Source organism: Lepisosteus platostomus, chromosome 1 (assembly GCF_059453375.1).
Source record: "Lepisosteus platostomus isolate fLepPlt1 chromosome 1, fLepPlt1.hap1, whole genome shotgun sequence".
NCBI classification, from domain to species: Eukaryota; Metazoa; Chordata; class Actinopteri; order Semionotiformes; family Lepisosteidae; genus Lepisosteus; species Lepisosteus platostomus.
Genome location: NC_142611.1, coordinates 43,688,490 through 44,841,922, shown reverse-complemented (window position 1 = coordinate 44,841,922; position 1,153,433 = coordinate 43,688,490). Strand labels below are relative to the sequence as shown.

Here is a 1,153,433-nt window from a genome sequence, read left to right as displayed (position 1 = left end):
CAGTATTTTTCTTCCTCTCAGTTTGACTGGCGGCCCAATCAATGAACTGGGATCTTCTTAGGTCTAACCCCTTTCTCAGTACTAGTTCAGAACACAGTAACATATTTACAGTACATTCATCCACCTCTCCCAGGTAGTTTTGAGGATATCTTCTTGCTCCCATTCTCTTCTTTAAGGAACAGACTCCTTTTCTTCCTCACACTCCACAGATGAGGGGAAATTCTTCCCGTTTGTGAACTGGGTCATATGATCTTGTATTCTTTCTTGTCCTCGGCTGCATCTTTTCCATTCCACTCATAAGGACAGGGGTGTGGAATGTAGCCTTACTCCATACATAATGAAAAGTGCCCCATTAAGTACAGTATGCACATGTATGTATCTGTTTCTTCTCCCAGTACTTTGTACAGTATGCACATCTATTATGAAATTGAAGACTCTTAGTAAAGTGGGAAACCTCCTCATTAAGGCCTTTCTCTCTCTCTTTCCTAGCGTTAATCCCGCATCAGCAGGGTCCGCTTGCCGGCACACCAGTCTCCATTTGGTAGTTTGAACGTTGCCATTAACTGCGACCAAGAAATACTCCACCTGACATCGGAGTGGGAGGGAGGGGGGAGGAGGAGAACAAAGTAATGTAGCCAATTCATAGAGGGGGATTATTAGGAGGCATGGGAAATTTGGCCAGGACTCCGGGGTTACAACCCTACTCTTTTCAAGAAACACCCTGGGATTTTTAATGACCACAGAGAGTCAGGACCTCGGTTTTACATCTCATCCGAAGGACGGGGGTTATTTACAGTATAGTGTCCCCGTCAGGTGACAGGTCTTGGTGAAACAGACACACAAACCCAGCCCTAAGCTCCTCATTGAGATCTATCTAGATTTTTCTTGTGTCTTTCTCTATAAACACCTGGGAAGCTAAGCTGATTTTCAGGTACGAAATCGTTTTTTTAGAATTAAAAAAAAATGATTACCTTTTTTTTGCCCCAGCATGGTATTGAAGATATAAATCAAGTGTTAATATTAATTATTGTTTTATTTATATATAGCCTCTTCAAGTTCAGCATTTCTCAATTTGTATATATAGTTTGTGTTTATATGTAAACCTGCATGCAAAAATCCTGTACTTGCCTTCATTAAATTTCATGTCATTTTCCTAGTTTAAATTTTATTTGCTGCTTACATAGTATTTGCTAATTTTCTTAATTTGTTAATGTCTGAAAACTTGTTTTTAAATAATTATACCAAAATTGCCATCAGCTACAGTATATCACCATGCAACAGCCAGAAGCTATATCACCCTGCAACTCACAACTTACATCCCACTGAAGCTATACAGTAGGTATAAGCTTAGCCAGTACCTGGATGGGAGAACTTCTGGGAAAGTTAAAGATGCTCCTGGAAGAAGTGTCAGTGGGACCAGTAGGACACTCACCCTGTGGTCTGTGTGGGTCCTAATGCCTGAGACCCTAAACTGTAAACAATTAGCCGTCCATCAGATGAGATGTACTGTATAGCTGAAGTTCTGACTCATTAAAAATTCCAGGAATTTTCCTAAAATAGTAGGGATGTTAACCCGGTGTCCTTGCTAAATTTCACATTGGCCTTTACCAATCATGGGCTCTTAATAATCCCCATCTATGAACTGGCTTCATCACTCTGCTCTCCTCCCCACTGATAGCTGATGTGTGGTGAGCATACTGATGCACTTTGGCTGTCATTGCATCGTCTAGGTGGGTGTAACACATTGGTGGTGGGGGAGGGGAGTCCCCATTACCTGTAAAGCACTTTGAAAAGTGCTATATAAATGTAAGGGATTATAATTAAAATTAAGATTATTGATATTAATTAGGAAGAGCAGTGGTCCTAGTACACATCCCTGCGGTACTCCGCTAATTTAATTGCATTAGTAATATCCAATTTGTACAGTCTCCCCTTATCTGTCCACTTTGTTTTTTATCTATTACCCAATTCTCAGTCCAAACACATTTCCCCAAATGCATACCACCAATCATTTAAAAATAAATCCCTTTTTTATTAAAAGCCTTCCAAAAATCTAAATACACCAGGTTTTATGCCCCATGTATTACTTTTATAAGAAATCTAACAAGTTTGTTTAGGATATTTGTAAGTGCAATTTTTGTCAGAATGGTTGACACTGGGAGACACTTACTGTACTTTGCACTTGATTGAATTAATCTCTGGAACTTTTCCAAGAGAAGGTTGTATGGCTAATTATTTTTTGCACTAATCTACTTAGCAGAAATATTCTGATTTCATGGTTGGATGCCTTTTCTCAATTTCAGTCCCCTAATATAACTTTACTTTTTGTCCCAGTGATTTATATGATTCTTTTGATATTGGTATTTGTTGCATTCTGCTCGATTATTAATTAATACAATTCCTAGCTCAATTTAGCACCATTTCTAAATAACTTTTAAAAACAAACCGAATACTTTTCTATCAAAAATGAAAATAGCAATCCTGTTTAAGCAGTTATAGGCAATTTAAGAAGGGTGAGCTTCATTCATACAATATATGTTCCACTTCTAGCTTTGCTGCAACTACAAGACCAATATAGTGTGTTTCCTGGCTTGTCGACATGAATCTAGCTGTGTTGCTGAAACAATGTCAACTCCTTGTAAGCAGTTATTTTTCTCCCTGCATGTCCAACACACATACAGAAACCCCCAAAAATCACTTGTACCGATTTCCGCGTAATACTTATAACTCACAGCCATAGATTATGACAGTCCAATCTCCTGTTCTGTAGGGTGAAAAATAACAACATGTTATCAGAGTCACATAAAAAGGTGAGGAGAAAGAAAAGGTTAGGAAATGAAATAGCTGAAAAACATTGAAATTCAAGTACTGTTTAAGGCATGGGGTGAGGCACTTAAGGTTGGAAAGCCTATCCAAGGTACTATGGCTCTATGCAGAGCTGTATTGTTTTGACGGATTTTATTATTTGTATATCTGTTTCTTATTTTGAGGTTGTTGTGATAATACCCAAGCATTGGGATGTGTTCATAAACCCCCTTTCTGTGATTTAGCAACCAAAAGTTACAGATTGGCATATAAGTGCATTTTGAGCGTCCTCATGTCTCTGTCAGTTTGTTGAACGTGAACAGACATCATCATACCTTATCACAGTACACTGGCAATGGTAAGAGCAAAATCTTAGAAAGATGAGAATTTTAGAATGTTTCTGTTAACAAGAGCAGTAAAAATGATTTGATAATCCATAACACTGCAGAGGCACGCACAGAACAGAATGATACAGTACATATTACAGTCCGTAGGCACAAATAATCAGAAAAAGCTCTAAAGCAGGAGATGCTCAAGGACTCATTTAAGTAGGCAGACCTGATTATGCAACAGAAGGATTTATTAAAGCAAACAGACTTTTATTGGAAGTAGAGGGATGGGGGTGGCAAAGTGAAATCCCATAGAGTTTACCATGTAGAAAAGTGGAGGAGTAGATTTAGCAGGTTTTTCCATTTATGCTTTTTGAAAGTAAAAGAAGCAAGAAAAAAATGAGTTCACACTATAGATACTGTATATAAACACGCGTATCTGTTTAAAGCTTCAGTAGGCCTCTCAAATGACATCAGATTATTTGGAATTGCCGTAAGCACTTTACTACCAAGATAACCCAGAAAAGACTAGAATATTAGAGTCTTCGTTATACTGTGCTTATACACTTTCAACTGAACAATATACTACAATATACATGTCCATAGTTTGTTACGGGCAGGCAATTTTAATTACTTTTTCATTTTGTTAGCCGTGTCATCAATCTGTTCAGTTCCAGCTTTTGTCCTTGACTCCCTCTTTACAGCAGGAGGAATAGTGATGCAGGTGTGTTATCTGGTTAGGCTGCACCCCGATGGCCACAGCACAGGTGGCCAGCCATTTACCCAGGAGGTGAGATTACAGACCATATGGTCAGTTGGACTTAATCGCAAGGAACTATTAGAGTCTCACTGCCAGAAAAAGATTAAACTAAACTGTCTCCCCATCACTCTGCATCATCATCAATATCAGTTTTGCAGACAGGGGGTCACCACAGACAATCCTGTGAGCTCATCATCCCGTCTCCACACTTCCTAGTCTCCTGCCCCCTTGCTGCTCTTCTCCATCAATCTTAGCGACATTCGCCCACTGGTGAGGGATGTCAAGTGCTTTCGGTTTTGTCTTCCTATGTTGCTGCTTGTCTCCCTTTGTTACATGATTCTTGGCAGTAGGCTCACTCAGTCAGCGTGTCCAAACTATCTCATTTTCCCCTGTCCCCTCGCCGCCATTATGTTGTCAATTACCCATGCTTCCCAAATCTTTTCGCCGCCCCTCATTATTCTGCTGCATTGAAAGCAACCCTCCAGCCTTTGCACAGTGTGGCAGTTCAAGTTCACACTTGGCAACAGTCTTAATTCTTGCAGAGAGGCACTGTACTGGAACTTTTTTATCTGCCTCTGTTCAACCAGAACTTTCATGCCAACTAAAGGGGCAGCAGCTATGCTAACCTGTGGCCCTCCTCTCATTTTGCATTTCTTTTGCTCACAACAGGTTTTGCAGAGCGCAGAAGATCAGGTTTTAGCATTTTGGTTCGTCGGAAAAAACATTACTGTCACAGAAAGCTCTGCTATTTAATGAGAATTTAATATATGAAATGAAGCCTTATCTTAAACCTTAGAGAGAAAAGAAGTACAGGGATATGACAGAAGAACAGATACAGTATACTCTGTAGTTATTGTTTTTAGAAAAATCTAGCATTGACTGTTAGATATAAATTACTTTCCACTTTCACATCTATTCAGGTTACGTACCAAAGGTGATAGCCTATTCAAAGTACTCCTCTCATATTTAATACTTGTGCTTTACTCTGAATGGCTGCAAAAGTAGTGCTTTTATTCTGTACTTCTGTTGACAATATAAAATAATCCTTTTAAAAATATAATTAAGTCAAACATTTTTTCTCATTTCACACCTCAACGTGAATATTCCAAAAGTGTTTTCAATGCATTTCTCCAGGATATTGAAATGGCTAGTGAAAGAAATTTAATCTTCCACAGAGTCTTTCATTTGTTGGTTTTGCATTTTGCATTTTTCAGGTTTTTTTTTACCCAGCTAAATTTCACAGTCATAATCCTTATACAGTACTTCAGCATAGCTGCCATCCATTTCAGGATGGCTAATATGAAGACAAGGAAAACCCTGGGCTCAAAGCCAGGAAATCAAGAGGCCCTCAGGGCTAGATGACTGTATACTGTATTAGTCTATTAGTCATCCTGCCTACCACTCTATACAGACTGCCCATCTTGTCTACACGTCCTCCCCTCTTTTGTCATCCTGTGCTTATGAGTAAGATTTTAGAACTTATCCTCAAGTCATTCAATAATATTTTGGAAAGTTTTGTCATTTATATCAAAATTGCTCATTTATTGTTTATACTGCAACACCTTCACGTGAATACACCCAGTTGCTTGAGACTCTTAAAACTAGTGCCCTAATGCACCCTTTTCTCCTATGCATCTCATTCCAGACTCATAATGTCACTACCTCAAGAGTTATTGAAATCACGCCATAAACAGGATGGGCCCAACTTGAATAATTATATGGCTAGAGACTTTAATTGTATAAATAATACATTAAATAACTCTTAAATATGTTTCCTCTAAATGACAGTCTCAATGTTTCATACAGTATGTGAAATAGAGGTTTGTGCTGTAAGCAGCTAAAGACAATATTAGCATTTGTATACTGTATATTGCTGGTACTGTACTACGGCGTGTGTTCTCAGGGCAAAATGTGTATATACTGTACAAGAAGTAATTAATTAGTTTAAGCAAGAAAATAATCAGAATGATAACAATGAGAGATGACTGACAATCATTCTCCAGGTGACTCCATTAGGTAGCCCAACAGCCTTGTCCAAAAATAGTATTTCAATGGATTGTAAGTGGAATATTAGTAACATTTCTTTACATCTCTGACTGTGAACTGGTTTCTGTTTTGTAAGGCTGAAAAGTGTTTTAGTGCCTTTTCGATGTGGTTAAGATTAAGCGGTTCTTTGAAATAACTTCAGATGCGATCCCCATAGCTAGCAGTCAGTGAAGCAAAGTACTGCCCTACTGCTATTGTACTTTCTCTAACCCAGTGCTGGATCATGAAATCACTTGAAGATGTCCCTGTTCTCATTATTAAAGTTTCTTTCTTTGAGTGATCAAGGAATGGCATAGTCAATTCTTACAGTTTTCCAAAGGCCTATATTACTAGTTTAGAGTTTGCTCTATATTTTAAACTAAATAACCATTCAATAAATTACCGAAGTATGTAGACTCAAAATATAATAAATACAATTTTAGCTGTTATCAGAGGGCACAGTTCTTTGCTTTTAGAATTAAAGTTGATACAATAAAAATTCATCAGATCTGTAAAAAAGTAAGAAAAAACAGAACAAATTAAAAATGGTCAAATATTTAATTTAAATTTACTTATTAATTGATATGCAGTACCTCAACAAATTTATCTGAAAGGAATGTCTTTTTTTATAAACTTTTTAACATTGACCAACCCTAATAAACTCAAACATTTTTTGCCTTGATAATTCATTTAAACTATAAGTGTTTACCATGTGTCACTAACACATTTCTCACTTCATTTTTTTTGCACATTTTCAGGACTGACCTCTTTTCAGCAGTTTAACTGATAGTATTTCTTTGCATGTTGATGTGGTCAGCTAGTGTGACTGAATTTATAATCAACTGGCTATACAAAATAGCAACAAATTGTTTTATTTCTTCTGACATATTTCATATAATAAAAATTGTGATGTTGGATTTGCAGCACAAGACAATTAAATAAAAGGGGGCCATTAAAAGAAATTCAGAATAAAACGCAAATCACAAGTGACAGCAAAACATGAAACATAGAAAGATTTAATAAGCCTCTGGTTCTTGCATGTTTCTGTAATTGTGTTTCCACAACTGTTCTGAGTAATATGTAAACTACGGAATCACAATTAAAACAAACAGGTTTCGTATTAAATACACTTAAAATAATCCATCAGTTTGCCAGCAATCTTCTGGAACATCTATCAACAGTACAGATGCCATTTTTTTGTTGTCAGCTAGAATTGACACTAGAATGTCTCATGCAGGTCTGACCTGACAACCTGGCAATTGTGGGGAAAGAGAAAAGTTTCCTGCTCGTTCCTGCTTATTCAAGAGAACAATGTTAGAACTTGGCTATGCCACCTTTTGATTTATAATAAAGTTTCAAAATAGTAAAATGTTAAATAAAAAAAACTGATGAAACATCTGATCACCAGATTAATAGGGAGGTGAGAACAGGCATCACACCCACACTAATTATCAAAAGACTGATGAAAAGAAAAGAGTAAATGAGTAGGCCAGTTCAGAGAGAAGCAATTTGAAGAAGGTATGATTCTCAGGGGTAATTTACAAGTAAAAAGCATTTATCTCAAAAATGAAAAAATGCTGTTAATAAGTACATATAATTGGTGCCAGGTTTTTATGCACAGAGGCAAAAATTTAAATATTCCTGCATCTATAAGAAAGCATCATGTTACATACACCAGTCCAACTATTTAACTCTGAAGCTCTGAGTCTATTCTAATTCTATTGAACTCCTGTGTTTTGCTTCTATATCTGGTGTGGCACTATATATTTTATAAATAGAAATGAATTAATGGACATTAGAAGGAAGACTGGGACAGCCCGGTAGGGGTTTTCTTTTTTTTAGCCAGCTTAGTAATAAATGAAAAGAGTTCAACTGAATCTTTTTTTGATTTTTATTAACATGGCCTTGATAGAATCATCACTGTTCTTTGTAAAGCCAAAATACTGCAGCTACTACAAAGTACTGCAAACCCAGGGGTATCTTGGTATGTCTATTGATAAAATAATAATTGACGCGCTAAATGATGTTTTCTCTAGTATTAGAACTTTTACATAACCATGTGGTGTTGTGTTTCCCATTAGCAACAGCCATCATAATGAATATTTTAGCATAACAGAATATTTATGGGAAATATGTAGCTGGCAATTGACGGGCTAAACTAGGGACTTGATGAGAAACAAAAATTTAGCTTTTCTTTTTTCTATTCAGAAAAGGGTGGCTGCTCACTGCTGTGAGAACTGGGTGCTGTCTCAAGAGGTCTCTGAAATATACGTATTCTAATTACTGGTACAGTTCAGCTATTCATTGGGGTAAGAAGAATTTTTAGTCTAACAATAGACAAACCTGTTAATGGTAATAAATATTTGACTTGAATCATTAAATAGTTTCTTTTTTCAAGTTTTGCCAGAAATGTTCTATTGGATTCAAGTCAGAACATTATCTAGGTCTCTTAAGAACATTCACTTTCCTCTTATTAGACCACTCCAGTATAGCTCTGCCCTATGCTGTGGGTTATTATCCTGCTGAAAGGTGAATTTTCTTCCTAGGGTTGGGTCTTTTAGGAGACTGAAGCACATTTTCCTCTAAAACTTCTTTGCTCCATCTATTTTCCTCTCAATCTTACAAGCTTCCCAGTCTCCGCTGATGAGAAGCAACCCCATATTATGTTGTTGCCACCACCATCCTTGATACTAGGGGTGGGGTTGACTGGGTGATATTCTGTGTCGCTTTGCATTCACACCAAAATGTTTTTTAGTCTAATCTGACCACAAAACCTTTAACTATATATTTGAGGTATTTCATAAATGCATTGCTGCAAACACTGTGATGGATTTAAGATGAGTTTTTTTTTAGTTTGCTTCCATTTTGCCACTATCACAATATTATATTGTATGATATTATTTCTAAAAATTCCATCTTAGCCATTGAACTCTGTGGCTCCCTTCCTTCTTTGGCTGCTCAGTTGAGAAACAGCCTGATATACACAGTTTCTGGGTGAAATGGTAAACATGCCAATTGCTTGTCCAATTCACTATCTGACTCAGGAGCTTTATATACTGTAGATAGGTGTAGTTATTTTTAAATCACATTAACCCCTATTATTATACTCACGTAGAGCCCTTTGTAGGACTTGTCACAGTAATTCTGCACACCTGAACTAATTTAGGTTTGCCACAGCAAATGAGGTGAATATTTATGTAATCATATGTTATGTAATCAGTACTTTGCAGTTTTTCCTGCATTTACTGACTTTGCTCATAAAAGTATTCATTTTGAGAATTCAAACCAGTGAAAAATAATCACTTAAAATTTGTAATTTTAACAAATTAGATTGAATTGGAAGTGGGTGACAACGTTTCCAAGGCACTGTATTTAATAACTTTGTCCTTCATCTTGCAAAAGACTGCAGACATTTTTCAGAATTGTTTTCTATACATTACAACAGGCATAAAAATCCAGTCATCTGGGCTTTATAAAAGGTTGTGCTCTGATTTTACTGTCTTTCCGCTCTTCTGAAGGGACATTACTGATTTAATTATAAGTTGATTACAATGACTAAATCAACTCAAAAATCAATGCCTCCAGAAATGCATTATTGCTCTTGAACTGTGGAATGTGTTTGCTTGTTTCTGCTTTCTCCTGTAACATTATGAAATGTGTCCAGGAAAAGTATGGTATTTCTTTTCAGTCCACATTTCACTCCAAGTGTAGCAGACTAACTCTGTTCTCTAGCTTGCCTAGAACAAGTGAAATACAGTAGCTCTCCAGAATCATGCCTCTCTGGTGAAGAGTAAAGATTATGGTAAGCCCACTCAACTGGATTCTGTGGCATGATAGAGAGGGTCTTAAATTTTCTTCTGGGCAATCCTTTTTCCTTGCGTGAATCGTAAATTCACCAATTAAATCACATTTAAAGGGGGGAGAAAAGTTATTGGTGTGGTGAAATATAAGAACTGTTGTTTTGACAGTGCCATTCCATTAACAGGCATCTACAGCACACACCTCATCTGTCAAAAGTTCAGCACAAGGCTAAAGGTGTCATTTGTTTAAGGATTTGCCAGGGTGCTGGAGAATCTTGCAGGGACATTATTGCACAGAACACAATAAATAGGGGAAGCAAAAAAAGCAAGAGCAGTGATTAACTCTAAGAAGGTTTTCCATGTTGTTTATCAGTAGAAGGGAACTTGTCTATGAATGCAGGCAACTCTAACTCTCTTTTATATTATACATGACCAGGAATTCTGATCCATAACATTGTGGGGAACAATGCAGCAAGAATTACATTTTGTTTTGTGGTTGCACTGCAAGAAGCCATTCAAAATGTCAGCATTTGAAATCACTTGGCAAAATACACTGGAGCTTTTTTTTTTACTTCGCCATGGGTTTGTCTTTAATATCGTCAGGGCTTCCAGAAATTCTTTATTGCAAGGTAAGAGGGAAAAGCATTGAATTCCCATCCAAGAGTTTTTGGTAAACATTGCTATCAGTGAAAAAATCTAATATAACTTTACAATGAACAGTATATTAAAAATACTGTTTAAATAAAATAGTCTTAGACTATAAGGCACTGTGGCTCATTAAGAATAAGGGACAAAATAACAAGTCCATATCACGATCACTTGATAAATTCTATTTTAACATTGGCCAATTAACATGAACAGCTAAAGCAAAAAAATAAAATTAGTTACTTATAAAGCAATAAAGAGTTGTAAAGCCTATGAAAATACTTTTTTTGCCTTCTTTCTAATTCTGTTTACTTTTATGTGTACATGGGAACATACGAAAATTGTGTAAATGGCATTCTTAGCTATAAAAACCGTGTATGTTCAGAGGAGCAAAAGGGGACATGCGACAAAAATATAAAACAACATGAAAATAATTTTATTTCTGTTTTTATTTGACTCTAAAGAAAAGGGCAAAGATAATTTATTCATGGATACTAAGGATAAATAAGAAGCAGAAGAAACTGGAAAGGGAAAAAAATGTTTGGACATATAATTAAAAGTGTACAATTTAAATCAAGGGATGTTGTGTTTTAATAGTTTAATACACTATTAAGGCCTCATTTAGAATACTGTGTACAATACCGTGTTACCATGTTATAGAAAAGACATGGTGGTAGCATGGAACTAGCTTCCCTGTTTTGTAAGCTGGAACTCTGCAGCTTTCAAGACATGGCTTGATGAGATCCTTGGATCAATAAGCTACTGCCAGATGCTCTAAATGGGCCAAACTCCTCTCATTTGTAACCGTTCTTATGTTCTCATGATTTTCCTAGATAAATAATTCACACAAAGGCATAGCAGTAGAATTTATTCAAATAAAGGAATAGATTAAAACACTATTTAAAAACACGAGTAGCAATTAATCCAATTCAGGGTCATTTTGGAGCTGGAGCCTATCCCAGCAAGCAACAGGCACAAGGTAGGGCTTACCGTGGACAGGATGCCAATCCATTGCGAGGAAGGCACACAGACACAGACACACACATTGACATCTTGGGCTAATTGTCCCAGAAGTCACTTTACCATTATGTTTTTGGACCATGGGAGGAAACCGGAGCACCCAAAGGAAACCCACATGAACAAGGGTAGAACATACATACACCCCTTTATTGAGAATGACTGCAAGGCAGCAATGCAAACCACTACACCACCATGCCGCCTTTCCAGCAGAAATTCTTATTGATATTCCTTATTGTCCTCTAAAAGTTCAAAACCCTAAAATAGTCAGAGATACTGTATTATGGATGGAGCTCATTTTGGGCTAATGTCTGCAGTGTCCTTTTTTATTGATTTATTTTATTTATTTAACTGATGCCTTTATCCAATCTCATATTTCATGAGATTTCATGTCTATATCTGCAGTACATCCTGTGAAACCCATGAATAACATCACTTGTAAAAGCGTATACCAAGTCCTAAGAAAAAATGAATAAAAATAAAACCACAACGTAGTGGCATTTAGAAAAAAACAGTATATGAAGGTCCTTTTTCCACAGATATATTTCTCGAGTGCATGATACTCTTTACTGGGAGTCCTGGAACCAAAAGACACATACATAGTGAAGTGGCTTCTCTGAAATAAAAGTGAAAAGATATCAAAAGCCCAGGAAGATGACTGCAAACATAGATAATAAACAAGCTGTTGTAGCTGTGATAAAAAAGAGAAACACAAACAGATCAGCACCAGGCAGGCTGCAGTTCTTTTCAAGTTAAACCTGTGTCTCACAAAAACATTCATCAGAAAAAGAACACAAACAGCTCTCTATCTCTTTGATTTATTACAGATTAAGTAAACTGTTTAGCCTTCCAGAATCACTCAAAGACACTAACATACTGTATTGTGTAAACATATTTTTGATGCTGTTTTCTCTGGGAAGTTTCAGTGGCTTATCGTGTTTAAAAGTAGCTGTTTTTCTGCCCATTTAGGAATTACATCACCATTGAATGGAAATGCTTTAGTAGTCATTGATGCTACATGCACAGTTCAATGAATTTCAATACAATTTTAAAACACTCGATCACTATGAGAAATAGTTTTCTAAAAAACACATGCCTTCAAAGTAAAATATGGCTTTGTGTTTTTTTAATTAGAAGTTCACGTTACAATAAAAATCTATTTCCATTTGACACATTTTTAAAATGAAATCTGCCACTCAAAATAAAGTCATGACACTCTCAATTTATTATTTCCCCTAGACAAGCTGAAAAATAGCACTGTCTTAATTATCTAAGTAGGGTCAGAGATCCCTGAATAAGTTAATCAATACAGAAGTATAAATCCCCAGAAGACGACTAAGCTTCGTGTATTGTTTGCATTCGTTTAAAAAAGGATAATATTCTTGCAGAATCTAAATGAAAACAGCTGACATTTTGATAGACAGAAGAAGGAGAAAGACCAATTTGGCACCTTGTGTAAAATATTAAGAAGTGAGAAAAGCAGGGTCCCCACTGTCTAAGGTTCTGGAAATGTGGAGTGCTGTGAGTGTGTTCTGGTAATGCTGATCTGATGATTTTGGTTAGGCTATGTGTGTGAAACAAAATAGTGGCTGGAGCTTTTTGGAATAGGATTAGGTAAGAAAACCGCAGTCTTGCCTCTGATCTAAAACCATTTATGCTGAGAAGGTGAGCTTTGAGGCTTGGCCAGATACCGAGATACTGTCACCAGTGATTCATAGAGCAGAAACTAGGTGCTTGTTGTGTTGAACAGGGTAAAAGTTTATCAAAAAGCAGAAGTAGTGGCAGTAGCAGAATCCAGATACTGTATGTATTTACATTTATAAAGACACATACTCGAGCTGGTTATAATGTACTGCAATCTCCTGCAAGTAAAACACATCTGACACCATTTACTGTACTTGCTTATATGTTCACATTCTCTTGTTCATGTTATTTTACTCAAAAATTGCATATGGTAAGTGGGCATGAGCATAAAACCTACAAAATTCAAATTCAAAACAACACAGTACAATAAGTACAATAACTATTCAACAACCACTCGGTCTTGACTGAGAATTGTCTGTCATGGACACTTCAGAGCGTGGCCAGAGATGGGATATATTTACAATACACCTGATTCTTTAAAATTCACTGCAGTCAGAAATCTGCAGAGTTTAGCTCGGGTGATCTTGCAAGGCACTGAGTGGGAGAGCCAAGGCTCTTGGTCTTTGCTCTTTTTTTAACAGAGACTGAATAGTAAAGAGACTGCAGGGTCTCTGGTGTCAGTTTCACTGCATTTGTAGTACTTAGGCTGCATTGTTCCCTGACTAGTAGAATGATTTTATGTAAAGTACTTTATCCTGTAGAATCCCTACTGTATGCCATGCCAATCAATATGCAAATGACCACCTCATGTACTTCGCACCAATGGGTAAAGTGTCACCTGATGGCAAATGCTTTTCCACTGCCATTCACACAGTCTCACTATCCAGGACCTTTCATTTACAAGCAAATTGGATGCACAGCTACAGAAATGTTAATCATGGAAGTGATTGGATAACTTATATAAGTATAAATCACCCTATCAAGAGCCAGCTTTTGCATCTGGGTGTTTCTCTTAGAATTAAAAAAAGCACATAAGTAAAAATGCCTGATTAGTCACAAGAGAAATACAGTATAGAAGCTGATAATAATCAAGTAGCAATGAAAGAACTACACTTCATCCTGTAGGTTAAGCGTCAAATTGTCTTTGTGAAACCATCTTCACCTTGTTGAGCTTTTCTTGCATTGTTATTTGTTCAGGGGAGGAAGAGGTTTGGATGTTATTCAATTTCCCTTGTCACACTTGATCCTTGATATTTCTGACAAGTTTCAGATCTTTGCAATAAGAAAGAAATGGCATGCAAAGTTTAGAAAAAAACACTTAAATGACTAAATAAACAGAAATTTATATTCCCAGTTGCTTGAAATGTAGTTGACAAATCATGAACACATGAATGAATGAGCAAAACCATATATGTGTATGTTAAATGAGTAGTTAAAATGACCTTGCTGCTGTAATATGTACAGTATTTCCATAGGCATATATACAGTATAACAAAACTGTATAAGCCTTATATTTACACCCTTCAAATGGAATTGATTAAATAAAATATAACAAATGCTACCTATGATGGTACATTTTTTTCACCTCTAAGTAGTCTGCATAGTGTATTGGAAACTAAACAGTATTTCCTTTACCTTAATGAATAAACTATGACCATAGGCAATAAAAATACAAAACCTGTTGGACTGCCTAATAATGAGATACAGGATAATGTGGCTTGGGCATCCTGTGTTGACATACAGTAGATAAATAACTGTCCTTGCATAGGTACGCGTCTTCCTGCTTGTAAACCTTTAAAAACGTCAGAATTGTTCTGGATTTCCAGAATAACAAAAACATTAGAAGATCTGTTCCAAGATTAAATAAAACATTCAATAATATTTGTAGTTTAAAAAATGCTAACACGAACAAAAAACAACTAAATCACATACAGTACAGTACTAATCAGGAACTTCAGAGTTCTGACAACATTCTGGACTTTTACTCCCTGAACTGCATTCCATTGCCAAGCAACCCACTGTTTTGTGTATGATATGCAGCTCAAGGGATATCATCAGAAGAGCCGACATCCATTGAAATAGAGTTCCTCTCTAATTCAGCTGAACAGAAAAAGAGTAAAAGCAATCAACCTGATTTGAAACCTGCTGGGCACCTGGAGACATCCTTGCTGTGCAGACACCCATAGCTTTGACAGGGTGCATTTCACTTATTGATGAGCTGCAGCATGAGACAAGAATTTCTCAGCTGGAAACTAAAGCTTGGACAGAGAGGGAGAAAAACAATTAAATCAATGCTTCATAAAATAGCAGGTGTTCTGTAGGCGACTTGTGAGTGAGATATTAAATAACAGGTGAAGGATAGGCTTGACGCTATCAAAAAAAGACAAATGCCATTTTCCTGACCCTATTGTTCATACATTAGCATCACCAGAAGTATCAAAAAACAGTAGTTGGAGCAATTTAGTATTTAACTGAGTTTTATTGTCTTAAAGGAAATGCAAAGGAAAACCAATTTCCCTATTATGTGCAGTACATACTGTACTGAACAGTTTTTCCAGTATACTCATCATGTATAGTATTTATGCTTTCCTAGGCAACTAAAGGTCTATTATCTATTATCTCAATTGCAGGAAAAAATGTTTAAAATAGTGATTAGGGGAGCTGAAAAGTGGACATATTTTTGGGGGGCGTTGGTTTGGAATAACAGATAACAGCTGTCCAAAAAATCATTTATTTTTCTGATACAGGTGAGTTGCATTTTGCCTTATGTGGATTTTTATGTGGAGATGGATGCAGAGCCGGGGTATAGAAGAGAAGAAACTGCCCACAAGCTGAGGAGAACATTTCATTAAATGTGTGGTATCTGCTTGTAATGGCAGTAGTCCTTAGGGTGAAGATCAGTTATTCTTTTGGAATGAAAAAGCAGAATAACAAGGTACAGTATGCACATGTTCACACATGATCAATTAAAGAGAAAATAAACATTTTTGGACAGTTTTCATACTGTTTCCTTAGTTTTTTAGTCTGTCCTTGAAACTGCAACTTACAGTACATGCTATCTGTAAAAATAATTCAAAAATAAATTTCTTGCATATTCTTAACAGAGAAAGTAACACAAATACATTCTAACTGCATTGATTGTTTCTAAGGTAAACATTTCAGATTTTTTTTTACATTAACTATGAAATGGGAATGTAATGTAGTATTTTACTGTTTTCTGACCTTTCACAAAGATATTTGACTGCAGGAAAACTATTGCTAATAAAAGAGTGTGGTTTCTGTGTATCATTGATGTTGAATCACAACATGTATTAAGTTTGGCAAAGTGTTTTTCTACAAAACTTAAAAGTTTTGATAAAATAAAACCAAAAGTAATGGTAGCACTTAAAAACAGTTGATTTTAGCATACAGCACACTTGGCCCAGACAAACAATAGCATTATAATTAAAAAATAATGTTCTAATGGTGTTTCAGAGCTCAGGTGAAAGTGAATAATTTAGCTTATTAAAAACCCATTAAATGTACAATGTAAATCACAGTATAGACACAAACAAAGAGGAAATGTTTCTTTTCACATGCCCTACAGGTAGATGAACTTTTAACTTTCTCTCCTTTTTAATATCCATACTTACTGGTTTTTTTTTCAAAAAGTTTTGCTTCTCATCCATCCATTTTCTTTATACAACCTGTCCATTATCCATCCTCTTTATCCAGGTCAGGGATGTGGGGGAGCCAGAGTCTATCCCAGGAAACAACCATTTCAAGGTGGGATATACCCTGGATGGGACTACAGTCCATCTCATGGCACACACGAACACACCCACACTAGAGCCAATTTCCCAGAAGCCAATTAACAAACCTATATGTCTTTGGACTGTCAAAGAAACCCCATGTAAACATGGAGAGAACATACAAACTCCATGCAGATAGAATCTCAGATTCAGAACTGAACCCAGGGCCCCAGCACTGCAAGGCAGGAATGCTAACCACTGTGCCGCCTGCAATTTCAAAACACCTTAAATCTACAAATGATTTTGAGAAAAAAAAACTACCTAAAAAATTATCTTGGTTTACAAATTATTTATTAGTTTAATTACAAAAACATGGGTACTTTGTTTAGATGAATGAATGAAGATTTGCGGATCAGTTTAATTACAGTATGTTGAAACATATACTGTAGATAACAAATGGAATTGACTTAGACGTAAGAAAGCAGTACACTTAGTGTTTGTGCTAGCACATAATTTGCACATCATTGGCAATAGTGTTACTACCTTGAAGCCAGACCTCAAAAACCAAGCAAAACTATATACATTATGGTCTGTTTTGTGATGGGCACCCTGAAAAGGAAACTAATCACTAGTCATTTTCCTGACATTTTCTTCTTCTTCTTCTTCTTCTTCTTCTTCTTCTTCTTCTTCTTCTTCTTCTTCTTCTTACCAAATTCCAAGAAAATGACCGAAAACCTGAGTGATGGCAGGGAGAGAGACAGGATGATTGAAAAGTACCAATATTTTCACTTGGGGAGAGAACTAATTTCACAGCAATAAAGATGTCTTTAAACAAAAAAATATTGCACTGCATTCATAAACATATTCAGGCCAAAGGGTAATGAGATTGGAGCTTTAGTGAAGGCGTATCTGAAAACATCACAGGGCCATAAACATTGAATAAAACTCAAGGACAAGGTATAGAATATGAGATCTTCAGTCCAATTAATGTTCTTTCTTTGAGGGTACAGGTATTTATGCTATTTCAGTAAATATAATAGACATAGAAAATATGTATTTCCAACTACTTATAAATCAACAAAGATGGTTCTAAATACACCACTCTTTACACCTAGGCATCTCAGAGCATTTTTGTGGAAACAAAACAATACACTTGTGAAAACAAATCCACTTACAATTAATTATAAAAGAATGTCTAAAAAAAAAGCTTTCTGGTTTTCTTTTAACGAGTCTATTGCTTCAGAGGTTTGGTTCAGGGTCTGGCTACTCATTACATCCGTGCTATCAGATCTGAATGAACAACCTTGTAAAATTGCAGTAGCTCTTGAATGTAGACTTTTCTGATCCATGAAGAAAATAATGTTCTGGTTGCCACCTTGAAGTCGCTGCAAGAACTCACAGGCAACCAATGCAAACACCTAAATACTGAAGTGATGCAATCAGATGGGTGCAGATTGGCCCACTGTGTTTGTTGTCTGGCAGACCAGTAAATAACAAGAAACTGCACACATGTTTAACAAGATCTCATGATGTATGGTATCAAATGCAGCAGAGAAATCATACATAACAAAAAATAATTTATCTTACAGCTAGTGGTCTTTTCTTGCAATTAAAAGAATGGACAACAATTTTAAAGTTTGCTGATAGGAAGAGACCATTCTTATCAGCCAAGCAGCCTCAGTGTCATGATCAGAATGAAGCCCAGAATGAAATGTCTTTAGCACATACTTCTAAAGAAATAGTGACAAATAGTGTAAACATTTTTAACATATTTTGTTATTATTTATTTATTATATATTAATTCTTTTATCATGAAAAGGAATGCTGCAAATGGATAGATAATTCCCTAAAGGAAAGGACAGAGATTGTGTTTCTTCAGAAGGGGTCTAAAGGATTCTTGTCTGATGCTAAGTAGGTATTTACTATGGAATTCAGAATATAGCCATGGTTAATGAATCCTGGAATGTATGGAATACATTGTTTATGAGGCCAAATCGCAAAGTGTCCAAACTGCATGTGCTGTAGTAAGGTGGAATTTATAGACTACTTTCTCAATAACTCAACTTCTCTAGAAGGAGGTAGTTGATGAATAGGACTAGAGGAACAGCTACTGACAGTGGGCAGTCCTGAGAAAGATGAACAACAGGTAACAACTGTTCACAAATTGCTTTGATTTTATCAGAAAAGAAGTACAGTATAAGAACTCATGGCACTGAAGTGTGGGATTTCTGCTTTGAAAAATCATTGGATTGGGATTTAGAAGCTTGTTGATGTTATTAAATAAAGTGGCAGGTCTTTTTTTTTTCCTTTGGCAATCATAGTGAAAATAATGAATAATAATAAACTTCATTTTTTATAGCGCCTTTAAAGGTGGCTTCTTAAAGCACTTTACAGAATGACAACAACAAAAATTACACAAGATATCCACAATGAAAATACACAATGAGAGGAGACAGTAGATGGTACTGAATACTGTAGGAGCAAAGGACTGTATAACAGAAACAGTTAATTAAATGCCCTTATAAAGAAGAAGGTTTTGAGTCTGGATTTGAAAAAGTTTAGGGAAAATGACTCTCTCATATCATTAGGGATAGAGTTCCAGAGCTTTGGGGCCTGTCACCCACAGAGTTTAGACAGGCTTGGGGGACAGATAGGAGGTCAGAATTAGAAGGCGGAAGGTCATGAGGTGGTGAGAAGGATGATAGTAGCTCAGACAGGTACTGAGGTGCCAAGCCATGCAGAACCTTTAGGGGAGCATTAGAATCTTTAGGTCGACAAGAAACCTAACAAAAAGCCAGTGCAAGGACTCCAGGATAGGAGTAATGTGATCACTTGCACTAGACCTGGACCGGATTCTGCTTGCTGAATTTTGAACATACTGGAGTTTGTTCCATGTGGATTAAGAAACCTCAGCGAGTAGAGCATTACAGTAGTCAATTCAGGAGAAGACAAATGTGGTTATCAGCTTTTCAGCGGCAGTTAGCGATAACATAGGAATTTCTGAGGTGAAATAATGATGTTTTGACAATATTTTGCACATGTGGGTTGAATGTTAAGCCTGAATCAAATATCACCCCCTAGTTTTTCAATTTAGACTGAAGCTCAGGTACAGTACCGTCTTCAGATAGGGTTACAGCATTGGCTTTACAAAATTAATAGGGGGTGCCAATAAACATGACTTTAGCCTTGTCACAGTTTAGATCAGGGGTGGGGAACCTTTTTTCTGCCAAGGGCCATTTGGATATTTATAACATCATTCGCGGGCCATACAAAATTATCAATTTAAAAATTAGCCTGCTATATTTGGTCAAACATTTAATTAACTCACCCCTAATGTGATGGCTGGAACTGCTTCTCTTTGGTGAGGCGTGTGATGTTAGCTGGTATTGATGATGTTGCAATGAAGAGTATTGATTTTACCCAGACACATTTGGCCTCCCAATTCATTGAGTTTAGCATGTTTTGGGCTGTAATGATGCTCCAGATTGGCTTTTTTCATTACTGCTAGCGCATCGCCACAAGCTTGGCACACAGGTTTGCTTTTGACTTCGACAAAAAAATAATAATTTGTCCATTTCTCTTGGAAAGATCGACACTGCATCAACTTTTCTTTTCTTTGTAGTCGCCATTTGTAGGATGTCACACCACTTAAGTTTTAATAACTATTCAGTGTGTGTGTTGCCAGCGACGTGATTATTTTGCTTTGATCGCTGTTCTAATCCTGCACCTTGGATTTGGAACATATCCAACGTTCGTATCATCGACTCTTGAGGTCTTTTCTGTGTACTGTAATTTCCTTAATCTTAATCTGAGATTCAGTTTTTGCGAGGATTGTTGATCGTGGACGTGTGGATAAAGGATGGATTGGAGTTATCATGTCTGTCCCGTCATGTACTCGTATGTGTCCTGTCTATCCCGTAATAGACGTTCCTTGCTTGTCCCTCAAAATTTACGTTATTATTATGATTCACTTAATATAAATTTATGTTGCTATGAAAAAAGACCCTAGATTTATTGAATTTCGAGTCTCGCCTGCATAGGGCTGGGCGATATGGCCAAAAACACTATCATGATAAAACTTTTTATATCAGTCGATATCGATAATTATCATGATAAATGTCAAATCATTATTTCTTTCAAGTTTAAAGGCAGATTTTTTCTCCTGAGTGAAAGTTGAAGAAACCAGACAGTTAATTGGTAAATTAAATGACTCTTTATTTTAAGAACACAACAAACACTTGGCAAACAGCAGAAACATTAAACAAATCTGTTAGCTGACCAGTCTGCAACACGCACGTGCACTTGCGCAGTATTTTGTGCGCATGCGCATATCATATATATATATTGAACATTTACCGAACTTTTGTTAAAATTATATCAAGGAAAATTATATAGTGATAATTATCGATATTGAATTATTGCCCAGCTCTACCCCTGTGGTTGCCTTGGCAGGGCCAGACCAAATGATTTCTCGGGCCTTATACAGCCCGCGGGCCGGACGTTCCCCACCCATGGTTTAGATGAAGGAAACTTTGAGTCATTTGTGTTTTTATGTCAGAGATGCAATTAGAGAGAAAGGTATGAAACTTACTTCAACTTTCTCCCACTCCCCTCTGCTTCATCTGAAATGTTCAAATGTTCTTAATGCACAGCTCAATGTTTCTCCATTACTGCTCATTACAGTCTGATTAAGACGTAAGTAATAATTTTCAGGTCATATGTAAACCATGGAGAAATGTGTGTGCAGTGTCTATTAAGAAGTGAATGGGTATACTGTAGATAATGGCTTATGTGTATATAGTATCATTGAGAGTGCTGATCTATCATCTGGCAGTATCAACAAATCCTATGTAACCTGCATCCAAAAGCAAAGTATTGTTAGTGCTCATTAATTTGGCAGTGTAAATAAGATTATGTGGATGAAAATGTTGATGTTAAAGTGCAGCACTGAGCTTTGGCACATCTAGTCTACATAAGACAAAAATCGTAACTAGAAGCCTTAAAGTACTGTAATTAATAAGCCATACATGAATGTGATATTTCTCATGCATAATAAAAACTGTATTTGGTGAATCCTACAAAATGGTGAATGGTGAACTCATTGGCAGTACAACTATCTATATGAATGTTAATGTACCCCAACAACAACAGCAAGATGGTGTGTTTGGATAGTATTGGCCAGAGACTCAGACACCTGGAAAAACATTCTAGGTGTGTATATTAGAATGTCAATGGGTAATGGTTCGCAAAAGCAAACACAAAATACTCTATGCTAAAATAGACATTATTCAGCCCTGATTTTCAGCTCACAACAAGCACACCTCATCCGAAAAGCCATAATCTCACCACCACCTCTGACAAAAGGAGAATTTAGGGGTCTATGCAGGTCTCTTTTTATAAAGGCTGCAATGTTTTCCCAGGTGTGTGCTTTACATATAATTTATAATAATAATTATTAATAATTGCTTACACTTATATAGTGCTTTTCTGGACACTCCACTCAAAGCGCTACAGGTAACTGGGAGTCCACTCCACCACCACCAATGTGCACCATAGTGCACCGTCAGCTATCAGTGGGGAGGAGAGCAGAGTGATGTAGCCATTTCATAGATTCATAGGGGATTATTAGGAGGCCATGAGTGGTAAGGGCCAATGGGAAATTCTTTTCGAGAAACACCCTGGGATTTTTAATGACCACAGAGAGTCAGGACCTCAGTTTTACGTCTCATCCGAAGGAAGGCGCCTGTTTACAGTATAGTGTCCCCGTCACTATACTGGGGCATTAGGACCCACATGGACCGCAGGGTGAGCGCCCCCTGCTGGCCCCACTAACACCTCTTCCAGCAGCAACCTTAATTTTTCCCAGGAGGTCTCCCATCCAGGTACTGACCAGGCTCACACCTGCTTAGTTTCAGTGGGTTGACAGGTGATATGGCTGCTGGCAATATACAATATAGATTGTAAATCGAAAACATGTACACTAGGTTGTCCTTTGTGTCATATCCTGTGACGTCTGGTAATATGAAAAACACAGATGTGAATAAAATAAGTAACACCCAGATCTGCAATATTATCAACAAAATCTTTTTTGTTTTCACAGGATCCCTTAGCTAGTCTAGGAGTGAGAACAGGGAGTTTTGGACAAACCTAGAGACAAACAGCAGCACTGAAATAATATTATAATGGAGAAAATGTATCCATTTTAAGAGGAAAAGAAAAGGACTAATATGAAAAGTTTAGGCTAAACAGTACAAATAAAATTAAAAAACTGATATTGGGCACATTCTTTCCAAATCAGAAAGATATAAAAAAGCCCTTTTATTTAATTTTCTTTTTCTTTTTCTTTTCAGCAGACCATCCTATTAAGAGGGGCACCCACTAGTGGAGTCTATAGCTCCAACACAGATCAGCCACAGCACAGAAACACAACATAATACAAATCAAAAGGTTTATAGGCATGACATGTTACATGTTACATATATATTGAAAAAGCATTGGTGCAAAACACAACTATCATAAAATTCATAATAAGCGGAAGTACAATACTTACTAGATTTGTACAAAATATACAATATACACTACACAAGTGTAAAAGAACAGAAAGTCAGAGTATGTCAGAGCAGGGAGTTACAGGATAGTGGCTCCCTCCTCCATGTGGAAATAAAGCACCCCTTCCAATGAATTACACAGTGCATAGATCACATAATATAAACAGCCCCACACTCACAGAAAGACATGCTGAGGTGAAACTGCAGCAGGTCACGATGCAGCACAGACATCCCTGAGTACAATATTAAAACAATGACAATGACCCTCACATGTCAACCACAGGGCAGTGTAAGCAAATACCCCACATTCACAAGAAAACAGTCAACCTCCTGAAAAGAAGCGGTGGACAATCCAGAATGGCTCGTCTTTGTGAATTATAGAAACAACCTTGGTGCTTGATGGTCTAGAGATCCTTCTTCTGACAATTTCTCATTTTATATCACACCAACTAATCTGCATCATGGCAGATTTCGATTTACGCCACAGCTTGGAAATGCTAACATTGCGATACACAAATCCTTCAGCCCAATGTAAGCTAGCAAGCAGAAATAATCCTTGAGCTCCATTCAAGATCAGAGAGACCTGTAAATCTGATAAACCTAAGTGTAAAATGTGTACTCCTTTATTAATGAACTAAAGTTAATAATGGAAAGCACAAACTAAAATAAGAATCCATGGAGATGCAGTTTGTCTTCTGGACATACCCACAAATTCACCATGTTAGAGTATATCCTATTGCAATGATCTACAGCTTTTGAGATCGTAATGATTGTGTAATCACCATAAGCATGGATTCTTCTTGGGAGTGTTTTCTTTTCTGTTTACGAGGAGCCTTCAACAACATGGGCAAGCCAAAGGATTGGTGTTACAACCTGGTGTGTCATCTCAAGAAGCATAACCTCTCCAATTTCTTAGTCAGAAAAACATTTGCCAAGCCAATAAATAGTACAGAAATCCCACCTGAGCTTCACCACATTGGTTTCCTGAAGATAAGGTTTAAGGTCTAATCTTTAACTTTTAAAGCCCTGCATGACTTTGCTGTTTGGTCCCACTAATCCCTCACTTACCAATAGGATCGTAAAGGTCATCTGTAACAGTTTGTTATAGATCCCATAAGTAAAATTGCATTTGTCCAGCACAGGGCAAGTTTTCCAGAAGATAACTCTGAAAGTATTTTGCTTTATTGCTTACAAGCAGGTTTTTAATAATATGACAAGGGACACTAGTCCAATGTGTACTCTTTCCCAATCACAGATAGTGCTTAGAAATCTTTTTCCTCTTTCATCTTTTATATATCAAGAATAAAATCAAAACACTTTTTAAAAAGATGATAAAGAGCTTTTGAATATTCAAATGATTTTGCAAGTCTGTGAAATATTTTAGCAATACATGTTTTTAATTAAATAGCATTTGGTTGACATCTGCTGTAAACCTAGTCAAAATAAGCAATACAGTATGACATGAAGGGTGTATACTGGACTTCTCTGGATTAGCTCAGAAGTACACACTTAAATTAAACAAAATATAAAAAACAGGATTTTGAATCATTCTTTAACCTAATGTAGCTGTTACATTGGAAAAAAATACCCAATTTCAATACAGGGTTTCCATCTGGTAAGAAAAACTGTAACAAAATACAACTGCAGAGATTCTATCCTCTTATTTCTTCATAACCTGGAACAATGTTTTTTTTGTTTAAATCATTAAATCATTTATCTGAACGTCTATGTCTCTATCCTGAGCGTCAGAAAAATGATCACTTTGATAAATGTTTTATCAACAAAATCTTTTTCGTAACATTTTCTTGGACAGAAATGACATAGATTAATGATTAAAATTTGTCTTAACAAAGCTGAATAACAAGGGACCTGCTGTGAAAGTCACAGGCTAGTAGCTTCTTTTGCAGCCACAATTGGAAACGGTACTAGCTTTCTATCAGTGGCACATGGTTTGTACTAGGTTGCAGGTGCTGTTTTATAGAATTCTGTGTCATTCCTCTCTGGAATGGAAGGTCTGGAAAATCATATCATGCCAGTCTATACCACAAATGCTCAATGGGGTTCAAGTTCAGCAAGAATGGTATCCATGACACAACTTTCACATTCTCATCTGACAAGTAGGTCATGATTACATGATCATTTTGAGGACCAGAGTTGTCCTACATCAATGTTGTTATTGTCAGGATGAACCCACAGAAAGGAGAGTCAGTGATGGCCCAGAGCCTGATCAATGTAGTGTCAAGCATTCAGGTTGTCATCAATAATTGCAAGAGGAGTTCCGGAGTGATTAGACACTCCTGTCCAGCCATTACACTTGAACATCTACATTGATTAGTCTGTTTTACACATCAATTACTGTGTCATTCTGCACTTCCATCAGGATGGCTATTCAAAACAATGATTCAATGCTAAAGATAACTTGGTTCTACAACTGGCAAATACTTTTGAGGTGACTTAAGCCTCCAACATACAGTACTGATGGCACAAAGGTATTGTTCTCTTTATAATCGGAGGATATTAATTTATTTGCATTGTTTTCCTTCTTGATATTTAGGCTAAGCCATAAACAGATGAAACCTCATCATCACTTTTCACTTCATCATTTGTGGCCAATCACTTGAGCATAGCATAATCAAAATGATGAATGACATTCAGTGTATCTATCTGTGTTCCATACAGAAATCTTAAAAAAAACTCTGATCTTCTAGAGAGGACATACACACTGATTTTCAGCTATGGTCAAACTGCACACTCCTTGTAAATGAAGAATATATGCTTCTTGCCCTGTACGTTAGACCAAGCCTTTTGATACTTAAGATTCAATACACAAAATACTAGTAGCAATATCTGCTTTGCGATGTGATGACCAAATATGAACACAATATTTTAAATGAAGTCTCACTTGAGTATTGTACAATTTTAACATAATCTTTGTGATGCATTTGCAGTTCAATCGCAGCAAGTTGTGATTAAAACAGCCACATTAAAAAAATATACATACTGTATATAATTTATAATTCAATAAATTAGGATGTCATTGGAAGGGTTGGAATACTTTTTCAAAACACTGTTCATTCTAATGATTAATCAATTATTAGTTCTGTAGTTCAATCCAAACCTAATTAAGGTGGAGAACATGGGCATTTTGAATAGTGAGGTTTATTGGGGTACCCATCTGACTGAGGAGAATGGCAACCCCACCTTTAATGAGGGATGAGTCAGGCTCAGTAGCCAAGCTACTTAAAATCCTGGGATATTAATATGTTTCACATTGTTCAATTAATATGCAATCAATATAAATTTATTGAAACAGTCCATGAAAAGAGAATGCTCCTGATCTGCAGCAAAACACATGCTACATTCAAAATGTGTCCTCAGTACATATAGTATGCATTATTTTAATACAAATTCAAAAAACCTTGAATGTTAAAAATCTAATAGAAAAGGCTCTTGTTTTCTTAGTGTCTTTGTTTTCTTAGTGACTTAGTCACCTGGGGAGAAAGACAATATTTCTGTTTTGTCTGTTTTCTTGCAGGATCAAGTGCTCCATAAGCTGTTTTTCATAGAGCCGCAGTGTTTTGTATCATTTTTCTTTTTCCCCCCCCTTCTGGTGTCTAGTTCTTGTGACTGCTGGCTGAATTTTTGCCATCGTCAGGTAAAAGGTGGAAAAACAGTCATTCTCTTCCTTTCACAATCTGGAAGGTTGTCAGGGCCCTTTCTGGTGACACAAGCACTTTCCTTCCTGCCTTAATAGCATGCTCCTACACATTCAGCAAACATGTACATTTCATATTCAGATTCATTCCTTCCCAGGAAAGGGGGCACGTCTTGTGCCATGTGTTGCCAGCACTCCTCGAGTCGAGGGAGCCCTCAGAAGACTTAGGACCTTTAAGTTTGTTTGTTTGATTTATGTGTGGAATTGCCTGCAAATCTAGAGAGCAGGTGAAGCAAACAGCATTTTTATTAGTTTCCCTCCTCTGTAAAGAATGAACCGTGGATGTACCATAGACAAATCACCTACCCCAGGAGAAGTAGAGCTTATTTAGTGACTGTCAGACTCTATACACTTAATTATGTTTCCACACGCATTCTATTACACTATGTGTAATTTCGTGCTGTTATAAAATGCTCTACATTCATACTGTACTTTTTTGCCATGGCCTGACACACTCCTGCAACACATGCCAGAGTGGGCACAGGAAGACATTATGTCATGCCTGACCTTTTCATGTTCTAACATAACCTATAACACCTATAATCACATGTTTTAGTGTGCAAAACCCGTAGTCAGTCTCATTTCACACTAATATAACCTCATTCTTAGGTGTGAGCATTCCCCACTCATGAAAGTAAGATCTGACTGGGAACGGGAATTGCGTCTTAATTTCATTGACCCGTGGTAGGAAAAGGCTCTACAACAGGATACCCTTACATCCTCATGTGCCTGCCTTTGATTAATGCAATTCAAGGTTTTGCACAGAATCCATTTCCATCCACACCCGGTGCTTGCAATCTAACTCATATGTTTTGGACCTGTCCAAGTTTCTGGTCCAACTATTTCAAAAGCCTATTGTGGGCCTTCAATATCGATGTAAGACCTTGTCCCATTGATAGCTATTTTTGATGCGCCAGCTGTTGAATACTTAAAATTCACCGGTAATATGGACGGATGGATATTTGCCCGTTGTGCCTTCCGGCATGTAGGGGCAGCAACATCCTGTTGCTGTTTCCCATTAGTTTTTCACAGGACAAGGTTGTTAGCTTTGTGCCCAACCTCCAACATGGAGGACCCGGCACCAACAGAGCTAGTCGGGGCCATTCGTTGATAATATATTGGGAATTAATTCACTTGCCTCATAGTTCGTCAATGGATTTTGCTGTCATGTAGGTCTGCCAATCTACCAAGTAAGACCTCATGGCTACAGGTGTCACGATTGTAGTCCCTCCTCCTTAAGGGCACTCTGGCTCTTTCACTTTGGACCTAATTTTGTGCACCTGCCCCTTGTTCCAGCTTCCTTCCCGTCCCCCTTAAAAGCCTGACAGTCAGTTCGGGGCTCTGCATCTGATTCCCATATCATGCGAGCCCGGGACCTGTAATCGCCTGGCTCCATTATGTTTTTAAGTTTCCATTCCTGTTCCCCTTGCCGGTTCCGACCCGGTTCCTGTTTTTAACCTGTCTGTTCTCGGATGGGCTGCCAGGCTTTGGACTTTGCCCGTTCTTTGGATTCCCCATCTGGATTATTACTGAATTGTTTGCCTTGGCCACACCTCCCCCGAACACCAGCGCACTTTGGACACGCCCCCCCGTATTCATTCCCGATTCCTGCATGACTTTTTCCTAGTGTTTCCTCACTCCACTCCGGATTGTGTCGTCCGCATAAGGTCTGGAAAGAAGTGTTCCGTTACAACAGGACCTTATGTCTTTCCTGATTTAGAAAAGATTAAATTTGATACAACATGGCAACCTCGTATTACGTATTGTAAATAACTACCAGCACAGTAGATTCATGGAGCCTTTTGACCACTGCTCTGATTGATTTCTGTGTGTGGACCAACCTGGGGAATTCAGTGGGGTGGTAGAGTGGTGGAGGATTACAGATTGTTATTTGGTTTGTTTTGTTTCTGTCACTGTGCGGTTTTTAAAAGAAAAAAAAAGTGGAGCTGTACAGTCTCATTGTGAATTGTTATTTGTCTTGTTATGTTTTTCTTATCTTTATCTTTTGTTTTGCTCCAAGAAGAAAAAGAAAAAAAACAATATTTGTGTATGTTCCAGTTAGAAATCAAATCCAAAATTCATTATTTAAAATGTGCGTCTCATACATTACAAAAATGGCTGAAAATCGAATGCTTACATTTCATGGTACTGGAACAATTACTTCAGGAGATGTTATGAACTTTATTCATGCTATGCATAATTCATTATAAATGCTAAAAAACATAAGTTAAAAATATTCAAAAGATTCACTCAATACATATACAGTATATATATTTGGTAGCTACAGTATTTATTTAGGCTCTGTACAAAGTTTGTATTTCAGGATTAAGAGATGTAAAGTAATCATCTATATAAGAATTAGTTGCTTGTGATCATTTTTTCATGTAGGTTTATGGCTGTGAAGATGGAATCTGTGTTGAATTTAAATTTGTGACGCATGGATCCCAAATATTTTAGGTACTGTTGAGACTTTATTGTCACAGACAGCTACAAGTATATGAACTCCACCACTTAGAGGGAGGGTCTAGTACCCTGATAGGAGAACATACTTTAAAAAGCAATATTGTTTTGAGGCAGAGTTGTCAGCATTTTATCTGTGTACAAGTAACAATTCTACCAACAGTTAATGTTTTTGAAGGTAGTTAAAGAGAATAAAAGGCCTATTTAGCCTGTGATGTACTGTAAGATTCTAAAAGTAGAAAAAAAATCAATTTTGTGTTTCTGTAATGACTGCCCTTGTTTGATTCTTCTTGACTGAAACATTGTCCTGGAGGTGGCCAGATAGATTGAACATGTCGTTCATTTTGTTTTGCATTGTTTTGTATGTCTGATCCAAGGAAACACTGACAAGCAAATAAAAGGCAAAATTATTCGTTGTTCCTTTTTACTCTTGAAAAACGTTTCGTTCAAGGTTGAAGCAAAGTAGCACTGAGCAAAGGACCAGCATACCAATTGGGAAAACAAGTTCCAGGTTAAACAGAAAAATGGCTGTACTTGGATCAACGAAGGTAACATTTGATTGTTCTGGGATTTTTTTGCATCAAGGGGCTCCCTGCAATTGAGACTGTACATATCAGTGACCTAACTGGCAAACGATAATAAATAAACACTAATTTGCCACAGTGTGGATATTCGAACTGAGAATACCCACTATCCTAGGTGCCAATAATGTCCTTATCCCTTAGAGCACAGATGTCCTTTTGCTCAGTAGCAAACCCATACATTATTATCAGTCTGTATCATTTGGCAAAGTTTTCCCAGCTAAGCTGATTTGACACTGCTATCTTGTGATGGGATGTTTTTTCAGTGCTGAGCAAATAGAAAGCCCCTAAGTGACATCAGCACAAGGTCAGCTGTTTGTTGAGTGGAACTGCCTCATCTGCGCAAGTGTTGAACAAACACTGCAGTAGTCAGGAGAAAGGGGAATTGGTGATGAAGATGTATTGCTGGTAAAACTTGTTTAGTTCTCAGGGATTCACATTTTATTCCTTATGTTTTTTTGGTTTTTCCTCCTTATGGTAAGGCAGCTGGCTCGACCCCCATACAAACAATTTGTCGCTAATTGTATATCATGCCTGAATTGAACACTTACGAAGTACTGCATAAATGCATCTGATCAAGACTTGGACTATTTACAGTACTTGAAAGGAAAAATAAATACCAGCTGCTGAAAGCCGAGACTGCTCAAATTAGGTTGAATAACTAAAACATTGACTGTGCTAGAATTTTACATTTAGAATTGCTACCTGATATTTATTGCTTACATGATGTATTCAAGCCAGGTACCCTTAGCACTGCGTAGACTGGCTCACATACTGTACATAGACATCAGAGACGTTCTGTAATTTAACCTGTAAAGACCTTCCATATCAGGCAATGACTGATACTAATGTGTCCTAGCTTGTCTTGCATTGACCTGTTACTGTATGAGATAAGGTCACTTTATTAGCCATATACAATTTCTTGCATGAGAAATTAATCTGTTCACATACCCCAGTTTGCTCTCCATGAAACACAGACATGGAGAGAAGCCTGGGGTCAGAGAACAGGGCCATCCATTGTACAGCGCCCCTGGAGCAGTTGGGGTTAAGGGCCTTGTTCAGGAGCCCAATGGAGTAGGATTCCTCTGCCAGCCACAGGATTTGAACTGACAACCTTCCAATCACTAGTGCTGGTCCTAAGGCACAGTGCCACCACTCTGCCCAGGCAACTCAATGTATTGTTGGATCTGTGGGAGATGAGCATTATCAAAAAAAAAGGAGACTACACTGAAACTGGTGCTGTTCTATAACCAGGTGGACCAGTGGACTCAATATATGGCCAACCTAATATCTTAACAAAGGGTGGAGATAGTATGGATGATGCTATGCAGCCAGGCTATTGAAGGTGAAGCTGATACCTATTTTAAGAAAAAAATATATCTTTAGATAAATTAGCTATTGCACAACAGACTAGATGGACAAAAAGGCTTTGTCTTGGTTGTAACTGTTTTTAACTGTTCTCTTGTTCTTATGTAGTGGCATTATCATTGATAACAAGTCCATTTCTAGAGCTATCATATACAGTAGCACACTATAACATAGCAGTACTGCCATCGCATTGCAATATGATATCCTTACACAGACCTGCGATTCCACCTGTATGCATGTGTTCTGCATTTGCCCAAAAAGACTCAGACTGGACTTAGAAAACAAAATTTTTTTACAAGCTTTGAAGGATGCACAAATGGTATTTGCTTTACACAAGGTTGATGATAACGTTTACCATTTTTTTTTATCTTCAGTGATGACCAGCTGTGTTTGTGGCCACAGCTGTTGCTGTACTGAAGAGATCCCTCAGGTTTTCTCTCAAAATCTGACATTTTTGGTCATTGGTTTGTAACATACTATTAACTGTGTCTATGTTGACCATCACTGCTTCCTGGAGGTTAGTAGCACTGCTTGTACCTGGAGATGGTGGTGTCCCAGAATGCCCTAGCAATTATGAGCTGCAATGTTTCTGCTACCAACATTCCAAGCAAATGCTCCTTCTCATTTTGCAGTGCTATTTAAAACCACTGAAGCTGTGTGTATCACATTTGCACATTCAGTACACACATGTTTTCTCAACATGCAGGGTCTCACAGTGTTTGGACTGTAGAGAGGCCATATAAATTGCAATAAGTTCATTTATCTTGATCCTGCAAATGTGCTTATTTATTTTTGTCATCTTCTAGGAGGTCATAGTTGTGTTTAGTTTTTGAGATCCAATTCAGTATTTCTTTAGTCCTGTGATCTTTTACTCTTGCTAGATTTCTCTCCTTTGCCATTCAGCCTCTTGACTCTGACCTTTCTTTGCAACGTGCAGGGTTTGCATTCATATGTTAACATAGACTGTACACGTTGGCCAAAAGGTTTCCCTTTAAACTACAATTATAAAGTCTTAAACCACATTTTCCTAATGTTGATATGTTTAGTATAATCACATATTTTTGTTTTTTATATTCATTTGGAATTATTAACTTTATATAAGATATTAATAACTTTGAACTTTTAAAAGTTGCACTTTTACTAAAAATGTCATTTGTACAGAGGTTACAGGAATTGGATTCATAGTTCAAGAGCTATAGCAACAAACTTGCAGCATAGTTTCAATACAATTCAACAGGCTTTATGTGACTTGTGTCTTCTGCCATGCTATGATAAAATTGAATTTATTTGCATGTTAAGAATTAAATAGGATTTTAGAAAAAACAAATTTGGAGTAAGTCAAAATATTCAGGAATACAGTATGTTAGTATCTGCTTTCAAAACTTTGTGAATTACACCCTAAAGTCAAACATGGTTTTGTTTTCTTAATTGCTTTAATGAATTGTTTTTCCAGTCATTGGACTAGTTCAAAAGTCCAATCGTTGACTATGGTTTACAGAATAACCTTTGAAGTTTTTCATGGAAAATAGATTTTTCTTCTATTTTTCTCTCACTGCATTGCATTAGTCATTGTGATCTCTATTCTTTCATTGATTGGCACTCTCTGCAGCTGTGACAAATGTTTCACTGGTTTAAATGAATGTACTAATCATTAGCAAAACACCTTTGGTAAAACGCCTTTCACTTGTGATAATTTATTTACTAAGCAATAATTTATCATACCAACTGTGACAGAATGCTGGGTGGGCTTGTAGAGGAAATATATTTTGGGCCAAAAGTTTAGAGAAGCCTCTACCCACTACAACTTTATTTGCTAATCTTTGCAATTATCTTTGCTCTGCTTCCAGGTTGGAAAAGAAAGTTTCTTGTAGGCAAAGGGATAGGTGATTAGCTGATTTCCTGTGTGATGAGACTCAGCTGTTAATGATCAGCTTGGCTCTTAGGGTATAAAATGGCTTGGCAAGGAGGGCTCTTTGTGTTTTTGTGAACTTTTGAGCTACTGAATTTTTTTTATATATGTTTTTGTTCTATAAGAAAAATAAAAAAGAATGATTGAGAGGAATGTCTCCTTGGGAAAACTGTGGTGCACTTTACTCATTGGTAAAGTGGTAAAGGTTTATTTTAAAACCTTTTAAATTGCTTGAGTGATTGTATGTGCAGCTAGTATAATGAGTAAAAGCCCTTTGCTGTGACTGTATACAGATTATGTGATGACTCACTGTTCTAGTATTTGCGTGATAAGTGTAACAAACAGTTCTTTCAGGACCCTATGCAGACGACACAATACGGGGATGAAAACAGGGGGGGCATGTCCATGCAGTGCTGGTGATCCGGGGTGGTGTGGCCGAGGCAAACAATCTAACGAATAAGTGCATGGGGAGAATCCAAAAAACAAGCAAGAGTCCATGGCCGGGTAATCCATCAAAAACAAGGGACTAAAAACAGGTGCCAGGTCAGGACTGGCGGGGTGAACAGGAACAGGAACAGGAACAGGAAGCTAAAACCATAATGGAGCCAGGCACAACCAGGTCCCAGGCTCGCACAATGTGGAAATCAGATGCAGAGCCCGGAACTGCCTGAGTGTCTGGCTTTTAAGGGGAATGGGAAGGAGGCTGGAACAAGGGGCAGGTGCACAGAATAAGTCCAAAGTGAAAAGAGCCAGAGCGCCCTTAAGGAGGAGGGACTACAATCATGACAATAAGGGAAAAGTATTTGGTTGTGCTGGTTTTCTCTCTCTCTCCCTCTCTCTCTCTCTCTCATTTCTCCCTGTCCCTCGTTTCCAGGTCTGGTCCACACCTGATACATTCACCCTGACTGTGCGGAAATGGACAAGCACAAATAACCTGTAACAATGGCTATCACTGGGCTAATTAAGTTGGGAGCTCCTAAATAAAACAAGTAGCCATAAAGACTAAATGCAGAACAGAAAGGATTTTCTTGTAGAACCTTTGCAGACTTAAAAATGGGAACTTTTTCTTTTTGGTTATTTTGATCTAGTATTATTGTTTGTATTTATCAACCCCTCAGCATGTGGTTGTATTGTGTTCACAATTTACATGAGTTAATCCTAATGAACATGTAATGTATGTTTTATTTGATGAGAGATGCTAGTGTGGCTGTTGAGAATAAACGTGGTGGGTTTGAATGCTGAGTCCTTTCTGTCATTGACACCACAGCTGCTCACCCAATCAAAAGAACCCTGTATTTTGGGAAACCCCAGACACAAAAATGAGAGACACTATAATGCAATTATACCCAGGTGGTACACCAGATGACCCTGTAAATGTGTGCACTGAAAAATTGGGAAATAAAAATGGAATAATTAATCGTTCTGTAAATTTTTCATCTGTAATTTACTTAATGTGTTTCAGAAAGCTTGAGATGGGTTTTTATATTTTCTATTTTAATCAAATTAGTTTATGTATCACATAGTTTATGTGTCAAATACGCACCCTACGTACTTAGCTCCAGTACGTTGATACAGCAAGCGCTAATACTTTAATGTTCATACCCCTCTCGAGCTTTCAGAGATACAGCTTAGCGCCACATTCGCCAACAGAACAAGTGATAGAAATGGCTGAAAGAAATAGACTCCAAGTACTGACACCAGTGCCAATAGATCACCCACACCTGTTGAGAACGAGGAGGATTATACATTGGCCACCGACACTAGCTCTGCTGCTGAACCTGACACGGACAGCACTGCTAGTGTTAGCAAGCATCGGAAAATGGCTACAAGGCAGTACGATCCAAAGTATGCAAGTGCACAGTGCTATTTTTATTATATGTGTATGTGAGTGTGTGTGCGTGCGCGCTCATGTTTGTCATTGAGATTTTCTGTGGTTCTTATGAGAAGATGACTTGGAGGTGGGACGTGGATGCTTTTGGTTAGATCAGGGGTGGTACTTGTCCCAAAAGTTTGAGAACCACTGCTATAATGTAATACCAGCAGCTAGTGCTCCAACAGTGGCAGTAAGTTTTGTTTTTTGTGTGGGCCTGCAAGCAAGCTGAAACTTGGCACATTGTTGGAAGTGCGTATAGGAATAAAACATTTGGAGTAAATTGTTCTAGAGACTAGTTTCCCATCTGGCTCTAGAGGGCGAAACTAAAAGAGCCTGGCCAGTGGTGACTTGGAAATGCAAATTGTCTTGCCACCCTCTACTGTATGTATTTTAAATATTATAAAACCTAAAATATAAGTTATAAAAAAATGTTATAAAACTGAACCTTCCTGAGGCAACTACAGACATGGGGCACATGACAATCTGCAAGATATGCCAAAACGATCTGCCTTTATATCTGTTTCACGAGTTGTCATTTTAAATGAGAATTTGTAACTTGAGTACCGATCACATGCATCTTAATCACAGTAAAATCCTGTTCTTTAAGAAACGGGCTAAGAGCTATTCTTTCTATAAAAAGGATTTTCCTCAAAACCTCTGTAGTGTACTTCCCCCTAACAATATAATAAAATACACAGCCTTAAAAAAATTGTAAAATAAAACAGGTAAGCTAATGTTCCCTTTTCAATAACAAATACACAACATACTGTATATGATAGAATTAGCAAAACAGCAGATATTATGCAGTATTGTGGGAGGTGAGAGAATCGGATAGCATCAAACGTCAAAAAGATGGATTTATTACACAGTGCAGGGTCTTTGACAAAAACAGAGGAATCAGCCAAATATTAAAATAATTTCAGTGAGGCATCATTCTGCACATCGCACAAAGTGATGAGTCTGATGCCCTGTTCTGTTACTTGGTTTGAATAAGGATTCACCTGAATCTAAATTCCATTTTCTTGCAGATTATAAATTAAGCTTGTTTCTTTGCAGTCAGCAATTGCCGTAAATGTAAAATTCAGAGACTGGTGATAGGAAATATGTTGATTATGAACGGGTGCGGCACAGTGATTAGTAGTGCTGTCTCACAATGCTGGGGTCCTGGGTTTAACTCTGGACCTGGGGTGCTATCTGCGTGGAGTTTGTATGTCCCCCCCACCCCATTCTGGAGAATTTCCTCCTGGTACTCCAGCCTTTTCCCACGATCCAAAGACATACTGTCTTAGGTTAACTGGTAAACTGGCATCTGGAAGAATAGGCCCTGGTGGGAGTATGTTTGTGTCTGTGTCTGCATGTGCCCTACTATAGACTGACGGCCCATCCAGGGTTATTCTTACTTGCTCCCATCGCTTGCTGGGACAGGATTTGGCTCCCCTTCAACCCTGTTTTGGATAAAGCGGTTAGAAAATGAATGGATGGAGTATTAAAAAAAGGAAAGTGTATGTTATTATGATTATTCTAATACTGTACTTTAACAATCATGGAACTCAAATTAAAATGACGCAATAGGGTAGGCTTTGCTAATATTATATTAATAAATTGGAGCGGTGGAGCGTTGGTACTGTGGCTAGGGATCTGTGCCTGTGGCTGGAAGGTTGCCAGTTCAAATCCCGTGGCTGGCAGAGGAATCCTACTCCATTGGGCCCCTGAGCAAGGCCCTTAACCCCAGCTGCTCCAGGGGTTCTGTGTAAATGGCTGACCTGTGCTCTGACTCCAAGCTTCTCTCTCCCTGTCTGTGTATCTCATGGAGAGCAAGCTGGGGTATGTGAAAAGACAAATTCCTAAGGCACGAAAGTGTATATGGCTAATAAAGTGATCTTATTAGAGACTCAATATTAGTTCAAAAGTAGCCAGAGTTCCAGAAACCAAAATAGTGTAACCTCCATACAGTACTTAATTGTGCAAGTCCATTTCCCTTTCCCTAGCTTTCAGATCCCTTCGGTTCTCAATAACAAAGAGGTTTTAGTTCATTAATGAGGAATCTTAGTGGTGAAGATGGCCATTAGTGCTGGAAACCCTCTGACTTCTGTCTTTGTGCTTCTCTTCTGCCTCTCTACTATATTATTCCTTCTTTACAGTCTATCAGTTAAGTACAATGTTGGTGACATAAGCTTGACTGGTCAAATCTAGGGAATTCCAGCCTCATAAGCTCTCAAACGTACAGTATGGTGTCTCCACGCATTTGGGTCCTGTGTATCTGATCAGATAATCCCAGCTGTGAAGACACTGTCAGTCGATCTTATCTATGAATCTTAACTGAACTGGTGCCAGAGCAGCTCTTCAAGACTAAGGAGAGAAAACAAATTTACTCAGTAAAGACATTTACATGCAAAATATACAATTCTCAATTAAAATATGAATATGTATTACCTTTTAGTAGTCACACAACACAAAGGAGTAATGTGAATCATTTTTTTTTTTCATTTCTTACCACCAGGGCCGAATTGTATTCTTGACACATTTTTGCAAAGTCTTTAATTCTCTGGATTTTGTTTTGCTGTTTTTAATTCATGAGTTAAAGATCTGTTTGTTTGGTTGTTTTGGAAGCTGTAATCACTTAATTTCTTTCACTTCCAATAAATCACATGTCTGCAGAACACACAACCAACAAGAGTCTTGGGGAAAAAAAGCAAAGCCGTTCTGGAAAGAAAGACAAATCTCAAAGCCTTTGACACCGCTTCCTTAAGATGCTCTTGGGGGATTGCATGCAGAAGCAGGCTGTGAGGAGCGGCCAGTGTAAACAGTCTGAAAGCAGCTCTCTTTGCCAGGGCACTGCAGCTCCAGCGCACAGCATTGTCATTAAAATTTATTTCCTCCAAGGTGTGCAGATAATGCTTATGAGCATTTCTTTCTTCGGTTCAGGTTCTTGGTTTTTACATAACCCTGGCCTGAGGGGCAGCAAAAGCCTTGATATAGTACATCAGTGCCAGCCTTAAGTGTCTCCACTCTGATGTTGGCAGCGGTATAAATTGTGCTCTCAGATACCTTGGATCTGCTATGTCCACAGTGATTGCATGTTGTTTTTGAACAGCTGCAAGCTACTGGAATTACTTCTTAGTCTTCTCTATGGGGTATTCAGTTTTTAATGGTTTTCAACCTTGTTTTTTTTTCTTTTAAGAACATCTGTTGTTTATCAGTTCTTTTATCCTGCTCACTGTCCCTTAGCAATAGAGAGAAGCTTTGGTTATGGAGGGATAAGAAGACACTAGCTTGTCACTCTTACTGTTTACCTATTTAGGAAGTTACAATTTCACTCACATCACATCTCAAGTTCTATGTCGGTTTCCACTTACACCTCTAGTGAGTCCTTCACATTTGGATGAAATGGATGGTGTTACAAGAGTAGCACCATGTCTGCTAGTGGGAGATTATAAGTTTGATCATATTGTGCCTCCTGATCAGAGGTTCTTTATTTCAGCTAAGTATCTAAAGCTTGGAAAAGAAGCTAAACACTTCTCCTGGGAGGGAGGGAGCTAGATAAACTCATTAAAAACCTAGCTTAATCTTCTAAATATTTCCTCTTTCAGAAAGAATATAGGAAGAGAGGCTTTTGGATTTGCTCTGTCTTGATAGATCTTATGTTTAAGCTCTACTTTTATTTTCCACTGGTCCTCAATATCACTACATTCACTTCCTTTTCACAATTCCTTAATCTACTTCATTTTACAAACAGCATGTGAGGAAGGAACACCTTGTACTCACAGACACTCTGTTGGAAGAAGCAGCCTAGTTATTAATCACACGCGACTATAAAATATCTGAATTATGATTATTAATCTTTTTTAAAAGTGAAAAATAATTGACGGCATTCTGCTATCAAACTCTTCATTATGTTTTACATTATGATTAAAATATGGGTCATGACCACACATCTACTAAACAAAACTAGTACATTAAGGGCTATAGAATGTTAATAATTGGGGTTACTAGGTAAGAGCTAAGGTCCATTCATGTTTTAAAAGTAAAATTTTATTCTGCAAAAAAGTTGATATTTCTAGCAATCAACGTTTTAATTATCTATGCATTTCACTTTGATGGCATAAGTAAATAAGTTTGTTGTAATTACCTCTTAAGTGGAACAGTACAAAGGTACAGAGTGTTTATGAGGAGGCTTTTTAGGTACAGTAACTTCCATTTCTGTATTGATGCCATTTGAAAGAGGTTGATTTTTCCTGCTCTGGTTCTTGTTTCAGTACCTGCCCAAGGATCAGAGTCATGTAGCCATACTGTTTGGTCTGTCTGCTTTACCCTACCCTGAAGTAAGCAGCAATACAATTGGCTTAAACCTGGCATTTTTAAAGTCTTTACTAGGGATTTTTTTCTTATCTGGGTCTGCTTGATAAGATCAACAGTGGGAGCTGAACTAGCATACACAAAAGTACGTTCTCTAAGATTCTCTCTATTCATATCCGACTGCCTTCCTGAGGCAAATTCTATGCTAACATTTAACCCTTCCCCCCTTTCCAATAAAATCATATACATGTACTGTACTTTCCACTTTAAAAGCTCCATTTTAAGCCTTCATTTACATTTTTTATTCTGTTCTGCTTTATCATTTTGAGAATACTGGGCTATATGTAAAGAGAAATAATAAAAAAGGGTCCATTATAAATTAACTTAGGTCACATTATCTACTGTATGGAATACTCCTATGTGGCCCAGTTTACTTATGTATGATCTCTTACTGCCAAAATAATACCTAGATACCTAATTTGGAGACTAAAGTACATGACATCTATGGACTGGCACAGAAAATTAAATCTTTTAATCTATGAAGGAGACATAAAAGACTACCAGGGAGGATTGATTGAATTTCTTAAAAAATCTGAATGAGGTCAATAAAATCTATCCCATCCATTTCATCTAGCTAGGCACGGTGCTGGATGTATATTAATGTGACTAAAGACAACTACAAGAAGCCTGGGGAATGCAATCAAAAAGAGAGGCAGATAAACACATCAAACACCACAAAACAAAAATGAGCACTTTTAATACCAATGGGTGTTTCAAGTTCATTTTGACTAAAGAAGAGTACATTTGTCTGCTTTACTAATTGGTTAAGATAAAAATCCTAGGCTCATTTTTTACCCTTGTAAACAAGTAGAATTTGCTGTGGAGCTGCAATTAGCACTGTTTTGCTAAAGGCATGATGGAAAAAAAAACAAAAGCTAATTAAGTGTAATTTGCATTGTTATGCAAATATTGCCATTATTTTCTTTTTCCTTCCCACATTGTGCTTGGCTTATCATACCTTTTTAGTTCATCTCCATGGAAGTGATGTAATTGTGTACAATTACTTAACATATTGTTTGCTAACGCCGTAGTGTTTATGCAGTGTTTAGCATTGGAATAAGTACAGGACGTTGCTGCCTCTAGTCCACGACAGAGAGATCTTAAATTCACAGACCTGGGAAATGCATTGCCTTGTTTCTCTATCCAGAAATGTAAAACATGGCCCTTACAGATTAAGTTAGGTTTCTTTTACCAGAAAATCCCATTGCACTAATGAATGTTTTTTAACTTGCTTCATTTGTTCATTTGATAATTTGTTCATTTGAACTGTATAACTCTCATGCTTGCTAATAACAAACTGTATGGCTTTAACTGGACAATAATGTAAATAGAATTGATTGCTGTCTGTAAATATATATATAAATATATATATATGTATACATATAGTAAAATAGTTCAGGTGGGTAGCTGCGTCAGCATGCGTAGGCAGCAAAAGAACAAGTAATAGGTTAATTCCATGCTATTCCAACACCCGCCGAAGGCTCCACAGCCGAAATGTTGTGTTTCCTTTCTTCTCTTTTCGGCATGGAATAAACCTATTACTTGTTCCTATATAATAAAATAATTTACTTGCCCATTTTGCAAACTACACTAAACGCATATTAACACACATTTTTACTTTCTAAATTCAGAGGTGTCAAGACAAAATAACATTTTGTCAGACTAATTTTTGGTATCTTATGCTTGAATAAACATAAAGTCTTTTCTAGAAAAGAATAGATTCAGTGAAGACATTACACCTGGTGCATTCTTTATGACAGTAAAATAAGTGAAATAAGTGAAATAAGAGCTTTAAACTGGTTCTCATGTTTGTATGTAGGGGAAAAGCAGTTAAATTTAATTTGTTTCAAGTTCAATGGCAATTTCCTGCATACGGTATGTGCTGATGCTGTGTTTTTTATTGTGTGTTTCATAGTATCACTTATAGTATACATAGTATCAAAAAATACTGATCATATTACAGCACAGTAATTCAAAGGTTCTCTGAGAAAAATATAACAGCATTCTTTCAGCTAGGACTGATCAGTGCACTGTTTTTGGCATAGCTCTTTCACAATGCCTCCCTCATATCCCCTGCTTTCTTTCTTCAACAGTTTTGTTCTTCTGCATAACCCACTTGTGCCCCACATCACCAATTTCACTGCCTATCAAGGACTTTGTGGTATGTGACAAGGGGACATTATTTATTCCAAGACTCAATTAAAATTATAATAGCAATTCAAATTGTAATGGATTGTAAGTCAGAAGAAAGACATGTTTGGCACTGTTAAGTATTGTGTCTGCTGTACAGCAATGTACTCAACAACGTATCATATTAAATAACAAACTGAAAAAGGGGTGGTTGACCATTGCCACAATCAATCTAAATTAAGGCCTGGGATAAGAACCCTGAAAAGCAATTAAAATGTCACAGAATTACCTGTACTCTGAACTTTGCAGACAACAAAAAAGAACTGGAGAACTGGAGTTTTATCACTCCCCTAACACTACAACTCCTCTTTGCAGGGAGCAGATCACACATATGTTAATGCTGTAGGCTTAAAATGTAGACAGATCTTATTCAGTCTATTTCTTTTGCACAGCATTTCACTACCATGAGGTGTAATTACAAAATGTGATTGAGGAATTGTTAGCAGGGTCGTAAAACTGTGAAGATTCTGTGGATCAACTAGAAGAGAGAATTTTTGGACGACGTGAAAAGAAATTTCCATTGTTTCTTCTCAGTTTATCTCTTATCATACAAATGGAGTGAAATAGAATAAACTCTTAGGAGGTTTTCCTATGAATTTCCATCATGAAAGGCTGAAGGTTAAAATTGCATACCTGTATGTATGTTCTATTCTATTGAACCTGCACACAGTGACTTAGAGTATGATTCATCCCTTGAATACTTTCAGCCTGAGAAAGCAATCAATAAATACTCAAGTACTGACATTTGTTCGACATTTTTTCAGGTACTTAATTGTGTTAATATCAGCCAGGTGACTATATTTGTGGAATGGTGATCTTTCTACTGTGATAGATAAAGTACATCTAAAGACTACCTGGATTCTAGAATTTAAATTTATTCCGGAACCAGCATCTTTGTTTGAATCAGCTTTTCACAGTACACCTCTGCAGAAAAGAAACTACAAATTATAAGGTGAGAGATAAAGAATCTAATTTATTTCTCCTGCAATAGTGTCAGATGCCTAGCAGGTTGCTCGTGCCAGATTAGATTTAATGCTTAAACAATATATTTAACATATATGATAACCAATTTCAAATTCATGCTGAATTCAAAAGACTATAAAAGCTGAACTAGTCCTTTTTTCAAAGGATAGACCTTAAATCTCAAATGATATGAGAGGGTCTTCATTACAAAGAAGCTAGGATTTCATTTCAAAAAGAGCTTTGGGTTATTTTAGCAAAGCATTATGGTACCTGCTTCTCTTTGAGGATGTTCATTTATGTAACTTGGGCTCCATCTTGTGACTTATAATGAAATCAGAATTAAATCAGTCAAGCCTTTCGGCCAAGGTTCTAACTTCTCTTGAAAGGAAGATGGCCCATTAAAATGAATAATTTATTTAGCTTTAATTATTTATTGACTCATTTCTCTTTATTTAATCTAAGGTTATTTTAAAAAATGTTGCCAAGTTGTTAAATAGGATAATTGTCCAAATTTTCTCAACCTTTTAATGCCTCTGAGTTAATTTTGTATTAGGTCTGGGCCAGGATGCAATTATGAAAATAATTACTTGATCAATTTCCCAAATAAACATTTTTAATGAAAAAAGTAACCACCTAATTATATGATTTAGAATGAGCTGTAAAAGGAATTATCTTTCGTGCTTCACACACATATAGTACTCCACCAAGGAACATGTAAGAAAACACAGACTTTTATACAGTAATTAAAATGGATTGTAGATGCTGTTGTTAGCCCTACAGAACACTGCAGGTTCATTTTTTGGTCAAAGTTCTTCCTAAGTACTATAGTGACATTTTGACCAGAACAATGGGGATGTTGCAGGTAAAAGCAAACTGAATAATCTTTGTTGGTAGAATTTGTCCACCCTCTAGGGAATAAGAGGTGAAGAGATTTTAACTGTTTATGAAATCTGTAATTTCATATTGGTCAGCCTTCAACATTATCAAATTATCTGTAAAGCTGGGTGGCAGTACCTTTCAGTACTGGTTTCTGTTTGCACTTCCTGCTAAACCCTCTATGCAAACCATGGGTTGCAGCTAGACGAAACACAATAACAAAAACACAGTCTCTTCAGAGAGGGGAAAGTAAAGCTCTGGGTTGTATCTGGATTCTGAGCTGTGGTTGAATAAGGATAACTGCAGAGGCTGTTGTATCTGTTAATCCTATTTGGATGAGAATGCATTCAGAATAACAGTCAATACTTTCTACTGATAAGAGGGAAAAAAGGTTTAACAAGAGCAAAACCTAACCAGGCTTTCTTAGAGCAGAATGTTTATTGGAATATCCTTTTTTTCTAGGACAATGGTAAAGATTGAGCCAAAAACAGAAAAAATAGAATACGCTAAATATTCCATTTTGTATCTTATCTCCACTTCTTAAATAATGTAGTGGTAAACAGCAATAAGAAAGTTATGGAACTAAAAACATACTGTACATTAATGTGTTACAACAGAATAATTTTCTCAATTATAGAACCATAAGTTAAACAAAATGTTTACTTTAAAATATACTGAATACTGAAGAATTAAAAGTGATATAAGATCTTGGTTTGACTTTTGACTCAGAATATTGTGAATTTAATTTAAATTTAATTCTTCAATATCAGAAATATTGACAGACTATGTCCTAAGACTATTTTGTCTTTGATTGTAACAGAAAAGCTGGTTAACCCCTTTCTCCATTTCTAGAATTGATAACTGCAATGCCCTACTCACTTAGGTATCAATTCCCACCCTGAACAAACTCCAATATGTTCCAAATTCAGCCAGAATCCTGACCAGGTCGTAAGGCTTCTTAGCAAGTTTCGAGTCGACTTCAAAATCTTCATCCTCACCTATAATGTTCTACATCGCTTGGCATATCAGTACCTGTCTGACTTACTATCGTCCTACTCCCCACCTCACAGGCTTCATTCGTCTGATCCTGGTTTTCCATATGTCCCCCCAGCTCATTTACATTCTATGGGTGACACCCATGGGATAGGTGAAACAGTCACCTACTGAACCCTGAGAGCATTTAAATCTGGATTCAAAACCTTTTCTTTTATTTCATGTTGGTGTTTGCTCCACTTTTAACCATTAATACTATTATTATTATACTGGTTCTCAAACACATTTGAAAGATTTGTGTATTACTTGGACATAAAAGCATTTCTTGAGCAAAAATGTTTTATTAATAGTTCTCTATCCACAAAAAATTTAGTACTTGACCAAAGTCAGCTCCATTCACTGTCTAAATCTGTACTCTCCAGGTCATTTTAGTAACTGAGAATTTATTTTCAATTGAGTTTTTTGTTTAAATAAAGATTTTTTGTAATGTTTTTGCGTTACACACAAAAAAAGTAAAGTGGAGATAAAGATGTCTATAATGTCCTAAGGACAGTTTCTAATTAGAGAAAGCCACTTGGCCCATCTAACCCACTTGATAGTTAGTAACTAATCGATTCACAGATCTCATCCAGTCATTTCTTGAAAGAAGCCTTTGAATCGGCTTCAGTAACATGTGTGGGTAGCTTGTTCAATAGATAATGCCATTACTGATTGAGGTTCTTGTCCAAGATTCCAGGGGGTTGTCTTGCCATTGTATTTGACCTTAGCTCTGGAAACATGTCTGAAACTAAAACAATGCTAATGGATGTCACGAGTAAATTATGAAATGGTGTTTTCTGTGCTACCAGAAAAAAAGCTTGATTTCCTTCATTGGGACTACATACTTTTCCTGGCAGAACAGCATTCTCCTGAGCTTTTTGGGAGAAACTGGATACTCAGCAAGAAATGACCCATTGTCAACCCCAGGCCTCCCTGAAAAATACACAGCTCAGCACATTGTACAGTGTCCATCTCTAATCCATTAAATGTTCAGGGCATGTATTTGGAAATGTATCTGACTGTTCTATCTAAGAAAGACACTCACCTTGTCCATCCAGTCTCTTTTTGCAAACTGAAAATGAGAACCAAAACCATAATTTCTCTTCGTCCAATTACAAAAGGATAAAAGAGAAGGGAAACAGAAGTAAAGACAGAGATAGAAAGAAAATTCGGTGAAAATATAAGGGCCATAGGGCTCTCAGAAACAGACAGGATGATAAGCTGCATGAGAAAAAGAACAAAGACAAGAAGAAAATATTGATAACGTCGCTCCAGCAATTGCAATTAAGGGAGAAAAAAGATAAGTTCTTATTAAGCTAAATTTCTCAGTTTCAAATGACATTCCATTGTAGCCTGGAGATGAAGTGAGCTACACTACAAAGGCATACATATTATAGTATGAAATGAAAACTTAGGTAGAACAACACTCCCATCTATTGGAGAAAATCTTTAACCAACTGTTTAACCATTTGCCACATACAGGCATAGAATGAGTTTTTGAACAGGAAAAGACCTGTAGGAAAGACATTTTAGATGTCCATCTGAAATCAATTACATTTTACAGCTGTATTCTCCTTTTCTAGAGTTTCCATTTCTAAAACAAATAAACATAGCAAAGCAGATATAATTAATCCAGATCCTTTTGGCAGTTACATTTCCAAACAAATACCCATTATAAAGTAAAGAGGGATGCATCTATACAGTACATAAACATTTGCTTTTGCATCTTTCAATTCACTCCAAGTTACTTAATTTTAATTTTCCAAAATGCATGTTTGTCATTTCCTTCTCTCTGAAAATGAATGATTCTCACACCTTTACTGTTTTAATTTTGTTTTTCTTTGTACTATACAGTAGATGTTGTGGGGAGGAATCATTATGTCTCTATGTAGTATTCTTTTAAAATGAGTGTATCATATGTAATATGCTCAACAAACTAATTACATTTTTAATGAATAATAATGGTTATTATATGGAAATTAATTATATAATTTATAAATAATTATCTAATGTATAGAAAAGCTTCATTAGCATACAACATTAACAGTTCTATTCTATGCAATGTGGAAATTTTATATGATTTATGTCTGCTTTGCTAAACAATGCACTGCATTTGTTGTTTGTAGAAAACTTTGTAAACTTTAATGACTCCTCAGGCTCTGGTGACTAAGTACACCTGGTTTTTGTTTTCCTTTATCAGTAACTTATAATTCATTTATATTAAATATAAATAAAAGAATGGGCAGTGTTGCTCAAAAACTGCTTACAATTACAATAAGCAGGTTTTGAAATTGTTTAAAAATGAAATAATTTAATTTGTTGTTTTGGCTCAAATACTTTGAAATGTTAGCTTATAGACATTCTATATAAAGGAAAAAATCCCATTCTAACATCACAAGAAGGTTCAACGCCGTGCTATGACTATATCCTACTGAAACATAAGGGATCTACCTTAGCAACTGGCATAGCAACACATTGCAGCATTGCAGCATCAGCGTGAAAGCTGTAAGAAAGCTTCTCCATTTTACAAAATGTCCCTTCAACTGAGGAATAAATGACCTTTCCACTCTCCTGTATGAGAAATAGTGTCAGGCTATGTCTTATGATGTCTGTAGTTGAAAAACTGATTTGCGCATTTGTTTTCGTCAAGGTCTTGCAGGACTCTCTAAAACTATATTTAAGTTCCAATATGTTCTGAATTTGGCAGCTAGAATCCTAACTAGGTTAAGCACAAGTGATCACATCACTCCTGTTCTGGAGTCCCTGCACTGGATTCCTCACAAGTTTTGAGTTGATGTTAATATCATTTTTCGAACATTAAAAGCTCTACATGAAATGACCCCCTTGTATATATTATGAGTTTGCTGCCCTCCTTGTGATCTTTGCTCAGTAGATTCTTGTTTTGTAAAGCTCAGGAATATCGTCCCAAAATAAATCAGGCCCTCTGACACATTGGCTTCTCTTAGGTCTAATATAATATTTATGTACTGTAAAGCAATCGGAGATCATTGCTTTAAGAGGTGCTGTTATATTAAAGTTTCAAAACCTCATTCTGCATAATTGACATAGAAGTCTTGCCAATAGATCCCTTGACCATCGACAGTCACCATTTCAGGCACTTTTGGATGCAACAGGAGCCATTGTATCATCTGCAAATATACAGGATATGCAACAGCACACATACACCTGTATACAGTTCATGGTCCCTCATGCCATTTCAAGGGGCCCATAGGACATCATGCTTGTCCAGCAATCTTATTTATTAAATTTCCTGCAGCACCTACCCTTGCCATTTTCATCAATGGAAGAGAAATATGGTTGGTTTAGGGAGCTTTAAAAGATCTCTCGAGGCAATATTCCCTTTTTTACCACTCCTGCCCATGATTATCCTGTTATACTTGCTAGAAAACAGCAAGAGGCCAAAATTATCCTTAGACTTGGTTCATCTATCCCCACAAGCTTTCAATGATGAACTAATCTCTTTTTAATCTATTCATTAATTTGCAGAATGTTACCTTCCACTCTTTTTTGTGTTTTCCCCCATCCCGAATCCTTCCCTCATATCTCTGTTCTGTCCCTCTCTGCTCCACACGCCACAGGAAAACTCCACAGCTGAAACGTGTGCTGTCATCTTCTCGCTTTTCAGTAGGAAATTAACTGATAACCTGATACGTGATCAGCAGTAGAACATCTTTAGGTGCAAGACAGAAAATGATCTTTATTTCTTTGAAAATAAAGGGCCACATTAACAACACTATTCAATTTGAGGTTCCTGACAGAGCAGCCGTCCTTCAAGTTCACTTAACAGACAATTGACAGCTCAACATTCTGCATGTAGCTGAAACGCACACTGCGACACAATGAAAGCCCAACAGCCAAAGTTATACTATATATAACTAGATAGATAGCCAATGGGTTTGTTGATTGTGTGATTAGTTTTGCTCGGTGGGATAACAAAATACAGATTTTATAAAATCTCCAGTGTTCAATCTTTGAGTTAAAACTACTAGGAGGGTTGATTAGGAATGAAAATAAATAAACAGAAATAACCATTCAAATACATTCTCTAAAATAACACTGAAATAGTGAAAAACACAACCACACCCTGTTAGAATGATGTTCAGCTGGTTGTGTCTTTAGCCTTTTCTGTGTTATATAACAGGGTGTTTTTGACTAAAGGCAGCCTGCCTTCACAGAGATGGAGTTGAATGGTAAGATAGGGTTGCACAGAGAATTGCTTCAATAGTCAGTATAGTCCAGTGATACAAATAAATCAAGGCTGTGAGGGATCAGGGCACATCCTGGAAAGCAGATTTTCACCACCCAGGCCCATCACATTCAGTTAATCCATCCATGTAACCATTTTCAGACTACAGTGGCTACAGTATGAGAAATGCCCTCTGCACCTACAGAACAACTGCAGCACACTATCTGCATGAAAAGAACCTGCATGTTCAGAGGGGTTTCATTAACTTGTTGGCAGATGACAGATTAAGTCGCATTCTTTTTTGAGACAGAAAACATCTAATGTGACCTCAGTGAGAATCATGGAGAGCGTTTTTCACTGATGAATGCTTTTTTTTCCCTTGACTGACCTGACAGAAAATGTTCGTAGAGACATTGTGGCAACTGAAATCTTGCATTGCTCAAGTCAAACAGTTGGACAATATTAGTAAGGTGATGAGGAATACATTTCCTTTAAAACAAGGACACTTTTCATACAGATTTAGGGCAACTTTACTGCTTACTGATACGTTGATAAAATCCTTGAGCCAACAGTTCTTTTGTTCCTTGCCAGCCAATCCAGAATGGTGATTTTCCTACAGCATGGCAAAAGACCCCACACAATGGATTACAATGGAGCACAGTAAAAAAAAAAAACAGTTGTGAGTTCTTGCTCTGGCCTGTTCTAATCGAACGACAGTCAGACAAATTCGCCAGGGCCATCAACCAGATTCAAACACAACCAGCTGAACTTCTCCTGCTGACTGCAGCCACACAGGAGCAACTGGTGACTGTCAAACAGTAGTCAGTACAGGACATGATCTGCTCTGTGTGTCAAAGCTGCCTGGGCTGTGTCGACCATGTCAATTTTCAATTAGATCATACCTTATATTAACTTCATAATGTTTTCCTTTACTTTAACATTTTCATCTGTCTTTAAAATATTTAATTAGACCTCAGTGTTGTTTGTCTTTTGTGCATCTTTATATTCTAGAAGCTAAATAGAGTACTTATTACTTTTTCTGGAAAAGAGAAAACTGTCAGCTTTGTTTCCGTGTCAAGACCCAAGTTAAACCATGAGCATGATCATTCCAAAGTCAGTTGACCTTTAAGCTAGATTGTCCCCGGAATAATATTGCTGTCTGTGAAAGGTCCAGAAATGCACTGGCAGCTGAAGACTTGTTCTCTAAAGAGATGTTATGTTTTGTGCCACCTTTGTGTGTGGTAAATCTAACCAAACAGTTTTATAAATTTGACAAACTACACACCTTTTAATATATTGATATTACTCATGCAAAAAAGGCTTTAAAAGTGCCTCAGAGTGCTTTTCTTTTTTTACCCTTATGAGCTGCAAGTCTAGAAAGAGACCTTATGTGTGAATACTGAAAATTTGGATGATTTTTTGTTTTCCTTTTTTTTAAAGAATCTTTCTAAATTGTTTTCTAAATTGTGTCAGATTAGATGGACTGAAATGCATACTTATCCAGAGACCAGAAATCATTCCAGATGGGCAGTACCATACCCATCCATTTGAAAACATATTCAGTCAGAGAAAAAATAATTACAGGGATATAATGCAACACTTTTTTTTTTGGAGTGTACATTGTTCATATAAAGCCAGTTTGGAAACACATCAGTGACCTCTTTTGTTTTTAGAAGAGCTGATTCTAAGGAGATTTCAAAAAGCCTCGTAAAACACTAACATATTCACTACGCCAACAGCACAGGAAATCATTTTTTTAATAAATAAGCTTCTAGCTTATATGAGTTTTAGATTTTAACATATCCGTGTGTCTTCTGAATTTAATGTTGGAATTATTCTTTTTCCTCTGGAAATGCTTGCAGTAATCTTTTGATTCAACCTTCACTTTCTCCTTCCAGAGTAATAGTCCCTGTAGGGAATAATGACTATGGGACAATGTGCACAGACACCCAAGTGAGGTTTAATCTGTAGAACAAGAAAAAGGTAAAAGAAAATGCCGAGAGCTTTTTATCAAGCACTTAAGATAAAAGGCAGAAACAAACAGGGACTCCTTCTACTTATTCATAAAATATGGGGATGTAATGTAACACAATAACCCATCTTTATTACCTCTTCTGTCTCTCACTAACAATGGCTCCCATCCAATGTTTTGATTGGTTTTAGAGTGTTATACCCCAGGGCATTCTAAAAAGAGACTGCCTCTTTAGGTATGTATGAGAATTGCCTGTTAGAGACTTATTGAACTTCAAATCCATCACCTTGTATTATGCAGTTTTTTTCTTTACTCTTATGTGCGGTATGATTATTTTACCACAAAAATAAATCATTACAAAGGCCAAACATAGATCTGTCGTTAAACATTAATGTGTGGATCCTTATGGTTGGCAAAAAATAAATTGTATAGGCTACAAGAAAGTGGAAGTAGAAAGCTTTGTGTTTGAATAATTACATTTCTGACTTTGCATTTATTGCTTTAATATATTTTGCACCATAAGCTGTGAACATTTCACATTAAAAGTTGGATTATTGATGTCCAAATCCACCAAAGAAACGTCACAACTACAAATACCAAACAAGTCCTTGCTTGAAAGAAAAGGCAATGATTGAATTTCTGATACTGAATATTGTTTTATAGCACTTTTAAATTACTAGTGCCAAAAACATAGATTAAATCAACAGTCACTTCTTAAAAGGTAAAAGAACATTCTACAAAGGGTGACCCGGTAGAGAGAAATAAGTTTTATTGGTTTTTCAAGCATGTCAAAAGTAATGGTCCCAAAACCACTAGATATTTATCAGAATTCAATTTTATTTCTCATCAAATACAGTAACAATAAATTTGGTATAAGTGAAGTCACTCATCCTGTGTATATTCCCTACAGTACACCAATTTTTATTAATATACGACATATGTATGCAGTTGAAAAACCTGAAGACTCATTTGCAGTCCCTTGTTCCCTCATTATATTCCTCCTACTTTGATTTGTTTCTTTTAACTCTTCTCCCACTTTGGTCTCCCATCACCTCGTTATTAATCACAGGATGTTAAATTTGACATAGCTGACATCACATTGTTCAGGTTTCAGATGACTCTCTCGCTCATATTTTTTCTTGATAGTTTATTTTTCACACGTAATATGAAATACATAGAAGATAACACGTTAGGCTTAGGGATATCTAATCCCTTTCTTTGCTGGAGAGATAGCAACTTTCTGGGAGTGCAATTCCATTTCAAAATGTCTACTTTAGTTTGAATGCAAGGAACAATAACTGAAGCCTATTTACTGCTTCACTGGGTAAGAATACTGCTTCTTCTCGGCACGGGAACCCAATGCAAATATTAAATTCCTCTTTAGAACATGTATGAAACCACCATCTCTGAATCAAATGAAATAGTGAGAGTTATAGAAACCTCTTAAAGAAGGCTCTTTACAAGATCCAGCCGTATATCCACAATAACAGTCACAGAAATGTATCGTGGCATTACAGCAGGTGGGGTGCAAAATATTAGAAGCGCCCTCATTGTATTTCCCAAAAGCCTGTGTGAGGAATGACCTACTGCATGCTCTCGCCTGACCAGTCCAGTGGAGATTGGGCATATGATTCTCTATAAACAGGAAGCACATCTACAGGAGACATCTGGGAGAAGAGAACAAATCAGCCCCAAAGGAGAAAGAGAGAATGAGGAGAACCTGTGAGCTGGGGAAAATAAACATTAGGTTATTTAGACTGGCGCATTTAGTTTATTTGCTTTGTTATACCAGTAGGTAACTTACGTTGTACGGTAGGTAAGCAGGGAAGAGATCATTTCAACCTTAAAGCTAGGCTTTTCTACAAAAAAACAATAAAAGAAGATTTCCAAAACAGTCGCCAACAATCTATTTTGCTGCTTTCGTGTGTCTGTTTCCCAATATCGCACCTGTTTAAAAGAACCCAAGAAGTAGTGCCACCTCACAAAGTGTCTATTACAGTGGAGATTGTGGGCAGTAGGTTGCGTGCTCTAGGGGTGTAGAAACACACAACAGAAATTGAACCCTTTCAGCCTTTCCCAGGGGACTGGCTCTCAGGCGCCAGGGGATGGGGAAGGAGGAAATAATCTTACATACTGCAATACCACTGAGTGTACATAGTCACTTTGTGACTTTGAAGAGTTTACAGGGTCTTCAAAATGTCCTATAGACTTTAATAGCAAATACTGTACCTGCAACATGAACAAAACTGCTTTTTGCACATAGAATCAATATGTTCACAATTCACATTTCAATAATTTATGTCTTGTTCTGATGTTCTGCATTATTGGAATCCACAGTTCTAATATTGTTGCAACTCTTTTGTTTTCATGTATTCAGTTGTCAGTTGGTTATTCCTGCGCATTGTACAAAGCATGTTCAGCATTTGCTGTTCAAGCAGTACAAAAGTCTATTACAGCAGCTCTGTGAATATAATGGAAGTAATAAAATAATAAGTCCATTCTTGAAGGACATGTAATATATATATAGTGTGTATATGAGATTTTTCTTTAATGGATGCCATAAATTTGGTGAATATAAGACCTCACCAAATTAAATTGGTAAGACACGTTATTCACATTAAAACACAGTCAAATGTGGATCAGTTCTTTCTTTCATGACACCAGCAATTCTAATCATATCTTCAGTTTCTCTGAGGTGAAATGTACAACAAGTTACCTGTAGTGGCATAAGAGTTTGAACATAGATGTTATTTTATTTTCTCAGTCCATTTGACCGAGATTTTCTGTTGGGCTCCCTCATATCAATCAGCAGAGAAGTGGCTGCACTTCCAGCAGACTAGATTGACGTGAGACAGTAAAATGGACTAAGTCACCCTAAAGTCATGTTCGCTGTGATTTTATTAATAAAATAAATGTTGCCGTCTCCCACAGAACTCCTTTGGGCTTTCAGGTTATTACAAGTTGATGAGTATCTTAAAACCCAGAATGAAGATACATGGATATGCATATACCTTCTTGGTGATTGGAAGATACATAATAAGGTAGAACAGCTCTAATGGAAGCAATAGAGTGGAGAAATGAGTCTGACACATTTTTAAGCCTTAATTTTTGGGCCTACCAAATTCTGATGTTTAAATTTCCTCGAGTTTTTTTTCTGATCCTCCAATGTCGATCTAGTTTCTCAGATTTTTTAAGGTTTTTCTTTTGCTAAAAAGGCTCTTCTGTGAGAACCCTATCTCGGTTATTCACTGAAGCTATATTCACATCTCAGCTCTGAGGTATTATGTTTTTCCTGTTGAATCACTGATGAAGGTGAAATGTGCAGCTGAATTTCACACTGCACGCTTCAACCAGGCTCTGTAAAGGAGCTGCAAATGATTATCTAAAATGAAAGTGCCAGTCCGCCACATCTTGGATCCTTAAAATCAATCTCTTTTTGTACGAGGATGGTAATAATCGCCCTTTAGAAAAAAGTATGTTACAATTTCTATGACTTTTTTTTTTTCATGCATGTGTCCTTCTGCTCAGACTGCGGGAAAAATTTCAGTTCATTGTCTCATATCTTATATGTTTACCGATATTTAATTATAATGTATGTGTCATCGCTTCTAATTGTAGCACACGGTATTGTCTGTTATCAGACTTCAAGATGCAGTGCACATTATTGGTGACCAATAATGGATCTTTAATGTGATACATAACCCATCTAACAAGCTTTGTTATATCCCAGTGCAACATATTTACCAAAGTTAAAAATAATTTGAATCATTTTGACTTGAAGCATGTGCGTAACCTTTTAAGCAATTAGGCTGTTTAAATTCACCCACACACTAAAGGCATTTTGTTCATCAGCTTTTTCCTGTGTTTTAGATATTACATGATGTCTGTACTATTAAAAGGCTTTATGATGCCTTCTTAAGAAATTTCACTTTTTAGATTATGATTTCCCATGAAAATTGAATATTCCTTTAAAAGCATATTGTAAGGTAGGATGCATTAAGGAAATCTTTTTTAAATTGTTGCATCTGTCAACCCAAACCAAAAGATCAGCTGAAAGTAGGTTTGTGTGAGTCACGCCTCAATGTTAAAGGAAAACTGTAGCCGATATTTTGAACAGAATTGTCAGTATAGTCTCATCACTTCCCAGGATGCCTCACACATTTCAGGTTTATTATGTTTCCTTTTAAAATGGGAAAAATAGTACACAAAATGAGTGTGAGCATCTCATTAAGACAAATGTATCTACATTATTACTAATACCATTCATAATATTGTATATATGGTGTTATGCTGCTAAGTTCTGTCACGAGAACATTTGATGGGCAGGTGTCATTCTAATTCTGGAAGAAAACATAATAACCAAATCTCTGTTTTCCACTTTTATATAATGCCTTAGAAAACATATCTATCCTAATGAATGTTGTAATGTTTTTATTGTTCTACTTAACAGTCATCTTACACTTTTCTAAGCACACAGATTGGGGGCTGCAATATTAATCTTTGCAAGTGTTCAAATTCAGAAGAGCTGAGTCAGTAAGATGGAAATGCCTTGGATACAGGAATTAGGAATTAATTTAAATATTTACTTTAACTTTAAAACATTTTGTAATTCTGATCCAAAATAAACATCTTGTAGTTATGGAACCACGTACACAGTCCTAATCTTGAGTTGTCAAAAAAGAGAAACAAAAAATTCTGAATTCTGAATTATGTTTTTCATGAATGAATAAATATCCAGTGTCCTCCAAACATATTGTGACAGCAGAGTCAATCTGTTATTTTGGCATTTCAACACTTTGATATTGAGTCTTTAATATGTGTGTTTTTGGATGATAGACACAATATAATATTTGTGTTAGGTTTGGATACCTCCGTGCATACATCTGATCTGATCATACATTTTTATGTTATACAGTATTGACTTTACTGTCCCAATATGCTTGGAGGATATTGTATGTCTGAAAAAAATAATTTGCTTTAATTTCAAGATGCTTCCCCTTGTACCAAATGAAAGTTAGTGAAAAATATAAAAAAGATAGCAAACAAAATCAGTCAGTCTGAAAATGGATCACAAAAACTCATTGCGGAAAACATTATTTGGAACATATTAAAATATTGTTATTCTATAACAAAAGCTGAGAGATCAAAGAAAGTGCTCATGTTTAAAAAAAAACTGGCAGCTTGTGACAGAGAGTAAGAGAACAACAGGAAAGTGAACAGAAGGACTATGAGGGGACCGAATTCAAAATCTCCAAAAGCATTGACAAAGTCAACCCAACACATGTCTTCAGAACAAAGAGTGAAACATGAACCACAGGACATTAGTGGAGTCTATGGTGAAAAGCATTTGCAAATGTACTGAGACGAGGAGGCATAGTGTATTTACACAGAGAGGGGTGGGAGTCTGTGGGATGAGGAGAAAGAGGATGGATTGAAGAGTAGTAGGGGGATGAAGCTACCAAAGCCCCACCAGCAACTTCACCTGAAGCAACAAAGTTCAAATCCAGTCGTAATATCCTGCTTTTCAGTTGTACTACTGATTTGAGAGAGAAATCAGAGAGATACATTTCCTAGATTTTAATTTTCATACACATATGTTATTTAATAGAACTTGGAACATCCTGTGGTCTTGGCAGCAATTGCATTACTTCCTAGTGTGCTGTTTATACTCCTGGAAAATCATCCATCCATATTCTAACTGGTTCATCCAATAAGGGATGCAGGAGTTTATCCTGGCAAGCCACGGGCACTAGGCAGGGTACACCCTGGCCTGGATGCCCTATCCATGGCAAGGCACACACAGACACACACGCACTCACACCAGAAGTCAATTAACCTTTCAGTATTTCTTTGGACTGCGGGAGGAAACTGCAGCACCTGAAGGAAAACTCATATGAACATGGGGAGAACATACAAACTCCACGCAGATAGCAGCCTAGGTCCAGAATTTATCCCATGACTCCAACACTATGAGGTAACAAGGATAACCACAGCCCCTCCAAGCTGCCCATCTGAAAATTCATATCTGTCATAATTAAATTTGTGTTGATATTTCCTGCACGTACCCTTGGTCACAAATCTGCTGGTAAATGGAGACAAATTCAAGCCTTAAGGAATTCCCACTTCAGCTGACTAACCAGCATAAAGGAATCAAGGGTTACACTGTTTTCTTTTATTATTTTATCATGCTATGACGTGCAGCAGTAGCAGGAAGCAGAAAATCAATTTTCAAAATACTTTCCATTCGGGAGAATACCCGATAAGGCTTTAAATTAAGCGGGATAATTTAAGGTTTATTAGATGTTCTATCAATAATGCGTATGGTATAAATTGAGAATAATAATGCCATCTATATATAGATCTGTATATAGATACACAGCAGTGACATACTAACTCTAACTTAATCTTAAACTCCATCACTAATGAAATACTATTAGTGCCTTCTTACATTAATGACCTCAGTAAATTGATGAATAATAAAATATCTGTCAACCCTCACTTACACAACTTCATCGAAAGTGTGACCCAGTTCTCTTCAGTTGAACCACATCATTTTTAACAGAATCCATGACATGGAGAACATAATATGCTCAAAAATTATTTAAGCATCTGTCATTTTAATGTGGTTGGACAGATGCATGGGGTACTAGCTGTAATGTCAAGTTGAGCAACACTGCTGAGAAATATCTTGTGCCAGGCAACTACACAGAGAGCGCTAATCAGCAAACTAGAATTAATCCTGTAATGTGCTGGCAGATTGCTTGCTTAAAACATAGTCAGTCACCTGCAAAGTTTAAATCAAGGTCTGTTGAATATCTTCTTTTAATTAACTGGGAGAGGAATGGCACTAGTCATCTCATTAGCTGATCTACTGAAGAAAACATATTAGGGATATCCATGTTTTCAGGTGGTGGTGAAAAATGAAGACAGAAAATGAGCTGTGAAATTCAGAAGTCTTTTTTTGCAGTTAAATCACAGTATACAGTAAGTTTTAGTAAATCAAAGCACCTTTATGATATTTTGTTATGAACCCTTTTGATGGATGCCCCCAGCTCAGTGCTCTGATAATGTGCTCTAGTACTGTAGCTACTAGTAACTACTAGTAACTTTGTTATAGTAACTACTATAACAAAAAGAAAAAATTGCCCTTTTTCTAATTATCTTAAGAACAATGATAAAGATGTCATCCACGCAGCCTGTGATGTTAAACTGAAAAAGACTGACGCCAAGATCAATTTCACTGCTCCGAATAGCTATCACAGTTTGTGATATTAGCAGGGGCTTTGAGTTTCTCACACAAAAACTTTGGCAGAAGGGGTCTGGTTGGCTTCCAGATCTAAGTCAGGCACTGTGACACACAGCAAATAAAGAAATGGCCTGAACCAAACATTGGATTTGGCCCACGGTGCCATTAAAAATAGAACCACATATAAAAATGAATGTCATGCTTCAGAGAAGATGTCAGGATATTGTACATCAGAATCTGTCATCCCTCAACCTGTATATCAACACAGTGTCTAGTGTTATTGTCACAAACCTAATGCTGCACAGCCCATTTACCAAGTGGTGTGTCCTGTCAGCTCAGAAACTGAAAGGCTTTCCTGTGCAAATGCACCAGAAGAGAAGTTGCACAGGAACAAGCCTGAACAAAGAACCTGTGTATGCCAGATTTAAAGAAAAGACTAATGGTTTAAATCTGGCACTCAGACCAATCTTGTGATGATAATCTACATGTTCTGAGAGAATGAGCCCACTAGCATAAATATTCAGTGATGCCCTCCTTACCCCAAGGTATTATATAAATGTTGATGAAGATGATTGTTTTGGACGATCTGAGAAATTTGGAGTACTAGTGATGTTGTTAACAAAGAGAATGTTAGTGGTGTGCAGAGTATAGATTTTCATTTCAGATATCCACAGGCAAATTTACAGTCATTATTTTCAGATATAGATGGAAAATACTATGTGGTGCTATTAAGTATGCTTAGTGGCACATGCAGAAGATGATCAAAACTTAAATGATAAAACTATAAGATTGTGGTGGTTACTCTGTGGCATCTGTTGAGTTATGTAACATAATACAGTATATAGAGAGATTACTTTATTAGCCATATACAATTTCTTGCATTAGGAATCTGTCTTTTCACATACCCCAGCTTGCTCTCCATGAGACACACAGGCACAAAGACAGGGAGAGAGAAGCTTTGGGTCAGAGCACAGGGGCAGCCATTTATACAGTGCCCCTGGGGTTAAGGGCCTTGATCAGGGGCCCAACAGAGTAGGATTCCTGTACCAGCCATGGAATTCAAACCATCAACCTTCCAGCCACAGGCACAGATCCTTAGCCACAGTGCCACTGCTCCACCTCTTACACAGCTCCTCACTTTATATGACTTCTTCACACCTGAAGAAGGCTCCACTGCCAAAAAATTGTTTTCAGCATGGAATAAACCTGTTACCTGTTCCTTTGCAGCCTACACATGCTGACGCAGCTACCTACTTGAACTATAATATACTTACTGTATATATACTGTAGTTAGTGCATGTGACATTACATGAGATATTACATGCCTGAAAGGTTTCATCCAGTATGAGATTTATGCAAGTCACTTTTTTTCAATTCTAGTGAATCACAGCCAGCACATCATCAGACATTTCAACACTGATGGAAAGGAACTGTGGATCATATGAATCTTGTAAAATCAAACACCAGACTTTCTGGGGGGAATTTCATATTCTCTGGCAACTATGCAGTGCATTCAAAGCCTCTTTTGACAGCCTAGTTGAAGTTCGGAGTTTTGCTTGAAGAAGACTTTGTTCAGTATTCTGTACCGGGTTTCAGTTTTAGGTTTAAATCGCAAGTCTAAGAGTCATGATTATATTCTTAAAATCAATGAGTTACATTGACCAAGTTTTGGAGAAATACAGCTCAATTTCTTCCCAATTTAACAGAACAAAGCTGAGCACTATTGGGGCTCAGTGAACTTGAGGTGGCCTTGGGTTAGGCAAAGTTATTATTTTTATAACAGTGTTTGCCCCCACCATGATTCATATTATCGAGATGTCAGAAGAGATTTAACTGGGATACTTTGATGTAAAACTGAGAAAAGGAAAACATCGCCTACGTTTTGTTAGCTCCTCGTCTTAAAGGTCCCATTATAATGTTCAGAATTCTGAGGTATGTTGGTTAGATTTTCTTTGTTCACTGAAAAAAAATGAAGCTGAATGATTTTCTCTTTCAAAATATGACATGAAATCAATTTTCATTTCACTGCACTATTATTATTATCATCATCAGCCATCGTTATTGTCGTCACTACTACTTTTTTGCTGTAACTACCATTGGGTTTCTTTAAAATGTTTCAAATACAGAGACTCGAGTGGGAGTTCCAATTTATTGTGTTAATCCCACATTATACCCTGCTAACCAGACAACATAATCATCATGTTACTACCATCAAATTAGAAAATAAGAAAAAAGTACATAACAGAAATATCCCATGAGTAGTGTAGATAAGAGATTTGTGGTAAAAGTATGGTATATATTATATTCCTTGAAGTTATTGCTGATTTTTATTTTTACGTTCATTTTATGGTTGTGTTTTAACTTTGTATTTCAGAAACTACATTGGCTTCTTCTAGAAGCAATCCATTAAACTGTCTTTTTTAGAATTTGTGTTAAACACAGAAAGAACGAATGAAAGGTACAAAACCTAGTAGTTCTTTAATTTAACCTTCATCCTGCATTTCAGGATGAGATGATTGTGATATACCCAATGCATGGTTCACAGAAAGAAAAGTATGTTGAAAATCTTGGCCAAATAAGACTTCATAATCTTGCATTTCCATAGTCACATACAGTGTATTGAATTTCATCATTGTGCTGGAAGAGATTAAATCAAGAAAATCTGAATTTTGTCAGTCTTTTTACCAGCCTGACTCAAAAAAACACAACCCTCTGAGAAATAAGATTAAAATGTAATCAGTTTTACCACCTGCATCTCGTACCTAGGAGCTAGAGATAACAGTGAAGAGATATTTTTAATCCAGATACACACCTGTCAATATCCCAGTGTGCTTGGCTGGTGTGGCATAAAAGACAGAATTAAAGTCACTTCATCCTTGGTTACAAAAGCTTCTACAATATACAATAAAAGACACATACATATAAAGGAAACTTGTCCAGATGACAAATTCTGTAATACACCCTAGAAGATCAAAGAGGATATCTTAATTGCTTACATTTATAACTTTCTTTTTAATCTCTGAGGTATACAGTAACCACTAAGCAATTTGTCTTTATTTTTTTACAAAACATGATAAAGATGTCTAAAGAGTGTCACCCAGTGGTGAGACCTGGAGATGTTTTAGCCAGAACCATTACAGTTTAGGTTTTGCCCAGTAAGCTACTTAGATGCTGAGGCATTCTACCCTTTTTTCATTCTTATTTTCATACGTTACTCAAAAAAAGATATACCATTTCTAATTGTTTTTTTTAAGCAAAAATATTACTGTATTTTAATACCTGCTTCCTTTATGATAGTCAGATTAGACTAACTAATTCACAACAACTCTCTTGGTTTTTGGATATTGTACTGGAAGCCTTCCAAAGTATTCAGAAAGTACCTTCAAGCTCACTTAGGGCTATCTTCAGTCCATGTGGTTCCAATAATAAACAGCCAGTCTGTTTTAGAAGGATTTATGAACCAGCACATCATATGCTATTGTAGATCTACAACAACAAAGTGCTGCTGACAGCACTCAGAAACAGATCACAGATCTCTGCAGCACATTCCACATAATATAATAATGTAGGATAACTAATTTCCAAATATTTTTTTTTTGTTTACATTTTAGTTTATATACAGTAGGTCTTATATGAAGGTCATTGTTCTTCTTGTAGTAATCAATTGCTGTGAACTGTACTATATTTCTGAAATCAAAATCCAACCCAGTAGCTGCCCTCAACTGAATATGTATGTCCTGTTTGTCTCCTAAGGTGCTGTATTCTTAAAAGCTTTTTTTAACTCTCAAAGATATAATTATAAGCAATATAATAAGCAATGTGCAATGCTTTTCTCTAACTAAGAGAATATGACCTCTTTAAACACACATAAACATAACACAGATTGCTTAAACTTATATACTGTAGTGCTTTTCTGGACACTCCACTCAAAGCGCGTTACAGGTAATAGAGACCCCTCTTCACCACCACCAATGTGCAGCCCCACCTGGATGATGCAACAGCAGCCAGAGTACAGCAGTATGATCACCACACATCAGCTATCAGTGGGGAGGAGAGCAGAGTAATGAAGCCAGTTCATAGATGGGGATTATTAGGAGGCCATGATTGGTAAAGGCCGTTGGACGCTGGGGTAACACCCTTACTCCTTTGAGAAACGCCCTGGGATTCTTAATGACCACAGAGTGTCAGGACCTCAGTTTTACATCTCATTCAAATATAGTGTCCCTGTCACTATATTGGGACATATTGTAGGTTGAGCGCCCCCTATTGGCTTCTCTAATACCTCTTCCAGCAGCAACCTTTTCCCAGGAGGTCTCCCACCTGCTTAGCTTCAGTGGGTTACCATTTGTGAGTTGCAGGGTGATATGGCTGCTGGCATAAGACATAATGAGATAAGACATTTAGCAAATAAGGGGAGGTCATCCTGCTGATCTGGTTGTTGGATGTTAACTGACCTGAGGATCTCACCCAGTCATTTCTTAAAAGATGCAATGCTATCAGAATATCACTGCTTTAATAAATCATGTGAAACAATGTTGCACTCTACAAGAAATACTGAAAGTTAAGAAAATACTGTGTGTTTATTTCAACCTTATAGAAACCACTTTCATTTTAAGAAAAAATAAGTTAAAATGACCATTTAGCTTGATTGTTTTTTCAGGACAAAATTGATCCAGTATAACATGAATGGGTTAAGTGAGTTAAGAAAGACCTTACCTTACCTTTTGCAAATTAATGTTGACTAATCTTCTCACCATAGTGATGATTATCTTGTTTACTTCTAATTATCATTTCCATAACCTCGCACAGTATTTTTGTGTAGCTAAAAATATATTTGCAGGAAGTCATCATTTTTAAATGGTTCATTCACTTGCTTTCACTCAAAAGGACACTCAGCTTAACCTTTTCGTATGTGTATCTTAAATATATTCTGTGCATTTATGAGTGAAAATGCCTCCACACAGAGCCTGCTGATTGAGTTTGCAGCCTTGTTCAATTGCTTTTTTCATATTCCATTTGCTCAAAATTATGCTCATTCGCTGGTTATAAGGCAAAATGGTGAGGCCTTAACCTGACAGGTATATCTATTGCAAGTACAGAAGTGGGAATTATTATGATTCCTAATGAAAATGCCTGCAACCTGCCATACAGTTATAATAAAAGAAGCTCTGTCAGTATAGTGAATGGCTTTAGTTTACTTCTTGAGTTTGACTATTCTACAAAAAATAACTTAATGGAAACATGAAGTTATTAATCAGGCTGTGGTATAGAGTCAAGGAAAAAATGTTGGAGAGAATCAACACTTTCACTCCTTCACTGATGTAATTTCATTTTTTTAAGATAAGAGAGAGAAGATTTTACATGCCAGATTATCTAAAAAATGAATAAGCAATGGGTTTCTGCTTGTTTTTCTTATTTTAGATTTTGTTTTGCGTCTATGAACCATGCAAAATGTTTCCACTGCTTTTAGAAGGAGAATCTTGATAAAAAACCCCTGTTTTGGCGGAATTTGCTAAGGGGAGAGTTGCAGTGTGCTATCAATAATTTGCTTTCATTAACTGAATGTTTTCCTACAATTGCTTAAACATTGTCCTAATTGAATTTCAGAGATGGGCTTTCAATGTGATAGTTATAGTGGTAGTTATTGTGACTGTCCAGAAGAACATTGTTTTTAATCAGTATAATAAGTTTGCCAACAGTAAAATGTTGCCTTTTCATTAGGTAGTAGATTCCTAGCAACATCCAGAGACCCAGTTCAGGTCAGGTTTTCAGATTCATGCTGCACTATAGAAAAAATATTGCAGAAACCTGCTATTTGGTCAGGTTTCCTGGATTTGTTTACAGACATTCTTTCTCTGAGAGATGACAGTCTGACTGTGAGGACCTGGCTGACAAAACCCCTGGGTGACACCAGCCAGTACACAGCTGCAATGACAGTGATGAGAGAGAAGAACATGCTCAAATCACAAGGAAGAAGTTTTCCTCTATGTACCAGTATACCTGAACAGTGATTTAGTTATGTTAAGAGTTTTGTTTTAGTTTCTCCCAGACTTCAGTTTTCTAAACTTCACCTAAAGACCTTTACAGTGTTGCCTATGAACCTGAGCCCTAATTGTCACCACACTGAGTCCATTGTTTCCTGTTGTGTTTTCAGCTTGATCAGTTATGGTTTGTAGCCATAACTGATCAAGCCAGGTGTGAAGCCAGGTGTAGAGAGGGCTGTTATTGCAGCTGACCTGCCAGTAGAAGCTGTTACACAGCTTCTATATTGTAAATAGCCAGGGTGGGGTTCAATTTTTATTATTAGGTAAGTGGTAACAGGTGTAGGAATGCACATTTTCACATGGGTGCAACTGAGCTTCTGTGTGGGATAGAAAGGGTATTCATTGTTATAGTAGTGTTGTTGGGATTTTTTTGGAATCTGATTTTGTGTCTGATGATTGTGTAAAAATGAACTTAGTGTTGTTGTTCTGAGTTTTGGGACCATTCTGGTTGGGTAAGAGTCTAATACAATATGATATTCTCTGTAGGCACCACACTGTGGGAGGTAACCTTTTTCTAAGCAAGAGACCGGTAGACAAATGTATCAGAAAATCTGCCATTGGGATAAAACACCCTGCCCTTTTCGAGTTACAATGTCCCATGACTGTAAGATCCCCTAGTTCCATTCTCTTGATTCTTCACAAAAACCTAAATTTTTTTTAAAAAATCTGCTGATTTATGAGAGAGAGCAGATGAGAGAGCAGATGGGAATTAGAAGCGCATTAGATTGCCCACCTTATGGCTTCCCCCCCATCTTTAATCATTTTCTCTTATTATTGCTTTAATTGCATAGTGCAAATAATAAATCCAGACAGGTTCAGCAAAAAAGGTTTCCACATAAAACATGTTATCAACAAGCAGAATAAAAACAAGATCAAGTAGTCCTGGCAAACACAGGGATGCATCTTTCTGATTTGAATGGAAATCGACGGGGGAGTCCAGAGGAGTCTCCAGAAGTTTAGACCATTGTCACGGATATCCGAAAGGACGAACCGTGGAATGGCAGGTGAGCGAAAATAGACCCTATACGTAGCAGCAAGATGGGGATTAGCCCGGGCTCAGCTGTTCAGGAAATGACATATAGAAACCTATGCCCTCAGGCCATGAACAGGAGTGACCTAGTGCTAGGCGGGTCTCGGGACATCCGAACCTCAATGCTGAGCAAGGAGCAGAGCAGAAGCAGGAAGTAAATAGGCTACACAACAAGACATACCAGAAAGACATGAATAATCACAGGGAACAAGGAACAGGAGAGAAGGAGAGTGCCCTCTAGGTGTACTGGGCATGACAACCATGCTACTGTGCGTAGGTATTTGTTCCCACTGGCCAGGTGTAAGGGAATTGAGAAGGTATAAGAGGTAGCAGAGGGACAAGAAAGAAACAAGCTAATAGATGATGAGGGGGCATAAACAGAGAAGACAAAATGGGCAGAAGGGGAAATCAGCAGCTGAGGATATTTATCACAAACTAGATGTGAACTGAGATACCATAGGTGTTATGGCTGCAGCTGCTCCTAATTAACCCCTCATCATCCAATTTCCCTCACACACCCATTCCTTCACTATTTAAACCCTCAGTCAGCCAGTAACATCAGTGGGTATTAGGAATCTATCTGCCATCTGAGTTTGCAAGGTCCTCAAACTGCTGGCTACTGATATACAGACCTTTCTAGTGTTGGACCTTTTGACTACTCTTTCGTCTCTCCATGAGCGAACGAGTTGTTATGAACCCTATGCAGGTTGCTGAGAGAGTCTGATGGCTACGAGTCTTAGAGGAACGAGGCAGCAGAGTGGTTGGTAGTTCCAGGCTAGCAGTCAGAGTCCAGTTAGAGAAGGCAGCGCGGCAAACAATTCCAAAAAGGGGTGAGACAAAAGATTATTCAAGAAGCCCAATGCTATAAAGGTCTGTATGTCGATAGCCAGAGATTGAAGGACATTGTAAGCTCAGATGGCAAATAGATTCCTCATCTCTCTCTCATTCTAGCGTTAATCTCGCATCAGCAGGGTCCGCTTGTCAGCACGCCCGTCTCCATTTGATGGTTTGAACCAAATCTTTGAGCCGACATTGCCATTAAATGTGACCGAGAATACTCCAACCGGCGCATCGCTCCGCCTGCCATCGGAGGCAAATAGATTCCTCATACCAAGCAATATTACCAGGTGTACTGAGGGTTTAAATAGTGAAGGGGTGTGTGAGGGAAATTGGATGATGAGAGGTTAATTAGGACCAGCTGCAGCTGTAACAGTAGGTAGCTTGTGAAGAGTGTAAATATGACGAATTGCTTGGTAGAAGAGATACAGAACATACTAAGCAACCTACAGAGTTTTGGATGCATTTGAGCGGGCAGGCTGAAAAGTTCAGATGTACCCAGAAGGTTTTTAGCTTGTGTCATTGTAGTTTGGAGAGAAAGCAAATGATCTACATGAATAGCAAATGCATTTGGCAGTTTCATCTGCCAGTAACTTCCTGTGCCTTTCAAATATTCTTCATCTACCCTTCACAAAAGTTCTTAAAACAGGTAAATAAAACAATAAAGGTTTCGTTAGGAGATTCCAGTGGATCTTTTTCAATATTCTGTACACTGTCAAGTATAACTTTTCTGCTTGAGGTGTCAGGGAATTCAGTTTGATTTACAATGAAAAAAGAAATCAACAGTCAAAAGAAAACTCAGGCCACTAAACCTAATAGATGCCCTATCCTCCTCATTATGGCAGTAGCTGTTGATTATTTTTGCTCAAACTCTCCAGGGTTGTGAAAATACATAAGCAATAAAGGAAGCAGTAGGCAGCATTGACTTAAATTAAATATTGGACTGGAGCAATCAGTCTCCCCTTCATGTAAGTAAAAAATATAATTTCATAATAGTCAATGTAACGCCTACACCCAAAATGTTAAATTAAACTGAACAAAAATGTATTTGGGTAGAATAGATCAGTAAGGATTTTTGTACCTTAAATAATGGAATATAACAAATCATATTCTATACTATATAAATTCTTTGTCAATAAAAAATTGTATTTAACCAAATACTTCAAGACTATAAAGTACGGTTGGAAAGTGAGCTGAGTCTGATAGTAAAATGTTGTTGTTTTTTTCATTGCTGAAACCAATCTAGATTTGAGCAATCCCACACCTCTAGCTTTGAGCTGAGGGGTGAGATCTTCTCTCTTCATTTCCTTATTTCAATAATTTGAACAGATAAAGTCCAGTAAAAATACTGCAGACATTTATGCCCCAGTTCATGCTTTCTTTTTTTTTAAATGTAATTTATTTACCTTTTCTGGAGAATTCAGAGGTCAATTTTCTCCCAGTTATTTCCAATTTTCAACAAGCTGCTATATAGTGCATGAAAGGAAATATTGTGGATGGAATAGCTAAATGGAATGGATATATGGAGATCAAAACTGCACAAATGTCTTCAGTGTATGCTTTCTGTGGAAAATGCAGTAAAGGAATTCAATTAATTTTTCACAACCTATGTCATTTGTTTATCAAGTGCTCCTTAAACATTTGCAGCATGTAAGCTGCTGAACATGGGATTTTTCTGTTTCTTAATTACCGTTAAGGTATTTTTTAGTTAATTAAAATGACTTTCAATTTCTTTTTACAGGACCATTGTTTATGTTGTAGATCCTGTTCCCTTCTCTTGCTTTCACTTTAGCTTTTTATTAAAAATGTCATAAGTTATTAGTGGTAGTAATTAGGCGTAATTTAGTAATAAATATATTACAGCATGCTACTCTGAATTGGAGTTCAGCATTTGTCCATTTTCCACTCAATTTATGGTATTGTTGTATTTTAGCATTCACTAAATTATTTCTTGGCTTTATAAACCTATTTTGCAGTAACACTGTTTATGTGCTCTTTATTCACACTTCAGCCATATTATAAGTGCACTTCAGAGACAAGAAATGGAGGCTGTGCGTGTTAACATCAGTATCACATACTGTATACAGTCATTCAGAAGCAATGCACAACAACAATGGAGTATTCAATGGTATTGATGTTTTTATTCATGCCACTCAGAACATTACAAAAACATATTTTCTGTAAATATAATTCAAAATATAGATCACTATAATCAACAGAAATGTATCAAACCAAATCAACAAAATGTATTAACCAAAATCTAATCAGCAGTTGGAAGCCTGTCTTTAATGTACCACTGAAATTCACATATGCTTAATTGAAAATTCAACTGTCCCAAGACAGATCTTGCACAACAAGCTAATGCTTTTTAAGTTAGAAGCTTTGTTTTGATTTGAGTTTTCAGTTACTGAAATAGAAGTTAGCCAATTGTTACCACAGGCCAAGTCAGCTGGGGCACATTGCTGTAGCTCAGAAAAACAGAAAGCCAGAGAGAATGGAACAGGAACAGGCTGCAGTAGAGCTGATTGTTCATGCTTGGACGTGAAAACTATGTGAAAAGAAAGGCAGAAACCACAGCAGAATATGAATTATGTATGAAATTCTTCTGGAGTTTTGATTCTCTTTGCATGAAATGGCAAGCAGCATTTTGGTAAGGTGACCTTTGCCCTTTCCTTGATGATCGCAGGCGCTTCTCTAACAACTGAAATAACTGTTCTTCCTTTTTGCCTTTTGTCTATTGTGAGAATAGTGTGGTCTACACTATGCCTAAATTGTTTTCTTCCTGCCCTATTTCACATGCAGAGTTTCCCCCACAGCTGAACGACATAAAAATAAACGACAAGGAAACTTCACTTCGGGACCCTAACATGTACCTTAAATTCCAGGATGATATATCCCTTAGGCAGTTTCTTTCCCTCAGTGTTCAGTGTGGTTTTCTTCCAGTCATGCCTCTCCGAAGATCAACAGTATTGCTCTTTTTCAAGGCCACTGAGCACCTCCTAGTGTTAACAGGAGTGCTGGACATTTTAAAACCTGGTTTGTGTAGCTTTAAAGCTCATTAACAAAAATTCAGTGTTGCCTTTTAGTAATCATTTTGGAAGCACGAGAACAGCCAAATGATAATAAATTACAAGAAAATTTATCCAATAAAGGTTGTCCTAAAACTGTGCAAGGGACTGTCATGTTATCTGTTTGGATAGGAACTGTCTGGCATCTAGAATGACAAATGGCAAGTGAGATGTGAAGGGCAACAGAGCAAGTAAAGGTATGACACTGCAGCTAAAATTACCTGTAAACAACATCTGCCTACCCAGTAGCTGAAGGCAGAGGAAGAAAAATCAATAAAGACTGCAGCCAACAACAAATTCAGAAATATTTGACTTTATTCGAACTTCACTAAACAACAAAGGGGAAAGCCAGAGTTTAACAGTCTATGACTTTGTTAGAAGATTAGAGGACTTCTTAATATTTCTGAAAGTGTGTTGTGTCTACATGAATGTACAGTATCGTGTAAATATAAGGATACATAAAATAATATGTACTTGTTCTTATCCTTGTGTGTCTTACTCACGGACCCTTCAAATAATGTTATAGCTCTATCTGGTTTGTATTTTGTGCATTATCCCCACATTTGTTCTTACATATGCTTCAGAAACATACAGGTATCTGTGTGTACTATTTATTTATACAGCAAGACTTTACAATAGCAAAATACATGTACATTTTATACCCTGCATCATTTCAGATGTTTTGCATTGATCTACAGAGTTTTAAATCAATTCCTTAAGGTTCATGGTGAAAGTTTAGTTTCATTGTACAACCTAGAAATAAGAGAAATCATTTGAAAATTATACAAATGATAAAATTAAAGGTCCTCTTTAGAATGACTTTTTCAAATTAATCGTATACAAGGAATTCCAGAGTATGTTTATTTGTGTTAAGATATCAGTAAATCATCGTAACATGAAAGAGAGGGGCAAAAATGTATTGACAGTCTTAGCAATTACTTTCATGGAAGCTGAGAAATCAATAAGAGTTCATGAAAGGCAAATAACTTGGAAAAAATTATTAAGTTGTTACACGAGAGAAGGAATGTGTTTTTTTATTGTACAAAAATAATATAAAAATTCCCTGCAGCTATGTTATTTATTGATTTCTTTTTTATTTATTAAAAAGGATTGTTTTTAGACAATCGACCCTGCATGCTGGTGTGAAACAAGCTGAAATCCCAACAGGGCTCTTTTGAGATGTGATGAAAATTCTGCTGGATTCTGATTTTCAATCATTCAGACTTCCAAGGAACTTATCTGGGTGGCCAGAGGTTTTTTTTTAAGTCTGTAGGGAGAAAAATCAACTTGATATGTCCTGCACCATTTGTCCTGTATGAAAATTAATTTCACGGTTCCTGAAAGTTCCCATTAGCAGTTTCCTAGATTCCTATCAACAGAAAACTATAAAATACTACACGGAGTACTGCACAGTACATACTGCAGATAATTATAGTATGTCTGCAGAAAATAAAAGTTAACTTTCCAAAGAGTAAACAGACTATGACAATTCTCATCCCATAGCACTGTCTTGAAGAACCAAATGTTTTAGCAATTACTCAGCCTCTAGATAATATATATTTATATCCAGCCTTATGTACATTGCACGTCAAATGACTTAATTTTTGAGTACATTGTCCATTCTGCATTTCACAATAAAGATAATGACCATTCTGTTTTTAAAAAATTAATTTATTTTTTAAAGAAATGTTTCTTCTACGGCCTCTGCGTTACTAGGATACAAGAACAGTCCATCCTTACATATGCACTCAACTCCAAAATTATTGGCACTTTACACAAAAATGCTGTATGATACAAACAACACAGATAATGAGCTGTATTGTGATTTTCCAAGATGTGGAATATATTTTATGTCTATTTTAATAATAGCTCAAAAACATAAGTGGCACAATTATTGGCACTCCTCTTTTTAGTACTTTGTGCACACTACTTTTGCATAGATAACAGAACTGAGTCTTTTTTATGATGTTTTATGAGATTGATGAGCACATTAGGAAGGACCCTATATCACTCCACTGTACAGAATCTTTCCAGATCCTTTATTCCCTTGTCTGCACTTATGGACAGTCCTCTTCAATTCAAACCACAGGTTTTCAATGGTCCTCAAGTCCTGAGACTGAGATGGCCATTGTAAAATGTTAATTTTGTGGTCAATCAATCATTTCTTTCTGGATTGTGATGTACTGTATGCTTGGAGTCATTATCTTGCTGGAAGATCCATTTGCATTCAGATTTAAGCCTCTTGGCAAAGACAACCAGGTGTTTGCCTAAAATAACCTGGCACTTGGTACAGTTAATGATTTTCATGTCCATAACAAGGTGATAGCACAACAGCCCAATAATATTGGGCCTCCATATGAGCCTCCATATAACCTCCATATTTTACAGTAGGTATGATGTGCTTTTCTGCATGCCTTTTCTTCATTCAACGCCAAACACACCGCTGCTGAGTGTTGCCAAAGAGCTGTATTTCGTCTCCCCTGCTTTCAGTCCAACTGCCAGTGCTGTTTTGCAAGCTCCAGGTGCTAATGTTTGTTAGTTGCTCTCAATAAAGTTTTTGTTTTATAGGCAGGCCTTCCAAATAGTCTATTAGCATGGAGGTGGTGTTGAATTGAAGATGTGTAGACTTGGTGACCTGAAGATACAACAAAGTTTTATAATTTTGCAACTGTGTCTCTCTGACTTTTCTTTGCCTCCCGAGTCATCATCCTGTTTGTGAATGGAAGACACACCAGCATCCTCTGCTAAGCAGGTTTACCACTGTTCCAAAGGTTTTAAACTTTTTAAATTATTGCTGTAACAGGGGCAAATGGTATATTTAGTTAGTTGTTTTATGTCCATTGTCTGATTTATGAGAGACATCAGCCATTTGTCTCTTTTCATTGGTGAGTTTTTTGCCTTTTCCCATGTTGATGGATGACAAAGGGAATTTACATGTGTGTTACATCATTTTTATATCCCAGTGAAACAGGAAAATGTGGAAGGCCACAATATAGTTCCTTAAGGCTGAGATGAACACAAAAAGTAGAATATTAATGCAGATTTATTTTTTTTAATTTTATTTATAAGAATGTTTAGTGAATTTTGACACTTATCTTTTTGAGAAATGAAATGTTTACCCGTTAACAAAAGCCTTTTTCTCCTAGCAATTGCATTAGAATACAAGAATATAGCCTTTCCATATTTTTTGCATAAAATATAACTCATTCCTGGTGTCGTTTTTTTTGTACAGCCTTTTATCAGGCATGGAGGTCAATGTATACTGTACCACATTCTTTGTTTTAGATGACTCCCTGATAAAGGCTCTTGATCCAGCAGCCATATTATACTCAGGTATCTTTTTTCACATCTGTGAAGGGGATTAGGATTGTTAGTATCTCGCATAAAATAAAGGGAAGGTACATGAAATATTGAACACCCCATGCTTTTGCCGTGCTGCGTACACTTGTATAATGAACTTGAGCTCTTGAACCAAGTCTCTGTTTACTTATTAAAAAGCAGGTTTACACCCTTGGAGAGGCTCAGAGTAATCTCTGTTAGACTTTACTTCAGTATCAGGCAAGGTGAACATGCATGGTGATGAACTGTGTTTATTTATTCTGAGGAAATGATGGTCTAAATGAACAGATGTGGTAATAATGAGGCTGCCAAAGCTTCCAAATGAAATGCTGCACCTTAGCAGAAAACTGATATCACTGCCACTAAAGGCACAATGAAAATTAAGCACTGGAGTCCTGGCTTTTGAAAACATTTTCTACAGGGAATACAAATGCAATTTCTTAAGAAGTCAAATTAAATGTGCAGAGTGCATTAAAAAGTGTTGGTAAACTAAAACATCCCCGTGGAGAATTAGTTATCTCATAGCCTGTCACCAGAAAAGCTAAATTAATGCCTCAGAATAACAAAAGTCCCCTGTGGAGAAAAAAAAATGCTACATTTTGATCAATTTCCTTTCTCTCAGTCTTTGGGGTATTACAAGGTCAGTATCCGGTAGTTTAGCAAATTGAGCACAGCTTGCCCTAGACGAAAATGATAGTGAGAAGACAGTAGCAATCAGGAAGGGAGAATCAAACATATATTCTTTTCAGCAATGTTGCTGTAGCAACACAATACTTGCTTTTATCACAAGCCAAAAAAACCCACAAGTTCTCAGACTTGAACAAGATTGTTTAGTATGGTGAACAGGCATACCCATCCACCTAAGATAACCCTCTGAATGCATGAGACAAGAAAAGTAACAATCTGCATACCAATGCTCACAAAAAAATGTAATACTAGGGTCTAATTAATCTAATTAATGAAGGCGGTCTAATTAATTAAGGGTTTTATTCAATTATTTTAAACAAAGATACCACACAAAATCAGAAAATGTGAAGAAAAATATAGCCATCTTTCTTTAGATAATATTAGGTTAACTAATTCAATAGCTGCCATATACAGTAGCTAAGGACATCTGCACTATGACCAACAAGCACCACACAACGGTTCTGTGGGGAGATCTTACAGGCTATTGGATTTTTTGACATAACAATGGACCACTTATCCAGTGCTTCTGTAATAATTTGATAAGCTCTAAAATATAATGTCTGTGTAGACCAGACGTTGGGTATCAAAAGTGAATTATGTAAAAAATACATTTGTCATTAAAATAACTTGATGATGATGTTTTTGTGACTTACTGTATGTTTACATCTGTATGTGTATAGACTTTCATAGACTTGTAGGTGGCAAAGCTGCTTACAGTATGTCACTTGGAATTAAGTGTTATTGAAGATTTGTTATAATGTTTGCCTAAATGTTTGTGTTAATAAGCCTGGACATCTCTGTAAATGCAGAGGAAAATGGCTAGGAGACACTTCTGATAAGAGATATTGTAAAGCTGATATGTTGTACAATATACGAGATAAGAGATCACTTTATTAGCCATATACAATTTCTTGCATTAAGAATTCATCTTTTCACATACCCCAGCTTGCTCTCCATGAGACACAGACAGGGAGAGAAGCTTGGGGTTAGAGCACGGGGTCAACCATTGTACAGCACCCCTGGAGCAGTTGGGGTTAAGGGCCTTGCTCAGGGGCCCATCAGAGTAGGATTCCTCTGCCAGCCGTGGGATACGAACTGGCAACCTTCCAGCCCCAGGTGCAGATCCTTAGCCACAGTGCCACCGCTCCACCCTATTTTTCATTTTATATAAAAGGAGTCTATATTTGTATCTGTAGTCTGTTTCTCCCCAAGACCACAGGTCCTTGGTCACCGTCCATTACTCAAAGGAAGATCCACCAATGAGGGACCCACAGGATGGGTGCCAGGACTCAACCAATCACCAGCTGTGATGTCACACCTTAAAAGCTAGCATCCAAGTCATTTTTCTTTAGTTAACTCACAGGTTCTTCATCTCTTTCTAATTAACCAGATAAATCAGACTGTTTCAACCACATAAGTGGAAGCATTCTGAGTTAGGACTCAAACTTACTTTAACTGAAGTTATTAACTCTTCTTCTTGTGATTCCTGAATGATTTTCCTTGAAATTCTTGTATCACTTCAGATTGTTTCACAGGTATATTCTATTATGTTTGTTGTTTGTTATGCATGTTTTGGTGTTATATCAATAATTTGTATATTGTACATTTAGAATCAATGTGTAAGACTGTAAATGATTATGTCTGATTGATTCGTAAAAGTCATGACAGTACTCTCACAATTTACTCATTCCCATTGCTTACAGTAAATTAAAATTCCACATCACGGCAGACTTAAGCTTTTAATTCTAAGATTCTACATTAAATGAATACTCATATACATCATGCATTATGTAAGAAAGCATGCAATAAAAATGATTCATTGTTTATATGTAAATTGGCAAAATAAATTATTTTTCACTGATTACAATTTTAATTAGCACAGAATCCTAATGCAATGGATTCCTACCTGAAAGAAAACAATGGAAAGTAAAAAGACAAAAAATAAATAGAATATCTGACCTAAAAAACCCTTACAGAGAGCCGACAACGTTTTTAAGCTCTGTGGCTATCCTGCTGGGTTTTAGATAGGCTTTGGAGATTCACCTCGCTTACAGACTAACCCAGTCATTTTAATGTTATTCTCTCCACAAGGTGCTTGTGTATTCTTTTATGTAGTTGAGAAAAAAAACAACTTTTTCTTTTGAAAGATGAGCACAGTAGGTTGCAGCTTTTCTTTTATCCCCAAAATGAAATATTATCCAACATTTCTTTCTGAAAAGCACAGAGGAAATTAGAAACTTTAAATAGCCTAAAAAAATCATTATTTTGTCACAACACACTGACAAAGTGTTCTAAGACTCTGTGTGCTAATTGTAGATATTTAAGGAGGTGAAGGGTCGAGTCTCACACCAGCAAATGAAATGAGCTGAATGGCTTCCTCTCTTTTGTAACCTTTTTTATGTTCATAAAGGAAGTTATCAAGTTTCAGTGCATGAACTGCAATATCTTGAAGTGGGTGGAGTACAATCTTGGAAGTACTCATCAGAAAGAGCACTTGTATAATCAGTGACCCTTGTTCACGCACAGTATACAAAATACACTCCACACACTGAAGTTACTGAGACTTTTTTCCCACACAAATAGAACATTGCTATTTGTAGATATACCGTGGGCTTTCCCGATACACATAACGGAACATTTTTATGAGTAAATATATTTAGTCATAAGCAAGTAAATATATTGCTCCACATAAATTGTCATCTTCCTACTACAGTACGTACAATAAACGTCTGTATGTGGTAGGAAACTAGTATAGATAATTTGTGATTCAACCTATACTCCAACTTCAGTTGAACAGATTTATATTTTATAGGTAGATTTCAGTAGTTAGTATTCTTCCCAGAAAAGAGGGAAAATAAAGTCACTAATGAACTTACTGAACTATAATTTAATCAAATTTTTAATCAAAATTCAGATTTCAGAGTTCAGAGATGCTCAACCATTACAGGTAGAGCACAGTGCAGTACAGACCAGTACAGGTTATCAAGTCTGGGGTACAAATGGAATCCTACTGTACAAACCAAATATTGGCCTACATGCCCTACTTCCCACACTTCAGTTTAATGGGGTGAATCAGCATTTCCTGATCTCAGAGGTCATCTCTTACAGATGGCAGGCCTTGATGAACAGATCCAACTTCTGTGTGAGTGCAGCCTTTGAACAGCTACAGAAAGGCTTTTGAAGCATCATGACATGGTCTGTCGAGTGTGTGTGATCCCAAATCTGCTTTGTGGAACTGAGAAGAGTACAATAACAGAAGACACCTCACAGCACTGAGGATATAACCTAAACATGGCCTTTCAGAACATCTTTCAAACACACCTAGAAGACAGACTAACCAATGCTATCACCCATCCACTCAGCAAATACTGTACTAGATAGCGGAAGAATCAACTACAATGATGTCAGCATTTCAGAACCATATTACAACAAAGACAATAAAGAGAGTGTCGTGGACCAGATAAGCAATCCAAGAACACCCATTCCACTCAGCACTATATACCCAAACCGCAACAAAGTCGGTCTATCCCAGACTGACCACATCAGCCACCCTTAAATACAGACAATCATAGAAGGGGGCAAACAGATTCAAATAGAGACAGACATCATTAATCAAATGCTTATGACCAGGATTCTCAAAGCAGCACAGGGATGTGGTGGGCTGGATATCATTGGCCAAGATATCATTGGCTTTCTAGTCAAAAGTGATGCCTGCAACATGCAGAGTTGCTGTTGTGGCAGTGGAGCTGGCAGTGTTGTCAATGAGAACTTCATTATTAAAATAAAATTCATACCTGATTATTAATTATATTAAAAAATCAAGTACTCAATATGAAATCATAAAAATGAATAAATCTATGAAACAGAAAAACTGAATTATAATTTGAGTGTTCAATTAACACTACAAATATTCATATTCCAATGGTCCCTCACTCATTCGTCTCATGTGTCATGAACAAATTCACAGAGATGCAAAACTATGACTTATAAAATAAACACATTTACAGATACTTAGGACTACTATTGTCTGAGTTGTCAAGTGTGTCCCTTCAAAATTGACACATCCACTCCAAAATGCAAGATATTAATTGGGGGGAAACTGGGAAAATAAACCTCTTGCCCATCATTTTAAAAACAGAAGATCCAAAACTGTTTTTTATGGTGTGGGTCCCTTTTAAATGTGCTTCTAAAATATTGTCCTTCTCCATTCCCATATTTTGCAAAACATTCAAATGGGTCTGTGAGTCTAAATGGCAAAACACTTATTTAGTGGCACTGAGACACGCAAGCATGCAAGCGCTCCCGCATTCTCAGGAGCTCTAGGCTAGCTAAACGCCAACGCACCAATTGACACCACACTCTATTTAAACCCTCACACTCCTCTTCTACGTTGCTCATTATTGAGGTCTCCTCCCTGCGCTCAGGAACTTGTTACTAGTCTCCGCTTTCGGCTACCGACTCAATGCTATCCTCTTGACCACGACTTCGCCTCTCGTTTTGGCGCTTAATCTATTCGGAACCCTTCTGGCTTTTGACTCCTCGCTCTCGTTTGGTACCGTACTGCTTTGGAACTCTTATCTACCTCCCGATCAGACTCCACCTGAGTAGCCACGCACAGGGTCCTACTTCTTGCTGCGTGATAGAGGCGAATTATTTAAAATATTCTGGAAATATAAGGCTAAGATGAATTACTATCAAAATAATCATTAGCATATTAAATAGCTGTAGATTACGTTTGCTGTAAAAGAAAAGGTTATTAATTTAATCACAACTTTAGCCCTAGTTTGAACAAACATGTGATGCATCTTTTGATGGACATGTTTCTGGGGCAAGAATATGCAATATTAAGTTTATGAAATTTTGCCTGAGTTAAAATTTTATTTTTTGAGTTACATAGTCAGGTGTAGAAATTGTGATTCTGTTGTCATGGAGTGACCATCAAAAATAAAGGAGTTATGGAAAAATGAGGAGGTATTAAGAACAATTTATGTAAGATTGTATTAACCTAGTCTTACAAAGAGACTGTTCTTTCAGGTATTCTGAAATTATTGTCCTTCCTAAGGCTGCAACAGCAACTCAATTAATGAGAAAAGATCTTTTTAAAGAAAGTGTTGAGTCTGCACATGTTGCTGTAATTAGACTAATAGAACTGTGCAGTTGAGTGACCTTTCTTAATAGTGCCAATTAAACATTGTAATAGTATCTAGTTTAGTGTAATAGAACCAATTAATGAATTTAACAGGAAAATTGTTAGAGATAAAATTGATAAAGTAGTGCCTGTTACCACAGTAAACAAATGGTAGCTTGATTTTCATGTCTGGAAAACAAGAAAATATTTAGATAAGACTTTATTAATCCTGTAGGGAAATTGATTGTGTTACAGCAGTCCAGCCCAAGACAAGCAAAAACAGACATCAGAATAGTTATAAAAACAAAAGATGACAAAATAAATTAATAAATACATAGGTGTGTGCAAAATGTGATGAATAGTCACTGTAGAAACAGTAAAAATGTGCAAAATGTGCATAGGTTTATACAGACTGATTGTCCAAAAAGTACAATGGAGCAAACATGCTGTCCATAGATGAGCAAATAACAGTCCTAACCTAGGGGAGCATTATACACCCTGACAGCCGCTGGGAGGAAGGACCTGTGGAAACATTCCCATTAATTTATGCTGTCTCAGGGTTCTAACAGTGAAGAAGGGGGAAGACTTATTGGCTGTGATTGATTGTAGTTGCCAGTGATTGTGTCAGTATCAGTGTGATTTTTCTTTTCTTGTTTGTGTGCCCCAAGTCCTACTCAATTTCTACAAATTAACGTGGAAGTCGTGGAAGGCTGGTGCTGAACCAATTTGGTCCAGATGTTGGACAGGGGGGCAGGAAAGGATGTAATAAGTGACAAGGCTCTATGATACCTGACAGTTCTAAAAAAAAAACACCTGCCAAAGACTGAGACAATGGCAGACCATAACTCCCCCCCTGTCTGTTGCTAAAATGTGGGTATGCAGGAAGATAAAAATAGGGGCAGGGGGAAAAGGGTCCTAGTACCTCATAAGTGCATAGTTGGCACAAAGCAAAAGTAGTTCACCATTCTATGGCATAAGTAACAGAGGTTTGCTTCACTTGGAGAAATTGCCTCCCTGTTGGTGTTCCAGCTCGATAAATACATATAAATGCACCCTGTCCCTCCACAAGTCAAGAAAAACAGAAGTGTTCTCACCAAGGGTTGGTAAGAAGAAAGAAGTTTTCTCACTTCATTTGAGAAGTCGTGTAAATGGTTAAAAGGCATTTGTCTCTAAAATTCATCAGGTACAACAATTACCATATTGTTGGTGGGTTAGATTTGTGAAGGTAAAATACATTTGCACTATAGAGAATCTTCTATAAAAACTGTTTGCAGCTTGCATATTATGGTATATAAATACCATATTATATTTTAATGTGCAGTAAATTATTTAAGTATGTATAGTGTCCATGCATAATTGTGTACACATTATCAAAAAAGGGAATTCAGTATATTAATATTACTGTGTTGACCTTAGCCAAGAAGACTTCATGCCAAGGTATATATAGTTCGTCTTCTGCTAAGCATCAGGTTACAGTAATGTTTCATTCATACATTGTTTCACGCAAGAACTATACCCTATACCGCCTATGACCCCCTAAAGCAACTTAAAAAAATAAGGAGGAGGCGGAGGGAAAAACAATACAATTATTAGTCGTCTCTTCAATGCGGTTTAAAGGTCATAATCGTGATAGAGGTAACAAGCGCTGCAGTTTCTGTTTAATTTTGTCAAGTAGTGTATTTGGATCCTCCACGTCTTGGTACTGCACAATGTGATCCTTAGTCGAGGTTTCGATATGCGTTATTTGCTTTACTCTCTGCGCTCTTTAACAATTACGTACATGTGAAGTACGTACTGAAAGTGATCAAATGATTTGTTTTTGTAAGTGAACAGATTATAGTGGAAGAAGGCGGGGGCTTTGACGTCATCCTTTTTGCTGGTATGTAGTGGGTACATCCTAAAAACTTTCATCACGCAGGACATTTTCCACTGAGACGGGGGAAACTTATTACAAAAGTGAGTCGTGCTGCCTGTGTGCCTTCAAGAAAACTTTTCAGAAGTACCATTTTAATAAGTACAAGTAATGTTTAACTTTAAAATTACAAGGAAGCAATAATATCGAGTCAAAAAAGGAAAATATTTCCAGTAACTTACACTAAAACCCCTCTACATATGTAAACGGTACAGTCCCTTTGCATCAGCTCCATGTGACAGCACATGAATAGGAGGAACAGAGGAAAAGAGAGTTGACTCACTGAGAGAAGAACCGGCTTTCAAAAAAAAATACAGGTTAAGGCGCAGGATAGCCGTTTTATTTTCGTAATTTATTTTTTCGTTAATACATATTTATTTTTTTGTATTTTTAAGCTTAATTTTAGCTGTTTTAGGGCAAAATCCAGCATATAGCGGCAACTGTACAGAGTTTGAAGCTGTATCGAGGCACGTTATGTATCAAAGTTCGGTCAGGCTGTGCTCCACCCTGCTACAAAGAGACATCCCGGTGCTTCGTGTCTCTGCCCTCGGGTCGCCGGTCAAGAAGGCGGCGACACTGAAGAGATCTTCTTCCCCGGCGCCGCGGTACTGCCACTCGGTCTGTGCCGACAACTTGAGCAGCAGGACCAGCGTGCCGGCAGCGCCCACCGGGCTGGTGTCTCCCAGGGCAGGTGAGTCCGGAAGGAGGCCCTGCTAGTACTAGTACTACCTCTGGCAGTGGCTTTTGAACTAGTTGTCACGATTTAACCAAAATGAGTGTTTCCATAAACACTAAAAAGACGAAAACAAGTCTTCTAGTCTATATCGATTTTACATCTGATACGTATCTTGCACACTCTAAACAATTAAGCGAGGCTGCGAATGGAAAATTGAAATATGGTTAGTCTACTGACGTGTTCGTTTTTAGTACAATTCAGGTAATTACTATGCGTGCTAGGTAGTGTGAATTGTATAGCTTGGCAAGATTGTGCTTTATGCCGCTTTGTTCTTAAAACGTGTAGAATGTGTACATCTGAAAATGATTTAGATGGGATGTGACTTTTGACGCTTGCGGCCCCTTTTCAGAAGATATTGGCATCCTGTCTGAACTTTTATCAGACCTACTCCCCACCTCGCAACCTTCGCTCTTCTAATTCTGCCCTCCTTACTGTCCCCCAAGCCCGTCTACATTGTATGGGCGACAGGGCCTTCTCCTGTTATGCCCCCAAGCTCTGGAACTCTGTGCCCAAGGATATCAGAGAGTCACCTTCTCTAAACTCCTTCAAATCCAGACTCAAAACCTTCTTCTTCAGAAAAGCCTTTACTTAACTGGTTCCATTCTTCACCCCTCTGCTCTTCTTAGTACCACCTTCCACGGTCTCCTTTGTATATTTTAATTGTGTTTTATCTTATGTATTCTTTTTATTTATTGTTGTATTCTTATTATTTATTGTTATTGTCGTCCTGTAAAGCGCTTTGAGAAGCCACCTTTAAAGGTGCTATATAAAATAAAGTTTATTATTATTATTATTATTATTATTATCATCTTCAGATTGTGTCTCATCTCGTTTGCTGACCGCTTACTCCTGGTGGGGTCGCGGTGGTAACTTACACTGCTGAGCAGGGCTGACAAGACTCCCCTTTCCCACCCACAGTCTCCAGCTCCTCCTGGGGGATTCCCAAGGCCAGCTGAGAGAGATAATCCCTCCAGCGTGTACTGGGTCTGTCCTGGGGCCTCTTCCCAGGGTGTTGTGCCCAGTACACCTCCGGTAGAGCAGTTTAGATACACTATCAAGCGTAACTTACTCCCACGAGTTTAACAACTGTGCTTTATAGTGGATTTTCTATTCTGAACAATCAGAATTCTCTACATGTCCCATGATATCAGGATGATGTCAGAAATCTAACACCAGAGCAAGGATGTCTGCTTAATGTTCACATAGGCTGTAATTTTAGGAGTTAGTCATTGATGATCTGCATTTACATTACAAGGCCAAGTGAAGGCCATAAGGGGTGGTACAAATCAAGTTACCTGGATGAATGGAGCACGTGTGCCTGTATAGTTTTGTAATCACGTGTGTTGTAAGGATGAAGATATCCGCAAGGCTGTGAAGATGCCCATCCAGCTACTTTTATTTCACAACACACCAGTTCAGCCAAGTAATCTACCAGTACTTAAATAGGAATATAAACTGCATGAAGATTAGCAATCGGTTTCTAAAAGTGTTCCCAAATTAGCGAAAATACAGTGGTGTTAAAGTGAAAAATCAAGTATCCTCACATGTACAGTAGCACTGTAGGGCTGGTGAAAAGGAATTGGAAACGCAATTGACATACTCCCTGTGCAATGTACTATAGTTCCGTTTCTGTGTTAATGGATTAAAGATGAGGGTACTGTGTCCTCCACCTGTGCTCTAGGAAACCTATTAAAATGTGTTGAATCTCGCAGAAAGGGAGCGTTCGGCCTGTGTGTCCAAGTAATTTAGTTTAATCTCTGTATTGGTAGGAGTCTTCTCTTTCACGGCTTAAAATTCATGTGGTTTAATATTTCTGTCTTTAATATGTATTCATTTCTGTCTTCTGCTAACAGAATATCCACCCATTTTCCAAGCGCTTCTTCCAATTCAGGAATAATTCCCAGGGGTGCTGAAGCCTATCCTGGGAAACGGTGGGTGCAAGGCGGGGTACGCCCAGGGGTGCCACTCGATTGTGTGGCAGACACAGACCTAGACCCACACACTCTCACAACAGGGCCAGTCTTCCCAGTTGCCAGTCAACTTACCAGTATGTTTTTGGATTTGTGCGAAACCAGGGAGAACAGACAAATGCTGCACAGATAGCACTCCAGGTCTGGAATTCAACCCGGCACCCCAGCACTGCAAGGCCGCAAATGCTAACCACTGCTCCACCATGCTGCCTGCTAACAGAATTTTTTTATTCCTGTCACTTAATACACTAGAGGCCCCATTTCTCAGGTTTTCTTCAGAGTGGTGTGCTTTAAGTACAGTTACAGTAGATTAAGCCACTGTTACCTGTGAATCTCCCTTGGAATTGAAATGATTTGCCAGTGAAAGTGAGGGCCATTGAATTTGCTGGGAGTCACCTGAGGCATGAACAGTGACCTACTGGACTAGTAGAAGGAGTCGATACTACACCTTCTGGGCAACCCCTGCTTTAATGAGATTACTCATTACATAATGGAATTAGAGAGGTTGCATTTAATAAGCTCCTGGTAATGGTATGTGCTGTAAATAGCAGGGTCCAGATTGTTATCAAACACACACTGCGCTAGGCTTTTTTTTTTAGCAGATAGATTTTTGTATACTGGCTTTATTTAGGTCACTTGATAAGGTATGCTTTAAGTTTTGTGTTTATTATTAGAATTCCGATGAGGACCACCAGCACTAGGGTGAAAAGATGGTTTTCAGCACGGCAGTTCACTTGTTGATATCCAGTTTATACAACAGGGATCTCCTCTGAGTTTTGTATGGCTCAGTTCCTCATATGCCCACAGTAATGCAGTGATATGCTGAGCTGCAGTGGAGGGAAAAATCTAAAGGGGGAGCATGTTAAGAATTTCATCCCAAGCTGTTGCTTGTACTTTTTTATCGAAGGCAATCGCATCAATAAATTATTTGCATTTGAACAGTTTGTTTTATAATGTCTATGTGTAAGTTTCACTTTCAGTCAAGCTATATGGCACACATTAGTACTTCTGTGCATAAAATATTTTATATATATATACAATATATTAAAAATGTAAAAGTTTTATCAAAAGTTAGTTTTCAATGTCATATAAATAATTGTTTCATCAAATCATTTTCTGTGCTACTGATTTAAAAAGTAAGATGTATTATTTCCTGAATAAGCGTTAGAGCAATAACAGTGCCTGAATAATAGCTAATATGACCCATTGTTTTTTTTAAATGGCCAGTTGTGTCAATGAACAGGGCATTGACCTACTGATAAATATTCTGGCAACGGCTCTAGCTCGCTCATACCCACGACATAGGAAAATTCCAAAAATCTAGCTCTACGCCCTGTTGAAAGTGCGCACAAGTCTCTGAAAGTCTGGGTGCGTGCCTTTCTAATTCCTAAACATTACTACTTGATCACCTGTAATGTGAGGAAACCAGTTTGTGGAAGAGTGAGAATTAAAGGTAGGACTGAGAAGACTTAAAACTGTCTCTTTTGGTTTATTTTTTGGGGGGCCTTCAGATAACATCAAGTCATCTCTTTATCCTTAACAATGCCTATTTTGCACTGTATCTCACTAGGGGTATATAAGACTGGGAAAATAATATAAATAACATCTTCCCATTTATCACTTTACTGGTCCCATAATAAATTAATCTATCCTCAGAAGGACAAGGCCATCTTTGTTTCTCTTACGAAAGATATTTGAGAACTGTGCTTGTATCTTTGTAAGGCTAGAAACCATTTCGTCCGCATACTGTAATTGTAATCCTAATTCTTCAGTGAAAAGCTCTGCATGTGGGATTTCAGAAGTCTGTAGAAAAAGGGCCACCTGAAGACTAGTTAATCTTTTCATTATTTAATTCTCTTTATTTCAGCATACAAACCTATCAGTTTCGTCTACAGTTTTGCATATCCTGTGAGATTTGTTTTTCTTTTAAATGCTTATAATACATTTTTAAGAATTAAAAGCTGAATATGATTTAGTTTTCTAAAAACTATAGTTTTCCTTCAGTGTTTATCTTCCTGTATTTTTACCAGGCTTAATATTAAACATTTTACATTTAAAAAACAAGTTTAAATTCCCTTCTCAACTAGTCCATGCTTATCCAGTAGTCAAAGTCACTTGTGTTTATAGTGAATGGACAAATTAATCAAAATGACACCAAAATCATTTAATCAATATCCAAAAACTGAGAAGAACCAGAATCCAGAGAACACCCATGCATAAATAAAATAGATTTTTTTTTTTATTTTCAGTATTGATCTCTAGAAAGTTTGCTAAGTTCCTTCATTTAAGGGCCAACTTTAAAATGAACCATTACTCAAAGCCATAGGAATCCATAAAGTCTTGATAATGTTTGCACATTGATCAAGAACTGATCAATGTGCATACATTAAACAACACATCATTTTAAGGGCCAAATATGTAACTTGGCAGATGCAAGCAGTGGTTTACCACAGGTAAAGAATATACAGCAATTTAGATTCTTAAATAATTGATAACGTAGTTACATTTGTAGAAGTTAGGAAATGGGGGAGTTGCAAATTGGGCTGGCCGGACACTTGACTGATCAAGTTTTAATGCTGATAAGTGTTTTTTATCAAATTAAGAATAGTAGAAATGACACTATATTCATCCCCTGAATGATTTGGAAATGCAGGAAAATCCACATGAAAGGGATATGGGTGTTTAAGCTATGTACTAATGTACTAAGTCTATGTACTAATTCAAAAGAAAGTGGGGAAGTAATGGAAAAAGTCAACAGAATGCTCAAGTATCTAGCAAATAGTGGAAATGAAACCTTAGAGAGTTATGGCGATGAACTAATGAGACTTAATTTACAATAGGTTTCAGGTTTGATTGCCTTATCACAAAAATTATATTGTGGCTTTCCTGGACTCAGAGGATTGCCATATAGTTTTGTACGTGGCTGGGTGGCTTGTTTTATACTCCCAAAATACTATGGGAAAACAAGTGCCTCATGTTCTTGGATTTACGTGCATTTTCACATAACCTTCACTTGTGTCTGGTTCCTTTTTCACTGTTGATTCTGAACCTGTCCACTTGTTCCACTTTGTCAGGGCCTATGTATGAGGATTTTGAATACTGTGTTTGGGTCAGATCCCTTTCTGCTCCTTCTGTGTTCCTAACTAAAAGGGTAAGTTCTTTAAGCCTGTCAGTGTAGAACAGTCCGGGAATGTATCTGGCTGCCAGACTGATTCCAGAACAACTACAGTATGTAGCACATTCCACAGTACATTACCTAGATCATAGTGACTGCTGATTTTTCAAATAGTGTTCATATTCTTGTTTTTTTTTTTTTTTTTAAATGTTACACCAGTGACTTTAGGAAAAAATGGGATGGATTACATTGTGAAAGTAACTTTCCACAACACTGTTCAATATGATTTGGGAATGTCCTGTGATACAGTAGACTACTTCCAGATGTGTGCAGCTGGTTTACTAACTGGAGCTCCCAGCTGCTCCTGCTCAGAGCACTAAAACTATTCATGGAAATTGATTTAAGCAAATTAAGCTTTTTTATTTGCGAAGGGCTGTATTTGGCCTTCTTTAGACTAGTTAACGCAATTCATGGATCTTGTGCAGGAGTTCAATTCCACAATTAACCAGTAGATGGCACACTAGGTCTGGTATTACTGCCGTGTGGATGACCTTGTAATGTACTTGATTGAGCTCAGTGTTGCAAGGTTTTGTCGTCGGGGCTATGCACAACTACATTTCTAGACTGCCTTGGAAGGTAAGAAAACTTGAGGAATACTTAAATAATTGGCATAAATCAGGTGAGAACTAAATGCTTGTTAATAAATGCCGTGTCCTTAAACAGTTTACTGTTAATGTTTTAGTTGTGTAATTGCTAGTACGTTTTCAAGGTTTCTGTTTTGAAAACTTAGGATTCTTAGAATTAAGTAAATGAAATGGATTAATACATTTTGCTGTGATGGTACGTCTGAGTTCTTGATCAGTATTTGTGAAGTTTTGACTTTTGTATCTGAAGTTCACTTTAAATGGTTCACCAAGAAGGAACACTTAAGACGTGTAGCCTAGTGCTTTTTTACACTGGCTTACCAAAAAGGAGAATTACTGTATCCTGGTATGGTATTTGGTAGGATACTGGTAATTAGTTCAAGTGGGATCTGTGTCAGCTTCAAAGGAACAAGTAAAGATTAATATACAGCAGAAAAGTAGGAAAAAATGAAACAAAATGTTGACTGAGTCTTCTTCAGAACTCCGTTAGGATACATTGTTGCACCTACACACCCATACTGTCATAGGACTACATAATAATCTACATAATAAGCACATGGATTTAAGGGACTCATGATTCTGGCAATCATAAGGGTCTGTAGTCTCAAGCTCATAACCATACCTATCGTACAGGGAACATTTTATAGTTCCTATTCCAAACAACTCCCTGACGGACTGTGTACTATAGGGGCCCTTACTGCCCCATAATGACCTGAGTCACCTGTAACCCTCCATCCCAGATTTGGAGTATGCTGGAGGAACAAAACCAATTATAAGTCAAGGAAGGTGACAGCTCACTACTATATACTGTATACAGGCTATTTTCTTGGTAAACAGTCATTTTGGGAATCCTGTCAGAGCTCGTTTTCCAAGCTAACAGTGACTTGACAGGAAGAATTCAAGCTTCAAGAAAGGAAAGTGCTTTATTGTTGAGCTTGTCATTTTAGAGTGTATCCTTTACAAGAGGTTAAAATAGCTTTTTGTGTTAAAGTTAAATACTAGTAATGCTAGTCTGTGCCTGTTACAGTATCAATTTAATAGCTAACTAAATGTTACCCATGTCCTCTTCCAGAGGGAACAGATTAAAAGACAGAAGAACTAGAAGCAGAAATCTGTTTATTGTAATGTTATGGCTTCTGTTTAACTTTTTCTGGCATTTTGTCAAAATATTGACATACATATATACATATTTTAATTATAGATGTGACTGATCTCTGGTATGTTATGTTGAAATTTCTTTTTGGCCTTAAACTGCTGATATTGCAATAGTTTTAAAAAAAAGATTGCATTTGTTGAGAGCATTGTTGCATCCAGCAACTACATGCCACTGTCCTGACCTCTTTTATGGTAAAGTGACATTTCATGTAAGACCAAAAGAAAAAAGTGTATAATGGAAGAGAGCCAGAGATGCACACAGCAGCATTCTGAGCCACAGAACCTTCAGCCATTCAGAACCACAGAACAGAACATGTCTCCCACCAGTCACTAAAAATAGGCAATTCTACATTCTCATGGACAGAGCAGTACAAGACAAGTCTACAACAGACTGTCTCTCAAATTAATCTCATTCATTCATCTGAGACCTCCATGAAATGATATATTAATTGTTCTTTATCTTTCATTACATTTCTAAAGTGATACATTTCTAACGTAATTGCTTTTTTTTCATAACCAAAAGTGTACTATAGCACAATTCTAACTTTGCCTTCTGTACTATTTGTTTTAAGTTCCCATCCTTGCCGTCTTGATATTTAAAACATTTCTATAACGATTAGAATCTGTATAGATTACCCTAGGAATTGTATAGTAAGTAAAACAACGAAATGACTAATTAATTCTGCTAGTTCAAGTGAATGTCAAAACTACAGCATTTTGTTAATACTGGAAAGTGGTAATACAAATTATATTTCGTTTTTAACTTGTACCTTTCCAAATTTTGCTTTCCTGAAAAATAAAAAGGGTGAAATGCATGAATGACCTTTCTAGATTAGCAATGCTGATATTAATTAAAAGGTATGGAAAGTGTATGGAAATCATTAGATTTGTGCCAGGAGATTATCTCTAATACATGTTGTGAGGGACTGGATGTATTGCAGGACAGGATCAAAGGCTGAGTGTAAGGAGGGACTAGCTTGAAGGAGCAGGCAAGGTTGGCAGTAAGAGAAGATTGGGTCATTGAGGATACCACGTGTCAGTCTCCTGCTTCATCCTCCTGGAGTTAAAAATAGTCGTATTGGTGGGAACAGTCGGTCACCGCAAGAACTGATGTCGAAATATGGAGTGTCAACACCAGGGTGACAGTGAGCATGACTGTCTTCACCACCACGTCAGTGTCTAAATTCAGTTGGATTGAGTTTTCAACAGACGTGTTAAAAAATGTCAGTGTGACATAATCATTCATATGAATACTTTTTAAAGTGAAGGCAGCAGTGTGGAGCAGTCGACACCTGGTAGGAGAGTCGTGAGTTCACATCCTGGATGGATCACTTCTGTTGTACATTTGAGCCAGGTATTCTTAAGGCCAGTCAGTTCCATGCTGTATGCTGTAAATGGGTCACTGGGTTATTTATTGTAAGTCGAGCATTAAAAGCCCTACCATCTTTTTTCAAAGCTGCTTTTAATTAGATTCGGAAGATCAATTCATTGTATAGCTGTTTTCCTTGTCGATCTGCACCATTCACACCTTTGCTAAACAGACAAATGTCGAAGAAATGTCTTTGAATGCCATCCTTTTATAAAATCAGTTATTATTATACATGTCAAAAGATGGCATGTTCATCTCTTGAAAGCCTAGGTGCTGTGAAGCAAAGTTTGGCAAAACATTGACTGTGATGAAACAAAGTATGTTAACTAAAATCCTCTCACAGTCCAAAAACATACTGGTAGGCTTAATTGGCTTCTGGGAAAATGGGCCCTGGTGTGCGTGTACTGTGATGGACTGGCTTCCCGTCCAGGGTCTGTCCCGCCTTGCACCCATTGCTTGCTGGGATAGGCTCTGGCCCAGGCTCCTCCACGACCTTGAATTGAATGAAGTGGCGAGAAGATGGGTGGGTGTTTTTTTTGGCTGTTTACGTGCTATGCTGGCTATCACTCTATTTCCTATTTGCTAAAAATACACCAAAAGCCAACCTGTGGCTGTATTACTCAGAGGGAAAAGATGTATCTGTTGTAGTCATGTGACAGGCACGTACAGTATAATACAACCTCACATGAACTACTCTGCAGGACTGTGATGTCCTGGAAACTATAACTGATTTGGTTTGGATTTTAAAAATAATTTTCAAAAAATGACTTCATATATGCTTTTTGAAAAATACCCCGAATCACAACATGTCAACCTAAAGGCCTCCTTAAGAGATTCAATACTACCTTTTCATCTAACTTTAAATTGTAAACGTTTGTGCAGGAACTAGACCAGGCATGCAGTGTTCTCAAAAGAGGCAGATCTCTGTCTTGGTGGGGCACTTTGATCTGTTTGCTATGTTTTTTTGTTGCAATGATAATCTGTGACACATTCAGTTTATGGGAATGAATACGATAATTTTTATATTTTTGTGCACTTAATCCATCATTGGCATGGAAATTGTAACCTGAAAGATAATTTTCATTAAAAAAATAAACATAAATAAGGAGTTGATCAATTATATTAATTTAAAAGGAGTAGGCTAATTCATCTGAATGCTGTCACATTTAAACCAATCTTAAAATCACAAGAGCCCATACTTCAGTTTAATATCAGAAGTTGATCCAGATTATTAAACTGCTTGTACTGCAGCTCAGTCATTTCTACTACGATGTGGCATAAATAAGGAGGTAATTGATTTCAAGCTTGGCTTATTTTTCTCATTTGGCTTTTCCCTTTTGTGTTACACTAGTTTACTCATCTACACATTTGTTAATGACTCCAGGAGGTGAAATAAAATCATTTTTATTGTGGGCGGCACAGTAGCACTGTGGTATGTTCTCCCCATGTTTGCGTGAGTTTCTTGCAGGTGTCCCTTTCCTCCTACAGTCTAAAGACATACTAGTAGGGTAATAGGCTTCTGGGAAAACTGGCCCTGGTGTAAGTATGTGTTTTGTCTATCTGACCTGCAATGGACTGGCATCCCATCCTGCTTTGCGATGTTGCTTACCGGGATAGCTCTGGGGCCCCCACGACCTTAAATTTACAGAAGTGATTAGAAAATGAAAGGATGGATGAATTAATTTTTAATGCACAGTATTTAGTATGCACAGCCTAGATTAAAGAGACGGTAGACTTGTGCAGAAGGTCAACACTTGGAGTTTATTTTATAGTACCCCGGTTCATAAATGCGTATTGAATGATCGTATACTTAATGAGACCTCTTAAAAGATCGTATCAGAACTGCCTAAACCATATTCTCTTAATATTGATTGGCCTTTGATGAATCTGTTGTACAACCTTGATTCTTTAGAGAAATCTCTGACAGTGTTGCACTAAAAGTCCTTTTTACAGAATCACTGTTGTTCTCTGCCTTCCCGTCATGGTGACAGTGTTCCGGTGCACTTCCTCTGTGTGCTGTGGGTACGCAGGTTTGTCATTTCAACATGATTTCTGGTGTAGAGATCCATATGTTTTACTGACCTCTTTATCATGTAATCCCAGATTTGCACACTGACGTTCTAGTGGGTTTCAGACAGGCTTAGGAACTGTGGTCATGTGCTAGCTCACTACAATAGCAGGGCAGTATTAATATTCATTAACAGCAGAAGGCATTGTCAGTTCAAAACAGTTTACATTCCACACACTACAGTTTTGCACAGAGATCATTCTGGAAAATGGATGTTGTAGGTAAGATTAACCTTTTTTTCTGAACATTCCATACAACTCAAAACTAAGTTTTATTTTTTATTGACAACACATTCTCAAATTATTTTACTCCTTCACTGTTACTGATATTTTGCTGTTATTTTACCTCATGAAGAACTTGGATTATTTTAAGGTTTTCACCTTAGGTGAGGATCACTTTTTGTGGCACTACAGCTTTAGCAACTTGTTTTCCATTGGACTATTAGATAATGAAAATGTTTTATTTTGATCTTTTTACCATGGAGACAAAAGTTTAATAGTGTGTAACTTTCGAATTTGCAAATAAAACATGCTATAGGATATTTCAACTTGTCACAGAATGCAACATAGTGATATGCAGACACTTTGAAATCGTTGTTTTGTTTGTAATCAAAAAATTAATTTATTGGATGATATTTTGTTGTTTGAAGTTTTACCTTTATTTTCATGAATACTGTATCTATACATGGTGTCTTTCAAGTAATGTAGTGATTTGGAACGAATGGTTGGTTTTTTTTCATATACATATTTGCTTGTTTTAGATTATTGCTAAATATATTAATATACAAGGGAGTGTGAATGGTATCATTATGAATGAAAACAGTTGCTGTAACATGTAGCCTGGTTATCTTTACTTGTGTAAAGGTTATTTTGCAAATAAATAGGTTTTAGAAAAGACTAGGCCAGTCTAATTGGACAAAAAAATACAGATCCTAAACCAGTTGCTGTTTGTATAACAGGATTTTTTTTTACAAAACGCTTTGCAAAAAAAACTTTCAAATCAGTTGACACTCTGTGACAACATTGTCTCCACTAACCAATTTGGTAGATCAAGGGTAGAAGGCTTGCTTAGCAAGTGTCAACCTCACCCTGATTTTGTCAGATGTGTGATTTAACAGGTTGAGCCAACACTCTCTCTTTAAGGTTCTCTTCTTCCAAGCAATCAAGAGAACCTTAATGCTGACGTCATACAGTTTGATAGATGTTTAAGTAGCCACACTGAGCAGGTGTGTATGAATTTCTGAGATTGCATTGAAATTTATTTTCTGAGCTCTGTCTTGCTTAGCTTTATGGACAACAGTGAGTATATCAAAGGCAAATCAAGTTTTTCAGAAGACAACAGTATTAGTCCTTTAAACCAGACAATTAGACAGAAAACAAGTGTTTTATTAGTACAGTTGTGTGTATCATGGAGGATGCCATGGTTGAATCCTCTGACAGAGAGATTTTGTTTTTTTTGATAGAATAGTAAAGCAGTCCATTCAGGTCTTAGGTGATTATGGAGGCATAGGTTCAAATCTCACTAATGACATTGACTATTCAAGATCTCTTCCCGTACCTTAAGCTTATGGGAGTGTGGAACACCAGCCAATACCCTAGCCTCTAACTACTGAACAGCCTAGACAGACCTCATGGCTTCCTCTTGTTTGAAATCTTTCTTATATTCCTCTGTACGACTCTAATCCCATGACTGATGCCTGTGCTTTCTTGTCAGTTTGTTCCATGGGCAACAGCACGAGCAGGCTGTACAGTGCCCTGGCCCAGACGCTGAGCAGCACCCCCCTGTCTCAGCAAGAACAGTACAGGGAGCAGCCTCTGGAGGTGGAACCCATTGACCCAGAAGAGCTGCTGAAGAAGTGTGAGGAAGTGCTGCAAAACAGGCCGCCCAGACTGAACAGGAGCTTTGTATTTCCCAAGAAGAGCAGGCCTAGCCCCCACCGGCCAATCAGAGTCATGCAGTGGAACATTCTTGCACAAGGTACTGGAGGCGTCAAACCTTTCGCAAATCTTTACTGCCCTACAAGCCTGACATCTTAATTTTTATGGTGCTGCACTGTGCACCACTTGCATGTTTACATTGTATTAACTTTACAGTAGGTAATGTCCTTCCAATTCTCGATTTTGTTTTTCATTGCAGCTCTTGGGGAAGGCAAGGACAGCTTTGTGCAGTGCCCATTGGATGCTCTGAATTGGGCCGAGCGAAAGTACCTCATTCTTGAGGAGATTCTAACCTACCGGCCGGACATCTTTTGCCTGCAGGAAGTAGACCACTACTTCGACACCTTCCAGCCAATCTTCACCAGCCTGGGCTACCACAGTAGCTTCTATCCAAAGCCCTGGTCTCCTTGCTTGGACGTGGAGCACAACAACGGGCCAGATGGCTGTGCTTTGTTCTTTAACAAGGAGAGGTTTGAACTGGTGGACAGCACCAATATGCGCCTGGTTGCAATGATGCTGAAGACCAACCAAGTGGCTATAGCTCAGACTCTGCGATGCAAGGAAACCGGGATGCTGTTTTGCGTGGCCGTCACCCATCTCAAGGCCCGCAGTGGCTGGGAGAGGTTCCGCTGCTCTCAGGGCTCGGACCTCCTGCAGAACCTGCAGTCCATCACCAAGGGGACGGGCATCCCACTGCTCATCTGTGGGGACTTCAACGCCGAGCCCACGGAGGATGTGTATCGGCACTTTGCCAACTCCAGCCTCAACCTCAATAGCGCCTGCAAGCTGCTGAGCCACGATGGCCAGTCTGAGCCTCCCTACACTACCTGGAAGATTCGTCCTTCTGGGGAGAGCTGCCACACACTAGACTACATTTGGTACTCCCAGCATGCCTTCAATGTGGACTCTGTGCTAGATTTCCCAACAGAAGAGCAGATAGGACCCAATAGACTGCCTTCTTACAATTACCCTTCAGATCACCTGTCCTTAGTGTGTGATTTCAGCTTCACTGGTGAACCAGACAGACTTTTATAGGTCACATTCATAGGACTTGTAATGGTTACAAATTACTTTATTGTAACCATATACCATGTATCAGGGACATGCAACTTGCAGTACTTTCAGTGTGCTCCATTCTAGAATTTGGATACAACCTGTTCCTTAATTTTTTTCCTGATGCTTAGCTGGATCAATTTAGCAATTATGGAGCTGATTGTAGCAACATTTTGGAATGGAGCAAAATAGAAAGGTACCAAGTTGATATATACATCTCAATATAATTTGTTTTCTACTATAGCTGCTAGTTTCAACTGTTCTTGTAACTTAATACTGCATTAGCTTTAAGATACAACTTTAAGAATTGAAAGAGCCATGGACCACTTAAGTCTTACTTCGTTCAGAAACAACAATAACAGAATAGCAGATTTGTGCAAATAGCGCCAGGACAAAAAGAATTGAGGAATGTTCCTCTAGTTATAGACATTTGTGTTTTAGGTTTTTCTTTAGATACTAATGTTATATAAGTATATTACACAAACTTAATGGGTAGTCCTTTCAAAATTTCCATTCAGTTTGTACGTCAACTTCTTCTGGAAAATAAAATATCTAAGTGGCCACTAAAGATCCATCTAATCTTTTAAAGGAGTAGAACTCGTATGTATCTGTTGGCAAACAAACTCAAGCCATACAGTGATAGTGTCAGATAGTGTCCACAAAGGATCAGGCATCACGGAAAGGTCTTATAAAAAGGTTTTTAAAGTAGTACAATGCAAGAGATTGGCAAGCCAATGTCATATAGAGCAGGTTTTAAAAGCTAGACTTCCCAACTCATTCCATTTCTCATCTGGAGTAATTAGACTGATGTTACACAGTACTATTGCACATTTAAGGAGCTGGTTGTTACAAAGTCCAGGAATGGAGCAGGTTGGAAGGTCAAGCTGATTTCTTAGGCAAACTAACTAACTTAACAGCAAACAAAATACATCAGCCCATTTGTCTCTGTATTTAAAGATTTAAAAACTATAAAAAGAGGTTGTGCTAAACCTATTTGTAGAATAACACAGACAGATCCCCCACTGTTAAAAACCAGTAAGAAAAAGTTACTGTTAATATAAGAACAGGACTGTAAAATCTCTGCACTTTCAATCAATATCAATAAATACAAATGTTTAATTTGCTTTTTTTAAAGCAGAACATACTATAGAAGGGTTTGGATGATTTCCATTTAAAAAAAATGGGGAGAAAATCCAATATTTGGTCGTGTAGCTCTATCTGTATACTGAATGAATTCAGTAGCGACAACTGGAAATTGATAACCAAGCAATAGGTATATTTAAAACTGCAATAATCAGAATGTTCTAGTGTTAGGAGTTAACCACTTAAATGTTGCTAATGAGAAAACATTTTCAACAATGCAGTTTTATAATATATTAGAAAATCTGGGTCCTGCTGTGGATGGATTGGGAGATCTTTTATTGATCAGAGAACTAAGTCTTCCTGAGATTTCCATATGTCTGAATTAAAATGACATTTATGAACTTTGAAAATTAGAACCGTTTTATACACACCATCTTTAATGTAAGCACCTTAATAATGGCAAAAAAATGTGCAAATAAAATGAAACTTGTGAATTAAAACTGTAAAATCAAAGTGGAATGTGCGACTGACTGAAGATGTCTGTTCAACAGGAAAATCTGTGTGATCCAATTCATGTGTCGTTTAACTTAGCTTTATTCATTTTTATTTATAGACTTTTTTTTGTCATTCCAACTGGTTGTGGAGTGTTTACAGTTATAGGAGTGTAATAATAGAAATTGTCAATATTTTTTACAGTGATTGGGACTTTAGTGTGTATTAAATATTATTTTTCTGAAATTATTTAAATGTGGAAGTTGTCCTCATGCCTGCATATTTACTAAATGCCAAGAATAAAAAAATAATCATTCTTGATTTCTGCTTTTGTGTTTTCATAAATACAGTAATTGATGGAGACCAATATTCTATTCAGTAATGTAAAGGAGGGAAAGATCCACTCTTAGTTCAGAAAGCTGTCTCCCCTGCCTTCTTGCCAGAATCACTTTCACACGTTTCACTAGATATGCACTGATACCAGCTGCACTAGGTGGCACTAGTGCAATTTATTGCTTCTAGTAATGCAGGTCATTTAAAAAGATTCTGGAAAAAAGACCAAATGTAAGAATTGTACTTTGAATTCTTTATCTCATTTTAAATTATTTTTAAACCAGGTTATCTGAACATACCTACCAGTTGTTGTTGTTTTTTTAATCTGTTTTCTAACCACTTCACCCATTTCAGGTTGCAATGCAGAAAACAAAACAATTACAACTGAGGACCCAACAACACTTCAATTTATTGTACTGTACATCTGCCTCAAAGGTTAACTTACTCCCCCTGGATTTTGACTTATTTTTGCTAAGCAACTTAAGAAGGATATTACCTTGTCTGGGTGTTACACTGTTCTGTTTGAGCTATTACTACCCAGTTCCATTGAGGGCACGGTCTCACAGTTCATGAACTAGCAATTTGTGTCTGCTTCAAATCTCTTACATTCAGACTCAATTGAAGGGCTGGATGATAATTACAATGCTACTCTCAAAAGTGTACTGGACTAAAATACTACCCATGGTTTAATGAAATCACATGGTTTAGTTAAACATATCAAATGCAAATGGTACAATCAAACTACAAGACCATTGTTTTGCTTTGTAAGACATTCACAAATATAGGGTCTTCAGTGAGATCAGAATACTATTCAGACCTTAAAGTATCTGAAAAACCTTTTGTTGCATTGATTACATGAAATGTAATAACAAAATATAGAAATTCATATCTTCAGTTCTAAAGATAATAAACCATTGAATATGTCAATCTAGAGAACAGTAGTCAATATTGTGAAATTTAAAGATTTTTTTTAAATGTCAGCTGAATCTAATTAAATCATAAAAATGAAATGCTGTTTTCTTGCCATATTCCAATTATTATTAGACTCAAATACAAATTTTGACATAATTAACCATTCTAATTTAATTCTCTCAAAAAACAAGGGTAGCTGTTTGGATATGTATTGTTCTATTTTGAATCCCATTTTCATTTTTTTCCCCATGATTCATTTTCTAATGAGGAAGATACCTTTATTATTTTTTTTTATCAGATGTCACTCTAGGTGTTCCACAAAGATTCATTATCCAAAAACATCAGGTAAACTGTGTTGTGCTGGTGTTATCAGCTACATTTATTGTTTAATCCAATCAATAGCTCTGTTTTCATCATACAATCTGTGTATGATTGGCTGACAAATGGATTACCATACAAATATTAAACCTACCCTTTCCTTATTAAAGACTGATGCTATTGAGACCTCAACTTAAAAATATAAACTTATTTACATAATATTTGAATGGTTTCTCCATTAATTAATCAAGGTAAAAAGCTGAGATGAAGAAAAACCTAGGCATTCAAATCAAAATTTGTCCTTTGAGAAACGTCATTTCAGATTTTTATTTTTAAAAACCTAAAGTTCCACTTTTGAAACATCAAGGTAATACCTTTCCACACGTTTCTTAGGTACCTCGTCATATTTCATCTCCACAACTTGTACACAATGCTGTCGCCATTTCCACAATAACCAGGGAGTTCAGCACGATCTCGGCATTATTAAAAAAAACATCCACTTCCTGAAGGATCAAGGATTAAGTTATAAATCTGTCTACGCATAAAGCTCTTTGCGAGTGTGGAGCCATATACTACATCAAAGGCCTGTTGATCCTCTTTGTCCTAGAACATAGTTTTGCTCAGTGTTCCAAAGGTACAGAAAAAAATATATATGCATGGGCTCAAAATATTTGCCTTAACGCCCTTGACTGCGTCATGATATGCTACCGTTCTAAGGAATGCTTCCTCTTTTGCTGTTTGTGAACAATAAAAGCATTTTTACAAACTGGGCAGCATGGTGGTACAAGTTAGCATTGCTGCCTCTCAGCACTGGGTAAAATTCTGGGCCTGTGGTGCTATCTGTGTGGAGTTTATATGGTCTCCCCATGTTCATGTGGGTTTCTCCACAGTCCAAAGACATACTGGTTGGCTAATTGACTTCTAGGGAAATAGGTCCTGGTGTGAATGCATGTTTCCGTCTCTGTGTTCTCTGCAAAGGAGTGGTGTCCAGTCTAAGGTGTATCCTGCCTAGTGCCTGTTTCTTGCTGGGATAGGCTCCGGCTCCCCAGCGACCCTGAATTGGATGAAACGGTCAAGAAATGGATGGCTGGTTTTATAACTCCATAAATGATACTCTTTAATGGTTATTATTTGGTCCATTTTGCTTTAATCTAGACACAGTTTATCTCCACACTCCTTTCAAAATCTTTTTTTTTTTACTTTTTGTATCCTTTCATACTTTTCATTTGTTTAGCACAGGAGTGCTCATTTCTCTGAAAAGCGCTTTATAAAAATAAATTCTTCTTGTACATCATAGAAAAATCTAAAACAGTTTGTTGTTAAAGATTAAGAGTAGTCATACTCACATTGTTGCCATCTCAACCTTTCTATAAATTTGTATATATTGTTTAAATATTTAAATGAGAAAACTGGATTTGGTTCCTTTAAACCAAGGGTCTCCCATCCCTTAACCTGGATAAATCCAATGCAGTTTGTCTTGTAAATCACCTGAATTACCTGTTTTGTTTAGAGGAACACTTGCATGTTAATTGATTAACCAAATAGTCAATTCAATTAGGAGAACTCTGGTCCTTGAAGGCTGAAGAATTTTCCGATTTTACTGATCACAGTTGAAAAGTTCAAGGTCACAAGAAATGGATTCATTTATTTTCTAATTCATTTTGATTTTCTCGTCAATGATTCAGAACTCTTCCAGGCAGCACTGGGCAAAATGATCTGACATATTAAAATAAACACCTCACCGTTTATCAAATAGCTCTTGATGTTCTTTGGCTCACACAGAGATAAGTGCTGCAAAGATTAGGCTTTGTCTGTAATCCCACAAATCTAACTGTATTCAGACTGTCAGGGCAGACAAGTCATTTGAAGCTACTGGAGCAGACATAAAACACGTTGTCCGTTTTGAGGGCAGGGACACAGTTTAATACAATTGAAGAAGTGTTAAGGAAGTAATCAATATACACTGCAGTGTGCAGTACTAATCAGTAAAGATGTTGTTACTCACCCAAATCATTGTTCATCAGCTTTTTTTTTTAACAAAAGTACACATACTACAGCTCCTGAATGTCTACTAAAGGTGTAAAAACTGGTACTGGCAATATCTATAAGTTAAGGGCCTTCTTGGACTTAAGATAAATTGTTAAAGCTCTGGCATATTAAAGCTGATGATTTTTTTTTCTTCTTAAGAATCTTAAAAGAAAAGCTATGGGGGGGAGCACAGACATGCTGTTCTGTCATATATAAAGGTCATCGAAACATTCGAAAAGTTTTTTTGTATTTTTTATATTTCAGTAAAATCTACTTGAATACACTTTGAAACAAGAGTACAACAAAATAGAATATACTTCAAATGTTGAATATACAAACTAGTTCAGTCTGAACACGAACTTTTTTCTCTCCCTCTTCAATTACTAAAAAAAAAACAAAAAAGGAAAAAGTTTAGAACGAGCTGCAAGGATGCATGCTGAGCGTGACCTTTTAAGTAGCAGAAATGCTCCGAAACTGAAATGTCCATACAAACGCCAAGGCAATGGGACACAGGCAAATTACAGCAAAAAACACTGCTGAAACTGAAATCCTGGAAAGAATTTTAAACTATAATACAAAATGTTGCCTTATTTCTATAATACTGTGCTTGGTACAAGGTTTTAAAAAAAACTTTACACATAAAGCTAGTTAGCTTATTTTTTTAGAAATGGAAAAAAACAGAAGAAAATGATTAATCTAAGGCTGCTTCTTTGAATTTCTTTTAGACTGTATAGCAGACATATACAAAGTCCCTTTTTACTTCCCTCATTCACAAGCTGTCCAGAAACAGCTTTGCCACATGACTCCACTTTCCAGGCAAATACCTGTTAAGCTTTCACTTAGCACCAAAAAAAGGGGGTACTATGTGCACACAGTGATAGTCAAACAATTTGCTGGTTTGCATTTTAAATGCAGAAACTGTATTAGACAAAAGTGTTACAAAGTTTAAATTGTCCCACCCATTCCAAAAGATCACTGTTGGTTAATTTACTTTTAGTGTTCTGGACATTTAGTGTCTGGGTAAAACTGTAGTGTCTGTTTGGTCCCTTCTCTCATCCACACTGCAAAATGCTTCCTATGCTTCTGTTATTCACTGCTGATTCGCATCAGTCTCTCACGTGAAATTGATGTGGTTCAAAATCCCATCAAAAACCATGGGACGGACATAAAAAAAGTCTCAGATCAAGTCCTTTTGCAGTTTTTAAAGTCAGTTTGACTGTTGAATAATCTAAAATAAAATGAGCACTGGATGGTTTTGCTTTGTTTTTTGTTGGTACAACCAGATTATTTATTCTCTCACTGGATGAGCCTCTCAGTCACTGAGTTTGAACGGCAAATCTAAAAAAATGTCAGTTTAATGTGCCGTCTCCCAATCTTTCCATCTCAGCATTCGGCCTCCTCTGATTTCACTGTGACACTGTCCACAGCTGTCGTCTCCCCTATGGGGTGTGGATGCACTTCACTCTTCACTGTGGCTTGCAATGCACACTCCTGCTTGACCTCCGGCCGCCTGATGATGGCGCTGACAACCCGAGCTGGGGTGTGGCTGGCAGCCTGGCTGGTTTGCTGGTGGTGCTGCGCTGGCATGGCCAGTCTCACGACAGGGGTCCCTGGCGCTACCGACACAGGGGTGAGCGCTCGGACAGCCAGCGGGGTTCCTACGAGGTTGATATTAGAGGTCCCAGGCAGCCCGGACTTGGTGTTTAGCTGGCACTGAGCGAGTTGCGTGGCAGGGATGGTAATGATTTTGGCAAGCTGTACGGTAATCTTGTCTCCGTTCTCGGCAGTGGCGGGCATCATGGTGGGGATGGTCTGGATGACCACCTTGGGTGCCGAGGCCGTCGAGGGGCTGGTGTTGGTAAGGACTGAGGAGCCGGCAGATTGGACAGCCATGGTAGAGATCTTCTGACCCAGCGACGTCGTCATCACGACTGGCACCTGCATGGCCACACGAACTGTCCTGCTGAGTTAAAGAAAGTTTTTAAAACCTCAAAACGGCAAGGGGAACTCCATGGACCCACACCAAATTCAGAATATAATTTTCAGAGATATCAGCGGCAGATAGGGTATAGCTTTTTGTAGTCACTAAGCTTTGTGCACTATTTGTAAAAATATTTGTATTCCATAAACCTTTGGCCCTTTGAGGGGTTTTAAAGATTGAAGACTGAACAGAACCAATTCAGCCTACAGAAGTTCTGTTCTCAAGAACATCTGTTCTCAAAGGACAGGGAGGAGACTTGTTGGATGATTTTAACATTTCACTGCTAATAAAAACTGTCTAGGATTTAGACTTACATCCTTCCAAATCAAATGCAAATCTCAGACTTTGACAGCTCTCATTTTTTTGAACTCGCTTTGAAACTTCACTGGAAGAAATATTTCCTTAAAGACACACGTGAGGCCACTTGGAGTGAAAAAAGGGTAGAACAGTGCTGGGTACAAACACTTACATATTGTAACATCAGAGCATTTAAAACAAATAAGCAGAAATAATGGTTTTCTAATTACATGGAGACAGAAGAACCTCATGCTCTTTTTCAGAACACATTACTTTATGTTTTCCAGAAAAAAACTCTTAGAGCCCAGAGCATGAGACTGTTGGGTTTTAACGTCTTCCACTCCGCTTCAGCTCCACGGCGGGAAGAAGGACCTCCTCACCTGGCTCCAGATGCCGCGGGAATGACGGTGGCGTGCGACTGCGGCGGGGAGGCGTCCTGGTGCTGCGCCGCGTACGTGACGCTCACTATCCGAGGCACGGGGGACGCGGACGCTGCGGTCTTGCCTCCCTTCGCGGGACTGTGGTGGACCAGCGTCCTCCCCCCGCCCCGCAGGATCCCGGGGGTCTTGGACAGCTCGGCGGAGGTGAGTAGGCTCTCCGAGGAGGGGGGCACGCGCTCGTACGACTTGTCGGCAGTGGGGCTCAGCAGCTCCTCGCCGCCTGGGTCGGATTTGTCGTCGTCGATCACCACAATGTTTTTTGGCATCTCTTTGAATTGGTAGACGAGCCGCTGTCCCTCCACCTTCGCCAGGATACCTCTTTGGTAGTAATACCTGGGCGAAGGAAAGGGTTCTTCGAGTCAATGTCAGACTAATTTCCAAGTCGTATCAAATAATTAAAGCAAAATTAACTGGCTTGTGAATTTTGGGATTGCAGGACGCAAAAATCTCATGCAAAACCTTCTATTCCACTTCTGAAAACAGTCTGAATTACAAAGTAAAACTAAGCCATTAACTTGTCATTTTTAAGCTTTCTACCAATTTACATAAACCTCACCACACCTGCAACAGTTCTACTGCAAAGCGAGCTTAACTCTGTAAATTTGACTGCTGTATCTATTCATACTGTGCTGTTGCTAATACCATAAGATTAAGATTAAAGATCTAGAGGCTGACATTATAAAGAGGTTTATTCAAAACAAAAAAAAGTTTGCAATAGATCCATATCCTTTTTTTTTCACCTATATGTAAACAGCAGCAGCTGCTAAGCAACTACCAGCTGCTATATCACCCTGTAACTCACACCTGGCAACGCATTGAAGCTCAGCAGGTGTGAGCCTGGTCAGTACCTGGATGGGAGATCTAATGTGATAGCTAAGGTTACTGCTGGAAGAGGTGTTAGTGGGACCAATAGGGGGCGCTCACCCTGCGATCTGTGTGGGTCCTAAGGCCCCAGTATAGTGACACTATACTGTAAAAAGGCACCGTCCTTCGGATGAGACGTAAAACCAATGTCTTGGCTCTCTGTGGTCATTAAAAATCCCAGGGCATTTCTCAAAAAGAGCAGAGTATCCTGGCCAAATTTCCCCCTGGTCTTTTCCAGTCATGGCCTCCTAATAATCCCTATCTATGAATTGGCTTCATCACTCTGTTCTCCTCCCCACTGATAGCTGATGTGTGGTAAGTGTACTGGTGCACTTTGGCTGATGTCATCTCATCCAGATTGGTGCTACACTTTGAGTGGAGTGGCCAGAAAAATGCTATTTAAGTGTAAGGATTAATATTTAACAGTAATTTTCTAGAATTTCCTCAGTATGTAATAATATACCATTTAAAAAGCAGTTTTCAATGTTAAAAACATTCTAAACAGCTGCACACAAAATCTCAACCTAAGATTTGCAAACTGGCTAAATTACAACATAAAATGAAAGTACAACTACAACAATAGTCAGCGAATAAAAAACTGAAGGTGTGGGAATAGACTGGGACTCTGGTCACCCTGATCTCTATGGCAAATGTGCTTTGAGTAGCGAATTCAGCAACTGAGAGCATCAATCCAGTAGCCAAGCAGTGATTTAACATCAGAAAACCACTAATCCAGAAGAAACAAGACAAAAGTGGAATGGAAACATTATACTGCAAAAGCATTCTGTAGTTAATGTCTTTAGGCTATTTTGTTATTGACTGTTGCTTGTGAAATATGCATTATTTCTGTATTTAAAAATGTTGGCAGTCTGAGAATGACATTTTAAAAAGGGGACTGGAGCAATGTACTTCTATTTCATTTAGTCTTTTCAAGCTACTAGCTTCAATTTCAGCTTTCAAAACTTTTGGAACTCATGAAGAAAATGAGTCTTGTGAGACTTTGTAAAAGCATGAGATGAGTGATTCTTATGCTTGGGCTGTTCTGTGCTTTTGGACACACATCTGCACAGAGGAACTGTCCCTCAGTAACCACTGACAACTGCTTTTCTGGTCCTTACCTAAGTGCTCTGCCCATTGTCTCATAGTTCATGTCGGGTTTGTTTTTGTGTTTGCCCCACAGTTTGGACACAGCCTTGGAGTCCACCAGTTTGAAGATGCCCTTCTCTCTCTGGGTCCATTTGATGTACCTGGGGCAGGTATTCTTATCCTGGAGAAGATCCAGCAAGAACTCCCACAAATAGGTGGTATTACCTGTATCCAGTGCCAGAAAAAAAACTTACAGACACATTGTCAAGACTAGTAGGGAGGCAACATCAATCAAAATCATGACAGATTACAATAAACTTCCACACAGTATTAAATTACAAGAAATTATTTAAACAAAACAAATAGCATTTCCCTAATATTTGCTAATTTTGTTCTGTGCTCTCCTTCATTCTGTGTGCTGTAAATTACCTTTGCCTTCTCTGGGTTTTTTCTTTATACCCAAATCAGGAGACCCATTGGAAACAGCTGCCTGATGAGTCTTTGGCTTTCTCCCTGCTAAAGAGAAGAGAAAAGCAGAAAAAAATTCAGTTTTACCAAAGATCATGCACTTTATTGATTACATAGAAATTAAAATCTGGAATGAAACCACAAAACTTTATAGAGACTATCAGATCTCAGAAATTCATTAAGATGTGGTTTTTCTAGCAACCGGATAGAAACAAAGGGTTTAAGGAGATTATTTTGGAAGGGGATGTCTTTCTTCCAGTTCAAAACAATAGGTTAGAATTGTACAGAAAAGTCACTAATAACGTCTCGAAAGTATTAGAACCTGCATCACATTACAAGGAAAGGGTTGTTAAATCCAGTGTCAAAGTTCTACACATATAAGTAACAAGGAGGGCTGAAAGACAGCCAAAAATATCCCATTCAGACAATTTCATAGAATATAGTCAACTTCAAATCTCTTATTTCTTTTGAGCTTAAGTAAAACAAGACAGTCTTGCCTTAAGGTGTTTCATACTCAGTGCCAAAATTTCTAAACTTCAGCCTTAGAGCAAAGAGCTGTTAAAATCTGTAATAAGTTGTGCTTATTCAGGCTACCACTTCTGGTAGTGGTCTTACATTACTCACCAGCTCTTAAAGAATTACAAGAGCAATTTACTTACACAAGGGTAATGGCAAGTAAGTTATATACTAGGTCAAATTCATTCGTTCATACCTTTCCTTTTCTTTGTAGGCTCACTTTCTGGAGTTTCCATGACAGCACAGACCTCCATTGGCTCGGGATCTTCAGTGGACACCTCCACCACAGTCTCCGTGATGACATCCGGCCTCATGGCAGCGTGGATGAACTCGGGTGTCGTCACGCAAGGAGGCACAAACACCTCCACTGAAGAGACACATGCATCCTATTCAGTACAAACCTTCCAGAGTATTCCTCCCTTATTCCTCCCCTGAGCACGCGGCACGACACAAGTCACAAGATACGCACTTTATTCAGAAATGACCAAGAAATAATACGTCTACAGCCCACGTAATATCCCTGAGAGCTAAAGACTTGGTACAGAGCAGTTTCACATTAATATAGTAGGTGCACCTCACCTACCAATCACTCTGATGCCACGTAAGTTTCGCAGCACTTTGGAACTTTATTGGAGGAACTCGTATGCTCAGTACCCACAACTCACACCCTTGCCTTTTGTAGCTGATTTCGTTACAATTTGATTAAAAATACTTCTTCATAAATCATTACAGAAACAATATATTCTGTATCACACCTATCTGTATATCACAAGTTCTATATGTACCACCAATTCAGGTTACCCTGAATTACCCACAGATGGCATATATTTACCTAAACGAGATAACAGTTGGTTTCAGATGTGCCTCAACTTTGACAATCGTCTTACATCACCTGCATGCTAAATGGAGTGATCTAAGTTTGCTTAGGTCAATTTATAATATTTACTGTGGACCGTGTCAAGCCTGCTGAAGCTTAGAAAACACTTAATGATCTCCCAGCTACGAAAAGCATTTTAAATTGTATACTGTGAACATTCTCGGCTCTCAAATTGGCATTTAAGATGCGCTCAGGGTGACCTTACAAGAGTTAACCCCCATTTCGGCACATAGATGGTCTCCTTGAACAATCCCCAACCTCCACGCTAGCATCAGCCTGAAAGATGGTTATTTCATGACCTCTGCCTCAGAGGCTTACTTTAAAATAACTCTACCCGGTGTCTCAATAGGAATGTCTCAGTATCATACAGCATTAACCATACAAAAGACGTTGCAAATACCTAAACCAGTTTTAAAAAAACTATTCTTAAAATGTAACATAATAGAAATCTGTTTATAAACTAACCTACGTGAGTAGTGAACACAGCATTCTCTTGACATAATATCAGACTGAGGAGCAAGGTGGGTAAACAATATGAACCAAAAAAGCATTCTGGTTTGTTTCTATATTTCCTTGTCATTGTTTACTTGTTTGAATACGTTATGCGAGTTTATCTTTACTCTGTTACTTTAGGTAATGAGCTCTACTGATTTCTGGTCATTATTTTAACAGGGAAAAATAAAGGTTATCGGCTTTCATTGATGAATAGTTAATAAAACTGTTATTCTGCTTAACTGCATTTATTTTACACAGACAAGAAAACTGCTCCAGGAAGTTAAATTTAAGGCACAGGTTTTTACACAGGCACCACCAATTAGCTATATGGAAAGTGCCCTCCAGATCTGTTCATACCCCTGATGAAACAGGAACAAAAACATCATGAAAAAAATTAATTACAGATTGGATAATGCATAAACAATTGCTTAAACCAATTCCAAAACTCCTATATTGTAAGCATAATAACACTGCACAGAGAAAAGTTATATTTGTCATAATTGAATTATAAAGAATATGAGGGTCATATTTATGCACACCACTGAATACTCCTTTAAATAAATATTCCTTTAAATAAATTCTCAAATAACACTATGCTCTTTGAAAGTTAATAGAATCATCTGAAACTACACAGAGGTCTCAAAACGTTTCCCCATTTACTTGGAGCATATAATGAGGTAATGCACAGAAGGCAATCTGTAGTAGCACTGAGCATTATGGATAAGGTCAAACAACTCTCAGAAGAATGCAGACAATTGGTCACTGACGTCCACAAGAAGGGGGCTGGCTAACCGTAAAAGGCTGAATCTCTAGTGCAGTGTCCCTTATTGGTCCCAATCTAGCCAGGAAAAGAATGCAATTGTTTCTTGTCACCACAGGCTGTGGGACAAGTGTTTCTTAAAGCAGCAGTTGGAAGTCTCCAATACACACTGGCATCTTTAGAGTCCAAAACTAAAAACATAACTTTGCTCTGCGCAATACTATTACAGTATGACATTATCCAACCTCTACATCTTTGTTATATAATATATAAAATATAGTATTTAGTTCCAATTTCACTGGGGGTATAAATAAATCAGTAAACTCTGAGCACTCATTTCTAAATTTATTTTCCTTATAGAACGCCTTATAGAGGACATATAAAATTTGTCAATTTATATGAATTATGCGAAATCATGTTCGACAAAATAAGCAGAATAAAAGCCTATGACAGCACATTAAGTGATACTGAGGATCTGAAACTTTGTTCAAGACTGCGTTCCAAGCCTTTCCACGTCCTAAAATGCTGTTACAGACCGACAAAATCCATGCATTTTCTCAATATTTTATAAAACAAGCTGAAAGGACCACAAAATACTAAGACCTGCTCAGTGCCTAACCATTCTGCCTGCGGCATGTTTAGAAGAAGGGTCTCCGGTGGAGGCTCACCTGGGCTGCGGTCCCCCCGCAGGCTGGTGGGAGAGTCCATGTGGAGCAGGGCTTCGGCCGCCTCGATGGTCTTGTCGGAGCAGTGGACATTGCTGCCATGCACCGACGCTTCCACTGCGAAAGAAATAAGGTGGACTTCAAGAAAAGCACCAGCTGGACAATCCTTGATGTAAAGAGAGAGACAGGAACCACCGATGCCTTTTAGCGTCACAGGTTGTCTTCTGGTTCGATTTTCATGAAGGGTTATTTGCAACGCTTCCGTTACACATCGCCGATCAAAAGTTTCCATTAACGTATGTAAAGACAAAACAATTCGAGCAGCTTTTACAGGATTAAATTGAAAACGCCGCTTTTCATCTGCGGCTTTCCAACTCCAATCTAGGGAATAGCAGCAAGCAGGCCAAAAACCACAAGAGGGCAGAGCAGCTATTTAAATACTATGTGATGCCTTCTCTGTGCACTTTAAAAGTAATTGGTGAAAGCAATCTAATTTTGTTTAGGAAAGATGTGAATCAAGGAATAAGAATTTACTGAACAAAGTATATAGAAATATATATAGAAAACAAATGCCAATCTATACCCATTTATCACTGTCTCTTCAAACTCAAAATAAAACTCTTTCAAACACAGTTATTTTTCACGTTGACGTAGATTTGGATCTGTAGCAATGGACCATGCCGTTGCTACTAAAATCACCTAACGTCTACTACTCATTTGGGTCAAAATGTGGTCAAAACCAACAGACTACATACTGGAAAATCATCAGATTGAACAAGGCAAGATACACTGTGTAATGGAAAACCCAAGCTGATAGCTTGCACACCAAATGCATGAGAGACCCAGTTTGCAGATACTTTCCATTAATGTTCACATTCAACACGCAGGATGAAAATAACCAAAGCGAGGAATAATTGCTCAAGTTAATTCGATAAGAGAAGGAATTTTAGCACTTGAATGATTACTTGTAATCATGATTACTTTATGTTGAAAAACCTTATTGCACCACGAGCTCCCATGGGTAAAGCTGTTGGCCGAGCAAATCATTTATCCCCCTTTGCACTGCCTCCCCATTTAGAAGTGAAAAGAACTGACACACTACCATGTTACGAGAGCGTTATGCATACTGCTAGGAAAACTCAACTATTAATTATGTATTTAATAGGCATTTTTTTCCCAAATGAAGCCACCACCTAACCTACAGAAAGAGCTCTATATACAACACACTGACGTGCTCCCAGGTTTCCTCCAGCATTTCTAACCTCACTGACACCACACCACCTGTTGTCTTCCATCGCCACGTCCACAGCCCTGCTCTGGCCATGTTTGGCCATGAGCAGTGAATGCCTGAGAGGGGCTATCTTTAGGTGATCCTACGTGTTCAGTCCCCAGTGCCAATGTGCTGAAGAGGACCTGACCTACACACTTGCTACACATTTTAACAGGGAGAACCACGAAGCTGGGCGGCAGTAAAACCGCTCGTACACAGTGAAGAGCTTCAGGAAAGCAACACAATGACAAAGGGAATATTTCTTAGAAAGCTGGCAACAGGCATTACTAATGTCTTGTTGAGAAAGGAGTGACTTCATAACGACTATCAAGATACAAAATAGTGCTGAATATATGATTAAGTTTAAAAGAACAGACAACAGAAATGGGTTTATTAAATATCAACTGCATTTTATTCTACATAAAAGGATAAAAGTCACAAAAGGTAGAATAGTTAACTGTTGTACAGTTATGAATTTTTAGCCTTGTACATCCATTTTAGTATGATCTTATAATATGAATAAGTAACGAAATACACAAAACCAGTAACCAAAGGAAAGTCTATATAAAGTTTGAAACAGGTAAACGTATATAGATCCATTACACTTTTGATTTTAAAGTCACAAGTATTTTTTAGTAAGGTATACTACTTCAGTGATGACATATTGATGAAAGGTTTAAAATTTCAGTTTTATTAAGGAAATCAAGCAGAAGCAGCAGGAAAAGAAGACAGGACTGCGCTGATGTTCTTCATCTGAAGCACTTAATTCACAAAAACGGCCACAGAAGTGATTGGGTCGTCTGCGGAAACCGTTGACTTTGACTTCGGGCACAAAAAATAAAATCCAAAATGCAGTTTTAAAAAACGAGTCATTAGACACCACCTCACTCTACCCCAATCACACCTACGTTGTCGTTTCAACTCATGAATGGCAGAAGTAACTGAAGAACGTGCCACGATTAAAGGAGCAGGAAACTAAGGCTACTCTAAGCGTGTTAAAAAACTGCAAGAGCCACTGGAGACTCTTTAACTGCTGGAAGTGGAAAAAGATAGAAAAAAGATAACGCTCTAAAAATAGGTACCGTGTAAACATTGATCTAGTGCGGCTTTAACAATTCAAAGGACAGCTTCTCTGTAACAGGTTATTGGACATTGTAAGTCAATAATATTTACACAGCGTATAACGATGTTTTTGTCAACTATCCTAAAAATGTGCATGTAAAAAAACAGCTGTACTAAAACTCTTCATTAGAATAACATCAATGTAAAGCCAAAAGAAAACATACGATGGAGAACAGTTGCATAAATAGCCTTTAATCTCTAAAAATTGGGTAATTAAAACGGTACTATTTAATTGCATCCTGTATAGCGGTTCTGCAAAAAGTAGTGCTGTCCCTTCTGACTTCCGTGTTTACACTCTTTCCCTCCAGTTCCCTCCGCAGACGCTCTCGCAGCGACCTGTCTATCATCCCCCGCCCAGACTCCCATTGGCCAGCCGGCGCTTCCCCGCCTCTCACACCACGCACAGCTATTGGGTCTGTGGCGGATTTCGAACATCTCTCACAGCCGATTTGTCGGACGGTCCTGTCAGTCACAAAATACAGTGTCCGCACGGATCTCAGTGCTTCCGCCATCAAATAATCAGAAAAAAAGAAAATCCTAAAATAAGTCATTCGACTTATAAAAAAACTGCGCGCATACTAATAAAATGAAAACTCCTAATATCCAATCCCCGTTTTCTAATAAAACAACAAAACCTCCTACTTTGCAGTGCGCACAGGTCACGCATTTTCTTATGAAATTAAATTTAGAATTGTACATCTAAATTACATAAAATATACCAAAATAGTTTTAGACGTGAACTATCTGTCGAGCTCTATCATTTTTGTAAAAAAAATTAGACCTATCAAATGAGAACCTGAGCATGCAGTTAGGTCTTATTATTCCACCGTTACAGAATTTGTATTCTAAGAAAAAAACACAACCCGGTAATTTAATCCCTCAGAATGTTCAAAACTATAAGAAAAGGGCAATGGCACTCTTATTACACATTTTACGGTGACATATAGCAAAAAAAACAACAGTAAAAAAGAAAAAAGATTAGAAGTGCACGTCCTTCCGAGTCAGACAGCGTGGCAAAGACGTAGGAAAGACAACAATCTTGCACACTTCCTGGTTTCCCAGCAACTCACAACAACCATCATTAAAATCCACAGAAAGCAGACGAAATACACCTCAAATTAAACTGTATGCAATGCAACAGAAAATCCTGTCACATCTGCATTTAGCTGAGCTGCTGTGCATTTTAGAATAAAGTACTTTTTTCAGCCCCCGAAACAGGAAAAGCAGAGAACGCCATGCAGGTTGCTAACCAAGGTGATCACTTCCTGATCTGCCCTCCATTACTTTACAAAACAACTTAACAAATCTGGATTTACGGACCAGGTTGGAAAGCGCGGAAAACGAAATCAAGCAGCGACGCGACGGAAGGAAAAGTTTGCAAGGCTTTACCGGCTCTGATAAGCAGATCAAGCTGGTTAGCGGGTCCCTCATGCAGTGAAGTCGCCATGTTCTCCGGAGCTGCAGATTCACATTGACTTACATTGAAGAGAGGCGCAGCTAAGATCACTCCGCCAGCACAGGAAATCGCCTCAAATTCAGCCAAACACACAACCTACTGGAGCAACCGCGATTCTTCCGCGCCGAACACAGGAAATCCTCTACGTGCTGCTGTCAGCTTCAAGAGCACAAGGACAGTCTGCAGTCACTTGCTCAGAAGATTTTGGATGTTTACAACCCTATGATGTCCCATGTTTATTTTCCCCATAATCATAAATCCTTTAATCTATGACGCTTGCCTAACCGTAAACATTAACTGAACTTTACATAAAATATGTCATCAGATTTGTATTCTTGAATTATTTACACACCAGAAATGCTTTTGTTCTTTCGTTTGCTCGATGCGTTACTTCAGCTGCCGAGATCACTGCAGAGCAAGTTGATTACTTTGAGTTAAAAGATCCTGAACGTTTCTCACGAGCGACACATCATCCGTAGACAAAAGCAGCAGCGAAGTCGCGACATAGATTTCCTGATTTATTTCACGTGTGTGAGAGGCCGGCAGGAGTTTCCTTTTAATTCCCACACAGCTATACTGTTTACAATTTAGTAACATTCTTCTGTCCCGACAGCCGCAAGGAACACGCGAGCTGCTCAATGTGTCTCTGCGCTAAACAGGTCAAATTCTGTAGCCTGAAGGCTTAAGGAAATTGTAAGTTTACAGTACTCGGGAATAAGAGCGAGTTTGCTGTAGCAACACGATCGTTGCTATCGCTTAAAACAAAACGAAAACAAAGAAATTACACGCTTTACACTGGTTCGCTTTTATTGTTAGTTTCAATACACAATCGCTTGACACTACTATATTCACTCTCGAATATACATTTTTGAACGCCAGTTTTCTGTAACAAATTATATATATCCCACACTTTCTGTACTATAGATTGAGGCAAAAACAGGTGACAGAAAATCACTATTAGTACAACAGTTACTATTACAAAGGAGCCAGTTCTGCTATTATAACATCTGTAAGATTATGTTTGAAAGCTTTTCAATCAGAATCCTCTCTAAAAGGTTACCAATTGCAAACACTAACAGTTAAGTGTATGAAAACGTAATATCACTGTACTTACCTTTTATATTTTTCAAGAACGTTTGAAAAGTTTTAAAATTCTGCTGTTAAATTAAAATTATATTTTTATTTTTACAACTAGGAATACAACAGTGCCATATCTCGCAAATTATGAACACTGCAGATTATTTTCAAATCCAAGACAAAACGCGTTTCTTTCCCCACATTGCTGTGTCACCAAGCAACTAACAGCAAAGGTAACATTCCATTTTAAAGAGGTGTAAACACCACTGGCTCTCAGATAATTACATTGTGACAGCTTCATATATACTTAAAAGTATTTACATAAATTACTGTATGTAAAAGTATGACAGTTCTTCACTGAAGCTTCCCACCAAATACATTTTAAAGATTTTTTATGACTGCTAAAATCAGATGGGTTTTTCTGTTAAATTACGTTTTCATGTAAATTTCACTTCAATAAATTCATTAACACCAGACGTGTATTTGATAGGCCGATATTTTACAATATTGCTAACTCCGATTCATAGAGAATGTTGTGTAGACCATGTCCCACAGTCTCTTCAGTTTCACACCCCATTACTGAATCAGAAGTACCAGTTAAGCTTCAGAGATCTGGCACTAATAAATCAGCTGGTCAGGACAGTATTGTATTATATCTTTTGGAACTATGGGTATCAAGGGTTTTGAATGTTATAACATCTCAAAAAGCCTCTATGAAAGCAATATTAAATTAATCTGCAGGTATATAAAGCCTAATTCAAAGAAATCATTACCATTGCATTTAGTCAGATGTGCAGTATGGCATTCGCTCTGAGCATGGATGTGTTACATTAGCTTCTAATGGTACGAATGATACGATACTGGATCTCAACAAAAATTACACTTGCAAAGCTATCTTCATAGACTGCTGATCACTCAAGTCTTATGAAAAAGCTGCAAAATTGGCTTTGATATAAACATTTGCATTTGCAGTTTAATGTTGTCAAAATTGGCAGTGTGGGACTGCTGGCACTTACTGGTTGTCTTACGATTTAACTAGCAGTACCTTTTATCAAATTTAACCTTCCAAAAGCAAGATGGAATTTGAAAATGACAGTGCATTTAATGTCGAGAACAGCAGACACTTCTTTACCCAAATGGTTGTGGAAGTGTGGAACAACCTAAGCAGCCATGTTTTTGAAGCCTTTTAAGAAATGTGTAAATGAGTTTAGCAGATCATTTAATTACTACTAAATCTGCCCGATTGGCACATTTGTAACCTTTGTTATGTTCTTAACTTACATTTTGGGATACCAGTCATTTCATTTTGCTGCTACTAAAAACTGGAATAAGTTACAAAGTAAGCTGAAACTATCTAGCCTTGCATCTCAGGGTATTTTCATTTTTATCTTCTTTCATTACTTTGTTTTCTGTATTGCCGTAAATGAGACATCAACTGATTTATTTAGTTAAAAAAGGATTAAACAAAAAGAGCTCAAGCACGAAAACAAAGCCAAAAATGTAAGTTTAAACATGAACATTTGCTGAGATACACAGTACACCCTTTTGTAAGGGCAGTGTGTGGTGCTTGTACATAAAATGCATCTCATTTTGGAGTGCTTTTAAGATCTAAAACTGCTATCTAGAATTTCAGTAGTCCCACAAACCTTAGGTACCCCATCTTCAGTATTTTTGTGTTGCTGGGTGCATCAGTGTGGAAAATTGTCCAGTTGTCGAATTCCTGGGCGGGCGGCTTAGCTTCTTATAACGCAGGTTAAAAGTAATTTCCAAATTGTTAATTTCTGATCATGATTTAACTAACTTTCTGTATGTAGATCTGCTATTGTCTACCTACTGTAATATACAATTTAATGACCCTTCATCAAATGTTAATAGTAAATCATAAAAGAAACAATTAAAGTAAAATATATATATATATATTATTGGTGGTGCAGGTCACATGAAAAATCCAAGTATGTTTTCTTTCATATTTTAACATTTTATTAAAATTATCAAAAAATACTTTACTGTCCCTATCTCAATCCTGTATATGGTCTATTTTTTAAAAAGGGGGATTTTCAGGAAAGCATTGTAAGTGACTGTGAATAAGCATTAAAAGCAGAAAAATGAAAGAAGTATACAATTTTACACACTGTTGACAGTGTCAGGTCTGGCAGGCGGTAATGTAGCATCAAAACACAGATCGCCAAGCAGTTTCTTGAATAGCTAATACCTAGCAGTAGACTGACTACTAGCCACTACCACGACCTGTTGAATGTAGCAGTTGTGCACTGTATACTGTACATTCTTTTTGTTTACTATTGTATAGTGTAAAATATATATTGTATGTTGTATTGTGTATTGGAAGGTACTGTATTTGTACTTCATGCCTATTGCTTTTATTTATTGATGTCTTTATTTGTTTGTACACTGACAGAACAAGCACGAAAAAAAATTGAAACGCACTTATTACAAATGGCAATAAACCTTGAACTTGAACTACTAGAACTCCTTTGTAGCTTTTCTGTCTCCACTGGTAGTTCTCCTGAAATACCACTAGATGTCCCTCTAGAGGTAGGGTGCCAATCATGAGCTGTTTTCCTTGCACAAATCTGAACAAAACCTTTGAAATCTGATGCAAGTCAATCAAAAGCTCTTGACAGCTTTTCATTGCTTTCCTTGAATTGAAAAATACAATTTACAAGAATCCAGCAAAGACATATAATAATGAACATAAAATTTAAAAAATGAAAGCACTTGTTTTAAAGAACTGTAACAAAGGTGAATTCAGATTGTGCTTTAAAATTAAAGCCAGAAAACATCTTGTATTTTTACATTTATTGTTTGTTACTCATAAATATAATCTGAATTTATAAATAAAAATATTTTTGCTTCCTCTGATTAGCATTATAGTCAGTAACCAGCTAATATACACACACTAGAAGGGTTAAATTTCAACTATGTAAACTCACCCTTTCCATCCCTTTAACACATTGAACTAGCCTGACCATGTAATCACAACAGTTTCTAGAAAAAAACCTCTTCACTGTTTAGAAATTTAGAAACAGGTGAATACTGTATCTCTTCATACCTTATTAGACAATGTTTTATCCTCAATTGATTTAAATAACCGAGCTAAATAAGGGGTAAATGCTCAAACTGGGGTGATGTAATTAGTGGCGTACAACAGGGGTCCATATGAGGACCACCAATCTTTCTAATTTATATCCATGATCTAGATTTGGGTCTAGTTAGTAAATTATTCATGTTAGCAGACCTTAGAAAATAGAAGAATCCACAAGCACAATAAAAGCAGCAAATGAAATTAGAAAAGATTTTGATCAAATTCAAGATTTTTACACAAGTGCAGAATATTACACGCAAGCAGCAAACAATATATAAAATAGCAAATTCTAAGTTTGAAGATTCTACTTAAGAAAAAGGTGTTTAAGCTGACACATGGACAATGTGCGGAGCAATAAGACAGGTATCCAATGTTAGGATATAAAGTTAAAAATACAGAATTAAAATTAAAGGTTATGAAGTAAGGCTTCATTTAGAACAATATGTACAATTCTGGTCACTATGTTACAAAAAACACTGATGTTCTGGAATTCATCCAGAGGAGAGCAACTAGATACAGTATATTCCAGGGTTGAAATAAAAGTGTTACACTTACAGGTTAAAGGAGTTGCCCTTTTTTAGTTTAAAACAAAGAAGACTACAAGTGGGCCTCATCCAAGAATTCAGATTTCCTAAAGGTATTGTCTTTAATTTTTTTTTTTAAGTTAAATAACTTTTTGTTCCTGAATAATCATTGATAAATCAACTAATATAGTTCAAACATTAGGTGTGATGCTAGAGATAGCCACAGGATGGAGACAGCAGTTGGCATTCTGCTTGGAAATTGGGAAGTAAAACAAAAAAGTTGTTATCTGAACAGATGTACAGTATAACCGTACAACTAAAATATAGTCTTGCAATTTAGTAACTTTGGTCAAATCTGCTTCTTGATTAAAAAATATATATTTTAATGGATAATTTAACAGAAAGGTAGAGGACATTAAGAATTAAAGTATTAAAAAGTGCACAAACCATATTTTTCAAAGCTTTTGAACACACATAGTGTATCTACCAACACACAATAATAGCAGGCCATTAATATAACCAAAGCTATTAGTCCTTCATTCCGTTCTAGTTTTACAATAGCACAAGATACACCCACTTTCTGTTCCTTTCATAAGAAACTAATATTTCATTTTAATACATATCTTTACACAGTTCTTATGGAAGATGGAGATTACCAAGGCCGGTAATTAATCTAAAGCAAACAACTGTATCACCTGGTAGTTAAAATGCATAAAAATAAACGTTACTTTTATTACAGCTGTCAGTGCCCTACAGGTAAGGTTTTATAGATCTAGCTGGTAAAAAATAGAGTTTTAAATATATATAAATGAGAAGTAAAAGATTCCACACACACAAAGCCCTTAGTCATGTACTGTATATACAGCAGTTACATCCAGGAAAATATTAATATCTTTACCGTTATGTACAAAACTTTTTTAACTTAACAGCTTTGTAAAAAATGATGTTATATTTTTTGTGCAAGCACAATATGACTATATCACATCAAATGTTTTAAAATCCAGACCTTGTACTAGGAAAATCAACTCATTCCTAAATTTAAAATAATTTTATTAGAAATATCTTACTGCCCATGCTTGAACTCTAACATGAAGGCACTGAAACTATACAGCACAACTGTTTACCTCACATGACAAAGGTATTTCTCTGACTATACCCTCAATTCCATGGACAGTCAGCTCAGATGTGTCCTCCTGTGCTCTCTGACTGATTCCTGATGAAGTCCTGATGAAAAACTGAAGGTTTGCATGATTTCCAGAATTGCCCAAGTTATCTTCGGAGTAACACTAACTTCATGGATAGGTATTTACAATCACATGTACTCTACCCTTAATGTGTAACAAAATGCAACATCTAGAAAGTTTAGCACTAATACAGAATGCAGTTCTGAATGCTGTTCCATTTTGTTTGTACTGTAACCACTCAAAGATGAGGGAAACATCAGAATTTGAACTCAGTGTTATATTTTACGGTTGTCATGAACGGTCTACTTCAGTCTATCACTCTTCTCAAAATTCTATCTATACCAAGTAAACCGAACATCAAAAGAAACATCTCACTTATAATACATTTTGTAAACAAATTCAGTGCAACTACAATAAATTCACAAAATTCTCAGAAAGATCATCATTTTTAGCAGGTATACCAATATTTTATCACAGCTCTTCCCACAGCTGTTCAATGGGGGTCAGGTCTAGTGAATATGGCATTCATCAAACAAATGCTACATTCTCTCCTCACCAGAAAGACATTGTCACATAAGCAGCCCGAGGACATGTGCTGTCCCATCACAAAGAGCCCACAGGAAGAGCAACAGGTGAGGTCCCAGGACTTGATTATTGTAGTGCTGTGCTGTCTGGTACAGTCCATCACCCCTGGGCCTGTCCAGTGATCTTGACAAGACATTACATTGTATGACACTGTAGTGTCCCAGATTTGACTATAGCATTTTCTTCTAACAAGGTTAGAAACTGCTGGCTGTGAACACCCTCAGCTGCAAGCCGCCATGTGCAGAATTAGTCTGGCCTCCAACATCCCAATGGCATAAAGAATGTTTCTCTTGATATTAGTTTCTTTCTGTATTATTTTAGGATTTTTCACTAGCTTGACGTACTGTACAGCGGCCGAAATCACTTTTGCCCAATGAACTCTCTTACTAATGTGGCCTTTAACTGGTTCTACAACAGCCACTTAGGTGCCTAAATCAGAGTTTATAATTAAATAGTAGATATCCAATGGTTCTTATTTGATTTTTTTCTTATTTCAAACCATAACAAAAACCTACAAAATGAACTAATAAATCAGTACTTAAATGTTCACACTATGTTAGTATTGTCAGTCGCAGTGCTCCCCTTGGTAATATTTATGAAAAAATATCATGCAGTGTCTTTGTATGTGTAAACAACTTAATATTAATATTCCTTAATAAAGTCATGGTAGTAACACAAAACAAAAGTCAGTGTACTAAATTATCTATTATCTAATACTTTGACCCCCAATACATGCAATAGGTTATTACATCTCCACTTTAGATTATACTGTTTGATCAGGGCTGCTTTACAGTGTATGACAGGCAGTGAGCAACAGCTACCAGATAGCAGAAAAGCTCTGCTGAGGAAATTAAAAACCCTAAAGTCATTATTGGCTAAAGTGTAACTGTACGTACAGTAAGACCAACTTTAGCAGCAGTGTACTAGACAAAACATGGCATTGCTTTTAGCTTGTCTTTCGCAGCTTCTGTGAAAAGAGAAGTGAGAAAACAACGTTTTGGAAGGCTTCACAGCCGAAACGTTGTGTTTTCTCTCTTCTCTTTTCAGCATGGAATAAACCTAGTACTTGTTTCTTTATAGTCTGTACTACACAGATCAATCAATCAATCAAAGGTTATTTGTCAAATGCACAACAATACAGCATGCAGCAGTAGTTGCTGGCAATGAATTGTCTTTTCTATAAGCTCACCGGGGGGGGGCACAAAATCACAAAATTAAAGTTACGTAACTTAAGTAATGTAACCAATGTACATTGTACAATTACATTGATTGTAACCAATTAATTTAAGCAATAACTTTTTGAATTGTTTCCCTCTACACACAATCCCATTTATGGATGGATGATACCAACATAAACCCTCACCAAAGTGATGGGAAGATTAAAGTGTAGAAAAAGGAAATGCAGATACTCCAAAGAATAGTGTCATCTGTGAAGCATATTCCGGCTTGTTCATGCATGGCTGACTCACTTACAGTAGTCTTTATGGATTTTGTGTAACTAATGGTGGCAGCAGCAGAATGAATTCTGAAGTCTATAGAAACATTTCATCGGCTTATGTAGAATAAAATGCTGCTGTACTTATTGAGGAGCTTGACCATGAAGCATGACAATGACCCAAAACATATGGTCAAGGCCAGTTTATCATGAAAAACTGACTGGCCAAGTAAATTTCCAGAATTCAATCCAATTGAGACAAACGTTTTACATGCTGAAGAAAAATACTGAAGTCAGAACACCCTAAAAATAAGCAATAACTGATGATCTGCGGTAACGCATCTCAAATGATTGCAAAAAATTTGGTGAAATTATTTACAGACTTCATATTGTTATTGCTTCAAAGGAGTATGAAGCGAAATACCAAATTTTACTCTGAAATCTACTTAATGTGAATGTGTCCCAAAACATATAGTCACTGGATTGAACACATAGTATTTGTTCAAATACAGTCAAATGCATGTATACAATTACTCAAAAATAAAGCATACATTCTTCTAATCACTCATAAAAATTGATTTTAAAGTAAAAGGAACAGTTGTCACTCCAATGTCCCGATTATTTTTTGGAAGGGTACTATATACAGTAAGTAGCCCATGGATGAAGAACACTAATTGTGAATTCAGAAATTGTTTTTTTAAGGCTCTTTGGTTTTGAATGCTTAAGAACCAGTTGATAAAACATAACATCACATAAAGCCTATATAAGTCAATACTAGGAAGAGAGTTGTGGCGTGCTCAGAAAGTGGGGTCTTCAGAATGAATAGAATGGCTCTGAAAAAAGTCTTAAAATGCATGATCTCTCAGAGGCATCCTCTAGCAGCATTTTGTAAAGAAAAAAAGGGTGGGACATGGAATGAGCCAAAACACATGAAAAAGCTTTTTCGGATTAGTCGGAATAACAGGCAAATGAGAAACAATTCAAACTGCCGCTGGTTTCCGCCGTAGTGACTCAATAGATTTAGCTACAAGTGATTGTGTAAGATGAGGAATGTGGTCAGTAGGAAACCAAGTGTACATATGTTACAGTCAAATAACATCTATTCACTGGTTGTCCCAAAAATACTAGTAACAAAATGAGCCAATAAAGACACCTCACGCACATTTATTACATATTTTCTTGTAAAGTAATTAAATGTTACAGAAGGCTCAATTAGGGATTAGACAAGAAATATTAATTGTCAATCTACATGCTAATTACACTGTATTACTGGAGTTTAATTCTGTGCACAGAACAGCATTGACTCAAATGGCACTTCCTGGATGAGAGAGCTGCCTTGCAGCACACGTAATCTGTAGTAAAAGTCAACTTCATATTAATGCGTGAGAGGTGGAGGCCGAAATTCACCAAAACAAGGCATTACGATGTAAACGTGACGTTTGCCATTAACATCTACAGTTTTTACAATAAAAAAATAAACAGTTTTGACAGAGCAGCTATTTTAAGTAATGTCAGTCGTGAAAGACTCTGGGGAAAATTTATGAGGCTTGATTTTTATGAGGAAAACATGATGACCATTTCTAAACGCAGTTTGGTTCCCATTACTAAAAAAAAGTTCTCTACTGGAGTGAGTGGTTTTTACTCCGAAAATAATATAAATTAAGCGATGCTGGTTTCACTTCCTCTCACATCATTCCCTCACAATAAAGTTAAGACTTGAAAGCTTGAACAGAAGGAATACAGTATTTATATTTTCTACATTTTTTAAATTAGAGAACCACCTTTGTATCTGTTTATGGTTAGCGCCCCTCTCTGTGTTTATGCAAAGAAAGTCAAACAGGTCCTACCGGACTCCACGATTTCAGTTTCTATCTCCTGCTCCTCTGCGACGTCTTGCATCAGGTAGGTTTCGTCATCGTACACCAGGACCTGTGCTGCGTAACACTGCTCCAGACGAGCGCTGGGGACCTGCTCCACAATCACTGCGGGATACTCCTCCCCCTGAACCTCCTCCTGCCAGAACAGCACACCCACCATCACACCTCAGCTTTCAGTTCTAATCCACAGACACTGGACACCAGCCAAACACAGCACTACAGTACTGCCTGCTTGGAGAAAAATAAAAACGCTCATTTTTTGGGAAGGAAAGAATGAAAGAATCTAAATTTTAGCAGAAAAGTCCCTTTCAACACAAGACTGAGGTCATGCTGTTGGGTTCCCCCATCTGTAAAACCAATGATGTAAGCAAGGCACTATGCTTGCATTTCAATCCAAAATGAAGAATTTGGAGGTGGTTTTCATTCCTGGATTGACTTTTTGAACCTTAAGCACAGAATTTCTAAGCACCTTTGTTTTTCCATCTGAGAAATACTGCCAACCTGCCTTACACTCTCCATGACTGTAGTGGAAAAACTTTCAAGGACTGATTATGGTAACACCCTAGTTGCAGAAGTCACTAAAACTACACTTAGTACATGGCATGAGTGTCTAGTATCTACTGGATGTGCGTTTACTGTCCTCCATGTGACCTTCACTCAGAAGATTCCAGTTTATTATGCATTCCTACTGTTCATCGCCAGTCTGTGGGTGACTATGCCTATGGGCCTTTCGTTGATTCAGTAACACTTGATGTTTGTAAATCTAGCCTAAATCTATACTTTTCAGAATGACTTTTTCATGATTGTTCTGTTTTCTAAAACCTATTTGTTTTATTTTCTTTAATCTTATTGTTGTGATTTTGTGTATTTTGAAGTGATTTGAGATGACTGCTTCTAAAGGCACTAGTATATTATTACAAAATACAGGCAATGGTGTTCCTGTTGAAATAGTGGTCTTAAGATTCAAGTATAGTCACCTATTAAGCAGAACAGGTCGGGCGCTTTGCAACTATACAATATAAAAATGTTGAAATTGTGAAAGAGAAATGCAGTTACATGAAAGTTTGATTCAATAGGATCTTCTGGTTATTTACATAAAAATCTAAGCAATACTGGAGGACACTTCAAACTCGTAGGCACTTTGTGTCCTCTAGTATTCCTGTGCACAAACATTATGAAGAAAACAGGCCAAAGTTTGAGCAGGTAAACCAGATAAAATAATGATAACACTAAGACATTATTATTTGTATCATGTTGAAAAAGAATGTTTTTCCTCAAAATAAATTCCGGCTGATGACAGTACTGTCCAGTGATGCCTTATAGATTCAAAAGGAATTATTGAGATGGTGGAAAATTATGTCTGACATATATCTCACATAAACTTTAAACTAGATGAATTCGTTTCCCAGTGTATTTTAGAAAGCTAATGGAAATTAATTGCTTGGAAAGGAAGAATGTTAAAATTACCCTGCTTACAGTCAGTTCTATGCACAAGGTTCCTGAGTTTTTGAATCCTGACTAAAATAACTTAAGTACATACCCCTCGTTCTGCAGAGTACCGTTTATAACATGCTGGGTTTCTCAACCGGTGGTTACAGAAAATGAGGGAGAAGCCACTAAAACTCCATTCCGTGTTGACCTCAGTAAGATTATTTGGTTCATCAAGGTGTAACACAGACTAAAACATATCTAAGCTCACTGCTCCTTTAGACTTAGCCAATGATAAATTTCTTTGGTTGGGGTGACATATGACTCCATATTCTCCAAGGGACTAAGACAAGAAGGGTTTCAAAACTGCTTCCAAAGATGGCAATTTCTAAATTCATCATTATGCCTTTGACAAGATAAAAATTGGCGCTTAATGCCTGTGCACAATAAAACATGATATTTAAAGGTTTATCAAACACCATCTTTCTAACAGATTAAAAACCACAGTGGTTTAAAAAAAAAACACTGACAAATTGCAAAATCGCTCAAATGAGGATCTACAAAAAACAGTAAGACTGTCTAGCCTGACAACCCCACACATGCAATATAAACACGAGCCTTCTACAAACCCCTCAGCATCCAGCCCACAAGTACAAGCGAGCACATACACATGTCTAAACACCTGCTTTGTCTTTTGTTGCCATCTCCATATCTCTGTATCAAGGCTGCTCGCTGTAGGGCTCTGGACTTGATTTTCAGTGTAGACTATTGTAAATTAAACTAATCTTAGGAACCACCAAGGGCTAGTAATTAGAACTGAAATCAACTGCAAGACAGAATGTGTGAAAATATCTTAGTAATTGACCACACATGTAAATGTCATTTCCTACAGCTCATATAGGCTATCACAGTGCCAGCGTATGTCAGCTTTCACAGTTCCCATGGTCAGAATGTGCTTGTCCTACAGTGTGCCAGTAGATCACATGCCAAAAACTAGCCAGTTTAGCATTTCGTATGCCAAGACTCTTAGCATGCTGAGTCTCCCTTTTCCATCCAGTATCATTTGTCAACATTTAACAAGAGAGGGGTGTTTGAGGTCAGCAAACACAATTATGTTAAAAGGACAGCCTGGCTGTTGTGGTATACAAAAAGAATGAATTGGTTGACTCCAATACAATTTTAATTCTGTAAGAAAGTGTATAATTCCAGTATTGAGACAATCAGTAGTATAGAGTTTCTAATCCTTAAAAAAAGATCCTGTAGTTGTACACATACAAGAATTGCAATTCATTAACTTCCAGCGGTTTTGTGACATGCTGCTGAAATTGAGAGTTTAAATTCACACATTGTGTTTCAATTTCAAAACATGGAAACAGGATTACTATAACAAAAAGAAAGTTGTATCAGTTTGTTGTGGCAAAACTGGTCAAAGCAAAATAGACTGACCTGAGACTACGCAAACAGAAACAGCAGGCCTCAAGTCCCACTAGTATTACTGAAAAAAAAAACTAAAAACCTTTTAATTTCACCAGGCATTGTCAGACCAACCTGTGAATTCAGCAACAATACGATGGAAATGATTTAATTTACGTATTCTGACATTTAGATCAGAAAGGCAAATTGCAAATAAAAGAATGATGGAATTAAAGGAGAGTGTGAAAAGATCTCTTTTTAAATACGTTCTAATAGTGATTAAGACACTATTCACATTTTTTCCCCTATGGCTAACTGTTAATTCAAGGGCTACATTTAAAATGTTTTCTTTCCATAACTGTATTATTAATTGTGACAGATAAAAATCAGCCAAGAATAATGATTGCCCCACTTCAGCTAGGTCAACAGCAGGGTCCAGCCACTGGATACTCAGGGCTCTGTTTGCCTCTGAGAATTAAAGTGTGTGTACACTTTGGCTCCAGCTCAGAAGAGCTCTTTTCTCCAGTTTACTCCCACTTTCCAACACTGCCTCTGCCCTGCCAAACGTACATCACAGTCCTGCGATCAAAGAAGAGGACATTGATTTCCTGTTTTACAAATACCGCAAAAAGGCTGGAAAGAACTTGGGCCTTTTTGTTTCATTTTGATCCCTTTTCTTCAGCTTCAGGTTGTGATAAATTGAATACTTCCAAACGCATTGCCCAGACTACATAATTAGGAATAAGCCAAAAAGCACATACGCAAACAAGACTATTCAAGCATTTAATTTGAAGAGTTTAAATGGTTTTGTATTTTATTGGTGAACAAATTGGTACACAAAAAGTCATCAATACTTCTATTTACACCAAGGATTTGTACTGTGTCTAAGTACTTCACTGGGCTTTGTTTTTAGAAAGGCTACTACAGAATTGATTTTTTCATCATCTTTCGATTCTGCTGCTTTGGTCTTGTGGTAGTTGCTTTTGTTGTTGTTTTAGTGTGTCAAAGTATTATTATAATCCAAGTGCTTGATCATATTTTAACACATTACCCCTCAATGTTGTAGTAGAAAGGATTGTCCTGGTGAAAGATCATCACTACCTGATAGGCATTATCAAAAATACTTGCAGCAGTTCTTTAACTTCTCTGCTTCAAATATCATGCATTCTGTGCAAGCCCACAATAATTGGAAAACTGCCTTTTCTGACTGGTATTTCCAGAAGTAAATAAAAGACAGACTTCGTTTAGTCAATTCCCTCTTAAATAAATAGCAAGGGGTCCTCCATTAAAGGAGCAAAAATCCAAATGTATTTCAAAGAGGAAAAATCTGAACACGGAAAAATTGCTTTATGAACTGTTACTCCTAATGCAGACAATAATAAAAACAGTTTAATTACATGTGAAAAACAATGTTTTTAAGAAACAATCCTGGAAAACTCACTGTTAATATGTAATAAGCCATGACCACTTCCTATGCAGGGGTACAGAGCTACCATTGTACTCGGCAAACACAAGGATATCGTGCCTTTTGAACAAACAAGCTACTACAGTACTTCTGTTCTGTAGAAGGAAGTAACTTTATAAATATTATTTCATTTTTAAACAGCATCAAGATGAGCACTTCTGAAAAAAATACATATATACATATTTATTGTACAGCTGGACAACACTATTGCCCAATCCTTTTGTTTTGAGGTTTTGTTTTCCTTTAAACAACTGCAGAACTATAGTACTCTAGCTAAGTGGTGAAGCTTCTTTTTCTTCAGGAATGCAATTATGAACTCCGTTTGCCAAATAAAACAGCAGTGTTTATATGGGAAAAAAACACATTGTGGCACTTCGATGTGACCTAAATATGATATTGAACTTTCAGGTTTCCTTTCTGGTGCCAAATTTGAAATCTCTTAAAACATTACATATAACCTTCCATAAACTAAGCATCTATATAACAAAGTTAGTTCCTTGCCTATTCCACAACTCTCGGTTACATGCTGTATGTTCATGCTTGCTCGCGTAATGATGGCTGTGTCTGGACCAGGACTTTTTTCAATCGATCCACTGACCTCTACATACTTCTGATGTTCAGTTACCTGCTGTGGGTTCTCCATCGCACTGACATACTCCACCACCGGACCTCCGCCATCAACGACCACCACAGAGGTCATAACGCATTCCCTTGGGAGTTGGCCGTTCCCTCAGCGCCGACTTCTCCCGCCCGTCTTTCCTCCTGCCGCCCCTGCTCTCCTCCGGCCCGGCGTCCCTGCCTGCAGCGCTGTAGCCGCGGCCCGCACAAACTGGAGAGCAGACAGAGAGAGAGAGTGGTGTGGATGAGTCAGGGGTGCTGATGTGCTGCCGGCTGCCTCTTCTAGGTTACAGGAACTGAGATGGAGAAAGATGTAAAGCCCAGCGTACCGGGGCAAACATTTTTCCTGATACACTCCTTCGTCGTGTAAGATGGCTGGTTCTGCATTTCCAGAAGCTAGCAGTCATATTTCCTGGCTTCTAGTCTGAGAAACGTTTTCAGCAAACATGCTTGCTTGTTTCTGGAAGCGCAGCAGCTGGCATTGATACATGAAGAAAGAGTGTAACAAGTTTCCTCATGTATGCTGGGCTCAGAGTGTGACTTTGCCAGATGGTAAAACTGATTTCTGCGGAAGACACTCTGCTACAGTTGACGCCGCTGACAGACCAATGAAAAACCACATTTGTAAGTGATCACTTAAACTTTGCCCATTTAAAATATTATGATCTCCTCTTCTCTCTCCACAATTTAGGGGCCGCTGTCTTATCCATTAACTGTTTCTGTGCCTCATCCTTTTTGGAATATTTACTTAAATTATAATAAGAATTTCAATCATTCAGAAGTGGACAGGACAGGAGAAATCACAGCATGATGCTTGAAAACGTTCCTTGAATACCTTTGAAGAAATATGTTTCGGAAAGGATTTATTTTCATACACTTGGCTAAGTAATGAAACACTAAACTCAAAGGCATTTCCAGTACATTGCCAAATTCTCTCTCAATGCATAAATTTACCTTTAAAACAAAAACCAGTACTTTTTCTTCATTCAGAAAAGTGTTCTCAAGGAAAACAATCTGGCCTACCAAATATAAATATCACCTAACTTTGACAAAGAACTGTTTGTTAGAATCTTATTAGAAGGTAAAATATAATCCAAACTGCTAAACCTTAATAGTTTTTCATTTAAGTTCTAAATTTACCTAAATTAAACATAAATATACAGAAATCTGGAACAATTTAGAAAAACAAATGAACACCGCTGAAACTGGTTTATTTAAAAGCTGCTCCATTTAAAAAAAAACATACTTTAATTGACATACCCATACACAAATATACCTAAATTGACCCAGCCTGCAGTCCCTGACATTGCTGCAGTGAGATGTGCTATTACCTTCTTCTTTACTTTAACTTAGCATACAATTACTACCCTGTTTACAGTTGTATAATTGTGTTTCTGATTGTTTTTAATATGTTTCCATTTTTAACATCTATTTGTGTTTCACAAGCCAATAAATCTACCCATCTAAACTATGTTCGCATGATCTTCCAACACATAACTACTGTACCCAATACTGATTTTTCTTGAATTACAGACTACACATTTATATGTGGCATTAAAAAAATTGTTACATTTCTTCAATATTTTCAAAATGGTTTTTCAGATTTGTGTTGGAAATTGCTAAAATACTGAGGATTTTTTTTTTACTGGCTGCGAATCTGCCTCTTGGCCTGTTTGGATTGCAGTGTAATGGTGCTTATACTTAAGAAGTGACACCATTTCCTCCTGTTTCTTATTCTTATTTGTTAAAAATACAAGAATACTCAACTGTTGTTAACAAATAGTACAAATTAAATCAATTTCCATTTTTATTTACCTAACAGAAGTCCTGATAAATGGTACTCTAACAGTGTAGCTGAGCTTCCTGTTTATTATGTCTGCTATTTCACATTATAGATTTTTAAAAACACTCCAGAAAGCCGGCTAGTCCCCAGGGGATTCCTCTGTTAAACCATTAAGAATATATTCGAGCATTTTAGAACAAAGCAAGGAATTTATTCGACATGAGTGAAGAAATTAGGCATCCACTTCCCATGTCATTCTATTTCGTGCCCGTGGTTAAAAAGCCTCAGGACCACTGAAAGTAAGGTACTGGATAAAAAAGGGGGAAAAGTAAATGAGGCCTCATATTAGATACTCTGTCAATATTAACAGCAGAACATGTGCTGTTTATCAGCAATCCTCAAAATCTTTCCGTCTCTCTCAGGTCACTCATTGTTATGAGAACTTCTATGTCTTTTGTTAGAAACCCATTGTGCTCTACTAGCCTTCCACATATTGACATACCCTTTCCTGCGAAAAAGAAAAAGACAGTTCAATTCATCACAGTATGTTTGTTCTACAAGAGCAAGTCGCATGATTATCCAACATGAGATTTGCCATTTTAACAGAGATTGAGATACATAACGGTTTAATCTTCAGATATTTCATTTAGACGTTTCGCACGTTGACCTTTGGACAATTATTCTCAAATGCTCAAAGAATGATATCTTTGTTTAAGGAGGAAAGTATTATTTCTTACAGGGCTCACTAATCTGGAAGAAGAACTGTAGAACAGTTAACATGTATCTGAGATGCCAAAACAGAAATGGCTGAAATTCTGGGCAAGAGGCATTACTGAAGTCCTGACAGTGTTGTTACTCTTCCCATTTGTGATGCTGACTCACCCAGGTTCCTGGGTTATAGAGAACCCTAAGTACTAAGGGGAAAAACTTATGAATTTCCTCCCGTCTCCCACCAAAGCCAATAGTGATGGGTTATGCTAAATTTTCCATACCCTTAAGAGCAAGAATGTTGCCCTTTTGTCATTAATCTGTCCTGTCCTCTTTTACAGTGCCGACCCAGGGACCGTACAATGCTGACAGCTGGAATAAAGCTCAGGTGAATAAGAGGTGCCGCAGAATTCCCACCTTGACCTTAAGAGCACCTTTTCCTGAGTTGAGTGGTCTTAGCAGGTCATTGTCCAGGCCAGTGTGTCGCAGCTGCTTCAGAGGAGGGAACAAGCTGTATGGGGTACCGAAGCTCCTACAAACTCTGTCCTGTGCTCTGGAACTGCTCGCCACCATTTCCACGCAAAGTGGGTCACAGAAACAAAACAGAAGGAGTTTCAGTCACGCTCCTGTCTGTAACAACAGATGCCATTGGCAATGGTCAGCCCCAGTAACTGCCACCTTGTTTACCCTCTGTGCTCCAAAACACGACCGGCTCAAAAGAGTGTCTGTGTGAACAAGCCACCTCTCCACCACCCCTGTAACCGTATGGCTCTTTAGTTGTTTGGAAAAGTAATAAAGCACCTATTGTGATACAGTTCACAGCATCAAAACACAGCTGTGTGGTGCCTGCTGGTGTCAGGCTAGAGACATTCTCTTCTCTGATGGATGCATTAGGAGAACTTGTATATTTTTTTTTCTTTGTAGTCTCTTATTTGTGGGCTACAGCTTGGTACGAAAAAAGTGGACATTAAAAGCGCTGATTCCGGATTGGGTGGGTGGTGGGATCTTACATTTAAAGGAATGCTCATCTTCGAAAAAAACAGTATGGAGGAGTGCCGATAAAAAAGAAAAGTTGACATGCCTGCTCAACCAGAAAAGAAGCTCTGAGGAAGTGCAAGTGCAAGTGAAGTTGCCACTAGCTGACTCTGAGCATGAGTCCCCCAATCCGTGATCAACTGGCTGACCAAGACTGGGTCATTTCGAGCTGCTCAGGATCCTCAAATAACCATGCAAAAAAATCACGAACACGCTTTTCACAGCCTCCTGGGAACAAAAAGACTTATTTCATCCTCTGTTCGACCCCAGCTCTGCTTTAAACATACATTGAAAACCAGTGTGCAATTCAACAGTGCACTTTCATAATTTATGTAGTTGATCTTCATCACTCCCTCCTGCAAGGGTTTTTGTAACCTGGATCTGAGTTGACTGACAGATGGCAATTATCTACTGGTGAAGTGTAAATAAATGGCTAATGAATGATTCAATTAAAAAAAACAAATCACGGTTAGGATGTTGAATTGTTTGTTAATCCAATTTTCAACCTGAAAATGGTTACAAGCAAATAAAGGACAGATTAACGTGAAATACAATTTACCACTATGGAATCTCTTTCCAAGTACCTCTACTTATGGTTTATATTGTAAAATATTACAAGTAACCTCCATCAGTTAGATAGATGGGCTCTCTGGGTAGGTCTTGAAAGTAGTTTGCAGCAAAAAACAATTAACTAAATTGTTCCGTTGTTGTCATTGTGCTTGCATGAGATAAAATACTCTTCTTTGGCTGTAAATCGTGAATTCCCTTAGACTTCCAAAAACAATGACAACATATTTATATCTTCCTATAGAATGACCTTCCCCAAAAGAGACAAATTTATGTTTCCTGATCATCTTGACCTCTCAACGCAGCTGAACTGAATTCACAATGAGTTTAGTTCAGCTGTTCTGAGGAGTCAAACCGAAGTGGCAACACTTGGTTGTCACACACTGGCAACCCTGAACCGGGCTGCCACATCCCCAAGACCAACATACCGATTCGCAAGATCAGTAGAAAAGGATCTGTATGCAACGTAAATCAAAAGAGAAATTAAATAAGGTTTAAAAATAGATTTTGTAAAATCTATAGCAAAACACGGTTTAGAAATTCAATTTGACGCAGGAGACTTAGGCATTTACAGGCACTTTATATCCAAAATAAACTGTATTGTTCTAATTAATGACTGCCTTAAACGGACAATGCCAAACATTACACTGGCAAAGCAAAGTTGCCTGCAAGCAAAAACAAACTTAACACCTGTCATTAAACTGCATTGTCCTCATGATATTACGAATCATATCACTGTAACAGTAACAATGAGCCTGCAAGGCAAAGGATTAAGCACTAATGATTGCATAACCTATTCCTTTTACAAGCTGGAAAGTACTGTAACTTTTCAACAAAAGTTCCCTTTCGGAAAACTGTCTGGCATCTCCTCAATAAAATAAAACTTGCTGCCCAGAAAAGAAGTGCAAGTAATACTACAGCAGTCACATGTTTTATAATACAGGTTTTGTGCAGGAGTCCAGCCCAGTCCTGGTGGGTGCAGTTTGCAGTAATGACTCAGGCTGGCTCTACCTACTGTACCTCCTGGACTCTCAGTGCTGAGGCCTTGACACTGATATTCCAGGGACTGGGAATCTTACCTCTGCCTATTCATGTCCCCTGTCAATGGCTTTATGTGCGGGGCTCCATACATTTGCAAACAGCCACTGCAAACAAACTAAACTGAGATCAGGAACTCTGGGAAAGACTTAACTCCCAACTAGTCTTTAGCAATTTTTGTACATCCGCAATGGAAAGATTATTTTTATAATTCAAATCATGCTAATATTTTTGGCCAGATGTTTTTTCCTCAAACGTGAAATCCAAACACTGTTCTAACGTAATCAAATAAATTCCTTCTTACCGGATGATTTAAACAAGGTTTTGGATTTACCTTCTCTTTACCAAGAATAACATTCTTGATTTACTTGTATTGTACTCCAGTTACATCACACTCTTGACATTAATACAACTGGATTTAGAAAAACCCTTTCAACTCATAAAATCCCAAAGCATTATACATTTAGAAGTAGGCTCCCTTCATTACCTATTGTATTTCTGTGCCAACGTGGGTGGCAGTGGTGCCCATTACAAACCAGAAGCCTCACAAAACAGTAGATCGGGTGAAGATGCACAATAAGTTCATCACCAAATGAATTCACATGGAACACAAGTCAGACTATGGAAACCCAGAGCAAGATTTAGCCAGTTCAACAAGGTTTCTACCCCTACCCTTATGAAAAGTGCCATGTGATCCTAAATATTTATGTCTCACATCTCATCTGAATGATGGCACCACCAACAGCACAGTGTCCTTAGTGTGGCACTGATTCAGAAATTCCAGACCAGAAGGATGAGTGACACAGCGACACTTACTAACATCTGTTAATGTAGTTCATTCTATATCTTTGATGTCTGTACCAACTACACTTTCCTTGGATAAAAGAATTATAAAATTATTTATCTGACTTGTTGTTGACTCATTGAATAGTCATTTCACTTTTGAAGTCTTCCAAGAATTAAACAATTACAAAGAACTGAAAAGGCTCTTATTGAAGTTCCTAAACATCTTATGATATCTGATTTGTGTACATTAGGCTATGCAATCTGCACATCATGTTACTGTATGTACATTAATGCAGAGTTTGTTTTGCATCTCTGGTTCTTCCTTGTGAAGGTTAACATTTTATCTTGCTGAAATCCGACACTGTACCTTGTATGTTTTATTCTGAGTTCTTTTGTCTGGTTGACATTCAGAGCTAGATTGTTATCAAGGCACCATCTTGTAAGATGCTCTACCTCACTCCTGTATGCAGACTCATCGTTGCTGTTGATCAGCCCAACAATAGTGGTGCCATCTGCAAACTTGATGATGTGGTTGCTGCTGTAAGTGGCTGTACAGTCGTAGGTGAACGACAATTATAGCTTAGGACTGAGCCAGCAGCCTTGTGGAGCTCCAGTGTTTAGGATCGCTGTTGAGGAGATATTGTCGCCAATTTTCACCACCAGAGGTCTGCCCGTCCAGTATCCAGTTGCAGATTGAGTTGCATAAGCTCAGATTCCTGAGTTTTGGGACAAGTTTGGTGGGAACGATTGTGTTGAAGAACAAACTGTAATCAATAAACAGCATCCTAACATAGGTACCCCATCCATCTAAATGTCCTAGGGCAGTATGAAGTGCTAGAGATATGGTATCATCAACTGACCTATTCGGGCGGTAAGCAAACTGAAGTGGTTCAAGGGAGTCTGGGATAGAGCAATTTATATAGGACAATATTAGTCTTTCCAGGTACATCATGACCAATGAAGTGGGTGCCACTGGGCGGTACTCGTTCAAGCAAGTTACCTTGGTCTTCTTGGGAAGTGGTACAATTGTGGTTTTCTTAAAGCACTCTGGTACAACTGACAAAGACAGAGAGAGGTTAAAAATGTCTGTGTACACGGGAGATAGCTTGTCTTCACAAGTTTTAAGAACACGAGGAGAGACATCATCTGGGCCGGCTGCTTTGCGGGTTTTCACTTTCCTAAAGGCTCTACGCACTTCATGCTTCAGTGGAGGAAATACCGCTGTTGTTGCCTCTGTAGTTCGTGATAGCTTGCAAGCCTTGCCACATGCGCCTTGAGTCACCCCCAAGCTGTTTTTCTAATTTGTCCTTGTATTCCTGCTTTGCCAGTTGAATAGCTTTCTCCAGGTCGTACCTTGATTTTTATACAGTTCCCTGTCACATGATTGGAAGGCAGCAGACCACTGGAGCGAACGTCTTTGTTGATCCAGGGCTTCTGATTGGGATATATCCGGATCTTCTCGGTAGGAACGCATCTGTCCACACAGTAGTTGACGTAGGATGTGACCACCCCTGTATACTCATGTTTTGTCTGACCAGCGCTGCATGGTCTTTACTGCAGGTGGCCTGCTCTTTAGCTCCTGCTTGTAAACAGGAAGAAGGAGCACAGAGGCGTGGTCAGACTACCCGAAATGCGGTTGTTAGACAAAGTGGTATGCTCCTTTAATGGTGGTTTACCAGTGATTCAGTGTGTTATTTCCTCTAGTAGAAACAGAGACATGTTGAAAGTACTTTGGTAGTACTTTTTTAAGGCTTCAGTGGTTAAAGTCCCCCGCCACGATAGAAACAGCTTCCGGATGCGTGTTTTCAGATTCGCTGATAACGCTCTACAGCTCGTTGAGTGACGATGCTGTAGCAAGCGGGTGAATGGACACCGCGGTCATAACAACACAGCCTTGCCGGTAGAACCAGCTGTGCGGTCCGTTCTATAAAGCGTGAATCCAGCGGGTTGTACAGTGGCATCGGGAGCGTTGGGCTTCAGCCAGGTTTCAGAGAAGGCTCTGCGTGAGATGGCTCCTCAGTATCTATGCTATCTTTTTGCCCCCTTCCAGCTAATGTTAGTTTGTTACACATTCCCAAAATTAGTCTACACCATGGGTGAGAAAAAGTTGCTGTGGTAGGTTAGATTTGAAAAGTTCTAAACGATATTGTATTATTTACAGTGTTTTGTTTTCGTGTTTCTTTTCCAGTAACCTTCTTCTCTTTAAAATGCAATTAGCAGTCAAGGCTTCTTCACTTAATATTTGTGTAGCAAAATATATTCATTAACCTCTGAGCTTTGAATGTTTTAACATCAACTGAAATAATCAAACAACAACAAATACTTGTGATTACTGTACAGTATGTATATCTCCGTTCTATTCAAGAACTGGCCAAAGTTAATGCAGAACTGTGTACACTTGCTATACAAATACTCAATTTGTACTAATGCTAGCTATGACAAGTCATACATTTTATTACCTGTTTTTTGCAAAGCCATTCACAGTACAAGAAACACATTTTGCTTCATAGCTGCTTCCCTAGTGATTTTGTTTACTTAGTGATTTTTATTGTTGAATATTCTTTTAATACTTAACATTATATAGGCATAATATGTTACCAGTGTTTTTGGTGTCACAAAAGCAAATAAGGAAAGCATAAGGAAAGTGATAGAAAGGACAGAAAAAGTCAAAGGACATTTTTATTACCTTGAACTAAACTGAACTGTGTGTATGTTCAAAGCTTATAATTTTCATATATATTCCATTTTTCCTGTTAACCAAATAAAATGGGCTAATTAGGTATCAAAACATGCAACTGACTTGACAATTCTGAACTTTTAAGTTAACACTGAGTAGTACTGGGTGATTTTCTAGGCCTTGGGGATGAGTCACAAGATTACAAACATAAAGAACGGGAATTTAATTTTCCTTATGCAAAATTTCACATTCTCAACAGGTTTTTTAGAATGAATGCCACTGCAGTGAGACCAATGGTTGTTCTTTTTCTAAGGTTGTTCCATAATTTGGAGGAGTTTCGGATATGTGTGTGAAACCTTTAAATTTAAACTTTTGTATTGTTGCTATTGTTGAACCAGTGAGGGAAATGTTTACATTAAAACTAGTTTTTTTTTTTCCAGCAGCACACAAACAGTTCTACAAAAAATCTCAAATTTAACAGCGTTGAACAGGTTAGAGAACAGATCAAACACGGATCTCGGCTACTCTTTCAGGTATACATCTTAGAAAGCCTTAAAAAAAATAGGGTCCCAAGCTCCCCTGTCTGCACCTAGACTGATTGTCGAAGGACATAATCTGAACATGGCTATTAGGTCATCCACAGCCTGAACAGACTGTGAAATACTATGAGGTTGTAAACTAATAATAACAAAAAGGTCAACATAAAAAATGTCATGAATTTCACAAGCACATTTCATTATCTCAGGTCCAGACAAGGGGTGGCAGTATTCCTTATCTTGTGAAAATTACACATAGAACAGTCCATTGTAAGCCTTGCTACATGACTACTAACTACTACACTCAGGCTTTCAGACTTGCACTGAAATGAAAGACTAACATTGTAAGTGGCAGCTTTAAAGAGCAAGTAAACAGAAGCTGTTGCAGCCTACTATCCAAGGCAGAGGATGAATAAGGTGTAAGGTTATAAAAACCATTTAAATGCACAAATGGCATTATCTCAAGATACAGTCCGGAATTTAATTACAGCTCTACACACTCCTTTAACTGATAAATAAATAGCCTACAGTACCGACATTGAGAAAACTTTGAATTGCATAAATCAAATTTAGGTCTGAAATGCATAGTCTTCACTACAACAACGACGCAAGAGAATGTGAAAAATACCTGTACTACTGTTGTGCTGCTCTTGGTTTAGCATGACATATTATGCAAACATTTTTTCCCCTGTCATGTACATCCCACAAGAATTTCCAGTCAACAGCAGCAACATTCACTAATTATGTTTCTGTTTCAGGGTGTGCTTTCCTAATCAGAAAAAGAAATCCATTTTCTCTTATGCTGAATGTGATCTTTAGAACAGCTTTTATCCCAGATCAATGAGTCAGTCACACATGTGGAAATCTGTCATTGTTGAGGTGTAGGATATGGCACAATTGAGCAAGAACAGTAATAAAGTAAGAACAGAAGGGCAAGGAAAACTGCAAACAGACCACCACTGCAGCTTTTGACTATACTTTAGAATTTAAACAATATTACACGCATAGCACCCAACAGCTATAAAAGGCTCTTCAAATTTTCAGGACAACATCGTTGATGTTAAGCAATGGCTAAATCCCAGCTTGGCCCTAAAGACAGGGTGACCTGCCCCCGCACCCCTTCCCCCCACCTCTGTACAGGCTGGCCAGGGGGAAAGCTACACAAAGAGAGACAGAGAAATTAAAGAAGTCCAAAGGAAAGAAAACATCCAGAGAAGACATTCCAATTTGCTGAATGACACATGGTGAGGATCTTTCTCTCTCAGTCTTTACTAGACTTCATAGATCCACAGATATTATTATGGATCATTAAATATAAATGCCTGACTTCTAGTTTTAACTCTGAGTGCTAAAAGAGGAACATGGGATAGTAAAAAGCAAAAGGAAAATCCTAAAGCTTTACGTTTAACATTTGATTTTCACGACTCCTTTACAGGATCCAAACCTCTTAAAATGATTCATTCTGTTTTTCACTTGGTCCACATATTTTACTCCTAAAGCTGAATGTGAGAACAGATCCAGGTAAGGAAGTACAGGCTTGAACAAACAAAAAACACCACTCCCTGTCTAATTTTGATAACTGTCACAAATAATTCAACAGCACAGAGAAAAAAGTGAGCTAAAATTTCAAATATTAATATGCTAAGCACTAGTAGTAGCCTATTTTAACATTTTATGGTAAATGAATAATCTCAGCACTCACTACCACATACATGAAATGTTTAACATTTAAAGAATAAAGTTTACTTCACAGAACAACAAACAGGCAAACTGCACAGGGTGAGTGGATAGCTCTCATGTCAAAATGGATTCTGATTTACAGCACACAGAACATACAGTAAACTACTTTCATTTTCTCCTGAAAGCTTTTCTTGTTTCCCCCCAGAGACCACACTGGAAACAAATAAAGCTCTTGGTCTGAAGTAAAACATTGAACTCTTTATAGTCCACCTACCCCAAAGTTGCAGAAGCATGTTCAGTTTGACACCCCTCGGCAGAAACTGGCAGTCACTGGCAAGGATCATGTGCTGTTCTTACCCTGAGTTTCATTCAGCGCTTACAGCACTCCAGGCTCTCTGCGCATTGCTCAGCTGGCTAAAGACTAAAAGCCAATCTTCTCCCTGCTGCATTGCAGTGCGGGTCAAGAGCTGCTGATAGCCTCAATAACAGGCTCTGTTCCCCTTTCACTTGGCGACTACAGCGTCTCCCTTCTCCTCCCATTCCGAGAGGAGGACACAACGTAAAGCTGGGCAGGGCTGTGCCGTCTCCACTGCCAAATGAAACCAGCCGAGAAGGAAGAGACGTTTCTGTCAGCGATTCAGGGCTTTCAGAACTGGGAATGATCACATGTCTCTGGAGAAACGGTTCAGGAAATGTCACATGCCATGGCACAACAGCTCTTTTGTTGAACACTGGCCACTAAAGATAAAACACACATATATTCGGATAGCATATTCGTCAGCATTATCACAGCATTTGATAATGCATCTGCACAAAAAAGACACAGGTTTGAGGATCTGTTCGATTCTAGAAGACGTACACACGGTTACAAACTAACACATATATAAACACGTTACCACAACTTGAGTTAAAGAATCTGTTATACAAACGTGAAGTCAAAAAGAGTTGGTCTAAATCTATCACCTGGATACCGTTGATGCTGGAGGAAATTTAAAGTCAGCTGACAAGGCTTTTTTTGTTAAGGAAAAAAAAACAGACTAAACATGTCAGTTGTTTTCCAAACAGCTGCTGTTCCCTCATTGCTACATATTGGTTTTTGACATTTAGATGTTGTTTGGCTTTAATTTGATATATCACCATCTAAAAGAGATGTTACAAACATTAATATGCCACTATCTATCTCAGGGGAATAACATCTGAAGCAATGGAAATTAGAATGATTATTTTAGCCAATTACCTTGTCAAGCAAACACTTTCCTGCGGCATACACTGTTCCATGGAACTTTCACTGAAAAATACTTTTTTCTGTCTTTGCGTTCCTGCTTTCCATCTCATTCCTTGAAGTGACACTTTTCCTTTATGCTGACACGTTTTATTTTCTTTTTCCCTAAACGTTTATGGCTGTTCTAACTTTTCTTGTTGTTTTTTTTGGGGGGGAGGGGGGGGTTGGAAATACAGCGTAGTATTCAGTTTGGACTCCACAAAAAAAAAGCTTGGAAATGAAAAAAAAAATCAGCCAGTTTTACCTACCACTGGCTACAAAACAGCTGTTCCTTGAATGCAGTTACAGCTTCACCAAAAATGTCAAACAATATTAAAATCAAAGCTGTAAGCCTGCTACAAATATAGTTTAGGTCTTTTAAGCAGAACATCTTCCTGTTCACTGCTTTACAGATAAAATGTAGAACACAGCAAAAACAAAAGACTGCATATCATTATTACAATCTAAGATGCATAATACTATTCCCTCCTGGGAGGGGTCAAACAAAACAATTATTCTCCACAGCATGTGGGTTTTTAAACAGAAGCTGCCTCACTTCAGTGGTGATACGCTCGCAGGCCAGACGCCAGTCGTATAAGATATCTCCCCGGGCTCAGCAGACCCATGTAGAGACCCATAGACAAAGCCATCTCTGGGTGGGTAGTGATCCCACTCACAAGGACAGAGAGACAAATGCCTTCATTTACTGTAACTCCAAGATAAAGCTGAATTGCCAAGTTGGTGGACAGATTCCAGTCACATGCTTGAAACCTGTCAACTACCAGGTGTTCACAAAAACCACCCATTGTACTAAATATTCTTCAACAACACACAAACACTATTCTTCTGGATTTATGTCATTTTGTTTATGGATTTCTGCCACCAACATACTCACGAGAAGAAACTCTAAATGGATTCATAAATACCTATTAATATAGTGAATAACATTTTTTCCCCCAAGATCTGCAATTGATTTTGGAGGAGAAACAGACTTGCTTCCTGGAAGACCAAACCTAACCTTATAATGGGACTATGTTATTGTACTTCTGGTGCAGATGCAACCTAATTACTTAGCCTAACTGCTCAGCCTATAAGAAAAATAAGTATTTTGAATTACAAACACCTCATGACAACCATTGATATTTGTACACACCAATCTGTACATATAAGTTGATAAGACTGTAAGAGGTTTTCTCTATCTTTCTATAATGTGTGCTCGCCTGCTGAATTGGCAGAACTTCTGTGGATCAACAGCGAGTATTCACCTATGAAATGACCGATGCTTGCTTAAACCTAGAAAAAACTCAAAAGAGACCCCTAGAACACGAATATTTGTAAAACAATTAGATCACATTTAATCATTTGGTGATCTGATCCATCCATATTTGGGAAAATTAAAGCTTTTTTTAATGTATACAGGAATTAAGCCTTTAATATACCCCATTCACGCAACACAGGCTGCAACAACTGATGTGTGGTAACCTCCTCCATACTGTATGAAAATTCATATTCATCCATCTACGCAAGTGTGATTCACTTACATTTTACTTTAGGTTGGGCAAATACTTATGCCTCATGTGGAACAATGTAGAATAAGTGAACTACTGTATGTGGAATAAGGGAAAGGACAATCACATTATTCTCTGGAGGACCTCTGAGAAGAGCAGCACTGGAATTCTTTGGCTCCAAACACTACAAATACTGTAAAACACAAGTATGAACTCTTGGAAAAGGTTCATGTCTAGAAATGCCCTGGGAGAAATTAGTCAGGCCCACTCGCTTTGGGGAAGAGGAGACAGATACCCAAAGGCACAACATATATTTTTTTATAAATAGACTCATCCTTAAAATAGAGCACCTTAATAATCCTACATTGTCTAAAAATTGCAATAAAACAAACAGCTCACATAGTGGTAACAGCACATAAGTGAGTAAGTAACTAATCTGTTTTACTCTGCTGGTTCACTGAGAAGGAACATTTTAAATTATATTTTACCATAAAACACACAACACAAAGTTTCACCCAGTAATGCTCATCAAATATTCTGTGTATTTTAATAAGCACTAAGAGTTTAGAGCAGATCCTCAATGGGACAAGAAATACAGGTCACAAAAGATTTATGTAGTCTATCCCCCCATTAGGTGATTTGATAACTACGAAGAGCTACTTAAGATCTGTTAACATTGTAAAAGTGAACATAGGAACAATCATAAAAATGAGAAAGAGTTGTATTACTCATCTTATGTCGCAATAAAGCTTTCATTACAACAAGCAATGTACTGTATGTTAGAAATATAATGATCAATGGTGACTGGGCAAGGTTCTAAAATTAATACAGGGTAAAACTGAATCTCACATTCCACATTTGTAAGGAAAGTGCCACCAGCACCAGATATATTAATTTGAATATTTTTGAACTACTGTAGTTTCACGGCATTGACTACAAACAGTCTGTATTAATAAAGTTCAGGTCCTCTAACTCAAAACTTTATTTCCAAGGTGTCACTGCTCAATTTCTTATTCTTATGAATAACAAAGTTGTAGAAGTAGGTAATATTGTTTAATGCAAAGAAAAGCTAGTTATACTGATAAACTCTCTAATAAGGACAGCTTAATGTTCAATAAGTATGTAAGCATAGGCTGTAAGAAAACAAATTAAAACCTAGGATCACCTAAGCCAACACCTTAGCTTTAGCTTTCAGACTTTTGCTAAGGCTTTCACTTTTAACAAGTTCATGTCGACAAAGGCGTGGCATGGAAGGCCAGTATTGCAAGAGTACAAGAAAACAAGCAGGCCTGTGTTCACTAGGCCACAGAAAAATCTGAACTTCCGTGTGTGCTGTATCTGCCTACCTCTCATCTCCAAGGCAACCCTCACAGCTCAGGCGATCCTTTCCTGCATTACTGACTCCCACATATTTCCTTTACGGGCGGGTCCTCTCAGTCACACAGCAAGCCTGATCTCAAGGGAGAGGTGATGGCACATGAAAAATTTACAGCCATGGAGTCTAATGGTTTAGTGCATATTCAGCAGGGTCAACTACTACAAACAATGGCATTTGAGGTCTTTTTTCAGACACATTAGGAATGCCCATTTTGCCTAAGCAAACAATTGCTCTAGAAACAGTATCATCAAACAATGGAATAATTCCTTTGTGAGAAAAGTCCAAGGAGAAAGTCCTTCTGTTCTTCCTTCACAATAAAATAAAGAAGGCAATTGTTATATATTGCAAAATATAAGATAGATGTTTATTTAACATCAATTTAAGTTTATTCTAGCCATAAGTGTCTATGTAGTGCATAGTAGATGTAGTGACTTTCTCAAGTTCTTTTCTCTTCATATGCAGATCATGGAACAAAAGCAATGTGTTTACAAATACGGTCACATAAGAATAAACTTGTTGAATAATTGCTCGTGAACCAGTTTAAATTTTTGAGCCCTTCATACAGTACATCAGATATGTTATGTAATCACCTAAATTATGTAAATATGATATGCGATATCTAATTATCATACTTTATAAATCCTAATCTCTCAATCGTGTTGCTGTTTGGCACAAAAGGGCTTCAATAGTTTTGCAAATCTCTTACTCGTGCTAAACAGATGGGTGTGGGCAGTGGGCAGTATGGCAGTTCCTATACAGCATAGTGTCAGTGAAGTCTTTCCCTTTCAGCTCTGAGAAATGTTCCTCACCCTTTCCTTGGCTCATAGATGTGGAGATTGTTTTTCACAATTTTTAACAGGGACATTCTCTGCCAGCCATGACTGACATCATGCACCTGTTTTTTGACAGCATTATGTTATGAACAATCATTCTTCAAAATCTGTTGCCAAAATTTCCTGTGGTCAAACCTGGAAGCCAGTTGATGAATAATCTACAGTAAACCAAGACAATCTCAGCCAAGGATATTCAATAAAATAATGACACTTCAATATATTAAAGCTCTCCACTTTTGATTCACATTTCTTAAAAAATTTGGAGCACACTATATGTATATATATTTTTGAATTCTCAAAACCTGGAAATCATTTTAGATCCTCTTTTTATGTTCTTGCATCAACAGCAAAAGTATTATCTAGTGTGCTGATGAAAGTGTATTCTAAAGGTCTGCCTGCACCTTTTAGGGTAAAATTGTATATTACTATAAATCATAGTTACACAACTTAAGATTTTTTTATTTAAAATTACCAACTATTCATTGTTATATACCCTGAGTTTGAAATAGTCAATTGTGTGTTTTCCATGTTTTTGCTCGTGGCTAATAAACCTTGTGACTGCACACGGGGGGAGAATGAGGAAGTGCAGGAGACTCTTGGGACCCTCCCACTTTTGAGAAGCAAGTTACTCAGCCCAGTACCAGAGGATTCACTGCCAACCAAAGGACTGCAAACCTAAAGTGCCCATTAGCCAAGATGAGAGAGACATTTTAACCAGGTTTTGATCTTCTAATAGTATAAACGAGCTGTAGAGATTTTAGAACATGCTGCAAAAAAGTAAGCATTTTGTTTTCAAGTGAACATATGATTGTAAAAGAGCTTTTGCCAAAACAAGTAAGATAAGGCCATTAAAAAGGGTTACAAAAGTGATTATGGTACTTCAACAGAAAATTAAGTTTTACAAAAAAGTTACTTGCAGAAAAATTCTATGTAAATATATTTATTGATTTACTACAATAAGCTTGTCATGAAATGGGGGATTTCTGTATGAATATATAACACAAATCTCAAAAACAGCAGGTCCTGTGGGAATATTTACTTGTCATTATCTTCACTGTGATGACACTTGAATTCTTCATTTAATTTAATCAAATTACAGCAAAACGAACACCCACATCTTTCTACTCAAGGATCTCTTCAATATTCTGCAGATGCACAGTAAATTGTTTCTTCCAACTACCGACTTACTCTGTTTTGGTTTAAGTCCTGTATTGCTATCATTTGGTGAAAAGCATACTTACTTTAATATTGAATATCTTCATACTGTCACTGCTTCCCAAAGTCATGAGCTCTGGATTTGTGTGTTATCAATTATGAGCCGTATTCTAGGCTAGCTGCTGATTACACAGGGAAGTAAAGACTTGCAAAAGCAAGTCTTTGCAATTTGCAAGTGTCAGCAGTGCGATTTGCTAATCGCTTCACCCCTTCAACACACTTAAATTAGCATGCTTTGATAGAAAATGAAAAATATCACTCAGCTCCATTTTGGATTCTTTTACTTTTTATCTTAAGATATTTATCTTTATAGCTGTAAACACTGAAGTTTGGAACCTTGTACAGAATGCTTATGCCTTTATTTTATCAAATCAACCTGCCTCAAATTTCCAAATCCAATTTAGAAGGCTATAGAATCAACATTGATTATAGTGATATAATGAAATCTAACATGAAAAGAAAACAAAAAACACTGGGTCAACAAACAGTCCTTTCTAATGACACACTAATTTGATAAAGGCCAGATGGCTTGTATTCAAAAAGGTCAGATTTTTGGAAACTATAACATCTGGCATATGATCCAGACTGCTATCGGTAATTAGCACCGAAAATATTAAAAGCTTAATAACCCAAATCAGAGAGTACTGTATGTAGATAGTAGAATGTGATGCACTACAGAAGGATGACCGTGAAAATGGAGCTGCATTTTCACAAGAACATTAGTTCATTGTCACATATAAAGGAAATCAGAATGCATTCCCTGTGTTGGGAGTCCTTCCTATCCCCTCCATTGCTGTTGTATTATACAAGCAGCATACTTAACATGGTGATCGTGCTTACTTATCAGTGCTGTAATTATCAATTGTCAATTATCAATTACAAAATACCATTGCACCACAACAGCGTAAAGGAGAAGACTGCAGTGACAAAATCAATGTTTTCTCTGTGATCATATCGCAGAAATGAAGGTTCCTTGGTTAAAACACAAGAGATCACAAAAACGGTTACAGCCGAGAGGATTCAGCCCATCTAGCCTGTGTGGCAGTTCATGCTCCATCATACAGTATTAGCTTCAACCACATGGCTGGGTAGCTTGTTCCAGACTCCCACAACCCTGTGCCCAAGCAGGTGCCTCCCACTTTGCTCTCTGCTTCATGTTGCACAGTTCATTTTTCTGGTATTGCCATTGAGAACTGTGAATATTTGTGTCAAGTGCCCTAATAATTTCCTCTGTTCAAGAATAGAAAGTTTTGTTTTTTTCAGCCTATCAGTGTAAGACACTCCCATGTTTCCTAGAGATACTAATACGTTCCATCAGAACCTGTGTACGCACGAAACTCTGTAATGTTCGCAGATTTGTTTTTCCCCCAGATTGTAGGGATAGCTACCCACGAAGTGAAACAAGGTCCTGGTATCCAGGCAAGTCATATTTCACTCAATATATTGTGTTAGAATCACTTTAAAGTTGCTTTCACAATATTACAATATTTTTAGCCATTCATATGGTGGCAGAATCTGACATTGATCAAATCTAAATTGCCTCTAATCAATCAAATACTTATTTTTATGCCTTTCCTTGTTTGAAAGTGCAATTATTTGGCTTGTAAAGACTGCTGCTTTCACAGCTGCAAGCTACAGGAGGTTATCTTGTTTGTACAGCCACATGAAATACAATATTCACTGAAGTTAAAACTGACTGATTGGGACCTCGCATATTAACTGTGTATCAGCTGCCTTGTCAGGTTATTCTAGTTCTACTGTGTAACCAAGTGAGAATTGTCATTTAAAACCATTTTACTATGTTTACAACCAAAACCAATAATGAAAACCTTATAAATAACACAAATAAAACGTATGATGTGAAGAATTTTTCTCTCTTAACGGGCACACCCATTCCCAGAAACTACGCCAGAATCTTGTCCTTCGATTTTTATTTCAAGAATCTCAGGACGGCACGGTGGCGCAGTGGTTAGCATGGCTGAGCAGCCCGCAACAGACCAGGGGTGCTATCAGCGTGCTCTCGTGGGTTTCCTCTGGGTGCTCTGGTTTCCTTCCACAGTGCAGAGACAAACTAGTAGGTTAATTGGCTTCTGAAAACAACTGGACCTGCTGCAAGTGTGTGAATGTTTGCGTCTGTTCACCCTGGGATGCCCTGGCATCCGGGAATCACTTGTTTCTCGTCAGGTTAGGCTCCAACTCCCCCCACACCCCAGTACTGGATAAAGCGATTAGAAAATGCAGGATGAAAACCTCGTGTAACGCTGATGTCAATTCCCCTCTCAGCAAACACTAAATAACCGACATTCACATAGTTTTACTTGTAGCTTCTTTTACACGCACTGTATCATGAGCATTAAAAAGGTTGAAAGTTATTCCCTTTCATTAAATTTATACAGGAGTATAGTATTCTTTCTTCACTACCCTAATAAATGGGCTGTTTTTAAATCTTGTTTTCCATGTTTAAGTTCTCCAATTTACTGCACATTCACGCAAACCCAGTGCGTTTTCCTGTAATTCGCAAAGGTTTTATTTTTGTTACGCTCTGACATGAGATCATGGTTTGTGCCTACATGACATTGTTTACTACCGCTTATCTCCAAATAAAGAGGAAATTTAAATAGGAAAAAAAAAGTCGGGGGCACAAGTGGAAGCTGTCAGGAAATTCACAGAGATCAGGAGAGAGAACTGTTCACGCAACAAGGCCGAGCCTAGCCAGCCATGCTGTTGAAGCCTGCTACCACCTTCTAGCTCAGACAGAAGATGAGACCCCTGATTCAATAAGCTACTCCCAAATGAAATTCAATAAGTAGAAGGGCCTTCTCTTGCTTAACCTTACGTTCTTATGATTTCTCTTCATAACTGGACCTGTTATCAATGTCACTGCCTTGTAACATTCCAACATACCAAGGCAAGAGACCATGGCCTTCTTTATAACACTGCCCAGTGACCCACTCTATTCTGCATTTGAACTTCTCCAATCTACTTCTGGCATGTCGCTATGCAATGTAAGGTTGTATTATCACAACTGCACCTGGCAGCAGAGGCCTTGACATACTGCTGATGGCTTTGAGAATCTCCTGCCAGAGTTAAATAAGAAATGACAACCTTGGCAATTTGTACCACTTCCTGGAGAGCAGGCTAAATTTGCAGATACTGAATCATTCATCATCTGCATATTCTACCAACCCCTTCTAATAAGCAAAGTTAGCAAAGTCAATTATTGTCCAGAATTTAAATGACTCTCTTCCTTCCAGTCCTGGATATTAAATCATTCTGAAATGGTTATTTTTTTATATTAAATGATCTTTGGAGAATACAATTTTTAATTTCATTTAAAAAGTTATGTGGGCTATATTGGCTAATTAAAACACAGACTCATTTAAACTGTTGCCACAAGAAGGCAAATCCTTATATCTGTGATTTGTGTTTTCCTACCAAATATCATCAAAACAGATGGTGTCCTGACACCGGCTTACAAAAACACAGAGGAACTGCTGCCAAAATACAGAACAGATAATATTGCTCTTCCCAAGGTATCATCCATGTGATACTTTGCATGTGAAATGTGAAAAACAAAGGTTTTATCAGCTGTGATGATGATGCTGAGGCAAAATCAAAGAAATAAAAAATAATATTGGGCAATTCTACGATAAAACAAGCAAAAAAGGCTGAGGGAGTATCAAAGCCTGACATAGGAGATCAAACTGAACAACAAATAGTTCTGAGTTTACTTCAGGATGTGCAGCTCAAAACTGATAGAAAACACCTTTGGCAATTACAGCTGGGAGTCTTTTTAGAGAAGGCTCTACCATAGTTGCACACCTGGTTGGTGTAATTTTCATTCTTTCCTCCATCAAGCTTGATGGGGATTGTTGATGGACAGCACTTTTCAAGTCTTTCCAAAGTTTTTCCCATCAGATTTAACTCAAGGATATTCACTATCTTCACTCTAATGTACTGTAGCTTTGGCCTTGTGTATTGAGTCATTGTCCTGCAGAAAGGTGAATTTCCATCCTAGTTTCAGGTCATTAGAAGACTTTGTTGGGTTTTTCCTCTAAGAGTTGCCTATACTTTGCTCCATTCATTTTCCTCTCAATCATGACAGGCTTCCCAGTCCACACCGATGAGAAGTAGCCACATACCTCAATGCTGCCATCACCATGCTTGACAGTAGTGAAGGTGTTGATTGGGCAAAGATCTGTGTTGCACCAGATGTAACGCTTTTCATTAAACAAAAAGCTTGAATTTTGTCTTGCTTGAAGGGGTGGGTGGTATAACTGGTATAGACAGTATACCGATAGAAATATGTGCCAATATATGGATTTGGCTAAACCGTTCATACCAGTAGAGATTGGATTTTGATGTTTACATAGATTGTGCCGCCAATATCATCACAAAATGGGGTTTGAAAATTTTTACTATTGACCCATCATAATTTAAAATTCTACCGGTCATTGCGGTCATCTGAGGTCATTGCGGCCAATAAGAACACGCAGGCGTCCTCTTCCCTTTTCCGTGAAAACAAAACGCACGTGTTTGGTGTGCCTGTCTGCAAACACAAATACGCAGAGAAGCGTTAACGAAACTGTTGAAAAGAAGGGTGCTTCATCGATTGGTTGGAAATGGTTCGGATTTAAAAAGTCCGACCACAAGCTGAAAACGGTTATCTGCTAACTATGTCGGACGACGATTTTAGCCAGAGGCGGTAATACAAGCAACCTCTTCTATCACCTATATTGTATTACATATTTACTTATTAAATCAATGTTCATTAGTTTATTGTATTGTTTCAGTTCTGCAAAATAAAAATGTTTGACTTCTACTTCAGTTCAATGTGAAATTTCAAAAAATACTAAAGGAACAACACAGTAGCTAACCAACAGTTAATAATAACCTAATAGTTAACTCCAGGTGATAAAAACTTACTAAACAAGTCTTGTACTACTTTTAAAGCATGTTCTATTGGAATTATGAGAACAAATTCCATATCGTGATATATATTGTTACCGTCTAAAATTAAAATTATACCGCCATATATAATTTTAGGCCATATCACCCAGCCCTACTTGCTTGAACACAAAACCTTTTGCAAGAAATTTCAGTATCATTTAAATGTTTTGTTGCAAACTCCATGTGGGATTTGAAATGGGTTTACAAGCAGGCTAGCTTTTGGAGTGACCATGATTGTTGAGTGAAAGAGTCTTTCAAATTATTTCAAATTCACTCTTTCAAATTTCCCATTGATCTCAAAGAAATCAATGTCATTGCCCATCTTCTTTGTATGGAGGGACAGCATGATCTAGGCATTGTCTGGGTAGTTCACCTTCCACTTCTTAATCATCAGCTTCATGATGCTCAAAGGTATCACTTTCCTTTTTCCCCAATCTGTGCCTTTCTACAGTTTTATCCCTACATTGTGTTGAAAGCTCCTTGGTCTTCAATGTTGAATTTTTGCTTGGAATTCAATACCAGACAGAGGGCCCTTACAGAGATGCAGTAGTATTCATTCTGAAATAATTTAAAACATCATTGCAAGGCAGGTAGACAGAATCACAACTATGTGTCAAGGTGACTTGACAAAGTATTTCTGTGCACCTGGAAAGTTTGGCTTGCTATAGAAAAGGGGGAGAATACATACTGTATGCACTCCACACATCTTAGTTTTGGATTTTTATTTGGAGGTTTTTACTGACATTGAACACTTCTGTGGGTGAAAAGTTAAATTTGAACATTAACGTTTTGCTTACAAATATTCATTTTAAAGGATGTGTATACATCATTTGTGATTCACCAGAATGGGACATCATTGGAAGGGGATGCACAGGCCAAGTGCTGATGGTGTTTTTCAGGCTGAGAAAACAAAGGTTCACAGCTAAAACATCAACTGCATTGTTTAAGATGCAACAAGCAGCATTAATTCAGACACCTGCTCAGGGCGTTACTGTAACACTGCACATTCTACCACCTCTGAATTTTTAAGCACTATTTTTTGGGATGTTTTTATGTGATTTTAAAGCCTTGTGAAATATATCACAGGTCTTATAGGTCTTATCTTGTCCTCAATACCCAGCTTTGCACATGTAAGCATCATTAATTTAAAGCAGACATTATTAGGAACAGTATTTCATCCCTATCGATTCCCCCCCAAGGAAATCCTCAATCAGGGCCCTGGAGATAGTTAACGCTGCAGAATAATGGCAGAAGCCCACCTTTTTTACAGCTGTAAATACTACTTACTACAACGCTTAACAAAACAAGCCATGTTGGCACCTAGTTCAATTCCAACTGAGTCAAACAGTGGTTCTCTTATATCATTTTGTTTTAACTTTACATTTGGATTGTGTCACACCAGGACAATTCAAACACACTCCAGTTTCTCAAAAAACTAGTTCATGTTTATCTGCTGACTTCGCTTGCACCTTTTCGCAGAGCAGAATTCTACTGGCTTCATACAGTATCATACTTCTCCAAAAGCAATCAGCTCTCACTCTCTTTACAGGGGTGAAAGGTCTGTTTCTCTACCGCAGAGAATACATACAGTGCAAAGGAACAAGTAAAAGGTTTATTCCATGCTCCATTTCAGCAAGGAATAAACCTTTTACATGTTCCTATACAGCCTACACATGCTGACGCAGCTACCAACTTGAATACGCACAGTGCTCTGGTGCATCGTTGGTCTATCTGATGCTTCCAACAAACAGCTGCACAAGAAGGGGAGTATACCAAGAGGACTTTTCATATTTTTCAAAACGACTGTGCTTCTGGAGAAAATTAATGAACATCTGCAGAAGAGAAGGAGGCTTTGAGACAAGACAAATACAAATATTACAGAGGCGGTGATTCCTGCTAACCCTGATATCTAACTACAAGAATCCTTACAATAAGTCCTTAATGGGGGATCATGATGGTTATTAATCCAGGAAATTATTTAAGATGTTTAAATTATTAATAAACTGTTTTGAATGTCTACTTGTTCTGTTGTTCTGCTTAAAAATGGGAACTCCACAGAACTAGAATGCATTTTGGTTACACATCGCCCAAAACTGAAAACCACCAAAGTGGTGAAAACACCCAGCACCCTTTCAAACAAACCACAAAAACATTTTCAGCTGCTTTGGCTTGACATGAATCCCGTTGTGGAGACATCTCTGTCCGAATTTTCACACTTAACTCCCAATGTCACTACACGTCAAACACCCAAACCAAACTGCGCGTGAAAATATCCTAACAGGTGAGGCAACAACATGTTAGATCTTCACAACATGAGAACGATACCAGTGATTCCCTGTACCTACAGATACAACCCTTTTGGAAAACACAACCAACAAAGGGAATTAATGATGAAGCTCACTTCCTGACAAGACAGGGCTACTTCACATTGCTTTCCTCATAAATTCACTATTATCCTGATGTATCCTGTCATTTATGCCAATTATGAAGACACAGCAATATTTTCATAAATTAGACCCATAAAAGGATTAGACGGACATTTCATAGCTGTCAGAGAGGCGGTGTTGACATTTGCCTTTTTTTAAATACATTTCTGTCCCATCATTGTACCCAGTTTAAAAATGAAGGCTACATAAATTTCCGCAAAGCCAATTTATTTCCTGGGGCATTATTTGAATATTAGTTTGCGAGATCAACACATTTGCTTGAGCTCCATAAGCATTAGAAATTGTATTGTACTGTTGGAACAATTTTGAATGTTTAATAAAAAATGTCTACGTGAATGTTCCTGATTTTTTAGTTTGAAGGTTCTACAAAAACACCGGAATCTGCATTAGCCTTTGTCCCTATATATTTATAATTCTGCAGTAAACTCCAGGTACTATCCTTGTTGTGTACTATCAACAGCAAAGATTAATTCACAGAATTATTAATACAGAACAAACATTGGTTGTCAGGGCTAAACACAACATAATCAAAAATCCCATTTTTTAAAATGATACAAGATAACAGTATTTGTAAAGGTACAAGGTTTGTGTAAGTGTTTGAAACTGCATTATGCCCCATATCTTTTTTCAGCTATTTCTTTACTCAAGATTGCACGTCTGTTTCACTCTATACACCAACAAAGTACTTTTCTTATTTTCTATCATAGAAAAGGCACTAAGCAAGTAAATTTGGTTATAGTAAGCATTATAAGGATGTGGAGAATACAGTAGATACAACACTGTCTAAAGAAATAAAGTGTGCATAAAAAAATGTCTGTACTCTTCTAATTTAAGTCCAGAAATTCATTGTAAAGACAAAGTACTGCACCTCTGTAGTAGGTAGGTGCTGCATTTCAGTAGTGGGTGAAGTAGATCCCACTTATACATGTGAAACATTTTGAAAATCTTTTAAGATTAAAAACAATGCACAAATGGAAGTATTTCATTAATGTAGTGCTTTTATTGATACAGCCTAGTTATTTGAAGGATTATTTTGTGATTGCACTGATCCTGATGTTTTAAAACTCGTGTACCTTAAGGTATAACACGATTCTGCATCGTGGCATTCATGCAATATCTAATTTTATTACAGTATATGGACACATTTCTTGACCCATTCAACGGGTGCACTGCATCATGAATTAGCCATCCAAACTCCAAACACTTTGAACTCCCTGTTAACCAGCTACCATACATTGTGCTCTGATGACAGCCTTACAAACTATAGCTTTCAGAGCACAAACTACAAAACTACGTCATTCTTACACGCAAACATTTTTAAAGTACCTCATTTAAGCGCAAGAATATAAGTACATGTTTAAGTACAATCACATTATTGTCACAAATGTGTCATTTAAAATAAAACACGTGAGGCGCTCGTTTATGATAGCTGTTTGATCGTTTATCTAAGATATTGCAGGCACTCTTATTTCATTTCTTAGCATGCAGGAAGAATCGTACACATGGTAAATGCTGAACACCCAGCATAATATGGAAATTATAACTGTCATGGACCCATTAAACCTGTAATTCAAAAATTACTTTTAAATTAATGTTATTGTTCACTGCGTCATCAGCACCACATTATTTTGTGTAATACTATATCCATTGACAAACTGTAAGCTTCTGTGTACGTACTTCTGACGGATAGCCCTGCTTACAGCATAAAAGCATCAAAAAGCTACTGATATTCTGCTAAAAAAATGATACACTAATCATTTTACAAATACACAAAGGCATCGGAAATGTGCCACAACTGTGAAATGTGCCTCGCTGTTCTTACACTCCGTTCCGATACCAGACAGTCTGCATTTCATTCAGATTCTCGTTATTTTATTGCAGTGCTCAGCTGATGATTCTTCTATTGTTTTTCTATGTAGGTAAATCGAATCACTTATCATCATAAGAAATGAGGAGGAATTGGGAGGAATTTACTTCAGTACACCCGAACAGATCTCGACTTTACAGAAATTGTTACGGAATCATTGCTTTGTGTGATACGGCTACCTTAATGTGTAACTTAACAGAAGCATGAAATGCAAAACACTTCCAGTGTCTCAATCACACGTGAACAATCGGCGTAAGAAATACAATGATCTCAGGCAGTTAAATTATACAGCACAAATACTACTATAACATTACTCGCTGTTCATCGCTATTCTCAGTCGCTTGAGCTCAACTGAAATGAAAATGAAAACTGCAATATCACGGGTTCAACACTTGAAAGCACTACTCTTCGATGTTTAGTTTTGCATTTCCTATTTGAAACTGTACTAACAACATGTTATTGTAGTAGCGCCTAATGGAGTTAACATGCACTGAACTGACTCGAAAAAAACATCTATACAAGCTAAATTCAAGCGTTAGATTCAACCCCGTACCAGTTTAATTAATAATCTATTCCAGACATGTTTTCCAAATCGAGTTCATCACATCGGCTCACCAGGCCTGAACTTTACACTCAATCGTGTCGGACCAGAATCTAAAAATCTAGCAAAATACAAAACAGTAGCTGCGAATGTTAGGTTAGACGGTATCACTGATGAACTCGGGCAAGACGATAATAACGAGTTGCAATTTGGGGGTTACAGATTCACCTCCACAACCACCACGCAGGTTTCCTGCACAGTATCGTGTCAATGTTTACATGATGGCGCTAATTACAAAACATTGAATTGCAGTTCAGCGAAGACTATTTAGACCCGTTTTAGAAAACATGCCCGCAGAAGGAAACAAATTATTGAAGCCACGGTGGAAAATAAGTAAGATTAATAAGAGCAGTAAAAAGAAGCGGCGGCTGATTCTGCTGAACTTGAGCAATCGGCACCGCGCGCACTGGGTGAACTGAAGCGCAGTTCCCGTGATTAAACGAGAAAAGGGAATCCCTTACCTTCCACTCTTGCTTTTGCTCCAAAAGGGATAATGCCAGGCCTAGTCAATAACCCCTAACATACAATGGTGCGGCTGCTATGCAGTTATTTTCCTGTGCTGGTTGTACAGTAACCTCTCCGGGATGTAAAGAAGTAGCTGTTCTCTACAATGCAGCTCCGTATCCCGCTTTGCGTCTTCCTCTTTCAACTGGCAATCTTCTACAGAAGACGGGGGGACGTTTTCGGGATTTGGTTTTCTGTTTTTCGGCTTTAATTTGATTGTGTTTTGATATGTACTGGGTCTCGTAGCTGTGGATCCAGGTCAGTCTCTCGCAGCCTGCCAGAGAGTGACACACAGGCCGTGACGTCACTTCACCCAGCAACTGCCCCCTTTCCCAGAAATTACAACAGGATCGAATTCTTTGTTTCTCCTGCCCGCCGCTCTCAGCTCAACGCCAGATTGGTTCTATGTTTGCTGTACAAAACACTATGCAAATTGTTAAAATTTGGAAAACATAAAATTAACGGTAACAGCAACAACGAAATGTATGAAGAATATTTTTGCATGGAAAAGGTTTTGAAAGTTGTTAACGCAAGTAAAAAAATACACTGTTGGACTTTGTGTCTTAATCACTAAGGTATTATACATCTTCCTAGGAATGTACAAAAATAAAAATAAATATGTTTTAAAAATAAAAACACACCAAACGGAATCTGAGCCCGAGTTACTGATTTGCGAGTTATTATAAACCCTTAAAAACAGTTTGTGGTTGCGAGTTACAAAGTTGTAAAATAGTATTTTACTGTTTACTTATATCCAAATACAGAATCATTGTCTCTTTCTATTACTTCTTCTTTTTCTATCACTTTATTGCTTTGGATTCCAGTTTGATTTCTGTACGACACACACAGGGATTCTGCCATTTTAATGAACTTGGGGAAACCTTAAGATAAGTCACGAAACCAACAACTAACAATTGGTAAATATGTTAGCGAACATGTTTAGTCGAGTCTATTACCTTTTAATAATACCTTCTTTTTTTTACTGAACTACTCAGAAAATACTGAAATGATTTTTGCTAGACCTAGATGCAGATTGATAGATACTTTATTGATCAGGTGAGGGAAACTGTAGTGCAACAGCAGCTTAGCACAGTCAACACAGCACAGTGTAACGAAATGATACAATAATACAATACATACAATACAGTCAGTACAGTCAATGAAAAGTGCAGTAAAAGTAAAGAATGGATTATGCAGATTTGCTCTACAGTACAACATATACAGAAAACAGACCCAAAAGTACAGTACACAAAAAGTTGTATTGCACATTATAAATATATTGCACAAATCCCTAGCATATATTGTACAAAAACAGTTGTAAATAGGAAAAAAACAGATGCAAGCAGAGAGTTTTATGTTTAGTCCAAAAACAGGTCAATGTTGCCCCTGCCCAGACTCGTAATGGATGAGTTGTACAGTCTTATGGCAGAAGGCAACAATGACTCCCTGTTGCACCGTGGTTGGATCAGACTATTGCTGAACGTGCTCTTCATTCTCACAAGAATGTCATAGAGGGAATGGGAGACATTGTCCATAATGGCCATTAATTTGGACACGATTCTCCTCTCAGCTACTACCTCCAAGGGGTCCAGTTCAGACCCAATAACAGAACTTGCTCTTTTGATGAGCTTGTTCAGCCTGTTAGCATCCCCTGCTCTAATCCCAGAGCCCCAGCATACCACCGTGTAGAAAATGACGCTCGCCACAACCGACTGATAGAACATTAATACCATCTTACTACACACATTGAAGGACCTGAGCCTCCTCAAGAAGTAAAGTCAGCTCTGGCCCTTCGTGTAGATGGCCTCAGTGTTCTTAGACCATTTTATCGTCGATGTGCACTCCCAGGTACTTGTATGAGTCCACTATCTCCATGCCACTCCCATGGATGTAGACAGGAGTAGGTTGGACTCTTTTCCTTCTGAAATCTATCACAAGCTCCTTCATCTTTGCCACGTTCACTTGCAGGTGGTTCTCCCCACACCACTCCACAAAGCTGTTGACCAGTCCTCTGTACTCTTCCTCCTGCCCACCCTTGATACATCCCACAATTGCAGAGTTGTCTGAGAACTTCTGCAGGTGGCACGACTTTGAGTTGTATTTTAAGTCCAAAATATAGAGGGTGAAGAGGAATGGAGAAAGAGCTGTCCTCTGACTACTTGTTCGGACACACGGTTCTGCAGTCTCACTAACTGTGGTCTGCCTGTCAGATAGTCGATGATCCATGAGATCATGGAGGCGCCCACTTGCATCTCCTCCAGCTTCCTTCCTAGCATTAAGGGCTGGATAGTGTTGAAGGCACTGGAGAACTCAAAAAACATAATCCTCACAGTGTTGCCATTGTAGCGAAAGAATAAAACCTGCACAACAAAGGTTCACAATTTCATAATCTGGAACTACTAATCATTATTTTCAATATATATGGTTGATAATAGGCCTATAGTATATAAAATTGTAATGACACAAAATGTTGTTGGAACTGTCATTTATATAAACGCACAAAAATGGATAAAAGATAGTGTCTCACAGTTTAACGGTATTGAGATGTAAAAAAGTAGAAGACTGCAAGTCTGTAAAGTGGTCAGACAATTGAGATAAATATTTTGATGAGGAATATTTTACAGATAGACACTGGGTGCTTCTATTATAACTGCTTATTGACAAGAATCTGCTGTAAGAGAGAATAAACAGACAAGGCTGGGAGAGAGCATGACAGATTTGCCTGATATTCAATATTCAAAATTTCATCTAAGAGGGTACCATACAGCAAAATTGTTTTTAAATTTCTGATCCAGATGGAACTGTGCTCATTACAAGTCTGCCAGTATCACTTCCAGCTTCCTATAAAAGCCAGCCACCCAGACAGACCCACCCTTGCTTAGTTTCTGAAATAAAATGAGAGCAGGCATCTGGCTAGTTTGTATCTGGTACCAAATAGAATAAATATTAAAAAAAAATCAAAATAGTTTTGGTTCTAACAAATCATTTCCCATCAATACTTTCTGGAAAAGTAAATTGTTTTGTCTTCCAGTGTTGGATAAGAATTGTTTTTACCTCTGCAATTATTTTTTGCAAGTTAATCTGAAAATGTATGGACTTCACCTAAAATATTTCATATGAACAGAAGAAAAGTTACAGCGGAGATAAGGCTGTTTGCCAAATGTGCAGAAATGATCCAATGATCTCTATAGCCATTAATGAGAGATCCAAAGGAATGAGATCCAACACCATAATTGGAAAGATTGTTCCAGACACCCACCACCATTTGTGTAAGGAAGTGATTCTTTTACTCAGTTTTAATTGGACTACCCCTAATCTCTTGTGCCTCTGGGCCCATGCTTTGGTGTATATGTGTTAATTAGTGTCCCAGTTAAATTCTCCTCAAGGCTTTTACTATTTGGCCTCCCAAAAATGTTGTACTCAAGTCAAATGCTGTTGAAATCTTCTCTACCTGAACGTTTGTGTATTGGGGCTGTTGGTGCATAATCACTCTGAAACTCAGGAGGATGCTGCACTTTAGAAGAACTGTGAGACTAACCATTTTTATTTCTGAAAGCTTCATCACGGAAACCACATTATTGATTCAGTGCGTTAACCCTGAGTTTGCCTTTCTTCAATTTGCCCAACCTTAAGATTACAGCGATTACCTCTCTGTCCGTGTTTCTCTATGACTCCGCAAAAAATGGTTTAATGCAGCTGAGAGGCAGCCCTAGTCTTTTGTGTGTAAAAGAAGAACAACATAAACGAGTTGCCCCTGCAGAACTGTTTTTTTATGATTAAGTTGTTAAGAGGGAGGATGATGTTTGAACGCATTTGTTGGTTGTTTCGACAGCAAATGTGTCCATTCAGAGGGTTTCTTCAGAATGAACTGTGAAACATGAACTGGAGGACACACGTGGAAACACCAAAGTGCATTTATAACTGAGAGGAGCAGGCACCCCTTTACCCAAAGGGTTGTAGAAGTATGGAACAAACTATAATGTTTATAATAATATAGTTAACCCCTGGGTAAAGGTAAGTGTGAAAATCGTCTTTGTTAAAATCTTGATTTGAGATTGTATGTATGCTGTAAAATAGCGCGACAACATATTCTTTCTCTGACCAAGATATTCCCTTTTTATCAATAAAATTCCAAAAACCCACATGCAAGGAAACAATACACTGTCACGGTTCAGTATGTTTTTGGTATTGTCAATACATAAATGTGCCTGAAAGGGTTATTCTTCTGTGCTTTAATGTTTTTTTTTTCTAATAATTAACAGTTGATTTCATATTAGCTAGGGGAGCCTCTTTTCACATGGTTAGTTGCAGAATCTACTACTTTGGCAATCACCGGAGGGACTACATTCTGACTGTCTTTGAAGAATCAAAGTGGCACAATTGTTGTTTGAAGTAATCCCAAAAATACCATAGCAAGTTACAGGCTTGACTCTCTAAAATTCATTTCAAGACCTTTATCTGTATCTCCTATTGAGAGTCAATATACTTATTCAGATGTCTATTCTAGGTTTTAAACAGGTTTCATAAATAATAATGTCTGTAATCAGAGATGTTCCTATGGTTTCAGTTACAGTCTCCACACAATGAATATTTCTATATCATCTTTATTTCATTATATAATAATATGGCAAGCAGTAAAGTTTATGAGTACAATAATAAAGTCTCAACAATTTTCATAAACTTTCTACATCAATTTCACTTAATTACAATTAACTTACTAATTTCTAAAATGTGTGTGACACAGTGACATTCTAAAGCAAGTACAGAGACTTTTATGAAAACTACACCAATCTATTTGTTAGTACTTTAAACTTAGTATGATCTATAAATATATATGTAATATTCATGGAGTGTTCCTTCAAAGGAATAATACTACAAAGGTCATAAATTATTTACACTGTGTGCTGGTAGCAACTGGTAATGACGTAAACATTTAACCCTTTATCTAACGTATACTGAACTGTAACAACACTTTATAAACAACACTATGGTACATATTATAACTTTAATATAATATAATAAATTGACTTTAGTACACAAGACTTGTGTATTGAAATAGCTTAACTGTTTTCCTTTCTAAAGTACTGTCATGAAATTAGTTTTAAGATTGTAGAACAAGCAAACAGATATTAGCTCCCAGATAAACTCCAGCTCTCTCAGGACAATGGCAGACAACATTTGCAAGGTATGTTCTCAGCATGTTTGCATGGGTTTCCACCAGGTGCTCCAGTTTCCCCCCACAGTCCAAAGACATACCCATAGGTTAATTGGTTTCTGGGTAAATTTGCCCTGGTGGGTATGTGTGAGTGTTGGTGTCTATGTGTGCCCTGTGATGGATGAATAAAATGCTACATTAGCAAGTGAAAATCTGGCAACCTAATTAAACAAATGAATACCTGCCTCATCCAATTGTGAGGTATACAACCACTTTAATCTACAATTTCTTTAATAAGCCTCACTGCCCAAGAGGCTTAAGAGGCTAAAACCTGAAAGAATGTTTTTGTTACATTAATAATAGATATTTCTAAATTTAACAAGTAGGGTGCCATGGGGGAAAAGTATATTTAAGCTCTGATCACCTAAACTCATAAACTGAACAATCTTTGGTTCACCTGCCATTTGCATGGAACACTTTAAAAGAAGAGTCACAGAAGCGGAAAATAATACTACTGGTCCACTAAGATGCACTCTTCCTTTTGTGCCAAGCAAATAAAATCAGTGCCTCACCACAGAAACAGGGGGCACTGTTCTGTAGGCAACACTGTAAGGATCATATTTCAGTGTTTTTAAGGAAATATGGTGTTAGTGTGGGCCAATACAGTCATAGTACAACATATGTAAGATTGTTCTTGCTATAAGTTCTCACACGTCAACATTGTCCCTATTAACTTCAATATATTTGGCCAGCGCTTCTTTGCACTTGTATATGACTGCAAATTAGAAGTTTTCAGGTTCTCAGTCTAGACGGGTCTCAGTGAAGGCATTTACATTGTCAACATCTGCAAACTCTGAAGTATGAAGATTACCCTTCAGATTTCAAAAGAGTAACCTAAGGCCAGGTCTGGACAGCAGAGTGTGAGTTTCAGCAGATCCAAGTCACATTCTTCAATAGCATGTTTTTTTGTTATTGTTGTAAAGCACCAGTATAGCTTTGCCCAGCACCCTCCTCTTCATCTGACTGATGGCTTGACTTTAACATACCGTATACTGTAGCCAGACATCACAATTACCTTTGAGACCCAGAAAATGATTGCCATCATCTCTATGATCAATAATCTCCATGAACTAGCCTGCTAATGGTTGAGGACACAGTGCTGAAACTGTCTGATTTTTTGTTGGGCCATTGTGGTGGGGACACGTTTCATCACTTGGGCCGTAACCAAGTGGGCATAAAATGTAGCTGAATCCTTACATAAAAGGTCTCACAGCCTAAAATGAGACTATTATGTTAACATTGCTCAGCCACAGATCCTGATGGAAATGGGGCCTTTTGTTGTTTGGGGCTTGGGGTTGCCTGGGCCTGGAGACCATGTATGTGCTTCAATGCTTGTGGATGACTCTGCAGTATATCCATGCCAGAACCTGCCTCAGCTGTCAGCTGCCTGCAATTTCTACTAGCTGTATGAAATGATCTTCCATTATAGGAGTCTCCACAATGACCCAAGTACACAGCCATGTTTGAATGAAGCTGACCACTGGCATTTTATGGAGGTTTGGAATGTAATGAGTGCTCTATACTGACTTTTAATGAGATCCATGTTTTCGGGGTGTTTGCTCAATCCACCAGCTGTCCTCCAGTCGAAAATAAGGACACATAAAGTGTTTTTCAACATTAAATTGTGAAGGAAATAGCTTTCAAATGAGTCATGAGGCAAACTTGTTCTAATGAATTTAAGTACCGTGTCAGAAATATGAAGTATTGACCAACCCTAATGCCCCTATTGTTATGGGCAAATCTGGTAAAAGTCAGAGTACTGCAAAATCTGGCTTACCTACATCTCTGTCTCGTGATTAATTCTTGCTTCATATTCCAGAGATTTCAGCACAGCTTTACGTTTTTCAAAATAAACTGTGTGTTCTCCAAACCCCCCTTTTTAGAGAAAACGTTTACAACTTTTTTTTGCTTTGTTTTTGTGCAAAATATCTTAAATGTTTGTTTAAACGTGACCCCCAAAAATGGATTGTATTAAAATGGATTAAACGGCAGTTCTGTGGTTTGTACCTCACAAGTTGTTTACATGGAATGAAAAGCAAGGGCAAGCACTGGAAAATGATTAGTAAAGCAGACACTGTCCTCTGCTTAAATCAGGACACTGTGTGAGAAGGGAGAATAGGCAAGGCACTTCCTTTTCCTTGTAGTTCTCCATGGAATTCCTCACCATCTCTCCTCTTCTCTGCTATGGAAAAGAAAAATAAGACATCAAATAAACCCCATCATAATCTATCAGATACTACTTAAAGATGATTAGCCACTAGAACTGCAGCAATCGTTGGTACATACAGTACTAATTGGCACTCAAAGAACAGTTTTTAACTGGAGAGAATTGGCAGGGTGTGGTGAGTATGTTTCTAGACTCACAAACTGATTATCACTTAATAATAAAAAAAAGGATGTTGAGATGGATTCTGCAGATTTCAATGAAGGATAAGATCAGAAATGAAGAAATCCGTAGACGATGTAGGGTGGTGGATGTGGTTGAGAAGATGCGAGAGGCGAGGTTACGGTGGTATGGACATATCATGAGGAGGGACATTGAGGAAGTAACAAAGAGGGTAATGGAATTTGAGGTGGAAGGTAACAGAGGAAGAGGCAGGCCTAGAAAGAGATGGATAGATTGTGTGAGAAAAGATATGGAGGTATGTGAAGGAGTGAGGAAGATGTGCTCAACAGAGACAAGTGGAGAAGAGCAACCAAAGCAGCTGACCCCAGGACAGTCTGGGACTAAGACTGTGAAGAAGAAGAAGAAGAAGAAGAAGAAGAAGAAGAAGAAGAAGAAGAAGAAGAAGAAGAAGAAGAAGAAGAAGAAGAAGAAGAAGAAGAAGAAGAAGAAGAAGAAGAAGAAGAAGAAGAAGAAGAAGAAGAAGAAGAAGAAGAAGAAGAAGAAGAAGAAGAAGAAAACAGAAAAAACTATTTAATAGAGATTCTTTTCCCCAAGAGTGTCTTTTAATCTGACATCCTCAACAATGAAACCTCTGATGTTCATTCCTGTTCATGGAGGGCTTATGTGCCTTTTGGTTTCTATCCCACTCTGAACACTTAATGAATTTATCAGAATAATCTGTTCACTTAATTAGTCTATGTTACCATTATTTTCAGTTCTTTACTCATTCCCGATTAGAAATTGAGCTGCAGCCCTACATCACCAGGAGTGAATATCAGTGAACTAGAGTAGAAGCAGAGCTGAGAATAGAATCCTGGACCTGTTGGAACTACAGTAAACAATAATGTGTGAATGTGAATATCGGTGAAATAGAGAACTACGCAAAATACTGCCACCTAGCGGAAACTACTAAAAACACGGTATAGTTAAATCCAAATAATACAGTACATTCTAATGAAATATCACATCAGTATTCATCGTTTCCACATCTAAGAGTTTTAAGTGAACGCTTATTCGTGGTGTAGATTTCAATATAGGTTATTATCTTACCTTTCAACGGGTGGTTAAATGCCTGTGCTCTTATCTGCCCCACTTGACTCTGTAAAAATGAAAACAAAACATTAGGGAAAGGGAAACACCTGAAAAAAATTGCCTATAATACATGAGGTATACACTGTCATTTTCAATAACTAGGCAGGACAACACCCTGGACAGGACACAAAGACACATCCAAGCCACTCAGTGACACCAATTAACCAGGACAGCATGTCTTTAAACTATGGTCTGAAACTGCTGCACCTGGAGAAATCCTAAGCAGACATGAGGAGAACATGTAAACCCCACATAGAAGGTGCCTAGGGCCAGAATCAAACCCAGGGGCCAAGAGCTACAAGGCAGCAGTTCTGTTATACCTCCATATACAATTGTCTAATTAAAGTATATTTTCTGGTAAAATATTTTGAAATATATAGTCAATTTAGATTTCTATATTTAATTGCAACACCGGGCATAAAGCACCAAGTTATTCTTTGATTGTGTATTATTTCCAGGATAAAATATGAAAAAGCACTATACAAGGGTTCAATTAAAACAAAATTATTTTATACTTACTGAACTTATATAACCCTGTATTAGTTTGATGAGTGTGCACATTTTTCTTTTTCAACTCATTTAATATAATACTTTTATGTTTTAAGTAGCAAACCATTTCTTTACATTCTGGGTGTAACAACAAGTGGCTTGTGAGATTTAATAAACCCCTTCCAATCTACTGCTGTCTACCTTTGTCTTCTTGAAAGGTTTCTTCTGCCTCAAGATGATTTAGGATAATCTCCCCAGCAAGTGGACTCTTCTCCTCAAGAGTAGGAGAATTATCCACAGCCTTTGCCTCAGAAGTCACTTCTGTTTCCACCCCAACCCCCACTGGAGACACTGTCTTCTCCACAACCTCAGTCTCGACTGGAATGGATGTCATTTCGTCAGCCTTGTGTTCTGACTCCACTGCTTCCTGTTCTGAGACTCCACCTGCTTCAATATCCAGGGTCACAATTTCCCCCACTCTCTCCATCACCTGAGCCACTGCTGCTTCCTGTGCTGAGGGGACAGCACACCCTGCTGCTGGGATCGCTTCTGTCTCGATCACTCCCCCTGCCACTGGTATCACTTCAGCCTCCAGAATAACAGGGAGTGCTGTGCGCTTTGCTGACTCAGCTTCTGCCTCCTCTATTGCGTCCTCTCCTTGCTCCACAAAACCCACTGGCGCGTCCTTTGCTAGTTTCCCTCCGCTTTCCTCCCATGTCTCCACTGCTAGAGGCCTGGCTGTTACTCCCACAGGATCAACTTCAGCTGGAGTCACTGCCTCCTCCTCAGCTGGAGCAACTAGAGCAAACACAGAGACTTCTCTTGGTGTATGTGACATTTTTTCTTCTGCACTGGCTTCCTCCTTCTCTTCTTGAGCCTCTTCAGATGCCCCCAGCAAATTTACTACAACCTCTTCCTGTGCTGCACCTGTTAATACCTCTCCTGGGGTGACAGCTGTTACTTCACCAGTAACGTCTGCATTGATTACTGTACTGTCTTGTGTAATGCCTGCTTGCTCTTTGACTGTAGCGGTTGTTGTCTCTTCTACTGTAGTGACCACTGAATCTTCTTCTGGACAAATGTGTGTGCTCTCAATTAGAACTTCTGTTACATCCTCTTCTGAAGTAGCTGCTGTAAATTCTAAAGTGAGAACCGTGTCCCTCTCTATTGAAACGTCTGAAGTGTCCTCCACAGGAGAAACTGTTGTTTCCTCTGAAGGGATGCCTGCTTTAATAGCGTCTTGAATCACAGATGACTTGTTTTCTGTTTGAGCTTCTGGAGTTATGGCTGTTTCCACTGTTCCCATGTCTGCTGTAGTGTTGTCCAGCTCCTCCACAGCTACTGCCGAGGGACTTTGAGATGAGGCTTCCTTATCACTCACTGAAACCAGTGTTATTACATTGGGCTTCTCCAGAGAAACCACTTTTGTTACTGGAGAAGTGTCCACATTCTGATCAGGAGACTGTGTTGACATTTGTATTAGTGTCACTACTTGCTGAGTTGCATCTTGCACTAGGGCAGGTGCTGCACTGCTTATGTCTCCTACAGAAGCTGCTGCTATGTCTACTGCCTCTGCCATAGGGACAGCTGATACAGTTTTCATAGCATTAGACAGCTCAGGCACTGGCACTGAAACAGAGAATGAAAAAGGTGGTGAATTGTTATTTTTACACTATTTTCAAGAACCTTCAATTTTCCTCCTTTTAATTGAACAGGAAAAACCTCTGCAAATTCTGATCAATGGTTGTCTTTGCTGCTTGAAAGATGTTTTAAAAAATAAATATCCTGCTATATCATTCCAAAGAATGGGTAACATGAAGAGAAGTGATAGTTTCTCTTGTAAAGAGTGACTGTCTACTCTCAGGTTCAATTTGACTGTTCATCTTTTAATGTGAGCACTGTGGTTTGATGTCTACAGCTGAGCATAATATGATGATGATCATAATATGAGCATAATAATAGAAATTAAAAAAACATGCAGAACTTTATTGACGATTCTTTTATGTCTATACATTTATAAACAGATGATTTGCTCAATAGTCGACATTAAAATTAGATTAAACACATAAAATTAATTTGGAGATCCATGATATGGACATTTTGCCCAATTAAAATACTGTACAACAATCTGTTAGAAATCTACATGATGATTGCACTCCACCTTAAACCTAATCTTTAAGATCATATATACCTTATGTCAGGAAAAATAATATTCTGCAAGGAAATAACCAAAACTGCTTTTTCTCTGAGAGCTGCAACTTTTCACATACCCATTGTCCAAGAAGGCTGAGAGTGAAGATATACTAGAGGCAAGGTAACCCCACAACACTCACTACAATACCCCAGAGCAACTCAAGATGTCTGTCCTGTCCTGCTCTTTATGCACAAGTACACACACCCTCTTGAGCTGGGTTCATAGAGGATTCACTGTAAAATTCCAGATTGCAGTGGAGCTAATGAGACACCTCATGATTCTAGACCCTTCTTTGTGGGTCTTGTAATTGTTTGATATGAGAAAGAAAGAAAAGGCAGAGTATTTGGAAGTTATGTGTTGATGAGAAGGGAGGATACTATGAAAGACACAGGGTACGGGATTAGGATTCTGCTGACTGGAGAAGAGGAAACATTGCCAGTCTAATTTTGAGGTGTCAGAAAGAAAGAGAGAGAATGTTTCTTTCAATAAACGTAGACAATCTTCTTCAAGTGGGAGTAAAGGTAGATAAGGAACAAGCAGAAATTAGTCTAAGGCTGAAAAAATAAAAAAAACAATATTTCAGCTGTGGAGCCTTCTTCAGGTAGTTCCCATTTTCCAGCCTACTCTCTTCAGACTACTTCAGAAAGGAATAAAAGACCAGTTCAGCAATGAATTTACAAATCTAATATACCTAAAGACAGTGCTAACCTGCTACAGGTAAAGAATTTGTTTGACTATTCTTTAAGTTTCACATCTGGGTACTGCTACTACTTGTATGGAGACATTCGAGGGAGTTGTTTTTTATCTCTTTTTGAACCTCCTAAGGAAATTAAATGGCTGGAGGAAAGGAAATGTAATATTTGCTTGATTTCCAAACATCCTCGCAGAATAAAAAAAAAAATATGAGAAGGAGCACCAATGTTAGAAGCCGATTCTTTTACATAATAAAACATTTATCCACATCAAATCGACCTGGAGAATGAAGTAAGATAAGCTTTTACCTCCAAAAGTTAATCTGCAGATTGATTTTAAAAGGTGATGTCTCTAGCGTGGTTCAGAAGCAAAGACGGTATGTAGAAATGAGTGAATCCTATGTATGCATTTTGGGCTTGTAAATGACATAAGTGAGGTTTAACATTTTTAAAATCATAATGGACAGCACAACTGGAAAAAAGGCTGAGCTTTGTGAAAGCTGCAACTGTCTTTTACTTGGTACATTAAATTTGATTCATTATATGGGGAGATTATTAAGAAGAGCAAAATGAATGCCATCTTATAAATCAGACAAGTACTATTAATAAAATTCCAAACCATCTCTCACGATTTGTAGCTTTAAAAAAAGTACCCTGTTGTAATTAACAATACCAAAGAGACATTCAATGCCTCATACTCCAATGAACACTGAGTGAGCTTTTCAAGTCAAATATATCTTCCAAAATTTGAATACTGAATAATTTGACATGTTTAAAACTATAAAACAAAAAATATACATTCTATGAGACTTAGAACTAATAAGAATGGGCCTATGTTTAAATACCTGAACTGGCCATTCAGACCTAAAAATAAAAGGTAAACGTAAATTCATGTTTTGAAGAACCTTAATACTCTTAAAGAATCTTAGAACTGATGAATTTACAAGCTAACAACTAAATTCTTTCAGTTGATATTTTTGCAGACTGTACATCAATGTGAATCAGCTCACGTAATGTTCATCAGGCCACTATACATTTCTAGAACACTAGAAGTTCTTTAAAAAAAATCAATAGTTGATGATTAGGTCAGTTATTTCTGACAATCTTATTCACTTTTATAGCCAGTTCAAAAATACCATGTGTAAGTTTCTTAGAACAGAAAATAAAAATTTAAGAACATTTTTCTCATGTCATCATAAAGCAAGATTGTTGTACCTAAAATGAAGGCCCAAGGTCCCCGAAAATTATGTAAATATACAGAACTGTAATGTAAGAAGCAATAAAATTAAAAGAATGGTGTATGTTCCCTTGTACAACCCATATGTGGATGTTTCTCATAAATAGAAAGCATTTTAGAAAGAAATCAAAATGAAACATTTCTAAGTTTCCCAGTATAGAAGAGAACCTGAAAAGAAGTAATGCTGAAGGGGCTTATACTACATGGGGTTATAGTGAGAGAATTATGCCAATATGTGAGTGGCAAGGAAAAGTTAGTCAATTTTAAACCTTAAAGTAAAAAGAAAACAAAAACCCAGAGTGTTTGGACTACTTTTAGAAAGCTTCACATACCAAATATGTTTTTTTACACTTCAGAGTGGGGGTCAGCTCTACTTGTTGCATATCTCACATGTTGCTTGTCCTCAAAGAGCAGAGCCTCCCATTCCAAATATTAGGACATTTTTCGATCATATCCAAAAATGAGCCTGTATGTTTTCCTTACATTAATTCTGTATTTTTGAGTTAAAATATTACTGAAAACATGTGGCTTCACTTTTACTCCTATTTCCTGCAATTTAAAATGATCAATTTTTAAATAAAACAAATAAAGTATTATATGTAATAACAGACAAACCTTATATTATATATAATATATATACATACCGTGTCATACTGTATATATATATAATATAAGGTCACTTGGCTTTTTGAGTACTGAACATTGATGTGCAATACCTACAATAAAAAAGATCCATAGTGACTCCTTCTATAATAAGCCCAAAGACCATCTGAACCCCTGCTCTCCTTCTTGTTCTATGCTCAACACGTAGAGAAAGCACAGTGTAAAGTGAGGAAGGAAATATGCCAGGACCTCTACACCACATGCAATAAACACACCAATGGCATAACCACAGACAGTTCACAAAAAGGAGGGTTACGGAGGGAGAGAAGGGTTGCAAGTTGTTCTGGGGGTTAAAGCTTTGCTAATAAGTAAAGTAGGAGGAAATTCGACATTTACATAACTTCCAGAACCCAAGCCTGTTGTTATTAATCCATAACACAGAAATATCAAGGGCTTCAGACGTATGTCAAGAAGAATGATTCTCTTTCAGATTAAGCAATACAAATGGAGCCATGCACTGGAAGGGAATGGTTTAATGTGGTGAATGGTAACAGTCAATTAGTTAACAGTAATAGCTGGTTTGTGACACAAAGTCTGGAAAATGAGACACACTGAACATATTTGTCATATTTCCACTGATCAACATACATTAACAGAAGAGGAGATCAGGAAACATTGTTTGGAAAATGGTAACAAGGCAAATGTTATAGTTTCTAGTTTTAAATTTGATAATTAACAGTTAATAGATCAAATAGACTTTAGGCCACAGCTCCATCTTCAATCCCATACAAAATGCACAGAGAATCATGCTTGCATGAGCCTTTGCTGTGTGGTTTCAAGTGTTACCATGGTTTGCTCAGTGCCTGAGCACATTGAAACAAACAAGAGAAAGGAAGGATCAGAATGCATGTTTGCACTTTCATCATAGAACAACACAAAAAGTCTTGAAACCGTGAGTCAAAACTGTCATCTTTTGCAGTTTTCTGATGATAACGAAGATCACAGGAACTTTTTGGGGGATTTTCCCCTACTTCATCCTAAAGCAATTTAAATGGATTATTATTAGCGAGAACTGAGACATGTATGAATGGCATTACTCAAATATTACATTGTGTTCCTTATAAACACCTTCCACTGTGAGGAACATTTGGCAATTTTCTAAAAGCAAATTTCTATAGCATCCAGAAAGGTGCTAAAGATTTTAAAGGAAACCGAATTCCTTATTTTGAGGAGGCTTTTTTCATTCCCCTCAGTACTCACAATACACATCATGAGACCCATTTTTTTTTCTTCAATTGTTATGAAAAAAAGGTTTTTGTTCTAGCATCTTGTTTTTTTGTAGGAATGCACACAGTGACTTTTTTGGACCAGATTTACAGAACAAAAACACTGGAAGCAGACAGACTAAGCTTTCACCTTCTAACTCTGAAACAACATTTGTTACTGATTGGAAGTATTAGAAGGAGGTAGAGAATGCTAATGTGCTTACAGTGTTATATTCCAAACGTCAGGCTCTTCAAAAGACTCAACAAGCTAACCAGAAACATTGAAGGATGAATTTTACAAAGCCTTTTTTGTCAGTGCCAGAGAATCAAAACATCAAAAAGAAAGTGAAAGATGACACTATAACTAATAAATGTTATAGTACACATACATACTTCACAAAGAATTAGGCTACAGGCTGAGCTGAAATAAGCATAGTAGAGCACCAGAGAATGGGTACCTTCATGTTCACATCATAAAGGAACAAAGTAGGTCTAAAGGGGATGTGAAGACCCCCACAAAAATACTCTTTATTACATTAATGAGAAGCAAAAGTAAAGATCCCATCAGTACTTTTTAGAGTCATGTAGATATTAGGAGCATGTTTTCCTCTTAAAAGCAATTTGATACTGTTATTTAAAGGACTACCAAACATATAATCATTAATTCTATTATACTATCAAAATATATGTATCTCAATAATGATGTCCTTATCACCATTCTGTCAAACTGTCCAACTTTGACTCACTTTGACATATTGTCCTATTCCTGAACCCTGTAGCATTTTCAAAATCACTATTAGCTTTACTGCAGCGTCCCCAACCAGTTTCCTTCTTTGCTGGGCTCCTCAGTTTGGAGAGACAGCCTGATCCAAGCAGTGTACAAGTAGTATGACACACCTTCCACATCTTAATGACTTCACGTTGCACAGAGGGTTTATTCAGTGTCTTTGAAACAACTTTATCCATAAATTAATTTGAAAGGTTTCTTGGTCAAATCTTTGTTTGAAATTCATAACATGACTGAGGGATCTTATCCTGAAATCATGTAAACAACTATCACTGCTCACAGACAGAGGCCACTCAACTAATCATGCGATGTTTAGAAGTAATTTTGTGCATAGAACTGAAAACTTACAGTATACCCGTAGCAGTGTTCAATTTGAGCATTCAAGTTTTTATTATAAATATTCACTTTAAGAAATGTGTATATATCATTTGTAATTAAGTAAAACAGGACATCATTGGATGAGAAGTGAATACTTTAGGACTGTACAGTATATAAGGGTGACACCTATGCACGGACTCATCATTGTGGAGGGGAATTTACCAGAGTGCCTATTGCACTGTTGGGCACTTACAGGAACTTCTAATACAGAATACTTTGTTTGGTTTAATTTTAAGACTCTTTCACATGGCTTTAACCTCATTCTTAATGTACCGGACTTTCACATTGATATCTAGCTGATAAGAACAACTTCTTAAGGCCGAGCAAATTTTACACTGCTGATGTGTTTGGCAACATTGATTAGCTCATTGATAAGTGGTGATGGCTACAAAAAAATAGCAATGGCTGTTTTTAATCAATGTAATGCAAAATACGGCAAAGAACTGACTTTTGTGTAAGGCAGGTAAACTAACATTTCATTGTATACTCTATTCTGAATTACAGTAGCAGAGAACTGGATTAAAAATCTGATGTGTAGGGTGTCTTGCAAATGTAGGAAATTCTCATGCAGGTATTATTTACCTTTCCCAACAAGAGCTGTATGAAATCGATTGTATTTACCAGGCTGTAGACCCAGCAGTCCACAAAATTCATAGAAATATTTCAATTCTTTTTATTAAAATGCTGCTTTGCACAGTGAGTTCAAATGTTTTTTATCCACCTGACTAACTGGGATAATCATTTGGAGCATTCTTTCAAAACACTTTATTTTAAAAATCACATCTCATTTTAGAATCTGTGTCTTAATATTCTTGATGGTAGGCAATGGTTAAATGACATTTTCATAGCTTATTTTAACTACTTTTTCTGAATAGCATCTGACTGGTGTTTTTAGTTAAATCACTCAACATGGGCTTAATTTGCCTATAACCTGGTTACACTAAAAAGGATTTCTAATCACCATAGGACCACCTACTTAAAGATTAAATAAATATTTATACAGAGACCTATTTGTAAGTGTTTTTGTTAGATTGCTCACAGCCAAACCAAGTTAAATACCTTTATACCATCATTCCAACAATTGTTTTCAAATTTCTGCAACTTCTGTAACCCGGGCTGGGCTATGTTCTCTGTCAGGAAGTATGAAAATGGACATTTCTCTTTAACCTTGGGCCTCAGACGCCTGTGTGGCTGGAGGTTCTGGAGACGTCTCCTCCACAGGAGGGGAAGCATGAGAGACATCCTCCTCAGCCGGGGCGGTACCGTTTGCCTCATCCTCAGAGGACACGGCCTCACTTGGGGGCTCCTCCAAGGCCTCAGCCACAGCCTCCTCCACAGCCTCGGCTGTGGTGCCCTCTGCAGCCTCCGGCGCTGGCTCGGTGGCTGTCTTCTCCACTGCTGCCTCCACAGCCTCGGCTCTGGTGCTCTCAGAGGCCTCCAACACTGCCTCCTTGGCAGTCTCCTCCACGGCTTCCTCTACAGCCTCGGCTCCGGTGGCCTCCGAGGCAGTCTCCACCGCAGGCTCTCCTGCAGGTTCTGCTTCCTCTGCCTCCTCAGGCTCTGCTTTTGTTTTTAACAAAACAACAATCAAATTAACCAGCCATGTTTCACATGCATCACAGCTCTCCTACCTGCCTCTGCTGGACATGGCTGAAGCTTTAGAAGTTTAGGTTAACTGAGCCTGTAGGCAGAACTGAGCAGGCCTACCCAGGCTGTTTAAATGGAACCGAAAGAAATTAGCCTGTTGGAGTAGCTTGTTAACAAATTACAAGGCTATTATAAACGGCCTATACACACATTTTAGAGGACAAGTGATGATTTGAATAAAGTCCTATACAGTTGCATCTATCATATATTGCCACCATCCAACTGTATTATTCACAAAGTTATCAGGTACATTATATAGCTTGTTAAATAAGAATTGGGCCTTATTTATTAAATGATGCCATCTTGCTGAATTAACAGACAGTTATGTCTCATATGATAACAACAAAGAAAAATTTGAAAGCACAGGAATACTAACAACAAGAGGAGGTCACTCAGTCCATCTAAATCCTTATGGATGTTAGCAGCTACAGTAACTGATAAGTAATTGAAACAGCTCATCCAGCTGTTTCCTGAGAAAGAGGAGTATAAGCTTCAGCAAAATTGCTGTCTACCTACTGTAGGATACAGATATAGAAGTCTTGCTAAAAATTATAAGTATCTTTTACCTATTCTTGTATCAGTAGTCTGTATTTTCTATTGAAAAGATGGATGAATATGGCCCAATATCTCTCCTAGGTTTAATCAACATTCATCTTCCCTTGCAAAACATAGTAAAGACCAGAATTAACTAATGTAAATCAAGGGATTGTCAATTATTAATATCACTCTATATGAATCTGAAGCTGTATAAATATTTACATCCTTGTGCGATTTAACCAAAATATTTATAAAATGTAATAAGTTAAAATAAAGCATTACTGGGAGATGAATGGTGTCAATACAGGTACAAGATTTAAACAAAAATGTTTGTTTTTTTAATTCTTGTAATACTGTATATACGTAGACTACTTCATCTCCGTTATTTGAAGATTTCCTCAAAAGAGAAAAATTAAATTTTCTCTTCGCACACATTTTAATACTATGCAAAAATCCTACAATGCTGGACTTCTGTTTGTCCAAGGAAAGGTTGAAGAAAACACTACTCACTTAATTGCGAAGAGTTATTTCATAGACTACATTGAAAATTTAACAACACAATTATGAATAAAAGTCTGTACATCAAATGAGAAAATAACTTGGAGCCTGTGATTAAGATTAATATTCCTTTCGACAGAAACTAAAAGCGTGATAGGATTCAAAGCATTACTAGAGAGATTATTATTATATAAATCTGTCACTATTTCAGACTTAAAGCGTTATGCATTAACTGAAGAAAGTGAATTTATCCTACCTGTAAATAGGTCCCAGTAATTTTGTCTCTGTTCTGCATTTTTTACAACCATGAATACATGTACTGTAATTGTACTGATGTATTGGAATATAAAGTTAGTATGAAATTTACAAACCCATGCAATGTAAGCCCAAAAAGCAGAACTAAAAGAAATACACAGCAAAATTAGAGTAAGCCACTTCCACACCTTTCTGATTGCACAGTGATCTGATAAGCACAGTGACCCCAACAAAATTCTACATCAGCATGCAGTTCGAAAGCAAAAGGCATTTGGAAACCCAGAGCAGGAAATAAAAGGAAAAACAGGATAGACAGGGAACAGAACAGGAAACAGAAACACTTGTTTACTATCAATACCTTGACATTTTCACAACATACTGCAGGAGGGTTCGAAGTTTTGCTTTATTATAAATAAAAAGTAACGTTCAACAGTTCTTTTACAGCAATAAATACAATGCGCACACAGTTATGTACATTTTTAATTGGTAAATAATACCTTGAACTGAAAAGTATGATGGCTAAGGAAACTCGAGATTAACTTTACAGAGTGATGAATACATTCAAGAAGAGGAGTCCCTTCATCCAAAGGTTTATTTTTAATCTCCCTCAAGTCTAGGAAAGCTTGCAGTCTCTGGATTTTACTCTGGAAAGTGTAAATAGAGCAAGAATTAGGAAATGAGAGGAATGATAAAGGAATATATGAAAAATACAAATTTATTTTACTAAAAGTATTCAAATACTACAGATGTATTTCACTTGGCATGCTTATTATTAGGAGTGGTTAGCTGTACCATACTGTTTATGCATTTGCAGTTATAGTTTTATAAGAATTTAGTCACTAATAAAATAAAAAAAATAATTTAAAAACCTATTAGTAAAAATGACTGAGAGTGCGGTTTCTATTAATACACAAGTTATATAGGGGGTGGGCCTACATGTACAACAGTTGACTGACACAGGTAAGAAGAAAGGGAAACACAGAATGAAAGTAGGGTACGACAAGCAGTGCTGTCATTATTATGAGCTTTTGCCAAGGCAGCAGCTTTAGGGTCAAACCCCTTTCTGATTAATGAACAGTCTGGATAAAGTACATGGGCATGAGGGCCGTGATAGCTTTCAGAAGCACTTACAAACTAAGTCCAACTCAGTTCCCTCAGCTCCTGCGTTTCTGAAACAGTGTTTGTCTGAAGTTCATGATAACAGCCTTAGAGATTAAGAAGGCTTTTGGTCATAGTTCAACAATCTCCGAATTCTATTTCAAGACTAGGTTGCTGTCTTGCCATAGAAGACTAAATGAAAAAAAAAAATACCACAAAAATCACTTGAGCTGTGTGTCACTACCACTATCCCTATGTTACATTTGGTGAACTGTGATATTGTGACTATGAGCCCAGAACACAGCACTGAAATAAAATTAGTATCTAAGTGCTCTTTATAGCCTTTGCCTCACAAACAGCTATCCCTTTCTGTAACATTTTTTTAAAAAAAATTTGGATTCCTCTTGCTGCTTTATTTCGGTCTATAAACTTTAAGAGAGTCACAACATTCATAGTTAAGTAAGATCAGATAAATGAGAATGTTTTGTGTCTACTGAGAGAATGGGTTTACAGTACATCACAGATACCTGGCACTTGATTTGTATTAGCTCTAAATGGCTTAGCACACTGATCTGAGCTTCATGAGATCATTCACTTATTTTCAGTGTGAAAAACACGGGTATATAAGCTTTTATACAGTTGACAAAAACTTAAATAAAACAGTAAATAGTTAAAATGAAAAGTTATTCATTAATCAGAATAGGGCTGCCCTGAGTTATGCAGGTCAAAGATGTATTATATAACCCAGCATATCTACAGAATTCATCTAAAAATCCCCACTGCAATCAAGGGTGTTTACTAAACACTAAAATTAGTAGTGACTAGAGTTAAAACATGCAGAATTATGTTAATGTTGGTGAGCAAAATAGTAAACTGGTACTCACCATCATCTTCTGAAAGACATAAAAAGAAGACAAGTTATTTTAATGCCATGCTTTCATATTACTGCAAATCCATTGCAATTGAACTAACATGCAAATATTTCTATAATTTTATATGCTGGTTGAATTTTTTTTAAATCACCAATGAGCTTGTATTTCAGTATAAATGAACCAGAGTGCAATAGTCTCATGAGCAGAGTTATTCATAAGGAAGCAACCAAACACTGGGTCAAGACATCTGTTAAGTCTGAGGAGCTAGGCTATGTTAAACTAACCATGCTGTAACAGGCTTCTAGCCCACTGTGGCTCTATTTATATCAGTTAGCCTGTAAGAGAGTAGAAGAGCTGATCTGCAGTATCAGTATCAAGCTGAGCTTCGACAAAGCTGAATGCTGTCAGGTGAACAAAATCCTATTAGCTACAGGGCAGAGAATGCAAATGCCATCTTCATACTGTTCTTCTCTTATGTACACGTACTGTAGTTATCTGTAACAATTACTAATTCACAGTGACTGTTTTTGACATACAACTCTTGACAACATCGGATTAACCAAGACAGATCCTACCCACATTCTTCTCAGCTTACTTTAATCCTTGGAAACTAGACTTTTAAAGAGCTAAATCATGGAGGTCTTCGGCATCTTAGATCTATGAACATTACACTCGTGACAAGGAGAATTGTGAAGTGGGCATTGCAAAAAAAAAAACAAAGAATGCTTGAAATTTCTGGCTTCTCTATTGGCCTTTAAAATGGAAATCCTGTGTAAAGCAAAAAACAAACAAACAGCGGTTCAGAATTGTATAATCCAATGTGATGCTGTGTCTGTCTGTTCACACTCAAGGGTTCAGGTTAAAAAACAGCTTTGGGGCTTTAAAAGCATTCTCGAAGTTACTTTGTGTCACTAATTACTAGTGTTAAAAGATGTCTGTTTATCATAAATGTAATCTCATGTCCACTGTCGTTGTTAAACACAGTATAACTACCTTTACCCCAGCAGCTAGGACTAAATAAATGTATTATAATGTCAAAAAAAGACAAATGAAAAAACAAAACACTGGTAGTTAATTTAGACAATGTATTGTACATGATTGTAGCTAAGGGCTCAGAAACACACTGTACACCAAAATGTTGTTTCTTTACACATCAGAATGCAAACAATGCAAATAATTTTGTAAATGTTTCTGTATGATTTTGGTGCACGACACGATGTATTGATTATATTATAAGAACTTTGGTAGTTTCTCATTTTACAGTTGCTAATTTCCTGACAAACTCTTCAACTACTACCCCATTACTTCACCCTTTCAATAGGACGTGTCAGATAATATTGCCACGCAAAACCTGGGAAAAGCAACCCAAGATATTCCTTGCTCTGTTGTTTCAGCCAGTGGTTTCAAAATCACAAGGGTGTTTTTCATAGTTGTTCTAGAACTACTGGTACTTTAGACACTGATGATCACTAGGAATTTGGCCCCAAGCAAGCATCTGCTTCATCCTTTTGAGTTCATTATTTAGGCAAGGCACAGAGCAGAAAATCATTGCTGACAGCCTGATTTGTATTGCTTAATCTCATTTATCCGAATTAATACATTTAGCTCTCCACCCTCACTGTGACACACTGCTTCATTAACTAAAGCCGAATGTCAACAGCCCTTGTACCTGGGAATTGGTCCTTGTAAACTAATTTCTTGTAGGAACAGCTGTATGAACACCAATTTTAACAAAACTTCAAATAGATTTGGATATTTTTTTACATTAAATTAAATATAAACAATAAATGTATAAATTGTGTATATGTGTTTCTCATAATTCATCTCTACTGAAAACTTTTTTTTTTAAAAGACATTTATGGCAGCCGGATAACCAGATATGACAACTGCACCTCAATGGCTGTGTAGAGATGCAAACAGGGATTGTTAACTGTATCCGATGCTGTGTTCAAATCCAAAAGAATAAGAATATCAAGTGTGCTGCAGCAGTCAAGCAATCACCAGGGAGCTGAAAATGACAAGACTCAGTATCGATCATACTGTAGATCTAAAGCTAGGATGAAAGGGTGTGTAGAGCCTGTAAGATTAGAAAGGTTTAATTGTATTAGTTACCACATGTTCCAGAATCTTCCACAGAAACGGAAGATTAGAAATTGGGTCCTAATTGTTTAGCAGATTAGCATCAAGCTTAACAGTAAAGGAACACCACCAGATTGAAGAGATTCACAGATACTGTCTCTGACATCCAGTGAAAGGAGCTCAGACACAGTGAGGGGACTGAATAGGTGTGATCTAGAGGCGGGCTTTGTTTTTGCAGGCGATTCACAGACATAGTAAGTTTTCACCACTCATCAACCAACTGCACTGTCTTTCCATAGTACACCTATTTGCTCATCCAAGAGCCACATAATCACCAGTTCTTTGATGACAATGTCACTAAGAAAATTTAATTACCTTCACCGTACCATACTGATAAGTGCAAAACATTCAAAGAGCTGGTCCATTATTCTTCTCTCTCTAAACCCTTCCTAAACATTCTTAGCCAATCGATACATCGCCTCCAAATCAGAAGACGATTTTACATGCACTGCTTAGGGGGTCTTCTTCTACAGATCCCCTCAAGGCTGGTGTCCACCCCTGGGTCCTCGAGCTTTCACCACGAGGGGAAACAAATGCTTCTAAGCCATAGAACTACGTAGCTGCCTCAATGACTGAGATGAACACGACACATCAACTTAGACTCAATCTCCTCAATTTCAAATTTCAAAGACCACGAAGACCTGGGATTAAAAAAAAATGGAAATGGGATGTAAAAGCTTTCCACACAGGGAAAGAGCTATCATCTACCAAACATTCCCAGGCACCCCACATTAATCTCCTGTTTCTACCTGACCCATGCTCTAGATCCAACGCACCATGAACTGGTGATCAGTTCACAGCTCTGCCTCTCTATTCCCCCAGGTATCCAAAATACCACACCTTTAGGTCCAGTGAGATAACTATAAAGTCTAACAACCACTATTAGCCCAAAAGAGCTCTTGTACTAGGTCAAATGAATGACAGTCTTGTGTTTGAAGACGATATTTGTCATGGCAAATCGTAAAACTTGTATTATCAACATCCATCCACCCAATTTCTAACTGATTTATCCAATACACATGATCCAATGTCATGGAGAAGCTGGAGCATATTCTGGCAAGCAACAGGTACAAGACGGGATGCACCCTAGTGGGGAGGCCAGTCCATCACAGGGCATTGTCAACACGATGAACAAAATTAAAACAATATGCTAAATCTTAATTTCCTTTGCATAATATAACATACTTTATATATGCCCTTGTATGAAATAAATGTTGTGAACTTAACTCTCTACATTAAGCTAAGGCAGACAAACGGCACACATAAGTGGGATGGATAAACAGTTGGGCTTACTTTTGGGTGGCCATGGCTTTGGTGTCCATTCGTCCTTCGGTCTGGTGGAGATCTCATTAACTCTATCGTGGAACCGGGCCTTGTCGGACGTAAGGGTCTTGTAACTCTTCAGAAAAAACAAGAAATAATATTGCTGTTATTATTTGCTTATAATTTAAGAGACACATTACCATACATATTCAAAAATACTTTTACATTTCATTTGTCTTAATGTCAGTGCTAGAATACACTATTTTTTAATTGATACTGTATGTCTGGCAAAAAAGTTATTTCCTCTAAGGAAAGCAGTTACTGTTTGGATGAGTAAGCAGAGGGTTTGTTGAGCTACAAACATGGTAATTTAAGGATGAGCAGAGTCCTAGCACTGTGAAGACTGTTTACAATACATTTTGCACTTTTTTGTGGTTAATTTGTATATTAGGAAAATCTCATTACAGAGACATTTAAATGAGAGACCTGATATAAACTGATTTAAAGCTGATACAGAGAACCCAGATTTAAATTAATTTAGCTGATATAAACTTGTTTCAACAAGAATGCACTGAGGTATATGCTTCATTAGTGACTCCAAATTAGAGCTGGGAGATAATTCGATAACGATAATTATCGCAATATAATTTTCCTCTGTATAATTTTAACAAAAGATTGATAAATGTTCGATATATATGTTTATGCTTTGCGCATCATATGCGCATGCGCACGTGTTGCAGACCAGGCAGCTAACAGATTTGTTTAATGTTTCTGCTGTTTGGCAAGTGTTTGTTGTGTTCTTAAAATAAAAAGTTGTTTAATTTACCAATTAACTGCCTGGTTTCTTCAACTTTCACCCAGGAGAAAAAATCTGCCTTTAAACTTGAAAGAAATAATGATTTGACATTTATCGTGATAATTATCGATATCGACTGATATGAACATTTTTATCATGATAATGTTTTTGGCCATATCGCCCAGCCCTACTCCAAATTGGGAAAGTATAAAATAGAGAATATAACCAGTGAATTCAGATTTAATTACACAGAAAAAGACATGGAGATATAGACTTATACTTTAAACCTTAAAGTTTGTTTTTTCAACAAGATTTTTTTTTTCAAAGACATAATTAATAGGTTAAATAGAAAGTTCTTTACTAAACATATTCTGAAAGTGACAAACAGTGGTTCACTTGGCCTAAGAGCAATTTGCCCTGCTTCTCAGAGCCCAATAATAAATACAACAGGGAAATAAAGAGTACCAGTATTAAATGTTCTTGGCATTTTTTAAATCACAAGCTCTTATTTTTAGCCAAAACGTTAGGAAAAACCCCTTTTAATGTAGAATATTTAGTCCCACAAAGCACTAAAACCACAAACCACTAAAAGATAACTGCACTAAGGTTATGAACTCAGACAGTGTAGCTCTCATTCTCACAATATAGGTTTACGGAAATTAATTTGTGATTAAAAGTGAGTCTAGCTCACTTTTTAAGGTTAAACTGTCAGGGCTATATATAATCATTTCTTGCTCTATTGGAGTGTGTACATTACCATACAAATCAGTTAATTAAAAAAAATCAGTAAATTATTTTTCTAAGTAATTCCACTGACTGTTTTCCAAACCACATTCACGTGGTTGAACACAAAGTGGATATGTTTCACTTCTGCACTATATTTTTAAAGACTTCAATATACTGTACAGTATGTCTCCATTCCATGCTTTTAAATACAGGAATCATACATAATAAATTGCACCAGTGAAGGAGCCCCCGCAGAGGAGAATATAGATCAGGTTTGTTCCCGAGGAGCCAGGAACACCACCAGATGACATCTGTCGAGCAGGGACTGCAACAGGAAAGGCAGAAAACAACACAAAGTGATATGAAAAAGGCACATGACGGCTGTATCTTCTACAAGGAAAGACTCATATGTCAATACCAACCATATTCTTCAGAAAATCTTACAAGCAAGATTTAACAAAGTGTATTTTCTCAGGAGGAAATGTGAATGTCTGTAGCCATTTAGTCGTTTAACACACTCTTGCATGGCAGTTGCTCTCGAGGACCAGTAGTGTTATCCCTCTTAATATGCCTCCTGTCATCAGATATGGTCACTTTAGAAAACCCTTAAGAACTAGGATGATGAAAAGGACTATGGTATTTCACTTAGGCCAATACTGCAGCCCACTAATAAGGCCACAAGGATAAAGTAACTTACAAGGTTCTTCATTACACTCTCTGTGTAAGAGCAGGTTTTTTTATCAACCAAGTGCAGAAGAAGTCACTGTTTTAAGAATGACCAAACAAACTTAATCTAATCTTATACAATATAAAACAGCTGACAATTAAAGTATAGTGGTGGTTTATCTTCTTTGTCATGCCAAGACTCCTCATGTTTATTGGATTGTGTTGGGGCATCCAAAAATACAGCTGACAAAGGTGATTTACTTCTGCCTAAATTCTCCCTAATCATCTGCTAAAATAGTCCTGGGTAAAGGTGTTGGACCTTCCGATTTTCCATGGAAGTAAATACAAATAGCTGTTAATGATTAATAATAAGGATGGTCAAGCATGAATTATGTATAAAAAGAAATAAGGCACAGGCTTCCTTAGGGAAAATACCTCACTATGGAAACTTTCCAATAAAAATGTTTTTTTTACTTATAATGAAAGCAAATTGGCACAATTCTAAATGATGACTGGCCCCCTCCACTGAAAATGCCCCAACTCAGACTCAAATGGTAAATTGTTCTTCAACACTTAAAAAACAACTTGCTGAGTTTCCAAATTATGCTCATTATTTAGATTATACTCCACTTTCCACTGTCACTTTTTTAGCATGAAAGATATTTACAAAGATGCAATTTTCCACAATATTCATCTCAGTTTACAAATTATGTTTCAGTGACAATAAAAGATAAAAGCTCACATCAAGCAATACTGATAAAATATTTAACTAAAAGAGGAACAACAAACATTTGTCTGTAGCCTGTGCTGACTTTACGACAAAAGGAAAAATGGTAAAGGCTTCAGGGCAGAGATCATACTGGTTTCTGCAGTGTGCAGTGAACTGGAGAGTATGACTTCTTCACTGGAAGGGACACCTCTTTACAAGTAATGTTATACAAAAACATTTTATTCCATTTAATTTCTAGAAATAATTCAATTTTTGTCATAATTCTCCAATTTATCTTGTAGAAAGTGATCTGCACCAACCTTCCAAGATGTGTCATGTATAACAATTTGTGATTTTGCTTTTGCTCACTGATTAAATACATTTCATTGGTTTGTATATTGACAGCTGCAGGATTTGTTTTTAAAAGGGGTTTAAATTAAATGTTTAAGGCATGTTTTGGTAAAATGTGCACAATTTTGAATCTCAATCTCATTTTATGAATATTTTTTGTTTACAACAAGGAGGAAATGCACCTGAATTGCATTAGCTTTAGGCTGTCAAAATATTTGCATTCTAATAAAAAATAAAACAAGTGCATATTGCATACATTTTCAAAGCAAACATTTTACCTGGATAAGTCTATTCTTAGATTTCAAAGTTGATGTTATATTTAAAAAGAAAATGAAAGCTTCAAGTTACATGTACCACATACTGAAAGACCAAACTATTCAAACTTTGAAAGTTAGAGATAAAGATAAAGGTACCCCATTTTTTGTCAGACAATGCCAGCTCCTTTGTGTGCACAACAGCAAGCCTATACACTGTAATACGGGATCTAATCTATACCTATATGAATATATTTTTATCGGTGAACTGACTTGCCTAGGGATCGTTGATACAGAAGCTGCATTGATTTTCAAATGAAATTTTAAGGTTCCTTGGATTTTACAATTTCTGAAAACAAATGTACTGTAAGTAAGGAACTTCAACCATATTGTTCCTGTAATAAACCCAGCTTTAGGAATGGAGGCAAATTTAAGATACTCTGCATAAAAGGATCAGCCAAATTAATTAGTCATTTGGGGTTTAAAGTAAGTGAAACCTCATATAGACTAACCAGAACAAATATCCATTCTATTGCTTCAATCTCAAAATGTTTAACACAATATTTTAACACTTAACATTTTGAGGTCATAAAAGCATTTTTTTTAAAGACCTACGAAATTTTAATTGCTAAAATTACTAAATAATAGTTTTTTTTTTCTCATTAGTGTGACTGACATTACACCACAGGGTATAAAACGCCTTGTTTGTACCTTTCCTTGTAAATCATTTTCACCCTTTCAGACACGCAAGGAATTTATAAAAGAGGGGGCGGATCTTTCAAGCTACATAATCGTCTCCAGGGGTCACTGTTAAAAAACCATAACCTCGTGCTCGCATGTTCAGGAACGTGCCACTGCTTCGTTGTGGTTTTTAATTTCACATGAATTTATTTAGCATAAGAAAACCAATGTACCCCCAATATTTCATACATCAAAGAAATTTAGCACAACGAGAATAAAGGAACAAACGACCATAACTGGTAAAACTCCATGTGACATTTATGAAGTTAGGAGCTGGTCATCTTCCAAAAAACAGACAAAAAAGAAACAGATATAATCAAATAACAGTTTAGTCCACTGTGCCCCCCCATCTCAGCAATCCTTTACATTCAAGGCCTACAACCCAAAACATTTCATGTTCAAGTCCAAGCAATGTTGGTATTTACACCTTAAATAATTTTTGAAGTAACAGAAAAAATAAAACAATTTGTTATTTTTTGTGCATATAATGTTACAGTATTGTAACCCATTTGACCCATCAACATACAGTATATGTATACACAGTATCTGAGCTACTGTTGTATAAACTAATTGTTTGACACACGCTTCCTCCTGTGTGAGGAATGCGAAACCAATATGAGAAACAGAAGGTACAGCGCAGAAAGCATTTGGTAGCAAGCGTACAGAACCTATGAATAACACAGTTATGCATGGACGATTTTTCAGCGCAACTTGCTGAGTTAGCATTATATCGCACTGTTTTCGTTACATGACGAGCTTATTAGAGGATTTCGCCTTCAGTTTTAAAACACTTGACCAACCTTTACTGTACTCGAGTAAACCCAGGTTAAAACATGAATTTGTAAACCCCTCAAACCTTGTTTTAATGGTAATTTCGAGCACTTCTACGAGATTTTCTAATTATGCTACCAAGCTGCCAATTCATTCTCGATGCAATTTTTCATTCCTCTCGTGACCTTCAGATCTCCTTTACTGTGACTAGCACAGAGTACTTGTCATACATTGAAATCCGTCTGTTTGCATTGCAATTAATAGGCTACAAATTATTTCTGCCAGGAGATTTCCGAAATTTGTAATATTATTTTGCATTTTAACACCTGAGGAGAAAAAAACACTCGCAAGGAACATACACATTTATTTAACTCTTCATACACGTATGACGGTTATTTATTTTTTAAGACTTCTTACAAGGGCAAGGGGGACAAGACCTACCGTTTCTGGAGAATGCCGAGACTGACATCCGTGCCAGCGGAGCCAGTTTTCGCCAGGCCGCCCTGCAGAGAAACATATCTGCTCAGTTGACGATCAATACCGCTGCGACGCCGAAGTGCAGAAAGCAGCAAGAGCCTTTATAGTGAATGACTGCTCACTACTGGTGAAAGCTGCCTGGCTGGTTTTGCCTGGCTAGGTCTACACCCCCTGGAAACGTCACTTACTACAGCTTGGAAAATGTCAGCCAAACACGTGGTTGAGCATTTAAAAACCAAGGCTGGCTTTAAACTGTTCTGAAACGTAAAGCTTATACATTTCTTAATTGTGCAATTCTTGAAAATGGTAGATTTATCCACAATGAATAACTTAGGTGTCTCACGCAGTAAAACGGTAAGATAACACAGGTGTCCCCAGGGCCTTAAAAGAGTATGTCATGTTGTAATATTGTTACCCCCTATATTTATAAGAGGTTAATAATTTATTTTAATTGAAACACCCTTTCCACGGCAGATTTACAGTGAAATCATGTCATCTATTGTTATAAAGATCTCCTATGATCTTGTACCTCTGGTATGAACCACACCCTCCAGAATCTGTCTAAACCAGAAGGAACATTTTTTTAAAGTTGTTGACTTTAAAATGAATTATTTGTATTAGTTCTCGAATGAAGCAATCATTAACTATAGATCAATTGATAAAATTGGTTCAAACAATACTGGCTTTGATTATTGTCTCTCAATTTGAGAAGTTCATAAAAAGCTTAAATAATTTTCCTTACTTATAGTATTAAGGAGTATGCATTCTGCATTAAATTTAATTTTCTGTTGGATGGTAACACTGCACATTAAGATGTTTGAATATAAAAATGTACATTTGAAATGTACATGAACTTAAAAACACAATTAACACACCACTGTTTACTACTAAATATCAAGCAAGAACATTTTGAAATAAAATTCCCTGTATATCTCAAAAAGCAGCACTACAGTATGTAGCCCCGTGGTGGGTGAATTTCGACCATCATTTAGAATGGTGTCTGTCCTGCTTGTGTTTCAGGCTTACAATTGAAAGAGGTGGTTTACAATTGGCGATCACCTGTACTAGTCTCCAGGGGGTTCCCCGTGCACAAGGGTTACAGAGATGAGCTGGACTGGGTAACAATTGTCTACCTACAAGGTGGAGTATTTTACTTCGTTTTATTCCTCGGGTTATTTTCTGTTTGTAAAAATATATAATTAAACCAAGACTGCCCTTGAGATTTCAACATGCCTCTGCTTCTCACTCCCATTTTGACATCTATTACTACCCTGGTTGTTTCCTAACAGAACCCTTTCTGACAAAGGGACATTTGCAAGATGCAAGAAATGTTCTAAGCACAGTTTTTTGAACACGTAAAAATGAAAGCAGAGTAAATTCAGTCTAAAACGAAAAGACATATTCAATTCCTTTGAATGGGATGTTTGAATACTTGCTTCTAACGATCCCATGGCTCTGTTCAAAAGTGTAGAGGTGTTCCCCATGAGCCTCTGGCTACATTCCACTTTGGGACTGCAGAATCTGGTCTTCCTAAAGTTCTTATAAACTAAAAGTCAACTGCGAAGCTGAGCAGTAACCCTGCTGGGATGTCATGACTGTCACCTCTATGTCAGCCAGGTGGGTGCTGCACTTTAGAGTCAGTTGAAGTGGGTCCCCATCCTCTATGTAAAGCACTTAACAGGATCCTTCGGCATGAAAACCTCTAATGAAGTGTGGTTCTAATAAATTATAATTCTCAAAAATAAAGATGAATACTGAAATCACTTGAACCACACACAAAGCAATGCACAAAGAAAATATGTTGTGAACCAGCCACAAAACCTTCATTATCAGATTTTGATGACAGCATACCTTCTTGAAATCAATGTGGGCTAGGAGTATTTTGCTTTGGACTTTTGTTTCTGTGCAGAACTTTCAAAACAGTCACAGATGTCTTAGCTTTATAGTAGTCTTTAAACAAAAAGAAAAGAGATTGAGTGCATGTTTATCATAAATAAATTTATTAACTTTATCACGCTAGACAAGCTTTCCATGACCAGATAACAGTAAATATGCTGAGGGAACAACGTGGAAATATTCAGTGCAAACAGCACGGCCCCTTCCAACCTTTTCCTCTTGAATGATCAAATAAAACTTATCCTGCAAAAGAGAAAAAAAAAGATTTAAACACATTTAGCTTTTTAACTAAATACTTACTACTCCTGAACTATCATAAAGATCACTAAGGAATGCTTTCCTAAAAAATATTTTTCCTGCTTCCATTAAAAATAATACATCTTTTTATTTACAGAGGTGCATTCCATCACTACATATGTTGTGCAGTGAAGATGCAAGACATTTAATATCCTGTGACTGATGTCCTAAGGCAATTACATACACAGTCGGCAGTATTTCACAAGCAGATCTCCTCAAGAAAACTGTTGGGAGGAATCAAACTTCAAACTTACAACAGCTTGAGTCCATCACTCCAGCCCATTCCTCTTCTTATACTCCTGCACATCGGCACTGTGCTGCCTGAACAACTAAGAAAAGAAGGTTTAGTTTAGTTAATTATTTCTAACATGTTTATCAATACAACAAGCTTACATTTTGAGTTGTTGAAATATGGCGATATTGTGAAACTAATCACAATAACTTCCTCAGGTCCTAAATGAGGAGTATCCAACTCCAAATAATCAGTTTAAATGTAATCAAATTAATGAGACCAAAGTGGAGATGTCTGGCTGGGATGCAAAACAACTTTCTGGCAAAAACCTAACCCCACTTCCCTTCGGCACAAGAACCTCAAACCAGCCGTCAAGCCTGGTGATGGAGAGGTGAGGATTTGGGCCTGCTTTGCAGTTGTAGTACCTGGGCGCCTCACAGTCATTTGGTCCACCATGAATTCCTCTCTAGATCAGCACATTCTAGAGGAAAATTAGATCACCTTTCCAATGGCTAAAATCTAGCTGAAAGTGGATAATGCAACAGGACGACGATCCAAAACACACCGGTAAATCTACGACTGAATGGCTGAAAAAGAAAAGAATCAGGAATGGCCAAGTCAAAGGCTAGACTTCTACCACATTGAGATGCTATGGCAGGAACTAAAGAGAGCTGTGCATTACCAAATGCTCTCAAAGATCACTGAGCTGAAGCAGTTTTGTAACTGGGCCAGAATTGCTCCCTGGCGATGTGAGAAACTGATAAACTCCTGCAGGAAATGTTTATTTCAAGTTATTGCTGCTTAAGGGGGTTCTACATTCTACTTAATCATAGGGTGCACTTTCTTTTTCACACAAGACAGCTGAATGGTGGCTGATTATTTTTAATAAATAATGCCAAAGCTAAATTTGAGTGTGTCATCTGTCACATGAGGTTAGATTTATCCACTGTTAGGACTTGGTGAGGACTAGATGAAGGTTAGATATGTCTAAATATGTAAAACCATATAATTGTAAGGGAGTGTCCTTTCTTTTTCACATCACTGTATCTTTCAGCCCTTAAGGACCAGAGTTCCTATAACTGAACAAATCTCTTTCTTAATTGATCAAAAAATGTCAGTGATCCTAATCTTTCAGAAACAGGGGATTTATGGTGACCTCTACGATAAACTGGATTGAGGCTATCCAGTACCAAATGCTTATGGATTCCAAGGAGATCTTCCAGCCCAATTTTTAACTGTAAATATTCTCACAACTAATATTATTTAGGGTTTAATCTTCAAAATACAGAATTTGGATTAAGCAAGAAGGCTGAATTAAAAGAGAATTAAGGAAACAGCTGTGAGTAAAGATGATCAAATGTGATCTTACCAGGGTCCAAAGAACTGCTGTACTGCCAAACGCCATTCCAACACGTAACCAGTTAGGGTTGGTGAAGTCAGGCTTCCTTGCAGTGAAGGCAGAACGGGTTACATCTGAAAAGAACAGATTTTTCCACATGCTATTATTTCTCCAGGCAATCCCAATTATCCAAGTGGCCCAAATATAAAAGAAAAGGTTAGAATGGGGAGCTATGTCAGTGTGTGACTCACAAAAGAATAGACAGGTGTTAACTCCACAGTGAAAAGTATAAAGGAAACACACAATGTTTTGTGATCACACATTAAAACAAGGAATTATAATTTTTGTTTTTTCTTCTTTTCGGTGTGGCATGAAACTTTACTTGTTCCTCGTCAAAGAGGAGTATGTATTTATGCATGTGCACATACACATACACATATATAAACGAAATGTTTGAATAACTGCTAAAAAGTTGATAAACTTTTTTTTAGTTTTGAGTAACTAAAGCTTCCATATTTAAACTGACTAATGCTCCATTTTGGATGGATTTTGTAGAAAACCTCTAGAAAAAACACCTGGTTAACCTAGAAAACATTGGAAAATACTAAGTGTCCCTAAGGACTGCATTTTACAATGACAGCCTTGGTTTATGCAAGAACCTGGAGCGTTCACTTCTATAAACCACCCTTTTCTTTACTGTTCCATTTTCACATTATCGTCAAAAATCTTATTAAAACTACCCAGCACAATCCAGCCTTTTCTTACAGCTGTCTTTTCATGTTTTTGGAATCTAAAAAACGATATTAATGAAACATGGAAGAAGAAAGGACACTTAGAAGCGAACACATTGCCAAATGATGTCCGAATTGCAAACTTGTTTCAATGCTCTTCAACCAGTCCCACACAAGCCGAGCGAAAACCAATTTTCAACGTCTAAAACTCAAAATAAAATCTAGACAACAAAAAAGACGTTTTCAGGTGAACTTAGTTTATACCCTGCATGTGTTAACGTAATTAAATTGCAATATCTTTACTATTCGCTAGATACGACAAAATAATGGTTTAATTAATTATGGGGAAATAACGTAAACACAAACTGCACATTTAATGATTCATTGTTACTTACGGTCTTAGCTAAATTACTGATGTAACGTATTCCTCTTTAATCGAACAGAGTTCAAACACAGTATGATATTGAGAAAAGGTCAGGTAGGGGCCTGCTTCTGCAAAAAAAGCATTTGTAGATCGAAAGACCTAGTATAGTTTCATAACCTTTATTCGGAAAATAAAAGATAAGTAATAAGTAATAAACTTACTCTTGCTAACAGTCGCTGTCTGCAGCAATAGCCGGTTTAAAGACATGGTCAATCTCAGTGTAATATTTTCAATAACCGTACTCGCACGGCGAAAAAGCTCGCTCCTTGATTAGTAGGACTGGACAAGGAAGGTTCAGGCGTGATAGTTGATCTCAGATTTCTTGATTGTGAGAACTGTACAACTTAATAATATCCGATTTCATTTACATGCAATCTTCAATTCGGCGTTTTTCAACTCAAACAATTGACGATTAAATAAACACGGGAAATTATAATGTGATATTTTGTAAATTTAGAGATGTAGAAATTACCCATTGCTAACCCTGTGTGAACTAATAAATGCTTGAATTATAAGTTCTTCTATGTACAGTAATGGTTACCAGTAGCACAGAAATGGTAATATTACAATTTACAATATTAATAGGAGTTAGAATCTAAATTTTAGATTTTCCATTTCCCAATATCTATGCCATAAAAACAACTAATATTTTTTTCTGCTACTGTAATGTTTATTAACCACATAGGGCAAATACCATTATCCATCCATTAATGAAATTTCCCTGGAAGTATAAGGCACAAAGAGATATACCTTTAACGGATGCCAGTCTTTCAAAGGGCACACATAAGTTAGAGACACTAGCTAACCTTGCTAGCATGCCTGGGGTTACCTTCTGTAACAGAATCAGTGCAAATAAGCCATTTGAATAAGCATGTTGAGTGGAGTGTCCAGAAAAGCACTATATAAGTGTAAGGAATTATCATTATTACTTCAACCCACAGTCCTCTATCAATTGAAAAAATCTGCTATTTATCTCACAGGATCAATAAAGTATCTATCTATCAATAGATAGACAAGATTTTTTTAGATGATTAATGAGATGTAGGACATCACTGAAGTGATGCAACATCTATGTCTTACATAAACACTTTTTACTCCATTAGAGATGTTCTTGCCTTTATTTCTCACTTTAAAAAGCCAGACAACATGAGGCAGATTCAAGGAGGCAAATCAAAATGATGGCACTACTGGTGGGTTTGTAGATGATCTAACACTTTCAAGGAAAGTCCTTCAATGTATATGGATGAAAGCATGTCTAATGCATAAAAGTTTTATCAGTCTGTCTTTGGCAGGTTCATAGATTACTTACAAATATCAACATCGCTTCAGCAGAGAAGAATATAGCATTTTTTCAGCAGTGCCAAACATACTGAAGCATTTAAAGCTTAAGCTGTTCTCTGGCTTCAGGGCTTGCAGGGGTTTGGACTAACACGCAACAGAGTGATCCAGAAGTAAACATTTCGGCTAAAATGTTGAGGTGGTAAGAGATTATAAACAGGAAAAACGAATCCCGAGTCCAGGAGAATTAATGACTCAGTGGGTTGTACGTGTGGCCTAGGGGACTTCATCTGAATGTCTTTGTCCCTACCTCCAGAAACTCACACATTACAGACCTTTCATGATATTCAAATAGCTATGTCTTAGAAATGGAATGTAGAATTCAAGGACACATTTTATAAGATGACAAATTATATGGGAATATATAATGAAGTTGTTTTTGAATAGCGGAATGTGTTTCACTATTCTATACACATTTTCTGTTCAAGTCAAGGACTTTTTTGAGGATTTTTTTTTAAACCGACAAGCACTGGAAATGATCTTGAGGACCATGAGACTAAAGCAAAACCTCCTTAGTAACAGACTTAATCTGTCCCTTGGACATAGGAAAATCAGTTTTTGGAAAGCTAAAAAAAAGAGTGCTTTTGTATTTATTTGAAGCATTTTTAAGATGACATTTCCTTGAAGGTACTGATCGAGTGCAGTTATTCTGAATTTTTTTTTTAAAGTAAACATTTTTGGAAGTAATTTACAAAGCAAGGTCTTTCTTTGATAAGGTACGATTCTGTATAAAGTCAATGTCTGTCTTCGATTAGCTCAATTCAAGATGGTACTACAATAAATGTAAACCCAAAGTCTATTTTATCTCTATGTAATAAAGAAACTGTTATCCAACAGAAGAAACAAATGTGATTTATATGTCCAATAATATACAGAAATGAAAAAAAATATTTGATATGATATTTTAGGAACAAGTAATGGTTGCTTTGACGCTGAAAGTTGAAAGAAAAAAAGGGTCTCAGTTGTTGAGGTTTTCTCGGATGTATGCTTAAGAAATTAGGTTGATCTAATACAAATGACATATTAGAAACTGGAATTATATCGTTATTTGCACTTGAAAGTTATTATCTTTTTAATCTACTGTCTTTTTCCCATATGTATTCTGAAGATTCTGCGCTTTTCTGGTTTCCCAAGACCACATTTCAAAATGAGTCTTGGAATGTTGCCTTCTGACATGTTCTTGGGGAAAACCGATTTATCGTCTTCTTTTGACTTCTGCTCTTGTTTTAGAAATATACTTTAAAATGCATCATTTTCATGAAAATAACACGATACCACATTAAGACAATGCAACACATTGATTTTCTAAGTACTATTCAATTAACACAATTGATAATATTGAAAATATTTTTTTAAAGATTGTGGCTAAAACCTCGCTCATTATTGCAAACTAACACAAGCGAGCAAATGGGTGTCAAAATATTTTCAAGTTAACCATTTTGCTGTGCGCCCCCTAACGACGCGGAGGACTCAGGGGGCCTAGAGCGCCTCCACCACCTGCTTCCTGCGCCCAGGGTGCTGCGAGCGCTTCAGCGGCGGGGTCGGTACGCAAACGCAGACGGGAGCTTGACCCGGAGGAGAAGTACGTCGGCCATTTTGGGCTGAAAGGGGCTTTCAGTCACCACGTGAGAGAGGAGAGAGCCCGAAAAGAGAGAGAGCAAGAGAGAGCGAGAAGCCTCAGAGAACAAGGGGAGAACGGGAGCGAGAGAGAAGGAAAAAGATTTATTTATACAGGCCTTCTTCACATGTGCTGAGCACCGGGAAACAAGGAACGATGCCGACAGTCACACTGCCGCCGAAGGAGAACGCTCTCTTTAAGAGGATTCTGGTGAGTGGATACCAGCACACTAGCGGGCTTGATCAGAGCGCTTCGCCGGCACACATTGCCAGATCGCTGCCTTTCCTGCACTGCGAGGAGTAGTGCTGTCAATCCTGCACCAAACGGCCTAGCATGGCACAACCGATCATTGGACACCACCAATTTGGGATTTTAAATGCAACCCCAGCTGCACCGTTTTTTTCTGTAACAGCGGAGCTTGATGTAACTCGTTTCCTTGCCGGTTGCTCCTGTTCGTGTCCTTTACCCTCTTGCGATCAGAGACCATGTTAACTCCACGGTCTGCCGGGAGATTACTCCCACCGAGGCCAGATGCGATGTTGCCTTATTAAACGCCGCATTCCGATGTGATTAATCTAAGGTTTATTTTTGCTTTATTTGCAATCACCAATTCCCCCCCAGTGAATTAAAATTGCGTACATAGCATATTTGCTTTGTTGCTGTGTCAGGTGTCGTGGTGGTGCTGGTAGGGCTGGGTGTTCCGGGATCATTTATAGCTGTCAGTGTTTCTGGACTCAGTACTGCTCCTTCTATAGTCGGGCTTTCTACTCCATATCTACGATATGGTATAGACGCACATGCCACAGTTTTCTTCGTGGGTTTAAGGAATTTTCCGCTCAGGGTTGCTTTCAGCTCATAAACGTCTTGAGCAGTAAACTTTGAAAGCGATAGTGCACGTATTTTCTCGCGTGTCATACATTAAGGACTGGAACTGAAAGCGACGGAAGTCCGTGTTTGAGGCCTGCTTCACATGCTAAATCATCCCTCGGGTTTGCTCAGGTGTCCCCTGCTTCTGTCCCTGTTGTGAAGCAATCGTAACACGTTGTTATTGAACTGTCGTTTTCTGTTGTAAGTTAAACCGCTTTAACGGTTTCATTTTTAAACAGTACGAACCCTACAGCCTACTTTTAGAACGGACAGGCCTTGTACAGTGTGTGCAGATTCTCCCTGTGATCTAAATGAAAGATTGTGTCAGGACATTATGATGATGAGCCTTTTCATATCAATGAGTTTTTTTTTTTGGTTCCTCACACAGGGTAAAGCAACAAACTGACAAAGCGAACGCCAGATTGCTTCCACACTTGGACGGTTGCAAAAAAGTAAAAACCAAAAAAGTGTTTGAAATAGAGAAGTTCGAATTGAACCCAACACTTGAACCATATTTTCGTTAAACGCCCACTTTGGGTGAAGCAGTATATATGTTGATTAAATTATTTTTCAAAAGTGTCTTTTGAAGGAATACAGTGTTCACAGATTAAAGTTCTGATACATAAATACGTAAAATAAGACTCTTTGTAGTATGCGAGTTCCTTTGTTGCCTTGCCAGGTAACTTATTTGTTAGTACAGGAGCAGAACTTAGTATCAGCATGCTTCTGTGTGATGTTTTGTAATCCGTTTGAGTTGATATTGTTTGTTTTAACCCTGTTCCACGTGCTGCAGATAATTAGGAAGTATTTTTGCCATGGTTCTTCATCAAATGTATTTCCAGGTGCAATTTATGACAGTCTCAAGTTTCATAACTCCAGAGCTTTTCTGCTTTTGTAAATCTTGTAGCAGATAGTTATATTTTCCTGTAATTTACTTGAAAGTTGACTGTAGGAAACGTCTAAAGGTTTTTTACCGTGTAGTCCTGGGCGTTTACATAGGACCTACCCATGCACTTAGTGGAGTTGTATGCAGAATGTATCAGTAGTCATATTTCCTTACTGAAATAATTCACAAATTTCGAGATGCAATAAACCAAATAGTTTATTTTGGTCTAGTGTTTTGTAGTTTGCACCCTTGGATGCCAGAATTATACCACATTGCTAACACTGGCAATTTTTTCTGATAATTTCAGTCAATAACATTTAAATAAGTACTGACATGTTTTTTTTTTAATTTATTGCTTTATTTGGTCTATCTGGTCATAATTGCAGCTCTTCATTTTGCTAACCCGGTGTAATGTGCTATGTAATCATAAAACTTGCAACAAAGAACTCCTAATTTCAAGCTAATCCTTTGAACTGTACTTCAGTTTACCTGTATGTGAGTTAATTAAGCTATATAAGGGGATAATATTATGTGTCCTATGTGCTCTGGGTTCTTGAATATTGTAGTTTTGGAACATTTGCAGAAGTGTTCCCGAAAAAAAGCAGTTCAGGAAACTGTTTAAAGGGAGTGTAGTGTATGTAGGAGGAACTATAATGCAGGTAATAAGTCTTAATAATCAGCAAAAGGGCATTTGGCAAGTTTGAAGTTGGGACATTCTGTCACATTTTACATGTGCAATGGAACATATATATTCCTGCAAAAAAAGCCCATAGTGCCTTCACCTAACCAAATATGTTAGATGTGTTGTGTTTAGTGGATAAGCATGATTTCCTGTTATTTCAGAGTACACATTACCATAGGCTCCTAGCATCATTCCAGTCTTCAATCCATATCTGAGTTGTCGTGATTGCTTATTTAGATTTTTTTTTAATTTGTATTTTCTGTCAATTCTCAGTTTCAAAATACCCAGCTTCATTGGTCTTTCAAACAACCTAAGCATACAGAAATCTGGCTTGCCAATATCTGACTAAAAAAAAACAGTTGAATCAATCAATGATGAACAGACACAGGTGGGACTGAAACTGTATCAGACTCTCCCACTATTAGCGTTTTTTCCTTTCTGCAGAGGTCAGTTTGGTTACCATTCAGGCAGGTGTCCTCATACAGGTGTTCTGAAACTCTTCTGTAAATTACATTAAAGTACAGGGTTGATACCAGTTACAAATCCCATGTGACCTTTTAGGAGCTGAGAGTTGGTTTAACAAATATGCCCCAAACAGAAACCTTAAATAAACTAGCCAGTGATTAACAACTCAACCAAAGTAAAAACCGGAAGAGGCAAAACAGACCAGGTGATGAACTGTGATGCACCTCTTTGCATTCCTAGTGTTGCAGTCAGACTACAGTTGTCTGGTGTGTGTGAAACCCCTTTTGATACATTGTATAATATGCAAGTATGTGTCCACACTGGTTATTTACTCATCATGGTGTTGGCAATGCCGTTAGATCAACATCCTTGTATCACAAGCAAAGACTGAGAGACAGGAAGCTGGGTTGTTGGGCTTTCCTCATCTCTGCAGATTTGGACATCAAAGGTGTGTGTCAAATCTGATGGCCTTTTCCCTAGGTCATTTTCCTCTCATTGCAAAAATTACGCTCCGTATAAGCAGAAGCCTCATTCACTTTGACTGTGGGCCTAAACAACACTGCTTCCTGCATCTTGTCCTTTGATCTACTCTGTGCAACTGAATCATTCTGATAATTGCAGGGGCAAGAGATGGCTCTCAGAGATTAAAAATAGGCAAGTGCAAAATCCTTCAATTGGTTATTATCTGTAATTAAAGTAGTTTTCCCTTGCATTATTAGATAATGTAGAATAGGTGGTGATTTACACAAATTTATTTTAAAGTTTTTTCCCCCCGTTGTGCTGGTGAATAGAAACTAGTTTATTTTCATGTGCTTAGAAATGCTTAATTAATAGAAAAGGGTAAATCGGTCCAGTTAAATGATGTAATTAGTGGTGTACCACTTGGGTCGGTATTGGGACCATTGCTCTTCCTTATATATAACTGTGATCCAGAGTCTAGTATTGTTAAATTTGCAGACCATACCAAAATAGGATTAGTAATCACTATAGAAGCAGCTAGGGAAAATGAAAAAGAATTGGGCAGAATTCAAAACTTGGATAAATTATCTGTGTGTGCCCTGTGATGGACTGGTGTCCCATCCAGGGTGTGTCATGCCTTGCTCCTGTTGCCTGTTGGGATAAGCTCTGCCTCCCCCTAGAACGTGAATTGAATGAAGCTTTAAGAAAATGGATGGATGGGATAGTTAGTGCAAGAAGATACTTGCAGGCTTAAAGGAATGTCCTGCTTTGAAAGATAAAAAGAATTTAACCTTTTTAGTTGGGAACAGAGAAGACTAAAGTAAGATCTGATTCAGGTATACAAAATCCTCAAAGTCAACCCTCTCTCAAAGATGAAAACATAAGTCATTAAGAGTTGTGGGAGTAAGCTACCCTGCCATGTTGTTAAAGCTGATAACCTGACTTCTTTCCAGAAATGGCTGGATGAGGTCTTTGGATCATTTAGCACTACCACCCAACTGGGCTATATGGGCCGAAGTGCATCCTCCTGTTTGTAGCCTTTCTGATGTTCTTCAGCACTTTTTCTTTCTGCATTTCCCAGCAAGCTCTCAGGGCAGGTCGCTGCATGTTTATGTTCTGAAGATGCAAATTTAGCAGGGTTTCGATATTCACGGATTTAATATTGTCAGATTTGATTATTTGTGAGTCACTAGGATCGATTTGGGCTGCAAATGTGAAAAATGCGTTGTGGGCTTATTCTAGCCTACCTGTATATCCCTTCTCACTTCAGCTCCTTGGGACACGCCTTTGTGGCTGGATGAACAGCCAATGCCTTCTCTCCTGTCAACATGAAATGTTCTCTCCTGAAATTACATTTATTTATGACAAATGCGAAATTACATTTATTAGGAAGCGTTACATACATTTAATGACATTTTCATAGCTTAGGAAAAACTCCTTTAGTTATTATAGGCAGCAGGGTTATTTTCAGCCTTTGCAAAGGTTTTAAACACCTGACGATTACAAATGTTGAGACTCTACTGTAGTGGAAGAAATCGCTTTTGGAATGTTGGAATGCCGGAAAGACAAAATTGGAGACAGGGCTGCAGTTGTCTCACACGCGCATCCATTTCGGTTTGAAATAGGAAAGCACCTGTAGCCCTTGTCAGAATGCATTGTGTTTAGGCCTCAGCAGCGAAGGTGATGGATTCAAATAATATTTAAAAAGTCAATGTGAAAGATTGTAGTTTGAGACCGAGGTAGTGAATTTTAGTCTTTGATCTCCAGAGTCCTGCAGGCTTTAGAGAGACTTTTAATTTGCAGCTGACTAACACACAAAAAAACAGGCGATTTGACTTAATAATGCAAATAATTCGTTCTGTTAAGCTAGTAAGTTTAGCACTAATGATAACCGGTTTTACCCGAGATCTTCTTATTTAAACGTATCGAATCAGACTTTAAAGTTGGTTTCATTAAGAAAGTAGACTAGAAAGTAAACGTTTCGGCAATTGACATAATAGATGTTGTGAAATTGGGAAGTGCCCCTGTTTTGTTTTTGTTTTTTACCAATCATGGTATAATTAAAATATAACATTTTGTCAATATTTCTGTAATTGTCATTAACATGGAGTCACTGGTTTTGTGTCAGGTCCTCAAGATTGTAATCTTACGTAGCACAACTTTTTTTGTTCTTCATTCAGCAGGTTTCCAAAATCTAAGGTGTTAATAACCATTTCGTCACAGTTTTACTGAGAATGTTGTCTAAAGAGACAATCTTGCCGGTGCCTTTTATGTATGTTTATAGTTGAAGACGCAGCGGGTCTGTCATTGTAACATCAGTAGCAGTGGACAAAAAGGATGCCTTTGGCCTTCCTTCACTTTCAGTTGTACCAAAACATGACAGAGCTGTGGTGTAGTTGATTTCCATCACCTTTTTAACACTTACTTCTTCAGTATACTGTTTTACAGATCAGACCATTAAATCTTAAAAGCAGACCTCTTGGGAAGAGAGTACTTAGGTACAGTGTCTGAGAGCTATTTTTCAGTTCTGTGCTCCTTACAGTATATTACAGTGCAGCAGGCTTACTTATGATCTATTACTTTGTTAAAGGAGGGTATGAATTAATATTGTAAATCATTTGTATTGATAATGCAATGTGTCCTATATAGTTACTATTAAGGATTAAGGTGGGTATCAGGAGCATGTACTTGCTGGAAAGAAAAGGGTAGAAAGTAGAACTGTGCTATGTCAAGAAACAATCCGGCTACACTAACTGCATATAGAGACAAAAAATCCGGCAATGATGCATTTTAGTATTCTTCTTAATAAGAACTCGGAGAAAACTTTTTGCATATGGTGACTTATGAAATTGGGTTTGTGTGTTTTCAATTACTAGAATAAAAATTTGGCTATCCTTCTTTGGAAGAAGAATTTGTATCAGATTAAAAACCAAGATAAGTTATGTGTGCACAGCTTTGTGAAGTCTGTGGTGCCACACTTAATTTTAGAGGTGATTTTCTGATAACCCATTTGGCAGTGCTGTCAAATTCAGTCTCTGAACATTTTTCTTTGAAACACTATAAAGTCTTGAACAGTAAGCTATTGTGTCTGGGTGCGATTGAGTTCAAATCTCATAAAGCAATTGCCAAAATTAAGGGGAGATTTCAATAGTTAAAGAACACAATGTTTTTTTGTACAGAATTGTAACAAAAACACATGGAACTTTTCAAGTTCAGTATATTCAAAATATAAGTGCAGTTTATCAAACTTCTGCGTCGCTTAAACAAAAGCTGTTTATGTTGCATTTCTTAGATGTTACATAATTTATATATGGACACAAAACACTCGTAATATCTTCTGTAACCTGAAATGGCAGGCTTTTACTTAGACAATGTGCAGTGGTGAGCAATGTGGAGATGCCAGTTAACATGAACAGCCTGCCTTGGATTAAATAATTAATTTAAAATCAATTCATAACTCTTGATAGGCTTTCATTGATACAGATTTAGAAAATGATTAAATTAGTGTTGGTTGTGACGCTGATCCTTTGTTTGAGGACAGAGGTAATGTATCGATTAATCTCTTCTTACAGAAAGAATTACATTTCTTTACTCAGGCCAGTACATTCCCAATGCTTAGAGGTCAGTGCTTGAGTATTTTAAATGAATTGTCCAACGGTAGGCAATCTTTGATCTTCAAAATGTATAGAATACAGTGTACAGTATGTTGATGCTGTGATCTAAAAGCCGCAAATGCTCTTAATATCATTTGTGCTGATTTAGTGATCAGTTTCATGATTCTTATGTCATTTGTGTTATTCACATAAATACCTGTTGGAGTGTGTATGTGATACTGTGATTTTTTTACAGTTTTTTTATACAAGAGAGCAGCTTTATTTTATGTCACGTTATTTCCGGATGTCTTTAAACACCAGGGAATTTTGAGAGGTTACTTTGGGTTAATACTGTTCTTATTTTGACCATACGGCTACCTCGATATTCATACGGTGAGCAAGCACCTGGATTTTACCTTGTGCCAAAAACTATTATACATGAGATATTACAAGGCTTTTTACATAGTAATATTTTAATGACATATTAATACTGTTAAAATGGACAAACCTATAGTGTTTTACAGGGTTATGTTTACTAAATGTGTAATATGTTTTACCTTTTTACATGATAAGTCAAACAACATAATTTCCTTTGATGCTGTGCCTCAGTCTGGGACTGTCAGTTACTGCTCACACTGAGTTGTTAGCGGCATATTCTGGGAAGAGTTGAAGACCCAGTGTCCTGTGCTGCCAAGCGGACTGTTTTGCTTGGGTCTAACACTTCCGATGAAAGCCGTGAGGAGCAGAGCTTCAGTGCCAGCCTGAGGACAGCCCCACGTATCGTATCCGAGACAGTCAGTGCCGCCGGTGCGGGGTCAGCAGTGGCACAGGAAGCTGTCATTTCAACCAGCTGCATTGCATAGGCGGTGTGCTGACACTGGAAGATCCCTGGCTTCTGTCTGTGGGTGTGGCACAGCTAGAATTACGAACTGTGTGGAGGCACAGCTATATAAAAAGGCATACTCCTGGTTGTCATTGTGAATGTGAATATGTCGTTCATTACCTTTCCCGGTTGATTGTTTATTAATATTTGTAATTAGTGATGTCTGGTATTGGGCTGAGATCCTGTCCAAGGTGTATTCTGCCTTGCACCGGTTGCTTGCTGGCTCCCCCATGACCCTGTATTGGATAAAGAAGTGAGAAAATGGATGAATAGATATCTGATAATATGGAATGGGTTGTTTTTAGCAGAAACCAAGTTCCCTTAACTGTAGGCCGGTTTGTTGGAGTTTACAACCAGTTATTTACTGCTTCATCAATTAAAAAAGCCCTTTTTTTCCAGTAGGAACTTTATAGGCTTGCTTTCTTCTGTAATTCAGCAAAACTGTTTATTGCCTGAGCTCAGACTAGGCTTGATTATTGAACTTTGTAACACAAGCCATCTTGTTCAGATCCTGTGATCATCGTTTTACTCGTTTCCTTCTAAAGTTAACTTTTTTTCATGACATAATTTTCACAATTTCTGTTCTGCGCCCACAGTTTCGGGTCTCTGCACTTCTGACTAGAACGTTGTGTTTAAAAAATCCTGGGAGGATTCAAACCTCCAGGTCAACATTCTTGATGTGAATTTGCCATCAGTTGCCTTTACTACTTGGAATCGCATTCAAATATTGAAATAAAAATGAAAACAGAGGTGATAAAGAGTATCAGTATGTTGGAGTCGTTGCTATGGCTATGTGTCTGTTTGAGAAATTATCCACCCTGTTCAAAGACACACTGTGGTATCATATTACATGAGACAAAGCTGCTTTAGAACAAGATGCTTTTTAGAAGTGAAATCATCTCATTATAACAGCAGCAAATTAATTATGCTTGAAAATGGACATACTAATATTTAGATCTGTCTACCCTTGGAAGTTATACAGAATATTTTTTGTGGTACTTAGGATTCATTATCAATAAGATAAATTGAACAGCAAATTGACCACCTTGTAAGCTGATCTCTTAAGATTTCAGGAGAAAAGTCAAGGTTGAGCTAAATCTCAATGATGGATCTGGATGGATCTGCAAGTAAAATCAGGTTGCTGCTATAAGTAGTGTTAGTGGACCAATAGGTGGCGCTCTTCCATCTGGTCTGAAATTCCCAAGCCACTGCTCCAGTATGGTGACTGGGTCACAGTGCTATAGGAAAAGCTGTTAATTTAAGTTTCTGCTGTCTAGTGGGGCTACAGGTCACCCAGGTGGCAGCCGTACATCAGCTGTGATTGAAATGGGTCCTTTATGGAATGTAAAAAAGGATCCAAAAGGATTTCAAAGCACTATAAAATAGGAGTCACAGTAAGTATTATTAAACATGGGGAAATGCTGAATGCTTATTATTGCAAGATAAACACACTTGGATACTTGTGGTAGTTCTTAATGTTCTTCAAACTCTTTCTTGCCTTTTTACTGCTGTCTTGCTGCAATTAATGTTTTTGTTCTTCCTGTTTTTTGCAGAGATGTTATGAACACAAGCAGTACAGAAATGGCCTGAAGTTCTGTAAACAGATCCTTTCTAACCCCAAGTTTGCTGAGCATGGAGGTAGGTAAACATAGTTTTGAACAAAACAGGAGATTAATAGTTGCTGCTAGCTGATGATTGATCTGGTAAAGAGAAATGCCTTTTCAGGATCTACAGGTTTCTTTAATTAGTGGTTATCCACACATATGTTTGAGGCAAAAGTGTGGTTCTTAAAATTAGCTCTGTAGGTATATGATGACTTGACAGTCAAATGGAAAAAAGCTTCCGGTATTTTGCTTCTAAGGAAAGAAACAGATCCTTCTGCAGCTTAAATTTGTTACTCAGCACTGTCAAAATGCCTTTGTGTCTTGATGGAAAATTAGCAATGTCAGCCTTTCGCAGACTCTACTGGCATGTTACCTATGATGTTAAACAGCAAGGCTGAAGAATTTATGTAAACCACTCCTGCAGAGAATTGAAAAATTGATATACTGAATCTTTTCTTCTTATTGATACAATGGGTTTGCAATGTTATTTTTAAGAGTCGCAGTCAAATAGTTAGGGTCATACATTTTCTGATAATTATAATTTAAAATCTGTTTTTGCCATTTTATTACAAAACTAACATTTTGAAAAGAATTACTTTTCATTTTTCAAGGACTGCATTTGATTAATCAGTATTGCCCTGTATTCCATGACACTGTTGACTTACAGTTTTCAAGTTTAATTTCAACATCAGTTTTCTAATGCTGATAATTTTCATGTGATTTTTATGTTGCGTCATGAAAATTGCAAGGTCAGCTCCATGGTAACGGCATATTTAGTTAGTGATCAAAGGAGGGCAGATGCTTCCCTTCAACTTCATACGAAAGATACTAAAATTAAAGATATCTTACAGTGATTTTAAATGTCATCACCTTGACTTGTTGAATTTAACAAGAATGTCACCTTCAACTTTCATGAAAATCGACAAATCCATTGTGCATTTTTTTTGCTGAACTGTATCTTCAGAGTGCTTATCAGGATCAAAATAGAACATGGAAGAAAGTTGTTATGGCATGAGCTGGTCAATCCAGAGGAAATATCTAAATGACTCCAATATCTAAAATTTAGATTAAGTGAAATTGTGTGGCCACTTTTGGTTCTTGATATACATTATATTTTGTGTTTTTTTTGTTGCTTTTTATGGATGGTTTTACTGTGATTGTTGTCTGTACTTTTTAAATCTGTACTGAAGGCTGTTTCCCTTTCAGTTTTGCTTTAATCGGATATTTAATAGGAATTGCTTTATTGCCCTTATAACTTAACTGAATTTCAGACTGCTGTGGATGTTTTCTCTGATTAATAAATTGCAATGTTTTCCTTTTTCAGAGACTCTAGCAATGAAGGGTTTAACCTTGAACTGCCTGGGCAAGAAGGAGGAAGCATATGAGTTGGTAAGACGAGGCCTGCGCAATGATCTCAAGAGTCACGTCTGTATCCTTTTCAAGAGCTCGAGAGCTGAGCATCTTTGCTGTCTGCGACACCATCCAGCTCCCACTTTCTCTGGAATCTCCTGCTTCCAGCATCGAGTGGTTTAAGATGGCCCTCTCGTCTTTTATTTGGGTGTTTTCATTACAAATCTAGGAAGGTACCAGAGTTTAGTAGCCTTCCTCTGTTTCCCTTTATACGAGCTCAGTTTGTAGCAAGCCATTGTGGTGTTGTCTTTCTGGTCTGGACTAATATTCAAGCTTCATTGTGCACTTGTGACTAAAAGTGCTCAAAAGCACAGTTACTTTTCCTACTCTGAATTGTTCGATTTACCCAGACACTGGCTGGTGACAAGGTATTTAACTGTGGTGGGCTTATAAACCAATGGAGCTCTGTCCCCAGTAGCATTCTCTTGCTTGTATTTTCTAATTTGAAGTGTAATACATCCATGACCAAAGGGTGTCATGCTGCCTCACACTTGGGTGATTTTAGTCAACAGAAATGAATCCTGTAAACATTTCTGGTTTTTGGCTTTTATTTTTAGTAAAAACATTGAAGCTGTTTTAAATAGAGGGATGCATTACTGTTTTTAAGTGTTATTTTGTTAAATAGTAGGTTGTACAGAGAACCTCTATGGCAGCATCCTAGTTAGACAAGGAATAATAATTTAAAAAAACTCCTTATAGGACTTTATTTTCCTATGTGCTATGGTCTTTTGAAACTCTTTTAATATTCGGCAGGCTTCATCAAGGACATATGTGCCTGCCCCTGAAAGTAGCATAAACCTTTGGTGTTGTGGCAAGAGGATACTTCCCAAAATTATTCCACATACAAACACAATTTCTTGTGTTTGTTCCAACAGCCATATCACCCTGCAACTCACAACTGGTAAATCACTGAAGCTAAGCAGGTGTGAGCCTGGTCAGTACCTGGATGGGAGACCTGGGAAAAACTAAGGTTGCTGCTGGAAGAGGTGTTAGTGGGGCCAGCAGGGGGCGCTCACTCTGTGGTCTGTGTGGGTCCTAATGCCCCAGTATAGTGACGGGGACACTATACTGTAAACAGGAGCCGTCCTTCGGATAAGACGTAAAACCGAGGTCCTGACTATCTGTGGTCATTAAAAATCCCGGGGTGTTTCTCGAAAAGAGTAGGGGTGTAACCCCGGCATCCTGGCCAAACTTCCCATTGGCCCTTACCAATCACGGCCTCCTAATAATCCCCATCATGAATTGGCTTCATTACTCTGGTCTCCTCCCCATTGATAGCTGATGTGTGGTGAGCGTTCTGGCGCACTATGGCTGCCGTCACATCATCCAGGTGGATGCTGCACATTGGTGGTGGTGGAGGGGAGTCCCCACTACCTGTAAAGCGCTTTGAGTGGAGTGTCCAGAAAAGTGCTATATAAGTGTAAGCAATTATTAATTATTATTATTATTCTGTTGTTCCTAACAATTGTAATATTGACATTTTCAATTAAATACGTCACGCGCTTAGTTTGATGTAGTGTAACCCATATGCACTTCATCATCTTGGTGAATTCCAAATGGAAAAAAAGTGGTGTATCTCTTAAAGAGAAATATATTTGCCATATTCAGTTGGTTGCCCTGGTTTTCCACTGCGGTACATTTTGCAATTGCTGTAAGGAACATCACTGAAATACATTACTAGGGGAGCACAGGTGTTAGAATATGATATGCCAAATTCTTGGCAGGTGGGTGCAAAGTTCTGCACTCAAGTTGCTTTTTCAAATAGCAACACCCCCAGCTTTCATTATACTTATTGTTGCAGGCAAAAACAAATTTGGCATCACAGTTGGTATTATGGGCTTTCATACAGATACTTTAACTTGAAAACCCATCTATCACTCCCCTTAGTACATATTCCATAAAGTTTTAGTTTGTCATAGCTGTCCATATACCACAGGTAACTGGTTCAGAGTTGTAATATGCTCTCCGTTGAATTGTACATCGCTGGCGTTGACCCCATCACGGTCAATAACAAGCAGAATTCATCTAGCAGTTTCTTGAGTCACTCCCAATCCATTTTAATACACTTGAGATGCATCAGTTTGTATCCATATTATTTGCAGGTATTTTGCTTTTCCTGTAGCAAGAATAACACCACATCCACAATGTCTGGATAGTGTTCATAGGGAAACAAAATGTAAATGCTTCGCGGTTTGTTTTAACATTCTCATTCTGATCACTGTTCTGTTAATTGCAGCCAAACCATTGAGAATGTCGTGGTAAGGTAAGTTCTAATATTGAGAAATGTAGTGGATGGTGTAAGAAATTCATTCTAAGAATATTAAAATAAATACAGGAAAAAAGCAGGGATTGGTATGAAAATTGAGTTTTCTGTATGCTGTAACAGCAAACAAGGATTATGTTGGTTGTGTAGCTCTGCCTCACCTACCTTCACCTTTCCCTCATCCCTCCGTATAAAGCTGGCAGAGCAGGTTTTTCATAAAGAGGATTAAGACCACCTCAGCATATTTTATCCCAGATTAGATTCTGCGTCGTCTGCTGGAAAACAGTATTAATGTGATATTGGAACATTTTACCTGCATCCCATTTACCCTTGTTTAGTAGGGTTTCAAAAGCACTGAATATTCACTCTTTTATACCATATTAAGGAAAATAATGGAATGTTTTTATTAAAGGTTGCCCCCCACCCTTCCAGTTCAGTCTTCCCTCATACTGTGTGCTGTTTTGGGGAGTGTATTTTCCTTTACCAGGTTTCTCAGGTTGGCATGTCTACGGCCTACTGCAAAGGTCGGACAAGAAGTATGATGAAGCCATCAAATGTTACAGAAATGCACTGAAATGGGACAAAGACAATCTCCAGATTCTGAGGGACCTCTCCCTGCTGCAGATTCAGATGAGGGACCTTGAGGGTTACAGGGTGAGTGCTGACAGAAGAGCAGTAGCCTCTGCAACGTTGTGTTACATGAATCTGATATACTCTCCAACGTACAAAAGCCCTTATCAGCAAAAGAACATGGGAGGCCGTTGGAACACACAGTCCCTTGGACGCCTTCCTAACATCTTTTAAAATGAGATGTGCACTCCTGAGCCACCATATCTCGCTCTCCCCTGAAGCCAACCTTACAGGCGTTTTCAGAGTCTCATCTTTCTACTGCTAGTATACCTCTGTAAAGACATTTCTGTATGTAAACTTTTTGTATGTACTTATATTTTGTATGTACTCTATTCTGTATGTACTTCTAAGAATTAGGCCTTCAAAAGTCTGAAATTAATCATTTGCAATGTGAGAATTTCTTCATTAAAAGCATTCCCATAACTTTTACAAACAACTGAACTGAAGTGCTAAAGGAGTGTGTAGTCACGTCCTTGGGGGTAAATAGTGACCCCTGGTCTGTCCAGGACATGGTAGTAGAAGCAGAATGAGAGTCAAGTAAATGAGAAAAATAACTAATTTGAGAAACTGTCAGAGCAGTGCAGTTTTAGCGGGAAATGACAAATTCACCCTAAAGCCCAGAAACCTCTTTATTTTCAGACTGTCTGAATAATAGACCATTTCAAAATCCAGAAAATGCATAGAAATTGTTAGATATTTGACCCCCAAATATCACAGCAATATATTTTTAGCATTACTCAATAAATCATTTAACTCTCTTTGCAATAAAAATATGCCTTGTGATATTCTTTATTCCATTTGCCTACATTTCGTTTTTTTTTCTGGGAATACAGTTTTTGAATTAAACGATGCAATTAAATGTAGATTTGTTTTCCATTTTGACGGTTTTTCAGTAATATTTTGTCCCTTTTACTTAGGTCTTGGACTGGCAATGTAAAGATAGGGTCAGAATTTAGGGCTGTAATGATTATTCGATATTGTCGACAATGCCGACAAAAAATTGTCGAAAAATGTTTCTGTTGTCGATTTTTCGTTTACATTTTCAAAAGGGCCTCCAATCTCCAGCGAGTTAATGTCTTAACCTGAAGAGGGCAGCAATGTGGCAACACCGTCGTAACTATAGAACATGTTAAAAAACAAAACAACAATAATGGCGGAAAGTTAAAAAAGAAGCAAAGTTTGGGAACATTTTCTTAAAATATAAAACCGTAACATGCAGAATATGCAAGGTTGATTTAGGATTCCATGGCAGTACAACATGCATGCAAATGCATTGTGTTCGGTGTCGAGGGCAGTGTTCTGACAAACTGAGCTACCTGCTCAGGATGAGTTACCCGTTGTTCAAACGGTCAGAGTAGTTAACAGAATGAGCTACCCTTACCAAAATCACTGAAGCTCACCATATCCTATCAAATTATACAGGTAATTAGAATGGGCTTCTGAATAATAATAATAAGTATTTAGCAATGGCGAAATACAGTACCACAAGCTTCCACTCATTTGTCTATTAGCCTAAAGTTAGCAGAGTTGCAGCTCAACTTAATGTGCTGTTGCAGCATATTTTCGGTTTGCTTAACCATCACCATATGGAAAGTATTCTTTTCAAAGAACTGTACAAGAAAAGAGATAAAGCTTGTCATCCTATCAGAAATAAATATGGGCTACTTCGAAATATTGTTTAACAATCAGCAACTCACCCTGTCATAGCGTTCCATCGATTGGGTTCTGTACTGTAAAATGATTTAGGCTAAAAACAAATAGCTTATACTGTAAATCCATTCATTCGTCACGTGAACTTCCGTCATATATAGCTCATCTTGTAAAATAAAAATACGATCAGAATAGACTACGGTGTTAACCCGATTAAATGATACTGCAGCTGAGAGATAATCTACATGTTTATTATTGATCAATGTTCATCACCACAGCTCATATTAGCAAATCCTACAGTCAATCAAAATATTACTTGCTGTGCTGAGTACACAGTTGGATTACAAGTGACTTATTTGAAGTTTATTTTGAACTTTGAACTTTTTAGTCCGCTTTTATTTTATACTCTGAACATTATTTTGAATTTTGTTTTTGTACAAAAAAGAAGAAAAGTATTTTCCTGAAATTTAAGAGTGAAAGAATGCTGTAAGAAGTAAGAAGATGTTAATGAACTTAAGTTGAAACTTTTTCAGAGTTTGGGGTTTTTCATTCTTTTATTGAATAAAGGTATATGGCAACTGAACAATGCCAAACATTATTTGTCACAGCCTTTCTCATTTACACAGCTATAATTTTCTGCTAAGCCGATTAATCAATTAAGCGTTGTAAAATTCGCCTGAATAATCGGTTATCAAAATATTCGTTTGTTGCTGCTCTATTAGAATTCCCATTGACCTTCCCCCTCTATCCTCTATATGGCATTATCTTGTGCTCACAGGCTTCTTAAATATTTTGTTAAATTTTTATTATCAGAATTTTGCTTTCCATTAAAACAAGTTAAGAGGTATTAAATTAGTCAGTACAACACCTGGTTAGTGAAAAACATGCCTCGTGTAATAACAGCTGATGCAAGCAGCTAATATGTGAGTATAAACACTCGACTAATTTTCTTTCTACATTTGAAGTCTTGGTTGATTGAATTTACAGTCCATTCCTCATATGTTCCAGTTCTTCTGCTCTGTTTCCACTTAAGTGCTGTGCTCGGGTATCCTGGTATCTGGTGATCAGCCAGAAATAATCAGCATTAACTATGCTCAGTGCTGTAGAATTTTAAACATCTCCACACAATCACACATAAATGTGTTTTCTGTAAGTTTTACTTTTTCCTTCTCTTTGCAGCTCCTTTTCTTTGGGAAAAGAGGGTAAATAGGTTCCCCATCTTTGAACATTTTCTAAGGCAAAATCTTAATTTTGTTTTCTTAGGCATAAATGTTCTTTTTCAGATGATCTGACCCAAACCATAAACAATAGCCAACAATTCATTGCATATCAGGTAATTGTAGTGTATATTTGTCCAAAACTGTAATTTATTTACCAAAGTCCCATTACCTGTAGGGTGGCAATCATGGGACCCTGGGAGCCCCAACAATATTGCCAACGTCTGTAAAATTCTGTAAAGCACTGTGTGGCCAACTGTTTGCGAAAGGTGGTAGAGTAAATAAAATGATTGATTTTATAATGCTGAGGTTTGATGTCATTGTTTTATTTAATTTTGGAATTTGGCAGGAAACCAGGTACCAGCTGCTTCAGCTGCGGCCGGCACAGAGAGCCTCGTGGATTGGCTATGCAATAGCATATCACCTTTTGGAAGACTATGAAATGGCTGCAAAGATCTTAGAAGAATTCAGAAAAACGCAACAGGTAACAAGGGGCTCTGAATTTTCATTACTGAAAAACACTTTGTGTTCGTTAAACATTTCTTAGAGCTGGGGCATGTGGATTTTGGGGTTATGCGTTTTGGTTGCTGTGTATGCATTTAGACCAGTAATTCAGAGTTGAGTTGGAACCTCTAGCGCCTCCTGTCAGGCATCTTGCAGAATGTCAAAGCACGGGCGGGCCTGTCAGAGGAGGGTGTCCACAGGTCTTTCTTTCTCCCACGCCTTTCAGGGGTTGTTGCCATAAAGCCAAGTGACACTTCCAGTTTTAAAGAAATAGGTGTCCTTGAAAATGATACTACTGATCATTGGGGCGAGTCAGGTTGACCTAGATACCCTCTACATAAAAGGTTTCCAAAGTATTATAGAGTGTGCGGCTCACCCCCCTTCTCTGTGAATTTACACCCCTCCCATCTGGGAGACACCCCTGTGCCCCAAGGAGTAATGGAATTAGGCTTAGGAAATCAGGCATCCTCTTTGCAATTACTTTATATAAAATGAAGCTTTTATCTCCTGAAATATTGTTCTCCTCTTTGTTTTTGTTGTGTTGATATCTGCCACAAAAAAGTTCCCCCTAGGAGATAATAAAGCTTGAATTGTACTGAAGGTTGATTTATAAATGGTTTAGATTTAGCAGAAAAGGATGGTCTATGAGAAACATTGATTTACAGTGTTATTTTTGTGTTACCTTCTTTGTTACGAAGTGTACCTGACCTGCTTTGCCAAAAGCAGTAGTCATATGAAATAGAAAATGAGTTTTTGCTCAGAAATTTGGTTGCTGTTTGCTAATTGAGAATCTTGTTCAGCTGTTTCATAGAGGAAAACGGGTTTTCAACTTCAACCACAGGACTTGCTATGTTGTTCCATACGCTTGGAAGCCTGACATTACTAGATTATGTTTTATGAGCACAGAAACTGGGACAGCAGGGCCAGATACTTTGTGATCTCCAGCATCTTTACTTCTCTGATTAGCCAAGTTTCTCGGCCCCCCTTTTCTGTATACAGTCTACTTTTGTTTACCTGTTTTTTTCCTTTTGTTTCCACAAAAACAATATTGTTCAGAATATTTTTGTATTTCTATTCCAAAAGCTAAGTAAATCCATTATGAATTAGTCTCCCTGATATTTTGAGCAGCACAGGTTAATTACAGCAGAAGTTACCTACTGGTTACACAGAAGTTGCATACGTCACGGATGTCTGTGATGAGCATTGTGCCCTCTGAGTTCCATAGGGTGAACTAGAGACCAGAGAATTAGTCGGCAAAGAAACAAAGCAGCTGTTGACGCAGATTGAGGTCATATAAAAGTGCAGGGTGCAGGAGTGGGGATATTACTGACTCACAATTGCCAAGGGGCCCTGATTTAATTGCCCCTTTCTTTTCTGCCCTTTAGCAAAACTGTAGACTTCAGTGCTGACGTACTGATGTATTTTTAACCGATTTCCGTTTTCTATTTGTAGGGTTTTTGCACCAACTTGAAAACAAGTGATAGTATTGTGCTTAGACGACGGCATTCTGCCTTCCTTAACTTGTTCAGCAAAAGGGCATTCTGATTTAAAGTATTTAAATATTAGCTGTGTAGTCACAAACTGCAAGGGCACATACCTTCAAAGAGGTCCACCCCCCCAGTATTTCAATAAGCACTTAAAACAGCACAATGGCACAGCATATCTGTAGCTCTCCTGATAAGATGCTGTTTCCTTGAATTGTTGTTTTCATTCTCTTCAACATCAGGTCTTAGGTCAGTGAAGATAAGTTAACAGAACTCACTAGTCCATTTGCTGTATTTTTGTATTAGCCCTAGTTTAAAAACGCAGTAAAGGGCCTGTTGACTTAAAAAATAGAAGTGCCCAAGTTCTTTTGAGACCTTTTCATATTTGTGGGAATCTTCCAGGCTTCGTGTGGATCACTCTCCGTTGGCAGTGATCTCCTCAAATATTTTTTTTCTTTCTGCTGTAATCCTCAAGTTCATTCCTTATTTCCAGTGACTGTTGCAGTTTCTCTATCTCTCTTAATCAGTTAATGTATTTTTTTTCCCCAGACGTCTCCTGATAAAGTGGATTATGAGTACAGTGAGCTGCTGCTATATCAAAACCAAGTTCTTCGAGAAGCCGGCCTTTACAAAGAAGCTCTCGAGCACCTCACCACTTATGAGAAACAGATCTGTGACAAGCTGGCGGTGGAGGAGACAAAAGGTATTCTATAAGACACAATTTGGAGAGGTTTGTCTGGGTTGTGTAATGATATAACATCACTGAGGTTCATCTTGTCTTATAATATCCCCAGACTGTTTTTGGAGTGAATGCTAAACTCCAACTTGCATTTTACAATATTTAGCCCCTTAAGGTACTGAGAGCAATGCAAATGCAGTGCAATCTGATGGTTGTGTCTAACAAAGCCCTGCTTATGTGGTCCTGCCTTGTAGGGATCCTACTGTTGAAACTGGACAGATTGGAGGAGGCAGCAGACGTATACCGCAGGCTACAGGAGCGCAACCCAGAGAACTGGTCCTACTACCATGGCCTAGAGAAGGCCCTCAAACCTGGTAAGAGCTCCTTCACCAGGTGCATTCAGCTGTGTCTTGTTTTGAAGTGATGCAGAAGGAAAAGCTTAATCACGTTGTGCAGCAAAGGTCTGCCCAGTGTGAAGGTCAAACCTGGTATGAAAGAGCACACGTAGTTTGGGGGAAAGAAGAAGAATATTTTGGTGAAAGAATTAATGTTATTGCTGATGAAGCAGAAGGGTTTAGAAAGAGCTCAGGTTGACTTTTTCCAAAGCAGAGATATACAAAACCCTGACATGCCACATAAGCCGTATCTGTCCTGTCTTTTTAGAACATTTATTTGACAGTTCTAAAGAATCCATCTGAAGATAAATGGTAACCATTTTTTTTCTTTTTACACACCCATTGCTAATAAACTGACCTTTACTTTCCACGGTGCTCTTACCAGTTCTAAAGAGATTTTGACCATCTAGTCTTAAAAACTTTCCATATTGCCTATCCCTTCAAACACACTGTTCGAATCACAGCGGTCGTTAATGCAAGACAGGTTCATGGTTAACTTGGCTGGCTTGAACCCACCCAGTCTTGGAGGTATTCAGCCAATAGGGAAGTAGTGCTTGAAGAGTATGGGTCACAGCTGCTGAATGACAAGCCCAAGCTTGAACCGGTAAAGTCCAACTGATCAGGCCAACCTAAGTGCTGAATGAGCATCGTTGAGAGCGTCTCTTTTTATACAGTGTGTACCTCTGTACAGTCTGTATCAGTTGAGGGCTGTTTGCCATAATATTTCATATTTCAATTCAGTTGCAATTTTTAAAAGAAATTGGTTTTGCACTGTTAAAATAATATCCCATAATAAACATTTGCCACCACTGCACTAATCTGCCTTTGACATAAAAAAAATGTTTAATTAGTAAAGTGCTCCCTCCAGGTCTAACAGATGAGTATAATAGTCTGTGTGTGTTAGGATTTCAAAGCTTTGTGTGAAACCAAATTGATGTGAAACCACCTGATTATCAATGTGCAGTTTAATATACATTTAACTTTGAAATACAGAAAGGTTGGGTGCCTGGTTATAGAGTTTAGAAGGTTAGCCCTCTTTGAACTGTCACTCAGGACAAATATTTGAGATGTTTGTAACCATCAGTATTTCACACAGCCCCCTTTTTGCATGTTTTGTGAACTCTTTAATATTGAGACGTCATGTGTGTATGTAGTATTAAGATTGTATGTTTCAAATGTTAGACATTGCTCCTGCATGAAAGTTCTGATTGGCATTGCCGGCTCTCAAGTACAGTGATGATCCACAGCCTTAAATTGTAATTTTAGTTTTTCACTGTACACAATCCCACAACTGGCTGAGACCTAAGAAAGCAAGCTACTTGACTGTAGGATTAATTGATTGCTGTGTGCTTGTTTTGAATTTGAAGAATCGGCTACTAGACTCCTTTTCACCAACAGCTGCCTTAAGAACACAGACTGTTCTGTTTCTAGAGAGAATGTTATGGTTATCTTTTAGTGTTTTGTTGCATTTCACCCACTGGGTAAATAAAATGTAAATTCACGAACCATTAGATTCATTAGTTTGTTTCCTAAAATGTATGTTTTTTCTTTCAGCAAGTGTAGAAGAAAAGCAGAAAATCTATGAAGAGGCCTGGATTAAATATCCTAAAGGCTTGGTGCCTAGGAGACTGCCTTTAAACTTTTTATCGGGTACGTCATTTGGGTGTTGATTGTTTGTCCAATCTTTGTCTTTATTCATTCTAGTATTGAAACAGCTAAGTGTTTAATGATAGAGTTGACTTGTAATGTAAGGTAGCTTTTTGCAATTTTGAATTTCAAGCTAATTTTTACATTCAGTATTGCAACATATGGCCTGTAACCGTGCATTTCTAGACATCAGAGACCAACACAAAATTGGCACATGTGGTAGGTGTAGCAGTCAGCTTAATGGTCAAGGAAATGTATACAATATTGACTAATATAGTTATGCATACATACTGTACAAGTGCACAAATGGACTGAATATACTAAATACATTCTGCATTATGCAAATGATGTGCAACGATAAATGTATGTTATGTTCTTCTCAAAAACGATTGCTTATGCACGCCGTATCTTCTAGATGTCCGAATACATTCTCAATCTCTGCCTCATCCTTTAGTCAGTGTAGTGGGTCAAAGTTTACCACACTTTTGCGTGTAGATTCCCAGTCCATTCACATGCATTATTCTAATAATAACTCTGTTCAGATGAACTGTACTTAAGTTACATGAGAGTCTTAATTAGATACAGGTAACTGTTTTAATGATGTGCTAATTATTTTAAGCGTCTACGTAAGAGGTACTCACCTTTGGGACAACACGCATCTTATCATTTATGACTGTTGCTGTGTAGATGTTTACTGAATCTTTGTGACCGAGGACCTCATTTAAAAAAATGTTTTAAGAATTAGTAAGACTTTATAATTTTGGTAGTGTTAATAGAATTGCTAATTCTGCTCTGTTGTTTTTCTCTTTGATTAGGTGAAAAATTTAGGGAATGCTTGGATAAATATTTAAGAATGAATTTCAGCAAAGGCTGTCCTCCAGTTTTTACGACGTTGAAGTCTCTATACCACGACAAAGAAAAGGTAAGGGCCTTGAAGGCGATATTTGAAATCGAAACTCAAGGGATTTCAGTCAAGTCTGAAAGCTGCTGTTTGTTTCATCCTTCATGAAAATTATTGTACACTGTGTAACATATTTGTGTTATCTAAAACATTAATTGAAAATATGTAAACAGGCTGATCTGGGATAAAGGAGACACCTGCACAAATGCGGAATCAGCCTTTGCTTTGTTTCTCTATTTTATGTGGTGGTTTTTAAAAACTTTGTGACTACAGTGAGTTGTTAACTGTTTAGTATTTGTGTCTAAGTAGTAATGGTTACATTTTACCTTATCAATTTAGAAAATGTATACTGATTAAATTTGCTAAAGTTCATTTTTTAATTAATTTCTTAAATCTATTTAAACTATTAAGCTTGCTAACTTGCTTTTACATGAAATCTGAAATTCACAATTTGTTTTTTCCGTTGATTATGTGAAAATTTTGTTTGGTCCTTTTAGATTTTGTAAATGTCTAAAAAGTGTTTTTTTGGTTTTTGCAGGTATCAATAATAGAAGAACTGGTAGTTGGTTATGAAACAACTTTAAATAGCTGCCGAATGTTCAATCAAAATGGTAAGTCAAGAGAAGGGTTTTTAAATATGAATATGTTGCTGATTAATTTTTTATGTTTATGGATGTGAATAAGAACAAATTCTAACTCAAGTTTTGCAAAAACTGCCAGGTTATTGGAGATGGTGATTGTTTGGGGTCCTTCAAATAAGGTTTGTTAAATTAACCTTAAATGAAAAGGCTAATTAAAATCAGTCACCAAAACTGGCAGGATCATTTTTGTCACCTTTTTAGTTATGATTAATGTGTGAAATATTTGACCTAAGCAGTTGTAGTAACAAAAGTAACCAGGCCAGCCAGTGAAACATGTTTAAATCTTACAAAATATATTTTTGACTCTAATTCCAACATGTGCAGAGCCCTCTAGATCCATGCATACTTCTGAGGAAATAGGAACAAAACCATTGTTGAGTAGGTCAAGTTAGCAATTGTATAAGTTGTTCCTAAAAAATCTCTGTAAACGCGTTGCACAGAGCAGTCATATTTGTTATAATCAAATTCCAGAATGTACAGGGGTCACATTTATTCACATCCCAGTACAGTACTGGTAGAAATAAAATCCAGCAAAAATCTGCAGATATTTTTCTGCTCTTTGGCAAGTTCAGTTGAACCATATAGAGGCCACTGAAGGTTTCCTGTTTCCCTGAGGCATAAACGGAGGTAACACGTGGGAGACATTCATTACAAGTGTGCATCATCCTTGTTAGTGAGCTCACCAAAGGCTGCAGGCAAATGGGTTTTGACCTCCACCTGTTCTGTTATAACAGAAGCCACAAAAAGCTAAATCTACCGCCTTCCACGGTAGCGTCCATTATTAAGGATACATGTGTATCATGTGTATCAATCTCACCACCATGACCCACGAGACAAGTGGTTCAGGAAGCAGCTATAAATCAAAAGCCCGCATTCTCCAATACAGATTGTATCTAGTAGATACAAAGTGTCAGAACTGTTATTTGATGTCATTGGCTTGAAAGCGACATTCATGAGTAGGTTGTAAGGACGAACCCGGTTATGAAGATGACTCAGATTTGCCAAGCTCTGTCTTAACGATAATTGGAACTGTCGTATGGTCCCATGAAAGAAAAATTGAGACACATTCATCCGCCTTTGGTGCAAGACAAATAATGCTCTTGTTGAGAAAATGCTTATGGCCACTGTGAAATATGGACTGGTGGGGTCTGGTGAGTGTTCGCATAGTTTTACATCTGTGAGTCCTGGAGCTTTTTTGAAGATATGGGGTCATCTTGAATTCCAACACTTACCTGAACATTTTTGCCAAACACTGAGGTTCTTTTGCCAGGCAGGTTCAAAGTTTGCAAACAATGGACATTCTAGCATGCCTATGTTCCAAAGCAAATTTAATTCCAAGAATTGTTAATTAAGTGGCATCGTGAGAAATAAATTGATTACTCAATCTCCCAGCTTCAATCCCTTTTCTGTATTTCACAAACTGAAACCAAACAGTTTTAAAGGCATAGATCAATTCAGCGTGGAGAAATTAATTTGTATGTCTTTGTTGTAGCATATTTTTGTTTCTCATTGGGTGGCCATTTGGTGCGTATCTTTCTTATTCGGTGGTAAGAAGATAAATGATCAGAGGATTACATCCAGTTGTTTCATGAAAGAAGCCCAGATGTCAATTTCAACAACATGGCTGGGTAGCTTAGAATATGTAATGATATGAGGACTGATAGGAGGACATTGTAGGCTGAATGCTGATTCACTGTAGTAATAAAGGTTCATACAGGATATGGCAACTCTTCCATCTGCAACTTCACCTTTGAAATAGATGATTTATAGGTATAGCTGGAAGGTGCCCATATATTTGTCTGGGACTGCAATAAACATCAGCAAGGGTCTCTGTAACTTGGATGTTTCATTATACAGTGGGGGCTCTGTTTCTAGAGAAGTTACATTTTTGCAGAAACACTGTACAGATAGATATTGGACAAAAAAATAAGAAATTAAGATTTAGGTTCCAGTTTTACAAGCGTATGAGATAATTAGGCTAATACATTTAGAATCACCTGTTATTTTTTAATAAAGAGAAGCCAGTTTTGTGTTTTTGACATCTCATCTTAAAGTTATTAACCTTGTAACCTTTATAAATGTTGTGGATTCATTTGGTATGATCTTAGTTCTGCCTCTTCAAATGTGATTTTATTTTTCAAGCCACTTTATCCCAATCTCCTTTTTGAATTCATGGTATACACTAAGGATGAAATAGCAGAAAACATCAGGAAAAAGCGTTGATAGTCACAGTTTCAAAGATGTTGTATCATTGTTATGGTTATCATAAACTAAATCACATTTTTGTTTTGCAGATGATGGTAAAGAAGAGCCCCCTACTACTTTGCTGTGGGTGCAGTACTTCCTAGCCCAGCATTATGATCAGATTGGCGAGCAGGCCCTGGCATTAGAGTATATTAATGCTGCTATTGAAAGTACACCAACTCTCATAGAGCTCTTCCTTATCAAAGCCAAAATATACAAGGTAATAAAATGACAGAGGAATTTCTTTTTGTTCCGTTTTGTTTTTAATATTTTATACCTTGTTGATATAAATAAAGGAGGTTCTAAAAAATAGGAATGAGGACCTAACACCAGCTTGTCTTGCGAGCATTTAAGTTAACAATTTCACACCCTGCACTTAGAGGCAATAGTGAGTGGAATGCTTAAAAGCACATTACAGAAATGAACAGAAATCAGTCTTGCAACTTTGGCACAATAACTGTGTAGTAAATAAACAGCTTTGTGCAGGGCTTAATCACTCACTAATAATAATGCTAAACAAATGGTTACCCTTTGACTTGTTTAAAATACTGCAGATCTAAATAAGCTTTCTTTAGCTTGTCCACAATAAATTTTTCCACAAATACAAGCCAACAGTCTCTTTTATAAAATCTAGGTCGGTCTCTTCGGTGTTCGCATTACTGGAAGTGATGTTACTCTCTGGTCTACCCAAAAGAAGAGTCTTTTCATGGCTCAGATTCTTCTCTTGTCTTTCTCTGTTCTCTGACCTGTTCACTGTATTGTCTTGAGACCTAATTTTCCTATGTCCTATACCCAATAAGGGTCGCTTAATGATTTATTTACCATGACTGAGTCTTAGTTTGAAATTGATACAGTTGCCCTGCCTTTATTGGTATAGTTGCCTACCTCAAAGCCAAAAAAAGGAGGCATGGTTGAGCAGATGCTAAAAAGAATGCTTATTGTCTTATCCAAAAGAATGGGGTTGTATGAGATATTAAACATTTATATACCCCCTCTGATATGTAACATTAAGTTCTCATACATTTCTTTCTTATATGTATAATACAGATTCGTATTGATGAGTCATGTGTAATAACTATCCTGACAGGTGCCTTATGTAGCCTACTGATAAAACTACCCGACAATAATTCCTAGATAGATAGATGATAGATAGATACTTTATTGATCCCGTGAGGGAAATTGCAGTGCAACAGCAGCTTAACACACACAACACAGCCACAGTGTAACGAATTATATAATAATAGTACAATACATACAATACAATACAAGAGTTACTCACAGTCCGGACACACAAGAACAAACTAGAACAGAACAGTACACAGAAAATCGTATCACACGTATGAATATAAATATAGATGTAACCATGGAAACAAAAAGACAACAAAAGACACAGAGCTGCTGTAGCAGGCTGCCACTAACATGGCGCCATCTTGGAATCTCATTCCTAATGCCGTGTTTCTAAGTTGTACATTGTCCCTGAATGTATTAATTGAAATTTAATTTATAAAGCAAACTGAAGCGATCCATTTCTTGGCCAAAACACAGGGTGTAGTTGTGGAGGTAGTGTTGTTTCTTAATATGTCTTTATGTCTCTGACAGCACGCTGGCAATATCAAGGAAGCAGCGCGGTGGATGGATGAGGCCCAGGCATTGGACACCGCGGACAGGTTTATCAACTCCAAGTGCGCCAAGTACATGCTGAAGGCCAACATGGTGAAGGAAGCTGAGGAGATGTGCTGCAAGTTTACAAGGGTAGGGGGCCATTCTCTTCGCATTTTATACAACGCTTGTGTGTGCATGCTTGTGCAGATAGGTGACTACAGTTTTTATTTTTTTTATAGTGCCATAGTTTTTTTGCAGAAATTGGAAGGATCTTATTTTTGATTGGGTTTTAAAGTTGGTGTATTTTTTTTAAGTGTGAAGAAGGGTTTTAGAACAAATAAAGACCTGCAGTCCCAATGGTGAGATCGGTCAGGAATGGGGCTGGTTCTCAATGAGTCCTCCTTTCCCTCTCCTCCTCAGGAAGGCGCCTCAGCAGTGGAGAATCTCAACGAGATGCAGTGCATGTGGTTCCAGACAGAATGTGCGCTGGCCTACAAGTCCATGAACAAATACGGGGAAGCTCTGAAGAAGTGCCATGAGATTGAAAGGGTAGGTTCATCTGCACAGCTAGGGTGCCAATTAATTTCTTCATCTTTGAAGAGTGAATTGTTGTGATCTTTTGCCTTCATTTCCAGTAAAAGAAAGTGCCAGTTTAAAGTATTTGAAATAGCAATAGATTTGGACCTTCTACTACTGAATGGACTTTCTACTACTGTTTGGTGTAAATCAGTGGTTCTCAAACCTTTTGGACCAAGTACCACCCCTGGTCAAACCAAAACATCCAAGTGGCACCTACAAGTCATCTTCTCATAGGAACCACAGAAAATCTCAATGACCAACATGAGCGTGCGCGCACATACACTCACACACACACGTATAATAAAAATAGCACTGAGCACTTACCATTTCAGTGAGAGGGGTGAGCCTGTTTAGTCGAGCAAAGCAGATGTGAATTCATTGGTCGAGCCTTGATACAATTCACAACTTTGACAGCACAGTCTAAGATTTTAAATCCTCAGGCATTTTCTTGACTGCCAAGGCCTCGCGGTGGCTGCTGCAGTGCGTCCATTTCATATCTGGAGCAACCCCTCTCTAATTCGTGCAACTACACCACTGTGTCTGCCTGTCATCACTCTATACAAACTCCGATGTGTTTTTTCCAGTCAATGCCATTCTCTTCCATAAATTAATTCAGAAGCTGAAATATGTGCTCTCCTGTAGTTCCTGTTGGTAGGGACTTACAGAACAGAAAGTCCTCATGGGACGTGCCCTCAAACTCGTATCTAATGTAAACGAGCAAATTGGCCAAATCAACGACATCTACAGACTCATCTAATTGCAGTGAAAAGCATCTGCTCATCTTAACGTGCTCTGTTAACGTACTTTTGACATCATCTGCCATATCCATAATTCTACTAGTGACCCCGAATTCACACCAGAAGCGACACGTCAGCGCAGCGAAAGCATAGTGTAAGCGATAATGGGTCCAATCCACACCAACTCTGACAGTTGCGTTCCGTATTGAAACATGGGATAGTCAACGGAAGATTCAAGAAAGGGAGAAAAACAGTTGGACTACCTGTAGACTACATAGTGTAGTTGATTAAAACCCAACACGAGCAGGTGGACAGACAATAGATCAATGTTTATTGTGACGAAACAACAATAATACTTTACCCGTGTCGTGTCGTCAGCTAGGTATTGTGCTCGTGACAACTAAGTGAAAAGTTGCGCTATATCAATGGACCACTCTGGTGTATTTTTTTCAAATTAACCTGGAAAAGTCCTTAAATATTTTTCTGTTGTCCATCATGCTTTCCTGTGCTTAGAAAACTGGCAGTGTTCCAAAATCACGCACATTTTCCTATCTCCCTATTTGCTAAAGACAACTGTTTTCAATACAAAGTCACATAGGTTCGTAGCATGCATTCCTTTACAATGGTATAGAATTACATAGTAGACCTTGTGTCCATTCAAGTATTCAAGTGCGCGCTGTGTCGTTGTAACTAAGTACGTACGCTGTGTATTTGACACATAAACTAATTTTATTAGAAAAAAAGAAATCCCGTCCCAATTTTTCAGTGCACACAACAAATTTACAGGGTCATCTGGCCTACCACCTGGGGGCGTCGTGGTACGCATATCACAGTTTGAGAACCACGGGCGTAAATGATAAGTATACAAAATTTACAGATTAAATTACCAGCCATTGGATCCTAGTCTCTTAACTAAGTGCTACAAGCAAATGTCCTGATGTATTTAATGAATTCAGTTCTTTTTTTTTTCAATCTTCACAAATAGTTAACAATATGAGGAACTTTAAAGCACAACCCTAAATAAATAAATGAAATGAGTAATTCATTTCCTCTTGTTGTATCTTTGTGCCGTCCAGCATTTTGTGGAGATCACAGATGACCAGTTTGACTTCCACACGTACTGCATGAGGAAGATGACGCTGCGGTCGTATGTCGATCTGCTCAAGCTGGAGGATGTGCTGCGTATGCACCCGTTCTACTTCAAAGCGGCCAAAACGGCCATTGAAATTTACCTCACCCTCCATGACAACCCCCTGACTGATGAGAACAAGGAGCTGGAGGCCGATACGGGTAAGGACAAAATCTTTAATGGTAACTAGGGGAGGGGTGAGATTACCGCTAGCCTGCAGGTGTTTTGGAAGTCATAGGGTGCACACTGCTTTACTGGGAGTCAAGAGTCTTGGATTACCCACTAGCCTATGAGGAAAAGAAAAAAAACAGAACTGTGCCAGGTGTGAGCCCTAATTGGGGACGTCTGGTTACCACTGGCTAGTGACATGACCCAGGCCAGAAGCTGTGATTTCTAGCTTTGGAACAGAGTCCAATGTGTGCTAGAAGCAAGCAATTTTACCCTTTTGGTCACTTAGGAGCCCCAGTTGTACTTTTAAATGAAAAATAAGGCTGTTATTCATTCTTAATTTAAAGCAACCACCTGACTTGATTACTCGCAAAAAAGGCATGACGAACACTAAAACACTGATCTTAATTGTAGCTAGAAACAACTTGACTAGAAGATCATTAAATAATTAATGAGTGTGCAGTGGCAGTAACAAGTCATCCAGTGGCTTAGTTTTACTTTATTCACAGGATTTTCAGTGTTGGATTTAACATCATTCTATCATTGCTTTATATATATAGCTTGAAACATTTTAAGTTAACTCATGATAAGGCTGCTTTTTGTTTCTCAGAGAATGAATTCTCTGAGCTTGAGCAGAAAAGAAAATTGCAACTGAAAGTAAAAATCCATTCAAAAACGTGTTTTAAAACTGGGTGATTCAAACAGTTATGCGCCACAAAACGTAAAATTCCAAGACAAGACACGGACTGTGGCATCATTCTCCTTATTATTCTTGTTTGGCAGCCAACCTGTCGGATAAAGAGCTGAAGAAACTGAGGAACAAGCAGCGGCGAGCGCAGAAGAAGGCTCAGCTGGAGGAGGAGAAGAAGAACGCAGAGAAGGAGAAGCAGCTGAAGAACCAGAAGAAGAAGAAGGAAGATGATGACGAGGAGATCGGGGGACCCAAGGAAGAGCTCATACCCGAGAAACTGGCCAAGGTGCGATCTGGGCAGGAGGAGGAGGCTTGAGAAGTGTGCTTGAGAGTGGCCGCTGATCGTCAGAAACCCGTATATCCATAAGAACCCAGGTCGCCTCTTAGTTGTATCACATGAAGAGCTTTCTGACTACAGGTCTCTTGTCTTGCCATAAAACTTTTTTTTGCAATGAATGCATTTTTTAAGATTTTATAGAAAGTGGATTGTTCCAGTTAGCTGTTTATTATTTTGAGCATTGCAATGTAGAGAATGCCATATTTAAGAAATAGGACATGGTATTTATACAAATAATAAGTACTTTACACAGTGGTGTGAAGTAAGTACGCCCCATGAAGAGGTTCGTTTACATTTTTGGACAAAAGGATATTTGTTCATCATTTCAACAATACTGATAGATAAAAGCGGTCTAATTTTTAAAAATAACACTGAAAAATCACATTATGCACTCATTTGTACTATTTAAATCGGCAGAAATGCAATTTCCTATTTAAGCTAGGGGGTTTACTTATTTTGTCCACAGCATTTCTGACTTGTGTTTGTTGAGTAAGTGATTGCAAAGAATATTTTTCATTGTTATTTGTTAAATTAGATCACCTTTATCTATTAATATTGTTGACATGAAGATCAAATATCCATACATGCAAATATGTTGAAAACACACACCTTTTTCACAGCACTGTATTTATTGGGTAGTACGGTCCACCTTCTTTAAAGAATTGTAAAAGGATGAATAATATTGGTGCAGGTGCTTGTCTGAGAATAGCCAAAGTGTTCAAACATTTAACAAGGTAGTACACCTGCTACCTGAAGAATAAACACTTTCAGCTTAATAAGGTAAAAATGTTCTTCATTCCCAGCATGGAGACTTATTCTTCTTATTATGGCTGTCATTGTATTAGGAAAGAGAGGGTAGCTAAAGAAGAAAGGCACCATTAACTAGTTTTAAGACCATTATACTAGTGCCACTATTAGAAATAGAGAATGGTTTAAAATATTTTTATGCATAGAAATAGACGTATTGGTCTCTGTTTTTTCTCCTTAACAATTTACAGTCACTTTCTGACTTGACAGGTAGAAAATCCACTGGAAGAAGCGGTTAAATTCTTGACTCCTTTGAAAAACTTAGTGAAGAATAAAATAGAAACTCACCTTCTGGCATTTGAGATATACTTCAGAAAAGGTAAGAATGGGCTTAAATTGTTCCATGCCTCTCTGGCTGTAAATTGGAGTGATAGTAGTGTGTCTTGCCAGTTGAAGTGTATTTTGTTGTTGAGTTCTGTCTGTGTGAGCAGAAGGCATAATACAAGCAGTACCAGAGTTGAGGCTGAGAAAAAGCACAGCTTTACATATTTTATAAGGGCTTTTAATAATTTTACCTACTTAAATTTATAGCCTGTTTTTATGTAACTGCATACACTTAAAAGTGGCTACAACATTACGAACTTCTAGCCAGACCATGTCAGATCTCAGAAGCTAAGCAAGATCTCTGATTTCCAAGGAAACCAGGTTACTGATTTACATAGTGCTGGTCCTCTAGCTGCTTCACAAGAATTATCAAACCAGTATAATGGCTGGGGTCACTGTGCTGTAGGAGGTACCATCCTTCTGATGAAACTTGAAACAAATGTCCTGAATACTTGGTCATTAAAGATTCCACAGCACTGTTTGTAAGAGTGAGAATGTAACACCAATGTCCTGGCTAATGCTACTATGGGTTTGGTCAGACTGTTCTGTCTCACGTTATCCCTTATACTCAACTGGTAAAGAACTCTCACATCTCCAGCTGGTCTACTTTATTGTAGGGCTGCTGGTACGTGAAGGTTTCTGTGCATCACCCAGTTGGTTCTGGGATCCTTTGGGCTGAAACACATTTTATGAATGCATACTATTATATTTATTGTCAAAGAAAGAGTATTCAGTAATTTCTAAGTCGGGCAGTAGAGTCTTCAAAGGCTATGTGAAGCTGTTTGAGCCCACATACGAATTTGGAATCACATGCTGGGTCTTTTTTTTTGCTAGAACATATACTACTTATTCTAATTTATCTAGATACAGCACATGAAAATCCAGGTTACAGAAAAGTGAAATACTGTATATTTTCACCATACCCTGAACAAATGTCATGCTGTTTTACACATCTTAGTCTGCGATGACCAAACCCTCGCTTTCTCGGCTCAAAGAAATCATAGGCCAGCTTTATGGGTGCCTTTTTCCTGCTGTCTTCATCATAACCAAAATGAAGATTCTTTTCTATGGTAGCTTGCTCCCACACAAGAACACATACACTTACCCAGGGTCTGACATTTCTGATAGCTGCAGTGACGGTAATGGATTGATGAATCTGGAGTGCAGGCTTGATTGACATATATGAGAGTGTAGATGCTATCTTTATTGGGAAGAAAAGTTTTAAAGAAACGTTCAATTTTTTTATTTGAATGCACTATTTGACAATAACAGATGACTAGTTGTGGAATACAGCACATTAAGACTTAAATATGAATTTTCAGTATAACATTTGCTTAAAAGGTAGCATTGTGCACCTAAATGTTTTTTTTTATTTTATGTTGGGAACATTATTGTATTTGCATAACTTTGCTTTCCTTTTTGTTTTTTTTATGTAGAGAAGTTCTTGCTTATGCTGCAGTCAGTAAAGAGGGCATTTGCTATTGATCCTGATCATCCCTGGCTCCACCAGTGTTTAGTTCGCTTTTTTAAAGCAGGTAAGTTGTGGTTCACTATGTGTTTAAGGGGAATATCACAGGTTTTCCACAGAGAATATTATTAAAGCCCTCTTCTTCTCACAGTGTTGGAGAGCAAAGACTTGGCGGAGGCAGTGCGCACAGTCCTGAAGCAGGAGATCAAGAGGCTATTCGGAGACACCAATGCGAAGAGTTTTAACGAAGCTCTCCTCAGCAAGCACTCCAACTCAATCCCACACAGAGTAGCAGGTAAGATTGGGATTTGTTTAAAATAATCCTTGTGTCCCAGAATGCCTCAAAATACCTGGATAGTTTCAAATCACACTGTGTTCACTTAAGAAAGCTTGGGTTATTTGAAGAATTGCAAAACATGGATCATTTGGCACAACAGTAGAGTTTCAGCCACTGAATTGTTATGTGAACAGTGGAATAGAGGTGGAAGTCTTTTTGTCCACTTCTAACAGTTTTGGAGTTAACATTAAGACCCTACATGTATATACCTGTATATGTGTTGGTGTATCTTTCTGTATTCACAATGTAGGCAGCGTAGTCTTGAACTGTCCCAGACGTAAACAGTTTCAAGCTAATATAAACATTATTATTGGAAGCTCACAGGGATTTCCTTTAATTTGCCAGTGTATTTTTTATAATGTAAATACCCCATGTCCTTTTATAGGTTTTTTTCTTTGAACTTGGACTTATTTTTGAATCCCTCTCTGTTTTGTATTTTCCTGTAGTAGTAGCTTATAGACCGGATTGTAACTCCGCTAATAAACACTACTGATGTCTTCTCTTCCAGCTGCCAAGATGATGTACTATCTGGACTCTTCCACTGGGAAGAAGGCTGTAGAACTTGCCACTGCTCTGGATGAGTCCCTGAACAATAGGACCATTCAGGTAAGAACAGTGAACACAGAGGAGTGACAAAGCAAGTGTGTCCAACTTAATAAAATAGTTGCATTTTCATCTTCGGCTTTGTCATGTGCCAAAAAAGCACTTTCTACATGAGTATATAGTGTAATGCATATTAACCTGTTTTTCCAAGTCCAAGCAAAAGTGGGCAACCTTCACAGGGTTAGGCATACTTCTTGGGAGGATGATTGAAGTTAGGCAAGATCTGTCTAAGTCTGTTTTTATTTTAATGACTGAGTCTCCATTTTATAGTTGAAGGACAGGTGTCCTGTATTCCAAAAAGAAAACAAAAAGAAAATTCTGAAACTCATTATTGCTTTGTTCAGAAGAGTCATTTCTGGCCTCCCATAACAAATATTCTGTCATGAGAATGAAGTGACTAGTGAAGAGAATAATTGGGGGGCCAAGTAAGTGACAGTAAGAATACAGTGCTCTAAAACAGGATTGGATACAGCCAGAGGTGTATCTAGCTGCACCATACTTCAGACTTGTGACACTGTGTCAGCATGAACAAATGAGTCAAGAGATGCATTTAAAGCAGTTTGCATCTCTGATCCCATAGAGCTTTCCTTCCTGCTGAGCTTCTGGTAACTGAATTAATTAAGTTAAGTGATCTAAATTACCACTTTTTCCTAGATCTCTAGCCCTTGAGGATCTGAAGTTTCCCAGGGCAGTGGCTGTCTAAGACAAGCAGTGAAGCTAGCTCACTTTTTTTGAAAAAATAAGAGCTTTTCATCCGATTTCATTCAGACATTATGCATTTTGACAGGATCCGTTCACGGCAAAACACTTCAAAGACATTTCCTGTAAAACTGAACAGAATATTCGCTCAGGTTTGTTTGCGGGTGTTTTAAAATTTCCGGGTTGCTCTCGGAAGCTGGGAACGTGGCTGCATGTGCTTCACCTGCCTGGTGTTGGTGTCCCGCGTGAAAAACAGGCGTTTCTCTGTCTCGCCTCTAGATCTGCACAGAGGTGTTGGAAAGCCTGCGCAACGGCAGCCTGGGAGACGGCAAGGAAATAGCCGAGACCTACAGAGCAGACTGTCACAAGATCTTTCCCTACACGCTGGCATTCATGCCCCCGGGCTACGAGGAGAACATGAAGGTCACGGTGAACGGAGACGTCTCGGCCGAGCCCGAGGAACTGGCCAATGACATGTGAGACAGAGAGAGGGACTCGAGGGAGCCCAGCCACCATTTCTGAGCACCACAGCCAAGGTTTTTGTCATGCACCTGCAGTACTGCGTCAAAGTTTCTATTCAGATAAGGACTAAAACGGCAATTGTATCGGGGAGAGGGGAGGGGGGGGGAGAAGAGAAAAAAAATGGCAATTTTACATTTTTTTAATCTTGCTGATGACTACTTCTAAGCGAAAATAAAATGAATCTCTGGAGACGAAAAGGAATGGGTGATTCTATGAGGTGTTAGCAGTCCTGTTGTCTGCCGCATCCTAACGTCTGCTTCCCGTGTTTTTAAAAATAATTTATAAAAAAAACTAGAAAAAATTATAGAGGCTGTTACAAATAACAGGGTAGGTGCGTGCCAAAAACACTCAAAGCTAAATTGAAAAGGCGATCACTGTTTTATCTTGGAAAGCAGTTAATGCTGTTTAGCACTGGATTCTGAGCACAACCAGTAAAGGAACGACAGGGCTTTGGTTAGGTGAATTGACAAGCTGTGCTGCTGGAGCTACACAGATGGCTGAGAAGGAAGCTAAGAAGACTTTACCACATTTCCGGAGGAAGAAGGTTACTTGGAGTACAGTATGAGTGGCAAATGCATCGGTTCACCTTCTGTAGGGCTACAAAGCAAAGTTGGTGGTGTATGATAAAGCTGCATCTTTTGAACAATTTCAGTATCGCAGTATATTACGGTTTCCTTTTCTCTGTTTGTCGGACTCAAAAGAGACGGAATTTTATTGAATATAATAGTCATCAGCAGATATCTTAGTTTAAAAAAAGCAGGCATTTGTCAACCATACTGAATTCTTTGCAAACCCCTGCCCCGCACACAGAATGTCACAGTGAATAAGTGGCGTGAAATAAAAGAACTGCTCAGGAGGAGAACTGTTCCTTTTTCTTGATCATTTTTCTTGTCAAAAAAAGAATCGGCAGTCAGGTTCCTCTGCAGGCTGTCCTAACCGTATGTATGCAGATGCCTAATCTGCATATTAATATTATGATACCTCTGGATCTTTTCCACAGTAAGGTTTTTTGTAATACTTGAAGCCCTGTCTTTCTAAAAGAGAATATTTCTCGCTCACCAATTTCAGACAAGCCCCAGACTTTGTACCTTTTCAGAATGGGGGCCAATTATTTTTTTTTCCAGAACCAGATCTGCTTCTTCTTTATTTCAGTTGTAAAGTTAATACCCTTGTTGTCAAACACATAAGAGGTACCAAATATACAATGCAATAAACTGTTTTGAAAAAGTACTGTGTATTCTGCTTGTGCTTGTGCTGTGCAGGTTGAAGGTCCGCAGCAAGTGTCGCACTGTCATCACCTGGTCACGAATTCGTACATTCTGTGATTGCTGATATTTTTTCTAAAGATAATCTAGTATTAACACTTAAGGAAGAAGAGTGGCCTACAAGACTGCTGAGTGCTGGGCTGGAGGTTACTCACCCATGTGAGTTGCAGCACTGCATCAGTAAGCTCTATCCCAGAACAGAGATTCTCCAAGTGATGCTTAACTACGGTGTCATGGAAGGGTTTGTGGTGAGACAAAGCAACTTCATGAGGTGAAACACCAAAGGACACATGCCGACAGAGCATTATCTGGTGGACAGCTCAGAGGTTAGGTATGCTGCTTCATAGCTCCTGGGCCCTGGGTTTAATTCTGGACTGCGGTGCCTTCTGCCTGGAGCTTTATGACGTTCTTCCCATGTTAGTGTGGGTTTCGTCTGGGTGTTCGTGCTCACTTCCTCCCCACCTTCAAAAGTCTGGCCTATGTTAATTGCCAATTTTTAAATTGTCCCTGCGGGCCTGTGTGTGAGTGATAATGGACTGGTACCCTGATGAGGTTGTAGTCCCGCTTTGCGCCCTGTGCTTCCAGCATAGGCTTTGGGTTGATGAACATGATGCTCCCTTGGTGAGTTGTGCTAATTTGAGAAATGGGTTGGGGTGGCATAGTAGCGCAATAGTTAGCACTGCTGCCTTGCAATGCTGGGGCTTTGGGTTCAATTCTGGACCCAGGGTGCTGTCTGTGTGGAGTTTGTATGCTCTCCCTATGTTCATGTGGGTTTCCTCAGGGTGTTCTGGTTTTCTCCCACTGTTAAAAAAATATTGATTTTTTAAAATTAGTTTCTGGGACAATTGGCCCTGGTGTGTGCGTGTCCTGTGATGGACCAGCGTCCTATCCAAGGTTTATCCCACCTTGCTCCCATTTCTGGCGGGATAGGCTCCGGAGAGGCCCCCCATGACCCTGAATTAGACAAAGTGTTTCGAAAATGGATGGATGGAGAAATGGGTTGACGGAATAGGAAAGCTTGTGCTGTTTGTAGATCAGCCACTTGGTGGCACAGTTGCAGCTGTACATAACCTACATAACCTAAGTAACGTGAAGTGGAACTGCTATGCATTTTTTTCTCTATTTCAGAATTCAAGTGTTTCAGCCCTAGGTAACTCTTTTTTAAAGTTGGAGTGGAAAGATTGTTTCGTGGTGATCTGCACATTTCCAAAGCCGTTATGTTTAAACAGCCTGGGTGAGATTTGAGGGAGGTTTAAGGTGTTTAAAGTGAAGTAACATAGTTGGTACATAATGTTACCTTTCTGAGCATTTTAGCCTAAAAACTTGAAAGTTTTTTTTTTAACATTTTGTATACACAAGTGATATTTATGATGGCTGGAAAAATAAAGAGTAATGTACAACTGATAGATGAAAGGTGGGAAAAATGTAAACTCCCCATTATCATTCTTTTTAGGAACAACTATGACAACTCTTCAGGAACAGCAGTGTGTTCAATAAAGAGCCTTAAAGGACATACCTCTGAGGAGTGGAATGGGCTGAAGTATTGCACCATTTGCTATCCCACATATAAATAAAGGAGGAATATAACATTTTAATGCGGTTTACCACATAGTTCAGTCCGGGTCCTGGACTGCCCCTGGGTCTGCTAGGTTTTGCTCCTGTTGAGCTCTTAAAACAAAGGCTAATTAATTTTCTATTTTAGACATTTTTTAACAATCGTGCTTCCAGCTCTTAAAAATGGGAATGAGATTTGTAATTAGTATGAACCCTGTGCTATTCTGCAAGTTTCAGGACTGCCCTTGTGTGCTAGTTGAAATATAACCAGTTGGATTTGAGCAGAAAACAAAAACTGACTTTTTGCAGGAGCTGTATGAAAGTTCCATTCTCCCCTGTGTTCATCAGCTGATCACTTGTTCAGAGCTATTTAGTCAGAAATAGGTAAGCATATAATAAATACATTGAGGAGAGATTGCATAACATGCTGCATGTTGAAGCTGTGCAGAAATTCACTTTAACTAGGGTATTTGAGGTCTAGACCAGAAAGCAGATCGTTATCAGGCACAAATGAGCAACAGTGATTAAGGGTCCAGAGGGGACAAAAACCAGCAGACACAGGAGTCCTGCAGGACCAGGACGGAAAACCACTGAGAGAATTTCATGCTATATCTAAAACTAATTTTCTATGACTAGTGCTTTCTCCACATTTACACTCTGGAAACTTTGGAACGTATATGATGTTTTATGGATAAAACAAGGCATTGTCCTACTTTTGCCTTGCCTTAGTTTAAAATGTATTTTACAAAAGACATAGTTACAGTATTCAGCCTTGCATTTACCTGTAGTCAATTCTGATCCAAAGGAAGTATTGCTGTCAAAGAAACGGTAAGCTGATTGCCTTAACTGAGGTTACATGATGTAAATATTATCCTCCACTCTTGTTGATTTGGTTGTTGTGATACACATCAAACACAAAGACAAGTGTTCTCCAGCTTTTGGAATTCTTGTATCATGTCAATGGAGTTGTTATGCTTATAATGTTTCAGTTTCTTTCTCAATCCGGACAGAATATCTGTCTCAAACCACCATTTGAATGATAAAGTACAATAATTTGTTTTTTCAGAGCTGCTGTCTTCTCATAACAAGAGAGATCAAAATCGGTGATGTTATTTTTTGACAATTTTATTTTCTCATATTTCGTAAGACGGAGGTAAAAAAACAAGTTGTCTTGAAATCTGCCTCTTTTCAGTTTACAGCTTGCTTTTTAGCAACCCTGGTGTATCTTGCCTGTTGTAATGAGCAGTTGAGCTAAGAAATGTATGATCCAGGTTTAAATAGGTGGTGATGAACTCTGGAAACTCATACTTCTGTACAACTTCCAGGAACATTGTGGAGGCAGTGTCAATCCTGTGCTCCATTCTAAGGGGGAAAAGAAAAAAACAAGGTCACGAATATTTATAGCTTGTAGTCCAGGAAAGAGAAGATTTTGGCGAGTAGATTCCCACTTTAACTTGGACTTGTACTGATTTGAAAAATGTATGGCTTTCACTGCACTCAACTGCATATATTTTTATTAATAATGAGAATGAAATAATGAAGAGTTATTATTACATGGGGAAAAAGTTTGAGAGAGTAAACTGTAGAGATGGTAGGCAATTCATTTTTTGACATGAAGATTCAGATTCAGTATTGCCATGCAAAATTCTTTATAAACTACTTTTCCATTGGGGTATTGAGATCCCATCACTGTGTAGAATTAGTGTTGGAACACCAAACAATAATCTGTTTTTGTATGGATATTTTTTGTATTTTAGCCAGCTGAGATAATGAGAGCATTACTTAGATCTGTTGTTTACTGACATCACTCTAATGGTGACACGCCTTTAAGACAAGGCACTAGCATGGACTGCAAGCCACAGTAGTAACTGGCAGATGTTTTAAGATCAATGTTCATTAGATAATATTCTCCAAGATGTAGGGAACCTTATGATATTTATTGAAACTGAGCTGTTTAATCAGTAAACTGAATTTTTAACCTCATTTTTGTCTCTGCCTCATGCCTTTGTCTCTGTTTTCTCAATTTTATTGTAAAACAGGTATTTAGTTTGGCCTTTAAACATGCTGGACTGTGGCTCTTGATAAATAAATTTGAAAAACAGGCCGGCACAAACACACATGCTTACGTGTGTAGGGTTTTGTTTTGTCATAGATTAAACTGTGTTTTGTTTTTCGAGAACTATGCTTTCATTTTAAATATTAATATTCCTGAAGGGACATTACAGTTCTGAATCTGGATATATACAGTAGCACTGTCCTTACTTCCCAGTGGCAAACTTTACAGCTGTTGTTTTCAGCTCTCTTTTGACATCCTGCACTAGACTTTGTACCAGATGTCTGGTTACTGTTCTGTTGTCATCTTCTAATTTTACTTGATGACGAATCCACTGCCAGACCTAAAGTAAAAGGAAAGAACATAAGGCTATGGGTTTTGGAGCATGGAAAAAAAAAACAGTAGTCAGCAGAAAATTCCCAACCAACCAGAAAAAGATCTGTCCAGCTGAAGGCTGATGCCTGATACTGGAATGATATTGACAGCATTTGTTTTATCTATATATAATGAAGTTACATTTCCTTGGTTAATTTTCACTTCTCTTTCACAGCTGCTTCTGCTAGAGAAAGCATCACTGAAAATAATACTTTCTTCATTATTTGTAGCTGATTATGTTTAGCTCTGCATTTAAAATACTGCATAACAGACACAAAGTAAATAATATGATTAAAAAGGACTCAAGAAAAATCTCCAGGGCCAAATGGTATCGTACCAATTGTACTCAAAGAAACGAGACGTTATTCAGAAGTCATTGACAAACGTTTCCAACATTCTCTAAAGACAGGAATTGTACTTTACAGGAGAATTGCTATTGTAGTACTTTGACAGGCCGACAGTTGAAGTTTGTTTCAGAGACCACAGCTGCTGATTGTTATACCATGATACACGTCAGCTCTGGTCTTCTCAATACAAACCGGTGCTCTCTTCAGTAGGTGTGTGATGTTGAGGTGTTATCAAGCCACACACCAGGGATCTGAGCAATCCTTGATTTATCAGCAGGCAAGCTGACAGCGACACACCTTAAAGAAGAGTTTTTTCCTCCTAATTTTTTTATTTGTAAAATAAAGTGCTGCTTGTCCATTTTTTTAAACTTCAGACTTGTGCTGTCCATTTGTAGACCAGCCTGTTATAAGTACCCATCCATAAAAAGTTCTAAGCAATTCTCCTGACTTCAATTACATGAAAGATAATATAAACAGTTATTTGAACTAAACTAGAGGCTATCCTATATGGAAATAATATTGCAGGAAACAGTCGATTTGAATTTGTGGATTCAGAAAAGGTAGGTATCGCCTAAACCAACTCAAACCCAAAATCAACATAATGGACTTCTTCAGACTGAGCAGAGAAATACGAACCAGAGGTCACAAGTGTAAACTATGTGGGAATGTAAAACAAGAGAATGGCAAGCAATTCTTTACCCAATGGCTTATGGGAATCTGGAACAAGCAATCCACATTTTTAACCATGGGCAAGATGGACATCTCGTAACCTCTTACTTTCTTATAAAAATGAACCTTCGCAATCACATCTGGGTATGAAAACATTTTGTTTTTAAATTAAAAACAAAAATATGAATAAAGGTAAACAGTTACTATTGATTGCTATTTCATATTTAGATTGTTGTTTGAGAATAATTATGGGTGATTCAGTGATTTTAACAATGTTGTTTCATCACACTTTGACTTACTTACGGACCTGTGATCTGGAAATTTCTGCAGTAGCTGAGTCTTCCACCTGACCTTTGTAGAAAAAGTGTCCCTCTCCTAGAAACAGTGAGATTTTAAAAATCAAAGCAACTCAATTATTAAATATACTGTAAAATTGCTTTTGGCCCTTATCAATGTGATTATTTATAGGGTCTGTTCACATTTTCCCATAATTGTAGCATATTTAATCACAGGACTAACAGTGCTATCACCAGAACATTGTTTTTTAAAGACATCTCATGTAAGAAAAAAGAAATATGCCTGGTGAATAGGAGATCCTATCCACTTTATAATATTCTAGACACTTACAAAATGACGATCCAAACAGTCATTTGGCTATTGGCTGTTGTTGTACTGCTCTAAAAAATTAAGCAACCAAAGTAGCCTACCTACTGAACTTGACATAGCCCAAGTAACGCATACACCACAAACCATAAAGAAAGCAGCCTTACCTCTAAGCCAAGCCTCTATGAAAAGAATTCCTACTGCAATGTTATATTTTAATCCATGGAGGGTAACTCCACCCTAGATGAAGCAAAAAGAGGATACAATTAATCCCAAATAGTTTAACTGCCATTTAGTAACATGTCTTAATAGAAGAATTGTAAAGAGATTTTCTTGATGTTCTGATCAGAATTAGAATGCATGTAGTTGCATTTCTGTTTTTAAATTGTATTACTAAAGACAATGAAAAGTAAAGTTTAATTACAAATTACATTCTGTATATTACATATAGTAGGAGGAATCTGCTACAGTCCTTGGTTTCCTACAGTGAAACATGTCACAGCTATACAAAGGTAAATGGAGCAACATTCTCATGTAAAAATCCCAAACAAAAAGTCCAAAAGAATGTTAGAAATGCAAGCAACATTGTAAACTGTAATGATAAAAAAATACTGGGGAGTTTTCTTAAACACAACTGAGTTTTTTACTTTTGTATTTAATCATTTACCTTCCAAAGCCATCAAAATATTAAAGAATAATGTTATAAAGTGTTAGTTATACATGTATAGGACTATAATGAGCCCAGCCTTCTTTCTTCTTTTTATTCCAGTGGAAATTCCTTTATTTGATGACAGCACGAACACATAAAAGTGTGTTGAAAATACATTACTGGCCATATTAAAAATAAAATACCAACCATATTTGAAATGATTATCTGAGAAATATATTTGTTCCTTTTGAAAAAAACTTTGGGATTTATCTGTTTCAAAATGAGCATAGAAATGCACAAAAAAACATTTTTTCTTTAAATTCAGCTGAAATATTTGAGCTAATGTTCACTTGCTAAAATTCCTGAATTGCATGCTTACTTTAGTCTACTGGGATGTGTTAACAGAAATGTCTCTCTGTGGATCTATCAATATGTTATTTCAAAATTCAAGATCTAGCTCCCAGACATAAATGCATCCTCATCATATCTTTGATCATTTATCCTAAAGGACTGAATTCCCTAAAACACAACAGAATTTGGAATAATCTTAGTCATTTATTGATATCAGATTAGAAAATGGAGAGTCTCTTTCAATGATACATTATGACATATGCCTAACTTGTCTCTGTGAAACACTGACAATACAACATAAGTTTGTATAACAATTTTCTGTTTCATATGAACTTCTGATACCAAATGAAAATAGTAAACAATACTTAAAAAGCACTGACCGCAGGCATGGTGAGTAAGTCTGTGGGTGTAACAGACACATCTTCCCGCAGAACGTGCAATTGATTTGGTCCCTGAGTGTGTTCCTGGAAAAGCTAAGAAGAAGGAAGCCCAATATTTTTGTTTTGTTTTTACAGTTACATGACAAATTAAAGATTCCAAACATTTCCTATTATTCTAGAATGCATTTGTACAATGAATACAATTACTATAGAAATATACCATAGATGTCTTAGAAATCATTTTATTTATTGAAAGTTTATGAAAATTCATTTAAAGATCTTTTTCAAGCAGAGAATTAGGAACCAGGAAAAAAAATTCATGGTTCTTTAGCTTCTTGCTATGTGATTAAATAAAATGTTTTTGAATAGTAAGGCAGCATACAGCCCAACTATCGTGGATCACTGCTACATTTTGAAAATGTAGATCAGAATTTTTTTTCTTGGTACACATTGTGGACAGTGAAAAGACATGAACGATGACAAATTTGCAATGGAGGTTTAAATGTAATATACGTCACCTTTTGCATGGGTTCAATAAAATCAAGATCATAGACCATGAAGCCATCAACTCCAGCCTTGATTTCAAGTAACTTTAACCTTTGAGAGAAACACACAATAAATATCAACAGTGATATTGTAAAAAATGAAAAATGCAGTCAATCATCTTCTCTATTTTGTTCATTTCAAAGTAGAAGTTGAGTCTAAAATTCTATCCAGACTGTTAGAAGAGCTTCAGGCACCTGCTTTTCTTGGAAGCCTGTTCCAGACAGTCACAACTCTCTGTGTAAAGTAACCTTTCCTATTCTCCTTCCTAAATTAACACTCTTTTAGTTTCTGTAGGTCCTCTTTTCACTAGTAAGGGTGAAAGAGTCTCCTGGGTTGATCCTCTCCTTATTTCCCTTTGGTTTTTCTACACTTAGATATAATTTCCTCTTTAGCTCCTTTAACCTGTCCTTATATGACAATCCTCAGGACTGCCACAATATCATTTTAGTTGTATTGTGACAGAAAATGAACACTATCCTTGATATTAGATTCTTTTGTGCAATACTTTAGTTAGAAGATTACAAATATCATAATTTACTGCGCTGTTATAGGAAAAACGTGTTACTTTCCAACTTTGATCCTTAGAAGATTACTGCTACTTGTACCATCAACGTAATGTGCAGTTTCAATGAGAATTTCACGGAAGGAGACTGCTTGCCTGGTGACAGTGGCCATGACCCGCTGGCAGTAAGAGCTGCTTCTGTCTCTGGGCAGAAGTAGTGCTGCCATGCCCCCAGTGGCAAGTGCTCCTCTCCTGTGACAGGTCTTCACCAGTAACTCCATGTAGCTCTTCAGAAACAGCTTCTCCATGTTCACATACTTGCTACGGTCAGGCAGGAGAAAAGCAGGGCGATGACCTGGAATGACAAGATCAATGCTTTCAATGACTTTTGGCGTAGTCCAGTTCAGTTGAAAAAATGTCATGAGACAACTAGAATAAAAAAATCTAAAAGTATTCGACAGGTGCGATCTCTTAATCTGCCATGTTGTCATGACATCTGCCATGTTGTCATATCCTCAAAGGACATACTGTAAACAAAGGATGGGCCTTGAAGGAAACATGTCAGGTCCCGATGTCGCATGAATTAATTGGACTTTCAAGCAGCTTGTGATTTTAGTGATTGCAAAAGATTTGTGTTTTAGTACTTCTTTCTAAATTTCAAAGTGCTTCTTGTGAATCAGCATAAGGTAAGACAGATTTCACCCTAGAAGTCCCACAATTCAGATGTGAAAGACAAATTGTGCTCTTGCTCTGGTCAAGATACTAGCTTGTTCTGTGTTTTTTTTTTAACTTTGAAAAACGTTTTTGTTGGATATCATTTTTTTGGTTATCAACAACCAAACCACAATTTCTCAGCATACTTAAGAGCCTAACTCTAAACTAATTAATTGCGCATCCTTCTGTGGTCAAAACAAAGTGTTCCAAGTGCTTAGAAATTGTGTTTTGAAAGGGACCTAAAATATCTGCTGTATTTTGCCTCTTCAGGACTTGGGCTGGTCACTTCTGACATAGAGTCAAGACTCTAAACATTAACGTTTGAATTTTAAAAAACAGTTTCAGCATAAAATGTGACCATCCATGTTGCTTTGATGTACTGGATTTTTAACTGCTTCAATTGAAAAAAACTGATCCAGCTTTAAACTGGCAACATCACTGGAACAAAATAATTGACATTTGGAAAATCAGTGTTCCTGCATAAAATACAAAAGGCCCTCTAACCTACTTTTCTCAGTAAATATCATGTGGAATACGAATGAGACAGAATTAGGATTGCTTTTATACTTCTCAATAAGTGCAGGATCCCGTGGGGATAGAGATACATTATAAAATTGCTTTTGTTTTAGATATGTTGATTTGAAGAGGTCTGACTTGCATCTACTGGTTATAGAGCAAATACACAAAATTTAGACAAAGGGAATTTAGAAAGGTAAAAAGAATATGAAAAACAATACACAGGTAAAATCATATAGTTGCTCACCAAACTTATTGACAAAGGATGCTGAATAATCCCAGATGCCACAGTTGAGCCCAGCAGAGTGTTCCCGCAGCTCAAACAGGATCTCTTCCATTTCAAATGTCGCCAAAATGTTCTCTATCAACACAGTGGCCTTAATGCTGCCTACAGGCAAACCAAGCTGCACAGAAAGTCATGATTTACACACAGACAATACAGATTAAGCAAAAACAAGTTAAATCTGTCTCTCTATTCTGTTCAGTACAGTGATATATATCCGCTTCATTAACAATGCTAGTAATGCTGGCATTGTTGTTTCATCCATCTACCCATTTTCTAACCACTTTATATAGGGTCTTGGGGGTGCCGGAGCCTATCCTGGCAAGCAACAGGCGCAAGGGAGGATACACCCTGGACATTACGCCAGTCCAGACACAAAGCAAAACACAAATGCACTGCAGAACCAACTTCCCCAGAAATCAAATAACCTCCCAGTATGTCTTTGAACTGTGGGAGTAAACCAGAGCCCGGGGAGAACGTACAAAAGGAATTGAACCCAGGGCCCCAGGACTGTGAGACTGCAGTGCTAACCACTGCGCCATCGTGCTACACCACGATATTTTTTAAACAACATTAAAACAAGTGTTGGGTACATTTCTAATATAGTGAGCATCAAGAGAAATCTATCACTCACACTTGAAACAAATTCAGAGTTATTAACATGAAAATGACAAAATCTTATTTGTAGAACGTCTCTGACTTTCTATTAAACAGACATAGCAGAAGTGTATTTGTAATCAAAAGAGTTGTTCAACAGTGGATTTAAGTTTACAGTCACAGGCTACCAGCACCTGTGGCCATCACTGGAAACGATACAAGTTGCACATCTGTGATGCATGCTTTGCACTGGGTTGCAAATTCGGTCTTGTGAGATTCTGTTCCATTTCTCTCATAGTGCCTGGGCAAGCATGTGCCTGTTTACCAGTCTCTGAACTCTATATACCCAATGTCATCTCAGCTCGTCCCACAACTGTTCAATGGTGCTCAGGTCTGGTGAACAGAGCATCCATGGCATAACTGACACATTCTCGTCTCCCAAGAAAAATCAGTGTTACATGAGCAGCATGTACATCAGTAAGAACAGCAAGTGAAGTCCCATGACTTGATCGATGTGTCACTGGGAGGTCAAGTGCAGTCATGTATTACTTCTCGTGGAGTTCTGTGGAGACTAGCTTTTCTGCCCACACCGTTGCAAGTGGGCCACCCCATTGATTGGTCGGTGGATCACAACAATGAGATTGTTATTTTGCCATGTCTGAGCCACACCCACTGACGTCCATCAGGGTAGTCTACACAAAACCTTGGCAGATGATTCCACTACTGGCAGGTCCATCTGAGGTTTTTTTACCTTGATTTTCACCAGGCTTCACCTCATCACCCATGCACAACCAACTGGCTAATTAATGATTTAGTGCTTGTACAACAGAGTCACTTGATCGTACTGTAGTCAGTCAAAAATGATCAATTAATCAACAATGCAAAAAACGTGTAATCAATATCCAAAATCCAAATTCTTTTTTTATCCTTTTACTGTAGTATAGATTTATATTTGTAACTGATTTTTTGCCACATAGAAATCTTGGACAGATGTACATAAAAGCAGAACAGATGGTACTACCTTCATTCTTCCTCTATTGGGTGAGAAGAAGCCTATTCCATTACACAAGCTTCCTACAGCAAGCTCTTTGATTGTTTAATTATTAATTACCAAAAACCCGCACACAATAAAACTAGCTACTGTATGTAAATTTTTAATTGATAATTAGCAAAATCAATATAGAAATGAATGAGCTGGTTATGTCCAAGTACTGGAGTGAAGAAGACTTTAACGGCAACATGTTTAGTATCGGTGGGTGACAACACTTTGCTTGGTTGAGAACATACATTTCAAACAAATCTGATTAAGTGTGTCTCAAGCAAAAGTCGGGAGAAGATTCAATTACATTTCTTCTGACATTTAGGGTTTTTCCCACCTTTTCCTCGGACCAAAGGAATATTTTGTTCCACAGCCTTGCTTCAAGATGGCTTTCAATCTAGAACACAAAAGCACAAAGGCAGTATTAAACTTCCCTGGCTAAGTGATAGTAAGATTTAATTATGGTACTTTAGTATCGTTTCATGCAAAATTGTGATTAAAGAAGGTAGACACTGGTCAAAACAGAAATTATGTTATGTAAAGGTAAATAATCTAATCTGAAAATACTATACACTTATCAGTTAAAATTTGCATCACAATGATCTCCCAAACCTCGTCTAATAGTATCGGAGGAAAAATCAATATAAGGATTAAATTAGCAATATTTAAAAGAGAAACTAATAGAAAAAGCTATATATTAAAGAGGGACAAGAAACAGGAAATGTAATTAGAAGGCAACTCAATTAAAGATTTACAATGGTCATTATTTGTACTGTATATGACTGAAACAAAAAACAAGGTGTTAATAGTTTGTAATGGAGAGTCCTTTCATATTTTAAAAAGCTCCATTTAAAAATACAGTACAACAGAGTCTCCTCACCTTGGACAGATAGAAAAATGGTCCGCTTTTGTTTTCATACAACAGCTGTCCATTGTGGAACATTAGCAACCCAAAATCAAACAAGGGTCCAGGCACTTCTTTGCCATTGACCTGACGAAATGCAAAGACAGGCGTCAGAAAAACATAATCTGGACTTCACAGAAAATCCTGTTAAAAAGGATAGAAGTAATACAACAGTCTGTACCATCATATTGTGCTCAACCATGTTCCAAGCTCGGGGCCTAAGCATAAATACAGGGGCCTTGGAAATGGGTGGAACACCTAGAGAGACAAAAAACACACAAAGATAAAGCTCACAAGGAGTGCCCATAAAACAAATTCTTCATTTTTGGTTTTTTTTGTCAACTCATTCAGCAAGCAACTTTTTTTTTCCTTGTCATGTGCTGGTATGACAATCTGCAAGTCATGATGGACTCTCCAAATGTTCCATTACCAGAAGGCCACTTAGTCAAGGTATGAGGTGTGGCAAACAGGAACCCAGCCCAGAAGTGTAAGTTCCAGAGCAGTAAGCACAGGGTAATTTTAACATAACAGGTACTAGGGCTCTGTAGGGGGTCAGGACAGTTAAAAACAAACAATCACTAGAGCCTGGTGGCATCTTCCCAGTCACATTTAAGAAAAAGAGGCAAGTTCCTCATAGACACCTAGCTAGAATATTTCAACTCTCCTTAGAATGGGAGCAGTACCTAAAGACTGGAAAATTAGAAATGTGACACTGATCCACAAAACAGGGGCTCATAATTGAACCAGAAAACAACAAACCAATCAATCTTACTTCTGTGGGGGTAAAGTTATAGAAATGATTAGAAGCATGAGAAGAATATTTAGAAATCAAGGGCATTTTAAAAGACAGCCAACATTTCTAAACGGGTTTAGAAAGGGAAGGTCTTGTCTAACAGGCCAGAATTATTTAACAAGCAACAGGGACATGAAATTACATACTAGTATACTGTGTTCAGTTTTGTTTTTCAGATCACAGAAAATATATTATAACCTTGGAAGGAGTTCAAAGAACATGAACAGATTTGATTCCTGGTCTCAGGGGACCGTCGCACTGTATAATGACAGATTGAGGGGGATACAATACATCTCTGCAGTCTACATTTATCCAGGTATGTAAAATCCTAACGGGTATTGACAGGCTCAACACAGGGGACTGTTGTACTGTATAATGACAGATAGAGGGGGATACAATAAATCTATTGACAGGCTCAACACAGAGGACTGTTTCACACTCAGTAGGGAAACAAAGATATGTAGTCACAGTAGAAAACTTAAAGATAATTCATAATGGACAGGGAATAAGAAACAAATATTCATTCCAAAAGTGGGTATCTGGAAAAGGCTTCCTGGCCAGCTGGTTCAGGCCCAAACTCTGGGCACCTTTAGAAACAGCTGAATAGAATTTTAGGTTCACTTCAGAGTCATTACCAAGAGAACAACATGAGCCAAAGGCCACCTCCTTTTTTACAAAGCTTTCTTATTTTCTTACGAGCTTATAACCTGGACAGGACAAAGGAGCAGTTTAGACACATCAAAATAAACTAGCAGGTAAGTAAGGTGAGAGAAAAGTGCGTCAATTAGTAAAAACGCATGAGGACAAGGGGAGAACACCCCATCATAAGACCTCAATCTGGAATTGAACTCAGGATTTAAGCAGTGCCAACAACCATACCTCCATCCCACTTTCTATCCAGTCTGGGGGAAACAAGTGAAAAGTAACTTACCCAGGAACTGATTACGAACTGCCTTGTGAACATTATAAATGCCTTTTATCTGATTGCAGAACGTTGGACAGTTTCCATCATCAAAATCAACCTGCAAACATAATTGTTCAACAGAAAATAGAACTATATCAAAAACAACTCAAAATGAGAAAAAATGCTCATAAAGCTGTTGTAGTCAATTTCCCAGAATTTCACAAATTATTCCAATTTCCACCGCCTCACCACAGCCTTGTACACTGCCTAATTCATATAACCACAGATACCAGCGACTGGGAGGGAAGTAGAAATGACCTGAACTCCCACGTTATTCACCTGGATCCCCTGAGCTGTGGAGCTCAAGGCCTTTATGAAGCGCTCTGTATGGCAGGGAGCCAGGTCTCCGATGTCCACATGCCTGTTCTGCAGCCTCTCAGGAACAGTAAGGACTGTCCATGTTGGATCGTTCCGGATATGAGCCGTAAGGCTGGAAAACCCTGGGAGGTCTCCTGTGAGGTCCAGCTGCACCTTCCTTGCAATCCTCAGCTTCAAAATCTGAGGAGTGGAATAAGAAATATTTAGTGTGCTTGATACAGTAGATGTAAGGGTCACCAAGATAGCGCAGTGGTTAGAGCAGGGGTCCTGGGTTCAATTCCAGACCTGGGGTGCTATCTGCATGGAGTTTGTATGTTCTCCCCATGTTTGTGTGGCTTTCCTCTGGGCTTTCCAGTTTCCTCCCACAGACTAAAGACATACAGGTAAGTTAACTGGGTTCTGGGAAAACTGGCCCTGGTGTGAGTGTGTGCACATCTGTGTTAATGTCTATGTGACCTGGGCTGCTGTATCCTGCCTTGCACCTGTAACTTGTCCAATTCCGGCTCCCGAGACCCTGAATTGGAAGAAGCAGTGAAAAAATGGGTGGATGGTATAAGTGAATAAAGCACCTGCTTGATTTCAGTGGCACTAATAAGATCAGATCATACCTGTGTCATAATAGAGATTTGTGTAAAATTAACTAGTAACTAGTTGCTTCTCAGACGGAACACCTAATGCAGATTTTGAAGAAATTTGAGATGGTAGAAAGGAGTTAAATGATTTAAGATATGGATGTACTGTAAACTGCTGGGGGTTGGCCTTATTACAAAAAGAAAAGCAGATTTGTAAGATGGGTATAATCTCCTAAAATAAAATGCAGGTGCTTTTGCTTAGTTTGTGGAACTACTGGCCAAAGTGAAATTTACTGTAAAACCAGTAAGTACCTGCAGGGCTATATCAGTGAATCAGCTTCAAACAGAATTGAATGTAGTAACACTCTGACAAAAACACAAAGTAGGCACACACCTACAGAAGATTCACTGGGTGCTCCCCTCCCTCAACCAGAGTGCTAGTACCCATCCATCTATCCATCCACTTTCTAACTGCTTTATCCAGTACAGTGCAGCAGGGGAGCACTGGGCGCAAGATCTGATACACCCTTTGTGGGACACCAGTCCATCGCAGAGCACATAGACAAAACCAAAAACACAACAGGGCCGATTTGACCATTTTCCCAAAAGCCAATTAACCCACCAGTATGTCTTTGAAATCTGGAGCACCCGGCAGAGACCCCTGTGAACACGGAAAGAACATACAAACTCCATACAGACTGTACCCCAGGAATTGAACCTGGGGCCACAGCACGTCAAGGCACCAATGCTAACCACTGTGCCACCCTGCTGTCCTGGTGCTACTACCCATAATTCCAAATGTATAACTAGGTGCACTTGACACACCTGTCCTTGTCAGACAGAATACCACAGACAGTGCTACAGCGCTAATGAAAAGTTAAGTGTGGAATGTTCTTTCTAGAAAAGTTACCCTGTCAACTTCTTCTTCAAAGGTGGAGACAAGCTCTGCAAGAAACTGTATGGACTCAGTATTGAAGAGAGTTACATATTCATGCTGTAAACCGGGTGGGGCAGGGTCCAGCTCCACGTCGCTGACTGCCTGAAGACATGTGAATACATATGAAACTTATTCAGAATAGCACAGGAACTGATATCCTGTAAGAACATAAGTACAAGAAACAAGCTATTCAGGGCTGCAGGTTACATGTTACATATAAGATACTGTACATCAATCGCCACACTTTCTGCAGCGAATAATAAAAAGACGCGCGATACTGATTAACACCCATCAGGATAACACACTAAACTGAAAAGAAGTCAGCTTGTTAAACAACATTATATTTCTGGTTTTAACAGTAAGTACATTCATGTATGTACTTTAATTGATCTACTTAAAATTGTTACTGTCGCTTGAAAATCTGGAACTTTACACTTAACATAGAGTTTTCTAGCTGAAATCCTTCTTATGATATCCTAAAACAATATTTATACCTGGATATGTACTGGATCTTTCTGATAATACACCCATCCTAAAAGGATATTTACATTCAAATACACTGCTAAATTATTAATGGCTAAAAATTATAAGATCACTAATGATCTATTTTATTGTAAAGAGTGGAACCAAACTGTATCTTTGGGGTTTAAAGCTTTTAAATTACTTACAACCATTTTTATTGGTCTTCTGAGAGTCTGTTGCAGGACTTTGGTACTGTTTGAACAGTGTGTTTGCTATTAGATCAAGGACATAGGTTACAGCCTATAAGATACATCAAAATTTAATTTAAAAACAAAAAACAAATCCAGTGCAATGCAGTCTTTAGGAAGTCTTCAATAATTAAATTCCCTCACTGATTATTCAGGAATTACTGGAAAGAAAGGGATTTTACCAGCAACCTATTAACCTTCAGTTCTGCTTTTCGCATTTTATTGTTTAAATAAGCATTATTTAAAAACGCTACAAACTTCAGTTTGATGTATTTCCAAAAGGGGGTCCTGACTGAGAAGTGTCTTAAAAAGGGGTCCTCAAACAAGAGAAGAGTGACCAGTGGAATAAAGCGGTGTGTTCACATCATCCAATTTTGAACGGATATAAACTGTAATCGATACTTTGTGTTTGACTCCAACTAGGAGACAAGTTTGGGAGAATAAAACAAACATCACATATTTTATGGCTTGCTCTCAAGTATTTTTTGCAACTTTATGTAAAAATATATCTTCTAATGTATGCATAAGTTACTTTTTATATAAACTTACAAACACTATATGAACTGCAATCACATATTAACTAAAATTACTTCCAATGAAGTTTATATGAAATCCACATAAAATCACAATTTGTCGGCTATTCGTATGACTTCCCTTGCTCCACCTCATTTTATCAGAATAGCAACTTATTGTGAAGTATTACCACATGCAAAACATACAAAATAACATGTAAATGTATCTGCAGGTAGACGTAGAGTTATTTTTATACCTAATATGCCAGCTCAAGCATGCAGTTAGTACCTTTACGTGTTGGTTACAAATCTACCTAAAGAGGTAGATTTACCAATGTTAGTGCCTACAGTACTTCGTAAATAGAATAAAATATCCAAAGCACGACCTGGAAAATTCCGTATGTTTAAGTATTAATTCAAGAAATACAGTCCAATTAAGACATTTAACGCTCAAATGGAAAAACAGAACCAAAGATACCGTGAGCTTAGGACAAAGTTTATTCCCTCTTCCTTCTTTCCCCTGTCATCTACTAATGAGTGACTGACTACAGAAGCCTCGACACACCTCTCTAGGCAGCAGCTGATTGCACCCCCTCTAGTGTCCGTCCGCGGTATCGCTGTCTCTTTTTTCACACTTGCACATAGTCTCGCGAGCGCTCGGGCATGTTGACCGTACGTGGCGAGTGATCCAAACAGTGCGTGTAGTTGGTGTAGTGTTTGTGGTCGGAAGGCAGACAGGAGGCAATGATGGTGCATATTTAATTTAAGATAAATCTTTTAAAAAAATAATTGTGGGCGGAAGAAAAAAGGCCCCCCTTTACTGCTCTGCGTTGTATTTTATTTTGCACGTTTTATTTTAAACTAGTACTTTATAAAAGTCGGCATCATTGCCAGACAGGAATATGTCAGAGATGGAGTCATCCCTTGAGCTCACCACTTCTCTCCCGGGTTCGTCTCTTCCCCCTCTTCGTTCTCGGATCTTCAAAATTATCGTGATCGGAGATTCCGGGGTGGGAAAAACGTGTCTCACCTACAGGTTCTGTGCTGGCAAGTTCCCGGAAAAGACGGAGGCCACCATCGGGGTCGACTTCAGAGAGAAGGTGGTGGAGATTGATGGCGAGAAAATCAAGGTACAGTGAAGTCATGCCTAGTAATGTTATGTGATCTGTAGCTCTGTCGTTTGACAGGAGTGAGGCGACAGATTGAAGGAATGAATCCAGGGTTCCCGTCAGTTACCTGACCTGCGTACCGTTCATACATGGCTCGCCTGACGTTCAGACCAGTAGCTAATCTTAGTTCCCTCTTCCCTCGGTGTGATGGGCAGGTCCTGCTTTGAAGTGTGTGTTTTGTGCTGCAATACTGTACTTCACAGTTGCCAAAAACAAACTTTTCAATGCCAGACCCAAAACCACGTCATTTCGGATTAACCGTTTAGAACTGGGTTCCAGCAATGAGTTTTAGTTCTTCTCAAGCAGAGCAGCACACGGATAATATAAAATCAAGAACAAACAATTGTAAGTACAGCACATCTCTTCCTCCTACAGTACGTCTCTACCTGTCACCGCACGGGATGTCGACTTTCTTTTATTTTGAAATCAAAACGACACCACTTTTCGAATATAGACACGAAAGAGTCGTACAGTGATCAATCTAAGTCCTACAGTAACCTGCCCGTAAACGAGTTGCACAGTGTGGGCGCAGTAGCGTGATGATCCACCGTCATTTTCCAAGTCGGGAAGCTGAGGAGTAAAGGTCACGAATCATGATTTACTGTACAGTGCAGTTCACCAGTGCCTTCCGTTTACTTGCCACAGAGTGTAATAATGAAGCCCAGGAGAAAATGATTTTTTTTTCTACTTTGCAACGTGGAATTAACCACTGCCTTAATTGAGTCTCATTTTCCCCAAATAACATTTTAAAATATTGAATGAAGTGGAGTCCCTGTCCCATTGTGTAACACTGACCTTACTGTGGGCAGCACTAGTCCCATGCTTGTGAGGAAGGGACTCATGTGCTTTTCTTTTTATCTGCTCTGACCCAGACTTGCATGTTCTGTTTTTAGTAGAAAGGGGTTGGATTTTTTTCAAATCCATAGTGAAGAAATTTTTAAGATTAGTTGGATTTAATTCCTTTTAGAGCAGACGTTGTATACTCAATTCCTGCAAGGCCTAATGTATTCTGAATTTTGTTCCATCCGAGTTCCCAGTTACATAACTGGTCTAATTATTCAATTAGCTGCAGAACTGAAATCCTTCTAATGAGGCTCTGAGGTGTTTCATAAATAAAGAAACAGGTGCAAAACAGGATACATCCTGGAAAGGACACCTCCCTTACTTTAAAGTGTTTCAAGCAGGAGTACTTCCACTATAATGACCACCTCACCTTGTATATTTAAGTTTCTTTGCTTGAACTGTGTCTGTGGAGCAACTAACGGGCAGTGGAATTCTGATAAAAACACTCGCACAATATTATTCCCTCACAACAGTAATAAGGAAAACAAAACACTCAGTGCCTATATTTCTGTGTAAAGAAGTCAATGTTCTGAGTAATCAGCTGTGAGAGACCTTAAGAAAACTAATTGTTTGCCTAAGAAATTAAAGCGGTAAATTGCTGTCTGTGTGGAGTTTGTATGTTCTCAGAGTTTTCTCTGGGCGCTCTGGTTTCCTTCCATAGTCCAAAAAACATAATACTTGGCTAACTGGCTTTTGGGAAAATTAGTCCTGGTGTAAACTGTCTGTCTGTCTGTCTGTCTGTCTGTCTGTCTGTCTGTCTGTCTGTCTGTCTGTCTGTCTGTCTGTCTGTCTGTCTGTCTGTCTGTCTGTCTGTCTGTCTGTCTGTCTGTCTGTCTGTCTGTCTGTCTGTCTGTCATGGACTGGTGTCCTGTCCAAGATATATCCTGCTTTGCACCTGTTACTTGCTAGGATAGGCTCCAGCTTACCGGCAACCCTGTATTAGATGAAGTCATTACAAATTGGATGGATGGAAGAATTGTTTGAATGATTACTGTGGTTTGTACAAATCCTAAGAGACACTAGGAGCTCCAGGAACAGAGATTCAGAGCCCTAATTTTGAGTATGCTTTGTAAAACATTGTCTCTTCCTATTCTTTATAGTGAATTACAATCTGATGCTGTAATATAAAACTGGATGCTTTATTATTTAATTATACAGTTAACAAGCTGGTTGTAAAATGGAATAGGCTGGGTGCTTGTTTAAGAGGTTCAGCTGATTCACTAAAAGGATCTTCTTCCAAGATCTGTGAAGTTAGATTGTAGACAGAAGTGACTTGTTTTTATTAGATTAGACTGTTTGGAATACAAGTATACATAGGCCGAAACACATAACATATAAGTATTATATGTAAAAATACAAATACCCAGTTGAAACGGAACATTCAAAACCAAACACAGCTGAACATTCGCTGATATGCCTCGAATGTATTTTGCTGCCATTCAAGCAGAGCTGTGGAATAAAATAATTTCTGTCAGGGAAAGAGTCAAAATAATGTTAGAATCTGAACACTGTAAATAAAGCAATACTAGTACTGTATGCTACCATTGATTGTTTTTTTTCTTTGAATCAGTCTTTAATGAATTTTAATTTTATTTCTTGTAAATTTAAAAACACAGAGGCTGGGAGCCATGGATTTCATTGCAGCCAAAGGTTTGTAATTCCAAAGGGTGTTATGAAAGGTGTACTTTGATTACAACTTAGATGTTTTGCTCAGACGTATACCTGCAGGAAGAACCTGTGTTAAATTTGAAGCAATTGGGAAGGAAAAGTTGAGGTGTGGCTTCTGCTGTTGATCTGTTGCTTTATGAACGTGACAGTTTGTGAATAACGCTAATCCTTGTTTTATAGGGGTTGATCAGGTTACATTTCTCGCAGGCCAGATGAAAGTCTAGTTCAGTTTTAAACAGGTGTAGGCAAAATTACACTCTAACCCTCACTCTAGGTCAGATTCTTTCTGTATGATCTAATGCAGACCTGCTTTTATTTTTTCATAGAACCATAGTTTTAGCATTATTTAATTATGCATGTAATCCAGTTTAGGCAAGATGTTAAGTAAACTGGATTGTTAATTTGCCTATGATTTATGCATTAGTGGTTCAACAGATCTCACTCTGTTTCGTACGATATTTTAATAACATTGAACACATTTGGTTAGCATGGCAAATCAGGCTGTTTAGTCTTATAATAGCTTTGAAAGACTAGTAATGTTTCATTAATCTACTGTAACATATTTTCTTCTGTTTTCTTTTTTTTATGGCAATGGCTGTGTCTTCAATAACTGTCCTGTGTTTTAACATTGGATTCTGTTATATAACAAGCTAGTTATGTAACCCTGTGACTATCCAGTGCAGGCAAGACTTTTTTCAAACAGTGGTGTTTTCCTGGGTTTGTGTACAAAACACTAATGCATATCAGAGGTCTGATTAATGTGCTTGCTTCCTTTTAGTGTTTTCTACTTCACTGTCTCAGAGTGTCTCAAGTGTGACTCAGAGATGAACAAACCAAAAAGAATACATTTTTTTCTGGGTCATTGATTGTTAGCGGATGTACAGAGGGTCATTAAAACTCAACAAGTGCTGTTTCCTTTGCCCTTTGTTGCATTTTGTATGTTAAATTTTTACATGATTATTGTAAAGTCATACATTAAAAAGTACTTTTTTGTGGCAGAATAAAGATGTGCTGTTTTTGTTGACAGTTATTGTTTGTGAAAAGTATATACATTTAATGAAATAAGCATATAAAAGTCCAACAGCAGTCTGCTTCAGAATTTCAGTTGGTGATTATATTCAGTATAGTTATTTTATGCATTTGTCCCAAAGCATCACAAGGGAAGAAAAGCTAATTTTGACCCTAGGCGTTTATTAATAGCTTAAAGTTAATTTGTTATGTAATGAAATCATTATGGTCTTATGTCTATGTGTAATAAAAGCTGGAGAATTATTGGCTCTAAATAATTGAGTCCACCTGAGTTGGGTGCTATTTCATCATCTTCAACATTCAGATCTTTAAACATTCTCTCCTCAACTTGCTTGCCATGATTTCTGACTACCTAGCTTTTGCTAGTTAATCATTTGAAAATAAACAGACACAGGTGGGAACGATACTGTATCAGCCACTCCTACAGTGAGTGTTTTTTCTTTTGCAGGGTTCGGATAGGCTAGATTTCAGGCAACACCTGAATGAGAGCACTACGGACACTTGGAAATTGCTAAAGGGTTAATACCAATTACAAATCCTATTTGAGCTTTCAAGACCTTTAGACCTTGTAATCTGAAAGCAAATTTACAAATATACTCTTTATATAAAACCAAAATCGGTTAGCCTGTGATTCAGAACTCATCTGGAGAAAAAAAGCAAGAGAGTGCTCCTTCAGGACCAGGGTTGGGAATCGCTTCATTATAGCATTTCTACAGCAGGAGTGTATAGCACATCACTTGTGTGGTGTGAGTGAAACATTGAAACTATATATATATATTACTGGTCAGTGAATTCTTTTAATATAGAGCTGGTTGAACTGACTGCTTTTCTAAAAAAAAACAACAGTAAACTGCAAACTAGTGTGTTTCTGAAAGTGTAGTACAGTCTCTTGCAATTCTGAATATTTTTTGCAGACATTGCTGGTTAACTTGCCTAATATACCTAATTGCTGGTTTTAGGTATATTAATTAGTTGTGTTAGCCCTAAATTGGACCCTGTCTGCAGGCCTCATTTAAATAGCTGACATTCGACTTGTAAAAAAAATATGGCTTGTAGTGTGAAGAATTTGTGGATACCTCTTAGGGCTGGTTAAGAGTTACAGCGTTTCGTAATGTGTATTGTTTTAGTATTGTACCAACAGTTGCACAAGTCCAAGGTGAAATCAGTTTCCCCAACGTGATGACGGGGGGAACTTCTTACAGACGCCGTCTTAAAGGAAGGGACTGTCTGTGCTGTGGATCTCGTAGATCTTTGAAGATAAAAGTACTGTAGTAATGAGAAAGAAAATGTTGTTTTTTAATCCCTGTCTGTTTCTCACCCTCTTTCGGTTTGTTGCCATGGCCTGGCTGTCCTTTGCTGTTGCGGCCTCACCATGAGTGGGTGTAGTTGCTCAGGAGCCTGGCTGGGCAGTGGTGTTCTTCCAGGCACAGATGCACAGCATGGTCTTCGCTTTGTTCTTTTCTATCTAAAAGGATATCCTAATTTAAGGAAGAGAAATCTAACTAGCCCCCTCAGCCAGCTGGTCCCGAAGCTCACTGGAACCAGCCAGCCTCAGGACAGCAGAACTACAACAACACAAATCAAAGTCAACCAAATCACAGCACAAGCCGGACAACACTATTGTACCCACTGGGCCCCACACGCACAAACACAACGCTAACTTGAATGCTACAGGACTCTAAAATGAAAAGGTACATTAGCCGAGTAGGTGACGAGGGCAAGAAAGATCAAGGAGGAACAGATCCTGATGACCTGGCTGTCCATAGAGGAAAGGCTGTGCTCCTATTGCCAGCAAGGAGAAGCAGAGAAATACTCTGGGATTAGACAGACAATTCTCCCTAAAATAACAGATCCCCAAATTCACACACTTGCCAAAATCAGAACAGCTTCCAATCCTACCGGGGGAAGAAACTCAGTAGAGATGGCAGCCAAGTATGTGTTCTGCTGTCACAGCCTGAGGAACAGAGAGTGAGCCCGTCTCATAACAGTGTTTTATGCAATGTCTGTAAATGTCCAATAATATGTTGTCTCTGTAAATGTCTTATTAATTGTTTCTGATTTTGCAACACTTTAATTCATCCATCATGTCAATAAAGCTCTCGGAATTTGAATTTGAGTCTGACTTGAGCCCAAGTAGATGTCGCCTGGAGTTGCTAACGTAGCCTACATAAGATAGTGGAAAAGTAAAATAATTCCATTGCGAATCTTAAATACTAATGTGGTTATTGAGATTTTTGTGCTGCTACTGTAGGTCTTGGCATCTATTGTGTATTATAAACAGATAGGCTTACTATGCGATAGTCATGGTAACAAACTACTGATTGTCTGAACTGCGTGAATGCCATTCTTGTTCCACCTTTCAAATGTCTCGTTCCCAGTAGAGGAATAAATCACTGCACGATGAACGGGAACTGCATGGCTTCTTGAAAAGTAAAAGGTAACGGCAGTTAAATGTCAAAATAGTGCTATCCCAAGATCAGGATATAATTTCCTCCAGTTTGGGATGGGATGCTCTCTACTCCTTCTCAGATTGTACATGGGTGTTTTTCATCTCTTCTCTGGAAGGCGATACCAATAAACGTGTAAACCCACTTCAGAATACACATTGCACCGTGGGACAAACTGTAATTAGTCAGCAATTTCTAGAAGGAGACGGAAAGCAAAATAAAGTTACATTTGAGTTCCAATAGTGTATCAAAAGAAAAAAACAACATGTTTTCCTCTGCATGCCTGATTATTCAAAATAATCCACAGGATGTTTCTGTAAAATAGGGAACAATGGAGAAGTGTAGCTTAGGCTTCTTTCTGTTATGTTGTAGCAAGTATTCTGGAAAACAAACATGGAACAGACAGATAATGGTGATGGACTGGTGTCCTGTCCAGAGTGTATCCTGCCTTGTGCCTGTTACTTGCTGGGATAGGCTCCAGCTCCCCCACAACCCTGTAGTGGATAAAAATGTTAGAAAATGTATGGCTAGATCAAGCAGATAAATGGTATAAGTGATAAAAGATCTGTATATTAATGCAAAGAGGGCAATAATTAACTAAGAGGAAATTCCTGTGTAAGTGAATGTATGTCAGTGGTCTTCTAAGTGTCCTGAATGTTTGGAATTGTTTAGAATTTGAATGTGACTGAAGGAAATCAATTTGAATACAGCTGTCGGGTAAAGATTAAGATTTAAGACTTAAAGCTTGTTTGACAAGACAGTTGTGTTAATGCTTAGTGCTGGCCACCTGTGGTCAAATAGTTTCACAGTAAAACAGCTATGAAAGCCTGAATGAGGGTAATGTAATACTGATGGAAAAAATCCATCAGTATTACATTACCCTTTCTAAAGTTACTTAAGATGTAGAAATAAGTTTACAAAACTTTACTTTCTTTTCTGTTGGTGGCATAGCAATACCACTCTATTTCTGAAGTTTACCTTTCTTCCTAGTAAATTCACAGCTCTTTGAGTGTGTAGAGATGAGTTCTGCCCTCCGTAGAGATGTAAAAATATCCTCTCACATCACGGCATGGTTTATCAGCACTTTCTAATATGGATTGGTGATGTTGCTTTCTACTTTTAGCACGGCTACTAAAAAGGCTGGCTGTTGAGATAACTAATGATGGAAGTGGCATAAACACCCAGTTGCCTACTGTTGTGTTTCTTGATAACAGAGATCAAGATGCTTCTTCCTGTAGTTGAATTGGTTTTCTTGTTGTTATCACAGGTATGCTGACACACGGTTTACAGAATGAGTCAGTATTCAGATGGCTAGCAAAGAAATACAACTTCCCAGGAAGCTGATGTCCAACACTCTGCGTACTCATGTGCCAAGGTTTATTATTACAGTTTAACAAGATTTAAGAGTTCTTTCTCTTTTATTTGTGGTAGCTTCACAATTTATTTTACAGTAGTTACACAATTCAGTTTAATTTAACATCTGAATCCCCTGTACAGTCACTTAGTTTTAATTCCAGGTTTAAAACAGGAGCTACTTTTTATGTAAACTTGAATTCATGAGTATTTGTTGTCTGAAATAAGATGCAGTTTTTTGTAGGCTAACTAGAATGCACTTGAGTTCTTACAGAGGAACACTGTACTCCATATAAAATAAAATGGTGCAGCAGTATTTAACAATGAGAAATCTGGCATCATGACAACACTATCTGCACAGGAGGCTTTATTGCATCTTTTATTTTTTGTAATGCCAGTTTTAGTAAGTGCTTAATGAAGCTGCCCACTAACCAAAACACTAATACTTATCCATGTCAATGTTACAGGATTAATTGTTTTTTAGTGCTGTATAGTTTGAACCCTTGCAGGCCTTTTTCCTGCTTTGATCTCAAATGGATTTTCTAAGAGTCACTGTAGAATTTCTTATTTTGCAGCATCCATTTCACCCTGCATCTCACAACAGGCAACCCAGGGTGCTCTTGCCCCAGTATAGTGACAGGGACACTATACTGTAAAAAGGCATCGTCCTTCGGATGAGATTTAAATCCGAGGTCCTGACCTCTGTGGTCATTAAAAATCCCAGAGTGTTTCTCGAAAGGTGTAGGAGTGTTACCCCAGCATCCTGGCCAAATTTTCCATTGGCTTTTACCAATCATGGCCTCCTAATAATCCCCATTTATGAAGTGGCTTCATTACTCTGCTCTCCTCCCTACTGATAGCTAATGATAGCTGGTGTGTGGTGAGCGTTCTGGCGCACTATGGGTGCCGTCGCATCATCCGGGTAGGGGCTACACATTGGTGGTGGTGGAGAGGTCCCCATTACCTGTAAAGCGCTTTGAGTGGAGTGTCCAGAAAGGCACTATATAAGTGTAAGCGAATATTATTAGAATTATTTTGGCTCCGGAATGTTGGCTCATCCCAATGTTGTCTTCGTCTCCTCTTCCAGATCCAGCTCTGGGACACCGCGGGCCAGGAGCGCTTTCGCAAGAGTATGGTGCAGCACTACTACCGCAACGTGCACGCCGTGGTCTTCGTCTACGACGTCACCAACGCCTCGAGCTTCCAGAGCCTGCCAGCTTGGATCGAGGAGTGCAAGCAGCACTCCCTGGGCGTGGAGGTGCCGCGCATCCTGGTGGGCAACAAGTGCGACCTGCGGGACGCCGTCCGGGTGGGCACCGACCTGGCGCAGAAGTTCGCCGACTCCCACAGCATGCCCCTCTTCGAGACCTCGGCCAAGAACCCCAATGACAACGACCATGTGGAGGCCATCTTCATGACGGTGGCCCACAAACTCAAGAGCCAGAAGCCCTTGGTGCTGAGTCAGCCTCTGGGCACAGAAAGCACCGTCCAGCTGCAGCAAGAGCAGAAGAGCGCCTGGGTGTGTGGGTGCTGAGAGTCGGGCGCTAGGAGGAGGAACACTGTCCGGTCGCTTGTGTTTTTGTGTGTTTCTTTTAGGGAAAGCGAATAGGGGGAAAATCTCCTTGAGTGGCCTTGTAACCCTCTGAAAAAGATGAGGTTACTACTTACGAGCTAACATAATGCCTTTACTGTGGGGTTAGAAAAGCTGGAACATCTAAGATCAGAGAACTAAAGAGTTAATGTACACATTAGGCAAGTTTGCATTAACAGTACAGATGGCCTTGGCCACTTTTGTCAGTAAAGAATAGTGGTGCGTTGAAAACCATTGCCAAACCCCGTATAAACACCTTGGTCAGTCACCATTATCCAATTGCAGATGGAAATACTTAAAGAAAATGTGCATTGCGTGTTTATATACATTCACAAATATGCTTAATTTGTCTTAAATATTAGTCTTGTGCTATCTTACAAAAGAGAAATTAAGAACTTAAATATTGCATTACAATTGGTAATGTGCATTCAATTAAGATGATTGCATACACTATAATGACTATAGTTCCAGTGTGTGAATGAACAGTATTACTGTTCCAGCTGGTGTCTTGCTTCCTGAAGTACAAACGCATACAGATTGTGAGAGTTGTTGGAGGAGGCTTATTGACAGTGGGCCACTGATATCGTATATGTAACCATGTGTGTTGCTTGATTATTTTCAGGCAACCTTGGTTATGAAAGTAACACATCATTAGTAAGTCCATTAGCCCAACTCTTTTGGCTTTGTTAGATTCAGTCCCTGTGATTTCTGGGGGTAGATCTTCATCTAGCAGGTGTCTCCTCCATTGTCAGCCTGTGTGATTTTGATAAACGTTCTGAGGAATCATCTTCCAGGGGGTTGAAGAGCTTGTAGATGTTTAGGAGAGTCCGTGTTTGAGCTAACCTGGGCCACAAACATTGTTTTTAACTGAAGGGAAAGGGAAAAAGATCGGGGAAGATGGATTTAGAAAGTCTTCTAGTGCTTAAAAGCTCACAACTACTTCAGGAAAAAAAAAGGGATTTTTTTTTAAGTACAGGGAAGGAAGGAATGATGAATAATTAATGGAAAAGGTTAAGAAAAATAATTTTAAAACCTCAGTTTATTCCAGTCACTTCATCTTTCCACGTCGTGGCGCTGGGGAGTTACATGGTGTGGGTTAGATGAGAGGATTTTGTTTTGGTCTGGCAGAGCAACTTAGAAATTGCTCCTGCGTAAGGACATAACACAGTAATTATAAAGTAGGTTGTGTGTAAAGTTTTCCTGTCTGATTTGCTGGTTTTAGTAACCTGCAGTGGAACTGAGCAGTCTTCTGTTTTCATTCCAGGCGACCTAGTGAGTATGGGCTATTTGTAATCTTTGTTCTGACCTTTACCATTGTGTTGGGGAAGGGGGTGATGTTTTCTATGGTTTTCATAGCTGTGTATTTTTCCTACGCCGAATCAGGTTTAGTCTGAATACTGTTTTTCAGCAACCTGATATCACTGGTTCCAAAAAGTTAGATTCTTGATTTCGAATTCATCAGTCCCTAGCTGTAGGACTTTCTTCATGCATCTATGCACAAGTATTTCAGGAACACTGTAGAGCACATACTGTACCCTCTTAGTAATAAAACTAAGCATTGCTCACCTAGTACCATGAAATTCCCTGTGTGAAACAAATACATATATACCTAATAGTTGCAACTGAACTGAAGTATTCTCACAGCTGGTTCTGTGTATTATTTTTTTAAATGCCAGTTTACTTTTTAACCTGAGAAGATGGAAGGATTTGTGAGTGAGCTTCCATTGTCAAAAACCTGTCTCTGTTTTGTCTGGTGAAACACTCTAACACTTGTGTTTAATGGGTCTAAAAATCTAATTTTATTCCCTGCTCACGCAGAAACACATTAGAACATAATTTTGTGACACCTCATGTGTCTATGCATGATCTAACTGTATGATTCACTGCAAAATCAATAGCTATCAGAACCCAACCAAAATCATTGCATTAAATAAATATAGACTGAGCATCAAAAGAATGTCATTACTCATAAATGCAACAGATTCACAGAAGTGCCAGGAAAATGCCTCTTTTTGTAGCAGGTGCACTGAAATTCTGTGGTATGGACAAGACAGACGTAAATGCACTGGTGATGATTAACATTTGTCATTGACAGGATTGATTAGGTCAGATCTGCTGTGGAAGACACAGGCTAGTAATTTCTGTGGCCACAGGGAGAAGCCCTTTGCACTGATGTTTTTGTGGATTTCTGTCCCATCCTTCTGTTCCCATTCCCAATAACCTTTTGCCAGTTTTGAATTCCTGGAGCCAGGATTTAATCCCAAAGACCTCAGTTTTATCCCGGATGTTTAAAGTTGGCAAACTTCAAAGTTCTGTATTCCCATATAACTGTATCCTTGTAACATTTTAAAAGAAAACTGTTGCAAGGTGGCATAAATTGAAACATTTCAGTGAACTTCTAGGTACTTGAACAGCATTTGTTCAGAGCTTGGAAGGCAAAAGCACAGCAGTCAAGCATATACACCAATGGCCTACAGCAAGTTAGTGACATGAAGTCGCAGACTAGTGGTTTCTGTGCCACAGGGGAAGCACTACAAGATGTACATGTGAGACTCAGTCTTTGCACTGGGATGCAGATGCTTTTTGTGGCTTTCTGTCCCATCCTTCTGTCCCTATTCCCAATAAGCCTGTGCCAATTTATAGGGCTCTGAGCCCTAGACACTACACATTGCCCAATCTCATGTTGCAAGAAAGACATTGTCACACGAGCAACTTCAGGATGTGACCAGTTGGGATGTTAAGAGGACAGCCTGAGACTGAAAGAAGGGTGGCAAGTAAGGCCCTAGGGCTTGAGCAGTGTAGTAGTGTGCAGTCAGGTTGCCATCAATCAGTTGATGGTGAAGCATTGTGATTCTTGGTTGTCCAAATCCGGGCATATCATGGATATTTATCTATGTCATCTTGCTAAGTTAAAAACCTCTTGCTGTGAATACCCCAAATAGTGAGCAATAGGATTTGAAATTAGTCCAGCCTTCAACACACCAATAAGGCAAAGGTGTTGTCGTCTTGTTAAGTGGGGTATATCGCTTACTTTCTGTTTGTCTTAATTGATTTTCACCAAGCTTGAAATGCAGCAGATTGAATCATTTCATCACCTGTGTCGAGTCAACACTCTGATCAAGGTGACTTAGTGCTTATGCAACAGTCAAAATCACTGGAGTGCATCACTGTTAGTTATGAAGGGCCTGTCAAAAACAGACAATATCCAAAACCCATAAACTTCGTCTAAAGGCATACGTGTAAAGTAGTAATAACTTTCTTTTGATGCTCATTATACTCTTTGTTCCAGTGTATCCTATTTTAATTCATCATGGAGAACAAAACCTTTTAAGCTTTACTACTACAATAAAAGGAACATGTAAACATGTTCATTAGGAGGAGTGATACACTATTATAGATTTACTCATTTTTATTTTCAATAATTAGTTTTCATTTAGGGCTTTGAAAGGTTTGCATTTACAGGTGGTGTAAACATTTGCAAAACATGGATTTTTTTTTTATTGAACTCTGTTATTCAGGTCTCTCTGCTGGCATTGCTAGAGGGCTTGACATTTTGTTTATGTGTTATCTAATTTACACGGAGAAGATTGCATCCTGGGAGCCAGGATTTAATCCCAAATACCTCAGTTTTATCCCAGATGTTTAAGGTTCACAAACCTCAAAGCTCTGTATTCTCATATAACTGTATCCTTGTAACCTCTTTAACGAAAATTGTAGCAAGTTGACCATTGCAGTGAACTTGTGAGTACTTGAACAGCATTTGTCCAGAATTAATAAGCCAAAAACACAGCAATCAAGCATATATACACACCAATGACCTAGGTTAGTGACATCAAGTCTGAATTGTGAGCCTAGACCAAAAAACACGCCGAAAATGGTGGAACTAAAAAAAAGTAACATTAAAATGTAAGATTGTCAAACTACGGTACATATACAGTATATTTAGATATTTTTAATTTCTCACTCTTATCTAATCAAATAATAATTTCATATTTTTAAGGAAACTTGAGCCATAAGGGGGGCTTTGAAGGCAGTGGTCCTGAAAGCATGTTATTGGTTTTAAAATGTTGGTGGGTGGTGGTAGCGTTTTCTTCTTGATAGAATGTTGTAGGAGGTACTGGGCCACAGATACCCCATTTTTTATGTTATCGGAGTCACAGGTACTGTGGATTTTACACCTGTTTTATATTTAAAAATCAAAAGTACATTTTTGGGTTGGCTCTGAGAAATTCCACTATGCAGCCCACTTTGACAGAGATTAAACTTGTAAATGCTGTAGGGCAGGGATCTCCATCTTTTTTCCTGGAGAGCTTAGTGTCTTCTGCTTTTTTGTTCTATCAAAGTCTTCAGTCACATAGCTGGTCTAATTACTTAGCTGCCTAATTGCAATGCATCTGACCAGGCTCTCAGTGGTGTTTTACAGGTAACTGCACAACAAAGTAAATACTTTGAGTAATGAACATTAAAAGACCCAATATAGTGTACATCAAAGAAAATAGGGGAACAAAAAGCAGAAAACACAGTCCTCCAGGAACTGATTTTGAGACCCCTGCTGTAGAAGAATATGCCATAACCTAGCCACACTTTCCTGGAAGCACTCCACAGCTCGACATAGCCCAGAAAGAAATGTGGCATTTTTACCCAAGAACTACCGCAACAAAAAAAATCTAAAGTTTTCTTCCAAATTTGTGGGCTATAAAAATGGGTTTTATTGAACAAATGATAAATCCCATTCCTCTTTTGTCTTTCTTGTCACTAAAAATGACTAAAATATTCCATTTGCTCAGTAAATAAATAAATTGTTGTACTGGACAATTCCACACCGTTTGCCAGAATCCCATCCTTTTTTGGAGGATTTCCCTTTGATCAAATGTTTGCCGATAAGATGATAGTGTTATTTCAGGAATTTCAGTCAGATGACAAAAATAAGCGGCATGTGCTGTTTATCATGATCGTGGTTCCTTAACAGTTTTAAAATAGAATCAATATGCAAAATAAAAACGACCCTGCAACACCGCTCGCTTGCTTAAAATGCTCTTCTCAAAACCTCCAGGGATTGTGCACAAGCAAAACTATTAAAGTATTGCCTTAAGTGAAATATGTAGCTGCACTTTAAAACAAACCTGCCAGGTAAATGTTTGCATACATTCTAAGTAGAACTGTGTGGTTTGTTTTCATTTTAAAGTTATCTGAAGAACAAAGGCCACCAGTTTAGTATTGTTGGTTACATATTTAGGGAGTTTATTTCTATGTTTGGCACAACAACTACACAAGATATAAGGCCCCAGACATGACCATTCCAGGCTTCGGTTTGATGACTAGAAAGTGGTCATCACTATGCCTTTGCCATCGGAACTGGGCTTGACTTGTATAAATATATCATGGAATCGTAGATGGTTCTTGTTGGTGTACAAGCCTCTGGTAGCCTAAAGGGTTTCCTTCACCGAGATGTAGAATAAGCTGGTCAATACACCACAGTACGCAAACACTTCTCGTCTTGCCCTAAAAGCGAGAGATCAGTTTGCAGTTTGTTTGTATTACAGAAATTGCCCACCGATAACTGTTTTCTGTATGTCACACAGACAGGTTTGGCTGCAGATACAGAAGTCGTTTGCCACACGTTCATTGCCATCTTGTTTTTTTTTGTCAAATTTAGCAGTTTGCCACAAATGCTATGCTGGCATCTTTCTAAAACCTGTTCCACCATCATAAAATATACAGGTAAAATTCCCGACATTCCTTGTAAGAATTCAGGATGTCTTTTTTCACTTTTGTCCCAATGTCATTTAAAGATCCTGAAAAACTATTTCAGGGGAGGCTGGCCCAAACATGAGCAACTGTTGTTTTTTTTCCCCCACAGATCAAGACTTCATTTTGAGAAGCATTAATAGTGAATGGGAAATAAAAAAATGGCACGAAATTCACAATTTTACATCCTTGCTCATGGAGCAAAATTAAGGGAAATGTTTTAACTGGCAGCAATGTACATGTAGCCATTTTTTTATATTTTAATACAAGTAACATGTTTACAAATGTTTGTCCTTGCTGTTATGTTAATGTGCAATAAAGTTGCTGGAGCATTTTAGTAGTTTGTTTCTGGTGCTGTATTTTCTACTGGATGCAAAGAAGTAAATGGGAATGAACACCTTTTCCTACTCTAGGCTGTAGATCCATTTTCGTCTTTGTCAGTGTGCATTAAAAATGTCCATTTATTTCTAGCAGTGAATCAAGAAATTAGGGAAAAAACCAAAGAAGCTCGGCTAAGGAAAACAACATAAACTGAATAATTGCTTTTGGGATAATATTCCGTTTGGTCCCAGTCTTAAGCAGCCAAAAGTATAAAAATCTTATATTAAACTTCATTTTGCAAAGGGATTTGCAGTTGCTTAGAATCAGACAAGATAATACATTGAGTTACTGTAATTTTATAAAAACCCAGATGCACAGAATTAGATAGATACCATTTGTCATTCAGTAGCAGTACATTAAACAGTCATCCCATTTAAAAAGAAAAGCCTACAGTGCTACGACACAGTAATGGTCTAAAAAGTAGTTTAGGACTCAAGGAAATTACATTGGATTTTCTTTGAAACTTCATGTAGTTCACTTTGAAAGAAATGTACTGTAGTTCACTAGTATCGCACACCAACCTGGAGACAAAATGGTTGATAAGCAAGGTGCAGACCAGTGCATGTTCTATTATTAATGAAAATTACTTAAATGTGTATAACAATCACACTAAGCATGTCTTTATATAAACCATGAAAACAGTTTCATATTAAAACACTTTTATTAGGCATAAATTACAGAATTAAAAAAATGATTGCACACATTTAAATCTGGATGCCAGATCATGTCCAAATCTGGTGTAAATGATGCATTCAGGTACACCTTGTATTCCACACATGGCAACTGCTCAGAGAATTAAAAGGTATGCTAGACTGCATCTGGTTTCCTAAGGGTAAAAGGAAATGGCACATTTCAGTACAGTACTGTGTGTTCAAAAGCCCTCCCAACTTCAGAAAACATGAGAAAAAATTGATGTATAGTTTGCAAAATGTTTAACTATGTAGGTGTCATGAAGCTAGCTGAAGCTTATTCCCTTCCTGGGTTGTGGAAGAACACTAGAGACCGAGACTTCCACCAGTCTGTTTTTTCAGCTACAGGGTCTTTTTGATTGGTGTATATAGTAAATTCCACTCAATGTCTCTTGAACAAAGCTTTCAAAAATTGAGGTCAGATTGAGGATCATTTCAAACAAGAGGGGGCACATGTTTACAAAAAAGAACAAGCATAACTGTCACAACAATAGCATGGCTTCATCCAAATGATCAAAACAATAGAAATCACTACAATTTTACGACAAACATACAGCAGTGAAGCTTCTCCCTAGAAAAGGAGAATGCTTTTCCCCATTCGTACCATAACTGAATTTAAGATTACACCAGTGTCAAAGCAAAGGGCAAACAGCTCAAACACATGAAGATTAATCTCAGACCTGTCCTCAGCAGAGTACCAGTCTTCCTCAGTGAAAGTATAATTACCAAGCTTGTCTTAATACTGATTTTCTTCCAAGATCACAATTTTTGAGTCTCTGATTTGGAATTAACATTTAAGCAATTGTTTAGACTGTACAGCACTGTCCTTGTTTGACCTGTGGCTTAAATTTGGTAAGCAGAAGACTAGGAGAGGTTTAGAATATAAAAATAAGTCTGAGGAGAAAAAGGCCAGTGTTTGGACAGTAGCCCAAAAAAAAATGACCACCTAAAACAACTCAATCTTGACCTGTCTAAATCTCTCTCAGCACATCTTCCATAATGTAACTATTTTCAATATCCTTCAGACAGAGGGCAATGTAGTACTTAATTAAGATTTATAAAAAATAGCTGTCTTCTTTGTTACAAACACACACTTATAAATAGCCAGAACACACAAAACAGGATGTCAGTCTTCCTCTAAGCGGCCTGTCTCAAGCCAGCCGGATGTAAGGTGGAGGTTTGGAAGACATCTCCTCCTCCTCCTGCTCCACAGTCCGGTCACTGAACTGCACAGGGGCATTGAACAGCCTGTCGTCGCCACGTGCTGGAAAGAAAGGGTCCCCGTGTCTTTTAGTGTGAAAACTGGCAGTACAATAGCCTGGTCTTGTTCAAATGTAATCAAACTCCAAGGCAGAAAATGACTGGCTCTCCCTCAGTGATACTCCCAGGTATTGGACAACACCTGGATTCGGCGCAAGCAGAGAAGCAGAATTTAAAATGACTATACAGTACATCATTTTTCATTAGGAACACTAAATGTTTCCTTAAATTTGTACCCGTCACATGCAATGTCTTTAACAGCAAATGCAGTGCCAGTTCTTCCCTGAGGACTCAGCAGGACCTTCAGACCCACTGGAAATCATAGCCTGGAAGCTCTACTTGATGCACTGATGTACATGCCCTCACTTCAATCACACTAGCTCAGATACCCTCTCTCTTTATATACATATAGCTGCCTTTAGACAGGTGTGAGGTGCTGCAGTGATACTGACGTGATTTTCCTCTACCTTGCCAGGTGCAGATCAGCTCTGTCTGTGGATTCTGGTCATCCTGTGAAACCAGTGTTTCCTGTCAGACAAACACAAAATATTAAACTTCTACGTTTCACCATCTGATTTCAAAGATTGTTTTTTTAAACGGAACAGGCACCTAGAAAACAGATGGATCCACATGTTGCTGTAGCCTAGTGGTGTCCTTGTGACACTTGTAAAAAATAAAGTTTGATATCGAAATATTTCACCCATTATCTGTCAGTTTTATCACATATCACCACTTTAGATCTTATTTATCCTTAAACCTCCATTGTGTCTGAAAACAACACATGGTACAACATAAGGCTGCAAGAGCATTTCATTACAATGCACTCTGAAAAAACGATTTAATAGTCAGTGCACTATGCCACCTATTCAGGGATGAGCTAATTTGTATCAGTGTGTAGAGTTATAACTCTGCACAGCTGAGCCAGGAGTGGTAGCAGTCTGCCATTTTGTAGCTGCAGGTGCCCATCAGGACCTAATGAAAGGGGAAAGTATCTCTCTCACCACCAGTTCTTCATGCAAGAGGCAAGTGAGTTCTAAGTTGGAATACCGGTGATGTAATGCCTTGTTCAAATAAGTACACCATTTTGGGTTTTGCTTTTAAAACTGAAGAGTAAATTCTTTATTACCGTTAATATGCTGTAATTGTATTTTATAAGTTGTCCCCCAAATCAACACAAAATATAATCACACATTCTCCTTTCGGCAAACACTTTGTATAATCTAGTATTGTGGTATACAGATATTATGCAGGCCAATGTCCTGCTATACAGCAGCTGTGACAAAATTATGTTTTTTTTAACAAAGCAATTAGACTCAAGTATTTTTTAAACCAATTTATATCCGATCAGTTCCTTGACAACTGGCGCTGCTTCATGAATCCTGGTCACAGTCAGCCAGTGATTTGGCCCCAGGCTAAAACACATGATCATCAAGATTAACCTGGTTTTAGGAGAATCTTTTTACTGGCCTTGGAAAACAAAATTGTAAGTTTTTTACAATTTTACGTCCTACTGAAGCTAACAAAGAAGAAGTGGAGTAAACGGTTTTAGAATCCTTTGTGTGTGTTTTTTTAATAAAAAAAACAACGTCCATCACCTGGAGAGTTGGCATTCAAGTTGCTCATGGTCTCCTCAAGTGAGGATATCCCAAGGATTTTACATTCCTGCCCCTGCAAAAACCAATTCCTTAAAGACCCCCACCCCGCTACCAGATTAGCTTGTTTTTTTTTGCTTTTTGGAGGAAGCAGATCGCACACTTCTTCATATACTTGAGCGTTGGATCACGTGTCACGCAGGGGTGCGGGCACGCAGGACGGCAGCCTGCAGCCCGACCTCCAGTGCTCACCAGTCCCGTGACGCTGTCGTAGCAGGCGCAGTAGGGGAGGCTCCGGCAGCCCAGGAAGGCAGTGAAGAGTGCCAGCACAATGCTGAAGGAGCAGGCCAGCAGCATCGTGATGTTCGCGCCTTGAACAATCTTACTCAGGATAAACTTCTGCAGACAAAGGGAAAAAAAACACAGGTATAACTTTCCCTACAAGTAACAACAGGAACAGAGATGGATTTTAAACTACGCTGAAAAGGAGGTGTAAAAAGACCTCGACAACTCAAACAAATCAACTTTATGGAGTTAAAAGCAAATGGTTGCTAGGCAATGGTCTCACAGCTATAAAGACATTTCATTAAAGAGTCTCAATGGTGTTTCTCAAATGGGAAACAATTCCCACCCTGGAATACTAGAGAAGTTTCAGGAACAAACATTACAAGTACATAATTGTATATGCACTCCCCTGTGGCTTTCAACATGAATGTGCCTTGAGGTTAGCAGCACACAGACTTGTGTAGTGTGCACTGCTGTTGAAGCAATAGTGGAAGTGCTCAGATTCCAGGGCCTGGATGTTTCTGGAAGCTTTTACTTAATTCCCAGACTGCAGCCAACAGTTCTGACAACACTGGTGTATAGAAATATGCGTCATAAAAATAACGGAGGAACAGGGAAAAGGGAAGGGAACAAATTGTTTGGACTTAGAGAAGGTTAATGTGAAAAAGAAAACAGCAATAAGAAATGGAAATAGCTAAACGGGTAAAGTGTCTTCTGTGAAATAGCACTACAACATAGTGGACAGGTGATCTCATTTGCTTTATTTGAGTTGAGTTGTGGGGCAAAAATTAAAAAAAATGTTGAGAAAAGGATATGGCCATAGAATATACATTTTGAGGAGTAAACCACAAAAGAAAATGGTTACTGTTTGCGGAGTGTGAATGTGATCAGGATGAAAGAGCTCATCGTCGTCTTCGCCGTAGCTTAACGTCAAGGAGGAGTAGACCACTATGATGATTGTGGTAAAACAAGAGAACACTGAAACTGCGATCATTGCATTCACCTGCAGAGGAAAACAACACACTTACTAAGCAAATTCACAACTTCCAACTCCCAGAAACACCCTGCAGTGACTTCACAACTTAACCCTTCCAAATTTTCTTTATGCAACCAGAGCAGTTTCACAGAACAGATGGCTGTGTTCTCCAAAAAAAGAAACCAACTTTCTTTGAAACCAGTATTTGAATGTTTAAGTGTTAGTGAACAAATTTGCCACATTATATAGTAGCAAAAAGTATTTGAGATTTAACAAGTTTTAATACAAGTACATTTCCCCTTGTTTCTTTCTAAAGGCAAGATGACAAGGTAGGTTCTCATACTCTACTCATAATGGCTTTTACCACTAGACAATGCATACAGTTTGTTCACTAAAGTTAAATATTCAAAAACTTCTCTCAATCTTCAGATACAAAAGGCATCAACGATTTCTTTGATCAAATAAGGCTGGGTAACGTGTCAAACTGAAGAAATTGCGGTACAGTATATTACACGATATGTTCTTTTAATTACCGATAAACCTTTAGACCCACAGACAAGTATGGCACAATTACAGTATTTCTAAATACATGACCTATATTAAAATGGAGTATTATAAAACCACAAATGGAAGACTGCAGACTTACCAAAACCCAAAAATTGTATAAAAAAACTTCAATAAAGCCAGTACAGTAACATGCAGCTTACCAAGACTGGATTCTTTCTCTGGGAGGAAAACAAAGCTAACACTCCTGGGATAGCCATAACCTAAAACAGACAAAAAACACATTCTTAAAAAAAAAAACTCCACTTAGGAGTGATAGGGGTCATGATGCCGAAAAGGCTTGCAATTTGAATTCATTAAGCAGACCGATGTAAAATAAGAAAAAAAAGTGTAAAATGGTTGTGTCACGCACTATAAAAAATAGTCTAAAAGGGTTCAGTTTTAGTCTCTCACATTTCTCTTTCCAACAATCTTAAGAACTACACCTCAAGATCCAGAATACCGTACAGGATATCAATAAACAAAACTCAATGTAAATAGAGCTGCTATGTGTCCAGGGTGTATACAATATATTATGTCCAAGAAGTGCAGTATGCCGAATACAATGCAAACTGTATGTCCATGTAGCCATTATGGGTGATTTGCTTAAGGAGCTGTAGGTTGGCTATTTAGCAGTTATATTATATATATATATACTAAGCATTAAATATAGTCTCCTGTAACATGCAAATTCACAACATTATCAGCAAATTCTTTTTGTTGCAGGTGCACTGTTTTTCTTTGACCAGATGATAGCATTAATCAAAAGGCGATCTACTGTGAAAGTCAGAGGCTAATAGCAGGCATGATTGCTTTTGGAAGCTACATTCCCTAAATAATAATATATTATATACTGTACAATAATAATAATAATAAAAAATAATAATATTCCCTAAATATTGCAACAGGTTTAATTTGCCATCCTGTGGGATTTCGCCCAATTTCTCTCATGGAATCTGGTCAAACTTGTGCCAGTTTATCAATAAACTCAAACAAACCCATGGGAGAGCCATCATATTTTCATCTCACAGAAACTGCTGTTGTCATTTGAGTGGCACAGCATTAGGATGCACATAGCCCTGCGAGAATGCTGTTAAGTCAGGATGCAGGAACGACAGTACGCGTCGTCCCAGGACTAGATCAATTTTTTTACTGTGCAGCGTGGTTACACTCAACCACTACAGGGTGATTTCTGTAGCTATTTAACACCCCTACTTAGACCCTCACACTTGGACACCCCCATCAGGTGGTCTTTTGTACTCAACATTAACGTATCACTGTCCACATCTGAACCACCCTTGCTCATTCTCATTATGGTGGTCTATACATGACACGAAAGGGACTCATTGCCTCCATTGCTGACAAGCCCACCTGAGGTTCAGTATTATTCACACCTCATTGGATTGCGTTGGTGAATACTGCTTGTGTGGTCAGCTGGCTTACGCACGGTGACTGGTTCGCTGCCTCCTCACAGTCGAACTGCTGATGCGTGGGCTTTTGTGACCTGGCGCTTCTGCTGCAGTTGAACTGGCAACGTGAAATGGATCATGAAGATGGAGCATAACAATCTGTCACCCTTGCCAATGTCTCCCAGATAGCGGCCAATCACTGAGAGACCGTGTCTGGCTGTAAGGTTGTGCCAGGTCTGAAACTGCTGGCTATGTACATGCCAGACTGCAAGCGACAGTGCTCTGAAATAATTATTTTCTTGATAAAGGAGGGCATAGGGATTGCTTCTGTATTTTTCAATCTGGATTTTCACCAAGCCTGATATGAAAATTGAAAACATCCATATCGCACCAATGAGGTGACTTAATGCTTATGAAACAGCCCAACACTTGAGTACGATCCCAGCCAGTAATAATCCATTAATCAAAATGCCAAAAATCTATAGATGTTCTAAATGTAGTCACACGTAATCAAGTGGCAAGTTCATTTTGATGCTCAGTATTAGTGGATCATAAAGATGACTATATACAACATCTCCTTCATTAGAAATGAAGAGTTCAAGTCATGGGCCTCCTGCAGTGATTCATTTCTTCAGCAGGTACTTACTGACAAAAATGCATTAACCAGACAAAAGCTCACCACAGAAACAGACAGGCTTGCCAAAGAGAATGCCTGTTAGTGATCTCATAAAAGCGAGTGTGCCAGTGGAAGCAGCTGCAGTTAGTTTTTTATGATGCGGTGGTCTGGAAGGAGACTGCTACCAGTTTTCTAAAGGCATAATATAGTTTCCCTTCAACGGCACCAAGTTCATCCATGAAATAAACACTCGGGTGAAGCATGAAAAAGCAAAAGCACATTTTTTCATAAAAGAGGAAGGCGGTCCTAAACCAAAACCACATTTCAACCAATGAAAAACACTCAAAGCATGAAAAGTGAGCCTAACAGGCCTGTTGGGAAAATGTCAAAATGTCTGTCCGCAGTGTGGAATAAATGAACGTGGGACTTTGGCAGGGTTACTACACAGGAACCACTTCTAAGACGGGAATATATCAAATGCTGGTTACATTGGTACCAGAAGCAGTAGGACTGATGTCAAACATAACCTTATGAAGCAATTACAGGCAATTTACATCTACCGAATTTAAATCTACAAAAAGGAAAAACAGAATGTCCTTCCAGGGACACACACAAGGAATCCTCAAAAGTCCCAGACAATGAGACTTGAGTTTGAAAGGATTTCTCCCCAGACAAGAGGTTTCTAGGTTTTATTTAGAAATTCGAAACCAACAAATATTTTTGATACCTCCTATACACACATTATGTTTATATTCCTGATAGTTAAAGAGAAATCAGCCTGAACTCTGAGACAAATAAAGGGTTTTCACTAAACCAGGATCTAGTGAAAGACTTAGTGACTGCTAATTGTTGTTCAAAGAGAGTGAAACAGTTGGAGAAAATGTAAATAATATATAGTTATCACAATAAAATATATAGTTATCACAATAACCAAGTTTAAAATATGATATTTGTAAGGGAAACTGTAGATAATTGGGGCCTACCAAGATGAATCCAGGATGTTTAATTACAATAATGAATAAGTGTGAAATAAGAGGCAATGGGAAAGGCTGAAAACCATTGCTATCAAGAAAAAAAACAAACTCATGTACTCTGGAATTCAGTACCAATGACAAGATATACACTACTCTTTGACTCAATAATTTTAACCAATTGTATAAGGAAGTCTTCCAGAATTCCATCTAGAAAACGTTCTAACACTTTTAATATGCTCATCAATTAAATTGATGCGCAAAACAACTGATGAAATCCTTTGCAACCATTCTATCGATGGATCTATTTGATTTGGAAGGAAGCGACTGTACAAATCATCTAGCAGCTCTGATCAAATCTGCATGGCAGTCTTACAAGTAAATGGCCCTGGTGGGACCTTCTCACTCTAATAATCCCTCAGATAACACATGTTGAAATGTGAATGAAGCAATAATGTTTCAGAAAGGGACATGGGGATGGAGAGGAGTTCTGGTCTGAACACACTCGGAGCACAATTTGGCACCCCGTCACCGGCTTCCTCACCACACTCCAGCTCCCCAGCCCAAAGTAGGATTGACGTGCTTACCACTCCGGCCCACAGAGGTGCCCTGGTGTGGCTCAGCGTGGTGTCCTTCCTAAAAGCGGCATCCATGAAGCCGCAGACCACACACAGCCCCGCGCAGGCGATCTGCAGGATGCCCAGCACGACCATGCTCCTCTGGTTGAAGATGAAATACCTGTAGCGGTCCATTCTGGGTCACCAAACACACCAGCTCCCGCACTCTGTGTGGAAAGCCCAGCCCTTCAAGAAGCCAGGGAGTGAACTCTTTTATACACTTCCTCACAGTATTTAAAATGCCACGCGCATCCCTCAAGCATCTGCCTAGGAAAGTGTTACGGATTAGCACTTACATTATCACTGGCTATCAAATGGTTCACATACCTTGCCATTTATAGGGGGCAATTCTGTGCTTCTGAAAAGGCTGCCACAGGTTTACTATAACATCAACGCACAATTGCTACACTTGGATTTTGGACACAGGCCAGCACAAGAGCAAAGCAATAAATGAAACACCTAAATTTAAATAGAACACCTTTAAGAAAATAGATAAAATGGTAATTTGAGTCATTTATCCATCCACCCATTTTCTAAACACTAGATGCAATACGGGCTCTGGGAGGGCCGGAGCCTATCCTGGCAAGCAATGGACACAAGGTAGGATAAATCCCATACAGGACACCAGTCCATTGCAGAGCCAGTTTTCCCAGATGCCAATTACCTATCAATACTGCTTGTCTTTGGACTGTGGGAGGAAACTGGAACACCCCGAGAAGTCCCACATGAACACAGGGAGAGCCTATAAACTCCAAGCAGGTCCGGAATTGAACCCAGGGTCAAAGCGTAGTGTATTAAAAAAAAATTAATGAGAAGGCAAAATATCCGCGGGATTACAGGGATTAGTAGACCAAGAGGTGGCACTGTTCTCTCCCCACATGCAGTAAAACAGGGCACAATGCCAGCTGCTACCTGATCTGAAAAAGTTTTTTATTTGCTGTGGGCCATTATCTCCCTGCAAACAACTTACAACTAATGCATTTTCATGTGGTGTACTTCATGAGTTCACCGTTTTCTATTCTGCTAGCCACTGGGATAGCATTACAGTCAGCCAGTTATAGACATTATTCTCTCAGTGGAGACTGCGAATGAGGACGTTTGGGTTTCCATTAAATGTGCGTGTTCATCAATCGACTCTAGCACGAACAGATGAGGGGACGAATATTTGCTCCCATTTGCACCTGTGAGCCTATTATATTAAAATTCGATTGCACCACACTGAGTAATGTTTTTCAAACTAGCAAGTGCATAGACAACTTATCCGAAAGGCTCATTACACAATATTTTTAACGTGGACGAAAATCGGAGAAGGCGCGGAGTTCTGGAAGGTTAGATGTGTTAATATCATATCGTAAATCGCACAAAGAGGGAGAACTAGTAGTTCAAAGTAAAGCCATTGCTGCTCTATGTGGCATTAAAAAATAAAAAGTCTTCTAGCAATCCTGAACATTTTGAGACAGAAATACAAGTTAATTGATAACTGCAACATGACTTGTTACTTGTAATTTACAAAATTACAGTTCTACTTGATTAAATTACTAGGAGCCTGCTTTAGCGATGGGGTAAAAGTGTAAGTTAGAATAGCTTAAGTCTTTAAAATTAGTTGCCTACATTTGCATTTTGAGCTCTGCACACAGTTATAATTGTCTCTATACAAAACGAAAATGAGCGCAGGTTTAGTTTTGCTGTATTTGCGTGCTGTGTACACTAGGGAAACTGAGCAAGTCTTTTTGTTCGTTGTTCCATTATGGTTCAGGCAAATCTAGATCCTGAAATAATTTTGTTAGAAAGTGGATAACACATTAAGAACAGGAGCTGCATGAAATCAAGAAATGCTAATTCGGAGATCCATTAATTCAGGAACTGCTAAAAAATACTTTCAAACCCATCTTTTATACTGTGTTTTCACGTTATTGTAATCAGCAATATCATATAATTATCCAAATTTAAGCACATACTATAGTGCAGATAGTTCGGTGCAGTTAAAACGTTTGATTTTGATCGTCCAAACATTACATAATGAAATAATTACCAATATTGCAAACAAAATAGAGGGGGCTTAACGAAGCAAAAATCTTTGTAAGACGACGTTCTGTATATTTATCAAGGTTGTTTAAAACATGAGTTATTAAAACGTTCTTTTGATTTTCTATATAAACAACGATTAACGGGTGAGACGATACCAGAGTAAACGGGACAATGTTTGGCAGATGCAAAATGCTTTGTTTGGTAGCAGGAAGAGCGGATAAATAAACCACATCAATAAACTTTCTTTTGCACTGAGCCAGCACGCCATGCAATATTTTTCAACTTTAAAAATTACAAAAATGAAAGTTTTTCAAGATCTTACCTTTGATACAGAGTACGACACTTCTTAAGGGTTCAGTTCCTGCTTGGCTTTTTAGTTAACGCTAACAGGTAAATGCTACCATTCTCTGTTATCCATTAATCAGACTGTGCAGGTGAAACGCTTGGGTAGGGTTTTTTAACTCCTTACTTGCCGATGGCTTTCGGTCTGGTTCAGTTTTCAGACATCCTTAATGTATTTAACACACCATGTACAGTAATACGTTTTATGTCATCGTTGGGTAAATATTTACATTATTCAATGCTATTTTGAGACATTACCACTTAATACTTTAAAATGGTGGGACATTTTGTATTCAGGAGAACATTTTTTTCTGGCAAGCAATTAGAAGTATATTTCAATATATTTCAAATATTACTAACTAAATAAACCTGCTAAATTTGACAATTTCACAGTGAAATAACACACAATTACTATGTTAATGTAATAACTCTACAATTTTATATATTCTATTAATGCTGTATATTATACTTTATTGTACTTGTTTATACCTTGTTCAGTCAGTGAAATAAAACTAAGAAAAAGCCACCAATAATGCTTGTATATATACTTTTATTATTTCTTGGTTTACAGTACAAGAGAGGCCTCTCAGACGTCAGTATAATTACAAAGGCTCGCCGTTGCCATTTTCACATTTTTCCTCATTTTTTCTTATATGCATTCCTACACACAGCTAAAAAAATCTACATTCAACACACTTTTACGCACAAACACTCTGCAAACAGGTTCTTGTAAACATTCGCCACAGTGGCTCACCTGCTCATTTGATCATATGCAGAAAATAATCCACAGATCTAAGGCTATGAATGCCTGAAAAATATGGTAATAAACCATTCCCTGGAGATACCTGGGATTCCTACTAAAGACAGCAGGGATGGGACTGGAGCTAAAGGGATCCCTCAGTTCCACTGAAGTCTAACACCATCAGAGGCAGCTGAATCACAACTCACCAGGTGAATAGCAGGTGTCTTATCTGCACTGTCAGAATCAATGCCTGACAGAATAATTCCTTGCATTTTTCATAGCGCTACTTATCCCAAAGGATCTTGAGCGCTTTCTTACGAAAGGCAGTTACCTAATGACTCTATTCTAATGTTTCACTGTGTTTTACTCCCAGTATGAAATGTTATGGCTTTTACAAAATAAAACTGTTGACTTAAACAGGCTAGCTTTCTTCTCCCTTGTGTGAAAGACAATACACTTGTTTCACTGCTTTAGCACGACAACGAGAAGTTTCTATGTTCTTATAAGGTTGGTTACTATTATGCAACTTCATACATTTCCACATACTCTTAATTTGGCATCTTTAGGTTCAATCCAAGAAAAGCTGGTATGAAATATTAAGTTTCTTCTAACTCCTAAAGGGTTTACTGGTTTTCCAGGAGTCCGCAAATACTGTCAAAGCTGTAAAAGATGAAAGTTTACTGTATTGCATTTCAGATTTCCCACCTGTGCCATTTGTAAATCACAGTCATCTGATACACATTGTCACTTTCTTGTACAGTACTTTTGTGTTAGTATCACATGCCTACAAACGTATTATGTGTGTAAGGAATGGAAAAAAAAATCTTTCACTCTTCATTTTGCTTTCACAAAGGTAAATAAATGCAAAAGTATTTCTAGCTTGCTTTGTTAATACTAAGACTTTATAATAAAATGAAAAGTGGTCTCAGGGTCAACTGATGTTTTAGTTATTCACACTGCTTAATTATTTCCTGTTCATTTGACAGATTACAATTAACCTGCAAAATGAACAGTTGAAACACATTGCTTACTGTATAATTAATTATATTCCTTATATGTATAATAAGGTTATGCGTTGTAGTCACTTTGTTTAATAATTAAGAGACATACAGTACAAACAATAACTGAAAATTTATAATGTAGTAAATGGTGACTGAAATTATCTCTTGAAAATAAACATTCTAATTTATATATTGGTTTAAAACCAATTTAGCAATTAATCAGGCCCTGGACATTACTGCAAGAATATTCTAGATTACGGCAGATGTAAAGAGAAACATATGTCACTTAAATGTTTTTCTTTGTAGATAATGTTTCTAAAAGCAAGCAGCTACCTTAGTGATGAAGATATTGCTATAATAAAGTGTTACACAGTTTATATTTTTAAAAGTATCTATTCTAATGAAATCCATTATTGTGAAGTCAGTTTCCAAAAAACATACAATGATTAGCATGAATAAGTGGGTCTTGAAAAGAAAGGAAAACAAATTTTCAGATGGATGACTTACTCAAATTGTAAATAAACTCAAAGTACAAGGGCAAATTACTAGAAGTACTTTTGCTTACAATACAAAAACAAAATCCAAGCCCATTAAGTCCCATGCATTTAAGCATGAAGATTTTAAACATGAAACACACAGCTCTGCATAAATAACTGACATGGCAAAGTGCCATCAGCAACACATTTGAATGAAATTACACTTTGATGACCATTCATAAAACCTAATTCTGTTTTAAATTCATTGCAACCCTGATTGCAGGGGACCCATTGTAGCTAGACTTTCCTTTTAGAAGTGGCTTAGGTGCGGGTAATAATTACAAATGTTAGGGCCAAGTATTTACTGATATCTATTTACAGAATAGAAAGAAGATAACTTGTGCTGAAGAGAAGGGTATGGTATGTTCACATCCCAAGAGAGGAGAAGTACATTAGAAAACACACTGACCACTCCACCTACTGTATGCTGGAGGATTTGAAACCTGTGCAGCTAGAGGAACGAGGCATCTTTCCTGATTTTATCCTGGTTAATTAAGCTTCCAGACTCAAAGGTTATATGTCTGTAAGGACAAAGTGGAATTCAGCATTTGAAACATGCTCAAAAGTTACTTCAAATATCTAAGATATACTGTAAAGGTGAACTATCTAAGTTATGGCCAAGATTATACAATGCCTCAAAAACTTCTTCAAATTGTGAGCCCATACGTATTTTTTGTTGTGTTTTTTATTCAAGTTTGCATGAGACATCAAACATTAATTAACAACAAGCAAATCTGTGGACCCAATGTCACTAAGACTCTAGTTAGTGGTGGTAACCTGGGTTATTTTTCTTAGGTTTCTTAGGTTATTTTTCTTAGATATCTGAGGGTTTGCATTTGGCTGTAACAAAAACATTATCAATTTAGATCAGGAAAGATAATCCAAATGTTACCTTTTACCAGATATTAAATATTCACCCAGGAACAACACACTTTACATTCAATTGGGGAATCAAAATAAAAGATTGAAGTATTAAGTTAAAATTAAGAATTTAGGCTGTCAGAAAATTGGTACAATTACTGATTAATCCTCCAGCATACTGAGTGCAGTTTTACATTTTCTGCGGTGCACAAGCAAATTAAATAGTCATTGCACAAATATGATCATAAACATCATAATTGATCTTAGTGCTCAAGTACAGTATTTGTTCAAACACCATATTTGTCCAAATATCAATATAGGTGCTTATGTACAGTTAAGTGCATCTGAAATGATATATGATTTGGTACATTTTACTTGTTTGCTATTGTGATTGTAGTGCATTGTGAGCCTCACTCAAACACACCACAGTAACAGTATGATTTCAGAATTTAATGTGCTTTTAAAAAGTAAGGAAATGTTAAAAACAATTTATTTTCACGCATATTGGGAATATTCTTAACTTTCTTTATGCTTTTAAGTAAAAATGATATTGAATTAACTGCTCATTATAATGGATACAGCATGTGAAAACACTCTTATCAGATTATTCAGAATGTTTCGCTTACCCAAAGACAAGAATATCCAATAACCCCTAACAGTGAATGCCTAAACATAATTAGTATATGAATTCATTCGAAATTAAGACAAACAAAAAAAGTAACAAAAACTTATTACTTTGTTTAATTTCCAAGATAATGAACTAGAAACTGATTGAAATCTCACATAAAAGTTTTAAATGATTTGCTCAAACAAAACTTGAGTTACTGTAGATCAATAATGATAAAAATGAATGGGAAACAAACCTACTGTATATTTTCACCTAGGATGTATTGTTTATGTCATTTTTAGCAGGGTTGTTTTATTTAGATTTTAAGGACCAATGCGTCACTTTAGCTGACCATCACAGTTCCATGTCCACATACTATACACACCAACTGCAGAGAATAATCAATGCCCTTTTCAAAACCATGTGGGCTCACGTGGAATTCCTGAAAATACTTTTTACAAGCACAGTTTACATCTGAATCAGACAAGGAGTGGCAAAGTAAAGTCACTGTGTAACTTCACGTGGGGAGTGACAGGAATACCCATCAGTCATTGTTAAAGGAATAATAATTATGCATCATTACTACATCATTTCTAAAGGATCAGAAACAGGAAAAAAAAACATTTCTTCTAAGACTTGGATTAAGGAATCATCAAATTTCAGCAATTGCAAACATTTCAATAACACTACAGTCAACGAAAGTCACTGTACAGTATTATTGTGAATGTACTATGCATGCATGTATAGAGGAAAAGGAGAAGCATAGCTAATGCTTTTACGCTCAGTGATTAAATGTGAGAAATTAATTCTGGCCTCTACACTAAATGTTAGCTAAACGGATACGGAGTTCTAGCCAGTTCGAATCCCTGGTTCTTCAGTTTTCTACAGAACTGTAGTGCATAGCTCCTTGTTGTTATTTGTTCTATGTTCTCTGCGGTTAGTCCCTGATGCAGTGCTGCTGAGCGGCCCTCACTGAGGCGTCGCCTGGAAAGCCTGCAGCTCCTGCTTGTACCAGTCCGGAGCCTCAGGCCCACTCTTTCCTGAGGGTGTGTGGTCGTATCCGTAGGCAACCGTCAGCTCCTCGTCCCCCTCCACGGCCCGGAGAGTGCGGATACATTTGATGGGGCCGAAGCGGGGGTGAACGAACCTGAAGGCAGAATCCGCTGTGAGAACCTGAACCTTTGACATCTTTGATCACAGACCAGTGAAACACTTTTATACCTTGATTCACTGAGATTAATCAAGGCTGATTATTACTGTCTGTAATGATCATTTCTGAGGTTTACTGAACCTTACCGATCCATCCTTGGAGCACAGCAATAAAGATTCCAGGTGAATTAACCTAGTTTACATGAGGTTGCTTAGGTCTACATCCATAGGTATTTATAGAGCCTTAGAAATTGTTTATTTCTGCAACTCATCAGAGGTTCAATACAGTATGTTCATATGCTGTGTCTTAATCACTCATCACTAGAAATTTTAATGACCTTTTTCTGGGATGCAATTTATTTAAATAACTTATTCATCATTTTATTAAGTTAAATATTATGTCTGCATCTATGTGTACAAAAGGTTTTTTAATATATTTTTTAACCCTAAAAAAGTATCAGGATTTCATACACACATAATGAAAATCATTTTTAGAACTCATCACACGGCAAAACTGCAGACTAGAAAATAAATCATCATTTAAAATTCTCAGGTGAAAATGATCATTTTCTTATCAGTAACAAAGAGCAAATCTGCTTCTGTTGTATTGGAAAACAACATAAGCCATTCTAAGAAATCTGCGCTATGTACAGTAATACATATCCTCCAAAATATATTCCTTGGAAACGTTGCAAACATTTTCAAATGAATGGAAACATCTGTAGAGGGATAAAAACTGGGATGTGAAAATATCAGACAACTACTCCAGCTACATAGAGGTTATAGAGCACCCTGTGTAAACTGAATGAAACCAAACAGAAACTGGCTTCACAAATGTAGAGTCGACACCAGACAGCTGGATGCTTATGTGCCTGAGAACTTAAGCACCAGAGGAGAGTCACTGCCAGTGGTGTGCTATTCTCTCACGATGCCATGGCTCACTCAGGTGATTTACAATATATATATATGTGTGTAGGCACTCATTCATTCATTCATTTTTCATGCCCCAGGAGTATATTTGTAACAGTAAGGTCTGAGATCCAAAAAGTGGTTGAAGCTCCTTTGCAGGATTGATTCTAAATAAGTCTCAAGTTTCTGAAAGGGTTTCTGAGAACATTGACCTTAGAGTCCTAAATTAGACTTACAGTAGTTAAAGGGTTTGGATATGCATTATAAAAGCATTTTTTTCCCACTTTTAAGCAAACTGCTGTAAGCCTAATGAAATCTAATCTTTTCTACAGAACAATGTTTCTGATTATGGAGGTATTAAAATTTATTGGTGGATGGATCTATATGATATTTACATCAAGCAGACAGCAGACAACAGCACTGTCAAGGTTATAAGTTCTGAAATCCATCTGGACTGAAAGCCTGTGGCTAACTTTACCCCCCTTGGTACTTACGGGTCATATTTGCAGTTGGGAGTGAAGGAGTGGTTGGCTTTGTGCCCCAGTGATGCACAGTACTTTTTTATATTGTTGTATGGCTCAGGGACATCTATCACTGTGTCTTCATCAAGAGATATTGTGTTCCCATTGAGGGACCAGTCTCTGCTGTCCACCTATACCAGGAATTTAAAAGAATTATTATAAATAGTGTTAAGAGAGACACTGAAAAGCAGTATAAAAGCAAATAATATCAAGTGAAATTTCAATACAATTCAAGTTAATTTGCAGTACTGCTGTATATTTTCTTCTGTTCTATAGTTTCTGTTTTACTTGTTAGGTACTTGTTCAAGGTACAGTAAGTGGTACAGTATGTGTATGTCAAAAAGGTTGCTAGATTCCAACAACTAAAGTTTTTTCTTTATTTATTTTGGAGAGACTGGCTTGTGAATTTCTGAGGTTTTCTAAGTGGGTGTTACAGTATATGACTCTTTTAACCCTGTGTGTTACTGTTGCATTGTATTCTGAACTTATGAGACAGGATCTGGGTTTTCACAGCCTGTACCTCAAATAAACAGCTTTCTGACAATTGGCAGGATTTTCATTTATTTTCATTACAATTGAAACATGGTATTGTGTCTTCTGCCACCATTAGTTTTTTTTTTTATAAAGATGCACACACAAAAAAAAATATTTAAAATATGAACCAGTTATTGGTCTTCTCAAAAGGAAGAAAACATTTTCTATTTCTACCACTTTTTTTCTCAAATTCAGGGGTTGCCAACATGCAACGTTGGGATCTGGAGCTTAAAAGGTTAAGATGTCTCTTTAAATTGTTAACAGCTGAAGACTGGAGGTGGAATAAAAAGGTCTATCTCAGCAAGGCCTAAGTATAAATAAATAAGAAAACAGTTGTCGAACTGAAATTAAAAAACCTGTACACTGCTAGCAGTGAAGATTTTATCACAACTTTATTTTGTTGGAAAACAGGATGGTGTTGTAAAACACAAATTATTTGCAATTTTTCTATGAGGTTATTTGCTTTCAACAACAATGATTTACCAGCCATATTCAGATAGATTTCCCACTGTACTGTAGTAAGATTTCCAAGACAATCCCGGGTGACCTCACTTGATAAAGGGGCCCAGTGTCTTTCAAGGAAATGATTAAGTTCTCAAAGACACACCAGCACCATCTACAGCCAGAATCAGGCCAGCTGCAAAAAGCATCACAACCTTTTCCATAATACTGGGTCAAGGATAGAACCAGTAACAGTTAAGTGACAAGGGTTTTTAACTGAATAGTATTCCTAAAATAGTATAGTCCTATAAAACAAGGTGTAAACATGTAGATAAAAATCAACACGTTCAGCAAAACAAGTGATGCACTTCCTGCCGTTATGATTTACGTTCAGCCAGACTGAGGTGTTGCTCACCTCTTGGTGTGTAATGCGAACTCCATTGTAAAAAGCCATGACTGTGTTGGGCTCGGCTTCTGTTTTAGCAAACAATCCTTCCCCAGCCCCTGAGATTAAAGAATCCGCAACATACACCCTAGAGGATGAAAGAAATGTCACTTTGCACTTCCTGTCTTTCATCATTTTCCATTTGTCAGGGTTCAATAAAATGTGAATGTCAGTAATAGGTCATGCAGAAGGAAGGACAGGATAACTTTACTAGACGCAGTTATATTAACAAAGGCGGTTACAAATCTCAGCTCCATTTATCTCTTATTGAGCAAACCAGCCCAGCGCCAGCCAAAGGTTGACATTTCCATAATTTCTGTGTTTAAATATCTCATACTTTGTCTTTGTTTTTAAGGATTTCTGAAAGCTAGAAAAAAAATAGTGCATGATATTCTAATGTGATTGTAGAAAGAACTGAAGTTATTACCTCTCCCTTTCATAGGGGTCAGGCAGCAGGCCATTAACAGCAATGCAGGAGGAGGTGGCTTTGTCATAAGTGTAAACTGGGCCTGGAAATCAGACACTTCATGGTCAGTAGGTGCCATAGCATTGCATTTGATGAATACCCCTTCTTATTTTTACAGATAAATGCCATGTAGAGTGACGGCATTCCCCCATAAACATACCTAAAACTAAAATGTCCTTACCTGTTTCACAGTTACCTTGTTTTCAGAAATAACCTCCCGAACGTCTCTCAGCAGTGCAATGATTTGTTCCACTGTGTTGTTACAAAAACATTCAATTGTTTATTTGTAAATAAAAAATTCCCCCATAATACAAGGAAATTAATTGATTTCCTAAAAGGAAGTAAATCTGCAACGACATCTTCTCAAAGGAAAATAACTATAAATCATCAGGTTGCTAGCTGTCGATCTGTATCTAAAATTATACTTAGGGAATGTCAGGGCATGTGGAAAAAGATTCTGTCAGATTCATTTCTGGACAGGTGAGCAACTTAGCAACAGTGTAGGAATTTTGTGGAATGTCATTAGTGCAAGGATGTCAAGATTCTTGTGAAACCCCAGCTCTATAAAACTAACATATTAATGAGTATCAATAAGAAAGAGTCATGACTTCTGATTGGAGGGAGGATCTAAGCATTCAGCCTGGTGAATTGGAATTGGTGGCATGTCATCATAATATAAGACAGGGAACAATTTATCTTCTGTTAGACTGTATCAGGACTGCTGGTGATGTACTGTAAGACTTTTACTGTGACAAGGTCTACAGTACTCCAAACCACAAACTCTTCTTTCACCAACTGGCCTCTTTCAAGTCCTTCTGACAGAATTTGCTATCGTTCTGACATGTTATTCTCATTGTGGTGTCCCACGTGTCTCTATACCATAATGGGACTTAAACAATTAGGAAGAGCTATAGAAAACACTGTCACTGGACTTGAAGCAGACCAGTTAGTGACAGAACAGGCCGTGGCATCCCATACTTAGGCCTTGTCACAGCCAAGTCCTTACTCATCAACATCGACTTGCATGGCAACGTCAAGCATCAGATAGAGGTAACCTTGGTTACAGAAGATGGGAAGAAGTTATTTTCTCAGATGAATCAAGGCTTAATCTGTGCTTTGCTGATGGTCACCTGGGTCTGCTGACATCAGGGAGAGTATTTTGCTCTCGCTCTCATTCTCGATTTGAATGAGGTTCGGGAGATGGTATGAGATGTAATTAAAGATGCTCAATTCCAATCAGAATTTCCATTGTAGAGGATAATTACTTCCCAGCACTAAGTGGACAGCATCTGGATGGAAACAGTCCTCCTCCCACTGTTAATGTAACCTGATGGACACAGACAGACCATTTGCCAACACATAATGCTTGCCTCCACACAGCCAGGGTTACAAGAACATTTCCTTACGCAATATTCCAAGTGTTGGACTGATCTTCATGATCATGTCCAACATGAAAGTTACTGAACTTTTCCTTAAGTAACTGAAGAGTTGAGATGAGAGAGCAACATCCTCAAACAAAGTTGTTACAGGCCTTAAGCTTTATTGAATCACTCTCCAACAGGCACTTGTCTGTGGATGCCTCATTGAGTTACGGCATGTGTCAGGGCACAAGCTGGTCACACCTGTTAGTAGGCTTTCTGTGACTCCAAACTGCATGTCTTCATGACATCTGTTACATCACAGTCGATCCAAACCATTTCAGACTGTGGCTGTTTCCTTCTTATTGCATTGACATACCGAACCAAGTGAAGAATTTGCTATACGAACCTCCTTTGAGGAGGGTAGTAAATAATAGGACCTTCAAATTAAGCTAGTCATACTCACTGGCACAGTTACTTCTGCAACAATTCCAAACTCAGCACATTGGGACTAGAATGCAACTTTTTTTCCTAGATAAAAAGGAATTATTAGGATATATACACTTTCAACATTTGTCAAACCAATTACTTAACTATAGTTCCACAGCAGAAAAAGAAGTAAAATGGTAAATTGCTGGCTAGTAATATTGTTCAAAAGATGAAAGATGACAGGTACTGTATTGTTAAAAAAATAGTTTCTAGAACTACTAAACTTAAGGAAATAAGCTTTGCTTTCTCTACCAATTAACACTAATAACCCATGTTAAATTGTTGGATACAGCATACTGTAGTTCAAAATCATCCTGAAATAGGTAATCTGTTTGAAAATATTGTCAGTTAATTGAAAAATGATCTGAAGGCATTTTTGTTTTCAAAATGTAACTCACTATCATGTAATTTATGGTTGATTGTGTTAATGATTGCCAAAAGCTGACTCTGACAGCATGGCTCACTGGAGAGGTCATAGTCCTATAAAAAGTGAGATCATGCAATGTCTTATTTTCGTGGTAGTTGACTAGGTAAAGTCCATACCAGAGCCACAGTGGCTTGCTGGGCCAGATCCGATGCCAGTTTCTGCACCGTAAAATGGATGACATCTTGACTTCTCCCCTCGGGTAAAGACGCCCCAAGACAAATTACTCCCTATCATTGCTGGTCCTCATTTCTATAGCTGGGAAGATGGTGCAACAGGGGTAAAGTACTGTACTTCGCTCAAGGGTATAACGCCATGTCTGTAGCTGGTCTCATAAATGACAGGTTGTGAATTCAAGTCCAAGAGCTTACCCACTATGCTACACAGCCCCCGGTACATGACTGGATTTTAGTGTACGTCACATATTGTATAAGTAGGTTTAAAAATATTCAAACAGAAATAAATACTGAAGTACTTTCGGAATATCTGTAATAGGTCCTAAAGCCATTATTGATTTGGTTTTTACAAGACCGAGTTTGTACACACTTTCCATTCTGGGGCACTTACTGTCAGGCTGTATCTCTAAGTGGGGCCGTCCATTCTCCTCGGCAGAGAGAGCGGCCAGTCGAGCCTCTATGAGCTCTCCTTCGATGAACTTGCCGTACAGCGCAGTCCTGCCGTCGGGGTAAACATACGCCACCTTGTTGCCTGTCATCTCCCCTTCCTCGTTCACCTCGCCCACCAAACTGCCTCCGTCCTGCAGGTACACAGTGGCATCTTGTCAGAAAAGGACCAGGGTTCAGCAGTTGATCATCTAAAAAAATCCCCGATGCTAGGATTGATTACAACAGTTCTCAAATTGTTATATTCACTGTCAGTTACATGCCTTGTATCCACTTCAACCACAGTCAATGAAACTAGTGAAAACTATTTCATTATAGAAACTGAAAAAATACAGAAACTAACAATTACCTAATAAACTCAATTTCTATCCATAAAAACTCTAGTCAGTCAGCCAGTTTCCTATCTGCAAAACACGACAATTTAAAGCTCATGTTGCAAAAGTTTAAACCAATTCAAATTTTAAAAAATAATGAAACCTTTATAAATACTTTGGAATTCAGTGGTGTTTTAGTCCTAAAAACTGACATGATGGTATTCTGACAATCAGATATGACAGTGAGAATCTGGCACTACTTGGTGCCACTGTTTAGATTCTCTCCTGTCCAGTGCAACTGTATCTGTATTGTATCTGTAACAGTCTGTATCTTTATTTCTGTTACACAAAGAAAATTAAAACCCTGACTTTTAAAAAATGACAGTTCTTACTACAAATTTTTAACTCATGATGTGATCCAACAGGAGATTTCGTTGTCATTTTGTTGTATTTGCACGCATTTTTGCTTTTCATAATACCGAAGTCCCCAATTTACAAACTGCTTGTGTGCCAAATGTTCATTTATATGTTAGTTGGTTGTAACTCAGAACCTTGTTTACCATTGAGAAAATGTTATAAATAGTAGGTCCCCAGACTTGCCAACCAAAGCCTATTTAACCCATAGTACAGCAGTCTGATTGTCAAGCATGTACCCATTCTGTGACAGTATTGCCTTTCTCTGAACAGTATTATGTCTAATTTCACTTCAAAAAGTATGACTTCCCTTTTCCTTGATACAGAAGTATCACTAGCAGTACTCTCTTATATCATGCTTATCATCCATGATTAGGGGTTTTTGTTGGTCACAAATGGAAGGATCACAAACGGCTTTCACTAGGAAGGCAATGAACAAAAAACTAAGTACTATGTATAAACGATTCAATGCTTCACAAAGTCCCAAGAACGACAACTGGTACACACATGCTTGATGGCACTCATATATCCTAATTATTTAATTAATGACACCGTATGGATCTCTGTTCATATGTATGGATGGATAAATTGTGTTTTGGTATCTTGGGGAGTGTCTGTACATACAAGAAGAATCTGAATTGTTTCAGTAGTTATGTTTTATCACTGTACAGATAGGATTCATAAATCAATCCACACAAGACCTGGATTAAAGACCTGATAATTCTTTGCATTGCCGTCTGCCACAAGTGTCCTTTTTAGCCAAAGGGAAAAGCAACTTTACAGCTAGCTTACAGGATAGTAGATCCAGCACATTCCACACCGGTTGTTATCCTTGTACTGGCCCTTGAAGATTAGGCGGCCATCAGAGTCATATTCATGAGCTGGTCCATTCAGCTCTCCATCCACGTACGTGCCATGAAGAACGCCTCCGTCCTCATAGGTATACACACCCTGTCCCTGGAGCGCATCATCCACATAGAAGCCCTCTAAGGTGCTGAAAAGAGGGATCAGACTGAAGGTTAGTAAGACATAATTCCTAAATAATAATAATAATAATAATAATAATAATAATAATAATCATCATCATCATAATGAATAATTGCTTTGTCTTATATAGTGCTTTACTGGACACTCCACTCAAAGTGCTTCACAGGTAATGGGGACTCCCCTCCACCACCACCAATGTGCAGCCCCACCTGGATAATGAGACCAAAGTGATGACACTCGATGACTAGGAATTAGAGATTCTGGGGGATTAAGTGGGATATGGCAGTGTGTAAAGAACACGCCATACAGTACATTATTTTTGTTTTTAAGCATCTGCTGTAACAAACAAATAAGTCCCGGACCCAGAGATGAAGCCAAACAGGTGAGCTTTATTGCATGCATGCAAGGAACAATACAATCAGAATTTTTCAAAGATTATAATTGCAGAGCACCAGTTAACATAACAAACTTCAGCCATTTCTGATTCTACTATTACCATGGTAAGGGGTGGGGGGGGGGGGGAGACCACCTGTGTTCGGACATTCTCAAGGCCTTGAACACTTTGAATGACTGGTCTCATCTTCCCTTAGTTAGGGAATCTCTAGCCCGCACTTGGAATCTCTTATCAGTTAACTTCCAAGCGCTGAAGCAGGGAATATTTTGTACAAAAAGAAGTCTTTGTGCAGAAAGAAGTTAGTTAACCCTCTTTTCACATCCACAACCATCACACACTAATGACACAAGCTCACCATTTATGTATAAATGAATACTGTCCTTCTTACATGAAAATGAAACCTGAAAATTCCTCTCAGATTTCATAGGTTTCTGCTTGCTTGGAAGACTTCGAATTGATGGACGTTTGCCAGCTATGTTCAATTAAATGCTAATAACATAATGTAGCTCCAGATAATGGGAACCCATTCTCAACATAAAAATCTAGTTTCTCTCCTTTCAGTTTTGGACAATGAACCCTCTCCTTCCCCTTCAGCAGGTAATACAGGGAGTTCTCTTTCAGACAGTTAGCTCACTTTTGAATCCAAATTCTTCTGTGGTGATTTCTTACTTTTACAACCTCTAAAGTTTGCTAGAGCCTATTCCTATCTTTCCTTCTCCAATGCTCAGATGTTTTGCCATGCTTTTGTCACCTCATATCTGGATTACTGCAATTTACTTTTGATTGGCCATCCCACAGGTAGATTACACCTGATAAGGAGTCCATCTTCAATAGTTGGACAGAAGCAATTTAACTGTGATAACATTCCTGCTTCTGAGCCACTGCTTCACTGGTTAGCTGTCTAAAATATAGTTAGTTATATATAAAACATAATGAACTATGGCCATAAGTACCTGTCCATCTTGCCATCACTTTTTTTCATTAGACGACAGTTCCAGCTCTTTCTTTTCTATTATTCTGAAGTCAAAATACATACAGTAGCTCTCGGTGGTAATTTTATATCTATGCTGCTTCTGCTCTCTGGTTTCCCTTCCAACTGGTTTTAGAATTCTCTTACTCTGGTTTGTTTTGTACAAGTCTAGATTACAAACCCATGTTTTCCATTGAATTTCCTTTAAAAATACATTTTAACATTCAGGGTTGGTGATTGACTAATGGTGTACAACGGGGCAGGGTTCCAAACTCATACCATTGTTGTTAACTTTGCATATCCTTATATGTGGACATTTCCATGCACTGGGGGATGAAAAGTTAATTGGTTTTAAAACTGTTATCTCCTGCTGTGATTTTTTATTGAAAATGCTACCCAGTTTTATGTTTTTTATATCATTTTGGTATCATTTTTAAATGATAATAACAATTATATTTGACTTGTTTTTAATGTACAGCTCTTGTGAAGGGTGTTTTCTTCGAAAGGCACTATATATCTTAAGGCTGAAATGGCACTTTCTACCAAGACCAAGACATTCAAGTTGTACTTTGCATGTCTTTGTTCTTTATGAAAAAGCTGTTAATATAAATGACCTCAAACAGACAGAATCTCATTTCGAACATGATTAGATGCACTAAAAATGCTCTACTTGACACTGATTGTGAAATGGTGAAAAAACACCAGTTTTAAATGATCTAAAGCTGGAATATCAGCATGGAGGAGACAAATGGAGAGTAAAATATATATAGGCATCTCAATTAGTCTGTAATATTTCCCCTTACCTGAAGCAGGGCTTACTGTGACTCTAAGTGTTAGAATATCCTGACAAACCATTGAATTAGCAATTTTATGGTAATAATCAAGTGCAAATTGTTTGAATTAATTACAGCTTCCAGAATCCTATTTCATTAAGGAAGATTAGGGGCAGCACTCCTCCTAAACTCCATACTCATTTGTATGAAACCTAACTATAGCGGCATGTTTACTCTTAAATAATCCTTTAAACAACATACAACATGAATTTATTTTCTGTCTGGGTTTTCCAATCTTAATGTCTAATTCTTGGTGTCTTACGGCACACTCAATACATGACAGTCCTAGAGGAAGAACTGAACTTTATTGTTATATACTGTAGGTTAAATTTTACCTTCAGTTAAAACTACAGATCTGTTTGATCAACATGTTGCATTTATAATAAATTAGATAGAAGTCCATCACATCTACAGTGTCCCTCAGGAAGAAAAAAAGAAAACTGGTAGATGTAAATCCAGGAGACCAAAATATATTGAACTTTTTCCTTTAAATTGAACGTATTTATTGTTCTTTAAATACTGAAAGCAAACGTATCTCTTCTTCAAATGCCCACATATATTCTAACGGTAGCTATTTTATTCAAATCATTGATCATTTGTACACATCAAGTCCCAAGCTATTATTTTAATAAAACAGGTAATGCAAAGCATGTGCAGCTAATAATATTACGCTGTCACTGTCAAACTAACTGTGAATTCTTTACTAGAAGCTGCTGCAGGAAACTGGCTGCAGCTCTGAAACCCTAAGATGATGCAGAGATCAAGCATAACATTCACTTAATAAATATTATCTTTGTTTTATATCAATGTGGCCCCAAACACTACAGACACTTCATTGTCTCCCATATAAAACATTCAGTACTTAACAGTACTGTCAAGTGCTTCTTTGCTGCACAATGAGATTTTGGAGAGAAAAAACGTGTTTTTTAGGAGTGGCATGTAAAGTCACAGCCAGTAGCAAGCAGCAAGTACAGCAAAGCTTTGGGTTAAGACAGTGGTGTTAGGTAATGACAGGAGACAAAATCTGGCACTGTATCTGTTGTTTCTCCTTAGTAATATTTAAACATAAGAAATATCTCAAAACCCACCATGCCAAAGATAACTCCAGTACTGAATTGCATCATTTAGTGAAGACTTTAGTATTTCTTTGTCCCCAAAAAATAATTTATAGGATTGTAACAAATGAGAAGAGAACATGCAGCACCTGTGCTGAAATATTCAGTGCATTTGCTGGGCTTCTTCAGATCACCACTGAAATTCAAATGGATGCAATGAAAGTGCCATATTCAACTTCTTATATGTTTATTGGCTTGTCTTGAAATATCTACACCTCTAGTATTGTAACAGCTAACAGAGACATACGTTTATGATATTTGCCATTCACATTTGGAAATTTCACATATAAAAAAACAAACAAATAGGGCTGTTATTTTAAGTGTGTGCCTAGCTGTAGGTGGATTGAGGGACAGGTAAACACAGACTTTTCTGGTTTAATCTAGTTAATTAATGTCTTGATAAATCATTAGAAGTTTCAACGCAGACACAGTACAAAAAGACGGGAGAAAGAAAGGAGAAGGAATAGAAAAAAGACTGAAAAAGAAATACCATCATCCTTTTCCTCCTTGTGCCATGCAAGAGGACCTTTTTCTCATTATTTTTTTAGACCAGATTCCAGATATGTATCAGATTTTGCCTCTAAATTTCTTATTTTTCCTCCAGTGCTGTCCCAGAGAATTAAAAGCAATTGTGAGCCACAAATTGTTACCTACCACACAGGTACAGTGTTAACATTTCCATTTTTCATTTTCACCTCTTATTTTGTATGATGTGGACTGATATGCATGCTCACCAGTTAACAGATCCTAAAAGCAAACAATGAAAAAGCTGTCCCTGAAACTAAAAGGTATAGGGGAAAAGCAAATACATCCAAATATATCCTTTTCCTTCAAGATACCCAACTAATTAACACTGTTGGCTGTTGAGAGCAACGAGCCTTAAGTTGGTGTGCCAACAACCAACTTGATTGAAGATTCACAACAATTTCAGCTGTAGTGGGTTTACAATACTGTACCCATCAACTCACTAAATTCAGATGATTTATGATGATTGGTAAATTAAATAAAAACATACGTAAGAAGAATTACATGAAATTCAAAGAAAAAAATTAAGCGTAATGACATCTTAAAACCCTTTAGTCTAGTTCAGTGGTTCTCAGTCCTGGTCCCGGAGGACCAGAATCTGCTGGCTGTAGTTCCAAAAACAGTGTCAGCTGGTGCCTGTAAGTGATCTGCTGCCTAACGTTTTTCTGTACCCATTCCTCAGTTTCAAAACTACCCTAAAGCACATTATTTCCAACAAATTAATTGATGTACAGACACCGGTGGTGTCACATAGCGTCAATGTTGTTTCCTTCTGCTTACTGTAAGTCAAACTGGCTGTATTACAACTACCACCCCTAAATGACGTCAATCCTAAAACTCACTAATTGGCACAGGGTTCATACCATTTACAAAACCCACTCAACTTTTTAAGACCCAAAAGCAACTTTTGTATAAAAAAAAATCTCTCTTGAGAAAAGTGAAATAAATTAGCCTGTAATTAAGAACTCAGCTCTAGGAAAACAAAACAGAAGACAAAGTTGTTATCCAGGAGCAGGAAAGGGAGCTACTGGTCTACATGGTATAATGCATAATGAGTTTAATTTAGACAAATCTAATTTGTCTTAAAGAAAAACTATCCATGCTTTCAGACCCTATAACACGGTTTTGTGTTTCTCTAAGCTGAATTAGCTGAAGTTTATAGAATTAAAATGTCACTGAATATCACAAATAAATTTAGGGTTAAACATAATAATAATCAAAGATAAAATGAATAATAGAACCACATATGCTATGTAAATTCATTTACTGTTGGTATAATGTAAATACATAACTTTAATCATTTTAATTTTACTCCATTGTTATTGTATCATAGATAGCTAAATGAAATGATAATTTTCTCATATTTGGTGGTTATCATGCAATTTTTAGATAATTTAAAAATCCTAGACCTTCACCTGGTTTCACTGGGAAGCTGCTGTGAAAAAGATAATATCATAAGAGCAACTAGTCTTGGTTAAAATAACATTTAAAATTAAGTGATATTCTCACACATTAAGAAGTGTAAAGGGATGCAAATAGTCACAGTGCAGGCCAGAACAGTTTTGAAGTGATTTTATTTGGACATCCATCCATAGAGCAGAAAAAAAAATATGTTTATTCTACTATAAAATAGTCACTTTCAATGGCTTTTTTAGAATCCAAGCACAGCCTTGGCCAGCCTCTTGTGTTGCCAGAAAACTCAAGACAAGAACAAGTACAGAACATATATATATCGCCACGAATGTAGTATGAAAAGGCATACAAGGTATAGGAATGTTTTAAACACCAATCACATAATGTATGTTCTGATGGTCAGCTATCTGAGAATGCCAGCTTTTGTTGTTTTTTTTTTGTTTCAGTCAGGTAAACTGGTCACTCCCAGAGTCAAACATTAGGTGTGCCTGGATTCTTAACATCCATCCCTCCATTTTCTAACCACTGTGTCTGTGCTGACAGGGACAGTACACTCTGTACAGGATGCCAATCCATAGCAGAGTAGACAGAGACAAACACAGACACGCACACTCTCACACCAGGGCCAATTTTCCCAGAACTCAGTTCAGCAATAAACCTATGTTTTTAAACTCTGTGAGGAAACCAGAGAATCAGGACAAAAATCCATGTGAACACATTGAGAATATACAAACTCCGCACAGATATCACACCTAGTCCGGAATTGAACCCGGGACCCCAGTACTGCGGGGCAGAAATACTGGCCACTGTGCCGAAGTCCTGCCCATATTCTTAACATACAGAACTAAATTCTACAACTGCCATTAAATAAAGGTAAAGACTCTCAAAAATACACCTAAAAGAAAGAAACTGTAGACAGACCATTAGGAAACGTCTTTGGGCTAGATCAGATCATCCAAGGAAACAAGGTCCCTAATTACTTACCTTCCATCAAAAAAATAGAACTTGCCTCTGCCATTCTTCTCCCCATGAACAAAGTGTCCTTCAAAACGGTCACTCGAGGAGTACGTGATGGTACAAAACCCATGAGGCTGGTCGTCTTCATCAAGAGGCCCTACAGTGAGAACAAATAAAGAGAATTTAAGTTAATCTTTTTTATAATGGATCAAAATGTGACAAAAAAGTCTGTATGTCTTTAATGGGCATTTTCTTCAAAACATGGCAAAAGAAGTCACACTAAAGATTTTAGTTAAGACTTTTTAAATATATAAACACCAATATCCAATCATAATTTCATCAATCCATTTTCTAACTGCTTCATCCAATTCAGGGTCATGGGGGAGCCAAGCAGCAAGCACAAGGCATGATACGCCCTGGACAGGATATCAGCCCATCACAGCCCACACATAGACACAGACACAGGAGGAGATTTAAGTTCCCAACAACTTCAGCAGTAAAAGATCACAAACAGGCAGAAGCCAGAAGCAACAAATACATCTAAAATCTTGCACTTTGGGTTGAAAGCAATTTATCAACTTGCAAATCGCCATTGAGAACTAAACACTAAGTATGCCTTAACTACTTTAAGATACTCCCAGTAACATTTTCTCCTGGCTACATTAGGAAATATTGTGGTTTAATATATATTGACAACAAAAACACTACTACTAATTCCTTATATAGCACTTTTCTGGACACTCCACTCAAAGCACTTTACAGACAGTGGGGGCTCCCCACCAACACCAATGTGTGGGTGATGAGATGGTAGCCTAAATGCATCAGTACACTCACCACACATCAGCTGCCAGTGGGGAGGAGAACAGAGTGATGAAGCCAAGACAAAGATGGGGATTATTAGTAGGCCATGATTGGTAAAGACCACATTTTCAGAAATGCTTCAGACATTCCTGTTCATCTCATTTAAACAAAACAAGTTAGTCTTACCTTCCTCCTTCTAACAACAAAAAATATTTGTAAATGTAAACATTACAGAGTTTGTTGCAGCAGTATGTGAAAACGTAACTGTATATGTACTTTTTAGATAAGGTAGAGAATAACAATCAGAACCACAAGTCTTCAATTTGTCCTGGTCTGTAGTGATTTTTTTTTCAAGAACTGGTCAGGCTCTCACAGACTGCACTTTAAGTGTTGATTAAAAATATAAACAGGCTAAATGCAGTTTAGTTGTTTTTTGTATTATGTCTGTATTCACTCAAATTTGAAAGCGCTCAAGTATTTTTTCATGAGATGACAAGTTAGCCTTAGTCTTTGGTAACACTGAACAATATGGTTAAAAGATTTCATTTAATAAATTAGTAAGGGAATTAAAAATAAATGAAGGATAAATCAATTAATGACCCATCAATGTGATGGGCAGGAGTTTTTATTAGAGGAAATGCAGCCAGGACATCCTTTAAAATGTTTTCTAATGCAGAAGGAGTGACTGTTGATCATGTCTGATCATGATGTCCATTAAAAGTTAATGAACTAGTAGTTTTTTATGTTATGAATGTCAATATTTCAAGGCCTGGTTTAAGAAGATTAGTGTTTATATACTGTCTTGTGACTGTACTGTATATACATCAGGTGTATAAATATGTATTAGAGCACCTGTCTTTAGTAACTGACCTCACATGAAAATGAAAACTTAACTTGGCTTTTCTTTTGTCCTGAGTGTATGCGCTAGTGCACCTGTCTATTTTGGATCATGGATTAGCCTGGAAAGTATGGGCAGCCTTTCAGATGCCACCCAGTTCTGCAACTTTTACAAGGCAACAGTGCACACGCTCGTGTGACTGGAGTGCGCTCACAATTCCTGCTGTGCTGACACTCCCAGAGCTGCTGTGCCATGCCCTGTCACCCGTCCCGTTACTGACTGAGCACCAGTGTCAACTGGGTGTCAACGGCGATGCCATCTGCCCACAGCCTGATTCCCTTCCTGCCCAGCAGTGAAACAGGATATCCCAGTTATTTGTGCAGATAATCCTTTGATCACCGAGACACAACTCCACAACCTGCTTTGTCACCCACAGCAGATTGCAGGATAAAAACCTGACAAATGGACTTGTAACATTGTTGTAAATGAAAAAAAAAGAGTTATTACAATTTGAAATATTAGTGAATATAGTGTATTTCACTGCTAATTAACATTGTTTTTTTTCCTAAAGTGTATTAATAAAAAAGGAATGGAAATCATGCATGATTAGTAGGTCTCATACTATCAGAAATGTAAAAGTCTAAATTGAAATCCACAGTGATAAACAGCGACGACATTGTAACAGAGATAATATATTTATACAGTATATAAGGCTGAATCTACTTGGGACACAGTAAAACTAGAATATAATGTAGTTTAGGATGGTAGAATATAATGTATCCTATCTTGCTGTTCAGACAATGCTGGTTTATTGTTTCAAAGCATTTGTATAAAAGCACACTGCTAATGTGCCAAATTAACATAATCAGTGCAACCTCCTCAGCCTTTCAACATGTGTGTCTGTGTAGCTCGCAATATACTGCTGCCAACTGAGGCACGTGGACTGTTGCCCAATCAGATGTCGGGAGTAAACACACTATAAACTCCCTGTGGAAACACCTGTGACAAAATGGTCTTTCAGCGCTGTGTTAGCTATTGTAAAGGGGGGAAAAAAAAGATGGATTCAAATTATTTGATAGTGGATTTCGCTTCTCTATGAAATGGTCCTGTGTGGTTTGGAAAGAAGAGGTTTTAAAACCCAACAGAGGTGGCTGTGCACACCACATACTGTACATATGGTATACAAACTTATATTCATATTATTTCAAAACGTATTGGTGATATAATCAGTCATTTACTAAATTAATCCCCGTAATCCAACCACAAGTGTCCACATCCCCCAGTAAAAAAGAAGATTATAAACTAATGATGGCATTTTGATTCCAGGTGTGTGGGTTGCATAACTAATTTACTGTATATATCAAAGCAGTGTAATTTCTTATGCCCAAGGAATATTGTAGCCCTCTAGTGACCTATAATAGACCTGTATCCTGATGTACTTCAGCCTGTGACCCAGATCGCTCTCTTGCTCCCTTAACCTGATAATCTCGGTAAAACACGGTGTTGGTGGATGTTGTTAAATTGTTATAACCATTAACTATACAAACAATACCACTCAGACAGGAAATACTGCAGTATAACTTAAACAGATAATACATTTTTTAGATTAAGTATTAATTTGCCTTAAATCAGCTTGCCAACATTGTAGAGCAACAAATGTTAATTACAATTACAGCACATGTGACATTATAATCTAATAAACTGTTTCCATCACTAAACTATTATGAAAATACAACTTGTCCACTCTATGCTACATCTTTTATTTCAGATTTTCTTTGTGAAAATCTTTTGGGCATATATTTTTAAAAAATGCTGGAGATTGGTTTTCAAAATAATCATTTACTACACCTACTTCTCTCACATCATTGAAAATCACCAAAACAATCCCAGACATCTTTTCTCCACCATCAACAGACTGCTCAAGCCAAACTGCCCCACCACATTACCTGCCTCATCACAACTTTGCAACACATTCTTAGATTTCTTTAGTTCTAAGATTGACAACATCCGGCATCACATTCTCTCCACTACGGATATAATTTCCACACCTCCTCCCTCCTCATCCAACTTCTCTGGTTCCCGTCTCTCCAGCTTCTCTCTTCTTGACTCAGCATCCCTAAACAAACTAGTTACGCGCATGAAACCCACCACATCTATTTTAGATCCCATTCCCACCACTTTATTCCAGTCCTGTTTCTCTTCTCTCTGTCCCATTGTCCTCAATATAATACATGAATCCTTGAGCACCGGCATTGTACCAACGGTCCTCAAAACTGCTGCTATTACCCCAGTGCCAAAGAAGCCTAACATGGCTCTCGACAATCTTAACAACTTTCGCCCCATCTCCAACTTACCCTTTCTCTCTAAAATTCTAGAACGTGCTGTCACACTTCAGTTACATAACCACCTCATGACAAACAACCTTTTCGAACCCCTCCAATCTGGCTTCCGTCAACTTCACAGCACAGAAACCGCCCTAGTCAAAGTCACCAACGATCTCCTAATAGCTTCTGATTCTGGTTCTCTTTCCATACTCATCCTTCTTGATCTCAGTGCTGCCTTTGACACTGTTGACCATAACATCTTGCTTTCTCGTCTCGAGACTGTGTTTGGAGTCTCTGACACTGCCCTCAAATGGTTTAAGTCTTACCTCACTGATCGCTGTCACTTTGTCTCTCTCAATGGGTACAGGTCTGAAATTGGTCTTGTCAAGTCTGGTGTCCCCCAGGGCTCAATACTGGGCCCCTTGCTCTTCAGCATTTACATGTTCCCACTTGGTCAGCTTTTAAGATCACATGGCCTCAGCTTTCATTTTTACGCTGACGATACTCAAATATACATCCATACCAAACCCGACACTGATGTGGCTGTCTCTATTCTATCTAATTGCATCTCTGACATAAAAATTTGGATGACTCAAAACTTCCTTCATCTTAACTGTGACAAGACTGAAGTCATGCTTATTGGTACCCCCCATCAACTTCGTAAAGCCAGTCCTGTAACCCTGTCTGTAGATGGCTCTCTACTTGAGCTCCAATCAAAATTGAAAAACCTTGGGGTTATATTCGATTCTGGCTTAACATTCGACCCACATGTACAGCATACTGTCAAAACATCTTTTTTTCACCTTAGAAATATCGCAAGACTACGCCCTATGCTATCATTAACTGTGGCTGAAAAGCTGATCAACATATTTGTATTCTCTCGAATTGACTACTGCAATGCTCTGCTCCCTGGGGTATCTAAATCTACTCTGAACAAGCTGCAGTATGTCCAAAAGTCAGCAGCCAGAATCCTGACCAGGTCTAGTGCAAGTGTTCACATTACTCCTATCCTGGAGTCCTTGCACTGGCTTCTGGTCAAATTCCGCGTAGACTTTAAAATCCTCATGCTCACCTACAAGGCTTTACATGGCTTGGCACCTCAATACCTGTCTGAGCTTTTATCGCCCTACTCCCCACCTCGCAACCTCCGCTCTTCAAATTCTGCCCTCCTTACTGTCTCCCAAGCCTGTCTACATTGTATGGGCGACAGGGCCTTCTCCTGCTATGCCCCCAAGCTCTGGAACTCTTTGCCCAAGGATATTAGAGAGTCACCTTCTCTAAACTCCTTCAAATCCAGACTCAAAACCTTCTTCTTCAGAAAAGCCTTTACTTAACTGGTTCCATTCTTCACCCCTCTGCTCTTCTTAATACCATCTTCCACGGTCTCCTCTATTGTTATTGTTGTATTGTTGTAATTATAATTGTGTCCTGTCTTGTGAAATTTTCTTATTTATTGTTGTAGTCTTCTTATTTATTGTTATTGTCATCCTGTAAAGCGCTTTGAGAAGCCACCTTTAAAGGCGCTATATAAAATAAAGTTTATTATTATTATTATTATTATATTTCTGTCCTTGCAATGATCTAAAAAGACAGTGAATAATCTACCCAGGAAAAGAAAGCTAGCTGATGATGTTATTTCTGATCTGGTAAGAAACCTTTGCTATGATGTAAGAAAAAGTTATAAAAATCTCAAAGTTTAGTGTTAAAATGGATGAGTTTTGCATGGCCACTACACCACACTGTTGCCTGTTCAGTTAGATATAGAAGCTTTAAAACTGGGTACACAGCTCCTGTGGTCAAGCATGGGATTTATCTCCACACAGTAGTAAGAGGTGCAAATCCTGTAATCTGATCTATACCTGACAGAATGTGTACTATATGATGACACATTTTATAATCAGATGTAGGTAATATTATCTTAGTAATGTAACAGAAAAACTGTTAAAACTGAATGTAGTGCTTTGCTGATTTACTGTCAACAGATTCTTCTACTAAAACAAATCACTGTAAATAGAACAATATATCATATGCCTTAAAAACTTCAAACTTAGGATGCTCAGCTGAGGATTGCCGCTGATCAAACTGTATTACTGAGTAATTTCCTACTTCTGTACTTAATTTTGAGTGGTTTCCAAACAAATCTAGTATTAATTTAGTCCACTGTAGTACTTGCATAAAGCCAGTACTTTGATTGCTATAGTGATCATTTTAATTCTCAATTAAGGAATATTGTTCTACAAAGACCTGCATTTTGAAGGCCAAATGTTAAGTGGCACTGCCTCGGATTGTTTCATCACATAAACCACTTTATTAAGCAAGACTGTTTTCCTCTGAAAGTAATTTCACTGCAATCCTCTTCAAAAGTAAATTTATTCCAATCACATAAAAGCAATGAATTGCAGGTTTCTTTTGAATCTTTAATTGAAAAATAATGAAATAATGAACAATTTGGTTTGAAATAATAAAAATGGCTGCCTATTATTTTGAGCTATAAAGGGGGTTGGATTTTTACAGCTCTCTTAGATTTCAGCATTCTAGAAATTGAACTAATACACATAATTGAGGAGAATGCTTAAAATACTCCAGGAGTAGATTTAGAACTTTGTCAAAACACAGATTAAGATTAAAAAATTAAGATTTTTCAGAGAACAGATTAAATTCATTTTTTCCTCATTTAAGAACAAAAACATTAACTAGCTGCAAGGGGTGTAAAAGCATTTTTGATATCAATTGGTATTGATATTAACTGGTAGGAAACTACAAAGAAATGTGAAGCCATGTCCTCCCTAATCAAGACACAACCTTTAATGGCTTCTGTGCTGTTGTAATATTGTCCTTTTGGGTTACGGCCTGATTTATTAAACCTCCATTCAAATACTAACAGGGACTAGACAAAAGTTAACTGCAAACAAAAACACTAAAATATTAACTGTGTTTACCATGTACATCGTTAAATCGTTTCAGATTTGTTTAATTTAGTATGTCTGTTTTGAAAAAAACAACTGTATGTTGGAGTGGCATTGAGTGACGCAGTGGCACAGCGATTAGCTGCATAGCAGTGCTGGGAGCCCTGGGTTTAATTCCAGACCTGGAGTGCTGTCTGCATGGAGTTTGTACTATATGTTCTACCAGTGCTCACATGGGTTTCTTCTGGGTGCTGTGGTATCCTCCCACAGTCCAAAGACATACTGGTAGTTTAAGAGGCCCTGGTGTGCCTTTGTGTTTCCTGTGATACACTGGTGTCCCATAAAGAGTATATCCCTGAGACAGCTTCCAGCAACCCTGCAACCTTGGACCTGGGAGAAGCACTTAGAAAATGGATGGATGAATGATTGACTAGATTGTGCGAAGAACTCCCTTCCTTCTGTCTAAACATTCCTAGAATCCTTAACCTCCATTATATGTCTCTATTATAAGCCTGTAATATGTTACATGTTACATGATGAAACAATATATGTTCATATGTCTATCCATTTTTAGAAAGCTGGTATTTCCTAGTAAGGGCTGCTGCAGCCTGAAGTCTATTCCAGTAAAATACAGTAGGGATGAAAAAGCATTACAGGACACACACACAGGCAAGTACTCACTGACAATAAGTGTAACAAGCAGGTTTTTGGAAGGTGAGAGGAAGCCAGAGCTACCAGAGAAAACCCACTCAGACGTACAGTAGAGAACGTGGAAACATCACGCAAAAGACACCCCAGTCTGGAACTGAACTCCCGACACTACAGCTGTCAGGCAGCTGCAATAACTACCAGGTCACCTCACCAATGTCTTGCTCATACAAGGCATGATCATTTAGACAGGCTTATTCGTTTCCTTCAGAAGCAATATATTGGAAAAAAAACCTGGACACAGACTCGGAAAAGATGTCTCCTAAAAGCTATTTCCATAAAGAAATCAATGATAATGGCGGTGTTTAATTCAGAGATTAGGATCTCCACATTTACTGTGGGGACATACATACAGTACTGCAGTGTGACATTTCGTTTCACAATGTATAATGTGGAGCTGCACTCAGTTAGGAGGCTTTGTGGACAAAGGAAAGAAGGAAGGCTTTCACAAGAGCAGTTAAAAATGTCTGAAAGAACTCCAGGTCCTTAACCGTGAAGAAATTAGTAAAAATCGAATCGTTTATTTATCAGAATGCTAGAGGGAAATGTTACTGAAATCGATAAACTACAGTGTTTTTAAAAAATAATATTTGATAATAAATGAATAAAAGATACTTCATGTGCTTACTTTTCATATTTAACACCATTTAAGAGAAAACATAAAGAACATACTGTACGAGTTTGGGATAATCACTTACTTTTGTATTGTGAATCAAGTCCGATCACATTTGAAATCATGTGAAGCTTACTGTACTTGGGAGTACATGTAGTCAATGGGAAAATATATTGACCTATAAATTGAATATTTAAGAAGACACATATTGTTCTCTACTAAAAAAAAGGCTAGTGTGCAACACTAGCACAGCTTAAATAAAAATATCAGAGCAAGCATAGTTTTCATATAAAAAAGAAACTATAAATAGAATTACTCAGTCTCTCTCTTACTTACATATCATAAATTGGAATATTTTCCAGTCTAAGTGATTGATCAAAACTCCCCTTAACTGAAAACATCTGGAGTGACTGAAAACCTAATAAAGACATTTGATGAGCTGGAAATGTATTTCTTATTGAAACCAATCAAATCTCTCCCTGGACCTCAATTTATAATATACTATGTCTACTATGAGTCATTAAACCATCCCTACCCATTGATACTCAGGTATCCTTTTTTAATTGATAAAGTGAAACAAAGAAAAGAACACACAACATACGAAAAGCCCGGAAAAAAATAATTTGGACATGTTGGCATTTCAGTGTTTTGGAGAATAAATAAAATATGCATTTAATCTTTCACATAATTTCATTCTCATTCACACTTCAGCCTCATCCTCAAAAGAAAACAATAAAGGCCATTCAACCCATCTTGCTTGTTTGGTAGTTTAGTAACTAAGTAACACCAAAATTTAATTCCAGCCATTTCTTAAAAGCACCCAGCCAGCTGGCTGGAATCCTCCAAATATCTGATATCCAAAACTCTTTGTGTAAAGACGTCTTTCCTAAGAAGACTTTTGCAGATTAGAAAATATATTTATTTTCGTTTTAAGTCATTAGCTCTACTTTAGCTTATACAGTAGCTAGGAAATAAAGCATTTGTTTTACTAAATTTTACACCTTTGCAAAATATTACATTGGTTATTCAAACATTATACTGTACCAAAACATGGCAAAGATTTACCACTACGTACTGAATCTGATCAATCTGCTAACATGTATATTTGACTATAATTTTCCATGATCCTTTTGCATGTAACTAAATTAAATAATTTAACCAATGAAAAGGTTCACGATGGAGGAAAAGAAAACACAAGCACTCAGTGAGCCAGAATGATTAGTAATTACATCTGTTAAAAAAGACATATAGAGTAAAACCATCTGTGCTTGTTGTACAACAACTGTAGCGTTTTAATTGAAATTTACACTAAGCCTTTCATTAGGAAGCCAGGTGAACAATATTAAGTCTTACACCTGTTGTTATTGAAAGTAAATCAGTGTTAAAGCAAGAAATTGTAATTATGGTTAAAAAGAACTACAGTATGTTAAGAGCTGCAATCAAAGCAAACACATATTACATATTATTAGTGATATACTGTCATGATAACTCTTTTTGCAAAAGGTTAATTTTATTTTCAGTAATGTCCCTATGATACCCTTAAATTAATACTTTAATACAATCTATTTTGATTAGAAAACTGTTCTGGGTTATTCTCCTGATAATGCTTTATCTGTGATATTTTATATTTTTATATATATACACAGTATACTTACATATTATTAAAATGAAAGTGTTTGTATCGTGCCAGATTGTAAATGTGCCAGATTAGGGTTTCCTGTATCTGTCCAGTCTTTCTTGGTGTGAACACTTCTCTGTATTGTGCTCTAACACTCAGTCACTTTTAATTGAGCTTTAAGTATTAAGAGGGATTCTGAATAACCCTGGCACTTCACAGATCCAAATGGTTAAACTGCTTTATTAGATGTGAGACAGAGACAATGCACTGTTTTAGTGGTGTCAGGATATTTTACTGTTTTTAAACACAAACCAAAAAAGATAAATGATTTTAGAAAGAAATGTTTTATTCCTATGATCCCTGTAATTGTTAAAGGGAGTGATATGGAAACAGTAAATGGATATAAATACTTTGGTACTATGACTGGCTGTACTGTAAATTGACTTGAACCACTAATGTGAAGGCACAACAAAGGTTGTATTTTGTAAGTTAAGGAGTTTTAATGTAAAAAGCATTGTGTGGATGCCTTTTTATGAGTTTTATTCAGAGCATTCTAACCTTTTGTATTCAGAACTTTGGAGGTTCCTTGTCCTTGCAGAACAAAAAGAAGTTGAACAAAGTTATCAGGACTGGTGGCAAGATTACAGGCACATCCTTGGACTCATTAACATGTCTAACGGAGAGGCATTTTATTAATTTTAACTATTTTAGAAGACCCCTGTCATCCACTACCCTCTGGGAGGAAGTACCAGATTACCTGTATAAAGAGAGCATTTACTCAGTGATACCTAAAATGCTTCAACAGTTGAACAATGAAAAAAAACTGTTTGCAGGTAGGGATATTATTATTATTGTTGCATTATACTCTTTACAAGCTGATTGTCTGTTTTGCAATCTTATGGTACTGGAAGAGTTCTGATTGAGTGATGTTGTTAAATGTTGTTTTGTATTATGGTATTGTACTGTTTTTGTATTCAAAGGTAAGCATCTTTTGTATTGTAAACTTCATTTAGTAAAGACTTTCATGTTTTATGTTGCAAGAAAACCTAGAAAAAAAAACCTAGATTAAAATGAAAAGACACCAGCTACAAACCTGCTTCTCAGTTTTACAAAAATCCTGCCAATGTTATTGTTGATATAACATAAAGAACAACACTTACTATTGAGCAAGATACTATTTATTTGCCTCATTCATATTCATAACTTCAAAGGTCCAAATCCCCCCCCAAAATCTGGATTTTAAATTTTAAACTCATTTTAAACTTTTTTAGTAGAATGGGACACAGCTGATGTACAAAGAGTGTAATTTTCCAGGACAATTCACTAATAATTCAATTCAATAACCAATTCCAGGCATAAAACTACTTTTTTTGTGTGCACAAGACGAGTCTCCATATCAGTTTCAAAATGTAACAGTAATGGCATATGGAGAAAACCCACATGGTTCATCTGCAATATTCCATATCCCATGCAAACATTATTAACGTTTGTCACCACCCCCTCTCCTACCCACACGAGCACTCAAAACTTGATGATATCTGCATAAACTTTGGTGATTACGTTTTTTTTTTAAATTCTGAAAACATGCCGCAATAAGAACGTTTAATAACAGGGATAGAAGTTGCAGCGCTTTCCAATTAACCTGTTAAAACGTAGCAAATGTTACGGTGTCAGCTTACTGGCAAAATGCAAGTGTTACATTTTTTTAAAACGTGAACATTCCACACTGTGCTGTGCCGCTGTCCGTGACACGTGTTCTGCAAACGATGTAATTTTCCGTAACAAAACGACACGTTCCTGAACACTGGATAAGAAAAGAGTTTTCACGAAAGAAACGTATTGCTTAGACGGTGATAATTATTTTGTGTCTCCTCAACAAATAAATCGTATTTAGTCGGATAAATCTTTGAGATACATCGACGAAGCTGAAGTAAACGCATAGATGTGAACTTAGAGAACAGTTTAACGTTGACTAATTGTGCGAGTGGCATCAACATTATAGCTTTTTCGTCAAATTTTTAAAATATACAGCTTTATGGCTGTCTGTTACATAAGTATACGCTGCAAGTCCTCTACTTCTCTAGCTGATTCAAGCTTCACTCCTCGGTCTCTTTCATAAATAAACTCTCAGGCGGTTACAGTTTTACCAAATGTTAGGGCCCAGCAAGACTATGCGGTACCGAAACAACACGACATTTCGATCATTATTTTTTGCAAAGTTAATAAGAAAATTAAAAAGACGAAAAAATACAAGTTTGCTTATTGTCCTCACCTTCCACAATTTCTTCCACGTTTTCCTCATCGCTGTCCATGGCGGAAGAAAGCTTTAGCTCACAATTGTGACAGCAGAGTGTTGAAGAAAAGGAAGCTGTCTTTTATTGAATATATCTCCTCCCGTGTATTACTCAAACACTTCGCTGTAATGCCTCTTTTTTTTTGGTGCTGAGACGCTGACATCACCCTACCAGCTACGTGATTGACAGTTACACAATGCAACAACTGTACAGCCCACTAACTACACTTTTAAAGGAAAACGCTCTTTTATGAGTGCTTGATAAGATTCGACATAACTCTTAAAAAAACACCTAAAAATATTTTAAAATTTAAATTCAAAGGCAAACTGTCACGGTCGGCTCGGTGGCGCAGTGGTTAGCATTTCTGCGTCGGCGAGCCGGAACCTGGGGTTCAATTCCTGCAATACTATCTGTGTGGAGTTTGCAAGCTCTCTTTATGTTCCCGTGGGTTTCCTCCGGGGGCTCCGGTTTCCTTCCACAGTCCAAAGAATTGTCTGTAAAAGCTGACCCTGGGCTGTGTGTCTGCTTCCTTACAACCCTGTTTTGGTTAAAGAGGGCGGATGGAAAAATCTAAGATCTAAGTTGTTGTTGTTTTTTTTTTTACTTTCTTGTAATGGAGCTACAGTACATTTAAATTAGCCCATACTATATGTTCAACAGTTCAGCAGATGCTTTTTGTATAATAATTAAAATTTTTAATAATAAAAATAACGACAGATCAAGATGAGGGAAATATCTATTTAGGTAGCACTTGTCAACTTAATGTACTCTAATCCATTGGTGTGAAAAAATATAAGTTGTATTAACATTTCTGTAGTGACTGAATTAGCAGGAATCATTTGTAATCAAAATGTACACAATCCTGTACTTATTGATCCTCCCCTACAAATGATTTGGTTAATAAGCAATAACTGGAGCATCCTTCCAAGAATTAAAAAGTAATGTTTTATTTGAGTGAAGCTAAAGAAACAGTTAAGCACTAATGTGGGTAAAAATAAAACAGACTTAACTGAAGAAAAGTGACTCGACATACAGAAAAGAAAAGGGAGCTGTTGATCTTCTCAACAGATCCAGGCCCCCAAAGACAAAGTGAGATGTGAGCCACTCAGAGCTGTTACAACAGGACAATAAGAATTATAACAGTCATGTTAGGTCAGTTCCAGATATCACCAACTAAAAACTGTATCAGTTCAATACAAGCATAGGCCTTATGGGCAATCAGCAGTACACTGCTGAGGTTAGCCAAGCTGTCTGAATAACTAACCTCTCCACCTGCGGGCTAGCAGAGCCTAGGCTGTTACTCAAAAAGTGCTTCACTGCACAACCACCATTCTATTCTCTTCTGGATTTAATGAAGGCCAGATGCATCAGAACAGTCATTGTAGTGAAAGTTATCTTCTACAGTATGTTGAGTACGCCGCTGAGTGGCCAGGTATGGTTCTTTATTACAGACCCTTTCCACACAACAAGGGTAGGGGGCTGATTGGTCCCTTTCTTGTGCCAGGTGGTAAGGGCAGTCAGAATGCTCATTCACTGGATGTAAGCCATTCCTATTCTAATATACTCTACCCCTCTATTTCTCAGGCACAAGTCCTGGTCCTGGCCTTACCCCAACACAGGTCTCAAGCAGTCCTGGTGACTTGGGACTGATCTCGGGAATCTTCCCTGCCCGAGGGCTCAGACTGGATCTGTCATACTGTTCCAGGTGGCAGCCAGATTGAAGTAAGAGTGTCAGGTCCCTGTGGATCGTCTAGGGGAGCCGGTATGTTTCTGTGGGGCTGAGCATGTGGCAGACAAACCTGCTGGGAAGCTGAGAAGTGGCTGCTCTCAATATGGAAGCTGATCCTGTCTTTACTTCTGGGCTGGGGAGTGCATGTAGGTGGAGTTGAGAGTAATTGGCTAGGGCTCCCTTGGCTGTCTGTGAAACATGAGCTCCAGTGATTTCTTGGGCACTGGCAGGCTTGTAGTGACAGCAGGGATAGATCTGTCACCCCTCTAATAGCAGCCATATCACCCTGCAGCTCACAACTGCCAACCCACTGAAGCTCAGCAGGTGTGAGCCTGGTCGGTACCTGGATGGGAGACCTCCTGGGGACACTATACTGTAAACAGGTGCCATCCTTTGGATGAGATGTAAAACTGAGGTCCTGACTCTCTGTGGTCATTAAAAATCCCAGGGCATTTCTCAAAAAGAGTAGGGGTGTTACCCCGGCATCCTGGCCAAATTTCCCATTGGCCCTTACCAATCATGGCCTTCTAATAATCCCCATCTATGACTTGGCTTCATTACTCTGTTCTCCTCCTCACTGATTGCTGGTGTGTGGCGAGTGTTCTGGCACACTGTGCCTGCTGTCGCATCATCCAGGTGGGGCTACACATTGGTGGTGGTGGAGGGGAGTCCCCATTATCTGTAAAGCACTTTGAGTGGAGTGTCCAGAAAAGCGCTATATAAGTGTAAGCAATTATTCTTATTAATTATTAATGCAAGCTCTCCAATAAGGCGTTGCAGCATGTCAGAAGGCGACTGACTCTGGTGAGTGAGTGGCCCGGAGAAGCATGTCTGCAGGCCTTATGTCTGGCCCATGCAGATCAGGAGTGGCTGCTGTGAACCTCGACATAAGCATTTCATTGGCAAGTCCAAACTGGGTGGATATAAAATGAAAAAAAGACTATACCCATCAACCCATTTTCTAACTGTTGAATCCAATTCAGGGACCCAGGGGATCCAGAGCCTATGCCTGCAAGCAACAGGCAAAAGGCAGGATACACTCTAAACCATATACAGTACTGTACAGGGCAGACACACAGACAGAGACACACACGCTCACACCAGGGCCAGTTTGCCCAGAAGCCAATTAACCTACCTGTATGGCTTTGGACTGTGAGAGGAAAACAGCACATTCTAAGGTAACAAATTCCATGTAGATACTGTAACATATCAGGAATTGAACCCAGGGCCCTAGCATTGCAAGGCAGCCATACTAACCATTTTGCCACCATGCTGCCCTTAAAAATAGAATGTATTTTAAAAATAAATAAGCAAATAATTTTAAAAAAGCCTGAACAAAGTTAATCACATTACATTTTTCCATCATTAGTGAATCGATGAGTCACTTAGCATAGTGTATGACTGTGTAGCTGTTTTTTCAATATCCAAGTACAGGCGCTGTACAAATTTGGAAACACCCTATAGCTTGTGCTCACTGGGTAAACCTTTTTCTTTGCTGGGTCTAGGAGCCGTTCTGCGATTGTAAGTTACATTACACCAAGGGCTGTCAAATCGATCGATAAATCTGTAGCAAAATAAGATACAAGACACCAGGAAGATCCATCTTCGATAAGTCCTGATATTTTTTTTAGCAGCAGATCCCACTTATCCATCAGCAGGCAGATGTACAAGTCATCCTGGCGTTTCTGTGAATTGCTTCTGTAGTGTAAACTTCGCATTGCATAAATGAACAGATATCAGCTACAGGAAATAGGATGAAGTCATCTCCTAACTGTGAGAAGGTTCCCGTAATAGAACTTATTGTATGACACTTCTTTTCAAACTGGTTTCCTGGAAGATCCCTACCTTTCACACTGCACAAGACAAATTAACACACTTATCCTCTGGGTACAGATGAACATATTTGCTACCGCCTTTGTCAGAGGAAAATCAAAAAGTAAAAAATCCTGGGGTTCTAGCAGCAAATTAAAAGGGATACTAAAATACAGCCGATATATCAAATGTAGCTTTTGGTGTTCTGATGTTCTTGATTATCTCCACAGGTCAATACCTAATACACAAATATGGTTTAATATTGTATGTATTTGAAAGACTCCCATATTTTGTTGAATGGTGGCTGCACCATTAATAAATAACATATTAATAAACTGCCAAATATTAACAGTGTTTTCTTTAGATTACTGTACATTACAAACACTGTTACTTGTAATTATAATGAGCTGCTATGAATCTTTTCTCATTACTAATTCCTATAAATACCTCACTGTCACGTTTTCGCTTTGTATGCTATAGTACTCTCAATTATCCAAATAGTTCAAACCTGAAGGCATTTTTTAAACAAATAGCTTAAGCAGTTGGTCTCCATTCTGTATTAAAGTTAAATTAGCCAATTTCTTACTATTTACAGTCATACTGTCACTGACATGGCAGTTTACTCGGAACCAAGAATTAAAATCTACACTCAAACATTTTTGCTAACATCTTCCCCTGGACGCACAACTGTATCACCAGTATCACATACTGTATATGGTGTGTCCTGAACAGCTCAGATTTTGAAATTTGCCGCCACATTCAAAGTTCAGATAACCGCTAAAGCCCTTTGAAATTTTTACTAGATACACAATTTCTCCTACGATACCTGTCCTTTCACTCACCTGCATTACCTGTTTCTTATGTGATTCACTGTTACAGACAGACGCTTCATTTTCCAATACTGCATTTTAAACTCTCTTGACTATTTAAAACTCGTCTGGTCTGTTTGTACCACCAAGTCCAGGTCCTTATGCTCCATTTGTTTTTCACTCTCAGTGGTGTGCAGTGGGGTTTTCCTGTATCCTCTCTCGTTTTTTTTAAATGTTTTGTTGATTTGTACTACGCATTTCTCTTTCCAAACCTTATTTTATTTATTCTTGTATTTTCTTTTTCAGACCATTGCAGCAAAGCAGACTACTGTACTGTCTTTAATTAGTTAGAATGGCTATAGTGCTGCCTCTTTTAGACTGACAGACTGACTGGCATTGGAGAAAAGCAATACATTCTTCATGTTCATTGTGCTGCTCATCAGCCTGTCAACTCTTTATAGTAGGTTGCAGAAAGGCAGAAGAAGTCAACATATTTTTGGACTGTTTTGGATTGCACATGCTATAGGTGGGTGAAATCACAGGAACGTTTTTACTTTATATGCAGTGAGTATTTTCAGACGTATTCTTGTTCTTCTTAGGTAATGTGTTTTTTATTCAGTACATTTAGTGTGTTTTATGTTTTTGTTGAATCCTTTTAGTCTTAAGGTTAAGGTTTTTAAGGTGTTCAAGGGGACATGATCAAAGCATTCAAAATCCTCAAAGGCACTGACAACTAGTTAACCCAGTGAACTTCTTCAGGATCAGCAGTGAAACACAGATTAGAGGTCACAAGTGGAAACTACACAGAAATGCGTTTAAATCTGGAGAACAGGAGGCACTTTAAACAAAGAGTTGTGAGAGCGTGGGACAGAGTTCCCAGCCTTGTTATGCAGCTCAAATGCTGCCAACAGCTGGTTGAGATCCTCAAATTAATTGGCTACTAACTATCAAAATCTTCTTCATTTCAAATAGATACAGAGAATATTCAGAATCCAGCACACCAATATATTTTTGCTTAGTGATGACCAAAATTGTTTACAAGATTTCAAATTAGGATTTACTATTACATTATAGAATTTTAAAAAATCCATCAATTTTCTAATAGCTTTATGAAGTACAGGGTTGTGGGGGAGAAGGATCCCATCTCAGACAGACACAAACACACTCACATAAGGGACAATTGTCCCAGAAGCCAATTAAACTACCGGTTTATCTTTGAGCTTTGGGAGGAAACTGGAGTGCCTGGAGAAAACCCATGTGAACATGGAAGAACATGCAAACTCCACACAAATAGCACCCCAGGAATGAAATACAGGACCCCAGTGTGGTGAGGCAGCAATACTAATAACCGTGCCACAGTGATATCCACAGATAACATCCCTACACTATCAATTCTATATCTCAACATTCTGTCAGCCTTTTAATTACTTCTCATAATGTGTAGAACATCTTCAACATGGCCAATAATGCAGAAAGGTTTATTGCAGAGATCCTGCAACTAATCAGAATCAGAATCATGTTTATTCGCCAAGTACATTTCATGCACAAGGAACTTAGTCTCTGTGTACGTGATGAAGAAAACATTCTTTATGTACTGTACCATACACAACAATACGCTAGACATTATTAGGACAGTGCACATACATACTGTATAATTAGGAATTCTGCATAAGTGAAAAGAGAGCCCTAGGAAAGAAGCTGTTCAGATACTGGGTGGTTTGAGATTTAATAGACCTGAAGTTTATAAAACTCGATGGTAACCTGGGCAGGAGAGGTCGTCAGCACTCTTTTCTGCCTGCTTCTTGGCTCTGAAATTGTTCAGATCATCAATGGAGGTGAGATGACAGTCAATGACCCTCTCCACAGAGCGAACAACACACTGCAGTTTGCTTTTGAGATTCGCCAAACCAAATAGTTATAGTTGGAGTCTGAACGCTCTCCCTAATGGTTCTGTAAAATGGTAGTAGGATAGGTTAGGAGACACCAAAAGTTTTCAGTTGGTGCAAAAAGTACATTGTCCACTGTGCTTTCTTTGTGATACTAGTGATATTCATGTCCTTTGTAAGGGGATTAGAAATAATGATTCCCAATAACTTAAAGCACTCCCCCACACTCACAGCCACATCATTGATTACTGGGAAGAGAGGTTTTGGACAGTTTCTGGAAATCAACCACCATCTCCAATGTTTCAATGGTATTAAGTTCCAGGTGGTTGTTCGCACACCATGATACTAACCAGCTCCCCACCTTCCTGTACATGGTCTAATCATCATTAATAATGTGAAGTACTGAAGAGGGTGATGTCATCTGCAAACTGAATTACTTTGGCGGAAGAGTTGCTGAAGGTGCAGAAATTGGTGTACAAGGAATAGAGTAATGGAGAAAGCACACGTCCTTGAGATACACCGGAATTCACAAACAGACAGTCTGATAAATACTGTAATGGCTGAGCCACAGCTGTGGCCTTCTAAAATGGAAAAGGTGAAAGAAAAAAGTTGAAAGTTGAAAATCTACTGGCAGTCAGAAAGTGGAACATTATAGATTTATTCAAGGTCAGCTCTACAACCTTAATGTCTGTAGCTTACGTTCTGTATATGGTCTATTTCCATTAAAAATTACTCAAGTGTGTAAAGGTTCAGCATCAATTACAATTAGACCTAGAACCTTGTTAAACAACCTCCAAATCAGTACAATGTTCTTGAAATACTTTAATAAGATAATGGTTCCCAGCCCTGGTCCTAAAGACATTCCCATTAGTCCCTGTGCTAATCTATTACCTTAAATGAATGGCTTAAATAATTAGACTTTTAGACTTTAGACTTTAGACTTTTAGATATTTAGACTTATTTAGACTTTTGTTTTCCTGTTTCTATATTCAGTTCTTTGTTTCATAAAATCTCAACTTCAGGTACAGTATATTGCTGCAACCACTTCAGCATTCAAAACCTCGTGCAGTCTCTCCTCAGCTTGTTTATTAAGAGTTTGCTTCCTCACTTTTGTTTAAACAGATCTTAAACAGATAAATGTATGATGAACAAACATGAGTGGGAATGACAAAGCATCCAACCTTTTCACAATGTGCTTTTTTCCCCTGCTGTAGAAGTTACATTTTAGCTAACACATGTGAAAAAGGAACATTTTGAAACTCAGAAAAAACTATTGAGTCAATACCTATTACAAATCTCATTCAAAGCTGAAAGCCAATTAACAAATTTCCTGAACAGATATCTGAAATAAATTAGATTATGATTAAGAATTCAGCTGTAGTGGAGCACAAAACAGAAGACACAGGAGTCCCCTAGGAAGAACATTTATTACAAAGAATACATAGACAGCACGGTGAAGTGAAACAGATTTTTTTCCAGCTTAAATTTGAGAAGAGATGAACAGTAGGTCATTCAGCCATCTTGGCAGAAATGCAGTTTCTCAAAAGTTGAATTGCATTACCAAAGGCAGAATGTCAACCAATCTAGAGCCAATCGGCTTAGCTGGTTTTAAACAGCTGAATTGAAGTTAAGAAAAGCCGGTCAGGCAGCAATCAGAGTTTATGTGGGGATGCTGTTTTTCACAATATGAATCTATTACAATAGAGTTGTTATTTGGCAGCCATAGAATTTACTTTCTTAACCATTTTTCAAGGAAATATGTTTGAAATTAGAGAAGACATTCAGGCAACAATCCTGGTTTATGTAGAAACACAATTTATAGAAATATTCATCTTATCTGAGTGGCTCGATGACACAGTGTTTAGCATTGATGTCTTGGAATTCTAGGGCCCTGGGCTCAATTTCTCGGAAGCTATCTGTGTGATGTCACCCCATATTCTTATGCGTTTGTTCCAGGTGTTCTGGTTTTCTCCTCCCAGAGCACAAAGACATACTGGTAGGTTAATTGGCTTGTGCGAAATGTTACCCTGGTGCGAGTGTGTGTTTGTGTCTGTAGGTGCCTTCTGATGGATTGGCATCTCATCCAGGGTGTACAGTGACTTGTGCCCATTGCTTGCCAGGACAGGCTCTGCCTCTCCTGCGACCCTGCCTTACATAAAAGCAATTACAAAAGGGACGGTGGAAAAACATATTTTTCCATAGACGATGTTTACTGAGCTTGGAGACGATGAAACAATCATTTCAAAACATGTGAGAAGAAAAAGTACTTTATGGGGTCAGCTTTATTAATGCGGGGGTTGAATTTTTATTTTCTTGCTGTAAGACAAGGAGGCTCGAACCCCATTCAGATGGCTTGAACCAAGGAGGAGCTGCAAGATGGTGTTAAGGCAGAGGATAGATGCCTGAGACAAATGCGAAGGGGGGCCTTTTAGTTCAGTTTATGTGGCAAGTTTGGTGAGGATGGTGATTAGGTGCAGCTGTGTGAGATTGACATGTCGTTATTATCTTTTTATAACTTCCCATTATGTGTCTGGATACCCTATTTAGCAGCTACTGATTGCCTGAAAATGTGCAGCTTAATTATCACACAATTTGTCATATTAATATAACTCCAGCCCCCTTGCTTGTGTAATTCCAATTTGACTAGACTAATTTGTCTTTGAGAGCTGGTTTCAATAAATAAAGTAACAAGACCTCTTGTAGCTGCACATAAGTTATACTAGCAAGAGTGTAAAGAGGCTGAACACTGTAAGGCCATCATCTGCTTCCTCACGATCGCACAGCAACACCTGACAAGTCTTGATTTAAAGAGAGCTGGACTCGTATAAAGTGACCATGCAGCCTAATTTGATATTTGTGTGCAAAAGGCACAACACAGGCAAAAACACACTGCCAGCTCATGAAGATCCCCAAGCCAAGTCAAGGAAACAGGTGGGGTGTGGCACAGTTCAAATATGACACCAACAAGATTGATGTTCAAGATGAACAGTAACCATGGCCTCTATTTACCTCACACCAACAAAGTTTTCCACACTGGAGACATGATTAGGGAGAAGAGATGAGTGGAACGTGCTGCCACTGAAAACAAACTTTCCCTGGGCGCTGCACAGAACCTCATCCCTGGGCAGATGGAGTACTGCCAAGTGTATCCCCGCTGGTAAAGATTGCACCAAGGTGGGGCTCTCTCTGCTGTTTTTGACATGTTATTTTCAAAAGGCTGTGCGCTGCCAACTGCACCTGGGAGGATTTCTGGAGATGCAAAGATGAAGTGCTGGGTCACCCACTTCACAGCTCTGGCTGGGCGCCCAAGACAAACTTTTAAGTCCCACATTTCAGTTCCTTAAAAAAGCATTTTGCATTACAGGTAACGTACAACTGGTGGTAAAGTGCAGTAGGTGGTTAAGTCATGGCTTCTGGGGCTTGGAGTAGATTTCTATTGCACCTCATTCTATGTGCTTGTGTCATTGTGGGACATATTTCTAACTGGTTTTGGAGACTTTGTGGAAAGGTTATGTGTACTATGCTCTTGTGAGCGGTTGAACTTGGAGTTACATTCAAATACAGAAGATATTGCCTTATTTATTTAAACACATGTACTGTAATTGTTACTCTATTGTTATTCATTGTGGAGTCATTCTGTGACTAAATGAGAAATGTTTAATTTTAACCATCTTGAGATGTAGTGGCATCTTCAGGAAATCACCAACTTGCTTTTTTTCCCTTCCATATGTGTGCCTTGTCATTTGCAATATGTGTTTGGAGAAGAACTGTTCTGGGTCTATTCATCGATTTGAGTGGATGTTATGGAGGTGTCTTGATACTCTACATTCACTCTTTTCTTTAAGAAATGTTCGTGATTATCTTTCTAAGTAAACTTGTTTGTCTTTGAACTGCGTTTTTAACAGTAATTTGTTATTAAGAACGTGTCTAAATATTGTATTCTAAAACTCAATTTCATCGCAATTTTTTAATTATTTCTGCTGCACTTTGTTTAGTTGTAACATGAGTTAATAAGTTACTTATTTTCTAAGTTACTCCCTGTAAAAAAAGCCACACTAATACACAATTATTTTACACGTTCATTTTAGAAGTTATCTCTGAGTCAAACATAACCATCAACCTAATGCCTACTTAGAAGTTGGAGATATGACCTACTACTTTTTTAAACTACTGTATGGCAGTAAAAATGATTAGAAGATTTTGCACTGAGAGTTCACAATATTCGCATTATATAATATTTACAAGTACAACTTTACTGGATGTTTTGCATAGTTTCGTTCTTTCCCTCTTGAGTCTTCTTAAGTTGTAAGCATGCCACAAAATAAGTGGATTTACAGACTTGTTTAGAACTGACCATTTGTTATTTTATAATATAGTATAGGGAAGGAAAACATTCACCAAAGTGGCCGTTTGTATATATTAAAAAAATAAATTGCACCAGATTTCTTTATTTGTATATCTTAATATATTGTTGCAAAAAGTCCCGTTAGACACATTTCCGATCTAGTGTGTCATGAAGTATCTAGCTCTGATTTACACCAGTCTTGCGAGGACATGATTTCTGTCATGAATTGTACTGTTTTAAAATGTCCGCAAGAGGGCGACAGATTTATATCACCAAAGCGGTTCCAAAATGTCCCCGAAAAGAAAAAGGTTTTTCTTAAAAAGGAAGAGGAAAGGTTTATACAGTAGGTGACTAGATAAGTCATCGTAAGGTTTTGAGGGGTTCTTTTTGTTGCCATAATACCTCTACCACTATTTTGGGGGGTTTCTCAATAATCATTTCAGGAAATGTAAAGCGTACATGAACCTGTTCTACAACTCGACCCGTGACAACCGAGCGTTACGAAACCTTACTTTATAAGACCTTCCGCCACAGTAGTTCATGTGGTTTTACAGGTTAAAGTCATGGCTGCAGACCACGCACTCCTTGCTGCTGTTACTTTGCTTTCTGCTTTGCATCAGGGTAAGCGCTAGAATTTCTGCCCTCTACCAGGATCCGCATTAAATAAGACGATTAATTACATGTTACGAGCTAGTATTGGAACTAAACTAATACTAGTAACGTCTACCAGACACATTTACGCAAAACAGGTTGTTTACGGTATATAGTTTAAACTATAGTATAAGGTTGAAATAATAATAATAATAATAATAATGATAGTAATAATAAGTCTAATAGAAATCTCTAGTATTTTTGAAGATATCGACGTAATTTATTTGCTCGCGAGGTTGCAACATAATGTTCTTTTGTCCACAAAGGTGTAAGGTACTAAAATATCAGTGGAGTCGTGACTGACGAACAGTTTGCTTCCATTAAAATGGATGACGTTAATGACTGGAAGAAAAAGAAGATTATTTGTAGCAGGCTACAGACATACTGTACTACTGTATAGCAGGCTCCGGCTGTCTATTCTGTTGGTGGACCAGTGGGTGTCACTCTCAACTGGACTAGAATTTCCAGACCAGTGTCTCAGTGTGTTGGCTGGGGACAGTTTCTCTCTTCTCCACCTGATCTGCTGGGCAGTGGGGCTGCCGTCACAGAACAGCTGATTCGCGTCTCTCAGGTGGAACATGAACTAAAGTTGTAGATAAATGGTCTCCTCTTTCTGTGTGAGAAGTACTTTAGGATGAAAAACGTCCGTTTAAATGCAAATACATATTATTATATGTTTCTTTCTCATGTAATTCCAATGAAAAGGGCAGACCCTGCAAACACATTTATAGGGGTAATGTTTGCTCCCTAGGTTTAAGATGTTATTAATTAAGTTACCATCATGATGTGAGTCACTTATAAAGGCTCATTTACATTAGACTCTTTTTTCTGCATAATTTTTGTTTACAAAAGAAAGACATTATAATGAGCTTCTGTTAGTTCTGCACTTGCTGTTAAGAGGAGAGTTTGGGAGGACCTAATAAAACTGCTTTGTTCAGCCTTTATCTGTCTTTCACTTATTTTTTTGCCAAACTGAATAAACATTGTATGGTTTGAAACAGTTGGAAAGTGTTTCACTCTCCGTCGAGTGTTTTTGACGCCTTTTTAATTGAGTGAATTAATCCTAATTAAAGGAAGCTAATTGGAAATTTCTTGTCTCGGAGAGCTTAGTAAGTACAACCGTTGTGCCTGATGTTGGGGTGATTCATCATCACAGATTAATTAAAATTGTAACATGAATGTGGTTCAAAATTTAGAAGTAGTAGTAGTTATTTTAAAAAAATAATGTAATTAAAAAAAATTAAAGTCAAAACAACTCCTGAAAATGTGTGTTTTCAGTTTTTATAATCGGAAGTGCTTTTAATTTCTGCTGTGCTGGGAATCAGGATACAGCCTAATTTCAAGTCACTTTCAGTTTGAGAACTTCAGCTAACATTCCTTTAAGAACTACAGCAGTTTTCATTTAAGGGTATTGCTCCTTGATCTGAAAAGGAGAGACATAAGCATGTTTTTGTTTTCTTAAAATGAGGAGTGCCATTGCTCTCTACTTAGTATTAATGGCAGACCTCAGCTTATTCCATGCAGATACCTGTAGGCTTTATCCTTTTGGGAGCTCAGAAGCTGAAGTTGCAGTAGTAGAAGATCATTAATGACTGTCAAGTCACCAACAAGAGGTGGTGCTTATATTGATCTAGTGTTTCCATACAATAAAGACAGAATGCAGGAACTGAGACCTTTCAGGATTTACTATTGCAACATGGTATGTTTGTAGGTATTTTTAAAATCTCTGCAGATAACCATCTATAGTTAAAGTACACATTTTTATGTACTATGGAGAAAACTTAGTGAATCTAGATATGCTGGGTATATAATCCATAGAAGAAGGATAAAAATGTAATTCTAGAGGGACAAAACATTTTTCCTCAGATAAATTTAAGTCTTGGAAAATATGGCCCTGGTGGTTTAATTGGTCAGTCTAGAGAAGTATGAAAAATTACACAGCTTAGATCATGTATTGTCTCATTACAGAGAACGTGAAAGATAAATTATTCATAGAAATTTAAGGGATATAAAGAGCTGCAAACATTGTCAAAAGTAACATCAGGAAAGCTGATGGAAGAAGAGAATGAGGAAAATAATATTGAAAAAGGAACGAGAGAAAAGGATATTGAATTGCAGGTACAGTAAATATTCACTGAGCTTTTTTCCAAGTACTGTAATACTTTACTGATGTGTGTTAGGTCAGGTGTTTAGAGGATGAAAAGGGAATTTGTAAAATATTTTGAATGTTTTGTACAGGCATTCTCCGAAGAGGGCTATACCACATGCTACTTGCTGAGGAAGGACCCTGCTTGTTTTTTTAATGATCGTGACATTGCAGAGACATGGACTGGGAATTCTTAGTACTAACCACTAGATTTCCGATAGTACTTTAATAAATGAAGGAGCTGTGCTGTTACCTCAGATGATCTGGCAAATTGGACAGACACTGCCCATTAGTAGGAAATGGAAAGTAAAGTAGGAAATATTGTACCAATCTATGAAAGGAAAGCTGAAATCTAATAATGGTACTTTCGACCAGTCAGTCTTAAATCTTATTGACATCAAGTTACAGTTACAGTTACAGTTAAACCAGGTAAATTACAGTAGATGGTACTGAAAGGCATCAAAAACGCAAGACGTCCTGTTGGATACTAAATTATGTTCTTTGTGACTCGGTATATTATTGTATAAGAGACAATTCAAATCCAGCTTAGAGAGGGTAGGTTTCTTTTAATGAAACTGCAAAAAAAAACAACCAAACAGTAGCATACAGTATGTAGAAAAAGATCACAATGTAATACAATACGAGTTCCAGAAAGCATTTCATAAGGTAGAAAAATATTATGTTAAGTTTGAATCTGAACGCCACCTGAGACTAAGGAGAGTTAGAGAAAGGAGAGCACTATATGGGTTGGGTTAAATCGTGGAGTGCTACACGGACTTGTTTTAGGCCATTGTATGCCATTTTGTGTGTCTCACATTAAAAAAAAAAATTTTTTTCTTCAAAATCTTGGCATGTCCTGTAAAAACCATTTTTCACATCACTAGATTTTAATGTGTTTTTTCATTCACTACTCATTAAAGCTTTTACTGATTATTTTGTGCATCATATGAGCGAACATCATGGCAAGTGAGACTCTTCTACCAGATAGATCATCCTGTAAACTGTCTGAGTCCAGCAGAGAGCTCATGGAGCTTGTTAGCAATGATACAGTGCGTTTCTTTTGGTTATTAATGATTTGACATATGACACCTTAGGTTCAGGTGGACTCTAACAGCAAGACTTATTTCAGTGGAAACACCTACCTGTAAGGTTTGAAGGTGTGTACCACAGTCTCGGCGATCTCCATTTGGAATTTGAAATGCGCTGCTGCTAATTGTATACATATCAAATAAAACTACAGTCAGAGCTCTGTATTATGCTGATGTGTGCTGGCCTGGTTGCTTAAAGCCATGTTCAACAAATGGTGGTCTATTGCAGCATGACAACATGCCATTTCAGAAACTGTCAATTGCCAGTGTGAATTTAAGTACATGAATCATTATCCACTCAACATCCCAGACTTAGACCCAAATGACAGTTATTTGCAGTATCATCAGAAGTCAGCACTGCATGGCTCCATGACGATGATTCCTTGAAGTTGTCCACCTGGGGGGGGGGGTTCTACTATCAGGGAATTGCTACCTTGAAGGACTAATGTTATGTTGAGATAAACAGTGCTTAATGCTGAGAAACAAAGATGTGAAATGAATGTTTCTATAAACAGGAGTTGCAAAACATTTTGAATTCCCCTCGTGCTTTTACCTCAGGATGCAAATCCCCACTGGGATCACTAGGTGTTATTTTGTAATTAATAGATCTATACAGTCTCTCTTCTAATTAACCAAGTATCTACCCAATTCCAAGGAATATATACATTTAAAGCAATATTTTAGAGAAACAAGATGATGTTTAGCTTCTAAGAAAAGAGCATCAGCTGGATTTCTGATTGTCAGTTTGGACATTATTTCAATGTTTGCTGATCATTGTCTTCAAATGTCTGTGTTTTTCCATCATAAGTTACTGTAAACCACAAATGCGAAAACAAAGATAATGTTCATGATCACCACATCATCTATCATTTCATCCAACGGGCAGCTAACCTCCGACCTCAGGAGTGATCGGTTTCTGGCTTTTTAACTCATCAATGAGATCAGTTTAAATGATTAAATTAGATGGAGTTCATTTCATTTAACTATCAAAACAGCACACTTTGCCGAATCTGAAATATGATGTGGGGTGCCTGGCACTCAGATGTGGTCACAACGAAGTTTCCTTGCCTGCATGTTAGTGGGAAGACAGAGCAGCACAGAAAGAAAACCTGCATGACAACAGGAAAAACAAGGAAACTTCTCACAGAAAAGGTTCCCAGCTTTTCCCAGCTGGATTCAAACCCGTGACTTTCTAAGATGTAGCCATCACACCCTTTTGCCACCCCAGTGACACAAAACTTGACTGGAATTTCCACATTGAAAGGCTGAAACTGACAACCAGTTACACTTAACTATTTTACACAATGCTGCCCAGGTTTTGACATTTATTAACTCATTGACTCATCCAGGTTACCTGGCCAGGAGAGTGGGAAAGTCTAGAATGAAGCACAATATCATGCCACCAGCCATCACTGGACACCCCGAGTTTGAGAGAGTCTTTCGGGCACAGTAAGTCTGAACATTGCACCACGCTGCAAAAATCAAATAGATTTTTTTTCTCTAGCTGCAGCACAATGAGTTTTCCACAGTATCGGAAAAAACGGTGTGCACTCTTCATAAGTTGTTTTTCTAGAAATAATAGTAAAAAAATAGTTTTATATTGCGCCTTTAAAAGTGGCTTAAAAAGAGAAAAACATGAAAAATACACAATATCCAAATGAGAGGAGGTAGAAGAAGGGGGTATGGGATACAGTTGGAGCAAAGGGGCACAGAGACCCAGTTAAGAAAAAGCTCTTCTAAAGAAGGTTTTGAGTCTGGATTTGGAGGAGTTTAGGGATAGTGACTCTGTGATCTCCTTGGGGATAGAGTTCCAGAGCTCTGGGGAAGAGCAGGAGAAGGTCCTGTCACCCACAGAGTGTAGACGGGCTAGGGGGACAGATAGGAGACCAGAATTTGATGAACGAAGGCTGCGAGGTGGACACTCAGACATGCACTGAGGTTGCTAAGCCATGCAGAGCCTTATACTGTAGGTGAGCATGAGAATTTTAAAGTCGACATGAAACCTGATAGGAAAGCAGTTTAAGGACTCCAGGATAGGAGTAATGTGATCACTTGCACTAGACCTGGTCAGGAAAATAAGAAACAAGAAATAAGAAAAACAACATCACTAAATTTAATCAGAAAATCAATTGTATTGCATCTTTTACAACTGTAGAACTAGCTTCATAGTAGAAGTTCACTATTGCACTTTTTTGCATAGGTGCAATAATTTAGGTTTAGTTTCTAAACATAAGAAATGTCTGAATATTATATGTAAATCACAGGGTTGAACACTTGGATTTTTCCAAAAACTTGATACAAGAATATGAATGTACTGTAAGTATTAACGGTACCTGCATACAATGAAAAATAAAATTTTGAATCAAACCAGCGTCTGTTAAATAACACAATACATGATCTAAGCTGTGCCATTGGACAATGATATGTAAGTTGTCAGACCTTCATTAGGGATGAAAAAAACAAAAAACAGCTGTAGAGAACACCAGAAACTATACCAAGAAATAAAACTTATAAGATTAAGAAATTAATCCTCTTGCGTCATTAAAAAAATGAAAACTAAATACTCGTCGAAACCTGTGTTGAGGAGGTATGCATTATTATCCACTGATCAATAAGATTTGGCATTTGTCGAATAGCGTGAGTGAAATACAGGGCTCACTCTTCAAACCAATGATCTCCTGCTGGCGTGATTATTTATATCGTCCATCATGGTTCGTATCAGAGCGAAGATGAGGAATGTTGTTGTGTTCAGCATAGAGTAGCATGACCACAGTGAAAATCCCAGTTCCTTAACCTGTGTAGAGTCCTCCCATCAAACAGATCTAAACAGCCTTCTCTGCATGGAAAAAGCCCTTACTGCATATGCATCATACATATACAACCATTGTTACTTATTGTCTTTAAAATAACAAATGTATTCATAATATTAAAAGGGTGGATGTTACTAAAAAACACACATTTTAAAAGCATATTTAGGGCTGTAAAGAATTTTGTTTTTCATTGTCCAGCAGTGATCACGAGGGTCCCTACAATAGTAACCTACAATAGTAAGCACGTTTAGCGATAATGGGTTTCTCTTAAGTACAACTACCTAAGTACTGAGTACCTGCCAGTCTGGCAGGAGTGCAGTAAATTCCTTATCCGGTGTGCTAAGGCTGAACCAGTGTGTGCTTGTCACAGTTATTCATTATAGACTGAGCAAAGCCACGCAAGACCACATTTTCACTACTGCTTTATCAGTGTTCCTCTACTCCTCCTACACTAGTCTGTGTCTTTGCTGGATTTATCAACACAGCCTTATTCTTGAATGCAAATTTTAGCTTCACACCTCATTGATATGTTTATAAGTGATAGATGGAAAGAATTGTAATGTCATATTTACTTTGCAAAAGAAGGAAAAATATTTGCACACGGGAATCGATTGACATATGGTACGATGCTAAAACGGAAATGCAGCTTAGCAAGTAGGTGAATGGGAATTAATTGAATATTGCATCGCATTCACATAAGTGGTTTTACGTTGAACACAGAAAGTCAACAAGGGTCTTCTAACCAATTTGAAAGTACAACGGAACTGTTTCTAGGCTTTCTTTTTCTATTTGTATTTTCACAGCCTAATGTAGTGTTAGAAATGTAATACAATGCTCCTTGTTTAATTCCGACTCTAGTGAAATTTCCTCTGAATCCCCAGCCTGATTAGAATAGGAACAGTGCTAATTATCTTGGATTAAGGGATCTCAATACCTGTTTATTGATATCATGGTCATGCATTCACCATATAATTTCAGTATTAATGGAGGAGTCCTATTCAGTATATTCATTATTCCTTACATTGGTTTTCTGGGTGAAAATCAATGCTGTTTTTTTGTTTTTTTGAGTAAAGAAATCCTCATAACTGGTGTGGCTGAAAAAAGACAAATATTAAATATAGAATTTGCAATTGTGCAGTAAGATAGATGTTTGTATAGAGTCACTTAACAGGACACTGGGCCACCGCATGTAGCCAGTACAGGCTGTATACCTCTACCAGTGTCTGGAATGATGCCGTACCATAGTTTTACAATAAAGTCAAGTATCTCACACAGGGGTGATGGAGATGGACGACTCAGTCTCAGACATCATTTCAGAATATTGGGTTCAGATCTGTTTACTGAGAAGGCCAAGTCATATGGATATCATCCTGAACAGCATCAAGGTCACCAGGCCACTGGGCGACTGTGTGTTCCCTGTAGATGGGGGTATTATCACCCTGGAAGACATTCCCCCCCAGCAAGAAGGAAGTGCACCAACGTGGATTGAAGATGATCACTCAGTAACATTAATTAATGATTAGCATTGACCTTATGGATAACAAATATATATATTTGAAAGTGAATAATATTCTAAACAGAAGGATGGTCGGAATCGAAGTATTAAACTGGGAGTTAGGCTAGGATTAATGGTATAAGTCTTGATTATGATATAATTTAAAGTGTCCCGTCTATTTTCTTCATAAAGTCTATCTGGATGTTTGTAGAATTTGGATTGACCTAATCCAGAAAAATATGAACAAGTTATTAGTGTCTCAGGGCCTTTAGAGACATTACTATGACAGCCAAGACCTCTGTTTTCTCTACAGGGGAGGTATTCAAATACAACATCCAGAAGACTACTCAAGTATTTTCAAAGTCACGAAGATTATTTCTCAAAAAGGACCACAATACAATTCAGAATCTGAACAAATAACATGTATTTATTGTTACAGTGAAAAGGCCAAGAGTTTGAAATGAAAGAAATCAGTGATGGATCAGAAAATGGAAAAATCTTTGAATGTTTCTAAAAACATGATTGTATTTTCATTGGCACCAGTAGTAGAAAACAACTCGCAAACAAATATAGATGAGCAGAAAAAGATATGAAAACGGAAAACTTACTGTAGCACCCAAGAGTTGAGATTGAAAATAAACGCCTCATTTTTAGGAGTGCGAGTGTGAAACATTATAGTGGAGAATAAACAAAGCAGGCTGAAAATAGAAATGAAATGAGACCACCATTAACCCCAAGTGGCCCCAATAAAGTGTTAACCACCAGAGGATAGGCAACTGATCTGCATAATAAGAGAAAAAAGCAGACAATAGAGGCAGAGCACAGCTAATCGAAAGATGGAGCGCCGTCTAGTTCAGACTCGGGATATAGGAAGAGATTGGCTGCAAATTAGTCTAGCAAGGCCCATCTACTGTATATGTAGATGACAGATCATTTATTACAGTGATTAAAATGTGGAACGAGGTATTTAAAACACTCCAGTCAGGCTTTGTGAGGATTCAAAGTGGTTGATTAAGTCTGTGTACATTAAATCTTTTTTTTTCCACTGAGATAGACCTCAAGGAGATAACATCATTAGTGGCCCAGGGAATGAGAGAAGCTACCCCATAAAGCCAGAATAAAGCTCCTCCTCACACTAAACTATATACTTATGGCATGTCATCCTTGAGAATGAATGATTGGGCTTCATTTATCACAGTCAGGAGCATATGCGTGGTAGATGAAGATGGCAGCACATATACATGAATTAAGGTGGTATGATTCATTACACAAAGAAATAAAACAATGCTCTTTCACACTTGTGCCCTTAATTACGGAAATTAGTAGTCAGCACAGATGTTAAAGTGCAGCCCCCATTTGCTTAATTTTTAATTGTTGGATTAGAGATAAACATCTCTTTGTTATGCAAGCTGGGTCCAATTCTACGATGCAAATGTGGTTATTTGATCCTTAAAGTGAATATGAAAATGCCAGATAAAGGGACTCCATTAAGCTAAAAACCAAACCATAAAGTATGATTCTACATCTTTTTACCTTTTCAGATTCAAGTTTCAGCTTTTTTAATACATTTTCACTAACCTATTTTATTTTCTGTATTTTGTGAAGAAGTAATCCGTTCTTGTTTGTAAAAACGTTTGAGAACAGAGGCAAATTGGAATCGAGCATTTACAGTAGTTACAGAAAGAGCATAGATGCATGCTCCAACTCATTAATCAGTCAGATGTTTTTTTTCTTAAATTGAATTTTAAGAGGAGCTGGGACACATTCCCACTTTTTTCTTATAAATGTAGAATTCACATTTACTGTTGTTATAGTTTTCTTTACATGTCTTGACTTGCCGTCACTACCCATGGGAGAGACCGAGAAAGTGTGGCCCAACTCTTCCATTCTGCTCACCTTTCAACCACGTGTCATTTGACACATCAGCCCCATACCTAAGGATTAGCTCTGTTTAGGGGAGAAGTGCATCCCTCCATTGTTGTCCACTCAATGAAAAAGGAGCAGTAGAGTCATCATGTGGCCGCTGGTCATTTGTGACAGTCATTGTACTGTACAAGAATTTGTACATAGGCTGTACCATATTGCAGCTATTTAACAAAGTGCTTGAAGAGTAGGAGACAAAAAAACATTCTTAGACAACTCTCAATACTTAATTAACAAATACCATAGTAGAAACACTTTTTTTGTGATTCTAAAGATGCCCACATACCTGTACTTAGACGCACTAGTGTATCAGTACTTCTAAGAAAATAAACATAAAAATGTCAATAATGATACAGTGAAAAGAGTTAAGTAGTACTATTGAAATATATATTTTACATAACAACATGAATATAAGGCAAAAGTATTGAATGAACTTAATCAAACTGATCTTCTTTCCTGTTAAATTAAATTAGAGGAAATAAGACAAGATAATCTAGAATAAATAATTTAATTAAACATATGTCTATATGTCTGTGTTAGTCATAAAAAATGTTTTAAGATGTGTGTTAAGGGAATACTGGTCCTGAACCTATAGAAAGAGACATATGACTCTTAAATATAACGGAATGGCAATTGCCAGAAGTTTCCTGCAATCTATAAATTGTCAATGTATATGTCTAACGTACTGTTTCATGTATTCCTCAGTCAGAACTGTGTGGAGTTTTATCCAGTATTTTTAGTGATGCTCTGGATGTCCAGCCACTTTTTTAATGAAGGTATGGAAAAACTAATTTGATATTTTTTTTGTAGAACAGTAACAAGCAAGTTAATTTTATAATTTTGCATATATGATCAAGATGTATATTTCCTCATCAATTGAATATGTGATTTTCATTGAAAAGAAAGTATTTTTTAAATTTAAGTTTAATTTGAAATTTTAAGCCTACATATCCATGACTCAGGTCTCCAAATATTTGTATCTTTTCCATGTGATAGCAGGAATCACAATGTGTAACTCATAGTTACTCACAGTAACTCATTCTTTACATGAAAACAATGGGCAGTCTTTGGACCACTTGTTCATCTATCTCTGATCTTGTTACTTTGAGACAGTCACAATGGGCACAAATACCAAAAAATGGCCAAACATTTTACTAATAATGAATTGGATCATTCTTGGGGTGGGGTGATTTGGCAGGTCAGACAAACAGAACAGGTCTATGTACTCTGACCACTGAAGTGGACACTTTTGGGTTCTAAGTAGGCAACTGTTGCTTTATAATTTTTGAATAATTATTTTCTGTACAGTATGTGGTGTCATCCAGGCTGAAAAAAAAACAACCTCTTGCTTGTTTAATGATGCGCTATTTGGAACAGAGAAAAATATTACTTTGTTACCTCACTATACGTACAGTATTTGCTTCAAATGAAAGCTGATGTACAGTATGGATCTGATTTATAACTTTAACCTCCATTATTTTAGTCAGTTGTTGACAGTTGTAGCAATTTATTAGATATAAATTGAGTAGTGCAGTACAATATACTTTTATGATATATATTAGTGTAAGAATATTTATTGAAGAAGGACTGAGTAAAAAAATAAGAACGTTCCAGCATTGTGTATAATTCCATAATTAAACACATCATAATTCCATGTTAACTGAGTGATATCTAAATATAATTGTCAAGAAGACTTCCTTTATTTTTCAGTCTTTACTAGTATTTGGGGATGGAATCTATAAAGAAATTTAACTTTACCTATTCTTTGTCTGGATTAAACTCTAAAAAACAATCACACTGCACTGACAAAATCAGAAGTTTTATAAATAGAACTTTCTTGACAGATAAGGCTTGAAATACTTGTATGATGGTAACATTCATTCTGTGAAGATTTACTATATTTTAGGATAATCAAGTGATTCAGAATCTTCACAGGAATTGTGCTGGCAACATGGCAACACTATAATTATTCAAAATTTTTAACACAAATCTTTTGTAGATAACTCTACCTTGGATATTTTTAAACAAACCAAGTTAAAAGTTAAAAGTAAAGACTATTTTATCCCCTTTCTTATGAGAAGGTTTAAATATGTATACAATTCAAATTAAACTAACACCTTCAACAAAAGAAGGACAAAATTGTGACAGGTGGACACACTTGAGCTAAAAAAATCAACTTAATTCATCCACATTTAGAGACAATCCTTAATTTAACTATTGTTAACATGTCTTCGGTTGTTGGGGGAGTTTATTTAATTGTTGTACCTGATAGTGGGTTACTGGGACTTAATATTACCAGCCAATGTTAGAAAGTAGCTCTTGTCAGATGCCTGCCAGACAGAAGAAACGTTCAAGTTCTCACCAAAGCAGATCAGCTCTTAGCTGATTTCTCACAGACTCATGAAATAGACCAAGAAACACTCTACATGTGTGTGCTGGAGATCATTACAGTATCACTGTACAGTACATTTTAGTCTGCAGTTTTCTTCAAATGATTTGTAAAGATCACTTCTGTTTGACAAGAGCATGTGTTTATTCTGTGAATGCATCACTCAGTATACTTCAGCATAAAGGCAAATGCTGTTGCCAGCGTGGGATTGAAAAGGATTAAAATAAACAAGACCTACTATTTAAGTACCAAGGCTTGGATGCGGATCATTAACACACTAACACTAATGTTTTGAAACCCCAGTCACCTTTCAACCAACTGTGAAGCTTTAAGTCTGATCTGAAACTAACGTTAAATAGGATGGTATTGAGCCAGAGACCCACCCACCCAGGAAACACCAGCACTATCCTTGTCATATTATGGAGCTACATCTTGGGATTGTACAGTGTTTGCTGTACAATGCTGTACAGGGTTATGAGACCAGATAGTTAGAGATACTGTGCTTAATGGCTTTCAAAATCAGAAGTTAGCTTGTAAAGTCATGACCTACAAATACACAGAAACAGGCAAAAGTGGGGTTGTGCAATTTTCAATGCTGCTAAAGTATTAACAAGAGTAGTGTTACAGGGTTTGGTTGTTGGGGAGTGTTTATTTAATGGTACTGGACTTCCTAATAACCAGTCAATAGCAGGCATTATCTCTGGCCAAATACCTATCGGAAAGAATGTTCTCACAAAGGAACAGGGGTTGATCACATGCACTCTTCTGAAACAGAGAAAGCAGTGTCCTTTTGTACAGCAGCTAAAGCATCACTATTGCAATATTGTTGATCTGCTCTTTTCTGAAAGTAATTTTAATGCTTATTAAGGTTCACAAAGAGCACTTTTGTGAATGCATTATCCACACCTCACTCATTAAAAGTAACAGTCAAAGCAAGCTCATGTCAATATTTATACTTTGATAAGAAAGTGAACATATTCTAAGAAAATAACATCAGGAAAATGGTTGAGTAGTCAGCCAACAGTTTAATTAGTAGCTGTAGGTATTTTTTTTAATGTGTTTAAAGAAACAAGGTTAACAGTGGATGCATTGCATTCTGTCTAACCATACTGTATCTAAATCTTGTTCCTTTTCAGTGCTAGCTGCAGTCCTTGGCCTATTTTACCTCTTTGCTCGACAAATGTATTTTAATGGATATTCTACCTCTGTTAAAAACAGGTAAGAGTGAATGTAAATGTGATATTTCCTAAGAAAATTAAGTTTCTCCTGTGTCTGGCTTTATGTGAATTAGTGTAGTCTCTAGAATTTGTATTGTCCACTTCAGAAGTGAAAACCTAAAAGAAATGGCTATTTTCACCCATTTTCACATAGAAATACAACAGATAGGAAAAGCCAGTTGACACTGAAAGTGTTCCTTCCTTCTCCACTATGATGCACTGATGACTGGAACAGAAAATACCTTCTAGTATTTTCTGACCCCACAAATGAAACCAACTACCACTTCTTGCACTAAAATCTACTTAAAACTTAAAGTTCGAAACTTGAACAGGATCTTTATTAAGCACCAGTTCTGAACTAGGTGATTGGGTAAAAACTATTTTAAAAAGTACTAATATCTTTGTTTTCAAGAAATATAAATACCTTGTTAGTTCTAGATGGCTCGTTTGTGCACTTTCTGCACATTCTAGTTGTAGAGCATATACAATTGAACATGACAGCAATTCAAATTTTTACTAAATATTTAATTATAGCTCAGAATCTGTTAAAAGGAAGATGATAGAATCTCTAACTTCATAGTGCGGTATTAAGAAATAGTTGGAGTACAGGTGTCACTAGACCACTGATCTCTTGGTTCATTAAAACTGATGTGACTGTGATGAGTGATGCAATTCCATCACTACGATTTTAATTTTGATCTTGGTTTGAGACTGTAAGCACTGATGTGAAATATTCAGTGGCACATGCCGTATAGTCATAGAAGTAAGTGAAAATCTAATTTTATCTGCTGTTAAGAGTGGTGGTGGACCAGTAGGTGGCACACTTGCTTCTAGACTAGAAAATAAAAATAATACCCCAGTATAATATTCTGATTACCTGGTTGGGTAACAAGAACACATGGCACTCTTCAAAGGAGTCAAAGAAAATTATCCAGAATTTACATAGCAATTCTTAAATCACGTAGCACAATGCAGTGGATGTAACCAGCTTGGTGTCAGTTAATATGATGTATTATTTTCTTTTTTTCAGGTTGCCTGGGTTTTACTTGAGTCTGGCCCTGATCTTTGCACTCGCTGTAACAGGTGGAGCAGGCATTCTGAGCGGGATCCTTGATGAGTACTTTGACATCAATTTAAGAAAGAAAATGTTCAAATCGTAGAAAAGTAGCTAGTCCTGATTTCGTAAAGCATGTACTTTCCCCCTGATATCTTGTATACTGACAGTATATTCCTTTAAAGGAAACTTGGTTCTGCAACATTACTGACTATAAATTCTACTGTGCAGATTACAGACCAGCCTATAATAAGACAATGTTTTCTGAACATTTGATGGACATTTCGTAATCAATATACTGTATTCTATATACACTTTAACTTTTATTTTTTCCTATTTTGTTTTCTTTTTATGTTTTAAATTCTCTGGAGATGATGCAATTCATTTACCGTTCAATATCATTTTATTAGCTTACTGCAATAAAGAATTTGTCCAATTCATTACTTCTGACTAATACAATAGAACTTTATGCCTTATGCATTTTGCCTTGTCTTTGCCTCCATTCTGTTCTCATGGCTCATGACTTCTTCTTTTCCTAATGAAGCCACTCGGCCTGCCAGGCAACCTGAGGAGCTTAGTGGCTACTCTTTTCTTTCAGAGAACCAATGTTACAGGAGTGACCTAGTGAACCATTTCATTTAGAAGAGATGGGTTTACCAGAGGTAAGAAGTCCGTACAGGGAATGAAAACTCTTCAGAGTGATCCATCAGTGGAGGACCCTTTTTCCTAGTGTATGAAAACTATGTACTGTACCTGAAATGAGAAGGTATCTGCACAACTGCACAAGGGAGTTCAGGTGGAGACGCACAGAAGGTGCCGGAGCCACAGAAGCAAGGTGGAGCCAGGCATTTCTAGACTGCTCGGGTGTACAGTAGGGGCCTGTGCAGAGGCATAAAGCTTCCTGAGCTGTTGAGAAATCTCCTTTGTCATTTGGAAATGGTGAAGAATGTCCTCTGTAGTCAGGCTGAAAGTGAAACCTAAAGGAATCAGGATATGAAGATACATCACCTTCTTAGTTTTTGTTATATGTGCGCTAATGTGAGCCAAAGCTGGGAGCAGGACGCTGTACAAGGCTCATACCAGTTGCAAGTGCAAGGGCCTTTGTTAGTTTAAAATAGTGTCCAAACTTGGTGCAGTAGTCATCCACTTCCTGAATCAGTGTCCCCCAGGCCTACATGAAATAGGGTTATGGTATTTAATGCTTTTGCACACTGTCCTCCAGCAATGAAGGTCTTCTTTAGGAATAATTGTTAGAACAAGCAGGGTCCTCAGACAGGCTGACCAGAGAGGGAGGGTCAAGAAAGCTATGACTGCAGGGTGCATGAGATGAAATCCAGGACATTTCAGAGCATCAGCCCCTTGGACAGCAATGAAGACCTCAGACCCCTTCATCGAGCATAGAGCGTCATGGGGATGGCCCATGAAGAGTGCAGTCCCACCAGAAACCTGTGGCACTTAGGCACAGGCCCATCCAAGGAAGCACTGTCCAGCACAAATCGATGGAGCAACTCTATGGGTCAAAAGGTCAGTCTGTCCTTAATTTGAAGGTGACCCTATCCATCGAAGCCCAGATTCTGGAGGATGCTGAGAGGTTCTCAAACTATCCTGGTCACCATGTCCAGACAGGCGTGTATCAGAGACGGGCTGGCTCAGTGCAGTTGACCTCCTCAGGTACTTATCCCTTGAGTGAGTCAAACTTCTCTTCTCCTGCAGAGAGAGGACATCCAAGGAGGCAATACAAAACAGGTAATGTCATAGAGGGAAACTGTGTCCTCGGTCTATTGCCACAACAGTGGTAGGAAAGACTGCTGCTGCCTAACAATATGCTACTGTTTCCAGTGGGTCAGGTGTGAACTCTCTACAGTGTTTTCACTAGCCGTGTGGAGTGAGACAAGGAGTAAGACACCATGATAGAGGAACCGGAGAGTGGCGGGATTTGGAAGCAGACAGCCAGTTTGGCCTAGGTCTCACCAACAAAGAAGGTCCTTGTCAACACTTGACCAGATACTTTAATTCAATGTTGCTAAGAATAATTCTGGAACTGGCGTGCTCTACCGAGGTAGAACAAGTGACAAAAACCATTAAAGCTTCACAGTGAGAAATCTAATCAGATAATCTGTAACCACTGCTTTTGAACTTTGAATTAAATAAGAGTGTCGTGTATTAAATTACATACGACTTAAAATTGCAAAGGAATATAGAGTTATATCTAGCTGAGTGATATTTGTAGAATTCGCTAATGGGAATTTGCTCTATTCGTGTATAAATCAAATAGTGGAAATAATTAAAGTCTAATCACTACCACGAAACAATTGTTCAAAGCCACGGTCTTTTGCTGTACTGACATCTCTCGTTATTATCCAAAATTTTACAATCCATCCCACTGTCTCTTTCAAAGTCAGTGCTATCAGTGCCAATAATGAATGAAGTACTCACCCATATTTTACTTGGAAACTGGCATATTGTTGTTCACCAAGTACCTGAACATAAATTACATTTATATTATTTTTTGTTTTGTTTAATTTGTACTATACACTTGGAATTATATGGGTGGCATGGTGGCACAGAGGTTAACATTGCTGCCTCATAGTGCTGGAGCCGTGGGTTCAGTTCCTGGGGTTCTATCTGCATGGAGTTTATATATTCTCCCTGTGTTAATCTGGGTTTCTTTCCACAGTCCAAACACATACTGGTAGGTTAACTGGCTTTTGGGAAAACTGGCCCTGGTGAGAGTGTGTCTGTGTGTGCTCTGTGATAGACTGGTGTCCCATACAGGGTGTATCCTGCTGTGTGCCTGTTGCTTACTAGTATAGGCTCTGTCTCCCTTGCAACCCAGTATTGGATAAAGGGGTTAGAAATTGGATGGATGAACTTATAATTATCCAACAAGCTAGAAAGAAGTAAACAAAAACACAAGTACACTCCACTTTTAAACCCTGTAATGTGAGAACCAATGCATTATGGGGGTGTGTTAGAGCTGCAGCCTCACAGCCCCGGGTCCTGACTTTAAGTCTAGACTCGTGTATCTGTCTGTATGGAGCTTGCATGTTATGGACGATGATATTTGTGGGATGTTCCAGTTTTTTTTCCCACCTTCCAAAGAAACATGATTGCTAGGTGCGACTGATAACTCTTAAATGTTCCATGTTGCTGTGATAGACGAGAGTGCTGTCCAGGAAGAGCATGGGAATGGGCTCTCAGGCCTCTGCTTCTGAGATAGGGCCTCACCAGGGTAAACTACTTAGAGACAGGTGGCTATGAGATCCTGAAACTGCTTTTTAAATTAAAAAAAAAAATCATTTCTGTATAACATCACTTGCCACTGAATTTTTGTAGCACTTATAATAATTTAACCTTTTTTATTTTAGAATCTGAGTAATAACAGAGTTCCTGTATCAGTATTACATATTTGGTTTTGCTTAGAGGTTATTGTAGCTCATTTTGGAACACAAACATATTGTCACAGATGGAACACCAGAGATTTGTGGTTTGACAGTCTGTAAGTGAATTCACAATATAGTCAAAAATATCTGGGGAAAATTGGCCCAGGTTTTCCTGAAGGCAAATTCCCCATTTGTTGTTTTGACTATGTAATAATAATAATAATTGCTTACACTTATATAGCGCTTTTCTGGACACTCCACTCAAAGCGCTTTACAGGTAATGGAGACTCCCCTCCACCACCACCAATGTGCAGCATCCACCTGGATGATGCGACGGCAGCCATAGTGCGCCAGAACGCTCACCACACATCAGCTATCAGTGGGGAGGAGAGCAGAGTAATGTAGCCAATTCATAGAGGGGGATTATTAGGAGGCCATGATTAGTAAGGGCCAATTGGAAATTTGGCCAGGACACCGGACACAATATGCTGCTGCATATTGAAGTTTCCCAGGAAATCGTCAACATTGTGGCTGGATTAATTGTAGCTGGCAGGTTCCTCAAATGAAAAAACAGCACCAGTTAATGCCCGTATATTAGCGCTATCAAAATTTAAATACTCCACACCCATGTTAATAAAATCTTTGTCAGTTAAGGAAGAAAAGCTAAAGCTTGCATTTCCTTCAATGTGTATTTAACAGTTTCAGTTTTATTGTATTAGCTGGAACTTTCTAAGTTCCTTTTGTGAAGCCTGGTATCCCACACAGGGTGAACCCCGCCTTGCACCCATTGAATTGGAAGAAGTTGTTAGAAAATGGATGGATGGATTTTCTGCAGCAGTTTTGGAAGTTGTTTTGTAATCTTTCCTGGTTTATATTGTTTTGCTGGGTCCTTGCTGTTGTACAATGAAATCCAAGCATCAGAGGACTTGTAAATGACCTCCGATTGAAATCTGAAATCTGTGCTTATATTTGTGGTGACATGCATTGCTCTGTGCTCAGTTTGTGACTTGTTAGGTTGGTGTTTTTTAATAAAAGTAGCTTTAATGCTAGCTTTAAATAACAGGATATGGCCTTTTGTTCAGAGATTGCTTGTTGTTTGAATAGGAGTTTGGAACAATTAATCCAGCCACAATGTTGACGATTTCCTGGGAAACTTCAATATGCAGCAGCCCATAGTCTTTGGATTAACATGCTGGGCTAAATGGATCCCACTATTCCCATACAGATCCCATGGATCCCATTATGACTATACAGTACCAGGGCAGCAGCTTAGCCACACTGGAGCTAGAACACATCAAATCTCAGAATTTGTGTGAGGCAATGGTCAATAGTCAGTGATGGATAGCATTTCTCCAAAGAAAACTAGGTTGTTGGTGAAGTAGTAGTGGCAATCTCCCACTTGCGGGAATTTCAGAAAAAAATTCCTAAGTAAAGCGCCCAAGAAGACTGTTCTTTCCTACTGATCCAGAAAAGAAAGGCCTAACTATATCATCCGGGTGGATGCTGCACATTGGTGGTGGTGGAGGGGAGTCCCCATTACCTGTAAAGCGCTTTGAGTGGAGTGTCCTGAAAAGCGCTATATAAGTGTAAGCAATTATTATTATTATTATTATTATTATTATTATTATTATTATTATTATTATTATTATTATTTTATGGTCCCTAAATGTAATAAATATAAGTGTTGACAGTGTCCTGGTTACACTTTCTCTGGGCTTGTAAAATCTGGCTGTCCTGACTTTCCCTTTGAATTTCCCCCTAAAGAGCTGTGCAGTGGGGCAGCTGGTGCATGATGGTTGCTATAAGTCACCCTTGTGGGTGCCACACTAGTGGTGAATAAAATGGACCCCCTCCTAAACAGTTATTTGGAGATTCTTTGGAATGAAGAGGACTATATACTCTAATTATACTGCTCTGTATGCAGGGAATTCTTATATCAGAAAAGTAATATTATGAGGAGTTCCTGGGAAGTGGCATTAAGCTACCTTAACATTATGAGAGTTGGATGTTTTTTCCAGTTACTAAGGCTTGCAGGGAAAGGGTTACCTCTGCATAGGACTGGTGTCTGTGAACTTAAAGTACAATAAATAATGGTGGTGGCAGGTCTCCATGGGATCCCTTACTTCTGTTGTTTATTCTGCAGATTCACCTTCTTGAAAAAAACTGAAATTTCCAATTACTGAAGGCATGAGCAGAGCAGTGGCCAGCAGCCATATCACCCTGCAACTGGCTACCCACTGAAGCTAGGCAGGGTTGAGCCTGGTCAGTACCTGGATGGGAGACTATGGTTGCTGCTGGAAGTGGTGTTAGTGGGAGCAGTAGGGGGCACCCACCTTTATGGGTCCTAATACTCCAGTATAGTGACGGGGACACTATACTGTAAAAAGGCAACGTCTTTTGGATGAGATGTTAAACCGAGGTCCTGACTCTCAGTGGTCATTAAAGATCAACAGGTATTTCTCGATAAGAATAGGGAGTTATCCTGGTGTCCAGGCCAAATTTCCCCCCTCAGCCTTTACCTCCAAATTGTCCCCCTGTGTGATTGGCTTGCACTTGCCCTGTGATGGACTGGCCGTCCAGGGTGTACCCTGCCTTGTGCTCGTTACTTGCCAGGTAGGCTCCGGCTCCCCGTGACACCGTATGCTATAATGAGCAGAGCATAGTAAAAGGTAAGCAAGTAAGAAAATAAGTAAGTCTTCGAATAAGAGGAGGCAGGTTGGCCCTTCTACAGTAGCTCTTTGGGTTTTTAGTAGCTAACGGATCCACGGAGCGCCCCCTTGTTTTGAAAGATGCAATTGTATCAGCTTTGACCAGGGTCTGGTAACTTGTTCTAAAACTCTTTGTTTTCTTTCATGGTTCATGTTTCACAGTTATTTTTGAAGACATTACAGACAGCTGTGTTACCATCACACGTTTGTTATTAAAATTATTGAATCTTGCATCTTATATTCATTGTTTTGGCTTTGAACCTCTACAGTACATCCTTAGGTAGTGTGATTTAGTTCTCCTATACAAAATCTTACAATGTGCTCCTTGCAATGTTAAACATACAGTGCTGATATACAATTCAAGATGAGGGTGATGTCATTGTCTTTGTCTCAAGGGCGGCACATGACTGAAGAGCATTGCCCTCATTTTTTATGTTGATTGAACTTCATTTATATTTCCCTGCATTGCTTGATTGGAATGGACTTTATTTCATCACGCAGTAGCAACTTTACAGCTTTAGAACATTCATAAATATCTGACTGTGTGTTATGATAAGTAGGCTTTAAGTACCTACATTTTATTTTCAAAGCCGACTAGTGCCGCGTGATTCTCTTCACTTCCTTGTCGTCTTCCATTCATTCCTCTCGGAGAAGTTGATTCTCAGTCTGCGCTCTGGAATGGACGGAGCACAACATCTGAGCAGAGAGGAAGAAAATCACATAGAGAATATGTGCCAAATAAAAAAAACGGCAAATCATTGTAATTATTTTTTCAATGACTAACATTTATGTTAACTGTTCTTGTAGCTGACAGATATTCTGTAGTCCACAGAAATATTTACATGGCGGTACAGAACATCCAGTAACACAAATAACCCTAATACTTAGTTCTAAAAAAAGCTTTTAAGGGCAATTGTCATGTGAAAAATGAATCAGATCAATCAAATCATATACCATCACTGTGCTTCAGTGTCTTCCAGACACACCTGAAACAAATATGGTTTTGGGAACCATCCATACACCCTCCCTACAGGAACATGGAAGTTCAGAGCCTAACTAAGCAGGCACAGGGTGCAAGGCAGGAATACACCCCAGATAATATCTCAGTTCTTTGTAGGGCAGGGGGACAATACAAATCAACTAATTATAATTTTCACAGATTTGAAAAGTATGTCTTTGGACTACGGAAAAACATTAGAGCACCTGCAAAAAAATTCATGTGGACCCAGGAAGAACATGCATACTCCAGCTAGAAGGCTCTACAGGTCCAATAAGGACCCAGTATTTATCAGCTGTGAGTAAATATGCCACCTTGCTCTCCTGATCTTGCCATCTACAACTAAATTAGTCTTAGTTTCTTAATAAGTATATATTTGACCAAATTTAAAGGAATTTTTTCTGTATTATATTGGCCTCCATAATGGAGCCATGATAACATTTAGCAGGGGGCTATAAAGATACCCTCCATAGAATTGTATGTACAGTACCTGTCCACACAGAGACAAGAAACGCAAGCATAAAATTCTGGAGTAAATTCTTCTAACATTGTTAGCAAGCAAGCATTTCCAACACCACTTTTCAAACAGAAAAAAAGTTATATTTACTGTGCTGCCTAGATGGTGAATAAAGGATGTGGACTTGGTGAATAAAGTTCAAAGAAGGAAGCAGCCTTCTCAGTGCCTGTTGTCACTTACAGTACATTACTCTGCCACACCAATACAATAAGTTATCAGATAATATCTAAAGTTTCTACACAATGGCAGCTCTAATCACATGCTTGTATTAACCCCAATAAGCCATAATGTTTAAGTAACTGGAATGTAGCGAGAATGCAAACATTCCACAATCAAAAGTGTTGCCTTCTAACAGTAAGAGGTCTTCAGACTAACACTGAATTTCATCTCTGTGCATTAAACACAGTTACTGAATACTCAAAATTGTTGTACATTAAGTTTTAAAATAAACACCTGATTTGGCACCTGATTTGGAATAGCTAATTGTTTGAGGTGTCCAGCCATGAACTGGGGGGGGGGGAGGATGAACACATACAGGCATGAGTTCTATTCTTACTGTATATTAAGCCCTTTTTTAAAAAAACAAAAAGATTTGTGTTATACTCACCTGATCTGGAATTGTGGTTGAACTGTTCAACCACACATTGAGAAGAATTGTGGACTCTGACCTGCTCAACTTCAAGCCACTTGTCTTCTAAAACATCCCATGCGATACAGTTTTGTACTGGAGAGGCGTGTCCCTCACCAACAGCTCCACAAACCTGTAAACCTGTGAGGCCACAGGGGCTGGGGTGTCCTGGCTGACTAACCCCACTCTTGTTGATGCTCAGCGCTGTTGCATAAGGAATCCTTGTCACAGTCAGTTTAGAGAAATGATCCAGACCCGAACCCGTGTTCGTATAGCACAACCTGCACTCAGGCAAGCACCACTTGAGCCAGACAGGAAGCCCCTTAAGCACCTTTTTTAAGGCACACAACCTCCCCTGACCTAATCCAATCCCTTAGTAAAGTCCACTTACCTTACTTAAGGGCAGTAGTCAGATAACAGCCACCTACTGTGATTGCATTTTTAACCTCATATTAAAATAAGATGCAATATGAAATAAGCCTCAATTGTATGAAATCTCACTGAACATTTTGTGACCATCCAGGTAGATAATAGGCTATGATATGCAGTAAAAATTACTTCAGTAAGTAAGCCAAGCAAAAAAACAAACAAAAGAAAGTTGTGGAAAACACACGGCATCACAAAATTCAGTATTTCTGCTTTTATGAAAATTTCATATATACTTTTTTTTACAAAACAGCAGGTAACAGATGAAGTACAGAATGGATGTGGTATAGATGACATACAAGAATAGCTATGACAGATAAATGAAACTTTTTGGAAAAAAGACTGCAAGATTGTGTTAAGAGTTCATTTAATATGATCACTGAGATAACATTCTCTCCTTTTTATTATTTTCTGGAAAAAAAAGACGTTTCTGTAATCCTCTTGCATTAACATTTCCGAATTCTGTACGAGATAAAAAGAAATAAGCACTGCTTAAGGTACAGAGTAAAATCTCAAACTAGAAAAACAACTCCAAAATAAAAATTAGAAGAGGTTTACAGTACAAATTAGTAGTAAGACATTGTCTGAAGTGCAATGGCATAGCTCTGATGAATTTAAAAGTGGAAAAATGAAATAAAAATACTTCTCTATTTTAAACAAACAGTAATTTCTTTACAGATAGTAGAACCAGTATTATCTGATGTATTCCAACTTGTAAAAACATATTTACAAAGAACCATTATCTTTTTAATTTTTTTTTCATCAACATCACATGTACGTCAGCACCAGAGTACAAAAAAGGAAAACAAAACAAGAACAACAAAAAAAAACATGAAAAACAATTTCTACTTTACTTGGTCCCGGATACACAATATTTGGAGGAAGCTTTCAAGGACAACACAACCTGTTCTTCAAGGACTGAGCTGTACGCCAGTTGCCTGCAACGCCATCAGATACTGAAGTTTTATTTTTTTTGGTAGGCTTGCATTTCATCTGCAGTTTTTAAATATGCAGTTTTGCCACCCTACACACTTACAGCAACAGAAACATCCCTCGGCCAATAACAATGATGACAGAGATGCTTCACAATCGAAACTGGCAGTCTGCTGTGGGAGACAGAAGCAGACCAGATACAATAAAAAAACAGGAAACACGGCTGTAAATTTTACATGAAAACAAGACTGAAGATACAGTAGGCCCAATTCACCCTGAATCGCCCCCTTGTTACCCCAGCATCCCTACCCAGTGAAGAATATCTGTGTTAGGAAAGCCATTTTCTCTTCAGTGTTTTTTAACTGAAAAAAACAAACACTGCTAGTATTGGTTCAGTCAAGACAAGAACTTGATTTAAGTACTTTCCCACTGCCATCTTTTCTCATTTTAAAACTATGTTCCCATAAAAAATAGTGAAAGATAACCTACTATTTTACACTCTCATAAATGAGAACAGTGGTACTATGGGACCATAACTTGAAATGTGAATTTTTTTATAATCTTCATGAGGGAAAAAAGAGTCTTGATCTGGGCTTTGGAACACATGACGACAACCAGACCTACTGTGTTTCTCTTTGGTATGATGGTGGCATTTGTTTTATTTAACTTTTCTTTTCACTTCCAATCTCTCATTAAATAGCCTTAGTCTTCTTGATAAATGACCTCCCTATCAAAGAAAAGCTAAAGTAATTAATTCACCAAAGCTTTCAGAACTGTTTCTTTTGACTGTACTTTTAAGTTGGTCACCGAGAAATGGACTGGTATACTATAACACTGATCAGAAGTAATAGGTGCCCTCTCTCCTTATACTAATGTGCTTTAGCACATATCATCCATGTAAGGAAAAGCTATATTTTTAATGCTGATAATTTTAGTTAAAATGATACCGCTTATGAAGAAAACAAGAAGGAGTTCAGAGATAAACCTTCATGAGTTATATTCAGTTGTATTCTCGGATATGAATCCATAGCAGATGGAATACTCCTGGTTTTAAATTCCAGGCTGTCCTGATAAGCAAATCCTATATTCCTAAAGGGTTACATTCAAAAGCTCAAGGCAATCTAATTCAGTTGTATCCAGTCCTGGTGTCTGGACGGCCAGTGTGTCTTATTGATCTGGTTTTCATTTAATTCTAGTTTACAACCTCAACCAGTGTATGACTGGCTTAATTGAACAACTTCAGGTGCTGGTGCGTTAAAGAAACGTATTAAAACCTGCAGACACATAGGCACTCCGGGGCTGGGATTGGACACACCAGATCTAGTCAACTTCAGGAAGCACCAGGAACTGCACAATCAGACCAAACAGTTAGAGGAAGACTAAAGAAAGCAGGGTGGCCATCAGTATTATGAAAGACGAAAATGGCTTTAGTACATCCAAGGTCAGCTTATACAAAACTGAACAGCTAAGCTTCATGAAATGGTGCTTTGGTCACAGAAAAATAATATTACCAGCCCGGGTTTACATAATGATATAATTAGAATTATTTATATAATTATAAACCCAGCCTGAACTTGAGAAATACCTACCAAATAATCCCTTAATACTAAAAAAAGGCTGTAATATGATGCCTTTATTTAACACCAGTTTGCGCAATAACCAATGTGATGCTGAAGTGACAGGAAACAAACCTTCGAAGGCAGATTTAGAAATATAACAGCCATGTGCCCTCTTATGGACAGCATGTCTTGAAGGCTTGTAGCAGTAATTAGAGTAGACAGAAGTTCTACAAAATAGTCAATCTTTATTTATAATTGATTTCTATGCATATTGCAAAATGTGTTCAAGACTACAGGACTTCATTGAACCATAAAATATTTAATTTTGAAACCAACCTCATTTAACGAAGAAATGAAAATAATATTAAAATAGTAAATTATGTACTGTCTCCCCATGATTTCTCAGTAGTACAGATTGCTGACTCACACAAAGAGAGTAACCTCCATTTTTACTCCATGTTTTCCTATATATTGGCTTTTTTGGTGTTGCTTTCCACCCTATGACTAACACTAAAGAATTGCACCCTTTACCATATCAGATTGATCACAGTGTAGATGTTTTTCTAATACAATATGAAGTGTTATAAAAATTAACCTCAACATTATTTTAACACTATGTTGTGCTGTCTGTAATCAGTAATACACATTTATCTATGGCACTATGAAATGTATTCCTTTAAATGTAGTTTTTGTGACTATTTTACTCTATTCAAGTTTGCCTCCAAGACTTGTAGGCAGACACCACTGCTATTTTAAAATGACCAGTCTTGCACTTTTATTTTAATATTGCTAAAGTAATAAAAATGTATCTCCTGTGCTTCTGTACAGAAAAGGACAGCAAAGGCTTTGTTGTATCTAACAGTGTTCCAGCAGACCCTGGAAATAATGCTCTGCATTGTAACATGGATCTGAAAAACTGTGTTTCAGTTCTTGACTTCTCTGTGAAAAAGAGTAGCACAATTATACCATTCACATTGTAGAAGTACTGACTGGGTCCCCCATTACAGCACGACCACCTCCAATTATTAAAGTTAAAATGTACTTATGTAATTCCACATTAATCAAATAAAATGTATAATAATTGTAAAAGTAATTCACCTAGTCATTACCTTATGGCATGGATCTACTATGAATTGTAGAATAACTAAGAACATTGTCAAATTGAACTCAATTATAGTTTGAGAGTTTTACAAAAGTGAAAACTGAATTTGGAGCAAAAACAGCAGTTTAAATTAATAGTTGAAGTGTTTCTAGTTCAATGTTACATTGCAAAGTCATTGAGTTTTAGAACTTTTTTTTGCATCCAATCTAAATAAGACACTGATGTGACTTAATAAGTATCTTTAAAAAGTTATTTTTATACAATCGGCATTGGGTATTTCAGGGTTCAGGATAATTTATTTAGTATCAATCATGAGAAAATTCACTTAAGGTGGACAGTACATTCATTTTACTCTGTTTTGTTCTTCATTTCTAGCAGATAAAGCTTTGTAATGTAATCACCTTAGCTGACATTTAACATTTCTTTCCATCCAAACAGAACTATTGGTAGCTGCCAGTTCTCTCACAGTATGATGTAGAAACTCAGCCCAGTAGATGCCTCTCACACTGGTTGCCCAGCAACAGCCCACACCTACTGCGTTGGCTCGGACACTAGACAAAGAAATATGATTGCTTTGTTGTTGTTTTTCACAGTATAAAAACAGACAAATACAGAGGAAATGCAAGCCTTTCAAAGATAAAATTTTGGTTAGAATACATAATAAATAGGTCATAGGGATGTTTTCCACAACTCATACCATTTACAATGAATATTATTGGCTATGAACTACTGCACAGCACAGCAAATCTGGTTAATATCTTATCTTTTGGTCAAAATCTTATTTGAAAGATTTTACATTTTGACACCACTCCAAACCAAAATCTTGTTAGGATTCCTGCAAGGAATTGTTAAGTGGCACAAAAAAATTGTAACAGAAGAGACTGCAAATTGGTAAGAAATTATAAACCCCTAAATCTAAAAATAATTTTAGCATTTTTTTCTTTTTTTTCTTTTTTTAACCCCTTCATGTTCCTTACACCCACTCTCGTGTGTAATGTGGAGATTTTGCAATATTATTGTGGAATTTATTTTCTAAACATACAAAAGTCTTAAATCCATTGACAGAAATAACCAAATCTGCACACACTTAAGATACTGAGCTAAGAAGTCAGAAGGGTAAATTATCCTTTTCTTAAAAAAAGGGGGAAAGTGTAATTTCTAAAAATTAAAAAAATAAAACACACTCCCATAGAACTGCACAGTTTTGGAGTGAGTACCAAACCGACCCAGTTCACAAAAGCCGTGATACTTTTTTAAAAATAATCTGTCAGCCCAAACAGGTGATGCAAAAAATGAGGCCTTTATCAGCTCATTAATGCTTTCCAAAAAAGCAAGGTTTAATTGTCCTCTTTCTTTTTCCTCAACTAATGTTCACTTACAGTCCATGTAAAGTTGGGGCCTTTTTTTTTTTGCTATTGACTAGGAAAGAACTCGTCCATCCAGCCATCTGTAGAGTCCAGGTCTGCTCCGTCTGGTAAATTAAAAGATCCTCCTCCTGCTGACTGGCTGGTATAACTGTAAGACAAGTCCTGACTCGATGTCCGCTGGTAGCCTGGTGGCTGACTGCCCTGTACGTAAGAGCCACCACCAGCTGCCATCTGCTGCCCAGGGCCTTGGCTAAAAGGAGTCATATTGGGAACACCCTGGGTCATTCCAGCCATGACCATGGGCCGTGGCTGGTTGGTCCTTGGTTGCCCAGACATATGAGGGATCATCTGCCCACTCATTGCAGGGTTCATGGCTCTGGGATCCACAATAGGCTGGTTCATTCCTTGAGGAAAGTGTTGTTTGGTCATCCGCGGTTGGCCAGGCTGCATGGCATAAGCGGAGTTATTGTTGAAGGCCACCATTTCCCCACTAGTCCGTGCAGCTATGGCCTGTAGGCCTGGCTGTTGTTGCTGCCAGCCCTGGGCCCCCTGGGCAGCACTTCCCATCATCCCCTGGAGTCTCTGTGCTTGGGCCTTGGGCATGGCTTGCCCAACAGGTGGTCCTTTCATTTGCTGATGGGACATGGCGGAGTTTATCAGCATGGTTTGTCCATAACCCCCGACCATGCCAACCCCTTGTCCAGCACTGGGTTGTCTCTGGCCCTGTGAAGGGTTGTGGGACATATTCATGCTGCTTTGGTTTGTGTGCTGCAACATTTGGTTCATTGCAGGATTCATACTGTACATGCCCTGCTGGCTGCTCGGTGCGTTGCTATATGCCATGTTCATCTCAGACTGCGCCACCGTTGCCGGCATTGAACCAGAGTTTTGGACAGATGCCATCTGGAGCATGCCCTGACTTTGTTGCTGCTGAAGCAATCGGGCATTCCGGATATTCTGAAGAGCCTGGTTTCTCGCTGCCATTTCCTGTGTCGGTCCTGCAACACAAGCACATACAAAAAACAACATATATTTTACTCTTTGTCCATACTCATGTCCAGTTAATTGGGCTATTTCTGTAAATGTATTTTAATCATTCAAGTCTTTTTCAGGTAGAATCACAATCACAGGATGTGCCTGACTGATCTAATACAGAGATACAAAGTGGGCACTCCTGCTTTGTTTCATATAATTAAAAAGTTCACTTCTTCTGATTGTTTTTGCATAAAGGTTCTTCCATAAAGTGACAATAACTTAAAAAGAAATGTTCAGTAGTATTTTAAAATGTGTAAGAAAGAGGCACCCCTGAGAGCAAGTTAAGCTTCTTCGATCCATCTATGATCCCTCGGTCGTGTTGACAAGGGACTCTGACCAGGATTCCCCACGATAAAGTTCACAATCAGCAGCCATGAAAAGAAGCATGTGGGATTAGCTGGCCAGGAGTCGCCGAGCTGCTCGGGAACCTCCAGAATTGCTTGTGTTGCCTTTCATGTGTAAAAAGATGGGTGGCTCCAAGGTGGGCCAATCATGGGAGTCTGACTACACTTCCTCATTTTCTCCCGTGTGCGATGGCAGGGTTCAAAGTTATGAACCGAGACGTGGAAACCGCACAACTGGTGAATTCAAAATGGGGTTGATTTCCAACAAAAATAAAGACTGTGTATTTGAAAAAATCAAATTCCTGCTTTACACAAAACAAGCAATTCTGTAACCTTATCTGCCTTATTCTTATAGAAAATTCCTAAGTAGTACGTAACATTACAGTACCTCTAAAATAAGCAAAGGTGCCAATGATTTGTAGAAAGATGTGATCTTTTTAACCGTGTAGCCTAAGATAACCACTCCCACTCGGACTTTTAAGTGCCGGTGAGTTCTGTTTTGTAGTAGGCCTCTTAAAGCTTTTCATTTTCTCAGCAGGATATTAATTCTTAGACATACTACTGGATGTTAGCTGCCAGCTTTCTACAGCCAACAGAACTCCCCTGACACTGTGATTGACGCTGCCTTTGATCCATGCCTTCATGTCAGCGTTCATGATATAAGACAGAGACCAACGAGGGAGCATACCAACAGAAAGACGTGCAGCAATACACAGTGAGCACATGATAAGGACTCACTGCTGGATGTGCATGGTCTAATGCTGCCCAGACTGTATTGTGCAACTACTGTATACCGGGTAAGCTGGTTAAACATCTATAGTAACTCCTTTGTATTGGACTACTGAGAAAAAAATAATGTTCCAGTTGTGTCTCAGTTAAATAACCAAATTATATACACCAGTACTCTTACAGCAATACTATAAAAACATAGAAAAGTGTTGCATAAAAAGTGTTAAAATTTAATGGGAAGAAAATCTTGTGTCAACTGTGAGTCCCTGAAGAAGTTTTTTAATTAATCTAAATAGGAAGAAAAACATACTGTGTAGCTCCCTAGAGGCGTGCTTCTCTTTTAACACCAAAGAAAGAGATTTAATATATTGTGGGCCGTCTCTCTCTATTACACTGCATGGGTTCAATTATAAGCTAAGGACGGCCTGTCTCATACCATGTGAGGAAAGTGCTAATGCCTACAAAAGAGAATGAATTACTGTAGATATGTTCGCCTGTGTATGAAAATACCTAAAGAAACACAAAACAGCTCCACTAATAACATTTTCAAAATAAAATTAAAAATCAACGGTAATCTTATTTATTAAAATTGCTTCTTTAGGATAATTATGAACATGACCTACTTTCTTATTTATACAATATGGCACTATTGTCGGATTTTTCAGACACTTACAAAAACATACTAACAGTATATATGAACATTACACTAAAAATAAATATAACATTACATAAAAGACATCAACCCATAGTGAATACACACCACTCCCACAGGAATCCACATACATTATCAGAATCTGTAAATTTACATCCCCTCAATCTCCCTGAGCCCCTATAATTAACAATTCCCCTTCATTTTTGTACACAACCGCTAATTACACTTGCCCATAAACCGATATTCCATTAATTTGATTCAATGTGGGGTAAAGGAATTTCTTGTTTTGTGAAGGCTGCATTTGAAAGCATAAAATTGATATTCTTGTATTGTGATACTAAAAACTTACACTGAATATCTGCAACATGCTAAGCGCAGTACATCTATGTGTCTTTTTCTAAGAAGACAAATCAATGACAACAGTGCAATTGCTTTTTCGTTAGCTGATGAGAGCTCCATTTTTCAATATTCTGAATCAGCTCAATGGAAAACTTAAAATCTGGGACAGGTTTCCATGGCAACAAGTGAAGTCTAAAAGTGATAGATTTCAGATGGACATGTCAGTTCTTGTAAGGAGTGCAGTCATACTATCGGTAGGTTACAAATTACCTTTCGTAATCAGTACGGGCAGCGCCAATATGATTTAAGTGTTGATGGTGTGAACAAAAGCTGGTTCCCCAGGGGTTAATGTTAAGATGGTTTCCATGGAAACTTGACAAGATAATCAATAGACCGAAGTGAGAGTTACCCTCCAAAGGGGAGGAGAAAACACTGGCACGTTCCCCAGCTGAACTACCAATAATTTGGAATGTCAAAGATTCCAGTGATTTGCTGTGAATTAAATAAGAGGGTATTGCACAGGCTGTTAGGACTGTAGAACAGTTGCAGTTCTGAAGTCATTAGGGTTAACATGTAGCAGTGCATTAAACTAGCGTAACCATGACAGGCTGAAGTTAATGCAGCCCACTCAAGCTTGAAAAAACAAAATGTTAATATTACTTTTCATAAATTCCCTGTATTCTCATCGTTAGCCAGAGGTAATACAAATATTACAATACAAAGTAGTACAATGTCTGTAATATACCATTGTTTCTCAGTATGTGGAAAATGCACTGACTCATATGGGTTTTCTCCCTGAAACCCCAGTAGTCCTAGAATTTATTTTCATATAATTAATGTTATTTGACTGTTTTGGTGTTCATAATTCCAAATTCCATTACAAATGGCAGAGTACTGCATAACTGAAAGTGCCGAGTACTCCAAGATACACATGTTCTTGATGGCAGCGAAACCATAAGACTGAAATGAGTTGCAAAATATTTGTGCAGCTGATTCTATATCTAAGAAGCTATTCAATGACAAAGTACATGTCGTCAGAAGGTACTTGATCAAGATCCCATGCACACTACAGCAGTTACATTGAAGCCAGTAGGAAAAATGCATCTTATATGTTTGAAGATAAAAGGGCAGAGACTATCACAATACATTTAAGCACCTTTTCAACTATAGGTAATAAACAAGAAGACTGGGGTCTCAATTTAATCAAGATTAAATTACGATTAACATTTTTTTAATTCAAGACATGTGACAGTATTCCATAGTGGCCCTAACTTGCATTTCCTTTAAACACAATTAAACAGATATGGAGAGCTACTGAGTAGGCAGAAGGAAATGTCCCTGCTAACAGATGTTGCTGATTATGATAACTTATAACGTCAATGTAATTACCGTGATTATAAGCCCTCTTCACAAAGCTCCTTACTTAACTCAAAGTATGTACTGCTAAAATTAATTTTGATACCCCTGAAAATCCTGGTAAAACTCAAGCATGGCAAAAAAAAAAAGTTCAGTCAAATGAAATTGAGTAGCACTGAATAAGAGTCTATCTGTGAAAACCCATACTGTAAATCAGTGTAAAAATCCTCTCTATTACGTGTTATAGCATTTCTGGAGGAATCAACTTATAGTAATATTTAACTTATTTTATCTTGTCATTTTCTTTCATAGCTTTTCACTCTGCAACTCAGTAAATCAATGAGAAGATGACCATGAGGACAGACAAGAATCTGGACGGGAGATTTCAGCTGTACTTTTAAAGCCGGGGCCTCATCTGGGGGGGATGTTAAGGAGCTGTTGGTCTCCCCTTAAAAAAATACAACCGGGAGCCCCAAGTAATAGGTTTTGTCAGAAATTAAGAGACAGTTTTTCAGGGATGTCGAAAGTGCAATCTGTTCTTATCATCCAAAGATCTAAAGCGAGACTTTTTTTTTCCCTTGCCCCAGACAGCAGAGCTGCCACGTTTTTCACAACATTCCTGTGTAAAAAAGGGTGTAAGAAAAGATGCCCTGACACGAGGCACACACATTCCTAAGTCTGCTCACACCAGTGCAAGTGTGCTGTCTGCGGGGCTCTATATGCACATATGCCAGCAGAACACACACAGCTGTGAGCTTTGACAGGTGCACAGCCAGACAGTTGCTCAGGTGGTACTGTGCTGGAGCGATCATGACTACAAATCAATAAAGGAGTGTTGTTTGACAAAGAGGTGTGTCGGCCATCCCATATGATCCTTACTCTATGTGCTACTGCTCCTAGGTGGGGGTGTGAATAGCCTTCGCTGTCATTACAAATGACAAAGAATTACAAATTAAACACAGCAAATACAGACTGTGAAAAAGATCAACAATAAAACACAGGCATGAATTTAGACAGACTTACTTTATTGGACATGCACATATAATATAGCTTGTATGGAGCTGTCCTACAGTATGTAAGGGGGTCTTTGAGCATTTTGTTGGAAATGGCACAGAAGAATCCATGAAGTTGTTATCCTGATTTGAGCTGTAATTAGATTTCTTAAAGGAAGAAAATCTAGATAGTTCCATAGATACTGCACTATAAATAACAATGCAAACTGAACATCCACTTTGTTCTTATTATTACCCCTATCAGTGATATATGCAGAAAACAATGCAATGTTCTCTGCTATTATTTTTCTTTCTTCTCTCGTGTGATAGAAACTTTCTTCAAAGATGATTTTATGACTTGCACTTTATATAGGCATCTCCGACAACTGGGCTGACAGCTCAAAACATATGGCTGGATTATTTCTCTACAGCAATAACAGTTCCTAACGAGGTTGTAAATTCTGAAACTTGTGGAACATGAACAGAACTTTGATCACATGCATTTCGTCTGCAATTAAAATTTGTTTAAACTCTCTGCCTGCTCTGCGGTTCCTCTAACAAAGCCGTCCAGGCTCTGCAAAGCATGTAACATCGGACGCAGGCTCCGCTCTTCAATGAAGCTGGTGCTGAATTGCAAACTTAGCAAATCTGTTGCTTGATCTAGCGAGCTGAACGCAGAATTGCCAGCAATTTTATGACACAAATGACTAGAGATAAATTTAGCAATATGCATAATAGTCATACAAAATTCAGCCATCTTTATGTAAAGTGCCTAGAGAATGCTTGAATGGATTGAAAGCCTGAATGTAAGAATGGAATGGATTGTTTTCAGAATTGACTAATTGAGGAATCAAAGATTTTTAGATGTGTTTACATTTCCAAAATGGGAAGCGAAAAGCAGCCCCCACAAAGTGAAATCTTGTGAGAAGGGCGCATACTCAGATCATTCTGAGTTTCAACGATGACAGTGAGTGAATCAATGCTTACTCAACACACTCTGCCACACTAGGAACTGTTGAACTGCTCAATGAAAAAAATGGCAGTATCCACTAGCATTATTGCACTCATGTACAAAAATTATAAATGGCTGTTTGAAATGGAAAGCGAGGCCACAAGTTACGATGTGGTAAATGCTAAAACACAAGCAAAATGACATCCACAAAAGTATAAACTAGCAAATTATAACACAATCAATAACTGCAAGTCTCCTAAATATACTGTAATACTATATTAAATACTTTAACACTATAAAGATTGTTATTTTTTTATATACCGTATATGAACATTTTTGTTTCGATGCTCAACAGTACTGTGGCATTCAGTTATGAAACAGAGCCTCTGCAAAGTAAAAAAGGGACATTTTGAAGAAGATTTGATGACTTTCAGACCTGAAAACCTAATGAACGCTCACCCTAAGAAAACCTAACATCACCATCCTGAGTTGCAAGAAGTTGTTCAAATTCAAGATTAATACAGTACTGGTAATAGCTGCTGTTGTCCACACTGCACAAAAAGCACTATAGTACAATTGAAAGGTACAGTTTACTATGAAATTTTTTTCAAGTTTGTTAATGATGTTTTTTTTTCAAACCTGTCAATAAAAGTGCTTAACTAAAATAACCTGTAATGTTACAGCTTCCTAGCGATTTCAAGTAGCAAAACAGCCAGTGTCATATCTGACATTAAAGTACATTATTAAGATACGAAACTGAAGATGGTAAAGGGAAAAGCTTGACCTGACATTAGGATTTATGCTCTCTAGATCTCAATCTTTGCACAAGCTTTGCATTTATACTGTCCCTATATAAGCAAGAAAACGTGTAGCATCAATTTGTTCATTATATCCTAACAACTACTTCAGGTACTCGGTTGCTCCTAGGTTTGTTGTTGACTAAAATAAAGCTCAATAAGCCACATATCTACTACAGGCACTCCCTGTTCACCCATAATTTTGGCTTCTGAATAATTTTAATAGCCACTCGATCTTTCTTCTGTAGTGGTGTATATAAGTTAGAAATGCTTACTGATTCACAGCTTTATTTCTGTCATTTATAATGCCATTTGCCATCTATCTTTATTTTTACGTATCAGTTCTAGATAAAAGTAAAGTGCAACAAGGACATACCTTGAAACTGGTTAAACTGCTGGACAGGGTAGGGGCCTCTCTGCTGCTGTGGAAGCTGTCGGGGTAGGTGCTGCTGTTGTAACTGAAAGAGAAATATATACCACCCGCAACAAAAGGTTAGAATGCCTGAATCATCAAATATGTGTGTGATTTTTACAGCTTCGTTGGCACTAGTAGTCACCGGAAAAGAAAACACAGATGAGATTCCAGGAAAAAAAACAGCTGAAATCTTAATACACTTAAAAATACCTATGAAATTGCATTTCCATGGTTTACCAGCTTCCCCTCAGACACAGCATCTGAAGAAAACATTTAAAACTCACTGTCTTGAAGTGGAAAAGCTCTTTCATTTAAGGTATGAGGTTCTCTTGTGGCTCTAGAGGCATTTCTGTGATTTTTAACTAAACTTTGCTGCATATTGCCAGCAGTTGCTCTTTCAGACAGTTCAGAGCAATGACAGGAATTCAAGCTCAGGAGCATCCTCCCTCCCCCAAAAAACAACAATATCTATAGTTACTGCTTGTCCTTGCGACTAAAAATGCACATCATGACATTCTAAGAAAGAGCCTTCTCCTTCATGCTGGTTATCTAATTAAAATGTTAACCAAATGTATTGTTTCCCTGTGTAAGAAAACATATTGACTAATTGGTTTAATTAAATAATTATGTTGTGAGGGCAATGGATTTCACTGGCGGTGGGGTGCCCTCATGGGATATGGACGAGCAATGCAATGTTATGTTGTTCATGGCAGATGCATCTGCTGGTGTTTAATGTAGTTCAGCTTGTTATATCGACTCTTATTAAGAAAGGGCAAAATCCATGTAAACAACAGAGGGTGCAGCAGATATCTGCTTGTGAGATTTGTGGAATGAGCAAAGAAGAGTAATTTATAACAGGAAAGTGAGCCAGAGGGAGTAACGGGATGAGGGCAGGGGGAGGATGGATTGTTAACAGAAAAATAACTCTGGACAGTTATTAGGAGCAGTAAAGTAGACTTTAAATGTGTTGATTCAACAAATCCTTTCAGGTTCCTAAAGTACCAACTCTTGGCATGCTTCTGAGAAGTACACTTTACCTGTTCTGCTAGCATCTGCTGCTGCTGCTGTTGCCTTTGTTCCCTCAGAATCTGCTGCTTTTGCTGCTCTATCATCATTTGCTTCATCATGGCTGCCTGCTGCTGGTTGCCTAGGTAACCAGGTGCCCCTGGATTGGTGCTCGGCACAGGCGCCACACTGCCTGGGCCTGGTAGTGTCGGCTGTACAGCACCTGCCTGCCGGGAGATGCCAACCACATTCTGCTCCTGCAAAAGTCAAGATGAGAAGAATTAGGATATCATTAATACCGCTACTCACAAGTGTGCACAAGAACTGAACAACTCAATGTTCAAGACAGTAAAACACAGAATGATCCCTTTCATGTCCCTTAACCAGGATGGAAAGTTAACCTCTGGTTAAGCCAAGCTCATCCAGGCAACAAAACACAATCTCAGTCAGGTTTGCGAAGGCAGTTTATTAATACTCAGGTTTTTCAGTAAACCTACTTTTCAATAAATTGAATACCTTGTATTTAGAAACCACACAGACGCAATAATTAAAAACTCTGAAACTGCCCGCTTCACGTTTTATTAAATTGCAGGTCCACCCAAACTGGAACTGTCAATTGTTTAAGACCACAGTACTGCACAGGAAGAACGTGAATCACCAGATACTGTATGCATCTTTCACTTCCAGCAGGGCAGTCATGGGAGAGCTTGTTTTATCCAGACATCAAGAATAGCAGATCATGGCTGACTAATGCCCACCCGTCACTGGCAGTGCTTTGACAAACAGTGCTGGTCACAGTCAGCTGGTGACAACACCCACGCTTGAACTGGCGATGTCTGGGCCCACCTGTGCTCTGAGCGAGTCCTTTCACTGCCAGAGCCACTTATTCATTTTTACTTCCCCTTGCCTTGCTCTTCATCCACTGAATTACTTGTTTGTCAGTTATACTGTACAATGATTTCTCATTTATGATGTGCCCCGCAATTTCAAATAAAACCTTAGACCAAATTAGCTCATCATGAAAAAGATACTTTATTGTACAAACTATAAGTGCTTTTTAAGTAAATTGCCCTGGATTAGGTTGCCAGTTAAATAAAAACAAAAATCGTAATCTTAACGGTCTTTGTGGGCATTGTGAGCAGACTCCCAGCAAGAGCTGAATGCAGAAAAAGGGCATGCTCTTCCACCTGATTAAAGTCCCAGCTGGCTCACTCTGTTCACCATTAGCTCTTGAGTGGCATATCTTACTCTTGGCTGTAGAAACCCTGACTCCTTAAGGTACACAAACACTTCTTCTGCTTTGGAATCTGATGGCCTCTGTCCAATTCCCACTCAATGTCTTCAATGGTTTGTAGGATCCCTGAGTAGAATTTCCTTAATTCCTTGTAGCAACACAATGAGAGTAATCCTGACCCCTGCAGGTTAAGAGCTGTAAATAATTTGTCTTTGTGTGAGTTTCAATGCTGTGGAAATGTAATATGCTTCCTATCAGCCGGGAGACATTACACAGTGTCTGCTGTTTTATATGACTGGTCCTTGCTCCATGCAGAAAGCCAGTGCATATTCGAATCCCAATATACCACCACTCCATAAATGGATTACTTTTTTGTAGTCAAACAAAAGGCTCTCTTCTACCTGACATGAAAGATAACCTGATATTGACAGTCTGACACCCTGGTAAGCAGAGTCTTTAAAATCTCTGCTTACAAGACTTACATCTCACAGTTCACACCCCTGAGAATCATGAGAGTGGAAGTTATTTTAAAGTTAATTTCTTATATTTCACAAGTGGATATGATTGGCTTTCCAAATACTACAATTTAAATCACACTTAACTAAAATTAACAAAAGGACTATGTCTACAAATCATGCAAACTGCTTTTATACATGATCCCACATACATCCAGCCTGAACTGAAAATAAATTCTGTCTTAATGTATTTAAAGGCTTAATGGCTACTGAGCTACAAATCCTACCATGTTTACATGATAAAAACTGAGAGCTTTTCTATCAGCTTCAGGTAAATAAGGGTTGGGATTTTTTAAGATAACTTGCTGCTAAAGTAGAACAAAGACACCTGTTAAAAACACATTGCAAAACAAACAGATGATACAATGACACTGAACATGTCAACTCAGAAGTTCCAGAAGATCTCAGAAAACTAGATTCAGCATTTGAACCAGTAACAATATAACAACAACTTAAAGCGAATACTCACTTCACTTTGCGAATCTTCTATGAGTCAGCACATACTGCAAGAGCTGTTTGTGTCTAAGCTGCCTTAATTATCAGCACACACACATTCCAGAACTCAACCACCGTGGCTTGTGCAGCAGGGTTTGTACTCATCCTGTCACATTATTCCACATGTTGTCAACCTACTCCGCAAAACAACTTTAAACAACTGTTCGTGCCCTGTTTGTTGTTCTGTGAATACTGGATCTTGTCAAAGAAGGAAATTGTCATATCAAAACTTCACCTATGTCATCCTACTGAGCTGTATGAGACATTTAGACAATTTCCAACCTGGAAAGAAAAGCTGTAAATGGCTCCATCCTGATCTATCCACTCTAAACAAATGTGTTGTCACTGGACTACACGGGTCTCCTATGCTCATAACTCAGCACAGGTGGACAGTTTACTTTAAATTTCAATTGGAGCATAAAACAGAACACCCCACATACAATTGTATCTCAGTAGGAAAGAGCGGCGGTCCATCGGCATACCTACTGAAGGTTCCCACTGTTCACTGTAATGCTTTGCACACAGAGAAGGAAAAATATAGTGAAACTGATTTACAGTATACCATTGTTTAACAAAGCTAAGGGCATGGAATTTAATGTACTCTCTGAATGGTACACCACTGTCACCGTGACAACAAACCACCAGTATTAGCACCCTTGGCCTAACAAAGTGATTTTACAGGTTTCAGAAAGACCAACAGAGTGCCAGAAACTTACTCCAGCATAAAATGTTTATGTGGTATGCTGTGTGGCAGACAAAATCTCTAAGGTGTTATTACACTTAATGCTTTAAGCCATAGGAGAAAGCAGTGTTATTTTCATCCTAGTGTGCTGTTTTGTTTTCATAAAAAATTTATTTACTTACTCACCCCAACATCCCTTAACTTATTTATCCTAATGTCTGCAATCTGAATAATAAAGGCAGCTCATCTCATTCAGAGCCAAAGTCTGCAGGCAGTACTAGCTTAAAATATTTCCCCTATTACTGACATCTTCTGATAACATAAGGCACGAAGTTCTAATGATAATCTCTGAATTGGACAGCAAGGGTATGAAGGGTCAGAAAAAAACTCCAACTAAATAATGTAACTGTTACCAGCTGTCACTGAACACAAAACCATATTTCCACAAGGCTAGCTCCCCGGGGTACTGTGCACTGAGGAATGTGAAGTTTTGTTCACACAAACACATATACAACATCGTTTTTCATACAGTACTCTATTTAAATTACAAGATCGACAACAAGACCTTAGGAACAGGTAGCCCCCCCAGAAAATTGTAAATATTTTTCAAAATTACAATAAGATCTTTGAAAGTCAATTTTTATTTCAGCTTCGGTCACACAAAGCTGTTGCTTTAGTCAAAGATAAGTTAGGTGGTGTGTGGTTACAAAAATGTACAGATTAAAAAAGTAATATACAAAATATAAAAACTATATATATATATTACTATACCATACAATAGTACTTCACTGCTACAGTTTTATTAAACCATTACAAAAAGATTAAAACATCCGAAGCTGAAATTGACAAAAATACAGAAAATCCTTCTCTCAGTATGTCAAAAACAGATTGTGTTAAATTTAAAATTTACAGCGACCTTATTCAGCTTCTGTCCCTTGTAACCTCCTTTGGCTGTCAGCTCCCTAGGATCCACTCCTTCCTACGTTATGATCAAATCTTCAGTTTTTTCCTCTCTGCAGAGCCCCTCTGCTAGTTCATCCCAGGAAAAAGAATTATCCTGATAAACCCTCTGCTTTTCTTCCTCTTTTCCCTACCACTTGAGACTTGCCAGTGAGGAATGTGGGAGAATACTCCTTAGCTGTTGCAAACTTCATCTTCTTCACTTGGAGGGCATTGCACAGCACTCTTTTCCAAAAAATATCATCTGTCCAGCTGAAAACCAGCAATGAGTCCTACAGATACAAACTTCTAACTGCTTCAAAATTTTCCTCTAACACTAATATTATATTTTCTAGGATCAGAAGTGCATTAGGATTTCGTGGTACTAGTACTGGGAAAAACTATAGAAATCAAGCACCTTCACAAGGAAAAAAGCTAATTTGGGATCTCTTTTGTGCTGCTAACAGAGGCAAAGGTTGTGAATCTAATATACAGCCAGTATAAATTAGTTCAGCAGATCCCTGTGATGGTATGAGTATCCCAGAAGGTGGCGATGTTGCTCTGTTCTGTCGCAGTTCATGCTGGCCTTTTCCCAGAAGATGGCTTAATCATGACCAATGTAATATATTTTTCTCTCTTCCTCTTGGATAATGTGTCTAAGGCTGAGCCTAGGCAGTGAAGTGTGACGGCGTAGAGCAGGTAGCCTGGCAACTGAGAGCGTAATACTGAACAGATGGTGTTCATACAGCATGATGGACATCACACACAGCAGCCTGAGACAACCAAGGGAGTCCCGGGGGAACGGAGGCCCACTTTACTCAAAATGAGTTCTCGTCGCTGCCATATATCTTCTGCTTGTGGATCATGCCCCCACTCCCCCCCCCGCAGTACCACCTCCAATCCCTGATCTGCCTGCCCGCATCTGAGGAATCATGACAACCAGCAAAACCACAATAGGGAGAGGCATTTCACAGCATAACATTTTGCCATTTTGCCCATGATGCATTTAACAAACACCAGGCTTAGCATTAATAGATAATGTGATACTACAGTGGGCTTCTGCTGCCTCTGATACGCCTTTAAATACAGTCCTGTAAATGGAATCCTCCTCTCATCTTTTCTGCCTGTTTTATAGCGGTGCCTTCCTTTAATCTGTTGCCAAAGAACAAGGCTGCACGCTGTAAATCACACAAACATTAACTGGAAGTTATTCTACAGTACCTGCATTTCTCTCTGCGCACTCTTTCACTGAAAGCTGCATTCAGCATGACACTTCTTGTCCTAGTTGTTGGCAGAAAAATGAAAACTCACAGATAAAACCTCTACACCGACCACTTCAGCGTTTACAATTTTGAAGGAAAGACACATGTTTGCTTTAATTAAGGTGCATCAAAAGAGTCTATACTGAACCAACTGCATGTAAACTGAAACAGGAAGAGGCTTCAGGCAATTGAACAGAACAAACATTAGAGCTCAGGTGTTAAATACCTATAGTGAAAACCCTCGAGCCAGGACAAAGGCCTGTTTCAAACAACGTGCTGATTATTTTTAAGAAAAGTGCTAAACAAAACACAAAGCAGGTTTGCAAATCTTTCAATGACAAAAAGACAAGCCACACTTTTGACGCATGTGACCATTACAAGAGAAATAAATGATGGTAGTGTACCAAAAGTACACGTACAGTTTAAAGTGTATGTTCTGGAACACTGAAGTGAAATGTGTCATGTTTTCTGTGTGCTAATGAAATGTATATTTCAGATCAGAAAGTGAATATGAGGCAAAAGTGTAGAACTTTAGCTTTTGTGTCTAGGTGTTATTGTGCATTTTTGATAAACTGCATTAAAATAAAATGTTTTTTGTGACCTATCCCTCAAACTAGTGTAAAGTTGGTAGAACGTTTAATGACAGCTTCAAGTCTGCGACTCATCAATATCACCAGACCATTGTTCCATTGAGATACTTCTGTCTATTTCATATCCCGAGTTCCTCCAAGAAAATTTGTTATTACAGTACATTTGAAAGTTTAGAGTATGTGCTGGGAGTTTACTTTATGAGGTTAGTACAAAACAAACAAAAATCAACTTCTTGCACATCTGCCACTGCAAACAAAATAAAAACTCTTGAGAAGCTCCACTTTTTCTCCCCTCACAAACCTAACGTACTGCAGAATGTTCTGCAAACTTTTCTCCAATGTCTCAGTTTGGTTCAACCGTACAAAGAGCCTATTATGACACAAACATTTCCATACCAGGATGACACTGGTTTATTACAATAAGCAATATGATAATGATCATTTTGAGTGCACATAAATAAACAATAATCACAAATTGTTAGATGGCAACTGTGCAGTAATTAAAAATAGATACAACACAGCACCTTGAATTATACATTCCGTATGCTGCAAACTGTCCTACAATTAGATCAAATGAAACTCAAATCTAAACGCAGTTTTTCATTTTGCTTCAAAACCGGAAAACGAAATGACAGGCGAGATGTAGGTGTTTAAACTCTGAAGTGTGTGAAGAGCCTTGATGTGTGGCAGCCCCCTTCTCGCCGACAGTGGTGCGTACAACACTCTGCAAGGGCTATCTATCTCTTGGGCTGCTTCACAGGCTTCCTTCTGTGCCCTTGCACTTAACATGCCAACGGAAACATGCACCAAAAGAGTGACAAGCCCTGCCCCCTTATTTCTCATGATCTGTGCTGAATAAAGAGCTGCAGCTAGACTACGAAAAAGAAATGGAAGATTGGCTTACCCAAAGAACGCATTCCGCACGACCGTAATACCAAAAAAACACGGCTCTATATTCTTAACACTGTTTTTCCCTGCTACTCTAAATTCCTGCCCTGCTTATAAACAACACTGTGTGCCTTTCCAATACCGTATAGCATTGCAGTTTTCAGTATTAATCTCTGGGTATAACATGACACTCACTGGAAGTCACGGTCACCTCTGCTAGTACCATCTTCTTAACCTATACAGGACAAAACATCTTACGTCCCTGACTGAAACACAAAATGAGCATAAATAAAGCCCTGGGTTGTATCTTGTGATGTAATAAAAATGTGTATCAGATTGTACAATACCTAACTAATAACTAATAACACTAATTTATCAAATAAAATAGTGTAGGTAGGATGTGCAGAGCTGAGGAGCAGATTTCAATATCATAATAATGAGAAGAAGGACAAAAAAATCATTTTAATACTGTATTTAGTATTTGGAAGGGTGGGTTATTTTGAGAGTGAAGTGTCTTAAACAAAAAAATGTTTTTTAAAAAAAGCAACACATATTTACTTGCTCAAACACCAGTGTGCATTGGGGAAGATGGAATGTTGGTAAAACCAAACATTCTCACTTCATTCATGATCATCCCCATACCGAAATCCAATATAACCAACACAAAACAATCAATTACGTTTCTGTGTGGTAGGTCTCGAGAATTTACAGTATGTGACCGATTTAAGTTTTGCTGGAAACACAGCACAGCCCTTTACACAGTTTTAAGAATCAATATTACCATTTTCTTAAAAAGAGCTTCAAGTACACACGAAATGTCAACATAAAGCACCAAAAGAATTTACAAGGAATTGGTACGTTATTGCTAGCTCCAGTGTATTGGTCAGGGAGAGTTACATAAACTCCCAATTAGGTTAAAAGGATGTAGACTCTGCCTGGGGCCTCTCCTCAGCTCAGACAGAGCTCCACAAACTCTTGATGACACTCATTGAAGCCAGGAATTCCTTGACCACTTCAAAAGAGAGAGAAAAGCTTCATCAGAAGCTGAAAGGAGAGTAGAATGAATGGGAGGAGGGTGGAATGAAATCAGCAGCACAGGCAATAATTAGACCGACACTGTAATGTAAATGGATTGGCTTATCAATATAATTGATTAACAATATCCAAATTCCTGGCACAAATTGCTTTGCTAATCCAAGTGCCTTGCTCCCAGCATCTTTTCTAATAAGGTTGACTGAATGAACACTGGTTCTGCCCCTGACTTGGATAAAAAGAGGCAATCCAAAGCTAGGGACATGAAAAACCAAGCAAGCACGTCTGTAAGGTAGTGGCTGAGGCTTTGCAACAGTCTCTAAATCCATAATCAGAGTCCTTCTGCATTTTTCAATTGAGAATGGTCAAATTCTCATCATTACGGTAGCACTGTTTGGCTTCAAGCAAACAATGATGAGGAAAAGCATGCCCACATTCTTTTGGTGGAGAACAAATAAAGACGCATCATCATGAAAAAATCACCTAGTGCTTGAGGTTGTACATATGAAAGTTTGACCAGATGGTAATACTGGCTTTTACAGAAGGAACAACAACGTCTCTTTTGTAGACGTGAAGAACACAATCAACACCTCTGACGAGTTTATAATAATCTATGGGATTATGAAACACAACACTATTACTTAGAAATGAACCTTCATCAAACAGAATAAACAAAGTTCTGTGAACTGTTATCATCCTAAATTGAATGCAAACAAACTTGGCAAGTACTAACAGTGTATATTCAAAAACCAATACCAGAACATTCACAATGCTCAACAGCTTGGTTTTGAATTAAATTCAAATAGAGAAAATTTCATGACTTGCTCTTTCTAAAACAGCTGGTGAACAACCCTTCATCTGATGCTCATTCACTCTCAAAGAGAAGGAAAGTTTCAAATCCTTCACCCCAAGGATTCTCTGGCAGGGCCTTTGACATAAATAGGTATCACTGGCCAACAAAATTAATACATTACTTATGCAAGTTTTTGCTGTTTTTAGTTTCTGGCTGCTGTAATAAAATAAAAATGGAAATGAGTATTAGAAAAATATTAGAATCAACATCTGCTTAAATTTGCACCTATTACAACATTTAAAGCCTTAATATCTTAGGCTCATGTCAGAACTATGATCTAGGTATATTTCCTGTAATTTAGTTTATTTCAGCTCTTGTATTCTTATGTACTGTGTGATTTCTATTACAGCTTTCATTCTGATGACCCTGAAATGTGGGGTATTTTTTAAAAATTGAAGTCCTTTTCCAGAACAGATGGAAATTTCTTTAAATGCTTATTACTTGACATACTTGAAGTCAAACAATTTACAAGAAAGTGGGAAGAATATTACACAATGAATGGTGTATATTAAAAATCTTGTGTACAACCAGTAAATGTAAATGACCAACATGCACATTACCCTGGTGTCCCGACTAAGTTCCAGTCTGGGCTTGCACAGTCTGGCCTATTTAAACATTCCCCCTAATTAAATGTGTGACGCACTTTCTCACTTCTCTGCCTGTTTTGCTGTGTGGTGGGGTTGCTGGTGCATAATGGCTGCCACACTTCATCCAAGTGGGTCGAAGTGGGTCACCTCCTATATGTAAAAAGCTCTTTGGGATCCTTTGGAATGCAAAGTACAGTAAAAGGAATTATTATTGACTTTTTCTTATGTAAATCTGGCCACAGCAATCTAAATATTGTTTTTTTTACAAAACAGAATTTTTAAATAAAATTCTTCAAATTATTTTTTTTTATCTCTGCCAAGGCAAATAGGACAATTAACATAGGAACAGGTCCAAATTGTGGAAAAATCACCACAATTTTGTTGATGTCAGGTGATATTTTACAGAATGTAACTGTGCATTGGGCAGTTCGGTGAATACTACAAGAAAGCTTCCAAGATTAGTGACAGCTTTCCAAAAATACTTTAAAAAGAGCTAGTCCTCAGCAGTAGGACAAAATGTAGCTTTACCATTAGGGTACTTTGACAAATCCAACCACAAGTTCACAGATGTAACCTAAATACAGTAGCTTTGATCGGGTGCTGAATACGTGGAGCTGTGTCAGCATGTGGGATGCGAAGAAAGTCGCTGAAGTTAATTCTGTGCAGAAAAGTAAAAAAAGTGTAATTAACCTCTGTTTGTTCCTATACTACAAATTAACCTACTTTATTCATATACTTCAATAGCCTGTTAATGTCATTGCAGACGGGATCTGACCTCATCCAATTTTAGTCTGAAAACTGTTACATAACAATTAATTTAACGCACATTGCTGCTGTACACCTTGTACACTTGAGGGTTGGATTTTAAATGCAGTGCTTGGACAGAAACCCAGTTATTTGCTTAGAAAATTGCTTAGCAAACTCATAGAAAAGCAACGGGGTTTTCAGCTTGCTTTTTAACTGTTGCTACAGTACTGTATATGTCCATAATTTTCAGATGACAAACTATTACATTTGGAAGTGAAATTAGTTCCAATTCCTCTGATGTGGTAGCTATAAAACAATTGCACTGACAAATGTTAATCACTTGGGAAGAACAGGTGGAGTCTTGAAATCCCATGTTGTTTACTGCACAAACTTTAGTTTGGAATGGCTCACATTGTCTGCAGCTGAATTTAAGAAAATACGTGACAAAATCAAACACACATTACAACGACACTGAAGAGAACAACAAAAAATGCCAACACCTGCCCTCAGTAGAGGAGGACACGATTTTTATGAGAAAATATTCATCTTTTGTTACTGTAAAATACAATACAATTAAAAAATACTGATAAAATATTCTAGTCTTACAAAATAACATGGCGAAATGCTAAAATATTATGTTCTAAAAACTGGCAAATCTATAGAATAACAGTAATCTGATTTGCCACAGACAGAAAAAGACCATAACAATGTCCGTCATCTTCATATTTTATTACAATTATGCTGTTACATTTCCCAATCCTACTTGGAAGAAAAAACATGTTTAAAGTTTAAAAATTAAGCAACTGTACTCTTGAACAAAAAATCATATAGATGGCAATGGCAGGTATGTGCACATATGGCACAGCGATATGTAATAACTGTACAAACTGTTTTACCTGACTTTCCTAACTGCTTTTTCCAATACAGGGTTGCAAGGGAACTGGAGCCAGGCAAGCAATGGGCACCAGGCAGGATACACCTGGACGGGATGCCAGTCCATCCCAGGGCTCACACTCCAGGGCCAATTTCCCAGAATCCCGTTAATCTTTTTAACCACAGTTCTTGGAATGTGGGAGGAAACCCACATGAACATGGGGAGTATATGGAAACACCACAAAGACAGCACCCTATGCTAGGGGAATCGAATCCAGGGCCACAAATTGATTTACCTGCATACATATCCTAAAAAAACACAATGAATCTTTCAGTCTGAACATATAAAGTCTGAACAATTCAGTCAGCAATAATACTCTTTTTTAAGTTAAACTCACTACAATTTAGTTTTATACTTTGGGCATTATGAGATAAATAATCTTTCTGCTGGAAGTACTCAAGAATTCACCCATTCTGAATATTCAGATATGATTTTAACACATCTAATGAGCAATGAACTTAACACACAGCTTTTAGGATGATTGATGACAGACAGAATTCACTGTGCAGTGGCTTTTAGTCTGCATATAATCACATTTGCATTACTTATACCTGTTAATCTGTTTAATGTTTTATACCTGAATACTGTAAATACTGTAAGTACTTAAATGTGTGAGTCTTTTGCTATCCGATATTACATCAGTTTAAGATGCCTTATAAAGGACGTTTTGTAAATTTAGTTATATGAAGATACTGAGTTTTTTTTTTGTTCCTGAAATCTACTTTAGTAATACTCAGATAATCCTTACTCCTTAAATGGATTATTTGGTCAATTATTTTTTTTCACTGGCAAGAGCTCAAACAGGTAAACCACATTAACACGCTATGCTAAAACATGCAAAACTGAAGTGGTGGCTAAGTTCCAGTTGGCATATTCTTGATCCATTATTTTTTTCCTGAAGATCCTGATGCTTCTTCGCATTAAAATGGACCCAGACAGGAAGAATGGGAGTAAGACCAGAATAACCAAAAATCTATAAAGACAAACACGGACTGGATTTCAAATAATTACCTTCTGGTGATAGAATCTGGTACCTTATTTTTAAAACACAGAAGAAATACACAATTATCTATGCTGCTATATTGTGCTTTAACTGCACTTATATTAATGTCATGCTATGTTTTCTAAAAATACTGACTGAAAACAAAGACAAACATAAAATACCCACATCTACGATGTTTCAGGACAAAAAACAAAAACAAAACAGAACTGCATGCTTCCTCGTACTTATTTCTCGGCTACATTTTTTTGTAAACCCGGCCTAAACCAAAGCAGAACAGGTGATTTTACAGAGGCTTTTTAGGGAATAAAAAATGAGCAATTATGTCAGGGATTCAGAAAAATAACTATTGCATTGGGAGGCTCACCACATGGATTCCAGCCCAAAAAACACAGAGAAGATATAAAAACACAGTAACATCTTTTCTAAAGGCCAGAGCTGTTACAAAACCTGGGAGGGAGGCCACTTTCCCTTTGTCAGAGGCCGCCTCTTGCACTGACAGAGGGGTTAAACCTCTGGCTTGCCTCTCTCCCACCCTGCGTGTGTCTCAGCAGGGCCCCTGGTTGCCATGGACTTCACGCCAGAGTCTCAAACAGGGATTCCTCTGCACGTCTCCCCCTCACTCCCATCTAGCTATGATCCTATTGGGCTACATTTTCTTTCCTGTTTTTTTTTTTGTCGGCTCCGAATTGAGAATGCAGCCAAGCTCATCTCAGTGTGGAGGCACATAGTTCTTTTGTGGAATTTAAATGGAGAAGAGGAGGGTGGAAGCATGGGTGATGAGATCATTCACCACATAAGAAAACAATATGTCAATGAGTTTGCCACCTTGAAGGACAGAGGCATATCACTTGCTCTGAATAAGAGTGAACACTGTAGCCCTTGAGGCGACTGGGCTCAAAACTACTAAATCAGCATCATAATACACAGATAAGGCACATAACCCTCTGTCTGGGAAGGCCACAGCAACAAACCAAAGGTCTTAATTTGGAAGCTAGGAGAAGTAAACTCATTCAGAAAAATCATACATGTCCATCTTGGTGAAACCTTTTAATGTGTGCAGACTCAAAGGAAGGCTTTCTGGTACCTCTGTACAAATGAAGAAGCAAAATCCACATTTTCATATTTTTTGACAGCAGCATTGCGACCTTCTAGACAGATCGCAGCAGCTAGGATAGGATAGACCAGGTCAATACTGGAATGGAAGACCTCAAAAGAAAATACATGTTGCTGCTGCTGTTGGTGTTGTGCTGGTGGACCAGTAGGTGGCGCACTTTCCTCTAGACCAGAATTTCCAGATCAATGTCCCGGTATGGTGGGCTAGGACACTGTGCTGTAGTAAGTGCCACCCGTTGGGTGACATGCTAAACCAAAATCCTGGCTACTTGGTCATTATAGATCCTATAGCACTGTTAACCCCGGTTTCCTGGCTAAGTTCCACTCTGGTGCTCACAATGTGGCTCATCTTAATTCAACTAGTGAAGCAAGTTCTCAGTTTCCCACCTGGTGCTACTATTGCAGAATTGCTCCTGCGTGACGCTCAGCTGCACTCCAGTGGTGGATGAAAAGCATGCCCTTTTTCATGCAAAGCTATTTTAAAAGCGGTGTATGAATACATTTAATTATTCCTATTTGTGATTCATTTATCTTAACATTACTGAGTGCATGTTCTACAGCACAAGCTGAGAAATACAAAAGCATACTGTCAATATTTTCAAAAACATAAGGCAAAAAGAATAAATAAACAGTATATAGGATTAAACATATTTGTCAGATGAAATTCTCATACCAATCCACATACCTGTGTAAAGATACTGCCATAAATACCAAATGCAAAGTACTGGGTAATTAACCATCTGCTTCTGTACAAAGTCACTCTTCCAACATGGTGTTTATATTTATAGGTTATTCCAGTCACTTCATTTATTTATTCATTTAAACAAGAACATGCAAAACGTAAAGCTTTCAATAAGCATGTGTAGGCTACCCTAGTACAACGGAATAACAGATAAGACCCTGTGTGTAGAAAGTGTGAAATTTATGAGATGAAACAACGGGCATCTCTCATCAGGAAGCGTCATGAACAATATCTAACTGAATGTTGGGAGACACACAAGACTGATGCAGAATATATCGTTCAAAATAGGAGACTTCCAAGTCTTCTAAAAAATAAAACTTTTGATACCAGCCAAACTGTCACTTTCCACACATCAAAATCTCATCCGCTTAAAATCTTTTGATTGCTTTTTGACAACAAACGGCCCAAGCCATGTTCATAAAGCCAGAGACCTGCGCTGAGGAGCTCCAGGGGTGGCTCTGGGCTTTTAAAATATCGGCAGTAACCAACCTCACAGCTGTGGGTTTTTTTCCCCCACCAGGGAAAGTTGCTCTGGCTTGATTGTCTGGCCCTGCAGTGCAAAGAAGAGCAGCCATACAATCAGGCAGTGGGAAATTTATGACGAGCCGTAAAACAACACTGCAGAGAGAGCAAGAGAAGGAGAGAGGCAGGAGAAAAGCAGAAAAGCGATGGGGGTTGCAGATAGCTCCTCTGGAGAGTGTTGCTCCTGCAGCTCATTTAACAGAAGCAGCCCAGCATTTACACAATTAAAATAAGATCTGTATATTAGTGCATGTGAAGAGGAATGTAGTCCAACTAAATTCCATGAAAAAATAAACTTTAAAATTGGGAAATTTACATCATTAAAGCATTTAGAAAGATATCATAATGAAGACTTTTTTATTGTATTTTATAAATGTAAAGGTTACAAGGAATGTTGTAGTTTTGTAGCAATATCACCTCAAAAATACTTCTTAATACTTACTACATACACCTCATTCTTTCTTTAAATTATTCATTCTATGCTACTATAACAATGCTATAATGCTAAAGCTAAAACAGTGTTTTTGAAAATTATGTAATAATAAAATATCAATTTCTATATGATAAAAAGAAACAAGAGAATGATGAGGTCTGTATTTGATGCATGTACTTAACTTGCCTTCCCAAAGTATTCAGACCCATCATACGGTGTCCCATTCTGTGAAATTACAAAACGATGCACACATTTTTTAACCTCAAATATTTCCTTCAAGATGTGGATGTTCAAACTAGAGACTTCTACGGTTAACATAAGTTACAGTAAATGCAAAAACTAAAAAGTAGAACCTTTAAGATGTTTTACACAAGTCTGCAGACCCATGAATAATTGGCAGCAATTATAATTTGGCTGAAAGTATTTCTAGGTAAGGCTCCACCAAAGTTGCACACTTGGTGTTTTTTCAAGTATTCCTAAAGATTATCAACAGGACTCTATTCACACAAAAACACTTACTTTCTAATTCTTAAGCAAGTGCAATTCTTAAGCAGCTTTGCCCTCTCACTTTGAATCATTGTCTTCTTGAAAGGTGAATTTCTGTCCTAGTTTTAGGTCAGAAGCAGATCTTCCTGTACAATTTCACAGTACTTTGCTCCATTTACATTACCATCAATCTTGACAGACTTCCCAGTCCCTGCTGTTGAAAAGCAGAACTATAACATAATACTGCCATCACCATGCTTGATAGTAGGGATGGTGTTGATTGAGTGATGAACTATGCTGGGTTTGAGTCAGACATAAAGCCTTGAATGTAGACCAAAAGGTTCCATTTTTGTCTTTTCTGACCACAAAGCCTTTTGCTATGTGTTTACGGTAACAAGTGCTTTATTTCAAAGCACATGTGAGATTTTAAATTGCTGACCTATAGATATTTTCACCCATCTCAGCCACTGAACTCTGTAACTCTTTCGAAGTTGCTGTTGGCCTCACTCTGGCATCCCTAACCAGTTTCCTTGCCCACTTGCTTAGTTTGGAGGGACAGCCTGATCTAGACAGTGTCTGGGTGCCTCCTGCTTCTTAATGATCAACTTCACGATTCTCAAAGAGATATTAAGGGTCTTTTTGATGTTTTTTTTACCTGCCTCCTAATCTGTTCCTTTACACACATTTATTCCTTGAAATTCACTACCTGACCAAGGAACCATACAGAGACAGGTGTATAATTCTTAAATAATGTGAACCACTATCATTGCACCCAATTCATTGTTTGGCTCATTAAATGTATCAAATGTATCTTGTAATGACTTTTCCATTTTTCTTTCATGACTGCAAGCTTTCAAGCAACAAAATGTCAAAACTGTGCAAGAGTCTGAATATAAACAAAGCACTGTATGCATTTCTACTGGAATTGCTGTTATGTACAGTAGTTGTATCTGACTGATAAAAACAGAGCAATTTAAGCACAGCACCTTGATGGTATCTTTCAAAAAATGTGTATAACCAAGAAGCATATAGGCTTATAAGGAGTTATTTCAGTGCCATTATATACTGTATACTGACAGTATATGGGGCACTTCACGGGGTAAAAAAAATCAAAATAACAATGAACACAAATAAAGAAATAAAATTAGAGGTACAAATGTGTGAAAAGGAGGAAATTTCAACACTAATTAAAATCCTGACTAAACAGATAAGTCTTCCGTCTGGATTTAAAAACTGTATAAGAGTTTACACTTCTCAGATTAGCAGGGAGTGAGTTCCAAAGTGGGGGAGCAAGGTGGCTGAAAGTGTGCGCCCTCAGACACTTGTATCTATAAGACAGTACTAATAAAAGGTGCGCCTCAGGAGAATGTAAAACCCTGCTTGGTACTGTACATAGGTTGTAATCAGAGATGCTTAGTAGCGCAGGAATTTGGTGCATAGGGCTTTAAATTTAAGCGCAAACTTTTGGACAGAATTCGCTGGTGTATGGGTTTCTCTTTCACCAAATAAGGGCTAAATGAAAAGACTGCCCTTCATAAAGTTTATAAAAACGCAGTGCACATCACCCACAAGTGCCTTACCCAAGAGCTCCATGTGGCAGCTCTGCAAACTCTCTTCTGAACTCAAGTCATTCATTATCAGATTAATCGTTGTGTAACACTTGAGGTTTTGCAGCACATGATTAAATCGTTAAAGGGGACACAGAGGAGAGCTTACGTTTTTTTTTATTCTTGTGTGAATGTTAGTATAGGAAAAAATGTAATGTATATGTAAAGTGCATACACTCCATATAGTCGTGTTATAGTTTCCATATGGAGTCTTTTTGCCTACATAGCAATTTCTCACAAAACCATTCAAAGCTCCATTATCAGAAAGCTGCTGATCAGGTTTTGGGAAACTAGCACCCATCTTGCAAGTTTGGTGTGCAATGCAGGACCGAGAGCACATGGGGGTCTCCTTCTGAAAGGAACACGAGTCTCTTGTGGAGCCTTTGAGAAAGCAGCAATATGGAGGAGCCAATCAAATCTAACCTGCATGTTTTTTGGGAGGTGATACATAACCTGGAAAAAAAACAACAAACAAATATATGAGAGACACGCAAACTCCACCAGAAAGATTTTCAAGGCCAGAATTTAAACCAGGATGCTGGAGCTGTGATGCAGCAGTGCAATACACCATGCCACCATCTCTCAATGGTTTTCAGGTTCATTTCCCTGGTCTTAATTATAAATATAGCATAGCTATAGGGATAGCATATTCAGCATATGTGGAGATGGCTATAACCCAATCATTTTCTAAAGAAATGCCAAGGCAACTGGCTTTAAAGAAGAGGTTTGGTAGAGTAAAATCCAAACATTATGATCATTAGGCCATAGATAATTATGGGTTACACGCTTCTGGTTTCGTCATGACCACTGACATTTTCAGAGAAAGCTAGAGGCTCGATTAGAAAAAAAATGAAACTTGACTTTTCACTCGTTTTCTTAAAACTAGCTGTTTTTTTTCTTTCTTCAGGCTTAACACCAAACTGACACCAAATTAGTGTTTTTAACCTAGATGGGAAAATGCAGGTTACTGAATATGAGTGTCTTTTTATCAGAGATAATCTTTGTGTATTAAGGATAGATAAAGAAAGAAAGAACATAGATTAGGTAAAAGGGTAAGGTATCCTCCTTGACTGTTTATTCTTGAACAACAGTTCTGCCAGGCAAGCAGATTGGATCCATTTGGGTCATCAGCAGGTAGATCATTACTATGACATGCAGGCTAATAGAAAGGAAAAGCGATGCTTTGCCATGCCTGCGTTCTGAGCTAAAGAGCCATTCTGTCTCCGCATAACTCTATACATTTCAATTAGGCGGCAGGAGAGACAGGCTCAGCAGTGGTGATCTGAACAAAGCAGCTCCTCCACTGCAGAGCTGCCTCCTCCAGTGCCCGCCATACACACAGACACAGCTGAGAGCACAAAAGCGCAGCTCCTCTTAGTCCCTCTTAGTCAAGTGTTTCAGCTTAAAGTAACACGATGAGTATTTAATGGAAAGCAGTGTTCTAAACATGTCTAAAAGGCATCACTCTTGGTAAGGGTTTTCACATTCTTTGCATAGTAAATACAAGTCCATATACGAAGTAACAAGACTGGTACTAGAAACATCCGCACTGCCACGTCTTCCTGAGAATCGACCCACGTCGTTCAATGCTTTCTGTGGCCAGGCTCCACAATCAAGGTTTTACAAACGCATGAAAACCCCAAAACATCCAGGCTAGAAGTACTTACTTCAAAACTTCATATATCAAAGGCGCTGAAATGCGCTGGATGCGATCCTTTGATCGACTGCGTACTGCTGGAGCTGAGAGCCTATCAACACACGGACAATTCTCAAAAATTCAAAAGCAGATGTGGCTGCTTATGTACAGCTATTCTTTTTACGAAATGTTAACCATTCTAAGAGCTACTAACTATCAAATGGGATAGATGGCTAGATGACCCACAGGGCCTTGTCTCATTTGCACCTGTTCTTAGGTTATTGGTGCAGGAGAAGTCGCTGGTACATCCTGTGAATTTGTTATTATTTCATTCTTTTAGCTATGTAATATTTTTTTCTTTTCTGGGACTCAGTTTTCTCACTGCTCCATCTGGTATAAAAAACAGTGTATTAAACCCTTTCTGGTGTACTTCACACTCTATTGATCTCAATTGTAATTTTCCACAAGGAAGCCCCTGTGTTATCAAACCAAAAAACCAAAAGTAGCACCTATTTCAATAATAAAAATAATAATAAAAAATTTATACACACTACAAAAACTTATCATATTATATGCAGCAGAAAAAAGTACAAAGAAGGAGAAAAAAGAGCATGGCATATGAACTTAGTGAAACCAAGAGAAAAACAATATACACTTTAGAGAGAAGATGGGTCTTTAAGCATGTTTTAAAAGTGTCAGCAGTCGCACAGTCTCTAATGGATCTGGGCTGTAAGTTCCTCACACGCTGCTACACAGGGGAACCCGATCACTCCCTGTGAGGAGCCTAGCTATAACTTAGTAAAGGAAGAAAACCTGAAGCAGATCTCAGATTCAAATACTAATTAAAACAACTTGGACCTCGATCATTTCATGCCTTAAATGGTAGCAGAAAAACCTTAAAATACACTCTAAGCTTTAGAGGGAGTTACTTTATACAGGACAAGCATTATATGCTGATGCAGTGTAGTTCTAATTAGCACACAAGCTGCCAAATGCTGGAGATTCTGCATCCTAGTTAGTACGTTAGTAGTAGTAGTATGTTAGCCCAGTAAGCATGTTGTTACAGTGGCCCAGTCTTGATGAAATACAGGCATGAACAAGCAACAGACAAACACAGCAAAAAAGGTAACTGAGCAACGGAAAAAAACACCCTTGTGATATTCTTACTATAAGCTTCAAATGAGGTATCTGGGACAAAACTAACACTACAATTTCTAATATACAGCAAGGGTTTAAATTCTGCACTGTCACAACACCATCAAGTGTCTGGTGACAACAATGTCACCAACGTGTGGGGGCCTGTGAGTCTATCCTCAGTCTTGCCACAGCTTATCTGAAGACAGCTTTGTTGCAGCCACATCTTGCAGAAACTGCAGCACTAGGCTCTGATTTGGTCTGCATGTAGAACAGGAGAGTACTTATCATAGCAGTCCATGACGGAGAGCAATCTGACAATGTGTGGTGAGCGTTCTGGCGCACTATGGCTGCCGTCGCATCATCCGGGAGGATGCTGCACATTGGTGGTAGTGGAGGGGAGTCCCCATTACCTGTAAAGCGCTTTGAGTGGAGTGTACAGAAAAGCACTATATAAGTGTAAGCAATTATTATTATTATTAGTATTATTATTATAAAGCAGCAAAATGAAAAACGGGTCCGAGCACTGAAAACTGTGCAACGCCCTGAATAAGCGGAACATCGTCAGATTCAAAACAGATAGGATTTACTAACAGGCTCCTGTTAGCCAAATACAAGCCAATCCAATGCACGGGTGTACCAATGATCACAAGATAATATTCTACTCATAGAAAAACGTGTTCCTGTAGGATGCTGTAAATTGACAGCATCACGACCTACACTTCAGTCCAGAATATAAAGTGACCCACAGTCAGAAGCCATCAGCAAATCATTAAGTGCCTTAACTAGGGCAGCTTCAGTCCTGTGTCTCTGTCTAAAGCCTGACTACAAAGTTTCAAAGAGCTCCTTAGGCACAAGACAAGATTGTAATTGAAATGCCACCTTTCTTTCCAGAATTTCCCAAAAAGAAAAATTAGAAATAGGAAACTAGTTGTTAAATAATAATAGTTAATAATAATAATAATAATAATAATAATAATAATAATAATAATAATAATAATAGTTTTTTTTAATTACAGGTGTGATGGGGCAGCTGACTTTAAGCCTAAAGATACAAATTTTAGGGAAATAACTGATGAGGAGGGTAAACAAATGGACAAAGAGCAAAGAAGCTAGATATGAGGAGGGGTTAAGGAACAGGGTTCAAGATGCAGGCAGTAGGTTTTATTTTAGGTGAAAACTTAGTACAATTGGCAGCAGTCAAATTATAGATATCAAACAAAATTTCTTAAAACTAAATGTGGAAAGTACAATTGCACTTGGCCTATATAAACATGAACTGTCTAACATGTTCGTATTTGATCTTTTCCCACTAATATGTTGTATGAAAAATACATATACTGTACTGTAATCGTTTGAAAGAGTTTACACTGCAAGCTTTTAGAGAACTGTTCTGGTACACTAGCAGTGAAACAGACAAGCACTGAGGTTCAAAAGCTTTATTCTCACAGTAGAATATCACTTAAAAATAATTACAGTAGTGTAATTAGTGCAGAGTAATGATTACAGGTTTTACAGGCAGTGTAGCTTTTACTTCATATGGAGAATTTAGGGACATTTTGTTTGAAACCACGTGAGTCAGACACCCTAGCTCTCCCACTGATGGACAATTATACATGAATAAGGATGGTCCTGGTGCTATTTATATAGAAATATTTATGTATTTATGTCTTTACAAATTGAATGATTTATAATATTTGCATTCCTAAGGGGAACTAATCTGTAGCTATGTTTTCATTTCCTAAGTGTTTCAAAAAGCCCCTATTCATCCTTCCAGCTAATGTTAAAAATAATAAACAATCTCTTTCTGCCCAGATTTAATAAGCTCAGTTTAGCATTCACTTCACATTTTTAAAAGAAAGCACTGAGCACGGGTAAGACCACCTTCCAGTTGCATTAATGAAAATAAAAGTCGCAGGCTGCCACGAAGTACAGATTTCAGGCCCTCCAATCTTTGAACCTGGACTCATCAGCCACCTCTTAAAGATGGCAATCCAGAGCACATATGAATGCTGAAGGCACAGCAGGGTCCCCTGTGAGTCACAGGAAAAATCAGTAGCTCATGTGTGACAAACAACAGCCCAGTCATATGACTCCAATGAGTGCTGCTGTACGGAAGTGAGTCACTGAGGAGCCCTGAAATTTTTGATTTACAGCACCAGCACCCCTTTACGGATGGGTCTTTCAAGCCAACATTTCCGTTAAGCAAAGGACAGAGGTCAGAGTCTCCTAACAACCAGAAATATCCAGCACAGAAAGAAGTCAGAATCAGATAAAACCTCCAGCTGAAACCCCACTTAATTTATTCAAGAGTGGGATTACAAAAGACACTACCAATGAGGCAAAAATATTTGTCTTTAATTTAAAACTCATTTGTAGTTGTAATTGGAATTAGACAACAGGAGCAACAATTGTGATCATTCCCAGCATGTCTTTGCCACTATCAGCGGAGTGAGAAAAGATGATAACAGGTGGCAACATCACAGTACATCAGCTAGTGCTGTTGACACTTAAAGAATACTTCACCAGGAAAGTGCTTCAGATATCAATCCTGGTATTTCAGTATTTCAATGAACACTGGAGGGAAATGGCAGTTAAATTTTTTTATATATTGTCAAAGAGGAAATAGGTCTGTTACAAAGCAAAACAGGGCTTTAAAGTGTTAATCCATTTGATTAAAACTGGATAAGAAATAAAAAAAGGAAAAAGACAAAACGGGCCGATAATGCATCCTTTCCCGAAATGTATAATTATGTTACATAAATGGCTTCTTTGTATGAAATCATGGATATACGGTATCAGCATCACACCACAGCTAATAGCAGCTTTAAAAATAGAAAATAGAAAACCCATTTAACAAAATGTTCACATTACAGTCCTAATGTTTGAACTCTACACATTTTTTTTTAAAAAGCACCAGAAAACATTAAACTCATGCATTCGGTGTTTTCGCCTTCTCCCTCATTGGTTCTCTATAACAAATGCACACTTTCAGCCACTCTCACACCATGACAACCATATAAACCAATTCCCAGAAACCCAGTACAGTAGGGAATTTTTTACTTTATAAGAACGTTATTTAGTAAATAAGTTATTTCTTACTGACACTTTCTGTAATCTTTTCCATAGGTTACGTGAGGCCCTTATACAGTATATGAGACTCCAATAGGTCTACGTAACTGATCTTCTACAGCTCTGGGGAATCAGCTGTTTGTCACAAAGTGTGGGGGCTCCGTTATCAACTATTGTTCAAGAATGCACTAACAGTTTAACTTTAGGAATTTTTCAGTACATGCTTAATTTTATTTTTTTCCATAAAACTCCCTGAAATATTTTCTAATGCCTTAAATGTGTTTCTTCTAGAATGGTTGTTGAGACAATATCAATATCAGACAGCATGTTTCCTTTATGCTGAACATACCAGTCAAATGAGACCTTGTGCTGAAACTGAAAACTGAGATCATCAGTTCAACTTACATACCATTCACTGGTCTTCAAGTATAGGGAATGGACTTAGAGGGGTTTAAATAAACTAGCAAAGCACAGGGTTTAAAGTAAACCAAATGAAAATTGTTGTTTTAACAGATAACACTGAATAGTTCTTTTCTGCACAGTGGGAACAATACATACAACAGTCCATTTGCTGGAGAACAGAATTTTGTTTTTGAAATGATGCATTTCTCATTTCTGATTCTGCAGGACACATACAATGTAAACCCTGGTTCTGCTTGTCTGTTTTCTGATGTTGCCTTTTTGCCTCAACTTTAATTGCCACAGGTCTGTGCTGATCCTTCTTGCACTCACTGTTTTGATGCAAAACTTCGGTTACCAAGACGACAGAGCTTCGCTTAATGTGGAATGCACGGCAGGAAGGCACTTTTGTGCACAAGCATGCCTGGCCCCCTGTCTCACCACAGAACTGACTGTTTACTTTGGCTTATGAGACACGGAGGCGCAGTTGATCTCTTATCTGTTCGAGTTCCAAGGAGTTCCCCATCAGGAGTAACTAAATGCTGAAGGAAATGGAAGATGAAAAGGAAGATGTGTGCAGTAGCATTCATGAAGCTGTTGGAATCATGTGGCATACAGGCAATCCCAATCATATCATTTGGTCTAGGGATTTTAAAAACCTTTCTGGTGAGAGCAACCACATCCTCTCAGTACAGAATAACATGCCCATCATTTACTTGCGAGTTCCACTAGTGTTTTTAAGTGCTGCAGAATTCCAGCGAGGAACGGTCTGAGATGGCTGAAGCAACCATTCTGTCACAGTAGGAAATAGCATTATATAAAATCCCAAGAGAGATGCAATGCAGTGAAATCACGCAAGGGCATTTCTGGTTACTACAGCTGTAGCACCAAGGTGTACCTTTTGCTTACAAAACTAAGAGTACGAAAATATTTTTGAAGGCTTTTGAGGAAACGGTTTTGAACAAAAAAGTAACATATTTAAGAAATCAAAGTTTCAATAACACATCTAAAAATGGACAGACGATTCAGTGAAAATGGTCTATCAGGATGTTTCTTTGCTAACAGTTTCTCTGTTTTCCTGCTAATCTTCAACACAAAAATGTGAAGAGAAAAAAAAATAGATAAAGCTACCTACTCTTTGTAACTGTGAAACAGACGGAAAAAATCCATTGTGTTATCAGAATTTTCTTGACCACCTTTAAATCAAAGGCAAACCTAAGTCAATGGCCTTCCGTTGAAAGAAAAAAAAAATACAAAAGTAATCATGAATATATAGGACATTCTATACAACACACCACCAATATCCAGTTCCCAAAGCATTTAATCTGCATCCAAAGCTGCATTCCAGAAAGTCCTCAAGAGTCACAAGATGAACAAGCCTTCCACTCCTTTGTCACAATAGAGCCCTTGTGTACCATCTAGGATTTATCATTCCAGCACTTACTAACAGGACCTGAGAGTGTGCTTGGGACTCGACAAGCATTCAGTGTAAAGAACGGGACTTTGTTGTTTGGCTTATTTGCTGCCCAAGCAAAAATGCAAGCCCAGTAGTTACAAGCTTCTGTAAGAAAATGTTTTTTTTTTCCATCTACAATTCTACCTCGATATGGATGACTCTCACAGATCATTAACAAAACAAATTATCTGTTGCCCATCCTCAGTTGACAATTCAGCAGAACAGATTGCAAACTGTAGCTTGACTGTTGAGAATTGTGACCCATTTTACTGGGATAACAAATTGTGTAGGAATAGCCAGCAGCTCCCAATCTCTGCTGTGTAATTCATTATACATGGAAAATGTTTCAATGTGCAAGTTTGAGTTTGTAAAATTCATTAGTGAGGATAATAAAAGCTAATGCTGAAAATGAATGTCACAATAAAGCCCAAATCTGGTACTAGGAAACCAAGCATTTAACATTTAAATGCATTTGATAAAAATCATTAAAAATGGACAATCTAAATTATTGTAACAAAAACAAAACATACTATTAGAGATTTTCTTCATTTCCATAATCTTGCTCTTCAAATATTTCTTGTTATAGAACAAATTTAAATACACCTTAAATTAACTATAATTAAACGGGAAAATGGGAACACCACAATAAAATGAAATGCTTTATCTGAATCATTCAATTGAAATGTTCGGATTTTCACTTGGAGATGTACTTTAGCAACCCTGAGAAGAATGGATGCTGAAAACTTGCAGTTTAGATCAAAATAAATACTCTGATCATTCAGAAAAAAATGCACAGTTAATTTACAAAAGCAAAGGTGAAAGTCCATGTATGAAATTAATTTTATTTGTAAATTCAAAAAGAACAGTAACCAAGTCTAGAGTGTTGACCCGGACTCTGTTCCAGAAGAAACAGAAGAAACCAGAAATGTGCACATCCTAGTGTGTATAAAATAATCAGATTGAAGCACAATTTCCAGCAGGACAGAGGTGTAATCTGCAGAACACTAGGAAGATGTGTAAATAGCAGACTGTTTTGCAGAAGGTGAAGGCGTCGCCCAAGATGCAAGAAGTTGATGCTTCAGTATACAAACAAGTATCTAGAAACAAACACAGCTCCTTTTAATCCTACTGAAAATGTCCTCCAACTGAAATAGGTCACCAATTGCCTATTATTATATACCCATGCAAACTGCCAATTGTTGTTTTTAAGACTGGGCTCCCAGGCAAAGGCTCTAGTTCTACCTCAGAAAAGAAAGAAAGATATAGACAAACTCCTCTGACATGCCCACCTGCAGCCTCCCTCATCATCTGATACGCTATCAGCTCCACAGTGCATGAGAGGAGAGCTAATGCAGACTGCAAGAACGGAATGTCTCGCGCTGATGTTGCTGTCAGCTCACAGGTGCCTGTCAATTCACGGTTATCTCTGTTTTCCTGAAGGCAGGGAGATCTCTGACCCCTCAGCCCTACCCCAGCCGAATGCTGCCCAGGATATCCTGGTCACAGTTGCCTAGCGACATGACCCAGACTCAAGCTTGTGATGTTTGGACCACAGAGTTCAACACGCTCTCCCGGTGAACACCTTTACAGGTCGAAGGCTCAGAAGTCTTTTTGAGAAGCGCTGCCATCTAAAGAAATTTAAAATCTTCCAGAAAGCTACATGAAACACTTTACGTTTGTGTGGCAAAAAAAAGATTCCAACAACAGCTTAGATCTCTCCTGAAATGTGGAGGTCAATCAATATTGATTTGCGGCTATAATGTGAGAAAGACCAAATACACAACATGAAAGAGATAATTACACAAACTATATAATTGATTACAGCGTTTTCAGACAATGTGAAGATATACAGTAATTTCATTAAAATTAGATCTAGACCTTGGACCTTTGCAAACTTAGGAGAACAGTGACTTTACCAAGGGTGACCTGTCCTGGTCCTAGAAACCCCTACAGTATTCGATTGTATAGATTTCCCTTAATTGTCAATTTGTAAGAAGATTATCACTTAAGCAGATCATTTGTTTAATTTAGTAATTTATGGATCCTTGGAACAGAAACATAACCCGAAAGCCTTCCAATACCAGAACTAACCACTCCTGACTTCAATGAGCTAATCAACATGCTAAATTGATCAGAAACGTACCTCCAGTTTTTATAAACTGACAACTGAGGTGACTTATTAAACCTTCTCTGCACCCCGATATAAAAATCACTGAATTGTTTCTGCTGTTCGAGCTGTTCTCTTGTCAATCATAACATTGCAAATAGCGACTATTTTGCTCTTTCAGAATCTGACTAAAAATAATAACAGCAACACAGCATCACAAATAAGGCAAGGCCTATATCAAGTCTTTGGTCAAGCTATTGTTTTAAAGTACTAAAGAAGAGTACGTATGGTGTATTGTTATTCGCAAAACAATATTCTGTGTTTCATTTGTCCAGGTTAGTCTGGCATTACATAATTATATGGTTACAACCTTTAGACAGAATACTGTATGTGCATTCTAATGTGTCTTACTATGCCCTTTTTCAAACCCGGCAAAAAACTGTGTACATACTTCACAGGGAAATCTATTTGTGTCTGGACGATTGTTTATCTGAGCTTACGTAACAAGGCATACGTAACAGAATGTAATGTCATTTCCTCCACTGAAGATGAGCAAACAAGTTTCACTAGTCCTCTTAAAAGCCTCGTGGTCCTGAAAGCTGACACCATGATGAGAGAGCCTCTGCTGTGTTGTCAGAAAACATTTCAATTATGTAGAATGTGTAAAACAGAGGCTTTGCAGGAGGCCAGGTGCATGTAGGTTGCATATTTATCTTGTGATAGTTCCTACTTGTGCTAATGTTCTTCAATCAAAGTAACACACCTCCATTTGTTCAGTTTGTGTTTCTTTCTGCTGACTTTGTGTTCACTTTAACTAGTAGGCCTACTGGTCTCTCGGCTTGGTCCTCCTCTGATAGTGAGATTTTTTGCCACAAATGGGATTGATGTATACAAGTCTTCACCAATAAACAAGAACTCAAGGACTTCCGAGTTCACTGCATTTGTCTTGTCTCCTCCCAGGACGAGGAAGGGGGGAGCCAGGTGCTATGAGGGACGTAGTGATGATGTTTTCCACTGAGAAGAGAAACATGCCCTCTAGGAAGAGGCACAGAGGACAACACTTAAACTTGGCCTGCATGTAAAGCAAATTAACCTGTGACAGATATGAAAACTGTTGCACCTCCAACAAATATCTGCATATTAATAAACTGCTATGTTATTATGACCAAAGGAAGCTTTGACTATCACTGACATGCAGTACTTTTTTTAAATGTCCTTTATTGTTTTGGCTTAATGAAAGCATCTTTGATACTCCAACCCATTAGGGGGCGGAGGGGTGGATCTGTGGCTAAGGATCTGCGCCTGTGGCTGGAAGGTTGCCGGTTCAAATCCCGTGGGCAGCAGAGGAATCCTACTCTGTTGGGCTCCTGAGCAAGGCCCTTAACCCCAGCTGCTCCACGGGCGCTGTACAATGGCTGACCCCGTGCTGATTTGTCTTTCTCGCATACCCCAGGCTTCTCTCTCCCTGTCTGTGTGTCTCATGGAGAGCAAGCTGGGGTATGCGAAAAAGACAAATTCCTAATGCAAAAAATTGTATAGGGCTAATAAAGTGATCTTATCTTATCTTATCCATCTATTACCTAACTGCTTCATACCATTCCGGAAAGTGAGGGAGCCGGACCCTTTCTCTGCAAGCCACAGACACAAGGCGAGATACACCCTGAACAGGACGCCACTTCAGTGCAGGGCACACACAGACACAAACTCACACACTCACATCAGGACCACTTTTCCCAGACGCCAATTAGCCTCCCAGTATGCCTTTGGACCATGGGAGGAAACCGGAGCATTCAGAGGAAACCCACGCAATATTTGATAATCGTTTAGCAAACTTCACACCTATGCTGAAAACGAATGTGCAGGCCACAGTCTAAAATAATGTAAACGGAAACATAAGGGATTAAAACAATCCAAAGAGTAGCAATTAATTCATGTAACAAAGACTGAACAAAACCAACCTACTGTAAAGATAATTAGCTCAAGACTTAATTGTGGACCATGACACGAGGACCACGAAGTAATCAGAACTAATCAAGTCACATCGTTTTTGTTATTGATCAAGGATGTGGTTAAATAAGCAGCACTGACAACAACAAGGCAAAGTACCCAAATCCCTTGGCCTTCTTTCTGCCAAGCATCACCAATTATTTTTGGTAATTAAAAGATAACTTGGTCAGCTGTGTCAGTTCTTCTTTGGTCTTCTGGAAGAATAAAGAAAATAACAGCAACATATTTGCAACTGAAGCAACTTTTTCTGTCTGCTGGGAGCTTTTTCTCAGAGACTTTGTAACTGCCAATAAGGGAAAGAACGGGACCTTAGGCCAATTGCAAAGTCATCAGCTAAACTGGCACCATTAAAGCAGTGCAGAAAATGTAGGCTCACTTAAATGAAGTGTTTTTTTTTTCCAAATAAAATATGGAAAACAATTTCCAAAACTTGTGCAAGTCAAGCTGGAAAAAATGCAAGGAAGGCCCATATAAAAAAAAATGGTTTAAAGTGACAACATGACAATAAAAGCCTGGTTGCACCAGCCTCATTGGTATTAGAGTCCCAGCGAAATGGTCTCATTAGCAGCACGATGGCAGAATGTGAGTAAGATCACAGGGCAACAAAAGGGATGACTGCTGCTAATTGGAATACTGTGCCCTACCCACTAAACAGACGTCACCACAGTGGTTTTCCCTCAAGAGGAAAGCCCTTTGTTTTATTTTCAGTAACAAACTGAGCTGAGCATCACTCAGGCATTTCTTGAAAGGGTATCGGCTTTGACAGCATGGCTGGCCAACTTGTTCTAGACTCTCACAACCACTTTGTGTAAAGAAATACCTCCCTGTCTCGGTTTCATAGGGGTTCCATGTAGATTCCATCAGAGTCCTGCAGTTTCTGTTTCACTCCTGATTCCGTGGGGGCTATCATATTTGTCCAACCTGTTAAGGATTCACTAACAGTACAACACAAAAAGACACCCATGACCATGTTTGGTCTTCTGTATAAAAAATCCATGGATGACTGAGGCAAACTACTCAGTTGAGTGTCTGAATCTGCCTTACAAAAATGAGAAATCCTTATACCAACTGTTAGTAATCAAATAAGGAGTGTGGTTTACATGCTCCCTAGTAGTCTTCTCTATTCTAGAATTAGAGAGATAAGTCTTGAATGAGTTCTTTCGACATTCTTCTGTGCGCAACACAACATTCCTTAATGTAAATTAATTTTTACTTTAATTAAAACCCATACTCTTCACTACATGCACTCCCAACATCTTGCCTTATGTTAAAGAATTTAAGGTTGTTTTTTCTGCCTGGTTGTGGGTCTACAGTACTTGTGTAGTTTTTCTGTGTGTATACTGATAGCTATTTTACACAAATACTGTAAGTAGCACTTTTTTTTTTTCTGCGAGCAATTACTATGCTTGATGTATGCGGCCAGTCAAGGGGACCTTACAGGGACCTTACTCTTTCTCCCCTGAACTCTGCTGGAATTTTATCAGCCCACTCAAGATTAAACAACCCCAGCTAGCCCCTGAGACAAGCATTTAATCAGATAACGCAGGCCTCCTCATTTATTCTGAATGGCTATTTTACATTTAAAAACAGATCTTTGTGCTCCAGCCAGAGAGGTTTTTTCGCCCAAAGTATGGGCTTTTTTGCTGAAGAAAAAAACACTTACAAATACATCAGCAGTATCTCAATTAATGAATTACAAAACAGTTACGTACAGTAAATCATCTTAACAAGAAGGTTGTGTTACAATCTTCAAAAATAGTTTATACACTCTCCCACATCCTTCTCAGGAGAAGAAAAATTGATAAAATGAAAACGGTGTGAATGTCTTTCAGACACCACAGATTTCCATTAACAAATTATACCATTTAAATTAGCCCTGATGAGATGCATTATTTTTATTCATTTGACTGACATACAGCGTGTCCTCTAGAATAACTTGGTGCATTTTCATATTTCTAGGGAACAAGTAGGCAGGACTAGTCTGGAAACAGCTTTATTCATGTTCAGCAAGCTGATAGGAAATCATTAAGAAATGGTAAAAACTGAGAGAAATGCTATCTTCCTTTGAAAACTGGTTATGTAAAAAATCTTAAAGGTGCATAATAGATCAGATTTATGAAGAACAAATTGACACAGAGGAGGAACTGTAGGATCTGCTAGCTGCTCTTATCCTGCGAAACAGATATTCCACACTAAGGGCATCACTCGCTGAAAGACAGTCAATTTCTATTATGATCACCTTATAGTGGAAAGGGACACTGTGGGTAAAAATCATGATAAGTATAATTCTTCTTCTTCACCTGAAACATATCCCAACACTGTTGAGATCAGCATTGTAGCAGAGGTACTCCGGAGAGGGAAGATTAATGAGGGAGTAGCATAATCCATCCGTCCATTTTCTTATCACTTCTTCCAATTCAGGGTCGGGGGGGAGGAGGAGCCTATCCCAGCAAGCAATGGGTGCAAGACAGGATACACCCAGGATGGGACGTCAGTCCATTGCAGGGCACACAGACACGCACATATTCATGCCAAAGACAATTGTCCCAGACCAAATTAACCTACGAGTATGTCTTTGGACTGTGGGAAGAAATCGTAGCACCCGAAGGACATCCATGTGAACGCGGGAAGAACATGCAAACTCCACACAGATAGTACCCCAGGAATTTAACCCAGGACCGCAGCCCTGTGAGGCAACAATGCTAACCGCTGCGCCACCGTGCCAGTATGGATAATTAACATGCGGCAAATGTGTACTTGACAGATCGTTTACCAGCATGTAGCCAGATCTCACTGGATATCAGACACAAAGTAAGGCTGGCCATGGTCAAGACTGTAATGGGAGAACCCTACAGGTACTTGCTGGAAGTTGTTTCAGTGGACCAGTAGGTGGTACTCTTTCCTCTGGACCAGCCTCTGCATCTCAATGCTTCTCGATGGTAACCCTGGACATTAGGCTGCAGATGATGTCATCTTTCAATAAAATGTTAAATGGACGGCTTGATCATTAAAGATCCCATGTGGTCATGCCATACATGTTACTGTTCTTTTATGAATGAGGCCTTAACATCAAAAAGGCAGGAATTTAGCTTTTTCAGGTGGATGCTGCACATTGGTGGTGGTGGAGGGGAGTCCCCATTACCTGTAAAGCGCTTTGAGTGGAGTGTCCAGAAGCTCTTGATCAGTGTAACTGTCTACAACACAGCACTTCATGAAACTGGGTGTATCTCCATGATGAAAACAAATACTTCCAAGTCACAGTAATCAAGCCCTTATAATGAAGGTGATTGTGTGAGTCAAGTGAAGGTAAGGCAAAGAAGAAACCATCTCACTGTAAGGAAGAAACATCTTGCGAAATTGCAATGCGGGTTTCAAACTGAAAAACATAATTTAAACAACTATTTGTGAGAGTAATGAACAGTGATTGTTGATGGCTATTAGTGGCAGTGATACTACAGGGAATTAAAAGGCAAGCAGGAAACTAATTATGTTATGATTTTCTAATTACTTTTGCTTTTTTTGACAGTGTGTATACAAAATGAACAATTTATGAACTGGAATGTATTGAGTTATTGAAAGGCTGCCTGCACATACAGTCGTGACAGAAAAAATTCAGAGCCTGGAAATTCGCTTATAAACCCTCTGACAGAGAGAAGAGAGAATCACCCCACCAGTGGCAGAGAAACACCCCTTTTTAAAAGGTTCAGTCAGCATGTCAGTCCAATCATGTTTTTTATGTGAAAAGTACTGTTTTTATTATTTATTTTATTCTTCTATTGAAGACTTAACAGATAAAATGTTCATTTCTAGACACGTTTTTACTGTACTTATTTCTGCTAATATTACTACTCTTTGTTTCAAGGGTTTTGTTTAATGAGGCCCACACTACCATAAATGGGGCATAATAAAGAGGAACAGAGGGCTTATCTGTCTGTGGGCTAACTACTGTGCTTAAAGGTCACTCAGAGGTCAGATAAGCCCATGTAATAATTGATTTCACAACTAGCAGCTGAGCAGAAAGAATGCTGACACACTCCATTAACAAATAAATAATAAAAGCTCATTTTCTGACACCCTCACCACAATCACTCAGTAAAACCATGCACTTGAATTCGACATTGGCAAATATTAAATGAACTGAAAAGATTATACAGCCTTAGCAGTGTCTCACTGCAAAACCAACAACAGATCCAAGCATGAGTACGAGAGGCAGAAGCGAAAGAGACAGGTTAAGTCCCTTAATATCTTTGGGATTCAAGCGTTTAAACGGCGAGGGCGAATATACAACACGGTTTAGTGCGTGCTCATCAGGGCAACCTTGGGGCTGCATTAATGAACCTCCGCTGGAAAAGCATTTATCACAAGACTGCAAGAGACCACGCAATGGGGGTACAAAGCACTCTGTTAATTAAAGAGCCAAATCTGTCAAAAAGCAGTGCATTTCTGCGAGTTCAATGCACAGATTTAAGCAGGAGAAGAAAACCATATTTATACATGTGGCGTGATACAACTTCACAATGTCTGTACATATCTTGAATGGTTATATACCCGTGGACTGTGGGATCAAGAGGAGTGTGGAATGTATACATTGAGAAATTGACATTCTCAAATTATTAAAACACAAATAATTTTTATGTGTGCACATTAAGCTCTACTCCCTGGAGGCATGACATAAATAATTGTTTGAGATACAATACTGCTTGGTTCATCATTAATGCACCCTCCTTGATCAGGGGATTGTTGTCCTCCATAGTTTTCATTCCTATATTGTTGAAAACAATAAAGTTCCCCTTTGTTACTTTTAGGAATGTGCTATCCTTGCACTGGCAGGACCAGCTGGACTTTTTGTTGAGGGAAACCTTTACACACAAGGATAATTCTCCTTTCTTCTGACCCATTTCTTAATATTTTTTATTTATATTTCATTCAGATAAGGATCAGCACAGAATACATGCAATAAAGCTGAGGAATGGCTTTTATTGGATGATTAAATTAAATTAACAATTCAACTCAGGCTTTGGCACACGTAGTCCAGACAAGCCTACAGCGGATCCTCAGTTCCAGGCTGCACAGAACATTATAGATGTTGGGGTCTATTTTTGAAAAGGATAAATTCTCAAAGAAATGAAAACCATAGTCAGGGAAGTGTATTATCAAATGCATTTCATTCAGTTCTACAAGTTTCATTCCACGACTGATGAAGGGTTGTTCGGCCATTTCAGGCAAAAGGTAGTTTCCACAGGTACTGTACCATCGGCCTTCATGACTGAAACGACTGATTCAGAATTGGACGATACATTATGCACACTGGCAGTGAAGTAACTTCATTCCTCACATTTTGAAGTTACAAGGGAAATATGGGGTAATGTGTTATTGTGATCTGCCAAAACACTGTAAAGCCATTTCTTAATGAGGGTCTTGGTATTAATGTTGAATTGAAGCCGTCTGCAGTTCACCAGGCCTGCAGTTGTAATTGATTTACCGTGATCATTTTTCACCCATGAGGAAAAGCACAAGCTGTTTAAATAATAAGGGCCTCGCTACTAAAGCCGAGGCATGGTGTGGGGGTAAAGGTAAGGAATTCTGACCTGTCGAGAGTGAGCATTAACATGAAAAGGCTTCAGGTCCCTTCAAAGGCTTTTTCTTTTCTTTACTAAAAGGTTTTTTTACAGTATCATGACTTTGGTTTGGTGGTGGTGGTGGTGGGAGAGGGATGATTTCAGGCATGGATCCAGATAGATTAGTTTGCACTTAAACGATCCATCTGCCTGCTAAAATCAGAAGGAAAGATAACTTAATCCATAAGGATCAGCACCATCCAGGAAAATTATACATGCCCTTAGTCTGAAATGTATAATATAGCATAACTAGATAGTTACATTAAAAGAGTAGATACACACACAAAAAATACCTTAAATGTTTTTTTTCTCATCATGGGGGGAGGGGGGGCTGGCGCAGAGGTAACAACATCTGTATGACATCTGTCAGTGTCATAACACTATGTTCGATCTTTTTTTACCAAACCAGCTTATCTTTGTACATTGTTCAGCAGAGTTTTGTAAAAGGAGACAAATGAGAAAATATTGTAATTTTTGGGAAACTTTATGCAGTCACATAAAAATTATTCATTTCGATTAAGGAGTACAATGAATGCGTCCCTTATGATGGTTGAGTGCAGTTAAAGTACCTAAGCTGTACAAAGCTTTGACACATATGTATGCCACTGTGCTGCTTGGCCTGTTCATTCCTGAGTCTCCAAACATTTGACATAAGCATATCAGTTATTGAAGGAATAAAAGTCATACGAAATGTCCCTTACAAGAATTTGCATGTATTGTTTCTCTATCATTCATGCTGTTTCTGATGCTTTTCTTGGCTTTAAACGTGAATACAGCATGCAGCTCAGAAGGACCATGAAGCAGCAAAGAAAAATATACAGTTCTTATCAAAAATCTGTACGAGCTAAAAAAATATGAGTAGCAATTTTTTTTCCTTCCCTTTTCCTGGGTGAACCCATGTCAAAATGTCTTTCTTTTACTCAGTGAATTCCAGCACGACTATTTTGCTCTTAATTTCATTTACAAAAAGAAACCCAAAGCTTTACTCACAGCACTACATACTGATAACACAGGACACAGAGCGTCAGCACAGCAAATGAAAATAATAATCTTCTCAGTTAACTTCCCGTACAACACTAACACACACGACCTTCTGTGGAAGTGAATTGTCCTGGGACATGGAGAAGTTACAAGTCCATTAACAGTCAAAGGAAAGGAAAAATGGTGTTTGTATTTAACCAGTGTTTGATCTTATAAAATTAAGAACAATGTATAAACACAGGAGGGAATAAGGAGCTGTAGGCTCTGATCATCTCAAATTCAACAGAAGGAGCCAAACAGGAACAGATAATATCCACACCTGACAGATAATAAATTTGCAGATTAAGAAAGAAAAACAAAGGAGCCATGAAGAATTGCATTAAGACTCAATCTGGTTAAATTGAGCTCTAGTCCTTTGTTATGGTTATTTTTATCATCATCTTCCTCATTTCTGCTCTGGCAGAGGCAAGTGGGGGTTGCAATGAATGATACTGCAGTTTAGTTACAGCCAGATGACATTGGGCTGTTCAACCACATCATGTGTCCCAAACCATAAAGAAATCTATGACTGACAATACTTACAGTGTAATTAAGACATTAATAACCATTTCTAGCCAGTAACCGGTCTCGGCACACGTAGTCTAAGATATTATTTCATTACACCAGTCAATTTGCTGCTCAGAAAATAATTGTAATAAATTAAATTACCTCTCCCTAATACCCTCCAGAAGGCATTTCACAAAAATCTATCTCTTAAAGTAATGTCTATATATCGAATCCCTATCTCCGGCCTGTGCAGTTGCCATCAAGCCTGATTAGATGCTGCATTGCAGATTTAAATGAATTTATCATCGCCACAGATGAGACCACCCAGCTGAGGGCTTTTTAGAGACTCAGTGACAGTGCTGCCTGACTGCGTATTACCACTTCCCAGACATTTTATACAGCAAAGTCCCGGCAGGGCACAAAGGCAGTGGCTGAAACTGGTCTTTATTTGCTGAAGCAGGAGGGGAGTCTGGCTGCCTTGCAAAGGCACAATGTAAACAGACTGTGCACAGCACAGGCCTCCCTGAGGTGAAGGGCTTCACAACCACTACAGGAAGTGAGTGCCATGGGGAGGTAGAAGCATACCGGATACAAAAATTCACCACTGACACCACGAGCAAAAGAGCAACTTCCTTCCCACTGGGCTCAGTGGAGTGCCAGTACAGGCTGCTGTTTGTGTACAGCTTCAGTAACCACTACAGCACATTGTGGAGGGCTGTCACCTTTAACCTCTTCTTGTTCTGCCTTATTCTTCTAAAAGGCAGGAAAGGTAGAAAACGGTTCTGTGCTTCTACTACACTCGATTCTACTACACTCGATTCATCTGTAGGCCTGCTATATGTTTTTTTATTTGAGACGCTGAATTAAAAAGAACAGGTAGAGGCATTTCTTTACACAACGGTGCTGAATGGTTCCTCAATTAGGCTTATTTTATATATAATTTACTAAAGAACGGAGTTCTGTGCTTTCATTAGCTACCGTCATCACATATGGTCATTCAAAATTATGCATGCACTACGAGAAACGCAAAGCAGCAAATGAATAATTCATCTGAGAAATATTCAATACACTCATTGAATCAGAAGGCATTTGTAAGACATTGAATAAAAGAAGCATTGTGTATCAAAAACAAAGTTAACCTTTGACTAAACAAATGAAAAACTTCCAAGTTAGTACAAAAGGAAGGCTTGCAAACATTTAATTCAGTTTTTCAATGAGGTTGAGTGTTTTTGTGTTTTGATTTAGCATTACTTCATGATGAAACTCAGTGGCAGTTAGCTATTAAGACTTTTTATTCCTTATCAAAAGAAGCAATTTGATTAGGAGGATATTTTACACTACACATATCTTTTTACAACTGAAACTGTTGTTACTGGAAAAAATCCTCCTCTCAAATATACTTTCAGGTCTCAAGATGAAAAACTTTGCTTTATTTCAAAAACTTAAACAGTGTCTGTCAGTGGACTGGAAGCACAGAAAAAAAATGATTATGAATACAGATAATCATCACAGCTCAACTTGCTTTAGTAAAACTCCCAGCTGTATGAACCGGTATAAAAGCTACATGCATCAGAAGCACCAGACAAACCGTTGTTATATATTTTAATTCTGTAATTTTGCTTCGATATGTATACATCAGGGTGTAATCTGGAAACAGACTGCCCCCCCAGTGAATGTCATAGCTGGGTCCCTCTTGACCACCAGCTAAAATTAAAAGTCTTTCTTAATGTTTTAATAATTAAGTTTATTCAGAGTTGGTTCAGAATTCAGGGCAATGGCACTTTAGTCTATTTAAACAACTAACTAGAACTAAGTACACTATTCATCTATTATATATATGATTCCATGTTCATATCAATCTGATTTAATGACAGACTCTGGGATCATGGCCCTTTCGAAATGGTTAAAATAAGAAAATGCTCAAAAGGATATCATTAGACTGATGATGTAGGTTGAAGCTACACTAAAAAAATCTTCAGAAACTTACCTGAAATTACTATCATTAAGTAACAGCTAATTATTTGATTGCTGAAAAAAAATTGCAGGAACTGTTGCATATCCCAATTTTTATTCATTAAAACAATTTCCCAAACAAGCGTTCTATTTTTTTTTTTCCTAGTGTGATCACTCTGACTAACTGATAGCTCAGTACGTACAGCCGACAAACACCAACCACTCTTGGAAAACATTAAACATTTGGTTTTGAATTCCCAGGTGTGTCTGAAGAAACGGTCCCAGCTATTTCTGTCTTGTTTTTTTTTTTTTAAACGGAACGGAAATAAGGCTCTATATTTAGAGCAATGCGACATTCCCAAAGCCAATATTCTTCCTTCCTGCAGCTAAATGAAATCTGCCTTCTTGGAATGTACTTCCAAGGGGTCACATCACTAGCCAGACCACCGGCTTCTACAATGTTACGACAGATTCATCAAGCAAACCACTTTCTATCCTGCAGTAACTACCCATCAAGCCTTAACCCTTCATGGCTGCTCCTCTGCTCCTTCCCAGACAGCTTTTACATTTCACGACAAGAACAAACTATTATTTATATATATATAAGAAATAAACACATCAGTTTTGGAATTGTAGACATGGTCTTCGACAATCACTACTGTATACTATCTACTGCATCTTGTGATGAAAACCTTTTATTAAACTGGAAAGAACCTAATTTGTTTCTTATCTCACCACGGTGCATACTTTTAAGTTCGGCAGGCTAAAGCCTTTGCATCGCACTGGCCATTCTGCTCTTTCCTTTTTGATGCCTCTATTGTAAACTGTGATGCAGATTTAAGATGTGTTTTTCTGTGACAGATAGATTCTTTGCACTCCAAGCAGAGAGCTCATTATTTTCAAGACTATTTCTTTCAGTCCTCGGTTAGAGTCTACGGTCAAGGATCTGCTGTGTTAAGAACACAATGGACTTGGAAAGCTATAAATGAAGCTTAACAGAAAGATTTGTATTACGACAAAATAGAACATCATCATATTCTGAATTTTAAAAAGCAAAAAGGAAAGCAAAAAAAAATCAGGAACGATCCATACATGAAGACAGGCAGTGATAGAGTTTATTTATAGATTGGTAAATGCTAACTCAAAAATGTTCCATACCTCTTAACTAAATACCTCTCTCCCTTTCATGTTTTTAGTTGGGAAATTATTGCGGATTAAACATGCACAATAAAAGTTCTCTACTTCAGAAATGCAGCCTGTTCATAAAAAAGGTGGCCTCTACCTTACATGAAGCCATTTTTATAACTTACAGTAACACCAAAGCATTTTGTGTGGAACAATGCAAAAAAATGGAGCAGCCTTAAAATATTATAGCTGCTTATTTCAAAGAAATTCACAAGGATCCTCAAAATCTAAAAACAAGGCAATAGAAATTTAAAATGAAGACTACTGTTCTGTATTCCAAATTTGAAACTCAAGCTTTGCCAGGGCATTTAAAAATTGAAATTATCAATAGGCAACTGTGATGAGTGTTAAAATGTAAGAAGCATCAGCCCCAACACGCCACACATACACACGCAATAATTATGTGCTTAAAACTAAACCAACTCTTTCATAAACCATTCAAAGCTAGAAAACCACTTATTGTGAGCCATTGAGTTAAACTTCCCACCTATCAATATCTGCTGTCTGGTTCAAAAGCTGCACATGGGCTCGGACTGTAATGGTGGCCATCATTTTCCAGTTTCAATCGGAGCTCAGGATTTGTATAATGTTGCACCAATGAAAGATATGAAAGCAGAGGGCAGGCGATCGTTATCATGACTATTTAATCTGTTTTCTGCAGACTGCAGACACATTGCCAAACTGAATCTATTCATGTTCCATTTGTCCAGGAGGAATTATCAAACCACTGTAGGAATTGAAACCTGGACTTCCTTCTTATGGCATCTAAAACACACAACTTCTTTCCTAAAATGAAACTAACATTAAGATAAAGAATAATTGGGTTTATACATATTACCATCAGGTAAACGACTTAATCCTAGAAAGTAAATATTTTATTTCTTTCATTTCATAAAGAGCAAATGGTTCCCTAGATAAGAGTTTTTTGCTGAGCCCAAGTCAAATTCAGAAACCAATGCATGTACTAGCCCATGGTTAGAGAACATTGCTTCCTAAGGATCTCTCACTACAGGCATAATTAAATGATTAAATGCCATGGAACATGGTCAGAAGATTAATTAGCTCCTCTTAATAATTGAGGATGAGGTTGGAATTAAGATCAGGACAGGCTGGGCAGGCCTTCCTACCTGTGCTCTGTACAACTGATAAGACAACAATAACATAATGCTCCAACTTATTAAAAGGTTAACACCTACATAATGAGCCCTAAAGACGTCTTAAGTATCCTGAAGATACTGGAAAGCACGATGAAACTCAAGCTTGCTCACCCACTTCTCTGGTGAAAAGACTCTTTAAGAAGTGACAATGGCCTGGCACAAAAAACAGCCTGTTCGGCTGCAGCTCTTTCACTAGAATGTCAAAGGCAGCTGAGTTTAACCAGCTCTTTTAATGTATCTCCCTACACAGATTATATCAAGCAGCACTGGATGCTCATTTAGTGAAAGGAGAAGAATAGCTTGCTCCCTCTGAGCATTTTCCGATCTCGTACAGTATTTAGGCTGCTGGTGTCCAGACGTTTTCTTTTCAAAATAAAAGCCCCCCCTCACATTTGACAAAGTGCAGCACCGGTCCTCAGCGCTGCAGAATCTTTTTTCCATCAGAGCATGTTAGCATATTATGAGCCCAGAGGCAACACTAATTCACGGGATTAAAAAAAGAGAACGCAAGCATGAAAAAAATAAAATCACAAAGTAACTGCTGCAGTCCTTCCTGCCAGATTATCACAGCCTGACGGAGCATTATCGCCCTGCTGATACCAGTTGGGTTTGCAAAGAGCAGCTTTATAAAAGAGGGAGGATGGGCTCTGCTGCCTGAACTACATAAGAAAACCCTTTAGTAGAGAGAGAGAGTACCGCAGTGAACAAGAGAGGGTAAGAGAGAGGCAGAAAAGGCAGTAAGTAGCCTGGAGCAGGCAGCAGGTCACACACAGTGTGTGCAGTGGCAAACTCAGTTTACAAAGAGACATCTGTTCCATTACTTCAATGCATTGTGGCTAATTACATCCTGGCCCGTCTGTGAAATGACAATCATTTATTCTCCAGTGAACCTTGAAATCCCACAATGTTCAATCGAAAAGCAGGGAGGACTGCACGTGACAATTAAACGTTTCCACTGCATCTGCGTTGAGCACCAAACAATGATATCCACCAGGTCCCAATTCAAATTAAGAAGGTCGAGGAAAAGAGTAGACTTGGGCTGCTGAAGAGCAAAATGCAGTAAAATGATCAGGCAGAAGACAGGTGGACAAAAATCATCGTGAGCCATCAATTCCTTCTTCAGTAATTATTCTTTAATGCAAGGGAAGCTGATTATCTTTCTCCTTTCCGTTTTTCTTCAGTCACTGAAAAATAATTAAATCAAAGCAATCTGGATTCAGTGACATGATAAACTTCTTAAGACTAATACTCTCATTTTCTGTCAGAAATTGTTTCCTTGCAGCAGTTTCTATGAACTTCTATGTTTGTCTCTGTTTGTTTTGCTGAATGAACTACAATTGACATTACTGTGACAACGAGCCTTGAATATTCTTTCAAGATTCTGAAGATCTCAATTAATCATCCTTGAGCCATTTCCTACTAAGGCTAAAAATATTTAGCTCATTTAATCTTTCATTCATGCCTTTCAACCAACTGCTCTTGTTGATACATTCACTAAAACATCTGCTAAGAACTGAATGCAGTACTCAAGAAGTGCAACCTTTATCAATGCCTACACCCTGTTCTAAAATGTAGACCAACACCTTAGACTGCTTCTCCAAAAATCTTAGTAATAAACACAATGAAGCCATTATGACACCTAAATTGGTTATTTGCCAGATAATGCGGTATATACTTCCGTTCATCAACGAAATTATAATTATATATGCGTCTATGATAAAACTTCATGTGAAAATATTAAGTTGACATTTTATTTATAATATTAGTGCTTATTCTTAATATATGGGCAGCTAGAATATCTACAATCTAATCATGTTTTCTCATGAGAACACACTGCCTAGAGAAGAATCCATACGTGTCTGAGAGTGTTGGAATCACGTGAAAAACAAACATCCAGCCATTTGAGGTACGATATCCAGCAACTCTTAATCCCATATTTCCCTGTCGGAATTATGGCTGCTCCTGTTTCTGTTTGGATCATTAGCATCTCCCATCATTAAAGGACTGCATTATGCACAGGTTTTTTAGAAGTTATTGTAGTTGTCCCAGCATTTGGGTCTATAGCACTTTACCTGTTTTAAACATTTAGATTTCTACCAGGTTAACTGATACATCTTTGGCTTGGAAAGTCACTTATTTTAAGTCACCACTTTTGTATTTGTCTTTCCTGAATAGCTGACACCACTCTATGTTGTGCTCATTGCCAGTTGATCAATGTGGCCAGGTTTCTGTGTAGTCAATACAATCATACAGTGGTACTTCTAGCACTCAGAAGTTTCTCATGATGATATTTTATGCTTTTGTCTGAAAGAACCATTCGAACCTGCTCTTTCTAAAGCTTTGCTTTTCATTTAAAAATCTGGATTTCTCTCAGGTTTTTCTTTGCATTGAACAAATTGTTTTGCCTTTGGAGTCCCATGCTCAATGAATACTAGATGTTGGGTGGAAAGCCATCAAAAGTCTCTCAGCTCATGGTTCAATGTTTAGTCCATAAAAAGAATGGCAGGGACCAGCCTGCTTCATTTATGGGGATAAATCCCGGCATAAGATTTATCAGAGCCAATCTAACATCTTTTGCACATCTTTTAGGAGCTGGAAGGAAACCATCGCAAACATAGTGAGTACATGTGAATTCTGCATAAAAAGTACCCAAGCTAAGACAGCTATGTGGCTGTAGCACTGAGCTCCAAGTCACTGACGCCCAAATAGCTTCTTAGCAGGTTTAATATAAAGATGACTGCTTTATGTCAATACATTTGATTCTTCTAGAAAAACCTCTCCACGCCATGTAAAGGTAATGCATTTCTCTACAACTGGGCATGTGTTTTTCCCAATGGAAAAGACATCTGACATCTGGGTCAGAGGTTGATTATCTGGTTTGCACTGATCCCGCCTTTTGGATAAAAATAAACTCCAGTGTCACAGAAACCTACACCTATCTTTCCTAAACCGGTATTTTTGCCTTGTTGGATTTTCTGACCTCTCCTATTTGTGCTTGGAGTACTGGTAGCATTTCAGAGAAGACTACCAATTACATCCACGATCTTTACATCTTTGCTGCTGAGTTATAAAACCTTGAAAATACCATTGTTTATAACACAGATGGTGACAAAGAGATTACACCTGCTCACCGCTTGGTCATGAGCTTAGTATAAAACAAAAACGACCACTTTTTGTGCATTGTTGATGTTCACTTCCAATCATGAACCTTCCTTCAGGAAGGCTGGTTCTCCTTGAGAATCTAAAAGCCCCACCCCATGTTGCTGATCTTGGCACACAGTCTTCCCTTGTGAAGAGCTTCGTCGTCTTATTTCAAAACAGATTGCAACGTTTCTTTGGGTTTGTGTACTTGTGCTCTGCATGCTGGCGAGAATTACAAACCAAACCAATCTGGATGGCAAAACCCAGAATACCTTTTATTTGAAAAAAACTCAATTCTGTTGTTATAATTACTATAATCTTTGAAAAAATACTTATTTCAGCTTCTCCTTTTTGCATTGCCCAGCTGTAATGAAAAATACATTAACTTCCTACAAATTTATACAAAACCCTCAAACATTTAACAAAAAAAATCAATGCAAAAACAATTATTTCTACTAAATCTAATCTTGCTCTTACAAAAACAAAATACTGTAAAATTGACTGTATACATACAATATAAAAATATAAGCTGTGAGAAAAAGGCTAATTTAGGTATAAAAACTCAGCTGTGGCAAAAATACATCATTAAATAGACAATGTAAGGTTTTTACAGCTAAATAAAACCAAAAATGCACACCATCACACATAGACAGATTTTTCACAGGTGCATATGACAAAAGTCATTCAGGCAAATGGAAAATTCTGCTGACCAAAAAGTTTTTTTTTTTCCAAAAACAAGTGTTCAGTGTTTATGTTTCTGCAGCTGAATGAAAATGAAACATTTTCATTGCATTTCAAACAAAAACATAAAATGTGAACAGACTACTGTCAGATTAAGCTGGTGGCCTGTTTCACGACATACAGTACAATGGGTTAGGTAGCGAGGAGCAGAAGACATATGCTGCACCTTAAAACAAGTTTGGAAGCTTGGAAGGACAACACATTAAAAAGCCACATCTCAAATATTATTACATTTGGGCATGATATAAACTGAGTTAGAACATATTTACTTTCAAGGGTTTGGAAAGAGCTATTATATTTTTCAGTGTCTTTAAAATGATTAATAATTAAAAGTAAAGCCCCAGAATGGCATAAATGGAAAACAGACACAATCTCCAGTACTGTGAAAGCCCTGTAATTTGTTACTGAAATTAAATAAAACAAAATGGCTGTACAGTAAAGTAACCATGTTATTTTCGCCCAAGTATGATATTAAGAAACATACAATTAGTTAGTGACTGAACACTAGTAATAGATGCCTGTTTGTCTGCCTTCCCTGATCTGGGTTCTGTAAACGTTTTCTTCATCTTTAAATTCAGGCTGGCCACAAACAACAAGTTCAAACAAACAGTGATGGTTTATTAGCAATTTCTTCTCCTCAGTAGCAAGAAGATGCCAAAGGTCTTTTCCTAAGAGAGGTATTGTGACAAAGCCATTATTTCAGCCATTGGTGGACACTGTAGTATCTAGGGTAGGGAAAGTCACATGAGGAATATTCATCTGGCAGTATGGTGGTGCAGTTATTAGTATGGCTGCCTTGCAGCATTAGGGTCATGGGTTCAATTCCTGTGGTGCCACTATATCTGCATGGACAATCCAAAGGCATGCTGGTAGCATAAAACTGGCCCTTCTGTGAGTGTGTCTGTGGCCTGTGATGGACAGGCATTCTGTGCATCCTGCCTTGTGCATGTTGCTTGCTGAGATAGGCTCCAACTCCCCATGACCCTGTGCTGGATAAAGCAGTTAGAAAATGGATTGATGTGCCTTGGTTTTCCTTCCTATTTGAATGGTGGCCATTATTTCTCTTTTCTGTTCACACACACTTGTCCTTCTATTTACAAGAGTCGAATTGCCTCCTATTATTTTTAACTTCTCATAGATATACAAGAATAAGCATGAAAAAATGCGGTTGCAAAATAATCAATCGTGGCTTCCTGATAACTTTGCTAAAATACACTGCAGCAGGTAGCATGACAATAATCTCACTGACATAACAGTACTATGAGAAGAAAGTTGACAGAATTCATGAAAAGATTTGACCTTCCTCAACAAGTTGGCCGTTTCATATAATGTACTGACACGTTACAGGGCCATTTCTATTCCTCTGTAGTCTCCTTGTACCTTCTGATAAAGGAGTTATAATTTTATTTTTCTACTTAAACATTTAAAGCACCACTTCGTATCTACCGAGGCAGTGGTCATCAGGAAGAACTCTGGAACGTATTACAGCAAAAATAGCAGTCAGGGTGGTTTTGAGAGCTGTTCTTTCTCCCTCTATCACATTACAACAATTCTGTGTGTTCTATAAAAATATTAACGAGCTCAAAGCCTTTACAGAGTTGAATCCATGTCCACGGGTTCATAGTGGTTTGCTGGTAAGGTAATTAATGAATGTGTACTGTACATAGAGTCCTGATATAATAGGTCAGTGTGAGCTTTCTTGTTTCTAGGTATGCGTCTTCACGGACACTTTACATTTCAAGCTTAAATAAAAGGAAATTTGAAGGTACCGGTGAAAATGCTGAGGGTCTCAATAAAGTATAAGATCTATGTCCCTCAGAGCTCTGAAGTGTGAACAATTTTACAAGGTAGGTATGCGGACACCCGAGGCTAACTTGTAACCTGATCCACTCGCTGTGATTAACTGGCAGCTCTGTGGAGAGCAGAATCCGCAAAGGGACTGCTGGACTTTTTCCTGGTTTTAGGCTTGAAACTATGTGTCACAAAAGATAATTCTTTATACATATATTATAGAACGTGTATATCCTGATGCACAAAAGAAACTGAAAAAATTAAGGCCTAATGGTTTCAAGCAAAAAAAAAGAAAAAAAGATGAAAAGATCAAAGAAAATGCGAACTAAAACAGTTAAAAGAAAAATGATATCTTTTCAGTATGAAACGTGACTCATTGTTAGAATGAAAACATTACCAAGTCTGTTTCAGTTATGACCTCTCTAAGCTGCAGCACAATCCAGACGGTGTGAAGCACAGACTAAACCAGCCTCTGGAAGACTCCTGTGATATGTTCTGTCACTCCTCTTGCACAGCGGCAGCCAGCTGGCCAAGGTTTCCCAGTCGTAGATGTTTCTTGTTTGTAGGACTACAGATGGTCAATGAATTCAAATCAGGAGAACAAACCTGCCACAGCCATACATTAACATTACTTTCCTGAAGTTCTGCCATCATAATCCTGTCATTATGTGGCCTTGAAATACCCTGCTAACAAATTAACACATCTGTATTAGCTTGCAGGAATGGGAAAACTCATTCCAAGGTCTGGGACAATGTATAACTGAGAAGTGAATTCCCCCTCAAACTGCACCAAAAGCTTTCATGTGTTAAATTAAATTCCTCCCAACATCATCGACATTTGAACTGCCCCACAGGTTGCCTTGAGCGATGCAACAGTTAGCATAATACTCCTCATGACATCTCCACGCATGTTGTGTTTTTGTGAAGTCTGTCAAGGGTAAAATGGTATTAATCTGTGAATAAAACCTCCACCATGCTCTCTGCCATCTCTTCAGATGTTCTTTGGCACCCAGAAGAGTCAGATGAAGTAAAGGATATTGCTTCTGGGAACTTCTTGTGCTGTACCATGGCCATTTGTCATGGTTGCTACTTTCGAACACTCTGGTTCTGGGCAGGTATGATGATACTGTATCATCTAAGATGCTGCTAGTTCCTCACAGTGCCTCTCATTCTCTGGGCAACACCTCTCAAAGACAGACTTGCTTCTGTAATGCTGAAAGCATTTTTCAGCCATGCTGTACTCATATCCTTTGTTCTTATTTTAATTAAAAGAACATATTTCTAAATGGCTGTTTGTATTCTGACAAGGTATGGAAGCATGTCTCTTTAAATAAGTAGGTCTCAAGCAACAAACACAGATACACAGCCATAAGGTAAAAAATGGCGCTTTATTCACAGTGAAGGAAAAAACAATAATATGCAAACAAAACTCAAGCTCTCTCGAGCTTTAACTAAACTTCTTCTTGTAATCTCCTCTGTATAAATACAGCCAGGCTGCCAAGCTGCTTGCTGGCATCAAAACAAGACTCTATCACTCCAAATTCCAAAAAGTCCAAACCTTCCATTTGCTTCTATCTTCCCTCTGGTAAAGTAGGTAACAGAGGTCCTGGCATCTTGGTATATCTTCACTTAGACATCAGATACTGACCAACTACTGAAAGCCTCTGCTTTCATGGTTTTTAACTGTCAAGCAAACAACCATCTTCCATTACTTGGTCATGAAACAGAGGATGGCAAGTCATTCTCCACTGTTTTCTATGGATTGTGGTTTTGTCTGGACCTTCTGTCCTCTTACAATACATTTTCTTAATTTACTCATTTGGGCATTCTTAATCGAACTCGAATAACCAACACAGAGTGAGTGTTGTTGTTATGAAACTGTATAACTACATTTTGTTATACCAAAGGCAATATTGCTCATACTTTGAACAAATGTATCTGCTCATTACTGGAAATGCCAGAAACACTATAGCAATGAACTATTCATGCCAAATCCAAGACATGTGCTTTGACTGGGAATCCGTATATGTAACTGGCAGGTTTAAACTCTCTTTCAAACTGTTATTCCAGTTTAGAAATATGAGCATTCCTCAGTATCAGAAAATACCACTTTCCTTGCTGTTGAAACCCAAAGGCTGTTTTAGCTGGAAGGACAGAAATGTCCTTGCCTTGACAGCTGATTTCAGAAAACCCGAAGCAGATGCCCTCCTGTATGCACTTGCAGAAACAAGACTGTTAGAATTTCAACAATCCTTTGCAGCTTGGGCAGCTAAACAATTTGAATATTGTACTCGATAACAAAAATTATATTTCAGTCCTTCAACAGTGTGTATTGGCATATTAAAATTTCATGCTGTTTTAAAGAAAAAACAACACTTCAGTGCATTCAGATTATTGTTGCTTTTTCAGTTACTTAATATTATGCTGCAGTAAATGAAGTTCAGAGTAAACACCTTATTAATACTTTTAAGCACGAATTAATTGCAACAGCTGAGCGCAATGAAAAAAATCTGGTAGTTCTGGATGCTAGCTTGGTGTATCTTATCTTCTCATTGCATTTTAAGAGGGTCAGAATATCTTCCATGTATGAATTCACTATGTGGAAAAGGCAATGGTCAGAGCATATGATTTTAATAACATTAAATTATGTCAAACCAAAGACAAACAGAACTGGTTTCAGAAAGTGTGCAATCCTGCGTAACACTTATTAGCAAACAATGGACATATAAAAAGTAATTTTAGCCCTTATTTTAAATTCGTCCCTATATGAAAATGCTTGAAGGGATTTTTTTTATTAAATCACTTCTGTATTGTTCTGGTTTAGACCATAAATTGTGATAGTTTTCACAAAGCCAACTACATAACATTGAGGGAGGATGTGAAGTCTTGATTGTTCATGGGGATATTTTGTATTGTTCTGTTCACTGTTAAATATTTCACATTCTATGCAGTTTATTGTTCTTAAATTACCAACAAAAACGGAACTTAGGTAAGGCTAATGAAAGTGGAGAAAAAAGTAAACATGATAGAGGTATGTGAGGTCTCACACAAGAGATGTTTTCACAGACACTGCTGGTCCCTACTGAACTGAAAATAATTTACGTCCTTTCAAAACATTAAAACTACAAATCAGGCTCTAGTCAACGCCATACTGGTCAAGGGCAGAAGACAGATCACAGAAATTGTTTTAAGACATAAAGTACATTTACTGTGTCTTCCACAGAAAGAACAAATGAAAAATAAAAAATAAAATGAGAGAGAAAATGAAAACTGTAACTCCTCGGCCTGAGTAGAGGCAGTGGAGAGCTGTGCAAGGATTACCAAGCTAGGCAGCAGTGGGTGAAGGGAGGGTCAGCTGTTCACCAAACCTCATTCCTGAATTATCCCTCAATTACAGCTGAGCTATGCATCGGTGCCTGCTACTGTCTGAAAGTTAAAGAAAATGAAACTCTAGAAAAGGCACTGAGCGAGTTATATAAGTTGACACAAATTTATACACTAAATGTTACTATACAAATCTAAAGATTTAAGCTGCCTTTTCATGCGCCCATTTTGCACAACCACAATGATTCTCGACCTTGTCTCAGTCTCTGAAAAAAAATTGTTCAGCCATTCAAATGAGAGCATAAACATAGTCAGGCACAAAGAATACCGTGAGCAGGACTGTGAACCTTTAATTCCTCACACCAAAAACACCACTAAAAACAGACTTTTGTTTCCCTTTCGCGAAAATGTTTTGGTTTTGATTTGTATTGTCCAAAATGTGAATAAAATTAAATGTGCGATGAGAAGCCAGTGAAGACATCACTGTTACACTGCTTTAGATAATCTGTTTGCCAGAGGTACTGTACTATGATGTGAATTAAAGGGTTACAACATGCTCTGTTGTTTAGACAGCAAACACATCCTTTCAATTGCTATCTAACCTGATGTCCAACAGTCATCGTAATTATAATATTTTAGATTATATGCTATAACAAAACATGGATTTTGCATCATAATTCCATAAGTACCATGAAAAGATAGTGTCTACCCTGAGGTGTAACCCTTATTCTGCTGTGTATGCCCTGGGTGTATTATTAAGGCTCCTCACTGGTAATGGGCATTAATGGTGACTCCGTCATCTAAGGTGTGTAAATTAAGACACCAGAAAGATAGTAATTAGGGTGGCCATTATTTCAAGAATACAAACAACAAGGCCATTTTCAGTAATGGCAAATAGCTTGCTGTTCCAAAAATCCGCAGAGTTCTGTAATCCCTGAGGCGCCTTTATTCTGTCTCTTGTTTATGTTTTTTGAATATATGAGAGGGCTCTACTGAAGAAACAAGCATCTCCTCTGGCCTGGCTGGCCATGTCTTCGTAAATACTCTTCCCCGGGCTGTCCAAAGTTGAAACCACAGAGATAGCAGTATATACTCTATGTAAAGCACAAATACAATCAACAGAATGCGCTGAACAGTATTTCAAGCATGTAAAACCTAGACTTTAAATTGAATATTACAACCGAATAAGCATCCATTAGTGAAAACAAATTCAACCCTGGGGGTATGTTTTTAAGTTTCTCCAATAAATACTTTTCTTCTGACCTAGAAGACTGCTCTGGGTTAGTTTTATAAACACCATTTTCTTTTCAGATTCCTAAAGATCAATTCCTGTTAAAGCCAGTCTGTATAACTACAGTAAAATACAGAAGGCAAAGCTTAATATTTCCCTAAGGCTAGGTGAAGCAGTGTATGTTTTAGTATTTCCAGACAAGTTCAGCAATGTGAGATACAGCGGTGGGTGTCCCCTAACCTCAGATGTCCATTGTAGATATGGGAGATCTCTGTGCACAATGATCAATTAAAGTTCTTTCCCTGCCTTACTGTGGATGTATTTTTACCAAGCTATCTGGCTTTTTACAAAAACAAAAGGAAAGCCAAGAAAAATATGATACGTTTCAGAGAAATTTGCTGTTTTCAAAGACATATTGATTAAAGACTAAGTAAAGGTTAATTCCACACTGGAAAGCAGAAAAAAGAAACACAATGTTTTGGCCAACAATGTTTCGCACCCGAAGATGCCTCAACAGCTGGAATGTGTTTCTCCTTTTCAGTGTGGGATTAACCTTAACTTGTACATTTACAGCCAACCCACACTGATGCAGCTCTCCACTCAAACCTCTTGATTGAAGAAAGCTGTTTTTCTATTATGAACTGATCACCCTTCACCACTAGGTTGGTAGAGAAATCCTACTGAGTTTATGAACCACAGCATACTATAAGTCTTTTAAAAACCAATGTGGAGCTGTTGCTGCATTTTAGACGACTATAATAGGTTATAATGTCAGACGGAACAAGGAAAGTCTCTGCTATGGATGGGCCTGTAAACCTCAGAGCTGATCCACTATTACAGTCAAGGGGCTTTTTCTGAATTAAGATGTATAATTGGCTTAATTGTGTTGAAAACAGTGTAGTACCACAGATTTTAGCTCACTGGGAACTGTCCTGAAAAAAACATTTTTCCTCTTCTGACCCAAGTGGAACCTCACCAATCTGTTGAATGTGAAAGGCTGAACAATTATAAAGAACCATCTGTGAGGTCTTTCCTCTTCAAAACGTATACTACAATATAAAACTCATATATTACATCTATAAAATTACAATACTGTAACCTTTGCGTAACACAGTGTTAAATTATTTGTTTAGTGACACATTGAATCTAAATTTATGTTTAAGGAAACAAAGGTCATTCTGAACAAAATGCAATGGCGCCTTCTTGCAAGATTCTTCTCTAAAGCCCAGAGAAAACAGATTTCCTATCTGTGTTGATGTGGAACAGCAAAGCAACATGGGCTCCCACTGGGGATGTTATCAGTGTTGTACCACTATAACTGTATCAAACCCACAGAACCCAGGCACAGGGGAACTCACACTGGGATGGTAGCAATGCGGCTTCTGAATACGTCATGTACAGCCAGCTCTATGTTTCATGATATTGAAGCAGTGGTCAGGCTTCTGGACTTGTGGTTGGAAGGTGGTGGGTTCAAATCCTAGATAAGACAATGCTGTTGCATCTCTGAGCATGTTTCATGAAACATACAGCTGAATAAATGGCTAAGGTAAGATGCTTTGGATAAAAACTTTAAATAAGTTAGTAGTAACAACAGAGCTGATGAGGGAAAAGAACACACATGCTTTGGAATGAGTTCTGGATTTAAAATTCAATTCTAAATAACTGTGTTGCAAATTGAGACAGAAATGATGTTCTCCGTGTTCTATAGCTTTGAAGTTTGACATCCTCTAAAGCAAAACAATTTCCTAGTGTGATTAGACACTGCACTTATTGGGGAAAAGTGGTATCATGGGATTGGCTGAATGTCTGCACTCATTATTGATGTCTATTCAAAACAACATTTTATTTTGGTATTAACTGTATATTAAAGATGACATTTTTATTTGCTTAGCAGATACCCGTATTTAGGCTAAAGCTTCTCTAAAGCTTGAACAGTGGGTAAGATATGTACACTGCATAAAATGCTCCCAAAAACACCCGTTCATGACTTCAATGAATGCTTTTAATTTATTGGTAAATCCCTCGTTATTGCTTAACTGAGTTTACAAATAAAAGCAGACTAAAGCAAGTTGAATACAACATAATATAAAATCCTATAAGGTAATGGTAAATGCCAATGGTGGCTCCAGACTCCAACCCAAAGACCTCTTTCAAATTCTGGGTGCTCCTCTTCAGAACACTAGTACTCAACGTTGCCTGAAGTCTGTGTGTCTGTGTGCCATAGTACACTGGTTCCCAATTTCTGCTCTTCCACTCCCTAAGCCTATTCATACTATTGCCTCACTTCTCAGTGGTGGACTGAGCTACCCACAGAAATCTTGACTGTTCAGTCCCCGACTCCTTCAGGCACCTACTCAGGACTATCTGTTTAGCTCAGCTATCAACAATGACTCTGACATGGGACTGCATTTGATTGTCAAACTGGTCATACAACTTGCAAGCTGCACTTATTTGCCATAACATGGAATACATCCCAGCAGGGCATTTTACTTCTCTTTACACTGTTTTAAATGTTATTATTTCATTTTATTTGAGTAGCATTTGCATTTTTAGTTTGTACAAGGCCTACTGTCTTTTATTTCTGCCTCACTGTACTTCAGCATAATTGTCCTTATACCCACACTTAGTTTAACTTTTCAATATTTCAAGGTGCCCTTAATTTCAGAATCTGCTAAGGTAATAATAACAATAACAAGAAGAAAACAATCATCAACTACTCAGGAGTTGAGCTGCACAGTGTAAACAAAAAGTTATTTTCTATTTTAAATCCTGGTTTAAATTACACAATTGTAAAGAACAAGGGTAACCAATGCCAAATTAATTAAAGAAACAATAATTTCAAAATATTTTTGCATTTAATGAAATGCACAGAGAAGATAATACTTCTCTGTGGTCTGACCTATGATAATTAAACTATAATTTTGAGTGAAAATGAAAAATGTAATTATTAATAATTTGTTCAGTACTATTACTCTATATAACAGTAATAATTCATTGTTTAACTGGAAATCTCAAATTGAATGGGGAAATAATTCAGTAATATAATTACATCTAGAATTTTAATATTGTGAAATAATTATCATTATTACTATCATTACCATTAGTATCAATACTATTTTTTATTTTTTATTATTCCCTGTCTGAGAGTTTGGCAGGTCTGTTATGCAAATTACTCAATTTGAACTTGGCAGTAGACAGCTTTGCGTTAACCTTAAAAATGGTTACAAATAAATACAGTATTTTAAATATGACAGCTTATGCAGTGTCCTACTCTACATTTCAGATATCTTTTGCAACGGTTTTATCATAAGGGAGAGCAAAGCATATCACAAGCTCTGCTCTTGTTGATTCTTTACAATAAATAATAAAAACTAAATTGCTAAAAGGCTTAACTGTACAAATTAAAAAAAGCTGTAAAAACTTAAGTCAAAGCACATAACATTTTTCCACACATTATTGTTAAAGGTAGTATCAACCATTGATTAGAAACAAAATACTAAAACCAGAATGTTTTCCAGCATTGCTCTAGTACAGTTAAGTTCATTTATATACTGTAAATATAAAATATACATATAATACAGAAATATACATCCATTTTCTAACCACTCCGTCCAATTCAGGGTCCCAGGGGAGTCGAAGCATATTAAACATATATATACTGTATATCATTTAGAATATTTTGCTTCAAAAAATGATTTTAAGGTTCCTGCCTTCAATAACACTAGATCGGGGTACACAAATTGTGGACACATTCCTATCATCTTCTTTGCCTGAGCCATCACTGTCTAATTAATAATTAGGGAGGTCAATTTAACAGTTATACTGGTTGTATAAAAGCACTGCAGTGACGAGTCCTGACAAGGTCACAAGCTGAGTATCCCTAACATATGAGTAACCTTGTCACACTCCTTGTATAGGCAGCCATTTGTAGAAAGAAGAGACAGTGGTAGCCTTTTGTAACAGTATAGCAGTTAGTGCAAACCTTGATCAGTTCAGGTCAGAACCATTCTGAACAGGTGTTCTGTATTTCATTACAGCCCATGGAGATGTTCCAGATACAGGAAATGAGGAGCTTTCATTTGGTGTTGATCTCCTGTTAAGCATCAAGACACTTCCTTCTCATTTATCTTTTTGTGTAACCATAAATTGCCAGACCTGCAGTAACCTTTTCACAATGATCAGTTAAACAATTTCAGTGATTACTTTAGTAATGCTTAGACTGTTAAAAAACTTGTACCTTCTCTTGACCAAACACCCCCCAGATGTGGTACCTCAAAATTGATTATCTCAAAATGATTTACAGGCAACCAAATACCCTAATAGCAATAAGTAAGTTTGTTTACAACAATAATTGGAATAATATATTTTAAATGTAAAAATAACAAATAAAACTGCTAATTTAAAAAAGCCTCAATCTCAATGAAACGAGAGGATTCCTTGTATACAATTCCTGTGTGATAGCATGTCTTTTCACACTCCATTAAGGAAAGTGAACATTACTGGTTTTAACAGTTTAAGACTCTTAAACGTAAGTGTGAATGCAAGGTTCCCTGTACAACTGTTTTCTTGCCACAATCCAGGACACTGTCTATATCAGGCAGCTATAGGGTCCTTCCCTGAATCTTAAACTTCCTAAACTAGAACAGAACAGCGCCTCACTAATCCACAAGCCCCAGAAGGTCAGTTCCAGCTTTCTTTCCCATCTTATTTAGCACAATAACTGCTCCAATGGCAACTTGTGAAATGTGAAACTGGAAACTGCAGCACGGCTCCTCGTGTGCTAAACACAACCCTGCCCCTGGCGTCCCACAGGTTCTCTTTCACAGGCACCACACTGAGTCTGAGGAATGTCAGCTCCACGCTTGTGAAGGCCGGCTTTGAAGCCAGCATTGTCAGAGAAGAACCCTTTACCTTGGGATCCATTAATTAACTGCTCTCCAGTGCAATTTCAAATGGACAGAGATCTGTGCACGGTTGGCAACCTTTTCCTCCAACTGTCTTTTAAATCTGCACTTGAATATGCAGTGAGTAAATGATCTCTCTTGAAGGAAGGAGGGAGGAGAATTTGTTAGACCTAATTAATGGGTTCTTGCACATGGCGGCAGATGTGCTCCTTTAGCAATATTTGCCATTTGCCGTGAATTAACTGCCTTCCATTTCCAGATCCTGTACGATGCCGAGCCTGGCTAATGCATATTTACAGGGCACATCTACCAGACAGCGTGTCATTTTCTGAAGCAGCCTTGCAGAGAAGGGAAGCGAAGTTAAAGCGTGGCACAGCTTGTCAGAAGGACGAGAAAAAAAGAAGGTGGAAACTCTGACATAACATTCAAATTGTTGGATAGTGTGGTTAGCAAAAAAAGAAGAGTCAAAAGAAAACAGTACGACATTCTAAGCTTTTTTGCTTCGGTGCAAAATCTTTTTCTTTTCAACAAGACTAAACGCTGGTTCCTTTTCCCTTTACAATGTTCGTGTAAAAATAGATTAAGAATTTGTTCTTGTTTTATACACAACTTTTTGGATGAATGTTTGTCAACAGTTCATTAAATATAAACTTGAATTGCCTTTTTTTTATGCAGAGTAGCCCATTCTGGTTGAGGACGGTTTAAGGTAGTTCATTGTTAATAATGTGCATCATCACAGTGGTCTCTGCTGCCATAAAATGAACAGAGGGGGATTCTTGTTTATGCTTCTTTTCAACAGCAATGGAGAACTCGTTGCATATCCTCTGAATGGCTTTTCCTTTCATTTCCTATTTTGTGCTTTTTTTATTTTTACTTGTTTATAAATAGAGGTTGATATCACCGGGAAAAACCAACCAGAACCAGTTCCACTGTCCACTGAAAAAGATTTTCGCATTTCCAGACATGATTCTCTACCAAGAAAAAAAACTCCTCTCATTCCTGAATGAATACTCCTAACGTGAAAACTTCAGTTTCCAACTTTCAAACACAAGCAGCATTTTTTATTGTAGGAGAAAGCTATGCCTTGACAAACATATATTAAAATTAATAAAAGGGGCTGTATTAACAACAAAGACAATGACAGAAATGTCAGCTAACAGGAAAGCTTGTACAGCCATCATTGCTTCTATTTGTATAGTGTTCTTCATCATAAAGGATCCCAAAACACATCACACACAGTATACAGGTGGGAGCCACTTCATCTGCCACTGAAGTGCAGCACCTTGGTGACACACAGCAGCCATTATGCTCCAGCTGCAGCACAGCACAGCAGATCAAGTGGAAAAGTGTTTTTTTTTTTACAAATTGAATTAAGGGGGAGACTGTTCAAGCCCGGAGTGGAATTTAGCCAGGACACCCCTACTTAACACCACTACTCTTACAGTGCCAAGGGATCTTTAATCTTTAATGACCAACTAGTCAAGACCTCAGTTTAAACTCTAATCTGATGGATGGCACCACCTATCGCTGTTACATCCTAGTGTGTGGTCTGTGTGTTTTTGTTATGTTCCACACTGCTGACCCTTGATTGTTCTCCCTCCCCCATTGGCCCACCATTACACCACTGTTTCAGTATGACGTCATCATCAATCAGCTTCTCAGCCAATCAGAGTCCATCTTATTCAGGATATAACATGGAGGTTTTCTGAAGGAGAAGGCCTTTCGTTTGACTTCGGTCCCGCTTGGTTTTGGTTATTGCTTCGCTTTTGGTTATTGCTTCGGCTTTGTTGTTTTGTTGGTTTTCTGTTAGTTTCTTTGTACTTTTGTTTGTTTGTGTGTTTATCCTTGTTTTGTTATTACCTTGTCCTAACTTGTTATATGTTCAACTTTTTTGTTCTTTTGTACCCTGTTCCTGTTGATTACTCTTGTTTTCCCTTATTTGTATTCCTAGTTCACTTGTGATTTTGTGTGAACTTTTGTGTAGAAGGTTAGTTTAGGTTGTTGGGTACATTCTACACACTCAGTTGATTTTGTATCTGTACACTAGTTTTGTACGGGTGAGTGCCGTTTGTCTTGTATGGTTTTGGGTAGTCAGTGGAGGTAAGCTAGGGTGTTGAAGACGCCGAAGACCGTGTGTTTCGGGTTTTCTTTTGTAGTCAGATTAGCTTTCCCTCACTTTCCTAGCCAGCTCCATTTTGTTTGTTATTTTCTTTTCTTTAGCACCACTCTAGTTCCTTACCCTTGTTATCACGCTTCCTAGTCCCTCACCAAAACCCACCTGCCTCCAAAAGAATTATCCTAAATGATACACCCCTTTACCCCTAGACATTTAGGGTTGTAACAATCGCACAGCACGCTGGAGTGCTGGTTTGGATGTTGTGGTTTAAAAGGGAGAGCACCACCTACTGGTCTTCCTCAAAACCACTTACAGTGGCAGCTTGGGTTTCCTAAGGGCTCTGCCATCCCAGTACTGACCAGGCCCAAAGTGAGAACCAAAAAAAGCGATAATATTAGACAGACAAGTAACCTCCTAATGTGATATCTCTATTAAAAAATAACCTTTTGAGGTAATTCTTTCAAAAATAAGTGAAGTAAGAAGTAAAAAATCATCATAATAAATCATCCATCCACGCTTTAGCAACACCCAAATGAAACCCGTTATGCCGAGTACACATAGTGGAGAGATAATGAAAGGTAAATAAACTCTGTGCGTATCAAATGAGATTGCAATGAGATTAAACCAAAAGCTTGAGCTGCTAAAAGTTTGTGGAGTGTATATTTAGCAGGGTGAGTCTATAATATACTGCTTCTGGAGTGACAGAACAATGGTTTCTGTAGTGGTTGGAAAAAATGTACAGAGTCAGCTAATTGATCATATAAAAAGAACAACTCCAGAGCATTGGTGACAGTAAATCTGTAGTAAAATCACTTCTGGAACTAGTGTGGTGTGGCACAGATGTTGCAATGAAAGCAATCTTTACATGCGCAGCAAATTCCCTGACATGGACACAAAGAAGCAGAGGAAAAAGAGGCTGTTCCTCTCGCCCTCGTGCTCCCTACGGGCTGGCCGAGGTGTATCATGTTTGAAACACTCCAGCTTTACAAGCCTGCTGAGGTGACCTGCTATTTGCTGTGGAGCCTCAGCCTTGCACTCACAGAACCCAGCGCAGCGAGACACTTGTACTTCATTCTTTAACTCGACAATCTTCACCCTTTAGAAAGGATCTCTTTGAGCGGCTTATCAGCTGGTTCCAGCTTTTCATTTCTGAAGCACAATATCCTCGTGCAGCACAATGCCCACAGATGATCTCTAAAGGTTGTCAAGTGACTTAAAAGGAGGCAGCCTTGCCGGGCGGGCAGAGCAGAAGTCTGGGGACATCTGTGGTTTCTCAGTGCCAGCAGTGCCTCAGGATGCCAGCTTCTCCCTCCTCTGCTTGTCAGCAACCACACGCCCAACCACAGGAAGAGTCTGAACACTCCCTACAGAGGAATTAAACTCTTACACTGAACTGCTGAAGGGTTCCAAAACATCACATTGGTTATATAAAAACATTAACAACACTGTCTACATTTCAACAGGCCACCATGTTAGAAAAGACACAAGAATATTAGAACCAGGAGTTTCTTTCTAATAAAAAAAACCCTAAGAATTCAGACCCTTCCTGTGGTGGCCCTGTTTTCTGAAGTTACAAAATTATGCCTGCACTTCTTTTTCAACATAATAATTTATTCACAACCTGAATGTTCAAACAGAAGACTGCTAGGGGTCAGCGAAAACTAAAGTGGAAAAACTAAAATAAGTTGACAGCTTAAGTAGTCAGTGTAGTCAGTGAACTCAATAGTTAGTGGAAGCACGTTTTGAAGGAATTATAGCCGCAAGTCTCTCAGGGTAAGTTGCTACCAACATTGCATACCGACTTGGTGCAATTTCTGCCAAGTCTTCTTGGTAGATATGCATGCAGATTGCTTATGGACAGCAGTCTTCAGGTCTTCCCACATATTCTCAACAGAATTCGAGTCAGTCCTTTGACTGGGTCACTCAGATACAGTACATCCATTTCCTAATTCTTAACTCACCCCAGTGTAGCTCTGGGTCACTGTCCTGCTGAAAGGTGAATTTCTGTCCCGGTTTTAGAACTGAAGTCTCCAAGATCATTTTTGCTTTGAAAGTATGGCATAGGTTGTGTGTATTTCAAATATTACTTGCAACTTACTTGCAACTTGCAAGCAACAAATAAGAAAATAGTACAAGGATTGGAATACTTTTGCACTGTATATAACTAGCCTTTCTTGTGGAAAGTTGAAAAAAGGACTACTATAGTATGTGTAGTTAGGTACAGTACTGTAGGTAGGTCCCTTTTCAGGCCATAAAGGCCCATGGAGAATGGAGAATAGGGGGCAAGGGTCACCATTTTTCTCAACCATCCAACACTGGAAGTGGAGGTGATGTGTTCAGCATCATGCTCCGGACGGCCTATTACCCCCAGAAGGATTAACCCCTGGTACTCACTTGGAAAGCAGGCTGAGGGGACCTGGGAGCCGTCTGGAAGGAATTAGAGCAAGCTACATCGCCTGCCCCTACCTGGGATTGAACCCGGGACCTTGCTGTCTGAGCTACCACGGCTCCACTATAGTACAGTATGCGTAACAGCTGAAAATAGTTTTTCTCATATTAGAATGAGGGGGACAGCAGCAAGTACTGGAAGTCACTTTGAAAAAAAACCAAATACACTTTATATACATTACTACCCGAATTTTACAAGAGATCGAGAAAACTTTCAATAAGCACATTCATAGTGTTTTAAAAATTTCTGCAGTCCAAACTGTTGCAGTGACACTGAAAGACTCAAGGCAGCATTCTGTCATCCTAACAGAAACTGTATCCTCTGCACTGTGAGGAAGCTGATTAAAAAACATTATTGTTATTTACCACCAACCCAGATATGCGTGAACTCTGAGGCGCCGAGATTTCTGGACCACCTTAAATGCAGAATGTAGATTAGCAAAAGGCGTTTCAGCACAAGGCCAGCCAGAATGAGAGAGAGAAAAAAGGAAAGACTGCAAACAGGGCCAGCTGCTGCAGACACTTCCTCTCTCCCATGGGTGGCTCCCTGGTCCTACCAGACGTGCGATGTTTGGGCAGGGTGCTGGGATCAAACACTGCTGGAGCTGAAGATGAAAAGCCACTTGGGCTTTAGAGCCTCTCTCCATGGGAGGAAGCCTAAGAAAGGCTGGGTGTGACGCAAGAGAGTGTTCTTTGTACAGCCTTGTCGCTGGCTATTAATGGAACGGATTAAGTGTGAAGAAACACAGGCTCTCTCAATGGCCTGGGCATTGCCTGGTTTTCAGCTGTAGCCGACACAACCATCTCATTAACTAAAGACACCTAGCTTCTCCCTGTTAAGCAAGGGCTACTTTTATATAAGCAGACTTTCTTACGCCACCCTTTTTAGTTACCTAATATCCTCACTGTGCATTGTATCATTAACCATTTGTCAGGAGTCGCAGCCGGAGCAGGTAGGACCCTGTGCATAGCTGTCTCCGGTGGCGTCTGGTCAGGATGTTATTAAGGTTCCGTATCAAACAATTCCTAAACGAGAGGCAAAGTCGTAGTCGGGTACAGTTGCCAGTAGTCAAAGCCAGTGAGGACAGAAGTGTGAAATCCAAGTCTTCTGGAATAGAAAGAAATATAGTAGCTCAGCAAAGAAACCTCAATAGTGAGCAAGGGCCAAGAGGAGAGCGAGGGTGAAAACAGGAAAGCGTGCAGCGTTAATTGGTGGACATTTAAAGTGAATTGTGCTCGTGAGAATGTGGGAGCGTTTGTGTGTTTGCGTGCGGTTCGTGAGACCATTTCTATATGGGTTTTTCTATACCCAAATAGGGGGCGCTCTCTCTAAAAAAAAAGGCAGAAAAGGTGGCAAAACTACAAACATCTAATGCCAAGGAGAGTGAACAAAACATTTCTCATCCATTTACATGGGGCAGCACTACGGATGCACTCTGGCGAGTTGTTCCTTTTCACCACACAACTCTCCTGCTCATGAAAATTCCACGTGCAACGTTTGACTCGTTAAGAAAAAAAAGCCTTTCAAGCCAAAGAAGTTCTAATTCGTCAGAATTGCTTGGCTAGACATTGATGACTGCATTAGACATGAGTGCCACATGATCCAGGCAGGCGTGTAGATACCAGACGTGATTTAATTTCACTGTGCACACATCAGTGTGAAGAGCGACATTCGCAACTGCAGCTCAGAGGCGCATTCGATACCATATTCAAAGCTAGTGTGAAAAGTAAATTATACTTGGCTGGCTCACTTGAGTAATTTCTTAAGTGTGAAAAAGAAAAAAAATCAGTAAGCGTAGGTAATAATGATATAAAATTTACTAACAGCAGAGAAAGCTATATCTTGGCACAAGTACACGGTGGAGCAGGTGTGATTAGGAGTCCATACCTTCATTTCTAAAACCATAAAATGAAAACTCGGTCCAATCTCCTAAATATGACTTTCCAAAGCTGATATTGAACTCCTCAATGGCTTACAGCTATTTGCTTACTGGCAAATGGCCATTTCTTCCTTAAAGATTTTTTTTCCCCCAACATGGAGCAGAAACGCATTTTATTTTATTCAACAATCCCAAAGTGCCGTTCTAGGGCTAAAAAAAGTATCACTTTTCAGACATTTCCTTGAAATAAAGGAGGAGATATGGCACAAGAGGATAAAAAACTTTGTAAAAGGTAAAAATGTGCCTCTACTCAATTATGTTTTTCCTTTATTTTACCAGGTGAATCAATCATTCTCACAATGATGACCTAGAGACCCATTTTAACAGCTGGGCATGCATTTGCAGGTAGGTAAAGGATATAACAGCAGCACTGCATTTGAGATCTGAGCCCAACATACTCTGGTCCAGAGTCCTCCTTCTCCACACTGCTGCCTTATGAAAACTGAAGAGAGAGGCCGGCCCAGCATCATTGATTTTATCTTTAACAATTTACAGATTGAGGAAACGTACTGAAATCACTGGACATACAGATTGCTAGTAAAAGCCGCAGTGATAAAACACAACCTTTTAAACAAGGCAAGCTAACAATGACAAATATTGTCTATCATATCTTTTTTTCTTCACTTAGCAGGAGAGCTGTTTCTTGCTTTCCCTTTAAAAGCCAAGGTGGTTTTTCTGACATTGGCTCTGGCTAAATCCACCAGTTTATGAAAACAGGTTAGCAGCCAAAAAAGGTTGCCATGGTATATGCAAACACAGTGCTCTATGCAGATAAAAATGAGCATCCAAATTGTTGAACAACACATTCTTATCAACTGCACACTAAGACAATGGGCTAACTGATAGGTACTGCCTGCTGCCAGCGATAGGAAGCTGGGTTTCAGACGAGCTGTCCATTACAGTGATAAATATGCTAAGAATAGTGGCACACATATTATCAATTTCACTGGTAGCCCACTTATGGCCTTTTTAAAGCGTTTTCAAACAAACTCACTGTGCAGACTGTACGGCCAGATAAGTGTATTTATCGTCACAAACTTAGACAATGGTATTGAAAAAGAAAGAAAAAAATGGAGCAATAATGTGAACAACATGACATCTGTTGTAACGTCATATATCATCTCTAAAATAGTTTTTTTAACTACACTGATACTCTGAAACCACATTCATTTCCCAGCTAAACAATGGCCCAAATAAGACATAACACAGAAAAGCTTGTTACTGTGCAAAGTTTCTTCACATACAGTACACATATTTCCTTCATTCTGAGGCTTGTGACTGGGTCAGTTAGTAAATGTGCTCTTCAGGACGGTAGACTGATGTGTCTCCATGGCTTAAATGCACCTCAAACCCAGTAAGCCTGCAGGACTGTCAGTAAGTGACAGTAAGTCACCACTCCTCTGCTTGATGTTAACTCTCCTGTAGGTACTGTGGAGCTCACAATGAAATAAAGAACTACATGACTTGCGTCAGTGGAAAAGGATGGAATTGATGTGCTTGGGCCCTATCCCTCCTCTGTTGGTTATAGGGTGGCATGACAAAAACTACACTTCTATTACCGACTTAGGATTTAACGGACAAAATCTGCTAAAGGGAAATGTGTGTAAAATCAGAAATATTGGACTTTCCCAGCAATAACAGGGAATGGGGAAGTACATATATAACAAAACAAGGTAAAAATAAATACTACAGTACATACATTTCAAATTCAGGAATATCAGTGGTGCGCTGTGGTGGTAGATCCGTTGTTTATGATGGATATTTTGTATGATATAGTGAATTTGAAACAGTATATTTAAAACATATGAAAGCACTGGAACAATTTTATTGGCTGTGGTCACTGTAATTGCTAAAACATAAGTCAGAAGATCATGAAAACATACATATAATACGTATACATATATACTTCTCATATAATAGGCTGTTTTGGAGTTGAAAAGATGTCATCTGTGATTTAACGAACATCTGGCAATAATGGACACCCTGTCCCCCCTGTTAGTCTGTTGAAACGAGGGTCTGCTGTATAAAGAAATCTACATAGAAAAATGTTGTTTGATGAAAAGTTTTGGAGAAAATAGCCCATCGTGACATTCAAAATGAGCTCAAAACTTTCACTACAACCGCCACACAATACAAACAGCACTAAAAGCATGGCTGCTTTTCCAAAGGCTTAGGCTTATTAAAATGTTTCAATATTTGTTTTTCCCTACTACTTTTAATGACAAAACACACCTGTTAATTTGACAAATTGGAAATTAAGAAGCCTAGTACTAGCAGCTTTAATTAAATTATCTAACTGCTGGGAATTAAGTACTTATAAATGACTCCCTGAATTAAACTGCTTAACTGCTAATTTGAGGGGTTTTTGAATTCTACTTGAAACTGAAAACAGTGATATGCAGCTTTTGAATGACTTGTTCTAACATCACTAGGCAACAAACGTCTTTGCCAGGTCCACCCGAACGGTACAATGGGAGAAACAGAAACGCGTATCTGAGGTATCAATTAGGTCTTTGGTTTTAACTTTATTTGCCTTCATTTTTCTTTTAAATCTACAAAGGAAAATGCAGGAAGCCTGAGGGAAGGCTCAACACATTCAAGGGAAACTGTCTTAGCGCAGCGCAACTCAGCACTGCAATTCCAGCAGGGGGTTTAAATCGGTGAGAAGAAGGAGCAGTGATTCTACCTCTTAAATCATCCTGCCTCCATTATCTATCTTTCATCTGTCTATGTATTGCAGCGAATTCTTACACTTGCACTGCTGCTATCCTGCCATTAACTGTTGTACAATAACAGGGGTGTCCTAGAGCAGTCTTTGAGTTCTACAATACATAATTTGTGACGTCTTAAGATCTGAGGACAAGGGATAAAATGGTCCAGTTAAGAGTTTGTGGTTAATGACTGAAATCAATCACTGAATTTAATTACTTAATTAAATAAGATTTAAAGATGTGTAGCGAGCCTGCTGGATTACAGCCCTCAAAGACTATTCTTGGCATTCCCATTCAATATGATGCTCACAACGTAGAGAGTTCACAACCAATGTGTGGAAAGCTTGACCATTTCCACAGCACCTGCTGAAGGAGGTTACACAGCTGTAGGTGCCCAGCTGCACCTTCGGTTATGTCTTCACCTTTCCTTGAAATGGTATGCGAGCTATTAGCCTGAGCTTCAAAGCCTGTTCTAAACACCACCTACAGTAGACACAACAGAAAATATTGATGAAGAGTTGAAAACCCTGCCTAAGAATGACTTTTCAACTGTAAGATGGCCTTCTTTACCCTGCTGAGGCACCAGCACCATTCCCAGTGCATCTGCAACAAAGAGGGACAAACTGGGGGATTAGAGAATCTAACAGCCCCAACCGGTTATCCAATACATCACACATCGTGCTACTGAGCTAAAATGACTTTTTCATTAAGTAACTTCACCTAAGCTTTCCTCATTTAATGTACTCTATACTTGAACTGTTAAAACATTTAAGATTCCATTTTCTGCTATGTTTGTAGGAATGTGCAATACCACAGCACACATTTTTTGAAAATAATAATGAACAGCCTGGAATGAGAGGTAACTCCGCCCAGAATCACTAAAGGGAGCAGAAAATAAATGCATGCATATGACAGCTCGTATGTTTGCTTCATTAAAACTGGGGTGATTTTGTAGTGAAAACGGTTCAGTCTGACAAGGCTAGGTTCTGTGTTTAGGGTCAGTATATCAGAATGTTAATAGCTGATTGGCACAAAGTCCCAGGAGGAATGTGATCCTTTTAACCCCTTTTCCTTATATACTTAGCCCTACAGTGCATCCCCCTGCATCATGAATCTCATTTCAGGTGCTTCGCACTTCCCTCTAAAATCCCCTAAATTCTTTCTAATCCTGAACAAACACGGTTTGGTAGACTTGAAATCTGCACTGATAGATGAAATCTGTTTGCTTTAAACTGGACTGTGAACTTCAACGTAAGTGTCCAGATTAAAAGCTTAAGGCTGCGTAGGATCAGCTGCACATTTCTGCGCAGGACGCACAGCTGTTAATTAGCCCATTCGTGCAGCGATCAAGGCCCGGTCTGCCTCTAAAAATTATGAGGTTCCGATTCAATGGGTACTGGGCCCAGCCCAGCTCCTCCTCCCATCTCCTTCCGAGCCCCAGGAAAAATGATTTCTGGGGACTTCTGGTCTTAGATTACCTCAGAAGCACTTGAGGAAATCAACTGCTGCCTTTAACTTTGGGGGGCTGCATGTGTGGTGACAACAGCGTTTCAGTACAGCAAGATTGCTGTGAGACCAGCCTGCTCATACAGACAGAGAGGCTTATTGGGAAAGACCTTTCTAATTATCGATTTGTCAGAAGGTATTAATAAAGAGAAGCCTTTGGAAAAGGGATATGCTTGCTTGATTAGTTGGAGAGTTTTTGTGCTAGTTTGTTGCTATGTAGAGATCAATGGCTCCTTGTCCCTCTTTACATTTGCACCTGTCAAACAGCTCTCAGATTAGTGCTCTCTTTAGGAATCCAGATTTAATGGGAAATACTGGAACTCTTTAACACATCCCACAAGGAGTTTAACTTTAAATTAAGCCATACAAATGCTGGTCCAACTAATGCTTTGTTTTAATATTTTCATTTAAACACCACCCAGAATTGCAAATCCTTTGGCAAGGGTAGTGGAGAAGACTTTTCAGTGCTATCTTGGACTAGCTACAAATCATAATAAACACTTCATTTCAGTGCTTTTTCTGTACTGCATTAGATTGGGAATTCACTTTCAGCAGTAGCAATGTGCTTATAAAACACAAAAGAGTTATTGGCAGACAAAAGCAACATTTTGAAGAATGTTCAAATCCGAGCTGCTTTCCAAAAGCAAGACAGAATAAAAATCAGTATAATTATGATGCCACAATGAGAAATCTTCTTCAGAACAGGTGCAGACTTGGCAGGTTGGGGAATGTAAACAAAGTTGGCTCTAAGAACACAAAGATGTTGAATTGTGGACACTTTACAATTATCATGTGAGGGATGTAAATTAAAGTAACACAAGTGACAATTGTGTACATTTAAGACTCATTTACTTACTTGAAATAACAATCTGAACTTAATACATGTTTCCGAAGCAGCATAGCTCTTAAAGCTACCTTCGATGTGAAAATATTGATACCTCTGTTACAACATTTTTAAAACCCATCCCTTCTGCTTTGGGTTGTCACCTGTCTTGTGATGGCCCTTTTTAAACACACTTCAGACCTATTGCTCACTGTCAATGGCTCATTCCAGTGCTTCAAATCAAATGATTTAAAAACCCTTTGTGGTTGTAGCAATTTATTAACACATCCAATTAAATCATCAGTTACATTTTGCCTATTGCGTTTTATTCAATGCAAAAATCATTTGATTTTGAAAGTCACCGTACTGTATTACACAAAGCTTTTACAGACTGAAAGACAGCTTGTGCTATGATCAAGAATCGTGTTCTGCTTTTCATAGGTAACTAACTTACTGTTGCTTGCCTCAGACAGGGCAACACCACTGATAAACCATTATAAGGAACACATTTAAGTATTTCTGTAATGAAAAAGTTTAACTGTAGTACTCTACTGTATATCAGATATGCTTACATTTTACCATAGAAATAACTGCAATTTTATGTGGTTGCACAAAAACCTTCTAGTCACCTACTTCACACAAAACAAGGGTAATCTCTCAAGGTCAACTACATTCAACTTAAAGAAAAGATAAAGCCAGAAAGACGCAGTCCTTCCTTCTGTCAGAACAAAGACACTGGCAGTTGGCTGTTCAGATGGACATTCACCATTTGCCTTGAAAATGCAGTGAGAAAATTTGCATGGGATATGTGAAGAGTAAATTATTGTGTGACTAACACTGAGAACTAAATAACTAGGTGTCACATAGGTCCCTGGCAGCCCTATGAATAACATTCCAATTTTTATGGTTTTGATTTCACGATTACTTAAGGAAACTAGGAAAGCAGTGCTTCATGATGCCAGTGCTGCTCACTTGAGGCTTGTAAAATTGTCCTCAAACCCATTTTTATGGTGACTGTGGTCATGATTATAACAAATTCCCATTGTTTCTAGAGTTCAGTCATGAAATAGTCCAATTACCACAGTGGTCTTCCTTCTCAACCCTGTTCTTGTTGACAGCCTTTGTTATGCCTGTTGGGCGACATCTTCCACAAAGCTTCCACAAGCTTCTCTGAGGCCAAGACTCCTTCATCAGCCACAACAGTGTCCATGGGGCATTCATCAACACTCTTTTAAAATCACCAAACACCAGGACCGCGACCCTAGACAACCCTACCCCAACTACACTACAGGGACATGGAGTGCTGCTTTCAAACGTGGCTCACCGGCACAGGGCATTATGTCCTTAAAGGGCTACCGAACACAGTATTATAACTTTTTAAATAAACCCCCTTTCCTCACTGGATAACACCCTGAGAAGTTTGTTTGCTGCGCAACATCCTGGAACTCAATTTTTCATGATTCCAAAATATTAAAAATATCCAAAGCTTTGATTTGGAATTCAATTTGCTTATACTAAGGTGTACTGCCTTGCCAAGTGGGATCCTGAACAGTATAGCGAGAGGGAGAATCTGTTGTTTTTTGCATTTTAGCATTTTGCATTTTTGTTTTTTGCATTTTTGCATTTAAGCAATGCAAAAGTGGTGTCATTTGGGAAACACATACAGTACCTCAGCACAGGCAACTTGAAAACACTTTACCTGCGATTTGAACATTTTTCTTCATCATCACAAACTGCACTCCAAAATGCGGTACAACACACAAATGGCACGGGACATCAGAACTAGTATGAAACTGAAGTGGTTAGTGTTCATATTAAAAGTTTTATGATTCATGCTTATTACCCTGTCATTCGAAACCTGTTTCATGATAAAACAGCGTGTCCGTTTGTGGCTTGTTTTGAAATTCCAGTGGAAGGCATTGCCATCTATTCAAACAAGTCAATGTTGATCACAAACAGACTGTGCAAGACGAGCAACATAACAACAGACTGCACTACAAACACACAGGGGAATAAACAATTTCAAAGTAATCACGGATTTTCAGAAATAATTTCTGAAAGAATTAATCGATTGTACATCTCCAAGGTATCAATGGACACTCACCAGTTCCTGTATAAATTACATTCCACAGTGGCTTTTTCCAATATCAGGTACCAGTATGAGGATTAGGCACTTTTAAGCAGGGATTAAACATGTTTCAGTGTTCAAGGCAAATTGCTCCAAAGTAGGAGATTCTAGGTACAAAAAGTGAAATTCTGCTCTTAATCCTCAAAGCCTCTTAGCTTTCCCTCTCTGCTCTTCCCAGACTGCAGTGATCATGTCATGAAATATTTGGAAACTAGTCTTATTTTAAACAATTCTGTTGGTTTCCTGAACATCAGAGAGACAGTAACAGGCGGCTTTTTTACCAGACATCAGAGGATATCCAATTTAACAGAATAAAACATTAATCAGAAATAATGATCCAAAAGCAGTCCAAAACAATATATATAACAAAGGCATCAGAGTCCTGTGTTTTACCTACGGTCCTTCATTCTCAATGTTTATTTTCTGCTGGTTCTACCAGCTTTAAAAGCTGCAAATAACCACCATTATACCACCTTTAAAACAGCAAAGTCTATTATTAGCAAGGAACTTTTGTGTTTTGCAGTGCAGTTAAAACAAAATTGTGTAACCCAAGAGTGATAAAAACATGGTTACACAACAGGTCTCATAAGATACCCCTGTGTTTTAAACCAATTCAAAAAATAATCAAATTGAGGACCTTGGTGAAAGCTAAGCAATCGTTTTGATTAAAACTGTCACAATCACTGTCTGAACACGTGAAACTGATGTCTACTTTTTTCCCTAGGCTGAATCATCACAAAAAAGGCTCACTCAAACCAAAATGGGGAAAAATCCAAATAGTCTTAACAGATTTCTTTCTGACATTTTAATTAAGACTCCACATTAGCTCCATAAGCTCCAAATCTTTGAAAAGGATGGTAGAAAGGAAAATAATGAAGGACCCGAGTAATATTACAGAAGGAGGCATGAGGACCTCTAAAGTCCCTTTCTGCTCTTTTGCATGAACTACAAAAGCTGGAAAAACTACAAATGTCTTTCAGTAAGATTTAGAAGTAAATTTTCTTATGTTAAACATAGTAACAGTAGCAACAGGAGCAGTAGGAATATTGTTTAGGATCTCTAATTCTTTATGACTAATCAAGTTAACAGAGCCCCCTGTTTATCAATCCTAAAGAACGATGTAATCCATTTTGTGTTTACACCTGTTAGGAAAACTGGAAAAGCACAGGTTCTTGAGAAAAGGCGTTTGGTGTTGGTTCAGCTGAGTTGAAGATGTGTTGACTTGTGCTCTATGTCAAAATAAAAAAAGACCAGATATATGAAAATCAGACACACTCTGTTAAAGGTACAATATAAAGTAAGTATAATATGATAGGACCACAAAGAGAGGTCGGAAAACCTGAAGGAAATCAACATAATGGATAGCCTGGCACAGTCCTTATTTACATCTAAGTTAATTTTTGGGTGGTATGTTAATAATATAAAAACCTGTCTGACTTTCAAAAAGGCTAGCCATAAGTATCCGTTTTCAAATATACTCCATACATTCCAATGTAAAAATACATTCTCAAGACAGAATAGTTCGATACTCTTGATCGCAGATATGGTGTAGCACTGGCTGAACTGTTTTAATAGCCCACATGTTACAAACCCCACCTATGTGACCACAAACAAACCAGCCAGCAAACCACATCACAGAATTCATTTACAGATGCTGTGATTATGCTAAACAACGATGTAAATGAACTGGTGCACAGCTGATTAGCAAAGCTGCAGGTCTGGGAAGCAAATTTCTATGCTAATCTGGGAAAGGCTCCCTTGTGTGTTGGCTGTCACAAGCCGAAATTGCTCCGAGTGTCTTGAACAAATGTTGCTGTTCCTTTAGAACACCAGCCTTACTCTGGAATGAACTTGCTTTCTGAACCTCTGAAAGCACTTCCAAAATCTCAAGTGAGTTCCTTCTTACATAGAGCAACACACAGCAAGCTGCTTGTTTCCATACTGTGCCGAACGCTGGATGGTAACAGAATGTTCTCCTATTCCTACATCTTTCAGCCTCGTACTATAATGATGTACCAAAATACACTTGTTCTATTTCTAACCTAGTTGGCTCATCCTTCTAGGCATTTCTTAATCTGGGTTTCAAATTTATTTTCCTTCAAAAGGTTTTTTGGTGTCTTTTGGTGAAACAAACCCTGTTTCTTAACTGTTAAAACCAGTTCAGCCTCCTTGAAATCTGCTTCAAGGAATCACATTTTATTGTTGCTTAGTGAGTAGTTAGATAAATCCAGGGTGATCAAGAAAGACTGGGGCCAAGAGGTTAAAAGTGACTTAATTCCACAAATGCCACAGCAGTGTGACTTACAGCATTCCCCCTATGTGTCTGGGTTAGAGACCACAAGGTGACAAATGAATGGAAAATCCCTCTTAATAACGGTCACAATTATTTCTGTGAGAGTAACCCTCTGTTTTGCGATTTTATACTGAGGTGTGGGACAGCATCAGATTGCACAGATAGAAAATACACACACAGATTGGGAGGGTTCTTCTGTCGGGAGCCATATAGATCAAAATACACTTCCAGAATAAGCTGGGAGGATAACTGGAATATCCTTAATTGAACCACAATGCAGCAATGAAAAGACTCCAGCCTTAATAAATATATTCAACTATTACAGACATAAACAAATGGAACTTACAATATTAGACTGCGTCTGCACTTACTTTGCTAACAATTTTTTTCCAAATCTATATTTGTAGTTCCTGTCCTCAGTGATAATGGTATTGTCTTTTTCCTAGTAAAACGATTACAGACTTTGTCAAGGGTGAAGGTGAGGAAATATGACAGACAAGTGCAGCATGCCCTTGCTTCAGAGTTCCAGGAGAAAGGCAGCAACAACACCGAACTGTTCAGCACGTGTGAGACAACAGGAGACAAGACATTAATAACTGGGAGACGCAGAAGTAAATCTAACTTCCAAGAGGAAAACAGTACATTCTACACATTTTATCTATGCATCCATGTTAAAGAAATCGCAGAGAAACTCAAGGCACTATCACCATCAACTGAAACCCTGTTATTGGGTGCAACTTCCATTGTGGCAATATCATCTTTACTGATTTATGTTTTTCCATTATGATTTTACTACTTTTCCAGTAATGTTTACTACTGAAACACAAGTTTGAAACATAACAGTATGTTCAGTTCCTAAAAGAATATGTATTTATTCTTAAGACAAATCCAATTAAAATTCCATTAGTACTTACAATATCAGCTCATACCCTTCATATGTTCATAAGCAAACAGTGTTTTTCAGAGGAAAATTTAAATTACCTAAATCAAACTATTGACCCATTCTTAAATAATTTCCATTGTTTAATTGAAACAATATAATTGTTTACAAGCAGTCACCTCAGACAAAGCTGCCACCCTTAATACTTCACAATATTTTGAGACAACAGCATTGAAAAGCAGCAGCAGCCAGAGACTGTTGAAAACATTCTACTGTGCAGCTGAAAGAAGAATTTACCTTCGAAAATCCAACATGAAACTGCAATGCACTCTCAACATCTTCCTAAGTACACCTCCCCAAGTCAGACAACCTCCCCCCTCCCATTCCTCGTCTTGGAGCTGTCATCGATTCAGGCAGCAAGGTACCGTGGGCCATGGTATCCATGGCAACCGAGAGCAGCTGAGGCGGCCAAAGTTTTGATACCGTGAGGTATGTGCGCCAGCAGAGCACCAAGTAAATGTGGGACTAATCATTCTTATTCTGTTGTGCAGCCCTACTGGCGGATCCCTGCATACTAAACAGAGCATGTCGCACAGGTTTAGCCAAAGTCTATACTGTACAATCTTTACGTATGACTCCCTGCTCAGCGTGTGCGCTTTGTATGCACATCAGCATCAGCCTTTTTGACACAATGTGAGTAAAGATGCAGCTCCGGGATTTCATTACTCAAAGACAAACTGCCAGCTTCTGTTTTATTAGATGCAGCCTCCTCTCCTTTTGTTCTATGATTCAAGCTGCTTTATTTTGTCATAAGGTGGAGATTGTGCTTTCTTTACAGTTAACATTCATGTACTTACACTAATCCATTTTTTTTCTTGATCTGGTAATATAGAGTTAGGTAACTTCCAGTTCTGAAAGAACACCTGTTTATCAAGAAGCATACACAGTACATGAACTGTACCTGCAATGGCAAATTAATGGTGGTACTATTGTTTGATTTGCAATGCTGTAGTATGCTTGACCTTTCGTAGGCATGTTCAGTGAAACCTGCAATTCTGAAAGAACACCTGTTTATCAAGATGCACACACAGTACATATACCTGCAATGGCAAAATAATGGTGGTACTGTTGTTTAATTTGCAAGGCTGCAGTCTGCCTGACATTGTGTAGTCATGTTTAGTGATCCCAGACAGGACAAAAGCTTATTTCTTGTACATTCCTGGGAGATTTCAAGAAACATGTTTATTAGGATTCCAAAGCAGGGTTGAAACTGAGTTACCTAACAACGCCAAGCAGAGGTAACTGAGTGTGGTATCCTGACACTCTTTTTATATATTTGTGATGTTCTAGCTGTCTGAGTTGGGACACTATTATCTGCAAGAAAAATTGATGCCACACTCAGAGAATCCTGAACAAATTGACAAACTAGAGAAAACTGCACCTAAAAGACAGAAAGCTTTCATCACACTTGACCCCAGCAGCCAATAAAAACTGTAGCTGTGTGAGGATTGGTTTTCTGCGATCATATTACCAGTGTAAAAGTACGTTAACTCAGGGTTAGAGCTTCTGCTGCCCACTGGTCGTTATTGTTGTCCCCTTGTCTTTCCTTGGTGTCTTTGTGGTAGGGTGCCATGCAAAAAGATGGGGGAAAAAGGAATCTCCTCCAATTAAGATGATAGAGAAAGAGCCTGTCGCTACAGCAATAGTTAGAATGGCCAACCTTCAGATGCAGTTATTGGAGAAGCAGGCACTGGTTTTTAAAACTGAGCTGGAGGATGTGAGCTCACGGATTAATATAATAACATGTGTAAAATTACTCAGATGTCAACTATCAAGTAATTGGTCTTAAACCAGGACTTAAACGCAGGTGACCAAAAGGAACAGAAAAGATTATTCTAAAGGTCATACTCTGAAGTTAGTGAATAAAGAATGCAGAGTGACTGAGTTGGAGAACTGTGACAACAACATTCGCACAGTGAATTTATAGAAAACAGTCTTTCCAAAGCCATGACAAATGTAGTGGGTTTTTGTTCAGGTTTCTTCTGTACAGAGACAAATGTTTTCTGGCCTCATTCATTTTGCGTTGTTTTTTAACTTGGATGGTTAGCCCAGGAACTACCCAAAAATGACATGCATTTTCAAAAGAGAGGAAATTACTGAGAGAAAACATACTTTTCAGTTTACACTGTAGTGTTTATTAGTCTTGGTCTAAGCATTATAACATTGTAAGTCAAATTTTACTTCTTTGTAAATTTACTGAATTGGAACCCAAGTTAGTTTCTTTAGAGAACATTCTAGAGAGACATTGTGCTGTTGGTGTGAATCCAAGCAGTATTGTTATTTAAAGGTAGTCATACCAGCCATTGACTAGTTTTATGACTGCAGCAATGAATGCTCTGCAGATATTCCTCCCATTACTTCATCCCAGCAGGCATTACTGCTAGACCCATTGCGGATCAGCTCCACATTCAGCTTTTTAATTTTAAAGTATACATTTTGGGAATTTAATATGTTTGGGGTTTGAGGTTTCTGCTATCTCTTCATTTATCTAAACTAGTAGCAGTATTGCAGGTGCCTACATCCCTGTTTGAGCTGAAGGAGGTGCTTCAGGACGTGACTAAGGGTAAGCTGCCTGGTACTGACTGGTACATTCCTCCTGAATTTTATTTTGGCATTTTGGTCCTATCTACCTTAGGTCCTCTTCTGCTTGAAAAGATACATGCAGTCATTGAAAAAGATTGATAACAAAGGTATATTAATAATTATGGTAAATCCTCATTCTTGAAAAAAGACAAAGATTAGGCAAACTGTGTGTCTATTGTCCTGTCTCCCTGATGTACTCTGATGCCAAGTTGTGGCTAAAGTCCACTCTCGGCTGGCACATCCTCCACGGTGCTAAACACTATATAAATAAAATGAATTAGTATCACACCGGCCGGAGGTCTATAGGACCAAATTAGAACAGCATATTTAGACAGGTTTTCTTAAAGGGAAACATCCATCTTATAATGTTGCTGCCTACTCCACGTTATTCCGGCTATGGACATTGTTATTTTGGTCGGATAATAGTGTCAAATTAATTAATTATCATTAATTACATTCAATCAGCAATTATATAACCAGACTCATGAAAAAGAAAACGTATATTTAAAATTCTGTACTGCAGGGAAACTTCTTGGGGAAAAAAATGCCCAATTTTTGTATTTCTTAAGGTTACTAATACATGTAGCAATTAAAAATCATGGTACGTAAACCTATCTGTAAGACATGACATTGAAAGTTGAAACTATCCGAATGATTATGTATTTTTTTATTCGTCAATCAGAGATTTCATGGTAGTGAACTGATTTGATACTTACCCTTGCAGTTCTGTGTTTAAAAACAGGTTTTAATGCCAAGATCAAACACACTAAAAGCAAGATTAAGCATGGAAAAATACTACAGTAAAGAGGTGCATCTTCTCTGGAAGAGCAAGCAGTAATATTAAAATTGCAGTGATTTAACATAATGTGTTATGTTTATGAGATTCATCTAGTACAGTATTTTAACTTGTTGTGGATTCTCTAAGCTTTTTGCTCCTTGTTTTAAACACTCTCCAGGTCACGGTGATAGTGCTAGTCTAGGGCTTAGAAGCTCATGAAGCAACCAAAATAATCAGTCCCGAGACAAAGGGACAATGGAAAAAGCACGCCCCTACCCTTTCTCCACATCACTGTGATGAACAGCGAGACCCCTGCTCTCCCTAATGATCACTCACTTAGCAGCCTTCAGCCCCTCGCAAACAGAGAGCCGCCTGCCCTCTTTGTTTACTTGTCACCGCCAGGAGGATGAGCAGCTAAGAACCCGCTGCTGGTCGAGTGTCAGCCTCTACAGGAAGGAATACAGTCCCTGTGCTTTAACTAGCAATACCCCCCCCCTCCCCCCACCCCTCTCCTCTTCCCTTAACTTCACCCTCCGCTCAGCCGCCGCCTCCTCTGAGACTCTCCGCAGAATCTGAGAGTGTGCCGCCAAGCTCATCTCAAGACTCGACACGTGCGGGTGAGCCCTGGCACAGCTTCCTGCTCAGCCAGTGAGAGCAATATCGGGGGCTTAGGGAGGGAGGAAAGCGAGGAGGGGGGGAGGGGGGCTCAACGTCTGTCTTCTGTTCGAACGCCGACTGTGGTTATCTGCCTCTGTGACTGACACTGCTTTAAAAAGACCACGCAGGGGAGGTCAGGCGGTTTTGACTGGTCAGAGGTGGCGTTGCTCACTCTCTCATAGATGTGAACAGGATGTGAACAAAACTAGTGGGGTCGGCATTTGCAACAACCGAGCAATGATCAGAGGTGCTGAAACCTACAAAATCCTGATCAGTGGAGAAAGCAGGAATTATCCCCCCTCAAGAAACAAAAGTGCAAGTCAAAAACTGAGAGAAATTCACCTTGTGCCACTCGACGACTGCACCTGAGAGACCCACATGCAGAAAAACCAGGACTGACTACAACCCAATCAGCCTTGAGGGCTCTGAATCCTGGGAAGGGCCAGGTGGTACCACAGACAGCTGAGTTCGCTCGGAGCTTTTGAGATGTTTCGACAAATCGATCGGCCTTGATATGACTTATGTTTCTGAAGAGGCTTATGTGTTTGCACAGTAGGAACCGCCAATGGACAGCAACAAAGGGTTTCAAAAAAGAAAAGAGGAATTAAAGATTCCAAGTAATAAAAACTAAACTTTACATCCAGGCCTACACATTGGATTAATGTATTTGCTTTCTGCTTTGTAACATAATATGATACAGACAATATTATTCACTTACTGTACCTACTACTCAAAGGAGACCACAGTAATGAATTTATTTTATTCGTATCCAATTCTTATCTCTTTTCGAGTCAGCTTTTCCCCTTCTGATTTGTACCAGCATATAATCTGTTAGTTTAAACATAGGTAAATTATGATATTGCCCGCCAGAATAAATCACTGGACGACTTGATGTATATTACCAGAATAAAATAACAATTCCATCCTGACAAACAAGTTAAAAAAATAAATTGTTTCTTAATGAAAAAGCAAACACTCAAACTTAATGACTGGATTGGAGGGCGGGGGGGGGGGGGGGGAGCAATTCAGGTTCACGTCTGTTAAAAAACACAAAGCACATAAATAATGCTAATGATCCCTCCCCCACACCAAAGCCTTTTCAATAATCAATACGCCTCAGTGTGTCTGTAGTCTGGGTCACTTCACATTTCCTAATCATACATCATACAAAGAACGCACTGGGTCTCTGTATTAATTGGATGATACAATGAACCAGGAATATGACACAACTAAACATTTTGCCATTTGGCATGAACAGCAAACCATATGCATTCTTCTTCCTGTGATTTTTATAATTTTAGAACTGCAGACACCAAAATAATGTGTGGTACCTAAATACAGGGAAGATCGGGTTGAGCTCCTGCTGAACAATATGTTGCAAACGGCACACAAAGCCTTAGCATTGGGATCGTGGCAGAACGGATCCATTGCATTTTAATTACAGAAGGCACAGAGAAGTGCGGCCTTTGGAAGCCTGGGCTTCCCTATTCGAATTTTCCTCTAATGGCAGCAGAAAAGAGGGAATGAATCAAAGCTCCCACCGACCCATTCTTGACACATGGCAGTGTGGATTCCTCTCCGCTATAGCAAGCATCCATTTTAATGAACTCCTGCTTTGCCGTCTTTGTTTTTCATGTTCGGCTCTGCGCTGCTGAAGAAATCGTATGGAGGCAGTAAGAGAAGGAAAGGAGTGCCTGCCCTGGGCAAGGGGTTACAGGCCCAATGGAAGAGGTCAAGGCTGCTTTTTTTCCCCACCACAGACTATTCTTTGCACTCATGTAACTCGATTCTGTATCAGCACTAAGAGGAAAAAGAACACTAATTCAGCTCTATTCAATTTGGCTACTTAAAGACGGTTTGTTTCATCTTTTACACAGGAGAACTGAAGCAGTTCATTTTATTGGCCTAACCATGCCATTCTCCAACACGTTTACACTAATTAACTACTTCAAAGGTCCATGTACTATTTTAATTTTATTTTTTTTACTGGTTATAGTGGCCTTTTCAGGCACTTAGCTTTTTTTCTGCCTCGTGAATTCTGCTCCTATTACTAATCTGCAAAAACGCAATTGTGTTATTGCTATATACATCTGAAATTTACTATTTCAGCAAAAACAGACCATGATGAAGTTTAGCAACCCTTCATGAGAGGCAAGGGCACAGGGAAGAAGAATATTATTGGTGTTTCCAGTCTACTTCTCTACAGTTTTACCAGCAGATCGCAATTAGTACTTCAAGAAAAAACAGAGAATTGAGCACTGCCAGTGCAAGAAATAGCCGTCAAAGAAATGGCTGATGAAATTTCATGATACAAAATACTGAAGTTTTCAGACTGCTTCTTCTAAATAATCATTCTTATTTTCGGGCAGAAAACCTTCTTTTGAAACAGCTCTAGACGGACAATATTTAATAAAACAGTGGTGTTTATATCAAAATGAATTACAGCTCAATGAGGTATAGTCCATATTTTCCCCATTTGTATTAGTCATTGTCGAGCTTCAACAAGCAAAATTATACTACAAATATAACACACAAAGCCATGTATAGACCATGTCAAAACAACGTAAGCCTAGACAGTATTGAAACAAACAATTCACCATTGAACTCTTCCATTTACATTTAAGGACAAAATGCACATTTTATTTACAATGCTACATTATGTTCATATAAGATAAATAAACACCCCTCGTGCTTTTTTAACTGATATGTCAGTAATTTAATATTTTAAAGAAAATACCAGAAAACCTCGTTGTTACATGTTGTTTCAATTAAAGATTCTGATTATACAATATTTATGAAATGTCTCTCAACACATGACTTTAGCAACAGAATCCACTGAAATCGAGCTTTAAAATGTCACAGTGAGACCATACTGGAGTGAAAGCTGTTCAAATAAAATATAATCCTTATTAGGTGCTGTAATTATATTCTCCGTGTTCTCTGTGGTGAATTCACTGAACAATTGGAAGGATCCTGTTCGGATTCAGACATCTGACTGTTTTGGTGTCTAAACTACTATATTGATTGGCAAGATGTGGCATGATACATTTCCAAATCGTAGCCGGTGTGAGAACAGGATGGAACAGGCAGGATAACTTAACAATGGCACCGATTTACATAACGAGGTGCTTAGCCTTGCAGAAACCTCAACAGAGGTACCTTAGAATGAAGTGGCCATGCCTGACACGCGTGGGTGAATTAGAACACACTGTGAGCCCAGAACTCCCCAGTGTAGGAGCCAGGCCTCAGCCTCACATGCTCTTAGCGGTACCCTAGGCAGTCATGTATAAGCAGACATGGTACTTCTCAGCCTTTATATATCTGCTGTGCAACAAAACACCATTAACGAAAATTCACCTCTTAAAATGGATTGCTTTGTTTAAGCCAATTCCGACACCTGCTCATTGCTTTCTCGTTCTGACCAGCGGTGGGGGATCTTCTCTTTTTTTAAGTGATAACTGTTGATTAACTGGCTGTTTATTGCATGTATGCATGTGCAGATTAATTGTGAAACATTAAGCTGCCTCAAATCACATAATTTAGTCACAGTAGGAGAAATGCGTCTTTTTAGACTGTAATCCTATGCCTGTATTTTCTGAAAACCGTTCAATTTGTAAGTTTTCTTCCAACATGGCTGTGTTATTACTTTTAAGAGATGATGAAACCATTTAGATTTGTTAGTATTCCCATTTTGAAAATTTAAACAGTTTAGAATAAGCAAAGCAAAGAAACCCCTCTAAAAGGTTAATGTTTTATTATGCGATATTGTTTGTAGCATAAATTCAAAATCTAAAAAAAAACCAAAAGTACCAGATCTACAAATAAACCTATGTTTATCAGGCACAGAAAGGAAGACAAGTGAGATGACCTCTCATAATTCAGCAGCACCACAGAACTACAAGATAAGACTACAAACTTGGGACCAAAGAAGAGAACACACATCTCTGCCATATAGTAAATGTTCACATGTAATCTCATAGCCCTCTAGACATCTTCAGCCTTGTTCCTGAATGTTTTGCGATCCCACGTTAAAAACAAACAAGCTGCCTGAAAATAACAAAAGAAGAATTCAGCAGTTCATATCACAGGAACCACCAGCCTAAAAATAAATAGGGGTCTGTTTTTTGTCGCATAGAAGAAAATAATATGTTTGCGTCTTTTATAAACTGAATTTGTTTACATGGGGTTTTCAAATTAGAAGGGCAAAACATTTCATACTTGACCGCAGACTTCCAAGAACCCAAGAAAGCATTTCTGTTAAACAAAGAATTGCACCACCACTTACCTGACTGTGAGGTTGCAATGCACTGTAAGGCATACTCTGATTCAGTTTCTGTTTTAAGAGAAGCATGCGTTTCTGTTCTTCGCTCAGGTGAGAGGCCTGAGCAGATATCTGCGCCTGGGCTTGTGGCGTCACCTGCTGCTGCTGCGGTGGCTGCTGTGCTGGCTGATGCTGCATGTATGGCATCATGGGATTCTTATTAGGGTTGGCCATAGGGGGGGTCATCCTCTGACTCATGTGCTCCACAGCACTGAAATGAGTCAGGGGCTTAGTGTTACTGTATGAGAGCATGCTGGCTTGCTGCTTGCCCATAGTGTTTTGGCCCATGCTGTTTGGCTGTTGGCTGATCATGTTCATATGGTTTTGAGGGAGGTAGTTATTCATCGTGGCCTTCTGAGGGTTGCTTGCCATTGGAGGCACCATAGGATTTTGGGCGTTAAAGGCTTGTGAATACATCATGGGGCTATTTGGTTTGTCAGGGTTGAATGGCCCTCCATATGGGCTTGTGGGAGCACCAGCAGGTGACCAGTTGGGTGCTTGTGTTTGTTGCTGCTGCTGCTGATGTTTTTGTAGTTTTGCCCTTTGCTGCTGCTGGACAGCCATTTGCTTCAACTGTTCTGCTGGAGACAAGTCAGGAGTAGACGAAGGGACTGGGACTGTGATACTTCCCCCTTGGCCTGCAGTTGCTGATGGCCCAGGAGCAAGCCCTTGCCCTACTCCAGGACCTGGGGTCATCAGAAATCCATTCCCCGGCCTGGGTTGCTGAGTCTGAGCCTGGTTGGGAGTCTGTGGTGACTGGGCAACACAATTTGCTGGTGAGCCAGCCGCCATGCCGACAGAAGGAGGCTGCTGAAGGGGTTGCTGGGGAGGGGTGCTGTTGGATGCAGTGTTGAACTGAGGGCCTGAAGAGGAAGGCCGTACCTGTGGGGAACCCATAGGCATCTGGCTGTTTTGGGGAGGGGGGTCCTGGGGGAGGGGCGTTTGGGTAGTTGGCCTAGTGAACTCAGCCTCTTTTTTGTCTTCAAAATCTTCATTGAACAAGTCGTGCATGTCGTCTTCAGGCACAGTGTTGGCCAGCTCGTCAATGAGCTCCTGCCACTCCTGGTCATTGAGGTTAATGTCCGAGAAGAGCTTGTTCTGGTTCGAGAGTGAGGTGTCCGAGGACTCAATCCCGGTGGTATCATCCAAGGGCTCCTGTTTCATATCCTTATTCGGAAGGAAACCGAAGCTATCATCCAGGTCCAAGCTGCCATTTACTGGCAGCTTGATCTCTGGCAAACCACCATTTTTGCCCATGTCATCCGGCCGGCCGGGTACGTGGTTGTTGCCACTGCTGGTGTTGTTTGCCAGGGGCAACGTTGGTTTGATATCAATTTGGTGGAGTGGGGATACAGAGGGCACAGGGGGGATGTTATTGGGCAAACCAGCCAATGAGTCCAGGCCTCCCACAGGCCCTTCCTTTCTTAGCCTTTTTGCATTTGGCGAAAAATTCCCATCGCAAATACCGTTCTGTTCACCGTTCAGAGGAGACCGTGCGCTGTCCAGTTTCCTTTTCACAGTTTCTTGCAGCTGAAAGAGGGAAGGAAAAAAAATTGAATTAAACATACAATAGATGCACAGAACTATATTTAATTATTCAGGAAGAACGTAGGAGGACTGGAATCTAACAATGAGCGTGCACTCGCTTCTTCGCTGCAGGAATCTCAAAATACTTTCTGAAAAATGAGAGAAATTTCAGAGGGATCAGAAGCGTGAGCATCAATACCAATTAGTGATCTCTCATTTTGATACACAAGTAAACATTTTGAAGGTTTAAGCACTTTATTCAACAAATGTTATTCCCAAGACATTTGCTTAAATGTTCAAACACAGTGGTGGCATGGTGGATGTACAAAATGCTGTCTAAACACTAACTTTTACAATTCACTATTGTACACTATTTTATTTCTAGGGCTTAATATCCACTCACTTCAGTGCAATTACACAATAATTCAAAGAAGCATATAACATCACTAAGGTCTCCCCATACCAGACAATATTGTATGAAATCTCTCCTTTTTCCCTCAGAAAGATTGATACACATTAACTGTCTTTTGTCTTAGTTTCAGGAGAAAAAAACACAGGTAAAAACAGCGCGATAACTACTGCCTGTTAGCACTTAATAATTACTTCCAGAAAAAGAGAAAAACAGCGGAAGGAATCTGTGCTGAAAAAATGACAGTTGACGAACTTTCATTGTTCACACTTCAGCAAGCACTTATTACACTACTGTCTCTTGCTTAATTCATTTCAGTAATTAAATACAGGCTACATTCACTGTCACAAATCAGGAAGGCACCATACAGAATTGTTGACTGTGGAGTTGCAATAGGGTATTAAAGATGAGATGAGCCACACCTGGCTGGCGATGGAATGAAGAATTTAACGGCAATCTCTGGAACAGAACTAGACGTACATTGCTCTGGGAGCACTCTCTTCACGCATCAAATTAGCTGAAGCAAACCTGGGAGTTCTTGTCCTTTTTGTCTTAAGACGGTGGCAAAAAACTCAACCTTTCAACACTAACTCAACACTTTTATTCACAAATGGGTGGTGCGGTGGCTCTGTGGCTAAGGATCTGCGCCTGTGGCTGGAAGATTGTCGGTTCATGTCCCGCGGCCGGCAGAGGAATCCTACTCTGTTGGGCCCCTGAACAAGGCCCTTAACCCCAACAGCTCCAGGGGCGCTGTATAAATGGCTGATCCTTTGCTCTGACTAAGCTCCCTCCCTGTCTGAGTGTCTCATGGACAGCAAGTTGGGGTATGCAAAAAAAGACAAATTCCTAATGCAAGAAATTGTATATGGCCAATACAGTGATCTTATCTTATCTTTTATCTTAAATAAGGCAAAGAGCTCTACCAATGCTATGTAGGCTGATGGAACCAAGATTTGTGTTTCATCAATACAAACCACTTTGGTACAGACAACTAAAAATGAAAAAAGGCCAATCAAAATAAACAGAAGGGTGTTCTGTACACATTAACATGTATTTCTGAAACTGGGAAACATACTGTAGAAAACAAGCTGACAACCTCTATGTTAGTGAGTAATTCAACTTTGTTAGTTTTTCAAAATAGGAGCTTATACTCATTTAAGACAAACATTAATAATAATAATAATACAGCTCATTTTGCTGATATTGTAGTCATGACTTACAGTAAAAAGATAACCAATGAGAAATAGTGGCGCTTAGTCTCGCTCAGTCTGACTTCATAGTATCATGTACTGTATGGTTTAGATTAGGGCCAGGAACTGAGACAAACGAAGAGATCTGAAAGAACATCTGGATTGGGGAGCTCCGAGTCCTGCTCTTTATGCGATACAGGGGCGTCCTAGTCCCTCACTGAGTACCCTATTACATTCTTCATTGTTAAATTCATGTAAGGGGGACTTCCCTTGCTCACCCCTCAAGAGGCTGCAGATAATTCAAGAGGTGAATGAGCTCATGTCTTTAAACAGGGTGTCACTTCCTTCGCCACGGATCCACTGCTCCTCTTTTCACAACTCTTAGACAGGTTTTTGTGTTAGTGCTCAGATCAGGAAGGGGGCTACTGCACTGCCAGCTGTGCTGGCCTGCGTGATGCTCGCTCACCAGGAGGACATTATCCTGTAACACTGGCTCAGCACTAGTTCTCCGAGAAGAAGATGAAAATATCCAGCGCCTTCACAATAGCTCCTCTATTTGGCATCGCAAACAGGAACTTTGGGCTCTGAAGGAAACCATTTTATAGAGATTTGACAAGCGACTTGCCGGTCAGCTAAAACAAAAGCTTCTGTTTTAAATAAGCTACCGCTTCCTACTTAGTGCTTTAATATGTGTTTCCCTGTGATAATTACACTCCAGGTGTTCACATTAAGAGGGTAACTGTTAATTACAGGAATACCCATTAAAAAATCTGCACTGCATCTTTTTTTATTACCTTTTGACTATAACACCTGATTGTCTCACAGGGCAAAAAATGTGTTTTTAGGGATCTCTGCCAAGGGAAAATCCCAAATAAACATATGCTTGATACTTGCATTTGCCTTTCTGTGCCTTCACCCCTCTTTCCACGAGTAAGCAACTGATTCATGTATAAAACAAAATGTTTACTGTGCAGAACAGTGCGAAACTGTCAGAACAATAACAATATCAGAACAATAACATGCAACTTCTTCTTTTTAAACCATTCCACTGTTCTTTATATAGCTGGCAATGGCTTCACGTTAACGATATTAAAGGCAGTAGTTGTCAATGTTAACAGTATTTATCCTATAAAAGGAATTATTCGTGTTGTCATTCTCTAGGAGAAACCAAAAAGGGACAAAACCAGACTCCAGATTCCAGTCAGGGTTTTGACCGGTTTAGCTTAAAAGGGCAATTTAAAATTATATGAATAAAACCTGCTTCTGTCTCCTCTCACTTTTCAAGTGAAATCTGGTATTATGCTCTCTAAGGTGTCCTTGTGTAAGTGCGTTCTGTAATGGACTACCATCTCATCCATGAGACCTGCTTTGTGTCCAGTGGTTCCAAGATTCTGTGTGTCCACACAACTTCTGACAATGTATGGATGTAATATGGCATAATCTTATATCCTAAATATAAAATATGCTTTTTTAGAAAGGTATTGTGAATAACTCAGAACAACTGAAACACGGCAAATAAGTAACCATGAAAGCCACAATTCATCTAGTGATAATACCAAGTACAGAAATCACCAATAGCAGTTCACAGTAAGAGAAGGACCAGTTTTACTGGATTTTAATGGAGGACATCAAAAACAAGTTTACAAAAGATGCATTAGTGCAACCTCTCATTGTAGGTGTTTAATTTTGTAATGGGTTCAATCTCATTAATTGCTACAATCCCAAGATACCAGTATGGGTCAATAAAAACACCCGAAATTAAAATAAATAACATGTCCTTCGACAATGTTTCAGTCCCACATTAACCACCCAACACTGAACTTTGAGACAAGTAAACGCCAAACTCGTGTCCATTTAGAACACCAAGCCACTTAGTTGTTTCTGCTGGAGCCAGACATTACCGGCACACAGTATTAAAAGGTTCAAAGCTTGGCCCAGTGCTGCAACATTTAAATAAGTTTATTTTTCTTCAAAGGCGCATTTATTTGGCAAGACAGAATGAAACGAGCAGACACATTTTGGAGAACCCCCCACAATCTCTGTATCTAAAAGGGTTTTGACTCTGCACTGTCAAGCATTAAAAATCAGTACTGTTTGCTTTTCCCCCCATCGGTTAACCAGTCTGCGGCTCACAGGCGTAGACTGTCTAATTTGCCGTCTCTATCAACAGCAGAGAAAGAGAAGAGCCCTTCAGATAGTCGGCAAAGCTTTCATCTGGCTAAAGTAGATGCTTTTGCTCCACATCCCACCAACAGCAGCAATTCATTTGTCAGGGGAAAGAGAACCACCAAGGTGCTGTTGTTATAGCAACCTCCTGATCCACTGTTCCACACAGCCCATCCCCCACCTTCCACACTGATTGCTGTGGACAGCTATGCCTGTATTGCACAGGAAATGACCAGTAATGTTGAAATTATTATGAGGCTTTTTTTTCTTTTCCTTTAAATGACGGGCGCTCAAAAGAAATTCGGTTGAAAAAAATCTCTGCAATCTCCAAAGCTGTTTTGCAGAAATGGTTACATTTGCTCTTCTAAACCTATGAATATTTATATGCTTTATTCCACGGCAAATTAACAGCGCTAAGATATTGAATTTTCCAGAGAGTACTAAAATAAACAGATCTAAAAAGATTCTCAATAACAGGGAAACAAAGAAGTTGAGGAAAACCTATTGTGCATTAAGAATTTTCTTGGGATTACAATGAATCTGTTTCATGATTTTGCATAGTGGGATTTTTTAAAATAAAGTGAAATACTGCATGCGTCACACATAATTTGCTTGAACGTTTTTAAAATGTAGATGCTACTGTCCACAATGACACTATTTTGGCCATTCCAGTTAGCTGTAACTTAAGGATCTGATCCCTACTGTTTCCGACAATAACAGTTTGATTTCTGTTTTCTGTTTTTGACATTGCTCCCTGGATTCAATTTCTTTATAAAGGTTATCTAACTTTTTGCACAAAGAAATTAAATGACAGTACATAAACATATCGTTGTGGCAGACAATGTACTATTTCAAAATATTTCTTTGGTTAAAAAAATCAGTCTGGCCCACTGGAACTTTGTGGAGCCACGTGCGACTAGTGCCCTCTGTGCTCCCACATGTCACTCGACTCAGCAGCCTGCCGGGAAAAAGAGTATGTTCTCAGCCAGGGATTCATGAAAATCATCTTAACCTTCACCTCTTTTCAATGATGGAGGGTAGCAGCACCATGAAGGGTCATTCAGAGGCAGCTGAAACATAACATGTTACCTGGAACTCTCAGGAGTCCTAAGTCAGTCCAGAACCAGTTTCTTGTCATCTGTAACCGCTTCAATCACTACACTTATACATAAGAAAACACTTGCTGTGCTTTGGATAAAAAATGTCTTCTGTTTACTAAATTCCCATTATTAATGAAAGATTAAATGACTTTATATCACTTGAAACAAACAATTCGAGGGAACAAAGGACAAAGAGTCATATCTAATCTTGACGGTTTATCCTGTGAACCAATGAAAACCAACTCAAGGATTCCCGAAGCACTCTGCAGTTTGGGCCTAATCTGGTTTAGACTAATTGAAACCACTCACTTTGGTGTGCATGCAATGTAGAAGAAGGAATGTAAGAGAAATTGCCAGACTACCTCAACAGTTTTGACAGTCATTTGATATTACAATGACTTTAACAGCCATTGAATTGAGAACTGCACACTTTTCTAATTCTAATACTCTTAAATGGAAACTTTATCCAACAGTCTCAGCCATGAAGGCCTCTTTTCTCAAAAGTTATTCTAGCTAATACTTTTACATGCATCTATTTGGTATCTCGTAACTTTCTACATTACAGACACACCACTGGTATTTCAGGGTTTAATTTGGACATTACGCAAAGCTTGATCAAATTATGTTTAATAAGAGCACAATTTTGTTTATGAGTGCTTTTTAAGAAATGATGTAAAACAGCACTCTAGGCTTAGACACAGTTGAAGTAACAGGACTGGTAGCAAAACGAAGAACAAAACTAAGTTACACATTACAATCTACAGTGAAAAAAGACATGACAAAGTGGGTTTGAGAAAAGTCGACAGTCAGAGACTCTAATGGGCATGGTGTTGCATATATGAAGGATCTGTTGCCTGTTTCGTGGAGCCTGATATTCAGAAAAAGGATGCCTGAATCAGCAGATCCTAGATTAAGAGCAAGACTGTGCAGTTCCTCATATGTAGCCAGGATAACCTAAACGTCCACTCTGAATTTTACAGGGAGCCAGTGTGTTTACAAAAGATGAAAGTTGCTGCTTTCTCTGAAAATACTGAAGCCTATTTACCTTGGAAAAAACCCTAGTAAGTAGTCCAATCCAGATTTAAATCGAGGCATCAGACAAGCGCAACGATCTTAATCCAGTTACACAAGTTTAGGAAAGATACCATTTTGATGTTAGTAACATGCAGTTCAACACAGGACGTAAAGTAACACCAAGTAAACTTGCATCACTGGTTTGATTTAAGCATCATTTTAGCATCATCAACAACACAACACAAAGGTCACAGACATTGCAGAGCTGATACTAAAAGCCTATTAGCATATCCTCAGTATTGCCATAGTTTATCTAAATATCAGACAGACACCTGTAAAGTGCAGAAACTGAAGTTGTGATGTCTGATTTCAAGTGAATTTGAGTTTTGTCATCATAAGAGTGAAACAATAATCTGTCCAAGAGGCAAAATATAAGTATTGCATAACACATTCCCCAGCACTGACCCTGTGGAACGCCCTGTGCAATTGGTACAACATCAGGTTTAAAACAAATCCAACTTTACAACTTTAAAGGGGTGTAACCCCGCCGTCCTAACCAAATTTCCCATTGGCCTTTACAAATCATGGCCTCCTAATAATCCCCATCTATGAACTAGCTTCATCACTCTGTTCTTCTCCCCACAGACAGCAGATGTGTGGTGAGTGTATGGGCACACTATGGCTGCCGTCACATCATCCAGGTGGATGCTGCACATTGGTGGTGGTGGAGGGGAGTCCCCATTACCTGTAAAGCGCATTGAGTGGAATGTCTAGTAAAGCGTTATGTATATTTATGTATGTATTTAAGGAATTATTCATTTGTATTATTAACTTTACTCCAGGTTGCCATATAGGAGTCAAACAAATAAAGGAAACCAGTGATCCCAAGATAACATTCCATGTCATCTAGTGTGATACCAGGATTGACAGTATGAAAAATTCAGAGAGTAAATAATTCCCCTGACATAGAAACCATCAACAAATCATAAAATAATTTAAGAATCACCATTTCAGTATTTGTATAAACCCTAACGGAAAAGGTTCAAAGAGCTCCTTAGACACAAGGTGAGATTTCAATTGAGCAGCTAAAGTCTGCTCATGGATTTCTGTGTGAGAAAAGAAAAATTGGAAATAGGACACTAGCTGCCGAGTATCTGGGGTTCCAGGCCAAGATTTTTTAACACGGGTATGACAGCAACAGGGTTTAATCCTACAAGAACAAGAAACAGGAACTTCAGATAGCCACTGAAGAGGTAACAAATGCAAAAAAGAGAAAACCCAGCTATGAACAGGTTAGTATATGGATAGGATTCAGGTACACAGATAATAGGTCTCACTTTATTTAACATCTCAAATAAGCAACAGCAGAGATCTGAGAGAAACTCAAAGCTATGTAAGCAAGTGAGGCACAGATATCAGTGACTGGTTATTAATATTATGTCTTTTACTGAAAAAAAAAAAGTTTTATAAAAAATATTTTTCAGTAAAGGGATTAAGGGCGCACTTATTAACTGGTGCATTTTAATGATTCAGGTAGAAGCACTGTAGGATTGTTGTGACCCTCCTCTCCATAAGACTGGAATAGGAGAAGGATCTCGCTGCCTTCAGGGCCTCCCAACAGGCCTGCTGAGATTGTTCATAAACCTGTAGATGAACACTCAGTCCTGTCTTGTTCCACAAAAGCTCAAGACTTCGCCCCACTGTCCTCATAAAGCACAGCTCATTTGTTCAGGTGAAGAGTAAAAATGTGAATCAGCCTGTATTTCTCTCAGAACAACCTGATGCTGAGAGGAACAAGAGCACATAATTCCACAAGGTTCAGTAACTACAGCCCCTGATTTTCTGATGAGAGGAAGTACAGATGGGTTGAGCGTATGTGGCTGAACAAAAGCCCTCGACCTCTCAGAGCCAATTTCCACCAGAAAAGGCCTTTTTCCACCAGCCTTCATTGGAGCCTGTGGGCAGCTGCTGCTACGCCCATGATTAGAGGCAGCTGAGGTACAGTAGAGGGTGAGACTCCCAGAGATAGCAATTGACTGGTTGACAGTCCTGAAAACTCAGACACATTACTGTGCTCTCCATTCATGGCTAATCAGATAACCAACCATCTAGAGACCCACCAGCTCTAAAACCCACTCATTTTCTGCCACTATGTATACTTAGAATGACTTTGTGGTTAACTTAGAGAAAAATATTGTCTGGTGACTACATTTTTCATTATGCTTGAAATTCCTTTCATTATTTTTTTTGTTTTGTAACAAATGCTTTCAAGGAAGACTTGTTTATAACTTTGAGGGGCCCTGTTTCTGCTGCCATGGGCTTGAGCCTTTTATGGAGCCAAATACAGTCACAATATTACAGTAGAAACTACATAACTGAAGATATTATTCTCACAAGGTACACGTCAAACAATGAGGGTAAATATCAGCCTCAGCCCACAACAGGAATCAGTTTTCTGGCTATGCCATTGATGTGCTATACATTCATTGAGAAGACTCGTCAGCTGAAAACCTTGTGTTTCATCCTTCTTCCTACTTTTCAGCGTTGCATTAACCTCTCCTTTTTCCTGTACAGTCCGCACAATGATACATTTCTCTGCTTGAGCCTCTACATACATTGTTGGCATTCTATATTTCTCTTTATTATACTGTTCTGCCATCAAAATACAAATTAACCATTTGGTCAGCGTCACAGTTATAATAATAATTTGTGTCAAAAATATTTTTAAAAAGATCCCTGGTACACCACACAGGAGACTGGAGATCACAAGAGCTTGGGCCCCTCTCACAGCACATCATGTGTACTAAGCATGTGTCAGAAGCGAATCCAAATTAAATTGAACTCCTGTGCAGAACTGGAGACAGCTCTTGGCTTTTTAACACAGCAGAATAAACAGCACAGACAAAGAGAACTCCCCAGAGGCCACACCATTTAGGGCAACTGAGGCAAAAAAAGTGGCTGTGATCGAAAAGGAAGCTCAGACAGTATCAGACCTGTCCCCCACAACTGAAAAATAAATAAGCAACAGCATCTGAAAAATTTCCCTCTCCTTCGTGTCTTCTGTTCATTATCCAAATCCTGAGTTTGCCATCCATAAACAGGTAATCATCTCTAGGGTTTGCACTTTTAAAATTAACCACCTGAGCATTAAATGACAGTTAAAGAGAGATTTTCTGTGTTGTAACCTGTTATCTTGACAAACTGCACTCATTTGGAAAGTTAAGGCTTGCAGCTAAAGGGAAAATGCATGAGACAGAACCATGGGACAAGCATATTGAACATTTTCACTTTGCTTTCTCATTTTTGTGTAGAAGAATTTTGCCTGCTCTGTCTTGAGCCTTTACGGCCTGCAGAAACGACTGCCCCTCCGCATAACAAATTGTTCTCTGTGGCTGGGAGGCCGGTCTTCTCACATCTTCCTGTCCGTGTTTTCTGCCTATGAACACAAGGAGCTCAGGATTCAGCCATAGTTTCCCTCAAGCTAATGTTGTATGTCAACATTCTGGCCTGGCTGAATTCCACCAGCAGCTAATTCTCTAAAGGACTCCACAATTCCTCCATCCCTACATTCTTCCCGGCCTTGGAGCCATACACTACAGCATTATAACCCTTTCAAGGTCAGGAAGTCTTTTCTAGTATTTCTGAGGAACAGCCATTCATAAAAACTACAGAATCAAACGACTTGCTTTCAACTTGCTGTGCTCAAATACGCATTCCTAGTTGCAAAATGCACACACACACACACACACACTGTAGGCTCTGATATTCATGTATTAATATAATACCTGAATTAAATTTGCATTAAAGACATAAAGAGCTTACACACGTCTAGCTTTTGAAACTGTGCTGGTCTTTATTGGCACAGACTCCCCTCAATTTTGCAACAAAAAAAAGAAACTTTGCATTTTCACACCTCAGTCAGATACATTGAGTGTTAAGCAGATGCTTCAATATGCTGCCTGTTGGATTTATTATATGTAATATTTAGGCAATGCAGACAAATGTGCATATAAGAATAAGGTGTCTCTATATAAAGCTCAAATGGATTTAGATCTGATATGTAAGGAGTGCTGCTAATTATTGAGTTTCCCTGTACTTTATTGGACAATTCCAGCCTATTTGGGAACTGTTAAATTAACTATTTTGTCAAACTTCGAATTAATTAAAGTGGATAAAAGAATACCAAACGCCAATAGATATGGTGTTGTAGATAGAAGGTTAAAGGCATTGTTCATTTGATAACATATTTCTTCTGTGCGGAGTTACTGCAAAGGAAAGCTTACATTACATCCATTGTGTTCATAGAAACTGGAAAGTGTAAATAACTAATGACTTCATATTAAGTTTCCTAATTCCCAATCACGCAGTGCATCAACTCCTTGTTTAAAATGAACATCGTATGGTGTCAACCCCACCCACCAAACTTTCTACCTCGTTCAGTGAGATTGAGACATGAATAAAAGCCCAAAAGAGCAATAAAGAATCAGATAGGAAGAACATGAAACAAGTAAAAGCAGAAAAATAAGAACCTGGAGAGGCACAGTGCCATATCTGTGGAGTTTACATGGATTTTCTCTCGTTTCCTCCCATCTTTGAAAGGCAAGCTGACTGGGTTAAGTGGTGTCTATATTATCTGTGTGTGTAGCCCCCATTTTTGCCTTTCTCCTAACGGAAGGAAATTAAGAACATAAGAAGGGAGTTCCTCAGTCTATTTTGTTACTTGAGAATTGAAGAATTGAAAGACACCAGCAAGCTTTAATTGGAGTGATCCACAAGAAATCACTTCCCCAAACGAGGTTAGGGAGCTTGATGGTCATAATGTTTACAGCATGTTTCGGCTAGATCTTAGATGTACATTACAATGTAGTTCCACACATATATGTGTGTGCACTAATTTGTTTAATTTGTCTGATACATTTATTTTAGGCAACCTGCAAGATAGTCAGCTGGGATAATTCCTATGAGGATATCCCATACCTGCATTGAATGCAGATGATATGGACCCTAGAAAACTATAGAACATGGATAAAAACACTTCTATCCAAAATCTTAATTTCTTGCAGAATCTTACAACAGAGGATGACAACTGGTTCTTAGGAAAGCAAAATGTGCAGATCAAATTTGAAGCAGTGTATGAAAGATTCTGATTTCTGGAGATTAGAAAGAGTAAGTCAAATTAGTCTGTCATATGGAATAAATCCAGTTTCAGTCAATTAGGGGAATTTATTTATTCTATTGTGTTCCATAAAAGCCGACTCCTGAGACTGAGTTTGCTTTGCACAAGGGAATGTGGAGTACTGTAATGCTCCCACAGGTAGTTAAAGACATCCCAAAACAGGTTTCAGCTGTAATACATTTAGGTCTGAGAGCAGCAGGAAGAAATTGCATTTCCTTCCACAGATATAGCTCTAGAATGAAGAGTTTTGCTTGTTGCTGCAATTACATCTCCTATGACATTTAATGATGCCCTGAAAGTACCAGATGGCTCATCCAAAATCTCAAAAATGACAGAGCTAGAATTTTTCTCCAAGACAGATACTCTAAATTATCTACAATGACAACCAATGAACATTCATTTAGGAGCTAAAACGTTCACTGAGCCAAGAAGATTTTTATCAGAAAGACAGCCAACAAAACATATATATAAATCAAAGATAATTTTACTTAAAGACCATCAGAAGGTATCTTGGTTAACACCATATTAAACAATCCCCCAAACAATTGTTTCATTTTATACAGTTTCTAGAAAAAACTAAATTGATTTTATACTTATAAACACATACTGTACATTGAATATACTGAATTATTGGTGCACAATAACTACAGCTTATAGACGTCTATGTCAAACAAACATTGCAGAAGGCCGATATAATCTTTGACTGTCATGACCACCCCGTGCACAGTAAATATGATGATCTAGACTGTCTAGATTCACGGGCAATAGAACTAAGTCATCTTTCATTCCCATAGCTATTATAACCTGCTCAATTTGGACAACGGACTGTATATTTTACTTTATTTATATTTATTTTCTTTCCCATCACACATGTCTCTGATTTGTTAATGGTTTATGTTGTGTTAAATGTATTGTGTAATGTCTTATGTCATTACCTGCCTGCAAAGCACATTCCCCATTTGGGACAGTAAAGTAAAGTAAGAATACTCCATGAATTAAGCGCAAAACTCTGAAAAGTGAAACGAAATCATACCTAAACAGGTACTGGATTGTATTGTATAATATTTGCCAATGAAGGGATTGAACATGGAATACTATCAGCGTGAAGGACCCGTATTATGTCAGCACTAACCGCTAATCCAGCTCACAGGCACATTTCAAGCGCATACGTTCACAAGTATTAGCACCCCTCCCAATGACGAGCTGTCTAATGGCCGCCTCGGAGAACACAAAGCAGGCCACTTGAAACGCCACCCTCGCCGAGACCAGCCAGCCGCTGTAAACACGTGCCCAGAAGCCCCTCCTGGTGGCGCCTCACCGCGCTCTTTTAAAAGAGACACCTTCTTTCTGGGCGCCAGGCTCTACTGCGCCAGCAGTGCCACGCCTCAGCCCGCTGCCCTCTGAAGCTCTCGCCCCTCGCTTTCCTGGGCCGCCTCAGACCGGAAAGAGGAAAAATAACACCCCCCATCGCTCCACAACTTCCCCACCATGTGTTAAGCGCAGGAAGTGTTAATGTCAGCCTGGTGGGAATACATGGCTGCAGTATTAGTGAGACCACTTGTAGTACTAATGTAATGAGATATTAATGAGCTTCGCACGTGTCTGGGCTGCGCAGCATTTCCCTGCTGCTGGAGGGGAGGGGAGGGGGAAGGAAGGGGGGGGGGGGGAAAGTGGTCTCTGGTGATCTCTTGACTGCGGAGAAACCTGGGGAAGTGGGGAGAGGAGAGGATGTGGAGGGGAACCGGGAGAGGTGGGCGGCTGTGAAGCACGAGCTTCCGCTTATTGAATGATGCCACCTCTTCCTCAACCCTGCTAAACAACCGGCCTCCCTCCCCCCCCACCACCCCCCCACCTCTGCGTCCTCCCTTTCTGAGAGGCTTGGCTTTCCCCAGCTGCTGCCTTAATGGGCGGTTGTTTAAACACAAGCTCTGTTTGCACTGCAGTGGCTGACTGCATGTTAAACACAGTCCCAGAAACCCTATGCCAATCCAATAAAGGTATCAGCAGTTCAGAGCGGGAAGGCAATTACTACACAGTCCCATGTGTGCTGCCTAAGCCCTCGGAAAGGAGAGAGGGGAGAAAAAAAAGTAAAGACGAAAAAAAAATATCTGACGGAAAGACTACAAGGGAAATCTGACTTGGCTCAGGCTCACGTGGAGGGGACAAGGCGCAGATACGGCTGAGGGCGCTGGGGGCCGGCTGGGATTGATTTGCATTGTTGTTTGGGCTGCAGTGACAGACAGTCCACAAAGCCCACCTCCCCCATGGGTCTAGCTGATACCCCACTCCCCTGGCTCCTGGGGGCTCAAGTGATAAACCCTGAGAAGAGACAAAACAGAAGTCCCAACCTCCGAGGCACGGTGGTACAATATGTTGCCTCCAAATTCAGCAAAAAGGAGTCGCAGGACAGCATTTGTAATAGCTTTTTAATCTCCGGGTTTTTATCTACATATAAAACGGTAGCAACAGACCAGACAAATGCAAGGCCCATCGTTTCATAAGCTGAATTCACACAAGTAGAAAGTCTGGCTGTGTCACTTTAATGACAGACTTGCCTTTTTTAAACAACAGCTCCCTCTCAGACTTCTTATCTGCCTCTGTGTCATATCACACAAAGATGCGCTTCTACAAACCTGTGCACCCAAAAGTAATTCGGCTGCGTTGAAAAACTGTTTGTTTAAAGTAGGAAAAATGACACATTTACAGCCTTTTCACAGTTAGGCTATAAGGAACACTGGTGGAGCTCGCACACAAATGATCAAGCAAGTTAGCTTACAGTAGTTATGCTTTCATCTTTCAGCAACTCCACTCTTCAGTGAAAGGAGAAAAAAAAAGAGCACATTCTCCAGCAGAGATTTAAAATTTGCATATACCCCTGTCACATTAAAACAAGCATCCCCGAAAACAGCGGAATTGTTCAAGTTATCTTGCAGTATTTCTGCACCTGTGGTACAATAATTTAGTGCATTTCCACGGCACCTTTCATCCCAAGGGATTCCAAAGTACTTTACTACATAAATGTACTCAGTTCATCGACCATTAAAGTACAGCACCCACCTGGGTGACGCTCAGTGCCAATCTGCACCAGCCGCCACACTACACAGCAGATCAGATGGAGAAGGACAAATCACTTCAGCAATCATGGGAAATTTCCACTGCCCAGACTGAGCAAGCCCAAAACAGAATTTAGCCAGAATACCAGGGTTAATACTCCTTCTGTTATGAATAGCGACACTGGACCTTTAATAACCAGGTGATCGGGACTTCAGCTTAGCATGTCATCCACAAGACAGTACCCAATACTCACAGTATCCCTTGTCACCACACTGGGGCAAAAAGTCTGATGTAGAAGGAATTGTGTCAGCTAGTGGCCCACCAGCACCCCTTAAAGCAACAACCTGATATTCTTAAAAGAATTCCCCAATACTACTAGCTTCCCGTCCAGTGTCCCCCACCTTGTGCACATTGCTCGACTCCCCAGCGACCCTGAACTGGATGAAGCGGTTAGAAAATGGATGGATAGGTATTCTCAATACTGACCAGGCCCAGCATCACTCAGATACATCAGACTTCCTGCAAGGCTGTCTTCATCAGCCCTGCATAAAAGCAACATTTTACAAACAGATGTTTGCTCTACAGTATATTTTGGACTTGGCATTTAAAGTAGTTGCATTAACAGTACGGTATAGCTACAATGCTTTAAAAATAACTGCTCTTTAAATTCCTGTACTTTCAAATTTTGCACATCTTCCTAACCATGATAAGATGTTTATGATACCATTTTCCTTTATTGTCAACAAACAGACGGAGTTCAGTGCGTCTCTCCTTGCCTTGCACAAAAATTATGCAAACAGACGCTGAGAGGTTGGTTACAAGACCACATTAATATTAATTTACTTTTATCTTTCTGTATTCCTACACAACAATCTAATTTGGGTTTTCCAGCTCTGGGTTGTAATATGAGTTTCTGGCTGATTGCAAGGCTGGACAAAATTTCCTTCGTCTAAAAACTCGGATGGAAAGAAGCAAGCTCTCACACAGAGAGCTGATCATTCACCGCATACACCTCCCCTGACACAGAGCCGCCTGACACCGAAGAGCTTCTATTAACTGAATAAAGAGGAGGAGGAATAAATAGTGCTTACTGCAGAGAGCACTGCACTACTCACCAAAGATCTTTTATTTAATTTACTTTTTATTAACAAGAGAATTAAAAGGAGCCTGAATGCTAGCTGATTTGCTAAAAGCAGTGTAGCTAACATATTTCAACCACGGACTACAGTATTTATTAAGTACACATAGGCTACATCTTATTAAAAGTCACAACGTAATTGCGACAGCATGTGGCCATTGTTCTCTACATGTGTTAATTCGACATTTATTACCCCTATTCTGTTCTTTAAGTCCCTTTAAAAGTCTCAAGTAAACGACTGTACACTGTGTTTGCAACTGCTATTGGAGCCTCCACTGTCTAAGAACCTTCTACATGTATGTGAACTGCCTTGTATTCTGAAGGGCTACTGGCTAATCACTAAGCCTAACAATACATTCACATCACATTCAGTCATATTCTAGGGCCAAGCACTGTTCCAAAGCATAACGTGAATCTACCTCTAATCTAGGCTGAGATCTGAACTACTGCAACCCAATGGGTGCTCTGTTTAAACACCTTAATAAATGTTCGACAGCAGAACTGTGATTCGCAGTGGTCAAGAGGGAGTTCAGAAAACTCATAAATGAGGTACTGAGGTCCAGCAGTAAAAGTGAATCTTCCAAGGAATGGAAGAACATAACTGTGAGATTGTCAAAAAACAAATTTGTGCACAATGCTAATTGAGCGAGAATATAATATACAGACAGAGATTTGCGATTATTTCCCATCACTCCCCATAGCGTTGCTGCTGTCTGCTGCAGTCATAGGAGCCTGTGCTGTTCCTCTCGCTATCTGCCTATTCCTGGTGATCTGCCAGGTGGAGGGCTGGGATGAAAAATGAGCAGTGATCCTCTCTCATTACCTCTGTGGGTAACGGCTGACCCTGCTGCCAAGGCCCAGGTCCCTCTCTCTGCGGTGGTTTAATCTCCCCCATGTTGTCACAGTGCAGGAGAGCGAGAGCACAGCACAGACAGCTTCACATGTTTCTTCTCCTCTCCTCCACACAGCCTCAACAACGAGGCCGTCTCTCTCTCCTCCACACAGCCTCAGCTGTGAGGCCGTCTCTCTCTCCTCCACACAGTCTCCACAATGAGGCCGTCTCTGTCTCCTCCACACACACAGCCTCAGAATTGAGGCCGTCTCTGTGTCCTCCACACAGCCTCAGCAACGAGGCCAGCTCTCCCTCTACAAACTCCAACAGAAGCCAAAATTCTGCTTTTTTGTCTAAATAACAGGTGCTGCACTGACCTTTCATTGCAAGGGGAGCTTTAATTACTCTTGTTGAAGCAGGCAGGTCAACTCTTAGGGGAAAGAAAAGGTGGCACAGACCCCAGGCTATCTGCTTCACCATCTTCTCTGAGACTAGGAGCCCCGGGTGGAACCAGAGGTGAAACAAACAAACTCTAACGCCAGAAAATCTCAAATTGTACATTTTCAGCCCTAACTTTAAACATGGTTCAGGCAGAACTGTGGCATTTTTTTCTATTTATGGTTAAGAAGGCTTTATTTCATGTATTAAAAAATTACCTCATACACCAGCTTCCACTTAATAATGTAAACAGCTCATCCGAGTGTATAAATGTGGCCATTCGTGAGTTTTGCACAGCTCCACTGTTTTTAATACGATGCCCCTTGGCCTAACTCCTTCGATGTTATGTGAAAAAAAAGTTCCACTTCCTCTTCTCTTTTACACGGTCTGTCCTATGAATTGGAGCTCAAATCAGAGACCATGTCGCAGTCAAATTATTGCAAAGTGATATGCTCATGCCTGTGCTTCAATAGCTAGGCTTAACTCTGCCTTACACATACAGACAGACTGAGTCAAGGCTCTTCCGGATCGTGCAGAATTGCTATATTAGGGTGCAGAGCACACCCAGGCATTGCACACAGCTTCTGCAGACAGTCCAGCAATGTGGCACTGGTAACCCAATGCTCAACCCCTATATTTGTGTCGGATATGGGAAGTGCTGGTCTTGCTTTCTCCTGACCACAGGAAGTTCTGGGCTAGAAGAAGCAGCTGTATGTGGTACAGAATGAAGGAGGAGTGGAAGAGTAAGTAAAAACACGCACTGTAGACCACCATTATGAAAAGCAGAATCTTGCCCTCAAATGCTTGTGACATACAATGATTTTGTTTTCCCCTCCAGTCGAAGGGTACTGCAAGCAAAAGTGTTTTTGTAAGTCCTGTTAACGACATTTTATCACTTCAAGAACTTGCAACAGGGCCGTGTACCAAGCTTATCAGCGAGGAACCTCTGACACATAATGAGAGAATGCTAAGGAGGAAGAAAACCAGAAACTGACAAATACAAGGTGCTTTTCTGATCACAGATCCATCACCCAGCAGAAAAAAGAAACGAAAAAGACTGGGACGAACAAAGAAACACCTTCAGTTTAAGTTGCAAGGAAGAGTGATAGTTTCAGCTCAATGTTGGAGATACTTTTCTAATTAGAACTCATCTCGAGTTACCAGTGCTCTCCCCACGCATTTTAGAAAAGCAGGGTGTTTTTACAGTGTATCAAAGCTAGTCAAGATCGCCACAAAAAATAACTTATTAAAGCACTTCTCTCCCTCTTGAGTTGACAGTTTGCAGTCATCATTGGAGTATACATATTAGCTTCATTATTATTACATCAACTACACAGTAACTTTTGCAACACTCTAAAAGAAAGGCATTAAATTCACTTATCGATTCTTGCATTCAGTCCCCCTCATCCATTTACAGGTTAAAGGCCCACCATGATGCATGGGTGTTTTTAATCCAACGTGACTGAAAACCATTAAACTGTAAAATAATCGTTCGAATCGAGAACTCAAGGCAGAATTAAGAACAAAATTCAACGTCGCAGATACTTATAAAAAAATCATTCTCAACCACGAGTCGACAAACCGAAAAGATTTAGGCAAAATTAATACAAGATGGGGAAAACACCTGGCCGATTACCTTTAATGTAGACAAATGCAGTGTGTTACCTGCAGGTAGCAAAACCATAAACTATAGATATAAGATGGGAAGCACTACGCTTGAAAGAACTATCTATGAGAAAGTCTTGAGTGTTTATGCTGACATCGTTTAGATCTTCCACGTATTGTGGTGAATGTTAGGATATATAGTCAAATGGACAGAATTTAACTGAAGAAATGTTACGTTACACAATGCATTACTAAGAGCTCATTCAGGTTGCTCCGGCATTGTTTCAATTACGTTTATCTGGCGAGGCCAGTTTACCAGAGGAAGATCTCAATCACATTCAGCAGGATAAGAAAGGGGTCTAAGTCAATGATCCTGACTGACAAACTGGCCTCAAAAGCACAAAGCCAGGTTCCTTATAGAGGAATTCAGTTAAAAAGGGTAACTTTCCTCCACTTCTTTCTCATGGAATGCTGCTCTGCTAAGATTGTGTTTGAAGGACCAGGAAGTACCTGAAGCTGATAAGACTCTAAAGGCATGAAGAGAGACTGAGTTCACAGAAGCACAAGTGGTAAATGTATAAGAATGGGAATTAGTCCAGACAGAAAGACTGCTCCAGAGCTTGTCCTCTTTTAGAAAGCCCTTGCTCTCTGGCACTGCAAAGATCCTATTTCCCAAAAATGACTTATAAAAGTGCAATTAATATGCACAATTAACAAAACCCTGCTTGACAGCCAGTTTATACTGTCTTATTTTGATGTGCCGAAAATAAACAAACCAAAGTCTTTCCATCAAGAACTAATTTATGCACATCAGCACACACAAGTGCAACCATGCTTCCCTTCACCAGAGGATTTAATGGGAGATCTAGACAATATACCTGGCTAGCTAATTTTTCATATTTTATTCACATAATCTGCCTGTTTCCTTCAAGTTACATCTGACATGTTATTTCAAGAGGTGTTTTATGCTTTACAATGCCAAACCATTTAAGGACATCTCACATGCTTACATCTTGTTCATCATCAACGTGATGTGGGAATTCGAAAAAGAAACTCTTCACTCTATTTGACATGTAGGATTTTAGAAAAGTGTAAGGAGGTTGGATATTGATTAAATGTTTTTGACATCATTTTAATTAACTGATCGTCCGTGACTGACCACGATACCCTTGAGTGACTCTGCCTATTGCATAAGCGTTACAACACTTCGTTAGTGAGAAAGTTAATTGGGCATGGGTGATGAAGCAAATTTAACCTGTTGAATATTCTGGGGAAAATCCCAAAAGAAAAACATAGAAAGGAGCAACAGTGCCCTGCTTATCACTGAGAAAAGCACTTTCATGACACCAAGCATGCTGGGGACAGAACTGAAGATCAGCAGAGTACTGCTCACCATCTGAGGTCAGCGATTTCGAATCCAGCCATGTGTTACAGTCAAATACAACCCTTCAATCCCTTCAATGTTAAGGCAGACCAGGAAGGCATACCAACACCTGATGGGGAAATCTAGATCCAAGTATAGTGGAAGGTCTCCACCTGCAGAGCAATATGACTGCACAGTACTATACTATATCATATACAAGCCCAGCCCTCCAGCAGGCTCATCCTGAAGTGAGAACATTCCAGCAGAGCAACACTCGCTCCTTGTGTAAGAACGTCCTCCGTCTGGGATGAGAAAGTGACAGTGTCCAGACCTGAGCCCAAGTGAACAAGACTGGAATGAGCAGGAAAGAAAATGTGGCGGCTAGGCCTCAGAGGAGAGCAATTGCTTGCCCAGGCCCTAATGAGTCAAGAGGGCATCTGCAACCTGGTTTGTAGCAGGGCTACACCCTTGACATACCTGTGCCTTTCACAGTAGACCCCCTGCTCAACAACCCAGTTGATGACAAATGTTAATCAGCGTAACCAAATTACTTATATAATTTCTGCTCAAAAAATGTCAGTGCACCTGCTAAAAAATGCTATTATGCTATTACTTTATTGTACTTTTTTGTAAATAAAGTATATAAAATTAATTTTATGTTGATTACATAATTCTACACCACTGCACCCAGATACACTGATAACCTGTAACTTGTTTCAAATCAAAAGGACAGAGTTCAAAAACACTACTGTTTAGAAGATTAAATGTTTGTGTGGGAGGTTTCAAATGAAATAACAGTGTTACTTAGTAAATCGCTATTTCTCAACCATTTTGGAATTTTGAATCCTTATACGGGTTTTATCATTAAGAACCCCTGCTAATCTTATTTACATTGATGAATGTTTGATTGTTCAGTTATATGTGTTATATGTCTTACTATTTGACATTTTTCTGTGTAGGAATTCACAGGGATGTAAGTATTAAGTATGACCATTTTTCAGTCTATGTGCTGCTGGAAAGGGTCGGTTTGAAAAGACAAATGGATACAGAAACAGTCTTGAAAACTAAACTCTAAACATTGGTTTAAAAGAAAGATTATACAATGGTGTGTAAGGCCAGCCACATCTGTAGCCACAAAGGTGATGTTTGAGCATGAGGAGCCACCCAGTCCTGGAGATGACAGCACAGAAAGGTGTAGACAACTAGGTGTTGTTTTTCAGGTTTACTATGTTTACAAACTGAAATGCTGACTGCACCTGGATAAGGCACCTATTGTCTCGGTGAAGCACTTTAGGAACAACATGTAACTCCTGCAAAAAATAAGGGGTCAGAGTGCACAGAAAGCTGCTGGCAGCATGGCGATTTCTGTATCAATCCCAAGGGTCACAGGCAACCTGACTGGATTCAATCGGACACTATCCAGCTGGCTACAGCTGCCTTAATAAAACGATTAACCTTCCTTCGTATCAACCTTCCCCTTCATAAGGAGTAGCAACAACATTTCAAGTGCCAATTTTATGATATATCGCATTTTGCGCACATGTTGCGTTCAAAATGCCGCCGAGGTTGTGCAAATGCAAATCTTGATGATAACATTTTCTAAACAAGCTGATGATTTGAAAATGCATCCCGCGATATGCACTACCTGGAACATAGTGGTGTTGTGGTCGGCCTTGCGCGGATAAAACATTGTTTTCGACACAATTTGCTCCGTAACAACTTGTTTTCAAAGACTTAAGAAAATCTGCTGATCAAGGAATTCTGCTTGTAAATCCTTGGCTGCTAAAGACGTAATTGCTATAGTCACTACAATAAACCGACTTTTTCAAAAAAATTTCAAAAAAGTCTCTAAATGAATTGGAATGGAATCACGCATTTAGACGTTTCCTCCACTGGGATATAAGAGCATAAAAAAGCAAGTGCTACCTTTAACCCGACAACAGCACACTCTTCTTCAGTGCTGAACTGCACGTGAATTACAAAATCCTTGTCCAAGGCCGAGGTTCCCTTTTACAATTTTGCTAGAAATGCTCAGTGAGAATTTGCATGGCACTCACTTCTTTCCTTGCAGCAATATTTCTGAATACATAATAATGTTGATAAATAAATAATGCAGGGCTGATGGAAGGCTCTTGACTGGAAAGGAGAAATTAATTGCTAGCTGCAGAGCAAACACAGTGGGCCATTTGCTTAGTGTTACAGCTGTGTTGTACTGGCGACGCTGGGATCTTCCACGGGTGTCGCAAGCCAGGGTCTCCACAGAAGACGACACGTTCCAGGCTGCCTCCACCCTACAGGAGTTCAGATGTCACAAAACGCAACCTGGCGTGCGGCAGCTCTGGCTGTTTACCCAGCGCGCTGGGCTCCGTTTTACTTGGTGGTTTGTTTTCATATTTGTGTGTGCATTCTATGTTTACCATCAGCAATTTCAGAGCTGCTGACAGGGCAAAAAGAGGCTGGAGAGGCTTTCCACGAACAAACAAACACTGCCGTGGCAGGCTCGCAAGCCAGCCAGGCCTTTCCAGAGAAGAAAACACAAGAGAGCGAGAGCTAGCCTCGTCCTCGTTGAGCTTCTGGCTGAGCCGAAGCTCCTGTCTGCCTTGAGCTCACGACAACACCACCTCCAAGGGGCTTCCATAGGAGCCACACTGCAGACTCGTAGACAGAAGCAGCTTTGCGTGTGAAGCTAAACACATCCCAACCCTAAATTCTCATTTGTTAAACACAGCAGGGGGCTGCCACTTTTATTTTTGCTTCGTTTTTGAAAACGCCAAAATTGTATTTTAATGTCTACAGATGTAAAATAAAGGATCTGTATGCATCACAGAAATACTTCACAAACAAAACCCACCACCCCTGGTCTATTTACCCCTCAGACTATAACAGCAAACACAAGCAGCCTTACATTTCTTCCCCTATGTGAAGGGCTTGAGAGAAAAAAAAAAAGATTTTGCATGAAATGTAAATAATTTGACCGATTAAAATCTAACAACCTCCGTCAGCTTCTCTGTGCAAAGGACAATGTTATGGAAGGAAGAGGGGTTAGAATAAGCTACTGTAGCTTTTTCCTGTCTGCCCAACGGTTTTGCGGGGAGATTCGACTAGCAAAGTCTCGCGCTTGGATTTTCCTGGTTCATTTTTTTAACAAGATCTATTTTTTTTTTGTTCTTGGCTCTGCACCCCAAATTGAAGAATGAGAGAGAGAGAGAAAAAAAAGGCACGAGATGGAAAGAGAGAGAGAGAGACTGCAGATTGCGCAGTGCCGTCTTTTCGTAAATCAACTCAGTCGTCTCTCCCAAGCCTCACAAGGCTTGCTGCAGCCAGTCAATAGCAGTAAAACAGTGGGAGACAGCTCTCTGGCACAACAATTAATTCTCCTTCAGTGTCTGGACATCTCCCAAAGCAGCCTCCTACTGGAAAACTGATCATAGGTTAGCACAGGTGTCGGTGCACAAAGAGAGGGGATCTGTATAGCCTGGTGTGAGAGGTTTGAAGGATCTTCTGGCCTAACACCATCTAAAATATAGAGTCAATGTGCAACATCACTCCTGGAATCAGTAGGTAATATACAGTAAACCGCAGGTACCATGCTCAACTAAAACAGACTTGCGCCACTTGCAAAAGCAAACAGAACTGAAGCACTATATCTAGATTATGCCCCAGATATCAACATAACCCTTGGAAAGTGCAAACAGCAAACAAATATCTTTCAATCTAACCTGAAAATCACAAAGTCACACAGCCCCTATAGCTATTGTTTGTAGTCAAGGGTCACATAGTGTCTGCATAACATTCTCAAGCCCAACTTGCAGAATGGATGATTTATATTACAGTATTCAGAATCAATATGGGGTATCGTATTATTATTTGCCATTAGATTAATAATAGTAACATAGTTCTATAGTGGCAAATATATGAAAAAATATTCCAAAACACAGAGTTAACTGTAATAAGATTTGCGGTGAAGCTGAACTTTAAAGTTGTCAAATGTACTGTATAACATTTTCATTCTCCAGACTAGGTGCAGGTGACATCCTCACTGGGCGAATACTGTAAAAACTGTGTCCTTTACCAAAACATTAAAACCCACAGAAAAGCTGTCAAATCAAACACAGCTCTTCTGAATAAACCAGAATAATGCAACAAGGCCTATTATTAAGTTACAAAAGATCCAAAAGGAAACACATCTTTTGTCCAAAAATGGCAACAATCAAAAGCTGGGGCTTTAAATCAGCAAAACAAAAACAAGACTTTTGTTTTGTTGCAGGGTGAAAAGCAACAGATGGTAAATGGTGCCAGTCTACTGCCAATCCAACTGAAGGATTTGGTTAACAGTGCAGGTGAGTATTTCAGGACTGTGCAGAGCTGAAGAAAATACTCAAGACTCAGCTACTGCAACTAGTTAGATCTACAGCCCATAAAACTACTCAAAATCGGTTTTGAGAAGAATTACTTTCCACTATGAGCCAGGCGAAAGGCATTTTCATTGCTTCTCACATAGTCCTGGTCAAATCAACACAAAATTTAAATGATTTGAGTCAGGGACATTCTAATCCTTTCCTGGAAAAGGTTAGGAAAATAATCGAGACATTGTTTCAGGCAGCTCTACTTTTTGACTCTATTCTTCCTAAACATGGAGCATGACTCAGGCAAAAGGGAAATGAAATGGCTTCTGTGGCAACCTTAAGTGCACTTTGGTCCAAAACATGCAGAAATTCACAGAAGTGCAGGGGTTAAAAATTGCCAACATCTTACAATGCAGAGGTGACTATCTTTATTGACCTGTGGCTTTAGTTACATTTTGTTGTTGTGTTTTCAATAAAATAATGTGGGGCCGACAATAAATATTGTATTGGGCAAATACCAAAATAAACCAAACAGGCATTACAAGCTGTACAAAAATGCTTAGGTCAGTGACGTGATTTTGTTCTGACCGATACTTAACAATGAAGACAATGTTAGCTTGAAAAGGATTAGGGAACAGCAGGAGCCATTCAGGATCAACAAAATCACTTTCTAAACTTGACAGGTTTCGTTCCAAAAAGGCGTGGACATGAAAGGGCAGACTAACCTTTTCCAGGAAATCAACTCAGAAATGGTTTAAATGTTGCTCTGAAACAGAGGGTCGAGTTAGAGGCTTTTTAAGAGGGACCATTGCCATAGTTAGCCAAATTTCATTTCTCTGGAACACGTTGTCTTGTCATGTGGGAAAACAGCTACCTTGGTTTGACAGCAATCCATGCTTTTTAGGGGTATGCACTAACCGCCCCAGCTTGGCATTTCTAAAATTTAAGATTTGAGGAGATCAGTCTCCAAGGTGACACTAGGGCTGAAAGAAGAGATGTCAAACTTGCACTTCCACCTCCAGGTAAAGGAACAAAATCCATAAAATCATCTTAGCAAGCCATTCAAAATAAATCCATAAACCACTCAGTTCCATTCTTTATTGCATTCAGTGCAAGAATTCCCTGTACAGCTAATGCTGTACAGTGCCTACTCACTCCAGATGAAAGCAGCAGGGTACGTTTTCTTCAGAAATTTACAATGAAGGCAGCCAGAATGGTAAAAGCTGTTCTACTCGGTGCATTAAACCCAAGGGCCAAAATGCAATCAAGCATCTAAATATGTATACATCGTACGCACAGAACTTACTGGGGACAAACAAGTAAAAGAGAAAAAACAAAGTTTGAGAAAAAAAAATCATTTTTCATACCATTTAGTTTGTCAACTCACAAGTGCACAACATTGTTTGGTGTTGTTTAGAAACACCTCAGGCTTGTGGATGTCCAAGCTTATGCAATTAATAAGAATTAGTCATGCCTGACGACTGGTTTGCTTCTGCACATGTCACTGCTGAATAACGGTTGAATGGAAGCCTCTATCACCGCCAAACAATGGAGGCATGGCTCACTATAAGGCACAAGTAAAGCCTTCAGCAATTCACAAGAGCAAAATATCATCCTGTGTAGAAAACACAATTATAGAGAGCGTGTTTTAAATACACAAAAAAAATCTTTAATAACGGCCATACCTTTTTTATTACACCAATTATTGAGGAAAAATATATTTGAGATTTGAGAATTCCTCAAATCAATACCAGGTGATTTTTAGCTCTGTTTGACTAGAATGCAGAAAACATACTCAGGCCTCTCATGAATTTCCATTATCTATCAGCTTTAGCCAGAAGGTACAAGTGGAACAGGTGGCGTTTGGATTTTCCCCTCTGAGCAAGGGGACGTGCGATAGGTTATCACTACAAAGAGAGGCAATTTAAGCATCTTGGTTAACACAATGGCTTCTTCAGTTTTGGCACTGGCTGCTTCTTCTGCTCACTGGGGGAATCCCAGCTTTTCAGCCAGATGGCTGGAGTTTAGCTGGTTCAGGAGTCTTCAAAGGTAAGGTCCATATTACTCCAACAGACACCGTACGAAAGCAATGCGGGATGACATCTCTGTTTCTCTCACTCTTTCTCCCTGGAATAGAACTTAGAAGAACGGAAACTTTCTTTGGCAGGTGTTTATCCATTTCCAAGTACTGTTCCAAAATGCTCCCAACAATGTTTCAGGAAAAACAAAAGGGAACGTGATGTCTTGGCAAGTCATTGCTGAAGCACATAGTTTTGATGGGGAAACTCTTGATTTTTTTAAAATCTTCTATAAGATACAGTGAAAATGTTAAGTGACTTTCATATGCAAGAATTCCCTGCAATCTGTGGTGGCTTCTTCATACCCAAAGGGCAAATTGATACAAAAAAAACAATCCTGGAAAAACGGAATGTCTCCTTTCCCCTTCAATCTAGACAATCTTAACTCAGGTCAAAATGCAGAATGAGAAAACAACATCTCTTTGTGAAAGTCATATTGATGAGGAAAAGGGGGGGGGGCTATGTAAGTTCTTTATGTCATTAGCACTGGATACTGTACAGTCTGATTCTATCTGAACTGCTGGGAAACTGCCCTGTGACTATTTCAGACAGCCAGTCTGCGTGCCTGCGTGTGCGTGCGTGTGGCTTCTCCGGAGTCTCGTGCTCCTAGCAAGATGAGCTGGAACACGAGGAGGAGCAGTGAGGCTCACTGGGAATGTGATGTCAGTCTGCCTTCACAACAGCCTCAACAGGAAGCGGCTGCTGGCAGGGATCTGCTGAGCCAATCAAATTGATCGCGTGGCAGAGCCAGGACCTGACGGCAGAGCACATCAAGTGCACCCAGAGAGAGACAAATCTAGTGATGCTTCTGTGGCATCAAAAAACACTGACATTTTTTTTTAGTAGGAAACAGGCTACCATGGCAACAAAGCATATTCCAGACCAGAACACCCCTAATGGCACCTGAGTACAGCATTAGCAATGTCCCACTGGCCTCTGCTTCAGCGCAATAGAATTCTAATAGCATGTTCCTCTGCTCCCGCCAGAACACAGGCTGGAACAGCTCTCAGTATAGACAACAAAGGGGCTGCGCAAATCTTGGATCAGATCAGTGCCCCTGTAACACAGGGGCGGTCACGTGAGAAGAGACCACAGAAGCCATGCTTTACCTTTGTCTGGCTGACCACATTGCAAAAGTAAAAAAAGTATTGCCAACTGGTTGTATCTATTGCTTCACTGGCCATTATCAGGTCGCTTGCATATGAAGGCAACAAAAAAATAACACACACCTCTCCCTGTGCTGGTATTATGGTGCACTACAGATGTCCTCAAAAGCATGGATCAATAGCCTGCCACACAAGAGCACATTCAGCTACTCTCTCAGTGTCATCACAGAGTAAGAGGCCCCTGCTGCCTAACTTACAGCCCCTCATTATTAGAAAGCATGCAAACACAACAAGAGTCTCCTCGTTTTTTTTTCCTGCCTCACCGAAGCCCATCCCCGCTGACATGAAGGCCATTCATGTCCCAACGGGCAGCACTTTAGACGAGCCACTTTGCACGCCCTTCTCTCGGCAACACACTAGCTGCTAACTCTCCAAGTAAGCAATAAACGTAATTAAACTAATGAGAGAGAGATTTTCTTTGTTATCAGCTGCCGGAAAACATCCTGGGAATTTCCACGGGACTTCAGCCATACAGCAAAGCTAATTGGTCTCAACACAACCCCTTGGGCTACAGATCATTTGAATATTATTGACCGCGTAAGTATGCACTAATGAGAGAATATTAAAAAAAGAGAGGGCAAACAAGCTGAGACACACAAGTGTTTTCTCCTGCTTTAGTTGTCAGAAAAGCAATCGAAGAATTCATAGCTTAGCACGGCTGACAGGAAGGTATTCTGAATATTTTCTTTGTGAAGACAAGCAACACATGCGTAGCTGAGGTCTGTTTCCTACAGCTATGTGGTAGATTTAACAGCTTGTCGCTGTCTGATGGAGCAACTCGGGATTCTTTCTATGTGAGGTGCTCTGCGTTGAGTTCAGCACCACGCATTTAAACGGCAAGGAAAGCAAGAAGCTATCTCTGACTGAGGACTGCAGTGTGTACTGCTTCAACCAGAGCAACCTGAGAGTTATCACTTGTGTCTGTATTCAAAATCAGGTAAACGTTTTCACCATGATGCTTCAAGTACAGAGTTCTGATATTTATTAATAAAGGATTAATAGTTTTAAACCTGGTGTGAAGTTGGCTTTGCACACTGCTATTATTACATGTTTATAATACAGATAAACAACGGTTCGCTTCCTAATTTCTTAAAGTAGGAAATCACATTTGTCAGCCACATTATGAGTCGGACTACATATATTTTGCATATATGAATAACCAACCATGTATATTGTGGTATCATATGCTCACTGTTTGGCTGATTTCTAAGCTTTTTCTGTTCTTTAGTCCAATGAGTTCCTGAGTACATATATTTATATGTGAATTCCTTTACACAGACTGAGTTGGCATTGTAGAATTTGTTTCACATCTAAGAAATAGGCATGCTACAGGTATGTTTTCAAAAAACAGCAGTGTAACACAGGGATCTCCAACCATGCTCCTTAAGATCCCTACCTAGCAAATTTGTAGGCTGCCATGAAATCATCATTTTCTATATATATGGAACAATTCAATTTTAAACAGTTAAACAGGTTATTTGTTAAATTAAGTAAATCACAGATCATTTGGGACTAAAATTTAAGTGCTCCTCAGCCCTCCAGCCCCTGCGGCTTCTTAATTGAACAGTTTACTTGCTCGATTCATCAGTAGCTTACAGGTGTTGCTTATCTTTAAAACAGGTAAACCTGTAAGACTCACTGGGTAGTGGCTGTCCAGCACCAGGGTTGGAGAAACCTGTTTTAACATGAATGATTGAGTTGGCATAAAAATGGTAGTGACAGCAGAAAAGATCTGGTTTGTGAACCACTGCTCTCCCACACTATCTCTGCATGTTCATTTGTCTTGGTGATTGTGTTAAACCAGAGCAATGCAAGGCTGCCTTTTGCAGTAGGTTAAACGGCAGTAGTCTGGCTAGCACCTTAGACTGGCTCATAAATATATATATTTGACTCTCCTATCTGAATTAAAACAACTCCAGTGATTCAGCAGGCTTCCCTGGGGGATCTTCTGTTTCTCCTGCCTTCATTTGCCACGGCAGATTTACAGCCCTGGCTCTGGGCATGTGCAGGGTGACAGTGGATCTCTGCTCGATGACACATTTTCTCCAGTGATACACTGTCCTCACAGGAACAGGACAAACATGACAGTAAATACCCAGCCATAGCGGCACAGGCTTTTCCTGCTCTGGCACTGAAACTCTGAATTGCAGCATTCAATCTCTCAGCAAGGAGAAGAAAAAAAACATACTGCTGGTAGCCACACTTTTTGCTAGATCCTCCAAGTCTTTCTTCAGATGCCAAACTAACCAAAGCATGTGATCTGCACTGGTCAAGAGAACTCACTCAGCAGAGGCGACACTTCCTTTACAAAAAAACACCTTCTTATAACAAACCTACATGAACAACAAACCTACATTTTTGTGCTTTCAGATATGAAATGCATTAACCTCCAGCTCTGCTTCTGCCATCACTTCACATCACAAATTCAGCGAGGTTATGTGATTAAGATACTGCAATAAAGACACCAGAATAATGGAGCATTTTAGAACGAAATTATTCACCATGGCTTTAAACCACACATACAGGCTGTTAGTGGGCTTTATTAGTTAAAAACAGTTTCAGCATTGCAAATAATTAAAGGCCTAGATATGGAACAAGCTTGTTATTCACAGAATTATATCACCAGCAGTGGGTATGATTAATAAGACTGCTTTCCAGGGGGAAATAATTTAATTGTGCAAGCTCTCACAGTGGCAACTTAAATATCAAGTAAATGACAGGATAAACAAGTATTTGCAGGGACTGGTGTGACTGGACCTTAGGTGGTCCTGAAGAGGCTGGTACTTCAAACCTAAGGCTTCGCTTACCAAGTGTGGGCACTGAGTGTTAATCCGAAGACCATTGTTTCTTCTGTGTCACATTGGCAAGCCTTGGCCAAGAGGGAGACAAGGAGAAATTAATAACCCTGAGTGGATCAAGGCTATTTTAGTGTCATGAGAGGATAAATTAAATCATAATTACTTTGTGTCGGGGGGGGGGGGGGGGGGGTATTTAAAGTCATTTGAATCCCCTCATCTCTGGATAATCGGTCTCAAGACATTTAACAGGTTATGCACAGGGGAAGGCTTCAACCATTGCTATAGCACAGACTGGAAATGTTATGCCTTCGATAAAACGTCAGAGACTGATGTTCTCTCTCTTGAAAGATTTCTTAAAGTTGATCAAGATTTAATAGCTTTATTTCTTAACAAAAAGGACAGAATAGTATAACTCGTTTAGGAACAAGTAATAGGTTTATTCCATGCTGAAAAAAGAAAACACAACGTTTCGGCCATGGAGCCTTCTTCAGGTGTGAGACTAAACCCTCATTTAGGGTCTATATGTTTGCTGTACACACAAATTTACAGCATTTTGTTATAAACAATTTCTATCAATTTCCAAATATGTAAAACAGATACATCTAATTAAACTTGGGTTTAGATGCTTCGCTTCTGCTCTTCAGTGACTTACCTCATTGACTGGGTGGAGTGTGAGAGAGGAAGTGACACCTCTGAACCTAAGTGCTGTTCATTAGCAAAAGATGTTGGAGAGACATCTGGAGAAATGTTTGTAAGTGAGATAAGATAAGATCACTTTATTGGCCATTTACTATTTCTTGTATTAGGAATTTGTCTTTTCGCATACCCCAACGTGCTCTCCATGAGACACACAGACAGGGAGAGAAGCTTAGGGTCAGCCATTTTATACAGCATCCCTGGAGCAGTTGGGGTTAAGGGCCTTGCTCAGGGGCCCAACGGAGTAGGATTCCTCTGCCGGCCGCGGGATAAAAACTGGCAACATTCCAGCCACAGGCACAGATCCTTAGCCACAGAGCCACTGCACCGTCCCGGAGAATGAAATGAAGGAAAGATACCTAAGATAGCTGATGAAATATGGCAAAATGAATAAAGTTTCTTATTTAGTTGTGACTCTCTCTCAACATAAAAAATGGGAAAATAACCAAAATGTGCTTATTGCTTTTATTTGGACAAATGAGTGATGGGTACTGACTGATGAGCCGATGTTTAAACATTTTCCAGTTTTAATAGTTCAATAATCTTTGTAAACACACGTAAAACCTTTTTTTGTAATAGAACTGCTTTCAAAGAGGTTTCAGACACATCTGGACTTAAATAACACTTCCACAGTTTTGGTTTCATTCTCTTCATGGGTTTTGCTTGAAAGAAGGTTTTTTTAGTTTTCTTTCAGTGAACAACACAGTAATTATTGAAAACACAGCACAGCCCCCCATTGACAGAAACCAAGATCCTCCCCTTTGTGATGTAAATGTCACATTTGTAAAACAAATACCTTGAAGCTCCATACATGTATAACAAGTAACAACTCTGGAATGTCAAAACATCTGCTTGTCAATGAACTTTTTCTTTTCCACTTCTCAAGGCTAAAGGACCATAAAAACCTTATTATAACATTGATTCCCCTTCTAAGAGGGCTGAGAGATGTAGCCTAGTGAGAACTGAATTAAAATAATGCAAAGTACATCACTCTTGCTCCAAATACTCTTTGCAAATGGCAGATTCCTTTATTGTTGTTTTTACACACATACGGTACGTATACCACTTACAGCATGCAATACGAGAATCTAAAGCAAGCAAAAAAAACAATCTACTATTAACCTCCTGCGTGGATTTAAATATACTATCAAGCCAACAAGGATAATAAATAGCGGAACTGGTGTGTTATCCATTTTCTGTAAAATGAGTCTGTCAGCCATGCTGTTGAAAAGGAGGGGGGAAAAGGAGATGAATTTATGGACACTGTACATTCAAAAAAATAACCTACATAAAAGTCCTCTATACATACAATTAAGAAAGGCTGTGAAATTAAAAAAAAACACTGGAATTCCAAAGTATCTGGCCCTGATACATCATTCAATTTCTTTATCAATAGCACCCTAGTGTGATGGATTCCAAACAAACCCTACATTCATAAATAAAATAATTCAGATGCGCATGGCCAATATCTGTGCCTTAAAATCCTCCTTCCTTTAAAACAAATCATGTTTCAGCACAATTTACAATATTTTTTTCCCCACCTTTAAAATCTGCCCAAACCACCTGATTTCAAACTTTAGACTGAGGTGTTTTTGAAGTTTCCAGGTATTTTTTTTCCTTTTGTAGGGGGATATAGTGCTGCTTTTGTTCCCAGATGAATGTTGTTTTGCTAAACTCAGCAATAAATGTGGATCTGAAGAAGGCTTCTCCTCTGGGTAGGCCTGAGAAGACACCATCATTTTTCAGCTAATGGACTTGATGTCACTCTGGTGTCAGTGGTGAGATTGTAATCCAAGAATTTCATGGTGATTATGTCTTGTCCCCTTATGTAGGTTCTCAGGTTTACACCGTTAAAAAAGACAGACTTTTCCAGGACACATACACTGTGTTTAATTGCTATCAACTGTAAAGGTAAGTTATTAATTAGAAGTGCAATTACACTATTAACAGAATAAAATTTAAGTGGAACTAAATCTAAAGAATTTGAGTACTTATCATTTACAACCTATTAAGCAGAAGGGCTTCTAGTGATCATGCATTACAATTAATAGCTCTCATGAGGTAACAGAACAAGAAGAAAAACACAGCAATTGTGTAATACCCTAGGCAAGTGGACCTCTTGTACTAAAACACTGTACAGAATAGTTTTTTCACAAGAGACAATGGAAAACACATTTCTTCAGGGAAACAGGTTCTGATTATGTAAGATAACTGACTGTTTTTCATTTAAGATGCATTCATTTAAGATTAAGAAGATTTGGTCCAACTTAGTTAACTGAATACAAAAAGTCACCATTTTGCTGTGAAACCTTTTTATATATAGTTTGCATCTCATTCACAAATGAAGAGCATGAGAAGTGTACAAAAGAGAAGAGGCCATTCAGCTCATTCAACCCATCTGGTTACTAGATGGTAATAAATCTGAGGATTCTCACCCAGCTGCTTCCTGAAAGAAGCTGAAGTATTGGCGACAAAATGTGGCTGGGTACCTTGTTCATGACTCCCACAACTCTAACTAAATAAGTAAATCATGTTCTCAGTTTTATATGCAATTCCATGTAGTTTTTACTTGTACTTGGTCTGGTTTGTGTTCCACCACTGATTCTGCTGATTATGAAGAAGTTAACGTTCTCACTGGCTTTTTTGCACTATCTTTTCGAGACAAAAAAGTTTAACTTTTACTTTGTCAGTGAGGGCATTCTTTTAAACCCTATCATAATATATCAGTTGCCCTTCTTTGGACTGATTCCAGACTTTTTTTTCTAATGCAGCAATCATAATTCAAAATAACTGAAACCTGGTTTTAGAAAAAAAAAGTCAGGCGTACACATAGCATTTGTTGCATAATGAAATTATGGAAAAGGTAGAGCCATTAGCTTCAGAAATAAGATAAAAATGTCCAAAACAAATGCTTATATGTCCATTCAAAATTAAACAGCTTGTGCTTGTGAATTGACATCTTTGGTTCATATCACAAATGATTTATTCGATTTGAGTCTGGAGACAGAAATTCTCAATCATGAATATTGATTTTAAGCTCGCTTAACTATTTGGCAATAGGTTTCAAGATATGCTATCAAGGTGGTCGTTATCATTCAGGAAAACACATTTGTGACCAAGCTTAAGATTCTTAGCAGAGGGACCATATCTTTGGATAAAGTACCCTGACATACTTTGGAATCCATCCATCCCCCAATCCTAACAAGAGCGCCAGGACAGAGGAAGTAAAACAGCCCTGAAGCAAAAAAGACCCACCTCAAACCTTTAGAGAAGAGATGACGTTCTTTTTCTCTGCATTCCTTACTCTACTGTGTAAGTCAGCTTAATTTGTGTTTCATTCAACTAAGTCATTTGGTTCCATTTTACTTGGCAGTCATTTAGTTGCTATTTGTGGAATTAATGCATTTTTTTTTTATTTGCTGTGCAGACATCCTTACTCAGGATGAGTTACTACAGAATATATATGACACTTACATTAGGCAAGCACAAGGAACAATCATGTAAGTACAAGAAGAATAAATGAATAAAATGACATCAAGGCTAGCACAAGCCAGATTTTCAATGCATGTACTGAGCAAGAGAAAATGAAATATCAAGAACTAGAGCAGTATACAGAGTAGTCTGGATACACAGCAGTAAAAAGAAAAGTCTGATGGTATGTATTCCACGCTTACAGTGAATAAGTGCAGTAAGCCGATCATAGTGTCAGTTTGAGATTTAAGAACATTAGTAAAGAGGGACAGAACTATGGAGCTGAGGGCTGAGAGGTGATAAAAGTTACTGAGGGACTGACCAGTTCAGGTTATTGTGGTTAGTTGACTCGACCAAGTCTGCTACAGACACTACATTCATGTGGTCAACCTCAAATGGTATGGTAAAAATGTCTGCCATTAGGTGTGAGCTACAACTCACAAATGCAGTAGAACTGCAGAACTGGGTAAAACATTTCCTTTTCATGATGGTGTAGCAGCCATCCCATTACCGCTGAACGTTACGGCGATGGACACCACAAACCTGGAATGCCCTTTGGAGTTTTTAAACCCTTTGCCTTAAAAATTTAGACAGTTCCCTTACCTTAGCCAGGCTGATATGGTTCTGAGTGTTTTGCCACTGTGTTCATCCTTAATTTTCCACTAAAAAACAAGATGACGCCCAGAACTTTCTCTAACTTTTTTTAAAGCTTTGTGATCCTACAACTACTTTTTAATTAAAAATACTTTCGAGGATTATATTCGCACCACTTCGTATTGACAAATATAGAGGGCGTGAACAAACATGAACATTGTGGATTTAGAAAAATGTGATTATTTCTGTACAATACAATACTAAAGTAATTCCCTTCTCCACGTTGCCCCCCATATGAGTGGACATGCTCTGTGATGAACTAACAGTGTAGTAGTGTAGTCCAGCCTTTTGCCCTGTGTCTGCCGGTTGAGGCTCTGGTGTACTTACTCAACAAGCATAGACACATGGAATACAATCTTCCATTCTTTCAGGCATTCATTTGTATGCAACACATACTGAATGGACATTTGCCTTTTGTTTTTGCTAAAACCAACTTCCAGTCACATTGTACACAGGGGTATGAATATATTTGGAGCCAAAGTAGCTCATCTTCATGACTATGTGGGTTTCCTCTGCAGTGCTCCGTGTGTCACTCTGTATTTTCCTCTCGAGACACCCTCTATACTGCAGGAAAGAGGTGGGGGAGGCAAACAATCCTGCCCACAAATCACATTCTTGTCTTCATACATCTCGGTCAGCAAGGTCTGCTACATCATCCCCTCACGGTAAAAAATCTAATGATTTTTTTTTGCAGGGAAATAACTCTCTCGGAAAAGGAGAAGGAGCTTGATTAGGTTTTGGGGGCAGGGAATTGCAGAGATTTCCCTAGCTTTTCCTGGAAGAACACGGAAGGTGGCTGCAGACGAATAATGTTTCTCCTGAGTGGAGGTTGATCCCCCTGGCTTGTCTGACCCCCCCTGGTCAGGACATCACGAGTCTTGACTGTGTCATTTGACAACTGCAACAAACAGACGTCTCTCTAAGAGGGGGTGTATAACTAGCCTAGCGTGTCCAGAGTGGGCACCAGCTGGCCAGGGTATTCACGAGCTGTCATGTAACAGTGAGCCCTGCAGCCTTGCCTTTTTGTCAGCAACATTTTTGTCATCACTCCTCAAAATGATGCTAAGCACCCTCAGTATAGATAGGATGGGATAACCGACATTTGGCTGTGGCTGTGTTCATAGTATGTTTCATAGAAAAGTTTGTACAGTACTCATTAGTTCCCATGCTTGTAAGAAAGTCGCATTCACTGTTTAACATTTTATGGTTCCAATCAGGGGAGAAAAGTAAAACAAAATCGCATCCTTTCTTGACATCTTCACAGTGTTGTCACATAAATGTTAGACAAAATATTACAAATGGAGCAGCACAGCAGTGCAGTGGTCAGCATTGCTGCCTCATGGCACCGGTTGCCCTGGGATCAACTCTGGACCTAGGGTGCTGTCTGTGCTGTGTGGAGTTCGTATGTTCCCCCCATGTTCGTGTGAGTTTCCTCTGGGTGCTCTAGTTTCCTCCCACAATCCAAAGACACACTGCTAGGTGAACTGGCTTGTGGGAAAACTGGCCCTGGTGTGAGTGTGCTTGTGTCTGTATGTGCCCTGCGACAGACAGGCGTCCTGTCCAGGGTGTATCCTGCCTTGCGTCTGCTGCTTGCTAGGATAGGTTCTCCTGTGACCCTGTATTGGATAAAGTGGATGGGTGGATCTATTCATATTACAACATGCAATAAAGGCGACAGACGTGAACAAGTACATTTTTAAATGTTCATGTTTTCTGGCACTAAGTATGTTTGATTCTTCTCGAAAAAAATTAAGAAGATCTAACTTCATATCATGAGAATTACTTGGAAGACTTACAAGTCTTACTATTGAATGAGAATATACTTTACACTTATGCAATATGCAGAGGGATTAATTTAATAAAATGTTTAATGTTGGAGCTTTTCTGTCTGGAAGTGTGATCTTTAAGTAGATTCAAAGCAGGAGTAACGCTTATATCACTTGGAGCAACAGCTGCATGCTGACTTTCAGTTTAATCTGAAACATTTGTATAAAACAGACTCCCAGGTTGTTCCGAAAAATGTTCCTCTTCAGATTTATGCATACTTAAAGGGCAGAAAAGTAAAATTAGGATGTAAAAGGTTGCTTCAAACTAGTTTAGCTCCTGTTCAGGCTTAGATGCTGGAGAGTCTAACCACATGACAAACTGTACAACCGCAACCCCCTGAAAAAGGCCCCTCTTCATGAACAGGACTTTTTAAGGATGATATTTATCGGCAAAAATGTTGGCCTTGGTTGTGAAGATATAATACACCTGCTAGAGTACTCTAGCAAATCAGACAGAAAGTGATGCTGTGGTGCCAGATTTCAGACTTGTATTGTGCGCTCCTACAACAAGGTGCCAAATAGGAACTATACCACTGCTATCAGTAACTGCAAAATCAGTGCGGTTCATAACATGATTCTGACTGTGAGGAAAAGTACAGGACCACTAATGATATTTTTTAATCTCATTGTGCAATGTATAACATTTGCACAGGTAAATGGGAGTATAAGCGGTTAGGAGAGGTAAACTTTAGTTTTTGCTACTCTTGAGAATCTTTCACAAGGCAGATGTCGGATTATGAATTTAAAAGATCATTCAACAGGGTAAAATACTGAGAGTCACTGATATTAGAGTCAGAGGTGATGTGGACTTTGACCTCTGTAAAAAGTTTTTTGTTAAAAAGATAGGAAAGGGAGAAACTATATCTGACAGACAGACTGTGTCTTTCACGTTTGGTACTATGGTCAAGATATCCTGCTTTGATTTCATGTAACCAAAGTGTAATGTAAGGGGCAATCAACCATTATATTACATAGTTAAGGTGGGTAGCTGCGTCAGCATACTAGGCTGCAAAGAAACAAGTAATAGGTTTATTCCATGCTGAATAAAAGAAGAAAGAAAACGTAATGTTTCGGCCGTGGACCCTTCTTCAGGTGTCATGTAATTATATTACATAGGAAACAATATCAAGTATAACATTGGACAGCGTTCTGTATCTACTGTATTACAAATGGCGAGACTCTGTGGACACCAAACATTTGGCTTCAAGCCCCTGGATTATGTATTTTGGACAGTATCTGTAAATACTGAACTGTTATTCTTTCATTTTCTGTACAATGTCACTTTTATTGCTTCTACATTGTAGTTAATTGAAAAAAGCTGGAAGTAATACCTTAATTTATGAGAGAATCATTCAAATGAAAGTTAATAAAATACATATGTGTTAGGCCTCTATGAATTTATGGTTGTCATTGTACCACCATAACAGACAAAAAGAGTGTTATCAAAGGTTTTAAAAATGAAATCAGTCTTTAAAAAAATAAAGTTAAGAAAACACAAAATTAACTTTCCTGAAACCACATGGTTTCGATGGAAAAACTTGCCATTAGCACTCCAGATCTGTAACATAAGGGGGAAAAATGTTTTCGTGCGCTGAAGCAAGCCTGATCTGCATTTTTCCCTTCAGCATGTTGATTTAATTAATTTTCTCCGCATTTCCTTCTCACACACATTCACATTTCACACAGCCCTGATTCAAAACATTTACCCAGGAACCAGAATTCTCTCTTTCAGTCCTAAAGAAGGCTTAAAGGAACCTCCAGCTGAAATGTGTTACCATTTGGCTCATTCCTAAAAATTAAAGAACGTGGGGTTCTGTGAATAGCACGTGTACCATCCAACTCTCCTCAGAAAGCTGCTTATCCTGGTGAGGACTACAGCAAGTCAGAAACTATCCCAGCAGTACAGGGCAGAAGGGTTACTCAAAGGATCATGGGAGTACAGAACAAACTACGCCGCCATGTTGATGAAGACAAACCCTGGTGTCTTTCACCGTTCAGCTGGATGAGATCCTTGGATCAATTGAGACTACCGCATGGGATAGATGGGCCACATTCCTCATTTGTAACCATTCTACTGTTCTCATGAGAGAGCGGGATGGCTCTCCTTCTGAATGGAACCCAGCCCATTGTGGGGCAACAGAGGATGAAACAATTTAGAACGACCAGTTCATTCTAGCCACTATGCCTCTGATAGGTCTGATTGCCCATCAAATAACAAAGAAATACAAGTGGAACATGCAAACTCCATGCAGTAGTGGTAGCCAGCACGTCATCATGCTGCCCCCACAGAACAGCAGATTACTTACAAACTAATCTATATCATTAAGTGATCAAATCAACTTCCTTCTTGTGGTATACTTGTATCAATTATATAGATGATGTAAGATAATCTCCGGCAATTAACAGTTTAAGATTTAGAAAACACTGCATGACACAGCGACAGAAAAAAAATCAACCTCTGCCTTACTTCAAAATAGCACACAGGCATTTACAAATTAGAAATGAAAGCTTTGCCAGAAGACTTTAAACCACCAAGTGTCTGATTTGAACAGGTTATATTTCAGAAAAGTCTCTCCTTTTCCCGGTTGAGCGACGTATATTGATCCATCACCTTTGTTGTTTTCATATTCAATTTGCCAGAGATACACATTTCGTTTCTGAAGATACCGAGCATTTGAAATGAAGAACGTGACTTAAAAACCTGAACATTCGGGGATGACCAACTGTGATGGCTGAGCAATTGTATCAGTCAGACGCAAAATGTGAAAACTGGTCTGCAGAGAAAAAACAAAATCCTTCAGAAACTAAAGTCTCGGTTCGGTAGGGAAGTGAGAAGCTGTGGCCATTTTTTCCTTACTCTCTGGAGCAGGACATTCATGACCTATTATAAATATCTCTCGCAGCTTGTTTTCAGAAGAGTAGGAAATGGTTTGATATCAGAGGCCTATGAGTGGGGTTTTCTGAGCAGCTCAGCCAGTAAAGGCACAGACATGGACTGTTCGAACCTGGGCTAACCTGGGCTCCCTGTCAACAGTTGAATGTGACCAGAATGCCCTAAGCAGTTATGTATAAAGAGACAGAGTACATACAGGGTATAGAAGACATTAATAAGCCAGCGTCTTCTCAGCTTTACGTTTAGCAGGAACTTCTGCAATGTGGTAAGCATCTGCAGTTTTGTAGTGATGTCAAAGAGAGACACACCACTCCTTCAATCAGTGTTAACTGTCCTGTAAGGTGCTGTGAGACTTCAGTCTGTCAGACAATTAGTGACCCTGATACGCAAGTGTGACAAGAGAAGCACATGTTCAAGTATTCATCCCCCCATATAACACAACTGAAGCCATAAGCAGGGTTTAAAAACAACTAGCAATCATAAACTGGGTGTATATATAATAAAACATTGTAAAATGCAAAAATCGTGTGCAGTGAAAGACTCATCACAAGGCTTAATTAAATCACACATGTCTTGAGTTAAAGTGAAATGCATTCTCGCCAAAGTGACAGGCAGACAAACAGCAACCGAACCAAATGTAGTGTACTTATATCAGTCTACAATGCTTGCTGACAAGCACGCCAACGACACAGTCACCCTGAACGTGCTAAAAAAGGAGCCTGTGACATCCGAGACTGTAAAACCATCAACGACATATCAAAAATCTCAGCTGCCTCGCCGAGCACCCAGCTGCGATGCTGTTGAAATTGCTCCAATGTAAACTGTGTGTGTGTGTAAAAGTCTACAAACCAACTGAGATGGCTTAAGACTCCAGTGACAGGAGTGTTGTGTGTGCTCTGCTATCGCCACTGCTACAGAGCTAGTGGTAGAAGCCGAGTCAGCCTTAAACAGCTGTCTCAAACTCTTTAGCTGAGTAAATGAGAGACTGCAGTGCATCTCTGCAGGCACCTTAGTGATTGATTCCAGTAATGACAGGCCTTTGTGACTTCTCACTAGTGAGTAATAGCTGGCTGAATGGGCAGAGGAAGAAGCTGGCTGTGCAGCTCAATGACTAACGATTTGCTGCCCTAAAGAGGACAGCGTTACTGAGGTCTTCCTCCTTTCAGTGTCTGTGTAACCTGCTAACCTCCCTTTTCAAAGCCTACCACACCCTCGCTGCCCACAACCTAACAGGAGCAGCAGGAGGGTTGGAGGCATAGAAAAGGAGAAGCTGACAAACCTGAAGCAACATTTCTGGTTTGGTTTGAGTTGCATTCTGAAATAATCCAGTTCAGGTACAGTACATTCACCCCAAAGGACTACTGGTCACGCTCCCAAATGCACTCCAAATGAGAATTCGCTTTGATCTAACTTCTTCCCTTCTGCCACAAGAAAACCGTCATTTTCAGGAACATTTACCGACCTGGACCCAGACACTTCTTTTTTTAAGCATTATTTGAAATTGTACACCTGAATTCCATGAGTTGTGGCACAAAGTTCCAGTTAAAAAATTCTGCAAATAGTACATTTACAACCATGAGGGTTTTGAAGTAAAATGTCTCCGTAACTCTAACAATGAAACCAAAAATGGGAACATTTGCTACAGTCCCCTTAAATAATATTGTCTTTTTAAGACCCATATGGAGTTCTACTTCCACTGGATTTTCGCCATCCTTTAAGTCAGGAAACAGCACAAGCAGAAAAGGCAACTTGATAGCTTTTGACTTTTGCTTGCATTCATCCTAGACTACATTTTCTGGTTTGATACCCACAGAAATGAGTAAGTTTCATTAGGCTGCTCGCTCAGTCAATAACCCCATCAAAGCAAGCTGGAAAACGAGCAAGAGCGTACAGGACCTTCCAGGCTTGTGTGTGCACTCAGCCTCAGGGATTACGTTCATCTGCCAATGGGACACCTGAGAATTCAACAAATTTGAAATAAAAAGGTCCCCATTCGGTTTCACTCTCCCCCTGCTCTCTCACCACATTTCATTTTCTGTTTCAAACTGCACTGCCCCTTCCAAGAGAGCAGAAATTGAAGGTCTGGTGGAAGGTAACTGTTCTGTCAAAAAAAAACAGCTGCCAAAATGCTACCTACAGCTCCACTGTAAGATAATTTTTAAAAGGCCCATCCTCCACCCCTCCTGGAAAGTGGGACCTCTTAAAATTGAAAATGGTATTAATTACGGGGAGTTCACAGAATAAATGCTGTTCATTTGGAGATATGTAGTGCACACGGTCTTCTACAGTATCTCCAGACTACCTGATTAAGGAATGACAGGAATCTCCAGCCTCCTTATCCACCCCCCCACCCCCCACACACACACTTCGTTTCAAGTTATTTAACTCCTCCTCATCCTGAAACACTGGGGGAAAAAGCTTTGGATTTAACCAGGTCGCGGGCTCTACGCGTGCCCTTGTTTCCTCTAATTGACAGGGTTTTTTTTTTTTTAGATCTCCGCCAGAGACAAACCCACAGTGACGCTCACGTGTCTCCCCTTCAGAGCACAGGGGCCTGCCTGCTGCTCGCTCTCAACCAGGTGGGCGTCACGGTAACAGCCACTGCTAAAGAGGTGGGAACCACTAATAATGAATTGCCAATCATTTAGCCTCTATTGTCTGCTTGCTGCAGCCGCCGCCACCGGAGTGAATCAGAATTCACCACCTTTATATCTGGGCTGTAGCTGTAGTGCTCAGTGAGGCAGTGTGTGGCTGAGCTTCTGCGAGTCTAAAAGACAAGCACATAGTACTGTACACGAGCACAGGCTGCAGTAAAGCAAAGCCGGCCCTGCAACAGCTTCAGTTGTTTAAACACTCTCCCCCACCTTCAGGCCTCGTACTGCTAGAAGCTTTAACTAGCTTGTAGAACAGCAATCTCTTTCTGTCACTCTCTCTTCCTCTTGCTGTCTCTGTCCCTCTCTGTTTATGTCATTTACAAAGTGGCCGCCTCCTTTTTGTAACCTTCGTTTTACAGGTAATCCTTCGGGGTTTTTGGCTGAACAAATGTATCTTTTCTCATCAATTTCTTATGCTTCCACTACCTTGTTATACTGCAGTTTTGTTATTCTCTTTAAAAGAAAAACTGTTTTATTGTTTCTTAGTTTAGAAGCAGTTTGTTTTTTTTTCGAGTTGCCAAACATTTTTTAACAGGTACCCATAATTTTTCAAAAATACTGTGCCCAATAATCAAAGGAAATTAGATGTGTTGATGATTCTCTTACAGGACACAAGGACTTTATAATCAAAAGCCACAAATTAAAAAGATACCGGAAAAAAATACGTGACTGTTTTTAAAAATATATATATTTTATATTTTATACAATATTGGTGAATATCACCACTTAAAATGGGAAGAGTGTGTAAATCACTCTTTCTAATAAAATAAAGAGCAAACTGTATACTGTGGAAGTTTCTATAAAAACAAAAGCGTTAAGAAAAGCAGTCTTATTTTGGATGGGAACAACTGAAGAAGAGACAGCACTGGGACAAGGAACCTAATCTCCCAAGAGGCCAGAGGCACATTTCCTGTCAGATGATCGACTCTCTAAAAAAAGCAAGGCGATAAAAACTAAAAAAAAGAGTAACTAACATAAACTGTCTCCCCAAGAAAAAGAAGAATGCCAGCTTTGTTTACCCGTCAAATATGCAAACCCATTTTTCAGATTCTTTATGGAATTCACAAACACACTTAAAGTGTTTAAATATCTTTAACCTTTAAACCTTTAAAATCATACCAACACTGCTGCAAAGCAATCAATAATAGAACTGACAAATATGCTTAAAGGAACTTTGTTCTTCTAGAGAAGGTTAGCCTGCACAAAGACGTTGTAAAAGCCAAAAAAGTTCTTAAGTCTGTTAAAACCATAGGCTGATGTCCTTAACAGCATCATCATTTTACTCCCCACCCGGTAAGAGTTTTTTGTAAAACTTTTGAAGAACATAATTTTAAAGAATAATTAGGACATTATTATATTGCATTTAGATAGTTCTTTTCTCCAATAAAGGAACAACCAGGACACCGGGCTAAATACCCTTACTCCTCCGATCAACACTCTGGGATCTTTAACCCAGCCCAGGTCAGGAAGTACCCTGCTAACAAATTCAGGAAGCTGAGAAACCTACAAGTCACTGGTTGTCATGGGGCTCACGCCTGTGCAAGCACTGGCATGGCTACACCACTACTCTTCAAAACAGTGCCATGGGATTTTTAATGACCAAGTAGTTTGATGTCTCATCTGAAGGAAGAATGCCCTACAGCACCGTATCCTCAGTCACCCTGATGAGAAAAACTATTCTTATGGAAATTCTGCCCCAGTGTGAAGAGCACCACCTACTGGTCCACCACCAACCCCACTTGCAGCAGAAACCTGGTTTTCCTTGGAGGTCTACCATCCCAGCCTTGCTTAGCTTCCTAAGACTTGAAGAGATAAGTTTACAATTTGACAACACTGCTGTCATACCAGCTCTTTACCCTATGAATTGGCTTCCATGACTACATTTTATATGCTGCTCAATGTTTAGTTCAATAAGGCAGACAAAGTTTTATAAAGCTGCCAGGACAGAAAACAGCCCTGAGGATTAAAGAAATGCATTACCTTATAACTTAGGTTGGTCCCCTCAAGAGTGGATTAGGATCGACTCAACAAAAATCATAACTATTCCCCCTTCAATAATTGCATTTTTAAGCCCCCAGAAATTTGCTCCAGATTCTCAGTTTTAGCCAGCAGCCATATCACCCTGAAGCTCTAAACTGGCAGCCCACTGAAGCTAAGCAGGGTTGAGCCTGGTCAGTACCTGGATGGGAAACCTCCTGGGAAGCTATGGGTGCTGCTGGAAGTGGTCTTAGTGGGACCAGTGGGGGGCGCCCACCCTGCGGTCTGTGTGGGTCCTAATGCCCCGGTATAGTGGCAGAGACACTATACTGTAGTGGGTTCTGTCTTTCGGATGAGATGTTAAACCGAGGTCCTGATTCTTAGTGGTCATTAAAGGTCCCCGGGCATTTCTCGATAAGAGTATCCTGGTGTCCGGGCCAAAATTCTCCCCTCGGCCTTTACCGTGGCCTCCAAATTGTCCCCCTGTGTGATTGGCTTGCACTTGCCCTATAATGGACTGGCCGTCCAGGGTGTACCCTGCCTTGTGCTCGTTGCTTGCCGGGTAGGATCCGGCTTCCCGCGACACCGTATGGTCTAAAGCGGTTGGGTAAATGACATTCTCAGTTTTAATAGTTTTTACACACTCCCCCATGTGGCACGCCTGGACCAGGATGATGCTACAAGAAGAGCGACGAGCCACTTCTCTCTATTAACATAGTAAAAATATACCGTATTTACATTTGAGAGCATATCTCAGCAACTGGAAGAAGTAGGCACAACCTCAGGATGAAACCCTAGTCCAGAAAGACTGTGATTATAAAACTGTTTAATTCCTAGGGAATGTTACAGGTCGCATCTTGTTGAAAACCTAAACAGATGAGTTGAGTAGTGTTTATAGCTTTGTGCGTTGTAAACACGCCACTACTGCAGACAAGCAATTCGCCCACATGTTCATTTTTGTACTTAAAAGGGGTTTTGACACAGCAGCAGAACAAGGTCCTCAGAGCTGTATAGCTCTTACTGTCTGTTTTCTGTATCTCTCTGCTCTGGGCGTACCTGAATCACACAGACCAACAGAACTCATTTCACAAAACTGCCTCCCTCAGTAGCCACTGGACTGAAACACTGTTTGCTTACTGCACTGCCCCAAGCTGCAATCTGGAGAGAAGGGCTTCGAATCTAAAGGCTAATCCATCAAGACCTCCAGTCCCTTACCTTTTATGACCTGATGCGCACAACAGTGCTTCTCACTTAATGTGAAATCAGCCAACCATTCAGTAACGAGCAGAATGTGCAGAGCTGTGCCACAGTAATTGGACGGCTTTTTTTTATTTCATTTTATGGCTTACTGTAAGATTATCCTATTTAGACTGTCGCCGTTTCTGAAAAAAAGGAGCAATATGTGCACAGTTATAAAATAATTTGCAAAAAGTGCTTTAATTGGAACAGGCGCTTGGTTTCATGGACAGAATGCACCCAATGTTCTGTTCCTGAGGTGCCAGTTGCTGCACCCCAGCAGCTTGTTAATTTCTAAGGCTAAATCATCATCTCTTCAGCAAACCTCTCCACAGCCATTAGGCTGACCTTTGAAAGCTGCTATACCTTTTACAGTAATCAAACTAGGACATGTAATGGGCACCGACACAAACTGTGTTGCTGTTTGTTCAAGGTTAAGCATTAACGAGATCTGTGAAACATCAGCTTTCTGCTGCTGTTATTATTCCCGTATTTTAAGTCAGTAACCAGCTACAGCAACAGATTCTGACGTGATTTGGGCTTTATTTGGACTTTATTCTCCAAATAAAAAAGACAAGCCCCCTGCCTAAGAATTACTGAAAATTGTAAAGGTTGCAATCCACGCTTTGTAAAACCATTTTGCTTTCCTTCAAGACAAAACCTGCAACAGAGCACAGTGACTGCAGTTGGCGAGAAGAACCTCACAAGAGATACTCGATTTCTACCTCCTTGCCTTGGTGCTTTTATTTACTCAAGCTTCTAGTCGTCAAACAAACTCGATGATAACATCCATCATAGCAACACAAAAACCATAACCAGCAACAAATTGATCCCCCTCAAATGTACTATTTTGGAAAGAAAAACATCAAAATTCATTTTTTTTGTATTATCCAAATAGTTCCAAGATAAGATGAAGAATATTGTACATTTAACTTAAAGGACCAACCTAAAAAAAAAAAACTAGAAAACTTGCTGAACAGAGAAAAAGTAAACTTTTGACCAATGAAATGAATACCAGAGTGCTTTTTAGTATTTCGTGCAGTGGGTTAATATGATTTTTTTTGTAAAAACTGCTACCTGGAAAATGATTTGGCAACGTGACAGTTCTTAGAAACTGTAATCCCCATGGTACAGTATTTTGAATTTTGAATCAACAAACCCTACAAAAGTAAAACTAATTAAACCTCATCAATTAACTCAACTTTAACCCCCCTTTGCTACACTGGGTCTTTAATAACTAAAACTTTTGCTGTTAAATCTGATGCACTGCAGTATGAGAACGCAGTAAGTGCTCCTTGCTTCAAAGCTTCAGCTCAAGTAAATGCAGAATATACAGAGAAAAGAAACGGGGAAAAAATCAATGAAGAATTAGAACAATATACAGTACCAACATACACTATAATTACCCAGATGTGCTAATATTGATCAATTGCTCTGCTGAATGAATGAGTTATTTTTTCAGGGAGCAGTGCTCTATAATCTACCTAAATCATAGTCATCACTGTGGTAATAAAGTTGGTTTGTTTATTCTACCGTCAAGCTGCAGAGTGCTGTCTTAAGAGAGCAGCACAGAGTGGAAAAATGTCATTTGCAGCCAATTAGCTTGCAAATAGTGGATGTGCTCTCTGCACACATAGAGGCAGAGGGCACCAGCATGTGAGATCACTGTGTGACAGCAAGTCTGGACTGACACAGGAAGAGGACTTCAAATGCACTGCCAGCGTACAGGCTTCAAGTGTGAGAGGTTGAAGGTTAGCTGTTAATTTTTTAATGAATCAGTGTGGGCAATGGCTTCACTCGATAAATATATATTCAGAATAGAACAGAATAATGCAGTTATTCAAGAATCTAGAATCCTGTAATGCTTTCAATACAGTCTAGCTTTTGTTAATAGGACCTTTTAATAATATGATAACATGAAGAATATTGTACATTTAACTTAAAGGACCAACTAAACACAACAAACTGTTGCTAAACACAGAAAACATAAACTTTTGACCAATGAAATGAATACCAGAGTGCTTCTTAGCATTTTGTGCAGTGGGTTAATATGATTTTTTTTGTAAAGACTGCTACCTGGAAAATGATTTGGCAATGTGACAGTTCTTAGAAACTCTCTTTCCCTCCCTGTCTGTGTGTCTGATGGAGAGCAAGCTGGGGTATGCGAAAAGACAAATTCCTAACGCAAGAAATTGTATATGGTCAATAATGTGATCTTATCTTATCTTTTAATGTGTTTTACGTACATCCTGATGACGTAATCCTGAAACTAACCTTTTGTGTTGGTGGATCGTTTTTCAAATTGTTGTGATACTTGCACTTTGAAAATAAACACGGTCACCAAATCTTCACAAGGTTAGGCCAAGAAATTGACTGGCTGCCAAAATGATTGGATTTCCTGACTTTATGCCATTTCATTTTAATATTGTTTTTTAAAAATTCATACAGGTTTTGGCTGACAAATACACAGGACCTAAAACTATTCCGTATGCGTCAGTTCTCAAGGACCCTGGTATTACTCTCTTCCTGTAAGCTGAATGGCTCTCTGCATGGGAGGGCAGGGAATGTGTCAGTACTTCCTCATTCACCCCGTGTGAGGACATAGACTCCTGCCGCACGCCAAGACATAAAGACAAAATCCAGATTTTCATGTGATAAAAGCTATTTGTATTTTTTTTTTAATGGGACAACTCTTATAGGACAGAGGAAGGTTCCTTTAAATAACAGTGAGGAAATGTTTATTAAGTATTTGCTTGTTTAACAGCTGTGGCACTTCATGTGCAGCACATCTACAAACCACAACAAAAAATAAATAATCTGAAAACTACCAGAGTGATGCAATTTCCAAATCATATTTTAAGATGCTGAAATATCCATGTAATATTATCCTTGATTAGCAACTCACGTCTACATCCACAATTTTCAAATTCAGATGCACTTGACAATAATATTCTGGGAGACTTTTTCAATGACCAGTTGTAATGCCTTCTGGCAAACGTTTCTGGTTTGAACTTATTTTGAGGTCTGTGGCACACTGCTGCCTCGCAGAGTTGAGAGTTCAATTCCTGGGTTTCCTCCCATAGTCCAAAGACATACTGGTAGGTTAACTGGTATTTGGGAAAATCGGTTCTGGTGTGAGAGTGTGTGTGTCTGCCCTTTCATCCTGTCCAGGGTGTACCCTGCCTTGTGCCCATTGCTTGCTGGGATAAACTCCGGCTCGCACCGACCATGGTACTACTTGAAAATCGGATGGAAAATTACCTTCTAGGCAGAACTCCTATTGCTACAATCCCTGTCGCCCTGTCTTCGACTAACAGTGCTGAATGAGCAATCAACGAGGCTTCTCCAGTAAAGGTTGTTGACTGGGATTACCCAGCACACTACTGTCAGAGCGCCTCCAGGTTGGGTTTGACTCCACTTTCCTCCAAATGGCACAAGGCTGGCATGGAAAACTAGTCATAGAAACCCAGATAAAAGTTTCTCCCTGCGCTATACCGAGGTTTCAGCAACCAATCAATATGAAAAACACCCACTGATTTCGGCTGGGGGTGGCATTTCAGTATGGTGGGGTGTATAAAACAGAGAGCAAATGGAACTGCAACATTAAAAAAAATGATTGACAACTTTCTGCTTTTCCGTCATGAAAAAAAAAATAGTTTGACTTATTCTGAGTACCCTCACTTGACTTTTATGTATTGTGTACCCCACTCCATAGTCAGAAGTTACCATTATCAGCATCAAGTAGTCTTCTGTTTGAAACATCTCAATTTGCATGTTTTTCTTCCCTGCCACACTCTGTGCAATGTTCACTGTAATCTACTCCAGTAACACTCACTTCAAGTTAAATTTTATTTTTATTCGGAAGTGCTAGAGATGTCGAATGGAATGATTTTAATTTCTAAGATATGCTCTGTAAACACCTTCACAAAGATGATGTTTCAATAAACACTTCAAATTAGGTTCACTTGTTTTTACGGATTCCTTCAAAACGCAAAAGCGATTGTTTTTGACGGCATGCGATCAGAAAGGAGCAACCTCTTTACTTAAAGTGTTATCACAATGTTGTGACATCGGACGATATATTTTTAATTTAAATATATCTGGTATCACTAGCCTAGGAACATTTTAAACATGCCCTCACAATACACATAGATACAGAGGAGAAAAACACATTTAAGAAGAACAACTATGACATCTGCTGAGGCTTTGTTTCTCAGAGTATATATATAAAAACTGACAAGTGAAGATACAGTGAAGGCAACATATTAGTGAACAATATGCACAGTACTGCCTTGGTGTCTGTCTGCAATGGAAATTAGACTGTTGGGTTTCCTTAAGTATAAGGTAAATTCTCATACAGAAACCTGCAATTATTTGAGATGACTCTACAGAAACACATAAAAAAAAACAGGAAGACGGTGCTGCTGCTGCTGTCAGTCAGTTGTGAAAGACTGCCATTTCCACTGCAGTGACAGTTGTTATGGGGGAGTGAGTGACTGATCACTGACCGGCTGAGTCCGACAGACAACAAGACCATTTCCTTATAATTACCCTTCTGCACCTGTCCTTCAGTATCTACCTGCCTCCAGCAGGATGGGAGAGGAGCTCTGATGACTGCTGGACAGATTGCTTTGGAGGGGGTGGATGATGCCATACAAGCAGAGTATGAAACAGTGTGTGTAAACAAACAAGTAAACAGAGAAAAGGTAGGAGTATGTCATGAATCACACATTCCTGAAATCCCTGTGGTGGACAGCAACAAGATGGGGATGGGGTTTTTGTCATGAAACCAGAGGTCTCCATTACCTCATCCTGCATGTAACCCTATTTTGTCTTCTGTGGCTTCCTTTATGAACAAGTCTTAGCATGAAAGCTTTATTTCGCCTCTTTTCTGGGTTCATCATGACTCCACGTTTCTGAACGAGAGATTTCTACTTTAAAGCTTTATAACTGCCTGCAGTTTTCTCACTGTCGTCGGCACTCACAAGTTGCCTTGAGATACAGTTTTCATAACAAGGACAAAGACCGGTGTGCACCTGCGTGACCATAAAATTATTTTCTCTACATTCAAATCACTCACAATGACTGTGCAACTAGTTGCAAGTGGTTGAACAAAACAGTGAATCACTAAAGTGACAGACTGCATGTCAGGCTTTCTGCTGACTGATTTCAGTGACATATGTTAATATATACACTGCTCTAAGGTATGATTAGCACAATGCGTCTGTGGGCCCTGTTCTCTTTCTTGTTTATGTCTGCTGCATTGTACCCTAGCACACTGACAGCAGCCTTATGGCAAAAAAGCTGGAAAAAGAATTCTAAAGTGTTTTAACAACGTATTTTTAGATAATTTTTGAACAACTTTGGACCTTGATGTTACGAAAAGTGTGGCAATGTTTAACAACTGCCAAAAGGTTCTCAGGGTAAGTAAAAAATAAGACACTTCCGAATTAAAAAGATATCTGAAGTTTAGCATTTAAGGGATGTTTTTTGTATTCCATTTTTTTAATCTAACCATACTCCAAAATATATTGTTAATGCCACCGCACCAAGCAAGATCATTCAAATTCAGCCAGTGGATAAAGAATTCAGCAGCAGTATAGACATCTAACAAGAAAAAAAAATAAATTTGAGCAGAATTTAGAATTTACAGCATTAAGTGTCCCTAGCAACTAGAGGGAAGATTTTTGGAGGGAATCAGCACCTCGAACAATGATTCAGGTGTGGACCCACAAAAGACTGAATGGCCTATTTTAAGCGGGACAGTACTGGTTTTCCAATAAAAAACAGAATTGTATACTTGACTGGATCTGAGCTTCCTAACTGTTTGAGAAATACAAATAATCATGCTAGGAAACTGTCTCATCACTGTTGTACCACAAGCTAAATCATTTTACGCTTTTCTTAAATTGACAGTGTAGATGCAATGATGAAAACCTCCTTCAGCAGCACGTCTTCGGCTGCACCTCATGATCTTCATGAGAAATCACGTAGGGTCCAGCAATCCTCACATCGAGACTGGTCACCAAGCCCAGGAGGATGCAACAATTTCAGTCCCCAGACACCTTAAACAGACGACAGCTGGGACACAATGAGAATGCCCAAGTTCACAACAGACCACTTTTGTTTTCAAAAGTATTTTTTGTGACTGATACTCAAGTGGGTCCATTTGAATATATTTCCCCTTTACTTATGGTTCGGTTCTATGCATTTTTGGGGTTACCTGCTTAGTGTTAAATAATTTATTGAAATTGATTACTTGACATTTAGAAATTTAGATCCAGTTGTCGAACTACTGCTCCAAGAGAGATCACGTTTTAATTTGTGTAGGTCAACAATTGTGTGCCACAAGTGTAGTAGTATACAGTATAACCCACAGTAGAATAAGAGACAACACTTCCGGCAGCTGCAACAGTATAAAAACGTTGCAACACTGGCATGACCCCTCACAAGTTACTTCCCTTTCCTCAGATAAGAGTAAATAATACAGAAGAAATGTAATGGCACTTTTCTGCCCTCATAAGAGTTTTATTCAAGAAAACACAAACATTCTCAAGAGCACTTGGACAGGAATGTTGCTCATGTTCACAGGAAATGACCTTCGCCGCACAAAAGTGTTCAGGTTTTTCCAAACTTGACGTACTATATGGCCTCATAAGTATAAGATCCATGGACCCAGTGTTGTACATAAAACAAAAACAAATATATACTCAGTTTCATAATGCAAAGTCGGGATATAAAATCGCCCTCCCTACCTCCACCTACTCAAAACCAATATGATCGCATTGAGGTGGACCAAGATCCATTTTTCATCATTTCCACTCCCAAGACAAATTCAGGCCTTCTCAAACTCAGCAAATACATTATGCTGGCAAATGACAACATTAACATATAAATAGTTTCATACTAACACATCTGTTAATGGAAGGTTGGGGAGATTGCTCAGTTCTGCTCTTTGCTGTATTGCAAACCATAACTAAAATGTTCTCTTCTGATTGAGGTTTTAAGCCAGCAATACGATGACTGATTAATGTAGGGGTGCATATCAGTCTCCTCTGATGTGTGCTTCCCTGAATGGGAAAAAAACAAGCTTCTTTTAAGAGAGAATTTCAGCAGATCTGTGTTCAGCAAAAGTGATTATCTTATGGAATATCAAGGCAGCTGTTTTCACAATATACGGCAGAGTATTCTCATTAATTATCAGGAAATTTCCACAAAAGCAAACACAGAGGCAGAGAGCAAGAAAAACATCTAATAACAGTGAAGTACAAATAAAAAACAGTGGGGAGAGAGGGAATGAGAGGTAACCAGAAAAAAAAATGGCAGAATATCCACCACAGACCACAAATTGTAGAAAGAAAGAATTGCATGTGCATATCAAGGGCCGTTGGGGGTAAACTGAGACTGAATATTAAAGGATTAGATTTCAGTTCATACATCTTAATAAATATCCTGCTCACAGTTTCAGAAGGCCAGCGATTGAAAAGCTATTGTGAAGAGAGGGGATGCCACATCTTTAACTGCAAGTGCTAAGTGCACTCTGCTATTTTGCCCGCGACAACACTGCTTTTAATATCCGCTACCTTAAAAGGCTCTGGCAACAAAGAGTGACCCTGAAGCAGCCTGGAGCCTGTCCACATTATCTTAGTAACTCGACACGGCGGACCACTGAGCTTGTAGGAGAGCACCAGCAATACTCCTACCTCAGGCCTCATGTGTCACAAAATGGAACCAGAAGCAGCCTTTGTCTAGAAGAAACCAAAGATTTAAAGGCAATGCGCACCCAGACGTATTCCCACAATTCCCCTGTTTTCTGGCAACTCTCTTCTGAGTGTAAGGGACAGGAGGGAGGGTATGGGGGACTAGAAAACTCTCCTGCTGAGTAAGAAAACGACTCCAAGTGTCCTGCCACTCTTTATCAAGAAATTCTTCTTCTCGTACATGGAAAATCTTGTGTTTTGTTACTCAGGCCCAGTCATATTTTCTACTGTTTCCATAAAACAAGGTATTTATAACACTCTTAATTACAACATATAAGGCAGAATTGAAGACGTCATGTTATTTAAAAAAAGAGCTGCAGTGGTTACCTGCTACTGTAACAAGCATTCGATTAATTCATATGCATTTAACTGTAGCGTATACCGAGGTTTTCGCTGACTGATTACACTTAATTCGTGCTTGAAAGCACAGCAGACAGTTAGAGTGGGTTGAAGTCTGAGCAGATGTACTAAACGGGTGAATCATGCTTTGAGGTGAGTCCTGTCCCTATTATCCATTCACTGTCATTTTACATGCTCCATTCATCAAGGTGTTTGTGTAAAAAAAACCAGTGAAGATGTTCCTTGTAATTAAGTGCTAGCGGCAAACTGTAAAGGAGAGAAAAAAAAAAGAAAAGAAAAATGTATTTGGAGAAAAACTAGCATGGTTGCCATAAATATTTAAAAGCCAACAAAACTGGTAGTTTGACCAAACATGAACTGAACAAGGGTCAGGGATAGGGTGTTAAGTTACAGTCGAAGCTGTGGCTGCAGGCTGGTGAAGGATAGGGTCGATGTAGAGAAAATCATTCTGATAACAGTTTGAAGGTATTGACCATGTTGAAAAATAGCTGTATATATTAAACATCAAATCGTACACAAAGGTAGCAAGAAGTAGAACTTATCAGCAGACATTTATTAGATCCTCTGGTGCTAAAATAAGCAGGAATACAGCTTTACTGTATTTTTGTTGATTCAAAAATCAAACATAAATTGCTGATAGCCTGTCCTCCTATCAAGGTTCACTAAGAACTTGCTTTTTAACAGAGCAAATCATACTATATATTTGTAAATGGCTAAAACCCACTGAAATCTGAAATGAGCCGCCCCACGTAATGTTTGTGCAGCACATGGCAATTTGTGATAACAGTTTATGTTATAACACTAATGTAAGAAGAGTAACACGATATGCCAGTTGTATTGTAAATCAACAGAATTTAACAAAGTACATCTCCCAAGTCAACCATTTAATATTCAGGAGGCGTTGTATTAAGTGGGTTTATTGCTTTTCTCTCCAACACTCCTGCATAGAGTTAAGTTCACAAGATTATTACAGGACTTCCACAGCCAAACGGCGAATGGTTTGAGAACGTCTTTATTTATTAAGTGCGGGGATACTGAGCAGGCCCTTTGAGACGTATCATCTCATGCACAGCGGCTGCCTGTCAGCGCAGGCGGCTGCTACAAGGCTCAAGATTATAATTACGAACACAGTTAAAACATAATTCCGATGCATAATACATAAACGGCACATCACATTCTCTTAAGGACTGCAACAATCACAGCCGCAGCACAAGCAGCACCGTTGCCTTAAATTAAGCCAGCAGAGAGATCAGCCAGTCCAGCTACTCCACAGCTCTGATCTTATTTGTCACAACGAGGCTGGCAGCCCCCCGAACAGAACACATCCAACAGTCCGTTTCCTCAGCCAATGAGAAGATGGCCAGCCGCTGAAGAATCTTGACCCACAGGGGACCTCTTAAAGACACAGTGCACACTTGTCGTCTTCCACAGACGAATGTACCTAGGCAGGAGAGCAGAGTAGTGCACTGTTCCGGCAGCAAAACCAGAATGCTACGGGTTCAAATGGGGGTTTGATTACCACGTTTATACCATTAGGTAACATACTTAAAACTATTCCACTAAAATGGATAATAAATGATTACAGAAGTCTCTCAATAACATCAGCAAAATCTACCACGATCCTGTGCTGGTTTTGCACATGAAAACAGTCAGCAGAATCATGCTCTGACAATAACAGGGCACACAAGATTACAAACCAGGATTATTAAGAATTGTGGCACATGGGATGGTAAGAAGAAAGCAGAAACTTACTCTCCCATAATATAGGACAAGAGGGAAGGTAAATATTGATCAAAACCAACAATTCAATGACAGTCTTAGTTATTCTGTTTTTTTGCCCGATAGTGTTTTCTCACTTTGCTGGCTTTTTTTGTTTGCAACTTACACTTTGACAGCATTTGTGAAGAAAAAAAAAGAAGAAGGAAAACAACCTAAAGGTTTAGGCTCCTCTGACACAAAGGATTGATTTAGCCCAGTCCATTCACTGTGGTACGCCAGCTCTCTGTTACAATGAAAAAGGACAGTGCTCCCACCAGGCCTATTCACCTAGTTAAGCCAACCAACAGCTGTACGTGAAAATCTCTATCTGACTCGAAAATGTCGGGAAGCTAAATTCTAGTGCAGCTTCACATAAAGTTGTAGTTCTCAGCCATGGTGCTGGAGGACTCCTGTGTCTGCTGGTTTTAAATCCAACCGAGCTCTCAATCACTGGTATTAATTGATGCCATGAATTGATCCACTTGCTTGTTTAGACTTTGTCTACCTGTTTCTGTACTCAGTTTCTGGTTTCAAAATGAGCTCAAGTCAAGCATTTTGTTCATTGCATACAGAGCTTCAGGTAGTCCTCCTTAGCCTTGCCAATTAAGTTATTTTCTGACTTAAAAGCTCATCGTAGGCAACCAATTTATAGTGTACAGACACAGGTGGGAATGTATCAAAAATTCCCAGGGTGAGCCTTTTGGTTTTCATTGCGCTGAAGTCCAATGGGTTACATGACAGCCAGCACACCTGAAGAACAGGAGTTTTGCAACTCTAAAACTGGCACAGGTTTGAGTCCACTTGATAGTCCCAGCCAGTGTTTCAAGAGGTGAAGGCAGATTTTAAAAACATATATACTTCAAATAAAAAAAATGACATGACTTAGCCTATGATTAAGACGTCAGCTGAAAGAAAAAAACAAATAGCAGAAGAGAGGAATCTCTTGGGAGGAGAGTTTGGAACCACTGATGTAATGGACTGAACACAATTCAGGGCAGAGAAATCTCTTCCACATGGAACAAACAAAGTATGCCACTGCACTGTGACAGTTGTGCTGCTGTGGTACATCAGCTATATGCCAGGTCTCAGAAGCCAAACAAGCCTAATTCTGCCTGGGAAGAGCAGGCTTCTGAGAAAGAAATAGTGTTAGTGTACCTGTAGGTGTCACTCTACCCACTGTACCATTCATCCATCTTCAAACTGCTTTATCCAATACGGGGTCATGGGGGAGCCAGAGCCTATCCCAGCAAGCAATGGGTGCAAGGAAGGATACACCCTGGATGGGATACCAGGCCATACCAGGGCACACACAGACACAGACACAAACACACACACACAATCACACTAGGAACAATTTTCACAGAAACCTATTAACCTACCAGCATGTCTTTGTCTTTGGAGGAAAGCAGAGCACCCAGAAAAAACCCACATGAACGCAGGCAGAACACACAAACTCCACGCAGACAGCACCCCAGGAATTGAATCCGGGGCCCCGGTACTGCAAGGCAGCAATACTAACTAATTTGTGCCTGTCCAGACCAGAATTTCCAAAAATCAATAACCCAGTCAGATCACTTTATTAGCCATATACAAATTCTTGCATTAGGAATTTGTCGTTTCACATACCCCAACTTACTCTCCATGAGACACACAGGCACACAAACAGGGAGAGAGAAGCTTGGGGTCAGAGCGCAGGGTCAGCCATTTATACGGCGCCCCTGGAGCAGCTGGGGTTAAGGGCCTTGCTCAGGGGCCAAACAGAGTAGGATTCCTCTGCCGGCCACGGGATTTGAACTGGCAACCTTCCAGCAACAGGCACAGATCCTTAGCCACAGTGCCACTCCTTCACTCTATGTTGACAGGGGACAATGTGCAGTAGGAGGCGTCATGTTTTGGATGGCGCTGACATGGTCATTCATTCTTACTGTTCATAAGAGTGGGGATTTTAATCCTTTGTGTGTCCTGGTAAATTCTCCTCTGGGTTTGCACATTTTGGACCCCCTAAACCCTCCCCCCTTCATTTCATTGGGTTTCTCACTTCTTCACCTGAGCTGCTGTGCAGTGGGGCTGCCGGAGCACAATGGCTGCTGTGCGTCTCCCAGGTGGCTGTTGTAGCCAGTGGTTGATGAAGTGGGTTCCTCCCTATATCCAAAGCACTATATAAATATAATTAATTCTTACAATTAATTACATTCACTCAGGGTTAACCTCCATAACCAACAGGAGTGGAGCCAAGATAGGGGGTCAAACTGTAAGGCAGTAATTAATTAAGGTTTTTAAAGATGCCGCACGGTACATTCGTTTTGTCTGTAAATGAAGAAACTTGACATGAAACAATGGAGTTTACACCTAAAATGTCAACTATTTGACAGAGAGCCAGCAGTAAAACATTGTTAAAAGTTACCTTAACAACTAGAATGTCACTATCATTACAAATGGCCTACATACTCAAGTATGTACATATCAAGTAGAAATTCAAAAGCACACAATTTTAAGTTTGAAAAGAATTTTATATCTTACATAAAGATTTAATTATCCCTTCAACCATCAGAGATTGAAGTCTGAAAGCTGAATAACGCCATGCATCTAATTTCTAAAACATTTCAATCTGAGATTTTTCATTGTAATTGATTTTTTTTTCCTAGGAAAGTCAATAAAGTTATCACAGGTTATGCACTACAATCGGGGTTCAGGAAACACGAATGTAGCTTAAAACAGTTCCCCATGACAAAACACTCACGCAGCTACAAAAAGAAATGAATCCCGGATTGAATGCAAGAGAAAAGGAGATTTCTGATGAAAAACAAAAAATCAAGAGTATGTGGAAAAATATTTCTGTTTTCTCCTTCAGCAATCTGCTCTACTGGGAAACTAACTTTTCCCAGCTTCAAATTGAACCACTTACACTTTTATTTAAGGCTGCAAAGGAAAAAAAACGGCATCTACCAGGAGGAAACTCAGGGGGGAATTCCGTTGCTTGAAAGAGGAGATTGAAATATACATCAATTCATGCAATTAGCTTGAAAGAGGAGATTGAAATATTACTTCATGCAATTAGAAGAATGTCTGATCTGCAATAAAGCTAGTCAAGGCAGACGTTTGCAGCATGGAACACCAGTTTCAAGTACATGCTTAAACATACTTCAATAACAATGATACCAATTTTCAGAACTTATTTTGTTCAGTCACATAGTTATTTAGTTCAGTCATACTTTGTTCATAGAACAGGCAAGATGCTCCAGGGACAGTGACATTAATCATTTGCTGCTCATGTTGAAAACAGGATAAACAGTTTGGTAACATGGTCATCGGGGTTAGACAGCTTAAAGAATACTGTACTGGGGTTCAAGTTATGAAGGGATTTGCCATACCAAACCAGGCAAAACAGTTGTTTTGAGCCAACAGAAAGATGCTAAAGTGAGCTTAGCCTTCAAGGACTAAAGCTAAATTCAGTAAGGTTAAGCAAGAATCTGGAAAAAGTAAAGTCACTGTTCAAGAACCTCCTACTAACTCCATTATCAACAACAGCATGAACTTTTGAAGTGTAATTGCATAACTGGAGTGCATTCTCAATCATCCGCACACAGAAAAAGAACACATCAGCATCACTGTGGTGTTTTGTGATTTTTTTTAGATTAAAGCTCTCTTGTATTGGTGATGTAAGACTGTTTGTCATACTATATTACAAGTGTCGAAGTAATGAAGATAATATGTTGTATTACGAGACAAGTGAACATTTCAGCGGCAGTAAAAATCCCGTGACGCTGCCTTCTTTTGTAGCCTGGGAAAGAATATTTTCTCTCCCGAAAGCGAGAAACAGCAGGCTTGGCATTTAGCATCGGCCTCGAGTACCACATCACCCACGTCACCGAACAGGGGACTGCTGCTGCCATCTTAGCTGGAGCATTAGCCTATTAAAAACCCGGCAGTTCTGATGGGCAGCTCACAAGTATCACCGCCTGCTCCTTTGAGGGGGGTCAGTTGAATGGCCTGTCAACTGGCGTCAGCAGTTACAAGGAACATACGTCAAAAGCCATAGGTACAGCCAGAGGGAAAAAGGTTAAATCTCTGGGGGGCCAGCTTACTTTTCAGAGTGGCCCTGCTGCTCGAGTCGAGCTAAATCACATCCCCCTGACAGCACGGGAACAAAGAGGCGCAAATTTACCACCTCTACGACCAACACAAAAGAAAAAGAAAAGGCCAGATTGCATACTGTATGTATTTAAATTGCTCCCCTTCCCAACCCCCCATCCTGCCTTTCCACAGCTTTATATTATTCAAATGAATCCTTTGTCACGCCATGGCAAGAGGTGCCTGCTTTTGCTGCTGCTGCTGCTCACAGCACAGAATCCCGCTTCAATGTGAGCAGCAGCAGCACAACACAAATGGTCGGCGTCACAGCAAGCCACAGCACTGCCCTGAACTTGTTCCATCCAGTTTGCTTAGCCAGGCGTTCCTGGAGATGCATTCCTGTGGTTGGATGAGACGCTGTGAGGAGGAGGCAGGGAGAGAGAGAGAGAAAAGAGACTGCTGGCCTTTTCTTGCTTTACAGCTGTCGGACAAAGGTCACGCTAACCAGTGCCAAAGTTACCCTCTCATGGGTGAATATCTGTGTGGATGGGGGGATCCCCCCCCTTCTCATTCATAGACAGCAGCAGAAGTGCGGGCCTCCCCTCTGAAACCCCAAACCTACTGTAGAAGTCTCGGCGACATGCTTTACCAATTCAATTGAACACGAAACTGTCTCTGTCTTGTCTCCTCCCACCCAGAAATTTGACTCCTCAAGGCTCCCTGACACCCTGCGCTAAAAACAGCCCTCTAAATAAAATAGAGCACAAACATGAGAACTAGACCAGGAAAGTCCAGCAGGAGGTAAATGAAGTTCAGAAGGAGAAGGGGGTGTGAATCTGGGCAGGGGGGTATGTGTGTCAGTGGATAACAAGCACTTTGATTGCAAACAATATAGTAAGAAGTGATTAGTTTGTACAGCTTTTAAATTTAACTTTATAATCTATCTTTTCAGAACACTTCTGGAACGCTAAAAATCGGTTTCTTCTTTTCTGCTGCATTTACATGCACCTATAATTCAGTTCACCTCTGATGCTCTGTGTTCAGCCATTTTTATCATGATTAAGGAGAAGACAGTGGCCTTAAAAAGTATTGGGATGGCAAAGTCAAAACTGTTATTTTTGATTCATAATAGGCAATCTGTATTTATTTATTTTTGGGTAATTCCATGCATACATTTGGTAGCATTAGAACAAAAACACACATTATATTCAATCCAGTGATTTCAAGTGGCCATAGGCTAACCAGTGACCTGTGAGATCAAAATATAAAAAATATCACGTTTTTGTGCGCAAACTTACAAATATAAATCACCTCCTAGATAGTTTGTCATATTTTGTCATTTCGTACTCAGGAAGTAGCAAAACGTCTGAAAGGTTATTTTGGTATTTTCCACAAGCATTTCATAGCCTCTTGTAATATTATACTTCAGCCAATCAGAATAATTATTAATTAGAAGTGAAAATACACGTTGTGTTTCTAAAGTGTTGCAGTACGGCTCGTCACATTTTTCAAATGTTCCATGTGAACAGTGCACACATATGTGAATACCTTCATAATTATTCCTGTTTGTAAGGAATTCGGTCTGAAGCTTTTAAAATGGAGTACAGAACTGTATATGTTGCTTTCGGAAGAAAATTGTCACATTTAAGTCTTGTAGAAAGCACTTACAGACTTAAAGCTGTGAACCAACTGAAAGCTACATCTAACTTTCTTAGATATTCAAGAACATATTATTCCAATTTTTATTCTCAGAGCTTAAGTTAATACTCTTGTGTCCCATTCCGGTTAGCCATGGCTTCTCGGCAACTTCCTGGAGGGCTCTCTAAAACCTATTTAGTTTGCCACGTTGTGAGGATAGGTGCCTCGGGAGTGTGGTGGCTAGCACAGCTGCCTCACAGCTCGGGCTGTGTGCTCATTGCTGGACCTGGGGTGCTGTCTGCATGGAGTTTGTATGTTCTCTCTGTGTTCATGTGGGTTTCCTCCGGGTGCTCTAGTTTCCTCCCACAGACCAAAGACATACTGGTTAGATTAATCGGTTTCTGGGAAAAATGGCCCTGGTGTGTTTGTGTCTGCGTGTGCCCTGGATGGACTGGCATCGCAAATAGGGTGAATCCTGTCTTGAGTCTATTCCTTGCCAGGATAGGGCAACCCCTATCAACCCCCCCATCAACTCTGAACTGAATAAATGGAATGGAAGTTATGAGGATTAATATGGAGTGTAACACACAGTATTAAACTGCTATGGTGACATATTAAATACCAAAAAAGTACCATTGTGTTTGTAATCATGAGTAGGGGTGTAAACACCAGCTAACACCAGCTAAATTCCACTCTGGGTTTGAATGATCTGGCCTACCTAAAAATGCACCCTTAATTACATTTGAAAAGCGGTTTCTCACTGCTCCACCTGAACTGCTGTGTAGTGGGGCTGCCGGAGCAGAAAGGCTGCCACACGTCACCCAGCTGGACGCTGTGCTTCAATGCTTGATGTGGGTCCCCTCTTGTTTGTGAAGCACTTTGGGAGAGACTGGCAAGCTGGGATAGATCAAAGGGTGTGAGCTAGATAGAAATCACTGTATAAATTACCCTTTCTTCCAGTAGTAGTTTACTAAAGCTTTCATTGCCATCACTATATAACCTAATGAAGATATTGCCAAGGTTCATAAAGTTTTCCACCACCTTCTTATTTTGTACTTTTTTGTGTGGAAGCACATTTCTGAAAAAGTGATGCTAGTCTAGGCACTCCATACCAAACACCGCCATCACCTGGGCCCTGTCTCTCAGCTATCAGATGCTATTTAACCCTGTTTCCTTTAATGGGGACAGTTGTCACCCAGCAGCAAGTGAAAACAGCACTCTGACAACCCCTGAAATTGTTCGACAGTTTTGTTTCCAAATAGAGTCACCGAGCCAGCTTCACGTACAGCTTTTGACAGATCTGTACTATTAAGCAGCTGCAAATGAGCTGCTGGTCTCTGAGGGTAAAGCTCTCTCTTGTTACAGCAGCCTATGAAAAGGACAGGGTAAGGGGCAGCCATTTGCTTATTATCAGGATCATACTTGATACTTCCAACGAACAGATGTAGATTGAATCCACTGGCACATATTTGGACCTATCATCCCCTGCTCTTTGAATTCTGTACTAAAGATACTAGTACACTGCAATGTTTCACTCAAAGTCATTAATTTATACGTTTAGAAAATATTCTGAAAATGCCTATATGCAAGCTATACAATATTGTGTTTTTTTCCAAAAACAAAACAATTCTGGTGTGTGACTGATGTGAATGTGGTTGGAAATGCATGCATTTGAGAAATGTTTAGCTGTTTGCTGCATTCTCCACTTCAGAGTACTGGTGTGTATACTCTGATGGTATACAGTGCCCTCCAAAGCTATTGTGTTTGTTTTGCAGTCAAGCAATTTGTATTAATATGAATGACAAAACGTGGTGTACATTTTACTTTGGGGTTTTTTCCATGCATACATTTCATCATATTACTCCGAGAAGATACTTCATGTTTAACGCAGTGATATCAAGTAGCCGTAACTCTGGAACAAATTCACTTTAAGTACACTTCAGAGTGTCAAAGTCATATTGCTTTGCCAAACCTTTGGCTTTTCAGGAAAAAAAACAAGTGGAATTCTAGAGTGGCCAAGTCAATATTTAGATTTTTTCATGCTGAAAAAAAAAACACTTCAGAAACAAGCCAAAACAGCCCAAGACCAGACAAGAATTCAAAGAGGCTGAAACACAGCATCATAAAAGATCACACAAAGAGCTTGGTGAGCTCAGCAGGTCATAGACTTCATGGAGGTGTTGCCTCAAAGGGATAAGCAACCAATTTCTGACTTTTACACTCTTAAAATAGTACTGACAGTTTATGTAAAGTGAATGTGTCCCAAACTACGGCTGTTAAGACAAACTAGGCTTGGAAGAACCATAAACCCCATTTCCATCATCAAGCATCCTCTCAATAACATGACTCAGCTTTAGTAGGCAGCACACATTTCAGCTATCAACACTCAGAGCACTAGATATAAAGGCAGTGTTTTCTGCTGTCGATGGTTCCATCTCCAGTTTTTCAGTTCATATGTTTTTTTCCAAATTCTGCCTTTTTCCTTTTACAAGATTTTTAAGGCTTGTTACAATATCACCAAAAAACAGGCTGGACATTTCTCAGGACTTCCAGTGGTAACCTTCTTTCAACCCTTTAGGCTGTCACTGTAGTACTTCTTCAACAATGAGTCCTTCTGTCTCAAACCACTTACACTGACAGACTGTCAAAAGATACACCTTCACATGTACAAAATTGCCTTTTTATTACACGTTTCTCCTCATAACATTGGTTATTCTGAAGTGTAGAACTGCAAGCACTTAAGTAAGTGGTATGTACTTACTGTAAGTAAGTCGGTGTTCACAAATTTTACAAAGATTCAAAATAATAAATAAACTATGGCAAGCTGCATACCAGTTTTTACCTAAAATGCCTTCATTTCAAATTTAGTACTGTTCGACTTCATCAACGCATGGAATAAATAAAAACCCAGCAACACACACAGCTCTGGGTGTCTATGCTACAGCTAGACCCCAGAAAGAGGCGGCTGGGACTCTTTATCTAATGACACCAATTCGCTGCAAACAATCATCTTCAGATGAAGCTTTTTCTCCCAAGGGGTCAGGCAGCCACAGCCAGCGCAGACCTCACCAAGACTCCCAAGTCAAGACTCGTCAACGCGAACAACTTCACTTGCATATCATCGCCTCGAATTTCAAAAGCCGCTGGTCTCCAGGTAATGGTTCAGGTTAAGTAACCGAGCTCACAGATGCACAAGGGAATAAAAGCCTTTTCTTGCTATAACATAAGGCAGGCAAATACAAAAAATCAAACTGAGTTTTAAGCATCTTCTCCTTTGTTGACTCTGCCAGAAAAATAAATTACTGCATTTCTCATCTTTATCTCCATTCACAGCACTTCCTAAAGGTGATCACGAAGGCAACTACAAAAAGATCATTCACTCAAGGTTGTTACGAAATTAAGGCAACGATTTCACATATTTCCTGTGAATGTCACAGAAGTAAAAATACTTGAAAATTGTAAAAGTATTATACTGCCGTCTACTTCAAAGGTTGTGATCTAGAAAAAAGGCTTGGGTCTCTAGCTTCTATATAGAAAGATCAGGTGCAGTAAAGGAAATGTAATTCCCAGAGATTTCATTAATGCAAAAGGTGTTTATGCCTGAAAATAAGAGTAAAGAATAGTCAGCAATACTGACGGCTGTAGCTATTAGTCACCCTTCATGTAGGCTGACTTTTTTTCTTTTAATTATTTAATCAAAAGGTATCCAGATCCCAGGAAGGCCTTAACTAGGGACAATGGGATAATGTAATTCTATCAGGCCATCTGCTAAGCAAATAATAATTATAAGTGAATGTTACAATACTGACAAAGTACAAATGGTATCTGTGACAACAGAATGCTGTAAGTCACACACATGCTTCTCACAGAACTTGATCAGCTCAACTTAAGCTTTTGGACACAAGGAAAAGTCATATTTCAGGGTGTGGCTAATTACATTCATTATGAGATTGAAATCCACGCATTCCTAACCAAAAAATAACTCCTGATATGCAAGACATGTGACAGTGCCAGGAAACTGCTCTTGCCTTCACTTCGCTGGGAAATGAAGGCAAAGTCTGTCCCACTCCTCCTCCCCCTAATTATGGGGGAGATCCACAAAGATTTCCTCTCAGAGCCCAATGCTCTACTGACCTCGAGAAAGAAACGCAGCCAGTCAGCCAAATGAGGAAAATAGAAGCCTTTCACTCTTCACTGTGAAATGTACTAGCAGTAACACAGTAGCACTGGTAACAATTCTATGGTTTTTGCAAACAATGTGGAAACTTCCAGCTGACTTTCTGATTTATCAAACACTGTCAATGTAATTAAAAGCGAACAACGTTGTTACAACTAGCTGTGTAAAACAAGCCTATATTAACAATAGAGAATAAAACTTCCTATGCAAGTAATTTATATTGTTAAAACCTTTACTGTTTTGTAAAAATATTACAAGCCCTGCCCTTTACAAATATTAGGAGTATGGAATGAAGAATTTTCCATTATGCTACAGGATAGTGTGTCCTATTCTGTCACCACTGCTGTAATGCTATGTCAGACTATACTTATGTGCTCATTGTGTGCATGTGACCTGGTGATGTTGCAGTCTAAGTAAATTGCAAAGTTCTTGTCTGAAAACTACAGTGGCTTGCTAAAGTATTCAGACCTTTCCTTTGGTGTTTTTTTTGTTTGTTTTGGTGACTGTTTATTTAAAACCTGAATTCATAAACCGAAGACTTGTAAGGGTAGGTTACAGTGAATGTCAGCAAAATCCTTAGACAAAAAACTGAAATATGTTGATTGCATAAATATTCAGGCCCATGAGTTTAATACTTGGTGGAAACAATTATAGCAGAAAGTCTTTTTGGTTACAATTTCTACCAGCTTTGCGTACTGGATTGGTGCACTTTATGCCCATTCTTCTCAGGAGATTGGGTCAAGTTTTCTGAAATTGCTTGGGGGTCGTTTATGGACAGCATATTTCAAGTCCACATACTTTCAAAAAGATTCAAGTCTGGACTATGACTAGGCCACACAAGTACATTACTTAAGAACAGTAAATATTCTTAAGTAATCCAGTGTACTGTAGCTCTGGCCTTGTGCTATGGATCACTATCTAACTGAAAGGAGATTTTTTTTATCTGAGTTTTAAGACTTTTGCTATTTGAAACAGGTTTTCCTCTAGTATTTGTCTGGTCTTTGCTCTATCCATTTTGCCTTCTATCAGTCTTTCCAGTCCCTGTTCATGGGAATCATCCACATAACATGATGCTGCTACCACTATGCTTGATTGTAGCGATGGTACCGACTGAGTGATGCACTGGGTTGTATCATTAGAGGCAATGCTTTTCAATTACACCAAAAAGTTCCAATTGTGTTTCATCTGACCACAGTGCCTTTCGCTACATGTTTGCCACTAAATTCTAAAAAGAAAATTATTTAAGGCTTTGTTCCTATCATCTTTAAACTTTGCAGTAACTACAGAAAAAAATCTTGTATCTGTACCTCTTTTAAGGAGTGAAAGGCTGCTCTTAGTGTTTCGACAAGTGGAAAAATACAATATAAGTAACACCCGGGGCATGATTTTAATTCCTGTCTATTCGAGGACCCCTAGAGTTTTCCGCATTTTTTTAAAAATTCTACACCTCCATTCCTCGTTTTGGGAGTTATGGCTTCTGATACGAACATTTAAATGTCTGCTCCCAGGCCTACCCTGGAGGTCCCACCTATCAGCAGGATAAACTTCAAATCCATGAGGCATTTGCCTACAAATCTGTGGGGGTATCTGCTCCCTGCTGTGATTTGTCCCAGCTATGCTTCGTCTCTCTCACTCCATCAAAGCATGGTTTTAATCAGGTATCTTTCAAACCCTTTGAGTAAATGACAGATTTCCAATGAGAAAGGAGAAAAAACTAGAATAACACCACAATACACCATAAACTGCGCCTTTCGATGTCAGTAACATACTTTGTCTTAACCCTGCCATTACTCTGTATCGATAATTGCAGGCTTAAAAAGGCCTAAGTGCAAAAATGCCATTTGAGTTCACACTGCTTGTTGGAGTCCAAATTAACTATGAAATAGACTTGCTCACATTTAGCAGCATTGTAATAGGCAGTTAGCACTACTGCCTCACAGCTGTTGGTTTCTGAGTTCAAGTACAGTCTAGGTGGACACCATCCAAGTGGAGTTTGCATGATCCCTGAGTGTTCATGTGTGTTTTCTGTCTGCATGCTCCTGTTTTCTCCCTTCTTCTAAAGTCATGCTGATTAGGTGAAAAGGTGTCTCCAAATAGTGCCCATGTGAATGTGGATCTTGAAGCCTGTCTAGAAGGTAGTCCCATCTTGCACGATTGTGCCTGCTGGAGTAGGCCCCAGCCTACCACAACCCTCTACACTAGTGTTTGTCAACTATTTCTATCCCCTGATACACCTACATACATAAACAAATACACACATAAAAAATCTGCCCACATATACACATCACTAGAGCAAGCACAACATTATTAAACATGATGGCTGTTTAATTTGAGATTGCTTTGAAGTGCACAGTCCCCTTGTCTTGGCAGTAACTGATGGCACAGGGAAACACGGATCTGTTGCTTAACTGCTCTCAGACATTCTTTTTTTTTGTCGTTGAAAATGTAACTCACACCACACCCAATTCCCATGTGAGCAGGCTTAGAGTGTGACTGCTGTCTCGTGTGTCTACACCAAACGTGCAACACGTGCAATTAGCATGGTCACACCACAACACTAACATACAGAAAATATGTCATTTCTTTATTCATTTTTTAAATTTTTCCAAATTGAATAATAAAAAAATGATTTATTACTTTTCATTTAAACAATATAGTAGACCAGTAACATCACTCTTAACCATTTGAACAACTTTCACTGATTCCCTCTGAGTGTCAATAGTGTAATGGCCATTCTTCCAGTTATGATGTGAGAACGACTCAGTTTCCCCCTTCACTCTCTTATCACCACGTAAACAAAACTACTACCTCTGCCCTCCTTAAATTACAAAACACCTGGTAACTGTGAGATTCCTTTACATTTCTGCTTATTCAGTGTCTACTGCAGATCCTGTATTTCGTCTGTCACAAAGCAACACTGTTGTTTCAGTTTTCTCACCAGCAAGCCACCCTGGATAACAAAGACGTCATGCTAATAACAATCTCCTCTGCAGCTAGACAGACACAATGGCTATGGTACTTCCAAAAACAGGAGAAATAATTAGAAACTCCAAGTAGATAGAATTCCTCAGACTTTATTTTTGATAGGTCTTAAAAATAAATTTTCCTTAATTTTTTTTCTTACGGTGTGACCTAACAATGCATATTTACAGGGCGATACATAATCTTTCCAAAACATTCCAGTTTGATGCTACTGATGGAGCATCTAGGTTAAATTATGCTCCATCTTTAGATTCCCCAAAACTGGTGCACACACTCATCTAGCAAGATGGCCCCTAACAATCCCACAATAATGAGCTAAGGGTCAGCTGGTAATCCAGCAATTTCCCCATAAAGCATGGTTTGCACAGCCTTGAGTATTTCTCTCGAAACCTGGAGTCAACGTCAAGACTCTTTCTCGCACTAAGAAATTCTGACACCCAACTTTCAACACACGGTGGGGCTGATGTCTCCGTAACACTTTCATTGTTTGTTTATTTCCTTCAGTTTAGTGTCCACTAGATTCAAAAGCTTAGGTGACAGCATGACACTTCCAAAAGAAACAAACTTTTTGATAAAGTTACTTGAATATTCTCACCATGGTCTGAAAGTAGCTGCAGCAGCCTCGGTCTCTCAGAGCACTGCTTTCACTGTTTCTGGGGGTTAAAACTTTCATGTCCACCCTCAATTCAGACAAAAAACAATTTAGGATGGTTTTGTAATTCACGGGCAATGACTGGTGATAATAACAATGCATTTCCCCCAGCAGTTATATACAACCTTAACTCATCCTAAGCAAACAATTTTCTATTCCTTCAAAAAGTTTCCCAGAAAGTTTACAGTATTGTTCTTTCACTTCCCACGATGAAAATACCTTCACATGTATTTTACCTCTATACTGACTGTATCTATATAGAAAGAAATTGATAGTGACTGGTATAACCTTCACTTCCTTCAAAAACAGAAAGAATACTTTACTCTTCCACCTCAAATATGATTCTATAACCAATACAGTTTATTCTTCTCTGAAATATAATTAAACAAAAACATTCAACATTTCCCTTCTACACAAATCATTTACCTGAACATATTTGTATCTTCACAGTCTACACTGAAGGTTATCTGATAGCGAGGAAAAGCCGCTAAACAATCATGTCTAGAAAAGAGTTCTGCTAAAAATGGCAAAACTGATTTTTTTAGCAGCTATGTTTCTGTTTTTTCCTTTAGAAAAACATGAACAAAGTTCCTTTTTGGAACAAGTAATAGGTTTATTCCATGCTGAAAAGAGAAGAAACAAAACACAACGTTTTGGCCATGGAACCTTCTTCAGGTTCACTTCTTCTTCTTCCCACCTGAAGAAGGCTCCACGGCCAAAATGTTGTGTTTTCTTTCTTCTCTTTTCAGCATGGAATAAACCTATTACTTGTTCCTTTGCAGCCTCTGCATGCTGACACAGCTACCAACCTGAACTACTTCATTTTTGTATTTCATCAAGGTAAGACATTTAAAAGGGAAATGTTTATCACCACCTAGTCATTTTCAGCCCTTGTCATTAGACATGATTAATTCCTGAGACAAGCTCGTTAACTAAAATGCAAATAAAACACACTGCATGCAAACTCAGCTGTAACACTGTCCACAAAACAAAGTCTGCCCTTCCTCCACAATTTTTTGAAGCAGTCAGTTTAACACTGTTGTCCTAAACCTTATCTCAATACACCCTCCCAAACACACCCATCCTCTTGCTTCTAGCTGTCTTGACAGCATATCCACGCTCTGTACTTTTCTTCTGCCTGGAATCACTCTACATTTGCATGCAAATGGATTCTTACAGGATCAATGACTGAGTCAAAGCTGACTATGTTTAACCAAGGGCCTGGGTAAATAGCAAGTACTTTCTGGCTTACAGGATTGTTTGGTCAAGTAAACAGCTTCTGCGCAGTATTTTGTTTCTGAACAATGTAACATAATACTGTCTGAACGCTTTTAAGGCACAGATCTGAAGGATCTGTGGCAATAAACATGGCATGTTTCAACTGATTAATCTGTTATTTTTTCTCTTAAACTGGAACACAAGTCTGAATATTTATTTGGTGAATAATTGTGGCCCACAAACCAAAGGTGCAAACCCATATAGCACCCACATATTCAGATTTGTTGCTGGTGTATTCCAAACAGAACAGAGCAACTAGCACACTAACAGAGTGTGGGGGTGGGCACACTTCCTTCTCTTATTGCAAAACAATGCAGAGGTGGAAAGTACAGAGGAGCAGTCTATCAAAGCTGGGCTTTTGAACTGACCCAGAGAATGTGCTAACAACACTGTTTAATTATGTTTTCCCTTTTGATGAGAAGCAGTGCGTTGCCACTTTAGGTAAGCAGGAACGCCGCCCAAAGCCCAGCAATTTTCCGTCACGAAGAGCTCAGCAAGGATGAGCAAGCAGATGCAAAGAAGAAAAGAAAAGGCATCTTGAGGCAAAGCCATCCAGTCAACGGTGTCAACATTTCCTGCAGTGGTCCTGGAAGAAGCCATATGCAGGAGAGTGTTTGAAGAGAGGGGAAAAAAAAGGCACTTGAGCAATCTGCTGGGCACATTTGTTCATTCGTCTGCTCCCAAAGTTTTCACTGCAACTGGCTATTTGACAACATCAAAGGGGAAGGATGAAAGAGGCTGGACTTGTTTGTGGACGCCACCTAAACACAGTGCTGAGTGCTCTGTCACCCCTCTGCCCTCCCACACACACACAGCTTCCACCACCACCCACCACCCCCCACCCCCCGCCCCTGCCCCCGCCCCCAGACACTCTTCCTGGAGAAGAGCAGTCGGCAGCTCTGATTGGCCCGATGACAGCAGCACATCTTACAACCGCACACAGGCTCCTGAGCAGCAGATCGCCTGAAAGTGTGAGCGCGGTGTCGTTAACTTCAAGCACACGCAGAGCCGCTGGGCCGTCACGCACACACTGAGGCCAGAGCCGAAGGAGGCTGTCAGCATGTAGTACTGAGAGCCTCAGTTTGCCATGACGGGGCTATTCCTGCTGGCTTTTACACGACGCCCCGTCAAGCGCATGCAAACAAGCTAAGTCGGCTCAGATAAACCTGTGTAACTCCCCAGCGCTCCGCGAATGTAAAATCCCTCTATTCTTTTTGCCTACGAAGCAGCAAGTGGACAGGATGTTTCCTTGCCTGCTCGCCGCCACGGAGGTTAGGAGGACGTTAGGAAATGAGCTAAGTAAAACAACTTTCACTGTCAGCACAGCCAGTTGAAAAGGTCACAGAAAACCTGACTGTGACTGCCTCGGGTGAACAAATTTCTACAGCTGCCAAAAAGACTATATAGGGAAGATAATGGACTCCTCCAAATTCTAAGTGTCAAAAAACAAAATACAAAAAATATCTGAGGCTCTAAGGTGTCCATTGAAAGATCATGAAAGACTTTTACACTGCCTTTGTAAGAATGCTCTCCATAAGAAGAAAGGAGTTTGCGTATATTGCACACAGTAATACGTGTGTGATACTCTTTTGCGTCTTTCATGATCTCCACATAGGGAGGAGGAGGCCACTGTCAGACGGGTGGGCAATCTCTGGAAGCAGCAAGAAATGAGAAGAGAAGATGGCTCGATAAAAACTACAATATCCTTCAAACTTCAAAAGATTGCGTCAGGAGAGTGTCTACCACAAGGAATCCCAAACAATGGCTTTATCATCTGGTTCTGAGGCTCATTCTCAATGGGACATGGCTTTATTGTTTTTTGTTGGTCTTACATAATGAATGGAATTGCTCAAAGCCTATCTAGCAGAGATCTTCTAGTCGGTAGATGAAACAAAAGTCAAATATATTAGGAAAGTATGATCAAGTGAAATGAATGATTTCACTTCTACTACTTAGGAAGTACTGTAACGTATGTAATGATGTTTTAAAGATAATACACAAAATAATAATCAATGCATGACTTGACTTTTACATGGTAATAACATTCTAAAATGATTCCCCTTTCATTTTCAGCTGAGATTTTACTGAACATCCCTGACTCTCCTGTTTTTGCACACTTCTGAAAATTAAAGCCCTCTCACACTCAGAAAGTGGCCTTTTTAATGAACTAAACTCATGTAATATTCTGAAGGGAGAGAATAGCTGGATAAGGCTCATCTTGCCACACGTGTTTCTTTTCGGTTTTGTCTTCTCATTCCTCGGCCAGCAGTTTCTAAATAGAATGGAGCTGAAGGAAGCCTGTGCTTCGCATTCTCTCCGTGTGGAAACAAACCCTGGATGAGGTCAATGCAGCTGTCACTGTTATTTCCTGTTCCTCCAGGCTGTTTAAAGATCTATAAAATGGTTCAATAGCTGAACCATAACCTTCACCCTGTCTGCCACTAACTGTCCCTACCCAGGCAGTACTCAAGGTGTGCTGCAGGCTTGCTCCCTCAGGGTTGTCACGAATTAAATAAGACACAGAATGGGAGGTCCAGTCGCTATGGCAACGAGCATCCCCAAACCTCATTGGAGCCGGAGACCATTTCAAGTCCAATAACTCAATTACCCCGCTATAAAAATAATACAAACTCCCAAATAAACTCTCAAGTCATAGCTTTAGCACAATCCATCCTAACACCCTCTATTACAACACGCACAGATTAAGCCGGGCCCAAAATATCCACAAGCGTAAATCAACTCTTTCCAAAAAAGCAACAGCAAAAAAAACGAACGGCTCTATGTGATATTTTTTATCTTTTAAGTATGGTTTTGCTCATCCTTGTAAAATGACAGTACAAGCTCCACCTTTGAGCATTATCCTTTGAGCAAAGCCAGCACTTTAACCTACTTAGAACAAAATCAAAATGATGACCTCAGTCTCTCACACATACATCCAGTCTTATCTTAAGACATACAACGAGGCAAACAGACAGTTTGTAAAGTCATTCTTTATATTATTCAATACCTATGAAATAATCCCTGTGTTCAGTCTGATCCTGTCTTGGAGATTTTAGATAAGCAAGCCAAATGCTAGCACTGCACTGACAAAAGTAAGCAGTTGGCATGTTAATACTGTATTCAGCTAAAATACAGCTTTTGATAGGGACATGTTTTAAGGCATGGCATAGAAACACTAACAGAAGAGCTTTGAAATACTTCCTCTAAGGCATAAGATTCATTACACATTAAAAACAATGCCTATCCACTTCGCATGATGGGTAGCGGAGTTCTTTTCTATTATACAGCTGCAGACCAAACTCCATGTTTCAATTAGTATATCAAAAATGATTAGAAATACCACAATTGCGCTAAACTGCAGCTGCTTAAACATTTTAAAACAACAAAGAGTAATTCACTGAGCGGAACCCTGTTCTTTTTAAATATTTTAATTAGGACTTATAAGTTCTAATAATAAGGATGATGAAAAACCCCTTTTGAGCCTTCACAACATCAGGCAAATGCCTTAAAAAAGTTGTTAAATATCTCAGAACACATACTGACATCTTACACAAAAGCTTATTAAACCTCACGAACTGTGAATGACTTTTTCCATGAAAAGATGACCAGTTTTATCAGCTGCAAACGATCTAAAAATACCATCCAGTGTTAGAGAGCACAGGTCCCAGCAATAAAGAGAGAGGAAAAATGACAGAAGACTCTTCAGTCAGGCTGTTACGTAAGCATGATAAGTTGCTGTCAGATGTCTCTGTAGTAAGCACTCTGTATGGGACCTCGGTCTTTATAAGATGAACAATGAATCCTCTTACCGTATGTTGTGGTTAAGCTCTGTGAACATATTATATAAAGAGGCTCTAATCTACTGCATCAGGAGTCCCCACTCCTAGACCATGACCCCTCCAGCATTCTCCCTTCCATTTACTAACAATCAAAGAAATTCACTTCTCTTTTCTCTGCAGCTGAGCCACATGCAGTATTGCCGCTGCTGCTAAAACCAAAACGCAAGCCGTATGATGTCCAAAAGATGTGCGACGTCTCATATGCACGCACAGCTTTGTTGTGTGCAGTTGTGGGTGGTGTAGCAGGGAGACAAAACGAGAAGAAAAGGAAAAGTGGGTTGAAAGAGATGAGAAACTAAGAGCACCTGCAAGTGGGGCAGATGTAAAGACACCAAATCCGGACTTGCGCTGGTGTAATCCTACAGGATGAGTTTCAGTCCATTCGTACCCAACAGAAACTGTGACATGCTGCTAGAGGAGGCCATTGGATTTAACCCCCTGAAGCTTAACCAAGCTGAACCAACATCATTACAGCTTAAAAAGCGGCTTTTTTATAGGGTAACCAAATCGGGTCATTTGAAGGCTTTTAATTAATCCATTATTTAACCAGACTGTTTAAATAAGACAATGACTACCTGAAGAGAGCTCATTTTGACAGCCAGGGCAGTTACAGGAGCATTTGAACTGAAGTGGTGTAACAGGGACGGACAGCCCATCTGGGATCTGGGCCCCACAGTCCTACGGTTGGGAGTCCAGAGCCCTGATCACTGCTCCACACTGCTCCCACAGTAGTGGCCAATTTGTGGTCCTAGCTGCAGCAAGGCTGCATTCATTTCCTCAGAATGCTTTGACGTTTACATACAAACTGGAGGCGAGTTTTATCCCCTTCAAAAAACCCACATTTCTTTAGGAATCTTAAGAGCTCAATGGATCTTATCACCGATCCACATTTGCATCCTTTCTGCCACAGGAATTCAGAGTTGAAAACTCCAGGAGCCATAATAGGTCCAGGGATAAATGCCCTTACATGTAAATCACTGAGCATATTTTTACAGGAGACTCCAAGCGTCACTGCTCTTGAGAACCCTAAAGCATCGCGGCCTCCTTACAAGAGAGAAGGCCTGATATCCCTCTTGATGCTGAACAATGCGATGCTATAATTGTCACTTAGCCACTTAACTCCCCACTGCTCTGCCTGCACTCCGATCGCAAGTTATCTCTCACCCAATTACAGCTGTCATTTGCATCTCAATATGTAGCCAATAGAAGACAAAGACACCACGCGAACAGAAAGAGAAGGAAAAAAAACGCACATCATTTTGGGGACTTCCTTCCTGGACTTCTTTTTTCATATCGCAATTGTCTGGTCTGATTGCTCCCTATCGCAGACTGTTTTCAGGATTTAAAAAAAAAATGACCTTCACGAAATTACTGGCTATGCACTGTGCAGAAAGTAGAGGAAAACAAAGATTTAAAAACCATTTAAAGTGAATTAAAACTAATTCTAAAAGACACATACCTCTGTCTGGAATATATCAAAACAACCTTTTGTTTAATATCTCCGCTACTCTGGCTTTTAAAAAAAAGTATTTAAATTAGAAATCATTAAACAATAAAAGATCACAATATTCTACCAGTCTCCAGTCTTCATTAGAATTTCTGAATAATTAATATGCTTAGTTCAGGCTTGCTGGAACTATTTTGTGTTCTCTACCTTGGCTGTTATTTCTTTCATCATTGTTTTGTTATCTTCCAGTTCAACAGTGGGTGATACTAATTAGTGCAAATTTAATCAAGCCAACGTAACGCAATGACAGACTTTTCAGGTACCTTTTCCTTCCTTGCTCGGATTATCTGGTCTTTGTATTCGCAAAGGTTTTAACTTTTTTTACAGTATTTTAACCATGTTTCATCTTAAGGTTCAAGAGTGTTTTTTTTTCTTCCCTGTCAAGGATTTGTCAGAACAAAAGCAAGATTTTGGGTCAGTCGGTAGACTGCTGGCATACTTAAATGACTGAATGAAGGGGATTTTTTTTTTCTCCTCCTGTCAGAATATATTTCATCATCATCATCTTGCATTTCTGTCTACAAATTAGTCTGCACCTGATTGAAATCAAGATTTTTCCCAAGTGTAAAAATCTATGGGGGCAACACAATGGATTAGTGCCACTCAGCTGGAGTCCTGGGTTTGACTTCAGCCTAATGCACCTTCTGTGTGGAGTCTGCTTGGGTTTCCTGCCACCTCCTAAGGCCATCCTGGCTAGGTTCATGTCTATGTGTACCCTGTGATGGACCGGACATGTTTTCATGCTTGAGTACTTACTACAAAGAAAGAAAAAGTGAGAAAAAAGACTGAAAATGTGAAAGAAAGAAATGAACAGGTGTATTAAAAGTGTTAAATCCAAAACAAAGACTAAGGAATTGGCATGTACTTTCCAGCTTGCATGCTTTTGTCTTATTTAGCCTAGTCAATTGATGTTGGATAATGATTTTTTTTGGTGAGTTATCAGTGCTCTGTAGGTAGTGTTAGAACTATTTTTACAACTTTATTTTTAGAGCTGTCAGTTATCTGCCTTGAAACCTGGCTGCTTGGAATAGCCCGTCGTGTGTGTGTGTGTGTGTGTGTGTGTGTGTTACGTCTTGGCACCCTGTAACCCTGTAACTGCACACAGGGGAGAATGAGAAGATGTAAACAGGCTCCGCCAGCCTGCCCATCTTTGAGGCAGTAATCTTTCAGCACATCACAGGCTACACAGACTATCGCGGGAGCTACCGCACCGATCAGCTCACTGAGAGCTGAGAGAGTCGTGATGGCTAATCCAAAACCTCTTCAGCCAATTGTGTTGTGACATGACTCAAGCCCAGACCCCCAATGTCAGGATCAAAGAGCTCAGCCTGCGCTCAGACAAGCGTCTTTACTGGTTGAGCCTCCCTGAGCCCCTCTTCCAAGTTTTTTTTAGAACTGGTTTAGTTCCACAAACCCATGAGCTTGGTAAACATGTGAATGTAAAGAACAGTTTTATGTTGAGATTTATCAATGAGCTGTCAGAATTTTTGACAGTGACTATATGATGATATACATGATGAGTTATGCAGGAAAAGACGTGGAGACTAGTCTGAAGGACATAGATTTACCCTTTTCAACGTGAGCCATGAATGGCCCACTCAGTTATTTCAGTTAAACATAAAAACACCAGCACCTAGTGAAAAATTTAGAAGTCTTTCTCATACTAGACTTGTACTTGTGAAAACACAAACTGTTCAGCCAGCACCAGTGTTGGAAGACTAATCTTCCCACCTCTTCCCCTCCAAGTGAGCACCTGTTGCCTAACAACTTGTGGTCATAACCAGATATAAAACAGGAACTGCTGGCAAAAAAGAGAGTACAAAACGGTTTGTGCAACTTTTACAGCCTCCAAATCACAGCCAGGGGTTTTGTACTGTTGGACTTTGCTTTTCGTTTTATCAGTGAAGTTTGATTGGTTTAAGCCTTACAAACCTTACACCTTGCCCATCTGCAGATTGGCTGTGTGATATATGGCCTCTGTCAATGTATCTTTTATTCTGCATCATGGATACATGCAGAATGAAGCAAGACAAACGCAAAACTTAGCACATGTACTGGGCAACTCTTTCAAGAAACCATGTTTTGCGCTCACTATGAGGTGTGTAATTTCTGCTGTGTTGTCTTGGTAGAACTCAGTTTAATGTGGATTGCCTGAACCCAATATATTTGTGTTGTATGTTTTGAAGCATTTAGTTTCAAACAACTGCATCTAGTAAGACATTTTACTCGTTGTTTTAACAGTGTACCATTCACATAAAACAAAACTGCCGTGGCATCAAAAAATGTAGCAAAACCATTTTAATTCTGGTACGTTATTACTGCATGAACAACATGCTATCCATCTAACTTCTTACCATATTATCCAATAGAGCGTTGCAGGTGAGTTGGAGTCTAAGGTGACAAACAACAAGAGCAAGGCAGAATACACCCTGGATGGGATGCCAATCTTTCACAAAGATAACACAGACACAAACACGCAAAAGCCAATTAAGTTACCAGCCTAATCAAGCAAGTGTCTTTGGACTATGGGAGGAAACTGGAATATCACAGAGAAAACTCACGAGACAAACTCCATGCAGACAGTATGAACAAGAATTGAACCCAGGGCCTCAGCGCTAACAGGCCAGAATGCTAACCACTGTGCCCAAGTTGATTTAATGTTATTTCATATTCAATACGAATAACAAATATTGGGAGTATTTGTATATTCATACCCAACCAACATTGGTAGATAAAGAGATGAGATGAGCCACCATTAATAATGTCTTTCATCTACTGTTTTCTGTGACAAATACTGTATAATTCTGTGCTAAACATATTTTTGTCACTTTCAAGCGTACAACCCTACTCTGTCCATTATTTCAGCAGTTACATTGTTACAACAGATATTTAGAAGGAATGTCATGGATGCCCTTTCCAATGCTGTTAAAGGCCTGACCTAATCTCCCAAAATCAGAAAACAGGAACAACAGTTTGAGTTTATTATGTCCCCACCTGTGTGCTCTGCAGTTAAGAGCTGTCAAGGGAAGAAAAAAGCAAAATATATATATTAAAGTTTGCCAACTGCAAAACTGAAATTGTACTCTTCCCAGTTTCCAGTGTTATGCTACTCTTCGGTCATTCTTTGGGGAGGACGAATCATAAACACATGCGCACACTTCCTCCTTTAATATTTGTTCTTATAAAAGCTTCCCCTGGGCAATGCAGCTGGGATGCTACATTGCCTTTTCCCACACAATTCTGCTCCACACAGGGCTATGTGGATTGTCACAGGTGAAAGAGTCCCAACGTTACTGCTCGGCTGTTTATTCTGGTTTCCAACACTATCCTAGCAGTTAAATTAAAGATCTTTAACCCGAGTAACACTGCAGTGTCAACACCCTACCAAGCAAAACTCATTTAACTCACAACTGACAACCCACTGAAGCTCAGCAGGTGTGAGCCTGGTCAGTACCTGGATGGGAGACCTCCTGGGAAAAACTAAGGTTTCTGCTGGAAGAGGTGTTAGTGGGAACAGTAGGAGGTGGTCATCCTGCACTCTGTGTGGGTCCTAATACCTCAGCATAGTAATGGGGACACTATACTGTAAAAATGACACTATCCTTCGGATGAGGTGTAAAACCAATGTCCTGACTCTCTGTGGTCATTAAAAATCCAAGCGCATTTCTTGAAACAAGTAGGGGTGTTACCCTGGTGTCCTGGCCAAATTTCCCATTGGCCTCTACCAATCATGGCCTACTAATAATCCCCATCCCTGAACTGCCTTCAACACTAGCTGATGTGTGGTGAGCGTTCTGGCGCACTATGGCTGCCGTCGCATCATCCAGGTGGATGCTACACATTGGTGGTGGTGGAGGGGAGTCCCCATTACCTCTAAAGCGCTTTGAGTGGAGTGTCCAGAAAAGCTCTATATAAGTGAAAGCAATTATTATTATTATTATTATTATTATTATTATCACTCTGTTCTTATCCCCACTGATAGCCGATGTGTGGCAAGCATACTAGCACACTTTGCTGCTGTCGCATCCAATTCGGTGCTACACATTGGTGATGGTGGGGAGTCCACATTACATGTAAAGCACTTTGAGTTGAGTGTTCAGAAAAGAGCTATATAAGTGTAAGGAATTATTATTATTATTGTTAAATTCATTGCACTGAATAGCATAGTAAAACTAAGACAGTTTGCATTCATATGTGTGCACTGGACAAGTCACCTGATGTAATGGTGCTACAGAAATGAAAAAAATGTCATAAGCTATAAAACTCAGCATTTGTGTTTACAGGCCTCTATGCCCATTTAGAGCAGAGATTCCAGTTCTACTGCTTCAGAGGGAAAATGCAGACCCTTCTAAGAACTGCTGAGTTGAAAGAAAGGAATTTTCTCCTGCCATTCTGACATGTTATTTTCATCTACAGCAGAGATGCGTGAAACAACAATCATATTGCAGTTTCTGGGGGGGCAGCAGAAAATCTTTGGCCTTGCTTATTAACATTTAAAACTGAAGAGCAGCTGCAAGAATGTGCCCTGACTCATCAGTGCTTTGAGAGGGAAAAAATGAAACTGAGTCACCTAACAGGAAAGAATGGGAATTTGTCAGCTACAGTCCAGTTTTAAGAATCTATTTATTAATTTTAATAAAACGCAGACTCATTTTTGCCTTGAATTTGGAAAGGACGGTGGGGTGTCTGTTAATATTGGTGCCTCACAGCTTTGGGATCCTGGGGTGCTATTCCATATAGGGACAATTTCTTTGTGGAGTTTGCATGTTCATGTAAGCTTTTGCCAAGAGATCCTTTTTCCGCCAAAATTCCAAAGCCATGCTGTGCAGGGAAACTGTGTGTGTCTAGACTGTCCCCTTGTTTGTGTGTGTGAATGGGCACTCTGGACATGCAGCCCAACCAGTTTGTATCCTGCCTTGTGTCTGCCAGCTAGGCTGCACTTTATCATAACCCTGTGCTGGACTAAGCACTTAGATGGATGGATAATTTTAATTTGACTGCATAAGCTAAATAAAATAAGTTAATAAACGTCACTGCATTAACCCAATCTCTTCCAAATCAGTTATTTTCACCCCTTAAACAAAATAATTGTTTAATTCAGTTTTAATCTGTAGTATTTTGCACATCCACAAATATAAGAAGAAAGAGTTAACAAATATAAAGAAAACTACATATTAAGTTACTAAGCTAGTAACTATTTGACTTCTCTGAATAGTCTACCAAGACTTTAGTTGTAGGGTTTTGACAGCATAAACTGTCAAAACAAAACTAAAGCAGGAAATAATTATTTTTCTAAACCAAAAAGGGCAGCGTGAGTGCACATTATTTCAATAACTGTGCTCTGGAATTTCTGGCAGGAATGTTTATTGTTTGCATGTAATAATGTAAGTTACTAGAAGAATCCTAGACAAGGAAGACATTGCACTTTACTTGACATGTCAGTGAGTTTTCTTGTAGTAATTCAGCGTCAGTGTTAAAGCTAACAAAAACAGCAAAGCCATCTATTTACTGTACACGCTAAAGACATAAGACTCTACTAACAATGTGATCTGGCTATGACACTTCTTAAATTCAGCAGCAAACAGTTTCTTTACAGATCCCAATATATATTACCAGATGTGGAAAAACAGGTTTTGACACATGATTTGAGATATGACTGCTCAGCATATAGCTTCTAAAGCACATGGTTACTAACAACTATACGTTTTTGTTTAAATAGACAATAATCAATAATAAAAATAATCAGAGAAACCTCCTAGCTATTCCTTGTCAGCCCTTAGGTCATCTGGAATTGGCTTAAGCCCTAATCAGTCACTCAGCGTCTCATGCAAACAGAACAGTCCTGAATGTGAAAGTGTTTTACTGACACCTCTCAGTAAGAGTGTTGTTTCATACTATTTAGAACTCATGCAACATTGTACAGCTGACCACACATCAAAAAAGGAATATCATACACAAAAAAGTGTTGAAAACAAAAAGTAACCACAAGACTTTTTTAAGTCGATAACCAACAGAAAGAGCACCGTAACCAAAATTGACGGTTTCCTTTTCACAATAAAGAAAGTCTCACAAGCTAAGTAAGGTGAACTAGCCAGCTCTACATCCCTTAAGGCAGATGTTTTCCTCTAGAAATGTGACTTTGATACACCAAAAGGATTCCAGCACTTGGGACGGACACGTCACAAATTTAGAATACTCCCCTTCGATCCATATCCACACATGCACTTTGGGAATACAGGCTTAAGAGCGCCACTCTTGTGCGCTACGTTGTCACATACTGTACATAACACTACTGTAAAAAATCATGGTCGCCTTCTTGTTCACACTTTGTAAGCTGCGAATCTGGGGGCATGAAGTGGGAAGATGTTTATGCACTGGATGAAAATGCTGAAAGTGAGAAAATGATTTTGCAGAAATTAGAAGTTACGTAGACAAATTACTTTGGAAAAGAAGGAAAAAACGTGGAAACAAGACAGGCACAACAAAACTGCATGTCACCACCATACCATACCTTTACCCCAAAGAGATTCACCACATCGCCATAACTGACTCTGTTCTCACTGATCCAGCTCCATACAAATTCTTCTGCCAGACACTGAGTCAGCCACACATCTCTCTCAGTTACATAAGTCTTGCAAAGCTGCTCATTTCAGAGGCTGAGGCTTCGATACACTCCCAGGAGAGTAAGGGTTAAATGAGTCAGCAGCAGTCATCGCTGCTGTTGCTGTTTACAGTGAGGCCCGAAAAGCCTTTTTCTGTCACTCTGCCTTTAACAATAGCAGAGCTCAAGGTTCATCCATTTTCCCTTCAGGTTCTTTTTGACTATTCAAGGTTCATCTTTGTTTCCATGGCAAATGATGTACCAGTCACTCATTTTGACACAGAGAAAATGTAAAGATGTGACTGTTAAAAAAAACGTGCTGTACTAGATTAGATGGCTGTGCTAGGATACACAGTCCACCTTTCATAGGGCAGTCGAAGACAGGCCTCTTCCACAAAAATTATAATCTCATATTGCAAGACAAAAGGTAGATTGAGAATCACTTGATAGTGATTCTAAATGAGCAGTTGCTCTGAAGGATCAGAGTCCTCCAATGTATAATGAGAAGATGCTGTGTCACTGTCCAGAGCTCTCACATCAAAACACGCCACCTTTGAAATGGAGGTCAAATAATAGTGACAAAACACCAAGCACAAAATGCAACACAAACTTGAGCTCATTACCTGAAATACTACAGGAAATCCTATTATTTCCACTGTGTTTTTTTTTTTGTTTGTTTTGAAATAGCACAGGCTTTGCACAACACGGGCTTCTCCTAAAATCTACCTGGAAAGCAGTATAAGCATACAAGTTAATGAATTAGCCTGAACTATGAGATCTCCAGCCCTTAAAATAGATATACAATGAATTCTTGCAGCCATTTATACTACATTTGTGACAACCATAGCACATAGGAAAAATACTGAAACAATGCATGACAGATTAACATTCTTTACGTATTCAAATTAATTTATGACAAAAACAAAATGTAGATCATATCAGAAATAAGGAGTAAGGTCATAGCTCCAAGTCTACAGTAAGTCACTTTCATTTATATATTCCATCTGATTCATAGAGGATACCATTCAGGATGTAACTGCAGCCTCACCATATTCATCTCTATTCCATAAGTACTAAAGCTATTTTTACAGGTCAGCACGTATATAAGACACAGTCAGACAACTAGATATTCGCAATTAAATGATGAAAAAAATACCTAGGTGTTTAGTACAAGGTCTTTCCAGTGCCAGACATTTCCTGCTATGTGGTTGCCTCGGGCAAATCATATGATTAAAATAATCATGAATCAGAATTGTTTAAAAAAAAGATTTATTTATAGATCAACTGTAAAGTTACGCATTAGTCAGGCACAAGGATGGCATCAGGCAAAAAAAAAGAAAAGAAATAGAAATCCACTCACACAGAAAGACGCGAGGAAAACGTAATTGATTTGAAAAATCTACCGAGGGCTTCGAGTCAAGTCCTTCTAAACAGACAGGGCCAGTCTGCCAAACAATGAAAGCTTCAGCAGCCGCTAACAGAGCAGCAGAGAGGCGCAGGACACACTGCAACACATCAGCGGATCGGGGAAGGTATCAAGGAGGTTCGCTGGTGTTTGTTTTTAAAGGAAGAGTAATAGCCGCTGCGATGGGGAAAGATGTTTTGCCCACATTAATAAGCCTGCGCTCGAGAACTCCTTCTAGATCACGGCAGCCCTCAGCTGGTCTCCTAAGGGCTTCCGGATCACACAAATCAAATCCGTATTGGAGAAGAAAACAGCATGGAAAAAATCAGGGTTACGTGCAAAAAGCATTGCTGTTTATTCCAGTTAGTCCCACCGTCAAGTGTGTGACAGATTAGTGAAGATTTCACTTAACTAACGCACAAAACACATGCAAATAACATTAACATTATGCAACTGTACAGTGGTGGACTATATAGTAATATACGCATGTGTTAAAAGCTTGCTTCTAAAGAACAATAGTGTAAATAATACAACTAGGTCAGTTCTAAATGTGGATGAAGTGATTCATTTCCTGGTAATGAAACTTTTCTATATGTTGTAAGTCACCTCATATATGGGGATTTGCTAAGCAAAATAAAAAGTGCACACTGAAATATTTCTACTCATGCTTCTGGACTTTCAAGAGAAGTTATATAAATGCAGACCTGTCACATTACCGTTGCTGAAAATAAAGAAACTGTATAGATCCATTCAGCTTATCTTTGGACACAGGACAGAAATTTATTTGAAAAAAAAAACAGACTTTTGTTGGGTTTTGTGGTAGTTCTGTAAGATGTATCTACTGTATATCAATTAGTCTCTATTTTTTCTAATTAATACTGCTGGTAGAAGCCAGTGGAGGTCCTGACTTTCTGAGGTCATTAAAAAAAAAGTTTCACGAAAAGAGTAGGGGTGTTACCAAGTGTCCTGGCCAAATTTCCCATTGTATTTTACCAATCATGGATTCCTAATAATCCCCATCTATGAATTGGCTTCATTACTCTGCTCTCCTCCCCACTGATGTGTGGTGAGCGTTCTGGCGCACTATGGCTGCTGTCACATCATCCAGGTGGGGCTGCACATTGGTGGTGGTGGAGGGGAGTTCCCCATTGCAATTATTATTATCATTATTTTTGGAATACCATTTCCAGCTCTGTATAAACTTTTTGTTAATCATTCTTAAAATCCATCCTTCAGCCTATGAAATTGGCAAATCTTGATGAGGACATCTCGACTTTTCTATCCTCAAAATAGCTTCCATGTCATGCTGTTTAAAGTTTCAAGGCCAGAAGAAGCTTGTCACCCATCTTGCCACCCATCTATACATCCAGCTATAGCTGTGTTATGAAGAAGAAAATAAATATTTTAAGTATTTCAGAATTTTCGTTTTATACCCCCACATCCTTTCACCATATGCATCTTTCAATTGTTAAACAAGTAGAGGTTTTTTTTTATTTAATTCTTTGCTTAACCAGATTAAAGCAGAAGTCGATTAGAACTAAATTCTGATTTAGCATGACAGCCCGGAGAGCAACCATTTATACGGCAATTTCAGTAAAGTATATGGCTCGAGGGTCAACAGCAAAATGCCAACGTCTTCGCCCAAGATTTGAACAAATGGCCCTCTTGTTGGGAGTCCAGAGCCCTAAGCTCATGCTTCTGTGTGACTTCCACGATCACAGGAGAGATAAGGACTTTATGCTGACGTTTTCCTAGCTCCGCCAATCTGACCGTTCTCCCAAGCTGTGAGCTCAACAGCAGCCAGAGCCACCTTACCATCAAACGATGGAGTGAAGAAGTTGTCACTGATAAAAAGCCAAACTCACTGAACAGCAGACAGCTACAGGGGTCAGTGCTGCATGTTAAGCCAAGAGCACTCTGGCCGATTCAAACACAGCTGCTGGAGTGATGGCACTTGTGCATTATTGCTCAGGGGGCTCGGTTCGGGTTAACTTATGACAGACTCACACAAGCAAATTGCGAACTACAGAGCTCAAGTGATTTCACTGGTTCCCTTCAGTATGTAGTATATTGAAGAATTCCACTGCATGATACTCAAAAATCATTATGCAATATTAGTCCCACAGATTGGCACAGTGGCACAGTGGTTAGCCTTGCTGCCCGCAGCTCTGGGGCCCTGGGTTCAATACTGGACCAGGGGTGCTGTCTGTATGGAGTTTGTATATTCTACCCATATTTGTTATGGGTTTTCATCAGGTGCTCCTGTTTCCTCACACAGTCCAAAACTCTACTGATAGCCTTATTGGCTTCTGGGGAAATTGGGCCTGGTATGAATGTGTATATCTGGATTTGTTTTCCCTGTGATGCACTGGTCCTGCCTTGTGCTCATTGGTGGCTGGGATAGGCTCTGGGTCCCCTGCAACCTTGTATTGGATTTAGTGATTAGAAAATGGATGGATGGATAGTCACAGAATGGAAGAAAATACCCACCAAAATATTTGACATAAAAAATACCATATAAAATACCAGACGAGATTAATATTGAACCTTAAAAAGATTTAGAACTACGAGAAACTGACCAGTTGTTAAGTCACATCCCCTGCAGGCTTACTAAGTGTGCAGTGTACTTCCTAACAGGAAAAAAATTCAGCCTTTTCTGTTACTTGTCAGTCGTCCATACTGAAAGTACTGCAGTAAAGTGTTTGAGGACGTCTGCAACACCATTGGAAATAGCAGGGGGCTGTATCAATGTATTTACAAAGCACTTAAATTCTGCCTCTTTCATACACATACAACTCCACTTACAAACGCAACACAGGACATCTAACAATAAGATTCTGTCCTCTGGGAAAAATAAAATCCTTTGCCACTGTTAGATGTAGGCTTGTAGATCTTTTTTCCATAGGATAATATTGCACAAGCACGGGTGCTGAAGACAAAGTCGGTCTTCTCTTCAGCTTTGTTCTGCCCATGAACAACTTGTGAGGAAGTACAGAAGTTAACCTAGAATCCCTCTTGAGTCACACAAAACCTTTATCATTTACAGTGAGCCATTTGCTCAGGATAGATGGAAGCCAAATTCAAAGGTGGAACAATGGAACAACAAAAGCTACACTTAAAACTGTTGATTCTCATAATACATATGCATATACAAACAGAAAGATGTATCATAAGAAGAAGGGCAGTCTTAAGCAGTAAGGCTGGTGTTATTAACAGCATGGAATGGTAATTTACACAGGCTTTCACTGTCACAGTGATGAAATTATGTTTTTTTTAAATCTCTGTACTTTTATAGCACTATTAATGATCAGACTAGTAAGGTAAGATAACAAGCTCTTAATGGACTACACAGCCACAATTTATAAAGCACAATTTGTTGTTCCTAAAATAAGGGGGGGAACAAGATTTTTAATGAGACTCAGGTCATCTCATAATGAAAATTATGTGCCAGTCTAACAAACACATCAGGTTCACCATTCCTAAAGGTAACAGGCAATCCAACTTCATTTTCAGCTTAAACCTGCAGAAAATGTGTTGCAAACAAAATAACATGAACAGACGGACTCTGAGGTGAACTGCAGGGAAGATTTTCAACTTTCGCTCTTATTATTTCCAGCATGATCTCTACTCTGGTTTTACTCAAGATAAAAAAAACTCCTTCTTGTGAAATGAGCTAATATATTATTAAGCTATACATACAAAGGCTGAGTACTATTAATTACCTGTCTCTGTGACCTCTTGCTTATTGATGTTGTAGCACAAAATGAACAAGGCGAAAAGAAACAAATTTGCACAACCCATTGTAAATTAAAACATACAAAACTGTGTAAAATTGTATAAAAATACAATTTCACATATTTAAGAAATAAATTGAGAATGTGCACAATATCCTAAACAACACAGTCACTGCATAAAACACACCTAGCTTATATGGGTTAAATGTTTTGTTTTTTACACTTTGCAGCTTTTTCCATTAAATGCCTTTTACTTCAGTAGTCCAAACATGCCTGTAAATACAGTCCTTTAAAAAACTCTCCAGTGTGCCTGTAGTCTTAATTACAAGCAAATTGCACGCTATCAAATTCCAGATTCTGTCATGTTCAGCCAGGGCATCAAAGTGACCATTGCTCCTGGAAAGGTGGAGAAGCTGTTCAGTCTGTCCCACGTGATGAATCCATACTTCCCTGGGACACTTTGCACAGATCATGTTCTTATGAATCTACACGACTAAATCAAAGAGCTCGTCTATTTATAGATCCTTTTCAGATTATCACCCTATTTTTAGATTCCCTTACAAAATCACAGGACTTCCTTAAAGACCACAAATCTTGTTTTTTTCCACTGCTCTCTTATCAAATGATGTACTGTGGCCCATCACCAATGCTGTGAGTCTCCAAAGAGCTCCACGCACCCCTCCTCACCTCTCCCAAGAGAACAGGCTACAGTTTGAAAGCACTCTCAGATTTCAGAATTTACCCTGAAACCACATCGGTGCAGATTCAATCTTGTCATGAAAATTGCAGGACCGGTAAAATTATTTTTACAAAGCTGCAAGTACTATGAGTTCTCAAATTAGAAATCCATACATCAGGTTTGGAGCCAGTACTGTACTTTCACGCCTTTGAGGACTCATCTGAAAACATTTCAGAACCAATGGAGACTGTTGGCCTGAAATTAGCTCTTTACTTTAGACCAGCTGTTTAACATGAACCGCATATATGTACAAAAGCAACTATTGCCCCTTTGGTATGCACTTTATGTGCATATTACTTCTCAAGCTTTTACCTAGCACTACATACTTTCCATTCCTACAGTCTGAGTTACTGTCACTTTGTTAATTAATTGAAAATCCATTCTTATATCGGTAACAATCCGTGAAATACTGAAAAAAAAACACAATGACAGCACAACACTAACTTATAATGTGGAACATACTGTAGAACACAAAAGATTTTTCCATGCAGAAAAATAATAGCTGGTAATTCTTTGAACTACAGTCAGCACTAAGGTGTAGCTCATCAAAGCCAAAATGTTGTCTTTTTCTTTTGCTTATCACAACCACCATTTAGCCTAATACAGAGCTTTCCCCATTTTAAAAGAACTGCATTACATAATATGCCCGACATCTTCGCTATGAAATGGACCCAATCTACCGTTTTCACACTGTCCCTTTTAAATCTTTTCACTTAGCATCAGCTTGATGTATAGGATCTGACAAGCAGGCTGTTACAGGCTGTCTGCATCACTGTCACCATGACAACAGTGCAAGACAATCCATGATCCCAGGTCCTGGTCACACGTTACAGTGCAGCTTATCCGTCCAAGACCACCAGGCTGAGTGGAAAAGAGTAATTACATTCTTTAGCTCGTTGTAAAACCCTTCTTTACATCGCATTCAGTAGAGAAACACTGTAACAGAGAACAGGAATGACACAAAGGCAGTTAAGGAACTCTAGCTTTGTTGTTACAAGGCTGAACAAAAACAAGATGAAAGTTTTTCCCACAAAAAGCAAAGGTAATGCTGACAGCTTGCTAGCAAACCTGCATTTTTCCACATGACTCTGCAGAGTATTTCAATCAATAGCACACAAACACTGCTATGAAAACTAAAGTAAAGCCAAGTGTTTTATTTTTTTAATAGAACAAAGTTAGTCATCTTAACAGGAACACAAGATTTGTGTACTCCTCTTTTACCACAGATATGCAGAGCTTGCTTCCCTAAAATTACACACCAGAACTGGACAACGTATTCTAAAAACATAAGGCACATATTTGGCAGTGCTTCTCCTAAACCTACATACTGAAGAAAAATAATGTGGCGCAATACACGCTCACAGTGAATGTATTAGAAGTGTGAAGAAGTTAAATGAAAGTTAAAGTGATTAGGATATGTCCAGAACAAGTCCCACCAGCTCGAACAATCTTCAGAGCATCTAAATATAGATGTGAGTTTAGTTACATCTCAGTGTTGCCCTAAAGAAAGAACACATTGTTCTCCAGCCATGAAAGAACCAAACCATAGTTCTCACTGGACAACACAAATTGCTTTGTGACCGGTTTCCTGGAATATACAGTAGGGCAGCATTATTTTCATTTTTCTCACACACATATGCAAAATGTATAATGCTTTTCAGCTTGACGTCACCTCCATAAGAAGCATCTGAGAAAATCGAAGAATATAAAACCCCTTTAATATTGTAAGGGTTCATTTTTTAAATAAGATCATTTTATTTGCAAAAGAAGATGCATGCATTAGCATTCTCCCTGCATGGCTATGATCAGGGGATGGTACACTGCTAGGAGAGTTTCTTATTTTTCCCAGAAGTACTGTATTTACTATTTGCTTGCTCTTAGGTGCAGTGTTTTGTCAATTTCATAATTGCCAATCAGGGCTGTTTTGTCCGTTTACATTCAGTTTCCAGTATTTGTACTGATTGGCTTAAGCATGTTTGTTTTACAGTAGCCTAAAGAAAATTTCCAATAGTGCAGGTAGTATAAATAATGGTCTGCCTCAACAAAGAATAGGATCAGCTACTACTGCTCACAATATGTAGGACCATCGCCAAAACCTTTTCCTAACCTCTTTTCCTTCGGGACCTAAAACAAAATAGTATACACACAGTAATACATGATCTATCTACTGCTATGGCAAACAGCAGCCCAAAGCTACTAGCAGTCCCTCAACAAGAAGTGAATTCATGAAAATAGAGAGCTCTGGTGATGGTACAGGGGGTTAATCTACTGCCAACACATGCCAGTCTGTCTGTTTCTTGGGAATGTTATTTCAGAGGACAGGGCTCAAGGTAGCACAACTAACCTGCTCTCCTCATAAGAGACTCTGGTGCTAAAATATTAATGACGGTAACAGGCCCGCACTCTTATGGACCCTGTATCTGGTTTCAGTTTTCACTTTTAACTTCTCAAAAGAGACAACAGTATTGCTCTCTTCACAGTGTCTCGCACCCTAAATGGAAAGTTTAAACAATATCTGCTGTAGGCTATGCTATCCTTGATATATGCTGTGCTGCAGACCCAATCCTTACTGAAATGAATTAAACTAAAGGAAAGAAATGACTTAATGTAATTTATGAAGTACTTAATGGAAGGTACAGTGAATAAACTAACAACATGTTAGCTGCATTAGCATGTTATTAGGGTAACCCTGTACTTTATATCCCTGGTTTACTAGCTTACAAGTTATATTAATGACAAGTTACGTTCACTATGGAAATGTTGAGTAGTCGTTTTCATTTTCCTTTTCAGTGCTGGTATAAACCAAATTGCTACACTGAGGGAGGTAAAAGGTTGCCGGTGCCTGCATAGTATGGGGAGTGGAGGTTATCTATCCCAGTAATCAGCCCCTAGTTTGAGAATAGAATATTCTGGATGTGACCAGCCAAGTTAATGCTAACAACCCTGTTCTTATAAAAGGTTAGCCACAAAGTAAAATGAAAAACATAAAAGAAGATGTGTGGTCTGATATTGGCGTGAGAGGGTCCAGGAATTATAATCTTCCCCTCTGGGTCTCCTCACTGATAAAACAGGATTTGAATGGACACAGTTTAAATTTAGGTAGATGAGCTGAATTCTTTATATTTGTAGAAAAAGGTAATGTTCGTTTTAAATCCAGCTGGTCTCATTCTTGTTCATACTGGGATGAATTTGTATAGGGACCAAAGGCTATCTCGTATTTAGCAACTGTTGAGATTGGGTACCCACCTGTGGAGGATAATTAATTTTATAAAAATGATCTTGCTTTCCCAGCTAAAGACTCTTGCTGCGTTTGGGGTTCTGGAATTCTTTCCAGCTATACTGTCTGTAGATGGTAGTTTGTATATCGTGTTTAGAGCAAAATTAATGTTTCATTACTTCCCAAACATCAAATTGTTCAAAGAAATTTCAAGACGTCATGTGACCATGTTCAGTATTCTCCTACCAGTGGGAGAATTCTATTATTTAATGTTTATAAATTGTTTGTAATCAAGCTGGTGTGAGCACTAAATAATATTTGGCTGGAATTATTTAACCACAAAAACTAACACCCCCTGCCTAAGTGTGAAAATATTTTGGATATTATACAACCCTAGAGATTTCTACTGTACCTGGTGCGTGCTTTGAAGATATTCAAAGGTTTTGACCTCTCTCTCAATTTTTTTTTGTTTTTTTTTGATGGAGGATAAACAAAGAACAAAAAGACAGATTTTTTTTAATACGGTTGCTGTTTAATTTTACCAATTTTTCCTCATCCTCCTTCAAAGGCTTCTTATCTGTTAATAATTTCAGAAAGCTCAATATGGATGAAGTGTGGTCTACATTTCCTCTCAAAGCATAGTTCTCTCAATGGTTTCCTTCATTAAAAGCAATGTGATTTGAAAAGAATAAGCCTGGCATTCTGGAAGACACTTTTAGACTTTTTTACAGCTTGACTATTTTTGATGTCTCATTTCTTCTTTACACTTTTTTACTGTAAAGCACCATTGAGATGCCTTACATGAGAGATGCTACAGTATATAAAATACACAATCGTTATTATTTCTATACCTCTACAGACTCCCTTGGAATTATAGGCATGAGTATTCACACAGTCTCTTGTATTTTTCATTTCACCCTATCACAGCTGAATGAGTTCCCAATAAGCATAAGAAAAAATATTGTTTTAAAGGAAGCATAACTTAATATTTATTTACATGTGAGCCCTGAAAACCTTTACTGGAGATTAGATGGCTAAAAGATAACTCAGCATAAAGAAAGGGTGAAAAACAAGGGTATTTCGAATCTTAGAGAAAGAAATAATACAGTTAGTTTATGGGCTTGGACACTAATTTTTGTAAACATCCTGGCCTCCACACAGAAATGCAAACAGAATGTCCATCATAAGTTCCTTGGGCTCCAGGTAATAGCATTTGTGCTTTTTTAGTGGAAAAGAAAAGCAAGGTTTTAGTTTATTCTTCTGTCAAACAGTAAATGTGAATTTTTACACTGTTTAGCAGGCTGTCTTCAAGTAATGTCAGTCACTTCCTTGTTCATAATACTTGTCAGTCTACTTCTGGAATAGCCTTTTCCAACAAGAAAGTCAGAAACCTAACCTCAAGGGCCTAAGCATTCTGAAATACATGAAAATATGTTGTCTGTAGTACACATTTTAGATATAGCCTATGCACGAGGGTCTGAAAGTTACAGATCTGTTTTCTCTTACAAAAGGTTGAAACGTTTTCACTCTAAAAACATATAATACCCATCCATCCATTTTCTAGCCACTTTATCCAACACATTGAGGCTGAGCCTAGCCCAGCAATCAAGGGGTGGAGGGTGAGGTACACCCAGGATGGGGCACAAGTCTATTACAGGGCAGACACAAACATTCACTCACACCAGGGCCAATTTTCCCAGAAGACAATCAACCTAACAGTATGTCTTTGGACTGTGAGAAGAAACTGGAGCACCCAGAGGAAACCCACACAAACACAGCAAGAACATATTAACTGCACACAGAACAGATCATATGCCATTACATATACAGCACATACAAGTTTACTTCTGAAAAAAAAAAAGAACTCCTGAACCTCACACGGTATAGCAACAATAGTTGCTTTTTGAATGTTTTATACATAAACAAATGTATGCTTCAAATCTCCTCAACAACAGTCTAGAGATTTGTATTTTAGTTCACACAGAGGCAATGTAGTGCTGCTTTAATCTCTGTTTCTTAATAATCGGTTTTAAACAGACTCAACTACTTTATTTTTTCATTTCCCAAGAAGAACTTGTAATAACTATACTTACATAGCCAAACTTTCATAAAACTGTGTCTTACTTAAACCACATTTTTCTCAAGCAGGCATTCTCTTCTAAATCAGTAGATAAATCAATTAACAGGAAACAGAAATAGCTTTATTCACCCACAAAGGAACAAAAATATTGCTGATCACAACATCCCACCCCTCGTTTTTTGGAGCTATTAATAACTGGTAAAACATCTCAGTTTCTCCTTTGTAATCATCTACCATCCACACTTAATTCCTTAAAGAAATGTCTGTTGTCAACAGTAGCTTTTTGGAGTGTCTACTCTGATACCAAACTGGCACCCATAACCTCCTAACCTGAAACGTCTGTAATTAATCTTAAGCACTCTACATCTAGTCTACATCACAGGACTCAATCCAGTCCTAGCCTCACCCGACCTCTGTACATCCTTTGCTTTCGTTATTGAAAATGAACTCCAACGTTAGACTGGGGTCTGGAGTGAACATATATGTAAGCATGTGTGTGTTGAGGGGTTATAGCAGGTGAGACAGTAAGGACTGTCTAATACCAGATAATCCCACTTCTTTACCAAACACTAAGGTCAAGGAATTATGCGAACAGTATTGTGGGGCATCCTCAGCTCAGGTGAACTGTGTTTAAAAGCCCGGAGCACAGAGCTTGCGGAGAAAAGAGATTCTAGCTTCTCAGCTGAGTGACTGACCTGTTGTCGGGACCTTTGGTCAAATCAACCCAACCTGTGCCCAAAGCCAACCTGCTCCAATCTGGATTCGAGCACTATCTCACTTGCCGAAAGATATGGCACTGCAGTTGTGCTTCAGATACAAGTCGCTCATTTTTAAAATGCAGCCATTACAGTTCCTACATTCTGCCTTCTACACTTGACTGAACCTTTTTGCCTTGATGTGCTGGGTAGCTTTCTGACAGATCTGTAATCTTCAGTTTTTTCTCTGGGCACTTGTAAGAACATGCAAGGAAATCTGCAAATGAGTTTTCTTCCTAAATACAGGCAGGAAGCATTTCATGTTTCATATTAAAGCACTTCCCTATTCTGCATGCATTAATTCTGCATACCACATACAGACATGTCCTGCACAGCCACATAAAAAAAGCATAGCCAATGGATACACTCTGAAATACCAATCATCATTAATAAAAGATTTACGGAAGACATAGGCAAATGTGCATTCTACTATGACTAAGATGGGATAAATCTACTATTACTTAGATGGGAAAAATAAAGCTCATAGCTGGCAACAGCTTGAAAGTTCAAAATCAGCCAAAATGACTGCATTTCACATAGTAATGTTTTTTATATAAAGTTATGACTAAAAAACAATCTACTTTATATTAATGTGGTACAGGAAAAAATAATATTTGCCTTTCAAAACATCCCTTCTAGATTTTTTGTATTAAATTGCTGGCTTTTGGCCATATGCAACAGTACATTTTGGCTGTAATTTCCAGTCAAAAATAATAATATTAACAGATGAAGTGGATGCTGCTTCTTAAGGTTTTGGTATCCTGCTCCATAAAAGGAACAACAAACTGCCAAAACTATAATCTACCAAAATGAAACTGAATGTATAATTTTAAATATAAACAGATACATAAGGTTGTAGTACTTCCTCGTTGTTAAGTTCATTTTATGATGACAATTTCATTTTTTGTCCACAGACCCTTTTTAAATCTCAGCTTGCTTGACGTACACATTTTACATTTAAGATACACATCCTTTTGTATGTAAATAGGCAAGACTCTGAAAATATAGTAATGGCTACAAATTTCAATAACAAGGAGCATTTAGTGGCATCTTTTGAGAATGATGTCATGAGGCAAAAAAACTCACAAAGTGCTACAATATTTTAACAGCACCCATGCCCCCTTTCCTTTTCAGTTTCATTTGTTCCCCCCCCCCAAATACAGCTAAAGCACAAGCCCCTTTAATTCAGAGAGAACCAGCACAGCTACTTATTTCAAATTTGAAAGGCATCCACGCAAGAAGGCTCTTCCAAGGTCACGAATACAGTGTTTGTCAGCACTTTTCCTTGCAGAACAAATGTGGGGGACAAGTCCACTTGCCTGCCTTGTTCCCAGAGTGAAAAATAATTCTCTTTTCCAAACTCTGCTGTGAATCCAATTGTGGGAGCTTGAACCAACTCGAACCCTGCAGCAACATCAATATGCTCTGCAAGGTCCTGTATCATTCATAATGATGTCAGAGGCATCAATCACTTTCAATCAGCCAGTTTGCTCTACTACTTAAAAAGCCATTCTTACCAGCTCAGGCTGCGCCACAGAAGAGGGGCTTTTTGGAGGTATTTCCGTTTTAAAAAGATCTGTAACAAATGCTTCTGTGCTGGAAATGTGACATTGCTTAAATGCCACAAAACTGAACATTGCTGCTTGAGGATGTAAGCGTGTATTTAAACTAAATGACAGGTCTCATAGAATTCATGACAATATAAATATTGCACCGAGATTGAGACATTCCCCATCCAAAATCAAACACAGTTTTAAATCCGTCTGAGTGGAAGAGAATAAGATCTGTTTTAAAACTATTCCCATTTTGTGTGATTCAGAGTACCGGAATAGTCACCAATGTTAACCTTTTTTGTTGTCATTCATATCACGGTTAACATTTGCTGCCTCACAATACTGGAGCCCTGGGTTCAATTCCGGATCTGGGGTGCTGTCTGTGTGGAGTTTACATGTTCTTCTCGCGTTCATGTGGGTGTCCTCCAGGTGCTCCAGTTTCTTCCAACAGACCAGACATACTGGGAGGTTAACTGGCTTCTAGGAAAATGATCCCTGGTGTGAATGTGTGCGTCTGCCCTGTGATGGACTGGCGTACCAACCAGGCGTACACCGCCTTGCTCCCTTGACTTACTGGAACAGGCTCCAACTCCCCCGCAGCACTGATTTGGATGAAGCCGTCAGAAAATGGATGGATAGATACCACCCAGACGAGTAGAGATCTTCTGATCTTCCCTGTACCGTCTATAATAACCCCCCCCCCCCCGCGCGCGCCTCCGTGACTGTTGCCAGTTTTCATCAAAATAATTCAATCAATCCTGTCTCTCTTCTCTTTCTGAAAGTAGATGTGATGGAAAAAAAATCTAGTTTTACTGCAACCTCACAACATACTCTTGACAAAGGTTCCAGTATATTTGGACAAAAAACGGACAAAACCGTCCTTGAATGTCAGAAAACGTCTTTTCTTGATATAGTTACTGTAGAAATATCTGTCTTTCTGACCTCTTCTTAGTGTGATACACATCACAGACCAGCTTTCACTTCCCTTCCCAGAAGAACCACAATTCTCAAGCCTCATTCAGTAACTTCAAACTGTGCTTTACTTACAACGGGACTGTAAGTGCCTGTAATAACACATTTAGATGCCCATCCCCCAACTCCACCCTGTTATTTTCTTATTATGTGCAATACTATCAAATAATGAGGTTTTCGTTGGCCCATTCTGCTGCTCACTTACTGAAACACATTTATTTTGCTCGAGTAGCTAATAGCTATTGATGCGGCTGAGCAATACAATGCAGGGAACATTCATAAAAATTTCATGGCATATGCTCAATGCTAGGTGTGGACTGAAGCCACGGCAACCAGGAATAGCTGAGCAGCCACATCATTGCACAGGAAAGCTAATAAGGCGCTTATGCTCAATTCCACGACCAGAGAATGGCCAGAAACGTAACGATGCGGAGCAACTGTCCCCACGTGAACAAGCCAAAGACAAGGACTCCATCCGTCCAGTTTCTGTCGGTTTAATGGAACAAGAAAAAGCCCTGAAGGTCATTTGATTGACAGATCACAATGGATAAAGTGTCCAGCATCTACTGTGTATCAGACAAAGAGAAAATGTACATGTTACTGAAACGAACAAGAAAAGGAAGTAACAAGGGGAAATTCTTGCCTTTTGACAGTCTTTTCAGAAACATTTCCAAATGAAGTTTAAGATTACACAGTCTGCATTTGCTTAGTCAAGATCCAAATGTCTCCTTTTGCAATACCTTGATCCTTCGGCTGTCGTTTGCAGTTTTGACTTTTTCATATGCGCTACTGACAAGACGTACTCTGGATACATTCAGAAATCTAACTCTGCTCCATACATACTGTGAAATAGTATTTCCTAGATTTGTTTTTTCTGGCGTTCCCCTGTATCCTTCGGTTTTGGTTCCAGCTCTTAATTAACAGTTCTTAATTAGTAAACTCTTAATTTAAGGTACTGTTTGAATTGAACTAGTTTATCTGCACTTAGGTCTTAGTTTCAGAAACAGTTTTTTTTTTGTGTATTATATGCAAGGAAAGGAACAAGCAAATTTCTGTTTCATCTTGTTTTAAAATGTTTGTCTCCCCATAGATTTCTAAACAAATCCTAATTGCTTATCAATAAAAGATTTACAGAAACAGGTGAAAATTACACTGCATCAAAAACTGCTGTAACACAATAATCATTCTCTCTGACGTACAAACTCATTCAACCCAACCAGGCCATTAAAACAATGACCCTAAATGAAGGGAATTCTGAAACCTAACACCTGGAGGACAGAGAAAAAACCACAGATACTTGAATTAAAGGTTCAATAATCTTAATTCAGAAAGAACTCAGATGGAATGAAAACAAGACGACACAGGGGTATTTCAGTACCAGGACAGGGGAAAAATTGTTTTTTTATGGGTTGCATTCTACAGCAGAGACCATATTAGCCCAACTCTAATTCATTCTGAAGGATTCTAAGATAAATACTTAACTGTTTGCTCTCTCATGTTCAATATAATGTACTCAGGTGAACATGATAAGCAATTTGCCTAATGATGAAGACAGATTAAGAACAATGTGACAGGTTCGAGTTTCACTGTCAATCCTGAGTCACGCATCCTCTTGCGTGCCTGAGACTGTTACAAAGCACTGAAGTGTGCTGGGTTTTTGTTATAGTCACTCAGGGGACTGAGTTATCCCTACTTGAGCTGGATTTGACTTGCTCTCCAGTGGCAAAAGGTTTTGAAAATGAGGCTCTTAAGATCACCTAAATGAACACCCGAAATACTGCAGCCAAAAGGCTGGGTTTAGGACCATACACTTACTGACATGTCACTGTGCCCATGTCAGTAAATCTAGACTGAAAGGTGTGTCAAAAACCGTATGGACGGGTAAAACAAAGTCCTAGACAAGTCAATTAAGATTGTGAAAACAATCCAGCTGCCATTGAAAAACCTGCAGTGCACTAAAGATAACCACTTGTCTGACGGGAAATCTGTAAGCAGAAATGCTGGAGCAGGGAATGGGATCAGTGGAATACAAAAAGCTAGGCTGCAAGTGGGATTTCCACTACAGACAGCAAGAGGAAATTCAGAGGCCCTTTAAATTTCCTGTCAGTGGATATACTGTACATAGTGGACAAACAAGTCTCTCTGGTATTGAACATTACCTTTTAAGAAATGTTTAAGTGTTATATTTTTGTTTGAATTTACCCTGCATCTTCTTAAATTAGAATAAAGTATCAAACATCCAATGGCTTGACTCTGCACTTCAATTGCATGAAAAAATAATGCAGCAAATTAACCACAATGAGCAAATGAGTATGTAAGAAAAATGTAAAGAATAATTATGCACTTAATGACAAATGTATACCATTAACATTGATAGCCTTTGTCAGCTTTATCTAAATTGAAGGTTGATGGTACAAATGTGATCTGTACCGTGCCAATTCAATCACTGTATTTTACTCAAAACTAGCATACAACTCTTGTTTTAAAAATATGAGCTCTCAATAAACCACTTGTATAGTTCACACACACTCACATCCTCTCTGATCAACTAGTAAATGGATCAAAAAAAAAATAATTCTCCATTGGCCTAAAAAATATTACACCAACGACAGATCAACTCACAGTCAATGACATGTACCTGAAACTGATTAGTATGTCTTTATCGTCGTTGTGAAGAAATGTGCTGGTCTAGTTTACCGAGCACCAAATCCAAGGTTACGATCTACAGGTTAGAAGGGCCCTTCGCAGGCTGTGCTCCTGAGGTGAAGACGGCTCTTCCTGTCCTCATTCAGAGCTCTGCTCGGCCGGTGACTCATGACCGTGGGGATGATGGGATTTGTCGGGGCCTCTGCCTGTCTGCAGGGCAAACACCACGCCAGTTCACACGGCTGCGGCCTGGACTTGCTCCCCCCTTGTGTGGTGGTGGGAAAAAGTGTGTGCCCTTTCATGACTGGCTCATCTATTTTTAAACATTTGCTCGTTTCGCTCCATTCCGAGGACTGAAGGAACAACAGATGCCGCCACCCCTGCCATAAAATTTTCAGAAGTTGTCTTCCAAGCGTTCAGGCTCTCAAGCGTGTGTGCTTGCCAGAGACCCAGGCACAGCTGGGGAACTCTGCCACGCAGCTGTCTGCAGAAGCAAGAGAATCTGGTCTTCAGGTACAGCTGCACTTTTCTCAGCATGACGTTTTTGTTTGGATTACGACAAAGCACTCCGCAGCACCAGGGACAATTAAAATCTGTTCTTCACTGGTTGCTAACAGTATCTAGGACAAAACCTGCGAGCAAACTAAACTTTTTTTTAAGACATGAGACGTCAATAGCTGTTAGGCTACCTACATGAAACTGCAGAAGAACAGGCCAAAATGATTTTCACATTAAGTCAAAACAGAAGCTCAGGATAAGGCCAGGCAGTCTTTCTTTTCTCCCAGAAAAAGAATCAGAACCATTAAGTGCCATTAAGTTAATATCTGAGGAACATATTCACACAGCACATTCAATGCGAAATGTAGTTTGGTCAGAAGGATATTATCTAATGCTACCTTCACCATTTCAGAGTTTTTCAAACAAAGGCCATGCAGAATTCACAGTGTGAATTTGCATGGCCTGAAAAACATGGTTTGCCTGAAAACCCAGTTTGTCAATCAAGCTATTCCAGTGAGTACCCTAACCATCTAACCTAATGCTAACATTATTGAGGGTTATTATCGAAAAATTATAAAATATTGCTAAACAATAAAATCCAGTTTTTCCCATCTTCAATCGATGCATGTAGCTTAACTTCACTCATCGACTGTGTCTCAAATGTGGACAATAATAAACTGCAGCCCAAACATTGTGTTTCTTTCCCTCTCTTTTCAGAATGGATAAAATGTTGCAGCCTGCGCATGCTGACGCAGCTATCTACTTGAAGATATTGTTTGTTGGGCTTATCTCCTTTAAATCGAAATGCAAACCAAAGCTATATGAACTTAGAAAGCTCACAATAAATGGAGGGAAAATTTGGGAATACAATTTGAGCCAAACAGTGTAAAAGATTCAAATGAATTTACCTTTAATTCTAACAATGTTTGTGTTTAACATGAGGGTGAGATTCTTCTATGTATATTCCATCAATCCATTTTTCTAACCACTTTATCCAATACAGGGTTGCGGGGGAACCAGAACAACAGGCACAAGGCAGGATACACCTTGGATGGGACGCCAGTGCGTCACTGCGCCCATAGACCCAAACAACGACATGCACTCATTCACCAGAGCTGGAGCCTGTCTCGGCAAGCAATGGGCACCCAAAGGTGGGATGGGACACCAGTCCATCTGAGGGCAGACACACAGACACATACATTCACACCAGGGATAATTTTCCTAGAAGCCAGTTATCCTACCATGTATGTCTTTGCACTGCAGTAGGAAACTGGAGCACCAGGATGAAAAACATTCGGAGTTGCTAACAAAAAAGGGGCAACCGATTTTTGTAGTATTTTCAATTCTGTCGGAGAAACAACAACTGAGATTTTTGCTTTCTATAACTCACAAAATTCCTCTCTAAAAACTGGACATAAAATATTCCCAAAAGCAAAATACTTCCCCACAAAGCAAATCTGAGAAAAGCCTTGGGGACAAACTGTGCGAGACTGCACACCCTCCAGTCTAAAGATGCTCCAAGTTTTGCTTGTTCTTTCCTAGCACTAATTCTAAATAATATTTTTATAATGTATGTCTACACATGGGGTACAATAAACGCTTTTATACATCGACAACATTTTTAGGCTGCACCCTTAAAAAAAGCACATAAACAAACGTTGTTATTTCACCTTCTCCCTCTACACACCAAGAAGGACCTTGGCCAAACTGCTATGTCCCACATGTGGCTTCCCAGTCTGTTTAGATTTTTCTATTTGAAGAGCCCTGCTGAGTCCTCTGCACTGGCCATCAGCATCTTTTAACAAGACCCAACCGCCTCTTGCAGACAAAGACGGAATTCGCCATACAGTATTATCCATTTCTCTCTTCCTTGACTCTTTTCGAGAGGCGCTATTGAGGAAACATCCTCAAACATTTAGTGTCAGTGAAAAACAAAACCTTAGACTACAGAAAGGGAGAGGAAAGGACACAGTTTTACAGTGAAAATCAGAAACAGCATATGTCTCCCGAGTACACTGACCATACAGCACTGATGTGGCATTTTCAGCGTGGTCTTGGCCAAGGTATGTCTGTGAACACGCTCTTAATGCATTCCCTGTGTGGCTGGCTACCAGGGGAGACATACTGATTGTGTGTACAAACCAGATCTGAGGTTACTGGGATTCCATAACATGAATAATCAGACCAGTGGCCTGGGCTATCTTCCTAGTGCCCTCCTACAGCTTTCACTGCTTCTTCAGCTTATGCTGAGGTGTCGTTTGCCTTTTACTGATGCCAAACATACACAATACCAGGAATCCAGCAAATGAGTCCTTTTAAAAGTCTAGGGAATATTTTTTTTAAAAAAACTTGTTTGTTGGGGGGTGGACAGGGCAACCTCACATCACAAAGCCTACCAACTTCAAGAGACACAGACTTTCTGTGACAGCAATATTTTAATTATTTTACCATGTACATTTCTGTACATTATTTCCCCAAAGAAACCTATAAACATCAATTTAAAGGTAAAATAAAATAATAACAGTAAGCTTTACAAGAGAGAATACATGGCATACATCAGTTAGTGCCTGATAAAAGAAAAAAAGATGGACCTCACATACCTTTGTACCGTACATAAAAACATGTGACCATTTGGTCCATCTAACCTATTTGGAAGTTAGTAGCTAGGCAAATTAATTCAATCACTTCAGGATCTCATTCAGCTATTTCCTAAAAGAAGCTAAGGTATTGGTTTCAACTACATGCCTGGGTAGTTTGTTCCATACTCCCACAACCCTTTGTATACAGATGTGGCTGCTGTTCTCGGTTTTAAATGCTCTTCCACATAATGTGCACTCTGGGTTCATGGCTCACTAGATATCTATTACACTTGGCCTTACTTCTTACAACGTGCATTAATTCAGTGCAGCTAATTCTTGAAAGTACTTTTTTGTGCAGTACTTTCACTTTTGAAAGTTGTACTGTTTGGGAAGCTGCTTTCATATTGAAATAAGGAAGAATACACAGGTGTATATACTGTATGGACATGACAGGACAAAACAGCAGTGATTCTCAAGAAGGCCTTTTATAATACGGATGAAAAGAGAAGACATTTTAGATTCATTAAATTTCTATTTAAAGGCTCAAACTTTATTCTTTTATAAGCACGCAGACATGACAAATTTAAATAATAGTGCTTTACTGAACAGGCTGAACCATCACATTACAGTCAGGGGGAAACTTATACAACACCAAGGGAAGTACTATTCTGTCCAACATGGAGGAAAGATCCTGTTCCTCAGATTTTGGAATATCAGAACCAAATGACGTGACGTTAGCTGCCATGTCGCAGGATGAAAAGCACTGTTCTAACTTCCCTGCTCTTCCTGTGATAAGATTCATAACTGCATCTACAGTACCAATGTTGATGAAAACTGTGTGGTAAATGACGGACACCTTCAAGGTGCTGTGGTAAACCAGCCACTACGGTTAGGTAAATAAAAAATGTTCTTTTGAGATGGAATGAATAGGCCTATGGTCCCATTGCTGCTAAATGAGCCAGACTTGGTGAAAGAGGAACAACGGCAGTAGCATAGGAGCCTTTGGGTTTAACATGCATCTTCCAAACTCTTTTCCAGCCTTGTCATTGGCCTAGACGCTACAAGCTGACCCACGTGATGCTGATGATCTAGCCTTCAGGTGTAGCCCTGCGAGAGATCAGTGACATGGATAAACCAACAAACCTCAAGGAAGCGCGGAGAACACATGATTACATATCAAGCTGCATAAACAGGTTGTGTCATTCTTTCAGAACGAATTCATGGTGCATTAGTCAATGCTGCTGTTTGTTTTTCAAGGCCTAAATGCAATGTCTTTTTCCCTATTAAATGTAATTGTTCAGTGATGAATGCTGTTTTCACTCGCAACTCATCAGCTCTCCAACAGAAAACCTTTCAATATCCCTTTAAACAAGGTTGCCACTGCCCCTTAATTTTATTACACAACAATGCAAAATGTTTTAGTTTAATTCCTTCAGCACATGTGGCATAGCGTGGCATTTTATTAAGGACGTGCTGTTGAAACAACAGGTGGTGATCACGCAGCGTATGCAGAGAAATCCAAAAATCCAATTCTGCAAAACCATCATGCATGCAAAAATAAACATCTTCCATTTTAGCTACTTTAACCCTACGAAATTATTTAACAGAGCTCTGTAGGACCCCCATAAAATATTTATTTGCAAATCTGCTTTCTTATAATTCCCCTAAACTTCATTCCTCTCCAGCCAATTAAATGGGAAACCACTGCTGAAACCATCACGCCTGCTGTTGTGAAATGCAGAGTTATCTTTTAAGCATCTTGGCAACCCACAGTGCTCTCCTTTTTCAAAAGCTGCGCAAGTGGAAAGAGTTTAGGCATTCAATAAGTGGTACCTAGTAAATCAAGTTACATTGCAACTCGAGGTCTGAAGATATTAGTAATTCAGATGACGGAATGAAGATGAATTAGCAACACTGCTCCCCCATCCCTCTGCACTTCCAGTCTTCTTGCTTGTACTTAGACTCCACTCCCTCATCTGTTTTGAAAACCCTCAGACATTTGTTTAGATTTTACATGCTGAAGCTTAATATTAAGTGATTGAGAAATATGCAAATATCTCCGTCTGAAACAGCATTCTAGAAGCTAGATACACTAGTGTTTGCACTGTCACTTAGGGACATATTTTGCATTGCATGCATTAGCTGAATTGATTTCATGCGCCAGGTCAACAGCTTCGAGAAAATGCGGAAAGACATGGCCACAGGCCGAAAGATGTTTAGAATCCAAAAAAAGTGTTAAAACTGCATGCCAAACTCCAGAAAATTCAACAGGCCCAAAAAACCTATACGGGCAACATTAAATATTTCACAATATTTGAATTACTGGAGGGAAATACCCATAAAATGTAAGAAACCCATAAGGAGAGTTTTAAGTGAACAGCTGTAAGACACTTTTTTTGGTTTAATTTGTTCAGGGGAGTGAAAGATGTGTGTAATTCCAGTAATTCCTGAGGCTGAGCCTCTTAGAAAGATGTAGGCCCAGAGCTAGCATGGAAAACCCAGAGAGGAATTGCATTGTATCACATGTGGATGTTTACCTCAGTAATGACTGCTCAATAGACCTCAATAGAGCCATTTGACATTTGCAGAAGGTAAGGAATCATATTTTTGAAATGGATGACAGCAAAAGTATACATAATAAGCACACGTCTATAAAACACAATACACATCTATAAATTAAGAATTCCACTGGAATCTGGAAGGAATCAGACATGTGCCTTCCAATGTAATAAACCTGTGCAGAAATCCAATGAGAGTTTTAAGGATAAGTGGTTTCACAGAGGGCTACCAGTTCAAACTATACTGTCGGCACTTAGGCTGAAAAAGATCTGGATGATCTTCTTCATTTTACGAGGAATGCCACATAATGGCAGGCTCTGAACTTTTTTTATTGTGTTTTTTACATTAAGCACTATTAGCCAGGTGCCATTGACTGTGTCACTAGAGGTAGTTTAGAATTTCTTGTGAGGGAATAAAGGCACTGACCAGATGAAGAGTGACCAGACCTATTAATATCAAGACAGTAGTTAGAGGATCAAGCTATGATGATAATAATAATAATGATATCAATGTGGCTCTCATTTTCTTCAACAGTAGTCTTGTCCATGTTTGGTTGTTCAAGAAATTCAGCAATTAAGTGTAGAGTCTGTTTACCAGCAGACACTCGATATTTTTTTGGCAACTTCGATTTGGTGGCCGGACAAACTCATGTTCCCTCTCATCCACAGTTTCATGAACACATTGGTTCACAAGCTGTGTACTCTGTTTCCATATCAGCTGTATGTACTACCGATATACAAAAATGTTGAGGAAATGTTCTATAGTTTTTAATGAAAGGCAACTGTCTGGTGAATCATAGATTGGCCTCCTTTCTTTGTGTGCATGTTTGTTGTGAAACACACAAGGCACGGTGGCTTTGAATTAAAGTCACCTTTCGAGTATAACAGTAGCCGCAAGGTGGTGAAGGTGACTGTTTCATTAATATCTACAAGTTGCCTTTTTCACGTTAACAATCACCGTTTTTAACAGGGCCAGCCTGGCGCGTCGAGTGATAATAGTGGGTCTGATGTTGCTTCACCTTGTTAGCTACCGGCCCCCATTGCAGTTGAGTATCACTGGCAGCCCGTAATTTTGTGTTAGCAGATTACTTATTAGAAATGACAGTCTAATCCACATTGTTGACGTCTCACTTGAGGAACGGCTTCAAGTGAAGAGAAAATACTAAGTCCTGCCCCTGACCCTTTTGTGAGCAGCAATAAAAAGTATTAATTAGCTGCTGTGCAGGAAATGAATAGGATTCATTAGCAGCTAAGGAGGACAAAAAAAAAACATTTTCAACTTCTTTTCTTTCTGCCAGCTACCAGATTTATGAAGTAGCACAATCAAAAAATGTTTTAAGTCTTTTTTTCCCCCGAGTCTTTCTCACAACTGTAAGAATTTGTTAACACTCAAACTCTTTATGAATTTGGTGTAAATGTTATTCTTTTGGGTATTCAATCATAATTGGCAATCAGACAAAAATATAAATAAAAAGGACAGCCTTTAGAAGACCTGCAGCTATGACCAAATGTTCCTTTTGTTAGTTTTTATATGAAAAGGTTACATCTGAATCAAGGGAGTTTCCTGGTAAAACATACTTCATGCTACCTGAATACCTCCTAAGGAACCGTTGCAAGCGTTGCATGCTGCAGGTTCAGAAGTGTATTGCTGGCTGACTTGTATTTAGTATGTAACATAAATCAAAACTTGTAGCGGATGAGTTCTCTGTGTTTGAAGAGGAGATAGTTACGGTTTCCTGATAAGGAGGATTTTAGTAACGGAAGTATGGGAGCAAAAAAAAAAAGAACAAAAGATTACTCAATCCACATTTCTCAATTTATTATTTGCTGTTTCCAGCATTTAACCTACAGTCTAAAAAGAGCTATTCAAATTTTTATGGGCACTTATTAGACTTCAGTAATAAAAACCTTCAAATGTTCTGGGGCAGGGAGTTTGGAGACCCCTTGGGAGATTTTCAGTCTAGGTCAAGGGATATAAACTCACCAGTCTTAACCAGGGGGTATATAATGACTGGAATCCACACCCCACTTTGAATGTATGTTTGAAGTGAAATCAATAGTGATTTCTTTAAAAGGATTTCCTGCAGTCTGATAAGGTTGAGAACCTCCATTCTAAGACAAAAGTATATGGTGATCTGTTCCCCTGTGTGGATGCCATTCTTTCATTTTTAAACCTGAATAAATAAGGCTCACTTAAAACAATTTGGGAGCACGTTGGGACTGTTAGGAAGTGCAACAGGGAGCATCCCAGGTCTGGTCAGATTTCTCTACTGCGTTAGCGCTTAAAAGATGTATGTCTTTTGCAGCTGGAAAATAAGTAAAACCAAAAGGGCACTTTTTACCAGCATTTATTCACCACAAGCCGCTGCTGAAGGCAGTAACAGTCAAGCTGATTCCAGACACTATAAACCTCAATTACAGTCCAGGGCCTTTAACACCACACCAAATGGGCTTTCCTGCTGCTCTAAAGGCTAGCCTGCACAGCTCTGTATTCATCTAGGTTTCACTTTTATTTGCGAGGCCACACACTCCACCTTAAAAGCTCAGTTTAAGAAGAAGCAGTGGCAGCATGGGGGAGGTCACAATACAAACGATTCCAAAGCAGAAAGTTCTGGAATGTCAACCCCTTTCTCTAGATTCTGAAGTTCCTTTCTTTAAGAGAAATGTAACTGAATATGTGAATTCTACTGCACCACATTGAGGTGCTAAGACAAGCTGTTTCTTTCATTTTCTATCACTGCTAAGGAAGCAGTCTCACTCTTATAGATCCAATCATATTCCACATATGCTTGAAGGAGGTATGAAGTATTTATTAACAGAATTTGAAGCTTAGCTTATATGACAACATTTTATTGAGTTCTTCATTTAACCTAGCTGCCAGCTGAGAACAAATTCTCATTGACAATAATCTTAGGACCCATTTATATAGCAGAACTTTACTAGAGTAATCTGGGGGATGGACCTTATCCAAGCGGACACCATCATCCCACACAGAGAGCCCCATTCGGGAGTCCAGAGTCCTAACAACTACACCACCTCCGCTGACACCCTTAAATAATACATTTGGATTGTGGGCTTTGAAGAAAATCAATTATTTCTGAGTAGATCCTAAACTGTACACTTATCCCAGACAGGAATGCCAAAGTTCAAATATGTCAACCTTGTTTTTCAATCAAATTCCTTGAGAACCTTTTTGCTGCATCCTATCTAAAGGCAAAATGAAGAAAACACATACGTAATTGATAAATAGCAGGTAACGGCATGAGAACGCATTGACAGTATTCAATTAACCAGCACTGAATACAGATTCAAAAAGTGCTAGTTACCACAGTACATAACAATTTTACAAAATCGCAGGTAACACTTACAGTAGGCTATTGCATGATACAAATCTCCTTAAAAGTTTCAAAGAGCAAGTTTTTAGAACAGAACAATCTCCAGATTGTACAGATGAGCACTTGGGCATTCTTAAAACTTAACACGTCAACCTTACATTTTTTAAAGAAAAAGACAACAGTCTTGGATAAATTCCATACACAATTCAAACAGAAAAACAGCTGCACGCACGAGCCATACTGTTCACTTGCATGACGTCACTTGCCAGTATGTGAATGCCAGCAAGCAAGTTAATTTTAGTAACTGGGCACGCATCCCAGACAACGGTAACAATGTGACACCAAGTGTTCTGTCTTTGCACGATTCACTGCATTAATTCTAAACAAAGTTATAAAACCACGAGTGCTTAGCTTTCAGTCGCAGTCCATCCAACAATTTTCAACTGCTGTCAGACCTACCAGAGGCTTCCTGGAGCCATAGTAATAGCAGTGTGGCAGTCAGAGCTTCTCTCGTGGGTCAGACATGTTGAAAGACACAAGCTGGAGGCTTAAGAGTCGGTCAGAGTTGAATGTCAACTTTCTAGCTGTTGTATCCAATGAGGACAGTGCGGAATGAGGTTTCTGGGCAAAACGCATAGGTAGTCGTGAAATGTCTGGATTCCAGGTTCTTGCGTTTACTTCACAAATACCTGCTGTTTTTACTGTTTTTATCATTATTTCAATTTCAGTGCAAATCAACTGAGACGTGAATGTGTTCATCTCCAGTATTGCCTGTTAGGATACAGTCCGAGTTATACAGTAAAAATAAAGACAATAAAAGCAAACCTCTTAGCATTTACCTACATTCATGTCTCCCAGTTAGAATGAAAGGAACTGCCCTACAAAGAGTAACTTTCTCTTGACACCTTGGCCCAGAATTCCTGTCTGCAGCTCTTCTAATCTAGAGGCACCAGGTCCAAATACATCTTCAATTGTGTTGGTCATAGTGTTATGCACTTCTAAGTTTGAAACTTTTTAGAAAGAAATGAAATCGCTCGTCAGGCCATTTTTTTAACCATTTTCCTCCCTATATGTCTAAAATGAGAAAGACATTTTCCTTTAATCAAAAGAAAGCATCATAATCACAGCATTACAATAAGTGCAGATGGTTCGTACATAATATACACAGCAGTGTAAGTGTTTTCTGTGGTGCAGCTTATACCACCTACTCAAAAAAATCAGTGTATAACAATACACCATGCTAAGAAAATGACTCCAGGTAATAGGATGCTCTCTTGCTTGCTGAGAGTGTGAGACTATTAAGCAAGACAAGCAGGATAGCCCAACAGCAGCTCCAGAAAAGAGCATGCAGCTCAAGACTGGACCAATATGCAGCGTTCAGAAAGTGCAGACTGACCTCTGTCCTTGGACAGGCTCAGAGAAAGAGCCAGACACACTTCAGATGCGAACCTATTTGCAAATTGAGTAAATCACCAAAACAAAATCAATGTTTAGTTTTTGAAAGCATTATTATAATCTGGTAAATTTCACTAAAAAATGTTTTGTTTTTACCTGAACCAGTCATTAACTTCTGTCTGCTGACTGACTAAACGCACGAGGTGCTCTGTGGTCTCTTACTAGTGATTAAACCATTTGGTTCCAAATCACTTGTGTAGTGCTCTGTAGAACGGAAGACTGCATTCAGATTTAGCTTTTAATCTACTACAGCACTAGAGTTAATCATCGCGTCCATAATGGTATCAGTTTTTAATATATTTTGTGATAAATTGTTGAAAGTATCACATTTAAAATATCTCTGTATATTAAAACCATCAGAACACATATATAAGATCTGGGCCTTTAATTTAGTGAATCCCTGATTTCGTAGCAATCCTTCACACATAGATTAAAAAAAGGATTGCAAATGTACAAGTTTTACAGTCACGCCGCTGCTCTGCATGCAAAACAATCTCTTACAAACACAGAAGATAAAGCACAACCCTCGAGTACCTCTTTCGAAATCAAGAATAAAAATCGAATTGAAATCCAAAGATAAAAAATATAATACCGGCAATACCACGATATTTAAAATTAAAATGATCGTTACGTTTCGAGCGAAGTACTGCAAAACAGTCAATATATGTTGCTACATAAGATATCAGTGTAACGAATTTTTAATGCAATATTCCGTTCCCCAATCATTTCAACTGCAAAAAGACGCGAATAGTTTTGGACTGGTGGGGCACATTAACCTATAAAAACGCGAAAAGGTCGGGGTAATTATGTTAAATCAATGCGAACAGATCCTGTTGCCACAGGATTTATTACCGGGTCCCTACATTTTATTATGTGGTGCGGTGAAAACCCAGAACCGTTACTCCACTTCCAAATACCTGCTTAAATGAGCACTGTGGTTTCATAATCTACAAAAAAAAAATCCAACCGTTTTATCATGGATTTATCAGACATTGCACATCACTGACCCTCTGGAAGATTTTGACAGAAAAGGGGTACGTAACACATCGACCCCAGAGCACAATCCGGTCTCGCCCGGCTGTGTTTAACTGTAAACGCTGCGTTCATGTCTGCCGTCTACAGTCAAAAAGGCCGCTGTGTCTTTAAGTAGTAATCCCTCCAAATCTAAGTGTTTGTTGCCAACCAGCTAATGGGCGGTTCAGTGTAATGTCCACACTACCCAGTGGGAGGTCTCTTTCTATTACAATCACTACTGTCTCTCAAGTTTAAATAGCTCTTAAAGCAACACTGCCCCGAGTATTAGCTAAACACCATTTACCGATCATTATTTTAATTTGGAATCTTCCAAAACGTACTTATTAAAGTATTTTAAGAAACAAAAGTCAGCAGCTCCAGCAGAATGGATATCTTTGACACTAAAGTGTTCAGGAACTACAGTAAGGCTTCAACTTCTCCTTGTCAGCTACAATAAAAAAAAGTCTATTCTTTTACGTTACCTTTACACCAACACGTTGTTACATACAAGTTCTCTTAACAAATGACCGTTCCCAGGATTTTAGCCTAGCTCACGCCAGTCGGATGAAAGCAATTTAAACAGCCTAATCCAACAGGCGGAATTGCCTCTCGGTGCTACACAGCATTCGTTGCAAATGAATGGGGGCTGCAATCTTTCCTTCCAGTGTTAGGTTTCCTATTTGTGAGTGACTTTTTAATGCAAAGAATTCGCATTGTGTGTGTGTGTGTTAAAAACCACAATAGCGTAGCCGCCGTGTATTCGGGCGACCCAGTATAACGATACTGCATTGTGTTCACGATTCTCTCACATGAATTATACCTTTGACTCAATTTATCTGGCTTCCTTAGTCGGACTATCGCCATTAATAACAGGTTATATTTGCCAAAGCAGTAGGTTCCTGATACAGAAGATTAATGAAAACAATCCGTGGAGCTGCAATTTGAGGGTCAAACATCAGCTGCCTTAACAATTTTAAAGCGAGGGAGGGTAACGAACGACCGTGCAATAATAGCGAGTGTTCTTTACTTCGTCAAACCTATGGATCAAATAATCTTTATTTCACATGCTAAAGCATGAGATCAGAAGTCGGGTCCAAACATTCCAAATCCACCAATAAAGAAAGACCGGCTACCCAGAAAGAGTTATCACCGCATTTCTAAATTGTTTTGTGCTTTAAGGCTCCGCTGGCGATGAGCGTGGCTTCCGGTTTCGACAGAAAAGAGCATGATTTTTCGAACCTTTTAAAAAAGGGGGAAACATACAGCATTACTTAAGCTACAGAAACAACTCCAAAAGCAGTTCTGAGTGAACAACACTGCAGACAGCATCTAAATATATATAGGCTAATTGTTTTCAAACGGGATGTACAGTCTTCAAACATTTTTACTGACGAAACCACCTACAGAACGTAGGTGACAAATGAAAAAAGTAAAACCGAAGACCAGCTGCTTTGCAAAGACAGTAGTGACTTCTGCCTGTGAATCGTGCTGCACCGGGGGTTATACACTAAACACAGGCAATGAAGAAGTAATTTTAGGAGGCACAAACAAATATCATTTTGACTGCTAAATGCATTAAAAACAACAGAGTACAGTGTTTAGAAACGTCTCTAGACTAAGTATAGTTCCAGAATAAAAACGGAAGATAAAACAAGTTTAGATAACACAATTAAAGGAAACACTATACGTTATAAATTCATAACTGGCCTCACTGTAAAGACATGCACACATCGTTCCCTTCGGAACACAGAAAAGCAACCGGTTGGTCGTTGAATTTTTTATAATTACACACCATATCGTACTGTCAACAGCAACTCTGCCCACATCTTGAGCTTTCCTCAATCACTTTTAAAAGCAAAGCAACATTGCCCTCAAAAGGACTGCGCCAAAGTTTCTTTTTGATTTACGATTCCTTAATTACCAGCGATACGAGGTTCAGGACCAAAGTTTTGAGCATGTGTCCATTTAACAAATACTAGCACAGAAACTCCAAAGAGACTGCTTCGCTGAGCAGTTGCCTTCTTCTATAAACGGGACGATAAGATTTCTTTTTATCTAGAACTGTTTAACAAAAAGTATTTTCAAACAAATACGGAAAGTGGTACTTGGGGAGAAGGGGGCTCTCATGTTTCTTACCGCTATCAGTGTGTTATTTCTGTGTTCTGGGGTGGTTGCCGACTCTGGGTCTTGCTGTTTGTTTTGCTGTTTATTATTAGCGGATTTCTTAGCCCTCTGCTCCAGGCTTCTCTGATATAGGCTGACCGTCTCCCTGCGTTCAATCTCCAGCTGTTCCGCATGGGCTTGCTGATACCTGTTTTCACAGTTTACATGGTGCCTCCGACAGCCTTCGATCCTCTGCCTCAATCTCTCCACCACTGTGCTGTGCTTAGGAATGCCCACATTGTTACTGTTATTACTAGTGTTGATGCCGCTGTTTATGTTATTGTTGTTGATGCAAATGCTACTGCCGTTAGCAGCAGTGGGGGTTGCAAAATCCCCCATCCTATAGTCTGTGCACAGTATTTTGGAATAACTTTCTCTTGCCTCTTGTGTTTAAAATGTTTCCAGGGAGGATATGAGTAGGGAGGGAAAAATCAAAAGACTAGAAAACAAGCGGTGGTTTTCTTCCCCCTTCGGGAAAATCTGTAATTCAGTCATGCAACACTATCTAAAACAATACTGTACTCGGAACTGCAAACAGACAATAACATCAGAGCGAGTTTGACCGCGCTCAGCAGTCTGTCCCTTACTCAATCCCACTGCCAGTTTAAGCAGACTGTGTTTAATTCAACTCCATAGAAGATCCGGATGTTACGAGAGATCATCACACACAACAGCCAATGTTGCCAGCTCGCTTCTTTATTGTGTTTTCCTTTAAGAAAAAGTTTTGCTGCTTGCAGCGCTGAGGCTCCAGAGTAGTTTTGCGAACTTGCATCTCATTAGATTATCTGTAAAATCCCCAGGTACAAAGCGATTTTTAAAAAATCCTGCCCTTTAGCGGAAAAAACGAACGAAATCCTAGAAACGCCGATCTGCTGGTTGCTCGCAGCTGCTGCCACCATCACAATAATCAAGTGCTATCCTCCTCCTCCATGCCAGCGGAGTGATATCAGGACAAGAGCTGAGTAAAAAGCAGCTAGAGGCTGTGAGCAGCCCAAAGTAGCACGCAAAACACGGACCAGATTTCAATTGTGGGATCTGGACTTCTTAAAACCGCACATACAGAGACGATACTCGTACTATGATACCTTTAAGAAAATATATCAGTATAAGTTAATACACTCACGGTCTTATAAACAGATAGAGGCAATACCGTTTTTTTAGATCTGTTTTTTTATCTACCAGATGGTTAAGTGCACGGTTTAATCAGCGGCGATACTTCATTGATTTCTACGGAATTGCTGAAAACATTGCGTTTGATCAAATGAACACGGTACCCTTAGAGTGCGTCTTGTGGGTCTGTGTAAGTGCGTTTTCTTTCTTCTCTGTACTGTAAAGACTGCACATTCTCTTCCTTTCCCACAGATTCCGATTTAGTTACGACAACCGAGAGACTTTATGTCGCGTTAAGGACATTCTAACAGTAGTTACTCTCTGGAGTACAGAACTTCTGTGAAGTTACCAGAATTCCAAATATTAGGCTGTTTATTTTTTTGTTGGAAACACTTTATTTTGTTTCAACTGTCACCTAGTCTTTGTATTACGTTTTGTTTGTACTATATGTGATAAATATTTTGCACACAATATTGATCATTTTCTTATTGATATGGAAGTTCAGGAAACACTGAAGGAAAAGAAAAAAGCATACAAGGCACTGAAAGATGGCACTGGAGAATTACAAGAATATAAGAGACTAAAGAAGGTAGCAAAAAGAAGTGTAGCAAGAGCAAAGGAAAGAGCCTGGAAAGAATGGTATGAGAAACTTGAAACAAAGGAAGGAGAGGACCAAATCTACAAGATTGCTAAACATAGAGCGAGACAGAAAAAAGATATTATCCGGGTGGCGGTACTCAAGGATGGAGAAGGCAGAGTCTTGATTAAACAAGAACAGATCAAGCAAAGATGGCTGGAGTACTTCAAAAATCTGTTAAATGTAGAAAATGAGAGGGAGAACCTAGTGGAGGCAGACGTAGTGTGTGGACCAATCCAAGAAATTTCAGTAAAGGAAGTGACAGAAGCTATCAAAGAGATGAAAGTGGGCAAAGCAACTGGACCATCAGGAATAGCAGCAGAACACTTTAAGAACCTCGATGAAGAGGGGATTCAGTGGCTGACGAGATTGCTAAACAATATTGCAAAGGAAGAGAGAATTCCAGAAGAATGGACAAAAAGCAGTATGGTTACCATCTACAAGGAGAAAGGAGACCCAATGGAGTGTAAAAACTATAGAGGAATAAAACTTCTGGAACATGGATTGAAAATCCTGGAAAAAATTCTGGACAAGAGACTCAGGAAGATAATCAGGATCCACAACTCACAATTTGGATTCTCAGCGGGGAAAAGCACAACAGATGCCATTTTTGTGATGAGACAGTTACAGGAGAAGACACTAGAGAAAGGGAAAAAGCTGTATGTGGCCTTTCTGGACTTGGAGAAGGCATATGACCGTGTGCCCAGAGAGGTGGTGTATTGGTGCTTGAGGAAGAAAGGAGTACCAGAAAGCATGGTGAAGTTAGTTCAAGCAACCTATAGAGATACAACTACAAAGATGATAACACAACAGGGAGAGACAAAAGAGTTTGAAATCACAGTTGGAGTACACCAAGGATCAGCACTAAGTCCTTTCCTTTTCATAAACATTATTGACACACTGACAGAGGAGGTAAGAACAGAAGTGCCTTGGGAACTCATCTTTGCTGATGATGTGGCACTGATGGCAGACTCAGAAGTAGAACTACAGGAGAAAGTGTTCAAATGGCAGAGGAGTCTGGAAAAGGGTGGACTGAAAATGAATGCAGAAAAATCTGAAATAATGGTAATGGAGAGAAGAGGAGATACTATGACCAATGTTGAGGAGACAAATGGAGGAAAACTGAAACAAGTTGATGACTTTAAATACCTTGGATCAAAACTGGTAAAGGGAGGAGAAACACTGGAGGCAGTAAAACAAAGAGTGAAAGCTGGATGGAACAAGTGGAGAGAAATAACTGGAATAATCTGTGACAGGAAAATTCCCAGAAAGTTAAAGTGCAAAATGTACAAGACTGTGATTAGACCTGTATTACTATATGGAGCTGAATGCTTGGCAGTTGGAAAGAGGGAAGAGAACTTGATGAGAAGAACTGAAATGAGGATGTTGAGATGGATTCTGCAGATTTCAATGAAGGATAAGATCAGAAATGAAGAAATCCGTAGACGATGTAGGGTGGTGGATGTGGTTGAGAAGATGCGAGAAGCGAGGTTACGGTGGTATGGACATATCATGAGGAGGGACGTTGAGGAAGTAACAAAGAGGGTAATGGAATTTGAGGTGGAAGGTAACAGAGAAAGAGGCAGGCCTAGAAAGAGATGGATAGATTGTGTGAGAAAAGATATGGAGGTATGTGAAGTGAGTGAGGAAGATGTGCTCGACAGAGACAAATGGAGAAGAGCAACCAAAGCAGCTGACCCCAGGACAGTCTGGGACTAAGGCTGTGAAAAAGAAGAAGAAGAAGAAGAAGAAGAAGATTGATCATTTTCTTTTATTTGTGTACAAACACAAATGCTACTGCAAATGCTGATAGTCTTCGAGTTAAAATATTATATCATGAAGTTTTCCCTAAGCCACTTCATACTGTAAGTATACCATCAAAACAATGGTGCACTTGAAATAATAACAAGGGTTTAATTTGTCTGTTTAATTCAAACAAACAGGCATTCATAATAACAGTTATATACGGCAGTACAAATCAATGCATTTCTAGACTACTTTGTTTCCTACATTAAAATCAAATTCTCAATAATAGAACCTTTTATTATGAGAGAGCACTGCAAATATAAATTTCACAATACTCCATATAGTAGGTAGTAAAGGCTCTCTCTCGTATTTTCTCATTGATTAGAGTATGCTGCTCGTCACACAACATTATTTCACAATTCGCCAGTTAGATGGTAAAATCCATTGGCAAACATCAGTTAATTTTGTCAAAGAATCAGAGAAGATCCACGTTTACTGACATTGTATACTGAAAAGTCGTTCTGCCATGAAGTGTTCACAATGTTCACTCATGAATCACTTATTTAGGTGGATTATATTGTGTTGTGCATATTATGTACCAAAATGTTAAAAGACATTAAACACAGTATTTTTACATTTTAACACCATTCATTCTGTCTTTAATACTTGTCCTTACAATTATTACAAACAATAAGCATTGGTAACTAAGGACCCTCTACATAGAAGGAAACATACATGACAAAAAAAAAACAACTCATGTGAGCGGGTGACTTAAATTGTCTATGAGCCGTCTGTTCAGCGTATGAGAAGGAGCAGCTATTTCAATTACTCCATACCGAGTCAGGCTTCCTTTCAGCCTGTGCAGGAAGCTACACTGCAGTGACCTGGGTTTCCCTTGCTCTCCTCTGCCAGCCACATTGCTTAAACATGCCATGAGTTACAGCTACAGTGGTGCTAGAAAGTTTGTGAACCCTTTAGAATTTTCTGAATTTCTGCATAAATTTGACATAAAATGTGAGCAGGTCTTCATCTAAGTCATAAAAATAGATAAAGAGAATTGAATAAAACAAATAACACACAAAAGGATATACTTTAACATTCATTTATTGATCAAAATAATCCAACATTAAATGTCTGTGATGGAAAAAGTATGTGAACCTCTAGGATTATCAGTTCAGTTAAGGGGATAGTCAGGAGTGCCTATCAATGGGATGACAATCAGGTGTGAGTTTGGGTGGTCCTGCCCTATTTAAAAAACATAAACCTGAGTCTTCACTACCAAAGTCTGGTCTTCAACACACAGGTTTGTGAACGCATGCCACGCCTCAATCAAAGGAGATTTCTGAGGACCTCAGAAAAAGAGTTGTCATCAGGCTGGAAAAGGTTACAAAATGATTTAATGTATCGGTGAAGACTTTGGGCTTCACCAATACATTATCAGGCAGATAGTGACAAATAGAGAAATTTCAACACCATTGTTACTCTACCCAGGAATTACTCCAAGAGCAAGGCGTATAATATTCCGGGAGATCACAAAGAACCCCAGGGTAACATCTAAAGATCTGCAGGCTTCTCTTGCACTGGCTAATGTCAGTGTTCATGAGTCCATCATCAGGCAAACACCGAACAAGAATAGTGTGCATGGGAGGATAGCAAGGAGGAAGCCACTACTCTCCAAGAAGAACATTGCTGCCAATTTAAAGTTTGCTAAAGACCACCTGGATGAGCCAGAAGACTACTGGAAGAATGTTCTGTGGATGGATGAGTCGAAAATAGAACTTTTTGGCTTCAATGAGAAATCTTTGGTGAAAACCAAACAGTGCATTCCAACATAAGAACCTCATCCCAGCCGTGAAAGACAGTGGTGGCAGTATCATGGTTTGGGCCTGTTTTGCTGCCACTGGACCAGGAAGGCATGCCATCATTGACTGAACTAAGAATTCTGGATTGTACCAGCAAATTCTACAGGAGAATGTCAGGGTATCCGTCCGTGAACTGAAGCTCAACAGAAGGTGGGTCTTGCAGCAAGACAATGACACTAAACACACAAGTCAGTCTCCCAAAGAATGGCTGAAACAGAAGAAATGTTGCATTTTGGTATAGCCAAGTCAAAGTCCAGACCTTAATCCAATAGAAATGTTGTGGCAGGACCTGAAGTGGGGAGTTCATGGAAGAAAACCCACCAACATCACTGAGTTGAAGCAGTTCTGTAAGAAGGAATGGACCAAAATTCCTCCAAGCCAATGTGCGGGACTGATCAACAGTTACTGTAAATGTTTGGTTGAACTCATTGCTGCTCAAGGGGGTCACACCAGTTACTGAAAGCATAGGTTCACATACTTTTTCTGACAAAGACATTTAATGTTGGATCATTTTGATCAATAAATGAATGAAAAAGTATATCCTTTTGTGTGTTATTTGTTTTATTTGGTTTTCTTAATCTATTTTTAAGACTTAGATGAAGATTTGATCACATTTTAGGTCACATTTATGCAGAAATTCAGAAAATTCTAAAGGGTTCACAAACTTTCTAGCACCACCGTAGGTAAGGAAACTAAACTTTAAATTGGACACTAGTTTGCATCACGCTTTCTTCAGAGTAGACAAGCTGTAAATAAAAATGTTCTAAAGCTTGGAACTGCACAACCCAAGCAGGTACTGCTTTTCCTGTCACGTACAAATACATAGATGAAAGCAACAGAAAAAATAATCACATTTGAAGGTTTCTGTCACTGTTTATAATGCAACATGACCACAGAGACAACTCTGAAATCAGGTGCAGTTGTGAAAGAATTTGCAGTTGTGGATATACTTCTGGATAGATTCTACCTTTGTGCTCCCAGCAACATTCTACATGATCACAGCACTGCAAGTGACAGTGATGAAAGAGGTAATGGTGATTTCAGCGGGTCATTGCAAGATGTTAAAAACAAGCAGTGCGGCACCACATAAACTGTGAAGGGACCCTTGCTTTTACAGTGAGTTTATTTTGGTTGCCTAACATGTTCAGATTCAAATTTTAAAGCTTATAACTATAAAGTCATAAAGAAACCTTCCCTGGATCGGGTTGCTATTGTTCTTAATACCAAATGAAATAATGAAATTGTGTTATACAAAATGAGATGTATTTTTTAGAAAGGAGATCTCAACAAATCAGCAAGTAAATTCTTTATTTTATATTTTTAAACAGTTAAATAAACTTTTTGGTTTAAAGCTACAAAGTTACCTCGATTCATCATCTTGCACTGCTACATTGCAATATTTTTAGTGTAAAGTACATAATATTGCTTAATACATGTAATTAGACTTAGATTAGAGTCACTTTAGTGGATCTTACTCAGTTTGTCCTTAGATTCTGACATTGCTTTGCAATTTGTTTGTCCAGAAAGAATACAAAACTGCACATCTTGTGCGTTTCAATACATGGCCAGAATAGCAGAAGTAGAACTATGTGATTTCTTTTTACTGAAGAAGACATGTAGCATGTTTATTTCTAGTTATATATAAAGACAGATGGACAGAGAGACAGCTAAACTAAAGACTTACAGGATAAAATTAACCAAATATTATTGTTTTTAAGTAACAATACAACTTACTGGCATAAATCACAAAGGTAATTTTAACAATGAGAGTTAACTGTAGAACTGATACAGTAAATAATGTCTTACATTACATGCATTACATGTATTACAATACAGTATATAACGTATTACAGAGCCAAGTACTTTTTCAGATACAGCCTGCATATTACATCTACACTGACATCATAGTCTAAAATATTCCTGCTTTAGAAAGTATGCAACAATGCAATAGAAATCCTCTCCATTGTAATTCTGTTCATCTCATAAAGTTTCATTGAACCCGTTCATCATCATGACCTTTTCCAAAGATTTTCTTGTCCTGCTAGAACAGATGGGATTGCTCAGATGACCATGTGGGTTGGACAGCAAGTAAAGTCACATTTTTTTGCTTTTGGGTATACTGCAATCACAATGGTTCGCTTGCAGTCAATTTTCTAATCCCTCTCAAAGCAATGTTATAACCCTTGGTCCACAACCTCAGCACTTGAGCACACCAGAAAAGGGATGTCACCAGTGGAGTAGGTATTACTGATAGAAAAGGGTAGAGTTTTTTACTGAAAGAGTCAAGATGTGGTTAAAGTTTTCCTCTGGCAAAACAGAAAACAAAGGCATGACATCACATCATATAAAAATAACTGAAATACAGAAGGCAAATGGTATCAACACAGTTGGAAGTACTCAGTGAGATTGTTTTCCTATGACTATTAAAGCTGTACTTATTTCTCCTAATGACCCAGGGTACCGTGAAAAGCCAAAGAATTCCAAACACTGCTGCCAGTATAGTCAAACAATAGTATTGATATGATATGTGTCTCTGTATTACATTTTCCTATGGTAGCATTTGTACAGAATTCATTTCAGTGATTATGTTTTCATTAATAATTATTCCTTATTTAAGACATGTAGGAAAATCTAAACTGCTGTTTCCTTCAGAAGGTGAATATTGTTGTTCATAGCCATTATACTCTTTAATCATTTTACTGTCATCGCAAAGCTGTAACCCGAACAAATTGGACTAAAAGAAGGAGCTGTAAAAAAAGCAGATTTATGAAGTCAGGTCTAACTTGGATCCCAGATCAGTTGTAGATGATATTTTTACAACGCATGGCAAGTTCTGCACACAAGTTATTGATTTTGTCAAAGGAAATTATGGCAAACCTAGAGACCAAGCACTGCCAACATCTATTTCACCCTGTAACTCACAACTGGCAACCTACTGAAACTCAGCAGCTGTGAGCCTGGTCAGTACCTTGATGGAGACCTCCTGGGAAAAACGAAGGGGGGCCAGTAGGGGGCACTCACCTTACAGTCTGTGTGGGTCATAATGCCCCAGTGAAGTGACAGGGACACTGAACTGTACAAAATAATAATAATAATAATAATTGCTTATACTTATATAGCGCTTTTCTGGACACTCCACTCAAAGCGCTTTACAGGTAATGGGGACTCCCCTCCACCACCACCAACGTGCAGCATCCACCTGGATGATGCGACGGCAGCCATAGTGCACCAGAACGCTCACCACACATCAGTTATCAGTGGGGAAGAGAGCAGAGTAATGTAGCCAATTCATAGAGGGTGATTATTAGGAGGCCATGATTGGTAAGGGCCAATGGGAAATTTGGCCAGGACGCGGGGTTACACCCCTACTCTTTTCGAGAAACGCCCTGGGATTTTTAATGACCACAGAGAGTCAGGACCTCGGTTTTACGTCTCATCCGAAGGACGGCGCCTGTTTACAGTATAGTGTCCCCATCACTATACTGGGGCATTAGGACCCACATGGACCGCAGGGTGAGCACCCCCTGCTGGCCTCACTAACACCTCTTCCAGCAGCAACCATAGTTGAGTACAAAGTTGAGTACATAGTACAAAAGGCACTATCCTTCAGATGAGATGTTAAGTCAAGGTCCTGACTCTCAGTGGACATAAAAAAACCCAGAATGTTTCTCAAAGAGTAGGGGTGTTACCCTGGCCAAATTTCCACCTGGCCTTTTTTCCACCTGATTCATGACTCTGTCCTCCTCCCCACTTATAGGTGATGTATGGTGAGCGTTCTGGTGCCAGGTGGGTGCTGCACATTGGTGGTGTTGGAGGGGAGTCCCCATTACCTGTAAAGCGCTTTGATTGAAGTTTCCAGAAATGCACTATAGTGTATATAAGTGTAAGGAATTATTAGGAATTCTAAAGCACTGTACATAAAGAAGAAGAAAGAGTACCAACACTTACACAGAGTGATTGTCAATTCTCCAGAGAGCAGCACTAAATTAATGGCCTTCAATTGTGGTTCCATCAGGTGGGAGGATATTTCTCACCAGTGCTTTTTTGACGTGGACAAGTTGCGCTGTGGCAAATTTTAATTTTCATTTTGCATAGTGCAAAAATACCTCACAGAATAAAATACAGATTTTAGATGTGCCTAATATGTCAGTGTGGGGAGCATAGTTTTTTGAATGGATGGATATGTTTTTAGCAGTGTCGGCTGCTGACTCACTTGGCCTCTGGGTCCTAATGTGGAAGGAAGAGTTAAGCTGTCTTAGATAAGTGGGGTAAGAAATGAATGGAAAAGGTCTGGCTGTGACCAACGAAATAAATTCCCTCTGAATGCTTAGTGAGAAATAACACTTACACACTAAAGCAGTTAGAAGATGGATGGACACTAACATTAAAATGGTGCTTGAATTGCATTTATTTTATAGAAAATCTGTATGTGACCAAATAGCAGGTATACAGAGTTAGAGCTGAAATTCCTTTTTTTGTATTTAGATGGTACATGGGGTGTTAAATGCTTTGGTTATCTTTGATATATGGTTCATGTCAGTGGAACAAACTGCCAATTTGGGTTTTCCGCGAGGAGTCACAAAGAAATTCAAGACCACTCAAGAAAGGCCTCGATGTAATATACTATAAGCAGCAACAGTAAATGAGTAAAACTGGCAATTTGTTATCTTTTATTCTTATGTTGAGTTTTAGACTTAAGTTACAGATCTTTTCTAGGTAACTTACCATGATTACGTGATGCAGAAATATGATTAGATATGATTTTGCTCTGGTTTGAATATGGTTCAGTTACAATTCTTGTGGTGAATAGAATACACACCCATACACTGCCAAAGGCTTCTGAAAACTGGAACAGCATTCCTGAAGGAATGTGAGGTAGACTCTAGGTTAACTATTAAATAAACCTACTAATAGTCCTTATAAAGTTAGGGTGTCTTAAAGCCTGCTCTTAAAACCTTTCTTTATGTTTTATGAATTCCAATGTGACATTATAAGGATCTGACCAGCAACTTGGGAAATAATGACCCAGTAAGGCTGAGGTCACTGTTCATTAAGATGATCTTTTCTGCTGCCAAAACTCCAGCAAACTCAAAAAAAGGGAACCAAAATGTGAAGATATAAAAACAGCATTTTGAGATGCAGTTTTTACTGACTTTCTTAAGGAAGAAATACAGCTGGTGTCACACAGAAAAGGGCCGAGCCCTTAACCGAGTAAGATAAAGGTAGGGGTAATATTAAAAATGTTATTGTGAAAATGACTGAGGTCTGACCCTATTCTCTGGATGGCCCGTGGAGTGAAATGTGGAAACCACTTTAATTGGTGTTGCTGCCCAGTCCAGCCATCTTAAGGCTAAAGGAATGACAGGAATGTTAGCAACACAACCCCCACACCCTTTACAGCAGTGAGGGACAGCCATTCCAGCCTTGCCTAGTCCTTTCTGCCTGGTTTGTTTCCTTTTGTCTTTTATTACCTTTGACAAAAAAAAAGACTAGGAGTTTGGCGGTTTGCAAAAGCTGTAACTTGACTGACCTAGATGCCTTCATACCAAATGAATTTGAATGTATCCTGTATTAAACCACAAATTACCAGCAACTGTATAGAGTCCCTATTCTGTTCTGTTGTGTATTGTATAAACTAGTGTAAAGCTTAGAAAAAGTATGTTTAGGAATAAGTACTTCAGTGAGTAAACATGATAAAACATTCTCTCACATTGAATGAGTCACCACAACAGTACTATTTAGTGCATTATCTCCTTGTTACGTTGCAAAGTGGGATGAAACGGGGAAGGTAAATTGAGTAGACACAAATCTATATTTAAAAAAATCAATTAAAACTACATTTATTGATTGAACTATTACCAAGTCATCGCTTATTTTACGGCCAGTTATTTATAAGTAAATTACAAAATTTTATATGGTAGGTTAACATAAGGCCCGAAAATGTTAGTTGTCAAAAATTCTTTGGGTGTTGAGTAATGGTGAGTAAGTGACTGGTTTGAATGCAGACATTTGTTGAACACTGATAGCATACAGCATTTGAGGTGTCTTTGCCCTACTCGCATATCAGAGAATTGTTTGAGGGGTGTCTCTCCTCCAGCTCCTATGATCTTTTCTGTATCCTTTCTAAATTCTGTCCATCCATTTTCTACCTGTTTCATCCAACTCGGGGTCGTGGGGGAGCTTCAGTCTCTCCTGGCAAGGCACAGTTGCAAGGCGGGGAACATCTGATGCCACGCCAGTCCATTGCAGGACACAGACAGACGTGCACACCTAGCGCTACTTAACTTACCAGTATGTCATGAGAACATACAAACTCCACTCAGATAGCACCTCATGTCTAAGATTGTACCCAGGTTTCCAGTGCTCAAAGGCAGTAATGCTGATCGCTGTGCCATCATGCTGCCACCTTTTCAAATTCCCAGGATAAAGTAAAATGTTATCCGCTTGATACAGACAAATTGAAATCCACAGCAAAGTGGAAGCAAACAGTTATAATCTGTGTACTTGTGAAAAAAGGTATGGTCACTGTTGTATTTTCAAGTTCATTGGAAGGCAGATAGATCTGAACTTTTGTTTTTTCAGTGAACCCTTTTATTGAGAAGTAGTCAGTTTTGGGGGAAGTTACTTTTGAAAGTATTCTATTACAGTTACTGGTGTAAGAAGTTACCTTTTTTAAATTAATATGAAGGTGGGGAAAATTGCTTTTAGAAGTCATGTATTAATTAATTTATTCATATTTTGATTTCCATAATAACCATACACATACTACATAGACCACTATGACAGAATCGTTTTTAAAGGGATTTATTTCCCCCAGCTTCTGGACAGCTTCAAAAAGTAATACATTACAGAGGTGACTTGTTACTGTAATGGATTACTATTACAAATACCTTTCCCCAAACACTAGAAACAGTAATATAAAAAGATCATATGTATCCCTTACTATTAATGAAATAAAACACCTTGAGAGAGAGGCAATTGAGAAGCAATGAAGAGAAGGATGAGATACGATTATGGGTGACATTTAGAAAAAAGGACAGATACAACATAGTTTTAGTATTTGAACATGATTTATTGCTTCTTATAGGAACTCTATTTAAAAACATTCTGGTGTGTAATTGTTTTTAAAGTTTAGAAACATTTTAAAAGTTTGGCCAGATTACCCCAATTTTCCTTTGTTACGATCGTAAGCACCTCCTCTTAAGGATGCTCCACCCCTTTCTTGTTTACCTTTGATTTCCTGCACCTGTCTCCAGGTTCCAGCCCCTTTCCTATAAAAGCCAGATGCTCCTACCAATCTGGGCTCAGCTTTAGAAGATGGATGCCCGGAAGCCCGCGGTCCAGCGAGTCCAGGAGAGGCTCGACGGCATAGGTTTGGCAACAGCATCCTGACCATCTGGGTCCAGGGCTGGGAGCGCCTGGCCCCCTTACCCCTTTTTATCCCCCTGACCCTTCGCCGGATCCCGCTCCGGCTTTTAACTTTGTCTTGTCTTCATCAAGGATGGACCACCCGGATCGGGACATTTACATTCCAAACGGACCGCCTTTGGACTTGTTTGCCTTGGAACACAAACCACCCCCCCACACACACCGAGCACCAGCGCACCTTGGACACGCCTCCCTGTTCTTCTTCCAGCCCCTATCCTAGTCTTTTTCCCAGTGTTTGTCTCACTCCCCTCTGGATTTTGCTGTCTGCATAGAGTCCTGAAAAACGCTTTGTGACACCCCCAACTTAATTCCTTAATATACTGTTTATCACGTCATTGTGTTTGTTGCCATAGTTTAGATTGAACTGTTAGATGTTTTAAAAAGGTGACCCTAATGATACACCAGACTACCTGTTTTTACTTACCTGTAATCACCACAGGTAGTTCAGTGCTGAGCAAGGACGAGCTCATTAAAGATACCTTTGTAAGATGAAAAACATTTATTCAAACTTATAGATTACCTCTTCATATCTCAATGCTAGATCAATCTAATTGATCATACAATTTAGTTCCTATTAATGAAAAACTCTTTTCAACAAATGCATTTGATCCTGGCGCACTCTGTAAAACTGAGACTAATAGAAAAAAATTAGAGAGTTGCTCTTTGTTCAGCTTCTAAAATATGTACCCACTTTTCATTTCAAGACTAAGAAACTGTGCTTGTCAAAGTCCTTTTGGTTTCATTTTTATCATTTTTTATTCAGAGGAAAGTTGGAACAATTTTAAAGGTACAAACGTTTTGATTCATAAAACTCTTTTACCTCACATATCTTTTGACAAAGGTTTTCACATTTTTTTTCTTCATTTTCTTGTGAGCCAAAAAACAATCAATCCTCCTTCATTTTTGGAATCTTCTCCTTGAACGTAAGCTCCTCAACATACACATCAGTAATAAAAATCTTCAGTTCCGCCTTTTTGTGCACAAGCTCATCTTCCAGTTCTGAAACACTTTCCAAAGATAAAAAAGGATATTTAAAATTATTTTGTAATGATCATTTCTAAGTCAGCTGACAACTCACCCTTGGAAATCTTGCAGGTATCGTGGAACTGATTGAGCAAAGTGAATCACCTGCTGTATTCAGTCCTTTTCAGCAAATAATGGCCAAGAAAATAAGGTTCTGTTTGAATTACCAGCACAAAATGTAGAAATGAAATTCAGGTATGGTATTGTATTCAAGAAATCCTTTACAATATAATAAATACATGTTGCAGGCATCAGATAGAATAAGTTTCATATAGAAACTTTTAACATGAAGCCTGCAGACATTTTTCTTTTCTTTCATGGGAAGAATCCACTGTAAATAAGAAATACAGAAATTGCGGGCCCAATTATTATATCTTCTGAGCAATCGTTTACGAACTAGAGGGCCAAGACATTTGTCACTTTCGCTCTTCCACAAGATAGCTGGCTCTCATCAGCTCATTACCAAAACATTTCAGTAATCAGTTTTTAATCACAGTCCATGATTTTGTAGATTAGATGGTGTTGAACTGTATGATAGGCTCTTTCCAATTTACATACTGCAATTCTTTCCCTTGCAAAAGTGTCAGGAGATACGAAGAGTCCTGAGGATTTCTTCCTTGGTCCTTCAGCATTACAGGATGCAGGGCAGGTCACTCTATCCTCTTTCGTAAGCAGTAAATTCATAGCAACAAGAACAGTTTTCATTTCCCTTCCTCTTTTGTAAATGTGGAGACACTTTGCTTATTTTGTTTTGCTTCGTCAGCCAAGTCTGCAGGCCCGGGTGATGCATTTGAAACTTTTAAGCTCTATAATGCTCATTAACAAATTCTTTGTACAGCATTTAAATTGATTTGGTTAATTAATGGAAATAAACACTGGGACTTACACAATCTGTATTCCTAAAGCACTCACTGACTGCTCTTAAGTTTGACAGTTGGACTATGCTTGCTGCAGCTGTTCTGAAAGGACCTACTGTATATGGCAAACAGCAAGTTTGGTTAGGAAGTTAGGTTCCAGTACAAAATGTAGTTGTGAATCCCCATATAATTATTAAAAAGAAAAGGAAGAAAATGTTTAAATCAAAATAGTAAAGCTACTGTAAATTACTTAACTTCATAAAGACACTAGTGGTATTCTGTATATGGTGCCACAGGGAATGTTTTCCTGAAGACATCAAAAGATGGCTCATTTAGAATAGTTTTGCCTTAATTGCCTTAATGAAATATTCATCCATCCATTTTCTTACTGTCTTGCCTTTCCAGTCAAGCAACATGTCAGGATACAACCTGGACTGGATGCTAGTCCACCTAAGGACACACAGAGACACAAACATGCACACTCACACCAGGGTAACCACTAACCACTGTGCTTTCCATCCCTTAAACAGGGAATTTTAAAATGTATGACTATAAGTCATTTTCACATTTGCCAAATAATTTGTTGTTTAGTTACCCATGCAAGAGGATGTCATGCAAATCAATATTCATTAGGTAAAATGTCATGTCATTTGCAAAACCGCTTTAGACCATACGGTGTCGCAGGAAGCCGGAGCCTAGCCGGCAAGCAACGAGCGCAAGGCAGGGTACACCCTGGACAGGGCGCCACTCCATCACAGGGCAAGTGCAAGCCAATCACACATGGGGACAATTTGGAGGTACAGGATGAGGTGGGAAATTTGGCCTGGACACGGGGATAACTCCCTATTCTTATCGAGAAATGCCCAAGGATCTTTAGTGACCACTGAGAGTCAGGACCTCAGTTTAATGTCGCATCTAAAAGACAGAGCCATCTACAGTATAGGAGGTCTCTCATCTACAGTAGGTACTGACCAGGCTCAACCCTGCTTAGCTTCAGTGGGTTGCCAGTTGAGAGCTGCAGGGTGATATGGCTTCTGGTTCTTTGGTAAAATGTAACTATTAATACTTTCAACAGTGAATTAACAGCATGTTTGTACAAATATTGCATTTTATTATTTATCTAATCAGACAGGAATCAGATTTTTTTTCCCTGGAAGGTGCAGGTTGGTTCTTCAATGTTTCCCTGAAAGATAGGTCCCATCCAGGAAAACCACAACAGCTGGAGGTCTTAGCTGCTACTTAATTTGCTCCGAAGTGATCTCTGCTCTTGGTCTTCTTCCATTCGGAGATGAGCACTGAATCCAGTGCTGCTTTCTTCCAAGAAAAGTGGAATGACGTGAAGGGCAAGGGTTGATCTACTCAAAACTCAGTGGCCTTTGATGCAGCCAACTATGGGTGATAATCACCTGTGGACATCTTTGGTTAAGAGGTGCTGGGGGTTTTGTTTGTGTGTGTCATTGCCTTAGACTCTAAAATGCAATTCAAGGCCTCATTAGAACAGTTTTCAAAAAAGCACATTTCTTCCATATCAGTGAATTAGAAGTAAGGAGTGACTCTAGGGAGTTTTTCAAAATCTTGAAAGAAGTAATAAACTGTGCAGAAAAAAATAATAACCGGACACATTTTTTGTGAATATCACCCAAATTACACACATTTTGAGTACATAGAATATGTTCTTCAGAAGTTATTATTCTTGCAAACTTAAATAAATTAAAAACCAATAAAGGACTTTCAACACTCACATAAATGTTTTAGGATCATTATCTAATTGGAATCTAAAAATCCTGTCTACAGCTTCTTCGTAGACAGCACAGGACAATGCTGCCATACGTCTGCTGATCCATGATTCCATTTATTTCGTGAATATGTCTGACTCAAAAGGTCTTCAGAAATCTGATTAATTTTATTACTGGTTACTATGTTCTCTTTTCCTCTGCAAAACTAATAGCATGTGTGGCAAATTCATGCCATCAGTGAAACAGGACAAGTAATGGTTTCCAAGGATTTTTAGTTCAAGTGGATTGATGTTATATAATATATCTGAATTCTAAATGATAAACTTTGTTTGCCAGGTGAACAGGCTCCCGCTCTCTCACAACCCTGATTCGGAAGAAGTGATTTAGAAAAAGGGTGGATGATAAACATTCTGAGTGATTAATGCTTTCCCTGGTTTGTTAACTTTTAATTTTACTCCAAAATCCTTAAAAAGATCATTTAGATCTGGGAGGAGGATATATTTTAATGCTGTATGTGCCTGTCCTTGCTGTGAATTATTCATTGTGCACTGACAGATGGAAAGTCCGACTTCAACTTCGCAATAAAAACAAATATTTAAAATGCTGCTCCTTCAATGCGATTGCCAGGTAGAATTATTGTAGAAAACCCGCAGTTACTTATTAATCTCATTTACTGGAATTTATGTGTAAATTGTAAGCCCTGTCTAGAAAAAATTATAAACACAGTCTTATAAAATAATTGGAGAAACAGCAGGAAGAGAAAAGACAAGTGTATGCTCAAATAACATGGCCAATCTAGGCCCTCCTGTGCTTAAATTCAGACTTCAGGGTCACTGCGATTGCTGGCAGGTTGCTCTGATATTGCGTGAGACTTCTTTTAAATATTTAATGTGCTGGCAGATGCATTAGAATGGTGTTAAAAGCAGAATCAATGGGGCTAATATATTGACTATCTGGAGAGCGCTGTCGCCATGCCTATCAGATTACGTATTCCCCCAGAATATTAAAATTCTTTTCATGTTCTCACAAAACTACCTGCCAGCCACACTTAAACTGTAAGGCTGGTAGGGGAGTTGCTGACTTTATATTCCGAGGATGAGCTGAATGAAATGAATTAATTAAGGAGGTATTTCAGAAAAGGTGGCAATGCATCAACACTATGATTCCATTATATTAAGAGAGGCACTCTACAGCTGAAAAGACTCTTAAAGGACTCAAAGCAGGTGCCAAGACTTAAAACAACATGCTTTGAATTTTCTGTCACTTACTCTTGCTCCATCCTGTATATAGAGCTATGTCTTTGTCCTTGATGTCCTTGAAACTATAAATATTTTGTTTACCTTTACTGGTGAACTTTATCAAATGAGTCATTTAGCATTGACCCACAACATTATTAAAATTAAAATGAAATGGTCCCACACACAAAAAGCCAATTCTAGTCATTGCATCTGAAACGCGTGGAGCAAGTGGAAGGAACGTCCATGTTAAGAGTTTCCTTTTTTCCACAAAGAATTTGTACACTTATTAGAGCAAGGTTTGCTCTTCCCTTCAGTGTGGACAGACCTGCACAAACCCTGCTTAGAGGCACGGCAGCAGAGACAAAAAAAGGGAAAGAGGCAAACCTGCTTGATTGCTGACAGTCCAAAATGCTTCTTTAATCACAAAGTGCTTCTAGCGCATAAACGCTTCAAATCCTTTGATGGACGTTTTTTTCCGTCAGATTCAACACAAGATGAAAAGGAGTAGTATCTCAGTCCAGAAGGTGATGTACAGTACATGAGTGTTCTAGTCCAATTTGCTTTATATCTCTCAGGCTGCACTGGTTCCAAATGAATGTCACAATTGAAAGAAATGACACACTTTTAAAGACAGAAAATACATACAAAGAAATGCATAGAAAGAGTAACGCATTTCAACCCATTAGAACTTTTATCGCACAGCGACAGTATGGTTATCATTGTTGCCTGATGAATGCTGTTGTTTCCCCTGAAGAGCCCGCAGTGCTGAAACACCTTGCCCTATGTGCAATCCTGCAATCAGAAATCCTGGAATGTTGCATCTTAGAAACACTTAAAGATTGAAAAAAAGCCGTTAGATTGTGATCGATCTTACAGGTGGGCACATTTCTCAATATTTACTACTTCCTTCAAAAATAAAACAGAATAACTTTTTTTTCCCCCGGCAATGTCATTTTCAATTTTGCAATCTCTTGTTTACCACGCTCAGCGTTATAGGTGCATGGCATTGAAGAAAAAGCAAAAACGTGAAGCACGATGAAGTGCACTTGGGAGAAAAACATTATCTCCTGTGCATAAAATTGCAACTTCCCATGTTTTGATTTTGACATCCATTTGCTATTACCACAGAACATTTCCCTTACAAAAAAGTTGTGATTTAAACATAAATGATTTTCCTGGGAAATCCTATAAGCCAATTCTGTAATAATTTGGTGAAATTGAATATTGCTATGGATGGAATATTTCAATATTTTGTATGTGCTTGGATAATCTTCTATAATTATTCAAATATTGCCTACTTCTGCTTCTTTTACAATAAGTGGTTGCTATTTAAACTCTTAAATAAAATAGAATTGTATTCAATAAAGACTGAACACAGCAGATTTACTGTGAGCCATCAGAATTTGCCTTTCTTCTATAAAATGATGCATCTTTGAGACAATATTTCACAAGCACTTCATTAATTCTAAAAATGCAAATAGGAGGAAGTTATTTGAATTTGTTAAAACCTATCTTTTAAGAAAAACAGTGACTAAGATCCTTATCTTCCACAACTGTCATTTTACACATTGCGTTTTTTTTTTCATTATACTGTCGTCTTCACGCAAAAAGCCTCTAGCATCTTTCAGAGTTCATCCAAGGTAACTGTAACAGCTTTGACCTTTATTTTCATTGTCAAGACATTGACACTATTTTAACAGTCCTGATTGTTGGCAAATAGGGGTTTTCTGACAACTCGCCACAAATCTGAATGCCTTTTCCTCCTACAGGCAAAGATCGAGACAAAAGTTCCCAGTTTTTTTCTATGTTACAACTTTTTAAAAGATCAAAAAAAATCCAAGTCAGCTTCCAGACAGACACCAACATTTCAGAAGGATACAGATCAGGTGATTGTGACCGCTACTCTGATCCTTTTCCGTTTCAGAAATGTTTTTTATGTGCTGCAGGTTGGTTTTCCATAGGCTGAAGAGCTAGAGAAAAGCAGGCAGAAGATGCCCCGGGTTTGACAGTAGGCACAGTCATCTTTTTATTGTAATCCTCTTCTTTTCCTCTCTTTATTGATTTCATCCATCTATCCTGGCAAGCAACAGGCTCAAGGCAGGGTACACTCTGGATGGGACGCTAGTCCATTGCAGGGCTGCCACACAGATAAAGACACAAATGCTCACACACTCACACCAGGGCCACTTTTCCCAAAAGCTAACTAACCTACCAGTATGTCTCTGGACTTTTGAAGGAAATCAGAGCACCTGGAAGAAATCTATGCAAACATGGGAGATGACATGTAAGCTCCACACAGACAGCACTGCAGGAATTGAACCCAAGGTCCTAGCGCCGTGAGACAGCAACACCGCCATGCTGCCCTTTATTGATTCCTGCTTTGGAAAAAAAGTTCATAGAGAAAAAGTTCATAGTTCATTTTTTGTTTGAGAGGAATGACAACGATTTCTCACCACCTCTGCTGCTCCTTGTTGTGTCTGCTACTTATAATTCTCTGTGATGTCACTTCCTGAAATGCTAGAAAAAACAGTGAACCACTCTCTTAACCAAATTCATTTTTTATTTTGCACCCCTCTTCTGCCCCATCTCCATGTCTGCAGCACTCTCATGGTTATTTCACACTGGGAGATCTAACTTCTTCATTCGGCGGTCAGGTGGTTGGTCCTCAGCCAAGTGGGTTCAGCCAGAACTCTCTATGCCTGAAATTTTCAAATAAACATTCATAGCCCATTTCCAAATGGCTGTCATTATTCCCTGTGAATTTGTACGTCTTCCTCGGAAATCGGCTTTGTACTAGTCCGTCTACTTAGGCGTCCATTTTCTTAGACCAATTTGTGTTCTTGGTTTGAAAGATACAAAGCTAATGAGAAGGTGACATGTGAACGATTCCCTTTTAATGTCACAATAGCTGGAACAGAGAAGAATAAACGACAGACATGTTGGCAAAATCCTGTGCAGAAAACAGATCCCTTGTAAGAGTGAGGCAGTCTGAGGCAACCATGAAGAGAAGAATTTGGATCGCTGGCTTGTTTTCACATAAACAGGCTGTGGGACAAACTGATAGCTGGCACTGTGGTATTCAAGTTTTTCTGAACCATGTCACTGAAGATCTAGAAGCTACAAACTATTCTAGACTTGGGGAAAAAAGGATTATTTAAAGTAATTTATGATACTTATGTTATTTTGTCTTTGATGATTTAAGCTTTTATCGAGGTAGACCATAAAAGGTTGTGAAAACATCTTGCAGGACATAATGTTTTGCATTAAAGCCTTGCTGGAAAGATATATTTCTGCAATTATTTATATACTGTATATAATATATATATATACACAAAATAGTTCATACTACCCATTTTGCATCTTATTTTGCACGGTTTATGAGGTGGGCAAAAAATGACATCTTAAATATATGTGTGTGCACACTTAATTTCTCTTATAGGACTTATTTGTGTAATTTTTCTCAAGCAGGCAGTACTTTGTAATGCAGGCTATGAGCTGGGTCTAGTCTTTACAGGGAGATGACACAGAACACAGAAAACCATCGACATCACAATGACAATGCAGAATTGATTGAATCAGTTTTAGCTTAATGGCAGCTAGAAAATAGTCTAAGCCAATGACAAAACTGCCACAGATGTAAAAGAAAATCCTGGAAGATAAAAAACAAAACATAATCAAACTTTTCTGTTGGCAGTATCTTGTGGTTTACCTTTGTTGAGCAATAAATGTATTATCTTTACATTTGAATAAGGGGTGCATCTGATTAAGCAGAGGTTAATTGGATTTTAATTTTAATTTAACACCAATGCATGCAGTGAAACTAAGCACATTTTGCCTCAGTCCTTCATTTTTCATGGTTTAGGATGTCAACATTGTTAGAATATCTGAATGAACACTTACATAATTTAAATAATGCATGTTTTAATAAACCCTATATTTAATAATCTGGGGAAATATATCCTGGACAAAAGGATAAAGGCTTGCTGCATTGTAATCCATAGGCTCAGGCTTTGTGTGGTGCTGGGTATATCTGCATGTCTGGAGGTGCTCAATAAAAAACATTTCTGTGTCGATCAGAGCTGGAACAGGGAAAACCAAATCATGCTGTGCACTCAAAGTGCATGTGTGACATAAACCTGTTTTCCAAAAAGTATGTATTTAAAATGCACCTTAACGTGAATCTGTAAAATTCAGTCTACGAGGGCTATAAATTAACACAGCACTGGAGGCAAACAATTATGTAATATAATGTTACAATGGAAACATGGTTTGGCTTCACCAGGAGTGAATCAAAAAGTACTAATTTTTATTAAGTAGAGATGTTCCCTTAATGTTACCACCATTATGTTCACAATTTGTGGCCTGCAGACAAAAGATAGCCAGTAGTAATTTTTAACATTTTACATCCAGGGTAAAGAAAATGTCTAATTTAATGTATATCTATGGCTTGTTTGAAATGTTTTACCGAGAAGCAGTGCAATCTGCAATATGTGGTGCATGTTGATTGATATTTTCAGCATTTCAGATTTATGAGGAACCAGACATAACTGCTTACGACTAAGCCAAAGAATCATGCTGTTCATTGAAATTATGCATACTATTGATTCAACATTATTAACACAACATATAGCAGAATCATTGCTATAATTAGACACATGTAGTCAATTCCAGCCTGGTACAGGTAAGGTACAATTTCTAAAACTAAGTGGTGTCACTTTTACAAGCAAAGATCCTAGGCTAGGTGGCTAACTACTAAAGAATGGTATTCACATTACCAGCACAAATAATGAAGTGGAATTATCCACTCAACCAGCCTGACTATTTGTCTACGGTGTCCAATAATAAAACGAGCAATTTTGAGCAAAACATGACCCTGGTCTGTGTCCAAAATCTAGCTTTCCACCATTTTCTAACCACTATATCCGATATGAGGTTCGGAGGGAGCCAGAGCATAACTCAGCAAGCAACATGTGTAAGGTAGGAAACATCCTGAATGGGACCTGTCTCCAAAGTGCAGCAGGCAAATCAGTTCTGTCTTGTGATGCACAGGAGAGAACACGAGCACATGCAGAATATTAGAAAGCATCCAAGATTTAAGGAGAACAATGCAGGTCACACCAATAAAACATTACATATGTCAGGCTAGTATAAAAAAAATAAAATTGTCTACAATTCCTGATGAAGGCAAATTCGAAACTAGAAAAATCATATTTACAGTTAAGTTCAAATTTCTGGTCATTGAGTGTTGACAACAAAATAGTGGCAATATAAAATAACACAAAACAAAAAGGAAAAATGCTCCATACAATGGGACACACACACCATGAAATCAAGGACACCATACCTGACACAATGGTCAAAGTTTATACCTAAAATAAAATGCAACATCATTAGTTCAGCAACTGCAGAGAGAAATGTATCAATAATAGAAATGAATAAACATGCAAATACAAAGATCAAATTTTACAGGAGCAATAGCAGCAGTCATGGGCAAATTTGGTAGGACCAAGCAAGAAACAAGATAAACAAGCACTGGTGTTTGCATGTTGAGAAGAGTTTATTATTAGAGTTACTGTTTGTGTTTTCTCTAAATTGTGATAATTGCAAGTGGTTTTAGGAGCTTCTTTGTCCCCATTTACAGAAGCACATCTCTTTTGCTAAAGTATGTAACTTGCAGAAATAGCCTCAAGCAGTGAAGTTATAAAAGGTCCAACTTAAAACAACTTCAATGATATTGAATGTCAAGATGAGAGTGATGTGTTCAGTTAGTGGTCAACTCTAATTTCTTAGACTTGTACAGGATGACAAGAAATTACCGACACACAAACTATAAGAAAAATCTTTCAAGGCTGAGTGAAAAAAAACATTCTTACGTCGAAAAAAAAAAAGAAAGATGTCCAACATAGGGCACACACTAGGAGGAAGAGGTAGGCCTCAAATCTAGCCACTAGCAAAATAAAATAAAATGATATAACTAAGTTTTCTGCTGCTGTTGATCTGAGGCCTTCACATCTTTTCCAGTTTTCCACATTATCTACATGTCACATCCCTTATACAGGTAACCAGTAAGCAGAATCCTTTTTTAAAAGGTGTAAATTAACAAGAAAAAGTAGAGGCACAATAGATTTCGGAGAATGGCGTGATAATCATGCTAATAAGCATTTAATTAGATGCATTTGGTCTGCTCATTACACTTGTCCATATTTTCTTTTAAAATATGCAAATGTCATTAGGCATCAATGGACTCGTGCTTTACATTGTGAATACCTCCAGCTCCTTGAGAATACCAAATTATGATTAAGTCACCAAATCCTAATATAATTTGCATAAAGGTCTTCAAGTTTTTCTCTATATATCTAGCAAATCCTGAATGCACTAACACTAAAAAAGGCAGATATCAGCTCATTTTAAATGGTGGTTTTAAACACAATCATTGATTGGAGCTTAGTTCTGGTTCATGTTATGTTTTTTGACTAAATACATAAGTTATTAAATGTACAGCCATGTGTGTTTCAATTTGTCTCGTTACTGAATCCTTACGCATCCCCAGGGGAACTGCACTAAAGACTTGTACACCCTAAACAGCTAAAACGCTAAAACAGCGTGAGACTGCTCTCCTCTTTCAATTTCCTTTTCCTTATGGAAAGGAAATCGTGAGGGTTAAGAGTCAACCAGAAAACAGGCGACAGTCACCCTGAGACTTCCCAACCCTGAGGGGCACAAACTTCTCTACAAAAATTCTTTGCATGCTTTGAAGGAATCCACAAAGAAGCGTTTGTGGCAGCCAATCCAAGGCTTCCAAGCATTATGGGTAATCCTGACAATGCTTGTTTTGCTGCTTTTTTCTTCCTCAAAAATGTCTCGTTAAACCCTCTTCCAAAACGGATTGAGAGCTGAAAATTTTAGACAATTTGTGGCAGGTGCTACATGTTATTTCTCAAAAGAAGTTCAAATTAAAAAGCAATCCCAGCCTTCACATGCTCATGGATTATCCTTGACAAAACATTTGTAAGAAATAGTCAAACGTTCTTCAATTAAACTATTTCCCTTTTTCAAGAGGCAGCATTGACAATACCGTACCTACAAAATTTGTTGACAGGAACCTAATCCAGTAAACAAAATAACCAACATAATCGCCATAGAGTATATGCATTATAACAACAGTGGCAGAATGCTTTCCATAAAAGGGATCAAATGAAGGATTAATCCAGGACTTGTTTTTATTTGACCTGAGATAGAATTTCTTTGCTCATCGGAGTAATTACAAAGGAGCAAAGAAGTAGAACCAAAATTTATGAAACTCCAAATAACACTGCAATGCTCAAATGGAAATGATAGAGGTTCATGCAGTACAGCTACCTTGGCTCTACTAAGTACTTAGTGTACTAGCTAATGATAATACTTGAGAAATCGATTCTGACAATTTGTATTCATGTTTCAACTACAAATGTTGGTGTATGACTTGGAAAAGAGTCCTTTCTATCAAAGCTCACTGATTTCTTGTCTTATCGGCTACCTGGTGTAAAAGGTGTAATCTCTAAGGCTTAAAATCCATTTTCCTACCTTTAATTGGTTTTGGTAACCTTTACATTGCATCCTTTATCATTCTGCATTTGTATGCTTAAATATATTTAATTTTCTTTTAACAATTCTTTGAGAGGTCTATACTCTTTGACTTTTCAGACACTGTTTCTAAGCAAACTTTCTCGCTAACCGTTAGTATTAGTAGATTGAGTAGATTTATCATAAAGGAGTATCGAAAGTAATGGAATGTGGCATAAGAACAAAAAAAGAAAAAAAGATACACTGGGATACTTAATACAGCTCATATTTTCTTCACTAAAAGGAAATGAAAATTGAATCAAAATTGTTAAGAATGATGCAGAGTATACTGCTTTATCAGAGGTTAAGCAGTGCAAGAGTTGCTGATATACTACAGTACATCACTGCTACACAAGCCAGACAACCTTATGTATTATGTAATACTATTTCTAATTTAATAAAACTTAAAATAATGAATTGTTCATTCAAAATATTTTTCCATGCACTTAGATTTACAAGCAAGACAACATGTTAGTTTTGATTGAAAAAACTGCAAACACAAATTTGGAAAGCTGTTTTCTTTAATAGCAGTGTTCCTTTTGGTTCTGTTCGGGGTAGGAATATTGAACTTAATTTGAACAAATCATAAGATGTGTTTTGTTCTTTCAAGCATTTTTCAACAGATGGGTCAGAGAATCTTCTTGTATTTTAGTTAATGCGGCACCACATATGTGTCCTATTTAATGCTCATTGTCATTTTCTCTTTTAACCCTGTCATTTCTGTCATTTCAGTCAATGCTGATCTTTTTCAGAGGCAACTGACTAATGGATTAATTGTGTGACACTTAATTTGCAATGCTAAAGGTCTTGGTAATCCAGTATTAAAATGAAACGCCAATTTCATATCGCTCCTTGTATATGTATGTACACACACAATTAGATATTATGAGAACTATAACATTCCTGGGTAAGAAAAATGTTTATATCAATATCCTATTATAATCCCCCAAAATGGATGATTCCAAATATATTTCTTGTTGAGAGCTAACAAACAGTGTATTATAAAGCTTAAGAAGAAAAAATGTCTGAAGATGTATTTTCTGTTTATTTAAAAAAGATTAATGAAAATTTAATTTAATACTTGTGTTTATTTTCTACTATAATTTTGCACTATTTTGTGACTGAGCTTTCATGTATTATAGTTTTGGAAATGAGTTACATCATCTTCTAGAACAAAGTTCTGTTTAGCACTTCACTCGATTTATTTTTCAAATTAACAAGGACACATTTTCAGGGTTTTCTCAATATCATTATAATTGTTCAAAAAATTAATCATTAATCAATTTTAGTTTATTTTAGTTACTCAAGTGGCAATAAATAATAGTGCATCAGCATCATATCTGTGATGTGAAGTCAAAGATCTGTCATACGTGATGGTGAAATGTATTACATCTACAGTACATTATAGGCCTGATGTTTTCCCTAGACAAGCTTGATATGATTCGGAAACAACAACAACATGTGGTCGGTCTAGTGGCTAAAGGTTGGAAGATTAAAGGAAAAGGGTGAAAAAAAAACAGTTAAAACAAAAAAGGTAATCATTAATCTATCCATTTTCAATATCCAGTTTTGTCCAGTACTTGTGAGGGCATAAGGCAAGATACATCTTGGACAGGACACTAGTCCACCAACAACATATCAAAAACTTAAAACTATGTTATTCAAAATTCACATAACAGCTGCTATAAGTGTAATGCAACGGCGTCTGTCACAAATTCTTCAGCTGGCACAACATTAATATGAAATAAAGTAGGAAAAGGGTTGATTTCTTTTCAATCTCTTCTGTCGCATAGTTCTAGGGACCCAAACACCTGGATTTTTCCATTTTCAATCCGTTTTGAATGCATGTCTTCTCAGCACAAACCGATGACATGCCAGGGCTCAACACAACAGATGTTCATCTACTTAAATTTGAATGATCTAATACTTAAGTTACCTAATAGGAGAATATTCTGATATCATGTAACCACTGAGTCCTCAAGATGCAGCACAGACTAGAGACAAAGGGTGAAAAAATGTTATATGAAACAGAGAGTATAGTGTAATTTTTTTAAAAAATAATCACAAAAGACTTATATAATGATGATAAGCTCATGTCAGTTGGCTTACCCGATGGTATAATGTCAGGAACGTTTAACATGTCCTGTAACCACAACTGTAAGATTTACAATTCTTCTATTGGGTGGGGACTCCTCCTACAACAGTGAATATCAGGTGACATCATAACCACATTAGGGCTCAGTACATTAATTAAAGTAGAAAATTATTGTTTTATTTCTGCTAAGTCATGTTGTTTTGAAAAATAAAGCTTACACATATCCAGTGTTGAGGACACATTTCATTAGAAGGTCAATATGTTAGTTACAGCTGAACTGTTTCTTTGGTTGTATTTTTCCAGGAAATGATGTTCCTTCCAAGTATTTGAGTGACAAATTCTGAACAGGCAGCAGAAATAATATTGTGATCAAACTGGATGCTTTAGTGTGTTAAAGGAACAGGTTGTAAAAGAAACAAAAAAGAGCTAATGCAAAGCTTAGTGTACAGTTCTTTACCAGACTGGAAGACACAGGAAACATGTGCTTTCACAGCAGTGATACAAATCACTCAGGCAAGTACCACACTTAACACACAGGGTACCCCTCCTTTATAGAACCCCTCAGAGGGTGTGCCCTGAAAGGGAGGACTGCTTTGCGGTGGAAACCTAAAGTCAGGGCTCTTTCCGATAGAGGAAGTGACTGTATCTTCTCAAAGGACGCCTGACAGTGCTCACACGGCAAAGCGACCTTCCAGTATCTCTGCCCTGACCCCTAGATTGCATGTTCTGATACCAATTCTGCCTCGGACCAATGGTTGTGAGCAGCTCCTAGGACAACGAGACAAGCACTGTCACGGTATCAGCCTCCTGCAATTAGACCTCAACGTATCCTAAAAGGCCTAGACTCCAGCGATAATTATCCAATCTCCGTTCCCGTTCACCACCACACCTCCACTCTTAGGATACTTAGGGAAAGTCTGCAGGCACAGCAGTGCTCAGTATTGGGTTTTTCCCGGTGGGCTGCATTTCCGTGTTTTGTGTTCAACTCTCGTTCGGTGTACGGATTCTAGGATACCTGACAACTGCTGTGACCTAGACCACGACTCTTGGATCTTGTATTGGCATTCCGTCTCTTGATCTTCTGGGTAACCGAACTTACAGACTAGCTAGCAACCTTGACTTCTGGAACTCCCCTAAGGTAATGTACAATAGATCTCACTACCAGATTTTGACCTCCTTTACTTTTCTTTTGTCTGTGAGCTTGGATAACTCTATAGATTCAGGGTACCTAGCTACTGCATAGTATTCATTTACTTATTTATTGAAATCGTAACAAGCACCTTCTAGGTGCTGCTGTAACACCACCAGGTGGTACTTAGAACCTGCTATCTTTCCTGAGCACCAGATCTGTTAGTACTGCACTCCGTCCACTCTGGTAGGCCAGCAGCACTGGAGGAAGCTCACAGTCCCTGTGCCACTGATGCCTGGACATGAGATTGGCAGGCAGGGTAATGAGGATCATGTGAATCCACTCCACGAGCTTTTCACCTACAACAGCATGTCCTCCATTGGAGGCAGGGTCATGAGGATCTGGTGAATCCACTCCATGAGCTTGTTGGTGTGCAGCAGATCTTCTCATCTGGGCTGGAGCAGAGCTTCTGAATAACAAGGGACTCAAAGTTCCAGGCTTGGTCGCTGTGAGCTTCTTCTGGGATCCCCAAAAGGGCCATTTTCCCCTACAACAGCATGTCCTACACTGTGATCCAGGAGAGCAAATGCCTCAGGTCACTTGTTAAAATAGTCCATGCCCACAAGGATGAAACAATTCCTGGCCCCTGTGCAGGTCCATAGTCCACAGATGTCTACCCACAAGCATCCTTGACACTGCCAAAGGAGGGAGTGCATCTCGTCAAGCATACATGCATATTTTGCAGGTCCAGTAGAAGTGTTAAGTGTCACAGTGCCAGTTCCACCAAATACAAACTGTGGTAGGGGGGAGTGCCAGATTCCGTTCAGTAACCTTTTAGAACTGGTCTACCAAGAGTTAACAATCACTTTTATTTAAGGATCTGTGTGCCATTGCTACTATTTTTAATATCAATCACAGCTGATACTTACATTTTAAGAGCTTCATTAATAAAAAATTAAGACGTAGACCTTTCTGTTTAGCGTGATCCTTGCCCTTGCCGAGTTCTCCATTCGAATTCATCTCCAAGAGCGTTAAAATCCTCAAACATCTTATTTGCTTGCTTAGGAACCGCTATTTTATCCAAAATGTTTGACCCTCTAATTAAGTGTAAAAACGTGGTCAAGAACAGCGTGAGTTGGACTCGCTAAAAGTAATGCAGTAAAATAACCCAATATTATTATTTTTTTCAATGAAAGAGCTTTCTATGTGCAGCATAATTTAGACATTAAGAGAGAAAGAGAAATTAATTGAGAGAAAAATAATTGTTATCGTTTTTTAAAAACCTTTAATCGAAACACACTCATTCGATTCATATACCATCGTATTTTAAAAGTTTTTAATTTTAAGATCCCACAGATAATCCATTATTTTTCTTTTACATAACACGTAACATGACTTTTCCAGCTTTTTTTAGGACAAAAATATAACTGGAAAAAAGGAACATGCAATAGTACCTGCTTCTTGCTATTAAATATAAAACCCTTACTATGAAATATACAGATGCACTGCATTTAAAAATAAACTTGTTATATGTTTATCATTTTTAGAAGAATCATATTTCTTGTGGTACATATGATAAGTTAAACGAGGGGAGATACCTTCAAGTTAAATTAAATGCATAACTTAATCGATAACCCAAATACAGCAGTAATGTGTAAAAAATAACCTTAATCTAAAAACACCGTTTAGTTTGTCAACAGGTTAGGACAAAAGTGCATTGGAGTAATATATGGGAATCACAACCAAGTAGATAACAAAAGAGCAGAACACAGAAGGAAGAATAACAACGGAACGACCCGTCTTTAAACACCAGGGAACGGACGCATGCCAAGACCGCAAACTTAAATTTTCACCTTTAAAATCAAGTCAAAAACCCGGAGTAGTTTGGAATGGACAACACGGAAGCTGAAACGCGTTTCCACGGCTTTGAGAAGTTGCCCCCTCACCCCAACGCTGGACAACAAGCAAAAACGCTGCGGTTTCTAGTAAAACTTTATTCTCTTGTTGCCTCAACATGAGTATGTTAAAGAGCATAAGATTTAATCCAACTAATTTCAACATCGTTGTTTTTGTTGTCGTTGCTCGCAGGTCTTCGTACACGTGGTAATTTGATTTTGTTGAAAAGCATAAACTAACACCTTCAAACAGCTAAATTTCCATTATATATTTAAACAGTTTAATACTACAGTACATGCTGTGTTGCCGAGTACATTTAATACGCCACGTCAGTATTTTATTCACTGTAATAAATATAACTTGCATCTGTCTTTTTACATCACGAAAGATGCCAAAGCGCTTTACATAGGATAGGGACCCACTTAAGCACAGCGCCCACCTGGGAGACGTACAGCAGCCATTAAGCGCCAGCAGACCCACTGCACAGCAGCTCAGGTGGAGAAGCTAAAGATAAAATAAAACCGTTCGAATGACACCTATGGTACTGAATACGAGTACGTAGCGCTCTCAATTATCTGGACCAGTAAGCTTCACAAATGGTTTAATAATAATAGCAACCACTAAGGAGGGGTTTAGAGAAGCCGGTGCATTCGCTAACAGACCCACTTCATCAAAACTCGAGTCCGAGTCTATGTATCGGGAGTCCCGACAGCAGCACCGGAGCTCTCCGGGGATCGGCTTTCATTATACCCAATGGCAGACAGCCTTTGCTTGACTGTAACGGCAAGAAAAGTGAGCCATCTGCTGCCCACCCACTATACAAGTGGGGACTGTGATATTTTCTTGTTAATTACGCTGTACAGTGAGCATAAACACCGTTCTCTAAACACAGGCTAAAACTACACCTTACAATACTGGCAGAGGGCTTCAGCATATAAGAACACAGCTATGAAAAAATATATTTTTAAAAAATATATTATTTGTAAGGCAGTTACACTCTCTGTTACCGCTGAAGTTTGCAAACAATTCTACGTGGATTCCCATAAAAGGTAGTTTTTATGTTGAATGGCTATATGTTTAAATGTGAGCGATCAGCTGTTTTTTTATTTTCTATTAGTGGTTGGGAGACATCTATTCCATGTTTTTATTTTTTCCAACATTAGAGCCAAATTTAGAAATCGCGTTATGAAAGAGGGCAGAAACTGATGTGTGTAAATTGTTTTCAAATGTTGAATTTTTGTACAGTCAGATGTTTTACTAATACATTAAACACTTATGTTACAATATGAAGACTAATTTTGTGTTCACAAAATAAACTTTGCAAGTATTTGCCGTGGTCAGTAGCATTATCTGTTCTTTCACAATAATGTCTTAAGTTTCACGCCTACTCAGGGCTTTAGCTGAAGAAATAGTGAAATAAACTTTTTGAAAATAAAGTTATGTTTCCTAAAATGTTCAAATAATTCCCTACAAAAATTATATCAATGAGTTTGAGTTCTGTTACAGATGATGTAAACATCTTAAATGGAGCAAAGATTCTGGAAAACTAGGAAAGATAAATCTGCCAAAACCTAATCTTCTGGATTTGGTGTCCCTTATTTTTATTTTCTCTGATTTATTATTCGTCGCTGGAGTGACACATAAATCTAGCCACAGCTTCAGCCAAGGTACTTCACCCAGTGAAGAAAGAGCAGGTCCATTTTGACCATCTCTATAGCTCTTCTACTATCTATTCCAAAGTTTATTATTCGGTTGTTGGTCACGAGTCAAAATATTAGGATCTCCCAGTCAAAATAAGAGCACCTCAATGGCTGCTGCTACTTGGTTGATTTGAGAGGCATGAGACAGGTTTCTCCTTCTTTGGGTAGATCAATCATCAGATATCAATCCCACTGAAAACCAACAAAACCAATTACATCTGTCATTCAGTCTCACACACCATTTTCCTCGTCGCATCCTTAGCTAAAGGCACACCTGTTTTCACAAATAACCTGGGATAAGATTTCAAAACCTTGTGGAACAAACTGTTCGAGCTCTTCCTCATAAGGACCCACTTTGTCAATAAGTCCAGATTCCTAATATTTTCAGCAGTGAACATTTTCATCACCTGATATCTCCGCCAAGTGGTACATAGTAATGTCTTTGGTATGTATGCTTGTGGAGCCTTTTAAACCTCGTTTTGATCCTCTTTGCTGAAGAAGCATACTGAACATAAAATAACAGAGGGGGCTTGCACAGAGGAGTGATAACTATATTACAATGCAGATCAGATTCAATTGAAACCCGAGTACAGGAATGAAATATTGTCTGTCAATACAGAATACAATTAAATACAAATAATTTATGTGGATTTTAAAACAGACTGTGGTCTTACAAAATCTATTTTTCGTGAAGGAAAACATTAAATAATAAGACAAAATAATATTGTTATAAGTTAAAAGATAAATTATTATTGTCATGTAATTTGCCAAACCGCTTCATACCATACGGTGTCGCGGGAAGCCGGAGCCTACCCAGCAAGCAACAAGCGCAAGGCAGGGTACACCCTGGACAGGGCACCAGTCCATAATAAATAATTATTATTTATAAATATTTTAAACTATTCTTTTAACTAATTATAATTTAAGGTGGTCATGACCTTATATGACAGCTGGTATACTGAACACAGGGCCATTTATTCATCAGTATCAGAGGGCTGTTTAATCTCAAGGGTCATATCAACCTAGAACCTCTCCTGGAACCATATGATGTAAGGTTATACTACACCCTGTCCAGTACACCACGCCAACTCCCACAAACACAATCAAGAAGCACCAATTAACCCACACAGCACGTCTCCAGAGCAACAAAATCCCCAATATCCCCGACAAACAACACACAGAAGCTCTCCTTGTTCAGAATTGAACCCATGACTCAAGAGTCATGAGGTGACAGTGCTAACCACCAGACCATACATGTACAATATACTGTATGTACTGTTAGCAACTATATTCTCCATGTGGTAAGATGGCATGGTTACAAAGCCTGTACTGCATATCTGATGACATCAGACATGGACAGGAAAGATGTGCAAGGTGTCAGGGTCTGAAGTAACAGACCCAGGAAGGTTTGCTAACAGAATAGTTTCTGATGAATTGAGTTCCATTCAGGACTAGAGAAATAGCTAGATAAGAGTTCAGGAATGTTGAGTAACATTTTTACTTTCTAACGTAGTGAATCACTGAAATAAATCAAATGTTTTAAACTCTTAGACCATGAAACAAATCTGTATATATCAGCTTATATTTCTATTCAAGGAAATGTGTTTTATATTATCATCTAAAAGTTATATTTCAGCAGTTCTGGACATAAGATTATTTTCAGATATTAGGATGTTCTCTTGGGTAATTAAAGTTTCATATCATTAATTTATTTCAGAAATGATTCAGGCTTTGTGTTTCTTTGGGAAAAATGATACTTTTCAAAAAGATTAAAATGATTATTGTGAATCTACATTGTGTCTTATGGTGCACTGGAGATATATTGTAATGCACTGCATTTTTATTATATAAATTGTTTCAAGGATTGTACATACAGAGCGATGTATTCAATTTATAGCAACCTTTCTAGATTGCTTTGGATTAAAGCCAAAAGAAATAACATTATTTATATATTTTCTGTTGTCTGAATTTCTATAGCTTTATGTAATATTAAATCCAGTAACCTGAATGTTTTTTTTTTTATGTAGAGCCTTTTAATCTAAAGCTGTCCACTGGTTTTAAAAAACGCCTTCCCAAAGGACAGTCATTGTCAACCTCCATGTCCCCCATCATAGTTAAAGACATCTCCAGTCTCAATGAAAAATGTAATAGTTAAAGACATCTCCAGTCTCAATGAAAAATGTAATTTCATAATAGAATTTTCATAACTTAAACTTCACAGTGTGAGCATATTGAACTGAACATCTATTAACTACTTTCTAACCTAAGAATCTCCCTCTGGGAAGGACACAACACTCCATGCAATCTGGAAGCAATAGGCAGTGATCAGTGATCCGCATAGCTGAAAAGGTGAACAAGAGCTTTATTCGAAACAAATGACAACTGCACTAAGATCATGAGCAAATTACACAAAATATTCTACCCCAAGAGAGTCACAGCGTCACGTGGCACAGTGCTGTGCTGTTGAGTTGAAAGACGTACAGTAAAATAACTAAATCAACAATGAACAATGTTATCCTGAACCTGCTCATGCACTTTAGTCATTCAAGCCTTCAGATTCTGTGACTAAGGTTTCGTGACTAGGGGGTCACAAAATCACAAAGACAGTATCTTTGTCAGCATTAGTATCAATGATTCCGAAAAGATTATTAAACTGGTGCGTGCTCCATCCATTCTGTGCCAGTGTTGTTACATGTGGACATCTAGAATGTGCACTATCACTGGTCTGATGATGGAGAGAGGACAGACTCAGAGGCAGACTAAGAGGTGTTTCTGTGACATCTAATGCAGAATATAACAGCTGGATGTAACTATCTTGCTTTCAATTTATTGTTGCTCATCATGTCTACTGAAAAACTACTACACGTTCTGATGAATTGATTTTTTTCCCCAAATTCAAGGATTTTGTGATGTCAGACTCGAACCCTCTCTTGTCCCCTCCAGTTTCATGTGAAACACGTTTCAGATCCAGCACAAACAGTCTGGAAATCACAAGAACCGTCTGGATGGTACATTAAACCAATTTATTTGTAATGAGCTGTTTGTTTTTAGGTGCAGTACTTAAACAAAAGAGAAAGAGAGCACACAGGTTTCATCATTGTAGAAGTTGATTCCTATTATTCGTTGGCCCAACAACGCCACCTAAACATGAGATTTCAATCATTGGGAAACAATTTTCAAACTACTACTGGAGTAGTGTAGTAGCACTGCTGTCTCATATTTTCTGAGTCTTGGTTTTGATTCCAGCTTTGGACATATGACTATGGATTTTCCATTCTTCCTTGCTTGCAGTTTTTTCCCGGGGGACTCTCATTTCAGCCTGACTCCCAAAGACATTATATTGTGAATGAAATTTAATTGGTTACACTAAACTATCCCTTTCCAGAATGGATTTCATACTTAGGAGGCTTGTTCCCAATACAAGCAGTACTGGCCTTGGGATTGAAGAGAAATAGAACCAAATAAACTCACTTGGCCAAGTGGTCCCTTCTTTAATGTGGCTTCCTTGACATTCTGCCATTCAGTGTAAAATGATGTTTGGTCACACCAGATGGACTTGTCAGAGGAGGTTCTCAACTCTCCTCATGTTTTCTCCTCAATGTGCAGAAGCTACTTCATTTAGGACTTCACAGAAAACGTGGTCGATCGTTTGTTAAAACAATTGGTATGGCTAATTTGAATATCAACACCCCCTTTCCCCTTAATTTTCCTGACGTCATGAGACAAATGAGGGAAAAGTGGGTGAATGATTATGTAGCCCAAAGGGTTTGTCTTCAGTGAAAGTAAAATACATGTAGAGGGAAGGCACGGACTAGTTTTAGCTCAAGCATTTCCTATTGCTGCAAAGGCATCTAAAACACTTTGTATTTTAGGTCACTAAAAGAAAAGGCTGATTGTTTTCACGAGGAATACAGAGCAAATGTAGACACTGACTTCTTACATGAACTAAAGTATTAAAGAAATACACCCACTTACCTGTCATGACATTATGATTGATTACTAAATGGTCCACTGATTGCTGAGGGGGAGGTTGGGAATCAGTTTTCACTGTTCTCCTGTTACTTCAGTGAAAGGAGCTCCTGTGAAAGGCATATGCACTGTGCCCAACCACTGCTTGATCTGTCAAAACAGCTTCTTCTATTATCTATGTAACACTTTGCATTTTCTTTGTTAGAAGTGATGTGGTGTACCTTTTTTTTTGAGGGGTGGGAGGGTGGGGTTGAAACTTTTTCTGAAATGTAGTAAAGGTCTACAGCATCTTATAGAGCTGAAAGTGAACTGTACAGCTGAGCTTGGGGTCTAAGGTGGAGGACATTTAATTTAGAGTCTGAAACCATTCCACACCAATAAAGTGCTAAAGCAATGCAGAGTGTGTTTAAGACTCGCAGAGAAAAACTGGGGGACTTGGTATGGGGAGAATATTTTCTTTTCCAGGTCCTGCACCTAAAGTATGTGAGGACTTTATACTCTTTTAAATATGTTTATAGTAGTTCAGGTGGGTATCTGGGTCAACGTGCGTAGGCTGCAAAGGAACAAGTAATAGGTTTATTCCATGTTTAAAAGAGAAGAAAGAAAACAACGTTTCGGCCGTGGAGCCTTCTTCAGGTGTAAATGTAAATGTTTAAGTTTACTATATTAAGTTTCTACCCTGATGATGATGATGATGATGATTATATGATTATATGCTGTATCTCCCTGAATGTGCACCCAGTATTAAATCCAGCGGGATCTCTTTTTTTATTACCCTGTTCCATCAAGTTCCACATAAAATGCTCTGTCCTTCAATGGCTTCGGCAACACTGATTTTACTGATTGGTCATGCCAATTAAGCATCTTAAATTGAATTGAATTGCATTTACCTACCTACCCATACTTTTCAAAGTACATGAATGAATGGATTTGCATACATATTTTTTTTAAATGGGAATTTCACACACACCTTCATAAAACTTTCATTTCAACTTATTTCATTTGTAGCCCTTCATCATTTTGAGCCACATACAGAAGTGCTTGATTTATGCCCCCGCCCCATAAAACTGCATCACTTTGGACTCATTGCGGATCAAAAATTAATTTATTGACTGAGTCAGCATGCTCTAAGACACTGAAGCCTCCCCAGGATCATGCCTGTGAAGTGTCAATAAGAGTTATGATCGTCATAGGTTTCAGAACCATCTGCATATTTTCTCCTGTTTGCAGCAGTTAGCCCTCTCCTCCCTTGGCAAATGGACTCCTTTCCAGAGGCTGCACGTTTGATTAATATGCAGTGCATGGGTGCACATAGGTAGGGAGTTTGTGTTATTTCCGTCCCCCCCCCCCCCACTCATGCCATTCTCATTGCTGCTTTTCATCTGATTATTTCTCTTTTAAATTATCTTTCATGTTTAAAGTCAATTCATCTCAATTCAGTTTTGTGTGGATAGCGCTTTTTACAATGGACATTGTCACAAAGCAGGTTTACAGATTTCTGGGCCTTAACCCCCAGTGAACAACTAAGGTAGTCACTAGACATATTTCTAGCTCTATACTTTAGAATTTGCAAATCACATTTTGACAATGCACAATAGCTGTGGTTAACCAAGCAGTACTTGGGGTACCACAGACTGGGTAGACTCCATCGCTGAAAGCTACTAGGATATCCAGGTGCACCTAGAAAGAAATTGGTGGACAGGGGAAGGAGCTGTAGGAACTGAGAGAATACCATGAGATGGAGGAATGTGCAAATAATAAATTCTAGTGATACACATATCTAATTGGGAAAGCACCAAACTGGAATAGCTGACAGAAGGGAGCTGTTCGCAGTTTGTTAATGAAGACAGGATGCAGACGTGTCATCTAATGTCACATGGCCATGCAAGTCTGCTTAACTTGGAAACCAGCGAGCTCAGGACAGCAGCTCTCACCATCACAGATCCTGCTGTTCAGTAAGTGCAGCTGCCACCAAAACTACATGAGAGAGAATAATCGTGGAGACTATAGAAGACTCAAACAACATGGGAAAAACAAAACTTCAAAGGCAATCACAGTAGTAGAACAAAATAAAAGAAATAGAAGCTACCGCATTAGCAAGTGATTACGATATAACTCAAATCAATTAATGGAGAGTGGTTAATGGAGAGTGATGGTAAAAACGCAACTTAAGTTAATCCACATCATTCAGGAGCGATAGGAAAAGAGAGACAGAACAGATAGGAAAGACAGGAGCATAGAACTATACATTAAAAAGAGAATTCAGGCACAGGAGCATAAGCTAGGTGAAATGTAAACATTTGTAGAGTGTAGTGTTAGGCATACACCATGGATTGTGACATATTACTTGACATGTTAATTAAAAAGAAGCCATTTAATGACAGCAAGGATGTTCAGTATGTGAAAAGCAAAAAGTGTTTTTTACCATCAGTGACATCGTGTTTAATCCAAGTAGCTTAAAACAAAGTGGCAGACATGGTTAAGAACATGTACTGAACTGAAGGAAATGCCCGTATTTAGTCAGTGTTTTCAGGTCATGAAGACAGACTGAGGAAAACAGGGGTAAGAGAACTGTTAGACAACTGTGAATATATCTGGCTTTGAACAGAATTTGAAGGTTTAAGACAGAGTAGAATGGTATAGGATAGATATGGAATCAGTAGGTCATGGATGATAACATCTTAAAAATATTCTGCTTGAACACCAAATAGAATCATACCAGGAGTAAGCAAATCAAAAGCAGCAGGCGAGGCAGTTTGATAAGTTAATTAAGAAAAATATGCAGAGAAAGAACCCTCCTAAAAATGATTAAAATACTACAGGATCCTGTTAGGGAAAAAGGAGTATAATGAACTTCAAACATAAGTAAACAATGATATCAGAAAGACCAAGAAAAGAAGAGAAAAACATTGAGATGGAGGCTAAAACAAACAATAAAGGTAAACAACAGAAAATGGAGAAGTGTCATAGAAACAAAAATTGGTATTATTTGACCATTTTTGGTAGATGTATTAAATTAATATTTCATTCAGGTACTGACCAACGACAAAGCCTGACATTTACTGTGGTTTGAGAGAAGACAAAGTTCTATATTAAATACCACGGAAGACGCACAGACTAGAAGCACTTAAAAACCTCTAGGGTTTGATGGTATTCTGCCAATTCTCCTCAAATAAACACAAAATATTATTCATAGATCATTAGCAAAACATTTCCAGCTGTTACTCAAGTAACACCTGTTGAGTAGAAAATTGCTAATATAGTGTCCATCCATCCTAAAAAGCTTTCCTTCTTCTGCATATAATATTGTAATTAGAACTAAAAAAGTGAATCATCTATATTGTAATAGGATTGTGTTGGACAGCATGGATTTCAAAAAGGAAGATGTTACTTAACTAACCTGTTAGATGTCTTTGAGCAAGTATCAGTAGTAATGGGTGGAATATGTTACAACTCAATTTTTTGGAAGGCTTTTGCTAAAGCTCCTCTTAGAAAATGTAAAATTCTCAAATTGCAGGTAGTGAGCACTCAAGGAAATATGTACTTTTGGATGACAAACTGGTCAATGGATAGAAAACAGAGCACATTTAATGATTAGGGTAATATAATAATGGAGAACCACATGGAACTGTATTAGAACCACTGCTTTTCCAAGGGGATATTGGGCGGAGTGGTGGCTCTGTGGCTAAGGATCTGCGCCTATGGCTGGAAGGTTTCTGGTTCAAATCCCGCAGCCGGCAGAGGAATCCTACTCCATTGGGCCAGAACAAGGCCCTTAACCCCAACTGCTCCAGGGGTGCTGTACAATGGCTGACCCTGCGCTCTCACCCCAAGCTTCTCTCCCTGTCTATGTCTCTGTGTCTCATAGAGAGCAAGCTTGGGTATGCGAAAAGAAATTCCTAATACAAGAAATTGTATATGGCTAATAAGGTGATGTTGTTGTTATATCAGTTATCTAGATGTGGGCATTGCTGGTAAACTAGTCAAGTTCACAGATGAGTCCAAAATAGCACATTGACAAAGCTGCAAAGGAAATTCAAAATCTGGTATAACCCAAATCTGGGCAAACACCTGACAGATAATATTACTGTAGACAAATGCAGAGTCAAACAAACTTCTAAATAGAGGATGAGCCACATTAAGCTTGAATTACTTATTTATGAAATAAACTTGGGTGTTTATGTTGACTTCATTTACCTCTTCCAGACACTCTTGTGAAGCAATAAACTTGTTAAATTGTTATGATATTTAGTTAAAAGTCATAACAATTTATAAAAAACATAAAAGGATGTTAAGTTAAAAACTTATAAAGCACTTTTAAGTCTAAAAATTGAAATACTGTATACAATCTTGTTCACCATGTAACAAGAAAATATTGATACTCTAAAATTATTTTTAATTAAGATACAGTACATTCCCCAGGCTCAGAGGAATGTCCTACACTGACAGACTAAAGTAATTGAACTGTTTTAGTCTTGAACAGAAGACTACTAGGGGACTTAAGTCAAGTACTCAAAACCTTAAGAAGCGATACGAAACTTAATTAAATTGACTTTGTCTGAATCAATAGTGAACCCCAAGGCAGAGGGCAAAAATAGAAACTACAGGACAGCAAATTTCAAACTGACAGCTGCAGGTATTTCTGTGCACAAAGGGTTGTGGGAGTGTGAAACAACCCACCCAGCTGTGAATTTGAGACAGCAGTTGGATGAGATCTTAATTAATTAAACAAACTGGCTGGGTTCCTCTAGTTTTCAAACTGTCTTCTGTTCTTAAACATTGTTTGCAGGTATGAATAATAAACACAAAGTACAGACAAGAATAACATGTTTCATTTTATATTATTTTAAACTTTACAACAAAATATGACTAAGCCCCTTTTTTGTATAAAATTGAATCAACCACACTGTATATAACTGTGCTGTGAGCAGAGTACCAAGCACTTAAGTATGTTTGGAGGTTTACATATTAAAGTCAATTCTCATAATACTGATCTTTGTACAGTTGTATTTCATTTCTTGTTACACTATCTGTATACCATGAATAATTCATAAAATATATTTTTTTTCTTTTTCTAAATGTCATTTTGAGGTTTTAAAATAGTCATTATTTCCATTGGGGAACCCTTTAATTTTGTTTTAAGTATACATTTTAAAATGTACATAGGCTACTTCATACATTCAGAGTTGCTCCTAGAAAGACAATATTTTATTGACTTGAAAGTGGGATGACTGAATATCTCTTTGTATGATATTGATATTGCTAAATATCATAAGCATACTTGTATATCTCAATGAAGGATTAAACTGACTGGATCTATCATTCATTTAATCATTTCAGCCTTCATTACCTGCTAGTGTGCCTTTAACATTGTACTAAACATGAAAATAAATAAAATAGCCCGCTGTCAATGCTTAAGAGCATTTTCTAGATGGTGCATAAGAGCTATGCATAAATATGTTGCAAGCTAAAAACGGAAAAAGCTAAATATCCCCCAATTTCACAGTTTCGGTACAAACCGCAGTACAGCAAAGGAAAGTGCCAGCTCTTAAATGATGCCAATTTCAGAATTATGCACAAGTCAAATGATTCTAAGGACAAATGCAGCACTTTAGATCAAAACCAAACTAACTAAAATTATACAGTCTGGTAAATGGCAATCTAGATTAAGAACTAAGATTTTTAAAATCTATAAAGTCTACTTTGTGGTTTTCACGAACTGTGTATCTGGGAATTTTTAATTAATCTAGTTAATTTCATTATTCCATTTATCTTAGAAAGCATGAGAAAGACTGACACCTTTCTCTCTAACAGAAGAAATTTCTGTTTCTTCAGACAAGCAACAAAATGTTCTTACATTATAGATTTCATTATGTAATCTTCATATTCTGTATACTAGGGAAAGTCTGTCATAAGGACTTTGCTACTCTAGACCTGCTTACCCTGCTTGTAAAAAATCACATCCCAAAGAAAAGCACAGTGTGTGTTGATGCCCTTGCCTTGATACTTTGGCAGCTTGGATCCCAGTGGGAAGTAACAGCCCTGATCACAAGGATCGGACTCCAATACTTGCTGACACCCCAGTAACATGCAGGTCATGGCCTTTCATCATTCACAGCGATGGAAGATGACACAGACAGGAGAAAGGCATTCACAGATCTGCCTCCTCCTGTGGGTTAGAGTAGTGACCGTGGACAGCAGTGTCTCCCAGCTAGCACCTTTTCTTTTCAACATGACTTGAATGCCAAGTTCCCAATTCAAAAGCATTACACGCATTGCCTTGAACATGTCAGTGGAGCTGGGAAAGGGAACAGATAACCCGAAGCCAGGGATTCTTGTACACCTTCTTCAGGAGCAGTGGCACGCAGGCATTTTCAAACATCTTACAGCTTGTGAAAACAAGAATGCTTTACACATAGGTCTGTCTCAGTAATTTATTGCAAGTAAGGCAGTACTACTAATCACAAACCCAGCAGATTTCTGGAGAATGAACTGTGAAACACAAGCCAGGCGGCACATTTGGGAATTGTGTGGAAATGCTGATAAAACCAAGAATGGGAGGTACGTCTTTACCCAAAGGGTAGGAGGAGTATGGAACAAGCCACTCAGCCATGTTGTTGATGCTGATAGCCTGGCCTTTTTCAACAAATGGCAGGATGAGATCCTTTCATCAATTAACTACTAACGACCAAACAGGTGAATTGGCCAAATGGCCACCTCCTATTTGTAAACTTTCATCTCATTTTGTTAGAGAAACCTCACTGAAAAATAGCACTGCCAAGAGCTCACTAGGGGACAAAGAGCAAGTCTGCAGGTGGCAAACCAGCTAGTTGTGTGTTTTGGCACTACTGTGCACCTCAGAACATCACAACAAAAATAGATTCATTCCTTTTATTTATTGGACTATTATTAATGCCACCATTTTAATTCTTGAGAATTCCATTTGATTTGCTCTCAGACCAGTTAATGATGACCTCAGACTGAGAAAGCACCAGCTTCCCAGAGAGTTTTGTGTAAAGGGCAACAGCACTGCCTGGCTTTTTCTTTGGTAAGGAATGTCCTGTGAATTTTAAATCAGGTGAAAATGGCAGAATACAGGAAGCTTACACAATGTAGCAAAATACATTAATAGGTTTAAATCTGTGGATATGGGCTTGGGGTTTGCAAACATGGTAGAACAGCAGATACTTCAGTCCACAGGTGTGGGTTCCATTCCACATTTGAACTTAAATGCTTAACTGAGCTTATTGTTTCAGAAGTAAAGATCACCTTTTTGTAGGTCGGGAACATAAAATTTAACAAGGTAGAGGCCATTCTGCCCATCTTGCCCTTTTTTCTCGAATGTGGCCAAGGTATCGACTTAAACCACAGGTGGTTGGTAACACTTGTACACTCACAACCCTTTGGGTAACAAAGTGACTCCCGTTCTGTTTTGTTTTTAAAGCACTTTCACATACTTTCCATTGTGTCCTGTGGTTCAGGTTTCACTCTTTATTTTGACAAAGTCGTTGGGGCTGACTTTGTCAATGTCTTTGAGGATTTTGAATACTTGTTTCAGGTCCCCTCTTAGTCGTCCCTGTTCAAGACTCAAAAGGTTCAATTGAAATGGAACTGTAACATCTGCAGCCCTGGACTGGAGTTGTGCAGCCCTGCCTTAGAAGCAGCAAAGGAAATCCAAGAAGACTGACATCCTTAAGTACTTCAAGTAAGTAGCAGCGGCAGCATGCGAAGGCTACAAAGGAACAGGTAAAGGTTTATTCCATGCTGAAATGAAAAAGAAAAGAAACACAACATTTCGGCTGTGGAGCCTTCTTCGGGTGTCACCAGAAACTGTGTCGCCTGAGGTTAAATTTTTCAGGCGTTACCCGAAGAAGGCTTCACAGTTGAAATTTCGTGTCCCTTTTCTTTTCCTTTCAGCATGGAATAAGCCTTTATCTGATCCTTCAGTACTTTACAGGCTCCTCATAAATGTAAATGTTACATTGCCCTGAAATGAATACAGAGAAATGCCACTAGAATAGTTGGTCTAAAATGAATGTTATAGATTAAAGGGAGCTGTGTTACTATTCACTTTCAATGTCCTGATTAAGTGTACACAATGTACTACTTTAGGTGAGTGAAGAAACAAGGACATGAGGACCAGGAGTAATTATAACAACATTTATTTTGGATTGGAAAAAAAGTTTTGTGAGTGTTCATGGGAACAGTGAAACAGCCAAATTAAGTTCCTGGAAAAATGAGAAAAACAAGTAGGCAAAAAAGGGCTTGAATGGGCTTCTCAGTTTTGTGCGACCCTCTTGCATTCTTGTGGACTTCAACTTGTTACACACTATCAGACATCATGCATCTGCATAGGGGTAACCTCTGTTCTGCTGCTTTGCATGACCTGTTGGCTGAGAGCACTTATGAACTTTTTCAGAAACTTATTTATTACAACACTCTTTGTGTTAACCCTAGCCCCAATGTTAGGCTATTATACTTCGCGAACATCAATATATAAACCAATTAATAGCATCTTCTGCACAACAAACGCCTCATTATTGCTTAAAAAACGTCTGGTTCACAAGGGTCAGTGCTTCGCCCAAGCTAGAGTTACAGCAGCAATTAAGGTGAAATTGGAAGGGTCTTTGGAATCCTGCAGTGCTTATTTTGTACAAGGATTAAGTTGTTCCAGTTAATTAATCCAAAAGTGTATTATTCATGTCTCAGATACTGCGACGTATTTCTGACCTGCCTGTTAAACTGCTGGTTGTTTACAGAGCATTTGGTAGCACACCTCTGGGGTATGTGCCTAATTAAAAAGAAGATACATTAATCAATAAATAAAAATGACCTTGTCTTTCCACAAGATAAATGGCCTCTTGTGCTCCACTACTAACATACAGTACCTTTAAAGTTATAACCACATTTAGGAAAACCCAGCATTCTCTGTAACTCTCTTAGCTTTTACTTTTTATTACTGACCAATTCTTTAATTTAATCTCCCTTTGAGCTGGGATACCACTGAGAAGCAACAGCAGAAATGGCCCCACCTCACAGCCCAATTAATTTTGAATACAGAAGAACATTTGTCTTTTTTGTCACTGCTCAAAAGAGACCGAGAGCTTGAAATGGGTAAAGTCAGAGGAACAGGGATATTAACCTTTGTTAAATTAAACATTGTGATCAAAAGGGTCATGTTTTCTGATTACAGGTATAAACGGCAGGGACACAGATATATTTTACAATGACCGATTCCTGTCATAAACATACTGGCAAATCCAAAACTGTATTTCAGGAACTGGAAGAGATACATCCTGCAGGCCCTACTGTAAATGAAAAACTCTAATAGCATGTGGTACTTCTGATAAACCTCACACCACAGTCCAGTAAAAACAGCAGGACAATTATTTCTGAAGGTTGTTGCGTGCAGTAATACGTTTTAATTAAGCGTTCTTATTGAGTACAAAATTCACAATTTGCATTGTAGTAATGAATCTAAATAATATCTCAATATAAATTGCAATTATGATTTGATGCTGCAGCAGCATGCGTAGTCTGCAAAGGAACGAATGGTAGGTTTATTCCATGCTGAAAAGAGAGAGTAAACAACATTTTCAGTGTGATTATTTAGTCATGTTTAGTAATTCTAATCCTAAAAATATGAGAAAGATCATTTTTGGCTGACTTTTTTTGAATTTTGTATGTCTATGAAAGTTTCATGTTGTCCTTTTACTCTAGCATGTCCTGCATTCACCTCTGTTTTCATATAAATACAGCGAGCCAAGGCCTGCAGTATTATGGGGGCTAATGGGTCAAGGTGGCATGGGGATCGTGGGTAAGGGAAATGCCTATTCTGGACACCGATGCCTGCGGGAGCCAACAGTAACACGTCAGCCAGGATGGGTCCCCACGTCATCTTTGTCATCAGGAACCGGAAGGTTTATAAATACTCTCACCTCCCCCAGCCTTTCTCTCCTGGACTGGTGCATGTGTACAAAACAGGCATTACTGTGACTGTTCCAAATGTTTGCTAGCGTGCTCAAGTACTGTAGCTTGAACTGCTGCAGTTTATATTGAACTATTATACTGCCTCTGTAATTCTTCTGAATCCAAACAGTGCAGTGTTTTTCACCACAATACTTTTTTATATGCACTCAGCCTGTCTTCTATGTAAATCACCATCTCCTATCGGGCAGAGTAGTGTGTGAAAGTGAATATTTCCATGAATACTCAAAGCCCAGTGGGAATTTCATACTTCATTTGACACTAACTTAGACTATTATCTAAATCCCAAGATTTACATTTTGGTTCAGTGTCGCATCCATTAATGAGTCAGGATTTACTTTGGTTCTTTTGTTGGTATTACACTGAAAACTAAAACATACAGTGCTGTAATGTCCTACTTGAGTGTGGAATGATGTAATTATAAATAATCTGTTTATCTATCCATCCATCCATTTTCTAACTGCTTTATGCAATACAAGGCTTTGGTGGAGCCAGAGCTTATCATGGTTAGTGCAATACAGAATACACCCTGGATGTGACTCTAGTCACATCACAGGGAAACTACAGCTACAGACGCACACACCGACTTTCAATTCGGTCCAATTAAACCTCCACACAGATAACACCCAAGGTCTCGAATTGAACACAGGACCCCAGGCCAGCAGGACAGCAATGCTAACCACTGCACAACCATGTCACTCTAATGTGTTTATGTTTAAATTAATTTTGTAATACACCGGTTGAAGGTTTTTTTTTATATTTCTAACTGCCAGGACAGCACTGATGGATAGTTGACATATTTTTCAGACTAGACAACAACACTCTCATTTTATCATACTTGTTTTCTCCTGCGTCATGTCTAAGCATCATACACCCTTTGCTGTGACTCTTATTTAACAAGAAATTCTATTTCAGAATCTTGTGTACCATCTATTATTTAATTCTGAATTAATTTATTCTTTTTTTATTTACCATTATTTTCTGTCTGACTCTTGTTTTCCATGGTAACGCTACTTATTCAAGGAAAGAAAAATGTCTGAGCAATCTGTGCTCTGTCCAACCAGTATATTTCATTCTTCGAGGTGTCCACTGCTTCCACATTGAGCTTCCGAACACAGTGTTACATTTAGCGTGGAGATGAACAATGAAAGACGGTGAAACAACTGAGAAATCATGGAAGAGAAATGCAACAAGAAGGAAATAAGTTAGGAGAAAAATGCAAAAGACGTAAGAATCTTTTACCAAGCAGAAACATACTGTACAGGAGATTTTCATGCTGAGAGGGTCATATGAGGATCAGTGTCACAGACAGCACCTGAGAGCCCCTGCATTTAACACACCACAATAAACGGCAACATTCCTACTGCTCTTTATCAAAGATAGAGCCCTGAATTACTATTAAATAAACAACGCTGAACAAATCAGGAATTCAAATGTGTGAAACGCACCAAAACCAACTGTCTCCCTTGACTAGACTCATTTTCTGATTCAAAACCATCTCTAAAGCAGATATCTATTGGCTGTGAACACCTGTTGAAAGCTCATAAACAGAGAGTTATGGCTTTTATAAAGAGCCATCTGATTGAAAGCTATATTATTCAGCTCATTCCTGTTCCTGGGATTCTTTGACAATCAAGGGATTAATACCGTTTCAAGGGTTTGTGCCTCTTGTTTCTCTGAAACTCAGAAGCAGATGGGGCAATACAATTTTATGGTCTCTCTTTGCTCTGCAACTCACTTTGAGAAAGCCACTGCCAAATCTGACATCTGTTTGCTTCACAATCTAAAAGCCACCATGCAAAAAATAGAGAAGAGATGCTTTGACATATTCTCTACAAGGAAGAGAGGAACCTCCAGTTGTAGTAGGTTTTAATCAGCAGTTTACCAAGCGATCCTTCCTAATATCAGCTGTTTTCCATTTTTTTACTTAATGTATATGCAAAAGTGTCTCTCCTCCACAGTCTGCTTTTTCTGCATAGTTTCTCAAATTAAGAGGCACGTAAGAACTTGAAGCAATACTGTGGGTTCAAGTCTTAGCTACAGACACTCTTAAAGTACCTTGTGTGAGGTATGTTATCACAGTTAAAAATACACTTGTGTTTTTATTACTATAGAATTAAGAAAATGAGCTCTGCTCATTTGAAATGATGATGGATGTATTTAATATCTGTGATCGTTGTAAAAGTGGTAAATACTATACCTTTGTTAATAAAAAAAATTCTTGTTAAGTTTTTGGGTTTTTCTATGTGCATTTTAAGTATACGACTAATCTAACCGAATTTCAAGGAAATTCTTAATTTAAAACACACTAGGTGCTCCTGGGAGTGAGGTACACCAAAGATGGTCATGTAATTGACATTTGCGCACAGAATTCATCAGAACTTGGTTTTCTGTTGATTAAAAAAAATATTCGTGAATATGTTAGTGGCATTTTTGGATTACCATCTCATGAGTTACAGTATGCACTGTTTATTCAATCTGCTTAAATAGAGTGGATTAACATGGTTGTTAATATCATCTGTTGGACTACCATTTGAAAGCACAGTTATGCCTGAACTATAAACAAGTAACAGATATTCAAAGTCATTAAGATGATTGAGACATTTGAAGAAATTTTGCTGTGATTGGACGGAGATCCAAGTATTATTCATAACTATAATTCATTGTTGCACTTAAGGCCTTCCTAACATGTGTTTTATTTTCAGATAGAATGTAAATATGTTTGTGCATACCTGAGGACCACTGGGATTACCACTGCTCTGTAAACTACAAGAGAAGTGTGTATTCTGATACCAGTGTTGTTGAACACCCAGCAAAATAGAAGGTTTATCAAAGGCAAGGCTGGTGCAGGGTTCAATATCAACTATTATTATGTTTGTCTTCAGTGAGACATGCAAGTTATTCCACAATTTTTAGTTCCTCTCTGTCAATGTAGTTTCATGGCCAGCACCTCCCCCCTAGGTAATGGGGTGATGCCGAAGGTGTTACAGACTAGGGGGAGTGGCCGGCTCACTGCACCTCAGGAAGAGGGGGAAGATCGGGCCGGCACAGCTCTGTACCAGACTAAGGTTGAACTGTCCACTACAGTCCACAGACCAGAAACTGGTGCAGGGGCCATCAGGGTGTCTGCCCAGGAGCGAATTCCTGCAGCCAGGCTCCCAGGAAAAGGAGGCCCCAGGGAGAAGGCAGACAGCACGCTGGAGTCGCCCGGGGTGCAGGCAGGTGGGCTGTAGTGCAGGGAAGGCCGGTGAGGAAAGGGATGAGCCACAAAGGTCCAGAGCTGACCTCCCAGGGCAGGCAAGGAACACCGAACAGGAGCAGTCCGGCCAGATGGCAAGAGGAGACGGGCCCTTAAGGGGGCCTCCTCCAAAGAACAGGCTAGGTGTGCGATGTCGGTGAAGCATCCTGGCCGACCGTCCTCTGGGGAAGTGCCTGGAGGAGGACAGAATCTATTTCTCAGGTGCCATCTTTCCAGGCACCAGTTGTCTTAATCCGGACCTCAGCCACTGGAATCCTCTGAGCAGCACAGCCATGGTTAAAAGCCTCCAGATGGAGCCCGAGGAAACTGGAAACCAGGAACAGGAAGGTCTCCGCTAGGAAGCAGGAAGGTGTCTCATGAGTGAAGAGAAGACGATGATTTTAGATCGCCGAGGAGAGGTTGAGTGGGGTTTATATACAATTAGAGCCACTGGGTTTCACTGCTACAGTGAAAGCTCTTACTAAAGCCAGGTGCTCGGTATCAACTGTTTCCACAGCGATCAAGGCAGAGTGAAGGCATGAATGCCTGCTGCTGAACTGTGACACACCGTGCTGGAGAACAGCAAGGCTGGGCGTCGACACACCCCACTGTGAAGTGGTGGGACAAGCGTAACATGTCTTCCTTTTTGGTTCTGATGATCGGGAGTAGGATGGTGAAGAAACCATGTTTACTGATCTTCAGGGTTAGGGTCCTATGCTTTTGTATGCTTCATTGCAGTTTTCTTTCTTCTTTTTTTCAGCATTGAATAAACCTATTACTTCCAATGTTACTTTATTTCTGGCATTTGGTTTTGTCTGTTGATAGTGGACAGGAAAATGGAGAAGGTGGATGTACCCATGTATAAGACACCTTCTCTTAGACCATTCCCCTTAAAGACTCAGCAGAGATGCTCCTAATGCACAGTTCTGCTCAATGCAATTAAAAATGCTTCACTGTAACCCAATCTAGATGGGCCCAGGATGACAATGTTGCAGTCACCACCTGCATACTGGTACGTAACTAGGGACTCCTAGTGGCTCCTATCACCACTCGCCAAATGGCTTTTGTGGGCGGGGCCAGTAGCCTGCACATGAGCAGTTTTAATGTGGAGGAGCCATTACACCCTAGGAGCCACACAAGTCTTGGTGGAAGAGAAAACTTTGCTAGCATGGAAGACCAAGAGGAGGGGGTTTCTCTTCCCTCGCAGCTTTCAGCTGCCTTCCCAGTCATCTTCCCAGAGTTCATCCTGCTCTGTCCAGCTGCCCATGCTGTCTTAGTGCGGTGTTTTGTTGTAGTTTGTCTCAGGCTTCACTTTTGACCTTGCCCCCATTGGTAACCCTACCAGGAGTGTAAGACACCCAGTGACATAAGAACTCTAATGAGGCCTTCAGTAAACCTCTCTACCAGGCAGAATGACACCCTAAAAATCACTGTAAAATTTAATATTTTTTATTACATTCACTTGCATATTTTTAGCATGTATTCTTTAAAAATATCCTTCCTTTTTACCAAGGAATATATTTATTAACTTTACAAATATAAAAATTTTGGTTTGTAGCTGTCCAGCTAGGAGCTCATGTCCCTAGTGCTGAAGGTGCTTCAGAGTTAAGGGATTTGAAGAACAGAGGCAATAATTACAAGAATTCTACACCACGTGGGAAGACAATGGCTGTCTGGGGCTAAATGCCAAAAAAGAAAAATAAGCTGGTAAATAATGTATGGAAATATAAATAATAAATAAGTTGTAGGATATTGTAAAAACACTTTATGCACACTTTTGTACATTTTCATGTTTTTATTCACAATCCTCAAAGGCTTTGACAAGGCCAACCTAATGATTCTTCAGAGTCAGCGATAAAATACGAACCAGTGGACACAAGAGGGAACTATATGGCAGCACATTTGAAACCAAGAACAGGAAGTACTGTTCAAGACTGACTCATGGGAGTCTGAAGCAAGCTAACCAGACATGTTGCTGAAGATACACTCTTCTTTTTTATAGAAAACTTTGGATCAATTTGTTACTAACTATCTAGCTGCCTACCAAATGGCCTCCTCTCGTTAGTAATCTTTCATATTTAACATTAAGTCAAGTATGCTTATGGTGCAGTATATGTCCGTTTACTTTTTTCACTGGGGGGAAGCCTAGGCTGTCTTTGCAAACAGCGTCACTTTTAAATGGAAAGAAAAAAGAGAGTGCAAAAACTGTTAGGTATGTGTTAAATTTCTTTTACACAGCTCCATTTTCACACAACTTGAACTTTCAGAGCATGCTATCCCTTTCAGTTAGGTCAATATACAAGCACAGCGGTTAACTATCTTGTCGAAACTGACACAGAATTTTTTTTTAATCCATTTCTTTCTTACCCATTTTGCACCTCACATCACTGTAGAGAAGGGTAAACTGCCTCTATCTCCACTGCTGTTTGGAGCTTTTGTGTTTTAAAGTTTGTAACCATGGTTACACTGGAGCTCCGATATGGTTACAATGGAAACCAAATCTTCCAAAATAATCGAGCCTGGCCTTGGATAATATATCCTGGTCAGGCAGGAAGTTGGTAGAGGCATACTGAAGGTTAAACTGGCCTCTGAGATTCATTCATCTTTTAGTGCTTACTGCAGGGGACTGGAGCCAAGCCAGACCTTGGGTGTCTATAGGAATAGGACCCCTGCTCAAGTGGCTCATGTTGGAGAGTAGCCAGCAACAGTGCAGGTGTTGGTTCAGCATGCAGGACAGCTGGACAGGCACTTACACATAGTCATATGGCATCAGACCACAGGGAGACAAGGCCTAAAAATACTCCTGAACTAATAAACTTTCCCTTTATTTCACTCAGTGCCACCAAAGTGGAATTCATTAACCCTTGTATATGAAAATGACAACCCTAGCTCAGAAAATTGTTGTGTTTATGTGACTCATAAACGTTTTTCTCTTTAGTTTATGGGGACATTTACCATATTTTCCCTTACCCCTAAAAATCTTCAGTTTGAGCCTTCAGGTTTTAAATAAACTAAATTGTGAATAAATAATTTCAAAGAATGGGACAGCATAAAAAGGGTCTAAATGCCTTTGCAAGGCACTGTATGTGTCTATCATAATGCATTAGAATGCAGTCAGAGTACAAAACAGACTTCTGTGATGTATTTGGTGTTGAAATACCTCCTGAATTAAACAGGGGAATGATACAAGTAAGAGATTTTCCCGGGATAAGATGATAAGTATTGCAGGTCAGAAAAAAAAGAAATATGTGCTCTGTCACATTGTTATTAATTTTGTGGGAGGCTGGAATGAAAATCTCTATCATTACCTTAATTCATGTGCAGTCCAAATCCCTACCCACCATGTGAGAACACAGCTACAAAGAGAGTAGTTTATCTAAAACCCCTGTAGCTATTTTGCATGAATAATATGACATATCTTTAGCGGAAAGGGGGTGTGAAAACACACTAAACAAGAGCATATTTTAATTTTATAATAAACTTTTATTTATTCCAACAAAGCATTAGTCAAATATAATACAACCCATGTACATACATTAGTTAATTTAAATATACAGAAGGTCAAGGGCCTCCTGATTGTAGGACATAAAGGTAAAGATCTCATCATTTGTGGTACACACATTGAGATTATCTGATCATTTGTGGTCCACACATTGAGAATATAAAGTAATATAACTACCCAGGCAGGATAATAGATTGCAAACTCTGATGTGGTTCAAAAAGTGGGTTGTGGTTTAAAAATTGTCAGATGTTCTTTTGATGGAAATTGAGAGTGTCAATCAGTTAGTTTTGCAAGTGTCTTTCTATTAGTGTTTCATAGAAAACACACATACAGTACGGCATGTTCAGTATTCTAACCTGTTTAGTTTGTCTACCAAAGTAGACAAAGGAGTACAGCAAAGTCTACTTTAATATGTAGAATATTAAATATAAATAATATATAAGAAGTAATGGGATACAAACAGGACAGTTTAAAGAAAAGGGTTAAAGAATAAATACATAAAAATGGAAGATAGACTTTGGCTTTACTCACTTCTTATATGGTCAGTTTAATTTGTAATTTGCTTCTTTCCAGACAAAAGCTATAATTCTGAAGTTCCCGAAGACACAGACAGCATTTTTAGCTTTCAGCTTTTAGTCACTTTTCTTATAAGGCTGTATAAGGATTGATTGCTTCTGCTTTTTTTCCTTCCAAATGTGTTTTTGTAACTTATCACATTTGATAATGATTTTAATAAAAATCAGTCGTAAAGTTTTTTATAATGCTACATCATTAGCATGGAGTATTATGTTTTTTTTTAAGGTTGTGTGTTTTTGGGTGGGGGAGGTTTAGGGTTCAAATAGATGGATGATGAGATTTATGGATTGTCATGTCATACTGTACGTGTATGGAATGTGTATTTCTAATGGGACCACAATTAGTCCGAATCAAAGTTAGAGTGATTTGATTTGATCACATTTACTGAAATATATGTGATTTAATCTAGTTAGGTGTGATTTATATCCTTACCCTCTGAACAGCTGCAGGACAGGAAACATCAAGCAGTCACATGGCTTCTAAGAGCACTTCATATTTTGACAGTCAGCTATTAATCTCATCAGGAAGCGTTCAGAGAAATGCTTTGTTAGATCTTATTGATATTTCTTACTTGGGCCTCGCCTGCCTTTCACCTTAGTCTTCTGAAATTGCTCTGCCAGCTCTAGCTATGTCTGATGTGTTTGCCGTTCAGGCAGCTACTGTAGATTGGACTAGAATGATGAAGTAATGTATACTTCAAAAAGGGCTGGTCACGACAGGTAACTGACTAGACAAAAGGAGAAAAGTAAGATCCTAAGGACTGCTGGCAGTTTTCTATGTTTAAATATACAGTATATCTGTTACAAGTTCGGTAATAGGGACCGAACCAGTGAGTGAACCCACTTGCAGGAGCGAACAAAGCCAAGTCGTAATCCGAAAGCAAACCGTAATCGTAGGAACGAGCCGAGAGTCCAGGGGAAGCAAGATATCCGAAAAGGAACGTGTACCGAAGCCGAAGCGTGATCCGAAGTCGTAGTCCGTAGAGCAATCCGAGAATCCAGAGGTAGCCAGTAATCCAAAACAGAGCGAAAGTACCAATCCAAGCCGAGATCCGAAAAGCCGAAGTCCAAAGGGAAAAACCGTAAGCCGAAATCCAAGACAAACACAGAGTAGAAGAAGCGCAACCAGGAAGCTCGATAGGGAAAACCAATACTGAGCAACGAGGTAGGGAAGGACAGGTGTTTAAGTAGGATGAGACGGGGGTGTGGTGGTGAATGGGAAAACTGATAGGTGAACTGATGGATAGGGACTACGCCTACTTCTGCCTCCTCCGTTGCCGAGAGGCAGGGATCGTAACATTACCCCCCCCTCTACGGGCGGCTCCTGACGCCCTAACGGGACGATCCGGGAAGTTAAGGTGGAAGTCTTGGATGAGGTTGGGGTCCAGAATATCCTTCTCCGAGACCCACGAGCGCTCCTCCGGACCGTAGCCTTCCCAATCGACGAGATATTGTAGGACTCCACGAGACCATCGGGAATCCAGGATTTTATTGACCGTGTAAGCAGGGAGTCCATCAATTACTCGAGGCGGTGGGGGTTTTTGTTGCGGTTTCGACAAGGTGGATCTGTGAAAGGGTTTAAGGAGGGAAACATGGAAAGTAGGGTGGATCCGAAGGGTAGGAGGCAAGGCCAGTCTGTAAGTTACAGGGGTGATCTGGGTGAGGACACGAAAAGGACCAATGTACCTGGGAGCAAGCTTGCCAGACGGTTGCTTAAGAGGGAGGTTACGAGTAGATAACCAAACAAACTGACCACGTCGAAGTCTGGGTGGGATACGACGGCGCCGATCAGTCACCTTCTTCTGCTGAGCGGAGGTGCGAAGAAGGGTGGCTTTGGCCTTCCTCCAGAAGGTCTTCAGGTTAGAGATGTAGTCCTGAACCGAAGGTACCTCTGTGTTGGGATGGGAGTCAGGGATAAGAGGAGGCTGATAACCTAAGGCACACTTAAAGGGAGACATGCCAGTCGATGTGGTATACAAAGAATTGTGTGCATACTCTGCCCATGGGAGCAAGGACACACAATTATCATGGGTAGAGGAGATATAAGTCCGTAAATAGGTCAGCAGTTCCTGATTCATTCGTTCTGTCTGACCGTTGGCCTGAGGGTGATAAGCTGAGGTAAGTGAGACTGAGGCGCCCAGTGACTTACAGAAGGCCCTTCAAAACCGGGAGACAAATTGAGGACCCCTATCAGAAACAATATCCTTAGGGATGCCATGCAGTCGGAAGATATGCTGTACAAACAATTCTGCTAGTTCTCGAGCTGTAGGTAAAGATGGTAGGGGAATAAAATGAGCAGATTTGGAAAAACGGTCTACCACCACCATAATAGTCGTGTGTCCATGGCTGGGTGGAAGGTCAGTAATAAAATCTATTGAGAGGTGGGTCCAAGGACGGTCCGGGATGGGTAAGGGTTGAAGAAGGCCCGCTGCCCTCATCCGGGAAGACTTCATTTGGGAGCAGATAGAGCAGGCCTGGACATATTCCTTGACATCCTTGGCCATAGTTGGCCACCAGAAGTCTCTGGAGATGAAATCCAAGGTACGGTGGAATCCAGGGTGTCCGGCGAAACGGGAGTCGTGTCCCCATTGTAAAACTGCCGATCTGACGGAATTAGAGACAAATAACTTGTCCTGAGGGCACTGAGGAGGTACCATCTGCCCTACCAAGGCTCGTCGGACAATTACCTCAATGTCCCATCTTACCGCTGCCAGGATCTTACCAGATGGGATGATGGGTTCTGGAATCAATTCGGCCTCAGGGGAGTCGTGGATCCGTGATCAAGGTCGTCTGCCTTGATGTTCTTGGAACCTGGAGTGTAGGTGATCAAGAAATTGAATCTGGAAAAAAAAAGGGACCACCTAGCCTGGCGAGGACAAAGACGTTTTTATGATCCAGGTTTTTATGATCAGTGAAAATTAAAAAATGGTGATGAGCACCCTCTAACCAGTGCCTCCATTCCTCCAATGCCAGCTTAATGGCCAAGAGCTCACGGTTACCGACATCGTAGTTCATTTGGGCAGGGGATAACTTCTTAGAGAAGAAGGCACAGGGATGAAGAATCTGTTTTTCTCCATGACGTTGGGAGAGAACCGCACCCACACCATGGCCAAAAGCATCCACTTCTACCACAAAGGGCAAAGTTGGATCAGGGTGTTTAAGGATGGGGGCTGTAGTGAACAGATGTTTCAGACACTGAAATGCTTCTTCGGCTTGAGGGGTCCATTTGCCTTGTTTAGGTCCTTTACGGGTCAAAGAGGTTATGGGAGTAACCACCGAGCTGAAGTTTCGAATAAACTTCCTGTAAAAGTTAGCAAAGCCGAGAAATCGTTGAATGTGTTTGAGATTCTTGGGAGTGGGCCAATTAGTAATCGCCGAGACTTTACTCGAATCCATTTCCACCCCCTCCGGCGAGATGACGTACCCTAAAAAGTGAATCCTCGAAGTATGGAAGGTACACTTCTCTAGTTTGACATATAGTTTATTCTTAATGAGCCGGGAGAGTACTTCTCTGACATGGAGAACATGATCCTGGAAAGAATCAGAAAAAATTAATATGTCATCTAGATAAACCAAGACAAATCTTTGTAGGAGATCAAGAAAGATGTCATTAATAAAAGATTGAAACACTGCTGGAGCATTAACCAAACCAAAGGGCATGACCAAATATTCGTAATGTCCATGGGTTGTCATAAATGCCGTCTTCCATTCATCCCCCTCCCGAATGCGGATTAGGTTATAGGCCCCTCGTAAATCCAGTTTAGTAAAGATCTTGGCTCCATGCACAGACTCAAGTGCTGCTGGAATTAAAGGCAAAGGGTACCGATTCTTGATGGTGATCTCATTGAGGCCACGATAGTCGATGCAGGGACGGAGCCCACCATCCTTCTTTTCCACAAAAAAAAAACTGGCAAATGCTGGTGAAGTGGATGGACGTATAAGCCCAGCCTTCAGAGAATCTTGTATATAGACTTTCAGGGCCTCAGACTCAGAATTGGAGAGTGGAAAAATACGACCTTTGGGAGGGATAGTACCAGGCAAAAGGTCAATGGCACAATCGTATGGTCGATGAGGGGGGAGGGCCAAGGCCTCCTGCTCATTAAAGGCTTCCTGTAGATCAGATTATTGAGGGGGTATGGTAGGAACCCCTGAAGGGGACGTCGCCATGAGTGCAATCTTCACTGGTAGGCGACAGCATTTTCTAATACATCTGGGTCCCCAAGTTACAATCTCTTTACGGGACCAAGAAATGTGTGGGTCATGCTGCTGTAGCCAAGGAAAGCCTAGTACCAGAGGATGTGTTGGAGTCTCCAGGAGATAAAACCAGATGTCTTCCACATGGGTGGCGCCTATCTGCAGGCTTATAATTTCCGTTTGCCACCTAATAAGTCCTGGAGATACGGGGGAGCCATCAATAGACTGGACACGAAGAGGGGTGGACACCAGGGTCAAGGGTAGTTTCCAAGCTCGAGCGACGGAGGCGTCTATAAAGTTTCCTGCCGCCCCCGAGTCTATAAAAGCAAGAAGAGGTCTCCTTTCATTATCCCAGAATAGGGTAGAACAAATGAAAAATCCTGAGGAAAACTGAGGGAATTGAGTATTCTCACTCACCTTAGGATTCCGAGAAGGTGGGCGGCGCCTCAAGGACGAGTATGCAGCAGGGCAGGCCGCTTTAAAGTGTCCAAGTTTCCCACAGTACAGGCAGCGACCCTCTCGTTGGCGCCTCTCTCGTTCTTCAGGGGTTAACCGGGTGCGGGCTATTTCCATAGGTTGTTCCGAGTCGGCAGATCTGAAAGGTGATAGCCGAGGAGCCTCTAGTATAGGGGACCGGGATCTCTCAGCACTCCTATGACGAATTCTGAGTTCTAATTGCAAAACCTGTGAAATAACTTCCTCCAAGGTATTGCCCAATTGTGGCATATTTACCAGATGGTCCTTAATTTCTTCACTGAGTCCTTGACGGAAAAGAAAAATAAGGACCTCATCGTCCCAGTGAGTCTCTGCTGCCGCTACTCGAAAATCAATAGCATAATCATGTACAGACCGGCGGCCTTGGTGGATGGAGGAGAGGCGGAATGCAGAGTCTTGGCCAACTACAGGACGACAAAAAAAACCCTTAAATTTTTCTAAAAAAAGATCATAATTCTGAATTTCAGGAGCCCCGCGATCAAGCAGAGCAGTAGCCCATTCCAGAGCGCGGCTGGTTAGCAGTGAAACTATGAAGGCGATCTTGTCCTGAGGAGAAAAAAAAGTTTCCGGATGGAGCCTGAAAACCAGCGCACACTCTGCTAAGAAGCCCCGACATTTGGTAGGGTTGCAGTCAAACCTGTCAGGTGGAGTTAGTGGAAGAGGTCGAGGGGCAGGTGTAGCAGCTGGCGGGGGCGGAGCCGAAGCGGCAGCTCCAGCATTGCTTCCTAGATTGCCGATGGGCCGCATTGCAGACAGGTGCGCAGAGATCTGTTGGACAGAAGCCTGGAGCTGGAGTAAGGCTTGTCCGTGCTGATCCAAAGCCGAGCGAATCTCCTGTTGCTCCGCTGGGTCCATGTTAAATGGCTCAGTATTCTGTTACAAGTTCGGTAATAGGGACCGAACCAGTGAGTGAACCCACTTGCAGGAGCGAACAAAGCCAAGTCGTAATCCGAAAGCAAACCGTAATCGTAGGAACGAGCCGAGAGTCCAGGGGAAGCAAGATATCCGAAAGGGAACGTGTACCGAAGCCGAAGTCCAAAGGGAAAAACCGTAAGCCGAAATCCAAGACAAACACAGAGTAGAAGAAGCGCAACCAGGAAGCTCGATAGGGAAAACCAATACTGAGCAACGAGGTAGGGAAGGACAGGTGTTTAAGTAGGATGAGACGGGGGTGTGGTGGTGAATGGGAAAACTGATAGGTGAACTGATGGATAGGGACTACGCCTACTTCTGCCTCCTCCGTTGCCAAGAGGCAGGGATCGTAACAATATCTTGTTGCCTTCAGAACCCACTGTTGCATTTACAATTTCAAGTGGGATCTCCTCAAGAACTTAACAACAGTTACAAAAGAGAAGAGACTGCTCGGCCCGTCGGGCCCTTGAGGACATTACTAGTTGATTAAACCAAGGGTCTCGTCCAGCCGTTTCCTGAAAGAAGCCAGGGTATCTGTTTCAATAACAAGGCTGTTCCATACTCTCTCAATACTTTGTATAAAGTGTCCCCTTGTTTTCAAATACTTTTCCATGTAGGTTTCTTTTGTGTCATTCCTTCTTCATAATTTTGAATACTTGAGTTCAGTTCCTTCAGCCTGTCAGTGTAGGACATTGCCACAGGCTCTGGAATGTGTCAGGTTGTTGATTTCAGAGCAACAATATCTCTTCTATAACATACTGACCAAAATTGAACACAGTATTCAAAAAGGGGACTCTCTAGTATGTTACACAATTTTAACATAGCATCCTTTGATTCAACCTCTACCTTTTAACTACATACCTTAACATTTTGTTTCTCCTTTTGTTTAATGGCAGTGTCTAAAACATGAGGTGTCAACATAAACACCTAAGTGCTTCTTTTCAGTAGCCTCCTTTCTCTCAGTAATTTACGTTGTGTATTTATAGTTTATATTTTTGCTTCTTTTCACATGAAACATCATCTGCTAGGCGTTTCCCACTCTATCCCACTTTACCTAAATCCTTAGTCTAACTTTATCTAATCCGGTTGCTTGTACAGTACTCCTAATTTGGTATCACCTGTAAAACTGACAAGTTTATTAACTACACTGAATAGAGATAATATGCGTATGTTAAGGGTGGCACAGTGGTGCAGTGGTTAGAAAAGCTGCATTAGGGCCATGGGTTCAATTCCAGACCTAAGACACTGTCTGTTTGGGGTTTGTATGTTCTCCATGTAATTATGTTGGTTCCCTCCAGGTGCTCTGGTGTTTTTCCATAATCCAAAGACCTACAAGTAGGTTATTTGGTTTCTGGAAAAAATGTTAATTGTGTCCTGTGATGGACTGTTGTCCCATCCAGTTTGTATCCTGCCAGGATAGGCTTTGGCTCTCCAGTGACCCCGTATTGGATAAAGCCACTAAAAAAAGGATGGATGATGTATGTGAGGAATAGTTGTGGTCCTAATACAAAACCTTGTGGTACCTCACTACTTACATTACCATAATTGACCTTTTACCCTTTATCTGTGCTCTTTGTTTTCTGTTCATTAACCAGTTTTCAGTCTAAGCACATTTCCTTTAATGCCTGCTGCCATTAATTTATAAATTAATCTTTTATGAGGACTTCTATTAAAATCCAATAATCTACATATACTGTATCATATGCTCTGTGTGTACTGTGTGTATCTTTTACTGTTTTATTGGTTCAAAGAAATCTAACATGTTGCCTATGCAATAATATGTGATTTCCATGTCAGTGCTGTCCTCTAATTTAGTTAGAATATTTTTTACATACCTTACTGTGACAGGCAGTCAGCTAATTACCATCTGTGAGGATGCAGCTGTTGGTAGTTACGTTGGTGATACCTGACAGCTGCAATCCTCTTTGTAGAAACATGTGCTCAGTTCAGCAGGTGAGTAAGGTATCTGGAAAGGTCAGAGACACCACGCAACGGGGCTGTGTTGGAGAGCCCCAGACTGTGAGAGAGACACGGGGAGAGACACTGACTAAATCTCTGAGACAAATGAGACTGAAGAAAAACAGCTCTGTGAAAAAACAAGTTTTTTTGTGATGAAACAATAGAGGGTGTGGCTACCCTGTGACTATGCTGTAATACTGCACCATCTCAAGCTCTTGGTTCTCTAGCCACCTACATTTAATAGACATCATACCTTTGGTCACCATTCCTGTGGATGGGCACTACATTAGTCATTCTCCTGTCCCTGGGTACTACCCCTGTCTACAGCGGATGTTGGAAGAGTTACAACTATGGATTCTGAATCACATCTCTTGTTTCCCTCGGTACAATTATAATTAGTGGTCAGTCTTCATGGGACCATAGGGATTTTCAAACTTCAGAGTTTCGAGTAACCACTTTTCTAACAAATAACATCTAATAAAGAACTTTTCCCTTCTTCTGTTGGAGGCACTTTATTAACCACTTTCTTAGCGAGTACCAGAGTGAAATACTTGTTGGATACATCAGCCAGTTCCTGAGTTTGTTTTTCGTTCTTGACCTGGATGTATTTTACTTCATCCTTAATGGTTCTTCTGTTATTCAATACTGAAAGTACCAAAGCACTTTATTTACCTTTTCTCCTATAGATTTTTATATTATAACCAATAATATTTCATATGTTATGATTTAAGATATGCCTTTATAGTTTTTGCTATAATTTACTCACTCTTGGTAATTTGATTTGGGCTTCATCAAAATCTATTTAAACTGTTGCCATGCATTTTCCACTGATTTCATATCTATCTTATCCTTTCTATCGTACTTTATATTTCTTCCTGAAATTGTGTTTGCTGTGGCTTCCACTTGAAGTTTTAAACTATACGTAAAAACACACCACATTATATTCACAGTTCCTCTAAGGCAACAAACTGGGTAAGAAAGCAATCTTAAAACAATGTCTACCATGTCTGTTTCTGCTGCTGATGTTCCTATACAATTTTCTCTGTCAATGTGGGAAAAATTGAAGTCTCCCATAAAAACTACTTCTTTTGCACATTGCATTCTCAATTTCCTTTTATAGTGTTTAATAGTCAACATCTGCATTTTGTGGTCTACAGCATATGCCTAACACTGTACCTTTAGAATACTTTTAACAAGTCTGACTCATATCATTTCAGAGACTCTTGATTCCTGAAGTTTTAGTTCCTAAGCCTGAATACCCTTTTTCCATATATAACAGTAGTACACCTCCCACACACTTTCTATTCTGTCTGTCTGGAACAGTGTGTATCCATAATGTTAGATTATTTCCTTGGTTTTGAGTTTCTGTGAGGGTGGCACAGTGGAGCAGTGGCAAGCATTGTTGCCCTGCAGTGCTGGGGATCAGGGTTTTAATTCCGGGCATGGGGTGCTATCTGTGTGGAGTCTGCATGTTCTCCCTGCATTCATGTGGGTTTTCACCAGGTGCACAGTTTTCCTCCCATATTCCAGAAACATACTGGTAGGTGAATTGGCTACCAAATATGGACTCAAGCAGGCTGAATACTTATGCCATTCGGTTATTTTGGTTTATACTTTGAATTAATTTAGAAGGATTTATAGAACATTGTTTTTACTGTGACAGTATAAAATGCTTTGTCAGTCAATAGCAAAATATCCCCATTAAATAATAATAATAATAATTGCTTACACTTATATAGCGCTTTTCTGGACACTCCACTCAAAGCGCTTTACAGGTAATGGGGACTCCCCTCCCCCACCACCGATGTGCAGCATCCACCTGGAACACTCAGAACACTCACCACACATCAGCTATCAGTGGGGAGGAGAGCAGAGTAATGAAGCCAATTCATAGATGGGGATTATTAGGAGGCCATGATTGGTTAGGGCCAATGGGAAATTTAGCCAGGACACCGGAGTTACACCTCTACTCTTTTCGAGAAACGCCCTGGGATTTTTAACGACCACAGGGAGTCAGGCCCTCGGTTTTACGTCTCATCCGAAGCACGGCGCCTGTTTACAATATAGTGTCCCCGTCACTATACTGGGGCATTAGGACCCACATGGACAGCAGGGTGAGCGCCCCCTGCTGGCCCCACTAACACCTCTTCCAGCAGCAACTTTTTTTCCCAGAAGGTACTGACCAGGCACTCACCTGCTTAGCTTCAGTGGGTTATCAGTTGTGAGTTGCAGAGTGATATGGCTGCTAAATACATTATGATTCCAAATTGTGGGTAGCAAAGGTATCAGATACTTGGGGTGCTACCTGGAGAAGGTTTGTATGTTCTCCATGTGTTCACGTGGGTTTCCTCCATATATCTTACTGGTAGGTTCATTGGTTTCTGGGAAAATTAGCCCTGGTGTGAGTGAGTGTGTGTGTGTGTGTGTGTGTGTGTGTGTGTGTGTGTGTGTGTGTGTGTGTGTGTGTGTGTGTGTGTGTGTGTTTGGACTGTGATGGGCTGGCATCCTATATCCTCCCTTGCACCTGTTCCTTTGTTAGGATAGGCTCCGGCTCCCCCAAGACCCTGAAGAGTTAGAGACTGGATGGATGGATTGTCGATTTCATAATGTAAACACAGATTGAAAAAGTCGACATTTGGTTGCCACTGTAGGTTAATCTGAGTTTACCAAGAATAATGGTGTTGGAACCTGCTTGTATTGCAAATGAATGAAAAGCTTTCCTGTTGCTTTGTGCCAGATTGCCTGGATGTTTTTTCTGTGAATCTGGCGGTGTGTGTGTTTCACCGAATGCTCCTTCGTATCGTGGAAACCCAAGCAGTACAAAACCATCCACAGCTATAAGCGCTCCAGGCAGCCCTAAATCTCAAGTGTGAATGTTTGGGGAGAAAAACAACAAAATTCGAGGCTGCTGATGGCTGGCCCTGGGCCAGCATAATAGGTGAGAAATGTGTCACAGACTGGAAAAATAAACAAAAAATATTACCCGCATTTTTTTTTCATTTCTGTTTTTGTTTTTTGTGACTGAAGACCATATAGAGGTCTGCAAAGTAATGGACTACACCAGATCCAGCCCACGTGGGAGACCTGGTCGCCTGTGTGTGATATGTGTATGTTCGTCTGTGTCTGTACAGCCTTGGAAATAATTATGGAAACAATCAATAAGAAAACATGGAACACTGGGTACCTAATGCAAATTACATATCACAATAACTGTGTGTAAAACTGAAATATTACTAATATAATTGTACTGACATGTATCAATTGTTATCAGGAAACTCATTAGAAAGTATCAATCCACCTCAAGGCCTGCATAGCTAAAGGCAGTGATACTGCAGAGCTCTAAATCTGCAGAAAACACTGTGATTCTAAGGCACTATGCATTTTCTTCCTCATCCTCTTCTGTAATCAAGTGCCCTGTCCCCTCTGAGCCAATCCGTTGCTAGAAATTGCTTCCATTACCATCCCTTTTGATATATTATTATTTTATGTAGCACCACTCACAAAACATAATCCAAAGTCACTTTACAATAAGACTAAATCAACAACAGACATGTATAGACAAATTAATACAGTAATTTAAAGAGAATTAAAAGCTAGTATATAAGAGTGAGTTTTAAGCAAGATTCGACAGTGCTGGCTGGATTGCAATACAACCATACCATGGGAGAGGAGATCATTCTACAGCCTTAGAGCAACAGGGATGTTCGAAGTCAAAGAGTGCAGTGTGTATTAGGAGGTAACAGCTCTCTGATGTAGTCAGGAGCCAAATCATTCAAGTCCCTTCCAGATGAACAGCAGTATTTTGAACTGTATTCTGAAATCCTCAAGGGTTTATGCTCATGCACTTTAGATTTTAGTTAAGATCTGAGCAGCTTCCCTCTGTACATGATACAGCTTGTTAGGAACGTGTTTAGATACAGCAGTAAACACTGCATTAAAAGAATCACACCTGAAAAATACAAATACACATATTAGCTGTTCTATCTCAGACATGAAGGCAAAGAGGCAAGCAAAGATACTTAATGAAAAAAAGAAAACTTCACAACATTGTGAACATTTTTACACTCTGCCTAGGTTTTATAAGCCTAGATTCGACATTTTCTGATTAGTTGCCAGGCGATTCATGATATATCATTTATTATTTGTAATTTATATTATATCACTTTTTGCTGTTTACATAGTTATTTCAAATACTTTAATGCATTTACAGTTAATATATACCTATTGTGGCTAATCAAAACAATAATTAAATGACAGTTGTGACAGAGAGCTAATCCATGGAAAATTGAAATCGGAGGTAATTCCACAACCTTTGTTAAAAGATTCACAGATAAGAAGTTACTGGTGTATTTTTAGATCTTATAATTCATCATTAAATTGCAATAATGAAATACTTATATTCTTATGATTTTAACACTGTTGTAAATTACTGCAGTAAGTGATTTTTTTATACCACTGTAAATTGTATTTTTGTTACATTTATACAGTTTGGAGATTGTGTTAGTACACAGAAACTAAAAGGAAGGGGAATTTTCCAAAAATGTTTATGCTTGGGTTTTTACAAAGACTGAGGTTTATAAGAAATAAGGCCTAACTCCCACTGGAATCTCAGTTTAATGAGCCCTGTCTGGATGTCAGGTGGCTGACTAAATTAATAAATTCCACTCAACAAACTCATTCCTTTTCTTCAAGCTATTTTGTCTGCAAAAGTTTCTTTTTTACATTCAAAATTATTTTTTTTCCCCAATCAAAATAAATCAAGCATAACTCTTGGTCTACTCTTGGTATACTGGTGGTCTATTAAGCCATCTTTATATACATGAAATATATACACTTTATATACATCTTTATATACGAAAGTACTTCATTAAAACTGGTTGAATCAGTTGACCATTCCAACCTCATGGTTTTCTGGAGAATGAAGTTGTGGACCCCCTGGTGGACATGCTTTGAACAAAAGTTTGCAAAACCTTTCCCCTCCCTAGGCCCAGTCAACAACCTTGCCCCTTGTCGAATCATAGTATATACAGCAGATACACAGGTGAATACAGGTTACTGTGAGTTAACTATACTTTGTATAGCACCTTTCTGAACAAATGACTGGAACTATTTATGAGCTTGAAGAAATTTTAATATATTAAATATTTAATTTAATTATTCATTTGTCATTTCTGGGAAGAATTAAGATGTTAATTTTTTTTAATCAAGCAGCCCTTTCTTCTCTCCTTAACATTATCCAGCCCTTTAAAATAAAAGCATTGTTGACCCCTCATCTCTTCAGAGCTGTTCCCTATCTCCTTTCTTCTCATTCAATCCTAAAACACTCCAGCAGACAGTTCCCCGCCAGCTCTCTGAGTTACGAGATCGGTCCCCCGACAACAGAGGGTACCCCGCCCATGAGCGTCTACCCCAGCCTACAGGGGAAGGTCTAATTTGCCTTTTACAAGATAACCAATTGGATCTCTCCCTTACCGACACACCTCCACTCGCCAGACTGTTTTAGCCTAGTTCACAGCTCATTCCACGCTCAGTATTGGATCTTTCCTGGTGGGCTCAACTACACCTGTGCTTGTGTCTTCTTTGTGTGGCTTTCCTGGTTTGGTGACAACGGCTTAACTTTTGACTACGGTATTTGGATCTCGTCTTTGGAACTTCGGCAGACAACTTGGATTAGTGCTTTTTCTGGTTAACGGACCTCGGCATTTCCCTTTTGGATTACGAATTCTGGATCTGCAAACAGGCTTCTTAAAACACCGCTCTGAACCTGTTTGACTGCGCTTCCTTTAATTACCATCGGCATTGGTTTGGAAACTTTTACTCCGCGTTTCCAAAACCACCACATAGGGCCCATTATCTTCACTACCAGTTATCTTCTTTTTCATAAGACTCTTGCTGCTTGGCCATATACAGTCTAGCTTTCGGCATCATCAGAAACTGCTCTATTGGTTATTGATTCTCTTTACCCAGCCTGTGCTACCTCCCTCTCCTCTGTCTTAATCCTGCTTGATCTCTCTGATACCTTTGACACTATGGGTCACTCTGTTCTACTGTCAGCTCTTGGTGACCTGGGAATTCTCTGACACTGTTCAAGCCCGGTTCTGCTCCTCACGTTCTTTTCAACTAATCTCCCCAAGACTCAGTCCTGAGGACTCAAATGTTTACAGTACCTCCTGGTTGGGTCCCTTCTTCTCTTCCCACAGTCTTTCAGATCATTTTTATGCTGATGATCTTCAAATCGTCCCCTCTTTTTGCCTCCACTGATCTCCTCACAGACACGTTTCAATGTATGACTTGGATACACTCCCATCACTATAAACACAACCTCTCAAACGTCTTCGTCTTCATGTAACTCAGGGTAACCTTCTTTTCTACCCTTTCTCTCCCCTGTTTGGATCTCTCCATCTTTTATCCTACCTCTTCCACTGCCAAGAGACTCACTGTCATTCTTGACCCCTCCTTCTCTTACTGCCAAAACACACTTTTTCTCTAGCAAATGCCTCCCCTCACTTTCTGAGCAACATCCACAGAATCTGCCCCTTTCGTTGCAGCACCAATACTGGCTTTGGTACAGTCCTGCCTAGACTGCAGTGACACTCTCTTGGCCTCCTTTTAAAATGATTTTACCTTATTCTACCTGCGCAATTGTTCCTCGAATTGCAAGGTACTTTGGATCAGGGCCGTTTGCCCAGCAAAGAAGAAGAAATGACCTAGAATAAAAGAGACTGCTGGCTATAACTCAGAAGAAAAACTCCAAATATAATAAACTGCTCATATACTGTAGTTAAACTACTTAGTAATAAAATCCCTAAATGATCAAAAGAAGGTATAAAAAGTGTTTTGCCAAACGGTAATTTGGTTTTCTTTTAAATGTATTTTGACATGTCAGAAAATGCCGTTTTTCAGTGTGTTTTATATGCACAGCACTGCAGTGTAGACACGGCTGCTCTGTCTTGACTTGCTTTCTAGAGAACAGTATTTAAGTGTTTTTTTTTATTTCATACGCACTTGCATTCTCAGAGCAACATTGTAAACTTTATCCCTATTTAGATCCAACTTCCTCTTTTGGTATTCCAGCTGTTTGAGTGCTTTAGTGTGGGGATCTACGGGTGTAGCCAGTGTCGCCATGGTGTTCAATCTGCCTCCTGCTCTTGGGCTGTGATGGTATGGATGTTTAGATACGATACTATTGGTGCATTCGCTGAAATAGGGATTCCAGCATGGAAAATTACTTCTGTTCAGTACTTGCCTGTCCTGTGTCGGGATGGCGTCTCAACCAGGGTGTACCCCGACTGCTCCCATTGCTTGCCATGATAAGCTCCAGCTCCCCTTGACCCTAAATTGGGTGAACAGGTTAGGAAATGGATGGATGGTAATCTGTCCAAAAATATCTTTATGGCAGCAAATGCCCCTATACTCTTGTCACAATAGTGACAATTTGGAAGAACTCTGGCTAGCCACACCACCAAGGTATTATACTGATGCCTGGATCCATTTTCCCACAATTCTAGGGATCCACAATCCACAAGACAGAAGGGCAGATTAAAAACTGTGACTTTATTCCTATAATTACAAAAAGCGTATCTAACAGCTTCAAAAAAGGAACAAAAAAGGATATCCACAAGGAACCCACAACTTAACAATGTAATCCTAAGTAACGAGAGAAAATAAGTTCTCAAGAACCCCTCTATGCACACCACCCAGCCCCTCTCTCCCTTCCTCCCTGTTCCTTTGCAACTCCACCAACACAAAAATGAAAAAAAAGTCTTCCAAATGGCACCACTTCCAGTTTCTCTGAAGAACAACAAAATGGCCTCCCTCTATACTGCTAATGGAAACAGAGCAAGGGAGGAAGAGAGAGTGGGATACTTTGTATCTCTGCTGGTTGGAGCTTTTATATCCATTTTCTTACTAGAACTCCAGGACTTGAATGAACAAAATGTTTTTTCTTTTGTCCTTATGTCTGCTCCATGTCGGGCCACCGCTACACACCTCACACTATGGTAATTGACAGGCGACTAGTCAAACCGTCTGTCCATTCTGACTGACATCAGTTGTCAGTTCTGTGAAGATTGGTGTCTGCTATATTGTTTGCACAGGGCAGCAGAGCAACCTTGAAATGAGAGGGAAGTGGACACAACAGAGAAAAATAAACACCGTACCAAACAAAACACTGGCCATTATATACAAGTAAACAACCCCAAGCCACTGTCTTAATCCCACCTCTGTCACCCTGTGACACCCTATGCTGTGCACTACAAACCAGATGCACAATATTCATAGTAAAAATTACTAGTTGAAGGAATTCTGTAAAGTTTAAACATTTATTTTAATTCTTTGCCTGTTAATCTTTTGAGAATTAGTAAGAAAAAACAGACCCCTTATGTTTTTCATCTAATCCTATTGATTCTTTTAATTAAATGCAGACTCACGTACTTTAGCAATAGTCCAGAAATATTTAAATGGAAGTTCTTAACTGAAGGTTGGGAGGGATGACAACAATCAACTCGCTTTTACCCCAGCTGCTCTAAATCATTATGAACCCCAACGTCATTCCTTGATTTTTTTATATTGTACTCAAGCCTCTCTTTTTCACTCAAGTACCTCTCCTCCGGCCCAGCTGTATCTTGGTTCACTCTTCACTCTGCTAGGGGGACTTAGCCTCCTCATCCTCAATATTCAATAAACATCTGGAAACACTTCTCACTTTGGGCTGGCATTATTACTCATAAACTAACCACTAAACGCTCAGCAGAGCTTGGGGAAAGTGTCAAACAAGAAAATGTTTTCATTTCAATACGGTTGCCTTTTCTCACTTTTCTCAGCCAGGGTGTTCTCTTTTTATAAACACGAGACAAAAACCGGCCAAAAGCTGTGCATAAGATTTGAAGAAAGGTTACAGTTGAAAGGAGGCCATCTGACCCATCTAACTAATTTAGATGCTAGTACCTGAATGAACAGAGGATCGAATCCTGCCATTTTTTAAAAGAAGCGAGCGTGTAAGCTTGCACATCATGGCCGAGTAGCTTTTGTCATGCTCCCACAGACCTTTGCCTCTTCCTTCTTACCATTAAATGCAGCTCTACATAGTTTTCACACATGTCCACGTGGTGTTGCGTTTCGGTGTTAATTCTGAAGACATAAGAGGATTGACTTTCTCACAGCCTTCGAGGATGTTGAATATTTGAATCAAGGGCCCTCATAGTCTTCTCGGTTTAGCACCAAAAAAAGGTTCAACTCTTTTCTCTGTCATTATATTCTGTATTCCGTTTGTTCTTCGTTGCACTGACTCCACAGCAGCAATACCTTTATTGTCATGTGATGACCAGAGTCCATGAGCAAAAGTGGTCTTTGCATGGCTTAATTGCCTAAAATCAAAACTATTGAGCTTACACTCCTGCTGAAGTGGAAACTAATTTTTTTGTATCTTAATTCGGACTGATCTTTACACACATTACCTTTGGTTTGGGAGTCAGCATAAAATAGCGTCACCATTTTTTTTTTGTCTGTAAAAATGTTTTTATGCATCCAAAGTGACACTTTCAAATAAATGATGCCCTTGGATATCAGCTGTATATAAGCCAGCATTTTGGCCTGAAGTTATGGTTTATTTATTACAGACTTGCTTATTGAATTCTTTGGCACTGAAATGATTTAAAACAGATATTTGGGGATCTATGCTTCTTCATTAATGGCATTCAGCAAAGTCCTAATGTGGGGCTGGATATTTAAGCAATTCTTACATATTCTTTTATATATTAAAAATTCTTTACTTAATGCAACAAAATCTTTGAAACACAAAAGCACCTGCTCCTCAAGTGCTCTATTCAAAATCAGAAGATCATCTGTTGATAGCAGCCAGTTTTGCTTTGTATTCATGGGAATTTGTAATCAAGAATTCCCACAGGAAAGCCTAATGATAAATAACTTAAACGATGTAACCATATTATAAAATAAATCCATCATTTTTCCTTAAACAACATTTTAACAAAATATTAGCCCTTTCAATTTAAGCGATTTGTTTGGTTTTTCAGATGAGCATCTTCAAAAAATTGTCATTGGCGTTCAGCATTTCTGCCAGGTCTTTCAGTATTTTGTCCATATTTTACTGTGACAACTCGACCGATTTCTACTGCAGCTATGAAATTCTTTGGTTTTTAATCCCCACACCCAAACTACAAACTCAGGAACGGCTCATTGTGGAAATGGATAATTGTGAAAGAGAATATTTGAGATGTATGCATATTTTATTGTATAGAAATTATTGGCCGTTTCATGGCTCTTTTGAAATACAAAACCCCGAAGCCGAACCTAAACATCCTTGAAGCAATAAGACTGAAGATTCCAGCCTTCAGCTCACACATCCGCATTTCCGATTTTTGTGCACTTGCTCTTCTTTGTCTTGGAAGAAAGGTGGGAATAAAAGTCAGAGCACAAAATGTATTATATTCTTTATTTTATCACTTCGTGTTCATTTGATTGACATTTGGAAAAGATAATACAGAGATTTCAGGCAGTCTCTTTTAGACAACATCCCCCGCAATTCAGACAAATCTGAGAAGCCATCACATTCAATTTCACTTCATGTTCCTGTATTATCTCCATTAACTCTTTCCTCAGTATCTGCCATCCTCTGTATTGTGTTTGTAGAACACAATGTGTATAAAAACTTTTCCAAATTAATTTTGAGGTTAAGACTTTGTGAAAACTCAAAGTAGGATATTAATAACACAGATGAAATTAAGCAGCCTGTGTTCATTGTCAGTAGCTGCTCATGACTTGCAAAAATAAAACTAAACAGCTAGAAACAACGGATACAGCTATGTCCTTTATGTATCTTTAAAGTCATGTACTCAAGTCTTCAGAATGCTAAAATAAATTAAAAATAGAAAATGGTATTCAGGTAACAGAACTACAGTACTTTCATATGAAGACTTCTTGTGGGTTTAAGACTTACTGAAAAAGCACAATATACTCAACCAGCTATCCAGTCAACTTATTTTTGCTTTATTTCTAAAGGATGAAAGCAAAAATAAATTTAAAAAAACATGACATTTATACAAGCCCCAGCAGTCAGGATGAAGGCACACCCATACCGATCTCCTGTCCAGTCATCAGAAGTCTCTATAATGGCTACATTTCTGAGATTTACTGCATGCCTGTTATCAAGAAGAAGCTGGTGAATTTTGGACAGCATTCATACTTCAGGACTATCTTGTGTCAAAAGCCTTTGTTACATTTTGAAACATTGCTATGTAAAGAGAAATGTTGTGCTGACGTTTTCTTATAATTGACAGGTTGAAAAATTCATAATGCCCTGTAATGGACATCGGATAAATTCCTCTGTAATTTCCCATAGCTGGATTTGGCCCCGTTCATGAATGGGACAATGACAGTAAATTGTGACATGGTTTTCACTGTGGATTGTTTTTAACCCGTTTTTCACCCTAACGTGATGTTGGTGATAAACCTCAGCTCTGTGCACCTGATAAGGCAAGCAATGCCGTTTGAGTTGACATTTACAACTCCTTCCTTCATAGTGGTTTTCATTCCAGAGACTGGTGCCATTATTCAGGAATACTCAAAGGACTTGGTTGAGCTTGTTATCAATCTTCTTTGGTTTTGTCATTGGAATGTGGAGTAGAGACTATGTTAAAATTACTTTGGCATCCCAGCTAATCTGAGAAAGTATCATGAGATACAGTAGCATTAATTGATTCCAACAGGCAAGTTATGATAGTGGTTGATAATTTATCATCTCTCTGAATTCGACATTCACCCTAGGATTTTCCTTTCCAGTAGAAAGTATAGCCACCTTTATATTCCTTGACTTTCCCTTCGTCAGCTCATTTAGTTTGAGACAGTGTGGCGGTGTCAATGTCCTATTTTTGTGGAGTATTATTTTTGTCCTGTGGTGTCGAGACATGGATCCCGATGTTCCAGGTTTCAAATTTTGATTGACCATTTTGTTGTTTCCAAAACGGAAAAGTTAACCCTCCTGCATGAGGGTGAGAGACTGTTTACAGCACATTTTCCAGCCTCCTCACTAAAATAGGTGAACACAGCAGATTGTACAAAGGGCTGCTCAGTTACAGTTGCCGAAATGGACTTCTGCCTCAACCCAAGTGCTTGGGAACACTCCAGTAACAGCCACATTATAATCTAGACATATGCTGTTGTGAAAGAACTTGGACAATACACTTTGGATGGAAGACAGTGTTCATTACTTTGTTTATTATGGCGAAAACGTAACACACCAGATTCTACACATACAGCATCTTGGTAAAATGCAACTTCATCCAATGGCACGGAGACCAAGTTGATTGGAAGTCCCATGGTGCTGCAGTTTCTAGCCACCAACAAAACCCAATGAGACATGGTACCCAATGGTACAATCTCAACCTCCCCCCATCCTCACAGTGAGACCTGAGCAATAATTAAAGTAGGATCAGAATCACCAGGGTGTAGTCCATGAAGGACCTGAGTTACCGAGAAGCCCTGTTAGGAGTGTTGCATGGTCAGGAAATGGGGTTCTGGCAACCCCACTTCCACCTTCATCCAAAGTGATTCCAAGGGTCTACAGTACATACAGAAGGCCCAAACAAAGTCCAAGAGGCTTTACGATAGGCTTTTTTTTTTTTTTTTTTTAGAGCACTTACCATCTCCCTAAAACAAACCTTAGCACTCCCACTGTGCACACCCTTGAAATACCAAACAATGCCTAATTGCACTCATGTGAGAATCTGAAATTCCCAAACCTACTAATTACTAATTATCAAGTAATAAACACAATCATTTTTAGAATTAGAATCTTTATAGTGACCTCTAGTGGTAGGGGGGCTATAATTGCAGCCCCACCTTAAGACAGCCTGCCAAAACATGTTAATTTGGCCCACTATAACCTGGATTAGTACTTCCAATACTACCCTCACTTCATTCAAACTGTTTTATTGTAGTTTCGAAAGAGATATGACTGGAGAGGTAAATGCTTCTTCCTGTGCTGTGCTTGAATTCCTTCACCCTCATTCTTATGAAAACCTATTAAAGCTGATTTAACAAAAAATACTTAATTCCACGTAGGTAAATCAAGCTCAGGTAGGTCTGACTGGCAGGAGTTCCGCTAATGAGAGGGAGCACCAGACAAGTAGGCATGGATCACATATAATTAAAACTAGCTTCTATATTAAATGCTGAATTATAGAAGTAACTGATCAACTAATGCTAACCATGCTGGGCACAAACGACCACTTGTGAATAGCAATGTCCTTATTAAAATAAACCATCAACCCAGGCAACCACGTGCAGCATGAGAATGAGAAATTTGACAGTGTCTTTGTACTGAGGAGGCCTGCAGCTCTCTTAAAGCAGGTTAACAAAACAATCACATCTCACTGAACAGACTGCAACTTCAAGGCAATGCAGTGAGATTCGTCTGCCTGGTGGAGTGCAGTCAAGCATTGTTGACTAGGCAGGCAACTTTTGACTACAATTGACAACTCTGAATTGTTCAGTAAAACCGCCATTTTTGATTTGCCAAACACATTTACTGCAGATCATTTTTACCACTAAGCTGCAGTACATACTGAAAGACTGAGACCCTCTAAATTGTACCCACAACACACTGAAAAAAACCACATCCCTTATGCATTTTATGTTGGTACTGTTGTATTGAAGATTGGTGGGCTTTTTCATCAGTGTCCTTCAGTTACAAATAATTAATGGGTACATTTTAGCACAATTCCTTATCCATTACTGTAACCTGATATAGAGAACACCACATGGAAGCTCTTAAACCAAAATGCTACATATTCAGATTTAACCTTACTCAAGATATAAGATACAGAATGACAATTACTTACTCATTCTTTTCCATTGAGAAAGGGTACATGTGTAATGAATATCTGTCCAATGCATTTAGCATTTGTTAGCATACATTTTCAAATTTGAATTGTCACTCTTCATCCATGAAGGAAGAAATACTGTTATTTAAAAATTTTCTTTCATAAATTTGCAGTTCACAGTTTCTAATTTTCCTCCATGTTTGCTTTGTTTTACCATGATTTCCCACACCTTTTTCTAGTTTTTATATCAATTAATTAAATCACTTAATTAGTTTAATCTGATTAAATCAGTTTAAATCAGTCTCCAGCTGTTCCTGTTATTTAAAAAGCAATGTGAAAGCACTTTTCAGTCAGACTCCCTATGTCATGTTAGGGTTATTGAAGAACTGTCCAAAATTCGGCAGCTTAGGATCCTGACTAGGTCTAGTGCAAGTGATCACATTACTCCTATCCTGGAGTCCTTGCACTGGCTTCCTGTCAAGTTTTGTGTCAACTTCAAAATTCTCATGCTCACCTATAAAACATGGCTTGGCACCTCAGTACCTGTCTGAGCTGATATCGGCCTACCCACCTCGCAACCTTTGATTCTGGTCTCCTATCTCTCCCTCAAGCCTGTCTTCACTCTATGTGTAAGTCACCTTCTTTAAACTCCTTCAAATCCAGACTCAATATCTTCTTCTTTAGAAGAGCCTTTACTTAATTGGTTCTGTTCTTTAGCCCTCTGCTCCTACCGTATTCAGTACCCCCATATACTGTCTCCTCTAATTGTGTATTTTCATTGTGCGTATTTCATGTTTGTTTTTGTTGTTGTCATTCTGTAAAGAACTTTGAGAAGCCATCTTTAAAGGCGCTATAAAAAATAAGGTTTATTATTATTATAATCAGAATTATTACTAAACTACATCGGGAACTTTGGTGGAAATCAGTACTCAGGTGAGGATTAATAGGGTTTATTATTTGTATAGAAAAATAACTTTTAATTTTCATATAATATGTGTTTTATATAATTATTGTAACTAATGGATATTTTCAATTTTCAAGAACAGTATTTTTTCAAAATTATTTCGGGTAAACATCCCATAGCCAGCAGCCATATCACCCTGCAACTCACAAATAACAACCTACTGACGCTCAATAGGTGTAAGCCTGGTCAGTACCTGGATGGGAGACCTCCTGGGAAAGCTAAGGTTGCTGCTGGAAGAGGTGTTGGTGGGACCAGTAGGGGGGGCTCATCCTGTGGTCTGTGTGAGTCCTGATGCCCAAGTATAGTGATGGGGATGCGATAATGTAAAAAGGTGCCGTTTTTTATGTAAAATTGACGTCCTGACTATCTGTGGTCATTAAAAATCCCAGGGTGTTTTTCTAAAAGAATAGTAGTGTTACCCAGGCATCCTAACCAAATTTCCCATGGACCTTAACTAGTCATGGCCTCCTGAAAATCCCATCTATGAATTGGCTTCATCACTCTATTCTCCTCCCCACTGATAGCTGGTGTGTGGTTAGTGTAGTGGTGCACTATGGCTGTAGTTGCATCATCCAGGGGGATGCTGCACATTGGTGGTGGTGGTGGAGGGGAGTCCCCATTACATGTAAAGTGCTTTGAGTGGAGTGTCCAGAAAGGCACTATTTAAGTGTAAAGAATTATTATTATAGCCTTTTTTAAGTATTAGAGAAGAGTAACCTGAGACAAACTTCTTAAAAATTAACATTTGGTTTTACGATAATTTCAGTTGGATTATTAAGATGCAGGTAACCAAGTGTGCAAGATGCGTGTCCTGTGCCTTATTGTACTGTAAGTCTTAATAGATTCTGTTCATATCAACCATGGTTCACCTGCTCTTTGTAGCTTTGTAAGACTATGAATAAGAGATCAAAACCTGTAGATGTACAGTATGTTTCCCAAAACCTGGTTTAGAATTTGGGTTTAGCTTGCTTATCTATTTAAGAAGGGTTGAGCTGGAAGTTTAAGTGTCTGTTTAAGGGTTTGAATTAGGATTCAACAGGATTTTAGATCTCATATGAAGCAAGGGTGAAAATATTATCAATGTTTTCAATCTCAGCAGTAGATGTACCACCACCTATCTGCAGCTTCAAAGCACATAAAATCATAATTACTAATTGAAAAAAATCAGTTTCACAAGTGTTCATCTTTGAACAGGAAAGCTAGAAGTTCCAGTGGGGTCGTGGGATGAATTAGGCCAAAAAGGCTAGCACACGGGCCATGCTGGGTTTTTAACACAAAAAAATTCAGGTAATGAATGGAGCCCTTAAACAGACATGGATCAGGAAGCTGACCCATTTTGTACACCCTCCAGGATGTGGTAATAAAGGATGATGCCAGCAGTCTTTCTCGCAGGAGCTGGGTGCCAAGAGGTGAGAAACAGCGTCTTTCTTTATTGCCTTAAAGAATTTACCAGTTTGTCATCTTGCACAGATCCCAGCTCATAGAACATGTGCACCCTACAAGATCAGGCCTGGGTGTATAACTTGCAAAATCTTTCAAGCAAAACTAAAAAAAACAAAACCAAATAAGTACTCTTCTCATTACTGTAATTAACTAAGAAGAACCATTGAGCTTATGAACCAGTTGTCCATATGGACAAATATTTAAACTTACTTCTGACTCAGACATCCAATCTGCCCCAGAAATAAGTTTAAAATACTTCTCCTTACCAGAGTAGCACCTTGTTCAGGAGCTTTTATAACCTTTTCAGCAGAGCTAACCTGCCTTCAGTATGCAAAACCTTACAGCATTGTTTATTCACGTTTTATGTAGACTTCACTATTCTTCTGTGTGAATCATAACTTCAGAAACTTCTGGGATTTCATGGTAAGTGATAACACTGTTGACACCTGTAAATGTAATAAATCAATAAAGAAATACAAATTCTGCTGACCAATGCGAATAAGTGGTGAAATACCACGATCGGTGTTCACACACTATTACCATTGCTCTTTGAATATATAACTCAGGTTCAGTTCAGGAGTTATAAACATAAAGTCAAAAATGGTGGGATAAATTTAATGTCCTGTTTTTCATCCTTTCAAAAAATAACATGGAAAATCCCAAGTTTATTCTTTATAAGCAGTCCAACAGGTAGAACTGATCATTTATTGCGTCTTAGTGTGGATTCACTTTATCTGGAAAACTGTTAAACTTTGATCTCCAGCAGTTTCCGATGCTGTTGAAACAGCAATGTTTCTTTGTCTCCTTGACAACAGAGCGTCAGCTGAGCCGCTGATCAGGTAGAACAGGTCACTACAGCTTGAAAGGTCTGAATAATTTAGTGGAAATGATCTAACATGAGCCAAGACACCAGAGGGTGGGGCCACTGCTTTGCTCAGAGGTGAAAGAAATTCAGCTTCACCTATTTTTGCCAAAGGAATATAAAAATGGAGGGGGAGCCCGATGAAGAAGACAGTACTTTCACCAACATCTCTTTGGCTGATGACTCAGGTAAATTTGACCTCTAGTCTGTTCAGCAGATGAAAAGTTTAAGGGTGTTTGTGTGGTATACAGGCCTTATCACTCGACATTGCTCTAAACGTCTTTTAATAATTAACTTATTGAAACCGTTCCTTCCTTAAATTTCTCAGTTTACAAAACTGTTTTGCAGTCTTGACCTAGCAATTTAGCAGTTTTATATTCCACAAGAAGAGCCTTGTAGATATTCTTGTTGAAAAGGGGAACTTTGAAAATGGAGCCTGAATTATTTTTTGCGCCACCATGACCATGTTAGAAAAGAATAATGTATACTTATTCAGCACGCCACAAACCAAGCAGTGCTTCCGATGAATTGCTTCTCATTATTTCTTTACTTAAGTTAAAGACCACAGAGACTCAATGGTCCTTATTCTGTTTAACACAAGACACCAGAGACCTGCTCTACCAAAACCAGGCTTTACAGGGTTAATTCTCAAAAGTTTGTAATACTTCCATCCTTACATTTTCAATCTACTTTTCCTTGCGAGGGTCACCGTGCTGACAAACTTGTTTTTTTTTAAATGTGCTCACTCCAAAAGGTCAAAAGCATCAGAATAATGAACATTATAATATTGCCTCCTGCTACTTTAAAGAGTTCCTCTAGAACTTGTCAGAAAGATTTCAAAAACTGACATACACATAATATAACATGTTATGGTAAAACTGTAACATATATATACTGAAAATTATCCAATAATGTGAGGCACTTTCTAATCGGTTGCCTGATAAATGATAAATAATAACATTATAGTATGTCAGTATAATATAATACAGTATATAATATGTACTGTACTATGGAATTTAGTTTTTACACAAAAACTATCAATTTATAATGCTTAATATGCCTTATATATCACTTTTCCTAAGTTTCCATGGCTATTTCCAATACTGAACTTAAGATAGAGCCAGTTGCATATATAATGTATATGTATTCACACACCTTAGGGATAAAATTTTGTTTTTCCCCACTTCAAGACATGGGAGTTCTGTAGTATTTTTCTATCATTCTGAAACACATTGAGTGCCAGACTGAGAGGAAAGCCACTAAACAGCCCTACATGGTCTGCAAACATCAAATGAACTGAAAGTGTGATTTCCCCGCATCTGCTTGAGCCTTCCCCCTTTGCTTTAATCGATGCTCATTCTGTCCTGTGGCGTTCTCTCTCCTCCGCCATCCTGTGAGAGGTGCAAAGCTGAAAGTTGTGGTGCACTTTTCCCAATGGAAGAACATTAATTCCCCAAATTCCATCCATCCACCCATCCATTTTCACTCTGCTTTTCCAGGTGAGGGTCGCGTAGATCAGCCCAGACTTGCCTGATTCCAGCTCCTCCTGGGGGATCCCCAGGCGCTCCCAAGCCAGTCGAGAGATATAGTCCCTCCAGCGTGTCCTGGGTCTGCCACAGGGTCTCCGCCCAGTGGGATGTACCCGGAACAGCTCCAGAGGAAGCCGACTGGGGGGGCATCCTAATGAGATGCCCAAACCGCCTCAATTGGCTCCTCTCGATCTGGAGGAGCAGCGGCTCTGCTCCGAGGCTCTCCCGGATTGCCAAGCTCCTCACCCTGTCACAGAGTGCCAGCCCAGCGGCCCTGTGGAGAAACCTCATTCCTGCCACTTGTATCTGTGATCTCGTTCTTTCGGTCATTCTTTACGCTCATGACCATAGGTGAGGACAGGGACGTAGATCGACCGTTAAACCGAGAGCTTTGTCTTCAAACTCAGCTCCTGCTTCACCACCAAAGACCGGTACAGTGCCTGCAAAACAGCTGCCGCTGCCCCAATCCGCTTCCCAAATTCCATCATTCTATCCACGGTATTCCAGTGTGAATTATAAGAACATAACAAGGGTTACAAATGAGATAGTCCCATGTGGTCCATCAAGCCCATTTGATAGTTAGGAGCTGGGCACACGGATACTCATTGGTATTTTTTGTCAAAGACCTGCCTCTGTTTCCAAAAGAGAAAAAAGGGGCTGAGGTGTTGACATACAAACATAGGGCATCTACAAACACAAGAAAAAGAAAAACTAGGATTTTAAAATACTTCTTAATGTCTGTTATAGCTTGCATAAAGAGTGCTCTTCAGCTGCTGCGGTTATTGAGGCTTTTTCCCAAATCAACAGTCACTACGTCTACCAAACAAATCACACTGACAGTCAGCTTCATTTCCGAAATGACTGAGGTTTACTTATACAAATACAGTCACTTCCATTATTTTCCTTTGTAATGATCAATTTTAGCCATGGTAATTTTCGAACAGCACCAAGCATGGGGAATTCAGTCTAGATCTAAGCTGACAATACTAATAAAATACTAACGGCCTATATACTGTTATTTTGAGGGCCAACCTGATGTAATGGTATTTTTAAAAATAGTAACAAATGCTTCCCTTGGGCAAATTTGAATTGTAATTGGAAACGACAGGATGTGGTTGAATTTGATCCATCCTAGGTTTCATTATTTTTAGAGAAGATGGATAAATAGGTAATATACTGTAAGTGGAATAACGTTTAAAAAAAAGCCAGTTACATTCTAGGTATGGAAGATTAAGAGTTTGGATGGATGTAATTAGGTGGAGATTGCAGCAAAAATTTGCTTGGGGAAAAAGTCAGGAACTTCTGACCATTTCAGTTTTATGTAAACCCTGGTTAGCTTGTGAAACAAATGTGTTTTCAGGCTGACTACAAATTCTAGGCAAATGGCCCAAATGTAATTGTTTCCTTTAGTGATTTTTCAGGCTGTGCCCAACAGTTCTATTTCTTTGGGTTGCCCAGACTCTATTCCAGAGCTTCCAAAAAGGCACCTGCTTTGACGTACTGACCAAATGGATTAGCTATGACTCCGTACAGACTAGGAAATTAAAAAAAGCAATAGCTAGAGCACAAGCCATAATAAACACATTCCTTAAACTTCTCTTATCTGGTATTCTTGTCAATTCTGAAAATTAGAGACAATCCAGTCTCTAAGTTGGAACTTTTGTCAAACAGAAAATCGGCTTCTTGTTTACAAGCACCTTACTTACAGTCCTTTAAGCATGCATTAAGTACCGATGTTATGGCAGGCTGAAATTAAAGTGCTACATTTCTAGCTCAGTATAAACCAGCAATGAAAATCAGACTGACAGAAAAAAGTGCCTTGAGTACAAGCATACAGGGTTTTTCTGCATCCTTTTATAACAATGAAGGTTTCAAGTTGTACTGTTACTTTATGTGCAGTGATATTCAAACCTGATTCTTGTACTGCAGATGGAAGTACAAAGTGAACACTGACACTGGATCTTTCTTTACTAATGGCAACCAATTTTACCAGATCATTACCTCCAGAGATCATCAGAAGCTTCTGTTTCTCTCACTCTCTGGAAAGCAGAAAATGACTGAAAATGCATAATGCTCTTTGCAGGGAAATGAGCAAATTTCATCCTGATTTGCTTGAGAGTTTGAATTCATCATTAGGTTTTGTAAGTCTTCACTTCAGTGTGTCACTTGCTAGGAATATAATTGCTCTGTGTAAGTGCCCCGTGCAAAAGGCTCATCCACATGTATTGTTAGAATACAGATTAAGCAGTGTGCTAAAAATGCCAAATAAAAGCTTGAACATCAGTGAAAGTGGGCCTTTTCAGAAGGACAGGCTAATTTTTTGGACTGTTTGTGCGGGTAAAACTACACCAAACATTAAAGGAATGCAAGATGTGCTTTTCACCAGGTTTGTTAATTACGCAATGCCTCTTGATTAACATGTTTTAGTAGTGTATTATGAATTGAGATATCCTTGCAAAAATGTTAGAATTCATGTTGCTTTTTTATATTCTTTATTATTTGCCAAGTGTGAAATAACAAAGTATTTGCGAAGCATCCACAGCAAAAAGAAGATTGTGAGCTGTTGGGACATTGCGTGTGCACAGGTTTAGATCATGAAGAAGCAATTCCATGTCAGGCCAGTGACAGTGACAGAGACAGAGCTCACGTTTCTGGTAGGAACAGTACAACACAAAGCTGTTTATATATTCAAAATGCGCCCATCCACCTTACAGCACTATCTGCTGACAGGAAGCACCTGGAAGCGACCCAGATCTGACCAAACAAAAGTAGCAGAGAGATGGATTCTGCCGTGATCAGGGCTTCTAACCCAGATGAGCCCTGTTGTTATTAGATGATCAAAAGATGCTGATATGGTCAATTCAGAGCAAACAGTGAAACAAAAACTAGAGGGCACAAGTGGAAACCACATGAAAAGGCCATTAAAAACTGAGAACAGGAAGCACTTTGTCACCCATAAGATTGTGGGAGCATGAAAGAAGCTACCCAGTCAAAGTGTGGAAACTGATACTCTTGTTTCTTTCAAGAAACCGCTAGATCCGCGATTGTCCTTGGATCAGTTGTGATATGCTTGCAAAAATGATAGAATTCTGTTCTTTATTATTTCACAAGTGTGAAAAAACAAAGTATTTGCGACACATTGGTAACTGGAAAACAGAAGGTGTGCTGCTGAGACGTTGTTTGCACAGAGGTGATGTCAGCACACATATGAGATGCACGGGTTTAGATAATGAAGAAGCAATGCCATAAGCAAAAGAGATAGACAGGTTGAATGCCCTCTTTTTTTCTGCAACCTTTCTTCTATTCTTACGGTATCTGATGTAGGGACTGCAGCAAATCATAACACCACAGCTCAGTGTCACTGGGCTCTAATATGTGAAACAAGTGAATACAGTAAGTGGTCTCAAATATACTGTATTAGCACAGGGTACCGATTTCTGCTTCAAATTGATTATTGACACAAAGCAGTTCACTGTACCTCCAAATCATAGCCCAGCACAGTGCTTTTTTAGATAAGTTGGGGAGGTGCTTAAGTCAAATTCATGTCAAACCAAATGCAAATCATATCACTGATGTGGCTGTTGCTCTCCAGATTGACGAGAGTTCCATTCCTGTGGTCTGTGTGCAGCATCTTTGTGAGTCTGTCACTCTGTGCACTGCCTTTTGCTGGCCTGTGTCTGTGATAACAACGGGTGTATCTGGTATTGGTCACTTACTGTTTGTAGAGGGACCTGACATGAATGCATCATGGGGCCCATACCGAATGGGATTTACAAACCTGCTTGTCAGAAACCTGTTGACGTATGACGAGACAATAGCCTTGAAGATTTACTTCTGGTGATCTGGATTCCTCCCTCTGTCCAAACATATGACGACTAGGAGACTTGGTGTCTCTATATATTTTTCCCTGTGTGTGTGTGTTCACTCCAACGGGCTGATGTCCCATCCATGGCTTAGTACTACCCAGAGCCCTGTGCTTCTAAGTTAGGTTCTGGGCTGCCATGAGCTTTACCAGGAACATGGGGCTTTGCGATAAAAGATAGATAGATGCACTTCAGTTAGGCTGAACTCCAGCACGAGACTTCTGTGCTTACCATATGCCAGTGTTTTTCAGATCCGGAGCTTGTGGGTTACGGGGTTCCTAGGGTTACATTCAAGCACAAGCTTTTCATTAGGTTTTTAAACTAATTCCTCTAACTGTATCAATTTAACCATTTTGCAGCTATAAACAAGGTAATCATTTAAAGATATCTGTACAGGGAGCCAGCAGTTGAGTTAGGCAACATTATTATTATTATTATTATTATTATTATTAATTATTAAAACTGTATTAATCTATTACAGGTTGTAAAGAACGTAGATATGAAACTTGTAACTATTGAAGTGTTATTAATACTATAAAATACTATTATAAAACAGATTACAAACGACTCTTAAGAGATCCTACGATCATTAATCCAGCCTAGCATTACTTAATTAAGAGAAAAGCTTTTCATTCGGTGGTAAAACATAAAAATAAAGGTTGCAAATTCATAAGTCCTGAAGGAACACCACTACTCACTTCAAATGACTGCTCATATTGATCACATTTATTAGCGCTAACCCACACTGAAACACCTACACTTACTGACCAACTCAGACAACGCACAGAACTTGTGTCTTATTCTGTGTGATTTGGTCAGACTTCTTTATGATTCTCACATTTAAAATTTTACTCATGATGTACTTGTTTACCAAGGCTGGGATAGATTGCCTTCTGATGTGAGACTAGATGTGAGTAATGTGATTCTTGACACTAAGAATCAGCATTAAGGAAAGGTATGATAAGGCTTCTGGAAGTTATTATTTTCTGGTACTTCAGTTAAAGCACTTTACAGGGACTCCCCTGTAGTCCTCCTACCACCAATGTGCAGCCCCATCTGGATAATGCAGCGACAGCCAAAGTGCACCAGTACGCTCAGTGGGGAGGAGAACAGAGTGATGGGGAATATTAAGAGGCCATGATTGGTAAAGACCATGGTGAAATTTGGCCAGGACACAGGGGTAACACCCCTTCTCCTTTCAAGAAACACCCAGGGATTTTTAATGACCACAGACCTTGGTTTTACGTCCTCATCCAAAGGATGCGCCTTTTTATAACATAGTGCCCCCCTCATTAGCACCCACATCAACCACCGGGATGAGCGCTCCCTAGTGGCCCCACTAACACCTCTTCCAGCAGCAACCTTAGCTTGTCCCAGGAGGTCTCCCATCCAGGTACTGGCCAGGCTCACACCTGCTTAGCTTCAGTGGGCTGCCAGTTGTGAGCCGCAGGATGATATTGCTGCTGGCTATAAAGTAACGAATGGAAAAAAGAAACTGCATGAGACAAAAAGGCTTTTATTTGAACAATAAGGTATGTAGGCTTCAGAAACACTTTTAATAAGGTGTACTAAGAGCACACTGGCAACTCCGTCAGACACTTGTTCAAGAATTAGCTGGAACTGATTTGATCAAATAAACGACATATGAAACGAAACATGCTCATTCCACACAAATGCAGTTGAGCCCTCGCCAGCCACAGTTAATGAGACAAGGCAGTCGGACAGCTTTTTTGTGTGAAATAGTGGGGACCACAGAATGAGTCACGCTGTGCAGTGGATCACAGACAATAAAAATTAATGAGACAGTCCCAGATACGAAGAGGTGGGAGGTTAATACATGTAGATTATGTATTAGAAACAGTTTTCTCCCACTATAATTAAGGTAGTCTTGATTCAGCGGGTTGCTCAGTATACTTCTACTGCCCACAATTAAATGCTTTTATTTCGAATACATTATACAATCAAATTTGTTTTTTCTTTTCTTTGACATGATTAGCTCTAATTTCATGTGTTTATATAAGGCTGTACCACCAGCTACCTTGACTGTACCCAACTCATCTTCTCTAAGTTTCCCTCCTATGTTCATCCTGAATATTGGTCTTGGCTCCCATCACCCAGGAGACGTGTGTTTACAGACCCTACAGATTGGAATGTTCCTAACCTTTCCAGCAGACAACACTTCAAAAGTTCAACACATCTAAAAGTTTTTATTAATGCATTTGTTATAAGCCAGCAATTGGTGCACTGTAGGTTTGTACGGGAACTAGAAACAAAACCCTTAATGATACAAGTTTATATTAAGAGGCATCTGTGCAATCCTTCTGTAAAGAAGAGAGTGCCATGCTTTGGCTCTAATAATGGTTGTTGAAATTCCGTTTGTCATTTTGCTGAGACAAAGTGGTGAGTGTTTTCTTTTCCACAGTGGGAGGTGGAGGTCAGTCAGTTGCTGTCTCTGGGTTTGATTCTGGCCAATGGCACCTTTTAAATGGAATTTGCAATGGTTTTCTTTGGGTTTTTATTGGGTTAACTGGTGTCTCCTAATTGTCGCTCTTATACCTGGACTGGTATCCTGTCAAGAATGTATACTATCTTCTGCTCATAGTCAGTCAAGTTAGGCTCCAGCTAACCTCAATTACACTGAAGGTTATTGAAAACTGAAGAATGGGAGCTTACAGAAAATAATATTAAAAACAGCCATATGAGTTAGCGCACTAGCTGCCATATCACCCTGCAGCTCTCAACTAGCTACCCACTGAAGCTAAGCAGGGTTGAGCCTGGATGAAACCTGGATGAGAGACCTCTTGGGAGGCTGCTGCTTATAGCTGCTGCTGGAAGTGGTGTTAGTGGGACCAGTGGGGGGTGCCCACCCTGCGGTCTGTGTGGATCCTAATGCCCTGGTATAGTGTCGGGGAAACTATACTGTAGCTGGCTCCATCTTTTAGATGAGACATTAAACTGAGGTCCTAACTCAGTGGTCATTAAAGATCCATGGGCATTTCCCGATAAGAGTAGGGACTTATTCCAATGTCCAGGCCAAATTTCCCAAGTCAGCCTTTACCTCCAAATTGTCCCCATGTGTGATTGGCTTGCACTGCCCTGTGATAGACTGGCGCCCTGTCCAGGGTGTACCCTGCCTTGTGCTCGTTGCTTGCCGGGTAGGCTCCGGCTTCCTGCGACACCGTATGGTATAAAGCAGTTTGGTAAATGACATGACATATTAGATAGAAAGTGTAATATTGTGAGTGCCATTTTAAGGTAAATTGTTACTTTACTATGGGCACATACTGACAATCTTCATGCCTTCTGGCACAGGAAGAGAGTTACACAATCTCCAGATTAAGAAAAATGTAATATCAATATTTATTACTGGTATTGTGTAAGGATCAGGAAGCACATTCAGTGGAAAAAGTCATGAAAGAATATTTTCCATATTCTCTCACAAGTGGATTAGAAAAGGGCTACATTGATTACATTTGCTGTGTTCTCCATTTAACTGATAGAACCCTGCTCTCATGCAAAAAGGAGGTTGTCTCCTCTCCTGCAATTCTAATTCTATAATTCCTATTTCATTCTTTAAAGAAATACAACTAAATTAAAGTATTCTATTCAAAGGGCGGTTCAATTTAGATGTATAGATCTACATATATATATATATCTCGACCATTTGAATATTTTTATTCTGATTGCAAAAATCTAAATACCTAAAGTACATGTATCTGGAATGGGCTGTGCCAGTCAGAGGAAGGCTGTGTGAGATCAAAAGCAAAGAGAGAACAAAGGTTCATAAGAAGGCTGCATTAGTATTCAAAGATAGGAATTATACCCACTTATATTTCCTGTCAGGCAAAATTTATAGCTCTGCGATATGAATGTAAGGAGCACGCAGCACTGGCTCTTGTAGTGTCTCAGGGGTAGGGCGTGTGTGTGCACAATGCAGGTCAGACAGGAGAGTGGGGTGACTGGTTGCAATAATCTAGTTATTCTGACATTTAAGTGCCTGATTTCCTCTTCCTGGGTATGTATCAAATGTACCACAGGATCCAGAGGTTCCTAAAATATGTTCGAAGTACCTGCGCACTCGTCTTCCCCTCATCATTTTCAGCATCACACATCTGCTGTGTGGAGTGCAAAATTCCTCTCTCTGTCTCCTGAAGCTGAAATGGGCTTTGAGTATAACAGCCCATTCAAACATATTGAGCAGGAATGAGGAAATGTGAAGGTATGGAGAAATACCAATAGCAACGATTGATATAACTTTAGCCCCTGCTGGGGTAAAAAGGAGTAAATTAAAATATTAAATAAAAAATAAATGTCTCACGAGGTTGTGTAAAAAAAAATTGCTTAGAATAAAACATAATGTGCTCTGTCTCCCTCTGCCTACAAATCTAGGAATAGACACTTGATGCACATACACACCAGCTTGGGAACAACAGTTTTAACAGGAATACATGTACAAAATCGTTTAAATGGAAGGAGATGTTTCCCTTTTCCGCTTTTTATTTGGCTGTTTGGTGAGCTTAAGTGGGCATTTAAAAGAATTAAAAGAACAGAAGAAAACCATAACGATCGCCCCCTCTTGCTAAGTTGTTGCCCCATCCTTTAATCCTTGTGGTCTCAGTGGATGGCAAAACCTAAAATGCCCTAGGGTGTGGGTGGCCTTTTTAACTTCTTCCCATAAATCTAATACCTAAGAACACATTCACAGTTGTTACTTTGTTTGGAACATCAGTGCATTATAAACACAAGCCAAATAAACATTTTAATTACCATAAAAAAGCACCAGAGGGCAACAAAAATGCTACTGAATTTTCCCACTATAAACAATAAACAAGATCTCTTTGTTTGGTGCTCTATTAGGTTGGACACAATGGTTATTTATTATATTCCACTATGAGAAAAAATAAAACTACACAATAAAAAAGGAAAAAGAAATTTAGCCAGTATCCTAATATTTCTAGCAGTATCCAGTTCCACATTGACCCCATTCTAAATAACTAGATCGTTCTTACCTTAATCTCCACACTTAGAGTTAAATAATGAGTTCAGAATTACTTTTCAAGTGACTCAAAAACCAATGAAACAAAGAATTTTTTATCAGTAATTGCTGTTATTATTTAAAAACCATGCCTTGTGAGGATAAGAGTTACTGTACATCTTTGCATGTCATAAGTCTTCATTTCTTTTGTCTCACAGTATCAATTTCCTTATTTTTTTTTTCATGAGGAAACTAGCCACATGAAACCCCTTTAAACCCTCTGTAAAAAAAACATGGTGCCGTGTACTCAGAACTCCAGCTGGGACATTTCAATCGCTGAAAGAAAACTGCCACCAGCTACCTGCTTTGCACCACAAATCCACTTTTGAGATTTGTCTGAAAAAGTTTAATGGGTTTCAGTTTCAGTTTCGCTTCTCCTGGCCATCCAGCAACATGTAGCCTAACTAACCTAATCATGAGCAACACAAAAACAAAACGCAATTTGGCTTATGAATGAATGAACTGACAGGGAAGCTTGTGGCCCTATTGATTTTTGAAGGGCTTTACGAGTTCAGCTCTGAAAACCCTTTCAAATTTAGAGGCACAAACCTGGCACTAATAGTTTAACATCACCATGTTTGGTTTGAAGCCAGGGAGTTGTGCTTGAAGGTAGGTAGGGAAGGTCAGTCCCTTTTCCGGCCATCAAGGCCCATGGGGAATGGGGGGCAAAGGCCACCATATTTCTTGACCATGCAACACTGAAAGTGGAGGTGATGTGGTCAGCATCATGCTCTGGCCCCCTATTACCTCCAGAAGGATTAACCCCTGGTACTCATTTGGAAAGCAGGCCAAGTGGACCTGGGAGCCATCTGGAAGGAATTAGAGCAAGCTACATTACTTGACCTTACCTGGGATTGAACCTTGAACCTTCTGGTCAGGAGCTAGACACCCATGCCATCAGAGCCACCACAGCTCCCTTGTAGGCCACCTACTATATTAAATATAACAAATACAAATATTTAGCTTACAAATGGATTTTATAGATGGGGGGGGGGCAGACAAAAGATTTCAATATTTAATTTCCTGGGAAAGATGGTCTGTCCAGTCCTACTATCAGTATTAAAGCTTAGGGCGAAGCACTCTCAATGAAGTGAGTGAGGAATGTGGAGGAATGCTGATCAAGAGAGGAAAATATTTCCATGGGGTTACGGTCAGTTATTACTGCAGTCTGCTCTCCCCATAAACAGCATATGGGTTTCTCAAAGTAGCAGAACAGCACTGTCATATCTGTTCACTGATCTTTCCACAGTAGTTAATCTAGTGCAACCAACTGGTACTGAAATATGTTTTGCCAGGGGAACATGCATATGAAAAGCAAGCATCTGTCCAATTCAGAATTATTCATAGCAATTGTAAGACAGGTCTGCGTGTGACATCCCCACCATACTGTATTGCTAACCTTGTATATGTAACATATGTGCTTCCTGTAGGTTTTTTTTCCCAGTGATCATAGGTTCTAATACACAACACAGATCTCTAATGATGTTGAACATCAGGGGAGCTGGTCTCACGTTCTGCGAGGTGTAGAATATCCTTTCTGCCGTCATAGATGAGAATGGTGCTTCTCTTTCCACATTGTCTTTAGCTCCCATGAAGCACCGCAGTCTTTTTAGAATCGATTGAATTGGGTCACAAAGCCAGATGCCAACTAGATTCCTCTGAGACCCAGTTCCTTACGTTAGTGGCAACATTACTCCCCTATGATAAGTACAATTCGGAATGAGATGTGGAAAGTGAAAACATGCACTGACTTTTATATATACCTACCCCCTTTGCAATCACCAACTGTCTCTTGACATACTGGCTCACAGCAACTGCTCATGCAGTGCAGAAGGAGAGTGAGCTGGGGCTTAAAAGCTCTTGTGACCTGCCAACTCAGGGACACATTCATCTCTAGCTCCACAGCACCTGACAGGAAGGTCAGCATCAACTGGAGGAGTGAAGCGGCCTTCATTGACATCACTGCAAATCTGCAGGAGCCCAGGAAGTTGCACCAATATTTTTAGTAATATACCTCCGTGCCAATACAACACAAGCCTTTGCTTTGCTGTAATGTTAGGGTGTTTTTTTTTTAATGACTTATCAACCAGCAGGAGCAAACTGGATTGAATTTAAGAGGAATAAAACGGCAAAATAAAAGACACCTTTGCATTTATTGAGGAAACGATCAACATTAGAACGAGTAATAACTAGTTTTGGAATAAGCACATTCTGAGCCTTTGCCTCTCATAAAAGATTGATGAATTTAAGTGTTAGAGCAGCTCCAATAAATCAAAGACATCCCACAAACCTGTCATAAGATTACAGATTGATGTGTTCAAGGTTCAGCTCTGTTAGCATCTCGGTGTAGGACAACACTTCAGCCCAATTGGCCTCCTCTTGCAGATAAACCTTTCTTATGTTCTTAGTAAACTGAGAAGGTACTTTAGGCTGCTCACATTCACATTAGAAAAGCTTATGAATATCTGCAAGCTGTCGCACATCTGTTTAAATCCCAATACCATCTCACACTGAGAAGGATTTGACAAGTTAGAAACATTAAGGTATTAAAAATGAAACCAATTATGTTTTTGGGAAACAGAGAATTAAATTAACAATATGTCTGTGTAACACATTGTGAGTCAGCAGACTACATTCAGGTTGCATTTAGACATTTTCATTCGGAAATGAGGCCTAATTAGAAATGGTCTCAAGTTACCTCTTCAGAACTCCAATTATTTATCATTTCAAAGGGCTAAAACAACATCATGTCCATGTTTTGAGAGATACCTGAAAACAAATGGATTTGGCTCAGCCCTGACACTTAATAACATTATGCTTTACAATTTCCCTAAATCTCCCTTTCCTGGCAAGCCTGGAGAGAAGGCAGAAAACAGTCTGGAAACGTGAAGCCTTTCAAGCCTTCTGATGTCTAACATTGACAATAAATTGCCTGACATGTGGGATAATGCTGAATCAAACAAACTTTAGGTGGGGCGAAGTCAGGGACAATTCAATCTGACAGCAACTGATAATTGAAACAACATGGGAAACATAAGCTACCCCCTGAGTCAGGTAGCCCATGGAGTAATACACTTATATTCCTGTGTGTTACAAAGAGCCAGCTCAGCGAAAAACAAGCAGACGTGCTCAGAAAGTGTCCTACTCAGGTCGCCAAGATAGAACAACACATCACAACTTTTGAAATACATTTGAACCTGCTCTGGAAAACAGGAATGTGAGGGTATGAAGAATAAAAGACTACAATGTAGTTGAGAATTAAAGTTTGGAAGATACTGATTTCAAGGAATTCATTTAATTCACATTCGTACTGAGTGAACAACACACACAGTTTCCACTTTTAACATGTTCATTATAATGATACTGTAACTAAAAATCTGCTTATACTAACCTGAGAAAATGTTTGTTTTCAAAACTTGGTACTGAAACAATTCCTGAACACAACAATTTATAAAAAACGCGATGATAATAATCAAGTCACTCTGGACTCCAGGTTTTGCATCAGAACTGAAGCTAATGTGGCTGCCGTTCAGTGGGAACTGTCTAAAGCGAGAGCAGATGAAAACATACCCTGCCAGCTTTTCTTCAGAGCCATGCCTGACGTGGGCGGCACGCTGACAGCCTATGTGAACTGTAATGTGCCTCAACATGCAGGTATAGATACAGCAACATGTACAGAGAGATGAAATGTTGAAATTAAGAAGAGTTAATGCTCTGTTAAATGAATTCGCCACCGTAGAAACAAGATAAATAAAGCAATGGCTTTTGAGACACAGTTTTTCAGTCTTGGAGCAGCGTGGTCTGAAGAGCTGTTAGGCCAATGTGAGGAGTTACAGTACAGAAGCAGTACCGATGGGGGGCTTTTCTTACTGTGGCTGGTCTCTGCAGGACCGCAAAGCGGAGCTCCATCCAAAACCATAGGGAGACAACCGGTTCTCGTTTCAGAGCACTCAAAAGACCTCACTGGCAGTCTTAAATCCCAGAGAACTTAAGGCTAGAATGGAGAGTCCTGATGTATTAGAATATAATATATAATCTCAATAAATAAAACTTTTATCTATAAACATTTAACTCAAATAACTAAACGATGGGGTTTTAGTGTCACTTTATTTTATAAATATATTTTATTTCATTCTTAAAAAGAGCAAAGTGCATTCCCAACGGGCTATATTGTAACTAGGATACTTCGAAATAACAACAATTATTATTATTTGCTTTTTATGCAGTCTTTTCTTCACGTGCAACTTAATATTTTACTTACTGTGGTCAAATTCTGTACTTTTTTTGTTCAATTACTCCTATTCTCATTCAAAAACATATAATATATATTATAATGCTAGGGCATTACTGCACTGTGGATCAATAGGTTACACGTTTTTCATGTAGTGTTTTTACTGTGCATTGTACAGTAACGGCTGTCGTCATTGTTTGGGCACTGCGGTTATATAGTCGTTCCAAGCTCTCCGCTTCGTGTTGTGGCGCCCCCTGCCGGACTGCCTTGTAAGTGCGCCGCAGCGCCCAGTGAGGGTTTGTTGATCATTCACGGGGAGACCGCAGTGACAGGCTTGTTAAGGTTTCATTATAAACTCTCCGCCTAGAGCTTAAATAATTTCTTCGCTTCTGAAGGGTAAGTGACTCCTGAAAACATCACAGAATCTGCCCACTTTTAATGTGAAGGTTTGGGGTTTTCACGTTTTAAAACGCTGTTTAGCTGCGTATAACCAGTTCCTTTTTTCAAGAGATCAGGGCGTACAGGCCTCGGTTGTTTTTTTTTATGTGCACACTGATTTGAATAACTCTCAATGCTTTAAATGTACGATTTATATTACGGTTATTCGAAAGCCATTCAGGGACGAAACGACTGAGGAAAACAGGTAAAACGCAGTCTTGACAGTTGCAGGAGCGACGGAGTCTTGACCATTTCGGTCGGCCAGTGTTAATATGACATCCGGGGGGGGGGAGGGAGAGGTTGCCCTGCGTGTTCGATTGTAACGGTGATAGATCCACGGCCAACATTTTCCTTTAAGAAATGCAGTCGGTCTGTCGACATGGGCCAGGCCTTGGCAGCTTTCCCTGTGCCCCGGATTGCCTGAGTTCAGGGCTGGGTCCGTGTCTCCATCGCCGCTGCTACAAACCGGGCTGAGCCCATAGCGCCCGCAGCGCTGGCGGTACCCCGATTTCGGCTCATCTAGCATCCAAACGACTGTCGTGTCGGCGGTTCGTCTTCCGCGTATTTTGTGTTTGGTTTTATTCGGTTTGAGGGTTGGTCGTTTTATACAGTAGATACCAGCGTATCCTCTGTGGAGATGATCCTTTTAAACGCACGGACGCCGCCTTTTCCTATTCTGTAAAATGTTGGATTATGATTGGAAACGCTGGGCTGACAGCTGTTGTGATGTGTCCTTTTCTATGTGTGGCCAATCCTCTTCTTACTTGAAATCTTTAGATTAGGATTTTTTTTATTGGCCATCAGATAATGTAATAGCAACACTGTTAAGCGAGTTACTTTTTGACCATGAAGAAACGGTGACGTTGGACGCTTGATAACCTTGTAAATTGCATCTTTATACAGTTTCATAGCGGCAAAATTAATGGAAAGTAATTTTTCCTGATTTCTAACAAACTTACAGATGCTCACGTGTTAGTGGGAATACTGGGGTGGTATATCCATGTGATAGCAAGCCCCGTGAAAAATGTTTAGAATTAGGTATGTACAGTACACCAAGGTGTTTTTCCTTAAGTGCAGTCGCTTCTGCTGTGGTGTTTGGGGGGAAATAGATTTAAAAATGTTCGGGTTGAAACTTTCACAACGAGTAAGCAGATCTGTTAAGCAAAGAGTACGAATCTGAACACATCTGGGACGGCGCTGGTATCTGATTTGCTATTTTTGAGTTACCTAATTCCTGTGTAGACGTATATCTGTGTGAAAGTGTCTGAATTTCTTTCATTAATATATGCATATCTGTTCTAGCCTAGCTATTGGGAATATTCTTTAAATCTTTCCTTTCTGTCTGTGCTCTTTTCTGCAGTGGACAGTAGATCTGCAGCCCTGTATTCTAAAGAAGAAGACGAGTATTTCACCATGAACTCCGACATAGATGGTAAGGGCAAACTCAAACAGTCTCTCTCTAGAGCTGACTTCTTAGCAGACAGTGCTGCACTGAAAACATTGGAGTGTCCACATGCGCGTGTTATTGTTTAAATTAAGAGGGCAGTTCAAGTTTTTATCTACTCTTAATAAAAATGAGGCAGCTCTCTGCAACTTTGTAATTCTTAGCTTGCAACCTATTTTAATAAAATTGTATTACCTTTCTTACTATTGCATCAGATCCTGCTTTACTGTTACTAGTCTTCATTGTAGTACATTTATTGTTGTTTTTTTTTTGTTTCTGAGCATAGAGAGCAATCAAAAGCATATCCCTTTAGCTTTAATGTTCTTATCTTAAGACAGAGGGTCTTCCTGTCAGTGTGAAGCAGCAGAATGAATCTCAGATTCAACTGACGATTTTGCTCCCAGCCTTCTATGTAGTTGTGGATGACCCCAGTGCGTGTGTGTTTGTGGCACAGGAGACACTGAGAATCAGGTGGAGCTGGAGGAGAAGACGAGACTCATTAACCAGGTTCTGGAGCTGCAGCACACTTTGGAAGGTGAGAGGAGATCTCCATTCCTCTCAATGTCAGGTCTTATCATCATAACCCCCTACAGTAGGACAGAATGGATTTCCACCCATCACCTTCTTGAATGTCCAGTGTTAAAACTGGGACTTTAGAGTACTATCTACTGCAGTCCTACAGTTAATTATGATCAAAACTGTAGTTACACGAGCACTGTTAATTAAAATACCTACACATGTTTTGCTCAGCTACACCTTAAGTTGAAATGAAATTGCAGTCATAATTGGCAAACATTTACTGATTTTCAAGAATGACATTCTTATTAAATTGTGGAAAAATACAGCAAGATGCATAGTTGAACTGTAATGACTATAGGGGATATTATATATCTAATAGATATGATGGATATAAGAGTGTGCTAGATATAATTACAGTGTAATTCTGATTTTCCTCTGATTTTCTTCTGATCACCTCTATGGCCCTAAAGCTGTAGTTGTAATTCTGAATAAAGTCAGCTCCACTGTTGTGTATGAGAGCCATTTGATGGCTATGGCTTATCAGAAAATGTAATACCACTTTCATGTACTAACCATAGACCAACAGGTCAGGTTCTTAAGTCAATAGGGTCAACACACATCTGGGTTCACAGAACAGAACAGTTCACAGAACAGTTACCCATTTCGTTTTCAGAGTTAGAAAAGCCATGCAAAATGGAGAAAAACAATGGAAAAGGAAGTTGTGGAGTGGGGTTACTATATGCTTGGACAGCCTATATAATATCTGGTACTAATTACAGTGTAAAATTACTTAAATGATTCATAGAACAGAGCAAAAGAGACTTGAGGATTAGTTGACTGCTAATGGCTAAGGGCCATATCAAGACTATATTGTCACAGACGCTTGCTGACATATAATAGAAAAGTCATGGAATATGCCCTGGAGTGAATGCGGAAATCCTAGTACAGTGCTGAGGGACAATTAAAGTACGCATTGCCCAGTCAGCGCTTTTCTCCAGAAAGTGGTTTGTTTTCGTCTGTCTTGCTTGGCGTACAAGTTCTACTTTTAGAACAGGCCTTGAAAGAAGCCGTTTTCCCCTCTCCCCTTCCCGTTCTCAAGACCTCTCGGCACGAGTCGATGCGGTGAAAGAAGAGAACCTCAAGCTGAAGTCGGAAAACCAGGTGCTGGGACAGTACATTGAGAACCTCATGTCGGCGTCCAGCGTCTTCCAGACGACTGACACAAAGAGCAAACGAAAGTAAGGGGCTGCCTCCCCTTTCCCACCTCCCTGACCACCACCGATCATGTTTACATCTGTGTAGTCATTAAAATGCACATTAAGCTCAGTTTATAGGTTTTTGTTCGTATTAATTTAACATTTTTTATGTAATCTGTTCCGGTTTGGCGTAAAGCCGCGGACTCGTCGTGCTCAGCCTTCTGCATGGGTTGGGGACTTCCCAGAGAAACGCCTTCTACGAACGATGTTTCGTGTGGCGTCCTTGACTCTTTTAGTGAAGTTTGCAGGGACAGAAGTTGACTTCACCATCTGTGGTATTTTCCTGTCTGTGCCAGTTTGTCAAATGGAAAGGACTGTTTTGAGCGGTTTGCCACACGCAGGACAAAACAGACACACTAGGGAATTTGAATAGTGTGCAAATCTGTGTGAATTTGAGGAATTTAAATAATAAACCTGCATGATTTTGACTGGGAAGGCGAGTACAGGGCTATACAAGACTGGTTTAGAGAAATAGTTCAGATTATTTGGCTTTTACAATTCTCGGTGAGTCCTTACCAATCTCTTGACAAGTCTGGTGTGATGTAACATATACACCAGATTATATCTTTTCTGTATAAATGGGTAAGCACAAAGAGGGCTGTACAGAAACAGTGTATACTATGTGTATGCCTGAATACACTGGTTCCATCTACTTACTTTCAGCAGTATCTGTTTAAGATGAAAGTGCTTTGTATTGATTTAAACTATTGTGAGTGTCAGCACAATGAGAATAAGGCCACTCGCATTATGTACCGAGGTCATTACCAGTGAAGTTGTAAACACTCAGCGTTATTATTCTAATATGAGTTTAATGAGGATTAAACGGATACACTTTCTTTTGCACATAGGTGTATGGGCAAATTAGTATTACAACAAAAATGAAAAATGTGTTCTTTTTACTGATCTGACTGCTTTAATTACTGTACCTGGGGAATAAAATGCAGTGTTTTTTAAACAATGCTTTTAACACACAAGGGACACAGCTGACTGCTCTCTGACATTATAAAACAGTCTGTTCCATTTCAGATCGGTGGAGTTTCTAGGGAAAATGTCAATAGAGGGTTGGAGTTTCCCAGTTATTTCAGTCATCAGTTTCGCTAATGTTACTGTTATTCAAAGATGAATTGGCACAGAGTTTTTTTTAACCGAAGGCCAAACTAGACTTGGTACTCAGAATTTATTCTGAAGATGATCATCATGTTCTGTAGAGCTAGTTTACAAAGAATGAGGAGAAGCCCACAGATTGATGAAATTTGCCACCAGTGCAGACATGGTAGGCCGCTGTTGATGTGGTGCCAGTGTAGTTTCAGATAATGTTGTGGTTAAGTGGGCAGGAAGGCTAAGGAGGAATAATGGCTTGGCACTGCACTTAAAGGCGGAAGAAATATTGATCATTAAAAATTGTTAGGAACATTGATTTGTGTTTGGATTTGAAAACATTCAGGGCACAGTCAAATAAAATGTGGTGCCAGATGCTATTTAATGTAAAAGTGGATCCAAGTCTCCTGTTATTAGAGCCCTTTAAAACCGTGGCCAACGATCAGGTGTCCGCGTAAGTGTGTATTTACGAGGAAACAAGTCCTCTGGGGTGTTTCCTTGATGAAGAGAATTAACCTGGAGTTTTCAGAACTTTTAGAGAGAATGTCATAATTTATTTGCATTGAAAGTAGTTTTATTTTTTTTATTTTTTCCTGCGGACATGTAACTTGCCTACACACCCCGAGATATTACTGACTTTGTGTGTAGATTGTGTACATTTTATTACTGTGTTGGCTTTTGAGACTTTTGTTTTAATAAAGATGTTTTTGCTTTTGCATGAGTCCGTATGGTGGTATTCTTTCTCACTGGTATCTGGAAGTGTCTTAAAGAGAGAAGTTTCTGGGATCCATAATAAAAAGTAGTCATTTGCTTCATTCATAATAATAATTTGATATTTAAGTTTTACAAATGGACAATTCAAGGTAATACTTTACTAGCATTGGCTGAATGCTACAGTTAAATAATTTCATATCAAGACAATATGATGCACACTTGTCTTCACAAATCTGATCCTGGGATTTTATTTTGTGGTGCCCCTGATTTGGAGTTTTTTTAGTTAAATGTTTGAAAGTAAGAAATCTGAAGAAGTATCTGGTTTCCAAAATTCATAATCTCTAAACTTCAGACACCGACAAGGTTAATCTTTTGTCATAAGAACAAATTTTCTCAAAACATTACTTCCAGAGTAATTCTTTTAGTGTTTATGTCTAGCAGATGATTAATTCTATAGCCTGAAAAATAATTTACATGAAAACATCCCTAAATTGATGTACAGCTGTTTATTAAAAAAATATCATATTGAATGTAGGTGTTTTTGTTTGTTCAGATATGCAGATTTGTACATTAGGGATTGGAAAGAAAAACAATTGAAGTTTCAGTGTCTAGTCTTTCTGGACAACATTTGATGGCTCTCAGACATTTGACTTTTAAATGACGAGATACAGCAATGGCACCATAGTACCCTTCAATCAGTAGGTTAGCTTTTGTCATGTTTAGAGGAAGCGGTTCATTTTTTAATCTTAAACATTTCACTGTGTTTAAACACCTTGACGGGGACTTCAGTTCCTTAAAATATTTTAAAACGCAGTTCAATTAGGTTTTTCTATTTTCAATGTATGGTAAAAAAAAATCCTGAAACATAAGATCTCCTTATGCAGTCAGTTGGCCACTTTCGAATAGCCATATTGTGAAACCTTGATATTGGGAGCGATATACAGTAGGTTGGTACAGAGAACACTTTCTTATACACAACAGTAGATGCCTGTGTTACAGCTTCATTCACCTGGGTATAACTTCAGTGTTCACCAATGATAATCCCACAGCATATGATGCCCAACACTTAACACCATTCCCTTTGGTTTGATTATGCATCACGGTTTTATAGCTCGGCAGGCCATCACAACACCAATGGCTGAACAAGGCTATTATTTTTATATGCACCCTGTACATTCACATTTTCATTGAACAGAATCTCAGTGATACAGTATTACAAAAATTAACAGAATATCCTGAATGTTCTTTAAAAAATGCCATTTCTGCTGTTTGCTTATATTCAGGAACATAGAATTCATTTTCTGTGTGTTTTTGTAAAATGTGCCATCAAAATATTCTCATTCCAATTAAGAGATATTCCATGTCCCTGCAAATTTAATACATTCATAATACAAGTTAAAGAACTCTGGACCAGCTAAAGTGACTTCAGGCTTTCCTGCTTTATTTTATGATAAGCTGTAATTCTTCAATTTATATAATATGTTTGCAAATGGAAAGTAAACCTAAGATTTTTGACAAGCCCTAAGAACAATTCATAAAAAAAAGAGTGGAAAGTTTTGATTTGTGGCAGCACAAGCACTTTGCACATCGTTGCTGTGTGACCACCTCCTTTTGACTGGACAGAGACCGAGGCAAAGACTGGATTAGATTTTTGACCGGACAGAGGCAGAAATGTTTCAAGAAAGCATGGTTAGTGCTTTTTAGATCTACTTTATCATTTCATGCACTAAAATGGGAGCCCATTTTTCACAAATTCTTTTTCTTTTTTATGAAATAAATAAGGAGGGAATGAGGAATTCTAGCTGAGTACAAAGAAAGCTTAAAAGCACTTGAAGAGATTTGAAATGAATTGCTTGAGCAGGCTTGGTGTCAATGGCTTCCTCATAAACCTTGTGCCTGAGGTCTTTATCTTCTCTTGTACTAAGTTCTAAATCTTTTACACGGGGCAGCTGCCAGGAGGGAAAAATAAGGAGCAGCAATTGTTTAATGTGGTGTAAGGATATTATTCTGATTATGCACAGCAAATACATTTTTAAGGCTCTTAATATTCAGTCAATTCATTTGTGTTATCTAACTTGAATTGCAGCCTTGGTGATAGTATGGCATTTAACATAAACGGGCAACATTATTTTATTGCAATTGGTAATTGTCCTTACTTGAGTATGTTTTATTACCTTCACCTTACTTGATTTACTTACCTTATTTGAAGGATCTTCAATGAATGGACAGAAACACAGATATCAGTGATCTGGCTCAACAGCCACAATCCCTGAGTGTTGACCTTTGATCCAAGTTGAAGATTTTGGGTTTTCTTGGAGTACACTCATTGATAACAGAAGAACTATATTATTATTATTATTATTATTATTATTATTATATAGTTAAAATAACCATATTATAGTGTGTAGGTGTCATTAGAATAGATTTTAAAATTATGGATAGATGGATTCCAGAACATGTCTACAAATTATTAGTTTAAATGTTTGACTTTCCCAAATTGTAAAATATAAAATGTTTTTGGTTAAAATGGTTAAGTGAGCACTGACTCGATGTTGAAACAAGTAACTAATCTCATTTACAGAATATTTAGCAGAGTACTTATGCTGTGGTTTTAGATCCAACTAAACTTTCAGAACTCACCACTTAAACATTTAGAAATATAAAATAAAGCCTAAGGTCTCTTAGTACAGTACATCTTTGAAGCATATACTGTACAATGAATTATGCTCTTTATTTTTCAAAGAGATTTTTTGTACTCTGCAAATTTAAATAATCTGGTCCCTTAGAGATGTAACAGTAATGCATTGTAAAGAGCTGTAGTCAGATGAATATACTATATGATTTTGCCCATTGTCATCAATAAATTGCTTATCAGTGTAAAGGCTAAATATTTACACCAATAAGGAATTCAACTTTTTAAAAAACTTAAGCTCACAAATCAGGATTCTGTTGTGGTCATTTTTATTCAGGTTTGTCATTAATGCTAATTTGTGGAATGTAAAACTGCTAATAAGATGAAGCATGATAATCCATGTATATGATATATAATAAGTTATCAAAAAAATGTATCCAATAACTCTTACATGTTATGAGAGTTTGATACTCTGAGTACAAAAACGTTAGTCAAGAAAGTTCTTCAAATTTAGTTTATTAAGTTCCAAATCTGATCTTCAAGGTTCACAATGCAGTTTTTATAGATATGTATCTGTAACCCTATGAAACCATTTCAAGTAACAAGTACATACTATCTTATTTTCTAATAATACTCATTTAAGTAAATATTTCAATTATTTCAGTTAATTAGGATCTCACAAAAACCAGAGGATCCTCTGTCCCTCAAGACCTGGATTTGAAGAATTCTGGTTTGAGGAACTATTTCAAACACAAAAAGCAATTAGACCATAACTTGTATTAAATATTTATTTTCAAGAGCAATGTAAATTTTGCAAACATCTTTCAACAGGGATCTGCTATAGTATGGCAAGAACATTAAAACTCAGAAAATGTAGTCAGTCCACCATTTGAAGGTTCAGAAACTTTCTGAATATATTTTTCTAACTCTAGAATTAAGAGAGATTTTAAGAACAGTGTGCTTTTGCAAAGCTTCCAACTTTGGGTCACAAAAATCAAAGTGATAACTGCTTAAAACTTCATAAATGCAGTAAAATGGAATCATTTGTCTTGCAAAAACAAAAATAAGTTACATAAAAATAATATATTAAGATACTTCCAGTGCAATTTATTTTCAGTACAGAACTAGACACTAGTTAACTAGTTAACTGCTATTATTTTCTTTGCAACTCATTTAGCAAACTTTTCAATCTAGACGTACAATTTAATCAGCTCAACTGCTTTTATAGCTCTAATCTCTTTTGTTTTTTACTATGTACACTGTATAAAACTGCTCTATTTTAATTGTACATATTGTTGAATATTATGTTGCTGCAAAATACACCTTAATGGGTATTTGTTGTTAAAACATTTTCTTTTTTCATCTTAATATTTTTTCAATATGAACATTGCAACAATACCTTAAAAAAGCAACATCTTTAAGTGAAGACTCAAAGTTAGGACAGAGGTGGGAAGAATTAATAGGGAACACAAGTGGTTCAGGAGAAGATCTAATGGATCGTATCAGCCAGCAGCTGGGGAGCCTGCATGCTGTTGTGCATGCACTGCGGGGAGAGAAGAAAAGGAACAATCCTTAATTGCTTTAAGGTTTAGTTCAATCCTTTCGTACTCGTCTCTTGCGTGCTGTTTGCTTTGGTCCATCTCCTATGCTCTCATCGGCATCCTTCATCTGAAAAACAAAGAAAGCAGACTTCTGTCCAACAGCCCTCCATGTCCAAATAAATACCACTGTCAAATATCTTTGATAATTAAAAAAGAATGTTATGTATTCAAAAACCTTTTGAAATATTTATGTCCATATAGTTAAGTAGATAGATGATATTCAAGATGGAAAATGTACACAAAAGGTAAATCAATGAAGAGTTTTCTAGTACCACAATGCTCTTTGTAGCCATTCCTACTTACAACCTCACCAGTGGATTCAGTTGATAAACCAGTAACGCAATATCCAGATGGCTTACCTCATCATCTGATGCAGTCTCGTTAGATTTGTTGCTGTCTTCTTCCTCTTCATCCTGACTGTCTCCAGCAGCTCCACTCTCATGATCACTCCTCTTTTCCTCCTCCTCCTCCTCCTCCTCCTCTTCTGGGACAATCGTAGTTATACAGCATTAAACAGAAAGCAGCATATAACTACAATATATAGATACATGCTTAATTTATATCACCAGATTTAGAAATATCTAATACAGACTTGATACGTATGCACATTTTTAAGTGAAAAACGATTATTGAGGGTTAGTTAACTAAGGCACCTAAGCAGATCAAAGAAGTAAAAACTACTATTAAAGTCATAGTGTGCAATTTGTGAACTGGTTTGTCAGAAACAGAACAAAAAGTATTTTCAAGAAAAAATAAATATGGGACACCAATCCTAATTCGCCCATAAATTCCAAAAGATTATGCTGAACATTATGTATGTAGATAACCTCACTTGCAAAGGTACATAGACATGCACTGCAGATTAGAGCTGTAAGTAAAAAAATAAAGAAGAGCCAGGAAGCTCGTATTGAGATTACAGATTCTGAATCAGAATGCAAAAGAGGGGATTTACCTATAAGGAGTTTATGATTATGGAAAATGAGCGTGCCATGTCTTAAGATATTTCATGAATCTTTGTACAGAGTTATATTTAAGTACTTAATAATTTGTCCAAAATGTAAACTACAGCATCTAAGGGGAACATTACAATAAATTTTCAAAAATATCAAAAAGTGGGTGTCCAGATATAGTAGTATCATGTAAAGATAAAACAACACTGAAATTAAAAAAATCATTATGTAATAGCACGGAGAATTTAACACACTGTCACTTCCCTTTCTATAGAACTTAAAATTTACTTGAATTTCTAAAGATTGAGTAAAGATTGAAGAGAATTGGGAAAACATGTCCACCTGTTTAAGTCTGCATTTACCCGTATTTACCCGTTTATATAAAAATATAAATTATATCCTGGTGAAAGGAGTACATGAACCAATATACAGTGCCTTGCGAAAGTATTCGGCCCCCTTGAACTTTTCAACCTTTTGCCACATTTCAGGCTTCAAACATAAAGATATAATTTTTTTATTTTATGTGAAGAATCACCAACAAGTGGGACACAATTGTGAAGTGGAACGAAATCTATTGGATTTTTTAAACTTTTTTAACTAATAAAAAAATGAAAAGTGGGGCGTGCAAAATTATTCGGCCCCTTTACTTTCAGTGCAGCAAACTCACTCCAGAAGTTCAGCGAGGATCTCTGAATGATCCAATGTTGTCCTAAATGACTGATGGTGATAAATAGAATCCACCTGTGTGTAATCAAGTCTCTGTATAAATGCACCTGCTCTGTGATAGTCTCAAGGTTCTGTTGAAAGCGCAGAGAGCATCATGAAGACCAAGGAACACACCAGGCAGGTCCGTAATACTGTTGTGGAGAAGTTTAAAGCCGGATTTGGATACAAAAAGATTTCCCAAGCTTCAAACATCCCAAGGAGCACTGTGCAAGCGATCATCTTGAAATGGAAGGAGTATCAGACCACTGCAAATCTACCAAGACCTGGCCGTCCCTCTAAACTTTCAGCTCAGACAAGGAGAAGACTGATCAGAGATGCAGCCAAGAGGCCCATGATCACTCTGGATGAACTGCAGAGAACTACAGCTGAGGTGGGAGAGTCTGTTCATAGGACAACAATCAGTCTTACACTGCACAAATCTGGCCTTTATGGAAGAGTGGCAAGAAGAAAGCCATTTCTCAAAGATATCCATAAAAAGTCTCGTCTAAAGTTTGCCACAAGCCACCTGGGAGACACCCCAAACATGTGGAAGAAGGTGCTCTGGTCAGATGAAACCAAAATCGAACTTTTTGGCCACAATGCAAAACGATATGTTTGGCGTAAAAGCAACACAGCTCATCACCCTCAACACACCATCCCCACTGTCAAACATGGTGGTGGCAGCATCATGGTTTGGGCCTGCTTTTCTTCAGCAGGGACAGGGAAGATGGTTAAAATTGAGGGGAAGATGGATGCAGCCAAATACAGGACCATTCTGGATGAAAACCTGTTGGAGTCTGCAAAAGACCTAAAACTGGGACGGAGATTTATCTTCCAACAAGACAATGATCCCAAACATACAGCAAAATCTACAAAGGAATGGTTCACAAATAAACGTATCCAGGTGTTTGAATGGCCAAGTCAAAGTCCAGACCTGAATCCAATCGAGAATCTGTGGAAAGAGCTGAAAACTGCTGTTCACAAACGCTCTCCATCCAACCTCACTGAGCTCGAGCTGTTTTGCAAGGAAGAATGGGCAAGAATTTCAGTCTCTCGATGTGCAAAACTGATAGAGACATACCCCAAGCGACTTGCAGCTGTAATCGCAGCAAAAGGTGGCTCTACAAAGTATTAACACAAGGGGGCCGAATAATTTTGCACGCCCCACTTTTCATTTTTTTATTAGTTAAAAAAGTTTCAAAAATCCAATAGATTTCGTTCCACTTCACAATTGTGTCCCACTTGTTGGTGATTCTTCACATAAAATAAAAAATTTATATCTTTATGTTTGAAGCCTGAAATGTGGCAAAAGGTTGAAAAGTTCAAGGGGGCCGAATACTTTCGCAAGGCACTGTAAATTTCACCATAAAGTGATGGGCAGTGGTGAATACTACTGACAGAGATACAGATTGAAATAGAAGACTTCTGGTTAAAAAAACAAGGCAAATAACAGGTGTGATTAGACCAGCTTTTTTCAAATGGTGTGCCTTCATATACTGTATGAACAGGTGTTCTGTGAAATCTTTGAAAAGTCACATAAGACGAAATATGAACACATGAACAAAGTATCATGTTGCAAGTTCATTGTTGACATTTATCTAGGTTTTTGTGCAAGGGAAACCAGTGATAAACACTGGATTGCTCCTAGAGATGGAAAGTTGGGAAGGTCAACCATAGGTATTCATCTGAAATATATGGCAACGTCTGTAGCTGCATGTATAATGTAGAGGAGGTGGAAGATGCATTTTAAGAAAACCTCCCTAATCACTGATCACAGTCTACTCATTTGATCATACAATCCTCTAGCCAGTAGCACCTTAACATAAAGCTTGGCATCAGAACAGGATGCAGGATGATAGCTCACAGATAGTAAATCTTTGTCTTATTTTCAGTAAAAGAGATTTAACTGCAGTATTAACATCCCTTCAAAAAGTTTCTCAACGGCTGTATGCATTATTTCAAGCAGAAGAACATCTAACTGGGGCCAGAAAGTCAGATGAAATTCAGGAGAAATGCCATTAATGTGAGATGATTGTCCCAATTTTTTTGTCCTGAACTGTCTGCTTTAGTGTAGACAGAGATATACAGTACGTGACTCAAGTACAGTTGCCACTCTAGGAGAAAGTAGGTAAATTAATCATACTCTTTCTTCAATCATACAGAATTTACAAACTGTACTTAGAATTAAACAGGCAAAATTTATATTTCATCTACTTGGGATCTGACAGCACTAATTCTTGTGTTGATCTAACTGCAAGAACATCTGCAAAGCATTCATCACACTGCTGTCTCAAGGCTAGTAAATAGCTGAGCTAACTACTTTTAAAATAAATTCACAGACTGTACTGCAACAAAGAAAAAAAAAACAGACTAGTTCTTTTTGCTCACAAATATCCATTATGCTGTTAACTGAGTGTAGTGTGAATTCACGTAATCTGAACACATGAATTACCAGGTTTTGTTCTCCTACATAGTTTTAGGGGGCTGATCGACTATACTTCCCCATAAATAATCCCTTATATCTCAAAAACAAAAGCAAGACAAACACTATTCTGCTCAGACGTTTACTAGAAATTTCTTTAACTTGAAGTGAACCTTTAACCCCTCACAGGCAGATTCTTATAAACAAGACACTAAATATAAGGGAATCACATAGTAAGTGGTTTTTAACAATAATAACAGATTAAGCAAAACACAGATACTCTGCTAAGGTTTATGTGCTTATACAATTTTTTCTAAGAGTACTACATTTACGCGTTTTCAACAACAATCACTGGATAATCAAACACAGGTCAAATGTCAACTTATTTGAAAACCAGGCCATATGATTTCCTTTACGGCTGCGTACTCCAAGACAGGTCAACACTGTTTTTTAATCTCCCATTATATCTTATTATATACCCACACAGTTTGGGATAGTCAATTGTGATAATTGTATCTCAGCACACAGCTAAGGAACCCATGGTCTCAGATGGGAGTTTAGGTAGACTCCTCCAACCTGCCCAAAGATGAGAGTTTAAAACTGCCCTTAAATTTAAAATTTGTACATTCAGCATTGGGTCTTTGCTGAGTTTTAAAATCCCATCCCATGTGAAAGTGTTCCAGTGCACATGGAGTCACATGGTCACATGCCACTTCCAATCTTAAAAACTGACAGTTTGACCTCCGGGGTCATTTGCTTTTGGGATTCCCTTAGCCACACAAGAGGCTAAGACTAGGGTGCAACGAGTATCCTGTGCCTCACAACAGCAAACCTGTGAGTACTGCGAGTGCAAGATGAACGTGTCACTCATCCAATTCATAAGCTTTGTCCCGCAGGTCTTTCTGGAGCAGGTCAACAGTAGCTTTCAGAGTAAAGTTTTACAGCCTTCATTCTTCCTGCAGTGTTGCGGTTTTCATAATGGTGTACTAAACAAATTGTTTTCAAACTGCTGATTCAATGCTGGGTTGGTTGAAAAAGAAAAATATAGTATAATGTCACCCACAAGGCCTTAAAATATAGCTTATTTGAAAAAAATATTCAAGGCAAAAGAAGTCTTCATTTATGCTGAGCAATAATGAACAAAGGAAAGAATGGTATGTTATCTAAAATCCAACTGAAGTGGATACAAGCAAGAAAAAAAGTGATGTGCTTTTAGCAGGCAGCACAAAATTAATCAAAAACACCTGGAGTTCCAGAGTTGTGATACTGAAAGAACCATCATATACAACATTACAAATTGTTGTATGATTTTCTTATAATGTTGGTGTTGAACTGTCTACAGTCTCATCTTTGGAGAGCTGTTTTTTTTATATGAATTCTTAATTTGATAGATTGCAATGCAGCTTTGAATTCCTGAAATATTTCCTTCTTATTCCTCTATTAATTTTTAGACACTTATTACATTAAACTTTGTGTTACAGAAACACTTTTCTCACTTGCTAAACTGAATGGTATACCTTTTTCTTCTAAGTCACATTTTTAAAAATAAAAAAAATGTTTGCTACATAAAATAAATCCACTTGACAATATTAGGCTGTGATCTTTTAAACTACTCAGTTGAATAAATCACCTGCTTAAATGGTCCAAACAATATTGTTTGAGGATTTTACAGATTGGAGCTTTAATGGTGACCCATAAAACCTATAGGACTGTGGCTCTTCACGGTCAGGGTAGACTGCAGATGAAAGTAAAAGTAAGATGAGTTTCTCTGCTATGAATATTGAACTGACCCGCTTTACCAGTGTCTGCCCTTGTCTCTGTGTCAGCTTCCTCCTCTCTCTCCTGCTCCTCCTCCTTTTCCTCTTCTTCATCCTCCAGCACATCATGCTGAATATCATCGGTCTTCTTGTAGCTGGCGGCTTCATCAGACTTCTTAAATATACAAACCAAACACCACGCAGATGACAGCACTGTCAAATGCCTGCTCACCAAGCCTACTCTTATAGATAAACTGAACTGGCCAGTGCATGCAAGATATAGGTTTATTGCTGCAGATTCTAATGTCTAAAACTATTAAATACTAATTATTGTAATGTAATGGGTATTCCTTTTGAATATAACCTAAAAATGACAAAAGAGATATGTTGGCACTCCAGTGGACATTCATCTGGATTAACTGATGCTAGACCCTAAAGCACATTTTCCACACATTTCGCGTTCCCCTGTTCTACATGTACAAAAAGTATTTTTTTAATTAATCTTCCTACGGCATATTTAGAGATAGGAAAATTATGTCTTTAGACGGACGTAATCATCCTCATCTAACACACCTCCCTAATTGATTTAATTTAGAAATCAAACCCACTATCTGATTAACCCCTTTCTACAGCACTGAAGAGTGCACTGAAAACAGAAACAAAAGCATTAATTACAAACATCAGTCAATTCTTAATACCTGGAACTGTGACCTCAGCATTTACAGCTGCTGCAGCCATGGCCTTGCTTAGAAAATGTTTACAAAATTGCTCAGTTTGTGGAACCATAGGTTCAAACGTACTGTCCTTGTCTAAATTCTGCTGATTGTGGTACTGTGCCTCACACACTAAGATTACGTTAAATATGAATGACAGTTTGGTCATGTTTTCAGAGTATAGTAACAACAAGAGACCCTGACTGTGTTCTCATCCTAGTAAGCTTTAAATGTATTTGTTGGCTGATGGCTTACCCTGGGCCAGGAGAAGAGCACCACTAGTCCCACTGGCAGGGCCACCGTCAGGATGTACACTACCCAGAGCCAAGGACGCTCCTCTGCAGCAGCCATCAACTGGCTGAACACACCTGGCTGACAAAACAAACAGCAGTGGCAAGGTTATAAGATTCATCAACAGAGCTTAATGGATTCCAATAAGTTACATTTCCCTAAAAAGGAACCAAATAACATCCTCATGACTGAATCTTACTATCTGTAAGTCCGAAAAGACTTCTCTTTATTTAATTCAGTCTAGCTTTATTATCCCTTTTGGGGGGAATTAGTTTTATGGAACAGTCCAATACAAGGACAGAGAAGTGCACAAACGGGACCCAGCAATTAAAGACACACAGCCAAAACAGAGGAAAGTATGACAGACTACGGGAAAGAAAGTGCTTTACCTCATTGGCACTGGCCATCAACTTTTTCACTCCCCAGCCGTCAGAGGCCCAGCGATCTGCCACTTCTTTGTCCGAACAGATGATGAAGTTGTCGAAGTAGATTTCCGAGGTCATGGACCACAGCTCTAAGCCAACCGCACTGAAAGGGGTCATTCTGAAAGGATGGAGGTCTTCAAAATAATCTGGATTGGGGATTTTTCTGGGACTCCAAATCCCCTAGGAAATACAATTGACATTCCGACAGTCAGAATAAGAAGTACTGAATTAAAGGTTATGGGAAACAACAGGGGAAAGGATGCAAGACCTGAACAACATACAGTCATAGATCACTTCAATGCCACATGCAATAATTCTCAATGGAGCACAAAAACATGCCCCGTTCAGAATATAAGAGATAAGAGATAAGATAAGATCACTTTATTAGCCATATACAATTTCTTGCATTGGGAATTTGTTTTTTCGCATACCCAAGCTAACTCTCCATGAGACACACAGGCACACAGATGGGGAGAGAGAAGCTTGGGGTCAGAGCACAGGGTCAGCCATTTATACAGCACCAATCACATCTCACATTTACCTTCCACTCATTGACTGAGGGGTAAGAAGACCTAGGTTTTAAACTCAGACACAAGATATCTGAGGGACAGCATTTTTAAATGTAATTCTGGCAAGCAAAAAGAGCAGCTTCTATGTGAATTAGGAGGAGAGAAAGTATTTCCATGCAACATCTACTGTATTGTAGCTGACTGCAGAGATCTCTCTTAATAAAGCTTGTTTAATGAGTCTTTCTGTAGCTACTGTAGAACTATATAAATAACAGAGTTTTAATTTTTACTGGGATGAACACTATGCTTCTATTTGGACATTAATTTAAGATAATAACATTTCTTCATTCTTCTGTTTGCAAAAGATATGAAGACCTCAAAATTATACCGCACTCTACCACAGCTCCTCTCTCTACCTATGCATTTATGATTTCTAATCTTCGTTTTTATGGAAAAACATATTTGGAGATTCACAGGATCTGCTCCTTCAAATGCTTCAAAAATGCTCATTACAAGATGAATGAATGTAGAGTATTTGGGGCTAAAGCACCTTACACAGTAATGTTTTTCCAAACACAAATAATTTTAACATGGTGTTTTTTTCATAGGGATTTTCTTAATGAGTGACAACACAACTAAATTAGGAATATTCTATAAAATAATGTGCATCCACGTTCATTTTTATTGTTTTGTATCAATCCAGCAATCTGCCTTATTCTTCAGAGAGCAGAAGAAACTCAAAAAAAATCTAACCCTACTGAACAAGACCCTTTGATTTATTTTAATATCTGGACGACCCTGTTATTCAAAGCGTCTTACGGAGACTACAATCACTAATTTCTTACATACACAACTGTGGTACCCATTTATCCAGCTGGCTGAGGTACCGTGCTCAAAACTACAGCGGCTGTGTCCCACCAGGGACATTGGGGTCCAGAGCTCTAACCACTCCTCCACACTGCAGGCCAGACAGAACAAACCTGGTAACTGGGGTTTTCGATGAGGGAAGCCTTCCACTTTCCTTTGTAGTTTGGGTTATTGATCATGGGAGGCTTCCACACCCCACAGCCTGGGCTTGCTTCACACGCCGGGTTGGGAATCTGAGGAGCCTCCCACTCCCCGTCCATCTCCTCATCCCTGGGACAAGCACATCGCCATCAAACACAGAGCACCTGCCTTCGTCCTTCTTTAACACCACAGAAATGTCAGGGAATCCAACGGATACGTGCTACCGCACAGTGGCTGTTAAAGATAGATCAGGTGTGTCCTTTTCTGTCAGATATCCAATTACCCAGATGGCCTGGAAGGGTATGGGTAATGAAGAGAGTCACTTTTGTGACCCTTTTTTGTACCATGCGAGAGCTACGGTACAGTACAATTCTGACACAGACAAAACCAACAAAAAAAATACACAAAATATGGATAAGTGCAGCGATAGTTTACCAGTCCTCGGGCTTCTCAGCAGTGGGGTCTGAAATGTACTCTGGCTCATCATCAAGCCAGCCTTCTGGTTTTGTTGCTTCAGGATCTTCTATCTTAGCTGGAGCATCTTCATCCCTGCAAAAAATAAAACACTGATCTGACACTTCTGTATAAAGACTCAACTGGAACGTAACGTGCTTCTCAATGGCCTCAGAAGAATAACAGGTAAGATCTGAGAATCCGACTCGTTTGTTATGTAATACACAATAATGTAAAACACTATGAATATATTTATTTTCACTCTGATAAAACCATCGCATAGTACAGCTCAGCTATAGCGTATTTCTAAAGATTGCAAATATATTGCTCATTCTTGTTAACTGAAAGAAGTTACTGCTTTACTTCAGGAAGCAGTGTATTTACATAAAAAAGTATCCTTTCTCTACCATATTTCCAAAAATCAAATCACTTTTATTGATTTGAATTAGGTAATTTACATAGTTAAATGTCACTTTCCCTGACCAGACAAAAATCAGGAATGATGACAAAAGATCCATCTTTTTTTGTAAAGGAGATTTGTTTAGTGATACTATTTTACTGGAAATAAACTAGTGAGAGAGAGAGTAATAACCACCACTTGTTAATTCTATATTTTGCCCTAGAATACACAACATCAGTTATACTCTTATTAATGAAACAGGAGACATATTTTAATTGGCATTTTTTCTTAAAGCTAGTGCACTGTAAAATGCGTAGTAATCTCAAGTGATGAAGTGTCCTGGTCAAAAGCCATAAAGTACACTACACGGAACCCATTTTAACACACATAAAGACAATGTTTCTTAACTAAATAATCTATAGTTGCATGGACAAGTTTGGGCACCCCTGGCCAAATTACATGTTTATTTGATTTTCTACGTGAAAAGAAGTTAACAACCTCTGCAGCGAACACACTTAAACTTGGCATGTTTCTGCAAATTTTATTGCACAGTTACTATTTATTTGCTGAATTTAACAGATTGAAAAAATAAAACAGTAAATGTTGCATGTGCAAAAGTCCAGTTGACCCACTAGTGTTATTTTTTTTGTAAGGTCTCAGAACTTAATTGACTTGTTAGGCCTTAATCTAAGTCAGGTGATGACAATTCCAGAGCTTCATAAATTCTCTGACTCTTCGAACCTCTCAGGGTGTTGTGCTCCTCTAACCAGCTGACTGAGGATCAGATAATAAAGATAATTGACTCTTACAAAGCAGGGGAAGGCTATAAAAAGATATCTAAAAGCTTCCTGCTTGCAATTTCCACTGTCCAAAATGTCATTAAGAAACGGAAGTTAAGGGAAACTGTTGAAGTCAAGGCAAGATCTGGAAGACCAAGAAAAATCTTCGATAGAACTGCTTGTAGACTGATCAGGAATGCAAAGCAAAACCCCCATATCACTGCAAAGGACCTGCAGGAAGCTTTAGCTAGCACGGGAGTAGTGGTGCACCAGTCCACAGTGCAGCGTTGCTTGCACAAACGTGATCTGCAGTTGTTTGCATACTACTGTAAATACTTTTGTTGTATACAACTGGCATTGGCTCTGATGTCAATGGAATGTGAGGGAAATAAGGCCAGACAGCTGTACTCACTCACCAGTCATCAGGCTTGACAGCGTCTGGGTCAGGGATCTTGGGTCTCTCATCCCATTCCTCGGGTTTGACATCATTGGGGTCATCAATCTCTTTAGGGGGGTTTATAGGAGGGGCCATGTCTGTCAGGAGGTTCCCCTTACTCACACTTGTTTGGTCAATGAAGATTTCAAAGGTGTTCTCCGGGCTCAACACTGATGAAGACACAACCAAACCCATTTTCTTTTTCATAAATGGAACAATGTCAGAATTACATCCAATATTTAACCATTCTCAGAAAAAACATGACAGGTACAACAACATATTGAACTGCATAAAAGCATATGCCAATCAGCTGCAGAGATTGGTAGATTCTGTAGTACCCAATGTATACAGATGGGGTTTTTTATCAGTGTAGAATTTCTTCAGATCCACATCAGGCCGTTTTGCATGCTTCTCTTCATAGTCTCCATTCCTGGGATTCTTGTGTTTGAAGATAAAGTGCAATTTGTAGTCTTCACCACACTTGTCAGGGCCAAACATGATCGTATACAAAGTTTGGTCATTAAACGTTTCCTGAAAAACATAAAAAAGTGATTTTAATTTAATTTTTTTAAAACAGGAAACTAGCGACTGATACAGAGAGATGTTTAAAAAATACAACCTAAATATTACGGTATTAATTGCAACAGCTTTTCTTTACGCACCAAATCTAAATCATCACTTGCAGACAGAAGTTTCATGTAAGCCCCACCACAGTCAATTCCATCTTGGAAATTCACCTCATACCTGAAACAAAAAATAAGCTTCAAACACTGTTTTTCTTGTGCAACTCTATAAAAGAGTTCACCCAACAAATGTTAACCGATATACACTGTTAATGAAAAAGCATGGAGGACTGCAACAGCTGTTAATATTGTGACAGGAACGTACTGCAAATATACTATATAATTTGAAATACAATATCAGATTTTTTATATTAAAATCTGTAGCTTAAAAATTGAAGCCTCAAATGTTTTGAGAAAGTGTTGTAAAAACTCATTTTTGGAAATGTGGAATAAAATGAATTCCACAAACAAAGCCACTAAGAATAAGAGTGTTCATGAGTGGCTGAAAACATGTGAACATTTTTTTTGCAGTGGTGTTACAGCTGTACTATGTTTGAAGACTATAACAATCTCTTATTTTTTATAGCGGATTTGTTTGGCTGAGATGGAAAGAAGACAAGTGTCTCAAGAAAGCAAAATTGTCCTTCTGTTTTTTCTCTTTTAAAGACACTTACAATGGCTTTTAATTGTTGCTGCTCTCAAAGCTGACGTACATTCATTAGGAAACAGCAACGTTTTACTCACAGTAGTTGCCGTCATTCTCTAAATTATTTTCTGCGATGCAAACAAATTTCTGTTTCCTCTCCTATGAGGAGAAAAAAGGAGAAACTTACTGAACCACTAGGGGTTTCTGATCAAAGACGAATGGCTTCTTCAGCATGGCTCCAATGGCATGGTGCTTGGCTCTGGATTTCAGGACGAGACCCTTGTCTCCAGGCACGGCATTCTCCTTCAGTGGCTCCACTTCCCACTTTCCTGAAAGGAGAGGAAGGAAGAGGTCACAGCGACAAGTCCGATAAAGGAGATACCAGATACTACTTTTCACCTCACATTAAAAATGTCTATGAAGCACAAGGTATCTGGACCATCTCTGTTCCAACATCTGTTTGGTTAATCAGCCTACAGTAGAGAAAAGCCAGAATAATTTGAAGACTCAACTCACATTAGCGAACAGGAATCGTCTCTTTACCAGTTTTATTATTTTAAGTTATAGTATTATTTAGAACAAATGAGAGGTACAATCTGATACCATCACCTGTAAAGACACAGCTATAAAAAGATTAACAACGATCGTATCAAAGCACTGCAAAACCTATATCTTGCATATATACTGTATTTCTCAAATAAAAGCAAAAATAACTTTTTATCTGTTTCAAATGAATGGTTTTAATAACTTAAAACTTTCATTTGGGGAGAATAATTTTAAACATTATTGTAGGAATTCAAATACCAAAGAAACTAACAATGGCATAGATTAATATTTAGCTCAAAACTCTCCATAAAAGAAAAAAGTGTCAAACCACTGCTGACCATCATATTTTGAAATGTCATCATCTGCACCGTCTTTTGTGGTTTTGGACTGCACCCACCTAGAGAGTGAAGAAGACAGTAAATAAATACTGCTCACAACAATGTACATTTATAATTGACATAATTCGAATTTCTTGTGTGCAACAAAACATACCCAGCTAACAAGCCTTCATCAAATGTTTCTGTGAAATATGCCTCTTTTGTAGGGACAGGAGTCTTGTATGTTACCTGCAAATATCACAAAAGGTTGTATTCAAGGAAAAACAACAAATGAAAAACTGCTGTTAAAAACACATTCCACAAAAAACATATTAGGAAATTTCTATTAAACTATGATTTCACAGAAATTAAATTTATTATGAAATTATGATTATCGTGGCAAAATTATTTTAAGTTATTTGCATTAACAAGGTTAGCGGATACAAATCAAGATTTAAATGGATTTAAAAACACAAATGTTTTATAGTTTCCAAAGGAAAATATGATAATTATGTTTTATAGAAGCTTGGCAGTTTTAAACTTTTTAGTATATGAATCGAGTTACACTGGATTTAATGCTTTGAATAGCAAGAGTAAAAGCTTGTGTCTAAAAATTATGAAGGCAGACAATGAATTCAGATAATTTTCTATATATGTTCATAATAGGGACTTATTTTGTGCTTGAACTGAATTTGGCATGACACTGAAGTATCAATCTGAAATGGGGCTGTGACGGTTAGTTGCCTTAGAAATTATTTTTAAATGTTAACAACATTTTATTTAGTCTTTGCATTACATTTCTATTGATGTTGTTATGATGGTCCAGAGATTGACTATACCTGTCTGAAGGGCTGTTAATATAATGATTTATACAGTGTTACCATTTTTTTGTCTATGTACCTTAAGAGTTTCATTACTGTACTTCCTAGTTCTTGTCACAAAGGCAAACATGGTGTATGACATAATAATCAAGGTTTAAGTAGTAAGCATACAGCTTGTTTTATATATAGCAATGTAATAAGAGGCAAATTATTTTTACTATTATTATTATTATTATCACTATTTTTTTTTAGAAAAGATCCCCATTTGAATATGGGCAAGTATGGTACTGGCAGACCTGGAATGAGACATTGGTGTCAGCAGTGGGATCCTCAGTCTCTGAATCTGCATCGTCAGAGTCTTCCACCTGAGCATCTCCTGTGCTGTCCTGATCCTCCTCATGTGTCCAGGCAGCAGTGGCCAGGGATAGCAGCAGCAGACATGTCCATCCCCACCGGAGCTTCATCCTCACTGTCTGAACACACACACAAAGGAATCAGAAACAGTCACCAACACCACACACAACACTCCAGCATAAAAAATGAATGCTGTTCTGAGACATCAGGATCAGGATTAAAACATCAAATACACTGAAACAAACATTGTGATTGAAAAAAAAACACATCTTGTGAATCTTGACAGTTTAACCAATTCAGCAATTCACAAAAAACATTTGAACACTTTTCATACCATTAAACTTGATAGACAACCCTTAATAAACAAGAGGATGACTCATGGAACTAGAATATTTTTAAAGATAATAATTGATCAAAACACTCCAATAAAGAGGTCTGGGGACTGCATAGGTTAATATATTTATTAGTGAAAGTTGAACGTTTTAGTTTATGCCATCAATGTGATGTTCCTTCCATGAGACAAACAACATGCTAAAGACAATTCTGTACACCAATGGAAAATGAAGGACGACAAATACCACTGATCATAGATAAAGGGAAATTACTGTATGTGATCTGTTGCCTGTAAAACCACTCAGAAAAGGTCAGTAGATTCAGCGCTGTGACACCGCAGTCAGAGCAGTGAATCAGTGGCAGTCAAAACTTCTCAAGAAGAAGTACCAGGAGCAATAAATAAAGCATGGTATGTAACTAGGAACTAACTACATTTATGAAAAGTAATAAATACTGTCGGTGTTTCACAATGTACAGTAAAAGGCAAATAAGCAACACACAGAAATAGTAAAACACTGGGGTGTGTTTGGGTGATTTAAAAATGATTTTAGCTATATTTACATTATAAATCAGTACAAATGGAAACATTTTTAACAAAACTTAAATTATTGGAGATTACTGAATATTTACAAAACAAAAGGCAAAATCATCATCATTAAGCAAATTAAATAAATCAAGTTCCATCTGTACTGTATATGTGACATTGTCATTCAGGTGGATCATCCAGGTGGGGCTGCACATTGGTGGTGGTGGAGGGGAGTCCCCATTACCTGTAAAGCGCTTTGAGTGGAGTGTCCAGAAAAAGCACTATATCAGTGTAAGCAATTATTATTATTATTATTGTGCAAAGAGCGACAACCTTAGTGTGCCCCTATCTTGGCAAGGAAAGGTCAGTGAAACAATCTCATTAAAATACGTCTCATCACAGTATTGTAAATCATGCAGCCTTGCACTCTTAATAAGCATGATAAAGATTAAAGTGATCTGTCTAGGAAATCCACATCCTGTTCAACCTAGCCCCACTGATCAATTATCCAACTGGAGGGTCGTGACTAAAAACAACATAATATTCAAAATCTAATTCTATGCGGATTCTTCAATTAATCACATTATGGTTTCAGGGCTTACAAAAAAATGGTCCTTTGTCGATTCCTTTGTCAGTTCTCTGTCGATACAAGTCTGAACCTTTGCTTAAAAAATTGATTATTGATTATTTTGTTCTATTATTAACAAGACGCTTTACAGACTCCAAAGTAACCGCATGATTCATCCCTTTCTAACCATGTACAGTCATTACAGTACAAGAATGGTTATACATGGTACATGGTAATAAAGTCGGTATGTACAGTGTAAAGACAGTCTCTTTGTTCAAATACTCCCTCCCCACATACTGTACATCACCACCTAAAAGGAAGAGGATACATACATTTCAAAATATGTCCTGCACACATTCGTCCTGTCAAAGGACCGGAGTTAGGCCATATAAGAGCGAAGGGCCGGAAACTCTGCTATACAATTAGTCAGCACAAAAAGACCGATTCGTATCCTTATGCACCGACGTCAACAAAGCTCAGATCGAAGCACCACTGGACTCCAGCGGGATTGCTATAGGGGAATATTGACACTACAGCAAACTAACTGCACCACAACAGACGGAGGCCTCCCTTTGAGAGAACATTCTAGTATAAACATTGCGCATTCTCTGCAGCCACGCCGAGTAAAGCACTGCCTCTCACAAACAATGACATCTCGAGTCTCATCTTTTCTAGGACGATCGTGAGGACTCCTTTGCAGTGCTCGCAGAACAGCAATTTCACCGTCTAACAGCAACCTGCATCTTTGCAACACGAGTATTGTGTTATTGTTAACAGTATATACCTAATCCCCTGGCCATTTAAACGGGATCGGTTAGCTCATTGGGTACCTTTAGCGGTGCATCGTGATGGAACTGCCCCTTATTTGGTCCTGGCAAGCGCCACATGAATACGCCAGGCTCGGCGAGCAGGTGTGTGTGTGCTGCAGGCAAAATGAACCGAGCAGCTACAAACCTCAGCGGCGTCAAACACTCGCACAGCGGTCACCCCCCTCCTCCTCCTCCACAGACCGGTCTCTTCTGTCTTCGCAGCGCACCTGGGAACGGTTCGGCGGAGGGAGAGGGACTGGTGATCCTCTCCAGCTTGATCCGCTCCGAATAAGATCTCCCACTTCTCCCGGTTTCTCGACGCCAGTGACAGCGCGCATGCTCAGAGCGGCCCGGCGCTCTCCGGGCTTCAGCACCAGAGGCAGAAGCGGCGGCGCAGACATAACTCAGAACTGGTGACGCTCTGGGTTGAGGTGGGCGAAATCGGGTAACCAGAAACTTCTCCGATCTTCGGGGTTTTTTTTTTTTTTTGCTCTTGAGGCAGTTTCTCCGGACTGCATATCATAAGATCCCTAGTAAGTGTGCGGCTCAAAAGAAGGAGGCGTCGACGTGGAAGGGAGCGCGCATGCGCCTTGGGACCGAGGACGAATAACGGATTAGCCAGCCCGATGATGGGCTCTCAATTACAGTGATACATCTTTAATTTGCACATACCTACCCAGACAATATTTTCGGCTAGAATAAATGAAAACTTTAAGTGTGACTCAGTATTTGTCTTCTTGGTCGCTCATTTGCTATTTGAATGAGATCTTTTACACCTGTACCTCACCTCTTATGATATCTGTTGCTAGAAAGAACTGCCGCACATGTCTTTGATTTCGAGCTTTAGTCAAGTTAAAAAGGGAAACCCCTGAAAAACTACAAAACCAGCAAACTCTCCTGTGCACCGGGTTTCATACATTACATTAACTGCTAGGCTGCCACAATTCAAAATATGTGGTGTAGTCAAACCAGGCTACTCACACATAAAATATGAAGACTATGTCTTTAAAAGCTAATTCAGAAATTTCAGTGGGAGGGACTTAGGAGAATTAAATTTCAGACATACTTACCCCTCTTACAACAAAACAAACTCTTTTTTTTCACTGTGCTCGCCAGAAAGCCCGAATCCCTCTTTCTGTAATCCCGCCTCTCCAGCTCGCTGCCCGGGGAGGAAGCAAGACGCATGCGCTGTGCCAGCCCGAGCACGTTACGTCACAAATTGGTGCCACAAGACTGAGAATAATCTGTGTATGGAAACCATTAACCAAAGTGGAGCATCTGTTTAAGCTCTGTAGTAGCCATTAATAAAGGGTCAAACGGTCTTTTTCTTACTCCATATCTTAAGTTCTGCCCAATATATAAGAAGGTTTTCACATTACAAATCGTAGGTCAAAGACATTAACATCTACTGTATTTTTTCATAGGCGCAGCGCTTCATGTCAAATACTCTTAGCATTACCTTTGTTAAATGACAATAAGAATCTATTTCTGGTTGGAAGAGCAACACTGAGGGACAATTCAAAGGGGAGAGGAAGAAGTAGACTCCGTTCTTGACTCAGACCTCAGATAGAGGACACGGCTCCACTCTACTGAGGTTCCAGCGAAAGGCTCAGCAGTGTAAATGGGTCTTAACTGGTTCAGTTCAGATTATTATGAAATTTTGGTTCATCCCTAGTTACAGTACAACACATCTATAATAGTATATGAAGAATTGCTATTAGGACGTAGCTGTCTGAAGGGATTCATGAGGGAAGGTGAAAATATAAATTCAGCACAGAAGATAATGTGCCTTATATAGTGACTTGCAAAAGTATTCAGGCCCTTGCAGTGTTCACTTTTTGTTGCTTTAATGTGTATGATCATGACACTTCGAAGTAACAATTCATATTCACAACCTATTTCCCACATTCAAAGCAAAAACAAAAGGAAATAATTAAAATGAAAGAAAATGGAAAAAGTCATGATTGCAAAAGTATTCAAACCCTTTCCTTTGGCCAGTCTAACTTAATTTAGGTACGCAAGTTGCCTTAACGAGCCACACAGTTAGCTGAGTGGCCTCACTCTCTGTAATAATAGTGGCTCTCATGATTTCAGAATAAATACGCAAGGTTCTTCAGTCAGGTAATGAATTTCAATCAAAGATACAACCATGAGGACCAAATAGCTTGTTGTAGAGTAGTAAAAGTTGTAGAAACGTACAGACCAATGGAAGGTTATAAAAAATCAGAGACACAAATATTCTTTTTGACCATGGTGAAGCTGATCATTAAGAAGTGGAAGGCGCCTCACATTACAAAGACATTGCCTAGATCAGGCTGTTCCTCAAACTGAACAAGAAAAAACTGTTTAGAGATGCTACTGTGAGGCCATTGGTGACTTTGAAAGAGCTGCGGAGTACAGTGATCAAATATGGGAGAAAATGTCCACGAGGCAAAGCTGGCAATAAGTAAGCTGTTATTGATGGTGGTGAAAAATCACCTAACCTGCATGGGATTTACGGAAAAGCATAAGCAGTTGTGGTGATGCTGCAGACGTGGCCAAATTTGGTCAATTGGAACAAACCGGGAACATTCTGGTCTAAATGCAAAATTTTAGGTCTACTGCAAACAACACAGCGCACCACACACTCAATACAATCTCTTCTGTTAAGCATGGGGCTAGCAGTTATAGGGCAGCTGCGAGAGCTTGTCCAGACTGGACATGGATGGAGCGATGTACAGAATAGTCGGCAGCCATATCACCCTGCAACTCATACCTGACAACCCACTGAAGCTCAGCAGGCGTGAGCCTGGCTGCTTCCTGAATGGGAGACCTCCTGGGAAAAGCTAAGGTAGCTGCTGGAAGAGGTTATTGGGGCCAGTAGAGGGTGCTCACCCTGCAGCCTGTGTGGGACCTAATGTCCCAGTATAGTGATGAGATGTAAAACTGAGGTCCTGATTCTCTGTGGTCATTAAAAATCCAGGGGCGTTTCTTGAAAAGAGTAGGGGTGTCACCCCAACATCTGGGCCAAATTACCCATTGGCCCTTACCTATCATGCCCTCCTAATAATCCTCATATATGAACTGGCTTCATCACTCTGTTCTCCTCCCCACTGATAGCTGGTGTGTGGTGAGCGTACTGGCAGACTATGGCTGCTGTCACATCATCCAAGTGGATGCTGCACATTGGTGGTGATGGAGGGGAGTCCTCATTACCTGTAAAGCGCTACATAAGTGTATGGAATAATAATTACTATTACAGTATAAGGTATAGGAAATTCTGCTTGAGTAAAACTGGACTGGGTTGGAAATTCACTTTTAAGTAAGAGAATGACCCAAAATATTCAGTGGAGTAATTGACAAAGAAAGTGGATGTCATCGAGTGGTCCAGTCAAAGTTCTGACTAGAATTCTACTGAGAATCTGTGGAAAGACCCGAAAACGTCCATCGCAAAGTGATCATCAAGCAACCTGAGAGAGCAAATCTGCCTAAAAGATTGGGCACATATTACACCAATCGATTGTGTAAAGATGGTATAGAGACTTGTGGCTGTAATTGCTGTCAAGGGTGCTTCCATAATCTATTGAGTTCACTGGTCCAGCTACAAATGCCAACAACCTATTCCAGTTTTTTTCTCTTTATTTTTTTCTGTCTTTTGTCAGATGTTTTGTGTTTGATCAGGTTTTATATAAAATAAGCTAAAAAATAAGAAAATAATGCATTTTCATCTTTTTGTTTTTAATTTCACAAAATGGGAGACCACAGGAATGGTCGGAATACTTTTGCAAGGCACTGTATTGTATACAGTATATTGGGTGGTAGGAATTTTAAACATCAGGTAAGTGATTATGATGTTGCTGTTCACTGGAATCTTATAGTGTCCAGAAGATGATCAGCGTGCTAAGACAAACTTAAGCCAGAAGCATCAGAGCACCAAAGCCTAAAGCAAAGTCTTTAAATGAATTTTCATATTGTTTTCAGTATTCAAATGATTCATTTAAATAAACAATTCAGAGTCATTTTAAGAGTTATTGAAGTTGTTTTAAATGCTTAATTATAATAAGTGTTGTTGCTTTGTTTTTGTAATTAATAATTGCATTTACAGTGGCTATCAAAAGTATTCACCTCCCTTTTCACTTGTCACTTTGATATGATATTTTTTGCCATTGATTGGCACAAAACTCCAGTTAAATAGAGACATAATGACTGCATTTAGTAACACAATAAAATGTGAAAAAGTTCAAGGTGGGTGAATACTTTTGATTGTCACTGTATGTAGATATCTATCTCTAAGAAACTAATGTTTGACTAAGAAGTTTAAGGTACAGTAAAAAGGAGGATGCAATGACACTAAATATTACAGAAATAAAAACATATTTAGCCTTTGGTACCTAAAACACACAAAGCCACGAGACTTTAACCTATGGGACCCGGAAAGACAAACCAGACAATACATTCTTTTGAACTTTGTCTTTATTGTAAAAAGTAACAAGAACCAGTCTAGAGGTCAGACAAAACACATCCTTTTGCTCTTCTTTTAAAGTTTGGTAAACTAAATCTTTATCCAGAATGTATATGTCACATCATTCACATGTTTCTGTTTTTATTTCCGTGGTGTGTACAGTATGTTGCTTTTTTAGGGAAATGTGGATGTGCATCCATTCCTCTTATTGACCCAAGACTAAACTCTCATGTTAATTAAAAAAACTGTACCGTGAAGTTCAACTGATCCGATTGCATTAACTAGAATTTATTACCCTCACATGGGAAAGGAGTTATACTTCCTTTGAATAGAAGCTACTCAGTCAGATCAGGTGTGTCTCATTCTATAGGTTTTTCCCCATTAACAGGTGTTCTCTCAAAGCCATATCTCACTACCTCACACCTTGCTTGAAAAGAAAATCACAAAATCATTTGCTTCAAATTGGATTCAAAATTGAAAAATTGATTCAAATCACGTTTAACTTGAAGGTGAATGAGTCACCTGTATCTTCAGTTCAACTATCTTGAAAATAAGATTGCAGAACAAAGAAATAAAACTATACTTGCAAATATTTGCATTAATAATATCAAGAATAAATAATCCCCACAGCAAATATCAGAGCTCTCTCTACCGTATTTTTGACTGTAAAAAAAATATTTTCCCTGTTGCTAATGGTCTTAAGGAAAAAAATATTCAGCCCTTTAAATCGATTTATTTTTATGGGCATAACATGAGATCTATTGAATGACAATGGTTTAGTAGGCTTTAGAAATAATGGGAATTAAATGGACACAACACAATAATAAATGTGTCATATCTAGGTAGTTACTTTTAATTTCCTTTAAACACTGCTTTTGTGAAGTTGAAACAGTGGCTGTTCCCCATTTAGACACCAAGCTTCTCTTGCCGATGTAGCTGCAGATGGAAGTCTCTTTTGCCCGTTTCGTCCACTAGGTGTTGCCCTTAAACCAGCTGCTGGTGCTCCAGAATTCTGGTACCGTTAAAGAATCCTTAGCTTGTTCCCCAGCAGTTCACACTCCTTTCATTGTTAAACTTTAATGCATATCTGTCAAATAAACACAGGTCAAGTCACTTAATTCACTCAACCAAATAGTTTCCAGAACTATACCAATGAATTCTTTAAGAGTGTGATACCTAATTACCATCATTGCAAAGAAATATCTGAATATGCACATGTCATTTGTCAACACGTTATTATAAAAAAGGAAATCTTATGGACCTCCCTTCTGCTTTCCAAGCTCTTCCTGGTTTCAAGAAGAAAATGACACTGGGCAGAATTAGTCAGTAATAACTGGCGTGAGCAAAATTATCCAGCGCAAAAATTTGAAAATGTTTCTCATCTTGCAATATTGCAGCTAAAGTTGTATAAGCACTGATATTGAGAAATTATTGCATTCATTTTTCACTTAAATCATGGACAACCATGTGTAAAAACCTGTCTACCTTCTTGGCAAGAATTTGTAGACAATACTTCCAGTAATAAACCGACAATGGTACAGTATATTAAAAGCACTGCTAGAGATAGCTACCCAGCGCAGGCCCAGTGTAATCACAGCCTCTGGGCTTTTAATTATTCCTGCAGCCATTTTCTTGAAAATTCCAATACATGTCCCTTGATTACCATACATCTTGTCTCTACCCCTGTTTATCTAGGATTCTTAATCTTGGTATAGTTCAAACTCAAACATAGAACGTGCTTTTACACTCAGGAGAATACATAACAGAAAATTACTCCACAGCAGACTCACATTTTTAAAAAAAGATATACTGTACTTTATCCACTGAACATTGCAATGGTTTAAATTAGTACACTTATCTCAGAATATTTTGTCCTGCATCTTCTGGCTCGAAGACCCACCGTGGGTTTTGAACATTTTTTTACATCTTGTACAGTAAACACCCTTACCTCACTGAGAAGTACCCAGACATCTGAGTCACTATGGATGAACAACCGAATGGCAGAAATTTTGTTAAATTCAGGGTCAATCTCTCCTTCAGCTATTCCATTCACAAAGGCACCTGTTAACATAAAGAAAGAGAAAGAAGTAAGATGAATAAGGAAGAAAAGTGAACTAGAGGTTTCTATAGTGGGGAAGCCACGTTATATAACAGGCTGTTTGAAGTACAGAATTGAATAGAAGCACCTACTGAATAAAGCCTTTACATGGCCAATTCTAAAACTATAAATTTGAGCAGGCTGTAATCTGATAACTTTTCAGAAAATAAATTAATTGAAGCCATTGATTATTTTAAAATGTATTCATTAAAGTTACTGAAGAACTTCATTGTGAAAATCAATAAGTAATTATAGGACACTTTAAAGTGTTACTTCTTTAAAATAGCATCTGTAAACCTGGTCTTGCATAGTGCCAATTCAATTAGTCTTACAGGTCACCCAAAATCTGAATTTGTACAAAATACATGAATACCTGTAATTAAATTACTAATTGAGCAACTAATTCATTCAGTTGTTATGTGTTCTGTGTTCTGCTTTATGCTTTTCTTTTTCAATGTATTGCATTATGCCTTTGACCTACTTTGATGTATAGTCTCATACAGTATTTTCCATGCAGGTGTCATGTGTAAAACACAAAGGAATTACCTATCCTAAAAAAGCCATCTTTGGTTTGTTCATATTTAGACATCTCTCCTTTTTGCATTTTGTACCCAACTGAAGCCTGTAAACAAAAACAATAGGAATTTAACTGTTAAAATGACAGGGTCTTATTCAACTCCCCTACAAAATGTAAAGTTAAGGTCAGGACAACAGGAGGCCCTCATTCTCATGTCTCATGAAAACATTATCCACGACTAAAGAAATTTGTAAAATACAAATAGTGAGAGACAAATTAAAAAAGTCAAATGCAGTTTTTAGAAATGCGTGATTCTCTGGTTTGCTCAGGCAAATTCTAAACAAATTTATGCATAGGTAATAAAAGTACCAATGGTTAAACAAAACCATAAAAAGCCATACTCCTATGGGGTCTCATAGACATCATAGAAACATTTTGCCATCCAAATACACAGACTCAACAAAACAAAGAAACATAAGGTTTACTTTATTAACTAATGAACTAGTAGCTGAGAAGAATGAACATTCCTCATTTTTAATTACACAACAAATGAAAATCCATTCTTTATTTACTAACATTGCTGAAACATTTAGTGATACTGTTACATACTATGCTACAATGCTAGAAGTGACTTCTCAAATATCTTAAAAATCTAGAGACAATAAAACTTGGCTATTATCAACATTTACAGTTCTCTGGGAGCTTCAAAGTAAGAAAGAAACTGGCGTGTTTACGGAGTTGTATTAGGTCCAAGATACACTGATCAAAGGAATCCCCTGGTTTACTTTGGTTAATTAAGTTCTGGGTAAATGATCAAGTGTCATCAACAGCTCAGGAACACAGCATAAAATAGCACAGAGTAACACAGAGGGAGAGAGAAGAGAAGAGAAGGCAGAAGGCAGAAGGCAAAAGCCGCTTGTTCTGACTCGAGTTAGACTCGAGTTTGAGTTTTTGTAAGAGAGCTTGCCATTCTGTTGTTTTTATGAAACTCCGATCTCCTATATAGCTGTTATAAATCGGCTGTTATAAATCATGGCCTCCTAACAATCCCCCTCTGTGAATTGGCTTCATTACTCTGCTCTCCTCCCCACTGATAGCTGATGTGTGGTGAGCGTTCTGGCGCACTATGGCTGCCGTCGCATCATCCAGGTGGATGCTGCACATTGGTGGTGGTGGAGGGGAGTCCCCATTACCTGTAAAGCGCTTTGAGTGGAGTGTCCAGAAAAAGCGCTATATAAGTGTAAGCAATTATTATTATTATTATTATAGAGAATCCCTTGGTAAGTCAAGTGGATGCATTTTTAAGAATAGGGAGACGGGGGTTCCTGTTAATTTTGTAGCATCCCGATTTACAGAGAGATATAAGTATAAGTCATATTCAGTTTAGAAGGCAGCTTTATCTCACCTGTTGGCCTTATATAGGGGCGTTATATAATAATAATAATAATAATTGCTTACACTTATATAGCGCTTTTCTGGACACTCCACTCAAAGCGCTTTACAGGTAATGGGGACTCCCCTCCACCACCACCAATGTGCAGCATCCACCTGGATGATGCGACGGCAGCCATAGTGCGCCAGAACGCTCACCACACATCAGCTATCAGTGGGGAGGAGAGCAGAGTAATGTAGCCAATTCATAGAGGGGGTTTATTAGGAGGCCATGATTAGTAAGGGCCAATTGGAAATTTGGCCAGGACACCGGGGTACACCCCTACTCTTTTCGAGAAGAGCCCTGGGATTTTTAATGACCACAGAGAGTCAGGACCTCGGTTTTACGTCTCATCCAAAGGATGGCGCCTGTTTACAGTATAGTGTCCCCATCACTATACTGGGGCATTAGGACCCACATGGACCACAGGGTGAGCGCCCCCTGCTGGCCCCACTAACACCTCTTCCAGCAGCAACCTTAGTTTTTCCCAGGAGGTCCAGGTACTGACCAGGCTCACACCTGCTTAGCTTCAGTGGGTTGCCAGTTGTGAGTTGCAGGGTGATATGGCTGCTGGCTGTTCATGTGGGGAAACATGTGGGGAAACATATAGGGTTTGAAAACTTGGTAGAAGTCAGGGGTTGATCAGGACATAGATCTCAAGACACCTGGTTTGTAAGTTTGTAAATAGGGTAACTTGTATGTTGTTGTCGTCGTCGTCGTTGTGCGCTTAGAGTTTGTATTATCATTATTCATAAATAATTGTTTAACCCAGCATGCCTGACTTACTACATTTTTCTCCAAAGCCATGCCAGAGAACAAAGAACTCAGGTGCCTCCAATTATACCAACATATAGGGTACTGTATATTCTTGGTGTATCTTTACAATTTGGAGGTTAGGATTATTTATTTTAATTACTGATTAACCTGCTCAGTCATTTTCTGATATTCTCTATTTTCGTAGTCCCCATTTGTAATAATACTAACTGGGGCCCCCCAAATATTTCTTAAGGAATTGTAAGGTTACAGTTACCCAAAGCTATACAGTACTATAAATTCCCTCAGGACCAGGCAGCTCTAGGGAAATATCCCCTTTCCTAAAATGAAACCGTCTAGTAAATAGTTTTAATTTATAAATTCAACTTTATGTTAAACCTGCAGAATATTTAACCAAGAGAATATGTACGGAGTTGTTTGAAAAACATCTATACTGGCAGCAAAAACCACTGATCTGGTATTATTTTCATCTGTGTTTCATAACCTGGAATTTACTCACATCAGCTGGTAGCACTTCCACCGTTGTGTTGTAAAACTTGTCTCCATTGGTCTCTATGTTTCCACTTTTAAAGCGGTACCTGCAGCGATAAAATGTATGGACTTGAACTGTATGCAAGAGTACAGACATTATTGGCCATCGTTTGCCTTGTGAACACTTTAGGCCTAATGCAGAACCCCCATGTTAAGAAATATAGCATATCTTTAAATGCTTTAATTAATTGTTATTGGGTATTATGAATATTGCAGTACAGTGAATATCAATATAAATAACTACACTGGTTAGGAATTCTGTGCACTGGTCTCTTCTTGTTAAAAAAAAAGGTTACTAACAAATTTTAGAATATTAAACTGAAACCTCAGACCAAACTGGATTCAAATCAATGCAGGCTGTCTTACTTTAAGAAAAATACACAGCTATCCTCTGCAAACACACAAGTTATAATACACTTCCATATTACTGTAAATCTATGCTGACATGACATGAAAAGAATTAGGTGGATGGAATGGTGCATCCAAATCCTACGATAAAACATGGTTTATCAGAAGACGCACAGCTTTTTAATATACAGTATAAAGGGAAATATCCATGGCGGATTTGCTGACATTTACATCATGAGAAAAGAATTGCGGGTATAACTGACTTCATACTCAATCAAGGACAGTGATGCTCCAGTTAGTGTTTTGCATTGAAAATTGTGTTTGGTCACAAACGTGTTATGACGTTCATCAAGAACCAAAAGGGTGTCAATGGGAAGTCACTGGTCTAGTGTACAAAAATGATTGAAGACGTTTAAGGAGGCAGAACTGTCCTTAGTGATGCTCCAAGAGACTCAAGCTGACTGGTTCATTTTTGCTTACAGAGAAATTCATGAGAGAAACATAGCATAAACCCAGAAATTAGTTATATACAAAAAAGCACACTCAGCTAGAGGATAAAATGCAAAGAAAAACCTCAATGGACATGCATAGAAAGTAGGGTAATAAAAAAGAGAACACAGGGGAAATACAATGTCAAAGGGCAAGGTAACACTTATACCTCAGGAGTAACAGTAGACCAACAAAAGAAACAGTAGCTATCGCATTAGCATACAATTGTGATGTATTTTGGGAGTAATGGTGATGATTATAGCAATAATGGATCCACAGCATTTTGAAGAGAAAGGAGCAAAGGAAGAGGTGTTGATGTGCCAACATAAGTCAAAAATTGGTACACAGCACATGAACATAATCTAGATTGATCAAAGGTCTTGGAATCCCCATGGTGTACAGTATATGTATACTACAGCCCTCCAAATACAGATATCAATTATAATGTGCTTTTATATAATATTTATACAATAATAAACCAATTTTCCCCAGGCTATAATAAAGTTTGAATAGACTGCTTTATTATGGGATACATGCGTAAAGGAAGAGACTGGTTATCATGGGAGAAATATAATTTTAAAAAAAACTGGGGAAAAACCAACAGTATTGTCAGCAGCGGAAAACATAAATGCTAAATATAGCTAATAAGTCAGTTTATCCAAAGAACTAGTAGAAGCAATGTGTATATATTTAGTTTATTCAAACAACCAAGATACAGCAAGGAAAAAAGAGAGGAGGAACACATTACAGATCTCTGATCTTATTATTGTTTGTTTTTAAGTATTTTGAAACAGTACAGGTAAAATCAAAAACAAAAGTTTACAATTTTAGGAAATTAGAGCTAAATGGGATAGAGTAGCTATCAATCAGTATGCAATTATGGCATCAGTTAAAAATATTACGCTTGAACCGCAGACTTGATTCATCCTAACTTAAATATTTAAAGGCTTGAAAAGTAGTAAACAGTTAAATAGATCAATTAGAAAAACTATAATGAGAAAGGAAGCTAGAATGAGAATGATAAATAATTTAATAAAGAACAGAACGCACTTAAAAGAATTGGAGTAAAATTGTGGGACAATAAAAAAAATGTTAAAAAGGGCAATAAAGAAAAAAACATTGTCATGTCAGTTAAATGACAAAATTATTATTTTCTGCTATATTACCACACTGATAGAACAGTGAAGGAAGAAGTCTATCAGTGATCAAAATAGGAAACCTTTAGCTGATGTGAGGCAAATGGCTAATTTACTGTATTAAATGAATACTTCACTCAAGTGTTAACCCAAGTAAGAAATTAACATTATATACTGCAGAAAGACATGGGTTAAAAAAATGTGTGAACACTGGAAGAGGTATAATTAATGCTGGTTTAGATACACTAAAAATAAACAAATATCCAGGGCCTGGTTGTATTATACAAGTTTTGGCACCCCTGATCAAATCATATGTTTCAGTGAATCTCTAAGTGAAAAGAACTTGACACAATGTCTGTGGGGGTATACACTTAAACCTGACATCTTCCTGCAAACTAATACACAATTAGTATTTATTTAAAGTTTTGAAGATATATTTAAAATAATAAAAAAAAATGAATGTGGCTTGTATAAAAGTCTGGGCATCCTGTCAGTCAGTACTTGGTAATAACTCCATTTGCAGATACTGTATCACAGCAAAAGTTTCCTGCAGCCAGCTAAGAGTCTTTCTAGTCTTGCTTTTTATTCTTCCTTGCAGAACGCTTCTAACTCAGGAATATTTGTACAGTTGCATGCACTGCATATTTCAGACCTCATAACAGAATTTCAATAATATCCAAGGCTGAGGAGTGTGAAGGGAAATTCTAAAACCTTAATCTTTAATTCCTGTAAGTGCTTCATGGCCTTCATGGTTGATTTTGAGGTATCTTTTGGATCTTTGTCTTGCTATAATATCCAACCACTTTTCAGCTTCAATTTCTCCACTCACTCTGGGACATTAGCTCCTACAATTTGTTGATATTTAGTTGAATCCATTCTTCCTTCCACCTGTACAATATTTCCGGCACTACTGGTTGCCACACAACTCCAAAGCATAACAGACCCACGCCCATGCTTAAGGGTTAGCAAGGTGTTCTTTTCTTCAAATGCTTCACCCACTTTTCTCCAAATGGATCTTCTGTGGTTGTAGCCAAAATATTATATTTTTGTTTCATCAGTCCACAGCACATTGTTCCAAAATGTTTCTGGCTCATCGAGGTTTTGTTTTGCATACTTTAGACATTGACTGTTGTGATGAAGTAGTAGGAAGATTTCCTTCTGACAACTCTCCCATGCAGATCATTTTTGTGTTAGCAGTGCTGTACTTTGGACCTCTGGAAAATGAATCTAATGTCAAATAGACTTTCCTACAGATCTTTTGCAGTGACCTGGAGGTTCTGCTTCACAGATCTGATGAGTTTTGGAGCAGTTCTATCTGATATATTTCTGGGTCTTCCAGATCTTGACTTGACTTTAACAGTTCCCCTTAGCTTCTATTTTAATGGTTCTGACTGTGGAAATCACAAGCTGGAAGCATTTAGAGACCTTTTCACCCTTCCCCTGCTTTGTAAGAGTGAATTATCTTTATCTCAAGTCCTCAGACAGCTGCTTAGAGGACCCCAGGGTACTTGAAAGTAGGCAGAACAACAATCTCAATCTGAGAGATTATAAGGGTTTAGAGTATTCAACCTTGGAATTGAGCCTACACTTTTGCACACAACTGTACTTAAGGAAACAAGATACGTTATTCAAAGGCTGTTAACAAAACTCTTAGACATTGCTCAGGACAAGGGTAAAACCCAATGACTACAAAATTCTTACAGCTCTTCGGAGATAAGATAAGGTGTGAATGTCCAAATAAGTGTGACTTAATAACTGGAGTATTTGAATTACAGTAGAACAGTTGCTCTTCTTGATTTGTATCAAGCAGCTTGATTCTCAGAGAAAAATCTAAGTTAGCAGGAAACAAAATTATCTGTAGCACAAACATTGTAGAAGAAAAGACTGGCCAAACCCAGGTGATGATTGATGTACACATATGAAGAATGTTATCTGCAAAACCAGCACAAACAAACTATACATATGAAATATGAAACAATGAGCTTCAGGGTCTCTGAAAAGATAAAAATTCTTGTTGACACATCACTTACATATTTCTGGACAATGTGGAAGCAAACAAAATGTTAACAGGAAATGAGTATATCAAATTATTATTTAAATCAATTAACTTGAAGTTAAATGTGTACAAGTAAGACTTAACTTGCAGATTGCCACGCAATTTAGTCTGCACAAAAAATTGTTGCTCTGGAATCAGTCAAGAGAAGAATGACAAAATACATTTCCAGGTTTAAAAGAATATTGCACTGACAGGATAAAAGAAGAGTACCTTTCAAGCCTTCAATGGAGAAGACTATGAAGGGACCTGATGCATCTACTCAAAATTTTCAAAAGGCATTGAAAAGTCAATCCAATACACATCTTCAGTACAAGCAGTGAAATATGAACCAGAGGGAAAAAAGGGAAGCTACCTTATAAAAGACACCGTTTCACACAAAGGCTCCGTGAACACTTGCAATATGAGACAGTTTAACTCCTAAATGCTAAAATATCAACACAACAGATTTAACACTGATGTGTCGAACTCGGGGCTTCAAACACTTGTGCTGGACCACTTGTTTCTTAAAGACAGAAAAGCATTGTGGAGGATAGATACATAGAAAAGGCAAACCACATTCTTGTGAAGTTAAATATTTCAACTTCACCTGTCATGGTTTAACAGTTACAAATTAAGGAACAAGTAATAGGTTTATTCCATGCTGAAAAAAGAACAAAGAAAGAAAAGACAACATTTTGGCTGTGGAGCCTTCTTCGGGTGTTACAAATTAATTTTACATTAGCTTCCACATGCGTGTCCTTTGTACTATATAAACACCAGAAGCAGAGTGAGGTAAGAACTGACCGAGGTCTACTGTCAAAGTCTAGTGTGTACTGAGCAACAATGTCAAGTAAAAGCATGACATAGAATAAATATGTCTATTTGATATTTAATAATAGCAAAGTTATGAACCACCCAAGATTATACAGGGGTATATAACTGCATATCAAATATACATTGTACTCTCTAAATAGGCCCAAGAAGCCTCTGAGGATAGAACAGAACAACTCTGTTCTCAGATGTATGCACATTTAACTTTGTAATAACAGATAATATATGTCCACAGTAAAACTCTAAAAATTCAAAAGCTGTAGTTTTCAATTGATTATCATTTCTCTTTGTTTTATAATGAAAGCTTCATATCTCTAACAGATTCTTGGGGAAAAAACACTCCAAAAGTTATAAATTACATGGAAATTGTACTTGCAATAAAGTTTGCAGAATAAATTATATTCATAATGACTGCAATAATCAGTGTCAAATTCTGCTGTAGTGCAGCGGGTAGATTTTCATAGTTTTTCACAAAAACGTCCAGCAATTGCTTGTAAATATAATTACAACTTTTAAAACTGAAATAATACAACTAAAAAAAAACCAAAGTAGTAAAGGGAATCATCCCTGGACACTGCAATACAAGGGTCATTGATGACATTGATATCTGGTTCAAATTCCTGCAGTAAAAAAGTCACGCGCAAGGAGAAGAACAAAATGTTCCTGTCTGAACTATTATCGCCCTACTCCCCACCTCGCAACCTCCGCTCTTCAAATTCTGCCCTCCTTACTGTCCCCCAAGCCCGTCTACATTGTATGGGTGACAGGGCCTTCTCCTGTTATGCCCCCAAGCTCTGGAATTCTTTGTCCAAGGATATCAGAGAGTCACCTTCTCTAAACTCCTTCAAATCCAGACTTAAAACCTTCTTCTTCAGAAAAGCCTTTACTTAACTGGTTCCATTCTTCACCCCTCTGCTCTTCTTAGTACCACCTTCCACGGTCTCCTCTATTGTTATTGTTGTAATTGTAATTGTGTCTTATCTTGTGTATTCTTCTTATTTATTGTTATTGGCATCCTGTAAAGCGCTTTGAGAAGCCACCTTTAAAGGTGCTATATAAAAGGTTCTATACCTGCCCTTTGCTTTCCTACTGTATACCAAACCCATACTGTTATTGTGTAATTGTGTAATTCTGCTCTCTCCTCTCATTTTGGACTTTTTTAACTGTAAAAAAAGTCTCTTTCAGAAGCCATGTTTAAAAGTGCTATATAAAATAAAGCTTATTATTATTTTAATGTATCAGAGATATGACAGTAGTTGTGACGGATGTTTTTGCAAGTTATTCATAGGTGTTCTCAAGAATGTGTTAAATTATTTTAAAAAATAGGGTGTCTGCTATTTACGCTATGGAAGAAGTTACTTTACGTAAGAACAACGAATAACAGCCTCTCATGCTTATTTGACTGCTCTTAGTTAAATCAATCTCAAAATCTCATTCAGCTGACAAACATGCCATTCCTCTTATACCAGAAAATAACTGTTTTGGTACTTACTGCTGGTTCAAACAGCGGCAAAATTAAAAGGTAACTGGTTAGAGGCTGTTGCTAAAATTAGTTTAGCCGCTGGTCTTACCCCTTCAATGTTAAAGGCTGATGGAACTCGATTTTGATGTAGTCACCGGAAACAGGCGTCAGACCCCAGAAGAAGTCCACTCCTTGGTACGCTCTGACTAGAGTGTGGCTCTGATAGGCTGACAAACTGGTGTTAATGTTTGCTGGTGGGTTGGGGTGTCCAATGAACAAGGTATGCTTTCCAAAATCCTTATCCTGTAGTTTTGGAAGACAAGGGGAAAAATTGAAAACATGAACTGCAATGACAATAAAACTAGCAAAGTCTCCAAGAGCTGAATATAAGATACTTCAAAGGGTAGTGAAGCTACTCTCATGGTGACAACATAATATTAAAGAGACTACCCAAACGTAACTTTTATTCATGCAGGCTGTACACTGATTTGTTCTAACATTTTTACCAATATTACAATTTTGAAATTGTTCACTTTGGGATATGTGCAAACACCGAAGAATCGAGCAAAAAAAATAAAAGTTTCATGCAGGAAACCCCAGTTCTGGAGTAAGCTGCTGTAGTAACTTTTGTTTTTAATACAATTATTAGAGCAGTGACAAAGCACACATTTCATAAGAACCGATAATTTTATAGCATTTTGTTCCATTAAAACAAATCATTAGTTCTGTGAAGGAACACCGAACAATGGTGGTGTAACACCCAGAATGTCCTGCAGCACAAAAAAACAGATTTAGAGAACCTACGTTTTACACTTCCTAAAAACAATTGCTATTGTATTGCTATAGTTATGTATTGTGAATATGACATGAAGGACAGAGTTCTAATCATGGTAAACTAGAAATCCATCCATCCAATTCAGGTGTTTTCCGAGGACCCAAAGCCTGTTCTGACAAGCAATGGACGCAAGCCAGGATACAACCTGGACAGAAGGCAGGTCCACTGCAGGGCAGACAGATGCAGACATACAGTATATCCACAGACAAGCACATGCTGTTCTTGTACCTAGAGCTAATTTCCCCAAAAGCCAATTATACTACGCGTATGCCTTTGGACTGTGGGGGGAAACCAGAGCATCCACACGAATATGGGGAGAACATACAAACTCTATGCAGATTGTACCTCATGTCTGAAATGGAACCCAGGGCCCCAGAGCTGTGAGGCAGCTAATCTAAGTACTGCGTCAGTGTTTCGTCCCATGACTGTTCAGTTTCTCTTCAAGATAGCACAGACTACCTGACTTTGAGAATCCTTTGATTCAGTAGTCAGATATCAGTAAGCTTTGTATTAAGAACCATTAAAGTATCTGAATCATCAATAAAAGCTTGTTCACTTACATATTTTTAGTATTCAAAAATCAGACTTATACAGGCTGCATTCTAAGCAGACTGAAGATGTAGATGTATGCAGATATTCTACCAAACAGAAAATGATTCAAGATGGCAGCAAAATGGATTAAGTATAGTGTTGACACTGGAGACGTGCCAACTTCATGAAAAATAAATGTGACACACTCATAATTTTTACAAATACTTCTGCTTTGTCCTTAGTGTCCTTTTTCCACCATGCATTTTATCCAGTTCTATTTATGCCCCACTAAAAGGACAAGGAAAAAAATACCCACATTTTTATATACCCTCTTGTTTATCACAAGTATAAAAGCCTGTTAATTTTTAATGTTATACACAAATGGTCCCATTTCACAAAATGTGTTTACTTCAAAATCTTGGCTGCTCTGACATTTAATGCTACTATAATAGGACACTAGAGGACTATAAAGACTCCATTTGAATCTCAGAAACACAGAGTAATATTTACTTGCAAAAAAATAAGTGTTATGCGTTTCATAATTTATTACGGTTCCTGTCTGTTGGCTTCTCCACAATTAGTGTTTCTGAGTTAAAGCAAATGCACGATGTCCTCTGAAGTGTTTTCAGAGATTACCAACCACACTGAGTGGCAAGTAGCGAAATGCATGTTTTGGGCATTGATGCTATTTTATTCAATCATAATGACAGATGTGTTTGCCTCCTGATCAAAGTGTTTCCTTAATTATATATTTTAGTCTCCTGGGGACCATGAGAGTGGGTCAATACATCCCTTGAACAAGGAATTTCAATTTATCAAAACCATGTTGCTCATGGCTGAGTTGGAAGTTTACTCCACATCAGTGAGATACCTTAAAATTGAGCAATGGGCTGTCATAAGAAAGAGGTATAATGGCAGTCTAATATTTCTTTAAAAATGGAAACAAGGAACTCCATTACATTATCAAGTGTGAAAATGTATTGCAGTTGCTTTTATAACATTGTCCTTCATGCACTAGAGGTATCGACCATCCATTTTCTAACTGCTTCTTCTAATTCGGGGTCATGGGGGAGCCAGAGCCTATCCCAGCATGTAATGGGCTCCAGGCAGGATATACCCTGGACAGAACTTCAGTCCATCACAGGGCGCACACACTCAAGCCAGGGCCAATTTTATCTAGAAGCCTATTAACCTACCAGCATGTCTTTTGACTGTGTGAGGAAACTGGAGCACCTGACGAAAACCAAGGTGAACACAAGGAATATACAAACTCCACGCAGATAGTATTCCAGGTCCATAATTGAACCCAGGGCCCCAGTATTGAGATGCAGCAATGCTAACCACTGTGCTACCGTGCCACCCTAGAGATACCATGTGTAATCACATTTTTCCACCTGAGATGAAAACAGAAGAACATGCCAAAAAAAGTGGTAATGTTAAGAAAATAAAGCTATGACTTATTCATGTACGATTAGCTCAGGAGTTTTATTTAACTTTCCCACAGTCATGTTCTTCCCCACATTCCAGTTGGTTGACTCACATGAATTAATGAAAAAAAGACATCAGGTTTTTCATGTTGAAATTGTGCAAAGCATGAAAAGAGCTTGTAATGCATCAACAGCGCAATACAATTAATAAGACTAATTAAAGGGGAAAAAACAGTGGAAGAAGAACTGCCTGTAAATAACGCCCTTTTCCCTGCACACAATTAATATTGCATTATCTGAAGTGCTTATCCTGTGGAGACTTTGCTGGTTGCTAGCCAAGAGGATTTAGGGAAATCAATTGGAAATTTGTTAGGATACACTGTAGCAAATCTCTAATCCTATTATATTTTTCTGAAAAAAAAAAGTTCATTTTATAGGAGATTTTAAAAAAAGTAAAATTGGTAGTCATTCAAAATAATGGATATTTCATACTGAAACAATAAGATAGATGCTTCTTCAAGGAAATATGGCTGAAAATGAATGTGAATGATACATATATTTTAAAACTAAAAGCTAAAACATTAATTTATTCTTTAACTCACCTTCAAGTTCTGAATTTTTCCACGTAGTGAAGAATGAAGTCCAACATGCTGAAACAATGACGGTTTGTACCGAATTCTCAAGCTATCTTTCTGCCTATTGCAGTGTAGCTGTTGGGGGAAAAAATAATGTATTAACTGTTCAGTGGTTCACATTTATTAATTACATTTTATATAGTACTCTTCATCTAAGAGGATTCCAAAACCCTTTACACATAGCAGAGGATCCACTTCACCAGTGAAGTACACCACCTCCCTGTGTGGTGCACAGCAGCCATTTTTCCAGCAGCCCCACTACACTAATTAGCAATAATAATAATAATAATAATAATAATAATAATAATAATAATAATAATAAGATGTAATTTATTACAGTGCACCCATTAATATCTGAAGGCACACCAGTTGAGAAATGAACATGTATAACTTTCATTCCCACAGCTATGACATTTTCCTTTTAGTGGTTGTTTGTGAAGTACCCCATGTTATCAGGCCCAACTTCTGACAGTCCATCAACCCTAAACTTCACAACTCAAGTCTGTCATGCACCAGTTGTGGAAAACAGCCCCAGAGTCACATGTGGTTTAGTTTTAAATACTAGCAAGGTCTTACTTCTCACCCCTTCCTTTTCCCATCTTCACTTACAGCCTGCAACTCATGGAAACCCGACTACAGCATTTTAGATTATCTGTAGAAGTGCATTTCATCCATGGTCCTGGGGTCCTGTTATTGTGGGAGACCATAGCCTACTATTGGCTTTGAGTCACTTCTCTGCCAGAACCAGCTAGCCAACCTCCTGCCACACTCTGTGCATTGCTGATGTCCTAGTGTGGGACTGGACCTCTAAGGCTGTCCAGGATTATGGATCTCCTTGCAGGAACCTTGCATCTTGTATGTGAGCTATTAATGCTACAGGCCAGACTGTATTTGCAGTCTCCATCACAGTAAGTCTCATGTATCCAACTTTTTGCCTGCCTCCTACTCAGTCAGCTTCACATTTAGAGCTCGCCGCTGATAGCTGTACATTGACAGAAATGTCATATTCTTCAGCAACCCCTGCTCTCCAATGACCTCAATACCAATTCCCTCTGCCATTACTGCTCTTGTTCCAATACACCCCCCTTAAGGAATCCTGTTCGTTGTCCTCACAGAAAAATGTTTAGTTGGACGAAGCATTCTCCGCTTTCCTGCCTGGTGAGGCATCACCAGCATCACCAGTATGGGTTCACCTGCACAGTGGCAGTTTCACGCCCACCTGCTACTTCCACTGTTTTCTTCTCATTTTCTCAAGCAAACCCCTCCACTTGCTGGCAAAACTGCAATCTCTGCCTGGTGGAGGTTTCTCTGACTAACTAGAATGCCTAAGTTAGAGCTTTTACTGGTTCTCTCAGTTTCTTTTCCTCCAAACAGCAAAGTCCTAACCTGACAGAGCCCTATTCTGACTCTGCTGTCCTGGCACCACTGACATGGAAGCAGTTGGTCTGAGGCTTCATTCCTGCTTCTTCTGAGTATGGGTGCAAATTGAGGCCTCCCTCTCTGGGAACCTCCTAATTACTCAAAGTGGAAGGAGGAAGGCCTGAATGAAATCAGAATTTCCATATGAGGTACAGCAAACTGCCACAGTACACACCAACATATACTCTCACATGTACTCATCCACTTACTGAGAACAGGGTGCAGGATGACTTATCTAACAAGGACTTTTCCCAGCACTCAGTAGACCACTGCTTGTGTTCTTTGTACCTCTTTGTACTCGCAAAACTGCATTTTTAGGTGTAATAAGGGGTTTACGCACTGCAATCTGACCATAGTATCCCTCTCTGTGAAGTACTCAATGAACTGCACTTCATGAAATTGCCTGCCCATGTCTTAGACGGACATTTGCAATCAACTGATTCAGAGCTGCTCTTCTGTTCTGTTTTGCCTTGATTCTCCAACCAATGCAGACTTCACAGTCAAAGAGTATGAGCTTTCGTCCACAGTTGCCCCCAGTTAATGTCTAGGGGCAAATGTCTTTCCTTTCAGACATCCATGCCAACATCACCTTAGTGACTGTTCCACATGAAACATTAGCAAGCATAGTAGTCTTCATCACTGAAGCTCCTGCCAAACATGCCCCAACAATCACTCCTCTTTCAAAGTGACTGAGATCTTTTCTTATAGGCATGGTAACCAAAATAATGTGGCTCTGCCATGCATTTTTATTGATGGGTTATAGATCGCTTAATTAACTCAGGAACCACACCTGTATGGAAGCACCCATTTTCAAACTACTTTGCACCCTTCATTTACTCAGGTGTTTCCTTTATATAGGCAGTTACCTGTATTTCCCTAACAGACTTTTCATATGGAAATCAATGTAAAAGATGCACTCATGTGGTTTTAAGCAGAGCTGCAGACCTCTTTATGGTGCCACCTTGCCACAATATGTAACATTTTTGGCAGATTTCTCCAACAAAAGATGAGAGGCTGGTAGAACTAGTTGAGCTCATGAGCCTCAGGTGATTTACTGAACATTTAATAAGAAAACCTGTCTTTTTTGGGGGGCAGATTTCTCTAACAAAAGATAAGAGGCTTGTAGAATTAGTTGAGCTCATCAGCCTCAGGTGATTAACTGAACATTCCATAAGAAAACCTGTCCCTTGAATTCATCTTGTATGGGTTCACTGAATTTGTATGGGTTGCTGTTTTTTGCAATATCAGTGGAACTGAGGGTTCCACTAATATTGTTGATATTATAATACTGAGGGTTATAGTGTGCTGTGATTAGGATGGAAAAAACATTATTATTGTTACAATTTCTTTCTCCAAGTCTAGAGGAAACGGATGAAATACAAGGAAGTAAGTTGTTACCCTTATTTCATATTAGACTCATCTCAATTTCACTGTTTTTTTATTTGTCCCACAAAGTACTACCGATTTCAGGCTGGGTTCTGTGAAGAAAGGATGGTGTACTTACTGCATCCTTTTCTGGATTACAGGCCTTTACCCACAAGATGTGATCCAGCAACCAATCAATAGGTTTGTCTTTGTGAAACATCAAAATAAATTCCACTATTAGAGGAAGGTCTGATGTTCTGAACATTTTACCTACAAGAAAAGAGAAGACTTTAATATTCCTTTGTAAATGAGTTGCACTAAAATAAAATGTGAACTTCTAGCCCAGATGGAAATACTTGTCCGTATCAAATAGTTTTGCAAATGTGTTCCGCTTTTCATTTCCAGTGACATAGAGGGAGTCAAAACAAGCAGTCTCAAAAACAGTCCTGATAGCATCTCTGGACATCAGCCTGCCAACCTTTTTAATAAGTACTGAAGCCCGCATGGCTGGGAATTAGTCAACGTTTCCAAAACTTTTATTGCGTATTCCTGCTCTCGTCAGAATCTGCGTGACACAGCAACCAAATCAGACTGATCACACAGTCTGCTTTCACATGGGCTCAAACTTTGTTCCACCAGTAAAGGTGACCTTTTTCCAGAATTTCTGCTTTTTGGGTGTATGTGTCATGCTCGTGGGATAATGTTGACCAGAACAGAAGTCAGTGTCATGGTTTAATACTGAGCAGTCATGCACTATCCGGGCAGAACTAAACTTTTACAGTACATAGCATGATAACATTTTATTCACCAATATTCTAGAAGTATGGTGCAATTTTCAGGTTTGTTATTATTTCATTACTATTCATCCGGTTTGATGCATTGTAGGTTGTTTATCAAATTAACTGATTTTGGTTGGATATGATCTTTTAAGAATACAGTGGATAATAATGTGTGTCTGACTAAAGGAACAGAATACTTACCAATAAACCCAAGTTGTGAAAATTCTAAAATCAACCACTCATTGTTTCTTTGTTGATTAGCAAATGTCTTCATGATTTCTGAATAGCCTGGTTTTGCGACTATATCATCTTCTAACTGAAAAACAGAAGTAAAAAGACTTTCCTAATGCTTGCTGCTCAACATGTTACTGCAGTTTTAAGAAAACCCCATGCAATCATCTTTATTTCACATCATTAATATACTATACAACCAATTTGTAAACCAAATACTAAACTCAATTCCGGTAATGTACTTGAATTGCTCCTTAACTGATAATTGTGGCATACCCCTAATGTGTCCTTTATTGTCTTATTTCAAATGCTCACAGCTATTTGTGCAATTAATTTGAAAAAAGTTTAGGAGTATCACCAAAAATAACACTGTCACTGGTAAAATAGACTACAAAGATATTAAGACCGCTTACAATCTGGACTAATTTGTTAGCTGTTTGAATTTAACACTGATACAATGGGTGAAACAGATATGGTTTTCAGAGAGCCCTCAGTCTTCAACATGAATTTTGAATGAGAAGACTAAAAGCTGCTGTCATATTCTGAGCTTCTCCCCTGGTCCCTCAGGTTTTGTAATGAAGGCTGCTGTACCCGCAGATGTGGTAACCGAGCCTCTCTGAGGATGCTTTTAGCCACGTAATCAGTCACGTAATTAGCACGGACTATTGGTAAATGATAATGGAAGCGGGCAATAAACTGAGGTCCTTTGCAGTGGATTGGATTGCTCCCTTTTAAAGTTCCATTGCAGACTGTTATCTCCTTTCCAGACTGCTATAAGCCTCTTCCAGTTTGTCTCAGTAGACTGTATAATGCTCAAGCACCGTGAACAAGACAGGCATCATTGTCCGTGAGCCTCCTTTCAGCATCTCACAAAAGATGTGATTGAAAGGGAGAAGACAGATTTACATGTGGTTTATCCACATGATAAAATGAGTATAATGCCAGGAAATTAAATGCGTTTCTTATTTGAATACTTCCTACAGTGGGGTTCCCCCTGAACACAAGATCATCACATCATAATGGTGATAGTTTGTATTTAGTCATGTCCCTACAAGTCTTGTCCTTACCTGTATATATAAAGATCCTTTGTCCTGCGCATAGAGCATCAGGAAACTGTAATCCAGATTTTGTTTTGTTCGCCACCTAAGATGGAAGAACAGATAAGAGATAAGATCACTTTATTGGCCATATACAATTACTTGTATTGGGAATTTGCCTTTTTGCATATCCCAACTTGCTCTCCATATAGGGAACTTTCTGGAACTGATTCACATTGAAAACTTTGAACAAGTGAATATTCCAGTCAGGAGATGCAGATATTTTAACTAAAGAAATTGTAATATTAATTTATTTTGTGGTAAGAGTCATAGAAAGGAGTATTCACCCTTTGAGAATAACTATATGAAATACAGAGTAATGCTTGTTGAGAAAAGATGCCTCTTAAGTAGATTTCTTAATAAACTACAGGATTTTATCCTAGAAACCATTTCATTATGTTACTGTAATTTGACCAGCAAAGGAAAGCACTTAGTAACAGTGGAATGTACAGTGCAGTACTTTATTCCAAGCACACATTTCCTCTTAACAAGGTTTGCACAGCATTCTAATTCTTATCACTATCAATTAAACTTGTTTAATTTCTTGGGAAGCCTACATTTTCAGTTTGCTATTCAAAGTTCAAGATAAGACCAATTGAACGCCCTGTGCAAATACGCTAGAGACCTGCTGTCCCTAAATTAATTTAACTCATTGAAATACTGCTCTGGAAAGTCAGTCAAAAAACAGGTAAATTAACATGAATGAAAGTGAAAACAGGATCTCCTCAATGCCGTTGTAATACTCACTTAACACGTTCTTTTGTGTCCCCAAATGTTTCTTTCAGGTTAGTGAAATTTGGGTAAAAATAAGGAGAAGGGGAAACAACCTCCAGAAGACCAGATTCCACGTCATTGGGAAAACTGCATCAACAACAGTTAGGATAACTGTGAGAAAACTTTACTACAGACATTTCTAGAATATGCTGTAAACCACACCTTCCCACCAATCACTATAATCTCTGCATCTTCTAGTTTTTGCTCTTGTCATGTTGTCCGTTAATTAATTTACTTCTTATTTGAAGTGATCATGTGTATGCCAGCCTTTTTCATTGCCGTCAACTTTTAAACAGTAAGAGTTGCATTTTTAACTTGAAATCTGCAACTTTCTGTTAGGGACTGCGAATTGAAAAGGCTGAATTAAGCAAACTAGTGATGCATTGAAAGGCACCATTAGTTGATGGACAGCTCAGATGGATAGAAAATGAGAAAACTCTGAGATTCTAAAGACCACACCTTGGAGGTTGGGCTGCAGATATACCACTGTTTCTGAAGGAGTGTACAGTATGAGAATTTACAGCTACGATATAAGACAAAAGTTGACAGCTAATAAGCAATTTACAGGTATGCAATATTTTTAATTATTCCAGATAACACAATAAAGAATTAATTCTGTTACTGTTAAAACACCTCCTCTTAAGTTTTTTGTCCTGCATGTGAAAGCATTTCATATAACCCTTTACAAGGATGTTTTGTCTCTCCACATCTTTGAATGTTTGTAATGTTAAACTCGGTATTAGGAATAAAAGAGGAAATCCTAAATTCTCAGCCTAAAAGCACAGTGCACAAAGCTGTTAAAATCATAGCATAAAAACAGTGATTCTGGAGTTTCATTTTACTGGCAGTTAAGTAGCTGTTAATTGATACCTTTAAAAAAATCACTCACTTTTTCTTTATACTCTCTGCTACACTGTTAACATATTGTTCATCAACCTGAAAGAAACCAAAAATTAAATGGTGTAGGGAAAGCAAATTAAGAATAAGTATTATCTATCCTAATTATTCTATCTCCGTTAATCTTATACTATTTTAAGGGTTTTAAAACAAACCATTTACATTTTGTAATTTCTAAATGCCAATGTAAGATATTAAAGTTACCACTTAGGAGTGTGAAATGAGAATATGAGAACATGAACAATGTGCCCCTTAACCAAATGGCACTATCAAAATAAACTGAAAGATACTGGATGACACAATCATTTTGATTATATTTTTTATCTAGTAAAATAATGTTCCACATAACCATCTGCTCATGAGCTATCTTATCCTATTACTACACAGTTTGCTGTAGCACATTTTCAATTTTAAAAATAATTCCCATTTACAGCTGTAATTTATGATAAAAATGACAAACAAAAGCCAGAGCGGCACCAGCACTAAGCCAAACAGTGTTTCCATACAGGCACTGTCACACTTCTGCATGACGCCACACTGTGTATTAATGTCAGCATCCAGCTGTCATTATGAAGCTGGCCCAACATCCGCCATCAGCACTGGAGTAATGAAACCAGAGCTGTGATCCTCATGTTTCTCCTTGGAAATGCATCTAACATCTAGCACCACGATTCAACACGACATGAGACATGAATTAGGCACAATAAATGCACTGTGTAAAATGTTACGGACACAGTACATTTCACTCATGAAAGAGAAAGGTATTCAAGTCCCTATATAATGGCAGGTAAATATTATCCTTTATGCTTCAATGTAATCAATTTCTCATTGTTTATATTGGATTTACTGTATATTTTATTCTGATCTCAGTACGTTGTTTATTAAAGAAACAATATTGCAGTGTTTTACTTCTTTAATAAAAGTGAAATTGCTACCAGTGTAATATATTACTTTCTAAGATATCACTATGATGCAGCAGAGCCCTCAACTGTCATAACTTATTTACAGCTAAATTGTGAGTGTAGATACAGATATAAACACTACTAATGAGACAGGGGGTTACTTAATTTTATCCTTTTCTAATGTAATTCAGTGGGTGCCTAACAATCATGGGTGTGGCTAATTATTACACACACACCAGAGACTATAATTAGTAGGAAAACTGAAACCAGATACCACCATGAAACATACTTTGGTACCAGGGTCTGTGTGCATAATAAAAACAAATAAATTACAAATATTAATGTTTCAAGTGGTTGATTCTTATCAAAATAATATACAATAGCCTTGTACAGAAACATTGAAATTAATTATCTCACCACAATAATGTCTGTTTGCAGACAAGTATTATTAATGTTAAACGCATTTTATTTGCAATTCCTCATGAGATCTGCCCCAACTAGTCATTCAGTAGAAAACAAATTGCCTACTAATACGATCTATGGGATACTGATTAAATAACGAAGAATTTAAAACAAAAAACTCCACACAGTTTCAATTAAAGGAGTGTTGCTTATCTGCATTATTTTTTTCTGTGTAAACTTAACGTTACATTTTAAATTATGTGTATGTATTTTTCTCATTCATGTATATAAATATAGTGAATTCACAGGTGAAAAAAGACCAGGGTACCTGTGCCGACGTCTCATACAGTATATAGTGAATAAAGAAAAAACACAACCCAACTCTGAAAAATTGTCTTGAGCCTTCCTGGGAGCAACCCACAGCTGCAGACAAATGTATTTAGGTCGTTAAAAAAACTGAAAAACCACTAAGGTTGTGATTTCTAGAAATGACAATAGTGGTTTCCACTTCACAACAAAATAGATTTAAAAAAAATGACACAGGATACAGTGACAGAATGTGGAACAAGGTGATAGAAAGGGGATACTACAGGCCTAAGGTGTGGAAACATTGACACCCTTTGCCAACTTGCCAAGGCAATTATTTGCTGTCCTTTGGGTAAAGCTGTGCTGGATGAACCTATGACAGCCAGTGATCTACAGGACTATAGGCTGTTTGTTTTCTATTGTCTCTGGAGGAATATGTACAAAAGGTCTCAAACACAGCTCCTACATATCAGTTTGAGACCTCTCTTACGTGTGTGTAAAACCTGATCCTGTGCTCTGGGAGCAATGCCTTGTAAGTCAAAAAAGGAATTTCGAAATGAAAAGAGACAAAGGAACGGCTTTACATGTCTGTAAAGGGGATAAAGGTGATTAAGCCTTTGCAAAAACATGCAGATGGCCCACAGAGGGATAGAAATAAAAATGTTTTATCTGCATAGCCCTTATTACACTTCAGAACCACACACTCTCTGGCAGTGGGCAGCTTTTGTCTGAGGAGACATCTGGTTGTGACATTGTTTTATCCGGTCATGGTGAGCTCTGTCTGATGCTCTCACTTTGCTTTCTTGGTTCTGACAACTTTGGGTATCAAAGTATAGCCTGTAATCGGAGCCCATAAAGCGTTCTGCACATCACACACCCAACCCAATGTGTTGTTTTCAGTTGATTTTTGTTGACGCAAATTCCACCAAATAGCCTCAAGGTCAGGCAGAAGCAAGAACTAACTCATCATAGGTAGGTTTGATGGTTTACAGTTCCTTAACAAATCCATCAACAGTGATCAGCAGACATGGGAATGCAAAAACTGGTTTTCCCAGTAGTAGTCATCCAATGTACGTTTGCCTTCAGCCTCAGTTAGAGCTCAACAGGCCATCAGAACACAGAGACAAGCACTTATATACTGTATTACTACTGTTCAGTGATGATGTGGACTAGTTGCCACTATCTTTGAGTTTGTCCATGTTTTTTCATATGACGTAATCTGACATACTGCAACAGACATTGCAAGTAAGATGCAACTGGCGTAACAGATAATGGAAGATTACTAATTTCCCCACTGAACAGGTGTACTTTGGTATGGACAGGACTCTCTGGAACTGTGCTATCAGTGAGTGTTCTTGTTTTCCATTGTTCTCTAAATCCTGACCAGTAGGCTTATCCCGTCTCTGACTACCCAAAGCAATGAATAAACAATAACTGATTATCTTTGAGTTATAGTTCCTTTGTCTCTTTTCATTTGAAATTCAAATCCTTTGTTCATGTTTATTCCCTTTCCTTCTTTTCATTTCATTCAGTTGAGTTCATTTAACTGCAGTTTAATTTTTTTTTAAATGCAACATTTAGTGTATACATTAATGTACATATATAGTGCCCCGACATAATTACAATTTCAAAAAGCATTACTCAGAAAATCATTTAAATGATTTGGGTTGTGGGAGTATAGATCGTGGGGATCAACTTACTCAGCTATTGTATGTTGATGGAGCCCATACCTTGATTACTTCAAGAAAGGGCTGGATGAGATCCTCAGGTCAATTAATTACTAACTACCATTTGTCTAGTTGGGCTAAATGGCCTCCTCTCGTTTGTAACCTTTCTTATGATCTTACGATTATAAATCGCACAAAATGGAGTAAACCTCTGAGAAGTTTAATCCCCTTTTCTATAAAATCTATTGATAAACTCTTCCAAACATTCTGTCAGAAATCACTCAAATAATTTGCAAATGCCCTGACCTATCAAGCTCCTGTTAATTCTTAAGGTTCAAAACAATCTGAGAATACAGTATAAAGCACTTGTGGAAAAGTTTTCCCAGCATCTAAGATAACTCCTCCCTTTCAAGCGATAATATGCGCAACTGGCACTCCTGCGAGCACACATTTGATAAGGACATTGGAGCAGAGAGCATTATTTCCATTATAATCAATAATCTGCGTTGAACTGAATTTCCAGGGTAACTGACCTCAGCAATGAAGACAATTATTACACAGTCACTCTTCTCTTCTACAGACAGCTCAGATAAAAGTGAGCTCAGAGTGTTCAGGAGGTAGCTCTGCTTCTCTCGCTTCACAGTAGGAATGCCCAGCACAAGGGGGACTGGAACACAGAAAATAGAAAAAAAGCACTTTGAAACAGGCAGAACATATTCAGCACTATTTTAAAACATGTATACAGAATATATATATATATTGCAAATACTTTTCATAGTCTATGGGCATTTGTTTTTCATTGGAGGTTGTACATTACAATATGTAAACAAAGAAATTCTGGTTTAATGCGTCTTGATTTCAGGCTGTTAGGCCACAAAATGGGTTAGTTTGGAAAGGGTGTATAGACCTTCTCTAGCTAGGCACTGTGTTTGTTAGAATTTATACCATTTTCATCGAGAGGTTTTCAGAGCTGGTAGAAAAGCTGCCTCACACAAGTGCTGCTGTTGGACGTTTTTGTAACACTTTCTCAACACAGCTGTACTCAAGTTTACAATGAACAGAGTGAACAGTTTTGATATCGATCTCCCAGTTAAACCAGTCTTTCTTGAAAACAGACACTGTTAAAAAATATCCTGGGGTGGGGGGGTTGAAATGAATACCTCTACTGTTTGTGATGTGAAGAATGCTAGTTGGCCCACAAGACTCAAACCAACCACAGCATGCAAAAAAAAATGGTTGACATGGTAAGTGCTAACCACACATGCTGATTGTGGATTATATGCATCTCGTAAGCAATGTGCATCCTTTCAAAACTGTGTCGCTCGTAGGTAGAAACAATTCTAATGATTATGTCATTACAATGGTTAAAATGACCACCTCAAGAGTACTTGCAGCAAAGACAGATTTCACAATAATTCCTCCATTGCTGGTGGCACTTGCCTACTTTGGGAAAACACACTAGCAAAGAACTGGACAGGAATCAGATTATCCTTTATTGCCCTTGTTTATTACTCAGTTTAACCTTGATGTTTATTAAGTACCATTATATTCAACCTTGGTTTTTTTACATAGAATCATTAGTTTTAATACATTGAACAAACTGAATGTGCATAAAGACACATACTGCAGTTTTTCTTTTATCAGTGTTGTGGTTTTCCATTCAGATTAACTGAAACAAAACAGGATCTATAATACAAAAGGCTGTTATATAGAAAACAAGATTAGCAAGAAAATATCATGAACAAGATTCTGGTGATTTGCTCTGTTTAAGACAATATTTGAATATATGTACATACAGAATAGTTTATATCTTCAATATTTTTTAATATTTAAGAATATTGTCTTTTATTCTATCATCTCTACCAGAACCGCTGCACAACCTTCCATTCTACCCTTATCACTTTTCTTTACTAGCTTGCCTATAATAATTTGGGCAAGCAATATAATGCACACACTGTAAGGCAATGTATGCCTAGGACTTTATCACTTTCATACACTAAAAATAATGTTTTAGGGAGCTCTTGTATTAAACCATATTAAAGGTCAATGTAATAAAAAACGATATTAACTATACAACAATTTGATTAAGTGGCACTTAAACCAGAACTAATCAATCATGGAGTGATAAATGGATTTACATCCCAATACAGAGAAGAGAATAAAAATGGACTGAGGTTGTTTCACCACTGTAATAAATTCCAGCAGCACCCGGACATTTTACTTATATCTCCCATCCACAAACAGACCAAGTACAGCCATGCTTGGCTGCTAAAATCTGGTAAGATTGGTATACAGGTTGTATTGCTTAGCATAGTTTGCCTTGTTAGTGGTCCTTCTGTGCAAAACCAACCTCGTTTTGGCATGACCATTTGCATTTATTTGTCCATACTACATTGTATTTGTCAAACACTCTTTTCCACTGGAGAAAGATTGTGATACAAAATCGCACACTTTAATCTCTTTTTTTTTTGCTCAGAAATGAAATAGCTCAAAAACAATTCAAGCTTGCAATGTGAAATTCTGCTTCAAATCTGTCCTTAAAAAAAAAATGCACATTCACAAAGTTTTGAGTTGGTCACGCCAAACATAGGTCGAAGAGCCAATTTACCTATGAATTTGCATAAGAAAATCAGAGAATCCGGGGAACTATAAATTCAAACGTCTACAGGTAACCTAGCTTTGACAGTGGGATTTTTTCATCAAAATCATTTGATAAAGAATGCAACGTAAATCTGCTGTAACAATAAAGCCACTAAAAAACTGAATTCCACCAGTATTTTAAAAAATAATATTAATAAAACAGTTTAGCTTAACAGAGATAATAGGAAGCTTAATCAGTTTGGCTTGCTGGTTTTGTTATAGATAAAAATATTCTCAAAGAGCAAGTGTTTCCATGATGTCAGACAATACAGTGCTTGGTGTTTTTCCCCTCTTGCCTCGAATGGCAGGAAAGACAACACAGAGCCAGGTAAGAATCAACAGGAAGACATAACATAAGATACAAACACAAACAGGAATCAGTCCCATGTTGAAAAGTAAAAGAAAGAAACACATACTCTACATTATATAATAGGGAGCTCAAACTTCTATTGTACTTTTTTCCTTTTTAGCAAGCAATTAACCTCTATCTTTTTTCCTTTGCAACTTGTATGCTAACACAGCTCCCCAACCTATATTCCTGATAAGATCTTTGCTACAAGTCACGTTTAATATGTAAACAACTTTAAAAGCACTGGACCAGTACAAGATAAGTCTTAAAATAAAGTAATTTAAAAGCTACTCTCAAGGGAATATCTCTCATGTTGAGTGCCAAAAGAAAATCAGGCCTAACTTTTGCTTGTAGGTCGTACATTCAGTGAAGACATCCATTTTTGCTTTCCTCTGCACAGCCTGATAGAAAAACAATATACTACATCTTAAATGGAAGGTGTGAAACCACACCTTTTCCCACTGCTTTTCGGAGGTGGGTGCATATTTGTTATTTTAAAGAAACAAGGGCTGCTTGAAAAATGCTTCTCACCGCCTGTCCTCCCGTGCCCCAGCATGACATTCGGCAACAAGCTGTTTTCATTGTCCTTCAGGTGAGGTAGGTAAATGTAGGCATTTGACTGGAAAGACATGGATGTGATGCTGTGTTGTTTTTGCTTGAACACATCTGCAACACAAGGAAAATAAATTTTATATCCTTGTGAAATGGACGAAAAAAGTTAAAGACAGGGGAATTTACAAAAACCTCAATGATGAAAACAGAAAGAACACTAAATCACACCTCTTTTTAAGAAACCAGGAATACATTTGAATTTCAGAATCACGAGAAAAGGTAAGGCAAAGGCAGGCCCTGAGGTCTTTCCAATTTAGGTTCCACTTACAATTTGTATTTCTCTGTGGTATAAGACTTGAAATCTGCAAGACCTAAATAAAACTTGCACTGAAAAAATAAGGTTAGCTACCCAGCCATGCTGTTGAAGCCAATACATTGACATTGACTGGATGAGATCCTTGCTCCAAACTACTACACATACGATATCATTCATGTATTCTTATCATTAAGTTAAGTAAACATGACCAGTTTGTTTACAAATACAGCACGTACCAATAACTTAAATCAAATATGAGTATGAAACAATCCTATGGGTTGTTTCCAATGTTATCATTTGCGTCAAACACAATGAATGTGGTTTGAATATGATAAACATGTGCAGTGGTAGGGTTTATAACAACCTAACCAAGCTTGGTTGAAGGTTCTAGAATGGTGCTTACACACTGTTTGAGGGACAACTATGACAAACTCATGTCAACATATTCTTGTTTAAAATTTTAATCTTAAAATATGCGTGGGATTCTATACGCAAGCATAAAAAGCATTATTATTAAATTATTCCTGGCCACACACCAGAAAATAAAAAAATTGGAACTTGTTTGGCAGTATCAGAACCTTGGAACAGGAGATGAAACAAATGCTCACCTTGATTGCTACTGGAAGCATTTTTCTGCTCTTGCACAAGGAATTTGAGGTGATCCAGCACCTGCTTCAGCTCATGAGACAGCTTTATACTCTTCTCCTCGGTGGACTGTAGTCTCTGGTACAGAGCTATAAGGTGTGGATGTACATACACCTCTCCAGTATCTGAACAAGAAAACACCCACAGATTAATGCTTTTGTTTCAGACAGTTTTCTTCTGTGTAAGCAGCCACTTGTTAAAAACAATGCTGAAATAAATATTAATACATAATTCAAGCTATTCACTTTTTCTGACATTCCTATTACATTCCAATTGTACAACTGAATTGACTAAATCCCTGACAATAACTCAAACTAAATCAACTCACAAAACAACCTCTTTCTATTCAATATAAAACTTAAATTTCCTACAATACCTTCTCAGTCACCACTAAAGATTTTTCATTGAAACTGGATACCCACACTATTTTAAGTGCTTTTATCGCAACAATTTTATACAAAGTGTTGTATTTTGCTTTGCATCTTTTAAGATTGGCAAAGCTTCAGAATTCGGATTTTCCCACTAGCTTGTATAAAGCCCTTTGTCTTTACAGATACTTAATCTTTGCTTGCCGTGTCCAGTATGCACATTAAGTTCTTGTCATATAGCCAACTACGAACATAACTTTAAACGGGTAATAAAACAAGAAAAAGTGTTCTTTTTTTTTAATGTAACATAATGCATTAGGAGGTTACCACTGTTACTTCCTAATGATAATGTTAGGAGGTTACCCGAGTAAAATGGGTAATTCCAGTATAGAACACTAAACCTTACAGCAGAACTATATAGTACGTTCTTATTTCTAAATCAAAAACAATTTATTGGGTCTGGATATTTCACATCATAGAAACTATAGAAAATGAATACGTTTGGGTCTAGATGATATGAAGCAGAGCCCAACTGTCTGATTCTTTTTATTGAATTGATTCATTTGATTCAATCAATTCAAAGATTCATGAACAGAACTAGATCACATATTAAAGTCTTAGTGAACCACTCAGCACTAACAACAGCGTAACTTAATATCATAAGATAATCACTGATAAGACACTTACTCATTTACCAAGCTAAACTGAATTAGATACAATGTGAACTTGGCAGTCTTGGTAGTTTTTTTGTCTTCCACTTGGAAAGATACAGTATTTAGTTTGAGAAACAAGATTATATTTTTGTGAAAATCTTAGAGAAAATATCATATACATTATAGTCAGTTTAGGTGAAGAGAGCTTAGTCTGTTTGTCTCATGTGGGTGTCTTTTGCAAGTTAAAACCAACAAAACACTAATGAAATATTGCCAAAGGACACTTCTTTTATTATATTGACTTTTTCCCCCACTCATTGTAGCAGTTGATAAGTTAATAAAACAGTAACATCAATGTTCTATTTGTTATTCATTAATAAAATCTCTATAAATTAAATAGAATCACAGGTTATAGCAGTCTACAGTGTATACAGTGATTATACAGTGTAGAGCAATATAAACTGTATTAAGGCAATGTTTTTAGCTTCAACACAATAGTCTCAACACAAGCAGTAACATTGTGTGAAGTATTCCAGTATATTTATGCTATATGTACTGAATACATTGCTCTTGCTATTCCTTTAAAATGTAACATCATATCAGTCAAGGAATTGGAAATTGTAAAACACTGAAGACAGACTGCAAATCACTAAAATGTAGAAAATTCATTTTGACATTTGAATTCAAAAGGTGGAAGTCAAAAAGAAAAATGGATGTCGCAGCATCAAAATTATATTGTGTTTTGTGTATACTGTATATTAAATACAAAACATAAAGTTATAACTTTTACTTTTATACCAGTGTTTTTATATTTTTGCTGTACCAGCTGTGATGTGTTAGATTATGTCGGCAGCATCAAAATGCTTTTAGTGTAATTTCAGCTTGTCTTTAGAGACCTATGGAGGCACAGACTCTTCTCTAACTACAGTATATGATTCCCTTTCTTACACCAGTGAACAATTCCAGGAAGCAACTGAGAACGTACCCACTGAAAACTTATATCAGACTCTAATCTTACATCTGCAATAAAACGTAACCTTCTTGGGTTACAGATAGGACCTTAGTCCTATAGTGCTGTACTTTAGTGCTACTCAACTGAGAAACAAGGTCCACAGGTCCCGACTTTCTTTTGATGGCTGATAATGCTCTCCTTCATATACAGCAGATTAATGTAAACTTTCGAATTATAGACAAAAATGCAAGGCAACCAAATCTCAAGTATTTTTAATTTGTCCCCAACACAACACAGCCAAAATGAAACGTGCCCCACTGCCAATGTTGCTAAGACTCACCATAAACATTACTAACAATCTCATTTAACTCCTAAATGTATCTAAAGTTTTTGATAGGATCAGACTAGAGACTTTAATGAAGTCATCACCTTTGCTATCAAAGTTAACCCAAATTAAAAGTATGTAAATAGGATTATAACAGTTAATTAATAATAATGGTGTCCAAAAAGGAATTAATTTTTCAATTAGTTTTCATTAATTTAGTAATGATGTGAATCTCTCTAGAAAATATTGAGAACAATTGTTTCAATATTTGTGGCCACTACAAAGTGCACTCTGAGAAACTCTTCTTGCAATGCTTCTTTAATAATATGTCACTTGCAGACTAACCAAGCCTTACTCTTCCTGTGTAAGTAGTCTCCATCAGTTGATTTCCATGACAACTCCTAAAAAAAAATGTCCAACCCTCCAGAATGGAATTTCACGCTACACTCTAGTTCTCAGGAACAATTAATTGATCTTTATGTAACCCTGGTAACCAGTAAAAGAGATCATCAGCATTTACTACAGAAATACAGCAGATAAAGTTTACCTTTCCCAGAAAGGCTACATTATACTGTATGTAGTTTGAGAAAACAAAAAAGAGATAAATCCTGGCAGGAAAATGGCATAGCCCCTACTACTGTTATACTCCCGTAAAATAACTGCATTTGAAGCAAAGCAATACAGTAGGCAAAAAAGTAAAAGGTTTTGCCTAAAATTTAGAAGTTCTGTATTGCAATATAAATTTATAATACGCTGGCCAAATCAAGTAAAAGGGATAAAGCAAAAACTCCCAACAGTTAAGCTGAATATTTCACTGGGTGAAATTATTCCAGGCGTTTTCTATAACCATTATGAATATGGCTAATGCTAATTTATCTTTGTCAAACATGATTGCTTTTGTTTTGCAATGCAATTAAAAAGGTGGCAAGGTTCAAAATGTGCATGCTTTGCCCTCTGTATACATTTCATAAATTACATTTGAAAAAGGCTTTCCAGCCAAAAGGGCTTTCATTATTCCTTTTTTAAGTTAGCTACCACATAAAAACCAGTCTGACGCGTATGGCTCAGACTTGGGTATGAACTGGGATATACAATTAAGCTCCTTCAATGTAACGGGTCTCTGTCTAAAAATGATGAGCAAGACAAAATTGACCCCTATGACTGTTTCATGGCCAAAGCACTTAAAAACTGATAAAGCAGTACAGAAATGACTTGAGAAAATTGTAATTGTGGTGCCAGTACACAAATTAAGCTATCGGAAAAAAACGTTCAGCAAATCATCTATACCATAGCAGGACTGAAGAGTTCACAAGGGAAATCGGAGAGAAAGAGGGAAACATGGAAATCTATTAGAAAGAGAGCAAAAAGTCCAATTCATTTCTTAAATTTTGAATCTTCATTTATATAAAAATTGAGCCATGATGTACAGCTCAACACCTTAGAAAGTATTTTTAGGTCATCCTTGGATGACACTTCACCTAAATTGACCTGAATCCCTTTGCTTTGTTTTCATTTTCTGAAAGCCTATGCTAACACAATGTGATTTTTAGTTTACGATTTAATGATGTTATTGTATACTACTTATGTGGATGCACGTGGCATAACCTAGACATTAATGATTATAATCTGCACTAGAGAATAAAAGTATTTTTGGGTGTCATATAAACAATCTAAAAAACTAAATCTAAGGGCCACCATTTCATAGGCATTAGGTAAATGCTTAAAGATGACCATGAGAAGATTTAACGAGTCTCTGTTAAATCTTCTCATACTGCAATGCTCTGCTCCCTGGGGTATCTAAATCTACTCTGAACAAGCTGCAGTATGTCCAAAACTCAGCAGCCAGAATCCTGACCAGATCTAGTGCAAGTGTTCACATTACTCCTATCCTGGAGTCCTTGCACTGGCTTCCGGTCAAATTCCGCGTAGACTTTAAAATCCTCATGCTCACCTACAAGGCTTTACATGGCTTGGCACCTCAATACCTGTCCGAACTTTTATCGCCCTACTCCCCACCTCGCAACCTCCGCTCTTCAAATTCTGCCCTCCTTACTGTCCCACAAGCCCGTCTACATTGTATGGGCGACAGGGCCTTCTCCTGCTATGCCCCCAAGCTCTGGAACTCCTTGCCCAAGGATATTAGAGAGTCACCTTCTCTAAACTCCTTCAAATCCAGACTCAAAACCCTCCTTTTCAGAAAAGCCTTTACTTAACTGGTTCCATTCTTCACCCCTCTGCTCTTCTTAATACCATCTTTCACGGTCTCCTCTATTGTTATTGTTGTATTGTTGTAATTATAATTGTGTCCTGTCTTGTGAAATTTTCTTATTTATTGTTGTAGTCTTCTTATTTATTGTTATTGTCATCCTGTAAAGCGCTTTGAGAAGCCACCTTTAAAGGCGCTATATAAAATAAAGTTTATTATTATTATTATTATTAAGAATTAAATCAGAGGTTTTCAGTTAATTTTGTGATATGACCCTTAGATTCAATCACACGAGTAATCAGAACTAAACTTTTAACAAACATGATTTTCATCGTGTACCATATGTTGAAAGAATGAGATAGATTGTGGTAACACACAATGCGACTTATTAAAAATATTGCATATAAACAAAATAGAGCGTAATCTTGCTGTAATCCAATAATACAATAACATACACAGTAACACTAAACACTTTCATCAATCAAAACAATGTCTGAGCACAGTCAGATGGCAAATCTCATTATCAGTATCTAATAGCATTATTACAACATTATTATTAACCTCTTCCATATTGATCGTGCTCAGAATCATGATGCTTGACACTACGTCCAACCATTACTCTGTGGAGTGCATGTGGTTAGACATGGAGTCAAACCACAACACCAAATACCTCCTAAGGCCCAACCTGTACAGGCAGAAAAGGACATCAGATGAATCAAGTGAGACATTAACAATGAATACTGCTATCGTGGTTGGAAAAAAATTGTAAAAAGCTCCGTCAGAACTACAACAGCAAAAGATGAAGCATCTTGGAGCTAATAATGGGAAACGCTGATGTGGCAGGAGAATGGCAGAGTTATTAGGCGGACACTGACAATGTGCTTCGGGCAGAGAAAAGAGTTTCTTTTAAATAGGATCAGCAAACTTTTACAGGTACTAGAAACACTTGTGAGGTTAAACAAGTCTCCAGGGCTCGATGGCATTCTACCAATTGTACTTACCAGTTGTAATTGAGACGTTAAGAAAGCCATTAGCAAAACCCTTCACTCGTTTGTTGAGACAATATCAACTGACTGAAATATTGCTAATGCAGGCCCCATCCATAAAAGGGGTGACAGAAATTAAATCATGTGAACAAAGAACACACCGATATGTCTTAATTCTGTCACATTTAAGGCTATAGAAAGAGTAATAAGGACCTAAAGAATAATCTGTGTTGCAAAAGAATTCAAGGGTTTTGGCAAAATACTGTAGATTTAGAAAAGGCAGGTGTCTGTGTTCTTTCTACAAGCAACTGCACTAATGAATGCAGACTACATGACATATTGAGTATATCAGGTATATTGATATTTTCAGAAGGCTTCTTCACTTCTTAAATTGCAAGCAGTAGGCATTCAATGTTATTCCATGTGTTTAGATTAAGAACTGATTAATGGATAGAAAGCAGAGAGTACAGATAAGGGATGAAAACTCAAGAGGGTGGTGTAATGAGTGGTGTACCACAGGGATCTGTACTAGGATTAATTCCTAATTTACATTAATTATTTATAATCTGGTATACTTAGAACAGTAGTCATGTTTTCCTGTGCTATTAAAATAAAATCAGCAAACTGTAGCAGAAAAGGAAATCTAAAAAGCAAAGACAAAGCAACATGCAGGATTGAAAAAACACCAAGCAGATGACATAGAGAAACATGCAGCGTGTTGCATGCAGGTTAAACAAATTACAAATATTTCTTCACCCAATGCAGATAAAGAATTAAAAAGATAAGCACAATATCAGAATATACAGTATAATTAGGATATTCACATTATTTTAATGAAAGCTAAGTGAGTTAGGTCTTGACAGGGCAAACGTTATTAAATTATATAATAAGAAAAAGGGTCCTAAATATAACTTTAAATGTTAACGCTGAAAACACATGTCAAAATTATCTAAGTTAAATGTACATTGAAAATAATTCTTCATTCATTTCTTGAAAGACATTTAGGAAAAGTGCTAAGAGACTCGTAGTCTGTACAGTTATCAAGTACTTAGACATACAGTACACAAGTTATGCAAGTCATGACTTTAAGTTATAATTCACAAGAGAGCATACTGACCGGCTCCCTGTCAAAAGGGGTTGTTAGGTCAATAAAACTTTAGTGACCTTTTAACAGAATTATTAACGTTCAATATACAGATCAAATACCATATTTAACGTTGGAAAAGTCATTGTACACCTAACCCCGTCTGAATTCAGACACATCTCCGTACTAAACCAAAAACAGACTTCCCACTCGATTAAAAATACATCTAATTTCATGTTAACTCATGGCTCCAAAGGGTCTATACCACGAAATAAATGCAACGTAATAAGAATGGATTTCTAAAAAGTACATTGAAAATAGTTCGTAAGTAGTGGGAAAACCACAAACTATTTGATATTAAGTCCATAAAAATGATCGTTTTAACTGGAATCATTTTTCCAACATTTTGGTGCCTTTCAGTATTTAAAAAGGAATCAAAGGTTAACCAGAACTTAAGGGTTAACCGGCACTTGTCAATTTGTATGCAAATTAAACAGAACAGAAAGCACTAAACTTGAGTGTAGGCTTAACGAAACGGGACCAGCATTACTTGAAATTCTCTTCTCTTCTATTCTCTATTTTATTGTTCTTCTCTCCTGTAGTATACACTATTCTTTCAAATATCTCTATCAGCATAATCCGATATTACACGCGGTTACGTCTTAATACCAATAAAAAATGCACATTACGTTTGCAACAGCATGTTCAGTTAAGTCCTCGAACCTGTTTTTACTATAGTCTTGCAGGGAAAGGTATTCCTGATGAAAATTCATTTGCTGGCCTTGGACTGAAATCAAGAAATACCCTTCACTCGCCGTGGTTGTTCGACGCTGTAGGTTTCGCTTTGGTGTCATTGCAAACTAGGTAGCACCTGCGACACAGGTTCGCCTCGGTTCAGCAGGGTCAGAGGCTTAAGCACGAGTTGGTTTAACCGGAGTAATATTTTGGAGCCGATTTTAATTACTGGGGCAAAACCCTCGGAAAACTAACACCCCAATAGTCCAAATTAATGTACAGGGGAGAGAAGTTAAATTTGCAGTTGCGTTTTCCTGCAGCTCTCTTCTTAAACGAAACTACCGACAGTGAAAGTTCATCGGGAACACTTTTACCTGTCAGACTACACAGACAAGACGTTCGGGGGACCTAAATCCCCCCTTTTTTCTGCAAAACTTTGCCGAATAGAAACAGACTGTCTTATTGTAGAAGTGTGTATCTTCTGACTTCTGACGGGGAACTGTGTTTTTAACAATACAATAAAGACAAACATACCAATGGAACAGAACTGCTATTATGTCAAAAACATAGTTAAATGTGAACAATATAATTTCCTCATTTCCTGTTTTAGCTCGTTTCGTATTTTATTCAGCCCCATCTAAAGTCGTTGCAGGGTACTTAACAACAAAATATCTTCTTTAATCTTTTAAACGACGATAAATGATAAGAGTATAATATTAAAACTCCTTACCGGTTCCCCTGATGTTGTTGGTGTACCAGGAGAAAGATAGCAAACTCGCCAGCATCACGATAAACAGAAGACTACCATGCTTGCACCTCATTTCATCTCAAACAGCTTCAATGAACGATTCCTCTTTGCCTACGGCACGCTTTCAGTGCTGTAGCAATGATATAAAAATATGTCGCGTGGTTTATCAGCTTATCTTCTTCCGAGTTTAATAGAATTAAACAAGAAACAGAAACATGCAGGTCTTGTTACCTGGTGAAGAGTCATTCACAACACCACCTCTTTCTTGTGACTTTCTGAACTCTACCTCAGTGTTCAGTTAAGTCTTCGACAGGAACTTGGGAGCGAGTATCAGTCGATCAGGAAATACCGGTATGCGACCAGCTATCAGAAAAACGTCTACCTGACTCTTAAGCAAGGTGTGTGGTGTTGAGGGGGTTTAATGCAAAGACCGCATTTTAATACTTTACCGCCCTCTCTTAGTTTAAAGGGGTAACTACACTTCTTCGTTATTACGAAACTGTTTTCTTCACTTGCATGTTGGCAAAATTTAGTCTGCTTCTTTGATACGTGGATGTTAGTGTTTACAAGTAGATTAGGCTGAAAATCCAGTTTTTCAGTTCTCAGTTCATAACTAAAAAACGTAACTTTAATCACTACGCCTTTTCCAGTTCAAAGCTGGAATTGCCATTGTATTTACAAACAATATTTCAAACTACTATATTTAATAAATACAGTACCTGTTTGTATTAATGTTTTATAATACTAATAATAATACAGATACTGTATTTATAAAATATAATTTAAATACAAAAGCTACTATGTATTAAATATTGTATCATATGTTCCAGTAAAGTGTTTTTATTCTAAGAATTTGACTAGTTGTACTCGTATTATTTCATTAAAATAATGATTTGACTAAGAATGATTGACTACAAAGTACATTAAAAGGTAATCTTTGACCTAATTCTACATATCACACAGCTGCGTTTCTTCCTGTTTATATTTTACATATGTAATATAAATAAAAATAAAAATAACATGTGAGATCGTTGACGGACTCAAACCTTGTTTCTGTGTGTTGGGCCAAAACGTACACAAACGCACGTCATTATTCTAGTAAAATCGTCTACGAGCTCGCTGCTAGAAAACATCAAATCCACTGGACCTGGGGCTCCGGGACTAATCGCTTTTGTGAGGACTTTTACTGCAAGCTATGAGTGAGATAGCATCACTCATTAGCCCCTATGCTGGTCCGTCGCCCTGTTAGTGTGTGTTACCCCGGAGGGCAAACGTCATTCGGTCCTTGGAGTACTTCTGCCCTTGCCCTGTGTGTGCAAGAGGTGACGAGAACCCAAATACAAGTAGCTGTCCTGTGTGCCATCTTGGGGGGATTTATTGTCAGTAGACTGTCTTACTGTCAGTCTGGACATGTTTGCTTACTTAAGAACAGAATTCAGTGATCTGTTTTATTCTATAGACATGGACCTTGATTATTACTGTATAGAGAAATACATTTGATACATATGCTTCAGGACGTGGAGCACATTACTGACTGAATCTGAAACACCCATACAATTCTGGGGCAAGGGGACAAAATGAAATGGAAGAAGAAGTTGTGAGTGAGTTGACTGACAGGAAGTCTGGTGCTGGAGAGAGGGCAACGTGATGAATGAGTACTTGTGAGTACAGTCCGTTCCTCCCTTTTTTGGGGGGAAAAAAAATCAAAGTTACTCCAGACTTCTCAAATGTGGGAGCCTTATGTATTGTATGTGAGTGCCCTTCCCTTGCATAGGAGAGCCCCTCATTCACTCTTGCTCAACCAGACCACCAGGAGTCCCTCTACTCATATTCCCCTCCACCACAAGGGTGCTGCATGCCAAGCCCTGTCCTAAGCTCTGTGCACTGACAGCATGGTGCAGCACCTCACCAGAACAGGTGTAACAAAGCGAGCTGTTTACCAGAAAACCAACCGGCTTGTGTTTTTGGTGCTATGGACCGGTTAGACTGCCCTCATCAGAACTGCAGCCAATTCTGGCTACCCTACTCTTCTAAGCAGCTTACAGAACCCATTAAAGATAGAAAGCAGCTTTCCTATGTACATAATATTATTTTCATGTACAAGTCCTGTAAACATTTTAGGAAAAAGGTAGTGTAATCCACAAAGAGCAAAATTTCCTTTTTTTCCCCTTATAGGCAAATAGAACGCATTTACATGGTAGTAACAGATGTTGAGATGTATCATATAAACAGTATACACACAAACACTTTAAATGTGTTTAAGTGGGGGCAGAGCGGTGGCACTGTCGATAAGGATCTGCCCCTGTGGCTGGAAGGTTGCCGATTCAAATCCTGCGGCCGACAGAGGAATCCTACTCCGTTGGACTCTGAGCAAGGCCCTTAACCCAATCTGCTCCATGGGCGCCATATAAATCGCTGACCCTGCGCTTTGACCCCAGGCTTCTCTCTCCCTGTCCGTGTGTCTCATGGAGAGCAAGCTGGGGAATGCGAAAAGACAAATTCCTAATGCAAGAAATTGTATATGGCCAATAGAGTGATCTTATCTTAAATGTTTGTTTTTTTTACCAACTTCATAACCTCTCAGTCCTGATGCAGAAACCAGACTCCTTACTCCCAGAAAGACTTTCCATCAGAACCTGCACCTGAAACCAAAACATGCCCTCTGGACCGGCGCAGGCCGATGTCCTTTCCAATTCCGAAAAGTCCAAAGCAAAACTCAGCAGTACTCGTTGAGGTCTTTGTCATTAAGGGGACTGATGACCACAACCATTGCAGTCACTGACACTCACCATTATCTTCCTACACTGGCCTTTGAGTCTCAGCCTGTTGCTTCTCCCGCAGTGCTCCTGGGGTTGTTGGCCTGTGCCCCTGACCAATACACCCCCACCTGTCAGCACTACTCACCATTCCCCTCCTCAGCAGTGCATTGCTCATCTCTACTCTCCTGGTCTGACTGATGGACTGGAGTACTCACAGGCCCAGACCTATCCTATCCTCAGAATCCTATACTCGAGTTGGAATTCAGGGGTGGATGTGTGCTGTGTCTTTACCCCCAACAATATTAGTCACAGCTCCTTGGACAGTCCTGCTGACACTAATAGTTGCAGGCGCAGTCTGTAAGGATGATACCAGCTGAAAGCACTCACCATTCCTAATGATCTCCTGTCCCCTCAGCAACATCTGACCCTTCTTAAACCTATAAAGCCCTGACCACTTATTATCTGCAGTGATCCATGGGAGAGCTGGCTCACCTCACCCAGCCTGTCTTCTTCCTAAAATGTGAAATACCTTCCTATTAGTCCACTGGGTTGAGCTGCTCACTGGATCTCAAGTGATGTACACTCAGCACAATTCCAGTGGGCCACCAGTGCTACTGTACCACTGCGTGGGGCTCAGACCACAACACCAGGACGCACAGAGGTGTTTAGGAACTCTGTACAACTCTTTGGTGCACCTTCCATTAGAGTCTGCACCTGTGCCCATTCTTACCTTCTGTGTTCTTTGTTCTCCTTTACTTTATATTCCTGCCACCTTACTCTCACCCACTCACTTACTTTCACTCAGAGCTGAATAAGGTTCAAACTGCCAAATTAATGTGTTTGTTCTTTCTACTTTTTCTGCAGGGAGTTAAAATTTACTTGTTCCTCAGCAGCCAACGCACGCTGATGAAAGGCAGAGTGGTGGCTCGGTGGCTCAGGATCTGCGCCTGTGGCTGGAAGGTTGCCGGTTCAAATCCAGTGGCCTGCAGAGGAATCCTACTCCGCTGGGCCCCTGAGCAAGGCCCTTAACCCCAAGTGCTCCAGGGGAGCTGTACAATGGCTAACCCTGCACTCTGACCCCAGGTTTCTCTCCCTGTCTGTGTCTCATGGAGAGCAAGCTGGGGTATGCGAAAAGACAAATTCCTAATGCAAGAAATTGTATATGGCTAATGAAGTGATCTGATCTGATCTGACATATCTCCCAGCCTCATCAAAGCCAAAGCATACCGCCAACGTGACCTGAATACAAAACGTCCTGACCAAAACGTTCTGTGTAGACCCTAACAGTCCAATAAGCACCCAAGACAAAGCACACTCAGGATCACACTTTCCACCCAACCCAGATTTGGCAGAATCCATTAGTGCTCTCACCACGTGCAGCTCACTTACTGCCATTAACCAGGGCAGCAGGATACTTATTGATGCTAAAGCAACCTTAGAGCATTGCCCATTCTGAACCCTGCGTCGCCCACATCTTCAGTCTTGCAATCCGACTCAGGCCAGTGAATCAGTTCCAACAGTATGGCTGGATTGCTTGTTCAACACACCCACAAAATATTTGATTACAGAATTCCCTCTTGTTTTCAGTTCTAAATACACGGTCTCTGAACTTCTAGATTTGTCTTGATAATATTTCCACTTGTGTCATTTGGATGGTTCACTTTCCTTATATTACTTTCACCAGATTGCCATCTTGGTTCAGCACTGAAATCAGTGCAGTACTCCAGAAGCTGAGAAGAGCTATTTCAAGTCAGTCTCACCCTCTGCCTAGTAATTAGCAAGCAACATCTTGGTTTGTGAATTTGTAATGCTGGGAAGCCACTTAATCCATCTGGAGTGTTGCTGTGGTAAATGGTTTACTGATGAAGCATACTGTGCTCTTTTGTACCATCTGTTGTAGGAAACACTGTTGTTGTTTTCATTTTGGAATTCAGGCTTTGGTGTTTCATCCTGTGTAAGCAGAACGTGCTTCTAATGTTTGATATCGACTGTTGGTGGACCATCAGTAATTGCAGCATTTCGTGAAGAATTTCCTGAATTAAAAATTGCAGCAAATAGTCTTGAAACATCAAGGAGTCCAGAAAAGGTAACAACAAAACAAATTACATGTAAACACTATTAATGTATTACATTTTAAAAAGCATGTACTGAATTAAAAATATTTTAATTTATTGATACTATAAGATCAAGCTCAAATCAGATTTTCCACCTTATTTTTTACTTTGCCTGTGTGAAACAAACAGAAGTACAACAACTCTGTGACAGTACTGGCTTTGCCAAAATATACAATATAGCAAAAATAGCATCAAAAGAAATGTACCACTCTATTTAGACATGTACATTTTTATATCAAAAGAACTATGCAGGTTTTGTATATTAATTATGTTTTTAGCTTTATTTTGGTTAATTGATCATTTGCGACAGACGTTCAAATGGCTGAATTACTGTGTTTCGTCATTAAACATTAAATTACCTCAACAGGAAAAGAGCTGATCGGCCACAGGGATAGAGCTGAATATAAAGTTTGGTGATAATAAACAAAAAAATGCAGAAAGGTGTCAATATGTCACATTTATCAAAAGGCAAATGTCTTCATGCCACTGATGTGTTGGAGGCTGGATTATGCTTCTCTCCATCTGGGGTATTTTTAAAAATAATAATAATAATAATAATAATAATAATAATAATAATAATAATAATAATAAAACACCTTTATTTTTAGAGATCACCTTTAAAAGTGTCTTCTAAAGCACTTTACAGAAAAAAATAAGCACTGGGAGGAGATCGTAGATGGAGGTATAGAATACAGTAGGAAAGCAAAGGGGCACTCAGAGTTATATAAAGGCTCTTCTAAAAAAGATGGTCTTGAATTTAGGTTTGAAAGTGCTCAGGGTAGGTGGCTCTCTGATACCCTTAGGGATACAGTTCCAGAGCTTTGAGGCAGAGCGAAAGTAATTACTAACCTGCCCAGACCCTAAAGCTAAATGCAGTCAGTCAACAACAGACTATGATCTGGGAGACTACGAGTCACGATCAATGGGAAAGGCCAAGTTTGATGGCCTGAATAGGGGCGCCTGTTCAATACAGAACTCCAGTACTCTGATTGATGGCAACCTGACTGCATGGTGCTACAGTGATGATGTCCTGAGGGACTTAATAAAGTGGGGATGAAGTCTGGAGCCATACTTGGTGCCCCTATTACAGGCTCACCTTTACATTACAACATTCCAGCAGCACAACACACATCCACTCACTGCTCATGTAACAGCCATCTAAACTTCAACTGATGACAGCAATGGCTGTCATCGTTTGTGAGTGTAGATGTGTGTACCCAGTAACTTGTACAGAGGCGAATTCTCATGACTCCTTAAGACCCAGCTGGAGCAAGATAGAGCAGAAATAGACATCTGGTGACTAGCAGCACTTAGAATAAAACAAATCGCCCTAGGTGACCTGACAGCATAATTCTTCTTGGTTTGATTTAAACTAACAACCCACTGATGTTCAGCAGGTGTGTCCCTGGTCAGTACCTGGATGAGAGACCTCCTGGGAAAAACTAAGGTTGCTGCTGGAATAGGTGTTAGTGGGGCCAGTAGGGGGGTGCTCACCCTATGGACTTTGTGGGTGCTAATGCCCCAGTATAGTGACAGGGACACTATACTGTAAAAAGACACCGTCCTTCGGATAAGACGTAAAACCGAGGTCCTGACTCTCTGTGGTCATTAAAAATCCCTGGGTGTTTCTTGAAAAAGAATAGGGGTGTAACCGCAGTGTCCTGGCCAAATTTCCCATTGGCCCTTACCAATCATGGCCTCCTAATAATCCCCATCTATGAACTGGTTTCATCACTCTGTTCTCCTCTCCACTGATAGTGGTGATGGAGGGGAGACCCCGTAACCTGTGAAGCGCTTTGAGTGGTGTGTCCAGAATAGTGCTATATAAGTGTTTTATTATTAAACTGCACGGTTCCCACATTCTGGCTGCCTGATTCAGAGTAACACATGCATTTTTTTACCTCCAAGCTGAGAGGCAGTCCATGCTGTCAATGTCCATAAGTCCTGTTTTCTAATGGCACCAGAAGGGGGCGATGGGAGTCAGCCTCTCAGTTCCACATTGCAGCCAAAGTAAGGGTGACAGCAACAGCGTTCTCTCTTCTTCTTGTGGCTGGGTGTGATATTCTTGAGAGGTTCTTGAGCAGGAGGTACTGTTTCAGGAGACTGAAATGAGCAGCGGTACATACAGTTATACATACAGTCCTATTCAAATCTTTGTAACTGATGCTGTTACAAACAGTTGACCTGGAGGAATGGGATAAAGGACTCTTATCAGAAGACTGGTGTGAAATGTGAGCTGTGTGATTAGTTCAGGCCTTTTAAGTTGCTATCTAATCATATTTTTGTTTGAGTGTCATAATTTGGAAGATAAGATCTCAACCTTAAGAACCTTAAGTGGTGAATTTGTTTGTCTTTGCCTTTGAATTCTGCTCATGAATATTTTCGGTATCTGATTGAAGAAAGTATGATTTACAGAGAACAGTCCATTTTAAAAGCTGCCACACAGCTGCTGAGCAATCATACTGTAGTAATACAGAGAATTGAGAATACGTTTTCAAAATACAGTATACAATTTACATTTTAATATCATGCATATACTGAACATGGTTTTGATTTTTTACTATACACATAATTTGCACAACATAAACACTTTGTTCAAATGAACCAATTGTAAAAGTAAAAAAAAGCAATGATTGCCTGACAATGTCAGTGGCGGAGACACCAAACAGATTAATTAAAATGCATTGAAAGATGTCTCTCTCATAATGCTTTGTAATTATACATACCTTTCAATTATGTGCACCACGATTAGGTGCCTTGGATCTGTCAAATGTCAAAGAATTAAAAGTCCAAATTAATATTATCCATTTTCAAACCGCTTCTTCTGGTCGTGGAGCAGAACAAGCTTATCCTGATAAGCAATGTGCAAAAGGCAGGATACACCCTGGATGTGACGCCAGTCCATCACAGGGCACATACAGAGACAAATACAGACACATATCACTCAAACCAGGACCAATTAACCTACCAATATGTCTTTAGACTGTGGGAAGAAACAGCAGTACTCAGAGGAAATGTGATCATGAGGAGATACAAAGATACAAACTCTAAGCAGATAGCTGCCCATGTCTGGAACCGAACCCAGGGCCCCGGTGCTGAAGCAACAATTTTAACCACCATGCTGCCGTAAATTAGTAATAATCATTTTAATTGTATTTATATGCCACCTTTCATCTCCAAGATCCCAAACTATTTTCACCTACAGTATATGATAGAATCCATTTCATTTACCACTGCTAGCTCCAGCTAGCAGCCTCAGTACACAGCAGGTTAGACACAGAAATGGGAAATTGCTGCACTGCTTGATTAATATAGAATTCAGTCAAGATACTGCAATACTACTCTTACACTTTTAAACATCTCAGTAACAAGCTTCATCTAAAGCTTCCTACAGCACTCCTGTCCGGTCACCATGCTAGGTTTTGGCTTGGAAAATCATTATTTTGTATGCTCTCCTTGGCTCTTAATTATTGTAAATTGGATAGCTCTTATTTGCAACATTAGAATAATATTCTTTTTTAAGTTCAGTATGTGTATTAAAAATGCCAAGTTCAGATTACTGTATTTCTTACTCATTCACACTAGGTGGCAGTATTATATACCTCAAATATTTTCGAGTAAATTCAAACTGCACTCTACAGTATGTTTAAACCATTTAGATATTTAATTCCTCATTTCTCATTCCCCCCCCCCCCCCCCCCCCCACCCCCAAAACCATCTTTTTCTAGGAGGGTTTACGCACATAGTCTAAATATCAAGTCCATAAATTTAAACCCTGAGTTTGAGACTGGAATTTATATACATGTTGTTCTAATGACACTTTTTAAGGCCCTTCACTAACAGAAATATGAAAACAGTTTGCAAACAACATTTTGTATCACTCAAAACTGTGATTGATGATATACAAAATAACACTTATAATCAGCAAATTATTAACAATCTTAAACCATAATTCAAAAGAAAAAAGTGGATAATTTATGAGAAAACAATTGTCACAAAAACGCTGTGGTGTTATGAAAAACAATAATCTTTTCATGTATTTCGAAACAAAAAAATTGAATTTGCCTTGCTGTTTCAAATCACAATGGATGTGGTTTGCCAGATGATAAGGTTATACAATACACAGTAATTCGTCACTCATTTGAACAATTCTATTCATTCAAAACGCTTGCTGTTTCTAAACTTAGGAGCACAAATTTATCTTCATGAGGCTGAAAAGGGAATGTCAAAGTATATAAATGTTGTTATTGTGAATTAATACAATCCTTGTTATTCAGTATGCTACTATACAATCTAAGTGAAAAGCCTTTCACTGCAAAAGATCTATATACAGTAAGAGTATGAATTATGTTGTTACTGCGAAAAGAAACATTTGTTTAGTGTTTGTAGGGAACTTTCTGTATGAATGATTTGACATGATTTCTCTCAAAGTAGAGTATTCCAGCAGTCCATGCCTTAATTGGTGTGGATTTTTCTCTGTGGGACACCTGAAAGTTTAAGTAAGGCTTTTAAATAATAATAAAATGATGTGAAGAATCATGCTTCAGAAAGTATTGTGGAATTGGAGTGTGTTGCAATTGGACTGCTTTAGAATGTTATGAAGATGGAGATATATTGAACATACTTTAAAGGCTGGTTTGAATTCCCATCGGTTTAGGTCAATCCACGATTCAGCCATTTATAACTTCAATTTATTTATAACATGTCATAGCTGTGCAATCATCTTCTATTACTGTTCTTCTGTGTACTGTACCTGTATCTCAAGTGTGCTTACACACCAGATAAACAATACAAGGGCTATTGAAACTTTTGAAGTTATTGAAGAGAGTAGATATTGCAGTCACTTTAAATGAAGTGTCAATCTGCAGTAGTGCTTCTGTTCATAACTCAAAATTAATGCAGTGTATTCTTCACTGTACATAGCAGGATGCACTGTTAGCAAATCGCACACAGGTAAATTCACCACTTAAGGTTGAGATCTTATCCTCCAAATTATGAAATTCAAACATAAGAAAGAGACACTTAAAGAGCTCTGTCTTAATCACACAGCTCACATTACACGCCAGTCTTCTGATAAGTGTACTTTTTCCCATTCCTCAATGTCACACGTCTGTAACAGCATCAATATGATCTGTTTCCAGAAGGAAATAGGACTTATGGATATTGAAGAATCAACCACACAATCATGTATAAGGGACCTGTTACCAGTATTTTTTACCCTTTTAAGTATATCCATAGATCCCTTGGTTTGCACTCAATTGCCAAAAGAAGGGCTGGTGGAAATGATTGTTTTAGACATATTATAAGCTTATTGAATTAGAACTTCTACGTTTCTACCAATAGGCCTCGTTCTAAAAGCATTTTGTGGGACGAATACACAGCACTTTTTTTAGAGGGTGAAGGCTCTTAAAACATAGAATCTCAGTACAAAAACTGACACCAGCTGTAACCAGCAGTCTAATATAAAGGGGTAAAATATGGTGGAAGGTATAATGTGGCCCCCATCCCCCAACTTCCCCAACCTCACTAACCACAAGGTGTGTGTAGGAGACTCAATACAGATGGTTTCTCCTCCTATGTAGTCACCATAATGTTTATCACAAGCATGATGAAACCATTCACCTGTTGATAGTATCTCATGAATGAATGAAATGTGCTCATCAAGATACAGTACTGGTGGCTTTTATATTCGGCTAATAAGTCTGACACTGAGTAACACAGAACTTAGGTCAGTCGCAAAACAAGAGGGCACAGTCGATTAACATTTTCATTGGCACTATGCTGCATGTGTTCATTTAACATAGAGACAGGAAACCAATTTTCTTAATTTCACCAACCATCTATCCATTTTCTAAGCATGTTTATCTAATACAGGCTTGCAGGGAAGCTGGGGCCTATCGCAGCAGTCGGTGGGTGTAAGGCAGGATACACCCCGGATGGGACGCCAGTCCATTGAAGGTATACACAGACACGCACTGTCACGGCCATGCATAATCAGACACAAGTCTCCTCTAATTCCCGCAAACGCTGACTTGTTACTGAATCATCCAATCGGTCGCCACCATGCCAGAGTACTTGAGGGCTCTTTCCCACCATCTCGGTGCTAAGTGTTGGGTATCCCACTGGAGCTCCTAACCTTCGTGTGTTCTTGCTACTTGTGTGCTGTCTGTTTCCTGAACCTCTGGCTTACCGACCTCTGCTAACTAAGACTATGACTTCAGATACTGCGTATTGGTTAACCTGACTCTCACGAAACCTGTGCTTCAGGTACAGTAATATCGCTCACCGCTTAGGGTCTAGCTTTGATCTTGGCTGCTGTGCCATAACACGCACAGACTCGTTCTAGGCCAATTTTTCCAGAAGCCAGTTATCCTACCAGTTTATCTTTGGATTATGGAAGGAAACGGAAGCACCCGGCACGAAATCCACACGAACAAGGGAGAACTTACAAACTCCAAGCAGACGGCATCCCAAGTCTGGAATTTAACCCAGGGCCCCAACTCTGTGAGGCACCAATGCTAACCCCTAAACCACCCTGCTGCCCATTTAACCAGCCTTCATCTTTGTTTTGCTTTGGAAAATGTACCATATATTTGGGACAACTGGATAACATCATATTAAACATGTTAAACTGTCTTTAGGACTGCCCCTCAAGTCTCAGTGATTACTACCTGTGAAAAACAAAACTGGAACAGCCTTCTGCCACCCCTCCCTTATCCTAGGATAGATGAAGACAAGTAATAGGTTTATTCCATGCTGAAAAGAGAAGAAAGAAAACACAACATTTCAGCCATGGAGCCTTCTTCAGATGTGAGAAAGACAGGGCAGTAAGCAAAGGTAATGGAGAAGGAGAACAAAAGCTGGGAGAGAGGAGGAGTGAGGGGTAGGGGCAGGGGACAGACAGAGTGGTCAATCAGGTAGTGTGAAGACAGGATAGGTGAATAGAGGTGTGAAATGAAACCTACAATGAATAGAGAGAATTTAGAAGAAAATTAGTCTGTCGCTGAGAGAAGGGGAAAGGTGTGATCCTAGTTGCAGGATAATTTTAGTTCCAGTAGTCTTTCTGATGTGGGAGTTAGGAAAACCAGCTTTGAGAACACAGACAGGGATACCCACCTGAACTAGATGAAGACAAGCTTGACATGTCTATTAAAATCCTTCTCATCTTTTCTGGAGTCCATTCAGCATGTTTGGTGTCACCATATAACTTTCTCTGACAAGCGTATCCCTTACCATTGAAGAAAGCATGCTGGAGTCCTTTAAATGTGCTGCAAAATTAAAGGTATATTCCATGCTACAAAGAGAAGAAAAGAAATGCAACATTTCAGCTGTGGAGCCTATTTCAAGTGTAATATAATATAATGTCATATCACGCTGCAACTCACAACTGGCAACTCACTGAAGCTAAGCAGGTGAGAGTCTGGTCAGTACCTGGATGTGAGACCTCCTGGGAAAAACTAAGGTTGCTGCTGGAAGAGGTGTTAGTGGGGCAAGCAGGGAGCGCTCACCCTGCGGTCCATGTGGGTCCTAATGCCCCATTGTAGTGATGGGGACACTACACTGTAAACAGGCGCCTTCCTTCGGATGAGATGTAAAACTGAGGTCCTGACTCTCTGTGGTCAATAAAAATCCCAGGGCGTTTCTCGAAAAGAGTAGGGGTGTAACCCCGGCGTCCTGGCCAAATTTCCCAATTGCCCTTACCAATCATGGCCTCCTAATAATCCCCATCTATGAATTGGCTTCATCACTCTGCTCTCCTCCCCACTGATAGTTGATGTGTGGTGAGCGTTCTGGCACACTATGGCTGCCGTCGCATCATCCAGGTGGATGCTGCACATTGGTGGTGGTGGAGGGGAGTCCCCATTACCTGTAAAGTGCTTTGAGTGGAGTGTCCAGAAAAGCGCTTTATAAGTGTAAGCAATTATTATTATTATACTTATAATGTAATATAAATTATTTTGCCTAGAATGAAAACAGAACTGGCAGAGATAAAATGATTAAAATGTAATGCAAACAAGCCCACAACGGCAAGAAGAATATCAATTAATCTGCATTCGAATAGAGGTGTGTTTTGAAAACAACTGAAACAAACCTTGTATGTCATGCATAATATCAATCCCTTGGGGCAATTTAAGAGAAACAATCAAAGTATGCAAACAGGCCAGTGTTTGTGACTATAGATTCTGCATCACAAATATATGACCCAAACTGACCCATCTGGAGAGAGTGCACCACACTAAATAGAAGATATAAAATGAAAACCTCTAGACTAAAAAAAAACAGACCCCAGGGAAATAATATTTTCATACGATATTCTAAAAAGAATGATAAAAACGATCTCCAGAGTTGTTGTTTTTTTCAGACAGCTCAGAGCAGAAACAAAAAGGCCCGAATATAAAATAAAAAGGAAACAGATTAAAGATCAGTAAGGGGCACTGTCTTACACACAATGCCACATACAATGTATTATGCAGACTGAAGAAGCTGTGGTCAGTTCGGTGTCGATTATTAAGAATGATTACACTATATAGAATTCCTAAGATTTTTAATAAGAAATATTGTAAAGCTCTTTTATAAAGGTGTTCACATACATCAAATAATTTACGCCATGTGACTCATTTGGTAACGTATTGGACACACCATTACAGAACGCAAACAAACCAATTGCATTAAAATGATGAAAACCAATACAGCGTTTTCACTTCATCAAAGAAAACGATTTAAGATTGTGCTAATAGAGACATTGGAAATATGGATCATACATTTAAACAAATGGCAACTTTAAAATAATTCTATTGGCTTTACCTATCGTCCGTTAATTCCGGATTTAATTAAGATACAAGTTGCTTTAGAGCACGTTCTGTGAAGCGTAATGTTTGCGGTGTAGATACGGTTGCTGTACAGTATTGTAGGGCTGTAGGTTATTCTGTGGTTGTAGAATAAGCCCTCCCACTCCTGGCTTGCCTGTACGGGTGAGGGAGTGAGCAAAGCAGGAAGGAAGGCAAGGCATTGAATGCTAAAAAGGGGAGTTAATGTTCAAGCAGTGCTTAAGGTGGGGGGGTTCAACATCAAGCAATGGAGAGGTACAATTAACCTGATATGTGCCAAATCACAGTTTACGTTGATCGTCATACTCATCATCGGCACTGCCATCTTCATCTTTTTTACTAAGTGAGATGTATCAAGTCTGCATGGGATCCTAATACTGACAATGGAGATTGAAAATATCGTGGCCAACACTGTGCTACTGAAAGCCAGGGAAGGTAAGCAACACTCGGAAAAAAAATAGGGGGTGAAAAAAGCCATAACCATAACAAAGGCTTGTCTGTGTTGTTCGTGGTTTGTATATGTTCTACGCAGTGCTTTTCGTTCGTATTTTTCCTAATGTAAATACCTGCCGATCCCTAAACGGAGCAAATACAGTTTGATTTGTTTCCTTTTTATTTTTTATTCTTGAATGAAATGCATGATTGCACAAATCTAAGATCGATATTGGTATTGCGATAGAGGTACCGTACATTAATCTATCGATAAATCGCGTTTTATATGTGTTGTAACATGGGATCATAATACAGCGCGAGATGTTTCATAGCTTGATATTATTGCATTCAGAGCGAATCTCGTATCTAAAATTCGATACTGATATGTTTGATACGAAAGCGCAAAATATCCATTGTTAATGCCAAAATAGTGAAAATGACATTTTCTATTGCATTTCAGAGGTTTTGCCGATATCCTAAGCTGACATGCTCTTTTTCAAATGTTAAAGCACAACATGTCATTATTTGACGCAGAACAGCTAGTATTTTATGGCTCTGCCTTTTGAAAAGAACTTGCAGACTTGACCTGTGTTTTTTTGAGGTGGCAAGTTAAGGTTTGCACCAAGGCCTTTTAAAGATTAAGGGAGACGAAATTGCCTATACCCCAGCTACGTGATCTTTACCTGGGAACGAAGCCCAACTGTAGCCCCAGGCTTCTCGTCCTCTAACATATAGAAAAAAAAGGATATACATTTATACTAATGCGTACTCTCTCTCACACACAATATCTATATACAGTCCATTAACTAGATCCATAAATGCCAAAACTGTTGAATACTGATGCTTTGTTACATTTTAAAGGCGCACAGCTCTCAATGGTTACATGTAATCTAGCACTATAGGGTGATTTGAGGTGGGGGGCGCTCGTTTAAAGTATATGTTGGAATATTTTTATGTTACATTTTGTAATGGGAATTAATTAGCAGTCATGAATTGGTCACGAAATATTTTCATCTGAGTGTTATTCCATTTTTTGACGTCAGGAGAAAACGGTTTGAAGAACTGCAACTTAAGGGTTCTTTAAAAAATATTTTTTATATATTTACATTAAAAAGAAATTAATCTTTTAGCTAATGGATTTTCAAATTTAGAAAGTACATTGGTTAAAATTCATATCTATTTATTAATGTTAAATACTCTAGAAAGTATAACCCAGCCTTGTATTTAATTCTGACATTAATGTCAATTTCCATATGAGTAGGGGGAAAAGAAGACGAATATTGGGGACTGTATGATAAAAGAAGTCTCACTCGTTTCAGTTATTTTTCAGCATTTTGAAAGAAGACGAATTCATTTAGTTATCTACGTTCCTTTTAGTGACCTCTACCAGATAGTAACAGTCCTGAGACATAGAGAAGTTTTCTTGAGTGACGACAAGTTTATTTTAGAGATCGTGCTTTTCTAAAGTAGCGGACTGGCTGGAGAGTTTGACTAAGTATTTTATAAACAGCAATAGTACAGTGTGTATTAAGAAAAGATAAACAAAAACTGAGCAAATATGTTTTAGTTCTAGTCATATCGTGGATGTACCGAGATCATTACGTGTTACAACTGGGAGTTAGTAAGTCCTAAATACTATACGGTTCAGTTGTTAATTATTTTTGCAAAGGTTAATTTTTTGTAGGTTTTGGCGTGGACTATGCACACTTTTAAATAAATCAATATTTGTATACCAATACGTGAAGAGCAGAGTGAAATGAAACACGAAACACTGAATTCATTGATTTTACTTTCCGGGTAGACTTGGGACGTTTCACTGCAGAATGTTAATTGGTGTGAACACAAATTTGGCGGATGATTTTCAATTATTTGTTTTTAGAATAGAAATACGAATAGTTTTTGTTTATTTTCTGGGATCAGTGTGCAGTGCCTTTCCTTGTTTTGTGTTGAACAAAATTTAAAAAGTAATTGCACTTAACCTATACCGAAACAGCTTACTCTGATCCCCTGTAGCTACTTAGTTTTAGGTCCTCAGAGCCATCACATAGCAATAGTGCAGTCGAATGGGAGGATACTTTTAGTTGTACTGAAAACATCTGCTAGCCTTCATGTGAGCTGTAGGAAAATGAATAGAAACTGTAGCCCGTCCCTTTATTTGACAAGTGCAAGACAAACCATTGAGAGATGCTACAGGTGGTAGTACGTTTTTTGTTGCTTGAATTAGATAAGTAAATCAGTTGATTCCTCGAAAAGCAAAGTTTGGCACACTGACCCTTCTCCCTGAGATATTTGTTATGAATAGTAAATTACTAGTAATGTAAATTTCCGGCATGTGCATATGTTTAGTAATGCTTGTTTTTGTCGGGAAAATACAACAAAACAACATCTAATCTAATTGTGCATTCGATCCCTAAACATTTAGCTGTAGTCCTGACCAGCTCAATAGATGCACAAATTGATTGAAAACATCTGTTAATAAAGCAATGGTCCATAGTACTGTCAGAGTATGACCGAAGTAGATTTTTTTTGGCTATTCCTTTTGCCTTTTGGAAAGAAGGAATGAGCTTTGCACTCTGTGATGTTGGGATACAACCCTGGTTCCTGAGAAAGCCCTAGGAAGTGGGTTTACTGGGGTTGTTTTCCTGGGATCTGATCCTGAGGATACAATAGATGAGCTCTTTGGGGTTCATGTGTGTTTCCACAAGTTTGCCAAATAAGACTAGAATGTTGTGCCCAAACCTGACCATCAGCACAGAGAGTAAATGTACTCTTTGTACACAGGCACATGATTGACAGCAGTGTCTCTTTTTAAACATTTATTGTGTACATTACAGAGAATTACAGGAGAAACACATGTGTGAAAGAATTTGAGATGGAGCAGAAAGTCACCGCATTGTGTTCTAATATAAATACAGTCTGCGATTAAAGAATGTGACTTACTTTAGTCTTTTATTCAAGGTAAAGTTTTTTGATTATGCAGTGCTGTGTTTATACTGGATTGTCCTTCCTCAAAAGCATTTTGTGTTTTGAAGCGGTATTTGGCAATTTGAAATAATTTGATGTTTTGATTGGAATTCACTGAGAAAAGAATGTAGTCCCATGAACGTAGTTAACAGATTTCTCGAGACCAATCATAACAAACTTTTTTTCTTCTGTAAGGCAAGTTTTCATATTACTTATGATTGGGTGTGTTTACATCTGCATGAGACAGCGATGAAGATGTTGAGGGGAAGTGGTTATTCTACAGTTGAAATGTTTACCACTTGGAGATAAGTCTTGGGCGGAGTGCTTTCTCAGTGTGTTAATATAACAGAGTGCTGTGCCCAACAGATTTCTGAACATCCTCTGTGTGATGATGCTCTGTCTTACATTTCATAATGTACAGTATGGTACTCAATGGTACATCAGGGCTGCAGAAATGAATAATTATTTGCATTTACATGTTAGTAACTGTTATATAGTTTAGCCTAATGTAGCACAAGAATTGAAAAGTCGTTTGTAAATGATTTGAAAATAAAATAGTGAAGAAATATATCTGAATAGAATGCACTCTAACTGTGATCTGACACAAAACTAGACTTTATCATTCACATTACTTATTTTAAAAGTGTCATGAAATGTTGTTGTGTGTTTATGAAGCAATTCTAGAAGGACACGCCGAGGAATTAGCACAATATCTTTGCATGAGGAGAAGCCAACAATTCCAATCCCTTTGGAAGTCCATATCCTTTGGACTTTTATCACCATCAGATCAAAGGAACTCCTAATATAGTATTATAATTTCTGTTTATTTCGCATGCAGATGATGTATCATGACACATACAGAAGCAAACTTTGCTTCGAAGAGAACAATGTAATTTGGAATGTTTAATTCTAATTCAGTATTTTAATTCACACTGCAGATTCTACAAGTGTCCCAAGTCTTCACTAACCATTTTCACAAAATTCATTCTCAAGTTTCTTTTAGAAATGTATGTGCATTGTTTTACTTGGTTGCGTCTGTGAAATTGCTCTACTTTCTTTAGTCATTCTGAAGACGCATTTTTTTTTATGGCTCTTGTCCGTTTATGTGTTATGAATGTATTCCTGACATCTGGAAGTGTTTCTGGTGACCTTAAAACTACCATCTCTCCTTTCTAAATTAATCTTGACAGTCATATACTTTTCAATTATCTTTCAATTGCTGAGTTGCATTTTTTAAAAGGTTGTGAAACATTTGTTTGCTCCCTGTCTGTTGGCACATCTAGATGCTAATACCGATTATGTAGTGTTCAGCATTTTCAGAGTTTATTTTACAATGACATATTGTACCTCACTTCAAATCCAATTAGTAACCATTGCATGTTCACTAGATCCCAATGGGACGGCATGGTGGTGCAGCGGTTAGTTTTAATGCCTTGCAGCTCTGGGCCCTGGGTTCAATTCTGGATAAATGGGGGTTCAGATAATTTTATAGTACAACTTGTTCTGTATTATTGTGGATTTACTATTAAATATAAAGATTCCTGTACTTTAGTTCCTTTGATGCAGTGTTTCTGTTTGACTGCTTGGAGGCCTGGGCTTTCAATATTGGTCAAGGTGAATTTAACTCTGTTCCTCAAGCCATGCTTAGTCTGTTTCTGTTGGGGGGTTTGCTCTGCCCGTATTGCCAAGTTAGCACAAGTGGAGTTAATACAATTCAATACATACAATACAAATGAACAAGTAATAGGTTTATTCCATGCTGAAAAGAGAGGAAAGAAAACACAACGTTTTGGCCGTGGAGCCTTCTTCACATGTGAGAAAGACAGGGCAGTAAGCAAAGGTAATGGAGAAGGAGAACAAAAGCTGGGAGAGAGGAGGAGTGAGGGGTGGGGGCAGGGGACAGACAGAGTGGTCAATCAGGTAGTGTGAAGACAGGATAGGTGAATAGAGGTGTGAAATGAAACCTACAATGAATAGAGAGAATTTAGAAGAAAATTAGTCTGTCACTGAGAGAAGGGGAAAGGTGTGATCCTAGTTGCAGGATAATTTTAGTTTCAGTAGTCTTTCTGATGTGGGAGTTAGGAAAACCAGCTTTGAGAACACAGACGGAGAGATAAGTGTGATCATGGCCATTAGAGGTGAAATGAGAAACAAAAGGCTCGGAGAAATCTTTAATCTTCACAGCCCTAACATGTTCTCTGAAACGGTCTCTTGAGTCTCCTTCCTGTTTCCCCAATCTAGATGGCTGGGCATTTACTGCAAGAAATACAGTAAATAAGGTTGCTGGGGGTACAAGATGTCATCTGAGTGATCCGGAATTGTCCTGAGGGGCCTTGAATGAGTGTGGTGTTAGATAATTACTTGCATGTGGTAGAGCAAGTTCTGTTGCAAGGGAAAGTGCCTGGTGTGGATGGTTGCTGAGGGCGGTCAAGGGAGCTGTGAACAAGAAGGTAACGCAGATTAGGTGGTCGGCGATATGAGATGATGGGGTGGTCAGAAAAGAGGGCCCCAGTGGAGGGATCACCCTGTAGGTAGGGTTGGGCGATATGGCCAAAAACATTATCACGAAAAAAAAATTCATATCAGTCGATAATAAATGTCAAATCATTATTTCTTTCAAGTTTAAAGGCAGTTTTTTTCTCCTGAGTGAAAGTTGAAGAAACCAGACAGTTAATTGGTAAATTAAACAACTCTTTATTTTAAGAACACAACAAACACTTGCCAAACAGAAGAAACATTAAACAAAACTGTTAGCTGCCCGGTCTGCAACACACACGCGCACTCGTGCAGTATTTTGTGCGCATGCGCATATCATGCGCAAAGCATAAACATATATATTGAACATTTATCGAACTTTTATTAAAATTATATCGAGGGAAATTATATCGCGATAATTGTCGTTATCGAATTATCGCCCAGCTCTACCTGTCGGATTGAATAGTTGTCGATAGAAAGTGTGTTGGGGTGGTGGGGAATCACCAAAGGAATGTGGTTGTTAGGGCGGGAGTTCCTGCTCGGGTTGATGGTCCAAGGGGTGTTTTTGGCTCGGGCAAAGGTCCTGTCAATAACACTGCTAGGGTATCCTCTGTTGATAAAGTACTAGAGTAGATAAAAGAGTACATTTTGAGGGCTTGGTTCTGGAAATCGATGTCGTTGCTGCAGAGTCTTAGTAGCCAAATGAACTGGTGAAGTGAGCTATACAGGAGATAGTTGTGTGAATCAGTGGGTTTATAATAGACCAAAGTAGAGAGTCGGGGTAGTTAATGGAGAAATTGATGTCTAGAAACGGAAGAGTAGTGGAAGATATGTTAACTGTATGTTTGAGGGACAGGTGGAAGTTGGTGAAGTGATGCAGAAAGTGTTCAAGCTGGTCATTAGAGCATGTGTCAGCACCGACGCAGTCATCAATGTATCGCTTGTAGAGGTCTGGGCCAGTGTAGGAAATGAAGAAGAGTTCTTCTACCCAGCCGACAAAAATATTGGCATAGCTGGGTCCCATTCTGGTGCCCATGGTGACTCCACTAACTTGTTGGTAAAATAGGTTTTTGAATGAGAATGCAATTCAGTGTGAGAACCAATTCTGCAAACAAAACACAAAAAGTAATTAAATAGATAAGTTAGCTAAATAACAGTGGGGTCTGATAGAATGACATTGAGATGTGCATGTTATCAAAATCTAGAATGCAAAAGTTGTCAGCATAGTTTCATACAGCTACATGTCAGCAAATAAGTTACAGAGTAATTGCATCTTTGATATTCTTTTCAAGTTGGAACAAGTGTATTTTGAGTGTAGTGTATCTCTGAATTGAGTTAGAAGTAGGGTTAGAATAGCCATTAACTGTTAACTCTAATTATTATTACTATTGAAATGACCTAAATAAACGTGTTTTAGTTGTAGGTTGGATGTACAGTAGTTCCAAACTTTATCAGCTTAATTTGTCGTTCTGGCTGTTGGTTGACCTAATGCTAAATCTACAGTATCGCCAACACAAATCCACCTCAATATTTCACGATAAGAACAAAAACCAGAATTTGAATAATTTCTCAACAGTAAAAATAACTTTAATGGAACTTTCTAAGGAGAACTATAACTCTTATTAAACAATTTGACACCTTGTCCAAGTTCTGTCTGAGCCTATAAATTCATTGGATTCATAGATTTACCTGGCATATTTAAATTAATCATCGATAAGAGCTTTAACGTTTAAAACCTTTTTGATTGATTTAAGTTTCTATATTATCTATATTATATATGTGATAATATATTTATATATTATCAAAGACCAAAACCCACCTCTAAGTCTGGAAACTTCCGTCTTTGCTTCTTAAACCTAACTGAAATAATGGTGGTGAGACCATCCATTGAACAATACCTTGTAGTTACGTATGTAATTGTACCTTGAAATTGGAGTACATTTAATCATTGCCCAGAACAGTTATTCCTAGACTAACAAAGTTTGATCAATGCTTGTTGGGGTTCAAAATGATTTTAGAAATGGGGCCATTGCCTGAGTGGTTCTCCTAGCTTAACATGGCTTTTGCCCAGTGGTATGTTCTTGAAAGGTTGATGCAACTCACCTGCACAGCCTGGGAAACCATCAGTAGTCAGGTAAGAGAACTAAAAATATGATAAGCTTAGAGAAACATAGGTGCTGTTAGCACAGAGAGCAAACACGTGATATGGTCTGGTTAGGACTAAGCAGCATTTTGAACTATTTAAATGATTTCTAGCACTGCTGTAGATTTCCGACAGTCAGAACTTGGGCATTTTCTCTTTCTACTGTGTTAGCCAATTTCTCTCACAGGGCACATACCCACACTTCTTGAACTGACCTCTGTTGTATATCTTTGCCCTGTAAATGACATGGAAGCATAACATGTGAATAAAGGATAAAAACTGAAGGCACTAACCACTATCTAGTCTTAATAAAGCAGTCATAATAATGAGTCAATTTCAAACATTTGCCCTATTTGCTTTATTTCTTGTTGGAAATTTGTCCGACTAACAACCTTTCACCTTATAGGGGATTTTTCTAGAATGCCCCTATCGTGTTAGTGTGGAAATATCTGTACTTTGAATTACTTAAGTGCTAATTGTTGTAGAGTTGTGCGTTTGGTTTAGTTGACATCTTGAAGTTTCAGACTGAAAAGCAGGTTGATCAGTCATTTAATATTATATCAGAAGTTCCAATTCTTTCAAAGGTTCCAATTCTTCCAGAGCACACCTACCATGATAGGATAGTACAATTCTGTGAAAACTTGTTCTCCTTTTCTTCAGATTTTTGAATTTCTGCATATTTTCACCACTGAATGTTATCAAAGCATCATGTGGATCCTAGCAGTATATTAAGGGAGTGAACAAATAATACCACAGTTTAGTGCTTGTTTAATTTATTTCTTAAAGTCATCCAGCAATCGAGGATCCAAAAATCGATTTGGGCCAGCCCTGCTTTATATAAAAACTCACAGTCTTTAGCTCTTATCGTCATAGTGAAGTTCTTACCACACAGAATCTAGAAGCACGTCATGTACCACTCAAAAGAATTCCTGAAAACCCGAGGAAAGAGTCATTGGTGCCTAACAGACTGGAAAAGGTTACAAAACCATTCCTGAAACCACTTCAGCAGTGTGGAGTGTTGGTTGAGTCTCTGGACTTGTAGCTGGAAGATTGTGGATTTTGATCTCAGGTGGGACACTATTGGTGTACTGTGAACTATATTTCATATATATCTTTGAGTAAGGCCCCTCACTTAGATTGCTTCAATAAAATCTCCAGTTTTATAAATGGACACAAATATAGGTTGTTGAACTTTTTTTTAAAACCTCACAGTCAAACAATTAAATATTAATGAAAAAAGCGCACACATTTTTATCATTTCAATATTTATCTGTGAACGACGTGCTTTATTGTGAAATTACAGGGGTAGTGCACAGCATTTGTAACACAGCCAATTTAAAAGAACCTGTGATGTACGAACGTTGCAGTGCATGAGGCAAGCAATCATTTCCTGTTTTTGAAAAAACAGAATTCAATGTGACCTTGTTGTTTTACGATTCAGAAAATTGCTGTTTTAAAAACTATTCCCCATATTTTTTAGATTAGATTTAGATTAGTTAAAGAATTACTAACATTCTGTCATCTCCTGTCCAAGCTTGAATCACATTTTTTTTGTTAACATGTGGAAGAAATTTTTAAAGTACTATTACTAACTTTTATTTATTACTCGGGATTACTCTGTTGATAATAAATGTCAAAAAAGACAACTGTGCCTTGAAATGATTTTGCTCTATATACTTGTTTTTTTGTCATTTATTTACTTGTGCTAAATTACATTACTCGATCTTCAGACCCAAATGGAATATGTGAGAGTTAAGAATCTCTTTCATGTGGCTATGTAAATAAAACTCAAGACCTCAGATATTACTGTGTAATGGTACGAATGTCTGTGGACATGTTATGATGGTTACTATGTGTATGAAAATGTATTGAAGTTATCATGATTGTTGCACCGTAATTGATTTAAATGTTGATTTACATATAGTTGCATGAATCTCAGCAGAACTATTTGATATAGTTGTTATATTTTTGCCAAATCATAAAAGCCCCCTTGCTTCTAACACACTATTAATTTAAGAAATCTAACTTTTCTCACTTGTTTTTTGGTTGCTGGTTCAAAGTATTTACGGTATATAAACATTGTCAAAATAATATGGGCACCTGCAAGTCTTAGTAAAATTGATTTATCAAGACAAATTGAGAATTGCAAATTATTTTGTCGCGCCCCCCAAATTCTGTGCAGCTCATGACTACAAATCCCAAGAGCACTCAAGTGAGAATGAGGAATGGTGGACAGATTCCTTAGACCCACCCTTAAACTCACCCGCCTTCGATCCACACTGACCCTGGTTGGTGTGTCCCTTGCCAACTGCACTTCAGGCTCCCTGGAGGTAACAGGGTTAGGTGTGACTCTGAGCCCGGCTTACCAGATAATCCTACCCTACGCACAGTGACAGTTGCCATCTCTTGTGGAACCCCACTCATAATTAACTAGCGGCATAACCCAGGAATCGTCTCGAACCAGCAAACAAATGCATCTCAACACTCAGCCTGCACTGGGGTGAGTGCCTTTACCAGCTGAGACCGCTTGGAGAGTCCAGAAATAATTAATTGAATTTCAGTAGTTGGCTTATACAACAATTTATCTGTTGTTTTTTTAAAATTATTTGTGCTTTACTGACAGGATGGCAGAGAGGTTAGTTCTCACAGCCTGGGTTCAGTCCCTAGGGTGCTATCTGCTTGGTGTTTGTATGTGCTCTCCGTGTTCGCATAGGTTACCTCTGTGTGCTCTGGTTTCCTCCCACAATCTGAAGACGTACTGATAGGTTAATTGGCAAAGGACTGGTATCCTGTCCAGAGAGTTTCCTGCCTTGCACCTTTCGATTGCTGGGATAGGCTCCTCCTCTACCCTGTATTTGCTAATGTGGGTACAAAATGAATGGGTGCATGTTTTACTGACGTTTTACCCCAGTTGTGCTTGTGGTACCTTTTTTGATGGGAGAAGCAGAAAGGCTGCAAATAGTTAATTTCAGACCCCAAATATTGCGAATCAAGAGAACCATGTGAAACTCTGTGGTCAGTCAGCAGCTCTTTTCTGTTAGGTGAGGGAAGAGCAAAAGTGTCAATGTGAAAAAGTTCAACAAGTAACAGTTCAACGCAGCTTCCACCAGTAAGATTTGACTGTAGTATCTTAGAAATAGCCATGTATCCAAAATTGATGCTCACAAGGAAGAGTAATCTGAAAAGAATGTGAATGTGGTTTTGAGATATTTAGTTTGGATAACACAACATATAGTAGTAGTTATGCACACAAAAAGCATTATCCATGAAAAGAACAAAAAGCAAGATAAGAATGTACACTGATTGCTTGAAAGTCAATTTTTCAAGTCAAGTTTCTAGTGATTAGCTGCTTTAAATTTCCCAGAGAAGTGAAAAATCAAGAGATTGTCTTCAGAGCCTAGTATTATGGGAAGGGTTGTTTTTAAAAAGGGGTTTCTGCAGTACAGGGCAGTGGTTCCCAACCTTAGTCCTGTGGGGCGCTGCATCTGCTGGCTTTCATTGTAACCACGCTGCTCATAGCTGGTGCTGTCATCTTCTTGCTTGGTTAGACTTCTGTTTCCCTATTTCTGCATTCAGACCTTGTGTTAGAAAAATAACTGACTTCAAGCACCTAGTTCCCAACAGCTTCTTCATACAGAACATTATGCAATCCCACCTCAGCCTGCTTGCCCTTATTTACAATTGATCAATTGATGATGAAGAGATATAAGGTGGAGTGGCAATGTATGAAATAATATTTGTTTTCCTGTTGCAGTGAACTATTTGGGTACCTTTTATCTCACTCACCTGAATGAAGTCATTTCTGTAACTCTTAAAACACTTGATACCAATTACCAGTCCAGACAAACCTTTTAAGACCTGAAGGCAAATTCAGAAATATTCTTCAAATGGAAAATAGACATTAACTTGCCTGTGATTAGGGCCTCAGCTAGAGCAAAAGCTAGCAGGACACAGGGGACCTTCAGGACTGGTTGACAAGCAATGGTTTAGGAAGCTGTCTTCAATGCTTTATGAACATTTCACCTTCAGGAGGTGGTGAGATTGAGAGTAGTGAATGTGTGTTCCCAGTTTATTATGCTACGTTGTTATAGTCAATAATCATTTTGACATAACAAAATCAGTTCTGCCAGTATAATTGTACGAAGCATGAATTTAGAGTGAAAAGTGCCCCAAACGGACAGATGATTGCTGCTCAGTAACATCTACTTGTGGTGGATAGGGAGTCCCCATTACCTGTAAAGCGCTATATAAGTGTAAGCAATTATTATTATTATTATTATTATTATTATTATTATAAGTGTAAGCAATTATTATTATTATAAGAAGCATTAAAATGGAAGATTAGGGGGCAAGTGGATGGCCAAACAGGTGAAGGAACATGAACGGAGCGCTGGATGAACTCAGTGATCCTGACTTGGCCAGTTCAAACCTAGGTCAGGCCAGACTGTGACGGAGATTAAATTTCACATTTGGCTCAGCATCACTAGACAGTGGGCTGGAGATTAGTTGGCTCCTATTGGATCCCAACAAATCAATGGCACTTGGGATCTCTGGTCACCTGCTGGCTCCCAGTGCCATCAGTGAGGTCAAATGTATAACTCCATTAGCAGGAACGTCAGAGAGGCCTGCCTGCACTCCCTCTTTATCAGTTCAATTGAGTGTCATATGCACAAGTGCAATGAAATGCGTATTTGTATTTGCTCTGATGCAAAGAATACAAAGACATTAAGGAAACACCAAAAACATAAACACAGAACAGCAGCAGAAGCAACAACAAGTTAAATAACATACATCTTAGAAATACCGTCCTTCAGATGAGACGTAAAACTCAGGTCCTGACTCTCTGTGGTCATTAAAAATCCCAGGGCGCTTCTCGAAAAGAATAGGGGTGTAACCCCGACATCCTGGCCAAATTTCCCATTGGCCCTTACCAATCATGACCTCCTAATAATCCCCCTCTATGAATTGTCTTCATTACTCTGCTCTCCTCCCCACTGATATCTGATGTGTGGTGAGCGTTCTGGGGTACTGTGGCTGCCGTCGCATCATCCAGGTGGATGCTGCACATTGGTGGTGGTGGAGGGGAGTCCCCATTACCTGCAAAGCGCTTTGAGTGGAGTGTCCAGAAAAGCGCTATATAAGTGTAAGCAATTATTAATTATTAATTATTAATTATTAATTATTAGTAGTAAACCCCATCAGTGTTAGTAGGAGTAGAGTTCAGTAATCTGACAGTTTGTGGGAAGAAACTGTCTCTGAATCTGGAAGTTTGTGCCTTTATGCTCCTGTAACGCTTACCAGAGGGAAGGGGGAAGAAAAATGAGAAACCAGGATGACTGGTGTCCTTAGCGATACTTCCAGCCTTCCTGAGACAGTGAGTTGTCAAAATGTGTACAATAGAGGGGAGCTGTACTCCAATGAAGGACTGGGCTGATCTGATCACCTCCTGTAATACCTTCCAGTCAGACAACAAGCTGCTGCCGAACCACACTGTAATACCACACGTGAGCACACTCTCAATAGCGCACCTGTAAAATGTGTTAAGGACAGTTGAAGATAGACCACATTTTTTCAACTGTTACCCGGTAGATACAGTATAAGGGTCATCAGTGTAAGCCGAGATGTTAAGGGTGACAAAGTGAGTAAATGCTAGTTACCATGCTAGCTCTAAGCAAGGCAAAGTTCATAATATCCCTGTTCTTCCATTCTTTATGCAGGTCCCATAATTCAGCTGTTTGATTTTGTTTGCGAGGTTGTACTGTTTTCATTTGGACAGTGTTGTAAATTAGAAGTCGCGTTTTCCACCCAGAATCTTCTCTGCCTGCCTACAGTTATCAGGGTTGTAACTTACTCGCCGTCTGGATCAGCTCCCTTCTTCTCCACACATGTGGAAAAGGCTTTAGTCCCATCCTGCTGTGAACGGCTGTGGCAGTTTAGATAACAGTTGTCGGTGGTTGAACTTATCAAGCTGAACCTTCTTTTTCCTTTCTCTGTCGCTTCATGTCTTGATCCTGCACTCCGGTCTGACTACAGAGTCCGACTGTCGACAAATTGGTCTTTTTTCTGTGGGACAGAAGCGTAGCGGGAATCAGTGTCGTGTTTCTTAGGAATTCCGTTGTGTATGTGCTGTCCTCTGTGCAGTTAGCTTGTCCCACAGGTTTGAGATCTTTTGTTTAGCCTTCCTTCTATAAATTTGCATGTCATTTTCAGGAGCCCTAAACATTTAAATAAAGGAATACTTCCTGTTGTTTCCTACATTTAACCATTTCACTCCAAAACAGGCATTTCTCGGATGGCCTTGTGTTATAAATATATATTATCTTTACTAGGAACTGCTAGATTCTGTTTGTGTTAGTTTATAATACACTGTTAAAGTCAAAGTCACCAACAAAGGTCAAAGCTGAACAGTTCTCAGAGGTCAAAAGTATATTTTTTGTAAATATTTTTTCAGAGTATTTTGGCTGTTGATTGTGAAGGAATGAAATTAGTGCTGAGAGGAACTTATTAAAGTAAAACAAAAGCAAAAAAAGTAGTAATCAGTTGTAATAAAAACACATCTCATAAGGTAAGCCATTTATTTAAGAGCCCCAAGTTACTTGTATTTAGAAAATCTGTTGACTCTCCCTCAAACCAAACACAAAAGCAGAGGCCATTACAGTCTGACATGACTATAGTTAGACCCTTGTATGAACATAGGCGAGCTATTTGTTTTCTAATGGATCACAGTTGTTTGTTTACATTGTGAGAAATTGTGTTCATGCTTAGAATGATTTATATAAAATCATGAACTCATTGTAGAATTTCGTATATTTTTCTAAACGGGCAGCATTTTGTTCTCTTATATCAGAACCCAGTAAGTAATAAGTCTAGTAAGTAATAGATTTGGGTATGTGTTTAAATGTGATAAAGAAGTACCATTTGCTAAAAGTAAGATATTTAGTTTCGTACTAAACTCAACGAACACCCTGAAAAATTAGTTACTACAAAGATATCCATAAATTCTTTCTTCATACAGTCATTATACAGTATTTCTTATGGTAGTGCATGAGTCTGGCATGCTACCTTTTTGGATTCAGTCTGCATTTTTTAGTCACAAGTGCATTACAAAAGTTTCATGCCTGAAATAATTTCCTTAATGCATTAGGCTCTTACTTGGTTTGCCACATGTGATATATAGTAGTATTAGAAATCGTAATAAGCACTTTCAATGTTCAAAGAGTAGATTAAAAAGAGATTGCCAATAAAAAATGAATAGTTTTTGTTTGAAAAAATTTCACTGCAAATAATGTGGTAACAATCCTTTTAACCTGAGCAAAACATGGCTTAAGTACTGCTCATTGTGCTCGCACAATACACGCTGTAGGTGTTTGCACACTGACTGCAATCATTATGCATCTTTACATTATGTTGTGTATTGTGCATGGGTTACTTCACTAACATTATTATCAGGATATCATACAGAAGCAGAATTTCTCCGTGATTTGTGGAAAAACACAGTAGGTAGTTCCCAGAGAGTTACCACATTTTTTGCTTGTCAGATGTCTTTTAACTTTCTGTGAAAATGCTGTGAATTTGCCATGTACTGTGATTTAGAATTTAAAGAGTGACTGAAAACACAACCATCTGTTAATGAAATGTACCCAGACTATACCATTATTGTTATATAATTAAAAATAAATGTACTGACCAGACAAGTCTTTGAGTGGTTAAGTGAAAGATTTGCATAGTATTGAAAAATCCTTTGCTGCTTTTTAACAGTTTAAATTTTTTCCCCTTTTTTTTTGCTTTCAATTTTTGACCTCTGAGCTATTTTAGTGATTGTGGGTTGTTTTCAGGTTGTCAGCTGTCTGCCATCCACTGCCATTCAGGGAATGTGGCTTTATCTTGGTTTGTTTGCCACAGACTGCTGGGTTCTGTCTGTCAGTCATGTTCATTGTTTTTTTTTCTGGTCCTGTTAAAACAAACTGTGTCTTAGGAGGAAGTTCACAGTTCCTACGTTACTCGTGTTAGACTGGTGAACCCTTAGTATTGTTTTTTCTTGTGGCCCCTTAGACTGCAAATCAATTCCTATTTTCATGTGAAAGCCGTACTGTATTATAATGCAGATGGTTCTATCACCGTTATATATCAAACATGAATCATCGCATAACAATTTAAACGCTCATACTGGCCTTTAGTACTTGGAAATTTAAGATAAACAGTACCGCCTTGTCTAATTAAAAAAAAAGAATTTCAAGCACTGTGTGAACACCATAGTTCTTTTCGGATGCTTTAAATTGGGTCCTCTCTAAGCATGTGATCTGCATTACATCTTCTTGTTTGCTGGGGGTTTTCATCATATGATGCAGATTTGATATCACATGTAGTGCTGTAACCACAGGAAGTTGGTCTGAAAACAGTGGCTTTTGTCTAGATGTTCTGTCCAATTGCGAAATGCCATTTGGAATGTAAAATGCAGTGTTTTCACTTAAGGGTGTGTGGCGTGTTGCTGTGATGGTATAGGTAATGGCAAACTGCAGCACCTGCGGTGTATGACAAAGTTTTGCCTCGAGCTGCACAGTGTGATGATTTGAATGGAGTGTCCAGAACAGCGCTATATAGGTGTAAGCAGTTCTTATTATTATTATGATTTGTTTGGCTCTCCCCCCACCCTACCTCAATCTCATTAGCTATGCATTAAATATGGATATGGCAACATGGTGGTGCAGTGGTTAGCTTTGCTGCCTCGCAGGACAGGGGCCCTGGGTTCAGTTTCAAGACAGCTATATGCGTGGAGTTTGCATGTTTTCCCCATGTTCAGTTGGGATTCATCTGGGTACTCTGGTTTCCACCCGCAGACCACAGACATATTGGTAGGTTAATTGGCTTCTGGGAGAATTGGCCTTGCTGTGTGTATGTGTCTGTGCTTACGTGCGTGTCTTCCCTACGATGGACCGGCATCATGTCCAGGGTCTATTCTGCCTTGTGCCAATTGCATGCCAGGATAGACTCCGGCTCCCCTGCGACCCTGTATTGGATAAAGCAGTTTGAAAATGGATGGATGGAAATATGGATATTTAATATATGGATATAATATCTCTAACTGCTGTGTGCTTACACCCAAGTGGGAGTGTTTGCAGTACTGCTTTCCCTTGTTCTCTTGCTCTTCATGCTGGGTCAGAGACTTCTGGTAAAAAAATGGCTGGCGCTAAAACAGTTCAGAGACACCACTGAAAATCTCGACATGCTTGTGAAACCAGACCACATGGCACGTCTGTAGATGAGCTAGATCTCTGTAGGCCTTGTACAAATATGGATTCATCTGCAAACTACATTATGTCTGAAGTCTTCATGTTTTATTAAATAGGAATGGAAAAACAAAGTAATTTGGTATACATAAAGAAACATGATAGTGAAATTTGTTTCTTTCTCTGGTCATTAGTGTCGTATTTTTCAGAATCAAGTGCTCCCCTGTGAGCTGTTGTACGCAGGTTGAGATCAAGTCCATTGGAAACAATTTGTCATGTGTAATCCTGAGGAAACCATAACGTTAAGAAATTGTCATATTAAGAATAATGGAACCCAGGTTTCAGAGCTTTTGGTGGTTTGTTCACCTTTGACACTGAATTTTCCTCATCAACATGACAATAATTTTGTTAGTCAGAAACAAAACAAATCTATGACCCTGTTGTCAAAGTTTAAACTTTGTTTGGACGTGAAAATCTGAACTCTTCAACTCAGCATTTGTATAAGTGCTAATTAAAAGAGGAAAAAATGATGGAAAGAAAATTAACTACCTTACAGGAAATTGCCTTACATGCAATGCAATTTAGAGCTATTGTAGATTATGTGTTGTAGAACAGAGCTGTACAAAGAGAAGACAAAGGCTGTCCAAATATTTGTGAAGATGGTGATCTCTGCCATGCTACAGTATAGTTATTCTTTCGGTTCTCAGAAGCTAGAAAACCCAATAAAAATGTGTGGAAATAAGGAAAAACAACACACAAAGATATTTGAGAACTCGGAGTGTAAACTACTGCCAGGCCAAAGTATTGTTACAGTACAGTTTCTTATCTTCTTGTTATGTTGTGCTATAGCTGAACAACCCATACTGAAATATTTTTCAAATGACTTTAAAAAAAGCTTAATTTGCAGGAGTTCAATAATGATACGGCAGACACAACTGCTTGCTATATCATTAAAGTAGGTCAATTTCATAAGATCTTTTACATTTTGCTGGCTGCTTTGTTTTAACCCATTCTTACTGTGGTACATATCTCTTGTAAAATATTAGGAATCTTGAATTAGAGAAAAGGATTTACAAGGATCAGTCCAAATAATCTTTTGAATCAGCTTTCAACGTTAACCTTAAAAAAAAGAATCTAACCTTTATGTTGAAATATTCGGCTTTATAAATAACTGTATAATCTAGGGATTATAGTTGGTTAGGCTAGTTTTTAAAATTACTGCTCATTTCCAGGGTTCTAGGTGTATTAACTGTCCATTACTCTTGAGACTTCTTCTGGTGCCATCATCTTTTAAAGTTTTCTGCATGAACATCTTGGATTTGGGGCAACCAACCTATGGTTTGCACTGGGCAACTTGTTTCATGTTCCTCCCTGTGTGGCAGCTGCACAATTCACGAGCCACAATTCTCTTTGCCATTGTCCTGTTGTGTTTTTCTTGCTTTGCCATTGTGCTTTCAAACTTGATCTGTTTTGATGGCTGAAGGTCGGCGAGGTTTGAAGAAGGTTGAGAAAGCGTGGAGATCATGACAGAACATGAAGCCGTTCCTCCAATATCCCCCTTTTGGTGCCGTTTGTATCCAGGAGCTTGATCAGGCAGTTCTTCCAATAACTGGTTCTGTTTGCTCACTTGACAGACTGATGAATGAACTGGTAAATGTGGATCCTTCTTCTTTATCTTGTAATTATAAATAATTACAAACGTCTCGGTTTCTTTGCTTGTGACATTTATCTTTCTGGAGCTCTATATTAAATGTTTTTTATATGAAATGCGTGTTTCTTATTATTTAAATTTTTGTTTCTGGGTGTCAATATGCCTGTTTTGCCTGCAATATTTTGAAGTAGCTCAGTTTGAATCTCGGCCATCTTTTCCCCTTGCTGGAAGCTGACAACATAAGGAGCGTGCCGTTTTGCGTCCTGGAATCGATATGGGTTTCTTACTTTTCCCTTATAATATGATGTTATATCTGCCCTTTAACTAATGAGACGAGGACCAGAGGTTATTTACCTATTGATGCTTTTATGGTTGGATGAGATGCACTTACTGTATATGATCCAGTCTGTTCATATAGTCAGCCACCCTTACTGCCTGTCAGTTGGTACCTTGTCTTGCCAGTGTGCTTTCTCTCACTGGGGTTTCAGCTGCTACTGTGTTTACAATGTCACAGGGCTGCTACACTTCTGTCCAACACTAGGGAGTAACCTTTAAACCACTTCCTAGCTTCAAAAGCTATTCATATCAGGCGCCTACAGCATCATATCCTCAGGAAAGTGGTTATGAAAAATTGCTGAGAACCACAGCACCGCATTGGAAATACAAAGGGGCTCTCTTTCCTTATTTGGTGAGATTCTCCCCACCCATTAAAAGACATCCAGTGCAATGGATTGTGAAAACCCATATAAAATAGACTGAATACAAATGTAGATAAAATATACTCGGAACTATTATTAACGTTAAAGAACATATCCATGGCGGCCAGGTCATAAAGGATTTTAGGATTTAACCCTTTGCACCTCTCTTTCAGAAGCAGATACATAAAGTTCTGAAAAGCTGTTGACCACACAGTAAAGTTGTAACTGATCTGGTGCTGTGTGCTTTTCAATGTATGAAAACCTCACTAGTAAAAAAAGCAGAAAACTTAACCTCTCATTAGTATTTTGGTGGTAAGATAGGCAGAATTATTGTGTGTTAACCATACGTGTTAAAGGGGAATTTATTACATCAGAATAGCAATGTGTATTCAGTGCAATTTACACTTTCTGCAGAACAAGGTCCTGAAATTAGTGTGTGAAGATTTAACTGCAAAATGTGACTGAATTTTCACTGGTCCCATCTTTCCCCCTAGTTACTTTTCATTTGGTTCACTAGTGCTGTCATATTGGCATTATTTCACCTGGTATCTTGTATACTTCATTTTAACTTTTCACTTATCGCCAGTTACTTGAGCATTTGTATTTTGCTCCGTGATGTCCTGCTTCTCCTATTCTTCATTCTGTCTTACTTAATCAACAGGCACTCCTGCTTTTCTGGTTGCTCCATTACACCCAGTTTATTATACCTTTTAGTTTAACTCTTTGATTATAACCAGGTACTAGAGCTCTGTGACACCCTTCAGCTGAACTCTTCATTTATCACCGGGCACTAGAGCTTTCATCTTCACTCCATGACTCCCAGTCACAGTCTGTTCTTCACTAATCACCACTCACTTTAACAGCACCAATCACTGGATTATTTACCTCATCTAACTCATCGCCCAATTCTCAACCTGCATATCATTAAACACTTAAACACAACTCTTCTCTTGTACGCTTCATCAAGCACTAGATCTTTACTAATAACCTAACAACCACCTTCTTCTAACCAAAACCTGTGTCCCTGACTGAGCAGCCGCCAGTTTGTTCTTGTATCTCACACACTCCGACACCTGACTTGTCTTCTGATATTAAAGCACAAGGAGTATTCAGGACTCAACCAGGGTCTGCTAGACTCCTTTCTCACTCAACTCTGGGAAGAAAGCTGCTATGTTGTCAAGTGATGCCCAGCTCCTCCGGATCCCACCCAACACATCCAGCCGTCTCTGGTTCAGCAGGCAAACTCTGTTCCTCTGCAGCGCACTTTTTCTTTTTTGAATCTGGCAAACAAACCACCAAACGTTCAGCACCTGCGACAGACCTCAGTACAGACCTTAGCTATATTTTCTCAAAGATTCATTCCTCCCACAGGCCTGTAAGCCGGCCCAATCAATCACTAAACAGAACTCTTGTCTACAGCTCTCCTTCCAGCCTAGATGTAGCCCTCTTCTGTCTATCCAGTCTCATAAACCTCGCAAATAGCCCAGAGGGGTCGCCAATTACACAAAAAAGCTCCATCCCACCATTTCCCTTCCCCCGTTGGAACTCCGCCCGAGTGCCAACTATTCATTCAGACCAGCTGTGCTTTATTCTTCTGGTTCAGCCAATGAAGGTAGCCATCTTGGCTCAGGGCCCCTCTGCTGGGTGGCATTTTGAGCCAAGATGGTGGCTGTCTCACAGCCATCTCACAATTGACCATTTGGCCTTAGGATTGTACAAATATAAATTATTATTTTCATGAGACCTGAGACATTTGAATCTCTAATTAATATTCCATGTCATGCTATTTAATTTTTACTAATTGTGTCCCTTCTGTAAAAAAATAACAAGCTCTTGTTTGTGTCTTGTGAGCTCTTGCCCTCCTAGAATTTAGCTTTGTTCTCCTTCATTGAGTAGAACTGTGTAAGGACCCGTGCGAAAGTTTTAATAGTCAAAGATAAATATGACTTAAAATATGCTGTTATTGGACCATGCCTGCTCCTTGACCACTCTGAGCATGATTGTAACAATTGGGGTTAAATTCTAACAATGTGAAATACGAAATCACAATATTTTACTATTAATTCTAATGCTGGGGTTGTGAATAGTTGGTTTATGAAAATTAATCTGTTTTTTACCACATGCCACAGTCTGCCCTACACTCTGAAATTCACATTCAGTTCATCTGTCTTTTATTCTTTAATTCCCTGTTTTTTCCTAAATTAATTTACTGCAAATGCATTAGCTCTTTAAGATGACATTATATCGTAATAGCTCATTTATCCCCAGCAGTAAAGTTTCAGTAATATCATTTAGTAGTGTGAAGTCATTTTGTGCTATTGTCATACAGTAATACAATATAGTTCACTAGGAATACAAGAGCAGTTCTTCTGGAGGACGGTATTGAAATCTTTTTGCTCATTATCATTCATCAGACACTCCCAGGTGATCGACACTGATTTTTTGGGCCTCCAGTGACACTCAGAGGTTGGTATCCTGTTCATTAGATGGCAATATTTGACCTTTACCAAGGTGCTCTTGTTCCAATTATTCTCATGAGCAATCTTATATCCAAACAGTTGTTATGGTCTCTCAAACAAGGGTGAGAGTTTGAAACTTCCTTCAGGGACGCAAACATAAACAACATGAAATCTCACCAAAGTGACCTTCTCATCCACTAGTACAACAGAACCCTCTCACACGGGAGTAGGGAAGAGGCCACCCACCATTGCGAAAAGTGTGTTGGCAAGACCGACATCTATCTGACATGGGTGGCTCTCTGGCTAAGGATCTGCACCTATGGCTGGAAGGTTTCTGGTTCAAATATACGACAGGGGTGTCATATAAATGGCTGACCCTGCGCTCTGACCCCAAGCTTCTCTCCTTGTCTGTGTGTCTCATGGAGAGCAAGCTGGGGTATGCGAAAAGACAAATTCCTAATGCAAGAAATTGTATATGACCAAAAAAGTGATCTCTTATCTAGTCGGTGCCCTCGTTCAAGTTCCGTCTTTTTCAGCTTCTTTACCAAAACACAGTGATCCTTCCCTCTTACTGCCACACTGGAACTCTGAACCCAACTCTCACCTTCACCCTCCTGGCAGGGTGACTAGGGTATTCCAGCCTGGCTCCTGGTGACGTTCCCTGGATCCTTGGCATGGACTGGTTTTCATTTGGAGTTTGGCCTCATACCTGTTAGACACGGGAGATCCTGCCAGGAGCCCGTGGCTCCGGATGACATAGCTCTGGAGTTCACTGGAACACACATGCCCCTCTATTACAGCAAGGTAACAATCCTCGGAAGGAAGGAACCAAGCCCTCTAAATGATCAGTAATATTGCTGAGGTGATTTATTTGGTTAGATATTGTTTTAAACTGCAGCCCTTTAGGAAATGTTAAGCTCCTGCCATTTTCTCTCTCGTATCAGTGGCACTGTTCCAATCAGTGATCTGATGCAGCTGTTAAACGTTTAGTGACGTCTCACCTTCATCACACTGATGAGTAAACCTCATTTTAGGGCATAGTTAAATTAGAAGTTTCCTTCCTTCTGATTGTTCGCCCTGTGATGTTGCTCCCCCTCTAACCTCATTTTGATGCCTTTCATAACCTCGAAAAAGAAAAGGTTGCTTGTTACCAACAGCTAAAATAGTTGTGTTGTGGATTCTGTGCATCCTTTTTCTCTTTCACTGTAGTTCCTAGAACACTTCTTTGGCTAAATTTATCTTCCAGCAATGGAAATATTTGTTTCAATAGTAGAACTCATTGTTCGAGTTAATTGAAAGTTGAGGATGGGAACTCTGGAAATTCTTTTGTGTTGTACTTTTGATCCTTAGATTGTAGCTAACTTTGTTTACACTCCATCGGTGTGTATTTGACTTTCCAGTTTTCTTGATGTCTTTTTCTTGCTCTTTTCAGTTTTATGTTTGTGTCCCCTTTGCAACATAATAGTCTTTGAACAGCCCCAAGACTAAAATTGATTCATATAGGTAATAGAAAACATTTTCACTCCTTTCCCGGAAGAACTTATAACTTGGCAGTAGCAAAAATACATTACAAATGTCTCTTTTTTGAGAATCTGCAATTCAACACCCTTTTCCTGTTCCCTGGCAAGTAATGTACGCAGAAAGAGCTTACAGACCTCACTCGAATTTGCATAGAAGCTTCACGTAAGCATAGAGCTTACGTGTAAGGGACAGCAGGAACCTGTGTGAAAAGGTATTCACAGTGTTCAGGTGTTCAGTATGTATTGTCTTATACATACCTCAAGGTATTTTGGAAGAGCAGTACTTGCTTTCTGAACTGAGAGAAATAATTAAAGTTAATGAAAGATGGTCTTGTTTGCTTCTGATTCACAATTGTTTCTTCACAGTCAGGATTGTCATTGTCTGGAGCTATTATTATTTTTGTTTCATTAGGTTCACCTTTCAGTTTAAAAACAGAATGCATTGTATTTCGTGCCTATTGTCATGAGGACATTTGGAGATGTATTTCGTGTGCAGTATTTTATCAATTATGAGATATAAAAACTGAACACCAGATTTTCTGAACCCTACTCTGTGTGAATTGCTAATGACAGTTCTGGTTGCTTCATCCAGAATTTGTTACTGTACGTCAGTCATTTATGAACATGGCTTATGATATTCCATTGTATGAAAGAGCTCTTTAGGAGTTTTGTTTTTATGTTTTATGTGCTTGGTTTGGATAGGTAAAGAGTGGACCTACTTAAAAACAGCACATGTAATTCTGCCTGTGGCGATACCTTCCATCCCCACTAGCAGGAACTCTCAAGTCAAAGTACCATTTCATATACTGACCAAAACCAGCCCTAGCTAGGACTCAAGTCAGTAAACACCTGGTTGCACGCCTCCTAACCTCATTCTTCATGTACATGCATAAAGTAAGTTATAAACGCAATAACCTTTCCTAAGTGCACTGATTCTTCAGCATTAGGTGTACATTGCAGTAATAAATTTGAAAGCTAAACCAGTGGGTTTTGTTGGACCAGCATAAAATATCTAATTAAAATCTGTTATACTGAAACACGGTCCCACCCATCAACTTTCATTGTCACGGGTTGTTGAAGATTCCAGAAAGTTCCAGAGTTGAGAATTGATTCTCATACAAATGAGAGCTGCTTTATGTTTGCTTATGTTGCTTGTAGTTTCCCCAACTCGCTTACCACTGTTGATAATGGCCTATGGCTGTTTTGTGCCACCGCAGTAACAGGTTTGCAATGGTAGGTGTGTTAGCAGGTAGAAAAGGTCTCAGACATATTTATGAACTATTCTGCTCCTCTGCAAGTTTGTATTTCACTCCCTGACATGTGGCCTCTATTTCAATCTCTAGAATTTACAGCCCCATTTATAATAATATGCCAATTGTAAGATTTATTACTTCTAAAAGAGTGAAGAAAAGTACTACTTATCCCTGAAATCTCAACTGAAAACATATATTTCTGTCGAAGAAAGGCACTGAAAATATGGCATCTCATTAAACTTATCTTCTGTGATATACAGATTTTGAACAATTTCCCAGTAACTGAAATGGAACGCACTTCAAACCCTTTTGCATGCCATTTTGTATTTATAGCTTAAAGAAAACATATTACAAGACAAATTGCTATATGAATGAGTGCAGCATCTGATCCTATTGAAATCATTCAGTTCAGAAAAGGTTGGATGTGACAAGAAGAAGCAGGTTGCTTAAATTCCAGAGTAAAAGTAATTACTAACCCCTTTTTGACACTAGGCCATACATTCATTCTGTGGCAAATATTGAAGATGGACGTAAATGTTCTGCATTTGGCTTAGTACAAATGGTGATGACAATTTGTGTAGCCAGGAGTGATAGGTTAGTTGTTTGAGGCCTCTCCAGCATTTTTATTCATCAACCTAAGCATGCTGGGATGTTATTTAAAGCATCAGCCATGGTATCCTTCTTCTCCTATACAAGGCAGGAGTGTGAAGAGGTTTTGAATGCTAAAAAACAAATGTTACTTAACAGTTTGCAGTTCAGAACTTTACACAATATACAGTGCCTTGCAAGACTCTTGTCCAGTTTTCACATTTTGTTGCTTTAAAGCTTTCTGTCAAGAAACTTTGAAGTAGCAATTAACATATGTTGCATACACAGCATACCCCACACATTCAAATACAAAAGCAGCAGAAAGAATAAATTGATCATGTGCCAGAAAAATGGAACACAAGTACTCAAACTGTTTTAGGGTTTAGGGTTTTAGGGTTGCTCTGACAAACCTTAATTCATTTTGGTGCATACAATTGCTAGTTTTGAAATAAGTAATTAAATAAATCAGCGATGAGGATTAATACATTTTTAAAACAACTTAAAGATGATATTTTATAAAAGCGTAGGATGAAGAGAATGGTATAAAAAAACAGAAAACACTAAATATCCCTTTGAACGAGGTGAAACCGATCATTAAGAAGTAGAATGTGTGTCGTACTGCCTGATCTACATCCTAGATCGGGCTGTGTCTCCAAACATGGCAGCTGGACAATGTGGAAACTGGGTGAGGGATGTGCCTTTGAGCCTGAGTTCAGAGGCTGAGGTGGGAGAAAATGTCCAAGCATCAAAGCTGGCCTGTATGGCAGAGTAACAAGAAGGAGGCTGTTATTGGGGAAAAAACACTCAATTCTTCATGCAAACAACACATCACCTGCTCAACACTATCCTAAATGTCAAGTGTGGAGGTGGCAGCATTGCATTATGCGGCTGCTTCTCATCATCGAGGACTGAGAAGCCTGTCAATATAGAGGGGGCAATGAATGGACCAAAGTAGAAGAAAATCTGCTTCAGTCTGCTAAAGACCTAAAACAGGGAAGAACATTAACCTTCCAGCAGGAGAATGACCCAGAATGCAGGGCCAAAGCTACCTGTACGTACGTGTGCCTTCATATTAAGATAGTGAATGTAATTGAGTGGTCTGTTCAGTCTTGACTTGGTTACTATTGAAAATCTGTGGAAACACTTGAAAACTATTCCAAGCAAGGTGAGAGACTTTGAGCAAATCTGGCCAGTCGAATCGGCACAAATCGCACCATTGTGCAAAGTTGGTAGAGATCTCCCCAAAAGAACTTTTGTTTCTAAATCCTGCTGACGATTTATGTGAATCATTCTAGCACAGTGCCTGCTTCTGAACATGGTTACCATACAGCTTAATAAGCAGAAGAGCAAGGGTGAAACGTGGAGTGCAGGATTCCCTTCAACACCACACAGTTCTCACGGCCCGAAACCTGTGAACAAAGAAGGTCTGTCATTTCAGTTCTCCTTTTGGGGGCGGTTGTGTTTGTCTGTTTACAGAAACTACTGGCAGTGAAGAGGCACTGAATGTTGAGGAACTTGTTGAATGGTGTCATTTAACTTGTTAAAACTTGTATTTTGCAAATTGTTTATGCTAATATACATATTTCAGTGGAACATTTCTTCTCCCTAGATGTGCTCACTTTAATTTAATTCAGTAATGCCTTCCTTGTTTCCTTGGTTCATTGTATCTCATTCTTCGTCTCTAATCTTCCTTTGGTTACTTCCATATGTCAGCCAATTCCACTTGTTCCTGCTGCTCGGATGGCTTCGATCTCATTCTTTCGAGTCCAATTAAACAATTTTGTGGATTTAATTGGCGTAGGCAGGAAATGGGCCCATTACATACTGGACCTGGACATTGCCTGAGTAAATAAATGTTCTGTGCGTAAGAAATGGGTTTGAAAGTGATCCTTGTCTTCTTATTGTAAAGACAGTTTGATTGGTGTTTTCCTGAAGTTTATTAAACCGTGGTGGCTATGTTTTGACCCATTGCCAGGAGAAACAACACATATCCAAAGAGACCATGTTAGAGAATGTGCAAAATCACTTCTTAACAATGAGGACTAAGAGTGGTATACTTCACGATAACCACATTTCTATAGTTTGCACAGTCTATGCAACTTTGAACTATTTATCTCCTGGATTTTGAATTAGGTCATTTTTTGCAAAACATTAAAAAGGAAAAAACCTTGTGATGTTGTGTTCCCTTGCCAAACTTGGGTTTTAGGTTTCCTTTTAAGAGAGGAAGGTGTTTAGGATGAGTGTCTGAAAGACTCGGCTCATACAGTTTCCTGATTAAAAACTAAATATATAAGTCGTATATAAACACAGAAATGACAATAACCAGCCAATCCCCCCCACCCAAAAGTAATCATGTTAACTTGATAAACCTGTCTGATAATGATGTCTGCTAAAGAAACAAGTTGTTCAGCAGTTTCTGTTCCAATAATCTTCCACCTGGATATGACATTGAAGATAATGGGGCAAAAATTCACTATCCACATTAACCTTTAAATTGCAGTTGCATGTCTCCTCTAAATATTCTTTTCTTCACTGCCACTTTTCACCTAGAAGTGAGTTTTATGAGAAGGTTTTTATTTAAGCTTTATTTTACACAGTAGTCAGTGCAAGATTTGAAACATCTCTTGCCAGTTTGTCTTAATGCTAGTGAAAGTCTTCCAGTGCCACAAAAGATTGGCATCACCTAATATAAGTAGAAGGCACTATAAAACTTTCATTAGCTTTTATATGTTTATGCTATCTGTAGCGATGACTTTTTATAATAATAATAATAATAATAATAATAATAATTGCTTACATAGCACTTTTATAGCTATAAAGGACACTCCACTCAAAGCACTTTACAGGTAATGGGGACTCCCCTCCACCACCACCTGGATGATGTGACGGCAGCCATAGTGCGCCAGAACGCTCACCACACATCAGCTATCAGTGGGGAGGAGAGCAGAGTAATGAAGCCAATTCATAGAGGGGGATTATTAGGAGGCCATGATTGGTAAAGGCCAGTTGGAAATTTGGCCAGGACACCGGGGTTACACCCCTACACTTTTCGAGAAGCACCCTGGGATTTTTAATGACCACAGAGAGTCAGGACCTCAGTTTTACGTCTCATACGAAGGACGGCGCCTGTTTACAGTATAGTGTCCCCGTCACTATACTGGGGCATTAGGACCATAGGGTGAGCGCCCCCTGCTGGCCCCACTAACACCTCTTCCAGCAGCAACCTTAGTTTTTCCCAGGAGGTCTCCCATCCAGGTACTGACCAGGCTCACACCTGCTTAGCTTCAGTGGGTTGCCAGTTGTGAGTTGCAGGGTGATATGGCTGCTTGCAAATGAGCTCTTTGATTGTATTACATAATACTATGGCATTTTGTCCACTTACTGTATTGAGCTTACTGTAACAGTCTAGTTAATTGAACAGGCTTCAGTACACTGAGCATGTTGTGGAAGTGATGTCATCCCAGTAACATGCAGACAGTGTAGAGTTCTGCTGCAGTAGAAGACCTGATCTTTTTCCGCTCTAGAATTCACTGCTGTCTAGAGAGTGGCACTTTGTGGCTCTGGGCCTGGCTATGGTCTATGACTGAATTATGGCAGGAACAGAGTAGAGCTGCACTAGTCCCTGGTACCAGTGTCGAGTCCTCCCACGACTTTTAGAGTAGCAGAGCACACCCCTGTCTATGGAGCGGCATTGTGTACTGTACATTCTGGGCCAGGCAGGGTGAAAGCAGAGCTACATACATTAGGTAATCTGACACATACAAGTATCCTCGTTCAGTACAGAAATGGACGCCAAAAATTGATGTTTGATTTCCAGGTGTTCCTCATGTTTTCATGGAATAAACCTGTAAAATTGTTTTAAAAAGATGAAAAAAGATGTATTTTAAAATTTTCATTCATATTCATTTTTAATCATTGAATTTTCTGTCCCCAATGAATAATGTATGCTATCGGACACTCCTTATTAAAACAGTGGGCATATCTGTAGGGTATTCAGTGAAGTTTCAGCAAATAGAACAGGGTGCATACACAAACACGACTGTACCATGAATTTTGATTAATCTAATTAGATTAGTCTATGTGAGCTTTTCTTTTGTCTCAGAATGCAGAATTCTTGTCATCCTGCTTTCCTGTCCGATATCCTGCCATCTCATCACAGCCTGGCATCCAGTGTCTCATATAAATACATTGGTGTGAAAAACATGTTTGCCCCCTTCCTGATTTCTTATGTTTTTGCATGTTTGTCACACTGAAATGTTTCAGATCATCAAACAAATTGAAATATTAGACAAAGATAACACAAGTTGACACAAAATGCAGTTTTTAAATGAAGGTTTTTATTATTAAGGGAAAAAAAAATCCAATCCTACATGGCCCTGTGTGAAAAAGTGATTGCCCCCCCCCCTGTAAAAACATAAATCAACTGTGGTTTATCACATCTTTGGAAAGCTGAGTTCAATTTCTCTAGCCACACCCAGGCCTGATTACTGCCACACCTGTTCTCAATCAAGAAATCACTTAAATAGGACCTGCCTGACAAAGTGAAGTAGACCAAAAGATCCACAAAAGCTAGAGATCATGCTGCGATCCAAAGAAATTCAGGAACAAATGAGAAACAGAGTAATTGAGATTTATCAGCATGGAAAAGGTTATAAAGCCATTTCTAAAGCTTTGGGACTCCAGCTAACCACAGTGAGAGCCATTATCCACAAATGGCGAAAACATGGAACAGTGGTGAACTTTCCCAGGAGTGGCCGGCCGACCAAATTACCCCAAGAACGCAGCGACGACTCATCCAAGAGGTCACAAAAAAACCCTCAACAACATCCAAAGAACTGCAGGCTTCACTTGCCTCAGTTAAGGTCAGTGTTCATGACTCCACCATAAGAAAGAAACTGGGCAAAAATGGCCTGCATGGCAGAGTTCCAAGACGAAAACCACTGCTGAGCAAAAAGAACATAAAGGCTCGTCTCAGTTTTGCCGGAAAACATCTTGATGATCCCCAAGACTTTTGGGAAAATACTCTGTGGACTGACGAGACAAAAGTTGAACTTTTTGGAAGGTGTGTGTCCCATTACATCTGGCGTAAAAGTAACACAGCATTTCAGAAAAGGAACATCATACCAACAGTAAAATATGGTGGTGGTAGTGTGATGGTCTGGGGCTGTTTTGCTGCTTCAGGACCTGGAAGATTTGCTGTGGTAAATGGAACCATGAATTCTGCTGTCTACCAAAAAATCCTGAAGGAGAATGTCCGGCCATCTGTTCGTGACCTCAAACTGAAGCGCACTTGGGTTCTGCAGCAGGACAATGATCCAAAAGGTTGATCCATTAGGTTTAGGGGGCAATCACTTTTTCACACAGGGCCATGTAGGTTTGGAATTTTTTTTCCCTTAATAATAAAAACCTTCATTTAAAAACTGCATTTTGTGTTTACTTGTGTTATCTTTGTCTAATATTTCAATTTGTTTGATGATCTGAAACATTTCTGTGTGACAAACATCAGGAAGGGGGCAAACACTTTTTCACACCACTGTACATCCCACTACTATATTTGGACACGGGTTTGATAAACGTTTAGCAAAGAACTGACCCCTCACCTTGGGCCAAAGTGAAAAGTATATGAAATAATGCTGATTGTAATATGATCTACCAGAGCTACTTGTGTTAGCAGATCTGTCCAGAGCTCAAAATCCCCAAATGGATGTGAGAGAACATTATCTCTTCCGGCTAGAAACAGATCAAACAAGTTTAATTGTGGCAGAGTCTATTGCTGACCCGATGTATGTGTTATAAATGAACATTTGATCCCAGTAGTCTGGGCTATTGTTGGCTCCTGCTATTCTCTTAGTAGGTCATACTGCACTCAGGACAGAGTCCCATTAAGAACGGGTTTATATATTTTTGAGTTTACGCATATTATAACATTGGGTAAGTGATTAGTTTGTACTAAATCATTTCCTGATGTGATTTTACAGCAGTTCACTCGAAGCAGCATTTTAATGCTGTATGAGTTTTTTTGGGTCACCAAAGAAATATCACAGTACATTTTTCCCATTCCTTTTATATGCTGATGTATTTCACTTGGCGTCAGACTTCAGTAGTGATTTGTGCAGTGCTCTGACCATAGACTTCAGTAGTGATTTGTGCAGTGCTCTGACCATTTTACTGAACCCGAAATAAGCTCTTATGTATTTAGATTTGGAGATTGTTTTTGTGTGTAGGTAGAAGTGATGCTGAGGTTCATATTCATTGTTTGACACCAATATGAACTTTAAGAGAATCTTCCAATAATGTGTAGAGGAATTTGTGAATGTTCAGTATCTGTTTTCAAAAGGGCTGGCAAAATACATGTTGGGTGGTGTGAATATGAGGTAAAAAGTGCTTCAGAGCAGCTGGAGATCACAGCACAAATCCCGATAATCTATATTTGAAATGTACACACTATATTATAGTCTATATTAAAAGTGTTCAATGGTACAAATACACTGTCTCCACCACAGATACACAACAGATAAGCATTTGTTGATATTAGAACATGTCAGCATTTGTGAGAAATTCTTGCCCTAGCACCTAGACAGACTATGAAATTTAAGATACAGAGGGACAGATGTATTAAGATGCATCACAGAGACCAGTAATACTAATACAATTTTTTTGTCCATGGGAAATGTTTACAACTTAACCAAAACTTCTTAGGAAATTCTATAAAAATGATGTATGCATTCAGTACTTAGAGCAAATGAGATTGCTTATTAAACATAACTAAATTGAGCATGTCAGTGTTCATAGTCATTGTCACCCAATTATAGTTCGTTTTACCCTTCTCGTAAATCTGGTTGCTAGTTATTTCTAATAAGTACTGTATTTGTATTTTACTTTCTTTTGTGTGTTGAGTGCAATGCATATCCATTTCTGTTTTATTTTTTGGATTGAATATGATTTTTTTTCCATCACATTATAACATCCACAGAAATTCAGTTTTGAAGTGATACCTAAGATGCTCCTCAAGTACTAATAGTCTGGATTTATATTGATAGATAGAGAGACATCCAAACGCTCCATAAAACTTTAGTGCTTGTGTAACTTTAACTTATATGGGAACATAATTTCCTAGAAAATGTACTTTAAAAAGAAATGTGATACAGTATAGTGTAAAAAGAAACAAACACTGCCCAAAGTCAAATCCTACTGCACCATATTGTAGTTTGCAATTGTGTCCTGTCTTAATACAATCTTGATACTACTGTAAAGAGAATGTAAAGAGAATTAATTGGAGGTCACAACAAATTGGTATGGTGTTAGAAATGCTTATTTTGAAGTCTCACCTTTGATTCATCATGTAAGACTAAGTCTGAATGGCCTAGTTTTTCAGGTTAATCACAGGAACAGCTGTTGTAATATTCTTGGCTTACATGCTTTCCTGACGTTCTCTTGTAAAAGGGATGTTTAATTAAAAGAGTGGTGCGTGTTAAGGTGTAGCCAGTCAGACAGTAATATCTAAAGAGCAGTTTTTAGTAACTACTGTTTTCAATAAACTACATTGCACAGGTTTCATTGCTCTAGTGAGACTGTGCATCTCTCACTTTGTGGACTATCTTTAACTGCTTCTGAAGGGCATTTGACTCGCCTGGTTGCTTCATGGTGTTAACTAATCGAAGTTAGCTGTAATTATTTAACGTCTTGTGTGCCATTGGCAAGCTGCAGCACTGCCCTGCTATAGTGCGAAATCAGCTATGAAGTGGTAAGGTCGTGGCTTCTACTTCTCCCATAATGCAGTCTGTCTTGAGCGTTCCAGATCAACAGATCCACAGTACATGAGGCACGGTAGACAGCAATACTTCTTTAGTAAAAAACAAGCAAGGTGCAGTGGACAGAGAGGCAGAGGGTGAAATTCAAACAGAATTTTCAAAAGTTACATGTTGCCGAGCCCACTTTGTGTGGATGGCTTACAGACAAGCTAAACTATTTTCCCAGTGAGATTTACAGTACTTGAAAGTTCAAAGGAATAAAATGAGGTACCACACTAAAGATAATGAATTAAACTTTTATTTGTCTGATTTCTGTAGGTGTTTCAACAGGGATTCCTAGGGTGTTATGATATTGCAAGCACCGGCACATTTATAACTGCATTTGGGAGATCACCCTGATTTTATAACGTGGGGTGGCTGTGACCAGTGTAACAACAGGAGGGTTTCTAAATGTGGGGAAATTAAATGTGCAGCACAAGAGGCTTCAAAACTTATTGTAGATTTGTTCTATGTAAATGTTAAAACAGTTGAGAATTAGTTGTTCTTGGATGCATCTGCTGCAGTTCAAGTTGTAAATAACCCAGCCAATATCTTACTTTATCTTTTATGATGTTGATGGGAATTAACCGGCTTTCTCCATTTTGGACGTGTATTTTTCAGTACACAAAATACTGTAGTAAAACAAAACATTTATGTTAATGTCTGTATTTTAATCTAACTGTCGAAAATATATGTACTTACCAATTTGTCATCCTTTAAAGCGAATAACACAGTAAAGATTGATGCCTTAAGACTTGAAAAATAAATATTTCCAGATGCATATGTCACAGTAACAGAATTATGGGATTTGAGGCATCTGAAATGTTATTATTCAAATTTTAAACAATTATCAACACTTATTTTTAAATGGGAAGGCTTTCCAAATGTCAGACTGAGAGAGAATTTAGTTGATGTTAATGTTTGCCTTAAACAAAAGAAATTAACCTGTGAAGAGTAACATAAACTTAAAACGTGAGCGTCACAGATTTTGTTGTTACTGTATTTAAACACATTAACATTAGCTTGACATTGGAACCCACAGAACTTATGAAGACTTTCATAAATGTTTGCATGTTTTCAAAAAGTAAAACCAGACCTGCATTATTATTCTCAATATTACAAAACAAGTATGAAACAATTACAAATGTGTTATAATATCTGCTTCTGTGTTATTAATAGTTCATTTATTATTCAAATAAATAAGAGTGGTGTAGGCTGATCTTCAAACTGATGTGAAGGTGGTGTTTGTTAAATATTGTCTTTTGATTTGGCTTGTGGGCATTGTAAGTCATTTTGGGAACAAAAATGCCAATACTGTACACATCGCAACAGAAATCACAAATAGCACACTCTCCCACTTACAGACCTGCAGGTAGCAGGTTAAGAACTTGGTTTAATCTGTCTGTATGTTGTTTCATGTAAGAAAAAAAAATTAGGTTGTGGACATTGTCGCAGTGTTGGAAAGTTATAAAGACTGGCTGAAATATTTGCCAGAATGGTGAAGGCGGGTTTTCACAGTACAGTCCAGCCTTACTGAATACAATCATTTTGCTTCTGTATTTAATTAAAAGGTTTAAAGCATTGCATTGAGATATTCATTTAACATAATCCATAGTAAAATCATGACCTTGAGCGATACCCAGACCATGTATGAGTTTGTGTTATTTCAAATGAAGTTAGGTTTTGGAATAAATGTCTTTTTGACTAGGATGGGGGAAGTGATTTGAACGGGGAGCTTGACTGCAGTGCGAACAATGAGGAAAAAATACAAGCAGGGCGTCCTGACCTGGGTTGTTATACTCCTCTGTCACTTTGGTAACCAAGTGTCTGTTTTTTAGCTTATTTTTTTTACCAACCTTTTGTTAAAGTGTCTTGCTTCTGTTCGGGAATCATATGAGGATGAGGGAGTATTTCTGTGACAAATAAGTTCTTTATCTTGTTTACAAGAGACAAAGTCCTTTGCTTGTAAGGTAGATGAAAAGGGATGTTTTCTTATCTTTTTATTAATTGCTTTTTTATGTAGTGTATTACAGCACTCTGACAGTAACTGTCTTTAGGTGTCAATGTTTTAGATAGATACTTTATTGATCCCGTGAGGAAAATTGCAGAAAGTTCCTAAAAAAAGTAACGTTGGTATTTCACTAATGTGAAATACCAGTGTTAAATCACCTTTAAGGTGGTAGAAATGTGGGATTGTGTGAAACAATGAAACAGGGCAGAAAAGGTATTTCATGTTTTAGAATTTCAGAGAAATATAAAAAACATAATAAAAAGCTAGCGAAACAGAAGGTTTAAATCTGTGGGACATAATACAGAAAGGTGAATTAATTTAAATGTTAGGAACTGTTTTCTGTCTCAGGTTTCCTCATTGTTGAGAAATTCACACAGAGCTAAGGTTATTGTCTCCTTGACTGTTTAGTGGGTTATGTCATTTAAAATTGATGATTTTGTAATATTTCCTGTTGGCCCAAGCCTGTATTTAAAGTATGGATAAACAAAATTCCTTAAAGGCAGAGCGATTCCTAAGGGAAAGCTGCAAAGGCCTGGAACTGAAAAGTTTGCCTAAAAAACACTAAAAAACCTCATCTTAGCCAAATTTTATTTTACTTGAAACAATATTATGTGCTATTCAGTGACCAACTGGGGGAAAACCTGTAAGGGTGATGTTAAATGTACTGTATAGCACTGACCGGTTTACAGCATTTTTTGTACAATCTATTGGGCAAACATTTTAAATTTAAACTGCTTTAAAAATTAAGCAACAAAAGCAGCAACAATTTACTTGATATATTGCCCAAGCTGGAATTCTAACATAAAAATGCATCCAACTCCTATTTAAATACCAGCTTAGAGAATAAGCAGAAGGCAAGAAACCATTTGTGTATGCACTTCCTTTTGAAATGAGGACTGTATAAAAATGTGTAAGAGCTATAAATCACAAGTCACACAACATTACCTTTAATTATTTCAGAACAAATTTTACAATGTCAGCTGAGTTTGAGATCGCATGGATATTTTGGTTTCGAAGAGTTGTAAGCAAGGCCTTTCTTAGTTTTTTGTTCTTGCCAATGGTCCGTATGTTGCTTCACAAAGGAGGCCAGCGTTTTTGCTCTCCCCGTTTTGGCTGCCCTTGGCAGTCTCCCCGTGTAACGGTTTGGATTGTAATAACTGAATTAAGGCAGAAACACTTAGGGGATCCTGGCGAGAACACATTCCCTCTCTGTCACAGTCTTTACAAGAATGGCGTTCCGGTTCAAGGAGCGGATGTTGATATCCGCTGCACATGATTAGCTGCTTAATTTACATTGTTTCATTCACAGAATGACATTTTCAGAGCAGGGAGCCAAATTGTGTTTTTCTCGCCCTTTGCCAAGTGTTCCCGATATGTTCTATGTGAGCGAGACAACCAGAATGTTATGTGAAGCAGACGTTTCATCTTATGTCGAGCGGTTCTTGTTGTCTGTTATCCTCCCGTGTGCCTTCCTCTAGTCAGGACCTTCTGAAAACCTGTATCCTCGCTGCTTGTCCCGGCACAAAAATTTTCCAGGCATTGGAGTTCGTCGTGAGTCAGGATTTAACACGATCACTCGCTGAAATTCTTTCCTGCTCAGCGGGCAGCCTGTAGTTTTTGTAGTAAGAGGAGAAGAAGTGTGCTGTAAATTAGAATAAAGGATGGTGCTTATGCTGTAATTTACTGCTTATACTTTAAACCATTTCTTGTACTGTAAATGATAATAATTATGATAATTGTCACATTTTGATGCATTTCACAGAAACGCCTGTCAACTGCTTTTGACCTGACACTTAATGAATGTGTGCCCAAGGGTGTTTTTTAGAACTCTCCATGGAGATAATAGTAATAATTCCTTGCATTTATGCAGCACTTTTCATCCCAAAGGAACCTATAGTGTTTTGCTTACAGAGGAAGGGGAAACACTTCATCCTTCAGTGAAGTGCAGCTCCCACATGGATCATGTACAATAGCCCATATGCGCTGATCTTCCCACCACAACAGATCAGGTGGAGAAGTGAAACAGAAGTGAAACTTCTGCATATTTGTCCTGGAAACCGCATGGTTAACACCGTGTTTATGAACAGTGTAAAGAACCACGACACGTATGAATGTGTATTGTGCAAATATGCACATTTATGAAATTAGAAACCACTCCATTTATCAATTTACGGACCATGTCAAGTCACCATATCCTTGGTTTAATACCCATATGAAGGATGGCACTGGTGTCTCCAGTCACTGTACGGGGTGTCGGTATAAAAGTCCAGGTCGAGGCAGAAGAGAGCCCCCTAAAGGTGCATTATCGCTCACCGCAGCAAGCTGGTTTTCCTTGGAGGTGTGTCCCATCTCAGGACTGACCGGATCTGAGGTCTCCGACTGGACCTAGTCAGACCAGCGGCTGTGGTCTGATGTAATCAGGCTAGAAGACAGGAAAGCTGCTGCCATAATTCGGCTTGACCAAAGAAAAAAATCAGCAATGATATGATCAAGTCATATGATGGAATGTACTCTCCTCCTGCTTATTTTTTACGCTTGAATTGCTTGCATTTCCTATAAAAAGGGCCTTTCAGTGTTTGAGATTCGGAGATAGTGTGTTCAAATGACCAAACGTTTATCTAGCTTTTCTACTTCTTAGGAAGAAGAGTGGGACATGAATATTACACATTGTAATAAAGGCCACTATTGTCATACCAGTTTAATTGATTCGTATGAAATGTTTGTTGTCTGTATTTATAACTTTTTTACATGGGTATCATCGTCATCAGGAAATGCCTATCAAAGATTTAGCTACTGTAACTTAGACCTTTGGCTGCTTGAGCTTGGTGCCTAAAACTTCGATACACCCTTATGCCCCCCTTTAAAAAGTGCAAGTAAAAAAGTTAAAAGAAAAATGCCGCTCAGAGATAATGACTTTGGGACACTTTATAAGAGAAATTTTGCATTTTGATTAACATGCATGAAGAGGGAGAATCCTGTTATACTATACCTGACCTCCTCTAAAAGTAATTGAAGTTACAATTATCTTCTTTCTTTCTTGAAGTTGAATTTTTTAGATGAAGAAATTTAAAAAATATATTTTTAAACGTTGTATTTTAGTGTTGTTTATATGGAATATCATAGTCTCTTTCTTACAGTAAAGCCGAGCATATTTGAGTAAATCTGGGCTTGAGTTAGAACGCAGAGAGTTAATTTTCTACAGTAACGTCTAATTCTCCTCTTAGGATGTGGGCAAATTAGTAAAGATAAAATGTATTGCCAAATATATTTGGTTCTTCCAATAATGTAATTTATACACTTTAATTTTGAATTCCTCTTCCCAGAAAGAGAATAAGCTTGTAGTGGTCTGAATGAAGGAGTTTTGGACAGCTGTATGATTCTGGAATTACCTTATTGAAAGAGCTATTTTCTTGACAGTTTCTTTAGGAATGAGACCAGACTTCTCTGTAAGCCTAAATATAATTTTTCAGTATGGTGCAAAATCACAATTTCAAGAAAAGTCAAATGCACCAAAAGGTAATTCAGGCACAACATTAAGATGTGGTAAATTTGATAGAATCACTTTGATTAAACCATAATTTCTTTTTTTTTCTGCCATATGGGGTTTTCAAAACGGTTCTCACATTTCTTAAACAAAACATCAGTTTATTAGGAAGGAACATAATGTAATGTCTCTTATGAACCCTCCCATGTTATCTTTACAACTTTCCATTACATGTACTTTACTTAGTGCCGCTGTGTGACCCCTAGAAGTGATAGCTAAAACCATACAGCTGTTTTCACTGACTGGGAAAATAGAATTAGCTGTACTCTCAATTTAATGATAAATAAGTGGAAGTAAATTTAGAATTTGTATAGAATTATCAAACTCTTAAAAGTTCAAATGGTTTTCATACTTCCTTTCATGCATGGCAATTTTCTGGCTTTGTAAATTCATCATTCTTCACATATTTATTCATGCCAGGAAAGGATTGGCTGGCCCAAGCACACATTCTGGATTTAACAAAAATTGAATAGCCGGTTATTTACCAGTTGTATATATTCATGTCTCAGCTATGAGCCCTGCAACTACAGTGCACACCGAGACAATGAAGAAGCCTAGACTGACTCCTCCTTTGAGCCACACCTCTTTGAGACATTTGTATTTTAAAATGTGACAGGTTAGGCAGTCCTGTACAAGAGGGCTGCACTGAGAACACCCTCACATTGCAGGTTGCCATGGCTGTTGCAGTGTGTGCTGTTTTGCCAGTTGCCAAGAGTCCTTTGGGGGGCTAATTCAACTCTAGCCTTGGTAGTGTCCAACCACACAGAGGGATCCCCGTCTCAATCTGCTAATGATATGGCACAGTCTATGATATATGACATATATGTCATATATCATAATATATATCTCATATATCAAACATTATATGTTATATACATCATATATATGATATATGATAGGAACAAGTAAGGGTTTATTCCATGCCGAAAAGAGAAGAAAAGTATCACACTTGAAGAAGGCTCCACAGCCAAAACATGTTCTTTTCTTTTCAGCATGGCATAAACCTTTACTTGTTCCTTTGCATGTAAGCTGACGCAGCTTTCTACATGATATATCATATATCATATCATATATGATACAGCCTCAAACCCAGTGTCTGCATCACAGAGCTCAGGTTAAGGCTTAGATGAGCATCTTTGACTTTTGAGCCTGTTGACTTGCTATTTCTTATAAGTGGTTAATGATTTCTCTTCTGAGATTGAGGCCTGGTTTCGCTTTGACTGAGCTTTTCATCTTCCCTTGCAGGTGGTGGTGGGAAGAGGAATGGCCGAAGTAAAAAGTGGAAGGAGATGTTGAAGCTGCCGCATATCAGTCTTTGCGAGGAACTGAGGCGAACAATAGGTAGGTGCTAAAAAAAAACATTTAAGGGTCACTCAAGCCTACGCAAAAAGACAACTCATTGTGAGTCACTCAGATGTCTGCCTTCCTCCATTTTTTATGTCCCGACACAAAAAAGAGACAGCAGTACAGTGCTTTAAGATCTCAGCGGCCTGATAAACCTGGTTTATTTTTCATTTTAAAAAATCAAAGCCCCAACTGTAAATCAGGTTATTCGAATTTAGATTTTTTTAAATTAGTAGTGAAAACCAAAGTTGCCCCAACAAAACTGATACACAACACTCAGAAAAATAAGTAAACCCAATAAAATCTGTTCTTCAGTGAACCCTTCAGTTATTTAGGTGTTTTTGTTATTTCAGTGAACCTTTCAGTTATTTTTTTGTTACTTCAAAGGTGTTTTTGTACCTTTGCTGGGTATGCTGAGTGATATTGGACATCCCATTATTATCTTTTTCTGTCGTAATTTTTTACTTCACTGTGTCTTTTTAGATAAATGTGAAAGAAGTGCTCATATTTTTGCCCCTTTCGGGAATTGCTGATGGGGCTAGGCACACCATTAGCCCTTGTAGTAGGATGGGGGAATGAGGTCTGTGCAAACCGTCTTTCATAATTAACTTTACGGTGAAAAACGTGCCCCTTGTTGTAATAGAAAAATACATTTCTTACTTTCTTTTGATCTTCTGTGTTTAACAAGATTTAGTTCTTTCAGCCTGTCAGAGTTGAACATTTTTTAAGTCAAGGAATGTACCCTTTTTTTAAAAAAAAGCTTCTTATAAAAGATTACTTCTCAAACTACAGTTGGTAGGAATTCAGGGAAACATGTTTAGATGGGGAATTAATTAAAATATAACAGAGTATAGATAAAAGCTAAATGCTCAAATTGGAGTGATATGATTAATTAAGTGCAACAGGGATCTGTACTAGATACCACTGTTCTTCTGCATGTATATCAATGATCTAATGTAGGTTCTTGTATAACTAACTGTTGAAATCTTCCAGTGTGTTCCAGTGACACTAAATTAGGTAAAGTAAATCAGATTAAAAAAACAATTATATAAAATTTAGATACAGTTCATGACTGGATAAAATCCAGGTAATGTTTAATGTAGGACACAGGTAGAACATGCAAACTCCATGCAGATAGCATCCCAGGTCCAGAATTGAACCAGAGCCCCAGGTCTGCGAGGAAGCAATGCTAACTACTTTCACCCGCACAAATTCTTATTCTGTGTAATATTAATCCCTGATGGTGTTTATTGGGTCACAAATTTATAATTGAAAATAATTTAATATGTGACAAAACGATACCCAGTACCCAAACTTCAGAGCAGTGAGTTCAGTCAGATACTGTAGGATGAAAACAAGGAACATCTGTAACTCCTTAAGACAACAGAATCCCAGCAATTAAGTGTTAAGACTAAAATTCAAAGCCCCAGTTGCATTTAATTTAACTAAACCTAAAATTAGTTTTAGAACGCTGTGTGATGCAGACTATATCTTTCTTTTCCATAGCTTTTTATATGTTTGAGAGCACCTATTTATTAGTTAAGGTCCTCCTGAGGGTTGTGTGAGTTCACCAATTCTATTCACACTATATCCAAATGAATGTACAATAGTCAATAGTCAAGGCATCTATATTGATAAATTCTCAGATGATACAGCTGTGCCTGGCTTAATGTATAGAGAAAGCAGTTTGTCTATGCATATGTGAGAAATTCATTAGTTTGTACAATGGCGTGACAAACAAAACCTGCTTTTGAAAGTGAAAAGAAAACTACAGAAATGGTGGTTAATCCCAAAGCTGTTGGTGACCATTCATATGTAGTGATTCACAAGGAACATTTTAACCTGTTTAATTCATATGCTGTAAGTATTTAAGATAAGATCACTTTATTAGCCCTTTACAATTTCTAGGAATTTGTCTTTTTGCATACCCCAGCTTGCTCTCCATGAGACATACAGGCACACAGATAAGGAGAGAGAAGCCTGGGGTCAGAGTGCAGGGTCAGCCATTGTACAGCACCCCTGGAGCAGTTGGGGTTAAGGGCCTTGCTCAGGGGCCCAACAGAGTAGGATTCCTCTGCCAGCCATGGCATTTGAACCGGCAACCTTCCAGCTACAGGCACAGATCCTTAGCCACAGAGCCACCACTCCGTCCCCAATTTAAGAATATACAATATACATAGATAGGAACCTGAGCTGGACTACTCAGGTTGAGAGTGTTTGTTCCAAAGTTCAGCAGCATCTGTATTTTTTATGAAGATTAAGAGTGACTGAAGTTGGACAGGAAATAATGCTCCAGGCTGTAATGCAAAACATTATTAGATATGGTATAACAGTGTGGTTTGGTAATTTATTGGTCCAATTAAGAGAAAAAATCACCCTTCTTTTCCAGACAGCAATGAAGGTTATGGGAGTGAATCAGCACTCCTCCTTACACAAATTTTTGAACAATACATGATTAGTCAGATGGAAAAAAATCGGATCCTTTTAATCTCCTTAATTCTGAATATCAACTTCTTCATTCTGGTAAACGTTTTGGGGTTCCCAAAAGTAGATCAAATAGATATGAATATTTGCTGTAACAAACTGTGTGTTTCAAAGTCATGCATTTTTTTAAAATCAGATATACATGTGTAATAGCGGTTGATGTAATGTCTGATGTATTTATGATGGATGCAGATGATCAGAAGCAATGCGTGTCCATAAAATATTTCCCCCGGGGGACAATAAAGTTTATTTTACTTGTTTGCCTTGCATTCCCCACAGACACTGTGTTTTTGTGATGAAAAAAGTAGAAGTCAGGCATTGTCCTCTGATACAGAGATCAATATTTAATTTAATAATTGTCAGAATAAGGGAAGTGGTTTCCTTAAAAAAAATCATATACAGTGCCTTGCGAAAGTATTCGGCCCCCTTGAACTTTTCAACCTTTTGCCACATTTCAGGCTTCAAACATAAAGATATAAATTTTTTATTTTATGTGAAGAATCACCAACAAGTGGGACACAATTGTGAAGTGGAACGAAATCTATTGGATTTTTGAAACTTTTTTAACTAATAAAAAAATGAAAAGTGGGGCGTGCAAAATTATTCGGCCCCTTTACTTTCAGTGCAGCAAACTCACTCCAGAAGTTCAGCGAGGATCTCTGAATGATCCAATGTTGTCCTAAATGACTGATGGTGATAAATAGAATCCACCTGTGTGTAATCAAGTCTCTGTATAAATGCACCTGCTCTGTGATAGTCTCAAGGTTCTGTTGAAAGCGCAGAGAGCATCATGAAGACCAAGGAACACACCAGGCAGGTCCGTAATACTGTTGTGGAAAAGTTTAAAGCCGGATTTGGATACAAAAAGATTTCCCAAGCTTCAAACATCCCAAGGAGCACTGTGCAAGCGATCATCTTGAAATGGAAGGAGTATCAGACCACTGCAAATCTACCAAGACCTGGCCGTCCCTCTAAACTTTCAGCTCAGACAAGGAGAAGACTGATCAGAGATGCAGCCAAGAGGCCCATGATCACTCTGGATGAACTGCAGAGAACTACAGCTGAGGTGGGAGAGTCTGTCCATAGGACAACAATCAGTCTTACACTGCACAAATCTGGCCTTTATGGAAGAGTGGCAAGAAGAAAGCCATTTCTCAAAGATATCCATAAAAAGTCTCGTCTAAAGTTTGCCACAAGCCACCTGGGAGACACCCCAAACATGTGGAAGAAGGTGCTCTGGTCAGATGAAACCAAAATCGAACTTTTTGGCCACAATGCAAAACGATATGTTTGGCGTAAAAGCAACACAGCTCATCACCCTCAACACACCATCCCCACTGTCAAACATGGTGGTGGCAGCATCATGGTTTGGGCCTGCTTTTCTTCAGCAGGGACAGGGAAGATGGTTAAAATTGAGGGGAAGATGGATGCAGCCAAATACAGGACCATTCTGGATGAAAACCTGTTGGAGTCTGCAAAAGACCTGAAACTGGGACGGAGATTTATCTTCCAACAAGACAATGATCCCAAACATACAGCAAAATCTACAAAGGAATGGTTCACAAATAAACGTATCCAGGTGTTTGAATGGCCAAGTCAAAGTCCAGACCTGAATCCAATCGAGAATCTGTGGAAAGAGCTGAAAACTGCTGTTCACAAACGCTCTCCATCCAACCTCACTGAGCTCGAGCTGTTTTGCAAGGAAGAATGGGCAAGAATTTCAGTCTCTCGATGTGCAAAACTGATAGAGACATACCCCAAGCGACTTGCAGCTGTAATCGCAGCAAAAGGTGGCTCTACAAAGTATTAACGCAAGGGGGCCGAATAATTTTGCACGCCCCACTTTTCATTTTTTTATTAGTTAAAAAAGTTTCAAAAATCCAATAGATTTCGTTCCACTTCACAATTGTGTCCCACTTGTTGGTGATTCTTCACATAAAATAAAAAATTTATATCTTTATGTTTGAAGCCTGAAATGTGGCAAAAGGTTGAAAAGTTCAAGGGGGCCGAATACTTTCGCAAGGCACTGTAAATACAGCATTTCAAAATAAATGGTTCATTAAAGAAATGTCTTTTTAAAAGGCTAAGCACTGTATTCCCTTCTGCTGCAACACTTTGGTTTCATCGTTTGCCTAGTCTTTTTCCGCAGCCTGGAACATCGCAGCTGAAATAATCAACGAGCCTGCTATCAACTACTGTACGTTGCCTGCTGAAAATGCATGAAAGAGTTTAAATCTCAAACAACTTTGAGAAACTTTGAGGAGCTGGTTTCATGCCTTAAAAAGACACCGTTCTTTGGATGAGACATAAAACCAGGGTCCTGACTTTCTGCGTCATTAAAAATCCCAGGGCATTTCTTGAGAAGAGTGGGGGTGTTATCCCGGCGTGCTGGGCAAATTTCCCATTGGCCATTCCCAATCATGGCCACCTGATAACCCCCATCTATGAACTGGCTTCATCACACTGTTCTGATAGCTGATGTGTGGTGAGCGTACTGGTGGACTTTGACTGCCGTCGCATCATCCAGGTGGGGCTGCACATTGGTGGTGGAGGGGAGTCCCCATTACCTGTAAAGCACTTTGAGTGAAATGTCCAGAAAAGCACTGTATAAGTATAAGGAATTATTATTAATTATAAAAAAATGTGTTTCTTACCGTTCAGTGGTAGAGTAGACAGTGTCCTGATGTGAAACCAACTGATGGTCAAACAATTGTAATAGTTCTGTTTAATGCATTTTATTTTATTTTCATGCAGTAATATGAAGCGTTAGTCTACAGTATAGTTGTTATTATCATGGTCCATTTCATGAGCTGAGGTAGTTAACTAAATTAAAAATATGCCTTTTAAACACATAAGTGAGGCATGTGTTTATATGGTACATTTAACTATTGACAACTGAAGTGAGGCTTGAACTATCGTAAAGGTCCCTCCACAGAACACATGATTGTTCAGCACATGTTTGTACAGTATATAAGAGCCATCTCTGCCTGCCTATTAAAGACCCCTTGAAAAAAAAAGGCAATCATTCAAATGGGTCTATCCTGCAGAGTACGCTCACAGAATAACAAATAGTTGAAAGCTAGCTCCTGTTCTCGCACTTAAGTCCTGAGTAGCTGTTATTATCAAAAAGTTAAATTCTTATACTCTGGAAGATACCACTGAGCATAGCTGGGACTGTAATAATTGCCTGGGATTGAACTAAAAGGTGCTTACCTCATTAAGTCATTGTAAGATAGTTAAACAAGAGTATAGTTCTAAAGGTTTTTATAGAAAGAAAAAGTATATTCTAAGATTTTTATCTATTTTTTATTTCAATAAGAGATCATTTGTTCACCTTTCATTGCTGACACATTTCAGCGTTTCAGTGACTCAATGGAAAATGTAAATGTTTCTGAAAACCGATAAGGAACAAACCTATATTGTATGGTAATTGTAAAAGGCTCTTGGCCACTCTTTGAATATATCTCTAACAAGCCACAATGGGAAAAAATGCAGGTCTTGAAACAGTATACAAACATACATAGATATAGATATGGACTATAGTATTTTAAAAAGGGATGTTCTCTGGTGCTCTATTCATATTATTTTCTAATAAAACCTTTTTATTATTACTGTTGTTTTCCTACATACTCATAGTATGAGCATTTCATGACTGCACATTTTTAAACAATTCTATCTTTATGATGATGTTATATGAAGCACAAAACTTTGCCCAGAGCGACACACCTGTGTTCATATTAGATAACAGGAGGGAATTTCTGGAAATTGCCCATGTAGGTTGGCCAGGGAACAGAAGCGGCCCCCTGAACACTGTTCACACGTGGTAAGACACTCTAGGGGCAATACCAGAGTTGGTTTACTTATTTAAGACGCGTGTGTGAGCAGGGTCTAACATGGAGAGTCCTCTCACATACCGTTTAAATTAGATTTCAGTCAGGATTCTCACTTCCTGGGCTTGTCTCTATAATTGCCCATCATTACAAATCTGTATTCTTTTAGATTCTATTGGGACCACCGGACTGGTTTATGTCCTGAGGTAGATTTGAGGGCCAGTCTCCAAAAGTGACTGAGAAGATGTTCTTGGAGTCACCTAAGGAATTGAGGTGTATTTAAAATGCATGAAACGCTTTGTGCATGCTGCATTTCCCACTGAAAGCTTTTGGAATATTCTGATCTGAGCACATATAACTTTTTTACGCTTGATCTGGATAAAATTATGACCAGCAGAAAAGATTGTAAAACAAAAAAGCTGTCACAAATTGTTTTATTTCGACAGTGGATGCCCAAATGTTTTGCCTGAAATTTAGTCAAATATTGTAAACAAGTAGGCCTGTGTTTTACAAAAATCTAAAATATTGTATTGTTCAATGTATTCATGTGTTCAAGCAGGAACATTATCCCACCACAGTGTTTCAACATTATGCCAGTTGACTGACTTGCCTTTTGGTTTCCTCCCAAACGATAATCTGCATAATGCCAAAAAAAAGAGAAAAAAGGTTTTGCATGGCCCCCATAAAAACCTGGAACTTAGCATCAATTTGTGTGTGTGTGCACACACAATCTTTCTGAGAGAACAACTCTGCCAGACGTGCAGAGTTTTTGGAATCTTCTGTATGAAGCCTGGAGAGAATATACCAGGAGGAAAACTTCCAGGATAATATGAGCCCTAAAGCATACCTGCATTCTGAAAAAAAAGACTGAGTCATATTTCAAACTTGTAGTGACATAGTCGGTGCCATATTTCATCAAGGTAGTGGAAAATATGTTTTTAAAATGTTGGCTCGGTGTTCCACCCTGTCTTTAATTCCAAACGTTTGGTTTTCTTAAATGAGCTGTGCATAGACAGTTACAACATGGAGCCCCACCACATAAAGAGGCACATGGGTTTGCTTGTTGTTATAATTGGAAATTAAATGACGAAATGGGTTCCAAACTAACTGAAATGGAGACTTAAAGTGTCTCTGCTTTGCATTCAGAAATCTTCATTAGACAAAATAAGCAATCTTTTTAAGGTGAAGAAGAGACATTATGAAACTTGTGGTATCACTGTTATTTGGTTTCATTTTTTGATAAGATTTTATCACTCTGCTAACTAATGTTATGTATTAGGGCAATCATGAATGAACACAAACTCAACAAATGCTTTAAATTTGCGGTGGGGTACCACAGTGGTAGGGCAGGCTGAGAGAAGATTAAAAACACACTTTGCCCTGCACGTATCTCGAGATGGGCTTCTACTTCCATGTTCCATTGCCAGCCCGTGCCTTTAAGCTCAGCAGGCTCACTGGTGTGCAGGATTCAAATTTTAAATGAATATATGCTGCTATTTGGAAAGTGGAAAGTTGAGATTTGCAGGGATTTTCTGTAAAGCCACACTCTAAATCAGGAATGTAGCGCATCCTGGGCCTGGTGACGCACAGCCGCTTGTCGTTCATTATCAAGGACATTCTCCTCTCCCTGTGGATGAGAAGCTGGAGATGGTGCAGCAGTCATGATGCAGAAAACCTTCCTGTGCCAATATTACGATGGGTCAAGTCAAACACGGAGACACAAAGTCTGTATGGCACTCTTAGAATGCATTAAGAAGATAGATTGTACGGATTTTTCACCACTGTTATTTAACTGCTATCCAGAAAAGTGCTATATGAAGTTCGTGTAAGCAATTTTATTATTATTATTATTATTATTATTATTATTATTATTATTATTATTATTATTATTATTATGAAAATGACTACTCAGTCCTGGATAGCAGTTTAGATTTTTTTTTATATTGCAAGCACCCTTTCTGTTCTTCTATCATCTGCAAGTGCAACAGGTTTAGTCCTTGAATTTGCACTTGCCTTTACTCTTTTCTTTCCCCTATTACACAAACTTTTTGTGTTCATATAACCCTCTGTGGGAACATTCATGTCTGTCCGTGAAACCAATATTTTCTTGTGCATTCTTAAAAAATACAGTAAGTGGATAGAAAATATGAAATACTTGCCAGCAAATATATCACCCTGCTGACATACCCAACTGGCAACCCACTGAGTCTCAGCAGGTGTGAGCCTGGCCAGTACCTGGATGGGAGACCTCCTGAGAAATTTGAGGTTGCTTCTGCAAGAGGTTTTAGTGGGGTCTGTAGGGGCCAGTCACTCTGCTGTTTATGTGGGTACTAATGATGGGTTCACTATACTGTAAAAAGGGTGTCATCCTTGGGCTGATGCATAAAAAAAATTGTTATGCTTTTATAGCGCTTTTCTGTCGCTTTCTGCGACACTTTGACACTCCACTCATAGCCCTTCACAGGTATTGGGGACTCCCCTCCACCATCACTAATGTGTAGCCCCTACCTGGGCGATAAATCTAGTTAATTGATGTTGATTATTAGTAAGGCCATGACAGGTAAATGTGAGGGGGAAATTTGGCCAGGACACAAGGGTTACAACCCTCCTCTTTTCGAGAAACGTCTTGGGATTTTTGAATGACCACGGAGAGTCAGAACCTTGTTTTTACAGCTGCCTTTTGACTGCCAATAACATGCAATAAATAAGCATTATAATTAACACATAAACGGATTGTATGTTTACCAAGGCTCACACCATCCCTGTATTATTATAATTGAATGCCAGCTGTCTTCAAGGTTTGACGTCTATACAATGTTTTGCATATAATAGATGTATTCTATAATGGTTAAAACCTTACCCACTCTACAAATTAAGCAACTGACATGGAGCTCATTTTATTCACTCATTTCGTTCATCCATTAAGTTGTAAATGTGGTCAAATTGCATATTTTACATTTCAAACTTGAAGCTCCCATAGAGAGTTAAGTTATCCCAACAACATGTATTCTATAGCATATCAAGATATATGGTGCAGTATATGTAAATTCTTATGAGCTTAATGAGTAAATTAATTATGCACTGCCAACCAGTTGACAATGAATGAGTATGATATTGTTGTGGCTGGTGGTGCTAGCTAGATGTTTGCATTTCCCAGCAGGATTACCTTACAATGGGTATTGTCTCAGTGTTTACACAGCTGTCAAACAGGCCTTGAGGCAGGTAAACATGACGCAACATGATACAGGTCATCAAAGGAGTGGTACTAATAGACATCTTGGGTCAAACTAATTCACTGTACTCCACATATTGTTACAGCAAAGCTAAAGCCATGGGATACAATATCCTTTCAAACTGTTGGCTTGATTCTACATGCTCTGTTACAGGTGGACACTAGATATCAGTCCCTTATTTGTGAGTTTTAGTATTTATTTAAAGATGGTTATTTTATGTACTTTGGGGTAAAGAAAGTTTGGAACCTCTAAATTTTCAACTCAACTTCCTCTAAAAATCAGGCCAGCAGCTGTATCACCCTGCAACTGACAACCCACTAAAGCTCAGCAGGTGTGAGCCTGGTCAGTACCTGGACGGGAGACCTCCTGGGAAAACCTAAGGCTACTGCTGGAAGAGGTGTTAGTGGGAACAATAGGGTAGGCTCACCCTGTGGTCTGCGTGGGTCCTGATGCCCCAGTATAGGGGGGGAGTCCCCATTACTTGTAAAGCGCTTTGAGTGGAGTGTCCGGAAAAGCGCTATATAAGCGCGAGGAATTATTATTATCAAATTAGTAATACTAGTAGTATTTTGCAACTTAATTTGTATTATTTTTTCTTTCCATTCGCAAGCCCACCAATAAAAACAAGTTACAAAGATTTCTAAAACATTCTTGTGTACATACTGTATACTTATAGACATCTCACATTCAATTCTCATGTATGGAGATTTTTATTTGCAGAGTAGGAAAACTTTGTCTTGGAGATTGGTTTAGATTTGTCTTTTGTGGATGTGCCTGTAGCACATAATTCAAAACAAGCGGGATACGCTGTGGTACAACGCGGTGGGCGTGTCGCATCAAAACGCATAATTTCGCGTCATACCGAGCTTTACCGTATACAAATTTGATTATTTTAATAGTATCCGGAATCACCTCGTTAAAACCTCCAGGTGGAGCTAATAAAGCTTAACCCCTCATGTACAGCATTTGAGCTGTCACCAGAAAACACCCGGTTTCGAATCTCGATCACTTTTGAGGGACAATCTTTATTCAATTAAGAATTTAAGTTGTATACTCTTTAGACTTTTAAATTTAAACTGTGCATTACAGCATGTTAATCATTATACATTAAAAAGTTGGTATATTTTATTAAAGCAAGATTGCTCAGCTGGACAAAAGTAGTCAACCTACCACCTTTATCATAAATATTTTAATTATGCGGAAATATTTTATGCATCGAAGTCTTTACCGAAGATATTACTAATAGTATTAATAATGAATTACCTTGGACAAGCTGTAAACTCTGGTTTACAAGGTCTAAAAGTATTACCCTGGTCCACATTCTTTGTAATCGTCTTTGTAAACGAAAATACTTTATTTTTTCATTGACAAAAAGTAACACCACAGCATTTCGTAGATCCGATCACGCATTAGTTTCCAATCATACAAAGTACGTCTTGAGAATCTCCGATTCACCATGCCTTTCACATGCTCATAAACGATATTAATTTAGAAACATAAACATATTATGTAAGCTGTACTGTATATTGTTGGTCTTGGTGGTTTAAAGAAAAAATACACACCAGTATTCCATGTCTCCCTAAACATTTTAAGCATCAAAGTCCTGCATGTGGTTATTTCGGAAACATTTTTACGTGCTCCTTCTGACCATATTACTGTATGTTTATATACTTTGTGAAAATTGATCATTTTAACCTTTTCTGTGAATATGCTCATTATCAGAGTAAACAAAAGCATACTTTTAAAATTTGATTTATAGGGAATAATATGGATTTGCGGATCTAAATAAATTAATAACGATATAACTGTATTCATGTACTGTTGCACAAACAGCAGTATAAGACTTTCCATTGTTATATGTATTGCTGTTTCAGTGTTTATCACATGACTGCATCGGTGGCGTGATGGTTTAAGTGACTGACTTATAACCCTGAGGTCGGGTGCTCAAATCTAGCTGTTGCCATGAGTTTTCTTTTAACAAATAAACATTTCTTTGAAGAACTAAAATAGCAAATATTATTGGCATTATATTGACATTTTTTATATTTCTAGATATCACAACATGTTCGTACTGTATGTACACAGCGGTACCGCAGGGTGTAGGGCGCAAATCCACGTGAGCCCGAAAGCCATACATTAAAGTTGTGCATTCGCCTGGCGCTGCGCGGTTTTCGCACCCCTGTGTCCTCTCTCTCTCTTTCTCTCTCTCTCTGCGGGAGTGCATTGTGACTGTTTTCACAGCCTCCACTGTCGTTTTTAAGCCATTTTTTTTTACCACCATTTAAGATCTGGATGACCTTAATTCATCCAGAAATTTCTTGGAAGAACCCTGGTCATCTGTCAGCTTTGACAACATGGCTGGGTAGCTTGTTCCACACTCCCACAGCCCTCTGTGTATAAGAAGTGGTTCTTGTTTTTGGTTGCACTTTTGTCCTCCAAATCATGCTTCTTTGTTGATACTGTACAGGTTCACTGAGTTGACTTTGTAAGTGCCTTTGAGGATTTTGAATACTTGAATGAGGTCCCTTCATAATCTCACTGAAGGACATTTCCTTAGCCAAGGAATGTATCTCTAAAGTGTAAAGTGTAATGTGGTGATCAGAACTGAGCGCATTAATGTAAATGAGGTTTTACTTGTACAACTAGTGAACAAATTTAACATGACTTAAGTCAAATGCTAAGTTTTCAACTTTTTATTCTAACATGTCTGCTTTCCCATATTTTCTAAAAGATGTAAAGTATGTGTCAGTTTAAACACCTGAACATTTTTAGATCTATCTCAGCATTTTTAGACCATTACTAGCATCTTCAAACTTATTGTGTCTCATTTTGTACATGTAGTTTGTGTTTGCTAGTTGCATGTGATACTCCATATTTGTCTACATCAAATTCAGTTCTATCTAAGTGAAATTACATTTCTTTTGCACATTCTACAGTGTTTGCTAATCCAACCTAGTTTGGCATTATCTGTAAACCTTAGTTATAGTATTCACTCCTTTTATTTACTCTCCGTTTTCTTTTACCCAGGTCTTAATTCAAACATTCCCAATACATTGAGTGCTTTCTACCTGCAATTTGAGAGAAACTTTATCTTATCTCATCTATGTTGACTATCTCCAAGAATCTTATTTCCATATCTGTGGTTCTACAACTCTAATTAATGTTTCTATAATCTTATATATAACCATATATAACCTTAGACGTATTGGTCTATAATGACTGGGATCAGTTTTATCAGCCTATTTGCAAACCTGTTACATTAGTAATTTTCTATGCAGTGGGCATTACCCGTGTCTTGAGTGAATATTAGAAGAGCTTTGTTAATGGTGTCTGAGTAGCATTTCTTGTTTCTTTTATGTACAATTGGTGGAATAGCATTAGAGCCCTGAGATTAGTTTCCGAAATGCTTTTAGTATCTGTATGGACTTCTGTGCTAATAATGTTTAATATAGGGCTTTGTGTTTGCTCAGCCCGATGCATGTTGTATGTTCATTCTTGGTAAACGCCAAGTGATATTGATTAAATACACAGTCCTTTCCATGTATTGATCTAAACATTACCCATTTTATCTCCGAGACACTTTACCTTGTCTTTTAATATTCTTTTGCTGTGTAATACTGTAAAAAAATATTTTGTTTTTGCCTCCATTGCAATATTCCTTTCTACTGTATTTCTGGTTTGTAATTATCTTGGTCTTGTTCTTTTTATAGAGTTTATAATGAACTTGGTTTCATCCTAGTCCTGTTCTTTTTATACATTTTTATACATTTTATAAAGTACCTTATTTCTCCTTATCTTATTCTTAAGTGAATTACTGAGCCATTTTGGTCACAGGTTTCTAGTCTTTGATTTATTACCCCTGGGATAAATCTGTTCTTTGCTTACATTTTTGTTGATTTACACAACTTTTAGATGTGGTGGTCAGGGGATCAATACTAGTGTTAGCACTAGTACAAGTATAATTTTTAGGTTTTCTATTAGCACATGTACCAGGAAAAGACAATACTTCTAATCTTTTGTGTGAGGAAAAATTGTAGGTGGGTGGTAGTTATGAACAGTCTCTTATTTAAAGTAAAATCATATTGTTATTGTCATCACTGTGCCAGAGGGGTGGCTTATGGAGAATATTTTATAGGTCTTTTCAAGTATTCAACACTTCTAGGAACTGTACGAGTTGCTAAACTGGTTCAATTAAGTCAATAATTAGTGGAATTTGGGCAGATAAGTACTGAGCTGTATTATGTAGACATAGCATTTCACCAGGACAAGGAAAGTACACACTTGCTCTACCACATTAATGGGAATACAGAAAATAGTGACATTTTTCCCGTAGTAGATTTTTGGTTATGCTATAAATATTTGCCTTTTATTTACTGTTTGCTTTAAGGCCCACTTGATTCAATAAGCTACATAATACTGATGTGTTTGTGCCCAGTGTGTTTTGTGCTTGTGTGTCTTATTTTTATGTCTGTATTCCTTATTTTTAATATAACACTATATTAATAGTTGTTTCATGGGTTTCAATTATTGCTAAAACAAACTCCTGTAAGGATCAAGCAATACTTTCAAGAAATAAAAAGAAAACAAACTGTCAGCTCTTATGGTAGGTGGCTGTCCCTGATGAAATAATGTTGATTAAGGGAACATAATACAAATATATTTTAAATGTATTATGTATAGTTTCTTCATTCATGAGTATTAGGTAACACTTTAGAAAATAATACCATTACAATAATTTCACTCTTTTTTTCAGATCTTTTTTTGATCTAAACAAACAATTAAATAAACCGGCAAGCTCAAATTTCTAAAAAGAATATTGTTTTTAGGAACTCTCTTGGGGTCGCCCTGGTGTGCGGTTTATTGGTTACATGCTAAAGTGGTCTTGCGTTGCACAGATTTCCCTAATCACTTTTTCCCCTGCCTGAGAAGCTGTGGCATACACAGGTTTCACAAAGGCACAAAATGATTGTTAGTAATGAGTGGCAAAGTTCTAGAAGCCATTTACACATTTACACGAAGTGGGCATCACGGGGTGGGGGGGGGGGGGGGAGGCTTGTATGTCTTGTTTTTGAAATACACATACAGATTTGTTTCAAAACATAATTATCATTTTGCTAATGTTATAAATGATAACAGTATTTGTGTACATTTTCATGTTTCTGTGTCAAACTCTATCAGTTCTGTTGACTGATTTTGTCTTATGGAAAAGCCTAAATATTCTACCTTCAGACCAAAGCTCAGAGGTTGAAAATGACGGATAAACTAACAGCACAGCGAACGAGGCCACCAAGTCCCCAGTATAACTATTTGGTGCAACATAGCAGTACTATCTGCTGGCTGTTAGGGAGATCAGGAGGCTTCTAGAATCCCACCAATAGTATTGATTACTGTTTTAAATATCTGGGTCACTTAGTCGTGTTATTTTATTGCTATTACGTGACAACTGGTGATACTCTGGGACAGAGTACCTCTGTAGTAGATTCTGGCATTGAATGTTTTTAACCCCCTGTGCACCTGTAGCTAAATGGAGTGAGCTTTGCAGATCAAAAGGATGCCTATACACACGCCAGTTACTCTGATTCAGGAGCATAGCTTTGGGGGACAGCATGAATGGTGGATGAGTGAACCGCATCTGAATACCTTGTGAGCAGTATAGCTGGTGTTATCTGGTGTGTTTATGCTAAACGTACAGTCTGTCATACATCACACTTCTCTTCTGGGATTTTGAACTTTGTTCACAGCTGGTGTTATTTTTATTCTGGGGAATCCCTTTTATAGCTGGGCAACATTTATTTGTGCAATAAAACAAAGGCTGTGAAAGAAAGCCACCAATGTATTAAATTACATTGAAGTACAAACATGGGAGTCTTGTTTTACAATACTCTAAACGCATTTTTACAAGTCTACTTTTTTATAATTTAGACTTTTTATTTGTAAATGATGTACAATCTTCTGTACACCACCGATCCTAAAGGAAGTGTTCAACAAGTTTAATTTGTGTTGGTACATCCAGCTTTCAAATCTTCGACGGCTTACCTGTAAAAGATAAATAAAATTAGTCATAAATATAACTCTGTTCTGATATGACACAGGTAAATATGAATGCGCCAAATATAAATGGGACACCCTATATAATATATAATTGGACACCCTTTATAATTGTGCTTTACTCCTTAAGGGGATGAGAGAGACCAGTTCAGCACAGATGATCCTTCCTCACTGCTGTGCTGCAACAATTTAATTTTACGATATTTCACAATGCCCATCTGACAGTTTTACTTGCATGTTAGCCGGTTGCACTGTTCTTTTATAGCACGTCTCATCCGGGAATAATAAGTTTGAACTCATGAAACTGGGTGGATTCAAACACAAGTACTGTGAGAGCGCATGTGAAAACCACAACTTGAGCTTTGCTGGCTTTAATGCAGGGGCCACAACAATTTCCCAAAATAAACCTGCTGCACATTTGGACGCGATATGACTCACTGGTGCATATTGCAAAACTGAGAAGCCGTTACTTAATGCAGTAGAACACTCTGAGGCATAATTCCAAGGTCAGGTGTCAAGGTTTGTGAGTTCGTGTACCCAGATGTGTCTGTGCTTGTTTGGGTCAGAAATGTAAAAATATATATGTAGACTTGTGATATATTCAGCAGAACTTAAATTTTCTGTACCTGTAAGCACTGTTCAGAATGTACATTGTAATCCGTGTAATATCATTCTGTGTCATGAACTTTACCCATGTAGCTTAGAAAGCAACTTGATAAGGAACAATTAATGGGACACGCTTATTTAAATATAGGAGCAATTTGACGGTTGTTTGGCAGGTAGAAATTCCTTATATCTTTTACTGATAATGTCCCCTCTGAGTCAACTGTGGCAGTTAGACTTATGTTTGAGTTTCTTATTGTCATCTTTTGTGTTTTCATTTCTTTTCATTTTCCTTTGCTTTGCAAAATGCTGAAATCGTTAAGCCTGAATCTTCTGTCAAGCTGTATTTCATACCTGCATTATATTTCCCTAGATGCAGCGGTATGTAGTATCTTTTTTAACACCATTTAATCAATTGTTTGTACTTCTGCGATGGCAGGAAATTAAGACATAACACCAAGTCTCCTAGTTCTCCCCTAGACATTTAAACTACTGTAGTACTTGCATTTTATGATTTGAATGGTTTGCGTACAGAAGGCTTTAGTAGTGCAAGCATGCATTGTGGTTACACATATAGCACTTGAATTAAATTTTTTCTATGTAAAGTGAAGACAATTGCTTATGCTCAAATCTGCCTTCCACATGAAGACAGCTTCATGACTCTTGAGGTGAGGCCTCACATCTGTTTGGGGATTGTTGATTGAAACACATTTCATACGTCACCCAAGCTGGACTGAAATTCCAAGGCTCTCAAGCGTGTTAGGAAAAACAAACTTCTGCTATGATACCATAACAGTTTAAAACAGCTATTCTTCTCGAACTGGTTTAGCTACAATGACATCAGTGTTTCTCTCACTAGTTCTGGTTTGAAGAGCAGCTTTGTTTTCCTGCTGTAATACAATTACGTTCATCCATAATTCAAGTCTCTTGATTTAGATTTGCAGTAAGAACAAATGAGTCTTAACGAATTAGTGATAGAGTGCGTCTAGCATAATAAAAAGGGGAGGAAATTAAACGAAAAGATATTGCAGAACTTTTGCTGTTTAAAAATCTAACATTTCACAACAAAATGTTACATTTTTTGATGAACATTTTATTGCCCATTGTAAAAATTCAGAATACCGTTGATTACAACCAGTGAATGTGTAACACATGAAGTACTTGTAAGGTTAATGGATGAACCAGAAAAACATGGCACATTTCAGTAATGTTGGGAGATTATTAGCTTGGAGAAGAGTGGTTCGGAGTGTTAAATATTCGTAAATTGTCTATGAGGAAACCTGCAGAAGTATAACAGTTTAGAAAAGTGAGAATCCACTTTTCTAATAACCCCCTTTAAACAGTGAAAAAGAAATCCATGTCAAATATGGATGAAGAAACCAGCGTCAAATGCTGTTTTTCAATTTTCTTTCATTTAATGTTCGGGACGTGTTTGAAGGAAACACCCAGTGTAGATTTTGATACTTAATCAATCTTCTTTTGCAAAATAAATGAATAATTACATGTTTTGAAAGCTATCTCTCTCCCATTCAGAAGTTGAATTGAAAATAACTAGTTAAAAGAGCTTAAAAACATATTTTTCCCAGGAGAGAACTACAGTATAACGACAACAAAGAATTAAAGAATGCTTTTTTCATGTGATTGGATGCTATGTTTTTACAAGGTTTTTGGAAGGTGATATGTTTTTGCAAGGTTTAATGATTTCTCGTTCTTAGTTTTTATCTTTTGCTTTCGATCTCCAGAGAGGGATTATTCCAGCCTTTGTGAAAAGCAGCCGATTGGAAGACTTCTCTTTCGACAGTTCTGTGATACCAGGCCAGAGTTGAAACGGTGCATTGAGTTCTTAGACGCTGTGGTAAGTGTTTTTCCTTTGACCTCACTGAAATGTTTCCTGTATCACATAGCTGTGTTAATAGCTTGGTAGATGGCTGGTGCTGTGTATGGCCTGGGATGTCTTGAGTATAAATCTCTCCTGGGGCCACAGGCCTGGACTTTCATCATGAACCATGCCACAGAAAGGCATGGAGCGTAGGCATATTTTATTCAGCACATTCAAGCTGTACAGCGTTGGTCAGCTTTTATAAGTGTTGTTAGTAATAGTTTGAAAAATAAAAAACTCAATCATAAAAAACACAAAACTAAAGAAACCTGTGTGGTGAAAATGAGATTTCGTATGTTTTTCTGTAACTGATTATTTGAATAGTTCTGTGAGGAAACCGATTTACCAAAAGATGTAGCTGATCTAAAGAATAAACAAGCTGTGTCTTGTTGCACACAGTTTATATTATCACACATAAAGAGGAAAGCTCATTTTATATTACTTATTTTTGACCATTTATTTGGAATATTACAGTTCAAACAGCACTTAAAACTGGCATGCAGTTGTTTTGCTAAATGTGGCTATATTTTAATGTACCGTCATCAAGGGCTCTTCAATGAAAGGACATGCTGATGGTCTTTCAGTATTCACCTCATCTATGATGAAACTTAATGATCTGAGATTTATTCACTCCAAAAGCCAATGGAGTAAGAGGATTCAGTGTTCTGCGCCCGCATTTTCTTGTGGTGAATTGTATCATATTCCCACAGTCCTTGCTTTTGCTGTGTCTGGGATTGTGTTTTGTAATTTTGCCATAAATTTAATCACAAATGTTTTGATAACGTTCCGCTTTTGACCTGGGTCATTAATCAGCCTAGTTTATTGTTATTAGTAAGATCAAAATTCCAGAGAAACCCTTTATCTGTCAATGTAAAAAAGCTGCTTCTTGGTTTCTCTATTCTGGTTGTATCCTATTTTCCATTTTCCCCTATGAACTGCCTCAAAATAGGAATCTTACCTGTTTTTTAAATTCACATTGCTCCAAGAGTTATTTTCCTACCTAGTGACTGCTTTGACAGTACAGAAACAGTGCCTGTGTCAAATATTGACACATTTCTTAATATTTTATGGAAATATAAAAATGATTTCTCAGCTGCCTTTCTTATACAATGAGACCATGGGAGTACCACACAGTATGTTGTATAAGATCTGGCTGTTGAGCATGTACTGTACCTCACTATTAATCCATTAACACAGGGCTGTGATTATTTTCAGAATGATGTTAACATGAGATTTCTGTCTTCAACAGGTGGGGTATGAAGTGACACCAGATGAGAAGCGGAGAGACTGTGGGTTGAATATTTTAGACACGTACTTTAATAATGGGGTAAATACGACTTTGCTCTTACTCTCCAAATATTTTTGATAAACCTTCTTAACCTGAAAGCATGGGTACTGAAGCACCGCTATTGCTTTGCTTTTTTGGTATGCAAACCCCAGACGATCACAATACCAAAGATGGTTCTGGGGAACTATTTCACTTTTGTTTTACACGGTAAAGCAACAGAAGAAAGCTTAGCCCTGCAACATGCTACCAGTTAACTGTGAATTGTTAAGATATTGAGGATAAACTTGACTAAATTCACAGAAATGCTGACGTTTGTCCTTCATGGAATTGTCCCAGGATGCATTTATTAAACTATTAATTTGACTTGAGTACTGTACATTTCTCGAGACTAATGAAATTAGATGATTTATGTGTGTTTATCTATAGGCTCTATCATGTAAAAATGAGTAATTCAATAATGCCGCTACACAATTTGATGCACAAGGTTGTAACAGACCTGTGACATCATTTAGTTTTTTCCAAACGCCCTAACATAAATCTCTGGATTTTAAAAAAATGCTTCCTCAAGCTGGTCAGTCTGCGGTGTTTTAATAAACTGCTGATAATAAAATGAGAAATGACATGGCTACTGAACCGATTTTGGAAACATGAGAAATGATTCATACCCCGGCTGTCAGAGATTAAAAGTTCAGGCCGTATTTTTGTCAGCCCTGATGTACTTTCAGCACTCAAGGGTTATCTGTAGTATAAATGAGAACCAAGCTTATTTTTTTTCTTTCTTTCCTGTATTTTTAGTCAGCAGCCCATTTACCAGAAATACCTCAGGAAGTTGTACGAGATTGCCGTGAGAAACTGGACCAGAGTCCCTGTAAAGAACTCTTTAAAGAGTGCACTAGGTAGGTTGCGCTTTTGCTGTCGAGTTCTAGGCCTCTGTGTCAACCAGTTGTGTTAAAGGTGTCAAGGTTTGCTCTTCTCTCTGAGGTAGGACAAAAATAATGGGTTAGATACTAATGGATTGGTCGAAGTCATGTGTGAGCTCAGGATACAATATAAAAGTTCTTTGCTTGTCTGTAAGAATGCATTGTAAAGGTTGGATCATGAGGCTATAGAGAAACTGAGTAAGATCCCTGTCTGAAAAGCTCACTTTTTTGGAAAATTTCCCTTAGAAATCTCCCCCAACCCCCCATCACCCGACACATACACAATGCCCTCACTTCTGTTGAGATAACGGTATCCTTGGGTGCAGACGTGCATGTTTTCAGCTGTGTCAGTACTGTAGTGCAGGAAGTGTGACCAGGCTTTGGCTGCATTCAGAGCTACAGAGCCGCCACTGACGCTTTATACACGTCCCAAGTTTAGACTTGCTATTTCCTTTTTCATCACCGTTGCATATGTGGGTTCACCAGCCTTGGGAGAACAGTGTTCTTTCATTAACACTAGTGCATTGCAGACATTCTGTAGTGTAACTTCCTTTTGCAAGCTGTTGCAGACAGCATAAGAATATGCATGCAGCATACAGCATGCTAGGTCCAGAAAAAAAAGTTCAGGCCTGAACCAAGAAATGTCTTCCTGTGCCTGCAGTCTCGGTTGGTAGGGTAGCAGAGCTGAGTCTTGGCGTTACAATTTAGGGGAAAATAAGCTGATGAACAAAAGTTCAAATATATTTTATGGCAGTCCAGAGTTACTTACATAGGTGACTCCTTTATGCAAAGCCCAATTGCAGAACTACAAAAAAGATCATTCATATCAGCATAGTGTGCTGTATAGTGCAAATCATACTGTAGTTCTTAGCAGCCAGCATTATAAGAATGCATACTTATGGATAAAATCTTATTTCTTCCCCACATTCCCAGTTGTTAGATTTCATTAATTCAATAGTTCTGTACTTTCTATTTCCTCAGCTTTCTGTGAAACATAGTTCCACTATTAGTGTGTATTTCTTCACATACTGTATTTGTTGGTTCCCTGTCCTTTCAGATATTCTTGTCCTGTTCAAATCTTAAAAAAAAAACATTTATGCTATTTTAATACATTTACATCTTTTGCTCCCATTTATTCCCTCATTTGCAAAAGCAAATCTTAATTTCATGTCTAACAAGTGCTTTCGGGTGTTAACCTTTTAGAACAGAAGACATCTTGGCCAGCTGGTTTCTTTCACTCTGTGAACTGAAACTGGTGCATCCGTTTTAGTGCTATGAAGGAGACAGAAAACAGAGTAGAGTCCTGCTGGCATCCAGTAATTGCTGTGTAGCTACAGAAGGAGCACCCTGCTAATTTGATCCCCACTGGCATTCATTACAATCCATATCACCTCACAATCGTCCGCCTATAGTCCACATAACACTGATTCCAACAGGCATTGTACACACTGTGCTGTATGTTCCTGACAGGCCAAAGAGTGTGACACATTTAGTCCTCAATTTGTAACTTCACTTCAGAATCACTCTGCTTCCACAGAAGTGCGTTAGACTGATTTTATGAAGGTATCAAAGCTACTTGGAAGGTGACATTGTGTTGTAATCAGCAAGCTGATGGTCCAGTGCTCTATTATATTTCTGTTTCATTACTGAAACTGTCTCAGCTAGACAGTGCCTCTGCATTCAGGAGTTTGGAAGGTTGTAAATGCTGCTAAATTTATCACTGGGACTAAAACTACTCATTTTTTCTCTACATCTGATAAACAGAAATGGGCAGTCTACCTCGAACCTTAGTACTAAGGAATCCTGTAGTATCAAAATGCTAAAGATCTTTATTTTATTACATCAGCCAGTACAATAATACAGTATGGTTTAACAGTAGGATATCAACAGTGTTTTTTTAATTCTACACAAACTTACACAGAAAGCAACAACAGCAACAGTTTATTTTTAAGGATCCCTAAAATAACAACAATAATAATAATACCTTGCGATTATATAGGGCTTTTCTGGACACTTCACTCAAAGCACTTTACAGGTAATGCGGTGGCTCCACCACCACTACCAATGTGCAGTCCCGGCCCCGCCTGCATGATGCCATGGCAGCCACAGTGTGCCAGAATGCTCACTACACATCAGCTATCAGTGGGGAGGAGAACAGAGTGATTAAGTCAATCCACAGATGGGGATTATTAAAGGATGATTGGTAAAGGCCAATGGGAAACTTGGCCAAGACACTGGGGTAAAACTCCTACTATTTTCAAGAAATGCCCTGGGGTTTTTAATGACTTTTTACAGTATAGTGTCCCTGTCACTATGCTGGGGCATTAGGACCCACACAGACCGTAGGGTGAGCACCCCCTACTGACCCCTCAAACACCTCATTCAGCAGCAACCTTAGTTTTTCCCAGGAGGTCTCCCATCCAGGTACTGACCAGGCTCACACCTGCTGAGCTTCAGTGGGTTGCCAGTTGTGAGTCGCAGGGTGATATGGCTGCTGGCGAACTTGACTACAGTAATGTAAATATTGGTATGTTTAATTAGTCAAAGCTGTGCTGTTTAAAGAAGAGCAAACAACTAACAGCAAAGGCTAGACAGCAGTTCTTTTCACATCTTTAACGCCACAGTGATAGTATACAATGTGCAGTATTTATGTTGTTTTCAGTTAATCTGTTTTTCCATTGTAAACACTAAACTAGCTAGTGCCTTTTGACATACACTGAATCTAAAAACAAAAATATCACTGTTTTGTTGTTAAGGAAGGGAGCTGGGAAGTGTTCATGAAAAGTTGACTTCCTCACTTTGTCAATGAGGAGTTAAGGGCCTTAGGCTGAGCTCGATGACTGGGGTTACTGCATTTGCATATGGGATTGATAATGAAATGCTGATGCAGACAACACAGATGATGCCAGAACCAGTGTTGGTGTAATTCCTGCTTCACCTGTTGACATTTCGCTATTGGTTTTGTGCCTCTTGAGTTTAATTTCCTCAAAAAACTGGTGCAAATACTGCACTGTTTGTGCATGTGTGTGTGTTCCTGTTTTGGTGTTTCACTATGAAACAAAAATGGTATGCTAAAGCTTTTTTGTAACAGAGGACTAGACAGGCTTCAAATGTCGCCTTGAAATTTTGTATAACAAAAGGGCTGTTTCTTGTAGAATATAGAAGATCCATTACTGCCCTGCACAATAGTTGTTGTTAATGAGCTTTTTTTCAGGAATACTCAGAAATTATTGTTTTAGGAACCTCCATCGCGCACCATGCAGAGCTAGATCACCCTGTGAAGGCTGTGTTCAGTGTGGGTTTGCAGACTGTAAGCCTCTTTCCTGCTGGTGCATGCATCTTCTTTTTTTTTTTAGATATAACATGTGAGACGTCATCTCTTGACATGCTCTGTTTCATCTTAGGCACCAAGCCTACTTGCTAGAGCTGTTTTCTGTACTCGCCGTCTACGAGCATCTATTTTTGCACATCTGTGAGGTCAGAAGGACAGATGGTATGACGGCAATGAGGGCAGTCAAGCATTGCAGGAGGGAAGGAATGTAGGCAAAGGTCAAAAGCCAGCCGAGGGGTGAATGCACCTGAGGCTCCCACAGTGCACTCTGTTTGACCTTGGCTTTGAACTTTCTTTTCTCCTCCCACTCGCACAACAATATCCCCAAGTCTGAAATCTAAAACCACCTTCTTCAAACGGTTTTCAGCAAAACTAGCAAAGGAGCACTGTTCTCACAATAAATTTGCAGTGTACGGTATTCCTTCTTAGTTCTGGTACACACTGTGTTGATCTGGATTATATAAGCATTCATAAATTATTTAACAAAGGCCTGTACTTAGTGTTACAACTAATGTTGGCATTTGTTTTTCCTTACACAAACATGGGCCAGTTTTCCTTTTTTTTCCCAAGACATATCAGTAGACTCTCTTTTGTTTACCGATTCCACGACAACAGACATTGTCTACAGTAGCTCATGGAATAGTGTAGACCTGAATATCATAGATACTGGAGTATATACTTCTTGAGCTTTCAGCGTTGCTGTGTGCTGGCAGTTTCTCATGATTTGTGCTGACCTGGACCTTTATGAGCTCTTACACTTGTCACATCTGTGTTGCATTTTGCTGTGCCCTACAGACTGGCAGGTAGCTCAGAGACTTGTCAGGTTTGCCTGACTGCCTGTAAGATTCTCTTGTGTGGTTGTGTATCATTGGATTCAACTTGCTCTTCGTGTTTCAGGTTTGCTTGGACATTGTCTCTGCAATGAATTGAATCCATTCGTCCTCACTCGTTTGTGTACATTGGACATGCTCTGCATACGTTTGCACTGAAATGATCATTGGGGAAAATGCAAGTGATACCCTGACCACATCTTGGCAGCCCTGAGCTGTTTTAATTTTACATGCAAAGCAAACACAGTGACGCAAATATAGCCCTCATTGCATGCTCTTTTCTTGTCCCACAGTTCTTCTGTTCAGCTGTCACTTCAAGCTCTGTTTTGAAACCCAATATCCCATTCTTCTTGTGAGCTGTCTGTAATTTATATTGTGTCAGTTTGTTTTTTCCATTTCAACATGTTGAGTTTCTCAACAGTTTGCTTTCACTAGTCTGTTTAGCAAACCCTGAACAATTCTTCATTGTATGTACTGAGGTGAAACAGTCCTTATGCTGGCTGAGTTAATTTTGCTAAGTAAACTTATTGTATGTCAGTGAAGCTCCACAACAATTATGGTGGAGGTTTTCTTGAGAAATCCTCAAAAGTTCCTTGAGGAGGATGAATATGGGTATCCCAGTAAGCCAGGACCTACTTTAATGACTACAATAAATCATTTCAGGTACTGAACTGTAATTACTCAAGGCCTCTTTTCATTTTCTATGCCAGTAGCATAAAATGCTCTTATCAAATGTCTATGCCACCAAGTGCATTTTTAGTTTTTAGTGTTTTTGTCGTTGTGCAGGTAAAGAAACTGCTTGAGAGCCTATTACAAAACAAATTTTCATGACATCTTATTCCAAAACATTTCTCAAAGAAAACTAGGTAAATGGTGTATAAAGAGGTATTCTGCAATGAACATATTATAATATGGTTTCACTGTCATGATTTCACAAATTAGTATTTCTCTAATGGCCGGTAAAATGTAGCATTTTGAAATAAATGATTATTAAAATAGAAGGTATATTTTGTTGTTTAATGTGAGAGCTAATGGGTGGAATGCAAATATTATGTACTTGTAGGCGAGTTACAATTGAATATGTAAAGTGAAATGCTGGGAAAGCACTGTTTAACAGCCTTAAGAAAAGTTCCACTATTGACATCTGGTCCTGACTACAAACACATGCAAACATCCTGAAAAAATATACCTATCGCAACAGAACATCAGCGTAAACAGTGTGAAATGTAAATCATTTCAGTGACATAGTCAAATGTTTTAAACATCAGACCCTGTTTAAACAGCAAATAGCTACAGTAGGAACAGCCATAGTAAGATCAGGAGTGCAGAAATGTAAGTTTTAATTCTGGTGTTTACATGGTTTAGGGGATGATAAGCTGGATGGCTTGTTATTTTTGTCCAGTCTTCTTATGCCCTTTACTGTGTTGGATAGCATTGGTATGCTGTCTGTTTTTGGAGAGACACTCATTTTAAATGCTTTTATTGAAAACGTAATTGAGGAAATTAACATGTATTTTTACTTCCTACTTCAGGACTCCAGGAATTAAAGTCTCTCTCATAAATAGTCTGTAACTTCATAATCTTCCAGCCAAAGTAAACATCTCTTGCCAACGATGCTACACAGGCCTGGTGATAGAACCTATATATCAAGCCGGCATTTGAGTCATGGGGAAGACTGTTGTTCATGACGGACATATCAGTTTTTTAGCAACGATAAATGGATTTAGCTACACATATGTCTTACTGTGGGATCATATAATGCCTAATAAATGAGCCTATTTACAACAACTACAAAATCTCCAATGCCTTAGATGAAAAACAAACACTCTCCGTGTCTTAAATATCAGCTCATGCTGTGAAAGTATGTGCAACAGGACACATTACTGAGATTTGTGGCACATTTCCACCAGCAGATGTTGCACCACAGTGGGTACAAAGAAGCAGAAGAATATAAAAAAACGTAACTCGTCCTAACTGCTTCAGTACAGCCGAAGGTGGGGTTTTACATCTGAATTAAATCTTCTCAGCAGATTATCCTTCCACTCATTCCGGAATGTTCTTCATTCCAGAAAGTCTCTCTCAAAGGCAAGCTGTGTCAAATGGGCTTTGCATGTATGGTGTGTGCTGTGCCGGTTGTGTGTGAGAGTCTGGCCTGCACAGTGTGTTCTCCCTGTGTTCATGCGGGTTTCCTCCAGGTGCTCTGGTTTCCTCCCAAAGTCCAAAGACATAATGGTAGGTTCAGTGGCTTCTTGCAGAATTGACTCTGGTGTGAGTGTGTGAGTGTTTGTGTCAATGTGCACCCTGCAGTGGAGTGGCTTCCCATCCAAGGCCTTCTCCACCTTATGCCTATTGCTTGCTGGGATAGTCTCTGGCTCACCTGCAAACCCTGAAGTGGATGAAAGTGGTTACGGAAGTGATGGATGGAAAATGAGTTCTTACACATTATAGTTGAGGCGCCAAAATTTAAACCATGTTTTAGAGAGGTCAGAACACCCGGTGTTGCCTCATGCCACTTTTGGAATGTTTTCCCAAGTCTTTTGATGGTCCATTTTCTTGGTTTATCTTCATTTGTGTATGGATGAGTGCGCAACACTGTACTCAGTTTCAACAATTTCGATGCTGGTCGAGTCCAAGATAGGTGTCACTTTTGAGACATCCCGAAAAGTCTGTCCCTCCAGGTCCAACACTGCAAATGCACCAAATAGTTTGCTGTTGCTCTAACCAAACTGTACAGCCTTCTGCCTATGAACCGTGTCTATGGCAATGCAATAGAGTCTCGGCTGCTTAGTCTCCGTGTCCTGTCCAGTGTCCTCAGTGATATCGTGTTCACAGTGCTTCTCCTCTTGCTTTGTCTGTGAGCTACATCTCTGCAGTGACCCCATAGCTCTACGAACTCTTGTCTTCCTTTGCCTGGAGCATCCTCTGTGGGGTGGAGTGGGAAGTGAAGACGTATGAAGATCTTGCGCACCATGTGCAGTTGAACCTAAAGCTACATTCTGATGTTGCTCGTAGCGACCCAGTTGCCTCTCTTCACACGTCTGCTTCACAGGACAGTGAGGTGGTTTCCTTTTGAGGAGAAAAGCCAGGTGAAATGAGACACACCTGGGCTGATTGAGTAATTGGCGGGATTTCACATGAGGTAGAAGGCAAGATAGGACTGGCTCAGGGTGCAACTGACCAAGCCCCTGGGCTGATTGAGAGCTGGGGGAGAAAAGCCAGGTTGAAAAGGCTTTCACTCTCCAATCTAGACTTCAGCGTGGAAGGAAGCAGAGTGAAACACTTCTGATAATCCTGATCCTTCTGAATACTGTCAATGCTAAAATACCACAAAGCGATCAACTGCACACATAAATGCGGCTATGCTTTGAATTCATTCTTAAAGTACTTAAAGTTTTTGCAAAGTGTGCAATGAGTTTGAAATTAAATGAAAATCAAGATGCATTTCATCATTGAAAGCAACATATTTTCAGGTTTAAAATGAGATGTTTTGTTGTATTATTATTTTTAACACTGTTATGCTTTGCAACCACTGAACTGCAATAGATGTAAATATTTTCGGTACTAGTATAAAAGTCAATGCAAACGACTGAAATCTGATTCGGTCTTAGGCTATTGAAATAACATGAATCAATTAGTCAACAAGACCATGTTCTATCAAAACTTAAAACTGGATATCAATGAATCTGTAGTATTTATTCTTAACGATTTTAATAAATTGATGACGGGTGCTCTGAAGAGAATCTCTTTGAAGGATTGCTTCAGAATTTTAACCTTAACTTTTAAAGCCCTACCTACCAAATCCTCCCAATACTCACTCTCTCTCATTACACCTTATGCACTAAAGCAGGGCTTTATTGCTCTGCTGAGACATATCTTTTAGTACTTTCTTATTGCTACAAGCATCTTGGGGCAAATCTAAAGACCTTCTGTTTAGTAAGTGTCTGCCCCTTTTCCTTTTTCTATGTGTTTGTGTTTTAATCGCTATCTTTATTTCTGCTTAATATTATTTAGATTTGACTGTATTGTGTGTGCTTTTGTTTTGCCCCATAAAGTACTCCCAACACCCTTTTCATGTGCATGGGCACCACACTAAATCCTTGTTGTAAATCCTTGTAAAATGTAAGTGACAAATAACCAAGTAATTGCCTTTTCATGATATGATAGGGAAGTAGATGCTCCAATTTTAACCATGGCTTCAATATACTTGTGGTAAACCTGGATGGAAGCTGTATGAATGAAATCCACAGTTACAGTACAGGTTACAGTAGCATTTTACTTACTACTAGAGCAGATGACATGCAGTGTGTACCTGTATTATAGCTTCTTAAACAATCCCTGGGATTTAAAGAAAATAAAGGGGTTTTAACAAAAGTTATGGTCAATAGCCAAAATTACATTGGGGACCAGTTCCAGCTGGGATGAAACTAAGTCAATGTCTTGACCTTTTTTAGAACAAAAGACATATTGTATGACTTTTTATTTCTTCTTGTGCTCCCATCTCTTCATAATACTTACATAATGTTTCTCCAGCCTTTTGCCAATGTTCTCTGGGAGCTGGCTGACCCCACAGCCTGAAGGTTTTGCGATGTTCCATGAACCCAACAATGCGTGTGTGTTGCTTCCGAGCAGTGTGGGGGAGGGGGCTTCTGTTAAAGAATGCCCTCACTCTTCACTGTCGTACCTTGAATCTGTTCGATTGCACAAAGAGCCTGTAACATTTCTCATGTGCTCGCTGTTGTACTTGAAAAAACTACACAGTGCTTTTACATTCTATTGGAGATTCTGGAATTCCGCTTGCCAAAAGGCGTGGCTGCAAAAGGTCAAGTATTGTGAAACAAGGATATTATGAAATATTTTGTTAATGTAAACTTTACCTAAACATGAAATGGGCCTTCTTATCCCCTCAAATGAAGAACTGAAATGAATGGAGAAGGTGATTCCTTTCAGTGTTTTTTCACTACTGTAAACAGTAGGTTGCTTAGCATCACATCCACAAAGTTTACAGCAGTCACTGTATATCTGCTCTTATTTGTGAACAGACAGATGTAGCTCATTTGTGCTTTTAATACTTTTAAAAACCCTGCAGAATAAACAGGCTTCCACGTGATTTCACAGGATAAATAAACATACAGTATAAAGCAAGTTCACAGCATTAGCATGAAATCAAAGTACTAGGATATATCACCCCCTTACTTTGGTTATGTACATTTGTATGTTGCAAAAAAACCTCATAAACCTCTTTAGACAATTTTTTCCAAAGCACAAGCACTCTGCTTTTGCCCTGTCATTTCTCAGATTATATCAAAATGAATGTTTTAAAGAAAGGCTTTCTTAGCAGTTACGCAAAAACTATTTGAAATGTATTTGTAGCTACTCAGCTCTGGCATCTGTCATTAATGATCGTACTGAAATGGTAAACCATTGTGTGTATTTTCCTGTGGAAAGGCATTTTTTTCCTGTGTGGAAAGATATGTGTTTTAAGGCACCATGTAGGGATGCTGTTACTTATTTACAATCACATATTTATACTGTTACAGTTCCTGCTTAATTATCAATATATTTACAAAAACATTTTAATTGCATTAGGATCATACTAAGTATACAGTTTTGAATTGACAGAGCAGGTCAGTGCGTTTGCCAATGCAAAAATACATTTAATTTAATTCATTAATACCTAGCGTTACCCTTGTTGCAAGGTATGGTTGTGCAGTGGTTTACATTGCTGTTCTGGGGTCCTGGGTTGACACTGGGGAAAATTGGCCATGGTGTGAGTGTGGGTATGTCTTACTTTGTGTGTCTGCCCTGCGATGGACTGGCATCCAGTCCAGGGTGTGTGCTATCTTGTGCCCGTTGCTTGCCAGGGTATGCTGTGGCTCCCACATGACCCTGTGTCAGATAAAATGGTTGGAAAATGGATGGAAAACCTATGCTTATTTTTTCTTTGCTGTATTGGGGTCATTTCAGAATTATGTGAATAGTACATTTATGCTGCTCTTTACATATGTCTAATTATTTTGAATGTTGAAATGTGACCAATATAGTGTACGTCTGCCAGCATATACAGTATGTGTGATGTACTCCGAAGTACGTTGCCATTTGTGCATTAGCCTCTCAGCTTTGAAGAAATACCTTCTCTGTTTTTAAATATACCATTCCAGGCGAGAATATTCTCGAACTGCATTGGAGGAATCCCAGACCATTTAGGTAAAAGTACAGTTTGCACAATTCAGTGTCTTCAAATGAATCCAGATTGCAGCATTCCATGATTGATTTAGCTTACATTTGCTAATGAAGCTGTGAGTGTATGTGCTACTTAAATATTTTAATTCAATTAGCCTGAAGCTTCTGAAGAACTAAGTGAACATAATTTGGATCTTCACTCAGAAGTGTGGTTGGCAGGTTTGCATTTCCCACCGAATCTGATGCTGTTGTGGCATGATGTTAGTGTGAGGTGTGAAATGGATAACTTCTCAAATAAATGGCGTAGTTAATAGTATAGTAGATATACAAACCTGGGTTTTAAAATCATTACAAGACCTGTTTGGGACAAAGCATTCCTATAAAGGATGATATTCACGTGCTATTATGCAAACATACTGTCCAAAAAATATGAAGCAGTCAGCTGTCTCCAACATCTGACGCTGGTGTGAGGGTACATTTACAAGTCTGTTCTCCTGGATGTTGTGAGGGGTGAGGAAATGTGTTGTTGGTAAGTAGAGAGGTGGAGTGGCTTATCCCTTCCTGTGTATCCTAGCATCGGATAGCTCATGCAGCTGGGCACGCCCTCTGATAGCTCTGTCAGAAGTCTCAAGATTAGCATCTGAAACGGAGAACTGGAAGAGGAATAAATGTTCCTGACATCTCTGTACTGTAGTGCCTCCAAGTAAGAACCAGGACTTTCAAGTTATCTTCTAATTGCTTCCCTGGCACTACAGGATACAAGCTCTGCCGATTCCACCCTAGTGGTGAGGAGACTGGCTGTTTCCTATTTGCTGTTTGCGTCATATTTGCAATCAAATCCCTTCTGTGGTTCTGACAGGTTTTAGAGCTACCAGAAGGGAGATTGTTTAATTTTTTTTTAAACGTAGTTCAAAAGCAAAATACTAACCTCAAGAGCTCCCAGTTTTCAATGTATTTTTAACCAAAGCTGTACTTGTTTTTCATGAAGCTTTTACTAGTTTGCAAAAAATGCAACACAGTGATTATACAATGTTTTTGACTCCCTCAGAATTAGATATCTGTTAAAGTACCTGTTGAAGGCCAAAGACAAATCCTTTTCTGACCATTTAAAAAGCTATATTCATAGCATAGGCATAAAATGTCAAATAAAAGACTAGTAAATTCAGGTTTGGTACTGCTTGATACAGATTAAGAGATATGTGTAGAGTTTGTACATTGGAGTTTGTACTTTCTTCCTGTGCACTATCTGAACAAAAAAGTATAAAATACAAAGATCTTTACAGTTAACATCTTTCTCTTGTTTACCACTGAGAGAAAACTTGTTTAAAAAGGTGGAAAACCCCAGCAAACTGATATACATTAACATTAATAGAGGAATTTATTTATTTTTTAAATTAGCTATTTAACACCACTGTTTCTTCGTTAGGAAGTCACCAGATTGTCAGCATCAGGCTCATTATTCAGACATTTAGAGTTTTTAATTTCCTTAAATTATGTGAAAAAAATATCTAGTTATTTACAGCTTCTCTGCCTTTTTTTTTTAGATGAGCTGGTTTCTGTAACGTTTGCAACAAAGAGACAGGACAGGATGAATAAAACAATGTTTGAGACAAAAAATGGTGGCTTGTTCTTTTGTGGGTGTGCATCCATGCACTTCCTTTATGAATTGTTGAATGGATCTTTAAAGTAATGGATTCAATAGTTCTCTAATCAAAGACTTTGCAAAACTTTATTATAGCCTGATTTTTAAAAGCACTTGTGAATATTGCATTTTTAATGATGTGCCCTTTTACAACACACACTCCGGTTTCCTGTGTGATTGTGGTTTTTGCAATCTTTTGCATTCTCAGACTGGCAGTTTTCATCAGACAGTGTTTTTTCAGGCTTGTGATGTCAGAACTACTGTGATTCTGAATTTGCATCTTACAGAAATTTGCTATCCCACATTCAGCTGAAAACTTACTTTATACAGCAATCATTTTTAATTTTGATTTACATCTTCTGCTATGCCACCTTACTTGCTATACCTCATTATCTTTGCACTAGTGTGCTGTCGTTCGTCTATAGGAAATAGTGGTTTCCTAAGATTACATAAGATTTCTCTTGCCTTCCTGAAATTTAAACCATTATGGTGTTGCAGGTATTGTGACCATTGAAGTTTCCTTAAGAATCTAGATAACAATGGGTAACACCTTCAAAGCAAGGAGGTGTTTGCTGGGATGTTGGGGTGTGAAATTCAGTGATCTGAGCAATAGTAAAGTCTACCTTTGTTTATCTTAGTTAATTAATAATAATAATAATAATAATAATAATAATAATAATAATAATAATAATAATAATAATAATAATAATTCCTTATACTTATACAGCACTTTTCTGGACATCCCCTCAAAGTGCTTTATAGGTAATAGGGACTCCCCTTCACCACCACCAATGTGCAGCATCCACCTGGATGATGCGACGGCAGCTATAGTGCGCCAGAACGCTCACCACACATCAGCTGTCAGTGGGGAGGAGAGCAGAGTGATGAAGCCACTTCATAGATGGGGATTATTGGGAGGCCAAGACTGGTAAAGACCAATGGAAAATTTGGCCAGGAAGAATTAAGTTCTTGATAAATGATTAAGAATGTTGTCAACAATCTAGGAACACAGCAAAAAAGAGCCAGGTACAGAGAAACAAGGAGGGGGATGATAAGAGAGAGAAACACTTGAGGACACATCCAGAATGACAAGATTCACGTATTTGAACCTTATTAAGAGGGCTTGCCATTCTGTTCTGAGTTTCTGGAAACTCTGATTTCCTGTTTAGAGAATCCCTCTGTTAAAAACAGACTCTCCTGGTTCGCAGATACATTTTTAGAATAGGGAGATAGGTCTCCCATTCACTTTGTAGCATCTGGATGTATATATAGAGATTTAACCCTACATCATATTCTGTTTAGTTTAGAAGGCAGCTTTCTCTTCTTTTGTCCTCTGTACACCTTACATAAGAGTTAAATACTCGGTAGCAGTCTGGGGTTTTTATGGGAGGCCATGACATAGGCCTCTGGGATGCCTTGTTAGTAAATTTGTACATACTGTAGTTCAACTTGTGAGTTTTATGTTTATGTTGTTTGTAGTTTGCTCTGTGTACTATCATTGTTAACAGATATTTGTGTGTCTGAATTATTACTCTTTTCACCAAAGCTGTGCCAGAGAATTCAGGTGCCTCTAATTACACCAACCACTGGGGTATATTCTTGGCAAAATCTTTGCAAGTTGAGGGTTATGCTTATTTTATTTTAATTATTGGTTGATACGCTCGGCTTATTCCCGATATTCCTCTAGTTTAATAACACTCTATTTGTAACTATAGTGTAAGTGTGACATCTTATAGTCTGCGCTGCACTTCATTTGAATTTATTTATTTAACTCTCTTGTTTGTGTTGCTTTGTTTTTCCAGAATTGTTCACGAATATCTCAGTGGAGCCCCCTTTTCTCAATTTCAAGATAGCATGTATTTTTCACGTTTCGTACAATGGAAGTGGTTGGAGAGGTAAGTACTTAAAGAGTGAAATATCGCAATAATACACCTTTGAACATGTGGCAAGAAACAACTGTGATGCAGCAAATTACATCCAAGTCAGTCTAGATATAACTTTCTACATTAAGGATGTTTTTGTGCACCCCTGCCTGAATTTAAATCATACATTTCTTCTGATCAGTCCTAGAAGAATCTTCTAAGCTTTATTCAGGTTATACTCAATGAGCATTTTCTTTACATTGCAGCCAGTACCAGGTCCATGGAACAGTTGTCTTGTCATGTCGGTTTATTTTAATTTTGGAGGCTTTTTCTTCAGTTTACTTCTCACTGTGTTTCTGTTGAAGTCTAAAGCAGAAAGTAGCAGTATGGCAATGGAGGAAGATCTGTAAATTGTGTAAATCAGTATTTGTTCAAATTAATTGAACTCTCAGATTTGGCTCTGTATTATTTAGTATATTCTAGCAACTACTTTTGATGCATTTTGAATAACCTCTGTAGATCATGAAAATATTCCATAACTGTGGGATTGTTAACTTTGTGGAAAACATGGTTTCACTCCAAACAGGGCTGTTTTTAAATACAGTCATAAATATTTTTATAAGGCAATTCAAGCCATTTCAAATGCTTTAAAGTGCTTTAAAGATATAAATTAAATTAATTCTCACTTTATAGTCCCATGTAAATACATTTTTTTAAGTAACTTTTTATTTTGGTTTGTCTGCTTAAAATAAGATTTATGCATCTATATGTTGTTTTAATGTTACTTTTTTCTTTCTTCATTTGTACTTGAAACAGTTTTGTCCTAACATACATTTAGCTTTTTTACAGGCTATAGATTCCAAAGCCAGTGGCTAACACAGTTAAAAAAAACACACTAGATATACTTTGGGTTAGTTCAGTTAAAGTCTTTCACTTCCAGAAACCTGCCCTCAGACCACAGTGGAAATATGCTTATGAGTCCTGTCCTTTAGAACTCTGGACATTTCCAAATCACAACATACTTAGACATCTGCATTGGTCTTCTTTTGATTAGAAGCCAGGAGTTTCTGACACTCATGTGTGCCATGGCAAACATTTTATGACACAGTTTTGAAATATGATTTGCCTAAAAGCAACAGATGCAAGCAAGGGAATTTGGGGATGAAAAAAATAATTCCCCTCTACATATAAAATGTGTGTGTAATGTCACAACTTTGTCTTTGATTTTTGCTTATTTCACTCAGTGGGAACTGTTATTCACAATAGTTATGTTCCTCATATGTATTTTCAAACAGGCAACCTGTAACCAAAAATACCTTCAGACATTACAGAGTCCTGGGAAAGGGTGGATTTGGAGAGGTGAGTAAGGTGTCTAGCGGTTTCTCTAAACACAAATATTATATTACATTTCACACGAATGTTTTGCATGCCTCCCCCTAATTGGTGCATTTTATTTAAGCATTTAAGTTTTAACTGTTACTGGACTTACAAAAGTGTTGTATTAGAGCAATTTATAGCATTAATCAACTGACACTTTATTTTGCGTCTACTGTATGTTCGTAGGAAAAAATCTACATTTAAAAAATGGATTGTACGGAAGTTTATGATCGCCACATAGAAAAAAAACTTGTTTACTGACACGGTGTGTTACTTCATGTATACAAAAAACAGAACACGTTCTCCTTTATTTATTTTTTTCAAAAAGACTAGTGTGACGATATTCTACTGTTAAAGTCAATGCTACTTTGCACGGGACAATATTATTGGATATACAGTACACTGCAATACAAATAATGTATATAGTAGGCAACATTGTTCACAAATTAACTGTTGTATTTAAACGAATAATTTTCTCGTATAAACAAGTTTTTTTTTCTCCGCGGCGCTAATAAGCTTCCGTAGGATTGGTGTTAGAGCAGCTCGTATTATGACACTTTCTCCTACATTCCTTTCGTCATTGTGATTACAGTGTCTTACCTCTTGCAATGAGGTATTTGTTCATCTCTTTTCCCTGTTTTCCAGGTTTGTGCTTGCCAAGTCCGAGCCACTGGTAAAATGTACGCCTGTAAAAAGCTGGAAAAGAAAAGAGTAAAGAAGAGAAAAGGTGAAGCAATGGCATTAAACGAAAAACGCATTTTAGAAAAAGTGAACAGTAGATTTGTAGTAAGTACTTCCTTTTTTATTTCACACTTTTCCAGATATGTGGAATGTAATGTTGTACGTTTTGGTCTGAAAATCGTGTTGAGAACTGGCAAAATCGGGGCATTAATTTTGAAATTATATAGAAAATAAGAAAGATAACTGGAGTACCGGTATAGGAAAAGTAATCAGTCCAAAATGTGTAGAAACTAGGTATTGGGGTTTTATGTAATGGGCGTTTATGTAATATTATTTTAAAAGTAGTAACATTTTATCATGCATTTTGTAACAATAAAAGAAAGGTACAATTTTGTGAAAAAATGAAACTTTAAACACTTTATTTCAAAAATGTCATGCACACACCTGCAAGCGTTCTTTGAGATACCTTGTTTTTTTGACAAGAAACCCGACTACCATAGATGTATCATGTGTTCACAGAACAAATCTAAGAATAGACTGTTCATCAATTGAAAGGCTAGTCATTGTTTGAAGCATGTTTTCATTTAAGTAATTTAATCATTTTGGTATTCATGTATGTAATTTGATAAATAGTACTTAACAGAAAATTATTTATTTTAGTTATTGCTTCTAAATAAACAATATAATGCAAATATATGTGTGAACCATAATCTAAATGCTTATTTAGCTCATGCATATATGTGCATTACATGGTTACATGCTTTTCAAAAGATGTTAAATCACTAATATTACTTCCATTTTTTTATTTTTAAACACCTTGACACCATGATACTAATTTTTAAATTTATGAATGTTAAGTACGTTTTTTCCACAGGAATTTAACAGTTCAGCTTGTAAACAGTCAAAAGCTACAGTATACGTGCAGCTACTGGTATAAGCCATTCCTCTCAATGTGGTACTTCATGCATCGCAACAGCTGTGTATCCTAGCAACCCCAACCAAATAGCATTAGCCAAAGAAGTCAAGTACTGTAAACCAGGATTGTTGTTGAGTTTTGTAGCTAAAGGTCCTGTAAATTGCTAATTTAAGGCCAGGAGAATTCATGCCCATCTTTGGTGAGACCATTATTTAGGCTTTGTCTCACCTCCAGCGATTAGCAATATGTTAATACTCAGGAAGAGATAGTTTTCCTCCAGCACGTCAATTAGTAGTTCTCAACCACGTTAATGTGTGGCAGTGTGTCTCCGTGTTTAAAGCTTTGAACATTCGCAGACTGGGAGTTTGAGGTCATTGTGAAAATTTCAGCCTTGAATTTTGAAAGGTGATAGCCCATCATGGTTTTGAAAAATCTCAGAAGGTAAAAGATTTTGTCCTGAGTTACGAATGGGCCGTGAAGTGGAGGTTGTGGTTAGATCCAGGCTCTGCTATTGTGGGGAGAGGTGGCACACAATTGGCCTGGTGCCACTATGGTTATGAGGGCTGAAGTCAGATGGGACCCCTCTTACTGTTCCCCTGATAGTGTGTTATACTGGCAATAAGGGTTATTTATGTCTGTCTTCCAGCTGGCATGAAAGCCCAGCTTAATGTGAGTTTTAATCACGGTGTGAGAGTGGATGGTTTGACAAAGGCACATGTTTTGGAGGAATGTTTGTGGTGTCCTTCTCTTTCTCCATGCTTTAAATAAAAATTGACTGGCCTACATTGATGGCCATTACAAAGTATTCTAAATTTTTTACAAGAAAACATTTTAAAGACGAGTTATCACTGTCATTATTTAGCTTTCGTCTGTCTCATACATTTTTATTTCTTTTTAAATTAAAACAGATACTTTTCTCATCCCTGTCAAATGTTCCTATCTTTTGGCTCACTTTCAGTCTTTTGAACATCCTTTGAGTATGTCTGTCTTACAAATTAAGCCCACACAGTCCCATGATGCAACAGTTTGGGTAGATGAATTCTTAAGTTAGAACAGAAATTGACTGTTGGGCTGATTCTCTGTTCTAGTTTGAGCTTTTGTTGTTTGACAGCTATGACTCGTGTCTAATGACAACAGTACAAAATTGACTGAGCTTTGCTGAATTTGGCTCGGCATGAGCTGGACAGGTTATTCTAAGATTGTTGTGCTGCTGCACACTCCTGGGCTTGTGATGCCTTACAAAAGTATTCACCATTCCATGTGTCCCATGTTGTTAAACTGCAGATGAAGACATTTTATTAAAATTAATGTTTTTTCTCAAAACCTGGATGCTCAAACTGAAAATTTTCATGAGTGAAAGAATCTGAATGTCATCAAAAACAGGAAAGGAAAATCCAGAACTAAAATAGGTGGATTGTATAAAACTCCTTGGTCTTCATGATTGAATCTTTGCTTGATAGTTGTATGTAGCCCGACATCATGTGAACTACTATTGTACAGAGAGGTCAGTCAAGTAACTGAGACTTGTTAAAAGTAATTTTTGCAAATGAACCTTGGCAAAGGGGTTAAAGACTTGTGCAAATAATATATTTTACTTTTTGATTTTTCTCTTTTCTATTCTATTATTATTTTAAACTAATTTTACCTTTAGAATCCTATACATTTTTTTGTGATTCAGCCCAATGGGACTTCAGTGGAAGGGGAGTGAATACTTTCAAAGGCACTGTATGTGAATGTGAGCTTGTAGTGTTGGCTGTTGGGGACATTTTGTTTCTCCATCAGTACTGTCCTGTTATATAGTGTAAAGATTGACATTTTGATGGAGTGCCTTCACAGCCATTGATCCCCTTGGGCTGGTACAGGACGTGTAATGACAAGCTAAATTAATCAAGATATGCCCATTCCAAGTTGAGTGAGTATAATAATAAAAAAGGTATCACAATTTCCAAATGTGAAAAAAAATAACATCACATTTTGAAGATTTTCTGAAGCAATGTGACTGTGTTAACATTTGTTTTGCGCATCAGTTGTTAACATCCACTTGGTCGTGTTATATGTGTTTGTTTTGTTTTTTTGCTAAGAAAATAAGCCCGAGAGATTATGGTGAGAAAAATAAATCAGTATGTTAATGTTCTGTTATAAAATCTTATCAGATGATATGTATAAAATATGCTCACCAGGAGGTCGGAAAACAATGTTGCTGTAAGGCTGTGATCCTTGGCACTCCTTAGCAACACTTCAGAAAGCAATACTACATTTCCCACATTTGAATTTCTGTCAGTTGAGTAGGGGTGGGAGGTTAAAAAATTAAACACAAAATCTTTCCCAGTGATGACTGGCATAGGTTTTCAGCAGTTTCAGAAAATAGCTTTAACTCAGACATGTACTGTACTGTTGACGTTTTCTTTATATTTTGGAAATGCTTTTTTGCTTTATAATCGGAACCCATTCAAGTTAAAAAGATCCCAAAACATGGGCAATTTGGCTGGTCCTACCTCATTTATTCCTCAATTGTTATCCATCTCCTTCAGCAAAATCTCCCAGAACAGACTCCACCGGGCTCACTGTAGTGAAAACGGCAGTCTGGTCCAGAACAGTATGTGCCACAAGATTAAACAGTGTCTTTGTACACATCCATCCCGCATCTCTCATTTCTCAATACAGAACCTACTGCAGTTATAGGCAAATGCAAATGAGGGAAAGGAAGCTTTTCACTGTTCACTCCCATTCTTTGCAAAATTACCTCATTTCTTACATTCCTATCAAGTGAGGAATTCTAATGAGCAATCATAGCATTAAAAACGTGTATGGAAAGTAAGGTCCCTCCAAAGAATGCCGCTTCTGTTGCCCACAAGAAATACCCTTGAATTTAACGAGTCCTGTTTTAGGCTCTGAAAGAGTTAGGGACACACATCATTGCTTTGCACGTCCATGATTTGGATTACTGGGCTTGTATGGGCATAGATAATTGTTTGGATCTCTCTTGCTATTGTTATTTTCTTTTCCAACTACAGTCCCTTTCATTTTCATTGGTCGACCTTCTGCTTTTCACTGGGAGTCAGCTGCCGTTGTACAGTTGTTTTATTCTTCTTCTACCAGAAATGATCCATTACGCCCTGCTTGTTAACGTAAAAAAAAGTCAGTTTACAGATTTTTTCACTGGGATAAGTGGTGAAGACAATCATTACTCTCTGCTATGATGATATTGTTGGCATTTTCTTGACTGCAACCTCTGGGTCTTATGTGCATTAATTCACAGCACTCTTTTATCCTTAGAAAATGTATGCAGGAGTGTACCTCCATTTTGCTGAAAGCAGATTGGATTCCTTAGAATGTCATAGCATATACTGTACACTGTAGTTTGGCAGACTGGCCAAGTAGTACTCCAGTCTATTGACCTTTAAAAGTATTTTATGTAATAGTCCGCAGAAAACAAAGATATTATCTGGAATGTTTTTCTACTGTGTAAGATAAATTCGGTATGAGAATCTAAACATAATTATTTTTGAAGCTCCTTTTTTGGAGTCTGTTTAGTTTGATGTCTTTTTTTAAGTAAGATATTTTGAGATAGTATAAGGACCCATTTATTGTAGCTTTCTCTGAAGTTAAACAGAAAGTAGCACTCCAGATTTGTAAGGCTGTTTAATTTGGATGGCGCAAGAAAAACCTTTATCTCTTCCAGATAGAGCCCAGTTGGAAAATTTCAAAGACATTTTTACTCTCCGTTAGAGACATTGGTTTTTATTAACCCAATGTAAAAGGAGCAAACTTGTAATTATTTGTTGCTTTTAACTAACATAAACCACAAAATAGACTTAATACTTGAAGGGCAAATTTAAAGAAGCATATGTGGCTTAATAGAAAAATCAAGAAACAAGGAAAGAAGAATTAGGTCCCGGGCAGGTCTGAAATATTTTGCGATCTGTGGTATACCAAATAGAGTTCAGCTCAAGAAAGACAGCCGAGTCAGCCTTATGCACTTTATCTAGAAGCTCTTCATCAGGTGGCTGCTGGCCTGTGCAATAAGAATGAGACATTGAATGGCCACAGTACCAGTCGAGTTCACTTTGGGGCAGAACAACTGCCTTCCCTGACAGCATTTTCTAGACACAAGCATGAAGCTGGTAACTGTATGAAGCAGTAGCTGTATAGACTATATCAGGAAAGTGAAACAAGCCTATAATATTACACATTTACAGACACAGACACTGAGGAAGGCTTTTATACCGCATAGTTCATATGGAGAGGATTACTTGGATCAGAGTTCAGTTGGCACCCAGATATGGATCAGTTTGGCAGGTGTGAAATGTCAGAAATGTTTGTTTTGGTCAGAGCGTGCACAGAATAAGCAAACCAGGCTTTACTTGAAAAGGTGACCTCGGCTTGATTAAGGGGACTCTGGAGAGACTCCTCTTTGAAGTCCCGGAGTGTGAAAGCAATTGCACCGCAGTTCACAAGTAAAAGAAATCTTGAACTAACGGGCTGGTGCTGATCCTAACGGGCATTTCTGTCTTATTTCCTTTCCAGCTTAAAGTTGGCACTGCTGGCTAATAGCAAGATTCATTTTAATCTCTTTAGTTAATTAAAGAAACAGAGATAGAAAACTAAAAAGTAGAATTTGAAATTAGTAGATGGCTCTTAATTAGGATGCAGAAGTGGATTATTAGTAAAGGGATAAAATCATAATGACAAAAGCTCATGACAAAAGATAAAAGCTAGCTATTGGATGTATAAGCTCTAGTTGTGGACAGTCGTTTTTAACCCACACATCCTGCATTAAAACATTAATGTAATAAGAGTAGTAGTTTTCCTCTTAGCCATTCTAATTTGTATAGCCTTTTACAAACCACCAATTTTAAATTAACCAAAGAATCAACAGTATACAGCCTGAAACTGTGCTGAACAAAACAATTGGTTACAAAAAAGTAGATCTACGTTCTGTACTGTATGTTTCGTCTAATATTTACAAAGCTAGTTGGAAATAATAATTTACACAGACTCCCATAATCGTGCTTACTTGAAGCAACATGTGTGCATTCTTGTACAATTACAGACCCTTCCAAGCAAACTTAAAATTGCAGCAGTATGGATCCCTCTCAAATATCGCTTATTAAATTATGTTGACTGATCGATAATATTCTTTCAAAAGTTATTGAAATCTGACTCATTTAACAAGGTATAGTGAAGATTGTGGTTGAATTTGGGCAAGAGGTGCCAGTACTTAAATTCTGCTGTCTTGTAAATCTACCTCTAAGCAAACTGCATTTTAGTTTATCTTAGTTGATTATTGTTTACAACCCAGCCTTATTCCTATAGAAGGTAATTTGAAGTCATATGGAGCTGAAGTTCATTATTCGAACATGGACTCATAAACTCTCTGGAAGGCTCTGGAAGAAAAAAACACATGTGCTACCATTATAGGAATGTGAATTGACAGAGACAGTTTACCTGGAGAAACAGTCTGGACATTAAATGATGTTGCATTTTTGTGCTTAATATGGCCTTTAAGTACTTCATAATTAAATAAGTTAAAATCACACCAGTTTGAGCCACTGGAAAAATGAAATCACATTAAAAGTGATTAAAACAAGATAAATTCCCAGAAAAGGGCAACAATGGAAGAAAAGGGACATGAATAAAACCCCTGGGAGATCCATCCCTGTGTGCAACTCCTCAGTCCTGTGCAGTTAGGTTTGACTTATCTCTCCTCCAGAGTTCTAATCAGACTGAGTGCACAGAGCCCAACACTCGCTGCTAACCACAGGAACTATGGCAAGTGCCTGTGAGAAACACTGTAGATTAGCAAAAGCACAGCAGTGTACGGTGCAGAGGTGCTGAATTTAACAGCGAACCTGACATAAACAAAAGTCCTTCAAAGCGCAGTCAGCCTTTAAAGCTTTTGAACTCTAGCTTAAAGATCAGACAGCACACTATGAAGAGCACGTATCTTTCAAATTCCAGAGGTGTGCAAGGAAACACTGTTTTAATGTCGGAGTCGGAGCCTTTCACAAGTTGCTCTCAACTTTGACTTCTTTAGATGAGTGTTATTCCCACGTTGACAGTATCGCCCCTTAGTTATCTTATAGTGCTGTTTAGTAAGCAAATAGCAGAGAAATATTACTGCTGACATGAATAGACGGAAAAGACTTCCAATACTTCAATTGTGTTTTCCCCCTCTTGTTTCCTCAGGTTAGTTTAGCCTACGCCTATGAGACCAAGGATGCCCTTTGTTTAGTATTAACGATAATGAATGGTGGAGACTTGAAATTCCATATTTACAACATGGGAAACTCGGGCTTCGACGAACAGAGGGCCATCTTCTATGCGGCTGAGATCTGCTGTGGGCTGGAGGACCTTCACCGAGAACGGATAGTGTACAGGTATGGAGCCCTCTTTTCTCAGCGATTGCAGTGGTCAGTCTTCTGCTTCTTGTCAAGTTATATATGGATGTTGGTGTATGTGTGCATACAGACAGTACACCGCTGGGCAAATGTTTTAGAAACACTATTTAGCTAATTTTTTAATGATTGATCCTAATAAATGTTCACGCTGCAGTTCAAAAAGTGGCCTTTCAGCTTTATGGCTGTGTAGTGAGGAATAAATGATGCTGAGGATAAGGAACACATTTTCCAATTAAAACAAATTTCATTATTGTAAGGTGATGCATTAGCTTCAACAGTCATCCCTTGCAGCTGGTAAATTTAAGACCTAATGGGGAAATAGGGTTAGGGCAACTGAAGTCATGACTCAAAATGTTAAAATCTCTCAAACATTATTTTCACCTATAAGAAAGTAAAATCCTAACATCAGAGTAAAGAAGAACACAATATATTTAGGAAATTCTTAGTTATACAGTTCCTGACGTAATCCTTGTATTTATTGCTGTGATGGCACCCATGTACTGTAGATCAGGACACTTGGCATGTATGAGCGATATTGTTGCTCCAAAAGAACAACTTCTTTTGTGCTTTCTATTACCTTCCTCACTTTTCTTTATTGTATGATTTCTAGATTAATTTAAAATAAACTAACAACAAATCTGTTACCTAGTCCTTCATGTAACTTAATAGTAATAATAATCTTCATTTTATATAGTCCCTTTAAAAGTAGCTTCATAAAACACTTTATGTTAAGAAAACAAACTAGGAGAAGAGGTAACAGAATTAAGTACAATTAAAAACAAAGGTTTAGAATGCAGTAGAAAATGCAAAAGGGCAAATACAGTCATCAATTTAAAAAAAAAGACTTTCCGGAGAAGAATCTTTTGTGTCTGGATTTGAAAGCACCAGGGAAAGTGACAGGTGATTCTTTGATATTCTTAGGCATATAATTCCAGAGCTTTGGGAAGAGAAGACAGAGGCACTGTCTCCTGTAGAATGTAGATGTAGAATGGAGAACAGAAAGGAGACTATAGAGTCAGATGAACGAAGGTTTTGAGGTGGGGAGTAGGAAGATAATAACTTAGACAGGTACTGAGGTGCCAAACCATGTAGTGCCTTATAAGAGAGCATGAGGATTTGAGATCAACTCAAAACTTAATAGAAAGCCAGTACAAGGACTCCAGGACAGAAATAATGTGATCACTTGCACGTGCATTTATCAAAATACATTTTTTTTTCTTATAAGCTCATCAATAGATCACTTAGCAACACTGGACTCTTCACCCTTTCTCATACACAAAAGAGCCATATTAATAGAAATTGCGTTAATAAATTGCATGTCCACCCGCAAAGACGGCTGACTGAGAAAGAAAGATCAAACCTTGTGGTTGCTCTCTCCTCCTCTTGAGAAAATAAATCTCACACCAGCACACATCGCAGCTCAGGGCTGATTCTCGACCTTGCAAATACTCCAAAGTTCAGGTTCGTGCAAGGCGAAACGATATACAACTAATTCTGTGCTGATATTCAAAACCGCATAAGGTAAATTCACGTATAGCAGGGGATTACTGTATTTCATATGATCATTTGCTCACGTAAAGTTCACCTTGAGTGGTTGTGAATTTTGAAGATTTTGGAAAATTCTCATCAGAGTGAATTGAAGACTGTTTCTTTCTCACAAAAAGTGTTTTAGTATTTTTTTAAGTTGTTATAATAATAGAAAACACAAGTCATTCATAAGATCTATTGATTTGTATCTTACAAGTTCACAGCACTGTAAATATCAGTATTTTATACTGTATAATTGTGACATTGAAAAGGTTTGATCCATTTAGATTTTTCATGTAATTTTTTTCTGTCTGTGCTGATAAAGCTTAGAAGGAAAGCCATTAATATTGTTTTAACTTGGCCTGAATGCAAAAATGTGCTTCTGCTGTTCAAAAACTTACAGCTCATAAAAGCTGAACTGCAATGAAAGATAATGTAATAAGTCTTATCTAGTTTGCTGTATGAATGTATAGATACATTAGTACAATATTAATATTATTAGAATATGATTTTTATTAGTTCAGTAGAACATATTTGAATATATGAGATTTTAGGCTTTGTGTTATACAGTAGCTAACTGCTAAGTTCTTTAATAATAAAGGGGAAAGAAAAAAACGACAAAGCTGTAATAAAAAATCACGTGAATCGTTTGCCATTTTTCTGTTTGCCATTTGTTATCAATCAAAACTTTTTCTGGCTTACAAATTCTAAACTGCTCAATATCTTGATGAAGCAGTGGTAAAATTGTTCTGAATTAAAGGTTATTTGGCCATTTCCACCCCTGATATCACCCATGAATCAAAATATACTCCGGAGTTATTTTGTTGTTGTTTTTTTTTTTGTTTTGGTGCTTTGTTTCAATTTTAAAAAGAACATTTAAAATGAATTTCTCTTCAGATGTTCTGAAGATGGGCTGTTTGGGTCACTTCCCTCAAAGCCTAGTGACCAAAACAAAGTTGATTTTTAAACAAATTACGCTTTAATATCAGTCTTCTTCAGTTGATAAATGAACAATAAGAATCTCAGTACAGTTTGTTTAGCCAAACATTAGAACTACCTACCTAATCTTATTTTCTGTCATGAACTGAATGATATCATGTGGCTCAACAGCACACCCAGTGGATAACCTTGTTAATACTGGCACTGTACAGTCACTTTACAGTCATTAAATTGATTTGCTTTTTGATGAGCTGGAGTACTTTAGATAGGAAATGAAAGGCTTTGTGCACAAAACACACTTTTCTTCACTTTTTCTGATTTAAAAGAATTGGAGTGGATGTCTTGAGTCTAAGCTGAGTGTCTCAAATCAGGTATGCAGGCTATAAAACAATGAATGTGATAACTGTAAAGGTGTGGTTTATTCTTATTACATTAAAATGTACTGCAACATTCTTGAATGATACTTCTTCTTCCAGGACAGTTTTCAGTTTTTGCACTAAATAAAAAGTGAAGATCTTAGTAAATATAAATTCAGTTGAAAAATTGTCAAGGAACATTTTTTTCAAAATTTAGTTTCAGGAAAAAAACAATGAACTTTCTTATTGGGATATGCAAATTTAAAATAAATCATGACATGGGGAGAATTTACCCAATGTGCAGAAGGTTATGAAAAAAGCCCTGCCAGTCTTCAAATAACATGAAAAAACAGAAAATAAGTCTGAAATGCCATTGTTAATTTTAATAAAACTTTTTATTTCAGCTGTTTAAACACAGTATCAGTCTTAGTTTAATTTGGCTTTGTTCAGGAATGGCTTTAGGCTTTGCAGTCATTGGCCAGATTGTATTATTTTTAACCTGAGTACTTACATTTTCGTCTCTACAGGGATTTGAAGCCGGAAAATATTCTTTTAGATGATCGTGGTAAGTCACTGCAAATTATTTAAAAATATGCTTAGGACAGTTGTAAGCTAGAAGCTGAAAGAAAACTTTTACGTGGTTTTTGGAGCAATTTCAGTTTTTTGTTTTATATACAATTTCTTTCCTCCGGGTCCTCCAGTTTCCTTCCACAGTGGGAAAAAAAATACATACTGATACGTTAATTGGCTTCTGTGAAAACTGACCCTACTGTAGGTGTGAGTGTGTGTTTGTGTCTGTGTGTGTCCTGTGATGGACTGGTGCTCTCCAGCCTTGCTCCCATTGCTTGCTGGGATAAACTCCTGTTCCCTTGTGACCAGGAAAAGAAGTTAGAAAATGGATGTATAGAGGGATATACAGTTTCACTTTAAGTTGTAGTTTATGCATTCCCACTTTTTCAGATCTTGGTGCTAAATATTGTACTGAAATGCAACAGCATTGTTCACACATAATGATGGTTACCCAAAAAATAAAGCTGTAGCAGAACTTACTAATGCCAGAACTCCTGAAAAAAAGATTTGGCACACTTAAAAGAGTTTAAAGAACAGAATAAGCAGGAAATGTAAAGATAAAATGCAGCTGAAGTGTAGCCGTCCTGATCTAAGAAGAGATATTATCTTACAAGCTCATACTTTGAGTGTGTACTGTATATACTGTATGTAAAGAAAATTGACTTGAATTTAAATATCAGATCCCACAGGCCTTTACATAATCACTTGAAATAACTTAATTTCGTTTGAAGTGTCTGATTCACTACATTTTGTAGGATTGCTTTAAATGTATTCAGCTGTACAGTAAGTCCTGATGTGATAGTTTTTCTGTTCTTTTTTTAGTTAACTGTAAACTGTTTTCCAGTGAAGGCTTAATTCTCAGTCCCCATTTTTTTCCATAGGACATATCCGTATTTCAGACCTGGGTTTAGCCGTCCAAATCCCAGAAGGAGAGACGATACGAGGGAGGGTGGGGACTGTAGGTTATATGGGTAAGTAAAATATTCATTTGAAGATCTGTGACTGTTAATCACATTTTGGTTCTATTAGGTCTGAGGATGGCAGGCATGCATATTTATGCTCATATGGACTGGAAAGAAAGTGTTTGCAAGTGGGAAGATGTTGTGCTAGCTTTTGAGTTGACCTGAGAGAGTAAACCTTTAGAAATCTCAGATTAAACGGTAATGTTAAATTATGTATAGGTGATCTTGCATTTAAGACTGTGCAGCAGGTTTCTGAAATAATTCATTTTAAACATGCAGTAGCCATCATATCTAAGGCAGCAATACATTTCGAAAAGAATTCTTGTTTTTAAATTGGGCATCTCTGATCATTTATTTTATACACATCCACACTGAAATCATGAGCTAAAGTTAGATGTTTGCGCTTATACCCCTGTACTGCATGGTAAGAATAAGCACCTTACATGCACCTCAAACACTGAACCACCAGAGCCGCCACTGTTTAGAAAATATTAGCGCTTTTAGAGAGATCTGATTTTTGCTCGTTACCATCCAAGTTTGGAATGCCAAAAAAAGTAAATGTGCTTTTGAATCTGTACAAGGAGGGACACTGTGTGAATGCGTACCAGGCACGAACGAGTTCTGGGAGTGCTCGGAGTGTGGATACATGAAATTTGCAAGTAATCTACCCAGTGACCATCACCAGACAACAACAGCATGGTCTGCTGGCTGGAAAAGCCTGGGGGTAGCCTAGACTTGATTGAACAACTCAGCAGAGACTAGTTAAACATTGATTTCACCTTCACAAATATGGTGGATGATTCCAGAACACCCATGAGTCTGATTATGTCAGGTGACTCAGACCTGTTGGTACACAGTGTATGCACCCGGAAATGTCCTCACTGTTAATCAGTGTTTTCCGGCCTTTTCCATATCAAGGACAACCCCAAAGATACTGGACAAGGGTGCTCAATTCAGATAAATCCTGGTTCTGTGTTCCAGTCGGTGTTAATAAAGGGTGTGTAAAATGGAGAAAGGTTGGCAGGTGGCGTTGGCTGCTGCCTCATAGCTTCCTGTTTGATTCTGGGCCTAGGCAGCATTTCAGTCTGGAAACCACAACCACAACTTTTGCTTGCACAAGGTTTTCTCTGAGTATTCTCGTTTCCTCCCACCTGCCAAAAATGGGTTTATTTGGCTTCTTTATAACTGGCTCTTCTTGGGATATGAGCCCTGCTGCTCATGAGAAAAGAAGCTGGACACCCCATATCAGCACTCTGCCCTGTCAGTAGTGACTCTGGTGCCATTCTGCCCTGTTTGTGGAGTCAGGTATGGGTTAGAGACCAGAGAAGAAAGGCCCACTGAGGTTTGGGTTAACATCATGATGTACAGTAGATAGCAACTGATGCCAAATTAAGGAACTGACATCTTGGGATTGATGATAAACTCACTGCATTGAGATTAGCTTTCTACAGATAAAAACGTCAGGTGTGTGTTTGATCCATTGTTTCAACTTTAACAACATCGATATAATCTCTGAAGCTTTCAACACAACACAGTTTTTGTCTTGAGGTGGCAGGTGTTACTCCAGTGTCATTCCAGAGTATAGGTGTAGGCTGTGCTCAGGCCTGCTGTTTGCCAGGTCCAAATCCAGTCCAGCACCTCTGGAATAAGTTCACTGGGCACACATGTTAATATTGACCACTGCCCAATAACACAAAGAAGTACTCTTCGGGTTAAATATTTTCATGCTCCACATGCTGGTATCTGGTCTGTGTTGTGTTGTTTATATAGCCCATACAACAAGTAACTGTCCACATGGAGTGTTAATTATAGTATAAGTATTAGGACACACAAAAGTATACATAGGTATAGCTGACTTGAACACAACATGCAAATACACATTTGGCTTTGAACTTTCTTTTCAGGAACTGAAAAAGGCAATGAACTGATGTCACAGTCCAAATGTAGAGAATACACCCACTTTACCTTGTCTGTAGTTTAGTTTTAAATTGGGGTATTGTTCCTAAAGGATTTCATTGTATAGTACACTGCCACCTAGTGGCCGCAAGCAATCCGTCTGGAATGTGCTGGTGTGCACTGAGGATCATGAGACATCAATGGGCAGCAGCTGGCCATTCTTGTCTGTGGATTGAGTGTGGGGATATGGCAAAGGAGATGATATCTGTGTTTGTGAAAACACAAACTTCAGTATCTGCGAAATAGTAACATTCCCTAGAGCCTCAGACCCCTCCTTTGTAATTTAATCCTTCCGCGAGTCTTAAAGAGTTCCCTCCGTTTGTGGGGTCTGTTTTCACGGAATGCCCCCCAAACTTTTTTTCCTGCACGTCAGCTCCCGAGGTGATCCAGAATGAGAGCTACACGTTCAGTCCGGACTGGTGGGGGCTGGGCTGCCTGATTTTCGAGATGATCCAGGGCCAGTCTCCGTTCCGCCGGCGCAAGGAGCGGGTCAAGCGGGAGGAGGTGGACCGGCGGGTGCGCGAGGACCCGGAGGAGTATTCTGAGAAGTTCTCCGAGGAGGCCAAGGACATCTGCAGAGTGGTGAGGGCACACGTCCGTGCTGGCAGGGCGTAGCAGAGTTTTACCCACGTTGCCACAGTGCGTGATACACTGCCTCACTGTTGGCACATGTGACTTGCTACAGCTTGGCCTCAGCTAGCCTCCTTCCTTCTGGTCCCTGTGCAGCGCTGCAGGCCTCTTTCTTTAGCTCTGAAGTTTACTGGGACCATAGCTGAGCGTGGGGATGCCAGTAGCTCCCTGAGTGCCCTCTTCTTAATCACTTTTTTCCTTACATTGTGTAATAAATGCCAGTGTGCCAGTAATGGCAGTGGGTGCAGTTTAATTCCAGAAACTCCAGTAAGTAGTAACCCCTTACTAGGGCCAGGCCCTCTGAAGTATAGATGATTGCACTGATGCACTTTGGGTAGAATCACAGATCAGCTTGTTTTTATACATTTTAGTTAAATGTCAAGGGTGGCACTGTGGCACAGTCAGTAGTTAGCATTGTTGCCTGGCCATGCTAGGGCCCTGGGGTCAATTCTGGACCCGGGGTGCTATCTGTGTGGGGTTTGTATGTCCTCCCCATATTCATCTCCAGTTTCCACACATATTCCAAAGACATGCTGGTAGGTTAATTGGCTTCTGGGAAAACTGGTCCTGACGTGAGTTTGTGCATGTTTGCCTTGTGATGGACTTGCGGCTGGTCCAGGAGATACCCTGCCTTGCACCCGTTGCTTGCTGGGATACGATCCAGCTTCCCCCGCAACCCTGATTTGGACGAAGCGGTTAGATAATGAAATTGCTCTATTTAACATCAGTGAAACGTTCTACCCATTGAAACTGATCTTGAGATTTGTATTTGCCAGATCTTTATTAGGATCATTGCACAAAGAAAAAAATAGTAAGGTCAGCAGGTAGCCACAATATTTTAAATCATATCTCAGTACAGGCTCTTTGTTACAACTTCTCTTTATGTTAGGTGTTGTGTAACAACAAATACAGAAGAGATCAAACAAGCAGGTGATGTAACATCATGAAGACTATTTTGGACTTTTCCATGCTCTTAATACCATTTTTATGAAAGATCACTGTTATACATTTAAGTATAGATGAATGCAAGTAGATTGCAACAATCCAAAATTTAGTGCCTCGCAAAAGTATTCAGACCCTTTCAGTGGTGTCTGATTAATATTTTTGTGAATTTTAAAATATGTACTTTTTTTGCTTTGAATGTGTGGTGTAGTTTGCGTATGTAGCCAGTATAAATTGCTACTTCAAAGTGTTATGAATGTAAGGTTAAAAACAACAGAATGTGAAATCTGTACAATGATCTGAATACTTTTGCAAAGCACTGTAATTCAAGAAATATCCACCCCAGGGTGGATGAATGTTCAATCCAGAGTAGGAAAAAAACATTCACATTTTTTAAATCTAACATAGTGTACACAAAAAAATGGCAAAGGGTGTCATCAGGTTTCCTGTGTATTTAGGCAGTATAAAGCCTGTTGTTCTACCAAGCTGAAGGCCGAAGGTTCTGAATTAAAGGCCTATTGAGCAGAAACTCATGACTTCTGAACTGAGAGTTTTATAAGGTCCAATCTAAACTTTTCCATTTTCACAGCTGCTTGCTAAAGACCCCATAGAAAGACTGGGTTGTCAGGGGGGAGGAGGGGCAGAAGTGAAGCAGCATCGCATATTTAAAAACATCAACTTCAAGCGACTAGAAGCCAACATGTTGGATCCTCCTTTTATTCCTGACGTGAGTAGAGAAATGTTTTTTTTTTTCGGGAGGTGGGAGGTGGGGGTTTGGCACATTAGGAAGACACTAGATTGATCCAGAGAAGTCAGTGCACAGCTTTGTAAATTCATTTTTTTGCTTTTGACTTTTCATTACAGTCCATCTAGAATTGCCAGTGGAAATACAGTATGGCTGATCTGTATACCCTTAAGCAAATTATTATAACAACCATCTGTGACTAAACTAAGAAATTTAATGTTTGTCTTCCTGAAGGCTTGTGTGGAGCACTGCCTTGTATGAGTGACTGCTCTTGTGCTTGTACTTGTGAAGCTTTAGTTGTACGGGAGCTACATTATCTTTGGGATTAAAATCATGTCAAAGTCGTGGCATAGTTTGTCCTGTAGTCTGCACAACCAGCCAGCAGATGGCTCTCTCTTCCCTGTGACTGGGTGGAGTAGCTCTGGCTTAAAGCAGCTTCTCATTGAAGTGATTAGAATGTTGGCTCCTTGACCTGCCAGCTATAGCCATTGGGATACAGCACATCTGTGATTCACAATGAATGGCCATTGAAACCTGCTTGCTGATTTTATTTTGTCCTTTCCCTCCCACAGCCTCGGGCAGTCTATTGCAAAGATGTCCTGGATATTGAACAGTTCTCCACAGTTAAAGGAGTTAATCTGGATCCTACAGATGATGATTTCTATCACAAGTTTGTTACAGGCAGCGTCTCCATCCCCTGGCAGAATGAGGTAATACAGCTTAAAGGCAAATACAAAACATGCCCCTTGTGTTAACAGCTGTACTATTAGACAAAGGTTATGGGTCTAATCACAGTGTCAGCTGTGATTTGAAACAAGCCTGGCTGTCAGCTTTAACATGGCTGAGTAGCTTGTTCCATACTCCCACAGCCCTTTGGGTGAAGATGTGACTTGTGTTCTCAGTCTTAAATGCTCTACCCAATTTAATCTCCCATAGAGCATCACTGTTACAGATCCTTTTTTCTGCTAATTTGGAGGCATTACACAAGATGGGAACTAAGTCGGCCAGAGCAAATTGGAATGTTACATGGAAATACAGGGTTATGAGAAAATGATTTCTAGCAGTGTAGAAATCTTGCAAGTTAGAGTAAAGAGGCCGGATTTGGATGGTGGAATATCAAACCTGCCAGTACAGTCACTCAAGTCTCGGATCAAAAGAAAATCATTCAGCAGTGGAAACATACTCTTTGTTAAGGAAAAATACATTAGTTTCTGCTCTTATGATATGTTGTAGCTGAGACAAAGGTAAATACAAAATGCATGTACCTGGAATGTCGCAGTTTCCGAAAGCTACAGATAACCCATTGTTTTGAAATCCTTTAACAAGGGAGCGGATCTGTCTTTGCATCTTTTTCATTCAGTTGGATTTTTCCGTTTCAGATGATCGAGATGGAATGCTTCAAAGAAATCAACGTGTATGAGGCAGATGGGACACTGTGTCCGGATTTAGATGTAAATAGGCCGAATCCGCCGCCAAAGAGAGGTTTCTTTTACAGACTCTTCAGTAGAGAGGTAAGCCAGGACATCTTGAGCTGTAACAGTGTCAGTAATCAATAATACTGCCGGTGCTTAGAGGAATGGCAAGCATCATCTCCTGTTAATTTCAGTGGCCTATATGAAATCCTGTGTTGTAGAACTACATGACTTCTAAGAGGTAAGAATATCCACCTGAGGAGTGGTTTAGAGTGGGTAGAGTTATTATTAGTTTGTTTCTTAGTTTTAAAACTTCAGGTTTACAAAAAGTTTACCAATTTTTTTTGGTATTAGACTCTATCTTTTAGCTACATACCACGTTTTGTAAATACTATTTGGGAAAGAAAGTTATTCCACTAGTACAATATTTAAAGTCAAAGTCTCTCTTAAATGAATTACACCAAAGAAAAAAATATTTTGTTCTTAACGGCTTATCTTATACCTTAAGCCAAAGGCAGGCATAGTCAAACAAAACACAAAGTTTTTACGCATGGCTTTTGCTAAGACATAGTACAAAACGGCAAATGGGCAATATTGCAGTGTGAGGTTACTGGTACTTGAAAACACACCAGTGTGAGAACCACTCCTGAAACAATCTGATTAACTTTGTGGAAAATGCAGTGTTTCCCAATTCAGACAAAGTGTTTCTCTTTGGCTGTTGGGGAATTCTGGTGTGAATGCCGTACTGCTCACTGCCTTTAGCCCGCCGGTTCATGTCCCTTGTTACCAGGCAACGTGTACTTCCACCCAAAGTTACTTTCAACTCCCCTCTGATACTGACTGTAATCCCAGCCCTAGAGTCTCTCCCTGCCAAATATCCAAAGGGGCAACAACATTCGCTCCAATGCTGTCTGTTTTGTGTTATTCATCTGAATGCCTCCTGCGTCTTTGCCAATTATATTTTTAGAGGTTTTGGTCTTAGCACTTGACACCACTTTTCTGTTTAGTGTTTTGATAAAACAGTGTTTGCTGCACAGAGATTTCCTCTCCAATTTTCCCAAATTTAAACCATGGTAGTTGCTGTATATATTGGATGAGGAGCTCCTGTTTATTTCACACTTACGGCCAAGTAGAAATTTGGCATGAGCTTGAATAGTATGGCAAACATTGATTGTGAAAAATAATAAATCGTCATATTCCACTGATCAGAAAATTTGTTTTGTTAATTACAACAGTACGGTGGTTTCATTTCCTGAATCATATGTCCCACTATTTTACCCAAATTCAGAAAACCTAGTTCACTGTTTAACATCTGTGAGTTAACCAAAGAGAAAGATGGGTGTTTTATAAACATGTACAGTATACTCTATATACACTTCTTCCCTCCCATTTTCCTGACTCTACCATCACACAAAGAATCTCATTTTGCAAAGGCAGCAGAATGTGTAGATAAGCTTCTTTAAGCCCCACTTAACCTTTCAACAGACCTGCTCAGACCTGTTTCTGTTGGCCAAAGAAAATGAAACAAAAGCGATTGAGTGTTGTTCTTGACCACTTTCATGTGTTGTTCAAGTCCATGGAAAAGCTACAGTAAGACCAGTGTAATGATTCCATATTCTCTTAGTCTATAAAGGGCCTAAAAACTAGTGTTCTGAACACCAAGCCTGACTTAAACTTTAAATAAACATACTTTAGGTCTTAAAAAGGTTTGATGTTTATGATACATTACAAAGCTAAGATACAGTTATGGCCTAAAACATTAAAGGCTTGATTTTTATGAAATCATTTGCCCCAATTTCAAATTCAGTAGTTGATGTGTAGTCTCTAATGTGTAGTAACAAATAGAAGACAACTTTCAAGTTGGTAATATGCGATTAGGTTTAGTCTTAGTTTTCAATTATTTTCAGCCTGCATCTGCTTTTCTAGAGTGTTTGGAATAATTTGTTTTCCTTTGCTTAGGTTTGTTTTAAGAGTGGCTACAGCGATGACGAAGAGGAGCCGTACAGAATTTAAACCACTCTGACAGCCAAAACATCGCAATCTTAACAAAATGAATGTTTTACTGTATTTATGAATTGTATTAAAAGTGTATAATAATGAAAGAAAAATGTATGAGTTTAAAAATTTTGTACATTTGTACTTGAATTATGTCTAGATGTATATTTTCACTAAAGGTTGTATTGTACAAAAAGCCATATAAGTACCACTTGAATGCATACATATTTTTTCTTTGAATGAATATGAAAATATGTATTTAAAGATTTTTTTAAAGAAGCACAGTTATTGGTATCTGTACTAGTGTTACCTTTTATTTTTAATATAGCATAGGGTTCCATGTCTAATGTTTTTATTCTTTTTTTTTGGCCAACTTATAGTATTAGCACATCTTTTTTTTTTTCTTGAGCTGTAGAACCTCTTTCTGAAAAGGTCTTTCATCCTATGTAAGAAATCTGTAAGGTACGTATAAAAACAAAATTGTCATTTTATGGCTTGAGAAAGTGGATGAGGGTACCTTATGCTTTTTAAAGCTGTGTCAGAATGGTCCGTCTTTTGTGATTTAAAATAGCCCAGCTGCTTAAAAAAGATTTTGTACTGCAGTTGCTTCAGCTTTGGCATGGTAAAGGCTTATATCGTCAATTGAACTGTACACATTTTTTCCTTTTCCAAAGAAGCACACCTTACCAGTTAGTTGAAGTAACCTTAAGACTACTGTTATAATATGGAAACATTCCATTCTTGGCCCATAACCATTATTAAAATATGTAACAATGACTCAAACATTATCCTGGACCTACTAGGCCATTTGTCAACATTTGCTGTTTTAGTAAGATAGTTATTAGGTCTTGTACATTTTTTCTACCATTGAGAGACTTTCACAGTGCATGATAGAAATATTCTAGGGAGATTCATGCTTGTATGTGTTTGAATGACATAGACAACAGAAGACTACATCTTCCTAACTCTACAAATTATATGAATAGGCTATCATATACTATATGTATGCAGTGGTCTCAAGCCAATGAATAACATTCCAAACTCTTGCCTGGAGACTGGGAAAACTTTAGGGATTTCATGGTGCCTAGCAATCTCCATGTCACTGTCAATGAGTTACCTTGGTGTACCCGTGCCTTAAAGAATATAAAATAAAGGGGGACTGACCTTGAAGTAATCTGAGTTTTCACAACACTCTATACATACTTGTCATAGAAAATGAATGAGTGTCTTCATCCATTCTTCGTTTTCTTTTTTATAAACTAGGCCAAGTCATGTGAAGGCTGAAGGAGGTGAAAATTATGCAGCTTCCTCATGGGTTTTTAATGCAGTCTGTATTTCTTCATGAGTGTATATTAACAATATAGAATTAAAAAAATGTAGGTCTTCAGTAATAGGTCAAAGGTTTCAAAGGCGTCTCACTCCTTTGCCACCCAAGCTATCCACCATTGCTGCTGTCCTGTCTTGCACTGGCCTAGAAGGAACGTGGCATTATTAATGTTCTTTTGTTTGTGAGAGTGCATTCTCAATGATATCAAAAAGAAAGGTCCTTACAGTTCATTTGCTTGTTAAATTTCAAACTAAAATACATTCTGGAAGCAAAAGAATCCCAGGGCGTTTTTTGAAAAGAGTAGGGGTGTAACCCTGGCATCCTGGCTAAATTTCCCATTGGCCCTTACCAATCATGGCCTTATAATAATCCCCATCTATGAATTGGCTTCATTACTCTGCTCTCCTCCCCACTGATAGCTGGTGTGTGGTGAGCATACTGACACACTATGGCTGCCGTCCCATCATCTAGGTTGATGCTGCACATTGGTGGTGGTGGAGGAGAGTCCCCATTACCTGTAAAGCGCTTTGAGTGGAGTGTCCAGGAAAGCGCTATATAATTGTAAGCAATTGTTATTAATTAAAAGCTGATAATGATCTTACTACCACCTGTTTTACAGTAAACCAGACTATAATCGACATCTGCTCTGCTTTTAAAACACAGGTTATTAAAATTACTCTTATTTTGACTAGACAGAAAAGGGCTCTTTCAGCACAACCTTTGCTGAGGATCTTTGTATGAGGATCATTTTTTTGAGAAGCCACAGACAACAAAGCCCCCTTACTGGAAGGTGAGCACTGACTGGAGGAGAGACGTGTCCCTCACAACAGTCATCCAATAGGCCTCTTGGGTCGCTTTGTTGGTCGAGACTCAAGAATGTCCTTTCCCCAAAAAACTCACAGCCTCCCCTCGCTGGTACTCTTTCAGTTGTGCAACATCGCCTGGGGAATCTCAGTCACTGCTAGTGACATGACCCAGGCTCAATGCCGTGGGGCTGCTCCTGGCAAGAGGCTTAAATATTGAGCCACTCAGGAGGCCCCAACGTGATTCCATTTGAAAATGGAACAGGGTGTTACCTTTTCATTACATATGTCTGGCTATAATTTTGTAGTAAATTTGTATTTCCTTAATGTGTCTGTAAAATATATATATATAACCAATCTTACAAATGCAGCTTCCTTTGTTTAAAAACCCAACTAGGCTTGTAAACAGCGTGTATCACTCGGGTGGCTTTTGGGCTGTTGCCTGCATTAAAGGAAGAATGCCTTTGTTGAAATCTTTATTTCTTAGTACAAGAGAGTCCAATAAATCCTCTTTTTCAATGTCATAAACTGCTTTACATCCTTAATATTTTGTGTTGTTTCTTCGGTTGAAGAGTTCTTTTTTCTCTATTTTTTTTAATCTGGACTTCTGCCTATGTAAAACTATTTAATCCTCCATGGAGGGGGGGGGGCAGAGGAATTTCAAACAAAAAGTTTGCAGGGGTTGCAGTTTTGATTGAAAGGCTTGTGGTCAGGATTCGGTATATAACAGTATATTATTATACGATCAGTTCTTTTTATTGTCCAGAAGCATTTTTGCCTCCACCAACAAGTATTCTGTGTGTGTGTGTGTGTTTCTGCCGTGCATTTTTCAAACATGACATTTCCGTTTGAAGAATTAACTTTTACTGGCACTTTTCAGTGTCATAAAATTTTCTTCAAAATGAATGACAGTGTTGAAAGTGTGATTGAAGTTCTTGCATTAGAACATTACTTGGCTAACGTGTGTGGTTTTTTGCTGAACTGACCAAATGATGGAATTCAGTTTTCCATAAATCAGCTACAGACACCTTTTAGCTTACTCCTTTAGCCAACAGATATCGTTTGTTAATCATTTTAATGCTGTGAAAATTGGTGACAATCTTTCTTTACATGATAGAAGCCATGTTTACACGCATTTAGTAGCTGTCTCTTTTTTTCATGCATTATGTTGATACTGGACTAGCTGTACAAGAAACCACAACCTTATTATATTTACTCATTCACTGGAGTGGCAAAATAAAGCCTCATTGATTCATTTATTTCAGTGTTAAGTTTGCAAGACATTATGGGCTATTACTGCAATTTAATTTGGAACAAGTTGATTGTACTTGTTATCACCAATGAATTTTCCAAATCCTTCCCCTTTACTCCTCTTACAACAGTGATTTGGAAATTTATTGAATATAAAACTATTGATTCTGTGGTTGTGGGTAGTAGTTGGCGATACTGGAACTGAATTTGTGTTTATTTTTATGGGGGGGCAGTATTGTGCCTGGTTTCAGTATTTTTTTAATTTTATTATTTCTTAAAATTGAACTTGCAGTTTGTGTTCATGGAGCCCAGACTCCAAGGCTGGACATAGCTTATTTGTAACAATATCCTCAATATGATGAACATTCTGACCAACAGGTTCATAGACAAAAAGCAAGGGGCACATTAAAAATAGTAAAATTTCTTTGCCCATATAGCTGTATTTAGCATTTTTGGTATTATTTTGCTTTCCTAAAAATTATTATAGAGCAGAAAATCTAGTGTCCTGAACAGTACTGAAAGAAAATAGAATGGTAAAAAAGGTTTCAACATATTTTCTGTGATAATTAAGACTACTACACTATATGTTGGTCAGTAATGTTAGAATACAGAAGAAAACAAGAATTGAAACTTTACTTTACCACACTTGTTCCTTAGAGCTTTATGGATTTAAGACTTGTCCAACATTGTGAGTAACTGTGTTTTTAAAAAGAGCATTGTATGATAATTCTTGAATGTTCTCCTTTATGGGGGAGCCCAAAGTTGAACTGGGGCACAGTACTTTCTTATCAACACCCAGTCTGACGGACAACTGTTATGTGAACACCCTTTTTGTGATGTCGTAATCCTAATTTGCAATTGTTTTACGATCAGAAGTAGCTTTTGGTTACTTTTTGTGTTTCCTTCATAGTCAATCAAAGTGTCATAAAACTTTTTTGCACTTTTTCATGCAGTTCTATGCTCCTCCCTTCTCAGTCCTTATTGTGGCATACCATAGTAAAAGAGGAGTAAAGTATGGTGATTTATAAAGAACAATTGGTAAAGCATAGGTACAGAATGCAAAGCATTCTAGACAGACTGGGAAGACAAGGCAAGAAAAAGTATGGTCAGACTCCAGACAAAGAAAATGTACTGTGGTAAGCTGCTAAAAGCATCCATTCTAAATCATTGAGAAACCCAGTGTCAAAGTAAGGGTTATGTAGAAACGTTTGGGCTCCCCCAAAGAACAGCAGGAATCAACTGATAGTTTTGTTGCATTGTGGGCTTTTGTAACAGGGCATCAAAATAGAAGTGTTGCAAATGTTACCAATAACGTCAAACCAAGAATTGAAGGAGAGTCTGTGATGGCTCATTCCACTATTTTAAATGGGACATTTTTAATGAAGAAAGACTTTGGCCTTTAACCATGTACCAATTATCAAACCTTTTTTCTAAAAAAAAACCTTTATCAGAGGGACTAATCTAACCGTTCAGTTTCCCAGAATTTTGCTGGTAAGGAAATACTTTTAACAGTTTGAATGTCTGCACAAAGTGCATTTTAATGCCTGTTTTAAAATGTTTTACTAATCAAGCATGTATCGGTAGTAATCTTCAGGTTTCTTGTTTGTAAATTATATTACATTGCCAACATATCAGAAATATTGGATGCCGCCTTTATTAATGCAAGGTGACCGATTTTGTAGTTGTACAGTCTTGTCTTTCAACCACTGCAGTAAGTGTATTTCTTGTACAAGTTCTATCACTGGTTGTTGTACCATATCTGACATTTGTAATTATGAAATAAAACACTGCCGTTTGTACAAAATAGCTTCCCTGTGCTTTATTTAAACAAAGCTATTTCAGTGGGTGCTTCAGCCAATTGAATTTTATTTGCTGTAATGCTATGATAGACTCAAGCTTTAAAATTGCTCATTTTGCTTCCCAGTAATTAACATGATTGACTACTTGGAGAACTGTTCTTGAATTTAACGATTCACACAAGGGATGGCTTGTAACCCATGATGGTTACATAACCATCAGTTTAGAAAAAAATCATTTCTAGTTTTGAAATTGTACATTAGTTATTCTGTTTTGTGGAGTAAAATGTGTATCTTGCTGTGCAGCACAGAGTGGGAATATCACAAACATGACCAATTCACTGGACAAAGCTGAAGGAAGATGCAGTTTTGTGGTAAAAATGACATCACCTCATAGGCACACTGCTAACCCTTTTTGTGAGTCCAGCTATTATCATTAGCTTTACAAAAATGATCTTTTCTCCTGTAAATGTAATGTACAATTCTTTTAACCAAAAAAAAAAATCTATTACAACACAAAAGGAAAAAAAACTGTTTGGATCCAGCAACAAGTAAAGATTCTTATTTTTTACAAGGTGTTTTATCAATATATATCTAGGCAGCTCTCCCTAAGTGAGCATAAAGAGATTAATCCATCCATTTTCTAACACGTTTCTAACAGCTGAGGGTCATGGTGGAGCCAGAGTCTATCCTGGCGAGCAACAGACACAAGGGAGGACACACCCTGGATGGGAAGGCAGTCCATCGCAGGGCCATAAAGTGATTAAAGCTGGCCAAAAATAAACAGCTGAATTTCAGATTTAGCTGAGAAAAATAAGGTAGTGTGTGAATTGTCTTTGGTGGTTTTAAAAAAGTATGAACTATCCTGGTGTCATGAACTGGTGAAAGGGCTAGTAAAATATATTTTTTGACAGTGCTGAAAACGGAAACATCTCTTGTTAAAATTACTTATAAATATTACATATTTAAAGAGGGGAAAGGGTTGCCTCTCACCCCTTCCATACATTCGGCTTGGCTGCCATTATACAATGATAGACCTTGTGCCTTGCAAATGTATTCAGACCCTTGCTCAGTTTACACACTTTGATTTAAAGCTTACAATCATGACACTTTCAAGTACAAATTCTTGTCTCTTATACAATCTGCTCCAAACACTAAAGCAAAAAAAGGAAAAAAACAGATAAATGAAAGAAAAATGGTAAAGTTATGATTGCAGAAATATCCCAACACTAGCTGCGGCAAACCTAAGTTAATTACCTTAACGAGACACACAATTAGTTCAGTAGTCTCAGTGTGTATGTAATAATAGCAGTTCACATGATTTTCAAATAATAGACCTGTCTCTGTAAGGTTCCTTGGTCAGGTAGTGAATGGATCATAAAACCGAGTATCTTTCTAAAGAACTCAGTTAATAAATCAGAATAAATGTGTGTAAAGTAAAAGATTGGGAGATGGGTATAAAAACATATCAAAGACCCTTAATATCTCTTTGAGGATCGTGAAGTTGATCATTAAGAAGTAGGAGGCACCCAGACACTGCCTAGATAAGGCTGTACCTCCAAACTGGAAAAGGAAAAAAAATAGTTATGGATTCCAGAGTGAGGCCAACAGTGACTTTGAAAGAGCTGAGATCAGAGAAAAAGTCAATGGGTCAACAATATCCCAGCCAGTCCACAAAGGGGCTTTGTATGGATCTTATAATTTACATCTCCAATCTCACATGGGATTTCCAACAATGCACCTAAGGGACACTACAAATATACAGGACAATTGCAAAGCAGTGCATATAATGCAAACCCAACTGCAATACACAGTCAACACCATTCCCTGCGTCAAGCATGGTGGTGACAGTATTACGTTATGGGGCTGCTTCTCATAAGTAACTGAGAAGACTGATGGAAAATGAATGGACCAAAACAGAAGAAAAACTGTTTCAATCTCATAAAGACCTAAAACTGGGAGGAACATTAGCCTTTCAGCAGAATGACCCAGAATGCAGGGCCAAAGTCCTAAGAATAAGAACGTTAATGGAATTGAGTGGCCAGTACAGAATGTCAGTAAGCACAGTTGGTGGGGGCTAACCCAAAAAGAACTGCAGTTGTACTTGCTGTCAAAAGGTAGCCAAGAATAGCTGTAATTGCTGCCAATAGTTTCTACCAAATATTGAATTCATGCATCCTTGAACTGAGGTTACCCACATACCACCATATGATTCTCTTCACCAGGCAATTGTGCACCTTTCATCACAAACCACTCATGCTGTTTATGACCTAGATAAAAGAATACTACTTTAATACTATAATGCTAATGCAAAAAAAAATATGTTATTTACTGCAACATAATTTACCATTAGAACTTTTCTGTCTAAGCATTCAAATTTGAATACCTTATCAATTAAAAATGTGTTGGATCATTTTATAATGTCAAGACCATAGGGGGCTGTACGCTATACACATTTGCACCCCTAGCAAAGAACTGAAATCTGTGTTGGAAGGACTGAGTGTAAATGCTCGTCAATCGTTCTATAGCATATTATGTTTTCATAAATGTAAATAAATGCATTTGTTAATAATATAGGCTTGTTGTGTTAAAGTTCACCTGGACTACATTACTGTCTTGTTTGTGAGTCCCATTCAACAGGGGTAGGAATAGACGAGGTCTGGGTTCTTTTCTTGGATGCAGGCTCTTTAGGTGTGTAAAAAGACTTCAAGGACGTTCCCTCTGTGGAAAGAATGTCACCTACAAATACTGCAATCAAACAGGTTTTTAAAAAAAAAACCTGAAGCATGCATTTGGAAAATTATACCAAACCACTGGAGTACAGGATGCTATTCAAAGCTCTGGCTAATAAATATGATTTCCCTGAACAGATAATCATACAGATACATTTTTTTACCAGATCTGCTAGGTAATTTGCAAAGAAGTGTACAGTGCCTTGCACAAGTAGTTAGACCCTTCCTGTGGTTTTCAATTCATTTTGTAACTGCTTTACCCAATTCAGGGTCACAGGGGAGCCAGAGCCTGTCCCACCAAGCAAAAGGTGTGAGGCATGATTCACCCTGGATGGGATACCAGTCCATTGCAGGGCAGACACACACATCCCTACACCTAGGACCAGTTTTTCCAAAATTCAATTCATCTAATAGAATGTCTTTGGAATGTGGGAGTACCCAGAGAAAACCTGCATGAACATGGGGAGAACATATAAACTCCACACAGATAGCACCCCAGGTCTGGAATTGAACCCAGGGCCCCAGAGCTGTGAGGAGGCAATGCTAACCACAGCACTACCCTGTATAAAAAATGTGCCTATTAAACATATTAATTGATATATCAACTGACCACTGACATTTGCTGTATTGTGCCGTTTTCCCCCAAATGCATTTGAAAGTCCCTGCTACTTACTTTACCGTCCACAGGGACATCCCAGATATGTGATGCAACATGCCATTATTTCACTAGCTAGCCACCACTATCACAAATTCATCGAAATATCCAGATCATAGATCCAGAGTACTACACACAAGAGTCGAAGCTCTGCTTTTGTGGTTTTTAGTACACGTACCACAACATTTGTATGATAGGACAAAAGAGAAATTTCTCTTGACAGGCCAGGAAGCTCATCTCCACACTTTACTGATTACCAATCTTCAAACTAATAACCATCAACATCAGATCAGAAACCTGTGGCCTTAAGGTCATGGTTTTTAGGGTAAAAGGAGGGATTTATTTTGCTGTTCAATAAAAATAATACGGTGGCCAATCAGAAGGCAGCCTCCCAGCAAGAAAACTTCGTGGTACATTCAGCCTCTGAGCCGCTTTGGTAAGTAAACCCACGCCGCCCTCTTGCCGAGATGAAGACAGCCCCGGTCGTGTTATTGCTCTCCCGTCCTCTCAATCAAAATCAAGCGGCTCCCGATCAGCCACTCACAGCGCGGCTCCCCCTCAAGCTGTCAGGGAATATACTTCCTTGCTAGGAGGGAGGCTGATGGGATGCATCAAAGATGGCTAACAAAATTGGATATAACAGCAACTAAGTCCCATTCATTTAAATGATAGATTTTTAAAAACCGTAACGAAATCCCTGTGACAGGTGGGGTGTCGCGGAGCCCAAACCCGTGGCTGGATTTAACACGCATGAAGCGCGTAGGCCGTTCCCTTCCTTAACGTTTTCGCGTTGCCCCGCTGTTTGTGTTATTTGTAAATATTATTCCTGTTAAAATGGCCACCATGGAGAAACTGATGAAGGCCTTCGAGTCTCTCAAGTCATTCCAGCAACAACAGGGACCACCATCGGCCGAAGAGCTAGTTCAGAAACAGTAAGTACAGAGCAAGCGAGGTGACGAGACCGGGCACTGAATGGCGGTGCCCTGGGTTGGTGGGCAGCGTAGCAGTGATTGAACAGTCGAGACCAAGGCATCGTAAATTACTTGGAGTTGTCCCTACGGGTGGTGTTTGCTGCGGTTGCGTACCCGATCGCTGTAGGTGCATCAATAATAAATGCACACAAACCCATCTGCCTTGGAAAGCTTTTTCGTTGTTGGTTTGTAAATACACCGAAAGATTAGCTACACTCCTACAGTACTACATCGTAAACAGCGAACGCAGTCGTACCTCTGGTTGCTCCTGGTGCAGATCCTAGGGAATAAAGTTAACTTAGAGTTTTCTTGTGTAAAGATCTGTTTGAAAATCGATTTTTTATATACAGTACGTAGTTTTCGGGGCAGGGGTGGCTAGATAATGAAAGTCGGGCAGTTTGTGGTGTGGCGTAGGTGTCGGTGATAAGCACAAACAGGTACAGTAGCTGCGAATTTCAAAATACAGTATTGCAATGACACAGTTGTATTGATATATGTTAGTCATAATAGTAAAAAGATAAAAAAAACGTCTGTTAATTCAAGATTTAGCATAGATGGCACTTTGAAACCATTATCTGCTGTGCAATACTTCTTAAAAATACAGTCTGTCAGTGAATATTTCCATAGTTTTTAAATTCCTTTCATGTTGTATATGCAGCACTATACGGTCCTATTTTGGTTTGTGCAGTGTATGAAAGCTACTGTTTCTGTAACATCGGTGCAAGACATGATACAGTTACAGTTGTTAAGCTCACCTGTAGCATGCTCTGCCAGGTCTATATCACTTTTGAAACCAGTTACCAGTGTCTCAGCCTCAGAAACTCTGCTGTATCAATGATGTCCCGTATAGATAAAATCTCTTAAATAAGTGATTGTACATGGTGCAAAACAACTCTACCACTCACCCCTAGCTCTTACACATGTAACTTACATAAAATTAATTTCCATTCCTCCATTTTCTAACTGCTTCATCCAATTCAAGGTTGAGGGGGAGCTGGAGCCTATCTCAGCAAGGTGCACAAAGTGGGGTATATTCTTGACAGGATGCCAGTCCGTCACAGGACAGACATGCAGACATACTGACACTCACACCAGGGCCAATTTTCCCAGGTGCCAATTAACCTACCAGTGTGTCTTTAGACTGTGGGAGGAAACATGATTACCCAGATGAACCAGGGGAGAACATATGAACTCTGTGCAGATAGACCCCCAGTTTTGAACCCAGGGCCCCAGCACTGTGAGGCAGCAATGCTAACCACTCTGTCATTGTGCCACCCACACAGATAACACTCCATGTCCGGAATTTAACTTTAACAATATAGATGTTGCATTAGTAGTTTGTGATTTCACGGGATTGGAATATGTTACAAATATCCTTCTTCACCATACTGGAAACACTAAACAATGAAGGGTCTTGTGACTACTTTATTAAATCTGTGTAATCATCCATCTCGGAGATGTCATTCTCATTGAACAGGGTTCTACTGACCCTTAGATAACTAAGAATGTAGTGTTGTACATATACAGTGAAACAATCCACTACTACAGTAGTGTAGCAATGCAAGGCTTTTTGTGAAGGTGCAAAGTATTCACACAACTTCAACTTAGTCGTTGAATAGTATATTGAAGGAATGCATGGGATGTGGAATGCTTTGTGACATTATACAATCGAGTTCTTAAAGATAGTGACTGATAATTCAGTACATAGATCACAGAGCTCAGTTTGCTAGTAATTTCTTTAAGTTGTGTTTTGCTTTGTGATACTCAGTGCCGCAAAGCATATACTGTACAGGTAAAACTCTGTGTTTTTACCTTTTAGTATGTAGAAAACATCTAATATAATTTATAGGCTGTTCCTTTTTTCAGATACCTGAGTATATTGTTTTATAGAGGCTATTCCAGTGCCTTCCAAAAGTATTGAGACCCTTGCACAGTTTTCACATTTTCTTGCTTTAAAGCTTGCAGTGACTTTAGTAGCAATTAATATTTGTTTAATATACAACCCACGCCCCGCCTTCGAAGCAAAGAAGAAGAAAGAGTTAATGGATAATATGAAAGAAAAACAGGAATAGTTATGACTGCATAAACATTCAAAACCATTGCCGTGGCAAATCTCAGTTAATCTAGGTACACAAAATTACTTTAATGAGACAAACAATTAGTTGAGTGGCCATTGTCTAATGGTATGATATGAATAAATATAACTCGGTAAGGCCCCTCAGTCAGGTAGTGAGATAGATAAGACTTTATTGATCCCAAAAGGAATTGGAAGTGTTACAGCAGCCCAGCCCAAGACCAGCAAAAACAGACATCAGAACAGATGAAAAATTAAAATACATACAGTAATATAAAATAAATGAAAACATTTCAGATACCCTAATATCTAATATCCCAGACACTGTTCCTTCCAGTTGGAGGAACAAGGAAGAACAGAGTTAACCACGAGGCCAACAGCAACCTTTTCAGAGTTGCTGAGCTCTGTGGTCGAGATGGGAGGAAATGTCCAGGAGTCAACTATATCTTGGTCAGTCCACAGAGGAGGCTTGTATGGAACCGAAAGAACACACCGTAAATCTCAAAGCACCTAAATGACACTGCAAACGTGTGGTAAAGGGGTTTTGTGATCAAACAAGATAAACCTGGAATTTGTTTTTTGTCTGAATGCGTAGCGTTACATATGGAGGTGGCAGCATCATGTTATAGTTGTGCTTCTCATCAGCAGGGACTGAGAAGTGGGTCAAGACTGATGGGAAAATACCTTTTAAAAACGCCCCGAAGTTAATATTGATCTGCCTGAGCTGTGCAGTGAGATCTTTATAATGGAGTACAGGGTGCAGTGCACCTGTTTTGTTTGTCTGTATATTGTTTTTCTGTTGTCCCAAAACTAACCTTTGCAGTATTGGGACACTCCTGGTGATTATTGGGGATTATTTCTAAGTGAAGGCTACTGTAAGCAGTTGTGTTTTAAAAATTTGAAGAATCCTGTTAACTGACAGTTCACCTTTCTTTTTGCAGAGAAATCGATTGCCAGTTAGCTGCCTTTAAAGCCTTTAAATATCTGAATGTAACTGTGTGAAAGAAACCCACCTGTTCAAATATATGTTTATGTATCTGTTACACTGTTTCTGCTTCTGAGGGAGGTTGTGCACTGGGACATCTGTTTTGGACAGTATACAGTGCCTTGCGAAAGTATTCGGCCCCCTTGAACTTTTCAACCTTTTGCCACATTTCAGGCTTCAAACATAAAGATATAAATTTTTTATTTTATGTGAAGAATCACCAACAAGTGGGACACAATTGTGAAGTGGAACGAAATCTATTGGATTTTTGAAACTTTTTTAACTAATAAAAAAATGAAAAGTGGGGCGTGCAAAATTATTCGGCCCCCTTGCGTTAATACTTTGTAGAGCCACCTTTTGCTGCGATTACAGCTGCAAGTCGCTTGGGGTATGTCTCTATCAGTTTTGCACATCGAGAGACTGAAATTCTTGCCCATTCTTCCTTGCAAAACAGCTCGAGCTCAGTGAGGTTGGATGGAGAGCGTTTGTGAACAGCAGTTTTTAGCTCTTTCCACAGATTCTCGATTGGATTCAGGTCTGGACTTTGACTTGGCCATTCAAACACCTGGATACGTTTATTTGTGAACCATTCCTTTGTAGATTTTGCTGTATGTTTGGGATCATTGTCTTGTTGGAAGATAAATCTCCGTCCCAGTTTCAGGTCTTTTGCAGACTCCAACAGGTTTTCATCCAGAATGGTCCTGTATTTGGCTGCATCCATCTTCCCCTCAATTTTAACCATCTTCCCTGTCCCTGCTGAAGAAAAGCAGGCCCAAACCATGATGCTGCCACCACCATGTTTGACAGTGGGGATGGTGTGTTGAGGGTGATGAGCTGTGTTGCTTTTACGCCAAACATATCGTTTTGCATTGTGGCCAAAAAGTTCGATTTCGGTTTCATCTGACCAGAGCACCTTCTTCCACATGTTTGGGGTGTCTCCCAGGTGGCTTGTGGCAAACTTTAGACGAGACTTTTTATGGATATCTTTGAGAAATGGCTTTCTTCTTGCCACTCTTCCATAAAGGCCAGATTTGTGCAGTGTAAGACTGATTGTTGTCCTATGGACAGACTCTCCCACCTCAGCTGTAGTTCTCTGCAGTTCATCCAGAGTGATCATGGGCCTCTTGGCTGCATCTCTGATCAGTCTTCTCCTTGTCTGAGCTGAAAGTTTAGAGGGACGGCCAGGTCTTGGTAGATTTGCAGTGGTCTGATACTCCTTCCATTTCAAGATGATCGCTTGCACAGTGCTCCTTGGGATGTTTGAAATTGGGAAATCTTTTTGTATCCAAATCCGGCTTTAAACTTCTCCACAACAGTATTACGGACCTGCCTGGTGTGTTCCTTGGTCTTCATGATGCTCTCTGCGCTTTCAACAGAACCTTGAGACTATCACAGAGCAGGTGCATTTATACAGAGACTTGATTACACACAGGTGGATTCTATTTATCACCATCAGTCATTTAGGACAACATTGGATCATTCAGAGATCCTCGCTGAACTTCTGGAGTGAATTTGCTGCACTGAAAGTAAAGGGGCCGAATAATTTTGCACGCCCCACTTTTCATTTTTTTATTAGTTAAAAAAGTTTCAAAAATCCAATAGATTTCGTTCCACTTCACAATTGTGTCCCACTTGTTGGTGATTCTTCACATAAAATAAAAAATTTATATCTTTATGTTTGAAGCCTGAAATGTGGCAAAAGGTTGAAAAGTTCAAGGGGGCCGAATACTTTCGCAAGGCACTGTATATAAACCTACTTGTGTACTTCATGTACTTAACTGTTTTGGAGTTTCAGTTTGTCTCAAAATGCTTTCTCAAGCTCGGTCAGTTTTGTGGGGCAATGTGTTTGTGTTTGATTGGTAATCTGCACCCTGTGGACTGGTTTTATTTGGTTGTTCCCTGAACTCAGCATGATTGCACATATCAGTTTACCCTGTTATTCACCAGCCTAGAACTGTCAGGCTCCTTCTTTCCCTTGAAGTGAATTGATGCTGGTGGCTACAGTTTGGATGATGAGGCAGTTGTCCTAGAGCAGAGGATGTGAACAGGGTGTGCAGGATTTTACTTGTGTGATGTCAGCTTTTATTGTGGTCTTCCAAATATCATTCTCTTATTCTGAGAATTAGTTAACTGAAAAACAAAATCCAAGATGGCAAGACAGATATGGAGGGAAGAAATCACCTTTAAAATAAAGCCCTCCATGTAAAAAAAAAACACTTGTATATTTATTTGCAGCAGCATTGTATCATAGAGGAGATACACAGGTAGAATATACATGGTTTAACACACAGCCAATAATCTCTCTAGGCACTGCGCACAAGTCCCTCTGTGCAGGTGGGTAATTAAATTGCTGCCAGGGCAGCTAAAATGTTCAAGAAAACCTACACTTTAGGCATTTCTCTCTCATGTTTGCTCTCTATAATTAGATCACTTTATTATGAAAGCAAAACTATGATTTATCTGCTTCAATTTTGTTTTACTTTCTTGTGGTCTGCATCAAAATGATTTCTCCTGTTACTAAGGAATCAAACATTGTTTCAATATTTCTGGAGCTGTGAATAAGATGGACATGGAAATTTTGATTCGTTGTGGTTGTGACCAACTAGTCACAAACCTGTGATCCTACAGAGCCAAAGAAAGCATCAAGAATATAGCTTATACTATAGCTTAGCCAGAAGCCATACTGTATCACCCTGCAACTCACAGCTGACAACTCACTGAAACTCAGCAGGTGTGAACCTTGTCAGTACCTGGATTGGAGACCTCCTGGGAAAAGCTAAGGTTGCTGCTGGAAGACGTGTTAGTGGGACCAGCAGGGGGCACTCACCCTGCAGTCTATCTGGGTCCTAATGCCCCAGTATAGTGACCTGGAAACTGTTCTGTAAAAAGGCGCTGTCCTTTCGGATGAGACGGATGTCCTGACTCTCTGTGGTCATTAAAAATTCCAGGGTGTTTCTCGAAAAGAGTAGGGGTTATCCTAGTGTCCTGGCCAAATTTCCCATTGGCCTTTACCAGTCATGGCCTCCTAATAATCCCCATCTATGAATTGGCTTCAATACTTTGCTCTCCTCCCCACTGATAGCTGGTGTGTGGTGAGTGTTCTGGCGCACTATGGCTGCCGTCACATCATCCAGGTGAGGCTGCACATTGGTGGTGGTGGAGGGGAGTCCCCATTACCTGGAAAGCGCTTTGAGTGGAGTGTCCAGGAAAGCGCTATATACAGTAATTGTAAGCAATTGTTATTATTATACGTATTTTTGCCAGTGTCTTTCTCAAATAGTGTTTTTTTTTTTTTTTATTTTGTCATTGGTTTTTTTCAAGGTTTTTTGTAGGATGCGGCATGCAAGTGCAAATTTACCATCTTTCCTTTTGTGGAGTGCGTGGAGAAGGATGACAAACATTTGTGTAAAAAGAGTGTCAGACATGAGTGTGTGTGCCAGCAGTCTGCCATGGGCTCTGCAGATGCAGTTGTGATACAGAGTCATTCAGACCAGTGAGTGCTGGGATACGTCATGAGTGAATGAAAGATGACATTCTATAAGAGGATGTACCCTTCTCATATAGTGAACAGAGGCAAATACTTTAAGTGTAAAGTAAAAATAATTATCTGGGTGTTCCTGGCAAGAGTAATGTTTTTTCTGGAGTCAGTCCTTAAGTTCTGAGTTAGCGAAAATGTATCAAGTTCATAGTAATAAAGAGTTATTGATGTAGCCAGCTGGTAGTTGTTAGTAAAAGGCTGAGACAATGCTATTATTTTTTTAATTTCAGACAACATCAACAATAGGAAAACTGTTTTGCACACTGAAATGCTATATTACTGTATACTTTTTTCGTTTTCATTTCACTGAACGTAATGCAGCCCACTAATTTTAAATTAAGGTACAGGACGATATTCAAGGTCCAGAACTGTACTGTCTTTTAACAAGCACCAAAAGAAAGGCACCTCAATGTGTGTCAGTATTTTAGAGGTTGGCACATATTGTAGAATAATTATCTGAGCTCAAATACAGACGTTATCCATCGAAGCAGCTCATTTGGTTGAATTCCATTGAGGACACATACATTTCCGCTGATGTATCCTGCGCACATCCAGTGTTGAAATTCCACAGTTTTTGGAATTGTGGCAAGAATGCGAGTCATACTTTCAAAGCCAAAATTTCTAATTCTGTGCTTTAAAATCTAGATGTACAGTACTACATGAATTTAGTCTTTTCTGACAAGGCCTTTGACCAGCAGTAAAATTATTTTATTTGCAGGAAACTGTAAAGCAAGAAATGTTAGTTTCAAACTCATTTTCTAAATCAGTTTGTTAAAACTGGCGTGCTGTAATACAGCATAATCTTAAGGGACCAATCACGGATGTTTTACTTATTCTTTTCTTCTTGTGTGCTATGAGCCTTAAGCCTCATAAAGATCAGGAAGTCAAGTGCAAGAAAAGCCCATTACATTAACCTGTTTTTCACAAATCCATCTTAGATGGTATTTTAGTAATTGTAATAGAAAGGTAAGTTAAGCTAAATTATTTTTTCATTCTTGGTTATGTTTTATTGACTTTTACGTACAAAAAAAGTGTCATTTTTCGTTACTATCTCAATAATTTGTGCTATTTAATCTAATTATTTAATCTTTAAACAGTCCTAGTTGGGGTATGGGAAATGTATTTATTTATTTTTTCCCCATGTTGACCTGAGATATGTGAGAATTGTTTTCTGTGTACTTCACTCTAGATGGTTTTGTTTTGACTAGCGTTATGTAGTGAGCTGTTGTTTAGAATCGAATTCTCCACAAATCTGTCTTCTCATTTGTGGGTTAATGGGAAGTGAAAAGCAACTGTCGGTACATCTGTCCCAGTTAAATGGCAGTGATGTCCCTGTCACCTGCAACACGGCATCTTTCAGGTTAGCACCATCAGGCACCCTGTCAAGTAACGTTTTACTGTATGCTTGCATGCTTTAGATCTCAATGCAGTGTTTTCAGTTGTCCGGGATACTTGTGAATTCATTAAAAAATACCGATTAAGGGGGTGGTGAAAATGTACAAAAAAGATTTGTTCAGTAAGAAGGGAATCAAGTCCTGACACCATCTTGCTGTGTAGTATGCGCAAATTATAAAGATTAATAATAATTTCACTCTGTATAGTTATGTAGTATCCAGTGTTACATCTTTGTTCTTGACTTCTCCAGCACAGTTTGATAGTATAGTAATAAATAGGCGGCAAGCCTAAGCAATACAAATGTTTATACACAATAAGACAAACTTGTACAACATAAAGTTTCATGCTATATGCAGGTACTGTATTTACTGTACAAATCTGTGAGTCCCAGAGCTCTGTATTGAATATGTATAGAATTCTATCCCTATTATTGAGACCCAAAACACCTTAAATCAGCAGGGGGAATCTGCATGCCTGTTAAACAAGGGATTCTCTTGTTTATTAGTCTTTTTAATTAGGCCTAAACAAGGACTAATTAATTCCCTTTAAAGGATACTAAATGAATGAGAACCTATTTCTTTATTCCAAAGTAGTGCATTGCTAACACATGAGACAAGTCTTTTAGCCGGTGGATTCCACAATTGGGAAGGAGTGTTTTCCAACAATAAAAGACAACAAATCCCTTTCTTAAAGTACCATTTGCTTCCAGAGTTCAGATTACCTGAACAGATGTGGTTTTGTCGTCTGTAGAAAGAGCTGTGTCAGCCCTGTCTTCTCATCTCTCTGCCCAGTTCCTCCTTTTTACTTTTGTCGCCAGTTTATTCTGAGTTGTGGCCTACTTTGCCCTATTCTTTATCCTCAGAAAAGCAAAGAAAATTATTCTCTCAGAGTGGTTTGCTGGAGTTACGTATTTGTGTTCTAAAAGGACTAGCTTAATGTTTTATCAGAGAATGAGTTTAGCTTGAAGTAACAATTAGTACCACTTTTTTGATTAATGATCTTTGGTCATATTTATAAGCTCAACGGGCAACTGCAGTCCCGATTTTTTTTTTTACTGATTTAATAACCAAATTTTCTGCAGGTATAGAAAAAATAAAAAGTCTGAATTGAGCACAAAATCTAGACATTGTGAAAGTACTGTGTAGTCCCCAAAGGCGAGAAGGAGTTGTATGAATTAAAACATGATGTGGCCCTTCCTGCTCACTAGTCCTTGTAATGACTAATGTACTGTGATGTACAGGTTGTGCAGCAGACATTTCACAACAGAAATATTCCACCGTGATCGGTATGTAGAATTAACAATTAAGTTGTATTTTTCGGCAAGACAGTTTCAAAGTCGAAAGCAATATTTGTATTGGATTAAACGAGATGTATTTACAAGCCTGCTTCTTTACAACGTAATAGTCGCAACACATCACCGGAAATTACGTTGCCTCACTCTGAATCTCAGAATATGGAGCTGCGCAGATCTGGAAATTTAGTCTATTTTTGAGAAGTAAATTAGAGGTTTTACACATTACTGTGTACATTTTACTTTCATTGTGGTTTGAAATGCACTCATCAATGCTACTTCTTTCTAACCTTTAGATATAAAAATAGCATTGTGCTTCCCTTTTAAACACTTAAGACTGAATTTTAAACTTACTTGGGTAGGCCTTCGCTTGACTGTCGCTTCTGGATAGAGCCAGCGTGGTTCTTAATATTTCTCATTTGCAGTCTGACAATAGATGAATGGATGTAACCCCAAATGTCTGGACCCTCTCCAGACTGCAGAGCATCAACTACTCTTTTTCTGCGGTCCTCTATAATCTCTTTTGATCGTGGCATGACCTCTTTCCACTAACCTATGTGGTGCATACCTGTCTCGCAAAAACGTCTGACCATAATGTAGGTCAGGGGTGCTCAGACTCAGTCTATGTTTAATTGTTACTCAATTATTTAAATACCTTACTCCAACTACCCCCTTAATTGTGCTAAGTGAATTAGGGGTTCATTGATTTCACTTACACTGATTCTTAATTATTTTTTTCTAGAGTGTAAACCATTCCTCCTCAAAAACATTGACTTGGTAAATATAAGACCTTTTAGTTAAGAGAATTTGGAATAAATAAGAGTATCATGGTAAGAAATCATAATATCCCACAACTATATTGAAGGTTCACAAATATTTTTTGCTTCTGTTTACCTGAATACAAGGAGGATTGGGAAGGAAACACAAAAAATCAAAGCTACTTCACAGGAATGTGATTATGTTGTAAATGAAACTTGTAAATGAAATATGGCTAAATAGGGGACATTGGTGAAAACTGCAGTATTAGTGGATACACACTGTACTGTAGTTTTCCAGAGAGACTGGAAAGAAGGAAGGGGTAGAGGGCTTATATCATTAATCAGAAAAGGCATGTGAGCAAAGGAACCTATTCTAGATGAATCAAGGGTTCTTGAAAACTAGGCTTACATCAGTCAGACCCTCAAGTGTTAGAATTATGATGGTATTATATGTGAAGGCAAAAATTATACTTTGCCTTTGTGTTCTAAAATTAAAAACGTTTACATACATACATAGATACTTTATTGATCCCGTGAGGGAAATTGCAGTGCAACAGCAGCTTAACACAGCAACAGTGTAACGAATGATACAATAATAATACAATACATACAATGCAGTCAGTACAGTGAAAAAAGCACTAAGAAGAGTTACTCACAGTCCAGAACACACAAAGAACAAAACAGAACAGTACACAAAAAATAAGTCGTATTGCACAATATAAATATAAATGTATTGTACAAGTCCCTGGCATCTATTGCACAAAAATGGTTGTAAATGGGGAAAAAGAAAAAGAACAGACGTATCAGTTTACTGTTCAGTACAGAAACAGGTCACTGTAAATGTTGCCCCTGCCCATACACAAAGGGGATGCATTGTACAGTCTTATGGCAGAAGGCAAGAATGACCTCTTGTAGCGCTCCCTGTCGCACCGTGGTTTCTATCAGTCTATTGCTGAACGTGCTCTTTGTTTCCACAAGCATGCCATAGAGGGGATGGGAGACGTTGTCCATGATGGCCTCTAGTTTGGACACCATTCTCCTCTCAGCCACTACCTGCAGGCCAGGCCAGACCCAGTGACATAGCTTGCTCTCCTGATGAGCTTGTTCAGCCTGTTAGAATCCACTGATCTTATCCCACAGCCACAGCATACCACCGCGTAGAAAATGATTGAGATAGAGTAAGGGAAATGGGTTAGAGAACCGTTCATGGCCTGTGATCAGAATATGGTATGCTGTTAAGCATATTTTGAAACTATACAGGCAGAGCCCAGAACAAAGTCTTACAATTTGAGTTAAGAAGGCTTGATGGGATATAACATAATATATGATAGGTTTATAGTACTTACCTATTCAGAGGGCTTTTGATAAAGGTCCTTCTTAAATTGTAGCCAGTAAGCATTTAAGAGCTCTGGTTCAATTGCTGGAGGAAAGAGGGGATTTAGCCATTTCTAAGTTCACTGCTGCCAGCCCACAGTTTTCTCCAGCTGATGGTATTGGAGAGTTGGTACTGAAGATGTTCTATTGGGTTTGGGTCAGGAGAAGAAGATCCTGGAATTTTAATGGATTTGTACCATTGTAATCCTAGCACCACGGGATCTTGTCATGATCATCAACATCCCGCTGAAACATTAACAAATTGGGGATTGGGGACAGAAAAAAACGTCAGTTCAAGGAGACATTGAGCAGTAAAGTTGACCTCAGTCTACACCAAACGTGCTTCTGTGTTAAAGGAAAAACCTCCCAATATTTTATCTATTATACAGTAATATGTATAGTTATTAAAAACTACAGCTTAACTACAAAAAAAACTACAAAACTATTATTTACCTAAAAATAATAATAACCAAAAAAATTAATGTGTAGCAAACAGTAATACTGTACATAGCACTAATGATCTAAACACAAATACATTATTGCATCCATTTTTTATTGAGCCCAGCAAGGCTGTTACAGTGATGTTTGTGCAGTTGTCAACAACATGTCATGGAGCTAAATAATAATAATAATAATAATTAATAATTGCTTACACTTATAAAGCGCTTTTTCTGGACACTCCACTCAAAGCACCTTACAGGTAATGGGGACTCCCCTCCACCACCACCAATGTGCAGCATCCACCTGGATGATGCGATGGCAGCCATAGTGCGCCAGAACGCTCACCACACACCAGCTATCAGTGGGGAGGAGAGCAGAGTAATGAAGCCAATTCATAGAGGGGGATTGTTAGGAGGCCATGATTAATAAAGGCCGATGGGAAATTTGACCGGGCCGCCGGGGTACACCCCTACTCTTTTCGAGAAACGCCCTGGGATTTTTAATGACCACAGAGAGTCAGAACCTCGGTTTTACATCTCATCCGAAGGATGGCGCCTGTTTACAGTATAGTGTCCCCATCACTATACTGGGGCATTAGGACCCACATGAGCTGCAGGGTGAGCGCCCCCTGCTGGCCCCACTAACACGTCTTCCAGCTGACCAGGCTCACACCTGCTTAGCTTCAGTGGGTTGCCAGTTGTGAGTTGCTGGGTGATATGGCTGCAGGCCGTATCACCCTGCAACCTATCACCCAGCACCCTAAAGTATGCCAGCATAAATCAAAGCCAGAATTTAAGACAGCTGTTGGCCCCCTTACAGTTTAATATTGTAACTTTCTTATTGTAATGTTTCTGTTAAATTAAAATCATTGAAATTATGACTGCATGGTTTTCCATTTTCATACAGCATGCATCTCATTTCCTTACACAGTGTTACTGTGTTTGGAATATATTCCTGAATTAAAGTTATGACCTGGATTAACAAACTGCTACTGTTTTTCTTCTTATTTGTAGGAAGAAAGATGCAGCGACCACCAAAAAGGACAGAGTGGCCCATTGTCTGACAATATGCGAAAACATTGTTGCACAGTCTCTGAGGTATGATGGCCGTTTCGAATATGTGTTTGTATGCCGCCAAATTCATGTATTCAACAGTCAGATCAGTGCTCTGATAGTCAAATACTTTAATCAAACTTTAACTATGTTTAATCAGGCTCTGTAAAATACATTTTTCTGCTGTATATATCTGCGTGTGTGTAGAAGATCACCTTTCTGGCTGTGGAATTCTGTGGAATCTCGGTTGCTGCTGTAGTGAGTAGCTAGGATTGGCGGGATTAATTCCTACATCCAGAGGACCGTCATTGTGTTATCTAATGCCTTAACTGTGTGTGGAGTGCCAACCCCTCTTTTGCTGTTTGTGGTTCTGGGACCAGAAACTCCCCAGAGTTTCAGAAGCTCCTAGGAATCGCCATGGAGATGTTCCTGCTCTGCAGTGACGATGGGGAATCTGACGTAAGGATGGTAGCTGACGAATGCCTCAACAAAATCATTAAGGTGAGACCGCCATTTTGAATTGCATTTGTTTCTTCATTCTTAGCCTGTTTTCCATGTGGTGGTGTTTATTTTTTAATTATGCATAGCGAGATGAGTTTTCATTTCCAAGCCATAGCCTCTACACAGGTACAGAGGCTTAGAAATCTTTCTGCTCAGACTGTACCAGTTCCTCTTTGCACACTGTAAGGGCTATTGAAGCCAAAAGGAGTGCTTTATGTTCTAGAAACTCTTGTTTAATTGGTGCTTGCTCTGTAGAAGGTGAGGTGGTTGTGGGAAACATCCCACATCTTAGCGTGTTGCATTTCTGAATCAGTTGGTATCTTCAGCCAGTTCAGTTCGGTTCAAATGATTGTGAAACAGTTGTACATGTCTTTGTTGAGTTGTCAGAGTCTGAACTTGTACACAATGTGATCATTAATATTTATACTGTCCTTTGAGCATCATATAAATCCTGGTGCTTTGGCAACATACAAAAGGCTCAAACAAATCAGCCTTATCTGCTTTAACTGGAGTTAAGGGTTGTGTGTTAAGTCTTGGTGTTGTACAGTATATTGTGGTCTACTTTGTCTTGAAGTAAAACTGGAAGACTTATTAATTTAAACTTTTTTGTTGGCAAGAGTGAATAAACGTTCATTGCCATAATGCGCTGCCTCTTTGTTTTATGTCAGGCACTAATGGATTCCAATCTTCCCCGCCTGCAGCTGGAGTTGTACAAAGAGATTAAAAAGGTGAGTGCACTGGACTTGTTTAGGTTCAGTCATATGAAGGTCCATATTTCAGGGTGGAGAACTTATCTTTGCACACATCATGTCGGATGTTAAACCATAGCAGCTAGAATGCACTTTTTACATCAGTTGTTGCTTCAATGAAGACTTTCATGTGTGATCATTCAAAGTGAATGGTTGTCCTTTGCTCCAGCAGGCACAAATTATTTTTGGGAAACTTTGAAAAGATCATGTCATTTCCAGGGAGATTTTTCTATATTCATGCGTCCTTTACATTGCACAGTTTCAGCTGCTATTTGACATCTGCTCTTTTCTCTCTGTTGATTTTTTTTTGTCCCTGACATCATTCTTCTCATTTTGTTATATTAATACCAGTTTAGTACTGCTTCTTTTGTATCAGATGAGAATTTCGCCTGATCTTAATTTATAGATACAGTAGAATCCACTTTTTCTGAACCAACATTCTGCTTACAGTGAAATTAGATACTCCAACCATTTTGTATTTCCTGAATGTTTTTTTGACAGTATTAAGGCTTGAGTTGACATTGTTCTTTGTACTTGATGTGTAATCGTCTTAAAAGTGGGCAAACATATCTGTGATGTGTTCATTGTGAAGTGCGAATCATAACATCTAGCCCATTTTCTCGTGATGTTTTTTTCATTAGATATTATCTCACTTTTTAATTGTCTCCAAAATGATTGAGTGTTGAATTTTGACCACGGCTTGTAGTAGGTCAGGCTCCATTGTCAATATGCCACTCCCAGTTAAGCATTACAAGTCAAGTACAGTGCCTTGCAAAAGTATTCACCCCCCTTGAACTTTCTCACATTTTATTGTGTTACAGCATGGAACCATGAATTATCTGACTGAGACTTTTTGCCACTTATCAACACAAAGTACTCTATAATGTCAAACTGAAAAACAAATTCCAGACATTTTACTAAATTAATTAAAAATAAAAAACAGAAAACCGAATGCATATGTATTCACCCCCAGGAGATAATACTTGGTAGGACTACCTTTGGCAACAATTACAGCTGTGAGCCTGGGTATCTCTCTACCAGTGTTGCACATCTTGTAACTGGAATTTGTGCCCATTCTTCTTGGCTAACATTGCTCAATATCCATCAGTTGGATGGGGACCGTTTGTGAACAGCACTTTTTAAGTCATTCCACAGATGCTCATCGAGGTCTGTGCTTTGACTGGGCCACTCCAGTACATTAACCTTTTTGGTTTAAAGCCACTCCAGTGTGGCTTTTGTTGTGTGTTTCAGGTCATTGTCCTGTTGGAAGATGAATCGTCTTCCAAGTCCAATTGCAGCATTGCAGCAAGTTTTCCTCTAGGATTCTTCTGTACTTAGCTCCATCCATGTTTCCTTCGATCTATATGAATTTTCCAGTCCCTGCCGCAGAGAAGCATCCCCAAAGCATGATGCTGCCACCACCATGCTTCACTGTAGGGATGGTGTTCTCAGTGTGATGTGCTGTGTTACAGTAGGTTTGCGCCAAACATAAAGTTAAATTTTGGTCTCATAGAATCTTCTATATAGAATCTTCCTCCAAAATGTTGAGACTCTCACATGTGTTTGGGAAAACTCCAGCCGAAATGTGATGTGGATTTTTTCCAACAAAGGCTTTCTTCCTGCCACCCTTCAATACACTCTAGATTTATGAAGTGTGCCTGCTGTTGTTGTCCCATGCATAGTTTCTCCCATCTCTGTATTGGAGGACTGTAACTCTTTTAGAGTTGCCGTAGGCCTTGTCCTGGATCTGCTTGGAATATCCTTGGAAATGCACTAAGTGGGAAAGCTCCCAGACACAGGTGTATTTATTCTGAAATCATGTGAAACACCTCAACTGGACATAGGTGGACTCCAGTCAAGTAATTCTGTGACTTGGAGAACAGAGTTGGTTACTTAAGAGGTAATTTAGGTGTGTCAAAGCAAGGGGGTGAATACTTATGCATTCAATTATTTTCTGGTTTTTATTTTAAAATAATTTAGTAAAATGTCTGGAATTTGTTTTTCAGTTTGACATTATAGAGTACTTTGTGTTGATGAGTGGCAAAAAGTCTCAGTTAAATACATCATGGTTCCATGCTGTAACACAATAAAATGTGAGAAAGTCCAAGGTGGGTGAATACTTCTGCAAGGCACTATAAGAAGGTCTTCATGGAAGCCTGAGAGCATACATGCATGAAAAATCTCAGTCTCAGAAAAATGTTTTAGACATCTGTGAACTTTTGACTCAAATCCCTCTTCCACAGGACATACATGTCTGATGAAGTGCAGGACAATTTGAGATTATAATGCAGAAACTGGTTGATTTCACACAAAATGACCCATTCATTTTTAAACACCCCCAGTACCATTTTGTTCTTGAAACTATTACTATCGTACAGATTTTTGTTTGTTAATAAACGTTTGAACTGTTAATGAGCTATGGGTGCAGGTTTTGTATTTTGGTAGATTTGTACACATTGTGTTGAAAAAGTATTCATACTCTTCAAATGACCCATCCATTGTGTGGGAATTGCAAATTGATGCATGCACATTTTTTAAACTTTAAATTTTATCCAAAACCAAATGCTCACTCTGAAGACGTTTAAGGGATGAGCTGCTAATGAGATGTTCGCAAAACCTCAAGGGTAAAAAATGAAATAGATTGATTGCCTACATTTTCAGACCTGTGACCTTGGTGTAAACGCGTTCGGCAGCAGTTAGAGCTGCAGGTCTTTTTGGACTCCCCACTTTACAGTGTCCTCTTCCTCTCTTCTCTTCATCATTTCATCCCATTTGGCAAATGTGCTCAAGCTCTCTCAGGTTGATAGAAGCAGATTGTCTTTGAACAGATTTTTCAGTTTCACTTAAGTCAGGACTTTGACTTGGTCCAGTCCAGCCTTGGGACCAGTTTCAGATCGGAAGCAGGTTTTTATCTCTGATTTGCCAGTCATTTGCTACATTTATGTTCCCAGCAAGTCTTGCAAAGCTTCCCAGTTCCTGCTGATAAGAAGCAGAACTATAACATAATGTTTCACCTAAATACTTGACAGTGGGGTTGGTATTCAGTTATGGCCTACATATGTAGGGTTAACCTTAGTAGTAATGCTGTGCATTTAGACAAAAAAAAATCAAGTTTTATCTAGTTTACATACAAACTCCCTTTGTGGATGGACTGGGATATGGTTGACCCAGTAATAAGAATGATTATTTTTATGGTGCTGTGGGGCTTCATAGCCTCTTAAGTGGCTCAGTTTTTTATGACAGCTGTCAGCAATGTGGACACTGACTGATCATGAACCCCTCATGGCTGTGCAGTAAGTCCCATCAGACTGCTCCTTTATCTGCAGAATGGAGCTTCGCGGAGCCTCAGAGCTGCACTTTGGAGGTTTGCTGAACTGTCGCATCTCGTGCGTCCACAAAAATGCAGGTAACACCGAACGACTATGCCGACGGAAGATTAATTTTTTGGCCTGTGTGAAATCTGAAAAAAAAAACATATTCTCCTAAGACAACATTTCAAATATTAATAAAAGTAAAAACCATCTATTAAAAAGTAATGATTGGTTTTATTTGCCTTCTTCATGTATTTTGTGAAAGATGGTTTTAAGATTCATACACAGTGAATACACTGTCTATTGTGAGTAGTAACTTTTTACAATTTAGTTGAATTGGGTTGGCTACACCATTAAACTACACCATCTGTTACAAGCAGCATGGCTCTTTCTAGAAGGTTTTGATTGTATAAGGGCATTCAATTAATTGGAGTTGAATGTAATGTGGAAACATTTGTCAGAAAAACATAGAATCTGTGTAGTGACATATATATTAAAAGGCTTTATACTTTTAAATCTAAAACATAATTCATAATAATATTTTCTTATTTATTTGGACCTGTACTTTTTTCATTTTCCATACCCTATTCAGTACTTTTCTTCTAATGTGTTCCTTTGAAGTTTTGACTGTTTTCTGTTTGTTATTGAGAAGTAACAGTGTATTATGTTCTTTAGCACTGTTGTAGCAACTTTAAACATTGTTCATGCTCAGTTTTTTTCTGTACCGGTTGTGTAGATTGTCAGACAAACTGTGAATGACTGATGTTTAGGAAGGCTGTTTGCATTTTTATCGCCAGGCCGTATCTGGTCAATCTTCTCCCCTGCCTGACGCGGATCAGCAAGCGCCCAGAGGAGACTGTCCAGGAGACGCTGGCAGCAGCCATTCCGAAGATCATGGCAGCACTGGGCCACTTCGCCAACGATGGAGAGATCAAGGTATGGGGTGCTTCTGGGAGAAGAAGGACTTGATTAGCCAACAGCCATATCACCCTGCAACTCAAAACCAGTAGTACACTGAAACTAAGCAGGTGTGAGCCTGGCCAGTGCCTGGAATGGAGACCTCCTGGGAAAGCTAGGGATGCTGCTGAAAGAGGTGTTTGAGGGGCCAGCAGGGGGCGCTCACCCTGCGGTCTTTGTGGGTCCTAATGCCCCAGTATAGTGACTGGGATGCTATACTGTAAAAATGCACCGTCCTTCGGATGAGACATAAAACCGAGGTCCTTTCTCTTTGTAGTAATTAAAAATCCCAGGGCGTTTCTTGAAAAGAGCAGGGGTCCTGGCCAAAATTTCCATTGGCATTTACCATTACCTGTAAAGCACTTTGAGTGGAGTTTCCAGAAAAGCGCAATATAAGTGTAAGAAATATATTTTTTTATTTTAGAGAACAAAACAAAACCATTTTACATATGAATAACCATTATTCAGCCTTACATCACAGGCACAAATTCCTGTTGTTTCCCTATGTAAGAAATAATTAAAAGTACTGTTCAAATTTTTTTTTTATATGACCATCTACACTATATGTCTTGGTAGAGATTGGTTATAAGAATTTGCACTTCTATTTTTAATGTCAAGATTTTGAGTATTATGCTATAAAAGGACCACATGTTTTCACCTGGGCTGAGATTTTCACTTGTAAGGTGGTTCCTCCAGTTTTGCTGCCCACTACACAGCCAGTCATTTAAACAACTAGGAAAATGTTTCCTCAGTATCTTGCTGTTTAAATCTATTTAGTTTTGTAAGAATAACATTAAGAGACACAGGGCAACATACAATATAATAATAATAATAATTATTCCTTACACTTATATAGCGCTTTTCTGGACACTTCACTCAAAGCGCTTTCCAGGTAATGGGGACTCCCCTCCACCACCACCAATGTGCAGCATCCACCTGGATGATGTGATGGCAGCCAAAGTGCTCCAGTACGCTCACCACACACCAGCTATCAGTGGGGAGGAGAGCAGAGTAATGAAGCCAATTCATAGATGGGGATTATTAGGAAGCCATGATTGGTAAGGGCCAATGGGAAATTTGGCCAGGACAGTAGGGGTTACACCCCTGCTCTTTTCTAATGATTTCTAATGACCACAGAGAGTCAGAACCTCAGTTTTACGTCTCATCCGAAGGACGGCGCCTGTTTACGGTATAGTGTCCCCGTCACTATACTGGGGCATTAGGACCCACATGGACCACAGGGGTGAGCACCCCTTGCTGGCCCCACTAACACCTCTTCCAGCTTCCCAGGAGGTCTCTTATCCAGGTACTGACCAGGGACACACCTGCTTAGCTTCAATGGGTTGCCAGTTGTGAGTTGCAGAGTGATATGGCTGTTGGGTATATAAAAGGGTGCTGTTGAAAGAAATAGCTGTACTTGCTTTTCTGTAAAACTGAGCTACAGTGCGAGAGAGTTCTGCTTTCCCTTGCTTCTTTAATTTTGGCAGAGATTTGTCATATGGTAAACACAGTCTGTGATGCTGTACAATTTAATTATCTCTGATGTGCCTTTTTTTAAATAGAGGAAGTTGTAAGGTAAGTCATGTTTCAAGGGCAATATATCTCCAAGAAAGAGAACCTTCCAGCTTCACGAGACTTCAATATCTACTATTGATTTTATGACAAATGTGACTGTAATCTGACTGGTGTAAACGGATTTATTTAGGAAATGTGGAACAGCATTGTCTCATGATGAGGAGTTGGTAAGAAGCCAGATGTGAAAGTACAGTAGGTGTCTTGTTGGCTGGCTTGGATTAAGGGCTCTGTTACTGTAGTACAGGGATGACAGACTCCTCTCCCAGAGAGCCTGGTTTTTCTCCCAATCTGAACCCAAGGTTACATAGTGGATCTAATTTTTTAATGAACTATGCAAATGCAGGACTTGTCAGGTTTTTTCTCATACGTACTGTAACTATACATTTTAATGAACACCAAAGTATCTGGCTGCTAAAGGCTAATCAGGATAATCACGCCTGATGGTTACATAAATATTTTGCTAATGTTTTTTTTTCAATGGTTAATGTTTTAGATAATCAGCTGTAGAAGACCTGTATACAGTATGCTTCAGAAAATAAATAGGAAAATTATTTAATTATCTACATGGGTTAAAAGAAAAAAACAAAAGACACTAGGCCCCCAGGAAATGAGCCCTGCTGTGGTACTTTTTTAAATATTTAGATACACTTAGAATACGTGAATGAGTAAAAATACAACTTGATGTTTCCTAGAGAGAGCAAAAAAGAAAAATAAGACTACTCTCTTTTCTCTCACATTAATTGCATTCTTGTACGGACCTTTTCTTCATCTTTATCTTTACCTGGTGTGTGAGGGGACTAGAAGATTCCTGGTGTCTGCACTAGAAGATTACGATGTCCTTATGTTGTTCACTAAATTGTACAATTTATCTTACCACAGCACATTGATTTAACTAGAAAAAGCTCAAAGGGATGAATATATAAAATGCTAACCGTTGTGCAAAATTAACTTGATTTCTTTATTTAAATAACACCAAAAACATTTGGAAGAAAGACATAACTTAGAGATGTTTATTTTTTATTTTGTGATTAGACATTTGTACTGTTTAGTATTGCGGGTGATAACATTAACAAAGTAAAAATATTTATAAATATGGTCAAGCGTGGTTAAAATAGTAGATATTAGCTTTCTGTGAGGTTTTACAAAAAAAAACATTTAGACTTTAAACTTTGTTTCATACACTTTAACAGAAAGTAAACACCTTAAGCAACTAACCTCCATAACAGAAAAACTTCAACATGACAGTGGTAGTAACGTGTTCATTTTATAAAGCTGATTTGCCAATGGCCAGTATTACACTTGACTAAAAAAAATCAGTTTTTCCCCACATGCTTTTTTTTCTCCTTAAATTCAAGTTTAAGATAGCGGTGCCACAAATTCAAGGTTTCGTGCCAGTACCTGTTGCAATCATACAATGAGTGCATAATTCATTTAAATGAATTGTATTCATATACCACTTTTCATCCCTTTGGGTTTGTTCAAGTGGTTTCCATACAGTATGTAACTATGTATGGCCTCAGTTCACCCACTACTGCAGTGCAGCACTGCTTTGGCTCTGCATAGCAGAGCAGGCCCCTTAGAAATTGCTTCACCAGTGACTTTAAGCTTTCTGTAGACCAAATTGGTCCAATCCAGAATGAAATTTCAACAGGTCACTGGGGTTCACAGTCCTACTCTTTCAAATAGTGCCGTGAAATTTGTAATGACCAATCTTTGATAACTGTCAGGACCTCAATTTAACGTCTCCTCTGAAGTACCACACTTCCTGCTTCGTGGTGTCCCTAGTCTCTCCAGTATATTGGTTTTGAAATTCTGCTCCAAGGGAAGAGCACCACCTACTGGGCTGCCAGCCTCACTTACAGCCCAGTGCCGACCAGGCTCGGATCCGACTAGTGGAAGTTACAAGGTGGGTCAAGCCACAGGTGTCCCTTAGGGTCAGGTGTCATGTACCAGGCGTCGCACAACCCGGAGGACAGGTGTGGTCATACCTTTGATATTTCATTTTCACCAAAAGGTTATTTGGATTTTTGTCATTCTGCGTCACTTTAGGTCCTGCTGAAAGCGTTTATCGGAAACCTCAAGTCCAGCTCTCCGACCATCAGGCGCACGGCGGCTAGCTCGGCTGTCGGCATCTGCCAGCACTCTCGCAGGACCCAGTATTTCTACACCTGGCTTCTCAATGTGCTTCTAGGTAGGGCGACAGGCTCGTGCTGCGTCTCGAGTGTGGATTTGCTTCTTTTATCCGCACTCATCTGTAAGCAGTTCATCTGTTTAATAAGGAAACTCAATTGTGTGATCTTAAATTTAACATTTGATATCAAATCTGACATCTTTGAATGCCCTTCTGTGTGTGTTTTCTGCGTTCTTTGAAGTGTTCGCGTCTTTGCCTTCCTTTTCCCTTTCCCGTCGGAGAACATAGCCTCTTTCTAGACCTCTTTCTTTGCACTCGTTTGGGTCTTGCATTTTTACTTATGTATGTATATATACAGTATACAGTATGTTTGCATTCAGATTTCAGATTAAAATAAGGCTTTAAAAAATATTTGACAAAAATATTCTGTATTTCTGGAATGAAGCAGAAAGTTATTTTTTCTGCGCGAAACACTTTGCAAGGGAAATGCTTGTTGTGCTTGGCTCTCGCATTACTGCCTGCAAGTTGAGAGAATATTCGTATTTGCCGTTTCAAGAAGCTGGCTGGAACAAACGAATGAGCATACGTTTATTTCTGTGTATATACAGGCATTGCGTTGTGCCTCAGACCAGAGCCAGCTGTTGAATTTTTAAATATTGTGATTATTGTATTAGCATGAAATAATGTTGCCTTATAATTAATTTGAACAGTTATCACTAATCAATGTTGTATTATTAACAGACAGCAAGATATTGTGGAGCTTTTTGTAATACAGAAGTGAACATGTCCCCCCTCCATCCCCACCTCCATTATTTTATTCAGCTGACAGCCTTTTCTGGTTTGGATGGATCTGAAAAGTACGGTATAGCAACACTGTGACCCCAAAGCAGTGAAGCGGTGTTAAGCTGTGTTCCTCTCTTGTTAAGGTCTGCTGCTTCCTGTGGACGATGAGCACCCTGCCCCGCTGATCTTGGGGGTGCTGCTTGCCTTGAGATACCTGATGCCCTTACTGCAGCAGCAGGTCAAGGACACCAGTTTGAAGGGCAGTTTTGGGGTCACGCGAAAAGAGGCCGAGATCTCCCCCACACCGGAGCAGCTAATCCAGGTAAAGACTTAACCAGCCACTACTTGGATAGCAGAGGCAACATCAAAAATCTATAGTGTTTTATTTTAAATGCCTTGTTTTAAAGACGTTGTGCCCAATTTCCTGAAAACCACTAGGCCTGATGTATTATAATTTTTCACAAATTGGGATCTGATTTTCCATAGAATTCCTTAAGCACCGCAAGTGTATTTGCACCCACTGCTGATATTTAATTGGTCACAGGCTTTTAGAAAAAAAGAATGGGAAGTAGCTAAATACTCTGGGAACAAAAACAGTACTTAGCGTAATTTTTCCTTTTTATACTGTATATCTCTTTTAGTAAAATGTGACATTGACTTAAATTCGTACTTGAAAAGGGTTACTGGATATCCAATAACGGAAATCTAAGGATGGGTACAGTGAAATGTGCCATCAAGTAAACTTCATCGTGAAGTGTTAATCATGTTTATCATGTCAAATCCTTTTTGGCTGCATTAATCAATGCTTTCCCTGAGGTCAGCAGTCATTTCAGGCTGGAGATTGTGGGCATTGTGTTCTTTAGCAAGAGGCAGCACAAGGGCAACCTTAGAGCAAAAGTCAGGCTGTTGCTGGAAGGGTTAACTGTTACGCTGTTCCCTCAGGGCCTTGATATCCAAGCTTCTGTTAAGGGCAACTATCAAATAGGAAATGCTGTGTACATACAGTATGGATACACACGTGTCCATTTGAAATCCAAAGCACTTCTCAATAACATGAGTTGTTTTGATGAAAATGTATGTTTGTCTCATAAAGATGATCATATGAGCTATGGACAAAGTAAAAAGAAAGCAGATATTAACAGTATTTTTCTCTGTGCCATGACTAGAATGTACAAGCCAGGACCTGTGTGTTCAGTATATGAAGTATAATATATCAAATGTAATATGATAAGATAAGATCACTTTATTAGCCATATACAATTTCTTGCTTTAGGAATTTGTCTTTTCGCATTCCACAACTTGCTCTCCATGAGACACTCAGACAGGGAGAGAAGCTTGGGGTCAGAGCGTAGGGTCAGCCATTGTACAGCGCCCCTGGAGCAGCTGGGGTTAAGGGCCTTGCTCAGGGGCCCAACGGAGTAGGATTCCTCTGCTGGCCGGGGGATATGAACTGGCAACCTTCCAGCCACAGGCGCAGATCCTTAGCCACAGAGCCACCACACCGTGGTAATATAGGACGGATGCTGTGCAATCAGTAGTGTGCCGCTCACCGGAGGAAGAGGTGTCTTTACAGGGGTCTTTTTTTAGTCCAGGCGCTCAAGCTGCTCCTCAGTGCCAGGTTGTTATGGTGAAATATCTCTGCTACAAAGTGAATGTGCTGCCGTGCAGGTGTACGAGCTGACGCTTCACTACACGCAGCACCGCGACCACAATGTGGTGACGGCGGCCCTTGAGCTGCTGCAGCAGGCCTTCCGCACGCCGCCGCAGGACCTGCTGCACGCCCTCATCACGGCCGGCAGCATCCCGCGGGTCAGCATCTCCCGCGAGGAGGCTGAGAACCGAGGGCGGAGCAGCAGCATCCTGGAGCTCATTGGTAAATTCCCGCCGCTCGCCGTTTGTTTAAGGGTGGTACAAGACAGGGCAGGAAGCGCCCCCCATGGGTTTGGGTCCACATCTCGTGTGTGGGATATGAGGAAACCTGAAACGAAACTGGTTTATAATAAATGCTTCTGCTTTCATTCATCCTTTCATTTCATTGCCAGCAGCCATATCACCCTGCAACTCACAACTGGCAGCCCACTAAAGCTCAGCAGGTATGAGCCTGGTCAGTACCTGGATGTGAGACCTCCTGGGAAAGCTAAGGTTGCTGCTGGAAGAGGTTTTAGTGGGACCATTCGGGGGCGCTCACCTTACAATCTGTGTGGATCCTAATGCCCCAATGTAGTGAGGGGACACTATACTGTAAAAAGGTGCCGTCCTTCAAATGAGGTGTAAAACCGAGGTCCTGACTCTCTGTGGTCATTAAAAATCCCAGTTTCCTTTCTCAAAAAGAGTAGGGGTATTACCCTGGCATCCTGGCCAAATTTCCCATTGACCTTTACTAAACGTGGCCTCCTAATAATCCTCATCTATGAACTGGCTTCATCACTCCTCCTGATCATCACCGATACCTGGTGTGCGGTGAGCGTACTGGCGCACTTTGGCTGCCATCGCATCATCCAGGTGGATGCTGCACATTGGTGGTGGTGGAGGGGAGTCTTCATTACCTCTAAAGCGCTTTGAGTGGAGTGTCCAGAAAAGTGCTATGTAAGCGTAAGGAATTATTTTTATTAATCCTAAAGTGTTCAGGCTTAAATAAGGTATTAACCAGTTTCTTTTAGTTTTCTAGTAGGGATATGTAGAAAACTAAAAGAACAAGTAAAGATTAATTCCACACTGAAAAGTAGAAAAAAGAAACACAACATTTCGACTGCTGGTCCTTGTTTAGATGGTCCAGTGTGGGCAAGGCTCAGCAGTCTAAATGTTGTGTTTCTTCTCATTGCCTTTCAGCGTAGAATCAACCTTTGCTCATTCTTTTGCTTTCTTGCACATCACAGTTGTTGGACCACACAAGTGGAGGCTTTGCTCTTTGGTGAGAGCTTCTTATCATTAGCAACCCTTCCTTTTCTAAACTGGGCTCCACTCCCCTCTATTTGGGCTGTTTCTGGTTTCTTTATCTTTTCTTTCCTGTCATCTGCAGCCGGAGGGTCGTCAAGCAGTCCTCTTCTGCTCAGAAAACAAAAAGGTGATTATTTTTAGCTGTGTCTCCTAGTAGCGTCAGGCGTTGTGAATCTGCATAGTACCGGTAGTTTTCAGTAGTACTGTAAGTAGTCCGTCCAATGATGAGTCACCAGTTATGGGAGTATCTTATGAGTCTGTTTTTTCTTTTCTCGGAAAGCAAAAGTAAACTTTTTTTTTTGCTGAAACAGATTTACTACATGTTTGCTTCTCACCATCTGTCAGGAGAAGGTATTTTCTCAATTCCTGAGACTATCCATAGAAATTAAGACTATTTTTTTCTGAGCAAAAACATGCCAGAAAGCGAACTAATGACTGTGACATTATAGAGGGTTGTGGGTTTCATTGGTAAAGTCAGGGCCGAATACATTTTTACAGTACAGTATGTGCCAGTGTATCGAGTAACTGGAGATCGCTGGATGTTGGAGGGTTTGGTGTCCTCAGATCAATGGTGTTCCCATTTGGCAGGCAAGCTGCTCTCAGGAGAAGAAGAAGGGCTCGAGGATGACACGGAGACGAGGTCAGAGGTCAGCACTGGAACCTTTACAGGTACCGAGTATGGCTGGGGTGCAGCCCCGATGTTAAACATCAGCACATGTGTCCAAGTGTAATTATCAGCAAAAGATGTGCCACCGCGTATATGTACTCTACGTGTGCAGTCTAAATTGGATTTCCAAGCTTGATTGAGATAATAGTATTTTTAATAAATGTATTAGAAGAAACCACTTCAAATGTATAAATGGTGAGCTTTCTAAATACAGTTTACTTACCCAGATTGAAGGCCTGTTTTTTAAATTGTCTTAGAGTTTGATTTTCCAATATCTATGCCATAACAGAAATGTTTAGGCATGGTGTTTATCACGTTCTTCTCCTCTGAGAAGAACATTTCTGTGGTATCATCTAGTTTTTGTGAAGTTGACACGGTACATGGGTCACACAAATGGTGCTTTTAGGGACACGGAACGCAGTTACAGAGGAAGTAGGAGGCAAGATGTTATGGCCACCCTGTACATTTTAGCGGATAACTGCTCAATGCATAACAAGTGCAAAAAACATACAAGTGGATCCCTCATTTAAGTAGACAGCATTGATATAAACCAAATCATTAAGAAGAGGCTGATACATTGGCTTCCATCTGTCCAACACAATATTTCAATATTTGTGATTTCACCTATTTGTGCAAATTTTTTACTGACCACTTTTTTCCATATTTACAGACCATAATTAAATTCAAAGTGTTTGGTTAACAAAGAATTAACATTTATGTTGCATTCCATCTCTGTTTATGCTGTAGTTATTCAGCTTCTGTCGGAAAAAGTGTTAGATGCGCCTGTTATGAGACCTGTTTTCAGGGTAATGCCTGTGGCAGTGACATGTGACCGTTGTGAGATAAAAGAAACGTTAAATAACAAAAACAAACTATGGTCCTCTAAGTTATCACAGTCACAGTTCTCATGTGTCTCACAGAAAGGGATAAGATAAAAAATAAAAGGAAGAGAATTAGAGAAATCTTAGGAGGAGGAGAGTTGTTTGCGAGAGATGGGACTGAGTACTCTGATAATAAAAAAGTAAAGAAAATATGCCTTGCGAAGAATAAACTCTTATAGTGAGAAAGCTATAATATCATAACTGATTTAATCTGTTTGCACACTTCATAACTTGAATTATAGAGAGATAACTATGCTTTGTTAGGTTCTGGTGCTCATTTTCATTGTAAATAATTGCTACCATGAATTACTAACACTTTCAGAAATAGTTTTGCAGTTTTATGAAAAATTGTACAGCGTCAAAGCTTGTTTTCCTAGCTGTGGAACCATAATGTTTTCTACCATAAAATATTAAGTTCCATATTTGCCAGTCGTCCATTTGCAAAAATCTTACGGTACTAAACCATCATGAATACAGAGGTTTATATTTCAGTCGCCATCTTCAGAAAGAGCTTATTTCGAAGGGTTTAAACGTCTGCGGAATTATTACCCCCCCCTCCAGCTTCTGTGACCAGCGATGGCACCAGTGAGGTGCAGTCTTCCTCCGGGATGTCCACTCTGGGCTCGGCTGGGGGGGGTCATGACATCATCACGGAGCAGCCCCGCTCCTCGCAGCACAACCTGCAGGCAGCCGACTCCGTGGAGCTGAGCGGCGCCGCGGACCCCCCAAGCGGCCCGGCCGCGGCCGCCGGGCAGACCGCCGAGGAAGAGGACGCACTGAGCCACGGCTCCAGCCAGATCAGCAGCAGCGGCGGCGCCGACGCCGACCCCCAGGCGTCCTCGCCGGCCAGCGACAGCTCCCAGACCACCACCGAGGGGCCTGACTCCGCCGTCACCCCGTCAGACTGCTCCGAGCTCGTAAGTGTGCGGCAGCCGTCGGAGGGGGGCTCCCCGACTTCCACGGAGGGGGCCGACGTCTCCCACAGCTCCTCCTGTGAGGGCCCGGACTTCGAAATGTTCACCTCCTCCTCTTCCTCCTACTCCACTGCCTCGCGCTCCTTCGGTAGTGGCAGTGACAAGGTCAGCAGTTTGAGGAAGGAGGGCCCAACAAACGAATGCCTGCCATACTCCCCGCCCTCTGCAACTCCGAGCTGCCTCATGACTGCTGACCCCCATTTCGTGGTCATTTTTGTTTTCCTGCTGCTGCTTTTTTCTAGTAGCTCCCACGCAAGTCATTTTTTTTTTAAGAATAAAGCTCTGAAGCCAATCTGGCCTTCAGTAGCCTTTTTCCTCGAATCCAGTCTCTGTTTCATATGAGTATGTCTTTGTTGCTCACATAACAGTACTGGTGTGAATGGAATCTGCATAAGTCTAATATGTATAAATCTTAATAGGGTGTAATCAGGTGTATTGGAAGAAATGGTGATCACCAATTGAGTTAGTTTTTTTTCTTCCATAAATCCATGACAAAAGTAGAGCAAGACACTGGATTCTAGGTCACATTCAGTTAATTTGTTGTGTGTTGGATTGTCAAAAATCTGGTGTATGCTTCTGAACCAGGGTTTTGAATATCTGCTTTATTTTTGTGTAGGGTTATACATACACTGTTTGTATACTTGCCTCAGTGAAAATAGTAAATCATTTGATATGTTTAAAAGTAATGTTTATTTCTTCACAGTCTACCAGGCTGATAGTGATATCCTCAGTCAAACTATTTCTTGATTGACAAAATTAAGTTGATCTCTTCTTTAGGTGGCATCCAGAGAATTCTCTTGTGGTTTTTAGAGAATTAGTGCGCAGATGGAAAAACATTGTAAGCCTAGTGACCTATAAGACATTCAGTGTTCGTCCTTTAAGCATGAAATAAAGCGGATTTGTAGTTATGGTTTTGATGGACTCCAGCTTTGCTGACAGATACTGTGAAAGACCAGTCCTCGTACACACACAGCCTAAATATGATTGTGAGTTCACCTGTTATCCTTAATACAATTTCTATACACACAGTTTGTTTCCCAAGGGCAGCGACAGCTGTGCTATTTAATCCCAACTGGGACAAGTTTTGACTGCATTTATTTGATGTGTAATACAGCTGCACTAGAGGAATCTCTAGGTGGGTTGCTCCTCAAGTCATTGTGTAATGGACATTCCTGTCCTTACAAGTCATTAGGATATCGCGAAATTCACTCCTAGCCAAACATCCAGTTAGAAGGCAAAACCATTGTTTGGCACTTCCAGCGTGATAGAGCAGATCTATACCACTGCGCTTAGCAGTGCAGTGCAGGTGAAACATCTCCATTGGCTTTGCAGAAGAGAGCATAGCTATACATCCTAGGCTGTCTGGTGATTTCCAATTTGTCATGTCCCACAAAAACAAAAACACGGCTTCCATTCTGCCACCACACAACTCGTGATTGGCATTGGAAAGTCCTCCAAATTCAGTTGTTGGTTTAAACGAAGCATGCACTCACTTCAGTAGTAAAAAGTCTGTGTGTGCCAACATCCACAGCAGGTGCAGTTTGGAAACTGTCGAGGTTGCTTCAGTGTGTGTGTGTACAAGGCCTTAAAGCAGCTGATCATTTTTTTTACCATAACTTTGCACTGCGCTTTCATTTCGCAAGACCTATAACAGCTCCACATAGAGACTGCATGTGTTCCACTTAATGGAGCCAATACCCCTGTTGGTTTCTTGCATTATCTACTGAAGATTTTATTTGGTTTGTTGTAAACATGTACAGTAGGAGAATTGCACAATAGGAGGACATTTGTTTCCATCTATTTCTGTAATCTTTAATATTTTCTGGTCATTGTCCTTTTTGTATTCTACACATTATTGAGCTGTTCACATACAAAACAGATTAGGGGCCTGTGCTTTCCCGCATCATGTGGTGTGGTACAGTTTTCAATAGCCATGTGATTTTCCCTTCTTAATAAATACTGTACTGTAGGTAAGCAAATATCAGTTTTGCATTCACTGGCTTATTATCTCTTGAGAAAGATGGAACTGCATTCAAGTGAGCCCATGTGAAACCTGCTTATGATCTTTCAGCCAGTCAGCGATGGCCCTTAAAAAGAAAGAAAAAATAACACACAAATGAACTATTTTGATAGATTTTATCCAAATTAAGGATTTCATTGTTTCCTCAGATCTGAATACTTATGAATTCCAACAAGTAAACCATCTGATGCCAAATCGAATGAACAAAAAGAGGTTTCAAGCTTGTCTTAAATGGGTCCTTAACTAAATTGCCAGCAGTTTTTGACATCCCACGTGCTGTGTGTTTCAGGTCCTGGATGGTACTGAAAGCCAGTACTCAGGGATGCAGATAGGCACACTCCAGGACGAGGAAGAGGAGGGCAGTGGCAATCCCCTGGAAGAGCCTTTGCAGGCCCTCACCGATGCCACTATAGGTAGGCCATTTTGCGGCACGTCTAAGCTCAGGCAACGTTATGACAATGAGCACAATTCCCTTTTAGATCAGTCTATTTTTATCCAACTGTTTGTCCTGTAATGCATTTTTCGTCTCGCCTAAAGTCCTCAAAGGCATTGACAAAGTCAAAAGGACTTCTTCCAAATAAACAGTGAAGTGCAAAGCAGGGGACTCAACGGGTAACCCATGTGATTGAAGCCACTGTTGTTGGCTTCTTTCAAGAAATGGCTCAATTAAATCCTTGGGTCAGTGAGTAAATAGCTTCAAACAGGCTAGATAGGCAGAATGTTTGTAACCTTTCCTGTGTTCTTATGTACTTAAGTGAACTGTCTTTGAACTGTATTAAAATCGAAGAAAGAGTGGAATTGCAACACTGTAACGAGCAAGATACCAACAGTGGGATCTTCTGGGAACCAAACAAACTTGCCCTGGGAAGGCACCATGCATTTACTTTTGCTTGTAATCTGAAGTTCTCATTGTTTCTTTTAGAATTTGCTGCTGTTGTTTTTACACATTTTAAAACCGTGCCAACTAAGAAAAGTTATTTTAAAAGCAAACTGCCGTTGCCTGTTAATTTGCTGAGCTGTAGCCAAAACTGTATTTTTTTCCTATTATCTTACTGCAGCCAAGTCATTGGGCCACTGTTACGTTGGCCTGTAGACTCATGATTCCTATGTACTTCCTGCTTATAGCCTTGAGCAAACCGCACTTGATGGAAAATATGGGCCACAGCCGGCAGCCATCTGACAGCAGTGTAGATAGATTTATACCAAAGGACGAAGTGGTGGAGAATGCAGAACCTGAAAACAAGGTGACTAATTACATTAGGGCTTGCCCACTCTTAGTTCAAATGACTTCCACTGAATCTGAAAACAGAATGTACAGTATACTGTATGTAATGTATATAGAATCAATAAAGCTATGTTTAAACTTGAATACGTGCTAAATATTAATACTTGTTAGTATTTTTTAACAATGTATATGTTTGTATAAAAGTATACATATTTATAAATGCTGATGCTTTCCACTTCAGTTTCCTTTATCTACTGTGCTTTAAATAGATATTGTAGCATTGTACCTTCACAATATGGAGCACCTCATGCATTAGACAAACCTACATATACATTGAATGCTGTTAGATTCTTCTGTGGACTTGAGGGGGTCTTGACAGTTTTTAATAAATAGGATGTTTGGTTATATTGCTGAGAAAATAGTAATAGCGTGAAGATGTGCACATGCCATATCCCAGCTCACTCTCACATTTTTTTTACTCAGCCCTCCAGAATCAGGGGGGACATTGGCCACTACACTGACCCAAAGGCTGCACCGCTTGTCCACTGTGTGCGACACCTCTCAGCATTGTTTCTGTTGACTGGAGAGAAGAACGGTAAGAGTCAAGTGCTCCCCTGCGGTGGGTCGATAAAAATCATGAGCATTGCGGTAAACATATTTTGGCATTAAACACAAGATCAGATCTTCTGTACAATTTGTTTTTTTACTCACCAAAGTGTCGGTAACCTTTGGGTTCCCCATTTCAATCTGATGTTTTCTGAGTAGAACTCCATTTTGCTCTAAGAATTGCAGCATTGAAGTAGGTCTGTCCGAGTCTGGAACGTGGAAGGGAAGGTGTCTGAGGCAGCAGTCTTGGTCCAGGGCAAAAAGTGTGCTGTTTTTACTAGTCAATCAGTTGTTCTAATGTAAAAACAGCCCGGTACAACAACTGGCTACATAGACAATGAGCATCACAACGGCTGATTAATATTTTAGACCCATAATTCAGGGCTTTGCTGAATCTGTGGTGAGTTTTAATGGACTGCCGCCCAAAGCATTTCCACATCTGTCTATTTTTGTCATTTGAAAGTACTTTAAAATTGAAATGGTTTTGAAGAGCCTTTTGAATTTGCCCACTAGGCCTTGTCCCAGACAGGGAGGTGCGTGTGAGTGTGAAGGCCCTGGCGGTGAGCTGCGTGGGGGCAGCCACTGCCCTACTCCCCGAGGCCTTCTTCAACAGGCTGTACAGACAGCCCCTGGAGGGGTTCCTGCAAGAGGGTAATTCTGCCTTCACCTTCACCCTAATGCATGATCTCACTCCACCTCATGGTATACATCAATGAACATGGGATGGATAAAAAAGGGACTGATTTTTTAATTCTAGAATACACATTGGAATAACCTTCAAAATAATGCAGATCTTTCACAATGCCGTTTTAAAAAAATGCTGACACCTGCTATAATATTGGACAGAGAATTCCTTAGCCCTTTAAGAGATGGCTACCCTAACTCCTGCGGTTTAAAATCAGCTAATCAAATTATATTTGAAGCACCTTCAAACGTTTAAGGTGGTTATGGCAGTGCCAGTGGACTGGTTGAAACAATTTAATTCGGCATGTTTATTTTTGCTTCAGCAGCTGAAAAAGTTATTCCCAGTGTATTAGACACTTTGTACTGGTACTGACAATCCACTGGGGAAAGATGGGGCTTTATAAGTGTGTTGCAATGTTTTACATTCATGCTTCAAATTCTTTCCCTCTGATTATCCACCTTTTTTCATTTATAGAGCAGCAGTATATATCTGACATTTTGAATTATACTGATCATGGGGACCCCCAGATACGAGGAGCCACTGCTATACTGTGTGGTACAATAATCTACTCCATTCTCAACAAGACACGCTTTAACATCGAACCCTGGTTGGCCAGGGTCATGAGCTCCACAGGTAAGACCCTCCTTTTTCACCAGAAAAATGTATAATGAACAAGCTTAAAAAACGTAGGTCATTAATGAGGACTACGTTGAAAGAACTCGTTACAAACAGTATATGCCCAATATGCAATCAGAGATTAGGAACATGATTTCCATCTATATCCGTTTATATAGTTTGGCCTTCTACCATTTTACAATTTACGGGCAGTCAGACATTTGAGTGAAGGCCAGAATGGTGATGCAGTGGTGATGCAGTTCCGGACCTGCGGAGGTATCTGTGTGGAGTTTGTATGATCTTGCTGCGTTCACGTGGGTTTCCTCCTAGTACTCTGGTCTTCTCCTACAGTTCGAAGGCCTACTAGTTGCTTAATTGGCTCCTGGAAAAACTGGCCCGGTCTGCATGTGCTCTGCACTGGACTGGCAGAGCATCCGAGGTGTATCCCACCTTGCACCTGTTGCTTGCTGGGATAGGCTATGGCTCCCCTGCATCCCTGAATTGGATGAAGCACTTAGAAAATGGACTGATGGAATTTGAGTGATGCCCATTGGTCAAGGGAATAACAGCAGTGTCCCACCCAGGGGCGTATATTGCAGTAAGTGGGATAGCAGTGAAATAGAATTTCTTAGTGAAACTTAGGTGACACTTTGTCTAATTTTCTCTGAGCTTGCTATACAATAGCTGTCATTTAGCAGGTACTTTAAACGTGAATTATGTATAGTTTGTCTCTTTGTTTTGATGGCAAAAACTGAATTTTGTTTTATGATTGATGTGGGGTAGTTGACAGGAGAGTTGAGTGTACTGGTATAAGGCTTTTGATTACTTAATGATTTATGAAATGTAATATTACTTTTCTAGAGTACAAAATGCAAGGAACATATACCTTTTTCATATCATATCTTCCCATTGTTAAAATGTTTCTTTTTATTGTATTAAAAATGTTACTAGTTCAGTATTGTTATGGGAACCATTTGATTTAATGCATTTCTTTGTTCCTCCATTTTTGGAGCAGGGTCAAATATTCATTTATTTACAGTAAGGTCATAATTTCCTCTTCTTCATTTTAACTGGTTTATAAGCAACTTCTAACACTTTTTTTTCAAAATAAGTGTTCTGGGTGCTTTTTGCTGTTTTTGCAGGTGATGTTTACTGGCAGGCAGGTACAGTAAATGCTCAGTGGATATTGCAAACAATAAAACAATACATTAATGTCAAGTAAGATGTTGGGATCAGAAATCTTAGATGGAGTCAAGCACAACATTTCATGTTTTATTTTCCTTCTTATAGTATAGTAGTTATGTTAATATCACAAAAGCATATTGCATGTGTCTTATGAACAATATCTGTTTTGGGTTTCAGGAAACCCCATATCTCTGGTAAACTGTGTGCCTTTGCTTCAGAAGACCCTCAGAGATGAGTCTTCAGTCACCTGCAAACTAGCCTGCACTGCTGTGAGGGTAAGAGTGCTTCAAGACAATAAACACAAGTCCAGTCCCTATGTATGCTACTACACTCCAAAGGTGGGTGAAGTGGATCTTCATCTATGTCCATTGCACTTTGGAATGGGATGGAACATGCTGTAGAAATTTAAGAGATAATTATTACATTGACCCATAAGTGTTAAGAGACCCCGACTAGCACTGTTGGTAGAGCATGAGACTCATAATCTCAGGGTAGTGGGTTCGTGTCCCACGTCGGGCGCCAGGTCCTCCATGTTGGGGTTGGGCACAAGGCTAACAACCCTGTCTCGGAAAAAACGAATGTTACGGAAACAGCAACAGGATGTTGCTGCACCCTACATGCCAGAAGGCATAATGGGCAATCATCCATCCATAAGTGTTAAGGTACGCAACAGCCAAAGGACTTTTGTATCTGTGTGATTGTGTGCCCTGCTTTCTAGCACTGCATCATGGCTCTGTGCAGCAGCACCATCAGCGAACTCGGCCTCCAGCTTGTCGTTGACCTCTTGGCCCTGAAGGACAGCTCCTACTGGCTGGTCAGGACTGAGCTACTTGAAACACTGTCCGAGATCGATTTTAGGTAATAAACGTCCCAGTCTGCTTTCTAAGGCAAGACTTTAAAATGGGTTTAGACCTTCCTCAGATACACACAATTAATAATTTTATGACGAATAATTATGCAATTGGTTTATTATGAGTTGGTGTCTTTTTCCAGAACCATGTGTATACTTAAAGGAATTCAAATTATTTTTGTCTGTTCTTTTGTAACATCTTCCAAATACGGTGACACACACAGTTTATTTCCTTCATTGTCATCCAGTGAATAAAAAATTAGTCCAGAAAAACATGTTCAGATACATAAGAAATTATGATGGAGCTCGAGTATTATTTTTTTCCAAATTCATATTGCTCTTATCTTTTGTAAAATTAAATGATGGAGTTCTAAAAGACCTCTTATTATCTCTGTTTCCAGGTTAATAAGTTTCCTTGAAAGAAGAACTGAGACCTTACACAGAGGAGATCACCACTACACTGGGGTTAGTCTGAGTCTAATGTCTCACTGCTATCTGTGCTGCAATTGTTTCATCATATGAGGTTAAAATTATAATTAACTTCCACACTGCACAGACAGTGGTGTGTTGTTAAGAATCATAATACGAACTTGTCCATTGGAGTCTGGAAGTGTAATTCAGTCTTCACTTAATAAAGGCAAGTTACATAAAAACACAAAAAAGTGTTTTCAAAGAAATAGGAGATACTTTTCTTATCCAGAAGGGACTGTTTATCACACAAATCTTTTAGGTTTTTCTCTGAGTGATGCATACTTAATAGCTATGCTTCTTTGTTGACCGAACAAAGACTTAAGGGCATGCAATTTCTAATTTATTATGCATTTCATTCCTGCAATGGGTAAGAGGAACATTTTAAGGTGATCCACAAATGAACAAAAGTTGGACTTCAGTGCAATCTAAATATACTTGTTTGCAGTCCTCAAATGTACAATTCTGTCTTCGAACATTCTTTAATGTTTTCTCTTTTTATTTTTCTCATTTGAAGTTACTGAAACTCCAGGACCGTGTGCTTAATGATGTCATCATTCAGTTGCTGGGGGATGAAGATCCCAGAGTGCGCCATGTTGCTGCTATGACAGTGTGCAGGTACGGAGCCTGGAGGATGCTGGGAAACCATGGGGGTTGTGACTCTTTTTTTCAAGTTCCTTATTTGCTTGCAAAACTCAGGCTGCCCCTTTTCAAATAAGAGGCACGTTTACTTGTCTGACATTCATTTATACTGTATGTGTTTGTTGAAGTTAAAATGTTTGTTTTGACTTTTCCATTTCCTTTTTCCTTGTTACTGTTTGAAGAAACCTCTTCTGGTTTTGAAAATAATTTGTATACAGGGGAGGAACATATTTTTTAATCTCATATTCTTTACACCTCATATAAATGTGAAGAGGCAGTCTTCTTTGGACATCGTAAAGTAAACTGTGTCAGAGGGTTGTGGGAATCTGGAACAAGCTACCCAGCTATGGTATGTGGAAGCTAATACCCAGGCTTCTTTCAAAACCAGCTGGATGAGATCCTCACATTCACGTAGCTACTAGAAGCCAAATGAGCTTGATAAGCCAAATAACTTCCTTTTCTTTGTCATTTATCTGGTGTTCTTATGTTTAGTTTTTGTGTAATGAGGGTGTGGCAGTTAGTGTTGCTGCCTCAGAGCACAGGTATGCTGGCTTTGGTTGTGTCTGTGTGGAGGTCGCATGTTACCACTTTGTCCATGTGAGGTTTGGCCAGGGGCTCTGATACAAAAAGACATTCCACTTCGCAAAGACTTGCCGATTCAAGATTCAGTATTTATTGCCATACCAACTTAGTTATTAGGATTTTGCCCCAATGTGCTCACAGTAAGAACAGTAACACAAAAACATCAGGCACAGCATAATATAAAACCATAAGATATAACCAGAGTACCTATGTAAGCATAAGCATAAGAATAAATGAAAAATAAAAATGAATAATAAAAAGAAATCTAATACAGTATTAACAAAAACTGACTAGTGCATTGGAGGGTTTATAGTCCACTTGCATTGGCAGTAGTCATCATAAAGTGCTGATGTATGATTGGGGAGCTGTTCAGGTCTGATTGCCTGTTCTACAGCTCTGTAATGGCCAGCCGGTGCTCTCAGTCCAGCCTTGCAGCTTCCAGGATGGGCTCATAGAAATAAGTGGCTCTCTGGTAAAATAATGATTGGATTTTTACAATGCGCTGCCTGGTAACAGAGCAAATGATACTTTCTCTTCTCCATTCTTTCTAATAGTTTCATTTTATTTTTGGTTACTACAAGCCATAGGGCCGAGGGGGGGGAAAAAAAGTATAAAACCAGATTTCTCTTGTGCTTCAGGGTCGTCTCCAGATTGTTCTACGACTGCGACCAAGGTCAGGCGGATCCAGTGGTGGCTATAGCCAGAGACCAAAGCAGCGTCTACTTGCAGCTTCTCATGCATGAGACCCAGCCTCCCTCCCACTTCACAGTCAGCACCATCACCAGGTGACTGCGTCTCTCCAGGAACGCTCCAGTGTGAATAGTTGTTACATATAAAATTCTTAAATAGTCTGCACTCTATAAACAATTGTAGTGTACACACTTAACTGAAACTCCTACTCTTTACCTTAACAATTTTAAGTATAGCATGTGCATGTGCGTGAGCATTTGGAAGTTTGATATTGAATTATTAGATAGCAGTTGCTGCTTCACTGATTTCAAAGATGAGATGTGAGGTTGGCCTTAAATCTGATTTCACATCGCGTGTCAGTAGTCCCGTCACGAACGACCAGGGGTGTGAGGAAAGTTGGAGCTGGGGATTGTGGCTAACCGGCTCATTTAGGTCTCGGTGAAACAGCGTCTCGTGTAACTTCCCATGTGCCACAGGCAGGCTAGTGATATCAGTGAGAGATGCTCTTTTCCTCTAGTGAGCACCAGTCTTCCTGTAACAGACAGTGGAATACGCTGCATGTCAAAAGATAAATGCCCCAATGGGAGGCTCAAATGTCCTTTCTCTCCCTGTTTAGTACAGGATTCTTTGCTGTGATCCTAAACATTGGATCCTAAACAGTAAATTGGATGTGTATAAAAAGAGAAATACAAAGCAACATTAGAAAAACTGAGCTATTTAAACGGATAGCCATTTAATAAGTTGTACCCTGTTTTTGGTGCAGTAAAATAATCTTTGACATTTATCTTGATACATACTTTCAATATTCTTTGTGGTTTTTGTTTTTAATGTATTCAGTTCTTGGTTTAGAATATAGACTCTTCTGTTAAATCCATTTTTTGTTTTTGTGATTCCAAAGTCTTTCTTCACAGGCTCCCAATGTATTGAAACTCTGTAAACATCATTTAAAGTCATCATACTTTTGGGCAGCATGGTGGTGCAGCGGTTAGCGTTGCTGCCCTGCAGCGCTGGGGCCCTGGTTCAGTTGTGGACCTGCGGTTCTGTCTGTGTGGAGTTTGTGTGGTCTCCCCGTGTTTGCGTGAGTTTCCCCTGGGTGCTTTGGTTTCCTCCCAAAAACATACTGGTAGGTTAATTGGCTGCTGGGAAATTTAGCTCAGGGGTGAGTGTGCATGTCTGTGTCTGCCCTGTGATGGACTTGTTTCGCATCCAGGGTGTATACTGCTTTGTGTCCATTGCCTGCTGGGATAGCCTCTGGTTGCCTTGTGAACCTGAATTGGATAAAGCGGTGAGAAGATGGATGGATGTATTGATATGTTCACCCATAAATATTAATTATTCAACCATCTTGATTAGCTTTTTTGAGAATGATATTGAGACACTGTAATGTGCCTGTAGAAAATGAAATAACTAAGCTACTGTCGATGACATGAAAATGTCAAAAATCTTATCAGATTTGTTTGTCTTGTTAAGACCGATCAATGGTCTTTTGAAAAGTGAAGGCTTTGCTTTATTCTTATGTCTAAAGGTACAAAGGCAGCATGAAAAAAGCTCCCTGGCTTGTGGTCTCAAAGTATAAACTCCCCAGACATGCGCTGGTTGTTGGTTTGATTTGCAGTGTACAGTATCTGTGGTTGGATTCACCGCCAGTAATCGACAGGGCTTAGGATAGACTATAAATTGTTTAGATAATCTTTGTTTCATGATTGGCTTCATTAATTTAAAAATAGGTCTTTGTGGAAAACAAAAGTCCCGCTCTGAACGTCTTGCCAAGAATCAAGTCAAGTGTTTTTAACGTGCCCCTGCCATGTTTTTCTTCAACCTGCAGGACCTACAGAGGATACAGGATTTCCCAGAATGCATCTGACGTCACTACAGAGAACAACCTGTCCCGAGTTGTCACTGCTGTGTCCCACGCACTTGCTTCGTCCACTTCAAGAGCTCTCACAGTGAGTTGTTCAGCAGTGTGCAGTCAGATGGACACCTGTTTCATATTCTACAGCACTGCTAAAAAAGGCTCATTTTCATTAGTCTTAGTGAATGTACAAGCAGTCAGAGGTTCGTATGTGTGTGTATCAGAGCCAGCAGGGTGGTGCAGTGTTTCTATAGAAGATGACGTGTTTATGGGGTTTTTTTAGGCTGTTTTTAGCTGTCTTTTAATATGTGAAAACTCTTGTGTCATATTTTCTTCAAAATTGCAAGGTTTTTGCACGGGAAAAGTACCTTGTTGAATGGTCTCAATATGGGGGTTGTGAGGAATTCTGTTTCTGGTGTTAAAAAGGCAGAGAAAATTTGATAATAGATTTGAGAAATGAAGTGTCTCCCAAGTGGGTCACCAAGTAAAGGAGCTCACTCAAATGTAGGTCGAGCTATATGATCCAGGCGTCGTGGGTTCGAGCCTGGGTTACGTTACGTTACTAGCGGACTGTGACCGACATTCCCCAAGAAGGAAGAAGGGTAGGAGTAGTTGGCCATGGTTCGGACTTCTGTCGATGAGGGACCTGCCTCTCCTCCAATTGGCATTGAGCCTCCAGCGCAGGAGTCTGCCCACACTTCAAAATCATTTTGAATTTTTGGTGGGAAAATAATCCCGAGCAGCTGTATGTGGACAAAGTTTGTGACGTGGGTTTGTGTTTTCCAGTTTGGCTGCTGTGAGGCCCTGTGCCTCCTGTCTTCAGCATTCCCAGTGTGCACCTGGAGCACTGGCTGGCACTGTGGGTACGTCAGCTCCTCCGCCAGCCAGCCGTTTCGCTCCAGCCTCTATAAGAACAGGAGGCGCTCCTTCAGGTATGGAAGAATGCACCGGCGCTTTCACATTAAATGCTAATGTCACTTGCCCAGGCTTGAAGCTAATATTAACCCAGAAGAAAATGTAAAAGAAACATGGGTGTCAACAAAGAAGGTTGTTTTCTGGCTTGTTTGATGTATTTAGTTTGCCAATTTCTTGACGAACGTACAGCTTATTTTCTACAGTATGCATGTTGTATTACATGCATTTCTCACTAATCTTCACTTGAAGTTCATCAGCTAAGCGCACTTTTTAAAAATCTCTGCTTCTTTGACCTAATCTGCTTTTTGTCTGCTCAAGTTGTCATAGTGATTTGCTGGAAAATTTGCTAGAGCAGCCGGCTGCAGGGTAGTGATGTGTGGTGCTGTTTACAGCCTGTCCCATTCGAACAGTGAGGATGCGAAAAAGAACTGCACTGTGGGCATGGCCAACATGGTGCTGTCCCTCTTGTCCTCGGCCTGGTTCCCCCTGGACCTCTCGGCACACCAGGACACACTCATCCTCGCTGGGAACTTGATTGCAGGTACGACTTGAGTACATTTAAACAGTCCCGTTGAATATTGATTTTTCCATAACCTGAATTTCTTTTACGATGGAACAGTGAGGTCAAACTTGTGAGATATTGTCTCATTACAGAGTCCTACAGATTTATTTCGACCCCTGATGAAATAGGAAAAAAAAGTTATGTATGATCTAGAATGAGTTACTGATTGGATTATGTGTCTTGGTCCTGTATAACACGTCCACAGTTTTAACAAACACATTATCCAATATCTAAATCGTTGCATTATATGATGTTTTTTATTCCTTTTTCATTGGGAAGATGAATAAATCTGGAGGGCACTGTATGTACAAAAAGAGTGAATCCCCGGTGCTTTTAATGAGCCCCAATGAAGTTTGAAAAATTGGGTTAGACTGGCCTTCAAAAAATGAGTTCGAATCAAATTCCAGACACAGCGGATCTATTATTTTCCCAGCACTGCCTCTAGCAGAGTAAATTCCCTTTTAGAACAGGATAAGACCACTCACAGTACGGATGCACGGGCAGAATATAGGTAGGAATCGAAAATCATATTTTAGACGAACTTTGGAATGAGTTAGGACATCATGAACTGTGCTTGCCTTTTTGACAGCGGTGATTTATTTCAATAAGATAAGATCACTTTATTAGCCTTTATTACAGTTTCTTGCATTAGGAATTTGTCTTTTCGCATACCCTAGCTTGCTCTCCATGAGACACACAGAGAGAGAGAAGCTTAGGGTCAGAGCGCAGGGTCAGACATTTATTCGGTGCCCCTGGAGCAGTTGAGGTTAAGGGCCTTGCTCAGGGGCCCAACAGAGTAGGATTCCTCTGCTGGCCGCAGGGTTTTGAACCGGCAACCTTCCAGCCAGGGGCGCAGATCCTTAACCACAGTGCCACTGCTCCGTCCCCAAAATGTGTTTTTAATTATTGGGAAGATGAATAAATCAGGAGGGCACTGTATGAACAAAAAGAGTGAAATCCCGGTCCTTTTAATGAGCCCCAATGAAGTTTGAAAATTTGGGTTAGACTGGCCTTTAATATGTGCTCAATGAAAGTGTCTAAAAGTCTTCGTGAGTGTGAGTCCGAAAGCCCTGTCTTGACAGCCACTGCCCCTAAGTGCCTTAAGAGCCCCTGGAGCACGGAGGACGAGACCGGCGCCGGGGGGACGAAACAGGAGGAGCCCTGGCCCGCGCTGGGGGACCGGACTGTAGTCACCATGGTGGAGCAGCTCTTCTCTCACCTGCTGAAAATCATCAATATCTGCGCGCATGTCATCGACGACGTGGCCCCCGGGCCTGCTGTGAAGGTATACTTTCTCCAGCTTGAGCCCCGGTTTCTTTCCTTTTCACTTGCAGAGGACATTTCTAGAAGCCTGTTATATATTTTTTTTCTTCAATGGCGTTTTAGTGAGACAGTTGATCCCATATCGGCAGTTAATTCTCATGCCTTCAGAAAAAAAGGTTTACCCTGTTTAATTGCATTTATTGTTCCATTTTTCTAGGCCACCCTGCCCTCTCTTGCCAACACGCCTTCGCTGAGCCCAATAAGAAGGAAAGGCAAGGAGAAGGAGCCAGCAGAGCAGGCTGCTGCCCCCATGAGCCCGAAAAAGAGTAGCGAGAGCAATCCAGGTAACAGTGAACCACCTGGGCCCTGGCATGGATTCATCTTCCATGCTTGTGCAGACATGGTGAAATGTCTGTATTCTCTATTTGTGCAAAGGTAACAAGTTTGGTGTAAACCTTGTTACCTAACCTTTTTTATGGCGAATTATATTGGAAGTTGTGGTCAAAATTGGACAAAGGTGAAAGGCTAATTTATTGTATTTCTAAATTTGGACAATCCACAAGTTAAGTCATTTTGAAAGCAAAATGTGCCACCTGGTGGATGAATCTTGGCACGACACTTCAGATTTTGAAAAGTAAAAACTTCAGCCAAGATACTTTTTTTTTGTGTTTTCTCATTGTTATAAATAATTTTCTAGGTGTATGTACTGATCAGTTATAATATACATGTGTACACCCGCATTAAGTTCTCTTCGTATACGTTACTGAGTTGCTGAATCTAAATAGACGCAAACTGAGAAGCCTGATAGGCAAAAAAGAGCCAGACTAGAACCTTCAATGTTTTCTGTTGTGTCATACCTTTCAACTGAAACACGCTTTCCCTCACTGACTTCTGGGACCAAGAGATAAGATTCTCAAGACTGTGGAGCTGGAGAGTTTGCACTGTCATTATGGTAAAGGTTTTGAATAACTGTAGACTCTTAACTGCACTTTTTAAAGTAGGAATAGTTGTTCATAAGAAAGGTAATAAACCACCTGCTTTCATAAATTCATCATGTAAGATTAAGATTGGCTTTATAGGTGGATTTACCTCCCTGACTCATGTGACTTGAACCCTTGGCTTTCTCTTGTGTTCCTAAGCTGCTAGACCAGCGGACACCACTGGGACCAACTCTATAAACAAGTCATCTACGCTAGGCAACTTCTACCATCTCCCTCCATACCTCAAACTCTACGATGTTCTGAAGGCTACACATGCCAACTATAAGGTTTTGTATGGTTTTGTAATTGTGTGTAGGGGTATTGGACAAGAGAAATGAAATGGGTAAATGAGGGACACGAAGTACAGTATATCGAACACAAGGGCATCCACACAGGTGTGGCTTGTCCATTCCCTTAACAAGTATCCGAGTATCTAGGGATGTGTTTAAAAATGCAGGACAGGCTTTCAGCACCAGCAGTTATTTTCTGCAGAGATGGGTGTCTTTCAGAACACGTGTGGTCGCACAATAGTTTAATGAGCATAACACTCATGTTCAGTCACCAGATCTTAAAACATTTGATCTATCGGGGTCCCAGTGACCCCTGGAATGACTACTTAGATGACATTTTCCACCTTCATCATCCTGGCATGAGTCGATTGACTTTCATGTGGAAGGGTGGTCCTGCTTCCCTCCTGCAGAGTTCTAGACCCCGGCAGACTGCTGGCCCAACACCCTCAGCGATGCTCAAATCGCATGCTTGACTGCCATGATCCTGCAGGAGTTTAGGGTAGTTATTCTTATTTAACCCCTGAACAGTGTTCAACTGGTCCAGTTAAGCACAAATGGAAGTTCAGTTTAAAGGTTAATGGAATCTGAGGAATGAAGCTGTGGAGCCCTACATTAGTCATTGGTTAGTAACGTCCCTCCATGTGTTGATGAATTACCCAGGTGACACTTGACCTTCAGAACACCAGTGAAAAGTTTGGAGGGTTCCTGCGGGCTGCTCTTGATGTGCTGTCCCAGTTGCTAGAGCTTGCCACCCTCCAGGACATCGGAAAGGTGAGTGCTTCATTTAAAATAGGAGATTTCCTATAATATTTTAATGTGTTTAATATGTGTTTCAGGTGTTTAGTGATACAGCCAAGCTTATTTCACAGAAGTCATTAACAATAGATTATTTGGCATTATAAACAGGAAGCGATATTCTTTGTCTGCGAACGTTGCTAAGAAAAGTAAAGGATTAATGGTATTCCAGGTTAAGAACAATAGATGTAAGAGGCCAATGGAGAAGTCTGTGATATATCATAGTAAAAATGTCGAGTGCACCTGTTGTATTTGGTTTCTCGTCAGCCTTTTTAAAAAAACAAAACAAATTCAAGCTGTAGTCCCTGTACAATGTAATAACTGTCAAATAATCCATGTCCGAGTTTCCAGAGGTTTTATAGGCAATCGATAAATCATCAATTTCCAAATACTTACAATAATTCTGAAATTTGTGATCAGTTGCAGGTGAAGTTCTAAGTAATCAAGTAAATAATGAAGTAATCTAGATGTTATTTGGACTGAAAGCTAGCCCTCTTTGACTTTAGCAGAGCACATTGTTTGCTTAATTGATCAATCAGAAAAATTGTTGCCAATCAGAAACAAATGATGTAGGGTGATCTATAAGACTTGCTGAATTTAAATTCTCTGGGCCTAGAGTTTCAGATCCAGGCAAGGTGCAGATTACTCCAGCCATCGCTCTGTATTTGAACGCTTTTTTATTGTGTTTGAGTAGTTAAGGAAGGAGAAACATTAATGGAATGCTGCTGTAAGTGAATATATCACAGATTTTCATGCAGGACACATTAAAGAGACAAATTCCGTTGTATGAAGTTGGCCCATGCAGTTTATTGTGTGATTCAATGTTTTCAGTGTGTTGAAGAGATCCTGGGTTATCTGAAGTCATGCTTCAGCAGAGAACCCACAATGGCCACTGTGTGTGTCCAGCAGGTGAGTGAGATCAGAGCCTCAGTTAACATCTGCACTCCTCTACTGGCCTTCCATCAACAATGCAGTACAGAAATGATACATCCAGTGTAATCTTCAAAGGTAAAGCGGCCATTTTTTGCCATTAATGCCTCCGTTAGAGCTTAGTGGCATTTAGAAGAGATTTGGATTTGACCAAAATAGATAAAAACACAAACCAAAGCAAAAAGTTGCCAGTAGAGGACAAATATTAAATTGGGCAGAAAATGTAAATGTAAATGCCCTTTTATAGGTAATCACTCAGAAGGCATATCACCCTACAGCTCACAAGTGGTAAATCACTGAAGCTCAGCAGGTGTGAGCCTGGTCAGTACCTGCATGGGAGACTTCCTGGGTAAAACTAAGGTTGTTGCAGGAAGAGGTGTTAGTGGGGCCAGCAGGGGGCACTAACCCTGCGGTCTATGTGGGTCCTAATGCCCCAGTATAGGAATGGGGACACTATATTGTAAAAAGGGGCCCATCCTTCGGATGAGATATAAAACCGATGTGGTCATTAACAATCCCAGGGCATTTCTCGAAAAGAGTAGGGGTTTTACCCTGATGTCCTGGCCAAATTTCTCATTGGCCTTTAACAGTCACGGCCACTTAATTAATCCCCATCTATGAACTGGCTTCATAACTTTGTTCTCCTCCCCACTGATAGCTGATGTGTGGTGAGCATTCTGGCGCACTATGGCTGCTGTCGCATCATCCAGGTGGGGCTGCACATTGGTGGTGATGGAGAGGAGTCCCCATTACTTGTAAGGCGCTTTGAGTGGAGTGTCCAGAAAAGTGATATACAAGTATAAGGAATTATTTTTAATTATTATTATGGTTTAATTCCAGCTGCTGAAGACCCTGTTTGGGACCAATCTCGCGTCTCAGTACGACGGCTCCTCCTCTAACCCCTGCAAGTCTCAGGGGAAGGCCCTTCGGCTGGGCTCCTCCAGCCTGCGGCCTGGGCTCTACCACTACTGCTTCATGGCTCCCTACACTCACTTCACACAGGCCCTGGCTGACGCCAGCCTGCGCAACATGGTGCAGGCCGAGCAGGAGCAGGACACCTCGGGGTGAGGCTTTGCTGAGTCTGGCCCTCGAGATGCATCGAGAAAACTCTGTGGCCTTCTTTCTCCCACTTAGCTTCAAAATGTACAAATGAACAAAACTCTAGAAGTAAACACCTTTTTTTCAGCTCAAAAGATTCAGTGTATTAATCTCCCTGTTGCTGTTTTTTTTTTTTTAGAAAAGCATGTCATTATGTTGTGAACAAAGCTCTCCTCATAAGTACAGATTCATGAGATTGTATCATCTCACACATTCAGCCAAAATTAAAATGGCAAAATACAGCCCTGGAAGAACAAAGGTGGAGCTTTCTAAATTGTTATTCTTCCTGGGCTGTTGAGTGGTAGTGTCTCAGATCCTGGTCGAAGGTGTCCTAGGCAGTGGCATCGATAGGCTGGTTAGGGTAAAACGGAGAGACAAAGCAGCCGTAAGGGAAAGAGAAAAGTGCTCTTTTATTATATTAAAGTCTAGCCAGATTCTGCCCTTTATTAGTAATCAGGCAGCTAAAAACATCTTTCTTTGATGATTTAATTACTTACAGTACATGTCCACAAAGCCATTTGCTAGCTCGGTTAGTTGTTCGGTTGGTCTGTTTTCTTTCCTCGTGCCATTTGCTCAGGATCGGCAAAGACAGCAGACAAAGACCAAATTAGAAAGCCTCTGTTTCCTGGTTTTAATGTATCACATGACCAGTCATCTTCTCAGAATTAGTAAGGTGACTGAGAGTGGCAACTCATTCCCCACAGCGTTCTGGGGAATGTGGTTCAGTAAATAGCCCTCTTATAGGCAGGTCCAGCAATTATGCAGTACATGAGTTTACCTTAATTGATTTAATTATACAATTACACTAACCCAGTGCTTCATTAGAAACACTAGTTGCTAATTTTAGAGGTTTGAGTATGGACACCAAGCCTCCAAAACAGGACATTATTGACAACATTTCTTTTGCTTCAATTTTATGAAATAGGTATGCATGTTTTCTCTTATGTGTTTGTCTGCTGCTTAACCGTAGGTGGTTTGATGTGATGCAGAAAGTATCCATCCAGCTGAGATCAAGCATCACAAATGTAACGAAGCATCGAGCAGATAAGGTAAAGCACACTCACATGACATTTTCTGGCATACTTTCCTGGGTTATCGGTATGAGTTACATTCATTTTTTAAAGGTTTATCTTATTCCAGGGTTTAACAGTGGCAGGCCAGTGTTTGTCATATTGATTTTGAAGCAGAATATTGTGTTTGAAAGTAGGAATTACATTGTAGTATAAGACACCATGAAGTTAATAGACAACACCATTAAAGGAAAAAAGCAGGAAAATGGTTGACCCCACAGATAAAAGCTTTGCTGTACTGTTTCCTATACTGTATATTTTTAAACCTGAAGAAGTTCACATGGGTGGCACAAGGCATAGTGGCCTTGGGTTCAATTACTGGGTGCTGTCTGAGCAGAGTTTGTACTTGTGTTAGTGTCTGTTTCCTCCCACTCCCAGAAAACATACTGTACCGGCAGTATAATTGGCTTCTGGGAAAATTGGCCCTGGTGTGAGTGTGTGCGTGTCTGTGTATGCCCAGCAGTGGGCTGGCATCTTGTCCAGGGTGAATCCTGCCTTGTGCCCATTGCTCGCCGGGATGTGCTCTGACTGCCCTGTGATCCAGTATTGGACAAAGCAGTTAGAAAATGGAGGGATGAGGAGATTCAACTGGGGAGCAGAGAAATAGTTAAGAAGTTGATTCCGAACTGAAAAGTAAAAAGAAGAAAAGGGCAGCCTTTGTGAACAAAGAATTTTGCCCGAAGATGTTAGTGTCTTCTTTTTTCTTTTTACTTTGCTGTGCGGAAAACACGTTGAAGAACAGCACCATCTCCACATAATAGTGAATCTGATGAATATTCTATCTTCACAGAATAGAAGAATTCAGTATCTGACTGCTTGTGTGCAGGAGATAAAAATACCACTTCCTATGATTTACAAAGTTTACTTTATGGCACAGAATGGTTCACAACTGATGCATTGTATGTTGATAAACACACTTAATGGTCAAAAAGAGCTGTCAAAAATACTGTTGAAATCACATGCTTATAATATGTGGTGGCTCCAATGTTTCCAATCGTATTGGCTTCATACATTAAACTTTTATGAAAAGATTCTATATACTCTATTCTTTTATGATGTATTATGTTTTCTTGATTCATTAAAATTCTTATTAGACCTTGTGGCACAAGAAAATGTCACCCCTTATGAGTTATGAGTCTGAACAGAGTGTATTCAGCTCTTCAAAGGCTTTGCTTGTTATTTAGTTTGTTTTTTTTACCCCAGGACCATGATGTACAGTTGGCTCGTGCTGACGCAGAGATCAGTTAATCAATTTTTGTCCTCTTAACCTCTTTTCTTAGAATGCCATCCATAACCACATCCGCTTGTTTGAGCCCTTGGTCATCAAAGCACTCAAGCAGTACACCACCACCACCTCCGTGTCCCTCCAGAGACAGGTGTTGGACCTGCTGGCTCAGCTTGTGCAGCTCAGAGTCAACTACTGCCTCCTGGACTCCGATCAGGTGAGATCCGATACCTACTGGAATCATTTGACCAGATCTTCAGGGGAAAATCTCATTGTGGCTGCAGCCTTCATTTCCTGTCGATCATGTTGCTACTGCCTGTTGGATCAACTCTACCTAGCTGGGATTATGCTTATTTAGAGAGCTATGTTATTTATGTTTACCTGGAGTTTAATGTTTTCTTTACTGTGGGTCCCCGTTTACAGAGGCCCAAATTCCTGTTCTCCTTGTCTGACAGCACCTTACAGCCCAGTTTCATCAGGTTTCAGTAGATAAATGAAACTGAGACCTTTCAAAAACACAGTTTTCTGGATTAAGCAGGTGGTGGTCTTGCCTCTGGTCAAGAATGTCCTAACAGTTGTTCCATTCTGTTGATAGAGGACACTGTTGTGTAGGAAATGCCATCCTTTGGCTGAGACATTAAATCAAGGTCCTGACTAATTTGTTACCGGTTCCTTTTTGGGCAAGTTCAGTGTGGGCTACATTAAATTACGTCCTATTGATTTTGACTTGCGGAATGTCTCGTGTCATGGGCTTGTCTGCTGTGTAGTGGGGCTCCTGGTCTTTAATGCACTTCACTTCAGTAATGGAAAGCTTCGGGATCCTTATAGATGAAAATATAGCCTTATAGCCATCATGAACAACGCCTCTCATCCGCTACATGGGTTATTAGGCAGCAGAGCACTTTTAGCAACAGACTGCTCCAGCTATGGTGTTCAAGGGAACGTTTCCGCAGTTCATATTCATATTTAATTAAGACATCATGATGATTATATATTTTCCTTTAGTATATGTTCTGAATGTTATACTTTGTGTGCAGTTTCTTACATTTTGTGTTGGGGTCTATAAATATATAGGGCCAAGACTGTCTATAGGCCCTCTCCAAAGTAACAAATTTTGTAGCCTAACACAATTCTGACTGTCAAAGGGGAACTGCAGTCCCAATTTCTCAGACTGGTTATTAAATCTCAGTAACAAATTAATCAATTATATCACAGAAGTTTAGAAATTTGAATTAAGCACAAAATCGGGAACTTTGTGAAAGTACTGAATGGTCTCCAGTTTGTCGCACACCACTGGTCTTGCTACGGGCGAGAGAATTCACAGGAATTGCGACGTGAAGCTGCCCTTCTTGCTCACTAGTCACTGTAATGACTTATGTAATGTGATGAACAAGTGAATAAGTACAGGTTTTACAGCAGGTATTTCACCAAAGAATTGTTCCAACATGATCGGCATGCAGATTTAAGAAGCAGAATTTGTCAACAAAACTGACTCAAAGTCAAGACCAATATTTCTGTTGGATTAAAAGATATATTCACAAGCCTGCTTCTTTACAGTGTAAAAAGACTGCCTAATGTCACCAGAAGTTCTGAATCTCATATTTGCACTTTAAAATGTACTAATCAGTGCCGATTCTTTCTAACCTATGAAATTAGTATTGCAGTTCCCCTTTGATTGAAGCAAAAGGTGCTTCTGCCAAGTGCTAATTCAGGTGTTTGTATGCCTTTTGTAATAACTTTTCACTTGAATGTTGTCTGTTACAACATGTAAATAAAGGTAAAATAAATTCTGATTTTATGGGTTTTGATTTCTGGCTGTTAGGCCACAAAATGTGTTACTTTGGAAAGGGTCGGCAGACTTTCTGTAGGCACTGTAATTAACTGCAGGGAAGGAGAAATAAAAAAAACGATGAATCCGTAAATCCCCAGTCTTTCCACCTGGCAAATCCTGGAAAAGCAAATAGCCCAGCAAGTACTGGAAGTGGTTAAAGCAGTCAGTTCAAAATATAAATGTTCAAATGTTGTCTTCTGTAGGTTTTTATTGGATTTGTTCTGAAGCAGTTTGAATACATTGAAGTGGGACAGTTTAGGTAAGTTGTATGTTTTGCACTTATTGATAACAGAAAATTACAAATTCACACCTTATCAATATAAAGTTAGTAACTGTAATGTATCTTGTTACCTATGAAATAATTAACAACAGGTTAACTCACGATGACAAGATGCCCATTTTAGTTCCGGTGTTGCAAAATTCAGAACTGGTTCAGTCAAAAATCAGGAGGAGGAATAAAATTCACCCAAGTGCTGGTCTCTGTAATGGTGAGCTACTTACTCCACAGGGATTCAGAAGCCATTGTTCCCAATATCTTCTTTTTCCTGGTGCTGCTGTCCTACGAGCGATACCACTCCAAGCAGATCATCGGCATCCCCAAAATCATCCAGCTGTGCGATGGCATCATGGCCAGCGGGAGAAAGGCGGTCACACACGGTACGTGCGGCTCTTGTCACGGAGCAGGGGGTACTGGGGAAGAAAACAATCCGACCGCATCTGCGTGTAGGCTGTCAGAACGATTTCAGGTGTAGTGCAGGCAAAGAGCTGTGTTTTCTTCCTCTGGGGTGGGGTTCGCGTGAAAGTAAGGGGTTCGGGTTTATCATGGTTCTTCTCAGTCTTTATCATAATTTAGTCTTCCTGCCGTTTTGATAATTCCTCTATCATTGCCACCAGGATCTAACTGGTTTCCATGCTCTGTTTACTTTACTCCTTTTTTGCACACCAATCGATATAATATCTTCCAAGACATGTATACCACACCTTGTGTACACTTTAAGTCGATTCTTTATCTTTTGATTTGATTCAGAAATATTTTGCTGCTATACTTATACTGAGAATCAGTTTCTATTGCCCAATGCTTTGCAAATTAATCGCTCCAACGATCAAGTTATTAGGTAACGTGCCTTCTGTCATCGACAACTCTCTAGTCTTCATCTTAGTTTATGGCTTCTTACTCAAGAGGCAGACTCAAAAAGTAATCTCCAAAGGCTGGAACTAAGGCTATACATTCACAGAGCTCTTGTTTTCACAACTAACGCAGCATATGAGCAATTAAAACACCTGTCAGCCATTTGCTCCACTACCTATGCTCTTCTGAAATGGCACTGTTATATTATCATTAAACATACATGGAAACTTATAGACTGACACAAAAGCTGACATTCTGTGGTTTTGTCTGATATTAATGTTTTGATCTGAAATGCAAATTTCATTAGTACACAACTTTCAAAGAAAAGAATACGTGTATCAAAATCCTTCTTATGTGACTGTATGTACAGTATTTACACTAATCCTCCTGTGGAAAGCTGATTTGTTAAAATGGCTCACTTTTCAAGAATGCCTCACCAGCATATACAGGGGTGTGACTGTATAGACGTTATATGTTTTGTAAAGTGATTGACAGATTGCTCGATTCCATAAGGTGTAGGAGTCCATGTCAGATTGTGATGAAGTGTGCTTTTTTCTCTCAGCGATTCCAGCACTGCAGCCTATTGTCCACGACCTGTTTGTGTTGAGAGGGTCCAACAAAGCCGACGCAGGCAAAGAGCTGGAGACCCAAAAGGAGGTGGTGGTCTCCATGCTGCTTAGACTTATACAATACCATCAGGTAAATGTTTGATATGGCACCATAATTTCTGTCCTTATTCTTTTAGAATATGGGATTTTGTTCTTTTAGGATTTGGAATATCTCTTTTATTTCCTTTTTTTCCTAGTGACAGTTCAATATAATGACATTTCCAGCCCCAGAATGCACATTACAGGCCACCAGAATACTGTTGGAAGAAAAGTTATACCATTTTTTGGCAAAGATTTTTTAAAAAATGCATTGGAGGTTCAGCTTTACTCTTTTTACTTGGCTCAGTGCACACTGAATGTTGTCCTCATTTTTCAGGTGCTGGAGATGTTCATCCTAGTGTTGCAGCAGTGTCACAAAGAGAATGAAGACAAGTGGAAGAGACTGTCACGGCAGATAGCAGATATCATCCTGCCCATGATCGCAAAGCAGCAGGTACACGTTGTCTTCATTTTCAAATGTATAGTAATTATGGTCAGTATTTTTTCCGTTATATCAAAACTGAGTACAGTAAAACCTCAATTTCCGCAAGTTCTACATTCATTATTTCACCTGTTGCACACAATTTTTAGTGAATACTTTTTTCTCGTTTGTGAACCGAATTTGCATATTTCTGGGCATAAATGCGGACACCCACTTATACAGTATGTTCATCTCGTGGATCTCCTTCACCTGACCTGCATCGTTCTCTGTAGTAAAGGCACAGCTTGGTTAACAAAGCTTTCAGATGTTTATGTAGCAATGCATCATGGGTTATGCTTTAGTTCTTTGGTTTCCTTCAGGAAAGCGTTGGATGCTTACAGTGTGAATTCAAGACTTGATGTTAATTTATGTTGTTTGCAGATGCACCTGGATTCCCATGAGGCACTGGGGGTTTTGAACACCCTGTTTGAGACTGTGGCTCCTTCATCACTGCGGCCTGTTGACATGCTTCTCAGGAGCATGTTTGTCACGCCTAGCACCATGGTGAGTTTTTTTTTTTTTTTGAGTGATGCAGCCTAAACAACTTTTAAATGTCAGCAAAACAAAAGAGCTTGTGGTGGACTTAGGAAAAGAAAAGGAGCATTCTCACCACAATTCATCAATGTAGAGGTGGTGGAGAATTCTAAGTTCCTTTCCAACACTCTAAAATGGGAGGTCAACACATCCATTAAGTTGAAGAAAGCTTGCCACCAGAGGTTATTCTTCCTGCGATAGAGACGTTTTGAGTTTTACAGGAAGCAATGACTATTATCTACAGATCTGTCATTGAGAGCGTTTTGACCTTGTCCTTAACTGTGTGGTAAGGCAAAACTCCTGCCAGGACAATAAGCAGCTAAAGAGAGCAGTGTATGTCCCCTCCAAAACTGTAGGATGCCATCATTCCTCTGTGGGCTCGCACTTCCTCACTAGACTGAAACACAATTCTTTGAAGTTTTAGATTAAATAGCCAAGGGAAATCAAACATGCTAAATTTGTTTCATAAGGTTGTGAATGTCAACTTTACTCGTTGTAAAGAAAAATGTTACAACTTACAAGCACCTGTCATATTTTGAATTTTACATTATCTTGCTAAGCAAAATTAACCTCCAATATCTTGTGAAAAAGATTTAATCATTAAATGATTGACAAAAATCTGCATGTTGTTAAATTGTTCTGTTGCACTGTTCAGTGTTATTTCTAGTTCTTTGGTTCCAATAAAAAAACGAAACAACATAATTTTCATTACTTTATTTTGTACGCAACTCAATGTGCTTTACTAATCATGAAATCAAACTATGAGAGAGTCTCCATATATAAACATGCCAAATAGTTCGTGGTATACCGCAGTACGTATCACGGTACATGCGTTTTCCAGAGGCAGTACCCAACCTGTGTTTACTTCTGTCCCCTCTGATAGTCAGTTTAAGTCTATCAAGACCAGGACTGCCAGGATTTGTAACAGCACCTTCCCTGTAAAGTGCATAAACTCTGCACTTTAACTTTTGATAACTCACACGGCTCATTGTAACTCCATCAGATCCCACTTTTATTTATCTCACTGTTGTTTATTTTATTAATGGTGTGTGTTTAGGGTGGTTGGATACCGTCTATTATAGGTTTTATGTTGCATGTTTTTATTGTGTCTTTAATTGTATGAGCTCACCAATCCAAATTCCATACAACTAGTTGTTAATGTAGTAAAATGTTGGACTTGAACTAAAAATGGCCTTACTGCCACCTTCCCTATAATAATGAGGACCTTGTCAATGAAATTAGGGGGGAAGAGACGTTTTTATTTGTTTGATGGTATGCTTCTGTAAATCCAGTTTGCATTGGAAATATCCATGTTTTATATAGAATTGCCCATTGTTTTTGTTTTGCCCACCCTTCTTGGAATAGACAGTTTTGCTTTTCTTTCAGCTAGCATCCGATCCCCGTGACCACGCACAGGAGAAAATGCGGAAGTGTAGCAGGGAGATGTTTTTTTTTTAGCATTGTGCGGGGTTTGACACCCTGTTGTTTTATGGACCTCTTTCATAAAACGTATAATTATAATATTCATCTGGCTCCCAATCTTCCAGTGTTGAATATTAGGATACACAGGTCCCTGCTATTTGCACTACCTAAGCCTAATAATAAAACTACAAATTATCTGAGCTAAATATCGGAAGCAATCTTTAAAAAACCATGGACTCATCTGTCACAAAACCGAAATTAATAATAATAATAATAATAATAATAATAATTGCTTACACTTATATAGAGCTTTTCTGGACACTTCACTCAAAGCGCTTTACAGGTAATGGGGACTCCCCTCCACCACCACCAATGTGCAGCCCCACCTGGATGATGTGACGGCAGCCATAGTGCGCCAGAAAGCTCACCACACGCCAGCTATCGGTGTGGAGGAGAGCAGAGTGATGAAGCCAATTCATAGAGGGGGATTATTAGGAGGCCATGATTGGTAAGGGCCAATGGGAAATTTGGCTAGGACACTGGGGTGACACCCCTACTCTTTTCGAGAAACGCCCTGATATTTTTAATGACCACAGAGAGTAAAACTTCAGTTTTACGTCTCATCCGAAGGATGGCGCCTGTTTACGGTGTAGTGTCCCCGTCACTATACTTGGGTATTAGGACCCACACAGACCGCAGGGTGAGCGCTCCCTGCTGGCCCCACTAACACCTCTTCCAGCAGCAACCTTAGTTTTTCCCAGGAGGTCTCTCATCCAGGTACTAACCAGGCTCACACCTGCTGAGCTTCAGTGGGCTGCCAGTGGTGAGTTGCAGGGTGATATGGCTGCTGGCTATAAATGCTGCTGGCTCTACTAAGAAGAAAAAGTTTAAGTTTAAAAGGGCTTTAAGTTACAGTGCAAACCTGTTTGTATTCTTTTTTGTTTTTCCTGTAGTCCTCTGTGGGGACGGTGCAGCTGTGGGTATCGGGTATTCTGGCTGTCCTGCGAGTCCTCATTTCCCAGTCCACAGAGGATATTGTGCTGTCTCGCGTTCAGGAGCTCTCGCTGTCTCCTTACCTCCTCTCCTGCCCCACCATCGACAAGCTCCAAGACTACAGCTCGCACACGCCTCCTTCAGCGGGTCACATGGGAGAAGCTCTGAATAAATACCCTCCAGAGGAAACGTTTGCAAGGTCTGCTGTCAACTGCTGCAGCTTGCGGAGAACAGCTTGCTGTTAATTGCTTACGGGTGGATGAAGAGAGAGGATGTAACCTATTTGATCACAGTTACAAACAGAAATAACAAAATGTAGAAAAAATGAGAAAGATATTACATATTCAGTGCTAGGTTTATAATGTATTCATTACATCAGCGCTAACATTGGGTTCTTAGTTAAGTAATTGAGTGCATTATATGAGGAACACTTAATATGGTATAAGCAAAGGGTGTCCGAGTCTGGCAGTATCGCAGTCCTTTAGGCTTTACAGTATTGCTAACCTTTAAGTCACTGGTTTGTAAAAACAGGAGTTATTTGTGAGTTTTAATCAATATAATAAGATAATTAGTTCCATTAAGTCAGAAATACCCTCCTGTGGTCTTTGGGAACTGCAGTCTTCTTATCATTATCTGTAATCTCTAAACACATTATCTGAACAAATCACCTGTTTCAGTAGTCAAAACTAAAATGTTTTAGAAATTGTTGCTATAATGCTACTGTGTTGTAGAGCTCCAGGAATAGGGATGAGCAGTGCTATTTCGTGTATTCTGAGCATGGAGTCCTCAATGCAAATCTGAGCAATCTTAGATGACAGATTCCTTGAAATGACATCAAGAATACCCTTCTCAAGATGTATTATGTATTAACCACACAACTAGGAATGTTACATAAACTGTAATGGGAAAATAATGTTTATTTCTTATAAACCTAGCATTGAGTCTGTTGGAGGCGGATTATTAAATCTCAAGATGGTGGAAATAAAAGTAAGACATAGTTTGTACTTCACGACCAATCCAGGAACTGGTATTTTATTCCCTCGCAATGTTGCTGTTTTTAAAGGTTTCTTCTGCAGCTGGTTGGAATCCTGTTGGAAGAGATCTCCAGTAAACAAGTTAAAGTGGACATGAGTGAGCAGCAGCACACCTTCTACTGTCAACAGCTTGGCACACTGCTGATGTGCCTCATTCATATCTTCAAATCGGGTAAGAGTCCTCAGGCACAGAGACAAAAGTTAGATTCCAGTCTTGAGTCCAGAATCCCCAGATTATTTTTTCAGCTTTGTAACTCTGAGCAACTGACAATAAACATGGCTGTTTCTTGCAGTATTTATAAAGTGATTTCTTTTACATTTACAATTTCACCGATTCGCTCGAATTGATTAGTGACCACGTTTGCCTCATTCGCAAGCTGCGAAATAGGAGAGTAAATGGGGGCACCCACTTCCTGCTGTCTCTGTAGTAAAGGCATAGCTTGGTTACCAACGAGCTAACATGTAAATGTAGAAGTGCATCATGGGTTATGCTTTAGTTATTCGGTGTCCATCAGGAAAGCAAGAGGTGTAAGTTGTGTGTAGACCTGTTATGAGAGAAATGCCCTGTACTGAATGTGGGTGTATGCTGTCACATACATGATAACTTATAAAAAATCCTAGGTGGTCTTCAAAGATATCAATTTTATTACTCCAGTTTTAGAGTATGTGCAATACTGTACACTTTTATTTACTTTCTGGACAGCTATTACTATACTGTAATACACTTTATCACAGTACAGTAATGCTGCATTATAATAACAAGATGTAAAACAGTAAAGAAAATCCACTCTATTAAGAATTTAAAAAAATTTACAGGGTAAAATGTAATATTATAACTGATCTAATTTGTATGCCCATGCAATAACTCAAATTATAGGGAAAACAATGCTTTAAATTTATGGTATTCATTTTCATTAAAAATGCTTATTACCAATAAATAATGTTTTCAAAGTAATTAAGAGTTACAACACAAATATTAGTACAGGATTGCTTGGTTTACAAGCTGCGGCACCATGTCATTTACCCCATAATGTATTAAGTCCCACACTCACACAGACTTCAGGTACCTCATCTTCACGAATAGAGAAATTTACTGTTTTACTGAATAAATGAAAATTGTCATAATAGAATATGAACAAATAGTAAATGATGAGCTTTGGGTCCTGAAGCTTTTCAGAACTTGGGGCTTTTTCTTGTTTGTCTTACGGGGGTAGCTTATATCTTGAAACTTGTTTCTGCTTGGCCAGTGGACAGAGAATGGAAGGAATAACTGATAGAAATGTTATTTAAGGTAAGCTTGCTCATACAGAATGCTCTTTGTGCAAAATAGGATTGTTGACTATTGACTGTCATCCCAGGTATGTTCCGAAGAATCACTGCAGCTGCCACCAAGCTGTTGAAGGGCGATGGCTGTGAGGGCAGCTTCTACACCCTGGAGAATGTGAGCAGCATGGTGCAGTCTCTCATCACCACACACCCCTCCCTGGTGCTGCTCTGGTGCCAGATCCTGCTCATTATCAACTACACCAACTACACCTGGTGGTCAGAGGTGCACCAGACTCCCAGGTAGGTCAGAGCCTCAGGTATGCAGGACACTGCGTGAATACGGGGTTCATTAATGAACTGGTTTAGACTGTCTTAGTGCTGTTCTAGTGATATTTCTGCAATGCAGTTACAGATTGCTTTGTAGGCATCGTGCTTCTAATGTCAGGAACTGACTATTCAGTTTTTCCGTGAAGTGTGTTTATCAGCTTTTAAAGGGGAGCTGCAGTCCCAGATTCTCAGATTGGTTAATACATCTCGGTAGCAAAATTAATAAATTGACGGTATCTCAAAATTTTACAAATTCCAGATTAGGCACAAAATCATGAACTTTTTGAAAGTACTACTGTATATAGTCGTGATGTTGTTGCCAACCCCTGATCTTCCCACGGGCGAGAGCAAGAGTTCATGTGAATTGTGATGTGGTGCGGCCCTTCCTGCTCACTAGTCACTGTAATGACTAATATAATACGATGTATAAGCAAATAAGTACAGGTTGTGCCGCAGGCATTTCACCACAGAAATGTTACAATGTGATACGCATGCAGAGTTAACAAGTAAGTTGTGTTTGTTGTTAAAACCGTCTTGAGGTTGAGAGCAATTTTACTATTCAATTTAAAGAGATGTATTCACAAACCTACTTGTTTACAATGTAATAAGGCCGCAACACATCACCTGAAGTTTTGTTGCCTCATTCTGAGTCACAGAATATAGCACTGTGCATACCTGTAAATTTAGTCTATCTTGTGATGTAAATTGTTTTACACAATATTGTGTACATTTTATTTTCATCGACGTTTGAAATGTACTCATCAGTGCTAATTCTTTCTAAACCCGAAATATAAAAATAGAATTGCAGTTCCCCTTTAAGTCCCTTTTCATTGACAGTTGTGCTAACCAGTTACTCCATGCTTATAAGCAAAGTAGTGCAGCTCATGTTTCAGTAACTTACTATTCTGTGTTTTCCCAAATCTGAGTAATGCTGAAAACATGCTTTTAAACTTCTTAGCATCATTGTTAGTGATATTTCTGCAATAGATTCAAACTTACACATTGTTGTAATCTAATTTCTCAGGAACTGAATGTTCTGCTTTTTCTCAAAGCAAGTTTGCCAACTTAAAGACAAATGTGCTTTAGATCTTCATAGTGTTTTTTCACCTGTTTTAAGGCATTCGGCAACTTTAACACACTGTTTGGAAATAGGCACACTGCAGTAACATTATGAAGAAGTTTTTGTTGAGTAGTAAGATGCATTTTGTTTTTTCAGGAGGCACAGCCTCTCCAGCACAAAGCTCCTGAGTCCCCACATATCTGGAGATGATGAAGAGGCCCGACCAGAGTCCAGGCTGGCCATGTGCAGCAGGGAGATTGTCAGGAGAGGAGCACTGATTCTGTTCTGTGATTATGTCGTAAGTTCACTCCGACCCCATTCGCTCTTCATATGAGAAAATTCAGAAGTAACTTTTTATCTTGTGATATTTAATTACAATAGAGTAAACAAGTTATTGGAACATCTGCTTTAAAGTTTGGAATGTTAAAAGCGCTAAATTGTAGTTTCTGAGGCCTCTTCAGGGTCTAACTAGGGTCTAATTTGACTGCGGGCGTGAGCTTTAAACAGTAGGTACTCATTTAAGATGTATAACTGTGGGTGTAAAAGAGGTTGCCTGCTTCTGCAGTTCACTTCTGTAACCTTCGGCTGTTTTTCTGAAATGTCAGTGATGGCTCAAATTGAAACCGCTAAACACAGAAATTCCAAAATGCTTTAACATTTAAAGGCTTAAGTGTAGACAGGAATATAAAAATTGAAAAACGAGACTGAAAAGTGTTAACAACGTTCCAGTTGCCCCCTATTTCTCTCTGACAGTATTTTTTTTTTCCGTCTTTGTCTTGTTTTAAATCTTCTCCTTCCTAGTGCCAGAACCTTCATGACTCGGAGCACCTCACATGGCTGATTGTGAATCACGTAAAGGACCTGATTAATCTGTCCCATGAGCCTCCAGTGCAGGATTTCATCAGTGCCATTCACAGGAATTCAGCTGCCAGTGGTCTCTTCATACAGGCCATCCAGTCCCGTTGTGAAAACCTTTCAACAGTGAGTGCCCATCGCCATAGCAGTGTCTCTGTTCTGGTTTTGATATCTGGTTATATAATATTAAGTGTTTCAGCACTGGGTTGGAATTTCCTTGATTCCACCTCAGAGAGTGCAGATTACCACATTCGTGCAAAGATGCACACTGAGATTAAAAAAAGATTTTTTTTAAGTGAGCAAATCTGTTTAGTGGTTGTTTAGTAAGGGCATTTGTCAGAGGTCTGATTTTGAATTCTTTCTCTGTCAGGAACACAGTGAGTAGAGTACCCCTGCCTATGACATTTTAAGGAAACGTTTCATTTTTATTTTGGGAGAAAAAAAAAGCTTTTAAATGTGGGCTTTGTTTGGATTAGCTAGCTGTCTAGCAATTTAAATCTTACCATATGATATGGCCAGCAGCCATATCACCCTGCAACTCACAACTGGCAACCCACTGAAGCTAAGCAGGTGTGAGCCTGGTCAGTACCTGGATGGGAGACCTCCTGGTAGACCTTTCTGCTGCTGGAAGAGGTGTTAGTGGGGCCAGCAGGGGGTGCTCACCCTGCGGTCCATGTTGGTCCTAATGCCCCAGTATAGTGACGGGGACACTATACTGTAAACAGGCGCTGTCCTTCGGATGAGACGTAAAACCGTAAAAACCTGACTCTCTGTGTTAATTAAAAATCCCAGGGCGCTTCTCGAAAAGAGTAGGGGTGTAACCCCGGTGTCCTGGCCAAATTTCCCATTGGCCCTTACCAATCATGGCCTCCTAAAAATCCCCCTCTATGAATTGGCTACATTACTCTGCTCTCCTCCCCACTGATAGCTGGTGTGTGGTGAGCATTCTGGCATACTATGGCTGCCATCGCATCATCCAGGTGGATGCTGCACATTGGTGGTGGTGGAGGGGAGTCCCCATTACCTGTAAAGCGCTTTGAGTGGAGTGTCCAGCAAAGCGCTATATAAGTGTAAGCAATTATTAATTATTATTAATTACCTGCCTGGTTCTTCATGATTAGGTACAGTAGGTGTTACATGAGTTCACTACGATAGAGGGCGATTTGACATATAATGCCGTGTGATTTCCATGAAATGACAAAAGTTAGATCTCTTTGGATAAGTGCAATCTAAAGTGCAACAACAAAGTGATAGGTGCAATCAATCCATTGCTTTATTTTGCATAAACTTTATAGTGTCATTAAAAACTGATTAACCCCATTCATTTGTAATAACGTGGTTATTTTCACAATGTGCATTGTTTTTCTCCATCACTATTTACTGCTGCTACATATTCACGGGTTTCAGCATTGCAGTGTAGTATTTCAGTAGTGTTTCTCTCTCCTGTGCAGCCAACCATGTTGAAGAAGACCCTGCAGTGCCTGGAAGGGATTCACCTCAGCCAGTCGGGAGCTGTGCTCATGCTGTATGTGGACAAGCTCATCAACACGCCTTTCCGTGTCCTGGCACGCATGGTGGACACACTCGCTTGCCGTCGGATAGAGATGCTTCTAGCAGAAACGTTACAGGTAAAAGTGAGGAATCTGCGGCTGTGCTACGAAAAGTATCTTAGTGGATTTTTGTGGTATAATTGTCTTTTTTTTTCCGTTTCGTCACCTTTGGTCTGGAATGCACTGTTTGGTGTTTCAGACCTGTTACACCTGCTGGAAAGAAAGATTGAAGTTTTTTACCTTCTATTGCTGTGTAACCAGATTTACCATTTTACCTGATGTTTCGAAATCTCTGGATTGTTGCTTTTATGTGGAAACCTACTAGTAATTAAAAACGAATCTTCTGCTGATCTTGTAGAATATTTTCTTGTCCTGTCTATGTCTTTCTCTTGCCCTCTCTTAAAATGAAGGTGTCAGTATGAACTCAAATAACCTGGGAATTCCCTGCCACACTATAGAAATTCAGGTTCTGACACATTCAATTTGGTGGAATTTCTGTGTTGCAAATCATAATAAAAGAATATAAATCCTTATGCTTACGTACAGTAGTTTTACCCTGTAGGAAGGACTTAGTTTGCCTACTGTCTTCTGTTTGTGTTATAGAACAGCATTGCCCAGCTACCACTTGAAGAACTGGACAGAATTCAAGAATATCTGCAGAGCAGCGGCTTAGCGCAGAGGTAGGCTTTCTTTTTCGATTAATTTGCTGCCCTAAACAATATACTGTATCAAGTCTAAGTTGTCTGATTTCTTGAGTGACTGATGAGTGCCTGCCATACTTATCCCCTGTGACTGACGTGGTGTTTTTTCTCAGACACCAGCGGCTGTACTCCCTGCTGGACAGGTTCCGAGCTACGGTCGCCGAGGAGACGGCAAGCCCTTCTCCTCCAATCACCTCCCACCCTCTGGATGGAGATCTGCCCCCTGCCCCTGAGAATGTGACTGCAGACAAGGTAAGAGCCTGTACTGTTTAACTCTTGATCGAAGAGACCATTTGACTATGGGTTGTAGCGTTTTTGAGTTCTTGTCCAGGATGACAGTAGAAGTACAAATTCCTTGACATTTTTCAGAGTTAGTGATGTATTTTGATGATTCTGTCTGTTTCTGAAAGACAAGAATGATTTAAAAACGACAAGAGGGTCTTCTAACCTGTTTGGTTGCTAGAAGCTTAGTGATCCAAGAAATTTCATCCAGCCTTTACTTGAAGAAAGCCAACCCATTGGCTTCACCAACAGGACTGGGTAGCTTGTTCCATATTTCTTCAACACATCAGGTTAAGAAGAGCCCCCTGTTCCCAGATTTCAGTTTCCTTCCGTGTAGGTTCCACCGGTGTGCTCTGGTTCATGGTTTAGTTGATTCTGAAGGCGACTGCTGCTGGACAGGTTCACTCTGTGAATGCCCTTGGGGATTTTGAATAGTTGGATCGGGTCCCCTGAATCAGTATGGGACATTTTTGTGAAGTCCTGGAATTTTATCGTCTCCGATCCAGAGCAGCAATCTTTTTTTGAAACATTTTTAACATAACATACTGTGTTTTGGGATTTAAATTTTAGACATTTTCTGACCATTTGCCCAGTTTTCCTAACAATTTAGGAAATCCAGAAGATGCATCAGTGGTGTCCACATAAACACCCAAGTCTCAATCATGAGTAGTTCCTTCTAAACTCAGTGTTTCCAGCTTTGTATTCATATTTGTTTACTACCTGCATGCACAACCCTGCGCTTGGCTACATTATACTGTATATCATCTGCCAGGTGTTTGCAGAGTTAGGATTTTTTTAAAAATGTTTTTGTATTTCAGATTTTTTGCACCAGATGATATTTGCTGCTTTTCCAGTGTTTTCTTATCCTTTTATTTTGGAATCCTCTGCAAATTTAACTAATTTATTAACAGTAACATAATGTAGGTCATTAATATAAAAACTCCACTAATTGCAGTACATTATCACAGTTTCAGCGTGGACTTCTTATTTGTACTCCATTTTCTTTTTTTAAACTGATTTTTAAATCCAAATAAATGCATTTCCCTGAATGCCTAACCCCTGTAATTTGAGATTAAGCTTTCATTAGCTTTATTAAATGTTTTTGGACATCTAAATATATCATATCATATGTTCTGTGTGCATCAATTATTGTTATTGCTTGTCCAAAAACTCTTAAGAGAATGGTCAAGCAAGACGTACCTTTTCTGTGACTGTTGTCTAGGATATTATTTCCATATACGATAGGAGATTCTCTAGTTTAGTTCTAAAAATTGTATCCATAACTTTACATGTAACAGAAAATCTGTACATTGGTGCCACCTATTGCATTGTGAAAAAACTACAGACTCTTTTCAGTGAAAACCTGACATTGATTGTTATTAACTTGGAAAGTTTAGCACTCATGTTGTTTTATATTTTCCACAAAGGTGCTTGAAAACATACAGCCCTGTGACTTATATATACCAGAAAACACTTTAGAAAGGCAGCAGATGTCGTGCTAATGGATTCATCTGTTTGGCAATGGTCAAAGAGAATTTGGGATATGATAGAGCCCTTGTCAGCTTACTGCACTCCATGAGTACAAAGAGACAAAGTGCAGCAGAATGTGCATAGTAAATAATTACAAATTACAACTAGTGAATTTGCATGAGCAAAGGGGCTCTGGTTTATAGGTGTTAATCGTGCATGTAGGTCATTCAAGATCCATCCCAGTACTAAACTCTAGCTTCTGTGGCATATCCATATCTAGTCAACCTTGTGCAATCCCAAGGAACAAACATTTACAAAATCCAACAGTCAACTGCTAACACAGTTATGTGTCAGGGGATGCCCATCAACCCAGTGATAGTCCTCAGATTAGGTAGATCTAAAATAATCTAGAATAGGTACCTGTACAGTACAGATAGTGGAGAATAAACCAGCAACACCAGTGTTAAGTCAGTTTGACATGCAGCCAGGACAGCCTATATGCCTCTGTTTAGATAAGGAACTGTGCATGAGGGAAACAGCACCATTGTTCCACAAGAAAGTCAATCAACATACTGAATGTTTGATGATGAAGGTGGAATATGCTGTCTCAGATGTCATTCCAGAATATCCCATTATTGCTCAATTGTGTTCAGATCTGGTCACTGAGAAGACCATGACCTGTGAATATGGATAACAGCTATATAAAGTTCATCAAACCACTGAGTGACCTTAACTGTTCTTTGCATGGGGGCATAGTCATCCTGGAAGACACTTCTCCTAGAACACAACATATGTGAAGATGATCGCTTGGTACCATGAAGTAGTGATTAAGTAGGGATTATGCCTTACATGGGAATGAGTGCACCCAAACCATGCTAGGAGAATATGCCCAAGACCATTACCAGAACCCTTCTCTTTTGGATCCATGTACTTAGGGCTGTAGAGTTCTATGGTATGGTGCAGTCCTGTTGGTCAGGAACAAGCTGAAGGATGATTCATCTGACCAGATCACATTTCACCACTGCTTGTCTGGTTCTAGGAGAAAACACCAAAGAAACACTGAGTTGCAGTCTATCACAAGAGGTTTCTCTTGAAACCAAAGCACACCCTGCCCATACTGGCAACTTTTGAGCATTTGCTTACTCTAAGGAGAAAAAGTAGGCTTAGTTAATTAAATTGGGAAAGTGTATTAGATAGGTGCACCTTCAAATACTTTGCCATCAAGCATTAGAAACTGTAAATATAGGTTATTGTGGATATTGTCATCCTTAGGTGTGTTACAGTGGCAGGCCAGTCTTTGAGGGAACTGTTTAACATCTGATCTGCAAATAGTAGCCATTAGACCCCTGTTATTTGTAAATGGGCATGACAAGTGATAATTAGCTACATAATTAGGTAAATGGTGAAGGCTTTATTTATTTATAAGCCACATTCTAATAGGTGTTTAGTTAGTGGAGTATTTGGTATAAATACTTGTTTAAGGGTAGAATTTGTTGCTTTGTCTGGAACCAACCTTGTGCCTTTCAGCTTTTAGAAAATTGATTTCTACTGTATACAGTATGTGTAATACAAAAACTGAAATCTGTGTAGTTTTAAAAGTTCTCTTAGCATTTAAGAAACTTCTACAGCATTACAAAACTGTCCTTCTTAGTTCATTTAATGTTCATTTTCAACATTTATCTTGAATTTGAGCTTGCAGTTCTAATGTGTTTTCAGTCTACGTTTGACGGGCATTTTGAAAGCGGGAGTTTTTGCAAGCAGTGCTGATGGTAGAGCTCTGTGTTGCAGGAGTGGTATGTGGCACTGGTCAGGTCTCAGTGCTGCCTCCGCACAGACGCTGCTCTCCTGGAGTCCACAGAACTGCTAACCAAGCTTCCGCAGCCTGACCTCTCCTCCATCATGACTTCCAAGGTAAAAGAAGTTAATCACAAGAAGTATCTCTTGGAAGCTAAGCATCCCCCGCTTATACCGACAACTTTCAAACAGGAAGTGCTTACCATGGGAAGAAAGAGTAGGCCTAGTCAAGTTAGATTAATAATTAAGTTATGTTTGGGACACACATGAAAACACCCCCATCTTATTTGTCTTACTGGATTTTGTATTTCAGAATAAGCACACATGTACGGGCAAATAATTTTTTAAAGATCAGTTCTAGTGAAATTCCTTACACATTGCATCTTGCCCATTCCATTAAGTAGTTGAACTTTCGTCAAAAAAAAAATCTAGCCTAAATTACATTTTTTTCCAGGACACGTAATGTAAATGTCGTTTCTTTCCCCCCCTCTTTTGCTTTGTTGTATTTTTCTTCGGGCCCCAAAAAGGAGTTCAACTTAAACCTCCTGGACCCTTGCCTCAGTCTGGGTGCCCAAAAGATGAGCAAGGAGCACGGCAGCGTCCTGTTTGACTCGGCTCTGCAGGTCACTCTCGACCACCTGTCCAGCACCGTCCAGCTCCTGCCCAGCCGCCATCAGGTCTTCGCTGCCTCTTCGGCCCCTGGCGACTCGGCTTACTGGAACAAGCTGAGCGACGTCTACGGTGAGAGAGAAATCCCGCCATCGGAATCAGAAGGCATCTGAGGGCTGATGTAGTTAGTATTTTGTACAAGGTGATACTTTTTTTTTACCAAACTGAATGACAAGAGACAAGATTTTGCTCCTACCTTCACTACTCAACTGATTATTGTACAGTTTCTTTTTTTTCCAACACAAAACCTTGTTCTTCCCTTCATACTACAGGAATTTCTTTGGCTGCAGGCCCCGTTTTATAACACTAAGGCTTGCTTTTAAACTGCTGCTGTTTTTCTTTTTGCAGGCGAGAGAGTTTTCTACCAGACTGTAGTGAGTCTGTGCAGAGCCTTGAGTCAGTACCTGCTGTCGCTTTCAAAGTTTCCAGCGGTTCTTCTCATCCCCAGCGAAAAGGAGGCCGACATCACCAACTTTGTAGTGATGGCGCTGGAGGTGAGGCCCAGCTCGGCACACGCGTGTGGGATGAGAGAGAAGAGAATGATCACAGAGATTTGACATTGTTAAATCTTAGGGCTTCACTTTGCTGTGAAGCACGTTTGCTGCAGAAATGTTCACATACAAATGGATCCTGCGTTAGAGAAACCAGGATCTTCCAATGAAGGGCAGTTGATTTTAGCACCTCAGCTGAGTTTCAGGAAAGTGGTCCACAGAGAAGCATGCAGATCAGTTTTCTATAATCTGGAATGAAAATGTGTGGTTATGTATTGAAATGCTTTTGTATACTACTTAAGACCTCCCCACTACCAATGTGTACATGGTTTTATGAGTTAATTTTCCGTCTCCCAGCCTGCCTCCCCAGGGTGTACTTGATGGTAACTGACTCCAATTATATATTCAAGAGGCCAGATTTTTCTTCCCCTCGTAATGCAGCCGAGATATAAAAAACCTGGTTAACCTATATACTGTACTAACATATTAAACTCTGTTCCAACGTACTCTTCAGGCCCCATTCTGTAAACCTAATATCAAAAGATATTTTGCAGCCCTGGACATGCATGAAGGTACTGTATGTTGATTGTGCCACTTAAGTGAACTTGGATGTCCAGATGAGCTTGTTGCTTTATTCCTTTCGTCTTGTTAAAAATGCTGTCTGTAATTTTTAAGTAGAGGGGGCTGAGTGAAACCTTTTGCACTGATTTATTTTTCTTCCTATTTTTATCTTCCTCCACAGACTGTTGCATGGCACCTGATAAATGACGAGGTTCCACTGAGCATTGATCTCCAGACAGTACTGGATTGCTGCTGTCTCGCCTTACAACAGACAGTAATTTGGAACTTGCTGGCTTCGCTTAGCTATGCTAGCCAAGCCTGTTCTATCATAAATTGCATTAAACTCCTTCTTGAAGCAGGTTAGTGAAGGGTATTACTGTTAGTTGCACAACAAGCACGCTTACATAAATGTTAGTTACAAACGTTTTGCACTTCACTGTGCATTTTAAGGATGCCTGCAATTTTAGAAAAGACCGAACTTCATCAGAGACATGTATTAAGTGTGTCTTGGTCCAGATTAACAAACAATTCGAAGTACAGTATGTTCATACCCACATAAAACAAAACGGTCGATTAGTACAAGTAGTATTCCTAACAGTTATAACATTTTCAGCTGACATTTTTTTTCTTGTGATGGCAACATCAGGGATCCAAAGGCAGTAATTACATGGATAATTACCAATTCGTTCTGCAATAATTTTTGTATTTTTCTATATATTCATGTTTCTGAGATAAAAGAATCATCATAGAAGAGCAGCATAAACAATGAAGTCATTAGAATAAATAAAGGTTACAAAATGTTCCAGCCGGCTCTTTTACAGTTCCTTAAAGCATTGGCACTGATGCTTTAAAGGAGACACACCTGTATTAAAGCATGGTTCCACAGCTGAAAGACAGTGAGACTCCCATCTCCATGTTTGCGACTCATGTTTGCTGTTTGACTTTTTGGGAGTAGTTTTAAGCGGCCTGTCACAATTTTGTTATATTTTTTGCTGTATATGGTTGGTAGATGAGTATGTGTCCTTTCAGTGGCAGTGCAGCCTGGGGAACAATTTCTGCAGTCGGAGAGGAAAAAGACGGTCCGGGATAAGAGTGGGCCAGGGGACGAGGTGGATGCCTCTTCCCAAGAGAGTGAGCGAACGTCTGCTGGTATCAGATATGCCCAGTGCGCTGGAAAGATCTCGTATTCTGACCTATTAGACCCATAACAGAACTAAAGGGGCATAGTCTTGAAAAATATTCGTAAAATAGCGTACAAGTAGTTCTTTTGCTTGTCAATGAAAGAAGGGAAGCCGGGCCAAAAACTTCATCATTATTTCTATTTTTTCCAAGTATTTTGCATCTGAGTGGATATAATTCAAATAAATTTATTAGGTGGATGAGCGCTCAAATGTGCATTTACATAGGGCAGCAGGCCCAGTGCCTTTCCGTGTTTTAAGCCTTTCAGTCGTTTAATTTCTCTTGAAAAGGAAATGAGCCTTTTAAAATCTTTCCACCTCCTTTTTTCTCCTTCAATTGAGGCATTTGGGTGGTTGGTAACTAGATGGCACCATTGACTCAATATCATATCTTCTGCTGTCATATAAAATCACTGTCATGTAGATTGATTAAGAATAATTGTTCCTTCTTATGTATTTAAAGGACTGGATTCTTTTAAAACCGCTTGTGAAATCATGGCAGAGCTGGTGGAGGGTCTTCGGAGCATCCTGGCATTGGGGCATTACAGGAACAACAGAATCCCTGCATTTCTGACCCCTACACTCTGCAATATAATCATTAGTCTGGCAAGACTTCCGCTGGTCAACAGCTACACTCGAGTGCCACCGCTGGTAAGGTCTTTGAAAGGGGCCATATGATGAAATCTTCAGTTCATACTTGTCCATTTGTGAATGAAAGCTCTTCTGGCCTTTTTTATCATCTGATTCCCAGATCAAATAAAGCTCTTACCTGAGCTTGAGCCACGGTCTTTACATAAATCCATGTACATGGTCCGTGTATAATCTTCAATAGCCTTTGTCCTGAGATCTAAAGTACAAACTTATAGTTTATATCATAATAAAGAAAACCTATTCATTGTGGCTGTATATTGAGGCTTTAAATTTATGCATAATAAAGGGGTAGATCAAGCTTATGAACATAACTGTATAAGATAAATACATAAAATACATTTAGATAAGTGTTATTTCTCCCATTGGTCTTAATGGAATACCCCGGAGTGACTCAGGCCTTAATTTAAAGTAAACATTCTCCAATAAAGTACCACTCAGAGTCATTAATGAACGGAAATGAAATCCAGTGGTAGAAATGTTGTATTAGGTGTTTTGAATCAACTACATGTTAATGGTAGTGAAGATTTCTGATACCCTGGAAATCTTTTCTTTATTTCCATTTTCCTGATAAAAAGAAATAATCTTCGAGTGGAACTGCCAAAACAAATAGGTCCATGTGAAGTCTCTAAGATCCAAAACATATTAATCCTGTATACATATGCAGCTAGCAAAGGTTACTGTCTTGAGTTTTCGTTTTGCAAAATATAATCTATCTTCAGTTTTGTAGGTTTTAATGTTTCGTTCATAAAAACTTCTATTTCAAGTGCTGCAGCTCTTCCTGCCAGACATTGTGATATATATTCCTAGTTTGTTTCAAAACACAGGTCCTTTGCTTATAATCTTCCGAACACATTTCTCATTTTATTGCAAAAGGAAAAAAATGCATTTGCTTTCAAGAAATGGGTATGATTGAAACCAATTTCTGAGCAGAAGTTCTCAGGTACTGTTTTCTTAATAAATTAGCACTAAGCTTTTTCATGACTACTACAGTTTGTGTTTCCTTTTACTGTGAGCCATGACATATACCCTGAAATAGGGAAGCTTCCATGTGGTTTCTGTGTGCCCTGTGTTGAAAAGCAATGTAGGTTACCAGATTTATGTGTTCATGCTATTTTCTTAGAAGCACTAACATCCAATATGAAGCTATCATGACCAACATTCTGCCTTTAATAATCATGAGGCTTTGTTACTTATTGTAGGTTTGGAAATTGGGCTGGTCCCCAAAACCTGGCGGAGAGTTTGGCACTGCATTGCCTGAGATCCCAGTGGAGTTTCTGCAGGAGAAGGACGTCTTCAAGGAGTTCCTGTATCGCATCAATGTCTTGGGTAGGGCATTTGTGATAAAGCGCCCACTGCCGTTCTATACTTAAGCCTTTCTTAAAGGAGAACACACCTGTATACCTGTAGGACTCTCAGGAACTGTGCAGTTTGATGAAAGTCGAGAAGAGAAAACCCACTGAGAAAAGACTAATTCAATCATTCAGTTTTGAATTTCAATTCAATATCACGACAGTTACGTTTTAATAAGAAGTAAGATTGCTGGTGTTTAATTTACTGGTTTTTTAATGTTCCGTAGTGTGGGTTATTCAGAACATATTCTATTATGTGTATTTCTTTTTTTAATATAAATTTATATATTGGAAAAAATGCAACAACAGTTTGGAATGAATGAATAGGATTATTAAATACTTGGTTCTTAATACTTGTCCATTTTAAATGCTGTTAATACAATGCCCTGCAAAAGTATTTAAACCCTTCTTGGAAATGTGAAATTACTGATATATATATATTTTTAACTTAATATTTTATTAATATTCTTGATAGGTTCGACCTGATGTGCTCAAACCAAAGCATCTTTATTAGTTAGCTTCGTAAGTTGAGATAATTTTACAAGTCAGTAGTTGCGAAATAGTGGAGTGTAGCACTGAGGTGGGCTGAACTGACCTGGGGGACAGTTCGATATAACCCTAGAGCCTCTGTGTGTTTCTCTCAGGCTGGAGCAGCCGCACGCAGTTTGAGGAGACCTGGGCCACTCTCCTGGGGGTGCTGGTCACCCAGCCTATAGCAATGGACCATGAGGAAGAGAATCAGCAGGAGGTAAAGACCACACAGTGATGCTGGACTACAATACTCATTCCTCTATGTGCCACCATCCCTCCTCTTTTCAGTGAACCACCCAAAGCCTTGTTAGCATTCAATGTCCTTGTTTCAACAAGTTAACAGAGTAAGGCAAGCCACGCAGCTAAGTGGTAAGTACCCCACCCTTTGAATGCAGGAATATTGACAACCTGTGTGTGTCGCTGGCTCTTCTGATGCTAACTATGTGGCAGCGCTGTAGACATGCCGTAGAGCGAGACCTCACAGTGAATGCTTGGCCGTTGCAGGAGGACCTGGAGAGGACCCAGATCAATGTTCTTGCTGTGCAAGCCATTACGTCCTTGGTGCTGAGCGCCATGACAATCCCTGTGGCTGGTAACCCTGCCGTCAGCTGCCTGGAGCAGCAGCCTCGCAACAAGACCCTGAAAGCACTGGAAACTCGGTAAGCAGGCTTCGACTAGCACAGCACGTCTTCATTCGCGAGTGCCCCTGAATATCTGAAGAAATGCAGCGTCTTCTTTCAGAGAAGGCAGTTTGCAATGAGATAATAGAATACGGTGTCCTATATGTAATAATAATTTTTTACACTTACATAGCGCTTTTTCTGGACACTCCACTCAAAGCGCTTTACAGGTAATGGGGACTCCCCTCCACCACCACCCATGTGCAGCACCCACCTGGATGATGCAACGGCAGCCATAGTGCGCCAGAACGTTCACCACACATCAGTTATCAGTGGGGAGGAGAATAGAGTGATGAAGCCAGTTAATACAATAGATGGGAATAAATTAAGAGGCCATGATTGGTAAACGCCAATGGGAAACTTGGCCAGGATGCAGGGGTTACAGCCCTACTCTTTTTGAGAAACGCCCTGGGATTTTTCATGACCACAGAGTCAGGACCTCAGTTTTATGTCTCATCCCGAAGGACGGCACCTTTTTACAGTACAGTGTCCCCGTCACTATATAAATTAGCCCTGGGGCATTAGGGCTCACACAGACTGCAGGGTAAGAGCCTATAATCAGTCAGTGCCGTTTTCAAATGAGATTTAAAAGGTTTACTTGTGCTGGTGCTTCACAATATTGTGGGAATTTTGTTGCAAATACAAAGAAAGCATTGGATTTGAGCATATCAGCCCTGTCTGAAGCAACTTTGGAGAGCTACCAAGAGAGGCAGGATCTTTCATTCCAAGGAACTGCCAGGTCAGAAGATCAGCTCAGGCAGCAGCTAGGTCTCAAAGTAAATCTTCTGCTTCTCCAGGGTTCAGTGAATACTTTTAAGCCTGGGGACAATGCATTGGAAGTGATTTGGATGAGCAAGCATTCCAGCTGTAGCATTTTGAACAGTGACTGGAAAATACAGTTCAACAGAGTATTGTAATAATATAATCTGGAACTCTAAAGCAGTGCAAAAGGAACTAATTTTTTCTTAGATCTGTAGGGATCCTTAGATCCTTATGTTTTTTTAAAAAAAAATCCTTAGCATTGTGATCAACAACCAAAACCTGGCAGCAACACAAGCCTTTATTTAACTATTCATATAAATACTACTCAATTAAAACAGCCGTACATTCTTTTAAACATGCATGGTAAACATTAGAAGACTTTTATTTTTACTAGATATTTAAACCCGTTTCCTAACAATCCATATTCAGAAACTGGTGTCAGTTGTAAAGAATTTTTAACTTTTTTGTACAAAAGGTTTGTCAAATTCTAGAGGTTATTGGGGGCTCCACTGTTGAGATTGAAGAATCCCTGTGGTTTTTTAAACACAGTGGCAACGGGATGATAGCACCCTGTGTCATTGAAACTGGTATGGAGCGTCTGCTGAGGTAAAGTTTGGAGTCTGTAGTTGTGCTTATAATTAGACCTCTGTAGTCATGCAGACCTCCTATTTTTTTGGTGATAATTTTAATTTAAGGATTGGTTCCAGATCACCGGTATTGTGGAAAGACAATGACAGGAATTAATATTGGCCATCTCATTGTCATTTTTTTTTGTCTCAGGGTCAAATAGAATGGAAGCAGAACATTTAATGAACAAGGAATCTGTCTGGTTCTATAAATTCTGAAATGTTTAAATATAAAAAAACGTCTGCAAGGAGATCAGTAGATGATGTACGGTATGTGGCACAACAGGGACAGAGCTTGTAAGAAAACACTTGGCAGATCTTTTTTTTTTCTCTTATTTTGAGGTTTGGCAGAAAGCTGAGTGTCATTCGAGGGATTCTGGAACAGGAGATCCAGGCAATGACATCGAAGAGAGACAACATCGCCACACATTTCCCCTACCAGGCTTGGGATCCGGTCCCATCCCTCTCTTCAGCAGTCTCAGGTACTACAGGAACCTCACGGTGTAGGACCAGTAAAGTGTTAGAGAGAAACACTCATTGTGTTCATTGGCAGTTCTTTTATTTTACTGGTGAGTTCCCAAAAAAGTCATTTAAATTGACTGAGTTACCTAGGGATACAGATGTCATCATTGTGAATTCATTTTTATTTGAAGTTGGGTGCTTTTTTATTTTTTACAATTTCAGCCCAGTAGTTCAAAGATTGTTGATTAAATTGTTGGTTTTGCTGTTGCTCCCTGTGTTTTTAATGTTGGAGGTTCCAGAGAGCTGATGGCGGTGGGTATGTATTTAACTGTGGGTGTCCTCCGCAGGTTTTGGTGGTTTGTTATGATCACTTCTTTTACAAGCAAGTGTACAAGAAGAGCTGAAATCAACAGCGAACCGTCATTTCCGAAATTGAGAGGGACAGCACCTTTTTAGTAAAAATGTATTAAAAAAATTCTGTTATTTTCTTAAAAAATCGGTCCATTTCGTCTTATGCTGAGCATGATTGGTCGTGTAATTCATAATTTAAACTTTTCACAGCCGGTAGCTACATTAAGGATGTAATGTGCCATAAACATGGCTGCTAGTTCTTCATAGGAACAGACTTCCAGTTTGATGGGGGCACTGTTTTGCCTGTCTATTCCCTGTATTTTCTTTCATAGCACATGTTGATTTAAAAGTTGGTAGCCCTGTATTTATCCCTTGTGTTATAAACTACTCTTTTTTTTGTATGCTTAGGAATGCCAATATTTTAATTAGATATAGAGGTAAGCTTTTGGATGTACATTTGAAATATGAGCACAAGTTAACTATTCCATTGTGGTCTTGCTAATTTAAGACCTGAATTCCTTTGCTGCTGTTGATTAATTTTAATGTGGAGTTTATCTGTATTTGAGGTACCTTGATAAGCCATGAGAAGCTCCTCCTGCAGATAAACACAGAGAGAGAAATGGGCAACATGGATTATAAACTGGGACAGGTAAGAACTATAATGCAATCTACTTAAGCAGGCCATGTGCTTTGGATAGGATAATATCTTCCATTACCATTCAAATTTTGAAGCTAAGTTAAACACACAGTAAAAAGTCGGATATATCTGCTTAGCAGCTCACATAGCGTTTCAGATTCTTGAAACATTTCAGTTATTTGGGAAGTGTATGTGAAATAAACTGGTAAGTTCTTTGTACTGTAGCCCAATGAGTCAGTTTCAGATGTGAAAGTCAGTTCTTCTATGCATGTGTGACCCTGTCTTAAGGGGAGCCTGGTATTAAAACATGCTCGTCGACGTACTATACAGTAGTGTTGGCTTGGGAACTACAACTCTCATAAACGCACTGAGCAACTTCCCCATGGCTTCCACGTCAAAGTCCCTATTCTGCCTGGCTGGGGTGATGTCTAGCAGGACCCTCCCAGTTCTGGCAGCTTCATGGTTGAGCGTCATTAGCGCACACAGAAGGAACTCACACAGAATTCTTTTTTAAAATCTTATTTTCTATGAAAAGTAGAAAAAACATGGGAGTGTTTCTAGAGATTTTTATAAGTCAGGAGTACAGCAAGCTGGTAGCGAGGTTTTCTCTACCCATCTTGTACATGTTATTTTCCCCCGTTTAAAACTTTTACTACAACACATTTAAACACAACGGAACATACTGATTTCTAACATTACATCACAATACACTTAACTCACAACACACATACACTTTTCACCTTGCGACTTAACACAGTTACAGTAGCTAGCGAAGTCCAGTATTAGTCTCTGACAACCTGCAACCCCGAATACACTTTGTACACCTTTAAAACAAATAGAAACACTTGAAACTTAAACAACGGAGCAGTGACAGTATTAAACATAAAACTGTAGACCTTTAAAAAATTGTATTACTTCAGGTTTACTGGTCTTACGGAAAGAACTAGAAAAACTATGGGCGGGTGTTCGGAGATATTTGCAAGTTGGAAGTACAGCAAGCTGGTAGTGAGAATCTAACTAACCGCCTGCGTGAGGCGCTATTCCTGACCCTATCACCTGGTTACACATGCATGCCAACAAATTTATCGTGTAAAATTTTGTTTTAATTACCCCATGGGTGAAATTCGAACAATTTCATAAACATTTCTAAAGAGGTATATTTTATAATAATATCTTATTTATAAGATTAATATCTAGGCAGTGTTCTCTACTTTCTTAAATTTGGCATCAAAAATAAAAATGAATACTGGCAGTAATTTCTAAAGGAGTATTTGATTTCAATGGACATTTAAGAGCTATTACACTGCTAGTCAGATTGTCCAGCGAAATCTCCCCACTTTACATTAGGTTTGACTTTCTTGCAATACATCATACCAAGTTAGTGAGAACATTGTCGTTTGCCATGGTCTATGGAATGAAATATTTGAAATATCCTGTTCACAACTCAGCCGGATTTCCTTCTGAATCAATCTGATTTATGTACTGAGATCTGAACTGCTTGGCAGGTGGTGCCGTTTGAGGAGAATTTGTGCAGAGAGTTCTGACAGATGGGGGCTAAGATGAGATTTATCTGCCCTCATGTAGTAAGAGAGCCTTCATAAATGATAGGATCTGCTGAAAAGGTTACAGTTTTGCACGGGGCTGAGGAGTTATTTTGAGCGCTGCCTTGGAAAGTTTATAGAAGTTTTGTGGAATTAATATAACCGTAGGTAAGAATTTATGAAGTGAAGATTATTAATTCATATCCTGGCACTACTAAGCTGCTAGAAGAATAATCCTTCAAGTCTGATTCTGGACTGTATCACTGAAGGCTACATCTGGCTAATTCTGACACTTGTAGGTCAGAATGCTTTATTTTTCCCTGCTAGTGGAAGGGAAAAGAATGGGATGTGAAAGTTAGGCTAGGAATTCAGGTCCGTTGTCAAGTCCTTATCCATAATTGGGGTTAATTATGTTTTTCATTGGAAATTCCAGAACACCACAAGCTTTTTTTTCTCTTGGGGGGGAAAAGGCTTGTTTTGTTCTGTGTCTGGTCAGAGTTGTATTTTAAGATTATGCTTTTTAATAAGTAGTCAAAAATAGTTTTTATGTGTTGCTGACAAAATGCACACAAACTACCATTTGCTGAAAAGTGATCAAGTTGCATGAGCTCATACAGAACACATCTCATCACATTATGGCTTCGCAGCATGATCAAGCTTTTATGCGTCACTAGAATGGACGAAAAAGCCTGCAAGCCACTCATGAGTCTTGCTTGAGTGTGCGCAGGTAGCCCATTAAAAATGGGACATTTCCTCTGCCGTTTATATTTTTACATTTCAAAACCTAAAGGCGTTCTTCCCCTGGCTCAGCAAGTCAGACATCCTTTTTGTTTCTGCTTTTTGGCCCAAAAGCCTACTGAGGTTGAGGAAAAGAGGACATACCTGGAGAGTGGGGTCACAAGACTTAATTTCCCATTTTGGGCCTCAATGTGACGGTAACAGAAGTAACCAAACTTGAACATTAAAATGGTGGAAGTGGCGTCCCTGTGGCGGAAGAGCAACTGGAGAAAGGTCCCGTGAAGGAAGTTGAATTCATAAATTCAAACCAATGTGGACGTGCCTGTTAGCAGATAAGGGACTGAGAGGGGGGGGATCAGAAAGGCCCGTTACTTTGTGGGCGTAGTGGCTGGCTCTCTGTAAAGCCACACTGTTGTTGCAGGTGTCCATACACTCCATGTGGCTGGGAAACAACATCACCCCCCTGAGAGAGGAAGAGTGGGACGAGGATGAGGAGGATGAGAATGATGCTCCGGCCCCAGTGTCGCCTCCCACTTCCCCCATCAACTCCAGGTCAGTTTCACCCTCTCTCCTAATGGGCAGAGCTCCCAGCCCATTTGGTGGAGTTGCTGCTGTGCTCCTTTTGTTGTCTGCGCAGGGTTAAGCTGTTTACAATGGAAAATCGTGCCATACAATACCTTCCTGTGGTAGGAAAAAAACAGTTTGGATTATAAAGGCAGAACATGTTACTACTGATTCTGGCTTCTATGTAGAAAACAAACACTGGCATTTAGGTTAAGCAAAATAAATGTTTTGATGTAACTCTTAACCTGGTTTTCATTTGAAGGGTTAATTTAAATAGTTCTGTAACATGTCTAAATCGTCCTGCCAGCCTGTTCCTCATGTTCTGTTTATATAGGTTATCACTTGATAAGGAACAAGTAATAGGTTTATTCCATGCTGGAAAGTGAAGAAAGAAAACGCAACGTTTTGGCCGTGGAGCCTTCTTCAGGTGTCAAAGGCTCCTGAAGGAGGCCCTACGCCTGAAACATTGTTTTCTTAATAAGCATTGTTTTTACTGAGGTGCAATGGCAGAGAATTTCAGAAAATTTAGAAAAGCAATTTGGTATAGACAGGCATTTAAACTGCTAAGTGAGGCTGGCATTATAATGAGGTATAACTGCGTCAACTGAGAAATGCCATAGCAGCCAATGTCAGTACTCTCAAAATGAACTTCTTGAAAGTATCTTGGCATTAATTGTCATGGCAGGAAACATCGTGCTGGTGTTGACATCCACTCCTGCTCACAGTTCTTACTGGAGCTCTACAGTCAGTGGGTTCTACCCAGCAGCCCCAGCAACAAGAAGACGCCTGTGGTCCTGATTAGTGAAGTGGTTCGCTCAGTAAGTTTCACATTTCATATGAGCGCGCTGGCCTGGCGAAGACATTAGGGTTTTTCCACTCTGTTGAGTAAATGTTATTGATTTGTGTTCCCCCCCCCCCCCCACTCACCCTCAGCTTTTAGCGGTGTCAGACTTGTTCACGGAGAGGAATCAGTTCGAGATGATGTTCAGCACGCTGACGGAGCTCCAGAAGGTCCACCCTGCCGAGGATGAGATCCTCAACCAGTACCTGGTCCCTGCCATCTGCAAGGCAGCAGCCGTTCTGGGCATGGTAACCGGACTTGTCGCACCAGAGCGGGACTCTGACCCTAATCAACACCATGAGACTAAATTTTATTTTCCCCTGACTATTGCAATATCAAGGGAGCCGTGGTAGCTCAGACGGCAAGGGCGTCTAGCTCCTAACTGGAAGGTCCCGGGTTCAATCCCAGGTAGGGGCAGGCGATATAGCTTGCTCTAATTCCTTCCAGACGGCTCCCAGGTCCACTCGACCTCCTTTCCAAATGAGTACCGGGGGTTAATCCTTCTGGGGGTAATAGGCCGTCTGGAGCTGACCACATCACCTCCACCTCCAGTGTTGGATGGTTGAGAAAAATGGTGTCCCTTGACCCCATTCCCCCATGGGCCTTTATGGCCTGAAAAGGGACCTACCTACCTTTTGCAGTACCAACCATTCTGGTTAGACTTCTTTACCAGACGATCTCAAAGTAATGGGATTTCCATTCATGTGCACAACCTTCTGATGCACTCTGGACAAAAAACTAAGGCATTACATTTTTCGTTTTGCACACCAGTGCTAAAAATACCTTGGAAATTATTTCTATTTCAGGATTATTGTAATTATTGACAGCACTACCATATATGAAAGTGTTTAATATGGGACAGCTGAGATCATGTTATAATGGATTTTCTTGTGAACATTTGCAACTGGTAGTTTGTCAGCTTTACTTATTGGAGGTTCTGCCTTTTCTCTGGCTTTACTCTTCCATTTCTTCGTACCACAGTTCTGCTCCGCAGGGTCCCCCTGAGAAGCTGTGTATGCCGATCGGGTTGGCATGATGCTATGATCAGGCAGCAGTCTCTCATCAGCGTTGTGACATTGTGATGATGACAAGATGTACAATGGATTTTGCCAAATGCAGAAAAAACAAAAAGAACAGGCTCTGTAGAATGCGGACCACATGCAGAATCTCAGTTGTGTTTACCCCCTGTTAGGACAAGGCGATAGCGGAGCCTGTGAGCCGACTGCTGGAGACCACCCTGCGCAGCACGCACATGCCCACCCGCATCGGGGGGCTGCACGGCATCCTGTACGTGCTCGAGTGTGACCTGCTGGACGACACCGCCAAGCAGCTCATCCCCATCATCAGCGAGTACCTCCTCTCCAACCTGCGGGGAATCGCACAGTGAGATTCGCTCCGTATCCGTACACACTTGCAAGCACCCAAAAGACGACAGAAGTCTCTCAAGTGGCCCCTGCAGCAAACGTGCTTGTTTGTAGTGACAGCCGGCCCGGACCCTGTTGGTTTTCAGTCTGGTCTTGGTCACTAACTGACGGGGACTGGGGTTTCCCAGTAGTCATCATACAAATTTAGTGGATGCTACCAGAATTGGATGGGCTCTAGTTAGTTAGACTTGCCTGCACCTGTAAGCTCATGGTTACGGCGGGAGTCACTTTACTTTTCCAAGGGCCGGACTTGAATTTTGAAAAGTAGCAAAAGGGTCTGATCATGCAGCTTTGAGAAGAATAGGTGTATACTCCTCATCCCTCACCACTCCTGTGCTGGTAGGGGGGCAGGAGCACTGAAAAAGTGGCTAGCACTTGCTTCTTTCCAATTGGGGAAAAATAAAAAAAAATATTTGACAGTTCTGATTTGTTTAAAAAGGAACAGAAAATGATCATCTAGCTTTCTTTGTTTTCAACAGATATTGTGATTATTTTCATTGATATGTACAGGGAAGATTCTCCTCTGCTTAATTTTGAACAGGATCTTCAGGCTAACCAGCTGTGCAGATACTATTGAATGGTGGCAGACTTTCCAAAAAATGTTCCCTTACATTTTTGTACAGTATATGTCTTTTATTACCCCAAATACAATATAAGTGCAGTATCGTTTGCTTTTTTTATGTGCCAGTGGAAGAAGTGATATTCTGTAGGCTTTATAATCCTACCACCAGTGTCACTGCTTGGCAGGATATGTATAATTTTAGATTTTTGTGCTTTGTAGAGGAGGTGTTTGCATTTTTTCCCACACAGCGTTCTCATGGGGATAATTTGACACAAATTCATGCAGCCTGTGTTATTAGGCCGCTAATGACAATTTTGAGGTCTAATGAGGTCAGCTTGTTAAAGAGTTTCCTCAGCCTAAACCCATTACTGAATATTTTGACAACTGGTGTCCTTGGAAATTTGATACAGATAGCAGTACTCCTCATACCATTTTATGTAATTTTTTTCCCCATAAATCTTCTAATTCTTTTTCAGTGATGTCACAGGCTTTTGTCTCCTTGTTCCGATTACAGCTGTGTCCACCTTCACAATCAGCAGCATGTGCTGGTGATGTGCGCTGCAGCCTTCTACATGATTGAGAACTATCCACTGGACGTGGGCTCAGAATTCACAGCTGGCATTATCCAGGTGTGGCAGGATTTTTTTGGCCTTTGTTTGGATAGATATTGCATGGTGTCTGCAGCGTGTTATTGGGAGATGCTTAGAAAAAAGGGGGCTGTGTGTTTGCACCTCAATCATTTCTGAATTAAAGATATTTTGTTCTTTTAAAGCATAGGAAAATACACAGGCCTTTCGTTACATCCTTATATCTTATTCTACAAAATCAGAAAAAGACCACATTATCCTTCTATGTTTTTTTCTGCCTTTGCCTTCTTTGACATTAAGAATTATGACTCATGGTTCTTTGGAAAGCCTCAAGAAGATTTAGAGGCATATTTTATTCATGGCGCTACCACGCGTGTTAACATTTTAAGCATTGCCTTTCACTTCTGGGAGGAAAGGACGCAACTGAAAAGCACTCTGAAATAGTCCCGGCCATTAGTAAGCTTGAAGCTCTTTCCTACGAGGAGCAGCCATGAAACGTTGTGTCTCACATGTCTGACACTTGGGTGGGTACTGTTGCAGATGTGTGGCGTGATGGTCTCTGGAAGCGAGGAGGCCACTCCGTCTGTGATTTACCACTGTGTCCTGCGGGGTCTGGAGCGCCTCCTGCTGTCAGAGCAGCTGTCCCGGCTGGATGGGGAGGCACTAGTGAAGCTCAGTGTGGACCGGGTCAACATGCCCAGCCCTCACCGGGCCATGGCTGCTCTGGGGCTCATGCTCACCTGCATGTACACAGGTAATGCCGGCGTCACACAACACGACTTTCCCTAGGATTTTCAGTCTTAGCCTTCATTTACAGAATCGTAAGAAACTCACAAGTCGCAGCGCGCACCCGTTACTGTCAGTTGTGTAGTGTGACACCCCCAGCGACTCAGTCATAGCCACTACAACTCTCTGGTTTGATTTTCTCATAGCGAGTCGCAAGTCGTAAGGGTGGGCAGTGAGCCGAATGTGTACTTGTGAGATAATGTGCCCAGCATATTACACGTTATAGCGCAATACTAATTTGTTTACGGTATTTGTTTTAAAGACGTTTTATATTTTCAACTGTTTTATTTTTGTAAATTTGTTTCTATATTTATAAAGAAGAGTTATATTTTTGAAGATGTTTATTTGTGGAAAACAGTGCCTGTGTGACATTTTTCAAGATGTTTATGTGCTTGTTCTCCAAGTTGTTTGTTTACTTTCGTGCGGTGCTCCTCCTCTTATTCCAGTGTGCTCCAAGTTGAACGGCTGCCAAAATGAGGCGACCTTGCGGTACTTTCGCGCCGCAATACAAGATTTGGAACCGTGATGAAAAGTCGTGAAGGAATCCTGTAATTAGTCACCCACTGCGATTCCTAGTCATATAATTTGGCACCCTCTAGGACAGAAAAGGCAGCGAGACTCAGCAACTGCAGTCATTAAATTTGACATGCTCTCTGATTAGGAGTCGTGTCGAGTCATGTAGTATGATGCCAGCTTAACACAGGAACTGGTAACACAGCATGGCCCTGTCCAACAGGGTTACAGCTTGTGGCGATGTCCACGAGAAGCCTGTTTTCGTTGTTATGCGTCTGCAAAGACTTTCAAACTGCAGTCCTCAACATTAAGGGGCCATGCATTATTGATTCACATCATTAATGCATTTCATTTCTGCCATTATTCCAGAGCTAAATCCACTAAGAGGAACGAGCTTTTTCTGCACTTTGCAGTTTGAATCAAAGGCAGTCATTTTCACACATAAGAAAGCTTTTGAAGAACTAAAAAGAGATTTTAGATTGTTTAATAATTACATTTTAGTGTTGATTGAAATCAAAAGATGGACCAGAGATGCTCAAAATGTATTACAAGTGGCATATAATGGTTCTTCTCAACATTATATTTTAAGAGAACAATTTGGGTTTACCTTTACACGATTATTAGTTCTTCATCCCCAGATAAGGATCGTTGATTTCCTCAGTGCCTTGTTAAACGGTCGTGTGTTCTGGACAGGAAAGGAGAAGTGCAGTCCGGGACGGGCAGCGGACTCTGATCCCACGGCCCCCGACAGCGAGTCTGTGATTGTGGCCATGGAGCGTGTCTCGGTTCTCTTCGACAGGTACGCCATGGTTCTGGTGCTGGACCTCTTTGCCGGATCTCGAATAAAAGAAAAATTGTCAGAAGTTACATTTTCATCACATGTTTGTAATCGTTTTCACATATTTTAAAAGGTTTGGTTTGCATTTTATATAATTTGGTCCACGGTGAAATCTCATTTTTATAGTCGTTGCCATTGTTTGATGGTTATCTCAAGGGTTAGAAGCTGGATCTGGTGGCTTTTCGATTTAAACATTGCCTTTAGTTTGATGCAGAAATAATGGATAGAGAGAACAGGTTGTGATTATGTGCTCTTGATTTGGGTCTTCTGCAGGCAGTCGGGGGAGGGGGGGATTGTGGCAGAAGAAGTGCCCTTCTTATTTGTTTTTCAGAGGGTTTAGTGTGCAGCCTTCTCTTGTTCTTCATTTTTCAGGAGTTGGATAATCCCTCTTTACGTGCATTATATTTTAATGAAGAATGAATGGATCAGGCAACTTTGATATGTTGAACTTTTTTGTGAGATCTTTTAAACATGTTAACAAAGGTAGCAGTATTGTAAGATTGGAACCAGTCCTCAGCCTTGTTGCCTTGTGCTCAATACTGATCTTTCTTCTCCAGAATCAGAAAAGGCTTCCCTTTCGAAGCCAGAGTGGTGGCTCGAATCCTCCCTCAGTTCCTGGATGACTTCTTCCCTCCTCAGGATGTGATGAACAAAGTCATCGGGGAGTTCCTGTCCAATCAGCAGCCTTACCCACAGTTCATGGCGACTGTTGTTTACAAGGTCAGCCTGAATGCAGCCTTCTGTCCTTGGTACTTTTGCACCAGTCTGGAGTGCAGAAGAAAAAACAGAGTGAAGGTTAAATGAAAAGTAAAGTCCTCTGTAGATGCCCCTTCATCATGTCTAAGCCTCCCTCATGTCAGTCTTTGTGGAAGCACTCACAGACTGACATCCTCCTGGTACTTGGGAACACCTACTTCAGTAGAAAAGTAAAATTTAAAATTAAACTATCAGGACTGCAGTTTCATTATTTTATTGCCGCCAACAATTTGTATGTAACACAGGTTATATGGGGCATTCTGGAAGGTTCTGTAGTCTGCATTTGTCAGTGAGTCTTCCAAGAAAAAGAGAGAGAACCAATGAAATGAGGAGCATTCAATCAGAGTTTAGTGGAATTGAATTTTTAACACTGTAAAGTTATATTTATTAAGTCTTTTTTTGATATTACAGTCCCGTTTCCTTCCATTTACCAGGTATTCCAGACATTGCACGCTACGGGCCAGTCATCGATGGTTCGAGATTGGGTTCTCCTGTCTCTTTCCAACTTCACTCAAAGGACACCAGTAGCCATGGCGATGTGGAGTCTTTCCTGTTTCTTCGTCAGCGCTTCGACTAGCCAGTGGATTTCAGCCCTGTATCCTTTAAAGCTTTAATTAAAACATATGTTGCTAAAATACCTTAAAAATTTTGCTTTAATCAATCAGTTTTGGAATCATTTAAAAAGGTGCTGACGTTGTTTCCTTTTCAAACTACTTATTCTTCTTTCTTACCAGTATATCTCCACTCTTTGTTTCAAATTGCCACAGTACCTCTATTCTTCCGTTTTCTGTCTGTAAAATACCATTTTTATTCAATGTCTTGCTCTATTTTATTTTGATTTTAAAAGCCATTTTTCCTCTTGCTAATGTAACTTTTCATATCACTCTTACTGTTCAGTCATTTGGTCTTTTTCAACTCGTAACATTAGAAGATCTACAGTAACTTCCTGTGAATATTTTATTATTAATAAAGGAAATTTGTAATACAGGATTCCAATTGAATGTCCCACTGCCATATTTGGCTTCTGCAGGATATTTTTACTTAGCATAACATATACTATATACTGCAGTAACTAAAAGTAAATGATAAGAGGTGTTTTTAATTTACTTTGTACTTTGAAATTGTACTTTACTTGTATTTATTTATAAGTCAGTAATGAATAATATTGGCAAATGTTCAGTAGACTGATTTTTTGGCAAAAAATATTTAAATATTTTAAAAGAATATTCAGACATATCAAATTGAATGTTCGTGTGGATGTCACAATATAATAATAATAATTTAATAATTGCTTAAACTTATATAGCACTTTTCTGGACACTCCACTCAAAGCGCTTTACAGGTAATGGGGATCCCCTCCACCACCATAAAATATACATCAAACATGCATCTACTCCACCATGTAGATGTATATTTACTATATAGCTAACAGCTATAACTCCCTACATGCACAACTGACAACCCACTGAAGCTCAGCAGGTGTGTACCAGGTGTGGTCAGTACTTGGATGGGAAAACACCTGAGAAAAAACTAAGGTTGCTGCTAAAGAGCTATTAGAGACCACTCTGTGGTCTGTGAGGGTCCTAATGCCCCAGTATAGTGACGGGGACACTATACTGTAAAAAAGGCGCCATTCTTCAGATGAGATGTAAAACAGAGGCCCTGAGTGTGTTTCTTGAAAACATTAAGGGTATTAACCCCAGTGTCCTGACCAAATTCCCCATTGGCCTTTACCCATCATGGCCTTCTAATAATCCCCATCTATGAATTGGTTTCATCACTCTGCTCTCCTCCCCTCTGATAGCTGAAGTGTAGCTGAGGTCTGGCACCCTTTGGCTGCTGTTGCATCATCCAGGTTGGGCTGCACATTGGTGGTGGAAGGGAGTCCCTATAAAGTCCTTTAGAGTGGAGTGTCCAGAAAAGCGCTCTATAAGTGTAAGGATATTATGATGATGATGATGTTTGGATTTAATTTTTTTTCATCATCATGGTTTTGCATCCTAATTCCTGGCTACAGAATGGATCTAACACACTCCTTCTGCATTTTGTTGCTTAAATGGTTAGATTATGGCTTTTGTTTAAACTTCTTCATCGTCACACCCTTTCCTTAATCCACGTGTCTTAGCCTTCCTCACATAATCAGCAGAATGGGGAAGTCGGAGCTTGTGGATGTCAACCTGTTCTGCCTAGTGGCCATGGACTTCTACAGGCACCAGATTGATGAGGAGCTGGACCGGCGGGCTTTCCAGTCTGTCTTCGAGATTGTGGCCTGCCCGGGCAGCCCCTATCACCGACTGCTCACCTGTCTACAGAATGTCCACCAGGCCACCCCCTTCTGAGCACAGAGCTCACTCCTGGCCCAGAGAAAGGGAATCCCTGAGCCTTTCTTGTAAGATAAGACTTGGAAGTCCCTGGCTGAATAGCCCTGTCAAAACCCCACTACCACCAGCCTCATCTCCAGAAAGGATTGCCTGTTAGAGGTTCAGAAATCTGGCACTGGTCATGTACAGTATGGTTCTCCTTGTACTTCCAGCTCCCAAGCCATTCTGTGCTTGGAAAACAGACCGAGTACTATTCTGTGTCTAAGAGTTCTTCCCGCACTTCAATGATTGAAAACATAAAATCTGAATAATCTCTTTGAAGGCCTTGTAGGGCAAAAACAAAAAACGTCATATACAGTACTTAAAAAAAATGCAGTAATTCTATTTTTGGGGTGTGATTTGGTACAGAGCATAAACCAGATTGTTTAATGTCAAGGTGCCCTACTGAGAAAGATTAGAAACCTGCTTAGTTATCGCCATAGATAGATTTGTTGTTTTTAATATATCTCGCCTTCAAAACGGAGAAAAATACAAGAGTGGGGATTAATGTTCCTTTCAAAGTCATACCGTATATACATAGCCATAGTACACTGCTTTTGTTTTAGAAGAGGGTGAGATTGTAAGGCAGGTCTATGCTGAAAAGAAGGTAATCAACCCAATTTTAGCATGTTGTAATAATCTCTTTCCCACCTTGCAACAACATGGTGTATATAGTGTCTGTGTGGGGGGGGGGGGGGAATTATTTCGATGGTGTATTTTTTTCTTTTTTTATTCTCAGGATGTAAGATGTGATAATACCAACTGGAAGTGTCTTTTAATGAAAACATTTCTATATCATGTAAAGTCTGTACAATTGTAAAACCTGTGGTGCATGGATCTGTGTTTCAGAAAACGATTTGACACAAAACCACTTCAGGCCACTGTTTTTGAATGTCTTTCCATCTTTCTGTTTGCACACGATGAATGAAAGGAGTCGGTGATATGTGTGTGTTGTGTGTTTTGTTTTCTTTTTACGTGCAGCGTTCTTCCAGACTAACTGGGTATAGGAGAACTCGATCAAGCATGAGCTCATGCGTGTCTTTCTTTCTTTATAATGTGGCAGTCATTTAATGCACGTTGTGCTGAACACAAGTCCCGTATCTTCATGTCATGACTGCTCACAGTGATACACCGTGACACAATTATCCCACCGACTCACCTGTTTAACCTTTCTAGGGCTGGTCTTCATCCACACCCAGTTTCACTATACCTGCAGTGACATCACTTAAAGCAGGTGAAACATGAAAGAGATGATAGTTTTTCTGGGCATCTGAAGATCATTAGAATCTAATGATCAGGAAAATGTAGAAAATCCCCAAACTGGAACATGATTACTTCTCTTGGTCTGTGAACATGTAAACATTTGTTTTAACAAAGATCTGACCACTTTGTCACAAACTGTGCCTGTTGTTATTATTGTACTGTTTAGCAAAATATGTTCCAGTTAATCATTATATATGCATAAACATTGCGTTTTGAAAGGACATTGATTATACTAATATTTTCATATGCTGATCAGAGTTCTGCTGTATTTAGGTACTAAAACAATGTAGCTTGCCTTATATTGAAAGAACACAAGTCTTTATGTTCAGTCCTAATTTGGTGAAAGGCTAGTTTTAATCAGAGAATGGATTACTTTAATGTAAATAGGTATAATAGTTAAAGAATATATATATATAGGATACCTATTAGAAAAAGAAGCATGCTATATAATATTGACCCCGCTTTTGAATTACTGTAAAACACTAATTTTATATGTAGGAAAGGCTTTGTAAGAGAGATTTACTACTGAAGAGGACATTATTGAGGAGAAACGCTATCCAAAGGGAACTTCTTATTTACTGTATAAAAAGCTTTGACAAATCGTAGTTGGTACATTATCCATGGTATGCTCAGAACAGTATTTCCTTTTAATACGTTCAGCTTCATTCTTTGCAAAATCTTCATACCAGTGTTTAAAAGCTTTAAATCCAATTTTCTTAGTTAAAAATAACTGCATTGTAATGTTCAAACATAGCAGTAGCATTATCAATATTGCATTGTCTGTATTTATTGAAATTACAACAAAGGCAAATGGATCAAATTAGACAAAAGCATAAGCAAAATTTTAAACGATCATAAAAATACGTGAAAAATATTCAATAACATAGGTCACTCCAGTAAAATTTAGTTTTGTTTGTAGTAATATGCTGTATTTGCACAGTAAACTGATCATTGGCTTGGCTTTTGAACAACTACATTGTACACGCAGATCAGGAAGCATTCTCTACAAATCTCACTCATGACCGATGTATGAAAACGCCATTTTTGCTGAAGTGAAATATTTTGTTGAAGGAAAAAATAACATTAATCTCGTTGAGGTGAAAAGGGTTTAGTCCTTGATACCATGGAATCAAACAAGAAGCCAAATATAAAAATGACCTTCGGATTGCTGTGGTTGAAAGGAAAAACATGGCTGGTCTGGAGGGTAATTGCAGTTTAATGATGGATTGTACCACATAACATCATAGTTTTATTTTCATCATCTTTATCATCTCTTTCCCAGTACATGCCCTGTTTTTTTGCGTTTAGATGCCCAACAGTAGGGGATACATTCAAGTTCTTCAGTTCAACATTTGATTGTTTTAACAAAGAACATTTCCCTGTTCTGAACTGTAAATAAACAACTTCGGAATTCCTGAATCCCTATCTAGTGCCGTAGTTTTGTTTTTTCAGTCGTTTCATGGTTATGCAAATAGGTTTCACGTAAAACGAAGCGTCTTTGATCAAACTTTGTAGGTGGGAAAGATGCGTTTCCACTATGCACTCTTTCTGGGAGTTTCTGGTAAGTTTCTGGGATTTGGCAAGATTGGGTTGTAGTTTGTGTGTGTGCTGATATCTTCTCTCTAATTATCAAGCAGCAAAACAAAGTCCCACATGAAGATGTTACTCGTGTGTCAGAACAGTTGCTCTGGAGTTTTCCCACATCACACAGCTGGCTGCCCCATCATTCCAGACTGTTTTTTTTCTGTATAAAGCTGTCATGAGAAAAGTCTGGAGCCTGTACTGGAATGTGTTAGGATTCACACTGCAATAAATGTATAATTTGGTTGTGTTGTGTTTATAAAGATTAAGTTGCTGGACTTAAAATAGTTTTAAAACGTCTCCTTTTTTCGACAATTGTAAATTTGGGGCATTTTCACTGAGAATTCTCAGCTGCACGACACTATAAAATGTACTAACAGTTCTTGAATTATTAAAATGTCAGAATTGATTCACGTTTAGTCCTTCTATGTTTTTTAATTGAACCAGAACGGAACAGCTCATTTTCTAAACAATTGGTCTACAGACGACCTTGTGGAATCTGTTTTTTTTGTTGTAATTTTATGCTAGTTGGGGGGTAATAGAAGAGCAAGGCAATTCAATTTTTTTCTATTCCCTGCTCCCATACCTGTAAATCTCTCCAGAGTGATAACTCCTTCCCTCCCCTGCCACAAGAAGCCAAGAATCCCATGGGATAGCAGTATGAGGGGGAAATCCTATAGTCTATTGGAAGTTTCAGATCTATGCTCCTGCAAGAGGTTCAAATCCCCCTTATATGAATAATTAAGGTATTATCTAAGATACTGTATCTGTTACCATTGCATTCCTTGAGTCTGTCTTTTCACTGTGAAAGTTAGAGGTAACCTCCAGCTATTTGAAGATTAAATCATTGATCACATCTTAAGAAAATGTAATAAAAGTTCACATCTTGGTAATATAGAGCTACTTTGTTCTATCAGTCTGTTATATCGAGACATTTCTACATCTACAATATGGAAATGCGTTGTATTAGTATAACATGAGAAGCTACCTTGAACATACGCTTCTTTTCATAATTTCACACCAAGGCAATTGATGTTTGTTAATGTTTCTTAAAAAAAAAGATATTTACTGTAAAGCTACTTGGAAAACATTGCTGAATTTATTGCGAGAGTCATGAGTTGATTCATAGGCTAAAAAACTGTTTTTGGTAATGGACGTTCATGGATCCAAGAAGGATTAGTCAAACGCGTGTGACTCGTGTGTGTGTGTGTGTGTGCTGCTTTTGGAGGACGCCTTGTAAAAAAGTTACGTTAAATGATTGCGACTTCAGATGTATTAAAAATCTCCTATGACAAGAGATGGTCTGTCACAGTGTCTGTTTACGCTGTGTTCCTGAGGAAAACTCCAAGCTGTTCTTCCTCCCCTGCAATGATGCTTCTTGGCTGTGGTCACTGAGTTTGCACAACTGGGTGAAATTGCTCTGGCAAAAAACTACTGTACAACAGCTGAAACAAATGTCCTTAACTGATGAGATTATGGTAAGTAATGATTACACAGTGCTGGCTGAATCATCTCATTAGTTCTGTCTTCCACTGCATGTTTCTTTGAAGATCTTTGGACTGTTTTTGCTGCGTGGATTTCAAATCACTAAATACCAAAGTGGGCTTTCACAGTTCCTTCAGTCGTGCAGTCGAGGGTGTTGGAGCTTGTATTGTCCCTTTAGCAAAATACTTCAAGCTCTTCCATAGCTCTGCCACAAGTGTCTGAAACAGAATCAAGTGGGTTCTGTGATGAAGGCCGCTCAGAAGGTCTTTTTGTTAACCAGGCGTTGCAGGTATAAATCCTGCTTTCGAAATGTGTGCAGTGTAGTAGATACAGTACATGGCATTATAGGGATTCATTCACTCATGCATTGTGAGTGCTGGTGGAGAGCCCAAACTTGGTCAAAGTGTTGGCCCTGTGGAATGTCACTTCACAAAGAGGGACTGTGCAGTGTTGCAAGATATCAGCGTAACAAGATATCAACGTGAGAATACCACCACTGTGGATGAGTATTTGGAAATAACTGGGGATGTGAAAGTAAGAGAATGTGATGTCCCCGAGAGTGTGATGATTCTCATGCAATTTGTACAGTAAATGACATTCCAGAACCACTTTATCTGAAGTTTGGAATCAAACAAAAATACCATCACTGAAAAAGAGTATAAAATTATCTCGCAGGGGAAGATGAAAATCAAATTGTAAAATGAACATTTGTTCATTGGATCTGTAAGGCATGCTCTCTGCAGACTCCTGGGCTTAGTCACTGCCAATTTAGCTCTCCTGGGTTCTATAGACAGCAGCTGTCAGCTCTGAAAATCAGATTAGGCAGAACCTATTTATTAAATTTAAACTGATATAAAAGTATCAGTATCAAGTAGTGTGAGGAGAGGTGGGTGTAAAGGGTTGCCTTATAACGTGTGTAAGATCTTCAGATCATTTTTGATTTTGTCAGACTGGGATTAGTATTGTACACACACAGCAATTTCTTCTTGAAACTTTTAATACAACTACTAGCATTTTTAGGATTGTGAGACACTAGTTTAAGCTGTATGTACATCTTCATAGTTTGAGTCGTCTTAATGCATCTTTTGATGCTTACAGGATTGCTCATAATCACTAGCCTAATATATCACTAGCAAAATATACTGCGGTTTCTTAAGATTGTATTAGAACACAATAATGAAAGGTGAAGTATAAATAAAAAATTGGACCGTTTCTAATTTGGGTGTAATTGTGCCATGTTTTTCAAGTGATTTTAAATCCCTTTTACTTACTCTGCTGCACACTCCATCTGTCGATTAAACCCAGTTGTCGAATCCTCTCCTAACTTTGAGCGCTTCTCACAGCTCTTGTATTTTGGCAGTGTTTGCCTTTTAATGCTGCTTTTTTGTTTCTGTTAAAATCTGTCTTAGATTGATTTAATACAGTGCCATGCATACTGTACATTTTTAACCTTTTAAAACGAGTGTAGCTTTATGTACAGAAAATTAATTCACATTTCTCAGTATGCAATTACCCTGATTTCCTTTGAATCCCCTACCCCCCCACTACCTTACTTAAAAGCTTTTAAATGTCATTAGGTGTTGGATGAATTCCCTGGATAAATGCATGTTGCCAAGGGAACAACATACACAGCTCTCTGTTCTCCAGTTAATAGCTTTAATCTTGATTTCCTGTCAACTCTGGCCTACTTTATTGGCTTTCAGCTAAAAGCTTTTTGTTACAGTGCTGAAGGAGCTGGTAGACGGTTACCAAGGCAACTTGACATCACAGTGACGAACTTCCCCACTTAAAAGCTTTTAACCGGATCCCTGATTCACAGACCTAGGCCCCATTTCCAGGCCTCTTAACTGTAATCTCTGGGAAAGGCTGAGCTGCTGTTGTCATACAGCCCCTCTTAACTGAAAGGCCAACAAGCTTATAGTGCGTGCAGGTCTTTGAACAGAAAGGATTTATTTTCTTTCTTTTTTGTTCACCAAACCTACATAAAAGATTTTGTTTTCTTTTAAAATGGCTGCAGAGGAGAACTACAATTACATAGCTTCACCTCAAAATGAAAAACACAGAAGGGCCAGAAACTGGACAGAAGCTGAAATGAAGGGTTTGGTGTATGTGTGGGAAGAATATGTCACAGAACTGAAAAAAGCTAAAAGGAATGCTAAAATATATGAAAAGATGGCTAAAAGATTTTTTGAACTCACTGGTGAACATCGTCACAGAGAAGAAATTAAGATGAAAATTACAAACATGACATTTCAGTACAGGCAAGTAGAAACATTTATATCTCTTGCATGTTGTGAAGTGCTTAGTATACAAAGATGCTTAGTATCTGAAGATGCTGTTATGACTATGCTTCATATTCTGTAGGTTGATAAGTGAATATACATGCAAGACTTGGATGTTATCACAAAAAGTTTAGTTAACTCATTGTATGCTTAATATTTTCTGAAATATTAAGGTGATCTTTAAGCTTAAAAGATTTTCACAACCTGGGAGTTTTGACAAGATACTTCTTTCAATATATGAATCTGCACCTCCTAGATAAATAAAATTTCATTATGAATATGCATATACTGTCCTGAAAGGGGAACTTAATGAAATCTTTTCTCAAGATTATGTCATTTTGTTTTACATCACAATCACAAACTATCTAATTATATACCTGCCCAATTTAAAGCGTACTGTACATTGTAGCAGTCAATCAAGTCTTAACTGACTTAGCAGACTTTAATGAAGTTTTCTCTGGGAGAATGGGGTCTTGCAGTCTTCCAATATGCCCTTCTGTTCTTATATCACACTGCAAACTCTGCCATACTACAGGTGTTAAACAGGTCAAGGAGTCACTGTATTTCTGCAAGCCAAGAAGACCGTGGACATCTAGTGACCACCCCATGTTCTTGGTCCTCTGTCAGTTTTGACTGTGGAAAACCAGTCCCCTTTGGCTGATATGGGGTACATGACCCATGCCCAAACCTGCCGTCTCAGTCAAAGTGACCTTTGAGAAACCTAAAGGAACAGAGAGTGAGAAGCAAACCAGAGTGCGCAAGTGGAAAAGTCAGGGAAGTGTGTTTCAAACTGAAAACGGGAGGCGCTTTTTTACGCAAAGTGTTGTGGGTGTCTGGAACAAGCTAACTAGCCATTCTATCAATGCTGAATCCCTGACGTCTTTTCAGAAAAGATAAATGAACAACTGACATGCAAACAAGCTGGAAGGTCCAGACAGTTTCCTCTCATTTGCAATCTTTGTTATGTTCAGTTATAAACATGTCTCTCCTCTATAGTACTCTTGTCTGGGAGTACCAAACATACAATTCTCTAAACTGCAAGTCTAACCTGGGAAAGTTATCAAATTATTCTTAAATTGTTAAAGAAAAGTTTCAGTTCGTTCACAAGATGCTGTATATCCACAGTTCACTGCTACACAACACAGAGAGGAAATGTAGCTCAGGTTAGCAAACATACTATGTCTGTGGTTCATTTTCCTAACTGCTCAGCATCTGTAACCACTGGGCAAGGTCTGACGGCCGCCTCTGAATTCTCTCACTGACTGCTCAGTTTCAACAGGCATGACGATCTTACCTGGAGACAGACATCCTCGGCTCAACTAGTCCAAGTCCTTGCGGAACCTCAGTCCTAACGCCATTTTAATTAGTCGCCTATAAATAATTTAAATAAAGTTGCTGTATGTTCACTGAACATAAGCCTTTTGAACACTCATGTGATTGAACACGGCCTTAGAAACATTCTTTCTTTCAGTTTTAAGTGCGCTTACATGTGTCCTCTCGTATTTTACTGTTCAATCTGAAAAAATCCTCTGGGTTGACTGTCAATGCCCTTGAGGACTTCGAACACTTGTATCGAGTACTCAAACAATATTCTCTCATTCAAGATTTAAAAGGTTCAGTTTCTGGCAGTGTAGGATCCTTAAACCCTGGAATGTATGGACCTGCTCTTCTCTGGTCTGATTCTAGAGCAATAATATCTCTTCTAAGAAGTGGTGACTCAGTATTCTAAATGAGGTCTTACTGTACTTGTCCATTATACAATTTCAATGTAATATTCCGTGATTTCAATTTGGTGATTTTGACTATATATGCAGTCTATATCCTAAAATATCATTTTTCATAAGTACATTTCTTTATCTCACTATTTTTCATTCTTTATTTAATTTTATGTTTTTGATACCTGCACATAAACCCTGTACTTGCCTGGTTTGGATGTTTGCCCAGTCTTGAAATTTAATTGAATTTGAATTTGCAATTTGAGAATTGATCTTTTAAAAGGAATTTTATTAAAAGGCTTCTGAAAATCTAAATACAGAGAATGTATGATATGTTGTGTAACCCTTACTATTGTTGCTTGTTCAAAGCACTCTAACTGGTCGGTTAGGCAAAATCTGCTCTGGAAATCAGATTTCCATATCATTTAGTTCCCATAATTGTTTCCATAGACTTACAGTACCTGTAACAGACGTCAGACATATTGGTCTGTAAGTACTTGGGCCAATTTTGTCATCACAATTCTTATGGATAGGCAGCACACTGGCAATCTCCATTCTTTTCCACCCCTGTCTTGAGCGATTGCTGTAAGAGTTGTGTCAGTGTTTAAGAATAACACTTCTTGTTTCCTTGAGTACAATTGGTTAGATGCCATCAGGCCCTAGGGGTTTATTAATCTTTAGTGCCTCTCGTTCTTGAAATGCAGTATTTCTGCCACTTCTGTGTGAATTCTGTTTAATACAGCACATTGACCTTCTGCTTCCTGAAGCATGGTGTTGAGTTCTTCCTTAGTGAAAAACATTTAGAAAAAAAACCTAATGTATCAGTCAATTTCCTTTCATTGTTTTGACATTTCCCATTATTGTCCTAAATGTATTTTACTTCACCCTTAGCTGTTCTTTTCCAATTGTAGTACTGAATTATAATTTATTTTAGGCTCCATAGCAACATTCCTTTCAAATTCTCTCTTGGTCTTTATCATTTCTTTTTTTTTACCTGTGCTTAATATTAGTCATACTAATTTTCTTTAACTGGATCCTGTTGCTTTTCAATCATGTTAGAAATGTCTTTCTTTACCCTTATATTTTTCCTGAGTGATTTGTTCAACCGTTAGCAATACTGCTTTGTTAGCTTTTTATTCCTCTGGGCAATCTTACAACAGTTTGTAAAAATCAATCTATTCGGGCCTAAAGCCTCAGAAATATATATATATATTAAATATACTGTATAAGTAGTATATGAAGCCTTGAATTCCCAACTGAATTAAAAAAAAACGTGTATGCATTTCAGCCTGTCAGTCACTTTAACAAGTTTTCTTATACAGTACAATTAAGAGAGGGAAATGACAAGTCCTGTATTGAGAACACTGCTATACTTAAGATATTTGTGTGTGCCAATGTATGCATCTCTATACGCTGGTCTTTGAAATTATTTGGATGCTTAGAAATGCTATATTTATATCTTGTATCTGAGGAAGAATAGGAATAAATGTTTTGTATTAAAAAGGAATTTACCTTATTTGGAAAAAAAGGTCCATAGAGCGTATCATCCTATGGATTGTTGCTGTAAGCCATTGTGTCCAAAATAACTTTCCTTCTTTTCAGGCACAGCTGTACATACTCTGGGCATTCAGTAGTATATTACCGTGTTCCTATCCCAAGAGGCAAACAGCCATCTCACTTGTAAAGTTTTGCATTTTATTCTATTGGAATTGTGCTTACAGAAGTCCTTACATTTGTCACCTCCTGTGTCCTACTGTACAGTATATAGTATATTCATATGGCTCCATGGGGTCAGTTTGCTCCTATTCCCAAGATTATACAGAGCTTTCCAACTGTGAGCAACTTTATAGTCTAGTACAGCTTCACAAAGTACCTGAAGTAAAATGTCTTTAAAAAATCAGACCTGTTGTTTTTACATGTGCATGTGCGTTATTATTGGCTGAGAAGATTTTTTGTCCAGAATTCTTGATATTGGAAAGTTCTTCATTATAGAATAGATGTGCCTCACTAAGGTCTGTGTACTTGCATTATCTAATAGTCTATGTGCAATATATGCTTTCTGCCTCCATTGAATGTGAGTGTTGTACAGAATATTAAATATAATACCCTGCTCTTTGCCAGGAAGCTAAAATGCACAAGCAATGGAAACACAACAGCACCTGAATGGCCCTACTACAAGTCCATTGACAAAATACTTTCAAAAGCGCCAGAATCCAGTGGCTTGCACAAATACGATGTTTTGCAGTCAGGGCCTTCAACTTCTCAAACTGAGGCCTCCCCCTCCCTTCCCACACACTCTCCTTCGGCTTTCCTGCCGGAATACAACGGCTCTTCCGAGGAAAGAGAGAGGAATGAAGAAGCAGAGGCCTCGGACAGTTCCATCAGTTTTAAGTCTCTAGAGTCCAGGTAAGGAGGTCATATTTCAGGGGAAAAAAAAATAATTCTGTGTGCAATTTCAATATCTTTGTCAATGTTTTTTTTTTGCTTAAGGCAGCAGGTTATTTAATTTGACGTGTCAACCTTTATAAGAATGATTTATACAGGATGTATTATTCAGTTTGTAAAGCTTAAATCCAATTGGAATTAAGTGGAATTAAACAAGGAAGAATGGTGGCATGGTGGTAAGTGGCTCTAACCACTTCATCTGATTTATGGTCATGGGGGAGCCGGAGCCTATCCCTGCAAGTAAAGGGCACGAGCCAGGAAACACTATTGCCATTGCCAGTCACACAGACACAAGCACAAACACACACAAGAGCCAGTTACACTACCAGTATTTCTTTGGACATAGGGAGGAAATTAAAACACCTAGAAAAAACCCAAAAGAAAATAAGTATATAACACACAAACTCCACACAGAGAGCACACAAGGTCTGGAATTGAACCCAGGGCCCCAGGACTGCAAAGCCAGTCTGCAGTCTGCACACTGCACACTGCACACTGCACACTGTGCTAACTAGTAACTAGTAACCATTAGAATATTGATGAATGGATGTGCTGTATTTAACCTTCAAGGTCAAGAATATATCTTGACCCTTTACAAAAATGATCAAACCCGTCATTAGCTATTAAAACACAAGACTGACTTTTACTCTTTTATTATCAACAATTATAGCAGATACTCCTTTATTTTATTTTGATTTCTTTAACCACATATTTGGACAGATTCCTGTAGAAAATAACCTATCCAGAAGACACAAATATTTACTGTATTTTACCTATTATTTTGACTACACATTTTTAGGTGTTGGCATTGTGGTGGCTTGACTAGGTATTCAGTTCAAAGTGTAGTTTTGTTTTGTTTGAGTTATAATTATTGCATGTCATAATGTTTTTTTCTGCCTAAGCTACACTTATTATCTCCCCTCTCATAAAAAAGAGACATTCCTGTTCGACTAAGTTGAAAATGGGTATTACCTTTGAGCAAAGTATACAAGAAGGGCAAGAAAATGGTCCAGTGTCCAGTGTCAACATTTTGAAACAAAAAATAAAATAAAACAGTCCTCTCTTAAAAAAAGGCCAATGCTGCCCACTCAGTAGCCTTGTACCAGCAAAAAATAGTTATCTATACATTATTTTGAAAAAAAAAAAATTAAGTGGCCATAAACAAAAATGTCTATGAATGTTTCATTTTTGTCCTGACATACACTCCATGAAGAAAGTTCAGTTCCATGACAGAGAATCATTTAAATTATTGCTTTAGTACAACGCCATCAATCCACTATTAGGAAGCTCTTTATTGCTGCTAAGTGTTGCAGCATCCTGGAATCCTGGAGCACATTCTAGAAGCATCCTTGAAGAGCTGCCAGTTCGCCGCAGTGCCCACACATCAGCAATACGGCGATGATTTAGGGACACCAGTTAGAATAATTCAAGTAAATAAAAAACAAATCCTTCCTTTCAGATCTGAACCAGTACCGCTGAAGAGAAAGAAAGTGCTGAGGTCCACGCTGAAGAAGAAGAAGCTGAAGCTGATGGAAGCCATGCTGGGGGAGCAGAGGAAGATGAGTCGTGCGGTGGAGGAGACGTGCAGGGAGGTGCGCAGAGTCATGCACCAGCAGAACTTCCTCCAGGTGCAGAGCCTGCAGCTCCAGGAGCGAATGATGAACCTGCTGGAGAAGATGATCTCCCCTGCGGCAACACAGAACTGGCCCCATGCTGGGGTGAAAGACTAATCCTGGAAAAACACAGAGCACGGAGACTGTTAATCCCTGTGGAGCTTTCTTAACTGCTAGGAGTCATCCCACCTAGCTGTCGGATTTGGCACAACAGCAAGCTTATGACTGGTGAAAGAACCCACAGTTCTGGCATACTAGTAATTCTCTTGTGATGTGAGATCTAACTGACTATCTCAATAAAAAAAACAGAGTTAATTTTTATTTAGAAATGATTGAGGTGTTTCTACATGTTTTAAATATATAGCAAATTAAATACATTGTGGGAAACAAAGGCAACAGGTGAAAAAGACATTTTTAAGAATGCTAAATAGTAAAAAATGAGAGATGCCCTTCTGACCCATTAGTAGTTTATTGATCCCAGGATCTTATCTAGCTGTTTCTTGAAGGAAACCAAAGTAGCTGCTTCAGCCACATGGCTGGCTAGCTTGTTCCATACTCCCACAACATTTTGGGTAAAGTACTGCCTTCTATTCTGTTTTATTTTATACCACTATCTAAGATGGTTATATATAAAAACACCACTTTCTGGAAACAACATTTAATGAAATTGCAGCATCATTCCTCACAGTATATCTTTAAGACCATAAAATAATTAATAGGACAGTGTTGTTTGATTTTAGACAATTTGAGTTACAAATTCTGGTTGACTTCTGTATTTTTTTTTGCAGAGCACAGACCTGAATTCAGGTTGGTCTTTCAACTCTTGTCTCAAGCACTGCAAGAAACCTTGTTAACATTTCACCACAATGTCTAACAATGTCACCGGTTGTCTCAACTATCGTACTGTATATGCACATCTGCTACCATGACTGAATTTGTACTAGCTCCAAGACTTTTTAACTGTTTCTCTTCAAACATAATTTTCAAAAATGCTCAGATCTTGTTTGTTAGCTTGTCACCATCTATAGTACTGTACTGTACATATTCTTCAGGTGTCACGCCACTCTCTCAAAAGCCTTTGTAGTGCAGCTATGTTCTGTATATTTATACATTCATTATCTTCTGTTTATGCACTAATAAGGAAAGTTAAGGAAACTATTTGTAGAAATCATTGTTTTATACAAGATTTGATTGGTCTGCCCACACAAAAATGCAATCCAGGTGTGTTTTGATGTGTTTTCCCGTAAGAGTTCCTTTCTCAACAGGTAGAGTTGTGCATGCTCTAGAAACTCTGCCACCAGGTTTGACACCATATCACTTTTTATTGTTGTTATGTGAGTAGTAACAATCTCCAGCAGCATATATATCCTAAATATTATCAGTCATGTTTGTACAGTGGTTAGAGCTGCTGAGTTGCAGTGCTGGTGCCCTGGGTGCTTTCTGGGTAGCGTTTGTATGTTCTCCTCATGTTTATGTCAGTTTCCTCCAGGTTATCCGTTTTTTTTACCGGCATATGTAAAGACATACTGGTAGGATAATTGATCATGGTGTGTATCTGTGCTTGTTTGTCTCCCCTGCAATTAACTGGTGTCACATCCAGGGTGTACCCTGCCTTGCGCCTGTTGCTTGCGGGGTCAGGCTCTGGCTCCCTGTTGACCCAGCAGTCAGAATCAGTCAGGAAATGGATGGAAGGATGATTAGGCCCCAACTGCTGACAACAGAACTAGAGTTGGTGTGACAATATGTAGAAACATGATAGGCAAGAAGAGGGAGGGAGTTTTTAGGAAAGAATTTTAAAAAGAATTAACACATCGTTTGTTGTATTTTCCTTTTGATGTTAAAAAAACATAGTTATTGGAGTTCTTCCAGTCTCAGTAAATATTTCAGTAAAAAGTGGAGTTGACATATATAATTATATCCGCATATAGATACATTCACTTCTAGAAGAAACACAATACTTATTTGAACAACTATGCAGTTTTAATTTTAATGCCAATTAACCCATGGGGAGACGGATTTCCAATAAAGGCATATACAGTACCATGTTGTTGATGCAGTTTAGCACTGCTTGACATACCTAGTCCCTACTTACTGGCCACTCTGGAGCCTTGTCTGCTTAGAACCAACTCTAACTTTGATCAAGATCTGAACTAGGCATAGGGATTGTCACGATTGTATTCCCTCCTCTTAAGGGTGCTCCTGCTCTTTCACATTTTTTATGATTTCATGCACCTCCCTCCAATCCTGCCCCTCTTTATTTAAGCCACTACTTTTGCTACTCTGGGCACTGCATTGATTATTTCCCGTCCCTGTACTGGATCCTGTTCCGCTTTTTAACCTCGTCTTGTTTGTCTCTGCTGGATCACCATGTTTGGACTTTTGGACTTCGCCCCGGATTTCCCCCCTGGACTCCTTGGACTTGTTCACCTTGGTCACGCTCCCCGAGCACCAGTTCACCATCGTCACACCCCCTGTCTGTCAACCCCTCCTGATCCTCGTCTCCCCCCTCTTGTCCTTTTTCCACTTACTTCCGGATTATACCATCTGCATAGGGTCCAGACCTGTCCATCATTACAGAGACATACTGTAATGTCTGACAGCAGTGCGCTGGTCTTGATATTTCTAGAGAACAAGATTCTGATAAGGAGAAATGGAACAATCATGGTTTACACAATTATATCAACGTATCACTGTCTGTAACTCCATTACAACATCCTTGTGTGGCATTTTAGCAGGCAACTGGCTGTATTCAGTATCCCAAACGATAGTAAGACTCAACCCAGTGCTAGGTCTTTCCCAGAAGTTTCTTTGTTTGAAAGGAGTATCATCCAAATGCCCCCTTTATTTAATTCTTGCATTTGGCTATCAGCTCTTCCCACAGAGAAGTGTTCCAAGGAGATTTTGTTGCCTTCATGTGTTATGACAATTACAGTGGAGATCAATCCATTTTCTAACCTCTTACTCCAATGTATGGTTGGAGCTTATCCCATCAAGCAATGGGTGCAAGGCGGGGTACACTGGATGGGATGCCAGTCCATTGCAGGGTAGATATACAGGCACCAGGCACAGACACAGAAACACACACACTCACAGGGCCAATTTTCCTCAAAGTCAATTAACCTACAAGTTTGTCTTTGGACTGTGGTAGGAAACTGCAGCTGCTGTCGATAAACCAAGTTAACATGGGGAGAACCTGCAGTCTCTATGTATTCTACTCTGCAGAGATGCAGCAGTGACTTGTAAAACATACGTGCACTGTACACGAGAAAGGACATTGATAATAATTACAAGCAGTGTATTTCATGCTGGACCCTTTAGAGGGGCTTTACAACGGAACAATACTATCCATTTACAGAATTAAACAGTGAGTTAAACAGAATTGAAAACTTGGATATAAAAGTGCGTTCTAAGGCAGGATTTGAAAATGCTAATATGCAAGATCTGATTTGGGATTGGACTGAGAGATTATTTCACAGTCCTAGAGAAACAGAATGGAAATCCATGTCTTCCAGTGTCCAAAGCCAGAGTCCAGGTGGCACAAAAGAGACAAACAGTAGATGTGCCATACAGGGGAGTTAATAGTTCACTTATGTAGACAGAAGCGAAGCTGTTCAAGCCATCAAAGCTGAAGAGCAGTATTTGGAATTGTATTCTGAAGTTCACAGATAGCTAGCGCAGGGAGGTTAAAACAGGCCATAATGTACATACACATGCATTTGTAGTTTTAGTCAAGATCAGAGCATAATCAATGCTAGAGAGCAGAATACATTATATTTTCTGCATCAGGAAATGCTGAATGGATATGAACAATGATGTGTAAAACGACAAGAAGAAAAACTTCCACAATGAGATGAGTAGTTGGACACATTCCAGGATCGTCGACAGTCAAACTAATACACATCAGCAGAGCTGATAAAAAGAGACAATCTGCAGTTGGTTATTGTCAGACTTGAGATTTGAAAAGTTTTATGTCCATCTTTTATAAGCAGTGTGACAAAGCAGACAAAAGTTTAACCAAATGTGTTGAGAAGAAATAATGATTGATTTGAACAAACTGTTTGCTGTCAGTTAAAATTTAAAGAGAAACAAAGCAGTCCCAGTAATACCAGAAACACTCTCTAACCTATTCTTTAAAATGAGTTTGTACTGTACCTGAATGCCAACAGTCTGTTTTGGAACATTTGCCAAAGTTCTGCTTTTTAACACAGGGACAGTAATGTAATGATAATAATGAATTACACAATTAGTAAAAACATTCTAAATGTCTTTGATGAATAATTAAATCACCAAAACTATTTTGTTGTATGAAAGCATGTATGAAAACATTATACACTGTACTGTAATCAGTTTATTGCAAACTTTCAAACCTCTTCTTCTTCATTGGAAGACTGCTCTTTTCTAACCATTTTTTTGTTTCTGAGAAGACAACTTTGCACTGAAGTGCCTTACCGAGTTATTTAAATGTACCATTATTTTAATCTTAGACCAGACGTAACTAAAACTCTTAACGTGTTGGAAAAAAGCTTACTGCATATGAAAAGGCAGTGATCTATGATCTCACAGTCCGCGTAATAATGTAATAAATCCAGGTAATTTTATATTCTGATTTAAAACTCTCTTTTATATTCTAGCTATGAAATTCGATAAAGCCTTAGAACCTAATGATCTGAAGGCGTCTCTTCAGCTGGGCAGACACGACGTGTAAATTAACTAGTTTCTAAGTGATGAAAAGAGGAAATGTACGATGGTTTACATATTGTTCATCAATACCGTCAACACTTATTCTGGAAGCTTTTCGCTTCAATAACTCAATTGTTTCGCGAGTCCATGAATCACACAGCGACACGCCGCCGAGAGCCGCGGGGGCGCTCGACTGCGGTTGCCAGGTGTCCGCTTGTTGACTCTCCAGGGCTGCTGGGGCGAGAGACGGGGGCTGGACTCGTGAGACGTGTCTGTATTATAGCATGGTGAAGCTCCGCAAAAGTAAAATAATTCAGAAAATGCTTTTTAATCTGACATTATAGTATGATTTCACTATCGCTTGCGTGCGGTTTTTACCTCCGAGAATGGGGAGTTATTGTACACCCGTTTTCGAAGTGTATATAACAATATGTCCAGCGTACGAAATTAATGCATTGAATAACCAGAGTTCATTGCATCTTTGTAATAAATGAATTTGTAATCAGCTCAGCGTGTGATGCCTGTGCAATATAACGGTACACTAGTTCGCATATAATCGTTTTTCTATGAGAAAAAGTTTGGTTTCGCATAAGGGGGGGACAGGTTTGATTACACATACGTAGAGTACGTTTAGTAATGCAGTTTATAAATATGATTTCTGATTTCATTTAGTCATACCTTCTTGTATAGGACATTCACATTTTGAGAAAAAGACTATATGTAAAAAACTATTTTGCAAAACGTATGCCGAATCTTGTGAAACAGTAACTTGGTATTTTAAACCAACCTTCATTCTTGCACACCTTGCACTGTTATTGTTCGTGTTGCACTTTCAGTCCCTCTTACTACAACACGGCAACAGTAATTTGAACGCGTACAGAATGATTGATAGTCGCATCAGCGAGTAGAAGGGCTCCGAGGGCAAGCGGACAACAGCGTTGTCATAGGAACTGGGGGTTTCGCTACCGTGTTCGTGCAATGGAATAGCCGGGGCGGGTCAGTGTGGCTCAGCAGGGTTGGGTGAATTTTCCTGGGATAAGGATTGTTGCTGCGGGGAAACAGAAAAGGGAGAAAAAAGTTCTCCAAAGTTTATAAAAGCAATTCATTACGAGATGCTTTTATATGAGTGAATCTAGATGAGTGTGTGATTATAATGAGGTAAGATTGTTGGTGCTTCAGTATTGTAACATGCAGAATAATAGCATTCTAGAAGTTTTACTGTCCTGGTTCCTGAATGATTGTTTGGAATGGTCAACAAAGGAATTTTCTCATGCTTGAATCTTCTTCGTTATTCTCGGGACAGTAAAGCACTCGGTCATGAAGCAGTCCCGTTTTTAATATCTAGCCAGTGAAAAAATATTTTATTTAATATAATAAGTTCTCATGCACTTCTTTTGCATTCAAGGATTTGTTTTTGTAGTAACGTATGGAGTATTGATCGCTAATGACCGATTTTCTTGGGCTGTTTTCAGTGGTTTATTTTATGTAGTTTTTAGTTTTAATTATACATGTAGTATACAAACTAAGAGCGTTTTAATGAGAGCTGTGTGTTGAAATGCACACACCTGAAATGTAGGCTACCTGTCTAAAGGTGTCATTTTTAGCGCTAAAATTTGAAATGAAAGCACTTCCTCATTGGAGAGTAACATTTTCGTGGTGTACGCCAACTCCCATGTAATCTTTGATCCTTGTTTGCTGATAACGAAACACAAGATGGTGTTAAAATAGCTGTTATTTCGCTTATACTTAGTGTAATGCATTTACAGACCTAAAGAACAACTAAATAATGCATATTAATCGGTTAGTTTATGAATGGATTTAAAAAATACAATGTTACCTGTGGTAATACGAATAATTTGATATTTAGTGACAGGTATTGTTAATTTTTCTTAAAACCTTTTTCTTGTCTGCAATCCAGTGAAATCGAAATACAGTACTTCTGTAAACTTATAGAACACGGAGCATTTCAATACAATACATACTGGGTTGAAATGACCTTAATTATTTTTGCTGTAATAATTGTAATATTAAACTTACCTGATGGTAACTTATATTAATGTGCTGTATTGTAACAATAAAATGATTGAATGATAAAACTGCTTCAAAGATGTAGCAACTGATGTAGTAGCCATGGTGTGGAGAATCAGAAATGTAGTACAAAGGTCACTACATTGAACCACATAATCATAGACCATATATCTGTTACATATAAGATAATGGAAACAATTGCTAAAACAAAATTAGAGGATCGCCTATTTTGAAACAATATCTGAGGATATATTCTGCATGGTTTAGACAATATAGATCTCACTTAACTTACTTGTTAAAATTCTTTGAACAAGCAGCCCCAGCAATGGATTCTTATAGCATATGTAGATTTTCAGAAAGTTTTTAATACATTTACTCATGAAGGATGAATTCTTGAATTACAAGCATTAAATAAGTGGAGTACCACAGGGGTCAGTCCTGGGGCCATCTAACTTCATAATTTCAGTCAGTGATCTAGATTCTGTTATACAGTACTTGGTAAACTGGTCAAGTCTGCTGCTTATACCAAAATAGGAAGATTAGAAACAATGTAGAAGCAACAGGTGAAATTCAAAATACTTTAGATGAATTTCAAGACTGGATAAAACCCAGGGAGATGACAGTTTACGGTAATCAAGTACAGGGTGTTTCATGAAGGTAACAATAACAAATACAAAATATGAAACGCTGAGCTGGAATAGACTACATATTTTGTTTTTCTGTCAGAACATCATTTACATTTTCTAGACAAAGTGGAGAAGTAATAATGGCAAACAAAATGCTAGGATATATAGTTAAAAGCGTAGAATTTTAATTGAATGGTGCTATGATTCAGTTATATAATATTCTAAATTACTGGTGTATTGTGTACAGTTTTGGTTACAACCTTATACAGAAGATACTGCTGCTGCTCTGGAATCAGTCCAGAGATGAGCGACCACATGCATTCCAGAACTTAAAGGAAAATCCTACACTTAACAGGTTGAAAGAACTGAACCTTTTTAGTACTGAACATAGAAGACTAAGAGACCTGATACACGTATTTAGACTCCTCAAAGGCACTGACAAAGTTGAAACACAAACCAAAGGGCTCATTATGTGGAAACCATATGCATTTAAATCCAAGAACAGGAGGCACTTTTTCAACCCAAAAGGTTGTTGGGTTAATAAGCTTACTTATTAATTATTGTATTATTATTACTACTTATTATGGAATACGTTTGCTAGGCAGTGTTTGATTACTGTTCAAATGTACATCCTGTTTTATTAAGAGGAGCATATGTCAAGGGAAGAGCTACACTGTATAACAAAAATATTTCTAATAAATGTTTAAGTATAGTATTTAGATTATCTGACCTTTTTTCCCTTTAGTTAATTCTTTTGTGGTTGTAAGTTTTGTAGTAGAAAAGTAGCCATAAAATTTGTTTTCTTTCTTGTTTTTCAGGTCTTCTGAAAAGTCAGAATGAATGGTAGAAAGATGTTGAGGCGACAGTTCTGTAGCGGTTAACATAGTGTTCCATTTAGTTCCCCTGGCTACACGTTGAAAGTCCCTAGTAGCAAGAAAAATGTTTAAGCAGGGAGAAGGTGCAAAACGTCGGCTGAACTTGCACTCGTCAGGCCGGGTCAGAAGTGTGGAAGTAGCCAGAGGAAGAGCAGGGTATGGATTCACCCTGTCTGGACAAGCCCCTTGTATTTTGAGCTGCATTCTGAAAGGAAGCCCAGCGGACTATGTTGGGTTGAGAGCAGGAGATCAGATCCTGAGTGTCAATGACATTAACGTGTCTAAAGCATCACATGAAGATGTGGTAAAACTAATTGGAAGGTGTTCTGGAGTTTTGCATTTGGTAATAGCAGAAGGTAACAACCATGTGGACTCCTGCTCAAGTGATGAAGAACTTGGTTTCCATGAAACCAAAAACTGGATAAAGCCAAAGATTGACTCTAAAACCTTGGGCATCAACAGAGCTGAGAGAGTTGTGGCAGAGATGCAGTCTGGAGGGATTTTCAACATGATTTTTGAGAACTCCAGCCATTCATCCAGCAGCTCTGAGAAGCCTGCAGTGAAGCCAAGGCCATTGTCTGAACCGGACTTCACTTACAGAAGCAGGCATAGCAGTGCAAAAAGCAACCCAGACCTGCTTTCAGAAGAAGAAATGGCAAAAGTACTGAATGATGATACAGTATTTGTAGATGTATTTGAAAATCAAGATGATTTTGCGTTAGATGCTAGCATTCTCAATGTCGGAATGATTGTTGGATACCTAGGCTCTATTGAACTGGCTTCCACAAGTGCCAACCTCGAAAGTGACAGTCTGCAGGCTATACGTGGATGTATGAGACGCCTCAGGGCTGAACAGAAGATTCACTCTCTGGTAATGATGAAAATAATGCATGACAGCATTCAGCTTTGTAATGACAAAGGTTCCATAATTGCTACATACCCAGCTGAGAAATTAGCTTTCAGTGCTGTGTGTCCTGATGACAGGAGGTTCTTTGGATTGGTCACCATGCAAGTTTCTGATGATCATAGCTTGACTAAAGAGGAAGAGAGTGGATTGAGGACCTCCTGTCATGTCTTTATTGTGGACCCGGAGCTCTGTCATCATAAGGTTCATCAAGGCATTGCAAGACGGTTTAACTTTGAATGTACTCCAGATCCTGACATAAACGGCTGCTTGGAATTCCCCCCAACATCACAGCCTCTCTTGCAGTTTGTCTCTGTTCTCTACCGTGACATGGGGGAGTCAATTGAAGGAATGCGGGCCCGAGCCTTTCTTGATGGAGATATTGATGCCCAGCAGAATAACAGCACCAGCAGCAACAGTGACAGTGGGATTGGAAATTTCCTTCCCGAAGAGAAAAGCAATAGGGTTCTCTTAGTTGACTTGGGAAGCAACCCAAGTAGGCATATCCCCAACGGTCTGTGGGAGAATCCTCCGACCCGGAATTCAAACCAGGCTGCGTCAAGTTGGAATGGCTATCGCTATGAACAGGATGGAAAGTATCATGTTGAGCTTTCCCATCCTGAATCTTCTCAAATTCCTGGGCGACATTTAGGTCCTTCTGCAAGGATCGAAGTCCCTGTCCAGCCATCCAGGCCTCATTACTCTCATGGCAAAAAAGCAGGCGCAGGAGCAGCTGCCCATGCCGGAAGTCAGCGCTGGCTTCCTGTTCACGTTTTGCGAGACTGGCAACATGGCAGTACCAGCGACCAAGAGTCCTATGCTGAATCCACAGATGGCTGGTCAAGTGCTAACTGCAGCACTCTTCCTCCTCCAATGAGCAAAATCCCAGCTGACAGATATAGGGTAGCAGGGGAAATAGGGCAGCCTTCTCGACTAGCAACTCAGAAGGATGAATGGACCAAAAAGTTGTTTGGTCCCGAGAAAGTGTTTGGAGATCAGCAGAGTGGGAAAAGAAACAAAGAGGCAGAAAAAAAGGTAAGACTAATTGAACGCTTTTATTTATTCCAAATAAGTATGTAAAGTGTTTCTTAGATTTTTGGATTGAGCTGAGACGTTTCAGGTTTAGCATGTTTTCTACCACCTGGGTTTTGTTACTTGGCTAGGGTATGATTCTGCCAGCAAAAGAAATGTGATTTGGGTGGGTGGCAGCAATCTGGAAATGGGTGGATTTCTACTGGGACTTGCAGCCAAAAACGTAATCGGAACCTCATTTTAGTGCAGCTTTATTTGTGCTACATTCACTTGTACAGTAAAAATAAAGCAAACTAAGACCTCAAGATTTTCAAAAATGTCACTTCCACTAGCTAGTCAAAAGATGGTTCACAGGTTTTCTTTCGTTTTTTAAAATGACATTAGCAGTCCTATTTTGGGATCTCGCCTCATGAACCAGAAGGAATGAAGTAGTTTTCTTTTCAAAAGAGTGTTTTGAAAGTATGAGCTAGAACGTACAAGCGGTTACAACTTATTTTGGATTGGAAGAAACCAAAACTTGAATTCACATGATTAGAACAAGCTCAAGGTAAATTATACTGTACATGTGCAGCCTAATCCATCACACGAACAACATTTGTTCCTCTCTTAACATGCATAAAGCTGAAAACTTTAGAAGTCTGATTTTTTTTCACAGTCCGAAGACATCCTGTACAGGTTATTTGCCACCTCTCACTTATCCCAGTGAATGTGTGTGTGTCTGCCTTGGCATTGACTGGTATCCCATTCACGATGTAGTCTGGCCTGTGACTTCTGCTTAGGCTGAGGCTTCACTTACTGTAACTCTATAAAGATAAAGTGGTTTCAGAAAATGGATGGAAGGAATACAGATGCACCAGGACTAACACGCATCTTAAAACAATGTAAATGAAGACAAAACATTAATTGTGCCTGATTACACCATGATAATCCTTTATTTAACCAGATAAGTCAGTCAAAGCAAATGTTCGTTTCCAGTGATGAAATTTTCATTTCTTGGCTAAAAGGCTGATACCATTGCTGCACAGGAAGAAAGGAATCTGTAAAAACAATGGACAAGGCATAGTTAAGTGCACGTGTTAGATAGAAAAGCTTTCAGTTGTATGCTCTTGGATACACGGTTGGGCAGTTTCACTCTGCATTAGCATCAGCAAAGTAAAATGACTTGCACCCAGTTGATCTTGGGAGGGGCTGGTTGATAAAAGGACTACTTATGTGTAGCTGCAGAAGATGAAAATGGAAAAGTCTTTTCCCCAATTAAGGATCTGTAAAGTAAACAACCTTTCCTAACCTTTTTAAATGTACAGGTCCCTTTTCCACCTTCCCAATATTTTGCTAACATCTTTATGCTACTAGTTGTTGTTTCTACACAGCATTACATATGGAAATCCAATGCAATATCACATAATCTTTGCTCCATAATCAATAGTATTGTGTGAACCTGACATCCTTATTGTCACATTTTTCTAAAAATAAAATGTCTGTGAAGTGTAGCGGGGCATGTGCATGAACATACACGTATGCATGTTGAATAATGAATTATTAGATGAAGTCAGTGAAACAACACTGTCCAAAGATAAAATATTAGGTAAGAGTGATGACCGTGTCAGCCTTAAAACTGTTTTTACATCACAGTTCACTTTTTGAAAGGACCGTCAGGGGTCTGTGGTCTACAGGTTGGGAACCACTGGTGTACTATACAGGGAATGACAGGCGATCTGTCCAGAGTCTATGATTACTGTGAATGGAAATGACCATTCTGTAAATAACATTTCTGTCATCTAAGATGTAGAATGTGGATGGACAATACTAGGATAAAAAACAACAATGAGAAAAGAGAATGCATTACCTTTAAACCTTCTGCACTTCAAAGAATAACAAATTCCGCCTGGGAATTTGGGATTCATATTTGTGGCTGTTTCAGAACCAGAAGAGATTACGATTCCTTTTCTGATGACTGTTTCGCATGTCTGGAAAATATTCACAGAAGTCACAGAAGTGCTTCTTTAGGAGAGTGATGAGACTTTTTTTTTTGTTAATAGCGATTTTTGCTATTAGGGATTTGTATTTTATTTTTTTCTTTAAATGTTAATACTGTAGACAGTGTCAACATGCAATCATTGAAAACTTTTTAAGGACATTTTTTTAGTGAAACATATAGTTTTGAAATGTGTTCTCTCCAGGTATGTGTTGTGCAATAAAGCTTGAATTAGTGTGGACATATCCATTCGCTAGTCTATCCATCCATCCATTTTCTTACCACTTCATCCACTTCAGGGTAACGGAGGAGCCAGAGCCTCCCAGAAACCTGTCGGAGCATCTTGGAAAGGCAGGATGCACCCTGGATTGGATGCCAGTCCATAATAGGGCACACACTTACATCAGGACCAATTTAGCTAGTTGTTTACTCTCAAATGAAGATGATCAAATCATCACCCACAAAGTTATTAATCTTTCTGAGCCCATTCTGTCAGTAAGCTGACAGAATATATACCATACTGGAAAGTTAGCCAAAATATAATGAACATGGCAAAGTTTCACTCTCAAGTGTGAATTGTTGTTTCTTATACATGTTTTTGTTCCCAAAAAAAAGAAATTCCACGGATCATCACAATTTAAAGAAATGAAAGACAGCTGACGAAAGATCAGGGTAATTTGTCTGCAGTGTGCTACCAGTGGAAACAAAAATGAGAAATGTGTACTTCAGGGAGTGTACTGTAGGTACTGTAGATGTTGCTTAAAGTATATGCTTAAAATGTTTACAGGTCTCAAATGATGCATCAGTTAAGATTTTAACACATTCACAGGGTTATTATCTGTAAACCGATTTCTAGCAGGTCTGCTAACATAAACCAGATGCGACATACTGTAGGTAAATTCGTTTTGCTGATTAACATTTCTCGACAACAGAGTGTCTGCTATGAAATTCACAGGCTAGCAGTGTGTATGGCAGCTTATGGAATATAAACAGTATATCAGCAGGATACACTTTGCATCAAGTTACAGATACTGTCTTGTTCCTGTTTCTGTCATAGTGCCTGGACAAGTATGCATCTCTTCACTGGTCTCTGAACCCTAGATTCTACACGTCCTCCCAGTTCATCCCACAAATGTTCAGTGAGACTCAGGTCGTCCATGACATACTGAGCACGTTTTTATCTAACAGAATAGCCACTGTTATACGAGCAGCATGGGAATGGCTTTCTCCTGCTGAGGAAGGAACAAGTTCAAGGTCTTGACCACTGTAGTGTAATACACTGTAAGGCTGCCATCTAGAAAGAGGACATTGGTCTACTGCAGGCATTCTACCAGCAGTCTGGCCTCCAGCATACCAGTAGCACAAAGGCTTTGTTCTCTTGCTAACTTGGACATAGTTTCTTTTCTGTGGTTTTCTTTTCACCATGATTGACATTCAAGCCCCATCACCTGTGCCCAATTAACTCGCTAATGAGGTTATTTAGTGCTTATGTAACAGCCATTCAGGATCAGCTAATTAAATATTATGTGTTTTAGGCATTATTCTGATCAATATCCATAATCCATATACAGTACTTTATATTAAATGGTACAGTGTATGTAGCATTTGATATACAGTATACTACTATTCTAACAGCATGCATGCATAAATATAGTGATACTTTTTATATCTATAACCTATTAGACTTAGTAGTCTGCTTTGATGCTCAGTGTTAAGCACAGTTTAAGGAATGCAATGTTTTATTACATTTAAAAATAAGAACCATCAGAACCCTTTATTGCTGGAATCAAGCCTTTAAGCTTGTACAATTCCTAAGGTTTGTGCCAGGTGCACTTGTCTCTTTCTTGAGAACATGGTAAAGGATTATTCATCTGATCAGTTCATATTTCTTTTTCTCTTTTTAATGTTGTGCCTGAGCTCATTGCACCCTTGGAGTCGTAAATGTGCCGTTGGACCACTACATCCCGGCTATAGTATCCTTATCCCTGGAGTTCTCAGTGGTCCAGTTTAGGTTAAACTGACTGGTTGATAGCTCTGCAGTTTTTCGCCTGTTTTACCTAGCACTTCCAGTTAATCTTGGAGTATGTGCTTCTGCTCACCCGTTGCTGATGATGTCATAGGATTTCCAGGCTGACATCACTGTTACTCATGAAACATCAGCAAGCTGAGCTGTCTCAGTGACTGAAGCTCCTGCCAAATGTGCTTCAACAATCACCCCTGATGTCTCCTGGCACCTATGCTTGTCATAATTGTCTAGCATTTTTTGTGCATGATCCTACATATGCAGGAAATTATTCACTTAATTAAAGCATGCACCACACCTATGTGGAGGTCCTTGCGTTCTATATGCTTGGTGTCCCGTATTTAACCCTTTTTGTCCACTACCTGTATATAATAATAGTAATTTCTTACAGGTGTAGCACCTGCCTGGATGATGTGACGGCAGCCAAAGTGCGCCAGTATGCTCAACACACATCAGCTATCAGAGGAGAGGAGAACAGAGTGATGAAGCTAATTCAAACATGAGGATTATTATAAGCCCAGGACTCCGGGTTTCACACCCCTCCATAACCTCCATAATAATAAACTCCAAATAATAAACATAACCCCAACTCGTAAGGATTTTGCCAAGAATATACTTGAGCGGTTAGTATAGTTAAAGTAATGTGAATTATTTTTTTCTTTGGCACAAATTTGGTAAATAGAGCCATTATTCAGGCACACTTGGTTGAACAAATATTTATCAAAAAATTGCAACACACACTAAAGATACATCATACAAGTTACACTACAGTATGTAAAAATTTACAGACAATGCTTTTCAGAGGCCTAACATCCTAACTACCCAGAAAACTCCAAACTGTTACCAAGCATTCTCACTCATAAATAATGGCTGCTAAGGCCGCAATAAGAGATGAGCTGCCTTCTAAACTAAATAGATTTCTCCCTGCAGTTAAATCTCTCTGCAAATGCAGAAACCAGAATGTAATTAAGGTAAACCAAGGTAAACTTTACGATTGCTTTGATCACTGAATTTGGACCCCCTACATCTTGGCAAAAATCCCCTATGTTTTGAAGCTGGAAATGTTTACACTGCCAAGCTACATCCATAGATTATTAGAAACTTCCATAGTCACCTATAGCTGTAACAATATGATGCTAAATGACTCTGTTGCTGCAGCTACATGACTCTGTTGCTGCAGCTTCTAATTCAAGACTTGTATCGCATTAAATGTTGTAGGTAAAGTCCCTTGGATTACATTTGAGTGCCAAGCACTCTTTATACTTTTGCATTATTTGAAAATGGTTATAAAAATGATAGGCTATTCTGTCTTGTTGCATAGATGGTGCTCTTATAGTTCACCTTGGGTCACAAGAGTGTACTGCAGCTGAAAATATTCCTTTAAATGCTTGTAGTTTGTTCTGATTAAATATAAAAAAATGATTCTGCTTGACTCAGTGCTGTAAACCTTTTTGAATCGTGAAGAACAGCACTCAGCATTTTCTCTTTTAAATCCAGAACAGCTGCTCATAGATTGGCACATTCACTGAATGTTAAATAGTAGTTTGCCTTGACGAACATAGCACTGCCAAAAGTAGATCAAAGCCTTCACATTTTTTTTTCTGTACAGCTAAGTAGGAAACATGGCATTTCTTTGAAAATAATTCAAATGAAAAATAAATCATAGATTAAAACCGTTGTGAGGTACTGTACTTTCCGTACAGTAAGTATGTATTGGATTTTATCCGATCAGAAACTAAGCAAGGCTGGACCTGGTTACGGGATTAAGGAAAAATCAGATTGCATCTCTAGCTGGTTGGCCAGTAAGTGACACTCGCCCCTCAGAATAATTTCAGACCAGTTCTCCAGTATGGTGGCCAGAGAAATCTTTGAATGAGACATTAAAACCAAGTTTGTGACCTCTTCAGTAAAGATCCCAGTTTGTAAGAGTATTGGAGTTAACCTTTGTACTCAGGCTGAATTCCACTTTGGTCTTGTACAGTCTTAGGCCTCCCTAAAAGCACTGCCTTAATTCAGTTGGTGAAATATTTTTTCACTTCTCCACCTATCCTCTTGGCTCGTGATGCTCCCGGTGCCTCCTGCATCCGGGTGGAAACAGTAAACTGAAAAATGCCATATACTGTACAAGCAAAGAATTATTGTTATAATTAAATGGATGTGAAACGAGCAGAAGGGGAAACTTCCTGAAAGATCTATGGGGTCTTTCTGCTCTGCAAAATTTGCACTGAAATTTTTACACTGAAAACTTTTTTAGAAGCATACACTCAGTGGCTTACTGGAGGGCACCGCAGCTTCTTGATCCTGTGTTTGGCAGCCAGTTGAAGTCTGATTCTGACTTGGTGCATTTAACTGAACCAAAGTGGGTGACTGTACAACATATGGCTGAGGGGATGTTACTTTAAGTCCATTAGGTTTTAGTATAATAACCTAAAACATAATGAAACAAAAGATTAAACCAGGTTATTATGTTCTTCTGAACAGATTCTCCCCTTGTGTGTTCTATAAGTTATTTTTTTTCATCCTTTCTCATTTCAGCCATATCCCTTACTTTTCCCTGGCACACCTGCTTCTCCCAAAGCAGACTTGTTTTCACACTGCGGTTCTGTTCTTGAAACAATGTAGGTGTGTGTCAGGTAGGAAAGTAACGGCTAACAGATATCCCACTCCTGCAGGTGCCTGACAGATGACAGTATATCTGTAAAAGAGTCTTTTATAGTCGCATAGAGGCATAACGCATTATGATTTTAAATATTGTTACTCAGCACCAGTGTTCTCATTTATTCTGCTCTTAAGATCAGCTTGGTACTATTGCAGAAAATTCATGTTTTTTTATCCCATATTTTTGTAAGATTTCACTTAGATTTTTTCCAGACCATCCAGAGAAATATTTTAAATGGATAACTGACCAGAACATTTAAAAAAACGTTTTTCCTTACACATTTTTAAATAACATGTTTTATTTGATTTTTTTTTTTACCATGTGAGCCTCTGTTCCCAAAGCAAAATGCTTAGAAGCTGTTTGATGCTGTTAAACATGGGTTTTTGTCTGTAATGTATATATTTGGATTATCTTATGAGTTATGGGCTTTTTAATCATCTGATGTCATTACTAAAATAATTACTGTGTAATATAATTATTACTGTGCCCTGCACGTCTTCACCTCCTTCCAGTGTTGTCCCTTTTTGGTGATTAATACATGATACATACAGTAGGTCTACAAAGTTTTCTCTAAGATAAACATAAAAGATTAATTTGAACACATGGATAAAAGAAGTGAAATGTCAGCAAAAACTGTAAAAACAAATCCAAAACTAAAATGTGTTGATTGCATAAGTAGTGGCCAACTTCGCCTACTGACTTGATACAGTTTTTGTCCGGTCTTCTTCGCAAACGTTCTCAAGACCTGTCAACTTGGTTGGGATTGATTGATTGGCATAAATTTTGAAGCCTTGGGAAACATTTTCTATGACCTTCAAATCAAATTGACTGGGCCATTCAAAGATATTCATTTTCTTGAAGACACTCCAGTGCATCTTTGGCCATGTGCCTTGGTTCATTGTCCTGCTGAAAGGTGAGTTTTTATTCCAGTTTTAGGTCTTCAGTTGACCGGAGCAGGTTTTCCTCTAGGATTTGCCTATACTTTGCTCTGTCTGTTGTGCACTTACTATGACAAACTTCCCGGTCCTGCTGACTAGAAGCAGACTCATAACATTGCTTAATATTGCTTTCACTGTGCTTGACAGCAGGGATAGCGTTGACAGTGTGATGCACTGTGTTTGCTTTGTTCCAGAATTAACATGTTGCATTTAGACCAAAAAGTCTGCAATTATGACATGTTGGACAACAAAATCTTTTGTCATGTGTTTGCAGGATCTCTCAAATACTTCTTTCCATATAGACACGCTTTGTGTAGTGGCTGGGATATTGTTGTCTCGTGGGCATTTTCTCCCTTCTCAGCTGAACTCTGTAACTCTGTAAGTTGCTGTTGACCTCACAGTGGCAGTGTCAGTTTCCTCCTTTCCAGGCTGTTCGGTTTGGAGGGACAGCCTGACCTATGCAGTGTACGGGGGGTTTGATGAGCCTTCCACTTCTCCTTGAATTGAATTTGCTGTGTTCACAGGAGTATTCAATGTTTGAAATTTGTATTCAATTTGTGATCAATACCTTTCCACAACTTTAACAACATAAACAAATTTTATGATTTGAAAGCTCTGTGGTCTTCATGATTGAAGCTTTGTTTGCAATTCCCTGCCTGATTGAGGGACCTAGCAGAGATATGTGGATTCTGAGATCATGTGAATCAGTATTATTGCATACAGAGGCCATTCAGCTACAGTAATTATGTGATTTGTCAAAGCAATTATCTGTACCTGAATAACGTATGAATTTCCATAGGAAAGGGAGTTATTTTGTTTGTTTTTTTATTTGTAGTTTTTGTTGACATTTAATGATTTTCACCCACAAAAGCATTTGGTTTGGGCATTCCAGTTGTGATTAAAAAGATTAACTTAAAAGAAATATGTATACATCTTTTGTAATTCAAGAAAGTGGGACATCATTGGAAAGGGGTGAATACTTCTGGAAGGCACTGTATATATTATTTTCCCTGTATATTATTATTTTTCTGTCTCAAGTTGTCTTTTTTTCCTAAGCATCTGCTTGCCATTTGGAGAATAATTGAGAAACAAACTGTTTTCTTTGTGATGTTTGGAATCTGAACCGTAAGTGCTGTTTATTAATTTAGTGGCCAGCAAACCTTTAAACTGCATCTTCAGAAACATTTTTTGCTACTCTTTCTGTTGGTTTGCCTTAGTGCAACTATTGTAATTCCTGAAAGATGCAAACATTGTTATTCAGCGGTTGAGAATGTGTGCAATTTATTCGCAGCAGGAGGTGGAAATTGGAGTCATGTAGGCAGTAAGAACACAGTGCTTTTAATTTTACAGGATTTGCTGAAGTGCAAATAAAAATCGTGTTTCACAGGGCCTATACAGTATTTCAGTGCAATTCTGCAGCTCATGTTTATTCTTATGAGATGGATTTTAAAAATATGCTAAAATATATTAGTCCTTTTCATCAAAACGACTTATTTGCATATTCAGTGGCCTAGTACTAACAGAAGGCAACATTTATGGAGAAAAGTACAGAGCTTTTCTAGAGGAGAATCTGCAGATGTCAGCTAGAGTTTGAAGTCTCTGTTCCAACATGATAAGATTTCAGACATGCATTTAAACTTTTATAAGACACAAATTTAAGCTTTTATAAGACGGCTTTGATGGGAGAGTAGTATTTGAGAGAGGGGCTACCACAGTCAGCAAATGTCAGTGTGTTTTGACATTTGTGAGAAGTAGGTTCCAAAATGAAGGAAAGAAATATTATTTTTGAGAGTGGCTTAGGGAAAAACGCACTAGCAAGAGCATTGAACCAGGCATTTGGAAAGGCAGGTATGTTCTGTAGAGTTTGTGAAGGAAATAGAGGTACCACTGACTAGTGAAACTGTAAATATACTGAAAAGAAATTGATGATTTTTCAATGATAAATGTCTGTGTAATTGTTTGGAGGCTGAATTTTGGAGTTTATTAATCTGGTAATCTTTGTAACAAGTACAAATGTTTGCTTTATGTTTCCATTATGCTACAAGTGTACACTAAATAAAAATAAGGCTTAACAGCATTCAAATTTGTAAATATTGTTTTAACTAGGAAAAGCAGCACAACCTGAAATGTTTCTTTGTATACTGTACAGCTTCCACAAATACACACTATAAGCTTGTCAGTATCACAACAAAACAATTGTTCTGGTACTTCGTGTGAAAACACTTTTTTTGCAAGGTCAGGTGTTTTGGTGTTGTTCAGAAAAACCACTAGGTGTCTCTGTTTTCTTACATTAAGGTACTAAGGATTTTCCTTCCCCACAACCAGTAAATTTTACTTTGAGCCTTTAATAATTACACTTGGAATTGCAGGCCTCCAGTCGAAATACATAACTAGGTGATTAGTTTTATAATTCAGAATTGCTTTAAAAAAACATCTTCAGTTTTCAGTTTCCATTGGCACTAAATTAAAAAGTTAATTTCATATTTTCCAGTTCCAGTTTTGATTTTCTGTAGTGTTATGAAACAGTATATTTTGTGCTTAAAACCAAGACAATTTTAAGACCATTCATTTTCTGTATGTCAGCTCCTCAGCTCCTCACTACTAATCATGCCCAGGCATGTACTTTGTGGTGCGGTATTTTCAAAAAAAGTTATGTTCTATGAACAGCATACCACACCATATATTTTAGTTGTGGAATAATAATCATACTGAGACATTTATGCAGTACTTGGTACTTGGTCAGCAATGGATTAAATTCTACAGTGTTTATTTCAGACTATGAAAACCTTTTTTTAATTTTGTGAATCAGCATCTTACAACTTATATTCTTAGTATTCATAACATAGTTCTAGGAAACAAATATAGAAGTGGCCTTCAGTTAATGCTGATTTGCAAATAATTAAACTAAAATTTCTTTGGTTTTAAATTAGTAATACGACTAAGATTAAAATCCAGTTTGTCTTCTTTGAAATGGGGTTGGCAATAGATTGGAATAAATTAGCAGTTAAGGTCATGCTTAATTTAAAAGTCAATTGCCTGACAATATTTATAGGCATGAAATACATAGTTAGATGGTTGCCACCACTTGCTTTCATATTAACTCTGAAACTAAGAAGAAGTGAGCTTTTTTCACAGGGTGCTGCAGTTGGCAGAACAGATAAGTAGTTGTGCTGTATTGAAGCTGTCAGGCAACAAGGTTGCCCTATTGAAGTGCACAAGCAAGCCAGAATACACAAGAAGCCTGTGATAAAAGAAGTTGCACAGTATCTAAGCAACACAAAAGTGCATCTGATTATGTTGGTGTAGGAAGAAAGCTTCATTTTTTAAGTAGGCAGCTGAATCATTTGCCTAACTGAAGGTTGGGTTAGCATGCATGAGGAAGTCATTAGTTTCAAAGTCTTAATTTAATTTATAAAAAAAACTACACTTCCACTGCTGTTGAGTTTGTAGAAAAAAAAATACATCATTAAAATCGTGAATTTGACCTTCCAAACAGCGGTTTTCTCCAATATTAAATTGTTTTTTCATTGATGCTAAATTTGTTTCCCAAAACATTCTTTATACATATTGGTTTTGCATTTTGAAAAAAATGCTTTCCATGTTATTATGTTCACTCTAATGAGACCATAACATTTTTATTCTTCATAAAGTTTTAATAAACACAGTATTAATAAAGTTTAATATAAAGAAGTTTGGCTAGAGAAGAGAAAGCTTTCTGGGATAATAAAGTTTTGCAATAGAAGTACAAGCATACAATAACATCTATAGAATTTTTACTCAAAATATACTGTATGTACTGAGAAAATTGACAGGAAATTAAAAAACAGGCAGATGCAAGAAAAACCTATCATTTGATATTCTGTTATAATCTTTACGGGTTCTGCATAGGCGTTTGCTGTGTCTTGTATTTCACTGACTGACAGGGTAACAGTGCCTGAGAATTGTGGAGGTGTCTCCTGGCTCATAAGCGTAAATAAATGGGCAGATTTCTAAAACTCCAATTTAGTGACCTTGATTTGAATCCAGCTCTGTAAGAGAAATTGTTTTCTTTAGACCCGAACAGTTGAGCAAAACATAAAACTGGCAGAAGTGCTTGGCCTTTGCCTTATCAATGAAAATTCTGTCCTCCACTTTGGATTTTTTTATTATTAACTTTAAGAATGTAGGTTACGTGGTTATGCAGTGGTCAGCACTGCTGTCTAACAGTGCTGGAGCCCTGGGCTCAAATCCTGATCTGGGGTGCTGTCTGCATGGAGTTTATGTGTTCTCTCTGTGTTTGTGTGGGTTTCTTCTTGGTGTTCAAGTTTTCCTCCCAAAGTCCAAAGACATACTGGTAGGTAAATTGGTTTTTGGGAAAGCTGGCCCTCACGTGAGTTTGTGTGTGTCTGTGTGTACCCTGTCTTGCACCAGGTGCTTGCTGGGATAGGCTCTGGCTCCCCCATGACCCTGAATTGCATGGAGCAGTTAGAAAAGGGATTGATGGAACTTTAAGAATATGGATATATTAAAAGTTTGAACTACATGGTGATCTGTGCATAAAAAAAGGCTAGAGTCCTTTTTAGCTTCTTCAGGAGAAAATACTGAATTGCAAGTTAGAACAAGATCTTGGCTGTTAAACATTAGAAAAAAAATATCTGTACTGTCACAGAATATCCCTCCAGAGATGTAAATATCCAGAGTTGATATTTTACGAAAATACTGCAAGGAAATTACCTGATAGACACAAATTGGCTTATTGGACACATGAAAAATTAAACCAGATGAATGTGTCTCGGAGCTTTACGGACATTTAAGGGGCTTTTTGATAGAACTGAGACATAGTTCTAGCAGTAATACTGAACAGTCCTCTTTGTTGACAAATGAACACAATTCTTTTGTTCTGAACTGCAAAAATAATTGTTAACTGGTCAGGAAAACATGTGGCCTTCTTATTTATTTGTATTTTTGTCTCTTTGTTTACTGGGAAAAAAAAAATTCACGTGTGCAAGATGGGAATCAAATCTCTTTTAGCCTGCATCTGTTCTGAAAGAAGACAATTTTGTTCAGGAAACAAGGAAAATTACAGGGTACTACCCGTATGATACCATGGTAATTACTGGTAATTCTTTTATATTCCAGCCCTGGCACATAAAGCTTCACCCATCATTTTAATAGTAGGGCTACTGGCAAAATAGGTTTATTATCCTCTTCTGACGTAGGAGTAAGATGGCAAGATTAAGGGGAAGTTGAAAGGGAAATGAACATTGAAATTGAAGCTTTGAAAATGTGTTCAGGAAAGAAAACTAAAGATACTTTTACATACCTTTTCAACACACTTGCAAGTCATGCATGAATGCTGTGTAGCATTTACAGTTACAGTCTGTTTCTATTTGGTATAATTAGATGTTTCTAAAAAGAGCAGATCTGCTGAGTAACTGGGAAGAAGGAAAAAAAAACAGGATGATAGATGTGGTATGTGGATTAAACATTTTCCTGAAACATTAAATAGAAATTCCTTAATATCTTTTTTTAATGTAATATATCAGAGGACGTGTGTCTTGTTGTCACATACAGTGATGATTGTCTTAAGCATGATAATGAGTGTTCTGACTCATTATTCAGAACTGATTCTGAAAAGACTTCACTTTGACATTCAGAGGACTGGGCAGAAATCGCATCGTGTCAACACCCACTGCGGGCCTTCGCGATGCTTTGTTTTAGATTAGGTGGCCATTTTTGTGAAAATTGGCTTACTTGAAAAGATCATATACTGCATCTGGCAATTTGTGAGTGGCCCTTTTACCCATTCATCCAATTATTTGGCATTGTTTTATCAAATCACCTAAACAACACTGTTTGCACACAAAAAATTAATGTGGGTGTAAATTACCAAAGATTAAGAATGACCTGGTTGGTTCATACCAGGTGCTTTATAATTGTGAGATGTTTGCTGCACTTGAAGGAATTATTCCAAAATTAGAAATATAATTGAGTTGGGTCACCTCATATTGTTAAGAAAACTAAATAACTGGAACTAAACTAGACTAATAAATAATCTTTAAAAATGTTATTAGAATTAAACTAGAGGATCACCTATGTGGAAGTAGCTTCCTAGGGAATAAGCAACATGGGTTTATACTGTATCTTGAAACGTGCAACAACACTAATGGACACACACAGAGCCTGTGATGTGGTGTGTACCCATCCCTTGTTAAATTAGCACTTTACTTGCGAGTCCTCACACACACAAGTGACACACATACAGGACCTGTTTTTGTTATATGAGTAAACTTGCCCCACTAATACCACCTTTGTGTGCATTTAAAACTGAGAATAGGACGTTTCTTTACCCAAAGGGTCATGGAACTGTAGAACAGGCTACCCAGTCATACTCTGGCTTCATTAAAGACATGGCTGTATGATACATTTTGATCAACAAGCTAATAATTTTCAAATGGGCAGATAGGCCAGAGGGCCTCTACTTGTTTGACTTAGTGCTTTGCATTTAGATCAAAAGGTTTGTTTTGTCTCCTTTGGGCATAAAGCCTTCTGCCATGTACAGTGCATGTTTATAATTAATTTAGGAGGATCTGTAGAATTTTGTTTTCACTTTGACATTATAAAGGGTTTTGAGTAAAGCAACGTCAACACATCCCAATTAAATACATTTTGATTCCACAGTGTAACACAATATGGGGGGGGGGGGAGGGAATACTTTTGATATCTACTATATACCCCTGGTCTGTGACTTTCCCAGGAGGGCCCCAGTCGATCACCCCTGTTGATAGTAATCAGCATAACGAATTTAAATATGTCATGTCTGTTCGACAAGCCTGCGCAGCTGAGCGGCCGCAGCTGGAGTTTCGAAATGAGGATAAGTCTCCAGGGGGCGGCATCAAGACACCCCAGATACACGGCGAGAATGGAATCAAATACGCACAGGAGGATTTGAAGGGATTGGTGTCAACGGTGTGAAACCAGGATTCCCTATATATAGATTAGTGAGTGAACAGTCCTGGTCAACTTATGGGAGTCAGAGGCTCGTTGTCAGGTGTGGCAGCGAGTAAGAGTGTCTCGCAGGGAGTCTCTTGATAGTCGACTCAGAAGAGAATCAGGGGGACAGTGAGAAACTGGGTCTCGTAGTGAAACTCTGGGAGAGTGAAAAGCTCAAATCCCCAGAAGGGGGTGGCTTCCACTAGCAACCCCGGAGGGGGTTGATAAATGCTATACATAGCCTGTTCTAAGGATGTGGGAGAACAGGGTTGTCTTAGCAGTGTGTCCGCTCAGGATTGACATTCGGTTGGAGTTTAAGGGGAAAACTTGGTCTCATAGTGAGACAACTAATTAGTAATTAGTCTCTTAGTAAGTAGGCTCACACCTGAAGAAGGTTCCACGGCCGAAACGTTGTTTTCTTTCTTCTCTTTTCAGCATGGAATGAACCTGTTACTTGTTCCTTTGCAGCCTACGCATGCTGACGCAGCTACCCACCTGAACTACTTCAATTAATTAGTAGTCAGGAAAGCTCTAGGTTGAAGGTTCATCCAGTCTCATTCATTTCCATGTTGGGTCGTTGGTAAGAAGGCGATGAGAGCAGATCAGCCAAATTGGAAATGAACAAGTTGACGTTTCTTTCCTCTTACTCATTCGTAAGGCACATCAAAGTTAAGGAAGTCACAAGTTGATTTAGGGTTAAAAATGTTTAAATGCAACGGTATTGGTCCTTTAAAAATCTACAATTATTGAAAGCATGGGGCTTAATGTGTGCATATTCTCCATGCTCGGCTACCATCAAAAGATCTGTTGCAACCTGATCCAAAAAAGTACTTTTTTAACATATTTTTGAATTTGTTGCAGATGAAAGTTTCTTTTTATACATGTATACGTAGTATTCTTTGTTATCATCCTCCCCTCTTCAAGGACTTCTTTCTCCAGATTTTGTTCAGTAAATTTTCACTAATGATTTATACCTACTGTCTTCTGGCACAAATGTAAAACATAGTATACAGCAGTACAGTACCTGTTTTACAATGTTAAAGTGCTTTTCTCTGACATTAACAGAACTCCAAGTTTCGAGGGATCTCAATGGGATTTCCACACATGCCACAGAGATCATCTGGAAGAAGATCGTTTGGAAGATCAAAACGATTCAGTCTTGCGCGATCTTTGGATGATCTTGAGGTAGGTTTAATTTCCAGTGCTTTGTGGATATTTAAAAATGAATGTAAATCACAGCATTGTGTACTGTTTATCTTAGTGTCTAAAAAGTCAACACAATGGTAGTATTGTTGTAAATATTGCTAAATAACTGGAAATGGCTGTTTTCCAAATATTTTACATACCCTTTCAACATTTTTTGTATTTTAGCTTTACTGCTGATTTTTGTTTTGACAGTACAGAATGCAGCTATTATTCTTTCAGCTTGCTTGCCCTGATATTTTGAAAATGAATGGTAACAGCATGAATATTTAAACATTAATACTAAAAGTATTTAAATGGTAACAGGGTCATGAATTATACACGTAATTGTGAGGGTTCAGTTGAATCTTGCCAACCAAATTTTTTATGTTTAACATTTTTGGAAAAATGAATAACATGCAATTTGCTTTTTTACCCATGCATGTGACCTAATGCAAATAAAATGAACTGCAGTTGTGAAGATTTTATGTCACTGAAGGCATTAATTTCTTATGGATTGTCTCACACTTTCAATTTTGAATACATTGATTTCAGAAGATAAGTTGTCAAGTGATTCAGTGTTGCTGTGTTCGATAACGTACCGTCAGATGGGAATAATAAGCAGAATATTTTCCTCTTGAGGTTTTATACATTCTACAAGAAATAAGCAACATTTTGCTGCTTTGATCACTTTTGGCAAACATATGGGATAATGAAAACCATGGTCTGCTCTTTTTAGCCTCTTAAAATGACATGTTGCCTTATGCTTTAGGATGCCTTCTTTAATTTTCGGTGTTTTAATGTTTGTGGTATTTTTTTTGTGAAAAATAAGACCTTGTATTCAACATGGAGTTGGTTATACATAAAATATAGTTAGTTAGTAGTTTTATGTAATGTAAAATAAGCCGTATGTCTGTGCACATTGCCTGTCCAGAATTAAAACTTTTCAAGAGAGAGTTTTTTTAAAGAGATCATCAAGAGGTCTCTGCTAATCCTTCTGTGTCCTGTGATCTTAAAAATGGTTGGGCAGACAGAATTTTCTGTGGCTGGAATACTGTATGTCCTTCTTTAATTCATTTTATTTGCTGCTACAATTAATTACATGATGCAGGCTAGATGGTGACATGCAAGTGTGGCTGGTGCTATGGAGTTACGCACAAGAAAGATCAGTTAAAAATTTAAGTTATTGCAAAATACATCTGAAATCCCCACAACAATTTTTGATTCAGCGGGAAACATCTGGCACGACAACAAAGGTTAGTATGGTACTCTACATTAGCAACGACCATAAGCTGTAAGCAAAAACTGTATGTTATGTCCATAAAATCAAACAAAGCCGTACAGTACCTGCTTCACTCCTGAATATGTGACAACAAATGTGCTACAAAACATGAACAAATATGCTAAAATTGATTGGTCTTGCTTGTAAATTTGAAGGGTTTTGTTCTCAAAGAAGTTAATTGCACAAAGTTCTAACTCTAGAAAACGATGATGTATTAAATAACAAATCTGGCATTTTCCCATCTGTTAGGAATTGCAATTTGAAACTGAAACATAAATCTATTGGTTGGTGTTCTCCAAAGTGCTTAACATTTGCTGCTGCTGTCCCCAGCAGACATTTTAATGTAGAAGATAAGAAGTAGAGGAACTAGTGGGGGATAACTGAATAGAAATAGAATAGTGCAGTGCTGATTCATGCGTTTTCAAATGTGCTGTTTAAAATGTTAAAGCTGCCTTTGTGATTGTTACCGTGCATATGTTATATCATGTAGTTTTATGTTGCATTTTATAGCAAAAGTAACTTAGAAATAAGCAACTTTAGATTTGTCCAAACTATGAAACCAAATTCAAGGCGTTTGTAAAAAAAAATATAAACATTTTGCTATTTGATACAATCAAATGAAACATTTCCTTAATCTAGCTGAAAAATAAACACAGGATAATTAAAACGTTTGCCAATGTTTGGGTGACGTTGAAGGTGTTCCCAAATGTTGAAATCTTCAGAGCAGTAAAAAAGATGCATGTAAAACCAGCTTGTGTTTTTACAATGGTACTTTTTGTTTTTAGCAAAGGGAAGGTTTATGATAACAGCAGTCCAAACACGGAGACAGTGTCACCACAGTCTGTCAGGGAAGCTGCACATAAGCTCATGTACCTTTGTATTCTTTAGTATAAACCCGATGATTCAAAAAAGAGATTGGAAAAAATTACAATAACTAAATAGGCCCCCACTATCTTCAGACTGAAACCTGTTGAAAGAACACAACTGACCTCCATGTTATTTTGCAAAGTGAGGCGAAACAATACCCAAAATGAAATGATCAGTCTGAAACTCAGGAAAGGAATTCGATTATTAAATTTGAACCTTTTGTAGGTAAAATCTAATGGTATCCTAACACATTGGTCATCAGTATCAATTACCAAAGTGTGTAGTAAAATAAGAAAGATTCAAATGCAAAATCTGATTAAAAAAAATCTGAGTACACAATTTAGGGATTCCTCAAGATGCCACCTTTAGCATATTCATTCACATTCAATTACAGGGATGTTTATAACATGACATGGTCATAGGATTTTTCTTTTAACTTAACCACACTGTCAAAGTGTGTTAACAATCATTGACAGGCAATGCAATTTTAGCAACTGTTTGATTTGCAATCTTACTATTGTAGAAATATTTCTTGACACAGTTTTTACCTTTTCTTACTTGTTCCAAATGGCACTTTGGGCTGTGTCTGCTAACAAAGCGTGCTTTGTGGTTTTGTGGGGGCTTTTATTTACTTGTCATGTTAATGAGCACTGATGAGCGATGCACTGACGGCTCCCTCATTAGCACTAGCTTAGGATTTCACCAAACACCAGCTAATTGCAGCCTTCCACAGATATTTTGTTTTCCACAAACAAAGTACAAGCATCGAACAAAAAAGGTTTCTGGTACCTTAATCTGTGCATTTGGTAAATCGTCATCATGACGACAAGTATTTGGTAATCAACGTTTCATCTTATGTGTGTGCACATATATGTTCTCTTCGCTGCTGGCTCTGTATCTCCACTATACTGGCTGCACGTTTTTGGCTGTCTGGTTAGTTTAGCACTGAAGCGGCAATTTGATACTAAAGTGATGAGACAGAATACCGTCTTACATATAGGTGTCCATTGAGAGCTTATGAACTAGGATCAATGTGTTATTTGATGGAGCTGTTGTGCAGCTCAGTCCTACTTTTCAACTATTCTTTATTCTCCAATGAGTAATCTTTTATTCTCTGTATTTGCTCCGAAGCTCGAGTATGTCATCATTGTACTAAAAAAATGGCCCTTCATTATCAGACAGCTTGAGTGCCTAACACATTTTATAGATTTTATTTTTTGCTTATTTTGTGAGCATTTTAACTATTGGCTTTAATTTTCTAATGAACATTATTTTTTAATCCTTTTAGTTAAGTTATTTGTATTTGTATTGTATTTCAGAAAACATATAAATAAATGTCACAAAAATCACAGGAGGGGAAACCAGGCTTCTCTTTGGAAGCAGCAAGTCCTTCTGTCAAAAACAAACTTATTCTGCCCATCCTTACATTCTGCCTACCCTGATTGGTGAGGAATGCTACATAGAAACAGAATTTGAACAAATATATCTACACTGGGTGTTTGCATTCCACTTCATTGAGACCCTCTTGCATGGTAGAGAGTGAAAGAAAATTAATGCTGAAGACTGACATTTTGCAAAGACCTCTTTATGTGTAGCTAAATCTGTACTGCCAGAGAGAGTATGTTTACATCACAAGAGTGCTGCTGTACCTACTGTACCACTTTAAAACAGCTTCATCGAGTGATGTTTCATCATGACCCACTTTCATGTTTTCTTGCACTAGCGCTTGATTTTTTTAGTTGTGGCTTCAACATAATATTTCAGTTTAAACTGCAGCAACTTGTCCCCTATCTTGGCCAGCAGCCATATCACCCTGCAACTCACAACTGGCAACCCACTGAAGCTAAACAGGTGTGAGCGTGGTCAGTACCTGGATGAGAGACCTCCTGGGAAAAACTAAGGTTGCTGCCGGAAGTGGTGTTAGTGGGGTCAGCCGGGGGGGTTAACCCTGCGGTACGAGTGGGGCCTAATGCCCCAGTATAGTGACGGGGACACTATACTGTAAAAAGGCGCAGTCCTTCGGATGAGATGTAAAACTGAGGTCCTGACTCTCTGTGGTCATTTCTCGAAAAGAGTAGGGGTGTTACCCCAGTGTCCTGGCCAAATTTCCCATTGGCCTTTACCAATCACGGCCTCCTAATAATCCCCATTTATGAATTGGCTTCATCACTCTATTCTCCTCCACACGGATAGCTGGTGTGTGGTGAGCATTCTGGTGCACGATGGCTGCTGTCGCATCATCCAGCTGGGGCTGCACATTGGTGGTGTAGGAGGGGAGTCCCCATTACCTGTAAAGCGCTTTGAGTGGAGTGTCCAGAAAAGCCCTACATAACTGTAAGCAATCATTATTAAATATTATCTTGTGAATATCAGAAACTTTACTTTTTGACATCATATTCTACGTACAGATGCAGCCATTCAAAACGAGCCGCGGTACAACGCAGTGGGCTTGTCGCATCAAAACGCATCATAACGCAATATACCGTGTGTAAATTAGATTGTTAATAGTATCCGGAATCACCTTGTAAAACTGCCAGGTGGAGCTAATAAAGCTTAACCTCTCATGTACAGCATTTGAGCTGTCACCAGAAAATGCTGGTTTCGAATCCCGATCACTACTAAGGGACAATCTGTATTCAATTAAGAATTTAAGTTGTATACTCTTAAGGCTTTTAAATTTAAACTGTGTATTACAGCATGTTAATCATCATACATTAAAAAGTTGGTATATTTTATGAAAGCAATATTGCTCAGTTGGACAAAAGTACACAACCCACCACCTTTATCATAAATATTTTAATTATGCAGAAATATTTTATGTGTCAAAGTCTTTACGGAAGATATTACTAATAGTATTAATAATAAATGACCTTGGACAAGCTGTAAACTCAAAGTATTACCCTGGTCCACATTCTTTGTAATCGTCTTTGTAAAGGAAAATACTTTATTTTTTCATTGACAAAAAGTAACACCACAGCATTTCGTTGATCCGATCATGCATTAGTTTCCAATCATACAAAGTAAGTCTTGAGAATCTCTGATTCACCATGCCTTTCACATGCTCATAAACGATATTAATTTAGGAACATAAACATAATCTGTATATTGCAGGTATTGGTAGTTTAAAGAAAAAATACACACCAGTATTCCATTTCTCCCTAAACATTTTAAGCATCAAAGTCTTACATGTGGTTATTTCGGAAACGTTTTTAAGTGCTCCTTCTGACCATATTATTGTACTGTACATGCAAGCCACGGACACTCCAGATTGTAATTTTTCAGCTGACTCTGATTTCTCAATCACACATACATTTTCTCTTTTTCTCTTCCCACCCCCCTTTCACATCTTTACACTTTTTAGAGCAAGATATCACAAATATGATACGTGTCAAGGTAATTACACACAGATGGAAGATAATGAATTGTGCACATAAAGAGACAAAGAGCAGTTTTGCTTATGTGGACAATACTCCCCTTTACCTGGTTTCCAAAGTTTCTGGAAAGTTTCTGGTTTCAGTAATACTGAAGTCTGTTAAAGCAGGACTTAACTGTATAAATGAAAAAAAAATGTTTAAATTGTTTTCTTCTTGTTGTTCTGCTCCTACTGATTGTGAAATAATTCCAAGATTAACACATTATTATACTGCATATATTTTATCACCATCTGGAAACAACATACCCAAGTGTATGTCTCTGCTCTAATTTATATTAATTTGAAATATTTTGTATATTACAAAATAATGTGTTTACAAGAGTTATCAAGATTATAATGCTGCTTTAAGTTTTAGGTTCTGATGTATTTGTGTATGGCCAATAAAGTGATTTATTTTTACTTTTGTATTTACTTACTTCTGTATCTTGCATATTGACGGCTGCTAATAGATGTCTTCATTCAAAATCGTATTTATTGAAATACCTGATGTTTTAAGAAATTCAATTAAAAAATTGAAAAAAGAAAAATTAATCACAAACAGTATCTGAAATTGCCAACTCTACTTTTCATATCAGTGATTTATGGATTTGATCATTTCTGTCTAATTGATTCATTGTGTGTAGCGGCTTTTTACAGATGTTTCGGGTCTCATTTCAGGGCTGGTTAGCTTTCATTTCAGGAAGTATTATTTTAGTTTAAAAACTGCAGTTGTACAGTGAAAAGATGTTTGCAGCAGGTGCACTGAGGTTGGAGGAATTTGAAATCTAGTCTGCTGCTGACAAGTGTAGTCCAGCTGTACTAGGTCTAGTAGTTCGGTATTTGGACACCTGCTGGTTATCATACCCTGTCATTTTTAATGCTATCTTTTCTTGACTTTCATTGATATTGACTGATGCATTGTTCTCTAGGAGGTGGATTCTTTAAGTAAACTTTTCACACGCCGGACACGTGTATCCTTGAAGCCAGTGTACAAATTTGTTAATCGGTAAAAGGTTTGTTACTCTGAAAAATGGCAGGAACGTTGCCTGGTAAAACTCTTTCTACTGAGAAAAGGAGAAAAAAAATAGGATTGTTGTCTTCACGAGGCACAAGCATGACTGCTCCAGAAATGTTAAAATAAGTTTGTGTTCATTTTTTTCCACGTGGCAGTATTCCTTTGTTCCCCATGCTCTGTGTGCAGGGCAGTAGAGGCATTGAGAATGACACTGCACACATGCAAATCCTGATTCTGTGTCCGAGGTGAATGTCTAAGGTATGGAGTCATGGGATAAGAGTGGTTTGAGAAACTGGAAAATTGGCAACGTGGATCACTGAATCACCATAAATGGCTGTATTTCACTTTCAGCTTGACTTATTTGTGGAGTACTACATGGTCTGGTGTTCTGACCTTTAATATTTATTTTACGGTATATATAGGGCTGTTATGGGAAGTTGGTTTGCTTCAAGTGTGCAGATACAGTATAGTACTGTCTGTTGGCAAAGGAACATGACAGACAATAAGAAGAAAGGACTTGATTTTAAAGGATTCACTATAATTATACAGTGAGAAACAGTAACAGGAGGAGTGAGTTCAGTCTAATGGAAAGGTTCAGTGTACATTTAAGCAATTGTAAAACAATCATTTAACTTGTCATTAATTCAAAGCAGTGGAAAAGTTACATAATTGCCTGCATTCAATTGGACTGAAGGTGGAACACAAAGGCAAAGGAGGTGATACTGTATCATTACTGAAGTGCCTAAAGTTAGAATGTATTTAGTACATATTGGAGCAGAACGTCTATTATTTTACAAACACTAATGAAGACAGTCAAAATCTGACCAGTCCCCATTTTTCCCAAGGCATTTGGTTTTTTTTCTGCTGTATAAAGTATTGTCTCAAATTGAATCTGAAGGTGCATAATGAATGAATGTGTTCTGTTGTTTAACTTCAAAATGACTTTCAAGAACTTATGTTGAAATGCATCACAAAATTGTGATGAAGATGATGAACAAATTTTGCTAGTCTTGCTGTTATCACTGTTATAGCTTTCTGATCCAAGTATCTCCTCCAATTGTTTTCTGGTGAGTCACATGGAATCTGCTTCAGCCACATGGCTTGTGGTTTCAGTCCTTAATGGACAATTAATTGTTCTTAATTTCTACTTGTTTCCCTAAGTCGTTGTTCCACTGTTGATTAATTTGACAAGTATCTTTCTCTATATGTGAATTTTATGTTATCCTAGAGATTAAGGAGTAAAATGTACCTCATTACCCTACAGAAGGCAAACCTTCATGTGTTCTGTGTTCAATGATTAGTTTTAGGTCAGATAAAATGTGAAAAATTGCAATAATTTATTTTTATTTTGTCAGGACGGAAGCAGCTTTAGGTGTTATTCACCTTTGTTTTTCTTATCAAAATAGGCATTGTTAGAAAGCTTATGAACATTTATATTCATAGGGTTATAAAATAATTCTGACATGATATTTGGATAAAGTAGATGTATGATTGGAGATACAGTACTGTACTATCAGTAAAACTTATTCCCACCCAAACAAGAACACTTTTACATTTTACTTAAGATATGTGTGATTACTGTACACACAGAGGTCTAAGACTAGTCAGAGCATTTTTGAACAAATAGGTACTGAGTGCACATGATACCATATTCATGTTTATACAAGTGTACATATTTCATGATTTTATGGCATAATTAATTTAGGGAAGCCTGCCATTAGTTTAAGGAAACTTCAAGGTTGCATGTTAATATTTAAGGTTGGTTAGATCTTGACAAAAAAGAACAGTTAATGGGGGACTTCAAACTAACTCATTTTTTAGTTTTGTCATGTAATGCCATGTAAAGTATTACATGGTTATCCTCAGAAGAATAGTTTTGGTTGGAAAAATAACAGTGTTTCCCATATTCTATTTTTTTAAAAAGGAAATGAGTATTTAATCAAATTTCTGTGGAGCTGTACGCATTGTTAAAAAAAGGAAAGACAAAAGATTATTATAGTAAGCAATGGTAATTATGTTATTCCATCTACATATGGAAAGTGCAAAACCATGTTTAGTAATTAAACACAAATGAAGTTGGATACCATTTCTTCTGTGTGCTAAGACATTTCTATTTTTTAAATGCCATTACTTAGAAAGCAGACTGAGAGGTCATTAAACAATGCATTAGCTTGAATTGTTTCACTTAGAAACAATTCAAGTGAACCTCACTTAGAATATTGTGCTCAGTTTTGGTCACCATGCTCCAGGCTTTGGAGGCAGTACAAAGGAGAGCAATCAGGGTAATTCGGGTCCTGACCCAGGCTTTTTAAGGGGATTATTGTTTTTTTAGGCTGGAAAAGAGAAGATTACTTAGGGGCTTCACTCAAGATGAACAACACTAGAATGACCCTAGAAAAAGGCACAAGTTATGTTTTGTAAAATTTGGGACTGATATAGGAGGCACTTCTTAACACAGAGGTCTGAAAGAAACTTCCAGACCATGCTGTTGAAGATCTCTCCCTGGGAGCCTTTCAGAAACCGTTTGTTAAAAAATATGGAATCATTAACTGTCTAGCAATCAATTTGGTAAAGTGGTCTGAATGATCTCCTCCTATTTGTAGCCTTTGTTCTTTGCTTATGTTCTTAAATATGGATTAACTATAACGATAAATTATTTTGGAGTTTATAACTATTGGGAATAATAATCTTTGTTAATCTTGTTGCAAAAATGTTTCCATTTTTTTTACCTTTTCTTAAAATGTTTATTTTGTATTTAATGTGAAAATGTGTTGTTGTTTTTTTGCAAAGGCTGAATTAGTGAAAAGACCAGAAATCAGGGAGGCACAACAACTAAATGATCAATTCAACATGATTATATGTAGTGAAAAATGATCAGCATATAGTATACTACAGATAAAATGTAGTACAATATACATAAATGAACAGGCCAATTTTTAACCAGTTTGCAGAATATACAACATACAAATATACTGTTTATGGTTTTGAGTAACTGAATAATGTTGGATGTTTTTAAATTGGCGATGCATATTTCTGTATTTGGTGGTCTTTAGGTCTCTGCAAAGGAATGTAATTTAGTAGAATATGTTTTCAAAAAGAATGCCTAACTGTTTTTATATCTCTATGACTAGAGTGTATTGTGTTTATTCCTGCGCAGTGCTATTTCTGTTGTATGATCATTTGTAAACCTCGCACACTGTAAACACAGAAAAAGCTTGGTCGGGGGGAAACTCCAGCCGATGGCTGATTGAGTGTTCTGCCGCAGTTGTGTTGTGGTGTATCTGTACCTCAGAAACATGGCTGCTGAATTCCGATTCAGTCAAACACTGTCATTTTCTAAGACCTGGGCTCCAGTCACGCTCCAAGTATGGCTTTGAGTCATATGAAGCTGTCACTTTAAGTACTGGAACAAGACACTGACTTTTGATTTCTTTCCAGCATCTCCACACGTCTGCCTTTCCACAGGTTGCTAAATTGAGAAAGCATGTTTCTTGAAGGAAACCCTGCGTTCAGGCACGTTTAAGAATGCAGTGCCTCAGATCTGTGCAGTTACCCAGACTGTTGTCAGAGCCACCTCCTTAAATGATGTCGTCATTCAAGACTTGTCTCGGCTAACACTCAGCTCTTTACGTCAGGAATGCTAAGCAAATGAATTCATAGGGAGTTGTCAGTGTAAACTGCAGAAGATAATGACGAGAGCTACTATTGGTACTGGAAACTGAGGGATCACAAATCATAAATAAAGTACTTGCACTGTAGGACCTAATCAGTATGTCTCCTATTTTAAAATATTGTTTGAAATGTTGATGTTTTCACTTACTGAGAGCTCCCTTTACCCCTAGTGATGTATGTTTCCTCCCCTGTATGAATCAGAGGCTCCTGCACTCTTCATCAGTGAGCGTGTCACTGCAGCTATGTTTCGGGAGCCTAGGGCATAGCAATCGGTTTCTCTGTGGGCGGAGAGAGTCATGAAGGGAGGGGGAGCACGACAGAGTGGTGCAGCTTGAACACCTACTGTAGCAGCAGCCGGCTTCTCCAGCCCTCCTGCAAATCCCCAGCAATTTGCACACCAGATCGCTGTGCTTTCGAATGGATATGTTTGCCAGAAAGAGCCATACAGCACGGGACTGAGGAAAGACACAGCAATACATGGAGCAAACTTTAAGTGTCAACTCTGATGGAGTAAGTGTTCACTTCAGATTTCTGTTGTTCTTTTTTTTTGCCTTTTGTCACAGCAGGAAGGCAGATGATCCCAGGGAAGGCAGAAAGAATATACTATACCACCTCTACTTTGTTTTCTTATTTGTGGTTTGTGATAACGTGGATTGTGTTTTACATCACAATGATGGTCTCGGAAGTGTTAGTTTAATTAGTAATGTTTGAGATTATACTGTTGTTTTCCATAACATTACATTGAATGACTTGTATTCAGTTTGTAGAAGAGTAAAGCTGCTCTTTCAGGGTTCCTTATATTTTTTAAGGCATGGATATGTACTTGTGCAGAGGAGAGAATTCTTAAAATAAACTTGTTTATCTGGCAGCTTGTGTGTCACCTACGAATTAGCTGATTTAATCCACATTCACACCGTGTTTCCATGGTGTAAACACTCATTAGGCAGTGACCTACAGAATGGTTTATAAAGACATTTTCTAAATGGTCTCAAAAGTGATGACTTCTTTAGATTAATGACATTTTGTTTTTCTTACTGAGAAATATGACTTCATTTTAAAAACTGGAGCTTTACACTCCGCATTTACACATGATAAGCATTAAATATAAAATCTGAATTAGAATAGACATATTTGAGACGCTAACTTTAAGGCGTCTTTTAATTGCCAACTTCATGTTCGGAAATACAGTGATAGATTTTGCAGTTATGCCCTGCAGTTGTTCATATGAACACCCACTGTATTGTAATTATTTATTTGACTTCTTTAAATAATTATTCTATTTAATCTACATGTGGGACATTTAATTTTTCTTTTAAAATTTTTAAAATCTTAAGTGGAGGTGAACTAAAGCAATATTTTATTGAGGGTATATAGGAAATGAAAACACTACAATGTGCAAATGACAGATTTACTGTTAGTAAACACCAGAGGGTAGTCTAGGAGAGGATGCAGATTGGTTGCTGTTTTTTCCATGAGGAATCCACTGTGATATTCTGAATTTGGGTGGACAGTTCATAGCACAAACGTGTCTTTAGGCAAGAGCTAACAATCTACAGATCAAGGAACATTATGATATTTTGGAAAGCTCTGACATGTTTATTTCAGAAGAAAAAAATACAAACCTATTGTTTAGGCTGTATTTAGGCTGCATTGTATTTGTTTATTGCTTTTGTTAACATTACTCCCATTAACCTCAAGACCATAATATGCAAACCTTACAGTTTTTGTATTATTGTGCTCTGTGTGCTCAGAGGTGTTGAAATTTGAAAGGTGTATTTCAGACACAGGTAATTAAGTTTAACTATTAGACCTGTGAAATTTAGTAATATTTTAGTAGTTTTTTTTTCTTTCTGCTTCTGCCAGTATTATATTGTCCAAATCCTTTGAGTTTCTGATCTGTGTCACTTGTACTGGTAAATTCTGCTTAACTGAGACTTGACCGGTTTCTTATTTCATTCAGTTCTGTCTTGAGGCTCTTTTCTTTTAAACATAGAAAAGGATAATATTACTCTTTTTAAGTATACCATCAAGCACTATTGTGCTTGCTTTCAAATCCAGGATTACTGCCTACCTGCCTATTTGACATCCTGATTGTTTCAATGGGAAGTATATTATTATCTGCATTCCAGGAGGTCATTTGATCTTGCATGACTTCAGTAGAATGCAAGTGAAGCCTTTTGGGTGACTGTTATTTGAGGAGAAATATGGATGTGTAAGAAACCTACTTTGTGTGTTGTGTCACAGAAACAGCTGTCATGTATTGACTGTTAAAAGGCAGAGGCATAGATCTCTTACAATCCACTGATACAATTGTTTTACATAAAAATAAACATAAATTAGCAGGTTTTTAGTTAATAAAACTCTGGTCTTGGGTTGTTCAAAGAACTTACCCACAAGGATTAAAGAGACTATAAAATATTTGACTGAATGCCAATCATGCTGAAGTATTTTTTTCCTTTTGAAAGATATTTTGCTTTCTCTTTTTCCAATGTATATTATTTTGATATGTTATTTTGCAGTAATATCTATTGCCCTTAGCAACACCTGTTGCTAGGGCACAGTGCCAGTTATGGTTTGGTGGTTGATGCTCACGAACTCAAGAGTGCAGGACAGCCACAGAAAATGATTCTTCATTCGCTTGTGACCTGTCCAAACATTTCTTTTAAACGTGTCAATAATTTATGGTTATAAGTTATCACAGCAACTTATTTCCAGCCTCTAATAAAATGTAAGATTTGATCAATCATCCAACTGGAATTTTGTTGTGAGAGGATAGATACCAGAGCAAACCTGTCTTTTTCCACAGCCTGGAACTGCAGGCCTGAACAAGCTGCTATCTTTTGATCAGTCTCCTCCCTGCAATCTTTTGTTTTCTACTTAAAGGATTTTCACTACTCTGAGCCAGTAAACAGATCTATTAGTGGCATCTTTTAAAAGTGGACTTTTCTTTCTGTTTAGAATAAGTCTGAAAGCTTTTCATTGCTGCTGTTCCTCCAGTGCTTTGGTGTCTAAAGGTGATTGCAAAACAAATACTTCAGAATAATTTAAACATACAGACTGTCTGAACATGGTCATTTAGATTCTTCCATTCAGAGTCTGGTACAAATAAATACATTGCATAAAATTAAGACTAATTAATTCTTAGCCTAAAATGTTAGGCTAATAGCAATTTTAAGGTCTCATGCATAGGGTAAACTACAGTAACACCTTTACTGTTACATTGCTTTATCATAATATTTCATAATGACAATAATAATAATAATAATAATAATTGCTTACACTTATATAGCGCTTTTCTGGACACTCCACTCAAAGCGCTTACACCTTGCTTGCAAGCTGCTGAAATTTTAGTTTTGTATTTTCTATTTACATGTAAAGAAAATATTTTATTACACTGAACTGTCAAGTACAAGGGAATTTAAAACAGCCAGTCCTTTAAGCCTGTATCTATATGTATACTATGAATGTACACTATGCATATATCAATGCATGTGAACTTAATAATAGGTCATCGGTGTACTATTATTACATAATTGATATAATTTCAGTATTTCTGTAAATTCTGCAATAAGTAATAAGTAAATTGCATTTACTCTAGTAATCAAAAAACAAAATAGTACTTGCATTGACAAATTTCAAATTAGTTTTTGTGTTACAAATTAAAAGCCTTTGCTTTCAGAGAAATAAGATGTCATTAAAGTGTAACTGAGGGGCTATTTCCCTTTTCAAAAAACGTTTTAATATAATTGACTGGAGCTTGGTGCACTGTGATTGTACAGATCAGTGCTTAAACTAGTCCTTTTGAAAGGTCTTAATATGATCATATTCATATTATTTTAAATGTAATTGTGATGACTAATATTTTATATGAAACAAAGTAAAAATGTTGATCCTATGCAAATAATTGGGAACAATAGTACTTACAAAACTAATGCAGACAGTGATGAAATAGAAAAAATATTTTAAATACATATTTAACTATCAATTAATAATTTACATGTGCACATTTCCGATGCAAATATTTGCTTCATTATTTTGTCCCTGGAAATCAAGTCAAGTTTTTACTTCCTGTTCGTGCAAGATGGATCACTGGACTAGAAAAAGTGTCAGTAAGCTATCAGTAACCTTAAGTGTGCCTGGGTGCCTTACAGAAAGGGTTTACAATTAGCAGTTGTCTTTACAGTATTAAAACATGAAAGCTAGTACAAAAAAGGAATAAAACAAAATGCATTACATAACCATTTTAGATAGAATGTACGGTATGTATATCATAAAGATGCGTCAGGCACGTAAGTGTCTCAGTTATTTTATATTTTTATATAAAGATTGTTATTCAGGGAGATGACTGTCAATGGTTAGAAACAGAACAGCTTGTGTTGTTAACATTTGGTTCCTCAATGTCTCTGCTTTTGCTGTTCTTATCAGAGGCACCCCACCCTTTTGTTTTCTTAAAGCTGGGCTCAAAGGAAGTTGTTTGGCCTCAAATAATAATTTGTGTCATAGTTCGTTGTCTGTCTAGATACCAAGTGAAGATACCCCTCCAGAAAGGAATCTCATTCTCAAAATGGAGGATCTGTGGAAAAGTGTCTTTATTCCATATGTTCTACGGATTACATGTGGGCCAAGTATTTTTCAGTTTCCCTGTCTGACTTGACATATGGTTTCCATAATTCTGGAATGCTTTAAGGAAATGTATCTGCTAGTTAAGCCACAGAACTGTAATACCACTGTGCTACATATATTAAATCTAAATTTAACATTAATACGCTTGTAAATTTGTACTGTATATCAGGCCTGTTAGGATAATTCTCCTATGTATAGATGTGTCTGTTTTTAGTATTCTCTTTTCTGCATTTTTATATGTATATTCTGTTTTACACAGCTGTGTTAAATGGAATCATTTTAAAAACTCATGACTATGTGGAGACTATGAAACAAATATTAAATATTATGTGCACTCGTCAGTTGGTATTAACCTTCATTCAAAAAGATTATTTATATGGAACCTTTATAATATTGGGAAAGCTCATTAACAATATTTAACAATGAGACTAATTATATGAAGCATCTGTCTGCTTCAGTGATATTCAGTTTTTTTTAATTCCCCAGCTGTACAGTATTGTGTGTGTATCTGTTTTTGAGATACACAACATTATTGTGCCAACGTTGGGGGGAAAAATCTATTTTAGGCTTCCAGTTTCTAGTAGGAAAACAATATGGCAGTTTTTCGTTACAGACATTATATCAACAAAAGAGCAGTTAGGCAGCCGTCTTAGTTTATACAGAAACCCTATTTCACTGTACTGCAATTGTCTTGCCTCTAGAATAACAGTTCCCAGGTTTAGACTGTGTTTTCTCAAATAGCTGATGACACAGGGTGGATGTAAAAACCTGTCAGATGCAAGTTTCAAGCAGGTTTAGGTGTTGATGAAATCTGTCAAGTTTCATCTTAAATGGCTGAGCAGTTCCCAAGACAGTAGTAGTCTGAATTTGTCAAATAAAATGGCAGTCAGGTCATCATGGTCCATGCAGGAATCCCACTTCTCTGTCTGTTAATTGTATTGTCATTAAAGTAGTCCAGGTGGGTAGCTGCGTCAGCATGTGTAGGCCGCAAAGGAACAAGTGATAGGTTTATTCCACGCTGAAAGGAGAAGAAAGAAAACACAATGTTTCGGCCACGGAGCCTTCTTCACACCTGTTGTGTTTTCTTTCGTGTCTTTTCAGCGTGGAAAGAACCTATTACTTGTTCCCTGTTATTAAAGTGATGTGAATTAAAATGTCCAAACGAACTGCTTGTTGCCAGATGCTTGCTGTGCATCCATCTTTTCATTTTCTAACGCTAATGCTTTGTCCAGTTCAGCCGGAGCCCATCCCGGCAAGCAACTGGTGCAAGCCAGGGTACACCCTGGTCAGAACGCCAGTCCATAACAAGGCACCCACAGACACAAACACACACACTCACACAAGGACCTATTTTCCTTGAAGCCAGTTATCCTACCAGTATGTCTTTGAACTGTAGGAGGGAATCCGAACATCCTGAGAAACCCATGTGAACATCAGGAGAACATACAAGCTCCCCGCAGATAGCACCCCGGGTCTAGAATTGAACCCAGGGCCCCAGCACTGTAAGAGCACCAATGCTAACTACTGTGCCACCTTGGTGACCAGCTGATGGACAATTATGACAGCAACCTGTGAAGTGCAGATGAGAAACAGCTTTGCTTGTTAATGAAATCAATTTTCTTACTGTTTATTTTGAACATTTTCCTACAGAACAAAAAAAAACAAAGACAGTTGCCAGTATCATAATGGACATGTATTTATGCGAATATGAAAAGGTACATATTGTACTTCAAAGAAAGAGAAAAGGAAGCCAAAAACTTTATTTTGTGTAAAAGAAAGGGCTTCGCCAACTTATTTATGATTGCATAACGAATGGATAAATGAAGAATAAAGAGTTGTAATTGGTTATTGGAGGAGGGCATCTGCCCTTTTATTATTCCTAAGTGAGAGTAAATGGTAATCATGAAAGTGGTCAAAGTAATTTTAAAAAGAATTCCAGGTCATACTGATTTTCTCTTTAGACCTACATTGTGAGAGAAAATTTAATTTTCTAGACTAAGGAACTGAAAAAATAGAAACAGCAGGTTTTGGCTGCATGGTCTGCTTTAGGTGTGACCCATTTTAGATCTTTCTTGTTGTATTCCATACATAAAGGATAGAAATGTATACTTTTAACATTTCCAGTAAAGCGCTGCTCTGTAAATGTGTAAATTAACAGTGAGACTTTATTACACAGCTTTGGATGTAGGAATTTATCTATTTAGAATTGAGCAATTGTTACTGTTCAAGGAATAGTTTTCCCCTCTGGAATTGCCGGATGTTAATCTACTCCATCATGATCCATGTTCACAGTCCACTCATCTGACATGCCCACCTGTCAGAATTATTCATCATATGATGCAGTTACGAGCCCCACAGTGACTAAAGCAGTGCCTAACAGAATATCTGTCCAAGACTTGAAGAAAAAAGACAGACATACTTTAAATTAAACAGAATTAAAATCCAGAATGAGAATGGAAGCTGTAAAACAGTATTGGAAAGTGTTTAACTTATTGGCAGTGTCTAACATGGAATGGGAATTCATTCCAGCCAGGGAGCACCAGAACAGACAGTATGTTTTCCCACAGTTCATAGCCTTGTTTTTGGACCTGTAAGAAGGCCAAGAGTCCAAAGGGCGCAAATCACCAGTATGTATATAGGGAGTTAACTGTTCAGTGATGTAGTCATTGCCCACATTGTTCAAGGCTTTAAAGGTGATCAGCAATATTTTGAATTGTATACAGGGAGCACAGATTGTTTTTTAGAAGTTAAATAAGAACCCTGATGAAACGGCTCCAATACTTTTTTGTGCTGTCTCTTATTCTGTCAGGTGGTATGATCAGCAGTATGGAAGACAGCACTGAGAACCAACAGGACACAAATGTTTAAAAAGCAACAATAATCAGTAACCCTAATTTGAGGAGTTTAAATTCTGTACATTGATCAGAACCTAAATCATACAGCTGATGATGTATGATGGCTCTTATAGCTTATTTACAGATAAGTGAGCTTATAAATGAACAACTGTGTCCCATTCTGGAATCTTTTCCAGGAGTAGTAAGTTAGGTATCTACTGATAATTACTGATATATTTTCCGGAGCCTTTTGAAGTTCTGCTTTTTTAACATAGGGATAATAACTGCAGGTTTAAGGCCTAGGAGAGAACAATTCCAGATTTACAGATACTTTGATGATACGCGTGACATTGGGATTGAGAATTGCAAAATATATACGTAGCAAGGCAGCAGCAAAAAGATCCACGGAATATGTGGAGGGTTCATTTTAGGGACCATTTCAGATAGCATCAGAGGAGAGACTCCGTGACATCCTGCGAAGTCCATAAATACTTCTGGGAATTGGAATCACAGCATACAGCCCGACTTCTCACGTTATCAAGTGTAGATTGAAAAAAGAAACTTAACAAAACAATAGATTGTGCTGGCTCAAGCACACTTCTGGTTTTGAATACTGTTCTTAAGTGGATTTTCCCTTTCTCAGTTAGCTTCCCTCAAAGACTCAACACTGACCAAATGGCAACTAGTGTATTTCCCCAAGATTGCTGGTGTTCCTTCAAAGGCAAATAAATGAACAGACTGGCCATGATGTCACTGTACGTCCATTGACACCCATCCAGTCCTAGACTAGAAGTCACAAGACAAGAATTCTCTGGCTTAATGACTGTAACTAGGATTCATCAGAAAGCTTGGTGGTGTCAAGTTTTTTTTTTAATGTTTTTTACTATTATAACAATAAATCAGGTTATCACAGTTTAATCTATATATCACTGATAGCACCAACCTCAATTTCACACAGAACAGCCTAACAGTTAGCAACAGGAAAGATTCTTTGTATTGTATTTACTTGAAGCTTGAAAGGTACTCTATGGTACAGATGGAGTTGTTGACGGGAAATAAGTACCAGCAGTTATGTTGGTTTGAATTTGCTTGTCTTTTATGAAACACTTGCCTTTTTCTGTATGTCTTGTTCCTTTGTCTCAACATAAGCTCAAAAAAGCAACATCTTAGAATCCACTTTGGAGAGAAAAATCAAGTATTATCTTGGCTGTACACAAGATCTAAATTCTCATATATTCTCAGGGGAACATCATATACTCATAAGCACTTCACGGATGAACTTTATCGAATATTGTTTTCAGAGTTATAGATTTTTTTGCATCATAAATTGTTTTGCAACCTAGTCTGAAGGGATTAGAATAACATGCAAACGTTTTCAGGAGATTTGTTTATCCTTCCGTTGGAGTGCAGTATTGGAGGTGTCATGTTCAGAGACAGGTTATTCATAGCTTCATGTCTGGAAGAGGGTGGCTGAAGGTATTACAGGAAAGTATTATTTTTTGGGGGGGAATTTTGCATGAAAACAAAGAAAGTCCCAATTTGTGAAAATGAAAACAAAACAGAAATGAGAATTTGACAAACGATTTCTTTGCTAGGTTGTGGTTGTGGCTTTGTGATAGTTTTGAGGAAGCAGTGTGACCTAGTGGTCACAATGACTATGACACAGGAGGCCAGATTGGTGAGTGGATTATATACTTACTGGGTATCCACATAACATAAAAAAAAAACTTTAATGGTCTGAGTCAGCATTTCATTTGTTCTTGTGTCTTTTTCTGTGTTTTTTTTAAATCTGTTTTCTCTTGAATCTAAATGCTACAATAGAAACATCTAAATACCATGTGTTGCAAAGCTAAAATTTATCATCTAGAATTTTCCTCCTGTTTAAATAATTAAAACATAGACTGTGGTCTCTTCTGCTTACCCCATTCTGTCCTGAATAGATTGAAAACTGCTTGCTTATGAAAAATGCTTAGTCTAGCTTACTGGAATAAAAGAGGCTCAAGTTTAAATTCAGTAATGCCGAGGGGTTAACTGGCTTCTGTAAACTGGCGCTGGTGTGAGTTTGTGTTTGTGTGTGCCCTGCGATGGACTGGCATCCTGTCCAGGGTGTATCCTGACTTGCGCCCAGGACTAATTAAAACCTAAAATTAAAATTAAGACAACCACAGTATATGACTGTGAATTGGATAAGTGGACATTGAGAGTGATGTTGTGATGATGCTTGGGATTGCTGAGAAACTATATTTCATTAAGCAAGCTTTTGTGACAATATATATTTTATTTAATATTCCATAACAAGAAGCGGTTTGGCAAATGACATGACATGACATTCCATGACAAGTCTGCTTAATGCACTGCAGAAGACATTAAAACACTAGAAAAGGAGCAGTGAATTGAATCACAAGAAAATGTCGGCTCGAAATCTAAATATCATCCTGTTTTTGGACAGGGAAGGATTAAGAGGCTCCTGCCTGTAGGTATGTGGTTTATTCTGTCTCGCCTCAGGCTTCATTGCTGTCTGGAATACAGCACATGGATAGGTGATGAGTAAATGGAATTGATGATTTTAAGATCTGTTTTCAGAAACACAGCAGGACAAGCAGTAGATGATATCTATCATGTTAGTGTTACAAATACTTTTTTTTCACCAAGCATGTTGGTGTATAACTTGCTGCAGAAGTAAATAATGAATTTCGGTTTTCCAGTTAATATGCTGCACATTAGTGGTAAACCAAATTTCACATTAATGTTCAGTTTCATTTTTTTTTCTGCAAACACCTGTGCTGCTTGTCCTTTTCTGCCTGATAAAACAGTATTTATGGACAGAGGTGCATAAGTAACAATGATATACAGTACCAAGAATCTGGAATTAACTAAATAATGAAAGACTGAAGTAGCTGTGGGTGGCACAGTGGTGAGCATTGCTGCCTTACAGCTCTGGGGCCCTGGGCTCACATTCCGGACCTGGTGTTCTATCTGTGTGGAGTTTGTATGTTCTTCCCAGGTTTTCTCTTGGCTTCTGTAATATTGGCCCTAGTGGGATTATGTCTATGTCTGTGTGGGCCCTGCAGTGGACTGGCAGCCCATCCAGGGTGAATCCTGCCTTGCCTCAATTGCTTGCTGGTATAGACTCCAGCAACCCTGCGGCCCTGTATTGGATAAAGCAGTTAGAAGTTAGATGGATGGATGGATGAAGTAGTCATAGAAGTAGAAATGTAAATGAAAGTTGCTGAATTGTACAAAATAAGCATACCAAACATCTCAAAGTTATTAGGAAAGAGAATTATAGTGAGCTTACAGTGTTCAAAGGCAAAAGACTAAATCTTTTTCTTTACGATTTCTAATGCAAAGCTAAAAACTGAATCGAAAATAATCATCCTGGTAATTCATGCACCTTACAACATGTAAAACAATAAAGCATAACTCCCACTTTAAGCTCAGTATTAATTTTTCTTAGTGTTTGGAGTTTGACAGTTATTTTGACTGGTAATAATAGCATCATGGAGATAGCTGTACTCAGACAGAGCCTGTTATCAAAGACATTGTGAGAGAAATGTCAGACAGAAAGGATGTTTATGAGATAGTGCAAGTATCGTCAAGATAATGTGGAGAAATAGCAGTTAGAAAAACAGTTCTAGAATAACAAAGCAGGCAAATGAAGTAGAAAAACATGAAAGGAATCACACAAACTGAAGAAAAATATAAGGTTTAAAATAACCCAACAGTAGCTTTCATTATTGCCAAAACAGGAGCAAGGAGACTGAAAGAAGTGCCATGTGTTAAGAATGTTTAATATTTTTAGACAGGAAATTGCAGTAAGGAAGACTGAGACTTTTCACTGAACCATATGAATTGAGTAAAACACTTCTCATTTCAATTGGGCCTTTACTTGGCATACAGTGTACTGTTATTAAAATATGTACTGTATTTTTCTGTGGGTAAACTGTCTTTCATCAGCTTCACATGACAATAGTTCCTGAGAAGATAACTGTTTGTCATTTGCTGTAGAATTTGGTCTTTTTACAGTGTGGGGATATTTTTGGAAACAAAAATGTCTTTAAAACCAACAACTTACTAGTCATAATGACCACCTTTTTTAGGTTATGGTTTGGATGTTTAGGTTTACAGTAAATCATTGCTGTAGAATTTATGGAAGGAAAAAATACTTGATTTATTTTAGTTGAATCCAGGCCAGTATAGACAAATGGAACTAGTTTGGAAAAAGAGGCAGGCATAAAAAGAAAAAGCTCTAAAATTCCTAAAGCCCATATGACATTTTGAAAGTGGTGGTAGGTTGTGCGTTTTTTACTGAGTTCTCTAACATAGTTTACATAAAATGTTCAGATTGATTGTGAAAGGTCCAGCCTTTTGAGTTTAGTTGAAAATAAACATTCGCATATAAAATCAGTGAACACTAAAGGGAAAATAAATCAATCTGGTTTGATATTTGGGTAGATAAATGTGACTTCATCTAAATCCCTCACAAATCAACCGTTTCCTGCAGTGGTCTGTTGCTATGGGAACTGCCTGGGAGTAGAATGGAACTTCCTAGTCAGTGCCTTGTCAAGTTTGAGTCTGACTTGTACAGGCATGGCTGTTGCGTACAATTACAGCTCAGTATAAGGTGTAGGTTGATCAGGTATGTAACTAGAAAAAACTTCCTTTGATCGAAGGAAAATGAGCCTCAAAAAAAGACTTTCTTTTAAGAAAGCAGCAATATGGTACCATAATACAGTAAGTAATGCTTATTTATTTATAGTTCAACAGTAATAACTAAGACTTTTTTAAATTAATTTCTTGTTTTTTGCTGATTTGTTTCCACTGCTGTAAAACATTTTGAGGTTTTGGGTTAGATTTTGGAAATGTCATATTTTAGCATTCTGGAAAAATATACAGATGGAAGAATGTGTGACTTTTGAGTCAATAAGGTAGTAGTTGCATTATGATTTAGTGAAATTTTATTTTCTGTTATTTTTCACTAGTTAAAGAAATAGCTCACATGAACTGCTTTATATTCAGAAAGAAGCACGGAGCCAGATCATTGTATTAGCGAGTTGTACTTTGAAAAAGACATGCTTCATGATACTGTAAAAATATGCCACAAGTATTTTCAGAATCTGTGTACATCTAGAAATAGGACTCCCTTTGTAGTATATGTCCAGTATTTAAGGATTTTCATACCTGTTTGCATAGCAAGAAAGTCTATTATTTCATGGTTTATTCTGCTCTTTTTTGGTGCTTTAAAGAGGATGTTTTTCTCTGCCAGAATGGTTTCCTAGCCTGGTCTTCCTGGGTTTCAATAATGTCCTGTTAAAAACAAGCAGGTTGTCAATTGCCAAGTTGTCTTTTCAGTTCTTTGTTCATCTCTGCTCAGCTTTGTTCACTATTATCTATTGGGCTTCCTTGTCCTCAGATATCATGTTGTTTTCAAGCTGGAACAAATCCCTGAGTAGTGATTAAGTTAGAGGACTCCCAGTCTATTTGAATTTAAACGTTTCTGTTCAAGAAAGGCCTTCATTCACAGGTCCCTTTTTTTTCTCGGTTTCATCTGTTTTTGCTTTTCCCTGAAATTTACAATCAAGTCACAGAGCTTTCGGAACTTTTGGGTATTAAGAGGTCAAGAGATTTTGTCTTGTGTAATAGAAAGCTTTTTCATTTCTTTTTGAAACGGTGGTGAATCGGAAGTTTCAGAAACAAAAAACAGTTACAGAAAGCCTTTGTCATGTCATCATCTTCATAAAATTTGAAATGGTTTATGTGGGAGTGGTTGATATCACACTTTTATTTTTTCAGCTGTACAGGTTCATATAGTAAGTATATCATGTGTAGCACATGATGTAGGATCTGTGTAATTTATTATACCGGTATAACTTGTATGATTACAAGTATGCAAACAGTTACACCTCCTGATTGTGCAAGTAAACAGGTAAAAAATATGATTAAATGTATAGAATAAGATATACTTACGTGTACATAATGAAGATGTTTAAGTTTTTGCAACTAGAGAGTTCCAGATACTGTGTGTTAACATAGGGAATTCATAAAAATGTTTATGCTTTATTTACTGTGCCTGTGACAAAAATGTACAAAAATGGACGTTTCTTATGGTAAATATCCCTTGCTCTTGCTTTGGAGCTATTACTTTTGCTTTGAATACTCTTCATATATGAATATGTAGAACTGGAAAAAATAAAAATGTGATATTTGTTGCCATTCCAAAGTTAGTGCTAATGCAAATGAAGATAGTGTTGTTCTCCGTAACAAAGAAAATAATGTGCTGCTTACTGTGGTAGAAGGTTTTGATGCTTCTTTATTTTTAAGATAAAAATAGAGTTGATTCGTTTTTAATTAGAAACTCTGTATTTAATATCGGGTGAGTGATTTTAGCTGTCAACATAGTCCTGTAGTGGACTGAGAAGTAATAGCATCAATGCTCTGTAGGAGTTAGGTTAGACATCTCCGTGCGAAACCACTAGCGCTCTGTGGCTGGGATATCGTCAGAGTGGCTTAGGCCTTAGTTGTCGACCAGTGTTCAGTGTTGGCAGGGATTATGGATGTATAGATGCCAGCAACCTGTAGCGATGTCACTAACTCTCCCTTATGGCCGGCTTGCTGCCTGTCACACAAGGACTGGCTCTGACAGCTGACTGTGTGGAGGAGCACATCTCCTGGTCCTCATTCTCCCTGTTGTAAGCAAAATCTTAATCATTTGCAGATGCTGCATTGAGTCGATCCAGTAAGTACAATAAATAATTACCCATTCCAACCACTGAAAAAATTACACAGTGCAAAATGTATATATTGTAGATGGGTATATGCCATCAAATTTGGAATACAACAATTAAAATAAGATACAAGTAAATTACAAAACAAGACACAGTAAATAAATTAAAAACTATGAATGATTTATGGTAGAAGTTAATAAACTTGAATATCAGAATACCAGTTGTTGACAAGAGAGGAATTTCAAACCATTTTAATGATTCTCTTGCCTTTTTTTAAGGGCAGCCACTTGTATGTATATGTGTAAATGTAGACGACAACATGCCTCACACATAGTGTGCAGCTTTGCGTCACCTATCATTTTCTCAGCTATTCTGAGGGTGGAAACGCCGCAGAGATGGTTTGCTGTAGTGAAACCCTGCGCCACTCATGTGGCATATACAGTGTCATCCAAAGTATTGGGACAGCAAAGACAAAAATGTTTTTATTTGTGAGTACTTTCATGCATATATGTGCTCATATTAGATGGAGTGAGCCTGTTCCAGAGGTGGCCTTTACCAGAGGTGGTAATTCCACCACCATGCTTTGCAGATGTAGTGGTTGTCTTTGGAGTAGCTACCATTCCTTTCTTTCTTCACGCTTTCTCATTACTTGCTTTCTTTGACCTTCTCATCACTTTTGTAGACGTTTTCTCTTGGTGTAATTTGTACATATTCTTTTTTCAGAGCTCTCCTAACTCATCCTTGAACTTCCTGGTAATTTCTGAATCATGGTGGAGGTCATGTTAGTACCTGATCATGCTCGGCTGCTTCTGGAACTGACTTGCTTTGCTTTCTTGATAATGTAACTGATCATGGCAGCAGGAGAATTAATTCCTAAGATCACAGACGTTTATCAGGAGAACAAAAAGTGAAAAATCTAAGACCAGCCAAGTCAATCTTCAGATTTAAATCCAACTGAGCATGCTTTTTTTACAAACATAAGGACAATGAAAGTGGGAACTCCCTAAGAATAGCCAAGAACTCACAGTATCTGCAGCAAAGCATCTCAGATAATTACACAAGTTGCTTGGTGAGCTCAGTGGGTTACATTTTATATGTTATTGGCTCAAAGAGAGAGATCGAACTACGTCCCTATCCTGTCCTTTGGTAGTCACAGAAAAAATGAGGTTGCAGGTACAAGTCATAGAAATTAGTTTTTTCCACAGGGCCTCTGGGCTTAGTGACTCTGACAGGGTGAGAAGCTCTGTAATCAGGGAGAACTTTGGAGTACAGAAACTGGGTCAAGAAGAGCCAGCTGAGTTGTTCAGACATCTAGGGAGGATGTCCTCCACGTAGGGCTGGGTGATATGGCCAAAAACATTATCACGATAAACATTTTCATATCAGTTGATCTCGATAATTATCTCGATAAATGTCAAATCATTATTTCTTTCAAGTTTAAAGGCAGATTTTTTCTCCTGAGTGAAAGTTGAAGAAACGATACAGTTAATTGGTAAATGAAACAACTCTTTAAGCTGGTCGTTGGCAGCACTACATTTGCTTCAGTTTCGCTCATTTCTCCACTCTTAACTACAATCCTGTCAGCCACCACCGTGTGGGTAAACAACACCATGTTAGCTTCCCGGTCTGCAACACGCACGTGCACTCGCGCAGTATTTTGTGCGCATGCGCAAAGCATAAACATATATATCGAACATTTATCAAACTTTTGTTAAAATTATATCGAGGAAAATTATATCGCGTATTTCAGCTTGTGACCTCACCAGGAGTAAGCAGTTAGAAAGTAGATGGATGTGTCCCAAGATCTGGGACATATGATCAAATGTTTGAATGGGATTGCCCAAAAGAAAATATTACATTTCATCATCATAATTCATACTTCAAATGACCAGTGCTTTTTTGCTTTTACTCTCAAGCAAAAATAAGTTTTGTCTCAAAATCTTTGGGGGGGGGGCACAGAGTATATATAAACACATACTGTATACACACAAGAGGCTGTGTGTAGTTTATAGGCTCTGTTGTTTAACAAGAACAGAGAGGTTTGGTTGTTGAATAGAAAGAGACCAGAACAGGTGTGCTGGCCAGTAGAAAATAGAACTGATCTCTGAAATTGGTTGATTGTGGGAGAGAAACACATTAACATTAAAAAATGTGTGTTATATGGTAAACAGAATTATTTGAACATTGGTAATTTAGCGCTGTGCTTAAAATTTGAAGTAGAAGACAACACATTACTGTTGTCATGAAACACACTTGTATTGTTCACTACCAAGAACAATCTCAGGATACATTTTAGCAAAACACCTGCAGAGCTGTAGAAATCTGGGTTAATTAATTGTTAGATCTTAACAGTTACAGCATGATACGTTATTAATGGCATTTTATGTTTAAGTGTAACTAAATATTCTCCATATGGAAAAACTTCTATATCTCCTCAGATGTTCTGTAAAAGGTGAATTTTAGCTAACCATACCTCTTCAGTGTGGGAGAATACAGTAGTTGTTTTGCAATATGAATGTGTCTACCTTTTATCAGTCTTTATCCAGAACCATCATAGGCTTAAAGTACTTTGTTGTGACACGAAACAAAGTGACTGGAGCTGAACACTGCTTATGTATTTCCAAATAGCCCTTGCCCTGTATGAATACGTTTTGAACTATGGATATAGAATATCTTAACTTGTGTCACTTTTGTTTTGTGTAGTCATCCTGAGTATCTTTCATTTATCGTTTTGTCCTTGTATCTTACACTTTCTATTTTGTCACTGTATCAAACTTACATTGTGTTATTTTTGTGAGACATTATAATCATGGGTTAGAAATAAAGATGCTGATAAACGATACTTGTTATCTGAATGTCACATGTCTGGAGTTGCACGAATTTTGCACGAAAACATGTACTACAGTCAGTATCCTAACCAGAAAACACATCTGTGGGCTACTTGTGTAAATTCAATTCATATAACAGTTTTTATGATGTTCTCCTTTGTTTTTAACTGCACTAATGTGTTATGCATGACTATAATTGCTAAAATTAAATTAAGCATGTTTGTATAAATGTTGACCAATAGCTTCTTGTTTGCTGAGAATCATTTCAGAAATACTGGCATAGTTTTCAGAAATTAGTGTTGCATTCTTTAGCAGCAAAAAAGGCCTGTCAGCACTGTTTCATTGATTGAATGCCTGAAGTATAATTCCTTGCATTTATCTAGTGCTTTTCATCTTAAAGGGGAACTGCAACGCTGTTTTTATATTTTGGAATTACAAAGAATAAGCATTGATGAGTGGATTTTAAACCCCAATTAAAGTAAAAAATACACTAACTTGTAAAACCTCCAATTTATATCACTAAATAGACAAAATTACCAGGTATGCCCAGTCCCATATTTTTTACGATTCAGAACAAGGCAACAGAATTTCCAGTGACGTGAAGCGGTCCTATTACATTGTAAACAAGCAGGCTTGTGAATACATGTCTTTTAATCAAATAGAAATATTGCTCTCGATTTCGAGACTATTTTGCTGACAAATACTACTTGCTTGTTAATTCTAGATGCAGACAATGTTGGAACATTTCTGCGACCAAATGTCACCTGCAAAACCTGTACTATTCGCTTGAATGTTGCATTACGTACAGTAGGTCGTTACAGTTACTAGTGAACAGGAAGGGCCACTTTTCGCACAAACTCTCACAGCCAGGGGTTTGCAACAACATTGCCACTTACAGTACTTCCATAAAAGTTTGTGATTTTGTGGTGAATTCTAAATTTGTCCATACATTTATTTTGTTAAGGAGATTTAATAACCAGTCTAAGGAATTGGGACTGCAGTTGTCCTTTAAAGGATCTCAAAGCACTTGTAAGTAAGTCTGCCACTGAAATTCAGACATGCAGCAGCCATTCTGTGATAGCAGCTCCACTGCACAGCTGATCAGGTGGAGAAGTGAGAAATTACTTCACCATTCCTGAAGGACAGCACCTCCTACAGCACAACAGCCACAGTCACTGTGCTGGGAAGTTTATATGGAAATTCTAGTACGGAGAGGAAGCAGCATCTTCAGACAGGTCCACCAATACCACCGGCAGCAGCAACCTGGCTTTCTTTAGAGGTCTCCTATCCCAGGCCCAGCTTTGGTTATTTTCTGATCGGATCAGGCTCCAGCAGCATTCCTAACATGTTATTTTGTTAGGTGTCTTGTTCATCTCAAAAAACCATCAACATAGTAGAGCCCTGGTGGATTCTGGTAGTGACTGCATTACACTTACACTAAGCTATTCATCAACTGAAGGTACTTACTGCACTACATGTTCTTTATGTACTAACATAAACTGTCGGTATCCAGGAAATTGTATTAGGGTGCCTCTGGGAGGTTTTTAAGCATGTTGAGTCTTACAGATTCCAGGGAGGGGGTGAAATATTAGTAGTGTTGGAGCCATTAAGGTTTTTTTTTATTTCCTGTTTCTGTAAATCTTTTTATTTCATGTTTCTTTAACAACATTTTTTAGTGACATAATTTCATTACAAAGGTAGCAAATGGGACTTGACCCATCCAGGTATTTTGGCTGCAAATAGCTAATTAATCAGAGGATCCCATTCTGTCTGTCTTTTGACAGAACACAGCCATGCAATTTGTTCCATATTTCCCCTGAGTGTGAAAGGAGTGCCTCCTGTTCTTGGTTTTAAATGTAGTTCTGCAGTTTTCATTTGTGTCCTCTTGTTTGTATTTCACCTTCGATTAAGAAGGGGTCTACCGGTTTGACATTGTTAATGCATTTGAATCCTGGTTACTCTGTACTGTCACCCTATTCCAACCTCAGTGTAGCTGTGCCCCGTTCCTAATGGTGAGTACATTCAACTTTGGCCTGGTGATTGGTGTTATACCACTTATACTGGTTGAACTTGATGCCACTATGAAGTTGCTAAAAATAAGTGTGATGCACAAGCTGTCATCACTGAAACTGTAAATGTGTTTTTAAATACTTTTTGAAGACTGAGATGAAAAGACTTGTTCAGTCTCAGGCAGAGAGTTTAAGCGTTTATCTACAAAGCCCTGTCGCCCAGTGACTAGCATCTTGTCATAGGGACACACAACAAACCAGAAATTAGAATGCAGAGCTTTCAAGATGGAGCAGAGTAAGCTCACCATGTGGTAGGAAGGTGCCTGATTGTTCGGTGATTGTGAAGTTAGGAGAAGGATTTTGAAGTCAGCCCTGTACAACACTGAGAGATAAAGCAAGGAGGCTAGAACAGGACTGGTATTGACGTGGGCTTAGGTCTGGTTAAGATTCTAGCAGCTGAGTTTTGAACATAGTGAAGCTTTTTGATAATGTGCTTCGAAGGTCCACTTTGCAATGTAGTACTAGAGAAAACATAGGCTTAGAACACATTCTCAGCATCTAATAGGGACAGAATAGGTTGTAAATCAGGCTCAGGTGAAAGGACACTTATAATTTACATTTATATTTACAGTAATTTGTTGTGTTTAGAATTAGCTATTTGACTATGAATACTTGCTGGCAGGTTGAACTTCCAGTCAGGTTTCCTCAGATACACATTTATTTGGGGTAAATAAAGATTCTGGCTCCATTGAATAAGCAAATCATTTAAGTGTGCCACCCCCCAGAAAAAACAACAACACTTTTTTTCATGATCTGGGAACTTCCGGAGTTTACTGGCGGGGTACCATAATGGGGTACTGAGAGTTTATCCCTAGTTCTGTCAAATAAATTAGTATTAGAGTGGTGTAATATTCCACCCTCATTTGCTGAAAGTGTTGACATAACAATACTGCCTACTTAGAAGTCTCAGCTTCTACTTAGAATGAATTCTATTCTGGATCAGCAGTATTTAGAGAAAACAGATAATAGATAGAGAGCATAGATAAAGCATGTGTCACCTATTAAATAATGTAAGTGTCCCATGATTGTAGATCTAACTGAAAGTAGTTTTCTAATGCTTGAATGTTACATCATATTTGCCCATATTGACAAAACCATGTGGAAGATCTAAATCAGTGGTTCTCAGGTCTAGTCCTGGTGGTTGTCTGGTTTTAGCTCTGACCAAGTTGTTCATCACAAATTAATTGGATTAAACTTTGTTTAATGCCTGTCTTTTAATTTTCTTTCTGCATTTAAAAAATTGAATGGGATTCATAATTGGTATCTTTTCTGGAATAATTAGTGAGTTTCAGAACTGCTCTCACTCAGATGTGTGATCTCATATGTGACTAATTGGATTTAAGCAGAAGAAAAAGCAGTGATTCAGTGTAGCAATTGTCTGAAACAGTGTCATTTCCACCTGAATCTGTTCATCATAAAATTGTCTCCTGTTAAGCTCTATTCAGTAAACAGTTAGGGTGCAAATTAATTGGGATTTTGTGGAGAGACTGCATAAAATGTATTGTGGTGGATTTTTATCTGAATAATTGGGGTATTTTAGAGTAGATAAGTTTAGCAAGCAAGGAAATTAATTACTAGAGCTAATTAGCACCAATGATTAAGCTCCTAGCTGGAAAGAAAACCAGCAGAGAAAGGGGTCTCTCTGGACCGAGATTTGAGAATCACCTGTATAAGCCTTCCTGTTTTAGAACAAAGTGAAACTGTACAGTTTAAAAGACTTTCGAGTGGTCAGAATCATTATCTGGAATCAAGAATCATGACTGCAGATTGAGAAGTGACATTTTTATAGTGCAGTATTGAAAAGATAGAGGACACCAGCGTCTGATACTTTATTGTAAGTCCTGCAAAATGGAGTGAGGTCCTTTTAGAAAATTGTTGGAGGTAGAAAAACCACCTAAGTTTATTTTTCATCTGGTACAAATGAGAAAGTGGTTTACTTGTATGATCTCATCACAGTTTAGTTACTGAGACTGGTTTTAAGAAAGAATACAGTGACTATTTTAACTAAGTACTTGCAAATTATAACTACAGGGACATTTCGTTTGAGTGGTAGATGGCGATGGTGCTGCCGCACAGACAATTCCATTCTGTTTTGTTGTGTAAATATGTCCGATACAGTTGACTTCTAAGTAAAGATGTCTTGTTAAGTTTACTGTGTCCTTTTGTCATGGTCTCGTCCTGTTCGCTGGTTTCACATCCTGTCACACAGATGTACAACACGATGTATCACATGGACCGGAGAAACACAGATGCTCCTCCCCCTTTCTGATCATGGATTTTTGTTGGAGTCATGTTCCCTCTTTTCAGAGTTATCTTTGCTACTGTGCTGTGTTAAAATGCAGTGTCCTCTGTTTTATAATGCGAAGTGTAGGCTTCAGTCATGCAGGATTCATATTAGGTATTGGCAAGATGTTTTGTTTCTGATAGTGGTGAATATAATGCATGTACCAGGAAAAGACGATAAATGTACTGTCCGCTAAAATACAGTTAATGGGGAAATTAACTGCGTTCCACTAGAAATTGCCACGTTAAAAGGATGTTTCAGATTTATTATGGACACTGGTGGGTTTTAGTCCAGTGCAACTTATTTCTTTCTACCCAAGATCAGTTTTTCAGAGCCTGTGCCTTGTGTGCTGAGTGATAGGCATTCCAAGTGGATTGAAGTGATACGTTTTGCTCAAGTTACTGCAGCCATCACGATCAAGCTTATGAGGATGTTGTTCTCAGCCTGAGGAGGGCCAGGGGAATTGGTGTCAGATAGTAGCTTACAATTTCATCAGAATTTCAACACTTCACCAGAGGCAATGGCATTAAGCACACTCTTACCCTACCACACACCCCTGCCACAAGTGGTGTGGTAAAGTGCAATGTGCAGGTTCTGAAGCACATCCTTAATCATAGATGTAGTAGAGCACTGCTTAGCAAGTGTCCTGAATTGAAGCACCACTCATTCTGTTACTGTATTAACACCTATGGGCTTATTCCTAAAGCAGGAGATTGCAAGACAAATTTGGGATAAAGCAGTGGAAGGCAAGCAAGACCAGCATAAGGCTGGTAGCAACAAAACCTGTCTCAGAGAATGTCACATTGGTGATGTTAGTTTTCATCTGGTGCAAATCAGAAAGTGGTTCACTTTTATTATCAATGTGAGGGTGTCATGTTGTTGGAAATGCAGAAATTCGGGGGGACAAATGAATTAAGATACATTCTCATTCTCAAGATACATGCAATTGTTGCATTTGATTTGTCTACCAAAATCTGCTTGAAGTAGATAAAAAAAGAAGTTCATGCAGAAGATATCCATCAACCCCAGTTGCTGGTATTCTGAACTTGACAATCACTTAATTTGACCCACCAGAGGTGGAAGCAAAAGAGATGTTAGAAGGTGGAATTCCTAACTTTTCATCCGTACCCAAGAGCCAGTGTGAAGGGTTTTTGGCAGAGCAGCATTGCCCCTCCTGTTAAAGGAGACCTGATGGGAAAGACTGATGGGACCCTCATTGTAAACAGAACAGAACTCCAGTTCGACAACAGGACAGAATATTACCCTGAAGTGATTATTAAGACTCAAATAATCTACCTCCACCTTATTATTAAAAAATGAGTTTCTAGACTCATTAGGGCTGCGTAGTGGATCTGATGTGGTGGATGGGAACTCCTTGCTGAAGTTCCTTTGTAAGATCAACTCTGTAACAGTAAGAAATAAAATAAGTTTCAGCTCAGTTGATATACGGATTTGTGTAATTGAATAGTTTCTATGTTATCCCATTTAATATATAATGCTTGGAGGTCATCTTTGCCAAGACAACTTTTTGGATGGCCTCCATAAAGAAGATACACTGGAGTTGGAAAGATATTCAAATGTTTTTGAAGTGACTGAATCGTCAACACTTCTAAAAGGAATACAATGCAGAGTAATATTAGAAAGCAGTTTCTTATTTATTACATTCAGTTCTTTATAATAATAATAATAATAATAATTTTAATAATTGCTTAGACTTATATAGCACTTTTCTGGACACTCCACTCAAAGCGCTTTACAGGTAATGGGAACTCCCCTCCACCACCACCAATGTGCATCATCCACCTGGATGATGCGACACCAGCCATAGTGCCGCTATCAGTGGGGAGGAGAGCAGAGTAATGAAGCCAATTCATAAATGGGGATTATTGGGAGTACGTACCACTGTACACACTTTATACTGTGTATAAAATTGACAAAATGCAGGCATTTTACTCATATCTTGCTTTGTATTGTAAACCACAGTTTAATTACAATGGCTTTTGTCTGAGGTGACATTGAACTCACAGCTGTTCAGTTTCTTTGTTTTCTGCTTTGATTAAAAAATTACAGAAAGAGAATCTGGTTTTGAAACCTGTGGTCTTGGTTCTCAATCCCACGGGCCCCGGGAATGGTCAACAGACCGTTCTCGGAAAAATCTGGAAAAACCCATTGGTAAATTTGAAAACTGCAGCTTGCACAAATAAACGTCAGTTCTGTGAATCATATCTAAAAGGCGGACTTTACTTCTCGATCCCGGTGCCCTGTGCCTGCACTGCAAAGTGATTTGTGCTCGTCACAGGTGTGAGCATGCAATAACCCAATGAAATCAAGCATCCTAGTGAAAGTGAAAATTAAAAATCTGTCAAGTAGGCATCATGTCATTGTTATACATGCTGTATACTGTACATAGAGATTGTCAATCCAATCATTTTCCAACCGCTTTATCCAGGAAGGGGTCGAGGGGGAGTAGAGCCTTTCCCAGCAAGCAACGGACACAGATAGACCCCATCACAGGGCTCACACAGACAAAACCACACACACACTCCTACCTTACCCAAAAGCCAGTTATCCTACCAGTTTGTTGTTGGACTGTGGGAGGAAAGAAGAGCACCCAGAGGAAGCCCACGTGAACACATGGAGAACACACAAACTCCACGCAGTATACAGAGACTAAAATAACAGTAATAAAATACAGTACAGCTCTAGGATGGGAGGATTTACAGTCAGTAGTGGGCCTCTCATGCCTGGAACAAGCCTGTAAACCCTCTGGAGCTGGGCATGTTCTGTGTCTGGGCTGCTTTCCAGGCCTGCAGGAGTCATTTTGTTCATTGTTTAGGCTGCGGAGGCATGTTTTTTGTGAGCTGACCCATCTCAGGCCTTTCCGAGGGCTGATTTCAATCTTATGCAGTGATAGTCGTGAGAGAGCCACTCTCATTCATCTTGCTGGTTGTTTCTATAAAGAGTTTTAGTCATGCTGATATGTTTGAATTTGGTGCTTAAATGGCAAACTGTTACAATCTTTGGTTCCTGCAGTTTTATCTTTTTCTTAGTGAATTTGGGAATTGTAATCAGATTGCTGGTGTTCGACTCAGCCCTAAAATATGGGGTTGCCTGGGGTGATGATTCTTGATGGTCATGATATGATATGTTGAGAAAAAGTACTTTTTTGACCCTGAGAGTTAGCTAACTAGGAGTAACTGTTTTTACATTGTATTTTATTGTGCAAAGTCTACAAACAGCTGGATGATATTGGAATTTAACCTTTGTAGTCTTTGGGATCGTTTGTGTGCCTGGATGTGTGTACAGTATGTGTCTTCAGTGAAGTGCTTCCTGAAGAATGAGGTCTGCATTTGTGCTACATTGAAAACTTTGAAAAAACAATGTATTCTTGTAAAAAATGTCATTTATATTTGTCTTTAATTTTTTTGTTATTGTTGAAATACTCCTGTAGTTTTTATGAGTCATTAGTATTTTTGGTCCTTAACTTTGGGTAAATTAACTTCCTAAGAAGCTTTCCATGCAGTGCTGAAGAATGTGTAGTAGTTTAATTATTCTAGGAAACTAAACACCTTAAGAATTAGAATCCTGCATTTACAGGAGTTAAACTGTACTTCACATACAAATAAGAAAAAGTCAATACAAAGCTTATTGTAGGAGTCTATATTGTTCTGTACTTTTACTATGTTTTTGAATGCCCAGTGCATTTTGTCACACCATTCTTCCAGCTTGTACTAAACCAGAAAGGTTGCTAAATCTTCATCATCATAATAATAATAATAATAATAATAATAATATTATTATTATTATTATTATTATTAACAACAACAATAATAATAATTTAAATATATGAATGTATTCCAATAAATTAAATATACTACTTACAATGTGAAAAAACATTAATAGTGAAATTGGACAGCAGTGCTGAATGGCAAAATCCAATGTTTAATAAGATAGATTTTTATGCTGTCACAACCAACGTAGAAGGTGAGGAGGATTTTACTTTTGATTGCTGCTGTTATGAGAGAGTGCATTGAGATTGGGAGCAGAACTTCATTGTTGGCCTCATTTACTGCAAACACATCATTATAGATATGGGCAAATCATGGCTTCAGTGAGTTTAAAAACTTAAACTGGGTCTGCAGTGATTGGTATGCAAACTCTAAAAAGCTTAAGTAAAACAATTACCAGGGCAAAATCTCATTGAACACAGACGTGTTGGAGGAGCACTGATGAAGGTAGCCAAACACGATAAATTCTTGAGGAAAAACAGGACCATGCAAAATAGATTTAATTCTTAATTCTGCTGATACAATTTGAACTGGAATTTGAACTTTGAACTCGAAAGTTCAAACTTGAATGTGACGAACTTTACAATATAGTGAAAATGTGTATACGTACCTGTATATCTTTCTTTTTTTTCCATTGTGGTTAAGTAGAGAACATGAGAAAGAGGGAAGCCCAATGATATTAACTATAGATAGATACTACAGTGCCTTGCGAAAGTATTCGGCCCCCTTGAACTTTTCAACCTTTTGCCACATTTCAGGCTTCAAACATAAAGATATAAATTTTTTATTTTATGTGAAGAATCACCAACAAGTGGGACACAATTGTGAAGTGGAACGAAATCTATTGGATTTTTGAAACTTTTTTAACTAATAAAAAAATGAAAAGTGGGGCGTGCAAAATTATTCGGCCCCCTTGCGTTAATACTTTGTAGAGCCACCTTTTGCTGCGATTACAGCTGCAAGTCGCTTGGGGTATGTCTCTATCAGTTTTGCACATCGAGAGACTGAAATTCTTGCCCATTCTTCCTTGCAAAACAGCTCGAGCTCAGTGAGGTTGGATGGAGAGCGTTTGTGAACAGCAGTTTTCAGCTCTTTCCACAGATTCTCGATTGGATTCAGGTCTGGACTTTGACTTGGCCATTCAAACACCTGGATACGTTTATTTGTGAACCATTCCTTTGTAGATTTTGCTGTATGTTTGGGATCATTGTCTTGTTGGAAGATAAATCTCCGTCCCAGTTTCAGGTCTTTTGCAGACTCCAACAGGTTTTCATCCAGAATGGTCCTGTATTTGGCTGCATCCATCTTCCCCTCAATTTTAACCATCTTCCCTGTCCCTGCTGAAGAAAAGCAGGCCCAAACCATGATGCTGCCACCACCATGTTTGACAGTGGGGATGGTGTGTTGAGGGTGATGAGCTGTGTTGCTTTTACGCCAAACATATCGTTTTGCATTGTGGCCAAAAAGTTCGATTTTGGTTTCATCTGACCAGAGCACCTTCTTCCACATGTTTGGGGTGTCTCCCAGGTGGCTTGTGGCAAACTTTAGACGAGACTTTTTATGGATATCTTTGAGAAATGGCTTTCTTCTTGCCACTCTTCCATAAAGGCCAGATTTGTGCAGTGTAAGACTGATTGTTGTCCTATGGACAGACTCTCCCACCTCAGCTGTAGTTCTCTGCAGTTCATCCAGAGTGATCATGGGCCTCTTGGCTGCATCTCTGATCAGTCTTCTCCTTGTCTGAGCTGAAAGTTTAGAGGGTCGGCCAGGTCTTGGTAGATTTGCAGTGGTCTGATACTCCTTCCATTTCAAGATGATCGCTTGCACAGTGCTCCTTGGGATGTTTGAAGCTTGGGAAATCTTTTTGTATCCAAATCCGGCTTTAAACTTCTCCACAACAGTATTACGGACCTGCCTGGTGTGTTCCTTGGTCTTCATGATGCTCTCTGCGCTTTCAACACAACCTTGAGACTATCACAGAGCAGGTGCATTTATACAGAGACTTGATTACACACAGGTGGATTCTATTTATCACCATCAGTCATTTAGGACAACATTGGATCATTCAGAGATCCTCGCTGAACTTCTGGAGTGAGTTTGCTGCACTGAAAGTAAAGGGGCCGAATGATTTTGCACGCCCCACTTTTCATTTTTTTATTAGTTAAAAAAGTTTCAAAAATCCAATAGATTTCGTTCCACTTCACAATTGTGTCCCACTTGTTGGTGATTCTTCACATAAAATAAAAAATTTATATCTTTGTTTGAAGCCTGAAATGTGGCAAAAGGTTGAAAAGTTCAAGGGGGCCGAATACTTTCGCAAGGCACTATATATTGTCCACTGCTGTGGAAATTTGTCTTTGGCTTCTCTCACAGAAGTACAAAACACAAAATCACAACAACAGTATGTGATACATAAATAGATGGATAAATAAATTGGTAGAGGAGGGAATACAGTTACATATCTTCATTGAGTGTTTCTAATTATAAAACTGGGTTGTTATACATTTTAATTGACTTCATTCTGTTTATTTCAATAGATTATAAGAAGGAAGAGAGAGACAGAAGAGAGGAATGAAGGGTAGATGTGAAGGTTTGGCAAAAGATAACCACACATCAAGTCTGCAAATCCCTGACAAGCCTTGTCTGTACCTGTTAAGCACTATCACTGTGTGATACACTGTTCATTCCAGTAGGCTGTAAGCAAAGACCAGTGAAACGGACATCTCTACATAGGGAAAAAAGACAGGGCGATGCAGGGAAAGAGAGAGATCAGATCCCCAACCAGTGAATCTATTGTACCATCAGTCTTCTGAAGTGCTGTGTGACATTTCTGTTGTTATACATGCCATCAAATAGCTTTTTTCCACTGATTAGGGGCCTAACATTTTGGCAGCTGTTGAAAATTGTTTTTAAAAGCCTTTTTTTAATTTTTGTAGGACAAGACATTTGCATGAGATAATACAGTGTCAATGTTATAATTGCTTTGCATTTACATCGCTTCTTTGTCATTTTGCCTCCCTCTTTGAGGTCACCAGCTACCACTAGTATTCATTATGGATCACTGTGAGACAAGCCAACTAGAGGCTAACAATCTGGGAAAAATAGAACCAACAGATCTTGAGAACTGTTTGTGCTATTGCTTCACCCTCATTTCAAGACTCATGACACACTTTATAAGGTGAACTTTTGCATTTTAGCAAACTATTGAAAAGAAGAACAAGCAAAAAGAACAGAAGAAAAGTTAAAAAGGAATTTATTCTGCCTATCTTGGTTGTCTGATGTACAGACACTTATTGATTTCAGAACCTCATCAAGCTGTATGTTGCAGGATCCTAGGAGTTTTTTATATACTGTAGCATGACTTTGCAATTTGTTCAGTGCACAGACAGGTCTGTCACTTATTGAGCTCTTCTTAAAGGAGAGCATTACTTCTAAAATCTGCCTTAGCTTGATTTCTAGTTTAGCAGTTTCCAATTTCCTTGTTTGGTTTCACAGTACATTTTCAGTAACTCAAATCTAATTTCCCCAAACCCTGTTTCAGAGTAAAATGAAGAAGTTCTTTTAAGCTGGCTGTGAATGATAAAGGTTTAATTTCAGGGGCTGTTCCAGCCACTCTTAAACTACAGATTGCAGCATTGTCATTTCATGTGATATAGTGAAGACAACTGGGGTCACGCTAGTCTTACATAATAATAGCATTGTCTTTTTTAAGTTGCCTGAAACATTTGTCACTAGGTTACATTCAAATATTCTGTTAGTGTCTTGATTTGCATTTGGAGGGAGCTTAAAATCAACTGCCCCAGTGAGAGGTAGAATGCTTTTTAAAGATACCAATTGATAATAACTAATATCAAAGCTCTTTAAATTGATAGAAGTGGGGCCATCTGTCAGCCTGGTGCCACTTAACATCTATTATGCTCCTGAAGTCCTACTACACGGCACATCAGGAAGGTCAGATTGTTGAATTCCAGAGTGGACTTTAGTTATGACATCAGGTTTGACACCATTACATCCTTAGAACAGAGCCATGGGAATTGAAGAAACTATGCAGTTCCACTAGTCACCATACTGGGTCATGGTTTTGGAAAATCCAATCCAGAGGGAATAGCACCACCTACTGGTCCACCAATACTTACGGCAGTAGCCTGTTTTTCCCTGGAAGTGTCCCATCTAGTACTGACCTGCCTCTGAATAAATGAATATTCTTGTTAGAAATAATATCAACCTTCTTGAAAGATCACTTGGAGAAAGAAAAGCCTGAAGTATATCAATGATTAACATGATTTGCATAAAACCTGGAATTCCATGGGAAGAAATCCTAGAGGAAGTGCACATAGCCGAAGACTTCTACTGTGTTGTAAATGGAGCAGTTGTTTTTCCCTCACAATCGCCCTCACCAAATCCTAATGATTCATTATGTGATAAGAATCTATAATTGTATTACTTCCCCAGACACACATGCCTGCCCTGTTGCCATTTGTCAGTGATTTGCATTGTCCATTAAGAGTGTTTGTTTACCTGACAAGTCTGGTGTGTGAGCTCCTTGGGGCACTGCTGGAAATGGGTGGAGTTTAGCAGTGTGCTGGTAACAGCTGTGTGAAAAGAAATGTGTGCAGCCTCATCTAATCACTTGGTCTTAGTCATGCCTTCTTTTCTAAAAAAGAAAGTTGTTTAGCAAGCTGCCACCAGTAATCAGCATCCCTGGATATGTCCTAGGGGCTGCTGGCTAATTAAGGCTTTGTCTTATGTGGTGTCACGAAGGGTGCTGCTCACTCATGTCTCTTTGTGTTCTTTTGCAGTCTGCAGCTGTCTCTGACGGGGGTGAGTAAACCTTGCTTTGTCTTTGCTACTTTGGAACTGAAAGCAATGCAGCTTACTCACAGAAATTGACTGACTTGGCTTGATTAAAAAAAATATTTCAGAATTTGCCATCTAAATTTCAGTGCACAAAAAGGTCTTTCAGGCCTGGTGATCATTAGATAGAAAGCCACAATGTGTGGCACCACTTGACAACATACAGAACCAGCTGTTGTGGCCTCTAGCTGGAAAGAAATAAAATGCATGAAAGATTGCTTTTGATAATTCTGTCTTGCTGAATAGGGCTGAAGATAACTTTCACTTTCACTTTAGAAATGCTTGATTTTGGCAAATGACTAGAGTGAAGTCCTTTACTGTATATGTCCCCTGTAAGATTATTCATAATTGTTGTAGAAACCTAAAATTTTCCTGTTTTATTTTAATAATAAATAAGCAATAATATTCTGCTCCAGGAAACAGGTAAATCTCCCCAAGAAAAGATGGTCCTGCATTTTTAAACTTTGGATTTTAGAGACTTGCAACACTGGAGAGCTGGTTTGAAGACATACAAATGTTTTTAAATTACTGGAAGAGTCAGTAGATCTTTGTTGCAAAATTCATTGTTCTGTTGAAATAGTAAAAAAAATTATGTTAGAAGAATGATTTTTTTTACTCATTTATTTTCTTGTCTTCAAGTTGTCTATTTATTAAATCTGTTTCTTAAAGCAGGGCAAATACCTGTAGCCTAGAGTGACCTTCAGTGTTTGCTTGGCTTTCTTTAATCAGAGCTCATACCCAAGTTAAATGATGGAGGGTCAACTACTTTAGCCAGCAATTGAGCTGTGGGTCAAGCAATTGTAAAACTCTTGAAAGTTTTTTGGGGGGCGTGCTTAACAACTATACACATTTCCACTAAGGAATTGATCTAAATGTAATTGAAAATGCAGCTTTAAAAAATCAATTATTATATTCCTTCTTTTGTTTATATACTGCAGAGATTTTCTTAAGTTGGAATGGGGCACCTGTAACTGTATTTCTGTTTTGATTATAAGATAGATAGATAATACTTTATTAATCCCGTAGGGAAATTGATGTGTTACTGCAGTCCAGCCCAAGACAAGCAAAACAGACATCAGAATAGTTATATAACAAAAGACAACAAAATAAATAAACATAAATAAATACATAGGTGTGTGCAAAATGTGCTGATCATAGTCACTGTAGAAACAATAAAATATGTGCAAAATGTGCATAGGTTTATACAGACTGATTGTCCATAAAGTACAATGGAGTAAACATGCTGTCCATAGAGGAGCAAATGAAGGGCTAACAGTCCTAGCCTAGGGCAGCGTTATACACCCTGACAGCTGCCGGGAGGAAAGACCTGCGGAAACGTTCCCTTGAACACCGTAGCTGGAGCAGTCTATTGCTAAATGTGCTCCGCTGCCCAGTAACAGTCCCATGAAGCGGATGAGAGGTGTTGTTCATGATGGCTGTGAGCTTGGTCAGCATTCTCCTCTCAGCCACCACCTCCATGGGGTCAAGGCTCATCCCCAACACAGTGCCAGCCTTCTTGATAAGTTTATTGAGCCTATTTGCATCTTTTGTCATGAGGCTGCTGCCCCAGCACACAACAGCATAGAAGATGGCCGCCGCCACCACTGATTCATAAAAAATGTGTAGCAGTGTTCCACACACACCAAAGGACCTGAGTCTCCTAAGAAAATAGAGTTGGCTCTGACCTCTCTTGTACAGGGCGTCAGTGTTACCAGACCACTCCAGCTTATCATCCAGGTGTACCCCTAAGTACTTGTAGGAATGTACACCCTCTATGTTCTCACCCTGGATGGAAACAGGGTTCAGCAGAGACTTATTCCTTAGAAAGTCAAAGATCATTTCTTTGGTCTTGCTGGTGTTAAGCTGGAGATGGTTAAGATGACACCACTCCACAAAATTGGTAATCAAGCTCCTTTCTATTTGTATTATGGGTTACCAAACCTTTAACTTAAAATGTCCAGATGCTTTACTCGTGTACCCTTATCCTATATATTAAAAAGAAAGTGTTCTTTAATGTAAAATGACAAAAAAGCCTGTTTACCCTTGTATCTTTTCATTACAACTTACATTGCTTTAATTCAGAAGATACAGTATTACTTATGCAATGGAAATGTGGATATGCTTTTCTGGACCTGCAGTATGGTAAAAGCTGTTTGGTAAAATAACTTAAGTTTTCAAGTATAGTATTTATTATTATAAATACAGTTTATAAGTATAATTCATTACTTATATCTTGACATCCTGAAACACTTTTATTACCTATGTTCTTTAATCTCCTGCTTCATTTTTTATTTTAGAGATGAGAAAATACATAAAATAATACAATAAAGGAAGAAAAGACGTTTTCTAAAACTTTCTTCCTTTTACAACTATAATATCTGAAAAATTTAAGGTGGTGCTTGGCATTACTGACAATTGCTGGTTCTAAGAAGATCTTTAATGTGTAGATCATGCTCATATTCACATTCCACAATAATATCAGTGTAAAGATGTAAGCCATGTAAAGATAGCAGGGTGTTTGTGACTGTACAGAGATGCCATCCTGACTGAGGAGTTTAGAAAAAAACACCAAGGACAATGTTCTCCAACTGGTTTTCTTGTTCATACATGTTTTTGACACAACAAGACTTCATCCCCGTTTGAACTTGTTTGGGTTTTAAACCTAAGGGTAAAATGCTTCTTTTAAATGATACTGTAGCTTGGACCACACAAGTTAAAAAATACATTTTTAAACTCATTCATTGTAATCACAACATTTACATCATTTTAAATATTGTAAAATGGTAATATCAATTAGGTTCAAACCATATAAAAAGAATTAAGTGTAGCATTCTTTCATAGAAATTGTCATAGCTCCTATGTTAAAAACTCTGTTCTGGTAACGCATATTTTACATAGACACTTGAAAAAACCAAACACCACTCTGTCAAGTGAAGTACAAGCTGCTGTTTTTACAACCTGCATCCTCTGCATGTAGTGTGTCTGCTTGTGTGGTCTTGGCAAACAAGAATGAAACTAGTGGAGAAACCATAATAGGAGGGGGCTGGGTGAAGTTGGACTCCAGCAGTGTACTGTGTAGGACATTCCTTTCACGTATTTTTTCAGGACCACTTTCTGGGCAGAAAACTGTTTTGTTAGATGTGAGATAGGATACTTACAACTTTATGGCCCTCTAATTATTTTAATTATTTTTTCTCTAATTAGTTTTAAATAAATTTATTGAATCCAATTTCATAATGTGTATGTTTGGCTTCATAATGTTTGTTATTATTATTATTATTATTATTATTATTATTATTATTATTATTATTATTATTATTATTATTATCACCATTATTAGCTTCTACTGACTTTACTGACCGTGGAGAGTATGATTTCTAAAATAAAAAAAATATAACTGTACATTTCTGAAAAGGAATAAAATACTCAAACATAAGCTTAGGGGGTAAAGCTTGATGTGAGTTTTCATTATGTACCAGTGTACATCCTGGAGATGAAAAGGTTGATGAATCATTACTCGCTGTGTAGCAATGCCCTGATAATCTTACATTGGCTAAGGTGAAAAGATGCCTTTTTTGGATTAAAGGGGAAACGCAGAGCTGTTTGTATATTTCGGGGTTAGAAAGAATCAGCATTGATGAGCGCATTTCAAACCACAATAAAAGTGAAATGTACATAGTAACTTGTAAAATCTCAAGTTTTATATCGCAAAGTAGACTCGATTCCCTGGTACACGCAACACCATATTTTGCGATTTAGAACAAGGCAACAGAATTTCTGATAATGTGATGCGGTCTGATTACATTGTAAACAAGCAGGCTTCCGAATACATCTCAAATAGAATCAAATAGAAATTTGATTTGATTCTATTTCGACTTTGGTTTTGCTTAAGCCTTACTTAGTAGTTAACTCTACATGCAGATCATGTTGGAATCTTTCTGCGTTAAGTTGTAATACCAGTAGAAGACATTTCATTCTAAACAATGTAAACTCTAAATATTTAAAAGGTGGCAACATTTTTTTTCTCATTTCTCTTATTGGAATATCAGTTCTTTTGGTATCTTGAGTATTAATCTAACCTAAAATAAATAGCGATGGATAAGAATGTTTGTGTACGTAATCTTTAGATACCAAGGTTATAGCATGAGCCTTGCTCCCTATTCTTCCACTGAATGCTCCTGGTCTCCATAACCCTTGAAACAGCACAACACATAAAACTAAATATATGGAAAATCTTAATTAAGCAGAATGGAAATGACAAAATAATGAGACAGTGGTATTAGAGCTTAAAATACTTCAGAACAAACTAAATTTCCAGTTGTTTCATGATGAGCCGTTATGCACAAGATATCGTTTAGTATAAAAATAGGAGTTTTTGTAGAGTTCAGAAACAGTTTTGTAAGCTGGAATCGACAGTGTTTCAGTCGGATGGCACTGGGGTTTTAAAGTTGAGCCTAATTATGTCAGAATCTAGGGCCTGGCCTTTAGGATGTTCACCAGCAGTAAACAGGCGTCTTCCCCCGGTTTCAGCCCCTGTGAGATCAGTGCCTCCTGCTGCCCTTGGTGTAACACAAGCAAGCACAGTGTGTGTTCATGCTTACCATAGAAGTTCCTCCAATGTGACATTAAAGTGGGTTTCAATCTGTCTCACAAGTGCGGGTGGAAATGACAGCCTTTGTAGGAAAGTGCAGTAATGGGCCACTTCAGCTCAGTCTCAGTCATGTAAAGAAAAATAATGTAACCATAGTTTTGCCATAGATTATATACATCATTTTATGTTTATATCTGTGCACATATTGACCTAGATAATAAACTCTTGTTAATTCCATAATTTAGTTTATGCCTGAAATTACCCATTAATGTGGTTCCAAAAATAAGATGCAGAATGTGAAGCATTGCTCTAAATACATTTTTGTGAAAAAAAAGATGTAAAGGCAGTAGTAAAAAAAAATTACCACCGTGAATTGATTTTTTTCTACACCGAAGGTGCTTATTGAGTACTGCATAATGTGGGGTAGTGAGGTGAGCATAAGGTTGTGTTCTTCAGGGGCTAGTACGCTTTGCCCACATAACTGCGTCATGTTAGAATATAAGTAGAACCTGATTGCTTCAGAATTGCAGTAAAAATATCAGTGATGTTAAAAATTCCTCTGAAGACATGAAGTACCTTAGAACGAAGGCAGTGTATAGCACCCTCCCACCACACTCCCCCACACCCCATCTGTCCAGGAGTGGTAACTCTTGGCAAACCACAGCAGGGCCAGTGTTTACTGCCGCCTCCTCGTCTGGGATAATGATTGGGTAATCTTCCTTCAACCACCCATACTAACAGTTTGCACTTAACATTCGCTAGACCTTTTGTCATTCCTTTGCTGTTAATGTCAGCTTCTGTTGATTCAAACCTAAACTGGCCTAGCACTCAGGAGGCTTCATACCACAATAGGCACTCCACTGTTGAAGTTTTATCTGATATAATAGATTTGATGCGGTCAGAAATAATTTAAATATTGTCATGTTGCTGTTTTTTTATTTTCTTAGTTCTAGATTTTACAGTTTATTTTGCTTTAACTTTGATGAGATGTTTGTTTTTTAAAAAAAATCCAAATTTGATGTAATGCTTTTATTTTATACTATATATACTGTATATCATATGTCTTGTAGATTTTCACAAAATACAAACTAATTTCTCAAGCTTCATATCTTTCCATGTGGAAGTAGGAAAACTGCCAATTTGGCATTATATCTTCTTATTTTCCGTTTAATGTCAGAACTGATTACGCTTCATTTCAGTGATTATGTCTCTGAAAATGGATTTCAGTGGTGCGGTGTCTTTTGGTCTAAATCTGCTGTAGGGGGCTATAGATGTGAAAATATGTTGTTCTACAAGTCCAAAAATAGTAGGGACTGCATATTTCTGCATGCATTGAATTTAAACAGCTACTTCCTGGGTATATTGTGCTGTGGAAGAAAAAAATTTAGGTTACAAGTGAATCAAACTTTCCTGTGATGTTTTGGACATGCTCAAGTTACTTTAACACATTTACCTTCACGTCGCTCACTTTGCATTGATGGTTGTGTCATGTGACACTCTAGTTTGCTCAGTGCGTACACATATTAGAGGGAACAGAGCCGAAGCACTTTAAATTTCACAGACTGGAAAAAAACAAACGGCTCTGGGGGTTTGCATGCGCAGGTCATCATTCTCCCTGTGCTGTACAGGGGTTGTAACCGTAATGCTGAGCCTCTTAAACCACTGAGGGGGTGTAAAGTAAAAAATACCTGGCGATTCCAGATTTATCCCAGAATGGGAACAACAAATCTCCCATCTCCAGTGTGCCTTTTTTTGTGCTATAATTATCTTAGTATGAGCAAACCTACAAGCACACATTTCTTACCACACACATTGGTGCAGTTTGTCTTCATACCGAGGAGGTGGAGGGACTCAACAACAGGGGGATGTGCTCTGACATTTTCTACTGACATTCCAGCCTCACCGAATCGAGTTTAACTGAGTACCATTGCATGTTTTAATAGTTTCAGCATAACTGTGTATCTTTTGAGCAGTCGTTACTGGAAGTCTTTTCAATTATTCCATACAGCACCAAAATAGAAATATAACTAGATACTGTAGCATTTTACTTTTTATTGTAAGAATTACCTTATTAAAGGGTTTTTACATCATTTTTTTCTAAGTAGGTCTGTTAGTGTTTATTTCAGCATCGCATTAATATTGCAAGATCCATGGCCAACAGGAGTCTATAGTTCCCACCGCTCTCTCAACTAAATATTTTATCTGCAGCTCTTAAGAGCTTTGTGTTGGTCACCCTATCTGTTTTCCTGCTGGAGGCCAGAGGACTGACAATCAATGTGTTTAAGCTGCGTGACTACTGCAGGAGCGCAGCTGCATAAAGAATAGCCTAAACCACAGTGTCTTTGGACTGAACAATAAGCAGCAGAATGCCATATGCCTTCAAGGGGAGCTTTCCCCCTCCTGTTATGGGAAGTTTCTGATGAGAATGTTATGGATTCTGGAGGATGGTTTCCTGTCAGTGGTTTGAGGTATTTGGTGAAGTGGCACCACACAGGGTCCTACCAGCTATATCCTGGTAAGCTAATATGTTCGGAGCAGTGTCGAATGATGTAAAGGGTATTCTGTTATTATTTTCTTCGCTAGCCAATTCTTGGACCTTCATGAAGGGAATTGTTAAAGATTATGCTAGATGTTTGTGAGGAGAGGCAGAGTAGATTATACCTGTGTGTGTATTAGTATCACTTATCTTTTTCACTGATATGATCATTTCATACTGCATTGAAGACTATGTATGTAATGTCAGTATATATAAGGTCTATATGTGCTATATATGCTACTATATATGCTTTATTGGTATTACTAATTAAAATTACAGTAGAAAAATTGTGTATAAAATACAAAGACTGCAAATAGTTGCCTTGACTTAACAAATTATTAATGTTTTTTATTGCACATTCTTGTATAGAGCCATATTTAAAAAATATCTTGCTTTACTTGTATCCTACAATGTTCTAAAAGCGTTTTGGTTTTTCAATTCTGTACCTTGAACTGAAGATAGTTTCCTGCTTACCGTATTGAATGACCATAAAGCCTGCATAGTATTCTGTGACAGTGAAATGAACATGGTATTTCATGGATGGATATTCTTCTCTCTGCAAGTGTAAACCTTACGGGATATTAGAGCTTGCTTCTACATGCATGAATTATAGACCTGATAGAGGTATAATTACAGTTTGAGGAGGCAGGTTTTAACATGTCTCAATGACAACACTCACAAGTTCATAGGCAATACAACCCAACACTTGTATTTGTATTTGTAAGCCAACTGCAAACTTGCCTCTCTAGTCTAAGCAAACACCTTTATAGCTGTTGAACCATATGGTAGCCTGAGTATTTTCTATCTAAAAATGATGCCGTGTTTTACTCTGTATGTTTAAGGTAAAGTAAAGTTTACAGCGCTGGGGCCCTGGGTTCAATTCTTCAATTGTTCTCCCCATGTTCACCTGGGTTTTCTCTGTGTGCTTCAGTTTTACTCCCATAGTCCAAAGCCATAATGGTAGGATCATTGGCTTCTTGGCAAATTGGCTCTGGTGTGTGTTTGTGTCTGTGTGCCCTCTGATGGGATTGACGTCCTGTCCAGGGTGTATCCTGCCTTGCGCCCACTGCTTGCTGGGATTGGCTCTGGCTCCCCTGCAACCATGTACTGGTAATGCAATTAGAAAATAAATGGATGGGTGTGTGTGTTTCCTAAAGTTTAGCAAATGTGATATAGTATTAGTGACACAAAGTAAAAAGTAAAAAGTTTGTATATTTGATGTGAAAGGTACAGGAACAATTTTCATTGACTGTGTTGATCACAATTGCAAAAAATGAAGTCAAGAGATCCAGTTAGTATATATTATATATGTATATATTTATCTCTTTTAATAGTGTTTTTCAGCTGAATAAACATCATTTGTGATTTAAAAGACTTCCTGCAATAAGGGACTTCCCTTCCCCCCATTAAACCGAAGGTTTACTGTAATAGGAATAAACTTGCTGAGATTGAACAGCAGTAACCAGTTCTGTTGTTTTTGAATGTCAGATTGTATACTTTGTTGCTGTCCTACCTTATACCGGTAAGAGTAACAGCTTCCTAATGATAAAAACAGTTTTGCAAGAGGCTGCAATACAATTCCTTGTTTCTGCTAGGTCTCTGTAATGAAAAAAAGTTACAGGTAGATGGTTTTTCTGTTAAAAATTAGCATGTCACTATACAATTATGAAAGTAAGATGAAGCAGTATTTTTCAGTAATGGTTTCTGTCTGGGGTTCTATTGGATTTTGCAGCCTGCAGGCCTGAGTGTTTCCACGTTCTGTCTGTAAACCAACAGTGAGTTCACAACGGGCTGGAGATACACTGCATTCCAATCAACAGCCTATCCAGCTGCTGGATGGATGCTTATCAGAATGTGACATCATTGAGAGCTGTGTCTGTCCTCCACTTGACAGCAACACAACATTATCCTGTCACAATGCATTGGTCCTGTCATAGAGAAGTATTGGTCCTGTCCCATTTTTACAGAACACGTGCAAGTATAATTGCCTTCAGTTTTCATACAAGATGGGTAGCAAGATGGTCTTAATAGCCTCTTGACATTCTTATCAGTGACATTTCTTATACCCCGAGACAAAATGGTGGCACAGCAGTGTGTTAAGTTGAAAGCCAGTGGTAGATTATAAAAGGAGAAATCTTATGTTTTGTACTTAAAAATGTTAATTATGTATGTGCAAATAGTCATACTGTATGTATATCCAATTTTAAATCATTAACAAAATGGAGGAAAAGTGAGTAATGTGAATATAAAATCTGTAGCATTAGAAAGGGCCACACTGCCACACAGTCTGTATAAGTATCAGTGGAGATACCACGGTTGAGTTTTGAATAGGGGTAGAAGGAAATTTCATATTAAAAGTGCATAGAAATCAAAGTTTTAACTAATCAGTGTTACTGCTATGGGCAAACTGCAGCTACTGAGAAATGTTTGCTGAGGAGAAAAAACAAAAGTAAAAGGACCAGAAAAGGTTAAAACAGTTACACTACCTACTGTATTGAAACCATGACCTAAAAGAAGTTAATTAGCTTTACTTGAAGTATGGTTTTTCTCCTTCCGTATAGAGAAGTACTATAACCTGACATCTATTTGGAAAGTTTTGTTTTTTCCTTAGCATCTTATACTGTTAATTAAAGTACCAGTTTCACAAACACCATCAGAATCTTACATACTGTATACCACTGGGTGAAACATGAAGGTAGGCTTAATCATGCCCACAGGAGGAATCTTGACAAGTTAAAATCCCCTACAGCATGTATTTCCAGTGCTGCAAATATATAAATTTCCCCCCTAATAACAGATATTTTTAAACACTTTACCCTGTTCTTGTTCTTAAGTGTGCTTGTACAGCATGGTATATTGATTTTTTTCCCCACATTGAATTTAAAACTTAAATTTCTTTATTGTACATCACTTTACGTATTGGGAAACAGAATGCTAAAATAGTAACGAATAAAGTAGGCTAATAACATGGTGCAAAGTAAAATGCAGGAAAATAAGCAATGTTTCAGAACTGTGGAGCCTCTTTAGTTATATGGGGGAATAAGGAATAGATCAGAATTATAAGAATAAGGAGAACAAAAGGAAGACATTGTGAAAATACTTGGAAAATTTAGGGGAGGGAGAACAAAGCCCAGTATGTACTTGGGTAAGAATTTGTTTCCTAAACAGTGGTTAGTAGTCGGCAATTTGTCTTTGTTTACCTTTACACAAAAGTAATTTGAATTTGTTTAGCTAATTGATGACTGTTAGACTACTTTGCAAGTCAGTCTTATGGGAGGAGCTGGAAAAGGTGTTAATTATTGTCAGTAAAGGCGATAACATTTACGAGCTGTAGAGAAACAGCACAGCTGTTTCTCATCTCTAAAGATACAGTTCTCTGCATCAAAGTAAGCTTAACATTTGATACTTAACAACAGTGGTGTTAAAACAAATGTTCTGGAGCTTGCTCAGCATTTAGAGCACCCTAGAGGAACACCCAACACCCAGATTACATCGGCGGTAACAGCCAGAAACTCTAGAGAAAGAACTAAATGAACTCAAAGGGCTCCAAGACAGTGAAGAAGTGACAACACCAACATTCGCAAAGGCTTGCACTCTGGATTATCAGAGAAACATCATGGAGACATATTGCTGGTCTGGAATGAGTCCAGAGAAGAGCAAACAAGTATATTCTGGGGTTTAATTGAATGTCCTACACTGACTAACTAGGAAATGAGCCGGGTTGATTGGCCTTATCACATTTGTCATCTGTCATCTGTTCTGATGTATGGAGGGAGGTGAGAATGGGGATTCATGGATATGGAAATGTGGGAGAATTCCAGAGGAAGTCAGAAATTCTTTAACAATCTGAGAGATTTTTTAAAGGAATTGGTCAATCATTGAGAGCTGTGGGACAGGGAGACAGGGATTTAAGGATATTTGTGGCTTTGTAAAGTCTTTCTAGAGCAGGACTCTTTGAATGCCATCAAAACGAAAGACAGAATTGCCAGTGTAATATGGCTTGGACAGGTAAAGAGGAACCTAAAGTCTTGGAGACATCTCTGATCTTCTCTGCTCTGATGTTTCCCAAAACAATCGGACAGTCAAGTCTTCTTCCTGGTTCTCCTGCCGTTTAAATTGACAGATGTTGATTGTTTTGCTTTACCTTGCCACTGTTATTTTTTTCGGTTTTGTAGAAGATGAGTAAAATTCCAATCACTGACAGTTTTGAAGAAGTCCTCATATCTACCTACTCAGATCTTCTTTTCTTTGTGAATTCGAAGAAATCCTGTGTTTTTACTGTTTTTGACATGGAACTTTTTTTCCCATGTCATTCTACAGAGTTGAACAGTGTAGACTTGAAGGGCTGTGGCAGTGAAAACAGCCTGAACAGCAATGCAAGTCTTCCGAGTGTCCAGAGCCACCGGAGACACACCGAGAGGCGTGTGGCGAGCTGGGCTGTCTGTTTCGAACGACTTCTGCAGGACCGTGTTGGTGTCAGGTATTTCTCGGTATGCCCATTCGATTTCTCTTTGCGTGAAAGCCACTGTAGAGCATGTGAGATCTTTTTTGTATCTTTTTTTTTTCCCCCACAGAGTTCTAAAATATCAGCTGTCACTAGTTTACAACCAAATATTTAATCGGAATGAACTGGACAAAAGATTAAAGTCCATTTTATTTTGTTTGAATAACCTATGTTAATACTGTGTGTTTAATCAAATAATGTTTTGTATTTTGTTTCTTCAGGAATTTCTTAAGAAGGAATTTAGTGAAGAAAATATTTTATTCTGGCAGGCCTGTGAATTTTTCAGCCATGTTCCAGAAAATGACAAAAAGCAGGTAAAAGCACTAAATAAAGATGAAGAAATATTAACAGAGTTTATTGCTTTATGGCTTATTATTGTATGGAACCATTTTAGCTAATGAAGATATTGCAGCTTTCAGTATAAAAAAAGGTCTTTTGGAGAAATATCCAAAGCTGTGCTTATATTTCTCTGTTCTTCTGTTATTCTAATAACTTAACTATTGTACCCTCCAAAGTTATGGGACAGGAAAGTCTAAATTTTGATTTTCACTAAGAACCCCTAATTATAATAATCATTTCTCATGAAAACCAAACCATAGTTTCAGAAGTCCTGTTAGAAGTACTTTCAGTACTTTCACTCAAAAATGAGTTACTGTGTGTAGCTGAAAGCCAAAATGGAAATAAAATACCTTTTTGACAAAGAGAAAAGACCATTTGAAATATGCAGAACCTTGGCACAGAATTTGGATATTCCAAAATCAACAATCAAGAATCTACTGATGTAGGAAGAGACTACAGGTTACCAATCGGCCAAGATAAACATCTGCGGTTGATGATCAAAAATTATAAGGGTTGTCAAAGGAAACTCTAAAACCACCCTAAAATTTTATAACAACCTCCAGTGTGCAGAGGTGAATGCAATCCACAGTTTGTAGAAGATTAAGATTTTAAAGAAAACTCTGTGCTTATTGGATGGTGTTTCACCATGCAGCATAAGATTGACTCAATATTAATGTCCAGTGCGCCCAAGGAGTTCATCAAGTGACAAATCTAAGTCTGGACAAGATTTAAATAAAATTAAGAATGCCTTTTTCATGCTGAAGAACAAATTCACAAACCCTGACCAGACAGTGGGTCATAGAATTCATCCACTTACTGCCTTTTGGTCACTTGAAATCACTAGGTTGAAGTTTATTTTTGTTCTAATATTAAATGTATTAATGGAATGAGTTAGAACCAAAAAATTGTACTTGTCATTCCTATTAGGTTCGTGACCAAATTGCTTGATTGTAAAGCAGAAAGAACAGTTTTGACTTTGCTGCCATAATGCTTTTGGAGGGCACTGTAGATAAGGCTTTTAAAATGACATTTTTTGATAAATTAGATGTTCAAGCATGCATTTCAGATTTAAGACAGAAGACTAATTGTATTTTTCTGTCCTAAGCTTTCACAGAGAGCCAGGGAGATCTATAACAGTTTCTTATCTAGCAAGGCCACAACCCCAGTTAATATTGATAGCCAGGCCCAGCTGGCTGATGACATCCTAAACGCACCACGTCCAGATATGTTTAAGGAACAGCAGCTTCAGGTTGGTAATACTAAATTGTAAAAATTTAATAGGAACTATTCTGTTAAATGATCTGTGCCATATAAAATAATAGGCCATTCTGCAGGAACCATATTCTGGAGAGTGTAGAAGCTCAGTTTAAAGTATGTGAAATGTAAGTGTAATGCTAGGATGTACACTGTTACAGACAAAACAGTAATTTTACGGAATGATAAGCTAAGAATCACTGCTCCTTGCTTTTAAACGAACACCAGAAACTGTGAAGCCTCAGACTTAAGTATTGTCTCACCTATCTGAAGCCCAGTAATTTACAGTAATTGGAAACTATGTTCAATGTTCAATAAAACCTGGAAACTGTTAATAAGAATGGCTTGATGTGATCTGTATGAAATAAATTAACTAGTGGTCAGCAAAGAAGGTTAGTGGATTTGTAATATCTTTTTCAAACCTCTGTTTCAGATCTTCAACCTGATGAAGTTTGATAGCTATACCAGGTTCCTCAAGTCCTCATTGTACCAGGAGTGCATGCTGGCGGAAGTGGAAGGCCGACCCCTGCCAGACCCCTGCCAGGTCCCGGGCAGCCCGGCTTCTAAGCGTAGCGTTGGCTCGGACCGGCCCAACTCCTCTACCCCAAAACAGGTACCAGACACCACTTACCCGCTGCCGGCAGAGGAATCCTACTCCGTTGGGTCCCTGAGCAAGGCCCTTAACCCCAGCTGCTCCAGGGGCGCCGTATAAATGGCTGACCCTGCGCTCTGACCCCGAGCTTCTCTCCCTGTCTGTGTGTCTCATGGAGAGCAAGCTGGGGTATGCGAAAAGACAAATTCCTAATGCACTAAATTGTATATGGCTAATAAAGTGGTCTTCTTCCTCTTACCCTTTGATTGCTGTGGGGTTTCCCGACTGCCTGTATTCAGGCTTAGCTAGCTGACAGCTCATATACTGTATCTTGTAATTGACTGTCATGGAGTATTCATCCATCCATCCAATTTCTAACCGTGAAGGGCGTAAGGTGGGGTACGCCTAGAATGAGACGTCAGTCAATTGCTGAGCAGACAAGCCCAGTCATGCACTCACAACAGGGCCAGTTTTCCCCAGAAGCCAATTAACCAACCAGTATGCGTTAGGACTGTGGGAGGAAACCGGAGAACCCAGAGGAAACCCACGTGAACACAGGGAGAGTTCCACACTTATAGCACCTGAGGTCCGGAACTGAACCCAAGGCCCCTGCACCGCAAAACAGCGATTCTAATGCTCGTTTTCTCAGCGCTACATGTGTGCCTTTTATGATTCACTTGATCTTACAGCAAAAGCAAACAAGGAAGGACATGAATTCTGTAGCAGTTCCAAAATGTTTCCAGATGTTCAGTTTATAAAACAAAACTTAATGACCAGGGTGAAACAATTAAATGAGATCAAAAGGCAGAATAGTAAGCAGTTCATCTAAGTGAAATCTTTGAACTAGGAAACTTATCCTGTTTTTTGTTTTGTTGACTGTGCTGATAAACTGATAAATGCTTGAGTGTTTACCCCTGACTTATTACTTTTCTTAAAAGTACCACGGGAACAGAAAATATTGAGAAGATCGTATTCAAGAACAAAAGGATTAACTGATTAACAGGGTCCTTACTGTTAAAGCAATGTAACAGCACCTTATTTTTCTATATTAGATTTGATCACAATTAAGATCTCAAAACACTTTACCATAATGATCCAGTTGAGTCAACAATCATAACTGAAATGTTAACTTTAATACTCAACTGTTCAACAAAACCTTGCAAAGAGCTTTGGTTAATTATTTTACAAGAAAGAACAATCTATTTTAAAAATCCTTTGAAATATTCTTATTGACTCAAGTTTTCTTTTTTAATTAGTTAACTTCCCTGCAGTGACTCCCTTTCATTAATTGTTCATTCAGTCCTCCCTTTCAATTTTTGCAAGGTGATCATAATCTCTTCATATTTTTTATGTACATCAATGCTTTGATTTGAATGAATCTTCAGTGATTCATTAGACTCAAGAAAGGAATTAAACGTTAATGGTAGTTTTATGTGAAACTGCTTTGCCAGGCAGTTAAGTAGGTGATTATAAAACTTTAAATTAGACTTCTGAAGTTATCTAGTGTTTGTTTTAAATGGAATGCAGTGTGCAATAGAAAGAGGCAATAGAAAGGCATTTGTATTCCTAGTATTTAAGGTGTGATATCAGGAACACTCAGCACTTGCACTGAATAGGGGGCTGTTTGAAACTTTGGAATGCTAAGCATTCATGTTAAAATGTGAAGAGATGCCATCCGTCATGAGTAATAGTTTACTCAAAGCTATAAATAATGTTTGCTAGTTATTAGCATTTTTGTGTGCTTTTTTTGAAGACCCCTAGACATGTAAGGAAATAAACATTTACAGAAGAGACTTTATACTAGATAATAGAATAAGATTTTGATAGAGCATATTGATTTTCAAAAGAGATTTAATATAGGGAATTGAAAGTCTCTCTTGTAAACAAAGTGTGGTGTATTTTATAGTTTTATTTAATAGGTTTTATGACATATTATAACAAAGTCATACAATAAAGCTAAAGACGAAACTTCAAAGGCATTTAAAATAATCTTTTATGCATGTACTACTATGCTAAATAATAAAAGCGCAAGCTATCCTTTTCCACAGTCCATCTGTCTTACTGCGTTGTAATGATGCATTCTCTATGTCAGCTTACTCAGAACAATGCTTTTATCAAGTAGCATGTATAGAATTTTGTTAGAGAAATGTGTTAGAGATTGTGTTAGAGAAATTCCTGTATACAGTATAAATAAACCCAGTGTTTTTTTTATTTTAAAAAAATCTCTCTTTTCACAGGAAGGGAAGAAAAAGTCTGGGAGATCATTAAATGAAGACTACAAAGAAGAACATGCTGATAAAAAAAGAGGAATATTCTTTTCCTGGTCCCGGAACAGGAGTTTTGGAAAGGGACCTAAAAAGAGAGAGATTGGTGAAATCAATAATGGTAAGTGGAAAAACTGCTTGTCAGGCAGGGGCTGTTTTTCAGATGATACCATTGAATAAGCGTGCAGTTGATTGTGTTTGGTCTGACAGTCTTGTCCTGCAAAAGAATTGGGTTGCAGCATTTTTTCAACCATTCAGTTCTGAATCAAGCTTTCTATATATGCAGAATGTGATGGCAGCAGGAAGTCTTTCATCCAGTCTGTCCTTTAATTTACTCATGCCACTCTTTGTAATTTGACAGATTTCTCGGGCAGTAATGGGAGACGGGAATCACAAGGGTCTTTGTCCTCCGGTGCTAGCCTGGATCTGGGCACCTCCAGTTCCATGGCAAAGAATGAGGTGAGTATATCATGTGTTTATGTGGAGATTTCTATATGTGATGATATAATATAAAAATAAAATACAAAACGGATTACCATCAGTATCGTCATTAAGTCAGACAAAGTCCTGACAGTATATGTGCCGAACTTTTATTAAAGTCTAATTAAATTCTGATTTGTTACAAGTAAGTTCCTGACTGTGACTGGTACAGTAGTAGCACTTTGTCAGCATGCAAGTCGCACAGTTTATTAAACTCCATAGACACCATCAGAAAAAAACAGGACCATTCATGATAGGCTAGGGATCGGGCTGTCACTGGATGGCAGTCCTTATCATTGATTATGCCAGATTCCGTCTGGACTCTCCTGTCAGTTTTTCCTGGGGCCCTCAGCCTGTAGCAGATCACAAGATTTATGCGGGAGATGGTGGTATGCCTATTGCAGACAGTTGTATGTTATTTCATAGAGAGAAGTTATAGAATTATATCCAGTCCAAGCTTAGTTTTTGTTGATGATGTTGAGCAAACAGCAAATAAACAGCTACTGAGAGTATTCAGGATTTCAGGATTCATGTACACAAGACTGAGGCTAGCTCCCTCAACAAGGTGTTACAGAACAGCAGCATTGTGTTCTGTGGCAGAAGTATGTGGTACTGAACATATGCAGACATGACAAATGACAGAATTATTTAAGAAGGAGCCCTTCTTTTTATTAGGCATGTCTAAATTGTATACTGAATAAATGCTTTAAAAGTGTATGAAATGTGTGAAAATGTCCTAGCTGAACTTGCGTGCCTGTGCACTGTGTGAATAGTTGCTTTGCCATAATTGGTGTATTCCTGCAAAAAAGGACACTGATTTAATTTTACATTGTGTTCTTTCAAATGGTATTATGCACCTGTGGTTTATTTATTTTTCACTTCCATTTCTTTTCAAGCATTTTATCAGATAATTGGTGCATGTTAGAAGTATGTAACACAATTTGATAGCTCGTGTAATAATTAAGCAGTTTTAGCAATTCTTTTAATACAGTATTCTTAGGAAAGAAAGCAGACACGTTCAGATAGGATTTTCCACATATTGTTGAAAAGAGAGGAACAGACAGCTACTGCAGTGTTTGTGGCCACTCTGTTTTTGAAGTTTTCTTAAGATAATCTCTTCTGGAAAGCAGAAATTCGTAGCTAAGTAGAGATACCTTCTGGAAAAACACAGTAGTAAGACAGTCTCCCTAGACAAGCTGCGCACAACAATTGTGTAATTGTGAAATTGTGTATTTTAGGTGTATGTGTGTATAAATTTATGAGTGTTTTCAAATACAAATTCAAAGTCCTCTATAATGTACATTTTTGGTTTGAACTGCAAATTTATTATTTCTAATTAAATTCTCTGCAGAATGATGCCTCTGTGTCGGTCTCTGAGAAGGAGAGGTCTCTCAAGCAGTGCAATATTAATCTCCCAGATGGCTCGTCTTGTGGTGTCCCTATCCGCCCGGGAATCTCCATCAGGGAGCTGCTTCTGGGGCTCTGTGAGAAGCTCTGCATTAACTTAGCTGCTGTGGACCTCTTTTTGGTTGGAGGTGAAAAGGTACAGCCTGACTTTTTTTCACGTGTTTCTTTGTGGTTTTTTTATGAATTGATCATAATGTGATTAACAAATGTTTTAGAAACCCATCCCCTTTTTTAAGGAAAAGAATATTGTGTCCTTGAGGACTATACATTGGGACACATTCAACCTTCTGAGGTGAACAAGTAATCATTTAAGCTATTTTAACTTACTAAATATTAAAATAGCTTATATTTACAATAGCTATTTTGATATTGTAATAGTTTTGACCAAAGGTCTTAATTATTGAAAATAAATTATTAGACAACCTTAATTATTTTCAGACATAATCTGCTAAATATCACAGTGAAGCAACTAAGTAGAAACCATTGAATTTTTCAGGGTCTGCCGAACCATTTGTAGTTCAAAGTTTACATTATTTGGAAATACTGCATAGAATTGAAGGCTGAACACTATTTTTGTTCTTGCACATTATTAAACAACATTTTTTTAAAATTAAACATTTCAAGGCACTGCTGTAGCCAAGGTCATTTATTCGCTATTTATGAACTCAACACAGAATAGTTTTGTGCGTTTACAAAGTAAATCACTAATGACTAATGAGCACTTATAAGGAAGATAGGAGGTTGTTGACCATACAAAGCGTTTTTTGCACACAGTTCCAAGAACAGTAAGCATCAAATTAAACAAAGATTTACAGATTGGACAATGTTTTTTTCATATAAAATGTTACACAGTAATAGCATTACACCGAGCAAAGTCATATTTGTTAGAATTAAAGTGCAGAAAACTGTCATGTTTATTCACAACCCTGTAGTTAGTATTTTGTCAAACCTCCATGGCAGAGACCCCACTAACAAGACATTTCAGCTAATGTGCTATGAGGCTCTGGTATAAAACATTTCACAATGGGCATGAGTCTTTTCTCAACATGAGCTTCAGTGATTTTATGCCAAATATAAGGCTGATGTTGCCCCGTGACCCTAGATAAAGTGGCTAGAAAATGAATTGATGGAAAAGGCTGACAATGTCCAAACAGCCTGATTTGCATTGATCTGTTGTCATTCAAATTATGTTTGGCAAGTTTGAGTTACCTCTTTTTGTGGTTTTGCCATCAGAAAAGGCTTGAAACCCAGATATGAATGCCACATTATGTAGGTGACTTTGAGTGGTAGTTCCCATAATATGTATCCTGAAGCTGCTGGTTTGTATTGGAGATTGCTCACTGTTGCCTTTGGATATGTAGTTGCCTCTCTAACCAGTTGTTTCACTGACTTAATAATGGACACTACAGTAGAAAGTGATGGATTCAGCATTTTAATGATAGTTTTATAGCCATCCCCAATTCTGGAGGTCAGTTGCCATTTGTCAGCTCTCTCTAATCTTAACCATGATGATGTTTCCACTACTTAAAGCCGTGGATACGTCCTCTTATACAAAGTGCAAACAGGAAATCTTAGAAGACTTCTAAAAAAAACCTCAAGAGGTTTCCATTGCACTTCCAAAGAGTAGAATGTTATTTAAGAATAGTTTTTTGTTTAAATTTAAAGTAATACTTAAGATGTGTGAATACAGGGGGCCCTCTTGTTTTCTGGAATTCAGTTAATTCTTTATGACAAGTATGAATTTGCTCTGTTATTATAAAAATACAGTATACAATTATCAGCATTTTTAAGCGAGACATGTAACCATTCCCTAACTAATTCTGCTGTCTGATAATTTGAATATAACTTTTTTGGAAGCACATATCATTTTAAGTTTTTTAATTTCGTCCTAATTTTTATGTACTTCAAGCCTCTTGTACTGGACCAAGACTGCATGACCCTGAGTTCACGAGATTTAAGACTAGAAAAACGCACTTTGTTCAGGTAATTGTAATGATTATTTTTAAAGGTCTTTTAATGTGTCTTAGCTTATTGTTAAAAAATTGTTAAATATTCTTGGTTACTGAGAATTGTAGCTTTTATCTCTCTACCACATTTTTTCCCACATAAATATTAATTTGGAATATTTCCCGGTTGTCAGTGGTTTTGGTTGGATGTTCTGTGGATCATACTTTAGGTGGAGCTAAGAGAATATAGATAACGGAGATGGGTAACAGGAATCATATTTGGTTACTAGAAGTCTGGTTGTATGTTGTGAAATTGTTTCCATATTTTTATCGATTGGTATATGAACTGTATAGCCACCAATTTTGCAGAAATATTACATATGAAAAGTTGTTTTTAATTACAGTTTTTTATTTGATTTTTTTTTTCAGATTGGATCTTGTACCTATCAACAGATCTGTTGGATTGAAAGCCAAACCAACAAAACCAGTCACAGAGGTTTTGCGTCCTGTAGTAGCGAAGTATGGCTTACATTTAAGCGACTTGGTGGCCCGAATTGTAAGCAGTCGTTTGATTTGTTGTATAAACTATTCAAAACTGTCCACTTTTTTCTGAAACCCCCTCCAAAAAACAAGTGAATTGTACTTCTTTTGGCGAGTATTGCTCTCCATTGCTTATGACAGTGCTGTGTTTTACTGAAACACTCTGATTTTTATAGAATGAAAAATTGTGTGCAGCTATGTGTGACTCATACTGGCTTGACTGTCAAAAGCAGCTGAAAGAAGGTAGTTATTAACAATGACATTGCACTTAAAATATGCTTGTGTTGATCCCAGGATTGCCTGCTGTGCTTCCCACGTTTTTAACTTTGTAAATAATTTGGAAATCTGTTTTGTCTTCAATATCTGAGATTCCACAGTGTTTCCTGAAAGGTTCTTGTTCTTTTTTGTTGGATTTTGTGGGTTTTGAAAGATAGATTTTGTCAATTAATCTTCATTCACACAAGGAACATTTCAAGTTTGAGCTTGTGTTTACTACATTATCTGCTTGAGATTGAAACCAAGATTTAGGTGGATTGTTCAGTTTAATCTGTATTCATGTAGAATAAAGAACACACATTTTACTTTGTACACATTTCATACCTAAAATAAGCATATCCTTAATAAAGGGAAATTATTTGCTTAATTATTTTTTGCATTAATTAAAAATAATGCAAATAGTGTTAAATAAGTAGGGTGGTACAGTGGCGCAGTAGTTAGCACTGCTCCCTTGCAGAACTGGGACCCTGGGTTCAATTCTAGACCTGGGGTGCTATCTGTGTGGAGTTTGTATGTTCTCCACATGTTTGCATGGCTTATCTCCGTGTGCTCTGGTTTCCTCCTATAGTCCAAAGACATACTGGCAGGTAATTGGCTTCTGTTGAAACTAGCACTGGTGTGAGTGTGTTTGTGTACTACCAGGGTGTGTACTACCTTGCGCCTGTTGATTGCTGGGATAAGCTCCGGATCTCCTGCGAACCCAGAATTGGATGAAGGAGTTAGAAAGCAAATTAATGGATTTTAAATCAGTGTGTTTGACCACCTAGACTTACGGGCACGTACGTTAATCATTCAGGGGAACAAATATTTTGTCTGACGTTTAAGTTAGTCTCAGTCATCCCTAACATTTCGTTGTGTTTGTGCAGAGTGGAGAGAAGGAACCTCTGGACCTTGGTGTTCCTATATCAAGTCTTGATGGACTGAGAGTAGTCCTGGATGTAGCAGATCATGCTACTGGTAAAGGTAAATGGCAGTACCTGAAAACTATGCGTGTCAATCTTTTGTCTGTTTGACTGAAGCTGAAGCTCAAAGAAACTTTAAACCCTCAACTACGTCTTACTTTTTAATTCTTCTAATGTCATTTACTGATCCATCGTCATGATGAATTCCGCAATGCTACTGATGCACCTTCGGTCATTGTTTATTACAAGATTAAATTTGACATTATAAGAACTAGCTGATCCTTCAGATCAGAATACTGAAATTTCATGGAGAAGACGAGAATATCGACATTTTGTACATCAGTTGTTTTTTTATTTTGTTCCTCATGCTATTAAGTCACCCTCTTTGCCTTACGAGAAAAGGGAACTCAAACGTTTTTAGGTTTTTAAATATCTTAAAAACAGAGCTTTCAATTTTTTTAACCTTCATACTGTAGATGTGCGATATGGTGCTCTGTAAGGAACTGCTAGCTATTTTAAATAAGCTTGTGTGTGGGAGGAATCTCAAAATGACAGGTGATGATGTACATTTTACATTTTAGCACCACAGATATCAAAGACGAAATGGTATTCTAAAAAGCACAGCAGTCAAACTGTGTCCAAAGAAGCTTTTAGTCACAGTATCACAGACCAGTTTTAGGTAGTGTTTATATTTTACAGTAGCCCTGAGACTTCAAAGCTTTGACTAGGTTATTCTATAGCTTTGAAGCTGTGACATGGCAGTTATTGGTTTTTAGTCTTTTTTTAGGTCACCCTGTGTAGATTTCCCTCTTTCATGAAATTAGTATATATTACTTTTCATCTCATCTGTCCTAGTTATAGTTATTTTTTTACTGGAATGTATGGTAATAATGACAGTGACCTTAATCAGTTTCTTTTTGTTTTTCCAACAGACAAATCAAAAAGTGTTCCTGTAAAACAATCCCATGCCCCACCTTTAACTACCAGAAGTCATTCAACAACAGTAAGATTTTTTTTAATATATGCATCTGGGGGTACACTGTTCATTTACAACTGAAAACAAGAATGTATCTTCTTTTACTTTCTCTAAAGAAAATTATTCTGCTGCTTTTATACATACTGTGCTGGATTTGTGCATCTGTGTGCTTTCTTTTGTGGTGATTTATGATTGGCGTTGCGGAAAATCTTAAAATGGGCTTGCATAGCTTTCTGCGGCTGATTTAACCCCTACCTCTCCGATTACTAGTTTTAAAAACGGATTGCAGTAGTTTAGCCTCTTGGCGCATTACAGCTTTTCCTGCTCTAACCATCAAGGGTTTATTTAGGAAAAGATGTTTTGTTTTTGACAGGGCCTTGGGATTATCGGAGGAAGTTACTAAAATATCTGGCGAAGAATCTTTTGGGGGTACTTCTTAGTGGCTCTTTTCAGTCCGCTTGCACCGTCTCTCATGCTTTTTATAGACCTCTACTCACAGTGGGATCAAGTCAGGGGCTCGTGCTGACAGACCTCCCTAAACCAGTGTCGGGACCCCCACCCCTTAATTGGTGCATTCTCATTGTTGTAATCTAGGGAGATGAAAAACCCTCAGGAAAATCCTCTTCTGTGAAAGCCAGAGTGGAAACTGGAAAGGCTTCCAGGGAGGCACGGCAGTTGAGAAAAGAAGAATCAGTTGATAAACTGGGAAAGAGAAAACAGAAAAAGATTAATATAGATGAAGCTGAAGGTAAACCTGCCTTTAAAACGTTATTGTATGCAACAGGTTCATTTATTAGAGTTTAGATGAAAAAGCTTTGCATTCTATCTGTCTATCCCTTTCCCTTTCTGTGGTAAATCTGTCTGCTTAAAAACTCCTTTAACCATACTAATATGTTTTGGAGAGTAGTTCTCTACCGCTGTCTGTGGCTGTCTCGTGTTTAACAAAATAATCACTTTTGCATGCGCACTCCTTGAGAAAAACAAACGTGGGGTGGGGGAGGAAGTTCATTTCTGGAAAAAAAAAAAAGATTTGTGTGTCTTTCCTGCAGAATTCTTCGAACTCATATCCAAAGCCCAAAGCAACAGAGCGAACGACCAGCGAGGTCTGCTGAATAAGAAAGACTTAGTGCTGCCCGATTTTCTCCGCCTCGCTCCAGAGCCTGCATGCTCCACCCCAGCGTCCCACAAAACAGGCCACGGGAATGCGAGGGAACCTGGGGGCACGGAAGCCACTGACAGCTCTTCACGCACGGCCCAGAATAACCGATCGGTTGATTCCACTTTCAGCTGCGGTGAATATTCAGGTCTCGCTAAGTCTTCATCGGGGCAACACCGACAAGCTTTGATGCCGCCCAATGGCCACAAACCCGTAAAGAAAGAAAACGCCCCTTTCAGCTCCCCACTTTCTCCCATTCTCCACGCTCCAGACACAGGGGGCCCTCAGTGGGAGACGAGAGCCTCGGACTGGAAAACCGACACAATACAGACAGTCGATGATGAGAACATAGCGGACTTGACCTTAGTTGGAGAGGGAGATATCACCAGTCCAAACAGTACTCTTTTGCCACCCTCTCCATTGCCGCCGTCTCGTCTAAGCAGCCGGGCCGACCCCAGCTTCGCCCCACCAGCTCCGTGTGACAAGAGCGAGGAAACCTATGTTCTCATCCATTCCAGCTCAGGTATTTCAGGAGTGTGATATCTATGTTTGTGACGAGTGCATTGCCTTGGATTGCTGTGACTCAAAAACCAGAGCAAAAATATACAGTAAAATGTTGCAAGTCCAGACATGTCAGGGGAAGGAGGGTGTGGTGTTAAAGGGAGTTTTGAGGTCAGCATTGGGACTTTTAGTTTTTGTCATTTACTTTGTTTTGTGTAAACAGGCAAAGTCTGTTCATATTTCCTATGTAACATGCAGGCTCAATCAAATCACAGTGATGACACACAAATCCTGTACATTGCAATGCTTTACTGCTAGGATTTTGTGTGATCTTGGAATGCCACTACAGTTGTTCACGTTAGCTCGGCTTTTAACGACCAGTTTCTGCAAATTATTGGCATAACTGAACCAATAGTGTCGATCATTAACAACATCTTTAATATCCACTGGATTGCAGCAATGCTGGATTAAGCACCCCTCCTTTAGTGTGTTAAACCAGCAGTATTACTGAAACAAAAAACATTGGAATTCTTACTAAAACTCTAATCCTACCTTCTGGGTACTCTGATAACACAAGTCATATCTATACAACCTTATTTAACATATAACCCACTAGATATGTTAAATAACCATGCAACATGTCCCTGGTGATTTTCTGGTGCAGAGTGAGAAAGTCTTTTAATATTGCTGTTGTAACTTCATGTGTGCCAATTACAAACTTCTGTTCTCTGAGCAATATCATTTGTTGTATTAAGAAGAGACCCATGGTAATTTGCTGATTCACAAGATTACATCAGACACTGGAATACTGGGGTTCACTGATATTCGCTGATAAATGACCTTTTTTCAAGAATACCTGAAGCTCTTCACAAATTTCTAATATCAGGAAACTAGTTTCAAAATTCTCTGTACAATACTTTCTTTAATTGACACAATTTTTCTCAGTGTCTCAGTATGTATTCCATTGAGATAGCCTTGTATTCTAAGTCTCTTTTCCTATAATGTAAAGTATTATTTACTGACAGTGAAAATTATCTCAACCTTCTACGGTTGGAAAGACGATACCTTCAAAAGGAGTAGTCTGGAGCAAGAATATTATATCCTGCTTCAGATTCTTGATTTAAATATCAGGTAATATCAAAAAGCATTTCAATTTTGACTTTTGGATTTGCAATATTTCATTGTATTATTATAGTTGTGGTTCCTCAAATGCACTTTATATTGAAAATAATTGTCATTTTTTGTCAATTGTTATTGGTTTCAAGATGTTGAATTGAGCTCAAGCATTTAGTCATTGATGTGCATGTCATGCATTTTAAGTTTGAATTACTTTTAATTATTTTTTTAAGTGTGGTAAATACAATACCAGTGGTGCTAAAGACTACCAGACAACCCATCTTTCTCTAGTTCATGTTAGCTTAGATTTAGATGTAGCACCTGTTTCAGACAGTAGGCTGCAGATCGAGGCTATTTGTTGTTTACTTTTGTCAAAAGTATTCACCCAAGACCTTTTTATGACCCTGAGCAGGGCGATTTAAACAATTTAGGAAACTCACAGCATACAGCTTTAACTTGTGTTTCTGCAAGCCGTCGTATATATACAACTCATCATATTCAGTGGAGAATGTGATGGTTGAAAGATTTTGCATGGGCTGTAAATAATTGAATACGTTTCTCCATGTGTTTACAAATTGCACACAGAACGTTGATCAAAGCTGGACACACTATGTGAAGGCTTTCATTTCTCTCGATTTCACATACCTTTCTAAAACTATGAGTGATGTTGAAATGATCTCAGTTCTCCTTAAAATTGTCCATATTGTTTTACATTCTTGTAATTTGTCCTTTAAATGAAAATAATATATTTTCCTCTGTCCTGTCTTCCAAAAGCTGCAATTCAACACTGTACCACAATTTATTTAAATTGGGCTCACATTTCAAATTCACTTTAGCTTCAGATATGCTTGATGTGATCTTATGTACTTTCTTAAAAACTGATGGTTCTAAAATGACATTTTATGTTATTTGGTAATATATTTTGACTAGAAAATATCAATTAACATAACCTTGAAAATGTCGTGCTAGCTGAAATGTGCCAATTATGTATATATGTACAGATTTATAAGAATGATTTCATTGTTGAATTGCTATCCATTTTCCTGCTCATTCTTGTCTGATATTTATGCTGATTAATTCTGTATCTGTGTTTAATTAGAATTAATAAATGTTAGAAATGAAATCACAAGTTTGTCTTATAAATGTGATTTTAAATTTACTTCCTTGCCATTTCATGTTTCTCATCTATCTCTTCACTCTAATACTGTGACAGATGTAATGTCAGACTTGATCATGACAATCGCATTATCAGTTTGTCCCTGATCTTAACATTAACATAGGTGTTCTTGTTTGAGATATATACTATTTTCTCACTGGCCTTGTAGTTTTTTCTGCATCTCAGATTACATTAGTAGTGTATTGTACTGATTTTTTACAGTGTTCTTTCTTCAGTAAATATTGGGAACATTGTCATTGCTATTTCAGATTTAATCACTTCTATGATTTCTAACAAAATCTATAGATAGATGATACTGATAGCTATGTATAGACTTAAAACTGATTTTTCTTCAAAACTGTTAGGCTGTCTTCTTAATTTTTTATCATAAGGTTCACTGTTGGATCATATTCATATAAATGCAGAGTGGGTGATATTGATTGTATTTTTCAAATATGAAATCACATTTAGTTCATTTGAAAAGTTTATGTTGTGCTTGTCGGTTTCAGATATAAAGTGGTCTTTGTTATCAAAGATAGACTGTCCCCTTTAGATTAAGTCTGAGGCTTATGTTGAAAAAGCAGGAAACCATGACTGACTCCAACTAATCAAGTACAGTATGCATCAAGTATGAATGGTTAGCAGCATTTTGTAGTGGATTGCAGCTGATATGCTGAAAACAATGCTTCTTTTTTTCTTAACAGTACTTTTTCCTCCATAAACCTTGGGTGTGCCCCCAATTAATTTATTTCATCAAGGTCTTTTGAAATGAAATGAAAAGACATTGTGCCTATAGAGCACACTTGGCTACCGAACAAATACTGGCCACTGTCCTGCAAATGCTGACCTGGATATCATCTCAGTCATTTTGGAATTTCTTCCAAAATATGGTTTGGGCTGCTGCCTCTGTGATATCTTATGATATTCTAATGTGCATTAATAGCAGGAGTTACACAGGGTATTTTGTGGCACATATTTCAGCTTGCAGTGATAATCTTTAATATTTTCCATTTTGGTTATGAAAGTTCAGAGTATATTAATGAACAGATATTTTTATTTATTAATTCTTAATGCTCAAGTTAAGCCTTCCTGCAGTTCTCTGAATTAATTTAATTCATTAAAATGTGAAAAATAGGTTGAGGTTTTTTTATGGACAAAGTTGATCATTATAACCCAATAAGAGATGGGAAAATAGTGTGTGGTTACATAACTAGTATTTCATAGGTTTTCTAGCTTTGAGTTCAGGTATCACACCTTTTAAAGCTTTCACTTAAGATACTGTACATTGAGTTAAGATCCCCAAATATTTCACAAGCATGCAAGTTTTTCTGAATGCCTTATCTTGAAGTCTTTGAATTACAAAGACGCTGTTTCCAAACATACAGTAATTTATCACATGATTCGTGCATCATTGTTTCTCGTTGACATTTGACTACAGATTATTTGTTGTGTGCTTTAAGCACAGTGACCACAAACAGAAAAGAGACACTTTCACAGAATGCTGCAAATTCAAGCATTCACGTGTGCAACTGTGTTTTTCCTGTCTTGCAGAACAATCCAATTTGTAAAGTCTGCATACCCAATATAGTGGAAATGACAACTTATTTGATTGAGTCTGTGGATATACTGAAAGTAAAAATAGCAAATGGGGAAATACTGCCAAGCCTAGCTTTATAACAATCAAATTGGTTGATTGAAAACTTCATATGACAAACATTTCCAGTTGTAGCTAAATAAAGTTTAATCAATACACAATTGTTTGAGAAATTGTGCCTATACAATAAAAGTTCTTATCAGGAGATAGGCAAAGTCTTTAACTACAAGGACTTCATGGATGGCAAGAGAAAGACAGTCCAGAAGAACTGTCTGGAACCACTGAATTGCTGGTTATTGCTGAATTTGTGATAATTCCTGTTAGCTATGCAGATCTGTTAACAACCTTTGTTGGTAGCAGATAACCTTAGTAGAACATTAGTAAAGCACAGAAATATCCAGCAGTAATACTGAACTCACAGTGAAGATGTTCCACCAAATGGGGAGTTAATGATCTAGGCGGATATATAATCATCTAATGTCAGGGTGTCAAACGGGGAATTAAGATAAGACACTTTATTAGCCATATACAATTTCTTGCATTTGGAATTTGTCTTCGTTTCTAGTAACTTTTTTTTCTGCATGTACTTAAAAAACGGTACTGGTTTTCTTACTCTTTTTAAATCGATTTGTGTAATTTTCTAAAACATTCTACAGTCAAAATACAAATAAGGGTGCACTACAAAGTTGCCGTGGTAGTATAATTTATGAATATCTGTTTTATCCTCACTGTAATTTTATTAATTATATTAGGATAGGAATGAATATATCGAAACAATTCCAAAGTCTGTAAGGAAAAAAAAATCAGATTCAGCTCCGGCCGTGACAACTTCGGCCTATAAAGGAAATAAGGTAGGGGTGTGATGGACAGTTGTGATTAGCGTTTCCACACACCATTGATGTGGCCACCCTGTAAGACAGACTCGCACAGTTCTGTAAATCTCTGAAGCAGGCTGGCATTTGAAAGCTATTCAACCTGGTCACATAGGAGCTACATACCTAGTATTAACAACTTCTTTCACCTCTAACAGCCTCTGCAATATGAAGATATTTATGCATTACAGTTACTGCTACAGTTACTAAATGTTTTCTTTACTTATGGAGCTGGCTGTGCATACATGTGCTCTATGCATATATTCACAATTTTAACTTTTATGTCGAGGGCAGTTTTGGATGACATTTAAGTAATGTTACACAAAGCTTACAATCCTCTTGTGAAAATCGATAGCTTTGAGTTTTTGACCCACTATACTGAAAACCCTGGAGCCAAAACCTTTCTATTTACATTAGTAATCAGTACAAACAACTATCTACTGTAATCACAAATCTTTCTATTATCTTCTAGTTTCTCTTAAAAAGATAAAGGGAAACTGGTCATAGAGGGAATAGCCTTTATTTAACTGACAGAGCTTTATCTATTAAGCTTGCAAATTGCTTCTCAAGCTTCTTTATTACTTTTTTACATCTGCAGGTAAGGGGAGTAGTAATTGTAAAAAATATCAGTTAAAATGCTGGTAAACATTTTTTGAAAATCAGATTACAAAGGTTCCTATTATTGTTCATACCTTGTGCTACACCATGCAGAAATACAAATCAAGGACATTTATTGTCTGTGGTTTATATATAGTAAAAGTATAAAAGTTTTGCAGCACAAGAACAACATCTTTAAAAATCTGAATAATTTCAAGGATATAAACAGTGCTATATAAAAGGCTTTTGTATTGTTTTACTCTTCATTCAGTTTGCTTTCATTATGCAAAAAGGCAATTCTAGCCATTTTGTTTAAAGATAACTTAATCCTATTAGAGCTGACACGATACATCGCCTTCTAGGATTATGGAGGTACAGTCTACATAGCAGATAAAAACAGATGTTTTTTATGAAGAGGAACACCTTTTGAATCATTGACTGGTAAATACTGTTTGATGAATTAGCGACAACAATATTTCGAATTCTTTTTTGTTGTTTACGATCAATGCGAGTTGTAGATTGCTCAACCAAAAGCTTGATTTCTTCTCAAACTAAAACTGTACAAGTCAAATATTGTTATGAAAGTTTAAAGCAGTAGTGGAGACTGAATAAACTGGAGCTCGTAACATGATTCTGTCCATGAAATGCAAAAGGTGAGAGAGCCCCGGTCTTCAATGTTTCTAACAGCACGTGCAGAACATCAGGATCACTAGAGGGCAGCAGCAACATTTTCATCGTGATCTGTGTTTGCATTTATTCTGCCAGGGAAGATGGTGAAAAATTAAAGTGTGGCAGATCTATGGGTCTAAAGCTCAACATTCAACACTTCCAGGATGTCTGGGATATCTGGGTATACATTTTTTGCTGCTTCCTGAGGTGCACCATGGAAGAAATATTGTATTAGCTAACATGTCATGTAAAAAATAGAGCTAATCAAAGGGTAGGGTTAATTTCATTTTCTTCCAGTTCCCTTTCAGATAATGCCTGGCATTTTATTTTCAAAATGTATAGCATAAATGTAGAATCTTATATTTAACTTCATGTAGTGTTAAGGAGGGCTTTGTGGTAAAAACAAATCTTAATATTAAAAAAAACAAACATGACAGTTCTATAGAGAACAGTTCATACTGCTTCCCAGTGCTTCCTAACAACCTAAAAGTGGTTTGTTCCTTAAACCTTATTTAGCTATTTCTTAAAATCCTATCAAAGCTGAAAAATGTGACCAGGCAAATCATTCTCTTCTGTACACTGTACTCCACTGTGCTATTTACCTCATATGCTGTACTCTTTACTGCCATCTTGCCCTGGCAGATTCTGTTCTGTTTGCAGTGTTTCAGTAAAACTAATGTTTTTGAATTTGAAATGTTTTCAATTTAGCATGTCTAGATAAACTTACCATACATTATTAAATATTTAGATTTAGTATGTAGATACTGTACATATGTGTCCTGTCGAACCAGTTACAATTAAAGTGAAATGTGTGGAGCTTCAATGCAGCCTGAAACATGAGCAAAACATACAAGAACAAGGTCATCAAGGCTTTTTAATATTCCAGGCAAACAGTCATACAAACTGTTAATGTACTGTAAGTCACATTGTAAATGTTATTATAAAACAAGTTGGAAGACATACCTAGACTTAGGGAACATTGTAAAACAATTCCTGTGAGGGATTATTATTTATGTATATGTTTAGTCTACCAGTTTTCACTGAAGTGGGCATCCAATCTGCCATTAGTTGTTTAGAACAAAGGTCATACACTTCCATTTTTAGTTGGTTGAGTCTTCATGAATTAAAACCTTACAAAATTCAGATTTTGCAATTTTGAAGTTAAAATACTGCAGATCCTCTTTTCTGGATGTGTTTCTTTCTGCTACTGTACATCCTCTGTGCTTGCACTGGGTCCCAACATATTGTTGTGTACTCCATGACAAATAACACATATACATATCTTGTCCACGTTTAGTGACAGACAAGGGGAGACACTGGGTATAAATAGCCATCAGTTATGAAGTGAAGACCTTGTTGTTATGGTAGAGGATTAAACTTGAGTAGACAGTGAAATAATCTTGTCTGCCAGTTATAGGGCTTTGAGCTAATGATTTCACTGTTGGTCATCACAGGATCAAAGACTCTTTCCATGGTATGTTTGTCTGTCATAGTACAACAGTTGTGTCATTGTAAATTAAGAGGGTTTCAAACCATGAGTAATATAATAACTAGTAAGAATTATACAAGGCTAGACCTGCTAGTTATCATGTTTTCTCAAAGAGTCAAAATGAAACTAAACTCCTGTTGTACGATACCTTTGAAAAATGTTTTCTGTACAGTATAAATGTGCTGCATAAACAGGGGCAGAACTTAACAGTGTTCAAGGTTCTGTGGAAGTGACGATGTCACACTTAGTTGAACAGTAATTAAATAATAAATGGGGGAGTTGAAAAGAACATTTTGTGTTATTTGGGAGAGCTTTTTATGTTGAAAAGCAAGACTTTTATTTTAGTCTTTCAAACTGCTTCCCTCAACTTCTACATCAAGGTAATGCTACAGAGTGAAAAGTGTTTTTAAAATGTAAGATTGTACTGTGAAAAAATCTGTAATCCTTTCAATGCAAGGACCCCATCAGGCACAGCATTAGAGCTTCTTCCATACCTTTTATCTGTGTGTAAAGAAGATTGGCTGAATATCTTTGAAGTTAATACCATTTGTTTCAAGCAGCTTTGGTGCTGGTCAAAAGCATGTGGTAATAGTAATATCAAGTGACATTTAATAAATTGATTTTCTTGTTGACAATTGGTTGATTTTCCACGAAATTACATCTAACTAAATCTCTTGTCATGTAAACTACTATTTAAATCTAAAGCTTTCTAGAGTATGTGCAGGTTAATGAAATAAGACTGTGTTGTACACAGATGGGGTTAGGCAATCATTTTGTAAGAGAAAGCCAGCAGATGGCATTGTATGCTCGTGACTTGATTTAAAAGACGGTTCTACAGAGATTTACTTCATTAGGTCCTTTTTTTTCCCATGATGTCATTTTGTAAATGCTGTTGTACAGTAATTGCATGTCAAATCTACTCAGTCCTGATTCACAGCCATCTGTCTGAATCCATCTCCATCCAAGAGCTATGAAGTGGATAGCAAATAATAAGAAAAATCCACACCTAAATATATTTGAAAAATCTTGTGTCACACTGTGTAAATTTCACATGGCAACACCCATTTCGCAGCCTCAACAGCCCATTCTGCGTTATGTTACAATTAGTATTTTCATTTTGCTATTTCATTGTGCTATTTAAAAAAAAAAAAAGCATTGATAATAAAATGTTTGTTAAGAGAAAGCCAAAGAACAACCTAGATACTTATTTAAATGTATGAATGGATTTAAGGATATTTTAGGTCAGTAATACTTTAGTTTTACACTATTATGGATCAGGTTGAATTGTGACTTAATTTAATGCCACCTCAACTAGTGGTAGGAGGTACAAATGCAGTAATAGTAGTGTATTACTAGTGAAGTGTGTTCAACTCATTTTCCTGTAAACAGGATAAAAGAAGTATCAATATATATGAAGAATTTGCTTAACCTTCACTTCATTTTGTAATTAGCCCCTCCAACATAGCAGGAATTGGTAAAATATCTGACTCATAACATCTCATACAGCCATTCACCAATATAAGGTTTCTCATAGGTGTAAAGCCTTGGAACTGCTGTATTTTATTTTCAGATTACATGATAAACGATCCAATTACCCATCTAAATGTCATGTGAGGGTTTCTGAGATTTTGGAACAATCAGAACCCTGAACAGGCTGCCTTTGTGATTGATTTTTTTCAACCATTTATGTTAAGAGTTTTCCACTACTCTTCAAAATGGAAGAACTGTGAACCTTCTTGATCATAATTTGCTGATGCTATTTTCCTCCTTCTTGGGACTCGTGGCACTCAGGATTTCTATATTGCAGCCTTCGTGATCTCAGACCACTCTTTAGTTCATCCATCCAGACAGTTTTAAGTGTGTGCAGTACATGTGATGCTTTGAAAAAAAAACATAAAAATTTGCCTTTCACTATAAAAAAGATTTTTCAATAGCAAGAAAATCAGGAGCTGCCAAGTGGGCTCCAGCTGAGATTCCAGGTTATCAGGTTCTATTTCAGGCTCGTCATCTTGCACATAGAGCTGTAATTACTGCTGATAAACCATCTTGTCTTCTTGATTAAACCAGTGAATTAATCTTCAATCTCATCTTTTCTTCTTGCCATTCTTTAAACGGTTCTCAGGATTGCCTTTCTCTTACTGTGTGGGTGATGCAGCTGCCACAGCACTCCGGCATGTTTTGTATAGGTAATTAACAGGGTCTGAATCTTTTTCTTTTTCAGGCAGAGTGAAGGGAGAAAGGGAGAGTTTGCAGACTCCAGGGAACTGCCACAAGGGATCGCCTGCTGTGGGTCCATCGGCAGACCAAGGACCTGTGGCGTCTCCTCTGCCAGTGAACAGAATTATTGACGTGGATGGCGTGAGGCTCGAGGACGCCTCGCCAACAACCGGCGAGGACAAGGAGCTGAACCTCAGCTTCGAGGGATATGTTTCTGAACTGAGGTCCTGTCAGGGCAGAATGAGGACTGGTGTGTACAAAACATCTGACCTTCCTTCTCTGATAACTGTGAAGACTGATAAGAACAAAGCTGCTGAAAACCAGTACAAGGCCACCTTTGTCTAAATACCATACTTGGGAAACAAATGCTTGTTTATGGCTGCTTAGTTTACGTCTGGTGGTCATCTACTGCAGTAGATGCTGGGCTTCCCAGTATCTAAGGCATGAACATCAGAAATAATTAATATGTGTAAATAGCTTGATGATTAGTATTAAATAATTCTGATTATACTGGATGTCAAACATTTTTTATGTAACATTGACTATATTTAGGAAACTTCTTTGTTTTATTTTTGTTTTTTGTTATCACTTGCATTAGTAAAGGGCAAGGTGTAGTATTTTAGTCAATGTTAAAATATATGAATGAATGTACTATATGGGGCAAGTAGGGAAAATGTATTTGTGAAATTAATCTATGATATGCATCTTTCAAAGATGCATTAATCCATTTGGCATTTACCATAATAAAACATTAATGTAATATTTAAACCTTTAGATAAGAGATTTTTTTAATTTTCAATTAATCTTAAAATACAGTACAAGTAGTAGGAAGCAGGTGTACCCATATTTTAGCTGAGTGCGTTATACACAAGAAGAGATGTTTACAAGGCTGTCTTTAGACCGGGTCTTTAGAATGCAGTGCAGCACAACTAGTTTTTCAGCACAGGGCTCGTGTTTAAACCTGTATTTTTAATGAGTGATATTTCAAGCCCAACAACAGCAATACATTGTCAAACAGTATTACAAAGATTAAACTCTCTTTGAGCTTTGTGCTAAACAGAACAAGGATAAGCATTAAGATATATCAGCTGACAGTACCCAAACAATACCTTGTTCAGTCTATATATATTGCAATATTTTAGACATATCTAGCTAATTATATATTCCATTACATCGCATTCCATATTTTTGCATTAACTGTCATAGGACCATAAGTCACACTGATGGAGTTTCAGATTACAACTTTATCAGCAAGCTAGCAAGTGACTGTTTAGAAAAGAAACTTTCAATATCTCAATGCATTACCCTAAGCATATTTTAGGATTAAACAGTGTTGGAGGACATTAGAATGGAATAGTTGTGATGTAAAACCTGTTATTTTGAACTGCACAGCAATCAACAAACTCTTAGGCTTTCCATTACACATTTTCCAAATGCCAACTGCAGGTGATAGCAGTATCAGTTTTATTTTGAATCAAAGCTATTGTCTAGTGGTCTTTACAAGTGTTATATAAATACCACGTATATCTGCTATTCCCTTAAAATGTGCTGTCTGTACCTTTTGAGCAACATGTTCAAAAGAATAGTGTAGGAACTACTGTAACTATTGCTTTTCTAAGAGTTTGCTGATGAAATGTAATAAATGCACTAATATTGTAAAACTAAATTAATTTTTTTCTTGAAAAATTGAAAACATATTGTACACAGTAAAGTGCTATTAGTCCCCGGTTTACTGTTGTTAAATATTGCTGTCTGAGGAACATTTTCAAAGTATGTGGATGTAGAATACGGTGTACATCACTGTCTGCTTGTAGAGAGATATCAGGATCCTCTGTTCAATTTCACAGAATTAGCAAGTGTTTGTTGATGAACAAGCAACATTAACTCAAGATGTAGCACTTACCTGTACACCTATCAGTACTAAGCAAATAAGCTTTTAAGATGCAAAGATTTCTGTGCATTGTTAAAAATCATTACAATAACTGTATATTTCATTTTACATATGCTGCAAAATATAAAGTATGCATAGGTATCAATTAGAACATATAAATAATGCTGAACAATTGCATTATTGTTTTCAGTTGTTATTAAAAAATTGCTTTACGAAATCGTTAAGATGATATCATTGTGCAATGTTGAAATATCTGGGGTATGGTTTTAGAGGTTTGTATTAGAGAACCCCTGTGAGCAAAAGCATGGCAAAGACATGCACTGAAAATAAGAGCTGAGCATTAATGGTGGTAATCTCTTCTTTCACTGATTCTGCACCAAACATGTGCTAGCTGTTCTGCCAGGTGCCAACTCATTAAACAACTTGCGCACATTCTAAAAAGCACAAAACAAATCAGAGAAATAGTGTTTTACGGGAAAACAGATGCTAATGCTTATATATAATACTGTAGTCTTTCTTTAATTTTCAGACATTTATCATATCTGTCAAGAGATTTAAAACACAGAATGGGATATTGGCTTATACTGAACTTGTTTATTATTCTTGAACACCTAAAAAGAGGGTTGATCCTGGGAAATCTGGAACGACTTACCCTCAGGGAGACTGCACTGGCTTTATCCAAATCTGTACATACTGTAAATACCTTCAATACATAAAATAAAATGGGTAAAAGGTAAATGAATATGGCCCTTATAAGAAATAAAATACAACAATAGTATTCTGAAAAAAAGATTAATGCACAAATTAGTGTATGGATAATTATGACTGTCCTTTGAACTTGGCCTAGTTTGGATGTTATCAATCCAGAAATCTTGTGAAAATCTTGTCACCATTTTATGGAAAAAAAACACAGTCTTAGTCACTCCTGAATGAGTTAGAGAGTAAAGTTTCAGAGTGTAGGTTCAGCCCTGGAGGCCAAACATTGCCATTTCCATTCTGTGCTATGTGTTCTGAGAGCTGTGGTCAGGACTCCCAAGCTGTCGAGTACAACCAGCTACAGTAAGTGGTAGAGGTTGTGGGTGGTCTGGGCAGTCACCCTTGTGACTCCTGGGGCCTGCTGGCAACTTAGAGCTTGCAGTGACATTAGTGAACCTCTCTAGTGCTTAGTAGAGTTATAGAAGTAAACCTGATTTGTCTTAATTAGATAGAAATAGAAAACATCCCATGCAACATCTCTAGAAAACCATTTTACTCCCTTCACAGCTTCCAATGCATTTAGGAGGATACACCATTATTTCATTGCGATAGTTTACATTACTGCTCTAAACACACAAAACATGAAATGGAGATCAAGCTTTTTTATTTTATGGGAGAAATAGAAATTGTACACTTTTCACATCAATTCAGAAACTTTTACAGTGTATAAACTACATTTGCAGTTCAAATCTTAGATGTTCTGTATTTAATATCAAAATGCCATACAGTATTACCAGTTGTTACTGTCTGTGCTGTTTTTGGCTTTAGGCTTTCTCTGTATCATGGAGTTCCTCTGCATTTTTGTGTATGATACTGTACTGCACATAATACCACTAATAAAAACAGATGCTAGGATAAGAAGTCAAATGATACATTTAATGTTCTATATTAAACTAATTCAATGTAAGAAAACAAAGTGTTTTTTATCATTTTGTTTTGATTTAGAACAGGCTTTAAAATCATCAGTGGTTCTCCTCTCAGCTGAGACTGAAAGTGAAAAAAAGAACAGGTTACAAGCAAGAGGAACGCATTCAGCCCATCTAGTTTGTTGTATCTAAGTGATCAGTGGATATAATATAATAATAATTACTTACACTTATATAGCACTTTTCTGGACTCTCTAGTCAAAATGCTTTACAGGTAATAGGGGCTCCCCTCAACCACCACCAATGTGCAGCCCCACCTGGATGATGAGATGGCAGCCATAATGCGCCAGAACGCTCACCACACACCAGCTATCAGTGGGGAGGAGAGCAGAGTAATGAAGCCAATTCATAGATGGGGATTATTAGGAGGCCATGATTGGTAAGGGCCAGGGGGAAATTTGTTTTGGTATTTTGAATAGTTGAATAAATTCCCCTTGTAGTCTTCCCTGTTCAAGACAAAACAAAGCCAGTTCTTAGCATCTCAGTACAGGAACATGGAGACCAACTGTACACAATATTTTAGTTGGGGCCTTTAAGCTATGCACAATTTTAACAAAAGATCACATAATTTAAATAAACACTTCTGTTTTCTATTGCTTCCCCAACATTGTTTAGAGCAGGAAAATAAAATCAATACCTGCGTCTTTTTCATAAGTAGCTTCTAATGAAAGGCTAGCTCCATGTTTTCAATATTATAATTATCGTTAATGTAATGTTTTGCATATTTTTGCATATATTTTGAGACACCTTGATCCACTGGTTGGATCAGTGACAAACTACATGGTGGTAAGAACTCAAAACTGAATTATGGGACATATGTTAGATTTTGCTCCTCATAGATAGATAAGCCCTTACCCACCTTGCAATTTGAGCAAACTGTTTTTGGTGCCTAGAGAAACAATATAATGTAAATGAGTTCAGGGAATTTATTTACATTAAGTTCCTCAATTCATCAACAATATAAGTGCAAAACACAAATATTATGGGACCCCCTGTACTCTAATCTGCTTAGTGGTTATCTAACCTTACTATCTTGTTGAAAAAATTCTCCAAGCTCCTATTATCAGGTTTATCCATATAGGTGTCTTAAGAAAAACAAAACATAATGTGTTTTGCTGAAATGTTTTTTTTTCCCATCTTGAATCTTATTTTATGTAATTTTACAATTACAAACAGTAAGTCATTTGACCAAAATGGTGGAAGAGGTGAATTTGTTTAAAAATAAGAAAAAATAACAAAAGCTTGCTTCTAAATATAACCATATATTTCTAAAGTATTACTATAAAATGAAAACTGATGTGTTCTTGCAAAAAAGTACATCATACACTCTTATTAGAAAAATATACACTCATCATCATCATCATCATCATCATCATCATAATATAATTGCTTAGACTTATATAGCGCTTTTCTGGACACTCCACTCAAAGCGCTTTACAGGTAATGGGGCCTCCCCTCCATCACCACCAATGTGCAGCATCCACCTGGATGCTTATTGTTCTGGAATACCTGAAAGTAATTAGGTGAACATCTGTATGTTTCTCCTTCTTCATCACCTATATTAGATTGAAAAATCCCAAAGTGTTCAAAGTTTATTATTTAAGAGTAGTCCTCTTTTTCAGACCATAAATATAAATAATTTTGTGAATTTATTTCTGAATTATGTGAGAATCAGCGCAGATTAGAAACGACAGAGTTTTACGGTAAAAAAAAAAGGTATGTGTTTTTCCTTGCAGTGTTTTACATACTTAAGTAGAACAAACAAATTTAAAGATCTTGGATTACAAAGGGTTTCTCACTGTTCAACATTCCGTCTTTTTTCACGACTAGATATGCAGATAGAATAGCAATCATTGCGTAATAAAACTGAGCCAAAAAAAGTTAAATTTATATTAAACTTATAATGTTTGACTGTCTGTTAAACAGTGTTTTAACTCAAAATACTGATACTAAATGGCAGACGCCTAAACAGTAGAAAATAATCTCCTTCTGGTGCCTCACCATACTGCTGTTTGTAGGTTATCATTAACTAGTCCCGACCAAGTCATTTCTTCAGCCATTAAGATTTCTTTCCCCACCACTTGATCCTTTGGAACTGCAGGCCATGTGCTGAATTCTGTTTTATTTTTTTAACAGATTTTCGTTCGGCAAGCCAAAAATAATTCCAACCACTTCTGGAAATATTTAAAGTTAGATCCAAGTTTTGCTACAACAGCGATAACCTGCGCTTCACGCAAACATACGTTACACATTAAATTTAGTGGAATAAGAAAAAAACGACAACAATACAAGAATATGCTCTTTCTACTACTTCTCATCCTTCCTCCCAGTGTGTTCAGCATTAGGACGGTAAGTTCTTGTTCATCGTCACAGATTTAAACCACAGGCAGCTGTTGTTTTTATCATGCAGCAAAAATAAAAGTGCCTAGTACATTTTTTCCGAATTTACGTTTTACAGTTCAACTGAAAAGTAAAATGCTAGCGGGCCACCTCTGTTAAGAGTTGACCCTGGTTATCATCCGAGAGTAAACAGGTTTACGAGACTGAAGAATGTTGATGATTAGTAGTAGGATTGCATACGAAGAATTTCCAGCGACGAACACCTTTATTTGTGAGCATGTCAAAATGTCCCCTGAATATATGTTAAATGAGAGATACAATGTTGATTAAGGGAAAATGGCTATTACAGATTCTTTTCTGTTGTTGCTGCAGTTCGGAGGTATCGGTATTACTGATCTGTCAGTGTCTTTCAGCGCGCTGTCCCTCCTGGTCATGACATCGTGATTTCTAGGAATGTGCACAGCCAAAGGCAGAGGTATCAAAGAGGTAAGGAGTTGATTATGCATACATTTACCTGCATAATCACCAGTAGGAAAGTTTTAAAAAGTGTAATAAATGAGTTACAGCATATTGTCATTATATAGTCTTTATATCACGTTAGATTCTGTTGAGACTTCTGTCACACTACTGTACGTTACTGTATATGCAAAATACACATAAAAAGATGATTAAGCATTATTTAAGTAGAACTGTAAGGTGTTTTTTTAGTACTTAAATTCATTAATGACAAGAAACTTTGGCAGTGCAGGCAGTCTTATTTATCAAGTATTGCTATTGAAACATTTAATAATAGCAATATGACAGTGTTTATGATTTTGGAGTCTTGCTGTGTAATTTTCATTATTGTTATGCAATCAGTATCCAAAGCATTGTTTGTTGGCCAGTATTTTTCTGTACAGTATGATCTCATTTCTCTTTCAGAAACTATTGCAAAAGAGTTCTTGCTTAAATACAATTGCACAACAAATTCTGCCTTGTAAATGTGGTTTAAAAGTCATGGAGAGGTGAGCAGTATATGAAAACTGACTCCCTCAAACAAAAGAATTTAATAGGAACAAGTTAAAAGTAGCAGGCCTAAGTGCAGGATAAGACATATCTCTGTTTTCAATTAAGTTTTTAATTTAAAACAACATACTGACCTGGAAACTGTGTGTGTGACCTGTGAGGTACATATACCTCCTCTTTAATTGTGTGATTTTTAGAAAATACATCATTGCTGCTTATACAGGCACTGTACTGATTATTTGTCTGAAGCATCAGTTCTTGAGAAATGATGACATAATGTTTGTTGTTAACTCACATTTTCACATGGCTTTAATAACCATTGATATTACTGTCAGCATAGAAACAGTTAACCTTGCTTTGAAAAACCTACTGTTTGAAGCTGTACACTTACAGTATACAGTGTACTTAGTGTTCTTTATCACTTCATAAAATCAGTTATTTCCACATTCTCTTGTATTTTGTGATGTTATAATGTTATTGCACAGTAAACCTGTGGAAATTAATAATTGCCGGATGATTTTCATTCCGAAATGAGCTAATTTTACAGTGGGCTAATTTTATCAAGTAGATGTGTACTGTATTCTGAAGTTTCAAACTTAAGAAACCAAACTTACTTTACAAAAAAAAAATACTGTAATTAAAAAAGCAGTTATAATTGCTCTGTCTTCATGACTAGAACCAGGATTGTTTTGAAAAATGTACTTTAATGGTTGTCTCTGTTTATTGCAGAGATTAAACCAATGTATTTTGGAAAGAGACCCAGATTTCAGACAAAGTAATAAGCAAAAACCATTACACTACTTTATTTTCACTAATTAGGAAATTGATAATCCAATTACTAGATATATAAATGAACAGATTCATTAAAAGAGTAGTTTAGCTGGCTGCCACCGTTTATGAAATATTAAAATCCTTTAAATTTTCTTAATTTAAGAAAGCTGCTCTTTATAAGAAATGTTTCTATGTTGTAACCTTTTTGGATTAGGAAAAATGAAAAAATACTTAAGTTAACGTTCAGAACACCTAACAAGCAGTGCAGTGTGCAGTCAGCAGAAGAGATCTTTGGTAGGTGTGTTCATTTTTTCCCCAAAACAGCAGGCCTCAATTATAACTTGAAACCCCATAATGAATGACCGTTTTTGTCCCTAATTACCAGGTATGTTCTATACTTCACCAGTAATTGCTGATATGTTAATCATTATTTATATTGTTTTAATTTGTGTCATTAAATGGACTGCATAAACAGACACAAGTATCATATTCACCAATATAACACGCAAAACCCAAAATAGACCAAAGGCAGCAGAACTGCAAATAAATAGCAAAATTAACAACATAAATATGACTAGCTTAATAGTTTGTAGCATTTTGAATTAATCTAACCAAAATTAATCTAAATATAAGATAATATCACTTTATTAGCCATATACAATTTCTTGCATTAGGAATTTGTCTTTTTGCATACTCCAACTTGCTCTCCATGACACACACAGCAGGGGAGAGAGAAGCTTGGGGTCACAGCGCAGGGTCAGGTATTTAAACAGTGCCCCTTGAGCGGCTGGGGTTAAGGGCCTTTCTCAGGGGCCCAGCGGAGTAGGATTCCTCTGCCGACCGTGGGATTTGAACCGAAAACCTAGATCCTTAGGAACAGTGCCACCCCATCTGATTAAAAATATTCAGTTGATCCACAAACATGATGTATTACAGTCATTGTTAAAGCATTTTGCTTCCATTCATGAACATGATACATGCAAACCTTTGCACTTTAAAATATATGTTATGACTAATTGTTTCTATTAATATGTTTTAGTTTATTTCAGTGTAACCCTTTAGATTTCATTTTAGATCTTGAGTACGAGCTTTTAATCAAGACTATCAGAGAAACCTGTTTATGCATGTTCTCAAACAAGCTTACAGAGCCTTTGTATCTGACTGTTCTAAAATGAAAATCATTCATTTCTTCTAGTGCTCACTGAAGATGGTAAAGAATGCAAATTTCCATTTCGTCATGGAGGGAGTCTTTACCACAGCTGCCTGTCTAATAAAAACACTGAAAAGCTATGGTAAGATGTGGGGGATCAGTGCTATGATATAGCTAACCATGTATTAGGGTTTTTTCATTTAGTAGAGTTAATTCTCTATACTGGTTACATCTTGTTTTATGTCTCTGTTATAAATGCAGCACTAGTGTACTGTAATGAAGTTCATTAGAGTGCAGAAGTAAGAGATAAGGAAGTGACTTAAGTGCATTCACTTCCACCCACTCAACCAACTCACTCTCCTGCTCCACCTATTTGTGTGATGTGCTTCTAATTTCTTTTGCTATCCTTTTCTGCGTGTACTGAGACTGTGATCACGTAGGAGACCATGGTAGGTTTTTTTTTTTTGGGGGGGGGGTTATTTAACGTTTCTTTTATTTTGCAGTACAACAACTCACAGGCATTATTCTCAGTCAGCACACAACCAACAACGAACGCTTTCCCGACAGAAACTGTATAACTAAAACATCACAAACGATGCACTTCCACATAAACACGTTAACTTGTTGTTAACCAAGCAGGCCGGGTGAAATAGATCTGTGAAATGAAGCTGTCCAAGTGGGCGTCCTGGATTTCATCTCCTATTGGACACCTCACGAACTGGCAAATGTTTTTGGCAAATATTGAGATTTTTTTTACTGCCTTTGTTTTTGCTGTGTCACCTGCAACACAGCTGATGGCCCTGAATACGCTGGGCAGATCTAAAAGTGCATGGAAACAGCTTTTACCTTTGCTGGCAGTTTGGACTGTACACAGTTGTGGAGAGGTGGGGTGAGACCATCTAACTTAAATGCCTGCCACCGGGGGACTGACTGGTCATCTTTAATTCGGACTGAATTGTCCCCCATTTAGGGGTGGAGGGAAACACCCTCACCAGAGGAAAGCCCACATTTACAATGCCCTGACTTCACTTCTGAGAACAGGGCACAACCCCCTGTCCCAACAACTGCTGCAACTGGTGACACCCATGGGGCTTCCAGAGAGGAGGAGTAATGCCCCAGTAATCTGCCCTTCTGCCGAGGCCCTGTCTGTTCGTCTGCCATTTCCTGGTCCCAGGCCACTCTCAGCTTGATCACCTCCAGAATATTCATATTTTCCTCCGGGCTGAGGGAATTGAAGGAACAATGTCGCTACTGTATCCACCCTATCAATGGGACTAGCTCCTTTCTCATGAACACCAGAGGTGGAGGTTTTGGGTGTACGCCTCATGAGGCTTTAGCCAATGCTACGGTCCATCTCTGTCCTGGACTTGAATCAAGGCACTTGAATCTTCCCCAGGCCCGAGAGACCCTGTAACCGGTCTCTGGGTGCTTCTTTTTCCACTTCCTCACCACGTTCTGGAGAAAAGATCGCTACAGTACAAGACCTTTGAACCCAATTACACAGCTGGACATTTTACTGGAGAAATGTCATTGACCTACTGTGTACCTTGCTCAGGGGCATAATAGCTGTGTCCTACCCAGGATTCAGATTTTCCCGTTGTGGTCCCACTGCTACCTGCATTAATGAATTCATGAGATGTGTTTAATGCTACCTGCATTCATGAATTCATGAGATGTGTTTAATGCTACCTGCATTCATGAATTCATGAGATGTGTTTAATGCTACCTGCATTCATGAATTCATTAGATGGATTTTGATTGTGATTTAAAAAAAAAGAAAAATCACCTATTTTTATTTTTTTGGTCACAGGTATCTTAGTTTAAACACATCTGTTGATCCATGCAGTTTCTAAATGCTTAAAACAATTTAGGATCGTGGGGAAGCTAGAGCCTATCCCAGCAAGCAACGGGTGCAAAGCAGGATACATCCTGGATGGGACACCAGTCCATCACAGGCCATACACAAAGACCACACACTCGCATCAAGGCTCATTTTCCCAGAAGCCATTTAACCCAGCAGTATGTCTTTGGACTGTGGGAGGAAACTACAGCTCCCAGAGTAACACGAGGAGGACATTCAAACTCCACGCAGACAGCACTCCAGGTCTGGAACTGAATCCAGGGCACCAGCGCTGTGAGGCAGCAATGCCAACCACTGCACCTCTTGGATTAAACACATGATAAATACAATTGTTAATGACAAATGGAGCAAAAAATAAAACTTACTGCCATGGGCCCAGCATTCCGTTTTAATACTAATCACTCAGATGATTAAATTCTGTTATTGTGTGTGAGAGATTGCCATAATTCCAGAGTTCTGAAATCTCTGTGGAAGCTGATGATTTTTTTATTACAGGAGTTTCATGATATGGGGATTTCTCTGGGATTGGTTGTCAGATACAGTTTCAAAGCTTTTTGACTTATGAGCACGTATTGCTACCACTTCTACAGCCCACCACTAACTCTGTATTCTGCGTGCATGCCAAGCTCTTCATTTTAATAGCGACAGCTCCATCCAGGCAGAATCATGCAGCTGACTGATGGTGCTCAACTGTACACCATTGGAACACTGTAATCTATATTCATTTAACTCATTTACCCCGACAAATTGGTTAATAGAAATATGTGTTCTATTGATTAATTTTAGCATATTCAAAGCACGCATGCATGCTTATTAGGTGTTTCACTTCTGAAGTTTTCACTGGGAATCCTGATGAATGTTTGTCTTTCATAGGTGTTCTATTACACATAATTTTGACCGGGACCAGCTTTGGGGATATTGTGCAACAAGGAGTTTAGACACTGAAGGTAACAAGTATTATATCCTATGAAAGAAACTAAGTTGATTTGTAATATCTGTGTGATAAGAAATGTACTTTTCAAACATATTGCATGGGCATGTGTTTTGATGGGAAAAAAAAACAACAGGAAAGTTGACATACAATTGTTGAATTGTTAATAGTAGGCTTGCGTCAGCCAAAATATCTGTACACCTTGCTGATTAAAGTTTATAGCTAACAGTACATAAGGCACAAAGTGGCTGAGCTCCAGATAATTAAGGATTTATGGCATGAGTGTAGTCCAGCTCTTAAGATCACTGTGATGTGTTGATCCTGGGCTTCTCACCCTGCCAAAGTCTAGGCTCTACATGATGAGCAATAGAGCCTTTATGTGTTTAGCATCATGTCTGTACAACCTATTGCCCACATCCAGTAGAGTTTCTTCGACTGACGACTTGCTTGAAGACGTAGCTTTTCACTAAAGCATATATTTTATAGTTTTACTACAAATATGTCACTACATTTTTGATTTCTTGAAAAGCACTTAAAAACAAAATAGTGCAGTTTTATTAGAAGTAGTACGATTCATACTGTTGTAGTATTTGTACAGTGTAGTCACAGTAGCAGTAGTAGTTGTCGCTGCTGCAGTAATGCTAGTACTACCTGTGACTATTTCCTAGTGCTTGTGAGTTTCCAGTGGTATCAGTGAATGTAGACCTCTTTTTAATACCTACTGTAATTGTACTGTTGGGTATTTTGAAAGTGCATGTTGAATGGAAGGTGAGTAATAGTCTTCTTTCTTTTGTTTGCTTGAGGGACATAGTTACAAGACCAATTTGTTGACATTGGGCAGTTCTCTAGATTTGGATGGTGTAAAGAAATATTTCCAATTGCAATTTTACCTCACTCTTACTTCCTCTATGTAAGTGGTCGGTTACCATGCATTGTGACATTAGTCTACTTATTTGAATATCACAGATTTTTGCAAGGATAATCCATGTCAAAATGATGGAATATGCACCAGTGTCCCACATTTAAAATCCTTCCACTGTACCTGCACAGAAGCCTATTCAGGGAAACTGTGCACACTGGGTGAGTCATTATTTTGCAATTTCTTCATACAGAATATAAAATCTCTTTAAGTTATAACGTTCTGCTGAGATACAGTAAGTTGGTTTTACAGATTTGTTTAATGCTACGGTACATACTAAATTTCTGGTAGAAAACAAATATTAATCTCCATTAATGTTTATTGCATTATTATTTGCCTTTATAAAGGCCACATCAACAATTCACTATATTTGAAGATCTACATGCTAAAGTACCCAGAAGAAATGCTTCAGTGATTAGCAAGCAAAACAATAAGTCTAGAACTTTGTGAAAAAGGCCCTGTTTATACCACTTGTCTGGAATTTAGAGCAATTGTGAGTTGTCAATCATTGGATGATAAGAGAACTCAAACTGATCTGATTGATAGCAGCGATATTGCTTTCATGCCTGATTTTTTCAGATCTCATCAGCTAAGAAAGGTTAAGCTTGATCAGGACTGGGAGGAGAAAACTCCCAAGGTAAAACAGCCTGTAGCTGCACTTAATGTAGGTTGAGCAGTAGGTGGTGCTCTTCCCTTTGAATCAGGATTTTCAGGCTAATGCCCAAGTTAGTATATCTGAGCGTCTTGTACGGTAGGATTTGCCATACTTTGCATGGACGTTAAACTGAGATCCTGATTACTTGGTCAGTATAAAATGCTAGACACTATTTGTAAGAGTAAGAATGTTATTCGCTGGTTAAATTCCACTCTGGCTTGAACAAATCTTGCCTCCCTAAATCTTTCAAGTCTTCTAAATTTACATTGCGGGTCCTATAGTTGAGTATCATCTGAGACCTTGACTAGTTTCCTAGGCATATCGGAATCTAGATTATTTATTTAAATTAGGATGAGCAGTGGTTGTAAAACAGATTCCTGTGCTATACCATTAAGTATGTCATTCCAAAATGAGAATTGACCATTACGTCTACTCTCAGTTTTCTAAAAATTGTTAACCATTACTACTTGCTCGAAGGCCTCTGACAAGTTAAGCAAGACATATCTTTTTGGAAATTAGTGTTGAGTGACCTATAGATGACTGTAGATTTACAGATGACCCTCCAATTCAAATGATTGTTTCCATATACTTACAAGAAATAGTTTTTTTTCTACAGTTACTTTATTTTGTTGCCCTTTTTATGGATGGGTGCTACATTAGCAATTTCCAAGTCAAAGTGTGTTACTCCCATCTTGTATTATTGCTGGAAGAGTTTTGGTAATAGATTATGAATGATGTCTCCTATACTTTATATAAAATGGATAAAATAGGTCAGGTGCTGGAAATTTGCTTTTCTTCAGTTCTTCTAATACCTGTAACACTTCGACCTCTTCTATGCTAATACTAATTAAAAAGCCATTGTCTGTGCTCAGCCAGAAGCATATTATACCAATTTCTTTCTTGGCAAACAACTCAGTGAAATGTTCCTCCTATATTAGCTATTTGCATTTCGTCATCCTGATGATTCCCATTAGCTCTGAGACACTTTTCTTGATCCTTTACTGTTTGTTTGCTGTTATATTACTGCAAAAAACTGTTATCTTTTTTTAGCTATCATTCCAATATTTTTTTCTCTCTCTTCGTCTGTTTAATACTTCTTTTTACTCATGATTGCCATGTACGGTGCCTTGGTCAAGTATTGAGATCCGTGCACATTTTTCTCATGTTGTTGCTTTAAAGCTTGCAATCATAATTCTTTGAAATATGACTTAATTTTTGTTACGTACACCGCCTACTCTAAACTCTGCATCCAAATAAAAAAAAAAGATGGAAGTAAATAGTAAGTAACAGTAAGTAAATAGGTCAAAGACTAGAAAGCACAGGCCCAAGCGGCTTACTAAATCAATTAAAAAATTCAAGAAGAAAGAAAGCAAAAAGAACTGGATCCAGTTAAAGAGAAGACTCTCATGTCCGATTTTGTGAAATTACACATTTTTGCCTGCACATTTTTTTACTGAATATTTAATTCAAAACCTGAATGATCAAACTGAAGACTTCTCCAGATAAATTTCAGTAAATGTCTGTGAAACTAAAAAAAAACTATGTTGATTATCTTCGTATTCAGACCCACAAACTCAGTATTTAGTGGAAGTACTTTTGGCTGCCGTTATTTTAGGGTAAGTTCACCAACTTTGAACACTGGCTTAGTGTACTTTTTACCCATGGATCTTGGTAGATTTACTCGAGCTCTCTCAAGCTTCTTGAGGTTCACATATGGATATAATGTTTCATGTTTATCCACAGATTCTCAATTGGATTCAAGTCAAGAGTTTGAGCCTCTCAAGGACATCCACTTTCTTACATATTCTCATTTGATTATTAAGCCTCCACTGTAGCTCTGGCTTTGTACTTTGGCCTTTTCTGCTGAAAGCTGAATTTTTATCCCAGTTTTAGGTCTGCAGCAGGTTTTTCTGTAGGATTTGCTCCATTTTTGTTCCCATTTTTCAATAAGCCTTTTGCCATGTATTTATAATATCACTAAGGTGCTTCGACTCCTTGCTGGATTTGAGATGATGTATTTCATTCCATAGAACTCCCCTTTGATGAGTGATTCATGGACATTTTCTTCCATCTTAGACACTGAATTTAGTAACTCTTCCAAAGTTATTGTTGTCTTCATGTCGACATCCCTTACCAATTTCCTTTTTGCCCAGCTGCTCAATTTGGAGTGACAGCCTGATCTAGGCAGTGTGTGTGTGTGCCTTCCACTTCTTAGTGATCGGCATCACCATCAATGTCAATATCACCATGCTCAGAGAGATATTTGCTTGAAATTTACTACCTGACTTTGGGATCTGGATTGAAATGGATTGAACTTGTGTTACAGTGATGTGTCATGAACTTGTCACATCTAAGTGCTCCAGTATCTCAGTTGTCCCTTACATATCTGCTCTCTTCCACTCACATGGTTTGGAACATTGCGATTTACAAATTGACCTCTTCCATCTTGCTTGTCTCTCCAGAATGCTCTGTATTAATGTTATCTTCTTACGTATAATTTTCTGATAGCCATATTTTGGAATTCAGATCACTTCATAATAGGGAGAATGCTAATTTGATAGCTTCTGTTTCTTGCATTTAATTCCTTAAACTACTGGCTTTGAAGTATAAGCACTAAATTTACTGATGTTTTGATAGATTTTCCTTGGGTACTCTTTGTGACCCGACTTTCTGCGTATCTCAATAATCAAATATTTCTCATAAGTTAGTGTTTAACAGAACGTCAAACAGGCAAAAAGGAGAAAAGGCAATTCAAGCCAAAGTTATAAGGAGTAGCATTATCAGTGACTTGATTTATTTACTATTTTCAGCTGTCGTGACTTGTATTTATGACATTTAAGCACCTTAAAATAAAAATAACGCATTTAAACTTTCAGTTGATTGAATTTTTCCTTTTTCTCTGTTGAACTCTAGATTTTCCAAAAGGATTTTTTTTTTGTTGCTTTTTGATGCAATCATATAGAATAGATATTTAGTTGGGTTGAGGATGACTGGGGATACATGTCTTTGGTGTGATTTGAATTATTTGTTTATTGTGATAATATTGTTTTATAACAGTATGTTCTGAAGCTTGCATGACTATTTTTTATGGAAATAAGTTTTGCTTTTGTTTATAATTTAATTAGTTTCGCCAGAGCCAGTGAAAGGTAAGTGTGCCGTAGATGGAGGAACTTTGATTTGTGTTTATTTAATTGCGTTTTTCAATTAGGAAGATGTTATGAACACGAGCACCTCAGGTACTATGATGTTGGCGAATCCTGGGGAAGAATCCACAAGCGCAATGTAGAACAATGTTCATGCACCAACGGCTTAATCGAGTGCCAACATGTTCGATACACAGGTATGAAATGTATAATGACAGTTGATGCTGTATCTGTGGTGTCATGTTTGTAAACCCCTCCTTTTAAGGACACTCCAGCCCTTCCTTGTTTTCTACTCATCCACCGCACCTGCTCCCTGTTCCAACCCCCTTTTCAGTTTTCCTTAAAAGCCCAGCGCTCATCTGTTCCGGGCTCTGCTCTGGTTTCTGTACCAGGCGAGTCTGGGACCTGGAAGCGCCTGGTTCCATTAAGGTTTTAGTTCCCGTTCCCGTGCTGGTTCCGACCCGGTTCCCGTTTTTAATCTTCTGTCTAGGATGGACCGCCCAGCTTTTGACTTTGGGATTTGTCTTTGAACTCGTCCCTGGATTGTTTGCCTCGGCCACACCTCCCCCAACCACCAGCACTTCATGGACATGCCCCCCCCCGTTTTCATCCCCGTATCCTGCATGCTTTTTTCCCCGTGTTTTCCCCACTCATTCCCGGATTGTGTCGCCCGCATAGGGTCCAGAAAGAACTCTTTTGTTACATGTGGAGTTAGCATCACAGTGCCCAACTCAGCACTGACAATTTTACAGTATGTTCTGAGGGGAAAGCCAATTAGGAGACCAATGTCTAAATTGTTTCCATATTTTTGCTGTAATCCTTCAGCACTAAAATGGGCTTGAAGCTCAACATTCCTGTAAAGATTACATGTCAAATGTTAAACTTCTCAGTTCCTGTTCCAGTGCCATCTGCAACTTCTCAAGGCAGGATCTTTTGCTTAAGGCCGCAGTTTGTCACCTTGATGTTTCTCTTTTCAAGTGTTCCTTTCCCTCTGATGTGCATTCCTTCAGGTCCTCTACTTTGTTATTGCACGCATTGTTCTGTTTTAAAAGAACTAAATAATCCAATAAAGGCATTGAGAGTTTTAGTCAGAAGAGAGATACCCCACGGTTACACACAGCTTTGAAAACAGCAATGAATTGCTCAGACATGCTTCAGCGAACTGTGCATAAACCTATTTTAAAACTTAAATGTGTATAATTTGGAACAAGATCTTCAAACAGCAGGTCCAAGTTTTTTTGGGAAGAAAAGTTTGATATCAACCTGATTTTGTATTTATTTTTTAATTTGTTTTTTTTAATTAGTTCTGCTTCCTTTAACAATACCATTTTAATTTGGTGTTTCTGAATTCTTAGCCTGTACCACTAATCCATGCAAGAATGATGGGACATGCAGGTTGATTGTGTCGACAGGAGAGGCAGTTTGCGCCTGCAGAACTGGCCATACTGGGCCATACTGCAGCATTAGTGAGTATTTGGAAAGACATTTCTTTTAAACGTGAAGACTTTATTTTCTGCTGTTTTTCTAACAACATGTGTATGACTGAAAATTACTTGTCTATCTGTATTGTTACAAAATAAGGTCAGTAAATAACCTCGGTGGTTACCAGAAGTGCAGTGTATGTTATAAAGGAGGTTATCAAATTAATGAAAAAATAAAAATCAAATAAGCAAAGCAGGTCCTGATACCAACTTGCTATGCAAGCTAATTGTAAAATTAATAATTCCAGTTCCCAAAATCAAGGATTACTAATCATTACACAGTACATGATTTCTTTATTCTCTGCTACAGCTTGATAATAGTGTAATGACCAAATGTCAAGTGTTTAGACCAGACGATAAATGACAAAACTATGTTACACAACATACTGTTCAACATTTACACTATGAGACATTAACAGCTCTGTAAGAGCCCATCTCTATAATAAAACAGATCATATTCTCCCAGCTGAATTTCCTTCCTTACAAAGATACAAAGGATGGGAACCATTTTTCCACATTCTAAACAAGGAACCTCTAAAAAATGTGACAGCAGATTCCACAATAAAAAAATCACAATTTACAAATATAAAAGACATAAAATCCCATAAATAACGCTGAGGGTATGGTTCTCTTTCAAGGGCACAAACTGTATTGCCATTACATCATTTGGCTTTAGTTTGATCAGAATAAGGGACTGTCTCATAACACAATCTTGGTGTGATAATGGTAATGATGGATGATGTCTCATCTGTGTTGTCTGTTGTCTTGTGGTATAGTATTCGTCCCAGTCTTCAATGTTTACTTGCTTCATGGTCCAAATATGCAAATACAAGACGGCTACATAAATACAGCCAAACACTATCCATTTGGTTAAACCTACTAAATAAGGCAATCAAGCTAAGATGTGTAAAATAATCCAGCTATAGGAGAATTAAGCTCCTCTTTTGCTGTGCAGGGTAGAGGGTTTAATTCCTAGTTCCTTGCCATTACACATTGTATGAATCAGATACTGTAATTAGAATTTTTTTGTATGTAGTCTCTCTATATATGGAGACACTTTAAGAAAACTGGGGTACAGAGTCTATCACAAGTCTGCACCAGCCTGTTCAAATGTATTGTTTAATTTAGTTACATGTAAAAGAAGAGTAAATTTCAATAATAAGGCATTTGTTTAACTAGCAGCACAGCTAAGGTACAGTACACATTTCTGAACCATTGATTGGATTGAGAAATACCTAATTTATGTATAATATATCACCAGCATTGAGTGAAATGCAATACTAACAGAAATGGTCAATTAACAGTTTGAGTATATGGTTACAAAGATGAGGCCAACAGTTGAGGTGACAGTGGAACATCCCAGATGAGTACCACAAGAAATAGCAAACTAGGATAATAGGAAGCACACCTGCTGCCCATTAATACCATTCAATCATATTAATAAGTTCAATCACATTAATAAAACCTGATCTGAATCATAAATGTATTAGAACAGACTTACACTGCTCAAAAGCCTTTTCTGCACTGTATGAAAGACCAGAGCAGGAGGAAACAATATCCACAGCTGTATCATTTCAAATTGAGGAACTTGATGTGAAAATGCCCTGTACTTACAGTACATTGTTTTACAAGGCACCAAAAGCCAGCAACGTAGGTTGTTTATGGATTGTTTTCTTCTGGAAATAAAAATATTGTGGAGAGAAAAATCTCACTTTAAAAATTACTATTCTTATAGACATGGCTATTGCACATGATCTAGATCATGAGCCATTATTCCCCAACATTCAAGTTGGGGCTCTCAATCAATGGATCAAGATTATGTTACGACAGGCTCTGGAAGACTGAAGACTGAAGACTGAAGACTGAAGACTGAAGACTGAAGACTGAAGACTGAAGACTGAAGACTGAAGACTGAAGACTGAAGACACTCAAAGCAAAGTTAGCAACTCAGTGTCTGAGTCCTGAGGAATGATTCCTCAGGGCTTAGATACTGTGCGAAGTTCCCTAATTGGCCTGATAGGCCCGGCCTGATCTCGTTGAGGATGGCCCCATTAATTCTCCAGCATGTGCGGAATGCGTATTGGCAGTTGGTGGAACTAATGCAGCAGTGCTGGAGCTCATTGAGGCATAACAGGTTATAGGTATATTAGATCTATATACTTTCTGAACTACTTATATTTTTCCTTATGAATATTAATTTCCTTTCTAAGTGATAACCCTAGGCATATTAACTTGACCATATTAACCTCCAGCAGGAGTGGCAGGATCTTAACATCTTAGTAGATTAAAGATTAGATTAAACTCTATTTTCTAAATTGGAGGTGTTTTTTTGTCTTGAAATGAACCTTTTTCTATCTCTGTATGTGTTGTTTCAAGCAGAAGAGCACAATAATTGGTGCCAAAAGCTCAGATTGAATTCAGAAGAGATTTGCTTTTTACCATGTCCTTAACTATGTCCTTTCACACAGACAAGGATGTACAGTATGTGTCCTGGGTGTAGCTGCTTCATCAGGGCAAAGAGATTGCAATAACCTCAAATACTTCCCCAAATCATATAAATGTCGGAACTAAAACTATTGAGAATAACATCATGCTTTGGACTGATTTCATTTTGCTGAAACAAAGATAAAGTCGCTTCATACAATAGCCTCTGCAGAGTGAAAATGTTAATTAGTACATTTAAAAAACAAGTGAATGCAGAAATTGGAAAAACCTGATACAATAGTGCTGATTGTACTGCACGTGTGAACTGTAGATTCAGCATAACAAAATAAAATATAGATTTTATCTGTATGGTAGCTGACAATAGCACTCCTTTTGCTGGTTTTGTGGCAGGAAAGGTGAATTTTCTCTGTAATCAATATCTAAACACAGCAACGCATATCCTTCAGCTGAGTGAATAAGACCAGATTGCTTGCTTTCCTTCAAGAGGAGTTGTCTTACTTGCATACTGGAAAAGCCTGCAAATAAACACTTGGGGCTTGACTCTGAAAAAAATTATTCCATGTATCCTGTGTATTCTGAGGTTCATATCTGCTTTCACAAGTGTCCTTTGCTCTTCCGGTGACTGCTCCATTTGAATTCTCAGACTCATTCAGCTTCATTAGTGACAAATAGGGAGAAGAGTTCTGGATCTTGAATGGACCATAATCCCACAGATCTAAAAAAATAAACAAGGAGCATAACAAAAATAGGCAAATTGGGGTGGAGGGGTGTGGCGTAACCAATTATAGGATTTTACAAATGAAGCAGGCTTTAACAAAATAGCTTTTTCCCACCCATCTGACATCTGACATTAAATCTTTCCCTTGTTACAAAAGCTCCTGATGTCAGGTGCTACTCTGACAATGGTACAGAGTACAGAGGCACAGCCCAGAAGACTATCTCAGGGGCCACCTGTCTGCCCTGGAGCTCAGACCTGCTGCACAATGAGGTCCATCTAGGGAACGTGGAGGACACAGCCCTGGTGGGTCTGGGTGATCACAATTTCTGCAGGTGAGAGCCATCCTTTTCGCTGGGTAAGAAGGGTCAGGATCAGGCTCAGCTCTTGTTCTTGCTGTTGAGCTATGATTTCCAGATCTTTTCTCAAGCATCAGTTCACGAAATTGTGATTGTGAAATTTTGTAGGGGCAGTATTTTAGAAAGTCCTGTTAGATGCGATGATATTTTTTTTTCCATAACCATAGCTAAAATGAGGACTGCGTACACATGTAGAAATTATAGTTTGTACTACCAACTCCCAAAATGTATTTGTGTTACATTTTCTTAATTATAGCAGCTAAGAGGTATCCTACAGTATTTGTACACAATTCGGCTCTCTGGGAATTAGATACATAGAAAGGTTTCATGCTTAAATTGGTGGTTATTTTTTTTTCTCCAGAAACCCCGATCGAGATGAGAAGCCCTGGTGCTATGTGTTGAAGGGCGCTGAGATCTCCTGGGATTACTGTGATATTTCCCAATGTGTGGGACATATCCGTGAGTATTTGTATGGTACTTAAATAGCATTAGTATTTAAGACACTGAATTTCAAAGATCACGCCTGTACTGACCAACCAATAACTAACCAATCTTGTTGAACTTGCTCCAGTACCCCAGGTATTTCCCATTTAAGAATTGCAACAATATTGTCATATTAATTTTGGAATAAAAATGGAAAATGAAACATCAGCAAAAATCCTCATTGTTTTAGCTGTTTTTGGTGTGCATAATCTGGAGGATATTATGGAGGAATGTCTCCTTCTCTGTCTGTCTGAGAAAAATGCTTTCTCCAGGGCTGTTTGAGATGTGAGTATGAACCATTTGACAAGCTGAGGAAATGTAAATTCTCAGTAAATTTCTGAGGCAAGCTTTCTTTTCCTTTCAATCCAGTTCCACTTTGAGAAATGCCTTAGTGAGGTAAATTTAATCTGTACAGATTAGGCATAAATTAAATGAGCTCCATGACCCATTGTGCTGCACCAGGGGGGTATGCAATACTATTTTTTATGTACTGTATAAGATTTGTAAAAAGTCTAGGCAATAATAAATAAAAGGAACAAGTACACTAGCCTGTATTCATAAATGAGTGTAATGCACCAGAAGAATAAAATCCTGTGGAAAGTTAAAATAAACATACTGTACTAGAGTACAAGGCTCTGTAATCCATATTGGTTTCTGTTAGATTTACTTCAGCTCCAGGCTGCAGCTCAAACCATTTCAGTTCAACATCTACTATTTGCTGAGCAGACAGGTGACAGTATGTCTTCTGCACTGGTGACTGAACCAAGTTTTTTATTAAACCTATCAATCACACTATTATTATCCATTACAGTGGTAGTCGTCAGTGCATTTTATTGTTGATCTTCACCGACTATTAAATTGCATCTTTTCCCATCCTCCTCTGTTATAAGGGGAATATAAAATAAAGAAAATAGTCAGCTTTAGCTATGCTAACATCAGTTCTACTTTCAGACTTAAGATTCACTGAGATTGTTGCATTTCAGTTCTTACCTGTGCAGGCTATGTTACAAATGGAGTCAGACCAAAACAAGGTCAATTCAAACAATGTGCGTGATGTAAAATTTCACATCCTGTGTCACCATGGATTTTTCGGTATGTTGGAGTTTAATCTTGACCAATTTTGCATGATGCAAATAAGCAAAACATCAGTTTAAAGTTCATTTTGGCCATCCTTGTTCAACTTGATATTGATTTCAGGTGACATATGTTGTATTAACATTAGAATACAGGCTAATGTGTAAACTGAGACAAATTCCCATGATAATAGCACTAGTAAATGGGAAAATAATTTTTGGAATGGTCAATTATACAGATCATTTGTTAATCAGAATAATTATTGTGGGCGTCACGGTGAAACAGTGATTAGCATTGCTGCTTCACAGCTCTCCACTCTGTGTGGAGTTTGTATGTCCTTCCTATGTTTATGTAGGTTTCTTCCACATGCTCCAGTTTCCTCCCGCGGTCCAAAGACACACTAGTAGGTGAATTGGCTTCTGGGAAAACTGGCCCTGGTGTGAGTTTGTGCATGTCTGTGTCTATGAACCCTGTGATGGACTGAAGACCAGGGTGTATCCTGCCTTGCACCAGTTACTTGCCAGGATTGGCTCTGGGTCCTCTAAGGCATTGTATTGGAAGAAGCGCTTAGAAACTGGATGGGTGGAAGAACATTTTGTACCTCTCTATATTTAAATGAGATTTAGGTAAACTACTTAGCTCTTTTGTAAATATATATACAGTAGTGTATTTAACAAAACCTTTACTTGTGTACTGTAATACAAGATGATTAATTGGTATCTTGGGAATAATTTATGATTTTTATAGCAAGTCATCTGTTTACTTATGTTCTCTTTATGTAACCAAAACACCTTTAGTGGGTTGTGAAGAGTTCACTTCGAGTGTTTTGAGTTATGATTACAATTATTCAGATAGTACTGAAATCAAACAGATTTGATCTGATGGAAGTTAGATACCTTGTTCTTAATTATTTTACTTACTTAGATTTTGTCCTTTCAGCTGAACCACAAGAGCATCGTTTTTCCATCTGTATAACATTACATAGTTAAGATGATTGCTCTGCCTATCTGATGTTGAAATATTGATGCATGCAAGATTAGACTGGTTGTAATGCCTTAGTTCCTGGGGTATCTTCTATCTAAGGAACTACTGTATGTGGGATTCAGTACGTCCAAAGTTGTGCATGCTATGCACCAACTAAACGTACTTTGCATCAACACATACTATGTAAATTGTACTGGCTCACTGGGAAACATAGCCTGCTTTAAAATTATTTTATTAATGTTTAAAGCAATGAATGGACTAGGTCCAGATTATTTTAAGGTCTTACTGCATGAGTACAATATTACAGCTTGAACCCTTAGATCTGGCTCCACACAATGGGCCACAGAGCCTTCTGAGGTGCTATTCTGTTTCTCATTGCCCATATCCATTAGAGTGTCAACATTTTTAAAACTTACTTAGATACTTATCTTTTTAATAAAGCTTTTAATGTGAAATTTGTTCTCATTCTTAGTTTTATTAAGACATTTTTATTGTATAGTGCTTTCAGTTTATTGAAAATCACTCATTCTATAATTATAAGTGCCCTATGAACATGTATATGCCAACATACCAACCAAAATGAGTAATGACTCTTGTTGTTTTATGATTTGATGTACTGTAATTCTTTTTCTGCAGAATCCCTTTATTCGTGCTGATTCGTGAAGACGTTCTCCCTGGCTGAATGCCCTTGTTGTGCCTCAGTATGCCTTGGTTATTGTGCTTTTAAGTAGGGATAAATGTATATAAACATACGTGAGAAAGGATTCAGAATTTGAACTCAGAGTGTCTAATTTACAGATTGATTCAAGAATAACTTGGGAGTGTCTGGTGACCTTAAGCTTTCTCCTGCTTTTTCAATTGCACACCCTCAATGATCTCGTTGTGCATGTGTACGACTAGCAGTTAATCCCAAAAAAAGCCTTAAAAGACCACATGCTGAATCTAACATATTCTCTTATCTTGGCATGCATATCACTGAGACCGTGTGACCGGATGTCTTTGTGTTACAGAGTTTAGTGCAAGGATTCCACATAGCAGTGACGGACCAAGTCAAACACAAGCAAAGGATCACAGCCCTGTTTGCGGAAAGAGACACAGGAAGAGGGTCCCGAGGGGGCGGATCTTAGGAGGGCACTCTGCCTTGCCTGGCTCTCACCCCTGGATGGCAGCCCTATACATAGGAAATAATTTCTGTGCAGGCAGCCTGGTAATGCCTTGTTGGGTGGTCTCTGCTGCCCATTGCTTCGCTCACAGGTAAACCTGTTTTCCGTGCATGCTGTTAATTGCGTGTTTTTTTTAAATTAAGCAATTCAGTTGTTGTTTTTCCATTTCCCCCATTTCAATTTATTCAATCTTAAATTGAAAACCTTAACAATAACCTACTGTACTGTCTGGCCCACATGCGAAAATGTATGCAATATACTTTTCCTCAAGACCATCCAGAGATAGGAAAAGAGCAACAACAGTAGAAACAATGATGATTATCTGGATATATAGAATGGATTTATTAACCATGTTTTGTAGTATTTGTACCCTTTGTCTTCATATCTCCTGGTTTAAGATTTTGTTGCATGCAGTTATTCGTAAAAATGTGAATTAAGGGTAAGATGTGTAATGTTTGGGTACCTCTGAATTCTCTTGTCTTGACGGCGTAAAAAGAGGAAGATTGCAAACATGTACCAGATGTTAACTTGCAGCAAAAAGTCTGGGTATTGCTACTGAAACCAGTATAAGTTTTAACACAAAACGTAGGCTTGTGAAGGACCTAACACTTATCTGTGATAATGAAGCCATATTGAGCAAAAGTGTCTTTGTGAATTTGTATGTAGCTTTTGAGTCATCGTGGTCTGACAGTGTTTGATAAACCTGGATGCACCATTATGAGTAACATGATATTGTTTCATTAGTTCTGTCCTGTACCCAGCCCCATAGAAAAAACATTGTCTCTGTTGAATTAAAATATCAGGGTAAAAGTGCATTTTCAAAGATATTAAGCTAGATTGAATTTCAGAAAAGTCAAGTTGTGGTAAGAAAATAAAATTGAGCTCCCTTTCTCTTGTACACAAAGTGGGAACACTTTATCCATTGCAGTAACACCTTGAATGTATCCATCTTAGCCCCCTGGTCTCCACAGTTCGCGTTGTCCTGGGCCAGCATTTCTTCAATGACACAGGACTAAATGCCAAGTCCTACAAAATTGAGAAATATATCTTTCCTGACCGCTTTTCAGTGTATAATCCAACTCTTCATGACATTGGTAAGTAGTATTGTAGATACTAGCAGTCCTTACATTGTCAATCTTATATAGTATCAACAATGTCAAATCTGTGCAAAAACAGATGTCGTCAAGAATTGGTATTCATTGATGTTTCTAGTAGGTATCTGTGTCAGCATGCGTAGGCTGCAAAGGAACAAGTAAAAGTTTAGTCCATGCTGAAAATAGAAAAAAGGAAACAACATTTCGGCTGTGGAGCCTTCTTCGGGTGTGTCAGGCTCCATAGCCGAAAACGTTGTTTCCTTTTTTCTCTTTTCAGCATGGAATAAACCTTTATGTGTTTCATTGATTTTTGTCTGGGAGAGGCACAGTGGTTAGCATTGCTGCCAAGGGACCTGGGTTCTATTCCTGGGCTGCTATCCATGTGGAGTTAAACTACCTGTTTTCCCTGTATTTGTGTGGCCTTCTTCCCACAATTCGGAGCCGTGACTGGAAGGTCCAGGGTTTAATCCCGGGTAGGGTCAGGTGATCTAGCTTGCTCTAATTCCTTCCAGACAGCTCCCAGGTCCACTCAGCCTGCTTTCCAAATGAGTACCGGGGGTAATCCTTCTGGGGGTAATAGGCCAGCCAGAGCGCGATGCTGACCACATCACCTCCAGTGTCGGATGGTCAAGGTTAAATGGTGTCCCTTGCCCCCCATTCCCCCATGGTCCTTTATGGCCTGAAAAGGGGACCTAACCTTCCTACCTTCCCACAATTCAAAAACATACTGGTGGTTTATTTGGCTTCTGGGAAAATTAGCCCTGGTGTGTGCCCTGTGATGAACTGCCATCTCCTCCAGGTGTATCCTGCCTGGCACCTGTTGCTTGCCAGGATAGGCTCCATCTCCCCTGCAACCCAGTATTGGATTAAGTGGCTTAGAAGACAGATGGATGAATGGTTTTCCACTTATAATAATATCATAATCTTCCACTAAGAACATTATTTTATTGTTTTGTATTAAGGAATTTTTCCATCATATTATTTTTGTATTGAGAAAGTTCTGCCTTGAGACCTAGGTTTGGATTTGGAGTAGATTGAAAGTGAGTTATTCTCTTTGTAACAAAAACAAAATAAAACACAGGTCTGAGTGGTTAGGCTTAGGATTGTATAGGTGAAAGAACAAAGGGTACATGAAATTTTGAAACTTGTGAGGTTAGAAACTGTAGGTTCAAAGCAAGGGCAACATCAAAGGACTTTTGCTGATCCTCGTGAGGTGTCTGTAAGGAGTTTTGGTTATAGGATTACAAATGAAAGGAGACTATTGTCCTATCCAGCTATCAGCTCATTTAGTTGTTAGTATCTAATTGATCTGGGGAACTCAGACATTTCTTGAAGAAGAAATCAGGTTTTATTATGGTGGTGTCCAACTACCATAATCCTATGCATAAAGAAGTGCTTCCCATTCTAAGTTCTAAATTCACTTCCATTTAGTTTTAATGTGTGCCCTGTGGATCGTTTTTCCACAAAGATCCACAGGGTTGACTTACTCAGTGCCTTTCAGAACTTCAGATGCATTTAGTCTTCGGTATTCAAGACTAAAAATATATATTTTTTAGCCCACTGAAGCAAAGCAATTCTTAAACCCTAGGAATGTATCTGACCGCTCTGCTCTTGGCAGACTGAAAAGATAGTTATGATAAATTCAGAATGTACGGTATAATTTAATATATTTTTTCTTGTTTGATAAATATTTATAGGACAATGTTGTTAGAAAGTGATAGTAAAGAGCAGTGAAAGGAAGTTAAAACCATCAAAATCTATAGTAAAAGTGAAAACAAACTAAATGTGCAAAAATAACCTTGATATAGTAGGTTCACCATGGTAGGTATAATTATAATATTCCTTTAACTTACTGTATTGCAGTAAAGTACAGTGAAGACCAGTTATAATTAGAGAAGAATATAACAAAATAAGGTGAAACTATTATAATGATATGGAAATCCTATGAGAAATTGACCTTGATTGATTGATACCTCTTGGTATCTTATAAGAGGGTAATATGTAGAAGGTTAGGGCTGTGGTTTGCTCTGCAAGATAAGATTCGCTAAGAAATATTCTTCAAGACCATTTGTCCACAATACTATTTTACATAAATGCTTCACCCAAATATATTTTTAATGGTTAAAAACATAAAACTGAAACTTATACAATTATTTTTGAAGGAGCTATAAACAAGGCCATGATTTGGTTTGAAAAATTAACTGTTCTTCAAAAAAGTCCAGCACCACCTGTTCTTTGGTGTTCTTCTCAGTGTGTTATATGATTTGCTGTTGCACTGGCATTGAGCTAACTCTTGCTTTTTCTTCTGCATCTGCTTGTTAAACATTCTTGATTTGCTTTACAGTCCCATATAAACCAGCTTAATAACATTAGAGCACTTACATTAGTTTTTCTCCCATCAGTATCCCAAATTCCACTAACAAACTGTTACACCGGGCCCAACAAAGTGTTGATTGTGCTTGGTGAAAATAAGAGCCAGAGATATGCTGCAATCGGAGAGTTATTTAATAATGACAGCGCTGATGAGGACAAACAGAACTGAGACTGAGGAAACGGTTGAAGCAATAGCTGTGCAGCTGAAGCAGGCAGAGCAGAGACTGAGGTCTGAGGTGATGGTGATTAGTGGGACTGAGGGACTGACAGGGCTAGTGACTCAATGCCTGATCTCGTTTGTGATGGCCCCAATGAGCCTCCTGCACGTGTTTAATGCGCATTGGTAATTGATGAAATAAATGTGGTGGTGCTGGAGCTAATTGGGGCGTTACACAAACAACAAGTGACCAGCAAAATCACCTCCTCTTGGTGGACAGTTGTCAAATGAATTCTCCAATGAGTGTTGTCAAATCAAAGCCACAAGAGATCGCCTGTAAACAGAAATGCTGTGTATTGATTGAACCATAAGAATACAAAACAGACAGTGAGAGAATTCCATTTGGCTTCTACACCATTTGGCTGTAAATAATTGGCCAGACAGTCTCATTCTGGCATTTATTGAAATGAATCTGGTTATCAGCTTCAGAAATGTTCTGTTAGCTATTTTTCTGTGATTCCAGTCACATCATTTCACATGTTAATAGAGTAGCTTCTGTATTTTGCATTTTGTTTTTAACAGGCATTTTGAAGTAAGCTCTTGATCATCTCTTACTCCGTCATATGTACTGCATCTCCACTTCAAATTTTCTGTAGTTTCTTCCCCTTTTCCTTATAGTTTAAATAGTTTTGAATTTCTCTCCTAAGTCCTTGCCCAAGCCGAATGGTGCCATTCTTATTTGGATGTAAACCATTGTGTCTGTACAGTTAGCCTTTGCAGGTTATTCCACGTGTACATTTCCTGTACATTTTATATTAATAAAATTAATATATTCATTGATTCTAATGCTCTATAGTGATATATGTACTATTCAAATTTAGGATCGCCAGATATTTTTCTTTGTATACTCTACAAAATTGGAATTGCTGGAAAGTTAATGCTGTTAGCCTTTTACAGAAGCATGGGTGAGGACAATGGGTGAAGTAGTTCAGGTGGGTGGCTGTGTCAGCACGCCTAGGCTGCAAAGGAACAAGTAATACCTTCTGTCACTAATACCAATTCATTGATGAGTAGCTCTCTTCACCTCTCTTGCACCACCTGAGTGGCCTCTCTGCCTCTCCGCTGCTCCCGCCTCCTCCCCTCTCACAGCTTTTGTTCTCCTGTGCTATATAATCTTTGCTGTCTTCCCTGTCTTTCTCACACCCGAAGAAGGCTCCACAGCCAAAATGTTGCGTTTTCTTTCTTCTCTTTTCAGCATGAAATAAACCTATTGTTCAAGGGCAGAAGGGTGTTGAATGAGGGGATAGACACAAAATACAGTAAATTCTAATAATGTCTATTATTGTAGCACAGTCTCCTTTGAGAAATACAGCCACAATTTGTGTGCTAAATGACAGGAAATCACTTAGTTTTCCATGTATTGTTCAATAACTGAACTAATACCGCCACACTGTCTTTCCCGAAGGAAGTGACACGTGTTACCTTATTTGCCTTGAGTTTCACCTTTCAGAGCAGTCATTTAATTCTTTGATTTAGCTGTTCACCACATGTCTATCTTTCAACAGCTGAATTATAATAATAATTAATAATTGCTTACACTTATATAGCGCTTTTCTGGACACTCCACTCAAAGCGCTTTACAGGTAATGGGGACTCCCCTCCACCACCACCAATGTGCAGCATCCACCTGGATGATGCGACGGCAGCCATAGTGCGCCAGAACGCTCACCACACATCAGCTATCAGTGGGGAGGAGAGCAGAGTAATGTAGCCAATTCATAGAGGGGGATTATTAGGAGGCCATGATTAGTAAGGGCCAATTGGAAATTTGGCCAGGACACCGGGGTTACACCCCTACTCTTTTCGAGAAGCGCCCTGGGATTTTTAATGACCACAGAGAGTCAGGACCTCGGTTTTACGTCTCATCCGAAGGACGGCGCCTGTTTACAGTATAGTGTCCCCGTCACTATACTGGGGCATTAGGACCCACATGGACTGCAGGGTGAGCGCCCCCTGCTGGCCCCACTAACACCTCTTCCAGCAGTAACCTTAGTTTTTCCCAGGAGGTCTCCCATCCAGGTACTGACCAGGCTCACACCTGCTTAGCTTCAGTGGGTTGCCAGTTGTGAGTTGCAGGGTGATATGGCTGCTGGATAATTAAAGCAAGCGGCCTTTTGCTTTCCTTTACCTTTGTGCTTGATTGCTGTTGCTTTGCCTTGGAAATTGGAGTCTTGAAGTGTCTGGTGTGAAGAGACTTTAGCCACCAGTTTAGCTGCTGTGTTTCTCCAGGTTTAATCATCTCTAAAACCAGAGGCCCTTGCAAGGTCTCGACAGCAAGTTATTTTGAACCTAGACTTTGATGAAGCAATCCTGAATCTCCCTATGAGACAGTCCACTGCCATGACACATTGTGCAACACACTGTAAACCAATTCCAGATACAAGAGAAACGTGTACTGTAGTTTCTTTCCATTACATACCATAATGAACAGCCATGGCAGCCTAGTTGCTGCTGCTGCAGTGAATAAAAAATGTAAAAAGCTTCTCAGTGCCTTGTTCAAAACATGGACATCTTGGCAAAACTGTCCACAGAGACAAAAGGATTGGAATACAGTACGTTATTTCCTGATACTCCATTTCTACGATAGCCATTAAGCACGCTTTGAATTGTATTGGTACAAAACATTCAATTGGAAAAAAAGGAATAACGGAAGAGGAATATTACCCTTGGTATTGGGAGTGTTACATTTGAAACAACTCCCTTTGCTCCTGTTGTGAGACTCTTTGCAGTCTGTATTCTCAATGAAGACAATGCGGGCTTGTTAAGATGAACGAATGCCATGGAGACAGGCCTTCTGCAGTACAGCATCAGCAATCAGGAATTTTAGAAAATCTGCCGACTTGACAGCTGCTTTCCACATGTCAGACAAAAGGCTACTGTACCCTCAGAACTTTATACTGTAAATGTGTAAGTGATAGTTCTTACCCTACAAAGTGCACTGAGTCTAAACATTTTAGACCCGTTCTTTCCTTGTTTTTACACCATGTGTTTTATTGCCTTATGCAGTTCACCTTGGAGAACTTCTTTAGATTCATTTCTTACAATGTTATGTCATGTCCAAAATACTATGTTACACAGATTGCCATAAAAAATTTAAATATCAATGTAAAGTATACAGTATATTATTTATTTTAATAGCTGTGCACTGCGATTAGCTTAAGTATGTAGTATCAGTAGTATTATGTTTTAGGGATGTGTTTTCAGGAATGCGCACACAAAAATATGATTATACAGTACCATTCTTTTGATTTTTGTTATTCTTTTTTGTAAACTATTCTTACACTATGTCAATCTAGAGTTAAAAATAGAGTTCCACAGCTCTGTTTGAACATGTTTGTTTTGTAAAAAGCGTGTTTTGAAAATGAATGTCTAACCCATGGAATACTGTGTGTCTGTGTCTGTTAAGCAAAACGAAATGTATGCCTTTTTGGTCTCTATGTTGGTTAAATGACATCTTCAAACAAATGTCTACCAAATGCCACTATTGTAGGACGTTTTTTAGGACAATGTTTAGGACATTTTTAGGACAATTTTTCGAAATTCTGGACCAGACAGCAGAGTTACAGCTACTGACCCAGAGTGCCTCTTATTATTGATTATTACATTGCCAGAGACATGGAACAGGGATTTATCAGAAAGCATCCCCTTTGCCAGTATCAAAGAGACTGTCATTCATACTGATGTGCAGACTGCAGCTGTACATCCCAGCAATGCTGAGTTTAGATGTTACTGTTGAAGGGGCATCTGCATATGAGTCCAGCCACTCTTGAGTTGTGTAATGTCAAACTGGCTATAAATGTTAAGATTAATAACATTAATTGTTCAGATTAATAATATAAGATATAGGTGTTGAAATTGCTATGCAGAAGCAATACTTCTCATGGTTGCTTCTGGGTTATTCAACTGTTGATTGGATCTCAGTCTATCATGGATGCTTTTTGTCAATTTTTTGGATTACTTTTTGTATCCAGTAATGCTGGATCAGTGGACACTAAATGCCTTTCAGACTTCACAATGCAGAATACCATACATTCTCAGATTGTGTTGCTCTCTGGCATTATTCATTATTTCACTAAGTTGTACTCTCAGAGTGATTACAATTAGCAAGCTCATGCGTTTTTGGCACATGCAAAATCACAAGCACACATTTCTTACAGCGTATGTGTTATCACACTTTTGGATTTTTATTCCCAGCAACTAATAAAGATACTTGCATTATGTTAACAAGTTAGAAGAACATACAGTACATGTCTGTATTGTTGCAGTATAATTTACTGATCATATGCGTAGAGCTCTTTAAACGCATAAAGCGAAATCCATCAACTCTTGCTAGAAGATGAGGAAATAATATAAAGATGGATTAATATAAAGAGAACCTAAGATGTTCAGTATCAAGCACTTTTGAGCAGGATTGCTTGATTGGCATGTTTGTAATCACATTGCTTACTCCTGGATTCAGTGCATATAATGTATTGTGGGCATGCAATAGTTTACTGCAGGTATCATACAGTATGCTTCTGAAGGAACAAGTAAAGGTTTATTCCATGCTAAAAAAAAGTAAACAACGTTTTGGCTGTGGAGCCTTTTTCATACTCGAAGAAGACTCCACAGCCGAAACATTGTGTTTCTTTTCTTCTCTTTTCAGCATGGAATAAACCTATTACTTGTTCCTTTGCAGCCTACGCATGCTGACGCAGCTACCAACTTGAACTACAGTACTTCGTTGTATGCTTCAGTTGATTTGCTTCATATTCTTATAAGAGAAGAATCAACTGTAAATGTACTCGTCATTTGTGACTAAAACTTTTTTTTTTATTTGCAGTTCTTGTTAAACTAAAGAAAGTAAACAACAGGTGCACCCAACGGACTCAATTTGTGCGGCCTATCTGCCTGCCAGAAAATAATTTTTCCCTCCCTGACTATCACTGTTGCCATATTTCTGGCTGGGGACACATGTATGAGAGTAAGTACAGTATGTGAAAAACGTGAAGCAATCTTTTTCTATGCACACATTCCTTAGGGTTGTTATCATAAATTCCAGTAGCCTTGTAAATATTTTTTATTACTGGTTTCAGAACAGGAGACCTAAGATTTAATTCCAAAGGCACAAACATTCTAACAGCGTATTGCTTTTACAATGTAATAAAATATAAAATAATTCAAGTATAATAAAAAGTATAATAATTCCTTACAATTACATAGCGCTTTTCATCCCCGAGTACTTGTAGGCTGGTTTGATCATTCTGAAAAAGTATTTCCCCATTTGAATTAAGGGGTGGCCAGATGGAGTTTATGATGGATCTTTAATGGCCCAGTGGTCCTCAGTTAAATGACTCTTCCGAAGGATCCTGTTTCCTCTCCCTATCCCTGTTTTTTTATTTGCATTTGATGGGAAACTGATTTGGAAATTGTGGTCCTCCAAGTAGCCACCTACTGGTCCACCAGAACCACTTTCAACAACTGCTTGATGTAGAGGTTTCTGATGCCCAGGACCCCGGCCTTGTTTAACTTCTGAAATCCACTGAAACTCATATCACTTATGTTTACAGTTCAATTTTCAATCTGATGAGGGGGTTGTTACTTGTAGGAAAATAAACATTTTAAATTGGCTTCACTTGTAATCACAAAGATCTAAAATTGTAGCTGCAGCATTTTGTGGGATGAATCAGGAAGTACAGACAGCCAGCCCTGACTTGTCCACTATGGAGTCATTCATCTTTTGAAGGTCTCATAAACTGTGCAGTGTAGTGCAGAAGTACAGTTGCAATAAAAAGTTTGTGAACCCTCTGGAATGACCTGGATTTCTGCATTAATTACTCATACAAATGTGGTCTGATCTTCAACTAAATCACAATAATAGACAAACACAATCTGCTTAACCTAATAACACACAAACAATTGTACTTCTTGCAACTCATCTACAGGAAGCTATGGTTAATATTATACCCCATGAACAGTGTAGTAGACCTTCATGTGCCCAGAACGAAGCAGGTCAGAACCTGCCAGTGACAGGGCCCAGATTCAAACTCACCATAGATGGCCAAATGGTTGAGCCACTTCGAAGCTGTGGAATATTTTCATGCTTCCTTTTTTCCAACCCAAATTGTTGTCCCTTTTAGATAATGGACTGTATATAAAATTGATTTTTTAAATGTAGGAACTTATCGTTGTTTAATGTGGGAAAAAAATGAAAACATGATCATTTAAAACAAAGTGTGGATTTTAAGATGGAAATTAGAAATTAACAATGTTTTGTACCATACATGAACAAAAATGACATTAAGTCACTGGATACCAGATGTACTGTATAATCTTAACATTTTCTTAAAAGAATCTTGTGATTTCAATGTTAACATTTTGGAATATATGCTTTATCTCATTGTTTAGAGGCAGACAACTATGCAACTCATCTACAGGAAGCTATGGTTAATATTATCCCCCATGAACAGTGTAGTAGGCCTGATGTATATGGGACAGATGTCACTGAGAATATGGTTTGTGCTGGAAGCTTGCAGTGTGTAGATGCTTGTCAGGTAAGAACATTAGAAAATAGGTATCAAAGTGACTAAAGGGTTTATAATCAATTTTGTTATTTGTGCTCTTCTTAAAGTTTCAGTCTACAAACAACTGATGAATGTATTATACACTGATAGTGCATATAAATAGGAGAATATATCTTTAGCCCATTTTATGCAGCAAAACAAGGCTTCTTTAATGTATTACAACTGATTTATTGAGAGATTTCCATATTCAAATTAATATGACCAGTCGATGTGCTGTATTAGCTCTTTGCAGGTGAAATGCTTTGCATTTAGACCAAAAAGGTCCATTTTGTTACAAGACCCTCGTCCATGTTCACAGTATATATCACTTGAGATTTAAGATGCATTTCTTTCAATAACTACTTTGTCCTTGAATATCACTCTTTCAGGCCAGTTTTGTGTAGGAACCATAATATTTTCTATGGCTGCATGGCTGCCTAGAGCACTGGGTTCCTGGGTTCAATTCCTGGGGTGCTGTCTGTGTGGAGTTTGTGTGTTCTCACCATGTTCGCATGGCTTTTCTCAGTGCTCCATTTTCTTCCCACAATTTAAAATTTTACATACTTTTACGGTAGGTTAATTGGTTTCTGCATAAATTGGAGCTGGTGAGAGTGCATCTGTCTGTGTGTGTCCTACGATGGACAGGAATCCAGTTCCAGGGTGAATCCTGCCTTATGCCTGTTCCTTACTTGGATAGACTATGGCTCCCCCAACTCTGTATTGGATAAAGTGGATAGAAAATGGATGGATAATTGCAAGTTTAGATGGGTTCGAAATGTGGAAAAATTGGGGTTAGAATAGTTAGAATGGGTAAGAAAACAAACTACTAGGCACTGTAGATGCATACTGAGCTCTCATAATTGCTTGTTACCAAAGGCCCATACTGTAGCTAAAAAAACAATAGAACACCTATAGATGATATTGTCAAAATCACCTCAGAGTGTTGCCTAGCTCTGCCTCTTACTTGTGCCACGTACACACTGTGTGTTGTGCCACTGAGCTGTTGCCCAAACTGGGTCATGTATTTCTCAGATGTTAGTTTTCGAAGAACACTACTGTTTCATCAGCACTTAAAGAAAAAAAACTACAGTAGCTTGTTTTTTTGTAGAATGAAGTTAAAATGTTCTAGACTTTCAATTTAAATCCAAATACTTTACTCATCCCTGGGGGTGGGGGGGGGGGGGTAGTTTAAGATGTTTAAATGTTGTTTGTTCAATGTAGAATTTAGACAACAATGATAAAGTTTCCAGGTGTTGCACACAGCTGATGCCTGTAGGGTAAAAATGTCTGTTTATCTACACAGGGTGACTCTGGGGGGCCATTGGCGTGTGTAAAGAATGACGTCTTTTACCTGTATGGCATTATCAGCTGGGGAGATGGCTGTGGTAGAACGAACAAGCCTGGAGTCTACACTAAGGTTTCCAATTACGTGGACTGGATCAACAGTGTTATAAGGCCTGGCGCTCGGTCCTAATTAACATCTAAGGGATTTTCGTATTGTGCTCGTTAAATGTCTGCTTTCCCCGCTGTTGTTCATATAGTCAATGCAGAAATGAATGCCCAGGAAATTAGTTATGGAATGGTATTTACTGGAGAAGTAAAATGTTATGCATATGAACATATTTCGCATTTAAAAAGATGTATTTGATCAATATTGGAGTCCTAATTTGAGGATTATGCTTTAAAATCAGTGTCATCTAGTGGCATTTTAGTACAATAAAGCAACTGTATGATTTGAAAACAGATTAATTGAAATTCAAAATATTTACTAAGTATTATACCTTTATGCAGTATGTTTTTTTGTACTATTACAAATGTTCTTCATAAATGATTTATTAATTAACTGTCAGAAGTACTTTCTTGTAATAACTTTATATTGATGAAATGTTCTATATGGGTCATTAGAAAATGTTTTGAAAATCTGTCTATAATTACTTTTGATTCATACATTTTAATTGCACAAATTCAATAATAAAATATACCACATGATCACAACATTTCTTGTTTATTTCTTCTTGTGAACAGTTTAATGTAATGGTGAGCAGATGTAAACTGCATTTATTTATTAGCATCTTATGATAAGACAATCACAAACCTAGGTTAAATTAGGTTACAAGGTTGACAAGAATTAAGAATCTGCTATCTTTAGTTCTTGGTAACTGACAAAAAGTGTTTTCTTAATATGTTTAATTTTGGGATTAAAGAAATTAAAGAAAATTGTGATTAAATAATTTTTTTTCTTGTTACTTACTGAAGCAATTAAAGTATTAGATTGTTATCAAAATGTACCTCTGGATTCTGATGGTGCTAGCTCTATGGATTTAATTTTCTTTGGCTTACATTAAAATGTCAACCTAAGGTTCAACCTATACGCTTCAAAAAGGACAACAACATGAGTTTGGGAAGTGCTGTAGGTTTTTTCTTATGTGTGTGTTGAATGTATGGAAGATAAGTTCTAAAGAAGAAAGAAGAAGTTCTAAAGAAAAGAATCATCAAGGAACTATAGGCATAGTAAAAATAGGAATGCGAGACAAAGCAAAAATTAGTAGGTAAGGAAGCAATACTGTAACACAGTGGAGTGACACAGTTTTGTAAGAATCTAAAATGACAGGGAAATGTACTGTATATTATAGCAAGAGGGATAAATCAACATTAAACCGAAGAAATTCTGTAATGGGTCCCCATGACAAGGTAAGACTAAGAGGGAGGCTTCATGGGAGATGGCAAAATGAGATTAAGAAAACATTAATGTTGAAGTGGGCTGAAGACCCAGATCTGTAGAGAGCAGGGAAACCTCTTCCCAGCAATGGATAGAATGGAGTACTCATATCAATGGTTCGCAGTTAATAAAAGTTTCAAATATTGCCCTTCTTGTATTCAAACTGACCTCTACTAATGCAAAAGTCTTAAGCAGAAACTTTAATGTGTTTTAAATATTTTATAATTTCATGTACTGGAATTAAAAGTGTATTGAGCCCCTTTGGTAGTTAATAGCTCATTTTAAATATCATGCTAGTACCATGATTATCTGGGTTATCTTCGATTTACCACCAAAAACATACGGTATACTGTACAATGTAAAATAAAGGTGCTGAAGAATTCACATAATTCCCAACAAGTTTTTTGAAACTGTTACCTGTCAGAAACAAGAGTGGCTCTTGTTTCAGAAATTATTTAATTAGAAATAAACAGAGTTAAATAATCTTTTTTTAGTGCTTGTCTGCTTTGGATCACATTTGTTGTCATACTGTATGGCTTTCCAAATAGTGTCATACATTATACACCCTTCTTTTGGGAGCCAGCATACTGTACATTTGGAATCCATATAAGCAGTTTAATTTCTTATTGTTGTTTTATTATATAAAGAAATAAAACATAGCTGTGAAATATTGCAAGTGAATTAATTAACCTGTTTAATATGACGTTAAGACATATCTGCTAATGTAATTCAGTCGAGAGTAAAAAAAAACCAAACAATTACCCTGAGAAACTGTGACAGTTGTCCAAACTTTGTTGCTTGGGTGGTAGAGAAAGAAACGTTCAAGAGTATGTCTGGGTGGAAGTCATACCTCTGTGCCACTAAGTGCTGAAAGCTAATAAAGCTATTTTGAAAGTGACCCCGCAGTCAGGAACAGGACAGAGCCGAGAGCGCAGCTGTTTGGAATCATGACTGAAGATGACGGATTCGGTTGTCGTGGAGGGACAAGTCAAATACAGAGATGGAAAAAAGGTTACAAAACTTTTTTTATTTGCCGTTTTTTACTTTCGTAGCAGACATGCTACTGTGGAATGATAAAGTTGGTTTCTCATACATTTAACTTGTTTTCCTTTGCCTTGCAGTGGAAGAGTAGGTGGGTTGCTCTCAGAAAGCCCTCCCCTGTAGCAGGTATGTCGCTAACTGTTCTATATTTGACACGGTGATTGCAGCAATAATACGAACACGATAGAAATAGCTTGGCTTTCGTTAAAAGAGTAAGCCAGAAAGTTTGATGTGGTCAGTTTCAACACGTTTTATAATTCGTGTTGTTTTCCCCTAAGTTGACCTGCGCGATATTTATTTTTCATTCAAAAATACTTTATACGGTGTCACAGTTCGAAAGGTCTCAAATCCTTTTGACTTTTACCAGAACACGTGCGATGGATTCCAGTCTGTTTTGTTTTTATGATAGCATAGGGTAAACGATTGCCAAGTTAGTTTTAGATACTGATCATTTATGTTAAATAAAACGTATAGATATGAAATGGAAGCGTAAGCCCATGTTTTGAACATGTTCCAAACTTGCTAATGCATCCTCGGCTGCTTAAATTTCATCCTGCTCATTCAGAATTTTTACCTCGACTAAAACGCCCCTCTGTTGCATTTAAAGAGATATTGTTGTCGTTGCAACATTTTTCGAAGAGTATTGTTAAAATAAGTTGTTGGAATGCAATTTAAACGTCATCAGGAAAATAATTCTACTATACTGTTTTCAAAATTTCAAAGATTTTAAATGTTAAAAATGATTTAACAAAAAGATCGTTTTAGTATTTTATAGTTCTTCGCCATTTCTTCTGAGGTTTTTTTTAAATAATAGTTTAAAATTGTAGTCTGCCTGATTTTTACTAACCATGTTTATCAATTACCATTTAATGATAGAGTAAAAGCTTTTGTCGCATAAATACTGAGACATTATGAGCAAATAAAATTATAGTTTAATTATGGTAGTTTTAAATTGGTCCTTGAATTTTAAAAACTTGCACTTTTCAGATTTTTTCTGTCTTCTGTCTAATGCATTTTCTTCCATTGTCTTCTGCATAATGTATTTTTGTGATTCGTCAAGTCCCGAGTTTTTCGACAAGCGTCTTACAGAAATAGATGTACTCAACATCAGTCGATAATGGAAGATCTGACAGCTGACATAAGAATGTAATTCAGAAATTGTACAAATGCAATGTGTAGTTAATTCAATTTATACATGAAAAGAACAAAACAAAAATTGGCGTGTTTGCACACATTTGTATTCTATTCAATTTTATTCTGTCTGATGTACATTATTCTAATTCTTGGGCCCGTTCTGTTTCTAACTTGATTGCTAGAAAGCATGTCATGTAATTAAAAAGCAGTCTGTATTTTGGCAGTTCTGATGCTGTTTGATTTTTTTGTTTTTTGGTGGGGATGGGAAAGTATTTTGCAAATACTGTATATACAGTAATCACATTTTGTGTAGCCAGCAATAAAGGTATAAAGTAAAAGTAAGGTAAAAAGTTTGAATTGGGACATTGAAATTTACTTATTCTGACATTATGAAGTAAGTGTTCTTTGACAGTGTTTATTTGTTTGGGACTCATAGCTTCTTAGTAAAACTTTAGAAGTATCCTCCCTCAGTATCTCTTCCTGGCTGTCTTCTCTGTTGTTGTAATGAGTTAAGCTTCAGCTGCACCCTGGGATCGCTAAGCTCTTTGAAGTGCCTGTTTTCACAGCTGTTGGGGTTCACAGGTGTATGTGTGTGAAAGAATAAGGGAGTGTTTTGTCAGCTGATGCAGAGATTGTGGTTTGTGTTCATTAAATGAAGGGAATTATGTCAGTTCAGCGTATTCAATGCGTATACCCCGTCCCATTTCAAGCAAAGACAGGCTAATTGACAGATAAGATTGAGTGATTTCTAAAATAAAAAATCCTTTACCAAGATTTAGTTATATGCAATGGCTTTAGAGATTTCCTACCAAGTCATTTTCAGGTACCACATATTCGTATTGTACAAACAATGAAGAATCTTAGATAGGACCATTTCAATTATATTTATCAAGCTGGATTTTAAAGTTTAATTCCAGTGCTATTTGGTCCTAATTTCATATGCAAGAACTTTGTTCTGAGACGATGACCAATTCAAATGCTGGGCCTTTTCACCTCCCTTTTTGACTTGGTGTGAAGCCTGGCTTGCCAACATAGACATTGCACAAACCTACAGTTCATCTTTATCGGTGAAAGATAGCATCAAATTATAGTCAATGATAACATCATCATTACTGCTTCATTTTCAAAGCGTGTTCATTTTTATTACTTCAATATACAGTTATTGCACAACATGATTTATCAGTTTGCCATTACTTGAAAGAAAATTGGTATAAGGTTTCATTATGTTAAAGTTTTTTTTTCCCAACAGCCTTGGTACTCAATCTATATTATAATTTTACAGTTTATATAAACTGTATATATGCTGATGTGGAGAATAGTTGGATATGTACAGTACGATGTGATGTTATCCTGTATTAGTTTTAAAACTCTCTATAGCAAAGGAGACACTAGGTGTTACCAGCTTTCTGAATTACAGGAATGACAGAACATCAACTTTGTAGTGTCACTTTTGCTCTTCTTTTCAGATTGTCTGTTAATGCTAGTGTACAAAGACAAGTCGGACAAAACCAAAGGCCACAAGGAAAGGCACAGTATCACACTAGAAGACATCTGTGGCCTTGAACCTGGGCTTTCCTATGAGGGGGTCAGCTATACACTCGCTATCATCTGCTTGTCAGAGACTGTGATGCTGGGCTTTGAAAGCAGGGATACCATGTATGCCTGGGATATACGGATTCGCTACAGCCTTGGGGAAGGTAACCTTTAGTGGCCTATTGATTGCTAACTGCTTCTCTGACAGAGTGGCTCAACTGCAGGTCAGAGGTCAGGCGCTTTAAGGCTCGAGAAACCTGAGCTGCTCAAAACAGCAATAGCTTTTTAAAGCAATGAAAATTATTTGGTATGTCATTGTTATTGCTCCATTGGGCCCTTAGTTTTCCCGTTTCTTGAAGCACTGGGTTTGTAAAGCTTATTTAAAGTGGCTATATTCTTCTCTTAACTGACAGATGACATTGATTGCAAGTGCACAATCCACACCTTTTCCATTTTTTTTGCATTAGTTGCCATTCTCTGCTGTGCTGCTTAGTCTTGTCCACAGAAATGGAAAAAAATAAATTGAATTTGCTTACTTTTGTGTAGAATGTTTTATCCCAAAGTAAATCACAAAGCCAATCTCTGGGGGACATGTGGATATGTGAAAATGGGGAAATATTACCTGCTTTTTACAGCACCAAATAATTCCTTATTATTCTCTACCAGACCTTTTCATAAAGGTGATTGTAATCTATATATCATCCGCAAACTGTGTGATGACAAGCTCCTGCTGGCAGTCACAGGCAAAGGTTTTATTATTAACACAATCAATCTTTGGAACTGACAGTATTCATCATTCTGCATAAGACAGTTTTTTTCAAGTTTAGCAGTAATGAGTGCCATGGTCAAAATGGTTACATCTGCTGACAAGGTTCCTGTCTATCTTTTATGCCACAAACAGCAGTGAACTTTTGTTTTCATATTATTACATAACAGAATGTTCCTGAATGGGTTTTTCTTGTGATTATATCTGTGATCTAATCTACATAAAGTACAGCATAGATCTGCCAACCTATATTTATCTAGCTGGATTGTACAGTTTAAGTCTTATTCTGTTTGGTCATAACTTAATATGCCAGAACATTTGTACTGAGATTGACCAGTTAAAATGCTGTGCCTTTATATCCCAGTTTTTGACTTTCATGCCAACATAGATATACAGACCTGCTATTCATGTTTTCAGTGAAAAGGCATCAGATTGTAATAAATGATAACATCAGAACTGGCTCAGTTTCAAAGAGTGTTCATTTTTATAACCTCAATATACTGTTATTACACATTATTATTGATCACGATGTCGTTACTAGAATGAAAATGGGTATCATGCTTCATTATGTTAAAGTATTTTTTCCTTTTTATCTAGTCCACAGATTTAATGTAGCAGTACTACCTGGTACCAAACTAGAGACTGGACCTGCTACCCTCCATTTATGTAATGACCTTCTGGTAATTGTGAGGGATATTCCACCAGCAATTATTGGACAGTGGAAACTGTCAGACCTCAGAAGATATGGAGCTGTCCCCAATGGCTTTGTCTTTGAAGGGGGAACACGGTGTGGCTATTGTAAGTAGTTTTATAATGGAAATGGAAGCATTAAGTTTAGAACTAGCTAATACTGTAGCTCTGAGGTTCTTTGTGAACTTCTTTTAACCACTTTCACCACTTACCCTAGATACAGTAAGTTGTTAGTGCATGCAAAAATAAAATGCTTCTTACAAAAAGAAGTCATTGAAAAAATGTTTGTAGTGCAGAATCTCATAGAGAGAGTGAAATGATTTAATCTTGCATATATTTTGTACTATTTTTAATATTAGAAGTTGAAAAAGTGGCCTTGTTTGGTTGCTTAGAAAAGCATGCATTAAAAACCATAACATTGCAGACTGTTGATGATACGATTAGTTTTTCACACACTGAAGATTTTTCATTCTTTTAGGTGTCATAGGGCAATGCTAATTGATCTGATGAGGGAAAAAGCACTGTTTGCATCTCTGTTTATCTTGAAATTTTATAGTTGGTATCTGTTTCTATCTGAATGATGTTTCCACCGAAGGAACGTTTCAGTGTTACTGGTTTAAAATAGTGAAGAGAGCCAACACAGCCATTTTCTCAAAACTGTTTCTTTGATGTTTCTTCTTAAAGTTGAAGATAAAGTTAAAGCCATCCTGAAGGATATCAAAATGCCATTATGGACAAGAAGCCCACTACACATCAGATCAGGGGGAGATGTGAGAATCTGGTGCAGTGCGTTGGTTGAATTGTGGAAAAATTTTAGATTAGCCCATCTAAAGTTTTTATATATAGTAATATATTATATAATTCTAGGACAATGGAATTAACACCCCTGCTCTTATGAACTGTGCTATGGGATCCTTAATAACAAAGCAGTCATGATTCAAATTGATATCTCATCAGAAGGACACTCTTGTCGCTGTTCTCATCCACAATCACCACTTACGGCCCAGGTGAAGGTGATTTCTATCTTCATGTTCTCTTAAAGGGGAACTGTAGTCCCAATTTCTTCAACAAAATAAATGAATTGAGATCTTGCGAAATCTTACAAATTCCAAATTAAACACAAAATGGTGAACTTTGAATGGTGAACTTGTAGAAGCAATATAAGCTTTACATGTTACTGTGCACATTTTACTTTCATTGTGGCTTGAAATGCACTCATCAATGCTGGTTCTTTATAACCCCAAAATATAAAAATAGCATTGTAGTTCCCCTTTAAATGTTTGGTGTTGTCATGGTGTTATCATCACATTTGAGGAGAAGTACTATTTTCCCTCATTTTGAGAAAAAGACAGTAAATTTGTATTACGAGGTATCTAAAAATATTGTACTGAAACTTGAGGTTTAAAGGTGCCAATGCAGGTGCCACAGTATGTATTTCTCTATTCAGTGTTACTGTATACAGTATACAGTATGGTAGATGTTATTTATCTGGATCTATTTTTGTGCTGCTTTAAAAAAATGATATTTATCTCATGATGTTTCAGCATTTTCTTCCTGTATTTTGACAAAGCTTTTTAAATGAAAACAAAGAAAAAGGTCAAAACAAATATGACAACTGCATTGTTTTGCAAACATAATTTTATTGTAAGTATTGTTTGTGAGAAATGACATGGCATTAAGTAATAATTTTCTTTAAATGTCTTCTACAGTAATTACATTTCTCTATTTAATAGCTGTGTTCAGTGGCTATTTCTAGAAGCTGAATGATTACTTTTTTTGAGTATTGCCTACATTTGTATTATTTACTGCCATTTCTTTGCTACCTACTTGATATTAGTCATAGTCTGCTTTTTGAAATATGGGAAAAAGAACATTACATACTAACTCCGAAAGAAGTTAGGAGTGTAATTGTGTTCTACTGTATTCTGGTACACAGTGTTTATGGTTAATGCTGTAAATATTTTTTTACCTCTAATATGTTTGAACACAATACCCAATACATCCACACATCATGTACCAAAAGCACTAACATTTATTTTATATAACATCTGTCAAGAGCAACCTTCTTGAAACCTGAGAAACAACCACACAAGAATATGAGAATGATTACAAATGAGTGAATGTCATTTGACCCATCTAGTGTGGTGCTTCACAAAGCATTGTGAAAAATAATTCAAATATAATAAACAATATTTCAAATTGCATGACAGCATGCATTCAAACTGAGTAAAGCAGAGCAAATGTAAAATGTAAATAACAAGAATTGTAGACAGTACAAAATATTTCCATAGAGAGGTGTATGCAACGTTTGATGTCAGCTGTACAAGTCCATAGCCTAACCAACAATCCATTAGCTGACTCTTTCATCAGAGCTCGATTTTAATTGTGAGAAAAAAGCAATGAAGAAAGGTGGGATTTTAACTGGGACATGATCAAAAGGGTAGAAGTATTCAGGACACAAGTGGGAAGACAGTTCCAGAGAGAAAGAGCAACAGAGCCCTAAGATGTGTAAATGAAACAGATACGTCACATGATGAAGCTTCCATATTTAGGAGTTTCTCTCATTTTTCAAATATTTGTGTTCTTTAAAGCAAATGAAGGTGTAGATCTGCACCTTGGTCAAATTTTAGACTTATTCAGAAAGTTGGGTTGGTCACATGGTTAGGCAACCATATTAGATTTAATGTTAGATCTGAGTGTGCTTGAATGATTGGTGTGAAATTTGACACATTTCCTCATAAGATACTTCTAAAGGTTGCTACAATAAAATGTCATCATTCAATCAAATATTAAGTATGCTTAATATGCATACATTTGCATCACATTGCAACATATCTATAGTAGAGTGTTGTAGGCTCATTCACATAAATAGTTTTCTAGCAGGAAACCTTGCACATGACCTCTGACTTTTCCTAAAGGTCACATGTGAAATCATCTTATACCTTCTTACAGAGTGCAAATGAGGTTGTGGTTATAATGGAGATCCATATGTGCTTGAGCAAAAAAAACAACAACTTATTTGTTATCTCTGATGAATCTTAAATGCAAAACTGTTCTAAAAATTGTTACATCATCTAAGGCATTGGTGATAGCTGCAGCAGTCTTTATTTTTTGTTGCAATACTTGAAAAAATAACCCAACAGGTCAAGAATATTAGTTTGTCTACTGTATTTATTTCAATTTGTATTTGTCACCCATCAGGGTGTATTGAAAACGTCATTTGAATTGAATGGAAAAGAGTTGAGTACTTACTGTAATTCAGCATAGCAGACATTTAAAATATACAGTAGTTACTTCTTGGCTATTTTTGCAAAGCAGCTTATTCTTCTAGATTTCACAGCATGTTTGGTTATTTCTGTTTATATGACAAGCAGTTGTAAGGAATGTATTCTTTAACTGTTTAATAAAAAGTGAATAAAGTATGAACTGAAGAAAAAAATTATATGTTTAAAGATCTACCGACTGTAGGTACAGTATAAATGTACTGTAGCTAAAGGTTTGTAAGCAGTTTCTACCACACCAGCTTCTGAGACCTTTATCTGGTGGTCATCATTTTCTGTTTTATACTGTGATAAATATAGTGCCACATAACACCCAAAACATAACTCTTAAGCCCACATGTGGTTAAGGAGGAATACAGATATACTGAAATAACCGTTTGACCATAAGGATTGCATTACATAATTCAAAAATATATTCTATAAATACGTAAAGTACATTCTGATCATGTGTAGAAAGAATAACAATATCTCTTGCAGTCAACATACTTTAAAAATATGAATACCACTCATAAATTAATAAACTGTCTGTTCAGGCTGAAATCATATTAGTATACCCTATCACTGAAATTGCTTAATTTTAAATACTATGGCTACACTGGTAAAACTTTGTTTCAGCCTGACTGAATTCATCTAAGGAAATTCTTTGCTTCATTTTTGAGTAGAAAAGGTTGAAAATCCTAAAGGCAGCAAAGGGAACGAATGAAAAGGTATGAATATGCTATATAGCACATTAAGGCTTTAAAAGTTGGAATTTAGGTTCTTGGTCTCTGCATTCATATATTTGTGGTGTTGACCAAGTATAGTCCAGCGTGTCAAAGATGTGGGCACGATGTATGTTCCAGAAGGGCAGTTTTATTATGCTCTTGATGTTTAGAGTGAAGTGGTATGATGCCGCCCATGAGAGACTGTTCTGCCAGGCAACAGGACATACACTACTGTTTGTCTGTTTGGTTTTGGAGGATGTCTCCGTTGACTGTACATCTTTTCTGCTCTCTATACTGTAGTTCTCTGTAGTCACCCTCTTCTTGAATTTACCATTGCTATACTGTATCTTGTTAAAGCTGCTTCCTATCATGTTCCCTAATGGAAAAGGTTTAGCCGTTTAGCCGCAGAGATTAACAGCTCAGATGGAACAGAAACCAACAGACAGAGGGGTCCCCCTGGACTCAGGCTGGGAACTGCTGATTTGAAGAGCAGTGTGTGAGTTCAGGGTACATTGATGCACTGCTATTCATAACCAGCTCAGGCCAATATTTTGCCTTATTGATTTTGTATAGGGGGAGAATTGTTTGATTATAATCTGAATGTATTTTGCCAGAAACGTATCTGTGTCATATGTTTGGCAGATTTTTGTATTCCTATACGGTAAATATTCCTATACTTAAACATGCACTTGTAAGGTGGCTTTAAGCACTGTTCACCCTGATTACTATCCCAGTAGACAGGGCTCTACATCTGTACATTGCTAAAGGAAGTTCACAGCTGTACATCTGCCACCTAGTGGTACCGTTAGCATTGATCAGCAGTGATTACAGCTGGTACCACATTTCAGGAAGATGGAGTTTAAGTATTGTGTAAGATCCTTTACACAACAAATTTATTTTCCCGAGTGTGATATGAATGACTGCACTTCCTTTATGCTGAGTGTTATATATATATGTACAGTATGTGTCGTAATGTGAGTTGAAAAAAAGGTGAACATTCCTAGGACAGTGCTTGCACAAAATAGAATTAAATTCTTTCCATTGAGACCTGAATGTTACTGTTTTTGCAGTTTATCTAAATACAGTGTAAAACTGATCTTTTTCTTGCAGACACTAATGACTAGATGTTTTAGAAAGCTTGCAGTATTAAACGCTCCAAGATCAAGAGTGATTATCACTTAATCTAAATACTGTTTGTCACATTTGTTGTGGCTTTTCTTATGGATTTTTAAAACATACAGACTGGCTGAGTTTGTGCATTCCCTGTACATGAAGATAGTTTTTCCAATTTTCCAAATAGTCAATGCTTTTAATTCAGAAAATCGTATATACCTGCTTGTTGAAGTGCAGGATTTCTTGTGTGTGGAAAAATATTTAACTCTCAGAATATATAGGTTTCATGAATTGTATTGCCATTTTGCTTGTGAATTCTAGGGTTTAACTACAGGCAAACATTTGAAATAAGCTTTTCTTTGTATATACCATCCACCTTATACTGTACCGGCAAAACATTAAAACAGTTCCTTCCATTTATCTCAGTGCTATATAATCATCACACTAAAGTAATGGGATTCTAGCTGAGAGGTAATTGATTTGATCTTGGCGTTAGTAACAAAGCTAAGATCATTAATGAGCAAGTGTTATAAACGCCTACAAAGACTACATGTAGTTCAGTTTTCATCTTTAGGCACTTCCTAACTATAGATAATATAAAAGTCAATACGGTGTTAAGGCTGAAGTGTCTCATACTTTGTACTATTAGAATTTGTCTATTTTCAGCTTTGTTATGCATTTTGAATGTTTAATCTGTAATGTCCTGTAATGTCCTTAAAGGAAACTACTGAGAAGTATACCTGGAACTGGCAGCTTTGTGAAACAAAGATCAAAATTAACTTTGTTGTGGAAGGATGGGTTTTGATTAATGGAGTTTATTTAACTAAAATTCGGGAGGGATGACAACAACCACGCTCAATCATCCCCAGCCGTCAGTGATTAGCAATCACTCCCTTTGTCCTTCCTACACCGAACACTATAAATACCAAATGTGATATCTCTCTCCCTCGCGTGCGACTTTTGCATCCCACCTCCACCCCAACTCCACCTCTACAGCTGCCCCTTGGTTACCTTGCGGGGGGTCCTGGCCTCCTCGTCCTATGGCCAGGAGGTTGGCCCTCAGCCAAGCGGGTTAAGCCAAATAGTCACTCCACAAAAGTTCGTTATGCTTTGATTTTGGGGCGTTGTCATTCCTTGTGAATATCGTCATACCACAGATAAAAACAGTATCCAGTGAGAATTGGTTTTAATATCTGTTTTGTTTAATGTGACAGTTACAAACATTTATCTCATCACTTGAAAATGATAGACTTCTAATATTTAAACATTCTGTAGATAAACAGCTGCTTGCTATTAGATTTACTATAAGATTTTTGTATTTCTTTCCAATGTTCCGCAGTTTTCAGTTATGTCTGAGCAAAAGGTGACTGGAAATCAAATGCACATAGCAGGCAGAATAGACATACTGGACATTAACATATTTCCAGCTTTTAATATTTTTTTGGCAGATGTAAAGTTTATTAGTGTTGGCTGTTGAGGCACAAAACAATTCATAAAAAGTGAATGTGGGTGAGGAAGGTCACACTGAGGGGTGTAAATATTGTTAGACATGTTTCTCATGCCAAAGTGTTCATTACAGCACACTTTCATAAACATCCTTTCTTCTCCCCTCCCATGTGAGTTCTTGGTTTATCAATACATTCTTTAGTCGGTTGTACGAGTTTCTATACTCTGCACTTTTAGAGTATTGTTAGGTCCTTGTTGCATTTGAATGAGGTTTTATTTGAATAATCAATTCATCCTTTTTTCGAGCTTTTTCTTCCAATTCTGTCATGAGAAGTGGTTAAATGGATGGCTGGGCTTTTAAATAATATGTAACATAAATACAAAGTTTGCTTTATGGAATATTGTAGATTGTCCTGTTGTTGATTTACACCTTATGCGTAGTATGTTTATTAGGTACACATCAAATGTATCACTGCCATAAGATATCCAGTTAAAGAGAGAAAGTATACAAAATTGACTTCATGGCATGACTTTGTGTGTAGATATTGTAGTGTTTCTTCTGGACATATCTCTTCCATGTGGGGCTCCTGCTCCTAAGAAACGGGGTGATTCTGAAGGTGTTTCTCCTGCACTTGACAAAATGTGATTCTCTGTTTCTGTTTTTCTTGCAGGGGCTGGTGTTTTCTTTCTGTCCTGCGCCGAAGGGGAGCAGATCAGCTTTCTCTTCGACTGCGTCGTTCGAGGCATCTCCCCGAGCAGAGGCCCCTTTGGACTGCGGCCAGCCCTGCCAGGTTAATATAGGAAGTCTAGGGTGTCGGCAAGGAGCAGAAAGTTGCCATGTCTAGCACTTGCTGCTCTTATTAGAGTTACAGCTTGCATACACAAGGACAGGGGGAGAAGTGTCAAGTGGTTTTCATTCTGGGCCGTCACTCCGAATATTTATCTGTTAAATTAATGCAGTTTTCCATTCATCAGTCTTGCGCCAAGCTCATTCACAAGAACCTGGAGGTGACAGGACTGCTTTATCTATGACATGCCCTTCTGGGCAGGCTATTCTCACACCTGTGAGCAAGTTGAATCGAGCCGCTCTATCTCTGTAAACAGATAACAAATGGATGGAAGGAAAGAGGAGGATAAAGAAAGTCCATTGAAGAATCTTTGCCAAGATGAAAGACATCATTGACAGGGACAATGATGCCGTAGTGTAGTTGTCATTCCTTTTTAAGCAGAAGATAGTTTCTCATCTATTTTAATCAGAAGTTGGGCCAATATACAGTATGTCATGTTTATATATATATACAGTATATAAGATTGGAATTAAATGTCGTTTCTAATTTTGCTAAATGTGGAATGAGTCCACTGCCTGCACACAGGTGCATGTTCCAGTGGAAACAATTCTTCCGTCTACACAACAATCTGACTTCTTCAAGGCTTGGTTTACTAAACCAAGTTCTGTTGGTACACCACTCTTTCCAGAGGAGAGCAAACCACGCTGATTGTGTTCAGAAAAAAGTGTTGAATTAACTAAATACCCTAACTGACAAAAACAAGCAATGTCAATAATTGCTTTTGTTAAAGCGCATCATTTACTGTAGCACACAGCTAAAAACTAAATGCAGTGATACCCTTACATGTCATGCAGTTAACCTTGTCTTTCAAAAGGAAATGTGACTCATGTGCAGAGGTGCTTAACAGGCTTTAATTCTGCAGGCAGATCTCTGGCTTAGGATGCCCCTTACATCTGAGTGTTGTTGCTTAATTGGCATTTCCAAGAACCCTCACATGACATTACATGGCTTACCGAGACAGTGAAAATGACTACATATAGTAATGCTAATGGTAGCGTGCCCTTGAAATGTACTGTACTGTTAACCATTCACGTGCAGAATATAGGGCTGTCTGCACGCAGGCAACAAGAACTTCTTTAGTGAAGAACGTTCTAAGCATGTAATCAAATGTTATGTATCCAAGGAGATATCCATTGTTTTTAACCGTGAATCAGGACTGAACTGTTTATATATCAAGGTTAAATTCCTCAATTTATGATTTTAAAGCTTATTATCCCTGATGAATGGGATGTGGCATTCATTTAACAATAAGGTTCAGTAAGTCACAGTATACAAATGTACTGTAATATTCATAATAATTATGGCACATAGTACCTTTTGCGCACACTAAAGTAACCATTGGAAGAGTTTATTATTAGTAAATTCAATATTGGCAGTAGTCCTCTTTGAGCATTTCACTGCATGTGACTGTGGTTCTATGATTTGTTTGATAAAACGAGATACAAATTAATATAATTCATTTCATGCCATTCATTTACCTTTGGTGAATATGCATATGTTTTAATATTTTTATACATTTTTCAGAAAAAAACCCCATCAAATCTACTAAATTATTTTAAACAAAGGTTAGGAAAAGGGGGAGTTCATTAGCAATGGTTACAGTTTCTGCACCAGCAAAATGTAATCCCGGTTGTGCTATTTAAGGGTATGTCTTTTTAAAAACAATTTTTTAGAAAACCAGCAAATTATGTAAATGTGGTTAATGTTTTGTATACTTTAAATTATCACTCACAGTGCAGCGGTGCTCCTTTTCCCCAAAATCTTGTTCCTCGCATGTTTGTTTTGTCTTTTGGCACTGCAGAAACGACATAAGCACACTAACTGAAAGGTTCAAGATGACTAGCTCTCAAATTGATTTCCGTATTTCCTTTTACCCCAAACCTGTCATCATAATGTAAGTTAAAGGGGAAATTTATAAACGGTATTTAGTGTAGGAGCCACAGGTCATGCACTCCCTTTCTGATGGAAAAGGAGCTGGAAGTGCTGTTGAGCGCTTGGGTATGTCTTGAGTGTCCAAGCATTTCATGATGTACGTCGCTCCTAAACCATCTTGTACTCCAGCCTTTTTAAACTGAGACATTTGTGGTTGTAAATGAGCTATAATTAGCAACGAGAGCGATGCTTGACGTGACTTTATGCATAGTGACCAAGATTGTCTGTGTTGTTGGGAACATTATCCAAAGCTGTGAAAGGGAGCATCGGATAGATGCATTCATCAAACACTCCCTTGAGACTTTTGCATATTTTTGATAGTAACGCTAACTGTGAAAAATAAATGTACCTGATTTAAACAAAGGTACCCTGACTTGCTTCTGCCAATATGTGAAACCAGATCCTGGAAGTCGTAAATCCAAGATGAACTGCAAACCTGACACTGAAGACACTGCATGGCTTATTTAAAGTAGATGAATGAACAGCTTGGTAGCATCACTATGCAGTACTGTTACACAACAGCAATTTAGATTTGTGAATGTTTTATCAACATGAAGTGTGTAGTCTTGGGGGAAATTAAGAAGTTCTGAAAGAAACAAGGTATGGTAAATAAATCCAAAAATTCTGTCGTGCCCAAATATAAAGTTGTTATTTTAAAAAGTGTCAAAAATGTTTGCCATTTCCCAGGGTAAGTCATAAAAAGGCACTTGTCTAAATTTTCAGATGGGGTTGCATTTTAAATCTTTGGAGAGCCTTTTTTTAAATGAATCTAATCTTGTTCGGCTCCAACATTAATTACTTCAGTTAGTTTTCTGTCCATTCTTGCAGTACAACAGTCATTTACAGTAACCACAGCACAAACTCTTGAGACTGATAATGACATTTGTCAAAAAGATATTTTGACCTTAAAATTTTCCATTTTAAAAAGTCTTATTGATGACAACAGAAGAAAAAGGTATTTCTTGGCTGCTATCAGCATTTACTATTGCTTTTGGTTGCACATGTCACACTAATCCGATGTTTAGGTCATTGCCTATTATTAAACTGTAAGACAGAGCAAACAGCCTAGAACTTAGCTTGGAAGTAGCTGGGCTCAAAGTTGCGTTTTACACTGTGTAGCAGAGGACACTGCTAATCACTCCAAAAGGTTTGTGTAATTTCATAGGGGGGATTCTAATAAACCCCACTGATCTTGCATTTGGCATTGTGCCTGTGGTTTATCCTTGTCTTAATACTGTGTTATAGCAATTCTTAGGAAATACAGTGGTAAATGTTTCAATAATAGGTTGTACAATTAAAGTAATTGAAGGTATTGTTTATAGTATTTAGAAATGTTTCTTTTGTAGTGAAACATGGAAAATGTTTGAATGCATTATGGTTAGGCTAGAAAGCAAGTAAAAATGAATGTAGTTTTTAAGAGTTTCTGTATGTTCAAATAAATAAAATGACAAAATACTATCTTCATGTTTTCCCAAAATGGCACTGTGGACACAAATTACATCTGTTGAGAACAGCACTGTACTACAAGGCCAAGTAGTTTAGTTTATCAGTATGCTTTCATGTTGCTTACTACCTAATGTAGGTTTTATAAAAGCAGCCTTTTATAAAGTCTTCTAGGTGGTAAAACCTTTTATAAAAAAAGAGCATTAACTGCTGTTTGTTTCTAAGATGACTTGCTTATGATTTGCTGTAAAACATTTGCAAGACAAGGTAATTACTCAGTTTGCGTCTGAGAATAGGACATTTAATATGTTCCAAAGTGGGAAAACCAAAAAATAAATTTCTTCCTGGCATCATTTTTGGCATCCTTCTTTGGCTTTGTGTGTGTATTTGTAGAATAGAATATGTTTTAATGATTATATGTGAAGGTTCATGCTCTTTTTTAGCAATAAATTGAATTAAAAAATGTATGCAGAAAGGGATGTACAGTATATGACTTACCAAAGTCATCCTTGAGTCAATTGGTCTTTAAAAAGGGTAGTTTAACTTTGAACTGTACCACTGATTCATCAAAGCCTGCATGGGTCAAACTTGGTGGATGTACTGTATATGAATTATGATAGATAAAAGAAATGTCTTCATTCCTCTCCTTGGCATTTTCTGTTGTGCCTATCACAAGTTAATGATGAATATTATCTGTTTGCTGTTGGGAAACAAATAAAAATATACAACATACTGCAGAATAACACAATTTACAGACAGGCATCTGTAAACGGGGCAATATATCAGAGTGCTACCACTGGGGGCAAAACTGCCCGTTTTATAAATTCATGTGGGCAGCTTGCCCGCATAGTCAGTTTGCATTAATTTTGATTATTATATTTTTGGACAGGGCAAACCAAATTGGAACTTACAACAGATTTACCTCTTAGCAACACTATTCTTGTTTTTCAGCTTAGTTCAGTTTTAACTGAACTCTAACACAGAGCCATTCCGTGTCTTTTTCTTCCGCAGACCCCAATGCTAATCCAGCCTACATGGAAGACAGGGTTAGCCATGAAGCTCTCGAGCTGGAGAAACGCCTCAGTCTCCTGTCCCACTCCAGTCGGCAGAGCAGTACAGGTGGGAAACTGAACAGAATGGCACAGTTGGCTTTCAGGAAGTCTAGAAATCTATGAATGTTATGATCGTGACACGTTTCTACAAGTTGAACGCCGAGCAGAAAAAATGCAGCATAAAAATGAAATAGTCAAGTATTTTAAGGGGGCGGTGCAGTGGCTCTGTGACTAAGGATCTGAGCCTGTGGCTTGAAGGTTGCTGGTTTGTATCCTGTGGCCAGCAGAGGAATCCTACTCTGTTGGGCCCCTGAGCAAGCCCCTTAACCCCAGCTGCTCCAGGGGTGCCGTATAAATGGCTGACCCTGTGCTCTGACCCAAAGCTTCTCTCCCTCTCTGTATGTTTTGTGGAGAGCAAGTTGGGGTATGTGAAAAGACAAATTCCTAATACAAGACATTGTATATGGCCAATAAAGTGATTTTATCGTAAGTAAAAAAATCAAATGTATGCTGAATGATGCATAATCCAAAACTGTTTTGCTGGTTAGTTTCCACTGTTTAAAGGAATTGATGACAAAACCTGCAGTGGTTGAATAAACCGGAAATTGGTCCACTGATTCCTAATTTTTCATGGTCTTATGTTAGTCTGCATTATAGACTAACTCTTGTTAAAGAGTAGTAAAAAGGTTAAGTGAAGAAAAACTTAGGTCAAATTACTGTAAGGCAGTGAAATGTATTAATCCTTATGAACGCTAAGAAGACATGAAAACAGTTCTAATGGTTTGATAAGTTCACAGACTGCTTCCATAAAGAAATTGAGCTTTGAACGAAAAGACTGGAAAAGACTGACCGATCGGGCCGTCTCAATCTCAAGAATTTGAATGTTTGTAGATGAAAAGGAAATTTGTTTCAATAGGAAATTAAAGATAATAGAAGAACATATAATAAAAAGATGTTTGTGTTAGTCATCTGAGTTTTTCTTGCATTTTGTTGATAGCGTCCTCTTCAAGTTACAGCACCTCGGGGACGCTAGGAGACGACAGAAGTCTGTCTAGCTCTTCTTCAGACACCAGCCACTCGGATACCAGCATCGGCAGCAGGCTGGCAATCTGGCCCGAGCCGTCCATCAGCAGTGCCCCCCTGGAGCCCCACAGCCTGCCCCCGGCAAAGACTGTGCTTCACGGGGAGGAGAAGCTGCATGTGGAGGCCATGCGCGGGACAAGACCTCCTCCGAAGCCCCCTCGGTCCCGGAAGCTGCAGGAAATCGGCCGCCAGAGCTCCTCTGACAGTGGAATTGCCACCGGGAGTCACTCCTCGTACTCTGGAAGCTTCTCTTCCTACACGGGCAGCCTGGACATCTGCCACGGAGACGAGTTTGGATCCCTGCTTAGCCTGCCGCTGAACCTTGCATCCGATCAGAGCTGGTGCACCTGCCAGCACGGTGAAACACAGAGGGTTCTGGGCTCCGAGTATCAAGTTCCCAGCTCACTTAGGCATCTCTACGACACGCCTCGGAGTTTATTACAGGCAGCTGCCAGCCGGGAAGCCCAGAGCAAGAGCCCAGATACCTCACTACCAAAGGACGAAGCTGCTCTTTCCCTGCTTACCAGCATCACAGACACAAAAGGAGCTACTCCTGAACTGAGCTCTGACAGGAGGCTTGCAACATCTTCCAGTCGTGAAAGCTCCAGAGACTCAGATGAGACGTATGTGGATCTTATACCGAGGTGGTCAGCTGTACAGCACCCAGAACAGGTGCGGGTACCCAGGAGCAGTGAGGTGGCGCCATCTGCTGGTGTCTCCACAGACCCGTGTGAAATATGCAGCCCCCACCCAGGGGTGTCAAGAGCTCTGTTTGCTGCCTGCCCTATCTGTGGAGGATTGAAGGTACTGTAACCTTGCCTTTTCTTGCTTACGATCTACGCAATCTTTTCTTTATTCATTGATTTGAGAGAGAAAAATGTTCACGCAAATGAAATGTGAATTGAGTTTGAACCAGACTTTTAAAATAGTTTTCTGTTTAAAGGCACCAGATGTTCTTTTGTTTGAGTTTTTGGAATACGCATTTTGAGGAAAAAACAGCCAGTTTCTCGTTACTGAATGTTGCATTTTCAATGTTAACTTAATGATGCATTCATGCAAAAAAGCCCATTTCTTTTTCCAATTTCATGTTTTTGTTCTTTCATCAATTAAGAACTAAAACTGTTGATCATGACATTCATGACACATAATTTCCCTTCTTACAAAAAACATGCCAGTTTTCAGTTTGAAAAAACGGTGAATCCCATTTCATTAGGCAGTACATATGACACTACTTGAGAATAACCACATTGGGTGCAAAGCTAATAGAATGTTGTTTTATTTGTGTTTTTCCTGCGGCTTTAATTTTAGTGGCACTCACTGCTGAGTGGAGTTAATTACAAATAAATGACATTTTTAGTGTACCTTAAATCCAGACCTTCTTCACATGCAGACAATGATAAGTGTCAGCATTGAACCAGTGAGCCCTCCCAAATCCTTCAACCTGTAGAGTGCAGAATAGAATACACATCAGTTCACTTCAATTTGTATTTACTGTATAATAACCTCAATGAGAAGAAAGAGAAATTGTAGAACTGAAGAAAATTAAGCAAAGAAGCACATTCATTATTAATTTTAGAGACTTGAGCTTGAAGAGAAATAAAGAATGTCCATCTGTGTCATCTGTTTAAAATCTGAAATTGTTTACATTGATAGCAGGTAAAAAGGATGAAATTCCAATGTTGAGTTAACTAAAGTTACCTTTTACTGGCAGCACATACAAAGGTGGGCCAGTTGCCTTCATTGCAAATTTTAAGGGAGTAATAAACAGACTTCAATTAATTTTATACCCTGCTAAAACAAATCAAAAATAGTATGTGATATAGGAATTTGAAGACATTGACTACAAATTGCAAAACTGTATATAGTCAGCATTGAATGACTGTGCTGAGTATTTGTTAAAATAAACAGGGGTAGAAGTAGTCATCTGATGGACAGCTTGAGCTAGTGGTCCCAAAGACAAGAAAAACAATTCAGGTGACAGTCAACATCCCAAACAAGTGCCCCTAGAGATGGCAAACAGTTGTTAACACCATTGCTGAAGGGATAGTAGATAAAATTTTAACCATACCAATGAAACCTTATCCTAAACCCATATGACTTAGACCGCACTGTAGGTACAGTACAGTATTTCCACTAGAGCTGGCCAAAAACTGGTTTCAGCAGCCAGTAAAAGAGGTACATGTGGAGATAGTGTCTTTAGAATGTTATCAGCCACAAGTTGCCCTTCAATAAAGTCTGTTTTGTTATGGTGTGCTTATTTGGTTGTATAATAGTTTTCCAGCCAGTGCAATGGTACAGTACCTTAGCTTTCAGTTTTAATCAAACAGAGGGGGCAATATCTGACCAAAGTGTTGGATCTTAGTGAATAAAACAAATAGTGATAATGGCAGTATTAACATCACTCTGAAAAGAGCCTTCCTAAACTGCTTTTCATAAGGAGAGGAGCAGAAGGGGATATATGGGAGCCAAATAATCATATAAAATTCAAGAGGGTTGTCAACAATGCCTGGTAATCCTGCCATATCCTGAAGGACCTTCTTCAGCACAGACGGGGATATAGATACCCAGCATGTAGCTGTCTCTTCATAAGAAAGACGAGGGAATTGAAGAAACCTTGTATAATGTTCCAAATCAAATTTGTCTGGAGTATAATTTAAAACAAAAAGAAAAACGACAAAAGCTGAGTTTACAGTGGTATGAAAAAGTGTTTGCCCCCTTCCTGATTTCTTATTTTTTTGCATGTTTGTCACACTGAAATGTTTCAGATCATCTAACAAATTGAAATATTAGACAAAGATAACACAAGTAAACACAAAATGCAGTTTTAAATGAAGGTTTTTATTATTAAGGGAAAAAAAATCCAAATCCAAAATCCATTTTTGGGAATATGTTATCTTTGTCTAATATTTCAATTTGTTTGATGATAAGGGATCTGAGAGCAGTATCTGTGTGCCAATCTATCTGCAGAACATTTATTGCTATGGAGTCTCAAAATGAATAAATGGAGACTACCATTATAGCAAAGAAATTTGTATTTAATATTTATTCAATATTGAATTTTAATGTGTAAGCAATACCTTTACAGTAATAAGAAATATTTTCCAAGTCTGGTAATTTCCACAAAATATCATTCAGTACAAATCAGGTGTTGGTTTGGCTTTATAATCTGATTGCAACATGGGTTGTATCTGAAGATTTTGTACAACAAAAGCTCTACAAAATGTATTTTCAACTAAAAGACGACCTTTTTTTCATATAAGGGGTTAAATACATGCCATATATTAATTCCACCCAGATCAAATAGTGAATGTTTTAGAGTCCTAGAGCAGAATCTCCTTCGATCTCTCGGTTATATCATAGCAGTCGTCATTGCCCCACCAGACCTGTGTCAAGAAGGACACCCGGTTGCTCACAGTGCAACTGGATGTTGCTGTCTGTTCCAGAGGGGAGATGAAAGGAACTGGTGGAGGAACTGGGCATTCCCCCCCACTTTAACAGGGTGTCGCACCCCACACAGGGGTCTTACATAGAACAGCACTCCTCTGGACTCAACATGCAGCAGCTCAAACCTTCACTTGAGTTCCTCGGCTCATGTCTTTAAATAGTTGAGGGAATTCCTGTAAATATTTTTAAACATGAATGTGTCCCCGTTGCTTAATTAACCCCACACTACAATGTAATTAATGACAACATAGCAGCAACTAGAATAATATAATATTTAAAGGGGCATAAACTGGATAATTATCAGCAAATCTATAAACATTTTTTCCTTCATAACAAATTCAGACTATTAGCATGTTTCTTAGGTGAATTTAGCCCGCTTACAGTATGTTTCAGGACAGAAACATTAGTCATGAACCAGAAAGTCCAATATTGGTCAATCAATTGGTTTCTGATTGTTCACCAACTCAACTCTACCTAAATCTAAAAAAAAGACAAGGGTGGTGACATACTGTAAATGAGCAAGAAGGTGTGACGGGCAGTGTGAGCACCAGGTAACCATCCTAATATACCAGTCACTTGAGCTCCAGTGTTAGTGCTCTATAGCTGCAGTCCCTATTTCTCAGAGCATTTACTAAATCTCGGTAACAGAATGAATTAATTGACGGTAGAGAACAAATGTACAAATATCTAATGAAGCTCAAAATTGTGAACTTTGTGTAAGTACTCTAGGTCACCATGTTGCCGCAAACCCCTGGTCTCACCACTGCCGAGAGTGAAAGTTCCCATGAATTACGACGTGAAGTGGCCCTTCCTGCTCAGTAGTCACTGTTATTGTAATTTGATATACAGCACTAGAAAAAAAAGTACATGTGCAGCAGATATTTCACTGCAGAAAAGTTTTCAGCATGATCTGCATGCAGAGTTAACAAGTAAGTAGTATTTGCCAACAGAACAGTCTTGACATTTAGAGCAATATTTGTATTGGATTAAAAGAGATGTATTCACATCTTCTTCTTTACAGTGTAATAAGGCTGCTTCACATCACTGGAAGTTTTGTTGCCTTGTTCTGAATCACAAAATATGGTGCTGGGAATGCTAGACAATTTTGTCTATTTTGTGATGTACATGGTAACTTGTAAAACATCTAATTTACGTTTTACTTTTATTGTGGTTTGAATTGCACTCATTGATTCTGATTCTTCCTAACTGTGAAATATAAAAATAGGATTGCAGTTCCCCTTTAAGATTTTTTTTTATTTAGATGATGTGCTTTTAAATGACATAAATGGGGGAAAAGATGCTATCTTCCTGTATATTGTGTTGTTTTTCACATCTTGGCACACATTACATGTCTATTGGCTGACCATCTGCAATCTTTTCTCTGTAATAAATGTTACCGTAGGTGTTTGTGAATAGTTTTACAGCAAAACTAGACAAAGTGTGAATACATTTCACTGTCAAACCACTTAAAGTTGTGATTTTCATTTCTTTTTTTTGCATGTCTTTTGGATAGCTGCAATTCACGCTTTTATTTCAGTTCATGTACTGAGATAAATGTGATAATTAGCCATTGTGTGCTTATCAGGGGTTTTCTTTTGTAACTGGACTTTTCGCTCATTGGATTTATAATAGATTTCTATTTGTTAAAATGAGCCATGTCTCTTTTTGTCATTTTTAAGTTCTATGTCAAATTTACAGACGTTGGGTTTTAGAGATTATTATAGCCAAAGCTTTCACTTCAAATCAGTGCAGTTTTGTGAATATTGTCCTTCCCATGCTTCTCCTACATTTGTGCCTTAGATCTCCCTATATGTCACGCCCTCTGCAGCCAGAGGGCGCTCCTTCTCTGTCCTGTCCCTAGTTTCCTGCCTGTTGTCCTTCCGGTTCCTCTCTTTCCCTTGGGCTATATATTTCCGGGTCTTGCACTCTGTCCTCGCTCAGCATTGACGTTTAGATGTCCCGAGACCCGCCTAGCACCAGGGCGCCCCACGTCCGCTCCCTGAGGGCATAGGTTTCTATGCGGCATTCCTGTACTCTTTGCACTAATGAGCCTGGGCCTTTTTCCCGTCTCGCCGCTACGCGTATGGGTCTTTTTCCGCTCTCCTGCTCCCCAGGGTTAGTCCCTTTGGACGTCCATGACACTATACTTTTAAAACCTGGAGGATGATATAATGTGAATTGGAGTCCCACATTTTTTAGGCTGTTATTTGGATGGCAGAACTGAAATTAGTCTTTGGCTATTACATGTTCCCTGCATTTATCTTATGAAGCATGAAAAATATGTTTTTATGAATAATAATGAGGGAATAAATGTTGAGTGATAAATATGTGATAAAGGAAACTTAATCAAGCAAAATTGATAAAAAGCACAAAACGTCTTTCATTTGACAGGTGGTTCAGTATTGCTTTGTTTCTTGTGACCTATATTTCTCGCACCAATTTTAACTGCGAGCATGCTATCATTAAAAGAATCAATTGCTGCTGAGCTTCTCAGAAAAATTCTGAAGAGAAAATGGGGGTGAGTTCCACAGACTTCAGAAAGAGCAAAAGTAATAGTAAGGTTAAGGAAGAAAAGGATCAATTTTTTTGTGTGTGCTTTAGAAAGTGAGTGATTTCCTGCTGTTGCAGGAGAAAAGCGTAAATCTTGAGTTAAAGCCTGAGAGGCTGTGTAATGTTTTGCATTTGATTCTAGCTATTGGCGACATTTATTTCATTCATATGAAATGTTTAGGATTCTGAGGTTCAGGCATGTCTTTGATTTAAAAAAAAAGTCGATATGATAATTTCTCTAGTGTTTAAACAGGAGATTATTAAATTATCTGATACTATGATTTTTAAAGAAAAACAAGTTTGTGAATAAACATTTTTTAATGCACAAAATGGTATAAATTTCCCAGCTGATAACAATAACGGTCCCTATCTTTTAAAGCAAAAGATTTTGCATGGTGTGCCACTTATGCTTTTCAACATTGTCACAATAGTCTGTCAAGTGTGTGTCACGTTTTTCAGTTGTTTTCTATACTTGGCTTTTTCTAGTTGGTTAAAATTATGAAATTTGTATAAAATGGATTTCAGCAACTAACCTTTTGATCGTCTTGTTCTGTTATAAATGCGAAGTAGAGAAGTATTAGGAGGAACATATAAAACTTAAAAATACCCATAAAATAATGTTGGATCGAAAATTAAAAAAAAATATTTCAGAGACAGACTTTAGTCTCCCATTAAAACTTCATGATTATCATTGAGGATGTAAACAACATTCCTTTATTTTGTTATATACCTGTCAATATGCAATAATCAAGGTTTTGTTTACACTTTGTGCTCTCTGGACTATTTTTTCAAAACTCTGTTGAGTAAAAAGGAGAACACTAGAAAAGCATTTTCCATGTGCCTAACCCTGTTCCATTCCAAAACAACAACAATTTTCTTTGATCTTTTGGTAAAAGTAACACATCTTATGTACTGTAGATAGACATAGTATGTGCTCCTACCGCGCTCTATAATTTTGAGAAAAGTCATGGTGTGCTTCTATAGGTCTGTAACTACACTATGCTGTAACATCATGAAATGTTTATTTTATGTCTTTTATGTTTGTTTTTGTCTTGTTTTCTGTTCTCCCAATAGATATATGGTGGGCCACTTTTGATAAGGACTTTTCATTAAAAGAGTAATAAAAAGACTTGGCATTTTATTTCATAAGAATATGGAAAGTGGATCTGATGTACAGTATATGATTCAATCAACTGCAAATTGAATGGAAAGCAAAACAATGCTGGTATATCTGCTATAGAAAATGTCGATTTTCTTATATTTATAAAACAGGAGTAAATATTGTTTTCACATCTTAGGCCCGTGGCATGGGACTACATATTTTGAAGTCAGTAATAAACTGCTTAAAGTATACTGTATATGCTTTTTTTGTGCAGAAATCCAATTTGTCAAAAAGGAATTTTGTTAAAATCTGTGCTTTCTCTAATGATTGCGGTAATTATATATTCTATATTCTTGGTATTGAAACATCTCTCGGGGCTCAGTAGCATACATATTTGTTATATAAAAACATCATATAGAAACATAAGAAAAAATACAGTCAAGGAGAGGCCATACGGCACATCTCGCCTGTTGGTACTGTAGCTGAGTGTTCTGAGGATCTCATCCAGTCATTTCTTGAAAGATAGCTGGGTAGCGTGTTCCTTTATACATCTACCCTTTAAATATACTTATTGACTGTGTGCAAGGAAATGGAGACGTGAAAAGATTTCCTTCATTTTGCGAATATGCACAGCCTTAACAATATATCTCCTTAAAATGGTATGACACATTTGGCTGTTGTTGATGTTGTTGTTGCTATTATTATTATTATTATTATTATTATTAATAATAACAATAAAATAATTTAATAACCTTTATTTTATACATCACCTTTAAAGTTTGCATCTCAAATTGATTTAAAGTAGGTGTAAGAAAAATAATAATGATAGCAAATTACAGGAAAAGTATATAAGCAACAAGCAGAAAAAGGTGCAGCAGAAGATACAAGGTTATTTGAAAATGGAGCAGATACGGGCACTAAATAAAAGCCTTTCTGAAAAGAAAGGTTTTGAGTCTAGATTTTAATGCACTTGGGGGAGGTGACTCTCTAATATCCTTAGGGATAGATTCCAGAGATTTAAGGAGTGGCAAGAGAAGACCCTGTCGCTTATATAAGGTAAACAATCTTGTGGGTCAAACAGGAGTCCAGAGCCAGATAAACGAAGCTTGTGGTGGGGAGTAGGAAAGTAATTAGTCAGATAGGCACTAAGGTGGAGGGCCATGTAGTACATTATAAGTGAGCATGAGGTTTTTGAAGTCGACTCGAAACTTGATAGGAAGCCAGTCCGAGGATTCCAAGATAGGTGGAATGTGATCACTTGTACACGACTTGGCCAGGATTCAGGCTGACGAATTGTGAACATATTGGAGTTTGTTCAGTGTGAAAAGAGCTACCCCAGCAAGTAGGTCATTGCAGTAATCAATTCTTGAAAAGACAAATGTGTTGAAAAGCTTTTCTGCTATAGTCAACGGCTACATAGGATGTAGTCTGGCAATATTTCTATATTTCTGAGACGTAAGTGACCCTTTTTTCAATATGTAGCTCAGGTGGGTAGCTGCGTCAGCATGCGTCGGCTGCAAAGGAACAAGTAATAGGTTTATTCCATGCTGAAAAAAAGAAGAAAGAAAACGCAACGTGAGGTCACACCTGAAGAAGGTTCCATGGCCGAATCGTTGTGTTTTCTTTCTTCTTTTTTTCAGCATGGAATAAACCTAGTACTTGTCCCTTTTTTCAATATTGTGCACATGAGGGTCAAAGGTCGCACCAGGATTGTACATCACCCCTAAATTATTCAGTTTTGATTAAAATTCAAGCTGATGAAAAAAGAATCATTATGCTTGTATGGATATCTGTAAACCATAACAATGATAGCAGCCTGGAATAAGAGACATTTAAAACAAGACACACAGAAGAAAAATACAAGAAAGAAAAGGTACAGTAACCTTTTTACACCTTGTTTGTGATGCAAAGTTGTACCACTAGACAAAATACTACAGTATGTATCATGAATTTATTTTTGTAACCCTTATACAAAGGTCAGGTATATGTATATAGTGAAAACAATTCAGATCGCTGGTAGTCGTGCTTTGCACTTTGCTAGCATTTTCACCTGACCAATGACTTCCCTGGAAAGGTAGAATATTGATTTTACAATGTATTTGGAGTCGTCAGACCACAATCATAGTTCATCAATACAGCTTGCAAGAATTTGAAAGTTCATGGTCATGTCTTGATCTTACAGTACAGTATGTTGTGTTACAGATCCTTTTAGTTAAAAAACTGATTCATTGGTTATAAAATTACTTATGCTGTTTTTTTTTACATTTTAAAACTTTATAAAGTAACGATACTTAAAAATGGAAAAGATGACCTATAATCTTCAAGCACTATCACTTTTCCTTTTTATCCCGCCAACACAATTATTCTTTCTCTGCTGTATTACTCATGAGCGGTGGCACAGAGTTGATAAATGTGGTCTGCACTCAAAAGAAATGAAATTGCTGTAGCCACTCTCTAATCTGGTACTACACACCGCAGGTGGGTCTTCATTTACAGCGTACACAATTTAATTCCCTGAAATCTGAGGTTTCAGGCAATGATTCTGGACATGTTTATGAGCGTTTTGGCTTTCATTTGATCTAGGCTCTTAGTTACATAATCAAACCAATTGATGGAGAAAACGAACACGATCTTTAGCTGCTGACTCTAGATACTTGTATAACCTGAAGAATTAAGGCTCTGCAACATCAGGCTTAGATACTTATTTCTTAAACTTATAATGCAAGCAGAATTGTATATTTAAATTGTAGTGGTGATTAGTATTTATTAAGATCTATTCCCAACACCTATTCAAGAAAGGTTTTAATAGTCAAGTAGTGTTTCAATTTCTTTCTTCTGGCTGAAAGTATTTATTCCCCCACAGGCTTGGAACAGAAAGAACATACTTTAGATGTTTTTGAGTTTTTTTTCAGCTTTGCTGTCACTGGGGTTTTCATTTACCTACAAAACTTCATAAATAACTTAAAAGGACTGGGTAGCCTTGCCTTACATGATTGATCCATAAAACAATTAGCAATTACAGGCAGCAAGTTAATTGTTTAAGCAATTGCCAGGAAGATCTGACATTTCTAAGTTGCAATTTTCAGAAAAAATGTCAAGATTACTTTTTGATTTTAATTGCTTTTTTCCTTCATGCTTTTAATGAATTATTCAAGGAAACCAAAATAAAAGTTAAAAAAACTTTCATCATTGAAGGTCAGAATGTTGATAGTCTTGCTAATAATGTCTTGAGATATAAAAGCAGCAGCTGAATATTAATATTTCCTGTATAACATAAAAATTTGAATGATGCTCTTTTGACTACTGAATAGTTTAGGACTGAGAAATAGCACTTGATGTGCTTAGCTCGTTTCATTAGTATATTAATACATGTACTGCATATAGTGGTGCTTTGTCTTCCCACGATGGTGTTAAACAGCAACATTATTTGTGAACTTTGAGCAGCTTTAGCTGGTGCAAATTCCCAACTATATCTAAAGCAGAATATTAAGATGTTGCTTTCAGATATCTGAATTCATTTTCTGGGTATTGTTGATCTTAATGTTGAAGTCATACAATTTCATACTGCAAATGCCATTCTTCTTCGCAGGACTCAACAGTGTGAAAGATATTGATTTCATAGTAATGGTGTGAAAAATCTAAGTCATAATAACATTCTGTTTTGTCTCTTGTAAAGGGAACAACACTCTCACATTCAGGAGTCTTATCCATGCCAGCTATACCAGGTATGTGATTTTTAATGTTCATTATTCTGCCGTGTCTAAACTGTCTCAACTTTAATTTTAAAAAGCCGAGCACAGACCAGAGTATACGGTGAGTATATATGAAGTTTAATACTCAGAGAAGTCACAAATGTATTAACACCCCTCAGTGTGCTTCTGTTACTATTTTCCTTTGGATGTTTCGTGCATATGACAATTGATTAACATAATGTTCCCAAGTGTCAAGAACAGGTGACTTTGATAATTGTACAGTAAAAATCCACACACAGTGGTTTCTTTGCCATTATTCTCTACTGCAGTGGCTCATAGTCCTGGTCCTGGAGTCCCTGTGTCTAAAGGTCTTTGGGCCATCTCAGTCCTTAATGAACAGTGCTTATTGGTTCCTGTGACTGTTCTTTCTGGTTGGTTTTCTGCACTCTTTGGTTTCAGAAATACCCCCATTAAGAACATTTTTTCCCAGACACTACATAACACAAAACTTTATGCAGTCCCCTTCAACTTGCTCATTGAGATTTTGCTCCCTACTTCCTACAGTACCAAACGGGTCTTAAAGAGTAATCACTTGATGATGAACAGACACAGGTGGCAATGATACTGACTCCTACCATACAGTGAGTCAGATTTTTTCCTTCTGCTAAAGTCCAAATGGTAATATTTCAGCTGGCACAGCTGAATGAGGATAGTGCTGAAACTCCCCAATTAGCACTGAGTGCATATCACTTACAAATCTCATTCATCTTTTTAAGAGCTGAATTAAAAATAAATAACCCTGTGATAAAGATTACTTTGCAGGAGCAAAACAACTGAACAGACAAGGGTTATCCAGGACCAGGACTGAGATCCAGTGCTCTACTGCATTACTGCATTGAGTCTTTTTAAAAGGTTAATTATCAGTTTTGGAACTGTAATATATTTTTGCAAAAAATGACAAGGACTACAGATAGTTGAGGAATTGAACTATTGCAACAAGTAAAAAATACTTTTTAACATCTAAGCTGTGCTAGTATTTGTCACAAGAATTAGGTCCTTTATCAAGATCAAATTTGTTACAGGTAGGCACGTGCCTTACATTTTGAATCATGATTTAATACTTGGTCAGTTGTTTCATGTATTTCTGTAACACCGTGATTGGTTTTCTTTGCAAATTGTAACATTGTGTGATAGAAAATCATGTTGGGTACCTACAGTAATGTAGATCAATTACAGCCCTTATGACAAAAGGTCACAATGTTTTATTCCATACATAGCAAGGTGTTTTGAGTAAGGTCTAATTATGAGAGATGGTAGCTTATTACAGAAATGTTTCAAAATACTTATGGTACATGATAATTCAAAATGCATTTATGTTGTTCTTGTTATTGTGTATTTAATAGCTTCAGCAATTATTGGTCATATTTACAAATCTTGTTATATTCATTTTTTATGAATAATGTTTTTTGCTGTTGCATCTGGTATAGCATGTTTTTTATGTCATTTACCTTGTAAACTATGTCTATCCAAGTATCGGAGTGTATTTAATCAGATCATACAAGCATATTATTAAACACAGTTGACCTACATTATAGTGTGAAAATAACAACTTACCTTCAGGAAGATGAAACTGAGATTTTATGGATAATTATGGTATATGGTAGTACTATAAATAGTCATTAAAGATTTATTTTCAGCAAGTCAAGTGATAAATACAAACTATTTTTGGAAAATAGTACAAGGGTAACTTTTTATTGATTTATTCGTTAACATACAGTATGTATTTATTTACCTTATAATTCTTAACTGAGCATTAAAATCTCTATTAGGTTTATTCTTTAAGCCCACAATGTTATAAAGCTGCACTTTTTTATATGTATGTTATGAACAATATGTTATGCAATATTTGCACTGTGTCTTTAAATAGTATCACAATAACTTTCATGATGGTGTGAAACATTTATGATGTTGCATGTAATACAGTTTCTCAAAGCAGGATCTAATCCTGCCATTTCAGAAAAGAGCAAAAACCTTCTGCTGTTTTTTAGAATGTAGTAAGCCCACAAACAGTGAGAAAACCAGCAAGAAGAATATAGATGACGAATGTGGACTTAGGAATGCTGGTGATTATGATGATTATGAAGCAATCTGGGATGCTAGAAGTGTTCCTACCACTGATGCGGTGAAGAATCGTGCAAGTGGGAATTTAGATAGGAAATGTCTTCAGAAAGGCAATGAAAAAGGTGCAACCGAGATAAAATTCCATCACAAGGACATCAGTTCAAGTCTCTTCACAGGAGTGCACAGCAGCTATTGGAAAATTAGTAACTGCAGTGAAAATTTAAGGGTGCATAACCTGTATGAACCAATGGCTCCAGCCTTGAGAAATGGGTCTTTGGTCAGTGCAGACATTACAAAAGGAGCCTCAATTCTCTGGATGTGTTCAGAGAACAAGAAATCACTAGGAAAAAATGAGTGTGAGGAAATTGAAAACAACCAGTCTTACAGAAAGACAGATGGCTTAACTAGTACTCCTGAAAGTGGATCCTTGTCAGACATCTTGAGCAGATATAATGCAAGATTGCAGCATCCACCTGGCATTTCACCAAGAAGCAATTCCGTGGAAAATAAGAATGTCAAACAACAAGAGCATTCCCAAGAAATGTTGTCGAGTTTTCACTTTCAGCCCCTCGGGGTTGATGACCAAAGTCAGGAGATTTCCGCCGGTGAAGAGTCACCAGAAGGTAAGCTGTTAATAGCAACTGACCAAGCCCTACCACCCTTCTTCTTCTGGCACAGGAAAGCCACATCTGCCAACCTTTCTGTTACTTCTGAATACATGTGTTTTTCCCTCTTCTTGTCACTGACATTAATAAAAGTTCTATGCTGTTTTGTGTCCTCCTTATTTCTTCTTTTTTTGTCTATACTTCTCTCCCTTTGAATCTGTGTTTTTAATTGATTGAGTGTCTATACAGTTTTCAAGGTGATAAGTGCTCTCCTAAGACAGGATACTGCAGCCGTTTTGTTTGTTTCACTTCTAATTTCTGAATAACATTACTATTGCCTTTAAAGGGGAACTGCAGCCCCAGTTTCTCAGACTGGTTATTGAATCTTTGTAACAAAATAAATGAATTGATGTTATTTCAAAATTTTCCAAATATTGAGTTAAGTGCAAAATCGTGTGTTTTGTGGAAGTGCTGTATGGTTGCCATGTTGGCACGGGCAGATGAGAAAATGCTGGTCTCGCAAAGGACGAGAGCAAGAGTTGGCGTGAATTGTGACTTGAAAGCGGCCCTTCCTGCTAGTCACTGTAAATGCATGAGAAAATCATCTTCCAACAACGTGAATCCTTTTAGTTTTTTTTTAAATGCGTATATTTTAGATTATGGCTCACTGTCGAGCATTTAGCTGTTCAGAACATAGTGGTTTCACGCAAAACAGAGGATCAGATCATAAGAAAGGCAAACTTTTTTCTTTTCCAAGGATTATTCAGCTAGCCGAGAAAATGGTAATAAACTAGGGCACTGGTGTTGGTCCCCGTTTTAGTGTGAATAGGTACAGATCATGCAGTGGACATTTTGCCCCAGAAATGTTCTAACATGATCTGCATGCTGAATTAATAAGTAAGTAGTATTTGTCAGCAAAACCATTTCAATTCAGTCGCACTTCAAATCAGCTGTTCTAGCGACGGCATGAGCTATGGTGCAGCAAGTCCTCTAAAAATTTAAGTCCTACTAGATTTCTTTTAGGTGCGAATTACCATGAAATATTCACCAATTTAAATGACAGAGCTTTTTTGGAAAACTTGAAAATGATTGAGTGTATTTTAGTTGGTTGGCAGATTACCCCTTTTTTGCAATATTTAGATAAAGTATCTAAAAAACATCACCTTTTATGTGTTCATTAAAATATTTAAAATATATCGGCAAAATTTGCTTGGTGTAAAGCGTGTTTACAGTGTAATAGGACCGCTTTCATGTGACAGAAAATTGTCTTGCCTAGTTCTGAATTGCAGACTGACAACTGTATGGCACTACGCATACATTGAAACTTTTTTTCTTTCGTGATGTACAGTAAATTGTAGGTTGTGCACATTACCGTGTACTTGGTAGTTTCATTCTGTTTTGAAATGCACTCATCATCGCTGATTCGTTAAACCCTGAAATGGCTTTGCAGTTCCCCTTTAATGACAGAATTTCAAACAAAAGAAGAGTTTAAGCTGTTGTTTTTGACACAAAGCTGTCTGTCGGTGACGCAAAATAGCTTTTCTACTCTTCATTTTTCAGTTTCAGGCAGGATAAACGTCCTTTTCTTTCATTTATTTCCTGGTGCATGTCCTTTGACCTGGTTCGCGTTCTGTACAGATATCAACTATAAGATCTTCAATATCAGCTAGATCAGCAGTCTTGTGATACAGATTCTTATTTCTTTACATCACCTGAATGAGAGGGTAAATGTGCTTTAGTAAAATGCTTAAAAAAACACAATTAATTAAATGTATTTTAATTTCTTTCTTCAGACAAGAAACCAAAGAAAAAAGATGAGAAGCGCAAAACAGATCTGGCATATGAGATCATGGAAGGACGAGGAACGGAAAAGCCAGCAGAGGTAGGGTAGGGGCAGCACAGGGATCTGCTGGCTCTCTTGAGCCATGTGGCTTCTGACAGTAAACATGTGCCTTTGCAAAATGACTTGACTTTGAAAGTCAAGTTTAATTTAAGTTTAGTTTGAAAGTTTAATTTCTTGTTTTTTTGTCACCTTTCAGTATTAATCAGAATTGTTAAAAGCAAAAACCTGTAGGGATTGTTAATAGGACTAGGGATAGATTCCTGCTTGACTGTCAAGAATTACAGCATTACCACACAGCAAGCCTGCATTACATACAGTATGTGATGGCAGCTTTTAAGCACCTGACATATAATGCAGTCAAGAGGTCATATACGTAAGAGATTTTCCACTAACACCCTCACACATTAGCAAATTCTGTGCTAAATTCAAAAATATGAAAATCTTCCCAGAATGGTCAGATCAGTCCCTTGAAACTACATTTTGTTGCTGCCATGACTTGGACAATCAATCGGCATGGAGACCGTACTAAATATTTACGGTTATTTTGAACGTTTTCCAGTTTAGGTGTGTGCTTACTTTTAATTTGTACAACTGTATAATTTGTGTGTAATTATTATCACTGATTTATTTCAGTGGGATGAAAGCAGCAGATATGAGTTGATGGCCAGTTATGGACACCAGAAGATTTTCCATGAGACAGAAGGTAGTAGTTGTAACAATACAGTAACAATAATAATCTTTATTATCGATCATCAAGAGATCCCAAAGCACTTCACATTTAGGAAGGGATCCATTTCATATACCAATAAAATGCAGGATCATCCACCTGTGTGATGTGTGGCAGCCATTCTGTGCCACTGACCTCACAAGCCAGCAAATCATTGGAGAAGGGAGAAGTTATTTCAGATGAATTAAGGGGTAAATTTAGGGAGGCCAGATTATTCAAGACCCTTTAATGTCAGGACACCAGGGTTAACAGCCCTACTCTTTTGAAGAGTGCCATGGGAGTACTGGCTATTACGGATGTCTTGGATGGGTGATTTTCATCCAAGATGTGCTTCTGAGTGTAGTTTACACTGAAATAGTGTTACTGTATATATCATTACATTAGAAGAAGAAACGCAATACTTCCAACATTTGTCTTCAGACCTTTGGATTTACAGTAAATACTTAAGTCAGCAAAAGATACATTTAAAATGTATTTCTTATTTTAAAACATCTGTATAATTATTTGTCTCAGTCCTCAACATCTGATTATTTCTAAATATTCAGCTTCACGCAACCTCCTCTGAACAGTTGAGGGGCAGTAAGTCACCAGTTTCACAGACTTATGACTCTAATGAACGTATTGTCTGATTCTGAGGTCACCTTTGGCCTGCCTGACCTTTTTCGTCCTTTTTGATACTCACGAGTGTCAGTTTATTCATATCGTTAGATAGTCTTGGCCACAGCAGTTACAGACACTTGCAAAGTTCTTGCAATTCGTCTTAAAGGCTGACCTTTCATAAAGTAATTATAGGCTGTGTTTTTTCCTTGCTTGCCGAGTAACATTTACCATGTTCATTCAGGAATTACAAACCTTTGCCCATGCTCCCTATATTTATAGTAATCATGGGCCCTCACCTGTTTACCAGTAATTGGTGACAAAAGGTAAATGAGGTAACATGCTAGTTAACTGTGAGAGCATCTAACAAAGACAATTTTAAACTTCTTTTAGTGTTCTAACACCATGTTATACATATTTCTGACTTTTAACTAACCTGGGCTTCAGACTGAAATCTGCTTGCTTTGGGTGTTCATTTTATTGAAAATGAAAAATTAACATTTTAAATGCAGATCACTTAAGATTATAAGTACACATATCATGTAATTAAATATTAAGTGTTTATAGACAAGTTTATACAGTTTAAAGCACAGATTATCATGAAAAACCGGGTTTCAAGCAGGTGTACTCAAACATTTGACTGGTACTGTACATTGATCAGATAAGTAATAAAGCTAATGTCAACTCATTTGTAAAAATGCACCATGAGACTTTCCATAGGACAGTTGCATCCCTCACTTATATATTAATTGGTAAAACAATACACAGGAAAATGTACAGTATGTTACCCAAGAAAATTTACTTGGAAAAAGTATATATACAGTATTGGCCAGTATTTTGAGTCTTTTTGAAAACTCACAAATAAAGTTGTGTTATTTATTGTACTGCTGAATTTATTCTGGACTTTGATTTTTTTTGTAACTAGCCACCATTGTACCACAATACCGCCGTCTGCCTTTTACAGGCAAGTTTTAAAGATAAAATTGCACCCCTGACACAGCAGCAGACAGTTTTATGTTTTTTTTCTTTAATTGCCATCCATGACTGATCCTCAGTCTGCTGATGTCAAAGCTAGCGAGTACTGGAGACTCTACCTGTATTATCTAAATTCCCACTTATCAATAAGGGGAGAGCGTGCAGCTACGCTACACTGACCAGCACTAACACCTGCTGTCAGCTCTGATCCTCTGCAGCACATTACAACCCTATTGAGCCCGCCAAACAAACTGCCCTACAGTTGTCTGTCCAGCACTTGTGACAGCCCTCGGCGTAGACCTACTGTAAGATGCATTTTCCTGAGTATCCTACACACTCTCACAGGCCTGTAAGCCAATTCAGTCCAAAACCTTGAGCCCTATCCACACTGCAGTGCTCATTTTTCTCTCCTTTTAGGGTGGAGACTAGATACGGACTGCTAGCTTTTCCTCCCAGCTGCTCTTATAAGCCTCACAATAGGTGTGACCGATCACACCAACTCCTTTCCCTCATGTACTGTAACATGTCTCTCCCACTGAATTCTAATTACTCATTAGGAGTAGCTCATTCCATAGGTTCTTTCACTGAGCATTCAGCATTCCTAACACGAAGTACTCATGATAAAGTAAAACCATCTGAGGAAAACCATTATCTTCACAGATAATGTGATAATGTATTGTTTTCTTTAAATGTACATGATTACAATTATCAGTGATTTTATAGTATGTCTGTACACAGTAATAGTCATGAAATGTGGTTACTTTGTACTGTCTTGTGAGACTATTATCATTCAAACTCTTTGCAAAGGTGAATTATAGATGAGCATTAATGGATTATCTTGAAAGGCTGTGGTTAAATTAACTTGTGAGAGAAAAGCACCACTGAATACATTTAACCTGGGCTCTTATTTTCTTGTTGAGGCATTTGTAGGGAGGATACTTCTGTTGTAAATTTGTAAGAATTATTTCAGGATGTGTACACAGAATTGTTCATTCTGCATATGTGGAGATACTTTCAAGTGATCATTATTATTGTTTGATGTTTGATTTTTGAAATACTCCCATTGTGTTAAGTGGTTGAAATGAGAGAGCTCCCTAAGCAGTCACCATACTCACAAGAAGTGTCTTGTAAAAGCATTCTTACAAATTATATCATCATCAATGTATAATAGAGAGATGCTGTGGGGAATGTCCCCAAAATGGATATGAAATTTAATATTTAAAATTAACAAGATGACATTTTGTTAATCTGATAGTGACAAGAATACTTAATTATATTTATTTTTTACATTTGTTTGTTTTATTTGAGTGTTTTTTTACATTGTTAATTAAAATAAAATAGAGACAATTTTCCCCAAAACATTGTAATGTGTGTACAGTATATATACAGAGAATCACTTTAATTTATGTTTAATTCGTAGGTGCTACATCTTCACTAGGCACTTCTGGCACATTACAGATGCATAGAGAACAAAGTTCACTCTCTGGTAAGAGAACAATCTGTTAATAATGATTAGCTGTTTGTGGATTTTCCCTGTGTGCACTTTTGGTGAACATAAGAAAAATATCTATATTGCTTGGGTTTTGGGAGCATAATACAATTTAGTATCCTACTGCTTCATGATTTTCTATTTATTATTTTCCTATTGATAAAAAAACCCTTCAGATCAATTTATGACAGATTCCAGTGAATCAGCAACTTCAGCATAACTTTGTATTTTGTTCCATACACTGACCACTGTAGGAAAGTGTTCCTTCTGTCTTCAGGGTGCTTTCTGAATATAATTTGAACTGCTCTCTTTCCTGAGTCTGAAGTAGAGAAAAGGCTATAATGCCAGCATTCTGCACTCAGAATTTTAAAAAGCTTCACTTCAGTCTTTAATTTAGAAATCTGATTTGCTTTTCTCCACTTTTTCAGTTTACCTTAGCTGTATGTATTGTCATTTTCTCAGGTATTGCAATAACATGTTTTTCTATCGGCCATCCGTTAAAGCTGTTCTGGATTATGAAGATAATTTTTGTATTCAATTTAATAATTGTAACTGCTGCAGTACGAGGGCTAATTGCTTTAATACTCAGAATGGTTAGCAAAATACGGTGGGCAATATGATGCATGAAAGACCCCAGAATGAGAAAACACCGTAGCCATTGACTGTGGCCCTGTTCTGCAAATAAGTAGCCAATTAAACTTGACCAATTTATTAAAATAAACATAATTAACCATTAGACTTAAAAGGTTCTTTAAAGTAAGATCCAAGATTACTAGGTACTGTCTAATGGTCCTAGTGTACATTGCTTTTTACATTTTAATAAATGAAATCCACACCAATGTGGAAAAAATGCTTCGGAGAAACAGAGAAAGCAGATGATATCTTTGTGCTGCATAATACTGTAACATTCGGCCCTCCTGTGTTGAACTGCCTTGACCTTTTCTTCCTCTCCTCACGTGTTCACCTTCTTTCTCCTTGTTCCTCTATAAAAAGGAGGGAGGTAGACATTTTAGGATCTTTCCCACATGGGGCCTTAGGCTGTGCTGTGCTCACTCTCACTCCTCTGACTATCACACGCTTGTTTAAGAATAAAGGTCATAAACCCTGAGTACATGCTGAGACAATAGTAAGGGAAGACTGATACAGTGCTTTCATATTGCTCGTCTTCAGCTTCTGAGGGGATTTTTAGTTTATTTAGAGACTGCAAAAGGACAGACCTGCTGAGCCTTTTTCCATTTCTAGTGGTTTCAGAGTGAAGACCACAAAAATACAAATCACAAAATAGCAGTCTCCATAGTGGCTGTAAGGTGAACTTCTACATCTTTATGTAGTAATGTTAGTTACAAATCAAGTGAATCTGTCCTTGCCATAAATGATTAAAAAATAGTACAAAGATGTAGAATTGTAAAGGATATAAACTTGCTGTTATATATAATTCTAATTCTCATAATCTCATTTTATTTTTTTTATGACATGGTCTCGAAACTGTAATAAATGTTGAATAAATGTTAACCTACAGTTGAGATTAAATTGGTCTTGTGGTAATAATGTTCTTTGATTAGATCTCCTGTAGAAAGTTAAGATTAAGTCAGTGTTGTTGGTGTTATCAGGAGTGTAGAAGAGAGGGTTAGTGTTGTTGCTCTTAACAGGATTGTAGCGGAGAGTGTCAGAGTTATTGCTCTTACTAGGAGTGTTGTGGAGAGGGTCAGTATTGCTGCTTTTGCCAGAAGGTCCATGACGGAGACCAGGGAAAGATGACAGGATCCCTAGTGATTAATTAAAGCAAAGCTGGCAAAACATCATCCACATTTCTATACTGTATGTTACATGGAAATTTTAGTCCTGTGTCTTGTGGTAGCTTACTAAAAAAGCATTTCAAATATGTCCAATATATGTTATTGTACAATTGTAATAATAATAATTCCTTACACTTATATAGCGCTTTTCTGGACACTCAACTCAAAGTGCTTTACAGGTAATGGGGACTCCCCTCCACCACTACCAATGTGCAGCATCCACCTGGATGATGCGACGGCAGCCATAGTGCGCCAGAATGCTCACCACACACCAGCTATCAGTGGGGAGGAGAGCAGAGTAATGAAGCCAGTTCATAGATGGGGATTATTAGGAGGCCATGATTGGTAAGGGCCAATGGGAAATTTGGCCAGGACGCCAGGGTTACACCCCTACTCTTTTCGAGAAATGCCCTGGAATCTTTAATGACCACAGAGAGTCAGGACCTTGGTTTTACTGTATGTCTCATCCGAAGGACAGGGCCTTTTTACAGTATAGTGTTCCTGTCATTATACTGGGGCATTAGGACCCACACAGACCGCAGGGTGAGCACTCCCTGCTGGCCCCACTAACACCTCTTCCAGCAGAAACCTTAGTTTTTCCAACAAGGTCTTTCATCGAGGTACTGACCAGGCTCACACCTGCTGAGCTTCAGTGGGTTGCCAGTTGTTAGTTGCAGGTTGATATGGCTGCTGGCTAGTACATAATGTATAACTGCAGCTATTCTGAGACAAACTTGATTTTACATTGTTCTTGGTTCTTGCATAATGTAAGAAGGGTGTAAATAAGTTGGAGGGTTGGCGCTTGCCCAAGCACTGGGCAAAATGCTAACATCTCTTTTTTTATGTTCGCATTACTTGTTCTTCCGGATCTGTGCCCTTTCCCACACGTTAATCTTCTTTTGCATACATTTCAGGGTAATTTGCACAGTGAAACAGAGACTGAGCACTAATTTGATCATAGGTGCAGGAAGACAGTTTAGCACAACCTTTTACTCACACTGCAGTGTTTGCAGGTATTACATTTCTTTTTATCTTATCTTTTTAGCCAACAATTATGTGATATGGCTTTCATAGCATCAGAGGTGTTTCCTCAAGTGAATTTTTTAATATCTAGAGACTAAAAATGATTGCTAACGAAGAAAGATTTTGTGTTGGTTTCTTTTTTTTGTAGATTCAAAAGGCAGCTATGAGCTGATGGCCTCCACCATTGAAATGCCAAAAAGATGTGAAGTCACGTCTGGTGAATATTGTTAGTTTGTATGTAGTATTGTTGAATATGAAGTTGAAAACATTGTATTTTTTACCTGCCTTTCAGAAAAAAGTACATTTACTTTTACAGTATGCTGTTCCTCTATTTCTTAATGGAAATCTCAACAGAGGACTTTATAGAGTCCTTTTATCTCAAACATGTTTCTCACAGAAACTTTCCCTCTGTTAGCTATGACAGCTGCACCTGCAGCTGGTATTTTGACACACTGTGCACTGTGCGTTGTTGTCTACTCATTTGTAATCACTTCCAGAGCATAGTTGTGCTGGACAGAATCGATTTTACTGCTATGCCAAACATTTTATACAGAAGATCATTGAGGATAAGGTCACGGGACAAGTGAAATCAGTATTCAGTTTTAAAATGTTTATTTTCTTTTTAATTACATAATTTAGGTTTACCTGGCAATTTCCTATGGCACATATTTGAAAATAAATATCCAACCACATGTGCCTTGGAACTTGGATGTCTGAGGTTACACTTCTAGTTCACAAACTGCTGATATAGCAAAAGCAAAAGCATGACATTTTATTTCCTTCAGAGCCATATATTATACCCAGGAAATCAACCAGAAGTTAATGATCTCAAATGCATAGCCAAAATAAACCCTCGTTTTCTTTAATGAGAAAGAAAATGAGGATGGATCAAGTATTCAAAGTCCACAGAAACACGGACACGGTCAATTTGTTGGGTTTCTTCAGAACGAACAGTGAATTATGCACAGATGACATTGGTAAAAACTAAAAAAATCACACACTGTATTTCAAAAAAGACCAGGAGGGACTTCTTTAAACAAAGATTGTGGGAGTATGGAACAAGCCTAGCATACTGTTGAGGCTGATACCCTGGCATCTTTCTTTAAACTGCTGAATGATATCCTTGGTTCAATTAGCTATAGAAGGAAAATGTCGTTTGTAACCAGTTTTGAAACTGAAGCAAGGATTAACAAATCCTTGGCTTCAGCCTAGTTGAAGTCATATGACAAGTGAATGAAAAGAACAAGTAATGACCAGCATAAATATTGTTTGGGAGACTACTTTGACTGTACACCCAGCAATAGACAGATGCACTTCTAGAGAACATTTGCAACTGTCATAACTAATGGGGGGCAAATGTGTTTATGCCAGAAAAAACAGCATAATACGCCTTTATTTTGGAGACATCTTTTAAGCTTACATATGAGTCTTTAGGTCATGGGTATTCTTTCTGCCTTAGTTATAATTAACATTTTTTAAGAAAGTCTTAAGTTTCAGAGCTTCAGCTACTTTAGCGACACTGGGTACTGTCTGCTTTACTGTATAAGAGTGCTTTCCAATTCTACCCCAGTTGTGGTGGTTATGGAAATCTTTAAAGTGTCTACCGGTGTTTTAGCCTTGATTAATTATGCATTGCTAGGGGGCATGTCAGCCATCTCAACGGACGTACAAGTGCCGGAAAAGCTTCGTGGTGAAGGGGTGACCTATGTTAATATTCCTGTCAGTCCGACGTCGAAGAAGCAGCTTCATTATATGGAATTAGAGCTTCAGGAACCTGGCTCTGGAGTTAGAGGTAACACAATGCATCTCCATAGACATAGGAAGAATATATATTTTATTTGAAATAACAGATTTTGATTTCTCTGATTTTGACATTGTATGCCGCTTTGCTCTTTTCTGATGCTGCATTATTTTGAGGTGAATGAATATTGCATGATGAAGGTGGTTTAAAAACAAATTGTAGCAGACGTGTAATATTCTGCTGCTCGGTGGAACAAGCAGCGGATCTTCGAGATCTCTGTAAGATGAGCCCATGTGCTGGGTGAGCCAGCCGAAAAAAACCTGGAAACAACACAACAGCGCGCTGTTGGGAAACTGCACAACCGCATGCAGTCAGGGGAAAGCTGAGCAGTGCTGTGCACGAACACAGACTAGGCTGAGTGGGAAGCACGCACAGTAGGAGATGATCTGCAGGCTATGAGCTGAGAAAGTTGAGCACACAGGCAATGTGGTGATGCAGGTAGAAGCATGTTTAACTTGGTGACATAGTAGAGCTACTGTATGCACACAGCCAGGGATGGTAATGTAGCAGGTAGGGAGTGCAGTTTGGGTCCATGGTTGGTCCAAACAACCAAAGTCCAAAGCACAATCCAAGGGTAGTGGTCGGTGCAAAGAAAGAATCAAATCCAGGAAACTAAGTAAAACACATTTCTCGGCAAAAGGCAAATCCAGGAGACAATGTTGTGGAAGCGAGTCCACAGCCAAGTAAATACATGGAAAACACAGCAGAGGTCAGCGATCCTAGCAAGGCAAAACTAGAGAAATGGGAACAAGGAATCGAGGGACTCGGAGATAGTACTCCTTAACAGATCCCTGAGCAGAGTCAGAGCATTCCTTAAATATTCTATACCACCTAATGCAGGCGCGTATGAAAATTGCCTGCAGGTGATGCAGATTTCTTGTCGGCATGCGTTTCCATGGCAGGCAGCACTGAGTGAGTGATGGATGGGTGGCTGCCTACCCTGGCAAACACTGGCTTGCTCCTCAGCTTTGCAATGGGGGCAAGCCTGACAATATGTTTTTGTATTTGCCAGGATGGGCTCTGGCTCACCTACAACCATGAATTGGAAGAAGCAGTTATAATGGGTTTTTGTACTGTATGAAGTACTGCTTCATACTTGCACATTAGAGTGATGAGGCATGAAAAATAATTGGCTGAAATGCATGACTGTACTTCTGTTTTTATTACTGCAGAATTATTATTATTATTCCTGTTATCAATTCTTTCTGTTGTATTCCAATACACTTGTATTCTAATACGCCTGTAGCACTTGTCAGTTAATCAATGACTTTCTCAGTGTTTGTGTATAACCATATACCATAGGGACTAATGTTTGTATTGCGACAACATCATTTCACTGTATTGTCCAGCTGCATGGGATCATTGCATTTTTCCTAAGATTAATTTCTTGTCCAATGATATGTGTTCATATCCGCTCTGTGCTACATTGTATGTTTCTTTTCCAGATGTAGCTTTAGCTATAGTTGGAGATATAGCACTGTAGGTTGTTAGCACTAAAGACAATATTAGCTTTGGGTCAATTTTGGCTGTCTAACTCCTGCTGGATCAGGGAGTCTGGATGCATCATGTCATTTACAGTAGCCTTCACTAGATACTTTGATTTCTGTGTCCATTTAATGATATTTCCTTCTCAGGACTCATAGCTTTCACTATACTACAATACTCTAGTCTGTGTATGGGTGTGGCACATTTCTCTTGTGGCTTGCATGACAACCATATGATGCATTTCATTTTTGCAATCGAGATGGATTGTATGAGTTATTTCCATTTTACATATTTTTTGGTTTCCACATTTATTTTCCAGTTGTGTGTTACTTCTAATTAAAAAAAAATGTAAAGTCATATTTCTCAAACATAAGCAAATTTGATGCTAATGCCATTCAACAGGGCTGGATGGTGATGCAGTGTTTAGCATGGCTGCCTTGCAGTGCTGGAGGCCTGGGTTCAGTGCTACTTACTGTAAAACTCCACATAGATAGCACCCCAGGTCCAGAATTGAATGGAGGGCCCCATTACTGTGAGGGTGTGAGGTTAGTAATGCTAACCACTGCGACTCCATGATGCCCATAATGATAAGTCTCCAAATGTAAACGTAGACTCTAAATACAGTAGGTGGGTTTTGAAAGTATTATATCCTTTTCCACATATTCTAAAAAACAGAACAGAAATCTGCAATTACAGTGGCTATCAAAAGTATACACCCAGCTTAGACCTTCACCTTTTTTTGTGTTACAGTAATAATATATTTAATTGCTATGTTTTGTGATTAACACAAAACACTTTAGAATGTTAAAGTGTGAACAAAATTATACAGATCCTCCTAAATTATTATTATAATTTACTTGTTTACATAAGCACTCATCTCCCTTGAGTCAGTATTTGGTAGAGGCACCTTTGGCAGAAATTACAGCCAAAATTGAGTCTTCTTGGATAAGTCTCTATCAGCTGTGCAGTTCTTGCCCATTGTTCTTTGCGAAATTGCTTAGCATCCTTAAGTTGGATGGGGATTGTTGGTGAACACCAATGTTCTCAATTACATTGAGGTCCGGGCTTTGACTGGCACAATTCAGAACACTGACTTTTATTGTTTTTAAGCTACTTCTTTGTTGCTTTGACAATAACCCAAAACATATAGCTTTGGCTGTATGTTTTGGGTCATTGTCCTGCTGGAAAATGAATATTCTCCCAAGTCACAAGTCCCTTCCAGATTGCAAAGCGTTTTCCTTCAGGATTTCTCTGTACTTTTCTGCATTCATTTTTCTTTCTATCTTCACAAGTGTCCCAGGCCCTAATGCAGCGTAGCATCTCCGTAGCATGTTACAGGCACAACCATACTTCACAGTATGGATGGTGTTCTCAGGATGATATGTGGTGTTATGCTTGCACCAGAAAGGTTAATTGCCTTCTGGCCTTCTGTAAGTGAGATTTGATGTGAGTTGTTTTAAACAGTGGCTTTTGCTCTGTCACTCTCCCAGAAAGCCCATGTTTGTGCAGCACGTGGGTAATTGTTGTCATACGCACAGTTTCTCCCATCTTTGCCATGGAAGACTGTAATTCCTTTAGAGTTGCCACAGGCCTCCTGATGGCCTCCCTGACTAGAGCTCTTCTCGCCTACAGCTTCAGTTTGGAATGTTCTGTCCAGATTCACAATTATGCAGTATTTTCTCAATTTCTTTTTAATGGATTACATATGTTCTTCTGGGAATATTCAATGCCTTGGAATCTTTTTCTACCGTTTCCCTGGTTGGTGCTTTTCAATAACCCTATCTTGGATTTGTTGCCTTTATGATATAGTTTTTGTTTGGAGCTGTACTAGTCACTGTGGGTTTTCCCAGAGGTAGGTGTATTCGTCCTGAAATAATGTGAAACACAGGTTCTGGGCGAGTAGCTCCTGGAGTCAGGTGGGTCCGTGCAAAGCTGTGCACCCACCGCATCCGCTGCTGCAGGTCCCACTCGTAGTCCGGTCCAGCCGGCGGTGCCGACCCGTCTCCGGGCGGCGGTCCGATACGCCCAGAGCGCAAGGGGGAGGTGGCGGTCCCAGTCCCGTTGGTGCCGGGACACCAGGGTGGCCAGCTGGGTGGCGAGCGTCCGATTAAACTGCTCCAACCACCCATCGCTCCGCGGGACCGATGCCAGCACCCTCTCCATCAGCCTCTCGAACGTCGCCGGGGCATTGCACAGACCAAAAGGCATGACAGTAAACTGCCAGAGGCCCTGGCCGATGGAAAAGGCCATCTTCGGGCGAGCATCGGGAGCGAGCGGTACCTGCCAGTAGCCGCAGCGGAAGTCCAGGGAGCTGAACCAGGTCGACCTGGTGATGTAGTCCAGGGCGTCATCTATCCTCAGCAGGGGGTAGGAATCTTTCTGGGTGACCTCGTTCAGCTTGCGGTGGTTGATGCAGAACCTCCACGAGCCTTCTTTTTTTTTTACCAGTACAGCTGGCGCCGACCACGGGCTTGCGGAGGGCTCAGTCACCCCCGCTGCGGCTATCTCCCGGATCTTTTCCTCGGCGGCGGTCCGCTTGGCGTGAACCATGCGTCCCGGTCAGATGCGGATGGGCCGAGTGTCGCCGGTGTTGATTTCATGTTGGACCAGGGCAGTGCGGGTGCAGTCCTCATCTCTCGCCGCATAGAGGTCCTCGTTCTGGGCGAGTAGCTCCTGGAGCTGCTGCCGCTGGTCCTGATCGAGGCCCTCGCAGCTCCGCTGTTAGAGGTCCTCAACGGCGCGCCTCGCTTCCACGCAACGCTCGGCCCCCGGCTCGCAGGCCCGGTCTGCCCCGGCGACTGCCACGGCTGTCACTGCCTCTTTTTCCCCCGGCTCCGGCAAGCCTGTGTCCCTCGGCCTTCGCCAGGCCTGCCCTCCACCAGGTGAAGTCGCTCCCCCTGCCACACCAACTCCTGCCGGCCCAAGTCCAAACTGGCCCCCACTCGCTGCAATAGGTCCAGCCCCAGAATGCAGTCCTCCTGGATGGGTGCGAGGTAGCAGGGGTGGCGCACCGTCGCTGCACCTAGACGGAAGGCAAGCACCTGTTTCCCCCGGACTGCAGCGAGCTGTCCCGTCACGGTCCTTAGCCGCAGGCTGGAGGCCTCCCATCCTGGGGGGTTGGTGCCCTCGGTGTCGGGTAGGACGCCCGGGCGGAGTAGGGTTACCGATGAACCGGTATCGAGTAGGGCCAGGCAGGGTTCATCCTCAATTTGGCAGTGGAGGTACAGGCCCCGGCTACAGCCGACTCGCCCCACGATGGTGTGAGGGGCGCCGGTCTTCATAGCGCTCTCCGGAGCGGGGGTTGAGGTGTTCAAGGGCGGCCATCCCTGCGCTGAGCCGCCCCGTTCCCGTTTCCCGACGCCGAGGAGTGCGAGGTTCGGGTGCCGGCAGAACCGGGCTCGGTGTCCCCTCTTCCCGCAGCGGTCGCAAATCAGCGTGCGGGGCTGTTCCGCGGGGGTCGCTGCACGGGCTGGCTCCTCTTCCCCCTCGCTGGATTTCTCCGTCACCGCCTCGGTCAGCCAGCAGGGCGCACTGTGTCTGCTGGCGCTTCCAGCCACCCTGAACACGGCCTCAGCCCGTGTAGCAAGGGCCAAGGCCTGCTCCAGCGATGCTGGCGCGGCCAGCTGCACGTGGCGCCGCAGCTCCTCGGGTGAGAGGGCCTTGAGAAAGGCCTGGAGAGCCATCTCCCGCTGCGCCTCCCGGGGAAAAGTTGGGTATCCTCGACTGGTGAGGAACATGACATCAGCGGCAACCGGGCCCAGTCGCTCTCCTGGTCGGCGCCGCCGCAGGGCCAGCCTCTCCAGCATCAGGTCCGGCGCCTCCTCCACACCGAAGCGCAGCTGGAGAGCTGCTGCCAGCGCCGCGTATTCGCCTCTGTCCTCCTCCGAGACGTCCAGGAGCACCTGGCAGGCCGCTCCTTCCAGCACCGCCGCCAGGTGGCCGGCCATCTCCGCCCGGCTCCAGCCATTCGTCCGGGCCGCGAGGTGGAACTGCGCCTCGTAGGTTTCCCAAGGCGCTTCCCCGTTGTAGCGACCGGGTCGCACCTGCGCCGATGGGTGTGGGATTCGCTGGTCGGCTCCGGCAGGGAGGGTATCCTCTCTCTGGGGCACCCGCTGACCAGGAGTAGCTGCCAGTCGCCCCAATTCTACCGGTGGGACCACTACTGAGTAGCCCTGGTAAGGGCTGTGGCCACGTGTCGCACCCAGGAGTTGCTCCCTATGTGCACTGCCGATGGGTTCCGTCTCTTTTAGAGTCAGCCGGCGCTTGACAGAATCGGCTAATGTCTGCCACGATTTGTCCATCCTGCCTGCTTCTGACACCAATGTAGCGTTTACAGGTTCTTCTCAGAACAATGGACCAGTGGAGACGTGATTAACAAACCAAGCGATAGCTTTATTCATTAACAACCACAAAACCAAACACAGGATATACACGCACATGAGGAGACTGACAGAACATGTACACATCTTTAGGGTGGTAATTACTTAACAACACGCTATACACTTATAAGACTACACAGGGCACTAGAACTACTAGGACATTATTTACACAGGTAGGGTCAGCCGCTGGTCATCGTGCTGACCCTCAGACTCTCCCCACCTACAACGGTACTATGAGTGCCTAGGGGCTCTTCCTCCTCACCACCAGGCGAGGGCGTTACAGTACAAACCTCCAGTTAAATGCATTTTTTTCCATATTGTAACACAACATAATGTAAAAAATGTCCAAGGGTATGCTTTTAATAGCCACTGTATGAAAATAGAGGCAAACATGGGAAACAAAAGTGAATTTACATTTACCGTGTTGCAAAATTCTGATTGTGAAAGTTAAGTTGTGAAATCTCTTGGTGCCATCAGCTTTATTCATCAGTTATCATGTTTGATTATGAAACTTGTGTTTTTACATGCTGAAGTATTGCTTTGCATCAAAGGCTTGATGTTTCCATGATTTCTATTTTACAAACTCATATAGCACTGCATACAATTTGTGGCAGGCAGGGCAAGGAAATAGGTAAAATTAAGAAACACAATAGAAGTGATTTTAATAATACTTCCCCCCCCCATTAAAAATTAAATCCAAAATAAAGTAGAGTGGTCTAGTTTCTTAACAATTAGCATAAGTTAGCAATTAAACCCATAATCCCTTTGGTTTACTTAACCGAATTCTGCAGCGCACTTGAGCATTTTGGAATGTGCCAGTTTCTGAGGCGATAAAAAGTAATTCTCATTGAATTTATGAGCTGTTGTAATGTTACTGATGCAAAGTAACATGCATGGATTATGTTTTTGTTCTGCAGGAGGGGGCTCTACCAAGTACGCCCAGATTGATATCACTGCCACAGAGACAGCCCACAAAGTGGGGACCCAGCATGCTCAGTTCAGAGAGGAACGTCTGCAAGAACTTGAACAGAAAAAGAAGGGTGCGTTACAGTGACCTGATTGTGGAACATACATTCACGATCCATACATTTCCAGGATTTTGCCTGATGTAGGGGAATATTGCCTTCAATAGTCTTATAAAGGCTCTACAGAAAAAAAAATGGCTCCATTGTTGTGCATTTTTTTAAAGCAAAGATAACTGAAGCATAGTACAGTTTTATTGTTAAAACTTATGTAGACATAAATCATCTACTATATACCTTTAAGGGACGTTACTACTAAATTGAGTGGAATACATCTGAACAGAGCAATACTGTTCTGATAAGTTTTCAATCTGGACAGTGATTTTTTCATAGTCATTTTTTCCCATTATTCTATTTGCACAGGCAAGGTCTTCATCAGAATTAGTCCCCTCTCTATTTTCAGTGCTTCTTACCTTTGAATTCACTGAAACCATTATGTTCATGCTGGATTCTACTTTTATGACCTCTGCAGTGTCAGATGTCTCATTATCTGACATTATGTCACTATAAGTACCTCTGATATTTAACATGTTGGACATAGTCTGTCATCCCTTTTAAACCCTTGTTTTCTCAAAATTATTTTCTCTAGAACTTTACAAAATAATTTTATATAACTATAAGGGTAAGAGGGTGTACAAACATTTGTGTGGAAGTAACAATTTTGTGCTTATAGACTAGTATTCTCTGTATATGTTATTTTTATATCAAGTTTTGTGATTCAATTTGTAATAACATTTGTATGCCTTACAATAGAGATGAAAGTTTGTATTCATAGGCTGGAAAAAATCCATTTGACAAGGCAGAAAAGGCAGTTTCTAGTGACTATCACACTTCATCTTTAATTTTTAAATAAATACCTCTAAATATCAGTCTTACTCTAAAAGGACACTTCCACTAACCTGTTTGTTTATTTTAATTGTAGTGCCAGTTGGAGTCATTTAATAATGGATCCTTGAAATATTTTGTCTAATTATACAACAGTTATACTCCAATAGTAACACATTACTTTATTAAAGGTTTTATGATGGATGTTTTAATAATTTTTTAGATGGATACAAGGTCATTCTACAACCCTAGCTTCTGATGGCTGTTCCTCAATTTTGTTTGATGTAAAATTACTAAATGGTGATAGGTTTTTACAGTTATTATTATAGCTAAACATGGACGTTTTTGGGCCAGTTTCTGCTGCAATACATGACATAATGTACTGTATAATAAATAGGTAACACTTAATTTCAATGAAGTTAAAAAACACTGGACTACTCTATATAACAACATATAGTCTATCCAGCTCTTTGTGCAAATGACTTTGTACAAGCATGCAACTATTTGTAACTGTTCCTACTGAGATGCACTGAGAGCTGAAAGCAAAGCAGAACTCCATGTAGGGAGAAAAGTAAGGTGAACATCACAGAAGAGACCACTGCATTCTTGAGTGCTGACAAGGACTTTAATGCAGTTGTAGGTCAGTAACTGAGGTCCTGGCATGGTTATGTGAAATTGTATTCCTTTAAGGCAGGGATGGGGAACCTTTTTTCTGCCAAGGGCCATTTGGATATTTATAACATCATTTGCGGGCCATACAAAATTATCAATTTAAAAATTAGCCTGCTATATTTGGTCAAACATTTAATTAACTCACCCCTAATGTGATGGCTGGAACTGCCTCTCTTTGGTGACAGGTTTTCCCTTCACCTCCATGAACTGCTTGACTTCATCCCGCAGTTCGTAAAACACAGTGTGTTAACACTTTCGCAACATGTACACTCCCAGCCTGCCTGGCACTGACTGTCCTCTGATTCACCGCAATACAGGCAGACGGGCCGCGGGCAGCCGGCGAGAAGCATGCATGTCTGTCCTGTCATGTATTAGTATGTGTCCTGTCTATCCAATAATGGACGTTCCTTGCTTGTCCCTCAAAATTAACGTTATTATTATGATTCACTTAATATAAATTTATGTTGCTATGAAAAAAGCTCCTAGATTTTTTGAATTTCAAGTCCCGCCTGCGTAGGGCTGGGCGATATGGCCAAAAACATTATCACGCTAAAAAATTTCATATCAGTTGATATCGATAATTATCACGATAAATGTCAAATCATTATTTCTTTCAAGTTAAAGGCAGATTTTTTTTCTCCTGAGTGAAAGTTGAAGAAACCAGACAGTTAATTAGTGAATTAAACAACTCTTCATTTTAAGAACACATCACTTGCCCAACAGCAGAAACATAAAACAAATCTGTTAGCTGCCCGATCTGCAACACGCACGCGTAAAGCATGAACATTTATCGAACTTTTGTTAAAATTATATCGAGGAAAATTATATCGCGATAATTATCGTTATCGAATTATCGCCAGGTTACGCCTGCGGTTGCCTTGGCAGGGCCAGACCAAATGATTTCGCGGGCCGGACGTTCCCCACCCCTGCTTTAAGGCTTTTATGCTTTGTAGTGTTTATGAAGGAGTTCTGACAGTGTTGTTTAGCCACTTTTAAGTAAAGTGTTACCAAACAAATCTTCTGAAAATAAAACTCTGCCTTGGTCTCCTGGAACTATTGTACTATAAATTGTTTTAATTATCCCAGGCAGATTTACTTTTAGAGTAAATCTGACATCAACTGAAATTTAGAATTTTTCTTTCCTTATCTTGTTGCCTAAAATCTTCAGTTTGTGTGGAAATGTTTAAAGACGTCTTCTGACAAGTTAAAACCATATCCCAAAACGTGCATACAACGTGAATGTATCATAATTTCGCATGATGCAATTAGCTTCGATCAACTGTACCATTGGCACATTGGCCCCTTATTAAAGACGGAGAGCCATTTAATATTAGTGTGGCAACAAAAAGTGAAAGGGCTCAGCTGTCGAGGTGTTTCAGCAAATCAGGTTCTTTTTGTGGTGTATGCAGAAAAACTGCGTGAATGCTTTACTTTAAGAAAACTTTGGAAGAAAAGATTGTGAGCATCAGGGTACACTAGCCACAGTCAGGTGTAGCAGTTGTTCTAGTTGTAAGATAACACACTTCTAGATTTTTCCAGGTTGTGTCAAGAAACTATATACAACTAGAAAAACCTACATTTCAACCTCTGCTCAGACCATTGCTTCTTAAAGAGCCTGTAAATACACTGCTCTATAGCTGACTTGCAAAGCCTGACATTCTATATGTACAAATTTGATGTAAATCGCAAACCATTGTAAGCAGTATTTTTCAATGTAATAGTTCTGATCTTTCTATTTCTAATAAATTGAAAATTAAGTAATGGAGGATGTTGCAATTTTGCATTATTTACAAAATGTAGCCTTAATCCTGCAGGTTCTATACAGTAATGCTACATCTCTAAAGCATGGCTGAAGACCTGGGATTTTTGTAACTTATCAACATGCCACAAAATTTAGAGTGGCCTCTACATAATAGTGGTTCAAAGGACATCTGTCTCAGTAAGTCGTTAGTCATGTAGTGAATTTCAAGGAAAGATTCAACCACGAAGACTAAGGAGCTTCCAAAACAACTCGGGGACAAAGCCAGCACAGACCAATAAAACAGTATCATAAATTTCAAAGAAACTTAACATATCTTTGAGTGTGGTGAAGTCAATCATTAACAAGTGTAAGACACCTGGTTAGGGATGCAACTGGGAGGTCAACGGTGACTTGGAAAGAATTACAGAGTTCAGAGAGTTGGCTGAGATGGGAGAAAATGTGCTTCGGTCAACAATATCCCAGTCACTTCACAAAACTGGCCTGTATGTGAGATTGCGAAACCTAGCCTATACTGTACATCAAAAGGTATTTGCAATGAAACTTTTAAGTAATACTGCAAACTTGTGGCAAAGGCTTTTGTGGTCAGACAAGACAATAATGGAATTTTCTGATCTAAATTCAAAGAGTTATATCTAATGCAAACCCAGCAACGCACCCAGCAAATCATTTATTCATTCATTCCTACTGTCAAACAGGAAGGTGGCAGCATTATGTTATAAATCTGCTTCTCATCAGTAGGGACTGGGAAGCTTGTCAAGACTGATGGAAACAGATGGAGCAAAGTACTGGCAAAGTTAAATTCCAGAAGAAAACGCCTATAACTTGGACAAAACAAAAATCACCTTTCACATTGGGCAGTAAAATATAAAGTCAAAGACACTCTCTCCAGAGATACTGTATAATAAGACGGCTTGAGCTAACCTGCCAAGGCAAATGGTAAAAAATGTACACCAAATTAGTTTGCAAAAGGTGCTCACCAAATATTTAATTCACAAGTCTGAAGAGTTCACAAAACAAAAACATCGATTTTAGTTTTTGCTAAAATGTCCTGTAATTTATCTTATCCTTATTTAGCTTCACTTCACAGGATTTCAATAAAAATAGAAAGTTTTACAAAATAGGATGCCATAGGTAGGGTTGGAATATTTTTACGTCACTGTTAACATTATGTTAAAATCATAATGTAGCCTGCATTCATACCTAGGGACAGAAAATAAATCAACGGAAGACTTGAGAGGTTGAAGAATGTGTTAAAGTCATTTTGATAGAAATGTTGTATAATACAGGGGGGGGGGGGACATGGCCCCATAGTGATACCCCATGGATATCATTACTTATGCTTCAATCTTGGCAACCAGAAGTCAAATCATCACCAGGTACTTCCCGTTGTTCAGATGGTGTGTTATGTTGTGAAGATTTGATAGAAAGTCAATAAAATATATAGCTATTTATGCACAAAATAAGACACCAATGGGAGGGCTTCAATACATTTGCAAGGCACTGTAAGCTTTTAGTTTTTAGTAGTTTACAAGTGAGCAAGATGGGGAAGGGGGGGGGGGGAATTGCTTTCAGGGCTCAGTTCTTACTTTACAGGGTAGCTGCAGAAGAGCTGCCATCTGCTTACTTCTTTTTGTCTCTTCCGAATCACTCTGGTGTGTTCGTCTCCTTCATTCTGCCGGCTTGAGATTATTCTGGGATGCAGTCTTTTTGGAAGAGACTTCAAGTTGAACGTTTCTAAATCCCTCAAAGGACCGCTTACAGTACAGGGCATGGCAGTGCATGTTCCCCTTTAGTTCTAACCTGCCATTATCTAGCTCCCTTTTTTAAAAACAAAAGATTATTCACTGCTGATTTGGGATATCAGAATATTGTATGCTATTTGTAAGTGAATGCAGGTAACTATTTCCACAGGGCACAAGGGAAATACTGGATATTTGTCTTAAGATGCTGAATGCAATTAGACCATAACGACTACAAAAGGCTTAGCGTAGACAGATTCTCTCTTTTTCCAATAAGTGCTCTTACACTGTCAAATACCTCAGGTGTGGAAATCAAGTATTACTCTAAATTGATGTTTCTTAATTATCTTCCTCAGTCATAGGATTCTGCTGCCCTTTAATGTTCATTGAAAATTGAGATGGGTAATTTGATTTTAATGTTTTTTTGGCTCCAAAAGTAAATGTTGTAGATATCAAAGCAGATGGGTTTGTTTATAGGAAACAATTTCTTTAGGTTTCAGAGCTGGGAACTCTAACATTTAAGTGAATCAAGATTTCAAATAAATGCTCAGCTACAAATCCAGAATGACTTTTATACTGATTACAACTGAGAAGCTGTGCCCTTAACTTTTTTATTTTTTAGAAATAACACTGTAAATCTTTCAGCATTAATATAGAACTACCAACTCTCGCATGTTCCGGTTTTCATTTCATTATCGCAAATTGAGGGTGACCCTAAGAGGTCTGTTGGTGGCTTTCCATCGTGAGGATTAGGTACTCCTGATAATCTATTTCAATACAAGCCATGTCTATACTACACTGTATGTGTAGATTCATTTTACATAGCTGATAACCTACACTGCTCACATCTTCAGAGTGTGTTCTGTTCTACTGCTTATTGCAGAAATAACAACCTCCTCAACTTCTTGTCATTTCTTTCTTTGTTGTCAACCATAAAAGACAGATATCATTGCAACTGTATAATCAATCAAAATTCAACAGATATACACTGTAGTGTTTAATTAAACTAGATTTTAATTCTATTATATTAATGCCACAGTTTATTAAACAATATTTGTGCCATAGACCATTGGTACATGAAATGGCATTCCAAACCATATCTTTTTTTTGGGGATATTTTATTAAGAAATGCTGTGCTGAATGTCTTCACTTAAACAGTAGACTTTGCTTTTCATCATTTCAATTATTTTTTAATCAAACATTTCACTAGAAATAAGCTCCAAGATGGAGTTGGTCAACCAATCATTTACCTAGTCTGTGACCCCATGGACCAGTCAAGCACTTCAGTGCCAGGGTTTTGACTGACTGCTCAGGGACTCCAGTAGCAATTGGGCTCAACAGCAACCTTGTAAGCATCCTATAATTTATGGTGTAGAAAATCAGGACATGGAAATGTCACAATATCATGAATAAAAATGATCTACTCTGTATTATATAACCAATTTCTATTTATACACTCTACTTAAACATATACGCAAACAACTGGACGTGAAGTGTAAGAAAATGGAGCAGGATATGGTGCCTCGTGCTCTGTTGTGTTGTGTGGGTGCAGACTGCAGCATTGACTGCAATGGGCACCTTACAGGAGAAGCAGCCGGACATTCGACACACAAAAACACACGTCAAACAGCGCACCTAGTGCAGCTCAGCCTTTACGACTGCAGCATTCCACGTCAAATTAAGGAGCTGAAATGATTCTTGTTTGCATACAGTATATGCTCTTAAAAGCAGCTGATGGAATTGGATCAATTAAACCACTGGTCACACCTCTTCAGCTGCCTTTGCCTTCAAAAGAAAACCTAGATGATGGCCCTACCCTGGTGTAGATCCAGACCCTAAACTCAAACCCAGTTGACTTCTACACATTTGTATCGTTGTACTCAGAATCCAAAAGAAAGGAAGTGATATTTAATCTGGGGTACACACTATAAAGCTGGCTTTCCTTACATGTTTATCGTTATTCGTGTGTTTTGTTTTTTCAATTCAATTCATTTTAATATAGTGCCTTTCACAACAAGGTTGCCCAAAGGCACTTAAAGCTGTCTGACAATACCAATCTGTCAAGTTCTGTGAAATCTATCAGATTTTTCAAATCTATCAAGACCAAACATTCCAGCTACATAAGAAACCTTTCCTTCAGATTAATGAAAATGGAAGTTGTGGGTGTTCAAACAATGTGCTCGCATCTATGCTGACCAACAACTCTACCTGTGAGGGAAAAGGTCCATCAGACCCTATCATTAATATAAATAACTCCTGACAAGGCTGTGGGCTACTAACATCACCAGCTGAGAAACACCAACAGGCCTCTTTCAGCTTGAGTGCAGAGCATTTATTCTCAATAGGTTTGTACTAGTAGTATTTGCTGCTCTCCACATTCCCTTTGTTCTTGTGCATTTCTCTTGGTTTAAACATTGACAGTTAAATCAATAATAAAATGATTTGCAACAGAACATGCAGACAAGCATTTCAGGCTCACAATGGCCTGCAGAGAGTACTGCACCACTTACTCAACACTTTCCACAGATCATACAAGGCTTTCAAGTCTTATCAAACTGAAATTAATCATTAAAATTAATCCTCCTCAGTGTTGCAGTGCTGCACCCAGGGAAAGAAAGCAAAGGCACATATATTATGAATAGATACAAATTAATGAGAATCTAACAGCTTTAGTACCAGCTTCACTGTATTAAATTTATACAAAGTCATCATCGATCAAAAAGATTCATACTGCTACACATGGTGTTTAGACCAAAAATCATGTCAGGTTTGAAATAATAAAATGATAAATCATGTTTAGCACAAAAAAATGGAATAAATATTGTTAGACCCTTTAAAACTCTTTAAAGTTGATCGTGTAGAGACTGAAAGCATTTGCACTGATTTAAAGTCAGAAAGATTAAAATTATCACATTGTAATGCTCAGAGTTCATTGTGCCGGAGTCCAGTCCGTGTAATCTTGCTTGTCAAGTCCTGCAGGTGCTTCTTCATCTGAAACAAATGTACACATCATGAGTGACAGTCATAGCACAAACTGAACTAAAGCTCATTTCACATGCATATTTCAGGAAATGCCGTAGATATTCAACTTAACAAACTTCTTCATAAGAAAGAAAGGAAAACAGAAAGGAAGCAAAAGGAAAAAAACAGTAATTTAACCATTCTATTTCAAAATAGAAATGGTAACAAACAGATTAATAAATTGTCTTAGTGTTGAAAAGGATAGAAACAACATACCTTATAGCCTATTTCTCGTGTTTTTTCAGATAACATGTCGTATTTGTCTTTATTCCTCTGTATGTGCTCCTTGTCTCCCAGTGCCTCCACATGCTTCAGTTTCTGATGTGACAACTCCAGCTGCTCTTGATAATGCTGGTGCTTCTCAACCTTTGTCTGAAAATGGCTCAGCTCCTCCTAGCACATATAGACCAAAGTTTATTTCAAATGAGAACTCAGCTACAATTCCTCTATAACTAGACATTATAGCTTCAGCATACACAAAAAAAAATCATGTAGAGTACAAGACATTCCCAACACCGGTAAGTACACTTGCACTATGATTTAAGGATTGCCTGCAAAGTGTACAAGATGTACAAAAAGTATATCAGCACATTACCGTGCTGATGTGTCCGAAGGTACACATTTTAATAACAGTACATTAGTAATCAAGTGTTTTTAGTTCTCAATCACTGCTTTTAACAGGATTGTTTAGATTAGTGGTGCATAACATTTTCAAGAGCTGCAGTACAGCAATTTTAATTCTTTTAAAAAACCCTTACTGCTCCAAAACCATGTCCAAATAAGTCAATATTCAGCCAATTAGGTAACTAAATAGAAGGTGAAAAGATACTAAATAATGATACTGAATTCCTGGATAAATATCTATTTAAAAATACACGTTTAATACCAACAGCAGCAAAAATATCTTATCCAAACGTAAAAACATAAAGATGGAGATTTTATACAATGTAGGAATAAACATACTTTAAGTGTGTCAAGCTCATCTTCTGTGAAGTTTGCTCTTTTGGCCATGTCCCAAAGCTCAATGACTCTTGGTTCTTTAAATTCTGCAAGTATACATATATTAAAAAAAAACATTTACCAACAATAAATGAAATAAGTCTGACTCTGACAGCTTAAGACTTAAACCAGAATTCAGTTGATATTATCTAAGTTTGCATGTGTGTGCATGAGGGGGTTCTACAAAGTGTTTGTGATTAAATGTATTTTTTATATTTTCATTTATGATTCTATAAAGGATCAGAAGACCACAGAATCATGTTTACATGATAAAGCTAAGTGGCATTTTAAATACTCACAGAATGATCAAATGTAAGGGAAATGACTTACCACTGTCTTCATTAAAACCTTGGTGACTAATCTTGCGCAGGCGTTCAAAACCTTGGTTGAGGTTCCTCATCTTCTCCTTAAGATCTGCATGCTTCTCGTGAAGAGCATGAGTTTTGACATCTGCTTCCACAGGGCTAATCACATTCTTGTGGATCTCTGAAACAATATTAAAAATTAATATTTGCACTTACACAGCTGACCTGTATCTTACAACAATTTAATGAAAGCTTCAGGATTACTTCATTTGATTAGGAGCACCAGTTTGCCAGCTTCTGTTTGATATAGGATAATTTGCCATTGAATGTCTTTAAAAATCTGGCTTTCTAAATGCGAGTGAATATTTCTACTAAAATAACAGAATTGCCCTGTTTTGCTAAAGTATATATCCGTACCCTAGTGTTAACTATAGCGAAAATATACTCTGCTACTCTGTATATACTCTGATTATGCATATGCTACATGCATATCCAGTAACATGGTTACTTTTGTTGCATTTTGTGCTGGATCTTCTTTTGTCTATGCATTAACTCTAAATCAGGGACTTGAGATTACAAGAATTACCAGTCTCTGTTGATCACAAAATTGGGAAGAAACAGGGAAAAAGTATCAACATAATTACTTATTTATAAGCATTCTACATATAAAAAAAATAAAACAACACTTTAATGATGTGAAAAACTCTTATGAGATGTTTTGAGAAAACTGGCACCTTCGGTTCTGCTGACAGCATCAATTACAATGTTGTATTCTTGGATTTTTTCTTGGTGGTGCTGAAATTCCCTTTGAAGATTCTTAAGTTCCTCCTCTGAGAATTTGCCTGAAGTTTTTGCCTGTGAAAATAAAATACACTGGTTCCTTTACTGTCTGACTACTCAAAATGGGGAAAAAAACATTGTGCCAAGCACAGCTAATTTATGAACCATGTTACTTTCTTTTTAATTGAAGGTGAAGTCAAAGGCATTATCTCCATAATTGACGCATAAACTTAAATTGAAATACTGGAGATAAAAGAAGGTTCGACAATCTTCGCACAACTTTTATTTCCATAATTAACATTGATTTTAAAAGATAATATTAAAGTGACAGTCACTAAAATGACTACACAAGCATAGTATGCACTAATATGGATTAATCATATACTGTCCATCCCCTTTTTATTAAACAGTCAAGGAATTATGTATGTTTTTAAGTATAATACCCTGCTTTCTTTATAGGGAATGCAATTAAACTGTGAGGAGGTTGATACCATGGCTTCATTCAAGAAAATGCTAGATGAGATCATCAGATCAACTAAACAGTCCACCACTCTCTTTCCAACCACCTCAGATGTCCTCTGGTCTGTAGAAGTTAATTTCTCAGCCTTTAACGTTAGCCTTTAACAACCTTTGACCGTACTGATCATTTTAATACAGCAAACTACAGTCATTCTGCTGATGCAAAGGTTGTTTCTTCCTGGAACATGAACCAGAATTAGAAACTGGTTTCTTAGTTTCTCTTACAGGTGGTTTTCAATCATGCCAATGTCAGGCAGTGTATATTACTTAAGGATAAGGTTGTATGTTTTCCATTAATGAAAATTATATCTAATTAATTATAATTAATAGAAACTCTAATCAACTCACTTTATCTTTATAACACAACTTGAATACCTGTGCACCAGAAACAATGCTACACATCAACATAACTGTTCAATGTTTGTTACATTTTAAAGAATATTTGCCCAACAAGCTACTGATATAAAGCTTAAATACTGCAGCAGCCATATCACTCTGCAACTCACCACTGGCAACCCACTGAAAATCAGTAGGTGTGAGCCTGTTCAGTACCTGGATGGGAGACCTCCTGGGAAAAACTAAGGTTGCTGCTGGAAGAGGTGTAAGTGGGGCCAGCAAGGGGCGCTCACCCTGCAGTCCGTGTGGGTCCTAATGCCCCAGTATAGTGACGGGGACGAGGTCCTGACTCTCTGTGGTCATTAAAAAATCCCAGGGCGTTTCTCGAAAAGAGTAGGGGTGTTACCCCGGCATCCTGGCCAAATTTCCCATTGGCCCTTACCAATCATGGCCTCCTAATAATTCCCATCTATGAATTAGCTTCATTACTCTGCTCTCCTCCCCACAGATAGCTGATGTGTGGTGAGCGTTCTGGCGCACTATGGCTGCCGTCGCATCATCCAGGTGGATGCTGCACATTGGTGGTGGTGGAGGGGATCCCCATTACCTGTAAAACGCTTTGAGTGGAGTGTCCAGAAAAGTGCTACAGTATATAACTGTAAGCAATTATTAGAATTAAAACTTGTCGACATAAGGCATCACTGTATGTTCGCATACCTTCATTTTTCACAGACCAAAAAAAAGTATTTCATTCAAGATGAAGGTTAACATTTAGCATTTTTAAAAATTCTCAAATCATTTGTCTCCTGTAGCTGAACTCTGGCATATAACTGAATAGAATGGTTTGATTTATGACAACTTAAGGCGCTTATTGAAGCGAATCCTCAGATTCACATGACCCACATACTGCTCCCACTGCACTTAAAAGTATACTTGCCAGCTCTTACATACCAGATCAATAATGGTAAAGCACAGCTCATTTCAGTTTATACCACATCCTCAGGCCATTGCTGAATTCAGCTGGCTGAGGCCGAGATACATTTACATCACTCAGAGAAAGTATTTACTGTGAATCTTTGTGTATTTGCTCCAAGTTTTGGCACTCACTCCTACACACTGTGCCCTCACATAGATAATGTGTATTGTCATGCAAGGATTAATGAGAGAACATTAGACATCTTCCTCACCTTGTTCCACAGTTTCTCCAATCGGGGATCATCAAATGTACCAGAATCTTTACTTTCATGGTCTTTTAGATAATTGGTTTCTATAGGCCTTGTGTCCTTTTTGCCATCGAGGCCATATGTGGCAAGAATTACTGCAAAACAAAAACTCAAGTAAACATGGGCAACAAAATAATTTTAGGCCTACAACTTGTCCGTTCCAAAGAATAATGCTTGATAAGGGTGAGCTCCAAACAGGAGACACCCTTTGTTTTTGACTAAACCAGCAGAGCCCTGGATGTCTGCTGCACCATAAGCTGTTGAAGTTCTCCATTCAAGGAGATGGATCTTTCACTGCAGAGCTGGAATGAAACCCTGAACAGTGGCCTATAGGAACTGGAATTGTTGTCTCTGGCTTCAATAAAGCATAGGATTAACCTTCTTCTTGATCATGTTTATTTGTACAGTGCTCAAAGAATGAGTAATCATAGGAAATTTTAAGACAACACTAAATCTGCAAGACCATGAATTCTGAAACTCACTGTTGAAATTGCGCCTCAGCTTTGCTTCTTTTTCACCATCCTTATCGAGTCCCTCCGCCTTCAGTTTCTTCCACTGCAGCTCTTCCTTCTCCTGAATCTTAAGGTCACTGTGCAGCTCTGACTGCTTCACAGGAGGTAGCTGCATCTGATCCAGGAAAAAAAAAAAAGAAGAAACAATTGGGTAAATACGATGGAGATATAAGAGATCAATGGCTGAAGTTGTTGTCGTTAGTGTGGGCAGACCACAGGAATGTTCCTCCATATAACCAGTATAGAAATAGTTTTACGGCAATCACTGGTGTTTATTCCCCATTCGTCCTAGAGGTGCTAGACTGGTTTATAATTCATTAGTACAATAGGCCATAACATGGCACTGATCTGAAATTGAATCAGAAAGGCTGAGTGACCTTTGTTGAAAGATTAAGGTGGTGCTTCTTAATTCTAGCCCTGGGTTACCCTTGTGCCTGCTAGTTTTTGCTCCAGCCTTCTTAGTCAGAGACTAAATAATGTTAATTCATTCTCTATTTAAGAACATTTTGTATGTGAGACTTTTCAGCAAAGAAAAATAGAATGCTGAAAGCATTTAAACATCTGAAAGACTTGTGATCGACAGGAATCCTGTAATAATTAAAGGTTCAGGACTGTACTCAGGCAGGTGTGCTAGCTGAAAAATAACCAGAGGAAAAAACACACAAACTATCACTGTGGGAGTCTCTGAAACAGTGTCGTTCACTCCTTTGTCTGTTGACCACCAATCGATCACCTACTTAGAGCTCTTTAGGCAGAAATAACAGAGCACATTCTTAATTAGCGAGCTGAGGAGAGACTGTATGCTGTCATTGTTGAAAATAGTGCACTTAAAGGTGTTCTTGAAACCAGATGCTGAGTGCAGAAAAAAAGGTTTTCTGTAAACCAGAAAGCAGATCAGTTACAGGCATGAACTGTTGAATTCCAGTTGGAAGAAAAACCAGCAGACACAGGGGTCCTCCAGGACCAGGATTGAGAACCTGGACTAAGAGAGTTCATTAACTTTGGTATGCTTTACCTCCTGATAGAGTATGGTGTTTGTGATGCAGTAATCTGTGGAGAAGATAGTGTTCAAGAAATTATCATCTACAACATGCATGCTGGGTGGCACAGTGGTGCAGTGGTAGTACTGCTGCATTGTAGCTCGGACCTGGGTGCTAACTAAGGGGGAAAACCCCTTGTGTGGGTTTTCACCAGGTGCTCTGATTTCCTCCCACAGTCCAAAGCCATACTGGTGGGTTAATTGACTTCTGGGAAAACTGGTCCTATTGTGAGTGTATGCATGCTTGTGTCCCATCCCCCATCTTGCACCCTTTGCTTGCCAGGATAGGTTTCACCTCCCTCATTACTCTGTATTGGATGCAGAGATTAGAAAACAGATGGATTGTCAACCTCTAAGGCTGGTAGCAAAACCTCCACTATCACCTCCAATACTACTTTCAATAAGACCTCAACGTCAATTTCATGCTTATTGTAGCACAGTTAAATGAGTGACACAAACAGGATTCATGGATCTTGTATGAAATCCAGTTGCTACTCAGAGTTGCTGGTATGCAGAATTATTCCATCAGACTGTACCCTCAAACCATACAATCCTATTACAAGGTCGATCACATATTTCCTGTCCGCTGGTAGCACTGCTGGAGTCGAATGATGGTGGATGAGTGTATCCTGAATCTCCCAACCTTTCAGTATGTAACTGCAAGCAACACTTTTCCTAGTGTCCCTCCTGTTTCACTAAACACTTTTTGTGCACGCACCGAAAACCTTTGTAAATAAAAACCTCCATGCGCACACGTTTTAAAATTGTTTTAGAAGTGCTACTGAGGTGTGGCCAAAATGGAATGATTACCACCAAGAAGTATCTTTCTTTTGTACACCCTACGTACTGTAGAACGTATGCAGCATAATGGTTATAATTTTGAGCATTTTACACTACTTTATATACTATAATTCCTGCAGCTCTCCATACTGTTTGTATTTATTTGGCAAACGTCACTACGTATAGGAATGAGTAAAGGTTAATTCCATGCTGAAAAACAGCCTGTTTATGGCTTCAGCAGGTGTGACTTGAAGGCTAAACAGCTAAAACATTGCGTTCTTCCTGTTATTATCCTTTACTTGTTCCTCTGCCGCCAGCACATGCTGACATAGCTTCCCACTTAAGCATCTTAAAACATAAAGGCCTCGCTAACACAAGAACCTCAAATTGCCATTCTGAAACTCTGAAAGTTTAGTGTTCCAATCACCAACTTTAGGAATTGCTCAGCCTTTTAATATAAGGCTACATTCACCGTGTGATTACGAATGTCATTAGTGGATTCCCATTTCCTCAATACAATATTGGATATTATCAGCTAAAAAATTAAAGTACAAAAAACCCAGGCACATATCCTGGAAAGTGCAACTTTGATTTGGCTAGATCAACTGGGATTCAGAAGTCTTATTTTATTTATATGGTCCCACACATTCTATGATGCACCTAAAGCATACAATGTGTACTTGAGCTCTGCCACGACACACAAGAGTACATAGTGCTTTTCAGAACAAACCAACTTCTTGATTTTCCTCAACACAAATCTCTTTGTTGCAACAGGAACCAAAATCTATCAGTTACTATCGGCAAGTCCTGAAAAACCTGTGTATAGCTTGAAAAAGAAGAGGCATTTGTGTTCATGCCTTCCTATTTTTTTTAAAGGAAGTCTCCTGGAGAACAATGTTCATTTAATTTTAACAGCACTCACTTGTGTGAGTTAATATTCACTTCCCCTTGTTAACGATTACTGCGAAAACTTTTACAACAGACTTGAACAAAGGATTCAGTCTTACCCAGGTAATTTAAGCTATTACACTTTTGTAAAAGGTGATTCTTCAAATGCTCTTTCGCACATTTTCTGAAACAGTCCCTTTCTTTTACGTAAAAGTGTTAAATATAGAAAATGTATGTCTTGTGTCTGTGTCTTTCATCCCCACTGCAATATCTCTTTCAAACAAGGTATTCAAACCATCTTCTCCCTTATCTCGCTGTAACACTGTTTCAATGACTTCTTGGTCGTAAAATTTTGTCAGGCTGTTTATTTATACAATAAAGCTTGAAGAAATTAAGTCCCTCACAAAAAAAGCCATTCAGACATCTTTCTCCCGGCAATTTAAAATTACAACAATTTTGATGAATAAGGTGATAATTCCACAACGTATTTGCCATGTGCTTTTGTAAACTCATAATATTTAAGGTACATAAAGCAATGCATACAGTCTAAACATACACAGTCCAGTGTTTTTTAATCGAGTACATGTTCCATAAAACACGTGCTTATTTCTCCATGTATAGCGTGAAACTTCTGCACAGAACATCCGACATTTTTTAATGTAGTTATTAAGAATTGAAAGCATCCAAAGTTTATACGACATACTGTATATTGCATTTATTAACAATACAATTTTTTCAATACCATCTTGGAAACAGAAGACTGTATTCAGTTGTACAGACACCAGACATACCAATGCAAACACATTATAGAAAACAATCACATAGAATTAAACCTCACTGTCTGCACACGACATCCTGTAAAACTTACCCGCAGTGCTTTCTCCCAAACCTGGTTTATTTTGGCGATTCTGAACTCCGGAGTGTTTTTACTATCAGTAGGTTTTGGCTCATTCATGTCTCTGGAATATTTACTTCCCAAAACGCCAATCCACAAATAGGAGATTAGCATAAAAGTCACACTTGACATATTCATTTTCTTAAAAAATAACAACGGAAAATGCAATTTTAATACAATTGTAAGATTAGCACCTTACAAGTATCTCAGATTCACTTGGTTCTTTCACTAATGCTGCCCTGAGTTTAAAGGGAGCGGAATACTGTGGCATTATGGGATATGCAGTTCATTTTAGCCAGAGCACCACGTTTAAACGTACTGCCTGATGCAGTGTTTATACTACATTTCCTATAATGCTCTACCATCTATTGTTTCCTGGTAACAGGGGTAGCAAAATGCTTGGAGCAAATGGGGAGCATCCACGCTCAACAAGATGAAAACGCAATAGTACTGTTACGTTTTAGTGACGTAGAAAAAGCACGTTTTTCTGATTTTTGAAAATATCAATCACAATGACAATCACCGAGACACAGATGCTAAAATAAAAATAATTGTATTTAAAATAATTTTCTCTACCAATAACTGAATGGCGCATGCAAGTTTAGTTAAAAACGTCAACCGTCTTTTTATGTGAGGAACTCAAAGCCCCCGAGATCATTGAAACCTACTATCGATTTTTGTAATATTTATTAAAGATCTAATCTTTTAACTTAATATTGTAATGAATACGTTTTCTTAATTCTATTTTTTCTAATAATTGTTCTGATTTTATAAGGCGATTTTTGTTGTTACTTCTGCTTACGTGTTAACCGTTGTAGTTTCTAAATAAAACGTTACTATTATAAGTAGTCTTATTTAATCGTGTCTTAATTTAAGATGATTAACATTCCTCATCTGAATCTGTTAAGTATGTTAATGTTTTATTAATACCTCAGATTTACATCCATTGACTACGTTTAAGCACAATGGCCACGCTAATTAAAAAAGGCGAATAAAATAAATGGTATTTTAGTTTCCATAGTTACAGAATCTTCTCAATAACATTTGTGTCAAGTTATGGCAACAAGAATATGATTAAAAAATCCATACTTATATTTTTATTTGAAAGTGTTTTTCCCTTTGGCATTTTGATATAGAATTATTAACCAAGTGTCCTAGGTATCTGGGGATTTAAGCAACATTTCAAATGGAGAAAAAATCGGGGAAATATTTTATCGTCAACAGTTTAGAAACAAAAACTGATGAAGACAGAAAATCCAGACCTATGCCACCAGATGGATACAAAGTGGGAAAGCGGATTCTCCGTAGAACTGAACTGCGAGAGAGACGGCGCGCAGCTGCAGGTAGCTTTGCAGCGCAAACATCTTTGGTCTGTATTGCATTAATTATTAGGGCAGTCTAGTCCACAGTGTACAATTTGGGTGGTCTTTAGTTGCCTATCTTATGCACGAAGTATACGCAGATTATTTTTTTACATTTTAGAGTATAATAAAGTTTTCCAAGATCTATAACCTCAATGTAAAGTCAAAGTTCGAGATTGACTAGACCAGCAACAAACTATACTTGTGTGTACTTATCTGAACAGTCAAATTGTGGGACTGATGTCAGTTTTATGACGTAGTTTGGAATATTCTCCTTTCATTGCCACGTTCAATATGTATGACATTTTATCATGTTCCACATGTGTTGTACTGTAGATTGTTACTGTAGATGTACAGTACTCTATATGGGAAAAGGGCTTTTGGGATGTTTATGTGTATCTTGTAATCAAATACTGCTAAATGTCCTTTAAAGATTAACTACTATACTGTATATATATAGTATAATATATAAGGCTATGAATGAAGCAATTTCACTTTATAAACGTGCTGACAAGGCCCTCAAAGCTGACAGTGGAACAGGCTATGAATATTTGAATAGTTTGTGACTTTTACAATGGATAGTTTGAAATGCTGTTTCTGTGTTCACAAACTGTAGAACACAGTATATACAGTATGATCCAGTAAGAATTTATGCAGGTGGCCCTGTGGTACCATGGTTGGCATGTTCTCCCTGTGTTTGTGTAGGTTTTTGCCTGGTACACTGGTTTATTCCCACAGTCCAAAGTGTGGTTAATTGGTAGGTTAATTGGTTTCTCGGAAACCTGGCCCTGGTCCTTGTGTGTCCTGCGATGGATTGGTGTTCTGTTCAGGGTGTTCTGTTCTGATTTGTGCCTGTTGCTTGCTGGGATAGGCTCTAGCTTCCACGCAGCCCTAAACTGGAAGAAGCCGTTAGAAAAGGGATGGCTGAATACATTCAAATTTGGAAGTGATTTTATTTTTTGTCTATATCATTTACTTTTTCACATTGGATAGTACAGTGAACATATAAAACACATAATAGGTTTATTCCATGGTGAAAAGAGAAGAAAGAAAACACAACATTTTGGCTGTGGAGCCTTCCTCGGGTGTAAGGCTCCACAGCCGAAACGTTGTGTTTTCTTTCTTCTCTTTTCAGCATGGAATAAACCTGTTACTTGTTCCTTTGCAGCCTACGCATGCAGATGCAGCTACCCACCTAAACGATATAAAACAGATATTGATTTTAGTCTAAGAAACCCCCATAACATAATGATTAACCACTTAGTTACCATCTTTTGGCTAAATGCCATGGCTTCAGGCAGGTGAAGTAGCCTGTGGCACAGAAAATCAAAGACAGGACGTTCTAGCCTATAAGCATAGGAAAGGATGTCTTTGGACCCATTTGACATATTTGGATGATAGTAGGGATCGGAGTATCACATCTTGCCTAATAAAAAAAAGGCTAGAATTTCAGCTTCACCAATGTGGCTAAGTAACAAAACACCTTTGAAAAAAATCTCTTTAGTTCTGTTTCTAGCCACCTTCCTCCTACAGTAGTTTTGACATATACTGTTTTCATTTCATGGGTTTAGCAAAAAACAATGAATTGATTGTCATTTATATTTGTTCAAATATAAATGAACTTTATTAAGCTGTTTGTCTATTTGTCGCTGCTAGATGTCGGTTCTACTGCTCCTTTGGCAGGGTTCTCACAATGAGTGAAATTGGATTTCTGCCACTTAGTGGCGAGAAAAGGCCATATTTCCTACCCATGATTCATAGTCCCCTATCTGTCTTTCCTGCTTGTGCTGATGCTGACATCCTTTCAAAGACATCTACACCGTAAAGACATCACAATTTCAAATTCTATTTAGACCCAATTCACACCACCACTGCAGTTCTTTTTAAATCTCTCCATTCAATTAGAATTGTCTGCCTTCCACACTTGCTCTGGACTTGTCACCCAGAGTTTTACGAATCTTTACCCCCTGTTCACTTCCTATCATGACTCACATTCTCTTTCTTTTGTCCCCATTACCCACCTCATGCCTCATATTCCTCATGTCTGACACACCCTGAAAAAACTGCATAGCTGAAACCTTGTTTTTCTTTTTCTTTCTTTTTCTTTTCAACATTTGTGCCTTTGCAGCTTTCACCATGATGTAGCTCCCCTCTTTAACATTTGTATATACTGTATAAATCACAGTAGCCTGCATTCATATCTAAGGACTGCTGACTGCAGAAAGTAGACAGTTTAAGGCTCAGTTATTTTGTTGTATTGATTGTATACTGTATAGGCTCAAATCTCAAGGGGCTTAGGGATTTTTTATATTAAAACCATCCGTTAAATTGTTTGCTGATCTCTACCGCGAATTAAGAAAACATTTTCTAATTCGAGTTAACATCAACCTTCCCATGTTCATTCGTAATAAAGTAAAATCACATACCCATTGAACAACTTCATAGTTTATAATAGATACCATGTTTTATTTATTCTTTAATATTGGAAAGTAGCATTCAACATATTAATCATCAACTGTTTTTTACATTGTTTGGCTAGCTTGTTATGTTTTGGGGACTTGATAAGAAGTCAATAAAATGCATAGCTGTTTAAATGTATTTAATAAAAGCTCTTACAGTAAAATTGAACAGAATTCGTAGTATTCAGTTGAAACTCTCATGAATACAAAGAATTGAAAATTCAAGTCCAGGAATTAGAACCTGTGGCTTTAGGTGATGCAAAATGGCAAGAAACATCACCGTTCCTTCTTGAAACCAATAAACTGAGTTTTCAAGAATAGTGACAAGAGTCAGTGGACTGTCCAAGACTGTGACCCACTCTTATGTAAGCACTTATATATAAAATCCGTAAGTCTCATAATGAAGAAGACTGTAAACAAAACATTAACGGTATATGAAGTTCTTTACATTTCCATGCAGTTAACTTTCTGTTTGAAGCCATGAATGTGTCTTTCAGTAATTAGGGTTCCTGGTTTTGTGTTATTTTATTTAGCAAATTATACACTCTGGGAAGGACCTTGATTTGCTTGACCCAATTATTCAACCACAAAATTCTCCTCTGTTGAGTCAGCTATTACTCCTAACTAACAAGTTTAATTGCTCCACACTGCATGCCCTTTCTTTTTGAACAATCAGGTCAAGTAGTTTTTCAAAATCTTTGTGTAAAGCAAACAAGCCAGATTATAAATATGTATAAAGATGTAGTCATTGAATAACTTGAAAAAAATAAGTCAAGGAAAAATATTGTATCCAAGATAAACCTCATAATTCACAAGGGACAGGGCTATTCTTTTTTCTTCATAGCTTGAATACATTTGTGCTTTGTGCACTAATTTTCTTTTAAATGAGGAAAAGCAACATGGAACCTATGTTCTCTCCAAGAACAATGGTAAGACAGTGGTAATATTGCAACATTGCTATTTTAGTGTTCAGTGTTCATAGAGACTGAAGATGATTTCCAGTTAACATGTAGAGGAGACATAAGAAAAATAACTATTTATTGAAAGACTATTAAGTTAAAAATGAGCTTCTGCATTTTAAATTGGAAAGTTCTTGTCATTTCCTGTAATTTTTAAAATACTGTATGACACTTTGATACTGCCCACATACTCCAGGTTTCCCATGATAAAGCATTTTAATGTTTCTCTCTGTCATCATGAACAGGAATGTCTAATTCCCTACAAGAGTTTTGTACAATATATGTCCTTTCTTCCTATTCAGCCTCAACTCAGCTACCACCTGAAGAAAAACAAGTCACCACTCCATTAGAACTGAAATTACAGTTGAACTACAATTTAGCATCTGAATCAATAGTAGTATGATACATTTATTGAATTGCTATTACCTTTAATCCTTTTCAAACCACTCCTGGGTGAAGATCTCCTCAAGGTTTCTGCTCATATTCATGTCTCCTTTGTATATTTATTGCTCCTGCAAAACTCTTTTGACTTCCCATCTTCCAAAGGGTCTGCATGTTTGCTTAATCTTTTCTCCTTCTAAAAATTTTAGAGGGCCATTTGTCTAGTCTTGATCGATTCTTCCTGCTACACATCCAGTCCACTGTCATTTTATAGCACAATATGTAGAGACTATACACTGCATATTCCTCTGAATATTTAATAAATAAATTGCTTTTCACACTCCTAAATTAAAACAAAAAGCTGAAAGACTCTAAATGCAGATCGACAGAAATCGAATTGAGAATAAAAATTGAGAATGAAGTGAGAATTAAAAATGGACTTTTCCATTCTTGGTCCTGCCCCGTGTTTTTGACTTTTATCACTTTCATTAAATAGATATTGCATGCACACAGCTGATATTGCCTGCTGTGTTCAATATTACTTAATTCATATCTTCACAAAGTCACATAGTGATGTAAGAGAAGGGAAAATGGTAGTTAAGTAAATCCACTGTAATAAAATTGCAATTATTTTTATGTTCAACCAGGATTTAATTTTAACTGCTGATTTTAGAATATTACCATAAGGTGACTTTAACTTAAAAGACAACCCAGTTGACTTAGTTTGATTTTTGAAAAAACATTTACTATACAGAAGTTCAAATTTTATTTATCAAGCACTTAGACTACTACATGTATACTATGATATGCCGACATGATCTATAGTACTGTAAAAACATATTTCTTAGGGTTTTAAGGTTTTTGATTCGCACGTACAGGGGTGTGACCCAGTTTTCCACGGTCCCTGGTAAAAATTCAAGCATTTATTTCTTCATAATGTTGAAAATATGAAAAGTCACATAAAGCGACCCATACCAAAAATGTACCTTTAATAATTTAATGTTATATTTTCTGAATACAGAAAAAAACTTGACTCATAACAGAATGAATGTAGTGAATTTGGTGAACTGTAGAGAAACAATTAATGACTTATTGGATTTTCTTTTTTTTCCATTTTAGCCAAGCTATACGAGAGCACCTGCAAAGAAAACTCAGAGTAAAAGATGCAAAACACTTACTCTTAAATCAAAACAGCAGAAGTCCAACACTGCACTTGAACGGGATGAAAGAGTACTGAAGAGTATTTGGGGAAGGGAGGGGAAATCAGGCCCCTTCCCCTGCATATTTTTGCCAGTAGCCGAGGATGAGTTTCTAGAGGACATGCTAGCAGACAATCCTCGTTATAAAAGTACCTCTCAACAGAAGCCCATGGAGTACTGGGAGAAAGCTGCTGCAGATTTACCGGTTTACCAAGGACCCTGGAAACCAAGCAGATCCCAGAATCCTCCACTGTGGTGAACAAGTTTACAGCCCTTGTCTGTAGCTATTGAAGTCCTTTACGTCTGAAGGAAAATAAATGACTGAAAATCATATTCAGTTAATTACTTCATTTTTTTTCATCTAACCTGGTTCCTAAACGTCCAGACGTTCTAAATGTGTTATTTGACTTAATTACATTAATTGGCAGAACTATTTTTTTAATTGTCCTAAAATGATATTGTCTCATAATTACTGTTTTTTAGGTAAGGCTAAACCATTTAATTTTTGGTAAACAAAGGATTTCCACTAACAAAACATTTTTTCTAAAAATATGATAATACAATATGATCATTCTATTTGCTGTTCTCTTCCCTTCATTCCTGCATCAACCCTGTGAAACCTCAATACACTCTGTGTATCCTTAGTAATTTTTAAATGATTTAGGATTAGGATGATAGGGAAAAGTACAGCTACAGTACAATATGTTCAATCAGTTGAAAGTTTATTCAGTGAGGGAAGTGGGATGATTCACTTGTCTGGTCAAGTCAGGCTCATCAGTCCACCAATGTAAGAGATCAGGTTGCCCTCTTAATACAGACTAGCTATAATGAATACTGAGACTATTGCAATCAGTATTTCAATGAGAAGTGAGTTTTTAACAAGACAAGCAACTTCATTTCCTCATTAAATGAGAAAAATGCCAAGTAATGAAATGCTTCCTTGTAGTATTATATGTCTACCACGGGAGGGCAGTACTATTCCTAGTCGTATATTCTCTCTTGGAAAAATGTGCTAATACTCAAATCCAAAACTGAAGGATAAAATATCCACAGTAGTCCTTAACACCCTTTGCATCACATATGTGAAATGCAGTTGGTTTTATGGAACAATAGTCTTGCATCTGAATCTCACGTATTATGTATTTCATTATTAAGTGATGCTCTGGCGTTTCTCCATAGGAGTGGTGAATACTATGTAATAAAAAGCAAAAGGCAGGATCTGAGGTAATTATACAGTATATACGCTGATAAAATGCTGCTTTCAGATTTTCACATTACAGTACACACAAAACTTTATTTCAGAATATAAACACACTAAATTATCAGTAAAGGTTATGTTTGTTTTTACATGCCTCCAGTCTAGCTTCTCTCAATCATAGTTTCAGAATATCATTATATCAATATAGTTCACTTTCAGAAAGAGTGCTGTACTATTGATAGATATTTAGAGAATTTGATTAAATTCACTCCTGCACCACCATATATCAACACATTTAAAATTTTTCTCTTGTACTCTTTGAAGTTTTTAAGGTGAATGATGATAGAGTTTTACCTTTCCCATTACTTTTAGTTTTTATTAGGTACATTTTTCCCTATGAAAATATTTTTTTTTTTTCTGTTAATAAATTATACTATCTGTGCAGCTGACTCTAAATTAATTTGTACATTTGAATGATTTAAGCAATGGTTTTAGAAGAAATTGAAAAATTCTAAGACTAACTACTGGCTAGTGCAACAAGAAATATGTGCAAAATACATCCTTTTAAAAATATGGGATGATTTTTCAGATATTTTTCTGGAAGTTCAGGCACTTCTCAGTAAAGATATTTGACAAGTCCTTCAAGAAAACATCTCTAGTTTCTTCAGATTATATGGCATGCAATTCTATATGTTTCTTGTTCAGTTCATACGACAGGTGCATTGAGGTCTGGAGAGTGGAATGGCTAATCACCTAATGTTGAGTTTATGCTATCGCAACAACTTGTCAGTAGATATGGTAGAACACTTTGGGCTGGGAATTTACTATAAATTCAATTTGTGACCAAGTTTGAACTTTGTAGCAGAAAGAACAAGGTTTCTGGATCAAATATCCTGCTATAACTTGGAATCCCTCTGTCTCTTTATTTACCTGGACCAGAGAATGCAAAAAGTAAAACCTAAAGTAAACCAGAACCACCTCCATACTTACCAAAAGAGGTGACATTCTCATTCAGAATATGTTTTACTGTTCTGTATAAATCCAGTTGCTGAGACTGTCACTGCCCCCAAAAATGTATGTGGATTTCTTCCAACTGCGTAATTTGGTTCCACGTGACCTGCCAGTAAATTAGTTGCTACAGTATGTGGCAAGTCCATCTCTTTTCTTTTTCCAGATTCAACCTCCGATGGTAACCTTAGAAACATTGTCCTTGGAATCACACCATTATTATTTCAGAGTTGTTTGGAGATTCACAATTGTGTCCCTTTGGTCTGAGTTAACCTCCCAACCCAATTTTCAGCCCACTAATTTGGGTAAAACTTCCGTACATCATCTTTTTTGGTAGGGTAGCAACTGTAGCTAGTCTTGAACTTGTTGATGGATACTGCGGTCAAAACTGGAATGCCAGGACATTGAGTGGATTTCTTCTGTATGCAGTTTCCTTTATATACCCATCAAGCCATCAGCTAACCTTCAAAAGCTTTTATAGTTTAATCTTCCAAATGCTCAGAAATGTAACCAGATGACCCCAAAGCAGCACAGTATTACATTTGCAGTCTTTTTTAAAAATAATTTTACAGTGTGAAAACAATTAACATATAGAAAAACATTTGATCAATTTGTTATTTATTTACTTATGCTCAGTAAAGCATGCCTAGATATACTTTGCCTTCATTTGGAATCTGTGTAAAAGCTGTAAATAAGGCAATAACCAAGGGGCCATAGAATAGCAAACCATTTTTGTTGCTACCTGTAGGATATCCTTAAAAAATTAATACAAAATAGTCTTATCCTTCATTTTTTTAAAAATTTTAATAAAAAAATCCAAGATGTGCCTGTACACAGTCTGTATAAGCTTAAGCCGGGGAAAATTCCATATATATAAACAACAGTTGCTGATTAATGGCTAAAAAACTTGTAAATACATTTTATTTCTCTCTTATTTTCAAGTTTTTTTCAAATGTACTGCTTGTATGTCTTTAACCAACAGTACACAATATGGTATATACCAAATTTTCTTCTGATATAGTCATTATATACTGTATTATACAAAGCCTATTTTAGTTTATTATATGTTTGAATATAACAATAAAAAATATATAATAATAATAATAATAATAATAATAATAATATAGTCCATTTCTGAACAATACACTTAAAGCTCTTTACAGATAATGGGATCCTCTCTGCCACTGCCCATGTGAAGCTCCCACCTGGATGTTGCGACGGCAGCCAAAGTTTGCACAGTACGCTCACCACACACCAGCTATAAGAGGGGAAGAAAACTGAGAATGAAACAAATTCATAGATGGGGATTATTTGGAAGTCATGGTTGGTAATAGCCTGGGGGAAATTTGCCCAGGACACCCCTACTCTTTCTGAGAAATGCCCAAGGATTTTTAATGACCACAGGGATTCAGGATCTGGTTTTACGTGTCATCCAAAGGATACTTATACACTCCTACTCCCAACCGTATTCTTTTTTATAAAAATGCAGCGGCACAGTTTTTTTTTATTATCAAATAATACCTCCAGTACAGTTCTAATTGCCTTTACTTCAAAAACTTCAATTGGTTCTTATCTTTAGTTCCTATTAATATGACAACATAGATAGAATAGCCATTATTGTTGGCATCCTTTGTCTTGTGAATCTAATTAGGGCCTTTTTTCCTGGATTCCTAAGACCTTGAGGATTGGGCTCAATAAACTCTTCACACACTTGTGATTCTGTCAAAAGAAACAGAAATGAAAAACACCAGGGAGGAGATCACACACCTATCTACATCAGTGGGACTGCAGTGGAGAGGGTCAGCAGTTTCATGCTGAGTTAACATCTCAGAGGACTTAACCTGGACCCACCACACCAACACAGTGGTCAAAACAGCACGGCAGCACCTATTCTTTCTCCGTAGGCTAAGGAGGTTTGGCATGCCATCACATATCCAGGCCAACTTCTACAGGTGCACTATTTAGAGCATCCTGACTGGTTGCATCACTGCCTGGTATGGGAACTGCTCCGCCCGTGATCGCAAAGTATTGCAGAGGGTGGTGAAGTCAGCTCAGCTCATTACTGGCTGTGAGCTACCAAACATCCAGGATATCTACTCAGCTAGCTGTCTGAAGAAGGCCAGGTCCATTTTCAAGGACCCCAGTCATCCCAGTCACAAACTGTTTCCCCTCCTACCGTCTGGTAAACGGTACCAAAGCATTCGGTCCAAGTCCAACAGACTACGGAACAGCTTCTACCTCCAGGCAATAAGACTGCTAAATAGCCAACTTGCAGCTCCTTTAGCAAATCACCTGTAAAGGCTACATGGACACACAGTTTTCACTGTATTCAGCATAACTGCACTACATGTATATATCGCATACACCATGGACACATAGCAGCTCTACTCATATTGAGTTTTATTCCGTTTCTATTACATCTATTATTATGTAACCTTATTTTAATAACCTCAATTTTGTGATTTTTGTGATTTTTTGTGATTTCTGTGATTTTTGTGAGCTCGCAGAAAAGACATTTCATTGCCAGCAACTACTGTTGCATGCTGTATTGTTGTGCATTTGATAAATAAACTTTGATTTGATTTGATAATACTGTAAATACATTGTAACTTACTCCAACCCACTTTTTCCTATTGAAGTCTACAGCCTGAATAATGTAGTATGACAAATATTCAATGCATGTTATATTTAAACTATATTTTATTATGTTTTTATTTTATTAAGCAGACACCTTTATTTGAGACAATTAAAATAAAATCAAATTGTACAATCACAGTTTAAGAGGAAACTCTAAGTCAGTGCAGTAAGCACAGTCATAAAATTAATATGAACACATAACCTGTTAAATTTCTAAAATACAGTACAGTACAAGGTCCTGAATATGATCTCTTTAAAGGTGAATTACTTCAGAGAAAAGTAATAACCTACTAGTTCATTTATAAGTCTACATCCAAAATGCAATCATCTGAAAGTATTGATTCACAAAAAGATAGGGATTACCACTAGAACAAAAAACAACTCACCTGACTTTCGATTGTTTTATAATGCATCTTCAGATTCCCTGGTTAACATTTGCTTTTCCATATTTTTCAAACCATGACATTAATAGTAGTTAATTTATCATGTAAGTTTGGATACACATCAATCAAACTTTGTCAGTTTTCCATAAATGAGGTGTTAATTAAAAACTCGGACTATGTTAGATTAATAATTAGTGTGAAATCAAAACAGCTCTTGAAGTGTTCAGTGCCTTTGTAGCAGTCAATTTTTTCTGAATAGTAATTTCTTATTTCTACATTTTATCCATTAGCTGCAAACGTTAGTATGAATAATCTGAACAATAATGATGTCTTTTTTGGAGTGCCAGCTCTTGTGTTTGTAATTACAATTGACAGAGGAATGTTCAGCCATATGGACAACTGTTCATCCTGCATAGTTTTCTTTAAATATTTTATAATCATTCTCTGTGATTATATCAGTGCCAGGCCCACAGTGATATTATATAGTTTTGGTATACTCATTTTTAAGATGTCTAGATATTTTGTAGTTAAGGAAAACACAGAGTGCAAGAAAAATTCTAGTTTCAGACTCTGTTTGACGATGGCCACTATTTCAGAGTTTACTCCATAAATAAATATCAGTATATATTTTATATATTAGAATATGTAATATCAGATAAAAGCTTTAACTAAAAGAAAGCATCTTTAAATGATCTCTGTTTGATTTTGTTTCCTAAAAATATTTAGGATTCAGATTATAATCTTTTATTCATAAAAAGGTTATCTTAAATATTCATTGTATATCATAATGAGTTGTTATTCTGTCTGAATGCCTTAAAGAAACAAGATATCAAGAAGACCTGCATTGCCTAATCTGCATCATTTACAAGAAATCAATACCGACAATCAGGCAACACAAAGGCAGTGGAAACCAAACTTAAACTGAGAAATTTTAAATTAAAAGAGATATTTACCCAGTGGTGGGATAGATCACCTGGGATATTCTAGTGAGTCCATGTGACGGTAGAATTTTGACCCAACTAGACCTCTAATATTTAACTGGCTCTTAACTGCCTTTTATCTTAATTACTGCTGGGCATTACCTCTGGCTGCTGAAAATTACCCACTTTATTCAAAATTCCCACCTCTCAGAACATTGTCTGATGTTCTGTTGTCTGATGATCCTATTCGGCGCAAACAGCTAACACCTCTAATCCAATGAGAAAGAGATTTGACACCTGTGACTGGGTTTCCCCCAAGTGGCAATGCACAATTGCAGCCTTGCCCTGTGGGGTATTTTAGGGATAAGCTATTCAGCCTCTTCTCTGTCAGTGATATAGAGGTTTCTGTGACTTCCCAGAATCCTGTGGGCTTGTGATCAGAAATACACATCAGAAATACATGTACTGTATAGCCCCCCTCCAATCAGTGCTAGACATTGCTGCATCATTATGGAGCATGTCACAAGATGAATGTTACGAAAGGTGGGGGAGTTAGTGGAACCTGTCTTGAAACTGTCATGTTATTAAAAATTACTTTATCAGATAAAGTATACTTAATCAGATACATCAGATGGAAGTCCTATTTTTTAATTGACCTGGCTATGAGACTTACACAAATGTTGCGCAGAAAACAATGAAAGAAGGAAAGGGGCAATATCTGGGATCAATCCGCATCCTGTGGTTTCCAGGGGCAACCTCAGCATTCGTACAAGATCTCAAACCGGTCAGTCTAGGGTGTCTAGGGTGCTGCATCTTCATTTTCTTTTAAGACAGCTGCAGCATAACAGAATGATGGAGTCAACAGAAGCCAACAGAAGGAGCTCCAGCAGATTTCAGATAAATGGCAGGAGTAATAAGTTGTCTTGAAAATGCATTTATTTAGCAGGAAGAAAGAACTGATAAACTGATTAACATATTATTAGAAATAGGACTTCAAGTGAGAGATATGATGAGGATTATCACAGCCTTAAATTCCTCGCCCTCTCTCCAGCCTACTCCGATCCTGTTGGTGGTCCTGGCACCTTCTACTTTGCCTCCTGTAGGAGCTACTCCTGTAGCTGAGCCTCAAGATCTCCCCCCTCCCCTACCTTTTTGGGTGACTTGGAAATCTGTGACAGATTTCTGACAGTGTGAAATAGCGTTTTCTATGGAGCTGCCCCCTTTTCCAAAAGAAGACTTGAAGGTGGCTTACATTATGTGCTTATTGACTGCTGAAACTCTGGAGACAGCCCGATTCTCTGTGCATATATGGCAGAGAGGGTCTATGTGCTTACTGTGGCCATAAGGATCATCAACTGAGGAACGGTCCAAAACGACCAGGAAACGCCTCTCCGCTCAGGAGATGAAGATGAGTGTTTGCTGAGTCGAGCAATTAAATCTCCTCCTAATTACCCCCTACTGATGCTTCCAGCACTCCTTGAGTAGGGATCAGGACACTGGAAGGAAGATGCCTTAATAGACTCTGGTGCGATGGGAGATTTTATTGACCTGGAGACTGCTCAAAGACTAGAGATTCCTCTTGTACCCTACTCGCCTCCTCTGCCAATCCAGTCTATTGATGGTTCCTCACTAGAGTCGGGGATGGTGAAGCTCAAGACCAAACCCTTTGACTCTGACTGTAGGAGTTTTATACCAAGAGTCCATCGAGTTAATGTGTACCTGTTGTCAGTTAATTCTTGGCTTCCCATGAATAGAGAAGCACAACCACAGTCTGGATTGGACTGCAAGGCAGTTAACAACATGGAGATCCAACAGTCAGAAATCATGCCTCCCATTTCATTCTTTGGTTGGATCCCTAACCAGATCTCACAGGCCTTCCACTGGAATTGCAGGATTATGTTGACGTCTTCTATAAACAGATGGCACTACCTTCTACTGTACCGAAAATACTGTTACAGCCATATGAGACCAGGAAATGTCTCAAAGAGTTTAGAGTTTAGTTAGCAACACCTACTGTAGCAGTATAAAGATTTCAAGCTTCAGAGCAGAGGGGATGTTTGCTGAGATGTAAGGGTCCCCTGATAAAAAAAGGAAGTTTAACCTTGGTTTACCTAGTTGATTCAATTGTGGGCAAATGATTGACACTGAGCAGTCCAGAAACACATCATATAAGATCACAGAAAAGGGAGGACAAAAGACAAGAGAGGAGAGAGAGGAGAAAAAGAAGGCCAGACCTCAAGAATGGAGTCAGAACTTGAAGCTTGCACCAGACACGAGCCCCTACTTCTTGATCATCCAGACAAAATCTGATTGGAGCTAAGTACTTGAACCTTGCTAGAGAGAGCGTGCTATTCGGTTTTTAGGGAACCTGGGTTTCCTGGGTTAAGATACCTCAGGTAGAGATGCCTTTCCTGCTCGTGAGTGCATTTTTAGAATAGGAAGATTTTGTCATTTATTTTGAGGCATCCGGGTTTGCAGAGAGAGATTTAATTGCGGGTTTATTGCTTTCATTAAGAAGGCAGCTTATCTTTAAAATTAGGCTTCTGAAATGCCTTGTTTGTACATACTTGCAATATAGTAAATATAGTAACTTGTGTGTTGTATGTTGTGTGTAGCATAGTGTTTGTCTTGTCATTGTTGACAAACATTTTTTAATCAAGTGTGCCTGGATTATTGCTCTTTTCACCAAAGCTGTGTCAGAGAACAAAGAATTCAGGTGCCTCTAGTTACACCCACCACTCAGGTATGTTCTGGAGAAATCACTTACAAGTTGGGGGTTATGTATATTTATTTTGCTTATTTACTAAACCGCTTGGCCAGTTCCTGATTTTCACCATTTTCATAAACCCCCATTTGTAACAATACCATTACGCTGTAGATCTCCTCCTAGGAACCTTGCCTCCTAGAAGCTGCCTATTCACCCTGTCTTCAAACAAGGACTCAGTCATCCAGAGATTCAGTGCAAACTAGGTCAAGACACCAGTGAATCAGGCTGTCATTTTACCAGTAAGGCTCCCAATTGTGTTCTCATTCTAGCTGTCTATATTAGACAGTTCATTGCATTGCATGAGTGCTGCTTCATTGAGGTCTAGTTTGAGTAATCATGCTTTATCTTGTTTTCCTCCGATTACTATTTCTAGTTTCTCTCGGAGCAGTGTTACAACTTCCTCATTTTCTGTCAGACCTTTTGCCTGCTTCTCCTGCAGTTTTTAATTTTTTCGGCTTCCCACCTGGCTACCATTTTCTGGCTGGGAGGCTTCCTATTATTTTCTTAATAAGTATTTTTTCAGAGAACCCTTTTTTCTCTCCAATCTCAGTTTTCTCATTTCGCTGCCTGCTCCACTTTTCTTTTTGTGCTTGGACTTCCACCAAGCAAAAACACTACAGCTTCATTTTTTCTAAGACAGTTACAAGATAACAGACAATAAATTAAAAAAAACAACATGATAGGACGTAATATAACAAGATGTGGTATCATCCAGAAAAGATTTAATCCTTCAATTGAACACATACTCAGATACAAAGTTGGACAGTTTCAGCTTAGTTTGTGGATTGTTTTTGTGATTATCAGTGTCAAATTTAAACAGAAATGACTTGAAACCTAGTAGTTACTAGTCACAGTTGAAACTGCAGGAAGTTACAGAAAACTGTATTAAGAAAATAAGTTTTTTTCCCCAAAATAAACAGATGGTTGATCAAGTAAAGAATACAAATCACAACAATGAACAAGGACAAGGCAAGAAACTTTATAGGCTGTTAGATAAATACTATAGTTCAAGAAGGGAATATGGACATTTCAGTTACTGTATGCCTAGAGAAGGTATATGTTATGATGGGGACAATTTAGGAGCCCGTGGATCAGAAGGTAGAAGTAATAATGACAGTAAGTCTTATTCAGCAGAGTAACCAGGCATACTTACACGAAAACCGAAGCTGTGTTCAAGAATGAATATCTCACGCAGCTTAAGTCCTCAGGGAACGCAGAAAGTGAAGCTCACCAGGGAAACCCTGAGCAGTGAGGTTACTGTGAGTAGCCCTAAAGTATCATGAACCTGGGAGGTGTGGTGGTGAACAAGAAAACTGATTGGGTGATTAGCCCTAAGGTCTATGGTGCTTTCTCAGATTGACAGAGTTGGAGGCTTGTCTCTGGCTGATACCATAACAGTATAGGCAGCATTCCTCAAGTGCAATATTCATATAGGTTTTAGAAGTGCTTTTCAAATAACATCTCGTTAAGACCTGGAAAATACAGACGATTGACTTCTTATCCAATTAATGAGTTCAATAACAGGCATCTTGTGAGGATACCCCCTGGGCACCTTCTGATGCAGGTGTAAAAGGCACAACCTGCTGGGAAGAGACCCCGGGACAGACTAGGACACGCTGAAGGGACCATCTCTCTCAGCTGGCCAGGAGGCGCTTGGGAATCCCCCAGGAGGAGTTGGAAACTGTGGATGGGAAAGGGAAGTCTGGTCGGCCCTGCTCAGCCTGTTACCACCACGACCCCACCATGGGTAAGCAGTTAGAAAATAGATGGATGGATGAAATGAAGCAAATGAGAACTGTAGCTGCCTAACTTTAGCCAAGAGCATGAGTAGTTCGACTTGGCATCTGGATTCAATGCCTTTGCAGGGCTTTGACCCCTGCAGTACAGTATGTCTATTGTAAAATTGATCCTTAATTCATTAACCCGCATTTTGCAGATCACTGTGATAATTAAGGATTAAAGCAAAGACTTGCAAAGACATGAAATTCGTGTGCCAAAGTTGATTATCCCTGGCCTGGAGGAAAACAAAACTTGTTCTGGTTCATGGAACCAAGTCTAAACTGACATATTTATTCATATATGAGTTTTGAAGGTTAAAATGTTATACAACCAAATACCCATATATTTATAAACCAAGAGTTGCTCCATTGTGGTGCGTGGTGGTGCAGTGGTTAGATTGATGCCTTGCAACTTTGAGGCCCCGGGATTCATTCTGCACCTGGTGTGCTATCTGCCTGGAGTTTGTATGTTCTTCCCGGGTCTGTGTCCGTTTCCTCTGGTTGCTCTACTTTCTTCACATGATTGAAAAACATACTGGCAGATTACTTGGCTTCAGGGAAAATTGTTCCTGGTGTGCATGTTTGTGTTTGTGTCTGAGTGTACCCTCCAATGGACTGACATCACCTCCAGGGTGTTTTCTGCCTTATGCCTGTTGCTTGCCAGAATAGACTCTGGCTCCCCTGCGACCCAGAACTGTAAGAACATGTTAGAAATTGGATAGAGGAAAGAACTTGCTCTGTCTTTATTTCACCTAAATTGAAAATTGTGTGGTCATAACTATTCTCACTGTTTGAGTGTAGTTGTTGTTGTAAGCCGAGATGTAAAGATACAGTTCTTGATTTGAAATTTAAAAATATATTTTCAGTGCTTTTCATGACTTATGTGTGTTATGTTTTAATTAACTATTATGTATGGACAAATATAGAGACAATATTCCATACAAAATGTTTATTCTTGAGTGACAGTAAGAGGAAGCATTTATCTATTCAGAGAATCCAACATACACACTATGGAATTAATGAGATACGAATGAAAGGAATGATTGTACAGCTTTTCCAGAAAGGAGAAAGGAGGACTCACTGATCAGTCATTACATGTTTGAAAACAACTTCCTCATTTTGAGTTTCTTTCAAAAGATGTTCTGATGATATAAGAAGTGTCTTTGCCAAAGTACTGTGGTGCGCAATGAAACACTACTGTATATATTCACAAATCAGGAAAGAATGAATCTGAAAGCATAAGATGTGATCATAGATACAGTTAGAACATAGATACGCCAGCAGCCATGTCACCCCGCAACTCACAACTGTCAGCCCACTGAAGCTTAGCAGGTGTGAGCCTGGTCAGTACCTGGATGAGAGACCTCCTGGGAAAAAACTAAGGTTGCTGTTGGAAGTGGTGTTAGTGGGGCCAACAGGGGTGCTCACCCTGCGGTCTATGTGGGTCCTAATGCCCCAGTATAGTGACGGGGACACTATACTGTAAGCAGGCGCCGTCCTTCGGATGAGACGTAAAACCGAGGTCCTGACTCTCTGTGGTCATTAAAAATCCCAGGGTGTTTCTCATAAAGAGTAGGGGTGTAACCCCGGCGTCCTGGCCCTTATCAATCATGGCCTCCTAGTAATCCCCATCTATGAATTGGCTTCATTACTCTGCTCTCTTCCCCACTGACAGCTGATGTGTGGTGAGCGTTCTGGCGCACTATGGCTGCTGTCGCATCATCCAGGTGGATGCTGCACATTGGTGGTGGTGGAGGGGAGTCCCCATTACCTGTAAAGTGCTTTGAGTGGAGTGTCCAGAAAAGCGCTATATAAGTGTAAGCAATTATTACTATTATAGACCTAATTTTTCTCTCATGAATACACTAAAGTATTCAAATGAGTACCAGTGAGGGTAATGTTATCTACAGGGTATTCAGAAAACCTTCCAGACATAAGGTGCATCTTTGATTTAGGTGCCTTTGCAACCTGAGTGCTTTATCTCATAACACAGACACTCTTAGCCAACAGGGGAAGGTGCCATTACCAAGGAAGAGAGGAAGAATAAAGGACAGGGACACCCAGAAAACATAGGTGAATGCAGACCCTACTAGGAAGAAATTGTAAGAAACATTCACTAGTTACAGATTGAGTAAAAATGCAGCACTTGTTCTGTCATTTAACCCTTTCATATGACTGCCTGCCTTTAGCTTGTGGGGACTTACTAAATTCTGACATTTCAGAACACTGTAAAACATAGTGCAGGTTTTACTAAGAGCCAGTCATCTTCTTACCTATAGTTATTAGATGTGTTTCATCTTAATGTTTATGCAAGATTTACATTGACCTTTATTTCCCAGGTACAGTTTCTGTTTAAGGTTAAGACATAACTAAACATCTTTTCTTCACTTATAAAAGTTACAGTATGTAAATGGTATACTTCTTCCTTAAAGTAAGTGATCTACTGATCCAGGCAAATGATTTGCTGAAAGTTGTTTAAAGCCTAGGGGGTTGTAAAACATTTAAAAACAAAAACAACAACAGAAACACTCCGTATTCTCTGTCTCATGACCTTTATGTTATAGCCCTTTCCTGCTGCTATTGTCAATCTTTCATTTAATTCAATAACAAGCGCTAATTTTCACAGAACCAACATTAACTGGCATACCCAAGAGGCTTTATAGAAAAGAAGTGCCTTAATACGGTTTAATGAAGATTGCTGTTCTCTTTTAAATCTCTCTCCACTTCTACCATTCTCTAAAGCCCATGAAATAAAGTGCAAAACAAACCATGAAAAACATTTTGTATATATAGCTTTTCTTTATTTACAATCTATTATTTATTTCAAGGAAAAACAAATAAAAGAAAGATTTGAACAAAACCCTACTATTACAATGCCTTTGGGAGAATGCCAAGGCTTCCTCATCCATAGAACATACAGTAAATGCTTGTCGCCCATTTTATTGGTTCCTTTGCCTACAATACTTAAGCAAACAAACCGGAACGACTTGACAGGATGTTTTTTCCACAGTGGATGAAAAAAAAAATGATTGAAAACAAGAACTTGAAAGTCAAAGTGTCCCCCAACTCCCATGAACAAGATTGATTAATCACATTATGTTAAAATTACTTAATATTGTTTGTCTGGTCTATTTGCCATTTATTCCCTTTCTCAGTAAATACTAACAACTTTAAACACTGTATAAACAAAATAATGGTGCTTATATTGTGAAACAAAATTGAGCTGAACTCAATGAAATCTGAAATCAAATGAAGATAAAGTTGACAAATACTGGAAAACCAGTATGTTGTAAATTTACATTTACAGTAAACAGTGAACATTTGTGTCAATACTATAATACTAATACTAATAATAGCATTTAACTTATATAGTGTTTTTCATTTCAATGGATGCATATTGGAGTGAACCCATTTCAACCACCCGTGAAGTAATGAGTGGCTGCTATTATGCACCAGCAGTTCTACTACACAGCAGATCAGTTAGAAAAGCTAAAAACTGCTTGAACAATTGAATTAATGAGGAACTTTTAGTGAGGACTGATTGTGCAAATGGAATTTAACTTGGACACTAGGGTTAGGGTTAGGGTTAACCCAAAGTCTTCTGAGCAGTGCCATGGGACCATAAATGGCCAGATAATCAGAATCCTAGTTTACTGTCTCATCTAAAGGATAGAAATTCCTAGAGGAGTGTTCCCAGTTACCATAATTGGGATTATATTGTTGAGGAAATTCTGCTCTATGGAGAAGAGTGACACCTACTGGTCCACTAACACCATTTATAGTAGCATCCAGTTTTTCCTGGTCTCCCATCCCTACAGTGACCAGGTCCACCCATGACTAACTTCTGAGATGATATTCTGTATAATACAGACAACGATGAAAATAAAACTTTTTGTAGCTGTCTGAATGGCATTTTATCAGCAACACTAAATTTCAAACACATAACTTTTAGCAGATTTGAAGTTATTGCAATTTTTCCATCCTGAATTTAACACATAGTACATTTTACAATGGAAAGGCAGGTTTTATACTGAAATGTAGAATAATGCCCTAGAACAATACATAAAATAATGTAACACTATGTTTTAAAAAAACAACAACAATAAAATCAATAGCTTATCAATCGTATTGATACCTTGTATTTTATGGAATTGTCTGCATTTTTAATTTGGAAAGATATAAATGAGTACTGATGTTTTCTATAGAAAAAGGAAAACAGCCTCCTAAAACCTACTTTCCAATTAATTTTCAAGAGCAGTTTCATGTTCAAACCTTAATTGAAGGCTCATCTGTTTTTATGACAAGAGGCCTGGAAAGCCTTTATTGGAGCAACATATTCGGTTTGTGTCTAGGCATATTCTAGAAGTCATGCTGACTGATGCCTTGTTGGCAGACAAGAATAAATTATTAATGGGGCTTTTGGATGGATTCCATCACTTCAATGTGCACCGTAGCTGGTGATGGTGGCTTGTGTCTCTGCCAAAGACAAAAGCCTGAGATAAGGGGAGGAAAATCTTGGCTGCCTTCAAAATGACTGTTGAATGAATGTTCTCACAGTGAAAGAATAAATACTAATCTGCATAAGTGGCACCCTTGCATTTCAAATCAGAATTTGTGCTGTTACTTAATTTTATGTAAAATGATGACTGGAAGCAGGGTCAGGTAACGTACTGATAATGTCGTTGCAGAATTCCTAACATTCTTTTTAGTGTGTATATAATATTAAAACTGATTAATGTGACCAAGATTTTTTAATATTAATAAGGGGAAATTGAACAGATGTCAGTGTCTGCAGGTAACATGAAGCATTAAATTTTGTGATAATTTTTTTATGTAGCCTGGCAAACCTATAGAAAAGTAATATCTTCCTATTGCTTATATTGCTTATACTGTATGTGACTGCTGTAACGGGTCTGATTTGTAAATATTTTTTGTTTTATTTTGGAGAATTCATTTAACCTTTTTAACTCTGAGCATTTTCATTTCTGGTTCACTGGTCGCAAAAAAATAAGGTTGACAATTATTTTGTCATTAGGAGCAGAATGTTTTCAATATTTCAAAGTTTTTTCCAAGCATGTGCATTGGAGTTCATATCGGTACAGTAGTAGTGTGGTACTGGGAGTATTTGGCTTTCACTCTTTTCTGCTAAAGGACATTGGCATTATTCTTTAACACTGAGGTAAAAAAAAACTATTAATGCTACAGTACTTGATACCAAATTACATTTTTTCTTGGTAGCTGAAAGAAGCTCAGCTTGAACTGGTAAGTAGGTTTTATATTGTACCAGTGGATACCAGCAATTGCATAACATAAACTAGTAACATAGCAACAGATTACTGCAGATGTCAAAGCTGCCCACTTTGTGTTCATGTGTTGGCATTCAGAGCGTATGTCTATAAACTATAAATGTGGATTCCTTAGAATGACATTAATTCAATCTGTGAGCCTGTGCCAATGTGCTCTGTTTGCTCAAAGGCTTCCATAATGGCATTCCCAGAACCTGGAAGGTTATAAATGTCGGGTTCTCCTCCTTTCTACTCACCGAAGTGAAGAATTCTATCACTCATTGTGCTTTTATCCGGCAATCCAAAGCTTTCTAATGAGTGAGACAGCAATTATACCTGGATAATGTAACCAATCGGCCAGTGACATTTTCTAACCACTTTATCCAATTCAGGGTCATATTACTGCAAGCGTTGGGCACAAGGCAGGATACACCCTGGATGGGACAACAGTCCATCACAGGGCTCACACAGACACAAACACATTTACACCAGGGCCGGTTTTCCCAGAAGCCAAGTAACCTACTGGTATGTCTTTGTACTGTGGAAGGAAACCCATGTGAACAAAGGGAGAACATGTGCAAATAGCACCTCAGGAACTGAACCTAAGGCTGTTATAGGCTATTATATTTTCTACTACATAAATCTGAATGTTCTGAAGCTATCACTTGGGAAAAAGCAAAAGACAAAAACATACAACCCTAGCTGGGTGTAGAGAAAATAAAATAAAACATTTTCATTGTGCTTAATGGTATTAAAAACTATATTACAGTGTTAATGAGAAAAGGCCTTTCTCTTTAATTAGAACTGGTCTGAACATTATATATACAAAAAGCAAAATCCCAGATACCTTATCTAGGAAGCAATTATGAATTTATATATTACTTTTGTTCCACAAAAAAATTAAAGCAGCCTATTTCTGTTGCTGACAAAGCAGGAGTCAGCATTCCCCCATTCTTCTGGTTAGAACACAAAAACCAAACATTACTATCAATTAAAAATCAGCCATTCTTTGCAAAGACTGACACTATTTGTTTTATTTTTGTGTTAAATATTGAATTTATTTAATTAAAAAATGAAACATAATTCAAACTATTTTTTTTTCATATTGATAAGGTGCAAAAGTTACATACACCGAATTTATGAGTCATGATGAATGATATCTCTTGGTACTGTATATTATGAATAAGCTGTCTCCATTGCTCTTGAGGATTTGGAAACCTCAGCAATTAATTTATCTTCTTTCTGATCCATGGAATAAGAATTAAGATAATGCAGCTTAATGTTTTCCTTGATCTAAAAATGTAAATATTAGATGTTCTGTATTATTGGTTTTAGATTTACATTTTAGGTCCTAATTTTCCTTTAAGGTGGAAAAATATTTTATTTTCTTTTTTGTATTTGTATATTTTTATATTTTAAAATATATTTTTATATAAAAAAACTGAATACAGAAACTTCCCATTCAAAGGTAGAGGAAGTCATTCAAATCACTCCTACTACTACATCAACCAAGCACTGAAAGGCTGCAGGTGTTTTTTTTATATATGGCGTTGCAGGCCCAGACTGATGATCATTTATAAAGGGATTGTAGCAAGCCAGCTCTTCTTTCCATAGATCTTTCCATGACAACATTCACCTTTTGACTTAGAAATTCAGTCACACTGCAGGGCTGCTTCAATCTGGTAATGAAAGAATGGAAGTGGGAACAACATATTTTTTATGTGCCCCCTGTTTATGGTTGTTAATGGCTGTTTGTGCCATTATTTGTTATAGGGATAGTTGCATTAGACTAAACACACACACAAAAAAACGAATGTAGAATAGCAAGAAAGATAAAAAGAACCTCATTATGTGTCTGATAATGCTAAAGCAAAACATATTTTGTGCTCAGAAGAATAGCTCACCTACCATGCATCATGATTCTCCCTTTCGAATCAGAGTTAAGGTTTTGTTTCACTTCGGAGAAGCCTCACCTGCTGTGCGATAGAGAACCCAAATAATTGTATGAAAAATATAATTTTGACAGACAAAACCACATCTTGTAAAAAAAAAGGAAAGCAGAGGAAATGCATTTTGCTCAGATAAATTAGCATGCGAAGCAGCTGGCTGTAAAAGCAGAGTCAGACAGAGAGAGGATTAAACAGCAGTGTCTACAACCAGCAGTGGTTTGGAGCAGGGAGTTACAAATATGAAGTTTCATCTGCCTCTTCAAAAAGGAATATTTTATCACAGGACACAGCTGTTGGTTCATTCTTTTTTGCAGAAAAGATTTAACAAGATTGAAAAATCAATAAGCTGCTGGAAACCGAATGAGAAAAATGGCCAAAAGGTCTCTCTCTAGTTCTCTACCTGTCTTCATGAATTCTAATGACTGGATGTTGCAAAAACTGTCAACCTCTTTTAATCATTAAGAGCCTGTCAGAACAAAAGATCTGAAGTTTGGTCATATAAACAATATTATTTTGAGGAAACTAATGCAATATAGAACAGGGTGGAATTTTCATCCAGGTCTTGTAGTCAATTACACTACTAAGCAAATTTTTCTTCCCTCTACAGGTTTGTTGTTACTCCTAGAAGCACCAGTCCACACAATGACCTGCACAAAGAAGTTAGGCTACATAATGTATCTGTAACTACAATCAGTTGTCACTAACTACCTCATAAAAAGAACACAGAAAAAGTATCCACTGTGGACACACATACAACAGTTACAGTTCACAGTCCCCACTTACCAGCATAGACTCCCCCCCCCAAAAAAAAAAAAATGAAAGCACCACTCGCCCAAATCAGCTGTCTGTTATCTTGGTGTGCCTCCTTCCTCCACACTGGAGAAAGAACAAAATTCTGCATAGTTCTTCAACTGCCTCTTGTGTTCCATCAATCCTAAGCACTATGTTCCATTATGTCTCCTTACTCTCTATTCCCTGAACTCCAGTACTTGAATAAGGGGCTGGAGTGTTGTGGTGATCTTGGTGGGGGAGGAGGAGTGGAGGGCTAGGGTAGGCAGACCTAACGAGTGGGGGCTGATTAAGGAACTGATTATGTGCAGTTGACCAGGTGTCGGTGCATTGTCCTTTCCTTCTTTGTCCTCTGTGTTTGTTATGAAGCGTTAATCAGGACCCTATGCTGGCGATAGAATCCGGAAGAGAGTGCAACAGACATGGGGAGGAGACGGTGAGGAACTGGGCAGGTTGATGAACAGGGGGGCATGATGACGGTGCACTGGTGCTTGGGGGGGCATGGTCTAGGCGCACAAGTCCGAGGGAGTCCAGGGGGGAAATCTGGGGCGAAGTCAAAGAGTCCAAAAACTGGGAAATCCAGATGAGACAATAACAAGACAAAGTTAAAAACCGGAACGGAATCCTGTGCAGGGAGAGGGAATCAAAATGGGGATAACGGGACCAGCCGCTCTGAGCCCCAGACTCAGCTGGGTCGGGATAATGCCTTCAAGCCGCGGGCGTAAGCCACTTGGTGGTAGGCGGGCCTCCGGGCGTCTGTCTTCCAATGCAGAACCCGGAATAGAGTGAGCGTCTGGCTTATAAGGAGGGGCTGGAGCTGCCCCTTCGCCAAAGCGATGTGGGGCAGAAAGGACAACATTATGCAACTCCTTCGAGTGAGATCGGTGCTTAGTTACCAGTACATTCTGCTGGGGCTGGCACCAACTGGATTGGACAAGAGGACGCAGTTCCTACTGTGGCTGCTGCTGTCCCTTACAAAACAGGGCCTGTGAAGCGCGAGGAAC

The 1,153,433-nt window shown here is 38.4% G+C and overlaps 22 protein-coding genes and 3 long non-coding RNA genes across 67 annotated transcripts; 13 read left to right on the top strand and 12 right to left on the bottom strand.

The window, feature by feature from the left end:
* The first annotated feature begins 80,248 nt into the window (after positions 1 to 80,248).
* LOC148678009 (nocturnin-like) lies at positions 80,249 to 95,980 on the top strand. Of its 4 annotated transcripts, none has more exons than XM_088630056.1 (3): positions 80,249 to 80,728; positions 92,808 to 93,071; positions 93,231 to 95,980. In XM_088630056.1, exons 1-3 carry the CDS (start codon positions 80,512 to 80,514, stop codon positions 94,064 to 94,066), a joined length of 1,317 nt encoding a protein of 438 aa, XP_088486182.1. In that variant the 5' UTR covers positions 80,249 to 80,511; the 3' UTR covers positions 94,067 to 95,980. The 4 variants fall into 4 exon arrangements, with proteins under 4 accessions (XP_088486182.1, XP_088486210.1, XP_088486191.1 ...); XM_088630084.1 differs by lacking the exon at positions 80,249 to 80,728 and adding an exon at positions 86,392 to 86,494; XM_088630065.1 differs by lacking the exon at positions 80,249 to 80,728 and adding an exon at positions 86,412 to 86,537.
* A 3,142-nt stretch (positions 95,981 to 99,122) lies between these two features.
* On the bottom strand, positions 99,123 to 153,931 carry LOC148678008 (ETS-related transcription factor Elf-2-like). 7 transcript variants are annotated; one of them, XM_088629994.1, is made up of 9 exons: positions 153,588 to 153,931; positions 126,264 to 126,467; positions 121,303 to 121,468; positions 107,703 to 107,816; positions 105,099 to 105,269; positions 104,348 to 104,434; positions 103,951 to 104,143; positions 101,909 to 102,301; positions 99,123 to 101,213 (listed from the first exon to the last, which is right to left on the bottom strand). In XM_088629994.1, exons 2-9 carry the CDS (start codon positions 126,336 to 126,338, stop codon positions 100,634 to 100,636), a joined length of 1,779 nt encoding a protein of 592 aa, XP_088486120.1. In that variant the 5' UTR covers positions 126,339 to 126,467; positions 153,588 to 153,931; the 3' UTR covers positions 99,123 to 100,633. The 7 variants fall into 7 exon arrangements, with proteins under 7 accessions (XP_088486120.1, XP_088486142.1, XP_088486151.1 ...); XM_088630016.1 differs by having other exon boundaries at positions 99,123 to 101,210; XM_088630025.1 differs by having other exon boundaries at positions 104,348 to 104,431.
* Positions 153,932 to 158,218: 4,287 nt separating this feature from the next.
* LOC148678007 (uncharacterized) lies at positions 158,219 to 171,270 on the bottom strand. 2 transcript variants are annotated; one of them, XM_088629875.1, is made up of 4 exons: positions 171,136 to 171,270; positions 163,014 to 164,441; positions 162,282 to 162,330; positions 158,219 to 161,027 (listed from the first exon to the last, which is right to left on the bottom strand). In XM_088629875.1, the coding sequence occupies exons 2-3, from the start codon at positions 164,413 to 164,415 to the stop codon at positions 162,296 to 162,298; spliced, it is 1,437 nt and encodes a 478-aa protein (XP_088486001.1). In that variant the 5' UTR covers positions 164,416 to 164,441; positions 171,136 to 171,270; the 3' UTR covers positions 158,219 to 161,027; positions 162,282 to 162,295. The 2 variants fall into 2 exon arrangements, with proteins under 2 accessions (XP_088486001.1, XP_088486011.1); XM_088629885.1 differs by having other exon boundaries at positions 158,219 to 161,024.
* Positions 168,056 to 183,913, bottom strand: mgarpa (mitochondria localized glutamic acid rich protein a). 3 transcript variants are annotated; one of them, XM_088629916.1, is made up of 4 exons: positions 183,733 to 183,910; positions 180,021 to 180,124; positions 178,296 to 178,413; positions 168,056 to 171,528 (listed from the first exon to the last, which is right to left on the bottom strand). In XM_088629916.1, coding segments are annotated over exons 1-4 (300 nt in total). In that variant the 5' UTR covers positions 183,809 to 183,910; the 3' UTR covers positions 168,056 to 171,526. The 3 variants fall into 3 exon arrangements, with proteins under 3 accessions (XP_088486042.1, XP_088486033.1, XP_088486022.1); XM_088629907.1 differs by lacking the exon at positions 168,056 to 171,528 and adding an exon at positions 173,290 to 173,547 and having other exon boundaries at positions 183,733 to 183,911; XM_088629896.1 differs by lacking the exon at positions 168,056 to 171,528 and having other exon boundaries at positions 178,240 to 178,413; positions 183,733 to 183,913.
* Positions 183,914 to 185,745: 1,832 nt separating this feature from the next.
* Positions 185,746 to 189,006, bottom strand: ndufc1 (NADH:ubiquinone oxidoreductase subunit C1). The gene is made up of 4 exons (XM_088629863.1): positions 188,849 to 189,006; positions 187,563 to 187,666; positions 186,216 to 186,290; positions 185,746 to 185,907 (listed from the first exon to the last, which is right to left on the bottom strand). The coding sequence occupies exons 1-3, from the start codon at positions 188,892 to 188,894 to the stop codon at positions 186,231 to 186,233; spliced, it is 210 nt and encodes a 69-aa protein (XP_088485989.1). The 5' UTR covers positions 188,895 to 189,006; the 3' UTR covers positions 185,746 to 185,907; positions 186,216 to 186,230.
* A 2,573-nt stretch (positions 189,007 to 191,579) lies between these two features.
* On the top strand, positions 191,580 to 227,980 carry LOC148678004 (N-alpha-acetyltransferase 15, NatA auxiliary subunit). Its single transcript, XM_088629928.1, has 20 exons — positions 191,580 to 191,853; positions 201,032 to 201,116; positions 202,407 to 202,511; positions 205,252 to 205,409; positions 208,602 to 208,736; positions 210,790 to 210,943; positions 211,174 to 211,293; positions 212,869 to 212,964; positions 213,777 to 213,883; positions 214,401 to 214,473; positions 216,798 to 216,967; positions 218,347 to 218,499; positions 218,770 to 218,898; positions 220,742 to 220,955; positions 221,746 to 221,939; positions 223,008 to 223,116; positions 224,558 to 224,656; positions 224,741 to 224,884; positions 225,435 to 225,532; positions 226,508 to 227,980. Exons 1-20 carry the CDS (start codon positions 191,800 to 191,802, stop codon positions 226,706 to 226,708), a joined length of 2,598 nt encoding a protein of 865 aa, XP_088486054.1. The 5' UTR covers positions 191,580 to 191,799; the 3' UTR covers positions 226,709 to 227,980.
* A 2,698-nt stretch (positions 227,981 to 230,678) lies between these two features.
* On the bottom strand, positions 230,679 to 245,659 carry ugl (ureidoglycolate lyase). 5 transcript variants are annotated; one of them, XM_088629940.1, is made up of 16 exons: positions 245,382 to 245,659; positions 244,350 to 244,395; positions 243,655 to 243,783; positions 242,134 to 242,352; positions 241,822 to 241,912; positions 240,279 to 240,355; positions 240,074 to 240,184; positions 239,531 to 239,590; positions 237,522 to 237,678; positions 236,201 to 236,399; positions 235,515 to 235,593; positions 234,997 to 235,089; positions 233,784 to 233,856; positions 233,321 to 233,388; positions 231,832 to 231,965; positions 230,679 to 230,931 (listed from the first exon to the last, which is right to left on the bottom strand). In XM_088629940.1, the coding sequence occupies exons 1-16, from the start codon at positions 245,657 to 245,659 to the stop codon at positions 230,763 to 230,765; spliced, it is 1,983 nt and encodes a 660-aa protein (XP_088486066.1). In that variant the 3' UTR covers positions 230,679 to 230,762. The 5 variants fall into 5 exon arrangements, with proteins under 5 accessions (XP_088486066.1, XP_088486095.1, XP_088486104.1 ...); XM_088629969.1 differs by having other exon boundaries at positions 244,350 to 244,443; positions 245,290 to 245,553; XM_088629978.1 differs by having other exon boundaries at positions 244,350 to 244,415; positions 245,290 to 245,553.
* A 146-nt stretch (positions 245,660 to 245,805) lies between these two features.
* On the top strand, positions 245,806 to 259,823 carry rab33ba (RAB33B, member RAS oncogene family a). The gene is made up of 2 exons (XM_088630147.1): positions 245,806 to 246,033; positions 254,500 to 259,823. Exons 1-2 carry the CDS (start codon positions 245,806 to 245,808, stop codon positions 254,944 to 254,946), a joined length of 675 nt encoding a protein of 224 aa, XP_088486273.1. The 3' UTR covers positions 254,947 to 259,823.
* A 1,951-nt stretch (positions 259,824 to 261,774) lies between these two features.
* Positions 261,775 to 278,898, bottom strand: LOC148678001 (uncharacterized). 4 transcript variants are annotated; one of them, XM_088630125.1, is made up of 8 exons: positions 272,441 to 272,575; positions 270,061 to 270,276; positions 266,642 to 266,701; positions 265,824 to 265,961; positions 264,926 to 265,072; positions 263,534 to 263,609; positions 262,937 to 263,085; positions 261,775 to 261,958 (listed from the first exon to the last, which is right to left on the bottom strand). In XM_088630125.1, the coding sequence occupies exons 2-7, from the start codon at positions 270,223 to 270,225 to the stop codon at positions 262,973 to 262,975; spliced, it is 699 nt and encodes a 232-aa protein (XP_088486251.1). In that variant the 5' UTR covers positions 270,226 to 270,276; positions 272,441 to 272,575; the 3' UTR covers positions 261,775 to 261,958; positions 262,937 to 262,972. The 4 variants fall into 4 exon arrangements, with proteins under 4 accessions (XP_088486251.1, XP_088486244.1, XP_088486235.1 ...); XM_088630118.1 differs by lacking the exon at positions 272,441 to 272,575 and adding an exon at positions 278,760 to 278,898 and having other exon boundaries at positions 261,775 to 263,085; XM_088630109.1 differs by having other exon boundaries at positions 261,775 to 263,085.
* Positions 272,993 to 303,765, bottom strand: setd7 (SET domain containing 7, histone lysine methyltransferase). The gene is made up of 8 exons (XM_088630098.1): positions 303,569 to 303,765; positions 291,516 to 291,645; positions 285,087 to 285,288; positions 283,511 to 283,700; positions 280,634 to 280,715; positions 280,177 to 280,294; positions 278,760 to 278,917; positions 272,993 to 277,354 (listed from the first exon to the last, which is right to left on the bottom strand). Exons 1-8 carry the CDS (start codon positions 303,606 to 303,608, stop codon positions 277,177 to 277,179), a joined length of 1,098 nt encoding a protein of 365 aa, XP_088486224.1. The 5' UTR covers positions 303,609 to 303,765; the 3' UTR covers positions 272,993 to 277,176.
* A 10,877-nt stretch (positions 303,766 to 314,642) lies between these two features.
* On the top strand, positions 314,643 to 329,420 carry mgst2 (microsomal glutathione S-transferase 2). Its single transcript, XM_088629850.1, has 5 exons — positions 314,643 to 314,792; positions 319,406 to 319,505; positions 324,990 to 325,060; positions 327,810 to 327,891; positions 328,921 to 329,420. Exons 1-5 carry the CDS (start codon positions 314,735 to 314,737, stop codon positions 329,048 to 329,050), a joined length of 441 nt encoding a protein of 146 aa, XP_088485976.1. The 5' UTR covers positions 314,643 to 314,734; the 3' UTR covers positions 329,051 to 329,420.
* An 8,533-nt stretch (positions 329,421 to 337,953) lies between these two features.
* On the bottom strand, positions 337,954 to 546,546 carry maml3 (mastermind-like transcriptional coactivator 3). The gene is made up of 5 exons (XM_088629838.1): positions 545,578 to 546,546; positions 431,436 to 433,001; positions 351,213 to 351,437; positions 350,137 to 350,218; positions 337,954 to 343,562 (listed from the first exon to the last, which is right to left on the bottom strand). The coding sequence occupies exons 1-5, from the start codon at positions 545,941 to 545,943 to the stop codon at positions 342,610 to 342,612; spliced, it is 3,192 nt and encodes a 1,063-aa protein (XP_088485964.1). The 5' UTR covers positions 545,944 to 546,546; the 3' UTR covers positions 337,954 to 342,609.
* A 47,922-nt stretch (positions 546,547 to 594,468) lies between these two features.
* Positions 594,469 to 597,282, bottom strand: LOC148677997 (uncharacterized). Its single transcript, XR_015940276.1, has 2 exons — positions 597,225 to 597,282; positions 594,469 to 595,051 (listed from the first exon to the last, which is right to left on the bottom strand). It is a non-coding gene; the product is annotated as an uncharacterized LOC148677997 (long non-coding RNA).
* A 26,341-nt stretch (positions 597,283 to 623,623) lies between these two features.
* Positions 623,624 to 643,730, top strand: LOC148677996 (short coiled-coil protein B). 3 transcript variants are annotated; one of them, XM_088629811.1, is made up of 4 exons: positions 623,624 to 623,789; positions 640,058 to 640,129; positions 640,596 to 640,676; positions 641,760 to 643,730. In XM_088629811.1, the coding sequence occupies exons 1-4, from the start codon at positions 623,726 to 623,728 to the stop codon at positions 641,900 to 641,902; spliced, it is 360 nt and encodes a 119-aa protein (XP_088485937.1). In that variant the 5' UTR covers positions 623,624 to 623,725; the 3' UTR covers positions 641,903 to 643,730. The 3 variants fall into 3 exon arrangements, with proteins under 3 accessions (XP_088485937.1, XP_088485945.1, XP_088485952.1); XM_088629819.1 differs by lacking the exon at positions 623,624 to 623,789 and adding an exon at positions 638,499 to 638,655; XM_088629826.1 differs by lacking the exon at positions 623,624 to 623,789 and adding an exon at positions 639,125 to 639,245.
* Positions 643,731 to 647,134: 3,404 nt separating this feature from the next.
* On the bottom strand, positions 647,135 to 665,475 carry clgn (calmegin). Of its 9 annotated transcripts, none has more exons than XM_088629757.1 (15): positions 665,363 to 665,475; positions 661,999 to 662,175; positions 661,057 to 661,130; positions 660,903 to 660,961; positions 660,206 to 660,347; positions 659,472 to 659,553; positions 659,148 to 659,340; positions 658,790 to 658,979; positions 657,177 to 657,290; positions 656,714 to 656,870; positions 655,189 to 655,404; positions 654,764 to 654,880; positions 653,829 to 653,970; positions 648,321 to 648,445; positions 647,135 to 648,028 (listed from the first exon to the last, which is right to left on the bottom strand). In XM_088629757.1, the coding sequence occupies exons 2-15, from the start codon at positions 662,164 to 662,166 to the stop codon at positions 647,954 to 647,956; spliced, it is 1,854 nt and encodes a 617-aa protein (XP_088485883.1). In that variant the 5' UTR covers positions 662,167 to 662,175; positions 665,363 to 665,475; the 3' UTR covers positions 647,135 to 647,953. The 9 variants fall into 9 exon arrangements, with proteins under 9 accessions (XP_088485883.1, XP_088485927.1, XP_088485919.1 ...); XM_088629801.1 differs by having other exon boundaries at positions 662,068 to 662,175; XM_088629793.1 differs by lacking the exon at positions 665,363 to 665,475 and adding an exon at positions 664,438 to 664,836 and having other exon boundaries at positions 662,068 to 662,175.
* A 3,254-nt stretch (positions 665,476 to 668,729) lies between these two features.
* LOC148677994 (alpha-1,3-mannosyl-glycoprotein 4-beta-N-acetylglucosaminyltransferase B-like) lies at positions 668,730 to 706,628 on the bottom strand. 3 transcript variants are annotated; one of them, XM_088629701.1, is made up of 16 exons: positions 706,444 to 706,627; positions 706,195 to 706,342; positions 698,119 to 698,280; positions 697,174 to 697,308; positions 694,187 to 694,320; positions 690,369 to 690,415; positions 689,453 to 689,566; positions 688,676 to 688,751; positions 687,579 to 687,693; positions 686,738 to 686,868; positions 683,782 to 683,889; positions 680,496 to 680,689; positions 674,054 to 674,132; positions 671,378 to 671,453; positions 670,682 to 670,794; positions 668,730 to 669,820 (listed from the first exon to the last, which is right to left on the bottom strand). In XM_088629701.1, exons 2-16 carry the CDS (start codon positions 706,283 to 706,285, stop codon positions 669,803 to 669,805), a joined length of 1,593 nt encoding a protein of 530 aa, XP_088485827.1. In that variant the 5' UTR covers positions 706,286 to 706,342; positions 706,444 to 706,627; the 3' UTR covers positions 668,730 to 669,802. The 3 variants fall into 3 exon arrangements, with proteins under 3 accessions (XP_088485827.1, XP_088485845.1, XP_088485835.1); XM_088629719.1 differs by lacking the exon at positions 706,195 to 706,342 and having other exon boundaries at positions 706,444 to 706,628; XM_088629709.1 differs by lacking the exons at positions 706,195 to 706,342; positions 706,444 to 706,627 and adding an exon at positions 703,221 to 703,777.
* Positions 706,629 to 720,056: 13,428 nt separating this feature from the next.
* Positions 720,057 to 820,736, top strand: grk4 (G protein-coupled receptor kinase 4). Its single transcript, XM_088629695.1, has 16 exons — positions 720,057 to 720,348; positions 759,914 to 760,009; positions 777,953 to 778,065; positions 779,339 to 779,416; positions 780,173 to 780,273; positions 794,083 to 794,175; positions 795,438 to 795,501; positions 796,165 to 796,305; positions 803,306 to 803,496; positions 806,867 to 806,904; positions 807,791 to 807,880; positions 810,201 to 810,409; positions 811,989 to 812,126; positions 812,717 to 812,854; positions 813,524 to 813,655; positions 815,516 to 820,736. Exons 1-16 carry the CDS (start codon positions 720,297 to 720,299, stop codon positions 815,567 to 815,569), a joined length of 1,728 nt encoding a protein of 575 aa, XP_088485821.1. The 5' UTR covers positions 720,057 to 720,296; the 3' UTR covers positions 815,570 to 820,736.
* Positions 820,737 to 824,659: 3,923 nt separating this feature from the next.
* Positions 824,660 to 915,095, top strand: htt (huntingtin). 2 transcript variants are annotated; one of them, XM_088629690.1, is made up of 67 exons: positions 824,660 to 825,047; positions 837,956 to 838,039; positions 838,375 to 838,495; positions 839,164 to 839,223; positions 842,571 to 842,650; positions 843,353 to 843,491; positions 847,137 to 847,278; positions 848,145 to 848,323; positions 849,670 to 849,874; positions 851,021 to 851,065; positions 851,527 to 851,607; positions 853,048 to 853,403; positions 855,770 to 855,893; positions 856,606 to 856,724; positions 857,189 to 857,300; positions 857,825 to 857,962; positions 858,471 to 858,629; positions 859,974 to 860,071; positions 860,515 to 860,654; positions 861,048 to 861,111; positions 861,632 to 861,732; positions 862,977 to 863,123; positions 864,854 to 864,974; positions 865,667 to 865,812; positions 866,188 to 866,336; positions 867,440 to 867,642; positions 867,838 to 867,964; positions 868,760 to 868,887; positions 869,551 to 869,661; positions 870,517 to 870,594; positions 871,456 to 871,679; positions 872,684 to 872,762; positions 874,064 to 874,225; positions 876,043 to 876,098; positions 876,348 to 876,496; positions 877,531 to 877,667; positions 877,953 to 878,069; positions 878,478 to 878,600; positions 881,006 to 881,244; positions 882,109 to 882,251; positions 883,438 to 883,645; positions 884,889 to 885,030; positions 885,534 to 885,713; positions 887,039 to 887,215; positions 887,741 to 887,817; positions 887,952 to 888,090; positions 891,379 to 891,501; positions 891,912 to 892,125; positions 892,402 to 892,547; positions 893,287 to 893,464; positions 894,135 to 894,236; positions 894,747 to 894,934; positions 896,134 to 896,260; positions 896,928 to 897,031; positions 897,319 to 897,473; positions 899,225 to 899,364; positions 900,262 to 900,344; positions 903,033 to 903,163; positions 903,861 to 903,993; positions 904,109 to 904,264; positions 905,209 to 905,399; positions 906,517 to 906,631; positions 907,130 to 907,343; positions 908,582 to 908,687; positions 909,284 to 909,446; positions 909,917 to 910,077; positions 911,608 to 915,095. In XM_088629690.1, exons 1-67 carry the CDS (start codon positions 824,950 to 824,952, stop codon positions 911,819 to 911,821), a joined length of 9,351 nt encoding a protein of 3,116 aa, XP_088485816.1. In that variant the 5' UTR covers positions 824,660 to 824,949; the 3' UTR covers positions 911,822 to 915,095. The 2 variants fall into 2 exon arrangements, with proteins under 2 accessions (XP_088485816.1, XP_088485819.1); XM_088629693.1 differs by lacking the exon at positions 851,021 to 851,065.
* A 2,882-nt stretch (positions 915,096 to 917,977) lies between these two features.
* msantd1 (Myb/SANT-like DNA-binding domain containing 1) lies at positions 917,978 to 924,555 on the top strand. Of its 2 annotated transcripts, none has more exons than XM_088629672.1 (3): positions 917,978 to 918,432; positions 922,290 to 922,574; positions 924,073 to 924,555. In XM_088629672.1, the coding sequence occupies exons 1-3, from the start codon at positions 918,179 to 918,181 to the stop codon at positions 924,341 to 924,343; spliced, it is 810 nt and encodes a 269-aa protein (XP_088485798.1). In that variant the 5' UTR covers positions 917,978 to 918,178; the 3' UTR covers positions 924,344 to 924,555. The 2 variants fall into 2 exon arrangements, with proteins under 2 accessions (XP_088485798.1, XP_088485808.1); XM_088629682.1 differs by having other exon boundaries at positions 917,978 to 918,436; positions 922,294 to 922,574.
* Positions 924,556 to 929,048: 4,493 nt separating this feature from the next.
* On the top strand, positions 929,049 to 1,026,455 carry rgs12b (regulator of G protein signaling 12b). 2 transcript variants are annotated; one of them, XM_088629644.1, is made up of 18 exons: positions 929,049 to 929,209; positions 932,379 to 934,374; positions 950,004 to 950,123; positions 990,319 to 990,340; positions 1,001,821 to 1,001,990; positions 1,002,226 to 1,002,318; positions 1,003,449 to 1,003,592; positions 1,004,031 to 1,004,210; positions 1,006,427 to 1,006,574; positions 1,006,815 to 1,006,912; positions 1,008,285 to 1,008,476; positions 1,010,250 to 1,010,323; positions 1,010,716 to 1,010,842; positions 1,011,969 to 1,012,065; positions 1,012,937 to 1,013,007; positions 1,013,575 to 1,013,728; positions 1,014,030 to 1,014,659; positions 1,024,352 to 1,026,455. In XM_088629644.1, the coding sequence occupies exons 2-18, from the start codon at positions 932,500 to 932,502 to the stop codon at positions 1,024,690 to 1,024,692; spliced, it is 4,536 nt and encodes a 1,511-aa protein (XP_088485770.1). In that variant the 5' UTR covers positions 929,049 to 929,209; positions 932,379 to 932,499; the 3' UTR covers positions 1,024,693 to 1,026,455. The 2 variants fall into 2 exon arrangements, with proteins under 2 accessions (XP_088485770.1, XP_088485762.1); XM_088629636.1 differs by lacking the exon at positions 929,049 to 929,209 and adding an exon at positions 929,592 to 930,064.
* Positions 1,026,456 to 1,029,927: 3,472 nt separating this feature from the next.
* hgfac (HGF activator) lies at positions 1,029,928 to 1,061,620 on the top strand. Its single transcript, XM_088629657.1, has 14 exons — positions 1,029,928 to 1,030,269; positions 1,030,674 to 1,030,746; positions 1,033,232 to 1,033,328; positions 1,035,921 to 1,035,994; positions 1,036,945 to 1,037,058; positions 1,040,761 to 1,040,892; positions 1,042,051 to 1,042,161; positions 1,045,497 to 1,045,671; positions 1,046,057 to 1,046,154; positions 1,049,247 to 1,049,490; positions 1,050,354 to 1,050,493; positions 1,057,906 to 1,058,046; positions 1,059,471 to 1,059,616; positions 1,060,929 to 1,061,620. Exons 1-14 carry the CDS (start codon positions 1,030,216 to 1,030,218, stop codon positions 1,061,097 to 1,061,099), a joined length of 1,770 nt encoding a protein of 589 aa, XP_088485783.1. The 5' UTR covers positions 1,029,928 to 1,030,215; the 3' UTR covers positions 1,061,100 to 1,061,620.
* Positions 1,061,621 to 1,063,225: 1,605 nt separating this feature from the next.
* dok7b (docking protein 7b) lies at positions 1,063,226 to 1,114,321 on the top strand. Of its 9 annotated transcripts, none has more exons than XM_088629537.1 (15): positions 1,063,227 to 1,063,355; positions 1,063,466 to 1,063,511; positions 1,065,986 to 1,066,216; positions 1,067,416 to 1,067,616; positions 1,074,724 to 1,074,843; positions 1,079,287 to 1,079,394; positions 1,080,325 to 1,081,214; positions 1,091,183 to 1,091,231; positions 1,093,247 to 1,093,942; positions 1,095,718 to 1,095,806; positions 1,096,401 to 1,096,470; positions 1,099,487 to 1,099,552; positions 1,102,523 to 1,102,591; positions 1,104,014 to 1,104,166; positions 1,110,957 to 1,114,321. In XM_088629537.1, the coding sequence occupies exons 1-15, from the start codon at positions 1,063,302 to 1,063,304 to the stop codon at positions 1,111,091 to 1,111,093; spliced, it is 2,979 nt and encodes a 992-aa protein (XP_088485663.1). In that variant the 5' UTR covers positions 1,063,227 to 1,063,301; the 3' UTR covers positions 1,111,094 to 1,114,321. The 9 variants fall into 9 exon arrangements, with proteins under 9 accessions (XP_088485712.1, XP_088485663.1, XP_088485654.1 ...); XM_088629528.1 differs by having other exon boundaries at positions 1,102,523 to 1,102,600; XM_088629595.1 differs by lacking the exon at positions 1,093,247 to 1,093,942 and having other exon boundaries at positions 1,102,523 to 1,102,600.
* LOC148677988 (uncharacterized) lies at positions 1,093,949 to 1,095,364 on the top strand. The gene is made up of 2 exons (XR_015935969.1): positions 1,093,949 to 1,094,608; positions 1,094,642 to 1,095,364. It is a non-coding gene; the product is annotated as an uncharacterized LOC148677988 (long non-coding RNA).
* A 4,414-nt stretch (positions 1,114,322 to 1,118,735) lies between the features above and the next one.
* On the bottom strand, positions 1,118,736 to 1,127,618 carry lrpap1 (low density lipoprotein receptor-related protein associated protein 1). Its single transcript, XM_088629608.1, has 8 exons — positions 1,127,330 to 1,127,618; positions 1,123,725 to 1,123,869; positions 1,123,207 to 1,123,337; positions 1,121,119 to 1,121,239; positions 1,120,410 to 1,120,565; positions 1,120,044 to 1,120,126; positions 1,119,297 to 1,119,473; positions 1,118,736 to 1,119,050 (listed from the first exon to the last, which is right to left on the bottom strand). The coding sequence occupies exons 1-8, from the start codon at positions 1,127,492 to 1,127,494 to the stop codon at positions 1,118,982 to 1,118,984; spliced, it is 1,047 nt and encodes a 348-aa protein (XP_088485734.1). The 5' UTR covers positions 1,127,495 to 1,127,618; the 3' UTR covers positions 1,118,736 to 1,118,981.
* A 423-nt stretch (positions 1,127,619 to 1,128,041) lies between these two features.
* LOC148677985 (uncharacterized) lies at positions 1,128,042 to 1,134,046 on the top strand. The gene is made up of 2 exons (XR_015935967.1): positions 1,128,042 to 1,128,725; positions 1,133,636 to 1,134,046. It is a non-coding gene; the product is annotated as an uncharacterized LOC148677985 (long non-coding RNA).
* The last annotated feature ends 19,387 nt before the right edge of the window (positions 1,134,047 to 1,153,433 follow it).

Excerpts from the sequence above, each read along its gene's own strand:
- LOC148678009 (XM_088630056.1), top strand. The coding sequence starts at position 80,512 with ATGTATCAAAGTTCGGTCAGGCTGTGCTCCACCCTGCTACAAAGAGAC. Across the intron at positions 80,729-92,807 it reads GCTGGTGTCTCCCAGGGCAG|TTTGTTCCATGGGCAACAGC; the intron begins GTGAGTCCGGAA and ends CTTTCTTGTCAG. Across the intron at positions 93,072-93,230 it reads GTGGAACATTCTTGCACAAG|CTCTTGGGGAAGGCAAGGAC; the intron begins GTACTGGAGGCG and ends TTTTCATTGCAG.
- LOC148678008 (XM_088629994.1), bottom strand. The coding sequence starts at position 126,338 with ATGACCTCTGTGGTGGTCGTTGATGGCGGAGGTCCGGTGGTGGAGTAT. Across the intron at positions 104,144-104,347 it reads AAAACCCAGAGAAGGCAAAG|GTAATACCACCTATTTGTGG; the intron begins GTAATTTACAGC and ends CACTGGATACAG. Across the intron at positions 102,302-103,950 it reads ACAATGGGCAGAGCACTTAG|GTATTACTACCAAAGAGGTA; the intron begins GTAAGGACCAGA and ends TCCTTCGCCCAG.
- LOC148678007 (XM_088629875.1), bottom strand. The coding sequence starts at position 164,415 with ATGAAAACTGTATCAGCTGTCCCTATGGCAGAGGCAGTAGACATAGCA. Across the intron at positions 162,331-163,013 it reads AACCTTTCAAGAAGACAAAG|AGTCAAGTGGGGCAGATAAG; the intron begins GTAGACAGCAGT and ends TCATTTTTACAG.
- mgarpa (XM_088629896.1), bottom strand. The coding sequence starts at position 183,808 with ATGTTTCTCTGCAGGGCGGCCTGGCGAAAACTGGCTCCGCTGGCACGG. Across the intron at positions 180,125-183,732 it reads CTCGGCATTCTCCAGAAACG|TCCCTGCTCGACAGATGTCA; the intron begins GTAGGTCTTGTC and ends TTCCTGTTGCAG. Across the intron at positions 178,414-180,020 it reads TCACTGGTGCAATTTATTAT|AGTTACAAGACCCTTACGTC; the intron begins GTATGATTCCTG and ends TTTTTTCTGAAG.
- ndufc1 (XM_088629863.1), bottom strand. The coding sequence starts at position 188,894 with ATGTCTTTAAACCGGCTATTGCTGCAGACAGCGACTGTTAGCAAGA. Across the intron at positions 187,667-188,848 it reads GACAGCGACTGTTAGCAAGA|ATGTAACCCGTTCTGCCTTC; the intron begins GTAAGTTTATTA and ends TGTTCTTTTCAG. Across the intron at positions 186,291-187,562 it reads CAGCAGTTCTTTGGACCCTG|TTGTTCAGGCAGCACAGTGC; the intron begins GTAAGATCACAT and ends TTCTTTTCTTAG.
- LOC148678004 (XM_088629928.1), top strand. The coding sequence starts at position 191,800 with ATGCCGACAGTCACACTGCCGCCGAAGGAGAACGCTCTCTTTAAGAGG. Across the intron at positions 201,117-202,406 it reads CAAGTTTGCTGAGCATGGAG|AGACTCTAGCAATGAAGGGT; the intron begins GTAGGTAAACAT and ends TTCCTTTTTCAG. Across the intron at positions 213,884-214,400 it reads TATACCACGACAAAGAAAAG|GTATCAATAATAGAAGAACT; the intron begins GTAAGGGCCTTG and ends TGGTTTTTGCAG.
- ugl (XM_088629940.1), bottom strand. The coding sequence starts at position 245,659 with ATGCACCATCATTGCCTCCTGTCTGCCTTCCGACCACAAACACTACAC. Across the intron at positions 242,353-243,654 it reads TTGAAGAAGAAGTTGACAGG|ATTTTGAAGCTGAGGATTGC; the intron begins GTAACTTTTCTA and ends TCCACTCCTCAG. Across the intron at positions 235,090-235,514 it reads TTATTGAACCCATGCAAAAG|CTTTTCCAGGAACACACTCA; the intron begins GTGACGTATATT and ends CCTTCTTCTTAG.
- rab33ba (XM_088630147.1), top strand. The coding sequence starts at position 245,806 with ATGTCAGAGATGGAGTCATCCCTTGAGCTCACCACTTCTCTCCCGGGT. Across the intron at positions 246,034-254,499 it reads TTGATGGCGAGAAAATCAAG|ATCCAGCTCTGGGACACCGC; the intron begins GTACAGTGAAGT and ends CTCCTCTTCCAG.
- LOC148678001 (XM_088630118.1), bottom strand. The coding sequence starts at position 270,225 with ATGGACCGCTACAGGTATTTCATCTTCAACCAGAGGAGCATGGTCGTG. Across the intron at positions 265,073-265,823 it reads ACATTCACACTCCGCAAACA|AAGTTTATCCTGAGTAAGAT; the intron begins GTAACCATTTTC and ends CTTTGTCTGCAG. Across the intron at positions 263,086-263,533 it reads GCAAGGTAGAGGAAAATCAC|CACGTGGCGACGACAGGCTG; the intron begins GTCAGTATCACT and ends CTTTCTTTCCAG.
- setd7 (XM_088630098.1), bottom strand. The coding sequence starts at position 303,608 with ATGGACAGCGATGAGGAAAACGTGGAAGAAATTGTGGAAG. Across the intron at positions 285,289-291,515 it reads TTCTATTTTTTTGATGGAAG|CACCTTAGAGGGCTTCTATG; the intron begins GTAAGTAATTAG and ends CCCTCTTTTCAG. Across the intron at positions 280,295-280,633 it reads GACCCCTATGAAAGGGAGAG|GGTGTATGTTGCGGATTCTT; the intron begins GTAATAACTTCA and ends TTCATCCTCTAG.
- mgst2 (XM_088629850.1), top strand. The coding sequence starts at position 314,735 with ATGGCTGCAGACCACGCACTCCTTGCTGCTGTTACTTTGCTTTCTGCT. Across the intron at positions 325,061-327,809 it reads CAGCCACTTTTTTAATGAAG|TGCTAGCTGCAGTCCTTGGC; the intron begins GTATGGAAAAAC and ends GTTCCTTTTCAG. Across the intron at positions 327,892-328,920 it reads TCTACCTCTGTTAAAAACAG|GTTGCCTGGGTTTTACTTGA; the intron begins GTAAGAGTGAAT and ends TCTTTTTTTCAG.
- maml3 (XM_088629838.1), bottom strand. The coding sequence starts at position 545,943 with ATGGGGGATTTTGCAACCCCCACTGCTGCTAACGGCAGTAGCATTTGC. Across the intron at positions 433,002-545,577 it reads GAAATAACACACTGATAGCG|CTGCAAGAAACTGTGAAAAG; the intron begins GTAAGAAACATG and ends TCCCTCTTTCAG. Across the intron at positions 343,563-350,136 it reads GCAGTTTAACCAGTTTCAAG|GACCGACACAGGAAATGGCA; the intron begins GTATGTCCTTGT and ends CTTGTGTTGCAG.
- LOC148677996 (XM_088629811.1), top strand. The coding sequence starts at position 623,726 with ATGGAGGGGGAGCCCGATGAAGAAGACAGTACTTTCACCAACATCTCT. Across the intron at positions 640,130-640,595 it reads CATGAACTCCGACATAGATG|GAGACACTGAGAATCAGGTG; the intron begins GTAAGGGCAAAC and ends TTTGTGGCACAG. Across the intron at positions 640,677-641,759 it reads GCTGCAGCACACTTTGGAAG|ACCTCTCGGCACGAGTCGAT; the intron begins GTGAGAGGAGAT and ends CCCGTTCTCAAG.
- clgn (XM_088629731.1), bottom strand. The coding sequence starts at position 664,370 with ATGTGGCGCTTGCCAGGACCAAATAAGGGGCAGTTCCATCACGATGCA. Across the intron at positions 660,962-661,056 it reads GATGAAGGCTTGTTAGCTGG|GTGGGTGCAGTCCAAAACCA; the intron begins GTATGTTTTGTT and ends TTCACTCTCTAG. Across the intron at positions 658,980-659,147 it reads ACCCCATCTGTATACATTGG|TGTTGAGCCCGGAGAACACC; the intron begins GTACTACAGAAT and ends TGTCTTCATCAG.
- LOC148677994 (XM_088629701.1), bottom strand. The coding sequence starts at position 706,285 with ATGAGGTGCAAGCATGGTAGTCTTCTGTTTATCGTGATGCTGGCGAGT. Across the intron at positions 698,281-706,194 it reads CAACAACATCAGGGGAACCG|ATACTGGAGAGGTGTATGTA; the intron begins GTAAGGAGTTTT and ends TTTCTTGTTCAG. Across the intron at positions 688,752-689,452 it reads GACACAAAAGAACGTGTTAA|GTGGCGAACAAAACAAAATC; the intron begins GTGAGTATTACA and ends CTTCCATCTTAG.
- grk4 (XM_088629695.1), top strand. The coding sequence starts at position 720,297 with ATGGAGATTGAAAATATCGTGGCCAACACTGTGCTACTGAAAGCCAGG. Across the intron at positions 794,176-795,437 it reads CAATGGAAGTGGTTGGAGAG|GCAACCTGTAACCAAAAATA; the intron begins GTAAGTACTTAA and ends ATTTTCAAACAG. Across the intron at positions 810,410-811,988 it reads CCAAGGACATCTGCAGAGTG|CTGCTTGCTAAAGACCCCAT; the intron begins GTGAGGGCACAC and ends CCATTTTCACAG.
- htt (XM_088629690.1), top strand. The coding sequence starts at position 824,950 with ATGGCCACCATGGAGAAACTGATGAAGGCCTTCGAGTCTCTCAAGTCA. Across the intron at positions 857,301-857,824 it reads GTTGACTGGAGAGAAGAACG|GCCTTGTCCCAGACAGGGAG; the intron begins GTAAGAGTCAAG and ends TTTGCCCACTAG. Across the intron at positions 885,031-885,533 it reads TTCTGTTCTGTGATTATGTC|TGCCAGAACCTTCATGACTC; the intron begins GTAAGTTCACTC and ends TCTCCTTCCTAG.
- msantd1 (XM_088629672.1), top strand. The coding sequence starts at position 918,179 with ATGGCTGCAGAGGAGAACTACAATTACATAGCTTCACCTCAAAATGAA. Across the intron at positions 918,433-922,289 it reads AACATGACATTTCAGTACAG|GAAGCTAAAATGCACAAGCA; the intron begins GCAAGTAGAAAC and ends GCTCTTTGCCAG. Across the intron at positions 922,575-924,072 it reads TTTAAGTCTCTAGAGTCCAG|ATCTGAACCAGTACCGCTGA; the intron begins GTAAGGAGGTCA and ends CCTTCCTTTCAG.
- rgs12b (XM_088629644.1), top strand. The coding sequence starts at position 932,500 with ATGTTTAAGCAGGGAGAAGGTGCAAAACGTCGGCTGAACTTGCACTCG. Across the intron at positions 1,002,319-1,003,448 it reads CAGAAAATGACAAAAAGCAG|CTTTCACAGAGAGCCAGGGA; the intron begins GTAAAAGCACTA and ends TTCTGTCCTAAG. Across the intron at positions 1,010,324-1,010,715 it reads GAAAAACGCACTTTGTTCAG|ATTGGATCTTGTACCTATCA; the intron begins GTAATTGTAATG and ends TTTTTTTTTCAG.
- hgfac (XM_088629657.1), top strand. The coding sequence starts at position 1,030,216 with ATGCTCTTTCTACTACTTCTCATCCTTCCTCCCAGTGTGTTCAGCATT. Across the intron at positions 1,040,893-1,042,050 it reads CCAACATGTTCGATACACAG|CCTGTACCACTAATCCATGC; the intron begins GTATGAAATGTA and ends CTGAATTCTTAG. Across the intron at positions 1,042,162-1,045,496 it reads TGGGCCATACTGCAGCATTA|CTCCTGATGTCAGGTGCTAC; the intron begins GTGAGTATTTGG and ends TTGTTACAAAAG.
- dok7b (XM_088629528.1), top strand. The coding sequence starts at position 1,063,302 with ATGACGGATTCGGTTGTCGTGGAGGGACAAGTCAAATACAGAGATGGA. Across the intron at positions 1,063,356-1,063,465 it reads AATACAGAGATGGAAAAAAG|TGGAAGAGTAGGTGGGTTGC; the intron begins GTTACAAAACTT and ends TTTGCCTTGCAG. Across the intron at positions 1,067,617-1,074,723 it reads GGGAACACGGTGTGGCTATT|GGGCTGGTGTTTTCTTTCTG; the intron begins GTAAGTAGTTTT and ends TTTTTCTTGCAG.
- lrpap1 (XM_088629608.1), bottom strand. The coding sequence starts at position 1,127,494 with ATGAATATGTCAAGTGTGACTTTTATGCTAATCTCCTATTTGTGGATT. Across the intron at positions 1,120,127-1,120,409 it reads AGGTTTTAATGAAGACAGTG|AATTTAAAGAACCAAGAGTC; the intron begins GTAAGTCATTTC and ends GTATACTTGCAG. Across the intron at positions 1,119,474-1,120,043 it reads ATGAGCTTGACACACTTAAA|GAGGAGCTGAGCCATTTTCA; the intron begins GTATGTTTATTC and ends TATATGTGCTAG.